General features: G+C 41.4%; 4 protein-coding genes and 1 pseudogene across 7 annotated transcripts; 3 read left to right on the top strand and 2 right to left on the bottom strand.

Moving 5' to 3' along the window:
• The first annotated feature begins 60,557 nt into the window (after positions 1-60,557).
• DPYSL3 (dihydropyrimidinase like 3) lies at positions 60,558-175,232 on the top strand. Of its 2 annotated transcripts, none has more exons than XM_079915712.1 (14): positions 60,558-61,186; positions 136,983-137,071; positions 141,620-141,804; positions 144,254-144,418; positions 146,734-146,795; positions 147,706-147,786; positions 151,782-151,850; positions 156,383-156,503; positions 160,274-160,430; positions 161,105-161,246; positions 165,435-165,605; positions 166,827-167,006; positions 170,408-170,570; positions 171,972-175,232. In XM_079915712.1, the coding sequence occupies exons 1-14, from the start codon at positions 60,806-60,808 to the stop codon at positions 172,058-172,060; spliced, it is 2,055 nt and encodes a 684-aa protein (XP_079771838.1). In that variant the 5' UTR covers positions 60,558-60,805; the 3' UTR covers positions 172,061-175,232. The 2 variants fall into 2 exon arrangements, with proteins under 2 accessions (XP_079771838.1, XP_079771839.1); XM_079915713.1 differs by lacking the exon at positions 60,558-61,186 and adding an exon at positions 108,600-108,776.
• Positions 175,233-181,431: 6,199 nt separating this feature from the next.
• STK32A (serine/threonine kinase 32A) lies at positions 181,432-297,611 on the bottom strand (the record flags this gene model as incomplete). 2 transcript variants are annotated; one of them, XM_079917158.1, is made up of 12 exons in its annotated part: positions 297,497-297,611; positions 267,766-267,821; positions 266,545-266,696; positions 234,548-234,721; positions 213,356-213,393; positions 206,206-206,295; positions 197,731-197,828; positions 192,370-192,486; positions 189,781-189,906; positions 188,168-188,296; positions 181,919-181,983; positions 181,432-181,522 (listed from the first exon to the last, which is right to left on the bottom strand). In XM_079917158.1, the coding sequence occupies exons 1-12, from the start codon at positions 297,546-297,548 to the stop codon at positions 181,432-181,434; spliced, it is 1,188 nt and encodes a 395-aa protein (XP_079773284.1). In that variant the 5' UTR covers positions 297,549-297,611. The 2 variants fall into 2 exon arrangements, with proteins under 2 accessions (XP_079773284.1, XP_079773285.1); XM_079917159.1 differs by lacking the exons at positions 181,432-181,522; positions 181,919-181,983; positions 188,168-188,296; ... (1 more) ...; positions 192,370-192,486; positions 206,206-206,295 and having other exon boundaries at positions 197,327-197,828.
• Positions 260,209-870,191, top strand: PPP2R2B (protein phosphatase 2 regulatory subunit Bbeta). The gene is made up of 12 exons (XM_079917157.1): positions 260,209-260,914; positions 341,101-341,187; positions 413,917-413,994; positions 575,426-575,619; positions 761,408-761,505; positions 764,481-764,646; positions 771,021-771,133; positions 807,955-808,132; positions 821,396-821,560; positions 859,694-859,863; positions 866,921-867,012; positions 869,639-870,191. Exons 1-12 carry the CDS (start codon positions 260,859-260,861, stop codon positions 869,916-869,918), a joined length of 1,677 nt encoding a protein of 558 aa, XP_079773283.1. The 5' UTR covers positions 260,209-260,858; the 3' UTR covers positions 869,919-870,191.
• Positions 855,238-855,709, bottom strand: LOC307184075 (nuclear cap-binding protein subunit 2-like; annotated as a pseudogene). The gene is made up of 2 exons: positions 855,593-855,709; positions 855,238-855,436 (listed from the first exon to the last, which is right to left on the bottom strand). The product of its transcript is annotated as a nuclear cap-binding protein subunit 2-like (transcript).
• Positions 870,192-969,616: 99,425 nt separating the features above from the next.
• On the top strand, positions 969,617-970,888 carry GPR151 (G protein-coupled receptor 151; the record flags this gene model as incomplete). Its single annotated transcript, XM_079917990.1, has 1 exon — positions 969,617-970,888. One exon carries the CDS (start codon positions 969,617-969,619, stop codon positions 970,886-970,888), a length of 1,272 nt encoding a protein of 423 aa, XP_079774116.1.
• Positions 970,889-973,645: the final 2,757 nt, after the last annotated feature.

Raw genomic sequence — 973,645 nt, 5'->3', positions numbered from 1 at the left:
TTTTTTTTTTTTTTTAATATTTATTTATTTATTTGGCTGTGGCGGGTCTTAGTCGCCGCAGCTGGATCTTTACTTGTGGCATATGGGATCTAGTTCTCTGACCAGGGAATTGAACCCAGGCCCCCTGCATTGGGAGCACGGAGTCTTAACCGCTGGATCACCAACCCTTTAATTACTTGATCTTTTTTGGTGACCAGCCCCATCCTGTGGTTTCGTTGGGACCTCACTCTAAATCACTTCATTAGCATAAACTCAGGTGTGATTGAAAGAGCCTGTCATGAATAACAAAAGATAATCTTGTCACTTAGGAAATTACAATGGTTTTGGGAGCTTTGTGCCAGGAACCCAGGACAAAGATTAAATATATTTCTTATTATACCACAAAATTTGCTCCACTAGATCCATTCTATGCCCTTCTCTGGGCTAGTCTGTGCCTTGAGATGCTGATGTCTTTGGACTGTATTGTCCAGACTCCCTTGCCCCCTGGCTTCTGTTGGGTTTGGCCCTTCGGAAGGAACAATAAGAGATTAGAGAAAGGAAGTGATAGCGGCAGAGGTGAGGGTGTTTACTCCTTCACTCCCACTCCCTTCTTACCAGACACCTATGTTACCTTAAAGAGTCCTCAGGGGCATAGGGGCCATCATCTCTACTATGCACTGCTGAAGGCTGGAAGGCATTTTTGAGATTTTGGAGGGGTTTTGTGCTAATCATTGAGTGGTAAGTCTTCATATTCACCTTCAAAAAGTGACAGGACAGACATCATCTCATGGACCTTATGTTGTAGTGTGGAAGACACTCATTAACAAATTTTTACCCAAATAATGGTTTAAATTACATCCATGACAAATGTTATGAATGAAAGTTGGAGGGTGAGAGTGTAGATATATCAAGGGACAGTGCCCAGTCTAAAGTGTCAGGGGAATCCTCCCTAAAGAAGGGATATTGAAATTGAGACTTAATACTCTTGAAGGAGACTGCTTTGCCCCACTTTGCCCTTCACCAAGCCAGTGATCACCCCATTGGACTTCTCCACCAAGCGTATCGGACAGTTGGCACTATGCAAACTGTGCAACAACTCCCCAATGTCTTGTTCTAGCACTTGGGCAGGAATGAACTTTAAAATGAGTACATTTTTTTTTTATTATTGAGGTATAGTTGATGAACAATATTATATAACTTTCAGGTGTACAATATATTGATTCACAATTTTTAAAGGTTATATTTCATTTACAGTATTATAAAATATTGACTATATTCCCTGTGTTGTACATATTATATATCATTGTAGCTTATTTATTTTATACTTAGTAGTTTACACCTCTTAATCCCCCATCGCTCTATTGCCCCTCCCCCCTTGACACTGGTTACCACTAGTTTGTTCTTTACATCTGTGAGTCTGTTTCTGTTTTGTTATGTTCACTCATTTGTTTTACTTTTTAGATTTCACATATATGTGATATCATACAGTATTGGTCTTTCTCTGTCTGACTTATTTCACCTAGCATAATGCCCTCCAAGTCCATTCACGTTGTTGCAAATGGCAAGATTTCATTCTGTATTATGGCTGAGTATTATTCCATTGTGTGTGTGTGTGTGTGTGTATACCACATCTTATTTGTTCATGCATCTGTTGAGAAAATGAGCACTTTAAAATTATCAATACATTCCTTTGCACTCTTGTTACCTATGGGCATTCTACGTCTTGCCATGCATATACTTTAAAGATGCTCATTTTAAGGCCCCTCGTGCTAGATTGTAAAAGAGGATGGTCAAACAGAAGTCTTATTATTGTGATTTGCAGCATTTTTCTACTATTGGAAAATTAACCTGGAGCAGATGGCAAGGGTGAATATCTTTGTTTAATTTATCTTAAAAATGGTTCTGGGTTATGCTGAATAAATATATTAGCCTTTGAATCTCAGGATAGTTTGGTCAGATTTTAAGTGTGTATACATCAGATTGATTCAGAATCTCGTTCTAGCACGTGCTGTGGCTATTGTGATTTTACAAAGTCATCACAGACTGGGAGAAAGGGAGCTTTCACTCTGTTAAATACAGGGTTGTCAAAGTTATGAGCTTTAAACTTAATTTTGCACTGGACTTTGAACCATTCTTGAAATCCTCTAATGTTTGAGCAAAAGAAAAGTTTATTCATGTAAAACTGTCCAGTCCCAGCTATTTCAGAATGGCAGCAGGCTTTCTTGTTATTGCTCAAATCACATCACACATAACGCCGTAATACTCTGTGGGCCACCACACCAGTGAAGCCCCAGCTTCCTCATCTATGAGATTAGGATAATACTTATATTTTCTATGATTGCTAGGAGGCTTAAGTGAGATATTATTTAAAAATCTGCAATGCTCAGAGTTTAGAGTTTGGAATGATGAAAGGTCCCTTTTTGTTTTTTACTGCTCTCATCAAAAACTCCAGTTAGAGAACACAACCTTACTATGACACTGAGAAAAGTGAAAAATTCAGTGGTTTTATCCTAAACAACAACAGAAAGAATGTGTTTCTAATTAAGGAAAAAAAATACCTTGACCACCAGCTTCCAAACGTCAACTTCCTGAAAGAAAGTGGAAAAATCCAAATCTAAATTAAAAGCTGCAGCTTCTCCAATTCCCATGCTCAGGACCATATCAGCTAATACTCTGGGAGGGAGTCATTTCCATCCACCAATGAAACTAGCTTCCCTTTGCAAATCCCCTTTTATAGGCAGAATTCCTTTTCTATTTCCTTGTGGTTTTATTTCACTCTGTGGGCTGTTTGCAATATTCTCGTTTGAGGGAGTGAAAGGGAGAGAGGGGGCAAGATGCAGGGTGAGTTCCTCCAAATGTCAGGCTGGGTAGTGCCAAGACAGCTGGGCCTGAAACCCTGCACCCAAGGAGGGGCACTGTTGTGGCTGGAAAGGATGTGAGCTCAGCCTCATCTGGTTTCTTTTAATGCTCGCAGCAAAGGGCCTGAGTTATTGCATTCTTTCTTGATGTCTTACATAAAATCAGATTATTAAGTGCAGAGACAGTCAACTGTTCTCTGTCCTCCTGGCTAGCGTTTTAGCATCACCATAGCAACATCAATAAACAGAGAAGTAAATTAACCTCTGAAGAAGAAGGTCACTGGTTTTACTGTCCAAATGGCTTTTACTTTCCTTGCTTAAATACACACACACACACGCACACACACACGCACACACACACACTCACACTTATGCACACTATTGTTGTGGTTGTTTTTCTGGTTAAATTTATTAGCTATTTGACCCAATGGTGACAAGACAAAGAACGCAGCTTGGTTCCTATCACCCTTTTGTTTAAAAAACCTTCAATTATTCCCCATTGCCTACAGAATTAAGTCTGATTCCTTTGCACAGTGTTCACCATCTTGATCTGTTTCAAAGCCACATCTCCATCATTTATTCATCAGTGGCCCTCTTAAACCATTCAAGGAGGAGAAAGGCCTCATTTCCTTATAAGCCTCTTGCCTGACTTGGCACTTCTGTCCATGCCTCCAACTATCACCTCAGTACAACCAAGGCAATCTTCAAGCCCACCTCCAACACTGAATCTTAAACTTCCCCTCCTCTCTGTTTCTACTGCCACGAGCCTGGACCAAGCCATCCCCAAGTCCAACCTGGGTGACATCTGCAGGAGCCTCAGCACTGGACTGAGCCCTTCTCCTCCTGTCCTGCGTGGTCTGTTTTTGACACAGCAGTCAGAATGAGCTTTTAACACATAAATTGTATTAGTTCATTCTCCTGTTTAAAACCCTCCCATGACGTTCCTGGCACAAAAATTAACTCCAAAGGCCTTACTGGGTGGGATCCCCACTGGGTCCTGTGTGACCTGGCCTGTGCCCATCCGTCTGACTTCATTGCATAGCCTTCTTCCATCCCTGGCACTTCCTCTCCAGAATCACTGCCTTTATTTCCATTCCTTAAATGCGCAAGCCCTTTCCCTGCATCTGGCCTTTCCATTTTCTTAGTCTAGAACAGTTTCCTCTGAGAGTTATGGGGTTGACTCCTTGTCACTGTTCAGGTCTCCACTTAAATGTGGTCTCCTTAGAGAATTTTGTGATCACCCTATCCACAGTCATACCCCTCCAATCCCAGCTCGACGCTCTATCAAATTGTCATATTTTGTTTCCTTGATAGCGCTTACCACTATCTTATGTTATCTTGCTTATTAATTTGATAAATTAATTTATAAATCTTGTGTCTTTCTTTTAGAGTATAAGTAGGGCAGGGACTATTTTTGTTTGCTCACCACAGAATCCCTAGCTCCTAGTAAAGTCTCTGGCACACAAAAGGCCATCAATAAATATTTTCTTAATGAATCAATGTATAAACCTCATTGTTCAAGACTCAGTTTACATGTGACCTTTCTTGAAGCCTTTGTTACCCATTACTAGAAACCTCCTCTCCCTCCCATATGTATCTCCTACACGACATTGATCACTTTCTTCCTTTTTAAAAGTGTATATATATGTATTTATCTATATATTCTGTTCAATTCTTTTCCATTGTACATTATTACAAGATATTGAACATAGTTCCCTGTGCTATACAGTTAGTCCTTGTTGTTCATCTATTTTATATATAGTATTATGTATATGTTAATCCCAAACTCCTAATTTATACTTCCCCCACCCCTTCCCCTTTGGTAAACATTCTAAAAAAATACTATTTTTTTAGATTCCACCTATAAGTGTTATCGTATTATATTTGTTATCATATTATATTTGTCTTTCTCTGTCTGACTCAGTATGATAATCTCTCGGTCTGCCTATGTTGCTGCAAATGGCAATATTTCATTCTTTTTTATGGCTGAGTAATATGCCATTGTATGTATGTACCACATCTTCTTTATCTATTCATCTGTTAATAGACACTTAGGTTGCTTCCATGTCTTGACTATTGTAAACAGTGCTGCTGTGAACCAAGCCTCTGTCATTTATGGCAGCAACCTCCATAATATACCTTTATACTGGGTTTCTGTCCTTCCTTGTGTCAATCTTCCTTTTCCCTCACTCCTGATTCCTGAGATCACTTGCCAAATAAACTATCTGTAAATAAGTTCTTGCCACAGGCTCTGCTTAAAAGAACCTCAAAATAAAACATTAACTTTTCCTTTAAGAACTTCCTTTGCTTTCAACATTGGTGTTGAAAAAACTGGTTATACACATATAAAACAATGAAGTTGGTCCCTTACCTTACATCATACAAAAATTAACTCAAAATGGATCAAAATCCTGAACGTAAGAGCTAAAACTATAACACTCTTAGAAGAAAACACAGGGGGACAGCTTTATGACTTTGGCTCTGGCAAGGATTTCTTAGATATAATACCAAAGACACAGGCAATGAAAGAAAAAATAGATCAATTGGACAGCACAAAAATTTTAAACTTTTGTACATTGAAGGAGTCTATTAACATAGTAAAAAGGCAACCCATGGAATTGGAGAAAATATTTGCAAATCATATATCTGATAAGGGTTTAATATCCAGAATATATCAATAACTCCTACAAATCAGCAACAACAAAAAACAAACAATGCAATTTAAAAATGGGCAAAGGACTTGAATAGCCATTTCTCCAAAGAAGATACACAAAGGGCTTTTGTATATCTTTTAAGCACATGAAAAGATGATCAACATCACTAATCATTAGGGAAATGCAAATCAAAGCCATAATGAGATATCACTTTACACCCATTAGGACGGCTACTATCAAAAAAAAAACAGAATATAACAAGTGTTAGCAAGGATACAGAGAAATTGGAACCCTTGTGAATTGCTGTTAGGAATGAAGAATGGTGTGGCCTTTATGGAAATCAGTATGGCAGTTTCTCAAAAAACTACACATAGAAGTACCATATAATCCAGCCATTGCACTTATGGGTCTCTACCCAAAAGGACCGAAAGCAGTATCTCAAACAGATATTTGTATGCCCATGTTCATAACAGCATTATTCACAATAGCCAAAAGATGAAAGCAACCCAAGTGTCTACTGACAGATGATTGAATAAACAAAATGTGGTATATACATGCAATGGAATATTATCCAACCTTAAAAAGGAGAGGAATTCTAGCACATGCTACAACATGGATGAATTTTGAAGACGTTATGCTAAGTGAAATAAGCCAATCACAAAAGAACAAATACTGTCTGATTCCACTTATAAGACGTACCTAGAGTAGTCGAATTCATAGAGACAGAAAATAGAATGGTGGTTGCCAAGGGCTGGAGTAGGGATGGAAGTTATAGTTTAATGGGTACAGAGTCTTAGTTTGGGAAGATGAAAAATCCTGGAGCTGAATGGTCATGATTGAGCAACAATGTGAATGTACTTAGTGCAACTGAACTGTATACGTAAAAGTGGTTAAAATGGTAAAATAAAAAAAAAAACGAGAAAAACAAAACAAAACAAAAGAAAGCCCTTTGCTGCAAATTATAGAGACAGACAGTAGATTATTGGTTGTCTAAGGCTTCAGGGGGTTGGGGAAAATAAGGAGTAAGTACTAATGAGTAAAAGGTTTCTTTGGGGGGTTATAAGAAATGTTCTAAAATTTATTGTGCTGTTGGTTGCACAGTTCTGTGAAATACTAAAAACTATTGGATCGTATATTTGAAATGGGTGAACTATGTGATATATGCATTATATGTCAATAGGTTGTTATATTTTAAAAAAAGAAACATCTTTTGCCATTGGACAGTCCCTCTACTTAGGCATCTAATAACAATCTTGGCTGTCCATCACATTCCTTCTCATTATATCCAGAAATTCATATTTCTTTCTTCTTCTCCATCAAAATTAACTATGCCCCATTTCCTTTTCATCCTGCTATCTAAAAACTAATATGATATACATCTATGTTTTTTAAAAGGCCTAGTGAGTTCCTATGAATAAACACATTTGATAAAGAGCCTCTGAGACTTCAAAGATTGAACTAATGTGGAAAGTCCAGGAAACCTGGCAGACCTAGGGGATATATTAAAAGAGGTGTCACAGCAAGTGCACTAAAAGCTGCCTGTGATCCCTTCTCTTTTTGCTGCCAAGAGAGAAACTATCAGTCACAGTGCTAAGCTTTCATTTTCCAGAAAGGAAAAAGAGAGAAAATGGAGCACAATGTCCCAGCAGCCTGAGTCACTGGACATCAGCATTACAGTAGTATTCTGGATTACTCTTGGTTTCCCGAAAGATAAAATCCTGGGATTCATTGAAGAGCTCAAGATTAGAAAGGGCAATCTGGGTTCTGGGGCAGCCTGTTCTATGTCAAAGATAAGCCAGGTACTAGTTAAAGTGGTAAGGACAGATTTTAGTCAGTAATATCCTACTGCAGTAGGAAAAGAGTCCAGTGTGAACAGAACTCAACTTTGATTTGTACAAAGGAGACTGGGTATTCTAAAGGGAGAATGAGGGAAAAGGGAGGATGGTGAGCAGAGGCTCAGTAGAACCAAGGAAGTGAAAAATTACCAAAACTGGGAAGGTGGGGTTGGTCCATGTGAATCCCACCTGGTTTGTTAATTGATGCCGTGTATGGAAGTTGGGCTCTTCCCCTCCCACAGGGGCTGAGAGGCAGGGGACCCCATCTTCAGGTGTTGGTGGAACAAACAGTAAATTCTTTTGGCAGCCATAAGTTTTCTCAGGCGGTCCCTTTAAAGGGGCTAGTGTCATTCTAGGGGTGAGGCATTGAGCTGGTAGAAATGATGTTAGCATTTTGTTTTTGTTTCTTCTTTTTATTTATTTATTCATTTTACATCTTTATTGGAATATAATTGCTTTACACTGTTGTGTTAATTTCTGCTGTACAACAAAGTGAATCGGCTATATGTATACGTATATCACCGTATCCCCTCCCTCTTGAGCCTGCCTCCCACTCTCCTTATCCCACCCCTCTTTGTCTTCACAAACCAATGAGTTGATCTCCCTGTGCCATGCGGCTGCTTCCCACTAGCCATCCATTTTACGCTTGGTACTGTATATATGTCAATACTACTCTCTCATTTCATCCCAGCTTCCCCTTCCCTGCTGTGTCCTCAAGTCCGTTCTCTACATCTGCATCTTTATTCCTGCCCTGCCACTAGGTTCATCAGTACCACTTTTATAAGATTGCATATATATGTGTTAGCATAGAGTATTTGTTTTTCTCTTTCTGACTTACTTCACTCTGTATGACACTCTCTAGGTCCATCCACCTCATTACAAATAACTCAAGTTTGTTCCTTTTTATGGATGAGTAATATTCCATTGTATATATGTGCCACATCTTCTTTATCCATTCTTCCGTTGATGGACATTTAGGTTACCTCCATGTCCTGGCTATTGTAAATAGTGCTGCAGTGAACATTATGGTATATGTATCTTTTTTTTTTAACATCTTTATTGGAACATAATTGCTTTACAATGTTGTGTTAGTTTCTGCTTTATAACAAGGTGAATCCGTTATACATATACATATGCCCCCATATCTCTTTCCTCTTGTGTCTCCCTCCCTCCCACCCTCCCTATCCCACCCCTCTAGGTGGTGAGAAAGCACTGAGCTGATATCCCTGTGCTATGTGGCTGCTTCCCACTAGCTATCTATTTTCCATTTGGTAGTGTATATATGTCCATGACACTCTCTCACTTCGTCCCAGCTTACCCTTCCCCTCTCCCTGTGTTCTCAAGTCCATTCTCTACGTCTGCATCTTTTTCTTTTATTTTGCGGTACGCGGGCCTCTCACTGTTGTGGCCTCTCGCGTTGTGGAGCACAGGCTCTGGACGCGCAGGCTCAGCGGCTATGGCTCACGGGCCCAGCCGCTCTGCGGCATGTGGAATCTTCCCGGACTGGGGCATGAACCCGCGTCCCCTGCATCGGCAGGTGGACTCTCAACCACTGTGCCACCAGGGATGCCCACAAATTGTAAAATTTTTTGTTCTAGTTCTGAGAAAAATGCCTTTGGTAATTTGATAGGGATTGCATTGAATCTGTAGATTGCTTTGGGTCGTATAGTCATTTTAACAATATCGATTCTTCCAATCCAAGAACGTGGTATGTCTCTCCATCTGTTTGTATTGTCTTTGATTTCTTTCATCAGTGTCTTATAGTTTTCTGCATACAGGTCTTTTGCCTCCTTAGGTAGGTTTATTCCTAGGTATTTTATTCTTTTTGTTGCAGTGGTAAATGGGAGTGTTTCCTTAATTTCCCTTTCTGATTTTTTGTTGTTAGTGTATAGAAATGCAAGAGATTTCTGTGCATTAATATTGTATCCTGCTACTTTACCAAATTAATTGATTAGCTCTAGTAGTTTTCTGGTGTTAGCATTTTGTTCATGTCTTTATAGGCCAAGTTTGAGACCTAGTCAAGAAGAGATCTCAGAGGGCCTGGCTGGAGCTTGGTCAGGGAGAGAATCTTTGTCATCTATCACTTACGAGCTGAGTGATCCTGGGTGAGTCACATATCATCTCTGATCTCTAGTTTTTAAGATCAAAATCAAATATTTCTAGGCCCAGTACGTTTACCAACACCCCACCCCTACCATAGTTTCTTATTGTTCTGAAAGGAAGGGGAATTGGATTTGAATCTCATTTCAGTACTTATTAGCTTTATAACTTGAACAAGTCATGTAGTCACAGTGTTGACACCCTTAAAATGATGACAAATAACCTTTACAAAGACTGGAATCTCTGGCTCCTGCTTCATTTCATTTCCTTGAATATTCCAAAGGTGTATATCATGGTATTGATACTTGGGGCTTTCACTATTTTGTGTGGTGAAGTGAGAAAATTTTAAGTACTCCCATGTCCTTTGGTAGAGGACCTGTTAAGTAAACCACACATTCAAACAATGGAATCCTAAGCAAAAATTTAAAAATAGGTCTTTATAATAGACTTAGAATAAAGGCCAAGAAATACAAAGTGGAAAACAATGAAGTTATAGAATAGGATTATTAATTAGATCTTAATTTAATTGTTATTAAATAAAAAAATATAATTAGGTATTATATGAATATGTACATGTACATATTTATTTATATAGGAATAAAAGCTTGGTTGAATATACACCAAGCACTAATATATGTGGATTGTAGACTACTGTGTGTGTATTATATGTGTGTGTATAGGTGTTGGGGAGCAAATGATGAATTAAATTTAAGATTAGAACACATCAATGAGGATACCACTTTTTCCCTTATAAAACAGCCAATACTGTGCTAACCATTTTAGCCTTCAATAACTTATTTAATCATCCAAACAATCTGTAAGGTGATTATTATTAATACGATTATTACTATTCCCATTTTAAAGATTAGAAAAGTGAGGCACTGAAAGATTAAGTAACTTGCTTGATATCACACTACTGTAAAGTGCCAAAGTCGAGAGTCTACCGTGGCACTGACTTCAAATTTTTTCCTCTTTAACCAATATTTAGCTTCCTAGCTAATTGCTTTGAGAGTAAATAAATAAATAAATAAATGCTTATCAGCAGAGTAATCTCTAATTCCAAGATGTTTGTTCTGTCCTTATCAAAAGATACCAACTACAGATTTCTCCATTTACTATAGGGAAATATTTCCAGTATAGAGTGTATATAGGTGCAGGAGCACCTGCCCATATTATTTTAATACCCATCAGTAATATTTGTTCTTACCAACATGTAGTTTAAAATCTTCCAACTATCCCTTTGTTTTCCATACCTTTACAAATAGTCAACAAATTGAGTGATGGGGAGATACTATATCTAAAAGTCAGAAAAGTGTTGCTCCCCACTTCTGCTTATTGCCCCTGCCCTCTAATAATCTGAGGGAGAGTGAATGTCTGTAGATAAATACCTGTAGATACAGCCATAAGGCAGAGAACTCATTGTTGGAGAGCAAAAATGGGAATGAAAAAGAAAAAATTTTCAACTGCTTAAAGACAAAAAAAAAGTAGCTTAACTGGAATAAAATTTGTCAGTTATCCAGCATCCTCCAAGTAGAAATAGTTTTAAAAAATGATAGTAAAATGTCAACTCCCTTTGGGCCAAATCCAGTCAACTTTCTCAGCAAAGAGCATGGAGTTGGCCATAGAAGGGAAAGAGGGAGTGGGGGATCAAACATAACCCCCTGTCTCCCCACCCCCGCCACACACACACGGTATTTAGTCATTACATAAAATGAACAAGGAAGCTCAGATTCTTGTCTAGAGTCACTTATTGCGTGACATCCACCTGTTTGAAATTCCCATTTCCCCCATTTGTGAAATCACATCCTTCCTACTTCATCTCTCACAGGCAACAATTGCAAAGTATGGATCCTTTGTTGAGTGCTTTGAACACAAAGGATTTGTAAATAGAGGTATGATAAAGGCAAAGTAATACCCGGGGCCAGTGATGCAGGTAGACTGCTCTTCTTTTTCCCTTTTTCCTCTTTCTGGTCCATATGAACCTTGACTTCCTGCTTCCCACCCTTCCCTGGTCCCATTGCATCTGAAGCCACCCAAAACCTATTTCATAAGCACATTCCCTGTTCTATGTTTAATCAGACAGTTTCCTAACATTTCAAAATGACAGAAACTACTTTTGCTTCCATCATTTAAACTACTTTTTGTTGCCATCATTTTGATGTAGGGGAGGTGGCCCATTTCATAGCAGAAGAGAATAGAGTTCCATCCTGCCCAGGGGCAGAGACTGCTAGCCAGTCTTCAGAACCATATTCTCTTCATGGGTCTGCAGCTAGAAAATGTTTTCCTGGCTGCCTTGTGGTTAGATGTGATTGGTCATAAAAATCTCCCAGCTCTCATCCTCTTTGTTCTTTCTCTTCCCCTGACTTGATGCTAAAAAAGGACAGCATTCCTAAAACAAAATGTCATTGTTTTAGGTTATATTGTGGTAAGCCCACAGCATTAACTTCTCTTGTATTCAAGCCATTATGCATTTGCGGTTTCTTTGTTGTAGCAGCTCTTTTCACCTAATACAAGCTTTCATCCACTTAAAGAAAGACTGGTATGAAGAGGCCATGGTTAAGAATTTGATCAGGTTAATAGAAGACTACAGTGTCAGCAAAACACCATGATCATCCATTTTGGTTGGGAAAATAAAGGCCCCAAGAGATAGACTGAAAGACCAAGAAATCAGATCAGAAGAACTAAATAATTCTATATCTAAAAGAAGATTTTTTAAAGTTTTCTAGAGTAACCCTAGAATGGTGTAAAAGCTAAGAAAGGCACATATGGGGTTTGAATATATAGACTGGAGATACGAAAGGAATATACTGAAGAGAGGATGAAACGGAATCACAAAATGGTGGCAGTGTGAGGATCTGCAGAGAAATTGGCCAGTGACCATTGCCAGTGGTCTGACCGGCAGTAGGATTTTAGGAACATGAAATCCTTACATTGAATTTTATATCGTTAGCTTTGTTATGTGACATAACTCTCTTTAACTAATATAGTACATTTCCTTGTACTAGTATATTTTAAGAAAATCAAGAAAAATACGCTGTAGGTACATCTGGGTCACACCCAGCCTACAGCAGAATAAGATAGATAGAAAGGTAAGAGTGACAGTAAAAACTCATCAGAAGCCAGCAATATAAAAAAGAAATGAAGAGAAAAATATGTAAGCCTCCAAGAACTTTTGAGGTTAATGAGAGGAGTCTGGATTTCCTACTATCTATGGAGAAATAGTAATGCAAATTATTCTTTAACACTGGCTCTGAAGTTGGACTGCCTATGCTTTAACCCAAGTCTTACTAGTTACTAACTGTGCATCTTTGGACAAGTTAATTTATCTCTCTGGGCCCCAGTTCTGGGCCCTCTAAAAAGAGGATAATACTAGAACCTATCGCCTAGTGGTGTTATGAGGAATAAATTAATTAAATGATGTTAATAGGAATAAATGAATAGTGTCTGGCATATAGTAAGCCTTCAAGATATTTTAACTATTATTGTTATCATTATTTTTACTATAACATCTGGAAGATAATGTAGAGGGGTCAGGAATTGGTGAATACCAAAGCTTTTAGAGTATGTAGTTTTAAGAAGTGAATTATGACAAAGTGACATTTATGTCCAACTATTATACCTGAATGTAAAATTAGTTGACAAAGAAAAAAATGACTGCCTAAATAAACATTATTAAAATGAGGTTATTTCATGCCAAAATGGCTAATATTAAAAAGAGTGACCATTCTCAAATTCAAACTGGAATTATTACATAGTGCCAGTAGGAATAAAAATGATTATAACCTCAGTGGAAAATGGTTTAGCATTATCTATTAATATTAAACATACACAAACCTATGGCCCAGCAATTCACTCCTAGATGTATTCCCAGTAGAAATCCATGTGTGCGGTCACTAAAAACTCTATAGAAAGATGTTTATCTCAGCATTATTCTTGATATCCTCAAACTGGAAACAACCCCAATGTCTATCAAGAGTAGAATGGACAAATAAATAAATTCATACCATGGAATACTACATAGAAATAATGATGATAAATGCACCCCTGCTACATACAAAAACATGGGCAAATCTCACAAAAATAATATTGACAGAAAAAAGTCAGACACAAAGGATTAGGTACTTTGAATGCACAAATGAATGAATGGTTTGAAATTAATGGTTCATTTATATGCAATGAATACATAGAGTTATGAATAAATGGTGTAATGAATATATAATGAACCTACAGTGTTGAATACTATATAGTGAGATGAATGTATAGTGTTAAATGTCAGGGTAGTAAGGACCTTGAAGAGGTAGGGGTAATAATTGGGAAGGGGCACAAGCAGAATTTTTAGTAATGTTCTAGTTTTTTCCTTGGGAAGTGGCTATTCAGGTATGTTCACTTTGCCGTAATTCTTCAAACTACATGCTTATGATTCATGCCCTGTTACACTTCAGTGATAAGTTTTTTAGAAAGAGGACCCTTGATAAGTTTGGATTCAGGGTTAGCCCCCACTAGATCCAAGGTGATACTTGCTCTCTACTTCCAGGATCACAAACTTTCAGTCTGCATCACTGTTCATAGAAAAAACTCTGGCCTTACCACAATATAACCTAAAAACAATGATATTTCTTAAAGGAACTAAGCAATAAATCACATATTGCTGTCAGTTTCCCACAAGCCAGTAATTCCATTCAGAGCTGTTCAAAGGCTTAGAAAAATGAAAAAAGTTCTTCCATTTCCACAAATCTATTTGTGTTACCATTTTCATTGCTCTGCGCAGCAGGAATTTTCTTTCTTCCTTCCTTCTTTCCTCCCTCCCTCCCTCCCTCTCTCTCTCTCTTCTTTCTTTCTTTCTTTTTCTTTCTTTCTCCTTCCTTCCTTTTTTCCTTCCTTCCTTCCTTCTTTCAATTAGCTATTTGAGATCCAATTTGAAATGCATTTGAATGGATTCTTACCAAAAAATAGTGATATGTGTATTTTTCTGTAAAAAAATTTTCAAATTCATTCACCCAATCATTTCTATATTTGGTGATGTCATTTTGCCACCCAAAATATTTCATCATAAATTTAATAATCAGAACTCACAATAAAAAAAACCCCTCATTTTCATCACTACTTACACTTGTAGTTGTACATTTACTTGGCTTCTTTAATTTCTGTCTCACACACAAGACCATAAGCTTCATTAGGGCAGGGAATAAATCTTTGTTGGTTCTTTTGTTATATATCCAGTTCCTAGAAGATATACAAATAAAATAAATGACTAAATACTGTTGTGAGTTACCGATGTCAATATGTTTCCAAACATCTTTAACGAAGCAGCAACAAATCTTATGCAGATCCCTGATACATCAAGTATATAAAAGTGGAGTTACAATGCAGGATTGTCTTCCGGTGTCTCTATACAATCCTAAGGAGACTCACAGCAGACTATGAAGACAATGTGACTACCTAGATAGATAATTATATAGTTCTCTGTACCGGGTAAAACTGTTCATATATTCAGCTAGCAGGAAATCTTCTGGATGCATCTAGCAGACCTGCAATAATAGGAGCAAAGCAAAGCAGAAGTTGGACCACTGTGAAACCGTCATCTTCAACCTCATTAGTCTACCCAACTCTCTTATTTTGTGTGGACCCTCCCTTAATATTTTTCAGCAAGTTGTTCAAACCTGTGAAGTTGTCAAGTAGAAGAGTAAAAATATGTCTTTACTGACCAATTACTCTGCGCTTGTGCTGTGCTAAGTGCTTTGCAAACATTATTTTATGTAATCCTAATTATTACAGTTTGTAGCTGAAAGAAGTTGAGTGTAGAAGAGACTTAAAAACTGAAGATAGGGAATTCCCTGGCAGTCCAGTGGTTAGGACTCTGCACTTTCACAGCCCGGCACCCGGGTTCAATTCTTGTCCAGGAACTAAGATCTCGCAAGCCATGTGGCCAAAAATTTTTTAAATTTAATTTAATTTAATTTAAATTAAAAAAACTGGACACAGGTTTTAAATCATTGGTTCACTCATTGATTCAATAAGTAGGTTCTTTTGAGTGCCTGCCTTCTTAGGCCTAACCCCTATTTACACCTAAACAACTTTACTATACCACCACCAGCCAAGTGCCTTATGTCCATCTGTCATGGCAAGATACCCCACTATACCCCTAAATCCATTTATTCTTTTTCCTTTTTTTTTTTTTTTTTTTTTTGGTGGTACGCGGGCCTCTCACTGCTGCGGCCTCTCCCGTTGCAGAGCACAGGCTCCGGACGCGCAGGCTCAATGGCCATGGCTCACGGGCCCAGCCGCTCCACGGCATGTGGGATCTTCCCGGACCGGGGCACGAACCCATGTCCCCTGCATCGGCAGGCGGACTCTCAACCACTGCGCCACCAGGGAAGCCCTCTTTTTCCTTTTTTTTTTTTTTTTTTTCCTCTTTTTCCTTTTAACTACTAGTGAGAAGTCTTTTAGCTTACTATTTTAAAAAAATTATTATTATTACTCTGAGAGAGAGCCAGTATCAGTCAGAGGAAGATGTCTTTGCCTTGCATGCTGTGCATACTAATTCTACTCTTAGGACTATAAAGGAGCTGGCACCATTCTCCCAGGATACAGCAAGGATTATGGTCACCCTGACCATGGCCTTGACCAGGAAGCTTGAAGGAGCAGAGACTGGGCAATGGACAGAACCATGCAAGAGAAATCGAACACGGTGGACTCCCAAGCTTCCATCTGTGATTAACTCTATGGGAACCACAAAGTGATTCAGGGAGAAATTTAGAGACTATTTTCCATCTTATCATCTACATTCCACATGTGCTCATCATCAGTTTATAGTCCAGATGTTCCTTTTCTGATCTTAGGTTTTACTTACACTCCTATTCAGGGCACCATTTTCGTCTGAAGAGGCCTGAGTCCTTTTCCCTAGAATCAGATGGAAAAAACAAGACAACATAAAATGAAGAGGTTATACCATCCAATTTTGCAAGAAACAATTTAGAAGCGTCCTCCAAACCAGGGTTTCTTTCCTTATTGGGCCATAAGGTAAGTTAATTAGGAAGTATGACATTTCTATTATTTTGTTCTTTAATTCCAAGTAATTCACAGATATACACAGGGTTGACTCAGATTTGACTTTGGGACGTCCACAATGTAGCGGGGTAAAATCAGCCCAGAGAGATAATTTCAAGGCTTCTGAACAACATGTCAGACATAGTGACCTGAATAGGCATACTGGCTTCTCTAGGAAACGTAGCTCCAACCTCAAGGGAATTAGGCGACTTCTAAGAGGTGAGAATATGTAAGAGACTCACATTAGTTCCCAATAAACTTCTCAGTCCACAGAGGGATATCAGTGGTCGTGTGTGAGTGTGTTTATCCTTGTGGTTTGCATAAGCTGTCCAATGTAAAATGCATACATTTTCTGATTTTTTGTATGTAATATTTCATTTGCAAGAAGTTATTGAACTGAATATTGTAAGATATTTACTCAGAATTACTAGAAGTGTTAATGTACTGTGTAGAACATCAATATAAAAAGCATGCAAGATAACTTCACTGGAAAAGTAGTTATTTCCATCTACGCTATCCTATGTGAATTCATTCATTCATTTATTAACTTAATACATTCAACAAATATTTACTGGGTCCCCATACATGTGCCCACCACTGTAAAAGGCACGGGGGTTATAATAATAATTTTTAAACAGAACAGGGGAAGACATAAACAAAATAAATAAGTATATTAAATTACATGATCATCAGCTAACTCTAGTTTTAGTTTCTTAAGTAACTTCCATACAGTTCTCCATAGTGGTTGTACCAATTTACATTCTCACCAACAGTGTAGGAGGGTTCCTTTTTCTCTACACCCTCTCCAGCATTTATTATTTGTAGACTTTTTGATGATGGCCATTCTGACCGATGTCAGGTGATACATCATTGTAGCTTTGATTTGCATTTCTCTAATAATTAGTGACGTTGAGCACTTTTTAATGTGCCTATTGGCCATCTGTTTGTCTCCTTTGGAGAAATATCTACATAGATATTCTGCCCATTTTTTACTGGGTTGTTTGTTCTTTTGTTATTGAGCTGTATGAGCTGTTTGCATATTTTGGTGATTAATACCTTGTCAGTTTCTTCCTTTGCAAATATTTTATCCCATTCTATAAGTTGTCTTTTTGTTTTGTTTATGGTTTCCTTTGCTGCGCAAAAGCTTTTAAGTTTCATTAGGTCCCATTTGTTTATTTTTGTTTTTATTTCCATTTCTCTAGGAGATGAATGGAAAAAGATATTGCTGCGATTTATGTCAAAGTGTGTTCTGCCTATGTTTTCCTCTAAGAGTTTTATAGTATCTGGTCTTCCATTTAGGTCTTTAATCCATTTTGAGTTTGTTTTTGTATATGGTGTTGGAGAATGTTCTAAATGTCATTCTTTACATGTAGCTCTCCAGTTTTCCCAGCACCATTTATCAAAGAGATTGTCTTTTCTCCATTGTATATTCTTGCCTACTTTGTTGTAGATTAATTGACCATAGGTGCATGGGTTTACTTCTGGGCTTTCTATCCTATTGCATTAATCTATATGTCTGTTTTGGCGCCAATACCATGTGTTTTTTTTTTTTAACATCTTTATTGGAGTATAATTACTTTACAATGGTGTGTTAGTTTCTGCTTTATAACAAAGTGAATCAGCTATACATATACATATATCCCCATATCTCCTCCCTCTTGCGTCTCCCTCCCACCCTCCCTATCCCACCCCTCTAGGTGATCACAAAGCACCGAGCTGATCTCCCTGTGCTATGTGGCTGCTTCCCGCTAGCTATCTATTTTACATTTGGTAGTGTATATATGTCCATGCCACTCTCTCACTTCATCCCAGTTTACCCTTCCCCCTCCCCATGTCCTCAAGTCCATTCTCTACGTCTGCATCTTTATACCTGTCCTGCCCCTAGGTTTTTCAGAACCTTTTTTTTTTTATTTTTTAGATTCCATATATATATGTGTTAACATACGGTATTTGTTTTTCTCTTTCGACTTACTTCCCTCTATATGACAGACTCTAGGTCCATCCACCTCGCTACAAATAACTCAGTTTCATTTCTTTTTATGGCTGAGTAATATTCCATTGTATGTATGTGCCACATCTTCTTTATCCATTCATCTGTTGATGGAAACTTAGGTTGCTTCCATGTCCTGGCTATTATAAATAGTGCTGTAATGAACACTGTGGTACATGACTCTTTTTGAATTATGGTGTTCTCAGGGTATATGCCCAGTAGTGAGATTGCTGGGTCGTGTGGTAGTTCTATTTTTAGTTTTTTAAGGAACCTCCATACTGTTCTCCATAGTGGCTGTATCAATTTACATTCCCACCAACAGTACAAGAGGGTTCCCTTTTCTCCACACCCCCTCCAGCATTTATTGTTTGTAGATTTTTTGATGATGGCCATTCTGACTGGTGTGAGATGAGATCTCATTGTAGTTTTGATTTGCATTTCTCTAATGATTAGTGATGTTGAGCATTCGTTCACGTGTTTATTGGCAATCTGTATATCTTCTTTGGAGAAATGTCTATTTAGGTCTTCAGCCCATTTTTGGATTGGGTTGTTTGTTTTTTGGATATTGAGCTGCATGAGCTGCTGGTAAATTCTGGAGATTAATCCTTTGTCAGTTGCTTCATTTGCAAATATTTTCTCCCATTCTGAGTGTTGTCTTTTCTTCTTGTTTATTGTTTCCTTTGCTGTGCAAAAGCTTTTAAGTTTCATTAGGTCCCATTTGTTTATTTTTGTTTTTATTTCCACTTCTTTTGTTTTTATTTCCATTTCTCCAGGAGATGGGTCAAAAAGGATCTTGCTGTGATTTATGTCATAGAGTGTTCTGCCTATGTTTTCCTCTAAGAGTTTTATAGTGTTTGGCCTTACATTTAGGTCTTTAATCCATTTTGAGTTTGTTTTTGTGTATGATGTTAGGAAGTGTTATAATTTCATTCTCATACATGTAGCTGTCCAGTTTTCCTGGCACCACTTATAGAAAAGTTTGTCTTTTCTCCATTGTATATTCTTTTTTTGTGTGTGGTACGCGAGCATCTCACTGTTGTGGCCTCTCCCATTGTGGAGCACAGGCTCCGGATGCGCAAGCTCAGTGGCCATGGCTCACGGGCCTAGCCGCTCCACGGCATGTGAGGTCTTCCCAGACCAGGGCACAAACCCGTGTCCCCTGCATCAGCAGGTGGACTGTCAATTACTGCACCACCAGGGAAGCCCCCACATTGTATATTCTTGCCTCCTTTGTCAAAGATAAGGTGACCATAGGTGTGTGGGTTTGTCTGTGGGCTTTCTATCCTGTTCCATTGGTCTATATTTCTGTTTTTGTGCCAGTACCATACTGTCTTGATTACTGTAGCTTTGTAGTATAGTCTGAAGTCAGGGAGCCTGATTCCTCCAGTTCCATTTCTCTTTCTCAGTATTGGTTTGGCTATTTGGGGTCTTTTGTGTTTCCATACACATTGTGAAATTTTTTGTTCTAGTTCTCTGAAAAATGCCATTGGTAGTTTGACAGGGATTGCATTGAATCTGTAGATTGCTTTGGGTAGTATAGTCATTTTCGCAATGTTGATTCTTCCAATTCAAGAACATGGTATATCTCTCCATCTGTTGGTATCATCTTTAATTTCTTTCATCAGTGTCTTATAGTTTTCTGCATACAGGTCTTTTGTCTCCTTAGGTAGGTTTATTCCTAGGTATTTTATTCTTTTTGATGCTATGGTAAATGGAACTGTTTCCTTAATTTCTCTTTCTGATCTTTTGGTATTAGTATATAGAAATGCAACAAGTTTCTTTGTATTAATTTTGTATCCTGCAATTGACCAAATCCATTGATCAGCTCTAGTAGTCTTCTGGTAGCATCTTTAGGATTTTCCATGTATAGTATCATGTCATCTGCAAACAGTGACAGTTTTACTTCTTCTTTTCCAATTTGGATTCCTTTTATTTCCTTTTCTTCTCTGATTGCTGTGGCTAGTACTTCCAAAACTATGTTGAATATAAGTAGGAAGAGTGGGCATCCTTGTCTTGTTTTTTTTTTTTTGGCTGCATTGGGTCTTTGCTGCTGTGCATGGGCTTTCTTGCTTTCTCTAGTTGCAGTGAGCTGGGGGCTACTCTTTGTTGCGATGTGCATGCTTCTCAATGCAGTGGCTTCTCTTATTGCAGAGCATGGGCTCTAGGCGTGCAGACTTCAGTAGTTGCAGCATGTGGGCTCAGTAGTTGTGGCTCGTGGGCTCTAGAGCACAGGCTCAGTAGTTGTGGCTCATGGGTTTAGTTGCTCCACAGCATGTGGGATCTTTGCGGACCAGGGATTGAACCCGTGTCCCCTGCATTGACAGGCAAATTCTTAACCACTGCACCACCAGGGAAGGCCCCTTGTCTTGTTCTTGATCTTAGAGGAAATGCTTTCAGCTTTTCACCATTGAGTATGATGTTAACTGTGGGTTTGTTGTATATGGCCTTTTTTATGTTGAGGTATGTTCCCTCTATACCCACTTTCTGGAGAGTTTTTGTAATAAATGGTGTTGTATTTTGTCAAAAGCTTTTCCGCATCTATTGAGATGATCCTATGGTTTTTTATTCTTCAATTTGTTGATGTGTTGTATCACACTGAATGATTTACGTTTATTAAATAATCCTTGCACCCCTGGGATGAATCCCTCTTGATCATGTTGTATGATCCTTTTAATGTATTGTTGGATTTGGATTGCTAGTATTTTGTTGAGGAGTTTTGTGTCTATGTTCATCAGTAATATTGGCCTGTAATTTTCTTTTTCTGTGGTATCGTTTTCTGGTTTTGGTATCAGGGTGACGGTGGCCCCATGGAATGAGTTTGGGAGTGTTCCTTCCTCTGCAATTTTTGGAATAGTTTCAGAAAGATAGGTGTTAATTCTTCTCTAAATGTTTGATAGAATTTGCCTGTGAAGCCCTCGAGTCCTGTTTGTTGGGAATTTTTAAATCAAAGTTTCCCTACTTGTGATTGGTCTATTCAAATTTTCTATTCTTCCTGGTTCAGTCTTGGGAGTTGTACCTTTCTAAGAATGTGTCCATTTCTTCTAGGTTGTCCATTTTATTGGCATATAGTTACTTATAGGAGCTTATAGGTTGTCAGAGTGGACTGAACAGGAGTAAAAATTTGGGAGTCATCAGCCTGTAGATATTATGAGATTGTCAAAGAAGTGAGAGATCCTGCTGGGAGATCAAGTAAGATTACAACTGGGAATACAACGTTGGATTTAGCAATATGGAGATTATTGGTGATCATGACAAGAGGAGGGTTTTTTTTTAAATTAATTTATTTATTTTTGGCTGCATTTGGTCTTTGTTGCTGCCCACGGATTTTCTCTAGTTACTGCAAGCGGGGGCTAATCTTCGTTGCATTGAATGGGCTTCTCATTGCAGTGGCTTCTCTTGTTGCCGAGCATAGGCTCTAGGCATGCAGGCTTCAGTAGTTGTGGCACACAGGCTCAGTAGTTGTGGCTTGCGGGCTCTGGAGCTCAGGCTCAGTAGTTGTGGCACACGGGCTTTATTGCTCTGAGGCATGTGGGATCTTCCCGGACCAGGGCTCAAACCCATGCCCCCTTCATTTGCAGGCAGATTCTTAACCACTGCACCACTAGGGAAGCCCGAGAAGAGGAGTTTTAATGGAGTGATCTAGAGGAAAAGATGTGGTAGAGCTTACAACGAAAGCCTCCATCGTTTCTTTCCTCCTTGTATGTGAATATTGTTCCTCACATCAAGAGGGAAGTCTAATACTCCTCCCTTTGATTTTTTGTAACTTATTTGACCAATAGAATTAATATTCTAGGACGTAACAATATGCCCAGACCTCTTCAACACTTATGTTTGGAGTGGTCCCACTTGGAACCCAGTGGCCATGGTGAGAGAAACCCAGGCCACATAGAGACGCTATGTCTAGACATTCCCGTTGATAGTCCATTTGATAGTCAGGATCAACTGCCAGCTATGTGATTGAGGCATCGTAGATGTCCAACCCAGCCAACCTGTTAGATGACCCCAGCCTTAGCCACCATCTTGAGGTAATCATGTTGTGGGTTGGGTTCCCCAGAAAGTAGATTCTGAGACACAGAGGTTCCATTAAGGAGTGCTTTGGGGATATATGCCTGTGGAATGTATGGAAGGGAAAGGTGGGAAACAGGATTGACAAAGGGAGAAATCACGCTGTTAAGCAATTCCATCAGAACCTCAACTGATGCTTTTAGGGAGTTCTGAGGATGGGATGATCCCTTGTATGTGCCCTAAGTTGGGATGAAAATGTTGTGCTTTATATCTTCTATATTAGCCAGTCCTTGGATATGGGCTACTCTGGGAAGGGTATGAGACCTTGGGTGAGGTGACCCTCACAAACTGAGACTTTCCCTGAAAAAGACTGACAGCTGAGGGCTGTCAGCCAGACTCCCAGCAAGTGCTGTAATAATTTGTTCATTTCTGAATCAGGATCTGGTCGACACATCCCAGGGTTCACCACATACGTCATGATAGATCCCAAAAGAGAACTACCCAGCTTTGCCCAGTCAACCCACAGAATCATGAGAGGTGACCATAAATTGTTGTTCTAAACAATTTAGGGTTTAGGGGCAAGAATTTGTTGAGCATTCATGGATAACTAGACAAGAAAGTGGAACATGGACTGAGCTTTGGAGAACCTCGATGTTAAGAGGGCAGAGAGCAGAAGAGCCAATAGAAAGACAGAGAAGGAGTTACCAGTAGAGCAGGGGATAAAGCAGTCTGTTGTGGCAGACTTGCCCCTGTAGACCCTCCTCCCCTTCTTCTTGAGTCTGTATGGCAGTGGAATTGACCACTGCAAGCTGCTTTTCCCAAGATTCTGATGGTAGTTGGTTTCCAGCTGGGATTAGTTTATGAAGGACACTGATGGAAAATTGGAGAGAGGGAGAAAAGGAGAAACCAGGGTTTCCTCTCCTCTGCGGTGGTGTCTCTTATTGTGGCTGTACCTCTGTTCCAGCTCCGGCTTCTGCTAGACAAACCCTTCATGACGCTAGCTTCTGCTGGGTCCCTCAAGCCCATGGGCACCTCCTCTCCTCTCTGTTCCTCGAGCCAAGGTTGATACCGTGTTTCTGCTGTTGCCCATCTCTGGTTTTCTCACTTTCTCCTTTTCAGCTCTTTTGTCACCTAGGTTATCAAGGCTCTGAATTAAATTCCCTCTTGTCAGACGCTAAGAATAATTTTTGTTTTCTTGATTAGATCCTGACTTGATTTGATCCTGAAAGCCAAGTGAAGAAAGTGCATCAAAAAGAAAGGAGTGATTAACTATGCTAAATTCTGCTGAGAGGTCAAGTAAGATGAGGGCTGAGGATTGATTATTAGATTGAACAAAATGGAGGGAAGTCAGTGGTGACATTACCAGAGTGGTTTCAATAGCGTGTTGGGCAAGAAAAGGTCAATTAGGTTAAATCAGGGACCACCTCTGCAGCCATGGTGGGGCCAGTCCCCCAGAGATTTGACACAGGGAAGACATAGAATCATTGTGGGGAAATAGCCACAGTATCCACTCTCACTCTCACTGAGAGGGATGCAGAAGATTAAGGCCACAAGAGGGAATTCATCAATGTGGAAAGAGCCCACAATCAAAGTCAGAACCTTCCAGTGAATAAACTCCAGGACTTAAGTTCATGGCAGAAATACATGCCAAAGCAAGAAGGTAAAGTAACATAAGGAAAATTCAGAAACTCTGGTTAAAGTAACAGAAAAATTCAGAATGCCTTCGGGGAACAGTGACTTTCTGCTTTCCAAGCCTTATTTTTGGAATTGGACAAACCAATTAACAGTGTATTGTGGGTGAATTTATTGCAGGAAGTTAGTATATGCTGATAAAATTTGTTTATCTGCAATAAACTTCAGAATACAACATTTTTGAGTAGTGATTCCACTTGAGGGAAGCTAATCCAAAGAAATAATCCTAAAAAAGGAAAATGTTTTGGCATAAAGATGAATACTGAACTAATATTTATTAGAATAGAAAAGTTGGAAACATTATTAGTTTAGGAATCTGGGAATATGTAGTTAAATTATAGGGCATCCACTCAGAAGACTACTATGAAAACCATTAAAAGTTATGGTTCTATACATTAAAAAATACAGTTCAGCTTTTAAAATGAAGGATGCAGCATTTATATGCAGAGTATAATTATAACTAAGTGGAGATATGCCAAAGTTTAAGTACCAGTGTGAAGGTGGTGAGACCCTGGGTAATCTTTCTACTTTTCTCTGTTTTATTCATTGATAATGTATAAATTTTTTTTTTGTGGTACCTCTCACTGTTGTGGCCTCTCCCGTTGCGGAGCGCAGGCTCCAGACACGCAGGCTCAGTGGCCATGGCTCACGGGCCCAGCCGCTCCGCGGCATGTGGGATCTTCCCGGACCGGGGCACGAACCCGCGTCCCCTGCATCGGCAGGCGGACTCTCAACCACTGCGCCACCAGGGAAGCCCATGTATAATTTTTTAATAGTAGAAAAAATAAATTCTTTAAAAAGAAAAAAATTCCAGGTGGTAGGAGACAGATTATTTCCTATTGGAGAAATTCTGTATTTATAAGGAGGCATAATAGAGATGGCATCTTTTAAGATAGGCTATATTTTAGCTAATTAAAGTCTTAATCTGAGTTCCAATTTCTTTGGTTGCTTGTGATTAGCAAAATATTTAACTTGTGTCAAAGTTGCCTCCCTCGCAGTCTTTCTTATCCTATTACTGAAGTTTTTAATGTCATATCATGATGCTTGAACTGACAAAATTGCTTATATGTGAATGTCATAGCCAACTGCTGCAAGTTTCTGGGATCCTAATTATATAGATGAAAGCTTGTGTTGCATGCAAATGGATTGAAAACCTTCACAGAGAGAGGAATAAGAAAAAAAATATGCTGTAATAAAAATATCTTTAACACACTCTTTAAGAGAAAAAAAATGGGGGATTGAGTCTGAGATGAAATTATGCCGTTCAAATACATTACGAGTTCTCAGTCTCAGATCTGAAAGATTCTGTCCACAAATCTCTACGTCCAGAACCAACACCCTTTTCAAACCACTCTGTTATTTCAAAACCTAAATGGATAGCTTACATGTTATGCTTTCTTTGTATTGTTGGAGAATACCTGCTAACAAAAGATAACGGAGCTCTCAGACAGTAAGCTCAGAAGAATGTCAATGTCAACCAATATAGTACTTCCAATAAACCCCAAGAACAAAGAAATATTTGGGATTCCGTTGGAAATGAGGAAAATCTGACAGTTCTTTTTGCTTCTTCTTAAGGTTAACCAAGAAGCATCGACCAACATGATCTGCTTGTCTTTGATCATAGCAACAAAACATTCCAGATATCTTATGCAGACAAGGAGTAGAGGTCTAAATTTCAATTCCCCTTACATTCCTCAAATTATTCTAAAAGATGAATAAATGGTGGATATGTTGTTTTGGTAACCCAAGAGATTCGAATCAGGTATATGAATGTTTTCTCCAAAATTTAGCATTCTTCCTTCCCTCAGGTCAGACATTATATTTTTCCCTACTCACAATAGTTCAGATTCCTCTTCACCCACTTGTAGGTTAATGACAAGCCTAATTCATTCAAGTTTTAACAGCACCTTGGGTCAAAAACAGGGTATGGTATTGGGCGATGGGTATAGCGTAGTTTTAAAAGCGTAGGCCTATGGGTCAACATTCCTGATTCAAATCCTGCCTTTACCACTTACTAGCTGAGTGACTTCATTCCTGTAAAAGGATAACGTTAGTACCTTCCTTCAGGGGGTATTGTGGGACTCAATGAATTAATACACATGAAGCACTTAGAGTGGTGCCTGGTACATTGTGTGTACTTCATAAAGTGTTAACTGTAATTACAATCAGCAACCTTTGTGTCCGGCTCCAGGAAATTCCTTGGAGATGATTATACCCACCCTTCAAGATGATGTGGTAGGACTGATCGTTAATCTCTCTAGCTCATTTAAGTGAACATCTGGTAAAGTTTTCATTCCAAACAATATCAATCGGGATGACTCGGCCAGACCATGATTAAATAAGGCAAATATTCTCTAATTCTACTGTATTGCTGACCAAAACTGTTTTTCCCCTTCTGCTTGGAGCCAGAGACAATATTAAGGCTCGGTGGTAATTTATTTCATTTCACAGACAAGGGAGTGGTTAAGCTAAATACAAGGATTCCAACTACAAATATCTGGAGAAATATTTTTTTAAGAGCAGACTCTTACAAACCGTTCTTATTCTCCGGGAATGTAACCACCAAATCTTGGTTATTTAGTGTGATAATTTCTCTCTTATAGAGAAAAAAGGTAGAGGCAATATAACTGATGGACAAATGGCAGTCTTCATCAAAGTTGCATGCCACTCTGTAAGATGTAACACCTTCTTGTCCACAAAACCTTGATGATCCCAGGGCTTCTAAAAATAGCAAAGGACTCCTTACTCCATAAGAATAATAGAGATGAGGAGATCTTTGAGGTTATCTTTTGTTCAACCACCACTGCTTAGACAGGGGCTAATTTAAGAGTGAAGCAGAAAGCTGATTTATTTAAGGCCATGTGGCAAGTTTAGGACAAATCTGGGACTAGGATTAGGTCACCTAACTCCTAAGGCAGTGCTTTTCACATCTTTCCCATGCTTCCCCAAACTCCACTGCCTGCAATTATGGATAAGAGGGTCTTGGCACCTTAACTTCCAGAAGGATATCAGTGTAGATTTCCTCCCTCTATTGTCTTTTTTGCAAGTTGACACCAAAATTCTTTTCCATCCTGACCACCTGGACTCCATATATAGCATTTTGGCTCTTTTTTTTTTAAATTTTATTGAAGCATGGTTGATTTAATGTCATATTAATTTCTGCTGTGCATGTTGGCTCTTTAAGTTGTGGATGTGCCCCCAAAATTCCAATAAATGATCAACATACATTGTACCTGGGAAGGTTCTAACTGTCTATTATTGAAGATGCAAAATGGACCAGGTCCTGGGCTAAATAATTCATAGGGATGACTTGATTTACTGCTCACAAGAATCCTAGGATATAGTTAATATTATTAACACTCTTTGACAGATGAGAAGACTGAGACTTAGTGAAGTTAAGTCAATTGCTGAAGTCACACAGGTATGAAATATCAGAGTCTAGTCAGACACTTTGATAATCTTACCCCCAAAATCATGGGTAAGTTTTTTTCTACTTGGGAACTATCACTACCATCCATAGATCTATCACTGTCCGAATGTTCTATTTCTTGCTTTAAAGTTCACATGAACGTGCTCTAGATTTGTTGGCCTGGTGCTGTTTTTCCAGTATTTTATTTTATTTATTTCATAAAAAAGGATACAATAGTTAGGGCCCGGCATTGTTCTAAGCAATCGATATATATCGCACGTATATTTCATCTTTATCACAACCCAATGAGTTTGGTAAAATTAGTAATTAGTATCCTCATTTTTTAGGCAAAGAAACTCAGGCATGTGTGTAACTTGCCCAAGGTCACACTGCTAGTTAATGACAGATTCTACCATAAAAGCTGCATCATTTAATTTTATACTTTTTTCTCTTCCTTTCTTTTTGATTAAGAGCATATTTTCAAAAGAAAACGTAAAGGAGAAATGTTTTGCTAGAATGAAGATTGGGTCGTCCCAGATTTCTCCTCAACTCCTATTCCATGGTAATCTTTGGGGTATATACTAAGGATCAGAATCTGAAAATCACTGCTTTAGAATGTGCTTAAATAATTTTTTTAAGTAATTTTTTTCTTCCTCAGTTATTTCATATAATTGTTACCTGTTCTTAAACCAAAAGAATTGTGTTGCCAAAGACAACAACTTGCAGATGATTACACAACCATTTAAAAAGTGATAATTGTAAGGGGTATGTAATAACATTGCACAATGACTATAGTATAATAGAAAGTGGGAAAGAGGAACACAGAACTGCATGCATTGTATGATGATAGCTGTGTAAGAATCTATGTGTCTATATACCTTTGAGTGGCTTTGGTAGAGCAGTGGAATTATGGGTGATTTTTTCTTTTTAAAATTTTATCTGAAGCTATTCTATTATCTAAATGAAAAACAACCACAACAAAATACCAAAATAAAGAAATATTCCTGAGAAATGACCTGTTCTTAACCTAAAGGAAAGACTTAGTTGTACGTGAACCATCAGGATCGTGATTCTTCTCCAGATTATGTTTTTGGAATGTGTGTCTCATAATGATCTTCTAGCATTTGGTAGATTATGTTAAAGACATTGCTCTGGAAAGTTAGCCAAGAGCCTGATAAATTGAGTTATGCCCATCCTCTTTAAATATAATGTAGCCATTAAACGTACTATTTATGGTATGATATGATATAGGAGCATGTTCAGTTACTTAAAAAGCAATATAGGGCTTCCCTGGTGGCGCAGTGGTTGAGAGTCCGCCTGCCGATGCAAGGGACACGGGTTCGTGCCCCGGTCCGGGAAGATCCCACGTGCCGCAGAGCGGCTGGGCCCGTGAGCCATGGCCGCTGAGCCTGCGCGTCCGGAGCCTGTGCTCCGCAACGGGGGAGAGGCCACAACAGTGAGAGGCCTGCGTACCGCCAAAAAAAAAAAAAAAAAAAAAGCAATATAATGTAGTATGCAAATAGAGTATGACAGTTATAATACAAAGGCAATACAAAGGAATAATGCAGAAAAGAAATACATCAGAATGTTAAGGTTGTTTGAATTGGAGAGAAGACAGTTGGATCATTTTTCTTTTATTTTTCTATATTTTCCAAATATTTTGTAATAAACACAGATTATATTATAATGTAAAGCTGTGAACTGCAGTTTTAAGACGAATTAAGAATCTGAAGTCAAAAGTGGGGGAAGTCAGCATCTTATTTGAGGATTCTGACAGTAGCAGAAATTGTCCAGAGTTCCATTCCCCATCTCTCTCCCTCCATGAGGGATGAGAGACCAGAGGGAAATGGAAGATCATTGAGGCCAAATGTAACCCTCAGCTTTCTCAAAACCACGTGGGTAGCTGATGTTTCAGTTCCTGGGGTCTTGGACAAAAGTCAATCTTCAAAAGAGCACGCACCTTGTGAAATGTTAAGACTATAGCCGTCCCTCTTGTCATGGAAGCTGTTTGTTTTTGTTTTTAAACACAGCTCGACTTCAAAGATACTACAAAAATTAGAAAAAGGAAATGTTATATCGATTGCGTTTTCCGTTTGAGACCGATAGAAACGATTCTATTTAGGAATTACCTGCAGCATCTCAGAAACTCCCAAACCTGGCTGGATATCAGAACAACCTGGGAAGATTTTTAAAATAATAAGTGATTGGGCTCACAGGAGACTGTGACTCAGTAGACAAGGGATGAGTGTCCTCTCTGGTTTGTTTAAGCAAAGACCTCTAACTAGGCCAAAACGATACCATCTTTGTGTGACCAACCTCATTCTGATTTTCTCAGGCATGTTCTGATTTTAGAACTGAACATCCTGCATCCCAGGAAACTCCTCAATGCTGGGCAAACAGGGCCACTTGGTCATCCTAAATCATCTTCTCAGACTCCTAACCAGGACATACACTTGACTCACTTTTAGTTATGGTGCAAACGCAGAGAAATGAAGAACAGAAAGAATGGAGTGAAATCTTTGAAATGCACAAGTCATCTTTCTTGGACCATTGAAGCCATCAAAGTGACCACATTAGAAAAAAGAAAAACCTTTTAGTTTTTTTAATCTTCTAATTTCCTGAACGTTTCTCCTTTCCAATGAACGTTTTATTTAAGAGAATACAATAGGGAATCTTAGCTGTTATGACTCCATTTAAAAATGCCTCTTAGGAATAGGCCAAAAGAATGACAATTTTATCCAAAATATAGGTCCAATCCTTAGCCATCATGGGTAAACATTGCCTTTATTTTTTTCTTTTTTTTTTTAATTTAATATTCCAATGGTAAGATAATGAACTCAAACATTAACAAAAGTGCTTTCTTTCAAAGTTTGGGCTGGAATTAAAGCGTTTGGGTCACTTGTTCCCTCTGTTGAAGTTGGAATGGGTAGCATAGAAATTCTTGCACTGTGTTACCCTCTTCAGCCTTTGTTCAATAACAATACAGTTGGAGGTGTGGAATAAGAACTTGAACATCAACAATGGGAAGAGTGCTGTGTGTTATTATTAGAGATTTATTCTATTATGGGGAACACACATTGAACCCTGAGAAACTACATTACTTTAAGCAAGCCTCTTATACATGTAGTGAAGAGTGACTTTTGCCGTTTCTGTACCAAATCATAGTGTGGAGGCAAAAACTGACCAGTTATTTTTCAATCATTGTCCCAACTAAAGACTTACAATTTTCCCCAGAAAAAAACAAAACACTCTTATTTTTACCTTTCTCAACTCTGTGTTAAGGAGAAAGAAATTATATGGAAGTTCTAAAAGATATGATTTCCTAACAAGTCCTTTTGACATTCATCCCCAAGTGCAAAATCTTGGAGAAAACTGGCTTATAGAATTTGAATAGCTTTGGTTATGCTTTCCAAGTGTCTTATTTACTTTAACAATAGGCTTCCTAACCAGGTTCACAGAGCAAGGAGTCTATGGCTCAATCAGTCTGTCATCTAGCTGGGACCAAGGAAAATCTGAGGGATGGCAATGCTGTGGAGAAGCTGAGGTGACCAGTGTGCAGTGTGTAGTGGCTTAGCCTACCAGCTCTGGAAGCAAAGTGATTGTGTTCAAATCCAGGCTTTCCCTCTTACTAGCTCTGCAGCCACAGGCAAGATATTTTAACTTTGAGCCTCAGTCCCCATCTGTAAAATGGAGTAAAAATGCTGACCCCCGAGAGTTTTTTGTGGCTTGAATGAAAAAAGCAAAGCACCTAGCACACTGTGGGAAGTGAGGTGTGTGCTCAGTAAGTGCTGGTGGCTGATGGAATTCTCTCCCCCTCACTCTTTATGTTCCAACCACGTGGGATAGATTAGTTCCCCCAATGAACTACATGTTCAATTTCAACCATAGACCTTCACCAATGCCCTTGCACCTACAAAAAGCACCCTAGCCCTTCACCTTACTAAATCTTATCATCCTTCCAGCCTCAGTTTTGGGGAAGCCTTCCCCACTCACCTAAACTTTAGGCTGATCATAACATCTTCCTGAACTTTCCCTTTATTTGTCAGGACAGGCACATAATAAAACTTAACAAATGATAATTATTTACTAATATCATTCTTATTTAGAAACTTTTTATCATAAATCAAATAAATGGGGTAAAATCCAGCTTTACAAAATAATGGGTTCTCCCACCTCTGTTGCACGTAACTAGATTACAGCAAAAGGTATCACGTAGCATTTGCCAAACTTCAGTAATTCTTACACTAATGTCATGTTTTTGCCATATCTCTACAACATCCATACTATTTGCCTAGAATTTTCTTTACATTGGTTCACTTTTTGTTTACATTGATTTGTTTTGAGGAAATATTAAACTACAGCCCTTAATGAGAAACGGTCTTTGGGAACTACTAATCTATTCCATCACTCTCCTTTTCCATGTCAGGAGACTGAGGCCTGGAGAAGGGCAGGAACTTCCCTACAGTCTTTTACCACGTATGTGTCAATGGCTTATCAATGGAGATAATTCAGATTTCCTACTTCTTAGCCTGCATCCTCTAGAGTATTCCATGTTGCCTCACGTGAGTTTCATTCCGGACAGGTCCTGTTTTAGTTTGGTTGACACATTTGTAAGGGACTGACAGAAAAATCCATACTTTTTTGATAACTTACAAAGCTAACTAAGGAACACACTGGTGGTAGTTGTTCCTAACATAAAACAATGCCCTATTCCAAAGGAGTAATTTATGTTTCATGACTGACCAGTGACTTCCTTTCTTATCTCTTAAGATCCACTCCAGTAGCTTCTACCTACTTTACCAACAAGTAAAAACAAAAAAGTTAATTAGAACAGATTTCATTACTGCAATAACAATATTGTAATGGAAAAGCTGCTGCTTCTTTATAAATAATTGTATTGAGATTCACATTTCATATAATTAATGTATACTGTTCAATGTTTTTAGTTTAGTCACAGGGTTGTGCAACCATTACCACAATATAATTATAAAACAATTTTTCCCCCTAAAAGAAATCAGTATCCACTATCAGACAATCCCCATCACCCCTCCTTCCCCGTCCCCAGTAATCACTAATCTACCTAACCTACTTTCTGTCTCTATGGATTTGCCTATCCTGGACTTTTCATATAAATGGAATCATATAATATATGGTCTTTTGCGATTGTCTTCTTTCACTTAGCATAATGTTTTCAAGGTTAATCATGTTGCATGTATCAGTACTCCATTTCTTTCTTTTTTTTTTTTTTTTTGCTGCAAAAAGCTTTATTGTTTCCATTTGGTCCATGTCTTGGGAGAGGGCCCCAGGGTGGTTAAAAAGCTGCCTGGTGGCTGGAGAGAGAGAGGCTTTGGGCAGAAGCCCTGACACCCGAGGGGCTCCTCAAAGGCCGTGGGCTTCAGAGTTTCCTAGTCGTGCTTGAGGTGAGCCTTTGGAACAGATACGCGCCCAGCCCAGCCTGGGGACCAGCCAGCCTGCAGAGGTTGGTCAGGTGGTCGCCATCTTCTTGATGAGTTTCACCTGCTCCTCCAGGAAGAGGCTCTCCCGGAAGTCACAGAGCTGGGGGTCTGCCCGGGCAGAGTGCAGGGCATGTAGATCCAAAAGGCTCTTCTCCATGAGAATGGCGGCTTCCCTAGCATCCTGGGTTTTGCCCCACTCATCTTGAGATGGTTTCTGCACGTCCTGGAATAGGGCATTGCCGTGGCTCTGGGTTTGCATTTTCAAAAGACGCTGGGTGGCCCCCGTGCTTCTCCTCAGCCATTTCAAGGAAGATGTGGCCCACGCCCTCCAAAGCCACATCATCGTGGTCAAAATCGAAGCCCAGAGAGAGAGGGGTGTAGGAGGCCCGCAGACGAACCTGGGAGCTCATGCTTAATTGGTAGAAAGGAACTAAGCTCAAAAAATGGTGCTGGCTGGGCCTGGAGGCCGAGGATAGCTGAGTGGCTGATTCCGAAGGTTGCAACTGGAAAAAAGGTTGGAGGGTAGTTGGAGGGGGGAGCAAGGGGCAACCCTGGGTCTATTCCGTCCAAACACTGTTGAAGCAAGAGACAAACCTGTGGGGACTGCCCAGCGCACAGCGATCCATTTCTTTTTATAGCTGAATAATATTCCATTGTATGAATGTATACTCATTAGTTGATGGACATTTAGGTTTCCCACTTTATGGTTATTATCAATAACACTGCTAGAAATATTCAGGTAAAAGTTTCTGTGTGCATGTATGTTTTCATATCTCCTAGGTGTGGAATCACTGAGTTACGTGGTAATTCTATGTAAATCTGCTGTTTTGCCTTCCCCAAATCCTTGACTCTTCCTTTTCGTAACAGTCCTTCCCACCGCCCGTTTTGCTGTATAATTTCTCCCACTTTGGCTACTGCCAATCAACTCATCAGGATCGAGCCACCTCCCTCTGCCAAGAGGTGAGCATGTGATCCACGTCCTGTCAATCAGATGCCCTTTCCCTGGAATTTGATTCTTTGGCAGAGGGACAGTGAGGCTGAAAGGAGTAGGAACTCGCTCATCACTGTCTGTTCACTTTCTACTATCTATATCTCAGAGCTGTTCTTATTCTTCAACTTTTTCTTCAAGTACTGAGTTATACCGAATCCGTCCAATAAAGTCCCTCATTTTTTTTTCCTTAAGCAGGTCGAAGGTAGCTTTGTTGCTTGCATCCACCTTTAGCCACATCTTTGGATAAATAAAAATACATTCCTATTTCTTACTCTAAACTAGTCTTTCTGTTCATGCTGTAGGTTAGTCAACTCAAACCTTCCCCTGCCACCCCAGTCCATTGTCCAAAAGGGAAAGGAAAAACACTCTCTGTTATATGCCCTAATCCCCCAAATGAGGAATTCAAACAAGTCCCTGGATTCACCCTGTGTCCCAAAGACAAAGATGCTTATGCCAGAGCTACTGACAATGGTTTCTTCTTTCTTGGTCAAGTTATATTCTGAGGCTTTCACAGCAGCCTGGTCCCTGCTGTTTCATGTATATAAGGAGGATGCAGTCAAAACAAATTAAAAGCTTGGATGCCTTCATCCTGTATTAAACCACAGACCCACAGGAGGGTCCTTCAGATCCATAGATTAGGTCCGGAAGTCTTCTTTCCTTCTGTGAAAGACAAAAATGCACAGGACAATGAAAGAGATGATTTTATTTAGGGTATTGCAATATGGAAAACGTTCATTAATGAGGAGCATCTCAAAGGAAAGGACAGAGACCTGTGGTTTATAGAGGGAAGTAGACAAGGAATCATGAGGCAGAGTGGAGGAGGGTCTTAAATGAGTCATATGGGAAGGGTGGTCCTTGGTGGTTAGCTCTCCCCTGAAACAGTAAAGCTTGAGGAACAATTAGATGAAGTTCAATGTTGTCCTTTCCTTCCCCCCTTCCTTCCATCCCCCCTTCCTTCTTTCTTTCCTTTCCCCCTTCCTTCCTTCCCCTTCCTTCCATCCTTCTTTCTTTCCTTCCTTCCTTCCCTCCTTCCTTCCCTCCATCCTTCCACCCCCTTCCCCTCTCTCTTCCTTCCTCCCTCTCCTCCCTCCTTCCTTCCTTCCTTGCTTCCTTCCCTCCATCCTTCCATCCGCCCTTCCTCCCTCCCTCCTTCCTCCTATCCCTCTTTCCTTCCTTTTCTCCCTCCCTTCTTCCATCCTTCCCTCCTTCCTTCCTTGCTTCCTTCCCTCCATCCTTTCATCTCCCCTTCTTCTTTCTTTCCTTTCCCCCTTCCTTCCTTCCCCCTTCCTTCCATCCTACTTTCATTCCTTCCTTCCTTCCCTCCTTCCTTCCTTCCCTCCGTCCTTCCATCCCCCTTGCCCTCTCTCTTCCTTCCTCCCTCTCCTCCCTCCTTCCTTCCTTCCCTCCATCCTTCCATCCCCCTTCCCCCTCTCTCTTCCTTCCTCCCTCTCCTCCTTCCTTCCTTCCCTCCTTCTCTCCTTCCTTCCATCCCCCCTTCCTCCATCCCTCCTTTCCTTCCTTCTTTCTTCCTTCCATATTGTTTTTCATTCAGGAAATATATACATATTGAATATCTACTTTTATGCTGGGGCTAGGGCTGTGGGCTGAAGGTAGAGTATCCTGCTGTCAGGTCCTTGTGAAAGGAAACAGAGCTTAGTAGGTGTCTTGACCTGCACAGGCTGAGGGAGCATGGGTTTTGAGGCACACTCTTTTCCTCTTACTGCCTCTTTCTTATCATTCCCCTTCCCGTGTCACCTCTCCTCTCTTGGTTTCTGTGTCTTGGATCAAGATACCCCTTTGTCTGGATAGCACGTCTACATTTTTGTACTAACTCCCAAGTCAATCTAAATACCAAGGAATTTTTCTAGATTTCAAATGAAGTCCATGAGATAGCTTTAATGGCTCCTACCAAGCACCATGGAATTCTTTAACAGAGATGATCTACTTTTTCTTAGTTTTATGTAAAGTGGTATCTAAAAGCAGCTTCAGGATAGCCTCCAGTCCCCTCTTCCAACTAGATTGCCTCTCCTAAATGCCTCACATAGAAATTCTAATAGGTTCTCAGAGCTGAATGAATCTCTCCTTCCCTTATTTATATTCTTTAACAATCTGCCTTATTGAAATCATTTATGAATGTCTGCTCTGGTAGTTTGTAAGTCATTTTTTATTCATATGTCTATCTTCTAAAATGCCTTTGACACCTATCAGTTGTAAATCTTCCTGGGTTTGAGGAACAAGTGTGAAATGTTCTTACTATAGGAAAAACAAAAACACAAAACAACTGTACTTAAGTGGAAAACTCTACATTGTCTATAGCATATCCTTCCAGTGTTATCTTATTCTGATTCCATGGGAGTTACTATTTTGTAAGCTGTAAATAACTGATAGCAAAGTAAAATAAGTCTTGTCTATAGACATGCAAATTCTATCCGGTGGAGGAAGTCTAGCTGACTTCCGGCTCCCATTGTGGAAGAGTCCTCTTTCACCTCTATATCACGTTCATTTCAATATTCCTGATCTATAAATGTGTCTTTTTTTTAGTGGCACTTTTAACACATACCTAGTTTTCTCATTAACGAGTTAATAAAATCTTTGACACATGTTCATATTTATATCTATATGAGAGTCATAATTTAACCTTTTTTTGAAAATTATACTTTACCAAGATTGAATTTCATTAAATTGCTCAGATCATCAGGGTTCACTGAGGAAATGGGTTCAGGGGAAATAAAGTATAGTAGTGAAGAATACAGGACTTGCAGTTAGACTCCCTGTGTTTAAAATCTACCCAGATCTACCACTTTCTTTTTTCCTAAGCTCTCTGACCTTAGGCACGCTACTTAGCCTCTCAGTGCCTCAGCAGAGATAACAGAACATATTTTATAGGATTATTGTAAGGACTACGTGAGCTCCTCAGACAATGTGTGGCATATAGTAAGGGCTCAATACATACCAGCTATTGATATTATTATTTAATAAGGAAACATGTAAGTAAATTCTGGGTCCCAGTAAATCTTAGCAGGTTAAAGACAGAAAGCAAAATTTTTCCAGTCACATATCTCAAGTATTCACAGTCACAGTTCCATGTATAGGAGGACAAGTTGAGGTGACAGAAAGAGGTAGAATCAAACTCAAATCAAACTTTGAGCTATTATTCTGCAATCTTGTCCCCCTTTGCAAATAAAGCATTAAAATGTTAGCCCTGGGATTTTCAAAACAAAGCCTCTTAGTTGACAGACAATGGGCCCTTCCTGTTTCTCTCTTTTAGACCAGCTCCCACACCCTCCCTCTCCCAGGACTTCTTACAAGTCTCTCCTCTGACTCAAAATAGAAAATGGGCAGAGGCACAATTATCAGGGTTATTTTGGTCTCAGGAGACCCATTTTCAAGGTACCAATTTAGAATCCCTTTCTAGCCAATTCCTGCTAATGTATTTTCTGAGACATTTTTGGGTCCTCCATGACCTTACATTTTACTGTCTCTTTTTGGTTAGCTGATAAAAAAGCTCCTTCATAAGTATCTCTGATTGGGTGTCCGGAAGACAAAGACAAAAAGAAGATAAAGAACCCAGAAGCAGTAGGGTAGGGAAGGGAAGTGTCAGACTGAACTGGAAAGCCAGCTTAGGAGAAGCAGCCTTTATCTGCACACACAGGGCAATTTGTGAACTATGCTCACGTGGAAGAAATTATATCTCAGGGAACCAAACACAGTGCTTGCGTTGGTGTTTTTTTAGGAGGAAAGTTGGTTTGTTTTTAAGCTGCTTTTGTTTTATCTGAATCAGAACAAAATTAAAAAAAATTTTTTTGATACATAGTTTTGGTTTGAATTGTCTCGTTTTCTGCTATGTGCTCATCTGCATTGGTAAAAGATGAAAGCCACGTCTATTTTTTTCTTAAAGTGTCAGGTTTCTTAATTATGAATTCATGAACCCTTAAGAGGTCAAGATAGGTGAATATTTGAAGTATATATATTTTAATAAATTCTTCTGGGGGCCTTACTTTTATTAGCTACTTAAAAGGGCTGAAGATTAACCCAAATTTAAGTCTCACTGCTTTAGACGATTTTAAAAGAATAGAATCATTTTATCATTTCTTCCTGTCAGTAGGCAATAAGGGCATGCACGTGAAGAAGAGATTTTTTTTTGCATCATAATTACATTTATTGCTGTACAAAACTGTATCACCATAAACTAGTGTCCATTTGCTATTTGTATTAACATCTTCATTGGAGTATAATTGCTTTACAATGGTGTGTTAGTTTCTGCTGTATAACAAAGTGAATCAGCTACACATATACATATATCCCCATATCTCCTCCCTCTTGCGTCTCCTTCCAAAGAAGAGGTTTTGACTCAGCCTTTGTTCCATCTCCTCTAAGGCCAGAACTTGGTGTGAGTGTAATTCAGGAAGGGAGAGAGTGACTGCAAGAAGCCACAGAGCGTGTGATCACTGCAATTTCACAGACTAACAAGAGACCACTTTTCAAAATTCTTGTTTATTCCGTGCCACAAAAAAATAAAGCGAAATGGGTTCATCTTTCCTCTGGAGAAGTAAGCCTGCAAGGTCAACTGGTTAAGTGATGTGGACCAATTTCATTCCAGTGTTCGATAATGTTCTGATTATTTAGAATGTTTGGAGGGGTTTGTTCTCTGATGAGACTGAAAAATCACCACATTAAGGCTATCAATGATTCATCGCAAAGGTCCGGGGGTTGGGGGAACTACTCCCTGCTCTCAGTACAGCATAAAGGGTTGAATTCATTCTCCCAGCTTTCAACCTGCTTCTGAAATGTTCTGAACTGGATAAAGCAGAGGGGCACGGGGGAGGGGGGTGTCCATTGATTGTTCAGCTTGCTTCCTCAGTAGGCAGCACGGCCATATTTAAAAACTTTTTAATCCTGTATTTAGCAAGACTTAAAAAAAGGTTGTTGCTTTTGACCAACGAATTTCATATTTAGGAATTGTTTACCTCTGAACAACTCCATAGCATCTCTGGAAGTAGACCCTGACCATCATTAGTTTAAAAAAAAAGTTCTCCAAGTGATTCTAATGTGAAGCCAACTGAGAATCATCAGTTAGAGTCAGAAAAATCTGGATTTTTTTAACACCATTTTACGATAAATCACTTCAGACTCAAAGCCTGTTTGCTTATCTGTAAAGTAGGGACATGCAACGAATATTATACTAGACTTCCATGAATATGGAAAAAGGAAAAACAGAAGGGCACACTCTTCGGATTAAATATTAATCCTTTTCCATCCTACAATAGACACTCTCCCCCACAAAGAGTTATAAAAATGACAAATGCCTCATTACCATATTCAAATGTAATGAATTTAAAATAACTGGGTTTTTTTAAGGTGATTAATTCTGACCAAGCACTTTTTCCCTCTTTGCTGAGTGAATAATAATAACTAATTTACAGTAAGCAGGTGATTCACATTCTACTCACACTCAAGAGATTTCCTGGCTAGAACCGGTGTGGAAAATCAAGCTATCTTGGCTGGCTGCCTATTCATCCATGGGATTATTCTTTACAACAGACCCAGCCACAGCAAGAGGAATTTATGCCCAGCTGAGACAATTGTCCTTATCACCATGCATCTTCTGGGAACATTCCCCAACCTCTGCCACATGTCCTTTGCCTCCTTTTGTAATAATACCAGCAACTATTTTTGAGTGACTTCTCTGTGCCAGTTAATTTGTGCTAATTATTTTACATAGAGTATTGCATTTAACCCTCACAACAGCTTTGTGAATGAAGTATATTATCTCCATTTCACAGATGAGGAAATAGGCTTAGAGAGGTTAAAAACCTGCCCATGGGCACAGAGCTAATATTTAACACCTGGATTTGAATTCAAGTCTCTCTGGCTCTTAACCACTACACTAAATTCCTTCTTGACCTTCCCAGATTCTGCCCTTTGTTCTAGCTCAAATCAGAGAACAAATAAGGTCTCCATCTCGGAACACTGCTACTTTGTGTTTTTATTACGCTAATAACTAACATTTTTGAGGGCTTAGCAGGCACGTATGCTCTATATTCCTTATTCTTTCCTTTGAGCCACCTCTTTTAGATTATCTACATGTATTTTTAAATTTTTAAACTAATGGATTTTTTTACACATTGACAATTAGGTATATGTTCTTACATACATGTATCATGTCTACTCACTTTAGTTCTCACTCTTTGCTCCTCCCCCTCTGCTCATAGGAAACTATTTACAGCTCCAAATACCAGCCACACTATCTCTTGCTTCTGGGCTTTTCATACAGTCTCCTTCTGAGAGGTGTTCCTTCAAGTTCATTTTCCTTCTCCTTACTCATTCTTTAGAACTGGGTTTCCCACACCTTCCAAAGATGGCTTTACGTCACCCACATCTGAGCTGATCTAGCTCAGCTCAGCGCTTATGCTGTGTTTACATATTGTTTATTCAAAATTTGTCTCCCCCATGATGTTGGAAGCCCCTATACCACAATGACTGATGCATCAGCTGTTCATAGCAAAGTGCCCACATATGGTAGACCTTTGGGAAAAAAAATTTTTTTTTAGAAGTTACATTTTTATTTATTTATTTTTTATTTAGAAATATGTACTTTTTAAAACACATTCAGTAATATCAATAAATATGGGGATGCACAGGCCAGCTGCCCATGGATGTGTTGTTTGGCCTGTACACTGTTTTACAAAATACAGAATTAGCTGCCAACATTAAAAATATATATAATAATTCAAATTTTCACAGATTTCTCATCAATGTTCTAGTTTTCTCAACTCCTCCCTCATCATTTTTCTTCCTAGTGAAGACCAAACATACCAAGTACTTTTCTATGGTGTTGCTTGGTTGTTTATTTTTGTTGTTGTTTTTTCACACACACACACACACACACACTGTATTTTATTTTTACAAGAGATAAATAAACTGACACCAAGCATTGTAAATTGATGACCACAACAAAAGCAACAATGATTGCAATTACCAAACACGAAACACACTCATACTACGTCATAATACTGACATTCAGTCCAGTAATCCTCCACTGTAACAGCTCCTTTACTTTGCAGTGATAATTGATTTGTATATTTTTTGCCTCTGAGTCCTTGTGGGATTTTTTTTTTTATTCAAACAGAAAGTCACAAAAATTATAATCATCCTTATCAGTTCACTCAGTCCCACGTAATAAATTTTTTTTAATCTTGATCTTTTGTTAGCACTTTTATGAATTCATCCGTTTTCCATTAGAGTTCTGAAAATGCTTATTTATTCAGTTCAGCAGTATAGTCAGTTACCAGAAACCTGTACTTGTCAGAGTCTTTTCGATGAATTCCTTCAAGATGAAAGCCTTTTATAGGAACATTTTTGCAAAAGCACCAGACTATACCCAGAACTGTCTGTAAATGACAAAAGATTTAAAAATGACCACAGTTAAAGATTTGATGAAAGTTCATAATAATGCAATTGACAAGGAAATTTAGTTATTTCTGAGATATACATTTTAAAGTAATAACTACAATTATGACTTATACCAGACTATATAAGATTTTTAGAAATTTCATGTCATGTCTGAAACATTTATATTAACATATTTCCATAAATAACCCAAAGAAAGTTTAGTATTAGTTGTTTTTTGTTTGTTTGTTAGTTTTTCTATACTGCAGGTTCTTATTAGTCATCAATTTTATACACATCAGTGTATACATGTCAATCCCTATCGCCCAATTCAGCACACCACCATCCCCACCGCACCACAGTTTTTCCCCCTTGGCGTCCATAAATTTGTTCTCTACATCTGTGTCTCAACTTCTGCCTTGCAAACTGGTTCATCTGTACCATTTTTCTAGGTTCCACATACATGCGTTAATATATGATATTTGCTTTCAACTTTCTGACTTACTTCACTCTGTATTACAGTCTCTAGATCCATCCACGTCTCAACAAATGACTCAATTTCGTTCCTTTTTATGGCTGAGTAATATTCCATTGTATACGGTACCACATCTTCTTTATCCATTCGTCTGTCGATGGGAATTTAGGTTGCTTCCATGACCTAGCTATTGTAAATAGTGCTGCATGAACATTGCGGTGCATGTGTCTTTTTGAATTATGGTTTTCTCTGGGTATATGCCCAGTAGTGGGATTGCTGGATCATATGGTAATTCTATTTTTAGTTTTTTAAGGAACCTCCATACTGTTCCCCATAGTGGCTGTATCAATTTACATTCCCACCAACAGTGCAAGAGGGGTCCCATTTCTCCACACCCTCTCCAGCATTTGTTGTTTGTAGATTTTCTGATGATGCCCACTCTAACTAGTGTGAGGTGATACCTCATTGTAGTTTTGATTTGCATTTCTCTAATAATTAGTGATGTTGAATAGCTTTTCATGTGCTTCTTGGCCATCTGTATGTCTTCTTTGGAGAAATGTCTATTTAGGTCTTCTGCCCATTTTTGGATTGGGTTGTTTGTTTCTTTAACATTGAGCTGCATGAGCTGTTTATATATTTTGGAGATTAACCCTTTGTCCGTTGATTCATTTGCAAATATTTTCTCCCATTCTGAGTGTTGTCTTTTTGTCTTGTTTATGGTTTCCTCTGCTGTGCAAAAGCTTTGAAGTTTCATTAGGTCCCATTTGTTTATTTTTGTTTTTATTTCCATTACTCTAGGAGGTGGGTCAAAAAAGATCTTGCTGTGATTTATGTCAAAGAGTGTTCTTCCTATGTTTTCCTCTAAGAGTTTTATAGTGTCCGGTCTTACACTTAGGTCTCGAATCCATTTTGAGTTTATTTTTGTGTATGGTGTTAGGGAGTGTTCTAATTTCATTCTTTTACATGTAGCTGTCCAGTTTTCCTAGTGCCACTTATTGAACAGACTGTCTTTTCTCCATTGTATATATTTGCCTCCTTGGTCATAGATTAGTTGACCATAGGTGTGTGGGTTTATCTCTGGGCTTTCTATCTTCTTCCATTGATCTATGTTTCTGTTTTTGTGCCAGTACCCTATAGTCTTGATTACTGTAGCTTTGTAGTATAGTCTGAAGTCAGGGAGTCTGATTCCTCCAGCTCTGTTTTTTTCCCTCAAGACTGCTTTGGCTCTTCGGGGTCTTTTGTGTCTCCATACAAATTTTGAGATGATTTGTTCTAGTTCTGTAAAAAATGCCATTGGTAATTTGATAGGGATTGCATTGAATCTGTAGATTGCTTTGGGTAGTAGAGTTATTTTCACAATATTGATTCTTCCAATCCAAGAACATGGTATATCTCTCCATCTGTTGGTATCATCTTCAATTTCTTTCATCAGTGTCTTATAGTTTTCTGCATACAGGACTTTTGTCTCCCTAGGTAGGTTTATTCCTAGATATTTTATTCTTTTTGTTGCAGTGGGAAATGGGAGTGTTTCCTTAATTTCTCTTTCAGATTTTTCATTATTATTGTATAGGAATGCAAGAGAATTCTGTGCATTAATTTCTTATCCTGCAACTTTACCAAATTCATTGATTAGCTTTAGTGGTTTTCTGGTGGCATCTTTAGGATTCTCTGTGTATAGTATCATGTCATCTGCAAACAGTGACAGTTTTACTTCTTTTTTTCCAATTTGTATTCCTTTTATGTCTTTTTCTTCTCTGATTGCTGTGGCTAGGACTTCCAAAACTATGGTGAATAATAGTGGTGAGAGTGGACATCCTTGTCTCGTTCCTGATCTTATAGGAAATGCTTTCAGTTTTTCACCATTGAGAATGATGTTTGCTGTGGGTTTGTTGTATATGACCTTTATTATGTTTAGGTAGGTTCCCTCTATGTCCACTTTCTGGAGAGTTTTTATCATAAATTGGTGTTGAATTTTGTCAAAAGCTTTTTCTGCATCTATTGAGATGATCATATGGTTTTTCTTCTTCAGTTTGTTAATATGGTGTATCGCATTGATTGATTTGCATATATTGAAGAATCCTTGCATCCCTGGGATAAATCCCACTTGATCATGGTGTATGATCCTTTTAATGTGTTGTGGGATTCTGTTTGCTAGTATTTTGTTGAGGATTTTTGCATCTATATTCATCAGCGATAATGGTCTGTAATTTTCTTTTTTTGTAGTATCTTTGTCTGGGTTTGGTATCAGGGTGATGGTGGCCTCATTGAATGAGTTTGGGAGTGTTCCTTCCTCTGCAATGTTTTGAAAGAGTTTGAGAAGGATGAGTGTTAGCTCTTCTCTAAATGTTTGATAGAATTCAACTGTGAAGCCATCTGGTCCTGGACTTTCGTTTGTTGGAAAACTTTTAATCACAGTTTCAATTTCATTACTTGTGATTGGTCTGTTCATATTTTCTGTTTCTTCCTGGTTCAGTCTTGGAAGGTTATACCTTTCTACGAATTTGTTCATTTCTTCCACGTTTTCCATTTTATTGGCATAGAGTTGCTCGTAGTAGTCTCTTAGGATGCTTTGTATTTCTGTGGTGTCTGTTGTAACTTCTCCTTTTTCATTGCTAATTTTATTGATTTGAGTCCTCTCCCTCTTTTTCTTAATGATTCTGGCTAATGGTTTATCAATTTTGTTTATCTTCTCAAAGAACCAGCTTTTAGTTTTATTGATCTTTGCTATTGTTTTCTTTGTTTCTATTTCATTTATTTCTGCTCTGATCTTTATGATTTCTTTCCTTCTGCTAACTTTGAGTTTTGTTTGTTCTTCTTTCTCTCGTTCCTTTAGGTGTAAGGTTAGATTGTTTACTTGAGATTTTTCTTGTTTCTTGAGGTAGGCTTGTATAGCTATAAACTTCCCTCTTAGAACTGCTTTTGCTGCATCCCATAGGTTTTGGAACATCATGTTTTCATTGTCATTTGTCTCTAGGTATTTTTTTATTTTCTCTTTGATTTCTTCAGTGATCTCTTGGTTATTTAGTAAGGTATTGTTTAGCCTCCATGTGTTTGTGTTTTTCACGTTTTTTTCCCTGTAATTGATTTCTAATCTCATAGCATTGTGGTGGGAAAAGATGCTTGATATGATTTCAATTTTCTTAAATTTACTGAGGCTTGATTTGTGACCCAAGATGTGATCTATCCTGGAGAATGTTCCGTGCTCACTTGAGAAGAAAGTGTAATCTGCTGTTTTTGGATGGAGTGTCCTATAAATATCAATTAAATCTATCTGGTCTATTTTGTCATTTAAATCTTCTGTTACCTGATTTTTTTCATTTTGGATAATCTGTCCATTGATGTGAGGTGTTAAAGTCCCCCACTATTACTGTTTTACTGTCAATTTCCTCTTTTATAGCTGTTAGCAATTGCCTTATGTATTGAGGTGCTCCTATGTTGGGTGCATATATATTTATAATTGTTATATCTTCTTCTTGGATTGATCCCTTGATCATTATGTAGTGTCCTTCCTTGTCTCTTGTGACATTCTTTATTTGAAAGTCTATTTTTTTCTGATATGAGTATAGCTACTCCAGCTTTCTTTTGATTTCCATTTGCATGGAATATCTTTTTCCATCCCCTCACTTTCAGTCTGTATGTGTCCCTAGGTCTAAAGTGGGCCTCTTGTAGACAGCATATATATGGATCTTGTTTTTTTATCCATTCAGCAAGCTTGTGTCTTTTGGTTGGAGCATTTAATCCATTCACGTTTAAGGTAATTATTGATATGTATGTTCCTATGACCATTTTCTTAATTGCTCTGGGTTTGTTTTTGTAGGTCCTTTTCTTCTCTTGTGTTTCCCACTTAGAGAAATTCCTTTAGCATTTGTTGTAGAGCTGGTTTGGTGGTGCTGAATTCTCTTAGCTTTTGCTTGTCTGTAAAGCTTTTGATTTCTCCATCGCATCTGAATGAGATCCTTGCTGGGTAGCGTAATTTTGGTTGTAGGTTCTTCCCTTTCATCACTTTAAGTATATCATGCCACTCCCTTCTGGCCTGTAGAATTTCTGCTGAGAAATCAGCTGTTAACATTATGGGAGTTCTCTTGTATGTTATTTGTTGTTTTTCCCTTGTTGCTTTCAATAATTTTTCTTTGTATTTAATTTTTGCCAATTTGATTACTATGTGTCTTGGTGCGTTTCTCCTTGTGTTTATCCTGTATGGGACTCTCTGTGCTTCCTGGACTTGGGTAGCTATTTCCTTTCCCATCTTAGGGAAGTTTTTGACTATAATCTCTTCAAATATTTTCTTGGGTCCTTTCTCTCATCTTCTGGGACCCCTATAATGCAAATGTTCTTGCGTTTAATGTTATCCCAGAGGTTTCTTAGGCTGTCTTCATTTCTTTTCATTCTTTTTTCTTTAGTCTGTTCCACAGCAGTGAATTCCACCATTCTGTCTTCCAGGTCACTTATCTGTTCTTCTGCCTCAGTTATTCTGCTATTGATTCCTTCTAGTGTAGTTTTCATTTCAATTATTGTATTGTTCTTCTCTGTTTGTTTGTTCTTTAATTCTTCTAGGTCTTTGTTAAACATTTCTTGCATCTTCTCGATCTTTGCCTCCATTCTTTTTCCGAGGTCCTGGATCATCTTCGCTATCATTATTCTGAATTCTATTTCTAGAAGGTTGCCTATGTCCACTTCATTTAGTTGTTTTTCTGGGGTTTTATCTTGTTCCTTCATCTGGTATATAGCCGTCTGCCTTTTCATCTTGTCTATCTTTCTGTGAATGTGGTTTTTGTTCCATAGGCTGCAGCATTGTAGTTCTTCTTGCTTCTGCTGTCTGCCCTCTGGTGGATGAGGCTACCTAAGAGGCTTGATGGGAGGGACTGGTGGTGGCTAGAGCTGACTGTTGCTTTGGTGGGCAGAGCTCAGTAAAACTTTAATCCACTTGATTGTTGATGGGTGGGGCTAGGTTCACTCCCTGTTGGTTCTTTGGCCTGAGCAACCCAACACTGGAGCCTACCTGGCCTCTTTGGTGGGACTAATGACAGACTCTGGGAGGGCTCACACCAAGGAGTACTTCTCAGAACTTCTGCTGCTAGTGTCCTTGTCCCCATGGTGAAACAGAGCCACTCCCCACCTCTGCAGGACACCCGCCAACACTAGCAGGTAGGTCTGGTTCAGTCTCCCCCGGGGTCACTGCTCCTTTGCCTGGGTCCTGATGCCCTCCAAGAGTGGAGTCTCTGTTTCCCCCAGTCCTTTCAAAGTCCTGCAATCAATTCCCGCTAGGCTTCAAAGTCTGATTCTCTAGGAATTCCTCCTTCCGTTGCCGAACCCCCAGGTTGGGAAGCCTGACATGGGGCTCAGAACCTTCACTCCAGTGGGTGGATTTCTATGGTATAAGTGTTCGCCAGTCTGTGAGTCACCCACCCACCAGTTATGGGATTTGATTTTACTGTGATTGCGCCCCTCCTACCATCTCATTGCAGCTTCTCCTTTGTCTTTGGATGTGGGATATCTTTTTTGGTGAGTTCCAGTGTCTTCCTGTCGATGATTGTCCGGCAGCTAGTTGTGATTCTGGTGTTCTCACAAGAGGGAGTGAGAGCACATCCTTCTACTTCGCCATCTTTGTTCCTCCCTCTTAAAAATTTTTTAAATAAGGGAGTTCATTCCAATTTCTGTAATCCACACTAAACCACCAAGCGGCACCACATGCCATATTTCAAATCCTTGCCTCGCCAGCCTTGGTGAGGTGGAACCAAAAGCTGTTTGTAGCAGGACTGTATAGAACTATTTTACTTGATCAATGACTTTCTCTTTTCTTTTTCAATTATTAACTTTTCCTGGGCCATTCTCAAACTTCACGTTTTGACAGACATAGAAAGATTAGCTAAAATCAGTCTGGTGCAGACTTAGAAACAGGACTAGGGAGCAATTAGATTAATTAAATTGCTAATCTCAGTCCAGATTTTTTTTGTCCTTCTTGACACCTGGAACACAATTTCAACCCTTTGGAATTAATGTTAAAATTTAAAGCAGAGTGTTTTGGCTTAAAAAAAAAATAAAGCTGAAACAGGATGGTATGCTGTAAGGTGCAAGATCTTTTTCCTGACTTTGAAACTATAAATCCTTGCCTCCACATAGAAGGTGAAAGCACTCTTTTCAAAAAAAAAAAAATCTAGAACCAGTCAGGGCATTCTAGTATAATTAGGAAAAATCCCAAGTTGTATGATTTGCAATCAATATGAACTATTGCTATTTAACACAGGGGATCCTGAGAGTTCTGAGGATTTGCTTGAATGATCCATCGGTTCCCAAACTGCCTTTAGGTGTGTGAACTGCCTTTGACAGGACCTATGGGGTGTGGTGCTGAAAGAACAGTTCCTAGGGAAGCTTTTTCACCTACACCAGCACAGGGAAGGAAGACCTGGGAATCTTCTCCAAGTTAGGAAGCATCAGCAACAGGAAACAAAAATAGTTTCAGTAGAGACAGTATCCAATTAGAGATAACAGAGGACAGTATTTCTCAGAATGTGCCCTGATTGAGAATCACCTGCAGCAGAAATAACTGGGAGATGCATGCCAATTTCTTGAACGTATCGGGACTCTTGCTTATCTATTGTCAAACTGCCTTTTAAAAATGGTGTACCTACAAACATTCCCAGAAGTGATGAGAACATATTTTGCTATATATTTACCAGCTTGAACCCACTATAGATCAATGGTTAGCAAACTCTTGCTGTGAAGGGCCAGATAACAAATATTTTCAGTTTTGTGAACTGTGCAGTCTCTGTTGCAATTTTTCAACTCTGTAGTTGCAGTGTGAAAGTAGCCGTAGGCTACAGGTAAACAAATGAGTGTGACTGTTTTCCAATAAAAGTTTATCTGTAGACATGGAAAATTCAGTCATATAATTTTCGCATGTCATAAAATATTTTATGATTTTTTTTGCTGCTTATTTTTTTTATTGAGATAAAAAATCACATAACATAAAATCAATCACCATTTTAAAGTGTATAACTCAGTGGTTTTTAGTATATTCACAATGGTGTGCAACCATTACCATTCTGTAATTCCTTTTTTTTTAAAAAAATTGATGTATAATTGACATACAACATTATATTTGTTTCAGGTGCACAACATTTGATATTTGTGTGCCTTGAAAAACGACCACCACAATAAGTCTGGTTACTAATATCCATCACCATATATAGTAAGAATTATTTTCTTTTTTTCTTGTGTTGAGGACTTTTAAGATGAACTCTTAGTTTTTTCATACTATTTAAAAATGTAGGGGGACTTCCCTGGTGGTCCAGTGGCTAAGGCTCCACGCTCCCAGTGCAGGGGGCCCGGGTTCGATCCCTGGTCAGGGAACTAGATCCCGCATGCCACAACTAAAAGATCCCACATGCCGCAACGGAAGATCCCACATGCTGCGACGAAGATCCCACGTGCTGCGACAAAGATCCAGAACATGACAATGAAGTTCCCGCGTGCCGCAACGAAGATCCAGCGCAGCCAAATAAATAAATACATAAATATTTAAAAAAAAATAATAAAGGGCATGGAAGAGCTCATGCTCTTAAAAAAAAATGTAGAAAACATTCTTAGTTTGTGTGCCACAGCAAAAAAGGCATTGAGCTTGGATTTGGTCTGTAGGCTGTCGTTTGCTGACTGCCAGGATAGATGCCACAAGTCAGCTGTAGTAGTAATTACAGAAATTACTTTTGGATTTGCACTTAACTTTTGCAACATGTATAAAAGGTAAAACTGCTGAATCTTGCCCTATGTACTTCCATCATTCCCTTTTAAAGATATAGGAAGAGAAGAAACTTTTATTTCAATTCAATGGAAAAAGTCCTGCAAAGGTGTCTCCTGAGGAGGAGCTGCCTGGCTTAGCCACATGGCCATAAATTAAGTCCTCAAGTCTCCGATTTTAGACCACTTCTGAACCTCGTCATGAGAACTTCTGAGGCCACCTAGAGTTGAAGTGAGCTGCTGAGGCTGCAGTAGAACCAGCTGATGAAGGCTGCATAGGCAAGAGTCTGCCACTGATCTGACTCACAAGATTTGGCTCCTCTGGCTTAAATATTTGGGACAGGGCTCTTACACAACTAATAACTCATCAAGATTTTGCCTAAGGATTTCTCCTTAAATTTCATATAAATTTCCACATTATATTACCAATCTTCTTGGATCTGTAGAGCAACTTTGCAAAATAGATGTCTGTTAGGTTTACTGTTCCCTTGTGTAAAGATTCAGAGAACTGAAGTGGCCTGCCTGAGAGCCCTCTACTAGTAATTGATGCTGCCTGAAATAGAATCCAGATCCCCTAATTGGTCTTCCCACTGCTTCACGAGGACTCTCAAAAAAATCCCACTCAACAAAAAGACAAAGCATTTTATTTAATTCAATATATTTTATTGCATATCACTGGGCACTGTACAACAGTTTTGTGCATTTGTGCTGGACCGTGAATATTATATAGTAAAATTCTTTTATTAAAATATAATTTTGAATCATCTGATCATATCCATATCCATATAACCATACTCAAATATTATAAATGTAGATATTTTGATACTTAGTGTAGTCTTAAGCACTAAATGCTAAGCAGAGGAAGGAATTGTATAGGCATATAAGACATGGCTGGGCTGACCTACTTTTCTTCTTTCTATTTTTTTTAAATATTTATTTATTTATTTGCCTGTGCCAGGTCTTAGTTGCAGCACGTGGGACCTTCTTTGTGCCATGTGGGCTCTTTTTAGCTGCATAATGCATGCAGGATCTAATTCCCTGACCAGGGATCGAACCCAGGCCCCCTGCATTGGGAGCACGAAGTCTTAACCACTGGACCACCAGGGAAGTCCCTGGCCCACTTTTCAACAACTTTCCTGATGGAAAAAGAGCATTAGTATGAAATCCTCACCTATTAAAGATTCTGGCATATGTTTCTTTGTGACAAGCAGAATTCTAAAATGGCCCCAACAGTCCCACTATCCTGGTTGTATACACTTCTCCCAGTTCTTTAATCAAACATGAATCCAAGTCCTGCTCTGAAAGGATTCTGCAGATGTAATTAAGGGCATTCATCAATTGATTTTAAGTTAGCGAGCTTATCCTGGGTGGGCCTTACCTAATCAGGTGAGACTTGAAAAGAATTCAGAGACTGAAAGCAACAGAGATTCTCGCTGATCCTGAAATAGTGAACAGCCACATTGTGAACTACCTAGGAAGGGGAATCACATGGCAAGGACATGAGGGTGACCTCTAGGAGCTGGGAGTGGTCCCTGTGTGACAGAAAATGGCTGGTGGGCTTGCAACTGTAAAGAACTGAATTCTGTCACCAACCAAGGAGCTTGGAAGAGGACCCCAAGTCTGCTATGAGATCTCAGCCTCATCTGATACCTTGAGTTCGGCTTGGTGAGACCTGAGCAGAGAACCCAGCTAAACCTGTCCCCAAATTCCTAACCCTTGAAAACTATGAGATAACAAATGTGTGTTGTTGAAGCTGCCAAATTTGTGGTAATTTGTCATAGAGCAACAGAAATGTAATGCTCTCTTATACAGAGAGAATGATTACATAAAACCTTTCTTCAGGCACCCATAGGCATTATTTACTCCTGTATTTCATCCCCCACCTTGCCCCGCAGTGAGACAGAAATCTGCTCATCTCATCAGTCACAGCTCTAAGCCTTTTGCTTTGCTGTTGAATCGCTGGTTTTCCCACAACTGTTCTCATCCCTTGACAAAAATGTTCAACTCTCTTCTTAAACACACTGCAGACCCATTTGGAAATTTGCCTGCCAATTCTAAACCTTTCTCCAGATACTCCTTGCCCTGCACATTGAGATTTCGTGCTGTTTACGTTCTCTTCACCTCCCACATCTACTCAGCGAGGGGTGGGAAATCTGTATGCTGATAGCTGGAGGCGTTATCCCTATCAGGAGAATTTCAGTGTTTGCTACAAAAGCATAAAATCTTCAGTAATAGCACAGAGGTCCTAAAAATGATTTTCAGACAGCAATATGAAGACAGGAGAAATTTGGGCAGAGGGCAGATGCAGAAGTATTTGTGACATCTGAAATCAATCCCTGGAGCTCATGGCTAGAGGTAAGGTTAATATTGCAAAACAGGTCAGACCCAGTGCATACTCATTTTCCTAATCAAAAAACTTTCTTGCCTCTCATTCAGGGTCCCAATATTCAAGCCCTGTCCCATCTTCCTGGCCTCCCATCACTACCCTGCAAGCCCTGTGCTCTCCATCCAAGAAAGACTGCTCTCTGTTCTCCACCATTTCTCAACTCTGCCAGTAATGACCACACCCACCTTCCTCTGTCAAAATCCCCCTCAGCCTTTGTGACTTGCGGTTTGCTTTTCAGAAAGTTTTTGCTGATCTGTAGCTCTCTTTTCCTCTTGTGACACTTATTACAATCTAAGCAGCATTAAATTTGAATACTTCTCATCTCCTATTTTATAAACTCCCACAGCACCTTGAATATTCCCTGGCACAAAATAAGTACTCAATAAATATGTAATGAATTGAATTGATTAAACAGACTGTTTCCCTTTTGTCACTCCAGAGAGTTCTTTCCCCTTAGCTGAGGCTTGGACTTGGCTCAGGTATTGTCTCCTCTGCCTTTGAATTATCTTAGGACAGCAAACAGAACTGGCCTTTGGATTAAAAAAAAAAAAGAAGATTGAATAGGCTAATTCAAGAACTCACAGTTTTTTATAAGGACAAGTTTCAAAGTGGTTTCTTAGACGTTTTCAGTGTCTTCAAAGGTTAAAAAAAAACAAAACCAAGCAATCTTGATTTCTGTATCATCAAGTATTCTAGAACTTGGGAAAGAGTACTTAAAGATCTACAGAAATAGTTATATTTCTAATAAAAGTGAATCTGCCTTCCCCATGGGGAGTTTTCATTTATGCCTTGTCCTGAATTAAAGACTTCTCAGGATCCAGGTGTAAAAGGCACTGGTAAAAATCCAAATGGTAAAATAAATCATCATTGTATGATCTAAGATTATATTCTAATTACTGACTATTGAATTTTTAAATAAGCAATTATGTATTTGCCAGCCAATGTCAAAAATTATATCCATAACAAAGAATACTCCAGCTAACAATATTACATCCTTATTGTATTGTGTTATAGGGTAATTGCCAAGGTACATCCACTGGAATTATCACAATATTATAGACGTTTGATAAGTCCTATTCAAATCTTGAGTCACTCACATTTTTTAGTTCGAGAATTAAGTTTTAGTTAAAATTAAGCCATAAAATAATTATATTAAAGATAAAATACTTCACTAGGTAATTAATCTACTACTCAATAAATGTATGGTTTTGAGAATTTTAGATTAGTCCATCTTGATATACTCTAGTTATTCCCAGAACAAGTCAGTCAATCTTATTGTAAAAGACTGCAATGTATATTTTTTGTAGGTATAAATTTTATAGCCAAAGAATTATTTTTTTCTGATATACTAATGATTTTGTAGTGTATTGTTTGAGTGTATAGTCATACTGAATATTTTTTGGAAAAGAAATAAAACAATGTTACCATTCCTAGTGACCAGCCCACATTAAAAATGATTAAATATGTTATTAGACATCATGTAGTCAGAACTGAGTAAATTTTAATATGAGCTCTGCTTGAAAATAACAATCTTTAAAAACTTCTGTCTGTTTCTTATTGTTTTTAGTGTATTTTTATATAATAAGTTTCACCTATACATCTGACTGTATCTTTGGTCTAGGATACCTTTGGAGACAAATGCCTAAGAGTTTTAGGATTAGAAGAGAAGGTAATCTGACTTGGGTTCCCAAAATATGTTTTCACTTTGGTCATGACTTAGACTGATTCGTAATTATTAGTTATATACTATATACAGTTCTACCTACAATTAAAAAACAAAAATTCCAGATACCATTAATTCAACACATGTTTATTGTTAATCTGTTGAATCACAGAAATTGGTGCCAGGCATGGGAGGAACTCAAACAACAACGTTTATAGAGAACAGTTGCGGCTTAGTATGCCATATCTCATTTGTTTTTTCAACACCACAGCTTTTTATTCCCATTTTGTTGAGGAGGGGAACAGAAGTAGAAAGTTTATGCAATTCCCCCAAATTCACTAAGCCAGTGGTGGACCCCCAATTGTCGGTCCAGTTTTCTTGACTTCAAGTCCCACATGTTTCTCAAATGTAACACACTCCACGTGAATACTCTGATTATTTCTTAATCAGAGATGGAAATTGGGGCTATATGATTAATCTAATTATCTCTCTACATTTTTCTTCATGTTTCCAATATAAATCACTGTAAAAACTTGAAACATGGAAGGGATCCTGTTTCCTATCCATTCTTCTTAATTTTGAAAGATCTGGAGGAATAATGTTATTTATTAACGGAAAAAATGAAATCAGACAAAAGCCCTGGGATACAAAGACATTGCCAAAATGCCAAAACATTGTCATGTTTTCTGAATCTGTACATAGCTATAAAATTGTCAATGAAAGAATTATTCACCATGTTTCCATTTTCTCTCCCATATCTCTTAGTATCTGTCATTCATACTCTTGCCTGTCAGCTATTTATGTTGGAGCCAGGATGTTCGCTAGTCTTGTGGAGCCAGCAAATTTCTGTCTGCAATGAAAAAAGCTTCTCTTTTTAGATTGTCATTTTTCTTTTGACTACCTTTCTTTGTGCTTTACTTCATTTAGGCTCAAGGGAAAACTGAAATAAAGTCATCTTTTTAAATGTTAAGTGTACATTACATGTCTGGGGTCCTTGAGCCACTCAAGTTACGATAACAGCAATATTTCCACTAAGAGAAAATTAGTTGGTTTTTGACCCTGTCTCTAACAGAATTTGTATTGATTGATTCAGAAACCCAGTCTTCTGAAGACACACACCTTCTGTTAGAGTTTGAGTTGAACATGTTCTGCCCTAATGCATGAAGTATGATCACCTTTGTTTTAACAGGAGATACGCTAAAGTTACTTTTGCAAGTCTTGGCTCTCTAGGAGTAAGGGGCTTCTGTATGTTATCCCTGACGAGTGGTTATTTTTTAAAACAAGTAATTAAACTAGGACAGTAGTTTATTTGGTAAGAAAAAGAGTTATAAAAATTGTAAAGGATCATGTTCCAACAGATAGAAGACCCTAGGAGAATATGAGTTATTAATGTAGATTAATGGTTCTTTTTTCATTTGGAGAAAGAAAGAACAGGGAGGGGATACATAGGGCACTTCAACTGTATTTTGTTTTGTTGCTTAAAATATGTCATTAAAATATGATGAAACGTTAACATTTTTAAATTCTAGAGAATGCATACATGGGCATTAGTTAAACTACCCTTTGCTTTTCTGTAGTTTTGAAATTTTCATTGAAAAGGAAGGAAGGGAGGGAGGGAGGGAGGGAGAGATAAGCAAATAATTCATTATTGTTATATTTTTCTCTGAATGGCAAAAGGTAAGAGAGAATTATTTTTATTCTGAATAATCAGAGGAAGATTGGTATAACAATAATGTAAAACCAATGAGATTAACTTGTAAATGAGCAAAAAAACAGGAAGAGTAACTGGAAAAACAACAAAATAAGTACATTTTAAAAAATCTTGGAAACGTATTATGAACATTGTGGCTTGTAAAGAGGTTGGACAGGTTATAAGTTTTGTTTGTTTTTTCGGTTTTATCCTTTAACTCGATTTATGTCTGGCCCTTACTTAGAGATTTTCATTTAGGAGATTAAGTTGCACCTGTGAACTGGCATCGAGGAAATTAGAGCGTTAGAGCATTCCACGTGAGTACCTATTTTATCATCTTAGCAGCTACTTCAACGTTTGTCTTCTTCACACTTAAGGCAAAAGAAACTTCCATGACTGGGAATGGCTTTCAAACATTTGAGAACAGTAATATCAAAGAGAGATGCTTTGTGTATAAAATGGGGACGGGAACCCCCAACAACTCCACACTAGGAAGGTGATTATGTCTTGTCTTATTAACTAATCCTTCGGTGGAAAGGATTTGCCTCCAGGACATTTTATAAGCCCTCATTTCACACCCTCATCGTAATGATCATTTTCTCACTCAGCTGTCCAACTGCTGAGATGCTTTGCATGAGACGACAACTTGACCCTGATGAGGAGGTTAATTTTCCTTTCTTTTTATTTTTCATTTTAGATAATAGGTCTTCATAATAGAGAGCTAACAGCTTTGCTCAATAATTCATCAGCAATTTTCAACATGATCAATAAATGTATTTTGATCTAAAATAACATCCTGGACATACATTTAAAAAACCACAAACTTTATAATTATTAAAAGTTAACTCACACTTATAGAAATTTTGATATTTTGGAAAATATAGAAGTGCTTGAAAGAAGAAACTAAAGGTTACTCATAATCTTACAACTCATCTTTCTGTTAATATTTTTATATGTATTCTTATAGTTCCCCCCTATGTGTATATATTCATGAAATAGCAGGGATTTTTTTTTCCTGTATACACAGTTGGGATTATTAAAATTTTTTATAAGATGGTTTTATCGTTGTGCATATATTTGAAAAACAACCTGTTTTTAGATTTCTAATGAACACTTTGGTCACCAAATATTGAGCTGAAACGGAGTAGTGGCCTGTCAGGAAAATTCTTAGAGTGTGATGGAAGTATATTAAAAATAGTCATTTTTAAACATACAAAACACATACAAAACATTATCACAGTGTCAATTCGCTCCATAAATCCCTGCAAAGTTAAAGTTGCAGGACAGGGTTAAGCTCGTTATTACAAACTCTGTGTGATATTAATGATATATCTAAATATACTCTGAGGAAATGGGGAACTAATGTTTATTGAGCATCTACTGTGTGTCAGGTAGAGTGCTGAATAGTTTGAAAAGCTTGTCTGATTCCTATATGGCATTTATAGGGTGAAGAATGAGGTGTCTAGTGTCTGTACCCATGAAGTGGGAAAGAGATAATGTAGGTTCAAATTCTTGCAGTTCAAGGAAGGAAAAGACAGAGGGTGGGTTCTGATCAGAGATATTTAAATTCACTGTTGAGTCAAAGTAAACTGCATAAATCCTCTATTTCCTCCTTGTTTTGAGTATGAGGCACAGCCTTAGTGAGTATTAAAATTTTATCTTCTGTTGGGTAGATTTTTGCCTTACAAGACTGCAGTGCAGTTTATTTCGCATAAAAGGTATCCTAACCTCTGCTGTATTGGGATTGCTCCACGCATGTCATTGCTTACCGTCTGGAAGTCTCTCTGCCTTCTTCTGATCTATAGGTAATAGAAGACCCCTCTGGAATACATTGCCCTAAAGTTATAATCGGATATGCAATGGGCTCACTTCACAAGTCATCTCAATGCAAAGTGGCAAGTCATTTACTGCAGTTACAGGAAATGCAAATTTGATGTGGTGTGTGACAAGTTGAAAGCTCTATTTTGTTGCCCATGTTGTAGAAATAGTTTGCTGTTTGCATATGGTTTTGGATAAATTTTTCACTAGGAAGTGACTTAAGGTGGCCATAGACATAATGGTGCTCTTACGTTTGTGACTGCCTTAAGTAATGTCTCCTCTACCTTACCAGGCAGAGATGTAACAAAATCACTATGTGTTCATGGGGCCAAGGCCTTCGTTGGGTGGACATTGGTAGGATATTTCTTTATGTGAATGTTTGTCTTAATTAAAGTGAACTTCTGCCCAACAACAGCTGGGGGTACTTAGAATAATTTCCTTTGTTAACGTCTTACTTTTAGTCTTTAACTGTCTCTTTGGATTCTTACAAGAAAACTCTGTTGTGGAGTGGTTTTTAAGAGCACAGGCTCTGAATTAGCTGGTAGAGGATATGAATTCTAGTTTGAAGTCCTAGGCATGATACTTTGGGCAAGGGACTTAACTTGTCTAGGCCTCGTTTTTCCCACCAGTAAAATGAGAATAATAATCATCCCCAATTTATGGGGTTGTTAGGAAGGTTAAGGCAATGCATATGGAATTCTCAGCACAATGTCTTTTACTCAAGGAATGAAGTCCTTAATAATCCTGTCAAGTGGGTGAGGTAAATATGAAGGAGAAAGACATCTAGAAGTTAAGTAAGATGCTTGGCCTAAGGCCACATAGTTGCAGAACTGGAGTCAGATCAACCGTTCCCATTTCAGTCTTCATTTCAAGACTGCTTGGCTTTCTTAATTAAACACATATGTGCATATGCAGCTGTTGACTCTTAAATGTGATGTTTCATCAACAAATGTAATTATGGAGCATACACATTGCAACAGACTAGTCATGAGGCAATGCAGCTCTAAAAATGGGGCTTATCTGCCCCCACACGTGGGAGCACAGACAAGCCTGCATCTACATTCAGAATGTGCTTGTCTCAAAGGAAACCTTGGACACTTGGCCCATACTTTGCTTCCAGTTATGATTCTGTCATAACTTGGGCATTTACTCAGAGCTTCAGCTTCTTCTCTAGTAAAATAATGGCACCTCCCTTGTAGCGTTATTAAGATTAATCAAGACGCAGTGGAAATCCTTAGGACTGAAGCTGGCACAGAATGAATTCCTAATAAACGTTAGCTAATATCTTTACCATTGCCCTTGCTGATGGTGGAGGTGCCAGTGGCGTTTACAGAGAGTCAGATGGGGAAGACTTCAAGTCTTTCCTGACCAGCCAATTAAAATGTTGGCTATCTTATTTTCTACATAGCTCTTGTGGCTATCCGACCTAATCTTTCTTACTTACTGTCAGTTCCCTGCCACTAGAATTATATTCCACAGAGGAGGGAACCCAGGACAATGCTGGACACATAGCAAGTGTCCCACTAACAGTCTGTAGGTGAATTAATGAAAGGAGGAAAGATGAGAGCAATAGGAAAGAGGAGGGGGGAAGTAACCTATGGGAGCAAAGAGGGAGGGAATGGCCTGTTTCCCTGATTTCTCACATGAACTTCGGAGTCTATCCATCATCAACCAGCATTTGTTAAAAAGGAGCAGCTGCCCAGAGGAAGTCAGCTTAAGAAATCACGAGTAATTTTGATAGAACACAGACAGTTTTTAAGTGTCTTTCTCCTCACTCGGGATAAGTAGAACTTGTGTCAACATACTTGGCTTTGATCTGAGTTCATGTCAACTTCCATCCCTCAAACCTCCAAGGCTTTTACAGGCCTTTCAACGAGATCCCATTTTCCAATATCCTAATTCCCCCCCATATTGGAGTTCAGAGTTTCAGTTCATCAACTTCAGTGCAGATGCCTTTAAACATCCTTTCTGTGTGCATGAGAAGCCTGCCAGATGCTTATGGGCATTAAATGAATTAATACATATATGTGAAACAATTACATTAATGAGTGGCACACAGCAACCACATCATAAATGTTCCCTATTGTTGTTCTTCTTATTGTCATCATTATCCATTCATTCAAAAAGGATTTACAGAGTACCTTAGGTGCCTATAGATGCTCTAGACTCAAGATATTCAAAGGTAGACTAAACAGATGGGGTATATGCCTTCGTGGAGCTTATGATGTAGTGGAGAATTGAGAAGATGAAGTTGGGCAGACTAGTGAATGACTGAGCTAGCCAGATGGGTGGTTGTAGTCTACACTCTTGCTGGGGACAGGCCTCCATCTGCCTTGTTTCACACTGTTGCTCCAGTACCTTCTGAAGAGCATAGTAGGCACACAGTTCACGTTGGAAGACTAAATAACCGCATGAGTGAATTTCTGAGACGGGGCCCAGTTGAAGGTGAGCCTTACAGGTTCAGGGTTTAGGCTGTGTGGGCACCTACGATGTGAGCTCTGCAGTTTGTGGACTCTGTGTTTATGTGGCAAAGTCTGGCTTAGAGTGCATGTGGGTGGACGTGGAGAAGAGGATGAGGTTGGGAGAGTGTGCACCAGCACGAGTAAAACCTGTGTGTGTGTCAGCTAACAGGAACAGCAAAGTCTTTGGTTGTCCATTTTTGAGGTAAATCTGGACCCTTGTGTGAGGTCAAGGGTACAGTTCTGGCCTCAGTAAGTGAGGTATCAGCCAGGGGGCTGTGCTATGAAGACAGGGTATGAAGAGTATTTTGCAAGGCAAGTCTGATCTGTTGTGTAATTGTGTGTGATACAAATTAAGGGTGGATAAAAAGCAAAATCTAGGGTGGTAGATATGAAGTAAGAATGGGTTGAAATGTGTGAGTCAGTTACAGGTTTTTGTGATTGTCAGTGAAGTAAGCTGGTCTGTCTGTAGGGCTCTGTAAACCAATAATTCAGGAGTTCATTATGTGAGGGTGCAGGTTTGTGAGGCAGATTCTAGAACTGGGAGCAATTGTGAGACAATTCTAAGATTAGGATGAGACAGGTCTGGGACTGTGAGTCTGGTAAATCTGAGTTTGTGCGTGTGTGTTGCTCTAAATCAGGAAGGACTTGGCTTTTAAATCAACCCACCTGAGTCAACAGGTTTCTTTACCTTAGTAGGGCAGAGAGACTTGTGTTTGGAAGGCCAACTCCGTAGTGAGTGTGTGTAAAGCAGGGTTTGTGCGCACGTGTGAGTGAGGCGAGTTCTTGAGGGTGAATCTGAGGGTTGCTGGGCGAGCGGGAAGCGTGCGTGTGTGTGCGCGCGCGCGCGCCAAATTGGATTTCTCCTTTGGATGGGCGGCGGGGAAGCGTGATCGCGGGAGGCCACACGTTAGGGTCTGGGCGCGCAGGAGGTGCGGCCGGCAGGGCGGGCGAGGCGGGCGAGTAGAACACGCCGCCGCTCCGGCCCCCGCGCCGCGCTCGCTGGCTCGGGGCTCGCAGGGGACTGGCAGGAACCGGAGCAGCACTGCCGCCTCTGGCGCGAAGGCTCAGGCGCCTCCTCCCTCCCCAATCACTGTGGCTCGGCGCACGCTGCCGGCGGCTGCCCTTTCCGCCTCTCGGGAAGAGGACCCGTGGGCCACTGTCGCGATCCAACCATGGCCTCGGGCCGCAGAGGCTGGGACAGCTCCCACGAAGACGATCTGCCCGTGTACCTGGCCAGGCCGGGCACCACCGACCAGGTCCCGCGGCAGAAGTACGGCGGCATGTTCTGCAACGTGGAGGGCGCTTTCGAGAGCAAGACGCTGGATTTCGATGCCCTGAGCGTGGGGCAGCGGGGCGCGAAGACTCCCCGGAGCAGCCAGGGCAGCGCCCGAGGCTCGGGGAGCCGGTCCGGCGCCGAGGGGGACACACCGCGCCGGGGCCAAGGCCGAGAGGAGAGCCGGGAGCCCGCGCCCGCGTCGCCCGCTCCCGCTGGGGTGGAGATCCGGAGCGCCACGGGCAAGGAGGTTTTGCAGAACCTCGGCCCCAAGGACAAGGTAGGTGGGCCCGGATCTCCTCTCCGCCTGCCCTCGTTCCCTTCCCAGCCCGGGGCGCCATGGCCCAGGCGCAACTTTCTCCTGCTCACTTTGCAAGGGGATGGAGGACTAGGGGGAGGAAAAGGGCATCCTCCTCTGAGTGCAGCGAGCCCTCCCGGCCCGGATCTGGATTATTCGCGCGTGTCTTCAACTGTAGCATCTCAGTGCGCGCGGGACGGGGTGCGTGGGTCCCCTCGCCTCCCTGCCGCATCCCCGGGCCATCGGTTCTGTGTGGGTGTGTCAGCCGGGCCAGCCCAGGAGGGCTGAGTGATTTCCAGCCCTTCTCTAGGTCTGAGTACCCATTAGCACAATTGTCTTGGTCTCCCCTCTGACTCTAGATAAAATCTCAACCCAGGTCACCAGGGCAGAGGGCAGACTGGTCCTGGGAAAATGGGGTCATCTCCATAGTACCCGGATGAAAGTACAGGGTGGGCGGTCTCCCCTCTCACTCTTCCGACATCAGCTCTGTCCCTGAAACTTTTGAGTGTGGAGCCACTAGACTAAACACCCAAAACCCCATGCCTCTCTTCTGTCCTAGATCGACATTTCACATCTCTGTTTGTAAAGAGTATATTTGTGTAGGTAGCTTGGCACAAGACTGGGGATCCAGCTGTCTTTGGAAGAGTATTAATTGTATTTTTTAAAAAATAGGCGAGAGGATTAAGGGTACACATTAAACTAGCGAAAGCTGCAAGTTCCCTGCTGCTTTTCCTTGTGCCAAAGCCAATTTCTTGTGTGTGTGTTTTTTAGAAACTCATGTCACACTGAGCTGACTTAAGATATGGCACCGAAAGCCAGCTTGCCCTGATTTATTTGTTTATTTCATAGAAAATCAGGACCATAGTCCAGAAAATTCAGGGCCTGGGCAGAGTTGGAGTATTCAGAGTTCAAACAGACGCTTTTGAGTTGGGGAACAATAGTAATCAGATACCTCACCCTTGTCTAGATAATGGCTGCAAAATCCAGCTGCATACATTATACTGCACTAATACTGTTATGAATAATAACCTGAAATGGAAATGTTTGCCTGAGAACTATTACAGTTAATGCTAACCCAAGTTTTAGATGTTTTTCCATTAAAATGCAGCGAGCCAGTGAAAGGACAGGACTTCTCTGCACTGTGTGATTTTTGGAAGTTTAAAAATAATAAAGCTTTAAGTATTAATAGTGGGAAAGAAAGTACCGAAATTAGTACTGTTTTAAGGTGCCTTTGGGGAACAATGTCATTGTGCCTTGGAATCACTTACTTAGTTTGTGATTTTCACATCATCCTTAGTATACGGGATTTCTCTAGGCCTTGCTCAAATACCCTTCTAGGAAAATCTTCTGATATTTTGGAAAGGGTTTGGCTGATTTCTAAACTGAAGAATGGCCCTAGGGAAAGGTTGTTGCCTCTCTTCAGGTCTGACTTTGATCAGTATTGAAATGTTCCCTTCTTGACTCTAAGGGGTGGGAGAGGTGATGGAAAAGGTCGGTAACAATTGCCCTGAGTCAGTGCTATTCCCTTTGCTGGAACACCCCTGATGTAAGCCAGATAATATGCCTGGTTTGCAAGATTTAAGAATGGTAACTAGAGAAAGGGAAAATGTTCCTCTTTTAAACCCAACAAGTCTTTCGTTTTCCTTCCTTTTGCAAACCCTGTACTTTTGCCTCGTAATTGAAAAATAATAATACAACCAGGATTTCTAGTGCTACATGGTTATTTCTAAGTTTGGGTTTGCTGTCAGCTTCATCCAGACCATGTTATTATCTCTAATTTGGTTGAATCACACTGTTAGAAGAGACAGCAGAGGTTATCTACTTCTGAACTTGATTATCTCCTTGAGGATAGGGATCGGGTGTTTGGATTTATCTTTGTGGCTGAAATGCCTGGCACGTTGGAGGTGCTGGATAAAACTTTGATAAAACCCCCTTAATGAACCCATCTCTTTTGCTACATAGGTACAAAATCATCATCTGGCCTCTGTTTAAATACTGCCATTTTCAGGGAGCTCACTTCTTCATGAAGCCATTTTGGATGACTTTATGTTAAAAAAATTAAATAAGCCCAAGTCTACCACCTGCAGTTTCTACAAACTATTCTTAGTTCTGACCACTGGAAATATAAGAATAACTATGTTTCCTTATTCTGAGATATCTTAATCATTTTAGGCATGTAGGCTTGTGTATCTGTCAGAAAAGGTGGGGTAATGCCACAGTAACAAACAGTCCCCAAATCTCGGTGGCTTAATCAAACAATAACTGTTTTTTGCTCCTGCTCCTTGTCTGTGATGGATCTGCAGGGCCGCTCTGTTCCTTATTGCTCCTCAGAGACCTAGATTGATGGAGGTCCCATGTCCTCACATCCATGGTGGGAAAAGCATGTGGTAAATTGCTCACAGACTCTTAAACTCCCACACTGAAGTCACGAGCATGACTTATGCTCATATTTCATGGGCCAGAGCAAATCATCAGTCCATGTCCAACTTCTGAAGAACTGAGAAAGTACAATCTTACTGGGATCCTGTAAGATAGAGGTTAGAAATATTTGGGAAATAGCTTTAAGATCTCTCCCAGATCTGGGGTGCATTAGTGGGATGAAAACTGGCTCAACCCTTACAAATTATGTGACCATAAATGTGTAACTTATTCTTTGTGCCTTAGTTTTTCTCTTTTGCAAAATGCAGATAACAGTGACTACTTTGCGTATGGTGCTCAATACATGTTTGTTACTGTTACTCATTGATTTTTACTGCCTTTTATATGTTTTAGAGCAATTAGCACATTCTTGCTAAAATTCTCTTTTTTAGCCTTATTATTCCTAGCTTCTTCAGCTCTGCATGGTATGAGCCTTTTATCACTTGGATTTCCTTTTCAGGTTATACTATATTTTGTAAATATTCTTTTGAAAATATAGTGCCCAGAACTGAACACAGTGTTCTAGATGGGATGTGGCCATGGCAAAACGCATTAGGCTAGTTACTTCCCGTGATTTATACACAGCGTATGTTTCTGTAGTAAAGATGACACGTAATAATTCATTAATCCATGTCCTACTGTTGTCTCCATAATAAACTCCATGTCATGCAGCCTTCAGAAACTTTTCCACATAAGCCAGGATATCATACTATGTTGGTACAGTTGAACTTAAAACAAAACCAAAAGGAAAAAAATATTTTAACGGCAGGATTTTATTTTTTCCCTCTGTAATATTCATCACCATTTTGCTTATTTTTCTATTATAATGATAATTTTGAAGCTTAATTCTATAGTACAATATCCCTTACTCCAGTTTTGGACTATCTGCAGATTTGATAATAAATATCTCTTTTTGAGCACTTTCTATGTGCCTGACATCTCTATCTCTATCTCTTCATCTGTGTCTTTTCCGGACATGTTACTGTAATGCAAGGCAAGGACGGACCTTCCCACTACATACACCTTAGAAACCTTCTCCATCTCCCTGCCAGTCCATTATTCAGAATTCTTGGAGCTCAGTTGCTCAGTCTTTGAGAACAGTTGCTGCAAAATCCTTATTCTTCCAAGTTGATTTTGAAGCTATAGAAAGAGGTTTTTAAAATAGCATGATAAAATTAAAATATGCTTTGTCTCTAGCATACCTAGTTATTAATTCCCACCTGAAGGAAATGAGTTTAGTTAATAAAAGAATAAATTATGAAAGGGTTAAATAACAAAAGTGTTTGGCAGAATAAAAATGTAAAAAATGTCACTGAGTTATACTCCAAATGCCATGTTCCAGGTTTGAGGTATCACTGGCTGTTTCTATTGTGGTTCTGGATCTATTTGTAAACACCTTATTAAATTATGTATTTACATTTTTCTCATGATAGGCATTCATATTGCCAAACTCTTCCACACAACTTTTTGTTTATGATTTTTGACAGTCAGTACATAAAAAAGCAGTTCTAAGTGAAAAGTAAATATTTTTTTCACCATTTGTCAAGATGGTTTCCATGCATGCAGAAAGGAAATCACTTCTAGCAGTGAGGAAATTACTAAAGGGAGGAGAATTGTGATATATAGTCTGCCAAGAGCAAATGATTCTGCAGACTCTGTCATCCAGTGAAAACAAAATAAAGACATTATGATTATGTGGGTCTATTGATAACTCCCTTTCGGGAACTGGGGGTCATTTCTAGTTCCCCGCTTCTCACGTGGGCCACTTTTGTGCAAGATTTTTCCCTATGAAGTCAGCAGAGCTTTGGGGTCTAGGAGGAGAGGATTTGAAACAAATGAGCTGTGCCTCTTACCTTTTACCATTTGTCTTTGTTGTCCTGGGTGATGGTTTTCAAAATGATTCAGAGAAATTGAAGTCTTCCTCCTTAACCTTCACAAAGGAAGACAGCTGGCAATAGAATTCTAGGCTTATAAAGGCCTCTCTAGTCATCCAGATCGAAACACTGTAGTGTAAATGAATTTTACAAGGCTGCTCGGACAAACTAAAGTTTGCACTCAGGCTGGGAAAAGAAGTTCTTACTTACCTGGCCCTCAGGCCACACTTGAATCTGGGAGTACATTTACTTAGCCAAACTTGGGTGTGTTTGAAACCATTCAGAACTTTAGTTTAGTCTGACAGTAAGCATTTGAGGGACATAAAAAATGTGCCTTCTAAGTAGTGCTGCGATTGGCAGAGTTCCCTCAAAGTAATGGGCCCTGGAGACAAGGTTTTGCTGACGGCTCTTGTAAGTAATGTTTTGGAAGCCAGAGGTTGGTCTGTGATACTTTTCTGTGAGTGATTTCTATAGCTGATTCTCTTTATGATAAGTTTCCAGTAATCAAATAATGTTCCTGTGAGACAGTGGATAAAGCTTCCTAGGAAGAGGAAATCTGGCCGAGGGGAATGGAATCCTTGAATGCAAGTTCAGCCCTTCTTTTGCAAGAGGAGGCAGAAGGTCTATTTGGGTGTGTAAGCACTTTTAAAAAACTAAACTTTCAGGAAAATGTCATGTTAAAATATATCTGTATTCTTAATGTGGGCTCACATGGCATTCAAAAAATAGTTCAACACCATCAAAAAAACAGTGAGATGAGGCAGAAAAAAAAGACAACTGGATAAAGCATTAGCTTCCTTTAACCAGCTAGCTATACAATTTAGGAAAGTTACCTCCCTTTTCTCTGAGTTTTAGTTTCCTCCTTTCTAAAATGAAGGGGCTGGACCAGTGGTCTATAAACTTTTCTGATTGTGTACCTTTATGCAAAAATTTTTTGAGCATGCTCTCTTTCTATATATGTGTATATATACATATATGTACACACATGTGCATATATATAAATTACATATACAAATAATATATTAATATCTTATGACATTATTAGATACAAAGAAAAAGTACAAACTAAAAAAGAAGAGATATCATCATAACTATAAATCGTGATATTTTTTTCTTGTACCCTAGTGGCTCATCTTGCCCACCCAGCTGGGTGAGTGCTTGTTAAGTCTATGATCTTTGGAACAAAGCCATAGCAGTCAGTGGTTCTAATATCAATATAATAGTCATTAATGAGTTCACTGTCAGCCTGAGTTCTTCAGGGACATGTCGTCTTTTATGGACCAACATCTAAGAGAAAAGTTTCAAACCATTGAAGGCTTGTGATGAGGCTGCAGGCCAGGCGATGGCTACTGCTCAGTGTACTCTTTAAAAATATATGTCTGGGGTTGGGCCACTGGGGTGTGGATAACCAGGGTCACCATAAATACGATGAGGAGTCCCCAGATCTCCCTTCATGCACTAATTTTCTCTTTTCTCATTGATTCAAAAACATTTACTAAGCACCAGCTATGTAGGTGAGCAATCAAAAACTAATGTTAGAGGAACAAAGGTGAACCAAATAGATGCACGTGAGGAAAACAGAAACTGCCTTTTGTCATAATGTCTCAGAGAAAACTGCCATTAACACAGGAGTGTATTTTCTTTACTCCAAAATAAAAGTGGGAACATGCGGTATTATCTGTTTTTAAACAGTCTTTTTTACCACTTTTTAAAACATTTAATAAACTTTATTTCTGAGAGCAGGTTTAGGTTCCTTGCAAAATTGGGTGGAAAGTACAGAGATTTCCCATATTTCTCCTGCGCCCTCCATTATCAGCTTCCCCTACCAGAGTGGTATATTTGTTGCAATTGATGGACCTATTGACACATTCTCTTCACCCAAAGTCCATAGTTTACATTAGGGTTCACTCTTGGTGTTGTGCATTCTGTGGATTTTGACAAATGTATAGTGACATGTGTCCATTAGTACAGTATCATACAGAGTATTTTCACTGCCCTAAAAATCCTTTGTGTTCCGCCTGTTCATCCCTCCCTTTCTTCTAACCCCTGACGACTATAAATATCTTTACTGTTTCTATAGTTTTGCCTTTTCCAGAATGTCATGCAGTTGGAATCATATAATATCTAACCTTTTCAATTGCTTTCTTTTACTCAGTAATGTGCATTTAAATTTCTTCTGTGTCCTTTCATGGCTTGATAGCACATTTCTTTTTAGCACTAAATATTCCATTGTCTAGATTAACTACAGTTTATTTATCCATTCACTGAAGGACATTTTAGCTGTGTCCAAGTTTTGGCAATTAGGACTTAAAGCTGCTGTTTACATTCATTTGCAGCTTTTCGTGTGGACATAATTTTTTTTCTCTTTTATTTATTTATTATTTATTTTTAATAGATCTTTATTGGAGTATAATTACTTCGCAATACTGTGTTAGTTTCTGTTATACACCCAAGTGAATCAGCCATATGCATACATATATCCCCATGTCCCCTCCCTCTTGCGTCTCCCTCCCTCCCACCCATCCTATCCCACCCCTCTAGGTCGTCGCAAAGCACTGAGCTGATCTCCCTGTGCTATGCGGCTGCTTCCCACCAGCTAAGTATTGTACATTCGGTAGTATATATATGTCGATGTTACTCTCACTTTGCCCCAGCTTCTCCCTCCCCCACCCGTGTCCTCAAGTCCATTCTCTTGGCCATAAATGTTTAGTTCATTTGAGTAAGTTGAGTGTGATTGCTGGATCATATGATGAGTATGTTTAGTTTTGTAAGAAATATCCAAAGTAGAAGAAGTAAGAAGTCTTCCAAAGTAGCTGTACCATTTTGTATTCCCACCAGCAATGAATGAGAATTCCTTTTGCTCCACATCCTTGCCAGCATTTGGTGTTATTGCTATTTTGGATTTTCGCCATTCTGATAGGTGTGTAGTAGTATGTCATTGTTGCTTTAATTTGCAATTCCCTAATGACATGCAACGCTGAACATGTTTTTATATGCTTACTTGTCATCTGTATATCTTCTTCTTGTGAGGTGTCTGTTCAGGTCTTTTGCCCATTTTTAAATTGGGTTGTTCATTTTATTATTGTTTATTGTTTTAAGAGTTCTTTGTATTTTTTGGATAAGAATCCTTTATCTCGTGTGCCTCTTGCAAGTATTTTCTCCCAGTCTGTGGCTTCTAATTCTCTTAACATTTTCTTTTGTGGGGCAGAAGTTTTTAAATTTTAATCAAGTCCAGCTTACCCATTATTTCTTTCATGGATTGTACCTTTGTTGTTGTATCTAAAAAGTCATTGTCATACCCAAGGTCATCTAGGTTTTCTTCTATCTGATTTTCTAGGCGTTTAGAATTTTGCATTTTATTGATACATTTAGGTTTGTGATCCATTTTGAGTTAAATTTTGTAAAGGGCATAGGATCTGTGCCTAGATTCATTTTGTTGCATGTGGATGACCAGTTGTTCCAGCACCATTTGTTGAAAAAGACTATCTTTGCTCCATTGTATTCCCTTTGTTCCTTTGTCCAAGATCAGTTGCCTGTATTTATATGGTTCTATTTCTAGGTTCTCTATTCTGATCCATTAATCTATTTCTTTATCCATTTGCCAAAACCACTCTGTCTTGATTACTGTAAGTGTTGAAGTTGGATAATGTCAGTTCCTTAGAGTTTCTCACCATTAAGTGTTCAGATTGTCCATTCCTTCTTGTGTGAGTTTTAGCGGATTGTGTCTTTCAAGGAATTAGTCCATTTCATCTGGGTTATAAAAATTATGGGTGTAGAGTATTTCATAATATTCCCTTATTATCCTTTTAGTGTACATGGGATCTATAGTGATGTCCCCTCTTTTATTTTTGATATAAGTAATTTATGTCTTCTCTTTTTTCCTTAATTATCCTGCATAGATGCTTATCAATTTTATTGATCTTTTTGAAAAATCAGCTTTTCGTTTAATTTTCTCTACTGCTGTTTTTTTTGATTTATGTTCTAATTTTTATTCTTTCTTTTCTCCTCCTTACTTTGGATCTAATTTGTCTTTCTTTTCTAGTTTCTTAAGATGGAAGCTTACACTATTTATTTTAGATCTTTCTTCTTTTCTAATATATGCATTCAGTGTTATAAATTTCCCTCTAAGCAGTGCTTTAATTGCGTCCCACGGATTTTGATATGTTGTATTTTCACTTTTATTTAGCTCAAAACATTTTAAAATTCCTTTTGAGATTTCTGCTTTGACCCGTGTGTTACTTAGAAGGGTGTTGTTTAATCTCCAATTATTTGGGGGATTTTCCAGCTATCTTTCTCTTATTGATTTCTAGTTTAATTCTATTGTGGTCTGAGAATAAATATTATATGATTTCTATTCTCTTAAATTTGTTAAAGTATGTTTTATAGCCCAGAATGTGGTATATCTTGGTGAATATTCTGTGTGAGCTTGAGAAGAATGTATAGTCTGCTGTTGTTGGACGAAATAGTCTGTGGCTATCAGTTATATCTAGTTTATTGATAGTCCTGTTGAGTTCAACCATGTCTTTATTGATTTTCTGCCTGCTGGATTTGTCCATTTTGGATAGAGGGGGGTTAAAATCTCTAAGTCTAGCAGGGGATTTATCTATTTCTCCTGGCAATTCTATCAGATTTTGCCTCACATACTTTGATGCTCTGTTTTTAGGCATGTATACAGTAAGAATTGTTATGCCTTCCTTTAGCATTGACCCCTTTATCATTATGTAATGCCCTTCTTTATACCTGATAACTTTCCTACTTGAAGTCTGCTCTGAAATTAATACAGCTACTCCTGCTTGCTTTTAATTAGTATTAGCATGGTATGTTTTTCTCCATTCATCTACTTTTAGTTTATATGTGTCTTTATATCTAAAGTTGATTTCTTGTAGACAACGTATAGCTGGGTTGTGTTTTTTGATCAGCTCTGACCATCTGTCTTTTAATTGGCGCATTTAGACCATTCACATTCAAAATGATTATTGATATAGTTGGGTTAATATTTACTGTATTTGTTAGTGTTTTCTACTTGTTGTCCTTGTTCTTATTTTTGTCTTCCATTCTTTTTTTGCCTTTTATGATTTTAATTGAGCATTTTATGTGACTTCATTTTCTCTGTTTTCTTCGCCTATCAGTTATACTTCTTTTTTACTTTTCTTATTGGTTGCACTAGAGTTTGCAATATCCATTTACAACTAACCCAAGTCTACTTTTCAAATAACACTGTGCTGCTTCACAGGTAGTACAAGTACCATATAGTAACCAAATAGTCTCATTTCTTCCCACCTGTTCCTTGTGTCATTGCTGATATTCATTTCACTTATATATAAGCATAAATAAATAAATAATGGAATACATTTTTGCTATTATTATTTTGAACAAATTGTTACATATTAGATCAATTAACAATAAAAAATTTTATTTTGTCTTCACTTGTTCCTTCTCCTGTGCTCTTCCTGTCTTTATGTAGATCCAAATTTCTGAGCTATACCATTTTCCTCCTCTTCAAAGAACTTCTCTGAACATTTCTTACAAGGCAGATCTATTGCTGACACATTCCCTCAATTTTCGTTTGTCTGAGAAAGCCTTTACTTCTTCACTTTTGAAGGATATTTTGCAAGTTCAGATTTCTAGTCTGTTTTTTTTCTCTCTCAGTACTTTAAGTATTTTACTCCATTCTCTTCTTGCTTGCATCATTTCTGAGAAGTCAGGTGCAGTACTTATCTTTGCTCCTCTGTAGGTAAGGTGTTTTTACCCCCTCTGGCTTCTTTCAAGATTTTTTTTTATCTCTGATTTAATGAAATTTGAATATGATATGCCTAGGTGTAGTTTTTTCATTTGTTTGCTTTGTTTTTTTGGCTTACCATTCTGTGAGTTTCCTGGATCTGTGGTTTGGTGTCTTGACATTAATTTGGGGGAAATTCTCAGTCATTATTGCTTTAAATATTGCTTCTGTTTCTTTCCTCTCCTTCTGGTATTCCCATTATGTACATGTTACACCTTATGTAGTTGTCCCAAAGTTCTTGGATATTCTCTTCTGGTTTTTTTTTTCTTTTTCAGTCTTTTTTCTCTTTCCTCAGTTTTGGAAGTTTCTGTGGTTATAACCTCAAATTCAGAGTTCAGGTTTTCCTCAGTTGTATCTAATCTACTAAAGAGCCCATCAAAGGCATTCTTCATTTCTGTTACAGTGTTTTTGTTCTCTAGCAATTTTTTTTGATTCTTTGTTAGAATTTCCATCTCTCTGCTTATATTATATCTCTGTTCTTGCATGTTGTGTACCTTTTTCATTGACACCCTTAACATATTAATCATACTTTTTCCAAATTCCTTGTCTGATAATTCCAACATTCCTGACATATATGACTCTGTTTCTAATGCTTATTCAATCTCTTCAAACTGGGGGGTATTTTTTTGTTGGTTTGTTTATTTTGCTTTTAGTATGCCTCATTATTTATTATTATTATTTAAAAATATTTATTTAGCCGTGCGTGGTCTTAGTTGCGGCACGCAGGATCTTTGTGGCAGCATGCGTGATCTTTAGTTGCAGCATGCAAACTCTTAGTTGTGGCATGTGGGATCTAATTCCCTTACCAGGGATCAAACTGGGGCCCCCTGCATTGGGAGCCTGGAGCCTTAGCCACTGGACCACCAGGGAAGTCCCTGCCTTGTTATTTTTTTTTGAAAACTGGACACAATGTACTGGGTAAAAGGAACTACAATAAATAGACCTTTACTAATGTGGTGGTAAGATGTGGATGTAGGGGAAGCATTCTGTAGTGCTATGATTAGGTCTCAGTCTTTTGGTGAACCTTTGCCTCTGAACTGTGAACTTCACCAATTTCACAGTCCTTCCCTGCCACCTATTAGGTGGGACAGGATGGCTGGAGGGGGCTGGAGTTACCTATTTTCCCTTCTCCCACACAGGAGGCTGGAGGTGGCTAGTGCTGGGTATTTCTTCCTCCCCCTCAGGGAGGTTAGGCTCTGATAAATTAGTTACTTCTGAAGGCAGGCCTTGTTAAGAACAGAACGCTCTGGTGTATTTCAAAAGGGTTCTTTTTCTCCTCCCCCTGCCAGAAGCAGCAGGGGATTTTTCTCTGATTTTTGGCTCTGAGGACCAGGGGAAGCTCTTGGAGGTAACAGTCACAGAACTGTGAGGGTTCTCTGTTAACTGGATCACTGGGTCCCCTGAAGTTTTTAACTCTCAGAGTTGCCCAAGCTGAGCCTCCAGCAATTCATCAATCCCAGTTCAGGTTTTCCTACCTTGGCACTGGCTCCCTTGGTAGTGTTTGCTTCTGATTTTCTGTTCAGGTAAGTTGTGATTCTGTATTCACCTGTTTTCTCCAGTTTGGGGGGCAGTGGTTTTCTCTGTGTCCTTACCTTAAGAGTTGTTTGTGTGTTAGTTTGCTCAGCATTTTCCCTGTCAGGATGGAGTGGCAACTTCTTAGCTCCTTACATGTTGGATCTGAAACCCTAAACTGTTTTTTGAAACTTAAGTTATTATGGCGTCTTTACAGAGCATCAAAGATTTTCCAAAATATAACTTATAATAGTATAGGACTCTACTGTGAGGCATCACATATTTAATCACTTATGCCTTTTAATTGGACATTTATATTTTTGTTTTCAGTTTTGACTTCATTTTTACCTTCTCTTCTTTTGCTACTGCAAATAAGGAAGTGCTAGACCTCCTTCTAGCTAAATCTTTTTGCATATTCACTTCATTACCATTTGTAAGTGGAAAATTCCTAGAAATGGACACCTGTGGTGTGGTCATTTTCAGCTGCAGGAACACTGAGTATGGAATGGTTGTTTCCTATGTGAAACTTCACGCGGCAGGATTCTGCAGCGTATAAAGCCAGGAGAGTATTTTGTGTAAGTTCTGTAAGAAACACGGGTACAGTCTCGGCCAAATTGCTCAATAGCAGATGAGATTAAGGGGACACAAAGCCAGGTAAATGGGGACAAAGTAAAAGACATGGGAAGAAGAAGATTTTAAATCTCAGCTGGAGATAAAAATATAGACAGGAAGAAAGTTAAAGTTGTAAAAGGAGTTCCATGAAAAAATAGAATTTTTCTCTACCAAAGTAGTTCCCACCAAAATCTATTGTTATTTTACTTTTCCTTGAGTTTAGGGCACAAATATGAGGTTCAAGGTGTGTTCTAATGCAAAGATCCACTTAGGGAATACTAATTTATGCAAGGTACTGCTGTCTTTAACCCTCACAATAACTCTACAAAATAGGTATTAATAGCTACGTATTCTGGGAGAGAAACAATCTCAGAGAGATTACTTGACTTCCTGTAGTCATATAACTAGAAATGGACAAAGTAGGATTTAAGCTCTTAGACTGTCCAACTGCTTTGTATACCACTTTGCTGTTCTGGTATGTGGTGGCAGCTAAGAATTAGTTCTGAATGGGGTCGAGCACCTAGCACTGGCTTGGCCAAGAGGATTATCCAGAATAAAATATCTACTGGTGAGACTTTTTGGAGAGTAAGAGGATGGGGCTCTCAGAATCGAAATAGGAAAGCAGAGTTTGGTCAAGTCCAAAGGTGAGCTCAGTGGCTAAAGCAGAAAATACTGGAAGCTAGGAGGTCCTAGAAAGAGACCAGGAGATAGAGCAAGGGAAGGAAGAAGTAGAGAGGGACTCAAGATAGTTGTCATGAAATGCACCAAATGCCTAATAATTATTTTTTTTAAATTTACTTTTTTGAAGAATAGTTGATTTACAGTGTTGTGTTAATTTCTGCTGTACAGCAAAATGATTCAGTTATACATATATATATTCTTTTTTATATTATTTTACATTATGGTTTGTCACAGGATATTTAATATAGTTCCCTGTGCTATACCGTAGGACCTTGTTGTTTATCCATTTTCTATGTAATAGTTTGCATCTGCTAACCCCAAACTCCCAGTCCAACTCCCCCCCCCCCACCCCACCCCTTCTTCCCCTTGGCAACCACAAGTCTGATCTGATCTCTATGTCTGTGAGTCTGTTTCTGTTTGGTAGATAAGTTCATTTGTGTCATAATTTAGATTCCACATGTAAGTGATGTCATATGGTATTTGTCTTTCTCTTTCTGACTTACTTCACTTAGTATGATAATTGCTAGTCCATCCATGTTGCTGCAAATGGCATTATTTCATTCTTTTTGATGGCTGAGTAGTAGTCCATTGTATATATGTACCACATCTTCTTTATCCATTTCTCTGTCGATAGACATTTAGGTTGTTTCCATGTCATGGCTATTGTGAATAGTGCTGTTATGAACACTGGGATGCACGTATCTTTTTGAATTATAGTTTTGTCCAGATATATGCCCAGGAGTTGGATTGAGGGATCAATGGCAACTCTATTTTTAGTTTTTTGAGGAACCTTCATACTGTTTTCCATAGTAGCTGCCCCAATTTACATTCCCACCAACAGTGTAGGAGGGTTCCCTTTTCTCCACACCCTCTCCAGCATTTATTATTTATAGATTTTTTAATGATGGCCATTCTGACTGGTGTGGGGTGATACCTCATTATAGTTTTGATTTGTATTTCTCTAATTATTAGCGATGTTGAGCATCTTTTCATGTGCCTGTTGGCCATCTGTATGTCTTCTTTAGAGAAATGTCTATTTAGGTCTTCTGCCCATTTTTTGATTGGGTGGTTTTGTTGTTGTTGAGTTGTGTGAGCTGTTTGTATATTTTGGAAATTAAGCCCTTGTTGGTTGTATCGTTTGCAGATATTTTCTCCCAGTCCATAGGTTGTCTTTTCATTTTGTTTGTGGTTTCTTTTGCTGTACAGAAGCTTGTAAGTTTGATTTGGTCCCATTTGTTTATTTTTGCTTTCGTCTAATAATTATTTTTATTGGGTGCTGTGGCTTGCTGGTTGCTTGACCTGATTTAAAGGCACTTGCTAAGGGCAGATAGTATTCAAAGGATCGTGGCAGAGGTGGAGCTCAGATCCAGGTCTGCAGGACTCTGGAGCCCACACACCACTGTTAATGACAGTCTCTTTTGAGGGCAGAATCACTTGGTTTATTTCCAAGAAGCTAGACTATGTCCACCATAGAGAAAAGATGCAGTGTTTACAGGGAGTTGGAAGTGGGCTGGGGAAGGGCTGTTTTCCTCTGACTACATCCTGTCACTTAGATAGAAATAAATAAAGCCAATGAAATGGAAAATTGTATGATAAATGGATACTGAGTAAGAAGGAAAATAATACAGTTGATAAATGATGATATGTCACACAATTGGTAGCGAGGGAAAACCTTTCCAGAGATACAGTTTTCTTCTACACACCACCAAGGGAGAGTCAGGAAGCCAGTGAGATTACAGGTGGGGAACAGGGAGTTTGAAGTGGGTGGAGGTGATTTGAAATGAAGACAGTATCTGGCAATGCTTGCTTTCAGCTAAGTGTCTGCAAATAAAAGGATTAGGTGTCACTCAATTGTCTACAATAGGAGTTTGTAAACTTTTTCCGTAAAGGTCCAGATAGTAAATATTTTCGGCTTTTCAGGCTATAAGCTATCTGTCCCAACGACTAAGCTCTGTATAGCAAAGCTGTCCATAGACAATATGTAAATGAATGGCTGTGGCTGTGTGCCAATAAAACCTTATTTGCAGCATCAGGTGTTGCACTGGACTTGACCCAAGAGCAATAGTTTGCTAACCCCTGATCTTGAATATAAGAAAAGGGGCATAGGGGTGTGTGTGTGTGTGTGTGTGTGTGTGTGTGTGTGTGTGTGTGTGTGTGTGTTTGCGTGTATGTTGGAATGGCAGAGTGAGTTATGGCAACTTGTCAATATGAAAAGATGTAGAAATTTGAAGTAGGTGTAGGAACTACACGAGATCATCTAAAAGGCTCGGAAACACCTGACCCCCTTTTCGGGTGTCTGAGATTCGAGGAGGACCTTAAAAATAAATACGTATCTGACCATGGAGAGGAGAACTATGTAAGCTATTTTAAGAGAATGAAATATGAAGTGGAGACAAGGCTTTGTAAAGAGCAGACAGGAGAGAGGGAGAGGGTGAGCGGGATGACCTGGACACGACAGCGAGAAAGAAAGAAAGGAAGTCTGAACGGTTAGGAAGGAGGAGGTCAAGCTTTACTGGGGTGCTCGAAAAAGGAGAGGTGCGAGGGCAGGAAACAGCTTGGAGCTGCAGAGAGGAGAGGGGCCTGTGGAAAAGACCTCCTGGAGATGTTAACAGAAGGTGGTAGTATTAAGTGAACGGGGAGAAGGCTAGGCTCACTCACTCTTTTTTTTTTTTTTAATTTCCTTCTGCCTACCTGAACCTGAGCAGAAAGAGAACCACCCTCCTACTCTTAAGACTTGTCAACAGATTAAAAATGGGGAGCTTTGAGAGCTGACATAATGGCTTGTCCAGTAGAAGGGTGATTAGGAATTTTCAGGGAAAGGGTATCCTTGGGCCGGTGTTTATTACCTCTTGGAAGATGTGTGCTCACCATTCAGGAAACCTGACTTAGGGGTCAGGAGCTCCGCTGCAGTTGGCTCCCCTTGAGGCCTGCAGGCAGTGTCAGTGGCTATCTACTCACTGTTTCCTTCCCTGATTCTCTCAACCATTCGTGGGTCCAACAGATATTTACTGAGAGTCTACTATGAGCCTCTTCCGGGTCACCAGCAATCGGGGATCTGTCAGGTACTTGAAGGGTTCATTTGGAAGAGGTGATGGCAGCTTCAAAAAATGAGCGCTCAGAAGCGGGCAGCTGGGCCTGCATCAGGTCGGGGGTGGGGGGAGGGGAGGAAATGGATATTCACGAAAAGAGTTCTCTATCACAAGACAGATTTTTCCAACTAGACTGGAGAATCTCAGAGCTAGAAGCCGTTTCGAAGACCATTTTGTCTCTTTCACTTTAGAAATAGGAAAACTGAGAGCTCAAGATGGGAATAAAGATGAAAAAGAAAATTTATTGAGTGCTTATTACAGGCCAGGCACTGTTTTTTTAAACAGTAGTAAAATATGCATAACAAAATTTATCATTTTTGACCCTTTTAAAGTACATTTCAGTGATAGTAAGTCCATTTACAATGTTGTATAGTCATGACCACTATCTAGTTGCAGAAGTTTTCCATCACCCCAAGAGGAAGCTCTCCACCCATTAAGCAGTTGGTCCCCATGCCCCCCTCCCTCCAGCCCTTGGCAACCACTAATCTGTTTTCTGTCTCTCTAGATTTGCCTGTAATGGCCATTTCATATAAATGGAAAAATATACTAGGAAGCTCCTTTATGTCTGGCTTCTTTCACTGAGCATGATGTTTTCAGGGTTCGTCCATGTTGTGGCACCCATCAGTACTTTATTCTTTTCTGTGGCAGGATGATATTCCATTGTGTGGATATTATTACATTCGGTTTTTCTGTCCACCAGCGAATGGACATTTGGGTCATTTCTGCTTTTTTGGCTGTTGTAAATGGTGCTGTGCCGGGCACTTTTTAAAGCATTTTACGTTTATTAGTTTAATTCTGTTCACAAAAACCTTGGAGGGAAGTTCTCTAATTACATCGATTTTACAAATGAGAAAAAAGAGATTAGGTCACATACCCAAGTTACACACTTACGAGAAGGGGGTTGGGAGGGTGGAGCTAAGACCCAAGTTTCCTATCTCCCCACCCAGCGCTCTTTCCACTCTGCACACTAGCTCAGCTCTGTGAGGGCAGGACCCGCCACTCACTCCTGGCTGCTCTTCCTTCATGTTCACCACAGTCACATGTGCTCAGTGTATTTGCTATAAGCTAGGTGAATTGAACCCCTCTGCTGAATACTACATAGGAAGCAAAGGAAGGACTAGAGATTATTTATAGGAAATCGCTTTTTATTTTAATATTAAAAATAGAGAACACCTGACTCAATAGCAGGACATTGTAAATAACTTATGGCCTATTCATAGGACTGAACACTATAGAGCCATTAAAAACAATGCTGTGGAAGCATAGAGGCGTGAGAAGGTGTTCCTGGGTTAGTCCCTCCACTCTCTGAAGGAAGTCACCATCAACAACTTGAGTAGGAAAATAGATTTACAGAGGTTCGGTAACCTGCGTGAGCTCAAACAGTTTGCAAAGCCAGAATTCTGTCTGAATCCCCAAACCCACACTCTCAGCCACAATAAAAAAGTAAACAGAAATTTAACAAAATCTTAGCAGTGGGATAGTGGATTAACTTACGTTTTCTTCTATTTCATCAGAACATTTTTCACTTTTTTTTTTTTTTACAGTGACCTTGCATTGCTTTTCAAACTGAATAAGAGCTTTGCATTTTCTCTTTCAAAGAAAAGAATCCTGCTTAAATACACCTCAGGACGTAGTTGATCAAAAAGAAAAGATTAAACCTCTCATGGAAGAAAATACAGGCCACAAGAAAAGTAAAGAACAGTGCTGGCAAGATACCCTCCGTGGAGGTCTGGTTTTATGGCTGCTTTATCATCTCAACATTTGGGAACTATTAATGGGTGCTGACCACTCCTTTTCCCTAAATAAGCATTTCTATTTCCCGGTTCCCTGCAAAGCTCTTCTGATGATTAGAGAAAGCAGTTAACAAACCACACCAAATCCTATGCAGTTGTAGCGTGGTCTTGTGTGACATGGTGGAAATTAGAAGTATTCAGTTACTTAAGTTACACCCCTCAATTCTCTAACCTCTATCTAAAATTTTACCTTGCTCTCATTGCTTCTTTTATCAGATTTTTTTTTTCTTGTGATGAGAACTTTGAAGATCTACCGTCGTAGCAACTTTCAAATATACAATATAGTAGTATTAACTGTAGTTCCCATGCCGTCCATTACATCCCGTGACTGACTGACTGTGTAACTGGAGGTTTGTACCTTTTGACCCCTTCGACCCATTTGCCCTCCCCTGCCTCTGGCCACAGCCGCCAGTTTCTCTGTATCTATGAATTGCACTTTTGGTTTTTTTTGTTTTCTTTTTAGGATTCCACATATAAGTGAGATTCTCATTTCTGACTATTGCCAGTAAGCACTGGCTTGGGGCCTGATTTTTATCTTCTCTGTGTAATCTCCAGAAGGGATTTGAGAAATAACCCTTCTTCACATTGTTAATACAAGAAAAATACTAGTTTGTTATTGTTTGTTACTGTGGGTAGGAACCACATTAGGAAAAACTAGTCATTGTTGCTAAGGACTTAGGTTGTTGATATTTAATTCCACATTTCCCCTTTCAAGTCCCGTCTCCTCATTCAATTAGCAGTGACGTGGCTCCACAATAACTGTAATATTGTCATAATTTCCATAGAAACCATCTGTAGAGCTGCAAACACAGGATTACACCCTCCCTGCAGGCTGAGGCAGGAAGGCCAGATGGGCTATGAAGGGGAAAAGGTCCTCAATGGGACATAAATCACTTGGTGCCGGGTGGTGGTAGGGGGGAGGAAGCCACTTCAGGAGGAAAACTGTGTTTGGTACAGTCTTTGCCACAGGGTGAGATTCCTGAATGAAGTGGCCAGCCGTGCAGGCTCCTTTCCAAGGCCAGTGTCTGGGCCTGGTTATTTGTTTGGACCCTGATGCTAAGGAAGCTGGAGCCAGATTTCTTCCTATGTGGGCTGCTGACTTCCTTGTTCATCAGCCACAGACAGACGGACAGAAGGCCCTGGTCAGCTCCTGTGTGTATGAAGATAGGGAGAGAAGTAACATGTAATGCCATCCCTGTGTGCCAGGCTGGACGCTTCACATGAATATCTCTTTGGACCTTCACAGCATCCCTGAGGGGAAGATATTATTCTTCTTCCCATTTTACAGATGAGGTAGCTGGGCTACTGTCACTCCCTCTCCTTCAGATCTCAGCTTCATCTTGAGTGTTTCCAGGACTTTTCTCTGGGCCCTCAAAGCCAGGTGGGGTGCACCTAGGTACTCACCAACGCACCTCTGTTTGATACTTATTATTCTGTATTATAAGTTCTCATTTACCTCTTTCCCACTAGCCTGGAACCCATTGAGGGCAGTGCCCTCACACAGTGGTTAACTCATGGTTGGTGCTCAGTACATAGTTTTGAATGAATGAGTAAGAACGTTTCAGTAACTTAATCAAAATTTATTTTTCACAGTTGTACTCCTGGCAGTGAGCACAGTCCCTGGTATATAATAAACCCTCATTAAATATTTGAATGAAATCGTGAATAAAGGAACATCAGCTAGCTCATTATGCAGTGTCTCAGAGTCACGCCAGGCTGTCTGACTTCAGGCAGTGTGTTGCATGTGCTGGTAGAAGAGGTCATTGTCATGTCTGGCCAGGCAATTCAAAGTGCATGGCTTTCTGGTAGTGGATTGGTACCGTCTGCTTTTCGAAGCACATCTCATTATATAACAGCTTTAGCACTTATCTGAGGCCACCCCCAGCCTGGTGGAAAGAACATTTGTCTGATAGCCAGGAGAGCAAGGGTGAGACATTGTTCTGTAACTTACTGCGTAAATTTGACCAAATCGCTTGGCCTTTCTGGGCCTTAGTTTCTTTACTTTTAAAATCAAATTTTAGTTGCGTTAAATTTGAGATTTCCTAGGAGCATACATCTCCTTTAAAAAAAAAAAAATCGAAAGTAATCTTATCTATAACCCCAGTAACAGTGGAGCTGCTTGGATGGAGGCTTTCCCCAACCTTCCTTTCCTGTGTCCCACGTCCACTCTTGGTGGCCTCTGAGGGAGCTCAGTGGACAACTAGGTCTCTGGTAAACACAGCTGGGGACCTGCAGAATAGATTATATTTAGGTCCCCTCTGCTTCTAAAGTTCGAGAATTCTAGAAATAGGGGCACTGAGCCCCACAGACTATCTAGCCAGTCCTGGACTGATGGTATTTGACACCTGTCCTTACCAATGGGCATTGTGCTGGAGAGGAATGGGGGTGGGATTTGGGTGTCTTGACTTCTGATTTTTGGACGCATAACCAGCACTTCCCCAAGGGGTATCACCACTGAGCAAGTCATTTCATGTCTCTGAGCCACTTTCCTCAACTCTAAATTGGGGCAAGTATTCCTTCATGACTGGGTTTTTTTTGGTTTGTTTTTTGTGCGGTACGCGGGCCTCTCACTGTTGTGGCCTCTCCCGTTGCGGAGCACAGGCTCCGGACGCGCAGGCTCAGCGGCCATGGCTCACGGGCCCAGCCGCTCCGCGGCATGTGGGATCTTCCCGGACCGGGGCACGAACCCGCGTCCCCTGCATCGGCAGGCGGACTCTCAACCACTGCGCCACCAGGGAAGCCCCAGCATGGACTTTTAGTATTGCTGCATGTTCTTGCTGGTTGCCCCCCAAATGCAAGGCTCTGAAGGCTCTTGGATCATTTCTCATGGCTATGTTTTCAAGGAGCGAGCTTGAGAGATGAGGTAACGTTTCCCCCAGACAAAGAGTAGTCTTCATCCTTATGAGACTTGGGAGGCGTGAGCAATCCCTGAAAACCAACATGAAACTGGCTAATGCTTTTGTCCTGAGTAATAACATTGTTTGTCTCTGACCCAGGAGTCTCCTGTCTTCTGCCAGCCTGGGGGAAATACTAACAAGCTAACTTGTTAGGCTGTAAGCAGGATGAAATCTCAGACCCTACACAGTCCTTGACATGTTTTATATATATATTTATATATTATATGACATGAAATGATCACAACAATCACATGTGGTGCATAGTTTGAGTAACCATATTTCATAGATAACAAAACTAAGTTTCAGAACAAGCTTCAGTAACTTTCCAGAGATCACACAGCTATTATATGGCAGAACCAAGATTAAACTGCTCTCTGTCTTACTCCAGAGGTTATACCTTTAACTATAATATATTTCTTTCCTGAATCATAGGAAGTGATGGCTATGAAATCCCTTCCAAACTCTAAAGCATTATACACGTAATTGTTATTAATGAAAATATAATTACGCCATGACACTAAGAAATGGATTCATTTTAACACATTTGTATCGATTGTCTGCTATGGCCCTAGCTCCGCAGGGCAGATAAAGCTGCCTATTTAAACTTCTATGGAGAACCTGGGCTTCCTGATCAGTGTGCTGCTTACAAGCTGTGTGATATTGGACAGATAGTCAACATCTTTGTATCAGTCCAGCCTCAGTCATAAAAATAGACACCATAATAGGTACTTCGGAAAGAAGGATTTAATACAGAGAATTGAGTGTACACGTGTTGGGAGCTCCCGGAGCAAAAAGGAACTTAGCAGTGAATTTAGAGATAACTAGAGGAGATACCAACCACCCAAGGCTGAGGGAACAAAGAGGCTCCCAGAATGCGGTGCTCAGAGGGGCTGCCCTGCAGGGTTGGCACTCAGAGTTCTGAGGAGAGAGCTCCACCTGGCTGCCCCTGCTGCCCATGAGAAGGAGTGGCAAAACACACTACTATATATAAAATAAACAATAAGGACCTACTGCATAGCACAGGGAACTGTATTCAATATCTTGTAATAACTTACAATGGAAAAGAATCTGAAAAAGAATATATATATATGTATAACTGAATCACTTTGCTGTACACTTGAAACATTGTAAACCAACTGTACTTCAATGAAAACATCTAAACAAACAAGGAAAAACTGGGAGTGGAAGCGTGGAGAGAAGCTGGAGGCTGGAGGTGACTGCAGCTACAGGAACAGGGAAGCACGAAAGGGTCTGTTTCCCCTTCTTTGGCTTTCTCTTCTCCATTGTCTGCCTCCTATTTGCTGAATAGGAAACTAGCTGGTTAAGGGCCCTGGGTGATGTAGTTTGCAGAGTTCCAGCCACGTAGAGATTAGTGTGTATAGAATGTGGAAGGATGAACTCGGGGCTGAGAAACAGTAGAAAAGTAACAGACACAATTGCTGCCCCTTGGTCGCCTGCCTGTAAAATGGGGTGATGTCTATCTCATTATATTCTTTTGGAGGATTAAATGAAGTAACCACTCCATTGCTTGAGACTGATTGCAAGTACCCAATAAATGTAAGCTTTTATTACTCTTATTGTGCTAAGCTTGCTTTCTGAATAATCTGCTGCCTTTGCCTGTGTTCCTGGGGGACTTGGGTGTTACGCTTGCTTCAGGGATTATTGGGCCAGCTGGGAAGCTGGTTTTGCTAAGCCCCATGTAGAGAACAGGCTTCAGAACTCAGCACTTGCCCTTACGAGTCAAGATGGGAACCCTCTCCCCAGAGGTCTTTAATTAGCTGGTTGTCAGAATGGTGTTAATAGATGAAATGCCTGTCTGAGATTGGATCTGCGGTTGCTCTGATGTGGAATTCTCAGTTTACTTAATTTGTCATCCTGCTTCCTCTCTTTCCCAACCTAAAGCTCCCCTAGGCTTTCACTTCCCTCTCTTTTCATTCTCTCTTTGGAGAAGATAAAATGTCCTTCTCGGAGTCAGCAAGATTTGCATTATCACCCAGCTCCTCAGTGCTCTGGAACTTCCTTCTGGAGTGCCCTCTCAGGAACATGCAGCCAGCTTGAGTTTCAGCAGCATAGCCTGGTAATTAGGGATTTAGATGGTGGGGTAGAAACAACCAGAGTTCAGATCCCTACACCATGTTTTATTAACTCTGTGACTTGGGCAAATCACATCTCTGAGCCTCAGTGTCTTCATCTGTAAAATGAGCATGGGAATTGTATATATATCATAGAGTTGTTGGAAAAATCAGAGAAGCTAATTCATGTAAAGCCCTAAACCCAGCATGCCTCACATTTCATAAACCCTTAATATATGATAACTATTATGACTGCCTATCTGCACTATGGTTTTCCTTTTATGAACTCCTGAAATAGAGTGAAAGTATTAATTTATTTAATCCACAGATGTTTATTGGTCACCTGTTAGGTGTCAGATACTGTGCAAATAATTGTGAGCCAAAAATGAGTAAGACGCACACCTGACTTGATGAAAATAGAATAGAGTTCCTGCCTTTAAGGTTCTAACAGTTTGGGAAGTGGTGGGAGGGAGGTTGGTCATGTTCACAAACACACTTGCAGTATGATCAGTGATCGGTGTGATCAGTGTTACAACAGGGGTTTGCACAAGGGGCCACAGGGGCTAAGAGACAGATGGGAGGCTGAACTGGGACCTGGGGGATAGGGAAGGCTTCACGTTGCCCCAGTGTGCATTTGTATTAGCCTGGCAAAATGTGCATGCATGGTGATGGAAATTTGTGCTGGTGGTGGGTGTGTACGCCTGTGTGTGCTGGTGGGGGGATGGGGTGGGGTGGGGGAAAGGGGTGTTTCCAGGCCAGTGATCTGTGAAAGAGAAAGTATGGCATACTTAAGAACCAGAAATCTTATAGATGGTGGTGGCATAAACTGGGCAGAAGTCAGTGTCGGAGAGGTTGGCCAGGGCCAAATAATGCAGAGCTGTACAGAGCATGTGCAGGACCACAAACGCTGGGAGCCTCTTGCATCCTCTTGGCTGCCTCCTTCCAAAAGTGTCATCTGTGTCTCAGACCACACTTATATCTTATGGCCTTTGTCTAACCAATACTCAACTGTCTCCTAAGACAGCCCCGATTTTGTTGAGGGAGGCGGTGTGCCCAGCTTGAAAAACTCCCTTTTCCAGCCTCCCTTATAGATAGAGATATGCACAGCTAAATGCCAGTCCTCACTGACGCTGGTGTGTACGGATAAAATGAAAATAAAAAGTCAGAGTGTATGTTAGTAAGACCTGTGACCCACTTCTAAGAGACCAGTAATAACAAAAGAAACATTTGAAGCTTTGAGAGGTGTCTTATCTTATGTAGTGGATAACTCAGGATAAATCCACGATTGAAAAACATTTTTATAAGTGCAATAATTATAGAGAGAGCTCGAAATGGTAGGACACAAGAGACACGAATTCTGGTCCCAGTTCTAAAAAGTCTAATTGTAATTCTGAATGAGCAATTAGCTATCAAATCATACAATTCCCTGGGAAGATGGAAACAAAGTCTCCACTGCAGTACTATTGTGAAGATCAAATGAAATATGGTAATAATAATAATGCTAGGTAATATTCATTGAGTGTTTCTTGTATTCCAGGCAGTGTTTTAAGCATTTTACATGAATCATTTCACTTAAAACTCAAAACATTATAATAAGCTATGAGTGCTACCATTTTATAGATACATGAAATGAAACGGAGACTAAATAACTTGCGCAAAGTCAGAGAGCTTCTTGTGGGAGGGGTCAGGGTTAGAATCCCTGCCATCTGACTCCAGAGCCCAAGATCACATTCTTAAGACTAATCTCATCATGCGGTAGAGATTTTGAAAAACTGTATACTACATCCAAAGGGAAGACTGTTACCATTTCCACATGTGACTTGCATGGGTCACTGAGAATAGGAATAAATAGCATATGCTAAAACGTTCACCTTGTACTGGGTGGAGTTTGATATTTCTTTAAAGATGTCAAAGAACTTTCAAAATCTTATATGGTTTCAGAATCTAAGTTCCGTTGTCGATCATCTTTCTTTCTCTCTGCTTGCCTTTAGCATCTTTGACTTTGAGTTCTGCAATTTTAGTAAAGATTTTTCTCCTCTGAATGCAACATATTTCTGAATCTGAGGATTCATGTCTTTCAGCAGTTCTGGAAATGTCTTAGCCATTATCTGTGGAGAGTAGCCTCTCTCCATTCCTATCTGAAATGCCTGTTAATTATGGTGAACCATCTCACTAATGTCTAGGTTTCTTAATCTCTCTGTTATATTTTCCACTTCTTTTTGTTCTTCACCAGAATTAGAGTTATTTGATCATATTTACATTCCAGCTCACAAACTTTCTCTTCAGATGTATTTACTCTGCTGGCTAACTGTCTGTTATTAATTTCACTGGCTATTTTTTCATTTCCAGAAGATATATTTCCTTTCTCCTTTTTTAAATTTGCATTTTCTGTTTTGATAGTGTCTGATTCTGTTCCTGTACTTATCTCTTATTTTTACTGGGAATTTCATCAGTTTAAACATATTGATTTTATTGTATCTGATTGTTCTATATGAAGTTTTTGGTTGTCTGTAAACTTACTGTGTTTGCTAAATCTTGCTCATGGTACATTATTTTCTTATGTGTTTTGTAATTTCTAACTGTGAGTTCATGTTAGGTAATGTCTTTTCTGAAAGAGTCTAATGAACCTGGATCTAGGGTATCTCTTTTTGAGTGGTTTTGCTTTTGCCAGATACCCCAGTGCTTTCTTTGCCAGGATCATTTTTAATGTTAATATCCCACTTTAAGAATTCCTGCTGGTTTAAAATAAAATCTAAACCTGTGTGAACATCCTCCCGTTGTGACAAATTCTGAGGAGACTTGCCCACAATATCCCATCAAGAGCATGGGCCAAGGCAAAAAATTTCCATGTCATCATCCATTTTTAATAAGATTTTCCTAATTTACTTTTTTCATGGGAGGGCCAAAATTTATGTGGGGGGGTCGGTCTCTGTTCCAGTCTCTCCCTCTTTGGTGAGGACCAAACGGCCTCATTTCTTGTCCTTCCAGAGCTTTAAAACCCAGACCCTTGGTTACCAAGATGGGTAAATTCCCATAAGGCAGCCAAAGTGTCAGCTCTTCTGCTTACTTCTGTTTTCAGTTCTCATGTTTTTTTGCCCCTAACTATGCATTTATATTTTGTGTTGGAAAGGTTGGTTTGTCTAATCTATCATATTGCTCTTCTCATCATTATGAACATCAATTATTTTATAGTCATAAAAAATTGTCCTCTGATTGGACCCTGGATAACAGAAAGCTTTTGTTAGTTCTCATATTCAATAAAATCAATTTGTTTCTCCCTTTCTTAGGTGATCGAGGGACTAATTGGTATTAGGGATTAATTTTCCATGCTAAAATTATAGATTAATTTATATCCTTTATTTAATTTTGCATTTCAAAATGGGATTTATGACCATTTGTATCTATATCAATTTCAGCTCTGGGTCCACCACTTACTTGCTATATGAGTTTGATCAAGTTATATACATTCATTGTGCCTCAGTTCTGTCAGTGTAAAAAGGGCCATGATAATAGTATCAGTATTAGCAGGTTGTTATGAGAATTATGAAAAAGATGTAAAACATTTGGGAAAGTTCTTTCTCTTTTTTAATATTTATTTATTTGGCTGCACCAGGTCTTAGTTGTGGCACGCGGGGTCTTTGTTGCGGCATGCAGGATGTTAGTTGTGTCATGTGGGATCTTAGTTGTGGCATGCGAGCTCTTAGTTGCAGCATGTGAGGTCTAGTTCCCGAACCAGGGATTGAACCCGGGCCCCCTGCAGTGGGAGCGAGTAGTCTTTACCACTGGATCACCAGGGAAGTCCCTAGGAAAGTTCTTGGACACATAGCATTTAATAATTGTACTTCTTATCATTATTATTACTGTTATTATCTGTAGAAACAGTATAGTAATTGCATATTTGTTTCTGAGGATGTGTTCATTTGTCCTACTTTGTGTCCAGGCTACTTTGTATTCATGGTTTTTTTTTTTTTTTTTTTTTTTTTTTTGCGGTACGCGGGCCTCTCACTGTTGCGGCCTCTCCCGTTGCGGAGCACAGGCTCCGGACGCGCAGGCTCAGCGGCCATGGCTCACGGGCCCAGCCGCTCCGCGGCATGTGGGATCTTCCCGGACCGGGGCACGAACCTGTGTCCCCTGCATCGGCAGGCGGACTCTCAACCACTGTGCCACCAGGGAAGCCCTGTATTCATGGTTTTAATCCAAATAAATTAACTTCAGACTTTTTTCACTATAATTTTCCTGTCTAAAACCTTTAGGAGTGTTTTCAAGAGTTTGAGTCACCTTCCTCATTATGATAACATGTTAAGACAGTCCTTGTTGTGGGATTTCTTCTGTAGTTTCTACTTACTTAGATATTTCCACCCTTCCTAAGGAATCTTTTACTTATTCTTTAATTTAGCTTATATTTATAAACCAGCTTTGAGGCTCTGCTTTCATCTGTTTATTCCAGGTGTTCTTTCCATTCCCTTGAATAATTTTCCATTTTGAGCAATTTGTTTTGTGATTTAGATATTTCTGTCAGGTCTTTAACAATGACGACAGATGTACCCATGTTAGTTTTCTGGTCTTGGTATTGTATTTCTGTTATGTAAGATGTGACCATTGACCAAAGCTGAGTGAAGTGTTCAAAGAACTCTCTGTACCATTTTTGCAACTTCCTGTAAACTTATAATCATTTCAAAATAAAAAGTGAAAATAATGGCATTTCAAAAGGAAAGTCAAAATGAGTTTTAAAGAAGATACCCAGACCTGAAAACTGGTACATGTATGATTTTGAGATAGTTCTTAGGCTTGACACAACTTGGTCATCGTGTGTGTGTGTGTGTGTGTGTGTATAGTTCTATGCAGTTTTATTCCGTGCGTATTCATATAACCATCATGATGCAAAATACAGAATTGTCCCATCACTACCAAGGAACTCCCTCATGCTACCACTTTATTGTCTGCCTACCTCATCCCTGTCTCCTGGCAACTACTGACCTGTTTTCCATCTCTCCAGTTTTGTCAATTTCAGAGCATTATATAAGTGGAATTATATAGTATGTCACTTTGTGAAATTATTTTTGTTCATTAAGCATAATTCCCTTAAGATACATCCTAGTTTTTCACCTATCAATAATTTGACCCTTTTAGTTGATGAGTAGTATTGCATTGTGTGGATGTACCAGACTTTGTCCATTCACCTGTTGAAGGACATTTGGGTTGTTTCTACTTTTTGGCTCTTAGGAATAAGACTGCTATGAATATTCCCGTACAAGTTTTTATGGAAATGTAAGTTTTCATTTTTGCGGGATAAATGCCCAAAAGTACAGTTGCTAAGTTGAATAGTTAATGCATGTTTAGTCTTTTTTAATTTTTTTTTGTTTTTGCGGTATGCGGGCCTCTCACTGTTGTGGCCTCTCCCGTTGCGGAGCACAGGCTCCGGACGCGCAGGCTCAGCGGCCATGGCCCACGGGCCCAGCTGCTCCGCGGCATGTGGGATCTTCCTGGACCGGGGCACGAACCCGTGTCCCCTGCATCGGCAGGCAGACTCTCAACCACTGTGCCACCAGGGAAGCCCTAGTCTTTTTTTTTAAAAAATTGAAATGTAGCTGACATACAGTATTATGTAATACATATTTAATCTTATAGGAAGCTACCCAATTATTTTCTGGAGTGGCTGTACATTCCCCAACTAACAATGTATGAGAGAACTGCCATTTATGATATTTTCTCCTTTAAGAAATCTCTGAATATCCAGATTTAAAAAAATAAAAGACGCGTCTGGTGATGAAAACGTTCACCACTTAGATTGTGGTGATGTTTGTACAATTCTGAACATACTAAAAAACCATTGAATTGGTTACTTTAAATGGTGACCATTATGGTATGTGAATTAGAGCTCAATAAAGATGGTAAAAAAGTAAAAGGATATTACAAGAAGGGATCTAATTGTATTACAAAAAAAACTTATTCCTTCACTAAATTTCTAGTATTGATTAAGAATTGACCATGTGGCAGGCATTACATGTAATGCTTTACAGGATACACGTCAACTCCTGACCCATCTAACAACTAGCATGTCACTTAACCATTCTCAACATCTGCATCCTTTTCTGTAGTAAAATTACCTTCCTTTGTGAGGATTAAATGAAATAATGCATATAAATGCATTTAGAATGCTGCCTGCCTAGTATCATCATCCTCATATTAAATTCATGAAAAGGCATTTTCCCCTTACCAGTTCGTGACAGCCTGGTAACAGTATTATGAGAAAGTGAGCCATGTGTATTAATAAAAGATGACATATTTTCCCATTGTATATATAGGAGGACAAGGGAAGCAGCTGATGTTTACCAATCACCTACTATGCACCAGACACTGTATTTACTAGCCTCTGTTATGCACATTTAATCCAAACATTGCTCCACGATGGGAGCAGTATTATCGCCATGTAATAGAAGAGGAAACAAACTCAAAAAGCTTAAGAAAATTTCCCAGTTTCATAAAGCAAGTATTTGATGTAACCAAGTTAGCAAACCAGGTCTGTGCCCCAAATTCGTGTTTTTCTACTTTCCCAGATGAAAGGAATTAATTTAAATTATTAGACTTTTCTTCAGACTCTGCAATTAACTTAGGGTATTTAGGTCCTTGAAGCTTTTCTCTCCACTTTATTCAGAAACTAAAATTTAGCATGTCTAAGGTTGTTGGTGTTTAAAATATTCTTAATATTTTAAATTTCATATTTTAAATTTTGACAAAATTTGGATATCCTTCTGGGAGTTCAGAAAGAGGTTTTGTTCATCCTGGATTTCCAACTGTTTGGAGCTTGAATCAAAGTTAAAGTGCAAAAAAACAGAAGTGCTGGTGGGAAAGCCCATGGCCAGAAGCACTCAGGAAGAAGTGAAGAGATAGATCCTAAAGATTCGAAGAAGGCAAAGCACCCACTGCCAGACTCAATTAAAAAACAAAACAGGGCTTCCCTGGTGGCGCAGTGGTTGAGAGTCCCCCTGCCGATGCAGGGGACACGGGTTCGTGCCCCGGTCCGGGAAGATCCCACATGCCGCGGAGCAGCTGGGCCCATGAGCCATGGCTGCTGAGTCTGCGTGTCTGGAGCCTGTGCTCCGCAACGGGAGAGGCCACAACAGTGAGAGGCCCACGTACCGCAAAAAAAAAAAAAAAAAAAAAAAAACAAAACAGAAACAAAAAAAGAATTCCATGCCAAGAAGAAAATTGTGTGCAATAATATGACAGCGAAACCATTTCTCAAGTTTATTCCCCCGTGGATTAGTCTCTGTGTTCTTCCTCTGTCTTCTTTAAACTCCTTTTTCTTTAGAAACAGCCAAGTGTTGTAGTGGTAGCAAAGACGGGACTCTAATGTCAGCAAATTTGTTGAGAAAAACCACAAAGAGAAACTGTTTCTTTGCAGTGAACCTCAAAGATTATACCTCCCATTCTTCAGGTTTATGGAGGGACTTGGCTGCAGGTTTCCCCTGGAAAGAAACAACAAGGGTTTGGAATTCCAGTCGGAAAACTTAGGTCTTCCTGATTTCTGGAGCAACACAGGGGCAGAATCCCAGTGAGCACTCGCATTGTTGTGAGACAGGAGATCCTTGGATAGGAACCCTCTTATTGATTCTCAGGGGTTTAAGTGCCTGGCTTCATGTGTTGGCATGTTATAACTTATCTTATTGTCCTTTATTTTATTTAGTATAAAATAATAGTAAACAGGAGCAGGAGAAACAAGGTCTGGTTCCCATATGATTAAAAAAACAAAACCAAACGGTCTTGGGTTGGGTTAGGAAGTTCTCTGAACTATGACAGATGACCTCAAAACTGGCTGAAAAACCCAAGAATGAAAAATGGCATGCTGCAATTTCCAGGAGGATGCTGGAGAGATGGGCTTCAGACACATTTCATTTTGCATTGTTATTAATGGCTTGGAAAGAGTCTGTAAACCTATTATGGCAATTATATCTTCAGATGAGGGTAAATAGGATGGTGTTAGAGACACTAGTGAGGAAGAGACATAGTACAGAGCAACCTAGAGAGATTAGAAATATGGACAGGAAATGAACAAATGAGATCAGCCTGGGAAAGTAGAAACATGCATCTGGAGAAATACATAATTTGAAAAACAGAGAGGTACATAAAGGAAGGGTCATACTTGGAAAGCAACAATGGTAAATGGGCTTTTGAGTGGATATCAATTTTGGATATGTTTGAGACATGATGGAAAAGTAATATGAAGGCCTGTTGTTCAGATAGCCTTTTGGAGAGCATTTTTTTCAAACAAGGGCATTTCTATTATCTCAGTTGATTATCAGCCCAGAGGTTGGAAGCAAATAATTTATTCTCCATTAAAGAGATGAGGAGAGGTTAAGTGAGTTGCTTAAAGTCAAACAATTCGTTCATAAAATAGACTTGGTTAAAACGTGGATCTCTTGACTCCTTATTTTTTTTCTCTTTTCACGGCAACACCTTGTCATGACGTCTTGGATCTCAGAATAGTAACTGTTTCTGGCTCAGGATTGACCCATCTCTTTCTGATATTGTGACCAATTTTTTTTTTTTTTTTTTTGCGGTACGCGGGCCTCTCACTGTTGTGGCCTCTCCCATTGCGGAGCACAGGCTCTGGACGCGCAGGCTCAGCGGCCATGGCTCATGGGCCCAGCCGCTCCGCGGCATGTGGGATCCTCCCGGACCGGGGCACGAACCGGCGTCCCCTGCATCGGCAGGCGGACTCTCACCCACTGCGCCATCAGGGAAGCCCTGTGCCCAATTTTATTTCATCTGAGACTGAGCTTAGTGCAACTGAAGCTCTGAACAGGGGATAAACCCCACCCTGCCCCACAGTCCTGTATTTCCAGGGTGAAGTGAGGCAGTAGGTAATGGATGGTGGATCTCTGGATTAGGAGTCAGAACCCTACAATAATGGTGTTACTAAATTCAGGGGTCCGGGTGGGCAAACCATATGCCTTCTCTAGTCTTGTGTGTTTTACCTGTAGGACTGAGTGGGTAGATTGCTTATGGTCTCATGAAATTGATCTCTTTGAAGATCTGAAAAAAGAATGAAGCTAGTGCAAATAGACAATCAAAGACAGAGACCAAGAAGCCCGAGAGGTGGTGGGGGGAGAGGGAGAGATCTCGACGCAGATGCGTGTGACATCCGGACTGTGAACACTTATTAGCATATGGCAAGCAGGCAAATTTACGTTTTCAAGGATGGCCATTGCAAAACTTACCTCAGGCTCTTCTCTTGTGCTGTTGTTAGTTCCTATCTTAAAGGTGACTCGTCATTTTTTTCTTTTCCTTGGTAATGAAGTATGAGTTTTGGTGCACCCTCATCTGCCCCTTTTGCGTGGACTGCAAGTAGGAATCACTAGATGTCTTTTGAGTTCTGCCGAGCTCATTATGGCCTCTGCATCCACACGGGTAGGCTCCTTGCAGCCATGTGTATGTCGTGATTCCCCCATTCCGTCTCCATAGGTGATTAGATTGTAGGGTAACACCTGGCTCAAGCAGAGCCAGTTCCTTCCAGTTGGGAATTAGAACCAAGAGATACTCCTTTTATTCTCTCAGTGTGATTAGAACAAAGAAATATGGAGTAAGTGAATGTTTAGAGAAAGGATGTAGCTAATGTTAACAGTGAATGTCCGTGAGACCTTAGAGGGGAAAAGAGATGGTGGCTGACAGATCCTGATTCCAGCCTGGCTGGATACCTACAGTTGAATCTTTTTAATGCAGTCCCCTCCACCCCCATTTTAAAAAATTGTTTTATTGAGATGAACTTTTTAACAAGATGTTTTCACTGAGTCAGCTGAATTGATACCGTGTTAACATGCAAATGAGCCCATCCTAAACTTTTTCCACTTCAGCCAACCCATTAGTCCTTCAGGATTCTGCTCCAAGGTGGGTTTACGTTTGGTATGAGGTTGTTTGTGTATGTATGTGTGTGTGTATGCATGCGTGCATGTATGTATATATGTACGTTGGTATGTATTCATCCAAGGCCATCATTTAACACACATCTCATAAGTGCCTTTATCTATGTGCTAGGGGCACTGTGCTGGCACTGGGATACAGTAATGAATAAACAGAGCCATACCCTCAAGGAGCCCGAGGAAGATGGCCAGCAAAACAGATAATCATAACATACGCTGTAAGCGTGGTGCTGGAAGTTGGCAGAGACTCAGGGAAGCACCAGGGGTCACTGGATGGGTGTCAGGGAAAGCTTTCTGGAGAAGGTAGTGCCTGAGTTGAGTCATAAAGGATTGTTTGGAGATTCCCAAGTTAAGAAGGGGGGATGATCATTTCAGCAGAAGGTATGACATGGGCAAGCACTTGGAGGCAACAACATGATGTGAAAGAAATGCCTGGTTCCTAGGGTTATTGGAACATAAAGTACAGTAAGGAGTTAAGAGAGATGAAGCCACAGAGGTGAGGAGAGGCCTAGTATGGGAAGTTTTGTTCATCATATTAAGAATCTTAGACTTTAACTTGAGAGGACTGGGGAATGATTGGAGACTCCCATACAGATAAATGACATTTAAGATGAGAGCAGAATGATAAGAAGGACCCAGACTGGTTGAGGTTGATCCAAGCAGGGGAAGCAGACGGTACAAAAGCACCAAGGACTACGGCTCAGGTTTCTGGTTAAAGAGCAGGTGAAACGAGGTATCACCCACTGAGGTGCAGAGCACTGGAGAAAGTACAGAAGGTTCTGGAACCTATCTGAGACATGTTGAGTGTTCCGGTTTTCCTAGGAATCAGATCATAAGACAAGATTAACATGCCTAAGGTTTTCTATGGGATGCTCTTGAGATCAACACCAGTGGATGGGAAGGAAGGGGAAGGGGAAAAGGAAGCAGAATTGAATAGAAGGAAAGTGTAGCTTCAACAGAAATCACAGCTTGGCCCCTACCAGGAGGTCTGGAGAGAGGGCGAACCTTCAGGTCTGACCCGAGTCATTTGTATCATTGGATGTGCGCCACCCCCCAAGGCAATGTCATCTGGGGCAAAGTGGACCTCCTTAGCTGAAGCAACATGCAAAGGTGGCTGACAGATGAGAGCCTCTGCTGGTGGCACTTACGTAGCTGGGATCATAAGCCCTTTCCTCCCGAAGGGGGATCTGGGTGGTGCACCACAGAGCCCACCACAGTGGGGTAGAGGTGCCTGTGGCTTCAGGTGGAGACACCCCTTGTGCTACTGGGTGTATGAGCTTGACACCGAGAGAGTAGGTCTGGCTAGGCATGAGGGCTGGGAGGTGGTGTCGCATCAGTGATGAGAATGCTTGATCTTTTCGGGCACATGCACGCTTTGGAGAATCTGAAGAAAACTAGAGACTCGCCCTCCCCAGGAAAAAATGTGCCAAAATACATACCTACGGAATTCGCTCGGCTTTCTTTGGACTGGGTGCGCTCAATAACACTCTGCCCTGGGCCACATCATGCAGTATTTTAATTAGTCAGGTCAATCCATCCAGTTTCTTGAAGCATTCACAGAATATCAGGTACTGTCCGTTATTTCACCTAATCCTCATACCATGTAAGTTAACCATGTTAGCCCATTTTACAGAGGAGGAAACTGAGTTTAAATGAACTTGTCCAGGGGCACCATTGTTAGCAGGCACCACATGGCTTAGAATTGCTATCTGTGTGACTAGCAGAGTTGGATTCCATTTCTGAGCTCCATAGTGGGCTCTCTGTGTGCCCACTTGGGCATTATCAGGGTAACAGTGGATTCTTGCCAAGTGGGGAGGAAAGCCAGTGGCCCCAGGGATCAGTCAGCAAGGTTTATGGACACCATCCTCCAGCAGCCATCAGGGTGCAGAGACCTGCGTTGCTAGGGAAGGAGAATCTACTGCTGGCGTCAGGCAGACGGCTCCAGGGTGCAGGGGAGGGGGGCGCAGGCCAGGCTCCCAGGGTGATGTTAGCTTGAGGGGGACCCAGTGGTCATAGGAGTTTTGGCAGGGGAGGAGGACCAGCCAGTCCCTCACTCTGTCCCTGGTGGGCAGGTGGCTGCCTCAGATATTTTTCTCTTGTATGGATGTTGTCATGGAAAATAGCCTATCTTATGTTCTCAGGTTCATGGGCTAGTTACTTTCTATTTTACTTGACAAAAAATGTCATATGAGTGTCATTCATACTTTCCTTACTTCTAAGAGCCTTTACCATCTTTTTTTTTTTTTTTTTTTTTGCGGTACGCGGGCCTCTCACTGTTTTGACCTCTCCCTTTGCGGAGCACAGGCTCCGGACGCGCAGGCTCAGCGGCCATGGCTCACGGGCCCAGCCGCTCCGCGGCATGTGGGATCTTCCCGGACCGGGGCACAAACCCGCGTCCCCTGCATCGGCAGGCGGACTCTCAATCACTGCGCCACCAGGATACCATCTTTTTATACTAGTTAATGAGAAGTCAGTTAGCAAGACCATAGTAAATCTGTCATCACAAAGTGAATAAGTCAAATCAGCCTTGTGTGGCAAACATAGTTTCTACATTTATCTGAGTAGGATCTCTTACAACAAACTTTGTGATAAAGTAGTTTCCCATGAGAACCTTTCATAGTCCCAAGGTTTTAAGTGAGGAGACCTTGCATTAAAACATTACAGAAGCTTTAGGGCTTTAGAGAGAAACTCAACTTTATGCTGACAAAGTAGAGACTAAATACAGATTCGCCTTAAATTGTTTAGTAAATGTGTAAATATTCAGTAACCGTGTCCCTTAAAGCTACCCCTACAAGGGATTTCCAGGGCTCCTGCTTAGAAAAAAGAGAGTGGCCCCAATCTTAACTTTAATTTTAATTCAAGCTGAGTCAGAGATACGTGGCTGTTTATAATAATTGTTTTCCACAGTGGCATTAGCTTACAGCAGAACCATTATTCTACTAACCAGCATCTTGTTATATATTACTTTCTCTCTCACTATAGAGAATACCCAGGAAATGTATAAACTAGGCAGGTGTCAATAACAAAATGTGTTCATCTCTCTTGTCAGCAATACTTTGGGGTTTTTGGAGGTCATTGGAAATTATTTGTGGCTATGAAGTCATGAACACAGGACTTGGTTACTTTTAAAAATATGTATTAATTATACATACCTTTTTGGAAGATGCTCAGTATATTGTACTGTAAATTCAGACAGTCCTTATCAACTTTGGTATGATTACAGCAGGGAAGCAAGAGTAGAATTTGACTGGGGTCTAGGTTGGTCAGGGCTTCTCCATTTTTTACCCAGTCACTGTCACAGGGACTGCAAAACCTGTTCTTTTAATCACTCTATGCCATAAAGATACACACCAGCAACTCCTTTTAAATGAATCAGCTCATCTGTTTGTTTTATCAGACCTGTGCTTTCATGTTCGAAAGAACATGTATGTGTCAGCATATCCACTCAGCTCTTCTACTGACCCATTTTACAGATGAGGCAAGCTTAGAAGTTTTTCAGGCTAATTCCAAAGTCAGCTAATTTGAAATGAATTTAGAAAACCTACGTTTTTCTCTATTTCAGTCTCTGGTTCCTGCCTCTTATGTTCACTGTCTCCAATAAAAAAATGAGTATCTGGACCTTCAAAAGTGACCAAGCACTCTGCCTGGGGCCAGGTCAGCATTTGTCTTGAGGTCAGAAATCCAGGGTTTCACTTGGGATTCAGTGCACACAGGTGACCCGTCCAACTAAGAAGCGCTTATCTGTTGACACACCAGTGATGTGTGGGAGGAGCCTGTTTTCCACTCCACTCTTCCTTTGGGAATTTGCTCAGAAAAACCTGTGACTAGACCCTCAGGCATATGTCTCTGCCATTCCTATTTGTCTGAAAAGATAGGGAGCCAGAGGCTGATGAGGCCCTATGGCCCTGGAGCCTTTGCTACAGCTGAGTACAGGAAACTGGAGGGGAAAAAAAAAAGACATGCAGCCAAAGTCCCTTCCTGGAGGCGGATGGGAAACCTGGGAAGTATAAACTGGGGTTGCAGCCTTGCACTTGGGGGTTGGCTTGCTATTTTGAGCCTCCATCCAAGAGTGAGTCTCACATCCCTCATCTGGGGGTGAGCTGTTGTGCTGGGCCCGGAGAGATCGGAATCCAATCACATGTGTTTCCATTCAGCCCAAAGGTGAAACTGATTGCATGTGACCATAGATCCAGCGGCTCCAGCCCATGCTGTCAAACAGGCTTTTAGCAGAGGGTTGGGCAGTTCCAGGATTCAATCTTGTGGTTTAGGGCCCAATGCGGGTGGAGTGAGGGTGGGCTGGGGAGGAGGTTGCTCCCCAGAGATAACTCACTGCTGTCTCAGTTCTGAACAGGCACCAACGTCTGCTTAGGGAAAGAGCAGCCCTCACCTTTGAGACACAGAGTTCCTATTCCATAATGCCTAAATAACTCAGTCTCCAATGGTCGGATATCAGAAATTCAGGTGACTCTAAGCCAGGCAGGTGGCATAAAAACATGGAAGCCAACCCTACGTGAAGGAAGAGGAAGTAGCAGACATTATAGCTAATTGGGGAATACATGTTTGTTCCAAGGGGCAGCCAGTGTTCAGCTGTAGCTGACGGGTGACACTGTGTATCTACGAGCCCAGAATTGCCAAGTTTTCCAATTTTTAAAGAAATCTAAATTTGAATATGAAATCTATACATTTAAAAATATTGGCTAAATTGGGCTTCCCTGGTGGCGCAGTGGTTGAGAGTCCGCCTGCCAGTGCAGGGGACACGGGTTCGTGCCCCGGTCCGGGAAGATCCCACATGTCGCGGAGCGGCTGGGCCCGTGAGCCATGGCCGCTGAGCCTGCGTGTCCGGAGCCTGTGCTCCGCAACGGGAGAGGCCACAACAGTGAGAGGCCCGCGTACCGCAAAAAAAGAAAAAAAAAAAACATTGGCTAAATAAAAGATGTCACTCCACGTAAATATTCATTTAATACCAGCCTCACTGTTGCAGGTTGGGTTTCCTGGGAAGCAAAATTCTGAGAAGAATAAGATGCAGGAAGCGTATTAGGGAGTGTGCTTAGGCTCAACATCTGTGGAAGGGAAGGGAAGGGAAGCATCGGGCAGAGAGGGAAGCTGAGCTGTGATGTGGTCTTAACAAAGCCTTCAGTTGACCTTATAGGTCTGACACTGGGATAATCCATTAGAGTTGTTGCCCTTTTGTACCTGGGAGGCCAGGCCTTTATATGCTCACATTAGCAATTACTGGGTCAGGCTGCCCTTGCGGGAGTGGGTACCTTAGACAAGGGCAGTTTCCAGGAAGGGGCTGAGAGCACCTGAGGGGCTGAGTCCTTCAGCTCTGAACTGGGGGCTGGGTGGAGATTCTCGTGTCTATGCAGACCTTGCTCTGCATAGAGCAGAGCCTCCTTGCTCTGCTCAGATTGACCTCCTTGTGTAATTTCTGGGAGCAAAAACTCCAGGATCTGTGTGTGCCTCTTCTCTTGGGGGTCTCAGGGCCTCTTTACCACAGCTGTTCTTAGGGCCACGGTAGTACTCATGAATGTCCTCTCCTAACCATTCTAGATTCCCTTCACTCTCAGCGAGCTCCTCTGCTGGTCCAGGTGGTGTACTTGGTGTTGGAACATGGACCTGCGTCTCTGAGGGGTAAGAGACCCCGGTCACCATGTCCATCTCAGGTTACAGCTGGTGTACTTGTTCATTTACCATCAAGCTCAGGCAGGGCTGTACCTGAAAGAACCCCTGTGGATCCTAAGAGTGTCCGACATACCCCTCCCTGCCCCCACTGTGCAGTAGCAGCCCTATCTCCTCCTTCTCTTCACGGTCCTACCCAGAAGGATGCCAACTCTCCTTCTTGCCTGTTTAGTCCCTGAGCACAAAGAGCCCAAGGTGCCCTATAACAGCTGTCATTTGTAGTTCAGCAGAGTTCTTGCTGTGCCCCCTGGTAGAAGCACTTGCCCTTTGGGGAAAAGACACTAAACAACCCAGAGTTGCAGGGATGGGAAACACGTATTTCCCAGTTGGGTCCCTGGCAGTGAGGGTAAAAGGGGTCGCTCCTGCTTCTTCCCCTTGTTTCTGGGATCCATGTGTTCTCCCTTTGGAAACACAGCACCCTGTAAAGGGCACAGATTCACAACGCACAGTGCGTCCTGGAGGGTGGTGCCTTATCCTTGCAGGGAGTCGTCTCTGGAATGGTGCTTCGGTTGTGCCTTCGGTAGGCCATTCCTCCTCGCTCAGGTTGGCAGGTTCAGGGTGACGTGGTATTTGATATAGTGGATCCCGCGGTCACGTGGCCTTTCTTGCATCTCATTGGCTGTTAAACAAGCCCCTTGGTCTGGTGTGTGCTGCTGTGTGGATCCCATGCCAGTGCCTCAGACACTCCGTAAGCCCTCACATAGGGTTGACTGAGGCCACAGCAACAGAAGATGCAAATCCACATCTAGAACATGTGTTTGTTTCTGTAAAAGTGAATCACTGTGCTTTCCAGCGTGAAAGGGGTCTGAGGTCGTCTACACAAGGGGCTGTGTGTGTCTCTGAGGCATGGTGCCACCTTGGGGAGGAAGTGTTGCTCTGTGTTGCTGGCAGGATGGATGTCTGACAGCACCAGTAGCTGGATCAGCGCTGGTGACTGGGTGTTGGTTCCCTGCATGGCCTCTAGCCCTGTCACCATGTCTTGTCTACACCATCCATGGGCTCATTGAACCAGCACTGGGGTGACTGATGATGGAGGGTGGCTGATGTCAGCCGACCGAGTCATTTTGTCTGCCGCATCGTTTAGTGCCTCTTCCGTGATGGGTGCTCTCTGGAGGGCATTAAAATACAATACATATATCTTCACTCTTTATGCCCACTCCCCTGGTCTACCGCGCGCTGCTAGCTAAGGCCACCTTTTCCTCGATCTTTCATCCTTCCTCTTACCTCCTAGGAATACTTCAACTCTCTGTATAATCTTGAGCCACTTCTCTTCCTCAACATTATGTATAATCTTGAGTCACTGTTCTTTCCCAAGTGGATGACTAGCTGTACTGTCTGAAACTGGACATTTGGGAAGAGAGCTCTTCACTATTGCCTTTCAGCACCACCCCTGGGTGGGACTGTCCAGTGGCCATGGTCTGTTTTCAGTGTGATCTAGATGCTGAGCCAGCGCATCTAGAAGTCAGGCTCAGGTGTTTTCCTCCTCCACCAGCTGATCCTCAGGGCCATAGGCGTGTGCTAGCAGGAAGGTACCGGAGCAGCAGCAGTGGATGACATGGGAGACGGGGCCACGCCCTTCTCAGGATCAATTGCTGCTGGGCCAACTTGGTCTTGTGACTTGGTGGGTCTGATAGAACCCAGCTCATAATGGACATTTCTGGCCACTTCATGACCCTGGTCAAGCCCTCCGTCTCTACCAGGGCCCAATAGCACTCAAGGACCTATTTTTCAAATAGTGCATAATTTTCTTACTCCAGAGCCCTAAGAGTGTAGATTGTGATACTTCTGTTGGGACTGCATAACCTTCACGTGGTGGCTTTTCCCACCACAAGTACCTCCAGTGCTGTAGAGTTTATTGGGTCTTATGGCTGAAGTGGCAGGGCTGTTTGCACTTGCATCCTGGATCTGCTGCAGAGCCCTTTCCTGCCCCAGGCGCGGCTCAGAATGGACAGCCTTTGATGTAAATGTGCTGTAAAAGTATTTCCAGGACTAAGTTGTCTTTAAAACCTGAAGAGGCCTCCCAGGCTTTGTGCGGAGGAGGCCAGGCGCCTGCAGAATCATTCTCTACTGAGGAAATGAATGAAAACGTCCATCCAGGAAGAAGTAGGATTGCATACCTTGCTCATGCTGATATAAGTTTGATTTTGGAATAAGCCCATGGGAGTACTTTCCTGTGGCTATCGTATTTTTTTTCTTTTTTTGGCTTATGTGTTTCAAGGGTAGGATTGTTTGTCAGGTTATTTCTGTGTATTTAATATGTAAACATCTAATAATAGCAGGTGAATCACCACTTTGATTTTCATTCTGTGACACTGGAAGTACACGACTAGGATTTCCTTTGTTTGAAATGTAGGTAAAATTAATGGATCCAAATGACTTAATGGGAAGTTCTGAGATGAAATGTTTATTCACACTAGAATAGCCTATATATTTCACAAAAGCCTGGTATATGTCTTTTGCCCCTTCAAAACTCTTCCGTATTTGTTTTGGGACTATGTTTTTCTTCATCCTTCAAATCAGGACCGGGGGAAACATTTACCCATATCAACAGAGCAAAGTATAAATTTGTTTTTAAAAAGTAGAAAGTGTTTTTAATAGTCAAAACTGTGTGAATTACTAAGCACTTATTTTAGATATTTTTGAGGTTAAAAGGAAGACAGAATATTCTTGACTTTCCCCTCTGTTTAATTAAGTTTCCCCCATTGATTCTACTCTATTCCAAGCTTTATAAAAGAGGCGGAGACTACCAAGATAAATAAGACATAGTCCTGGACACAAACGAGTTCAGCAAATAATAATCAGAACATTAAAGATAATGGTAGGAATAGCTGCCGTCTAATTAACTTTGTGCTAAGACCTTTACGTGAATAATCTTATTTAATCTTCAATATGTTCACTGTCCTTTACCCCCATATACACTTGTGCCCTCCCTTCCCTCTTAACCAGCTTAGATCCCACGGTTTATCCTCAATTCCCTTGAGTTTCTTTCTCCCTTCTCAGCACTCATCTAGCAAAACCCTTGTGAAAGTCCACACGCTGCCTACTCCATGCCTGCATGTATACAGCTGTACATGACTGGAGGCGTAGCCACACCATGCTTACGCGTCTCTCTTTAAATTTATGGCCGCTCCCTGAGGGGAATCCTTAGTGCTGCCAGGGAATCACACGGTATTTCCCTAGCCCCTTGAATCTCCTAAAAACTGATTTTATACCAGCTCCTTTCCCCTCTTAACGTTCAGTACCTTCTCTCCCAGACTGTCTTAGCTGATGGCAGAGAAAACAGACGCAGTCATAAGAGAGCTGCCATAAACTCCCACCATGAACTTGACCTAGCTGCCTGTCTCTGTGCTGTATACTCTTCCCCTTAGTTACTCGAGGAGGAACAGTCCTTGCTCCTGGCTAAGGGGAAGCCCTCCATTTGAACACTAGATGTCACCTGTGTTGTCTATTCAAGAACCCCGACAGCAGTTGTTCCATTTCTCTCCTGCATCGTGAAGTTTCCTCTTCTTTCTGAATCAGCCCCGTTGGCATAAGCCGTGCTATTTCCCTCATATTAGATTCTACTTTCTCTGCTAGTTACTGCTCCGTATCCTTGTCCCCGTTTACAAAAAAAAACCCTTGAAAGAGTTGCCTGTATTCGGTGTTTCCAGTTTCCACTTTGATTTTCTTTTGGAAACGCTCCAATCAGATTTCAGCTCCACAACTTCATTAAGACTGCTCTGGCACACATACCCACATGGTAGGTATGCAGTAAATCTGACCAGAATAATTTAATACTTGCTTACACATATACAAAACTACCCCACTGTGAGGTGGGTATGAAGATACTCATTTTCTAGGTGCTCTGGTCAAGGTCCTTGGTGATTTCACGCACTGATGAACTCTCATTTCCCATCGTCCTTGACCTTTCAACAGCATGTGAACACTTTCTCTTTTTTGAAATAATTTTATTTCTTGACCTTCACAATACTGTACTCTCATGGTGTCCCCACTGTCTCACTGACCACTGTCTCTGATGCTTTTTCTGGTTCTTCCTTTATCCTCAGGATGCTCTTACTTATCTCAGAGCTCTACCTCCACTCCCATCCTTGGTCAGCTCATCCAGCATTGTTCCTTTATATGATAGCTAGAGATTGACTGCTCCCAAATTTGTATCTCTGGCCCAGCTGTTCCCTTAGATTTCTAATCTCGAATATCTACCTGCTTGCTCAACATTTCACTTGGATGTTTAATAGGAAGGTCCACAAGCATATTCCTGACTTTCCCCCCATCCCATTTCTCCCACAATTTTCCCTATCTCACCTTCATCTTTGGAGTTGCTCAGGCCGACACATTTAGTGTAATCTTTGATTCCTCTTTTTCTCATACCCCAGTCAAATCCATCAGCAAATATTGCTGGCTTAACCTTGAATCATATCCAATATCTGACCATTTCGCACTGCTTCCACGGTTACGATTTGGTTCAAGCAACCGCCACCTCACCAGACCTTCTGTGATCCCTGATACGGAAAATTCCAGCCCATCCTCAAGACGCTGGAATGACTTTCATTTCCCCATCCCTGCTGTATTTATCCCCAATGCACTTGCCGCCATTTTAAATGCTATATACTTTTGAAAACACTATATAACTTTTTACTCTTGATTTATGCCTTCTCTAGAATGGAAGCTTCAAGAGGGCAGGGATTTTGTCAATTTTATTCAAATATTTGTATCCCTAGTGCCTATAATAGGTACTCAATAAATATTAGTTGAATGAATTAATAAATCATCACAAAAACACTGTATGGTAGGTAATAAGATGCTCATTTTAGAGGTGAGGTAACCAAGGCTCAGAAGCTTGAAATAATCTGCTGAAGGTCATAGAAACAGGAGCTGGATGAATTGGAATGTGGCAGAGGTCCCTCTATTCCCAAGTCCAGATCCTTAAACAGTATACCATCCTGGATTCTAGTCCATAGTTTTCCTTCTGAACTCAATATCATTTTTTTCATTTTTAATTAGTTTATTTAATTAATTTATTTTTGGCTATGTTGGGTCTTTGCTGCTGCAGGCAGGCTTTCTCTAGTTGTGGTGAGCAGGGGCTACTCTTCGTTGCAGTGTGCGGGCTTCTCATTGCGGTGGCTTCTCTTGTTCTCTTCTTGAGCACGGGCTCTAGGCACACAGGCTTCAGTAGTTGTGGCACACAGGCTCAATTCTTGTGGCTCACTGGCTCTAGAGCACAGGCTCAGTAGTTGTGGCGCCTGGGCTTAGTTGTTCTGCGGCATGTGGGATCTTCGCGGACCAGGGATCAAACCCATGTCCCCTGCATTGGCAGATGGGTTCTTAACCACTGCACCACCAGGGAAGTTCCTTCATTTTTTTTTAAAAGGAAGTTCTTTAAATGAACACAAGGCCTTTGATCTTCTCTTACACTTTGATGGCAGGTCCTTTCGAGCCACAACTCTCTAATCACTGCTCAGGTACCAAATCTATTCTACAGAGTCATTCTTTGGCCCATGTATTGCCTTGGAATTTTGTGACTGTATCCTATTAGCAAAGTGATCCCTCACCATTTTGAATTTACTTGCTCTGAAATCTAGAATCAGGAAACTCTAAGAAGGCTTACAGAAGCATAAATATTCTTAAATCTAGATTCTTACCACATGCCCTTCAATTACAGGAAAGTTCTTATTCCATCTCTTTCTTCAGACACAGTTTGAAACATTCTTACATTCACTCACCTAATAATAATTGAGCAGTTTCTATGGGCAAGGCCCTATTTCACACACTCAGGACTCAGCAGTGAATAAAAGAGACACATTCCCTGCCCTCAGAGAGTTTACATTCTAGGGATGAGAAAGAAGATAATACTTAATAATAAATTAATATATTATGTGGTGAAAAAGTACTATGAAGATAAATAAAGCATAGAAGGGGGCTAACAGGTGACAGATGGTATTCTCTTGAATAAGGGTATAAAATAAACTCCCTGAGATCCAGGATATTATTATTATTATTGACATCTGTAGCACAGGGTAAATACTGTGTGAGTATTGTGAGAATGAATGAATAACAGTGAAGAAGAGAGCCCAGTTAGGAGGTTACTGCAGTAGTCCAGGTGATAGCTGCTGGTGGCTGGACACAGAGAGAAGCTCTGTAGATGGAGAGAAGAGATCACAGTGTGTATATATGTAAAAGACAGAACCAATAGTATTTCCTGACAGATGGGATGTGGAGTGCAAACTGGATTGGACTGAAGGAGAGAAGTCAAGGTTTGGATGATGCCAAACCTTTGGTCTGAGCAACTAGAATAAAGTAGCCTTGACTGAGGTATGGGAAGTCTATGGATGTGGTAGGTTTGGTGGCCAAAATTAAATTTCTTTGGGACCGTAAAGTCGCTCAGTGTCTCCCTCTCCCTCTCTCATAGTTTCCTGAGATATCTAAAGCCAAGTACTGCTGTGTATCCAAGGAAAACCATTCAGAGTCATTCTACTGTGGAAAACACCCATGCTGGTTCCACTCCTCACTCTCTTGGCCAGACACAGAGGCATCCTGTGTTGATCACGGCCTTTCTTCTTATTCCTTGAATAAGAAAGGCACCGCCAAGGAAGGCTTTTTTTCTTCAAACTCATCTTAGACACTTGATTTTGATTTAAGAAAGAGAAAGATGATTGAAGGGGATGAAAGAGGGAGAAAATAGTGTTTGTTGTACATTTCTGCTGATGGCAACAGCTTGAACCGATTAGCTGGTTATTATGCATTCCTGTGCATGGCTTTTCACAGCAGTCTGATCCAGAGAAACACATCACAAGTCCTATTCTGCATGGCTTCTTGCATGCAAGCCTGACCTCAAAGAGATTAACCAAGTCTTGTAATTTGAAACAACAGACACACACAAAATCATCAAGTGATCAAAAATATGGTATAAATCTATTTAGTAGAGAGTGTTCTGGATTATAATGACAGTAACAGAAGAGATAATTAGGATGCAAAGAAAGGAAACAAAAACCCAACAAACCCATGAAATTAAAAAAAGGAAGGCAGTGGTATTTCTTTAGGATTGTAAATGTCCCCTACATATTTTTTGCTTTTCCTAAGAACTTGCAAGGTCCCTTCAAATAAAATTGGAGCAGTTAAAACTATGGGAAAGATTCAGAGAGACCTCTGCAGGGTTGCATAGTATGCAGTTAATTCTCTTTTTACTCTGTTCTAAATATAATCCTGCTCATTTGCATGCCAATCCCCAGAATGCTTTGTAATTTCACAACTCTTGGCTAGTGGTCTCAGCACTTAAGCTTTAAGAACAAAGCAAAATGTTTAGGGCGTGCCTTTCGCTTCAGTCTCCCCCCCCCCCCGCCCCCGGGCTTTGCAAAACAGTACAGGGAGGTGACCTTTGCTTTGCATTCATCCTCCAAGAGTATCACAGAAATAAAGTGGAGAATGCTGTGGACTTCTCCTGTGAAGACTGCATTCAGTCTAGTTACCCATGAATAACCAGCCGCTGGATTAACTCACTTGAGAAGGAGTGTTTCAGGGGGGCTTAGTCTGCCGTTTGATTATGTGACCAGGCTGGTTCATTTCAGGTTTATGGAAAGCCCAAGCTGGAGTATTCTGTACCCTCTTTCTGTGGATGCTTTTATAGCTTCTCTATTGCAAAGGAAGCCTTCAAGTTAATGAGGAGATATCCCGAAGTGTGGTCGGTGGCCTGCCTTGGAGAAATGTGAATTAAAGATCTCTGACACAGACCTAGTCATGCTCCGTGATATCTACAGAATTTCTATTTAGGGAGCATTAGGATCCACAGTGGGGTGTGGTGGTCGTGGGAGACTTGTCTTGCGAGGGCTTTATAATTTTTGCATAGCAAGCCATTTTTGTTGTTGCTGTTATCCAAGTGGTATATTTGGGATTATTTTTTTCAGGAGAGCTGAGAAAGCTCCCTCATCCGACCATCCCTCAGCCCCGAGCCACAGTGGCTCCTCCAAACATGCCCCCCTTGGCCTTCTATTTGAAGCGGGTAGCAAAAGGATAAGATATTCCAGCACCGAAAGGTCATGTTTTTGCTCCTCACAGCACATTGATCTCTGTCTATCAGCCCTGCCTAAAGTAAACTCGGCATTGTGAACAGCGCACACCGGATCGCTCACAAAACCCACCGCTGCGCAGTAATGTGCCAGGGCGTTTGGCTTCTCACTACAGGTGTTTTCTACTCTTTACTCACGGAGCAGCGTTAATGCTTTTCCTTCGGTTCTGAGAGCCAGACAGTGGAGTTCCTTTAAAACATTATTTTGAGAATTATTTTTACAATACAGAGAAGGGCTGATGGTAGCTGACACGGTGCCCCCTCGCAGCCGTCCGAGAGTGAGGGGTTGCTTCGCATTTTCTGATGCCTATTTTCATGGTCTCGGGATAGCAGCGGCCGGCCAGGCTGCACAAAGTCAGCCCAGTTCTCGGCTTTCTAAGGGGTCGCGGCGGCTGTTTGCACCCAGCGACCAGCAGAGGCGGCGCTCGGCCTCCGCGATAACAAAGGCAGCTGCCGTCGCATCCAGCCCGCGCGGTGGCGAAGGAGAGCGGGTTCCGGGAGGGAAGTCCAGAGCCGTCTCCTTTCTGAAACCAGGGTGGGGAAGGTGGGGAATCGGACCACGGGCAAGTCGGAGGCGTGGGCGCTTTCCCGGGCTGCGGCGGGGCCAGGAGGGCTACGCTGGTGCCTCTCTGCCGCCGACACCAGGGACTGCAGCATCCCCGCCCCGAACAGTCCCTCGCGCCCCCTGGTGGCGGTGGAGCAGGCTGGCTCCGCTGCACTCGCAAGTCACCAGAAAAAAAAAGGAAGAAAAAGTGGGTGAGGCAGATGCAAGGAGGAAAATCAATAGGGATAAGAGAGAAGAGGGAGGAGTCGCGGATCAGCCATTCTTGTCTTACGGGGTCCCAGCTGGCACCGCAAAAGAAAGGAAAAAAAAAAAAAAAAAAAAGCCCGGGCGTGAACGCGAGTGGAGGAGGGTGTGTGGGGGGGGGGTCGGGGGTGAAAGGGGGACCGGGGAGATTTACTATTGTCTCTGGCAGCCGCCGCGGGAGCCGGGGAGGGGGGCGGAGGCGAGAGGAGGAGGCGGCGGCCGCGGCCAGCGCACCATTCGCTCCACCTGATCTTGGGGCGCTGTGCGCTGAGGAAGGCGCGGGCGAGCAGGAGTAGAAGAAGGAGGCAGGGAGGCAGCTGCTGCAGCCACCGCCGCCACCATGTCCTACCAAGGCAAAAAGAACATCCCGCGGATCACGGTGAGTCGGACGCCCGGACTCCGCCGTGGCTCGCTCGCTCCTGGCCGGCTGCACCGCGGATGGGGGCGGCTTGGATCCCGCCGGCTTCCCTGGGCTGGTACCCGGGGAGGGACTGGGGCCCGGGGCCGGGGCGGGGGGGTGGTGTGTGGAGAGCGGTGGTCAGTCCGGCCGGCGCGGCGGGGCGCCACCCAGACGGAGCGACCCTGGGATTTGGGGAAAACCAAACAAAGAGGAAACCCAAACAGTGGCGTGGAGAACTTTGGATTATTTATCTTCCTTCCCCACCACCCGGTAGTTTCCAAATAACACAGGGGTCTCGGCCCTCCCTGGACCTCCGCGCCGCCTGGGTCGTCAGTGTGTGCTGCCCCAGGCGAGGTATGTTTTTTGTAGAAGGTTCCTTTTGGCGGGGCGGGGTATGGAGAGATGACACCTTTCCCCAGGGGTACTTGGTAGCCCGACCGCGCCCCTCTCTGAGCTCCAGCCCCGTGGCTCCCCGCCCCCACCCCCCTACCCTACCACCCCGCGACGGTGATGGGATGCCTGGACATCCGTCTTCACCTTGGCCACTCCTTGCTTGTATTCACCCCAGTTCATATTTCGGTGCATCATACTCGGACTCGACAGCTAACGTGGCTGTAGTGAGAATGACCAACTTTTTTTTGCCCTTGATGCCTTTACATTTTTCCTGTCATTTCTCCCCCTCATCCCAAGAAAAGGCTGAGTTTTTAGAGCAGATTTTAGTTTGCGGTGGCAGCGCACGCTGTGTGCATGCCGTGTCCAACTGCCATTGTGTGCAAAGCCGAGCCTCCCGCGGCCGGCGGGTGTCAGATGCGCTGGGCGAGCGTCTAGGGCGGGGTGGAGAGGAGATGTGCCATAATCAGGTACAGAAGCCTCATCTTCGCTGGCGTCCAGCAAGCAGCTCTCGCGGCAGAATACCGCTCCCTGCTGCGGGATTCCTCCAGGTTGCGCTGAAATGACGCCTCGAATGGAAGGGACATACGACAGGCTGGAATGGGCATTTTCAAAAAGGGGGCAAGACAAAAACAACAGAACACCCACTGTCATTTGTTAGTTGAGCACGAAGCAGTGCGGTTGTGCTTTGTCTGTAGTGAATGGTGTGTGTGTGTGTGTGTGTGTGTGTGTAGTGGGGGAATGGGTGGCTACTCCATCTTTGCAAGACGAACAAAGGAAGTGATCAGCTGGCCCCTGGGAGGCTCTGCAGCTGCCCTAGGGCACTGCTGTACCTGCTACTGTAGTTCATTTGCCGGGATCCACTAGGTTTTGCTGTGGGCATGAGTGTCTTTGCACTTGCTGGGTTAGGCTTGGAGCAACCTGACTGCAGTGCAGGACCTTCCCCTCTGCAGGCAGGAGGAAGCTGTTCTTGCCTCTAGTGCACTTTATTGTCAAGTGGTTTATTTCTATGGCAGTACCCTACCTTTTTCATGCACCTGAGCTTCACCGGACACAAGCGTGCCCCACCCCTACCTGCTGTCCACTTGCTCCTAGGGAAGCAACACTCCCCAGGGGGATAGAGTTGGGATGGGTAGGGATCCTTTTGCCAGGTAGAGGCGTTGGGTTTAAGCCCATCCTCCTTGACCACTGCCTGATATCACTGACTTCACATTATTGTAAAAGCATAGTGAGTCTTTTATAATACACAGTATTTTCTCAGTGCCAGTTGTCTTTGCAAAGAGCTGTGGATGGTATTATTTTTTTTAAAAGCTGATTGAGACAAAAGCTTAATTTTTATACTTATTTGTCTAACTCAGGAGAGATGAGCCTCAGCTCTCATGCTATGATGTGTGGAAGTTATGTTGCACACATACCACTTGCTTTATATCCAGTGTGCATTTGCCAGTTCTCCTGTTTGGGATAAGCAGAGAACAGATTATATTTTTCTTCCCAGTCTGAAGACTGCAATGGTTCTTCTTATGGATTCAGCCTATGCTGTGGCATTGAGAGCCATGCCCATTCTTCTAGGTATCACTTAAGCCACCTTTAAGGAAAGATACAGAAATTTAGCCCATATGATAACAACCTTAGAAGCCCCTGTAAGTGTGGCTGGGCCCTAGTCCCAGGGCCAGGTTTGCAGGGGGCTCCCTTTTGTTCCCACTTGAATGGTCTTCCCTGGGGTGCATCCTTCATTTTCAGTGCTGCTTCCATCCTTTCTCTGCGTGTGGGGCGTGGTGCTGCATAGCAGCCTCTGCCTTGAAGCTGAGGCTGTGCCTTCGGCAGCTGTGACGGGAATGGACGGTGGCTGTGAATTTCTTCCAGCCGGCCTGACTTGCATTCATTGTTGAGAGGGGTATGGGCTGGGGAGAGGCAGAGGGACATGGCAGGATGGGAGTGTGGGTCCTTGGGGGCAAGGAATCCATTTGTTGATTTTTCTCATGCTTTGTTTTTGTATTTCCTTGAACAAGAATTCTATTTTAGAACAGAACAGTGTTTTAATTTTTGTACATTTGCAGGTCCATAGATGATTACGGTTATCTGCATACTACCAGGGGTGAGATACCCTTCCTAGGTATAGCTAAAAACATAAAAATACGGACACAGGTCTATCTATACAGAAAATATGATTAAAGATCTAAATAGAACATATGTCTCCTGCTGTCAATTCTAGTCCGTTTTTTAAAATGGTAAGATTATGGAATTTGAGATAAGTTTCCTATCCTCTCTCTATTCCGGTCTGTGAACTGCCCCACCCAGTAGCTGGAATGTCACTGTAATCTGGGGACCGATGGGGGCAGTCTTTCTTGCTGAGTACCTTTGCCTCACAGGCACAATTTGGGGGACACAGTAAGGTTTTGTTTGCTTATCTTCTGCTTTTCCTTCTACCTCTTTTTGCTGCCCTCCTGAGAGCAAAGCCTTCCTACTACCCTGTGTTTATTGGTTTCTCTGTCGCTGGTAGAATTGGCTGGGGCTTTCCCTGGGAGTAGCTCAGGCCTCAGATCTTATTGTTCTCAGGTCACCTACCTGAGTAATCTGCATGTCCTTACCCCAACACTAGCCCTTGCTTCTAAATGGCAGAGACAGCAGTTTGGGTGGCCCAGCCAATCAGAGCAGGGACCTGGTATTGTCATCCACCTCTGTCTCCTCTCACACAGTGCATGGCACATAGATGCCTAGTGATGATTGGTTAAATCAATAAATGAATTAAAAATGGTTCCTACTAAGAACAGCTCACACCTACTGAGTGTTTATTTTGTGTCAAGTATTGTGCCTTATGTGCATTGTTTCATTTAATCCCTCAAATCAACACTGTCTGAGAGGTACTAGAGTTATCTCTATTGTATAGATTCTTTGCTTCTGCCCGGGGTCATAGATATAATAAGTGTTCGAGGCAGGACTCAAGCCTCCACACCTGATGGAAGTTAAAGTGCATGTCCCTCACCACCGCACTGGTCTTGGTGGCTCTGCCCATACCATCACTATTATGTGGTGTTAGTAGGGCAAATGGTTTAGATCCTATAACGTGGTCTCTCTTACTTTTTACATTGAATAAATGTAAACTTGGGGGATGGTAGCTGACCATCTCAATTCTGCAGGTAGAAAGTTTGGCAAGTCATTGTATTCTTCTGAGATAAGCTACAACTTGAAGCTGACTGCAAGAGTGGGTGGAGATCTAACACTTAGGCTCCAGTGCTTTACATGTATTCTCTTAGCAGGGTCTCTGCAAAAGCCCATTTTACAGTTCAGGAAATTGAGACCTAGATCGATGAAGTCAGTTATCCAGAGTTGCACACTGAGGATTTGAGGCAAAGCTGGAAATCCAACACAAGTCTTGTCTGACTTCACAGCCTCAGCTGCTTCCCAGAGGTACCTGCAGTGGAAAATTTGAAAGCTGTGGATAAAGAGCTCCAGAATTCCCCCTAGGAGACAAATCACCGAGAACTGGCTTTTGGCAAATACCAGTTGGAGTTCTGTAAATACTATCTTGCAGCTCATGCATTTCTGCCACACTGAAAGTTGGGGTGTATGTGTGTGATGTTTAGGATTGCTGGAAGACACCATCCTCTGTCCAGAACATGACCTGGAGAGTTTGGTCTTAGGGTATGTAGTCAGGGCGCTGTGATCTCATTTGAAGGGTGTGATTGTGAGCATTGTGGGTGCCATGGGAATTTTTCACTTGGGAGGAGAAGTAAAGGAGCTATGTGAACTGGAGGAAAAACCCAGATCTCTGAACTGGGGGCCTTGAACTAGACTAGAACCTGGGGAAGGGACAGTGCAACTCCTTCCCTGGACCTGTGCCTTCCTTTTGCTTCAGTAGGTGTCACTTTGGATCGGGAGCAGATATTAGGAGATGGAGGTTCAGAGTTTGGGAGACCAAAAGAAGAGGTGTCACCCAAAGCCAGCTTGATCTGTGTAAGGCATCTTGGAAGGGAAATTCCAGAGAAAAGACAGAGGAAAAATATCAAAGACTTAGGAATGGGAAGCATCTTAGATATCTGATCGTAGAAACCTCAGCTCAAGCCCTGCCTGGGGTGTGTGTTTGTTACTTTATTTTTTGAACAGGTCTGTGGTGATTCGCAGCCAGGTTATTCCTCTTGCTCAAACACTAGCAAAATGCCTCAGGTGGATAAAGAGAGCTCTGACTATTAGTAGCTGTGACGGAGCCAGCTGGGCACTTGGGGGAATTCTGGAGGAATAGATTTCCTGAGAGGATTCAAGTCTGTGTAGTAGAACTGTCAGTTTATAAATAAAAATCCTCCCTCATTATCTCACCGGGATGTTGAAAGGCTCAGATGAAGGAGCGACTGTGGACCGTGGTCTCTGAACCCCGAACGTATGCAAGCTAGGAAACTGATTTATTTATAAAATCTTAACTACTTTGGAATGTGGAAATTAATAAAGGAGGACTTGACAAAGGTCTGAAGTAGGAAGAGGCTACTTAGGGGTCAATGTTTTAATACAAGTTTTCTAACCCAAACAAAAATTAACACAGTGTTATATAAAAACTCTGTTTTTTCCTGCTTAGTTATTTTACAGTGTTTCTCAGAATTATGCTTGTTTTTAATTTCTGACACGCTAACGAGGCCATTAGACTACCTTTGGACTTGGATACAGAGACTCTCCCTTAACCTAAAGAAAGGGCATTTTCCTTATTCAGTTGAACTATATTGCTTTTGGTCCTAATCAGCTTCTAGCCTAGACTGACCGCAGATTATGGATACCCTTTCTAGCAGTTTCTTCACAACTCACTGTTGAATGGCTTTTTCTCTGTCCTTTCTCCTTAGTTAGGGAGAAAAAAATGATTTGGAAAAGAACCAAGAAACTCTTCATATCCTAGAGGGCCCTCTCTTCTTTACCCATTGACATATTTCATAGAACTGTTTATGTCTGCTTATTATATTTGAAAAATCACAAAATGTTTACAACATTTGGAATGCCTCCCTAGGAGGTAAATGTACCTCTCTTTGATTAAATCACTGCTTCTAATCCTAAAGGGACTGGAAATGTAAATATGCCATCACCTCCTGGAATGGATGCTAATCGGAGGACCGGACTGCGCCCTGGCCACACCCTCCTCAAATCAATGCTCTTCTTTACCTTTTCTCCTATTTTCTGTAGCCGGAGGGAAACAAATGAGAAGGACCCTGGACAACCCAGAGAGATAGACTCCTCTGTTTTCAGACCCTTCTACTGTGAAATCTCCCTTTCATCAAATTCAATATGTATCTATTTCAATATATGAAATAGACCAAAAAAATAATTTGGTGGAATAGGGTGAGCCCCTCAACTTGGCCTCTTCTTTGGCCCTAGTCTGTATGTGGAGTCTAGTATAAAAATGACTTCTCTGGGGGAACATTTCTTCTGTTAACTAGATTACAGGGGACTCAGCGCTTGGAGTAAGGATAGTGGAGCTGTTATTTATCACTACCATTTATCGAGAGCCTTAGCGCAAACCACATGGGTCATCTCATTTGACTCATGACAGCTCCTATAGCTATAATGGTTAACCATCATTCTGTGTTCTGGATAGAGGCTCAGAGAGATTAAGTAACTTGACAAAAGTCACACAGCTGCAAAAGTAAGATCCTGGCATTGATTCCTCCAGAGATGAGTTGGTTTCATAGGTAGGAAAGCAGCAATTCCATACTCACAGGTGACTGTCCCCACCCCCTTGCCGTCAGCTAGCCAGACCTGTTAGCTCAAAAAAGGGGGCCAGTGTTCACAGGGTGGAAGGGGTGGGAATGGTCAGGTCAAACCTTATCACATCACCACTGGAACGACTGAGCCCATGTCCTTCTAATAGTGGGTCGTGCATTGCTCTGCCAGCTGTCTGAGTTAGCGTCTGGCTCTTTTCCCCAGGAGCATGTGTGTGTTCAGGGTGGAAATGCAGATGCTGTTTTTCTGCCTTGCATAAGTGCAGATCTGGGCCCAAGGCCCCTTCTCACTCTCTGTCCCTGTCCTCTTCCCAGACATAGAACGAGCCAGGCTCTCTGTTCTCCTTCAGCCAGGCCGAGGAACAGAGGACACACCCAGCACTCTAAGCCAGATGGGGGAGCTCTGCTCGGGAATGGTCCAGGAACGAACGGGAACATCTGGAACTAAAGGGCACAATTCTCTTGGCTAAGTTAGTCCTTTTTCTATGGACGGGCTGGACAGTGAGCTATGAAGGATAAAATGAGATTTTATTTTTTAAGAGAGGGGTTCCTCTGACAGGTAGAGCAGAGGGGCCCTCTTGTTTGATGACACAGGGAAAGGAAGAGCGCCCTGGGTGGAGTGTTGGCACATTGCGGTTCAGGCCTGCCCTTGCCTCTAATTTATGTGTGACTCTGGGCAAACCCCTTATTATCCCTCTCAGATTCTGCATCAGTCAAATGTGGGCATTGAACTAGATAATCCGCGAGTCCCTGCCAGTGCAAATGACCCTGTGAGCCTTTATTTTGTCTTCTATTTTCTCCTGAGATCATGGTCAGCCCTCTGTACTATGTTCCAAACTTGCAGAGAGGAGTTCTGATCCCTCCCCATAAGGGAAGAGAGAGCAGTGAGAAAATGGATGAGGGCAGTAGTTGTTGGCTTAAGCTCAGTGGGACCAGCCAACATCTGTGTTGGATATAAGGGTCTTCGGTTGTTTTTTACCCTGAAAATCCTAGCCTCTTTCTCATTCAGAGAGTAGACTTGGTTAATAGGCTCTGTGCAAGAGAGCAATGGAATAATGATGTTTGATAGGTTTTTTCCTTAGCAGAGCTTTAGTATTAAATGAGTATTATTAAAATAATACCACGATTCATTCGCTGGAACGTACAGTGTCTCTTCTGGATAAGGCTACCATTGATAATGGCACAAAGGCAGCAGTTGCCCCAAATCTAGACTGGTCAAACAAACAAGCAAACCAACAGGGAACAGCTCCGAGTCTATAGATGCTCCGCGAGCTCTTTTCACTTGCTTTTGCCAGTATTTGAAATGCGGTGGCTCCCGTGCAATGGAAATAACTTCCCCCCAAAGGCCAAATGACGCCACGGATGCTCCGTGAGGTAGGGAGGCATTTTTGTTTTGCTGCCACTGAATCTCCGGCACGTAGCCTTTGGCTGGCACATAGTAAGCCCTCTGTAAACATTTGTTGAATGAATGGGTACATTTATTTAACATTTACCTTGCAGGAATAATTGCAAGCGAGAAAATGATCAGATGATCAGAACGTGTATACGTTTGGCTTCTACGTCATCCTGCCTTTCACTGACAACTTTCTAGAATATTCACTTTTAAGAGATAAGGCTTGGCTCTGAGAAACCAGCATGGGATCCCTGGGCGAAGAGAAACATGACAGCGCTTTAGCAGACCAGTCAGAGTTAACTGTAGTCCAGGACCTGACTGGGGCAGATGTGCCAGGGAGTCTGTCCATCGTTTGTACTTCTTCCTTCTCAGGCCTCCACTCCTCTCCTTCTTCCAAATTCTGCATCTGGCCTCATTTTCAGCCTCTTTCAGGGGCCTCCCTGGGTACTTCTTACTTGCAAACAGATTCATCGTTTCTCTTACTGCCAATGATTTAAAAGAGTTAATGGAGACCTTTATGTCCTCTTTCAAATAGAGAAAACTACATGACTGAACCAGGATCTAACAGAGATCTTAACTGATCTTCTGGGCTTTCTGCCTTTACCCAGAAACCACAAGTCATTCCAGTTGTTACCAGCCAGTAGATAGCCTAGTACGCATTTGCACAGTGAACTCCACCTTTCAGAAGGCTTGGCTAAGGCTTGGCTAAGTAGTTCCTTCTCATTTCTCAAGTAGTGTTGGCCATTTTAGAATGGAATGTTTTTGTGCTTGTGTGTGTGTTTTCCCAGAGATTTCCGGTCCCTCATCCTATTGCGTCTGTCAGCTTTCTCTGGGCTTGCAGCTATTCCTGTTATTAGCTTTTATTCTAAAATTCATTTTTGGTTTGAGGGATGGGGACAGTTAAAGCACATTTTACCAAGCTCATTTCTGTCTGTAAACTGTACAGTCGATGGTCTCAATACTCTAAGTGTAATAATACTCACTAGATCTTTTTAAGGGGAGCATCTATAAGGGAAGACAAAGGGGAGAATTAAATATATTCATGGAGCTTAAAAGATTGCATTTAAAGTACTATGTGTATTAAAATGTGTCTTATATAATTAATCATGTATAATAATACCTTTTTTCTATTTTTGATTGAATATTTTATTGACCGCCGTCTCTTTGCCTAGCAATGTGATGCTTGTCGCAGAAGCATCTAAAATAATGATAAGAATTAACATGTATTTATCATTTATTAAGTACTTTTTTCCCCTTATCTCATGCAATCCTGAAAACCACTCAGTTAGGTAGTTGGCTTTCCAACTAGGTCTTCCCATTTTATTGATGAGGAAACTTCGAGAGATCAGGAAATTGGCCTACGATCACACAAGCCTTTCAGTGGTGGAACCAAACTTCATACTGACTCAGAACCACATTCTTAACCCCACTCTACGGTGCTACCTTAAATTCTACCTTCTTTTATCTTCTTGCACCTCTGGGGTCATGAGACATTGGTCCAAATTGGAGTTCACTTAAGTCCAGGGTTAAGTCCTCCTCCACACCTATTTCCAGTGGGGCATGAGGGTCAGGTTATGGCAGATGGGAAGCACAGCCTATTGGTGCCCTGGTCTGCATGGGGTTGGACTCGGGAGCCCTGCCTGGTTCAGGAAGCTCTCCTGCTTTCCCCTCGGAGCAGCCTTGCTTCCAGGAACGCCAGGAGCAGCTCCACACTGTTGTACTTTCAGAGCCAACTTGCCAGGGAGGTGCCTACCATGCCCAGCACCCAAGGCTATTTGAGTTGAATTAGCAAAAAATACCAGCAAGGGCTTCTTCTTCAGGTGGATTTGAATGCCACTTTCTCATCCTATATCCCACGCTGGCCTCCCCAGCTTTTTGAATAAATCCTAAGCAAGATTCCGCTGAGGTTTTGACTTGATGGGGCTTTGTAAAACTCATGGAATCAGAAGCTCCTTAAAGAATTTTTCAGTTTGTCTCCCCTTACCCCTTACAGATGAGGAAACTGAAACCCAAGTCCCAATTTGAGACTGACTGAATTAGGGCTTTTTCAACTGTCTGGTTTACTGTAGGATACTGAAATTTACAAAGTGAGTAGGAATTTTTTTCCAATTACAAAAAAAAAAAAAAAAAACCCAAAACCAAAAAAAACCCACGATGGTTGTAGAAATATTTACCAAAAAAAAAAAAAAAAAAAAATGAGGACAATAAAAATAGGCTACAGTGAAATCATTCAGTGATAGTCATTGTAAAGTTTGAGTATACCCATCTAAAATTTTTGGGCTTCACTGGTGGCCCAGTGGTTGAGAGTCCGCCTGCCGATGCACGGGACGTGGGTTCGTGCCCCGGTCCGGGAAGATCCCACATGCCGCGGAGCGGCTGGGCCTGTGAGCCGTGGCCGCTGAGCTTGCGCGTCCGGAGCCTGTGCTCCGCACTGGGAGAGGCCACAACAGTGAGAGGCTCGCGTACCGCAAAAAACACAAACAACAAAAATAATTAAAAAATAAAATAAAATTTTTTCTTCCTACGATATATGCTGTTTATTAAAATAGTATGGCATATTGTTCATGCTATTTTATGTCCCGCTTTTCATTCCATAATATATTATGACATCTTTCCATGTTTTAAATATTCTTTCATAGCATAATTTTATTCTTTTTTTAAATTGAAGTATAGTTGATTTACAATGTTGTGTTAATTTTTGCTGTACAGCAAAGTGGTTCAGTTATATATATATATATATATATATTCTTTTCCATTATGGTTTATCACAGGATATCAAATATAGATCCCTGTGCTATACAATAGGACCTTTTTGTTTATACATCCTACATATAATAATTTGCATCTGCTAATCCCAAACTCATAATCCACCCCTCCCCCACTCCCCCTCTGCTTGGCAAACACAAGTCTGTTCTCTATGTCGGTGAGTCTGTTTCTGTTTTGTAGATAGGTTCATTTGTGTCATATTTTAGATTCCATATATAAGTGATATCATATGGTATTTGTCTTTCTTTCTGACTTATTTCACAAAGTATGGTAATCTCTAAGTCCATCCATATTCCTGCAAATGGCATTATTTCATTCTTTTTTGTATGGCTGAGTAGTATTCCATGGTATATATATACCACATATTCTTTACCCATTCATCTGTCGATGGACATTTAGTTTGTTTCCGTATCTTGTGAATAGCGCTGCAGTGAACATTGGGGTGCATGTATCATCTTGAATTGCAGTTTTATCTAGGTATATGCCCAGGAGTGGGATTGCTGGATCACATGGCAACTCTGTTTTTACATATCATAATTTTAAATACATACATATTATCCCAGTGCTTCAGTTAATTCCATTTGGTTTGATTTTTTTGGTTGTTTCCGAGATCTTGGTAGTAACAGCAAAAATGAAATGGTGGGTGTGTTTTCAGTTACTGTTTTTTAGCTGAAGTTAAATTAAAAGCTACCCCAGGATGAGAAGTTGAGTAACGTGCCCACAGTTGCTCAGCTTGTGAGCATCAGACTCTGATTTGAGTCCTAGTATGTTTAATCTTAGTCTTATATTCTTGTCATCACTCCACTTGCTCCAGCAGTTTTGCCATTTTCCAGGGAAAACTCTGCTTTCCGTCTTTGTTTTCTCCTGCTCTCCAATGAGCACATTTGTTCCTTCACCACCACCCTTGCTCGCCTCCCTGTCTTGCTGAGGCTGTTGACATTTGTGGAGGTACACAGTGTCTTAGGACCAAAAGCTGCACAGCTGGAGAGGAAATATGCCCATTCCTTTTCCCCCTCCCTCGCCTTAATGGCTTAACCTGTAAGCTTGGGAGCTGGTTTTAATTTCACATTTTCTGTGTGTATGTGCGTTTGTTTTTAAATTTTTGCCCCCTTAATTCTTTCAAGGAGACCTTTATTTGAAATCATACACTCTTTCCCTCCAAGCCAATCTGTGCCCCATATCTTGATGAGATTACTTTGTTTGGGGATATTGATAAATTCAGAATGGGGTTTCTGGTTTATCCAACTAAGTTGGTTTAAATTATGGCCTTACAGAGAGAAAGGGCTTTAAGCAACCTAAAACATTTTAAACCAATTGAATGTAATCCTCTGCTTCTAGAAAAATTCGTCCTAGGTTTATTCCATAAAGAAGGCATGTTTTTGTTTTGTTTTGTTGTGCTTTGATTCCAGTTATTTCATTGCATGCTCTATCTCAGATTCCTTGCTGTGAGAATCCAACCTAGCTTTGCTCAGTTAAGGGCAGGAAGAGAAATAAGCGATCCATTATTGCAACCCTCTCATTTTAATGATTAAGAAAAAGTGGGCCAAAGAGGGAAGATAATTTGCCAAAGGTCACACAGCAAAATAGTTTTTAAGAACATGAGGCAAAGGACTCATTTCCCTTGCTCTGGCTCAGTGCTTTTCTCACAATTTTTTTCCCCCCGGGGGGGAAAATGTGAGGGGGTGGGTGTTATGGGCAGATTTGTGTCCATTCAAAATTCATGTGTTGAAGTTTTAACCCCCTAGTACCTCAAAATGTGACTGTATTTGGAAATAGGGTCTTTAAAAGGGTAATTAAGTTAAATAAGGTCATTAAGAGTGGGTCCCGATCCAGTACGACTGGTGTCTTATGAGAAGAAATTAGGACACAGACACACACAGAAGAGAGACCGTGTGAGGACCCAGGGAGGTGGAGCTGGCCATCTACAAGCCAAGGACAGTGGCCTCAGAAGGAACCAACCCTGCCGACACCTTGACGTTGGAGTTCTAGCCTCCAGAACTGTGAGAAAACAAATTTCTGTTGTTTAAGACAACCAGTCTGGGACAGTTTGTTGTGGCAGCTGCAAACTAATATGGGGGAAAAGTTAAGAACAAAGACATTTAAAATTCAAAACTTCAAACCGGGGAAGTTCTCAATGAATAGAAAAGGGAAACCCAGGTAATTAGTATTTCTAAGAAATAATGCCATGCCAAAGCCCATACTGACTTGATTTTCAATCGTATTTTTATATATGGCATCTCATTTCATGCTTATAACATGCCTAAGGTGTAGTTATTATTAGTTCCACTTTACAGATGAAGAAACTGAGGCTCAGAAATTTAACTTATCTAAAGTTTCGTATTTATTAGCTAAGCGGGTGGTGTTAGGTCCAAATCCATCTCCTTGTCTGACTTTAAAACCCTCACCCACTACACTGAAGTTAACCCAAGCGGTTTAGTAACCATTGTTATCAAGTTGCTTAAAGTTAGGAAGAGAAAAAAATATACTCTGAAGTCTCAGTCACCTGGAATCCACTTAATCGATTGAACAGGAAATATTTGGCCCTTGATTTTAGGGTAAAAATGGAGATCAGGGACATTTTAAAAGATAATCAAGGTATTTGAGGTCTACTGCAGAGCCTTCCCAGTGGCTTATACCTTCACATGTCAAAGTGGACAGCTACACATAATGAAGAATGAATGTTCATAGCGATGGGCCCCAGGCCCCAAAGAAATGTGACCCATCAGAGGAGAATCGGTTACGTGCGCTGGGTCACATTTGCTAAAGCAGGAAACCAGACCCGTACATCTGTAACATGAGGGGACGTGGAAGCTGTGCCAGAGTTTTACAATTACTTATTTTAGAAGTGTTTTCAACAATAAGACCTGATAAATATGTAATCAATCAAAAAAAAATTAAATGAACTTGAGCTGCTGGTAAAACCGCTTGTTATGATATGGGAAACAGAAGGTGCTTGAAATATTGAATGTGGATGGCTCTCTTGCAGCTGTGCCCTCCCTGTTTTAAGGTTGTGTGGTCTATCATTTCTAAAACATATGGGTTAAACTTACTTGGACTTTATCAGTGAGAAGACACAATCGAGTTAAGAGGTGGCCGGGCTTTGTTTCCAGCAGGTGTTGGGGTTAAGGCCCAGCTCAGCTATATAGCAGCTGTGTAACTTAGTGGGCCCTACCTTTAAAAGAGAATTTTAATCCAGCCACTTCTCACCGTTTTTCATCCCTGCCACCACCCTAGCTGAGCCTCCCATCACCTTACTGCAGGAACCCTCCAATGGTCTCAGTGCTTCCACTTTGCCAACCATCAGGTCATTTCTCCATGCATAAGCAGAGTGATCCTTTTAAAATGTAAATCAGATCAAGTCACTCCCCAGCTCAAAAATCGGTTGCACTTGGAATAAAACCCAGACCATGGTGCTCAAGGTTCCACGTGGCCTGGCCCTGACTATCTCCACTGCCCCCAGTGTCTTGGCATCAGCTGTCCTCCCTTCTCACTCTCCCTTGGACCTGATGTGTTTATCTGCAGCTCAGAGCTCTGTCCTTGCTGCACCCTTGGAGTGGGGAGCAGTCTTTTCTAGGAGGCTTTACTTGTAGAACTCAGTTTGGCTGATAGCTTCCTAGATATGCCCTCTTTGAAGACCTGATCAGAAGCAGTCCCAGACCTTCTTCCAAGCCTCCATCCCCTCACCTCTTTATGTTTTTAAATTTTTAAAAATTTTTTAATTAAAAAAAATATTTATTTATTTTGGCTACGCTGGGTCTTAGTTGTGGCATGTGGGATCTTTACTTGTGGCATGCAGACTTCCTAGTTGTGGCATGCACATGGGATCTAGTTCCCCGACCAGGGATCGAATCCGTGCCCCCTGCATTGGGATTGCAGAGCGGAGTCTTACCCACTGGACCACCAGGGAAGTCCCTTACCTTCTTTCTAAATGTCACTTATCACTGTTGAAATTACAGTACTTATTTATTGGCTGACTTATTCTTTGCTGTTTCAACTCCTACAGTTGCAATGGCAGGGAATTAATTTTGTTCACTCGTGTATCCCTAGTACTGTGAAAAGGAGGCATTTACAAACGTTAAATGAAGGAACGAATGGATAAATAAATAAATGAATGAAAAGGCATGTTGTTCCTTTACTTTAAACTAATGTGCTTTCCCTTAGTAAGTGGTTTAGGGAGAGCGGGTGTCAAGGAAACAGGGTTATCAGAAGACAACTAAACTATCCGCCCTATGGTCTAACCTCAAGTGAATGAAATGATCAATGAAAGATGAAAAGACTTGGGATAACAGACACAAGTCATACCACAGATGAAAACCTGCTGCATCTGAGATGACTTGAAGAGACTTGCAAAGGTCCTACCTAACTCCTTTGCTATTTCTTTTAGACACAATTTAATACATGTCACAATACACATTCTGGAATGCAGAAAACACCTGCAACTGGAAACTTCAGTTGCCTTAGCACTTTTGAAAACATTTCTGAGCAGAGACACGTCATAAAAGAACAGACTGTTTTGGAACTATTCCAAAGAAGATCATTCTCCTGGTGTTAGAATCACAGAAAGTGAACCAGTGATCATTGGGAAAAGAAGCGGGTAACTCATGGCTTTGCAGGTAGGGATGAAGTCTGCGGGCCCTTAGCCACAGGGAATCAATTCCTGTAATGTCAGCATAGCATTTGCAAATAGAAAGCAGTCTTGAATATATCCCAGGAAGTGCCTGTTGTGTGAAGCCTTAGATCTTCATTGAAGATGAAGAAACCTTTTGTCACGGCAGGATTAACTGCCCGCTAGTCTCATTTTTGCGTTCGGATAATTTTCAAGTGGTACCTCAATTATATTTATTTCAAGGGTTCATTTCATTCCAAGTCTGCCTGATCTCCTGAAGTCCTTGTTCTCAGAGCATCTGCAGTTTTCTCTGTCAATATAACTTGGAGAAGTTTGGGGCCGAAGAGTCAAAAATAGTCAGTGCTTAAACACCGATCTATCGAACGAAAGCAGAGCTGTGGGTTTGCAGGTATCAGAAGGCTGTGATCCAGAGAGTCAGTCATCACCACTGTCTGCTTCTTGTGTCAAAAAAGAGCCAGAAAAAAGAGAGAATGCCCCACCTCCTCTGCTTCCCATACTCGTTAGGAAGTATGTTTGGGTTCTTATAGGAAGGTAGTTAAGGCCTATATGTAAACTAAAAAGAGGTGAAAAGTCAAGGTACTTTTCAGAGATAGCAGTGAGAGTGGGTAGGCATCCAGGTGAAAGGTACTGACATAAGATTTGAGTGCAACTTTGAAAGAAGCGTGCGTTTCTTGAGCACTACCATGCACCAGAATTTGGGCTTGACTCCTGACCTCAGTCCTTTGGAGAAGATATAATTGTCGTCATTTTACAGCCAGGACTGTGACTGTAAAGCCCTTCTCTTTCTCACCGTTCCACTGAGCTGCCCTGGCAGATTCACCGCTTAGATCTTTTAGCTGCAAAGTGACTGACGAGGCAGGCCCCTTTGCTGTCCTGTACAGACCCAATCTCTGATGTCTGGACTCCTTGGCAGAGCAAACCGAGAGCATCTCTGCTCTTTGAAACAGTCCCTCCCTCCCATGCTTTCTCTCCAAGGGCCCTTTCTGTGGCCACCTGGTGTGAGCTGCAACACGGCAGCCGTACGTTGTCGACGCATCCACCACGGGCCAGTTTTAGGAAGTCGCAGAAGCCAGTGGTTGTGTGCTTGCAACCGCAGTCCCCAGGCAGCCCTGGCCAATTGAAAAGTATAAGGTCAGACTTGGAGAAAAATCGCTGTGGCCTTCACAAATAGATGGGGAGCAATCGCCTGTCATTTGAAGGTGCCGCTCACGCATTCCAAGGCCCAAGCCCGTATTGCTCCTCTGGGGATTGCATTTTGGCTGGCTTTCAGATTCAGTGAAAGAGTTTTTTGTTTCTGAGAAGCAATAGCGGGAATTCACTGGGCTTTCCTGTCATTCCAAAGGCCCAGTCAAAGCCAGCTGCCAGGCACACATGATCAAAGTGGAGAGAGAGCTGCTTCTCAAAGAGGGAAGAGAGTCCCATTCAGTGGACAGCAGCCCCGAGAGGCAAAGTGCCTAGCTTGGGTTCGCAGAGCTGGGACCAGAATCCGGGTCCTGACTACCATTCCAGGCGTCCGTACTACCCTTCATTGCCTTTCAGTTGGTATAGCCATCTCAGTGTAGGGTTAACTCAACTCCATCCATCAGCTTCTAACCAGCCTGTTAAATCTCAAATCCCCATTCCTGCCTATTTGGTGTGTGGCTAACCAGCACCTCAAAATTATTCTTCATGCTCTTGCACCCCAACTTTGTGACTCGTTTCTCTTCTGCATTTTTATTCATCGGTTCTTCCTGGCCAGCCTGCCTTGAAATATCATTTACCTTTAGCACTTCACTTCCTATCTATCTATCTATCTATCTATCTATCTATCTATCTATCGATCTATCTAGCGATCTATCTAAGTATAGTTGATTTACAGTGTTGTGTTAGTTTCAGGTGTACAGCAAAGTGATTCATATATATATATATATATATACACACACACACACACACAACACATACACACACACATATATTCTTTTTCAGATTCTTTTATATTATAGTTTATTACAAGATATTGAATATAGTTCCCTGGGCTGTACAGTAGGACCTTGTTGTTTATCTATTTTATATATAGTAGTTTGTATCTGCTAATCCCAAACTCCAAATTTATCCCTCCCCCACCCCTTTCCCCTTTGGTAACCATAAGTTTGTCTTTTAGGTCTGTGAGTCTGTTTCTGTTTTGTAAGTAAGTTCACTTGTATCATTTTTTAGATTTCACAATGAGTGGTGTCATATGGTATTTGTCTCCCTCTGTCTGATTTACTTCACGTAGTATGATAATCTCTAGGTCCATCCATGTTGCTGCAAATGGCATTATTTCATTCTTTTATCATGGCTGAGTAATATTCCACTGTGTATATATACAACATCTTCTTTATCCATTCCTCTGTCGATGGACACTTAGGTTGCTTCCATGCCTTGGCTACTGTAAATAGTGGCACGTCACTTTCTCTTCCCCTTCAGTTGCTAATTAGATTCCAGTTTTCCTCTGCAGTGTACCATACATGTTCTAATCCATACTCTTGCTGTCATCTGGACCATAGCAAAGTCCTTATTCTTTTTTCCTTTTTATAATTTTCTGTATTAAATCCTTTTTAAAAGTTATAAAATGGAATATGCATTGTGCAACTAGTGAAATAATGTATGTAAATAGAGGAGAAAGAGAAAAGAAAAAAGTTCCTCATACCTCCTCCCTTTGCATCCTTTCCCCCTACCATACCTAATGTTGACAAATTTGGTATACATCCCTCCAGACCTTTCTCCTGCTCATACAGAAACATAATAATAGTATTTGTTTGTTTGCTTTTGCAAGAACAGTATCGTATTTTGCACATTGCCACTTACTTATTTTAGATATTTCTTCAGTTCAAGATATAGATTTAACCTGTTTAAAAAGTGGCTGCACCATAAGCCACAGTGTGGCTGTATTGCAGTTTATTAAACTGTGTCCCGTGGTTGGATGTTCAGGGACTAGGCTGGATGTTTTTTGTTTGCCTCTTCAGCTGCCCTCGCCAAGGTTTTCTGTCCTGCTCCACACCCTGGACCTGTCTGGGCTGCACCAATAGGTCCTTTGCCCTTGGGCTCCTGGTTGGATTTAGTTGATGTGGCACCACTAGGGGACTGGAGGGAGGGTGGACCACGAAATCAGGGTGTTTTCCCTCTGATTCCTTGCTGCTGGGTTGCTGTGGAGTGGCGACGTGCCTCTGCTGGAGGTCACAGCAGGTGCCCTCCCCGTACAGCTGCCCTCTTCAGCTCCGGTAATCACTCCTCTGGCCTCCTTGGGCCTGGGGATGGCATTTCTCCCTGTTGTTGGTGTGCTCTGGATCCATTTAATTTCCTTAAACCCTGTCCACGCTTTGTTAAATAATCCCTTTGTTAAATGCACTTTAATAATCCAATTTGAGTATTCCATCTGTTTCCTGGCATCCTGAGTGATATAGGTTGTTGCTTTTTCTTCCTTTTCCCACCCCCCACCACTTGCTGTTACATTCTAACTAGTTCCTTCCTTTATCTCCAGCATGGCCATTCTGTCAGCGTTTTTTTTTTTTTTTTTTTAACTCTTCGATTGTATTTCACTCGTTTTCTCAAAATCCTTCCACAGCTCCCCAGGACCTGTGGGATAAAGGTCAAACCCCATAGCCAGCCACTGTTTGCATCCCCTTCTTCCAGAATCCAAAGCATCAGGGACCCCACCCATTTCCACAATTTTCCCCTGAAATGCATTTCTTGCCTTGATACGTTTGGTTTTCCAGTGACTGGTTATGTGACACCAGACCCTGCACTAACCCCCCTAAGCTTCCATGTCTTCATCAACCCAATGGGGAGAAAACAGCAGATAATTCATTTCATTGAGGATTAATTGAACAAAATGTACATAAAGCTTCTAAGAGTTTCTGACATGTAAGTTTTCAGTAAATGCTAGTTACGAATTCTTGTTCCCCCACTTGCCTTGGGTCATACCTGTGGGTCCAGATTAACCATTTTCCCAAGACCCACCTCGGCTCGCCTCTGTGGACCCTTCTTTGATTTCTACCAGAGGATTTTTCTCCCATTTCTCTCTCTCTCTCTTAATTAACAGACTCTGCTCTTCAGATCACTTTTTTTTTTAACATCTTTATTGGAGTATAACTGCTTTGCAATGGTGTGTTAGTTTCCACTGTATAACAGATCACTTTTAGGTTTACAGAAAAATTGAGCAGGAATTAGTAAGAGTGCCCATCTGCTCCCTCCCACTCCCCCCCACCCCAAGTTTCCCCTGTTATTAACATATTGCATTGGTGTGGTAAACATTTGTTACAGTTGATGAACCAGCATTGATATGTTATTAATGAAAGCCCATAGTTTTACATTAAGGTTCACTCTTTTTTGGGGGTACGTTTCTATGGGTTTTGACAAGTGCATAATGCCTTGTATCCACCATTAAAACATCTTATGCAATAGTTTCACTGCCCTGAAAACCCTCAGTGCTCTGTCTGTTCACCTATTCACCTCTCCCTCCCCCTCCCTCCCCAAAGCACTGGCAACCACTGATCATTTCACTGCCTCTATAGTTTTACCCTCGCTCTTTTTACTTCACATTATTATTTGTGGTCATGGCTTAATTTTTCCGACTGTTTTGTCCTTGCCTTCCCGTACACCTAACATAACATCTTCACAGCCAGTAGTCACACAAGTGTACGTTTCAGGAATGAATTATTAAACCTGTTTATCCCTAGAATCGAGACCTGGTTGAAATTTCAGGCCCTCCTTCCTGATGAAGTAGGCGTTTGGCTTTTACACAGGCTGTCGAGCTGATGGGACACAGGATCCCGTTTGAACATAGCTGGACCCCAGTTTCCTAGCGTGCATATGGGACAGAGAGCTTTCACCCATAACACATGGATCTGAGGCCTAAAAGTACCAATGCAAAACAAAACAAAAAACCCCCAAATGACAAACACAACACAAAACTCTCCTATAAACCCAGACCAAATGTGGCCATGAATTAGATCTCTAAAGCACTGACTTTTCTTCAAACTATATTCTCCTTTATACTCTGTCCTGAGCAACACATTTCTCAGGCACTTTATATGTAATAGTAGTAGCTACCTTCCATTTATACTGCAATTTGGATTTGCCTTCAATTGTACATGTACATAATCAGAGCAATAAAATAGAGGTGGTAGCACCGTCGTGAAATTAGTAGTAGTGGTAATATTTGTAATGCCTGCCACCCATGGTGCTTTTTCGAAGTGCCCCGACCCTGCGTCATGATATTTAATTCTCACAGTAGCTGGGGAGGTAGGCATTAGTATCTGTACTTTACAGATACGTAAACGGGCCTTTTTAGAGAGCTCCACCTTCACTCAGCTGAAGACGCTGAGGCCCAGAGCTGGATCAAGCCACTTGCCTAGAAGCACACAATGAGTTAGCAGAGATGCCAATGCAGCTGTGGCTTCCAAACTCCCTTGGTCACTACCTAAATTCTGAATGGTTTTGCAAACTGTGATTAGGGCTGGTTTCCGTCCAGACAGCAACCTTTCCATTTTTCCTTCCCCAAAGCCCAGCTTAAGATGGACCACATTTTTTTTCTTGTACCCAGATTTGTCACATCCTATTTTATGATAAGGCATGCTTGTTCTCATACTAGATTTACCCACCCTGCCCCTCTCTCTCCTTCTCCCTAACCTTCTGAAACGGTGATCCTTCATTCCAATAACCTCCTCCGTGTGCTGTGCTGTCCAGGACCTGGGACGTCCCTGTGACTCTGCTTTGGACACTGCTCAAGCCCATGGTGGCTCTCGTTGGTCCATGTCGGTCCATGTTTCAAGAGCAGGGATGGTAGTCCTGCTGTTACGTTAGATCATTTTAGGTGATTCTGGAAGAGGGCATTCAATGACACTGAACCACAAAGAGAGAAATGTTGTCCCTTTTCTAATTATTTTTCTAACCTTATGAGCAGGTCGAGGAAAAAGTCTTAGCATAGTGCTACTTTGTCTTGAACACCACCCCTCCACTCCCCGCCCCACCCTGACACTGGGTAATCTTCCTTTCAACAAAGGTAGCAGATCTGAGCTCATCCTTCAGAACCCTTTTGAGGGCAGAGAATGGAGCCAGAGTTTCATGAGGTTTTTATTGTATTCATTCCTAGGTTTACTGTCTATTTTTGGTAAGTGATACTGGCTTAGAATTTATGGGAGTGAGACAGTGTTTACTTTTAAAATATATTTATTTCAGGATAATATTAAGTAAATAACAGTACAGTTTGTACCGGGATCTGTCCAGTGTCATGAAAATAGCACAGTAGTGACTGAGGTTTGGGCTTCACAGGCCCAGCTGACCTTCCTGCTTGAGGTTGGAATGGCTTTGTGGTTCCTCTGTCCATCGCTGTGTCATCCCTCCCCTCCCCCGGTTCCCTGTCTGGTTATCCACTCGTGCTTATCTGTGTCTGGAACCCTGTTAAAGACTGGGAGAGTGTTATCGGGCGCTGGGATTAAGATGCCATCCATGGTTCATTTTGCCACTCCAGTCTGACCCAGGGCAGGGCACATCACTTGTCTGGCCCTTCGATAATTACGTCTTCAAAATGGTGAACATGAAGTTCTGGGGGGAAGAATGCGCACAGCTGGCTTTGATGTTCTAGTTCAGAAGAGGGAGCTGCCACCCTGCCCTGGTTAAACCTGCCCTTGGCTACTGCTTCCTCTGCATTACTGCTTTCCTACCTTGTGGTCTGTCCTTCCAGGGCCAAACCAAACACATGAAAGAGACAACAGTGCTTGCCATTCATTATGCATTCTGCTCGGTGGGCTGTGCTTTGAAGGGAGTGCCCCCCCCCACTCTCCCCTCCCCACTCTCCTCCCCACCCACTCCCACCATTAGCCTCCATGGTGCACACTTGGTCATAAGTATGTTTGGGTGGTGAGAGAAAGGAGGGATGTTTTTGAGATTCATCTGTAGCAGTTGAGAGGTTTGTAATAGCCAGCCCTGTACAACTATGCCTGGTTTCAATAAAGACTCAGAGCCAGGAAGCTGCATTGCCCTTCAAGAAGTCTTATTTCCTCCCTGACCTTACTCGTTCTCTCCGTCTCCATGGCATGCTTGTTACTGAGGGGCCTGGAAACAGATCCATGCATTGGGCAGGGAGGGTGAGTTTGGGGGCAGGTTTGAGACCTTGCCACCCACTCCGCATTCCTGCTGGAGGAGAGCAAGTAGATTGTTATCTGCTCATGGAGCCTTATTTCCAGCGGAAGAGTGACCTGGAGGGGCCGTGGGAACTTGTCCTGTGGGAGTGGGTTTAAAAGAAGAAGTCTTGGCTGACCTTGGCAGCTGGTGGCAGGAGCTGAGAACAGTTGCTGGGGGTTGGCTGGGGACTGGCGCCTCTGGAATTCCCTTTATGGCAAGGTCTGTTAGATTTTGATTAACAAAGTGTTAGTTCAGTTCTTCTAGGATATTTGTGAGAGGGCCATTGTACAGTGGCCAGTTATGATTGAAAGGAAGAATAATTATGATAGTAGCTCACATGTACTAAGCATCTATAAATTGCCAAGCAGAGTTCAACCCTTTACCTATAGGAACCCCCATAATCCTAACCAGCACCCTGAGAGAAAGATACCATTGTCCCCCGTTTCACAGATGAAGTAACTGAAGCCCAGAGAGGTGAAGTCACTCTCCCAAACACAGGTAGTGTTCGTTGCAGAATTCAAACTCACGCCTGTGCATCTCACCCAAGGTTGCATATTTAACAGCAGAGGTGGGATGAGATCTCTGGTCTCCTGAAAGCCTATTCAGTACCTTTTCCTAAATACCATGTTGAGGCAACCAGGACGATCTTAGAAAGCCTTTTCTCTGTCTTCTTTAAATGATGCTGCTTTGGGGAAGAAAAGCTACAAGATTTCATCTGTGTAGTCTATCCATCCTGTTGTATTCTTAAGCATGGGAGTGTTTTTAGGGAGTCAAATCTAATTACCCAGATGGGAATTTATTTTAAATAACCACCTGCGCCTTCGTCTGGACTTAGAAAGGATCTTGAGTCCCCACTGAGGGTCAGAGTCTGCACATTGTGATTTGAACACAGGTCCTAAAAGATTTTATTGTGGAAGACTCCTTCCTCAGTTTATATTCTCTTTTTCTCTTCCTAGGATTATAGTTTTTATTCTGAGCTGCTGGCATGTCTGCAGAGTATAGGACAGATGTGTCCTAAGTACCGTTCTGGGGCTGATTTTACTGAGTGAGAAGAAATCCACGGAGGGCTCTGGGTTCTCTGGGAGGCATATTCTCATCAGCTCAGACAGACGTGGTAATTTAAGTTCTTTACGTTGAAGACTAGGTGAGGAAAACTAAAATGGGAACCAGCATCTCCAACCGGCTTAAGTTCAAGATCCTGTCCTTGCATTTTCTATTCTAGTTTGAATCACAGCCATTCTTAACAGCATCCCTTGTTATAAGTTTATTTCCTCCTCCCTTCCCTCTCTCTCTTTTTTTTTTTTTTCTCGGTACGCGGGCCTCTCACTGTTGTGGCCTCTCCCGTTGCGGAGCACAGGCTCTGGACGCGCAGGCTCAGCGGCCGTGGCTCACGGGCCCAGCCGCTCCGCGGCATGTGGAGTCTTCCCGGACCGGGGCATGAACCCGTGTCCCCTGCATTGGCAGGTGGATTCTCAACCACTGCGCCACCAGGGAAGCCCCTCCCTTCCCTCTCTTGCTCCCCCTGTCCCCTCTGTACTTCTGTCTTTTCTCACTCCCTTCCTTCCTTCTTTTCTTTGTTTGTCTCTTTTCTGTCCCATTTTCTCACAGACTCTTGATTTTTTATGCTTGATTTTTCTTATCATTGTCATATCCTAGTGAAGGAAAAAGGGTCGGACTTTATCAAACTTCAGGGGCCTCTGCTACCCTGGATTGTAAATCAGGTCCCTTTATAAGCTGCATTAACACATTCAGGCCATAAGGGGCAGGTCTAATCCACTGATTTTATAAGTAGTGGCTTACAAGTGATTGGATTCCTGAAGTTTCCTACTGCAGAGGAAGTCAGCCGTTCCTGCTCTGGAACTGTCAGATGCAGTGTCAAACAGAGAGGACAGCCCTGTCGGAAAGAGCCACTTGGCATATGGTTTAGGCATTATTGGTGCAGTGGCCTCAGGTGGAAAGCAGTTTGGTGCCAAGAGATGAGAGACCTGGATTTACTTCCAACTGGAACTAATCAACGCTGTCACTTGGAGAAAGTCATCTGTCTCTCTGTGTAGATCTCCTCATTGGGAAAATGGGAACAATAATCCCTCCCCAGTATGCTTCTTAATTTAAGGCATTTTATAAAAATTTAAAGTACTGTAAATAATGAGTGGAATAAATATAACTAATATTTATAGGTGTTTACTGTGTTAGATATTTTATGTATACATGTACACACACACCACACACCTTTCCCCCTTCATCCACCTCATTTAGTCCTGGCAGCCACCCTGAGAGGTGAGCTAGGTGTTATTATCCTCTATGAGCTAATAAAAAACTTGAGGTGCTGAGAGGTTAAGTCCTAACTCAAGATCACACACCTGGTTAAGTGGTCGGCCCGATTCTCCTAGTAGTGGGAGAACCCAGTGGAGCCCAAGCTTGGCAGCTGGTACCCCTGGCACCCCTCTGGGCCGCAAGACCAGGCTTCACTCAGCCCTGGTGGCCGTGCAGGGCCCAAAGCAGCCAGAGTCCTTGGCCTGGTGCTGCAGGCTCTGAAGAGCTTCATCTTGGGTTCCAAATACCCTCCGGACTATCCCTGTGTGCTCTAGAAGTACCTTCATCCTTTATACCTATTAATGCATGAGAAACGTTGGTCGGCTCCCTAGACCACTTTACCTCCTCGGGCGTCAGCTCTCGGGTTCCTGACCGCCTCAGCTACTGAGAACAGAGAGCAAAGAGCCCCTCAGAGCCACACTCACCTTTCTAACACCGTCGAGGGTAACTTTTAACCAGAGCTGTCAGAGCTGTTCATCTTGTTGGCTTTGGGCCCCAGAATGTGTTACTGCCTAAGGCTGGTCCATGACTGTACAGACAAGCATGTTCCGTAACCAGGGAGGTCTGCTTTCATGTGGCCTGGGAGTGGTCAGTCGTTGCTGTATCATTCTTCAATGCCAAGTCCAAGACTTGCCTTTCTCATGCTTCTGTGTCTGATGACTGTTTGCCTGGGTTGTCCTTTGTAGTGGATCCCACATGCATGGAAAGAGTTAAAATTAATACAGCAGTTTTATTAACCACTTTAATAAAAGTTCAGGGGACAAGCTGAAGACCCCCAGGAACAGCATTTGCTTGAGCTCTGTGAGTCGTGGTTTTGATATCTCTGCTCTACGTGATCAAGACAAATAATAATATTAATACTATAGTGCATACAGCAGGGGTCTTGTTACTCCCATCTCTGAAACTTACACCAGGCCTACAGTTCATCTTTGTGCTCTGTTTAGGTTCCTGATGATTGAGTCAAGCTTATTTCACTGGCCTTGGAACAGTTTTTAACAATGCCATCTCAGTGATGTTAATTCCACTTGGGTCACCTCTTACTACACCCCTGATGTACAAGGGGCCTGATAGGTTTTTCCCCTTTGTTGATATTTCATGCTTATTGAAGGAAGTGATGATCCCCAGTGGCTCAGGACTGGATGCCCCCAGGCAGGAGGATGGTCATATTTCATGACTGGGCTCAGTTCAGGCAGTAACTGGCCCCTTTCCCTAACCCAGCTTACTTCAGCTCTTTGCTAGAAAGACAAAGAGCATCATAAAAGCACTGAGCTGTGAGAGGGAACTCTTATAGTTGCCAAGATTGTTATTAGTATGAAGCTCCTGCTGGAGAAACTTTTGTTGCCTTCACAGACAACACAAACTGTGTCTGGGGCAGTGGTTCCTGGTGCTGGTCTGTGACTTGCTGTGGGCTGGCTGATGGCTGCCTGAGAGCCGTTTATAGAGCTTATAAAATACATAGTTGTTGGCCTAGAGCAGGGCCTGGGAATCTATATTTTTCTAATGTGCACCCTAGTTTGAGAAGCACAGTCCTAGGACTGCCTTCTGTCATTTTGCAATTTCTGTTCAAGTGGTAGATTACAGTAGCCTTCAATTAAAATTGTTTTTCCTTACAAGTCCAATATTCCGACCACTTCACATAACTTTCTGACTCAGATGGCCTTTTTATCATTCTGATATATAATACCACCTCCTGTGTCCCACCCTTCAGCCATTCATTTGACCAATATTTAACAGCTATCGAAGACGGGAATAAGGTGAAAAGATCAAAAGACACATAGTTCTAAGACTACGGGAGTCTTTGGTCTAGTCAGGAGACCAATGAACAGTAAACCAACTCTTGTAGAACAATTCATTGTTTCAGCTGCAGTGGGAGCAGGTAGCATTTGCTGGAAAGTCAGGTGGTGTATCCTAGGGGAAAACCCCTTTGATTGAGGCTTGACAATGGCGAGGATGGTCGTCAGTGGTAGGTGAACATAGGAGAAGGCGGAGAGAACATCTTTGCAAAGGCTTAGTGGCCAGAGAGCCTGATAGGCGGCTAGAACTACGTGTCTCTTAGTTTTGCCACCATATAAAATATGAGGCAACGTGTGATAGAACCTAGCAGAGTGGATGTAATGACAGAGGCCAGCTCCTGAGGGGCTTGGAGATCACGTGTGGCAGTAGTTTGTATTTGACCTCATTAGCACATCTTCTCTGCCATATATGTAGGTTTTGTCTCAACACCTCATTGATCTGTATCTTTAAAAAATCCTTCCCCCTGACAATACAGTATGATGAAATTTCTTATTCTTACCCAATACCTTGGAAGCAGGAGAGAGTAAGTGGTAATTGGCTATATCCCCAGAGGAGTCCTAGCTTCAATTCTCATTTTCTGGCCCTGTTCACAGTCTTTGATTTCGGAAGCCAGAAGTCCGCCTGTCTGTGGGGCTTCCTTCCCCCATGAAACCTGTGTCCTCTTTTGAAAGCCCTCCCTCACCAGCATCATCTCATGCCATTTCCCTCCTTGATCCCTAAGCTTCCTCCACACTGATCTTTTTCAGGTTTTCAAAGAAACAAAACTTCTTCCTACCACAGGGCCTTTGCACACACTGTTCCCTCTGCTTGCAGTTCTCCATCTAAACTGATCTTCCCTGAAAAGGCCTTTTCCAGCCTCTATTTAAACAAGCCCCACTCCCTTGTATTTTGTGACACTTGATACAATTTTACATTGTTTTACTTATTTTGATGACTTTATTTCTTTATTGCTAGACTTCCCCTTAAGTTCCATCCAGGCAGTGACCTTGACGGTGTGGCTCACTCACAATTGCATCCTCCCCACTATTTAACAATAAATATTAGATACTTATTTGCTGAGTGAGTGGATGTGTGAATAATGGATGGATGGATGGATGGATGGATGGATGGGTGGAGAGTTGAAGTCTGTATGTTGAATTCTTAACAAACTGCAGCCCACCATTGTTCTTTAGGTTGCAGTTCTACTCATCCAGGCTCCTAGGGATTCTCTTCTCCCCCATGAACCCAACAAAGCTATGTCCATCCTTCATGCTGTGGTCTAAGCTCCATTCATTTAATGAAATCTGTGATCTCTAAAGCTGACTAGTGATTTGTGTCTCTCCTGACTTATAAATAAAATATATGTTTATATTTTATTAATAACTTCAGAGTGTATGTGCCTTGTTTCCAGTTGGATCACTTATCCAAACTTCATTTAAGTTATAATTTTTAAAAAGACCTTTCTCATAAGAAAGGAAATTTTTTTTTCACAAGAAAAGCAATAAAGAAATATGTTTCAGAGAATGTGAGAAATACTGAGTATAGTGAAGCAAATACGAATCCTGCATAATTTCTCCACCTTGAGTTATACATTCCACAACTTTGTGTGCATGTGCGCACATGTTTAAGTATCCTGAATTTTAAACATAACATGATCCCCCTGTCATATAAAGACTTTTAAAGGCCATTTCATTGTATGCCTGACCCTAAGTTCTGTTTTCGGGAATCACTATTGAGTGCCAACAGAATACCAGACAGAGTGCTAGGCACTGAGGTAGATGTTATCCCACTTTGCATTATATAGTGCTTTCTGGAAAAAGCCAATATAAAGAGTAGCTACATTTCTGAGTGGCTATGATAGGTTGCAGAAGCAAGAGGTGAAACTCCAGAATAATTTGAATAGGGTCAAACGAGAAAGACTGGATACCTAACAGAAAGACTGAGTGCACTGAGCACACAGATGTCTTAAGAAAATGGTTTCTGCTAAACGTCTAAAACAATGAATTGGGAGCACCTCGGCAGACCTCTCTTCTCTGAAATCCTAGCTGTGAGAATGACTCCCGTTTGTTTTCCTTCTTTTCTAGAGCGACCGTCTTCTGATCAAGGGAGGCAGAATCGTCAACGATGATCAATCCTTTTACGCTGATATTTACATGGAAGACGGCTTAATAAAGTAGGTATATAGTACGCTTTGCTTTGTCTTTTGAACTTTCTTCGTTAGAGGCTCAGAAGGAAACTTGCTTCTTTTTTGCTTACTAGCCTGTCGCTTCTGTGTGTTTCATTTCTCCTCCTTAAAAATGAGTTTTTATTTTAGCCCTTCAGTTTGGATGCACATAATCCCTTAAAAATAGGAGCTAGCCTTAGTTCACTTGGATTACATGAATGAAATGAAAAATCTGAATTCAGTCACCCAAATGATGCTAAGGGCCCCTTTGGGCAAGCTGCACTGATGGGCACCCTATGTGTCTTGGAGAATTGGGAGATGTCACCACTGTCCTTAAGGTCACTGGAAAACGTCCACAAATCACAGCACCCTAAAAATATAAGGCCTAGTGTGATAGGTACCAAAGGAGTTCAAATGAGGATAAGTAATTTAGAAGTGCACAGGGAGGAGAAATCCCTTCAGAGGAAGGTTTTGAGATGGAGAGGGCATTTAAGCTGAACCTTGACTTAGGTAGGACTTGGATAGGCAGAGCACAGATAGGACATACATAGGGCAGGCAAGGTTTCCAACTAGATACTCTAGGGATATATAATTACTTTACAAAATGGTTTGCTATTGGATGCCTGCAAGCAGCACAGCCAGGTAACCTTTATGGGTAGCTTCATAGTGACCTTTAAAAAAGGATTTGATTTACACATAGCCTTCATCACATAAAGCCGGGTACTTCCCCACATTGATAAGATATTGTATAAAACTGGTATATCCAACCCACCATATGAGCCATCTCTGGCCTCATTCAGTTTTATTTTTATCTTATTCAGCTTCATTGGGTAGCTTAAGATTCTGGTTATAGATTGCTTACTTATCTTTGGAAACTTGGCTTAAATACAACTTTCTGTAGGCCAACATTCCTTACCAGCCCCTAAATCTAGGCTAGCTTTCCATTTGATGAGCTTTTAAAAACCCTGTGCTTTTATCAATCGTAGCAATTCTGACACTGTTGGCACTCTTAGAGCAAGGACCATATCTTATTCTTCTCCGTATCTGCAGCACTTACCCCAGTACTTAACACATAGAGACTTTTGTAAGAGCTACCTTTTATTGAGTATATAGTATGTGCCCGGCACTGCGTTAAATGTTTTACATGCCTTATCATTTAATCTGCCAGCAATCCTATGAAGTGAGTACTCTTATTACCCCCTTTTCAGAGGAGAAAGAGGAAGAGAGAGTAAATAACTTGCTAAAGATCAACATATTAATCAATGCATTGAATGAATGGATGAGTGACTGAACGAATGGATGAATGAGTAACAAATGCAAGAATGAAGATATTTGTGTTTGGTAGCCTTGCCAATTTGCATAAATACTTTTTCATATTAGAAGCAGGAAAAATGGAATTGTTAGACAAGCCAACCAGTGTAAAACAGTACTTTCTTCAAAATATGAGCCACGATTAATTCTACATTTTTCTCTTACTAAAACATTATTGTGTATAGTCCACTCTCTGGTGGAGGTGTGTTCCCTCATTTAGAGATGTTCAGAGTTGGAAAAAAATTTAGTACCTAATGCTTCTTCCTCATTCCAGAGCTCATGGCAGGCATCACTAATTGATCACAGAACTTTTCACAGTTGAGCCCTAAATACAGGCTCAGAATCCATCTTCACGCAGTGATTCAGGCACCTACTACCATAGTTGAATACAAAAACTGAGTCTTCTTTGCCATCTCTATTAAAATAGACTGGAAGACCACTTGTCAAGGATGTTATAGGAGGAATTTAACCATCAGATGTGTGTGTTGGTGGTGGAGAAAAGGGTGTATAAACATGATCTTCATCCAGTCCTATAAAATGATATATCTCCAACAACATTCTTAACTCACAGAGCATAAAAACAGAAATAATTTCCTCCAGTTTTTACAGAGTTGTTTCCTGTGAAGATTGCTGGAGTACCTGCTATGTGCAAAGAAGTTGTCTCAGGCACTGGACACGTACTATGTCACATGCTATGGTAGATATCATTGGGACCCAAATCATCGTGCTCTCTTCCCCCAGGGACCTGAGAGTCTTTTAGGGGAAGTGACATGTCTGTACATGCAAAGCACATGACATCACCAGATAATATCAATATCGAGTATTAAATTAGTAGAACAGATGAGATCCAGAGGAAGGAGAGGGCTATGTGAGATTAAGGTGGTTATTGATTATAATAGCTGGTATTTACTAAATTTTCATGTGCCTAACTAACAGTGTTCTTTGGGCTTAACACAGATTAATGTTTAATCTACACAACAGACCTATGGAGGAGGCACTTTTGTTACATTTTACAGATGAAAAAATTGAGACATGGTGAGGCTAAGTAACTTGGCCGAAGTCATAACGCTAGTCTTAGCAGATCCAAGATTGCGAGTCCACATAGCTCACGTCCAGGGCAGAGCCACACTCTTAATTATTAGACCTGGCTGTCAGTAGAAACTTGACCAAGGAGGGGAGATAGAAGCTATGCCTTCAAGGATTAAGGGGACCTTGATTGGTTCAGTGGGGAAAAGGAGGGAAGGCTTTTCTTTTTCAGACTGGGTGTTAAACCAGTTGTCAAAATTGGTAGAAGCATACATACATGGGCACACCCAAGCCAGGCAACTCTTCATGCCCTTGGTTCTCAATTTCTCTTAGAGGTGAATCAGTGAGGGAGGGAAATGAGAACACACTGGCCAGTATCTGGACTAGAATGGAGTTAAAATCAAGGCTGCATTTTTTCCACAGTGTGTTTTGAATTGTGGTGGCTCTGGAATGGCAGAGTGGTGACGTGGTAAGGATGAACTCTTAGAGATGTCAGGAAGACTTCATTTTAGTTGTAGAACTTAGATTTTGTCAGGCAAGTGGTAGACTTCTTCCTACCCCAGGAAAGTGTCTTTCTTAGCTGGCTGTGAACAAAAGCGGAAAGTATTCATGCCACTGGCAGTGGGGTACATGTGTCCCCAAGGTAGGAGAGGGCTCATGATAATGTAGAGCCTTAAGAATCATAAGTCTAGGGCTTCCCTGGTGGCGCAGTGGTTTAGAATCCGTCTGCCAATGCAGGGGACACAGGTTCGAGCCCTGCTCCGGGAAGATCCCACATGCCGTGGAGCAGCTAAGCCCGTGCGCCACAACTACTGAGCCTGCATGCCACAACCGCTGAAGCCTGTGCGCATAGAGCCCATGCTCTGCAACAAGAGAAGCCACTGCAATGAGAAGCGCGCGCACCACAATGAAGAGTAGCCCCCGCTCGCCACAGCTAGAGAAAGCCTGCGAGCAGCAATGAAGACCCAGGGCAGCCAAAAATAAAATGAATAAAATAAGTTTAGTAAAAAAAAAAAAAAAGAATCATAAGTCTACCTGGAATTAACTGGATGTTTCAATCAAGGATGTGAACTAAGCAACGTAGATGGTCTATGTGGTTACATTGTGCTAGGAATAGTTGTATTTGCCAATTGTCTTGTGTAGTGTGCCCTTGGCGTACTTACTGGCTTCCTTCCCACCCCAGTCTCCCCCTCTCTGCCTCCCTGGGATGCTCTGAAGCTTCTTGGGTGAAGCTGTGTCTGGTGGAGGTTGTCATAATCACCTTCCTTGGCTTGAAACTTCTACTGAGATGCTGACCGTACAAAAGCAGCTGGTGTAGGCATCTGCGTCTTTGGCTTCCTCTTTGAGAATCTGCCATCAGCTGTGATTGACAGATAAACTATCAGGGAAGGATGGAATTGAGAGTGAAGTCTGAGTTGTGAAATGCCCTAGACAGATTCCATTTGTTATTAGGAGCACAGATGAACCCATTTAGAGGATAGCAAAGTTCACACACCTATTCTTTAAAACGATTCTTTACCTCCTTCAGTCTCTCCTAACAGTTCATTATTTTACAGCCATTCGGTCCTTCTGCAAATGTTCTTCCTGACCTTTAAATAAAGAACAAAATGAAAAGGATAATAAAAACACTTATTAAAAAATATTTATTACACACCCTATATTCTAGACATGGTTAAGCCACTGGGGTTACGGTACTAAGCCAGGACACACGGTCCTACCAAACAGCATATCAGATTGTTTTGTGTCTATAAAAAAATTGTTTTCTGGATGGACCTAGAGATTATCATACTAAGTGGAGCAAGTTAAAGACAAATATCTTACGATATCACTTGTATATGGAATCTAAAAATGATACAAATGAACCTATTTACAAAACAGAAACAAACTCACAGACGTAGAAAACAAACTTATGGTTACCAAAGGGGAAAGGCGGGTAGGGATAAATTAGGAATTTGGGGTTAACAGATACACGCTACTGTATATAAAATAAACAACAGGGTCCTACTGTATAACACAGGGAACTATATTCAATGTCTTGTAATAAAAATGTTTTCTGTTATGGATACCTGTCTTTATTTGTTTCTAGATTGCTAAACTTGTGAATCACTTGCAAAAGACTACTTTGATAAACATAAGTTACAACATTGCAAATCCTTATAATACTGTGTTTATCTTGGAAGTCATTCTTTTAAATTGCTGGTTGCTTCCCTGTCTCACCAGGCAAATTGGAGACAATCTGATTGTCCCTGGAGGGGTGAAGACCATTGAGGCCAATGGGAAAATGGTGATTCCTGGAGGCATCGATGTCCACACTCACTTCCAGATGCCCTACAAGGGAATGACCACAGTGGATGACTTCTTCCAAGGGACCAAGGCTGCCTTAGCGGGGGGCACCACCATGATCAGTAAGTCCCCCGACTTTACACATTTCTGTAAAGCGTGCGAGGGGTCCTAGGGAGTGAGTTTAACTAACATGTTAACTGCAGTGGTCTCTGTTGGTAACTCGTACACTTCCCCTCAATTCAGTTTTTGGACTTTCTGCCTGATGAGACCTGAGAAAAGCTGGTTATGGTGAGGACATTGGCAGCTCCTGTAACCACATAGAGGAGATTCAGGAGGTTCATGACCTTGAAAGCAGGTGTCTTCTTTGTCTGCCTTAGAGCAGGGGTCCGGTATACCATGGGTGGGGAATCAGCACGTATCACCTCTGGGCCAGTCTCTGTGGAAAGTGGACTTAAAAAGTTGTGGATGGTGGGCAAAAAGTAATTTCAGGACTTCCAGCTTGGGTCTGAGGCAGCAGGGGCAGAGAGTACAGGCAGAGCAGTGAGAATGGGGCTGAGAAGCATCCCAGAGAGAATGATGATGAGACTTAACAGTTCTTGAGAGCTTAGGAGGCTTCATTGGTGGTTAGTGTTATTTAGTCTGTGCTGTGTTTTGACCAATTCGTATCTTTAAGATTGGGCAAGCTGGGGGGTTGTTTCTCTTGTTTTGTTTTGTTTTTCTGGTGACTTTTGCAATTCCAAAGAGACCTAGGGAGTTGAATGCCGGATTACTGAGCAGATAGCATTCCAGGGCACTCCTTCCTAAGCCAAAGGAATCCCAATGAATTGGCTCCCGTCCCAGCCCTGGCCCCCCCGACTTGGTCAGCAAGAGCACTGTTTACCACGGTATACATCCACTTAAGAACTCAGTACAGCCTGAGCTATATTATTCACTGTCTTTTGCTTCCTTTCAACGGGAGCAGTAGCAGGGTTCAGCTTCAGCTAGTTGGGTGTGGGAACCCAGGAAAATTGTGCCAGGGCCATAAAAGGTGCAATTCTGGGAGACCAAAGGGAGGAAGCCAGCTGACTTCTCGGCAGCGGCCTGCCCACGAAGGCCCTGGTGTGGGTCCAAGCATCAGTAACATAGCTCCATGCCTTTGCTTTCCGATAAGCGCACGTAGGCTGCCTGCGCTAGAAGGCTGAGGAAATCAGTGCTGTTGGCCCGGCCTTCTGCCATCTTGCCGAGGAGCTGGACCTGTTCAGAAACCTGGACATATGCACTAGGCTTGGACTTCTGCATTAGGGAAGGAGCTCCACGTGAGAAGAGAGGAAAGCATATAAGAACAACAGAAGTGTACATGTCCTTTGTAGATAATTTAAAAACCCTACGTATGCAGAAAAGAAAAAAAAACTCCATAAATCTCACTTCCCTGTCACAGTTTGGCTATATATTTTTTTCTATTTAACAAAAAGGATTGTAATAAACATACTGTGCTTTAGCCTTCTATGTTCACTAATTAATAGGTCATGTATATCTTTCCATTCATTTATTTTTATGCTACCAAATTTTAAATGGGCTCCTGACATCCGTTTTATGAAGGTATCACAATTTATGTATTTACCCAAACTTCCCTATTGTAAGACTTTGTTCCCAGTTTTTCACTTACATGAATATATAAATAGTGGCAGACATCTTGAGAACCCAGATTTTGCATATAGCCGTGTTTATTTCCTTAGGGATAATTCTTAGGCATAGGAATAATTGTTGAGGTATGAAAAATGTCATGGTTTTTGATCTACATTTCAAAATTGTTCTTAGGAAAGTTGTACCAATTCATACTTTCTCTCGACTGCCATGGGGAACTATGAAAAACTCTAATTTTTGCCTTAACCTCACCAATGTTATTGGTGTAAATCTTACTCTTTTTAAAAGTATTATCCACCATTGCAGGTACTGCAAGAGTAGGTTTTGGCCTCAAAGAAACCATATTCTGGACAAAAAGTTTGCATGGAAATAATATCTGTGGGCCAAGCGTCAAGTTCACTTAACCGATACCAGGTCTTTGCTACGGCAGTAAGCACGAGCATTCATTCTCCTGTGCCCAGACATAACTTTAAAGCCCCTCCTTCTGCCCATAAAAGGGAGTCCAACTTGGATCACCAGCAGTGACTCCCGTAATGCTGGTAATAATGGCATGCAGTAGGCGCTCATCAATTGATAGCTAATATTGATGGAGCGCTTACTATGTGCCAGGCTTCAGGTGAAGCACTTCCCATGCATTTTCCCATTTAATCCCTTAACAAACTTAGAGGGAAGGCAGTGTTACCCCTGTCCCCATCCCCACTTGGTGCCCGTTTTAAGAATGAGAAAATTAAGGTTTAGAGAAGCTAGTCATTTGCCCAAGATCCCATAGCTAAGTGACAGTTGAATCATCAGCAACCTTGAAACCACCCGGGAACCCTTTCTAAGGTTAATCCTATGCTCAGGAAATAGAGACTTTGCTGTCGTAGCTAAGCAAGCAAAAGCAGACCCGTACAGAGGGGACCAAAGGCTGTGTTGATGAATCGCCCGTGCGGGGCCTCTGTTGTTCAGTTGACCACGTGGTGCCCGAGCCCGAGTCCAGCCTGACGGAGGCCTATGAGAAGTGGCGGGAGTGGGCCGATGGCAAGAGCTGCTGTGACTATTCCTTACACGTGGACATTACCCACTGGAATGACAGCGTCAAGCAGGAAGTGCAGAGCCTGATCAAGGACAAAGGTGAGCCCGGATGTGCCTTCCTCCCTTCCCCCTTGCCTGTCCTTCCCATACTGTCCACTCATTTAGTTGCTTCTCCTTGCTGGACCCTGGAACCCTGAGTATGAATGCCAGATATAGGGGTACCACTATGGACCAGACACTTTATGCCATCCTACTTATTCCTTACAGGATCCCCATGAGATAGGGATTATTATCCTTACTCTGCAGTTGGAGAACCTGAGGCTTCCGAATAAGTAGCCCAAGATCATAGAATTTGTAAGCAGTAGATCTACCCAAAGCCTGTGCTCTGCACCTCCGTGCAATACTGCCCATTGTACAGAGGAAGAAACTGAGGTCAGGAGAGGTTGACGTCTTACATGAGGTCATACAGCTAGTACATATGAGATTAGGAATGTTTAACCTCTATCATTGTGATTCCAAAGATCCAACCATTACTATTATGTAACAATAGCATCCTCGGAAAAGGCTAAGACATTTCTGGGAGCAAAGATGTGTTCGTACTCCAGATAGGAGCTTAGGGCCTGAAAGGTGTGTGTGTGTGTGTGTGTGTGTGTGTGTGTGTGTGTGTGTGTGTGTGTGTGTGTGTGTGTGTGTGTGTGTGTGTGTGTGTGTATCTGCGTGTGTCTGTGTCCTCTCTATGAGTCCATGATTTAGGTTCCCATTGACTTAGATTCTTCTATGTTTACTTCTTTCTGTGTTCCGATGGTCAAGTATTTCACACACGCACCACCCTCTCTACACGCACGCAGACATGTGACGTGCTCCGCATCCGAGGGGGGCCTGGAGGACTTAGGGGAGTATGAGGAATGGCCTCTGCCAGTATCCATGGCAAAAGGAAGCAGGCCGGTGCAGAGCAATAGGATAAATGCCGCAAGATGCAGAATATTGTTATAATAGTAACAATAGTGCTACGATACTAGTACTAATAATATTATTATAATTATTATTATACAAATTTTATAATACTGTCATCAATGAGCAGTCTCGATGCAAAGGCCAGGAGTGCAGTGGAAGGCAGTGTGCTGGGGGTTCGGGGGAGGGGATGACCTCCCAGAGGACGAGCTCTCCTTTGCATCCCCCGCTCACCCCACAAGCTCTGCCCGGTTCTCACTATCTGATACAGAGGGTGAGATTAACCCCTCCCTTTTTTTGTTTTGGCTGCACAGCCGGCTTGCGGGATCTTAGTTCCCACACCAGGGATCAAACCCGCGCCCCCTGCAGTGGAAGTGTGGAGTCTTAACCACTGGACCGCCAGGGAAGTCTCCTGCCTCCCTTCTTTCTGTGTCTCCTTTCACACTGCATCTCAACTAGGTAGAAAAGTGAATGGCTTTAACACCCACTTCCCTTCTGAAGGGCCTGAGTCATACCACGGATGACCCAGAGGCTTGTGGGAAGGGTTGTGTTGGGAAAAACTACCCTGAGTTGCACCATTCTGGGTAGGGAAGGTCCCAGATTACAGTCCACTTTTGGCCTGGAGTACTGTGGGCTGAGATGGCCCTAATGGCTAGAGAACAAAATTACCCTCCTTTCCTCTAAATGACTCTCTGTCCCCCAGTCCCACCTGTTTCTGTAAATTACTCTATTAATAGTGTATTTGGGGGGAGAAATTAAATGGCTCTTTCCTTGTAACGCTGGTGACTTAGATATTTAAGCCCAAGGTGAACCTTGACTTCTCTGCATTAGCTCTGTTACTTCCCCTAGGACAGGCTCTAGATCTTAGTTCTCTCTCAGACCCAACACCTTGCCCAGGCCTGATGGAGAGCAGGCACCCACAAAGAGCAAAATAAACCGCTCCCAGGAGATCAACCACGTGCTGGTGCTAAGAGTTTTGCATGTGTTGTCTTTTAAAGTTTCCAACCACCTTACGAAGCAGGATGGTGTTATTTTTCCATTTTACAGATGAGGAAACCGAGGCTCAAGGGGTTAGGGTTTCCAAGCTCGCTGACCCAGCACGTGGTGCCACTCCTAGTGTGTGTACACGGCTAGTGTGCTGCAGTGATTCCTGACACTGTATCCTGCCTTGAGCAGTGTCGAGGCTTGTTGGCCCTCTGGGCTGGGAACTGTGGAGGGGGAGGCAGGAAGGAGCCGCAGAAGAAGAGACCATTCTGCTATGACATCATAGGAATCATCAATTTTACAGGGTAGAGGAGGAAATAGAAAAATGCTCTTGGAGAATGGGACGCATCCGCTTTGCATTGGGCAGGGGCCTGCGATGCCCTCAGGGCCCGGGGGGTGTCACAGTGGGAGCACAGGATGCAGCAGGGTCGTGATAATGCTGTCTTCCTCCTGTCTTCCCTCCCATCCCTCTCTTGCAGGGGTGAACTCCTTCATGGTTTACATGGCCTATAAGGATTTGTATCAAATGTCGAACACAGAGGTAATAACCCATCACTGTGTGGTTTGGGGTCTCTGGATGGCTTTCCTGTGGTTGCCGGTGACCTTGGCTCTTTGCACATGAGTTACTGTGGTCAGTGTGGGAGACTGCTGGGCAAGAGAGCTTCCTGAAGTCCTCGCCGTTTACGCTACATTTCAAATAAGGTAACGGGCAGGGTGCCCGGGGCAAGGCAGACAGGGAACTAACATTTCCACTGGTAGCAGCCTTCTCAAAAGGACAAGAGGAAGGGCGTGTCTAAATCTCCCATCTACCAAACAAACTCTACACCCCTCGGGAACTCAGGGAGAGTGTAAGTGCTCAGCCCTGTGGGATTAAGGAGGGCCGTCTACTCTTTGGGGTAATCGTACCAGCTTGCCTCTGACTCTCTCTCTCCGAAATGCATGGGGTATGCTTGTTTTAGATAAATCTCAGCTTCTCAGAAGAAATACAGAAAATGAATTCCCATACCACCGGGCAAGGAGATGAAGGGTGGTCTGCCTTGAGGGGCTAAGAGATAGAGGTTTCAGCTTTTGAGTTAGCTTCTGGCCAGGCTGCAGTGCCTTTCAGGAGTGTTAAGAAGGATTCTGAAGCTCTATCTGAGTTCAGTGGGAAGTAATTCCATTTAAAGTATGTGCAGGAGGCAGAGTAGGGGGGTCAGTATCACTCTGTTAGATGTGTGCCCTGTCTGCCTAGGAGACATGCTGGGTTCCTTATATAGATAGTTTCCTAGAGTTCCTTTGGATTAGCACTCCTCTTTGGTTGTGCATGTTTTGGTCTGTATTTCTGCCCTAGTCACTTATTTCCTCTAGTTCATCCCATTTATTTTAGCTCTGGCCCTAGTCGTTGGCCCTTGCATGAGATTGCTAAAAGCACTGGGTCTTGTGAATGTGACAAAGACTCATTTCTGTTTCAGCTGTATGAGATCTTCACCTGTCTGGGAGAGCTGGGAGCCATCGCTCAGGTGCACGCTGAGAATGGGGATATCATTGCCCAGGTAACACAGTGCAGCTCCCTGCAGTACACTTCCTGCTTGGGCTAGGGTCTGCCTCCCATTTATTTTCTCATTTCTTCAGCGTTGCCAGAGCTCTCAGTATGGGCCAGGCACCCTCGTAAGTACTCTGCTAAGAACAGAACCTGCCCTCAAGGACCTCACAGTCTAGGAGGAGGAATTATGAGGGCAAATAGACAAGCGAGGGAGAAAGCAGAAGACGCTGGAGAGCAGGGAGCCGTCTGGCCGTTCTGGGGAATCAGAAAAGGCATCCTGGCAGAGGAGGTTTTCAAATTGGGCCATTTAGTGGGAGAGCATCGCTGAGTCTGTTTTGAAAATGAGTCCAAGGTACGTGTCGTGCTCAGTCCTAAAGAAAAACTCTAAGACAGCATTTTTCAGAAGCTGGAAATCTGAGCCAGGACTGTGGAACTCATGGCCTTAGATAATGAATTCAGGTCTTGTGGGGATCAGACATCCCACTGATTTCCTAGAAATCATATTGAGAAACCTGAGGAAAGAGTGATGAAAGCAAGGGCCCCAAGGCCCAAATCGATCATTTGTAAGGAAGCAGAAAGCACTTCTCTCTCCATCTCCTGGGTTGCTTAATGGGCTAGATGCACAGACGTGTCTTCGCCAGGGTTTTGTTGATCTCGGAAGCATTCAGGATTGGCTTCCGCTAGGAGGCAGCCGCCAGCAAACAGTGTCAGCTCTCTTAGTCCATTCGATAACATTAACAGCAAGAAACCATTATTCATTCTTTTAAGAATATTTCCTGAGTGCTTTGTGCCAGTGCAGTGCCTTGTGCAGCACTAGGCTATAGCGGGGAGCCAAAACAGATGCATTCCAGAGCTCTCGAGTACTCGGGCTGTGCTTTAGAAGTTGTCCAGGACGTGGCGAATGTGGTCGGCAGGGGTGTGGGAACACACTGAGGCCGACCCTCATCTCAGACCCGTCAGCTTCTAACAGCAGGACCCACCTGGGGAGCGCTTCCCACCATGTGCCAGGCCCTAGTCAGGGCTCTCGTATGTTCCCATTTAATCTTCGTCCAAGCCTTTCAAGGTGGCGCCCACCCTCCTCCCTGTTTTATAGATGAGAACACTGAGGCTCTGAAGGATGAGGTCACTGGCCCAGGGATCACAGCCAGCAAGTGGGAGAACACAATCTTAGCTTCTCAGGGGATGTGCCTCAGTGAGCATCTTTACCCAGAGATGGTGGAGAAGGGTCCTTCTCCACCAGTCCAGCTACAGGCTCCCGGAGAGGCAGCGCCCGGGCTGTGCAGGCTCCAGCTGTTAGGATTTCAGACTCTCACGGCTGTCTCTCTAGCGGAGGAGGTGAGTTAAGCGTGCAGTTTCCACTCCCTTATGACCGAGGAGGTTAATTAGTCAGGCCCCTGACAGCCTTCTCCCACATCCCCCGCACACCCAGATAATGAAGTCATTTTCCGAAGAGGCTCCAGATGCCTTGCTCCCATGGGAGGCATCCTGGTGGTGGTGGAGCTGTCTCTCCTCCCCATTCTCAAACTTTCCGTGCAGCAGCCAGACGCCCCAGCCCTCCCTCCAGATGCCCTAGCGATCAGACTCCCTGCTTCTTCATCCTAGCCTCTGTGGAGGCAGACAGGCTCCGACTCACAGCCCCTTTCCAGCTTCCTTTTGAGGCTTCTTAGCACAGAAGTGTGTCTGCTTCCGCACCGCCTCCCCGCCTCCAACCCACCTTGGGAAGATCTGTTCCCGGTCAGGAAAAGAATAAAGGCGCTTTTCCATTTGGATGAGTTTCGTGTATGTGTTTATTAAATTCAGCTCAAGCTGAAAGATTTTATCACATTGTTTAAATGAAGACAGCTGCTATACTCGGAGTTTTTGCTACACGTTATGCAAAGTGACTAAAGAGCAAGAAGTATTTTCTAAGGGTACCAACAAGGGACATTTTCAAAAGTTTCAAGCTGGAAGGGCAGTCGGAGAGTACAGCGTCTTTAGCCCTTCGTCCAACAAATATCTACTGAGTGCCTACTATGTGCCAAACCTTGGAGGGGGAAGGTGAAAAAGACAGGGTCCCTTTCCTCTTGGAGCAACCGAAACTGTGACGTAATTACAGATCGGTGCCTCTAGGTGCCCACACCTCCCCCACCCATGGCAGGTGGCATCCATGGGTCTTTACATGTTATTCTTTTTTTTTTTTTTTTTTTTTGCGGTACGCGGGCCTCTCACTGTTGTGACCTCTCCCTTTGCGGAGCACAGGCTCCGGACGCGCAGGCTCAGCGGCCATGGCTCACGGGCCCAGCCGCTCCGCGGCATGTGGGATCTTCCCGGACCGGGGCACGAACCCGTGTCCCCCGCATCGGCAGGCGGACTCTCAACCACTGCGCCACCAGGGAAGCCCTACATGTTATTCTTAACCTTCCAGCTATAGGGACACCGTGGCTTTGCGTATAGGCCATCCCAACGTGAGCAGTGCACTGGAATCACCCATGGAGCTTAAGGAACGCTCCCTGGGATTCTCCGAGTTCCAGAGATCCAGCTTCGGGAGGTCGTAGGAGAGCTCAGTCAGGTGTATTACGGAAAAGTTGCCCTGGTGATTGGAATGTGCTCGGAGACCATCGTTCGAGCGAGTTCCATCCTGTGCGTTGTCGCAGCACTTTTGGACCAGATAGGAAGGAGAGCGTCGTGTGAGATGGAAGATGCTTTAGTTGGACACCTCAACCCTTGTGTGACTTCACGAGGCAGTTCAGTGTCAAAAGTCACCAGAGTTTGGAAGAAATTGTATTTAATCTAAGCTTTGATACATGGAACAGGAAGAATGAAAAGTGGAGGTACTTTGCTGGAAGTATCAACCTCTGTCTGACCTTTGGTCCAGTTCTGTCGAGCGAGAGGCAGTGACCATTTTACTTCTCGTGGTTGCTGATAGCATACGCACCTTCCTCCTCCTCCTCTTTAAAAAATGTACGTGAATTAAAAAAAAAACAACCCAACAAAAAAAGAGTTCTTCTTTGCCAGGGCGAAGGGATCCCTTCCTTTGTAAGCATCTCATTGTTTCCAGGTGAGACAAAGCCTCGTTCAGCTCACTCCCTCCTTCGTCTCCTATGTCACCAGCACGAGGTTCCTAGGAACGGGGCTCAGTGCTTGAGCGTGAATGCCTGCAGAACTGCAGATCTGCGGCTGGGGATTTGTGCCAGTTCTGATTAGCCCAGCCTCCTGCTTCCAGAAAGCTGGCCGAGTCTGAGGAAGTTAGCCATCAGCTATGAGGGGTAGAGAGCTCTGCCACATCCACAGCCTAGTTAAATAGAATTTGACCAAAAGGCTAAGTCAGGTAATGCTGTTTAGAGGCATGATTTAGTCTGGTGAAATTCTGAATCGGCTTATTATAGCCAAACATTTGAAGCACGAGAAAGCCCGAGGGGCTTATTAAAATACAAAAACCTAGAATTGATCTCATATATTCTGAGTTGGTAGACCTGGGTGAAGCTAGACATCTGCACTTTTACAAAAGCAGCTCAGCAGATTCTGATGCAGGTGGTGGATGGAGCAGACTTTGAGAAACAGAGCAGGAAACTGTAAGCTCCGTGAAGTTAATTCAAGTGCTTAACCTGGAGCCTCTCCCAGAGCAGGTAGTCAATACATTTTGTTGAAGGAATGGGTTTCAAAATGCATGAATGAATAAACAAACGAGTTAAGCCAGTGTCCTTTCAGAGGTGTCTGCATCTGAAAGAAATGAAGAATAAGTGAGCTGGTGCGACTTGACGTGTAATGGAGAAAAAACTTGATACTTTGACAGACTGTCGTCCTTTTAATAAAAAAAGCCACCCTTAAAGGCTCTTTTCTTCTTTCAGTTAAGACTCTACCCTGTTTTGCAATTCCAGATATAGAATTAACAAATTTGTTCAACATCCCCATTTGATTCTTCTTTTTCCCTTGAACACATCTTTAGATTAGAATATACCAGCCTAACTCTTTCAAACCTTGGTTGAGCTCATATAAAAATTCTTCTCCATTCTTTTCTCATTCTAGGAGCAAACCCGGATGTTGGAAATGGGGATAACTGGCCCAGAAGGCCATGTACTGAGCAGACCAGAGGAGGTAATTTTCAGGAGGATGTGGTAGGGAGAGGGGTGGAGGGAGAGAAGCAGTAGCAATGGAGGCTCTTTTTTTTTTAGCCTCATCTTCCGGGAGACTCCCGTCATCGCAGCAGCCTGCTTTATGGCCTGCTGCCCATTTTACATTGTAGTGTTTGCGTTCAGCTCCCCCTCTGTTGGCACACACACATAAGGTGTGTGAACAAACATCTCTGAAAGGTGGTGGGACTCTGTGAATACCAGACAGAAACTGGAACATTTCTTCCAAAGACCACATCTGACTGACCCAACTCAAGGCCCCTGAGGAAATTAGCAAGGAGTGGAAAGCCAGTGTTTACTTGTGGCCCCTGATCTCTCTAAAGACAATACAAGTCGGAGGGTGTTGCACAGTTACTCATTAGGACTGGTAAATATCTAAATCCTTTCTTAATCATGTGAATCTCAGACATTTCCACTATTGCTTTATTCCATATTATGAGTCCTGCACAATATCGACAGGGGGCCGAATGGGTTTGTCGTAGACATTATATCTATTGATTTGTGTGTGGTGATGAGGTCATCCAGGTGCGTTCTTCCCACGTGTAAGATGAATGCTGATTAGCATCAGTGCTTAGGAGCTAAAGAACCAACGAATGGTAACTAGTGGCTGATTCCACGTCTCTGAGCTGTCAGCAGCTTCAGCTGCTGGCACAGGCCTGGAGCTGGGAATGGGCTGCCCATATGGCTGAGAGCCCATTGGCTTTGGGAGATCAGCCTGGGTCTGACACCTGCAGCAAATTCCAGGCCCTCCATGTCAACAAAGCAAATCCTTTCCTGTTGTATCATCCCAAGCTCCGTACTCTCTACAACAGGAAGAAGAAGGAGCCAGAACCAGAAATCACAGTATTCCCGTTGGCTGTCTCTGTTAGGATCTTTTTAAAAAAGAAAACGTAGCACACATAGAGAATACTGTTCCTCTCATAAAGGAATGGATTTTCCCAAACTGAACACACTTGTGTAACTAGCACCCAGTTGGAGAAACAGAACATTATAAGCACCCTAGAAGCTCCATTGTGTTTAATGATATTTTTGTTGCCAGGTGAAATAATTTATAATTGTGTGATCAAGGTTACAGTCACAGCCCTCCGGAAAAGTCGGTCTCCTTAATACCAGGTCCCTTCTTTGGAGTATTTGCCTATACCCAGTACTACGCTCATTGCATTTAATGGAGATAACGGTTATCCTTGCCCCAGTCTGGGTATTATCGTTACATAAAGAAGCAGGAGCTCAGAGAGATTAAGCCACTGGCCATCACGTTTGAGGGACTGGAAAATTGTTTACCCTGTGTGAGTAGGCCAGGGTGATCAGTACTGTTTGTGAAACTTCTTCAATGCTGTTCACTGTGGAGAAGTCCTGGCAAGATCGATTTCTGCAGCAGCAGCCAGGGGATTTCTGAGCAGAGTCTATTTTTGTTCCTTGGTTTGTTTTTCCAACCCCGCCCCCCAACCCTACTCTCCTCCCTGTTCCCATCTCCTTTTTAGTAAAAAGCCTCTCAGCTGCAGATCTCGACAACGCTGGAAGCCCGTTTGGGTGAAGTTGGAGGGTGATGTAACCTTCCAAAGATAGTCATGTTGTCAAGGTGCTGAAAACCCTGCGGTGCTTGGAGCAGGGGGGATGAGATCAAAGGGGCCGGGACTGCAGTCGTGAAGGAGCTGGAGTGGGCAGCACAGGCATGAAGAAGGAGGGCGCAGGAGGGGCTCTGAAGCCCCTCTTCAGTTCAAAGCACACCCAGATAGCATCTGGAGTAATGCTGTTCAGAGAGCTGAAGCCGAGGCTCGGAGACAGCCACTCTGACGTCTGGGTGCTTCAGGAAGGTGGCCACGTTCACCTGTGCTTGGGGCTCCAGGATCTTGATCTCACCATATGGAACAAAGTGCAGCTTGGGGGACGCTGGCTGGACCAGCCAAGTTCTTAGAGTCTTTCTCCTAAGTCACACTCACCAAGGGCAGTGACTGGTTTGCGTTATACAAACACTGGGCATGTATCTGCAAGCTATTTTCGATATTCTTTAAAGTGTTGGGTTGCATGGCTAACCAGAGGGTCATATCCATCTAAAAAGGAGCTGTTGCTGATTGAAAGGAAAAACGCCAGCGTGTCTGCATTGGGCTGAATTGGACTAATTCGGGCTTTGGGTAGTAACGCAGGCTCTCCCACTGGTCAGAAGCCGTCATCAGCAATGCAACCAATAGCTAGCCTTCAAGGAACACTTGCCTTGTTCCAGGATTGAGCTAATTGCCTTACAAGGATGAACTCTGTTAATTCTCTGAACAGCCCTGTGTGTCACGTCCTATTATTATCCCCGCTTTATGGACCAGGAAACTGAGTCTTTGGGAAGTTGTGTAACATCCCTGAGATCACCTGGCTTCTAAGTGGCAGAACCAGAACACAGATCCAGCTCATGAGAGAGGCTGAGCTCTAAGATCCTGCTTTGTTAATAAAATAAGGGATGATTTATTATTTCTTACTCATTAAATTCAACTGGGTCGGTTAGTATATTTGAAAACATGAATTCTACATTAGGGTGGGCTGGAGGAAAATCAGTGATAAAAGAAATCTTTGCGTTGAGAAGCCTGGGAATTATTAGTGTAAGAAATGCCTGTGGGAACGAACCCGTCGCTGACCACCCATTGCTGCAGGAAAGGACTTAATGCCTAGTTGCCTTCACTGGTTATTTATACATACTGGTGTTGGGATTGTGTTTTGCCAGAGATTCTGCCCTGGGCAGACTGGGGAGCAAAGACTTCCATCACATGTGGCCTTTGTGATAACCACTGGGAGAGGAGAGAATAGGCCAAGGGAAAACTCTAGCTTCGCTGATGCAGCGCCCACTCTGGCCAGACACTGCTCTCACCCCACCGTCCCCTGATACATCCTCCCTATCTCCACTTCCTTTTTTAATTTTTATTGGCGTATAGTTGATTTCATCACAGAGTAGCGAGTAGAGTTCCCTGTGCTATACAGTAGGTCCTTATTAGTTATCTATTTTATATATAATAGTGTGTATATGTCAATCACAATCTCTCAATTTACTCTCCCCTTTCCCCCACGCCTGGTAACCATAAATTTGTTTTCTATGTCTGTGACTCTGTTTCTGTTTTTAAAATAAGTTCATTTGTACCATTTTATTAGATTCCACATTTAAGCGATATTATATGATGTTTGTCTCTCTCTGACTTACTTTACTTACGATAATTTCTAGGGCCATGATAATCTCTAGGTCCATCCTTGTTGCTACAAATGGCATTATTTCGTTCTTTTTTATGGCTGAGTAATATTCCAGTGTGTGTGTGTGTGTGTGTGTGTGTGTGTGTGTGTGTGTGTGTGTGTGTGTGTGTGTGTGTACACCACATCTTCGTTATCCATTCATCCGTTGATGGGCATTTAGGTTGCTTCCATGTCCTGGCTGTTGTGAATAGTGCTGCAATGAACATTGGGGTGCATGTATGTTTTTGAATTATGGTTTTCTCTGGATATGTGCCCAGGAGTGGGATTGCTGGGTCATATGGTAGTTCTATTTTTAGTTTTTTAAGGAACCTCCATACTGTTCTCCATAGTGGCTGTATCAATTTACATTCCCACCAACCGTGCAAGAGTGTTCCCTTTTCTCCACACCCTCTCCAGCATTTATTGTTTGTAGGTTTTCTGATGATGGCCATTCTCACCAGTATGAGGTGATACCTCATTATAGTTTTGATTTGCATTTCCCTGATAATTAGTGGTGTTGAGCATCTTTTCATGTGTCTGTTAGCCATCTCTGTGTCTTCTTTGGAGAATGTCTATTTAGATCTTCTGCTCATTTTTGATTGGGTTGTTTGTTTTTTTGACATAGAGCTGCATGAGCTGTTTGTATATTTTGGAGATCACTTGTCAGTCACTTCGTTTGCAAATATTTTCTCCCTTTCTGTGGGTTGTCATTTCGATTTGTTTATGGTTTCCTTTGCTGTGCAGAAGCTTTTAAGTTTAATTAGGTCCCATTTTTAAATTATTTTTTTTAATTTTCATTACTCTAGGAGGTGGATCAAAAAAGATATTGCTGCGATTAATGTCAAAGTGTGTTCTGCTTATGTTTTCCTCTAAGAGTTTGTACAGTATCCAGCCTTACATTTAGGTCTTTAATCCATTTTGAGTTTATTTTTGTGTATGGTGTTAGAGAGTGTTCTTATTTCATTCTTTTACATGTAGCTGTCCAGTTTTCCCAGCACCACTTATGGAAGAGACTGTCTTTTCTCCATTGTATATCCTTGTCTCCTTTGTTGTAGATTAGTTGACCATAGGTGGGTGGGTTTATCTCTGGGCTGATCTCCACTTTTGAGAAGCCCAGTGAAGCAACACAGCTGGGAAGCTGTAGTTGTGAGGTTTGGATCCAGGGCGTCTAACTGCAGATCTTCCAGGCTTTTAACCTCTGTGCAGCGCTGCATTCTCAGTTTGTAGAGACAGGGGAGCGGCACTCTGAGAGGTTTGTGCTCCCCTTGACTCCCGAGGACTTTTTTTTTGCAGCTGGAAGCTGAGGCTGTGTTCCGTGCCATCACCATCGCCAGCCAAACCAACTGTCCGCTCTACGTCACGAAGGTCATGAGCAAGAGTGCAGCCGACCTCATCTCACAAGCCAGGAAAAAAGGTGATTTGTGCTCCGAAGATCTCAGAGCCCCTAATGAGCCATGTGGCTCCTTTCCCTTGGCTGTCCTGTATACAAGGTGCCTATTTTGCTCATTGCCTTGCTCTCAGGGAAGCCCCTCATCCTTGTTAGCCCATTGGATCCTTTCTGCATCCTGTGTGGATGGCAGGATCCCAGGATTTCTACTACTTGGCAGATGAGTAAATTGAGGCTCAGGAAGGGTAAGTGGTCTGCCCGAGACGACACAGCTTGAATCAGTTCTTTGGAGAATTGGTGCCTCTCTTTTCCTCCCTGGGACCTTTCACTGTCAGTTCATGTTATCTGAACTTTATAACTGGACATATTCATGAAGATTATATTTGGTGCAGCAGTCAAAGACCCTACTCAGATGGACTTCAACAAGTAAATTATTGGTTGAGGGTGTTTCAGGCATGGCTGGATCAAGGGGTTTAAACACTGATATTAGAGCTCTATCACTGTTATTCCTTTCTGGACTCTGCTTTCCTCTCTTTTCAGTATGAACAATGACAAGAATAAATGCTGAGAGCTGTTCTTGTCCTCTACACTTGGTGGGGGCATGGTGAGGGAGTAGAGAACATCTTTTCCAATAGCTCAAGCGAAAGTCCCCAGGAATACTGCCACTGCCTTGGCTTGGGTTGTGGGCTCATCTCTGAACCAATATCTGCTCCGGAGATGGTGTAATTGATTGGCCAGGGTTGAGGGCAGTGTACAGGGAGGAGATCCCACCCCCTGAGCCACTCAGGGGAGCCCAGGTTATTTCAGAGAAGGCATTGAATGGGTCTCCAAAGGACATCCAGCGGTGTGGCCTTCATGACCTGGCTCTGTCCCCATGGCCTTCTGACTTCTGTTTCTTTTCTCCATGGCTGTTAACTCGGCTTCCTTTGCTCACCTCGTGCTAAGCTCAAGCTTACCCTCATTTCAAAACTTGCTTTCCTGCTTTCCGTTCTTGTCCTCAGTGACGCACTAATGGGCTCCCTTGTGAACAGAGTGTGGTTGAGACACAGGAGCCGTAGGGCTCTGCGTTTGGTTGGGAGGGAGGATTTCCTAGGCCCGGCTGTATGATTGTGACTGCCGTGTGCCCGTGGGACCAAGCTGAATGATTCATCTACCAAACCCAGAACTGGTATGTAAAACTCCGCATGTGAGTGACTGGGGCGGCTAAAAATAGTCCCAGCTGACCGATGGCCGAGTGTTTGGCTGCCTGACCTTCTGGCAAACGGGACCCTTTTCTTACGGGAGGGGAATCTCCCTAATTGCCCCGCCAGCCTTTCTAGCTGGCAGATTCTGGGGCACCACCTGCTCACCTTACCCTGCTCATGGGAAGCCTGCTGTTTTCTCGCTCAGCTTTTAAGTGTCTCCATATGATATGGCCTGGCTGCTTCGCTGGGTATGAGTCATCAGGACAGAACCAGGAATGAAGCCCAGTGCTGCTTACCCATTCTTGGAGAAGGGAAAAAGGAAAAGAAAAGTGCACGGGGACACCTCCACTCCTCTCCCCACGGCCACCTACTATCCTCACCCTGTCTTGCCTCGTGCTGATGGCCACATCCTGCTTGGGACCCATTGTCGGATGACCTGGGGGCTTCAAAGACAGTGTGTTTCAATTATATGCTGGGTCTTATTTTAAATTCCATGTAGAAAAATTCCTCACCCTTAGCCTCCTGGCTTATGACTTTCTGGCAAGGAGAACTAGTACAGCTGTGTCTCCAGGGTGGAAGGGAGGCATTATTTTAGTGATGAAAAACCGGCTGCTGAGATGGAAGCCAATAAACATCTCATGAACCGTCATTCTCAGGGAAGGAGTCAAGAGCATTCAGAGCAGGAAGACAGTGTATGGCAGGGTTCACTCTTCCCTCTGGACCAGGGGACTATTTAAGCCCCAGGGTGTTTAATCCCCAAGTGCTCCTCAGCATCTCTGCACGGCTGCTCAGAATCAACATTAGGAATTTCAATTTAATGAGGACCAACTCTATGCCCTGCATTGAGGGGAAATACTTTAAATGTATTATTATGTAGCATTCACAAAGCACCAGGAGAAACTGGCATTTATTATCACCATTTTTCAGAAGAGGAAATTGAAGCACATCTTGTCCAGAATCTCCCAGCTTGGAGAGCTAGTCTCCAAATCCAATTGTGTCAATAATGTAATTACAATCTCTACTTATTCTAGTCTTCCGTCTAAAGATAGTCCAAAGGGAGAGGTCTTCCACTTTTAAGGTTGTATTTCTCTTAATAGTACTTGAATGCTTGCCTTGACTTTCATTTCTTCATTTCTTTTTGGTCCCATATGCTTTAGTTTGGTAAATATTTTTGGAGAGTCCTTGAAATTCTCTTCAGTCCTATGTGGATCCTTTTCACTGCCATTGCTTCCTTCTTTTGCCCATGGCAGACATCACAAATCAATCCTGAGCCTTTTCTAGTGAGACCAGAAGCATATTTAGAATTCTTCCCAACACAGAAATCCAGGCAACTAAAACCTAAAATTGATTGGAGTTGAAGCAAGGCAAAACCTGTAATCCTAGCCATAGAGCCTTCTTAAACTTCCACCTTGTGGGGAACTTGAATGTGGAAGATGGAGGAGCAAACTTAAAGAAGCCAAGGGCTGCACAGGAATCTTTAGCCCAAGATTCTGGCACAGAGAAACTTGATAGCAACCCACCTTCTATGAGATAGCGTTTACCTTCTGTATCACTGTCCCTTCTTCTTTCACAAGCTCAGTTTAGATCAGTGTATGTCCCAGTATCCTTCCTCCCCTCTCCTTCGTTTGGGCATTCCAGCCTCTCATTCTAGACACAGGGTCCGGGAAGCTAACCTCAGCTTTGCTGTGTCCCTGGTTGTTGGGTGTCCTTGAGCAAATTACTCATTGCTTTAGGTTAAGGAGTAACAAACATGATGCAAATAAGATGTGTCATCCTCAGGAACTGGTTTTACTTTGTGGAACCAAAGCATGTCTTTGCAACAGCAGGATGTAGCGGTTCCCAGTGATGTGGGCACGTATGGGGCTTTGGGCTTCTACAGTGGGGAAGAGGAAGAGGTGTAAAAGGAATCGCATTTGCTTAGCATCTCTTATGTGGCAGACACTTTGTGTATGCCAAACCTTTCTTTTTCACAAGGCTGAGAAGTAGACATCATCTTATTTCATCAATTCCAGGACCTATTTTTGTTTTTTGTTTTGTTTTTGTTTTTTTTGCGGTGCGCGGGCCTCTCACCGTTGTGGCCTCTCCTGTCGCGGAGCACAGGCTCTGGACGCTCAGGCTCAGAGCCCATGGCTCACGGGCCCAGCCGCTCCGCGGCATGCGGGATCTTCCTGGACCAGGGCATGAACCCATGTCCCCCGCATTGGCAGGTGGACTCCCAACCACTGCGCCACCTGGGAAGCCCCAGGACCTATTTATTCCACATTTTAACATTTCTGAAATGAAGATGAATCTTCCAATTTATATATATATATATATATATATATATATATATATATATTTTTTTTTTTTTTGCCTCAAATGTTAATTTGCCTCAGAATTTGAGAATTGATGCTGCATCTTGCAACTAGGGGCTTCTACAGAATACAGAATTGTTCCCATTTAGAAGATAGAAAAGCAGAGGCTTAGAAAAGTGGGGGAACATGGACTTGAACCCAGGCCTGCCTGACTCCAGAGCCACAGCCTTGAGTAGGCTTAGGGGCTATGATTATCTAAGCCCGGCCCAGGGCAGCACATATATTATATCACCCATTACCTCTGTCCTACCTGTTGCAGGAAATGTGGTCTTTGGTGAGCCCATCACCGCCAGCCTGGGCACGGATGGGACCCATTACTGGAGCAAGAACTGGGCCAAGGCGGCTGCGTTTGTGACATCCCCGCCTCTGAGTCCTGACCCAACTACCCCTGACTACATCAACTCCTTGCTGGCCAGGTTGGTGCAGAATGACAAGCAGCGGGCATTGTGTGGAGGCATCTTGGGAACGATGGGATGAAGACTGGAGCCACCCATCCATCCGCTAGACTAGAGTCTGCAGTGAGGAATAAATATCGAGAATTCCCCTGCAGTGCTGAGCACAGATAACAGGCTCTTCCCTAGTGTATTTTAAAAGATACTACAGTGATCATATTAGTAATGGTAACAGCAGTTAATACATATTGTATGTCGAGCACTAGGGTGAGATTACACGTGTGATCTCATTGTTCCTCATAACAACGCTGTGAGTGAGGAACTGTCATCACCATTTCACAGACTGAGCAACTGAGGGTCCGGGAGACAAAATCATTTGCTCTGTTTTGATGACCACCTAACCAAAATTACAGGGAGACTAGTTTGCTGCTGCCCTCTGTGGATAAGTCCCATCACTCATGTGGGTCATTTTTGTTACACAAGAGGTGATCTAATCCCACCCCCTCATTTTCCAGATAAGGTAACTGAGCCCTAGGGAGGGGAAGAAATTCACCCAAGTTCGCATAGTTGGCGAGAGGGAGAAGAAGGATTCCAAACTCAAGTCATGGCACTCCACATGCCTACCCTAGACCCTCATTTCTGGGCCCCTGCGGTGCCTCTAGCCTCCCCGTTCACATGGAGCTTTTCTCCTTCGCCAGTGGGGACCTGCAGCTCTCCGGCAGTGCCCACTGCACCTTCAGCACTGCCCAGAAGGCCATTGGGAAGGACAACTTCACAGCCATTCCCGAGGGCACCAGCGGTGTGGAAGAGCGGATGTCTGTCATCTGGGACAAGGCCGTGGTAAGGACCACGGTCATAGGAGGGCATCCAGGGCCAGATCAGAGCCTCCTGCCGCTGCTCCTCTTTGCCCTGTCATGGGGGTGCTGGGGGCACAGATGAGGCCTCATACCTGCCCAGGTGTCTCTGGAGCCAGGTGGCTCAGGTGGTTTGGGAATGTCCCTTCTAGAGTGATGAATCCTGGGGCCTGAGGTTCTGAGGAGGCCTCCTCTAGATTGTTAAGGGCTAGGAACCAGAAACACAGATCATTTATCTGATGGTATGAATGATCTGTGCTTAAAATAATAGTGAATTAAAAATTCTTTTTGTTTGGAGGGTTTTATTATCTCTTTTGAGAGGGTTGGATATAACCCTCTGAAATGATAAGCAAAGGGTCTGTGACTAAGACTCAGGTCATTTGCTCACCAAGGAGTGGTGTGTGGTCATCCGGGCTGTACAGGTGATTGTCTGTCAAAGTCTTCTGGCAAAGTGGCCTGGTTTTATTTTCCTTGTTTAACATCACAGAAGCTGAAAAAAAAAAGTCATGCAAATGAAGTCACTTCCTAAGATTTGAGTAAAATTAATAAATAACTCATTATTAAGTTGATCACTTCCCTCTGTTTTATTTTTAAAACCCTGAAGCCACTCATTTCAGAGCCAAATAGAATACATATCTACACAGTGTAATCCAAGTTTCCCTTTTCTTGGCTCCCAGGAAGCGCAAAACTAGATTTTAAACTAAATTCTTCTTTCCTTACCCAAGTTGTTTTGTGAAGGGGGAAAGTATAAATATTTTTGTCTCTTCTCTTACAAACTTAGATTTTTTTGGTCTTTTTTTTACATTGTTATCTATTTATGAATGTGTGTATATATTTATCTTGGCATATCTGGAACTGTTAAAAAATAATATATATTTTAAAATTACCAACATGATACATGCTCAGTAAAGAACATTTGGAGTGTACAGAAAAGTACACACATGAAAGAAAACAAAACTCACTTATAATCCCACAACCCAGGGATAACCATTGTTATCATTTGGGTGAGGTTCTTCCATATTTATCCTGTGCCCATGCAAATACAAACATATTATCTGAGATATGGGCTGATAATTACATTTGTTTTTACTGTGAACTGTCTATAATCCTTTTTGGAGTTAGAAGGGATAAATAAGTAAGTAAGTGTATGTACATGTCCAGAAAAAAATGCATACTTCCAGAGCAGTCACTTCCATCTTCTTTATCTTTTTTTTTTTTCTTCTTTTTTTTTGAGAAGGATAAGTGTTAGCTCTTCTCTAAATGTTTGATAGAATTCAACTGTGAAGCCATCTGGTCCTGGACTTTGGTTTGTTGGAAGATTTTTGATCACAGTTTCAATTTCATTACTTGTGATTGGTCTGTTCATATTTTCTATTTTTTCCTGGTTCAGTCTTGGAAGGTTATACCTTTCTAAGAATTTGTCTATTTCTTCCAGGTTGTCCAATTTACTGGCATAGAGTTGCTTGTACTAGTCTCTTAGGATGCTTTGTATTTCTGCAGTGTCTGTTGTAACTTCTCCTTTTTCATTTCTAATTTTATTGATTTGGATCCTCTCCCTCTTTTTTTTGATGAGTTTGGCTAAAGGTTTATCAATTTTGTTTATCTTCTCAAAGAACCAGCTTTTAGTTTTATTGATCTTTGCTATTGTTTTCCTTGTTTCTATTTCATTTATTTCTGCTCTGATCTTTATGATTTCTTTCCTTCTACTAACTTTGGAGTTTGTTTGTTCTTCTTTCTCTATGTCCTTTAGGTGTAAGGTTAGATTGTTTATTTGAGATTTTTCTTGTTTCTTGAGGTAGGATTGTATTGCTATAAACTTGTCTCTTAGAACTGCTTTTGCTGCATCCCATAGGTTTTGGATCATCATGTTTTCGTTGTCATTTGTCTCTAGGTATTTTTTGATATCCTCTTTGATTTCTTCAGTGATCTCTCAGTTATTTAGTAACGTATTGTTTAGCCTCCATGTATTTGTGTTTTTTACGTTTTTTTCCCTGTAATTGATTTCTAATCTCATAGTGTTGTAGTCAGAAAAGATGCTTGACGTGATTTCAATTTTCTTAAATTTACCGAGGCTTGATTTGTGACCCAAGATGTGATCTATCGTGGAGAATGTTCCCTGTGAACTTGATAAGAAAGTGTAATCTGCTGTTTTCAGGTGGAATGTCCTATAAATATCAATTAAATATATCTGGTCTGTTGTGTCATTTAAAGCTTGTGTTTCCTTATTAAGTTTTCTGTCTGGATGATCTGTCCATTGGTGTAAGTGAGGTGTTAAAATCCCCCACTATTATTGTGTTACTGTCGATTTCCTCTTTTATAGCTGTTAGCCTTTGCCTTATGTATTGAGGTGCTCCTGTGTTGGGTGCATACATATTTATAATTGGTATGTGTTCTTCTTGGATTGGTCCCTTGATCATTATGTAGTGTCTTTCCTTGTCTCTTGTAACATTCTTTATTTTAAAATCTATTTTATCTGATATGAGTATTGCTACTCCAGCTTTCCTTGTTTTTTTTTTTTTTTTTTTTTTTTTTTTTTTTTTTTTTGCGGTACGTGGGCCTCTCACTGTTGTGGCCTCTCTTGTTGTGGAGCACAGGCTCCGGATGCGCAGGCTCAGCGGCCATGGCTCACGGGCCCAGCTGCTCCGCGGCAGGTGGGATCCTCCCGGACCAGGGCATGAACCTGTGTCTCCTGCATCGTCAGGCGGACTCTCAACCACTGCGCCACCAGGGAAGCCCCCAGCTTTCTTTTGATTTCCATTTGCATGGAAAATCTTTTTCCATCCCCTCACTTTCAGTCTGTATGTGTCCCTAGGTCTGAAGTGGGTCTCTTGTAGACAGCATATATATGGGTCTTGCTTTTGTATCCATTCAGCAAGCCTGTGTCTTTTGGTTGGAGCATTTAATCCATTCACATTTAAGGTGATTATCAATAAGTATGTTCCTATTGCCATTTTCTTAATCGTTTTGGGTTTGTTTTTGTAAGTCCTTTTCTTCTCTTGTGTTTCCCACTTAGAGAAGTTCCTTTAGCATTTGTTGTAGAGCTGGTTTTGTGGTGCTGAATTCTCTTAGCTTTTGCTTGTCTGTAAAGCTTTTGATTTCCCCATCAAATCTGAATGAGATCCTTGCCAGGTAGAGTAATCTTGGTTTTAGGGTCTTCCCTTTCATCACTTTAAGTATATCATGCCACTCCCTTCTGGCTTGTAGAATTTCTGCTGAGAAATCAGCTGTTAACCTTATGGGAGTTCTCTTGTATGTTATTTGTCATTTTTCCCTTGCTGCTTTCAATAACTTTTCTTTGCCTTTAAGTTTTGCCAATTTGATTATTATGTGTCTCAGCGTGTTTCTCCTTGGGTTTATCCTGCCTGAGACTCTCTGCGCTTCCTGGACTTGGGTGGCTATTTCCTTTCCCATCTTAGGGAAGTTTTCAACCATAATCTCTTCAAATATTTTCTCAGGTCCTTTCTCTCTCTCTTCTCCTTCTGGGACCTCTATAATGTGAATGTTTGTGCATTTAATGTTGTCCCAGAGGTCGCTCAGGCTGTCTTCATTTCTTTTCATTCTTTTTTCTTTCTCCTGTTCCGCAGCAGTGAATTCCACCATTCTGTCTTCCAGGTCACTTCTCCCTTCTTCTGCCTCAGTTATTCTGCTATTGATTCCTTCTAGTGTATTTTTCACTTCAGTTACTCTATTGTTCATCTCTGTTTGTTTGTTCCTTAATTCTTCTAGGTCTTTGTTAGACATTTCTTGGATCTTCTTGATCTTTGCCTCCATTCTTTTTCCGAGGTCCTGGATCATCTTCACTATCATTATTCTGAATTCTGTTTCTGGAAGGTTGCCTATCTCCACTTCATTTAGCTGTTTTTCTGGGGTTTTATCTTGTTCCTTCATCTGGTCCATAGTCCTCTGCCTTTTCGTTTTGTCTGTCTTTCTGTGAATGTGGTTTTTGTTCCACAGGCTGCAGGATTGTAGTTCTTTGTCACTTCCATCTTAAGCCATGCATTTAACCATTTTCTCTGGGTGATGGTGACAGCCCCACTGATTCTGTAGCTTGCTGGGTGGACTTCTGTGCTCACCGTCTCAGAGGTCCCTCTTTGTATATGTGGGCCTTCGTGGTCCCCCTGCTCTGAGCTCAGAGGCCCTAGATGGACCATTTTGTGTGTGTACGTTTCAACAGGCCACGGGGAAGATGGATGAAAACCAGTTCGTGGCCGTGACAAGCACAAATGCTGCCAAGATCTTCAATCTGTATCCCCGCAAGGGAAGAATATCTGTGGGCTCTGACAGCGACCTGGTGATCTGGGATCCAGATGCCGTCAAGATCGTCTCTGCCAAGAACCACCAGTCGGTAAGACCTGAGCAGGTGGGAGTGGAGCAGAGTGGGGAACGTGGGCAGGGAACGTGGTGGTGAGAGACGTGTGTTTGTGTTGAACCGGGATAGTCAGGCAGGGACGTGTTGCAATGACACACCACCCCCAATTCCCAGGGACTTAAAACCTCAACAGTTTCTTTCTCACTCCTGCTTTCCAAAATGGGTTGGCAGAGGAGAGGGGCTCTGCCCATCACAGTCGCTCAGGGTTGGGGGCTGGTAGAGGCACCAGCTCTCTACACGTGCTATGATTGTTGAAGTCGGGGACCAGGACATGGCTTTGAAAGCTTTTCCGAGATCTCACTTCCTCTCACCCTGCACTGTCCAGAGCCAGGCCGGAGGCCATACTTTATTCCAGGAGGTCAGGAAGTACATGGATACCTTGTGCCTAGAAGGAGAAAGAATGGGAAAAAAATTGGTGAACAGCTCTGATGACTTCCTCATGAGGAGTTCCATGTGAAAGATGACGGTTAAAGCCCAGTACCTAACAGAAAGGGTTTTAAAAATACAGTGCTTGTTAGTAAAAAGAGCATTTTTCAAGCACTTATGTCTCAGGCACTGTGCTTTTCATTTGTTGAATCTCTGTAACAGTCTTCTTCAGGTGGGCACTATTATTAAGGAAGTGGAGATGCAGAGATTAAATAATTTATGCAGCAAGTAAATGGTGAAGCTAGGATTCAAACCCAGATAACTTGACTCCAAGCTGATATCCTTAACCACTTTTCAATAATGCCTTGCACTTATTGGATAAATGAAGGAGGTAGGGAAGAAGCCCATCTGGGGTGGCAGTGGCCTTTGCTTCAACATTGTGTCATATTACATTGTTTAATTTCGAGCTAGTGGGGATTTAAGGGTCATGTAGCCCATCTACCCAGTCCAAGATGGCAAATACACCATCTCTGGTAGTTATCCACCTTCTCTTCGAACACTGCCAGTGACAAAAATTTTCTTCCACGTGAGGACCTTACTTAAGACTGGATGCTTCTCTTGGCCAGGAAGCCCACTCTTAGCAAGCATCTGTCTCCCGAGGCCTCCACCCACTAGAAGCTTGCAGATGCTTTGTAAGCTGTTCCTGGCTTACCTGGTGAATCAGTTCCTAGGGATGCTGAAGGCAGGATCCCAAGCACAGGAGAACCGCGTTCCTCTTTCTGTCCTTACTGCACCCATAACCAAGGCTTCGTCCCTCGCCCCTGTCTCTAGGCTGCAGAGTACAACATCTTTGAAGGGATGGAGCTGCGCGGGGCTCCTCTGGTGGTCATCTGCCAGGGCAAAATCATGCTGGAAGATGGCAACCTGCACGTGACCCAGGGGGCTGGCCGCTTCATTCCTTGCAGCCCCTACTCGGACTATGTCTACAAGCGCATTAAAGCCCGGAGGAAGGTGAGAAGCAGGCGGAGCCCAGAGGTGGGGGGGGGGATGGGCTCTGTGTCCCATTCAGCACAGGAACAGGAACCATGAGATTGGGAGGGGTCTGTGTGCTCTAGATCCTCCCAAAGGAATTCACAGCACCGATCTCTTCCCAAAGGACCATTGCACAGATTTAATGGACTATAAAAGGGGGGTTCAAAAACTTTCTTGGCTAAAGAAAGCTTTTTTGCAAACGATTTCCCCCCGTTTTTAGAATGCTTTTCCTTAAAGTAATTAAACATTTTAATAATTCAAAATAAAGTCTGTATCTATTTTTTGTTAATAATTTACTCTTCAAGGCTTACAAAGAGAACCAGCAGTCCACACCCACCCCTCCTTGTTCCATCCCGCATCTGTCTGTTGCTGCTCCACTGGGGCAAATGTTTATAACTCTTTTAGCAAGTTCTGTGGTTCATATAAAATCTTATTTATGTCCCTGATTTCACAGATAAATAGGCAGATGCATACACAGCCATATGGGTACCTGTTTGTGTACATGTCTGCCTACCTCCCTACACGTTACAGACAGAGTAGCTCTAGCTGATGGAGGGGTGAGGCCCAGAACTCTGTCTTTCCAGCTCCCTCTCCTATCCCCACACTCATCTCCAGGTCGCCTTCCTGTAGGGAAACCTTAGGGCTCCTCAAAACAGGGTTTGACCAGCTCTGGGATTGTGGGATTTGAGCCGTGGTACTGACCTCGTCTGTTAGACAGAATAAAGTCATCTGTGCACATGGGATGGGGGAGATGGTGGGGAGAGGAGGAAGGGGGCTCCCTGTGTAAGTCACTGGGGGCCAGGCCAGAGGAAACAGAACCATGCCACCTCTGTGCCTGGACCCATCCCAGGGGTTTCCAACTTCCCTGCAGAGTACGTTGCCTGGGAAACAGGCTCCGAAGGGGAGATTTTCACGCAAGAGGTTTCCTGGGTGTTGCTTTCAGGATCACCCCTTGTGGCCAAATGAAGAAGCAGAACAGGGCAGAGGGAGAAGTCAGGCTGGGATGCAGCTGTAACCAAGGCCTCAGTGGACCTCAGCTGGGCTGGTCCTTGACAGGGGTCTGGGCCTTATATTCACTCCCTCCACACACACACACCCCCGCCAACCTACAAACCAGTATGGGATGTGGGCTGCCCCGGAGCAGAGGGTGGGGCTTTGGGCCTAGCGGTTCTCTTCATCTGAGGGCAGTTCTTGGGTGGGACTCCAGTGAGCCCTTCCTATTGCCAACACCCGCACCAGCAGGGAGAATGAGTCTTCAGTCGTGGCGACATTGGGGCGGGGGCTTGGGGACAGGAAATGGGTGCCCACTGCAGTACCTCTTAGAGAGAGAATCACAGAAACTCAATATGTAAGTGGTCGTCGAGCCTCTGGGTGGATGTTGGCAACACAGGGGGCCTTCCCATCTCATGAGGCAGCTGCCCACCCCTGCCTGTGAGAACCAACTTCTTTTCTTTGTCTGTTTTTGTTTTCAAATTTAATGTTTTATTGGAAGGGGAACAGATAATCCAATCAGTTATAAAATCAAAAATAGAGGATTCTAGAATTATGATGGAGACAGAAACATAAATTGAAATATTCAGAATTCTGAGAAGCCTTTTTTGTGCAGATAGCCCCAGCATGATCTTGGTTGTCCAATCACTGAGCTCCTACTTGGGAAGTTCCTTGTAGTTTCAGATGTAGGGTTACCGAGGCAGTTGTTGAGTAGAAGCCAGAGAGAATCCATGTCCTCCAGAGCCCAATGGGTGGCAGCAGCCGTATCCGTGGCCTCCACAGGAGAACGAACTTCGTTCGTTCTGCAGGTCTACCTCCCTGCAGCACACCAAGCTCAGTTCTGCTCCAGGCACCTGCACAGAATGAGTTAAACCCATCTGAGCACCTGTGTGTTCCCAAAGTCATCTGTCCTTTGGTCTAAATACCCCTGCAGCCTTCCGCTATTCATTCATGACAGTGCTCTAAATCCCTTCACCATTCTTCTCTCTTTATGAGTGGTATTTTAAAGGTAGCTAGTATGGAGTAAAATTCCACACTCCAGTTTTGGCCTAATAGAGAAGAGAATGAAACTCAAACGTCTGAGGTATCAGCTTTGTATTTCCATGAATGTGACTTAGCCTCTGGACCCCAAGAGATGTTAATGAAATACAGTTATTGGTCAAGGTTTGGGGGGAGTACAGATATAGTCATCATCTCACCTGAATCATTAACGTCTGCAAATGTGGTGAGCTTTGCCTCTGCACCTGCACCTGAGTCACCGATGGATGCGAGGGAAGCCTCTGTGGCCAGCTTCCTTGGATCTTACAACGAGCTGTCCTGTGATGTCAGCTGTCGGCGTGTCCTCATTGCCTCACCTCTGGGCAATGATAAGAAACAGGCAGAGGTTGTGCGCCGGCCATTCTGCTGCCTTGGGTGGTCTTGCGGTGTTTGCATAATAGACTGTGAGCACCTTTGTGGGAGGCGCCCTGTTTCATGTGACCGTGAGCTCTGGTTCCACCACGCCTGGCCTCTGCTGATGTTGCTGGCGGGTTCCACGGTCCCAGGGCAGGTGCTGTGGGACCACAGCCAGAGGCCAGGGGGTCAGACCCACTGAATGAGGACAGTCATTTCAATGACTGTCAATGAGGACAGCCACTTTTGACCTGTGCTGAGGAGTGTGAGGATGGAGCTCCCATGCGGTCCTTGCCAGCACTTACGACCCTATCTCAAACTGCTACCCTTCCCACCGCTCTGCTCCAGCCGCATGGGAGGTTCTTCTGTTTGATGACATTCCCACTGGCAGTTTCCTCTGCTGAGAACACTGCCATCCACACCTCCCCCAGCCTCCTCCCTCCATCCCTCCCTCCACCCTGGCCCCACCAACAATCTCCTTTGGTCCTTAAGATAGAAGCTCATCTATTTTAGAGAGGCCTTCACCCGCCACCTCCATGGTCACTCTGTCACAACACCGCACATTATTTATTTTATACTGCTTCTCCTTTCCTTAAAATCACCTTTTAATTTTTTTGCAGTTTTATCGAGATATAATTGACTAGTGCAGCACAAACATAAGTCTGAGGTGTACAGCGTAGTGGTTTGAGTTGGACACACCATGGAATGAGTACCACAATAAGTTTAGTGGACACCATCATCTCATATAGACACAAAATTAAAGAAATAGAAAAAAGATTGTTTTCCTTGTGATGAAAACGCTTAGGATGTGATTTATAGCGTATAGCAGTGTTAAGTATCTTTATCATGTTGTACATTGCATCCCTAGTAAAAATAACATGATTATTGCTTTCTGGCTCTCACTACATGCACTTAATTCACTGCCACCTCTGTGCTACCTAGAACACACCCTTAACCGTTGAGCGAATAAACTTTGCTGCCCGCTTTCTCTGCTGCAGATGGCGGACCTGCACGCAGTGCCCAGGGGCATGTATGACGGGCCGGTGTTCGACCTGACCACCACGCCCAAGGGGGGCACCCCCGCCGGCTCCACCCGGGGCTCTCCCACGCGGCCCAACCCGCCTGTGAGGAACCTCCATCAGTCCGGATTTAGCCTGTCAGGTGAGTCGGAGAAGCTGATGGTGAAGGTAGTGAAACGGGGAGCACGGAAGGGGGAGGGGAAGCTCAGCGCTGCGAGGTTAGCGGTGATGCCGGGAGCTAACCCAGATTGCCTTCTAGGGAGACGGTCACTGGGCCGCAGGCTGGGACGTTTGCTGAACCAAAGAGAAGTCCTGGTGGGAAAGGAAGCCAGGGCTCAGCCAGGTTAAAGATCAGGTTTAAGTGATGGCCAATTCTGCTTAGAGATCACACCTGGCGGGGCCGGGGGCGGGGCGGGGCCGGGATGACTTCCTTATGAATTGAGCGTGATTTTCTGCGTTAGACAGAGAGCCCTGCAGTACGCTTTCTTTCCTTTGTTTGCCCAGGTTACCAGATAGCTCAGATTATTTTTATGCTCAAATTGCAGTAGCTTCTTCTAATCTATGATTTTAATTCTACTCTCCCCTTCCTTGTCATGATGATAATGCTAGCAATTACTGAACATTTACCATGGCCTAGCTGTATCATGAATCTTTAAGAACTATGATATTCATAGAAAATATTCAATTGCTCAATAACCAGTAGCCTTAAAATGGGGAAAAATAAGTGTAGATTTGCATCACTATATTGAAAATTGTAAAGTGAGGGAAATGAGATGACAAAAAAGGAAAGAGACATGTAAAGGGACAGTATCTGTGGGGAAGAAAGGAGGAAGAAGTGGGAGAAACAGGAAGATAGGGAGGAAAAGACATAACGGGCCATAGGGGAGGAAGACGAAAAGTGCTAAAAGTTAAGGTGCCGTTGTCAGAGATCACATATCCTAGTTGCCAGAAATTTTTCAGTGTTTTTCCATTTTTTGTTGCTCCCTGGCCACTGTCACCGGTAAACTTTTTTTGGCTCCTTTCTAAAGGACATGAGTGCATATCATATCAGTGTTTCCTTTTAGCTGCGGCCCCAGGCCAGACTATCACCACTGCAAGCTGTGAGACACTGGGCAGGTTGCCTAACCTTTCACAGCCTCAGTCACCTCCTCTGTAAAATGACGTAATAACAGTACCTGCCTCAAGGGTAGCGGTGAGGACAGAATGGAATGATCTGACGAGTATTTCCAACGTTGCTCGTCAAAACGAATGTGAGCAGCTATTTTTCCTATCATTCCCGTTGTTCTTTTTATTATCATTGTTATGATGCCGAGGGTCCGATGAAATCCAGTTAAGACCCTGGCTTTTCCTGGCAAAGGCTTGTTTTCAGGATGGTGGGTATGAAAAGCCTGGAATAGCTGTGACAGCCTGGAATGGAAGTTTCTTGGGACATGAGGAAGGCATTTAATATCTTACACTCTTCAAATTAATCCATTTTCTCTCTTGTCCACACCCCCCTGTCTCTCTCCCTTTTTAATCCCTGGGAACTTATTGCCACCTGCAGGCACCCAAGTGGATGAGGGGGTCCGCTCGGCCAGCAAGCGCATCGTGGCGCCCCCTGGAGGCCGTTCTAACATCACATCCCTGAGTTAAGCGACCCCTCCCCCAAAGAGAGGGGCGGAAGCAAGAAGCGATTCTTTTGAAGCCAAAATGGTACACCAATATTTAAGAAGGAAAGTGAATCCAAACAGTTTCGATCTAAAGAATCAATAAGCCTCAAGCCTTATGTTTCTCCAATGTTAACGCTCGCTTGCCTAGCTTTACGATTATTGCTTTGTTTTCTGTTTATGCATAGCCTTGATTTGTTGGACGCCCCTACCCCCCATTTACATGCATGCAATCAGGCCACTAAGGTAAAAGCATCCGCTATATAGTGTTGAGAGCGTGTGTAGTGCTGCATCTTATGACAAGGGGACAGACAAAGCTGGGACGTCAGGAAAATGAACAAAAGGGACGCCAGTTATTTGGGGTGAGTGGGTGGTGGGAGCCCAGAGCAAGGCAGAGGGCTCAGAGGGACTGGGGTAGGGTGTGTGTGGGGGAGGCGGGTGGGTGAGCATAAGGGGTCTTGTGTATTGTGTTGATGAAGTAACGTTGATTTCCACGGAAGATGGCCACTCGGGGCAGCTGTCACGCCATCACGGTCCCCTGGGGTCTGCGGAGAAGGCAGGCAGTCTTCGGGTTCTGGACTTTGTCACATCCCCTCCTAGTAGATTTTATCCCTTGGAACATTTTATTAAAACACCAAAACACCAAAACCCAACCATTGCTTCCACCTGCTTGGTCGTGCCAGTGTTTGGTTGGGCCTTTTTCTCACTGTTGCTTTCAAATTCTTCTCTTTCCTGGGCTGGGAAGGAAGAGGGGAGAGAGGAAAGGACCTTTCTCTTGCTCTTGCCCTCCCTGCCTCTTTGGTGCTCTTAAAAGGCAGCAGCTGGGAGCACAGCACAGGCCCTGGGGGGAGGGCAGCCACGCTTAAATAGCGCCTCCCTCTAAGCACGTGTTGGAGCTCACCTCTCACGGCTCTTTGCAAACCGAGGCAAGCAGGGGGCTTCTCGAGTTAGGACTGGAGCTGAGATGGGCTTCTCTTGCCAGGGGTGAGTGATTCTCTTGATCTCCTAAGATCCAGGCACATCCATGATTGAATATGATTTTTTTGTCATTATTAAAAATGTGTTTGCTTAGATGTTCCCTAGCTTTTATTACTAATCAGGGGTCTCAGCTCCTATGGGAGGCCAGCAGGGATGTGGGAAAGCCAGTCTGGAGCAGAAGGTGCATGCTCTGTGGCCGTGCTTCTCTTTGTCAATTCTGAACCATCTCTTTCCCCTTCCGTTAGCATATCCCTTAGGGGAACTTTTTGTTTTAGTACCAGAATCTCCCAGTGAGTGGAAGTGACATGACACGTAAAGGAAATTAGCATAAAGCATTAGTATCCACCTTGTCTGTCAGACGTGAATGTCCAATTCCCTATCATGCCACTTCTGAAAATTCAGTTTTGGAGCAAGTTCTGTGAGCCCAGTGAGGATCTGTAGAACCAAGAGGCCCATATGCAAGAAAAATAGATTCAACCTGGGATCAGACTTCGGTGCTCAGGGGATTCAGCTGGTAGACCCCGCAACTCTGTGTACTAAATACTTTCATGAAAAGAGCAGGCCTCGAGCACCTTTCAGGTGCATAGGAGAAGCCATTATCTCTGCAAGTTTTAAGAAGACCAGAGAAAAGGGGACACGTGGCTAAAAAGGAATTTGGAAATAGCCAAGGAAGAGGATTTCCCTAGCAAGCTACTTTCTGTTCTAATCATGAAAAAGATGATTTCCCTTCATAAAAGGAGTCTTGCTGTTTTTAAGGCTTTTTCACGGTGCCTTTATTTTAAGGGAAACATAAGCGAAGGGGAGGATGTACCTCTTGATTTATAACTCAAAGATTTGGGGGCCTGTGGTACAACCGAACTCAGAATGACAGTTTTGCAAGCAGAGGAGCTAGTCAGATCTGAAGCATCTGTATCTATGCCTCATCGGCTGGGCTGGGCTTTAGGATACGTTGCAGTACCAGCTATCACCACCAGATGGAGGAAAAGACACGTATATGACTCTAGTCTGAGCATCCACTTGTGTGCCCTCTGTTGCTCTTACCCGGCCTGAGTCCAACTCATCCTCCCCATGACCTCTCTGTGCTTTGAAAAATAAATCTTTCATGGCCAAGTTGGTTGCACTTGGGACTTCTGAATGAAACACTCAAGCAGAACTTCATATTCTACACAGGTTTCCTATGCTGTAGGAACAACCCCTCTATGTCTTCACGATGGGCAACAGGATCTGAGGAAGTCTCCCTGTCTTCATGTACAATTAGTAACTTTCCAAGCATAGAAAGTTCTGAGAATTCCAAGAAAACTCCCGCCATATTCTTGACTTTGATTTCTGATGCCTTGTTACTTAAGTTAAAATTTATATTCACATGTGCCCTGTTCTATGAGACCCGTTCAAGAGCCCTGTCCTGAGGGTTTAGGAAGAGAACATGGCGGTGAGTCACAGCCCTCTCAGAATTCCCTGGCATCTCATCCACGTGTGGGAGGCCATGCCGGGTCTTCCGTCTCCCCCAAGCTTTCTTTTGCTGTCTCATCTCTTGGCCTGGCCCCTCTCTAAGGGGGGGATGTCAGTCACCTGGGCTTCTCTCTGGGGCGGCCACCATCTTGGGTAGTTGAGAAGGCATTAGCTGAACTGTTAAATCAGCTGCCCCACTAGAGATATTTCCTCTAAGTTTTCTAGAGATGGCAGTGTTGTAGTTATCCCGAGAATGGGTTTCTTCAAAGTCCAGCCATCCTATGGCCTTTTTCTTCATGACTTCACGCAGAGAGTCATGTTCTGCTCCACAGGCCTCAATCCCAAGCCTGCACTTGGCCTCCCCCTGAGAGATCTTCCCAGCAGCTTCCTGCCACAGCTTCTCAGGCCTTCTCCCCTGGAAAACTCCAGCTCGAGTCCCAGTGTACACATGGGCTGTCCTGAGCAGCCAGCATTCCTTTGAAGTTCCCCTTTGGAAATGGTGTGTGGGTGTTCAGTTGTGTCTGGTGACTATGGACAGACAGTAAATCTCCCTGTGATCTGTGGTAGCTGTGAGGCAGCTCTGGAACGCGAAGAGCTGTTTGCTTTGAACCGTGAAGAAAACTGTGTTTTGAGTTTAGCTGAAATTAAGAAAAAAAAGTTCATCAAGTGACTGTTAATGTAAACCTGGTTATTAAAATAACTATAAAATCGCAGCTGTGGTTGTGTAGCCTTTTTCTGTGTGTGTCATGCCGGTCGACCTAAAGTGTGACAACTGCACCATAGAACTGACAGGGTTATTAGTAGGAGGGCACATCTGATGTAAACCCTGAGAAAATTTGGGAGTTTTGTCTTTTCAGTTGAGCTTGAGGTTTTGTTTTGGCCACAGAGTTAGATGACCATTATTAAAACTCTGGGGAATAACTAATTTTTTTTAATGTTCATCAAATTTGGCATTAATGTACAAGGCCATTTGGGAAAAATCTAGTTGAGTACAGAACAGATCCTGAAAAGTTTTGTTTGTTTTGGGTTTTTTGTTTGTTTGTTTAGGTCATCCCCTTAAAGCATTTTCTGCTTCTTTCTAAAAACTTGGACTTTGAGAAAATTCAACCAAAGCATGTTTCAAAGTATATTCTTTAGCAGACTGTTCCCAAGGTGTCTAATGAGTGTGGGGAAAGTATTGTTTACTATAATAATCTGAGAGATTTAAAGTACACATCATCAAGTTAAAAGCTCTGAGAAATTTTATGTCTTTCAAAATGTGTCCACCTTCTATATCATCTTTTACGCTCTGCCAAACCTGTTATACTAAACCCTTTTGGGGATACACTCCTGGATCCAATTAGAATTTATGCAGGGCATGTCTCATTGCAAATGTTAGACGTGTATAGGCAAAGAAAAAATTTTGGAAAGGGTTTTTTGAAGTCTGGTGTAACTGAAAACTTCAGGGATAGATTTGGGTGGATTGGAGCATAGCTGGATCGAGAATATTGTTTCTCTCCATCTCTTAGCCCTGCTTGCCTTTAGTAAGTGCTTCATTCTTAGGAAAGCTCTTTCCGTGTGGGAGCAAAACTGACCATCAGCGCCTCCAAGTTTGCATTTTTTACCTGCTTAAGAGATTTCAGGGGGAGAGAGGTTCTCTCCGTAGTGCCAGCCAAGGAGACGGATTCTGATTGGTCCGGCTTGGTCACGTGTTCACCATTGACCTCGACACTGTGGCCTGGAGACTGGGACTGATTGGCCACACCTGGTAACACACCCGGCTCCTGAGCCACCTGAACCACGTGGGCTGTCCGTAACTCGAAGAAAATCAATTTGTGATCCCAGAAGAGGAGGGCATGGATGCTAGGCAGATAAACACAGCAGGTGGCCACGGCAGCATTCTCAAGCCTGCAGGGCACGACTGTTTTCTCAGCACAGTGTCTGTGTGTAGGCTGGGGCAGGCGCGGGAGAGGATCAGGGAATGGTAATTCCTGGTGAATTGCTTTTATGTGTGATGAACGCCCAGGTGAAACCACGTCAGAAGCTACTCTGAGCGTCTAAGGAATTATTTCAGTTTGACGTTCAAGGTTTGATGATTAAGAAGCTTTTGCCCATAGTCGCATTTGGGGGCTTGAACTCAGGACTGGTGAAACACCTCTCCCTGCTCAGGACCATGGCAGCAGCTGAGCTCTGCTTAGGATAAGCTTGGGTGTAAAGGGCAGGGTCAGTGCTTAAAATGATCTCAGCCTGCAGGGCTCTAAAAGGGATGAAGCAGTTTTTTTTGTTTTTGTTTTTTTAAGTTAGTGCAATTCACACATTGACTTTCTCGCCTCTGCGGACTGGAGGTATTCAGGGTCGAGTCACATCCACCAGGTGGGGAATGAGAACACTGAATAGGAATAACAAGGTCCCTCTGGTTTTGAAGAACTTTCTGGAATCAACTCCGTTCCCATCAAGCTATCACAAGGAGAACACCAACCATGAGCAGGAGATGGGATGAAAGGGCCAAAGCAGCCTGCAGGAATGAGGTTGCATCCTTAAGGCTGGCATTTCTCAGAATGGAAGGTCTAGATCCTGCCCTGGGATCGGTGGACGCTGAGAACAAGACAGCACACTTCACGTGACCTGGACAAGGGTACTTTGCATGCAGGACTTCAGAGCCCACAAGACTTACGAGAACCTATCCCGGGAACCAGTTAGCCTGTGGCTGCTAAGCTGTTGTGGGTCTGAGAGGTGATTGGAAGGCCCCTTGATTCTCCCCTGAGGCAGAAGTTGCTTCTGGCTCCAAGAGTTCAGAGCTGTCTGTTAACCTTCCTGTCCCGGGATATGGGCCTTGGATCATCCACCTGCTGCTTGGGTACGTGGAACCGGACAAAGATGTGGAGAGGTAAGAAGGGAGAGTGCTGAAAAAAAGAGGTGCAGGGACTCTCCATGGCCTAAAGGTCATAGTGAAAGGCAAAAGCCAGAATACTGGGCTGGGCCTCCTTAGGTGTGGATACTGGAGGAGTCAGGTTTTCGGTTTCTACATACGTGGAGCAACTAGATGGTGCTGCATTTCATAGTTACAGTGCCAGAGGGCTAGAACACCATCTCTAACATTCCATAGTTCTAGAACATCATCTCTAACACCAGCTTGTCTCTAGTAAAGGACATTCCTCCCAGCAGGAAATGGAAATAAGACCAGGTGACTTTGACCCTACCCCTAGGGGAAACGATTCCACACACACACACACACACACACACACACACACACACACACACACACACGGCTGACAAAGAAGGAAGTGGCTTATGGTGTACAGAAGACATTTTAATACACACAGGCACACTGACAGTACACATGCTACAGCTCAACAGAAGCACAGATTTCCCATCCAAGGGCTACCTGTTCACAACAGCACAGTTTGTGAACTGTGTTTGGATTTTTCACATCCGTGTTGAATATCAGACACACTGAGACTCTAGGAAACGGTAATCACAGGCACAGTTTCTAGGAAACAGGAATTTGTGTTGACAGAATGCAGGGACAGCTGGATACTGAAACAGTTCACTGCTTTTCATGCCTTTTCATTCAGCCCTTGAAGAATTAAAGCCTTAGCATTACGGTGTCAGCCCAAAGCAGCAACACTGGCCCCTGCTAGCTCTATGACCCACTCCTTCTCCCTAGTTATTTATTCATCAATCCAGTCTGGAAAAGCTATTATGTGATGAAGTCTACTTTCTTCTGCTTAAAACTTTACTATCAGTAGTAGTATTGTTGGGAAATTATGTGAGAGAGTATACGTAATCTAGAGCGCTTAGAATGGTATATGGTTCAACCGAAGACTATATCTGTGTTTGCTTTCTTCATGGTATTTTATTGTGTATATGCAATATAATTAATTTAGCTAGTTTCCCCCCCCCAAAAAAAACCCCTTTACTATCAGAAGCAGCCTAACCACTAATCAATTAAGTGACCCTAATTAATGGAGCAATGCTCTGTGCGGCTTGACATTCGTTCCTGCCCCAGCAATGCCCTCAGCCAAAACCAGTGCTGCCTTTTGGGGTGTGAGCCAGTAGCAGAGCCTCTCCTTCCGTGGAGTCCGGGTCATGGCCAGGGTCACAGGGCTGCCCCACCCATCCACTAGCGGTCCCTGTGGATGCACTGGGGTGGGTGACCCCGCTACAGTGCCAGAGGGTTAGAACCAGGATGCCCCTGGCCTTCCAAACCTGCTCACTTTTCAGATGTTCCACACAGGTAAGGGAGGAAGCTGTGAGGAGAAAAAGATGCCAGAAACGCCGGACAAAAGGAATTAAGAGTCACCCTGTTTTCTAAAATGCTTAGCCCTGAGCCTTCGTTGTCACACACCTAGATGAGATATGCTCCACCCTGTAGGGTAGTAAATTTTAGCCCAAGTTATGGAATAAAACCCAAGGATCTGATTTCAACAACTAGCAATCATGGGTAAGGATTTAAGAATTCTTCTATTTTTTGGAAAACATTTTTGTCCTAACACTCAAAATGTCCAGTGGTGGGAGGTGCTTAAAATCAGCCGTTCTGTACCGATGGATACAATGCTTTTTCTTTTCTAACTTGAAATATTACGTGGTGGGTCTGTAACCTGATTAGGACGGGAAATCCATCTTACCTCTCTTGTCAGTGCATCCATGGTTCTTGACAGTCCGTAAGGGTGCTGTAGGCGTGGAATCAGGTCATTGGAAGTAAAAACTAGGGATTCAACCTACAGAGGTTGTATTGGGTTCCTATCCCATTATAAACTGTATAGACGTGAAATGGCACAAATGATTTAACTCCCATCCCAATGGAGACCCTACCAATCCCATTGCACTTGGATGTTTCCCCGTCTCATTTGGGATGATATATATAAGGTCAGAGCGAGAGAAAGAATCAGGTAACTGGAGAGATGAGGCGACAGCACATCAAGCCTTGAATGGAAACAAATGAAATAAATTGGTAAACATGCAAATGGCCCTGACACTCCTGGTTTCCAACCAGGAGCAGAATCTGGTCACCTCCTTGTAGCTCTTGTCAACCCATTCCCCCTCCTTGGGAAATTGAGCCAGAGTTTATAGTGTTTGGAGAAAAACATAGCACAGACATATAATATGGGGGAAATGTAGAGAAAAGGAATCAAGTAGAACACAAGAGCTGGCTTTTAATTCTTAACAAAAATATGGTTACTCTTCAAGTAGAGAGACACTATTTCACAGCTTTTCAAGGCCAGAAATGTGGGGCCTATTAGCTCAGTGGGGAGAAAACCATCAGTGCTGAATTAAAGTTCAGCACTGGCTTCCTGCCCATGTCTAGTTGCCCCAGTGCGACCTCCCTTCTGGAGAAGTCCTATGTAGCTTGCGGCCGTCTCTGTTACTTCTGCCCATTTCCACCTGTCTGGTCTCCCCTGTTGCCAGCTTACTGCCACCCTGCTGAGGCCCGTAGTCTCCCTAAGTAAGGACAAGGTTTAGGTGATCTGAGTGGCCAACTGTTAAAGCAATCCCCCACCAACCCTGTTTATTCTTGAGTCTACCCAGCAGCATCTGTGAGTTGCCAAAAATAGTTCTTCTGCAAAGATCTTCTGTGTATCAGGGGAGTAGAGTTACATCCCAACTTAGGTGAATTAAACTTTGTGTTTGGCAAATAAATAAATACAATATAAAGAAAAAGTGAAATATCAATACTATTTTAAATAGGGGATTCTGCCCGCCATTCTTGCAGTAAGCACAAGTAAGTATTGCTGTTCCCTTAGTCAGTCTTAGACCTCTCAGATGTGTGGGCATCCCACGGTTCTAAGTGCGTGATTCTAGTTTATAAAGGCATGCATAATCTGTTCAACACTTTAGTGCATCTTTTATTAGCCAAAAGTGAGACCAAAAAAAAAAAAAAAAGAACCAAAAAAGATGACTCGTTTCATTAGTGAAGGGTCTCATGATATTGGGCTTCTCTAAGAAAAGATACTCACCATATGTTGTGTATACTAAAGGAATTTTTCAAGGGTAAATTTTACTATCTTCCAAATTCACCTCACAATCTGACAGACTGTAACTCCCATATAAGATACAACTTCAGGTACTACAAGGTGGAGGTGCTTTCAATGTGACAATGTTCTTTTCTGATGCTCTCCGGACACAGGTCTCTGGTAGTCTTAAGAGGACAATTAGCTCTCAAGGAACATGCTTCTAGAAGAAGGCCAGTGGTGTGCTAACATTTCACAACTGGCTTCCCGGGGCCGGGTGGGTGGTGGGGGCCGGAAAGGGTGGAAAGCCCTGACTTGTAGCATCTGCCAATTTCCATGATATAAATACTTCCACCATCACCAATTTCAACTCTCAACTTCACATCACTGTACGGGGTGCTGGGACAGATGCGCATAGTGGCTCTTACAATTGATACAAGCTGGTACGGTGTTCTGACTTAAGCACACCACTGGAAGGCCCTCATCAATCTGTGTTACTTATAATCTGGTCCCACTCATTTCTTCCTGAATGAATTCCTTACTCCTATTCAGTCGGATTTGGGGATTCTGACCAATTGATGAAGTTTTCTAACTCTGAAGAGATTCGCTCCATCACCCAGCAATGTCCATTTGTCACAGTGTAATTAGGAGTGGAAAAAATAAATCTGCGTCCAAATATTCCTTTTAAAATAAAAATAGAGGCTGTTTAGAATAACAGAATGGAGAACGGTGGCAGTAAAAAGGCAGCATAGGGCTCATCTAGTATTACGTTCTCGTTTTTAGATGAAAAAACTGAAGCAGAGAAAGGGGGTAGGTAACTTGCTCAAGGTCGCGCGGTGGTGAATCTAGTTCCCGGGAGCCTGGGGACTCTTCCCTGGGTCATGCTGCCTCCCTCCAAAGGTATTCAGTCATATTTTCTAAGGTGTGTGAGGTGTGGAGAGGTGAGAATTTCTGTCAGCTCTTCCTGACGTGGAAATGTCCGAAGAAGATATTGAGGACTTCACGTGTTATTCCGGCCATCCTTTTCTTGTGGGTGTTTGGTTTGTTCCAAGGCTTGATTGGCTTGTCTTTTATTAAAGTCCTTTTTGACTCTTAAAAGGAAAAAAATAAAGTGGGTTTATTCATTGAAGTGAAAAAGAAAAGATTTAAGCTTTTGAAATGATAGCATTAAGCCCAACAATTTATAAAGAGGCGTGAGCCAGGGTAACTCTTACAAACATCATTGATTTTAAGTGTTGAAGTCCCTGTTCTTCTGCCCTTCCCATCAACAGAAACCTGATACTAAGCTAATTTACCTATTACAATTTTTGAAATCTCTTACAAGAAAAAAAAGTTTCTGTATTTTCCAGATTTTCTATCATGGATATGCATTATTTTTGTAATCAGAAAGGAAAAAATGTTTAAAACTATATTAAGTCTTTGCAAGTTGAATCTGGCTGAAACACTCCATCATTCGCTGAGCTGCTGTTCTTCCAGGGGTTACTTACTTCTCTCGGTTGAAAATGATGAACTCCTTTTGGACAGATTCAAGGTGCTCCTGAAGGAGGCACATCTTCCGGGTGAATGTTGGAAAAAAAATAGAGGTATAGTTAGCAGACCAATGAAGATCCTCAAGTAGCCAGTAACCTACTGAGTGTCTGTTAACTGAGTGGCCCAAATCGAGGAGGACCAATGTGTCCTCAAAATAGATGCTATCTGAGAGTTTGTAGCAGGAGTGAGACCACAATGAGATTAATAGAGGAGCATATAGGAAAGAAACAGGGAAAAATACATCAACTCTCTGCTCCCCACGATGAGGCAGCAAAGAAGACCTGGGTTATGGTTTACGAGCTGGATGTCTTTCAGCCATTTAGCCCAAGAAGCCACGGCTTCAAGGCAGATGGGCACAAGGGTTTATTAAGCTGGTCACCTATTTGCTTCTCATCTCCTGGCCCTCATCTAAAAGGTTTGGAGGTTCTGAAACCAAGTCCCCCTAAAACTGAGTTCCCCTGCCAAGTTTATGATTAATCTCTCTGTCCAAAACTTTATTCCCTTTTCTGTCCTGCCCCTGTCCCCCTCAGGATTCAAAGAGAAGGGGAGACCGAAACTGAGCAGGACCCTGTGGGGCCTTCCCAGGTACAAAAGTCCCTCTGTGCCCCCGTTTTTCTTTGTAGAGAAAAAAGGCTTTAGTCTCCTAGGCCTTTCCCAAGTTCCAAAGAGCACTGAAGCAGTTAATTATTAGGACAATAGAATCACAGGACTCCCATTTCCTCCTGAAGGGAACTGGATAACAATCTGATGCTTATCTTTGAGTTGTTCTGTAGAAACTCGGACCCCCCAGCCAAGTGGGGGATGGTGACTAAATGCTGACCAGAGCACGTAGACCCCAGGCTGGTTGGAACCAGAGGGTTGAGATTCCCAAAACATCACCCCGTTCCCTCGCCACCAACCGATCAGAAGAAGGTCCATGAGCTGAACACGCATCCTAGGACCCTCTCTCCTAACACTGTCTTTAAAAAACCCTTGTCTGAAAGCCATCGGGGAGTTTGGGTCTTTTGAGCCCATCCCCTCCTCCCCTTTCACCTTGCTTGACCCCTGCAATAAACCTTTCTCTGCTCTAAACTCAAACATTTCGGTTTGTTTGACCTCACTGTGTGTCAGGCACACAAACTTGGGTTCAACAACAGCTCTGCTTGGATTTAACGAGTAGCCTGGAAACATGTCTTCACGCTGAATTCGGATTGACTGTTCCCCTCAGCTGCACTGGGGCTGATTATACTTCAGTTGTGGTGAGCAGCCTTCTTCAGTTGTGACTTTCTCACAGATTTGCAAAGCATTTGCTTTGCTGCTTCACTGTCTGGCTGTCAGTATCTCTAGATGACGTTTCCAACATAATCAGAAAATGTAACCTCAGAGAAATGACCATCATCAGGCCCAGTATAGTATCAGCCCCAGATCAAACGTTTTAAAAGTCTGTAACAAAATACTTCCAAATGACTTCTGATGACAAATATTCTTCTTGAAGGAAAAAATATCATTCATTCATTTTGTTTTTAAATCTAGGAATTAGAAAATACTAAGTCTTCAAGTACCAGAGAGTTGTTTTTTTTTTTTTTTTTTTTTTTACCTTTCCTGAACAAATAATTAAGTGTTGGGAGAGTAAACTATAAAAAGGAGAGGACATTTTCAGAAAAGGGGTGGGGGGAAGCAAAACAAAGGAGAGAAAAGAGATTCTGCTACACCTCACTCTTATCCTCAAGTTGGGGTACCTGTAACCCTGGGGGTTTCCAGTATCAGTAATAGGGGACATGAAGCTGTGGGATAAACATGATCTGATAGAGCTCCTGGGGGCAGCAGATTTACCCCAAGATTGTAGAACAAATATTTTTAACATTTAAGTATTACATAAAAATATATAAATATATAAAATATTACATAATGTCTTAACACATTTATATAATACTTTATAGAAACATGTTTATATGTTTGTATTTTATACATATACATGTTTCTATATTTATGTACATATTTATGTATTTATATATTATAGACATAAAAATATATGTATAATATAAACATAAATACATAAACATACAAAATGTTATATAAAGTTTAACATGAAGATATTTAAAATATTAACATTTTAAAATATTTTAACATTAAAAATCAAGATTATAGTCACTAAAATGCAGAAATTCACTCAAGTTCTTTTCTCTGTCATATAACTCTGTTTTATTTAAACAAAGATGTAAAGTGCACACTCAGATGAGTTTGTGATACGGCACTGCAGACCCTATGAGTCCCACCCTGGCCCTAAGGGCTCATGTGCCACATGTTCTTTTTCCTCTGCTTTAGTTGGAAAAGTTTAACAAGTGCAGCTACATGGACAAGTCAACAGCAGTAGTCAGAGTATGAGGGAGAGGAGTGGGGAGCAAACAGAATGGAGGAACGAATGAGTCTTATGTGGTTGAAAAGAGAACTACTGATTAAAAAAATGTTAGAATGTGCTTCTCAGGGATGACAGAGCAAACAGAGATTAGACTGGTGTAAGTAGAGATGGCATCAGAAATATCTGAAGGGTTTAGAGCAGGTGGAAATCTCAGGAGGCAGAAAAAGAGGACTTAGGTCATTTGCTTCCATAGCAGGCAGACTGGGTGTGTGTCAGTCTTTTTGGTTCTCTACTTTAAAGGGGCTGATGAGCAGAGAGGGTCAGTGGAGAACATCCTGGATGCAAGAAACAACAGAGGCATCTACTGTGAGCATGAACCAGAGTCATGGAAAAGAACGGAGTTAGAAGTCAGGAAGTCGAGTGGAAAAGTAAAACATAAAAAATGGCTAACTTTTTTTTTTAGGGTTAGCTCTTTAATTTTTTTTTGTTTCTGTTTTTAAATTTTTATTTTATACTGGACTATAGTTGATTTACAACGTTACTAACGTTGTGTTAGTTTCGGGTGTAAAGCAAAGTGATTCAGTTATACATGTAGCTATTCTTTTTCAAATTTCTTTTCCCATTTAGGTTATTACAGAATATTGAGCAGAGTTCCCTGTGTTATACAGTAGGTCCTTATTAGTTATCTATTTTAGATATAGTAGTGTGTATATGTCAATCCCAAACTCCCAATCCATCCCTCCCCCACTCCGTCTCCCCCTTAGCAGCCACAGGTCTGTTCTCTGTGAGTCTGTTTCTGTTTTGTAGATAAGTTCATTTGTGTCATATTTTAGATTCCACATATAAGTGATATTCTGTGATGTGTATCTTTCTTTCTGGCTTACTTTACTTAGTATGATAATCTCTAGGTCCATCCATGTTGCTGCAAATGGCATTATTTCATTCTTTTTTATGGCTGAGTAATATTCCATTGTGTATATGTACCACATCTTCTTTAACAAAGGCTAGCATTTTGGCAGACATGTACTAATTGACTCAGAACAGTCTATGAAGTAGGTAGCAATACTAACTCCATTTTATAAATGAGGAAACAGAGACACAGGGGGGAAAGGAAAACTTTAGTGCTTTTACTTTATTTAATCACAGCCTGCATTCTACAGCCGTAGATGGTAACAGTCACTGCATACCTGAATCACCTGAAGAACTTAAAAAATCCTGATGCCCAGGCCACACCCCCAGATTCAGCTGAATGAATAAACAAGCCTGATGATGATGTAAGGAGCTGCTAAGATTGACTCTTCACATTTTAAAATCCTTGAATAGAGATAAAGTGCTACTTTGAGATGCACCATCTTTCTGATTCTTCTTTGAGGGAAGGCTACTCTTTGTTTTGAAACAAAATCCTTTTTATTTTTAAATGGAGGCTATAAGATTAGGAGAAACTAGAGCAAAATGATGGCAGAGGCAGCTCCAGACCCCCAACCCTCAACAGAGACATCAGAAAAACAAACAGAAACTGTTAGGGCCAACACTGTCAGAACTCTGGAAAGCAAGCAAAGGTTTATAGCAACCAGACAAACACTGAATCAGGAAAAAAGCAACTTAAAAATGGTCCTGGTGTTTAAGGAAATCTCTATCAAAATATTATCTGAACACAAGCTAACATAACAAGAGACAGCAGTGGTGATGCATGACAAGGAATAGCCTTTTTGCAGAATAGTTTGTAAAAGTCACTCAAAAATGCAAGTACAGCCTTCAACAATCAAAAAACAGCAAACCCTAGAGAAGAAAGGGGAGAATCTGATTTCTGGACTTACTGGATTGTAATAGTCAACTAGCAAGTTTTCAACAAAAATACCACAAGGTGTACAAAGAAACAAGAAAGTATGGCCCATTCAAAGAAACCAAATAAACTGACATAAATCATCCCTGAGGAAGCCCAGACATTGGACTTACTAGACAGCGACCCTAAAACAACTATTTTAGGTATGCTGAAATAGTCAAAGGAAACCATGGAAGGAAACCATATGTTAGGCCACAAAACAGGTCTCAATAGATTTAAAAAGATTAAAATCATACAAAATATTTTCTCTGACCACAATGAATGAAGCTAGAAATCAAAAACAGAAGAAAAACTGGAAAATTCACAAACGTGGAAATTAAACAACATATTCTTAAGCAAGCGATGTGTCAAAAAATAAATCACAAGAAGAATTAGGAAATATTTTGAGGTGAATGAAAACAAAAATACAACATGCCAAAACTTAAGAGATGCAGAGAAAGGCAGTGCTCAGAGGGAACTTTATAGCTGTAGATATCTACATTAAGAAAGCAGAAATATCTTAAGGTCAAGAATGGCATAGTACAAGGGTTGGGGTGGGGGAAGTAGACAGATCATATAGAGCATGGAAGTCATGGCAAAAGTTACTCACAGATTGCTGTCATCTCTAAAACTTTAGAAAACTTGTAATTAAGATGATGTCCTGTACTTGGCTACATTTGGGGGTCTGTTAACAGAGGAGCCTGCATAGGCAAGCTTTCTAGGTGCGAAGGAAGGAGCTGGCCTGGAGAAGCTGGTTGGTTATGATATGAAGAAGAACAGATCATTAGGAGGAAGATGGGTGAAGTAAAAAGCAAGAAGCAAGATGGGTTTGTGGCATAGCTAAGCATTCCTTGGAGGGCCCTAGAAAACACTTAAGGATGGGAATCTGGTAAGAGGCCAGTTCTGTGGACAAACAGGATGTGGACTTCGGTTAACTGACCGTTAAAGGGTATACTAGCCCCTGAGGACTAGAGAAATTAGGGACATTGAGGATACTTATTTGTTTGAAGAGCTATTTTCACCACAAGACTATGCAATCTTTGAGAACAGAGATGTCAGTGAATGCAGGAATAATATCTCATCTATATCTCTCTCCAGTGTTGAGCACAGAATGTGGCAGATAATAGGGATTCAATAAAAATAGCCTAAACAATTGGATGGGGGGAGGGATGGAGGGGGGGAGGGATGGAGGGGGGGAGGGATGGAGGGGGGGAGGGATGGAGGGGTGGAGAGATGGAGGAATGGAGGGATGGAGAGATGCAGGGATGGAAGAATGGAGGGATGGAGAGATGCAGGGATGGAAGAATGCACGACCATTAGTTGAGTGGGTAGGGTGACGGGTGGATGAATGGATGGCCATTAGAGGCAAAATGAATGTTTGTTACTTTACCATCATTATAATATGCAGAACCACATGTATAAAATCCTACTGAGTCCCTGCAGGTTACCCTATTGAAATCTGACCTCGAACTCTGACAGAGGATAATGCAGTTAGTTACAAAATTAATTTGACTCAGCCCGAATTCCAGCAATAGTGCTCACCCGTATAAGAGTTCTACCTTTTCTGTGAATAGACACTCCTTACTTCTGCTAGCCCTGATATCACAAGATTCTGCGTCCGGCAAAGAACAGACACCCCCGTCTAGGGTCTGCTGCTCCCAGTGAGTCCTTGGAGTGTGGCCCAAAACAGCCACCATGTGTGTACTTTAGAACCAGACCATTTCCATCATTTTAGGGATGGTCACCTGACCTAGGCTTGGCCAATTCGATTTTCTCCCAGGAGATTGCAAAGTTTGAATTGAGAGCTGGGAGAGGGCAGTAAGGGAATCAAGTTAATGGCAGAAACCTAGGGGGGAGGAAGTCCACCTGTGAAATGTTGCTGCTGGGACCCCCCAGAGCTGCCCTTTCAGAAGCTGGGGTGTTCAGCTCCACCTCACATTCATGAAGCAGCCAGTTCTCGTGGGATGGCCGCCCACCAGAAGCTCTCCCACGAATTGCAGCTGCCACGAAGATTCCCACGACCCTGGGTCTGAGGGGACTGCTTACCTGGGAGGAATCACATTTCCTCATTTCCTTCTCCTTCTTGGCCAGGCGCTTCTTTTTCTTGTGAAGAGGCTTGGACTCCAGAATCATTTCTTCGAGCTCAAAGGTGGGGTCGCAATTCAGCCTGCCTTTCTGCAAGGAAGACAGGTTGACTCATTCCTTAGATACCTGTATCTTTCTAAAACTAGACCCAACCGGATAAGGAGAATAACACTCCCTCCTGCAGGAGCAGTCCAAGAATAACCAGCTCGGAGTCCCACTTGAAGTTTGAAATAATTTATTGCCAACCTTGCTTTTTATGTTCTTTGATTTTGTATATTTTTCTAAACTCCCAAGGAGCCTTCCATGAGTTAGAAAGGAAATCCTATTATAATTATTTTTCTAAAGTTTGCCTTTGGGGCTGTTTCTTGAAGTGGGTTCAAGGGTAGATCAGAATCACCTGAGTTGATTCCCAGTTTCCCCAACCAGACCTGGAGAATTAATGTTTCTGAACACGAGGGCCAGGAAATTGCATGTTTAACGAGCTGCCCAGATGATTCAGATTCACAATTAAGTCAGAGAAGTCTAGGTAGAAGGTCTCTCGAGGCAGCGCTCATTGCAGGGTGAGTGGCAGAGCAGAAACGACAGGAAAGGTGTCTAGATCTCCACGGCGTCACGCATCACCCACGGTGCAAGCGGCCCCTGCTGGACCCTGGAGGGTGGCCAGGTAGGACCCCACCCCCCTGCTGCTCCATGAGCTTGTTATTCTGCCAATCTGCCGACAACTGAACGTGTAAAATCAGGCTGAGGGGAGAGAGGGGAGTCAGAGCGCTCACTTGGTCCCTTGGCCGGAGCTTCTGGGTCTGGCTTTTACCAGCCGACTGCGGGAGGCCACAGATGCCTTGGCCGGGTATAGACGGTGGGAATTATTTCGCTTTGGCTATTAGTCATTGTGAATATTGGTCCAGCATAGAACTACCAGCGGAAGAGGGGTGCATGGTAAAGATAAATACCCCACCCCATCCCCAGCAGCTGGCAGTCCTTTGACTCAGAACTCCTTGGATACAAATTTCTATATCTTTGGAATCAGAGAAAACTTTTTTTTAAATTGGCAGATTCCCAGAAATGACTGTTTGTAGGATTAGGACTTCTTTCCATTAAAAGTAAGCCACAGGGGCTTCCCTGGTGGCGCAGTGGTTGAGAGTCCGCCTGCCGATGCAGGGGACACGGGTTCGTGCCTTGGTCTGGGAGGATCCCACATGCCGCGGAGCGGCTGGGCCCGTGAGCCATGGCCGCTGAGCCTGCGCGTCCGGAGTCTGTGCCCCGCAACGGGAGAGGCCACAACAGTGAGAGGCCCACGTACCGCAAAAAAGGAAAAAGAAAAAAAAAAGTAAGCCACAAAACATGGTTAGGAGCTGGAACTCCCAACATAGATCTAGATTAGAATCCCAACCCAGCTGTGTGACTTTGGTGGCCCATCTACCCTGTGTGTGCCTCAGTTTTCTCACCTGTAAAATAGAAATCTGGGCTGTCTTACAACATTGGCGCGTTATCTAATGAGACCATGTGCATATCTGGCACACAGAGTTAATGTGCATTGAATGAGAGTTACTATGGGTTTGTTAAGATTGACTCACGTTAGGAATAAATCCTGGAATGAGCCTCTTCTGCAAAACTGCGTCCCAGTTCATATCATTCATATATGGGAAGTTTTGAACATCAGACAAGTGGGAAAATCGTTGGTCTGGATTTGGTTCCAGTAGCTGCCAATGGAATACAAACACCAAGATCATGAGGAAGGTCAAAACTTGGAGTGCAAAAAAGCATACAGATTCCCTATGAATATTTCCAAGTATAGGATTGAAGGAAACAAGTAGTGTTCTCCCTTCTTAGCCCCATAAACAAATAATATAGATGAGTGGTCAGAATGAATTGTAAGTTGGTTTTTGTAAGTTGCAATGTGGTGAGTGAAAATAGCTTGTCCTACTGAGTCAAACTTATGTGTGATTACTGATTCCCCAACTTAGTAATGATGGGCAAGTGTGTTCTCTAAACCTCAGTTTACCCATCTGTAAAAAAGGGATAGTAAGCTATTTCATAAGGTTTAGCTACGATTAAATCAAGCCATGTATATAAAGTGACCAAGAGAAGGTCTGTTCTTCTTACGTGGAAAATGTACATTGGTTTTAACAAATGAAATTTATTTCACACTAGAAAATTTAGCAGTTTTTACCACTAATCAAAATATACTGGGGTGACACAGATAAGATGTAACTAAGGTTGCTGTGATAGTTCTGGGTTTTATGAACTGGGATTAAAGAATTTTTCCCCTTTAACCACTCCAGAGCCAACATCACTTCAGTCCTGTGGCTCAAATGGAAAATAGCAGTTCCACTTGAGAATGGGCCTGGAGCTGACAGCCATGGGTCATCAGTGTGCACTTTTGGGAGAATAGCGCTGTCTTGGAACTAAGGAAAATTTGCTTATGGAAAATGACCCCCGCCCCCATTCTTTATCTTTGACATCACCAACGGCAATATCCCTATTCCAAAACAGAACACTGGACCCATAGACAAGAGACATAGGTTTTGAATTCTTAGCCCCCAAATTCTTAGCCCCCAAATTCTTAGCCCCCATAGACAAGAGACATAGGTTTTGAATTCTTAGCCCCCAAATTCTTAGCTCTTTTCCTTGACCAGTTACAACCTGGGCAATTTTCTCTCTTCAGAAAAAAGCCAAGCTCATCCTCTTAGGCTCCTCATTCTTTCTTTCACGTAATTATTCACTACACGTGACTGAGCTCTCACTACAGCTGTCCTTAATCTTTCTGGTGAACACAGGCACCTTGAAAAGCTGAGGAAAACTGTGGACTTCATTAATTTAAATACCAAAGTCTACCACCTGTCATACTCTGTGTTAAGTGCTGAGGACACCATGAACAAGTCAGACGTGGTCCTTCCCTCATGCAGCTTAAAGAACAATGGTCATTAACCCAAGAGTCACACACGTGCAATGTATAATTTAAAAGTGTGAAAAATATGATGAAGGAAAGTTCGTGCCGTGTGATCTGAAAACAGAGGGAGGCTCCCAGAGGAAGTGATACGTGAGCTGAGATCTAAAGCTGTGTTTCTCAAACTATGCAGAAGGGCCAGTTATTTCTCTTTGTTTGTTTGGTTTAATTTCCAACCCACTGAAGTCTATGTGGTGTTACTGTGCATGGCTGGTGTAGAACACCACACTGTGTGCAACTTGTGATTTGAGTTCAACATCACTGCATAGGCTTGGACCCTATTCAGTGAGATGAGTCCATTGACCATGTGCTTTGAGGTATCAGAGGTATCAAGTTGCTATAAAAGTTTCAAAATACTTCTCTCAATTTCTATACATGTTATGGACCTGTTGGAAGTAATTCGTGGACTTGAACCAGTCAGTGAATCACATTAGTAGTACTGACCTAAAGGAGGGAGCTGGAAGAGCTGGGGATGGGAGCAATGTTCTAGGCAGTGAGACTAGCATGTGCAAAGGCCCTGTGGTTAGAGAATGATATATGAGGGTGAGGAGGGGGAGGGCAAAGAGGAGAGAAAAGCAGCTCAAAGCAGTTTGTAGTCAAAAGGGGGACAACAGTCCAAAATAAGACTTGAGGGGTAGTTAGAACCTTTATACCATATAAATAATTTTGATCTTTATTCTAAGAACAATGGGAAGGCAGTAAACTTTGCATTGAACAGATCCCTATGGGGCACAGCAGAGAAGAGAATGGAGTGTATAAAAGTGTACAGGGGCAAACCAGTGAAAAGGCAAGACTTGATGGCAGTAGGACTAGGAAGATAGATGGAGAGAAGTGACAGATCCAGAAGACATTTAAAAGGTCAGATATGAACATGGTGATGAACTGGGTATGCGGATGATGAATGATTTCTGGTTCTGGCTTATATTAGTGGGTGGACGGAGATGCCAGAGCAGGAACGCTGGAGAAAGTCCAGGAAATAATGAGTTCAAGAATTCCATTTGGCCCATGGAGTTTGAGATGTCTTTGGGACATTTAAGAGGACGTGTGTGTCACCTTATTAATGAAGCCATGTATTTGAAAGCTCTTAGCTGCAAAACCCACTCTGGAAATGTATTTATCGTGACTGCCTCCAATATTGTAACTTAACTTTTAACTTCAAACCAGAGCATGTGCTTCATTTTATCACTTCCTTTTGTCATGCATTTGTCCTTCTTACCTTTTTAAGAAGTGACACCATTTCCTGTGACCAGGCAGAAGGGTAAGTCACAAGCGCCGTCTCAAACATGTGTGCAATTTCCTTGCTGGAAGTACTGGAGCGAATGTGATACGGTCTCTTAAGGGAGAGAAGTAAGAGTCTTCATTTTTAAAGGGTAAAAGAAAAAATGTTCCTTTGCAAATGCTTCCAAGCTAAATTTTCAACTAGTAAAATCTAAATAGCATTTTCTAATCCCCTCCAGCCAATTGTTCTGTCGCCACATGCATATGTGGTCCACGGTTGCCAGATTTCCTACTTTTAAAAAAGCGTACCAGAAATCTATACATCCTTGTGAAATCTTGGAATTTTTAAAAGTTGGTAACCCTCTGGGTCAAAGGAAACATTTCTGTGGGCTAAATCCACGCCTGAGATGTCAGTTTGGAACCGTTTTGTAAGGTTAACTAATGTAAGTATTTACCTAAAACACTGGACAAGCGCTCAGTAAATGGAAATTTTAAAAATTGTTATTTAAGTGTTGATTATAAAGAGATTCAGAGTTTTGCCATACACACACCTCTTTTTACTTCTTCGAATCATAATGACTAAGCTCAGGTTAGAAGGTTACCCAGAAGACTTCAACCCCAGTCCCAAATGCTATGAGCTGCTAGTACTACGGAGTGGGGTGGAGAATTTTGTGATGAGGCAAAAGTATTTTTACCTCTGAGAGAACCAGATTCTTCTATAGTCCTAACTTGGGGGAAAAAGAAATTAAACAAAACGGTGGCTTTGTTATAATTTTCACAGATATCCACTAGAGGGCAGCCTTTACCTACATTGATTTCTCTGTTTCATACAGGATTCACCCTGGGATTGTCTCTCTTTGTGTGAAGTGAGCTACTTAAAGCTGGAGATTTTACCATATTCACATTTTTGCCCATGGGCCTAGCACCTAGTGAGTGCTCATTACATGTTTGTTGAATGAACACAATTTTCATATTAGATTAACCAACAATAGGACAGTGAATATGGATATGTACATTTATCAAGTGCCTGACTCTTTCGAGATAATAAATGACCGTGGACCGATTTCTCCCAACTAAATTGGGAGAAATGGAGGAGTTTAATTTTTTCCTTGTTGTAAATCATTATTAAAAGGTAACATAATGTAATTAAGTGTTGGAGCTCTGAAGGCAAAAGGATTTGAGTGCTAAACTGGGTCAGTCAATTTGAGTTTCAATTCCTTCATCTGTAAGATGAAGTTACTTCTGTAAAATGAACCACCTTAGGGGAGTGTTGGGAAAATTAAATGATATAGTACATGTAAAGTTCTCAATAGAGTGGCTAATATATATTAGACATAATACAGGAGAGAGATGATTATTGACATAAAGGTAAAAAGGATGGTGGCTATAAATGTAAATAATGAACAGCAAGATGAGTTATCAACAAAGGTGATGTGAAGGAAGGCTTAAGTCTATGCATGGCATGTCAACCGCAGTTACCCAGGGAACCAGGAAGTGCTAGGGGTTGACTCCCTAAAAGGGAGATTGACCAAACTTTATTTTTTTAATGCAAGGTTTAAAAACCCCTGCCGCATATTTTCTTCCCTCAAGACTGAATAAAGGACCATAGTTAATTCATTTGTCTGAGTAATGATACAGTGGAAATAACCCTTGTAACTCAATATCAGAAAAAGAGTGCCGGGTACCTTATCAGCGTCATCAATGTTTATTGACTGTTTGCAAGCCAAGGGCACTGTGGGTCACTACATGTGATTCACTGCATGTTTACCATTAAGAGCTGGGGCAGGTTGGCACACCAAGTTTCCCGGGTTATATGTATGTGCACATATATTTTTTCTTTTTTCTAATTTTCTTTAATTCATTGATGTCTCGAAACCTGCTTTTGAGACATCTAAAAACACAAAATGCTTTGATAAACTAATAAAGGAACTAACAAATGCCACAAGCGAATGGCTTAAGTATGTTGTGGTTTTTTTCATTTACTTTAGGCCATATGACTGAATATAATATACATATATTTAAATCCTCATGCTCTGTCGACTTGTTCAAAATAGTCAAATTACCTTTGTCTTATACAGTAATGTATGTTTCTAGTTCCAAACTTGAAAATCCACATTAAGCCATCAACAGCCAGAGCTTTATATTTATTCATTTACCAAATATTGATTGAACGCCTACCATGTCCTGCACCTCTGCTGGGCCCTGGGGATACAATGAAGACAGGACAGATGGGATTTCTACAGTGGTAGAGCCTACAGTCTACTCAGCAAAACCATAAATAATAAGAGAGACTGTACACACACACACACACACACACACACACACACATCAATGGAATACATGCTATAAAGAAAAATTACAGTGTGCACTGACAGGATATAGCAGACAGTTTTAGGGCAGCATATAAATTAAGAATGAGAATATAAAAAATAACCAAGGTGGAAAAGGTAAAACGTTAGATGGGACAAAGAGAGGTGTTGTGATTATAGTCTTATTTCAGGAGTACAAAAGCAAAAGAGCTGCAGCCAAGGATGTACAATTAGTGCAGAACGATGTACTTCCCTATCATAAGCTAATACTATGGACAATACAAAATTAGAGAAGACGTGGACCTTGCCTTTACAATGGCAGTGCAAGCGGGGACACAGAGAGATGACACAGCAGCTTAAGGGCTATGGGACCATGGTCAGGACAAGATCAGACACCACAGGGAAGTTTCAGGCACATTTCCCTTTGAAGCATATATTTTTCTGTCAATCACAATTTGTAAATGTGGAGGAAATGATCGTTTAGCACCCTTCCTCTGTGGTTTAGTTGTGTTGCCAGTTGTAATTAAATGTTGGTATTTCATTTCTTCAGATTAGCTATATTTTGAAACATAATTACATGCAGGCTCCTTGGTGATTCTTTGCGAGAATGTGTCAGAATCGTTTTGTAGTGACTTGTTCCTCTGTACTTTCAACAAGCATTTGTTATGTACCTGTTGAAAGCTAAATATTGTGGATAATACTAAACTGTATAAAACACTGGCTCCACCTTTAATAAATTTACAGTCTGATGATATAGAAGAGATTAAAACCATAAAAATAGGTATATCTGGGGCTTCCCTGGTGGCGCAGTGGTTGGGAGTCCGCCTGCCGATGCAGGGGACACGGGTTCGTGCCCCGGTCCGGGAGGATCCCACATGCCGTGGAGCGGCTGGGCCCGTGAGCCATGGGGGCTGAGCCTGTGCGTCCGGAGCCTGTGCTCCACAACGGGAGAGGCCACAGCAGTGAGAGGCCCGCGTACCGCAAAAAAAAAAAAAAAAAAAAGATATATCTGGAAAAATTTACAAGGGTGATACATTTGCGAAATAGATTTAATCCTAAAATGTAAAATAGATTTACGTGTTCTGATGTAGAAAGTTCTACATTTTATTTTAAGTGGAAAAAAAAGTCTCAACAGGTTAAAGCATAATTCTCTTTTTACTGAAACAACAGTAACTATGTATATGAGCATGTATGTGAAAACGTTATCCTTATAAAATCAGAAAAGGTTTGGAAGTAAATACAAGCTGTTAATTCTAGAAGATGAGATTGGAAGGTCAAATGAGTTTTTAATTTCTTAATTGAGAATTTTCTAAGTCTGTCCTTTCTTAGAAATGATCAATATACATGAGATATAAGGATTCTGTTCTACAATTAAGACACATCCTTAACTTTACTCAAATTTAATTTAGCAATTTCCAAACTTATTCAAAGAGTGATTTTTTAAAAAAAAAAAAGACCAGGGCTTATCTTAGGAAATACCTTTATAGGCAAAGGAACAAGAGGAAAAGAGCTCCAAGGGATGCCTCGAGACAGGAGGGAGTCCAAAGAGGCTGAAGTGAGTTTGTGAAGAGTCAGGGTCATTCAAATTGAAGCAAAATCTGAAAAGTTAACATGATTCTAACGGGCAAAGAATGCCAAGCTAAGGTGTCTGAAGAGTGTCGGGGAGAAGAGGGGTGGGTAAGGCAGGTGAAGGGTGTGTGTGTGTGTGTGTGTGTGAATATACGAGGCATTAGGGAGTAACAGCATTTTTTTTAACATGAAGTTATATCTGTGCTTTACAAAAAAGAATCTGCATTCCCATGTTCATTGCAGCATTATTCACAATAGCCAAGGCACAGAAACAGCATGAATATCCATCAACAGATGAACGAATAAAGACGTGTGTGTACATGATATACATATATATATTTATACACCCACATATATACATATATTTATAATATATACTTATATATGGTATTATATATTTACACATCATATCATTATATATGGATAAATGAATAATGGAATATTATACATATATAATACATATACAATATATATGAATGGAATATTATTCAGCCATAAAAAGGAAATCCTGCCTTTGCAGCAACATGGACAGACCTCGAGTCCAATACACAAACTGAAACAAGTCAGACAGAGAAGCCAAATAACTGCATCGTATCACTTACACGTGGAATCTTAAAAAAAAAAAAAATTCAAACACATAGAAACAGAGAGTAGAATAGTTGCCAGAGGTTGAGGGTGGGGAAAATAGGGAGAGGTTGGTAAAGGGGTACACACTTTCAGTTGTGAGCCGAATGAGATCTGAGGATGTAAGTGTAACATAGTCACTATAGCTGATAACCCCGAATTTATATACATAGACATGAATTCAGCAACCTCACAGTAACTACGCTTCACCTTTTCTAAGCAGAAAATGAAAAGAAAAATGAATCTGACAGTGTTAATACATTGTCAGTTACATCAAATCACAGGGAACTACCACGAGGTACAATAATATGGGAGGGAGAAAAAAATCTTTTCTTAGCAAAATTCTTCCTAGGCATTTTCTTAGTTTAAGAAATGTTTCTTCTAAAAGAAAACTACTCTAATTTGCCACTGAACCCAGAACTCAAGAGGCAAATGAAAGACAGGAATCCAACAAGACAGGGCATGAATTGTGTTGTATTAATAATTCACACTGAATCAGAGCCCTGGACTCTGACTGCAAAATTATTTTCTTTAAACAAACAAATATATTTATATAAGATATGGAGTGACATATATTGATTTTCCCTCTCTGGGAGTTAATAATATCCCTATAATTCATTTAATTTTATCTGCATAATTTAATGTCAACTCACATGCTTGGCCCCATATGTAGGAGAGTGAATTAATTATGGGCGGAAGTCCCAAGGGTTGTTACCAGCATCACATGGCATTGTTGCTTTCATCTCTGAAACAAACTACTTGACTTTTGGCAAAAAAAAAAAAAAAAATCAATCCTTTCACTGTAAAAATGAAACTTGCTGGAAGAGTAACTAAAGAGAAATGTAATTCTACTGTACCCGGCCTCTCAACAGCTCATATGCTGTCACTCCCAGTGACCACCAGTCAACAGCAAACGAATAACCTGCTTCTCTTCTGGAGTTGAACATCTCAGGTGCTGAAAAACACAGAAGAGTTAGGTCAGTTTTACTCCCTGAGACATTAACAAATCTATCTTCCCAACATGTTCCTCCAAAGGCGAATTACCAGGGAAAAGTGTACCAACACTTTTATGTGTGTTTATCGTCCATTGCTAGATTGCTCACTGCAGGCAAAAGTTTCTAATTTTCTAGTCTTTCTCATTCATCACCAACACACACAGGCATACACAGCCCTTAATGGACAAATTCTTCTCTGACTTAGAACATGCACCTATGAAAACTTGGATCCCATCAGGCCTCAAATGTGTGGCTGACTCTGAAAGCAGGAAGGCTGAGAAGAGGTTATATTCATTGTCTTGATTTGGAAGGGTTGTGATCAGGACGTAAATTTGTATTACTGCTGCAAACATTGTTCAGAATTTAGCTGCAACTACATGGGGTTGACTCTCCATCTCAGCGTCATCTGGAAGAGGCAAAGGCAGCATTTGCAGCCTGTACTGGGGCTGAGGGAGAGGAGAAAGGGTGGGGCACTCTGAGAGAGACACGGTTTTCCATCACTTGTGGGGCATTGACCCTTTGTCCCATAGTTCTGTGAATTGGCTCCAGTGGAAGGCAGAACCTCAGTCAATCTTACCCCAGTGGAGACCCCTAGTTATGTGTTCTCTAACACACTGAGAACCTTCTACACACCCTTCCAAGAATGTACCTAACTCCTGAGGGATGGAGTGGGGAAAATGAAGTACAAAGCAAGGGCAGGTCTCTTCTCTGTTTGCTTATCCAGTACCGAATCTGGCATCTAGTGTCACTCAACAGAAACTGGTTAAAAGAAGGAACAATACTGAACCAATCAATCAAGCCCTGGTTGCAAACATTAGCTGGAACCAGGCTGTCTGTGTTCACCAACTGCCTTCACCACTTATCGTGACCTTAAACGAGTCAGTGGGCTGAGCTTGAGAACCTTCATCAGCAAAATCAGAACAATGAGAAGGCAGTTCCTACAGAGGTGAGAAACTAAATGAGATAATAATGCATGCCAAAATCTCAGCACAGTGTCTGGCACCTGGAAAGGACTCAAAAAACTAGGCACTCTTCTAGAGAGGCAAACATCCATAATAATGGGAATTTTACCTAGCCGAAAGTTGCACACTTGACCCAAGCCTCTGGTAGTAAGGTGCTGGCTCCGGACAAAGGAAATTGGTGTGATGTGGGACCTGCATACAGGTTTGCCCTGCCTGGTGCACTCAATTTCAAGGAAAATCCTGTGGGCAACATCCAATTAGAGAGGTAGAATGTTGACATCCCAACGTCCGGGGTTGACCCAGACTATAAAAGCCCGCCGTAGCGGAACTAAGGAAGCTTCATTCCCTGGTGGGTTCACCTTTCATGCGTCACTGCATTCTTTCTGCAAGTCACAGCTCCCCGTGCAATTTGGGAGATAATGGTCCTGAACCCACGGTGCTCCCACAGACTGGATGGAGTGGGCTATACTTCTGCTTTCCCTTATCAGTATCTCACAGCAAGTCATCTGTAGATGACGTAGTCCCTCCAGGTGACAGATATCTCAGAGAAGCTGCAGAGAACTTTGAGGGATAAACAGACAACTGTGCTAAGAAATTATCCACCAGCATAAACATCACTCTATGAAAGTTGTGTATTCTGTTGTCTTGGACCACCCTTGGAGTTTATATGAGTAGAATCCTCTTCTACTTACTGTTTTCCGGCATGAAGATACTTGAATATGCATTCATTCATTCAACAAATATTCATGGTATGCTAGGCATTAAGGAATTTTGGAAGAACACTAAGAAAAAACATGATGGCAACATACAGAAGCATAACAGATGGGTAATTCTTTGAGCCCTCAAAGAGCTGAAAAGTCAGGGCAGGGAGATGCTGAGGGCTTCCATCAACCCTACAGGAGGACTCCTTGCTCCTGAGATGGTACAAATAGAGGTGGAGAGGGACTAAGTTTCCTTCAAAAAAGATGTTGAGTATTTCGTTTAGTTCTTAAACTATTTCCATACTTCCATTCAGAAAAGTAAATATAACATAAAAGAAAAATTAACAAGCATTTATAAGTAAATGGCCACGTAACCTTACACAGGGCACAATGTAGAATCTTGACTCCACCACTGGGTCCTGTCCTGTTTACAACCATAGAAGTAACCACTATCCTGAATTTCTGTCGGTAATTTTCTTCTTGCCTTTCTACATAGATTTACTACCTGCGTTTGCATTTCTAAGCAACACCTTAGTTTTGCCTATTTTAGTAATACATATGTTATATGTATGTTGTGTATGTATATATGTGTATATGACATTATGTATATATAACAGATGTGTGTATAACATATGTATATGTATTTGTGCATATATATATATAACATGGGTGTGTGTGTGTGTGTTAAATCTTACTGCTCGTTTTCTTTGGTGACTTGCTTTTCTTGTTCAACATTATGTGTATAAAATTTATCCAACTTGCTGCACGTAGTTTGTTCACATTCAAAGCCATACGAATACACTGTCATTTACCTCCTTTCCTACTTTTAATAGCCATTTGGACTGTTTTCAATTTGGAGTATTTTGAATAATGCTCTCATGAACATTCCTGCACATGTAAGACTCCTCTAAGTCCACACGTCTTTAGGTTACATTTCTGGGAGGGGAAATTCTGGGATGGGCTGTGCATCTTCACCCATGCTAGATAATGCCAAACTATTTACCACAGTGGTTGTACCAATTAACGCTCTGACTAGCAACGCATGAGACTTTGCTCAACCTCCTTATCCACTCTCGACATTAACTAACTTTGTGACTTTTCCAATCTAGTGGGTATGTAATGGTCTTCCATTGTGGTTTAAATTGGCATTCCCCTGATTACTAATAAGCTTGCCCATGCTTTAATACACTTATTAGCTATTTGGATTTCCATTATTTGGCTTTCAGATTTTAAAGCAACTGGACAGTAGATTCTGCTCAGGACATAAAGAAAGGGGACAAAAACTGATATATAAATATAGTACAACAGAAATAATTCATGGAATTTACAAAAATGATTCTAAATTTCCTCTATAAAATATGTGAACAATAAAGGTTTTCTGAAAAAGGATAAAGGGACTTGCATTCCATGTGTTAAACCACATTGTAAAGCTACCATAATTGATTTGAAAGCCACAGAATACAGATGCTAGTATACAAAAATACTTAGTTTATGAAGAACATGTTTCAAATCAGCATGTATGGGATCTTATTTGATACATGGTCTCAAAACAATTATTTAAGAATATAACAAAAATGAAGTCACATCCTTACTGTATATCTTACCACATATATAGCTGGATTAAGAAAAATTAAACTATAACAAAAATAAGAATATAGGTAACCATGTCTAAAATCTAGAGGTAAGGAGATCTTGCCAAGAATATCATAAAAGGTAGAAGCTATAAAGTAAAAAGACTAATGGTTTAAGATCTGGAAGCAACCTAAGTGTCCATCAACAGATGAATGGATAAAACAGATGTGGTAGATATATACCATGGAATACTACTCTGCCATAAAAAAGAATGAAATTTTGCCATTTGCAACAACATGGATGAACTTGGAGGGTATTATGCTAGGTGAAATAAGTCAGAGAAAGACGAATGCTGTATAATATCACTTATATATGGAATCTAAAAAATACAACATCAAAAAGAGTCATGTACCAAAATGTTCATTGCAGCTCTATTTACAATAGCCAGGACATGGAAGCAACCTAAGTGTCCATCAACAGATGAATGGATAAAGAAGATGTGGCACATATATACAATGGAATATTACTCAGCCATAAAAAGAAATGAAATTGTAGTGAGGTGGATGGACCTAGAGTGTGTCAGACAGAGCGAAGTAAGTCAGAAAGAGAAAAACAAATACCATATGCTAACCCATATATATGGAATCTTAAAAAAAAAAAAAGGTCATGAAGAACCTAGGGGCAAGATGGGAATAAAGACACAGACCTACTAGAGAATGGACTTGAGGACACAGGGAGGGGGAAGGGTAAGCTGTGACAAAGCGAGAGAGGGGCATGGACATATATACACTACCAAACGTAAAATAGATAGCTAGTGGGAAGCAGCCGCATAGCACAGGGAGATCAGCTCGGTGCTTTGTGACCACGTAGGGGGGTGGGATAGGGAGGGTGGGAGGGAGGGAGATGCAAGAGGGAAGAGATATGGGGACATATGTATATGTATAACTGATTCATTTTGTTATAAAGCAGAAACTAACACACCATTGTAAAGCAATTATACTCCAATAAAGATGTTAAAAAGATTTTTAAAAATAAAAATTAAAAATACAACAAATGAGTGAATGTAACGAAAAAGAAGCAGATTCACAGTTATAGAGAACAAACTAGTGGTTACCAGTGGGGGGAGGGAAGAGAGGAGGGGCAATATGGGGGGAGGGGCAATATAAGGGTAGGGGATTAAAACGTACAAACTACTGTTAGGTATAAAATAAGCTACAAGTACATACTGTGCAATACAGGGAATATAGCCAATATTTTATAATAACTATAAATGGAGTATAACCTTTAAAAATAAAAAAAAATAGACTACAAAAGAATATGACTAAGGGTTTGATGTTAGGAACATAGTTTTCATGTCAATAATGCTATAAGAACAGCAACTAAAATGTAGGAAATTATATTTATAACACATGATACATTAGAATTTAATATCCTTTATATATAAAGGTCAAGAATTCTTTACATAATAAGAAATAGACAAAAATGTGTTAACACTCTAATAGAAAATGGGCAAAGAACATGAACAGGCAACTTACAAAAGAATTAAAAGCAATTTTAATGTCATAATGAGGTACCGTTTTCACTTATCTTTTTTGTGAAGATTAAGATATTGACAGCGCAGCCCTGGTGAGGATGCAAGGAAGTGAATATCCTCAGATGCTTCCAGAGCAAATGAGTAGAAATCAACGCAAACTTTCAGGAGGGAAATGCATTAACGTATATACCCTTTGACCAGAAATTCCTTGAATGGGGATTTATCACGGGAAATAAGTTGTTGCACATATTTCTGCTAACAGGATTTTTATCACAAATTTAGTTATATTTCAAAATGAGAAATAACCTAAAATTCAACAATAAAGAATTGGTTCAATAGATTTTGATGCAGCCCTCTAATTCTGTAGCATGTGAACATTAAAAACGATAGTTATATATGTGGGCCTGGACAAATAAGTAGTGTCAGTTGTGCAGAGCCGGGCTCTGAAGTCAGAGTAGTGGTTTCCGTTCTGGCTGAGACACACTTATTGCCAGGAGGCAGAGAGATAGCACAGCAGCGTGTGGAGGGTTAGACACTGGCATCCCTCACTGAATTGCTTTTAGTTTAAATGATGTCACACGTGCACTTAGGCCAGTGCTTGGCAAATAGGAAGAGCTCAGTAAATGTCAGCCATTACCCCTCCTGCTCTGTTGTCATCACCATCAGCATTCCAGACTTGAGACGTTTTCGATTTGGATTTAACTTTGTGCTCTGCCAGTTGCTTGCTGTGTGATTATACATGTCGCTTTCTCTGTAGGCCTGATTATTTTTAATCTATGAAAACATATTTCATTGAGTTGCTTTGAAAATTTAATGATATAATGTTAAAAACTTAGCAAAATGCTTGGGACATAATAGATTCTCACTATATGATGCCTATTATTACATTTTAAAGTGAAAATTTAGGTTGCCAAACTCCAGTATGATCCAACTTAAAAAAATGTGTTTGTGTGTATACAGAATAAAGGTCTGGAAGGAAACCCTAAATATCTACAAGTAGAGAGATGAATTTCCCCATTGCTTAATCAGCATTTTCCATAGTATATCTGTTTGTTTGGTTTGGTTAATTTGGAGAAGAGGAATGTTTTAATTGGTTAAGCTCTAAGCGATCTGAATGATATTTACACAGACCACGGATGGGGAGAAGGAGGGATTGGAGTTGATTGGAAAGAGCATGGAGGTAGAAGATGAGGAATTCAAAAAAGTAAAACTTCCTTGTTGGGTGCAGGTGCTTAAGAACTGACAGACAAGGGGTGGGATAGGGAGGGTGGGAGGTAGACGCAAGAGGGAGGAGTTATGGGTATATATGTATATGTATAGCTGATTCACTTTGTTATAAAGCAGAGACTAACACACCATTGTAAAGCAATTATACGCCAATAGAGATGTTAAAAAAAAAAAAAAAGAACTGACAGACAGCTCATCTTCTTATTGCCAGAGTCGAGGAACTGCTGTATAATATGCTAAGCATCTTACATTAGAAAATGTTGTATATTCCTATAATCTTCATTCAGTATTTCATCCTAGTTTTCTTTCTTTTTCTGGTTAATTGCTAATTACATTCTGCAGGAATGCTATAAAATGAGTGCTGGTGAATGTCTGTTAGGTAGATTTTACCAAATTATTGGGAACATATATATATATATATATTTTTGCAATACGCGGGCCTCTCACTGTTGTGGCCTCTCCCGTTGCGGAGCACAGGCTCCGGACGCGCAGGCTCAGCGGCCATGGCTCACGGGCCCAGCCGCTCCGCGGCATGTGGGATCTTCCCAGACCGGGGCACGAACCCGTGTCCCCTGCAGCGGCAGGCAGACTCTCAACCACTGCACCACCAGGGAAGCCCGGGAACATAATTTTTAAAAAGAGAAAGCAGACTTCCGCCTGTGATACCTCTTAGGAAGATTCCCATCCAAAAATCAAAGGCAAGAATAACTTCTGGATGAAAATATAAGCGTTGACAGTCAGATATTCATTTTTTAAAATAAAACTAGAAACATTTCTAAGAGTATGGCCTACCTAATTTGGCTTACATCTATTTAAGAATCATAAATACATAAACTTTTAAATTTCTATCTCTCTCTTTTAGGGAGAAGCTTGGTTTTCTAAAGTCAGAACGACCTTGCTCTAAATCTAGGCTTTTTCAATTATTAGCCATGTGATCTTGAGCAAATTACTTAGCTTCTTATTTTCCTCATTGTAAAATGGTGATAATTACAGTTTGCCTCACAGGGTTGTTTAGAAAAACTTAATCAGTCAATGAATGCAAAACATTTAACACATTGTCTGGTCCCTAGAATGCTTTCAATAAATATTAGTAACTGTTAATTATAAGGGTGAGGGTGGAGAGGTGCAGAGAAACTTGACAGGATTCCAATCTCCTAGCTCTATGTCGTGAAAAGACTGGAAATGCCAACCTTTAGGAGAATCAAATTATACGGATATTGTATTTAAAATCACTGGGGAGAGAAAACAAAGTTGGGCTTCCTTTACTCCTCTCACCATGGAAACCAGGCTTAGAAAACCCAGATGCACATTTTCTGATTTGGCTCCAACCAAGTAGCCCTTAATATGGAAACCCAGGAAACCTAGGGAATAAACTCATCGGACCAGCAGTCTCAGAGATCCCTTTTTATCATTTGAGTACCATGGGTTTCAGGCAAGAAAATAGGCTGAATTATACGTGTCCATTATTTTAGAAGGACAAAGGAGGCTTCTTCCCCCCACTGATAATTGGAAGCCAGGAACTTGCAGTTGTTCAAATACCATATAAAATCAGGCTCATTTTTCCCCACAGATGATTTCTTTCTCTTGGAAAGTGAGATGGCCCTGCACAGTTCTCTTTTCCTCTCTCTCTTTAATTCTCTCTTCAGTTCCATGAGGAAGAGAATGAAATATTGAAAGAAAGTGGCATTGCTCTTGCCTTTAATTTCAAGTTCCAATATTTCACCTGTGACTTATTCATGGGATTGTTGTGATAAACCTAAAACCAAGATTATAACTGGAAGGTACTTTGTGAACTTACAGCCCTATGCATGTTATGCAGGATTATGTAAATCATGGTTATAATCATACTTATGTCACTTATTACCATCCTACTTATGGCTGTACCTTCTCTGTTTGATTCTTTTTTTTTTTTTAACTCCTTTTCTAGAAGGTAAGCTCCATGGGCTGGAGACCTTGTATGTTTTGCTCCCTGCAGCACCGCCAGCACCTGAAACAGTGCTGAGTACACAGAGGCAATTAGTAGATATTTATTGAATTAATTATTAATATTCTTCATCAGGAAGTAGGTAGAAACTGTCCTTAATAACTCATAAAATAGTGTTTTTACATGTAATCCATGACTGTCCTGAATCGAGGTCAGTCTGGGTGCTTGCTAAAAGGAGATGCCTGAGGCTCACCGCAGACCTGTGAAATTAGAAGCTCTCTAGGTAAAGTCAGAGGGGGACTCGTCATTTCTAGCTGCAAGGCCCTACAGATGATTGAACCCGTAGTACATGGTGTCTACAGGAATGAATAAAAAAGCCTTCCTCTTAGTCGCTATGGCGGCTCAGGGGGCCCATACCCATGTAAGGCTTGGTGCCGGCCATGGTGGTGATGCACATCTCCACAGGTAGCATCGTAGCGATGTTGAAGTCTGTGATGTGCACGTGCCCTGCGAGGGAGAAGGACCACAGAGAACGTTACGTTCCATTCAACCCAGCGGCAGACCACGCTTTTTTTTTTTTTTATCAATAGTACCTGGAAGCTTAGTTTGTAAATTCTTGTACGCCATTTGCAATTGGGTACACACAGTAAAAAGTCAATTATCCTATCCTCAAGACCAATATAGTCTAAACCAGCAACCCTCCAGGTGCCAAAACACGGAAAGGTTAACGTCTGGTTGTAAGTTTGTAGTTCAATGTCAGAAAGTTTTAACCTTGGTCTTCAAGAGCCCACGCTCTGGTAAATTCTACTTAGGCAATTTTTGCCTGTTGTCAGCATTTTAAGTTGGTACAGCCTGTGAGAATCAAGAGCGGGGTAGATAAGAACTATTTGAAGTATCAAATTTCCAAGCATCTTTACAGCATCTTTTTTTTAAAGAAACAAATGTTGTTAATACAAAGCAGACATGACTGTGGATGCGTATATTTATTTCTTTGCCAAGAAAGAGTTCTTTCTCTCCTTGTTTTTCTGAATATCATTAGTAGTTTTTTGTCTGATAGTTCAGATTGTCCCCCAGTGGTCCCCAACAAAATAATGTACAAAGGGAAAGTAGGGAAAAGTCAAGTTTTATTTTTAAAGAGGCTCTAGAAAGAGCCCTAGACTGGGAGCCAGGAGACTTAGGTCCTGGCCTGAATTCTGCTCCCAATACATCGTACACTTGCAGTTCCTTTCCTGTGTTGAACCTGTTTCCCTTAAAAAAAAAAAAAATTCACGGGCGGACTAGACGATCTCTAGGGTCTCTCTGCAGTGTTCACACTCATGGCAGTATAGTGTGGGTCTAACACTTAAGTTCAGAAGGGAGCACACCCTACAAAGTGTATTACGGTCCTTACATTCACAGCCACATTCACAGCCACATTCACATTCACAGTAGGATAAGCCTGTTCTGTCAGCTGTTGGCAGGAAAGTCATATGTTTTGAGAGGATCGTGAAGTGTTGGCATTTCCATTTGCATGCTTCTGTGGTTGTGATGAGATACGGTGGTAACTGGAGGGGATTCGTCTGCCATATCCCACAGACCACGCTCCCCCTGCCAACTGCACTCTCTGCTCCCTGATAGCATCCAGTCTGCCGCTAACGATTAATCTCACTGTCTTTATCACCAGGGTTTTGTGTGGTGCAAAAAGTGTTTTGTTTATATCTGATGACATTTTAATAAAGTAGCGCTCATCAAGCTGAAAGTGAAGGTATTCTTGCATAAGTGGTACCAACAGATGATTTCCAGAAATCACCCTATCATAATATAGGTTGTTTCAGTATTTTCTTTCTCTGTTTCTCCCCATGGGTCACGCTCAAAGCACTGGATCAATGTTTCACAAGGTTTGATACAAAACAGGTGAGCCTGGAGACTTAATGATTAAGAGTCTGTTCTCTGGAGTCTGACTGCCTGGCTTCAAGTCCCGGCTCTAATACTAACCAGCTATGCTACCTCAAAAAGGTGACTTATCCTCTCTGTAAAGTTGAGATGATAGCAGTCATCTTCTCACGAGGTTGTTGGGAAGATCAAATGAAATAATGCTGTGGAAGGCTTTGCTCAGCATTTGGCAGGAAGTTGCTATTTGTCATGATCAGACGCTCCAGAGTGACTTTGTGAAACTCACACTCCTGGACTTCATTCTTCCGGGACACCGATACAGTGGGACTGGTGGGAGAGCCAGGCATCCACGTTAGAAACAGAACAAGAAACTCCACAGGTGATTCAGATGGGCAGCCAGGCATGGGATCCTCTACGTTAGCCCGAGCAGCTGTTCTAACCGACTCAGTCCTAAGATTGGCTATGCTCATGTAGAAGGTAGAGGATGTTTCAGAGTCAGCTGGCTCTCCAAGTGCAGTCCCCAGACCAGCAGCATCAGTATCACCTGGGAAAGTGTTAGAAATGCACATTCCTGGGCCCTATCTCTGCGTACTGAAGCAGAAACTCGGAGGATGGGGGCCCAGTGTTTAGAAAAGCTCCCTAGGTGATGCTGATACCCAGTAAAGTTTGAGACCACACTTTTAAAAGAAGACTAGGCTTAGTAGAAGATGTTGACTGCAGTAAGTACTCACTCATTACATTTCTTTCGAATGTGGTTGAAAGAATGTTGTCATAAGTAGTATTTTTTACATTCATGTGATTAATTGCAAGTTTCAAAAGGTTTTTGTACATTTAAGCCTAATCAAGTAGTTCCTATTTTACAGAAGAGCTGTTTGTGGCTAAGTTCTCAGTACTTAGAAGTAGCAGAGCTAGAATGAGGATCTACAATTTGGTCCAGGACTTCTTTGGTGGGTTATAAATCGCCCAGAAACTTTTTGCGCTTTAGCGTAAGACCAAATGGCTGAACAAACTAAAAGAACTATCTGCTGGTTGGCTCAGGGTTCCCCCACCAGGGTGCATAGTAAACAATGGGCAGGAATCATTTGAGGGTCAGGATCTACTGGAAACTGTTGCCTGCTGCCCTCCAGCTGAACAAGGATAGCAGAGCCCCTGGCCACCAGCCCCGACGTCTCCATTCCTGGCCCAGGATGCTGCCATGCTTCCCTGTGCTCACCGTGGGGATCCTTCTGCCATGGTCCCTTCTGTGCTGTGGAAGTGAATCTGAGTTCTGGCTCACAGAGGAAGGTTCAGTCACCTGCTGATGGAGGGACCCAGGAATTGCTTGGGTGTGAGGGACCACTCTGGCCTCTTCCATAAGCCCCGGCTCTGAGGGAGCCTTAGAACAGAGTTTTTCAACCTGGAACTATTGATATCTTGGACCTGATCATTCTTTGCTGTGAAGGGCTGTCCGGTGCATGGTGGAATGCTTAGTTGCATCCCTGGCCTCTGTCCACTGGATGCCAAAAGTACTTCCCTCTCCTAGATAGAATCCTGACCATCAAAATTGTCTCCAGACATTGCCAAGTGTCCCCTGCAGGGAGAGACAGTAGAGCGAAAGCATCCCCAGTTAGAACCACTGCCTTACTGTGAAGTTTTTCAGATACAAGGCTCAGAACTTCCTCACTGTGAACACCCTATAGGGAGTGATCTGCCAGTTCTTTTCACCTCTGTACCTTGAGGCACAGAATCACATTAAAAATTGGAGTTCACAGTATTGAGTCACTGAATTTAGTCGTCATTGTGGTCATTACTTATACTCTTTTGCACTGTACCTGTGTTCAGCCTGGGGATGTTTCTCAACACAGCCCTCAAGGACACCATAACCAATTGGTTGGCGTGGCTCCTAACTTTCAAAAATTTCCTCAACTCAAAAATAGTTAGATCATGTGTGCCACATTTTTCTAGGATTCTTATTAAAAATTCATATCGTTAGGCACTAGCAGAGACTTATACACCTGATTATCTGGGGACAGGGTACAGAGTTCTACTATATATGTGTGTGTGTGTGCATGTGTGTGTGTGTATATATATAATATACGTATATGTATACGTATATATAGGTTTTAAGATGCTACCCACTTGATTTTTAGGTACATTTTGGGACTCTGCAAGGGAGAAGCTGTTAAGGTAGCAGAATTATTTCTTCCTCACACCCCCAAACCGAGTTTTTGCCTTTCTCTGTTCCCTGTGACTAGGGATGATATTAAGAAACCTAAATTATAGATGATGTGGTAATTGTCATTCTCTCAGATACACCAGGGAGACATTATTGCTCCTTGTATGCAGCATTTATTTCCTGAATAGCTTAGGAAAAACACAAGAATTTTAGACACTGTTGAACTGATAGAATTGGCTGGGGTACTTAAGTTGGTAGGACATGAAACCTATATATCAGGACAGTTGGTTATGAGCCCTGCAAGATCTAATGCCGTCTTGGGCTCTGAACTAGTGAGTGAGACATTTAAGGAGAACAGGTATGCTCTAAATTGCAGACTTTTTTAAGTCAAATTCTGATGTATAAGGAATGTTCATTCACACCAGTGGAAGGATTCTCCATTTACAAAAGAATTTAGCTCCTTTAAATATCGACCTTTTCTGATGAACATGAACCAATATGAATCAGTAAGAGTAAAACAAAATTTCTGCCTCTTACTGATGGCGCTGAATTAGAATATAAGCTATGTGGCGTAATACGCAGCTCAGTTGGAGGAACGGGCATAGGAGGTGTATTAGAGGTAAACAGTTATCCTTTACAGTTGCTAAGTCCCCATGCAAGAGGCGTACATGATCTTGTCCATAAAGGGTGAAAAGTCCATAAAGGGTGAAAAGGGTGAAAAGAAGGAAAGGAGACAGAGGAGACAAATGAAGTTTTCGAACGTGAGACCTTGGAAAATCACACCAGAAAGCACTCCCAAAGGCAGGCATTGATTTGTGGTCCAGTTGGCTGTCACAAGAGCAGCTGTGCATAATGAGCTGGGGAGCGAGGGCCACCGGGAATTTCTTCATTTCAAAGTAGTTAATTATGGTCCCTGAGCAATGCCTAAAAGCTTAATTTTTCAGAATTTGAATAAATGGAAAGTAAATAACCTCAAAAAATTATTTTCTCCAGAAAGGGAGCCCCAGGACAATGCTTAGAGAATGGCTCGCAACCTTTTTGTTTGCTTCTATCCCATTCACACATCCAGTCCTTCCCAAAGCAGTGTTTCTCTTATTGACTGCAGTGATCCTCCAGTTGAGTTTAGGATGGGAAAAAATACAGAAAAGCCCCCTCTTAAGTCATTGTCCAAACCCCAAAACTTGAGAGTGAAAAAGATCTTTGTAAATAGTACACTACATAACAGTTGTAGACTAGGACCGTCCCTCAGGCAGACCGGGATGCCTACTTGTAGTCCCTAAGTAACAGAGCCCCAGTCCAACCAAGAATAAAATGCCCTGAAAAGTGGGCTTAACCTCCTGCGTGCATGAAGGACAGGCAGAATGGGCCACTGAAAGTGTAGTTACCTGAGAATTAAGTGTCAGAGAAAATTGTTTGAACACAAGACCTAAGAAGTAGCCACACACAATCTTTGGTATATCCCACCTGGAATCAAAATAATTCTTTAGTAAAGACAGGTGAGGACCCAGCTTTCACTTACGCTATATGATATAGATAAAGTCATATAAAACAAAATGAAGTCACCTAAGCTTCCTTCTGTAGGGGAGAAAGCCCCTACTACCTCATGGAGTCATACTAGCATTTAACCGTTATTGAGTGATTTCCTTGTGCACGTGGCAATCAAGCACTTTATAAACAGGGTGTCAGTTAGTGTTTACAGTTACCCTGAGAAGTAAGGACGCCTTTCATCCCTGAAGAATCTAAGGTGCAGAGAAGTTTTAGGCAACCTGTCGAGCGTTTCAGAGCTGGTGAGTGAGAGAACTGGGTTTTGAGCTCAGAACCCCATGCTCGTATCTACGATATCACACAATCTTTCCCAAGGGTAGTCTTTAAGGGTGGATGAACTCGAAGATTAATTTATTCCTGGATCTTTCTCCTAATCTACAATGATCAAGTTGACAAGAAAATGAGGAAGAGAAAGAAGTTGAATGAGAGAGAACAGGACGACCTCACGGGAGGAATAAGATGAAGCCATGTTTGAGATCCAAGACCGAAACGTTGTTCTCTGAATGGAAGGTATATTTTTTTGGTTGACAGGACCCATATGTCTCCATTCAGGGTCCTGACAAATGGTTGAGCAATATATGGGGCACAAAGGCAAGCAGGTGAGGGGGAAGTGGGGACAGAACCCGAAATCAGGCTCTGCATTACCAGTGGTCACCTTCCCAAGGCTGTGGTAGGCGCACACAGCACCTTTTTGTACATGGTGCAAAGATGGCCTCTAGAGGTTGGGGGAGGCCTTGTCCACAGCTGTGAAGCTCCACAGAGTTTATCTGCACCGGTGTGAGAGGGGATCCTGCTTCCTATTTAAGGCAGAGACAGCTGGTGCTTTAATGAAAGTCACCTTCATGTTGTCTCACCATTGCCCACATTTCTGAGATTCAGAAACTATTCCCAAATGTCAGAAGCAGTAAAGGGAAGGAAGAAATGAGGCATCGGAAGAAAGTGGAGAAAATCTTTCTAGACAGTCCATAAATAAATAATGACTCCAAGCTTTGAAATTAGAGGTCATACACAAAAGTGTTTCTTAGCCCTCTGAGCACATGTGGCGTCTGGCAAATCAGGCTTAAAATGCAACTAGGTAAATAAATAATAAGTGACGGATGGTCCGTGGAGTTTCAGTCCCACTTGCAAATCCCTTTTGTAAAAGTTAAAGAGATACAGAGCTTTGCAGATTTAGGACTCCCTCCCCTAGCAGCTTTCTAAAAATTTAACAAGGATCTTATTGCCTCTGTAACATTTATAACATGCAGGCTGTGTGTCCTACAGGTCTGCTCTAATAAATAAATCCAAATGTACATTGAAATAATATTAGCAAGAGATTGTACACATTTGATCGCTGTTGGTCAAAGCTTGTTCTATAGGACATCTTCAATCAGTGCTTCTTGAACTTCAGGCATTCATGTATCACCATCATGGTCATTGCCATATCCCTCTGTCACTTTCATAGCTGGGTACCAGAGATACTCTTATCTGCTTTATATCTTTCTTTAAATGGACTCATTTTTAGGAACTGAAAACCTTTGAACAGAAAACTTGATATCTCTTCTGTAAATGTGAACCCAGTTTACCCTCACAAGAAGGAAAGTCTGTCACGAATCTCTAGGTAGATACTATTGCCTGCCGAATGCTCTAAGCCTCTTCTGTCTTTATGAAAAAAAAAAAAAAGGGGAGATGATTGCTATAGAGATATTAAAGCAAACTAGCACCAAAAAACTGGGATGGTTTTCTTGAAGAAAACAGTAGGAATGGAAGAAAATTGAAAAGAGAATGACTTTCTCCTTATGTAAATGTAAGGCTATTTAAGGGTGTACAACGTCACTGCAATAAATGATAAAGTTCCCCCATATGGTCCCTCCCACCATAAAATGGAGTTTGTACATGCAACTCAACTGAACCGAGTAAGACGCTTTTTCCCTATATAGTACTACTTTGCTGGGGATAACCAACTTGTTCTACATGCATGTTATGTGGTTGATTGCAAACAAATCATTTACTTACCATGTTCATCAAGCAAAATATTGTCAGGCTTCATATCCCTAGGGGAGTAAAAAGAAAGGAGAAAGTTGCTCATAATAAAACAAAGAAACAGAACTAAAGGATAAAGGTGAACTGCTTAAGAATGCTAGCTAGGAATGAATGTACTAGCCCTTCACCACTCACAGTCTCATTCAATTCTCACAGTGAATTGAGATCGTTACCATTAATACCCCCAATTTCTAGGTCGGAACTGAGGCTTAAAGAGGTTAAGTAACTTAACCCAAGGTTACAGAGCTAATAAACAGAAAAACAGGGCTCTGGACCTGGGTCTCTCTCACTCAAAAGCTCAGACTCTTTTTTTTTTTTAATATTTATTTATTTATTTGGTTGCACGGGGTCTTAGTTGCAGTAGGTGAGCTCATTAGTTGTGGCATGCGAACTCTTAGTTGCGGCATGCATGTGGGATCTAGCTCCCCAACCAGGGATCAAACCCAGGCACCCTGAATTGGGAGCATGGAGTCCTATCCACTGTGCCACCAGGGAAGTCCCTAAAAGCTCAGACTCTTAATTTCTACAGCATATTATATCCAAGTGTGTCAGTATTGCTCCATAGATCATCCGGCATTTATTTATTTATTTAAATTTTATGTATAATTTTTATTTTTATTTTTTAAATTTTATTGGAGTGTAGTTGATTTACAATGTTTGTTTGTTTCAGGTGTACTGCAAAGTGATTTATTTCTACATATACATATATTCATTCTTTTTCAGATTCTTTTCTCATATAGGTTACCACAGAATATTGAGTAGAGTTCCCTGTGCTATATATAGTAGGTCCTTGTTGGTTATCTATCTTACATATAGTAGTGTGTGATCATACAGCATTTAAATTGTCATAAGGTAGTAGTACTAATCATCATTGTTGCCTGTGTAACTCTAGAACTTAAAGACTATAAAAAAGAGAAACAAAATGATCTATAAAGTGATTACATTTTAAACTTGCGGAGATTAGAATCTTTTTTAGGATGATGCTATAATGCCTCTAGTTGCTTAATAAGTATTACTCCTGGGATTGTTAACTAAAGGATTTGGACCAGTTTTCTATGCATTGGTGAGATCCTTAAATCCATAGAAGGGAACATAATCCGTCCTCTTCCAACGAAGGCAGTAGTTTGATGGTAAATACTTAGAGGTTTGATGGTAAGTACTTAGAGGAATGGCCTGTAGAGTTTCAGAAGTCCTCAAGAAACAAATATTATTGTAAGCAGTGTTCCTCAATGAGAGCACAGCTCTGTAGTTCGTAGCAGCCCTCACTCTTCCACACTCCGGTTTTTACTGCCCTTCCCTGATGTACCATTAAAGCCCTTAAACCCAAATTCACAGAAGCCATTAGGGAAGAAATTCTGCACCAGGTTTGGGAACACATCAGCCTAGTCAAGTGGCTTTTATGTCACTAGAATAAGGTGACTTTAGTCTGTGACAGACCGAGACTGTCAGAGTCCTCTTTTGAAAATATTAATGAATAACAAGCCTCTTAGCTACACATAGAACCAAGTATATGCCCCACCCAACAGGCAGGTGCATGGGTACTTTCATGAGCTTTGAATATCTTCTCGTTTAGTTTATTAGGTTCTTAAAATTAGCTCTGGATTCATAAGCGGTCATTTGTAGCTGTGGCAAATTTTTCTCTGGTTCAGGGTATAATTTGCTAAAAACATAGAGTGCAAGGGGGTTTCAAATTGCATGTTTCCCTGGCTAAACTCTCAGTGTTGCAGACTCCACCCTAACCCCTTTGATGGATTTCATCATTCCAAAAATTATCAAGTCTAAATTCACTCATATGGATTAAAGGCCCTTTCATAATCTGGCTCCTGTGCCAGCCACATGGAGGGCATGGAGTCCCCTAAAAGCTCCCTGCATCTCCTCACCTTCTGCCGTTCCTTTGCCTGAATCAGAGCCCTGAACCACTGCACCCAGAAAATGCAGATTCATCCCTCACCTCTTAGCTCAGATGCCACTTCCTACAGGAAGCCTTCCCTGATTTTCCAGTTCTGAGTCAATGGCCCCTCCTGTGTGCTCTGCATGGTATGCTTATCCCATCACAACATTTATCACACTTCTATTCATTTTTTCTCCAACTGGATCATGAACTCCTTGATGGCGGGGATGGTTTCTTGATTAATACATAAACCAGGATATACCAGAGCACTCCAGTGCACCATTGAACACTCTGCAGTTTAAAGCTTGAGGTAAACTAGCCATTAGGCTCTTGCCACCTCTTTCAGACCTGTACCAGTGAGCATCAGGTAGTGTCTGCCAGGAGAGGAGGAGGCCCTGAGGAGCCCTGCCAGGAAGGGAGAGACTTGGGTGTGGCAAGATGAGCACAATGATTTCGTGGCCTGAATTTATGAGGGCTTGCTAGGAGAAATGAATTGCCGTGGGTTTGGCACTTTATGGGCTTTCTATTAAATCCCTAGGTGCAATTTTTTAAATTTGTTATAGCCACACTTCGTGATATCCACTACTTTCCCCAGAAACTTCCTTGCAGCTTAAAGAATAATATGGAGATCAGAGAGGTCATAGTTTAAGGTGATATGTCCTACTTCAATCTTATATTCATTTATTTATCAAACATTTATCTACTTTGATAAGTCACTGTGTTAGGATATGAGAAATATAAAGATAGATGAGACATAGTTCCCTCAGGGATGAGGAGGGTAAGAAAGGTTCAAAAGGAACCATGCCAAAGGGGTTTAAAGTGGTAAAGAGGCATGTTTATTACTAAATTCAGAGAAAGACTATGAGGAAAATCTAAGAAAAATATAAAAGAAAAAGTGGACTTTTAACAGAAAAATAAAGTATATAAGCATAGATTCTAAGTACATATTTCTCTAAAAAGTGATGAGGTAACCTCTAAGTCACTACAGGGTGAATGGCAGTGTGATAAGATTGTTTATTCATGCAGTAGGAGAAAGGAAATGAAAATAAACCCAGGTGCTGTATTAAAATTCCTGCTAGAACAAGTTGAGATTTTCTAGTTCAGAATTTAAGCACCACTTCTTATATTTTCTGTCTTCTCCAATAATCCTAAATGGTTTTCTTCATTTAAGGCAATCTATAAGATGGTTTAACTGGGTAGTTACCAAATCTGGGTGTATCTAGGATCACCTGGGGAGCTGAAAACAACATGCACCCCAACGGTTTCCTCACTCCCATTTCCTTAATCATTCCTTTGTCATCACGACAGCCTATCCACCGGGCAGCATGACCTTCTATCATATACCTTTTATCACCAGACCCGACCCAGGGATTCTAGACTAATAATATGTAAAACTTCCTGCCTGATGTTTCCATCTGTATGTTTAGCAGCCATGATAAATATAAATATAATATGTCCTAAAGAGAACCTTTGATATCCACCAAATCCCACACAAACACCAAAAAAAACCATGAAATTAAGACTTGATCTAGTAATTCTACTTCTGGGTATATACCCCAAAGAAGTGAAAGCAGGTATTTGAACAGATATTTGTACACCCGTGACAGCACTATTCACAATAGCCACGAGGTGGAAACCACCCGAGTATCCATGGCTGGGTGTATAGATAAATGTGGTATATACGTATGGAATATTATTCAGCTTTAAAAAAGAATAAAATTCTGATACAGTCTCTAACACGGATGAACCTTGAAGACATTATGCTAAGTGAAATATGCCAGGCCCAAAAGAGCAATTATTGTATGATTCTACTTATATGAGGTCCTTAGAATAGTCAAATTCACAGAGACAGAAAATAGAATAGAGGTTCCCAAGGGTTGTGGGGAAAGACGGATTGATGATTTATTGTTTAATATTTATAGAGTTTCATTTTGGGATGACAAAAAAGTTCTGGAGATGGATGGTAGTGATGGTTGCATAACAGTATAAATGTACTTAATGTACTTTGTCACTTAAAAATGGTTAAAATGATAAATTTTATGTGATGTATATTTTACTACAGTGAAAGAATACTTATACATAGACACACATTAGAATTACCATCTCCAGCGCTACCACCATCATCATACTGAAGTCTGCAATAGTATAATACCTTGTTCTTCTTGCTTCTCCTCTTGTCCCCTGACAATCCATTATCCACATAGCAGCCAGGGTGGTGTTTTTCATTACACACACCTTCCCTGCCTAATGACTCCATTGGCTCCCAACCCACATGGAATAAAGTCCGAACCATTTACCCCGGCCTTATGTGACCGGTAGGTGCTCTAGTCCTGCGGAGCCCTGAGCTACATCTCATAGCATACTCTCTTTGCCACACACCATGCTCCAACTGCACTGTTCTTCTTGGTCTCCTTCACATGTTGTCCCCTCTGCCTGCAGTCCTGTCCCCCTAGAACTTCAGGTGGCTTGTGTCTTCTTGTCATTCAGATCTTGGCTAAAATATCACATCCTCCAAGTTCTTTCTTGACCACCCAATCTAGAGTAGTAGCCCTCTCCATCCTCATCTCTTCACCTTCATCTTATTTTCAGCACAGCACTATCATTACCTATTTTCTTCTTTATTTGTTCATTATTTGTTTTCCCCCCAAGTTCTCAGAGCAAGGACATCTTTTCTGTGCTGTAGCTCCTAGGCTCATCAAAGTGCCCAGAACAAAGTCAGTGTTTAAATAAATATTTGTCAGAAAAATGAGTAAATCTAGTCCCTTGGCTTCTCAAACTTCTGGAATAATAAGCCATGTATTTCTTTTTCTCCTAAGAAGAGAAAAACAAAAACAAAAGAATAAGAACAACGACAACAAAACACCCTCCATATGCCAGATGCACTGTATTTACTGTTGGCAACGAAAAAAACCCATCATTTGCAGAGCGGTAAAGTACCCTTTTGGGAACACACACATTCTGTAGAAATCCTTCATTGCATCTTGATTTGATGAAACAGAAAAGTCCAGGTCCTGCTGAATCAGCTGATTCTTACCGGAAGAACTACAAACAGCAGTGTGGAAATGCAACACTCCCTGTGGCAGGGTCCAAGGCGGAACTGATACAGCTGCTGTTCTCACCTGAATGACTTTAACGAGACATTAGCAGAACTTAATAAGCTAATTACATCCCTTCACTGTGCCTACCCTGGAATCAAGTTGCTCACCCTGCAATCTGATATGGGGTATTGTGAGAAGAGGGAACAGGAAAATCAGTGTATCCTAATGAAACTCAACTTCTTCAGTGTCCCACGGCTTTCTGACAGGTCCACAGTTTGGATTTAATTCTTTGTCACGTAATGCTCTCCTGGATTGGGTCCTCTCCAAGTTCTTGAGAGGGGGAAAATATTATACGTATAATATTTTATTTATATATTTATATAATGTTATTTTATAATATCGTATTTATCGTACATAAAATATATTAATTACAGTGTTACATGAAGGCTATTGGTCACATAAACAGACTCATGCTAAGAAAAGAGAGGTTTGGGGGTGTGAGAGTGTGATGGGAAATTGTAAGCAAAAACATGTAATTTCGAACAGGAAACAGAAGTGAAAAGATGCCAGGACTGGATTAGTAAGGGCCAGGTGTCATCCTCCAACTTTCTTACCACTTGGATGCCGCTTCTTTTTTTTTTTTTAATTGAGACATAAGTGACTATTATATCATTTTCAGGTGTGCAATATAATAATTCGATATTTGTGTATATTCTGAAATGATCACCACACTACGTCTAGTTAGCGTCCATCCCCACACATAGTTACGAATTTATTTTTCTTGTGATGAGAACTTTTAAGATCTACACTCTTAGCTACTTTCTGGCTACTTCTTTTTGTTGTTACTCAATCCCAGCCTTTCCCACAGTTTGTTCAAGGTAGTATTAGTTACAGAAGCCATTACAAGGAATTGAAGTAAAGAGACTGAAGGCTTTCAGGCTGTGTTGGTAAAGGACCTCCATGTCCAAGGGAAAAGATTGATTAGCAATGCCTGGTGTTGGAGCTAGTCCATAAGAGTGTTTTCAAACTGCTGTGCTTCCCATGAGTCAAGAGAGTGGTTATAGCTATTATTTATTGTCCATGCTGTGGCAGGCACATGGCAGGCACTTGAGAGACAGCATCTCTCTTATTCTTCATAACAGCTCCATAACTTAGATATTACACCCATTCTTTTTTTTTTTTTTTTTTTTTTTGGTACACGGGCCTCTCACTGTTGCGACCTCTCCCGTTGCGGAGCACAGGCTCCGGACACGCAGGCTCAGCGGCCATGGCTCACGGACCCAGCTGCTCCGCGGCATGTGGGATCTTCCTGGACCGAGGCACGAACCCGTGTCCCCTGCATCGGCAGGCGGACTCTCAACCACTGCGCCACCAGGGAAGCCCTACACCCATTCTTGCAAATGAAGAAGGGGGAGCTCAGAGATGGTTCAAGATTTTAAGTAACAGACAGAACTGGGATTACAACCCAAAACTGCAAGGTATAGGCCTCCCTGGTGGCACAGTGGTTGAGAGTCCGCCTGCCGATGCAGGGGACATGGGTTTGTGCCCCGGTCCGGGAGGATCCCACGTGCTGCGTGAGCGGCTGGGCCTGTGAGCCATGGCCGCTGAACCTGCGTGTCCGGAGCCTGTGCTTGCCGACGGGAGAAGCCACAACAGAGAGAGGCCCGTGTACCGCAAAAAAAAAAATAAAAATAAAAAAAATAAAAAAAAAACACTGCAAGGTGCAATCTTAGTTTATATCTCAAACTTTCATATCTTACTTCCTCTCAGGAGAGAGAATGTCCTAACATACCCAGGGGTCTGGGGTGTGGTTGAAATTGGTCTGCAGCAAGTTTAATTTTTTTCATAATTTCTATGGTATATTTGAAAATCATATAGACTTTGCCCCCTACTCTATAATATATCCATATCTCTTTTAATATAAAAGTAAAATTCCACCTTTCTTACTCTGGAAAATCTGTAGTTCTAGGAAGGTGAATCCCCAGCAGTACAATAGTACAGACATTCTAGCTTGAGAAGTATGGCCATGTTCCACCATCCCAGAAACTTGAGAGTTTTAACCATTTTGTAGTCTCTGGAGGCAGAATGTTTATATACCAGTATATGGACTAAACGTGTGCCTTGTATATGCTATACTGTATTGTACTGTGTGGTGTGTTTGTGTGTGTGTGTAGAATACAGTTAGTAATCACAAATGTTTCTATCCCTTCCCAGGCATTACTAGGTTTATTTGGGAAGCAGTAGAACCTAGATGTTAAGAGTGGGGCTCTGGAGTAAGATGACCCAGTTTCAAATCTCAGCTGAGAACTTGCTGGTTCTGGGACCTTGGGCAAGTTAGAACCTTGTATGATGTACATTGTGATTGCCCTCCTAACATGCATTCTTTATTCTCTTAATCATTTCAGTTCTAATTTGGGTATTTAACCTCTCTGCCACACACACACAAACACACACACATACGCATATACACACACGCTGTAGTCCCTTTGTTTGGGGGAGTCTATCCCACGCTTGACTTTCGGAGACGGTTCTGTGACTAAGGCCTAAGCTAGTGAGAGTTATGCCACTCCACAGTCCTGGTTATTGGTTCTGGGATGGGCTGTAACGCTTATTTAAGCCATTAAGCAGGAAGAAGAGTTAAGCTATGGGCTTCTGAGGAAGAAGTTTCCTTGCTGTCCTGGGGAAAGCTTTTAGCAGGTGTGTGGTTCATTGGATTTAAAGGAGTTAGCATAGAGTCCTAGGCTGATGTGCTGGATCAAGATAGCCTACAAGTCTGGCGTACATCTGGACTTGCAAGTATCATAGAATAATAAATCCCCTTTATTGTTTAGTCTCATGTGAGTTAGTTTTCTGTTGAGACTAGAAACATGTCTGGTAATATGTTTCTGAGACTCAGCCCCCTGAATCTATAAATCGAGGACAGCAATAGTATCTGCTTTATAGAGCTGTTGTGAAGATTTAGTGAGATGGTGCATGTAAAACTTCTAGTTTCGTATCTGGCACATAGTAATTGTTCAACTGACTTTCAGAAAACATTGAACAAGTAATTAGGAAGTGTCAGTGTAGGAAGGGCTAGATGGCAAGAAACTGGTGTTAAATTGAGGACGATAAATGATGAATAGTTGTTTTCCACTATCATGGAGCCATTGTGATGTACTCATGATGATAGATCTCATTTAATGCAACAAGTGAGATGAGGATAAGCCCTTTGAATACTTTATTCCCTCTTATCCTCTAACAACCTTATGAAGTAGGTATAATTATTACCCTTATTTCATAGATGGGACCACTGAGGCACACAGAGGGCTAATTCCAGGAACTACTGCATTGTCACCCACTATTATGAGAAGAGTCAGGATTCCAGTTCATGCTTACCTGACACCAGGAGTGATATTCAAAATACTTAACAAGGAACAAACACTAATCACAACAGGGCACCGACCATAAGGAATCCTGGAGGCTAGAGATAAATTACCAGTAAGATTATGAGTGGGTGACGACTAATAGAAGCCCTGTCTGACTTGACACCTTACTTAGTTCAGCTCCCATGGGCAGCAGGGGACCCACGAGGCTGATTGTGAGTCCACAGAAGGAAGAACTTTCTAATAATTCAGCATGTCTAAAAATGAAATCATCTACCTTACGTGGTAATGAGTATCTCACCTCTGAAGTGTTTAAAAGCTAGGAAGACAATTCCTTGTTGGAGAGGTTGTGGAAGAAATTCTGCCTTTGGATGCAGGTAGGACTTGATCTCTACGTTAACCTTCACTCTAACATCCCAAGTTTCTGTAATAGCCCATAGTTGTTTTCCAACTGGCAGGAAAATAGTGTGGCTTCCCTTTATTAGCCATCCCTGATTTTCTGAGCAATGTAATAAAGGCTTATCATATTTTTCCTGCTTTAATATATATGACATTATTAAATCTACTTCACAAATTAGAGAAATAGATCTCAGGGCTTATTAATTTTCCTAAAGTCATACAGCTAATAAGTGGACGAAGCCCCAAACTGAGCCCTGATCTGACTAGTCCAAAGCCCCTTACCCTGTCTACTATGTCATACTCTGCTTTCAAACGAGAATATTGTGTTTTCTTAATGGTTGTATTATAAGATAAATGTGTAATTTTGGTGATGATGTATTCTAGAGTATGAGAAGGAACAGTATGTTTTCCCCATAGTTTAGTGCAAGGAAGGTAATGGAAGCAAACGGATATAGTGTATCAATATTAATCAATAGCTATAAATTTATTGAACACTTTCTATGTAGGTGTTGTGCATACGTTAGAATTTATCTCCACCACAGCCCTGTAAATTATGTATAGGTTTCTTCATTTTACTGATATAGCAAATGAGGGTCAGAGATGCTAAGTAACTTGCCCACAGTTGCCTCTCTTGTAAGTGGAAGAGCCATCATATAATTCTAATGCCATCAGTCACTGCTTATGATGGACACCTTGCAAATAGCCTTGCTATGGGCATATGAATATCATGGTGGACAACTACATGATTTGAGCATATAAAATATCTTATTATTCTGTTTACAAAGGATATGACTATATGTATATATTTGTATATTCCTATACATATAGTGATAATTCTATAAAAGATTATCAGTATATATTTAATGCTCAACCAAATAAGGCTAGAAATAAACCACATTAGATTACCACTGGGTTTTTATTTTCTGCAATACTTTTCTATATTCCCCCACAAATTTCTAAAATAAACATGCCATCTTTATCGATTTGAACCAAAGTATTACATAAAAGTCTTATTATAAGATATTACATAATATCTTCTCATTACTTTTATCAATGAAGACACTATATTTTTTTTCTTTTAAGTACCAGCCTAATAGCTAGAACACATGATTTCTTATCTTAGCCATCTCTCTGATTTGCCTTGTGACCTTGGGCATATCACTTGCTTCTCTGGGCCACAGTTTTAGCATCTGTACCGGGGTTGACAAACTATGGCCCATGGGCCGAATGTAGCACATCATCTGTTTTTGTATGGCTATGAGCTAAGAAGGGATCCTACATTTCTAAATAGTTGAAAAATAAAAAAGAATACTATCTTATGACACATAAAAAATCATGTGAAATTCAGATTTCAGTGTCTGTAATAAGGTTTTATTGCAACACAATCATGTTCATTTGCTTACATATTATCTGGACGCCTTCACTCTACAATGGCAAAGTCAATGAGTTGTGACAGACCCTATAGCCTACAAAGTCTAAAACATTTGCTATCTAGCCTTTTACAGATAAAGTATGCCAATCCCTTACCTACAGAGGGAGCAAAGTGAACTAATAATCTCCAGGCTCTTTTTTGCCCTAGTATCTAGAATAGCTCGTGGATCCCATTCTCTATGATTTCCATCCTTATTTTCCTACCACCCACTGTGAATGTTCTATCCTTATCTCCAAACTGATTACAAATTCAAATATGTCCCCTTTCCTGACTGGCTCTGTATTTTCATTAAAGCACAAATAAGAAATAAGTTTGAACTAGAGCCTTTGTGAGAGCATGGTAAGACAACCTGATTTCGGCTCACCTCTCCTGTGGCTTCTTGAACCACGCTCGCCCTTTCTCACATGTTCCAACCACAGAGGCCTCTGTTCTGCTCCAGGACACCTAACAAACTTCCACCTTAGAGCTGCTTGTCCTGCAAGGCTTGGCTCAAATGCCACCTACTGGCGAGGCTTCTTCGAGAGCAATGACCCTCACCCCCAACTCTGTACTCTTTTTCTTAGATCCTTGTTTATTTCCCATAAAGCACTCAACAGACTCTGTAACTAACATGATTATTTATGTATTTGTTCATTGTTTATGTTTCTGTATTATAGTCATTGTCCATCTCCTCAACCAAACTGTAAGCTGGTTTTAAAGGGACAGAAACCATGTTTTTATTCTTCAAAAACTCTTCATACTAAGTGAAGTAAGTCAGACAGAGAAAGTCAAATATCATATGATATTGCTTATATGTGGAATCTAAAAAAATGTTACAAATGAACTTATTTACAAAACAACAATAGAGTCACAGATGTAGAAAACAAACTTATGATTACCAAAGTAGAGGGGGGAAGGGATAAATTAGGAGTTTAGGATTAACATATACACACTACTATATATAAAATAGATAACCAAGAAGGACCTACTGTATAGCACAGGGAACTATACTCAGTATTTTGTAATAACCTACAATGGAAAAGAATCTGAAAAAGAATAGATTTATATATATATATATATATATATACACACACACATATACACATATATACGTATATATATAAACTGAATCACTGTGATGTATACCTGAAATTAACACAACATTGTAAATCAACTATACTTCAATAAAAAATTTTAAAAATATACATGTAAATAAATGAATCAAGAAAAACCTCCATTCAAGAGCTGTGTGCCCGGCACATAAATAAGTCATCAATACTACCTGTTAAATGACTAAACCTGAAAGAATGAAGCTTCAGCTTTGTACTAAAATGTAGGCTAGGCAAAGTAAAATTTAATTTGGACTAAGTTACAGGTTGCATATTAACGAAACTCTTGACCTTCTAGAAACTATTAAAAGCTCAGCACCAGGCGAGTTAAATGTTAACCTGTAAACGAGCAGCTCTTTGCCTTGTTCACGTGGGTTTTCACAAATGGGTGCCCTCGTGTGAGAAGCACAGTTTCAAAGCTCCTTTCGGAACTGCCTGACGCACAGTACAAAGCAGGCAGAGCCTCCTGTTTTCACAATGTGTAATTCATGCTCATTCATTATTCGGTAGCTTGGGAGCAGGTGCTGAATAGAACGTACCAACCTAATACCCTCATTACTGCACTGCTGTTTTGTTTTTGAGGCTCAAGTGGCCCTTCTGCCATGGGAGTTAGGAAGAGAAAACATTCGCAAGGGCTGGTGAGCTTCTGAAGAGAAGATTTACCAAAACAACAAGCAAGGGCATTTTCTCAACCACTCCACAGAAAATGGCAGTCGGAAGCCAAAATCTATTATCCCACTGCAATAAACAGAAAATATTAACAATACACTGGGAGGGGGCTTCCCTGGTGGCACAGTGGTTGAGAGTCCGCCTGCCGATGCAGGGGACACAGGTTCGTGCCCTGGTCCGGGAAGATCCCACATGCCACGGAGCAGCTGGGCCCGTGAGCCATAGCCACTGGGCCTGTGCGTCCGGAGCCTGTGCTCCGCAACGGGAGAGGCCACAGCAGTGAGAGGCCCACGTACCGCAAAAAAAAAAAAAAAAAAAAAATACACTGGGAGGAAGAAAGGCAGCATCACTTGGAGCATGGACAATACAAGTAATCAGATCATCTATAAGTATTTTTAGACTTTTAATTTCATCATCCTGGACATGCTGCTTTGGTAAATTGGGAAAGATTTCACTTCCCTTAGAGATATGTAAGCACAAAACAAAACTCCTTGGACTAGAGAAACGTTATGAAAAAGCCAGAGATATCTGAAATATCTCACCAAATCTGAAATATGAAAGTAAGTAGAGACAGTGTCTGGGCAACATAAAATAGCTTACCACCTACTAAAGCTAATGGATTTGACTTAGTGAACTCTCTCTCGGGTTACTGTAGTTTTATAAACAATTCTAACAAGTTTTGTTCTGGTCTTCCATCCCATAATATATTTGATGTAGCGTATCAGGAGTGAAGTAGAAGCTGCTCTGAGTAGTACGTGTTAGAGAAGCAAAGATTGAAATTTCAGCACCTAAAAAAACGATGAAAACTTACTGTATTCATTTGCCAGGGCTGCTGTAACAAAGTACCTCAAACTAGGTGGCTTAAAAAAACAGAAATATACTGTTTCATGGTTCTGGAGGCTAAAAGTCTAAAATCAAGGTGTCATCAAGGCCCTCCTCCTTCTGAAACCTGTAGGTGAGGGGTCTTCCTTGCTTCTTCCTAGCTTGTGTTGGTTTGCTGGCAAACTTTAGCCTTCCTCGGCTTATAGACACATCACTCCAATCCTTCGTCTTCACACAGAGTTCTCCCTGTGTCTCTTCACATCATCTTCCTTCTGTTTATATCTATCTCTATGTCCACATTCCCTCTTTTGGTAAGAATCCCCGTTATATTGGGTTAGGACCCACCCTCATAAACTCATTTTTACTTGATGACCTCTGTAAAGACCTTATTTCCTAATAAGGCCACATTCTGAGTTACTGGGGATTAGGACTTCAACATACCTTTTGGGTGGGGGGGCACAAAATTTAACCCATAACACATACCAACTAAAAATGTGTATCTAAACTAATGTTCGTTGCTGTTGGGTAAATAGCACTAAATAGCTCATCTGATCTTGAAGAAGTCTATTATGTTCATAAGAATGAAACTAAAAGAGCCTATATTAAGAGTAGGATCTTTGAATCAGTTCATCCTACTTTTGAATGTGGCCTTAGTATACCAACTGTATGGTACTGGGCAAGTCACTTAACCCTGTCACAGTATTGCTGACTATCAGACTAGGCAGTGTGTGCAAAACGCTTGTTAGCACAGTGCCTAGTTCTTGGTATATGCACAATGAATGACAGCTCTTCTTAAGCCATTAAGAAAATGAGATAGGTATTTGTAGTATAATTTAAATGGTGAGCAGAGGGGAGTAAACACCTCCAGGAATTAGAAAAGCATCTCTCCAGATGACTCATTTCCACAGGCTGCAGAAACCTGGGGTGTCACTGTGTTGACAAGTTCATTCATCAGAAGCTCATCTGTCACTCAATGATCATTGACTAAAATGATTAGCTGCAGAAAGATCTTATTTTTTCCCTATGAATGATCATCCCAAGAAAATAAAATGTGTTTTCCAAGATGCTGCAGTGTGTATGAGTTAGACAAAAAGATGAAATCTCAGCCTCGAAGATCTCTGCCTGTAACAAACTCAAGACCTTCGTTAAAACAAAGAATTTTGGCTCACAACTGAATTGCAAAAAGGTCTTGATTATTAAATGTGTTAAAGGCTGACTATACCACCCCACTGTTACATGCCCTTTGACAGTTCATTTCGGTCATGGGGCATTGCTGGGGAGAAATAGGTGCGTGGTAGAGAGCAGAAAGTCAAAGAGGTTATACTTTGAAGAGCGTCATCCTATCAGGGCTGAGGGGAATCACCCTAGACTCTTAGGTATGAAAGAACCATTCCTGTTCATCTGACCAAACCACCTCATTGCTTCCTTGACAAGGATGTTCAGGATTATGTTTACGGTCATAGAGGATATTGATGTCGGAGTCAGGCATAGGAAAACTTGTTTAGAGGAAGTATGGTAGACAGACTCTATGGTGCCCCCCATGTTCCCCACCTCCTCCTGTTCATGTCTTGTGTCATCCTCAGCCCTTGAGTGTGGGCTGATTGTATGATTTGCTTCTAACTGACATTATACAGCGAGGGTGATGGGAGGTCGCTCTTCTTTGTGATTGATTGTGTTACATAATTCTATTCAATGATATATACCCTGTCTTGCTAGCAGACTCACTCTGGAGTCTTGGTCTCCTCACTGAGTTTGAGGAAACAAGCAGAGTCCTATAGTCATGAGGCAATGAATTCTGCCAACATCCCTACTGAACTTGGAAGTGGACCCTTGCCCAGTCCAGCCTCCAAAAGAGAACCCAGTTCTGGCCAACACCTTGATTACAGCGTTTCTGAGAACCCAGCTAAGATGTGTCCAGACTCCTGGCCCAAAGAAACTGTGAGGTGGGATAGGGAGGGTGGGAGGGAGGGAGACGCAAGAGGGAAGAGTTATGGGAACATATGTGTATGTATAACTCATTCACTTTGTTATAAAGCAGAAACTAACACACCATTGTAAAGCAATTATACTCCAATAAAGATGTAAAAAAAAAAAAGAAACTGTGAGATAATCAACGTGTGTTATTTTAAGTCACTACATCTGTGGTGGTTTCGTTACATGGCATAACAACTAACACAGCATGGAGGAAAGGCAGCATGGAGCCCCACACACTGTAGACACACAGTGGGAATAAATTAAAAAGATGCTGAAGACAACTTTAGCCACAGCAACCTTTACCTTCCACGTCCACCCAAGGAGCACGTGTATATTCTGTCCTCATTCATTTGTTCAGTCACTGATGTATTTAGCAACCGCTCTGGATTAGACTAGAGATGAGATTAGAGATTAGAACAGGAGTGAGGAGTAGGGCCTCAGTTTAGGAGGGAGAGACCACTTCTTATAAGGAATATTGTGAGCCAGGGGCTACCACTAAAAGTAGGATCAAGACCACTGTGAAGCTGCCCTGAGTGTGAGTGACGTGTGTGGGTGGCACAGGATACACACATAACTGCTTATTTCCTTTGTAGTAAATGCCACAGAATTTAAACACCTTTCTCGTACGAGTGTTGAATTGTTTACTTGACTCCCTTTCACGCCGTATTATCAACTCTGGATGACGGGGAAGTTGTCCGTCCTTTCAGAATTGAAGGTCAGCACCGAGAACATTGTCCGGCAAACAGATACTCAAGAAACAGTTCTTGAATGAATATTTATGAAAGAAGCATATCCCTAAGTTTTTATCTTCACCGTCAAAATGCTGATTTCCAGAAGAATGATATAAACACCCGGCAAGCAGCTACTTCAGTCCAAGAGGGGATGTGCGAAAACTAATTCCTTTGTGTATTTTATGTGGAGGCTCCGAGATGGACTGGGTGTCAGTTAACGGTTTCTATGATTATAGCAGAGAAGACAAAGGTGATTAATAAAAATAGCATCCTATTCTTTTTTTGACAATCATGAATTTTCTTTTATTCCTACTTCAGCGTATCTGTAATCAGTTGGAGATGGAGATGAACTTTTGCAGCTCACTCTGTTGCACTGCCATCATTGATACCAGTGGCCTAATTAGATTTTTATCTTATTCCTGTAGGAATTTAGAAAGCAGTAAGTTATAACTTCACTAGAGTGAGATAATTCTTAGAAAGACAGAAAAACAAACATTCACTCAAATGGTATTTTTTTTTTTTTTTTTTTTTTTTTTTTTGCGGTATGTGGGCCTCTCACTGTTGTGGCCTCTCCCGTTGCGGAGCACAGGCTCTGGACATGCAGGCTTAGCAGCCATGGCTCACGGGCCCAGCTGCTCCACGGCATGTGGGATCTTCTCGGACCAGGGCACGAACCCGTGTCCCCCACATCGGCAGGCGGACTCTCAACCACTGCGTCACCAGGGAAGCCCTCAAGTGGTATTTTGACCCAAGATGACTTACTATTTAACTGTCCCAAACAATTCATCTCATTAGATTAAATCTGTAATTGAGCCTTTAACATCTGACAAGGGAAGGAATACAAATTTGTCATTAGACTGTAATAATTACTTTCTATCACTTTATTTACTGGAGAGACTGTGGCAATCAACAAATCAGAGTACTATCCCATAGGAAGGATTGTAATGAGTTTAATTTTCCTTATTTTTAAAAATAAAAGCAAATAATCACTGTATCTATATCTTAAGATCTTGATTCACTGATGTAATATAAGTAAAGTGGAATATTGAACAAGGAAATGGCCATAATTTGGAAACTAGAGCTGATTTTCAAGCTGTACTCATAGAAAAATGTTTGACTTCCCGTCCAATAAGAAATATGTCGAACTGCACAATTCGAAATTAATGATTACTGTGCAATCCTGTGTCTTTCACAGCTATAGAGAAAACAGATTCTAAAAGTGAAAAAAAATTAGCTATTCTACATATTTAGGAAACTACAAAAAGTCAAGTCTGTGGATTAAAAATAATCCACAAACAAAATAAAACAAAACCCCATTTATGTCTCATTTGGAATTTAGGCAGAAATAGCATTTATGGTATTTAAAAAAAATAACTAAGATGGCCATTGCTGGCAGGAAAAACAATGCAAAAAAAACACTAAAGACAGAGCCTATTCTGTGTTACCACAGGGAGACAAACTAATACTTTCATTCAGAATACAGTTCCCCTTACACAGACTAAACTCTCCTTCCTGCTTTTAAGCCCTCTGAGCTCAGAAGAAACTTGTTTTGTTACCCCAAAGCATCTTCCCTACTGAAGCACTTCAGTCTTTCTCATCCAATTTAGCTTCTAGTTTTAGGCTCTTCTGTTGTCTGTTGGCTCCATTTGTGTCATCTTCATTTGTGCAGCCAGACAGCGGGTACCTGAAGGCAGGTGGCCGTGCCCCACCCTGCGCCACACCCTCCTCAGGGCAACAACAGTGCTGAACATCAGTAGGTGTGGAGAGTGGCTAAGAGCTCTGCATATCCTTCAAGTGTAGGTGGCCTCCCCTACACGTTAGCCAAGTGATTTTCTGAACCGGAGTTTCATCAGCTGTAAAATGAGGACGGTCACACCATCAGCCTCTTGGAGTTGTGGGTGGACTGAGTGAAATAATTCACAAGTGCTTAAGCAGAGCACCTGGTACCCAGGAATCCCTCAGTCAGGGCAGCCTATTACCACTTCTGCTCCACACATATTCGCTGACCACCACAGGTAATTTGGAACCCTCTACCCTGTCCAGAGACAAAATGTTGTTTTGAAATTAGGAAGTCACTTTTTTTTTTTTTCGGTACGTGGGCCTCTCACTGTTGTGGCCTCTCCCGTTGCGAAGCACAGGCTCCAGACGCGCAGGCCCAGCGGCCATGGCTCACGGGCCCAGCCGCTCCGCGGCATGTGGGATCTTCCCAGACCGGGGCACGAACCTGTGTCCCCTGCATCGGCAGGCGGACTCTCAACCACTGCGCCACCAGGGAAGCCCTGGAAGTCACATATTTTACATCTGCACTTTCATGCAAATGATTTTTCCTTGCCTGGGAAATCTGTATTTTGTCCTTTTTTTTTTATTCACATGTTAATACTTTGGAACTCAGGTTGTGTCTTAAATCCAATCCTCTAAGTAGCTGAAAGATGTTTTGTTATCTTAGATTCCATCAAATACAGCATGAATTCTTCACATTCTTTTGAAGAAAGAGATTTAGAAAGAGAATTACAGTACTCAGAAGCCTCTATCTCTTCTTCTATGTTGCTCTTCACGCTTTTAACTCTGCCCCAGGAGCCCTGAAGCTGGCTTCAGAGTGCCGCCACTATTATCCTCTAAATGCCGTAGACAAAGGGACACTGCTTACTTCACCATGTACATGTCTTTTAAGCCATTTGATACCACTTCAAATGGAAATCACTTCACATTGATATCTACTAGTCTGAAGGCAGAAAGTCCTGGTTATTAGAGCTCCCTCACAATTAAAATGCCTATTTGGTCATGACTGTCTTGAAAAACCCTAATGAGGTTGATATATGTTCTGATTTTTCCGAAACACTTAGGGGTTTTGCCTGTTGTCCCAGCATAATTATTAACACAACTCCTTTCATTGTCAGGAGTACCCTGGTTTGGATGATAAATTACATGATTACCCAATGTGAAGACCAAGGTAGCTCTGAAATTTATGGCTTTAATGCCTTCTAGTTTAATTTCGTCTTTGTTATCTGTAAAGCTGGGCTTTTAGTCAATCTGTCATCCGTGTGGTTCGGGCAGTGTTCATTCCTTCAGATTTTTGTCACACACTGGTTGCACAGTGAGAAGCACAACACGCATGGCCCCAACTCATGGAGTTTACAATTTAGCACAGCACACAGACATTAGGTAATTACATACCCAAAACATCACAACTCCTCAGGAGAGGTAAAAAATGTTACGATTGACTATAAAATATAACGCATGGGGAGGCAAGGTAGGACATATGGGCAGTAGAAATACATCTGGATTGTTTTTTGTGTTTTTTTTTTAACATCTTTATTGGAGTATAATTGCTTTACAATGTTGTGTCAGTTCCTGCTGTATAACAAAGTGAATCAGCTATACGTATACATATATCCCCATATCCCCTCCTTCTTGCGCGTCTCCCTCCCACCCTCCCTATCCCACCCCTCTAGGTGGTCACAAAGCACCGAGCTGATCTCCTTGTGCTATGCGGCTGCTTCCCACTAGCTATCTATTCTACATTTGGTAGTGTATATATGTCCATGCCACTCTCTCATTTCGTCCCAGCTTACCCTTACCCCTCCCCGTGTCCTCAAGTCCATTCTCTACATCTGCATCTTTATTCCTGTCCTAGGATGCTATCTCATTTTAACCCAGCATTCATAATGTCATGGTGTTTGCCTTCCATTCATCTGCCACGAGGAGGAGACATTTCAGTACAAAGAGGCCCTCTGAAGATGGGCACTAGGTAGTAATTGTGAGTGTGTAAAGGGCAAGGAGCAGAAACTTAGTCCTTGGTTTCTTATTCAAGTGGCAAAACCGTGATAGGAGCAAAAGAGAGTGAGGGAGACAAGGACAGAAAACAATGCTATTTCGTATGGTTATGTTCCTTGGGGGTGAAAATTGTATCAAGTTTTCTGTTTCGTTTTTCTCCTGTATTCTTCTTGGAACATGGTTCTAAGCACATGGCAAAAATGCTCAGAGCATCTTGACTTGTGATGACTGAGAAAATGAAGCTCAGAGAAAGAAGCCACAGAACTCAGATTCAAACAGAGAAGGGAGAAAGTTACAAGGTGGCCTCTGGTGATGTTGGCTTTTCATAGTCCCTGGCTTCTGCCTGAGATCTGCAATGTCAGCACCCCAAACAGACTGTGGGTTGGCAATTTGGGGGAGGATGAGTGAGCATGAAGACCCTGACAGGGACTCTATAGCCTACAAATATGAAAAGTTTCTCCTCGGAAAGAACTAGGCGGGAGGTAGCAGAAAGCCAGTATGGGAGAAAGATCGCTTGTCAACAGGATTCCCAGTTATTGACAAAAACACCGGGTGTGTAAATTTACTTCCGAGATCACACATGATTAACTGGTCTGCTTTCCATTTATCCATTGCCTGAAGAGCACGTTTCCAATACAAATGGGCCCTTCCAAAGATAGAAAATTAAATAATAATTATGTAAGCGCCAAGGCCAAAAAGAGAGGAAAAAAGAAAAAGGATTGGTCCACAGTGCTTGCATGGAGAATCTATAAATTACGATGTTACATCTTCAACCACAGGCCCTGTACTAGTCCTGATAAATTCTAGATAAATGTCAACTAGTGGTGGGCAAAAATTTTATCTAGACAAATTTTCAGTAAATGAGACATAATTAAACTTAAAAACTCAGCAGATTCTTCAAGGATTAGAGATGACAGTGGCAGAGTCACATGTTGGTTGTTCATTTAACAATGCATAATTAATTAATGTATATATTTCTTATGTGTAATTAGTGCAAGGTAGTATAGTAGACAGAGCTCTGACTTTAGGATCAGAGAGATATAGGTTTGAATCCCGGCAATGCCAGTTGTCAGGGTCTCTCCTTGGCAAATCTTTGAGCCACACTTTTCTCATCTGTATAATGGGAATACTGTAATGAAATGTGGAGTCCTCTTTGAGTTTTGAGAATTTAACAGGATAATATACGAAAGTCCCTAGCAGTACCTGGCATATAGAAAGCCAGGTAAATAGTAGCTGCTTTGATGGTGATTAGGTTCAAACTTCTTATAAGTAACCTAGATGATACTTTAATGCCTCCAGGTCACAAAATCTCATATTAATACTGGTCTAACTATACCTGCTCAGCTCACTTATCACTTATTACAGAGATCAAGTGAGATATTATATAGGAACTTGCCATTAAAAACTATGATCTCCTATATAAACATAAAGCATTATCCTTTTCTCTCTGTTGTCTGTTTGGGTTTATAGCTACTTGTGTTATTTGTTTGTCTTTAGCACAAATGCCCCAAGTGAAGGAGATACATTGCTTTTGCTAACTTCTGTCTGCAGCTTGCCCTCACAATAGGGTAGATGACAGGCAGATGTTAGGACTCAAATGTTCTCCCCAAAGAATTTTACTCCTACCCATTCTATTTCTTTCCCTTCATGCACTTCCTCCATTTCTCTTTCGATTAATTAATTTATATTTATTAAGCTCCTATATGTCACCTTTTCTTCTCTTTGTCTAGGCTTAGTTATAAGCAGCACCAACACTCGCTAATTCTGGTCTTATTGTTTACAAGCTGTGACCTTGGGCAGACTAAGCTCAATGTGCTCAGTTTTTGGTTTTTTTTAATCTGAAAAATGGGGACAATACACCAGGGATGTTGTAAGAATTAAGTAAGAATTAGATGTCACGTTCAACAAGGACCTGTTGAATGCTTCAGGTTGTGCATTCCCTCCTGTGCATTCAGACCAAGGCTGTCCCCTTGGACTTGACTCACCTGTGAATGATGCGCTGGCTCTGCAGGTAGTCCAGGGCCATGGCCAGCTCACAGATGAAGAGCTTCACAGTGTCTTCCTGGAAGCGGACATTCTGCTGCAGGTGATAACGCAGGTCCCCGCCCAGCAGCAGGTCCACCACCATGAACATGTCTTCCTCATCTTGGAAGGAGTACCTGGAGGGGAATTAGAAATGCAAGTGGGTTAAATACATGTACACACTAAAGAGGCCCAGAGGCAAAGGACACCTTACAGATCAGAGCAGAACTTTCCTAAGCTAAGGGTTCAGGCTTTGGGAGTACTGGTCTATTACTCACTCCAGGCCCTCCGTTTCCACATGTGTAAAATGGGAATGATAAGAAGATCTTCCACATTTGATCATAGTGAAGACTAAATATGATGAGTGTAATATTTAATGTCATTCCTGGCATATAGTAAGAACCCATTAACTGGAGGTCTACAAAGCTATAAAGCCCAGGAAATAAAGAACACCCCATTTATTCACCTATTATTAACGATCATATCCTGAACACACTGTTGCAGGAGGTCCATAAAATATGAGTTACAAGCCCTCCTTGAAGCACCTCGTGCTTATTTTTCCACACTAACAACTTCATTGCCCAGCAACATTATAACAAATCATGAACCACATAAATGATAAGAAAAAGATATAAAAAGGGCAATAAAGAAGTAAGTGCACAGTACAGGGCAGTAATTCGCTCAGTCTCTGGGATAAGGAGGGAAGGGAAATCTTCTCAGCAGAGGAGAAAACTGAGTTAAATTTTGAAGGATGGTGACAATAATAATAACTACAAAATAAAGCCAACATCTCTGGGGCAGACGCTAAAGGACTCCACAAATGTGGTGTCATTAACCCCACAATGCTGCTCTTATGCTCCCATTTTCCAAATGAGGAAATCAAGGCCCGGTGAAGCTTCAGTAATTTGCATGAGGTAGAACACCCAATAAATGGTAGAGGTGAAGGGGTCTCCAGGTCCAAAAGGAAGATCTGAGAGAGGAAAACAGCAGGAATTAAGCACAGACATGGGAAAGAACACAGTGTGAGGGGGGAAAGGAAAATAGTTTGGGTTTGTTGGAACGACAGGTGTTACGGGGAAGCTTGAGCCTGGAGAGAAAGATAGAGGGCAGATCCCATGACAGGAGCTTGTTCACGAGTCTGTACACGTTGGAAAGACGGTGAAGAGGTTTAAGCAGGACGTATGATCAGACAGGGACTTCACACTTGAAGGAGCATGGGCTGGACGGACGGGAAGAGGGAAGGAGACACAGGCCAGCAGAATTGGCCTCTGCTCCCTGCAAAGAGTCTTTTGTAAAAATGCATTCCAACGGCTATGACTCGTTTTGTTTTCCTCAAAGCACAGACATGATTTCTAGTCACAGAAAGCTCTCTGTATCAGCACTATGTCAACACGTTTCTTTTGACATCATGTCACTGAGATCGTATTTTCAAGTTTTATTTGAATCACAGAATTAAGAGTCTGCAAAGCAGTGCCCAGGATGCAAACGAATTCCTAGTGACAAGTTCTTTGCTTAGGAAACAAACATAGAATATCAATGATGGGAGAACTGTACTGAGTACATTTTCTTCTTTAGAGTGATCATTGTGCTAGAGGAGGAGAGGACTTGCAAACAAAAGAAAAAAGAGAAATTCAATGAAGCATTAATCTGAGGCAGTAACATTCTAATGAAGACTAGGTCCTCGGTGTTTCCTTGTTCAGTAAATAAAATTCTGTTTACCACTGAGGACTGATTCACACAGAAGATGTCAGAAATTAAGCCCTTAGGGAGAATTTAGACAGAAACACGGGAAGGGCTTGTAAAAATGTGGGCAGCGCATCCTTGGTATTGTCTTTTAGGAAGTGTTATTGTTCACCTCCTTGCAAGGACTGGCTGGGCATCTCTGCCATAGGTTTGATGGGCACCAGGATAGGTTCCTGAACCTGGGCTATTTGGTTCGGAATCCTCCCAGCTGCACCACTACACGTTATATCCATTGTTTTACAGGTCTTTCAGGAAGTAATAATGTGCTAGTTATACGTAACCCTGACCGGGATCTATTGCACTTAGGCTGCCCTTAGCTAATATAACAAACGATGATGGCTCATGGGATGAGAGCAGTGTCTTCTTGGGATAGCTGGCAAATGAGGTGGCTGAGAACTGGGTACCAAAAGAAGGGAGAAGAGAATGCTCACCATGAACGTAACTCGCTGCCAATGGATACAACCCAGGCAGACTGGGTTCGCATAGAGAGCAGTGATTGGCTGCATTCAGCTCCCCACTGGAGGCAGGCGGAGGTCCCAAACCCGGTGACAGAGAAGAGGACTCCTCTCCCATTACTCTATTTAACTCGAAGTGAGGGACAAGTGTATTATTAAATTCACCCTAAGTGAACGAACATTTTTATTGCGACTTGGGCTCAGCGATTTTTATTCAAAGAACAAACTGATAAAGGTGCCAGTTGTGTCAAGTTAACGACAGTGTCCGGCCACGCAGGGGATTATTAGAGAAGAAGCAGCACAGGCAAGAGGCAACATGCTTCCCTTGGCCAGTATGATTTTAAATTTATTTAATCATGGAGCCAGTTGGTTGTTAAAAATCCTTTTTCCCCTTCGGCACATCAGACCTGTAGCCCTCTATCACAGATCCTAGACTCTCAGAGGGAGAGAAGATAAGATTTTAATTTCCAGGACTATATCCAGTAACATGTGGGCACAACACAGTTTGGTAATAACTAGGATATGAAGGTTCATATCATAACCTGATTGTTTAAACCTAAAAGTGAAAGAGCTTCCCTATACCTTGGCCATTTATCCCATAGACTCAATGATGCATTTCCATTACTTTTTAAAAATGCTATATCATGGCTTATTTGTTAGTTGACAGCTCCAAAATTAGTAAATCTGGTCCCACTGCATGTGAAATGCATTGTAAAGTCTGCTCAGTAAGAACGGAGATAAGTAACAAAGGACCACCACCCTGCTCCACCCTACTCCATCATATTGCCATAGACTATACACAGCTCTCTCTGTGTAACGTTGAACCTCTCCAATTCGTTCTACACACCATGGTTATGTTTTTACAATGTGAGTTTTATGTTATGCAGCCCCATAAAACCCCTTCACCTCTTTCCATGGTCCGCAGGACCCTGTGTGGTCTGGCCCTGTTTACTTTTCCAGACTTATTTTGAAGATCTTTTCCTTCCATTACTCAACTAGCAGTTCATGCCCCCTCCAGCTTTAGAAGACTGTGATATGGTATGACCTTGCCTGCACGCACAATGCTGTCCACTACCTGGTTATTGTCTCTTCCTCTTTCAGTCTCAGCCCAAAGGACACCTCACAGAGACATTTCTAACACTCCATATCAAACCTTGTCTCCCTGTTATACACAGTGCCGTATTCTTGTTCGCTCAACTTATCGTAATTTGAAAATATTTTCCTGCATGCTTTTGGATTAACAGCTTTCATTCCCACTCTGCCATCAGGAAGCATGCCTGTTTTTACTCATCCTTCATTCCTCCGTCCCTGTATGCTTCCTGAAATGTAGACTCTAAAAACAGTTGTAGAAAAAGTAACAAATTCATGAATGAACTAAAAAAAGGAAAGAGAAAAGCAAGATTAAAACTCAGGTTTGGGGCTTCCCTGGTGGCGCAGTGGTTGAGAGTCCGCCTGCCAATGCAGGGGACACGGGTTCGTGACCCGGTCCGGGAAGATCCCACATGCCGCGGAGCGGCTGGGGCTGTGAGCCATGGCCGCTGAGCCTGCGCGTCTAGAGCCTGTGCTCCGCAACGGGAGAGGCCACAACAGTGAGAGGCCCGCGTACCGCAAAAAAAAACAAAAAACAAAACTCAGTTTGGGTGGGTCTGATATGCATTTGTTAGGTTCTATTTTTAGAAATTAGCATGGCTACCAAATCAGTCACTCACCTTCTTGAAGCTGTCTCATGCAGGCCACTTAGAAATAAATCTGAATTGGAGCACTGGAAGAGATCTATTTTCCAATGGAGGGTTTTTCAAATTGTGGCTCATAACGCACTAATGGTTGTGAAATCAGTTTGGTTGGTCCTAACAAGCACTTTTTTGGAAGAAATAAAATAGACTGAATAAAATAAAATAAATGCTATTAACATATAAGGCCAAACATTGTTTTTGTGAATATAACGTGTGTCTCTGTGAGTATATCTACTGGGTTGTGATGAAAAATAGATTTCTTCCCGTGGGTTGAAGATAAAAAAAGCTTGAAAACCGTGACACTAGGGCAACCTGCTGCTTATTCCAGAACTATTGTATCAAATCCCATTCAGACTTTACCATTTCTGATGTCTGTCAGTTCTGATGTCTCCATCTAGCAAAGCATGGGAAATGCAGGACAAATATTATTAGATATTGCTTTTTAAAGCTCTCAGCTTTTGTAGAAAAAGACATTGATTCATCAAAGATGGAATCCATTTAAAAACATATTTAAGGAAAATACAAATGGAAAATGCATAGGCTTTAGGCAGGCCTGGGTTTAAATATCACATGTGAATCTGGAGCAAGTCCCTTAAAGGAAACTGAAACTCTGAGAGGATATTTGTACATTGGAAATGATTTTATGTACCATGTGGCAAAGAGCAAATTAGATATAATGTTTGTAAAGTAATTAGCGCAAAGCATGGCTCAGAGCATGGTGGTAAGGAACTTGGCCCTGGGAACAGACTGCTTGTGTTTAAATCCCAGCTCTGCCCTTTAACATCTTTAAAACTGGATGGAGCAAGTTATATAAGCCCTCAGCATGCCCATCTATAGTAGTATATACCTCATAGGGCTGTTGGGAAGATCAAGTGTAGTTAATACACATAAAGTGCTTAAAAGAGTACATGGAAGTACTTGGAAGATAGCTATTATAATTACCTTTCTTCTTCCACCCATGAATGTAATATAACTCTGGTATTAAGCAGATTAACTTGTTTTATGCAATTGTTTCCTATTATTTTATATGAGGTAATTATATGAAGATACTGATTGATTTATAGTTGATTTACAATATTGTGTTAGTTTCAGGTGTACAGCAAAGTGATTCACTTATACATACATATGTATATCTATATTTTTTTAATTCTTTTCCATTATAGTTTATTATAAGATATCGAATATATATCCCTGTGCTGTATAATAAATCCTTGTTGTTTATCTATTTTATATATGGTAGTTGTGCATCTGTTAATTCTGTACTCACAATTTATCCCCCCACCCCTTCCACTTTGGTGACCATAAATTTGATTTCTATGTCTGTGAGTCTGTTTCTGTTTTGTAAATAAGTTCATTTGTGCTATCTTTTTTAGATTCCACATATAAGTGATATTATATTTGTCTTTCTCTGACTTACTTCATTTAGTATGATAATCTCTAGGTCCATCCATGTTGCTGCAAATGGCATTATTTCATTTGTTTTTATGGCTGAGTAATATTTCATTGTATATGTATATATATACCACAACTTCTCTATCCATTCATCTGTTGATGGACACTTAGGTTGCTTCCATGTCTTGGCTATTGTAAATAGTGCCACTATGAACATTGGGGTGTATGTATCTTTTCAAATTAGAGCTTTTGTCTTTTCTGGATATATGCCCAGAAGTGGGATTGCTGGATCATATGGTAACTCTATTTTTAGTTTTTAAAGGAACCTCCATACTGTTCCCCATGGTGGCTGCAACCAATTTACATTCCTACCGACAGTATGGGAGGGTTCCCTTTTATGAATATATTTATTGTCAGTGGTATAATCGACATGATTACCATTAACTGAGCTCTTACTATATGTCAGATACCATGCTAGGTACTTTATGTATATTTTTGCATTTGATTGTTACTATAAACCTGTGAGGTAATATCTTTTTTTAAAAATTTCATTTATCTTTTTATACAGCGCGTTCTTATTAGTTATCTATTTTACACACATCACTGTATACATATCAATCCCAATCTCCCAATTCATCACACCACCACCAAACCCACCCCCACTTTCCCCCCTTGGTGTCCATGTGTTTGTTCTCTACATCTCTGTCTCTATTTCTTCCCTGCAAACCAGTTCATCTGTACCATTTTTCTAGGTTCCACATATATGCGTTAATATATGATATTTGTTTTTCTCTTTCTGGCTTACTTCACTCTGTATGACAATCTCTAGGTCCATCCACATCTCTACAAATGACACAATTTCTTTCCTTTTTATGGCTGAGTAGTATTCCACTGTGTATATACACCACATCTTCTTTATCCGTTCGTCTGTCCATGGACATTTAGGTTGTTTCCATGTCTTGGCTATTATAAATAGTGCTGCAATGAACATTGGGGTGCATAGTGCTGCAATGAACATTGGGGTGCATGTGTCTTTTTGAATTATGGTTCTCTCTGGGTATATGCCCAGTAGTGGGATTTCTGGGTCGTATGGTAGTTCTATTATTAGTTTTTTAAGGAAACTCCATACTGTTTTCCATAGTGGCTGTATCAATTTACATTCCCACCAATAGTGCAAGAGGGTTCCCTTTTCTCCACACCCTCTCCAGCACTTATTGTTTGTAGATTTTTTGATGATGGCCATTCTGACTGGTGTGATGTGATAGCTCATTGTAGTTTTGATTTGCATTTCTCTAATAATTAGTGATGTTGAGCATCCTTTCATGTGTTTGTTGGCAATCTGTATATCTGCTTTGGAGAAACGTCTATTTAGGTCTTCTGCCCATTTTTTAATTGGGTTGTTTGTTTTTTTAATGTTGAACTGCATGAGCTGCTTGTAAATTTTGGAGATTAATCCTTGTTGATTCGTTTGCAAATATTTTCTCACATTCTGAGGGCTGTCTTTTTTATAGTTTCCTTTGCTGTGCAAAATCTTTTAAGTTTCATTAGGTCTCATTTGTTTATTTTTGTTTTTATTTCCATTACTCTAGGAGGTGCATCGAAAAGGATCTTGCTGTGATTTATGTCAAAGGGTGTTCTGCCTATGTTTTCCTCTAAGAGTTTTATAGTGTCTGATCTTAAATTTAGGTCTCTAATCCATTTTGAGTTTATTTTTGTGTATGGTGTTAGGGAGTGTTCTAATTTCATTCTTTTACATGTAGCTGTCCAGTTTTCCCAACACCACTTATTGGAGAGACCATCTTTTCTCCATTGTATGTCCTTGCCTCCTTTGTCATAGATTAGTTGACCATAGGTGCATGGGTTTATCTTTCGGCTTTCTATCCTGTTCAATTGATCTGTATTTCTGTTTTAGTGCCAGTACCATATCGTGTTGATTACTGTAGTTTGTAGTATAGTCTGAAGTCAGGGAGTCTGATTCCTCCAGCTCTGTTTTTTTCCCTCAAGACTGCTTTGGCTATTCGGGGTCTTTTGTGTCTCCATCGAAATTTTAAGATTTTTTGTTCTAGTTCTGTAAAAAATGCCATTAGTAATTTGATAGGGATTGCATTCAATCTGTAGATTGCTTTGGGTAGTAGAGTCATTTTCACACTCATTTTCAATCTGTATGTGTCCCTAGGTCTGAAGTAGGTCGCTTGTAGACAGCATATATATGGGTCTCATTTTTGTATCCATTCAGCGAGCCTGTGTCCTTTGGTTGGAGCTTTTAATCCATTCACATTTAAGGTAATTATTTATATGTATGTTCCTATTACCATTTTCTTAATTGTTTTGGGTTTGTTTTCATAGTTCCTTTTCTTCTCTTGTGTTTCCCACTTAGAGAAGTTCCTTTAGCATTTGTTGTGCAGCTGGTTTGGTGGTGTTGAATTCTCTTAGCTTTTGCATGTCTGTAAAGCTTTTGATTTCTCCATCGAATCTGAATGAGATCCTTGCCGGGTAGAGTAATCTTGGTTGTACGTTCTTCCCTTTCATCACTTTAAGTATATCATGCCACTCCCTTCTGGCTTGTAGTGTTTCTTCTGAGAAATCAGCTGTTAACCATATGGGAGTTCCCTTGTATGTCATTTGTCATTTTTACCTTGTTGCTTTTAATAATTTTTCTTTGTCTTTAATTTTTGTCAATTTGATTACTATGTGGTGTGACATGTTTCTCCTCAGGTTTATCCTGTCTTGTACTCGCTGCACTTCCTGTACTTGGGTGGCTATTTCCTTTCCCATGTTAGGTAAGTTTTCGACTATAATCTCTTCAAATATTTTCTCAGGTCCTTTCTCTTTCTCTCTTCTCCTTCTGAGACCCCTATAATGCAAATGTTTGTGCATTTAATTTTGTCCCAGAGGTCTCTTAGGCTGTCTTCATTTCTTTTCATTCTTTTTTCTTTATTCTGTTCTGTGGCAGCGAATTCCACCATTCTGACTTCCACGTCACTTATCCATTCTTCTGCCTCAGTTATTCTGCTATTAATTCCTTCTAGTGTAGTTTTCATTTCACTTATTGTATTGTTCATCTGCTTGTTTGTTCTTTAATTCTTCTAGGTCTTTGTTAAACATTTCTTGGATCTTCTCGATCTTTGCCTCCATTCTTTTTCCGAGGTCCTGGATCATCTTCACTATCATTATTCTGAGTTCTTTTTCTGGAAGGTTGCCTATCTCCACTTCATTTAGTTGTTTTTCTGGGGTTTTATCTTGTTCCTTCATCTGGTACATAGTCCTCTGCTTTTTCATCTTGTCTGTCTTTCTGTGGATGTGGTTTTTGTTACACAGGCTGCAGGATTGTAGTTCTTCTTGCTTCTGCTCTCTGCCCTCTGGTGATGAGGCTACCTAAGAGGCTTGTGCAAGCTTCCTGATGGGAGGGACTGGTGGTGAGTAGAGCCGGTGTTGCTCTGGTGGGCAGAGCTCAGTAAAACTTTAATCTGCTTGTCTGCTGATATGTGGGACTGAGTTCCCTCCCTGTTGGTTGTTTGGCCTGAGGTGACCCAGCACTGAAGCCTACAGGCTCTTTGGTGGGGCTAATGGTGGACTCTGGGAGGGCTCACGCCAAGAAGTACTTCCCAGAACTTCTGCTGCCAGTGTCCTTGTCCCCATTGTGAGCCACAGCCGGCCCCCACCTCTGCAGGACACCCTTCAACACTAGCAGATAGGTCTGGTTCAGTCTCCTATGGGATCACTACTCCTTCCCCCTGGGTCCTGATGTGCACACTACTTTGTATGTGCCCTCCAAGAGTGGAGTCTCTGCTTTCCCCAGTCCTGTCGAAGTCCTACAATCAAATCCCACTATCTGTCAAAGTCTGATTCTCTAGGAATTTCTCCTGTTGCTGGACCCCCAGGTCGGGAAGCCTGATATGGGGCTCAGAACCTTCACTCCAGTGGGTGGACTTGTGTGGTATAAGTGTTCTCCAGTTTGTGAGTCACCCACCCAGCAGTTATGGGATTTGATTTTATTGTGATTGCGCCCCTACTACCATCTCATTGCAGCTTTTCCTTTGTCTTTGGACGTGGGGTATCTTTTTTTGGTGAGTTCCAGTGTCTTCCTGTCAATGATTGTTCAGCAGTTAGTTGTGATTCTGCTGCTCTTCATGTTAGATTCTCTGCCATGCATGATGTCTGGTGATTCTCTCGGTAAGTAATATCTTTATCCTCATTTTTACTAATGGTAGAAATTCAGGTTTAGTCATCAGAAAAAATAGCAAACCAAATCCATCAACATATTTAAAAAGTTATACACCACGACCAAGTGGGATTAATATCTGAAAATCAATGAATATAATACATTAATAGAATAATGGACAAAACATTATGATCATCTCAATAGGCACTGGAAAAGCATTTCACAAAATACAGCACTCATCCGTGATCAAAACTCTTAACAAATTTGAAATGGAAGGGAGCTTCCTCAATTTGATAAAGGGTATCTGCAATAAAACCCTAAAGTTGAATACTTCCCCCTCTAAGATCAGAAACAAGGCAAGAATACCTCCCCTCACTTCTTTTCAATACAGTACTGGCAATTCTAGCCAGTGAAAGAAAGAAAGGGAAGGAGGAAGGGAGGGAGGGAGAGAGGAAGGCAGGGAGGAAGGAAGGAAGGAAGAATGGCATATTGGAAAGGAAGAAATGAAACTTCCTTTAATTACAGACAACACGATTCTGCATATAGAAAATCATAAGAGAACTACAAAATACCATTAGAACTAATAATCAAGGTAGCAAGGTTTCAGGATACAAGATCAATATACAAAAACCAATTGTATTTTTCTATATAAGCAGTGAACAAAATGGAAATAAAATTAAGAATACAAAAAAAAAAATTAAGAATACAATTGTGTTCAGAAAAGTTCAAAGATAATAAAATGCTTAAGAATATTAAATTAAAATTTAGCAAAGAAGAGCAAGACATACACAAAAAAGTCACAAAACTCTGTTCAGGGAAATTAAAGATCTAAATAACTGGAGAAACATTCCATGTTCATAAATTGAAAGACTCAAATATTGTTAAGATGTCGATTATGCCCCAAAATATCTATAGGGTCAGTGCAATTCCTATCGAATTCCCAGCAGGCTTTTTGTTTTTGTATGAACTGACATGCATCTCTTAAATTTATAAGGAAATGCAAAACACCTAGAATAGCCAAAATGATGTTGAAGAAAAAAATCAGAGGACTTTCACTTCCCAATTTCTAAATGTATTATAAAGCTGTAGTTATCAACACAGTGTGGTACTGGCATAATGTAGAGGTATAGGTCAATGGAACAGAACTAAGAGTTCAGAAATATATCTTTATATTTATAGTCAATTGATTTTTGACTAAGATGCCAGGAAAAGATAATCGGTTTAACAAATGGTGATGGGTCAATTAGATATTCACATCCAAAAATGATGAACTTAGACCTCCACACCATACATAAAAATAACTCAAATGGATCATAGATGTAAGTGCAAAAACAACAAAACTTTTAGAGTAAAACACAGGATAAAATCTTTGAGACCTTGGATTAGGTAAAACTTTCCTAGATACAATACTAAAAGCAAGGTCTATTAAAAACTTGATAAATTAGAGTTTATCTAAATTCAAAATTGTTGCACTTCAAAAGATGCCATTAAGAAAATGACAAGGCAAGCAACAGACTAGGAGAGAATATTTGCCGAATATGTAACAGATAAAAGGATTATACCCAGAATTTACAAAGGACTACTACAATTCAATAATAATACAACCCAGGGGCTCCCCTGGTGGCGCAGTTGTTGAGAGTCCGCTGCCGATGCAGGGAACGCGGGTTCGTGCCCCGGTCCAGGAGGATCTCACATGCCGCGGAGCGGCTGGGCCCGTGAGCCATGGCCACTGGGTCTGCGCGTCCGGAGCCTGTGCTCCGCCACGGGAGAGACCACAGCAGTGAGAGGCCCACATACTGCAAAAAAAAAAAAAAAAAAAAAATACAACCGAAGAAAAAAATGGGCAAAGATATGAACAGATGTTTCACTAAAGAAGATACACATGAAAAGATGCCTAACATTACTAGGCATTAGAGAAATGGAAACTAAAACCACAAATGCCATGCTCATCTGAATGGCTGTAATAAATAAAATAGACAATAACAAATGTCAGCTCTAGGATGTAGAGAAAAGAGAACCCTTATACATTGCTGGTGGAAATGTAAGTGGTGCAGTCACTTTGGAAGACAGTTTGTGAGTCTCTCAAAAAGTTAAACATTAAATTACCATATCACCCAGCAATTCCACTGTTAGATATCTATCCAAGAGAAGTAAAATCACATTTCTATGCAAAGACTTGTATGCAAGTGTTCATTGCAGCATTATTCATTATTGCCCCAAACTGGAGACAAGCTACATGTCCATCAACTGGTGAAGGAACAGACAAAATGTGGTACATCCATATAGTGACATACTATTCAGCTCTAAAAAGGAGCAAATTAATAGCACAGACCACATAATGGATGAACCCCATAAACATTATGCTACACGAAAGGAGCGAGACACAAGAGATTACATATTTATAATTTCATTTATATGAAATTGTCAGAAAAGGCAAATTTATAGATACAGAAAGTAGATTATTAGTTGCCTGGGGCTCAGGCTTGGAATGGGAATTAACTAAATGGGCACAAAGGATCTTACTAGCAGGATAAAAGTTTCTAAAATTGATTTATAGTGACTTGCACCACTCAGTAAAATTACTTAGGATCACTGAATTGAACACTTGAAATGGGTGAATTTTACGATGTGTAAAATATACCTCAATAAAATTGTTGCAAAAAAGAGGACAGTGGTTAGGAGGAAAAGAAAAGATTATGGTGTAGAGAGATTAAATATTTGCTCAAGAACCACATGTTAGGAAATTGTGGAGGCGGGATTGCACCTAAACCCATGCAGTTAATATACATGGGTGCACAGCGGCCAATAAAGTTCATGTGACAAAAAAGCATCTAAAGCTTATAATAAAATCCTGTCAGGGAGTAGGTTACTTATTTACGTCCCCTTCAATTCAACTCTCAAAATTCAATTTGTGTGCCTTTTGGGTAGTCTCATTCCAATGGTGGGACATTTCTGATCTTCAGCCAGGGATCTCCACAGAAGTGTTTTTAAGAACCATTGTTGTCCTATGCACTAAAATGGGAGAAAAATTAATCTGTGTTTTTCAGACTCTGACCAGGGAGTGCCCACGGCAATCTTTTCACAGTTTAGGAAAATCATTAGCCCTTGTGAGAAGAGATCCCTGAGGAATGGGCAAAGAGGAGGTTGGGGTGCACTGTCCCATTGTCTTTCTTTGGAGCACTGCTCTATCATATTTCTCTTCTTGTGGCTCTGTAGTAATTTTCCAAAGTGTGTCTAGTGTGAAACTCACAAAAAATAAAACCAAACTAGTATCATTTCATCTAACGAGTTTGCCATGACAATACAGAAAACCTAAGGTTTGCAAAAGTCAGATTTCAACAGTTTATAAATAACTATGCCCAGTTGTTGCTGTGTGTGTGTGTGTGTGTGTGTGTGTGTGTGTGTGTGTGTGTGTGTGTTTGAACTGAATTTCCAAAGCATGCATGACAAACTGAAGTAAAAGAAAGGTACATGGCTAGGATAACATGGGAACCAAGTTGAGAAAAGAATCTAAATTCTCTCTGCTATAAATTTAGAAGGAGGGAATTTACAACCTAAACAAGCGTGTTTGACTCCTACTCAGTGTGTCAGAGTGAGAACACTTCCATCAAGGCTTGAGGTGAGGCACACTCGGTGACAACTTGGAGAACTGGGCACTCTCATGTGCTCTGGATGGAAGGTAGTTTGGTAAAAGTGCCTCTGAGGACAATTTGGAAATACCTCTTGAAAAAACACATGGTGTTTGACCCTGTAATTTCACTGCTAGAAACTTTCACTATAGATGCACTTGAAAAATCACACCAAGATGTACTTGTAAGGATACACAGTACATCATAAAAAATCAAAAACAATTTGCATGCCCATTAATAGGGGAACATGTGAATAAATTATGGTAAATTCATGTTACTGATTATACAGCAATTAAAAAAAATAAGGCAAATCTATATTCTCATATGAAAAGATTTTCAAGATATTATATTATGAGATAAAGTGAGGGAAAGAAAATGTTTAGACTATAATATGCATTACAGCACTGAATGCTTAGTGTACATAAAAACTATACAGTAAAAAAAAGGATATATAAACACAACCACAAAAGGAAACATATTACACAAGTATGCTGGTATATGCATAAAATTTGTTTTGAAAATAAGATAACCAGTTATCTAAACAGTAAGATTGCATCATTTTATTTTTATATTTAAAAGGCCTAATAAATACAACAAAAAATTTTCTACTTTGATATACCTAATATATTTTGTCTCCTTGTACTAGATCCCAGTGATCTAGTACACGGTATAGTGAACATAGACAATACTGTATTATAATCAATAAACTTGCTAAGAGATTAGAATTTAGTGATTCCAACCACTAAAAAAAAGGGATCATTATATAACTCAACAAAGGTGCTAATTATCGCAAAGGCAACCATATTACAATATATAAATGTGTCAGATTAACATGTTGTACACTTTAAATCTGCACAATGTTAGATGTCAAATATATTTCCATTAGAAAAAGAAAAAATGATCTATGTTGTCTCATCAGGAAAGGAACTAACACAGATGAATCAGCTTCTAATCTCTATAAATTACCTAGACTCGAGGTTTTCACCAAATACTCAATGTTCACAATTCCCTGATTGTTCTATAAATGTCTGCTTTTATTTTTTAGTTATTTTTTTGAATTTTATTTTTAATACAGCAGGTTCTTATTAGTTATCTATTTTATACATATTAGTGTATATATGTCAATCCCAATCTCCCAGTTCATCCCACCCCCCAAACCCCCGCTTTCCCCCCTTGGTGTCCATACGTTTGTTCTCTACATCTGTGTCTCTATTTCTGCCTTGCAAACCAGTTCATCTGTACCATTTTCCTAGATTCCACATATATGCGTTAATATATGATTAAATGTCTTCTTTTAAAAAGGAACTTTTATAGAATATTTGGGTCCTTTAAATGGATTCAAACAAGGTCCATACTTTGTCCTTGGTTTATGTGCCTTTAAGATGTTTTTTATTCTATAGCTTCCCTGACCAACTCTTCTTTTATTCCTAGTAATTTTTTGTTGAAGAAACCAAATCATTTTTGCTGTAGCTGTTCCACAGCCTGAATTTTGCTGTTTGCATTTCTGGCTCGTCTTTCTACATGTTTCACAGCTCTCTGTATTTTGTGAAAATTGCTGGTTAGATCTTAAGGTTTGCTCAGATTCAGGTTTGATGCAGGGGGTGGCGGACAGGACTACTTCACAGGTGGTGGGGTGTTCTTTGAGCAGGAGGTAGATAATCAGTAGGTCTTTCTTTTCATGGTGAATGCCTCGATCCAAAAAGGCGCCTGAATGCCTAGATCCAAAAAGTTCTTATGGGTTGTAATATTTGAATTCTATCATTTCTTCTTTGTATTTTAGCTGGAGTACTTTTATAAAGAGAAACTGGCTTTCAGCAATTATTTAGTTACTTTGAGGTACAGTTCATACAGAAAACGTAAAACAAATGCTGAAGTCTTTTATTTATCACTTTTCAAAATGATTTGTTGGTTTCCTAGAATCCTCCCAAAGCAAACAGTAAGTTTTTTTTTTTAAATCATAATGAAATCATGGGTTTGATGGGTTATCACCCTTACTGATGTCCATTCTTTGGCCAGTAGGAACATAGTCAAGTTGGATCATGTGTTTTTTTGACATGACCCTAGTAGGTTTTGATAGCTTTATGACTTTCTGATATGAAAAGATATTTCCTCCTCCAGACTGAGCGATAGAAGTGTCTGCTACAATTGGATTGTCATTGTTACTAGGTCTTTTCAATGGCTAGAGCTAGGATTAGATACAGATATTTGATATAAGTATAGGTATAATATATATATATATGCATACACAAATGTAATTGAAGATAAATGCACTGTAAATTCATAATGATAGTTTCAATTTATATTCAAGACTGCAGTGACTCTTAATCTCATCACAATTTTTTGTTTTTTGCGGTACGCCGGCCTCTCCCGTTGCGGAGCACAGGCTCCAGACGCGCAGGCTCAGCGGCCATGGCTCGCGGGCCCAGCCGCTCCGCGGCATGAGGGATCCTCCCGGACTGGGGCACGAACCCGTGTCCCTTGCATCGGCAGGCGGACTCTCAACCACTGCGCCACCAAGGAAGCCCAATCTCATCACTATTATATCAGTAACTCCTTTCTTCCTTACTGAAAATCCTAGTTCTCAAAGATATTGAGATCTCTCAAGTTTTTACCAAATTACACTCCATGCTGTTTGCTTTATCCATAATGGATGTAAAACACTTTCAGAATAGCAATATAAACATTACCTTCAACAATACCGTCACTGAAAACACCTTAAGATATTGCTATTCTTTTTTGTCATTAAGGTGTAATTCTACTAATGATATAAAGTCATTGTCTGAAACTCACTTGAAAGTACATTTCTGTGTGGTTATGCCTCAAACTGGATAGATACTTGGGTTCATTTGTTTTATTATACATTCCATTTGGGGGGATTGTTTTTTTTTTTTTTTGCGGTACGTGGGCCTCTCACTGTTGTGGCCTCTCCCGTTGCGGAGCACAGGCTCCGGACACGCAGGCTCAGCGGCCATGGCTCACGGGCCTAGCTGCTCCGCGGCATGTGGGATCTTCCTGGACCGGGGCACGAACCCGCGTCCCCTGCATCGGCAGGCGGACTCTCAACCACTGCGCCACCAGGGAAGCCCTGGGGGAATTGTTTTTAAATTCTCATTTTGTTTTAGAGTTATATAAAGTATTTCTGTATTTTATAAAATCAAAGTCAAATCTGCAAAACAAGGTATCTTGAGAAAAAATCTCCTATCCCTCTCTGTTTTCTTTAATACCACCATTTGTCTATTAATAACTTTTTAAAAAATATTTTTTGATTGTGGTAAAATATATATAACATAAGATTAACCACTTCAAGTGTACAATTTAATGCCACTGCGTACATTCACAATGTTGCGTAATCATCACCACTACCTATTTCCAGAACTTTTTCTTCATCCCGAACAAGAACTCTACCCATTGAATAATACCTCCCTATTCTCCCTCTCCCCAACCCCTGGTAAGCTCTGTTTCTATCTGTATGTATTTGTCTATTTTAGGCACCTCACGTAAGTGAAATTATACAACATTTGTCCTTTTGCATCAGGCTTATTTCACTTAGTATAATGTGTTCAAGGTTCATTCATGTAGCATGTATCAGAATTTCATTCCTTTTTAGGCTGAATAAGATTCTGCTCTATGCATATACCACATTTTGTTTTTCCATTCATCTGTTGACAGACATTTGGATTGTTTCTACTATTTGATTACTATGAATAACGCCACTATGAATATTAGTGTACAAGTATCTGTTTGAATCCCTTTCAATTATTTTAGTATATACTTAGAATAGGAATTGCTGGATTGCATGGTAATTCTATGTTTAACTTTTTTTTTTTTTTTTTTTGCGGTACGCGGGCCTCTCACTGCTGTGGGCTCTCCCGTTGCGGAGCACAGGCTCAGGACGCGCAGGCTCAGTGGCCATGGCTCACGGGCCCAGCCGCTCCGCGGCATGTGGGATCTTCCCGGACCGGGGCACGAACCCATGTCCCCTGCATCGGCAGGTGAACTCTCAACCACTGCGCCACCAGGGAAGCCCTAGTTTTAGCTCTTATATTTAGGTCTGTTATCCATTTTGAGTTCATTTTTGTATAGTGTGAGGTAGGGGTCCAACTTCATTCTTTTGCATTTGGATATCACATTGTCCCAGTACCATTTGTTGAAAAGACTTTTTTTTTTTTTTTTTTGGTATGCGGGCCTCTTCACTGTTGTGGCCTCTCCCGCTGCGGAGCACAGGCTCCGGACGCACAGGCTCAGCGGCCATGGCTCACGGGCCCAGCCGCTCCGCAGCATGTGGGATCTTCCCGGACCGGGGCACGAACCTGTGTCCCCTGCATCGGCAGGCGGACTCTCAACCACTGCGCCACCAGGGAAGCCCTGAAAAGCCTTTTTACCCATTGAATTGTCTTGGCATACTGGTCAAAAGTCAATTGATCTTAAATGGAGGGTTTGTTTTCAGACTCTCAATTCAGCTTCATACCCATCGTTACGCCAGTACTACACTGTCTTGATTACTGTAGCTTTGGATTAACTTTTGAAACCATGTGTGAGCCCTCCAACCTTGTTTTTTTCCAAGACTGTTTTAGCTATTCCCTTGAATTTCTTGAGTTTCAGATTCCTTGAAGTTATATATGAATTTTAAGATCAGCTTGCCATTTTTTTTCAAAGAATCTAGCTGAGATTTTGATAGGCATTTTGTAGAATCTGTAGATCAATTGAGGCTACATTGCTTTTCCCACTTAACAGTATATTCTGGACAGCAGGCCATAAAAGTATATAAAGATACTTCTCATTCTCTCTTTCAGCTGTGTAGTGCTGCATTTTATGGGTGTCACTTGTTTACTCAACCTGTTCCCTACTGAAGGACATTCAGGTTGTTTCCAGCCTTTTGCTATTACTGATACTGCAATAGTGAAAAACTTTTTGCATCTGGCTTTTTGTATTTTGGCCAGAACTACTTTGAGATAGATTCCTAGAAGTGGGTTTGCTAAGATAAAGTTTGTTAAAACAAAGGATAAAGGCATATGTAATTTTAGACTCTATATTGCCAAATTATCTCCGTAGAGGGTGTATCATTTTGAATCCCCACCAGGAATTTATGAGAGTACCTATTTCCCCACATTCTCTCTCTAGAATATGTTGTCAAGTTTCCATCTTCAGAAAAACCCAGCAGTAGAGTAAGATTTGAAACTTACAAAGTGCGTTTTCTCTGTCTCATAAGTAGCCTTATAATGTTCTAAAAGGGAAGAAACACACCTTAAATGCCCTCATCAAAACACACATAGATGACCTCATCCACCCTTGTGTATTTTGTGTGTACAGGTTCAAAACCCATGTATCTAAAATTCATAAACATGTAAAATTTAGAGTTTACACAGATCTTTTTGGCAGTGGATAGAACGGATTTGAGGAACCCACCATATAATAGTTATAATAAATGTTCATTAAAACTTCCTTTTTAGCCAGAAGAAGTTTTATGTACATCTCACAAGACATAAAGACACTGTCTGAGTTCATTTCTCCTTTACGTTAGTCTTTCCTGACCTCTTCCTGCCAAACATAAATTAGATGTTATCCCTCTTTGCCCTTCCACAGCACCCAGCCATTTCTCTGTTACAGAACACTCCAGGAACCTAGCTATAGATGGTTGCACTGTATTGTATTGTATCATAACCATTAGGTTTCTTTTTGCCTGAATTCCTCATTTGACTGAACACTTTGAGGAGTCTGTGCTTTGCTCATCTCCATCCATCAGCAACCCAGCATATATTATTAGCTTGATACATAATGAACACTTGTTTATTCAGTGGCCATTTTACAACTATTTATTGTATATTTATCATACAGGTGATGAGGCTAAAAGAGTAAACCAAGGAACATGGTTTCCTTCATCTTAAACCTAATCATCTATACAACATAAATATTTGCATAAGCAAATATGTAGTTATAAAATGTGGTAAGGGCTTTGAAGGAAAAGTGCAGGATACTGTACTAGAAACTAACGGAAGGACCTAATTTTGATTGCAGGGGATCGTAAAAGCCTCAGAGACAGTAATACACATACTTACTTGCCTGATTCAAACCATAACCTATAGCCTCCAATAAAATGAACAAAAATCCATAATTTACTCAATGAAAAAGATTGTGGATGATTTTTAAATGTCACACCTAACAGGTTGCAGATTATTTTCCTGATGTTCTGATGTAATAGCTGATTTCCTCCAGCTCTGACCTTTCTCTGGGCAGAGCTTTAAATGCTATTTTGTGATCTGTCAGCTCATCTGTGCTGGCTCTGGAGATGTATTTATGAAGCTTCTCTGGGGAAAATATAACTATTATTATCTTCTCCAGATTCTCTTGAGATAGCTACCTCAGAGAATAATGTAGCCAGTAAACAGGCAAAGGGGAATAACAACATCTTGCCACCCATATAAAAAGAAAAGCCAAGCCCCAAGCTCAGACGATAATGAGGAACAATTAGATCAGACTCTTACCCAGAGAATTTAGCAGGGGTCCAGAGAAAAAAATGTTAGAAGTGAACACTTTTTGTGCTTCTGGAGAACTGTAGACTTCCAGCAGAGAGACAATCCAAGGGGATGAGTTTGGGTCACTGATGGATCACAAATTACCACTTGTGATTCAGAGAGTGGCTGGGCAGGTCCTGGCTGGGCTGAGAGGGTTCCAGGACGTGCTGAGTCATACATTTTGATTGGTCATTTCTCCAGAGTGGATGAAGTGGAGAGAGGGCAAGTTCATCTGGCTCATGGTATCATCTACCCCTCTGCCTCTCTAGCCAGAAAAGCAATTTATTTCCTTACTGACCTAGCTGCCCCTGTCTCAGAATTCCAGGGCAGGCAGAGGACTTCCCAGTGCCACTACCAAATACAGAGATTCTCACTTTGCCCTCCGTGCCCTTCTCCTAGCCTCTCATTTGTCATGCATCCCACTTCTGATTACCTGACTAGTGTTTACAGTCCAACTAGATCAATTGCATCTTCAGAAATGTTTTGATCTTTCCTGTCTCTGCTCCCATCTCATGAGGCTTTCCATGCAACTCTAGTTCTGATATCCAGCCCTTGGAACTCTACCAGGAAAGCAGGAATAGGCATAATGTTTTTTTTTTTTTAATCTCAAACTGAAATATATTAAGTTGCAAGTGCTGATTTTGTTTCTCTAAAACATCATAACTCATCATGCTAAAAGGCTCTTGAAATTTTTAAAAATTGATTTTGCAGTGGTGTATAATTTTTTAAAGTTCAGTTTCAGAGTTTTGGAAGTAATGATACATGGATAAGCAACATTAAAATAAAATATAAGTTAACACTAAGTGTTTTAAAGAATTTGGGGGTGGGATGTAGGATCTAGATGTGCTATGACTTTCTGGTTTTGCAGTTTGGCAAGGAATCAAACCTCGCATCTTCAGCTTACTCACATTTATAAGGGGACAAATACTATTCCTATTTTATAGGAACTAGTATTTGAAGATGTATGAGATAATGCATGTAATATTTTAGCATAACACCTCAAAAATATTAACTGTCTTAGACTTCACGAATGTATGATTTCCTTAAGTTTCCCCCAGGAGTCTACTTCTTGAGTCTACTCCCTCAAATATGTTTTTCAATTCATCAAATTCTGTCATAGTGAAGATACCTCTCCCAGGTAGACTCCAATCCTGATTAAACACACCTATATGCTTTAAAACAGCAACAGAAAACAAACTAATATCCATTAAGTGCACTCTGAGGAGAAAAAACACAAACAGTGCTGACTGGATTCACTTACATTTTTAACCACAAGTCTCAAATAGATATTAAGAAAGTCCTAATTCTCTATTGATTTTATACTTTCAGTCACTTAGCTTTTCTCCTCAAAATTTCCTATCCTGGGCCCATTCCTCATTCTCAGTTGGTAACTCATGTGTCACAGAGGCAATGGCATGAGAACTACTTCATCTGCCCAGCAACAAATACACCACTTCAGGAATATATACAGTTACGTACTCTGCCTTCTGTCCTAGTACAGTGAAAGAAGTGCCCTGGCTTCTCCCTAAGGCCAGCACACTTAGCTGTGCCCTGAATCACATCCATCTCTCCACATTCAGCAGCTTGCTCTAGCTATCTTCCCTTTTCTATCCTACGTTACCAGGTCCTTCCTCTTGATGGGCTCATACTCTGCATTCAATCTTGCTTATGCACATTTGAAAAAAATATATATAGTATACATAAGAAAATAAATGTTGATAAATAAAAATAATATATAAAAATAAATACTTAAAAATATGTGTTATAGTGTCTAGTGATAGATACAAAAGGATAATAGAACATGACCAACTAGGGTTTATTTTAGGATCAAGGTTGTTTTAAGATTTGCAGATCAATTAATTTACTTCACCACATAATAGAAATGATCTTGATAAAACAAAAACACATTTGACAAAATTTAATACCCGTTCATGATCAAAACTTCTAGCAAACTAGGACTGGATGCAACCTTTCTTATTGTGATCATGGATATCTACGAAGAGCTTACAGCAAACATACGAAATCTTGAAATCCCTAAAACCTTCCCCATGAAATCAGGACAAACACATAAGAAGTCCGCTATATTCGACATTGTTCTCAATGCAAATACAATGGGCACGAAAGTAAAAGGTAAGAAGATGGGAAAGGAAGAACTAATAATATCACTGTTAGTTAATGACATGATTGTAAATATTGAAGGTCCAAAAGAATCTACAGGCCTACTGGTAGAAAGAATAAGAGAATTTAACAAGGTCATTGGACATAAAATCAATATTGAAAATCAATTGTATTTTGGTAAACAAGCAACAAACTACTAGAAAATTAAATTTTGATAAACAATTACTATTTATAATAATTTAAAAACACTAAATACCTAGAACTAAATCTAAAGACAAATATGCTAGAACTCTACACTAAAAACTGAAACTAAAGACAGAAATTAAGGGATACCTTAATTATGTGTGTGTGTATTTGATAAATTGGAAGGTTTAACAGTTTTCAAATATTTTAATTCTCCCTGGACTAGTCTATAAATTCAATGTAACCCAATATAAATAACAGCAGCTTTAAAATACAAATTGACAAGCTGATTATGAAATTTATATGGAATTGAAAAGGTCCAACTATAATGAAGATAATCAAGAAGGAGCATTATGGGGTTTTTTGGTTTTTTTTTTTGCGGTACGCGGGCCTCTCACTGCTGTGGCCCCTCCCGTCACGGAGCAACAGGCTCCGGACGCGCAGGCTCAGCGGCCATGTCTCGCGGGCACAGCCGCTCCGCGGCACGTGGGATCCTCCCGGACGGGGGCACAAAGCCGTGTCCCCTGCATCGGCAGACGGACTCTCAACCACTGCGCCACCAGGGAAGCCCAAGAAGGAGCATTATTTTACTGAATTCTTTTACCAGTCTGAAGCTGTAGTCTTTAGGGTAGTGTGATAAATGTGTCAAGGTACACAAGTAGATCAATAGAACAAAGTCTGGAAACCCACACGTATATGATGACTAATAACAAATGTGTTACTGTGATGCAGGAAGGGAAACATAAAAGCTCCAATAAATGGTGTTGGGTTAATTAGATAGCCATATGGGGAAAGAAAGTGAATCTTGGTCCTGGAATATAGATCTAAATGTAAAAGCTAAAACAACAAAGCTTCTAGGAAACAGGATAGATATTTTCACATTGGTATGGGCAAAGATTACCTAAACATGACACAGAAAGCACTACCCATAAAGGAAAAGGTTGATAAATTATACCACATTTAAATTCAAGCTTTAATGATTATTTTAAAAAACATCATTATAGAGTGGAAAGGTAAGTCACAGATTGGGCAAATAATTTACATCCTCAAAAAGACTTGTTTACAGAATATATAAAGAACTTCTATGGATCAATGAGAAAAAGAGGCAAACCATAAAAAGATGGACCAAAAACTCAAGCACTTCTCAAGAACAGGTTCCCAATGGCCAATAAGCATATAAAAATGTTCCCAAACTCTAAGTCACCAGGGAAACTCAATCTGAAACCAAATGAGATACAATTAACACATTTACTGGAACACCTATATGTAAAGAAACTGACAATACCAAGTGTTGGTGAGGTTTTAGAGTAACTTGAATTCTCACATCTTGCTGATGTGAATATAAATTGGTACAGCTTCTTTGGAAAACTGTTTGCCAGGTAAACCTACATAAATCTTAGGATCCAGTGATTTAATTCCTAGGTTTATTGCCCCCAAATGTGTGTACTTTTGTTTACCAAAAGATACAAAGAAGAATGTTAACAGCAGGACTATTTGTAAAAGTTTCAAACTGGAAACAACCCAAACATCCATCAGTAATAAGATGTATATACACACACTACTATATATAAAATAGATAACCAACAAGGACTTACTGTAGAGCACAGGGAACTATTACTCAATATTTTGTAATAACCTATAAGGGAAAAGAATCTGAAAAAGGATATATATATATATATATATAACACAACACTGTATATCACCTATACTTCAATTAAAAATTGTGTTGCAGTGCTTCCCTGGTGGCGTGGTGGTTGGGAGTCCGCCTGCCGATGCAGGGGATGCGGGTTTGTGCCCTGGTCCGGGAAGATCCCACATGCCATGGAGCAGCTAGGCCCGTGAGCCATGGCCGCTGAGCCTGCGCGTCCGGAGCCTGTGCTCCGCGAAGGGAGAGGCCACAACAGTGAGAGGCCCGCGAACCGCAAAAAAAAAAAAAAAATTGTGTTGCATAATAAAAAATAGTAAGATGTATAAATAAGCCATGGGATATTCATACAGTGGACTATGATAGAGAAATGACAATACACTATTGCTGCTTGTGACAACATGGATTAATCTCAAAACACAACAAAACCACTTTGCACTCCACCCTCGAAAAAGAAAATTACTCAGTCCCATGCTCTGATCAAGCCACTCCCTTCCACCTTTTGTCCAGCCATTTGGAGTTGGCTCATATCAAGGTCACCACATCTATCTCTTCCCAAGTCAGTGGGCAGTTGTCTCCTTATTCTTGACTTCTCTGCAGCACTTGAAATGGTTTACATGCCTTCTTTTCTGAAACACTTTCCTTTCTTGATTCTAGGATTCTCTCCTGATTTACCCCTAGCTTGTTGGCTAGGTTCCTGGGAGTACCTTCTTTGTCTAGTTCCCTGAGTCTTCCTCCTCTGTCAGAACTACTGTATTAAATGCTCTAGGTCTTGAGTCCTCAGCCCTTTTTTTTAATGTAATCTCCCTCCAAAGGTGCTTCCTTCAAGTCTCTGATTTAAATAGCACCTATAAGCCAATGATTCCCATATTCATGTTTTGTGGGACTTCTCCTTTGACTCTGGATTTCTCTTCTGAGCACCAGACTCAATGCCTATTCAACAGCATGACTAAGATGCAGCTCAAAGTCAACAGAGAGTTCTTGTTAATTAAAGAGAGTTCTTGATTTTGACAATGAATCTGCTCCTCTTCAGTGAATGACACAATCATTCACCAAGTTTTTCCGGCCAACAATCTAGGAGTCATTATTTGTTTCATTCTTTCTTCTAGCCAAGGGGTAAGCATGTTTCTGAGCAAGGCCAGTTGGATTCCCTCCCAGGACTTTGAACGTTGATTGAGTCCGTGATGCAAGGTTAGAAAATTGGCTGGAGCTGATTCATCCCAGCTGAGATACCCTGCATGCAGGCAGCCCGGAGAAGCTGGAAAAGGTAAGGAAGTAAGTCCTCCCCCCTAGAGCCTTCAGAAGGAACACAGCCCTGTGATAGCTTGGTTTTAGCTCAGGAAGACTGATTTTGCACTTCTGTCCATTACTTCCTGCTACCTAGAGTCCCAGAACAGCCTTTGTCCCTCACCCTCCAGAGACCTACTTCTTCAAGCTTTACTTCTGATACAATGTAAGCTACCACATATTCTTCCAATGAATTTCTAAGGAATCCTTTTTAATATTGAGGAATAAATGAATAAGTCTGCATTATAAAGATCCAGTTCCTTGGCCATTAGCCCAACAGTCAGTCAGTCAACAACTATATGGAACAAGTACTATGTATTGGCCACACGATAACACTGTTGTCTGCCTAGTTCTTCTTCAGGGACTGCTTCCTTCTTCCCCAACTATCCAGGTTCATCAGGGACAACTTCTTCCTATGACAACACTGGATAATTCAGGATAATTTCCCCTTCTCAAGATCCTTAATTTAATCACATCTCTTCCTAAGTTAACAAAGCTGACACTGGTTAAAGTAGTAAGGAGAGAGTTTAGTCCGTAATATCCTACTGCAATAGAAAGAGTCCACATGTATATGTATAACTGATTCACTTTGCTATAAAGCAGAAACTAACACACCATTGTAAAGCAATTATACTCTAATAAAGATGTAAAAAAAAAAAGGAAGAGTCCAGTTGTGAACTGAACTCAACTTTGATTTGTTGAATAGGGAATAGAGAGGGTGGTGAGCGGGGGCTCAGAAGAGCCAGCAAAGTGAAAACTTACAAAAACTGGGAAGGTGGGGTTGGTCCGCGTGAATCCCACCTGGTTTGTTAACTGACGCCGTGTATGGAAATTGGGCTCCTCCCCTTCCGCAGTGGCTGGGAGACAGGGGCCCTGTCTTCAGGTGTTCGTGGAGCAAACAGTAAATTTTTCTCCAGCCTTGAGTTTTCTCAGGCAAGCACTATAAGTGGGCTAGGGTCATCCTAGGATGAGGCCTTGAGCTGTTAAAAAGAATGTTAGTGTTTTTCTTTTTTTTTTTTTTGCGGTACGCAGGCCTCTCATTGTTGTGGCCTCTCCCGTTGCGGAGCACAGGCTCCGGACGCGCAGGCTCCGGACGCGCAGGCTCAGCGGCCATGGCTCACGGGCCCAGCCGCTCCTGCGGCATGTGGGATCCTCCCAGACCGGGGCACGAACCCGTGTGCCCTGCATCGGCAGGCCGACTCTCAACCACTGCGCCACCAGGGAAGCCCTAAAAGGAATGTTAGTGTTTTGTTCAAGTCTTTATTGGGTAGGATTGAGGCCTAGCTGAGAAGAGAGCCCAGTGGAGAGTGGCTAGAGCTTGGGCAAGAATCATCATCACCAGGTGGGCCCAATGCAATCACAGGAGTCTTTAAAAGGTGGAAGAGGAAGGCAGAAGGTCAGAGAGAGGTTTGAAGATGGAAGAAGGAGCCATGAACCGAGGCATGCAGGCAGCCCGGAGAAGCTGGAAAAGGTAAGGAAGTAAGTCCTCCCCGCAGAGCCTTCAGAAGGAACACAGCCCTGCTGATAGCTTGGTTTTAGCTCAGGAAGACTGATTTTACACTTCTGACCTCCAGAATTGTAATATAATACATCTGTGTTTTAAAAAACAATTTCCATATTCTTTTAATGAGGGAAAATTATAGTGAAATGCACAGATATTAAGTATAAAATGTAATGAATTTTTACAAATATATACTCTCCTAGGAGCAACGCCACAATAAAGATAGTGGAATCTTTCAATCACTCCCTAAGTTTTCCACATGCAACCTTCTAGGTAATCTCTACATTCCATAGGTAATCGTTGTTCTGATTAGTTTTGCCTGTGAAGTTTCAGTGCAAATAACCATGCAGGGCAAAAGGAAAAGAATGTTTTCATTATATTACGAAAATAGCTTTAACCTCAGCTACTTCAATTCCTGTTGTTTTAAACCACTAAGGTGGCGGTAATTTGTTGTTGTTTTGTGTGGGCGGTAATTTGTTAAAGCAGCAATAGAAAACTATTACAACAGTTATTCTGAGTGACGATATATGGGTATTTGTTATTTTCATTAGAACACTCTGTAGTTCCTTATTTTATATCAAGACATTTATTTTAGATTCAAAGAAATTGTTTGAGTTAAAATTTTAGAACAAAAGACTTTCTAATGCCCAAGCCAGCTCAAGTTCAGGTGCCTCTGTCCGCCTAAGAATCTTTAGAATCGTCTCTGGCTATGGGGGCAGGGGGGTCATGTCATTTCTGGGAGGGGCCGCAGAGTTGTTTGTTTAAAGCCATCATTTATTAAATATCTACTGTGTTTGAGATGCCTTATATACATGTTCTTATTCGTATCAGTACCTTCTGCTATGGCTATTGCTCTAATTCCCAATTATAGATGAGGAAACCAAGAAAAACATATAATGTAACTTGCTTCGTTTACAGTTAGCAAGTGGCGAAACAGGGATTCAAACTCGGGTCCCTCTGACCTCAGGGCCTACCAAGAATCTGGAATGGGCATGATTATATGGGGCTGTGTGTGAGTGTGCAAGAGGTGGCAGAGGTATGATGGGCAAAGAGCAAAAAACCAGGAGCCAGAAGACGAGTCCCGCTGCTAATTCACTTCGTTTGTTCATTCATTCATTCAACATATATTTATTGAGCCCTTTCTGTGAGCTGGGCACTATTGTAGGAGCTGGAGAGTGAGGCAGTAAACAAAAGATACTAACGTATCTGCGTCGTGGAGTTTGTATTCTGGTGGGATGTGGAGAAAGATCAACAAATAAATTGCATTTCTGTACGTATTTTGTAAGAGAGTCTCACAAGACATCTGTGGGGGAGGGTAGAGGATAGCAGGAAGAGCAGGGTCTTTGAAATAAGGATTCCTGGGTTTGGGTCCTGGCTGTGTGACTCTGGGGAAATGGTGTAACCTCTCTGAGCCTCAGTTTCTTCAGGTGTAAAATGGGAAGAATAATCCCCATCCACGTAGGTTGTTGGGATGAATACACGAGAACATATATGTAAAACCCAAAGTAATAGAAGCTATCACGGTTGATGCTGGGACTCTGAAGGCTGCCCTGAGTTCTCAAAGGTCTCTGATTGTGTGAAGAGGTGCTGGCACTCTGAGTCACAGATGATAGAGGTTGCTTCCAGGGAACTCATTTATGTGACTGTGTTGAGCTATCTCACGGGGCTCCCTTTTCGCACTCCCAGTACCCATGGTCCTTTTCATTTAACACAGACAATCGCATCTTCTCATTTTCTGAAATCACACGAGGACCCTTGGGGTTCACGGGACGGGAGGAACGGGAGACACCGGTGAGAGCTCGGAGCCCTGAGTGGCTGTGCGCAGCTGCAGGCTTAATCTCAGTGAACAAAAGCCGCCTGGGGATTGGCTGTGCCGGGCAGGACTCAGGCGCTTGTTTTGCGGGCTGTGGGTTGCCAGGGCTTTGTTTAGAGGCCCTCAGGGAGGGGCTCGCAGGAAGACTGTATTTGCTTTTCTTGGATGTCAGCCCTGTCGGGCAGCCTTCACTTTATAACATGGCCTTTATCTGATAACTGTGTTCTGAGTCGGGCCAGGTCTGGAGAGGCTGAACTTTAATTCAGAAGGTTCTTCCACCCTTCACACTGATGCTCCCAGACTAGTGACCTTCCTTCCCTGAAAACCCTCAAAACATACCACCCACACCCCTCTTTCTACTTAGTTCCTTCATGCACTTCTCATAGTTGATATATTCACACGCTATTTGTACTCAGTACTGCGTCCCCACGGTACGGGCCTCTGTTACAATTAGGGTCCCTAGGTTGAGCAAGTAAAAATACAACATGCCCACAAATTAGAAATTCACATAATGAGTAATTTTTACTTAAAATATGTCCTGTGTGATCCTTGGGACATATACTAAAAGTTATTGGTTATTTATCTGAAATTCAAATCTAATTATGCATCCTGTATTTTTTTTTTTTTTTTTTTTTTTTTTTTGCGGTACGTGGGCCTCTCACTGTTGTGGCCTCTCTCGTTGCGGAGCACAGGCTCCAGACGCGCAGGCTCAGCGGCCATGGCTCACGGGCCCAGCCGCTCCGCAGCATGTGGGATCCTCCCGGACCGGGGCACGAACCTGCGTCCCCTGCATCGGCAGGCGGACTCTCAACCACTGCGCCACCAGGGAAGCCCGCATCCTGTATTTTATCTGGCAACCCTGATTATAAATCGTGATGCTCCGGAAATATATACATGAATGAAGGAATGAATGGGACTCATGCATAATCAGATGCAGACATTTTACTGGAAAGTCCACACTGTTAGGAGTGGTTTCAAGGTGATAGGATTATTGGAGAATTTTCAGTTCTCTATGTGATTTTCTGTTTTTCAACTTGCAATGAGCAGAAAAGTTTTCAAAGATCGTATGTGTCTGTGTTTATACCAATATAGTCATAAACCAACGTCTTAACGTTAGTGTAAAACCTGCTTGAAAGAGAAACAATTTGTGTTTTCCTTCAACCTGAAAACCAGAATTTTCTGAACACATCCCCAGAGGACATTTTGAGCATCCCTGAGAAGATTATTATTAAAAGCAATATTGGGAGACGCAAGAGGGAAGACATATGGGAACATATGTTTATGTATGACTGATTCACTTTGTTATAAAGCAGAAACTAACACACCATTGTAAAGCAATTATACCCCAATAAAGATGTTAAAAAATAAATAAATAAATAAAAGCAATATTGGCAGGCCAACACAACGTATCAGCAAAAGAGAGTACATGAATGGGTACAGAAGTACATGAGTGTCTAAAAAATGTTGCTATTATTTTGTTAATCATACAATGCTTCTTAAGAAAATCGGCTCCTGAAGTTTTGGGGATATAAGGCTCAGTCTAGTTAAACCCAAGATAGAAAAATCTTGATTCAATTGTACATAATACACAGGGAATCTTTTCTTTGATTTGCAGAATGCAGGTGGAAGACAAAACAAACATAAGCTCTTACAGGGAATGAGTTGAAGGCTCTTCCCCCCTTCCTTCACCACACACAGCTTGCCAGGATGTCTTGGGACCAAGCACCCTTCAGATTTGTCTTTTGGAGTTCCACACTGGCCACCAGTGATGGGCACTTGAGAATGCTATGCCTTAATGGAGCAAGGAAATTAAGAGCTACCGTTTGTAAGATGCTTACTATGTGCTGGGCACCGGGCAGAGCACTTGATTATACTTCACTCATAGAAACAACCCAAATTACACACATTAAGCGTATCTTATAACAATGGGATTTAAAAATGATAAAGTAAATTACAGCCACACCTCCTGAAGCACTGCAAGGTGCTTAATAGTTGTGGAAAGATCACTTATATTTACTATGCTGTACTGAGTAAGGCAGAAAGCATTTATTAGAAGGAGAAAAGATGCTGAAGTCGGAAGACTTTTATCTCAAGGTTTGAAAGACAAAGGGGTTTCTGCTGTACCTTTGGGAATGTCCCTTATCAGTTTCCAGTTCTGAATGTGGTATTAGAATCATGGGGGTGGAGCTGTCTCTTCTCTCTCTTCTATCATGTTAATGGTGCCCAGGATTCTGCTGTAAGATTCAGTGTCAGAAGTGAGAAGAAGGGTAGAATAGGATATATGTCCTGTTATTGCCAAGTCAGGATGCACAGACGAGAGAATGATGTCTGGAGTGAAACCAAGTGAGCAAGTAGCAAAATCCATACTCTTTGGCCAGCTTAAAGTCTCACAACACTCATGTTATTAAAAAAAAAAAAAAAAAGGGAATAGAATGAAATCAACGTGGCCTGCTCAGGGATGACAGACAAGCATGAGAGGGCAAAATGGTACATGTGCCCTTACAAAGGTTTCCTGGTCTTAAAAGAAGAAAATTAGTTGGTTGAACTTTTGAAGGAGGACAGTGTGAGTTTGAACAAAGGGAGGATCATCATTGTGAAGAGAGGGAAAAAAAGGCCATTTGATGATTGCTAAGGACGGGGAAGAAAGAGCTGCATCCATTTAACTCTTCACATGGCAGCATTGTGAAGAGGCCATTGTAAAATACTGATTAAATACACCAAGGCTGGGCCAAAATGTGCTTCCCCATGTCTGAACAGTGCATAAACCCTAACAGACCTATTTCCAAGTCACACAGAACCATCTTCTTTTCAACTGTGGCATAGAGTCTTCAAGCAAATTGTGTATTAAGTGAACTGTATAAATTAAAGATGGGGGGAGACAGGTTTTAGGCACTGATTCCTCTAGAGAATCTCCCTAAACACCCAGTGACATTTCGATGATTTTTCCATTAGTATTCTCTGAATAGAGATCTCTTTTTTTTTTTCCCTTTGCTAGTAAGTAAGAACTGCTTGGTATACATATTTAAATAACAGTCATACTGAATTAGCTTTAAGAACTGGCTCTTAACATAATGGATGCATTAAAATGTAGAGCAAAATGAGCCAGCCACATAGAGACCTCCATGGGTAAGAAGAGAGCAGGAAGCAGTAGATAATGCAAGCGTCTCTGCTGTCTTCTAAGGCTTGGATTATGATAATGGCTTTGAGAGCAGATCAGTCATTTAATGTCTAGCTACTGACATAAATTAGCTCCGGTTGTGTTAAAGTCTATTTGGTGAGAAAGGCAGCACCCGTCCTTTTCCAACCCACAGGTATATATGTGGCTGCTTAAGAAGTATGCTGCAAGGAAAAAAGGTTGATTGCCAATCACTTTAAGAAGAAAGTGTTTTGTACAAGTCCTAACAGTCAACCTCATCTCTGCCAGTGATGCCGTACTTTGCACTCCAAGTCCTTGCCCCACGAGGAAGGGGGAAAAAGACCTAATGAGTGAGAAGACATCTGAACTCATTCCTTGCCAGCCTATTGAATGACAATGCTTTAAAAAAAAATACTGACCTCAAGGACAAGGGGAAATATGGCAACTGAACTGAGCAGTATTTACTGGTGATAATAATAACATTTTTGTTTCTTTATAAAGTCAAAGAAGCCAAGGCGAACGAAAGTCCCGAGGAAGATCCCAATGAGGGTTTTGCCAATGCACACGTAGAAATCAGGATGTGTTTATGTAAGAGGATTTGGGGGTGAAGGTAGGAGTGTCCCATTCAGAGGTCCAAGGAAAGCCACTTACCACAAATTAACCAGGAAAGGATGCTCCAGCCCCTGCATGATCTGGAGCTCCTTGAAGACATTCCTCACTTCATTGCGCTCCACACACTTTTGTTTGTTCATGTACTTCATCGCATACATCTTCTTGGTATCGTTCTTCTGTACGATGCAGACCTAATGGTGCCAACCAGAGTGAGAAAGTGATTAGGGAGATGATGGATCGTGGGAATGAGACAGAACAAGACCGTTTATCACAGCATGGAGGCCCCATCACTTGCAAATTCTCTGATGTTAAAGTTGCCACTTAGCTCTGATTTCAGAGTAAAAAATTGCACTTTCTTCCCCTGTACCAAGTCAATTTCTAAATCTCTGCCTTCTCAAACAAGTTTGCCTGTTTTTGCTTTTGGGGATTTTTAAGACAGCATTTTGGGGAACATAGCTGCCTCCATGTCAGGAATCTTCCAATAACTAACAGCATCCTTATTCTGCTTTTTAGTGACCAAAATAGGCATGACTAAACTGTCAAGATGAACAATATTGTGCGAGAATTTCTGTTGACAGCCACAGGTGATACAACCAAAAAGGACTTGAAGCATGAGGAAAAACACGAAGCGTGATGTGCATGTTTGTGAAACTCTTTTAGAGATTCATATAATGCCTGATAAAGTCGACAGCAGAGGATTCTAAAATGCAAGTTCACTATGAAATATGAGGTATTCTGTTAAAGTATGTTTCCACAAGACACAATAGTAATCAGGATATGAATCTAGAAGGTTCTTACAAAGAATTGGACTGAATGTGTATGAATTTTATGGTAGGATTTTTATGGTAGGTTTTTTAAAAATAGAACTATGGTACAATTGGGGAAAACAGAAATCAGGTGGCTTCTTTCCCACATGAAAATATTTAATTCTTATACTGACAAGACAACTGTTACTGAATGTACTGGTACAACTTGCAAACGATTATGAAATCTTACGCTCCCCATTAGTGTAGAGAAAGCCTCCAACTCTAGTGAGTAAACTGATTTGACTTTGAGATAATTCTGAGAACATACATGTTCATTATGTAGCCGCCTGTCTCATACTTTGCTCAAACTGTGGTAATAATTTTATAAAAACCCATTATGAAAACATCTCTGAATTATCATTTACTGTGGTCCCAGTAACTAATCTGAACCTTCTTGGGCTCTCTGTTCTCTGAGCTACATACCCCATTATTGGTTAATCATTTTGGTTCTCACCTTCCCAAAACTGCCTTTTCCAATGGCTCTTAAAATTTCAAAGTGGTCAAAGTTGACTGTAAAACAAACAAAAAGAACATCATGAGTGATTCAGGTGCTCTTTTAGTAGCTAATGAATAATATATGAAGATTGAACTAAACCTAAGTACTTTATTTAAAACAACATTCCTTAACATGACCATTCATTCATCCAATAGACATTTCTTTAACACTTAATCACATTGCTTAGTACTGGGGGATATAGTAGTAATAGAGTAGAAATAAAATCTCTACTTTTATGGAGACTGTAGTCTATGAAGGCTCCCCAGAGAGACTCTTACGGATTAAATAGTCACAAAATGAGTGGACAATTAAAACTCTTGGTGAACGTTAAGAAAGAGAGAAGTTGTTGGGCTCTAAGTGGATATAACAGAGGGTTTCACATAGGTGGCCAGAGACCTGGTCCTCTGTGCATACAATTCTACTAAGGGTTGGCACTTTAAAAATCTTCTCCTTGTCTGTTTTCTCACTAAAACCGCTCTTTAGTGTATCCAAATGATCTCAATTTTCCCAAGTAAGAAACTATTACACATGTAAGTTTACAGAACGAGTTGATCCCCAAGGCACAGATATCTAAGAGAAGAGGATGAATATGAGTATAAAAGTCTATTTTATACACTTCATTTGAAGTTGAGATAATCTTTTCCATCTGCCATTTAAAAATTTCCACTCCTAAACTTTAAATGGAATATAATCTATAAAAATATTGAATCACTGTGCTATATACCTGAAACTAATACATTTTAAATCAACTATACATCAATTAAAAAATAATAACGTGTTCACTCCTTCCTAGGAGCAGTAGATGTTTAGTGTATAGATAGCATGGTCTCTTGGGCCAATGCTCAAGAAATGCTTGGTGAAGAGAAGAACAAAGCCTAGACTCTCCCAGACAGGTGACATTCTTTGGTTCCTTTCCTTGATGATCTGCAGAAAATGTCCCACTTTCTTTCCTGGTTTTTGAAATAAGGGTTTAGATGAGTAAAATTCCAAATGAGGGATTTTAAGAATTTAATCAGAAAAGATTGCAAAGTACAAGAAGGTGCCATTCTTCTCTTTAAAAGACATAATTTGTCGATTTCAAAAATTATCAGATTAGCTCCTTCTGAAGGAAAGAGAGATGAGTAATGGGACCTCTCATCTTCCAAGCTTTCTCAAGGTGAAAACATTTTTATAATGTGACTTAATCATCACTTCTTTTAAACTCCCAACCCACTTTATTTCAAAAAAACCCAAAACATTTAATCATGTGAGGCAGCATGTCTATTACAAATAATCCTGGATTTGGCCTGTAAACAATGATGTAATTCTGGTAAATGACAGATTCTTTTTTTTAATTTTATTGAAGTATAGTTGATTTACAATGTTATGTTAATTTCTCCTGTAAAGTAAAGTGATTCAGTTATACATATATGTATATTCTTTTCCATTATGGTTTATCACAGGATATTGAATACAGTTCCCTGTGCTCTGCAGTAGGACCTTGTTGTTTACCCATCCTGTATATAATAGTTTGTATCTGCTAATCCCAAACTCCCAGTCCTTCCCTCCCCCACTCACCCCTTCCCCTTGGCAACCACAAGTCTGTTCTCTAGAACTGAGTCTTTTCTGTCTCGTAGATAAGTTCATTTGTATCATTTTTTTAGATTCCACCTATAAGTGATATCATATGATATTTGTCTTTCTCTGTCTGGCTTACTTCACTTAGTATGATAATCTCTAGGTCCATCCATGTTGCTGCAAATGGCATTATTTCATTCTTTTTTATGTCTGAGTAATATTCCATTGTATATATACCACATCTTCTTTATCCATTCCTCTGTCGATGGACATTTAGGGTGCTTCCATGTCTTGGCTATTGTAAATAATGTGGCTATGAACATAGGGGTGCACGTATCTTTTTGAATTATAGTTTTGTCTGGCTATATGCCCAGGACTGGGATTGCTGGATCATATGGCAACTCTATTTTTAGTTTTTTGAGGAACCTCCATACTGTTCTCCATAGTGGCTGCACCAATTTACATTCCCACCAACAGCGTAAGAGGGTTCCCTTTTCTCCACACCCTATCCAACATTTGTAATGATGTCCTTTCTGCCTGGTGTGAGGTGGTACCTCACTGCAGATTTGATTTGCATTTCTCTAATAATTAGTGATGTTCAGCATCTTTTCATGTGCCTATTCGCCATCTGTATTTCTTCTTTGGAGAAATGTCTATGTAGGTTTTCTGCCCATTTTTCGATTGGGTTGTTTGGTTTTTTTTTTTGTTGAGTTGTATGAGCTGTTTGTATATTTTGGAAATTAAGCCCTTGTCTGTCACACTGTTTGCAAATATTTTCTCCCAGTCCATAGGTTGTCTTTTTGTTTATGGTTTCCTTTGCTGTGCAAAGGCTTATAAATTTTATTAGGTCCCATTTGTTTATTTTTGCTTTTATTTCTATTGCTTTGGGAGACTGACCTAAGAAAACATTGGTACAATTTATGTCAGAGAATGTTTTGCCTATGTTCTATTCTAGGAGTTTTATGGTGTCATGTCTTATATTTAGGTCTTTAAGCCTAAATGACAGATTCTGAGTCTCCATTTTCTCATCTGTAAAAATGGGACTGACCCTGCTAGATAAAGAAATACTTTTTATCCAGAAAAATGCTAATAAAACAGTTTACTTACTTAAGTCATTCACTTGACTATGTTGTCTTCCCGAACTCCTTGAGTTCTGAGTTTCTTTCATTCACTAGATCATAAACTCTGTGACGGCAGAGATTATATGTTGCTTTGTTCACCTGTGTTTTCCTGGCAACTCAGAAAATTCCTGGCTTGGGGTAGTTGAAGGCATCTCTTTGCACTTGCCATAGAGCCTGGTACAGTGATTTACACGTAAATCTCACATAAATCTGGTTCTCAACAAATAAAGTAAGATGTAAAGATACAGAAGAACCCCCAAACAGTTGCTTCTTGTAAACCAGAGCAGTGTGAGAATGTGGGTCTTCTAGGGAAGTGTTTTGTAAACTGAGTCAAGACCCATTAATAAATTATGAAATAAATTTAGTTGTAATAAAGAACATTAAAAAATTTAATGGAATGGAATAGATAATAAAATATCAGAAATGTCTCAAATGTAGTTAGAGTAGTATTGACTCTGAAACTTTTGTTTCAGTTTACATCTGTGTGTAGATAGATGTGTACTGTATCATGAGGATTCTTTTAGTCTATATTTTACTATGAGTTGTGGTCAAAATAACTTGAAGAACACTTTTGTAAGTTTTTTCTTAAGTTTCAAACTGAAATAACCAATGCAATGATTTCCTCACACATCACATGAGTCTGAGTTATGCATTATGTACTATGGAAGTGTTAAATAACCAAGATTTATTTCATTTTTAGCAAATCCAATAACTCACAGTGGTTTCTTCACTAGCAGCCTAGCCTACAATGCTGTGATGATGTTTTGAATCTCCAAGTATATAGCGGGTACCTGGAAAGCAGGACATTCCATTGCGATATCAATCCATTTCACGAACCGGGTCTCTTTATAAGCCATTTTAAGCTTTAATGAAAATGATAAAGGATTAGATGCCAGGTTGCTGATAAATTTCTACTAGCAGAACTGCCTTAATTAATGTCAGGTTAGGTCCCAGAAAAGTGGCAACCTTAAGGTTTTAGAGATACTACATCTTATTTATGCCTTTGTTTCTAGTCAGTCAAAGAAAGATCCAACTCCAGTCCGATGCCATAGTGCCTAAGGTCACTTCCCTGTATAATAATACATCCTGGAGAGAAAGCCGATGACACACTGAAAGTGACTGAAAAATAAGCTCTTATTCCATCCTTACGGTCCCTTCTTAAATGTCCAACAACAGCAACACTAGTTTGGAGGAAGGCTGATTGAAAAGGCAACCAAACCTCATCAATTCAGACAAAATGAGAGAGAGAGATGAAGTCAGAACTGTGGATTATTTTGTCAACGGGAAACCAATTATATTACAGGCATATAGGCTTTGCCTAAGGGGAGTATGCAATAGCACACCCACTGTGTGCTTAAACCTTTGATCACCCTGTGCAGTATTAACCAGCAGATTACATATGGCCCACAGCCAAAATGGGCCTGCTGCCTGTATTTGTGCCTCCTGTGAGCTAAGATTGGTTTTACATTTTTAAAGGATTTTAAAAAAACAATAAAGAATATGCAATAGAGACCATATGAAAATCGATGCCATAATATTTACTAGCTGGCCCTTTACAAAAAATTTACCAGCCCCTGAGATTAAGAGCACAGTCTGTGGAGACAGACTACCTGAGTTCAAATTCCAGCTCCTACAATGAATACTTGTGGAATCCTGGCAATTTCTTTGTTTTTTCCTGTCGATTTATTTCCATGCTCTGTATCTTCATTGATAAAATAGGGATCAAAATAATATATACATCATAGGGTTTATAGCAAAATGAAGTGAGTTAACATATGTAAAGTACTTAGAATATGAACTGGAACAAACTACTTTTACTAATACTACGACTACTGCTTAGGGAATAGGATAATTCAGAGCTCCCAGCAAATACCATGGTAAGCTGCTATCATGACACATGGATATTAGCAGACAACACGGAAGTAAATGGCAGCTGTCAGTGTCATTTCTACACATCTGGGCTTTGCAGTCTGTGGTGTGGTGGCCTTGCAGCAGTGTTTTCTTCAATCTCTGAAGCAAAGTTAACCTTTGTTGTGGCTTCTTCTTGTGTCTTGTCCTTGTATCATGTTCTAAAACTTTCCTTCTGGTTCCTAGAGAAGCTCTGGTGCCAAGAAGATAAAAAGGGTCTCCTGGAGACCCTGTTAGACCCTGGGTCTTTGTGGGGTTTTGAAGGTTGAGTGTAGGGAGAGACAGAATCTGGTTCTCACTTACACTGATAGGTCTGGGCCAGGGAATGTGACCTGCGGGGAAACAAACAGGCAACAGCAGCTCAACCTCCAGCACCTTCCTCTCTGCCTCAGTCTTGCTTTCACACAGGTCTTCTCACCTCAGTCTTAGCAACCATCATGTCAGTACATACAGTATTCTTAAGGCTGTCTGGAGGTATATCAGATTAAGACAAAGCTGAACAGATCCTAACGTTATGAGATCCCATGGAATATTTTTATTTATTTTTAAAACTAAGTATCTTAAAAGGACTTATTTTAGAGTTTTTCTTTTGGATAGGTGCACATTCTCCACTAATCAACCAGACACAGACATTCTGTAGGCATTAGAGGTCTGTTTATGTATGTTTCCTTTGTATGTCTCATTGTATTCTCTCAGTAACCTTACGGCTTTTACAGATAGGCGTGTTCAGCCTCAGAGAGATTAAATAATTGGCCATGATTACAACTAGTATTGTGACTCACTCATCTTGGGGTTAGGTTCGTAAGTCAGAAAGTAAGGCAAAACCTGTTCAGTCAAGACTACACATGTAAATCCTCGGAGAAGGTACCCCATTTGAAGACCAAGACAGTCTGTCAAAGTCCAATTCAGTTTTGTTTTCCTTGTGTGAGCACCCAAGGAATTGCATTTAGGGGCTATTGTATGAAAAACAAATGTTTAAGCACTAGAATCACACTCAGCTCTTCGGTAGGCTTGAATTGATAAGTCACATGGACAGTAAGACCAACTGAGGGGACCGCAGTTGACTGTTGTCACAAAGCCACACCCAACACTTGAGTGGAGGGGTGGATAGAATAAATCCACCTTCATGTAAATTCATATACACCTTTCTGATCCTGCACCCACATTGTTAATCTCCATAGCTGTCCACCCATTCCAGAGGTAGAATCAGGAGAAGCAAGGTGGAACTTCTTTGTCTATCCTTCTAGAATCACGAGTCAGGCTTTCCCAAGTCTTTCCCTAAACGGAAGCGTACTGATGGTGGGATTCATGCCTGATGCTCTTTATTTCCTTTGTTCTACTTCTCTTACCATCTCCCCAGTCTAAACATTCTGGTCAATAAACAGTGTTGAAGGAAAGAAGAGGGGAAACACTTTTTAGACTTTGTTATACCACCCTGACACTTGGAATTTGGGAGAAGAGCATTCTAGAAAGTAAAGCAGAAAATCCATTCTTTTTTCTACTTTTGAGGTAAAAATATTTGGAAAATATTTTATTTTTTCTTTAAAAATATTTCAGCCTTCCTAAGTATGGAATCATGAACATATGTGAGATTACTGAGAACCGCACTCCTTGATATTTCTGTAAACCTTTCTATTGATGAGAGAACAAGGACACCAGTGGTGGGACCCTAGATAAGTTACTCCATCTTTTCAAATCATAAGGTCCCCATCTGTAGAACAGAGCTAATTAAACTTGACTCGCCAGTGGTTTTGAAGATGACATGCTATAAACCAGAAGTATAATGTCTGGCCCACTGAAAGGTAAAAGTTACAAATGATAAAAAAAGTACAATTATTCAGAGAAAATTAAGTCTTCTTCCCATTGCAAAATTTTAGTTCTATTCCTAGGAGGCAATCACTATTAACCATTTCTTCTGTATCCTTTAAGAGATTTTTTTCCTGCATATTATATGTATTCCCTTTTGACAGCAATAGCAAGGTACTAGCATTCCTGTAGGGACAGAGATTATAAGCCCTTTCTACATAATTATACTGTTTCTGTCCTTTCATACCATTACATATAGCTCTATATCTAATTATTTAAAATAGCTCCTTTATACTTCATTGCATAAATATACCATAAAATATTTAGCCTGTTGATGGACTTTCAAAGATGATTTAATTATCTGCTATTTCCTACAATACTACCATAAACATCCTTGATCAGCTTATGTACATGTGTTGTAGGCTAACTTTATAAAAGTAGAACTACTGGGACAAAGATTATGTGGATTTTCCAATTTAATGGATATTGTCAACAGCCCTCCAAAGATGTTGCAACCAATCTCCTTCCAGCAACGTGTAAGAGTGACATTTTGTCCACCACCCTGCCAACACTATCACATCAACTGTCCTTTATCTGACAAGTGAAAAAAAATTGAGTTATTTACTTTATACAGTTGACCCTTGAACAATGTAGGGGGTTAGGGGTGCCAGCCCTGCTCTCAGCAAAAATCCACATGTAATTTATAGTCAGCCTTCCAAATCTGAGGTTCCTCCATATCTGTGTTTTCGTATCTGCGGATTTAATCCAAGGTAGATCGTGTACTACTGTAGTTACCGTAGTACGTATTTATTTTACAAAATTAGTGGACCACACAATTGCTGTTCAAAGGTCAGCTGTATTTCTTTAATGAGTAAAGTCTCATATCTTTGTACATTTATTTTTTCAAAGAACTGCCTATTCATATATTTTGCCTGTTTCTAATGAGTTATTCTTATGGATTTGCAAATGCATTTAAAATGTTAAGTAAATTAACTTTCTCTTAGTACATCTCGGAAATATTTTTCTAGGCTGCCCATTTGGCTTTTGACTTTAAAACATTTTTAATAAGGTAGAAAACTTAAGTGTTAAATTTATATTTTATAGTCAAATTTTATATGGTCAAATGTATCCATCTTTCCCTTTTCGTCCCTCTGGACTTAAGTCTTTTTAAAAAAGGCTTTTTTGTTGTTGTTGTTGTTAAAAGCATGTACTTGTATTTTCAATCAATAGCTTTTGACATTTCTAAAATACAACATAATTTATTCTAAGGTTATATCTATCCAAGATACACAGAGCAAAAAAGTTTCCAAATTCCAACGATTCTAAAAACTCCTGCTACTGCTTAAATGAAAAGCCCAATCAATCAATCATTTCCTTGCATGCCATCATGCCAATGTGATTGTTAATAAGTGGATACTTCTAAGTGCTTTGGGAAATATCCTCTTGAAGCAGGCTCTCCATACCTTGCTTATGTTGGCAATTTATTTAGTAAACACTTTACTTATACAGCACGATGTTACATTCCAGTGCTGTTTGGTCCCAACTGATACATTACACACATTGGTTGCTTAAACGTGACACTGGGGTTGGCTGTGGTTCTCTAAGGGCAGAGTCAATTCCACATGGAGACAGTAACGGCTTAGCTGGCCCCATGTGCCCCTTCTTCACTCCAGCTCAGGAAGTGTGTGTGTGTGTGTGTGTGTGTGTGTGTGTGTGCGCGCGCGCGCGCGCACGCGTAAGTGTGTGTAATTCCTCCCCCCACTACAGCAGAATAGACACTTAGGTGGAGTAAAGGTGCAGATGATGCTCACTGAACTTGGTCTGCGTTCACCGACAGCAAAGCTGTACTGATGGCTCACGCAGTAACAAGCAGGCATTGCGCTCTGTGCTGGGGACAAAGAAAGCCAAGGTTGCCTACCTTCCTGGGGCTGACAGTCTAGTGGGACACCAGAATACTTAATAATAGCTAATATCTTTTTGTAAGGAATATCAGGTATTAGTCTAAGCATGTTATATAGATATATTATCTCAATTTTCCATCAATCCGATGAAATAGTACTACTATTATTGCCATTGTTTTAAGCTGAGCAAACTGCAGCCCAGAGTAATGAAGTAATTTTCTCAAGGCCACAGCGTAAGCAAGGGGCAGCTCCAAGGGGTGAAGTCCGGAGCTGTCCTCAAACGCTGTTCTCTGCTGCAGCCCATTAAATGTAGATAATTGTACCCGAGAAAGCAGTATATGCAGCACAGAGTCAGGGAAAGGCTTGTCTCACAACAGTGTCCATCTTTCTGGCTTGTCTTCTTCAGCAAGATCTTTTTTGTCATGGATCCTGTCTTATAACACTGATCCCACCAACCATGTGCGGTCACTGGTATCTGTCACTCATCATGTCCCCCACCCTTTGCCAGAAGCCCTGGTCTGGGAGTGGGACTGTGACCTGAGTCATTCCAATCTATATACTCTACATGCGGGGTTTTCTGATCTGGAAATGCATGCTTCCCCGCTATCACAAAGCTGTCTGAACATGAGAACAGAACTGGCCAAATGGAGAAAAAGCAGGTCGGTAGATCCCAGGAAATGAAACCAACACATGGAATAAATTGGACCTGCACGATAAAAAGGGATCCCTGATAGCATTAAAGTGTGCGCCTTTCTATTCAGATAGGGCCTATCTTGATTACTCTGCAGGCCCTGATATTCTTCCAATAATTTTTAAATTTTTATGTTTTTAGCAAAACTCATTCAAGTTCCAACTAACACAAGCTCCACTGCTGTAGGGAGAAAATCAGAGTGCCATGGGAACATACAGCAGGAACAGCTGTCCAGGAAATGCAGTAAAACATCTTAGAGGAGGTGATTAGGACCTGAGAAAAATGTTACAAGGGACTTCCTCTTTCTATTTTTTCTTATTTTTATCCCTACATTGAATTGGGGTATCAGAAAGATAATCTCCAAGGAAAAGAAATGAAACCTACACATACATGATTGCAGTGTAAAGGAGTGCATATGTACTGAGAGCTTCATGTTGTCCTACAGGGATTCCCAAATATGTCTGCCCACCAAAATCACACAAAACACTGCTTTAGGGCTTCCCTGGTGGCGCAGTGGCTGAGAGTCCGCCTGCCGATGCAGGGGGACGCGGGTTCGTGCCCCGGTCCGAGAAGATCCCACATGCCGCGGAGCGGCTGGGCCCGTGAGCCATGGCCTCTGAGCCTGCGCGTCCAGAGCCTGTGCTCCGCAACGGGAGAGGCCACAACAGTGAGAGGCCCGCGTACCGCAAAAAAACACAAAAAAACCCCACTGTTTTAAAGATGCAGATACATGGGCCTCATCTGAATCAGACTCTGGAGGCTGGACCTAAGATTTTGATGGAAACTTCCCGGAACCAGTCTGCAGGGCTTTATTTACGAACCACTGTTTTGTTCACTAAAAACCATGGGAGTTCTAAGGTGGGAGAAATTTCTTCCTACTGTAGAAGATGAAAAGAGCTTCAGGGAAGGGCAGCATTTCATTTGGGCCTCGCAGAAAGGGTAAGAGTTGAACAGGTGGCCAAGCAGTGGCGCGCAGGGAGGATGTACTTACTGAGCGACTCAAACCCTAGTGTGACGAGGCTCTCAATAAATAGTTTTCTTAATTTGATTTCCAAGGCCTCAGACCTCCCCTTCTACCTCTGCCCCCATCCCCATGAATTGGAAGCGAATTAATAATAGTGTCTATAAATAATGAATAGGCCTCTGTTGCCTGCACTGTGCCACATCTTAGGTCAAAGTTGATAATTATCATCTATTAGGTACACCCATTGTATAGGCACTGATCCAGTGCTTTATAAACATTACCCTAATTAATCCTTACCAAAACACCATAAGGTTGTCGTATTATTGCTGCTTTGTGGATGAGTTTCAGAGACTCAAAAAAGTTAAATCTCCCAGGGGTGGTGCTTGGACTTGAAACTGACTATGTGTGGCTCCAAGTTTGTTGATCTTAATAGTACAGATGCGTCCTGGAAGTTTTGCGATACAATATGGTGGTTATGAGCATGAAATTCAGGGTTTGGGTTTGGGTTGCCCTGCTTACTAGCTATGGACTTTAAATTAGTTAACTTCTCTGATAAATTTCCTTCTCTGTAAAACTGATTGCATTTAGTATCCCTTCTAAGGTTATTAGGAGGACTAGGTGAAATAAGGCATATCAAAGGTGCTTATCAAGAGTTTTTAGTTAGAACTCAATAAAAGTATCATTATTACTGTTTTCGCTCTTGTTACTGGATGAGTCACTGTGGTATCAGCCCAGAACAGTGCTTTTCTTGCCAAAACATTAGGCAAAATGATGTTGGGACATGACACAGGATGAACGGTACCAAGAATATACCCTCCATGAAGGCAGACACTGGGCCCATCCTGTTGACTATGGTATCTACATTGCCTACAACCATGTTGGGCATGTAGCACATGCATAATCAATACTTATTAAGTGGAGGAAGTACCGTCACCAAAGTTTAACAGAGTATGTAATAGCTTAGGAGGAAACATTTTAAAGATATTTTTCTTCATGTTTATTTCCTAGCATGTCATCATTTAAAATTGGTACCTCCACACAACATTGTAAATTAACTATACTTCAATTAAAAATTAAAAAAAAATTTTAATAAAATGGGTAGCGTAGCTCCTAAGGAATATCTTACCAATTATCTGACCTATTATCAAAAGGCTTCTTAATGAGCTAGGCAATTAAAAAAGAAAGTCTCCATTTGAATGGTGACAACTTCAGATTTCTCTGAAGGCACTAGATTTACATCTTAATCACCTCAAGGATTGATTTACTCATTCTTTGAGCCCAAAAGTGTCAAGAACTGCCATGCTCTGAACTGCCCATCTTCCACCCTACCAACCTCATAACCAACAACTATCCTAAGCAAGGACATGGATGAAAACCCCAGGAACTGAAGGATAATTAACAGCAGGAGTCAAATTGCCTTTGTCATTGCTGCATGATCTTCAAACAGAAGTAAATGTATCTCACTTTGGCAACTGGAAGGTACCCACATTAAATTAGTCTTCCATATACCTCATCATACCTTCCATATACCTCCTGCTGTCACTCTGCCCATTTATTTTTAAGAATGGACACTGCATGATTTGCCAAAAAGGGAATAAAAGGACCGAAAAAAAATTGAAGCGCTGGCGAAAAATAGTTCTTTTGGTGGATTTTACCAGTTTTCCATTAATTAGGTGAATTATGCTATATTCCCAAATGGAGGCAGTCAGCAAAAAAACTACTTACACCCTTTCAAGACAGTCACAACAAGGAGGAAGGAAATTCAACTCACTCCTCCAGAAGCCATAGCTTTACTAGCAAGTCAGATCAACCAATATTCTTTGAGCATCTCTATGCCCAGGACGGTGCTAGGCACTGATGGAAAAACAAAAGGAGCTTGGGTTCAAGTCACATCCTCAGGAAAATGAGTATGACTCATTCAGTTGTATTTGTGAGAACCTGGATAATCAAATGCCCCTGCCTCACTTACATTTTATTTTGCTATAGTGTATTTATCGTTGGAATCCATTTTTTAATCTTTCTGGAATTAAATGAGTATAAATAAATACATAGACAAATAAGTAGACAAATGAAAGCAATCAAGTGTCTGGTATAGAAAGCAGCTCTATGGAGAGGGGAGCAAGTATTGGGGCATGGCAATTTTGCTTCTTGGTTTGTAGTGAAGGTGGAATGCTTTGATGAAAGATAAAAAATGATTTGAGTCAGACAGAATTGCACTGGAATCCGAGATGCACCACTTACAAGATAAATGGAATTAGGAAATTCACTGGCCGTTTCTGAGTTTCAATTTCTTGTTCATAATGAATATTTTTTATATAAAACTCATGCTTTTATCATAAATACAGAAAAGTAGAAGAAAAACAAAATCATCTAAAGATGATTACTATTTCGATTAGTTTTTCTATCTTTTAGACATTTTTATTTTTATCATTTTTATTTTATCTATATCTGCATTAAACACTGATGTTAGTCCTATGATCCACTTGTCTCACGCTTCAATCTCTTCTGGCCAAGAAGCTAACACTTTTACTTCTTTGAGTTAATAAGTTTGGTAGTTTCCACTGTATCATCTAAATAGTATCTTTTTTTTTTTTTTTTCTTGTCAGTTTTAGGCATTACTTACTGAATTTTCAAGGTGGCAAGTGGACATTTAGCTCACTTCCTTGGTCTTTTGGTCTTACCCCAACATGCTCCTATCTTTCTAATACAGTATAGCTGTATCTGATAAAATAATTTCAATTAGATCAATATTCAGTATTTCCATTATTATGAGTATGGAAATGGTACACACACCTGAGTCATGTAGTAAACCACAACTGGTTTTCCCTTCTTGCACATGTTTTTTTTGGTTTTCCCTGGAGTTAATAATTGTCTTGTTTATACTTGTTTGCTTTTCTATAGCCTTTTTCCTAATTCAATCTCAAACTCTTCTCTAGTTGTTTAAGTTCCCTTTCAACATGTTCAAGTGCATCAGTCGCAAGGCCATCTTCCTGAAAATGTCTCTACCACAGCCCTCCAATCTGGACTCTTTATCCTTTTTGCTTCCCAGCTGTCACTCTTGGGCTCCCCGTCACAGTCGTCCTAGGGATTTCCTTCACTCCTCTTTCACGAAGGAGTCCCTGCTTATCGCATGCCCTGTCTCCCTCTCTCTTCCTTGATTCCCCTGTTTTCGTGGAGTGCATTCTACAGCAGTTTTGTAGGAAGGATTGCATGGGAGGTAAATTTTTGAAGCCTTATATATATGCAAAATATATTATTCTACTCGCGCTCAGTTGCAAGTTTGGCTGAGTATTGAATTCCAGGTTCAATTTCCTCCCAAATTTTGAGGCCTGGCTCTCCTTAATTTCTAGCTTTTTGTGTTGCTGTTACGTCTAAAGCTATTTTGATGCCAGACCCTCTGAGGTAACAACAGTTTTCTTCTCTGGAACCTTGCAGGACTGTGTATTTGTGCTGAATGTTTTGAAGTTTTATGATTATATGGGCTTATTTTATTTGTCATGCTGGGCACTTGATAGGCTCATTCAATCTGGAAAAGTTCTGGGCTTTTCTTTTTCCTTTAAATTATATAGTGATGGTTTCCTCCCTTTTATTTTCTCTTGCTCTATCTTTGTACCTACTATTATTTAAAACTAGAACTCTTAGACTAGCTCTTAAGTTTTCTTGTACTTACCCTTCTGTTTTCTATCTCTGTTCATTATTCTAGGAAATTTTCTCAAATCTATCTTCTGAACCTTTGGAATTTTTCCATTTTTGCTGTAATTTTTTCTCCTCACACTAATTTTTGGTCTATGAATGTTGCTCTCTTGGTATCCTATTTTTTTTCATCAAAATAAATTATTGGTCACTATATCACATCTCTCTCTGATAGTTATCATCAAGTTGCTGTTTTCTCTGTTCATGTGTTTTAGTATCTGTCAGTCCTATTAGAAGCCTTTCCCACATGTCCGAAAATCCTTGGTTATCTATTCATCTTTAAGTGTGGAGACCTAAACCCCTGTCTGAAAGTTCTGAGCATGAGGGTGGAACTTGTCGACACCAGGCTTCACTCCAGAAATCAATGGCTAGGATGTTGAGTTAGAAAATTCTGAAGTCGGCTAACTTTAAATTTTCCTCTTGGGTTGTCAAAAGCTCCAGGAAAGACACTACCTGGAGTCTTGTCTGGAGAGGGAGGACCCTGGTGTCAGTGTTATCAGAGCCTAATGGGAAAGAGGGCTGAGGGCTTGCACACCCAGCATGCATTCATTTATCCAATTCCTCCATTCTCCACAAGGCACTGGTGGCCCTCCGTGTGCCAGGTCTTTCCTGTTAAGGGACTTTCCTCTCCAGAGGATAAACTACAGTGTGGATGTGTGGAGAGCAGATGACTAGTTTCTTTCTTTTGACAAAGTGGTAGAAGGACCCGACCAGTTTTTAAACAGATATCCAAGCAATCCTCCTTATTTAACACCCCCCTTTCACCTCTACTTCGAGAGACAAGTAACACTGCAGATTCCCCGGAGACTGGAAGGAGAAGAATGTGTTTCACTCACCATCTCTCCCTGGAAGTCTTGCTTCCATTTTTCCTCATCCTTAAAATAGATACCTACCTCACAGGGCTACGGTGGGAACTAAATTAGATTACGTAAAGCAGGCATACATCCAGAGTACAGTAGGTGCTCAGTAAATGAGCTATTTTTGATAACTTTTGGAAGGTGGAACTTAACAGTGGGAATCAGAGATAGCCATCAATATATCATTTATTTTCTATGTTACCTTGGCTAGTGTTTTTGTTTTTAAAATTAATTAATTAATTTTGGCTGCACCAGGTGTTGGTTGTGGCATGTGGACTCTTAGTTGCAGCATGCATGCGGGATCTAGTTCCCCAACCAGGAATCGAACCTGGGCCCCCTGCATTGGGAATGTGGAGTTTTTACCCACTGGACCACCAGGGAAGTCCCCTTGGCTAGTGTTTTTTAAAACCATCTTTAGACTTGTATTTTCATCCAAATAAGGGATAATAATCGCTTTCTTATTTATCTCAGGATTACTTTAAGAGTCAAATTAGAAGAGGATGAGCAAATACTGTGCAGCACAAAGCTGCCTCCTTGGGCTGGAGGCAGCCAGAAGTGGGTGAGGGCTCTTGCTCTGCCTCTTCCTAGCATGTGAACTGGGCAGACTTTCTAACCTTGCAGAGTTTCCACTGCTTGCTCTGGAAATCAGCGTGGCTGATATATTCCTCATAATTTGTGATGAGGATAAAGTGAGATAACCTAAGCACAGTACCCCGTTTTGAGATGCACTCCTGGGAACACGGGTTTCCCTTATTCCACCTGACATCCACCTGTCTCTCGGACTCAGCTCTAAGTTTTCTGTATTGAAGGTTCCCTATAACCTCACCATGAATTGCTAAATATGAGTACAAGCACAATCTTAAACTTGAGGGGGTGGCATGGACTCCTTGGGTGAATACGTGGACTCTTTTTCCAGGGAGAATAAAGAACACAAGCAGACAAACTAGTCTTGGTATAAATCACAGGGCTCCTCAGAATCCTATTTATAGATCCCATGTTAACAGTTAATAGATGTCTTCTAAGTGAGAGATACTACCTCTGAACCAGCATCCTAACGTAAAACCTTAAGTATAAGCCCCGTTCACAAATCAAATGGTAGCACTTTCAAACACTTACTACATGAAGCACTGTGCTAGGCATTTCCCTTGCATGATTTCATATAATTCTTATTAGCCCCCAAACACAAGTAAAACATTGAGAAGAGAGTAGGTAACTTGCTCGAGGTCGTAGAGCTAGTAATGGCTGGAGTTAGCAGTCAAACCAAGGGTATAGGTTATGAGTTGAGTGTCCCCCCAAAAAAGATACACAACCGCTAGTACCAAAGAATGTGATCTTATTTGGGAATGACGTTGTTGCAGATGTAATTAGCTGAGATGAGGTTGTACCAGAGTAAGGTAGCCTAGGCCCCTAAACCAATATGACTGGTACCCTTGTAAGAAGAGAGAAGCCTGCACACAGACACAACATATGAAGACAGAGTCAGAGGCTACGGTGATGCTGCCACAAGCCAAAGAACTCCGGGGGCTACCAGAAGCTGGAAGAGGCGAGGGAGAAGCCTCCCCTACAGAATCCGGAGGGAGCATGACCCTGCCAACACCTTGACTTCAGACTCCTAGACTCCATAGTTTTCAGTGGAAACGCACTGAGGAGAGCAAGCAAGTCAATTCTAGTTACCAATTAGGAACCGAAGTCTTCAACAGAAATTCCTTTTAATGCTTCAATCAAGCCTTAGTTTAGAACATTTTTCCTGGTATGTTGTACCCTGGACACAAAATGAAGTTATCAAAGTGACAATGACTTGAATATTTTATAAAAGTAAATCAAAATTATTCTACAAGGGATCATACAATGAAATTGAAGAGCGAGTGGGTGATGATGATCAGGACGGTGAAATGAAAGACATGGATGCAGGTCATTGAAATTGTTGTCCTTGGAATCAAAATGAATAGAGGAAGACAAGTAAAACTCAAGAGTAGTGATGACCTGCGTAATTAACTCCAGGGAAGAAGAGGTGTTATATATTGAACCCATAACACTTCAGCAATAACACTGAAGGGATGTGTGAATGATAGCAGACGTGAAGATGAATGCCACTGTGAAATGAAATGACTCAGCCCTCTGAAGCAGGATGCACCGGTAGGCACGAAATGAGTGTCTGATGTATTCTTAATGTAAAAGCAATCCCCTAGGTTTGTTTAATTTTATAAATTCATTCTGGTTGGCCATCATGGGAGGATATCTATAACTGAAATAAATGAGATTCATTTCTATCAAGATTCAGGATGTAGCCAGGTGGCTATCCGATTTCAGTGGTTTAACCTTCCTACGCCTCAGTCCTGCTATGTTTAAATTGCAGGCTGATCTGATGATAAAGTGCATTTTGGTAGTTGGTCTTACTGGGTGGTGAGTACATCTTTACATCACTTGATTCCAAATCGAACTCCATGACATACTCAGTATCTGGATGGGAAGGTGGTGAGTGAGATCCCAAGAGACAGTGCCCAGCTGGCCACCTACCAAACTGCCAGCCTGAGGCAATGACAGCCACCACCATGCCCTGCCTGAGTATGTCATGGGGGTGCTCACCCCCGAACGTCCCCCTCATTAGCACCCAAATCCTTGTTGTAGGTGGAGGGTAGGAGGGTCTAGGTAACTGACTTAGAAGGCTTCCTAGGGAGGGGACAGACTATGAGGCAAAGCTCCAAAGCCCTGGCAGGTGATCCACTACCCCATCAGACCTCACAAACATAAATTCTAAGATAAAATTAGTAAGAATTTAGAGACAGCAGCTGGAGGCAGTGAAGCCCACGAATGGGGCCCTTGTGAACACAAGGCACTGTGTGTCTGCACTGGTCTCATGTGGATGAAGCCAGCCCTGGTTCCTGGTCATATCATTTCACAGGAATTAACCAATATAAAGGGAAGAAACCATCAGCTAAGACTTGCTCTACTATCTCCTGTTTATAAAAAAAAAAATCTTCCCTTAACATCATATTCAGCTTCAGCTGTTGGCTCATTTCTCTGCTTCCCTTTAGAGTAAACTTCTGGAAAGGGTTTACTGTACTGGCTGTGTCCATGTCCTCCCCTCCCAAACACTCCTAATCCCCCAGACTCTGGCTCTTGCCCCCCTATCCTCACTTGAACTGCTTTTGTCAGGAACACCTATATCCTGCTGATTGCCTGATGCCACAGATACTTCTCACTTTACTCAACCACTCAGGAACGTTCAGCACAAGAGACTACTTCCTCCTTCTTCAAGAAGTCTTCTCTCTTACATTTCACGACAAATGTTTTTCATGTCTCACAGGCTGTTCCTTCTCAATTTCCTTACCTGATTGCTTGCCTCTGCCTGACTTCTAAATACGGGGGTTCTTCTCTGTTTCTCCTTACCTCAACATAATAAAGGCCATATATGACAAACTCACAGCCAACATTGTTCTCAGTGGTGAAAAACTGAAACCATTTCCACTAAGATCAGGAACAAGACAAGGTTGCCCACTCTCACCACTCTTATTCAACATAGTTTTGGAAGTTTTAGCCACAGCAATCAGAGATGAAAAAGAAAGAAAAGGAATCCAAATCAGAAAAGAAGAAGTAAGGCTGTCACTGTTTGCAGATGACATGATATACTATACATAGAGAATCCTAAAGATGCTACCAGAAAACTACTAGAGCTAATCATTGAATTTGTTAAAGTAGCAGGATACAAAATTAATGCACAGAAATCTCTTGCACTCCTATACACTAATGATGAAAAATCTGAAAGAGAAATTAGGGAAACAGTCCCATTTACCATTGCAACAAAAAGAATAAAATACCTAAGAATAAACCTACCTAAGGAGACAAAAGACCTGTATGCAGAAAATTATAAGACACTGATGAAAGAAATTAAAGATGGAAACAGATGGAGAGATATACCATATTCTTGGATTGGAAGAGTCAACACTGTGAAAATGACTCTACTACCCAAAGCAATCTACGGATTCAATGCAATCCCTATCAAACTACCACTGGAAATTTTCACAGAACTAGAGCAAAAAACTTCACAATTTGTACGGAAACACAAAAGACCCTGAATAGCCAATGCAATCTTGAGAAAGAAAAACGGAACTGGAAGAATCAGGCCCACTGACTTCAGATTATACTACAAAGCTACAGTAATTAAGACAGTATGGTACTGGCACAAAAACAAAAATATAGCTCAATGGAACAGGATAGAAAGCCCAGAGATGAACCCACACACATATGGTCACCTTATCTTTGATAAAGGAGGCAAGAATATACAATGGAGAAAAGACAGCCTCTTCAATAAGTCGTGTTGGGAAAACTGGACAGCTACATGTAAAAGAATGAAATTAGAACACTCCCTAACACCATACACAAAAATAAACTCAAAATGGGTTAAAGACTTAAATGTAAGGCCAGACACTATAAAACTCTCAGAGGAAAACATAGGCAGAACAGTCTGACATAAATCACAGCAAGATCCTTTTAGACCCACCTCTTAGAGAAATGGAAATAAAAACAAAAATAAACAAATGGCACCTAATGAAACTTCAAAGCTTTTGCACAGCAAAGGAAACCATAAACAATACCAAAAGACAACCCTCAGAATGGGAGAAAATATTTGCAAATGAAGCAACTGACAAAGGATTAACCTCCAAAATTTACAAGCAGCTCATGCAGCTCAATATCAAACAAACAAACAACCCCATCTAAAAATGGGCAGAAGACCTAAATAGACATTTCTCCAAAGAAGATACACAGATTGCCAACAAATACATGAAAGAATGCTCAACATCACTAATCATTAGAGAAATGCAAATCAAAACTACAATGAGGTATCACCTCACACCAGTCAGAATGGCCAACATCAAAAAATCTACAAACAATAAATGCTGGAGAGAGTGTGGAGAAAAGGGAACTCTCTTTCAATGTTGGTGAGAATGTAAATCGATACAGCCACTATGGAGAACGGTATGGAGGTTCCTTAAAAAACTACAAATAGAACTACCATATGACCCAGCAATCCCACTACTGGGCATAGACCCTGAAAAAACCATAATTCAAAAAGAGTCATGTACCACAGTGTTCAGTGCAGCTCTATTTACAATAGCCAGGACATGGAAGCAACCTAAGTGTCCATCGACAGATGAATGGATAAAGAAGATGTGGCACACATATACAATGGAATATTACTCAGCCATAAAAAGAAATGAAATTGAGTTATTTGCAGTGAGGTGGATGGACCTAGAGTCTGTCATACAGAGTGAAGTAAGTCAGAGAAAAGAGAAAGAGAAAAGAGAAAAACAAATACTGTATGCTAACACATATATATGGAATGTAAAAAGAAAAAAAAAAGGTTATGAAGAACCTAGGGGCAGGACAGGAATAAAGATGCAGACATAGAGAATGGACTTGAGGACATGGGGAGGGGGAAGGGTAAACTGGGATGAAGTGAGTGAATGGCATGGACTTATATATTCTACCAAATGTAAGATAGATTGCTAGTGGGAAGCAGCTGCATAGCACAGCGAGGTCAGCTCGGTGCTTTGTGACCACCTAGAGGGGTGGGATAGGGAGGGTGGGAGGGAGATGCAAGAGGGAGGAGATATGGGGACATATGTATATGTATAGCCGATTCACTTTGTTATACCGTAGAAACTAACACACCATTGTAAAGCAATTATACTCCAATAAAGATGTTAAAAAAATTAAAATTTTTAATAGTGTTAGCTTTATGAGAAACTACATTGCCCTTTTTTTTCATCTTTCTCAACAAACTAAGAAAAACGTTACATTTGTCCACAGAGGGTGTCTGGAAGCTACTGATTTAACCTGTAACTCTGACACCATGATGCTAGTTAAGGTTGAAGGTCCACTCTAGAACATTTCACTGGTGATTCACTAATTAAAACGACTTAGCTGGTTCACTAGCCCTTTATCAAACCAAATGGCTGGCAGCTAATGGTTGCCACTAATACGTGTGGAGCTCGGCAGGTCATTTCAGGATATATTTGAAACTTCTCCACGGAAGGAGCTTCCAAGGCCAGTTGAGGCATCTGCTTGCACAGTCACCACTTCCCTTTTAGGAAATGCGGTGCCCCAGGGAGTCTGGGCTTTACCGACATCCATTACTGGTGCCAAGACCAAGCAGTGGGCACCAACAGCTTCTTTTTCTGCTGCCTGGACCCCAGTTCATGAATTTGCTCAGAAGTCAGAATTACACTGGCTATTTCTTTAGAACAAATCAGGAAGTAGAACAGTGGGGCAGGATGGGGGATCAATACCCCCAACTGTTGGATGCCTCTCAGTTGACTAAATAAATGCCCCAGTAGGAAATAAACTCTATCCAATGATATTTCAAATGAATTCTAGGTTGTACCCATTTAACTGAATCTAGTCTATGTGGTTACCAAATAATATATATCACAAAAATGATATATTTTATTCTCTAAAACAGTAGATTTCTCGGCTCAAGTACTTCCACTGACTCAGACTAATGAACCAAAAGAGAGTTGGTGAAGACTGCCTTTGTTAAGCATCTATAGAGAACAGATGTCAGTCTCCTTGCCCAGTCCCTCAGTTACAGCTAGAGGGTTATGAATGGATATCAGATGAGCCCCTGGCACATGTAAAGAAATGTCTGCAGGATGCTTTAGAGCAAAGGTCAGTACAGTATGGCGTGTGGACCAGATCCAACCCACCATCTATTTTTATATGGCTCATAAGCTAGGAATGGCTTTCATATTTCTAAATGCTTGGAAAATAAAAATATTTTGTGACAAGTGAAAATGATGTGAAATTCAAATTTCAGTGTCCACAAATAAAGTGTTAGTGGAACAGAGCCATGTTCGTTAGTTTCCACATTATCTCTGGCTGCCTTCATGCCGCAACAGCAGAGTTGAGTCGTTGTGACACAGACTGAACAGCAGAACATAAAACATTTACTATCTGGCCCATCCCAGAAAAAGCATGCCAACCCCTACATTCAGCTGTTCTCAGAAATAACAAAAAACATAGGTTACTCAAGTATAAAACAAGGTTAATATTACTTATGGTACTGTAAATATGCCTTCAGGACGGAAAGAAGAAATAGTTCAGGAGAAAAAAAAATAAAACCTCTGCCAGTCTTTTGAATTCAAAATCTATACCCATAGGTTTCTCAGTCCTTTCAACCATATAAATTGTGCTCAGCGTCCTATTTTAACAGGAATATAATTCCATCATTGGCATTGTGTATGTGTGTTTCCAAATAAAATTTCCACAAATGGTCCCATAGCAATGCATAGTTGAAATCGCCATATAATTCATAGGACCTAAACTGGTAAAGTGATGGGTGACGCTGGTCACTGTAACTAAGTTTACACTGGCGAGGCCATATAGCAGAAGTCAGATCCTCTGAAGGCCTTCAGTCGTTCTCATTGAAGTAGCTGCTGAATGTTGACGCCAGCTTACAGATTTCGGTTTTCAACCTAGGTTAGTTTCAAGATGAAAATTTAAAAAATGTCTCTAGCTTTGGATAGGATAAAAAGTTAGTATAGCATGGGTGTTTAATAATCGGCAAATACATCACCATAATTGGTTCATAAGACACTCTTTGAACTAAAATGTTCTTTATTGAAAGAACAATAAAGAAGTGAATTATCTCCCAATCTGATTCCCACTTGGACTAGAAGCATCCCACCATTAAACAGAGTTACCTTGTGTTTTACTCATTAACCTGAGTAAACATGAATTGTGTTGCCTGAAAAAGTTGTAGTGAGGAGACCTTAGAGAACATAATCGCTCTTCAGCTGTCGAGATTCTGCAAATCAGAAGCTGTAGCTGTTAAACCAGGGAGGGGAGGAAGGGGAGGATAAATGGGAAGAAATGACGTTTCCAATAGAAAGAGTGTTCCTGATCATGACCTTTTGTTTCCCAAATTGAGGTCCACAGAGAATTATTTGCCACAAGGTATTAAAAGGTTTTCCACAAAACTGATTTAATTTTGAAATAAGTTTGAAAAATGTCAGAGTACGGAGATTTCAATATTGTTGCACATTTCAGAGCCTTTATTATGCTAATAAGCATCGTGAATCTCCAAGGGCAGGATGTAAGTTTCCTAAATTTGTTTGAGTAGATTCTCCTAAACATGTATCAGGAAGCACGCCAATCAGAAGCACTAGCTCCATCTTTGATGTCTGTTTTCTTGGCCATCTAGTCTGTTTCTCCCAGGTTCCTCCAATCCCTTGGGATAGGGGAAATTAAAACCCTCCCAAATTAAAAGTGTTTGTTGCTAGAAACTAGTGGATCTGAGATTATTTATGACAAACACCTTAACTAAATATTAGACAGTCCAAGATAACATAATGATTTTAGGAAGCTGATTCTCCGGCTTCCCCGGTGGCACAGTGGTTAAGAATCTGCCTGCCAGTGCAGGGGACACGGGTTCAAGCCCTGGTCCGAGAAGATCCCACATGCTGCAGAGCAACTAAGCCTGTGCGCCACAACTGCTGAGCCTGTGCGCCACAACTACTGAAGCCCGCACGCCTAGAGCCCGTGCTCTGCAACAAGAGAAGCCACCACAATGAGAAGCCCATGCACCGCAATGAAGACTAGCCCTTCTCTGCAACTAGAGAAAGCCCGCGTGCAGCAACGGAGACCCAATGCAGCCAAAAATAAATAAATAAAACAAATAAATTATAAAAAAAAAGCCAATTATTACTAGGGAAATTTTCATTTTACTTTCCCAATCATTTTAACACAAAATAGTAAATAATATCAGACAACATAACTCAAGTTTGAGAGGGGAAAGTCTGAAATTCATTTGCCTATGCCACTGGGTACAAATATGCAATGCATGGACATTAAAATAACAAAGAAGAGTCTCAGAGTCCTTCCGTGGCTGGAATCAATTCAGTAACCTCCCATTTCTTTTGGATTGCAAATCTGTGACCAATTTTTTTGGCCCAACTTTTTTGAAGGACCCAGTGCCTCCCTCACCAAAGAAGATGTAGGAAAACTGGAAGCGATCACATATCCTAGGAGACAAGTGTTGCCAAATGAAAGTGGAACATTGGGTTTTCAGCAAGTCTGAAGAACAATGCAATAATTGAGCTCTCTTTGCAAACTCAGGGCATTGATGTACTCTTTGTAGAGACATTTTAACCTAAGGCCAACTGTTCTTAGCTACAGCACTCCAGAAGAAAGTTGTCTCTTGGTTTAACTAAACCAACTCTATCTCCTCTACATTCTTTGTATATGCTTGGAAACACATACTACTTACAATGATTGCAAGATCCTCTTCTGTTGCCCAGACTGTGAATTATAACCAAGTCCACTTTTTCCCGTACTAAAGAATTTCTTTCTCTAAATCAGCCTGAAAACCTCAATGATTGGACTTTAAAAATGTTAATTTTTTAATCAAACAAGCAAAAGAAAAAAACCCAAACAAAACAAAAAGCACTGCGTTCAGAGAGAGGAAATAAAGCAGATATAATGAACAAGCTATAAACATTAAAACAAGTATTAGCTGTACTTCTTTTCTTTCAGAAAACTTAGGATGCTTTCTGTATCATTATTTCTCATAGTATCCACATGATAGTTGGGTCTGAGGGACAACTGTCACTGTGTCTGTTGTTCGAATGGGATTACTTAAATAATCTGTTTTGGGCTTAAATCAGAAAAAGTAAGTTTATCAATTTTTCAGCCCAATGAGTTCTTGATTTTGCCTTAAATGAAAATACAATCACCCCAGGGGGGATCACAGAAAAAACAGATGGGATTATGTTTTTGTGAAGTTAATAATTTGGCTTCTTTTCAGAGGACTTATATAGGTTTTCACAGAATCCATGCAATCTGCCATCTGACAGTTCGGCTCTGTTGATAGAAGTGTGAATAGGTCATATTAACTATGGCATCTACACAGTTGCATGTAATCGATTTTGTTCCTTTTAGAAGTTGAAATACTTCAAAGAGTTCATGCTCAGAGACTCTGACACTGGTAAATAATATTATAACTAGCATTAATTGGGTGGTTACTTTATATGAGACACCTTGCTAAGTGTTTTATCTGCGTTATTTTATTCTCTCCTCACAACGACCCAGTGAAGTATGCCCAATTAACTTGTATTTTATATATGAAGAAACTGAGCTTACAGAGGTTTGATAACTTGTACAATCGAAGGGTTTGTTTGGGTTTTTTTCAAATGAATTCACCAGTAATTATTCAGATTTGGGGACTTTTTTCTATTGTATTTCAAATCCCTTTAGAACACTTTATAGTTAAGTTGACTCTAGTGTTTGATGGTTGATCAGGCTTTGCTTTTTCTCATAGAAATACACAGATTGCTAGGCTGTGGCACAGCTGAGATTTGAAACTGTGTATGTGTTTCCACTACCAGAGCCCTGGCCTGTTATGTCAGGTGGTCTCCCACTACTAAAACACAAAACATAATTAGGTGGAAGACATTGTGCTGGGTGGTTCCTTAAAAAATTGAAGAATTATCATATGATCCAGCAATTCTGCTTCTAAGGATGTACCAGGTGAAAACAGGGACTTGAACAGATACTTGTACACCCGTGTTCACAGCAGCATTATTTATGGTAGTCAAAAGGTAGAAACAACCTAATGTTCACTGATGAATGAAAGAATAAACAAACTGTGGTATCTGCATACAGTAGAGTATTATTCAGCCTTAAAAAGGAATGAAATTCTGATACATGCTACAGTATGGATGGACCTTGATAACTGAAATAAACCAGACCCAAAAGGACAGATATTACATGATTCCACTTATATAAGGTACCTAGAATAGTTAAAATCATAGAGACAGAGTAGAACGGTGGTTGTCAGGGGCTGCGGGGAAGAGGGAATGGGGAGTTACTGTTTAATGGGCACAAAATTTCAGTTTGGGAAGATTTAAAAGTTCTATGGTGGTGGTGATGGTTGTCCCCAAATGTGAATATACTCCATGCCACTGAACTGTACACTTAAAAATCGTTAAAATGGTACACTATATTATGTATTATACCACAATAAAAAATGTAACTAGGACTTGGGTTTGCCCTAAGCCACAAAAGAAAACAATATCATGTGAGGTCTACTTTGTAAAAACTCACTTAACAGTAATTAAATAAGCAAGCCTTCTGCTCTTCCACAGCAGCTGTAAAGCTTATACTTTGTTTTCACTAAATAAAGATCAACATAAGTAACTAACAGGATGATCTCAAGATCAGTATCAGATGGAACAGCATGAAACACAAAGTATCAGGACGAATTCCAGCAAGAACAGCTTATCTCAAGGGACATCCACTAACATCTTATTCCTTAATTACCTTCAAAGTGAACCAAAACTTTTTTTCCATGAGAAAGAAATCTTGAAATATTACTTGGGAAAATGGGTACACATTTTCTCCTCAAATCTATATATTGGGAATAGTAAACACTTTGAAGGAAATATTAGATACTTTTCCATCACATTTTGGGATTTTTTGCAGCAATATATTAAAAAGAATTAAATTGGTTCATTTAAGTGCCCTAGATTCTGGCCCCATTTGATTATTTATATAAAAATAGATCAAAATGATACAGGCATTTATGTTCTTGGATTAGTGCTTTTTGTTGTTGTTTCTTGGTCAGAAGCCTCACAGCAATCAAATAAAGTTTCACCTTGTGCTCAATCCAGACCTATGAAAGGAGCCAAATCACCTTTATAGGATTGACTGATTAAAAAAAAGTAAATAACTGGAATTTCATACTTTTCCTCCCCAAAACTCAGTGATCTTGTAAACAAGTTAATACGGCAATTAAATGCGATTCCTTTCAGGACTTCCCTGGTGGCGCAGTGGTTGGGAGTCCACCTGCCATTGCAGGGGACTGGGGTATGACCCCTGGTCCGGGAAGATCCCACATGCCTCAGAGCAACTAAGCCCGTGCACCACAACTACTGAGTCTGCGCTCTAGAGCCCGCGAGCCACAACTACTGAGCCCGTGTGCCGCAACTACTGAGCCCGTGAGCCACAACTACTGAGCCTGCGTGCCACAACTACTGAAGCCCGTGCGCCTGGAGCCCGTGCTCCACAACGGGAGAGGCCACCGCAATGAGAAGCCAGCGCACCACAACGAAGAGTAGCCCCTGCTCGCCACAACTAGAGAAAGCCCGCACGCAGCAAAGAAGACCCAATGCAGCCGTAAATAAATAAATAGATAAATAAATTTATTTTAAAAGTATCGCTTTCATAATATACAAACTCATCGTCATCGGAATGTGAAGACATAGGCAACTGGTCATTTCCGATTTTGTCATTATTTGGACTTTTTCCTGTGCCTGAACTGTTCTTCTGTTATTACATGAGTGGCTTCCTCACCTTTTTCAGCCTTTACCTCAGACGTCACCTCGTCAGAAAGGCCAACCCCGGCCACACCCTATCTGAAGTGGTCTCCTTACCATCACCTGTCCCTCTCCATAAGATCACTCACAGTCACTTCCTTGGTGGTACTTTAACACTATCTGAAGTTATCTGGTTTATGTATTTGTGAACTAGTTTATTGTTTGCCTCCCACGATTAGAATACGAGCTCCACAAGGGCAGGGGAAGGGACATCTTCTCTCCTACTCTGTTCCTCACATCTAGCAGAGGGACATCTAGCAGAGTGATGGGCTTATAGTAGACGGGGTTGCCTTTCTACTTCTGCCTTGCAACTGTGTGTGTGAACGGACTCAGAGCTTCACCCCTGGGAAGTGCAGACATACTGTTAGGCTCAGCTCTTCTCTCTAAGGGTGCTGCTGTAGGCTCATCTCATTGGCCTGGCGGACAGGACCACAAAAAGTGGTGACCTAGAGGGTGTTAAGAAAGATCTCCTTGCTCATTAAGCCTAACTTCACTCCAACCTAGTTTTCCCAGAGCCCCTTGAAGGCACTTATAAAGTGCTAACTGATTTCCCATTTGCCATAATCCTTTGGGACAGTTGCTTTCTTGGGCACTCATGAGACCAAGGGCTGGCTGGATTAAAGATTTAGACATCTCTGTATTTTCTCATTATCATGTTACCCTAATACCTTAAAACAATACATACCCCTAGCAAGTAACAAGCACGAAGCTGGCCTCTCTTACCTCCTCTGTTCTCTGAGGACCAGCCTCATGCACATTAGTTTTGAATCTGTAGGGAGCACAGGGAACCAAACAAATGAAATGTAAGCCTTCTTGCCTTCCCATTTTAGAGATGGAAGAATCAAGGAGCATCCCTGGCCTCTAGATCCTTGACTTTACAACTTGATAAACCAAAGCAAGGCAACAGATATGAGTGGGAAAAAGTTTTCTTAAGACCATTTTCAAACTATATAATTTCAGGGTTCCTATGAGAATATTTTGTATAGGTAGTCACGATGCACCCCTAAACTGATAGTGAATAGCTGGCAACAAGGCATGTTGATTGGTTAGACATGTTTTTTAAAGGGTCCAACCAAACAGTCAAAAATTAAGATTGCAGCAGACTTCTGTTTGTCTCCCAGCCATGGCAAATAGCTAATTGTCCCCTTCTTTTGTAACAAAACACAACTCCTTGTATTTAGAAGATTCATGGCCACACAAGATAACTAACTAAATTTCCCAGTCTCCTTTGTAATGAAGCATGTGAGTGAAAGTGACAAGCAAGAGGCAGATCATATCCTTAAAAGAAGTGGGCTCGGTCTCCCCACTCTTCCCCTTCCCACTGGCTGGAATGTGAATGTGGTGGTGAGCCATCCTGAGGCATGAGGGTGACAGTAACACTCTAGGGCAGGGAAGGGAAGGAAAGAAGCCAGCTTGTCAGAGCCAGAGTCCCTAACCCTTCGCAGCCACATCTCACCTGAATTACTTATGCCTAGATTGTTACGTGAGAAAGAAAAACACTACCATCTTCTTTATGCCACTGTTATTTGTAGTTTCTGTTTGAGCAAACTTTCCTTGATGATTCAGATGCTGCTTCCTAATTTTTGCAAGGTGCCTTTAGGATCTCAAAATGATAAACTTTTGGAGTTGAAAAAGACCTTCAGGGTTACTACCCTCTCTCACTTGATTGATGAGGAAACTGAAGGTAAATAAACTTCTTGAGCACACAGGTAGCTGGTAATAGGACGAGCGTTCAGATCTCCTGGATTTCAGTTCATTGTTCTTTTTCTCTGTGGTCCATTTAGCAGAACTCCCTGGAAATGACTGTGAGGGCTGCCTCTGGGGGGCCTGGATAACTTACTAGCTAGGACCCAGGGCCACCTTTTTCCCAGGCAACCTATAAACAGTATATGCCTACAAGGCTGCTGTAAAGTTTCCCTTTTCTCCAATAAAACTGATCCTTTTTCCTATGACCCAGCATTGTGGAATTTGGCTAGGACTCTGGAACATGCTAATCAGAAGCTCAGAAGGCACCAACCTGCTTGCCTGACTCCACTGTATAATATTATGAGTATCAATTATCATTCATATGCAACTTGATAATATAAGAATTTTTCTATAACAACTAGCAAGAGGGGTAACTTCAGCTGTCAAGGGAACAAATAAATCATTTTGTTTCAAGGTCTTCTATCCACCAGATGACAATGCCTTTGGACAAAGGGCATTGGTAGAGTTGTGATTAAGAAAGCTGTATGATATCACTTATATGCGGAATCTAAAAAGAAACTATACAGATGAACTTATTTACAAAACAGAAACAGACTCATAGATGTAGAGAAAGAACTTATGGTTACCGGGGGAAAGGGATAGTTAGGGAGTGTAGGATTGACATGTACACACTGCTATATTTAAAATGGATAACCAACAAGGATCTACTATATAGCACAGGGAACCCTGCTCAATATTATGTAACAACCTAAATGGGAAAAGAATTTGAAAAAGAATAGCTACATGTATATGTATAACTGAATCACTTTGCTGTACACCTGAAACTATCACAGCACTGTTAATCAACTATACTCCAATATAAAATAAAAAGTTAAAAAAAATTTTAAAAATCTAATATATCACTTTTCTAATTAAAAAAAAAGTTGTCCAAGGTCCCATGGAAAGTGGAAGGTAAAAATCCAGCTCTTAGCATACCAGGTCCTCAGGCTTACCCTTGCAGTTCTTTTTTTTTAATTTTAAGGTCTTACATGACAGTTTACTTATGAAACAAGGAGCTTATATTTGAATTTTGCAAACTGTGTTTATATACAATTATCGCACGTTTCTCACCATCGTCATTTTCATCAAACACCGGTGGTTTGCTTGAAGTGTTGGCTCCCATGGTCAAGTCTGCCCAGACCCGGATCCTCCAGTTACATTATCCCAGCAGAAACATTCAGCTTCACTCAAAAGAGAACCGGAAACCTTAGCTAGATATCTAGGAGAGAAAAAGAAACAGTATCCTTATGATATGGTGTACTCTAGGTACCCTGATTATAGACGATGGCCGAAAATTAACCTCATCTATGCCCTTGCAGTGGAATTTTTTTGTTCTTGAAAATAATTTCAGAGAAAACAGAAAATCAAGCATCTGGGAGTACCCACTACATGGCCTCGTCAGAAGTGGACCTGGACTTACAAGAAAGGAGGAAAGCAAAATATTTTTCTGAGTGTGAAGGCAAGTTTAAAATGAGGTCAGCAATACTTTATTTAACCACTATAAACTAAAATATATTTTATTGTGACTCTCCATGTCTTTGAGAAAATATGTTAAGTTTAAACATTTTTTTGATGTGTGATCAACAACTTATTTTTTTAGTCATGAAAAGACATACCCCTCTTTCCTCCTACCCTGGAAGTTACTACAACATCAAAGGAACAAGTTCTGAGTTTGGGCTTGATCATACCAGCAAGTCGCTGAGTTTCATGGAACACATTACTTTTTTTTTTTTTTTTTAATATATTTATTTATTTTTGGCTGTGTTGGGTCTTCGGGCTTTCTTCATTGTGGTGCGCAGGCTCCTCGTTGTGGTGGCTTCTCTTGTTGCAGAGCACAGGCTCTAGGCACACGGGCTTCAGTAGTTGTGGCACGTGGGCTCAATAGTTGTGGCGCGCAGGCTCAGTAGTCGTGGCGCACGGGCTTAGTTGCTCCACGGCATGTGGGATCTTCCCGGACCAGGGCTCGAACCCGTGTCCCCTGCACTGGCAGGCGGATTCTTAACCACTGCGCCACCGGAGAAGTCTGGAACACATTACTTTTTTTCCTTTCCCTGAACTTGAAGATCATAAAGGTCCTTACCTCAAAGACAAATTAAATGTGATTTCATGTGATAAGTAAAGTCTTTTCACAGCACAAGTGCTTGATAATTGCAGGCCACTAGGGAGCCCAAATTGAACGACGTAGGTGAGAGCTAAAAAGCCCTGAAAGTTGTGTATTTATGGCTTTGTTCATTTTTAAACATAAATTACTTTCTTGGAAACTGGTAAGGAGAGGCAGCATCCAGAGTTCTGGTTCTAAAACTGACACTGATAACGGCTTTGGCTCAATGACCTAATCTCTCATCTCTTAAATGGGAGAAGCAGCAATGCCTTCTGTAGGAATAACAAGCTCAGATGCCCACAAGAGCCAGAGGGAAATGCAAGTAATTGAGCTGGACCAGGTGGAAGACATTACTGCCTGCTGGCGACACTGGTGACCTAGTGAATCCAGGCTCCATCTAAAAGATGTCACTGCTCTTGGATCTAAAAGATTGTTGCTAAGTGGAAACATGGGCCCAGGGCCCAGATCTTCACATTTACCCAAAAGAGGGTCAAGATCCAGATGTTATATAAAATCATAGTTAAAAGCTCGTTTTATGTAAAGCAACTATACCGCAATAAAAATTAATTTTAAAAAAAGTTTGTTTTAGCTATATGGCTTGAGCAAATCTCATGTACAGGACAAATACAGCTCATGGCATATAGTTAATGAGAATCTGTATGAGGCAGCTAGCACCACGCCTGGCACATAATTTGCAAAGAATTAATATTAGCTATTGCTATTTTATTAGTAGTGGGTATTTCCTTATCACGTATTATTTTCTTTTAAATTTGAGACCTGTTGATTTCCTCTTGGAGTTTTTGCATGTGAAGGAAGTACAGATCGGAGTCAGAATTGAAAAAAGTATCCCACGTGAACCTGGGCTAAGGATGCGTTATTGAAAAGGAACTAGAGGAGCCCCGGAGCAAATCGAGAAGAAAAGCTCCTTTTCCTATTAGGGGAGATGTAAGTAAAGCCTTCATTTGGAAGGCAGACTCATTAAGGAAATGCGGCTTGTCATACTGAAAGCCAACTGCTGGCAAAGTGCCTTCTGGACTTTAAAAAGAATCGTTAAATGGAGAGCAAAGACAGAGTCAGCAATTAGGAAGCAAGTGATTAAATGGTATGGGGGAGGGGAGAGAGGGGCAGGAGGTAACAGGTGTCTGGAGGAAGCTCAGAGGGGATGATGGAGATCAGGAAGATAGAAAGAACTCAACTATATCTCTGGGCTAAAAACAAAGGGCTTTTAATGCCAGTGGAAAAGAGGATGAGGAAGAAGCAGGTGGGATGCCCTTAGTGTTTCCTTGTGGGCTAGGGAGAAGCAAATGGGTGCCCTGTGTGTTGCATTACTGCATTTAGAGTCCTGAATAAGTGGGAAATAGTGTCAGGGCTGAGCCACAGATGACATTAGAGAGGCTCAGTCCTAAAGAGAGTATCAATTTGAAGGAGCTGCAGTTGTTAATACTACCGACTGGGGCTATGTTCTCTTTAATTTTGTGCGTAAAACCTCGGTACATGTAATTTTCACACCACACCCCAATCCTGTCTTTCTTAGATTTTTCTTCACACCTCAGGCTTTTCTCAAGTAGCCCATCTTCCTGCAACACAAGATGTACCGAGCACTGACCTTGCAAGTTGTCAAGTCAGAAAGAGAAAGAGGAATATTATCACAATTTGCCATATTTCTGAGTTGCATTCTGATGTACAGACAATTTTGTTTACCAAATATCTGGTGATTTTTTTTTTTAGTGGGAAGAAAATATGTAAACAGGGAACAAATTTTGTGTATGTCTGGGGGATGAGCAGGCTTGGACTATTGGGTGGTGGTTTCTCCACTGCACTTAATACTCTTAATCCAGTCTAGAATGGTCTTTATTTTTTTCTCCCTTCATGGATAACCAAATTGGTAACTTTCCCTCATATCCAGAAAGAAATCAATGTTTTTCTGGCAGGCAAGTGGAGACACATCTTTTCCGTTCCACTGAATAGGGCCCAGCAGAGCTATAGGCCTCTTTCCTGACCTGATATGAACTCTGCAGTGTTACATAACCACTTTTTGAGATGTCAAGCAGACAGTCACCACCCATGGAAATGAACATCCTAAACAGAACATATAAGAGAAACAGCAATGTGTCTTATAGGAGCACAAAGAGTTTCCCGATTCTACCTTGACCTGGCCGCTTATCAGATTATTAACTGCAGATGACATTTGATCTTTGGCCTATACTTTTGGGGGATGTCAACAGGTGAGCTGCTCCAAGCAGCTAAGGCTCCCTAGGTAAAGAGGTGTCTTCTTCAGGAAGAACCTATGTTGTGATGCAAGAAAGTTGTAACTTCTGACAGAACTGTCTAGTTTTATTGTCACAGCATATGCATAGACATAATTTATTTTGTTTGCATTTGAAAAACAGAACTACTTAAGCTGAGACAAATTTAGAAATGTGAGAAAGAAAGAAAATATCCTGAAAAAGACCCAAGTTACAACCACTTGCAGTTAAGTATTGTTTATATTTCATCAACTTCTGCTTGATCATTTTTATATATTAAAACCGTAGGTAAATAGTTTTTCCACCTCAATCCTCATGCCAAATTAATTCCCCTTTCATACTTCCCCAAAACAGCCACAATTGTGAATCTGGTATACATTTTACAGTCCACTTTCTACGATTTTACACACACGACATGTCTTTTAAAGTAAGTCACCTAAATGACATCATATAGTAGGTATATTTTGCATCTGACTGTAATCATTACCATTATACTTGTGCGATCTAGCCACGCTGATCTCTACAGCTCTGACTTCTGCTTTTTAAGCGCTGCATAGCAGTCCATTGTGTGAATCCTCGGCACTTTGTGTAAAAACGTGCAAATCCTTCAACTTAGGGGGGAAAAATCCTGGTGGAGATGAAGCCAACCATCAAAGGCAGTGTTGGCTTGTTTTGAGACCGGATAAGAGAAACAAGCAGAAATACCTCCTCCCGTACTTGTCTCCACCCAGCAAATATTTATTGAAGTCTGTCCGCATCTGGACCCGAGTCAGAGGCTGGGGGACAAAGTAGGGTACAAAATAGCTAAGAAGTTAGGAATGGTCCCAGCCCTGTCAGATTGTAGTGGGTCATCCTGACGGCCTGCCTTTATATTTCTCTTCCGTTTCAACTTCCTAGGTTCCCAACAGTGCCCTTAGTATGCAGGTTTACTTAAAAGGAAAAAATCTATAGACCATCACTCACCTAGATCTCGGCTCTCGCTTCACGCCTTCCGAGAAGCTCAGACTGGTGCTTCCACCCGGGGAGCAGAGGCTAAAAGATCAACTCCGAGAAACGAGGAGCAAGCAGGGGAAGGCACCTACCTGCCTGGGCGTTCCAGCGGCCGCCAGCGCGGGGCGTGGTGAGGCGGGCTGGCACCTGCAACTGCTGAGGGGTCCGAGCGTAGGCAGAGGTCGCAGCTCCTCCGGGAGGGGTGGTTCCGGGGTCGGGGCAGGGGTGGGGAGCAGCCGGCCGGCGGGCGGTCCCGGGCGCAGTGCTCTGCGGGATCGGCCTGGGCAGTCTCCAGGGCTCCGAGTTCCGCCAGGGCGAGGGCGAGGCGGGAGGGCGGCGCTGCGAGCTGGCGGCGGGTCCCGCGGCGCATTGGCAGGATCCGGAGCCGCAGAGACGCAGAGCGCGACCCAACTTCCCCGACAGAGACGCGGTTCCCCTGAAGTGACCCCTTCCCCCACCCCCTACCATCTTCCACTCAAGATACCTGGGCAGCGCCGCCGAGGATGGTGGATATGGGGGTGGCGGATAGGAGCCTGCAGATCTCAGATGGGGAGAGGCACGATTTCCTTTAAGACTTCCTAGGGGTGTTAGGAAGACCCAAGAGAGGGTTGAGAATTTTATAGATCCTTGCAGATTTCCTCGTTTTACGGCTGGGGAAATTGAGACACAGAGAAGAAAAATACTTGTCCAGTGTAACATAATTAATGGAGAGAACCTTTTCTAGACCCGGGTCTCCTGGCTCCCAGCCCCCATTTTTAACATCAATCCCACTGGAAGTTTCTTTGTTCTCTCTCGTGGCAGCTCCCTGTACTTCCCTTTTGTAATAATCAACACGATTGAAATAACTTCTTACTGTTTTCTCTCTAACTCTAGAGTCACACACACTCAAGCCATCAGAGAATTGGCATATAGGTTTCTTACTGAAATTGCCAGGGTGTGAGATGGTGGGCAGTGGTGAGGCGAGGGTGAGGGGGAGACACCGGAGGGTGTAAATCTAGTCTGGGAGTGATGTGGGAACAGCTTCTATCCAAGTCCAGCGTTTCGCTGCAATGTGGAAATACCAGCTCTGCGTTGCCAAATATTCAGATTTTAAAAGGGAAGTGAGACACGAGAACTTCTGTGAAATCTCGCATCATTTATAAACATTGGCAAGTTTTAAAAATGTTAAAAACTGTGTTGGTCCAACAAAATGTGTCTGTGGCTGAAACGTACTTTTCAGACTCCCACTTTTTGATCTGTCTAGATGTAAACTTGCACAGAGTGCAAGAACCACCTTGGCTTTGATCACCTTGTTTAGTACTAGCTCATACAATGGTGTCTAATGCATCTTAAATATCTGCTGAAATTGTTGAAGCTGTTGGTGGCTCACCTTATAGTCAAGAGCCCCATAATTTACTCAAACAAATATTTCAGAGTAATTATCTTGTTTTATTATGACTTAGCCCCTTTCATCTTCTTTCTATTACCTCAGCCATGGGCTACATTCTATCCTAGTAATGTTCAAGGTTGGAATAACCTTGAACTTCAACTGGCCCACTCTCTCCTTTACCAATGGGGGTCCTGAGGAAGGAATTTGCCAAAAGTCACACAGTGAGTTGGTGGCAGAACTCTGTAGAACCTTACTTTATATTGCCAGCTCCTTATGAAAACCTGTTTGAGAGAGGATCGGATGATGTAAATGAACATTTAAAATGGAATTTGCCTCAAGTTCCAAAAGAGGGCAACCAAGTTTAGAAAAAAAGAAAAGAGAATTTTTAAGGAATCATTTTGGGGAGAGGGTATTATTTTTAAGGCACAAATCAGACACCTGATTGAAAATACATTTTTTTGTGTGTTTTTTTTAAACATCTTTATTGGGGTATAATTGCCTTACAATGGTGTGTTAGTTTCTGCTTTATAACAAAGTGAATCAGTTATACATATACATATGTTGCCATATCTCTTCCCTCTTGCGTCTCCCTCCCTCCCACCCTCCCTATCCCACCCTTCCAGGCGGTCACAAAGCACCGAGCTGATCTCCCTGTGCTATGCGGCTGCTTCCCACTAGCTATCACCTTACGTTTGTTAGTGTATATATGTCCATGCCTCTCTCTCACTTTATCACAGCTCACCCTTCCCCCTCCCCATATCCTCAAGTCCATTCTCCAGTAGATCTGTGTCTTTATTCCTGTCTTACCCCTAGGTTCTTCATGACTTTTTTTCCCCTTAAATTCCATATATATGTGTTAGCATATGGTATTTGTCTTTCTCTTTCTGACATACTTCACTCTGTATGACAGACTCTAGGTCTATCCACCTCATTACAAATAGCTCAATTTCGTTTCTTTTTATGGCTGAGTAATATTCCATTGTATATATGTGCCACATCTTTTTTATCCATTCACCCGATGATGGGCACTTAGGTTGTTTCCATCTCCAGGCTATTGTAAATAGAGCTGCAATGAACATTTTGGTACATGACTCGTTTTGAATTTTGGTCTTCTCAGGGTATATGCCCAGTAGTGGGATTGCTGGGTCATATGGTAGTTCTATTTGTAGTTTTTTAAGGAACCTCCATACTGTTCTCCATAGTGGCTGTACCAATTCACATTCCCACCAACAGTGCAAGAAGGTTCCCTTTTCTCCACACCCTCTCCAGCATTTATTGTTTGTAGATTTTTTGATGATGGCCATTCTGACTGGTGTGAGATGATATCTCATTGTAGTTTTGATTTGCATTTCTCTAATGATTAATGATGTTGAGCATTCTTACATGTGTTTGTTGGCAGTCTGTATATCTTCTTTGGAGAAATGTCTATTTAGGTCTTCTGCCCATTTTTGGATTGGCTTGTTTGTTTTTTTGTTATTGAGTTGCATGAGCTGCTTATAAATTTTGGAGGTTAATCCTTTGTCAGTTGCTTCATTTGCAAATATTTTCTCCCATTCTGAGGGTTGTCTTTTGGTATTGTTTATGGTTTCCTTTGCTGTGCAAAAGCTTTGAAGTTTCATTAGGTCCCATTTGTTTATTTTTGTTTTTATTTCCATTTCTCTAGGAGGTGGGTCAAAAAGGATCTTGCTGTGATTTATGTCATAGAGTGTTCTGCCTATGTTTTCCTCTAAAAGTTTGATAGTTTATGGCCTTACATTTAGGTCTTTAATCCATTTTGAGCTTATTTTTGTGTATGGTGTTAGGGAGTGATCTAATCTCATACTTTTACATGTACATGTCCAGTTTTCTCAACACCACTTATTGAAGAGGCAGTCCTTTCTCCACTGTACATTCCTGCCTCCTTTATCAAAGATAAGGTGTCCATATGTGCATGGGTTTATCTCTGGGCTTTCTATCCTGTTGCATTGATCTATCTTTCTGTTTTTGTGCCAGTACCATACTGTCTTGATTACTGTAGCTTTGTAGTATAGTCTGAAGTCAGGGAGCCTGATTCCTCCAGCTCTGTTTTTCGTTCTCAAGATTGCTTTGGCTATTCGGGGTCTTTTGTGTTTCCATACAAATTATGAAATTTTTTGTTCTAGTTCTGTGAAAAATGCCAGTGGTAGTTTGATAGGGATTGCATTGAATCTATAGATTGCTTTGGGTAGTAGAGTCATTTTCACAATGTTGATTCTTCCAATCCAAGAACATGGTATATCTCTCCATCTATTTGTATCATCTTTATTTCATCAGTGTCTTATAATTTTCTGCATACAGGTCTTTTGTCTCCTTAGGTAGGTTTATTCCTAGATATTTTATTCTTTTTGTTGCAATGGTAAATGGGAGTGTTTTCTTGATTTCACTTTCAGATTTTTCATCATTAGTGTATAGGAATGCCAGAGATTTCTGTGCATTAAGTTTGTAACCTGCTACTTTACCAAATTCATTGATTAGCTCTAGTAGTTTTCTGGTAGTATCTTTAGGATTCTCTATGTATAGTATCATGTCATCTGCAAACAATGACAGCTTTACTTCTTCTTTTCTCATTTGGATTCCTTTTATTTCCTTTTCTTCTCTGATTGCTGTGGCTAAAACTTCCAAAACTATGTTGAATAAGAGTGGTGAGAGTGGGCAACCTTGTCTTGTTCCTGATCTTAGTGGAAATGCTTTCAGTTTTTCACCATTGAGGATGATGTTGGCTGTGGGCTTGTCATACATGGCCTTTATTATGTTGAGGAAAGTTCCCTCTATGCCTACTTTCTGCAGGGTTTTTATCATAAATGGGTGTTGAATTTTGTCAAAAGCTTTCTCTGCATCTATTGAGATGATCATATGGTTTTTCTCCTTCAATTTGTTAATATGGTTTATCACATTGATAGATTTGTGTATATTGAAGAATCCTTGCATTCCTGGAATAAACCCCACTTGATCATGGTGTATGATCATTTTAACGTGCTGTTGGATTCTGTTTGCTAGTATTTTGTTGAGGATTTTTGCATCTGTGTTCATCAGTGATATTGGCTTGTAGTTTTCTTTCTTTGTGACATCCTTGTCTGGTTTTGGTATCAAGGTGATGGTGGCCTCGTAGAAGGAATTTGGGAGTGTTCCTCCCTCTGCTATATTTTGGAAGAGTTTGAGAAGGATAGGTGTTAGTTCTTCTCTAAATGTTTGATAGAATTCGTCTGTGAAGCCATCTGGTCCTGGGCTTTTGTTTGTTGGAAGATTTTAAATCACAGTTTCAATTTCAGTGCTTGTTATTGGTCTGTTCATATTTTCTATTTCTTCCTGATTCAGTCTTGGCAGGTTGTGCATTTCTAAGAATTTGTCCATTTCTTCCAGGTTGTCCATTTTATTGGCATAGAGTTGCTTGTAGTAATCTCTCATGATCTTTTTTATTTCTGCAGTGTCAGTTGTTACTTCTCCTTTTTCATTTCTTATTCTGTTGATTTGAGTCTTCTCCCTTTTTTTCTTGATGAGTCTGGGTAATGGTTTTTATATAACATCTGGTACTTTCCAAAACACTTTGATTGTCTTCATGGCATTGGAGATGCACTATAGATTTATTGGACCCCTATTATTATCTCCCCCTTTTCCCTAGTAGATAATGATATCCATTTTATCACTGAGAAAACTGAGATTGCAATAAAGTAGATTGAGACTAGAAGTGATGTCTCTGGAAGCCTCTTTTTGGTCCTGGCTTGCATAAGGGATTTTGGAATCAGGCAGCCTTCTACCCAAATGTGAGCTCCACCTCTTAATATCTCTGAGATGTTTGCCAAGTCACTTAAAGGTCCTAAGTCTCAATTTCCCAATTTTAGTAAAGAGGATAATGGTCATTCCTATCAGCTATGTTTAATGGGAGATTTAATGAGACAATGTATATATAATAATGCACTTAGCATGGTGCTAAGCAGCACAGAGTAAGCACGCAGAAACTGGCAACTGTTAAGCCTGTCATTTTAATTAGCAGGCTGCCAGGTTCTGCCCTAATACTTCTCAGATATCTTCTATAAACCATTCTTCTGTCGGTACACTCACTTCTGCTTAAAATGAAACTACTCATCAGTCTAATGTATTTAGTCATGTAAAGGCTTGGCATACATGGGTTTTATAGAAAAAATAGTGATTCTTGTATCATATATAGTCTATCAAATGCAGGTCTGTTTCAAAGAGCTGATTGTGTTTTACCCTTTTATATATTGTTCATACTCTCTTGTCTGTATTCCTATCTTAAACATAGCTGTTTAAGCAGACTGCCATAAAGCAGTTACTTGGGGGACTAACCAGGCCAGATACTTATGACAATCTTTGGAGCCACCCAGTGGAGAGGAGAATGAAGTGACCAGTAAACCAGTGAGGAAATCTTGTCCAGATAGATATCCCGAATTTGAAAACTTTTTTTTCTTTGAGTCATGACTTACAACACAAGCGCTAATACCACACCAATCCAACCATTCCATTCTTGGCTTGAAGCTGTCCACTGGGTTCCACAGCATTGAGAATAAAGTGACACTCTTTTATCTAGTCCATTCCCTGCCAACTGGTCCAACTTCATCTTGGACCAGTGTTCTGCTCATTCCACTCCAGCCACCATGGCTTTCCACAGACCATGCTAAGTGTGTCCCAAGCCCAGGACATTTGAATGACTCTTGTTTATGCATGAACATGGTTCTGGACTCCTCATTATTCAGCTGTAAGTTCACCTTTCTCTAGTTCAGAGAGACCTTCCCTCAATTTCTTACCTGAAGTTGTTTCCCTGCCACTTTCTCCATTCCCCACCATGTAGTCTAATTTCTTCCATCTTATCACTCATTACAAACTATAATTAATTTGCTTATGTAAGTTCTTTGCTATGCTTTCCCCCACTGAATGCAGGCTCCATGGGGGAAGGAACATCTGTCTTATCCACCATTATACATCCAGTGTTGAACCAGTGTTTGGTAAATAGAAAGTGTTTAATTAAATAAAGAAATGCTTGTCTATTTCCACCATTTTTTTCACTTCTTAGTCCAGGAGGAAAATACAAAGAAGACATATTACACCTCAAAGCAGTAACCATTCCCATGATGTAAATGGACATTTATTGGGCTCTATTTAAAACATACAAAGACAAGTAAGACATGCAGCTGGACATGAGAATATTGTGGTTTGGATGGAAGCGTAACTACAGCCTGCGATTGATAGGTGCCCAGTGGGAACCCCTTCTGCCTGAAGGTGTCAGAAGCTTCAGTTACTTGATCAGTGTCTTGAAGGATGAGTGGAAGGTCACTAGGTAGAGAGCAAGGCATTCCAAATCTGGAGACTGGAGGCATACAAAAGCACAATATCTGGGGAGACATATAAAAAGTGTAGTGTAGGTTTTCCCTGGTGGCGCAGTGGTTGAGAGTCCGCCTGCCGATGCAGGGGACATGGGTTCGTGCCCCGGTCTGGGAAGATCCCACACGCCGCGGAGTGGCTGGGCCCGTGAGCCATGGCCGCTGAGCCTGCGCGTCTGGAGCCTGTGCTCCACAACGGGAGAGGCCACAGCAGTGAGAGGCCCAAGTACTGCAAAAAAAAAAAAAAAAGTGTAGTGTAATTGGAAAATAAGGAGTATAGTGGGAGTGAGAAAGGATGGAAGAAAGATCTGAGGAACCAAATATGCTATGGAAAAGAGCTTGAAATTTAAACATAATGGCAGTGGGAAGCCCTCAGACGTGTTAGGCAGGAAAATGGACCTCATTAAGTTAAGTTTTAGTAAGATTGCTCTGCCCTCTCCACATAAGACAAAGCTTTCTTTTCTCTTGGTCTGACATGCAAATTATTCTCAGTTAATATAAAGGTAAATTCTCTTTTGTAACAATAAGAAAATTCTCCTTAGTTATCAGATAAATCATAGATCCTAGCACAGTGTCTCAGATTGAGTAAGTTGGCAAATATTCGCTGAATGCAATTTAATGTTCAGGTTTACCTGGTTTATCCACTTCTGCCAATTTACTCACTTGTACAAACTGTGCGATAACCTGACATTTCTTTTAGCTATTATCCTTGCAAAGACCCTCCATTTTGTTTCTCCATTTCATTAAATGAGTTATATTCATAGTTTCTAAACAGCCTTTACAAATTCTGTAACCTCAAGCTCACGGTTTATTTAACAACCCGTTACTGCAGAGTTTATCATTTGTCTACAGTGGGGACAACATCATGCCAGAAGCTGGAGCCACAAAGATACATAAACAACCCCTGTTCTTGAGGAGCAAGCACTCTCGTGAGTGCACAATATGTATCACGCCGTCTTCACCCTGCAGCCTGTGAGTGTGACAGTTTAATTGAGGAGAAGGAAACAATAAGATGTGATGGGAACAGTTTATATTTATTGTCCAAAATAAAGAGATAGATATAGTATCAAATTGTTCCCTCATACGTGCTTACTCAAAATAATTAACTGAAAAAGAGAAAGAGAGGAAAAATGGGTCTGAGTTAGAGCACATGAGAAATGAATAGTTGTGGTGCCTACTGTATATATATCCGTATGCTCATTTATTCCACAGCGTTCATTGAGGAGTGAATCATTTAATTGTTGCCCAGAAAACTTGCATTCTTGGTGAGAAAAGATTTTTTTACCATCAGACAGACCTGGGTTTGTTTCTTGAATTCACCGTCTAAAGCTTCCTGCCCTTGTGAAGTCGTTTAGACTCAGAGTCTTTGTTTCTTGATCTGTACAATGTGGATGCTAGTAGCACATATTCCCAACGAGTGTTGCAATGACTAAATGAGATAGTGCATGAAAGCACTTTTTGCCATGCATGGTGCAGAGAGATACCTAATAATTGCATTATTATTACTATTATTACACCAAATGCCTCTCTTGTGTACAAAAGGTGTGAAAGAATGCCCATTGTTACTGGGCCCTCCTCAGCACTGTTGGTTTGGAAAGATCATTGTTGGGAGACATGGTTAGAACCCTGAACTAAATAGATACGTATTTTAAAGAGCTCATCGTCTAATAGAAATTCAGGCAAATTAGCTGGCAATTTCAGTCCAGGGTAATAGGGGCGTGATAACAGAAGTTAGAATGCTCCGCGAGTACATAAATGAAGCACACGGCCTAGTCTGGGGGTGTCAGCAAAGGTGTCACAGGAGCATAGTACCCACGCTCAGTCCTGAAGGTAAATTACACGTTAGTTGTGCAAAGGGAAGGGGAAAAGAGTGCTCCAGCCTGAGGGAACAGCATGTGCAAAGCTGTGTGGGCAAGAGAGAGTGGGTTGTGTTCAGGGAAACCAAGGAGCATTAGTGTGGCCAGGTCGTGAAGGAGGAAAACACCGTCCACAGAGAAAACAGCAAGCGCGATAACCTGACAGAGGCAGTGTGTACTCCTGTCACGACAAACCCGTAAACTCTGTGCTGCTCTCTTCTGTTTTCAGAACAGAAAACAGAAACTCAAATGGTGTCGTAAGCTTCCCAAACTCCCAGCCCTGGTTTACTACAAAGTCAATATCCTTTTCATTACACTATAGGCTTCCTCTCTGTACGGCATATGTGTGTGCGTGTGCTTGTATGGATAAGTGCATGGGACACAATTTTAATCCCTTCTTATATCATAAATATAACGATCAAAAATATAACCTTAAAGAGAGAGCATTCCCATGAAGTTGTTTTAAAGCCAGAATATTTCAACCTGGCTTTTCTGATGCCAGCTACTCTTGTTATTCAACCAAACGATCTATGAATGACAGCTCGCAATGTGCAAAGGATTTAATCTCTTAAACAGTTTCTGTATATTATAAAGAAAGAAATGAGACAATCACAGCTTGACTTTGCTCTTTACATCATTAGTTTATACCTCACTCTTATGAAAGATTAGATAAAGCTGTTACTGTGAGGGGACGGAGTGATCTTATTTACCTATAAACAATTTAATTCCTTAAGTCACCGGTTCCCTCCTCAGGCCTTTACTGGCAACACACACACACACACACACACACACACACACACACACACACACACACACACACACACACACACACACACACACACACACACACACACACCCTAAATAGCCATATATTAGAATATTCAGGAGCATGTAGGAACGGTCAGTAGACTTGGTATTTACCTAGATAATATAGCAAGTTAATAAGTACCCATCTACCATTTCCCCTCACGTTCCTTTATCTTGGTGTTTTTCTTGTTTATTTGGATGTCTTTGCAATGAGCTGGCCTTCCATATGACCCAGAAGTGAAGGGAATGACATGGAGTTGTGTTCTGACAATGGAAAAATACATCTGATGAAATTATATTTCTTTTTTTAATTGCCTAAGGAGATATTTAAAAATCTATTAATGTATAAATACATATTTTTCACATTTAGGGTGAATGTTAGGTTTCATTGGATTAATTTATGTGTTTTGTTTTGGACTCTTCTGCCTCCATTTGTGGATTTCTGGGGATGGTGTTTTTTTCCCTAAAATATTGCCCTCTTTAGACACAAATGTTTCTCAGTTTAGCCTATCCATGCTGTAATTTGAGATATTTTCTCCCAGAGTTGTTGTGAATTTTTGTATTTTTGGAGGCTATTTCGATGAGAAGTTTAGAAAAGGCAAATAGGAAACATTCTAGAATATAAATCAAACCAGGAAGTAGTGAAATATCTTCAAGTGTCTCTGAAATTAAGGGTAAAATGCTGTCTTTTACTCCTCTCAAAGCTCATCTCCGTTCAGCGCACATCGAAAAAAGCGTGCTGTGGTCCTCAAAGGCACCTGACTTGGTTTTCTAAAATTCTGATTTTTTCATCATTTTGTACACTGCTAGGTATGGAAGTGACTTACATTTTAATAGATTATAGTATTGAACTGTAGAAGAGGAATAGAAGAAAGAGGAATTGTGTATTTGGCTTTTTTTGTATCCTGAAGTTGTCCACATCTTCTGAATACTAGTTATATTCATGAAGCATTACTTCTGAATCAAACTTCTGTTTTATCATTGGTCTATGTAGTAATTTCAAATATACCTCATCTTTATTGTGGCACATCCATCCTTTGGTGAGTGCTGTTAATAGCTTGGTTTCTACAGGGAATGGCTCAGGACCTAGGGAATGGTGGTAAAGATTCCGCATTTTGAAAGGAGCCTTTTGGAAGAACTACATGCAGTACTTTGAAGGTAAATTACTAAAGCAATTTCAGTGTATTTGTCCTAATCAAAGAAGTATCTTTTCCAAAAGTGTCTGTAAATTGTTCAGATCAGCATGACACAAGTTCACAGTGACTTATTTCAAGTAATTTCCAAGTGTGAAACACTGTCATTTGGTGTACTTAAAGTCTATACGATTTTAGTGAAAATCCAAGAAAGAGTCTTATTATCCTTCCTTGCGTCTCCCTTGTTCTAAGTAGCAGGTAATAATGATGATGATGATGATGATGATAATGATTAATGAAGGAAAAGAAGAGAAATAGATTAAAACTAATACTACTTTAGCATTTTTTATGTGCCAAGCGCTGAGCCCAACACTTTACTTGCACGCCGTCATTCAATGTTAACAATTACCAATTTTCAGTCGAGAGTACTGGAGCTTAAAAAGGTCAGAGAGTTGGTGCAGAGTCACAGGATAGAAGCCCAAGTAGTCTGAGTTCAAGGTCTGGGCCTTTCACCACCATAAATGTTTTTCCTCTGTATGACACTTACAAATCTAGAATTAGAATGCTGGAGTTCCCTTGTCTTCTGAAACACTCTTTGCATTTAGCTCTGTACCTGGGGAGATGTCACTGGCCCATACCTAGGATCAGACTTTCCATCTGTTAAATGAAGAGGTTGGACTGGGTAGTTTCTATGGTCCCTTCTAATACTGTTATTCTGTGACCAGGGAGCAAGTACTGTGACCTATGGTTAGAGCAAACAGCCAACTCTGTTTGCCCCGGATTGAAAGGGTTACTGAGATGTGGGACTTTCAGTGCTGATATCAGGACAGTCTGGGGCAAACCTGGACTGTTTGTCACCTACTACAGTACCTGTTCTTTTGACCTCATTATTCTGAGCGCAACCATTTTTTGGAGAATTCTTTGCACTCCTTTGGGACTTCCTGTATCTCAGATAAACCCTTGAAGAACTGGAGTGTAGAGTAGATTATTCAAAGGGAGGTGGGCCTGCTTTTTCCTCCCCAGGCATGGTACGCTTGAGTGGTTGGGATAGTATCACCTTCCTTTCCTTTTACTTCAAAAGAGTGGTGGGCTGGTTTGTTTTGCAAATTTGCTTTTGCGCTGATACTTGAGGAGTGCACACTGACAAGATTACAGCAGTAGTATTCCATCTGAAGTGATCTCCACTGATGAAAGGAAATGGTTATGGAATAACTTCATGTTATTAAACACCTACTCTTCAAAAGGCATTTTGTGTGCACTAAATGAATTCTGAAAGCAGTGATTCCAAGTAGCTATTATTATCCACACTCTAAGGGCAAGGAAGCTGAGACTCAGAGAAGTTCAGTAACTTACTGAAATTCACAGCTAAATCTAAACTGGGATTTGAACACTGGCACCCCCAAGTTCAGAGTCCCTATTTTTCCCATGCAAATGGCGACTTCTGCTGTTCAAAACAGCTACAGTTTCTAGTTTCTTTGAATGTGAGTGCTGCTTTGATTCCACATGAAATACACTGAGATGTCTGGCTTCTTGCTTTCAAATCCTGACTTTCTTCCTATGCAGAATAATGGGATCCTTTCTTTGACAGATGCGAAGCAAGTGCCTTATGTACTGCTGTATTTTCCTCCTACTTTGTAAGTTTCCTGCTTCATTAAAACAGTTATATTTCCAGTTCTTGTTAGAATAAGCAAAGATGTATTTTTGTCATTAGAAGAAACAAGGTCAGTAGAAAGTTGAAAAACCTATTTCCATGGACTTATGTAGGTCAGGCAACAAGACATAACATTTCAATGAATCTCAGTGTTTAACAGAATTTACTTGTTAAAACTACAATTCTAAATAATATGAACTACAAAATGTATCTGCTCAAATCCAGTATGTAATACTAGAAAATCCTTAACTCTAAGTATAAAGAAATAGATGCAAATCTAATTTTTGAAATCTAGTCATTAATTAGCATCAACACAATTTTTGCAGTGTCTTAACAAACAAAACTACAAAATTATGGGAGTACTACAAACATTTATTGTATGCTTACTGTGTGAATTTAATCCTCACAAAAGCCTATGGGTAAATAATTTCTCCTTTTGTACTAACGTAGCACCTAAAGTTCAGCCAGATTAATTTATGTGACTAGGAAATATAAGAGATAGTATTAGAGACCATATTGGAACCTTAGTCAACCTAATAACACTCGGATATGTTATCTCAGAATTATTCCAGAAATTTTTTTGTTTTTGAATTCTTTCTCTGGGATGTTCTATTGTATATTATAGTAAGCCTAATTAGCTCAGACAAGGTTACTACTTATGGCCATATTTAAATTATTCAAAACATTTTAATGCATTCATTGTTAATCTGAGTCTATAATGTATGTGTGTATGTGATTGTAAACACCCTGGCTACTCTTACACAACTAATTAAGAGTTTAAAAAATGTGTGAATTATTATTCAATTTTCCTACCTTTATTTGACTGTTATGGTAAATACGTACCATACTTTTCTACCTTTATTGAAAAGCCATCTTTCTTCCAACCATGGAGGATTAGATAAACTTTTCTGTAGAGGACATTTTTCTTCTTAATTAATTATGTAATTTTAACATCTGACTCTCATGAGACGCTTAGTGTGTTTCCTCTGCTGCTCAGCTATTTCCTCCTTCTATGTTAATTGTTATTCTCCAGTAACAGGAACTGAATGTTACCCAAATACTAATGAGAGTTAAAGAAATTACAAATTACATTTCAGCAAATGAGATGTTTCTTTTCATGTATATGGAGAAATTAACGGCTCCAAAATCCTTTAAAAGAAGAAAAACTTCATTTGCAAAGATTATAGAAAGCAATTAGGTTCTGAACTAATAAAATGTTGACTTATATTGATAGTTAGTATTAAATAGTTTTCAGTTTGCATAAACCAAAATTTAATCGGAAGTAAAATTATACTTAAGTTTGCATTATTCAGTGCAGACTCAAACACTTGTAAAAGCATGTGTAAGCATGTCATTAACCAATTACAAAGGATTATCATACTAACATGAAATATAAATAGTATTAATCATACTGGATTTAGAGTATTTTTCCTAATGATTCCTCCACCATTCCTATGAGAGAAGGAGAGACTTATTTTAGCTTCTGAAATAGAAGATTAGAGGAGTTACTTGTTTTTTATAACTTTAAAAATGTAACTAGTAAATAGTGAACAATTTGAAAAATAGAATGCATCCTCCTAAGACTCCCGTAGTATTCACTGAACTTACTTCTTAGCTGGATTATGAAATACTGACAAACTTCACGTTAAATTTACATCTCAGCGGCCTCTATCAGAGCCCCTAATTTCAGGTCAAATTACCCTCTGTAGTCCCCCATAAATTCCTGGTTCTTTCTCTTTTTTTTGTGGGGCGCGGGCCTCTCACTGTAGTGGCCTCTCCCGTTGCGGAGCACAGGCTCCGGACGCGCAGGCTCAGCGGCCATGACACACAAACCTAGCCACTGCAAGGCATGTGGGATCTTCCCGGACCGGGGCACGAACCTGTGTCCCCTGCAACGGCAGGCGGACTCTCAACCACTGTGCCACCAGGGAAGCCTGGTTCTTTCTTATTTTTATGTTTGGCATTCCTTTCTTATGCTGAATTTTTATAACAAAGTAATAAAAGTAATATAAATTTTATGATAAAATTCACCTTTTTAAAGTGTGTCGTAAGATGAGTTTTCGACAAATACATATATTCATGTTATGTTACTTGCCCTTTTTTTTTAAATTGGGGTATAGTTGTTTTACAATGCTGTGTTCGTTTACTGTACAGCGAAGTGAAAGAGTTCCCTGTGTTATACAGCAGGTTCTCGTTAATTATCTATTTTATATATATTGGTGTATATATATCAGTCCCAATCTCCCAATTCATCCCCTCCCCCCTTTCCCCCCTTGGTGTCCATACGTTTGTCATCAAATCTGCCATTGATACCAATTCTCTTGACTTGGCATTCAACCCACTATTTTCTCATCATACTTTAGCTTATACTTATTCTGTAAAGGATCAATTAGTAAATATCTTAGACTTTGTGGGTGTACGTCCTCTGACACAGCTACAACTCTATGTAGTGTAAAAATGGCCATAGGCAATATGTAAACAAGTAACAGTGACTATTTTCCAATAAAACTTTATTTATGGACACAAATATTAATTACATACAATTTTTACATTTCACAAAATATTATTATTCTTTTATTTTTTTTGGTGATTTAAACATGTAACATCTATTTTTAGCTCACAGGCCATACAAAAACAGGTGATGAGGTGGATTTGATCCATGGGCCTTAATTGGCTAAAGGATCATAAAATCATAGAATTCAGTGTAAGTTCTTGAAAGCATCTCATCTAGTGCTTGCTTTTAAAAATCATATACAGAAATGAAGCTCAAAAACAGCAAAGGAATCTAAGTGGTTTAAAAAAAATTATATGGAATGTCAGAGAGTCTGCACTGGTCAACCTGTAGTGACTGCCTGAAGTGCTGTGTTGGGAAGAACTGTGAGGTCAAGTCTGGGCGGAATGGAAGGAAAATCATGTTGTGATTGATTGATGATGTCTGCCTTGAGTGCCGCAGTGGAGTCAAATCAGAGGGATATTTAATGTATGCAAATTCACCTGTTTGTGCTCTGCTAAAGGAGAGGGAGAAGGGGGTGGAACAAAGAGACAGAAGTCAAGATTGTATGAATGAATGGTAACTTAAGAATGAGGATGAGAACAAATGAATGAACAATTGAAATACTGCAGGCTCTTCTGATTGCCTTCCACTGAATTAGTATATTCCTCAATGTGTGAGAAGATGGGTAGGAATCTCTTGTTCCCTCAGTCAGGCACATTCACCATACAGAGAGATTCTAGGCTTTAAAATACTTTCTTTAAAAATTGCAACATGTCCCAGATGCAAACTACCTACCTAACATGGTGTTCAATCAGAAAAAAAAAAAAAAAAGAAGAAGAAAAAAGAAGTATGTTTCAGTAAGAAAGAAAAATTTGGCTGTGTTGGATGTTTTGAAACATGTTACGTTTAGGTCCAACATGGAACTTTCCCAAATGCAGTTTTGACTTCATTCATTTTCATTTTTACCTTATGTGATGTGCTTACTACCCAACCCCCTTGAAAGACGTGTCTCTACTGTAGGTCACAAATTTGACATTCCCTATTAAACTCAAGGTAACCCCAGACATTAACAACTCAATTTTTAATTTTACTTGGTACCCTCACCCACAGGGGTACAAGTGATCGAAGAATATGTGAAATGCTTAAGGAAGGATGCTGCATTGTCACATTTAGGAGAAACTGTATCAATTTATCCTATTCTTTTGAAGTTAAGAATGACCTTCTAGAATGGTGTCTTTGCTCATTATTTATTGTTTTTCTCAGGCTTTTATATTTGGAGTAAAGAAATAGCAGGGCCAGGGACTATTCTTTACTTTTCTGATAACTTTATTGGATGATCAAACTACGAGTTTACCTTAGGCATTCAAGTATCTATACTAACTGTTCACCCTTGCAGCCACCCTACAGAACAAGTGGGATCAGACAAACAGGAGTTCAAGCAATGTTACTGAACTCCAGCAATATAAGCTCAGGCCCTTGCCCAGGGTCAATCTTGGTCTCTGCCTGGTTTGCAGCCCATGACGATACTGATACCAATTTACATAATCATGAGTTACAACTGCCATTTTTCCACACTCAGCCCTGCTTCTATTATAGGGAAATTGGTTACCAGACAGAAAGGGAACATATACAAAAGCATTTAGAATTCTAAATGTCTTTCCTTTCTTTGTTCCTAATCTATAGGTATTTCTGTAAATCCTTTGAAAAATACAGAAGTGGTATATTCTAAGTACAAACTGGAGTATTAATCAGGGATTAAAGATACCCGGTTTCTATTTAAGCTCTGCCTTGTGTGCTGGTTATATTCAACATCTCTTATCTGTGGGATAAAGAAAGTACTGTATCTGTCTCTTTTGGCACAAGGGAGCTATGAGAGTAAATGATATATTCTGCTTCAGTATAATTCCTTAGTTAATTGCATTACTATGTAAAAATTATGATAATAAACGTTATTGCTCAAACCATTATTTGTGGTTTATGACAAACGGGCTTATTTCCCCCCAATTAGTTCTAACATACCAGCAGATACCCTTTTTTTCTTACAGCCTATAACTGTTTGCTAAGTACACTCTTCCAAATTATTGGATAGGCAAGAACAAAAAATCCATTGCCCTTGCTGTATATTAACTAGAAAATTGGCACAAATAATCTTTGTGTTATAAATAGTTCCCTTTCATCCCAGATGCAACTAGAAAGTCAAAGAAAATAATGTTATAGATGAAGACAAGCATTCTTTCCATTCTCTGGAAGGAACACAGTGCCGCCAGTGTTCAATTTTTTTCCCTTTCATGATTTCCACAGACACTGCCTAATTGTGTAGCCCTGATAATTTTCCAAAGAGGCTTGCTAACATGTGAAGGATCATATTTTCTGGTGATAAAGAGACATGACAGCTCTCTTTTACAAACTCCCAAATTCAATAATTCCTAATTTTGTTTTTTGGAAAGTTAATGCTATACAGGTCAAGGTAAATGTCTTTCTAAAATCTTAGTGTTGTTAGCTTTTTTTTTTATTTTGGTTAAAAAAACACATAATATGAGACCACCCTCTTAAATTTTTGTTTTTTGTTTTTTTGTTGTTGTTGTTGTTTTTTGTGGTACGTGGGCCTCTCACTGTTGTGGCCTCTCCCGCCGCGGAGCACAGGCTCAGGACACGCAGGCTCAGCGGCCATGGCTCACGGGCCCAGCTGCTCCGCGGCATGTGGGATCTTCCCGGACCGGGGCACGAACCCGCGTCCCCTGCATGAGCAGGCAGACTCTCAACCACTGCGCCACCAGGGAAGGCTTTAAACTTTTAAATGTAGAGTACAGTATTGATAGCTGTAAGCACAGTGCTGTACAGCAGATTTCTAGAACATTTTCCTCCCGCATGACTGAGACTCCATACACATTGGATAGCAACTCTCTGCTTTCCCTGCTCAGCACATGGCAACCTTCTTTTTATTTCCTGCTTCTATGAGTTTAACTACTTTAGATACCTTATATTAGTGAAATCATGTAATATATGTCCTGCTGTGTCCTTATTTCTGTTAACATAATGTTCTCGGAGTTCATCCATTTTATAGTGTATGCCAGGATTTCCCTCTTTTATGACTGAATAATATTCCATTGTATGCACATACCACTTTTTAAAAATCCATTCACCTGTCGGTGGACATTTAGATCGCATCCATGTCTTACCTATTCTGAACAATGCTGCACTGTACATGAGAGTGCCAATATCTCTTCAAGATCCTGATTTCAGGTTTTTTTGGATAAATAACCAGAACTGGAATTGAATCATATGGTAATTCTATTTTTAGTTTTCTGAGGAAAAGCTTTACTGTTTTTCATAGTGGCTGCACTATTTTATATTCCTACCAACAGCGTGGAATTCCAATTTCTCCACATCTGTAACAAAACTTGTTATTTTCTGGGCTCTTTTGATAACGGCCATCCTAGCAGGTGTGAGGTGCTGCCTTATTGTGGTTTTGACTTGCATTTTCCTGATGGTTAGTGATGTTGGCCCTGGGCTTTTCTTTCTTGGGAGATTTTTGATTACTGACTTAATCTCCTTACTAGTTATAGGTGTGCTCATATTTTCTATTTCTTTCTGATTCCATCTTGACAGGTTGTATGTTTCTAGAAATTTATCTGTTTCTTCTAGGCTATGTAGTTTCCTGGTATATAGCGGTTCACAGTAGTCTCTTATAATCCTTCTAATTTCTGTGAAATCAGTTGTCAGGTCTCCACTTTTATTTCTGATATGATTTTTCTAGTCTTCTCTTTTTTTCCTTAGGCTAGCTAAGGATTTGTCCATTTTGTTGATATCTTCAAGAAAACCGCTCATGACAAAGGCTTGCTTGTAGGCAGTTTACTTTGGGAAGTAATCTCAGGGAACAGGAAGACTTTGAAGACTGAAGCAGGGGAAAAAGGAAAGCTAACAGAAGAGACGATTATTAAGCTGGTTTTATTGTAGCCAACTGAGACTGACCTTGTAGGAACCCTCTGAGGAACCTGTAGAATGTTCCTTAAAATAGCCCCAGCTGAGGACAGATGAGAAGAGTTATTTACTGCTGCACGTTGCTTCAGGATATTATAATCCCTAGTAACTTTATCCCCCCCGCCCCGCCCTTGATCATTCCTTAAGAATTCAGTCCAGATTTTACATCCCGACTGTCTCCCACAATACTTTGAACATAGAAGGTACTTATTAATAAATACTTGTTGAATTCATCAATTGAATGTGCTCTCCTCCGTAGTTATTCTGAGCCAAGAGGGGAGCTACTAAAATCTGAAGTGTACATGGAAACTTTCCCTTAAGCAAAAACTACGAACATTAACTATGAGTCCATTTGGACTGCTAAAATAAAATACCACAGGCTGGGTGCTTACAAACAATACAAATTTATTGTTCACAGTTCTGGAGGCTGGGAATTCAAGATCAAGGTACCAGGATGTTCACCTTCTAGTGAGGGTCCTCTTGGTGGTGCATAGCCTGCGCCTTCTCACTGTATCCTTACATGGTGGAAGGGGCTGGGGATCTCTCTGCAGCCTTTTTTATAAGGTACTAATTCCACTCATCAGGGTTCCACCCTCATGACTTAAACACCTCCCAAAGGGCCCTACCTATTAATAACATCATACTGGGCATTAGAATTTCAACATATCAATTTTATGGGGGACATAAATATTCAGACTACAGTATTAACCTTTATCTCAGAAGAAGTGTCCAAATTATTCTCTACCTCTTGACCAAGGCTACCACTGGTGGGGTGGAAATGTCTTTCATACTTTTAAAATTTATGAATATATATCATTGTTCTACAGTTCCTTGTTTACCTTAAACACACATAGAGACACAGACACACACACACAGACACACACATAACTTGCTGCAGAGTTATACTGCGTGGGTTTGAGGTCTGATATAGCTAACTATTCTCTAGGTGGCTTTGGGCAAGTTGTTTAACCTCTCTGTTCCTGTGATTCTATGCTGATAAGTGACAATAGTTCTAATACCTGCCTCATGGGAGAATTATAGGTGATAAACCATGTAACCTACTTTATAAATAGGTACAAGCCCCCCAAATGAGGCATTTTATTGACAGTATATAGTAATAAAAGCACTGTTTGGGCCAGGGAAATATCTTCTGTGTATCTCTGGCATCACCTGAGTACACGTTATCAGGGGCAATGTTGAAAATTTTTAACAACTGTCTGGCATGGGCATTGACCAAACAGAGTGGTCACTGGTCATTAACAATCATTATGGCCCTACTGGTATGTACAGGCCAAACATAGGCATGCAGCTCCCTCAGAATTTTCCCAAAGCAGAGGGCTCCTCTGGTACTCTCCTGACTCCACTCCCTGTCTGCAGCTTTCCTGCATCCTGGGGTGGTCCTCCCATGCCACTCTTAGCCATTCTTCCTGCAGTTTTAGAGAACCAGGTGTGCTCTGCTGTGGAGAGAACCTGTGTCTCTTTGCCCACATGCAGCACCAGAGCCACCTGGAGTCTCCCCTCTCTCAGCTGTCTACGGGCACCGGCAAGGACAAACTTCCATTGGCCGATTGTGTAAGAACCAAGGGTGGAGGCTGCTTTCAGACTACTGCCATCAGTCTGACTGCATGGTTGTCAGCTGAAAAGGAGATGTTTACTTTTATTAAGCAAAACAATGACTACAATAGAAAGCTTACAGCCATCTGGTTTCTGAAGAGTAGCAAACTTTTATCTACTGCCTCAGTTTATAAAAACAAACAGCTAAAATACAGTGAATTCCCACTCCATCCCTGTGGGATACATGGATGCTTTGGAAAAGGGAAAGAGGCAAATTTTTTACATGATCTTTTGCATTACATATCTTTATAGGTTCTCATTCAACACGTAAAAGCTAGAAACGTGACCTTATAAATGGTAATCCCCGGGACTCTTTGGGATCTGTGCTGCTGGATTTTTTAAAGCTTATTGCATCGAGAGAGGGAATGACATGTAGTGGAAAGAATGTGCAATTGTAAGAGCTGGTTTTGTCTGTGACCTGTTGTATTCTAACTGTGGGAAAGTCAGAAAGGCATTGTCACTGTTCTGAGGGCATCTGCTTCTTCATCTGCATCAGGATCGTCCTTGTGTACTTTATAGCCTCGGGTACTGTGACACTCTTGAACGTAGCAACGAAGGGTGTGGGGGCACATCAAAAAATTCCCATCACCACTCCCACTCCTCAAGTCATCTGAGTCAGCTCTGGGGGGACAAAACCTCAAGATTGGTTACCTCTGGCTGCCAGCTGTCTTCTTTAGGTACAACCTCCCATTGTGACAAAGAACATATGGAGATGCCAGAGGAGTCTGTGTTCCAGTTGTCCAAAGAGCATGTCATGATGCCCAAAATGTGGCCAGTAAGGATGGGGGACTGCAAAGCTGGATGGGGACCTGGGAGATGCATTTGCAGTCTGATAGCCAAATCTCTGTCTTCCCATGCGTGGGGTACGTCTATCCTTCTGCAGTAGACATGGCCTTTTAGTGTTATGCAGACTGGCTTCAGAGTTTCTCTGACCAAGAATGTGAGTTGTACAAATGAAAATTCCATCACTCTTTTAAACAATAAGAAAAAAATGATAAGGTTAAAAAACCTGTTTTCATTATCACGATGTTTGTCATCAAAAGATAGACAAACTATTAGCGCCTTGATAAAAAATAAATTTTTTCAAATATTTGAATGCTGAAAATTATGTTTCATTGTTTAATCACATTCTTGAGCAAATAGGTATTTTGTGGACAATGTCTAACCTGAATTTGAAGAGCCCATCATTCAAAAAGTCTTGATCAAGAATTGTGTCAAGCTATTATTTAGAAGTTATACAAATTGAATATTTAGAATAATCTATAATGCTTTGAACTTTATTTTTATAATAATATAAATAAGGTATAATAAAATTTCCCAAGCACATATACTCTCACATCCCTCAGTTAACTCCTGCATTCTGTATAAATGTCTTGATTTTCTGTGTTCTGCCTTAAAGGGTGGGTTTGAGGCTCTTTGGAGAAAATTCATAAGAATATGCTTTATGAATCACATTTTTTTTTTGCACAACTGTCATGTATTAGCTCTTCTGCTACTTTCAACCCAATCCTTTCCCGTTCTGACAGGCCATTTCAGGCTCCAGATACTTTATCGATATTTTTTGTCCAATTGATTTCATTCACACACACACACACACACACACACACACACACACACACACACACACACACTTCTTATTCAAAATACTGAGGAAACTGGACTATTTCAGAATTGAGTTAACAGAAGGCAACTTCTGCCTGGTGCCCCAAAAGACATGGTCCCCATATTCCACATACCAAAGCCTGAACAAATACAACTACCCCTTTAGTTTATAGCCCTTTTTAAACTTCACATGGCCAACATTTTCATTGAAATTTTTCTTTCTGTGAATGAGCTTTGTTTTAGCATGTAAGATCCTAGAGAGCAGAAGCATGTTTCAGAGGACTGGACAGATGTATATATTTATTGGATGATGTAAATTTTAGCACTCTGCCCCAACAGAGCCAAACAATTTCCTATAGTTCTTCTGGGTCTTAACAAAGTAGTTAAGGACAACAGGGCATTATAATCCCGATTTCCATTTAAAAAACAAGAGCATTAAAGACACCGAAGAGTTAATATAACACAATGGTTCTGTCCCTTCTACTTCTAGAACATGTACTGACGCCATCCCCTTCCCTCTAATTTCACTCTCTCCATCTTCTCTTGTGTAATCTCGGTCTAAGCCGTCATCATGTCACCTGGACCATGATAAGTGGTCTCCCTCTCTTGATTCCTTACAATGTATTCCCCACACAGCAGCCTGATCCTATCACTCCCCTGAATGGAATCCTTCAGTGATTTCCTATCTCACGTGGAATGGAATCCAAACTCCTAACCATAGCTTACTGGATCTGTTGTGATCTGGCTCCCTCACGTCATCTCCTGCTGTTTCATCCGGCTTAATGTGCTTCCGCCACCCTGTTGACTGATCCTTGATTCTGCCCAAGCTCCTTTATCCCAGCTTTTGCGTCTGTGTTTCCCTCTGCCTAGGATCTCTTTCCTTAGATCTTCATACAGCCAGCTGCTTCTTATTCTTCAACACTTTGACTCTCCTAATTAGAAAGAACTTCCATGGCCATCCTGATTAACGTAGCCTTCCAGCAAACCTGTGGATTTGCTTTGTTGTCATCATAGCACCATGCTTAGCACTCACTCAAATTTGAATCTATCTTGCTTAATTATTTGTCTCTGTATTTATTTTCTACTTCTCCAGTGAAAGACAAACTCAAGAGCAAGCAACTTGTCTCCTTTTCCCACCGCTGAATCCCAGCGGCTATTAGAGTACATGGCAGATAGTAGTCAATCAATAATTATGTACTGAATGAAGGAATGCATGAATGAATGAAACGTATCATGTCAAACACTCTGAAATTGTTACGACAGGTTATTGGGTCAGTAGATCCTGCTGAGAAGGTAGAAAGAAAAGGCGTAGAAGTTGCTAAAATTTATGCTATCAAAGTGATATTTCCTTGTCAGTTGGAAGTAAGGCTATCAAGAGCAAAGAAGGTAAAGAAATTTTTTCAGGTTCACTCTACTAACAGCCAAGCTAGGATTCAAATCTGAAAGTGTCTAAGTCTAAAATGCACGGCCTTTTTACTGCATAGGACTGGCAATAAATGGCCAGGTTCCTTTCACTTAAAAAATGTCCAATGGCATAGTGGTTAATATTATTACATAATTTAAAAAAATGTCATCAATCTCAACTGAATATTCATGGTGTTTGAGAATCACATTCTTTCTTATAAATATTACTTTTATTCCTCTTAAATTATTGCAAGTGACTTGCCAAACCATGGGTCAGCAGTATGCTGACTCCCTAAAGAAATAAACTAATATTTGCAGTAAATTTCCTCTATTCTGGACCACAAAGATGTGCAAAGAGAAGATGGGTAAAAAAAAAAAAAAGTGCATTTGGTTGGAAATAAGAAACTAATTCTGGGAAACCAATCAAATTGCCTCTTTGGAAGCAATCCCAGAGTTTTGAAAGTTACTCTTTAAAATAAAAGGAAGGTGCTCAAAGAAATTAAATGGCTACCTATAAACCACAGTGACTGCACCTCTCATCTCAGGAATGACAGGCTCTGTTGTACACGAGGTAAATTCTCTCCCACTAGCTAGTAAGTTCTTGCCTCAGAATCACAGTCAGGCAAGCCATGTAGCAAAGTCTACCAATGAATCCGTTTATTCTCTGGGCAAAGACCGGCTCCATGTGCTCTACTGTTCACATTATCAGCTCTAGTCAGGTCTGTTGTGCCACATACAACCACTTCTTATATCATTTTGTTCTCACAGCATCCCTTTTTCTCCTATTTAATCAATTATGAAACTGAATCTTAGAGAGAAGTGACTTGCCCAAGGTCACACAACTTAAGGTGTTATTATTGAGACTCAGTCCCATAGGGTGTGACTTTAGAACCCAAACCCTAAACCATTCCATTGTATTCCATGTGCTTACAGTTGAAAACTATGCTGACTCTTTTTAAATGAAAACAGAACAAAAAACTTACAATCAGCTCGTTTACTTCATTTGTTTTTTTTATAATGTTGCTTACTATAAGTGAAAACATAAATCTATATATATGTTTTTTATGCTTAGAGCTCATATAAAACTATAAAACCAAAATATAGTTGGAAGTTAAATATAAAAGAAGAACCGTATCCAAATTAACACAATTTGGGGGAAGTGAATCTTGCTTTACGGAAACTAAACTGTCACTCACAGCAGGGATATGGTAGTGAATCTCTGGTGGGAATTCTTTCTGACTTGGCAGACCTCCAATACTGTGGGTCATGATGGCTCTATTCTACCATGGCTTTTCTCCATTAAAAATACCAAGATGGTTTGTGACGATCATTTGGCCCTCACATAGCTCGAGCTCAACATTGACATATTGGCTCTTCCTCTGTTCTTTTCTCGTGATCCTGTGACAATTAAATGTCGCCACCAAGTGCCAACGTGAGCATAAGCACGGGTGTGAATGCAGGCACAGAAATCATGCAGCAGTACTTGCTTAGAAAGGGGTCATCCAGATAGTCAAGAAGTGCTGGTAGTCAGTGTTTTAGGATAACCAAACTGAACATGAAATTTAAAAAATTTTAGAGATGAATGTGGAAACCTCAAAAGTATGTCCCTGGACACCTCCAAGGGTCTGCAGATCCCAGGTTGAGTAACCATGTTTGCAGTTGATCTATCTGAGTTCAAATGATGACACTACCAACTCAGTTTCTCCATCCATGTAATGGGAATAGAAAGAAGGCTGTTCTACAGTTGTCATGAGTGTTAATGGCTACAATGCACATAAATTGCTCAACTCATAAGATAAAGGATAAGATAAAAGCTCTGTACATCTTTTCTAGTATTGTTAATATTATTAGGTGACCATGGTATATTGAGGAAAGCAGATATGCATACAACTAATAAGACCCAGAGAAAAACTGCTTTGTATATTTATACACAAAGTGCCCTGTTAGCATAGATAAGGCAGTGACAACAACAAATTCACACAGCTGGTAAGTGACAAGGCTGGGATTCCAACCTGGACAGCCTGGCTCTGTGGGCTGTGCTTTTGAGTTCTTGAAAGAGATTTAAAATTAACAAGTATCAATAAAAGGGAGAGGAACATTGGTAATCAGCAGAGCCAGTCCATCTGACTCTCAAATCCTCACACTAAAGCACTGTGATCTCCTGACTCTGTAGCAAATGCCACAAAAGTCTGAACTTTAAGAGCCCCATTCAGTCTTGGGGCCCTTTCCCCCCAGACTTCCTGGCAAATACAGGTATTGCTCTGGGGTTCCTCCTACTTTGTACATCATGCATTTTAATTTTTATAAGTTTTTTTTTAATTGAATGAAAGATTCTTTAAACTCTATAGTGCTTTACAATTTTCAAAAGTTTCACACACATGATTTCATATAATCCCATAATAAAAATTTTTCCCCCCTACTCCTGTATTGCCCCTCTCCCCACTGGTAACCACTAGTTTGTTCTCTGTATATGTGAGTCTGCTTCTTTTTTGTTTTATTCACTAGTTTGTTGTATTTTTAGATTCCACATATAAGTGATTTCATACAGTATTTGTCTTTCTCTGTCTGACTTATTTCACTTAGCACAATGTCCTCCAAGTCCATCCACCAATTCTTGCAAATGGCAAGATTTCATTCTTTTTTATGGCTGAGTAGTATTCCATTGTATGTATGTATGTATGTATATATATATATATATATATATATATATATATATATATATATATACACACACACCACATCTTCTTTATCCATTCATCTGTTGATGGACATTTAGGTTGCTTCCATACCTTGGCAACTGTAAATATTGCTGCTATGAACATTGGGGTGCATGTATCTTTTCGAGTGAGTGTTTTTCAGATATATATCCAGGAGTAGAATTGCTGGGTCATATGGTAGTTCTGTTTTTAGTTTTTTGAGAAACTGCATATTGTTTTCCACAGTGGCTGCACCAGTTTACACTCCCACCAACAGTGTGCGAGTGTTCCCTTTTCTCCACACCCTCGCCAACATTTGTTATTTGTGGGGTTTTGTTTTTTTGATGACAGCCATCCATTCTGACTGGTATGAGGTGATATCTCATTGTGGTTTTGGCTTGCGGTTCCCTGATGATTAACGATGTTGAGCATCTTTTCATGTGCCTGTTGGCCATCTGCATTTCTTCTTTGGAAAAATGTCTATTCAGTTGTTCTGCCCATTTTTTAATCGGGTTTTTGCTTTTTTGATGTTGCATTGTATTAGGTGTTTATATATGTTACATCACACACTTTAAAAGGAAGTGAGTGATCCCCAGTCCATATTGACATAAATCACTTAGTTCCAGCATGAGTAAGCTAGAGGACTCCAACTGGTCTTCCCCGACGCCCAGAGTTTGCTTGCTTCTGCACAAAGTTTAAGAAATTAAATTAGTTGTCAGCACTTAAATATCAGATTTTATATAACAATCCAGGTTTCTGCCATCTCCTGAGCAATCAGAATATCTCGAAACATTGAGCCCGTATTCTCCATGATGACAACTGAATGGAGTTTAGCTTCAAAACAGGCATCTGAGCCTTTTTTTGGTCTTAGTTCCCTCCCTAAAATCTTCTCTTACCATCAGTGGTAGTGAAATCTTCTCTTACCTTCAGTGACCACAGGCATTGACGTGGGAGACTCCTGGAAAGCACTCAGTGTGTGTCCACTACTATTACTGAGGACGTTTTGTTGTTGTGGACTGGCTTAGATGCCCAGCACTGTCAGAGCCTGGGACCTGGGTGGTGTGGTAGCTGGCAAAAAGTGGCAATGAATTTCCCCTATGCCTGCATGCACATCCCTTTGTAGTATGACTTTGCCACTTTTCCTCTCCATCCTGCAAATCTGGGCTTGGCCCCATGACTTGCTTTGGCAAATGGGCGTCGGCAAGGGTGTGCTTATGCCTTGGGGTCTCCCCTCTCTGGCTACTGAGATCCCTTAGCCACCACGTGACAAGCCCAGTGCACCTATTGGAGGATGAGTGACAATGTGGAGGGATGGGTCCATCCATGGGAGCAAGGCCATCCTAGGGCAGTGGGTCAGAAATGACCCCCAAACCAGGAGAAGTAAGAAAGCGCTATTGCGTTAACGTGGGTTGGCTTTTAGAGAGCAACAGCTAACTCACAAGAAGGCAAAGACCCAGAATATCTACCATGCGACAGCATAAACTCTGATCTTCCTGAGGGTCTTCTCAGGAAAGAGAATTAGGCATTCTCTCTCTACAAATAAGGCCTAAAGCAAGTGACTCCTCTACTTTAGTTTTTAATGAAAAAGGACAGGATTGAAATCACTAGTGAGAGAATATTTAGGGTGTTTTTATAACTGGGAAGTGAACATTAAGGTAAATATACAGAAAACCAAGGTAAAGGTAATTTAACCAGTTACAGAAGTCATAGAACATGCAAAAAAAAATACACATAATCATACCATTCTAAGACGATTCCTTGATGATTTTGTAATTATCAAGGTTCTATTTGTGTGCATATGAACTTATTTTTTGAAAAGTTATCAAAATGGTGATAATAAAATCAACAATAAGAAGAAAAATAAGAATAACTTCTGTATTGAGTTCTTATGTACCCAGCACTTTTCTAAGGACCCATGCAGATTTTCTCCTTCAAATACACCACCACATGAGGGACATCCTATTATTAGTAGTAGTATTTTTTATTGAATTATAATTGATTTACAATATTGTGTTAGTTTCAGGTGTACAGCAGAATGGTTTGGTTATATATATACACACATACACAAACATTTTTTTCGATTCTTTTCCTTATAGTTTATTACAAGATATTGAATATCCCCGTGCTATACAGTAGGTCCTTGTTGTGAGACATCCTATTATTATGTCCATTTTACAGACGAGCAAAATGAGTCTCAGAGAGATTGGGTAACTTCTCCAGAATTCCAGAGCTAGGACCTAATCTGCAGTTCTATTATATATCCATGCTATTAATGTCTACACTTTACCATTTTCGTTGGGTTAACAGTCATAGTAATGAAGGGATTTATATCTATAAAGCTGCCCAGAGAAGACCTGAATTTGAACAGGAGGGTTTTTTTTGGTTTGTCTTTTTTTCCGCATTTCTTAAATTTAATCTGACAGTTTCAAGTTCACTTTAAATTTACCGTTAACAGGGCTGAGCAGAGACATTCTTATTTCAATCCACCAGAGGGCAGTATGAGGCAGAGTTTCCTTCTGAAGACAAGTTTCCCATCTGAGCACTCCTGCTGCCTTACCTGGGGGCACTGAACTCTGGTGTCCACCTTCATTTCTATTGCTATCTTTTTGTATTGTTGGTTTTTTCATTTTAAGATGCTTAGAGATGCCCCCAGTTTTTAGAACACTATTCTTTTCCAACTAAGCAGCATGGGGCTGTGGAAACAGTGCTGGATAAAATAACCGAGAGCTTCTTTACCTGTGGTCCTACATGTGTGATTCCCTGACCTTTGGATCTCACTGGGCTTCCTGGGTCAGATTCATTTACATCATGAGATGATAAAGTTGGACGAATTCTGAGGATCACTCCAACTCTCACCTTCTACAATTTCTAACGTAGAAGGTGCTGTGAGTCTTAATTAACACTGTGTAAACAACGGTATGTAAGAAATGTCACATTGGTTGTTGTTGTCATTATTATTAGTAAACAGAATTATATGACTGAGTCTCCAACCTACCAGACTGATGAAAAATGCAGTCTGTCATTATTGGGGCTCCCTGCAACTCTCGCCAACCCTAATTACCTCACAGTCCATGAGTGTTACAGAGTGTCCAAGGGTCAGGGAGGAGCCTACTCTTGAGGCTTCTGGCCACACTGGTCTCCTGGGGTCAAGGAACTGCTGCTTGTGTTTCTTGCCTGGAGGACCCTTGTCTAGGCTGGGAACCTAGGGCCCAACATCCATGAGTACGTCTCGGAGTCAGGAAGGCTCTGACCCACAGCAGAAAAGATGTGTTATGGATCGAAGCCCTTCTCTGGCTGCCCACAAAGGTACTTCCTTGCTCCTTTCTTCCTATCAGAGTTGCTTTCATGAGCTCACATTTTCACTCACAGGAGAGAGAGGGAGGAAGAGAGAGTGAGGAGGGAGGGAGAAGAGGAGAGTTGTCCTCTGGCCACTTCTACTTGACCCCTACGAAAGTCCTAGGAAAAGGAAATGCGAAAGGCCTGGCTATCTTCATGGAAAGGAAGAGGGAAACCCTATACCAAAACATGTTAATGTTTCAATAAATATTGTTCTTCCACCCCAAAAACCCAGAACCTAGAGTGAAGGAGGGATAATGTCTTGGGTAGATTGTATTCTCGACAGTGCCAGAACCAAGTTGCTCAGTGACTATCGGGTGGTTAATTTTCTTCTTCAGTCTGAAAGAGAAAAGGAAGAACGGGCAGGATTAGATTTTGAACCAAAATGGCAGGTATCTGAATCAGGAACCAGGCATGGGTGTGAATTCTGGATCCACGGTTTCCTGGCTATGGGACCTTGGAGAATACTGACTCTTCCTTCTTTAACAAGGAGGTGTACAAATTTTGCATCCAGTTTAAAGGAATTTGCTGATTGCTTGAAACCGGCTTAACACCCCTGCCCTTGGGAATGTCCGCAGACCCTTTCATGGGGTCCTGAAGCCACAATGGAGAAAGCCCTGGGAGTTCTGTCCTCCTTGGTTGGGAAAGTTCAACTCTGTCCCTCTGTCCACCTGTTCAGACCTCTTGGCCTATATCTGATCCTCTGCAGAGCGCTGTGGATTGATACTCTTCTGGACACTCTTTTTTTTTTCTTTCTTCTTTTACTAGACTCTCTCTTTACGGCAGCCTTTTTCATCTCATGTGTTGCTCACTCTGTAAACTGAGATCTTGCTCCAGGTTCAAAATGCTAAGCCAGATTCACAGCCCCAGGCCCCTAGAAATGGTCCATTAAGTGCAACAAAGGTCTATTGTACCCAAGTAGCTGGACCACGTACCTTCCCAACAGCAACGCACAAGGGTTACCGCTGACCCATCCTCACTAGCATTCTGTATCCACAGACTTGCCTTATCCGCCTTTCTTTTCTGCTGCTTTTTATTGTTTGTTGTTAATTTTGGTAAAAATAGATGACATGAAATCTACCCTCCTAACGAAGTTTTAAACGTACAAAACATTTTTTGTGTGTTTTTATCATGTATATCCTGATGACTAAGAAAATTTAGCATTTTAAAACAGGTTGAGTAGGTTGCCTCTTTCTGAATGGCCTCTTGGAAAACTTTTGCCCACATTTCTGTTGTTGTTGTTTTGTTCATTTTATTAATTTATAAGTGTTCTTTATATAGCCTAGATATTAGCCCTTTGTCAAATTTACATGTGACAAATGTATATTTTCAGTCTACAGCTGATCTTTTCACTTTGTTTATAGGACCTGTTGATGAAGTTTAATGTGTTGAATCTATCATTTCTTTTTTCTTTTTGAATTGTGCTCTTTGTGTCTTGTTTAAGAAATCCTTCCTGCAGGAAACTTGCAAAAGTCTCTTAGATAACCTCATCCACAAGAGGGCAGACAGCAGAAGCAAGAAGAACTACAGTCCTGCAGCCTGTGGAACAAAAACCACATTCACAGAAAGATAGACAAGATGAAAAGGCAGAGGGCTATGTACCAGATGAAAGAACAAGATAAAACCCCAGAAAAACAACTAAATGAAGTGGAGATAGGCAACCTTCCAGAAAGAGAATTCAGAATAATGGTAGTGAAGATGATCCAGGACCTCAGAAAAAGAATGGAGGCAAAGATCAAGAAGATGCAAGAAATGTTTAACAAAGACCTAGAAGAATTAAAGAAAAAACAAACAGAGATGAACAACACAATACCTGAAATGAAAAATACACTAGAAGGAATCAATAGCAGAATAACTGAGGCAGAGAACAGATAAGTGACCTGGAAGACAGAATGGTGGAATTCACTGCCACAGAACAGAATAAAGGAAAAAGAATGAAAAGAAATGAAGACAGCCTAAGAGACCTCTGGGATAACATTAAATGCAACAACATCTGCATTATATGGGTCCCAGAAGGAGAAGAGAGAGAGAAGGGACCTGAGAAATATTTGAAGAGATTATAGTCGAAAACTTACCTAACATGGGAAAGGAAAGAGCCACCCAAGTCCAGGAAGTGCAGAGAGTCCCATACAGGATAAACCCAAGGAAAACACACTAGCAAAAATTAAAGGCAAAGAAAAATTACTGAAAGCAGCAAGGGAAAAGCGACAAATAACATACAAGGGAACTCCCATAAGGTTAACAGCTGATTTCTCAGCAGAAACTCTACAAGCCAGAAGGGAGTGGCATGATATACTTAAAGTGATGAAAGGGAAGACCCTACAACCAAGATTACTCTACCTGGCAATTAAGAAAATGGCCATAGGAACATACATATCAAAAATTACCTTAAACATGAATGGATTAAATGCTCCAACCAAAAGACACAGGCTTGCTGAATGGATACAAAAACAAGACCCATATATATGCTGTCTACAAGAGACCCACTTCAGGCCTAGGGAAAGTGAGGGGATGGAAAAAGATATTCCATGCAAATGGAAATCAAAAGAAAGCTGGAATAGCAATACTCATATCAGATAAAATATACTTTAAAATAAAGAATGTTTATAAATAAAGAGAAAAGAAGGACACTACAAAATGATCAAGGGATAAATCCAAGAAGAAGATATAACAATTATAAATATATATGCACCCAACATAGGAGCACCTCAATACATAAGGCAACTGCTGACAGCTATAAAAGAGGAAATCGACAGTAACACACTAATAGTGGGGGACTTTAACACCTCACTTACATCAATGAACAGATCATCCAAACAAAAAAATGATTAAGGAAACACAAGCTTTAAATGACACAATAGACCGATAGATTTAATTGATATTTATAGGACATTCCATCCAAAAACAGCAGATTACACTTTCTTCTCAAGTGTGCACAGAACATTCTCCAGGATAGATCACATCTTGGGTCACAGATCAAGCCTCAGTAAATTTAAGAAAATTGAAATCATATCAAGCATCTTTTCTGACCACAATGCTATGAGATTAGAAATCAATTACAGGGGAAAAAAACGTAAAAAACACAAACACATGGAGGCTAAACTATATGTTACTAGATAACCAAGAGATCACTGAAGCAATCAAAGAGGAAATCAAAAAATACCTAGAGACAAATGATAATGAAAACACGATGATCCAAAACCTATGGGATGCAGCAAAAGCAGTTCTAAGAGGGAAGTTTATAGCTATACAAGCCTACCTCAAGGAAGAAGAAAAATCCCAAATAAACAATCTAACCTTACACCTAAAGGAACTAGAGAAAGAAGAACAAACAAAACCCAAAGTTAGCAGAAGGAAAGAAATCATAAAATCAGAGCAGAAGTAAATGAAATAGAAACAAAGAAAACAATAGCAAAGATCAATAAAACTAAAAGCTGGTTCTTTGAGAAGATAAACAAAATTGGTAAACCATTAGCCAGACTGATCAAGAAAAAGAGGGAAAGGACTCAAATCAATAAAATTAGAAATGAAAAATGAGAAGATACAATGGACACTGCAGAAATACAAAGCATCCTAAGAGACTACTACAAGCAACTCTATGCCAATAAAATGGATAGCCTGGAAGAAATGGACAAATTCTTAGAAAGGTATAACCTTCCAGGACTGAACCAGGAAGAAATAGAAAATATGAACAGACCAATCACAAGTAATGAAATTGAAACTGTGATTAAAAATATTCCAACAAACAAAAGTCCAGGAACAGATGGCTTCACAGGTGAATTCTATCAAACATTTAGAGAATAGCTAACACCCATCCTTCTCAAACTCTTCCAAAATATAGCAGAGGGAGGAACGCTCCCAAACTCATTCTACGAGGCCACCATCACCCTGATACCAAAACCAGACAAAGATACTACAAAGAAAAGAAAATTACAGACCAATATCACTGATGAATATAGATGCAAAAATCCTCAACAAAATATTAGCAAACAGAATCCAACAACACATAAAAGGACCATACACCACAATCAAGTGGGATTTATCCCAGGGATGCAAGGATTCTTCAATATACGCAAATCAATCAATGTTATACACCATGTTAACAAATTGAAGAGGAAAAACCATATGATCATCTCAATAGATGCAGAAAAAGCTTTAGACAAAATTCAACACCCATTTATGATAAAAACTCTCCAGAAAGTGGGCACAGAGGGAACCTACCTCAACATAATAAAGGCCATATACAACAAACCCACAGGAAACATCATTCTCAATGGTGAAAAACTGAAAGCATTTTCTCTAAGATCAGGAAGAAGACAAGGATGTCCACTCTCACCACTATTATTGAACACAGTTTTGGAAGTCCTAGCCACAGCAATCAGAGAAGAAAAAGAAATAAAAGGAATCCAAATCAGAAAAGAAGAAGTAAAGCTGTCACTGTTTGCAGATGATATGATACTATACATAGAGAATCCTAAAGATGCTACCAGAAAACTACTAGAGCTAATCAATGAATTTGGTAAAGTAGCAAGATACAAAATTAATGCACAGAAATCTCTTGCATTGCTATACACTAATGATGAAAAATCTGAAAGGAAATTAAGGAAACACTCCCATTTACCATTTCAATAAAAAGAATAAAATACCTAGGAATAAACCTACCTAGGGAGACAAAAGACCTGTATGCAGAAAACTATAAGACACTGATGAAAGAAATTAAAGATGATACCAACAGATGGAGAGTTATACCATGTTCTTGGATTGGAAAAATCAATATTGTGAAAATAACTCTACTACCCAAAGCAATCTACAGATTCAGTGCAATCCCTATCAAATTACCAATGATACTTTTTACGGAAGTAGGACAAATCTTAAAGTTTGTATGGAGACACAAAAGACCCCGAAGAGCCAAAGCAGTCTTGAGGGAAAAAATGGAGCTGGAGGCATCAGACTCCCTGACTTCAGACTATACTACAAAACTACAGTAATGAAGACAATATGGTACTGGCACAAAAACAGAAACATAGATCAATGGAAAAAGATAGAAAGCCCAGAGATAAACCCACACACCTATGGTCAACTAATCTATGACAAGAGAGACAAAGATATACAATGGAGAAAAGACAGTCTCTTCAATAAGTGGTGCCTGGAAAACTGGACAGCTACATGTAAAAGAATGAAATTAGAACACTCCCTAACACCATACACAAAAATAAACTCAAAATCGATTAGAGACCTAAATGTAAGACCAGACACTATAAAACTCTTAGAGGAAAACATAGGGAGAACACTCTTTGACATAAATCACAGCAAGATCTTTTCTGATCCACCTCCTAGAGTAATGGAAATAAAAACAAAAATAAACAAATGGGACCTAATGAAACTTCAAAGCTTTTGCACAGCAAATGAAACCATAAACAAGACCAAAAGACAGCCCTCAGAATGGGAGAAAATATTTGCAAATGAATCAACGGACAAAGGGTTAATCTCCAAAATATATAAACAGCTCATGCAGCTCAATGTTAAAGAAACAAACAACCCAATCCAAAAACGGGCAGAAGACCTAAATAGACATTTCTCCAAAGAAGACATACAGATGGCCAAGAAGCACATGAAAAGCTGCTCAACATCACTAATAATTAGAGAAATGCAAATCAAAACTACAATGAGGTATCACCTCCCACCAGTTAGAGGGGGCATCATCAGAAAATCTATAAAAACAAATGCTGGAGAAGGTGTGGAGAACAGGGAACCCTCTTGCACTGTTGGTAGGAATGTAAATTAATAGAGTCACTATGGAGAACAGTATGGAGGTTCCTTAAAAAACTAAAAATAGAATTACCATATGACTCAGCAATCCCACTACTGGGCATATACCCAGAGAAAACTGTAATTCAAAAAGACACATGCACCCCAATATTCTTTGCAGCACTATTTACAATAGCCAGGTCATGGAAGCAACCTAAATGCCCATCGACAGACGAATGGATAAAGAAGATGTGGTACATGTATACAATGGAATATTACTCAGCCATAAAAAGGAATGGAATTGGGTCATTTGTAGAGATGTGGGTGAATCTAGAGACTGTCATACAGAGTGAAGTAAGTCAGAAAGAGGAAAACAAATATCGCACATTAACGCATATATGTGGAACCTAGAAAAATGAAACAGATGAACTGGTTTGCGGGGCAGAAGTTGAGACACAGATGTAGAGAACAAACGTATGGACATCAAGGGGGGAAAGCGGTGGGGGCTGGGGCTGGTGGTGTGATGAATTGGGAGATTGGGATTGACATCTATACACTGATGTGTATAAAATGGATAGCTAATAAGAATCTGCTGTATAAAAAAAAATAAAATTCAAAAACATAAATAAAGTTTAAAAAAAGACCCAGTAAATGATACACTTTCCAAAGACAAAAAAAGAAAAAAGAAATACTTCCTACACTGACAAAGTGAGTGGGATCAAATTTTATTTTATTTTTTATTTTTTTATTAAAAATGGCATTTATTTATTTTTTTTATTTTTTAATTGGAGTATAATTGCTTTACAATGGTGTGTTAGTTTCTGCTTTATAACAGTGAATCAGTTATACATATGTTCCCATATCTCTTCCCTCTTGCGTCTCCCTCCCTCCCACCCTCCCTATCCCAACCCTCCAGGTGGTCACAAAGCACCAAGCTGATCTCCCTATGCTATGCGGCTGCTTCCCACTAGCTATCTACCTTACGTTTGGTAGTGTATATATGTCCATGCCTCTCTATCGCTTTGTCACAGCTTACCCTTCCCCCTCCCCATATCCTCAAGTCCATTCTCTAGTAGATCTGTGTCTTTATTCCTGTCTTACCCCTAGTTTCTTCATGACATTTCTTTTTTCTTAAATTCCATATATATGTGTTAGCATACGGTATTTGTCTTTCTCTTTCTGACTTACTTCATTCTGTATGACAGACTCTGGTCTATCCACCTCATTACAAATAGCTCAATTTCATTTCGTTTTATGGCTGAGTAATATTCCATTGTATATATGTGCCACATCTTCGTTATCTATTCATCTGATGATGGACACTTAGGTTGTTTCCATCTCCGGGCTATTGTAAATAGAGCTGCAATGAACACTGTGGTACATGACTCTTTTTGAATTATGGTTTTTTCAGGGTCTATGCCCAGTAGTGGGATTGCTGGGTCATATGGTAGTTCTATTTGTAGTTTTTTAAGGAACCTCCATACTGTTCTCCATAGTGCCTGTATCAATTTCCATTCCCACCATCGGTGCAAGAGGATTCCATTTTCTAGTGTGATCAAATTTTAAAGAGCTTTGCTTGCCTACCCTCAAAACACGTTTCTAAGATCTCTTTTAAAATTCTAAAAATTGACAACGTCTACCTGAAGGATGTTAGTTAGTTAAATGCCATTGATTCAACTAGTTGCTCATATGAAAACAATAATGACAGATTCCTATCTTACATTATACCCAAAAATCGATGCTAGAGACTTAAAAACACCATATGTGAAAAGAACAACTTTTAGAAAAATATATAGGACAGAGAGCTGATTTTATTAAAAAGCTTTTCTTTCAAAATTCAGCCCCACTCTATTTTGTCAGAGATCCAGTATTGTAACTGCAGCGAACAAGTTGTAGTGCAGCAAAGATACGTAACAGCAGTGGCCAGACACGTGGCTGTCCATGCATCACGGCCAGATCATAAAGGATCTTGACACTAGACCATGGAGTTGGAATTTTATCCAGACAGCTGTTGAGAGGTCTTACATAGGAGAGGGAGGTGATCATCGGATTTGCCTTTTAGAAAGACAGCTGCGGCAGGAATAAGGTGTAGACCCTGGGAGAGGGAGAAATAGGATGGAAAGGAAAATGGCGAGAAGGCTGTTGAATAATCTACGTGAGAGCAATGGGGCTTTGAAATGGGGCAGCAGCTGCTGTGAGGGATAAAAAAAGGGGCGAATTTAAGAGCTTTTAAGGAGACAAATTTGCTGGGAGCTAGTTAATGTAAATTAGCTTTTTCCTGGCTACAAGTAATTGGCCACCTGGAAATACAGAATTGGGAGGGGGCAAAAAGAGAAACCTGAGTACCTATGTGAGGGCCAGTCCTGGGGTGGAGGAAACCCACTCATATTTTCTCCATCTCAGAACTCCTCTTTTAAGGAGATGGAAAAAATGTCTTTCCTTTGTGAGTGCACAATTCTTTGACAATAGCGTTTTAATACTAAAAGCAAGTTATTTGATTTTGATAACATTTCTTATTTTCCAAGGAAAAATGAGAGGCTTACACAGTGGTGCTTCCCAGTGAAGGGAAAGACACTTCAAATTCACAAAGCAAGGTGAAACTTAGAACAAATCAATTTGAGGGAATTATGCTTAACAAATGGTAAATTGTGAAATGCACGTTAGTTATTCACTTGCAGCTCCTGCCTTTTCTGAGTGGAAACAGCTGGGAGCTCATTACCTGTGCCAGGAAATGCCTCTCTATCCCCACACTGCCCACAAAGGCATGAAAGGTTACTGCTTTAGAAAATGAGACAGTAACAGGGGAAAGAGGGCAAAGAGGAGATTGCTTTTTCATACCAATTAGTTGGATGAAATAATACTGGTGACGTCTGTAGCAAGGGTGAATTGGAGACTGCATATGCTAATTTGAATGAAGATGTCCTAAAAATACTTACCAATGAGAAGGGTATAGGAACATCAAACTTTTGACAGAAACTATCAAAAATTTTAGTGTAATAACATAAATGGCATTCATGAAGTTCTTCCCACTTTCAGTGGTGTCGGTATTGTTCACTGACCACCTCCCTTATGGTGGACAATGGCTACTCTGGTTTCCAGCTTCACATCTGGATGCCATATCATCAGTACACAGCTCATCGGCCCAAATTTAGTTAAACCCCCCTAGTCAGGAGAATGCATGTGCTGTTTTCCTTAAGCCAAAGTTAACTAAAGGAATCACTATGTCCAAGGGACCAAGATGACTTCGATTGACTTTGGCCTATCAGAGTCCACCCTTGAACCTGGAGATAAAGTCAGCTTAGCTTCATAGTACAGGGCTATCTGGGAAAAGGCTGGATAATGGCAGAATCATCTGAGTTCTGCTATGAACAGAGAATAGGGACTGTGTTATTACTCATAGCATTCTAAACATAGATGGGAAGGATTTGGCATGTTCTAATAGTTGATGCCTGATAAGGAAACTTAGCTGAAATATGGGTGCAAATTTGAATTCCTCATGTTTTTATACTTTTCAAAGTCCCTTTGCACTGAATTGCATTTGATCCCATAAAAGCCATGGAGATTTTCAAGGGAGACAATATGATTCCCTTTCTTTTGCAGATGGAGAAACAGAGGGAGGAAGGACTTGGAAGAGAGATCATATCTTGGTTGTGAATCTATGAAAGAGAATGTGATCTAGTGCTAAGTGCATAGATTTTGAAGTTGGATAGCTCTGATGGTTTGGGCAGGATCTCTCAGAGACTCAGTTACTCCATCAGTAAACAGATTAAAATATCCACCACTAATAACTATAGGAGGATAATTAAAAGGGACTCTCTGAATGGTTCTGAGGACAGGTGTGGAGAGGTTAAGGGCTCAGGTGTGAGATAGGATACCTGGTTCCAATCCCAGCTCCATCATCTACTAGTTTCATGGCCTTGGCAAGTCATTTAACTTCTCTCTGACCTTCAGTTTCTGCATTTACAACATGGGGCTGGTAAGATAGAATCAACTTAATAGAGTTTCCAGGAGGATGAATTGAGATGATGAATGTAAAGCATTTAACACAGTGTGGAGCACAGGTGAGCAGCAAGTAAGATTTAGGTGTGATATTTTGATCATGTGTTAACAAACACCTTCAATACACATGGTGTGGATTATATGATGGTTCTCGCCTCCAGTTGTAAAATGACCAGCAACTGTTCTCAAGAACCTTTCCTTTATATAACCTGAGATAGTCCTCCCATTTTCTTGGTAGGAGTCAAATGGTGCAGGGAAACATAGGACATTTTCATTATTTCTGTTTTATTCCAGGTTGGGCTGCATAGCGAGATTTGGAAGCACTGCACACCCACACCGAGCTGGCCTGCTTCGAGGACAGGAGGCGTGCTCACTGAAGAGGTGAGTTAAAAACAAACCCCGACGCAGATCATGCTTCAGTTATATCCATTTCCCACAGCCGGGGGAGGCTGCAGTGCTATCTTGTCCTTGTGTGAAAAAGAAAGAAGAGCATTTGGTGTGAAAACGACAGTGGCAAAAAAGGCATGTTTGACAGCTATCTCACACTCTGGGGAGAAGCATTAGCTCTTTCCCAGAACTGAAAAGGCAGAGTGGAGACTGTCCATATGTCTAAAATGTCGGAGAGCACTGAAAGTCAAATGCAATATTTTAATGCTTAATTTATAGCTCCGGTTCACTTTTTTGTCATCTGTTTTTAATCGGTAAGCTCACGGAGGACTGGGGTATTGTCCCGTTTGAGAGTTTGTCAACTAAGTCAAAGTATGCTATGGAGAAGTGCAGTTCTGAAGCATTTTCTGATTATGTTTGGCATTTCAGCACAAGTGCATTGATTGTTATGATTTATTATAACTGTGACATTAAAAATGTTTATTAATTAATTCAGCAGATTCATTAAGAGTTAATTATGCTCACTAGAAAAAATGAAGCAGAAAACACAAACTAAAAACAACTGTAATCTAGCAATTTCTATGGACTCGACATTATAGTATATATCTTTCCATTCTTTTTTTTGCATTTATTTTTTCGTGAATATTTTTTTTCTAATGGGTGATGCATATGGTAGGTGTTTATATATATTTCACTGTGTTTACCTGTAATATATTAAAAACATCTTTCCGTGATAGTGGGAGGTTTTTCTTTTAAAAATTATTATTATGAAATATTTTGGACATACAAAAAGGTGTAGAGAATAGTATAGCAAATGCTAAGTACCCACCACCACTTAAAAAAAAAAGTCATGACTAATTCAGTTGAATCTCTTATCACACCTGCAAAGGTGACTACACATCGAACTTTGGTATTTATCATTTTCATGAGCTCTGTGTTCTTTTACGGCACATTTATGTAGCTTTAGTATTTTTAGCACTGTTTCACGTAGTTTAAAATTTCATCTAAGAGGTGTCAGATGGTAGTTTTTCTGTAACTTGCCTTTTATATTTCCTCAGTGTGATTTTTCTTCCAGATGCATCCATGTTGATACCTGTAGTTCTGGTTATTTTTACTCCTGTATCATATTCCATTTTATATGTATGCCATAAATTATTTGTCCACTGATCAGATGGTGGACATGGTTATGCATGTTCATAGGTATGAAAGTAGCTCTATACCTAGACAAGGAATTGAAGGATTATAGGGTATAACTATCCTCAAATTAATTAGATGTTGTCAAATTATTCCCAAAGGGGTTGTATCAGTTCATACCCATCAGCATGTAAAATACCCTATTTCTTCAAATCTTTCCCAATTCTTTAAATATTTTTGCCTATCATACAGGTATAAAATGGTTTTCCATTGTGGTTTTAATGACCACTTTTATGATTATGCATGACAGTGAACAGATTTCATCTTTTTAAAATCTATTTGAGTTTCTTTTATTGCACTGACTTCATAAGCTTTATCAATGTTTTAAATTTATTATTACTTATTTTATAAGTAGGTAGAAAATATATGTCTGCGGGGGTGGACATACATGTACATATACTAATCTTTTGTCATATTATTAACAAAATCTTTGGTTCCTGATATGTATTGTGTATGTTTTGGGTGTCTTTTGATGAACAGAAGCTTTTAATATAGTTGAATTTATTAATTTTCATTTATGTTTTTCATGTTTTACTTAATGAACACTCCAGTGTCAGAAAATTGGTTTGGGTATTCTTCTCCATGTTTTGAGGATTTTGCTTTTCACATTTAGATCCCTACCTCACCAAGAATTGATTTTTGGTTCAGTATGTAGTTTAGTTTCTATTCCCCATACATGTCCCAGTACCATTTGTAGATAGCTTGTCATCTGCCCTCTGATCTTCAACGTCTTCTCTGACTTAGATGGCTCCTGCATATGCATGGATCTGGTTCTGAGCTCTCTGTTCTGTTCTGGTCAATTTACCTAAATCTACCAATACCATGTTATCATAATTATGATAAACTTATAATAAATTTTGATAACTGGTGGTAAAAATCTTCAAACTTGATTTTCTTTAAAGTCTCCTGAGCTATTCCTGGGCCTTTGCTTTACACATTAATTTTAAAACTGACTTCTTATATTCTATGAAAAACATATCAGTATTGTGAGTGGCCTAAATTTAGAAATTAATTTTGGAAGAATTGACATCTTTACTATGTTGATTCTTATTTCTCCATTTATTTAAATTGATTTAATTTTAAAATAAAGTTTTATAATTTTTCTTTTAAAATATTACATATCTTTTGTTAAATCTATTTCTAAAATAGTACATTGTACTACTAAAAATTACATTTGCTAATTTCTTACTTGTAGTTAAATAATGGGAATAAAATAATAATAAAGAATAGAAATGCAATTGAACACTCATTAGTAAACAAAATATGTGTATATTATCTTTTGTTTTTAATGTAGATAATAATATCATATCTAAATAATGAGGGTTTTGTTTCTTCCCTTTAACATTAAGTACTATGCAAGTAGATTTAGAGGCATGTCCTGAAACAAATTAAGGAAGTTCCCTTCTATTCTTTCTGTGCTAATTTCTTTATCATGAGTGGGTGTTGACTAAAATTTCATTTAATGCCTGGTTTTGCTGCATCTATTGAGATGAACTATGTGGTTCTCTATCAATCTCTTAATATTATGAAATACATTAATTTTCTAATATTAAACTATTCCTACATTACTGGAGAAAACGTAACTTGGTCACAATAAGGCAGTAGTTTTATGTAGTGCTGTGGTTATATAGTGCTAATATATTCTCAGGATATTTACGTTTATATTCATAAGTTCACCCACTTGTTAATTTTCCTTGTTCTCACTGTCCTCAAGTTTATCCTAGCTTCATGAAATGAATTTGGAAGTGTTTTGTTTTGTTTTTTCCTATTTTCTGGAAGTCTGAAGTTTTCTCTATGTGTTGGGATAAATTTTTAATTACTGGTGTAATTTCTTTCATGAGTAAAGTCTCTTCTCATTTTGTTTCCCTTAGTGTTAGTTTTGGTAAGCTATGTTTTCCTAAAAATAGGTGTTTCTAAAATTTATCTAAAATTGACTTGTTATGATTTTTAAAGTTTATTCTTTAATTATAGTCATAGGCTGTGTGGGCTTATGGTAACATTATTCTCTGAATTCTTATATTTTGATTGTCTTCTGCCTTTATGTTTGAAAGTTTATTTGGCTGGATATAAAATCTGGCTCACATTTACTTTCCTTGAGTATCTTAAATATGTTACTCCATTTTCTTTTGGCACAAAACTTTGATGTTGAGACTTCTGATGGTGATTTGATTTTCTTTTCTTTATAGTTACTTTGGCTTTTTGCCTATATGCCCAAATATTTTTTCTTTGACGTCAGTAATTATGGCAAGAATGTATCTTGCTCAATAAACACAGAAAAAGCATTTGCCAAAATCCAATATTTTTTATTATAATAATAATAATAAAAGCTCAACAAACAAAGAATAAAATAGAACTTCCTCACTCTGATAAAAGACATCTACAAAAATCTCACAGCTCCCAAAGATCCCAGCTTCCTGGTATTCATGCCCTTGTGAATCTCCTCCCCTCAAGTGTAGGGTAGATTTGTTTCTAATGCAGGGGTTGCCAAACTTTTTCTGTAAAGGGCCAGGTAGGAATTTTGTTTGGGGGGGGCGGTTGTTGGGAGTCATTTTAGAAGCTGCCTACCATGTAGTGCTTGCCAACAGGTAGGGACTTGGCAAGTATTTGCTGAGTGAGTAAATGAATAATTGTTCACATCCACCAATTTTCTAAATGCAAGGGCTGAAAGAAAAGTTGCTAGCCAAGAAAAAGCCAAATTCCTTCACCAATTATTACAATTTGACAACTGCATCACAACTGTAACAACTTATCAACTTGTGTGATCTTCTTATTAGTAATTTCCATCATTAGGTTAAATGAATTAAATGGCAAAATAAGCTTAGAATTGAATTCATATGTAGATCGGACAGATTATTCTTTCACGACATCAGCAAATTGGAAGAAAGTGTACTTATTTGAGATGAGAATTCACTCTGGGGGCAAGAATATTTATTGTGAATTATGTTTACAATAGGGCAGCTGCAGTATCTTCTAATACCAAGAAAGACCCAAAACCTAAATGTACAAAATCAAATTCTCATCCATTTTTTTCATCTTTTCTTGATATGTTATCCTTTCTCCAAAAGCCAAAATACTGTACCACAAAGTTCTTCCTTGATCATTTAGGATCTCTCTTATAAAAACAAAACAAAACAAAACCTCACAGCTAACATCATGCTTAATGGTGAAAGACTTAATTCTTTCCTCCTAAGATCAGGAACAAGAAAAAATGACTATTCTCACAATTTCTATTTAACATTGTATTGGTGATTCTACCCAAAGCAATTAGGCAAGAAAAAGAAATAGAGACATTCAGATTGGAAAGGGAGAAGTAAAGTTATTTCTATCTCAGATGACACAACCTTTTATACAGTAGTCCCCCCTTATCCACAGGGGATACATTCTAAGACCCCCAGTGGATGCCTGAAACTGCAAATAATACCAAACCCTATATATACTATGTTTTTTTTCCTGTATATACATACCTATGTTAAAGTTTAATTTATAAATTAGGCACAGTAAGAGATAATAATAACAAATCATAAAATAGAACAAGTATAACAATATGCTGTAATAAAAGTTATGTGAACATGGTTTCTCTTTTGTTCTCTCTCTCTCAAAATATCTTATCATACAAATTTAATGCATTTTCCATCTTAACTAAACACTTACCATGCACTAGGGCTTTAACTTTTGCAGTCTAAGGTGTGAAAGCAAAACCAGCATGGATTTCTTTTTCTTTCTTCACAGTTTCATGGATAGAAGAAGTTTTCTTACTATAGATGTTAGCAACCTTATCATATCATTTTTTTTCTTATTAAGTCAAGAACTTTCATCTTTTCACTTAAAGGAAGCACTTTACGGATTTTCTTTAGCATATCTGAATCACCAGCATCATTACTCTTGTTCTTTGGGATCATTGTTCAATAAAATAAGGGTTACTTGAACACAAGCATTGTGACACCCTGACCATCTGATAACCAAATGGCTACTAAGTGACTAACCGATGGGATATCCTGAACAAAGGCATGATTCATGTCCCAGGTGAGGTGGAGCAGGATGCTGAGAGATTTCATCACACTACTCAGAATGGTGTGCAATTTAAATTTTATGAATTTTTTGCTCCTGGAATTTTCCATTTAATATTTTCAGAACTTGGTTGACTGTAGGTAGCTGAAACCATGGAAAGTAGACTCTTTTTAGTTGCAAGATATAGAAACAAAAGTAAAATTCACTTAAAAGTGGAAATTATCAACTGCAAGATGTACGGTATTTTTATTTTAAAGACAGATGTAGCCTGGCGTTCATGACTTATCGTCAGTTATCTGTCTCTTGTCTCTGCTCTGTTTTCTTCTGTGGTCTTCCTTCTTGGGCATTTCTTTAGTTGTTGTTGCCCTTTAGTGGGTTTCTATTTGACGTATACTGACTTAGCAGCTCCATGGGAAAGAAAGCCTCTCTTTTTTCAAATTTTTTATGAGTCATAGAATTTATTCGATTGAACCAGGTGGAACTACTTGGTCATCCATGAACCAAAATGGGACAAGTGCTTAGTCCTGCATTGCTTAATATGGACATGGCAAAGTAGTATTCTGATTGGTCAGACCAAGGTCACATGATCACACATGGAGGAAAGTAAGGAAGGTGTGATACCAAAGAAAGAAGGAAAAAGAAGTGTTCTCTTAGCAGTAAAAATGGCAAAAAGAAAAAAAAAAAAAAAGAGCTAGCTATGCAAAAGTAACCACTGTCCACAAAAGGAACTTCTGCTTATACCATCATTTGTGATCTTCCCAGCAACTTTCTGAGAAATATCATGTAGTCTTGTTTGATACCATATGTAGTCTTGAGGATCTATGAATAAATTGTCTGCAAAGTCTCTCAAGTGGTAAAGTGTAGAGCTTGGAGTAGATTTTTTTAGCAGCAAATTCTGCTTGGCTTGGAGAAACGGCTGCATAATAATTTTAAAAATTCCCTTGAGTTTGGTTTTCTGCGATTGTTTCCTGAACTCTTTGGGTAATTAACTAGATTCCCAGTTAGAGAGTTCCAGAGACTCTAGTGCCTGAAAACCAAGACAGTTTTCACAATCCTGAGAGCTAGAAGCTTCAGAAATCTGCCATTTTCTGTCTCATACTTTAGAGCAAGAACATGAAACTATCTGTTGGTCTTCCACACATCCATTCTTTTCTATCTCCAGGCTCAGGATGTTCTCTCTCATTGAGATGTCTCCTTCTTTATGAGTCTCAATACTACCCCCTTTTGTAGGTGCATTGGTGTTTCCTCCTGCAGTCTCTCTTATCCACCCCAGAGAGGAGTAAGTACCCACCTCCATACTCCTCTCTGCAGGCCTCTGGCTTAACATCTATCACATTCTGTTGACACTTTCTTTCTCCACCAGGCACTGAGTTTCTTGTTGGAGGGACTGTAACTTGTTTTTCACTGAATCCCTGGGGTCCATCATATTGCCTGGTACATAGTAGCCCCTCAGATCCTTAGAAAATATAGACTGAATAAATAAAAGACTAATTAAAGATGATAAGTAGTGGGCCAGGAAAATTAGATGATAAACAATTAAGTACAAAACTATAAAAGATGTAGAGAAGCAATGGCCTGATAAAACAGATTCATGGAAAGATTACTTGAAAAAATCTGGAGAACAGTGATGTAAATAACAGTTAAAGGACAAACAACTAGTTGTCACTAGTATTTAAGCTGGAGAAAGAAAGAAAGAGAAAATTTAAATAATGTTTTTTATTTTTTTTGACAGTCTAATGGATTATCCATTTAGATAGAACTTGCCAGGCAGAAAGCTATCACCAGAAGCTATTACATTTTCCTCAGTAAAAGTCTCCCTTATGTTGTAAATAATGACAGCCTTTGTTTCAACAGCACTTTAACATTTGAAAAGCTCTCTGGCTCTATAATCTATTTCTGTCATTTGGCAAACATGTCCTAAGGACCTACGAGAGAGAATATGTGAAGTATAGAGGCAAATAAGACTTTGTCCCTGCCTTCAAGGAGGAAAGGCTGATGATAGAGGCAGAGGTAAAGAGTTATAATACATCAGGAAAAAAACTATATTATAGGGGTTATGTACTCAGCATGTGGCCCAAAGGAGAGAGGAAAGCAGAAAGCAGAAGGTGTGTCTTGGGAGAGTAGAGCTTGGTAGACAGACAAAGAAGATGTAAAGGGTATTGTAGACAGAGAAAAATGCATCCAGAAAGACAGAAATTGTTGAAATGATGGGAATGTGTTCATAAAACAATAGAAAATAATTGTGGCTGCAAGTCATTTGATACTCCTCTTATCCAGAGGTGCGGTCCATGTCCCTTCCCCTTGACTCTGGGAAGCCTTGTAAACAGTAGAACGCAGAAAAGTGACATGGCATGGCTTCAGAGCCTAGGTCAGAGAAGGTGACGCAGCGTCCCCCTTTTGCTGGAATGCCAGTGCACAGAGCCCTGGGCTACCATGTAAGAAGTCCATCCTCTTGGAGGTTCCCATGCTGAGGAAGGCATGTTTAGGCGTTCAGTTGACAGCCCGGCTGAGTTCCCATCAGGCAACACCCACATCATCTTGTAAAGGAGCCATTTTGGACACCCAGCCCGGGTAACCCTTCAGATGTCTACAGACCTAGCCCACATCTCACTGCAACTGTTGCAGGAAGGGGGACCCCTTCTAGGGCCAGAGAGTGGGTTCTTGTCTAACACTCAGAAATGAATTGTCTGAGGAGACACAAGTGCTGAAAAAGCAAGAGACGTTATTGGGAAGGGGCACCCAGGCAGAGAGTAGCAGGATCAGGGAACCCAGGAGAACTGCTCGGCCACGTGGCTGGCAGTCTCGGGTTTTATGGTGATGAGGGTAGTTTCCGGGTTGCATCTGGCCAATCATTTCTGACTCAGGATCCTTCCTGGTGGTGTGCACATTGCTCAACCAAGATGGATTCCAGCGAGAAGGATTCTGGGAGGTTGGTAGGACATATGGACTGGAGTCTCCTCTCTCCTTTTGACCTTTTCCGAATTCTTCCTGTTGGTGGTAGCTTGTAAGTTCCGCGTTCCTTACCAGGACCTCCTGTTGTAAGGTAACTCAGGCAAGTGGTTACTATTGAGCCTGGCCAGGGCAGGTGGTTTCTGTCAGTGGTTCCCCTAACACAACCACATGAGAGACCCCAAGCAAGAGCTAAGCCCTTTTTGAATTCCTGATCTCAAAAAAAAAATCATGAATAAAATAAAGTGGAAATTTTAAGCCTAGCATTATTTTGTGATAGCAGTCTGATTTTTCTGGATAACTTTATTGTTGAGTTGTGTACATCAGGCACGACCGGCCCCAGCCCAGCCTCCTGGATGTCCCTGCCTCGTCACCATTTCCCTCCTAGTCACAGTGTCTAGTTAAGGGTTAGGTCCATGACCCAAGGACCTTGCCTTGTGACTTTTGTTAAAAGTAGTGAAAAGAAGATGTTCTCTTTCTAGGGGGTTACTAAATAAGGACTAGGCAAGCCTGAAACATCTGGGGCAAATTTGTTATTGAGTGGGAAGACCCTAATCAAGAATAAAGTCACTATGGAGAAAAGCAAAGCAAAGGATGAAGAGAAACTGCTTCCTAATGAGACTGTTTGAGCTTTTGGACCCAGTTGTACCTGGTCTACACCAGGCTTTTTTAGTTTCCTAAGCCAATAAATTCTCCTTTGTGATTAAGCCTATTGGAGAGGTGTTTCTGTCACTTGCATCTGAAAGATTCCTAACTATTCTATGTGGGTAAGATCAAGGTCATGGAGGGCTTTGTAGTATAGGCTGGCAAACTTGTATTTTATTCTATAAGTGATGGAGAGTCTTATAATGCTTTTAGTCAGGACCAATATAATGAGATGTATACTTTAGCTCGATAACCAGCTGCCGTGAGAAGAAAGGATTGATGGTGGTGCTGGACTAGGAACAGGGAGATGGGTTAGAAGGACTTTGTATTAGTCTAGCGAGGACATCATGATGCCTGAACTAACGCAGCTTGTGGGAATGGAGACAGGGACATTTGAGATATACTTAAGATGCGAAATCAACAGAATTCAGAAACAGATTGGCTCTTGGGGGTAAGAGAGAGAAGAAACATGGATGACTTGTAGATTTCTGGCTTATATACAGGTAGATTGTGTACCATTAAAGAAAGAATGTTAGCTCCATTAGTGTTAGTGTCTGAGGACACTGAGACTCAGAGAAGTTAAGTGACCTGCCCAAGGTTGTGTACCTCGTAAGAGACGGAGCCAACCAGGTCTTCAGGCTTCAAGATCGTTGCTCCTTCAGTTAAACAGGCCACTTCCTGTGTTCAGGGTGCCACGGGCATTGCATTCCTAGGAAATAAACAATGTCCCTGGGGCTGTTTGTTTTTCAGCCCATCACAAGGAAGGTGATTTCATTAATGATTTGTTTTGGACCCCTTGCAGAGTCTGTCTCAGAAACCCTGCAGCAGGGCATTTGTACCATTCAGGCTTCTGTGGATGATGTATCAGTGCTCGTGAAAGGTACAGCTGGCTCTGGTTTCATCCTCTCTGCATTCCAGTTTCTGAAGTGGATTACAGACACAGAAGCCTAAAGGGAGAGGAAATCTGTTCCCCATGTGGACTATTGATTTGTGCTAAAGACCAAAATAGTGTAGCTTTTCAATAGGTGCTCTGAAGAAGGAGAAAGGCAAGTAGTAAGTGGGTGATTGGGAGTAAAGGCCTCATTAAGAAGAAAAATTTGGGAGAAAAGCTAGACCAATTTGGTTTAAAGGCAGGTATAAAGAGGTTTTGAACTTTATGGAAAGGGCATCAGAGAAACAGAGGAAGCAAGCTGAGTGGTGGGTGCTGGTTCGCACACTTTTTGCTACTGGGCAGGGTGGGATGGGGGTGTGGGGAGCTCAGGTCCATCTACCTTGAGCTGGGCTTCACACCTAAAGGGGAGGCTGGGTAGAGTTCAGACCCTACACTTGAACTTGACATGAATTCACATTCCAGATCTGTAATTCACTAGGTGTATGAACTTAGGCAAGTGGTTGCATGTCTCTAAGGCTCAGTTTCCTTATCTATAATATATAGACAACAGTAGCATAAACCTCAAGTGACCTGTCCGACAGAGATGCCCTTAGCCAGACATTATTATCCCCTTAGGACCCAGAGTAGGGAGAAAAAGAAAAAAAATGCACAGAAAATACTTTGCATGATTCTTTGGCTAATAAATGTTAGCTATTAGTGTCGTAGTTAGTATCTTCATTCTTTTGAATTATCTTAATAAATAACTCATGGCTTCCAAGAATATAATTTCGTTTTTATTGCATGAATTCTGATATTAATAATAACATCAGTAATATTAACATCATTCTCCCCAGAGGTCAGTCACATGGATCTTCTGCATTGGATCTGGTATCTGCAACATAGAACGGCTGAAATGTTAATGACGGTGTTATCTTTCCCCTTGCCCAAGAAGATTCCATTTGGTTCAGTTCGTTTCTGTTGGATTCAATTCAGGCACAATGTTAAGTGCCAGGGAGAGAACAAGGAACAAATTCTGCATTTAATCCTGCAGGAGCTCACAGTGCAATGTGATTCCAGATCTTTAAGTAATAGAGAGGTGATCAAATGCTGTAATCATATGTTGAAAGCTACTTATGCAACCCAGAAGAATAGCATGATATTTTTGGTACGTGTCTGGTGTAATATTTGGTTCAGTAGTTGTGGCTCGTGGGCTCTAGAGCACAGGCTCGGTAGTTGTGGCACACGGGCTTAGCTGCTCCGCGGCATGTGGGATCTTCCCAGACCAGGGATCGACCCCATGTCCCCTGCATTGGCAGGCAGATTCTTAACCACTGTTTCACCAGGGAAGCCCTCCACTCATCTGTTGATTGACATTTAGGTTGCTTCCATGTCTTGGCTATTGTAAATAATGCTACTATGAACATTGGGGTGCATGTATCTTTTTGAATTAATGTTTTTGGGTTTTTTGATATATACCCAAGAGTGGAATTGCTGGGTCATGTGGTAGTTCTATTTTTAGTTTATTGAGAAACTTGCATACTGCTTTCCAAGTGACTGCACCAATTTACATCTACCAACAGTGTACAAGGGTCCCCTTTTCTCTGTATCCTCACCAACATTTGTTATTTGTGGTGGGTTTTTTTTGTGTGTGTGGTACACGGGCCTCTTACTGTTGTGGCCTCTCCCATTGCGGAGCACAGGCTCTGGACACGCAGGCTCAGCAGCCATGGCTCACAGGCCCAGCCGCTCCGCGGCATGTGGGATCTTCCCGGACCAGGACACGAACCCGTGTCCCCTGCATCGGCAGGCGGACTCTCAACAACTGCGCCACCAGGGAAGCCCTGTTTGTGGTCTTTTTGATGGTAGCCATTCTAACAGGTGTGAGGTGATATCTCATTGTGGTTTTGATTTGCATTTCCCTGATCATTAGTGATGTTGAGCATCTTTTCATATGCCTGTTGGTAAATAAGCTTTTTTTAAAGAAGAATATTACAGAAAAGTTGCAAAGCTAATACAGAGAGTTCCGGTAAACTTTCACTCAGTTTTCCCTACTGTTAACATTTCGCTTTAGCATGATACCTGGGCCACAACTCATGAACCAATACTGATACATTATTATTAACTAAACATCATACTTTATTCAGATTTCATTAGTTTTTCCCTCATACCTTTTTTCTGTCCCAGGATCCCATTCAGGATGCATATTACACTTAGTTGTCACGTCTCCTTAGGATCCTCCGGGCTGTGACTGTTCTTAGACTTGCCTTGTTTTTGGAGACTTTGCCAGTTTTGAGGATTATCGGTCTGGTATTTTGTAGAGCGTCCCTCTCTTTGGGGGTTTGTCTGATGATTTACTCCTGGTTAGATTGGAGTTATGGGTATTTTGGAGGAATACTACAGAGGTCAGGAGCTATTTCATGACGTCACATCGAGGGTACATAAGATGAACATGACATCACTGTGGATGTTGACCTTGATCACTGGGCTGAGAGAGTGTTTATCAAGTTCTCCATTGAAAGGTTATTCTTTTCACCCCTTTTCATACCAAACTCTTTAGAAGGGAGTCATTAAGTGTAGCCCACGCTTAAGGAATGGGAAAATCACTTTTTGTGATAAGATAGCAGTAATATCAACAGCAATAATTATAACATTTGTGAACATGTATTAAGGGCTTATCATATGCCAATAGCTCTGTTAAACCTTTCTTATGGATTAACTCATTTCATCCTCGTGACAACCAAGGATGGAGAAACCAAGGCTCCGAGTGTGACCTGCCCACTGTGGTGCAGCTACTAATTGCCAAGACTTCATCTCAAATGCCGGCCCCTTTGATCGGCTCCCTCCTGCCCACCAGTGAGATTTCTAAATGCTTTGCTATGATTTGTGCAGTTATGTTTCCTACCTGATGAATGAAACCTAGGCATGATTCTTTCTAGGTTCCTGTGTGAGTTTGGCTTACATCCTTGACCTCTCCAGGACTGTGGTGCTCACGCTGAGGTCCCAGATATTCAAGGGTAACCCTTGCCCCTGCCGACCCCTGGGCCCATCCACATGGCTCAGAATGTAGCATGGCCTCTCCTTTCCTCCAGGCTGTTCACAAAGGCTCATCCTTCCTTAAGCGTACAGATCGCAGTAGCATCACCTTTTGTCGGCTTTTGTCTTTCTTCTATTTCTGAGGTTCTTTAGTGGTAAGGAATATTTGGCATCTTTACTTTTTGTAAAAAAACAAAACAACAACAAAAAAAGAGCAAAAACAATAAACCTGCCTGCCTTTCGTCAAGAATGTTTTATTCTATCTAGTTCTGAAATCCCTCGAGAGAAAAGCGGTAAGCTTTTCATCCTTGGAGACAAATCTTTGTGCACAATTAATGACTTTCTGATTATCTTGTGTTTTTAATCTCTGCTCCCCTCAATTTAACACGGGTAATCAAGGATCAACAGCAGCCTTAACTAAGGCAAAGACAATTGCTCGCTGAAGAATAATGATTCCACCTCTCCCAGGGTCAGAATCGCTCAGAGCCTCGAAGAACACATCAGCTCAAAAAACCTGCAGCGTGTTTTTATTATAAAAAATGAATGGCCAACAATCATGGAGATTGCCAGGCACAAAGTGAGTAAAGAAAATAGCCTGGGCCCTGGGACGAGGTACCTGTTCTCAGTGCAGTGATATGACTCTGTGACTTCAGTGAGGTCACCTCTTTGTTCCTGCAGCGTCAACTGCGACACCGCATCCATTCCTGGGAGAGGTGACCGCTATGAATGAATCCAGTTTTCCAAGGCATCGCGTGGCTCTTTTGCGTGTTACGCAGCAGAGGTGGAAGTATCAATTGTTGCCATGCTCCACAGTTTCAGTGACAGTTCAGGTGGTTCAAAAACAAAAAGCAAGCTTCCGAAGGTCATAAGATGCCCTACTTAGGGATAAAAGGGTGGATGAAGCAATAACTTTAGTTTCCTCTCAACAATTACAGTTCATTTATTGCTTGAATTATGTTTACCCGTCTGACCTGGGTTATTGCATTGGGGCAGGATTTATCTTGTGTTTCCCAGAAAACTACAAAGTCTTGTAAAACAAGCAAAGCTCTCTGTTGAGCAAAGGCCACAGAGCTCACAGATTTGTGCCGGGAAGTCGGAGCTTCCAAGCCAAAACCGCCCTTAATTGCTACAGCTATAAGAAGTGTAAGCTCCAGTTTCTAGGGAAATTAATGTTTAATGATAAGCAAAGTTCCTGAAAGAGTTCAGGATGCAATAAATACTCCAGAGAGGCAAGTTTATCCACCCCGCCACCCCTGATTTTTCTTCTATTTCAGAGATATCCACTGAAGCCAGATGAACTGTCTGTTTTTTCTTAGAGTCCTCTTTCATTTCCAAACTTTGCAATCATTGGTTGAATGAGGGTCTGACTTTCATCCCCTCTGTTGGTTATTCTACTGTGATTTCAGTCTTGGCCAGATGATGTAATTCATGTGTGTGAATATACTCCTACAGATGACTCATTTATAATGACAGCTGTGTAACACACTGATGACTTCACCCTTGGACCACTCACATGCTTCACCCCTTAATGGTTACTGCACAGTGTCCCAAAAGCCTCAAGAGAAAATGTACTGATTAAGGGGAACAGTGGAAGTTAGGAGGGAAATGGAAAGAAAGAGAAAAAACTTCTTTGCAGTATAGGGATCAGGTTTTGTGTCAACCCCCTGAGGGTTTTAAAACACAGACTTTGATTTTGTTGTTCTGAACAGCCGACTTCTTAACCATTTAGTAGTTAATCTCAAATGCTTACGTCAAGTTCTCTTGTTATAAATGGAAAATGTGGAGGAGAAATGACTTGCCCAAGGTCTGACAAATCATCAGATCCCAGACCAGAAAACCATGGTTTCCAGAGTGACTGCTGCTGAGTGAGCCATCCCTTCTCTGAAGCTTCAGGGCTACCTCACTGAATGAAATCATGTCTTTGCCTGTCTGCAACAGGGATGCCATCTAGAGAGGCATGTCCAGTGCACAGAGGATGGGCCTGAGCGTAAGAAAGATGGACGTTCACACCCTAGCTTTGTCACTTCCTAACAGCAGCCCTGAGATGCAGCGAAAGTTCTCTGAACTTCTGGTGGATAATGAGGCCAACCTTCCACAGACCCTGTAAGTGGGGCACAATCGAGTGTGACTCACGAGGAAAATCACGTAGATGAACTTTGGGACTTTTGCTTTGGCAAATGGAGTGTGAAATCTAAGGGGAAGACATGGATTGCTGGGGCAAAGCAAAATAGACATTTTAGAGGCTGCAGGGAGACAGACATAAGAGGGGGGACCCGCAGGGTGGGCGCATAGAGAAAATTTGGAGAGGAGACTGAAATGCTTACTGGTGGGCTTCGTTTAAATTCTGTTGTGTGGAATATGGAGTAACATTCTCCTCTGTTCTGTATGAAACCTTCAGTAAAAAACACCCATTGATTACTAAGCTTTTCAAATCGGAACTCTGTGCGTGTGTGTTTGTGTGTCTGTGTGTGTTTGTGTGTCTGTGTGTGTGTGTCTGTGTTAGGGAGGAAAGCAGTGATGTTCTGAGACAGGTCAGGGCTCCAGGCAGGCCTGAGGCGGGAGTCAGGACACAGGAAATGTTTTTGCAGCCTGTGTAATATGTGCAATGACCCTGACACAGAGCAGGCACTTGGGAAATCCTGGCCAGTATCACTGTCATGTTACATGCATGGTCCTGAATCAAGAACTATTCTGTAACTGTAGAAATTCTATGATTATCTTTTTAATAGATGAAGATAAACTAAATCAAATATTTAGCAAGTTTACCATGTGCCTGGTACTGTGTTAGGCCCCGTAATGGTGGTATGTCAATATCTGCTTGTACACCTACCTCCGTAGCCATACTCTTACACAGAAACCTAAATTCCCTTTAAGGAGCTGACAACCCAGAGGTAGAGACGCTCATGCTGCAGAGAGGAGGCAGTGAAAATCACACAAGAGATGTTAAGATCCTTAGTGTCTCAGACAGAGAGGAATCTCTAGTGGCTATTATCCTCAGTCAAGTTGGGCAGCCTTCTGAAGTTTCCTCATCTCACACGTTAAAGCTAAGTTCCTTTCCATGGAACACAAGGCACGTGTGACCTGGCCCTTGGTGATTGTTATGACTTCATCTCCAAGCCCCCTTCACTTCCTCAGCCACCCTGGCTTCCTCCCTGTTCTGGTTTCAGAAACAGAAACAGAGGAAATCCCCTATTACCTCTGCCTCAGGACCTTTGCACGTGCAGCTCCTTGCCTGGAACACCTTTCCCGCCCAATCTGAACAACTCATTCTCCTAGCAGCAAGAGAAACTATAAAAGTAACTATTTAAAATTTTCGCCTCAAATAGATATGAGCAAGGGACAAAGAGATGTGAAAGTAAAGTTATATTAGACAATCAACTTGTCCATCATGGTAAATACTGTTTTTAGAAACTGCATTTTGCAGATGAAGAAATGGAAACCTTAGAATATATTCCTTTTCTACAGTCACACATATGGTAACGGCAGAGCCAGTATTTGCTAGTGTGCTGTGCCACTCCGAGTCCGGAGCCTGAGCTGTTAATTACTGTAGTAAACTATATATTTCACCGATGATTACCATTTAGGCAAGTTTCAGAAGTCATCAAACCTTAATATAAGTTCACTGTGTAGTCATTTCCGTTTTAAAGGTAAGTCCTTGAGAAAAAAATTACATACTGATTTGCTGATCAACTTTTCCCTCCCCCGTCCATCCTTCACTAATTGGCCTAAAAGTCATGAAATATTCAAAGGTATATATAGATAGTGAGAGAAACAAATCATAATGGAAGATAATTGAGGGAGGGAGGGGAGAGGGTGGGAAGAAGGAAGGAGGACAGAGTGGGGAGGGGAAGGGAGGCAGGCGAGACCTAAGGGTGATTACTCATTGAATGAAAACTTCTGCTCCTCCAGGGTAATTTGAAATCCAAAAAGCCAAGAACTCCAGGTTCTCTCTCTTTTTTTTTTTTTGAAAAAAAAAAAAAGTAGCGAGGCACATTTCTTCTGCCCCATGTGCTTTTTTCCCACCCAGAGACTGGCATGAGGCATCAGCTAAGTGGTCAGGGCATCTCACCTCCCAGCCCAGTTACAGCTGTAGCTAGAACAGCACCAAGCAGCTGGCATTGGCTGCTACCTTGGGGGCTGTTTTGCTAGACCTTCTTTCACTATCCATATATTGTCTGAAAAGTAGGACCCTAGCCAGGGTTAGGAATAATAAGGAATAATGAAAAGAACACTGGAGCACAGTCCATTAGGGCTTGGGTCCAGCTCTGTCAATATGACCTAAAACAAAAAGAAAAACATAAAAAGACTCTTTCATTCTCTGGGCCTTAGTTTCTTCATCTATAAAATAATGGAATTAGGATAGATGATATTGAAGATGCTTCCAGCTCTCATATTCCATTAGTTAAGATTGTTTTCAAGCGACAGAGACCTATGGAAAGTTCAAACAATTGAGAGAGCTGAAGAACCAGTCTTGGAAGGGACAAAAGTCACAGATGCTTTTGTGACCTGAGAGTTGTAACTGATGTCCATTCTATTCCCAGGCCTATTTTCAGGGCTTTGCTTACCATCCAGCAGGTAAGTGTCAGATTGGCCTATCCTGGGTCTTTAAGGCCTCTCTGCAGGGGAAGGACAAGGACCTGACTGACATTCTTCCAAAACCATATAATTGGGAAGGAATCATTCTCCAAAAATAAATTTGTGTTTGTATCTGTAAGTACGTAGATGTGACATGCATAGAATATTAGTTGTCCCCTAGTACAGCTCTAATCCAAAACTTGGAAATTGTGGTGGCTTTGTATAGTGGATAGAGGTCAAATGTGGATCTATTCATTTATAATGTGAAATTAGCAGCAGGACTATTAGGCACTGGGTAGACAAAAGACTATCCGCCACATGGTCTGGGTCTGGCTCCTGGTTGGGCACCTTTGGTTCATCAATAAGAACGAAAACTTCCATTTATTGAGCACCTACCATGTGCCAGAAATTTTGTGCTAAGCCCATTTTTCTTTTTTGCGGTACGCGGACCTCTCACTGCTGTGGCCTCTCCAGTTGCGGAGCACAGGCTCCGGACGCGCAGGCTCAGTGGCCATGGCTCGGGCCCAGCCGCTCCGCGGCATGTGGGATCTTCCCGGACCGGGGCACGAACCCGTGTCCCCTGCATCGGCAGGCGGACTCTCAACCACGGCGCCACCAGGGAAGCCCCCATTTTTCTTTAATCTTCACAAATTAGGCGTCTGCTTCAGAGAAGCAAATAAGCTTAATTTACGTGCCTATGTCGAGGAGGCATTAATTAGCAAGTCATTTCTTGGCAGGTCTGAACAGGCTTCCCACCCCCCCCCCCATCTTGCTTCCGGGAAAGTCCTCTTTTAACTGTTAAAGTGCTTTTCTTTGGTGGTGTACAATTAGAGCATCAAGATAGCATTTCTTGGGGAAACTGATGACGTTATTTCCTCAAGGAATAAAGTCATTGACACAAACTCTAATGTCTCTTGGTCCTTCACCTATTTCTAAAAACCCTTAGTGGCAGTATTTGTACAGACACATTACATTCCAATTTCCATACCATGTAATTCAATAGAGAAAACAGTAATAGGAGCTCCATGAGGCAGAGGATAACTAGAAATTTTACTATTTAGTCCTGAAGTAAAGCTCTATTTACACTGAAATCCAGTTAATTGGCGTTCAGATGCAATAGGTTAGCACAGCATGTTAGTAAATCACACAGAGTTCTCAGGTGCTTTGTCCATGAGAATAATTAACATCTGTGCACTTGGCAATCCTCGCCCATGGCCTTCTGATTTGAATTGTGAAAATACATTTCCACGTGCTCCTTGCCAATACAGGGCTGTAAAATGCATCTGTAGGATTCCAAACCTTGGCCAACATCAGGCTCTGTGGATTCTCCTTACTTCTTGCAAGTCACAATGGCAGTGTTCTGTGTTGTTTCCATGGGTCTTAGGAAATAACTCATTGTTTTACCCCAAGGCTGTCCTGTCTCCATTACTTTCCACTTTCTTATAGAACAGGAAGAGACTGAAAAAGAAAGTAATTAAATGTTAAACTCGTCAACGATTTTGGCTCAGTGATCTAGCCCTGCCAAAGAGAAGCTCCTGCCAAACTGAGTGACTTATTATTCCCATGTACCATCACCTCTTTCAGCCTTGGTCTTTGCTCAAACTTGTTCTCTGCTTGTCATGACTGCACTCTTTTCACTGGAGACCTTGCTAAAACACAGATTCCTGAACCTGAGACATTCTGGTCTAGTAGGTCTGGGGTGAGGTTGAAGAATTTGCATTTCTAACAAGTTGCCTGGTGCTGGTCCAAGATCATAAATTTGAGTAGCCTTGTTCTTGCATCCATTATGATAAAAATAATTAAAGTGCTTGTGGAACTCCATTCTGGGTTATGATTTTAAGATGAGGATTTAAAAAATGAGATGTAACAATTCTTGTGGTGCAGATGAAAACTTATGTACACAGGCAAATGTGTAATATATCATTTCCTCCTCTGGAGTAATTGCAAGTGAACTACAGACCATACGATGTGAGGAAACATGAAGTTAAAGAGAAATCATTCCAGAAGGTGTCTCCAGAAAAATGGTGACATTGAGCTTCCATTTTGAAGGTTGACAAAGGGCAGGTGCTAAAGCCTACAGCTCTTCCAAGGTGGGAATTTAATGAGATCTCCATTCCTGGGATCCCCAAAGGGTTACAGCTTCAAACCAAGAGGAAATGAGAAATAAACCTACTGCTCAGGGTGGAACAGCACTGAATGATGGGAAAAAAACAGAATACACAAATATTTTCTTGAGATTTCATAACTCTAAGTTGGTTATGAAATCTCAAGGGTTTACGGCCAAATCACATTGCCTACAGGGTATGAAATGCTTCCAAAGGTGAATTTAATTAGGGAAGTCCCAAATTGTTAGTATCCCCAGGTGGTTACAAGAAGAACTGCAGTTTCTCTCCAAAGGAATGAAACCTGGAGTCGAGCTCTCGCAAAATTGCTACGGATGAATTTGCAAGGAATATGAATTCACGTCAAAACATACACATGCACGCACATGTACCAACATGCAATACACATGGAAATAGGCAACATGAAAAAGAACCAGAAGAAACAATAGCAAAATAATACAAAGACCTATATGATTTTGGAATTATCAATAAGGCAAATAAAAAAAGAACTCTTTGTAATAAGTTTAAAGAAAAAATGGTTGAATGAATCATCATTGTATTTCCCTATTACTTGCATATAATAATTATTCAAGCAATATTAGTTGACTGAATGCAAAAACTAGATAATTGCTTCTGTAATAGAGATCATCAAAATTCAAGGTTTAAAGAGTGTGAGAAGACAGTAGTCAATTACGTTCTCCCAGCAACAATCAGTTGGCATCAGGGAGTCTCTTACCCCTAGAAGTTACTAGGGTTGTAATCCTATACCCTGTCTGAGACTGGTCTTCTCACTCAAGGGGTTAACCTTTCACAACGTTAAATATTTAAGGGCACTTCTGAAGGATCTAGGGTCTCTGTTGGCCCTGGGTACACATCTTTTAATCCTAAAGACTTTTAGAACTCTGAAATAAGCTGCTAAGTCACTTGACTGTAGAAGAATAGGAATAGGTGGCTGCCTAGGGATATAAGAAATCTCAAACTTTATGATTGTTCAAAATAATACAACATGTTTTTCTGAAATTGAATTTAGAGATAAATTAGACTAAAGTCTTTAAACTTGGGATTCATAGACATTTGGGAACCCCTTACTGGATTTCAGGGGGCTCTGTGAACTTATGTGTAATAAAAATTTGCATATTTCTGAGGAAGGGATCCAGAAATGTCATAACGTTCCCAAAGGGCTTGTGATCTCAAAAAAGGTTATAGAAAGATTTTTTTTTCTGTGTTTTTCCCCTTTTTAAAAAAACACATGGGGAAACTGAGAGCCAGAGAGCTAAGATGATGTGCCCAATAGCACAGATTCACATGTGTGTCTGCATTCTGAGTGCCAGCCATATCCCAGGGGACACGTTTATCCATTCAAAAATTCCATTTTTAGTTAAGGCACCCAAAGAGTGGGTTATGAGTCTTTCCAATCATGGTCTCTCTCTCAACAGATGAGAACATCTCTGAAGTTTCCTAAGCTTCCTCAGCAACTTGCCGTTCTGAAACCTACTCATACGGAACATTTTAATTTCCTTCTTTGCAAGGACATTACTGTACAGATGCAGATTTTCTCCACTATGCTTGGGGGGTTCTACTTCAGGCATCCAAACCTGTACCCCACAGAGATCCTAAACCTCCCTTCACTTGCAAACACACACTTCGTTTGTCATTGTTTACACGGGGAACCAGAACAAGGGTTTCAGTAATTTTTCAGAAACACATATTGAGGCTGTAGACAATCAAGAATGGTCTTTCCCAAAGGGTCATAATCAGTAGATTAGCATTAGAAATACCTTAAAAGAAAATCAGCTTTCCTACAGGTCTATTTGCAAGTGTGGTTTGGTAGAAAGAGCACAGACTGGGTCTACCACTTGCCAGCAATGGGACCTGAGTGAATCACTTAAGCTCTCAGTTTCTCATCGTTAAGTAAAAAGGAATCACCTTTAAAGGGAATTAGGTATGGTTTTATGCAAACCTAGGCACTGGAAAAGGTCCTTGGTTCATTGAATAAATGATGAAAAATTGCTTTGCTGCTAAAGGTTATACTCTATGAAAAATGTGGGCTTCACGTGTGGTTTGCCCCTTAAGCCCTTAGTACTGAAACTGCAGAAGCTAAATATGTATGATCCACTATAGAAGGACTACTACTGCTTATCTCACATAGGATTGTTACAGCAAGGGGCTGAACAAGTTATAATGACTGAGTCTTTCCCAAGGCTGGGACAAGTTTTAGTTACCGCTATAGCCAGGCTCTATCCGTTACCACTGGGTGAGTTTGGCTGGTTTTTTGAACCTCTCTGGGCATCCCTTTCATGATCTGTAAAATAGGAAGAGTGACAGTATCCATCTCATTGCGACGATCAAATGAGTTACTAAATGTCATGTGCTTATAACAGTGGGAAGCTCTCAATAAATATTTTTACTGTGACTGTTGGCTGAAAAAAATGCACAACATGAGAGTTGCAAGTTAAGTTTTATTTTGGGCAAAATGAGGGCTCTAGTCCAGGAGACGGCATTTCAGGTAGCCCTGAGGAACTGCTCTGAAGAGGTACAGGGAGAGGTCAGTATTGGATGTGACTTTAGTGAGGGGACACATGCATCCAGCACACATTTTGGCAGAAGCTTACCGCTAGTCGCTAGGGGCAAATGTCACTGATAATGATTTTAGTACTTTTCTAGATATGAGGAAGTGCAAGAATTGGGCTCATAAAAATCTTCTCCTGAAAATATCTGATTATTTAAAGGCTTTTCTGCCAGTTTTTGCCAGAGCACAGAGTGCCTCATTCCTGATCTCTACCCTGAACTCCTTTCAGGGTGTGTTGGAGGTCAGTGGCTGCAGTGGCTGGGGACTTCATTCTTGTAGAGGCAGATGGCCAGTTTTAGGTGGCATGACCATTATGATTCATGCTCATAATGCCTATTACAGGCCCTGATATTTATAAATGATTAATGGTATTTTAAAAATTAATTAATTTTGAACGACCAGGTTGGCACCCAGCGCTGAACAGGTGCTCGGTAAACACGTTTTGATTGAGTGGATGAGCGAATCCAGTGTTGGGCACAGGGCAGGCCCTTGAAAGCCTTAGATGGGTCTGAATCTGGTGGAGGTTCTGATGGCCCTGGCTCTCCTTGCCCACTCTCCTTTCCCTGAGGGACAGGTGACATAAGAGACCCTGGAAAACTACCAGGGCGGTGCTGCTCTCCACCCTGCCTGCATCAGTGAGAAACCTTTGGCAAAACAAAAGGACACAGCTGCTGGAAAGAGAGAAGAGGAACTTGATACACGACCCCAAAGGGGAAAAGGGAAACTATCCCTTCGGTATCAGCAGCCTCAACCCCGCAGTGACAACTGCAGGCAGACTTCCATCCCTAGCCCCAGGCAGACCTGTGGCTTGTTCTGGTGAGCTGCCGGCAGAGGAGGCCTTTCTAAACCACGACCCCGCACCAGTTCTCTACCTCTTGGGACTGGGGGGAGGGAAAGACTTCATGATACTCTGACCACCCACAGGCTCCCTCATTAGCTGTGTAAACTCGAGCAAGTTACTTTCAGATCTGTGTGTCTCACTCCCCTTGAAACTGGGAGTAAAGATGGTACCTGCCTCCCAGCCTTGTTGTGATGATTAAATGTGATAATACATGTGTGTGCCAGGAACAGTGCCTGGGATACAGTGAGCTGGTAATACGAGCGGCCGTAATTAGTCTTGGTTATCACTAATGCTATTCTGCTCAGGACATAGGATCTTTGGGCACCGTTTGAGAAGAGATGTGGATTGTACAGCCTCTTGCTGCAGAATGGGTTTTAACAGCTCAGACCTTGGAGTGAAAAGTCCCAGGTTCGGTTCCTGGCTGTTCGTTCCACTTGCCAATGAAGTAACTTTGATCAAGTGGATACCTCGTACGAGTTTCAATGTCACCATCCTCCATTGGCTAAGCCACCTGCTTCCCTTCCCTACAGGGCCCCTGTGAGAACTCAATAAGACAGTGGATGACAGGTGCTTTCCAAACTGTGGAGAGCTAGGCCAGTGGTATTGCTTTGCCCCAGAAAGTTGGGCCTCCTGCAAGTACCCCTGCCTTCCCATTCAGGGGAGATGCTGGGCTGGTGATTCAGGGAAAGGAGACCTACCTCAGTGGTCCCTCACAACCCTGTCGTTCTGAGAAGGATTCGCTCAGCTCTGGGCTGGGTGTCTTTGCCCATGTGGATGCAGCAGGCAGTACCAGCCTGGCTTTGGGAAGGGAGAATTATTTCCTTTAAAGAATCACTTGGCTGGTCTCAGAATCATACCTTCTTGGATAAGCTCACAGAATGGTCTCTTTAGCAAAGCAAAGGATCGTATTAAGCTCTTCACTTTAACAGCAACGATATCTAATTTATCACCACATAACAGTGTGTCAGGCACCACTCTGGGTATCAAAGATTCAGCAGTCCTTGATTTCATAGGGCTCATCTTCTCGTTAGAACACCTTCATCCCAAAGGGGAAGAACCTGGGGCTAGCAGCTGAGAGGTAAAGGGAATTGGGAACATACTGTTTTGATTTTGCAGCTGAGCTGGGTCCTCAGCCCAGGGTCTCACTTCCACTCCAGGCTTATTTCCCTAAGTACAATCTCACAGATTGAGCAAATTCTTCTTCTTTTTTTTTTTTCTTCCCTCTGAAGTTACCTGTCAACTCCCAGCCTCAAAAGACTATGGTATACAATGCCTGTAGAGAACCAAGTGTCTTTAGGAGGAAAACGGAATCATTATTTTACATTGGGCTTACTTTCCTCTGCATTTTGCTGACAGCATTGTTTTTTTGCCATACAGCTTATTAACAGGAGAAAAGATAACAGGGGCACAGCAGACAAAATTACTGAAAACTTGCTCAGCATTAGGGGTGACTCCACAGCCTCTTGGGCCTCCTCCTTTACTGTTTTCAGTTGCATCCCTTTCTCCGGCTTGATGTCATGTTTTCAAAAACTGCTGGACATTCAGGGGCTCTGTGAGGCTGCCTGTGTTTGTTTCCGCGGCAAGAGGTGGTTCTGGGCCTGGACATGCTCCCTCCACTGAAGGAAATGAGATTCCCCAGTACAGATACCAAGTCCTCCCTGTCACTCCTCCTTTGGCATCTTCAAAGGCCTTCAGCAGAGCATAGAATGAACAGAAAAAAATAAATCCATGTGGGACATTTTACTCCTTCAATTTTAATTCTTAACTTTCAAGTGTTTATTTACTAGGTATTTGTTTGTGTTTAGATATCTCATTTGAAACCTTTCCTATGTGAAAGGCATTTCTCTTAGTAATAGCAACCACCATTGAGTGCTTCCTGTGGCCCAGGTGTGGTAGCCAGTGGTTTAAATGCATTATCTCATTTAGTCCTCACAAAACCTTACGAGGTAAATGCTATTAGAGGTAAATGCTCTTAGCCCCATTTTACAGGTAAGGAAATGGAAGCCCAAGAGGTTAAACCCTCGTCCAAGACTATATGCTCAGTCAGTACCAAGCCTGGGACTGGAATGAAGATCTAACCCACTCCAGAGCCTATGGTCTTTTTTTTTTTTTAATTTTAATCGAAATATAGTTGATTTACAATGTTGTATTAGTTTCAGGTGTACCACAAAGTGATTCAGTTATATATATGTGTATATATATTCTTTTTCAGATTCTTTTCCATTATAGGTTATTATAAGATATTGAGTATAGTTCCCTGTGCTATACAATAGGTCCTTGTTGTTTCTCTATTTTATATAGTGGTGTGTATCTGTTAATCCCAAACTCCTAATTTATCCTTTCCCCTCCTTTTCACCACTGGTCACCATAAGTTTATTTGCTATGTCTGTGAGTCTATTTCCGTTTTGTAAATAAGTTCATTTGTATCATTTTTTTTAGATTCCACCTATAAATGATATCATATGGTATTTGTCTTTCTCTGTCTGACTTCCTTCACTTAGTATGATAATCTCTAAGTCCACCCATGTTGCTGCAAGTGGCGTTATTCCATTCTTTTTCATGGCCGAGTAGTATTCCAGTGTGTCTGTGTACACACACACACACCACATGTTCTTTCTTAATCACTAATTGGGGCTGCCATTCCACAGATTTCTCAGTGAAGTCAGGCAGCAACTACCACAGCAACATAGCATATGACAGACACATCAGAGAAGGCAAAAGCCCCTTCATGCTGTCTGTGCCTTGTGAGTCAGCCCATTCACTGAGTTCCTACCCATTCTGTTTCTGGAGTTTAGTTTTTCTAATAGAATGAATATCTACTACACGGAATGGCATTAATTCTTAACTTACGTCATGAGAAGCCCAGGCTGTCCTAGTGAAATACAGTCTGAGACTATTATAAAAGAAATCATGTCTCATATTTCTTTATTTCTTCCAGTTTCTGGAGGGTCACTGCATGTACGTACGTAATCTTCCTAAGAATCCGCAAGGTTGTAAGGGTAGAGCTCAAGGTGGCTTCACTCTGAGTCAGTAGCTTAGGCATGTGTTTTGCAGGCAGGTGAAAGTGAATCCGAATCACAACTGACCCATGTACCTGTATGGACCTTGTGTGAGTTACTTAACTTCCCTGAGCCTCAGTTTCTTTATCTGTAATATGGACACAGTAGTACGCTTTTGCATATGTATCCCCTGTCATCCTTAGTATTTGGTATAACCCTACCAAATAAAAATAGTAATAATAGTAGTAATAGTAACAATAATAACATAAAGCCACTAGTTCCATGTCTTCAAAAACAACAATAAAAATAATGATGTCATGTTGAACATTTGCTAAAATCCAATCTCTGAACTAAATGTATAATTCTAGGCAACGAATTGCTGACTCCAACAAGTAAGATAATCATCATAACAACTAATATGTACTAAGCCTCTACGTATTTAGAAATCTGAAAAAACAGGTCTATTTTTATTTGTCACTTTTTTTTTTTTTTTTTGCTGTACGCGGGTCTCTCACTGCTGTGGCCTCTCCCGTTGCGGAGCACAGGCTCCGGATGCGCAGGCTCAGCGGCCATGGCTCACGGGCCCAGCCACTCCGTGGCATGTGGGATCTTCCCGGACCAGGGCACGAACCCGTGTCCCCTGCATCGGCAGGCGGACTCTAAACCACTGCGCCACCAGAGAAGCCCTGTCACTCTTTTTGATATGCATGTAGACATTCTGAAGATGCAAACCACACGCATTCTATGCAACAGGACAAAATCCTACCATATCTGGCCCCCATCACTTTCTAATCATTTGCTTTTGACAGTTATTTAGCCATTAAGCTTCTTGTGACATTCGAAGAGCTTGCATCATAGGAATACTCATGTTTTAACTGTTATTGTTATCATCATTATTATCATAATTATGAAAAAAATTTATGTGAAGCTGAAATTCAAATTATTGAATTATACATGTCCTCTCACCTTCTTTGTCTTTATAGATATAACCTAAGAAAAAAGTAAAATGAAAACATCAAAACTAGGCAAATGTCATTGTTTGGGTAACATTAAATGCCCCCAATACATCATGTTGCTTCCCTTTTCAGCAGTTAAATCCTTCCTGGCTGAAGAATTTCTGTATTCATGTTTAGACTCACTCAGACTAAATTTGTTTCCACTGTGAAAAGAATTAAATGACATGTGAAAATTTTCTCATCTCTATTTTCCTTATTAGTTATGTAATGTGACATTTTTAAAGAGTGAGGACTGGAATTTTTTTTTATGTTTCATTTTGTGCATTTCAAAATAAACAGAATGAGAATTTATGCCTCAACTATAAAAGCTTTAATGACTCAGAATATGTGCGAAATATTGGAAGCATGCCGGCAGCAACAAGATTTTAAGTTCAGTCAGGTAAGTCCTGGAAAGGCCTCACGTTCCATCAGGAAAGTCCTGGAAAGGCCTCTCTTCCCTTTGTCTAGAGGCTGGTACAGTTTTATGTATTCAAAAGAGGCTTGATAAATGTATAAATGCAGATTTTTTTTAGCTGAATAAATAAAAGAATTCATCTCAGTGCTTAATAATGAGGTCTTAGCGCTAGTTGGGCAGAGCTCTAAAAATTCCAGGCTTACTGTGATTCTTTGTAGAAGCTGTGATTCTTTGTAGGAGCATGCTGGTTTTTTATTGTTAATGTTAGCAACAAACGAAAGACAGTAGCTACCGTGTTTGAGCCCCTACTAGAGTGCCTGGTGTATGCTAGAAGAGTTATATATACTATCTCATTTAGTCCCTATCCACACTCTGTGAGTTTATAATTGTGTCCATTTTACAGCTGAGAAAACTAAGGCTCAGAGAAAATAAGTGGCTTCTGTGGTTACACAACTGGTCAGGGATAGGGCTGGCATTCTAAACCAGTCTGCATGATTTTGAAACCGTGTTCTTTCCAAGAATATCACAGCTTTTCTGCCTGTGTCGGCTGGACCTTTTCCACACCATAGTTACATTCAGAACTGAAAATTTCTAGGAATGCAGAAAGGCTAAAAATACCCAACTGTTCTATTCTTTGACCTGCCTGGGGACTGCCTTCAGGAATCTCAGCTAGTAATGAGTGCCAGAAAGTATCATTAAAACCCCATCAGTCCCCTGGAACACTCAAGTGTGCAGATATACTTGATCTTTGAAAAACTCCTTACAGATCTGAATGGAAAGGCACTTAATTTGCAAGCCCAGGAGGCCATGTTACATGAGATCAAAGAACGAGGGGGTTCCCAGGTGGGTTTGAAGGTGCATTAAATGCACACAGAGACAAATCTAGCTCCCTTCCCTTTGTCTTGCTTTATGGGTCAAGGATCAGTTTTGCATAGACACATTGGGGAAACTCAAGTGGAAGGCATAGTCCGTGAATGAGGTTTCTAAGGTATATGTGTGACTCCCCAGTGCCTTCTGCATCTTAATTAGGAAGCTTGGAACTTAGGACCATTATTTCTTCCTCTGAGCTCCCCTTGCTTAAAGTTAATGAAGTTTGCTGCTGTCCAGATGCTCAGCTCCCAGTGCCCTGAGGAAGGGAAGCTGTCTGTGTGTGAAGGCCCCAGAGCTGACAGGAAGAGTCACCAGATTGTTATTCAGCCAGAGGATGGCCTGGCCTCCTAAGACCTTGCCACTGTCCCCACAGCTTGCCACTGAGGATCCTCTAACTGTCAAGGACACAGAGACAGTAAATCTCTACTCTGGCTTTCCACAGAATGAGGCAGATCACTGAAGGAGGCATTCTCTCCACATTTCCCCACCAGGAGCCACACAGCTATGGCATGAGTAATAAAGCTAACATGTGCTGAGCATTTATTCCACGTCAGGCAGTGTTTGACCTGTGAAAGGACTCTGGAAGTTAACTCATTGCATCCTTTCAACATTCCTACGAGACAGACTTTACAATCATCTTCATTGTGTACTTGAGAAAATGAGGCAGAAAGAGGTTAGTACCTTGCCCATGGTAACACAACTAGTAGGACATCTATCCGTTAACCCAACCAACTAACCATCTATATCCCAAACTTCAGTACAAGCACACGTGGAAACCCAAACCAGATCATTTCTCTCTTCACCACTAGAGGCCTATCTAAAGTTAATAGAGAAAACCAAAGAAAGCAAACCAATAAGGATGCTTTTGCAGTACTCCCTCAAATCACTTAATTAGTTACAAAGGCTTACTCAGGACTATGTGATGGAATCCTTGAGCACTGCTGTCCAAAAGAAATATACGTCATTTAAAATTACCTAGTGGCCACATTTAAAAAGTTGGAGGAAGCAGACATAAATAATTTTAATCACATATTTTTAAACCAGTAGATCCAAAATATTATCATTTTGATATGCATTTCATATTAAAAACTATTAATGAGATATTTTACATTCTTATTGTTCATCTAAGTCTTCAAAATGTAATATATTTTATAGCACATCTCAGTTCTGACTAGCCAAATTTCAAATGCTCAATAGGTAAATATGGCTGGTGACTGTCACAGTAGACAGCACAGCTCTGGAAAGTTCCAGGGTGGTGGTGCAGGGCAGGGAATAAATAGGGTGTCCACCCTCAAGGACACAACAGGGTGAGAGGCAGATAGGACAGAGCAATGATCACAGCACAATGTGGAAAGTATAGTCATAGAGAAGGCACATTGGTGGGACGTAACAGGGGCCATAATCCAACCTGTAGAAGGGGAAAAATAGAAAAGGTTTCTGGAAGATGTGATATTTGAGCTGACTCTCAAGTGATGAGTAGGAGTAAACTAAGTAAAGTTAGAGAAAGTGTTTCAGGAGAAAAGGGATGATTTTGTGCAAAAGTCTGAGAGGGCAAGGGCTGCTCAGGGAAATGAAAATAACTGAGTGGGGTTGGAGCTCTGAGGGGAGGCACTGTGGCATGATGACAGTGGACACAGATTTGGATCATAACTTTATCACTTAGTTGGATAAGCAACTTCTATAAACTTAATTTCCTCTTTTGCAAAATGAGAATAATACCATCTACATTAAATATTCTTTTAACGATTACGTGAGTTGTACCAAACGGCATAGAATTGGCACAAAAACAGACATATAGATCAGTGGAACAGAACAGAGAGCCCAGAAATAAACCCAGACACCCATGGTCAATTAATTTATGACAAAGGAGGCAAGACTATATCTGGAGAAAAGACAGTCTCTTCAGCAAGTGGTGTTGGGAAAGCTGGACAGCTGCATGTAGATCAACGAAATTAGAACACTCCCTCACACCATATGAAAAAATAAACTCAAAATGGTTTGAAGACCTAAATATAAGACATGACACCATAAAACTCCTAGAAAAGAACATAGGCAAAGCATTCTCGAACATAAATCATAGCAATATTTTCTTAGTCTCCCAAGGCAAAAGAAATAAATGCAAAAATAAACAAATGGGACCTAATCAAACTTAAAAGCTTTTGCACAGCAAAGAAAACCATCAACAAAACAAAAAGACAACCTACAGAATGAGAGAAAATATTTGCAAATGATGCAACTGACAGGGGGTTAATATCCAAAACATACAAATAGCTCGAACAACTCAATATTAAAAAAAAAAAAAAAAAAAAAAAAAAAACGGGCTTCCGGGAAGATGGCGGAAGAGTAAGACGCGGAGATCACCTTCCTCCCCACAGATACACCAGAAATACATCTACATGGGGAAGAACTCCTACAGAACACCTACTGAACGCTGGCAGAAGACCTCAGACATCCCAAAAGGCAAGAAACCCCCCACGCACCTGGGTAGGGCAAAAGAAAAAAGAATAAACAGAGACAAAAGGATAGGGACAGGACCTGCACCCGTGGGAGGGAGCTGTGAAAGAGGAAAGGTTTCCACACACTAGGAAGCCCCATCGCGGGCGGAGACTGCAGGGGGTGAAGAGGGAAAGCTTCGGAGCCGCGGAGGAGAGTGCAGCAACAGGGGTGCAGAGGGCAAAGAGGAGAGATTCCCGCACAGAGGATCAGGGCTGACCAGCACTCACCAGCCCGGGCAGGCGGGGGCTGGGAGCTGAGGCTCGGGCTTTGGTTGGAGCGCAGGGAGAGGACTGGGGTTGGCGGCGTGAACACAGCCTGAAGGGGTTAGTGCGCCACGGCTAGCCGGGAGGGATTCTGGGGAAAAGTCTGGACCTGCCGAAGAGGCAAGAGACTTTTTCTTCCCACTTTGTTTCCTGGTGCGCGAGGAGAGGGGATTAAGAGCGCTGCTTAAAGGAGCTCCAGAGACGGGCGTGAGCCACAGCTAACAGCGCGGACCCCAGAGACGGGCATGAGACGCTAAGGCTGCTGCTGCCGCCAACAAGAAGCCTGTGTGCGAGCACAGGCCACTACCCACACCTCCCCTCCTGGGAGCCTGTGCAGCCCACCACTGCCTGGGTCCCGTGATCCAGGGACAACTCCCCCAGGAGAACGCACGGCGCGCCTCAGGCTGGTGCAACGTCACGCCGGCCTCTGACACCACAGGCTCGCCCCGCACGCAGTGCCCCTCCCTCCCCCACGGCCTGAGTGAGCCAGAGCTCCCCGAATCAGCGGCTCCTTTAACCCCGTCCTGTCTGAGCGAAGCACAGACGCCCTCCAGCGACCTACACACAGAGGCAGGGCCAAATCCAAAGCTGAGCCCCTGGGAGCTGTGAGAACAAAGAAGAGAAAGGGAAATCTCTCCCAGAAGCCTCAGAAGCAGCGGATTAAAGCTCCACAATCAACTTGATGTACCCTGCATCTGTGGAATACATGAATAGACAACGAATCATCCCAAATTAAGAAGGTGGACTTTGAGAGCAAGATTTATGATTTTTTCCCCTTTTCCTCTTTTTCCCTGTGGGTGAAAGGCTCTTGGCGCTGCAGCCAGGAGTCAGTGCTGTGCCTCTGAGGTGGGAGAGCCAACTTCAGGACACTGGTCCACAAGAGACCTCCCAGCTCCACATAATATCAAATGGCGAAAATCTCCCAGAGATCTCCATCTCAACACCAGTACCCAGCTTCACTCAATGACCAGCAAGCTACAGTGCTGGACATCCTGTGCCAAACAACTAGCAAGACAGGAACACAACACCAACCATTAGCAGAGAGGCTGCCTAAAATCATAATGAGTCCACAGACACCCCAGAAAACACCACCAGACGTGGAACTGCCCACCAAAAAGACAAGATCCAGCCTCATCCACCAGAACACAGGCACTAGTCCCCTCCACCAGGAAGCCTACACAACCCACTGAAGCAACGTTAGTCACTGGGGACAGACACCAAAAACAACGGGAACTACGAACCTGCAGCCTGCAAAAAGGACACCTCAAACACAGTAAGATAAGCAAAATGAGAAGACAGAAAAACACACAACAGATGAAGGAGCAAGATAAAAACCCACCAGACCTAACAAATGAAGAGGAAATAGGCAGTCTACCTGAAAAAGAATTCAGAATAATGATAGTAAAGATGATCCAAAATCTTGGAAATAGAATAGACAAAATGCACGAAACATTTAACAAGGACCTAGAAGAACTAAAGATGAAACAAACAATGATGAACAACACAATAAATGAAATTAAAAATACTCTGGATGGGATCAATAGCAGAATAACTGAGGCAGAAGAATGGATAAGTGACCTGGAAGATAAAATAGTGGAAATAACTACTGCAGAGCAGAATAAAGAAAAAAGAATGAAAAGAACTGAGGACAGTCTCAGAGACCTCTGGGACAACATTAAACACACCAACATTCGAATTATAGGGGTTCCAGAAGAAGAAGAGGAAAAGAAAGGGACTGAGAAAATATTTGAAGAGATTATAGTGGAAAACTTCCCTAATATGGGAAAGGAAATAGTTAATCAAGTCCAGGAAGCACGGAGAGTCCCATACAGGATAAATCCAAGGAGAAATACACCAAGACACATATTAATCAAACTGTCAAAAATTAAATACAAAGAAAACATATTAAAAGCAGCAAGGGAAAAACAACAAATAACACACAAGGGAATCCCCACAAGGTTAACAGCTGATCTTTCAGCAGAAACTCTGCAAGCCAGAAAGGACTGGCAGGACATATTTAAAGTGATGAAGGAGAAAAACCTGCAACCAAGATTACTCTACCTAGCAAGGATCTCATTCAGATTTGATGGAGAAATTAAAACCTTTACAGACAAGCGAAAGCTGAGAGAGTTCAGCACCACCAAACCAGCTTTACAACAACTGCTAAAGGAACTTCTCTAGACAAGAAACACAACAGAAGGAAAAGACCTACAATAATGAACCTAAAACAATTAAGAAAATGGGAATAGGAACATACATATCGATAATTACCTTAAATGTAAATGGACTAAATGCTTCCACCAAAAGACACAGATTGGCTGAATGGATACAAAAACAAGACCCATATATTTGCTGTCTACAAGAGACCCACTTCAGACCTAGAGACACATATAGACTGAAAGTAAGGGGATGGAAAAAGATATTTCATGCAAATCGAAACCAAAAGAAAGCTGGAGTAGCAATTCTCATATCAGACAAAATAGACTTTAAAATAAAGACTATTACAAGAGACAAAGAAGGACACTACATAATGATCAAGGGATCGATCCAAGAAGAATATATAACAATTATAAATATTTATGCACCCAACATAGGAGCACCTCAATACATAAGGCAAATAGTAACAGCCATAAAAGGGGAAATCGACAGTAACACATTCATAGTAGGGGACTTTAACACCCCACTTTCACCCATGGACAGATCATCCAAAATGAAACTAAATAAGAAAACACAAGCTTTAAATGATACATTAAACAAGATGGACTTAATTGATATTTATATGACATTCCATCCAAAAACAACAGAATACACATTTTTCTCAAGTGCTCATGGAACATTCTCCAGGATAGATCATATCTTGGGTCACAAATCAAGCCTTGGTAAATTTAAGAAAATTGTATCAAGTATCTTTTCTGACCACAACGCTATGAGACAAGATATCAATTACAGGAAAAGATCTGTAAAAAATACAAACACATGGAGGCTAAACAATACACTACTTAATAACGAAGTGATCACTGAAGATATCAAAGAGGAAATCAAAAAATACCTAGAAACAAATGACAGTGGAGACATGACGACCCAAAATCTATGGGATGCCACAAAAGCAGTTCTAAGAGGGAAGTTTATAGCAATACAATCCTACCTTAAGAAACAGGAAACATCTCGAATAAACAACCTAACCTTGCACCTAAAGCAATTAGAGAAAGAAGAACAAAAAAACCCTAATGTTAGCAGAAGGAAAGAAATCATAAAAATCAGATCAGAAATAAATGAAAAAGAAATGAAGGAAACAATAGCAAAGATCAATAAAACTAAAAGCTGGTTCTTTGAGAAGATAAACAAAATTGATAAACCATTAGCCAGATTCATCAAGAAAAAAAGGGAGAAGACTCAAATCAATAGAATTACAAATGAAAAAGGAGAAGTAACAACTGACACTGCAGAAATACAAAAGATCATGAGAGATTACTACAAGCAACTCTATGCCAATAAAATGGACAACTTGGAAGAAATGGACAAATTCTTAGAAATGCACAATCTGCCAAGACTGAATCAGGAAGAAATAGAAAATATGAACAGACCAATCACAAGCACTGAAATTGAAACTGTGATTAAAATTCTTCCAACAAACAAAAGCCCAGGACCAGATGTCTTCACAGGCGAATTCTATCAAACATTTAGAGAAGAGCTAACAACTGTCCCTCTCAAACTCTTCCAAAATATAGCAGAGGGAGGAACACTCCCAAACTCATTCTACGAGGCCACCATCACCCTGATACCAAAACCAGACAAGGATGTCACACAGAAAGAAAACTACAAGCCAATATCACTGATGAACATATATGCAAAAATCCTCAACAAAATACTAGCAAACAGAATTCAACAGCACATTAAAAGGATCATACACCATGATCAAGTGCGGTTTATCCCAGGAATGCAAGGATTCTTCAATATACGCAAATCAATCAACGGGATACACCATATTAACAAATTGAAGGAGAAAAACCATATGATCATCTCAATAGATGCAGAGAAAGCTTTCGACAAAATTCAACACACATTTATGATAAAAACCCTCCAGAGTGTAGGCATAGAGGGAACTTTCCTCAACATAATAAAGGCCATATATGACAAACCCACAGCCAACATCATCCTCAATGGTGAAACACTGAAAGCATTTCCACTAAGATCAGGAACATGACAAGGTTGCCCACTCTCACCACTCTTATTCAACATAGTTTTGGAAGTTTTAGCCACAGAAATCAGAGAAGAAAAGGAAATAAAAGCAATCCAAATCGGAAAAGGAGTAAAGCTGTCACTTTTTGCAGATGACTTGATACTATACATAGAGAATCCTAAAGATGCTACCAGAAAACTACTAGAGCTAATCAATGAATTTGGTAAAGTAGCAGTATGCAAAATTAATGCACAGAAATCGGTGGCATTCCTATACACTAATGATGAAATATCTGAAAGTGAAATCAAGAAAACATTCCCATTTACCACTGCAACAAAAAGAATAAACTATCTAGGAATAAACCTACCTAAGGAGACAAAAGACCTGTATGCAGAAAATTATAAGACACTGATGAAAGAAATTAAAGATGATACAAATAGATGGAAAGATATACCACGTTCTTGGATTGGAAGAATCAACATTGTGAAAATGAGTATACTACCCAAAGCAATCTACAGATTCAATGCAATCCCTATCAAACTACCACTGGCATTTTTCACAGAGCTAGAACAAAAAATTTCACAATTTGTATGGAAACACAAAAGACCCCGAATAGCCAAAGCAATCTTAAGAACGAAAAATGGAGCTTGAGGAATCAGGCTCCCTGACTTCAGACTATACTACAAAGCTACAGTAATCAAGACAGTATGGTACTGGCACAAAAACACAAATATAGATCAATGGAACAGGATAGAAATCCCAGAGATAAACCCACGCACATATGGTCATCTTATCTTTGATAAAGGAGGCAGGAATGTACAGTGGAGAAAAGACAGCCTCTTCAATAAGTGATGCTGGGAAAGCTGGACAAGTGCATGTAAAAGTATGAGATTAGATCACTCCCTAACACCATACACAAAAATAAACTCAAAATGGATTAAAGACCTAAATGTAAGGCCAGAAACTATCAAACTCTTAGAGAAAACATAGGCAGAACACTCTATGACATAAATCACAGGAAGATTCTTTTTGACCCACCTCCTAGAGAAATGGAAACGAAAATAAACAAATGGGACCTAATGAAACTTCAAAGCTTTTGCACAGCAAAGGAAACCATGAAAAAGACCAAAAGACAACCCTCAGAATGGAAGAAAATATTTGCAAATGAAGCAACTGACAAAGGATTAATCTCCAAAATTTATAAGCAGCTCATGCAGCTCAATAACCAAAAAACAAATAACCCAATCCAAAAATGGGCAGAAGACCTAAATAGACATTTCTCCAAAGAAGATATACAGACTTCCAACAAACACACGGAAGAATGCTCAACATCATTAATCATTTGAGAAATGCAAATCAAAACTACAATGAGATATCATCTCACACCAGTCAGAATGGCCATCATCAAAAAATCTAGAAACAATAAATGCTAGAGAGGGTGTGGAGAAAAGGGAACACTCTTGCACTGTTGGTGGGAATGGAAATTGATACAGCCACTATGGAGAACAGTATGGAGGTTCCTTAAAAAACTACAAATAGAACTACCATATGACCCAGCAATCCCATTACTGGGCATATACCCTGAGAAAACCATAATTCAAAAAGAGTCATGTACCACAATGTTCATTGCAGCTCTATTTACAATAGCCCAGAGATGGAAACAACCTAAGTGTCCATCATTGGATGAATGGATAAAGAAGATGTGGCACATATATACAATGGAATATTACTCAGCCATAAAAAGAAACGAAATTGAGCTATTTGTAATGAGGTGGATAGACCTAGAGTCTGTCATACAGAGTGAAGTACGTCAGAAAGAGAAAGACAAATACCGTATGCTAACACATATATATGGAATTTAAGGGAAAAAAATGTCGTGAAGGACCTAGGGGTAAGACAGGAATAAAGACACAGACCTTCTAGAGAATGGACTTGAGGATATGGGGAGGGGGAAGGCTAAGCTGTGACAAAGTGTGAGAGAGGCATGGACATATATACACTACCAAACATAAGGTAGATAGCTAGTGGGAAGCATCCGCATAGCACAGGGAGATCAGCTCGGTGCTTTGTGACCACCTAGAGGGGTGGGATAGGGAGGGTGGGAGGGAGGGAGATGCAAGAGGGAAGAGAATGGGAACATATGTATATGTATAACTGATTCACTTTGTTATAAAGCAGAAACTAACACACCATTGTAAAGCAATTATACTCCAATAAACATGTAAAAAAAAATGAAAAAATTGTCAGAAGACCTAAATAGACATTTCTCCAAAGAAGACATACAGATGGCCAACAGGCACATGGAAAAATGCTTAACATCACTAATTATTAGAGAAATGGAAATCAAAACCAGAATGAGGTATCATCTCACACCCATCAGAATTGCCATCATCAGAAAGTCTACAAACAATAAATAATGGAGAGGGGACTTCCCTGGTGGTCCAGTGGTTAAGACTTCGCCTTCCAATGCACGGGGCATGCGTTCGATCCCTGGTCGTGGAGCTAAGATCGATACCACATGCCTCGCAGCCAAAAAAACAAAACATAAAACAGAAGCAATACTGTAACAAATTCAATAAAGACTTTAAAAATGGTCCACATCAACAAAATCTTTTTAAAAAGTGCTGCAGAGGGTGTTGAGAGAAGGCAACCCTTCTACATTGTTGGTGGGAATGCAAATTTGTGTAGCCATTATGGAAAACAGTGTGGAGGTTCCTTAAAAAACTAAAAGTATAGCTACCATATGATCCTGCAATCTCACTCTTGGGTATATATCCAGAAAAAACTGAAAACTCTAACTAGAAAAGATACACACACTCCAATATTCATAGCAGCACTATTTACAATAGCCAAGACATGGCAACAACCCAAGTGCCCATCGACAAATGGCTGATTTAAGAAGATGTGGTATATATATACAAATGGAATATTACTCAGCTGTAAAACAATGAAATATTGCCATTTGCAGCAATGGAGATGGACCTAGAGTATATTATACTCAGTGAAGTATGTCAGACAGGGAAAGACAAATACCATATGATATCACTTATATGTGGAATCTAAAAAATAGTACAAATGAATTTATACACAAAACAGAAACAGCAGAAAACAAAGTTTTTGTTATCAAGGGGGAAAGGCAGTGGGGGAGGGAGAAATTAGGAATATGGGATTAACAGATACAAACTACTATAGGTAAAATAGATGAGCAGCAAGGATTTACTGTATAGCACAGGGAACTGTATTCCATATCTTATAATAACGTATAGTGGAAAAGAATCTGAAAAAATATATATATTGGGTCGACCAAAAAGTTCATTCGAGTTTTTCTGTAGGATGTTACGGAAAAACCCAAACAAACTTTGTGGCCAACCCAATATATAACTGAATCACTTTGCTGTACACCTGAAACTAACACAATATTGTAAATCAACTATACTTCAATTAAAAATAAATGGGGGCTTCCCTGGTAGCGCAGTGGTTGAGAGTCCGCCTGCCGATGCAGGGAACACAGGTTCGTGTCCCGGTCCGGGAAGATCCCACATGCCGCGGAGCGGCTGGGCCCGTGAGCCATGGCCGCTGAGCCTGGGCGTCCGGAGCCTGTGCTCCGCAACGGGAGAGGCCACAACAGTGAGAGGCCTGAGTACCGCCAAATAAATAAATAAATAAATGAATAAGTGCAGATGGCATCATGACTTTGGAAATGTTTGCATGGCCTCATATGTAACTAAACATATGCCTATAGGGAAGGAAAAAAGAAGTTCACAAAAGCCTTTTGCTAGAAGTCCTAGCAGCCTTAAACTTAATTGCCCGAACTGGAAACAGCGCTGGGGTCAATTACTTGGAGAATGAATAAACAAACTGGTATGACTCATACAGTGGAACACCACACAGCAATTAAAAGAAAAACTAAGGATACAACAACACAGATGACTCTCAGATACAATATGTTGGGCGAAATAAGGCTAATATAAAAGAGTACATACTATATGATTCCATTTATATAAAATTCTAGACCAGGCAATGCTAGTCTAAGGTGGAAAAAGATCAGAATATTGGCCGCCTCTGGTTATGGGAGGTGGGAGTGGCTGCTGACTGTGAAGGGGTATGAGGAAGTATATTTGGGTGAAGGTCATGTTCTGTATCTTGATAGGAATTTGGTTATAAAGGTATATGATTCTGTCAAAACCCAAACAACTGTACAGTGAGGATTTTTGCACTTTATTGTATGTGAAATTTGCCTCAAAAGAAAAAAAACTGTAAACAAATACTGAATTGTAGTTAAAGATATGCATACCGAAGTGTTTAGGAAGGAGTGTTTTGATGTCGGCAGTGTACTTTAAAATGTGTCAAAAATGAGGTGGTTGGTTGACTATGGAGAGGTTAGGTAAGTTAAAGCAAATGCAGTGCAGTGTTAATGGTCTACGGCGGGTATGTGGGTGTTTACTGTAAAGTTCTTTCAACTCGCCTGTGTGTTTGAAAATTGTTGTAACATTGGGAAACAATGCCTGTGATTTCTATTAGTGTTGAAATGTAGTGACAGCCTTACCTGTGTCTGTCACTGTCATTGTTGACTTACCATTCCAGGCCTCGGGTTTCACAATATAGAATTGGAGATACTAACTCCATCTGAGCAAGGAGTATAGAGCAGTGACTGATTTTGACCCTCCAGGGTCAGCTATAAACTGACAATAAATGTCTTATGCATTTTTCCTTGAAGCCATTCAGTACATTTTTACTTAAGGAATTTTAGGTTGTGGTAGAATAATTATCATAGCTCCAAGTCACCTCATCTCCTTTGTTTGCTCTTCTTTCAGTCGAGGATAATAACATATACTCTGTCTACATCTTAGGCTTGGCAAAAGTCAAATGTGTCTGGGTAAAAAAAAAAAAAAAAAGTAAAATGCAGCCTATTATCAGAATTATGTAAATTCTGGTAAATGAGGGATGGGAGAGACCAAGTTTCCTTAATTCTTTGTCCTGGAGACCTTGATGTATATGTACACACCAAAAAGGCACTACTAAGTCTATCCTATGATGTGTCTCTTCTGGAAGAGGAAAAGAGTTGGGATACCTCGAGTCAGAATTATGCAAAAGTGTGCTGATCAGGAAAGCAAGATTCAACATAAATCCTCTTTCTTGAGTCACAGCAAAAAGTTGTTGAGAAAGCAATAAGGTTCCCCTCCTGCATTTTCTGAGGTGAAACAGTCATTCTGATTAACAGCAGTCTCTAATAATCCTCATTTGAGATCTTGGCTATCTACTCCTGCAGTAAGGTCTGTGTGGCCAAGGCAGCCCTGCTAAGGAGGGCGAATGCAATCTCCTTCTCACTTAGACAGTATCGCCAAGGAAAGCATTTGCTTATGCAAATTAGCGTCCAGTCCTTTAAGTACATCCATTATTCAACAGTCACACCTGTGGAGATTTTTCCTTGTAAAAGATCTTTTGGGAGGAACACTTATTTGCAAACTGTTGATCAGTTCGTCAGATTAGATATAAAATACCATGGCAGCAGGTATCATGGATTTGCAAAGTGGAGAATTCCGAAGCTTTCTAAGGCTGTGAAAGCTTTCAAGAGTTTCATTCAAGGATGGCTAATTTGACCAGTGAAGGAGAAGACATGCATCACTGTATAAAAAGCTAAACAATTCTGCTCCTCTAAATGATATTGCCTTAAAGCATCAATTGTACTGAATTAACTTTACAAGTGCTTATATAATCCATCCGTTTTAATTTCACTTTAGGTTTCTTAAAGTAACAATATTACTTTAGATTGTAACAGATTAAAACACAGCTGTTATATTTTTTTCTCTGATGTCCACTTCAAAGGCTGCAAATTGCAATTATGTATATGGCTTTTGGACAAAGCAATCACTTTTAGTTTAAAAATAAGGCCAACATCAATACCTAACAGGAGCTCTCAGAACAGAAGTTGATTGGTGGCTAGATACAGAGTGAGTCACCTGAGACACCAAGTCTTTTTGTATCCCAGGGGTTCAGAGGAGGAGATGGCCCAGTGAAACTCCTGATGGAAGTAATACTCCACTCACAAATATCTTTCCAAAATGTATTGATTTGCTTAATGATAATCAACCTCGTTTTAATATCTGCTCTTATTCATTGGGATGTTTACAAATTCTTGCATTCATCCATCCATTTAGTCCTTCATTTTGCAAACATTTATTGATTGCTTGGTGTACTAAGCACTGTGCCAAGAAGTGAGGATTTTAAAATGCATAAGACATCACTCCTATCCCCAAGGAGCTCAACCGGGGAGGTGATGCACAAATAATTAACTATAGGAAAATATGAGATTTATCAATTTCACGTGGCATTTTATGCTTTTTAAAATGTTATAAGGCAGCCAAGGAAGCAATTTTTAGTCCCATTTTATAAATTTCTAACACACAGAGGGCCAGATGTATGACTTCCCCAAAGTCACACAGCTAGTTAAGCTAAAACTGGAAGCAGAACTCAGGCCTTTTCTTTGCTAACCCAGGCTTTTTCTATCAAAGCCTACTGTCTATATTTAGTGATTATGCTTGTTGCTTTAGTTAACTTTGAATATCTACTTTGTGCTTAAAAAAGAATCCAAATCACTTTTGCTTCAAGAAAAAAGCTGACTTTCCTAATTGCAAGCTTAACCAAGTACTAGGGTATGTATGCCTTGTGCGTACATCATTACCAATTAAAATTTGTAGAAGCAGCTGATGTAGCTAATCTTGCAGGAAGTAATATGGCAAAATTGAAGCTATCCTGCTTGGGGTGTTCACAGATATGCCTAGAAAAGTAGCCAGTTTGTCTTGAAAGAGAAAGGTCCACAGAGTTTCTCAACACTCTATGAGTATATCCCCAGGGTTAAAACCTTCTGGGTTCAATCTCTAGAAAAGAGGTTGGCAAGTGAAATCCTTCAAACCAAATCCAGCCCACCTCAATTTTTATAAATAAAGCTTTATTGCAAACAGCCATGTCCATTTGTTTATAAATTGTCTATGGCTGATTTCATGCTTAAACAGCAGAGTTGAGTAGTGACAGAAATCACACAGCCCGCAAAGCCTGAAATATTTACTATCTGGCTCAATACAGGAAAATTTGTCAAGCCCTGCTCTAGAATAAAAAGTTTTTTCAACTTTCACATCATACAGATGAGTGTAAACTGGTGCATTCTTTCTGGAAGCAGTTTGCTCATCTTTATTAAGAAAGTAAAAATGTACATGCTCTTTAATGCAGCAACTCCTTTTCTGTCCCGCAGAGCCCTGGTTGACCAGTGATAGAATGCTGTAAATATTGCTTTGCACTTACTGCCTGCTAGGCATGGTACTAAGCACTTTACAGGCATAATCTCATTTCAGTCTCCCAACTCAGTAAAGTAAGTATACCAATGAGAAAACTCAGTTTTAAAGAGTTTAATTTCCCAAGCTCACATCATTAGTAAATTACAGAGTATTTTGGTACCCTGATTCTAAAACCAGTTGATCATAAACACCATGCATCACTGTCCTTGGGTAAAAAAAAGAAGGGGTATAATGGTTAGCTATTTCTGTGTAACAAACAAGCCTGTATTTAGTGGTATAAACAACCATTTTATTGTGCTAACGACTTTATGGTTTGCGACTCTGGGCAGAGTACAGTGGGAATGGCTTGTCTTTGCTTTACCATGGCTTCAGCTAGGTTTCTCAAGTGTCTTGAATTGTCAAAGAAGGCTTCAGTGGTAGTATACATCCCAAGTCTTGGTCCTGGCTATTGGCTTGCTTCCTTGGTTTTACTCCACTTGCTTCTGTTGGAGCTAAAACTTCTAAGATGGCATTATTCTCATATCTAATGCCTAAGGTGAGATTGCTGGAACAGCTGGGGCTGGCTAAACATCTCCTTCTTTTCACACAATCTCTCCCTTTGGCTAGCTTGGGCTCACAGGGCAGTTACAGTGTACTCAGACCTCTTACATGGCTGCTGGGTTCTCCCAAACAGGGTGTTCCAAGAGGAAGAAAGTGGAATCTGCCAGTTTCTTAAAGTGTGTGCCCAGAAATTGGTACAGCATTTCCACTGAATTCTACTGATCGAGGCAGTCACAGAGCCCACCCAGATTCAGGCAGTAGGGGGAGGAGGGGTGTGTGTGCAGAGTCAAAGAACTGGTAGTCATCTTTAATCTGTCATGAGTTTTTCCAGAGAAAATACGGTTTTTTGGGAAACATTGATTATATTATTGCCTCTGGGTGATTTGCAACATACTTTTGTCTATTAAAGACTATGAGAATTCCCGGAATGAACAAAGCTGCTTCCCAAATATATTTAATCATAGAACATTATTTTTGTATTACAGCTGTGAATATCCTGCAGCACTCACTTTATGAAATATTTTTCTAAGGAAATACTCTGAAATGGGGTAGTTTTATGCACAAAGATCTTCTTTACAGTGTTATTTGTGACATGTTAATGTTCACACGGCTCTGTGTTAAATATCTCATATTAGAGAAATGGTTAGACAAATAATGTTTCTAGAATAGGGTATTATATAGGCATTAAAATTATGTTTACAAAGAGTTTTCCTGTCTAAAATTATATTTACATGGTAAAATGCTTGTTTTGTTTTTGTTTTGTCTTAATTCTTCATTGTAAGATAATTGTAGGCTCATATGCAGTTGTAAGAAATAATACAGCAAGGTCCTGTGTGTCCTTCACTCAGTTCCCCCAAGGGCAATATCCTACACAACTGCAGTCCAATATCACAACCAAGAAATTGCTATTGATACAATCCACTGACCTTACTCAGGTTTTACCAGTTTTACATGCATGTGTGTATGTGTGTGTTTAGTGCTATGCAGTCTTTTAACATGTGTGTATTCATGTAACCACCACCACCATCAAGGTTGAGAGCAGTCCCATCGCAGAAACCCCTCGTGCCACCCTTTTGCAGGTACAGGCACCTCTTTGCCCCACTTCTCCTGGCAATCACGGATGTGTTTTCCATCTCTATATAATTTTATCATTTCAAGAATGTTCTATAAATGCATACAATATGTAGTCTTTCAAGATCGGCTTTTATTACTCAGCATAATTTTCTTGTGATTCATCCAAGTTTTGCACATATAAATAGTTCTTCCTTTTTAGTGCTGAGTAGCATCCTGTGACGGGAATATACCAGTTTGTTTACCCATCGAGTCGTTGAAGAACACTGGGGTTGTAACCAGCTTTGGGCTATTACAAATAAAGCTGCTATGAACATTTTTGTACAGGTTTTTTTAATTGAGATATAATTGATTTACAATGTTGTGTTAGTTTCAGGAGTACAGCAAAGTGATTCGGTTATACATACATACATATATATATATATATATATATATATATATATATATATATATATATATGCTTTTTCCAATTCTTTTCCCTTATAGGTTATTGAAAAATATTAAGTATAGTTCCCTGGGCTATGCAGTAGGTCCTTGTTGGTTATCTCCTTTATGTAGTGTGTATATGTCAATCTCAAACTCCTAATTCCCCCGCCTCCTCCCACCACTTTCCCCTTTGGTAACCATAAGTTTGTTTTCTATGTCTGTGGGTCTATTTCTGTTTTGTATGTAAGTTCATTTGTATCAGTTTTTCTAAGATTCCACATATAAGTGATATCATATGGTATTTGTCTTTCTCTGACTGCCTTACTTCACTTAGTATGATAATCTAAGTCTGTCCACGTTGCTGAAAATGGCATGATTTCATTCTTTTTAAGGCTGAGTAATATTCCATTATATATATGTGCCACATCTCCTTTATCCATTCATCTGTCGATGGACATTCAGGTTGCTTCTATGTCTTGGCTATTGTAAATACTGCTGCAATGAACAGGGTGTGTGTATCTTTTCAAATTAGAGCTTCCGTCTTTTCTGGATATATGCTCAGAAGTGGGATTTCTGCATCATATAGTAGCTCTATGTTTAATTTTTTAAGGAACCTCCATACTGTTCTCCATAGTGGCTGTATCAATTTACATTCCCACCAACAGTGTACAAGGGTTCCCTTTTCTCCACACCCTCTCCAGCATTTATTATTTGTACACACTTCAATCATGGCCATTCTGACTGGTGTGAGGTGATACCTCATTGTGGTTTTGTTTTTTTTTTTGCGGTACGCGGGCCTTTCACTGTTGTGGCCTCTCCCATTGCAGAGCACAGGCTCTGGACGCGCAGGCTCAGCGGCCATGGCTCACGGGCCCAGCCGCTCCGCGGCATGTGGGATCCTCCCGGACCGGGGCACGAACCGACGCCCCCCATATCGGCAGGTGTACTCTCAACCACTGTGCCACTAGGGAAGCCCCATTGTGGTTTTTTTTTTTTTTATGAAGTTTTCATTTCTCTAGGATAAATGCCCAGGAGTGGAGTTGTTAGGTTGTATGGTTATAAGTTTTTTTAACATCTTTATTGGAGTATAATTGCTTTACAGCGTTGTGTTAGTTTCTGCTGTACAACAAAGTGAATCAGCTATACATATACATATATCCCCATATCTCCTCCCTCTTGCATCTCCCTCCTACCCTCCCTATCCCAACCCTCTAGGTGGACACAAAGCACTGAGCTGATCTCCCTGTGCTATGCGGCTGCTTCCCACTAGCTATCTATTTTACATTTGGTAGTGTATATATGTTATGGTTATAATTTTAAGTGCAAAAATCCCCAGCAGAATTGTATGCAAAAGCTATGTAAAAATATTTGGTAAAAAACTGGAAACAAATACTGTATCTCCAAAATATTAACAATGGTTATTGCTTGCTGAGAGATTTACAAATATCTATCTATCTATCTATCTATCTATCTATCTATCTGAAGTGAACCCATGAGGACAAGTAAGTTATGAACATGCCCAGGAGACAGATGGATTTCTAGGCATTAGTACTGGAATGAGCAAAGTGTGGAGTAGAACAGCCCAGTCCATGTCTACAGTATGGAATTATGGTTAGGCAAGTTTGGCCAGCACGTAGGAGATAAAAATAGCATTGGGTATCGCTAGAAGATTGGGGCTGGGTTGTTAAATCCAAGCTAAGGATTTTAGGTCCTCTCCATTTGCTTTGGCTTACAGAATGTAAGATGGATGGCGGTGGGCGAACACTGGAATTAGCAAGGCTTATGAGGGGCCACTATCATCTACATGAGACATAATCAGAACCATGCAGGAGCTGGCTTCAATCTAGTTTTTTAATTTTTGAGACAAACTGCTTGTTGACAGATTGACAAATATTTTAAAAACCATTCTATATTTCTCTAATTTCCAAATTTTTCCTAAAAATATATAAATTATTTTTAGACTTAAAAAAAAGTTCTTAAAAAAATAAGAAAGAAATGCAGGTAAGAATGGAAGGAAAAATGGTAAAATACTTAAAGTAACTATTTCTAAATGAGACTAGATAATATTTTTTTGAATGCTGAGAATTTTCTAAAATTTGTTTATTGAGCATTTACTACTCTTAAAATTAAGGTAATATGATATGTTTTAAATTATGAAATTATTCTGTATACTGTATTCAGATTTTAGTCTCTGTTATTCTATAGATCCACATTTGTTTATAGCAATTTTCAGAACCTGACACTTTTAAAAATACTTATTTCCTATTCATCTTGAAACTTCTGTTTCAGTAGGTGTCTCATGGTACTCATTACTTTTCCTAAGTTCTTCACACTGAGCCAGAAATAAACTTTGTGTCTCTTGAAAATTAGTTCCAGTTGTTTGGGCCAAGCTTCTGCCCCTTCACATTGATTTTGAAGTTTAAGTGTTTCCAAAAACTATATTGGCAGACAATATCTTAGCACAGAGTGATATCCTGCGTCTAATGGAGTTAAGCTAAAAAATAAACTAACAGCCAATAACCTTCTTTGGGTCTTTTTCTGCCCCATTCGCCTCTCTCCACTTCCCACTTGTTTCTTTTGTGGCCATGTAAATAGGTCATTCTCTTTACTTAGGGCCTTATCACCAACCCATCTAGTGACTAATAATAATTTGATAGTTACCCTAAAATAAAAATTCATGAAAGTTTGATGTTCCCGTGGCTGAGTTTCTATAGTTGAGTTTTTATCATACATATAGAATATTTTACCTACCAGTAACATTCAATTCTGAAACACATCTCTGTTGAATCTTCAATATTGTGCCTTCTCCTAGCTTTCAACTTTGTGAAGTAGATAGAATTCATTTGAGATAATTTTAAATTATCTATGTACTGGAAAGTATGCGGTATACTGGATACAGGCCATTTTCTATTTAGGGGAAGAAAAGTTGAGCTCATGAGAATTCAGTCTTTGAAGGAATTTACAGGTATTGATTTATTAATCCTCATCAGAGGATCCTAAACCCAACTCTCCTTTGTAGCTAATGGAAGAGATGAGCAGTGTGGGGAAAGGCCAAGAGAGTTAAGTGGCTTCGACAAGGGCACAAGAAAATCAATGATTCTGAATTTGTAATTTCCAATTCCCATGTTCATTCTTTGAGGGAAGAACGAGCCCCCATCTTATATCAATGAAATCTGCCTAGAGGAAGCAACACTGAAGCTGGTTTAGTTTTCTGTTTTCATAATGTAATTAACCTCTGTGCAGAGAGATCCTTATTATCATTGAATCTTCACTGGGCCAAAAGTGTAGAGTTGCTCAAAAGGTGAGGTAAACTACTTCATCAAGGCAGACTCTGCTAAATCATTTTTCCGACCGATTCTGTAAGTGGCAATTCAAAAACCTTTCCAAAATGTTTAATAGTTCTTCCATCATATGGAGTCCATTGGACTCCAGGGTCCAATTTGAAATTCCAGGGAACAAAAGGTAAGAATTCAGCCTCATTAAGACATGAATTATTTTTGTCCCTAGTGCTATTACCAGGAAACAGTTCAAATAAGGGAGTAAATAGCTAATGCTTGTGGAAAACTTATAGTTGGCACAGGCCAGAGCTAACCAAACTGATGTGTAACTTTGTATTCCCAAATTTCAAGTCCCATTTCAAATATGCATTCCCAAGGAAGACGGCATTGTCTGAAGCACTGTGAAAATGTTAGAAATGTCTACTCAGTAGTTTGTCCAGCCTTTTCTTCCTCCCTCCCTCTAGTAATTACTTGTTAGTCACCCCATCAGTATGTGTCATTCACTACACCAGGCATTGTGGCCAAGAGAATGAATAAATACATAATCTAAAGGAACAGCCAGGTGCAACATGGCCCCTGTAAACAGTTTCCTTCTGACCCCAAATTGAATATTCCTTTGAGAACGATCTCTCCCCCATTTTTAGACTTGGTTTTTACTCTACACCTAGCCAAGGCATGGAGTATGTGACCTAGATCTAAACCAATCAGTTTGCTTCAGGCACTGATTGATTCAGTAATAGGCATAAGCCCCATTTAATGCCCATGAGAAGCAATGACATTATCATGGGTATCTTAAGAAAGAACCTCTTTCTCTTTCCATGAGAAGTAAACAGGAAACAAAGGCTGGAGCTGTGGCAGCCATCTTGTGAGCAGTGGGACTGACAGTGGAGTAAATATTAAAGATAAGGTCAAGAAACAAAGTAAAATTCCATCCTGTTGACATCATGTGAACCTTGAATCAAACCATTTCTGAAAGAGAACTATCCCTAAACTATTTGGTTTCGTGAGCTGATAATCCTTTATTTTCCTTTCTGAAGCTTTTTTTTGGAGGATTGCTATCACTTAAACAGAGTCTTGACTAATATACGTAAGAACAAAGAGACCATATGGCAAGTGACATAACAGATATGTGGGTTAAGTAATGCTGAAGTTCAGGGGACAGAAGGATTACTTCCTCCTAGGGCACGGGGAAAGGGGGCAGTGTTCTAAGGGGAGAGGGTGACACCAGTCCTTTGTGCACCTGCCACCCCTGAATTAATCTAAACTTTGGAAGGATGTGAACCATTTCCACATTTTTAGGATCTGGCCACAAAGTATCCATCAGGCAGAAGGAAAAACAGATTAGGATTTAGGTTGGAAGCCTAATGCATAAAAATCCATCAATCTCAAATCTTACCTTGAATATCTTTTATGGCTTTTTTACTGTGTTTAGGGCTGGGTAGTTACAAAGACAAGTGAGATCTTTATAAAGGCTTTTCCCCATCTAAAGCTCATTCTCCTTATTCTAACATTTTTTGTGGGGAAAACTTTTCTCCTCTTCACTTGGCTCAGGTGGTTGGATAGGGCTGACTACACACCTGCAACTCCAGGGCTGACACGTGACTGAAGCCAGTCCAGTGCAGAGCCCATCTCCTGGCATGTATGTGGGAGTGGCTGGAGAAAGGCAGGCTATATACCTCTGGACTTGCTGCTTTGAGGATGTGAGCATGGTGCTCCTAGCACAGGGGATGAGCCTCCAAGGAAACAGCAGAGATGGAAGCAGATCTGAGAGATTCAGAGAGACTGGACTCTGGTGGTATCTTTTGAGCCCCTGGATCCAGCTGTACTTGACCTAACTCTGGACTCTGAGCTACATGAGCTTAAATACCTTTAATTCAGAGTCTTGGTTTATTCAATATCATCTTCATATATCAGTACAGCAAATCCTCTACATACAAATGAGTTCCATTCCGAGAGCGCGTTTGTAAGTCCAGTTTGTCCGTAAGTCCAACAAACTTAGCCTAGGTACCCAGCTAACACAACTGGCTATATAGTACTGTACTGTAATAAGTTTATAATACTTTTCACACACATAATACATAAAAAACAAACACACAAAATAAGGAAAACATTTTTAATATTACAGTACAGTACCTTGAAAAGTATAATAGTACAGTACAACAGCTGGCATACAGGCATGTTGGCATCTTTGAAAGTTCGCAACTTGAAGTTCTTATGTAGGGGACTTACTGTATTTTGGAAAGCCTACTGTGTTTATGGTGCTAAACCGCAGGGAGCATATTGGGGAGATAAGTCTCACAATGTGGAAAGAATTCGAGAATATGATGATGACTGTTTCAGAGAAGGGAGACATCAATGTGACCCAAAGGCTTTTGGAAGTAGGTGGGACGTGAGCTGAAATGTGAATTTATGTGTACTTCATTTTTTCATGAAATGTGTCAGCAGAACATACTGGGACCTTTTATTCAAGGCAACATTGACACACAGCTGTTCAAATAAATTAATGTTCCAATTCTCAAGCTACTCATTTGGCAGGAAAAGCAATTTAATTCCCCATTATAAATAGAAGGAATAAAAGAACACAAGAGAAAGGGAAGATGGTAAAGACATTTTTTAAATTTATTAAAATACTTTAGTTGTAGTAATAGGATAGCTGTCATAGCAGTAGTAGAAGTACTGTTAGTTGGAGGAGGAGGAGTAATGGTAATAGTAACAGTTGTACTAGTAACGGTAGTAGTAATATGGGGATAGTGGTGCTAGTAATAATAGTATTCATTCTTTAGTTTACACTATCCGGTTGCATTGCCACACGATATAGATGCGTTTCCTTACATAATCCTCACAACAGCCCTAGGATGTGGCTGTCATCATTATCTCCATTCTATACGTAGGGCCAAGATTTAGAGAGGTGAGGTGCAGGAGTCAAGGTCACAGAGCCCAGATTTATTTATCTATTTATTTATTTATTTTTACATCTTTATTGGAGTATAATTGCTTTGCAATGGTGTGTTAGTTTCTGCTTTATAACAAAGTGAATCAGTTATACATATACATATGTTCCCATATCTCTTCCCTCTTGCGTCTCCCTCCCTCCCACCCTCCCTATTACACCCCTCTAGGTGGTCACAAAGCACCGAGCTGATCTCCCTGTGCTATGCAGCTGCTTCCCACTAGCTATCTACCTTACGTTTGGTAGTGTATATATGTCCATGCCTCTCAGAGCCCAGATTTAAATCCACACCTAGCTAATCTCAGAATTTGTGTATTTAACCACTAATTATTCGGTCCCATTTCTAATCCTAAAGAGTGAATATCCGGGATGTGTATAGAAACCGATAAAGGTGCATAGCATATTTCAGACCTCAACTTCAAACCAGCTGAGATGGCTTCCAAATGCCACATCTGAAGCAGCTACCGGACCAGTCACCAGTCAGTGTCCTGGGGACACAAGCAGTAGGTCCTGCGGATGGGAATATGCTAGTGACAAGCAGGGTCGTCTCCCTTGGGGATGGATTTTTTCAGTCTTAATTCCTTCATCTTAATATAGGCATTTAATACTTTATGAGAATTGTTTATGTAAAAGAAGTTTGGGTACAAATGCCAAAGAAACAGTCCATCCCTTTTTTTTCTTTTTTTCTGTAAATGTGAATGCTTGCTAGAGTGCAGTTTATGTGTTTTACTTGGTAAATACACATTGAACAGGGAGTAGGGTTTTGAAAACATCTCTTAACAAACGATGTTTATAAAATGTAATTAAATTCCATCTGTTAGCGAACCCAGGTCTGGCTGCTCGCCGCTCAAAAGCTAATAAAGAGGCCAGGTTGGTGGAAAGGAAAGTTTGTTTTACTTTGGTTGCCGGCAACTGGCGGGGAGGGTGGACGCCTGTCCAAAGGCCGACTTCCCCCACCCCCGACAGTCAGGGGGCAAGAGCTTTTATAGACAGAGGGAGGGGGCTACATGCAGAAACAGTACATTCAGCTCTGACAGTCATCTTGAAATTGGTCATCGGTGGTCTGTCCAGCGTCATCTCGATTGTTTTAAGTCCAGTTTATCTTCAGTTCCAGGGTCGGTTTGTTTCCATTTCTTTGAAGCCAATTCTTGGAATTGTGGCAGCTTATGTCATGGCTACAGCCTGGTCATCATGTAGTTAACTTCTTCCACCTGGTGAGGGTTTCAGTATCTACAAGACAGCTCACAGGATGTGGCTCAGAATATTATGTATAGCCCTTGAGGAACTCAAGGTCCTTGACTATGTTTAACGACTAAACTATTATTATCTGGTCTCCTTCGACTGTTTTCCTCTGTTTCTGCATTTTCTCACTTCTCTGATTAGACTTATTCTTTGGCTAATTTTTTTCACAGACAAAAGGCAGGCTGAGGACATGGAGGGGGAAGGACAATAGGGTCCTGCTCCATTTCACATCTTTTGGACTTCCTTTTAGATCTCCTGCTTATTCAGCTCTTCCAACTTCACAGTGATTTTTAGGTTCTGAATCCAGTTCTAGCTTGTGACGAGGAAAATCAGAGAGTTTATTAAATTGGATTTGTAATTGCCCAGCTATCTCAGTGGTTGTCTCTTGAAATCAGTCTTAATACTGTCCGTAATGAGACCTGGGTCTGGGAATCTGTTTCACTCTATTATTTCTCTAGACTGGGCATGGTGGGATTTTCATGTTGGCTGACACACCCTCCTTACCCACTATATATCTGCACCACCTCCATGATGTGGAAAACTTAGCCAATGAGACACCCTATTTCTAAGCCAAGGTGTTAGAGGAATACAGTAGGAGAGAACATTTCGGAATATGAAAACAATCTGAGCAGAGGGTGAGGTGGGAAGGTGCATGGCTGTATGGCTTCCCAATTTATCGACTTTGGATGACCTTGAACAACATACCCAGCTTCTCTAAGCCTCAGTTTCCACTTCTTCAGAATGGGGATAATGGTACCTATTTCTTAGGGCTGCTATGAGGACTAAATGAAATCACGCTTAGCACACAGTAAGTAATTAGTGAAAATTAGTTGCTGTCATCATCATTATTTTTTTAATTGCAAGAACATGGAGATGTGAATTTTTCAGCTCATCACTTAAGACAAAGATGCTGCCTTTTGCTTCTGCTAAGGCACCTGAAGGCCAGAGCCAACTGATGACTCAGTCTCTGTACCCAGCAGCAAAAATTGGGAGGGCAGAGAAGGCAGAGAGACTGAGGAATGAAAGCTAGAGCTACAGGGGCGGGTACCGACAATTGTGTGAGTAATGATAACAACTCAGGCAATGAAAACAGCCACCAAGAAAATGGCCCTGTTTTCTGTAGCTTGCCAATTGATGTGTCCTTGTCAGTGTTTCCTGTGACAGTCTTAAATTTCTAGAAGGCATCATCATTTTCTTTTTGAAAGCAAACCAAGTATAAATAATGAATGAATGAATGAATAGTCCTTTGGGTACAGTGCCCAGCAAATAAGTGCTCAGCCAGTACCTTCTAATTTTTTTTTAAAGACTACTGCTTATGAAATAGAATAGAGAAAGAGAACATCTTAAACTAATCAGGAAGATAGTATAGACTGAATTATGGTCCCTTACCTCCCCCCCACCACCCAATGTCCTATGTTGAAGCCCTAACCCCCAGTGTGATATATTTGGAGATGGGGGCCTCTGGGAGGAAATTAAGTTTAGAGAAGGTCATAAAGGTGATGCCCTTGTGATGGCATTAGTGCCCTTTTAAGAAGAGACAGCAGAGAGCTTGCACACTCTCCCCACCAGGTGAGGACACAGTGAGAAGGCAGCCGTCTACAAGCCAGGAAAGGGCTCTCACCAGAGTCCAACCATGATGGCATCTTGATCTTGGACTTCTAGCCTCCAGAACTATGAAGTATACATTTCTATTGCTTAAGTTGCTCAGTCTATGGTATTTTATTATGGTAGCCCAAGCGGACTAAGATAGGAGGGTCCTCTGCAGTCACTGATAACAGAATTGTTCCCTCATGTGGGAGGGAGGAGAGGGGTCCTGGCGAATGAGGTGATGCATGAGCTGGAGCAGTGGCTGCCAACATGGCTCTGTGGCAGCCAAGTCCAAGGATAGGGGCAAAGACTCTGGATTGTACACAAGTTACCCAGTTGTTTGCGGTGTGTGGCCAGGTATGAGAGTCACTGGCCTAGGTAGAAAGAGCCATCAGGCTTTGGAGGGAAACTGACCCAGAGTACAGACTCTGCCAGCCTTGTGGCCTCAGACCGTTCATCCACTTTTCTGAGACCTGGTTTCTTCATCTTGTAGCAAAGGGATAAAAGTAACACTAATACTTATTGGGGGCTGCCACCTTTGGAGTACTGTGTAAATGTTCACCATACATTATTTTTCACATCAATTTTTTTTTTTTTTTTTTTTTTTGTGGTATGCGGCCTCTCACTGTTGTGGCCTCTCCCATTGTGGAGCACAGGTTCCGGACGTGCAGGCTCAGCAGCCATGGCTCACGGGCCCAGCCGCTCTGCGGCATGTGGGATCTTCCCAGACCGGGGTACGAACCTGTGTCCCCTGCAATAGCAGGCAGACTCTCAACCACTGCGCCACCAGGGAAGCCCGCAAATTTTATTTTTAAAGTGAGGAAAATTAGTGGGGGAGAGAGAAAGAGAGACTAAATGCCTTATTGAAAATCCCACATCTGGTAAATGCAGAGTTAGACACAAGAGCTGCAGTTTCTGTGAGAGATTGTTATGTTAATTTTCAAGGGCTTCAAGAGATTCATGGCTGACATATAGTATTTGTCCACTAAATTATGGTGGCTATTATTATCTCTGTTGAATCAGTATCAATTATCTTTGTCACTGTTATTTAGGACAGACCTGGGATTCAAGTCTAGGTTTCAAGCTGTCGTCTGGGGCTCTCATCAAGACCAGAGTATTTTGCAGGAAAACAGGTGCTTCTGCTTTTTCGCAGATTGAAGTGAACTCTTGCAGAAGATAACAGAGCAGTCCATTAGGCCTTCTGGTTTAGGAATCAGAAGACTATCAGCTACTAGTTGTGTGATCTCGTAAAGTCTCTTAACCTCTCTGTGCCTGTTTCCTCATCCGCAAAGTAGGCTTACATGATGGTTAATTTTATGTGTCAACTTGACTGGACTAAGGGGAATGCCCGGTTGGCTGGTGAACATTATTTCTTAGTGTGTCTGTCAGGGTGGTCCTGGAAGAGAGTAGCATTTGAACCAGTGGACTGAGTAAGGAAGATCACCCTTCCCAATGTGGTAGGCATCATCTAGTCTGCTGAGGGCCTATGTAGAAAGAAAAGGCAGAGGAAGGCCCAAGTTGCTTTCTCTGCTTGAACTGAGACATCCATCTTCTCCTACCCTCAGACATCAACACCCCTGGTCTTTGGGCTTTCAGATTCATACCGATACTTACCCACTTGGTCCCTTGATTCTCAGACCTTCTGAGTGAATTACAGCACCAACTTTCCTGAGTTTCCCCCTTGCAAACGGCAAATTGTGAGACTTCTTGGCTTCCATAACTATGTGAGCCACTCCCTATAATATATCTCCTCTTATCTATATCTCTATATATCCTATCGATTCTATTTCTCTGGAGAATGCTGACAGCTTGATAATGATTCCCCTTTTGGAGGATGGGTGTAGGAATTAAATAAGACAATTAAATGAGGCAATTCCTGTAAGACATCCAGAATGGTGCCTGATATATTAAGTACTCAGTATGTGGTAGCTATTATTAATATTTTTTATTACTGTTCAGGAAAGGTCATTGACCTCTTTGGCTGACCCCATGACACAGATGAGAACATTTTAGACTCAGCGCCGTCCAAGTTTGCCTTTGATTTCTGTTCTAGAAGAGCAGAAAATCTGAAGCACAGTTTGCATGACCTTGGGTTATGCATTATGTCCCCCCGAACTCAGGCAGGTTGGCATCCAGGAGAGGGCAATGCAGGCTCCCTGCTCTCCTGCCCAGACAGCTATTTCCACCTTAAAAATCTAACTGGGGCTTGTAGCCTCCCCAGCACCCTACACTCCCTGTTGTGTTGGGATTGAACCAGATTCTCACCGTATTTGTGTGTAATGGACTCCAAACGCTATGTGATAGTCTCCTGTATGTAGCTGTATTGGTATTTAGAGGTATAGAGGTACCTCTCAGTGAACAGAAATATGCAGCAGAAATTTTGAAATTGAAGAAGTCTGTGGATTGAACCAGAAAAATGAGAGCTCGAAACCCCCAGAACATGAGGTCCTGAGCTGCCATCATCTGGAGTTCGAGGCGTTCCAGCTTTTATAACCAGAAACATGTCTATATGTTAATAATCATTAAAAAATTCATGTATTATAACATAATAAATCACCATTTACTGGGAATTTACTACGTGGCAGGCACAAGGCTCTTTTTTTTTTTTTAAATTGAAGTGTAGTTGGTTTACAATGTTTCAGGTATACAGCAAAGTGATTCTGTTGTTTTATATATATATATACAATATATATATTTTATATATATAACATGTATTATATATTTTATATATATAATATATATATATTCTTTTTCAGATTCTTTTGAATTATAGGTCATTACAAGGTATTGAGTACAGTTCCCTGTGCTATACAGTAGGTCCTTGTTTATTTTATATATAGTAGTGTGTATATGTTAATCCCAAATCCCCCATTAATCCCTTCCCCCACTGCCCTTTTGCCTTTGGTCACCATAAATTTGTTTTCTATGTCTGTAAGTCTATTTCTGCTTGTAAATAAGTTCATTGATATCATTTTTTTAGATTCCACATATGTGATCTCATATCATATTTGTCTTTCTGTGTCTTACTTCCCATAGTATGATAACCTCTATATACATTACTCTTTGGTGTCCTCATCACTATATGAGTGAGCACTCTCATTATCTCCACGGGGGAGACCAGAAAACTGAGACTCAGAAACTAAGGAATTTATACATGTCACATATACATATACATATACATATACATATACATATACAAGTATACAAGTATACTTGTATATGTATACACATATACATATACAAGTCACATGTACCACAAGAGTACGGCAGAGCCAGGAATTGAACCTAGTCTGTTGGGCTCAATACCTATAAAACATTAATTAGGGTTTTCTCAGAAAATTTTCAAATACATGACAAGTATACTTTATTTTAAAGTGGTTTTTCTGATCCTATCCAGAGACCCTTTTCCCCCCACTCCTACCACACCTCTCGTGTTTATCATGAAAGTCAATGAACTAATTGGAGTCAGCTAACAAAAATTTTCTCTATAGACCAGATTTGCCCAAACACATCTCTTCCTGCTGCAGAAGGCTACCTGTAGTGCCAATATCTAAGAAGGTATTGTTTCTCTGCGTGGGTAGACTAATGGGAGCGCTGAGCAATTACCTGGAAAATGCAATCAATGCCAGCAGACAATAAGAATAATTTAAACCAATAAACTCTTTCCCCTCAACTGCAAGGCTGAGCGTAGGGTTTTCTTTGCTTGTCTTTTTGTTTTGTTTTCCATTGGCTGAGCTCTCCAAATAATTGTTCCATCTGTCCACTTCACTTTGTCTGAGTAATCACAGCCCGAGGGGACTTAGAAGTCAAACGTCAGACATGCAGAGAAAACTAATACGTGGGAGGCTGTGGGAAGAGAAATCATTGTCTGTTCTCCTTCCCTGCAGCTGGGCCAGGGATCCAGAAGTAAATTATAAGCACCAGTTGCCCCCAGGGAGGAAGCAACAGTTTGGGAAGGGGGATGGGGTACGATTTGGAAGACCCCATTGTCAGGAGTGTCAGCTACCAGGATTGAACGCTCTTAGTGATGGGGTTAAGGAGAGATCATAGTCAAGCCAGAAGTGAAAAGTGTGGAGACAGGAAACAACAACCAGAACCCTTGTAACAGCTATTTACTGTGCCATTTACTCTGAGCTAGGCCCTTGGCTGGGCACTCTATAAATAGTGTAAAATATACTTTATTATTTTGATCCTTCTAGCAGCTCTATTTCACAAATAAAGAAACTGAGGCCCAGAGAGGTCGAGTAACCTACCCAACACCACACAGCTAGTAAATAGCAGAGTCAGGATTTGAACTGAATTTTAATCCAAAACCCTTGCTCTTAGCCACTGGTCCTGGCTACTCTAAACCAGGGATGCTAAACAGAGGTGGAACTAGAGTTCTGGAGAGGGCAAAAATAAGCCCAGATTATAAAAGCATGGCTACTCTTTATTCTGCATCAAGATATTTTACACGCACTGGAAATAATATGCTTAGATATTCTGTAATAACCCATATGGGAAAAGAATCTGAAAAAAAATGAATACATGTATATGTATAACTGAATCACTGTGCTGTACACCTGAAACTAATACAACATTGTAAATCAACTATAATAAAATTTTAAAAAATAAATAAAAAAGAAAGAAAATGCTTAGAAGTAAAAAGGTATTAGATTTTCAATTTACAAAGGCACAGAGAGGTTAAGTAACTCACTGAGGCCACAAAGCCAGTAAATAGGTCAGTGGAAAATTCGAACCAGGGTCCCTCAATGCAGTCAAAGACTGCTCTTCAGGGGCTTCCCTGGTGACGCAGTGATTGAGAGTCTGCCTGCCGATGCAGGGGACACGGGTTCGTGCCCCTGTCCGGAAGGATCCCGCATGCCGCGGAGTGGCTAGGCCTGTGAGCCATGGCCGCTGAGCCTGCGCGCCCAGAGCCTGTGTTCCGCAACGGGGGAGGCCGCAACAGTGAGAGGCCCGCGCACCGCAAAAAGAAAAAAAAAAAAAAAAAAAAGACACTGCTCTTCAGTATGTTAGGCAGCTTCCTTTCTTACAATCAACTTCCAGGTAAAGCAAATGAGCTCTTTTATAAACTGAAAATGCTATTTCTAAAAACGTTGAGCAACAAATTTAAGTATGTTTGTAGAAATGCTATATGAAAGATGGTTAAACAGATTTCTAAAACCTAAGACTTCTCCCATCATCTAACCTGCTAATGCACATTGTAAATATCCAGGACAGGAAAATGATAAGCAGAATGTCCCTAACTTATTTGACTATAGAAACATTTTTTTCTCAGATAAAGTTTGACCATGGTTGGCCAACGTGTCTACCACAGATATGGCTTTACTCCTATGCCTTTGCCTCTGTATAGCAGGATGGAGGCTTTTTAAAACACCAGCACTCACACTCTTTGCTGCCTAATACCTGAATCTTATGTTGACCGAGCTGCCAATTGCGGAAATGGTAAGATCTCTCCAAATTTCTGTCTTAAATGCTCTTATGGGACCCATCCCCGGCCAGATGTGGCAAGTCACATAGAGATCATTCTACTCTGTTAAAATGTTGATAGAAAATAACGACTTCATTTCTTGACCCATCTTATTGAAGCGTTCATGAAAGGAAAAGTCAATGCAGAGAAATGCCTCTTAGTGGTGGAATTTTAAGCACGAAGATCAGCTTGTGCCTTGAGGAGTGTGTCATAGGGTCTCTCTGGTGCTCAAGTGTAGGCTACAACATGCTCTGACTGAAGGTAAAACTAACATGAGGATGAGAGTTTCAGAGTGTGATGTTGGAGGTACAAACTGTGTGAGTAGGATGTTCTGGTGGGTTGGGTGAGACCACAGAGGAATCCTAGAATAAATTTTCCAATTAACATGGATGGGAAATTTAAAATTAGGCAGCCATAGAGCCATTTAAGATCAAGAAAATAAATCTACAATATTTATTGTGTAAATACATATATTTTTAAAAGTTTTTATTGAAATATAGTTGATTTACAATGTTATGTTAGTTTTAGCAAAGTGATTCAGTTATATATTCTTTTTTAGATTCTTTTCTGTTATAGGTTATTACAAGATATTTAATATAGTTCCTTGTGCTATACAGTAGGTCCTTGTTGGTTGTCTATTTTATATATAGTAGTGTGTATCAGTTAATCCTAAACTCATAATTTATCCCTCCGCCCCCCCCTTCCCCCTTTGGTCACCATAAGTTTATTTTCTATGTTTGTGAGTCTATTTCTGTTTTGTAAATAAGTTCATTTGTATCTTTTTTTTTAAAGATTCCACATATAAGGCATAAATATATTTTCTTTGAATTCTCCTAAATTTTGTAATAATAAAATAACATCAGCATTTGATACCCTTGAATTAAAGCAAAGGTATGACCTGAACCAAAGGGAAAGAGCAGATGCTGGCTCCAGTGGCCTCTATGCAGGTCATTCCACTGGTGCAGTTCGGTTCTCTGACCTGGTCCAGGCAGGCTGAGGAAGCAGAGATGCAGTTGCCCCACTTCCTACCACAGGGAATCGTTGGGAGGAATCACCCCTTCACATTTTTATTCATTCACCTGTTCACTAGTTACCAAGTGCTAACTACAAGTCAGGTGCTGTGCTGGGTGCTAGGTATACAGTGGAGAGAGTTAGACATAGTCACTGCTCTCAGGGGACTACACTCCAGGGGAGAAGATGGATGTCAATCCAATTTACACATCCTATTAAATAAGATAGCTTTGGCACAGAGTAAGGAGTCATAGCGAAGGAAGGTGATGATGGTACATAATGTCTACTTAATATCTAATGGGCATCTGAGCATAACATTGGCAACACCTCCCAGCCTACTCCTCCCCATTTCCGTTCATGGTGATTCGATTTTCCCAGTCACTTAGGCCACGTGCATCTTGGCATCACCCTTCATAACTGTCTTTCTTGCATAGCCAGCATCCAACACTCCTGACTACCTACCTATACTGCTCCCACTCTGGTCTATTTCTTACTTGGTTATTGCATCAGCCTCCTAACCTGATTCTTCTTTTTTTATTTGTTTTTACTCTTGTTTCTTTCTGTATAGAAGTCAGGTTCTCCAGTGACTTCTCATTTCATTTAGAGTATAAGGTAAAAGTCCTTGCAGTGTCCTCAGTGTTAAGCCCTACACAACCTGCCTGCCAACATATCCTCTCTGTCCCTGTTACCTTCTGCTCCTCTCCCACCCCTTCTGTGGCCACACTAGTTTCCTTAGGGTTCCCTGAACACAGAGCACTTACTACCTCTAGGGATTTTGCAAAGGCTGTTCCCTCTCCCTGGAATGACCTCTCCTAGCTGCCTGGCTCACTTAATATATTTTGGTCTATGTTCAAATGTCACTTTGTCAGAGGGGATTTATCTGATCTTCTTATATAAACTAGTGTCCCCTGTAGCTTTATAAGCCCCTTAACCAGCTTCTTTGTGCTTCATAGAACGTATCACTACTTAATAAATCATGTGTCTATTTCTTTCATTGTTTGTCTATCTTCCCATCTCCTAGAGTATGTTTCATGAGAACAGCAGCCTTATTTTCCATATCCCCACAAACTTGGACATAGTTGGCCTTCAATAAATATTTGTTGAGCAATTTATTAGATGTAATAAGAAACAGCATCCCACCAGCCCTAAAGCATGGGGAAGTGGCCCAATTCCAATGACATTCAGCTCACTTCATCTCTCCCGCCATTGTAATTGTCCTTCCTATTGCTTATTAATCACACATCTTTTTTTGCACACAACTACAAGAGGCTGAGTAGCTTATGCCCCACAGAGCTGCAGTTCCCTCGGCAACTCCTCTCCCTAATGATGATGGTCCAGAGTCTAGTTCAATGGGGTTAGGTCAGCAGGTGAGCCACACGTGTCTAGTCATTTTGGGGGCTCTCCCCGCACCTGATTGTTTCGGGAGAAACTCAGTCCAACATCTTGGGCTCCAGCCAAAGAGGTCTTCCCATGTGGGAGAATTGTGTGACCTAAAAGAAGCATGAGAGGGAGAAAATTCAGATCATCAAAAGCAAACCACAGCATTTCCTCTTTCATGCGACTCTTGACTGTCACCTATTGTACTTGGCATGTGTGTAGAATTTTAAGAAACATCTGAATTTACTAACTGACCATTACTAATGGATGCTCCATTTACCAAAGGTACCTTGAGGTTCCTGTTAACCAGGAAGCTTCCCTCATATGCGTCGGAAAGAATTTAGGTCGCAGAAGTTCCATCTGCCTTTTACAACAGAGGCACCTGATGGAGATATGATGAGCAGGGAGGCCCGACTTTCGATTCAGCTTTGCCACTCTTAGCCATACGATCTTGGATAAGCCCCTTAACCTCTCTGTGCTTTAATTTCTTTGCTTATAATCACTTAACCTATGGGGCTGTTGGGAGGACTCTTTGAGTCCTGCTTCTCTCGGTGCCCAGCATACAACAAAACCTCAACAGATAGTAAGCTCGAGGGCTGGAGAACACATCTAATTTGTAAGGGGAATTCAGCATCTTGTTCATGCATTTCCGTATGCATGTTCCTACTAGGTGTTATGTCTGTGGATATATACATCGGCCACAATTCTGAACCTTCGGTTTACAAGAGGCCAATGTTGGGCGTGATTACTTACTATGCTCTGGGTGGCTGTCAGGGGCTGTTCTATGATCCTGGAACACATTTTAAATGACCATCCCTTGCAGTATTTTTCGTGCCTGCAGATTCTGAGTTTTTGCGTTCCGTTTCCATTTGCTGTCAGAGAATTTTTTAGCTTCTAACTTTGTGGATTCTAATTGCTTCTACTTTTTTCCATAGCAAGGAAAGCATGTGGACAAAGGGGGCGAAGGACAAGGATAACAAATCCGGCTGTACCTGCTTAGCTGGCTGAATTTCCTTCCTTCTTATTTTGATGTGACATTGTTTGATTTCCCTATTTGCAAACGTGCTGGTTGCTTCCCATCTTGCTAACCTCTTGATCATTTTCTTCCTTCAGCAAGAAAGAAAACAACCACCACCCAAACTTAATTTGCCATACAGTTTAATTGAATTTATAGCAACTGTCACAAAGTAAGACAAAAACCTCACAAATATGAATACAGAGACTCCTAGGATTAGGTAACCTCGAAGTTTTAAAATATTCTTCAAAGCATTTATTTGCAAATTGGACTCCATTTGCATATTTCATAAGCACAATACAAATGTATTATTTATCAGGTGGTCTAGGCATGCCTGTTCAAATGAATGGTTGCAAATTCAAACTTCATTTAAAATTCCTCATTGTAAAGCCATTCCCCCAACTTGCAGGACAAATGGTCTTTTCAACCCTGCCTTTCCTGTTTTATTCAAAATACTCCAGTTTCCACACTGAGTGACCTTTCTCAGGATTATAGGCCTGTGGCTTTGAAGAGAATGGCTTCCAATAATATAAAATTACAAATAATTTACAATGTCAAAATTGCCCATTCCCACGGAGTTGCATCTTCTCTGTCCTTTCCATCACAACAATACCCATCCCAAAGATGATCTCGCAAGCCTTCAGGCAGAAGTGTAACCTCACACTTAGGCAACTTCGGTTGTGAATGACTCAGGAGTTGGGTGTTTCATGCCTTAGTAACTTGTCTAACCTTCATGGACAGGCCTGAGAAGAAAGTGAATTTGAGTTGGTGCTGGTTCCTGGTGGTCTCAGACCCCATGGGCCAGAGAAAACCATACCTCTCAGTTCCAAGGCAATTGATGAGTGAATAATCCATATAGGAGAAAATAAAATTAAATAAGCAGGTCATTGTTTGGCGTTTTGCCACTTGTGCTTTATAATTCACCATCCATTTTAAGTGCAGCAAGTAGGAGAGCTATTTTTTAATATGATTGTTGTCTTTGGTGAAAAGTAATTACAGGCAGAAAAGGCTGAAAATAGAGGAGTATTTGTTAAAGCATCTATCAGGGCTTCTTTTTTGCCAGTTTTTTTTTTTTTTCAGGATGCTAGAAGGCACTTTTGTCCTTGTGAAACCACACAGTGTTCTCTGTATTATAGGGAGTGAGACACTGGTTTAATGACGAAGAGCTGGCCCTATATCCTGGCTCCCTTCTTCTTGCCCGTCCTATCATGTATCCGAACACTAGTTTTTAATCCTGTGGCAACAGCTTCCACCGTGGGATTAAAGAGCTTCTTCTCCTTCTAGTCTAATTCAATGAAACACTCCCTGACCTTTTAACAGGTGCCAAGAGATATTTTAGGTTTTAAAGGTGAAAGGATAAATAAGACATAGGTCTTGCCCTTAAAGAATTCAGAGTCTATAAACAGATATGTAAATAAAGAATTATAATGTAGTGCTATCTGTGCTTTGATACATTTTGGCTAAAGGTTGAACGTCGTCAGCCGGAAGATGAGTAAAATGTATTGTTCTAAACTGACGTACCTCTTAATATCTAAAAATGACTGTTTTTTTTGTGGAAGAAATACAAATGACTATGTAATTATGCAGAGTTAATAACATCCTCTTTCTCCATTTGGATTGGGGCATTGGATTCAGCTGTAACTGAATAAAGAGTGGCTTCGACAAATTAAGCTGGTTTTTTTTTTCTGCCCTGAAAAGCCAGAGGCAGACCATTGTTGTGTTGGTTCAGTGGCTTAAATATATCAGGGTCAAGGTCTCTGTGGTCCTTTTTCTTTGGAATACCAGAAGGCTACAATAGCTCCTGTCATCACATACTATTGCAGAAAGGACAAAGGGGAGCAATGGTAAATGCGGGAAAGGTGGCATCTGTATCATGAGACAAAAAATGCTTCCAGATACACCTAGGAGAGGCAGATATGAGTCACATGGCTGTCCCTAGATGCAAGGGAGTCTATGATTCCAAGCGTGCTTGTTTGTTTGTTTTTCAAACAGGACAATGTGTAGCAATGAACAAAATCAAGAATCTGTTATTAAGATATAAGGAAGGGATGGATATTGCATAGGCAACCAGGAGTTTCTGACACATCATTTACCATAAGTATGAAGTAAAGAGATAATATGAAAGAGAGAATAACTATCTGAGGAGATAGAGTCTGCTGCAGAAGCTGGGGTTTGATATGGAAACGATAATCTTGTTAGAAGCCAGAACTATACCATAAAATTGTTTTGATTTTGTATGTCATTTCAAAGTTAGTTTTATGTGAGTAAAGATCCCGGGCACCTGAATGATGTGATATGATGAGAAAAAAAATATTCATTGTGTCTAGAAATGGTCTTCTATGGTGACTTAAATTTCTACTCTCAGGAATCCTGTAAGAACTTGTTAAAGAATCTCTTATGATGCTATTAGTTATAAATGATAAAATAGTAACTCATGGCTTAGAACAATGGGTTTCTCTGGTTAACACTGCCTTTTGCAGAAAACATGGTCTGAGGGAGTGGTATGGAGGATAAACACATTTTAGGCCACAGGGATGATGGGATGCCATGGTGGGAATCCAGGAACTTCATTGGATGGAAACATAAGCAGGCAAAAAATTCTGATAGTGCCTGAGGGCAAAGACATGTGGAATGTACACATAGCCTAGTGGATTTCTTTTCCTTCTTTCTTCTTCCTTCCTCCCTCCCTCCCTCCCTCCCTCTCTCCCTCCTTCCAGGCCAGATGGCTTACTGATGAATTCTTCCACAAATTTAAGGAAGAAATAGTACCAATTACACACAAACTCTTCCAGAAAATTGAAGAGGGGTGAATAATTCCCAACTTATTCTGTGAGGTCAGCAGTCCCTGATACTAATTTCTCTCATGAATATAAATGCAAAAATTATAAACAAAATTTTAGCAATTAAAATCTAACAGTAGGGCTTCCCTGGTGGCGCAGTGATTGAGAGTCCGCCTGCCGATGCAGGGGACACGGGTTCGTGCCCCGGTCTGGGAAGATCCCACATGCCGGCGGAGCGGCTGGGCCCGTGAGCCATGGCCGCTGAGCCTGCGCATTCGGAGCCTGTGCTCCGCAACGGGAGAGGCCACAACAGTGAGAGGCCCGCGTATGGCAAAAAAAAAAAAAAAAAAATCTAACAGTATACAGAAAGATAATACACCATGACCAAATGCAAGATTACCTTAACATTAAAAATTTAATTAGCATAATTGACTGGATAAATAAAATATTAAAAGAAAAATATGATCACCTCAATAGATGCAGAAAAAAATATTTCACAAAATTTAACAAGTATTCCTGATAAAAACTCTCAGCAAACTAGAAATAGAATGGAACTTCCTTAACCTGGTAAACCCATCTATGAAAAATCACCAGTTAATATACTTAACGGTGAAAAGCTGAAAGACTTCCCCTTTAAGTTTAGGAACAAGACAAGCATATCTAATTGCACTGCTTTTGTTAAAATTTTTACAGGAGGTTTTAGCCAATGGAACAAGGCAAGAAAAGTAAGACATATAGATAGCGACAAAGCACCAGAAATGATACTTACTTAGGAAAGTGCACATTTAAAACAGAGTATACTGCTATATTCCCAGTAGAATGGCTAACAATAAAACATCTGCCTATACAGTGGGCTGGTGAGGTTGTGGAAGAACTGGACCTCTCAGACGTGTCGGTGATAACAATCATTTTAGAAAAAGATCACTTTAGATTGGCATTTCTTACAATTTTAAAAATACACTTAACGATAATACTCAACTATTCCATTCCTAGGTATTTACCCAAGAGAAATAAAAGCATATGCAAATACTTGTACATGAATGTTTCTAGCAGCTTTATTTGTAATGACAAAAAATTGGAAACAACCCAAACTCAGGTAATGGATCAACAAATTATAGCATATCCATATAAGGGAATGCTAGTCAGCAATAAAAAGGAATGAACTATTAACACACACAAAGATGTAGATTAATCTCAAAATAACTATGCTGAGTGAAGGAAGTCAGAAAAAAATAGTATATATCATAGGGTAACATTTATATAAAATTATAGAAAATACAAAGGCATGAATAGTAACAGTGAGCCAATCAGAGGTACCTGAGATGGGGGGTTGAGGGAGATGTAGGAAGCAAGAGCTGGAAAGAATGATTACAAAGATGCAGAAGAAATATTCTGGGGGTGTTGGCTGTGTTTATTGTATTGATAGGAGTGATGTTTGAAAGTGTGGTATATAACATGTCAAAACTTATCAAATTGTGTATTCTAAATATGTCCAATTGATTAAAAGTCAAGTATACCTCCAAAAGATTTTTTAAAAGAGAGTGTAGAAAGGACTACAATAACCATCTATTAAGGCCTTATGATAAATATTAGAAAAACGATTACAAAATAATAGTCGTGTATAGGGAGAAGTTGAGCAAAAAATGCTTTGATCTATGCTACTTTTTAATCCTATTCCCAAATGACATGCTAGGATACACTGGGGAAGAGTAACTGTCTTCTCATTTTCTCAATATCTAACACACAGATATTTACATCCATCTTCTCAAGGATGTTAGGCACCTCCATTTCCTTTGATTAGTAAAATGGAGTGAGATTTCCAGTCAGGCACATTGCAGCATTATTACTTCTTTGAGAGTATAAAAGCTTTTTTCCTTTGTTCAGCAAGTAAATTCTTGGGATGTAGGATCAAAAGAACAATAAAAAATGAGTGGTTCCACTGTCTCACCAATAGCCCGAGATTTCTTCACCTCTTCCCTTCCTCACTCATCCAATCACCTTGAGTCCCTCTAGATTCTGCTTTCTTAGTAATCAGTCAATATAGCCTCTCTCTTCCACCCCCTTGCCCTTTCTCCCATCAGATGGACTGTTTTGACAGTCAGTTTAGCCAATTAACAATTTGCTTGATTGTCAATTGAAATCATGTAGTGAATTAAACTCAGTAATATCAATCCAATGATGGTTTCAGTGTGATATCGCTAATGGTTTATTCAATCTGATGCAAAGGAAAATTTGATTTAAAAACCTGACGTATTTACCTTCACTGTTCCTGTTTCCATGTTCCTGCCCTTTACGAGCTCACTGGCAATTTGGGGATATAGAAGTGACCTATCTTTACTAAACACAGCAGCAGTTGCTGAAACGGAGCCATATATAAGGTGTTGAGGTATCAAGTAAAAAATAAAAGCCTCTCTTCTATTAGTTTAAGTTTGGAGTCCCCTTATTTTTTTATTGAAGTGTAGATGATTTATAATGTTGGGTTAATTTCTGCTGTACAGCAAAGTGACTCAGTTATATACATATACACATTCTTTTTTTACTTTATTTTATTAAAAAAAATTTTTAAACACATTAAAAAATTTTATTTATTTTATTTATTTATTTTTGACTGTGTTGGGTCTTCGTTGCTGCACGCAGGATTTCTCCAGTTGCGGCGAGCCGGGACTACTCTTCGTTGCGGTGCGTGGGCTTCCAATTGCGGTGGCGTCTCTTGTTGAGAGCATGGGCTCTAGGCGCACGGGCTTCAGTAGCTGTGGCACGTGGGCTCAGCAGTTGTGGCTCGCGGGCTCCAGAGCGCAGGCTCAGCAGTTGTGGCGCACGGGCTTAGTTGTTCCATGGCATGTGGGATCCTCCCAGACCAGGTCTTGAACCCGTGTCCCCTGCATTGGCAGGCAGATTCTTAACCACTGCATCACCAGGGAAGCCCCTCTTTCTTTATTTTTAACTGTCTCTGAAGCAGCAGAGTCTCTCCTCTTGAGATCAGGCATCCTAGTTAGAAAGATTTTTACACCAAGTTGTGGCTGGTGTGTTAGCGAGATATCCATTCATACTGTGAGCTTTTCTTAAGTCATCATGGTCTCCTCATGACAACACACTCAGAGAGAATTGCACAATTGTAGGCTCTTTCTATGTAGTTGACTACGCGTCTGCAGCCTGTCTCAGAGCCAATTTCAAATTAGATTCTTCTCAGGGAAAATTTCTCTGGGCAAGGATCATCTCCCTCTCTTGTCTCTGTCTCTGTCTCTCTCTCTGCAGAAAGAAGCAGGCTGCTCATGCCAAGCCCATGAAAACAACTCTTTACAGTGGCCTCCCAATCAATAAGGAGCTTTATTTGCTGCATGTCACACCCTCTGTTCATTGTATTCCCCAGCCGAGTTGGCACAGAAAGGCAGGACAAATGCTGGCTTCGACTCTGAAGGGCCCTGCTGGGGCAGTGCAAGAAGAAGAGCCAGTGCTGGGCGTCGGAGCTGTGGGATCTGGCTCCAACTCTGCTGTTAACTCACTGCGTGGCTTTGCCCCCGCTGGACCCCAGTCCTCTGATTTTAAATGAGGCGATTAGACCAAATGTCTCCAAGTGCTCATCAAATTCAGAAATCGGCTATTATGTGATCCTAGAAAGAAGACAGGTGTGTGCCGTCAGTGGGCTGACTGCCTGGCCTTCCAGTAACTGGGACTCAGTACCCTCCTGAGCCATAGCTGTAAGGAGAGGGGAATGAGCATCTTCTGGGATGTTTAGCTGTTGGATCTAGTAGAGAATGTTGCTTATTGACAATGTTACCATAGCAACTGGCGTGTCATTTGGTACCAAGGTTTAGGGTCATGGTCAAGGTATGCAATTTAAGAGAAATGCATTTTCCTTTCTCACCTTTGTCAACTTCATTCTCCCAGTCATCCTCTTTAGCAATTAAATACACTTCCCTAAAGAACCTTCATTAAATCCAGACAGGTATATTACCAACCCGTGACCATGAGAGGTAGCCTGATGGTAAAAGAAAATCTGGTATCAGAAATAAAATTGTCATCGTAGAGTCATAGGTCTGCAACAAAAGTAATTTTACTGTGTTGTGAGTTGTCTCCCCTCTTGGGGCCTTGCTTCCTAATCTATCAAATGGAAAGAATTGGACTAGGTATTATCGAAGGTGTCATTCAGCTCAAATATTCTTGCCAGAGGTTTGCAAATTGGTGATACAGATATCACATTCAGTGTGCAGATGTGGTGTGTCTGCCCTATGTTGGGTCAGCCACATACACGGTATTCAAATTTGAATTGATTGACATTTAAAAATTTTATGTTTTCATGTAATGATCCAGATTTCTGGCTTCTTCTGAAAAATAAACAAAACCCAGCCAATCTAATAACACTGGACTGAAATCCTCCATGGCAGCTTTCAGCTGGAGCTGAGTAGCTGTTGCCCCCTTTATACATGGCCTGGGTCCTCCAGGCCCCACCATCCCCACCATTTCTGAGGTCATGTATCAACTCAGGTCATGTATCAACTCTACTGAGTATCTTACAGCTAGCCAGCCTTTCTCATCCTAACTGATCAAGGCATTTGTGTTTTCAGCCGCTGTCTAGCTCTTCTAGGATAGAGATGGCATGATCCAAACTCTCTTTACATCACTAATGCCATCATTTGGCAATGATCTTGGTGGAAGATGGAAACTGGGTCCAAAACTGCCCTGGATGAGAAAACTGTCAATAACATTGGCTACCTTGACCTGTCATACTAATCAACTGAGCTCACGGGCCTAGGCAACCATATCTATGGGTGATGGTTGGAAATGTCACTGACATTGAGTTGGTCGCATGATCCCTTGCTCTGTGACTCTCAGCAAATCAGTAATTCTCTATGACTTGGTCTTTTCAAGTGTGAAACAAGTTGATTTACAATAAGCAAGCTTCCCTCTAAAGCTAAAATTTCCTGAAGCAATATGAATACCTATACAAAGGCCCATATTTTTTAAAAATTTTATTGAAGTATAGTTGATTTATAATGTGTTAATTTCTGCTGTACAGCAGATTCAGTTTTATATATATATATTCTTTTTCATATTCTTTTCCATTATGGTTTATCACAGGATATTGAATACAGTTCCCTGTGCTCCACAGTAGGACCTTGTTGTTTATCTATCCTGTATATAATAGCTTGTATCTGCTAATCCCAAACTCCCAATCCTTCCCTCCCCCAATCCCCCCGGCAACCACAAGTCTGTTCTCTATATCTGTGAGTCTGTTTCTGTTTTGTAGATAGGTTCATTTGTGTCATATTTTAGATTCCATATGTAAATGGTATCATATGGTATTTGTCTTTCTATTTCTAACTTATTTTGCCTAGTATGATAATCTCTAGGTCCATCCATGTTGCTGCAAGTGAAAAGGCCCATATTTAAATCTGCCTCTGTGTGTGTGTGTGTGTGTGTGTGTGTGTGTTTCAGAGTTGTATATGTCTGCTTATTTTTAGGCACATGTTTTGTGACAATAGGTACAGAGTCTACACCTAGAATCAAAACTACTGACATAGGAAATGTACTAGGACAACAATCAGGAAGTACTTCCTCTGTAGCTGGTATTCCCTAAGAGACAGATGCAGTCCCAGATTCAACAGCAGAATTGGCAGTTTAGAGAGGGCCAGTGATGACTCACAAGGAAGAGTAAGAATTTATCAAAGAATGCCTAATGCTGAAATCCAAGGCCAGAGCTAGAAGTACAAGAAAGATTCAGCAATAGGACTGTGCGTGTGGCCTTTCTATGCACTAATAAATGCTGCAAATGCCTTTCTTCTTCCCTCCCAGATGCTAATTTTATTGGGAACTTATAGCCCTGTATAGTCTTAGAGGAGACACAAGTACTTTAATAACTGACATCTGAAACTGTATTCCAGCTCAGCCTTCCAAACAAGACTCTAGTTCAAGCTGTGCAACCTCTCTGGGCCTACGGGCTTCAACTGTTAGATGGGCAGGCTGACCTTGGCACACTGGGAATATTGGGATTTCATGGGCAGGCTGACTTTGGCAGAGTGGGAATATGGAATTCAGACAGGCTGGGTGGAAATCCCAGCTCTTCCACGTCCTAGATATCACCTCAGATGAGTTATGAAAACTTCCTAGCTCTCAGTTTCTTCACCTGTAAAATGGGGTTCTAATGGTATCCTCCTCACAGATTTGTGTGAGAATGGGATAATTCGTTTAAAGTATTTAGCGCAGTGCCTACTTCATAGCAACTAGCTGAAATTTGCTCAGCTAATGTTCTTCTTCTTTTTTATTTTTTAAACTATTGAACATTTTAGACCCTTTGCCAATAATAATATTCTTTATTAAGTTGTTTATGCTCAGTGCCTTCAAAGTCTACAGCTCTGAGAGATGGGTACTATCATTATTATTGCCACTTTTAAACAGGGAAAACACAGACTCATCATGTTTGGGAACTTGTGTCAGGTCAGAGCAAAACTAAATACAAACCCCCTCTGACTGCAAAGTGTAGGCTCTGAATGATGACCCTGTGCTGCTTCCATCCAACGCGCCATCAGCAACAGTGAGAAAAGCAGATGGGGAACAATTCTACCCTCAAGCGGCTTGAGTGAATGAGTGTTTCCACGTAGGAGTTCAGGAAAACTCTGTCGTGGACGGTGGGAGTGGCTGCTTAGTTCTGTGTGTGTTTTCAAAAGGTCAATTTGGTTTTGATATTTGACTTTTTTTTCTGCTAATATAATCATTCTTAAATGGATAGTCTTTTCCAAAATTTGACGATGCAGTGTTCCCCTTAATTGTAAAATCTAGTAGAATTGAAGGGAACAGCCATGCTGTTGAGAAGTAAACTGTCACTACTGCCCTCCAAAAATGTTCTGAAAAGTGCCTTTTTGACTTGAATATATGTATATTGATAAATGTGTAAATTATATATATATTAGTATATGCATTAGTATTGGATACGTATATGTTTGGAAACTGGAAGTCATAGTAAGCCAGAAAATGTAACCCTACCAAAGGTCCAATTCAAATTTGAAACAGAAATGTCCATGGAACAAAACAGGCCACGTTTGTCAGAACTGACTCCCCAGCCCTGTGTTGGCCAGAACGCGCACTCCGCATCGCCAGTGTTTTTTTGCTTTCCTCTACTCTCCAGTCAGCTCTGACTCTGGCAAGCAGTCAAGAAGGGAACAAGAGAGATGGAAGTTCTCTGAGTATCTGACCCCTTACTGGCCGTTCAGCCATGCAAGCTGTGAAACCAGTTAAAAAAAAAAAATAACTAAGTTGCCTTTCTTTTCCTCTCTCCCCTCTGACAAACTGCCTCTTTCTCCCTCCACCATCACAGAAGGAAAACAATGGCAAGCCTTAGTGTTCCCATGAAAAGGGGCAGTCACACCCTGCAGGCCTGCTGTCACTGCTCCAGGATGCTGCCAGGGGCCAAGAAGGGACAACTCCGATTGCTCCAGCTCAGACTGGTCCTGGCAAGGTCGTATGGAGGAGCCAGAGCAGGGATTTGCAGCAGGACGCCATACTTGCAGACCGGGCATCCTCCCAGGACCCACTAGGGTCTCCTCTCCCCAAGATGATACCTGGTGTGCAAGTCTCCTTTTAGAAGTGCATAGATTACACTCTGTGTTTCTTTCCTTATTGGCCTTTTAAGGACAACAGGGAGCCCTTACCTAACCCAAAGTGTCTCCCTGTGTACCTTGCAGGAATTGGGGCGTTCACCCGGGACACACTATGGTGCTTCAGCCAAGTGAAAGGCACTATGGAGACTGGAACCACCGAAGGTAGGAGAAAACTCCTGCTCCCCTTTTTCTTTCCTCCTTGGGGTTTGTGCTGGTTCCAGATTTGAAATGTTCATTTTTGTGTCCATGAATGTAAGTCCCCACACATCCCAGAATAGCGTTCTGGGCTAGTAATGGATTTAACCATCTTTTTCTACCTTTTTTTTTCTGTTGAAGCTTATTTTATTCCCACCAGTGAGGCAGCACTGAAATGAACTTTCAGTGAAATAGGTTGGCAGTGAGGGGGGCTAAACTATGCAAGTCTTGTTTCAGGATGGTCTGTTAGCTCTGTAGAATTCTGAAAGCAAACATTTCAAGATGGTCAGACGTTCACCTCGTCCTTCCATTCTGTGTTGAAGACGACTTGCCACTATACGTGAAACACATGGGGAAAATGAAGAATTCAAGTCTGACTTGAATATAAACTGTGGTTACATTGAGTCCCAATTATCAGCGTATAATTTCCTTTCTGACTCTCAAGAGAGTTTCCTCTTCTGGGTCCTTTACCTGGGAAATGCATTCCTTTTCCTCCTGCTGAAGAAATTGTGTTTAATTCTCTTCATTTTCCATAAGCCTGAGCTTGGAGACCTTCAAGACTCTCCCAAAGGATGTCTGCATTTCAAAATAGCTTAGTGATAGGCAACTGGAAGGAGCTAGAATAGCACTTCTGGGTGTTTTAAATCAAGGTTCAGCTGTTGTGGCAGAATGTGGTAAGGGTTGCCTGAAACAGACTGTACTAAATTGGTGGTAGGTATAGATACCAGATGTGGTATAAGACAGGTCGAAAACTAATATTAATGAATGAGGATGTGAATAGTTGAAAGAGTTGAACTTGTATATGGAAACTAACATGCATAAATGCATGTGAACTTTTGGGCCATTCTATAGCATTTTAATTCTTAATAAAAAATTATTTAAGTAAAAATTATTTGATCTGCAATCTTGCTGTAATTCAATTTTAGAAGCTCAATATAATTAATGGTGGATATCTCAAAACCAAGAGATTTATGATTAAAGAGTGAGAAAAAGCACACTAACATAAATTAATGACTACATCTATAGAGTTATAGTTTTGTATAACATCTTCTGTTTTTCAGATGCATGATCAAATGAGGCTTTACAAACAATTCTCATAAAGCCCCTATGAAGTAGACAGAGCAGGATTTGCTAGACCCATTTATGTTCATCTAATCAAAAATATTTGTGAGTGTCTTCTATATGGCAGCCCTGACCTAGGCATTAGAAAAAAAGGGAAGGGAAACAAAATGACTTACTCCCTAACCTCATGAATCTTAAGAAAACTGAAGCTCAAATTAATCAGTTGTTTTAAATCTTGGCTTTGATTCAAAATCACTTGCACTTTTTAAATAGTAGTAACTTCCAGATCCTCCAAGAGGTACTGAGTTAGAGGTTTGAGGACCAGGGTGATGCAGTGTATTTTAATGAGCTCACCCAGATGATCCTGATGTTGTGGACTGGCTTTGGGGACCACCAGGCTAGATGACTTCTTCCAGGTTATCCATTATTCTCAGACTCTGGACTTAAATCTTGTCTTTGTGACTGGCTCCCCACCTACTGTTAAGGGTTCTGAGTGTCTACTTCAAGCCATAGCTCTTATCAGTTGAGGACTTACTATGTAGTGATTACTCTAATAAGTGCTTAAAATAAATTAATAAGATAATGTAGGTACAGCAGTTGCACGGTACTTTACACTTTGTGAGTACTCAGTATTTGTAAGCTGTTATTATAAATGCCATTATAATTAGATCTTCATTCTAATTTAACCCTCACCAAAATCTTGAGTGGTAGGTGTTTTTATTCCCACTTAACTTATGAAGATATTGAAGCTAAACAAATAAATAAAGACTAAGTTCTTTGCCAAGAGCTCCATAGCTAATCAATGGGTGAGCTGGGTTTCAACCTATGGGGTCCTATAGACCCCAAGCCCAGCTCTTTAAACATTGTTGGGAAGACAGAGATTCTCACTTAGTAGGTTGAAATAAGGCACAGGAATCTGTGTTTTCCACACATGCTATGATCATCATGGCAGGTGAACAGAGGATGGGTTTAAATGTTTGCTGCTCATGATAAATAAGTACTGCAGCCCGCTTGAACGAACCGTTAATTGAGACATAGTTAGAATGACAATCACTCCCAACTTTTGTCTGAAAAAATCACTCTAAAGTGGTGAAAAAAGGGAGAATCATTTTTTAAGAGGAGAATCAGATTGGACACTAACATGTCCAACTAATACTACCTCAATGGCAGTTGAATATTTGTTGAGTGAATTAATGAATGGCTTTGAATTAATAAAAATCAAGGTTCTTAAAAATCAGGTTTTTAAAAATTGGCCTGCTCTACCCAAGTTGGGTTAAGTCAGTAAAAATTATTCAACTTTCAACTTTGTCTTTTTTTCTTTGCTTAATGAAGTGTCTTTTTAAAAATTGAAGTATAATTGACTTAGAATATTGTGTTAGTTTCAGGGGTACAGAAAGTGATTCAGTTATATATACTTTTTTCTGATTATTTTTCCATTATAGGTTATTACAAGATAGTGAATATAATTCCCTGTGCTATACAGTAAATCCTTGTTGCTTATCTATTTTATGTATAATAATTTATATCTGTTAATCCCAAACTCCCTCTTCCCTCTCTTTCCCCTTTGGTAATCATAGTTTGTTTTCTGTGTCTGTGAGTCTGTTCCTTTTTCGTGTATAGATTCCTTTGTATTATCTTTAGATCCCACATATAAGTGATATCATATAATATTTCCCTTCCACTTTACTTATTTCTACTAATGACTTTTCTGTTCCATTTCTACCACTTTCTAGTTGGTGACCTTGGCCAAATCACTTAATGTCTCTGTGCTTACGTTCGCTTGTCTGCAAAATGGAGATAATAATACAGGTATCTATTAGGATGGTGTGAGGGCTAGGTCAATATGAAATCTAGGTTGTTATTAGATGCTCAAATCACACTATTGTTTTATAAAGGCAGGGCTGAGACTAGGTGAAGTGACAAAAATAAAGATAAATATTTTAATTCAATATTTAAAAAAACAGAAAATTAATGAGAAGAATCCATGATGAACAAAAAATCAAAATGTTTAATAAAGAAAGGATCAGTATTACTGATTTACTTTTCCTTTTGCTTCAGGTTCCAATATGGCTCAGCATGGCACTGTTACTACTAATTTACCTAAATGTATATCTTGGGTATCAACTAGTAGGCTAGATTTTTTTCACATTCCAAATTATTCAGTAGGATATTAGATGGTTGATACTATAGGTCCAACAGTAAATTTAATGAGCACTTATTAGATCCAAGGCACTGCCCCAGAAAGTGAAAGGATTATAAAGATAAATACAGTCAAAGCTTTCAAGGAATGCACCATTTAAGGGGAGACAGAAATTGGTACAGAAGAATAAGGCATTGCATCATAAATATAATACAGGGCAAGGTGAGCTAAAGACAAAGTGCTTTGACTAAAGACTAAAGTGCTTTGAATACAAAAGAGACCAAAATCTCATGTATTTGAGGGAACTGTTGAAATAGTTCTTATCAGAATTCTGATGAGAGGCAACATGGGTTTATTAGAGGGGAGAAGTTGCAGATGATGAGAAAGTACGAGACTCAGGATGTATTCTGGAGGTAAGGAACTGGATTTTAGTGGAGAGGTAAAGTAGGGAATTAAGACAGCTCCCGGGTTTTGGCCTTGAGCAATTGGGTGGTTTGTGGGTGCGAGTTACTGAGACTGGGAAATCTTAAAAGAAGCATATTGGGGGATTTCCTCTCCCCTCCTACATTCAGTAGCCGCGTCTATGAAATAAACTGGCAACAGAAAGATTGACAGGAGAAAATGTATACAGATGCATAAACTTTTACTTTGTGCATGGAGGCAACGCAGGAAAAAAAGTGAATACTCAAAAAGGTAGTGAGATTTGAGAGTTTATATACCACCTTAACAAGGGAAGTGGAAAGGATGTAGGCCTCTTAGAGGAGAATTAATTATTTTTAGGAAAGATGAATGGTCCCTTAGAAGAAGAGATGGAAGAAATGAGGGACTGTGACAAAGTTTGTCTGGATGTGGTGTCCCCTAGTCTTCTCTCCTGTGATAATAAGTCCACCTGTGACAAATCAATCTTCCCTGGTTGATAAGATTCCCAGGGAAGGGATTTATGAACATGAGTTCCTATTGGAGAATCTGTCTTTAGGCAGATAAGGGGAATTCAGAGAAAGCCTCTTCCTATGTTTGCTGTTTCTCAAGTGCCTTCAGCTCAAGATAATCAATATACCAAAGCAGCATGTTTTGAGGTTGCATGTCCTGAGCTCCATTAGGGAGAAATGTCATGAGCTTCATTTTGAGCATAAGTGTGAAAATGTTGTAAGATACTCAGGGGTAGATACTAAGAAAGAAGTTGTATGTATGAATGTGGCTCTTCAGAGAGAGAATGCGAGATGGAGATAGAAAGTAGGGTGGCATCAACCCCTAGATTGTATTCGGAACCACTGAACTGGATGGGATCCCATATGTCATGCAGACCATTCGACATGCAGTCAACAAACAACCCGTCCATGTCCTGAAACTTTCACTCTTGCTGCTGGTTAGGATGCCATCTAAGCATTGTTCACTTACTTTTTAGTTCTTGGAAGATGCACATTCAAAGTTTCTGATTCCCCATGTGCAATTCATGTGTTTGATTTGCCTAGCATGCACATTTCATATGGTACATCATTTCATCTTACGCAATTTTACACTACATCATCCTAGGAACACTTTACATGCTGGAAATTACCTATGCTGGACATGAGACAATTTCTTGAGATTTTGTGTAAGAGTCTGTGCGTGAGAAGAAGTCAGAATTATCTGGTGGGATCTCTGATTTTTTTCCTTAGCTATTGCATATAACCATTTTCTTTCTGACACTACAATTCTGGGGTATTTTATTTGTTCCCCATTCTGCAGTTCTTTCATATCAGTCAGTAGAGGTCATTTCATCTTTTTCATGGGAAATAAACATGATATTTATTCTGTTTTGCTACATGGGCATAACCTTCTTTCCTGCCCCTCCTTCTGAAAAGACAATTCACATAGTGAGAAGGATGACTTATTGATTCAGTTGCCTAATGAGAGAAAAATATCAGTTTGGCTGCCGATGTGAGATGCATCTGATACACCCTAAACTAAACACTGATGATTTCAAGGACCTTCCAAGCAAACAGGAATCCTCGACCTAGAACATTTGCAAGAATGTCAGATCTTTGCACTGATGTTTGAGAAATGTGGGGATCATAGGAATGATTTTTCAGCTTCCCTTCAGTCATTATGACTCTTTGCTGTCACCCAAAAAGAAAAATACCGATTGGATTATCTCAAAGCAGCATAAAGACTGTGACCTTCTCATTTTATATTAGAAAGAAGCCAGTGATGGACGAATAACCTTTCTTAGATGTTTATGCAACATAAATGGCGCACGGTGATTGTCACCTCACAGATCTTAGCCTAAAATATATAAAATAGAGCCTTGCTTGCCTCATTCCTCCCACTCCTAGGTATAAGTTGCAGTGGTGGCAATGATAAAACCTCCCCTTTTGGGAAGAAGAACTGTTGTTTTTGGACGGAAGCTTTCTGGATCAACAATCTCAAGCCACCAACATAGGGTTATTAATCAAGCTCTAACCTGAAGTCAGGTTATCTCTAACTTTAGGCTGGGTTACCCAGTTAGTGACCTTAGGTCACCAAATGATTTTTCGAACCTTATTGTGCATATGAATCACCTGAGGAGGGTTTAAAATGCATATTCCCAGGTCCTACCCTTAGTGATTCTGATTCAGAAGGTCTGGGATGACGTCAAAGAGCTTGCAAATTTCCCAGCAATCCCAAATAATTCTAACATAGGTTGATCAAGAGACACACTGAGAAATTCTATTTGTTCTTTCCTGACATCAGGGAGCTATTGTGAGAGCATAGCAGATAGAACATCTGAGCGTTTTGAGTGCTTTTTAAAGGAAATCAGAATGCCAATAAATACGAAGTTACTGTGCAGCCCAGTTCTCTGCCCCAGGCACTGAAGGGAGTGAAAGTCTCTCCTCTCTGCATCAAAAGGAAGCCCGGAATCTCCTCTCTGCATCCAGCCAGCTACAAAGGGATTTCCTACGCAACTGTACTTTGTACCGGGCTCCAATCCGCTAGAAGCAAAATTGGTCTGATTATGAACAAGTCGCCACGAGATGAAAGCATTTTTCTCAACCGTGATTGAGGATGCCTTGATGCTAGAGAGCTGCAGGCTTGCCATGCTCTGAAGGCGCCTTGGTGAGAAGTGGACTTGCAGGAAGCTTGCACAGCTCTATGGGGGAAGGGAAGCAGATACTCTGCACAGCACTGAGTTCAAACATCCTGTTCCTCTGTAAGCATTAGGTAATTAAACATTTCCAAGCCAAGAAAGAGAAAAAGCTCCACGGCTGTCCATTTCACCCCTGCCCTAATACCAGTCACTTTAAATGTGTTTCCTCAGCAAATATTATGAAGCATCTACTCTGTGCCAGGTACCGGCTGGGGGAACAAGGCACCATTGCTCCCCTCCCTTGAGCAGTTTACACTCTCCTGAGGGATATCAACAAGTGGTTGTCAATTGCAGTCCAGGGTGAGTGTGGAAAATGCTAGGAAAACAGTAAGCCACCTAACTCAACCCACAGTGGGGTGGCAGAGGGTGCAGGGAAGGGTCTCTACAGTAAGTGGCAGCCAATCTGAGGCCAAACGAAGGAAAAGGAATTAGCCAGGCTCTTTAGACACATAGGCCCAAGTTTTATTTAGGGTTTAACTATTCCTTTAGGCAAATTACTCATCTTCCCTGGGCCATCTTGAGAGGTTTTTTTTTTCTTAATTTATTTTATTGAAGTATAGTTGATTTACAATGTTGTATTAATTTCTGCTGTACAGCAAAGTGATTCATATATATATATATATATATATATACACACATATATATTCTTTTCCATATTCTTTTCCATTTTGGTGTATCACAGGATATTGAATAGAGTTCCCTGTGCTATACGATAAAACCTTGTTGTTTATCCATTCTATATATAATAGTTTGCACCTGTTAATCCCGAACTCCCAGTCTATCCCTTCCTCCCCTCCCCCTGAAGCTTTCTTAATAAGATCTTGAAAAGTACTACATAGTACTTGGCCATGGTAGAGTAATAATAATGATAATTCTATTTAATCAGACTTCACTGGGCCAGATTCTGTAATAATAACTTTCAATATATTATCTCATTTAATTTTTGCCACAAGATACGAGGCAACCTCATTTTACAGAGGAGGAAATTGAGGCTCAGAAAGTTCAACAACCTACCCCAGTAACACACCTGTCTGAAATCAGAGTTTGTGTGATAGCACACCCCTGGAAAACAGCCTGACACCAAGAACGGGCTCAGTGAAGACTTACTGAATGAATAGAGCCTTCAGCAGGTACTAAATATCAACAAAGCAAAAAAAAATTATGATTACCATTAATACAAAAATAATGAATGTTTACAGGAGAATAAACTAACTCATTTTAAAACAACCCATCATAAATATAACATAGCACTTTTCTGCTTTTAACATATATGGGTCACTTATTTTTTTATAACCCCCATGGGAGATAACTAGAGTAGGTTTTATAATCTCATGTTACAGGTATAAAAGAGATAGTATAGATATTACTGATAGTAGATAGATTATTCCTCACAGAGGCGAAAAGATTAAGGCGAATAGAGATAAATTTTAAATTACTCATGGTCTCATAGAGACCAGAAAGCAAACTTTTGAATCCTACACCAGCGATTTTTCTTCTGCTCATCTTCCACGACTCAATATAGATTGAAGATGGCTTTGGGGTGGGTAGCACTCTGTTCTAGAAGCACTGACTGTGAATTTGAAACATGGTTGAGTGTCTTGAAAACGCAGGGCATTGGTCACATGGCAGCCCAAGCGAAATCCTTTACTCAAGATGCTTCTAGTTGCAACAGGAAAATTCATCTAACATATGGAACAGCAAAAAAGTTATTACCTCTTCCTTAGTTCCGCAAATATCTGCTAAGTACCTACTGTGTGCTAGGCATTCTAGGCATTGGAGATTCAGTAGCGGAGGGGATAGACAATAGATAAAATAAATAAGTGGGGCTTCCCTGGTGGCGCAGTGGTTGAGAGTCTGCCTGCCGATGCAGGGGACACGGGTTCGTGCCCTGGTCCGGGAGGATCCCACATGCTGCGGAGTGGCTGGGCCCGTGAGCCATGGCCGCTGAGCCTGCGTGTCCGGAGCCTGTGCTCCGCAACGGGAGGCCACAACACTGAGAGGCCCATGTACCGCAAAAAAAAATAATAATAATTAAATAAATAAGTGGAATATAACATATAAGGTTATAAGTGCCATTGAGGAAAGTAAAGCAACAGAAGGTCTAGGGGTGTGGGTGTTCTCTTTTAAATAGGATGGTCAAGATGTCATGCAAAAGATAACATTTTAGCAATGGTATGAAGAAGGTGAGAGATCAAGTCATATGGATATCTCGGAATGAGAGTTCCAGATACAGGTAATGGTCAGTGCAAATGCCCTGAGGCAAGAGCTTATCTGGTATGTTCAAGGACTAGACATGAGGCTAGTGGGGCTGAAGTTGAGTGAGCAAAGAGAGAAGTTGTGAGAGGTGGAGACAAGAGAGATGATGACAGGCAGATGCAAGCAGGGGCCTTAGAGACCATTACAAAGACCTGAACTTCTGCCTGAATGCGGTAGAGAGCCACTGCTCATAAAATGCTCTTTTTAACATCAGGTCAATAATAAACAGTAAGGGGCCAGGGTCAGAAGCAAAGAACCCAGTTAAGCAGTTACCGCCATTACCTAGTTTCACATAAGTCCTGAGGCAGGGAGCCCCCCAGAGCTGACTAATTCCCTGGCTGAAGTACAGCATGGAGGACTCAGATTCTCTTCATCTCCCTGCCTTGCTATCTGTGGAATGTCAGCTTTGTCCCAAGACAACTGCAGCCATTCAGGGTGTCACACTCAGAGAGACACAACAATATCCAGTGAAAAGACATGGTTGTGGGGGTGTTTTTGACAATTTTTTTTCCTCCAGATGTCCCTAACGATTTCTTATGTTGTCCCCGTGGCCTCAGTCTGAGTCATATACCCACTTTGAAACCGACATGGACAAGGAAAGTGGGGTTAGCCTAGCTGCTTTACATAGATCAGGCTTGCATCTAAGCTTGGTACAGGATGGTCATCTCCGAGTAGAGGATGCCACAATAAAATCTGGGCTTTCCAGCAAGGAATGGGCTGCCATTCCAGGTAGTCCAACAACAGTGTCAACTACAGGAAGCACAGGCAGACCAATCCTAATGCTACCACTGGGCAAAGGGTGGAGGTTCACTGGCTCGTTCTTTGTAGAACATTTGGCTCCAGTAAATCCAAATGCCAAGCTTCCCTTGGTTGACTTCCTTGAAGATGCTGTCTAGATGTATGAGAAGATAACTAGCCTTTTGTTTGCTTCTTATGTTACTGATTAAGCAGGCTGAGCATCATCCCACTTATTGCCTATGTTATTCGTTAATGTAATTTAAAAGCCAAGAATAAATAATTAAGCACATGGACCCTGTGGAGTGACACCTGGTTTTTGGCCCAAGGTTTCAAGGAAGTATTATGCCTTTTTTCTTCAGTGTTTACTTATTTTTTAATTTAATTTTATTATTTTTTAACATCTTTATTGGAGTATAATTGCTTTACAATGGTGTGTTAGTTTCTGCTTTATAACAAAGTGAATCAGTTATACATATACATATGTTCCCATATCTCTTCCCTCTTGCGTCTCCCTCCCTCCCACCCTCCCTATCCCACCCCTCTACGTGGTCACAAAGCACCGAGCTGATCTCCCTGTGCTATGCGGCTGCTTCCCACTAGCTATCTATTTTACGTTTGGTAGTGTATATATGTCCATGCCACTCTCTCACTTGGTCACAGCTTGCCCTTCCCCCTCCCCATATCCTCAAGTCCATTCTCTAGTAGGTCTGTGTCTTTATTCCCATCTTGCCCCTAGGTTCTTCATGACCTTTTTTTTTTTCTTAGATTCCATATATATGTGTTAGCATATGGTATTTGTTTTTCTCTTTCTGACTTACTTCACTCTGTTTGACAGTCTCTAGGTCCATCCACCTCACTACAAATAACTCAATTTTGTTTCTTTTTATGGCTGAGTAATATTCCATTGTATATATGTGCCACATCTTCTTTATCCATTCATCTGTCAATGGACACTTAGGTTGCTTCCATGCCCTGCCTATTGTAAATAGAGCTGCAATGAACATTGTGGTACATGACTCTTTTTGAATTATGGTTTTCTCAGGGTATATGCCCAGTAGTGGGATTGCTGGGTCATATGGTAGTTCTATTTTTAGTTGTTTTTTTTTTTGCGGTACGCGGGCCTCTCACTGTTGTGGCCTCTCCCGTTGCAGAGCACAGGCTCCAGACGCGCAGGCTCAGCGGCCATGGCTCACGGGCCCAGCCACTCCGCAGCATGTGGGATCTTCCCAGACCGGGGCACGAACCCGCGTCCTCTACATTGGCAGGCGGACTCTCAACCACTGCGCCACCAGGGAAGCCCCTATTTTTAGTTTTTTAAGGAACCTCTGTCCTGTTCTCCATAGTGGCTGTATCAATTTACACTCCCACCAACAGTGCAAGAGGGTTCCCATTTCTCCACACCCTCTCCAGCATTTATTGTTTGTAGATTTTTTGATGATGGCCATTCTGACTGGTGTGAGATGATATCTCATTGTAGTTTTGATTTGCATTTCTCTAATAATTAATGATGTTGAGCATTCTTTCATGTGTTTGTTGGAAATCTGTATATCTTCTTTGGAGAAATGTGTATTTAGGTCTTCTGCCCATTTTTGGATTGGGTTGTTTGTTTTTTTGATATTGAGCTGCATGAGCTGCTTGTAAATTCTGGAGATTAATCCTTTGTCAGTTGCTTCATTTGCAAATATTTTCTCCCATTCTGAGGGTTGTCTTTTGGTCTTGTTTATGATTTCCTTTGCTGTGCAAAAGCTTTTAAGTTTCATTAGATCCAATTTGTTTATCTTTGCTTTTATTTCCATTCCTCTAGGAGGTGGGTCAAAAAGGATCTTGCTGTGATGTATGTCATAGAGTGTTCTGCCTATGTTTTCCTCTAAGAGTTTTATAGTGTCTGGCGTTACATTTAGGTCTTTAATCCATTTTGAGTTTGTTTGTGTATGGTGTTAGGGAGTATTCTAATTTCCTACTTTTACATGTACCTCTCCAGTGTTCCCAGCACCACTTACTGAAGAGGCTGTCTTTTCTCCACTGTATATTCTTGCCTCCTTTATCAAAGAAAAGGTAACCATATGTGCATGAGTTTATTTCTGGGCTCTCTATCCTGTTCCATTGATCTATATTTCTGTTTTTGTGCCAGTACCATACTGTCTTGATTACTGTAGCTTTGTAGTATAGTCTGCAGTCAGGGAGCCTGATTCCTCCAGCTCCGTTTTTCTTTCTCAAGATTGCTTTGGCTATTTGGGGTCTTTTGCGTTTCCATACAAATTGTGAATTTTTTTGTTTTAGTTCTGTGCAAAATGCCAGTGGTAGTTTGATAGGGATTGCATTGAATCTGTAGATTGTTTTGGGTAGTAGAGTCATTTTCACGATGTTGATTCTTCCAATCCAAGAACATGGTATATCTCTCCATCTATTTGTATCATCTTTAATTTTTTCATCAGTGTGTTATAGTTTTCTGCATACAGGTCTTTTGTATCATTAGGTAGGTTTATTCCTAGATATTTTATTATTTTTGTTGCAATGTTAAATGGGAGAGTTTTCTTAATTTCACTTTCAGATTTTTCTTCATTAGTGTATAGGAATGCTAGAGATTTCTGTGCATTAATTTTGTATCCTGCTACTTTACCAAATTCATTGATTAGCTCTAGTAGTTTTCTGGTAGCATCTTTAGGATTCTCTATGTATAGTATCAAGTTATCTGCAAACAGTGACAGCTTTACTTCTTCTTTTCCGATTTGGATTCCTTTTCTTTCTTTTTCTTCTCTGATTGCTGTGGCTAAAACTTCCAAAACTATGTTGAATAAGAGTGGTGAGAGTGGGCAACCTTGTGTTGTTCCTGATCTTAGTGGAAATGGTTTCAGTTTTTCACCATTGAGTACGATGTTGGCTGTGGGTTTGTCATATATGGCCTTTATTATGTTGAGGAAAGTTCCCTCTATGCCTACTTTCTGCAGGGTTTTTATCATAAATGGGTGTTGAATTTTGTCGAAAGCTTTCCTGCATCAATTGAGATGACCGTATTGTTTTTCTCCTTCAGTTTGTTAATATGGTGTATCATATTGATTGATTTGCATATATTGAAGAATTCTTGTATTCCTGGGATAAACCCCACTTGATCATGGTGTATGATCCTTTTAATGTGCTGTTGGATTCTGTTTGCTAGTATTTTGTTGAGGATTTTTGCATCTACGTTCATCAGTGATATTGGCCTGTCGTTTTCTTTCTTTGTGACATCTTTGTCTGGTTTTGGTATCAGGGTGATGGTGGCCTTGTAGAATGAGTTTGGGAGTGTTACTCCCTCTGCTATAGCTTGGAAGAGTTTGGGAAGGATAGGTGTTAGCTCTTCTCTAAATGTTTGATAGAATTCTCCTGTGAAGCCATCTGGTCCTGGGCTTTTGTTTGTTGGAAGATTTTTTTTTTTTTTTTTTTTTTTTTTTTTTTTTTTTGGCGGTATGCCGGCCTCTCACTGTTGTGGCCTCTCCCATTGCAGAGCACAGCCTCCGGACGCGCAGGCCCAGCAGCCATGGCTCACGGGCCCAGCCACTCTGCGGCATGTGGGATCTTCCCAGACCAGGGCACGAACCTGTGTCCCCTGCATTGGCAGGCGGACTCTCAACCACTGCGCCACCAGGGAAGATTGTTGGGATATTTTTAATTACAGTTTCAATTTCAGTGCTTGTGATTGGTCTGTTCATATTTTCTGTTTCTTCCTGATTCAGTCTTGGAAGGTTGTGCATTTCTAAGAATTTGTCCATTTCTTCCAGGTTGTCCATTTTATTGGCATAGAGTTGCTTGTAGTAATCTCTCATGATCCTTTGATTCAGTAAGTATATTACACCTTTCCAAGCAATAAAATGAACAACTTAAAGAACTTTTTAATTGGGAGATTAAAAAAAAAAAAAAAGGCAGGACATGCAAGTGACCTGCAGTTCAAAACACAAAGTCCTGTCAGTTACATTCTATCCCACCTGTTCAGCACACCATCCAAGTGCTGCAAACACAAGAGAGTTCAGAGGAACAGTGTTATAACCCCTTAATTGCTACATCACCCAATAAGTTACAATTAAAAAGCTCCTTGTAACAAGAAGTCCACCTATCCGCAGATATTGGAGAATCCCAGGCTCTTCTGTACATTACTGAAAAAAATGCAAATACATTCATAAATGCAAAAAAACTTTAGGTAACATGACAACCCACATCTTTCGCTGTTCAGACTCTACTGGCCACCACAGTATTGCGGAAACGTTCCATTGATTTTGGCAGCCCAGGCTCCAGAAATGCACACCCACGTTTTCATCCCAGTTATGTAACTCTGAGTATGCATTTAACCTCTCTGTGCCTCTGTTTCCTCATCTGTAACATAGAGAAAATAATTGAAGCCACTTCAAGGGCCCTTGTGAGGATGAAATTAGGTAATATATATAAAGTATTTATAACACAGCATGGAATATAGTCAGCATCAATAAATGTTTGCTCTCTCAGTATTAGGACTAATTTAGCCATTATACCAACTCTGTGAAGGAGGTATTCTAATACCCAGATTTTGGCTGAAGAAACTGAGATTCAAAGAGTTTAAATGACGCAGAGATCCCTCTAAACTTGTTAGTAACCAGAAGACCTATGATTTAAACCTAGACGTGAACACTCAAGTGAATTAATAATGTTGACATGTGGTGCTTCAGAGACCAGGTGCTGGAATCAGGACGCTGAGTCAGAATCTTGGCTTTGTCATTACCAGTTGTGTGTCCTCAAGCAAGTACTAAAAATAATAGATCCTGTATCATAGGGATGTTGCAAGACTTAAATGAGATAATGCTTGTTAGTATTTAGCTCAGGGAACTGCACTCAGCAGGAGCCCCATAAACATTCTTTCATTTTTTTGTAAGGAACAGCAATGGCCTTAGTCAACTCCACTTACTTCCTCCAAAAGCCTACCCACACACCTTAGCGTCATCCTTGACTCTGCATTCCTAATTTCCCTCAACGCACCTGCTCATGTAGTCTAAGTCCTATGTCATTCTTGCTCTTGAATATCTCAGATATAACCTCTAGAATCCCTTGACCTCTCCAACACCATTGCCACTCTCCTAGTTTGGGCACCACCTTCCCTTCTCTGGATATTGAAGCAGCCTCCTTGGTTTTCTCCATCCTCCTTCTTGTCTTGACCACCTCCAGCCTGTTCTTCACCCTGTACCTGCAGTCGTATTTCTCCTGTGCACACATGTCACTTGCCTCCCTAAATCCTTCAGTGGGCCCCATTGTTCTTAGGATACTTCCAGCCTCACTCTCTGTTTTCCTTCATGTCCCCTGTGCTCCATTTTCCCCTCATGCCATAGTCCCTCACCTCCAGCACTACACATGTGCTGTCCTCTTTGCCACAAATATTGTTCACCCTCTCTTTCTCTGGCACCCTCGTACTCATCATTCACATCTCAGCCTTGGTTTCACTTTTCCTAGTAAGCCTTCCCTAACCCTGAACTCTCAGCTTGATGGCCCTTCCAGGAGGTCCTGGATGTTATCTATCATAGCACTTGCCAAATGCATTATGATTTCCTTACTCCTTGCATGTTTCCTCTGTTAGATCATAATCTCCATGAAGGCAGGGCCATATATAATGTGTCTACTACAACTACAAGTTGTGTAAGCAGCCCTAACACCCAGCACAGGGCCTGGCACATCATGCTGCTGAACAAATATTATTGAATAAATGCATGCATGAATGAATGACCACCAGCTTTCCAATCGGCAAAGCCCAACAAGACAGAAGACTCTAAGAAAATTCATCCTAGTGGCAAGGTGTTTGATGTTTCTTATTACTAGCAAGTGATGATGTTTCTTATTACTAGTTCAGTGCCCTGTCAGTAAAATTGGTGGATGGGATTCCTTCAAACTTAAATAATTTATCACAGAATAGAGCTGCCATTTTTCAATGTGCCAGTACCAGTGGCTGCCTAAAGACCCAAGTTAGACCAAATGGAGACAACATTACATTTTCAAATTGTCAAAACACTTTTACGAATATTGTTTCATAGGATTTATACACCAGATCTGTGGGAGAGTAAGGTGAGGACTCCAAGATATGAAGAAGTCCAGTTAGAACTCAGTTCTCCTCTCAGCGTGTTACTTGCCCACATGATGCTGCCTGATGTACAATTAATGTGGCCATTACCCCAGCCCTGGTGTCTGAAGACATATTGCTATAAAGCGGTGATTCTCACTGTGCGGATAGGGAGTGGGATAGGATTTTGCCCTCCAGGGGATATCCAGCAATGTCTAGAAACATTTAATTGTCATGACTGAGGCAGGGAGGGCTTGATACTGGCATGTAGTAGGTAGAGGCCAGGGATGCTGCTAAACCTCCTACGATGCACAGCATAGACCTCCTCCCCCATCCTTCAGTGCCCCCACCCCAGCCTCTCTGCCACCACCGACAAATTATCCAGCCCCGAATGTCAATAGTGCTGAAGCCGAGGAACCCTGCTGGAAAGCAAAGTCCATAGACAGAAACAGAGGGGAACGTAAGTGTGTAAATCTTTCCAGATGCCGAGAGACTGGTGAGTGCACAGACCATTTAAAGGCATGAAGTTTGAATTAAAACATAAAATACTCTGCAGACCAAACAGAACTCCTCACATGCTGTGTGTGCAGTGCGGATTCTCCGGGGAAGTCTCGGCTGAATGAGCAAGCCTTGCTCTGTACCTCAAGAGCAACAGGTAGAACGTTCTCTCCCCAGCTGCCTCCTGAAAGATTTACTATTATGACCTCTCAGAATCAAGGAAAAACTTGGGTTAAAAGTGTTTTCCAGAGAAGGCATTAAACCTGATCACTCAAATACCTTTTCTTGTATCTCTAAAGGGTGGCCTAAGGGTCAGAAAACTGAGATCGCACCACCTGGATTCATGTGCTGGGTTGCCTTAAAATCCTCCAATATTCTCATCTGTCCGAAAGGAAATAGTGCTGCTAGTATTGGGGAATAAGGCTGGAATGGATATCGTAGTCAGAGAAATCCAGAAGAAATATATTGTTATTACCTTAGCATATTGATTCCTTTTCATACTGTTCATGGTGTAATTACAACCCAGAGCTGTGCAGGAGAGAAGCAGACAAGGCAATTCCTTTTGAGGAAATGGAAACACATTCTGGATTTACATTGTAATACTTTCTTCTTACAAAGGCTTTGAGACATAATACGGACTGAATAATTGGGTTGTTCTCTATCCAGCTTGGATAAAGGGAGGTTGAAGTCCACTCTTTCCAAATGAAAGCCAATTAGTGCATAGCCCAAACATAGAAGTTGGAATCTGCTTTATATATTTAAAACATGTTTTATAATCCATGAATTTGGAGTAAATAGGGGGAAGAGTGAATTTCAGTTGTGAATAACTATAAAAAATTTTTAATGTAATATTATTATTTTCATATTCATAAAGTAGCATTAAGAAACATCTTACCATAGACTGACTAATAAACAGAAGTAGTCACTATTCCCCCATATAATTCTTGAGGTTCCCTACCTTCAAACTATTGCTCTAATTATTACTTCCTATCAGAATGTTCTTACCACTCACATCTCTACAGATTCAAGTTCTCCCTGTCCTTCAAATCCTATCTCAAATGCCACCACCTCCAGGAAGTCTTCTTGGAATCTGATCCCATGTCCCAGTTAGGTGTGAGAGTTTCCTACTGTGCACTTACTTATCTCTCACTCTCTTATGGACCTTCTGTAATTTTTAATATATTGATATTTAGATTTTTCATTTATTTCTTTATTTCTTACCTCCCTACTCACCTTTACACGTTGTGTCTTATCCATCCCCCCACTCCCACAGCCCTTGGCTTTGTGTCTTAGAAATAGTAAACTTTCAATGCATATTGACTCTCTGGGGTCATTGATGGGTAGGTGCATGGATTTGGTTAGATTTCTCCCACATGATTATGCTAGTCATTAGTAAACCCTTTCTTTCAAATAGGTCAGAAGTAAACTTGACCAGCCCTGATCAAATGTTCACAAGTTCCAAATAAGTAGACACAGAAGTTTAGTATCATTCTAGGTATTCTGTCTTACACTAGACTACACAGGAGAGAATGTCAAGATCACGGAGCCCAGGAAGCAGCACAGCATCTACACAGCATGGGAGTAGGAGCGAGAAGTCTGCACTAGAATCTTAGTTCCTCTACCTGCTTACACTTGGCAAGTTACTTAATATCTCTACACAAATTTCCTCATGTATAAACAGATAAAATAATAACATTTACTTTATTATAATTTTTAAGAGGATTAAATGAGTTCTTCTAGGTATAGTGGTTAGTAGAGTGGCTGGACCTAGTAAGAACTCAGATTTGGTGGTGGTTGTAATTACAATTCTTATCATCATCTATTAAAATCAAATCATATTTCTATGGTTTAGAATCTATCATCTATCTATCTATCTGTCTATCTGTCTCTCTATCTATCTATCTATCTATTTATCTTTCTGTATATCTATCTATCTATCTATCTATCTATCTATCTATCGGCTACTTGCTCCAACATCTCAATAAATTAGGAGAAGTTATTTGTCTACTCTTTGTAGGTACTATGAGAATTAGTATAAAAAATTTGGTGGGAAATGTGCTTGGCTTTATTATGCTTTTCATTCTATAGTCTTTTCAATGAGAGCCAAAATATTCTGTTGTAAATGACTATTGTTTCTTTCTTTGCTGCATGGTAGCATCTGCTCTAAATCGAGCCTCTCCTCCATCTTCAGAATCCTCTTTAGTCTGATCTGTGGCTGCCTACCTCTCACTTGCTTTAGTCACATGCCAAGACAGCTGACTCAGCAACTGGTCCAGTCTGCCAATCAGAAATGTGGATCAAATCTCCACTGACTTCTCCGCTAGGTCTGGGGGATGCCACAGTGATCAAGACAGTGCACCCTTTGCCTCCACCGAACTTATAGTAATGCAGTGAATCAAACGCTAAACAATTTATTAGTTTATTTTTTTTGGTGCACATATTTTATTTTTAATTGATTTTAGTTGATTTTATTACTTTAAAATAATCAAATATTTCAGTCATTAAGTTGGAAGAAAAAATATCTCTGAAGGTAAATTGTAGGCTGCAGAGAGTGGAGGAGAGGATCAAAACCCTTTCTTGTCCAGCACCTTGTCTGTCAGCCCTCAGCTGAAACGTCACCTCCTCAGAGAAGCCTTCTGTGACCATCCAAGAAAAGCAGCCACTCTACCACATCCCTTATTTTATTTTCTTCCATCTACTATTTTTAAAATTAAGGTATAATTGACACAGGTTCAGGTGTGCATTATGATCATACTATATTTGTAAATATTGTGAAATGATCACCTAAATAATTCTAGTTATCTGTCACCATATATCACTACAATATTTTTTTCTTATGATGAGAACTTTTAAGATCTACTTTCTTAGTGACTTTCAAATATGCAATACAATATTATTAACTAGAGTCACCACACTTTACATTACATCTTCATGGCTTGTTTATTTTATAACTGGACGTTTGTGCTTTTGACCACTTTCACCCATTTTGCCTGCCTCCCACACCCTGCCTCTGAATATCACCAATCTGTTCTCTGTATCTGTGAGCTTGGGCTGGGGTTTTTTTGCTGGTTTGTTTTAGATTACACATATAAGTGAGATCATATGGTATTTATCTTTTTCTGTCTGATTTAGTTCACTTAGCATAATGCCATCAAGTTCCACACATGTAGTCACAAATGACAAGATTTCCTTCTTTTTATGGATGAATAATATTCCATTGTATATATATGTGTGTGTGTGTGTATACATACACACACACACACACACACACACACACAAAATGTATCTTCTTTATCCATTCATCCATTGGTGGACACTTAGGTTGTTTCCACATCTTGGCTATGGTAAATAATGCCGCAGTGAACATGGGGGTGCATATGTCTTTTTGAGTTCGTGGTTTCATTTTCTTTGGATGAGTACCTAGAAGTGGAATTGCTGGATCACTATTCGTTTTTCCACCATCTGAAATAACCTTGTTGATATAATATTTACTTGTTTATTGTCTATCTCCTTCTTCTAAAATGTAAACTCAGTGAGCTAAACCTTAATATATTATTTACTGCTGTATCGCCAACATCTAGAAGCGTGCCTAGAATTTAAAAGCTGCTAAAAATATTATCTTGTATCAATGGATGAATGAACTAAAAAAAAGAGGTTCCTTTTCCTTGCATATCAGAAAGTACCAAATTGTGAGTTTCACACACTGACTGGAGAGTGTGGGGAAATTGATGACAATTATGTCAGAATTCCCCTTGTTCAGTTCAACTCAATTCAGTCCAGCACATATTTATTGAATTCCTATTATGTGTCAGGCAGTGAGCCTCACACTTAGGATTCAGGAGAGAAAAGTCAAAGTCCTACCCTCCTCCCACTTAGAGCCTGGCAAGGGAGATAGACACTTTATAGCAGTGATCAAAGTAATTGAATAGCATTTACTTTGTGCCATGTAGAATTCTAATCACTTTCATAAGTTACCTTATTTAATCCTCATCACAGCCCTGTATGTTAGGAGCAATAATTATACCTGAAGGAGAGGGCAGGTATTTTATCTGTCTTGTTTACTATTGACTCCTTAGCATCCTGGCATACACAGATGCTCAATGAATATGATCAATAATAAATGAGTGTTTTAAAAGGGGAGGATGGTATTTGAGAGTCTGTAGCAGATGGATTTGACCCTGTCTGAGGCATTAAGAAACCTCTCTCTGATGATGTGACATTCTATCTAAGATTTGAAGAATGAATAGGAATTTGCTCTGTTTTGACCTGAGAGTGAAAACCTGGGCAGTCTCAGCCTGACTGATCTTAAATAATCTAATATTTCCCCCCTGGAATTTAGTTTACTTCTTAGCAAAATGAAAGACTGTGATGATGATATTTCCCCAAAGAACGTTGTAAAAACATGTTAAAACAGAATGATCAGGGTAACTTTCCCATAAGAGTTGGGCTTCAGTGAGAGAAGGCAACGTAAATGGGACCAATGGGAATGGGCTGCTGGGAGGCCCCAAGTTCATTGGCCCCAAGGCAAGGGCTCCGTCCGGCTGGGACTTTGCAGGACAAAAGTGATTGCTTCTGATCTCCCAAGAGGTCAGTCTAAAGAAAGCTTGGAACAGCCTGGTCCACAGTACAGCACTCAACAATCTCCCAATTAATTACTTTTTTTTTTTTTTGCCATTTGATGTCGGAACCTGGCATGTGGAAGTCATCTGGGGTGTTTCTTGTCTCTGGGCCAGACTCCAGGCCCTTCTCGCATGGCACCTAAAATGGGTCACCTTTATCTTTCCCTCCTCCTAGGCTTCTCATTTCTCTTTCTCTTTCTGCTCTTGGGCCCTCCCTCCAGGCACCTCTGCCACTGCCTTGGAGCCTCCCCTCCCCTGAGAAAGATTCCATCCTCTCCTGGTAGCCCTGCTCTTATCTGCGATGACATTAGGCATATCAGAGTCTAGTTCCACTTATGGAGTAAATGACTGCTAACTCTTTATTTGCTAGGCTTCAGTAAGATAATTGCCTTTTAATAGGAACTTTTTATAATTAATACCTAATGCAAAAGCATGGATACTTTTTTTTTTCAACTGGGCAAATACCATGTTATTATTATTTCTCTTACTGGATTGCAGACCACACACTTGGACAAAACCTCAGAGATGGAGGCCAATCCATCCTTTACCAGTGGACCAGACACTTAGAATGTAAAGGCGAGTGTAGCAGGTTGACCAAAACTGCCCGACACCGGGTGATCTTGGGTGGCCTTGGGTGACCCTGGGTGGCCCTAGGTGATCTGGGGTGACTCTGGGTTACCCTGGGTGGCACTGGGTGATCCTGAGTGATTCTGGGTGACCCTGGGTGATTCTGGAATGACCTTGGGCAGCCCTAGGTGATGCTGAGTGACCCTGGGTGATCCTGAATGACCTTGAGTAAAAGCATGGATCTTTAACCTTGAGCTTTTGGGACTCTATAATCCCAAAGAATCTTTTCAGAACCTCTTCCTGCTGTCACCCCTTTAATGCCGTATTATAATAGTTTATTAGTCCTTGTAATAATGTACTGCATTAGAGCAGGGATGGTATCTTATATCCTGTATCCCCATCACTCAGTCTAATGCCTGATATAACTTAAGGTAGCAACCAATTGTTGGACAAACGTGGTGAGACAAATGATCTACAAGAAGGGTGTTTAAAAAACTTTGTTACCCTGACCCTTCAAGCCAAAGCGTGAAATGAAATACCTTACTCCAGAGGTTCTTAAACTTTAAAGAATCATGTGGATTGTCAAATACTCAGATTCCTTGTCTGTCCCCAGAGAGTCTGAATCAATAGGCATCAGGGCTGTGAAATCTGCATTCTCTACAAGCTCATCAAGTGATTCTGGTGTAAAAACACTAGATTTCCTCAGGGAGCTGTTTGACTTTGGATAAATTATTACATCCTCTCAGCCAGTTTTGTCTTCTGTAAAATGGGATTGTTCAGAATCAAAGAGAAAAAAAGGATGTGAAAGCCCGTTGAACAGTTCAAATAGTGCACAACAAACCACCTGCATGGCGATCATCTGTCCAAGGAGAGTTCCAGTTTGTCCTTCCTGTCCCTTGCCCATTCTGCAGATGGGTAGATAGGGTCCATAGGCCTGGCACTAAATCAGGCATTTTAATGGCACTGTGTTTAACCTTTCGTCTAAGCCATCCTATCTTGCCCTCATGATATCATGTAAGATTCTATTATTATCCTTATTAGATCTGTAATGAGGCTTAGAGATGTTGAGTCAGTTGCCCAAGATCACACAGTAAGTCAATATCAAAGGTAGGCTTCAACATTAGCTGTCTAATGGCAGCACCACCCTCTTAACCCCACCCGCTCTCGCACTACTCTGAGGTTGGTATGCGGCCATAGAAGCTCAGAGAAGGCTAACAACGACAGTAAGAACAGCATTGGCAGTGACAGTTTACCAAGCGTCTACAACGTACCAGGCGCATCGTAGGCTTATCTCCCTTCATTCAAGAATACAAGAGGAAAACCTTGTTCCCATTTTATAGATGCAGAAACGAAGTCTCACGGGTGTTAAAGTTGTGTTTATATCTACCCAACTAATGAGTGAACGCACTGGGATTCACACTGTGTCAGCTTGACCCCAAAGCCCACACTCCTTCCATCTTGACTCATTACTGATCAGGGATTAGAAGTTCTGTATCTCTCAGGAAGATGCCTCTGGATTTGCTCTTCTGTTGTGATTTTGAGATTATTCACACAACCAATCCAGACCTTTTAGGCATTGTTTAAACAGCAACTTACTTGGGATGGCCCAACCTTGCCAGGTCTCTGGGTCTAAGGAAGTGAAGGGTTGTATGACTATCAAAGGGCTAAAATGTCCTGTCCCCACCAGTAGTTTGTCATCATGTTGCAATGATCCAAAAATCAGGGAGAGAGCATGTTGGTGGAAGAGTGGATTCGCATCCTGGCCTGCACTGACACTATAACTACTTATGGCTCTAAGTCTTTGCTCTTGTGGGCGGACCAACACATTTCTCCAATGCTAAGTTAAGTAGTTTTGTAAAGAGGAGAGTCCATAAAGGCTCAAAAATTATTCTATCAGATTTCAAGGCACACTTTTATATTAAACCTTATTTTAAAAAATTTCACTCAGGGGAATACTGGTTTTCCTTTGAGGACCATTTAAATCATTTCCTCGTGCCTCTGAATGCGGCACAAAAACATTCATCTATTTCTCTTTATCATAGTCACTAGTGTGTTTGACAGAACTTATAAATCTCCAACTGGTGCCTTGTGCTCACCTTCCAGTGGTAAGGTTTCCGAAGTTATCACTATTTCCTGGGTCATAACCAAACCAATTCCCCAATCCAAATCGTTTATATTTGGCAATTGGTCCTTTCCTTTAATATTCTCATTCTCTCTCTGTCTCTCTCTCTCCCTCCCTCCCTCCCTCCCTCCCTCCCTCTCTCCCTCCTCCCCCTCCCCCTCCCCCTCCCCCTCCCTCCCCCTCTCCCTCCCCCTCTCCCTCTCCCTCTTCCGCTCTCCCCTGCCCTCTCATTTGCAATCTCAGTGAGAGTTTTGGTAAAGTTGTATAATCCTTGCATCAACTTACTCGTTACATATTGTCATATGCCATCAGGGTGCACGGCTTGGTGAAGGGCCAGTTCACTCGGGTTTAGTCTCTATTCTTGTGCTGTGGCTTTAAATTCGTACAGCAAATAACTCAGAACCAAGTTATTGCCTCGGTGTGAGTGCTGGCAGGAAAAAACAGCCGTAGTGGAGCACAGGATCTGTCTGTGTTAGCCCTCTGTCACCGACTACTCAACCCAGCTTTTGGCTTCACCTAAGTGATAAATGGTCCTATTGTTTGGGCTTCATATTAAAAAAATAGAACTCAATCTAGATTAAGCAAGGACAGAGACCCATTTCATTGCACTGTACTTTAATATTCCTGAGACCCATGGCATTACGGGTGGCTCTTTTAACAGCCATCTCTCTCCAGGGCGGAACACTATGCTGTCTTTGTTTCATCTGATCTTTCAGCTAAATAAGAGATGGTCACTTATCCTCGCGACTCCCATATCCTGCTGGATTTCTATTGCTAAAAGAAACTGACCACACGGGAAAAGGGAGAGGTTTCAGGCAGGGCATTTCAGCGTGTGTTTACAGGCAAGACTGACTTACTCAGCAAATCCTGCTCGGAGGAGCTGCAGCCAATGAAGAGGCTATATCCCGGCTTGCTTGGGGGCTTCTGAGTTTGAGCTGCATGCAGAAATGTAAGGCAGTGCTTCCTGGCGCTGATGGCAAAATGGGACCCATCTCCAGTTATTCCTTGGGCTCCCCAGCTTTGCAGCACTGGGAGCGAGCCTCCATAAACATGTGGGTGATGTAGTCAGCTTTAAGGGCCGAGAGAATCCTTATGGATTCAGGAGACTGGTTTTTTATTTAGATTTTTTTTCTTTTTCCTTTTTTTTTGGAAGATGAAATGCTTCTCTCGTTACCTGCCTTACATCTTCAGACCTCCGAATACCATCCTCTCTTCCAGCTGCCACACAGAAGGTACAGACCAGAGAGGGAGAGCATCTGGGTGGGTGGGAAAAAGTGGGCTGGTGTCTGACTTCCCACAGGCTCTGCTGATACTGCCTTCTGTAGCTACTAGATGACTGTCGTGCCCGGCAAAAGCTTGTATCTCACAGACTTAGATCTGCTTCTAAAATCAGTCTGTCTTCTCCAAGGAAAGTATTTTCTGAAGCGCAGGATAATATTGCAAAGGTGATCTCAGAACTGATACAACTGAGTAGAAAATAATTTAGAAATATTTTGCCAATTTCCCTTGTTCTCCTTCACATGCAAACAAGTAACTGGAACTAACGTTAAAGGGGGAAAAAATTGCTGTAGATACTGCCACATACATTTATCCAAGCTCTCTGTTTTGTCACTGTCCTTTTAATAACTTGGTGTATGCCCAAGAAAGCAATTAGCAAAATAGAGTGCGCTTATTACTGTATGACTGTGGAGCGTTGGTTGTTGGATTGATTTGCTTGGTCTGTACTTGGCGTGCAGGACAGGAAGATCGCAGCTGAATTTCAGTGCTTGCTGGAAATGTGGTTTGTGGGGTCCTAAGTTGATACCTTAAGGCGAGGGTGAGCTGAGTCTTGTATGAACAGTTCCCCGGTTCCTGGTCCTTTAAGGCACCTCCTCTGCTGCCCTCTAACCTAGCATGATATGCACACATGAGGGGGGAGTTTCTGTGTGCACGTGTGTGTGCCTTGTAAACATTCTGGCAATTCCCTTTCAACTAGGCACGGCAGGTTTCAATGTTCCTAGAGTGACTAGCTGGACGTGCATCTTCTATGTGTGATTTGCCTGTTTATTTTGACCTGACACATCCTTGGAAAAGAGCAATTTCAGGAAAAGCCACTAGCTGGCTGTTTTTCAGCCTTAGGGGCTGTCCTACAAGCGGTCCTCGATGGAAGAGGGCTAAGGATGGTGAGGAACGACAACTCCGCCTCAGGTCCAGACACACTCTTCCGGAACTGAGCTGGTGAACAGCCTGTTCTGAAAACCCACCCTCGTTTCTCATCCTCACAGGAGGAGCCTGGGACTGGGGGCTGTGTATCTAAAATGAGAGAAGCATGTATTATACCACAAGATGCTTTTTAATCAGTACCCCCCAAGAAAAGGGAGTAGAAGTTTGGAATCACCCTTGAATTGAAACTGGGGATGGTATTTTCTATAGACGTTGATATTTCATAGATTTTTTAAAAATTGGATATTTTCTTTAAAATTTTATTAGGGGCTAAAGGAGGTGGCCCATTGAGAAATCTTTCTTCCTTCATAGAGAGAAACTTAGCCAGTCCCTACATGTGTTGGGGAGAAATAAGGAGTAACATGGATAGAAATCGCCAGAGGAACTTTCCAAATGCAAAGACTTAAACTCATATAGGAAGCTGCCTCAGTCGTTTCTGATTGGTCCCCTGACATCCCCTCCCAGCTAAAACTTTGAGAACCCAAACACTTGGTATATTCAGTTGCTGTTTTGTTTATGAATCAACGTAAAGACCCTCCCTAATACAGACAAAACACCACCAACACAAGAACTTTCTTGAACTGTGTTTTTAATCAAATTTACCTGATTTATTCCATCAAAACGGAAACCCCATTTTATTCATGTCAAAGCAAACAATCTCTGAATCACCAGCTATCATCAGATTTAGGGGTGGGAGTGGGGAGGCTTGCCTCTGAATTTGTTGTAAACCTATTGAAGACAATGTTCCAGGAAGATAGCATCTGGCAAACATTAAAATCAGGGATGAGGTGCAGGGGCACAGGAGTAAAGGCAGGAGTTAAATACCAAGCGGCCAGGGCCAAGTCCCTTAATTGCTCTATGCCCAACTTCATCTCTAAAATAGAAATGAAAAGACCTACTCCCAGGACGTTAAGAATTAAATGCGATAATTAAAGTTCTTCATAAATCTTGCTACATGAAAGACGCCATCATGTGTGAGTCCCACACGCCACACACTTTCTTAGATATTCAAGTCTCTGTTATTTACTATACTGTCTAAAGCAACCAAGTGGTTTCCTCAAGCACATCACAGTGTCACTAGAAACTTGTTACGCTTATTTCGAGTTTGTGGAGAAAAAGATGTTGGAATGAATCTGAGTTTGTGTTTTTATATTGTTAGCAATCATGTCCCTCTGTAGTCTATTCTGGAAAAGTTATGGCTGGGAACTTCATGTTTTATTGCATTGAAAAAGTCAAGAATGGATAACTTGTGTCTGCCCCTGTGAAAATCAAATAAATTCAAATGACCCACATCCTCCCCTGAAGTGTCATTATAGAGCAATTCTAAGAGCTTTAGCAATTCGTGGGCTGCTTCGGGGATGGAACCGTCCTACTGAGAAGACTAGCATGGTCCTCTCAGCTTTGCCTTCACTTTGTATTCTCAACACAGGAAGATCCTGGGCTTCGAATCCTATCTCTACCATAGGCTAACTGGGTGATGTTGGGTAGTTCCTTTACCTCTCTGAGCCGAAGTGTCCTCATTTGTAAAACATGCAAAGAAATACATTCAGAATGCCATACGCAGGGTGGTGGTGGTGATGATGATGATGATGATAACCAGACTGCGCCTGTATTTACGACATCGAAGGCATTATCTAAGTGCATTATATATGGCAATACATTGTACATAGGGTAAATCACCAATATGTAACTCTTATGTGAATGCTAGTTGTTTTAAATGTTGTGGGTTGGGGAGCTTTTGGTGACCGTGCTGGAGGGATCTGCTTTTATTACCATGCTCTACTGTAACCTGAAATAAGAAGACACAACCAGAAAAAGAGGACAGCTAAATAACGCTGATGCCCAAACAGCAGAAATAGGGTTTTGAGAAGACAACGACTGTATTCCCTTCTCTGTGGACCTCGTTAAGTGCGTACGTAACTCCATCCCCCTGACAGGAAAGGATTCATTCAGCAAAATGGCTTCAGGACTAGAGGAACAAAATCCCAATCACAGCCAAAAAGAAACCATTCTAGACAGGACAGAGGGGATGGGGAGACCCACAGGAATGAGAGACCAGTGAGGTATGAGGAACCTTGCCTAATGTTCTCCGATGGACCTAATTTGGCACCTGAGATGGGAGGGCCTTTATTGGGGTTACCTTACAAAGGAGCAGAGGTACTTTCTTTTCCTAAAGGGTAACGTGCTTTGCCACATGCCATATCCCGTCCCTGAGTTGTCCAGTCATGGTTCCATGCTGCAAACCCTGTTCATCCTTTAAAACTCAGTTTCAGTCAAGTCTCTCTAGAAAGACTTCCTCAACAACTCCAAAGATGGAGGTGTTATTATGAGTCACGTAAACCACAGTAACAGTGAGAAGAAGACATGAGAGAGGAGCAGTCGTAGTACCACAAAGCCTGTGGATCACTGGCTATGTGCTGAAGGCACTGGCCCCTCACACAACCTCTTGCGTCCGACACCGTTATCTGCATGTTATAGATGAGGAAACTGACACACACCAGCTTGCCCAGAGCCATGGTTAGGAAAGTGGCAGAGCCAAGACTCAAGTCCAAACAGTCTAAATCACAACTCAGTGCTCTTGCCCCTACATCGCACATTTCCTTCTGAGGATCAGTGTGAGAATAGCCTTCAGGTTTACACTGAAACAGTCTATGTCCATGTCTGTCTCCTGGTGGCCCGGAGCAGCTTGGGCACGGGGATCCTACCCTCTTCATCTTAAGTCTCTGAAACCTGGTTTGTACAGAGCTTGACTGAGTAGATGCTCAAGAAATTCTTCTTAAATGAAGGACTGAACGGCAGAGTGAATGAATACACTTACCTGTCTTCTTTCAACAATGTTCCTTTAAGAGGAGGAAACTTTCTTAAGCAAAATATCTTCCAATGACACCCAAAAGTAGAGCTGCTGGAAGTCTCCACACACACACAGAGGAAAAAAATACACATTTTTCTAGCTCTTTACTTTTAGAAGTAAACCTTGCAGTGTTTTCCATTTGCTAGGCACAATTCCACTGTGTGTGTACATGGATAAAGGTACAGGTGCGTCTGCGTATTCCTCACAACAATCCTATGAGGTAGGTACTGTTACCGTCCTCATGTGTTAAACATGAGGAAACCAGAACACAGAGAAGTTAGGTAACTTGTCCAAGGTCACACAGCTATTAAGTGCAAGGGCTAGGATTAGAATCCATGTAGTTCGGTTCCAAGGTTCATGGCTAAGAAAGGGTGTTGCTCTATTTTGTGCCTTTTTTTTGTATTTATGGAATTCTTATATTTCATGTTTTTGGCTTTCTCTTCGCAGTCTCTTTCACGTATTTAGAACCAACCCACTTTGGGCCCGCGTCCAAATGTACTTCTACCCGCAGTGTTCCCTGACTACTCATTTTCTCATTGTTACAAATACACACCTACGTTGAAAGTCTTTCCCAAATGCACATTATGATTCTCTGTAACAAAATTTTATTACATCACCTGAAGGGGTTATCGTAAGGATTAAGTGAGACAGAATCTTACATTGTTTGACACTGCTTTACATTTAAAATTTGCTTTCCATTTTTACATACAGTAGGTGAACTGTCCCTGCTTTCATCTAAGGCCAGCGAGCCAGCCAGCCCTCCCCGCTGTGAGCTGGATCCCAGCTCTGACCCCTACTCAAGCCCCTCACTCCTGCACTCGGCCCCTCTCCCTCTGCTATCACCAAATCTTTCCTCTCCCCAGGATCTCTTGTGGCGGTCCACAAACATACTGTAAATCATCTCACTTTAGGTAGTCATGTCCTGATCCTGCATGCCCCTCCAGTTGCTGCCTCATTCCCCGCTCCCCTTTTCAAAAAAATGCCTTGAAAGGGTCCTCTATACACAGTCACCCTGTCTTTTCCTCCAGGCTGCTCTTTCCATCCCTCCACCAAAATGGCTCTTGTGAGAGTCACCGGTGGCCACCTCATTGATGAATCCAATATCCTTTGCCAGGTCCCCGCTACTACAGCTCTTAGCAGTGTAGGCACAGATGATCAGTGCTTCCTTCTTTTTTTTTTTTTTTTTTTTTGCGGTACGCAGGCCTCTCACTGTTGTGGTCTGTCCCGTTGCGGAGCACAGGCTCCGGACGCGCAGGCTCAGCGGCCGTGGCTCACGGGCCCAGCTGCCCCGCGGCATGTGGGATCTTCCCGTACCGGGGCATGAACCCATGTCTCCTGCATCGGCAGGCAGACTCTCATCCACTGCGCCACCAGGGAAGCCCAGTGCTTCCTTCTTGAGAGGGTTTCTTGTCTTGGCCTCAAGGCCCATACTTTCTCTCTGTTTCCCTCTCCCTCACGGCTAGTCCTTCTCAGACTCCCCTGCTTGTTCCTTATCATCTTCCCAACCTGTAAATATTGGAGCCCAGGGCTCAGTCTTCTCCTTAATCTATGCTTACTCCTAGGTGATCTCATGCTCTTAAGTATCATCTATTCAGTTTATATCTCTAGCTTCAACCTCTCCCTAAAATGCAGACTTGTACATCTAACTGCCTACCCAATATTTCCACTTGGACGTCCAACAGAGATTTCAAAACAGAGCTACTGATTTCCTCTCAAGAAAAACCTGTTGGACCAGCGTTTTTCTCCAGCTCAGTAAATGAGAACCTAATTGCTCAAGCCAAAAACCTTGGAGTTGTCTTTGATTTCCTTCTATCTCTCACATCCTTCTAATTCTACAATAAATCCTCTTGGGCTTAGACTCCTAAAAATTATCCAGAATCCAATCACATCTTATCACATCCATCACTCAAATGTTTCTTTATCAGAGGCCTTTCCTGGCCTTCCTATCTAAAATAAAATGCCTCACCCCAGTGTTCACAGCAGCACTATTTACAATTGCCAAGCTATGGAAGCAATCTAAGTGTCCATCAACAGATAAGTGGATAAAGAAGATGTGGTACATATACACATAATTGAATACTAAGCCATAAAAAGGAATGAAATCTTGCTATCTGCAACAACATGAATGGACTCGGAGGGTATTATACTAAGTGAAATAAGTCAGACAGAGAAAGACAAATACTGTATGATATCACGTATATGTGAAATCTAAAAAAATACAACAAACTAATGAACATAACAAAAAAGAAACAGACTCACAGATAGAGAGAACAAACTAGTGGTTACCAGTAGGGAGAGAGAAGGTGAGAGGGGCAATATAGAGGTAGGTACAAACTACTATATATAAATAAGCTACAAAAAGATATAAATAGAAAAATAAAAAATAAAATAATGTACAAGGATATACTGTACAATACAGGAATATAGCCAATATTTTATAATACCTATAAATGGAGTATAACCTTTAAAAATTGTGAATCAATATATTGTGCACCTGTAACATACTGTACATAAATTATACTTCAATAAAAAAGAAAAAAAGGTTACGATGTAGCCAGATGGAAAAAAAAATCTCTCTCTCTCACACACACGTATACACAAACACACAGTCCCCAGTTACCTTTACCCTGCTTTATTTTTACTCCATAGCACTTACCTTTACCTGACACGTTATATATCCATTTACTTATTTGTCACCAGTCTTGTCATGCTATAGAATATAAGCTACATGAAAGCAAAGGCATTCTCTGTTTTGTTCATTTCTGTGTCTCCAGTACTTAGAAGAGTTTCTAGCACATGGTACGCATGGCATAGCTGCTTATTGATTGAATGAATGCATTTATATGAAGTCTCAGTGATAAGGTGGAAAGAGTGAGCTCTGAAATCAGATGAACCTGAGTTCCAATCTCAGAACTGATAATTACCAGCTGGGTGACCTTCAGTTACTTAACTGGTATATTTCCTTCTCTAATAATAACACGTCCAAGTATTATCATGAAGGTGAAAAAATAATGTTGGTAAACACCTTGCATGATGCCTGTGAATATTCAGTGAACTGAACTTAATGTTATTATTTTTTGCATCCCACACTGCATTTCCGCAGCTGTCACATATAGGCATTAAGGTTCCACGTGGATTGAATTTGTTGCCTATCTACATAGCTAGCATTGTTTGTGGGTTTGTTATGTGCCAGACTCTACCTTAAATACTTTATAGTTCCTACCTCACATAAATCTCACAAAAACATCACAAGTATTGGTGCGTATTCTCAGTTTACAGATGAGGGAACAAGGCATCGAATTACATAGTAACTTACTCAAAACCACACAGCTAATATGCGGTAGATCAGGGTTTGCACCCAGACTGCCTGACCTCCAGCAACCAGGCTCTTAGCTGCCCCATACCACTGCCCACAATATTCAGGCACTGTTCTCAGCACGTGGAAACTGAAAAGATTCATCCCTATTTTAAGAAACTAAAGGAGAGAGAAAGGCATAGGCACACAACCCTAACAGTAGGTTTTAGCCCTGGCCGTGCATGAGAATCAGCTGTGGCAAAGGCATGGGGCTGTCTCCGCCCCAGACTCTCCGGAAGTCGGCCCCAGGAATCCTGGTTTTTAAATTTCCCCCAGATGAATCTTAGGAGCAGTCAGAGGTCAGAAGCTGAGTCTGTGATAAACAACAGCCATGACTGAGGAACGTCTTCAGAGCTCAAGGGAGGAGCCCTGGGAGAAAGAGGTTGATCACTTGTGGATCCCTTTGAAAAATGACGGACTAAGATCCTGCCGCTGAGAAGAGGTTGCTTTTGGTCAAGATGTCTGGCAGAGAAGTGGCTGTCCTGGGAAGATTCAAGGTCAGTGTCATCCTCTTAAACATTCAGTGGGCCTCTACTGTGCGTTTGTCGGCTTCATGGTATCTATGAGTTTGCTTCAAGATGTTTTATTCAAGTATTGGCTAAACCATCTGCCTAATATAGAGAAAGTTATTCAGTCTGGGGGGGGGCTTTAGTTTTGACATCCATAAAACGGAGGATGAAAATGATGCACATACCAAAGAGTTGCTTTGGTGAGTAAACGTGATCATTCATACAAAGTGAGTAGTGTGGTACCCGTGCAATTTAAGAGTTAGCTGTTGTTATCATTAATATGATTCGTATTAGTGGAAGCCCCTGAAATCGACTCCTGCCTTGTGCGCTTTCGTAGGATGTGGTGACGGAAAAAATCCTGGGTCAGTCGTCTGGACTAGGCTCTAGTTCTCTTCTGACATTGGTGTCTCTTGTGAAAATGGCTAATCCTGCTGTGCCTCCCGGACCGCGGCACAAACCCGTGTCCCCTGCGTCAGCAGGCGGACTCTCAGCCACTGCGCCACCAGGGAAGCCCTCAAACGGCAATATAATAAAACCTGGTGGTGCCGGTGTGAAATTAAATGAGAGGTGCTTTGTGAAATATGTCCCCCTCTTGAGTCTCCACATATAAAATCACCTCACAGGGAACGGTAACCCCATTTTCAGGAGTTTCTAATAAAAATCCATAAGGAATTTGACAGTGGGTAAGAAATAGGAAGGACAGCACATAATGTTTAAATAAAAGCCAACCGGGCTCCAGGCACTCTGCGTGTATTATTATCACATGGAGATAATTATCACAACAATTCTGCCAGGAAAGAAGCCTGGCCAGGTGAAGATACTGATGGAGGACTGGTGAGATGAGATATTTAGTTGGAAAAGACTTTGGCTTTGTAATCTGATAAACCAGAGTTCCTAACATGACTTCAAGTTATTTATCCTCTGAGTGTCTGTTTTCTCAACTGTGAAATGGAAGTAAATAATGTTGCCTTTTCATGTTTCTTGTAAGGATTAACGATATCGAGCAGCATATGCCTGGTAGCCACCTAATGGACGTTCCCTGTACTTGCTGTGACAGAATGTTTGTCCAGGTCTCACCAGTGGTAACACCAGGCTGGTTGATTCTTTCAACCTGTATCACCTTTTCTGGTGCTTGCCTGAAATGTACAGTTGTCAGTGTTGTTCTGATTTGTGTTTCTGAATTCATTACTTGTCTTTGGTACTTGTGCCCCAGGACAATTCCTTCATTTTGACTCAATTTTATAAATCTAATAGAGAAATCACTGGCGGTGAAATCATCACTGTTGTTAGAGTCTGGCCTGTTAGTTTTCTGAGTCATTGTTTCTTCACTGGCAGATTGAGCTGGGAGAAAAGATGGGCCAAGATGAACAGGGCCTTTGTCTCCACAAGTGTCTGCAGTAGCACAGTTAGTAGGGAAAGCAAATGGGAGACAAATTCAAAGGTGTGCCTGAAAGCCCCATCAGAATCCTATTGTTGATACGTGGGAATGTCACTTACCTGAAAATGTTAGGAGCAAATTCATTAGTCAGGGAACCTCCTTTCAAGAGACATCATTAATTAATTTTTTCATTTATTTAAAAATACAAACACTTAAAGAATATATCTGTTATATGTCAAATATTGGCTGGGAAATGGGTTCACTGGTGGTAAAAATAAATGTGGTTCATGCCCTGATGGAAGACAAATAAACTAATCAAATGAATATAAACTGTGGCAAATGCCGCAATGGAGAGGACATGGAACTAGGGCAAGGCCTAACAGGGGTTTGTAATGCACAGGAAGACCAGGACACTCTCCCTGAAGAAGTGTCACTTGAGCTGAGATCTGAAGGATGAGTAAAATTTAACTAGGCAGAATAAGAGAGAGAATCTTCCCTGCGAAGGGGGGAGCATGTTTTCAAGGTCTTGTCACCAGAGGGACATGGTGAATGTGAGGTCCTGAAGGAAGGCCAGTGTGGCTGGAGCACAGAGACCAAGAAGGAGTTTGGAGGAGACTGAGGCTACGAGTGCTGTGACCCTGCATGTTCTGTGTTGTGAATGACGGAGTTTGGTCTTGATCCAAAGACCAACTGGAAATTATGGAAGGGTATGAACTTGGGGAAAGAAGCCTGGCCATATTTGTAGCATGAGAAGACTGTTCTGACTGCTGTGAGAATAGATTAGAGAGGCTAAGAGGGGGTGGACATATTTTAAGGAGTTGGCCACTCAAAACAGAGGTACATGGCTGCTTTGCTTGAAGCAGCCCTATTGTTGTAGTGCAGTAGACTTGTAGGTGGTTCTATGTACGCCCCCAATTCCTCAAGTTGCATGTGTGTCTTATTAAAACAGTCTTATGAACACGGAAGCCTGGCCATTGGCTTGACATCCAGACAAAGAAATTGTATTCTAAATGAGCAATGTCAGGAACACAGCAGGCTGTGTTTTGAAGAGGAAGTAAACATTCCAGGCATTGAAAAATAGAGTGTGTTTCCTCTTCCAGACACAGCACTTGCAAAGCACGATATTTAGAAGGAAGAGAAAGGCTGTCTTAGGACAGAACCACTAAGAATGTTTTTATATCATGTTATTCAACAAAATAGCTGCTATATCCAAGCCTCTGGAAGGAACAGTACATATGCTCAGCTGCGTATATTTATATATAAACAGCAAGGTGGCCCTCTCAGGGGACTGTTGGCCAAAAGTCTTAGGAGCAAAGGTTAGGAAGCCACATCCTAACTTAATTATAAATTCATTCTTTCATGGTCCTCTAACACAGATGATAGAATGTCTAAGCTTGCGGTGGGAACCCCAAATGTAACATCCTGCAGGAGCCAAGTAGGTACCGTTAACCACAAAGGCATGATGTTGGCTATCATGGAGTGTATCACTGTGTGTTCCAGCCCTGCCTAAAGGCAACACAATTTAGTTACAGACCACTTGTTTTCATCCCATTGGAAAGAATCACAGAATTTCCGTTTGGGAGAAGACCTCTGATTCAGGGACATTCGCAGGGTCCATGAACCCCCTCACAGCTATGTTCCTGACAACATAGCTATGAAAAGCTTGCTTCCTGCCCAAGCTGCCCATTTAACTTCAGAAGAGTGCTGACCATGCGTCCATCTTTAAGTTGAGCTGAAATCTATTTCTCAGAACCATCAAGGCAATTCTCCATGTGCACGAGGATGGTTCACATGCCGTGTACAGGCTTAAGATTGCCGTTCCCTCTTACTGTGGTGTTCTTCGCCCAACCCCACTATTCTCTCCCTCACTTCTTTTAAGGCTTTGCACAAACGTCATCCTTCGGATAGTCCTTCCTGCCTACCATCTCTGAAAGGACGCGCCTCCCCGCACTCAACCTTGGTTTTACTCCGTAGATTTGCTCACTGCTTCAGGTGTTAGATGTTTGCGTCTGTTTATCGTCGTTTCCTCTCACTAGACCATAAGCTCTATGAGAGCAGGCGCTTTGAGCCTTTGCTCCCCACTGGACCTGGCACATAGGTGATGATAAATGGTGGTGGGAAACAAATGACAAATCATCTCGGCTGGCAACAAGTACAGGCAAGTGGAGTGACCCGCGAGATTTTGGCCTCCCTTCCACTAACACAGTGGTTCCCAAATGCTAGCATACGTAAGATTAACTAGAGTGCTTAGTTTAAAATGCAGATCTGGGGACTCACACACTCTCTGCTGAAATTCTGAATCAGTAGAGCCAGAGTGGAGCCCAAGAACCCCCATTTCTAATCCGCACTCCAAAACCTGTTGAGGAAGAAACCTCAAGTGCAATAATTCAAGAAACACTGTCCTAGGATAACAGAGTATAGACGATATAGGCAACGCCACTGAATGTCACATGGTTTCCTTCCTCCCTCCATATCTAGCCCAAGATGCAGGAACTCTAGATTTAGCCTCAGGGAGGGATGCTGCTCAAGAGAAGGGGGTTAGGTGCCCTGCTTGTAAGCACCCTGATTCTAAATCTCAGTCGGAGATTGCATGACTGCAGATATGCCAACGATGGGTCTTAGAGGGGAGCTCGGAAGCAAAGGGTCAACATTCATTTCCTCCACTGCCTGAGCACACAGAGCCGTTTTCCGAATGGCTGCTGCCGCCTGTGAGTGACGCAGGATACCACCTTGGTCCTGGCAATCTGTGTCAAACCAGATGGATAGCTAGAGCTGGAGGAGACAGGGCAGCTGTGTTCAGAGCCCTACCCCCCACGTGGCAGAGAGATGAATTGAACCATCTAAAAGCACACAGCTAGTTAGTGTCAGAGCTGGGACTGACACCCAGCCTGTGGCTTCACTGCACTGTTTTGGCCTCAGTGCCCCCTTTGAAAGTGGTTTGACAGTTCCTAACAATCCTGTGGATATGTTAGAATGACAGGCTGATCTGAGTAGAGACTCTATATGGAAGTCCACAGAGAAAGCCCTCCAGGATACCCTGTAAAGAGTTTCCTTCCTTTCACACAGCAGACTTGTGCCTTGATAAGCCCTCAGGAGAGAACCAGCTTTGAGGTACTTTTCAGTGGCTGAGCGAGGTATGTATAATGAATGGGGCTATTACTTGATAGTTTTTAAAAGGAAGCTAATTTTTCTTTGAAATTGGCCCTATTTACACACAGAATCAGCTGAAAAGACTATTATCTGGTATTAAGCTTTCAAGAATACTCTCATAAGTGCTATCTTCCCCCCATTGGGTACCTAATAAGGTTGCTCAGGACCAGGGTATGGAAGATGTGTTTCTCCATACTGTGCCTCTTCAGTGCCACTAAGTGATGGGCTGAACTTGACTGTGTAGAGCTCAGGGCTGGGACTATGGGGCAGTCAAATATTGCCTGAACCAATTCTCTTCCAATGTCTCCTACTCCCATCTCAGACATACCGCTGTGCCAACTTGCATTTTCCTCTTCCCCGTCTCACTCACCCAAGCGAAGTTGGTTGTACATGCTGGGAACAGCCTCCTCCAAATTCACTTCATTTGTACTCATTTCCAATCTTCTGTTTGGAAATTGTATTTTTGGCTCCCATTCAGATAAAGTCAAACTGAGATGATAAATGGAAACGATCCTCTGTGTGAAGCAGTGGCCAAGGCTTTAGTTACAATTTTCTATTGATCCTCAGACATGTTCTGGGCATCGTACAAAATTATTTTTTTGATACAGCACAGACCTCAGTGAATTGATTAAAGTTTGAGGCTCCCAGGGATACCCAACCTTCATTTTATAGAACCACTTCCCCAGCAAGACCCAGTTTTACAATGTGAAAGAATAAAGGCATCTTCCACTCTATATATTTTAGCTCCTTAATAGAAATATAGATCAATAGAACAGCATAGAAAGCTCAGAGATAAACCCACGCACATATGGTCACCTTATCTTTGGTAAAGGAGGCAAGAATATACAATGGAGAACAGACAGCCTCTTCAATAAGTGGTGCTGGGAAAACTGGACAGCTACATGTAAAAGAATGAAATTTGAACACCCCCTAACACTGTATACAAAAATAAACTCAAAACGGATTAAAGACCTAAATGTAAGGCCAGACACTATAAAACTCTTAGAGGAAAACATAGGCAGAACACCCTTTGACATAAATCACAGCAAGATCCTTTTTGACCCACCTCCTAGAGAAATGGAAATAAAAACAAAAATAAACAGAGGATTAATCTCCAAAATATACAAACAGCTCATGCAGCTCAATATCAAAAAAACAAACAACCCAATCCAAAAATGGGCAGAAGACCTAAATAGACATTTCTCCAATGAAGATATACAGATTGCCAGCAAACACATGAAAAGATGCTCAACATCACTAATCATTAGAGAAATGCAAATCAAAACTACAATGAGGTATCACATCACACCAGTCAGAATGACCATCATGAAAAAATGTACAAACAATAAATGCTGGAGAGGGTGTGGAGAAAAGGGAACCCTCTTGCCTGTTGGGAGTGTGAATTTATACAGACACTATGGAGAACAGTCTGGAGGTTCCTTAAAAAAATAAATTGAACTACCATATGACTCAGCAATCCCACTACTGGGCATATACCCTTAGAAAACCATAATTCAAAAAAAGTCATGTACCACAATGTTCATTGCAGCTCTATTTACAATAGCCAGGACACAGAAGCAACCTAAGTGTCCATCAACAGATGAATGGATAAAGAAGATGTGGCACATATATACAATGGAATATTACTCATCCATAAAAAGAAAGGAAACTGAGTTATTTGTAGTGAGGTGGATGGACCTAGAGTCTGTCATACAGAGGTAAGTAAGTCAGAAAGAGAAAAACAAAAACTGTATACTAACACATTTATATGGAATCTACAAAAAAAATAAAGGTTCTGATGAACCTAGGCGCAGGACAGGAATAAAGACGCAGACATGGAGAATGGACTTGAGGACTTGGGGGAGGGGGAGGGGTAAGCTGTGACAAAGTGAGAGAATGGCATGGACATATATACACTACCAAATGTAAAATAGATAGCTAGTGGGAAGCAGCCACATAGCACAGGGAAATCAGCTCGGTGCTTTGTGACCACCTAGAGGGGTGGGATAGCAAGTGTGGGAGGGAGATACAAGAGGGAGGGGATATGGGTATATATCTATACGTATAGCTGATTCACTTTGTTATACTGCAGAAACTAACACAACATTGTAAAGCAATTATACTCCAATAAAGATGTTTAAAAAATTAAAATTGAAATTAAGATTAAAAAATAAAAATAAAAAAACCTGGGCTCCCAAAGCTTCTAACTTAACAGGGTAAATAACTGAAATAAGGTAGGTTCCAGGCAGCTGGAACAGTGTCTTGGACTTAGCAGGGACTCAATATACATTCGCTCTATCGTGGTCTTCCACCTGCCTTTCTCCACAGACACAACTGAGTGTTGGCTCATTTATTGGTCCATTTATTCAATATTTCTTGTGCACCTACAATGTGTTTATTATGTGTTTATCATGGTTCTAGACACTGAGTATCTAGGGGTATACAGAGAGATGGATCCCTGCTCTCATGGCCTTCAGTTCTGGCGGGGGAGATAGGTGATAAACCATTAAAGGCATCAGATCCCAAGTAAGATGGGAGCCAAAACAAAACAAGATCAAAATAAGGAGATTGAGATAACATTTAAATGATGACCTTGCATATTACCTAACTATAGAAATACCCTCCAAATTGGTCTGCTGGCAAATAAGCTTCCTATCTCGTCTCCTTGGCAGCCCTCAGAACATTCACAGCTCGTTTGGGTGCCTATTGGCCAGTATTTCTCAGGCCTCTGGTGCAGATCTTTCCTTTTCCATCTGGTGCTCTAATTCTGCACAGAACAGTGGGCAGACGCTGCCAGTAGCATGATCTTCTGTAGAAGGAAAGCCCTCTGGGAGGTGAGGCTGCAGAACCCAGGGAGAGCATGAATTCATTCCCATGTTTTTAAAGCCTCTGTGAGGGACCAGGCAGTGTTCAGGCTCCAGAGAAATTTCAGGAAGGAAACAAAGCAGCTTCTGCCCCTGACCTCATGGTGCTTGCATTCTGGTTGGGGAAACAGGTAACCACACGTACACATCAATAACCAGGAACATTCAAATAGTGATCAGGGCTGGGAAGAAAATAAAAATAGGATCAGTGGCGTAGTGATTGCCTCAGGAATGGTGTCCTGATAGGAATAGTGTGGGCAGAGAGAAATAACGTTTGAGCTGAGGCTTGACTGAGATGAAAGAGCCAGCCGTGCAAAGGGCCCAGGGAAGAACATTCCAGGCAGAGGGACCTACAAGTGCAAAGACCTGGAGGCTGAAATAAATTGTGGGTCTTGGTGGAATATTGTATCCTTTTGTGGTAGACTTGGTAGCTTTGTTTAAAAATAATCCTCTCAAATATTTAAGTCCTATAATTCACTATACTTTTGAAAGAAACAGTGTATACTAGTAGTTTAAAAGTTTTGGATTCTAGAGACAGTGTGCTTAACTCTACAAGGGAATGACTTAGTGATATAGCCTTGGAGTCAGACTGCCTGGTTCCAACTGGACTTTTCCATCCACTAGCTGAGTGACTGCCGGCAGCTTACTTAATATTTCTGTGCCTTGTTTGCCATCAAAGGGGAATAAGAATAGTGCCTGTTGCATGGGAATCTTTTGGTAATAAATTAAGGTAATGGACATACAGTGCTTACCAACACAGGGCAAGTGCTCAAAGCATGTTGGCTATGGTAATCCCTCCATCATATCCTCTGGAAGTGCACTTTCTTGATCACTTTTGCCATTCTTTTCACCCCACCAGTCACTCATTGAATAGATTTCTGAATAATCAAGTGGAAAATAATTTCCCAACATCTGAAAGACTTGGGCACCATTGAAACCCTTGAATAGTTTCCAGTGTAACTTAATAGCGGTGGGACTCGTGAAATCCCCATTAAGTTGATTCCAGACCCTGGGTGATGCTTTCCTCAGGGGAGATGGTTGGGGCTACACTATATCAACCGTGTTCATCCATCATTCCTTGTCTCCTTTCCTTGCTTTTTCATGGCATTTATCACCACCAGTCATATTATCCCTGTATTTATTATCATGCTTAACCCACAAGAAGGGAACCTCTAAGAGACCAAAGACTTGTTTGCGTTGTTCAGCGTACCATCCCCAGTTCCCCTAACAGTATTCCAACAGGAGAGCTCAGTAACAGCTTGTTGATTGAATTGATATCTACATACCACCCCCCCAAAAAAATACTAGGGAGTGGGTTGCTAATGGGTCAGAGGGCCTTGCTTCTAAAAACATCCCATATATTTAATGCAATCAGAGTTGACAGCTTCTCGGTGACCCAGGAGAGCAATGATTCACTGAGAGGATCTGACCCAATAAATACAAAATATTACATTCCTTTATTATTCATTTATTCTTTCAGCAAATACTCATTAGGTCGTGACTTCATGCCAGGATATTGGTGTACAATGGTGAATAAAACAGACCTGATCCCTGCCCTCAGAAGGTTAGAGTCTTGTAATCAATCATACTAATTATTATAAAAAGCGTCTCATCACCAGCTTCGGCAATATCATCTTTTCATATGAATCTGAAGATTAGAACCTAAAGAAGAAAATAAAAGCTTCTGGCAATGTGCCAGTGAGTGGGCAGTCAGGAAATGCTATTCCTGGCCTGACTCATCTCTCCTCATACTGCTCCTAGGGGACTGGTGGTTTGCTGGGCTGTTCTCCAGATAGCACACGTGTACACTTCCCCATGGCACACAACTCTTCCTCTCTCACCCTACACACACACGCACACACACACCACCCAACATAAAACTCTTATCCGCACCAAAAACCCAGCCTGAGGAACTAGGAATGAAATCCTAAGTGGCACAGGAGCATAAGAATTTGCCAGTCTCAATACCTCTTTACAGCACGTAATATCACACCCTCAATTTGCCAGCTGCTTGTTTGTAAGACAAACTAGATTGTGTTGAGGAGAACTTTCTTTTAGAAACGAGGCAAAGACAACTGCTGCACAAGGAAATTTCAGAGTGTTTGTTGGCAGAGAATCTGAGTCCATATATATAATCTCCCAGAGTCAAGGGTATGTTCCCATCCTACTTACTTTTTTGTCCACAAGTTAGTCACTTGGGGCTCAGTTTCCCTTAGATTGTGATGTCAGGAGTCATTCTGTCTCGAGTCTTGGCTGCTTTTTTTTTCTTTTAATTGAAGTATAGTTTGACTCACAAGGTCATGTTAGTTTCGGGTGTACAGCACAGTGATTTAGTTCATATATATCTATATGTATATATATTTTTTCTTTTTCAGATTCTTTTCCCTTATAGGTTATTACAAAATATTGAGTAGAGTTCCCTGTGCTCTACAATAGATCCTTGTTGGTTATCTGTTTTATATACAGTAGTGTGTGTATGTTAAGCCCACCCTTCCTCTCACCTGCTTTTAACGCCATGGTGTCACGTAAGTGAGCCTCTTTAGCCTCATTCATAGACCATTGATCCCACAGCTCCTTTTGTTGTGATTTAACTGTTTCACGCATACATGTGTATTTTTTCCCCAAAAAACTAGGCTTCTTGGAGAGTTGGATGTTGGCAGGTTTCGACTCGAGTTAGACTGCCTGGGTTCATCTGATGCTACTGCATACTAACCTCTCTGACATACAGTTTGCTCATCTATAAAGCTGGACTTATAATAATACCTTCCTCAAAGGGTTGATATGAAATTAAGTGAGCTAATTCACAGAAAGTGTGTAGTAAAACTCCTGACACATTTAAATTGCCTAATAATATTTGTTAATGATCTCTTTAATATTTTGCACCCACCACTGGCTGATCTAGACACAAAGTAAGCCATCACTAAGTCAGTACTGATTCAAAAAACAGCCTTCCTAATGATATGATTGTGTGACTGTATTTAATGGATTTTACATCAAGGTTGATTATCCATATACTAAAAAAACCATATTTTATACCCCAAGATATTAATATAGAAAAATAAAATTCTAAGCAAGTTTGTGGAACAGAAGCAACAGTTTTTGAAGACACTTTACAGAGTGCTTCAGCACGATTCTGTCTTCATGATGCCAAATAACCAGATAGAAAATTAAAATTTTAGCCAATTTTCTTGACATCTAAACTCCTTTTCCATCAGTTTTCACCAAGACGTTTGAGGTTGCATAAAGACAGGCTCTGGGTCCATGTGGTCTTCTGTCTTCCTGAGATTTTCCTTAGCTATTTTTCTCTCCTCCTAGTCTCTTCTACTTCAAACTGTACACCACTTCTTGGTGGTATGTAAATGAGTTTCTACTTCACATGTAGTTTTGTTTTTTGGATAACAGGATGAATTGGTCAAGCTGAGCCCCGAGATTAATTGACCGAGTAAAGTCAGCCTTTCTGATTTTCTTGAACTCAAAGCCTTGAGAATCCACTAATTAGAGAGTTGTTCTAATAGGAGAAGAAGATATTCACAGTCAATGATCTGACTTTGGTTTGTCCTTCCTTCTGGGGATGATGCTAAATTAGCTGAGTTCAGAGTTTGCTATCAAAGTTTTCTGGGGTCATCGAGATATGAATTTCTTTCTCTCTCTCCCTCCCTCCCTCCTTCCTCCCCTCCCCCTCCCCCCCATTCTACCATCACTGATAGCCAGAAGGATTGTTTGGTGTGGGCTGGGGGAGTAACAGTGATCCCAAATTCTTCCTTATCCCACCTGGTTCCTTGGTTCCCGAGGTTCACTTGAGAAATTAAAATGGAATCTTGGTTTGTTTTGTGGCCTTGAAAAACTGATTGAAATATCCCAAACTTCAGATGTATAAGGTATGGATTATATAATAGGATCTAAAGCAGAGGGTTGGTGTAATAAATGAGAGAATCGAGCATATTGTCTGGCACCCATAAGAGACTAATATATGTTAAATTATTTTAATTAAAAGAAGCTGGTAATAGTTCTATAAGGAGAGAGTATAGGCAAGGGGAAAAATTATGGATTTTAAGCTTACTCTATTTCTTTTTTAAGTAAAGAAAGAATAAATAAGGACTCATCCCAAATAAATGACATTTAGAGCAGCTAAGGTATGAGAGATTGAGAATTTCTCCATTTCATTCGTTCACTTATGTATTCCACAAATGAGTAATGAGCATCTATTTTGTGTCACATATTGTTTTAGATGCTGGAGAGATGGTAGGGAATAAGACAGTCAAAAAAAAATGTCAGTAAATAAGATAACTTCAGTTGGCTATAAGAACAATGAAGAAAATAATATAGGACAATATGATAATGAAAAATTAAGTGGCCATAAATGGGATGGTCAGGGAAGCTCCAGACTCAAAGGCTGTGAGATCATCAGCCAGGCAAAAACCAGGGAAGAGGACCCTCCAGACAGAGGAAATAGTAAGTAAAAGGGACCTCAGGCAGCAATGAGCTTGCTATGTTAACATTAAAGGGAGCAGGGCAATATGGCCGAGCTTAGTTAGCAAGGGAGAGAGTTGGGGGCCCACAGTCATAAAGAAAAAGGCAGGGGCCGGATCACATATGGCCTCAAAGGCTATGATGAGGAGCTTGATTTTATTTTAAGTATAATAGGAAACCTTGGGTGGTTTAAAACAGGACAGGGACATAATATCCTATGTTTTTCTAAATATCATGTTGGCTGCTGTGTGGAGAATACAGGGAGGCTATCAGAACCGATGGGAAAGAGAGGAAGGAGGCTTGGATTAGGAGGAAGCAGAGGTAATGGAGAACAAAGAATGGATTTGGGGTAAATTATTTTGGACAAGGAAGTGTGGGATCAATAGAGGGATATGAGTGACATCCCCATAATGAAAGCTGACTTGCTATGTAGGCTTACATATAACAAAGAATGAGAATGAGATTTCAAACCACCCACATCCCTCCCAACTCCACTCCGGCCAAATGTCATCTCAGGAAAAAGAGGCATGGTCTTCTCACATTCATTCCACAAATAGTCACTCAGTTTCTTTTACTATGGTCTGGAACAAATTATGGCTACTGGTCAAACAGTAGCAAGCAAAACATACACACCTCTGTTCTAATGGAACTTATATTCTAATGGGAGGAAATAGAGTATAAATTATAAGTAAATAGAATGAAATATCAGACACCTACAGTCACTGTTGATAAAAATAAGAGCAGAATGATGTGTTAGTAATTGCTGGGTTGCTATATTAGAATAGTTGTTAAGGAGGGGCTGTGTAAGCAGTTCCCTTTGAAGCAAGTTAACTTTGAGTTATGTATTAAACATCTATCACGGGACATCAAATAGGTCATGAGATGTCTGTGTCTGGAATATTAGGAAGAGAACAGAGTTAGAAGTAGAGGTGGTGTTTAAAGCCATGGGCCTGGGTTATCATTAAGAGAAAAAGTAAACACTGAGAATAGGAGGAGGCCCAAGACCAAGCTCTGGGAATTCTCCAATATTTATAGGTTGTACACATGAACCAGCAAAGGAGATTGGAGCATCCAGACTTAAAGGTAAAATCAGGGGACTGTGGCATTAGAAGCATGTATGTTGAACCCTCTACCCCATCTTCCTCCACTAGCCTGTCATCCTCAGGGAATTTCAGATAATGATAACTTCTTTAACATATATGGGATTTGGGTAGGACCCACCACTGAGACCCTGCTTCTCATTAATGTATGGTGGTACCCTCTCAATCAGAATTCATCTGGCCCAAGTGTAGATGAGTAATTTCTTTGCTGTTGGTGGAAAGACAAGGCCTTGCATTGTGGAAACTCTGACATCAGTCTGATCTTCCTTCTTTTAAGCCAGCAGGCATCTGAACAGTTATGCTCTCCAAGGCTGGCAGGGAGGTATATGATATACAAACAATAGTTAATTACTCCAACCAGGCAACATAATGGGCTTTTTTTCTAGGGGAACACAAACAACAAGAGAAAGCTTCTAGGGACAGTACAGCTGTATAGAATCTAGCCAATGTCACACTTCTTGAAAGAGCAAGCAGATGTTACAAGGATAACCAGGAAGATAGTTTGATGGAGATTAAGGGGTAGCAGGGAGAAGGTAGGTAAATTCTGGGGCCATGTCATAGCAATAGATGAAAATCTTGAGCTAAGAAAGTTAAGAAATCAATAACTGAAATTAAGAACTCAATCAATGGATTTAAGAGCTGCTATACTGGAGCAGTAGAGAAGATTACTGACCAAGAAAGCAGGCCAATAAAATATATCCAGACTGAAACAATAAAGTAAAAAAGTATGAGAAATAAGAAAAAGCCTAAAAGTTACACAGGACATAATAAGTCTAACATTTGTAACAAAAGTTCAAGAAGGAGATGGAAGACAGATAATGGGCAAAATCAATATTTGAGAAGACTCTGGTTGAACTTTTTCTAAAATTGATGAAAGTCATTGGGCTACAGTTAAAGAAGTGGTATTAATGCCACTCAATATAAATAAAATCATAGTTAGATCTACCATAATATTACTGCAAAAAATTAAAAACAAAGAAAATCTTGAAAACAGACAAAAGTCATATGACCATTAAGGGAAAAGAAATTGTACAGCTGAGTTTTCTACAGAAATTATGGAATCCAGAAGACAGTGGCATGACAGTTTCAAAAATACTGAAAGAAAATACTGTCACTCTAGAATTCTATATCCTCTAAAAATATCCTCCAAATATAAAGGCAAAATAAAGATACTTTCAAGTAAATAAAATCTGGGATGATTTATTACAAGCAGGCATGCATTTTTTCAAAATAAAAAATACATGGGTATTAACCCAGGTCACACAAAAGTCTGTGCAGTGCTGGGCAAGACCACTAATGGTACCAATTGCCAGGCTATGGTCTCCTCCCACTGTGACACAGCTGTAGCCACCTGACACTGCTCTACTAACCACCTCTGCTATTTACTGGTTGGCAAGCCCCAACCAGGAGTCACTATCAGGTTGTTATAGAGACCATCTTGGGAACTGAAGTAAAACTCAAATCTCCAAAGACTTTAAGGTGGCAGCCCAAACTGGAGAGCCTTTTCATCAAGCCACCTTCTCTTATGGCAGTGGGCTCATATTCCACGCCTTTTCTTTTCTGTCCCCATGAGCATGGGGCTCCAAGAACAGCCATGGAGTGGACAGTCTTCTTCAGGGTGGAGTGTACTTGCGTCTGGGGGAGACGTGAGAGGTTGCTCCTCAGGGACATGATGGGCAGTGCAGGATGTAGCCAGATGAGAACCAAGCAGACATACATTTTAAAATTCAGAAATGAATGAAGAACCATAAGAAGTATTGACTATTGATGAAAAATTTTAAATAATATTATAATATTATGTAGAGTCATACAGAATGAAGTAAGACAGAAAGAGAAAAACAAATATCATATATTAACATATATATGTGGAATCTAGAAAAATGGTAGACAAGAACCTATTTATAGGACAGGAATAGAGACATAGACGTATAGAACGGACATGTGGACATGGAGGGGAGGCGAGGGTGGGACGAACTGGGAGATTAGATTTGATATAAATACACTACCATGTGTAAAATAGGTAGCTAGTGGGAACCTGCTGTATAGTACAGGGAGCTCAGCTCGGTACTCTGTGATGAACTAGATGGGTGGGATGTGGGGGGCGGTGGGAGGGAGGTCCAAGAGGGAGGGGATATAGGTATAGGTATAGGTGATTCATCTTCACTGTACAGCAGAAACTAGTACAACATTGTAAAGCGATTTTACTCCAATAAAATAAAATAAAAATTAAATAAAATACAGGTAAAAATAACAAAAGGCAGAAGGGAGAGATGAATAGAGCAAGGTAATCAAAATGTTTAAGGCCTTAGCTTTGAGGGGAAAGTAGTAAAACTATTAACATAAATTATATTCTAATACTTAATAGGTGTATACCATAATCTGTAGTGTAACCACTATTTTGAAAGGATAGAATAATGTATAAGTAACCAGCTGAGAGAGGAGAAAGTTTTAAATTTAAAAAATACACAATCCAAAAGAAGGCAAAAAAAGGAGAGAATGAAAAATATAGAACAAGTGGGATAAGTAAAATACAAATAATCATGTGGTCAATTAGTTACAGTAATTATAAATGGACTAAAATTTCCTAAAAGCAAAGGTTCTCAGACTGAATTTTAAAAATCTGTATTGTAAATATAATAAAATCTCTTAGCGACTACTGTAGAAGGGAACATTTTAACCTGATGAATGGTATCACAAAAATCTTATACCAAATGTCATACTTACTGGTGAAATGGTGAAAGTGTGCTTATTGGCCATTTGTTCATTTTTTCAGAAATATTTATTCAAATACTTGCCTATGTCAACAGCCTTATTGAGGTATAATTGACATACAGTAAATTGTAAATGTACAATCAGATAAGTTTTGACCTATATACATACCCATGAATCTATCATCAATTAGAAGAATGAAAATATCTATCACCCCCAAAGTTTTTTGTGCCCCTTTATAATCCTTCCCTTTCCCTGACTTGCTTTCTGCCACCATAGATTAGTTTTCATTTTTTAGAATTTTATGTATATAGAATCATACAGTATGTATTTTTTTCCTGGCTTCTTTCACTCAGCATCATTATTTTAAGAATCATCAGTGTTGCTGTGTGTATCAACAGTTCCATCTTTTTTGTTTTGGTTTTGGTTTTTTTTGTTTTTTTGCGGTACACGGGCATCTCACTGTTGTGGTCTCTCCTGTTGCGGAGCACAGGCTCCAGACGCACAGGGTCAGCGGCCATGGCTCATGGGGCTAGCCGCTCCATGGCATGTGGGATCTTCCTGGACCAGGGCACGAACCCATGTCCCCTGCATCGGCAGGCGGACTCTTAACCGCTGCGCCACCAGGAAAGCCCGACAGTTCCATCTTTTTACTGCTGAGAAGTGTTCCATTGGATGAATATACCATATTTTATTTATCTATCCACCTGCTGATGGAACTTGGATTATTTCAAGTTTGGGACTATGACAAATAAAGCAACTGTGAATATTTATGGGCAATTCTTTATATGCAGATATTTCTTCTTTTCTCTGGGGTAAATACCTAGGAATGGGATGGCTGGATAAAATAACAGGAAGATATTTTAAGAAACTGCCAAGTTGTTCTCTGAAGTGGTTGCACATTTTACATTCCCACCAGCAATTCATGAGAGTTCCATTTCCTCCACATTCTCTCCAACATTTGGTAAAGTCAGTCTTTTTAATTTTAGCCATTCTAATAGGTTTGTAGTGGTATCTATTGTTCATTTAATTTGCATTTCCCTAATAACTAATGAAGCTGGGCATCTTTTCATGTTCTTATTTTTCATCTGTATTTCTTCTTTGGTGAAGTGTCTGTTAAAATTTTTTGCCTATTTTTCATTGGGTTGTTTGCTTTCTCACAACTGAGTTTTGAGTTCTTTATTCTAGTTACAAGTCACTGATAAGATACAAGATTTGCAAACATTAACTCATAGCCTGTGGGTTTCCTCTTTTTCTGTCTTCATTTGTATTAATTGATTATTTTTAATATATTATCTCCTCTATTGATTTATTAGCTATACCTTTTTGTTTTATTTTTTGTGGTTGCTTTAGAATTTTTAATATGAATCTAATTTATCATAGTCTGAGTATTATACCACTTATGTATAATACATACAGCAGTATTCCTTTCCCTTTCTGATCTTTATGCTACTATTTCTACATAGGATATATGTGTACATATATATATGTACATATGATAAAACACAATTCATTGTTACTCTTTTTTTAATAGATCAAATATTTGGTCTAGTAAGTCGATTTAAATATATATATATAAAATGAGAAAGGCATTCTTTTATAGTGATGCAGCTCTGAGAAAGCCTTGGGCAGATTAATGGGAGCCCCAGAGCAAAGACTGTCAGGAATGGACAGATCTAGTACCCATGCTTTTCTCAGTCATTGGTTTGGTGCATCCCAGGGAGAACATAACCTTGGTGTTGATGCTGTGGTGAATACTGAAAGGGTGGCAGCTGGAAGATTCATCTAACTACACTCCTCACAGCACATATTCCCTGAAGGAAGATCTGAGCAGAGCACTCCCATAGCTGTCATACAGGACAATTGAACTTAACTTAGGAGATTGAGGAAGGATTCTCTAGGACATATTTAAAACAATGATTAAGTGATTAGCATCTTTTACATGCGACAATGGAAAGACTAGGTATTCAGGTCACGTAATGAGAATATTTCTTTGACTAGTTGTTAAAGCAAGGGCCACTTTGCTGTATTTTGGTGGTAGACCCTGGATTCAAAGCACTCTGTGATTTTAGCATGTATCCTTTCAAACTAATGGACAGGTTAAAAAGCAAAGTAAAAATATTTAGCCAGCATTTGTTCTCACTTCTCCATGTTTTTATAGTTGTATCATTTCAGTCATTGTGAAAGCTAAAAATCTTCCATCTCTCCCATCCCCTTGTTAGTGGTAGATACTTTTATGCATACATCTCATTCCAAAAATATTTATTGAGCACCTAATCTATTACAAGCATTACCTCATGAACTTTCTCTTATTTTGGCTGCCAAACAGTACCAAGAGATAGTTTACATTGAATCTTTTCTATTTAACTTTGTTTTCTTGACCTCAGCAGATCTCATTTGTATTTTCAAACAGCTACTGTTGTGAATAGCTTTGATTGTTGAACAGCAGTTATTTAAATATTTATGGTCAATCTGTTCCAAAACAATATTAAAGCAGCAGTGCACAGTTTAAGAAATACATAAAAATCAGTGGGGCAAATTTTTGTATCAGAAGATCTACATTTCTAACTATGTGCCAGATTTTCCATTTATAATTCTTGCAAATGAAACACTTCAGGTAGTCATAAATACCGACCTCTCTGAACCTTTCTTTGTGAATTATGGTCTTGCAGTAATAAATAGAGAGCAGGATTTGATTTGTAGGTTGAACTATACAAAGCAAGAACTCAATGCTAATGGCTTTGATCATTCTAATTCATTTTAACTGGCCAAGAGGGAGATGGCAAGAAGTCTTTTTATAACATCATCACCTTCTGTTCTAAGTGTGCCCAGTAGACACATTTTCTCCACAGTAGCTGTACCTAGCTTTGTGTCTGGCACTGGAAGGACGTCACTAAATATTTATTAATCTGATAGTCTAAAGTCAGCACTGAATGCTGCCTAATTCAACCTAGGACTTTGGTTCCCTTGCAAGGGATCACATGAGAAAAGTAACCTAAACAGCAACAGTTCCCATACTGCTGGCCCCAAATAATTTAGTTAACTAAACTATTTCTTTTTTATCATCATTTCAACATTTACCATAGGAACCACGTTTACTGTAGTTACTAGAATCTAGATACGTGGGATTTTCTATTTGGAAAGGACCTTAGGGATAATATAATTCAGGGGTAAAAAAATAATTTATTTTCTTTTCTAAGCTCAATAGGAAAAGTGCTGTTTTCAATAAATGATGTCTCTTAAAGGTGGTAGAGGGCATGAACAGCAGGTATTGGGACTTCCAAATTGAGTCCAACTATCCGTCCTGACAGATGGCCATCGACCTCAGCTCAAACACTTCTAAGGCAGGAAAGCACTGCTTTTCAAAGTGGCTCATGTCATGACTGAATGATGGAAAGTCCTATTTAATTAGCTGAAATTTTCACGTCTACAACTTCTACACTTGGAGTTCTGCTTTTTGGAGTCACACAAAATCAATGTACTCTTTCTTATTCTATATGATAGTACTTTATATATTTGAACACAATTTTTCTGAGCTCCTTTTTCTTTTTGTTAGCCTGCAGTTCTCAGCATCTTTGACCTTCTTATTTATGATGCTGAAAGTTTTCCAACAAAAGTTCTGAAATAACAACCGCACGGCATGTTTGTGTGTGTGTGTGTGTGTGTGTGTGTGTGTCCTAGATTATAATTCTTTCAGACCTGGAAGACTTCCTCAGATGAAAAGCAACACTATCCTGTCTTGAGTATATTCTAACTATCTTGGGCTTTAATTCCCTCTTAAAGACATTGGTGCTACCTTTCCGGTTTGAAGATTGTTCCCCTTGATAGGATAGATAATCAATGGAAATGCTAGCTGCTTCTCCTCGCTCACTGTCACCTGTTAACATTGCATCATCTTTTCCAAGCATCAGGCTTAACCTTTTCTTGTTTTTCTCCATGCTCCAAATCTAATTTAAAATGTCTTTGCCAAATCTAAGAAACCCTTCAGTCCATATCTTATTTTGCGTTGCAGCTGTGTTGGACACTTGATCAATCCCTCCTTCCTGAAATTCTCTATTCCTTTAGCTTCAACAAATTATTTTCATTTGATTCTCCTCTTCTCTTTCTCTGTGTGTTCCTAATATGCTTCCCCTGTGGGCTCCTCCTCCTTTGCTTTACATGCTGTGTTCACCAGGATTCTGGTCTCTACATAAACTCTATCCTTGAGTGAGCTTCTGCACCCCCATGGTTTAACCACCCTGTATCCTGATGATACTGAAACGTTATCTCCAGCTCATATTCCTTCCCTGTTGATGACTCTTTTCCAGGGTGACTAAAACCCAACTCATCATCTTGTCCCCATGGGCCCAGCCCCTCCTCTGCTCCTTCTCATCAATATCCTTTCTCGGTGATTGGCATCACCTTCTGCACAGTCATCCAAATAGAAACCTAAGTTCCTCCTTCTTCCCATCCAGTTCATGTGCCAATTACCAATTCTTATTGATTTTCTTGCCTACAGTTCTTGATTTCATCCCTCCATCTATTGCCCTACTTCCCTGATTAGCATTCCATTTTTTATAGCTTGGAGCTTTCCAATAGCCTCCAGACCTATTTTTATATTGTTGTTATTTGTTTGTATTTTGCTTCGGTTCTGGTGTTCCTCAGGTTTAGCCTCTACCTGTAGCCAGAAAAATCTATCTAAAACATAAATCTGATCATATCCCTACCCCATTTAAAATCCTTCAGGTCTCCTCTTTCCCTGCAAAATAAAGACCGGGAGCATGACGCTTAGGGTATTCCATGACTTAGCCTACAACTCACTCTCTCCAACTTTGTATTTTCCTATTCTTTGCTCTGGAATAGAAGCTGTAATCACACCAAAATTCTTATAAAATCCAACATATATCATGCTATTTCAGGTTTTCTTACCCTTGTTTATGCCATGTTTTTTGCCTAGTTAGAATGCTTATTCTACTTTTCTTCTTTTGACTAATTTTCACTCATCTCTAATAATTTAGCTCATATATCATCTCCTCTGGGAAATATTCCCCCAAACAACATGTAAGGACTGAATATGCTCTGAGGTTCCCGTTAACACACTGGGCTTGCTTCTGTTCTGTCACTTATTATGTATATTGACTCTCCAGGGTATCTGTATATGAGGTTATCTGTGACAGGGACCACATCTTATTGAACTTTGTATTTGTTCTTTAACTTTCTTCCTTGACCTTACGTTTCCTTGGGCTTAGAATGAGTTAGGTTGATATTTTCTTAACTAATGAATTCTTCTTGTACACTGGGAAACATAGTAAGAAAACCTAAAGCTAGCACTTTGCAAATTCTATGCTAACAATATCTGAGAACTAAAACAAAGTCAGATAGGAATGGATTTCCTTGCTAGAAGGTGATTGCCCCCAAAATGCTCTCGTCTTTTTAGCAAGTATCTTTAACTTACAGGACGAACTCATGGTCTTGACTCTCAAGTTTACTCAATAAATATGTACTGAGTACCTAGGTGTGTAGAGATGAATTAGACATTTATTCTAACTTCAAAAAGCTTACAGTTTAGCAGGAAAATAACATTTCAAGGGAGAAATGATGATGTTGGTGATGATAGTGGTAATAGTCTCAATTATTGAGATCAGACTTATTTCTATTATCTTGTTTAACCTCATAGTCATATTGTAAGTAACCTCCTTTTTTGATCAGAGAACCAAGACTTAGAGAATTACGGAACATGCTCAAGGCCACACTCTTAGATTCAAAACCCTTAACCCTATGCTGTATTCTCTGTGATACTGTGATGTGTTATGTAGGAGAGTCAGCCAACAGTAAGACTTAGAAAAAAGCGAGCCGGATCCTGCTGAAGGAATCAGAGAAGACTCCATGGAGGAGGTGGCATTTGATCTAGGCCACTCATGTTGAAATGTAAGTAAAATTTAGACCTTCAGAGAAGTAAGGAAAGGACATTCCTGGCAGGGAATACAGCTTAACTATAAACATAGAGGTGAGAAATTGTGTAGCATGTATAATGTAAAGCAAGTGAGATCAGTTTGGATGAAGCAAAACAAAAAAAAAGAGTAGTAAGAATGCAAATTGAAATGTTCGTAGGAGGTCATGCCATCTTACTGAGCAATGTGAGTTTCCTTCTAGAGTCACAGAAAGCCAATGACAATTTTAGAACAGGGCAATGATATAAGAGGATTAATACCATCAAAGCCTATACAATTGATGGGAGGAAGGAGACTGTCCTGTGCAGGGGCAACATCAGTGAGCCAAATCCCTGCTCTCATGGAAGTCTTCTCATTGCAGGAGACAGATAATTAACAAATAAACAACATATATACACATGCACATGTATATATTCATATGAACTCATATACATACATGAACAATTTGTTAACTCTATAGTATTATATATTATATATATACATATTGTGTGCATGTGTCTGTTACAAGATAAATTTTATTTTATATACTATATAGAGTATATATATGTATATTTAACACACACACACACACACACACACACACACACACACACACACATACACACATACACATATATATTGCATGTGTCTGTTAGAAGGTGGTAAATGTTATGGACAAAAGCTGAGCAAGAGAAGAAGACAGAAAGTTCCTGGGTAGGAACAGGAGGGCATTTACAATTTCACACAGGGTGGTGGTTAAAGACCTTACTGACATATGGACAAAAACATAAAGCAGGAGAGAAAATGAGCCATGCAGAAATTCAGGTAAGAGCATTTGAGGCACAAGGACGAAGATAACCAAAGGCCGTGAGCATGGCCATCCTGTTTAAAGCATAATAAAGAGGCCAAGTGGCTGGAATGGACTGGGGAAGGGGCAGTAGTAGGAAAAGCATCCTGAGAGGTTACACAGAGAAGGAGCGTTGCAAGGACTTTGGCTTTTTCTCCGAGTGAGATGGGAGCCACTGAAGGGTGCTGAGCAGAGGCGTGGCATGGTCTGACTTGTGTTTGTAAAGGGGAACTCTGGTCCTGTGTGGAGAATATTTTAATGGGACGAGGGAGATAGGCAGGAGTTTGGCTGGGAGGCTATTGCAATATGGAGGATGGTACGAGCTGTGGAGTTGGTTGGTGGTCATCAGATGTTCTGACCAACTGGTTGTGGCGTGAGTTGGAGAGAAAGAGATACACCTAGGATGACTCCAAGTAGTCCCTGTTCTCAGTAATGATGTTTGTGTTAATGTCTCACTGGGTTTGTGTTGGTATATGTACGCTTTTGTACGTACACTGCATTTATAGCCTTTTCATTTCAGGCCACGAAACTGAAATTTCCTTCTGACAGATAAAGGATACCCCTGCAAAGTATGTGCTTATGAAGAAATACATATCACATTACTTTTGATTAAGACTTTTTACTTTATAAAATGCTTTCTCAACTCATTTTCTACTCACAACATTTCTGTATTAGGATGGTTATAATGCATATTTTAAAATGCATTAAATTATCTTCAGGTACAATAACTTGAACCAAAAAAGTACATAAACAAGCTTCAGAAATTTAGGGAATAATTGCTTTAAAAATAATTTCGTACTTGGGATAGTGGTTAAATCGGTGGTTGTGTCTACATATGCCAAATATCTGAATATAACCTAAAAAAATTACCTGTACAATATTAAAATCTGTTGGAACTATGTAGAGTGGTACCTTCAGGTTTTCAGGCATTCTAAAATATTTGGTGCACCTTACATGTCCTAAAATATTTCTTTATTTTTTTTTCCACTATTCATCTAGATGTCTGAGTAGGATATAGAACCTTCTACCGCTAACTTTAATTTTTCTTTCCCCCTTGTCATCCTTCCTCTTTCCCTTTAAAAACATATATAAACATGTCAAGTTCTAAGTTAAGTATTGGAAATTCAAAACATGTAAGATATATTATCTATCTCAAGGAAATATTAATTTTCTAAGTATCTCTTACCTCTTTTATAAAAGGATTTGAAGTGTCTTAAAGGAATAGGGAGCAAAAGAGTTTAAAATGAAATAAACAGGTAAAACTCAAAACTAAAGTTAGAAAACTAATGTGAAGTCAGGAATAGTATCAATATAAAAAATGCACATCAAAACATTCTATAAATTGTTTACTTGGAGTTTTCTCCTAACCAGGGCAAAACAGAAAACAGGTCAGGATTCATTCATTCTTGTTTAATCTTCATTCAACAAGATTAAAACTCACCAGTTGCTTAGAAGTACATTTTTTCCTGGTCTTCAGGCATGGGGACAATTTCTGCAGTGGGTAATAAAAGCACACTGCAAGTTTTCTATAAAAGCTTTCTGACAGTAATATAGCATTGGGTTTTATAGGATCATTCTTATAATATTTCTTAGTTCAGGGAGATTGTATATAGAAGCATAGAACAATAATGAGGCAAAAACAACATGATCTAAGGATGCATCCCCTTATGTTCTTTTTTTTTTTCTTGGTATTGCCCCTTTATTTTATATTTTTAACATCTTTACTGGAGTATAATTGCTTTACAATGGTGTGTTACTTTCTACTTTATAACAAAGTGAATCAGCTACACATATACGTATATCCCCATATCTCCTCCCTCTTGCGTCTCCCTCCCACCCTCCATATCCCACCCCTCTAGGTGGTCACAAAGCACTGAGCTGATCTCCCTGTGCTATGTGGCTGCTTCCCACTAGCTATCTATTTTACATTTGGTAGTGTATATATGTCCATGCCACTCTCTCACTTCGTCCCAGCTTACACTTTTCCCTCCCTGTGTCCTCAAGACCATTTTCTACGCCTGTGTCTTTATTCCCGTCTTTCCCCTAGGTTCTTCAGAACCTTTTTTTTCCCCCTAGATTCCATATATATGTGTTATCATACAGTACTTGTTTTTCTCTTTCTGACTTACTTCACTCTGTTTGACAGTCTCTAGGTCCATTCACCTCACTACAAATAACTCAATTTCATTTCGTTTTATGGCTGAGTAATATTACATTGTCTATTTGTACCACATCTTCTTTATCCATTCATCTGTTGATGGACACTTAGGTTGCTTCCATGTCCTGGCTATTGTAAATAGAGCTGCAATGAACATTGTGGTACATGACTCTTTTTGAATTATGGTTTTCTCAGGCTATATGCCCAGTAGTGGGATTGCTGGGTCGTATGGTAGTTCTATTTTTAGTTTTTTGAGGAACCTCCATACTGTTCTCCCTAGTGGCTGTATCAATTTACATCCCCACTAACAGTGCAAGAGGGTTCCCATTTCTCCACACCCTCTCCAGCGTTTATTGTTTGTAGATTTTTTCATGATGGCCATTCTAACTGGTGTGAGGTGATACCTCACCGTAGTTTTTTTTTCGGTTTTTTTTTTTTTTTTTTTTTTTTTTTTTGCAGTACGCAGGCCTCTCACTGTAGTGGCCTCTCGCGTTGCGGAACACAGGCTCCGGACGCGCAGGCCCAGCGGCCATGGCTCACGGGCCCAGCCGCTCCACGGCATGTGGGATCTTCCCGGACCGGGGCACGAACCCGTGTCCCCTGCATCGGCAGGTGGACTCTCAACCACTGTGCCACCAGGGAAGCCCCTCATTGTTGTTTTGATTTACATTTCTCTAATGATTAGTGATGGTGAGCATCTTTTCATGTGTTTGTTGGCAATCTGTATATCTTCTTTGGAGAAATGTCTATTTAAGTCTTCTGCCCATTTTTGGATTGGGTTGTTTGTTTTCTTGTTATTGAGCTGCATGAGCTGCTTGTAAATTTTGGAGATTAATCCTTTGTCGGTTGCTTCGTTTGCAAATATTTTCTCCCATTCTGAGGGTTGTCTTTCCATCTTGTTTATGGTTTCCTTTGCTGTGCAAAAGCTTTTAAGTTTCATTAGGTTCCATTTGTTTATTTTTGTTTTTATTTGCATTTCTCTAGGAGGTGGGTCTAAAAGGATCTTGCTGTGATTTATGTCAGAGTGTTCTGCCTATGTTTTTCTCTAAGAGTTTGATAGTTTCTGGCCTTACATTTAGGTCTTTAATCCATTTTGAATTTATTTTTGTGTATGGTGCTAGGAAGTGTTCTAATTTCATTCTTTTACATGTAGCTGTCCAGTTTTCCCAGCACCACTTATTGAAGAGGCTGTCTGTTCTCCATTGTATATTCTTGCCTCCTTTGTCAAAGATAAGGTGACCATATGTGCGTGGGTTTATCTCTGGGCTTTCTATCCTGTTCCATTGATCTATATTTCTGTTTTTGTGCCAGTACCATACTGTCCCGATTACTGTAGCTTTGTAGTATAGTCTGAAGTCAGGGAACCTGATTCTTCCAGCTCCGGTTTTCTTTCTCAAGATTGCTTTGGCTCTTTGGGGCCTTTTGCGTTTCCATACAAATTGTGAAATGTTTTCTTTTAGTTCTGTGAAAAATGCCAGTGGTAGTTTCATAGGGATTGCATTGAATCTGTAGATTGCTTTGGGTAATATAGTCATTTTCACAATGTTGATTCTTCCAGTCCAAGAACATGATATATCTCTCCATCTGTTTGTATCATCTTTCATTTTTTTTCATTAGTGTCTTATAGTTTTCTGCTTACAGGTCTTTTGTCTCCTTAGGTAAGTTTATTTCTAGGTATTTTATTCATTTTGTTGCAGTGGTAAATGGGAGTGTTTCCTTAATTTCTCTTTCAGATTTTTCATCTTTAGTGTATAGGAATGCAAGAGATTTCTGTGCATTAATTTTGTATCCTGCTACTTTACCAAAATCATTGATTAGCTCTGGAAGTTTTCTGGTAGGGTCTTTCGGATTCTCTATGTATACTATCCTGTCATCTTCAAACAGTGACAGCTTTACTTCTTCTGTTCTGATTTGGAGTCCTTTTATTTCTTTTTCTTCTCTGATTGCTGTGGCTAAAACTTCCAAAACTATGTTGAATAATAGTGGTGAGAGTGGGCAACCTTGTCTTGTTCCTGATCTTAGTGGAAATGGTTTCAGTTTTTCATCGTTGAGAACAATGTTTGCTGTGGGCTTGTCATATACAGCCTTTATTATGTTGTGGTATGTTCCCTCTATGCCTACTTTCTGGGGGGTTTTATCATAAATGGGTGTTGAATTTTGTTGAAAGCTTTTTCTGCATGTATTGAGATGATCACATGATTTTTCACCTTCAATTTTTTAATATGGATTATCAAATTGATTGATTAGTGTATATTGAAGAATCCTTGCATTCCTGGGATAAACCCCACTTGATCATGGTGTATGATCCTTTTAATGTGTCGTTGGATTCTGTTTGCTAGTATTTTGTTGAGGATTTTTGCATCTATGTTCGTTAGTGATATTGGCCTGTAGTTTTCTTTGTGACATCTTTTTCTGGTTTTGATGTCAGGGTGATGGTGGCCTCCTAGATTGAGTTTGGGAGTGTTCCTCCCTCTGCTATATTTTGGAAGAGTTTGAGAAGGACAGGTGTTAGCTCTTATCTAAATGTTTGGTAAAATTTGCCATTGGAGCCATATCTGGTCCTGGGCTTCTGTTTATTGGAATATTTTAAATCACAGTTTCAATTTCAGTGATTGTGTTTGGTCTGTTTATATTTTCTATTTCTTCCTGGTTCTGTCTTGGAAGGTTGTGCTTTTCTAAGAATTTGTTCATTTCTTCCAGGTTGTCTATTTCATTGGCATATATGCTTGTAGTAATCTCTCATGATTCTTTATATTTCTGGAGTGTCAGTTGTTACTTCTCCTTTTTCATTTCTAATTCTATTGATTTGAGTCTTCTCCCATTTTTTCTTGTTGAGTCTTGCTAATGGTTTATCAGTTTTGTTTATCATCTCAAAGAACAAGCTTTTAGTTTTATTGATCTTTGCTGTTGTTTCCTTCATTTGTTTTTCATTTACTTCTTTATGATTTCTTTCCTTCCGTTAACTTTGGGGGTTTTCTCTTCTTCTTTCTCTAATTGCTTTAGATGTAAGGTTAGATTGTTTATTTGAGATGTTTCTTGTTTCCCTGAGGTAGGATTTTATTGCTCTAAACTTCCCTCTTAGAGCTGCTTTTGCTGCATCCCATAGGTTTTGGGTCATCGTGTTTTCATTGTCATTTGTTTCTAGGTATTTTTTGATTTCCTCTTTGATTTCTTCAGTGATCTCTTGGTTATTTAGTAGTGTATTGTTTAGCCTCCATGTGTTTGTATGTTTTACAGATTTTTTTTCCTGTAATTGATATCTAGTCTCATAGCGTTGTGGTTTGAAAAGAAACTTGATGCGATTTCAATTTTCTTAAATTTTCCAAGGCTTCATTTGTGACCGAGGATAAGATCTATCCTGGAGAATGTTCCATGAGCACTTGAGAAGAAAGTGTATTCTGTTCTTTTTGGATGGAATGTCCTATAAATAACAGTTAAGTTCATCTTGTTTAATGTATCATTTAAAGCTTGTGTTTCCTTATTTATTTTCATTTTGGATGATCTGTCCATTGCTGAAAGTGGGGTGTTAAAGTCCCCTACTATGATTCTGTTACTGTCGATTTCTCCTTTTATGGCTGTTAGCATTGCCTATGTATTGAGGTGCTCCTATGTTAGGTGCATAAATATTTACAATCGTTATATCTTCTTCTTGGATTGATCCCTTGATCATTATGTAGTGTCCTTCTTTGTCTCTTGTAATAGTCTTTATTTTAAAGTCTATTTTGTCTGATATGAGAATTGCTACTCCAGCTTTCTTTTGCTTTCCATTTACAAGGAATATCTTTTTCCACCCCCTCACTTTCAGTCTGTATTTGTCCCTAGGTCTGAAGGGGACTCTTGTAGGCAGCATATATATGGGTCTTGTTTTTGGATCCATTCAGCCAGTCTATGTCTTTTGGTGGAAGCATTTAATCCATTTACATTTAATGTAATCATCGCTATGTATGTTCCTATTGCCATTTTCTTAATTGTTTTGGGTTTGTTATTGTAGGTCTTTTCCTTCTCTTGTGTTTCCTGTGTAGAGAAGTTCCTTTGGCATTTGTTGTAAAGCTGTTTTGGTGGTGCTGAATTCTCTTAACTTTTGCTTGTCTGTAAAGGTTTTAATTTCTCCGTTGAATCTGAATGAGATACTTACTGGATAGAGTAATCTCGTTTGTAGATTTTCCCCTTTCATCACTTTAAATATGTCCTGCCACTCCTTTCTGGCTTGCAGAGTTTCTGCTGAAAGATAAGCTGTTAACCTTATGGGGATCCCTTGTATGTTATTTGTTGTTTTTCCCTTGCTGCTTTTAACATTTTTTTCTTTGTGTTTAATTTTTGCTAGTTTGATTAATATGTGTCTTGGAGCATTTTTCCTTGGATTTATCCTGTATGGGACTCTGTGCTTCCTGGCCTTGATTGACTATTTCCTTTCCCATATTAGGGAAGTTTTCAACTATAATCTCTTCAAATATTTTCTCAGTGCCTTTCTTTTTCACTTCTTCAGGGACCCCTGTAATTCTAATGTTGGTGCGTTTAATGTTGTCCCAGAAGTCTCTGAGACTGTCCTCAATTCTTTTCATTCTTTTTTCTTTATTCTGCTCTGCACTAGTTATTTCCACTATTTTATCTTCCAGGTCACTTATCCGTTCTTCTGTCTCAGTTATTCTGCTATTGATTCCTTCTAGAGAATTTTTAATTTCATTTATTGTGTTGTTCATCATTGTCTGTTTGCTCTTTAGCTCTTCTAGGTCCTTGTTAAATGTTTCTTGTATTTTCTCCATTCTATTTCCAAGATTTCGGATCATCTTTACTATCATTACTCTGAATTCTTTTTCAGGTAGGCTGCCTATTTCCTAGTCATTCATTTGGTCTGGTGGGTTTTTACCTTGCTCCTTTATCTGCTGTGTGTTTCTCTGTCTTCTCATTTTGCTTAACTTACTGTGTTTGGGGTCTCCTTTTTGCAGGCTGCAGGTTCGTAGTTCCCGTTGTTTTTGGTGTCTGCCCCCAGTGGCTAAGTTTGGTTCAGTGGGTTGTGTAGACTTCCTGGTGGAGGAGACTGGTGCCTGTGTTCTGGTGGATGAGGCTGCATCTTGTCTTTCTGGTGGGCAGGACTGCATCTGTTGGTGTGTTTTGGGGTGTCTGTGACCTTATTATGATTTTAGGCAGCCTCTCTGCTAAAGGGTTGTGTTGTGTTCCTGTCTTGCTACTTGTTTGGCATAGGGTGTCCAGCAGTGTATCTTGCTGGTCGTTGAGTGCATCTGGGTCTTAGCATTGAGATGGAGATCTCTGGGAAAGCTTTCACTCTTTGATATTACGTGGAGCCGGGAGGTCTCTGGTGGACTAATATCCTGAACTCGGCTCTCCCACCTCGTAGTCTCAGGCCTGGCACCCAGCCAGAGCACCAAGACCCTGTCAGCCACATGGCTCAGAAGAAAAGGGAGAAAAAAAAGAAAGAAGGAAAAATAAATAAAATAAAATAAAGTTATTAAAATAAAAAATAATTATTAAAAATAAAAAGTGGAAAGTAATTTTAAAATAAAGAAAGATAGAAGAGAGCAGCTAAACAAAAAAACAAATCCACCGATGATAACAAGCACTAAAAACTATACTAAAACAAAAACAAAAAAATGGACAGGCAGAACCCTAGGACAAATGGTAAAAGCCAAGCTATACGTACAAAATCACACAAAGAAGCATACACATGCACACTCACAAAAAGGGAAAAAAGAAAAAAATGTATGTATCATTGCTCCCAAAGTCCACTGCCTCAATTTTGGGATGATTCGTTGTCTGTTCAGGTATTCCACAGATGCAGGTACATCAAGTTGATTGTGGAGATTTAATCCGCTCCTCCTGAGGCTGCTGGGAGAGATTTCCCTTTCTCTTCTTTGTTTGCACAGCTCCTGGGGTTCAGCTTTGGATTTGGCCCTGCCTCTGCATGTAGGTCGTGTGAGGGCGTCTGTTTTTTGCTCAGACAGGACGAGGTTAAAGTAGCAGCTGATTAGGGGGCTCTGGCTCACTCAGGCCGGGGGGAAGGAGGGGTACGGAGTGTGGGGCGAGCCTGCAGCAGCAGAGGCCAGCGTAACATTGCAACAGCCTTAGGCGCACCGTTTGTTCTCCCAGGGAAGTTATCCCTGGATCATAGGACCATGGCAGTGGCGGGCTGCACAGCCTCCTAGGAGGGGAGGTGTGGATAGTGACCTGTTCTTGTACACAGGCTTCTTCGTGGCTGCAGCAGCAGCCTTATCATTTCATGTCCGTCTCTGGTGCCCGCACTGGTAGCCGTGGTTCACACCCATCTCTGGAGCTCGTTTAGACGGTGCTCTGAATCCCCTCTCCTGGCGCACCCCGAAACAATGGTCTCTTGCCTCTTAGGCAGGTCCAGACTTTTTCCTGGACTCCCTCTCGGTTAGCTGTGGTGTACCAGCCCCCTTTCGCGCAGCCAACCCCGGTCCTCTCCCTGGGATCTGAGCTCTGAAGCCTGAGCCTCAGCTCCTGGCCCCCACCTGTCCCGGCAGGTGAGCAGACAAGCCTCTCGGGCTGGTGAGTGCTGGTCGGCACCGATCCTCTGTGTGGGAATCTCTCTGCTTTGCCCTCTGCACCCCTGTTGCTGCGCTCTCCTCCATGGCTCCAAAGCTTCCCCGCTGCCCACCCCTGTCTCTGCCAGTGAAGGGCCTTCCTAGTGTGTGGAAACTTTTCCTCCTTCACCTCCCAGAGGTGCAGGTCCCATCCCTATTCTTTTGTGTCTGTTTTTTCTTATTTCTTTTGCCCTACCTAGGTACGTGGGGAGTTTCTTGCCTTTTGGGAGGTCTGAGGTCTTCTGCCAGTGTTCAGTAGGTGTTCTGTAGGAGCTGTTCCACATGTAGATGTATTTCTGGTGTATTTGTGAGGAGGAAGGTGATCTCCACGTCTTACTCTTATGCCATCTTGAAGGCCTCTCTCCCCTTATGTTCTGACTCATGAATATCACTTACCTTGCTTTCAATGAGAATCGAGTGGCAAAAAAAATCAAGTTCAATTCTTTGAGTAGCACCTAGGGTTCTGTTATTTTGGTTGTTGGTTAAAGTTTGACTGTCAACCAAAGCCTCTTTGGTAACCAACTGAACAGAGACTGGAGTTGATTCCCTGACCCCCACCCCCACCCCGCACCACCACGCCATGGAGGATAAACAACTTACCAAGGATGGTATGACAGAATGGAAAACCCTGAGACTTCAAAGGTGCTCGAACAGGCTGACAGTAACAATCACAGGGATGTGACGTGGGGCCTTAGGTGACACTTGAACTAGATCTCAAAGGATGGATATGATTTCTTTAAATTTTTTAATTTTTACACAGTTTTTAAAGGTTACTTTCCATTTACTGTTATTACAAAATATTGGTTGTATTCCCCATGTTGTATAGTACATCCTTGAGCCTATCTTATACCCAGTAGTTTGTACCTTTTAATCCCTTACCCCTGTGTTGCCCCTCTCCCCTTTCCTCTCCCCAGTGGCAATCACGAGTTTGCTCTCTGTATCTGTGAGTCTGCTTCTTTTTTGTTGTATTCACTAGTTTGTTGTATTTTTTAGATCCCACATATAAGTGAAATCATACAGTATTTGTCTTTCTCTGTCTGACTGTTTTCACTTAGCATAATGCCCTCAAAATCCACCCATACTGCTGCGAATGGCAAAATTTAGTTCTTTTTTATGGCTACGTAGTATTCCAGTGTATATATATACCACGACTTCTTTAAGGATGGATATGATTTTGATATGGAGAAGCAGGGAAGCCCATTCCAGGTGAATAAATAGGCTCATGAGTGCAGGAAGGCAGTGAGTTTACATAGTATGTCGACAAACAGCAGAAAGTCCTGTTTGGTGAGGACAAATGGTCAGCCATGGCAGGTGTGAGGCTGGAAAGAAACCCCAGCATGAAGGTATCTGGATAGTCATGGGGGAGCCTGCATTTCCTCCTTGGAAAACCTCTCCCTTCACTTCCCTGGGCTCTCTAAAGAAACTAGATCTCTGCCCCCAAATCTGTAAATTGGGAGCCCTAATTTATTACAAAATTTTACAAGTATTTACTGCATTTACAGAAGCTGTGACTTCCTTATTGGGAGGCAGTGACTGTCAGTCTCCCCTTTAGACAAATATTTGTGTCCCACAGCATGAATGGGAGGATTCTTGGACTCTCAGAAGTACCATTTATTTTTTCATTGATGTTCACTAAATAATGAATATCAATCCAAAAGGTTTGTCTCGCTTTTTCTAAAGACTTTCATTTAAGATGCTGCATTTCATTTTGCTAACCTTACAGACCATGTCTTTGAAATAAAGGAAATGCAAATCCACAAGGGACAAATTAGAAAATCATGAACAAGTTATATGACTTGATAAATTATATGAAGCCTTGCGGGGGGGGGGGGGAATTTTCTTCTCAGGTCTCAAAGAAGTCAGGGTAAACCTAATCAGAAGGGAACCTTCAGAGATGATTAAACCAAGAGGCATTTGCTGATGATACTGACTGCTTACAGTATTCAGCCCATACTCTGTGCTTTATGTGTGTTATCTCAATCAGTTACTATAAATCTGTGTGACCAGTATTATTATCTTTGACTTTGCAGCTAAGGAGAACAGAGGCCCAGAGAGGTTTAGCAATTTCCCCAAGGTTACACAGCTTATAAGTGGCAGAGCACAGGAACACAGGCATGAACACCTGCAGCTTGGCTCCAGAACACCTTCTCTTTGCCACCACCTCTCCCGCCTCTCTGTTTAGTGAAATATTGGAGCTTGAAGGGCCCTTGAAGTCATAGAGCTCAGTGGTTCTCTGCCTTTGGCCCTTGGCCAGGTGAGATTAGAATCAAGTGAATTCACCTTAGGTATGAAATGTCAAGGGACATCAAAAAACCCAGTAATCAAATAAATAATATTTTAACATAATATTTTTTTAAATCAAAATCATTGCAAAAACTTACAATGAATAAAATATCGAAGTTTAAATAAAAACAGGATCTCTGTCCAAAACAAATAATGGATCCCTCTGGGATTCTCTCTCTCTGTTAATCACACCTCAGCCTGGCACCTCGAGCAGCATCCGTATCACCTGGGAGGATTTTAGTGATTCAGATTTCCAGGTGCCACCCCAGGCCTATTCAGTCGCATGCTCTGAGTGTGGGGCCCAGTAATCTGTGTTTGAACCAGGCCCCCAGATGCTGCTGATGTAAGTTCAAGTTTGAGAACCACTGGTCTAGTCCAATGCCTTCATTTGACAGATATGAGAAAGTTACTTGTTAGTGGCAGAGGTTGTGACTTCTCTGTGAGTTTAGGGTCCTTTCTAGTCTACTGTATTGCTCCCCCTGCCCTTGACCAGGTATGGTTGACCACTTCCTAATCTGTTCTGTCTTATTTGCCAGGATTTCTATATGTTTCTAGGAGGCAAATCAGTTTGCAACTGAAGATCATGGCATTCTCTGTTGATGATGACATATGATCAGTTAGAGAAGGAGCCACATAGGTCCCCTGGGAGATTGCCTAGAGCAGTGGTTGTCAACCATGGTGGCATATTAGAATCAGCCTAGGAGCTTGGGGAAAAGTACCAATGCCCAGACCTCACCCCAACCAAGTAAACCAGAGTCTCTGGTGATAGGGCTTGAGTACTAGTATTTTTTTTAACTTTTAGGTGATTGTAATGTACATCCAGGGTTGAGAACTACTGTGCTGGAAAATGTGGGAGGAGCCAAGCCTGGTCTCAGGCGATGTTTACTGTCACTGTTCACTGATCATAAACTGGACATCATCCTAACCATCTCCCTTGTTCTCATCCTCTACATCCCTCCACTCCGGAATCCTGTCCACATTAACACACAACTAGCTCCTCAATTCATCCGCTTCTCCATCCTGATCGCCATCATTCCGGATCGACCCGCCGTTGTCTCTGCCATCCGAACTGTACTTTCCATTTGCTCTCGGGCACTTCTCCAGTCTATGCCCCATCCTAGAAGCAGAGAAATCATTTTAAAACAATGGTCTGACAACATAAGTTACTCCCTCCCCAACTTTAAAATTTTCATCGCCTTCCATTGTTCTCAGGATAAGACAGTCTTCTTAATACACCTGCCACGGTCCTAGTGGTCTTAGGCAGCCCACCTCACCCCACCCTCTTGTCTATAAATTGGTCACATTCTTGCTACATGCTGTTCCCTCTGCCAGGAATGCTCTTTCCTCTCTTCTTTCCCTTGCTAACCACTAAACATTTAGATCTCAGTTGTGTTTTTACATCGCAGGGAAACCTTCCTGGCCTCTCTGAGGAGGAAAAATCCTCCAGTCATAATTTTTTTAACTGTGGTTTTCCCTAAAGAACAAGGAGAGGGGGATTGACATTCACCTGGGACAAGCCCTGTCATCAGTTCTTGTAGCTCCTTCTGCATCTCCTTCATAACATAAATAACAGCTGTAATTTTACATTTATTCGTGTGGCCATTTAATTCACATATTTATCCTACAGTAGACTTGGTGAGGACACGGGCCATGTCTTCTTCGGTGTACCATTGAGTCCACAGCACTAGCTCTTGCTGGGAACACAGCAGGTATTCAGTAAACATTTGGTCAAAGAAGGAATGGGTGAGTGCCTAGAAACTGCGGCAACCCCAAATGAGTCATTTCATGGGCCCGATGGATTGCATAGGAAAGGGCTCAGAACCAGAGATTAATTTTTAATCTAGGCTCTGATTCTTTCAAGCCCCATTACCAGTGAAAAGGCCTTTGACTTCTTGGCTTCATTCTTTTTCAGCACAGTGTCAGGAACCTTCGAACTAGGCTTTGCTGTATCTCTCAGGGTCAGTGGGTGATGGGGGAAGAAATGGGGAAGACCGAAGGAGCGAGTGGAATGAACTCTCTTTCTATCTATTTCTGGGTAACATTTATTTTGAAGAAAGAGTTTCAAGCCTAAAAGAAAAAATAGTTCAGAAACCACTGTGCTAAAAGTTGCCTACAAGCCCATCTGGCTGACATTTCTGTGACAAGAAGTCTTGACTCACACAAAGTTCCGAGGAGACTGAATGGCTGCCACAGTCAGGTTTCTGTTTTTTTCTAGAAGGCTGCATATAGGCATGCAAATCCAGGTGGGCTTTTCTTTTCAGGGAAAAAAAAACCTTGGGGAAATGAAGCCAGCCGGCATAGTCTGGCGCATCTGCGTAAGCAAAACACGGTGACAGGCATAAAGATTGAGTCACTCCCGCTTCCTGGGCTGGCAATTTAACAGGCTGCCCAGATTGTTGGGCTCAATGAAGGGTGTTTACCGAGAGCACGTTCCTAGACAGGTGGCTCGGAGTCAAAGATGCAAAGTGCAAAGATGATTGGAACACTTGCATTTTCATTGCACCCACCTCTATCCAGATCCTGAAAGGGCCTCTCCCAGGTAAAGATCCCCTCCCTTCTCCCTGTCTTTAGGGAAAAACACAATACAACAAAAACAAATTTTCGTTTTGTGTTAATTAAAATGTCTGCCCCAGGAATATGATAGAATTTCCCCGAGGCCTTTGAATCGAGTATGCAATGTGAAAGGGGAATTAAAGCTATTTTCTGCAGTAATGGGCCTTGCCTGGAGCCCTGTGGGCCAGGGAAGGAGGAGGGGGGAAGAGAAGGGAGAGAGGGGGGAGGAAGGGAGAAAATCTGCCTCCCTCCCCGTTTCCCTAGAGTGCAACCCAATTATCTGATTTGCATTTGGGGTTTACGTTTAGATTGCATTTAACTCAAAGGTTATAGAGCTTTAAGAAAGAAAAAGAGTAGGTCTTGGAACCCACACATTTAGACGATGCAAATAAAAACTCAGCACTTACCTTAATTACCTGAATTTTTTAAACTTAAGGCTCCTGGGTAATTTCTTTCTTTATCCATTGAGATGTTGCTAGGTTTCACAAAAGCGTCTACTTAATTCACAAAAATTAAATTCCATCCATTCTAAAATTTTTACCACGTTATATTACCGGGTCTGCCTTCAGCTCAAAATAATGAAACGAGGTGTAGTAATGCCTTTTTCTTTTTTCTCTCCATCTTTCAGTTCATTGATTCTCCAATGTTAGCAGGCACCAGTATCTCCTGCAGGCTTGTCAAATCAAGGATAGCTGGGTCCACCCCAGAGTTTCTGATTTAGTAGGTTGGGAAGAGTCTGAGAATTTGCATTTCTAATGAGTTTCTAGGTGATGCTGCTGGTCCAGGTTCTACACATGGAGAGCCTCATTTTAATTCAAAAGGGTACTGCAAATGGAGCTGTCCGAACATGTAAGGCCGAGGTGCAAGGCCACCTGCGTGCCAGTGCCCCTGCTTGCTCAGTCTTATGCCCCAGGGCTCATCTGGAGGACCGGCTGCCTTAAGTCGTGTTTGATACCCTCGTTTATGCGGAGTCATCTGCGGCTACAGCCGGTCGACACAAGTGTCTTCCCCAGGAACCAGAATAGGGAGTAGCTACATGACAGGATCCGTGAATCAGAAGAGCTCCCCTAAAAACAAGTTACCCCTTCCTTTCCAGACCTGCCTCCGGCTGCTGCTTGAAATCTGGCTCTTACTCCTAAGTTTCTTATTGAGGCCCTGTGCCTTGTTGAAATACCAGTACCTAATGGGAAGATGAGGATGCCCTGAAATCTTAACCACCGAGAATGTTTTGTCCTGGTGGAAGACGTAAATTGGCAAAAAAAATTTTAGAGGTGGATGCAATGCTGGGTTTCAGACTTCCAACTTTAAAAGGCAACGTGGAAGTTCAAAGAGGTTATTTTTCTTAAAGTCATAAAGCCAGGCTGCTGAAAGAATGGGGGGAAAAGTCGTTTCTGCCAGAAAAGGGCAGACCTGGATGGGGAGGGGAGCAGGTTGCGGGGGGTGGGGGTGGTCCAGGAGGGTCTAAGAGAATGAGGGCTTGTGGGGAAGTAGAGTGAGGGGGAGGAGACAGGTGGGATGGAGAGTGGATCTCTCCTGAATTTCCTCTCTATTAATGACACCATCAACTTGGCCTCAAACTGGAAATGTCAGGGTCAACTTGGACTTGTCTTTCAATGTCCTCATGTCTTACCAGCAGTCTCTTCCTTTTCATAACCTCTCCTACTGCTGGAGTCCAGGCCCTCTGTGCTGCTAGAGCCTCCTAATTCATCTTTACACTCTCAATGAAATCAACCTTTTAGAGAGCCACCAGAGCTCTCTGTGAGCAAACAATGCTCCCACTTGGGAGGTCTTCAGTAGCCGCCTAGAGCCAATAGGCATCAATCCCATCTTCTCAGTATAGCACTCAAGTTGTCCATTTCCTGAATCTGCATTTTCACTTTGGTATCCCTATGTACTCTTCCATGCAAACGCTGTCCTAGCCATACCACATGACTTAGAGCTCCCTGAACATACCCTATGCTTCCATACTCTGTGCTTAAACTAATCCCAGCAACTATGTCTTCCCACAGCCCAAATTCTCCCCATCATTTAAGGTCATGCTCAGACTCTCCTTTGCAAAGGCTTCCCCAGTCTACCAGTTAGAGTTGATTTCTCCCTCTTCGATGATCTGGTAGTATTTTTATTTTTTTTTATTTGCGGTACGCGGGCCTCTCACCGCCGTGGCCTCTCCTGTTGCGGAGCACAGGCTCCGGACGCGCAGGCTCAGCGGCCATGGCTCACGGACCCAGCCGCTCCGCGGCATGTGGGATCTTCCCGGACCGGGGCACGAACCCGCGTCCTCTGCATCGGCAGGCGGACTCTCAACCACTGCGCCACCAGGGAAGCCCCTATGGTAGCATTTTTGTTTGTGAATCTGTCATGGACCTAGCTTAACTCTGTTCATTGCGAGGACTTCTTAGGAGCACACCGGCACACGCATCCTCCTATCCTTGGTCCTGAAAAAGAGCTAAAGGTAGGAGGGGTTGTTTATCGACTCCCAGGCTTTCGATGACTCCTGCCCAACACTTACCAAAATCATCATAGAAAGTTTTCATTTTTTATTGTGATGAAAGTGTTGAGATTTAAAAAAAATTTATTGGAGTAGAGTTGCTTTACAGTGTTTTAGTTTCTATGGTACAGCAAAGTGAATCAGCTATACATATACATATATCCCCTCTCTTTTGGATTTCCTTCCCATTTAGGTCACCACAGAGCACTGAGTAGAGTTCCGTGTGTTATACAGTAGGTTCACATTAGTTATCTATTTTATACATAGTATCAATATTGTGTATATGTCAGAACAAATTGAAACACGACATATATTTCACAATTGATATTGCTGACTTTATGGGTGTAGGACAGTTCTATCCATCCGACAGTAACAAAGTATTCTTGCTGCATCTCAAAAGTCCAGAGGAGGAAATCTTGCCCTCCTGGTCCCCTGCCCATCCCATGTTATGCTCGTGATCTGGACGTCTCCCCTAGTCTGGCCTTAGATCTGTCATCTTGGGTGTGCTTTCTCTCTCCTGTCTCTTGGAGCTCACAATCTTACTCACTAGAATGGAGATTGCATTAGCATTTTCCTCCGAGTCCCCAGTAGATGATCCCTCACATGTAGTAGCTACTCAGGAAATGTGGAGTTGAACTTGTAGGAAGGCAGGTAGGTGGATACCAAAGACAACCTTTATTTCCTTTCCACTTCTTGGTAGAGTATCACTATTTGCCTCAGTGAACTGGGAAGTGCCCAAGTCATTCTGAATTCAAACGTACACATTCAGCCTTAGAGAATTCTTTTCTCAGAATGCAGAGCCCATCACTGGTTATACGCGCAGTTACAATGCCTGCTTCCTTGGGGTCCCAGCCTCAGTAGGGAGTGTGGCGTTTTCTACGGACCGATCATCCAGTCCTTCATTCAACAGGTAATGATTGACATTACTGTGTGTTAGAAACTGGGCCAAGTACCGGGGATACAATAATGAAAAAGGCATGCCCTCCTCTTATTTAGTGTTAATATAAATACTGATTACTGTGGAAGCATATTGATGAGAAGTAGAACCCAGTGTGAAGATTCAGAAAAGCCTCCCTGTAGAAGTGACATATAAGTGGGGATGTGAAAAGTGTGCAGGAGACAGCCAGCAGAAGACGGAGGATAGTGTATTCTGTGCAAAGGGAACAGGATTGTGGAAACGTCAGACATAAGAGAGTGTGGTGACTTAAACCACTGAGATATTATTGCCTCTAGAAAGTCTCCCCTGGTCCTCCCAGTCTTGAAACGGAAGTCCCTCTTATACGTTCCCAAGCATCATCACTTCCATCAGCATAGCCCTTATCACTTTGCATTATTATTATCTATTCACTTGTTGGTCTTTCCCACTAAGTAATAAAACCCACACAAGAGCAAATATTATGTCTGTCTTGACCATTACTGCATCTCTTGCAACATTTACGGAGGTCAATTTGGCAATATCTGTTAAAATAACTGAACTTACCTTTTGACTCAGCAGTTTTATTTCTAGGCATCTATCTGATAGGTTTACTTTTATGTGCGCAAGATAGGTTTACTTTTATGTGTGCAAAATAGACAAGATTATTCATCATGGCGTTGTTTATTTTAGCAAAAGATTAGAAATAACTTTGCACATTAGTAGGGGACTTCTTAATGAATTATGGGAATCCTTTCAATTGAAAATTTGCAATTGGGAAAAGAAAAACGTCCAATGTATATTGTTAAGTTAAAAACAATTCAGGATGCCCTGGTGTGGATAATATGTTACCATGTACTTCAAGAGAGGGGGACATATGTAATGTTTTCTTGGATGTGCATAAAATACATCTGGGAGGGTAGACAAGCAGCTAGAAAATATCATCTCCCTCCAAGAAAGAGGAGTGGAGTAGGCAGAAGTGAGAGAGATCTTTCTCTGGGCACCTTACGGTATATTTTGAATTTTGAAAGATGTGGATGTATTATCTACTCTACTCCCAATCTAAGATGCTGTGGATTACAAGATGCAGCATTCTTTCACTTACAACTAAAACAAAAAGCTTCCATTTACCTATAAAACTCCACTGATTATAAAATAAATTCTGATTTTAAGATGTGCATCTTTAGAAGCAATAAATATACAATTTTTAAATGTGCACATTAGAAACAATAAAATATGCCTTCAAAATAAAATGTTAAAAACTGTTTTCAAGAAATAGCCATCTGTGGGCTTCCCTGGTGGCGCAGTGGTTGAGAGTCCGCCTGCCGATGCAGGGGACGCGGGTTCGTGCCCTGGCCCGGGAAGATCCCACATGCCGCGGAGTGGCTGGGCCCGTGAGCCATGGCCGCCGAGCCTGCGCGTCCGGAGCCTGTGCTCTGCAACGGGAGAGGCCACAACAGTGAGAGGCCTGTGTACCACAAAAAAATATATAAAAAAAATAAAAGAGCCATTTGTTTTTATATGTATAGAAAATGTCTGTAGGAGTATGTGCCAAACAGTTACGGCCATTATTTCTAGGTAGTCGAATAGGGGCTATTACTTTTCTTTGTATTTTCTAAGCCTTCTACAAAGATGAAGCATTACTTTTATGGTCGGAAGAGAATGTTAGTAAATGCAGTGTGACCATAAGTTTTAAGGGGGCAACGTCAGTCACCTTGTTTGTGGTGAGAAAGTTTTTAAGAAGTTGACCTTGACAGTGATAGGCCTCAAGTTCCCCACCTCCACATCCTGCCTAACAGTCACCTTTGTAAATTCCTCCTCCTGTGACTTAAATGTTCATTTCCCCAGAATCTGTCCTTCTCCCCTTCTCTTCGTAGTCTGTATGTTTTGACACAGAAGCAGCCCAATATAACAGTTCCAGGTGTAGGCTCTGGTGTCAGATGGACCCGTTTCAAATCTGGGCTCTGCCTCTTATTGGACAGCCTCTCCAGGCCTCAGTTTTTGCATCCACAAAATGGGGATAATACATAAGAGAGTGGTTGTAATGATTAAGAGTGGGTGTATGTAAAGGGGGTGCTGGCAGAGTAAATGGCCTGTCAGTTCTAGGTATTCTGACTTGTCGCTGGATGATCTCATCCAAATTTATTTTTCAGCCCAGATCTGTGTCCTGGGCTTCAGGCCTCAGGCTTCCTGGATATTGCCACTTGGACGTCCCACACATGTAACCTACCTAAAACCGAACTCATCACCCTTCAATCCAATGACGTGTTCTTCCTTCATTGTCTCCTACTTCCAGCCATCTTCTGGGTTGCTTTTGTCAGAAACCTCAGTGTCAGTCTTGACTTCATTTTCCTTAACACCACCTCTACCACCACGAAGCGCGCGCGCACACACACACACACACACACACACACACACACACACACACACACACACTTTATCCAGCAGGTACAACCTCTAAAACTCTTGATTCTATCTATCTGTTCTTCTCCATCCCTGTTGCCATGACCAGCATGCAGGCAACCTTCATCTCTCTCTTAGGTTGTGGCAGAATCTTCTAGTCTTGCCCCCATCCTATCTCTTTCTCATACTGTGGGAAGAATGATCTTTCTAACGAGAAATCTAATCAAGGTGTCCTCGTCTATATAAGCTGTCAATGAGCTCCCACTAACCTTAGAACAAGCTCTTTTCATATGGGTTGTATGGGCTGGCTCTGTATTCTTTCTTTCCCCCAACCTATTTCATGTCATTTTCTTACCGTGAACAAGTACTTGATTCCAGCCATAGTGAAATACTGTATATTTCTAAAGGGTTCTGTGATCTGGTTTCACTCAAGACCTTTGCACAAGTTGCATCCTCCAACTGGAACCCACTCTGCACCCTTCACATAGCTAATACTTACCTTCCTTCAGGTCTCAGATTAGATGACTTTGCCTCAGAAAGCATCCCCCAACCCCAATTCTTGGCTGGTTCTGCCTTCCAAATGCTCCCACAGCACCTTGTACTCCTCATAAAGGGTTTTGCAATCTTTGCTAGTTTTTCCCCAAACCACCTGTACACTTCTTTTATTTTTTAATACAATTTTTAAAAGGTTACTTTCCATTTACAGTTACTACAAAATATTGGCTATATTCCCCCACGTTGTATGATACATCCTTGAGCCTATCTTTTTGTTTTTTAATTGTTATCTTCAGTACATAAAATTGACTCATAAAAACATTCTTAAAAGGTACAATTTTTCCTTTTTAACAAAGTATAATAAAACATAAAAACCCCCAAAACAGAATACTTGACATTGACCATTCAAAATCACATTCGCAGAATATTAAATATTCATAAAACTATATCTTTTAAAAATATTTATAAAGTTACATGCAATTTTGTAGAACTGACATAAAAGAATGGCTCAAAAATGGGAGAATTTTCCTTCATTCCTAAAAAGAAAATATGTCCAATAGAAGCTGTAAAGATTCTTGAGTACACAAGGTCTTCAGTTTCAGTACCAAAGCCTGTCTTTGTGAATCTAAGAACTTTACACATGTGAGGGGCTTCTTAACACTGGGATGACCTGGCCGGCGCACCCCTCCCTCCAAGAGCAGTGTAGTAACATTGACCTTTGGCCTCGACCAGCACAGTTCGTAGTTTGCGAGTGTTGATTAAAGATAACTCACTTTGATTCAGAACCTCGGAACTTTTCAGTAATTGAGCCTCTTCAGAACCCATGGCTTTAAATGTCCCCTGCCTCATTCTTTAGAAGTCATCTGCACTGTGGAAAGGATGGCCAACCCGCTCAGGCTCCACAGGCCCATCCACTGGGACAGGTGGTCGAGCTGAGCAGGGTCACGGTTTCCCTTACAACCTCTAAGACTCTTCAACATGAAACGCCATCAGTTATCAGTGTGTAAAGCTAGCAGGGCATCAAACAAGCCACCGCGGAAGCAGGAAGGGTGACAAAAACAGGGAGCGAGGAGGGTGCAGCCCAGTTCCTGCTCAGTAAGTGCTCACTAGCAACACTGCAGTGAGTGGACAGACGCAAGCCTCGGTCAGCCTGTCTTGAGCCTGTCTTACATCCAATAGTTTGTACCTCCCATTCCCCCACCCCTAAATTACACCCTCCCCCCTGGTAATCACTGCTTTGTTCTCTGTATCTGTGAGTCTGTTAAAGCAATATTTTTAAAAATTTTTATTTTATATTGGAATATAGTTGATTTACAATATCGTGTTAGTTTCAGGTGTACAGCAGTGATTCAGTTATACATATACATCTATCTATTCTTTTTCAGATTTTCTTTCCCAGATAGGTTATTACAGAATATTGAGTAGAGTTCCCTGTACTATACAGTAGGTCCTTGTTGGTTATCTGTTTTATATATAGTAGTGTGCACATGTCAAGCCCAAACTCCTAATTTATCCCCCCACCTTTCCTCGTTGGTAACCATAAGTTTTTCTATGTCTCTGAGTCTATTTCTGTTTTGTAAATAAGTTCATTTGTATCATTTTTTATATTCCACATATAAATGATATCATATGATATTTGTCTTTCTCTGACTCACTTCACTTAGTATGACAATACTAAGATCCATCCATGTTGCTGTAAACGGCATTATTTCATTCTTTTTTATGGCTGAGTAATATTCCATTGTATACATGTACCACATCTTCTTTATCCATTCCTCTGTCGATGGACATTTAGGTTGCATCCATATTCTGGCTATTGTAAATAGTCTGCAATGAACATTGGGGTGCATGTGTCTTTTTGAATTATGGTTTTCTCCAGATATATGCCCACGAGTGGGATCACAGGATCATAGGGTAGCTCTGTTTTTAGTTTTTTAAGGAACCTCCATACTGTTCTCCATAGTGGCTGCACCAATTTACATTCCCACCAGCAGTGCAAGAGGGTTCCCTTTTCTCCACACCCTCTCTAACATTGTTTGTAGACATTTTGGTGGTGGCCATTCTGACTGGTATGAGGTGATACCTCATTGTGGTTTTGATTTGCATTTCTCTGATAATTAGTGATGTTGAGCATTTTTTCATGTGCTTCTTGGCCATCTGTATGTCTTCTTTGGAGAAATGTCTATTTAGATCTTCTGCCCATTTTTCGATTGGGTTGTTGTTGTTTTTGATACTGAGCTGTGTGACAGGTTTGTTTATTTTGGAGATTAATCCCTTGTTGGTTGCATTGTTTGCAAATATTTTCTCCCATTCTGTGGGTTGTCTTTTCATTCTGTTTATGGTTTCCTTTGCTGTGCAAAAGCTTTTAAGTTTCATTAGGTCCCATTTGTTTATTGTTGTTTTTATTTTCATTACTCTAGGAGGTGGATCCAAAAAGATATTGTCGTGATTTATGTCAGAGTGTTCTGCCTATACTTTAAGAGTTTTATAATATCCAGTCTTACATTTAGGTCTTTAATCCATTTTGAGTTTATTTTTGTGTATGCTGTTAGGGAGTGTTCTAATTTGGGCATGTTTACACATGAAAGTGGCAAGTGCTACAAACCAGGGCTTGAACTAATAATGGTTTTGTTGATGGTCTAGACTCACCACTGTATCTAACTCCCTTTGATGTTCCCAGCACCAGGTGTTACCAAACAAAGCTTGGTTCTGCTTGTGTTTGCACAGTAAAGCCAATCTACTGACACCAGATTGCGGTAAAGAAAAGTGCAGCGTTTATTGCAGGGCACCAAGCAAGGAGTCCAGACAGCTAGTGCTTAAAGGGCCCGAACTCCCCGAAGGCTTTCAGGGAAAGGTTTCTAAAAATAGGATGAGGGAGGGGTGTTGTGGGGTGTGTGATCAGCTCGTGGACATTCTTCTGATTGGTTGGTGGTGAGGTACTTGGGATTCAACATCATCAACCTTCTGGTTCCAACCCGTCTGGGGTCTATGTGCTTGTGGGCAGCATACAGTTAACTTCTACCCGGTGGGAGTTTCAGTATCTGTAGAACAGCTCAAAGGACATGGCTCAGGATCTTCTCTGTAGCCCTTGAGGAGGAACTAAAGGTTCTTGACTTTAATTACGGAACTATTATTATTTTGTCCTGTTTGACTGCTTTCCTTTGTGTCTGCATTTTCTCGCTTGTCTGATTAAATTTATTCTTTGACTACAGATTTTCTTCAGACAAAAGACAGGCAGAGGACATGGGTGGGTTGGTGGGGTTCTGTTCTGGGAAGGCCTCATAGGGTCCTGCTCAGTTACACAGGCATTGACTTGACACAGAGGTGGTACTTAACAGACGTTTATTGAAAATGTATGAATATATAAAAAGATGAATGAATGAACACGAGGAGGCCTAGAATTTCCCTGAACTTTCTAATTGCCTGTTGCTTTGGAGGAAAGGTTCAATGTGCCTGACTTGACACCCATGGTCAGGCTTGCCATTATCCTTGGGGTGTTACCTGAGCCTCTTTGTCCAGGTCTGGTGATCCAGGATAGACAATTCAGTAAGCACAGGGTCAGATTTCCCAAAGTGCATCTGGGTGGCCCCTAAATACCTTTTCATTAGCACATAATCGACGGGGTTGTCCTAGATTCAGGCCTTGGTTGCATTCCTTAGTGGTGAAGGCCGCTTACATAAGCTGAGTGGGCCGTCTTTGAGAAATATCCAGGGCTTGCAGGGGAAATTTTCCTTCTCTCCTTCACTTGTTTGCTTGCCACAGTGAAGATATTTTTGGATTTTGGCTGAGTCGGTCTCTCTTTTTGGTCTGTGTACCCCTAGGGAATTGCTGCTCCTACAGATGGAAACTAACTGGAGAGTAACTGTAGGCCAGGTCTGCAAACAGGAAGGGGAGGGGAGTCGCAGGGTGCCCTGGTGAATTTCCCCACCCCCCCCATTTCCCTGGCACCCCACTCCCCTATCTATTAGGACTTTAGCACAGTTTCTAAGCTGAAACATTCCAGGAAGTGCTATGCTGTGGGAGGTGCCCTGAGGTTCTCTGCAACAGAGTGAATGCACCAGGATGGGCCCCCTAGAGAGACTGCTGGGGCTGAGGAGTGTATCCCGGGTTCAAGGCGGGGTTCTGGCTTACAACCTGGGTAATAATAGGGAAGTTATTTAACCTCTCTGTGCCTCAGTTCCCTCATTTGTAAAATGGGAATAATATCAATATAACCCTATTTTACAGGGTTGTTGTAAGAATTAGATCCTTCGAACCCTGCCTGACACATAAAATCTCAGTAAATCTTAGATAGTCATTATCTTTGAAGTGAAGATGCAGGGGATATCTATGGACCAATAAAGACCTGGCTACGGGAACAGCCAGCTTGAGATTTAGCTTGGGAGCAAGGCTTATTTCCAATGCTTCATCAAAACTCAGGTCTGGCTTTCCAGGACAGCATTAAAAGCGCGGTTCACCCACATATCTAATAGAAGGCGGTGTGTTGTAGTGAAAAGAGCAGGACCTTCAGAATTAGACATGATCTGGGTTTTTAATGTGAGCTGAGTAACTTTGGGAAAATGACTTCATTTCTATAAGACTCAGCTTTCAAATCTATAAAATGAGTTAAATGATAGTATCATTTACAAAAGAGAGAGGATTAAATAAGATATGGCATTCTAATGCTGGGCAAAGAGATGCTATGATTATTGAACTGGGGAAAATCACTCCTAGGCCCTAGAAATTTCTGCTTCCACGTGAGTGATGACATTACCTCCCTCCCCCAGCAAGGTAATTATAAAGATTAAATGAGGTGATCTATGTACAGAGCTTAGCAATAATAAAGCTAACAGTTGCAACAGTAATGTTGCAACTGTTAGCTTTATTATTGCTGTTTTTTATTCTATAGGCAACACAGTTTTTGAGCACCTACTATGTACCAGGTCCTGTGCTTGGTGTGAGGGATGGATGAAGGAATACAGCCCACACAGCCTTGTACCCAAGGGGCTCCCTTCTATTCCAAAGTTGTGAGGGAGAGAGAGAAGCAGGAAACAGAACTAAATATCTTTGGAAAGCGATATAAGTTACGTAGAAAACAAAAGGGTATGATGGGTTAGAGTGATGGGGGGGGCGGTTACTTTAGTTCATGTTGTCAGAAGAGGCTGCGCTGTGGCTCAGGTCACGTGACCAACACCAGCCTCCGCGAAAGAGCACAGTTCTCATGTCTTTGTATCAGTTTGACAACTGCGTGAAGATGAAGGACAGTCTACGTAAGCAGGAATCCCCAGATTGCTCCATGGCCAGGGCTCTAAATCAAGAAGCTGAAACCAGTGTGGACCAGGTGGATGGAATAGCATCTTCCTTTCGTGACCAGGTGACCTGACATAATCTCCGTGATTTCCTTGCCTGCGTGTGGCCTGCCCATCCACCAGGTGGCAGTGTTCAATAATGAACAATGACAGCATTAATTAAAGAGGGCCTCTGGCCAGCATTAACATTGCAGGAGGCCTGATGAACATTTGGTACGAGCGCTAATTACAGTTATCCTTTCTGATGGCTGTGCAGGATTCCTGGTCTTGGTACGGTGACAGTTTTCTTCTGGATCTCCTTTTCTTTTATGGTTGAAATAAATAGATAATGCTTTAAAATGATGTAACTGAACATACACATGCCCAGGTACTGTACAGAGAGCTTTACAGAAATTATTATGTTGCGTTGTTGCACCAGCTTTGCAGTGAGTCAAATTATTCCTACTTTATAGACGGAGAATCTGAGGATCAGAGACCAGCAGCTTGCCTAGGGATGCACAGCTGGTATATGACAGTGGTGGGTTCAAACCCAGGTTGGTCTGATGTCAACGTCTAGCTATTACTCATCACACTGTCTTGCTCTGTATTTTAAGAAGAATGATTATTACTAAGATAAGTATCCTTGAAACAGAGCAGATTGCCTCCTTTGTTAAGGTATCGTATTTTCATGTGTACCATACTAGCATTAATACTATCAAAGGGAGTATTTATGTAACCCTCACCTAGGAATGGCTGGGAACTGAAGGGCAGGGAGTGAGATCAGGAACACCTCTGAAGACTGGGGGTGGTGGCAGGCATCTACCCAGAGGACACGGGTTTTTGGTTTTGTTTTGTTTTACTATGACTGACAGTCCTCACAAAATATCTTAAAGGAATGAAGGGCAAACTGTCATTATTTTCCTTCTAAGTCACGGAGGTCGCACAGAGCTTCTCTAGAACCACTCTGGAGATTCTAGGGACTTTCTCATCGTCCTGGAAACTGGCTGATCAAAGAAAACCTCAGAGCTCTAGAAAAGTAAATGATTGTGTAATTCCAGAGAATACGTTACTTTCTGGGATCTACTAGCAGATGGAGGCAAATTCATATTTATATGTTTAAGATTTCTATAGCTTGAAAAGGATTATTATCATTTTGTCTCTAGGTGTTTGAATGAGGTTAAGGAGATATAAATACACAGTTTATCATATTTTGGTTTGTGGCCCCACCAGTTCCATAAGTTTAGGTGATGATATGCTAGAACTGGAAGGGAAGTTACAGACAATCTGGTACAAAACTTTTAGTTTACAGATGGTGAATCTGAGGCCCCGAAAGGAGTGACTCGCTTACAGTCACCCAACTAGTTGACAGCAGGATCAGGCCTAGATTCCCAAAAGGGGGCCCTCCATTAACTCCCTTCAAAGTACAATTTCAAAGCAAAGTTCAAACCGGAGGCCTGTCCAGAGTGGGCCTTTGTGGGCTGTTAGCTGCAAGATGAAAAAAAGGCCCTAAGATCCAATCAATCAGAGAAACATCAAGTCAAACAAAATTAAACAAATTTTAACAGGACTTTTCAGAACCTTTCGTGTACTAACATTTACCAGGAATCTCCAAAAGGGAATCAGAATATTCAGTTTGCCAAAATTATTTGATCTCAAACTTTTTTTTTTCACTACCACATCTATTAACAGCTCACACAATAGAACACAAATGGGAAACAACGACTTAATTTTTATCTCAGTTCCCCCAAATCATGGAACCCCACGTTTAGGAGTGTCTCCTAGAATGCATGTTTTGGAAGTACACGTAGGAACTGCTTCACTGAGGTATGGTCAAAACAAAACCGTCTCTGAGTCCCATGTCCACCTAGTTTAGAGGCTGCATTTGGAGAGCTCGCCTGCCTATAGGAGATCAGGTCTCATCAGAGGAGATGCAGCCTCAAGAAAAGGAAATTATCCTTCATAGTGAAATCTGCATCTCTATGAAACCTTCTGAATGAGATCTGAAAGGTCAAGCTGTTTTTCGCTCTTCTTTTTTTGGAGGGCAAACCTTTATACAATATCTCGGAAGTCAGCAAAGATGGTAAGCTTTCGGTACGAGGAGTTAGGGAGCTCGGGTCATCAGAGCTGGGATTTGGGGACTCACATAAATGGGTTTGAACTCAGGCTGTGTGATGTTTTAGTGGTGTGGCTTTGGGCAAATCCCCTCACTGACCTTCAGACTCCTTATAGTGGAGATAATTACATTATGGAAAAATTAGGATACTAATGTTATCTATGGGAAAAGATGGAGAAAAATGGAGACTGCCAAATTTGTGTAAAACAATGGCTTTTAGACAACTTGGGGAGAACAGATGGGGCTCCAATTAACAAAATTTGCTCAGTTGACTGCTCTGCATAAAGGATAAGAAAATCTAAGTGTGGGCAGAGCACTAACCTGGCAGAGGAGAGAAGGAACACCTCATTCCCCACCGCAAGGGTACCCACTTCCTGTGGCCCAAGAGCAGGAGCTCTGAGAAGAGTGTCTGGGAGCCATTTTCACATGAAAGTCTCTGTGATATCAGCCCAAGGGTTTACCCCGCAAAACCTCAGTGAAGACAGCAACTCTCACACAGCAATTGCTTGCACTGACTTTTATTTGAAGGTAACCAACAGTGGGTTATAACCACCACAGAGGGTTTTAGAAAGACTCATCGGCAACACCCCTCAGTAGGGAGCTCTGCAAAGAGCATGGGGTTTAGCTCACTTTATACAACATGTTCTGGAATAACTGCCCCGATCCAATTTGTACACATTTAATGTTTTCTCATTAAATGACATCATCTTCTCAAAGATGAGTCAGCACCGTGAAGGGGACCAGCTGTGGCCTGCTGGTCAGAGGCCTGCGTTCTCCACTCAGCTCTGCCCAGGAAGTCTGAGTGCCTCAGGCCAGTGGCTTAGTCCCCTAGGCCTTGGTTCACTCACCTGTAAGACCAGAGTCAGCAGGTGATTTACGAGGCATTGTAGCCTCAAAAAAAAAAAAAAAAAAAAAGGGTTTGGAGTCATAGAGGCCTAAGTTCCAATCCCAGCTCTGCCGCTATTTAGTTGTGTAGCTTCGGCAAGTTCCTTACTATCTGTGAAATGAGTGGGATCAGAATCGAGCCAGGTTATGCTTATAATTCTGAAATGGTACTTCTGGTTGGGCCTCCAGTTGGTACTGGTTTCTAAGATTTTTAGCTTTAAGGTTTTTTATCCTTCAAACTCCTTATCTATTTTCACACTCTCCCTCTCCACCCCCCTTCCCTTTCTCTCTCTCTCTCTCTCTCTCTCTCTCTCTCTCCCCCTCTCCCCCCCCTCCCTCTCCCTCTCCCCTCTCCCTCTCCCTCTCCCTCTCCCTCTCCCTCTCCCTCTCCCTCTCCCTCCCTGCCCCCCACCCGTTTCCCTTTCTCTCTCTCTCTCTGCTAGATCCTTCTTTCCTAGCCTAAAAAGCAAAGGGAAGTATTGGAAGCAGAGTGAGGATTTTGGACAAGGGTTGGCATAGCCGGACCCTGGACTGACCCAAAATATAAAGCAAGCACAGTGTTATTCACACCTCTAGTGCTTCTAAAATTCAGAACACACGAGTGTAAAGAAGGGTCCCCCAGCATATGCAGATTCATAGACCAGGTTAAAAAAAGACCTGGGGGTGGTGGTGGGATGAACTGGGCGATTGGGATTGACATGTATACACTAATATGTATAAAATAGATAACTAATAAGAACCTGCTGTATAAAAAAATAAATAAAATTTAAATGATAAAAACAAATAAAATTAAAACAAAAAAAGACCTGGAATGGGAGTAAGGGTGGAGGTTGAGGTGACTGAGCCTTTCCTTTCTCCTTGCAGCTCACAGCTGGCTGTGTAAACACACGGATCCCAGACTAGCTGAATAAACTTCGCCAGACTTCTCTTTCTAAAACACCTTAGAGAGCGACTCCACGATTCGTTCAGTTCTCTAGGAACACACACAAGTGATGACGAGAAATTGTCAAAGCTAAAGTGGGTCACAGACCAGATCAGTTTTCTAACTGGGCCACCCTAGGAAATCCCTTTTGGTTTGTGATTCCTTTCTTTTGCAAAGAGCTCCTCCCTGGGGGACTCAGGTCTTCTTCGCTATGGATTGCTAAGGTTTCAACGTCTACTGTGGATATTAGTCAGAGGGTAGGGTGGAAGATCTCTGTAGGTGGCTGTACCCAAATATAATTTTCTGTCTATAGAATGAGTGTTCAGTGGGTTAATATTCTTAATATAGAAAAAGCATCATCAAACAGAAACAGGCGCAAAGGACGTGAAAAGACAATTCATAAAAAAGAATAAATACCTAATAATCATGTGAAAAGGTGTTCAAGCTTACCACTAATCAAAGAATTACATGAGGTCATGCTGATTTTCTCCTGTCAGGTAGGCAAAGTTTAGAACCAAGGATAATACCTAAAGCTGGTAAAGATGGTGTAAAATTGACACTTCTGGTGCGACTGCACGTTGATGCTACCCTTCTAGGCGGCAACTGGGCAATGTGTAGCATGTGTAGCAAGTTTTACATTTGGTTCCACAATTACACTTCTTGAATTTTATTTTAAGTACATAATCACAGAAACGTAAGAAAATTTAGCTACATGGGTGTTCATCACAGCCTTCCTTCTCCATCAACTTTTTTGTTATTATGAATAATCCTAAAGTCTATGAAAAGGAGGTTGATAAAATGATGGTATAGCCACATAATGGGATACTCTGCAGGCTTTAGAAATCACGAGGTAAAAACATATTCACAGAATACTAAGTAGAAAAAAGCAAATTATCCAACTAATATTCCTTTAAAAGACAACAATAATAACAATAACTTTATGTACATTTGAGGACAAAAGCTGGGGCAAGAATTAATCAACAATGTTATGCCTGGTTGGTGGAATGAAGAATAATTTTTACTTAAAGTTATTTTTTATGTATTGTGGGAATTTTTACAATGAGCCTAAATTGCTTTTACAATGAGAAAATAGCAAATAAGGCAGAAAATAGCAGAAAAAAGCATGGAGGCTGGGGGAAGGTGTAGGGGCACCACACAGAATGAGAAAGGGCTTGCAGCTTCAACATGCTAGAAGGAAAACCGTCGATTACTAGCTTAAGAAAGTTACAGCTTACCTTCCTCAAATGTGTGAAAAACTGTCACCTGGGATTTAGGGCTGATGCCCTGCTGGAAAGATGTTGAACTGAGCTCTGAGTCTGATTTGTTTAGATTTGTCTCTACTACCTGGTCCATTTCCATTGAGGTCTGGTGGCTTTTCATTCTAATTACTTCTCCTCTCTCTTCCGCTCTGTTGAAATTCTGGGTGATTTTCATTCACTATAGCATGTGCTTGTCTTTTCTCTCAGTAGTTTCTATAGGTGTGGATGGGCTAATAGATCTGACGGATGGAGCAGTAAAAGGGCCTGGGACTATCCTAGCTACTCTCAATAGGGCGGAGGAAAACTAAGGAAGAACCTAGGATGGGATTTATACACAGTCACGCTAGAATTGAGTTGGAGGTAGGATAGCCACTACTCATAAATCTTGACACCACGGTCTGCAGCATTATCTAACAAAGCCATCCCTTTGGAGGGTTAGGGAAGAGGGTCACAATTTTTACAATCACCTAAAACGGATCATGACATTGCCCTGCTTAAAACTTATCAGTGACTCCCCATGGCTTTTGGAGTCAGGTTGACAGTCCTTAGCTTGAGAACAGTGATCTGGCTCCTGAGCTGTGTCTCTCACTGTTGCCTCCCCCTCTGCTTCTAGGCTTCTTGTTCTTCCCGTATGTCAGCTGGTTTGCATTTCTGTGTGTCCCCAGCCAAACCTAAAAAGCCTCTCATGGGCCCGTCATCAGCATCACAGCTCACAGCGCTCTCATCCGTGTTTTTTTTCCTCCATTTCCACTCTCCCCAACCCCCTCCTTTGCCTGGCTCACGTCTGCAAATTTTTCAGGTTTTAATACCCACCTTCAAGGACCTTTCCCTTGTCCCTCTGCCCCCTCCTTGGCTGACTTAACTGCTGCACCACACCCCGTGACCTCAGCCCCATCATACTACATCCATTCACTCACACATGCCTTCATAAATATCTGTGCAATCACTCTCCGACAGGCACTGGGCTAGGGGCTGGGTGGAGATAAAGCAGGATGAAACAGAGATCCTGTCCTCATGGAGTTCCCCATCTATCATAGCACCTGACACCCTGTAGTACTAGTATAAATCAGCACTGTAATCACTGGTTTCCTTTTGAGTCTCCTCCACCAAACTGTAAGCTTCTCGAAGTCAGGGATCGTGTCATGGTCCACTTTGATTCCCCAGTCCCAGAAGCTACAGGCACTCAGTAACCACACGTCAATCACTGAACAATTGAGTGAAGAAATTAATGCCAATAAGATACGTTAGGTAGGCAGGTTTTGACCATGTACTGCAAAAGTTATTTAGTTTCCAATGATTATATTTGAAAGCAAAGATCTGACCCTTAGAATTTCTAGATTCCTACGGCACTTTCCCTCTGAACTGAAACACAAACCTAGATAACGCAGTATATTTTTCTAGATGTTTGATACAGCACCTTTAAAATGTTGGATATAATTGGATTAAGACGTCTGTGTAAGAATAAAATACAAAATTTGGGGCAGTTTTAAACAGTATGTCATCAGCTGTTTTGAATGATTTGATCCCACTTCCAACCACTTATGAACTGGATGATCTTGGTCATATGGTTTAATTTCCCTGTGCTCTGGTTTTCTGATCTCTGAGATGGGGAAAATAGAACCCACTGCAGAAGGTTGTTTTAAGGTTTCAATAAGCTAGTACATTGAAAGAACTAGCTCACAAAAGGTTAGCTACTAATGTGATAGTGATGATACAGCTTCTTCTTTAAAACAAAGGAGGATGCTGATTAACACTGTGGTCTTTGGAGTCAGGCAATGCTGAGTTGGTAACCTGGCTCTGCTTTTTGTTAACTGTGTGATTCAGGATAAGTTACTTAACCTCTCTGAACCATAGTGTTGTCTTCTAAATGGAGTTCAATAACAGCTACCTCAAAGAATTCTTGGGAAGATTAAAAGAAAATCATGTATATCAAGATTTAGGACAATTGATGGGCAAACGATGAATAAATGTTATTTTAAATAGTCATGATAATGAAGTCATAAGGATGGTTACAGAACTAAGCTGGCTAACGCTGCACCTGTAGATTCCTTATCTCCCCTTAGATGGGAGATGTGTCACACAGGGGAAGTACCCATGTAGGCAGATCAACTAGGTGATGTTCCCTTCAAGACTGAAATAAAAACATCTCTCTGGGATTAAAGTCTTTGGAATGAACATGAAGACTCAATTCAACAGAGTGAAGGGCTGGCAAAGACCCAGTAAGGGTGAGAGACGGTGAAAATGGAGGGTTCTCATGGGAAATGAAGAGTGTGCTCTCCATAGATGATGTCTGGAGTCTGAAAGGGTGAGACCCTCTGGAGATCTGTGGCTGCAGCTTGGTGTCATATCTGAGGCACTCTTAATACTGGTTGTTTGATTAATGTCTTGGCACCAGCATTTGGAGAAAGAAAAACAATATAGAAGATGTCTGGTGATCATCCTGAGCTCAACTTCAACTTCTCCAATTATTTGACCCTTTGCCCCAGCAGTCAACACAGTGGGGTGTAACTGCAGTCTTCACCCAGGATTCCTTGGGTTTCTTATCGAGAGCTGGGTACATCTGTGAGACTGAAAACTAGTCAACAAGGAATACGGTCCTTGGATTTCCCCTTCTCCAGCCCCACCACTAGCCCACTAGTCTTTGCACAAGTTAGAAAGAGGCACTATTTCTTCAGGATACTTTATTGCCATATGTCAGAAAATCATTGCAATAAGTACAGAAAATTGTGATGACTATAATGAGATTGATGCCCCCAAGGTTGAGCAGCGTATAACCTACATCATGTCATGTGCCAGCTGCCTCTACTTTCTCTCATTGCCCCCAACTTTATCTTCAACAAAGATGTGTTTGTTTGCTTATATACCATCAACCAGCATCTGCTGAACTTTTACTTCTGTCTCTAGACTCGACTTAAACTCTTTGAGGAAGCCATCCCTAATATCCTTCCCAACTCTGCACTAAGTACAGTCCTTACTCTGCCTCTCCTTGCTGCGAGCGCAGCGCACGGCACACTCCTGTCATTGTATTTATCATGCTGCATTGCAATGATTTGTTTACATGACTGGCTCCCATTCTAAACTCTGAGCTTCTAGAGAAAGGACCCCTGGGATGCTTATGGAAGTGCAGATTCCTGAGCCTGACTCCTCAACTCGTGAATCAGAATTGCTGGGCACAGAATCTACAAAGCTGCCTTTCTAATTAAGACTTATCTGGGGCAGCTTAAGTCCTATCAATTTTGAAGGTCATTTCTCTAAACAGCAAGGCACATATTTAGACAATGAGATGTTAGGTATTGTGTTCCACTTGAAGAAAGCCTTGACTATTCACATCTTCCCAGTAAGAAGTGTTTTTGAGTCCCAAAATGTATTAGAAACTCTAGGATATATACATACATGTCTATATTGTCTTCTGGAAGTAGGTTAACTCTCGTGTCTGTAAACTGGTGTGTGTGTGTGTGTGTGTGTGTGTGTGTGTGTGTGTGTGTGTGTGTGTTTGGCATTTGGCATGGGGGGAGTTAATGAGAGGAATGGAGAGCTCTCTGAGTTTGAAGTAGTTATTTAAAAAAATAAGCATGATGACCATATCCTGGGTTATTTTAAAAGCTGGCTGACCTAGTTGGACATATTTTCTTTCCAAGATCAAAAGACTAATCTTTGGTCAAATAAACGTTGATAAAATCATGAGCAAGCTCTTTGGGGAGTGACCAGGGCAATTAATTTTCTGTGATGACAGTTCCACATAGCTGTGGACCAGATAGGAAAATGAAGAGTGCACGTCAAGAATTCAGGCAGAGGGTTTCCATTCATGTGATTAGCGCGCATAGGAGATGACATTTTGCAAGGACATTGTAATAACAAATGTAAAAAATTTGAACAACAAATATGTGGAACTTCAATGCCATATAATTGGTTTTATTTGAGTTAATTAAATCTTTTTATAAATCCCAAAGAACACATGTCATTTGCCTTTGTTCTGAGTTCTAATGCCTTGACTTTCTTGATATCTATTTTGAACCCATTTTTCCAGAATTCCCTAGAAAGATGACTACTGTCGATTATAACCTGTCAAGAAACCAGATTCAGGGACGGATTCCATAACCTCTTCTATGTAGAAGTAAATCAGGGCACATGCGCTCTGAAAGGAAGCTCCTTTGTTCCAATTCATCTTGCATTGAGTTTTAAAAAAGAATATTTCTGTCGAGAATTGCTTAAGCACTCATTGAATAACTTTATTTCTACAAGTCTAGCACTGCAAGGGGATGGAGATATTTTATGAGATACTTAAGGTGCTTGCAATTTATCTGAGGACAGAACTCATGACATTATTAGAGAACAATTTAAAGCATTCTATCGCTGAGTGCTGTGCTCTGCTGACTTGCTACTCAAAATGTGGTCCGAGGACCCGCAGCATGGGCATCACCTGGCACTTGTTTGGAATGCGGACACTCAGGCCCAAACCCAGACCTACTGAATCACCCTCTGCTGTGTAACAAGATTCCTAGACAATTTATAGGCACATTAAAGACACTTTGCCAGTGGATTCTTGAGCCAGGATTGAGCTAGATGCATAAGAATCACCTGGGGGCTTTTAATTCTTCCTATCCCTAGGCTACAACCTTAGTGTTATTATATTTTAACATGATGGGTAAGAGTGTGAGCTCTGGGTGAAGACTGCTTAGGTTTGGATTATGCTTTTTCCTCTCACTAGATGTGTTAGCAGTCAAAGGATCCAACCTGACTGGCTCTGTTACCTCATCAACAAAACAGAGAAATGATACCTATTTGGCGGGACTGTTGGGAGGATGAGATATTTGTCATGGTTCCTGGTATACAGTAAGCAATTGAAGAAATTCTGGCTGTTTTTATTCTGAGGGTCAGTGAAGTTTGGGAACCACTACACTGTGGCAATGTACTTGGTTTATTTTACTGATCAGATGATAGGTCTCGTTGGGTCAGAGCTGAGTGAAGGAAATACTCAGTAATTCCATCGCCACCACACCCTTAACTCGTATACACATGTAGGCACTTGGCAATTGTGCTTCTCTGCAGGTCTGGACTTTCATAAGTTTTCCAGAGGTCCAATGGATCTACCATCTTAAAAACTGGTCCATGCATCTTATCAGTCTTGATTATTCCACATTAGCAGGGCAGAAGTTTTACTAAAGTGTCCTTAAACACTTGGGGGTCCTGGAGAATTGATACCAAGAAAATACCTTCCAGAAGGAGTGAGGTATTCAGAGAAGGGAGAGAAATTGTCCCCATTTAGCCCCTCAAGTTGAAAACACATTTCTCTAGGTAAAACCAAACTATGTTATCTTTTCGTCTTCAGGACATGCTGATGTAACATGTATTTATAGGGAAAATTGCACGCACACACACCACCAGTCAGCCTCAGAGATACCAATTAGTGGAGCTCTCATACCCCAAATTAGAAATACTGGAGAACTCAATTCTTCCTTAGCAGCTGACCAAACTAGAAGCTGTTTAGCAGAGATTCTGCAGTTCTTTTGTAACACATCTCTATCTTTTTTCTAGCTTTGAAAGTTGTTAAAAGATCCACATTTGTTTTTAGATGTATGCATTCTGACCTAGGAGTTTGTCATTGGACACACCCTCAGTAACTTGTCATTTAAGCCTATTTTAAGCATTAAATGGGAATAATAACTACCTCATAGGATTATTATAAAATTAATAAAGACAGCGTTTACTGAAGGGCTCAGTGCAGTGCTTAACCCAGACTCAGCACTCCGTAAAGGGTGACCATTGTACCAGATCTACTCTTCCACTAGGTGGAGTTCATTTCCTTCCAGCAATTCATCAAATTCATTTTTGCATCATTTTATAACACTTGGTGGTTTAAATGGCAAGTATTTGACCAACTCAATTAACAGTCTGACTTCATTTTTTCCTTTCCGCATCTAAATGATGTGAAGTTCCCCCTCAGTTCAAAGGAAAATGCTTGTTCCATGGTAATAGGTGGAAACTCAACTGAGCTCCATGGTTGCAGCCCCCTACTTCCACTGTTCCCTGGAAAGAACCATACCCAGAATGCCTTAGTAACAGTTCTGCAAATGACTTGGAGTATCATATTTCAGACCTATTTGTAAATTGCAAATATAAATACGTCTATGTTAAGTGTATGCATTTTTAATGCAACAGCTATAGATCAAGAGGTGAAGGATGTAAACACTATCAGAAGCCACATGGCAGATTTATTTGTTATCAGTAGTTTTATTCAGATGTGGATCTATGAGCATTTCTTATTATATTTTGTAAATTATAACTCAGCGATCTGTTTTGATTAGCAGGAAGGTATGTAACTTGGTATCAGTCATTTGGCTTTTGTGAAGCCAGGGCTTCCAAATAGTGTTTATTTTTTATAGATTTCATCTGTTAAATATGAGGTGGGTTTTTTTGTTTTTTGTTTTTTTCTGTACGCGGGCTTCTCACTCCTGTGGCCTCTCCCATTGCGGAGCACAGGCTCCGGACGCGCAGGCTCAGCGGCCATGGCTCACGGGCCCAGCCGCTCCGTGGCATGTGGTATCCTCCCGGACCGGGGCACGAACCCGTGTCCCCTGCATCGGCAGGCGGACTCTCAACCACTGCGCCACCAGGGAAGCCCAAATATGAGTTTTTTAATCCTTGTGGCTGTACCCCTAAACTGTGATTATAGGCCTCTACCCTCTCACTTTTTATCTGCTGGTTCCTATTCATTTGCTAACATCGTGTCTGAAGTGGATAACCAGCCAGGTTGGCCATTTCTAAAGACTGTGACTCACACACCTAACAGCTAAGGTTTGTCACCTACTCTCACTCTCTCACCCTCTCTCCTACCCTGGTCATAATCTACCACCAGTCTAGACAACACAGACTGCTTGTAACATTGTACCTTATAGAGCTTTTTAGCTGCAAGCAACAGAAACCAACTCTGTCTAGCTTTAGCAAAATAGGACATTGTTGGCAATTGCCTATTGGGCAGTTCAGCAAATCGAAAGACTAGCTGAGAAAGGGCAGGAATCAGGGCAGCTCAGGCTGTCTAGGTATCTGACTGTCTCGTCTGGAAGCTATTCAGAATGAATCAGCCCCAACCTTATTGTTTCCTGCCCTTGCATTGCTCAGCTCAAGGTCCAAAGTCTTAGGAGAGAAAATCTAATTATCTTAGCTTGGATCACAAGCAAAGCACCTTGACTGACAGTCTCACTAAAATCATAGACAGTGGTGGAGAAGAAATGCCCCATCAGGATGATGTTACCAGTCAAATGAACGAGTAAACGGCTGGAGGAAAAAAGTCACCAGAAACACTTTATGGTTGTTTGTTGCTTGTTTATAATAAATGATCATTATAGAAAATGTAGCCATGCGAAAGAAGAATAAAAAATAAAATCAAAAGGGTAGTAAAGGGAGAGTTATTCTCTTACTTCCATGGAAAGATAATGAAGATCAGGATAATCACATTTTCAGTTTATTCAGCTAGGCAGTTTTATCTATAGAACTTTTGAATTAAAAAGAAAAGTGCTAAAGATAGTAAATTTCAGTGATTCTCCAACACTGGGGTGAACCAGCTGTATTAAGTCACCAGGGGTTTTAAAACAATGGACACTTAAGTCCCACTCTCAAAACTGTGTGGTATTTAATCAGGGCTTTATCTCCAGAAGTACAGCAAATAAGGACATTTGAAGGATCGCCATTCTGGTGAGTGGAGACCTCAGCTAGAAGGGCCGTTCACCTGGGCCTCACAGTCATGAGAAATCTCAATTTCAGGTGATCGACCTTATCTCTACATGAGGTTGTATTACTCTTACAGAACAGCAGGGCCAGGGCTGAAAGATGACAGCGGCCACATCCCTTGATGTTGTATCCATGCTGCCTAAATATTTGAGCACTGGGAATTCAATATCTGCTATATATCTGTTAAGTCGACACATGTCACATCTAGGTTTTGCACTAAAAGCGTTCATTTGTTCAATGTAAATCTTTGAAATGTATCATAAATGGGTCACCCTCTTTTGACATACCTTTAAGCAAGAAGCCTGGCCTCTCTTGGCATCTGTGAGGCACAGGCCTGTCCTCCCACAGGAATATACACATCCCTGATGCTGGACCCGGTACTTGCAGTCCTCCTGAGGATACTGTGGCTGCCTAAACGGCGATTCTCTAGCTGCACATTCATCATCACCTGGGAGCTTTTGAAAAGTACTGATGTTTGGCCTTATTACAGACCAGTTGAATCTGAACTTCTGGGGATGGGCCACAAATATCTCTATTTTTCAAGAGATTTCCAGGTATTTCACTATGTAGGCAACTGTAGACCACTAGGCCCAAAGTTAAAAAATAATAATGGTAACATACTTCGGGATCAGTGGAACAATGGTCAGGGTCTGTGGTCTGTCTTGGAGAGTGGCACCAGGAGAGCTATTCTTGAAGCACAGTTGTCCTGCTTGTGTCAAAGGCTAGCAAACTCCTAATCGTCTGTAAAAGCCCAGCACGTGCATCACCTCTACCGTGCAGCCTTCCTTGACCTATCCAGGCAAATATTACCATCCTTTCTTCTTTTCCAGGAATCACCCATGGAGATCTGCCACAAATGCAGATACATGACCCCAGACCTGGTGTTTCCAGAGTTTCAGGGCTAAGGCCTGAGATGTTGTGTTTTTAGCAAACTCTTTGGATGATTCTTATGTACAGCCATGCCAAGAAGCATCACTCCTATGCCCATAGTCTGTATATACACTTCTCTTATCACACATTCACTCAATTATAATTATTTACCTTTCAGAGTTCATCTACTAAGCCAGGAGCTCCTTGAAGGCAAGGATGTTATCTTAGTCAATTTTGATTGCCAGAACCTAGCATAATTTGCTCTCAATAGATATTTTTGCACTAAATGAATGAATATGAGCAAATTTCAAAACTGCCAAATTTTCTTTAATGTCTCATGATTTCTCACAGGGATATATGAATTTAAGAAGATAAAGTTATAAGGATTAAGTTACTTCTTCTTGCCCTTTCTTTTCTACTTAGTGTAAGCCTTCTTCTCATAGTTACATTTATATTTTTGAGTACCTATTTTAGGCCAGGTACTATTAGACACCAACATTTAATAATAATAGCTAATGTTTATTGAAATTTTATCATGTTCCAGATAGTTTTACTAGGCACTTCACATCAGTTAACTCATTTAATCCTCACTGCAACCTATGATATAGGTATTAATAGCATCCCTAATTTTACAGATGGAGAAACTGAGGCACAGAGAGGGTAGGTAATGTACTTAAGTCATACACCCTAGGAAGTAATAGAGCCAGTGATGAATGTAAGCAGTCTGGATCTGAAGACAGCCTCTGAGCGTGCTTCCTGCCTCTGAATGATCAATAAAGGTCGGTCCCTGATCTTAAGGAACTCACAGCTTTATGGGAGAGATGAACAGTCTCAAAAAATATTCTAATAACGTGTTAAAGTTTTACAGAGTAAGAGAAAATGGTTATGAGAATACCGTTCAGGAAGTTTCAAATGTTTCCTTTGAAGGTAGTGGGAGAAAAGTATAAATAAAGACCTCATCAAGAAGGTGAATTTGGGTGGAACCATAAAAGGTGATTAGTGGAATCTGGCCAAAGGTGTGGCCTCATGAGAACGCGTAGTATATGTGGATAGGCTGAGTGCACTTATGGTGGCTCCAAAGAAGGATATGGTAGATGGTGATATGAGAAAGTGCCGTGGTGGGAGATAAGACGGGAAAGGTGTGCATAGCCATTGACATCTTACAGAAAGTCTGATCCGAGCTGACTTAAGCACCAAGAGACTGTATTACGTCATTGAACAGTCAGGAGGGCTGCTCTTGGGCATAAGGAACAAAGACTTCATACTGTGTGCTAGGCATCTAGTGTCTTTCTCCTGGGCTTCTGTCTATCGGCTTCATTCTCTGGCTGCAGCTCCAAGGCTCAGTCATCTCATGCTCAAAGCTCTAAGCTCAGCAACTGAGGGAGTCCACTTTTCCAGCAGTTCCAGAAAACCCGCAGAAATCAATGTCGTTCACCCTGATTGATGAGATTTGAGTCACATGCTGGCCCCTGCCATCCTTGACCCAGCCACCGGAGGGTAGAATGCACAGGCTGCTTTAGCCTTAGGTCCATGCTCTGCCTGTGGAAGTCACAAAGAAGTCACAGAGCACATGGGCAGCGAATAGAGAAGAGCTATACCCCAGAGCAGAACTGGGTGTCATGGTCACAAGAAAACGGAGTAAATGCTGGGTGGAAATAAAACAGATGTCCACTAGAGTGGAGGTTCGGATTCTGAGAGGCCTTAAATATTGTCTCTAAACTTACCGAGGCTTTTTTGTATCATATCATGGAGTATTTTTCTCATCCTCAAGCAATGAGCTTTGTTTGGTCACTGACCATGCAGAGAGCTCTGAGTTGTTCTTTGGGGCTCCAACTGAGTTGAAATGCAGGTTTCTGTCTCTCCTTCAGTTGAGAGGATATTCAACACAGAACAAGATGCAGGATCACAGACCATGCTTTGGATTTCTAGAGAAAGCCTCTCAGGCTCCCTCTGCTGAGGGTTTGCCAAAGGTGCCTAAATAGACCTCCCCCACCCACTCACCCAATCCCCAACCTATTGGCAGATGCTTCAGAGGGGAAGTGCCAGAGACGGGAATTGTTTAGATGGAAACAATCCTTCTGTAATGGTCTGGCCTCCTCTGGCATGAATTGAGCATTTACAGTAGTGAAGCCATGTTTTACTTATGTCATTTCCTTATGACCTCTGGTTAACTTCTCTTTTTGCAATGCAAATCAGACACAGAAAAGGTTTTACAAATTCTACATACAATTCTCCATACATCCACATTCAGTGACAAATTGCAATTTCTTGGCCTAGCAGTCCTAGTGTGATTTCAGGTAATAAAAATACTCACCACGGGCTTCCCTGGTGGCGCAGTGGTTGAGAGGCCGCCTAACGATGCAGGGGACACGGGTTCGTGCCCCGGTCTGGGAAGATCCCGTGTGCCGCGGAGCGGCTAGGCCCGTGGGCCATGGCCGCTGAGCCTGCGCGTTTGGAGCCTGTGCTCCGCAACGGGAGAGGCCACAACAGTGAGAGGCCCGGGTACCGCAAAAAAAAAAAAAAAAAAAAAAATACCACGTACACTTCTAGCTCACGCCAGTAGACTCACAGTCATCTGAGATGCTGGAACTAAGCAACAGACTTGGGGCTCATAAAAATAACACCATTTATTACACTGTCTTTTGAAGGGACATCTTTCAATGGGATACACTAATTTACACCCCAGAACTCAGAAGGGAGGAACTGATTGCCATGAATTCAAGTGTCACTTAGCATGTGAGTTCTTGCTTGTATTCTAACAGACTCCAAGCAAAATAATTCAGAGCCACTGTAAAAAAAAAAAAAAAAAAAAATTATTCTAAATTGGAGTATAGTTGATTCAGAATGTTGTGTTAGTTTGAGGTGTACAGCAAAGTTATTGTTATACATATACATATATCTATTATTTTTCAGATTCTTTTCCCATATAGGTTATTACAGAATATGGAGTAGAGTTCCCTGTGGTATACAGTAGGTCCTTACTGATTATCTATTTTATATACAGTAGAGCCACTGTATACAAACTAATAAAGAAGAGACTTGTCTCTGCATCTGGTACCACCTACAAGCTGAATGCTTAAGTTTGCACTGGGGGAGTTGTGGTATACTAGCTACTAGCTAATCGTATACCCTTTTGTGTAAGGCTGTTTGTTGCTCAAGTGGCTGCAGTTTAGGAAATGGAACGGGAGGATAAAGAGGGTTAGATGAATTACTTTATAGAATCCACACAACTAATGACTGGATTGGTTCCAAAAAGAAACAATGGATTAGAATCAACAACCCAAATGTAAGAAATCCGACTCAGCCTTCTGGTCAACCCCAGAATTCACTGCACAATCCCAACATTTGTCTTGGATGCTATGCGTTGCCAACAGCTGATGGCCCACTGGGCATGTGGCAGGGGTCCATAGTAATGCCTTGTTATTCAAAAGACCTGACACTGGTATGTGTTACCGCCATGCCTAGCCCTCAGCTCATTGTTGGAGACAGTGGTTCTTCCTCCATACTGTCAGCACTATTCTTTTTCAAATTAGGTTGCCTTGCATGATAATTTTCTGCCTTCAAAAATTAGACTCATGTTTGCATCATATAATACCATGTTATCTGTGATGACAAGGCTGAAAATACCTGCGCTACTGTCCTGTAAACTTTCAGGAAAATAAATTGCTACCTTTATTTCCCATTGGCTCTCCTAGTGGGCACATCCTGGAAACACAGCCCTTAAAAAACAGCAGCAGCAGCTGCTCCAGCAGCACACCTTCAGCTCCTTAGAACTGAAAGCCTCTGGGTTGCAGTGGGGAGCAAGGTAATCAATACATTGGACTTAGATGTACCTCAACAGCTATTATAATTCAGGCCATGAATTCTGGGCTGATTCTGGGGAATTAGCTGCTTTCCAAGATAGAAATCTGTTTGGCAGAAAAGAAATGTTTATTTTGAAATGAAATCCGTTTGGTTAATAATTAACCACCCAGTCTTAGGTTGCTTTCCACAATTCTGTAAATAAAATTTCCTGCATGGCCCTTCCTAATGATTGATGAAAACTAAATTGACCATCTGAGAAATGGATCCTAAGAATATAGCTAAGTTCCCATTTCCCTGTTGGTAATAGTTGCATCTAATGTTTTCTGGCTATTTCTCCTGCTGAATTAATCAGATGATACAGCATCCAGGGAACATGAAAGTGGGTATTCATCAGGAGTTGGAGAGATTCAACATGGGTCACTAAGGTGCCGTATGTTGGCCTAATTTGAAAAGAAATTTTACAAACCACGGCCGACGTATATTAGAAGTCAGGCTGTCTATCTGGGTAATTGGGTTTTTACAAATCCTAAGTTGCCCGTTACAACATTTCTGTCAGAGAGTTGAAGCAGCAAGTTACACAAGGGCACATGTGGTTAAATGACAGAAGCTCATCTAACCACCAATTTGCAGCACCTTTTAAATGAAAGCAAAATATTAGGCTTCTCTGAGAAACTATATCAGACATTTAGGTTTTTTGCTCCTTCTCATCCAGATGTCCCCTGTTCTTCCCAATATTGCTTTACCCTTTAAATAATTTTTTTAATGTTGACTACCAAGGGTGGGAGAAGGGGAGGGAAGTAAGGTTGAAAATAACTTTTACTGATAAAATCAGCTTCTTCAGGCTATCAACTTGGAGTAAATCGAGCTCTTTTACTGTCTACACAGCCTTCTTGCTTATGTGAATGTTCTTTTTTTTTTTTTTTTTTTTTTTTTGCCTTAAATCACAGGACACAGTTCTGCTTTCTCAGGAGATGCATTGAGTTTCAATCAAACTATATAAAAACCAAACTAAAATCTAGTACAGGTCAATTGCTGTAATAGTGTGGAAAGGCTAAGAATGCTGCTTTATTTAATCTTACGATTTCTTTAAACCTTTCAAATAGTTCAGAGTTTCTCTGGGTTGCATAATTTAATAATGAAAAGAAAATAAGATTGTGACATCTACCTTTTCTCTCTCTCTCCCTTTCTTCCGCTCTCTCTCTCGTTCTCTCTCTTTCTTTGCTCTGATCTACAGCTTGAAACCTCTTTTCAATCCCTTCCCTTCAATTAATGAAATAGTTTCCCACCCCACTCCCACTTCCATCCTGCCTGGAGACACCATTGCCATGGTTACCTGGATACCTCTTCTCAAAGATTATATGTAGTAGCGATTCAACAATTTAAATGTTTCAATGTGTTGCACTTAGGAACAGTAATAAGACCATTAGGAAACTACTTGTAGTGAGAGTACCATTGATGTTAGAGTCTGAGATTAAAACTTCAATTCGTATTCATTTACTCATTTAAAGACATAAGGAAGAGGAGGCTGAACTCGGCAGCTAAATAGCAAGTCACTGACATGAAATGCCATCCACCTGAGGTGAGGCATTGGGGCTGCCTCTCCTTGAACACATGCTGACGAAGCCAAAAGAATAGATGGAATCACCCACCAACCCAATGCAAAGTTAACAGTAAAAGCCTAGTGTGAAGAATTATGTATTTTGAGAGCAAGTCTTCTTCAATAGTGAATCCATGTGAGGGTCCAGAGAAAGAGAGGCCCAGAGATGTTGTCTTCATTTTATCCGAAAATACTCTTTTGATAAGCTTGATTTGGGACCTCTCATGTGGGTGCCTAAGGATGTTCTCTGGGGAAAAATATACATCCCCCTGGCTTTAGCTTTTTTCCATTAAAAATTTACAATGCCTCTCTGAACCAGGGGTCTGAACCCCAAGCCTATTATAAAGAGTTTGGGACATGATTTGGAAGTAATTTGAACTAGTGATAATTAAAGAGACCCAAGTTGGCCAATATTGCAATTTAAAGAGAGCAAATTAGAATGAATTAAAGATTAACCCTATAATTTTATTTTTTAACAACTTTATTGGAGTATAATTGCTTTACAATGGTGTGTTAGTCTCTGCTGTATAACAAAGTGAATCAGCTATACATATACATATATCCCCATATCTCCTCCCTCTTGCGTCTCCCTCCCACCCTCCCTCTCCCACCCCTCTAGGTGGTCACAAAGCACCAAGCTGATCTCCCTGTACTATGCAGCAGCTTCCCACTAGCTATCTATTTTACATTTGGTAGTGTACGTATGTCCATGCCACTCTCTCACTTCATCCCAGCTTACCCTTCCCCCTCCCCCTCCCCATGTCCTCAAGTCCATTCTCTACATTTGCGTCTTTATTCCTGTCCTGCCCCTAGATTCTTCAGAACCTTTTTTTTTTAAGATTCCATATATATGTGTTAATATACGGTATTTATTTTTCTCTTTCTGACTTACTTCACTCCGTATGACAGACTCTAGGTCCATCCACCTCACTACAAATAACTCAATTTCATTTCTTTTTATGGCTGAGTAATATTCCATTGTATATATGTGCCACATCTTCTTTATCGATTCATCTGTCAGTGGACACTTGGGTTGCTTCCATGTCCTGGCGATTGTAAATAGTGCTGCAATGAACATTGTGGTACATGACTCTTTTTGAATTATGGTTTTCTCAGGGTATATGCCCAGCAGTGGGATTGCTGGGTTGTATGGTAGTTCTATTTTTAGTTTTTTAAGGAACCTCCATACTGTTCTCCATAGTGGCTGTATCAATTTACATTCCCACCAACAGTGCAAGAGGGTTCCCTTTTCTCCACACCCTCTCCAGCATTTATTGTTTGTAGATTTCTTGGTGATGGCCATTCTGACTGGTGTGAGGTGATACCTCATTGTAGTTTTGATTTGCATTTCTCTATGATTAGTGATGTTGAGCATTCTTTCATGTGTTTGTTGGCAATCTGTATATCTTCTTTGGAGAAATGTCTATTTAGGTCTTCTGCCCTTTTTTGGATTGGGTTGTTTGTTTTTTTTGATATTGAGCTGCTTGTAAATTCTGGAGATTAATCCTTTGTCAGTTCCTTCATTTGCAAATATTTTCTCCCATCCTGACAGTTGTCTTTTGGTCTTGTTTATGGTTTCCTTTGCTGTGCAAAAGCTTTGAAGTTTCATTAGGTCCAATTTGTTTATTTTTGTTTTTATTTCCATTTCTGTAGGCAGTGTGTCAAAAAGGATCTTGCTGTGATTCATGTCATAGTGTGTTCTGCCTAAGTTTTCCTCTGAGAGTTTTATAGTATCTGGCCTTACATTTAGGTCTTTAATCCATTTTGAGTTTATTTTTGTGTATAGTTTTAGGGAGTGTTCTAATTTCATTCTTTTACATGTAGCTGTCCAGTTTTCTCAGCATCACTTATTGAAGAGGCTGTCTTTTCTCCACTGTATATTTTTGCCTCCTTTATCAAAGATAAGGTGACCATATGTGCGTGGGTTTATCTCTGGGCTTTCCAGCCTGTTCCATTGATCTATATTTCTGTTTTTTGTGCCAGTACCATACTGTCTTGATTATTGTAGCTTTGTAGTATAGTCTGAAGTCAGGGAGCCTGATTCCTCCAGCTCTATTTTTCTTTCTTAAGATTGCTTTTCCTATTCGGGGTCTTTTGTGTTTCCATACAAATTGTGAAATTTTTTGTTCTAGTTCTGTGAAAAATGCCATTGGTAGTTTGATAGGGATTGCATTGAATCTGTAGATTGCTTTAGGTAGTAGAGTCATTTTCACAATCTTGATTCTTCCAATCCAAGAACATGGTATATCTCTCCATCTGTTTGTATCATCTTTCATTTCTTTCATCAGTGTCTTATAGTTTTCTGCATACAGATCTTTTGTCTCCTTAGGTAGGTTTATTCCTAGGTATTTTATTCTTTTTGTTGCAATGGTAAATGGGAGTGTTTCCTTTATTTCTCTTTCAGATTTTCATTATTAGTGTATAGGAATGTAAGAGATTTCTGTGCATTAATTTTGTATCCTACTACTTTACCAGATTCATTGATTAGCTCTAGTAGTTTTCTGGTAGAATGTTTAGGATTCTTTATAACCCTATACGTTTATATATGTCACAATTTCCTGGACTCTTTTGGGTGGGAGAGAAAGGGGTTTAGTTATAGCAAGAATACTGAGAAATTCAATTATCTATGAATATTGAAGCTAAAAATACTGTTTATTACTGTGTGCTCAATATTATGTCCCTGATTGATCTTTGACAATGCATTTTTTCTGTGAATTAGTATAAGTCTTTTATTAAATAAGCCTGATTCCTTGGGAAGGGGAACAGGAAGCACACTGTATTTCCCCATTCACATTCCCCAAAATACAAATTTTTAGAGTGAATTAAAAATCCAAACAAAGAAATGAAACTCAACTCTATTGGAATTTCTGCTTTGCAACTTACCACAGACACACACACACACACACACACACACACACACACACACACAATCTGAATGGTCAAAGGTTTAAATATTAAAATATCAAATTACAAAAACACTAGAGAAAAGTGTGGATTCATATTTGTTACCTGAGAATAAGGAAGAACTGTGGTTTAGAATTCCATAAAAGAGAACATATTTATAAATATTCATAATTATAAAGTTTAAACTTTTTTATCTCAATGCTTGTAATCAACAGGGCAAAGCAGGTGGGAGAAATTAGAACTCTCATGCATTATTGGTGAAAGTAAAAGTTGATATATCCTTTCTGGAGGATAATTTGGTAATATGAATAAAATATATATTTTCATTCTATGCAGACATTTTATTTATAGGCATTTATCCTAAAGAGGTAATTGTACAAGTGGAACGAGAGAGAGAGAGAGAAAGAAGGTATATCATAGCATCTTTTATTATAATTTGAGTGAAACTGCAGACATCTTTAACTGCCACTGTCCTTCACCTTGAATTATTTCTGATGGTAAAGAAAGAAACCACTTAGGCGGGGGATTGGCTCAAGATAGACTTATTTCTGATGGTAAAGAAATAAACCATCTGGGAAGGATTGATCAAGATAGCAGAGTGGGAGGATGTGGACCTCACGTCCCCCCACAAACACATCAAAAATACATCCACATGTGGAATAATTCTCATTGAAAGCTAACTGGAAACTGGCAGAAAGACTCCTGGGTACCCAAGACTGTAAGAAAAGTCCACACAGAATCAGGTAGGAAGGGAAGAGAAGCAATCAGGTCAGGACCTGTGCCCCTGGGAGGCGACTCAGAGGAAAAGGGAGATTACATGAGTGGACACCCACTCTGGGGAGTGAGCACTTTGAGCCACATACTGGGCGCCCCAGTCCTGGGGTCCAAAGAGGGAAAGTGAGCTCCCTTGGCTAGTTGGAGGACCACTGGGACTAACAGGAGAGCTGTGGGAAGCCTGGACTCCACTTGTGAGGATTGTGCAAGTGCTGGCTTACTCCAGAGGCAGGGCAGAGAGGGCGAATTGAGGACTGCTCCAGTGGCCACCCGGTTTCCTGGGACTACCCCAGTATGTGCCCCAGCCTGAGCTGAGCAAATTCTCCAGCCCCGTTTATGTCACTTTGCAGCTCTGCACCAGAGCTAGGGCAGTCACAACGCAGGAGAGAGCTCAGCCATGGGCTGCAGAAATGACTCAGACCTGGGGGTGCATCTGAGCGCAGCAGGGTGGCCATTATTGGCTATTAAACAGGCAGCACATCAGAGGGGGTCCCACTCTCTAACAGCAGCTGGACCACCACAGCCCACAACCCAGTACATGCCGAGAGACCATGTATGCCCTACCTTCCCTGTTGCGTGGCTTCACAACAGGGCAGGGGCAGCAGAGGCTGTGGGAAGTAATTGGCCATGAGGGACAAAGGAGACTCAGATGCAGTGGGAGCTGCCATAGATGGTCCTAGCATCAGAGGCAGCCCGGACCTCTGTCCATAGCTGGCCCACTGCAGCCCATCCCTGTCATGAGCTGAGAGCCTGCAGAGGTCCGTCTTGCTCCAGCACTGCACCCCTCTGGGGCAAGGGTGCTGGTGTTGGCAGAGGAGAGAGCACACACTTAAAGGGAACAGAGCCAGCTCAGACCCAGCCCTTGAAGCTTCTGTTCCATCAGCTTGGGATCTGCTACCCACCGCCCCCCAAGAGGACATTGATGGCCACTGAGCAGAGGGGGAAGCCCTGTCTCATACCTGGCCTAGCCTGGGGATCCAGCCCCAGCCCCTCCATCTCCAACCCCGCCTGCTACCAAGGTTACTTGTTTTCTGGTTGTTTTTATGGGTTTTCTCTGTTCTTTTCTCCTTCTTTTAGTTTCTTCCCTTGTGGTTTGATGATTTCTATAGTAGTATGCTTGTATTCCTTTCCTTCTGGTTTAGGGAAAATTCCATTTACTCTATAGATGTAGTAAGAAGATACATCATTTCGTCACGTCACACATGGAATAGCAAACCCCACTATTAATAGTTCTACATCCTATATACTGATTTGGAATTGAATTCGTGGTACTTAGAAAATGGCCACTTCTTCGATGTTAAACAAATGATACAAAATACTGAAGTGGTTCTGAACACATCCCAGGTAACAGAAGCATTATTTTCCAAAGCCCCCCAAAGTCTCCTTCTTCTATGAACCAGGATAAACATCATGAAACATCCAGAGATCTCTTTCCCTGATGGACTACTTTAAAGAATTACAGCCTTGCTTATCACAATTTTCATTTTCTCCTCAACCACATTAAATATGACTGTAACAATGAGCTGAAGGGAAAACTAGGTCCCAAGTGTTCTGGCATATTTTCAGTATCAAAGGTCAGCCACATAGCAGTGAGCCAGAATGCACTGTGTACAGACATATGGCATTTGTTTGGGAGAGGAGGGTGGGAGGATGTGTCCTGTTTTCCAGCTGCCTTCGAAAGTCAGCCTGGATTTCTGAAAATTCTTACTGCATCTCTGTAGCCTCCTAATCATTTTTCTTTCTAAGTGTTCTTTGATAAACTTAAAAACCAAGAAGACACAACTCTAGGAAACCCATACCTTTTGACTGTGCTGGGTCTCTGGCAAAATAAAATTGAGGGTTTAATTGTATCAGGAGTGGATAAATGCACCAGTTCAGGACTCAAGTCTAAACACAAAAGCAAAGGAACCAATATACAAGATATAATTCTATGGCAAGGTTACAGCTTATGGAAATATGACACTGAAATCATTAGACTGTGCTCTAATGATATTTTAATAAAACTATACCTATTGGTATGCTCTTATGATAGAGAACTCAGCTGATCACAGCCAATTCTATGTGCATAAAGACATATATTGTGTACCTCGTGTGATTTGGAAAGTAGTGGAAAGACCAAGTATTAGTCAAGAACTTGGGCAAGTTTCAAAGTATAGAAACGCAACTCCCAATAAGCTTATCCTAAAAAACAGGAAAGGGGTTGTATTGGGAAATTAATGGGGTAGAGGTGGCATCCTGTCTCTAAGGACTCATCATTAAATGTGCCTGTCCATCGCTATGCTTCCTTTTAGCTCTGGTTCTCCTTGGGAAGTGGCCTTGTTTTCCCTCCTCCTAATGGGCTTCTCCCACATGGCCAGAACAAGTAGGATTTAGCTCCAGACTTGCGTTCCCATGGCTTAAAACCCAAAGTGAAAATAAAGAGAAAAATTCTCCTTTCTCAGTATCGATACATAATTCCAGAGAAGTTCTCTGATTGTTGGGCTTGGATAAGGTTCCCATCCATACCTGAGTCCATTATCCTGGCCAGGTAGATGGGGTGCTCTGATTAGCCAGGCCTAGGTCTGCAGCCAGGAGGACAAGGTACTGAGATTGGCAAGACTATTAAAACAATGTGGGGTGGAAAGGTTAAGTTTCTCCAAAGAAGTGAGGGTGCTGTTATCCAGAAGAAGAATAAAACTGTGCAAGAAAGACAAATAGTAAACGCCTACTAGAATACCCAAACATTACTCTGACACTATCCTCTCTCCCCTTGACCTACGCTTCCATGTTACTTGAAATCTTATTTTATTATTTTGTCCAACAGTATAGAGAAGAAAGATAGATGATTGATAGATTACAAATGGAGTAAAACTTGCAGAGCTGCCAAGTGAAATGACAAACCCAAGTCTATAAACAAGTAAATAAAAATTGATTGCATAATGAAATTTTATATGAACTAAGGAAGAGTTAGATATATATGTTTGAAAGTGTAAAGAACAGCTTATCTTTAAAGCAAGCTATAAAGAAATATAAAGCTATATTGAAACAATATATCAAAAGGCAACTCATGAGGGTGGGGAGAAAATGTACAAGTAGAATGCATAGTTACAGGCGTTGCCTTTTCAAGCAGAAATTTTATGATTGGCTGTTTAAAAAAAGTGTCTCCTGTGAACTCTGGGAAGACCAGGTCACTACAGATATACAGTCTAATCCTGAAAGTGGGGTCTAGTTCATCAAGGCTTTATCCATCAAGAAATGACCTCATCTATGAAGAATTATAGGTGACTTGCAAAAAACTGTGAGTTTGTAGCAGGTGTGGTGCTTAGAGACAGATGCAGAGGATTGTGCGTTTTGGCCAAACCGAGGGCTAACCTTGACTTCTGATTACCACCCTCCCTCCCATGTGTAGGACCGGATACTTGCCTTGCTTGAGCTCAGGGTCTCACACTTTCCCTCAGACTAAAATGACATCGCAGAGTTGGAGTTCCCAGACTCTTTGCATAGTTGTGGTCTGCAGTAGCTATTTTCTCACTTTAGGTATCAGCTTTTGAGGGAAAACCCCAGGTGAGGAAGTTGTATTGCTGATTGGGAAACCGAACAGCCTTTCCCACACCTCTTAACCAGGGCTTCAGTTGCAATCAGCCCAGCCAGGCTCGTTTAGGAAATGAGAAAGATTCAGGAGCCTACTCGATAGAAAATGAAGTTTCTAAGTCAAGGTGGTTAATGTTCCATTATCCACATCCATGTATCTACTTAAAAGTCTATGGCTGACTAGTGTTTGGTTTTCCAGTTTTTGAGATATTAGAACATAGAGAAAAGGAAAAGATCAGCTAAACTCTCTTCATCCAGACAACCCCTGTAAACATTTTGATGTGTCATTCAAGACTTTATTTCTATGTAAATATGAAGTGTAAATGTAATTTTTTCATAGCATAGTAATTTTGTTTTATAACAAATATCTTATTACCTGATTTTTAAAACTTAATGTATTATAAAATGTTTTACCATTTAAGTAAATATTTCTCTATTTTTTAATCTATTATATACCTCTAATATCACATATATATGTATATATACATATATATATATAAAATGAAGACTTTAGGTTATTTCTTCTTTATTTTTGTGACTATAAGTAATTCTTTGATGACATCCTTATATACTGTTATATTTATTTCCTTAGGTTCAATTCCTAGAGGTACAATTGCTGAGTCAAAGTGTTTCCAGAACACTTTGGATTGTTAGAGAAATTGCCACCCAGAAAGGCATAAAAGTTTCATTAATTTTTAGAATTTCTAACTATTTGAGGTGGGTAGGGGGAGTATCATCACCATAGATCATCTCTTTAAAGACACGCATTTTCTTCATACTTAACCGTATCTGAAATCAGATTGCATCTTGCAATAGATAGTGACTCAACACTGTGTCACAGTTTAATTTGCAGTGTTTCTTTTTCTTAGTAACACATCAAGTAACAGCATGCCTTCTCATCAATGGCATCTTAGATTCAGTGAAATACAGTGTTCAATCTAAACAATTTTAAGTTTTGACCCAGCTTTCCTGGCCACCCACCAAGCTCCTGGGGCCAGTTGCCCTTGCTAACTACTTATAGTGTACTCAAAGTATGTAAATTCAATTCACCTTTTATTCAAGTCGCTGTGCGTATGGCTCAGGGAATACAAAGACGAACGTGACAGTGCCAAGAAAAACTTAATTAGGAAGGTCACTGCATAAAAACCATGTAATAAATCTTACCTCAAAACCTTTGTGGAATGAGGCAGGATATAAATAAATAAAAACATTATCTATACAGAAGCCAAAGAGACATGAATTTTAGAGCATCTCTCCCACGTGTTGCCTTTATAGATGCAGATAACCAAGAGCTCTTCTGAGCATTTCCTTGAAATCATCCTCTTCCTGAAGACAGAGATGCTGCGCAGTCTCACTCAGAGGGTATCTCCTTTCTTCACGCTGTTCACCTGGCCAACTCCTGCTCAGCCCTCAAAACTCTGAGCAGAGGCCACCTCCCTTGGGAAGTTACTCTGGCTCCATCTCTCTCTTCCTCTCTCCCTGCCTTCTGTCAGTATTGCTTCCACAGTGCTTAATACATTCAACACCACACGTCATAGCAACCTACTTAGATGCCTTAAGGAATGGGGGAGGGGTGTAGCCTAGCATTCAAAAGCAGGACTCTTATTATTTTTTTTTTAAATATTTGTTTATTTGGTTTTGCTGGGCAGGCTCCTTAGTTGTGGCTCAAGGGCTCCTTAGTTGCAGCATGTGGGCTCCTTAGTTGTGGCATGCATGTGGATCTAGTTCCCTGACCAGGGCTCAAACCGGTGCCCCCTGCTTTGGGAGCACGGAGTCTTAACCCCTGTGCCACCAGGGAAGTCCCCAAAAAGCAGGACTCCTGAGGTAAGATGGCCTCAGCTCAATTCCAGCTCTGCCATGTATTACCTAGCTATCCTTGGGCAAGTTACTAGGAAGCGCTCTTAAATCTCGATTTTCTTCCCCGCAAATTGAAGTCAATATTGCCTGGTTCAAAGGGTTGTTTAGAGGATCAACTCTAATAAAACATACGAAGCCCCTGGTGCAGGCGCTTGCCGTTGGAAAACACTGAAAACAGCATTAACTTACTGGCCATCCGTCTCCCTTGGCCAACCAATGACCTTTAGAAGAGCAAGAAGTATGTCCTTTATCTCCATGGTCCCAGTTACCTGGCATGGATTAAATTCTCAGTACCAGTGGTTTACAGAGCTCCTATAGAAACACCAAGCCCACAATGCCTAAAAGAAATGAGACAATAGCCTTTCCCTTTGGGCTCAGCAGAGCTTTTTTGCTCTGTGAGTGCCTTCCTACTATCTATCAGTCTATTGAGAGAGGTTTTGTTTGTTTGAGACTAGTGATGTGAAAAGCAATGGAAAGGGCTATAAGAATCTCAATAGACCCATTTTTCTTTTAGAAATCATTCATAATAATAACTGTCTGGGTTGTCTTATTTTTTCCCTACTTACCAGGAGTCTTAAGGTGATAACGAAGGGTAACTACTTCGTGTACTAGGAACGCTTGCATGTGGTCATTAGTTTATTACATTTACTTCCTGTGTCCACTCAGCAGGGGATGTGATGGTAATTTGAGGATCTTACTAAGCAGCATGAATGACCAGGGCAATGAGTGTGGTAGTAGATGGACACAATGCCTACAACAATATTCTATCAAGTGACTTCACTCCTTATATTGGGAAATTGTTGCTCTCTTGGAACTCAAGACCAACCTCTTATAAAGAATTAGTAACTGAGCCATATCAGGAAGTCACCCCACTCCAAAATGTCCATGCGTTCAGCCTTGCTGATGCCTAAATTGATGACAATAGCGCTTACTTTCTCTGAGATATTATTCCTTGTAGGAATGCCACTGTATCTGAGCATCATAAAACAAACAGCTATAGCTCCCATTTTATTGACTACTCCGATCTGTCAGGTAGAGACATGTTCCATCACTTAATTTTCCAAGCAATCCTATGAAGTATGTATATCCCTATTATATGGATAAGGAAAATGAGGCTTAGAAGGGAAGTAACTTGTCCAAGTTGCTGGGAAGGATCAGAACCGTGAATCCAGCCCAAGTCTATCTGATTCTAAGCCTGTGCAGACCTCAGAAGTCAGGGCTCAAATCCTCATGGCTCTAAGATTTGCTCACACCTCCAGCCAGGTTTTCTACCACCTTCTTCCAAACTTCACACCTAATACATACCAAACTTCTTTTAGTTCCTCCAACATAACATTAGAACACTTTTTTCCCCTCTTCTCCCTCCGCCTTCGCTTTCCATCCTTCTTTACCTGGCTCACACTTTCAAACCTCAGCTGAAATGCCACTTCCTCAGAGAAATTATTTCCTGACAGTTCAACCCCATCCCTAAATATTGTTCGGTTGACCACTAAGTGCTCCCAAAGCTTGGAGGTCCTTGCCATGTTAGTGTGGATCATCAGGCATAGTTATGGCTGGTGTAATTGTCCGCGTCCTTCATTAGACTGTATGTAGCACAAGAACTGGGTGTAAGTCTGTCTGGTTTCCTGATGTATCTTCAGTGCCTGGCATCTGGTAGAAGTTCAGTACATAACAGTGGAATAAAAGCATAGGGCTTCCCTGGTGGCACAGTGGTTGAGAGTCTGCCTGCCGATGCAGGAGACATGGGTTCGTGCCCCGGTCCGGGAAGATCCCACATGCCACGGAGTGGCTGGGCCCGTGAGCCATGGCCTCTGAGCCTGCGTGTCCGGAGCCTGTGCTCCGCAACGGGAGAGGCCACAACAGTGAGAGGCCCGCGTACTGCAAAAAAAAAAAAAAGAATAAAGGCATAAATGAATCAATGGTAACTGGTGGAGTAGAAATGCGTTGCAGTAGGGAAGTGATGACTTCCCATCTACACCAAAGGCAAGTCCTGCCTTTTCCAGCATTCTGTATTCAGACCAGCCCTGCCTGTTTACGGACATTACCAATTAGCAATCTGGTTCACCTTAACAACAACTCTGACTCTTAAAACAAATGTTTGTTCTCTTCTCCAATTTCTCTTTCAGCTTTGATGAAATAAGATCCAAGTTCAAATATTTGGTTTTAAAATTTGAGCTACAGCAAAACCTAGAAAAGTTGTAGGTACAAACATTCTTTGAGGCCCTAAATCACCCCCTGGTCACCCCCCCACACACGTACCCCCTTTTGTTTCCCTCACTTGTGAAAGATTACCTCTTCTAATTCCTCATAGGTTCTGTTTGTCACAATAAGCCACATGCTCCTGGTTTACATGTGTTTCATTTGTATTTGGACGCTTGGAAATCTGCCTGAAGTAGACATTTCAGAACAAAACAAAGCAATCACTAATACCATCACTAGTATTGTTGATAACAGGGTTTTTTTTCTTTCATTTTTCCCCAAGAATCAGGCACCATAGCCAAAATGCTTATCTGATAGAGAATGAAAAAAAAAAAAAAACCCTTAAATAATCATAGAAAGCCTTTTGATTTTTTAGCAGAAATAATTAAGGTAAGGTTTGACCTGCTCACTAATCAGAGGATTGGGTTCCCAGAACAGAGTCTTTGTGCTATTCTACTTAACCAAAGAGCAACTTGGGCATTTATCCAGAGAACTCCTCAAGGATCTAATATGTTAATTGAAAAAAAAAAATCTTAGGAAATAACTTGAGAAGCAAACAATTCATCCAACTGGAAACACATGAGATTATTTTCCAATCCCTTTTACTTGAAATCTAAGATGCTGAAGGATATTCTTCTTAAAGCAGAATTTTTCAAAGAACAAACAGAATTAGTTACAATTCCAAGGTAGGATACAATTAGCTTTAATTAAAACAAAATACAATATAATTCCCACATGGACATTTTAACATGCTTAATGCTGTTACAGGTAAAGAAACACCATCCTAGGCTGTCCTTCCGGATACTCAAGGCCTTTGTCATACCTCCACAGCGGTAATATCTCTGATTAATTTAACTTTCTCTACCTGGCCCCCCTCCTCAAGTGGTTCTCTCGATGCACTTCAGCAGGAGGTATATCTTGGCGTGTACTGGGTGGTTAGTTTTCCTTTTCTCACTGCTCTGTGACCTTTATCATGATCATGAATGTGGTGCTCATGAAGAAGATCTCAGCTGAGAGTAAAGGATGTAGCCACCTGGACCTCTAGACTCTTCAGTCTCTTCCTAGGATCTATTGTCCAAAGATTCGATGTCTTAGGTAATTCACCTGATCCCTTAATACCAGGGTAGAACATGGAGGGGCACGCTCATCACTTGATAAGTTCTGAAACACAAAAGGATTTGAATTCGAGAATCCTGAGATGACTGTGAAATAACGTAAGAAAAACAGAAATGGAGTAACATAGTGTGACTAGTTCCTGAATGAGTGGATTGGGGCAGTCTAAACAACGGAGTACAGACATATGAAGGAAAGTCCAAAGACAGACGTACAAAGGCACATCCAAAGAGTTTGGAACTCTCCTGATGCCTTGGGGAAAATGGCAGGAAATAGACTGGATTGTTGCTAATGACCTGCTGGAGGTTGAAGAAAAGAGTTTAGATTAATCCATTCACACCCACATGGAAAACAAACAAAACTCACACACATGTGTGCACACCCATGTACAAGAGCATACACACAGGTGTGCACACGTACGCGCAAGTTTTCTTCTAGATGATAGTCTACACTGATGATTTGAGGAAGAAACTTCTTTATTAGTCATTAAGATAATTAAGACCTGTTTCTCATTTGTAGTCAACTTTCAATTACTCATGATAAAACAAGCTAAGATGGGAAGAACGAAAACCTATAGAGAATTCTCAAACCTCACTTTGGACAATTTCAATCCTTTCTACCAGCCACCCAGGCTTTTCCCGAACCTGCTAATGAGGAGCTAGAAGTGGCCTGAACTTTCTCCCCTAAGCCTACCCCCTGCTAGAGCTGCTAAGAATAATGAGATGCCTCAAAAGCCAAGAACTTGAGAAAGAAGGAAAATGACATCTGGGTAAATCCCTCTAAGACCAACAACCCCCTGAATCTTTGAATTGGTACCATAAGGTACCCTTGACTGGGCTGAGATCAGTCAAGAAAATGCTGCTTACTTAGAAAGGAGAGATGATTGAAAGTATTTCTGAACATTTCCAAAGAGGCCTGTTATAAGCAGGCATTCTTGTTAAGAAATTTTGCCTGAAGCTGTAAGATCAGCCGTCCTCTTACTTCACTTTCCCGTTGCGGAACAGAAGAAAAATAAACAGGTTGGTTCTGCATTCAGAAACATGAAGATGTGGGACAAAAGCATGCCCACATAAAACAATGTCATCACATTGTCACTTGCCCGTGTTACTATTGCACAAGGATCTGGTTTGAGTTACAGAGATATCACTTCCTCCTCCTTTCAACCATTATTATGGAGAAAAGCACTAAAAATAATTATCCTTGGCAAATAGAAGGGACAGAATTCTCGGGCTAGTTTGACAAGGTCAGATGAACACCAGTGACTGTTTATACTCACTGGGCATGTACAGAGGGTCTTATGTCTGGAAAAGGACTTCATTGTGGTGTGGTGAGTAATTGAGTTTTTACAAGTTAAAAGTATTAGCACGTGGTGTTTGCTGAGCATTTTCCTGGATGTTTTGTTAGACCCAGGAGATGTGTCTCCATCCTCCAAAAAGGAGGTGGAGAAAGAATACACAGAAGAGAATTCTTAGACTCATGTGTCAAATGAGAGAAGTGAGTTTGACAAGATGAGAGCTTTAACAAGAATGAGAGCATTAGGGGTCAGGGGAAAACACAGCACCATAAAGACCCAGGGATGTACCTTTTCTTCTGAGTTTTTAATTTCTTTTCCTTTATCCTCTGAGTTGATGACTCATAGCCAACTTAATCCCACTGCCCTGTTTTATGGGTAGTGGAGAGCAATGGTCACCACTCCTACCTGGAGACCTATTCAAAATTGGCTGGTCAATTCCCCCTGAATCCCAGGAGTGATAATTGCATGTCCTCTCCAGACCACTGGGTCATTGTTAGAATCCTGCTAGAATCACTTTTCTTCCCCTCCTCCCCCCAGAAAGGATTATAAATTGAGAGGTCCTCCCCCAAATAAAGGCCCAGAGGTGTTGGTCCAATTTAAAGCAGTAGAGGCACTATATCTCTCCTATATTTCCCATGACCAGCCACGTGGACTTTTCATCTAATTCTGACCAAGCCAAACTCACTTCTGCTTTTACACCTCTGTCCTTGTTATTCCCTCTCCTGTGATGCTGTGTTGATGAAAGATGGTGGCTTGGCTGGGTCCTTACTGTTCAGCTCTCAGTGCAAGTGTCCCCTCTTCTGAAAAGGCTTCTGGAGTATCCAGTCTAAAGCAGCCCTGCATTCCTCTTTATCACATTACGCTGATTTACTTTCTCCATACTCTATCACGATTAGAAAATGTTCATTTATTAGTTTACATGTTTCTAGTCTGTCTCTTACCTCTAGAACATCAGCTCCATGAGGCCAGGGGCCTAATTCTGCTTTTGTATCTCCAGCATCTAGGATAATACCTGGCAGATCACAGGCATTCAAATGGTTGTTTACTTTAAAAAATTGTGAGAGTGCTTATTTTACTAGATGCTACTATATGATCTTATTTCATCCTCACCCAAAACTGTGCTGTAGCTACCATCTCCATTTTACAGATAAAAGAACTAAGGCTTAGAGACGCAAATAATTCTTATAAATGGCAAAGCCAAACTACAAACCCAGGTATCTATCTCTAGAGCCCACACTCACAATTGCTACTCATTTTACTTATATGTGGTAATATAGAAACCTTTTCTTGAAGTTTGAGATTGTGTCCAAAAAAGTTAAGGCTTCCAGTTTCCAGTTTCACAGTAAGGAGCTTGGAAGTTGCCACTCCACCATAACAATAAGTGCAGAACTGAACAGACTGAAAAATCAGCAACTCTTCTTAGATCTATAAGAGAGGGGAGGGCACAGGGCAAACTGCTGCCCCTAAGATTGGAGAGACAGATGAATACAGGGAATCCTGGCTTCCCGGAAACTGCTTTGAGAACCAGTTGCAGGGTAGGAACATCTGAACTTTAATTGATGAATTACTGGAGGCTCAGTGTGGATAACTCTGAGAGTTAAAAACTCCAAGGGAATCCTGTCACAAGGGGACCCACAGTTTTGTGAAAGTTACCTCAAGGAGGTCAAGGAAGTTCTCACAGTAAATTTCAGAAAGAAATCCCCTGTACTTCCAGCAGGAGAATGGGAAAAGGAACCGTTTTGAAATATGCCAGAACACTCTATTCTTCTTAACAAGGCCTGCCTTCACAAGGAACTAGTTAACCACAGCCTAATGTACTGGGATTTTACCAGAACCTAACTGACCTAGAGGAAGGGAAATACTCAATTCCAGTCAGCTGTAGCCATCCTGTCCTACTGAAGGGGAAAGAAAACAACTGGGAAACACATAGAAGTTCACAGTCCAGAGGTGTAGGCTGATTAAAAGACAGATACCTAATCATAGGTCATCTTTCCATTACACTACTAAAGGCCTATTTCTAGCAGTTCCTTTTACCCAGTACATTATGCCCAGCTACCAAGATAACATTGCAAGATGTAATAAAAGGCAAAAAGCACAATTTGAAGAGACAGAGCAAGCATCAGAACCAGATATGGCAGAGGTGTTGAAATGATCAGACTGGGAATTTAGTACAACTATGATTAATATGCTAAGAGTGATAATGGATAAAGTAGACAGCATACAAGAACAGATGGGCAGGGATAGGGAGGGTGGGAGGGAGACGCAAGAGGGAGGGGATATGGGGATGTATGTATATGTATAGCTGATTCATTTTGTTCTAAAGCAGAAACTAACACACCATTGTAAAGCAATTATACTCCAATAAAGATGTTAAAAAAAAAAGAACAGATGGGCATTGTAAGCAGTGAGATGGAAATCTTAAGAAAGAACCAAAGAGAAATGCACTATTAAACATAAAAAACACTATTAACAGATATAAAGAATGTTTTTAATGGGCTTCTTAGAAGACTGGATACAGCTGAGGAAAGATCTCTGTGCTAAAGGACATATTAACAGAATCTTTGAAAACTGAAAAGTGAAGAAAACAAAGGCTGAAAAAAACAGAAGAGAATATTCAAGGACCGTGGGACAACTACAAAAAGTATAACATATGCATAATGGCAACACCAAAAGAAGAAGAAAGAGACAAAACAACAGAAGAAATATTTGAAACAATAATGACTAAGAATTTCCCCCAATTAATGTCAGACACCAAACCACAGATCCAGGAAGCCAAAAGAATAACAAGGAGGATAAATGACAAAAACCCTACACCTAGGCATATCATTTTCACAGTATAGAAAATCAAAGATAAAGAAAGTCATCCTGAAAGAAGCCAGAGAGAAATAAAGTTAAGCCCATTTTTTGCCTGCAGGATTTCTCAGAACCTTTAAAATGCTAATGTATCCCAGGACTTGCCAAGATGAGGATATAATATCCCATTTAATTTTTTTTTTAACTAATGACTCCTCTTTTTCATGAAGTTTCTCTTGACATTTCTTTGAACTGTTTTACCTCTGAAGTATTTTTGGGAACTGTTCTCACATTCTGTCCTTGTCTTCAAAAACACCTACCTATATCAGAACCATAGATCCACCACTGATTCATTCATTCAGCACATGTTTTTTGAATACCTATTATGTACCAGGCACTTATCTAGAAACTATGAGATAATATATCAGTGAACAAAACAAAAATTCCTTCCCTTTTTGAGTTACATTCTAGAGAGGGGGAGAGACAGATAATAAACCATAAAGATAATAAGTTAATTCTATCATACAGTAGAAGATGATATTCTGTGGAAAGAAAAGAATATAGAAAAAGGTGAGAGGGATGTGGAAGAAGGACAAGGAGGAAGAGTGAGGGAGAGGCAGATGGGAAGGAAAGATGTGCAGTGTGAAATAGAGTGATCAGGGTGAGCTTCATTGAGAAGGTGGCATTTGAGCAAAAACTTGCAGGTGAGAGAATTAGTCACACGGACATCTAAGGTACAAGCAGTTTGGGAAGAGGAAATTGCCAATGCAAAGTATTCAAAAAGCCAGTATAGTGTTTGCAAGAAGCATCAAGGAGGCCAGCATGCCTGGAAAGAAGTAAGAGGCTATATAGTAAAAGATGAGATCAGTGAATTAAAGGGGGTGACATCCTGTGTAAGGTTTTGTAAGTCATTGAAAAGCCCTTTATCCTAAGTGAAATAGGAAGCCATTGGAATGTTTTGAGCAGAAGAGTGACACAATCAGCCTTACTTTTGAAGAGGATACTTCTGGCTACTGTGTTGAATATAGAATACCAGGGATCACTCTGGATACGATGTTGAGTACAGGATATAAAAAAAAGCAAAGTTATAAGTAGGAAAGTCAGTTGCCATAATCCTATGAGAGATGTGTGTCTCAGCCCAGGGTGGTAGCAGCGCCAGTGGTAAGGAGGCAGAGGCGGAGGGTTCTGATTTATTTTGAAGGCAGAGCCAACGGGATTTCCTGATGGTGTGAGAGAGAATGGGAAGAACCACGGATGATGAGAATAAATTGAATATCGATCAAGATGGAGAAAGCCTCGTGGAATGGAGGAGATTCCAGGTGGGAAATCAGGAGTTCAGTTTTGGGCATGGTCACTTGGAGACGATTTGTAGGTAGTTGGCGTTTGGGAGAGAGATGTCGTCTAAAAATATAAATTTGAGAAGGGCCAATAAGTGGATGGGACTTAAAATCATGAAAATATAAGAAATCACCAAGGAAGTAAGTACAGAAGTTTAGAGGAAAAACTGCACGAAACAAGCTAAACCTAAGGCCCAAATTCAAAAGAACACTAAACCCAAAGCCTTGACTTGTGGGTCGAAGCAGAGCAGGTAGTAGAAGAATTACAAACGTCAGCTTAGGGGACTTAAAGGTACAGCGAAGCAACCTCATCTCCTGAACCCTGAGAGTGCTTGAGGACTTCTGCCTGGGGTTCGGCTTGAGGAGATTGTGGGGCTTAGTGGGAAAGAAAATCTCAATTGATTAGTGGTGTCTGCTGCGGTTGTGGAGCACTGACTGACAGTCAACAAGGCAGTATCAGATATTTGGCATTCTTTGCCTAAAGGAAAGGCCATGGGACTAAGAATAGATCAAGTGGTGTTTGGAGAGTTCACTGAATGTTTCACCTTGTTGCAAATCAGTTTGTGGGGTTGATAGCAATAGCAGTATGTAACTTGTTGCTGAAATTATCTTACATGTGTAAGAAAGATTTTATTGCTCTTGAGCCATTGGCTTAAGTGTGTGAAAGGGGATCCATAAAAGAAGAATAGAGAGAAATAAGATCTGTAATAAGCAGGATGATCTACATAATTTGTGGACTCGGGACACAAACTGACAAAGTCAAAACCCAAGGGAGAGTTGTACTTTCAGCTGTGGTTCTATGAGGAAATTGGGCAAATCCTCTCCCTAAAATGCAACCATAATGCTGCAGCATTTAACAAAAACAACCATTTAGCGCTTTGGAAATCCACCAAAGACATACAACAATCTGAGAAGTGTTCATGCTTTAAAAACCACTGAACTTCATATGGGAGGAGTGGAAATCCATGAAGTTCTGGCCTAGGGCTTCTCTCATCAGCCTCACCCCAGCCCGTAGGTTCTGCCAAGGTAGGGAAATCCATGATGACCAGTAGCTTCTCTGCCAATGTGGAGGAGACTCACCCAATTTGGAAAGGTGGGCAATGTGCACACTCAGTAAAGCTGTCATTAGAAATGATTATCTTGGGGGTGGGTCAGGGGGGAGGACCACGGGCTCCAGCCGCCTGAGGTTGCCCTTGTGCGCAGGAGCAGCATATCCCTGGCTGTGGATGTGTGCAGTGGAGACTGAGGATAGCACAAGCCCTTCACACACTTCTGGTTAATGGTAGGTCTGAATGCACGAGCGCAGACAGAGCCCAGCAGAAATGAAAACCTAGGGAGACTTGAAAACAACCTGAACTTTAAGTGTGTTCCCCTACCCACCAACAGATACAACAGCAAAGGCTGAACACCTGACTGGTTTGAGGTGCTTGAGCACAGCTGATGTGCAATCATTAGCTGACCACTAAGTTATAGAGACACAGGAGCAACTTCTGGCAAGCCGGGTTTAAAAATAAAATGAAGGATGTACGTTTAAACCAACAATAACAGCAGCAACATAGCAGAGGCATCAGTGACCACAGAGGAAACATATTTCACAGATTTAGCCCAGGCAAGGTACTAAACAAACAAAACCATCAACAATAACCTCTGAGGGAAAAAAAATACCAGAATTCAGGATATCTGTCACATATTATCCAGAATGTTCTGCCTTTAAGAAAATAAAATAAGAGACATACCAACAAACAAAGTGTGGCCTGTACTCAGGAAAAAAAATCAGTTAATAGAAATTGTCTCACAGGGTTAACCAGATATTAGCAGACAAAGGCTTCAAAGCAACTACTGCAAATATGTTTAAAGAACCAAAGGAAACCATATTTAAAGAATTAAAGTGTGGCAACAATAGATGAACAAATAGGTATTCTTCATAAGGATATAGAAATTATTTTTAAAGTGTCAAGTGGAAATTCTGTACCTGAAGTGTACAATACCTGTAAAAAAAAAAAATTCACCAAAGGGACTCAACAGCAGGCTTGAGAGAACAGAAGAATCAGTGAACTGTAATTCAATAGAAATTACCCAGCCTGAAGACTAGAGAAAACAAGATTGAAGTAAAATGTACAGAGCCTCAGAAACCTGTACCTTGAAAGATCAAGCGTAGCGACATCCATGGACTGGGAGTCCCATAGGGAGAAAAGAGAAGGGAACAGAAAAATTATTTGAAAAGATAATGGCTAAAAACTTCCCCAATTTGATCTTTAAAAAGCCTTACTCTACACATCTATGACGTTCAAAGAAACCCCAAAATGATAAATACAAATAGATCCACACCTTGCCACATCATAGTCAAGTTGCTGTATGCCTAAACCGAAGAGAAAATCGGCTGACAGCGGCAAGAGGAAAGCGACTCAGCATATACAGGCGAGCATTGATACAATTAACAGCTGGCTCCTCATCTAAAGCCATGGAGGCCAGCAGGCAGTAGAATGACATATTCAGAGTGCACCAAGAACAATGCTGTCAAACAAGTATGCTATAGTTGATAAAACTCTTCTTCCAAAATGAAGGCAAAATAAAGACATTCCCAGATACGCAATTGACTGAGTAAATTTGTTGCTAGCAGATGTCTTATAAGATATATTGAGGAAAGGAAGTCCTTCAGGAAAAGACACTAGAAAGTAACTCAAATCCACAGGGAAAATAAAGAACACTGCAAATAATAAATATGTGGGTTAGCATAAAAGAGTCCATAATGTACTTTTTCTCATCTTTCCCCAACTTCCTTAAAAGACATAAGATTGAATGAAACAACAATATTAACACTGTATTGTTGAGTTTATAACACATATAGATTTAATAAATATGATATAGCACAAAGAACGTAAGAGGGAATGGAATTATATTGGAGAAAAGTTACTGTATTTTCCAGAATGAAATTAGTATTAACATAATGAAGGCTGTGATAAATTAAAATGCATATTGCAATCCCACTAAGAAAATAACCCCCAAAATACAGTAAATCCACATAAGAATTATAATGCCACACTAAATTATTTGTCCAACACAAAGACAGAGGAACAGATAACCAAAAAAAGATGGGAGACATATAGAAAATCACAGGCAGGTCTTTGGCAAAATTTCTCTTCTTTTTGCCCTTGTGTGATTTTAGTAGAGGGAACTGAAGATCTATAACCAACAGGACGGTCCACCCAATTTGTGAACTAAGGTCAAAATAAAAATTCAGCATCCCTTGTTCAAAAAGTATTAAGAATTTCAAGATGGCGATAGGAGATTATTATGATAATCAAGGGATCGTTCTGAGTAAAGGGCCCTGTATGAGTGTACAAGTTGCTCACGCATGAAGCAGACCCCAATAGCAAGAGGTCACCACACCCTATTTTCTCACTCTTTTGATAAACCTCCTTTGGAGATTCAATTCTTGCTGTTCTAGTCTCCTCTGTTGTCTTTTCCTTTTGTACCCTTGTATCCAAATTCTCCCACATTTGGCAGGGACCCATCCTTCTCAGCGAGAAATCTAAGAGATGGAATCCACTTTGCTATAGACTGTTTTGCATTAAAATCCGTACTTCCCTTGCTTTTACTGACGTTATATTTTCAAGGGCAATTGTAAGCAAAGGCAGCATGGAAGTCTCAGAACATCATTCTCTAAGTAATTAATATGTACTAATTCATTTGAAAACATTTAGTATATATGAAACCCAAGAAGGGTCTTTGCGGTATTGTGCTGGAATGAGCTGATCTACTTGCTAGGGTAGCCATTGCCATTACTTCCTGGTCCAGTTGTGCAGTGATCTCATGATGTCTTCATAATTAGGCTTTATGACTACCATGGAAAGTCTTGACTGGAAGGCAGTTCACTAGTGTCAAACACACCTGAGGGCACGCTATGGGATCATAGCCCTAAATCATGCAAGCCAATTCTACTCAGGCTTTGACAGGTAAAATCTGCCTGCTTACAGTTTGTGATGAGCTGTGGTCCTCCATGGTCCTTCAGAGCACTCTCTCACTTGCTGTTCTGGAAAAAAAAAAGTGATTATGGTGAGCATGAAACAGTCAAAGTTGTTACCCACATGTAATACAAATCTTTTCATTTCAAGTCAGAAACAAACTGGCTCAAAACAGGCTGAATCAAAAAGAGAGAGAGAGAGAGAATTCAGACTCACGTAGCTGAAAAATGTGGAAATAGTCCAAGCTTTGGAGCAAGGCTTGACTAAGTAAGCTCAGCTATGTCATCAGAAATGATTTCTTTCCGTTTTTCTTCTTGGTCTTCTGTGGTATCTTACTTAGTCCTAAGGTTGAATTCCTAGTTCCAGAATGATTTCCCCTACCTGCTGGATCTTTCTTGTTTTACATAAATGTCAAGCAAAGAGAGAGAGAATTTCTTTCCTGGGAGCCCTCTGAGCCCGGAAGTATTTTTCCAGTAGCTCCAGCAAACATCTCTGTGTTTCTCACTGGCTTGAACCATCTTCTGTCTTGACCTAATCACTGTGGCGAAACCAGTGGGGTGTGCTGATTGGCTTAAACTGATCTGAGTTCTGCTCTAAGGATGAGTGGGGTGTGCTTCCTCCAAGAATATGGGCTGCATGGTAGAAATACTGATACTGGTTTGAGGTCTAGGAGGTATCCAAGGCACCTGGGGAGCCCTGAAGGAAACCCAGGATTCCAGGAAGCATCCCAGGGACTCTGGACACCCATTCCCCATGTTTCCCAGCCCATATCCCACTCCCAGTTTTTCAGCTGTGATTCTTATTGTGCTCTGTGTGATTTTTGTCATCAAGATAAAATCTGAGAATCCCTAACCCAGGTCCAAAAATAAGGAAAAAAAAGCCCCCTACCCCCACCAATGGGAAACAATGACTTTTGTGAAGTCAGTGGCTACCAGGTCCTGAGCTGGTGACATGATGACTGTAGAGCCCAGGGTGATGAAGAGAGCTGGGTGGGGCTGCCGAGAACACTGGGCTGCCTGCAGTCCAACATGGAGTAACACCAATACAAATGAAAAGCCATCAGATGTGCCCCATTTTGAATATCATCCTGACAGACACTGAACTGGGAGGTAGAGTCCTGGAGAGGTGTTTATTTTCTGATGTAAAACAGGTAAGGGGAGCTTTTATTGACTTTTTTGGATATCCAATATTAACAATAACCCTTAACATCATGCACACCTGGGAAAAATACACAAGAAAGTGAAAACTGCAAAGATTTAACCTTAACTACCAAGGGGATGCAAGAATGAGTTGATATGAAGGTATTCATTTATACGACTGACATAGATCCGTGTCTACTGTGCACTTGACCCTGACCTAGGCACTGTATAGGATAGGATAGGTACAGTTTAGCATAGTGTTTCAGAGCACAGGCTTTGGAATCCTTCAGACCCAGAAATGAATCCCAGCTCTGTCACTCAGCCTCTCTGAGCCTCAGTTGCCTCATGTGTGTAAAGTGAAGACGTACCTACCTCAGGCAGCTATCGTGACTATTAAACGACAAAAATGAAGTAAGTAAAAGATAAATAAAGCACTCACCAAAGTGACATATTAATCACAACTATTATTAGTGGTAGTTGTTGTACTTGAACAACTAGTAAAACGTGGTTTCCGTTCTTTAGATGCCTGTCTAGGAGAGGGGATGTGAAATGCGTACAGGTAATGAATGTCGGAAAAAAAAATAGAGATGAAAAAACATAGAAGTTTGCAGGAAGATGAAATTTCTCCTCTGTATCGGGAGCGGTGAAGCCTCTCTGATAGGCATTTTACATGCAGAAGCTAACGGGATTGCATTTAACTTTAGGTGACATCTTTTGGGTCTTTCCTCTTATGTCTTTTAGAGAAACCGAATCTGAAGTGTCAGTACAAAGACTGTAAGAGAAAGCTACATGAGTAACGCTGACACTTGCATAAGAGTTCATTCTCTCCAGAGAGGCTGAATTGCCAGATGCCTCCACTGCTCTGTGTTGCCTCACAGGGGAGACAGGGTTGCTGTGGCCTGTCCTCATGGCAAAAGGAGTAGCTGCTTGATTCATGGCTTAGCTGGGGCTATTAGATTTTACTCCCAGAGGCATTTGATAATCTGTTTAACTGAGCATGGTCGTTTGTCTTGTTTGCTGACTACTTAGCAGATGGATTTGTGATTTTGGTAATTACTGTATGAACGTTAATAAGACATGATATCTTTTATTAATTAGTACTTCATGTGGTTTGTTTTTCAAAATAGCAGAAACTAGATGACTTACAAATAGTAATGAGTCACAATATTCGTCTTGTAGGATTAGCATTTGGAGGTTGTCCATTCTAGAATGGTTTTCCTCTCTTGAATTTTTTTACTCAAGAACAAAGAGCAGAGCCATTGCGTTGTACTCCACACTCTAGAAAAGGCTCATTTGGTCTGCTCAGCCAGAAACTGTTTCATTTAGAGAAGTGCTCATTTACAGATTTTCCCTTTTAATTCTCTCCAAAGAGGTTTTGGTGTTCAAAGGATAAAATGCTTTCAGAGACTCTCAGTTATGCCTGAAGAATAATTTTCTAATAGAACTACATGAGATTTGGACTTGTTTTACAGAAGTAGATGAGTACCGCTGCTGTATTCACTCCCCCAGGACAGACACACACACACACTCCCACATACGCTCACATGCACAGCATAATCAGACACAATGGTGTGCTGAAGGCTGCGAGTAGATTGGTAGAAGGTTCGTCCTGCTCTCTCCCCTGTGGCCAGCCTCTTCTCTTCATACACACACACACACACACACACACACACACACACACACACACACACACACACACACACACACACCCAGCAAGCGATCGTGCAAAGCTATTTCCTAGGAGGGACTGGCAAGCATGCAGTGATCTAGCAAAGAGCAGCATCTCTTCTGGGGTAACTCAGTTGGAAAGTACTTCTGAACAAAGCAGTCAGGTGGCAGGTTGTTCCCGCCCTCCCTGCAGAACTCTTTTAATGACTCCTAGGAGGGTACAGTTCCCTTTCAAGATCCAGATACCTATGGTGCTTTGAACCACCTGCACGTGCTGTTGTTGACAGCTCCAACAAACTCTTCTTGAGCACCCTCCACGTGCCTCACACACTGCAGTGGGCCTGGCAGAGGCTTTCTATGCATGGGGAAGGCTGCCTGTGCTACGAGGGGTTTACAGCCCATGCCGCTGGTTATTACAGAAGCAGACGTGAAGCCCGCTCGCTTTTGCGCTAAACTTAAGCTAGCACATAGGCTCGAAGGAAGAGACTGCTCATCTGTCCATCCAGCAACCTTTTCAGGAAGTCAAATCAACGCTAATAATTACTATAACTTTCCTGTATTAAGTGCTGATTAAGTGCCACACATTAGGCTAAGCATTTTGCATGCATTTTCTTACTCCTCACAAAAAACCTTTAGTAACTATATTTATAAATCCAATTTATAGATGAGCAAATTCATGATTACGATAATAAAGAACTTATCGAAGTTTACATAGGCATTAAGTGGCCGAGCTGTGCCAGGGACTGCCATCGTACACAAACTGGTCTACCGATTTTGAAGACCAATGTTCAGCTCAATGGCCATTTTTTTTCTTATTACCAGCCACAAACTGGAACTTCTCAGCTTTTTTCATCTTCTGAGTTGCTCTTCTGGCAGAATCTACAGATGAAACTTTGGGCTTTTCACCCGACCACATAGCAAGAATCTGGAGGTATTGGTTGGCTGTCCATGGGGATGTCTTTACAAACTGTGTCCAGTTGAGACAAGTGAATCTTTCAGTAACACCCCCTTAAAAGTGTGTACACAGTTGGCTGCTGCCCCACAGAAGTGGGCATTGTGGTGGGAGAAGGTGTACATGTTGCCGCATGTCTCAGCTGGGGGGTCTGTTGCTCTGGCTCTGTTGCCTGGGCAACCTCTCCCAGAATGTGAGAAACGTACTTCCTTTTTTTCAAGTAGATCTGTAGGAAGGACTAGAAGTTGTAGTCATAGGTTGCCTGTTATCCACCACCACCTAGTTGATTGACAGAAGCAATGTTTGGAGAAAGCACACCATCGTACCTGGGGTGCAAAAAGATTCAAAATCACCCAGATTCTCTCATGTAGCTCTGAAATCAGATGAGAGAAAGACCATCTCCCTAAATCCCAGCAGCTTTTCCTACTCAATTTTTTCTCTAAGATAAATATTTTATAGCAATTGTCATTATTTTTGCAATTACAGCAGGAGGAAATTTTGAGAAGGCAATGCTACAGAATGATGGTGAACATCGTTTTGAGAATCAGTCTTGGGCTCAAGCTTTGGCTTCACCATTTGGTAGCTGTGTATCTTTTGGCAAGTTATTTAACCCCTCTTAACCTGTTTCCTCATCTATGAAATGGAAATGCTAATATATAGATTTTGCATGTATGAATCGATTTCCATTCATGTATTCAGGGTCTACTCATGTGACAGGCATTCAGCTAGATGATCGGGGAACAACTATGAATAAGAAGGCATGGTGGGCTTCCCTAGTGGCACAGTGGTTAAGAATCCGCCTGCCGATGTGGTGGACACGGGTTCGAGCTCTGGTCCGGGAAGATCCCACATGCTGCAGAGCAACTAAGCCCGTGTGCCACAACTACTGAGCCTGTGCTCTAGAGCCCACAAGCCACAACTACTGAGCCCATGTGCCACAACTACTGAAGCCCGTGCACCTAGAGCCCGTGCTCTGCAACAAGAGAAGCCACCGCAATGAGAAGCCCGCACACCACAACGAAGGGGAGCTCCCACTCGCCGCAACTAGAGAAAGCCCGTGCACAGCAATGAAGACCCAATGCAGCCAAAAATAAATAAATATTTTAAAAATTAAAAAAAAAAAAGAAGGCATTGTGGCTGCCAGCCTTCACAAAGGTTAAATCTGGCAGGAAAGGTACCTACATAACAGGTCACTACCCATATGGAGTTATAAAAGAGGAAGTAGAATGAATCATGGAACAAGCAACAAAGAACCCAACCTAGTTTAGTTGGAACAAGAGAGAGGCTCCCCCAAGGAAAAGGCTACTTAAGATGTGAGAGAAAATTTGAGTTAGCCAGGTGAAAAGTAGAAAGAAGTGTGGTTGCAAGGAAACATATTTAAAGGCCCATAGGCAAGAGAGAGCACTAAACATAGGAAGACCCAGAAGTGTTTGGGTACAGATGAGACCAGTCCATTCAAGTGAGGTGCAGAGTGGCACAAGATGGGGTTGAGAGAGAGGCAAAAGTTGATGGAGTCTTAGGGTCTCGCACGCTATGTTAAGACATGTGGACTTTATCTAAAGGTGATGAGAAGTCCTTAAGGGGTTTAAATGGGAGTGATGTGTGGAGGAGTTTCGAGGACTGAATAAAATAACATACCCAATATTGCACAGGGAAATATGTTCAATATCCTGTCATAAACCATAAAGGAAAGGAGTATGAAAAAGAATTTACATATATATGTATATGTGTATAACTGAATCACTTTGCTGTACAGCAGAAATTAACACAACATTGTAAATCAACTATACTTCAATAAAATAAATTAAAAAAAATAATATACCCAAAGGCCTAGCCTAGCGCTACTGTGTTGCCACCTCTCAATAAAAGGTGGGTGCTATCATCATCATCACCTTCTTCCTTCCTTCTACTATTACCAACTCCTGTAAAAGGGAAAAAATCCTGCCATGTACTACAGAAGGAGACTTAAAGTAGTTTGTTATGGAGCAAACATATTAATCCCGAAAGGCAGGTGAAGCCGTTCTCAGCAACACGCAGAAGAGGTGGGAAGCCCAAGGGCGATACTCTCCTCCTGAAATTCTTCCTCCTGTTTCTCTGTACCTCTGCCTTGCTACCTCCATGAATTCACATGCTTCCTAAACAATGAAGTCATCATTCTTTCTGGCAGTTCTGTCATTTTCATATGGTTTCTTTGCCGGAGCCCAGATAAAAAAATGCAGGTGGACCAGATTATATGTTTTCAAGAAAAGGCAAGGCGCTGGGTGGCAAGGGGTGCATTCTTGCGCGCAGAGTATGAGATAGCACCTATGGAAAGCACAGGTCGGCTGCAAAATAACATGGACCCGTATGTGTCTGAGATGAATAAGCTCTATTTTGATGAAGGGAGATGTCACATCGCTTGACACTTTACTATGAAATAAATACTTTGCATCCTCGGATAGCAACTATAATGACAGGGCTTGGTGAAAGGTGAGAAAAGAAGAACTTAACAGTTCTACTTTCATTAGCCTGTTTATTTTCCTTGTCCTCTGACCTTGCCACATCGAGGATATGAAGTAAGATTGGGCTAAAGGATTGAAATGGTTGAAGTTGGCAGTCACTGTGGTATTAGAATATGGACTGGGAACCAGGAGACTGATTAGTTATTTATTTCTAATCCTCCTTGCTCATAAAAGAATGTGAAGGGACCAAGTGGGCTAGGTTCTGAAACCAACTCTGCCATGAATTGTGTGTCCTTGGGAATAATTTTGAGCCTCTCTATAAATAAGGATCATTGTCCGTAAAATGCATTTTTTAACTTCACACAGAATAACTGATAGATACCAGTCTGCAGGACAATTTGTTTTTCTTTTTTTGCCTCTGAAGAATGTTGCACAGGCATGACCCTGCCCTGAGGCACCTACAGGCACTAGATGAGAAGAAACACAAACACAGATCATGACCCTCCAGGAGAGCATACAGCAAGGACCAAAGAATGGCAACAGAAAACAACATCACAGTTACTCAGGCGAATGAAGGAAGTCAATTTAGCTGTGGCACATGGACTTGCCATCAGAAAAATCTGTCTTAGAATACTGGCTCTGTCACATACTAGCTGTGTGCATTCATTCATGCATGCATATGTCTTAGGTGCCATTCACGTGCCAGATACTGGGTTTGGCTCTGGGGGTACAACAGCAACCAGGACAGAGAAAGAACAAAGGGAAATGACTTGTTTTATTTCTGTCATTCTCTGCCAAGTGTAATCATTTGATTAGCTACATATATGATGAGACTATACTATACCCTCAGAGAGGCAGAACGTTCTCTGAGTGGTCAAAAAAATAGGGAACATCTGTTTAGAATTTCCTTTTTCATTCTTCTGAGTTGAAAAGAATTTAAATAACTCAAATACCTTTTAAAAATATTAACCATTTGCATCTTTTGGTTGTGGATATTGTGGTGTTTGTAGCAGATATTTGAGTACCAACTATGGGCCAGATGTTGTATGAACCACTTCAAAGTGAATAAAATTGTTGATTTCCTTTAGAGATGTTATTCCAGTGCACTGTCCTCAAGGAGCTCTCAGTGGGAAACATAGCTTGCCCCAAAGTGAAAGTCCTGTGTCTGGCAAATCCAGTTTTAAAAGCAGGTCTTCTCTACCATCCCTAGAGGGGCGAGAGGCATTCAGAGTGGGGAGGTGGCCCTTAAAAGAGTTTCATTGCAAAAAGGGATGAGAAGAGAAAGAGGCAGTAACAGTGTGGAGATGGAGGTTTCTTTTGTCTTTGTTAACAGTTTTTAAATATTCACGAGGAGGAGACAAGCACAAGAATTGAGGCAGAGGGGAGGGAACAAACAGCAGCTGATTTTTTTCTGTAGTGGCTCGGAATAGAGCATAATGTACGGACCAAACAAAATGGTACACTGTCAGGAAACAAACGGCAGTTAACCAATGAGTAGGTCACTAAGGAAGGATAACGATCAAAGCAGATTCCTTCTCTAAGTCTGCACCTGGGTGTGACGACTGAACTCTGGGTAAAGGAACAGCATTTTCATGATGTTGCCTTAATGTCTAGGGTACTGAAATGTCACATAGTGGAAATTATTATGAAGAAATAGTGATAGAGGAAGGGGTAGCTATAGTGTGTGTGTGTGCACGCGTGCGTGTGTGTGCGTGCGTGTGCGTGTGTGTGTGTATGTGTGTGTGTAGGATAACTTCTTTGTACTGATGATGGGGGAGAGCGAGGAGGAAAATGAATGAGAGATACTAGGCATGTAAAGGGCTGTGGGAAGAATATTTTCAGTTGAATGCCAGGGTAAGCAATCTGGATTTTATTCTGAGCACAAGGGGAAGATATTGGAGGTCTTTAAGTAGAATGGTATGGTCTGATTCATATTTTTTAAATGTGTTTCTCTAGCTCCTTGGCAGCGTAGGCCAGGGGCAAAAGTGGGAGCAGGAAGACCAGTGAAAAGGCTGTTGCTTTCTCTTGGCTTCCACCAAAGTGGTGGCAGTGAAGATACATAAGGACATACTTGAGAGCTATGTAGAAAGTACAGCCACAGGACTTGCTGATAAAGTAGATACGGAGGAAAGGAAAAGAGGGAAGAGAAAATGACAGCTTGGAGTTTAGCTCTGGAATGTTTCCATTTTAACTGGGACATCCAGGTGAAAATGGCCTTTGTGGAAGCCACTGTTGATTCTAATGCCTTGAGTAGTGGACTATGTAGAAAGATGCTTTTGAGCTAATGAGGGACTTTGAGCACCTAGGTCCCAAATCATAGCACACAAGATGTGCCGACTCCTACTATGTCTTTTTGGAGCTCTCATTTCAGCTACCAGATCTGTTTTTGGCATCATCATGTAGCCAAAGAAGATGCCTTTGTTCATAAAACCCAATCCTATAATTTTTATTTATTTATTTATTTTGCGGTACGCGGGCCTCTCACTGCTGTGGGTTCTCCCGTTGCGGAGCACAGGCTCCGGACGCGCAGGCTCAGTAGCCATGGCTCACGGGCCCAGCCGCTCCGCGGCATGTGGGATCTTCCCGGACCGGGGCACGAACCCATGTCCCCTCCATCGGCAGGCGGACTCTCAACCACTGCGCCACCAGGGAAGCCCCCAATCCTATAATATTTACTCACCGGCATATGACCTTTATTCTTTGCCAGAGTCCTTATCCACTGATGTTTCATCCTTAACTCAGGGCCAACCTGGCCAACACTTTCTTTTCTTTTTTTGCGACAACGGCATCTTACCCCATTTGGATGTCTAATTGGTTCCCAGATTTGAAGATGTTTATTTAGCGGACTGCGCCCTGAGCTCAAATTTAGAGATAATGGCGAACACCTCCTAAAGATGGAGATCACCAGATATGAGAAATGGTGCCGGGAAAACTTACAAATCATTAACCTTTGGAGGTGACCTTTATATAGGTTATAATGAGGTACCAGGATGCAGTCCACTGGGACACTTGTATAAACCACCACCACCCTAACCACTGCTTCCCAAAGGACCCTGTGCATGGTCTCCTCTGTGCCCAAGTTACACAAGCTTGACGAATACAAACCACGTGGCTCCTCTTGGATTTCATCTTGCTCGTGACAGGAGGTCCCCTTTAGGGGAAAGAGAAAATACACTGCAATCGATCTTTAAAAGTATTGTAACATTCCAAATGTCAATATTGGTTTGAAAGGATTGCATCATTTTCTGAAATAATGATTTGTGTGAGGAATGTCATGAGTTATAATTAACGTATGTATGCATCAAAGTCCACTTTCAAAGAAACCCTCTTTTCTCTTTCAAACATTGGAAATTAAATATTTATACTTGTTGTGATTTCACACATACATAGTTAATATTGCCTCTCAAAGCCACCTACTCTCCACCATATGTCATTTTCTCTGCTGATTCTTCACAACCCATAGATTTGGAGTTGGGTGAACCCCAACTGAAAATCCTACCAGAGACCGTGTACATAGAGAGTGGAAAGCTCTGAGCTAGTTCCATTTCAGTAGAACACGGGAGGTAAATGGGGCATAGTCTCATTACTTTAAAGTATCTCTTGTTGCAGTTGAATTCATTAAAAGATTTAAGAGTTTAGCTTTTAGTCCTTGAACTTGAATTACTGAGAGGTAACTGAAATATATTTATTGTATTTATTGGAGAGTATGGCCAAGTCGCTCGAATTCTCCATGCCTCAATTCAGTTTCATCTTTTCAAAATAGAGATAATCATATAATTCAGGACCATGCCCTCTGGGATCTTTGGGTAAAGGTAAATAAGAGATTGGGAGGATGAAGGAATTGTTTTAATGTGATAAATTTGGAAAAATCCTTGAAAACCAGAAATCAGAAAATAGGCCTAGGATGCAAAGAGAATTTCAGTCTTCCTGGAAACACATACTGGCTTCCACTTCTTTCCAGTCTAACTAAGCAGAGAACTTCCTCGAGTGTTTCTGCCTTAGGCGTACGGCTAGTTTGAAAGTTTGTGCTAAAATGACCGCTCACTCAAATGGGAGACAGTAAGCCCCAAGGATTTTCCCCTTTCTTTCCTGAGCAGAAGGCCCCCTCCTCCAGACCAGTAGCATGTGAAGAATACCTTTTCCAAAGCACCAATCCTTCTTTCCCTCTGCCTTCTCCATCCTCCTGAGTAATGATAACAAGAACAAGCATTTATTTACCACCGTGTTTTGTTTTGTTTTGTTTTGTTTTGCGGTACGCGGGCCTCTCACTGTTGTGGCCTCTCCCGTTGCGGAGCACAGGCTCCGGACGCGCAGGCCCAGCGGCCATGGCTCACGGGCCCAGCCGCTCCGCGGCATGTGGGATCTTCCCGGACCGGGGCACGAACCCGGGTCCCCTGCAATGGCAGGTGGACTCTAAACCACTGCGCCACCAGGGAAGCCCTAGCACCGTTTTTGTTTTAAGCACTTGGCTCTCTCCGTGCTTCTGAACTCACACTAAATAGACACTTCCAGTCAAATATAGACTCAGTCTTGTTTCTAAAACATCTTACCCCTAAAACATCTTACCCCCTGAGCAGTCTCCTCAGGCCCACTGCATTTCAAGAATGGCCTGAACTGAAGCATTAGGCAGGTATCTACTACCTGTCCTGGGTGCAGGACATTTTTAGCAACATTCCCTACATATTACATGAGCGTTTCTTGGAACAGATAGGATTTAAACATACCAGTGTATAATCTCCCAAAGAGCATGGGATTTGTCTTTTTTCTATTATGTTTCCATACCAAAGTAGTACTTGGATGTTTGTTGTGAATGAATGAATGAATGAACAAGTGAATAGTTGAAAAAACAAAAGAGATTGTAGACTGTGTCACCTGTTTTGAATGTGCAGAATGCCTCAGCACCCTTCGTCTGTCCTCACTGTCAATCCCTAAGAATACTGGTTTTCTTCCCTCTACTCTGCTTCGTGTATATAGCTCCTACTTATTCTTCAGGTGTTAGTGCAAAAAGTCACCTTCTTCAGGAAGTGGCCATTGATTGCTCAAATGAGAAGATCCCTCTCCTTAGGCTACCTTGTACCTCTCTTAGGACACTTAATATACCTTGTCTTGAATTGGAACTCTGTGCCTGTGATTCAACCCCCACTATGCAGAGAGTACCTTTATTCACTGTGTCTACCCAGCCAAGCTTGATGTGCTACCCATTCTAGGTGTTCAACAAACACTTATGAACTAAGAAATATTCAGAGAAGGTGGCTGTAGGAGGAAGAAAATAGGACGGAAGTGTGGGCATGTAGAGAGAAGAGTCATTTGTTCTCACTCTGAGGGAAAACAAGCAATAAGAACTGTTAATACAAAAGGCAGTGGTCTCCCACGTGAGGTAGTGCACGCTCTGTGCCTGGCTGAGGATAGCCCTGTCAAAGATGGAGGGTGGCAATAATATTTTTATATCATTCATTAAGCAGTTATTTATGGTATACCCTGGGATTATGCTACTGTGATGAGGATAAATTGCCGAACAAGGCATAAAGATTGCTGCCTTCTTGGAGTTTAACACTTAGTGGAAGAGAGAAAGAGTAATCAAATAAAAAGTGCCAACTATGATTTATTTTAAAAGCCAAGAAAGTATCTGACAGAGCTGATCTAGACCCTAAGGAAATGATGGTTGAAGTGTGATATGAAGGATGAAGCAGAGTTAACTATGTGAGAGGGGTGGTAAAGCATTTTTGACAGGGAACGGCCTATGCAAAGGTCCTGTGGCAGGCAGAGGGATATTAAGCATGGTACATTCAAGAACCCAAAGGAAGACCAGTGCGTTTAGACAGCAGAGATTTTCAGAAAGAGTATTAGAAGATATTGCAGGAAAGGTGTGCAGGGACCAGACCATGCTTGGCTTTGGAGACAAGTTAGTGATTTTATACTTTATTCTAAAAAGAGCATTAGAAACCACTGAAAGGCTGGAGATAACACAGTCAAATTGCATGATACAACGTAACTGTTTTAATTAGCTTGTGTTGCCATAATAAAATACCATAGACTGGGTGGCTGAAACAAATTTATTTCTCACAGTTCTGGAGGCTGAAAGTCTTAAGATCAAGGTGCTGGCATGATGCTGCGTGCTGGAGAGAGCCCTCTTCCTGGCTTGCAGACAGCCACCTTCTCATTGTGTTCTCACATGGTGGAGGTAGAGTGTGCTCCAATCTCTTTCTCTTCTTATAATGGCACTAATCTCACCATAGGAGCCCACCTCTCATGACCTCACCTAACCCCTTTTACCTCCAAAGTCCCCATCTCCAATTATCATCACACTGGGAGTTAGGGTTTCAGTGTATGAACTGGGGCGGGGGTGGGGGGGCATACACAACATTCAGTGCTTACCGTGTGCCAGGCAGTGTGCTGAGGGCTTTATGTGAATTATTTTGTTCCCCCTACGCCACCGTGGGGAAGGTTGCTATTATCGGCACACTTACAGATAAGGCAATTGATGTTCAGAGATCAGGACAGCACTAGAGTGAAGCAAGCTACAAGCCTGCAACACAAAAGTTCAGGGTTCATGCCACAACCCTGCCAGTAAACACGTCCTTCAATTTTGTACACCAGGCACCTCACTTGTCCCACTCTGTCTCAAATCTGGGTTGAGTATACCTGTCCTGGGTTACTTCATGGTTCGTAAATGATCAAACTAGGTTTCGAACCCAGGTCTAGAGAGCTTCTAAAATTTTTTTTCTATCTCTAAAATTTTGTGGATTTGTTTCCAGTTTTATTGAGATATAATTGATATACATCAGTACACAAGTTTAAGACATACAGCATGATGGTTTGATTTACATGTATTGGGATATGATTACCACAATAGGTTCAGCTAACATCCATCTTCTCATATAGATACAGTTAAAAGAAAGAAGAAAAGAAGAAAAAAATTTAATTAAAAAAAGCGTTTCCAAATGAACATTTGGATGCCCTCCTCATTGTTGGGCTCCCATAAAAATGAAAGATTATTTGAGATGAAAGATTAAATTTCATATTAGACTTCAAACTGTAAATAGCTAGACTCAGCTGCAATGAATTCAGAGAATGAAAACTGATAAAATAGAGGATTCAGCCCACGGAACGGACTAGCCCAACATTATTCCGGAGATGAGAAAGAATGAGTCAAATATTTAAAAAGTAAACAGGTTTTTTTTCCATTAATTTTAAGCCAACAGAATGAAAATTAAATCTTCTAGCTGCAATTAGATAAATGGATGTCAATCAGATAGGAAACTGCTAAAGAAATTAGCCATGAGGTAGTCCTTAATCTGTTTGGGCTTTTTTCGGTGGGATGGTAGAAATGTAATCTGTTATCAGCACAGGTATGATTGAATTATTAATAATACTGTGCAAGGCCACCTAGAAACCAGAGCTTGGGGACTCTTAAATCTATTCTAATTGAAACAGAGAATCAGCAGACTGGAAAAGACCCTGACTCTTCTCAAGATATGTCACAGTATGTGACACAGAGGACACGTGGGGTTTGCGCACAGTGGCAGCTGCAAGCCGACCTTTTGGCAAATTTAATCTGCAAATGGGTCCCTGTTTAAGAGAGTTAATGCCTTCCATTATTAAGGAGGCTTCCTTCTATATTTTGGAAAGCCTGGTTAAAATATTTCATGCCAGGGTATTATGCAGATTGTCTAACTAACAGGAAGATTATGGATGCAAATAAATCAAATTTTAAAATGAAAGGTTTTACTGACCTCTTAAGAGGATAGTAATACATGCATAATTGTGAGCAAAATGCTCCCAGATTATCAGGATAAGAAAAGGGTCACATTGTCATTCCTTGAAGTATATTGAGGTTAGAATAGAAATCCAGGAACGTTTCAGAAGCTAATGAACTGAATTCAAGAACTGTACAAGCTAATACTAAGTTACTCCCTCTTTCCTCTGGTTTTAATGGGGGAAGGGTATCATAGTCTAGGAGGATGGCTGAGGTCCTCATGGGACCTCGAGTAAGTCACTTAATCTCTCAGTGTAAATTTCTATTGTGGGAATAGTTGGTGGTTAGAAACAGCTGGGGTCACTGACCCTGCTTCTTTCCGTGACCTCCCACTGCGCTCTCTTACCCTCAAGGGAACTGTTCTCCCACTGTTACTTCTTCATGGGCCATCTGCTTTTTCTTTGGTGACTGTCTCCAGGAGCTGATCTCAAGGCTCCTAAAGTAAACTTAGGAGGTTAGGAGCTTGAGTTTTACATTGAGGGGAACCTGGGATTGAATCCTAGGTCTGGCGCTTACTAGTGTGTGTCCCTGGACAAATTCCTCCATCTTCTAGGTTATCAGCCTCTTCTCTAGTACATGGGAATGATAATATGCACCTTACAGGGCAGAGGTCTCTAAACTCTCTCAGTTCACAGAGCTCTGATTGTCTCAGTAATTGTTTCCCAGAGCCCCTATGCCAAAAGAAATATCTAACAATTCCTTTATTAAGTAATTAGGTCAGAACAACTTAATATGTATTTACATCCAAATAATTTAATAGAATTTTGAAAGAATAGATATATAGAGAGAAAAACATTTTTGTTTAACCTTTTCAATAACCACAAGTTCTTGCTAATTGGATGTGTGCATCCGTTGATCGCCGCACAGTTTCTTGAGCCTTGAAATCAGCATTTGCTCTTCCACGTTGATTTCCTCACCATACTTGGTCTTAATCACAGCAACCGCTGAAAACCAAGCTTTGCAAATATGTGACATGTAGCAGAAGTTAATGTTGAAACTGTGATCTACCTCAAGCTAATGGTTTTCCTGGCATCTGGCAGATGTGTTTCCCTCTAAAATCTGCCGTGGCACCCCACGACTTTGCTGTGATGCCCTGAGGTACCTTGTGTCACTCTGGGTACAATGGTTTTAGGAACCATGTTGATTGATTTTAGAGGACAAAATGTAGGAGCGGTATATCAAGCACTTGACTTTGAACGTGTTCATAAAGTAGTACCTGCTGCTGTTTTGCTCCACAGATTTCCTTTATGGTCATTATTTATAAGGAAGAAAAAATGTGGTTTGTCCTCCTAGGGAATCCGATGCTGCCAACCTCTAATCACCCAAGTGCTACCCAAGTGCTACCTACTATGGGAGTGAAATATTCCCCCAAGAACCTCACAGTTAGGTTGGAGAGTCAGGATAAACATGTATGAAACAGTGGGCAACAACTCACAATTGCTAAGTAATAAGATGATGAAAGTGACCTGGGAGAAGGAAGGAACTGAGAGATGGGCTTTGACAAACCAGCATTTAGATCAGGGCTAGTGCTTCCCACTATACAGCCAGTGAGAGAATGTTCACACCCACCTTGCCCTCAGCACCTTCTCCAACTTCATGAGGACCAGACGACACATAGATGCTGTTGTCAATTTGGCCCCTCTGTGATGACGTTAACTCCACAAACATTCTTTGACTATCTGCTACTTGAAAATTTCTGTGATAGGAATGTAAGCCAACCTTTGACAACACCAATAAAGGAAATACTCATTTTGACCAGGATGCAGTAGAAAAAGTCCTGCTTGAGCTGGACCTTCAGGAAAGGGCATGTAGATGGCTTACTGTATATAGTCACAATAGTCCACCAACTCACTGGTACAAAAAATGCAGCTTTATTTCTCGATTTCAACTTCCGCTTTAGCGAATGGCAGAAGATGATGTAGTTTTGCCAATTCATAGTAATCCAATGACTTTCAGATTTATACTGATAATTTAGGATGTAAACATTCAATGTCACACAGACACAGCGCTTCTTTCCCCTCCCCCTTCCCTATCAGAATAGCATCCCTCTTCCATCCTCTGTCCTCACAGGAATCAGCTGAAGAGTATCTCACCATTTTTGGTCTTCTGTACTGGCCTCTATCCCTGTCGCATCCACTTCCAGGTATAGCTCATCTTGTCTGGCTCCAGATGTAACTCACTTATCCCCATCAGGTATAACACTTCTTGTCACTATGGTTGTGCCTTTTCTAGAATGTCACACAAATGGAATCATACAGCATATAGCATTTTGTTTCTGGATTCCTTCACTTACTACTACATTGATTTTGAGACATATCTATGTTGCATTTGTCAGTAGTTAGGTCCTTTTAACTGCTGAATAGTGTTACTCGGTGTAGATGACTACAGTATTCACCATTGGGTGGGTATTTGTGTTGTTCCGGTTTTGGGCTATGTATTTTAATGTTCATAACAGTTTTAAGCTGTTTTTTTTATGGATATTAAATTTTATGGACATTAAAATACAAATATTGTGTGGACCTATGATTTTATTTCTCCCAAATAAACATCTAGGAGTAGATTGAATGGTGTGTATTTAACTTTATAGGAAACTACCAAGTATTTTCCAAAGTACCATTTTGCATTCCCACCGGCTGTGTATGAGAGTTCCAGTTGCTCCACATCCTCCCCAACACCTGGTATAGTTAGTCTTAGCAATTCTATTAGGTAGGCAATACTTATATTGTGGTTTTAATTTGCATTTCCCCAATGACTAGTAATGTTGATTGTATTTTCATGTGCTTACTTGCCTTTTGTATATTTTCTTTGGTGAAACATCTTCAACTGTTTTGTCCCCATTTTTATCAGGTTGCCTTTATCTTATTGAGTTGTAAGTGTTGTTTTAGATAGGGTAGATACATGTTCTTTATCAAATATGTTTAATTTCTATTTTCTCACAGTCTTGGCTCGGGTGTGATTTTTTTAAAATCTGGTTCCTGATGTTAATGTTAATATTTGCTGCTGCTGAATGTGGTCTTGCAGTGATCTCCAGTTCAATGTCCATGCATTCATTTTCACTCCCAGCACCTTGGGTCCACCAGTGTGTTCTTAATGTTTCTGCTTTTCTCTCAGGGAGCTGTAGGAACTAGCATTCTCTTTCACCCTATGCTGAGGTTGTAAGATTCTGAGCAGATGTACTCAGCCGGTGGACATGAACAGTTGTTACATCTGTCACTCAGGCACCATGTTGGTTAGACGTGAAGTTTCTCCATCCGCAAGCAGCTTACAGCCTCTCTGGTCTATACTTTAGAACTGAGGCCCAAGTTCCCACTGCTGCCTGTCAGATTTCTCACAACCCATCTGTGATTTCTATCATACCTGCCTTTCCCAGGACTGGGCTTGATGTGCCTTATCCAAGACTTGGGGGACATCCAATTGGTGGACTTGTCCTTCTCGTCTTCCTGCTTCCTACCACTTTGTTGGACTTTGGTCTCCTTTCAAAATAATGCTTTTATGCAATCAATCTGCATTCTTCCCTTTTTTCTTCCTTATAGAATAAATGCCAAGTTTTCAGTCTTCTAGGCATTAGTGCTCAGTATTTAAAGCCAAGCTTTTGATCTTCAAAAATCCTTTTTATTCCCCTCTCAGGCACCAGACTCTAAGATTAATATCCCTGCTATAAGTTATAAAAATCTAATTAGAAACTGATAAAGAATATACCACTTTGTTCTTTCTGGTTTTGCCTTCTTCCTAAGTTGTATGTACAGATATGGCTACCTCTTCTGCCTGAATGGTAAGTCTGAGGAAGAGTGAGAGTTACCCCTTAATTCTACAAAATGTTATCCTACTGCAGTTGGCTTTTGGGGGTGGGGGGTAAACCCAGTCTCTAAGAGAACAGTTCAAGAATAGACAAGAATATCACTAATAACTCAGAGACAGGAAAGCCAGATCATATTTGGAAAATGACAATAAAAATAATTGTTATATTGATCGTGATAATGGCAGAATCTACGATTTATTGTGGGTGTACAATGTGTCAACTCTGGCTCAAGCACTTTCTTTCTATTATCCTATAAAGTTGATAATTATTTTCCCCATTTTCCTTTTGAGGAAACTGAGAATTCTGATGCAACTTTACCTTTCCTGAGGTCAGAAAGTTGTTAGTATTTCCAGGATTTAAACTCCAGGTCAATCTGATTTTAAAGCATATATTCTTAACCATTAGAACAGTGGTTCTCAGACTATTTGAGGACTGCTTCACAACCTTAAAAATTATCAACGACTCCAAAGAACTTTAATTTAGTACGTAATATCTATTTATGTTTACTTTATTACATGTTAAAACAGAGACTTTAGAAATAGTCATCAATTTCTTTTTAAAAATAAATTCATTACATGTTAACATCAATAATATACTTTTGTGGAAAATGACTATATTTTCAAAAAAATTATTAAGGGTAGCATTGCTGTATATTTTTTGTAACTCTAATGTCTGGCTCAATAGAAGACAGCTAAATTCTCATATATGCTTTTGCATTGTCTGTTGTGAATTCACACATCCTGCAAAACTGGATGGAAAACTCCACTGTACACTTGTCAGAGAATGAGAGTCAAAAGGCAAATAACATCTTAGTGTTATGAAAGTAGTTTTGATCTGTGTATCCCCTAAAGGGGTTTCAGAGATCCCTAGAGGTGCCCAGAACACAACTTGAGAATTGCTAAATACATTAGGATCATTACCAATGTACTGATTCCATTGTAGGAAATATTATGTGCAAAAAAGAAGTGGGAAGTGTAGAGTAAAACCAGACCACGTGGATCTTGTTAAGGAATGTGACTGTTCTGAAAGCACTGAGAAAACCATAGATGGCCTTTAGCTTGATCAGAGCTTCATGTGGGGAAAGTCAGTCTGTCAATAAAATGGGTACAATGGATTGGAAAGAGGATAGAGAAAAGGCAACCAGTAAGAACACTGTAAAGAGGCAGTATAGCATAATATATCTTAGGATTTTGTGAAAAATAAATGTGTTCATTTATATAAAATGCATAGAACAAAGCCTACTCCACAGGAAGCACCATCTGTGTTATAAGTACTTGGGTACTTGTAGTAGTAGTTGTTGCTGCTGTTGTGTTACTGCTATTATTACTAATATTAAATGAGCAGTAATAAAGCCTGAACTAGGCAGAATTGGAGAGACATTTTGCAATAAATTTCAAAAATGTAACTGCTGATTGGATTTGGGGGTGAGAAAATTAAAAATGTGAAGATAGTGATATTTTGCCATTTGACTCTTATAGGGACCCAGAAAGTATATATTTTGACACAGAGTTGATTCTCAATAAAGACTTGAAAAGATGCAAGGGAGTGGGGAGGAATGGAAAGAAGTGGAGGCTTTGGGAGCAAGGAAGGCAATTTCTGAGCCTTGTGATTTTGAGATGCCTGTGAAACATGCACATGATGAGGTCCTTAAAATAGATAAAACCCATTTTTAATTTTTAATTAAATTTTTTTTAATTTTTAAAATAGATAAAACCCATTTTTAATTTTTGGAGAAACTTTCCATAATGGCTATAATAATTTACATTTCCATGAACAATGTACAAGGGTTCCCTTTTATGACATCCTCAACAACTGTTGTTATCTTTTGACTTTTTGCTAATAGCCGTTCTAACAGGTGAGGGGACATCCTGTGGTTTTGATTTGCATTACCCTGACCATTAGTGATGTTGTGTGTCTTTTCAGGTACCTACTGGCCATTTGTATGTCTTCTCTGGAAAAATGTTTATTCAGGTCCTTTGATTCTTTTTCAGATTTTGAAAGGTCTTTATTTGTCATGTTTCTACGACAAGTCTATGTCTGTGTGAAATCAGATGAATTAGCAATATGGTTAGTTTGAGTTCTGCTACCATCAGGCTGGGCATTTGTTGAGCAGGAAATATATGCAGTTTCAGACTGGAGATAACTATTCATCATTTGGCAAAGTTGAATCTCCATCGTCATACTCAGAGTGCTCAGATTCAGTAAATAGAATCCCAGCACGTGATGTTTCCAAAGGGGAATGTATGGTGTACTTTTTTGTTTGTTTGTTTTTGTTTTGTTTTGTTTTCAGTTATACATATACATGTATCTGTTCTTTTTCCAGATCCTTTGATCTTGTTTTAATCAGATTGTTATTTTGCTACTGAGTTGTATGAATTTCTTATATATTTTGGATACTAGCCCCTTGTCAGATACAACATTTGCAAATTCTATCTCCCATTCCATAGGTTGCCTTTTCATTTTGATTGCTTCCTTTGCTGTGCAGAAACTTTTAGTTTGATGTAGTCCCACTTGTTTATTTTTGCTTTTGTTGCCTGTGCTTTTGTGCCCTACTTAGAAAAACATCATTGTCAAGATCAATATTAAGGAGCTTTCCCGGATGCCTTTTTTTTTTTTTTTTTTTTTTTGCGGTACGCGGGCCTCTCACTGTTGTGGCCTCTCCCGTTGCGGAGCACAGACTCCGGACGCGCAGGCCCAGCGGCCATGGCTCACGGGCCTAGCCGCTCCGCAGCATGTGGGATCTTCCCGGACTGGGGCACGAACCCGTATCCCCTGCATCGGCAGGCGGACTCTCAACCACTGCGCCACCAGGGAAGCCCCCGGATGCTTTCTTCCAGGAGTTTTACTAATTCTGGTCTTACATTTAGTTGAGTTGATTTTTGTATATGGTGTAAGATAAGGGTCCAGTTTCATTCTTTTGCATGTGGATATCTAGTTTTCTCAATACCATGTATTGAAGAGACTATCCTTTCCTCATTGTGTATTCTTGGCACCTTTTTCAAACATTAGTTGATCATACATGCATGGCTTTATTTCTGGGCTCTCCATTCTGTTCCATTGGTTCAGTTCCTTGACTATATCTTTTAACCTTCTAATGATTTAAAAACAAATTACCAAATTTTTTAATTCTGTGAGTTTTTTCTTATTCTCTATTTTTTTCCTTTTCTATGGCTTCTTGTTCTTCATTTGTAGATTTATTCTCTTCTTAAAAAAAAAATTTCTGCGTGTGCTAATTAGGATTTATTTATTTCTATTCCTAAAAGTATATCTGTTTCTCCAAATATGTTTTAATATTTAATTAAATCTATAATTTAGTTTGTAATATTTATCTTGATTTTTTTTGCATTGTACATTTTACTGAATTGTCTAGATGATCTACTATCACCCATTCATTTGTAAGAATGAGTCAACGGAACAGTTGAATGAACATGAATAGGATTGATCAGCTGGCTGCTTCCGTAGTAGACTGAACAGGCAGGGAGATGATCTTGTATTTTGGACTCTCTGTATACCAGAATGCAGAGCACTTTACTTGGAAGACCCAACACTTGCCTTTGTATCCACTCCAGACTAACTAAATTATTTTTCCAAAAGGAAGGACCTTCTATTGCATGCTCCTAGGGCAGAATAGGGAAAGGAGTTAAGCAGTGGGGCTAAAGGGCAGATGAATCTATTTTTCTCTCTATGGGTATTATTTAGCAGTTTTGAGCCTTTATCCCACAGCATTTGGGTGTTTCTAAGTCCTAAGGCTCTCCAGGTTTCTGCAATGCAGATGGGTACCCTTTTTGGTTGTGCCAACTCTCTTCTTCATCTGTCGTTATCTTTCCATCTGCTTTTCTTCTCCCAGAGACGCATGAAATCCATAGTCCACTTAATGACCCTCTTTATATTCTCTTCATTATTGTGAGGTTGTATCCGCTTTGCTCCTTTATTATCATTTGAAAGAGATCTTGGGGAAAAGAGATGATAAATGGTAAGTTCACTATTACCCATAATTTTTCCTTTTCTGCCTGTCCTAAATCAAAGAAGACCATCACCTTCTTCAGAGATGAAGCCACCCTCTCTTAGCCGGTCACTTCTATATCCTGGAACTTTGTTTTAAAGTAGGAAAACCATCTTCTTTGACAGTTTGAACCTCCACTTTCCCCCAATCATTCTGAGTTTCCCTGCTTTCAGGTACTGTCAGCTCCCTGTTATGCCTTTAAATCTTCAAATATTCAGTCTTATTTGATGTGTAGGTGTATAATATTCTGAGTAATAGAGAAGTAAATCATCAAAAAACTCAGAAATGGACCAACAATTTTTTTAAACAACAAAATGTCCAAAGATTTCTTTATAGTTTCATAAAGTTCTCACAAGACACTTCAAACTGAACAGATATTTTGAGAGGAAATGATTCTGATGACTGTTTAGGTGTTCTTTTCAAAGAATTAGGGGGATTATAGCTCTTCGTTTTTTTGACATTTAGTATGTACTTACTCGAGCAGAAATTTCCAAAGGAAAATGTTAAGCGGAACTATGATGGGGATGTTGATTAAGAGTCAAGTCAAGCTGGGTTTGAACCCCAGGTATGCCCCATTCTACTTACTCTAGAATAATTAACATTGCTGAGCCTTGGTTGCCTCACTGATAAGTGCTATTAGTAATGTCCCCTTTGGGACTTCCCTGGTGGCACAGTGATTAAGAATCCACCTGCCAATGCAGGGGACACAGGTTCGTTCCCTGGTCTGGGAAGATCCCACATGCCATAGAGCAACTAAGCCCGTGCACCACAACTACTGAGCCTGCGCTCTAGAGCCTGCGAGCCACAACTACTGAGCCTGCGCCACAACTACTGAAGCCCGCGTGCCTAGAACCCGTGCTCTGCAACAAGAGAAGCCACCGCCATGAGAAGCCCGCGCACCACAACAAAGAGTAGCCCCCGCTCGTCACAACTAGAGAAAGCCCGTGTGCAGCAACAAAGACCCAACCTAACCAAAAAGAAATTAATTAATTAATTAATTAAAAAAATAATAATATCTCCTTCATGGAGTAGTCATGAGCAAGAGAGAAGTTGTGTACATAAAGAAATGAGGACAATGCCTGGCCCATCAAGTTGCACCAGACTTGATTTTGAGGTAAACAGCCTTTATGATGATTTTGAGGTAAACAGCCTTTATGATTTCATTGCTTACCAACTTCTTTAAAATATGGGGGGGAAAAGGCCCTTCTTTATAGACTCCATGAAGATTGTATAACTCTGCTAGCCTTCGGGTTAACCCTCTAATGTTTCTCTCAGTCCCTATGCTTTTGTCTAAGCCTATCCTATTTACTCAGCCTTCAGAGTATTACAAAACTGAGGCATGCCACCATCTAGTCAATATCATTTAGCTCCAATGAATAGACAAACAGTAATGACTCCTCCAGACTGTTTGTTTTGCCATTTTAATAATTACTTATTGAAGAACCACTGGCTAATCTATGACATGACAGGTTTTGATGTCTCCCAATTATGGGCACATTATGCAATCTGTGAATTAGAACTCTAGTCCTTTCCTGTGGTGGGGATAGACTTCGCAGCTCCTTTGTTGCCTAATACGGTCAAGTCCAAGAGCCGGGGAGATGGGGGTCTTTTGACAACATTCACATTCATTTCAAGGGAAGCATTAATATATTACAAGGTGGTGTGGGAATATGCAAATGTTGCTAAATTTGTAGGAATGAAATTATTTCAAGCATACTAGTTAACTGTTTACAAACTTGGGAAAGAGAAATATTTCTAATCTTTCACTTAAACAACTCTTATTGAGCCCTGCTGTATACACAGTGCTGAAATGAACCAACAAACTGCTGATGAGACAGAGTTTTTAATTCACTTATCTATTTAACAAACTTTTATTTTGTGTGTCAGGCAGTGTACTTTAGGCACTGAGAATCCAGTGGTGAAAAAAAAAACAGATATAATTCTGTCCTTTGTAGTTTACTGTCTACTGGAGGAAACTGTTACTAAATGAACAGTCATAGACATAAATATAGAGCTACATTTTGGTGCGAATGATGCAGGAAAGATGCCCGATGCTAGGAGGGTGACATAGTAGAGGGGCTGACTTTGCATTGGCAAGAATCCTTCCCTGCTGAAAGGATGACTAATCTGAAATGTGAAGGATAAGGAGGCATTGACTCTGGGTGGAAGAGGAAAGAGCATTCCAGGCAAATGCAAAGGCTGTGCAGTTGGAGTGAGTGTGGTGCTTTCGGGGAATTTGAAAGACAATGTATTTTGACCTAGAGGACAAAGGCAAGCGGATGTGTGTGATAAAGCCCTAAATTCCTTCTCTTGTGATACTCCAAGCTGCCCTTTCAGTTTTGCTTTCATTCATCCCTTTATTCATTCTTTGATTCATTCAGGCATTAAATGATGACTCCATGTCATTATTCTGTGGTAGGCACTGTGTTAGGTCTAGGTACAACAGTGAGTAGGTCCACAGACCCTGGTCCCAAAGATCTCACAGGAAAAGAGAAAAGGATGCCCAGGGATCACAGCTGAAGAGCATTCACCTTGGCCATGGATTATCAAGATGAGGATGAGAAGGAAGAGAATTTTAAGCATAAGAAAAAGTATGTAAAAAGGTCCAGAGGCAAAGGAACGCTTGGCAAGGTGGGAAACCTTGAGACGCTCATTGAGGCTTCCGGTGTAGACTGTGAGGTCCTGATTGGATGAAATGAAGGTGGAGAAGTAGGCAGTAGCCAGTCCTTAAAGAGTCCTTTAAGCTGTGCTGAGGGTCTTGGATTTTTTTTTCCCCTGAGAGTCACGGGGACCCACTCAAGGACTTTAAGCAGGGCATTGGCATGATCATATCTGTACTTTAGGATGGTCATATTCATGTCAGCATGGCACATGGAAGATTGGTTAAGAAGCTACTGCAGGAACATTGCTGAGAGATGATATGGCCCAAATTAAACTCGTGGCAGTGTAAATGGATAGATGGGGACAGATTTTATGGCTGTCAGGAAGCTGGAATTTATAGAACTTGGCATCTGACTAAATGTAGGGTAGAGGAAAAGGTATTAAAAATGTCTGATTAAAAATGGTTTTCTGGTTTGGGCAGCTAGATGGACAGTGGGCACCACTCAAAAGATAGAAAACACAGAAAAAGGAGTGAGTTTCTTAATCAGTGTGTTTCTTGATCTATAAAGTAGGCATTATTTCAGTCATCTTGTAGGGTTGCCTATATTACACTAAGAACTAAATTCCTGTCACAGAGATGTCTAGCAAAGAGCAGCAATTACTTCTATGTACAAAGTTACATAGAAGCAGTTAGCCATCGGTAGTGGGAGACCAAGCATATCAGAGGAGGTACTGCAGGGCTATTGAACTGGGCCTGAAATGATGAGTAACAAATCACTAGGGCATAAACAGAAGTAGGGGTGACAGGAAACGTTCTTGGCAGAGCAAGACGGGCACAGAGCTCAAAGGTCTTCAAGAAACTGGAGACGGCCCACTGTTCCTGGAGCATAGGATTTGTGGAGGAGATGGCAGACATTGAGCTAGAAATCTAGGGATTCTGGGAGCTCTGTAAACCAAACTGAAGAGTCTGTCACCCCTAGGCCAGCATTTGCTAAAATTTTTCTGCAGAATATAAATTTTCTATAGAATGTTAATATCATCAAATTAATATGGAAAATTCTGGTTTAAACAAAATTAACTTTATTGCAGGACTTCTCAGAGCTTTTTAATTGGCATTACAAATCTCCAACAGGGGGATCTATCTTTTTTTTTTTCCTCAAATTCCATACCTCTTTTCCTGGAACACTGATTAGCACCTCAAAAAACACTAATGGTTCTGTGTCATTGGGTTTAGAAAACTCTTTTCCAGGTAATGAGGAACCATGCAAGGATTTCAAGCAAGAAAGAAAGGACCAGATCTATGAGTTACAAAGGTCATGCTCACTTAGTGAGGAGGATGGACTGGGAGGGAACTGAAAGCTTGATGGCCTTAAGAGTTGAAATGAAAGAATAAAACCTCAAATTCATATATTGTCAAAGAGGAGGGGGCAGTGGTGGACAGGATACATATGTGCAGTAGCATGAGCGTGCTCGTGTGTGTGTGTGTGTGTGTGTGTGTTTTGATAATATATTAGATACTCAATGCAAATGCTGCTTGTAGCTTGTAGACACTAAGGAAAGGCTTTATCAAAAACTATGAAATTCTTTATCGATGTGATAAATCGTTATTTCAAGGGTTTTATCTATTTGTGATGCCTTTTGATCCTCTTATCATCCTATTAGAGACTTTTAAAATCAGTTTCCCCAACCAAGTACCAGAAAAGTGAAGAGACTTGCCCAGAGCTCCAGAGTCGGGGAAAGGCAGACTTGGCCTTAGCTCTTCTAACTTCAAGTCCAGGGCTCTTTTCATTCTATCATTTTCCCTCTAAGCTAAGACTTGAGCTGGAATTTGAAGGATACTTAGGATTTTCCTAGGTTGAACAAATAAGCAAAATCTTTTTGGCTAGGAGGAAAAAGTAGAAGAAAGAACACAGAGATAGATACGTGCGTGACATGGCCAATAGTCTAGGAAGCGTCCATGAGTCCTCCCAGCCTTCGAGGCGGGGCCAGCTCCATGGTGCAGTGACATGTCCGGTATACGTTACTCCTATGCCTGTGCTTACATTAAAGCTCTGCTCTCAGTCTTAAAATTCCCGATACTAAGAACAAAGGGCCGCATGTTTTCATTTTGGATTGAGCCCCACAAATTACGTAGCTACCCCTCAATCAAGTGTGTCATTTGTCCATTTTACATTTTGAGGCTGTTCTCGCTCAGCCGAATACCTCTAAATTCTTACACTGTGGTTAATCTACACTTGATCAGTCTCTTATGGACACATAAGTTTTAGCATTTATCTTTGCAACTGAGGTGTGAGTTGCTTTGCAGTACCTAATTAGGCTAGCGCTAAGCACATAGCGGGCAGGTAATGCATGATCGATGTTGAATGAATCTGTGCCTCCACCATGAGCCCACTGACATGAACAGTTTCACACTTACTTGTAATGGAACCATGTCTTTGGGTTAGCTTAAAAAAAAAAAAAAAAACAGGAGGTACAGGGACAAGAAGCACATCTGCCAAAACAATTCAAGAATGAGAATTGGGAAAGTGAATAAACCTGGTGTCCATGTGGACATCAGAGCACATAATAACGACAGTCTGCAGTGCCTCATAACAACAGCTAACATTGTTTATGTGTGTATTATGTGCCGCGGACTGTTTTATAATATTTTATATATATCATCTCATTTAATGTTTACAACAACCCTTTGAAGAAGTTACTATTATTGGTATTTTGCAAATGAAATTGAAGCACAGGGGGATTAAGTAAGTTGCTCAACATCATACTGCTAGGAAACATCGGAGCCAAGATTTGAACTCAAGCTGTCTGGTTCTCAAGAGTCCTGCCTTCAACCATTCTCCTCTTATACTTTAGGGACCCATCTTATATAGAAGTCTCACATCTGGCCTTACCTCAGCACTATTAAGAGCTATGTACGTATTAGCTATTATTAGTCTCCCTATAAAAATATAGGTGGGAGGTAGTGACAGTGTAATTTTCAACTTGAATTCAACTTGGGGCTTCTCTTTGGTCCTAGGTCTTTTTTTTTTCCCCCCTTCTTTTTCTGTCCATGAAATAGATGTGATGAGTCAGCATTTGGGAGCAAGAAGTGCTCTAAACTATGTTTTCTTCTGGGGAGAGAATTCAAAACCTTTATTAAATTCTCAAAAGGATCTGTGACCCCCAACACGTTAAAGTCACTGCTCCAAGGCCTTATGCTACTTTTCAGATGTAAATGCATAAACTTTTGTTATCCTACTTTGTTCATCCTTGTACTGCCGCAGATGCCAGATGGAAATTACAGAGGTCTCTATTTGAGGGATGTTTAATGTAATTATTTTCACTCTGTATTTATTCCATAAATATTTATGGAGTTTTAAAATATACTCAGACTTGCTTATAAGTTCAAGGTCCATTGAGCTCTTGAACTCAGCTTCTAGCATTTCTTCCTCTAGTATAGCGATGGCCAGGGTGTTATCCTTGTTTGCCCAGCATTTTGTATTTATGAAAATGTTTTCCCACGTGCTGAGCTAAGTTTACTATGTGGTATGTCCTGTAGCTTCCAAAGGTGCCAATACTTAGAAATTTCCTTCCAAAGAAGGAGAAAGAGACAGAATGTGGTGGTGTAGGAAGAAGATGATTAACGCTGATTCTCAGTGAGCATAAAGGCTGTCTTCCCAGACCTCTGCAGCCTTGGGTCAGCGGGGAATGATGCAGACCCTTCTGCAGCTCTGCCCTGGCCCACCTCAGAGCAGAAAAATGGAGATGAGGAAGATGAGGATCAAGGAGCTTGCTTATTTCAGTTTTACCCAGGGTTGGCCCCTGGGACTTTTTTTTTCCTTCCAGTTTTATTGAGATATAATTGACACATAGCACTGTATAAGTTTAAGGTGTACAGCACAATGATTTGACTTACATACATCATGGAATGATTTTCCCAATAAGTTTAGTGCACGTACGCCATCTCATGCAGATACAAAATTAAAGAAATAGAAAAAAAATGTTTTGCGTGTGATGAGAACTCTAAGGATTTACTCTTAACAACTTTTATATATAATGTACAGCAGGGTTAATTATATTGATCAGGTTGTACATTACATCTCTAGTACTTATTTATGTTATAAATGGGAATTTATACTTTTTGACTACCTTCATCTGATTCCCTCTCTCCCTACCTCTTGCCTCTGGTAACCACAAATCTGATATTTTTCAATAAGTTTGTCTGTATGTTTGGTTTCTTTTTTTTCTTAATTTATTTTTTATTTTTATTTTATTTTGGCTGCATTGGGTCTTCGTTGCTGCGCGCGGGCTTTCTCTAGTCGCGGCGAGCAGGGGCTACTCTTCATTGCGGTGCGCGGGCTTCTCACTGCGGTAGCTTCTTTTGTTATGGAGCACAGGCTCTAGGCGCGTGGGCTTCAGTAATTGTGGCACACGGGCTCAGTAGTTGTGGCTCGCGGGCTCTAGAGAGCAGGCTCAGTAGTTGTGGCGCACAGGTCTAGTTGCTCCACGGCATGTGGGATCTTCCCGGACCAGGGCTCGACCCGTGTCCCCTGCACTGGCAGGTGGATTCTTAAGAACTGTGCCACCAGGGAAGCCCAGTACGCTTGGTTTCTGGTTTTTGAAGTATAATTGACCTACAACACTATGTTACTTCCTGCTACACAGCATAGTGATTTTTTTCTATATGTTTCAAAATGATCACCGCCGTAAGTCTAGTTATCATCTGTCACTATACAAAGATATTACTTAGTTATTGACTATATTCTCCACAGTGTACATTTCATATCCACGACTCCTTTATTTTGCAGCTGAAGTTTGTACCTCTTTAATCTCCCTCACCTATTCCTTTCCTCCCTCTAGCCCCCTCTCCTCTGGTAACTACCTGTTTGTTCTCTGTATCTATAACTCAGTTTCTGTTTTGTTTGTTTATTTGTTTTGTTTTTTTAGATTCCACGTAGGAGTGAAATCACACAGTATTTGTCTTTCTTTGTCTGACTTATTTCACTAAACACAATATCCTCTGGGTCTATCCATGTTGTTGCAGTTGGCAAGATTTCATTGTTTTTATGGCTAATATTCCATTTTATACACACACACACACACACACACACACACACATATACACCATATCTTTATTCATCTGTTGATGGGCGCTTGGGGTGGTTTCCATATCTTGGCTATTGTAAATAATGCTTCAATGAACACAGAGGTGCATATATCTTTTCTAATTAGTGTTTTAGTTTTCCTTGGGTAAATATCCAGGAGTGAAATTGCTAGATCATATGGTAGTCCTATTTTTAATTTTTTTGATGAATCTCCACACTGTTTTCCATAGTGGTTGCAGCAATTTACATTCCCACCAACAATACATGAGGGTTCCCTTTTCCCCATATCCCTGTGACTTTTAAAAGAGAGTAGTCATTTCTCCCCTTGATATTGCCCTTAAAGTACTGGGAGTTAAGTCAACTTAATTGTCTAATCACTTTCTATTTACCCTCTTAAAAAAAAGTAGTAACCAGTATGTGCCAGGCACTCTACTAGGGCCAGATATAGTACAGAAACACCCCTGTCTCCCTGAATATTATGTCCTCGTGTAATAATTAAAGCCAAAAAATATACTGTCAGGTCGCAACACAGGGGCTGGGGTTGCTGGTAGGGAGGGGGGCTGTTTTACCTTATATAGAGTGGTCAAGGTCAAGAAAGACATCTCAGAAATGTTGATTATGGAGTGACAGCTGAATGAGGTGAAGCTCTGAGCTATGCTTCTGACTGAGGAAGGCCTCAGGCCAGTGGGAACAGCAGATGCAGAGGTTCCGGGGTGGGAGTTTTCTTCCTGGTGTATTTGGCAGACAATAAGTATGCCACTGTGTCTATGTGTGGGGTGGGGAGGGAAGGAGGTTGAGACAAGCGTTGGTGATGCTGCAGGTGAGAAGTGAAAAAAAAGAAAAAAAATAGAGCTATAGCAAGGGCCAAACCTTGCCAGCATTTTAAAAGAGTTTTACTCTGAATGTGTAGGAAGCCAATGAAGGGCTTGGAGCAAAAAAGTGACATGACGTGATTTGCATTTAAAAAGCCCATTCTGCCTGCTGCACAGAAACTATTCTGTAGGGGGGCAAGGGAGGGATCACACACTCCTTAGAGTCTATTGAAACTATCATGATGAGATGCGTTGGTAGCTGGAGCGTGGTAGTAGCCGTGGAAGTGGTGAGGAGTGGTTGGATTCTGGATGCATTTTGAAGTTAGAGCTGGCAGGATTTGCTGATGGACTGGAAGGATGTAGGGAATGAGAGAGGAGTCAAGGAACAGGAGGAGTTGGGGGGCGCCATTAGGGATTGAGCTGCCTGGTGGATATCAGGGAAATATCGGATCAGCTGTTGGTGTTATTAGCCTGGGGGTCAGTGGAGAGGTTTGTGCTCAGTATTCATTTAGGAGGTTTTTTTTTTTTTAACATCTTTATTGGAGTATAATTGTTTTACACTGTGTGTTAGTTTCTGCTTCATAACAAAGTGAATCAGCTATACATATACATATATCCCCATATCTCCTACCTCTTGCGTCTCCCTCCTACCCTCCCTATCCCACCCCTCTAGGTGGTCGCAAAGCAGCTGCTTCCCACTAGCTATCTATTTTACATATGGTAGTGTATATATGCCCATGCCACTCTCTCACTTCGTCCCAGCTTACCCTTCCGCCTCCCCGCGTCCTCAAGTCCATTCTCTACATCTGCGTCTTCATTCCTGTCTTGCCCCTGGGTTCTTCATAACCATTTTTTTTTTAGATTCTATATATATGTGTTAGCATATGGTATTTGTTTTTCTCTTTCTGACTTACTTCACTCTGTCTGACACACTCTAGATCCATCCACCTCACTACAAATAACTCAGTTCCGTTTCTTTTTATGGCTGAGTAATATTCCATTGTATATATGTGCCACATCTTCTTTATCCATTCATCTGTCGATGGACACTTAGGTTGCTTCCATGTCCTGGCTATTGTAAATAGAGCTGAACATTGTGGTACATGACTCTTTTTGAATTATGGTTTTCTCAGGGTATATGCCCAGTAGTGGGATTGCTGGGTTGTATGGTTTTATCATCAAGTGAGTGGCAAGCCATGAGATTGGACGAGGTCACCTCGGATGGGACTGCAGATAGAGAAATCTGAGAACTTTGAACTCTAGGGTGCTTGTAGAGGTCAAGTCAAGCAGTGAGGAGAAGCAGCAGATGAGCTTGAGAAGGAGTGTACATTGAGGTAACAGGAGAATCAAGAGAGGGTGGTACCTGGGAATCAGTGAAGAAAGTGTGTTTAGGAAGGAGGGAGCGCTCAACTATACACACAAAACTGTTTTGCATGCAAGTGTTAAAGGCGGTGGTGCATCTAATTCAATAAGTCTTCAGAAATCACGTCACTGATCATGTGACCACACATTTCTACTCTCTGATCCAATCTAAACGACTGTAATAGTTTTCAGCCGGATTCCTATAACTGTACCTTTCAATTTCTCCACCTTTAGTGGCTGTAATAGAGTCCAGATACCCAGCTGTGAAAATTCCTTTATTAGTAGTGACATCTGGTTATTTGGCGGCTTCTACTGGCTGGCATTGAAGCCATAGGTGTTGAACTAAACAGTTGGCTTATTAGGGCGGTAACTGTACAGTGACTGAATTACATCTTTCTTGCTATCTGGCATGTATTGTTATGTAGTATCATCTTAGCACTTTTAGAATCTTGATCTTGTATCATTTTATTAATTCAGCTTACTAGTTTTAGGGGGAAATGCAGATTGGGTTCAAATTTACTATTACATATAATATATATGTACACGTGTGGGTATGTCTATATATTTTTTCATATTCAGTTTGTATTACTTTAAATAGTTGTGAGGGTCATCAGATTAAAGTTGCTTGCTTTGGTTTTAGTATTACAGTCTAATTCAAGTCCTTGACAGATGAAAATTTTCCTTTGGAAGAATAGGATAAAACTCATTTTGTGAGTGGAATAACACTTTTGGAATAGTTCCTCTATACTTGTGCTTTAGCCCCTAGGCATGTGCAGTTATTGAGCCCTAAAAAATGTGCCTTTTCTGAGAGGCGCTGTCAAGTGTAAAATGCACACCAGATTTCAAAAGCTTGGCATTAAAAACAAAAGTGTACATATATAGTTAATTATTCTATATTCTCTATATGTTGAAATCAATTTTTGACATATTGGATTAAATAAAATATTTTCATTTTAGTTTCAAAAAATTTAGACATCATTAAAATTAATGTTATCTGTTTCTTTTCACTTGTTAATGCGGCAACTTGAAAAACTTACAAACAAAAATGTGTCTTGCATTGTATTACTTTTGGGTAGAGCTGTTCTGTGCAGTTGATAGCGTACACATTCACATCAGTGTCTCTCAGTTTTCAGGTGTGCACAAAATGATTTTGACCTTTTCAATACAAAGTTTCATCTAAAAGGTATTTCATAACATTCAAAAAAACCTTTAAAAAATTTTCTTACTACAAAAATGATATGTGGGGACTTCCCTGGTGGTCCAGTGTTTAAGACTCCACACTTCCACTGCAGGGGGCATGGGTTCAATCCCTGGCTGGGGAGCTAAAATCCCACATGCTGGGCTGTGCAGCCCAAAAAAAAAAAAAGATCTAAATTTTCTTTGACAAGAATATGAACCACAAAGAAAACCACACATAACCACTGTTAAGTATTTTCATATATTCCTTTTGAGATACACACATTTTTTTGACCATAAAAGGGGACCAGTCAGTATACATTGTTTTTCGACTTTTTTAAAGAACATGACATGAATATCTGTACTTGTCATTACATGCATTTAAGTTTTTTGCACTAATATTAACCTGAGGGCTATATCATACTCCTAGAGGTAATAATGGTTTATGACAGCAGAGATTTTTTTAATCTTTAATAACAGCTTTATTGAAACACTTATTTTCCTCTTCCAGTTTTACTGACATACAACATTGTATAAGTTTCAGGTGTCCAGCATGATTTATTGTACATCATGAAATGATTATCACAATAAGTTTAGTGAACATCCATCATCTCATATAGATACAAAATTTAAAAAAAACAGGAAAAAATTTTTCCTTGCGATGAGAACTCTTATGATTAACTCTTTTTAACAACTTTCGTATATAACATACAACAGTGTTAATTATGTTTATCGTATTGTACTTTACATCTCTAGTACTTGTTTATCTTATAACTGGAAGTTTGTACCTTTTGAAACATCTTTCTAAAGTATTCAGTTCAGTGGGTTTTAGTATATTCAGAGTTGTGCAGCTATTGCCCTTAAGTAATTTTAGAATATTTTCATTATTCCAAAAGGAAATCCCAAACCCGTAAGTAGTCACTCTTATTCCCCCACCTCAGCCCCTGGCAACTAATCTACTTTGTCTCTATGGATTTGCCCATTCTGAACATTTCCCGTAAACGGAGTCACACAATACATGGTCTTTTGTGGCTGGCTTCTTTTGCTTAGTATAATGTTTTCAAGGTCCATCCATGTTGTAACATGTATCAGTAATTATCACTAATTATAGCTGAATAATAATCCTTTATATAGATATCACATTTTATTCATCCATTTATAGTTGATAAATATTTGGGTTGTTTCCACTTTGGGGATATTATGAATAATGCTGCTTAGACTATTCATCTACAAGTTTTTGTGAGAATATGCATTTTCCGTTCTCTTGGGTATATACCTAGAAGTGGAATTGTTGGGTCATATGGCAATTCTGTTTAACATTTTGAGGAACTGCCAAACTATTTGTGGTTGCACCATTATACAATCCCACAAGCAGTGTGAGGGTTCCAATTTCGCCACCTCCTCACCAACACAATAGGAATGATTTTCAACTGAGAGGCTATTCATTTCTAAGAAGTACAGATCAGACTCTAGTGGTGGGTGGTTTGGAAAAAGACCTCTAAGTTTCTGCTGTGACCCTGACCCACCCAACAGACAGACAGACACACACACACACACACACACACACACACACACACACACACACAGAGCCAGGCTCCTATTTGTTTGACTTTGGATATATTATTTCTCTCTACTAGCCTTAGTAAAATAGAGATGATTTGCCTCATAGAGGCTGTTGTTAGAATTAAATGAGATAATGCTAGTGAAACCTTTTGCATAGTGCCTAGTACATAATAGATGCTCGATAAGCAGTAGCTATTAATATTATATCAGTGGCTCAATAATTTCCCACTATATGTACACATCATAATTTGCCTAGACAATTCTATTGGCTTGTTACCAATTTTTAATAATTATAGACAGTGCTCTGTGAAAATATCCTTATGGCTAAATTTTTGCCCATATCCATGATTATTTTCTTAGGATAAATTCTGTAAAGTGTTATTGCTTGGTGCCTTTTAAAGAAATTTGAAGACATTCCCCAATATATATTTTTTGTTTAAATTATACTGAAATTTTACTTTAAGACATGTCATGAGGTACTAGGCAATAGCCCTTGAGCTTTGCTAAACTGGTTTCATAAATGCTCACTTTGTACCTAACAAATATAATGCAAATACAAACTGTCTTGAGTAAGATTGTCTAAATTTAACTCTCTGAATTTAATTTAAATTTAAACCACTGAATGAGAAAAAGCTCTCAGATCTGGACTCTTCAACTTTTGTATTTTTTCTGTCATTGCTTCAGTATCCTAGCCTGAGAAGTGGAAGAGAAGAGCTACTGATGAAACTAAGCACAATGGATGTTTTTGTTTTGCATTTAGGCAAATCAAGGGCAAAAGTAAGGTGACAGTCGAGCTTAAGCAGTAGAAAAGAACTATTCATTGAGAGTGAGCACACACCTAACTTTCCTTACGTCGTCAGATCTAGGAGCCTTGCAGGGGCCATCACTCACAGATCCACTGTGGAAATCTCATAACCAGCCTGAAGGGGATCAAACAAAGGTATCAGGTTTCCTCTGAAGGCTGTGGGAATGTTTACGGTAAAGGTAGGATTTTTTAGAGTTATTTAAATTATGGCCAAAGTTTGATCAGATGGTGGAATGTTCTGGAATTTGACACAGCTTGGGAGACTTAGTATCGAGGAATTGAAAGGAACTTTGCACAGGTAACACATAAAAGTAGAAAGTTATATCAGCAATTAATGTATTTCTACTGTTGTAGTGGTAAATGTTTAACAATCAGCTCTCCCACCCCCAGCCCAACCCCCCCCCCAAAAAACCAAAGCCCTGATTTATATAGGTTTTTTTACTTCTATGATTATAAATAACCCACCACGGCAGATTGCAGATTTTAAGCTACCAACATGATGTCACTCAAAGCAGAGCTGGAAAAATGATGTGTGTAATCGACAGAATCAGCTCTCAACAGCCAGCACATACCAGCTCCAGCATACCACTGTTTCTTTTCATAAATTGCTGGACTTGGATAATTGAGGGAATGTTGTACTCAGTGAAATCCACTATGTATCCAGAATCTAGAATTAATACAACATTTGGAAGGCAAGATGTTTTGTTTTCTTCTCCTAGGTTAAATGCCACGTTAAAGGCTCACTCATGTGGTATTTATTACACATTGTAACACGCACAATAAAGAATTGCAAACCTTGCTAGAAACTCAAGAGGTCATCCTCTGGGCAGTCAACGCAAACCACCTCAGAGAGACAGTTGTGCATTTGGGGCTGAATGATCCTAGAGAGGGGTTCCATAGAATTCCATGATAGACAGACATGATTAGGTCTGCGCTTACATAATGTGAAAAATCAAGAAGGGATAATCCTAGTTCCTTCCACTTGCACAGGACTTCGTGGCTTATAAAGGGCTTTCTGCAGGATGGTAAAATCTCTTATATCCAGTGTCTAGTGCTCGTTAAGACAGATCGCTAGGTGGTAAACTCAGGTTTCTAGGTCGCTTGTGTTCACATGACTGCCTTGTAGTGCATCTCTCCAATTCTCTGCCAGTGGAGACCTCATGAGCCACTACCAGGAGGCCGAAGCGACATTTTTGTCAGGTCTGGCTATGGGCCAAGCCTGTATTAAGCACTTTCTTTACAACGTCTCTGAAGCCATTCAACAACCCTATGAAGTAGTTCCTGTTATTTTCTTCCAATGTTGCAAATATAGAGGCTAGAGATGTTAAATTACTTGCCAAAGGTCATGAAATTCATAAATGCCTGAGCTGGGACAAAAAATCAGTACTGTCTGACACCTAAAGCCTATATTAAGAATCTCTAGACTGGCTTAGGTCAAAGGTTTTAATAAAATTGTAGATATTTAATGTGCTAATTGGACAGCATGACCTGCAAGTAGTTTCCAATGTAGGCAGGGCTAACTTAACTGGGCTAGGGGTATGTGAGAGCATTGGGGAAACATAATAAAAGTGATGAAAAAACGAATGTGTTCCCGTGCTGTCATGCTAGATTGTGTAACTTAAGAAGGCTGTGTATTTGTAATTGCCCTTTTCTGTGTAAAGCACAGGCCTGAATTAGGCCAGCCTTTCAGAGCATCCTCTGCTGCCCCTTTTGTAGCCTGTGGCCCCCTTTCTATAAATTGTAAATTAGATACTAAGTTCCATGATGGCAGAGACGACTGTACATCTTCCGCACTGATGTTGCTGAATCTTTAGTCCTATCCCAGTGGCTGACATGGTAGGTACTTAAATGTTTGTTCCATAGTACTGGTGGTGATGATAGCAAATACTCAACAAGTGATTGCAGTATATTCTTTCCAATATTATCTCATTTAATCCTCATAATAACTCCATTAACTTTTTTTCTCCCTAATTTATAGATTAAAAAAAAAAACATGGCTTAAGACATCTCATAACTTGCTCAAGGACATAATAATAAGTGGCAGAAAATCAGCTTTGCTTGATATCAGAGTCTTGACACTTAACATTATGCTCTGGTCTGTTGATTTATAATGTATTTGTTGTATCCCTAAGAAAGCTCATATTACTAAAATCAGATGATAGAATTTCAGTTCTGTGAAGAAAGGGACTCTGTTTTGTTTTAACTGTATCCCAGCACCTACAATAACTCTTGTCATATATTAAGTGCTCAGTAAATATTTTTGGTGCATATGTATGCAGGAATGGGTAGGACAGTTATTTCAACAGGAATAGGAGTTACAAACTGGAAATTTACTGGCTTACAACACACTTTGTTGTTGGGTTTTGGGGGGCAAGAATTTAAATAAAGGTAGAGCTTTAAAAGCTAAATATCACTGAACAAATTCAGTAATTTACTCATTCATCTACGAAATATTTATCTCCAGTCAGTAAATATAATTGAGCATCTACTAAGTGCCAGACTCTTAATAGCAGAGATATAGTGGAATGGTTGGCAATTATAAGTAAACAAATATTACAAAAGGCAAATGTTCCATGAAGAAGGAAACAAAAAAGATGTTAAGACAAAATACCAGGAGCAGGGACTATGGGGAGGCCAGGGAATGCCTCAGAGAAGTAGGGACCGTTCCAGCTGTGATGCTGAAGAATGCCAGGAACACGAGGAAGGGGCACGGGGAATGAATGGCATGTGCAAATGCCAAAAGCTTTTGGAAAGAACTTGACACATTGGAGGAACAGAAAGAAGGTCAGAGAGTCTTCTTAGAAATGGTCTGTGTAGTCCTCTTACAACTACAGGATTGCACAGGGCTTCCTTCACTCCCTGACCTCCTTTACTGCACATCGTTGTGTTAAGGAACAAAGCCAACAGCTGTATTTTTCTTGGTTTTGGTTGGAGGGGATGGTTCCCTCCTGCCCATAGCAGAAAAGAGTGGTTCGCAAAATAGAAACCTTGGAATCTACTTAATCTACTTAATGGAGAGCCATCTAATTTGCCTTCTCACAACTTATGTCTTAGGAAAATATTGCCTATACTGTTGAATAAAATACATGCAGGAAGAATTTGGTAGGAAACAGGAAAGGGAAAATTTAGTAAACCCAGAGGCTTGATCTCTGGAGGGGACATTTCTCCCATTGCTTACAGTGGAAAATTCCTCAAGCACAGCCTGGCTAACGGGACTGGGCCTTCCTGATTCATCTTGCAACTCTGTTCCAGTCTAGCCCGCATTCTAGAAAGACATGGGTGAGAATATCCCAAATAGTACTCCAAGGTCTCCAGTGGCAACGTAAGGTCATTTCAACTCGAAGCAAGATGTCTTCTCACCGCTTTAAGATGAACTTAGCTTTCCTCCCCTTTCCCCTCCCCCCCCCCCTTATGCCTACCTGCAAGAGAAGCTGGACTATGTAACTACAGACGAGCTGACCTCTGGAGCCTTGGTGATGGATACAGCTCATCATGTGAAGAACCAGCCATGGCAACTGGAGCTGAAGTGGATTAAATCAATTTGCACCAGTCTTCATCTGTTCCTGGAATTTCATATGTGAATTTGGCACAAATAGTCAGACAAGTAGGAGAGACTTAACCAACAGATGAGAATAAAATGGAATCTACTGTAAGATGAATTTCCCCGCCCCAAATTATATCAAAGAATATTTCGCCTCTCTTCTCCCAGAGATATGCGGTTGCTTTCTGGAGATGAGGACAATGCCATTTGCCACCTGGCAGAAGCATCTGTTCTTCATGGAAATCTGATGGCAATTCCCAACCTCAGTTAAGGACTTGTTTTCCCATTTTTTTTGACTTCAAATACTTTCTAAATTGTGTTAGCCGAAGCATTGTATGTATATAATTAACTCAAAGGTCCCTCTGGGCTCATCCAGCTAAACTGGTGAAGCTTAACTGAGCAAAACATTCGCTGATGTCTCTCCGGATGTCTCTCCCTGCAGTGACACCCACTGAAATGAATGCCTTCTGCAAGGGGAAATCGGGGACATTTCTTTTCCAAACTGGCTTTCTAGTGATTCGGGTTGCTTCAGAAATGATTGTAGTTGTTTCATAACAATAACGGTCTCATTTTCTTTCAAATATGGAACTTGCGATCTGCGATTCGGGAAAAATTGGGGTTGCGGTGGGATTCTGTATTTTCCTCCTAGTTGAAGTAGGAAGGTAGGCCTCTTTCTGGTGTTCACTGGATCTTTGACATTCCCTCAGGGAAGCAGTGGCGCTCTGCTGGCACAGGGCTCCAAGGCGCAGGGCTCCACTGTACCTTTCACGTGGAGAGCAAATGTCAGCGGTTCCTGCAGTGCTGTGTCTTCACAAGCAAAACCCGCAGGGGGGCCTGGAGCTGTTTGTCCAAAACTAAGTGCAAAGGGCTAGGGAACGTGGACTTTTTCAGACTGACTATGTTGACAAGATTCATAACTCAGCCCTCTTCCTCCCTCTGCCAGTGTAGACGCAGACGCCTACAGGTAGAAGAGGTTTTTGACTCTGTTCGAAAGGGAGAAGTCAGGTGTGATCCGCAGAAAAGTTCTGGCCCCAGCTCCCCGATCTATTCCTAGCGCAGAGAGGGCTTAAGCTAGGCTATGAGCATTCTCTCCTCTCTGTGTGAGGCTTCGATCCCCAGGCCTCGCCCTTGAACTTCATCCAGAGACCACATGCATTATGGAAGGGTGAGCAAAAGGGACCGGGATGTAGACTTCCTGCCTACCCAAGGGAACCTACTTCTCTTTGCGGTCCTGGAGCACAGGTGTCCGGAGAAAGGCAGCGAGCTAGGGACTCTGGGTGCTGGAGTAAACGCCGCCCTGAGCTGCGTGGCGCTAGGGGGAGGGAGGTTGGAAGAGCGCGTCTACGCTTTTCACGTCAACCTGCAAGCTAGCTGCTCGCTGCCCAGGTGCGGGTTCGCGGCTGCGTGCGCCCCACTGCAGCAGAGAGCAGCCGCAGCCTCGGCCTCGGCCACCACCGCTGCTGGGGAAGAGTCCTGGGGCTGCTGACGCGGTTGGGAGGAGCCTCGCCTTTAATGCACCAGCCGCCTCCAGCCTCCTCCTGCAGCAGCAGCGGCAGCTGCGAGTGCGCGCGTGTGGGTGTGAGGGTGAGTGCGCTGGCGCCGGCTGCAGCGCCCTGCCCGGCTCCCCGCCGGCTGCCGAGCCCCCGCCAGCTCGAGCCGCCCTCCCGTGGGACCAGCACCCTCATCCGGGCCGGGCCCGCCTGAATTCTGACCCTGCCATCTCGCCACTGCAGCTCGGGTCCAGAAAGGCACCATTTTGTCGCGGCTGCCCGCTCTCCCAGGGGGAGGAGGGATCTTTTTTGCATTTCGGAGCGGCTGCCAACGAAGGGAACCTGTTGGGCATCTCCCCAGCCCCGCTTGTGAGCGCCTCCGGGGCGGCGGGCGGGACCAGACCCCTCGGGGCACGGCGCATCTTGGCACCCGGAGGCAGCGGAGGCAGGCGCAGCATCCTCGCCGGGAATTGGAGCTGGAGTGAGCGCACCGCGGGAGGAGCCGCCGCAGCCTCGGAGATCCCGGGCGGAGGAGGTGACAGCTCCATTGCCGGGTTTTTATTTTTTTTCTCTCTCCGCCTCCCCGTCTCCTCCTCAGGCTCGGACCATGGTGCAGTCCCACTGGCTCCCCTGCCCCCCTCTCCTGTGAGACTGGCTGCGGGGAGGGATCATGGATACTTGTCTGCCGGCTTCTGGTTCCCACGCAAGTAAGCCTGCTGTCAATGGAGGAGGACATTGATACCCGCAAAATCAACAACAGTTTCCTGCGCGACCACAGCTATGCGACCGAAGGTAACGCCAGCCCCGCCGCATTCCGCCGCTGGGGAAGGGCGCAAGTTGCGGATCGCTGAGCTCCGCGGGCAGCCGGGCGAGTAGCGGCGGAGACTCCTGCGGGCCCCGGGGCTGGGGCGGGGGCTCGGCTCGCAGGGGCAGCTGCCGGTGCGCCCCACATCCATCCGGGCTCCGCGAGGCGAGCCGGGCGTTCAGCAGCAGGTGGACCCGGCGCCCACGGGAGTTAAAATGGCCCTCGGGGATGAGGTTTTTCAGGGTGGGGCTCCCGGCTGGAAAAATGACCCCCCAAAGACAGATGACCCCTTCCCCCAATATGTATGCAGGGTCGGGTTGAGGGGAGAAATAAGAAGGAAGGGGGCCCGAGAGGACCGTGGGTCCACCCCTCTCTGAGCGGAATGATGTGTCTCTCAGTGGCTGCAAGGGTGGGCATGGTTTCATTTCCTGCCCGTTCATCTCTCCGGCCGGGTTACCTGCTTAGACAATCAAAAGCCCAAAAGGCTCGTTGAAAAAGGGCGAACCCCTCTCCCCTTGGAAGTGCATTAGCAACATATAAAAAGGTAGCTGGGGAAACAGTGCTGGGGCGGCGAGCGAATGAGTGTGACACGTGGGGCGAGCAATGCGATCAGTGGGGCCTTTAAAAATCACCATTATGAATTCTGCAGCAGTAGTTTCTGCTGAATCAACAGCCAGCAGAAAGCAAGAGGGTTCAGTAAGCTGAGCTTTGCCAAGAGGTGAAATTGTCGTGTTTCTCTCTCTCTCTCTCTCTCTCCCCCCCGCCACCCCCCAGATTGTTCTGACAGTAGCCTGAGTGAGGTGCAGGCAGGAAAGAAAAGTCAGCAGGTGGAATCTCATTTGCCTTTTGTGTGGGAATAGAGAGAGGAGGCTTTTTTTTGTTTGTTTCTAAATACCAAAACTTTTGCATTTTTGCTTTCATTTTGTACCTGTCAGCCTTTATCCTTCACCACTCCTATAAAGTGTTGCATTGTCACATTGTGATAGCCACATGAGAAAATATGTGTGAAAGTGCTTTAGGAAAATGTAGCAAGGCGTGTTAATTTAAGATTCTTCTTCTTATTCTTGGGTGCTAAAATTTCTGTAATATTTAATCAAATCAAGACCATTAGAGAAATGTGATGGGCGTGGTGGTAGTAAGAGTTCAAGTTGTGAAAGATAAAAAGACACACAATTTGGGGGTAAAGGTGGCATCTTCTCTAAACATCCCTGGAAGTTTTAGATAGAAAGAATGCCCAGCGCTATTGAAAATACATGCTTCGTTCATCATCATTATTAGAGAGCATCACACCTAATGCATCCATGGCGCTAGACAGATCAAGCCGAGCTTTATGAGCTCTGGCCTTCAGGAGCTTAGAAGTGGCTTTTAAGGTGTTCAGCAGCCTGTCCCTGCCCCATACCAAGCACCATACTTGCTGATTCTTTTTACTTGCCTGGTGACAACGTGGTGGTAAGATGTTCTTCCCCATTCTTAGTGCTTTGTCACTGACTCACCAGGTAGAACACGATCAGCTCTGGGTCAGAGCATATCATCCAAAAGAGAAGTTGGCTTTCGGGTCTATTGTCCTTGGGGGCGCACCTTGTTTTTTTTTTTTTCTATTTGAGACAACAAAGATAGAGGGCTGCCTTCATGTTTTCTTCTGTATTGCATTATGCCTCCAAGTGCAGGCAGAGGAAACTTACTGAGCTGGGAAGATGGGGAAATTGAGGCCATGTGCGTAGCACCGTCATCTGTAGAATGAAGAAGTGAGTTAAACACGGCATTCCTTATCGCTTTCAGGGCCCTAGATACTACCTAATCTTTGTTCCTATTTGATGACATTTTTGTAACCTCTGGTTCTGAATAAAATATCTGGGTTCATATAGTCTGAAATGAGGCATGAGTTTATAGCAAAGAACTTTCTAAAATTTTTCCAAATCAGCCTCTTGGATTCCTCCCCCCACCCCCCAACTGCCACCACATTGAAAATTTAAACAAACCTTTATTTCACAGTATGCTTCCAGGTTTCTTTACCTGATCTTAGTGAAGGTCTGGGAAGAAAAAAAAAAAAAATTGGAACTTAGACAATGTAGATTGCCTTTTTACATGCAATCCCTAATTGCATTTTAGGAAACATTGACTTGGCCAGAGGGGGAAGTGTCCTTCTGATGATGATGAATTACCTTCAAAGTGCTAGTACACCTTGAAGGAACCCCACTAGATCAAAATATTCTTTGTTAAAATCGTCTTCATTGGGGGCTTGTCACAAAGTTCTCTTCCCTTTATTAACTTAAACTCACCTTCTGGAGAATTAATTTCTAGGTCCTTCTATAGACTTTGCTTTTCTTTTTGCCTCCTTTGATATTTCTGCATTTTCCTCCCTTGCCCAGATATGGCAGGGTTTTTTTGCCAAATTTCCTTCGCATGTATCTCTGAATTTTTCTTCCCTCTGCTCGGATCATTCCACACTGCAGTATTCTATTTAAAGCTGAAAGGTTTTTGCTGTGTAGTTAGTGTGAAGGACTCCAAGCTCAATTTGCATTGTAAGTGGTATCTGCAGGCAAGTTCATCCGGGTAAGAGCAATGCAGATGCTAAAGGACACTTTTTCCCAAGCTCCTCCCTCTCTCTCTCTCAGTTGGGAAAAGAACGCATGATGTGCATTTATTAAAAACATTTCTTATAACTTTTCTTTTATTCTGAGTATTAAGTTACCACCCTCCCCTACGTTTTCCTATCTTTTCCTCCCTTTCTTAAAGTTACTATCTTTGAGTATCTTCTCTTTTCCAAGCCCTGTACTGAGGTTTCTGTAAGTAGCATTTTAATATGTCCATCCCCTGCTAAGTGGATCTTGTTATTTCCATTTGCAAATAAGGAAACTGAGTAACTGAGGCCCAGGGATGATACTAATTTGTCAAGGTCACACAGTCGGGGGAAAAGCTTGTCTTCAAACTGAAGACTGGCTGACATGCTCTTCTACTAGGAAATTCTGCACTGCTTCATTTTTCTTTAACTATTAGTTCCTGTTATGGGGAAGATCACAATGGTTTATCTTTGTGTGTAAATGGTGTTCCCATCTGAGGAAACATTCTTTGCAGGGATCAAAGTGTGTGTTTGGGTTTAATACCTGAGGAAAAGCATCGGTAGGGCTGGCTTTCTATATTTTTAGACTTGTTAGAACCAACTAAAACCCCCTCTCCATTAGAGCAGTCTGAGAGTTTTCTAGATTAATCTTTCTACCCTCATATGGGGCACAGTCAGAATAAATATTCTACGTAGGTGGACTTTACAGGAATGGCAATCTGGTTAGAAGAGGAAGTCGGAGAACTTATTGTTTAAAAATAACTATTCTGTTCTCAGTTTCCTTAGCTTTAAAATGGGAATAACATTAGAACCTATGCCACAGGAGAAAAGAATATCTAATGCAGGAACAGCACTCAACACAGTGCCTGATACAAAGCCAGTCCTCGATCAATGCCCTCAATACATTATAGCCGTTGTTAGTATTACTTAAACTGCATTTGCATGGCAAGCACCCTGGTTTTCCTCGGATTGTTGTTGATTTGGGATGATCTTGAGGGAAGGGCTAGTGGAAATGGGAGAGAAGTCCCTGAGACCCACCACAGTCTCTTTCTTGACTCAGCCACTAGCCACAGATCTTGCCACTTGGCAATCTGCCTTAATGTACTTGCTGGTTATATTCTGGGAGTGAGTAAGTTCCATCTTCTCTTAGAGGCCTTAAAAAACCCAGACTGCTTGTACATATTAAAAGAAGAACAAATTCACTGAGTCCATGTATTGTTATTATATTAATATGATATTATTATGTAACTGTTGATTCCTTCTGCCTTTAATTCCTTCAACAACTATTAACTAACTTTCTGTGGGGGTGATCCTGCATGCTCCGGTACAGACATTGTGTCTGTTCTCATGGAGCTTTTGGGCTGGTGGAGAAAGTAGACATTGAACTAATGATTTTGCAAAAAAAATACCTAGCTACCAACTGTGACAAGCGATATTCAGGAAAAGCACAAGACGCCTTGAGATTATGTGTAAGGCAGAAAGGCGAATCTAATTTAGGCTGGGGGTTCAGTGACTGCCTTTCAGACAGAGTTGAAGCTGAAAACCAAAGGATGAGTCAGGAATTAACAAGAACTGAAGACATTTCAGGTAGAAGGGGCAATAGGTCCAAAGCACAGAGATATAAAATAGTCTGACAGATTCAAAGAATGAGAAGATGCCTAGGGTTGAGTGTAGGGAACAACAAGAAGAGTGACAAAAATGAGACTGGAGCCTACAGTTTACTTTGGAATGGACCAAAACCAAGAAAAATTAATACTAGGAGAGAAGGATGGATAAATGGATAGATAGATGATAAAGCAAGTATAAAATGTTAATGGTAGAATCCAGGTGGTCGGTCAATGTATATTCACTGTAATTTTTTTTCAACTTGACTATTTGTTTGAAAATGTTTGTAATAAAATGTTACAAAAAAGAAACTGGAGAGTATTTAGGGACCGGATCATGTTATGCGTTGTTGGCCTTCAGGAGTTTGGACCTTATCCAAAGATGGATCGAAAGCCATTAAAGGATTTTGATCGGGGAGAAATATGATCAGGTTTGTTTTTTCAAAACTCAGGCTGGTTGCTATGTAGGGTGGGGTCAGAGGGCTGGGTAGGAAGTGAATAGGGGTGAAAGTAGGGGGATAGTTAGGCCACGGCTGTCCCCTAGGATGGTGGCAGCGATAGAGGTGGAGAGAATTTGATGGATTCGAGATACATTGTAGGAGAAGAATGGATAGGGCTGAGTTGGTGTGACAGACTGGGTGGAGATGGAGAAGTAGATGGAGATGGTGTCAAGGATGACCTCCCAGGATCTTGCCATGAGAATGGATGCATAGTGGGGCTTTCCACTGAAACTGGAGTCATCTAGCCTCACGGTGAGACTCTCAAGTAAGCAGTTGATATCTGGGACTGAAGCTCAGAAGAAAGATCTGGACTAGATTAAAATTTGGGGTGTCACGGGTATATTAAAGGTACTTAAAAGCATGTGAATAGATGAGATGCCTAGGAGAATAGCACTGCAGGGCAGAATTTGAGCCAGTGAGTGAAAAATTACAAGGAAACCGATCTTGGCTCCGTATAAAGAAATTGTACCAGGACAGAATACCTTGGTGTAAGCATAATTAACCGCATGCTTAAATTATACCAGTAATGCTGTATGACCATTTTTGAGCAATGTGATAGAATAAGAAGAGGCCAGTCTTGGGTGAGTTGAGTTCATAGGGTCTCCAAACTTGAGATCTGTGTGACCTGTGAAATGTTACAGCTTCTTAGGGGCATGAGAATAAAAGAAAGTGAAATTCCCTGCTTCCTCCCCTCCCCCCATCCATCCCACACTTGCTCAAGAAAGAGGGAAGCTATGATGAGTAAAACTAGGAAGGTACATGAAAATGACTTTTGATATGAAGGTGCTGGAAAGGCATCAGAAAAATAAAAGGAGGTAGTGTCATGATGGAGAGCTGCCCTGTAGTTCCTCAAGTTGCTTTGGTATTTTTATGCAAATGCAAGATCAGAATAGGATTTCCAATGCATATGGATGACTGAGTTCTCTGCTAGTCTCAGAAAAATCTGAAATGGAAGGTGGGAAGAAGCAGCCTTATACTATTATAAATGACCTTTCCGGGGATAGGAAATGTTCCACTACTAAGCATAATAACCAGAGTGCATTGAAAATCACTAGCAAGTATTCATTAGTAGCATCCAGGTCCCCAGGGGCCATCCCAAGCCCTTTATGAGGGCTGGTCAGAAACGTACCAATGAACCTGGGGTGAATAATATTAGGCCAGTCCTGTCAAAATATTGGTGGGCTCAATGAAAAGAGCACAGCTGCAGACTGACATTCCTAGATTCTAGCATTTGCATTTACGAAGAAACTAAGGGCCCAATTTAGATGCTTAGATGAGGGAGGAGAACTAAGGTTTCTTGAGTACTGTCTGTATCCCGGGCATTTTCCTAGGTGTTTCTCATGTGTTGACTCCTTTAATCTCCTTCAACAGCTCTGAGGGAACGGTTGCGTTAGATGCATTTTTCAGAATAAGAAATTGCAAGGTTTGGAGAAGCAAAGAAACTTGTATAAGGTCACATACTTGGAAGTGGCAGACCCAGATTGGAACCAATGACTGCCTGGATTCTAGGCAAGTGTTCTTTGCCCACCCCTGCTGCTGCTTGTCTGGATTTTAGAGGGAAAAAAATTCAGGTTGTGTTCAACGCTCCGCATACATCCCCATGGTGCCCGTTCAGTGCTACTCAGTTCACCCGGTTCATCTCATCCCAGTAAGATAGTGCACAAGTCTAGGCTTTCCTCTTTTTCCCACAGGGAGGGAGCTGAATTCCCCCGGTTGGGGCCGGAATCCTTAGCTGACTTAATCCTGTAGATTTATTCTACTCTAGCTATAATAAGAAAAGAAGGAAAATATTTACGGAATTGAACAGTCAAAGTATAAAAATTAGCTGGGTTTTTATAGCCTTCTCCATGTCCCTCACCCCCAGCCTGGGACACTCACAATGAAGTTCCCACTGGGCCATCCAGGCACCCATTCTCCAGAGTTGATGGCAACTCACATAGTTGTCTGGAGCAGAGCAAAAGGAATGGGCCGGAGGCAGCTGGATGACGGCTGATGTCCTTTTGCCTCAAGGGTGGTGTCTGAGAACTCATTTTGGCCAGAGCAACTCTCCAGTAGTGCTCTACCCATCTCCCATTAAAATGATATTTGCTTTCATCTCCAAACTTCATTCTTACCACCAAATTTCCTTCTGTTGCTTTTCCAATAGAATGCTAGAGTGAGGCTGAAAATCAGCTCTGACCTGACAAACCAGTTCTGACATAATTATCCCATTGGAAGCACAGATTCTTCTTACAAGACCACTCGGAGTTTTGTCGTAAATCCAGGAATCCTTGGTATCTTATGCTCCAAGTTCACTATGGGAATAGTGGGAAGTGGTCATAATAGGATATGTATTTGTGAAATCCATGGACAACTAATTAGTATTAATGGGTTTTTTGGAGAAAGGATCATTGTGGGTAATGGAAAAGGATGGCCATGTAGAGGGGTAAGTCAGACTGTCAGTTCTGTTCTTTTGAGGAAAGAGACCTGATTGATTCCAGCAATGAAAAGAAATGAAGGGGCAAGAAGATGCATGGAGTCTAAGGGTCTGCAGAGGCCTCTACAGGCAGGATTTTAACGTGAGAAAGATGAGGTCTACCAGAAGGAGTGTGCCAAAGAGTACCTTACCTATGAGACGATGTATTCTAGGCGTACTGGGCTTGACGCTGGGCGACTGACAGCCTCCTCCATCATGCGTGGCTGATTTCACTGCTTGAATCCATTAAGTAATGAACCCGAAGTAGTCGCAGAATGGCAGGCCATCTCCTCCACTTAATGCAGGGGGCTCAGCTCTGTGACCCTCAACAGATGCACAAGGGTGCTGAGTGTGGAAAAGCTGTAAATGGCCCTAATGGGAGATATTGCAGCGAGAGGCTGAGCACTCCCAGGTGGTCTGAAAGGCAAAACCTGGACCCCTAAGTACAAAATATCACCAGGAAGCATTTTACCAAAGAGGAGAGCTGAACAAGAAACTTGAGAGTAGCATCGCTCATGTAACTTTGCAGAGGTAAGTTGGGGCCAGGGACACCCAGATTAGGAGGTCTGTTGATTCACAGCTGCTGTACTGTTGTCATTCATGGTTCTCTCTGCCTTTATGTCTATTTATAAGGCAAATAATGCATAAATGCCTTCTTACTTGAAGAGCTTCAAGCATTATGGAAGTAGGTAAAGCAAAGCATGAATCACTTCCATCCCCACACCAATCCCACTTCTTTGCCCAGAGTTACCATTGTCAATAGTTGGTGGGCTTCCTTATAGACACCTTTCTATACATTTCCATACATTTAAATATACATGTACAGATACACATTAGGGGAGGGATTGTTTGTATAACTGAATGCATACTGCTTGATTTACTTGCGCTTTGTTTTCTCGCCCATTCAGTGACGTATCTGAAAGACCTTTTTGTGTCAGGACACCTACGTCTGCCTTGTTCTTTTTAATGGCTGCATAGTGCCCTGTGGTATGACTGTACTGCAGTGTATTTAGCAGTTCCCTTGTGGCTGGATGGGAAATTGTTTCCGGCTTTTTATATTACATAAGATGCTGCAGTGATTATGCATATACATATGTTTTTGTTCAAACATTCTCCTTTAAAGCCGAGATACCGGTTCTCATTTCTTAGCAAAATGGCAAGACGGAATCTCTGGTCCTTCATTTATTCTCTAAGTAACCTTGGATAAGTCATTTAACTTCATGAACTTGAACTTCCTAATGTAAGAAATACCTGGCATGCCTATGTATATGTGCGCAGTACTGTGTATTCTAAAACCACTGTGGATTTGAGTGTTAATACAGAATAATGTTGATTACTAGCAGTTGTGGAGGGCTTGCTATGTGCCATGAACCAACTTTGGGCTTTAAAGTATCTTTCTCGTTGATACTGTCCTTATACCCGTTTAAGTGAAAAGTTGAAGCAGAATGAGATTACTTGTTCAAGGTCACCCAGCTGTGGGTGGCAGAACAGAAGTCACTTCCAGGTCTGTCCATGTAGTAGATAGACACGCCTGCTTAAAAAAAAAAAAAAAAAAAGTCATGATGTTGATGCAGAGGAAAGATTCTTCATTCTAAAGAAATTCTCCTTTGAGTCAATACCAATACACAGGGTCTAATTTTTATCAAGAATTTGAAGATGAACAGAGGGAAAATTGGAAGGCAATGCAGTCTTTATTGTAATCAGTGGTTTGGAATGCACTTGAGAAGACCTGGGTGTTATTCCCAGTCCTGCCACCATAATTAGTCACTTTTACTCTCTGGGCATTGATTTCCTAATCTACTAAAATGAGGTTGAAGATGGGGGAGGGGAGGCAAGCTCTCTATAGATTTTCCTGGCTCTAAGTTTCTGTGATGCACTGTGTCTGTATTTGTGATCATCTAGGTTTGTTTTGTGTGTTCTGACGTTGTAGTCGGGGGTGAACTTGTGGGACACAGATGTAGGCTTTAAATGGCCCCAGAACTCCAGGTCTGGCTGTATGTACTGATGGGTCAGATCATCTTTCTGGCAAGAAGGCTCTGGAGCAGCCAAGAGGTGGAGCCAGAAAGGGAAGCGTCTCTGCCTGAAGCTGCTGCAGACGGAGGAGCCAGTCTGTCTGGGCGGCCCATGACTTTGAGAGGAGCCATTTGGCAAAGTTGCTGGCAAGAGCTGCCTTGCAGCATGAATTCTGGAGACTGTCCTGGGCTGGAGTGAATCAGGGATGCAGCAAAGGTGGCTGGTGGAACAAATAACCATCTGGTGAGCAGGGCACTGCTCAACTTGCCGCACCGACAGGAAAGAGCGAGTGCCAATTGGTGAGGCTGAGCCTTCAGCGACATGATCTGACAGGCACAATAGACTGTCTCCCCTGCTGTTGTGTGCTCCATGGAGGGGGCTGTAAATCCCACACGAACCTTTTTCTTTTAGAAATCAGGAAGCCCCAGTTCCTTCTACTATTATAAATTAGGAAATAAAATTCACCAACTCCAGCAAAATTGATTTTTGGATTTCTTGCCAGCTTGCTGTGGTGGTGGTGCTGGGGAGTGTGGTGAAATAGAAGTTCTTGCTCTCAGGCATCTTTCCATCCAATTGGGCAGATGATGCTCTGACCTTCTCAAAACGTACTCAATCATATAAGCCAGACTGTGTGAGTCTGTGCTGCGTTTGCCTCTCTGTTATCCCTGGGGGGCTGAGATGGTGGAATCAGAGCCTGCCTGGCTCAAGACGCCCCCCTCCAGCAGTACTAGTTCCGAGGCCTTGGACCAGTCACGCCATCTCTCTGATTATTTTTTTACCTATAAAATATGGCAGCGGCCGAGGCAACATGCCCCTGGCTAACATGTTATTGTTTATACGTGAGCATTTAATAAATACAGAAGAATCCCTCTCACTCCATGCAGTTGGGACCAATAGTGGATGATAAGTTGGAATAGTTAAGGCAGAGAATCATAGCAATGATACCCCTATTTTATTTTTTTTAGTTGAAGTATAGTTGATTTACAATGTTGTGTTAGTTTCAGGTGTACAGAAAAGTGATTGAGAGATATGTATATATTGTTTTTCAGCTTCTTTTCCCTTATAGGTTATTACTAAATGTTGAGTATAGTTCCTGATACACCTATTTTAAACAGCATTGCCTAATTTTGATGAAAAGCCTGTTGAAGAATCAAAGCTTAGTCTCTGAGTATGGAACTGCTGATCGGGACTTACATTTTTCTTGCACAAACCACACCCAAAATGACAAAGACCATGTCTGAGATTGGTTTCCTTGAGGTTGAGTGAGAGTGTAGATTGGTTAAGTAGAACCAATCTTCACTACTGATCCTTCTAGATTTTTATGGTCGTCCCCCATCTTTTCTCTCTCCCACATTTAGTTGACAATTCTTGATCGTTTTTTGAAAGCATTAAACTTAGTTTTCATATCAAACAATCATTCTCTGCCTTTTCACACCATTCTTTTCATCACCTTCCATGATATTTAACTAAATGACAAGTATACGGGCATCAAGAGATTTGGGAGCGGACACAGCTGACTCTCAGTAGATGTGCAGCTCAACCAAAAGAAACAGAAGTGAGCCGGTGGACCAGAGATGACCTTAATAAATTAGCTGTGAATGTAGAGCAGGCTAGAGACCCATTTTACAGAGGGAATTGAAGGCATATTTTCATCCAATGAGTCAACTTCCTGGAGGTCTGTTAAAAGAGATTCTGTTGTAATTATGATACGGAGGAAGAGCCATCGTATACTGAGTACTGAGTGTACCAGGAATTGAGTTAAGGACTCTATATATCAGCGGTCGCCAACCTTTTTGGCACCAGTGGCCGGTTCTGTGGAAGACAGTTTTTCCACGGGGGTGGGGGGATGGGTCAGGTGGTAACGTGAGCAATGGGGAGCGGCAGATGTAGCTGCGCTCGCTCTCCCGCTCGCCTGCCTCCTGCTGTGCCTCCCGGCTCCTAACGGGCTGAGGACCAGTACCGGTCTGGGGGTTGGGGACCCCTGCTATATATGATGTACTATATATTACGTGTATATGTATTGTGTACTGCATTGGTGTGTATATATATGATAATAGGTACGTGCATCCACGTGTGTGTGTACATCATAAAATCCTCACCGCAATCCTCAGCTGTGTTTACAATTAAGGCTGAATTAGGTGAGACTTTTTAGGTCTTAGTCACCGTTGTCTATTATCCATCTCCTAGTCCAATATCTGGTAAATAGCGCTTATTACACGTTTATTAAGGAAATGAGGGAATGTATGACAAAACTGAGGCTTAGAGAAGTTGTGTAATCTGCCCAGCATCAGTCAGCAGACTCGGGACTTGAATGCATGTACGTCTGACACAGAAATGTATGTTCTTAAGAATGGATTTAGGACGTGGATGGATCTAGAGACTGTCATACAGGGTGAAGTAAGTCAGAAAGAGAAAAACAAATATTGTATATTAACGCATATATGTGGAACCTAGAAAAATGGTACAGATGAACCGCTTTGCAGGGCAGAAAGAGAGACACAGATGTAGAGAACAAACGTATGGACACCAAGGGGGGAAAGTGGCGGGGTGTTGGGGTGAGGGTGGGATGAACTGGAAGATTGGGATTGACATATATACACTAATATGTATAAAATGGATGACTAATAACCTGCTATATAAAAAATAAATAAAATAAAATTCAAAAAACCCGGATTTAGGTATATTACAATAATTTCTTTTTTACAAAGCTCTTGGAGATATACTTTGGATCTCATATTGCCCTAAGAATAACCTGATGGGATAAAAATCTGGTGTCATCTCCGCTTTTCACAAGAACGTAGATGCTCTAGAACAGGGTCTGTAAATTGTCCTGTAAAGGGCCAGATAGTAAATATTTTCATCTTTCCTGACCATACAGTCTATGTCCCACCTACTCAACTCTGCCATTGTAGCATGTGGGCATGGCTGTATTCTAGCAAAACTCTATTTGCAGAATCAGGTGGTGGCCCATGGACCACCGTTTGCTGACCCCTATTCAAAAAAAGTGTTTGGTACCCAATAATGTTCAAAAAATGTTGATCTTCCAAGTGAGTGATTTTGGTAAGTGCTAGAGGGATGCTTACCTGAACAGGAATGGCTCAGTGGGGAAGGTGGGGTCTTCGTGGGATTCTGACAGGTGGAGCAGAGCAGCACAGGCATTCTTTATGGAGAGTGGAGTCTTGTGTGATCTTAGGAGGCAAAAGTAAGCAAGGAAAATGGTGTATTATTGAGCAAATGAGCTGGAGACTAGAGACATAGCTGACTGTTTGATGCCCATTAGAACCCTCATATACCACCACACATCTTCCAGGTAGTGTCCCCACAGCTGCTCACTCAGTGGTTACTTTAAAAATGTTTGTTATATACTAGGCATCATGCTAAAAAAAAAACCCAGATATGCAATTAAAAAAAAAAAAAACAGACACATATTCTACTGTCATAGAGCTTGCATTCTACTGGAAAGATACACTTTAAACACAAACATAAGAACATGAATATAAATCTTGGTAAATGCTACGTAGGAAAAGAATAGAGGCTGTGAGAGAACAAAATATATGCTCACTGATGAAAATCGGGACTGTAAAGAAAAGTGTAAAACAGAAAGTCGAATTTAGCTCTGAACATAATCATTACAAACATTTCTTGATGTATTTTCTTCCAGGCTGCTGTGTGTGTGTGTGTGTGTGTGTGTGTGTGTGTGTGTGTGTGAGAGAGAGAGAGAGAGAGAGAGAGAGAGAGATGGATGAATAAAGGAATTATATGATAAATATTATCATACCTATGTTTGTTTCGGTCCCAAACACAATACTATGAGCATTCTTCTGTAACATCCTATAGTTAGACCATAATTTTACCAAGCACTCAATGCTGGAAGTTTGGATTATTTCCAGGATTTTGATGTAATATTTGTGTGATAAATGATTGCATGCATCTAAATCATCTCTCAGGTTATTTTCTTAGAACAAGTGTCTAAAGTCAAGATTACCGGGTTAAATGGTACGAACGATTAAGTTTCTAGAGAAGATCAATAAATTGCGTTCTAAAAAGTGGTACCAGTGAGTGCCTTTGTAATTGCTATGGCTCTTTCCTACTTTTGTTTGGTCCGTGTTTTGCCTCTACTTCACGTTGTCACTCGTTTTCAGTGTGTTTAAGTTCATCCTAGAGAATGTACGTGGGGTGAAAATCAGAAAAAAAAGTCATGAAGATATAATTAATGAGCTTTCATTTGATCCCGTTGCCCTTGTCCCTCCCCAAAGCCCCGGGTCCTCTTACCCTTCCTAGTGGGAAAACAAGCTCAGTGCTCAGCCTCCGCTATTAAATACATGGGTAAGTAGCTTGCTCTCTGGGATTTAGTTGCCCACCTACGTTAAATAAAATGACTTTCCTTGTTCCCAGGCATCAGTTGTAGATAAGTATATGGAACCTGGTGACCCAGAAATGTTAATTTTCTTCAAACTGGTGAGTAGGTAATTTCAAAGAATGATTGACCCAATATGACAACCAGTATGGTTGTTTAATGAGCTAGCCTCTTGTGGGGCTCAAATCTGACGTTTCTGAAAGCTATGTTAACCTTTTCTTGTTATTACTATATGTGGTTGAATGCAGTTTGAACCTAGATAAATCTGAGAAAACTAGACTCTATCGTTGGCTCAAGATTTCCAGACATCTCTAATTTCCCTCCAAGACATCTCTAATTTCCCTCCAAAACTTGAGAGCATGATTTGATGGAAATGAAAAGTAAAAATCTTATAAACTACCACTGGGATTACATTTTTAATGAGTGATTTTTAGTCCAACAACCGTCGAACAATGCAGAGGTTAATTAGGTATAACTTATAGTCAGGCCTCTACACTCCCAGTTCTTCTGTATCCATGGTTTCAACAAACCATGGACTGTGTGGTACTCAAGTATTTACTATTGTAAAAAATATCCGTGTTTAAGTGGACCCGTGTAGTTCAAACCCATGTTGTTCCAAGTCAGCTGTATGTTGGCGTCTGTAGTTCATCCGTCTTTGGGGATTATAGTTGGGAGTCCGTCTGAAGTCTCAGTTCATTTGGCTTGAATACTTGGGGCACTTTTCTCCCTCTAGACTATCTGGAGGTATTGCAGTAAGAAGACCACATTCTTTGACTTTTTTTGTTTAAACTTTTATGAAGTATTAAAAAATGATACACAGTTTGTGACCTAAGCGTTCAGTAGATAAAATTTAAAAGATGCATGGCTGGCTGGCTGGCTGGCTGGGTAGATGGATGGATGGACAGTTCAATGGATAAAGATTTGTGTGGTTAGTGGGTGATCCAGTTCTTCCTCAGAGTTCTAAAAGTATTAAAACAGCTTCTATAAACGTTAAGTTGCAACGATGATTTGAGATGGTAATGTTAAAATCTACCTCTCATCTCCTTTCTCTGCTGTCTGGGAGGCCAGGGCAGGCGGGATGGAGTGAAAGAGTATTGATTAGAGCAGCACAGATGCATGGGGACAGGCTTCCAGGAATTCATCAGTGGTTCTAGTTTAAAAGGAAAAGATATGACAGAGGGGAGAAGAGCTGCCCTGGGACCCTGAGCTTAACAGGAGAGACTGGGACAGCTCAGTGCCTCCAATTGATGTCTCTCACAATGATTAATATCTAATATCCCACTCCAGGTCTGTAGGATTAGCCTGGGTGAAAATAACATACTATGCTTTGGAAGTCAGAACTCTCTGGTTACTTCATAGGACGTAGGAGGAAAGATTTGGGTGCAGTTCCATTTGTGAACAAGGTGTATTTCCTTATGGGTTCTCTGACCACTCACAGCGTCAGAGATCAAAAACCCGCTAAGGTCTCCCCAGGACCTGAAGAACTGTGCACTGTGGTGAAAAATGCAAAAGGAGTCTGATTACCATATTGTACTTCTGCTGCCAACATGCTTACTCAGTCCCTAAGCTTTCTCAGCACAATTTGAGATGGAAATTTTCCGATCAGAATTTTTCCTATAAGTCTAAGAAACTTGGATTTGAGCCCATTGTGCAGGCCAGGTCTTTTCTTTTTCCAGTTACTTGACAAGCAGGTTGCCTTTGAGTCACTCATATATGGATGGCCTTAATCTAGACGTTGGCACATGCTGAAGAGGCAAAACACATTTTCCGCCTTTGTTTGACCCTTTAAGAAGATTAGTCTGTTCACGATTTTCTCCTGTGCTTATAAGCCTTACTGTTTACTGCCTGTCCCTTTGTTTACCTGAGTCTCTCCCAACTGATCTTCAAACCAGGCAGGCTGGCTTGTGCAGGGTCCTCACTACCCCAGGCCATTCCTGCTTCCCTGCTCCTATAAGTACCCGTTTCCCTTCCCTGGTACCTATGTGACCTGCCTCCAATCCAGATTTTCCCATGACATTTTTCTTGAATTCCTTGAATTATTTAATCATAACAACAATCCTGTGATGTATAGGTCTCATTCCCATTTCATGAATGAGAAACCTGAGGTCCAAGGTCAGACAGCCTGCCAGGAAGAGGCAGACCGAATGTTGTCTCCCCAACTGGAAAGAAATTCCCAGAACGCAGTCATCACATCTTTACCCCTTTAGTTTATCCTACAGAGGACAGTGTAGTGCTTGGTGTACAGGTGCTTAGTAAATGGTTTTTAAACTGGATTTGAGTTTGAGAGTAAATTGATGATGTCTCTGTAGTTAGGACAGCAGCCAGTTACATATTCTTTATGTGGGAGTTTGAACTTGGAGCTCCCTCTTCACATATTGAAGCCAGGTTCTCCTATGCCCACTAGGGTTTAAAGGTACAAGGGTGCTGTCAAAAGATGTGCTTTTTGCAATCACTTGGAAATCATACCAGCTAATTAAGAGCATGACCCATTATTTATTCGTTCATTTGTTTACGTGTTTGTTTTTTACTCTTTAACCATTCAGCAAGTATTGATTAAGCAATTGAAACGTTAGTCATGCCATGTGAGTTGGTATATGATAGCATCCAAATGAAAAAAGTGTATAAAGGGTTATTAACATTGGTTATGGGGGGTGAGGGGAGAAGTAAGCAAAAAAAAAGACAATTCAAAATAGTAAAGTTCACCACATCCATGATCTATATAGTATGATTCCTCCTGTATGTGTGAATTGTGAGAATTCAACAAACAGAATGGTTATCAAAATATTAATGATGGTTATCTCAGGCTGATGGAACTTTTAGTAATTTTTACTATTTATCTTTATATTTTCTAATGTATGACAGTTTTCAATAAGTATTATGCATTGTTTACATACTAAAAATTATAAAGCTGTTATTGGGGTGAAAAATAATTCATGGAGTGTCTATTATGTGTGAAGAACAGGCCACTGGATATCAAGGTAGTAAATAGTCACCTGAGTTCTTCTCTTTACTTTGAAGTCACATTAATAATTCTTCAAATGAAAATCAGCTGGAACCCTGGAAAAGCAGTGAAAAGTGGACACTAGTAATTGTCACATTCTGTAACAAGAATTCCATTCAAGTTCTCGTACCTGTAGGTCTGGGTGAAAGGGCTTTGGCAATGAGCTTGGCCCTTAGGTCCAGAGCCCCTTTGGTCCTGTCTCTTGGCTTAAACAATAAGGGTAAGAGGACACCTCTGAGTTCAACCAATCACTCCATAATGGGGCGGGGGAAGGGTCTGGATGAGTCAGTTAAAATCAATTGCAGTGATGGAAAAGCCATCTTAAGAATAAACGTCCTAGAGCCCGTGGGCCAGCACCAGCGCCTCTGCACATGAAGGATCTCACAGTCTGGACTTATTGACACAGAAGGTGGTTTTAATTACCCTGAAGGAATTTCTGGTATGTTTTGCCAAAGCCAGTCTTAAAGTGTTTAATCGGTGGTTTAGTGACGACCAGACCCACTGGAGAGGCCTGCACTCGGGGGGACAGCTGGTTCAACGTGTCGTGTATTGCAGAGTGGCTGTGAGTAACAGAGCGTAGGTATGTTTTATCAGAGAAGCAGAAGCAGGAAAATGAGATGATCCTGGCTTTGAAAAGTTTGGCATGTCTTATGTCTGAGAAACCTTGGTTTCCTTCCCAGTCATTGACCATGATCTAAGCATCCTCTGTAACCTCTGTTTTGGGTATACTGAAGGTAAACTTCGGTAAGATGATCCAACGCCAGAGTTTGAGTGACCAATCAAGCAATCAGCTTTATAGCTTTACAGCCAGCAACTTGAAAAAAATGAATTTACCTCTCCAAATACAGGCACAGGGAGAATTTAGACTTTTACCTGTTCGTGTTGGCCACAGAATATTTTAAGAAAAGAGGTATAATAGGAAAAGCAGGATGATGGTGTCACATCACAAGGCCATGTTAATCTATCAGATCACTTAAGGGGGAACCATAGTCCAAGATAAATGAAAGGGCACCAGAGAAATTGTTTACTTGATTTTTTATACAGCAGGTTCTTATTAGTTACCTATTTTATACATATTAGTGTATATATGTCAATCCCAATGTTTACTTGATGTTTATCTCTTTGCTCTTGAACCTTTTGGTTGAATCCTCTCAGTGAGATGTAAAAACAATCAATAGTAGTAAAATACTATCTTTTATTCATCTCTCCAGATTTAACTCCAGATGGAGTTTCTTTTTTTCTCCCAGCATAGAAATGCCCTTTTTCCTGTCTCCTGTCACTGCTGTCCCAAGCAATCTACATATAGGCTAATTTCTGCTCTGATGTAGACATGTGAGGGTGAATAGCTTGGCACCTTGAAACCTGAATAGGCATCTAACGGTGTCTTTGGCAAAATATAATGAGCCCCCATTTGCTGAGCCTCGGAGAGTGTCTCTGTCACGTTTAGTGACATAATGGTTTGCCGATAATCCTTTTTGCTTGCTTGTTTCACAGGAACATTCACTGACCTAGGGATTTGCAAAGGTTATAGAGAAGCAAGGTCATTGGAAATGAATCCCTCTTAACCGTCAAAACAACTGAGCGAGTAGTTCCATGGGTGTTCTTGCTACAGCTGCTGATTATCAGTTTTAAACAGTCCTCTTCCTCTTACCTTTCAAATTAGTCTGTCAGTAAACCAACTTCTTAGCTAACCAGGTTGATACACTGGCCGCCAAATTTTAGGCGAGGAAGGAGTTACATAAAATAATAATCCCATCTCATACTTCTGACAGGGTTTTATATTTCTGCAAAGTATTTTCACAGTTCTTATCTACTATGCACAAAAAATTTGGAGAACAAGTTTTATTTTGTCTCATTTTCTCGGTGAGAAAACAGATCCAGTGGAGTTAAGCGGCTTGCCCATGATCACATAGCTGGTTTGTGGTGGAGACATGACTGAGGTCCAGAGATTCTGATTCTGAAAACAGAGCTCTTCCCATGATATTAGAATACTAAATAAATCAACTTTCATTGAACTCTCAACTAGATGAAATCTTGCAGTTTTGGGAAAAGGTATTCATTTTTGCTGACTCTCTCTGTGAGATGTTGGCCACCTACATGCTTAGCACAAGGTTCTTTGGGTAGAGCAACGTGGCATGTTACCCTTTGATTGTTGGGCTTGGGTGTGGGATATGTCTTATTCCTAAGGTTGTTCATTGTTACTCTTGCCAAATGGGCAGGTTTGGGGGCCACTCTCCTAGCCAGTGGTGCAAGCCTCAAAGAGGTAGTGTTTGGTGATCATAAAGATGTAGAGAAATCAGTGAACTTAGTTCTATTTCAAGACTGCGTACAGCACCCAGATATCTAACTCACAAATATCTGCCATATGGAACAAGTAAGAAGATAGGTGAGAAAGACAGTGAATTAATCATCACTGACACCATCCTTATCCCTGGAAACTTAATATAAGGGACGGGAAGTTACATTTACTGAGTGTTTTTTACCTGCTCAGTACATATTTTGCTTCCTTTACATTTAATTATGTGAGCAGTGTATTCTTTATTAAGAAGATGGGCTCATTACTTAAATCCTCTAACTATAGTTACCCATATGTAAAATCATGACAGTGGTAACCGCCTTCCATGGTGTGGTAAGGATTAAGTGAGATAGTAGTTGTACAATGGTTAATTCAGTACCTGACACAGATTGAACATTCATTAAATGGTTGTTTGATTGTTGGTTGTCTTTAGTATTTCTAGAAGCCTTAAATGGTCCTAAGTGTTATTTGCGCTGGGCGAAACATTCTTTCTGCCCTCCAAGTCCCTAGAGTTCAGGATTATACTAAAAAGATATACTCAAAGGATTAAGGACCCTGACTCTGGAAACCACTGGCTTTGTTTCCTGACTCCATCACTTGCTAGTTCTGTGACCTTGGGCGAGTAATTGAACCTCTGTCAGCCCAGGTGCCTCCTCTTTAGAATGAGGATAGCAATGCTTAACTTCCTAAGGTTGCTGTGAATATTAACTACTACAGTGTATATGATGTGCTCGGGACAGTGCCAGGTACATGGTATGTAATAATGGCTAAATAATGTTAGGTTGTCTTTTCATTAATATTCATTCAGTTATCTAACTATCCTGAAGCAGAATCATGACTGTCAAAAGATGGTGGTTTTGGTTACAAAACAGGGGAGAAGTAAGTTAATACCTCAATCTTAATCTTTGATGTAGTATCAGTTCTGGCTGGTGGTGATTGGTCCGTTTTAAATAATAAATATAATCTCATATAATAATAAATGGAATCTTATGAGAATCTAAGCCAACTGCTGGTCTTTTCTGAATAAGAAATAAAGCATTAGGAAACAAAAATCCATTATCTACTCTAGGCACCATCAGTAGGATAGTTTTTAAAGGTAATAGCTTTGAGATATTAAAAAATTAATGATAATAGATTAATTATAAACCTCTCTTTCTATATTAGTGTTATGTTGAAGCTTCCTATTAAGCTTCCTATTATGGCTTAATTTCGTTGTTGTTGAAAGAACCTTGCTTTATTTTTAGTACTTTTTATATTGCCTTATTCGTAGATTCTGCCAAAGTATAATCTTATACCTGTGAGCACTTTGCGAGAAAAGGAGCCTCTTCTAATCAATGATTAGAAGTCAAATGACTTGCTCCTGTTTCTGAGTAGTTCCAATTGCTTAAAAGTGGTTCTGTGTATCAGAGCAGTCTCTCTTTTTTTACCCATTGCTCCTAGCACTACACTATGAAGCCTTACCTCAAAGCTTGGTCCTATGCACATGATCCCTCTTCCAATAAAGATAGCTTTCCTAACCGCAGGCCTCCCCCAAACTCCCTAGATGCCCGATGCCTGTTGTTTTCCACTCTGATGCTATTAGAATCACCTGAAGTGTTTGTTAAACACACATTGCTGGGCTCCCCCCAGAGTTTCTAATTTACTAGGTCTGGGGTGGGGCCTGAACGTTTGCTTTCTAATGGTTTCCCAGGTGATGCTGCTACTGCTGGTCTAGAGCAACGCTTTGATAACCACTGCTCTTCAAAACCCAGCCCAGTTGCTGTCGAGAAGGCTGAAGCACAGAGAGGTTTTGTAGTGTGGGTGGTGTCACCTCATTAGCCTGGACTTTGACAGGTCGGGGGCAACCTCACACAAAGATGCTAGCGAGGAATCTGGGGAGTGTGTAACGCACCTGTGTACGTTAACAAACGTGGAAGCTTCACTACCTTCTGGAGTCTGGATCTGAGCCCCGTGTTTGTCGCAGAACCCAAGGGAGAACACAAGACAGAGAATAGTGGCACGGTAATGAAGCATGAATTATCCAGAGGAAAGCACCTGTGGAAACAAAGGTATTAGTATGATTATTTATACCTACTCTTGTTAATAAAATAGCAACATGGAAGGGTTGACTAGTTCCCATTGCTTAAAAGTTGTTCTGTGGGTCCCAAATCCACTCATTCGCATTTGAAAAAAAAAAGTATAAATCGGAAGCATCGCTGAACTTACTCTTCTAAGAACTAAGAACATGTTTTGATGACGTGCGTTGGTTCACAGCAAAGACAAATAATAATTAGCCAAGAAACTACCAGGAGAGAAGGATTAGGCTAGATAAGAATAGACCCTACTTTATAAATGCTTAAGAGGTTTGTAGAATAGGCTAGTGAACCAGACAGATTTAGTAACTGTTCTAACAGATAAAAGGGTTGGGGTCAGCAGGCGAAGACAGACAATATGGGCTTCTATACTGGAATCCCTTTCAGTATAGCCCCTAAACAGTCCCACCTGATTTGGAGGAGGTAGCGTGAAGACATCTGCTGGCTTGTTTTTATTTATTTCTTGAAACAGTACAGGGAGTCTCTTTAGCTTGAGAGCCTCCACATTTGGCTGTATTTTGGGGGCCCTGGAAAATAAAATTTAGTGCAAAAGAGCAATATATTTTTATTTAAGAAAAAAGAATCATCAGAGATTTTCCCTTGAGGTGGAATTTGTAACAGAGGCAGGTAAGAACTCTGGGGCGGAGCAAAGAGTAAGAGATTCAGAAGAGAAGAGCTCCTTTTGAGAGAAGGAATGGGGAAAGAAGAGTTTCCAAATAAATATTTAGTATAGGGAAATGAAATGGAAAGGTGGTTAATGACTTAGTGGGAGAAGAAAAGAAAGAGCAGATGTGTGTATTTATATGTACGTATGTTCGTTTATACATGTTCTCCATCAGTCTGTGGATAAGGCTGTGTCAGGCATTGGTGTCCCAAAGGAATTATGCAACTTTAGCTTTATACTTTTCTGTAGACTCCATACAGGTTATATTTCTTAATGTGCTTTTTAAAATAAGATAATAGGAGAGCAGGGTTTGTTTTTAAATAATACCTTGCGGTGCTTGTGATGTGGAGTTCAGCTCTTTCCTTGCTACAGAAAAATTTACATTTTTCTGTCTGACTTATTTTAATAATGGGTTTATGTCTGTTATCATTTCAATGTACTTTTCTTTCATTCCTGTCATCCAAGTCACATTTTCAATGCATTCTAATATGGTATTGATTGGAGGGCTGAGTTTTATTTGGTTTGTCCTCAGTGACAGTACTTTAATGAGATAAGACTAGCTGGACTTTGAATGGATTTCCGTGAAGCTTCCAAATTTATGCCCTCTATACCTCCTCCAAGAGGGAGGGAGAGGGAAGAACTAAAGTATTTGGTCATGTTTTGCGGGTCTGCATCATGTCGGACTCAAAATTTCCGTAAGTACTAAAGCTGCAAGTGAGAAAGAGACAGTTCAGAGTGAGAATTTTCAGTGCTTGCTTGGAGGAAGAATAGCAAGGATGAATATTGGCTTTTCATCGTGTCTCACCAAGTCCAAATATCTCTGAAAAATACCTTCAAAGTTAAAAGACGGTGCCCTTGGACTTCCCTGGTGGTCCAGTGGTTAAGACTCTGCGCTTCCAGTGCAGGGAGCCCAGGTTTGATTCCTGGTCAGGGAACTAAGATCCCACATGCCGTGGGGCATGGCCAAAAAAAAAAAAAAGATGGTGCCCTTTTCAAAATGCTCAGGGGTTGATGACTGTAAGCACATGCATAGTTTGTGAATAAGCATGAGGTATGAAATGAATGAGTGTGTGTGTGTGTATTAACATCAGTGCCATTCGAGGCATTATTTTCAGAAGTTAAGGTACTTTCTTCAGAAATGGACTCCATTAGAATTTGGTTAAGATTGCCTTGAGTTTTCAACTAGAGGTGAAGATTATGTAATAGCAGTATAAGGCATGAAGTCATGTGTTGCAATCTCTGATTGCCCGAATTGTGCTCCAAGGAGAAATAATACTTTAATATGTAGCAGCAGATTGGTATGAAAGGAGTCTGCCATTCATTCTTTTATTTACTAAGTATTTATTGAGCACTTACTATGTGCTGTGCTTTGTACCGGGGATGTGAGAGTATAGTATACATACCTGGACTCTTCTGTTAAGGAACTCATGCCCTAGTGGGGGACACAGATAGGACAACAGGCAGTTATTATGTAGTCTGAGAAGTTCTGTGATGGGGGAAGGACAAGGGACTGTAAGATGATGGGGGAGGGCTCAGAGGAGGGCTCATGAAGAAGGAGATGGCTAAGCTGAGACCTGATGGTTGAGAAGGAGTAAGGTGAAGGGAAGAGGGATGAAGTGCTCCAGGTAGGGCGGATGGTATGGTCAGAAGATAACGGGTTAGTCCTACCTGACTTAGTTAGTAGTTGCTTGACTTAAGAAAAAAAGCCCATCTTGGAGATTTAGTTTCCTTACCTTCCTGCGGGGGAAGATAGATGTTGATATCGGTAGTTGCAAAGATGGTGGTCCTGACAGGTGGTGGGGATTGGGGTGGGGGTGGAGAAAAAGGTAAACAGTAGCAGTTCACATTTCCTGAGCACTTATTAGATGCCATGTTTAAGTATATTAAACATTTTCCATGCATTAATTACCTATCAGAGTTTTACAATCTCTGTATGAGGTAGGCACCCTTATCTCTGTTTTACAGATGGGAAAAGTGAAGTTCCAAAAGGCTACATGACTTGCTCAAGGTCACCCTGCTAGTAAGTGGAAAAGCCAGGATTTAAAAACAGAAGTTGACTCTAGAGCCCACATTTTCTATCATTACTATGCTGTTCATAATCTAACTTTTTCACAGGGCTGATGGAGAGATGAGTGGGGCAATTCATTTGAAAGAGCTTTTTAAACCGTGTGGAACTCTGGGCTGTCACTGTACGTGTTGAGCTGAGGCATGAGTCCTGTTCTCGGCAGCTAACCTAGAATAAAAAGGAAAACTGCTTTCAGCCATGTATGGGCTGCTGTTTCTGGCCTTGTTAGCAACCCCTCTAATTCCGTGGCCTCAGCACATTAGTAGTCAAAAGTGGCTTTCCCTGGGGGACATGTTTTGAAGCAACAGAACATTAGATGAGATGGACCATGGATTTGCTCCCAAAAGACAATTGTTATATTAGAAAGTCCTCAAACAGGACTTCCCTGGTGGTGCAGTGGTTAAGAATCCACCTGCTAATGCAAGGGACATGGGCTCGAGCCCCGGTCCGGGAAGATCCCACACGCTGCGGAGCAACGAAGCCCGTGCGCCACAACTACTGAGCCTGAGCTCTAGAGCCCGCGAGCCACAACTACTGAAGCCCACGTGCTGCAACTACTGAAGCCCATGCGCCTAGAGCCTGTGCTCTGCAACGAGAGAAGCCACAGCAATGAGGAGCCCACGTACCGCAATGAAGAGTAGCCCCCGCTTTCTGCAACTAGAGAAAGCCCACGCACAGCAATGAAGGCCCAACGCAGCCATAAATAAATAAATAAATAAGTAAGTAAACAAATAATAAATAAATTTTAAAAATAGAGAGAGAATGTGTTTGGGAGTGTTCCTCCCTCTGCTAAAAAAAAAAAAAAAAATCCTCAAACATTTGAGATCATTAATCTCTGTTAATCACTCCATGCCCACTCTGATTGTTCGGCACAAAATGAAATGGAAGCTTGGCAACTATCCAGTTCTTTTCAAGATCGTGGCTTCTAATACGGATAATTCAAAGCCCCAAATGGACTCTAAAAAATTCTGGAGTACCTGGTTGACATAAATATATATACATGTGTATATACGTGTGTGTGTGTGTGTGTGTGTGTGTGTGTGTGTGTGTGTGTGTGTGTGTGTGTATTTTTTTTTTCCTCTGCCTTGCCTCCACTTTTTTGCCAAATAGACTCTCTTCCTGTCACCTTGATGTTTTTGACAGTTTCCCCAACATGCTCCTTGCATTTGTCTGCACTCTAATCAGCCATTGTGTTGTGAACTTTGGGCTGTCTGCTAGTGTCACACAAGCAGGTCCGTGTTGCTGGCCAATGCGTTAGCCTCCATTGGGAGTAACTGAGAATGTTCAGAGAGAGGCAGTTGCAAACTCTTTGGGCACAGAGTGCACATCTCCACTCCAAAGGGAGTGGCTGGTTGTAATCTAGTGTAGGGAGATCGGCAGTGAACTAAAATAATGAATTCTTCTGCATCATAGTTCAATTCCAGAGGCTAATTGTTAGTTTGTTTAAGTCCCACTTGAGGCCCTGATAAGGGGGTTTTCCCTTTGGAAGCTTGATTGAGCTAATGTGAAAGGCAAGACTGTGTAATTCAGATATACTACTGCAATGCAAACAGTTTCATGTATTAATGGTCACTAATGACTTGTAATCAAGCTATGATTTGTTAGGTTGAAAACAAAGACGCAATTAGTTTATTTGTTCAGGGGTGTAAATGGAAGAATTTATCCATTTGCTGATTGTTCTTTTCCATTGGAGACGGTCGGCTGGAGCACTAGACTTGAGCTGTGGGACCTCGGGGCTGCCACTGTCTGTTCCTGGGATTCTCCCAGCTTCCTGACCGACACCTCTTAAGTCTACCACCTTCATCAAAAGGGGACGAAGAGGATAACTGTTCTGGTGCCCTTTCTCTGTGGCCTTTCCTCTTGCAAATCAAGCCCCTTCAGTACTATTTTTTCTCTTTTTGCTCCACTCTGGTCCCAAACTTCAACTAGTTGATTTTCTCAAAGTATGACCATTCATTCAGCAAACAGGTAACACGTAATTATTGAGGGCCAGTTATGCTCCAAACACCATCTTAGGCCTTAAGTTGTATAGTGGTTTTCAAGAGTCTTGACTCAATCTTTGCAAGGTTTACAGTCTTTCCATAGATGTCTTTAAAATTTTCTGCGACATTAACTACTCCTTTCAGTGCTTATCACTAAAACCCAACGAAGACTCCTTTGGCATGAAACAGATGCTCTGTTGAGATATGCATCTTTGAGAACAAGGCACTTTGATCCTTCAGGGTACACCAAAACTGGCACTAGAGATTTTGAGGAATTATAATGACTCCTTAGAAAAGATATACCTGATGTCTTCCCTAATCTTTTATTTAACCCGAGGAAGCAAATACATTTAAATCCTTATGGGAGGGACTTCCCTGGTGGCACAGTGATTAGGAATCCACCTGCCAACGCAAGGGACATGGTTTCGAGCCCTGGTCTGGGAAGATCCCGCATGCCGCAGAGCAACTAAGCCCGTGCGCCAAAACTACTGAGCCTGCGCTCTAGAGCCCGCGAGCCACAACTGCTGAGCCTGCGTGCCACAACTAGTGAAGCCCGTGTACCTACAGCCCATGCTCCGCAACAAGAGAAGCCACTGCAATGAGAAGCCCGTGCACCACAACGAAGAGTACCCCCCACTCACCACAACTAGAGAAAGCCCGCGTGTAGCAGCAAAGCACAAAACAGCCAAAAATAAATAAATACATTTTAAAAATAATAATAAATCCTTATGCGAGACCATGACATTAAAACATAAAATCCTTTCATCCTTCATCAAGTGGAAACACTGTGATCCACTTGATACCACAGAGCAATAATGATACAGGTTATCCCAGTGAGACATTAGATTACTTGAGATCATGTTGAGACAATGGGAATGATCGCACTCCCATAGCACATGACTTCTTTCCTCATCAGAACTAATCCCACACTCACCTGAAATTCACTAATCTGAAAGGACTATCAGTCTGTGTTGACTATCTCCTCCCCTGGAAGGTGAGAACCTTGTGTCTCTTGCTCAGCATTTATCCCAGGGTCTAAAACAGTGCCTGACATATAATAAATATGCTCAGTAAATATTTGTTGAATAAAATTTAGGCGCAATGATGAGAGCTTGAAAGCTAATAGTATCATTTGGGATTTTGTGAAAAAAAGCAAAATTGATGACAATGATCTTAAGAATTAGGACTGGTAAACAACTGGTACCATAGCTGACCTCATCTGCGTAGGATTGTTTTTTATGTCCCCTTTATGTTCACTTCCACATAATATCCATTTCAATGCATTAATGACCCGTACGATAAAAGGGACTTCCTATACCTTTGGAAACTACTGGAACCTACCAGTGATATTTCTTATACTCATCACAAGGGTAACCGATCAAATTTCTAGTGTGAACTGTCGTATTCTTCAGAAGTCAGTGAGGAGCGTTGACGTTCAGGGATGCCTTGGCAATAGTGTAGGTGGGTGGTGTGGTCACTTTTCATTCATTTATTTAATAGATATTTAGGGGACACTTATTGTGTGCCAGGCGTGGGGTTAGATGCCAGGAATATGGAGTAACAAGGCCATCTGGGGAAATACATTAACCAAAGAATAACAAAGATACATATACAGTTGTGACTGTGACAGGCTCTGCAGAGGAAGAATTTGTGGTGCTATGAGAGTGACCTGGTCAGGGGACACGCCCCTGGTGAAGAGGGGATTGGGCTAGATCCTGAAGCGGTAGTAAGAGTTAGCTGTGTTGCAGAGGAGATGCAAAAATATATGTATAGTAGTAGCAGTAAGGAGAGTGTGTGTCCAGAGAAGTGAAAGGTGACCCGTGTGGCTTGAGTTCCCACAAGGTAAGCGTTAGACAGAAGCCGGATCTTGCAGAACCTTGAGGGCATATGAGGACTTTATTGCTTTTTATCCTAGGAGTCAAAGGACATGTTAAAATATTTAAACGTAGGGAAGATGGGGAGCAGTGACCAAATTTGTTTTTTGAAATCTGGCTGCAGTGTAAAGGGCAGAATGGGAACAATCCAGGCTAGGTTGACAGAGACGAGTGATTTGGTCATATGAAACTGGTACACAATCTACGTAATATATGCCCATGTGAGGCAGTCCCCATATAAAGCATGTACCCTTCCAAGACATTCAAGATGAGCTTCTCCATGGTATAATACAGACCTCTTCAAGTCTCCTCTGTGTCATTCACACACACACAGACATAAATTAGCATCATTAATGCAGCAGAGTGGCACATTAGTGCCCAGTTCCCCATCCAGCTGATGTATGGCTTGAGCATCTTTGCCTTTGTACTTTCCCCTTCTCCTTCAAAGGCTGTTCTCAGGTCTCATTTTCCTTCCCAGAAGTGTGAGATTGGTTTTTCTGCTGTGCCGTTAGAGTCCTCCACCACTTAGGGTCTAATCCGCCGTGGCTTTGTTCCTGTTTGTCAGGGACCTCGAGCATATATTAAGACATTATACAGGGTGGAAGCTGTATTTTGACAATGATTATGCCCATTATCTGTTTTAATACATGTAAATTGCTGTGGAGAAACAAACCATTTTATGCCACTCGAATCCTTTTCAGGGAAGCCTGAATCCTTTTTGCGTAGCTTAGATGTATTACTGTCATTTTCCCTTCACGAAGTTGAATAAACACACTTAAATCAGACCTCGGTTAATGCACCCTCTTTTACTGTTGCCCTAATGTTGTGAGTTTAGTCTTTGAAATCCATATTTGGTGATATTTGTAAATTCATCTGTAGTCCCTTCCAGAGTTGGAATTGTTTGGTAAATCCAACATGTGTATTATATGTGGCAAGCACTGTACTTGGGGTACAGCGGTGAATAAGGACGAATGCTGCCTTTAAGAAGCTTACAGTCGTTGCCCGGTGTTGGCGTGGGAATTTACAGATAAGCAAGGGCAGAAGGTTAGAGTGATCCACGTGGTAATGGATTAGAGTTGGAGACATCAGAGGGAACTCCTGTTTAAGTTTATATAGATACACATGATTGCATAGGGAAGTATTTATGTGTAGATACACGGAGTTGTATACCTACATGTATTTATTTCTGTGTCAGCTGAGAGCACCTAAAAGAAATGACACCCCAGTAGCAACAGGCCCAACTAGCACCCAGCTCTTGATTTCTAAAACCACTCTCCAATAAAATGACCCTGGAATCCTGGGAGAAATATCTGGTTTGGGGACTGGAGAAGAAAATAGATGAGATGACGTCAGAGTCTCTTATAGTCCCAAAATGTAAGGAAGTGCTCAAAAAAGAAAAAAAAAAAAAAAAACCAACATTGATGAGAGTGTGTCCGAGTGACACAGGAGCTGACTGAAGGAGTTCCCAGTGGCTCAAGTGGAATAACTGGAATTAAAAAAACATAGTCGTATTGAATTATATCCCAAAGTATAAAATAAATATCCATGAATCCATACTGATATGAAGAATTGAATAAATTAATAAATGGGAGAGAAGAGAAAAGTCTCCCTTGTGGAATGCCAAATAAATTATATAGAAGACCCAGCCTCACGGAACATAGCAAGTAGGCATAATTCCCCATTCCTTAAGTGTGGGCTGCACATAAAGACTTCTTTCTACAGAGTAAAGATGAGGAAGACAGGGGGGCAGGGACAGGAAGCATAACTTTACAGAGGAGAAACCTGACAGACATTACTTCAGCTAGTGATCAAGGTCCACATGAACAGTCATAATTCATGTTGATAGTAGGCATCCTTGATAGGATGTGATGACTATGACACTTTGTCACTTTCTCTGTGATCTTTGATCAGGAGAAAAACATCAGACAAATGGCAAGGAAAGTCTGAGAAACTGCCGCAAGAAGAGGAGCCTAAGGAAACGTGACAAGTGTAACATAGTATCCTAGAAGGGATCCTAGAGCAGAAAAAGGACATTAGGTAAAAACTGAGGAAATATGAATTAAACTATGGACTTTAGTTAATAGCAATATATTAATACTGACTCATTAATTATAACAAATGTCCTACACTAACAGAAGACATTCATAATAGGGAAAACTCTGCAAGAGGTATATGGGAATTCTCTGTGCTATGTGTTTAATTTTTCTGTAAGTCTAAAACTGTTTTTAAAATTTAAAGAATAAGGAGCTTATAGTCTAGTGAGGGAATCCAGTAAGCTAGTAGGCAGTCGTAATACAGTATAATGAAGGAGGATGTATAGAGTGATTGGGAGAAACAGCAGGGCATCTAACTGGTCCTTCAAATCCTGACATGGCCACTTTGGACAGTTTACTTGACCTTCTGATCTTCTGTTTCCTCATCTCTAAAATGGTGATAAAACCTGCCATGAATCAATATAGACTGTGAGGTCAAACTACAGGAGCTCAAACCCCCAGCTACAGAGCTAGGTGGTTTACTAAATCTGTCTGGACTTTAGTTCCTCATCAGTAAGTAGAATAATAATAGTACCTACCTCAGAGAGTTGTCCTGAGGTCTGGGGTAATACCTGTGAAATGCTTAGAACAAGTCTCGGCACACCGCGCTAGATAAATGTAAGCTTCTACTGCTGCTGTCAGCTCACAGATTTATGGTGAAGACTCAGTGGGGTGATCATGAAGAGTATCTAGCACGTGCCTGCCATGTCATAAACCCTGTGGTGGTGGTGTGATGGTAGTGACAGCGGCAAGAAAGAGGTGCTGGAGGCCAGGAGAATGCCCTTCCCTTGAATCCTACACACCAGACACAGTGGTCTTCTCTAACCCTACACTAAGGACAGGATAGGAGTTGATGAGGTAAAAGGAGGGTGATGGGTGTGGGCTCTAGCAGAAGGAACAAATGTCCAAAAGCCAAAGGAAGGGCAGAACTTTATAGAGTTGAGAGTGGCTGGAGTGTGGAGTCTAAGGAGGGAGAAAGAGAAGTAGGTAGGGCCAGCATTATGTCAGGAATTGAAGACTGGATTCAGGATTTGGACTTTAGCCTAGGGTCACCATAAAATACTGACTATTGTTTGAAAAAAAATCGATTGGAAGTGTAAGATCATTTAGGAAGCTATTTCAGTTGTACAGGTGGAGAGATCATGGTAGGGAATCTGGAAGTCGAGTTAAAGAATTTGAAGTCTAACAATAGGGCAAATACTGACTGTACAATTTTGTGAAAATCTTTTTCTGCCTATGAGTCAGACATATTATAGTATGTGATGCCTGGACAATTTCCTAGTATCTGCATAAGATTTAAAAAGTGTAGGATAATGTTAAGAAGTTTAGGTAGTGACTTTGAAACATCTACATACTTTCCACCCCTAATATGTACCATCATAGATAATTTTTTAAAAAACATAAACATAACAATCAGCTTAGCTCTGAAATGCTCTAGACCAGCATCATCCAATAGAAATGTAATACAAACCATGTGTGTAACGTTAATTTTCTATAGCCACATTTAAACAATAAAGAAAACAGGTGAAATTAATTTTAATAATACATTTCACCAATATATTGAAAAATTGTCATTTCAGCATGTAATCAGGATAAACATTATGAATTAGATATTTTACATTCTTTTTCTTGTCTTCAAAGCCTGGTGTGTATTTTATACTTACGGCACACGCCATTCACACTAGCCTCATTTCACGTGTGCAGTAGCCACGTGTGGCTAGTGACTGACTGTATGGGACAGCTCAGGTCTAGAGCTTTCAAACTCCTAGTCAGAAAATCTTTTTAGCTTTACACTTGCTGGTGAAATCTTTTTCAAACACGTTAGTCAACATTTCTGCCTTAATACCTGCACATGGGAAACTGACTTTAGTGCACATACTCAACTTGCCTGTTTCTTTCACTCAATTAATAGTGAATGCCCACTATATGGTAGTGGAACACCTACTATACGAGCGTTGGTCCTGGTTTACACACTGGAGTTCTAATTGTGAGCTGACCGTACAAGTTGCCTATCCTTCCTGGAGGTTAGAAGGTCATGGAGGAGAAAGGCAAATAGAAAACAAAATCTAGTAAATGAGGTAATCATAAATTATGCTGTGATGAAGACAAATGAGAGACTTTTGCTTTTATTTCTTTTGCCTTAAGAGACAGATCCAAAGAAATATTGCTATGATTTATGTCAAAGAGTGTTCTGCCTATGTTCTCTCCTAAGATTTTTATGGTTTCAGATCTTACATTTAGGTCTTTAATCCATTTTGAGTTTATTTTTGTATATAGTGTGAGAAAATGTTCTAATCTCATTGGTTTACATGTGGTTGTCCAGTTTTCCCAGCACCACTTATTAAAGAGACTCTCTTTTCTCCATTGTATATTCTTGCTTCCTTTGTCATAGATTAATTGACCGTAGGTACCTGTGTTTATTTCTGGGCTCTATATTCTGTTGCATTGAACTATGTATCTGTTTTTGTGCCAGTACCATGCTTTTTTGGTTACTGTAGCTTTGTAGTACAGTCTGAAGTCAGGAACCATGATACCTCCAGATTTGCTTTTTTTTTTTTCCCCTCAATATTACTTTGGGAATTCAGGGTCCTTTGTGGGTCCATGTGAATTTTAGGATTATTTGCTCTAACTCTGTGAAAAATGTTTTGAGTATTTTGATAGGGATTGCCACTGTGGAAAACAGTATTGAGGTTTCTCAAAAAAACTAAAAATAGAACTACTGTACGACCCAGCAAATCCCACTCCTGGAGTTTCTGAAGAGAAAGAAAATAATGATTCAAGAAGATACATGTACCACAGTAAGCAATAGATGAATGTCCATCAACAGATGAATGGATAAAGAAGATGTGGGGTGTGTGGGGTGGGGGTGGGGGGGTATATAGACGTGTGTGTGTGTGTGTGTGTGTGTGTATATATATGTATACACACACGATGGAATATTACTCAACCATAAAAAAGAATGAAATTCTGTCATTTGCAACGATGTGGATAGACCAGAGAGTATTATGCTTAGTGAAATAAGTCAGACAGAGAGAGACAAATGCTCTGTTATCACTTACATGTGGAATCTAAAAAATCAAATGTATATAACAAAACAGAAACAGACTTATAGATATGGAGAACAGACTAATGGTTACCAGTGGGGAGAAGAAAGCAGGGAGGAGCAAGATAGTGGTCTGGGATTAAGAAGTACAAACTACTATGTATAAAATAAATAAGCAACAAGGATATGTTGTACACCACAGAGAAATATAGACATTATTTTGTAATAATTTCAAATGGAGTATAATCTATAAAAATATTGAATCTCTGTTGTACACGTGGAACTAATTCTGTAAATCAACTTTACTTCAGAAGAAAGAAAGAGAAAGAAAGAAAGAAAGAAGAAAAGAAAAGAAAAAAGAAAAGAAAAAGAAAAACAACAATGGGAGACTGAGATACTGGATAACCATGGTGGGACAGCTTTAGATAACCTCAGTTGAGGTGACATAAGATGGAAAATAAAGGGTGAAACTGAGTCAGCCCTACAAAAATTTGGAGAAGGAGTAGATCAATTAGAGGAAATAGCATGTGCAAGAGCCCTGAGGCTCTTGACAGAATGAAAAGAAAATGATGATGGCTGAAGGTTGGTGAGGGGAGGAGAGAGTGGCATGAGATGAGTCTGTAAAGGTGGGCAGAGGCCAGGTCTCCTGGGACTTTGTAAGTCATAGTAAGGAGCTGCAGTTTTGTTCTAAGTGCTCTGATATCTAAAGGATTTTAGGGGAAGAGATTTGTTCATTATAAAGATTTCCCTAACCTCAGATCACTACATAGATGAAACGTAAGAATTCAGTCAAGTGAAAGGTGGAAGAAAGTTTGTTCTGCACACCTCACAGTGTTATTAAAGAGAGAAAGATGGAATAAGGTATGTGAAAGTTCTGTGAAGAGTATAATGATTCATAGATGCAAGTGATGAAAAGAAGGAAGTGTAAGTGCTAAACCCAGTTGTTTTTGTTGGGCTCTTTTCATAGTGGAATTGCTTTTGAGCTCTTCTTTGTAATGGAATTGCGTTTTTCAGTGTCCAGGGTGCTTTGTGAATGGCATCTCAATTTTCTTCTCCAAAAATTAAGTTGCACAGAGTGGAGCTAGGCAGGCAGGTCTTCCACCCTGACTGTAGCTTCTGGATTTCCAGATATGTGGTTGGCTGTTTCTGAAACGAATGCTTGTAGGTGCATGGTGACATCTTGGGGATCCTGCCAACAGCTTGTTAGTGTGTATGAAGGAGGAGCAAGGATCCAAGGAGGCCGGGGAAGAAGATGGCCTTTTATTTGTCTGGCATTTTGGAATATTTTAATACATATTTTGAAATCATTATCTCATGGTCATGATAATTCTGTAAACTAGATGAAGCGAGCAGACACCTCCAAATCATAGAAGAATGCCGAGGCTTTGAGAGATTGAGTCACATGGTTACTTGTGGGCAAAATGGACAATGAGAGTATATCTTCTAACTTGCGCTTTTTTCTCTCCTGTGACAGAACACCAGTGACTTATCTGATCCTACAGTCCATTACGAAGCGCCCCTTTTAGGAACGTATAAAATAGAGTCTGAGTTCATTGGGACCACATTTCCTTTGAGACTGTTTAAAACCTAATCTCCTGTATTCCAGTGCTGCTGAAGGCAGGGAGACGGTTTCATAATCTGTCTTATGATAAAGCAGCTTGACTGCAAGCCCCAAAGTAACTGGGTTTATGTACTTCTCCAGGTATACTGTTCGGTACACTACCAAGTGTCATTAAACAGCTAATAAAAATGATGGAATCAAGACCCTACTTGGTTGTCATTCACAGACTGACACCTGGATAATTTTCAAGCATTAGGACAGAAAGAATCTGCATTTAAAAATTATTTTAACCTAATTTACTAATTGAGAGTCTAGGAGCCAAAGTTTCTAATAGTTAGTACTTGCTTGTTATTAGCAGATAAGAAACACGGACTCTTTTTTCAGGTGTGTCATTTTTTTCTTTGCTTTGACTTATGGTTGGAGTGTAGTCTTTTGGAAATGATGTAAATAGAAATTTGACCCCAGTATATTTAAAATAGAGCTTCTTAAACTTTCTGGGGGGAGTGGGGTCAGGAGGCCACATGAAGCCCTTTGAAAATTTGATGAAAGCTAAGGTTCCTCTCCACAGGGGGGAAAAATGCTAAGAAGGCCATAAACATACAATGGGCCGTATAATTTGAGAGAGATCAGAGGTTCCCATGAAGTTCATCCCTCAAGGGCTGATCAAGCATTTCTAATCAGGAAGATTGAAGAAAATTGCTGTGAACAAGTATGCAGAACTGAGGCACGAATGTGCAGTGCTTCAAGGGGAGGATATTGTATTCCATGCCAGAAATGGAGTATGGTTGTTCAGGCTTCGGAATGACATGGCTAGGGAATGTGGATGAAGCCCTGTTGTCTCAGAGGGCTCACCTTGAAGTTTGTCCAATCCAAATAGGATTTAGAATTTTCAAAGCTTTCTAACCTCAAACCCCTTCTTTACTAGCCTGATCTCATTCCATTTCTGGCCAGTAGCAGGGGGAGCACCAGCTGTCTGGGTTGTGATTACCTCTTGCCCACAGGAAACCTTGGGAGCAGGAATGGTGGGGGAGTGTTTCTCACAATTGGAAAATACGAACAGTGCGTTTAACCTGGGCTTCTCTTTTCCTTTTTTGGGGGGTGGGTGGTGAGAGGGGGAAACAGAGCCAGTTGGACAGAATAGCTCTTTTAAACATGCTGCAGTGATACCTAAACCAGTTATCTTTTACTCAGGAGTGGTTAATGCTGCCTTTTGGATGAGACGGAACTCGGGTAGAACTTGTACTAGTGAATAATTCAGGAGTGAAGAGAGGACTACATGCATTCAGCCGGGGGTGTTACTGCATCTAGCTTCTGCTTTGAGTTTTGGTGCATTTGATTTTTATGTACAGGGAGAATAGAAGACCTTGAATAGTCTCCCTAATCTTCAAAAATATCAGCTCAAATCCCACTTTTTTCCCCAAAAGTCTCCTTGACTATGTCAACTCTTCTGAACCCCAATATTAGAGATTCTAATTCATAATTTAATGCTTAAAATAGCATATTGGCCACTATTATTTAATGCATGTGTGCCGTGTTTCTTTTCCTGGTTGTAGCCTCCTTGAGGGTAGGCATTATATCTCTCCCACTAGAGGGTAAGCTTCATCAGGTCAGGGACACATCTAGTTCTTTTATGACTCTGATTTCATCACCATGTCTCATGTATTATAGGCAATCAATAGATAATTTTGAATAAGCAGTTCTAATATTTCAGCATCATTTATAGCTCTGATTTTTATGCTACTTATAACGTACATACTGGTCGTTGAAAAGAAAGGCAGTTTATTTTTGCTTTGCATAAAACCAAATTGGAGTCAAAGTAGGACTGTTTGAAGTGGTTGAATCTGAGACTGATCTTTGAAGTTTGGCTGTCATGGTTGATGGACCTCCCAAAAAACGTGGGGTGTTTGGAAAGTGGCTAGGTTTTATGAAACTCTCTGTTGGTTTTATTTTTAATTATGTCCTAGAACTGTACTTTGAAACCACAAGTTGACTCATTGGAGAGATTGATTTGGTTATTCTAAAGACAATGAAAAGAAACGAAGATTTGTCAAGAAACAACTTCAACTTCACCTAAGCACTGGGCTGTGTAATTTTACATGTGTTATCTCATGTAATTGTCAAAAGAACCCTGCAAACAGTAATGTATTTTCTTCTTTTAGATGTAAAAAGAGATTCAGAGAGGTAGCTAATTTACTTGGACTTTAAGTTCTGTGAGATCCAAGTGTCTGGCACAGAGTCCTTCAACTAAATGTTTGTTGAATTAAATTTATCAAAGGGTCTTCGTTTGGGCCTCAGTGGATCAAGGCTGAGTTGAATCCAAAGCTGTTGGTCCTTGAAGCCCATCCTCTTTCTACTACTGCCTCTCCTCTAAGTAGAAATTCTTGTAGAGAAAAAACAGAACCAACATTATTAGCTGGGTTTTGCTCTTGCTCTTTGCTCTTTCAACTCAGGCTACGTGAGACTTGAGTTTTCAACGTTTGGCCCCAAATATCATTTTCCTCTGTGTGTGCTATTTGCCCAGAGATGGTGCGAAAGATAAACTTGACTTCCTGGCAACAACTCAGCCAGAAACTGAGAATTGTTAGAACACGCTCTTCCTGATACCCTAAGGAAGCAAAAATAAACATTTGGAAAGAATAAAGTTGCCGAAATGGTAACACTCTTTGCATTTTAGTCTCTGTCTCCTGCTCTCCAGCCCCAGGCTGGGGGGCTAGCGGCCATCCAGACACAGCCAAGAAGTCAGCAAGTTAGAACTTTATCATGTTTTATCATTCCGGTTTGCAGCCTTCTTTTTAATAGAACTCTAGTTCTCCAAGTTGCTGATGACTGTTTCACGTGGTCAGCAAATTTAAAAGTCTCTTCCGAAGCTACAGTAAAAAAGAGGAGATACTAAGTTTTTTAACAACTTTTATTGGAGTACAGTTGACTTGCAGTGTTGTGTTAGTTTCAGGTGAACGGTAAAGTGAATCAGTTATACATATATGTATATCCACTCTTTTATAGATTATTTTCCCATATAGGTCTTTACAGAGTGTTGAGTTCCCTGTGCTATCAGTAGGTCCTTATTAGTTACCTATTTTATATGCAGTAATGTGTATATGTCAATCCCAATCTCCCAATTTATCCTTCCCGCCCTTTCCCCCATGGTAACCATAAGTTTGTTTTCTGTATCTGTGACTCGATTTCTGTTTTGTAAATAAGTTCATTTGTACCATTTTTTTAGATTCCACATATAAGTGATATCATATGATATTTGTCTTTCTGTGTCTGACTTACTTCACTCAGTATGACAATCTCTAGGTCCATCCATGTTGCTGCAAATGGCATTATTTCATTCTTTTTTATGGCTGAGTAATATTCCATCGTATATACGTACCACATCTTCTTTATCCACTCCTCTGTCGATGGACATTTAGGTTGCTTCCATGTCTTGGCTATTGTAAACAGTGCTGCAATGAACATTGGGGTGCGTGTGTCCTTTCAAACCATGGATTTCTCCGATGTGTGCCCAGCAGTGGGATTGCTGGGTCATATGGTAGTTCTATATTTAGTTTTCTCAAGAGCCTCCATGCTGTCCTCCGTAACGGTTGTACCAATTTACATTCCCACCAACAGTGTAGGAGGGTTCCCTTTTCTCCACACCCTCTCCAGCATTTATTGTTTGTAGATTTTTTTTGGTGATGGCCGTTCTGACTGGTATGAGGTGATACCTCATTGTAGTTTTGATTTGCATTGATATTAAGTTTTATAGGGGCAAGCTCTAGTTCTTATACATACCTCCCAACTGACACAAACACATGATTTTTAGATTTTTAGAAACTGCATCTACTTTTTAAGACTCAGTTTGAATCTATGCTTTTTTAAATTCAAGTGCTGCATAAATAATGTTTGCTTTTCTGCCGCCCACATCAGCATCAAACAGATGAAGCAAGTGATATCTTTCTGAAGAAGAGTGTTGTGTGGGGCACAATTGGAGCCAGCTCCTAACTAATTAGAAGTTTTATGGAGGGAGACTGGAGATCAATGTGTGGAGCAATCTTCTGGTGTTAAGCCTGTCAATGAGCGGAAGAGATGGGCTTGGGAGATGGTCCTTTCACAGGGAGGACGGCTATCCACGTTTCAGAAATGTTAAGAGGGTGGAGTGGGGAAGATTGTGCTAAGCCTCTGATGCCCCTTCCTACTACAATTTCTTTAATTTTCACTTCCCAAGATGCTCTTTGCCTCTGGACACTAGCTATTTGTTTTTGTTTTTTATTTCAGGGAAACCTTATCAGGAGAGATAGAATGGAGGTCCAAAGGATAGCATATAAGGAATTGTTTAAGATTTGTTAAATAAGCTAGTATATGTTCGTCATAAATACGTTCACATAACACACACACACACACGCACACACACACACACAGATGGGGCAGAGGGCAGACACGTCACATATCCTGGGTCCTGTTCCCACTCCTACCTTAACTCTAAGCTGTAGTCTCCCCTCATTCCTCTGTCTGTGTCTTCTCCCTCCTGTTCTGCCTGCACATTCCTCTCTCCCTCCCTTCTTGCTAGCTCTGTGATCTTGGGAAATCATTTACCTACTCTGTGCTTTAGCTTCCTCTCCTATAGAATGGAGATATGTGTGTCTCCTTTGCACATTCATTGTAAACGTTAGAGAGAATGTATGCAAAATACCAACACGGAGTCTGGCAAGTGGGAGGCAGCTGTTTTTATTTTTCTTTCATATATTTACTCGGCAGGTAAAGACTTTAACACCAGGATGGCTATATTCTAGGCTCCCTTTTAGGGGAACAAACAGAAGACCTTCTCACCAGGGGCTCATAAAATAATGAGCAAGACATTCTTTTACTGCAGGGTGGGACACAGGGCTAGGGAGGAAACTTATCCGAGAATTCAGCTCAGATACCCAGATTCCTCATGAATCAACTTCTGTGATTCCTCTATTCTGGAGGCAATTGTTCCCTCTTTTGCACTTCCTAGAGGTGTGCTATCCAATAAGGTCGCCACACTTGTGGCTACTGTGTACTTGAAATGTGCTTATTTCATTTGAGATGTGCTGTGTCAGGTACACACCAGACTTCAAAGACTTAGTACAAAAAATAAATAGCTCATTAATAACATTTTAATATTGATTACATGTAAAGAATGATATTTTGGATCTATTGGGTTAAATAAACTATAAAATTATTAAATTGTAAAGTTAATGAAAGGTAATATTTTCTTTTTTTGCTTTTTAATGTACTTACTAGAAAATTTGAAACCACATATGTGGCTCACATTTTCTCTTGGTCACGCTGTCCTAGTGCTTCACTGTGCCACTTCATGGTCCCATGATTTTCTTCTCCCATCCCCCATATGACTCCCTAACAAATTTGTCATGTGGATTATTTTTGCTTCTAAATTATAAACTCCTCCAGGACACTACAGTTATTATTTATACTGCCATTTGTTATCATAGCCCCTAACATCAAGTCTTCAATACATACTGTATGGATGGATGGATACATGGACGGGAACTCTATATCCTGAGGCCTGTGAGCTTTAGAGAATCATAGTCTCTTACTGTGTTTTATGCAGAAGGCAAGTTAAGTGGCTGCAGATGGTCAAAAAGTCAACTGATCTCGCCAAGGTAGCACTGTACCAATTATACAATAAAGATCTGACCACAAGGCTAATCAATATGTCCTAAGACTACATCTGTGTCTGCAGCTAGCTCTGTGACCTTTGGCAATGACTTGTTTCTACAAGGAACAGTTTTCAGAATTGCACAAATGTTTGTGTTCTGCAAATGACAGATATCTGGCTGCCCCTCATTAAGCAAAGCCACAGAACCTCCAAGACACCTTCCCCCTGAAGAGTAAGAGTCCAGAAGTAGGGAGAGCAGCAGTTGCTAAGGATTCATCTCAGGAGAGCAGGCAAACAGCTCTCCTCCAGGAGCTAAACAGAATCAACTCAACTATACAAAATATGAGTGGAGTCCATTGAGCTGCAGTTTGAAACTGGCTCATCTCATTCTGACTCAGCTCCTTAAACAAAGGAGATCAGAAAATAAACACAGTTCTTGCCATGGTTTCCAATACTATAATCTTGACAAAATACCCTTGTGTAGGAGGCTTGCCAGTGCATTGCTACCATATGGTTATAGATGGGACTTTCTTTTTTTTAATATTTATTTATTTATTTGGTTGCACTGGGTCTTAGTTGTGGAAGGCGGGTTCCTTAGTTGTGGCAGGTGGGCTCCTTAGTTGTGGCAGGCGGGCTTCTTAGTTGCGGCAAGCAGGCTCCTTAGTTTTGACATGCAAGCTCTTAGTTGCAACATGCATGTGGGATCTAGTTCCCTGACCAGGGATCAAACCCAGGCCCCCTGCATTGGGAGCATGGAGTCTTATCCACTGTGCCACAAGGGAAGTCCCGGGACTTTCTTTTTTTTATGTTTTTTAAAAATTTATTTTATTGAAGTATAGTTGATTTACAATGTTGTGTTAATTTCTGCTGTATAGCAAAGTGATTCAGTATATATATATATATATATATATATATATATATATATACACATACACACATTCTTTTTCATATTCTTTTCCATTATTGTTTATCATAGAATATTGAACACAGTTCCCTGTGCTATACAGTAGGACCTTGTTGTTATCCATTCTATATAGTAATAGTTTGCATCTGTTAATCCCAGACTTCCAGTCCATCCATTACCTACCCCTCCAGCCCCCCACACTTGGCAACCACAAGTCTGTTCTCTATGTCTGTGAGTCTGTCTTTATGTCTGTGAGTCTGTTTCTGTTTTGTGTCGTATTTTAGCTTCCACATATAAGTGATATCATATGGTATTTGTCTTTCCTTTTCTGATTTACTTCACTTAGTATGATAATCTCTAGGTCCATTCATGTTGCTGCAAATGACATTATTTCGTTCTTTTTTATGGCTGAGTAATATTCCATTGTGTGTGTGTATACACATATATATACGCGTGTGTGTGTGTGTGTGTGTGTGTATATATATCTATATATATATATATCTATATATATATCTCACATCTTCTTTATCCGTTCACCTGTCAATGGGCATTTAGGTTGTTTCCATGTCTTGGCTGTTGTGAATAGTGCTGCTATGAACACAGGGGTACATGTATCTTTTTGAATTAGAGTGTTCTCTGGCTATATGCCCAGGAGTAGGATTGCTGGATCATATGGCAACCCTTAGTTTTTTGAGGAACCTCCATACTGTTTCATGGGATTTTCTTATCCCATTAGCCAGAGACACCCCCCAGTGAAGAGCCTTAAGAAGTTTATGGTGGGCCACAGTACGCATTGTAAGAGGTTTCACAGGAGTTCATACTCCAAGTGGGTGGGGGATATGTGTGTGATAAGGGTAGGGAGAGAGAATTTTTTCATCCATTTGAGAATTTAGCAACTGGTATATCAACTACCGTGGGCTTGTTGGTAGTTGAATGGGCAGGGAGCAGTGAACAGAATTACTTGTAGACCAAATAGTGAATTTTCTGTCAAAATTCGGAAAATAATAATGATAATGAAAATAATAGTTATTGAGTGTTTATTATGTGTTAGACATATTGTTGAGTATTAAATATGAATTCTTGCATTTATATATCACAGACAACCCAGTGAGGTTGGTGGTATGACTATCACCTTCTTACCCAGGCTTAGGAAGTTTTTGTAACTTAACCAAAGGTGACACAGCTTACAACTGTTGGAGCTGAGACTCTAACCCCGATCGTTAGGCTGTAATAACGATCATATACAGGGTATCTTTGCAGAATTAGCAGCATCTGTTTTCCTTACAATAAAGCAGTTTCTGGTTAATGACATTAAGAGGAGGGGACGTTCTGTCACCCTTCACCACAAATGATGAATTTTTACTGGTTATCTGTGCTATGCAACCTAAGAGAGAGAGGAAACGTGGCATAGTGGAAGGCGAAACTGGAGTCTGGGCCAGGCTCCGCCAGCTGGCCACATTTCTGGGCCTGTTTCTTCCTCTGTAGACTGCGAGGGCTGGAATACACTTTCCAAATATAATATATGAAAAAATCATATAATAGTAAATCATATTATTGTTCATCATGAACATTTCTTCTGCTAGAGTGTAACTACAAATGGGTCAATAGGTCCTTAAAATGTTTTGAGATCATCTTTTATTCTGATTTCTGAAATCCAGTTTTGGAACACAAAGCAGTTTGACCTTTCTGAAAAATCATAAAGATTTATGACTTTTCATGTGGAGAATGCAGTCAGTATTACTTACAGCTCTGAGCCTTGAGAAAGAAACCTGATAACAAGGATGTTAGGTGAGTTGACACGAGTGCGATATTTATAGCTAAACCAAAACAAAAGCGCTTTGAAATCACTCAGTTCAGCAAGAAAGGCATGTAAAGCAGGGGTGAAGACTTTCAGCTCTTGATTCAGTTAGAATAATTCTAAATTTAGCTCTGCGGCTAAACAGTCATAACCTTAATCAAGTCACCATTCTGTCAAAATGCCAGTGTCATCATCTGTATAAAACATGAATAATAATAATGGGACTTACCTCCATAGAGTTATTACATGAATGAAATGCATTATGTTTGTAAAACATCTAAGACCTTACCCTATGCATTGCACAGCCTCGGTAAGTGTTAGCTGCTCCACTTATTAGAAGGCAAGTAATTTACCATGTATAACAAGCATCCTTTTTTAAAACTCTAGATATCATAAAAGTATATTTTACCATGGAGATCATTAGACAATAGATAAATGTCACCGGAGAAGTTATATGAGCATCTCACCTGGTCTATTTTGGAACCACATAAGCTAAAACCCTAGGATGTGGATAGAAAGGGTAATCATTTCTTAATTTTAAAGAGATAAACGGATTCATATAATGAGTCATCTCTAATTTCCCCTAATTTCCCTACAGTATTCTGTGAAAATAAGCACAGTTCTGCACACTGAATATTATTCGGTTCTTTGGATGTCAACTATCGATTGTTAGGAGACAAGGGGATCAATAATAATAAATGTTTGAAGTTGTCAGCTGTGGTGCTGTTGGGAGGATGGGAAGAGAGAGAGAGGGAAGGAGAGGGAGAGACAGAGAGACAGAGACAGACGCACAGCTGCCTGACAGAGCACTTTGTGATCCATCTCATTACTTCCCATTCACCAGAGCTTGATGTGAAAATGCCTCAGCGAATGGAGAAGCTGTTTCAACAGGTCTTCCCCACAGTAAGTAAGGTGTCAAGGTTTCATAACCACTGGATGCCCTGAAGTTAGACACTGCCTCGTCACATGGAAGCCAAAGCCTGGGAAGAAGACGGCATATTTCCATTGCCAGTGTCCAAACAGGCAGGGGGAATTTGGTGTGATGATACAGACAGGTTTTGTTTCAAGGCAGCCTAAGAACTTGGCTTACTCAGATCCTTGCATGTGCTCTTGCTGTGACTAGTGTGAAAGGCTAAAGATGACAATGAAATTATTAGCTAGTTAGTAAACATGACATGAGAGGGAAAGTAGCACAGAAAAATCTCCCTGCTACTTAGGAATGTAGGTTAAAAAAAAATCTCTCTGTGGAATGTGCTCAGTCGAAGCTCTGCCTGCCGCACACATGTGTAAAGGGTTCTTTTTGATGATGAGCTCGATCTGTTGGTGTTGAAAGCATTTGAAAGTGATGAGCTTATGTGGCCATTTCAGAAATAATGCTAGAAACGAAGTAACAAAAGCAAAAGCAGCTTGTGAAGTATCTGCTGGAAGTAACTGGAAATGTTTTAAGTAGTTGGCTCTCTGCTATTAACAAAAGTGTGACAACAAGGATGAATGTATCTCCCTTCTCTAGTTGGGAGAGAGTTTGTGATGCGTACACCTCAATTGTTTTATGAAATGATAGTATGGTAACAAGTCACCTAATGACCTTGGAAACAATAAATAATAAAGCTGGTATACAGAAGAGACCACTGGTTAATTATGATATGTGATACATGCAGCCTGGCTAACCAAACTGGAAGAAGAGTGAACTAATGTTTGTTAAGATTCAGGCACTGCACTTGTGCTTTATAGACATTATTGCATTTAAGGGTCACATCAACTTTATTGATTGTGGATATGATTATGATGAGGGACCCATAATAGCTAATGTCCATGCAGGAGTTAGCCTGTGTCAGATAGTGTGTTAAGCATATGACATAAATTATCCAATTTAGTTGTCACATTCCTATAAGGTATGGGAGATTAATTACAGTTAGCTCCATTTTACAGATGAATAAACTGAGGAATATTGATCAAATTCTCCCAACCAGGATTCAAACCCAGATCTTTCTAACTTTTAGAAGCACTGTGCCTGTAGTAGTAATAAAAATGAACTATAAAGAAATAATAAAGAAAAAGAAGAAATCTGTTGCGTGTTCACTGTGTACCAGGCACAGAACTATATGTTTTGCATAGAATATCTTATATAACACTCACGATCCTACCATACCTATTTTATTGCTGAGAAAATAGAGGCTTAAGAACTTGCCCACTTTTATACAACTAGTAAGACGTAGACAAAGGTTGTGAGCTCACTGCAGTATGACTGTAAAGCCTAAACTGTTAACCAATTTGCCCATAATAAAAATAGTCATAAATTAGGAGTATTTTTTTATTTTAAAAAGAAAAGAGAGTGCTTCTCTATAATGTAAACACAGTTACATGAATAAATGGGGGCTCATGGGATAGAACCTGGATTCTCTGGATAGTTTGAGACATCCTGGATTCCTTACCCATCTGTTTGAACCTGTCACCTTTGCTTCTTCTGTATAGGTCAGTTTTCTTTGCTTTGTTTTCAGAACTCTTTACATGATGTCTCTATGAAATAGGTTTCAGGTACTTAACACACCATTCCCCAGTTTGCCTGGAATTTCCGTAAAGTATGCGAGCAGGGAGAGTTCCCATCGCTAAGCCCCGAAGTCTTAGCTGAGTCTGTACTGCTTGCCTTTAGCTGTGCTTGGCTTCATAAGAACAATGTGATTCTACTCATGTTGCAGATCAAATAAGAAGATATGCTAATCCCTTGCCCATTTTTTAATGATGATGTTTCCCATTGCGTACAGGCATTCCCATTCATATTTCTATACTTAAAAAACACAGAACTCATATTTTGTGCAACTTACAAAGGTACCCCCACCAGAATAATTTAGCCTTTCCGTTTTGTTATGAATCACATATTAAAAAATAGTTTCCCCCTTTATCACCTGACAGATTAAAAATTTTTTTAAAGTAAAAAAAGGATTGGTGTTTACAAAACTTTGTTCCCAAAGAATCATGACATGACATTAAGCATAGTAGCTGTGTCACTCTTCTTTTTGAAGTGTATTTTTCTTACTCTCATTAGAATAAAGATAAACTAAGACCATAATCATGTTAAATCACATTAAACAGTCTTATTTTCTTTCAGTCTTTTCTTTCTATAAAGAAATGTCTAATGTGTTATTCAGTCTATTTGTTGTCCCTTTTTCTCTGTGTTAGAGAAAATATTTCTGATTCAGAAGACTGTCCAGTATCGAAGTTAATAATTTTCCTTAATTAATTACCGAATTGTTTTATTTCTGATTTTCTGTATCAGTATTTCATTTTACTAAGTCAGGGTTGTTAAGTCATCTGAATGTTTTTGTCTTTGTAACCTGCGTGAGGAGTTACTTGAACAATAGAAACGGTGACAAATCACATGTAATTTGAACCAGAACTGAGAATTCCAAAGGAAACATTTTTTTTCCTCGGAGAGTTTGGCCTGCAACAAAGCAGGATTGTCATGTTTTTAGTGTTGTCTGTTTTGTGTTGGAAAAAAAATAGATCATCTTTTTGTCTATACAGTCACTCTGTGGTATTATCTCCATCTGGCTGTCTCTACAGCCCTGGGCCTCTTAGCTCTGAGTAAGTGTGTATCAGCAGCTATTAATAGCCAAATTCTACAATAGTCTGCTGTCACAGATGGAATCTGAGCTTCTGAAGACTAAGACCATAAAAACTCATTACAAAGAAAGAGGTACATTCTTAGGCACTTAATGCAATTAAACTATAAATAATGAGCACTTTTAAAGGAATATACCAGCCCCTGATTCTGGTTTGTGGATTTGGTCATTGATTTGGTCCTTGATACATAAGTTTTTCCTTTATGATGATGTGTGGATCTGTAGTAATAACTGAAACACTGTATGTAAAATTGCAAGAGAATATCTTGTTTTAGAAAAAAAAGTGATATTTAACTTGAGGGTATAATAGAAAATTCCATCACAACAAATAAAAGGGGGAAAAGAAAACCTTTGAACTAAAGAATGTATTATTCATCATGGACCATAGAATTCATGGAGGTGTGCATGTCCATGAAGGAGAGGTTGCTTCTTAACCCCCTGTGACTATTGCAGGAACCAAGACACCCATCATGAAAGAAAGCATCTTTGACTGTTTTTTTCTCTCTCTCTCCCTCTCCTTCTCCCCCTCCCCAAATATATCCATGGAAACTCCCAGCTATTTTCCCCCTAGGCAAGGCAGAGCTTGCTCCCTCTAAAGGAACTGTCTTAGTATTTCTGGTTAAGAGTATAGGAAGAAGATGGAAAAAGGAATTAAAATCTATTTCTGGACCCTCTTTCCCTGTGATCCCCTTGCTTCTCTAGTATTTACCAAAAGAATTAAAGGATTTATTAAATCAGATTAACTACAGTGTCATCTGTTCTATACACAGTAATATCAGAGATGCAGCGAGGCTAGGAAAATGAAAACCCAGTGCTGTGCCTGGAATTGATTCTTTATCGATACTTATTGTATAAATGAAAGGGAGAAATTTCCTTTATTTTCTCATTAGGTTAGAATGTAGGTTTTATGAGGGTGGGACCATATTGGTTTTGTTCACTTCTCTGTCTCCGGCATCTACTACAGTAAGTATTATTGAAGAAATAAATGTATCAAGTTAAAGCAGCTTGTGAGCTCTTGAAAAGGGTTCATATAAATTCCTTCTCAGCTCTGTGCTGACATACAATTCCTCAATATTTTCTTGATAGGAAACCTTTAGAAAATAATGTATTCTGAGTGCCCTTTTCCCTTTTATGTCTATGTAAGTTTTTATGACCCATGCTGCCTTTTTTGAATACCTAAAAACAGAATCCCCAAACATGAATCTCCTATGGTACTTTGAAAGTGATTCTCATGTCAAATAGTATAAATTCATTTAGGAACACAGTGAATCCACTTGAACTAGATTTGAAATTTTCTACCAGTAGCTGTTGGGGTAACGGTGAGGGTATGGGCATTCAGTGTAGGGTATAATCCCTGTCAGTTCAGCTGGCTCATTTATTCATTTCTTCATTTGTTCCAACTATTACATAATCCCCTATTATGTGCTTGACACAAAGGATACAATAGTGAGTATGACAAAAAATAGCCCTCATTTCGTGGATCTAATGAGGATCCATAAGAGGATGGGGAGAAAGCAGGAATTCAACAACCAATTTCAGGGAAGTGTAGAAACTGCCAACTTGAGTTCGAATAGTTATTGAGCACCTATGATGAATCAGTCTCCAGTAATGTTAAAGAAATAAGGTATAAATGAGTTAATAATTATACCTTATTATTATATGTTAAATAGCTATGTGAGAAAATGGAGATATATCCCAGGACAATAGAGGGTTTGTTGAGAAATGCGTGGTATAGTTAGAGGTGATAGGAATTCAGAGAAAGATTAAATTACTAGAATTGAAGCCACCTGTGCATATTCATAGAGGAAGGAGAATATCAACTAGGTCTTTAAGAATGGAAAGGGTTTAGTTGGAGATGCAATTCCACAGTAAATGCAATTTTAAAATAATGTAATTGTTAAAGTTGCTGACTTTTGAGTTCTAATAAAAAAACAAAACCCACACCAAATACATCTTATCTGAATCCCTTTATGATGCAGGGAAATAACTTCTGAGTGAAGGTACTGAATTGGTCATTTGTAAGTCAGTGATTCCAGGAGCCTATTCTCTTGAATTGTTGCATCATGTGATCTGGGGAATTTACCTTGGGTTAGAACTCATAAGGCAAAGATTGCAGTAAAGACTTGTTTTCATTATCACCTCTAATGTGCTAGATAATGTGATCTCAAAAGTTCTCCTTCAGTGTAAGGGACCTAAGGAATTCTGGCCAACTTCTAGGTTAACCCCAGTCCAAAGAACCCATTCAGTTATAGAGGGCTGTGGGCATGATGGTTAAGAGAATAAGCTTTGGATTCAGAATAATCTGGTTTCAAACTTTGGCTATACTACCCTTTGTTGCTTTGGGCAGGTTATTAAATCTCTCCTACATTAGTTACTTTATTTACAAAATGAGAGTGTTCAGATTAAATTAGATAATCTATGTGTACATAGCATGCTGACTGGGGCATTGTTTCAGTGAATGACAAGTGCTGGAAAGATGGCGATGATGATAAGCCTGGAGATGACTGAGCATTTGGATCTTAATTTTTGAATGTTTTACTGGAGTCTGAATTTCAGTGTCCAACTTTGTCTGCCTTCTAGGTCAGTCTCTCCTTAAATTTATAAACTCCTAATATTCCTCAGGCATGAGATTTAAAAATAATTATCTTAATTATTCTGAATTCCATAGGCCTGTTTGGAATTAGAAAGACAACAAAAACTTTAACTGAATGCTGTGTCAAGAATATCTGCCGTATGTGATACCAAAAAAAACCCGGCATGGTAAATGCTTACACTTTTAATGCTCATTCCAGTTTTCAAAGCACTGTAAAATGTAGCATTGTACTGGGCCCTCCCAAAATGTTAGCGATTGCCTCTTTTTACACATAAGGAAGCTGAGGCACTGAGAATAACTTGACTCAATCAAGTTACCTAGCTAGTAAGTGGTGGAGCCTAAATTTGAATCCAGATATTTTAACAAGTCCATGAGTATTTCCATGACTCTTGAGCTTACAGTCCATTTGGAGATACAGAACACTTATTTAACAGAGAATAATGCCAGCAAATTCAACTTAATATGTCTCATTGTGGTTAATATCTAAAAGTACGAAGAGTAAAAATGAGAGATTTTAGTGAGATAGCGTAATCAGAGCTTTCTAGGAAATCCAAGTACTGTGTGTGTGTGTGTGTATGTGTGTGTATGTGTGTGTGCGTGTGTGTGTGTTTTCAAGTAAATGTGGAGGTGTGAGTCGCTGCACTATGAGCCACCATGTCATTTCTGAATGTGTGTCTCCTGCTGAACCGAAGGGGAAAGAGCTGCTTTTTCAGCACCACGGACAGCTCAGCAACTCTCTGAAGGGTTGTTCCATATACAGCACGAACAAAGTCCTGTCTATTTGATAGCATCAGCTCTGTGAAGCCCAGGGGAGCTGCCCTGACCTTGTAATGTGCACTCAGTGAGTAATGTAAATTTAAAGTAGCAGTGGAGTTGCATTAAATGCTTATTCAGGAGGTTTCATTAGTGTCAATAAGTATGACACATTTGAAATTATTGATTTTTGTATTTTTCTCAATTTAGAATTAGGAGAGGCTCAATTAATTACTGTGAAGTGCCTTTATACAGCTTTCTATGTCTGTTAAAGCCCATTTCAATAATTACCAGTCTATCATAGTTGAGTTTCATAAATCTACTTTTTGAGCGTATACTCTTCCTCCCCCTCTCACCCAATGCTTTCTCCCAAACTCAACTATTCAGTGTATGGCTAACCCTCCTCTGTGATGATAAAGACCAAATGGAAATCTATAGATGCTAATCCTGTAGCTATTGAAGAATGGGCCCTGGGGAGTCGAAGAGCTGACTCATAAATTAGGAAGAGTAGAACAGGGCTGCTATGCAAGCAATACCTGCCCTCGCTGGCCATAAAACCAAAGAGGTAGTTGCGAGGAACATAAACTGAGGCAATTTGAGTTTGGGGCACCAATTTGAATACCTTCCCTATAAGTTTTCCATGTGATGAACCTCTATCTGATTTTTAAGGCAGGGGGTCGGGGGAGGATGAGACTGACTCTATGTTCTAAGCTTTTGTGCTAGAAATAACCTCACATTCAGTAAGCTTTTTGATCTTCAGTAAATTATGCTGTTATCAGATTTGACATAATTACATACATTCAATTAAAATCCTGCTTTCTGTAACTTCCTGTGGCATCTGATAAAGAAGAATTTGTGGCTCAGCTGTTTAAAAATGAGGAAGAGGAAAATCAAATTCGTTGGGAGAGAGCTTGGACTTTGTGCCTGGATTCACTATACATGTACATCAATCACTGAAGACCTAGGAAAGAAATGGATTCCCAGCCCTAACCTTTCAGATGGTACTTGCTTACTTGTTAGCAAGGACCAGTACAGCATAAGTGTAATTTGAGTCTTTTCCAACTTTGCTTTCTAAAATTAACCTGAAACGAAACAATAGGGACTTCTGTTTTGTTGGGTTTTACAGAGTCACTCTGCTAGATTACAGGTCCTGTTACTGTTTCATGTTGTTGGGAGAAAAATTCAGGAGGAGAGGGAGAAAGAACCATCTCATCCTTCTGCTTGAGAAGAGTGTGTACTTGTCATGGCTAATTGAATCAGTTTCCAGGATTTTTACCTTAAAAGTAGATTGGGCATTATGACATTGCAAATGAACTTACCAGATCATTTTAAAGTTAATCCTGGAAATTAAACTACTTTAAAGATCCCTTCTTCCCCTCTTGATGCACATTTTGCTCTTTATGTGGTATTCCCTCTAAGTTAACTCTCTGGCAACAAAACAAGTTCACCAAAAGCAGTGACATGCAGGCTGTCAGATAAAATCTCCAGATTGAAACCAGAGCTCCAGGGGGCTGAGCTCCAAGCCAGAGAAGAAACATGTGTGACCTTTTGGTTCAAATGGAGGGAGTGTCTCTAAACAGTCCTCTATGCCAAAAAACTCAGCTTTCCTTGGATATAAATAAAAACAAGAGTCCTTTGTTCTCAAAGACGTAAGAATGATATTTGGTGTTAGCTCACTTCTTCCCACGAGTTCTAATTTTGGGGACTGTACTGCTTTTAGGTTCGAGGATGTTCTATCAGTCTAGATTGCTAATGCATAGAAGGATTTGTTTTGGTGTTTTATTGGTGATAAAAGAAGCTTATTCATGCATCCATTTAGCACATATTTACTGAATACCTACTATATACCAGGCACTGTTCTAGGTGCTAGAGGTAGAGTACTCAGCAAGATCAACAAGGTCTTTCTCTGTTCTCGTGGACATTATATTCTCATGGGAGAAAAGATCCAAAAAGCAAATAAGAATTTATAGGGTGATAAATGATATGAAGAAATGAGAGCAAGTTAATGATATAATAGAGAGTATGGGCAGTAGGGAGCCACAATTAAATAGAATAGAGAGGGAAGTTCTTGACACTAAGACCTAAATAACAAAAAGGTGCCAAGATGGGGAAAATCTAGGGAGTGAGGACTCTCAGAGGGAAAACAGCAAATGCAAAAGCCCTGAGGCAGTAATGAGGTTGGAGAGTATGAGGAACAGAGACAAATGGGACTTGAACATGATGAATAAAGGAAAGAGAGTGACAAGAGTGGTAGGCAGATCCAGACCATGTAGAAGGTTCGAGGCCATGACATGGAGGGTGATTTTTATTCTGAGGGCAGTGTGAAGATAGTGGAGGGTTTAAGAGCAAGGCAATGATGTAATTGGATTTAGCTTTCCAAAAGAGCTCTTTCAAATCTGCATTCTCATTTGCAAGACTCTGCTCTAAATCGGAAAGCCAGTCCTTTTTCTGGCATCTTACTGATTTGTTATTTTACAAATTTCTTTTCTTGTAAAATAAGCATATTTTAAAAAGTACCCAGCATAGTGCAAATGATTGGACAGCCATGCTATTTTTAGATGGATTCATTTTCTAAAATGTGAGTCAATGTTTTACATGTAATATAACATTTGAAGGCTGAGTTCTAGTCTAACCTGAGCCACTAATTTACTGAGCCGAGTTACTTATGTTCTCAGTCTGCATTTTCCCATTGGTAAAATGGGAAGATTAATACCTCACTTGCTTACCTTGCATAACTCTTGGGGAGCTCTGGTGTGAAAGTATGCTTGAATATGCTTATTATAAAATTGAAGGAGCTGAAAGTTAAATCTATTCATGCAATTAAACGTTTGTTGAACACAGGGTACAGGGAATCTAAATAGTTTTAATAATAATGGTTGTCATTTCATTGTCTCACCTAGGTGCTCGGTAATAAGCACTTTTTCATTTACTTCTGATTCCAACCCTATGTTAAGTGATAGGAATATCTCTATTTTTGGAGGGAGAAAACTGGGGTTCGGAGAACTTACTTTCCTAACCTAACAAGAGATGGCTGGGATTTTACCCCAGGTCTGCTTTATCTCATGCTGTGCTGTTAAATTCTGCTACATTTTAAAGGACTCCAATGCCTGGTAGGGAGACAAGGCTAAGAAAACTTGTTGGTATATTGGAATCTGACAGCCTAGAAGGGGGAGGGAACAAGTTCAGCTGATTTCCTAGAGGAGGGTGGCTCTGAACTTGATCTGGAAGGATAAGCAAGAACTTCAAGGGACATTAAGGAGTGGTATGATGGTGAAGGAAGAACATCTTAGGAGGAAAGATAGCCCAGACAGAGATCTGGAAATGGGAGAGAGGGGTATGGAATGGGGAATGGCAGGGAGGTTGGTGTGACTTAATGATGTGTTCTATTGGATCTGTGCATACGTGTGTGTATGTGTTGTCTGTGGGTTTTTTTTTTTTTTTTTTGGTGTTGCAGAGTCAGGGTGTGTGTGTTTTTGTCTGTGGATTTTTTTGTTTTGTTTTGTTTTGGTTTTTTTGGTGTGTGGAGAGATGGTGTGGTGTGTGACATGGTGGGCGGGCAGGATGTGGCTAGAATATGCCACTGTCGAGGCAGTGGAATGACAGGAATAAGGAGGCCTATTAGGAGGCTAGTGTACAAATGTAGGTGAGAGATGGTGTGGGCCAGAATTAAGACAGTGTAGAGGAAGAGACTTATCAGGGCAGTATTTTAGAGATAGAATCGGTAGGGCTTCTATTTATGTCAGGGTGTTGTTGCTGAGAAAGAGATCCAGGTCTAGGGTGGCAGTGGTGTAGATGGAGCCCTAGGAAATTAAATGAGGGAAGAGGGGGCAGAAGCATATTTAGAGAGAAGATGAGGTGGGAGAAAATTTGGGACTCCATGATTTTGAACAGCCTGACATCCACACGGTGACACCAGTGTAGGGGCAGGTTTGGGAATATGGCCCGGAGCTCAGAAGAGGTATAGCCTAGAGGAAGAGTGATGGGGAGGAAAGGTCCCCACGCAGCATGGCCTTTCTCATCTAATATTGCAGTGCTATACTTCTGTGACTACATCACTTTCGTGTAGAGCATTTAAAACTCCTGCTGAGGGCTTCCCTGGTGGCGCAGTGGTTGAGAGTCCCCCTGCCGATGCAGGGGATGCGGGTTCGTGCCCCGGTCCGGGAAGATCCCACATGCCGCGGAGCGGCTGGGCCCGTGAGCCACGGCCGCTGAGCCCGCGCGTCCGGAGCCTGTGCTCCGCAACGGGAGAGGCCACAACACTCAGAGGCCCGCGTACCGCAAAAAAAAAAAAAAAAAAAAAAAAGCTACTACTGAACATCAGAGCTTTTCTGAAGGAGTTTTTGTGCCCCTCAGAAAACATTCAGGCCTCCGTCATCCACACATGAGCGTTCCTGGCAGTTTTTTTTTTTTTTTTTTTATTCTTAGACTGGCTGTTGCATTCTGCCTAGCATGTTTTAAGGATATGTCCCTTATTTCCTCAAACTAAACTCATTTTAATATAATTTATCCGAGAAAAACATTGAAAGGTAAATCTTACGGGAGAGAGTTACAAGCATTCCAAAGTTAACTGGAGCTGGTATTTAACTAGTACATTTTCTGGAATTATCTGTTTTTGTCTTCCTATTCTATTAGTTGAGACAGCTGCCCCTTGACACTTTTGGAATCTCCACGTTCAAAGTTAGGTGCCGTGTCGCAATCCATTTCGTTTCCGCGATTGTGTCTCTATCTGCGTGCATCCGTCCCACCCCCAGTGTTTTATTTACTTTAGATTTATTTTTTGAGACTCTGCCCATCCTTAAGTTTTTAATCTTTTGCAAAGAATTTTACTGTGACAAAAGGAGAACTCTCCACATAGCCCACTGCGAAATTGTTGGTAGAAATAAAATGTCTTTATCTGACAAAGCAGAAGCAGCAGAAGAGTGAGAGCCTGATGGTGAAAGTGATGAATCAGCTCAGATTTACAGATTTCTTGGCCCCAAAATAGTTCATTTTTAAAATATATTATTCAGAGCAAGGCCTGAGCAAGTGAAAGAATTAGAGCTGATTTTTCCAGCTGGAGATTTTGTGCAGGAGAAGAAAGCCTACATTGATTTGTAGGCATAACTGACCTCGGTAGGAGTGTTTGATTTTCAAATGAAGAGAAGGCCATCTGTTGGTTCTTGAGGGTAGGGGGAATGAGGCGGGATAATCACTCGTTGCAGCATGTTGTGCTTTATCCCTGTTCAGAAACTCGTGAAAGCCTGGGCTCAATCCATCTTCAGATATTATCCCCTATTTACAAGGAAGTCAGAACTCAGAGATTACATGTTAGCTCAAGGTCACCCAAGGAATGCGTGATATGAAATGGACCAAAACTCCTGTCTCCTGATTTCCAGGCCAGCATCCTTTCCATCGACTACCTATTAAACAATATAAAACTCCTGCCATTTCTTATGCTGTGATCTTGGCCAAGTCGATTAGTCTCTCCGAGTCTCAGATTTCTCTCGTTTGTGAAGTAGAAATAATGAAACAACTTCATTCGGTCACTGAGAAAATTAAATAACCTAAGAGGCATGAGGACCATATCCGTACGTAGTAGGTGCTCAAACTATGTGAGTTCCCTTGAAACAATGGGGCTGATTCTGGTGATGCTTCTCTAAGATATTGTCAGTAAAAACGTAATGGTTTGTAAATCGCAGGTGTCTCTCTATGTGGAATGAAGGTGAGTAGAAAATAGTCCAGCAACCAAATGGAGGGAGCAGAGACTGAATTAGAGGTGATGCAAATACCTCCATGATTTTTCTGCACCTAATTTTTTTTTGGCAGAGATGGATGTCCTTGGAATTCAATTCATTCATTCATTCAGAAAATTTCTTGGACATCATATTACCAGACATGGTCCTGGGTGCTAGGATAGAGCAGCTAACAAGACAGCTTTATTCCCTGCCCTTGTGGAGTTTAAAATCTAGCGGGGAAGAAAAACCTTGGTCAAATAATCACAGAAGGGGTATCTAAGCTCCGAGTCTGAAGGCTTCTTTCTAACAGAGTCCTCATAAACTATGCTGGAATAACCTAACCTAGTCTTAGGGGATCGGGGCGGGCCTCCCCCCGAAAGTGACCTTTATGCTAAGGCTCGGGTGTTGGGGCAGCCATGCCAGCTAGAGGGAGCACCATAAAGCAAGGCTATGAGGTGGAAAGGTACACATCATTTTGGAGAAAGGGAGTGGAACTGAGAAGCATGAACAAGTGCAAAGATGGCATCAGATGGGACCAGGAAAGAAGTGGGGGCCAAACCGGGCAGGACCAACCGAAGATCAAGGAGAAGTTTTGTGGAGTTGTAGGCAGTGCGTACACTGGTCAGATTTGGTGATAGCAGAGCCACCCAAAGGGGCATATATACAGTGCCTGTCGCTCAGTCTGGGGGCCCCTTCATGTTCTAGTGTCTCACCTGTCCTTCAGGTAATTGGCTTCTAACTCCAGAGTTATGGGGAAAGACTTAAGTCATAATAAATCTGAGTTACTAGCAAAGGAAATGGCCCGAGTCCTTCAAATATGCTTATAGGAATCTACCAAACCAAGCTGTGCCTGTGCACGTGATACCCTGGTTGCTTTATCTGTTTTTAATATTTTCTTGGAGGCAATGGGGTACAGGTAGGACCGTGTTGATTCTTCTTCTTCCACACTGTTTCCCCCTTTTGTCTTCTGTGTGCTTATTTGTGGATTCACTTATTCACTCAACATACGTTCATGTATTGACCTATAATCTAGTTGGAGGTATAAGATATATTCAACAAATTACAAGATTGAAAGAGGCAAGTACCATAAAGTATTTTAAAAATGGAGTAGAGGTTTCAGAGGAAGAGAGGACCACTTCTAGTTTGTTAGGAGGAGACAGGAGGTAGGCAGGGCTCAGGAGAGGTTTATAGATGAGGCAGCGTTTGACGTGAACCTTGAAGGATGCAGGAATAAATAGGCAGATGTAGGGAGTGCAAGGAAGACAGAGGCAGCCTTTACAGAGAAAGAGAACAGTGAGTGAAGACCCAGAGGGAGCAGACGATGAATGGAATAAAAAGTCTGGTTGAGTTTTAACCTATGTGAAGGAAAGTTCTTGGAAGTTAGGTGAGGGCCAGGTGCGAGGAGCTGCAAAGGCTCTAAAGAGCTGCTGGATTTCAACAGTGGGTAGCTATGGACAATTTTCAGCTGGGAGGTGGTGTGACTGGAAGGTGAGGAATCAGCTGGAGGGGCGTCGGGGGAGGACAGATGGCACCAGAGCACCAAGCCCATGGCGTCAGGCATGTTGGCCTAATGTCTGAATACACTGGGCCCAGACCCTGGCGGGCATTAGCACAGCCTAGACAGTTTGTCCTGACTTGCACCCCAACCCTGCTGTGTGATCACTGGGGAGCATATCTGAAACAGCTCTCTAGAAGGTCCTAATGAAGCCCAGCGTTTGGGAACCACTCTCTTCTACTCCACGTGCAGGCCTCACAGAAACCCACCAGTCCAGTTGTAGAAGGACCAGCAAAGACATAGCTGGCTCTGCCTCTCATGTTTATGAACGGGGCTGCTTTAGATGCTTTTGGAAGCAGAAACCATGAACTGAATTAATCCTTTGAAACTGATACCAAAATAAGTTATTATCAGCAAATTGCTGGCGGAAACATTTTGTCTCTTGGTCAAAGAGATAAAACCAAACCCCGTAGAGAGGTGCACGCAGAACCTTCTGTATACACCAGGTTGTTAATAATGATCGCCTCATAGAAGTGAGCTTGGGGTTGGAGGGAGCGTTTTTTTTTTTGCGGTACGCGGGCCTCTCACTGTTGTGGCCTCTCCTGTTGCGGAGCACAGGCTCCGGATGCGCAGGCTCAGTGGCCATGGCTTATGGGCCCAGCCGCTCCGTGGCATGTGGGATCTTCCCAGACCGGGGCACGAACCTGTGTCCCCTGCATCCGCAGGCGGACTCTCAACCACTGCGCCACCAGGGAAGCCCCGGAGGGAGATTTTTATTTACACGTTTCCAGATAGTATTTAAAACACACTTTACAATAAGCAAAAATTACTTGAGTAATTAGAAACCCTAGTTAGAGACTTTCAAGCAACAAAAAAGGACCTCTTCAAATCATATTTCATTATCCAGATAAAAGGGGAACGATAGCCTCTGTCTTCAGTGGTGACCAGGCTACACCATGGGCACTTGTGTCAGAGGATGTCCAGGTCAGATGGTGAAGAAAAAAAACGTCTTAGGCTTCCTGGTCAATGACACTGGGAATGTTTACCTTGGGAAAGAAGACTTTCTGGCAGGATAAATACCTTAGATGTCATTCTGATTGAGATTTTAGGATGACTCACAGCTGGGAGGAGGAGCCAGAACAGCAAGATCTTGACAGTCTAGATTGATGGACCAAATCTAATAATAAAGTGAATTGTATGGGGATCAATGCCAATATCTTCCCTGAAATCTTACAAAGCCACCTGCATGCATGCAGGGAGGGGAATAGCCTTTAAGAGCAGCTCATCAGAACAAGCCTCCAGGGTCTTAGTTAACTCAGAGTGAGTCAAAAGAATGCTGTGCCTGCCGAGAAAAGGGATATGCGCTTGGCGGCATTAACAGAAATCTAGCGTCTATTTACTTCTTAACCAGTGGTATGCATCAACATCACCTGAGAGTCTTTTTCCAAATCTGCTTTTTCCAAGTCCCCACTGACTGTATTCCAGTCTGAGGGGAGGAGAGGGAGGGACTAAGCACATAATTGTCAGAAACGCTGCCCCCATATAGGCCTCTGATTTTTTTTTTTTTGCGGTACGCGGGCCTCTCACTGTTGTGGCCTCTCCCGTTGCGGAGCACAGGCTCGGGACGCGCAGGCTCAGCGGCCATGGCTCACGGGCCCAGCCGCTCCGCGCCATGTGGGATCTTCCCGGACCGGGGCACGAACCCGAGTCCCCTGCATCGGCAGGCGGACTCTCAACCACTGTGCCACCAGGGAAGCCCTAGGCCTCTGATTTTTAAACATTGACCTGGATCTAAGGCAGGGGACCCCCTTGGACTCTTCAATCTGAAATCTTTGATTAATTTCTGAAAAACACGTTTAAAAAAGAAGTAACCTGGGTTTCTATTGCTGATTATGAAAGTGATTTCTGGACAAGAGTCATTTTTATTCCAGCTTACAATCTTATTCAAATCGGTTTTAAATAAAATAGTCGAAATAAAATTAGGACCAATATGGAAAGCAGTGTTTTGTCATGTGACTTCTTCACTTAATATTCTAATATGAGCATTTTCCCAGGCTCTTTAGAATGATTTTTAATAGGTACATAAACTGTGCATTATAAGAGGTGAACCAAATTTTACCCATTTCCTTTTGTTGTAATTTGGATCTTTTCCAAACTTTTTCACTATTATTAATAACACTGTACATGCATGTGTGATACCACACTTTGGAGAGGGATGTTGACACACGGCAGTGAACAGGATGGTGGGACTTTCATAATCTTGACATTGGAACAGCTGAAAGAACTTTAATCTGGAGAAGATTTAGTGGGCTTGGAGGGGGGTGGTAAATATCTTCAAATATTTGCAGGGAAATCAAACAGAAAAAGAATTCAATTTGTTTCTCCAGCCTCAAAGGGACAATTGGGTAAAAATTGCAAGGAAACAGCTTTCAGGGGAAGGTAATGAATTTTCAAATAATTAAGTTTTGAAGGTCTCACCTGCCCCACCCTTGGGGATGCTGGCGGGTGAGTTAGCATTTATAAAGGAAGTAATTGAGGAGACTCAAATTTCTAATTGGGGGAGGGGGGGTATGCAAAATGGAGTCACAGACTCCACCACAAATGGTGGTAGGAGCTACAACCCAGCACTAAATGGTTTGAGCTAATGGACTCTTCTAAAACAATTTGAATTCAAGTGCCTTTGGTCAGAACATTCACTCCTCAATTAGCCACAAGTCAGTCCGTCCTCATTTATTTTAGCTGCCTGGGCTCCCGAAAACATTTAAATTTTCTACCCCTAGTACATGCTCTTTAAATCCTTTGATGCTGTGAATATTATTCATTCATTCAGATGCTTATTGAGGACCTACTGTGTGCTCATTAGTGTGTGAGATGCTAGACATAACAATGAACTTGACAGCTTCTGTGCCCTCAAGAACCCTGCAGTGACAGCATGCAGGGGAGGGGTGGTGTCAAATGAATGTGGATTGGAAAAAGAATTTGGGAACTCAGCTCCAGAAGGCCTAATCAGGATCAGTCGTTGCTACTAACGGTGAGGTGTGTTTTGACTTGCCCAAAAGAGGAGCTTTTATAACCAAGTTCTCAAGGGAGGAAAGGCACCTTTTTGGAGGTGCGGCCCATCCCCTGCTCCCCAGCAGATTGGTGCAGGCAGAGGCAGCTGGCACATGGGTTGGGACTGCTGTGGAGAAGATTCTGGTCCTGGGGGAGAAGTAGTACAGTTGGCTTCTGTATCCCCTTTCTACCTTAAGGATGAATCATCCTTGGATTCCATGTGGAGGAGCTACAAAGGAAGCAAGCAGTATTTTTAAAAATTGGTAAATCAAAAAACTAACATTGTTGAAAAAAATGGAAAAAGGGACTGAGAAATGTGGAGTTCTTTTTAGCTCTCTCCCTTTCCTTTGGTATTTATTTCACAAGGGAGTTGTTTTACCCCCATTCTGTTGCCTATACTCTATTTGAAAGCATCTATCGAGTGTGTACTTACTACTAGACTCTGTGGTTAAGTGCTCTGTGTACAATAGTCCATTCATCCTCGTGATAATGGGAGGTCCGTTTTGTAGAGGAAGAGACTGAGGTTCAGAGAGTCCACACTTAGCAAGTTCTGGAGCCCTGCTTCTTTCACTGCTTCATGAGCCCCAACAGGGCTTTAACCGGCACCAACTGCTGCCTTCTGATCCTGATGGCTTCCTTCTCTAAGCTTTCCACTCCTGTTCCATCTGAATTCTTGCCATCTTGCCAGTACTCTTCCCTCTCACTCTCTCCATTCTGTCCCCGCTTACTCCTAGATTCTGCTCTTCTTGCCATCTGTCAAGGCGCCCTTTGTCCCACCATTTATTCTTCTTGCTGCTTAAACAACTCCCCTTATCTTTCGATTAGTCCACTGCTGGGAAGCCAAACACATTCAGGCAGCAGATTTTCTAACAACCAGAGTAGCAGCAGAGCAAAGCAGTGGAAAATGGGAGGTTTTGATTTAAGAAGGCTTTAAGAAGTGCTTTAAGAAGGCACTGCTGGGCTTCCCTGGTGGCGCAGTGGTTGGAAGTCCGCCTGCCGATGCAGAGGACGCGGGTTCATGCCTGGGTCCGGGAGGATCCCACATGCCGCGGAGCAGGTGGGCCCGTGAGCCGTGGCCGCTGAGCCTGTGCTCCGCAACGGGAGAGGCCACGGCAGTGAGAGGCCCGTGTACCGAAAAAAAAAAAAAAAAGAAGGCACTGCTTTACTGATGCTAAGAAGTTGAAAAGAATTATCTTCCCCTATGACTCATTTCAGCTCACTGAGGACTCAGGCAGCTGCTAGAGTTCAGTTGGATTTGTCTTTGCTGAACAGAGCTACACATGTATTCTTGCCTCTAAGTGTGGCTGCCACTTGACTTCTACAAAGAAAGCATCTTGTTCTCGGAGTGACATGCTACTTTGTACAAAGTTATAGGAAACTGTGCTTAAAGAAGCTGCTTCTGAGATTGGGAGTGACATATTATTCATCCTTAGTGATATTTTCAAAAATATTTGTGAATAATAAAAACCCAATTCTTTTTTTTTTTTTTTTTTTTTGCGGTACGCGGGCCTCTCGCTGTTGTGGCCTCTCCCGCTGCGGAGCACAGGCTCCGGACGCGCGGGCTCAGCGGCCATGGCTCACGGGCCCAGCCGCTCCGCGGTATGTGGGATCTTCCCGGACCGGGGCACGAACCCGTGTCCCCTGCATCGGCAGGCGGACTCTCAACCACTGCGCCACCAGGGAAGCCCAAACCCCCAATTCTTGGTGTGGAATATGAATTGGTACATGGGTTCTGTGTATGTGTGTGGTACTATATACTATACATATATACACATGTGTGTGCAATCCTGTAATATGCTAGAGTTTATTTAATCCTCAGAAGAGCCCTGTGAAATTAATGCTGTTCTCATTAGTTCAGAGAAGATGACTTACCCAGCCATAACAGCTAAGTATTAGAACCAAGTCTCCTCAGGTCTGCTGGACTCCAGAATCTTAACCTCTGGGCCATCCCAAAGGGGAATCATGTTATTGGGTTAGCCCAAAATGTCGTTCGGGGTTTTCTATAAGATCTTATGGAAAAAAAACGAACGGACTTTTTGGCCAACCCAATAGTTTGATGCTCTAACAAATGGGACACCATCCATGTGTATAGTTTTATGCCTTTAAAAGCCCTTGCACATCTGTTTGGATTTTGTGCTCACCCCTTGAGATCAGAGAGCCAGGCTTTAATTTCCTTTTGTTTTGAGCTAAAAGGAAAAACCCTTTTGCAAAGTTAATCATCAGTTTTGTAAATAATGAATGCTGAAAGAGAGGTAATGAGACCTTGCATACATCACAGAGCTGACTAGTTAGTAATAAAAACCTCAAGTTAACCCAGATCTCCTAACTCCCAGCTTCTTGCAGCATGCTGAAGAGAACACTAATCTGGGCTCCTGAACCCTTGGGTTAAAATGGACAAGCCGCCTCTCAACTTCACCAGTGCCTAGGAATTCATTTAGCAAATATTCACTGAATTATTACTATGTAGTTTCAGGAATGGTGCCAGGCCTTAGCAAGGCAATGATGGACATTGCAGGTATGTCCTGCATTCATAGAGCTTAAAGTCTAGCAGGGAAATCAGATGATTAGACAAGTCATTTTTACAACGTTTGATGTACATTAAGGGAGCAAATGGCAGGAGAATGAAAACCACGTCTACGATTTGAGAGAAAGGGAACGGGGAGCCACATGGAGGTGGAGGTAGAGGACAAGGTTTTCGAGGCAGGGAATGTTTAGAGCAGAGAGATGAGCCCAGGAAAATACTTAATATGGACCAATACAGAGAGAGAAGCCATAGAGATTTGAAGCCAGCAACTGAGAAATTGGGGCGGTGTGACAGTCAAGGCCGAGCAAAGAGCACCCAGGAACGTTGCCGAAGGTGCAAATACCGGCTTCAACGTTCACAAGCTGTGTGACTTTGGACAAGTTTCTCGATCTCTCTGAGTTTCCCCATTTGTAAAGGGAGATGTTAATACAAACTTCTGCAAGGTGAATCATCAGGCTTGCAAATAATGAATGCAAAGCACCCCACCCCAGTCCTGGCAAAAGTCACCACTACTCACCAGCTGCCCAAGCCTGCAACTTTGGAGTCATCTCTGATTCCAGACTTGTTTTCCTCACCCTACCCCCATACAGCAGGTTGCGTGGCAAGTCCTTTCTGTACACCCTCCCAAATATCTTGCCAGTGCCTCCCTTTATCCCCACACTACAGTGGGAGTCCAAGCTGCCTTCATCTCCCACCTGGACTAAGAAAACAGCCCCACCCAGCCTCCCTGCCTCCACTCTCTGCCCCACCCTTGACCTCCATCCTTTCTTCCCCCCTCAACCAGAATGATGGTTTAAAAACATGAAGCATGTGTCATCGGGCTGCTTCAAACCCTCCAGTCACTTCCCCTTGCTCTTAGTGGAAAACGTAAACTCCTTATTAAGGGGGGCCCTGCGGTATGGCCACCTCCTGCAATATGGCCTCATCTCCCATCCTCATACACTGAGCTCAGCCCACACTGGCTAGCTGCCTCATCCTTCAGGTTGTAGCCAATAGGCATAGGCCACCTCCCCAGAGAGGGTCTTCTCTGACCACTGTGTCTAAACAAAGCCTTCCATGTTAATTTCTACCAGACTACGTTATATTCTTTCCTTTTCAGCCGTTATTAAAATTCATCACTAGTCATTTAGGTACTTACTAGAGTAATTGTCCAGTTCCCTTGCGAGGTTGAGAGCTCTGTGAGACCGAATTATTCTGTTAGGGACCCAGCAAATTATAGCACGTCTGGCACGAGATAGGTACTTGGTCAACATTTGCTAAATTAGAGAAATGAAAGTGGGACTCTCAATAAAGAATAGCTATTAGTGTTCATGAATACCTTTCAGGGAGACCGTTATGCTGTGTCTGGTTATGAGCATTTGGTAAGGATTTCCTTCTGTTCCCATTGTTTGCCTCAATTTCCAAAGTAGAAAGGCTGGCAGCCCAGCGGAAGGCTTTATACCTGACAGAGAAGGGGAAGGTCATTGTCAGTGGGATCCCTGGAAAGAACTGTCCCCACAGCCCCATGACATTGGATCCATATACAAATTCCAGGCAAATTTTTGATATACTTTTTGCTGCAACTCAGGGACCCAGGGACATTCATCATTGGAAAAGTGGGTGCTCATACACGCTCCTGTGTTAGCAGCTGGCGTTTCTGCCTCAAGGATTTTACATTTACAAGGTAATAATAAAAGTGGTATTAGCACCTACAGATGGTCTGTCCGATAGAGATAAATGTTGATTGCAAACTCCAACATGGAAGTGGGATTGACTAGAAGTGTTATGGGGTAATTTAAAGCCCCATAGCAGATATCCCTGGAGATACCTTGGCCAGTCAGTTCTATTTTATTTTAGGGAGGAAATAAAACTCTGCCTGATTGGACTTTTTTTTCCCCTGACAGAAATGAGTAGTTGTCACAATGAATCATAATGGCCAAGGCTGCAAGGCTGGCAATGCACACCGAAGCCTGACTCTCCGTCTGTGGATGTGGCCTTTGAACTTGAAATCAGGGTCAAGTCTTAGGACTCGCATCTTGTTGGATAAACAGGGTCTCTCAGTTCTCCCCCAGGCAGCCTCTTACCGTGTGGTGGAGGTGTGTGGAGATGACTTTTCTAAGAGTGTGCATTTAAGAGTAGAGCTTTCAGGACTCAGAAGTAGTAAATAAGGGGCAAGGCCAATGATGGAGTAATGATGAGCAACTTGATTCTCTAAGACAGCACTGTCCAATAAACCTTGCTCTGATGATGGAAATACTCTAATTCTGTGCTGTCCAATATGGCAGCCACTAGGCACAACTGACTGTTGCTTGCTTGAAATGTTGCTAGTGCAGTGAGGAGCTGAATTTTAATTTAATTTAAACTTGAATAGCTTCACGTAGCTACTGATTACCACATCGGACAACAGAGCTCTAAAATACTGTATGATTGGGCTTCCCTGGTGGCTCAGTGGTTAAGAATCCGCCTGCCAATGCAGGAGACACGGATTCATGCTCCAGTCTGGGAATATCCCACATGCCGCAGAGCAGCTAGGCCCGTGAGCCACAACTACTGAGCCTGCGCGTCTGGAGCCTGTGCTCCACAACGGGAGAGGCCGCGACAGTGAGAGGCCCGCGCACCTTGATGATGAGTGGCCCCCGCTCGCCGCAACTGGAGAAAGCCCTCGCACAGAAATGAAGACCCAACACAGCCAAAAATAAATATAAAATAAATAAATTAATTAAAAAATAATAAAATACTGTATGATTGAAAGAAGAGTAACAAGAATGATGTGTAGGACACGAAGGTTGAATAGGGATACCTAGGGAAATGCGCTGCAGAAGTTGTCACCAAGTGGCTGGGGAGGGCAGGTCCCATGGTGATTAAACACATGCACTCTGTTGTGAGACAGATCTGGGTTCAAATTCCAGTTTCACCAAGTTCCAGCTATGTGACCTTTTGCAAGTCAACGTCTCCAAGATTGACATTTCTCATCTGTAAAACGAGGATAAAAATAGAACCTACTGCCCAGAGCTACTTTATGTCTTCAATGAGATACTATATGAAAACACTTAATACTGTGCCTGGTACAACATATGTCTTAGCAAATTTGGTATAGTATCTTTTAACATGAAATATGATCTTCTTAAGTGTTGGTGAGAATTGTGATCAGAGAGAGAGAGGAGGAACCGAGGGAATTGACTGGACTCATTTGATTACGCAAAAGTGTACTTAGAAACAGCAAAATACTGCCGTGCCTGCCTCCTTGGCCATGGATAGCAAGTTCTGCAGTGTCTCATGAAATGGGTGTGCTGTGAAAGGGCAAGGCACTGGACCATTTGGAATAGAAGTGTGGAATGATCAAGCTCGAAGGGATCTCAAGGACCAGTAATTTTCAAGCTTTAATACAAACAGATCACATGGGGGTCATGTTAGATGCAAGTCTGACTCAGTGGATCTGGGTGGGGACGGAGGTTCTGTATTTCTCCCAGGCCCCAAGGTGTTGCAGAGGCTACTGGCCCAGGGTCCACACGTAGAGTATCAAGATTGTTGAGCACCTAGAGTCTAGGACATAAGACCAATACCCTGTATTCCTGATGAGGAAATGGAGACCCAGAAGGGAAGGCTTTAAGGTCGTGGGACAATGAGAAGTACAGCCAAGGCTAAAACTCACCTCCTATGTGTCCCACTCCAGTGTCATGTGCACTTTTGCCCTTCCCCAGGCGGCTGCAATCTCTTGCATTACATGACACTCAGCAGTTTGCAAACGTCCTTCTGTCTTACACTTCTTTTTCCATTTGTCAGCCAAGGATAACGAAGGGAGACGATTACTCCCACTCCCTTATCCCCACTCTTCCAGTCAGTGACTACTAATTAAGCTGGAGCTAACATTCAGATGTGCCAGCTCTTACCCCAGGGCTCCTCTTCCATTATACCGGTGCCCCTCTGTCGCTCCACTCTCCATCGTGAGGCAGCTCCTGGCTGAATGTGATGACGGCTGACATCTAAGTCTTTGCAGGGACTTAGCGTTTCATCTGCATTTAGGGTAGATAGCACACGGCAAAAAATGAAGGAGTGGAAAGAGTCAGGTATCTCTTCTTTCTCTTTTCTACGCTGCAAACATAGGATTCTAGAGCAGTTATCACCAGGAGAGCAGGAGTGGTGTGCTTAAAGCTTGTGCGCGTTTCCTGGAGTCATAAGTTTTATTCCAAGGGAGCCTAAAATGAATGGCAGCTCCAAGTGGGCAAGGTGGAAACGAAGCACCAAAGTGTCAGGGAAGAGAAAATGTTTCCTTCATAGGCAGGAACCGCACAGTTTCTTAAAACAACTGGGTGAGAGAAATTGGAGCTCGGAACAATTATGATCCTTGTTCCTGACTCTAAGTGACCTTGGATAAAGGTGTGTATGGGTGTAGGTGTGAGTGTGTGTGCGCGTGCAGCCCAGGCGTACACACACACCCTTAACCTCCCTGCTTTCGCCTATGTTCGATGACACACTCAGTTCATATTATCATCCACCTCATTTCACACATCTGTTGTTAAGATGAGTGAAATGGTACCTGCAGTTCTCCCAGAGAATTCTGAAAGATGTGGCCTTTATCTCGATGTTAACCTCTTTAACTGCTTCAGCGCCCATGTTGGGGTCAGACAGTTTTCTAGGTCTTTGCCACCATGTGATTTGGATTCTAAGAGAGAAATGTCAAGAACTAGGAACTCAGACATGTTGAGCTGCTGATAATTAGATGGATTTGTGGCCTCTGCCTATCAGGTCTAGGTCTCAGATGGAGCCACGTATTCTGGGCTCCCAGCTTGGGTGAGCTGGTAAATACAGTTTTTGCCTGAGACATGCTCCAATTATACATCATCTCAATTCGTTGGGATGCTTTGTGAGACAGTAAGGTATCCGGTAAATAAAATACCACTTTCAAACCAATCCATGTTTCTCCTGAGGCATAGTTTGTACTCAGGGCCTATCTGACTTACCATGTTCCATTGCTGTCCATGAATTCCTTCTAAAGGTTAATACCAATACAGACCAGATTGAATAGGAGGGCTTTGGCTAATGCAAAAACTGAAGGGTATTAGACGATGTCACCTCTCCATCTTCTGCCCAAGTGTCTTCGTAGATAAATGGGAAAGATCTATCTGCTTTCCATTTTCAAAACCATTGATTTTTGCTACAATTAGAGAATGAAGAGCTGGACGAGGCAAGATTCTTTTCCCTCTTTAAAAAACAGCATTCAAGGATCCCCGCTGTTCTATTGGCCTTCTCCAGTTCCAAGGGTGCGGGGCAAATGTTCCTTGAGTCAGCATGCCGTCTTTGCTGGGTAAAGACAAGAGTACATCTGCAGTCTGTAGGAAGGTCTGCAAATGACTTCGTGCAAGTAACTCAGGGTCCCCACATGGTTTCCCAGTCTTTAACCTTTCATGTAATAAGAGCCATGGGTCTTTCTGAGCACAGTTTGACCTGCATACTATTGATCTAATCATTTGGCTAATCACTCTCTGCAATTAAATCCTTCTCCTTGCAGTAAAGTTAATCTCTTCCCAGTGCATAAAATCTGACCCCCACAGCTTAAGGGAAGAGAATTGCTGTTGTTTATGTTACCATCTCGGGACCGCAGTAGCTTTATTCTGAAGGCCAAAGCAACTCCTCAAGCTACAGCTTGAGAAGTTGCACCCTCTTCGAATTAAAGTTAGAACCCTTTTCACTTCGAGATGCAAAGCCCCCACTAGGTTGCCTCCTTCCTCCTCAGCCTCATTTCTTCTCTAGAGCCCAGCCTGGAGCATGCACCACTGAACGTTATGCTTTTCCTTAAGCGAGCTGCTTTCGCTCGTTGTCAAGGCCATTAGCACACACTTTGCAATTATTCTGTTGGGCCCTTTTTGTTCTAGCTTGAAGAGATTAGTGTCCAGTACATAATCAATTTCAGAAAGTCCCCAATCTCTGCTCAGTCTTTCTTAGGAACTTCTTGTTGCTTCCAAACAGAACCTGATCTTGTCTTTCTAAGCAACATTCATTCATTCTAAGGAAGATTCATTCATTCACTTGACAAATATGTATCGAACCAAAAATCACATAGTTTATAAGTGGCAGGCTTAAACACAGGGGTGCCAGGCACTGACATTCATATTCCTTACAGTGACCCCAGGCTGGCTGGGCTAAACCTTCCTTATATTTTTCAGGAGCTGCATATATCACAGGGTTTTGAGGAACTTAATTTGCTAGATCTGTTAATGATGACTTAAGCCACATGACTTACCTAGAATATAACACTTTTCAAACATTTATTCTGTTGTGGTTTTCTTCTCCCACTATCCAGTGAATATTTCTCTTCACGTAGAGAATTTTTATTTAATGCCTAATTAAAACTGGTTGGAACCTCACTTATAACCATTCTCAGTTCTGAATTTAAATTTAATGATGTGTTGAAATATTAATGACCTTTATCTTTAAAAGTGTCTCAGTTGTACTAAAGTTAACAAATGTGGCTGATAATAGCCAGCACTGTCTTGGAACATCGTCCCACACAAGGCGTTTGCTTGGGCTTGTGTCATTCTAATGGTAGGTTGTACACAGCACTGACAAATACATAATGTAGGAAAATTTTGCATCACAAAGTGCCTGGGGATTTGGTCTCCTAATAAGTACTTTAAAAATGCTCTAATTCAAGCTAAGTGTAAAGGTGTAAAGCATTTAGAGGAATTGACAGTGTCGGGCATGTGTTCTGTGGAGTAAACCTTTGGATCATACAAAGGGAGCAACCCATAAGCTCAGTTCATTCCTACTTTCTCTGCGTATCCTTCCTTTCCATGGCATGAACATTCCTTATGGTTCTGGTTTCAGCTCCCTGAGCATCTTATTAATGTTGATAGTGAGGACGGGAGTAAATTTATCTGAGGCTTAATTCTAATAGCTGTATTGGACTCCTTCCAATTCCCCACAAGTCCTTTGGGTTCAAATCACTTGCGTGACTCATGATGGCTCTGAGCCTTGGGGCATAACATGAAGGTTTGGTCTCTTTTTTTGAGTGTGTCCTTTGCAGAAACACCTTGATACATCCTTGTCCCACCCCTGCCATGACTTAGAGCGTCCAAACTGAGGGACAGTTGTTTACCAACCTGCCAACAAAACCCTACTTGTAGGAAATCCCATGTCTCATCTGGCTAAATAACTCGGACCATATGTTCAGGTCCCAAAGCTTGGGATTTTTCCAAGCAAGTTCAAATGTGCCTGTTTGCATCACCTGGGGATATTGAAATTCCAAACACAAGTTCATTTTCACATAACTCATTATCCTCCCTCGGATTTGGTACTTAATGTGAACTTTGGCAGCAAATGGACCGAGAGAGATGATATTCCAGGAGCACTTACTAATTCTTTTGTGCTCATCGATACACACAGATAGTGATAATTTGCACTCCAATGAAACTTCCAGAGCCAGGCAGTGCCCTCAGGTATTCAGTTGCCAACCCCTGTTGAGTTCTTGGGTAGAATTTAATTATCCAACAAATTTGGGGGTAGCTATGCCAGATATTGGGTACTGACCAAGACATTTCAAATGGAAGAATCTGGTGCATTCCAGAGAGAGCAGTTTGGGGAGGTGGAACTCTGAAACTGGGGATGTGAAATTTGTGGTGAGTTCCTTGAGCCAGATGTTACTCCTTAAGGCCCAAGAGCCACTGGACATTTGTGAGGGTCATTCGGGAAGGTCTGGGAGCATCCCCCAAGCCCTGGCCTCTGTTAGACAAAGAATTTCGTAGTTTAGAATGAGTTGAGGACCAGCTTTTGTCTGTTCACAATAAAAACAAAAGTACCCAGTTGATTTGAATGACAGACACATACAGCTGCTCCTCTCTCACTCCAGTGTGGTTAAGTGGGGCCCCTTGGAGCACTAACTAATCTTCAAATTTGGACTCATCTGTGGAGAAGTTATTATTGCAATTATACTTTGTTATTCGTAAAATATATTAGTAGTATTTTGATGGTAGTTAGCATCGATAAAATGTGGATTGAGTACCAAGCACTGTGCTAAGGCCCTGTACATCCCTTTCATTCTCATAACAACCTTATGAAATAGGTCATTATAATATTCCCATTTTATAGACAAGTGAGTAAATCTCAGGCTTAGAACGTAACTGCCTGAGATCCTAATAAGAAGCAGAGGCAGACGGCCTGACTCCACAGCCCATGCCTTTCCCCACCGTCCCCAGGGCTGAACTTGACTTGTTGATGGTGACTTCCCTGTCTAAGGGAATGTGCCCTGCTCCAGTCTCTACTCAAAGAGTTAACAGAGGGACCCTATTTTTGTGCACTGTGTCATCTGCATCGTGTCCAACCACAGCTGATTGGACGGGAAGAGAAAAACTGACAGCACGGCAGCCAAGCAGTAGGCTGGCTGTGACCTCTGACGTGGCCTAGTACCAGCAAAATAATAAAATAAAATAAAAGTCAGTTGAGGCCTATCAGATCCCTTCTCTTGGGAATTTAGACTAGAAAATACCACCAATACATTTAGCTCTGAGAGTTTAAGAGGAAATGAAACCATGAGGTCAAATTGGGGCTGTGAAGTAATGAGGCAGCGGTGAATAGGGGTAAAGAAATTCATTTGGTGGAGAGAGCATTGAAGAGAACACAGTCAGAGAAGGAGAGGAATCTTAAGAAAGGAAAAGAGTAGCCAGTAGCCAGGGATGCCCCAAACTTTCATGTTTTTCTGGTTTTAGTTCATGAGGATCCTAACAATATATAGTTGGGAGGGTGAAGCGAGATGGTTTATGTAAATCACCCTGTCGAATACTGATGCATAGTTAAATTATCAATACAAGTCAGCACAATTATTATGTTTACTGTTGTTGAAATTTTCATGTAATTTGTTTTTTATTTATTTATCTTTATTTTTTTAACATCTTTTTTTCTTTAACATCTCTATTGGAGTATAATTGCTTTACAATGGTGTTTTAGTTTCTGCTGTATAACAGAGTGAATCAGCTATACATATACATATATCCCCATATCTCCTCCCTCCACCCTCCCTATCCCACCCCTCAGGGTGGACTCAAAGTACCTAGCTCATCTCCCTGTGAAATGTGGCTGCTTCCCACTAGCTATCTACTTTACATTTGGTAGTGTATATATGTCCATGCCACTCTCTCACTTCATCCCAGCTTACCATTCCTACTCCCCGTGTCCTCAAGTCCATTCCCTACATCTGAGTCTTTATTCCTGTCCTGCCCCTAGGTTCTTCAGAGCCATTTTTTTTTTTTAAGATTCCATATATATGTGTTAGCATACAGTATTTGTTTTTCTCTTTCTGACTTACTTCACGCTGTATGACAGTCTCTAGGTCCATCCAACTCACTACAAATAACTCAATATCATTTCTCTTTATGGCTGAGTAATATTCCATTGTATATAGGTGCCTCATCTTTATCCATTCATCTGTTGAAGGACACTTAGGTTGTTTCCATCTCTGGGCTATTGTGAATAGAGCTGCAGTGAACATTGTGTTACATGACTCTTTTTGAATTATGGTTTTCTCAGGGTATATGCCCAGTATTGGGCTTGCTGGCTCCTACGGTACTTCTATTTTTAGTTTTTTAAGGAACCTCCATACTGTTCTCCATATTGGCTGTATCAATTTACATTTCCACCAACAGTGCAAGAGGGTTCGCTTTTCTCCACATCCTCTCCAGCATTTATTGTTTGTAGTTTTTTTTTTTTTTTTTTTGCGGTACGCGGGCCTCTCACTGTTGTGGCCTCTCCCATTGCGGAGCACAGGCTCCGGATGCGCAGGCTCAGCGGCCATGGCTCACGGACCTAGCCACTCCGCGGCATGTGGGATCTTCCCGGACCAGGGCACGAACCCATGTCCCCTGCATTGGCAGGCGGACTCTCAACCACTGTGCCACCAGGGAAGCCCTGTTTGTAGATTTTTTGATGATGGCCATTCTGACTGGTGTGAGGTGATACCTCACTGTAGTTTTGATTTGCATTTCTCTAATGGTTAGTGATGTTTAGCATCCTTTCAGGTGTTTGTTGGCAATCTATATATCTTCTTTGGAGAAATCTATTTAGGTCTTCTGCCCATTTATTTATTTTTTATTTGTTTATTTTTTAAAATAACATCTTTATTGGAGTATAATTGCTTTACAATAGTGTGTTAGGTTCTGCTTTATAACAAAGTGAATCAGTTATACATATGTTCCCATATCTCTTCCCTCTTGCGTCTCCCTCCCTCCCACCCTCCCTGTCTTACCCCTCTAGGTGGTCACAAACCACCGAGCTGATCTCCCTGTGCTATGCGGCTGCTTCCCACTAGCTATCTGTTTTACGTTTGGTAGTGTATATATATCCATACCACTCTCTCACTTTGTCACAGCTTACCCTTCCCACTCCCCATATCCTCAAGTCCATTCTTTAGTAGGTCTGTGTCTTTATTCCCATGTTACTCCTAGGTTCTTCATGACAATTTTTTTTTCTTAAATTCCATATATATGTGTTAGCATACGGTATTTGTTTTTCTCTTTCTGACTTGCTTTACTCTGTATGACAGACTCTAGGTCTATCCACCTCACTACAAATAACTCAATTTCGTTTCTTTTTATGGCTGAGTAATATTCCATTGTATATATGTGCCACATCTTCTTTATCCATTCATCTGTCAGTGGACACTTAGGTTGCTTCCATGTCCTGGCTATTGTAAATAGAGCTGCAATGAACATTTTGGTACATGACTCTTTTTGAACTATGATTTTCTCAGGGTATATGCCCAGTAGTGGGATTGCTGAGTCATATGGTAGTTCTAGTTTTAGTTTTTTAAGGAACCTCCATACTGCTCTCCATAGTGGCTGTATCAATTTACATTCCCACCAACAGTACAAGAGGGTTCCCTTTTCTCCACACCCTCTCCAGCATTTATTGTTTCTAGATTTTTTGATGTTGGCCATTCTGACCAGTGTGAGATGATATCTTATTGTAGTTTTGATTTGCATTTCTCTAATGATTAACAATGTTAAGCATTTTTTCATGTGTTTGTTGGCAATCTGTATATCTTCTTTGGAGAAATGTCTATTTAGGTCTTCTGCCCATTTGTGGATTGGCTTGTTTGTTTTTCTGACACTGAGCTGCATGAGCTGCTTGTATATTTTGGAGATTAATGTTTTGTCAGTTGCTTCATTTGCAAATATTTTCTCCTATTCTGAGGGTTGTCTTTTCATCTTGTTTATGGTTTCCTTTGCTGTGCAAAAGCTTTTAAGTTCCATTAGGTCCCATTTGTTTATTTTTATTTCCATTTCTCTAGGCAGTGTCTCAAAAAGGGTCTTGCTGTGATTTATGTCATAGAGTGTTCTGTCTATGTTTTCTTCTGAGAGTTTTATAGTGTCTGCCTTACATTTAGGTCTTTAATCCACTTTGAGCTTATTTTTGTATATGGTGTTAAGGAGTGTTCTAATTTCATTCTTTTACACATAGCTGTCCAGTTTTCCCAGCACCACTTATTGAAGAGGCTGTCTTTTCTCCATTGCATGTTCTTGCTTCCTTTATCAAAGATAAGGTGACCATATGTACATGGGTTTATGTCTGGGTTTTCTATCCTGTTCCATTGATCTGTATTTCTGTTTTTGTACCAGTACCATACTGTCTTCATTACTGTAGCTTTGTAGTATAGTCTGAAGTCAGGGAGCCTGATTCCTCCAACTCCGTTTCCCTTTCTCAAGATTGCTTTGGCTATTCATGGTCTTTTGTGTTTCCATAAAAATTGTGCAAGTTTTTGTTCTAGTTCTGTGAAAAATGCCATTGATAGTTTGATAGGGATTGCATTGAATTTGTAGATTGCTTTGGGTAGTATAGTCATTTTCACAATGTTGATGATTCCAATCCAAGAACATGGTATATCTCTCCATCTGTATATATTGTCTTTGAGTTCTTTCATCAGTGTCTTACAGTTTTATGCATACAGGTCTTTTGTCTCCTTAGGTAGGTTTATTCCTAGGTATTTTATTCTTTATGTTGCAGTGGTAAATGGGAGTCTTAATTTCTCTTTCAGATTTTTCATCATTAGTGTAGGGGAATGCAAGAGATTTCTTTGCATTAATTTTGTATCCTGCTACTTTACCAAATTCAATGATTAGCTCTAGTAGTTTTCTGGTAGCATCTTTAGGATTCTCTATGTATAGTTTCATGTCATCTGCAAACACTGAGAGTTTTACTTCTTTTCCAAATTGGATTCCTTTTATTTCTTTTTCATCTCTGATTGCTATGACTAAAACTCCCAAAACTATGTTGAATAATAGTGGTGAGAGTGGGCAACCTTGTCTTGTTCCTGATCTTAGTGGGAATGGTTTCAGTTTTTCACCACTGAGAACAATGTTGGCTAGGGTTTGTCATATATGGCCTTTATTATGTTGAGATAAGTTCCCTCTATGCCTATTTTCTGGAGGGGTTTTATCATAAATGAATGTTGAATTTTGTCAAAAGCTTTTTCTGTATCTTTTGAGATTATCCTATGGTTTTTCTACTTCAGTTGGTTAATATGGTGTATCACATTCATTGATTTGTGTATATTGAAGAATCCTTGCATTCCTGGGATCGATCCCACTTGATCATGGTGAATGATCCTTTTAATGTGCTGTTGGATTCTGTTTGCTAGTATTTTGGTGAGGATTTTTGCATGTATGTTCCTCAGAGATACTGGCCTGTAATTTTCTTTTTTTGTGGTTTCTTTGTCTGGTTTTGGTATCAGCACGATGGTGGCCTCCTAGAATGAGTTTGGGAGTGTTCCACCCTCTGCTATATTTTGGAAGAGTTTGAAAAGGATAGATGTTAGCTTTTCTCTACATGTTTGATAGAATTCGCCTGTGAAGCCATCTGGTCCTGGGCTTTTGTTTGTTGGAAGATTTTTAATCACAGTTTCAATTTCAGTGCTTGTGATTGGTCTGTTTATATTTTCTATTTCTTCCTGGTTCAGTCTTCAAAGGTTGTGCTTTTCTAAGAAGTTGTCCATTTTTCCCATTTTATTGGCATATAGCTGCTTGTAGTAATCTCTCATGATCCTTTGTATTTCTACAGTGTCAGTTGTTACTTCTCCTTTTTCATTTCTAATTCTGTTGATCTGAGTCTTCTCTTATTTTTTCTTGGTGAGTCTGGCTAATGGTTTATCAATTTTGTTTATCTTCTTAAAGAACCAGCTTTTAGTTTTATTGATCTTTGCTATTGTTTCCTTCATTTTTTATTCATTTATTGCTGATTTATCTTTACAATTTCTTTTCTTCTGCTAACTTCAGGGTTTTTTTGTTCTTCTTTCTCTAATTGCTTTAGGTGTAAGGTTAGGTTGTTTATTTGAGATGTTTCTTGTTTCTTGAGGTAGGATTGTATTGCTATAAACTTCCCTCTTAGAACGCTTTTGCTGTGTCCCATAGGTTTTGGGTAATCGTGTTTTCATTGTCATTTCTTTCTAGGTATTTTTTCATTTCCTCTTTGATTTCTTCAGTGATCTCTTGGTTATTAGGTAGTGTATTGTTTAGCCTCCATGTGTTTGTATGTTTTACAGATTATTTCCTGTAATTGATATCTAGTCTCATAGCATGTCTTCGGAAATGATACTTGATACGATTTCAATTTTCTTAAATTTACAAGGGCTTGATTTGTGACCCAAGATATGGCCTATCCTCGAGAATGTTCCATGAGCACTTGAGAAGAAAGTCTATTCTGTTGTTTTTGGATGGAATGTCCTGTAAATATCAATTAAGTCCATCTTGTTTAAGGTATCATTTAAAGCTTGTGTTTCCTTATTTATTTTCATTTTGGATGATCTGTCCGTTGGTGAAAGTGGGGTGTTAAATTCCCCTACTACGATTGTATTACTGTTGATTTCCCCTTTTATGGCTGTTAGCATTTGCCTTATGTATTGAGGTGCTCCTATGTTGGGTGCATAAATATTTACAATTGTTATATCTTCTTCTTGGATTGATTCCTTCATCATTATGTAGTGTCCTTCTTTGACTCTTGTCTCTTGTCTTTATTTTAAAGTGTATTTTGTCTGATATGAGAATTGCTACTGCAGCTTTCTTTTGATTTCCGTTTGCATGGAATATCTTTTTCCATCCCCTCACTTTCAGTCTGTATGTGTCCCTAGGTCTGAGGTGGGTCTCTTGTAGACAGCATATATATGGATCTTGTTTTTAGATCCATTCAGCCAATCTGTGTCTTTTGGTTGGAGCATTGAAACCATTTACATACAAGGTAGTTATCGATATGTATGTTGCTATTACCATTTTCTTAATTTTGGGGGGTTTGTTATCGTAGGTCTTATCCTTCTGTTGTGTTTGCTGGCTAGAGAAGTTCCTTTAGCGTTTGTTGTAAAGCTGGTTTGGTGGTGCTGTGTTCTCTTAACTTTTGCTTGTCTCTAAATGTTTTAATTTCTCCATTGAATTTGAATGAGATCCTTGCTGGCTAATGTTGGTTGTATGTTTTTCCCTTTCATCACTTTAAATATGTCCTGCCACTCCCTTGTGGCTTGTAGAGTTTCTGCTGAAAGGTCAGCTGTTAACCTTATGGGGATTCCCTTGTATGTTATTTGTTGTTTTTCCCTTGCTGCTTTTAATATTTTTTTCTTTGTATTTAATTTTTGATAGTTTGATTAATATGTGTCTTGGCATGTTTCTCCTTGCATTTATCCTGTATGGGACTCTCTACACTTCCTGGACTTGATTGACTATTTCCTTTCCCATATTAGGGAAGTTTTCAACTATCATCTCGTCAAATATTTTCTCAGTCCCTTTTTTTTCCTCTTCTTCTTCTGGCACCTGTATAATTTGAATGTTGGTATGTTTAATGTTGGTGTCTCTGAGACTGTCCTCAATTCTTTTCATTCTTCTTTCTTTATTCTGCTGTGTGCTAGTTATTTCCACTGTTTTATCTTCCAAGTCACTTATCCATTCTTCTTCCTCAGTTATTCTGCTATTGATTCCTTCTACAGAATTTTTAATTTCATTTATTGTGTTGTTCATCATTGTTTGTTTTCTCTTTAGTTCTTCTATGTCTTTGTTAAACGTTTCTTTTATTTTCTCCATTCTATGTCCAAGATTTTGGTTCATCTTTACTTTTCATTACTCTGAATTCTTTTTCAGGTAGACTTCCTGTTTCCTCTCATTTGTTTGGTCTGGTGGGTTTTTACCTTGCTCCTTCATCTGCTCTGTATTTTTCTGTTTTCTCACTTTGCTTAATTTACTGTGTTTGGGGTCTCCTTTTCGCAGCCTGCAGGTTCGTAGTTCCTGTTGTTTTTGGTGTCTGCCCCTAGTGGGTATGGTTGGTTCAGTGGCTTGTGTAGGCTTCCTGGTGGATGGGCCTGTTGCCTGTGTTCTGGTGAGTGGGGCTGGATCTTGTCTTTCTGGTGGGCAGGACCACATCTGGTGCTGTGTTTTGGGCTGGTTTTGAACTTATCATGATTTTAGGCAGCCTCTGTGCTCATGCTGGAGTTGTGTTCCTGTCTTGCTAGTTGTTTGGCATGGGGTTTCCTGCACTGTAGCGTGATGGTCGTTGACTGGAGCTCGGTCTCAGCATTGAGATGGAGATCTCTGGGAGAGCTTTCGCCATTTGATATTATGTGGGGCCGGGAGGTCTCTGGTGGCCCAATGTCCTGAACTCGGCTCTTCCACCTCAGAGTCTCATGCCTGACCCCCGGCTGCAGCAGCAAGACCCTGTCAGCCACACGGCTCAGAAGAAAAGGGAGAAAAAAAAAGAAAGAAAGATGGGGCGGGGTGGGGGGGAGAAAGAGAACAATAAAATAAAATAATTAAAATTAAAAAATATATGTATTTTGTTTTTAATGAATTTATTTTATTTTTGGCTGTGTTGGGTCTTCGTTGATGCATGCCGGCTTTCTCTAGCTGCAGTGAGCAGGGGCCACTCTTTGTTGTGGTGTGCAGTCTTCTCACTGCAGTGGCTTCTCTTGTTGTGGAGCACAGGCTGTAGGTGCACAGGCTTCAGTCGTTGTGGCTCGCGGGTTTTAGAGCACAGGCTCAGTAGTTGTGGCGCACGAGCTTAGTTGTTCCATGGCATGTGGGATCTTCCTGGACCAGGGCTTGAACCCATGTCCCCTGCATTGGCAGGCATATTCTTAACCACTGCGCCACCAGGGAAGCCCAAAAAATATTTTTAAAAATAAAAAATTTAAAAAGTAAGAAAAGAAAAGAAAGAAGAGAGCAACCAAACCAAAAAACAAATCCACCAATGATAACAAGAGCTAAAAACTATACTAAAAAAAAAAAAAAAATGGACAGACAGAACCCTAGGACAAATGGTAAAAGCAAAGCTGTACAGACAAAATCACAGAAAAAAGCATACACATACACACTCACAAAAAGAGGAAGGAAAAATATATTAAAAAAATAGGAAGAGAGCAATCAAATCAATAAATCTACCAAAGATAATAAGCTCTAAATATTAAAGTAAGGTAAACATAAAACCAGAAACAGATGCAGAAATCAAACCCTAAATCTACAGTTGCTCACAACGTCCACCACCTCCCTTTTGGAATGATTTGTTGTCTATTCATGTATTCCACAGATGCAGGGTACATCAAGTTGATTGTGGGGATTTAATCCACTGCTTCTGAGGCTGCTGGGAGAGATTTCCCTTTCTCTTCTTTGTTCGCCCAGCTCCTGGGGTTCACCTTTGGATTTGGCCCCGCCTCTGCATGTAGGTCGCCGGAGGGCGTCTGTTCTTCGCTCAGACAGGACGGGGTTAAAGGAGCCGCTGCTTCTGGGGCTCTGGCTCACTCAGGCCGCGGGGAGGGAGGGGCTCGGAGTGCAGGGCGAGCCTACGGCGGCAGAGGTCGGCATGACGTTGCACCAGCCTGAGGCACGCCGTGCGTTCTCCCGGGGAAGTTGTCCCTGGATTACGGGACGCTGGCAGTGGCGGGCTGCACAGGCTCCCGGGAGGGTAGGTGCGGACAGTGACCTGTGGTTGCACACAGGCTTCTTGTTAGTGGCAGCAGCAGCCTTAGCGTCTCATGCCCGTCTCTGGGGTCCGCGCTTTTAGCCGCGGCTCGCGCCCGTCTCTGGAGCTCGTTTAAGCAGCGCTCTTAATCCCCTCTCCTCGCGCACCAGGAAACAAAGAGGGAAGAAAAAGTCTCTTGCCTCTTCGGCAGGTCCAGACTTTTCCCCGGACTCCCTCCTGGCTAGCTGTGGTGCACTAACCCCCTGCAGGCTGTGTTCATGTCGCCAACCTCAGTCCTCTCTCGGCGCTCCGACCGAAGCCCGAGCCTCGGCTCCCAACCCCCGCCCTGGCGGGTGAGTGCTGGTCGGCACCGATCCTCTGTGCGGGAATCTCTCCGCTTTGCCCTCCGCACCCCTGTTGCTGTGCTCTCCTCCGTGGCTCTGAAGCTTACCCCGCCCCGCCACGCCCCATCTCCTCCAGTGAAGAGGCTTCCTAGTGTGTGGAAACTTTTCCTCCTTCACAGCTCCCTATCAGAGGTGCAGGTCCCATCCCTATTCTTTTGTGTCTGTTTTTTCTTTTTTCTTTTGCCTACCCAGGTACGTGGGGAGTTTCTTGCCTTTTGGGAGGTCTGAGGTCTTCTGCCAGCGTTCAGTAGGTGTTCTGTAGGCGTTCCACATGTAGATGTATTTTTGATGTATTTGTGGGGGGGAAGGTGATCCACGTCTTACTCCTCCCCCATCTTGAAGGTCTCTCTGTCTTTTATTTAGAAGATACAAAACTTCCTCTCGTTCCCAGTTTACCAAGGTGCGTACAGCTAGGGTTATGAAAAGCCATATTCTTTCTTTCATCCTTGAACTGGATTCCTTAATTGTTATAATTTATAATTCAAATTTCAGCTTATGATTATCTTAGTTTTCTTTCGGATCGATTCCACGCTCACTAATGAACTAGCATGTTGAGCAATGGGGAGCTATTCCCATAATCTGTTTTCCTCCAATTCCCCTTCAGCTGCTAATGAGAAGTACCATGGAGACATCAGCCATTAGTATACATGGGCTGGTATAAATCGTGGACTATGGGTCATTGAGCGTCTTTGTTGTAAAACAAATGGCCTGTGGTCAGTTAATCATACAAAGAAACATCTCTAGGGCCTCCTGGCTTTATTCGTAACCCTTAAATCAGTTTGCAGTTTTATAAACAGAACATCTGTTAAAATATGCAGAAATTACAGTCATAGTCATTAACAGAGAGCTAGAGAGCTTTGGCAGATTTTTTTTTTAAGCTTTTGATGGTAATCTTCTCTCTCTGTGATTCACGCTTCTTTCCCATTCTTGCTGAATCTCTTTTGTTCCCCTCTGTTCTTTTGGGTTACAGCACTTTTAACCCAAGACAGAAAAGTAGACATGTGTTGTCCCAGGCTAGTTTGGCACCGTGCCATTCTGCAGCCCAGAAATACTCTCTTGTAAAATCATATATTTTGGGTATGCAATATGCATAGCCTTAAGCAGCCAGAAGGTGAGAAACCCTAATTGGTTTCACACTTCTTTTATTGACCTTGGACTCATGCGGTACTGGCATTTAACCAAAAGTAAATAGAGCTCCCCACCAACACCACCCCAAATCTCTCATTCTCTCAAACTCTCTCTCTCTGAGTTGAAATTTTCACTGTGTTCCTATTTAAATTAGCCTGGTGCAATTCCCCTCTAAGACAAAGACCCGGAAATATATGGTCATTGCCAGGTAACAAGATTTGATTGGCCCCCTCTTTGTTGAGTGAAAAAATCATTATTCTACCTAAGAACTGTGGAGTAGGTAAACTTTGTTTAGCCTTGGCTTTGTTCTGTCTGCCATGGAATGGAAATCAGCAGACATTCCCTACAGAAATTGTCAAGTCACCTCTCAGTCTTCAGGGTGTCCATCACCTATCCTTATCTGTATAAGGTTTTATGAAGTCTCAGACAAAGTGACTCTAGTTTTCACCCTAATAGATCTTTCTAAATGGGCCCACAAGGAAAAAGAAGACAATGCAATAAAGTTGCAAAGAGAGCACACTCTGGGGTCAGACAGACATGAACCCGAATCCCAGATCTGCCAGATGTTAGCTTCTGCCCCAGAGAAAGTGAACTCTCAAAGCTGCATTTCCCCATCTATAACATTAATGCCTTCATCATAAACTTATTGAGAGGGTTCAAAGAGAAAACCCAAGCAAAGCGCCTAGCCATATGCCTGGCACATTGGTAAGTGCTCAGTAAATCTTAGTTCCTAACTGTTGTTACTTTTTGTTTTTTGTTCTTAGGACCGACACATGATTAGTTATGGTAGGTGTTGATTTTAACATCAGTAGAACTTTGTTTTTTAAGGACTGAACTAACTTAAAGCATCCATTTGTCCAAGCATATTTTCTAAGCAGCTGCTCTCAGCTCAGTGCTCTGTGGAGTGCTGTATGGAGTGTGAACACTGATCCTCTGGCATATCTTCATCAATAAAGAGCTCATAGATAGGAACCCACACAGAATGTGTTATAGGGAAGGTCCAAACCAAGGACTGTGGAAGTTGTGGGTCAGAGAGGTATATTACCCCTGGGGAATGCTTCATCAGGGAGGTTAGGGGAAGCCAGGATTTGAGAGGCTTGACAAATCGCTCCAGCGATATGTTGGGAAAAGGGGAGGTTAAGTCTCACTGGAAGATGAAAAACAAGCAAAGTGAGGGAACAGAGTGTAAAAACTTGGAATAACATAGTCAAGGAACTGGCCAATTTGCGTTCTGGGGGAATCAAAAAGGATTGGAGGGTAAAAGCCAATTAGAGGATCAAAACCAGGCTCAGCAAAGCCCCTGAAGAACTGGGGGATAAAACGGAAAGCTCCTGAGAAGGAGACTAAAAATAAGACAAATGCCTGTCGAGGATGGAGTGGTTACGAAGGGTGACTCTGAAAGAAGATTAATGGCTTTTGTGTCAGTTTCCCAGCCTGCCCCAAAACAAGCTCCAGTTTTCTTCCATATTCATGGCATTTTCTGGCACTTGTGGCTGCACAGCTCCCTGCCAGCCTGTGAACTGCAGGAGCTAAACCAGGCGTCTTCAGGCAGCAGCTTTCTAAGCTTTCACAAGGAAAATTGCAGTTGTGCGTTGGAGTCCTCAGTGCCAATTAAAGTGTCAGGCTTTGAAACAAACAAATACGGGTAACAAAGAGGGGGATAATGTGTTAAAATTAGGTTCTCGGGAGTCCCCCCATTAATTTGGAGCTCACAAGACAGTTACTGCGTGTTCAATAAATACCGTTTGACGACAGGAACGGCTGGTTGCAGGAGATGCCCAGCAGATAGGTCTCTTTCAGCACCCGGTTACAAATATATCTTGTTATATCATACTCAGCATGGAGGCAGCATCTTTCAGCTTTACAGCTCTTATGAACATCAGTCCCTTCAGAGGCCAGAAAGACGGGTGTTATTGTCCTCCTGCTAAAAACAGAGAAAAGAAACAGCAAGAGAGCTGCTTTTAAAAATCAGGATGGAGAGTTCAGTATGCATGGACCCCCTGTTTAATGTTCAGTACGCACAAAACCAGTGCATAATTAAATAAACTGTGTAAATACCCAGAGGTGGTTAGTGGGGTAGCTTGTGGAAATGAAAAAATTAGCAATAGTGGCATGGATTTTTTAAAAAGCAATTATTTGCTTTACGTGATGACACAGATGGTGCATCAAGTTCCTGAGTGTCCTGAAAGCCTGTAACGCATGATTGTATTCACGTTATGAATAATACCCAGTGGGATGTGTATGTCAGAAGCCTTTATTCTTGATTGCAATGGGACAGTGCTTGTTTGTTTGTTTGTTTTTAATACACCTTTATTTTCCTTTTTGGCCACACTGTGCAGCATGTAGGATCTTTGTTCCCCGACTAGGGATCGAACCCATGCTCCCTGCAGTGGAAGTATGGAGTCTTAACCACTGGACTGCCAGGGAAGTCCCAGACAGAGCTTGTCATTGCATGGATCATGGTGGATCATCCTCGTGCTGTCGGAATACAGCAGGGATGCCAAGAGCTAACGATGCATTAACTCCCAAAATTTTCAGAAGAGTTGAGCTGCTTTCCAGCTTCCACCTTGAAAGGTGGAGTTCCTATAGGATGGGAACATGGACTGGTGGAGTCAGATTGATTCTTCCTATTGCCAGTGCTTCCATACCAAGCCACTATCTCCGCTACAAAAGCCCAGAGTGGACCTTGAGTAATGGCAGTAAGCACAAGGTGTATGAACTCACTAAGATCCAATGGTCTGAGTGAAAGCTTGGGCTTTCTGGCCAGGTGTAGACAAAGAATGCCTTTTGGCAATGGTAGCTGCCAGCAGAGGCTTCCTAAATTTTGCTTAATTAGTTTTATTTTTTTACCCTGTGCATATATATGGGACTGCCCAAATTATACATTTACTTATTCATTCAGCAAACCTTTATTAAGCATCAGTTATGGGCTAGGTCTTCTGCTAGGCATTTGTTGGAGAAATAGTGTCTTCCACAGGTTATCATTACCTTGACTTCAGGGATCTCATTTTGCCCTGTTTCCCCCAAGGCACCTGGCACTGTGTATGGCACATAGGGGACACTCCATGCATGTAAATGGAAAGAAAAAGAACGGTCTGCCATTTGCAGCTACCAGAGCAGACGGGTGCCAGGGAAGTGGCTTTTTATCGCCTAATCACCTAAACCTATTCCTCAGTAAAAATTGCATTGCCCATGGTGAAAGCAGATGGGTAATTTCAAGTTCTGCTCACTCCATCCTTTATGATGACTCTTTTATAGTGACTCGGCTTTGGGACAGTTATGTATATAGACTTGGAAGCATGGGAGCAGATCGCTTGCATGCACCCACTTCACCAGTACCTGTGGACCCATCATGAAGATGCCCTTTTTTTCTTTTTCATTCCTCAGTTTCCTAAGAAGATGATGACACTGCCATTCTGAAATCCTCTTCAGATGGTAGATCATTGCAATGCCAGTTTTTTTTTTTTACCATCCTAACAATTTTTTTTTTTTTGCAATGCCCTTCTTATGTGGTTGTTATCATCCGTTGGTGTCCCACTATTTGAGTCAGCAGCAAAAACCACTGAATGAAAGGCTACGGTGGAAGAGGTGAAGCAGAGATGCTTATTAGGCAGTAACTGGGCAGCTGCGTGCAATAGTGAGATGCATAGTGGCAGAAAGTAGGGCTTGCCTGTGTGTATGTTTATACCCAGACGAGCATGTGCATAGATAAAAACGATAATCACGAACAATGGAGAGCATTTATTGTGTGCCAGAAACTATGCTAGTAATTTTTTTTTTTTTTGCGGTACGCGGGCTTCTCACTGCTGTGGCCTCTCCCATTGCGGAGCACAGGCTCCAGACATGCAGGCTCAGTGGCCACGGCTCACGGGCCCAGCCGCTCCGCGGCATGTGGGATCTTCCCGGACCGGGTCTCGAACCCGCGTCCCCTGCATCGGCAGGCGGACTCTCAACCACTGCGCCACCAGGGAAGCCCTATGCTAGTAATTTTATGTGTCATCCCATTTAATCTTCCTAACAGTTCTTGTGAATTAGATACTTTCCCTAGCCCCGTTTATAGATGAAGAAACTGAAATGCTCATGACCATGCAACTAAGAGGCCATGATCTTCATCACCTCGCTATATTGCTATGTAAATGTTTAATACAACATGGTTAAAAGATTGAATTGTTAATGGACAGTTGGTTGGATAGGAATGAGAAATTATTCCTTCTTGCCACCATGTTTTCATTTGTATAAAAATGTGGAGGAGAGGTAGAGGCAGAAATCACTGTTGTCTTGGTTTTCCTGCTTTAGAAATTAGTTCAAATCCATTTGGTAGCCTCCCAATGAAACCAATAAATTGGATGAGTCAGTGGCTCTGAAAAAATTCTGAAATTAAATTAAACTACACCATATTAATATGGTGATTATTCACATCCCTAAAATAGAGACAATTTGTAAGGACTGTTTTCAAAATCCGAAGTAGAAACAGAAAGCAATCCGATGTGCAAACATTTGGCAATGGCATTTGGTTTGGAGGAAATCATTTGTGCAATTACCTTTAGAGTCTAACCAAATAGGGAACAAATATTAGCTATTATCCTCATGTTTTTCTGGGCTTACTCAGCTGCTGAATTATTGGAGTTATGTGCATTTCTGAGAAGCTCTGTATTTGTTTATTTAGTCAGAACTAAAAAGGAAGTGGGCGTTGACACCAACCCACTTTGCTTATAGCTCTACCTTGGCAGGTTTTTTTTAATAAAGGACGGTTACTTTTTAGCTTAAGTTAAATGCTATTACACTTTGATTGCAACTGTCATTGGGTGAAGGTATCCAAGTGAGCTTGGGTCTCCACTGACAAACGCAAGGCATAAATTTCTCGCATATCTTGTCTTCTCAATGAGTATTTAGTAAAAACCCACCATTTGCTGTGCAAAGTTCAAGTGCCAATTTTATTTACTAATATGAATAAATAAAGAAGATCAATTTCAGATTAAGTGAGAAGTTGATTACCAGTTAACAAAAGATAAGTAAGAAGTTTATTACCAGTTAACAAAAGAAGACTAGCAATCTTTATGAAGAATATCAAACTATTTTTCCAAGCTAAGCTGTAGTCATTAGCTATGTACAAATATCTCCCTTCTGTTCCAATCCCATCTGTGAAGCTAAGTTGAATTGAAGTCCAATTTTATTTGCCTTTTTGGGTGGAGAGCTGCTGGATAGAGGTAAGCCAAAGTAGATTTCCTCTGGTTGTGTTTCTCAAAAAGGTGTTGAGAATTTCCTGAGACACATGTCAAAATGGAATTCCCACACTCCGTAGTATCTACTAGATCAGTGTCTAGGACAGTCATCGAGAAACCTGCAACTTTTAGCAGGATCCTCAAGTGCAGTTGATTCATACAGACTAAGTATGGGGACCACTGAGCAAACTGGTCTTCCTGTGTTTGGATACAGTAACTTCAGCTCTTACCTTTGTCTTGGCATTGTGTTTGCAGCCCAGTCTAGCTCTGGAGGCAGGAAACTGAATTCTTTTAGTTCAGTTGGCCACTATTTGGTCCTGTACACTCTCTTTATCACTAATCCTAAATATCTGTCAGTCAATTAAACAATTTTGTTTGGGAACAGGTGGCTAGATTGAGAAATAGTTAGGAGCACAGGCTCTGGAGCCAGACTGCCTGGGTTTCAGTCCCAGCTCAGCGACTTAACGTGTTTATACAGTTGAGTATGTATGTTCTTGGCCAAGTTGCCGTGTGATCTTAACTCCTCTAAGTTTTGATTTCTTCAACTATAAAATGAGGATAGTAATAATAAATGAGTTTATAAGGTTATTGTGGGGATTAAATGAGTTGATTAAATGAATTAAGTCCTTGGATCCTCTCTTCTTCTCATCTACAGTTACTCCCTTCATCCCACTTTGTGACTTGAAACACTATTTATATGCTGAGAACTCCCAAGTTCAGGTCTTTAGTCCATTCATCTCTCCTGAACTCCAGACTTATATGTCTAGCTTCTTCAGATCTCTACTTGGATGTTCAGTAAAACATCTCAGACTTAACATTTTCAAGCTGTGGACTGCGGATCGTCTCCTGAACAAACCTTTTCTGCCCGCAGCTTTCTTTGTCGATGGCAACTTCATCCTTCTGGTTCCTCAGGCCAGAAACCTTGGCCTTATCCTTGACTCACATTCCACATGTAGTGCATCAGGGAATCCTGTTGGCTCTATTTTTCAATCCTATCCATGATCCAATGTCTTTTTACCCCTTCCACTGCTACCTTACTGATCCAAGCCAGTATCTAGCAGGCGTTGTTGCAACAGTCCCTTGCTTCCACCCTTGCCTCTGAGCCCCAAATCTATTCTCCATGCAGTAGCCAGACTGATTCTTGTAAGAATTTAGGTCTGATCATGTCACTCCTCTGTTCAAAATCTTCCAGTGACTCTCCATCTTACTCAGTGAAAAAGGATCCTTGTGGTGGCCCTTCAGTTTCCTCTCTGACTTCACTCCTGTTGCTTTCTCCCTGTTCAACAGCCTTCTTGCCGCTGCTTGGACTCACCAGTCCTCAGGGCCCTAGCACTTGCTGTTTCTTCTGCCTGGACTGCTCTTCTCCCAGATACCTGCATAGCCAATTTCCTCACTTCCTTCAAGTCTTCGTTCAAGTATTGTCCTTTCAGTGAAGCCTATATTGACTACCTATTTGACATTGAAATCCCCTTCCACCTTTGGCTTTTCTGCTCTCCCTTAACCTACTCTATTGTTTCCTAATAGCAATATTCTAATATGCTATATACTTTATCATTTTATCATTGTTATTATTTGTTATATATCTCTCCCCACTAAAATCTGTGCTCCAAAAAAAAATTTGTTTGTTTTGTTCATTGCTATAATCTCTAACGTCCTAGAACAGTACTTGGCGTAGAATAAGTGTTCAAATATTTCTTGAGTGGATGAATGCATGAACAATTTGGAATTGACTTAGAATGTAGTTTAATTTCCCACAGGTTGGCTCTTGAGCTGTTTGACATTTTTTTGTTAGTCTGTTGGTCAGAAATCTTTTGGTTGAAGGGCTGAAAAAAATCCTACTGAAATTTTGCTTAATCTAGATTTTGGCACACACAAATTAGAAGTTCAAAAAACACTAGCTTCAGGTAAGGCTTGATCCAGAGCTCAGCTATGTCCCTCTGTTGATAATCTCTCCGCTCTGCTTTCTGTGTAGACCCAGCAATTGTTCCAGGCTCTCTACTTGTGGTGGAAAGTTGGCTGCCATAGTGCGAGGCTTCCCATCTCCTTAAACCCTTAGGAAATATCTCCTCACATCTCATTAGGTCTATTTGGATTCTGTGCTCATCTCTATACCTATTCCCTCTACTCAGTGAGATAGACTACCTGATGGACTTAAGCCAAATAGGGCCTAACTGATGTTGAGGGAGGAATCAGCACTGCCTAAATTTTACTTGAGGCTGAGAAAGAAAAAAGTCAGGGGATTGACTGTTGACAGAAGAATGGAAGAATGGTTGTTGTGGAAACAGCCAGTGGTCTGGTATAATAGTTGTCAGTAGAGGCTTATTAAGTTAAATATGATAGCATAAGGTTTGGGGGGATTCAAGCCAAAATAACATATGGAAGAACTGATAGATTTCCTCATTCAGTCAAGAAGTGGAATAGCATCTGAAAAAGCACAGAGGTATGAAAATGTTTGACATGTTTGGAGAGCTATGAGGGGTTGGCGTGAAGGGAGTGAGAGTAATATGTTGGGATCTTCTCAGTGTAGCAACAAAAGGTCTGGACCTAACCCTCATTGGTCCAAGTTGGATTTTCTTTTTATGCCCAATGCAATCACTATCGCGAGGGGGATAGACTATGCCAATTAGCTCAGGCCTTAAAGATACACACACAGACACGCACAGACACGCACACATACAGCAGCTTAGACTGAGGAAAAGAAAAATTAGGATTTTCTTAAGAGAGGAAAGGAGAATTGATGCTGAGGAGGTACCAGAAGCAAAAAAAAACACCTGTAAATCATCTCGGAATAGACCAATGGACCAAGATGTATCAATATGATATTGACACAATTTTAAAGTTACATGACATTGAATCTGGTGATAAGGTGAGATATGGTGTGAAGATTGTAAAATTCCCTGCCACTGCTTTTCAAAAACACCCATCCGATTCCACTCATCAATTTTTGAGTTATATATTTGTCCCTCCAAAGAGCATGGGCAGAGAAACAAGTCCAGAAAGACAGGTGAGCAAGCAGACGTGAGTTCTGTCATTGCAGGCCGCCGTCTCTTCTTTTTCATCTTCCTTTGGGGTTAGAGGATACTTTTATGAGTGGAGGAAAAGAAAATCTAAAAGTTAACTAATTTAAAGCATTGGTAATGAATTTTGTCCTTTGCTGCTCTGCCTGTGGATCTAATCAGGAAATTCAGGATTAAAATTGGAAGGCCTGACCCTTCTTCTAGTGTCCATTTTATTTAGCCCTGAAGCACCACTCTACATCCTTCTTGTCTTCAGTGCCAAGTGCAATGTGATATGAACGGTCCTAATAAAGTACTTTATTCTTTTTGGCATTGCCACATGTTTGGAGAAGAAAACATGGCTGCCTGATCGAGGGCGTTGGCAGCGAAAGACGTGGGAAGAGTAAGGATTGCCACCAGTGACTTTGTTCTTGGGAGGAATATTTGGGCAGGGCTCAGTGCAGGTGTACACGTGGGTGAAAATAGACATCGGGTGTCTTTCCACGCTTGCAGCACATCGTCAGCTCATCCCCCTTTTCCACGCTGCTCTCTGTTGCCTTGCTGGCGTAATTAAGCACTCCCAATGCTGCTGCCCCAGATTCTACTCCATGGGTATGGAGAGCTGCCCTCACCAGTGCCAGCCCCCAGCATGTTCCCTTGTTAAATTATGCATATGCTAATGAAGTGTGAAAATCAGCCAAATAACCGCTCTTTCTAATCACTTAAGGTCCCGAGAGCAAAGGGGCTTTTTTTTTTTCCTGTTCTTTTAATTTTGGGGTGGTTGTTATGATTTGCAAGCCAATTGGAAGCACAATTCTCTGGGTGTCTCTCCTCTCCCGGTTCCCTTCCACAGAAATGAGGGTAATTGGCATTCTCACTTCTACCTCGAGTGAGAAGAGTCTTCTGGAAAACTAATGACCCACTGTGCCCTTTTCATTCGCATCTTAGGGCTGGATAATCCCTAGTTTTACATGCATACACAGAGCAGTCCCAAAGGGCAGTTAACTAGACTACATTATTTCCTGCCCCCTGGAGGGCCAGTGTTTGAGAACATCCCCCCAGAGACGGTACATGCCAAGGCCCTTGTGTTGTGATTACACTTTACCTTTGCGTCTTTCACTCAAGTCTCTGAGTCTTTGCAAGTCCATCCGTTGCCCTTGCAGACCTAGTAATGCCCTGTGTCTTGCTAATCTGGCCCCCACCTGCCTCTCTGTGCATCTTCTACACCCCCCTCCCCGTCACTTGCCTAGTACCAGCTTGGTCCATTTGTATGCAGCTCTTCCCTCTTCTCGGAAAGCTTAACCCACAGATCTGCATATAGTGACTGACCTCTTCCCATCCTTCTTGTCTCGGCTCAATTGTCACCCTTCAGAGAGGCCAATCCTGACCACCTAATTAATGTTGAATCCCATCCATCCTCACAATATATCACCTCCATATTATTCCCTTCAAGCCCCCATTGCTGATACTGTCCCGTTCCTTAGATTTATTGCTTCTTTTTCCTTAAGCGCAGGGCACCTTGACTGTCTCCTTTGCCACCATATCTCCAGGCCCCAGCACATGCCTGGCACACAGTAACTGTAATAAATGTCTTTGCATAAATCGATAGTGTTTTGTATCTTTGAGCAGTTTCTCATATAGTAGTGGAAGATTTTCTTTCTCTGGCCGTTTCTCCCTAGACTCTTTGCTCCTCCAAAGAAGGGACTTTGTTGTATTCGTATTTGTTTTCCCCATTGACCACATGTGCAAGTTACACTGTTAATACGGACTATTACTTGACTCCAAAATCATTGATGCTAGTGACTGTTTTTACTGAAGGTTTTATGGAGAGACTGAGGGGAAGGTTACATCACACAGCCCACTATCTCTTTGCTCTCTCCCATGTCTTACCCACTTGCCCCCCAAGTTTCAGGTATTTTCTCCCTCCTCTTCAACCACACATCCCCTGTGAAATCCTCTTTTTCCTTCCTTTGTCCTGAGAAAATCAGCTGTTGCCCTCAGATTCCACCCTACACAGCAAAACAAAAGTTTCCTAGTGATCTGAAGAGCGGCCACCTTTTGTTCCTCAACCCCGCTCCTTGGGGACCTGAGCTCATTGCAACATATTTGAATGAATAAATCACAGCATAGATGTTATCTTGGTCCCAACTGATCTGAGCCCTTCTTTCATTTTATTCATTTATTCAGCAAACACTTATTAATGTTTGTGCCAGGTTCTGGGGATACAACAGTAAGCAAGTTTGATTTCCTGATGCTAAGGTCCCGGGGAGAAACTCAGGAGAATGAATGAATGCAGTAGTTTGTGTGAGTCTAAACCCCAGAGCAGAGAGATTTGCTTCTGTTATTGCAGGGGATCTCATTGTAAAGCAAAGGACTGTATTTCAAGAATACCCTGCACCGCAGATTTTTTTTTTTTTTTTTTTTTTTTGCGGTACGCGGGCCTCTCACTGCTGTGGCCTCTCCCGTTGCGGAGCACAGGCTCTGGACGCGCAGGCCCAGCGGCCATGGCCCACGGGCCCAGCCACTCCGCGGCATGTGGGATCCTCCTGGACCGGGGCACGAACCCGCGTCCCCCGCATCGGCAGGCAGACTCTCAACCGCTGAGCCACCAAGGGAAACCCAGCACTGCAGATTTTAAAGGGCTTTTCCAAATTACCTAATGCTAAGATGGTAGATTAGTTTGCCCAAACTCCTCCTTCCTACTTTGGAAAACGATGATTTTTTTTTTAACCAGGGTGAGCTAAAGAGAAAAAGTGTTTAGTGAGTGTTGAAGTTGAAGCTGAACTGTATTTTTTAGAGTTTCAGGGGAATTTTTTTTTTCCTCCAAGACACCAAATCTAGCTAGACCCAGGGGAAGCCAGCATGTAGCTGAACCACATGAGAAAACCGGAGGCAACTCCAGAGATGCTGACACAACAGCCTGGAGGGGAGAGAAGGACAAATTCCCATCACCAGCTGGAAAAGAGGGTTTCCACCAGTTCTAACGCTGCCTCCTGGAGCAGAGATGGGAAAGAGAGTTGGCCCCTCTACTCCTTACCACAGTGGCTAGAGGAAGAAAGAGATTTTATGGTTGGGTCAGAGATGTTTTGTGTTTCTGAAGCAGGATGGTATTATCACACCAGTCAAGGTTTGAAATCTAGGGGTTGGAAACTGGTGATCCATGAGCTGAATTTCACCTAAAGATGGCTTTTGTTTGGCCAGTATGGAGTTGACCCACTGTTTAAATATTTTTTAATAAGTTGCCAACATTTAAAAATCGGATGATTTGTTTAAATATCCTTATTTCCATCTTCCCTTGAAGACTCTCATCCTGTGGCCACAGTGAGCGCATAGATCCTTCATGGCCACAGCACGAGCGAGGCAGCGGTTACCCTCCCATACATAATGCCTGAGAACTCCAGGCTGCCACAGTGCCCTCCCAGTCTGCTCCACTCATGGAAATTACCTGCCTGGCATCTGAGTGTGCGACCCCCAACACAGGCCATGGGAAGGAAAATAACTGAGTGGTTATAAGCACTGTTTTTATTGGTTTGATTTTTGACCTAAAGTTCAATCGTAGATCTGCTACTGAAGAGCCCAGTGACCTTGGACAAATCCCTCTTCATCTGCAAAAGGGGAATTTGTTAGAATCACTACCTCATAAAGTTGCAAGGAGTGAACAAGATAAACCCTGCAAAGCGTTACACATTGGGCTGGGATTAGAATAAGCATAAAGTAAATAACACGTGTCATCATTAGCTTGGTCATAAAGAAAAGTTTCCTGAGAAGGTTGAATTAAAGGGAATTGTAGAGGTCCTATCCTTTTACTGCTTTCAGGAGTCTTTTCTCTTTCCCTGGAGACTGTTCTGTAATGAAAAGGAACTTGATAGGATACATTATACTCAAATGTGTCTTCATTTTTTTTTTTCTCTGCCTGTTTGAGGGACTGCAGGGAGAGAGGGAGAATCAAACCAAAATCATCCCTCTCTGAATGATACTGAGAATGGGTGAAGGAATAAAACAGGTTGTAAAAGACTAAAACAAAACAGTAAAGAGTTAGAAACTAAGAGCTCAGTGAAAGCAGAGGGCAGTATAAACATCTTCAATTGCCTGTAAGTAACCTGGCCCCCAAGAACAGCACTTTGGTGGTAGTTACGGTGGTTATCAGTAGCTCCCCGGGTGTCCTGAGTGGTGTGGCAGCCAGGAGTTTCAGGAAATGGCAACGTCTTCCTTATCAGGATATGGGATAAACAGGAAGGTGCCAACTTCATAACTGGTACCTGGCTGACTATCTCAGGGCACACTTAACTTGACAACCTGGTGAACCACAATAATGCATTTGAGGTAGTGTTTACTGAAGCGTGTGCCACAGAGAAGTAGAGAGAAAAGGCGCAAGTGAGGCTGTTCTGGAGTCATCCTACAGCTCAGAAATGGCCCTGAAGAGGAGGTTCTTCTCAAAAGTATACACTCTTGGGGGGTTTTTGGTTTCTCTTTGCTTCTCTCTTTGCAGTCCTGGCTTCCACAAGTTGATTCTCCATCCCCTTTTGCTTGTTTCTGAATTGGTTTCTAACTCATGTGTGTCCAGTCCTTAAATTTCATGATTGTAACTTGTTAGTATGTCTAAGGCTGAACTCATCAGGACCCTGGCATTCCGTAAAATTAAGGTAATGGAACCTTCTTTTGTGAGGTGGTGATATTTACCTCAATATAAACATAAGCAATGTTTTAATATCTATTTGGCAGTCGCAGTCATTCTTCTTAAGAGCTGAGATCTAGGAGAAAATAAATTGTGTTGATATGTTTGTCAATCTGATCTAGCATTTTTAATAGTAAATTTAAGACCAACATATAGTTACATTGTATGTATTTAGAATTCCAAATCTGAATTGATGTTAATTCTCATCTACCTTTACAAGAAGCTATGATACTTACTAAGATGTGAAGATAAATAAGACTGTAGTGGAGAAAATGTCCAATACTCCCAAAGAGTGGTGTCTTGAATCACCTTTCCACCAGTGTTACTGGTGCTAATATGTTTCTTACTTGATTAAAATAGGTCTGGAAGAATTTTCATTTATAGCAGTTTTTCAGGGTGATATGGAAAAACCCTTGACACAAAAGTAATGACTACATTTCTTATACAGATACATCAAAATTCATTCTATTAGGAGACCAAGACTACACTTCTCATACTCTTAGTTTTAGTTACTGAGATTCCATATGGAATTCCAGATTGGTAGGTAGGTAGATGGAAAGATAGATAGATCAGTCTTCATTGAGAAAACCTTCTTTGCACATAGCTCCATAATACAGACAAAACTAGAAGTTGGATGCAACTTTGGGGAAAAATTAGACTGGAACATACCATTTCCTTATTTCCATTTAAAGAGAGAAAGGATAAATTTTAACCAGCCTGTTGTTCTCGACATGGGAGGTTTTGAAGTATCCTCATCAACCTTCAGCACTGTAGAACTTCATCCTCCTTTGTGGGCCAAGTTCTGTAGATCCAGGAATTATCTGCTAAACACACACACCAAAGGGCACAGGCAGATGCACGTACATACGCCCATCTTATTTCTCCCTGATATCCTCCCCGTGTGATGTTACTCATGTGGTTCACAAAGGCAGAAACCTAACTTCTTGCTCCTCCTATCCTCCAACCAGATAATGACAAAATTACGGCAGAGCCCTGGGATGGAATTGACGCTTAGTGATTAACGTCCTTGGTCCTGAGAGACTTTGTCTCCTGTTCGTGGAAAATCATCACGGGCACTTGCACGTGTGTTATCTGCACTTCTGTGTCTGGTGACAGTTGCAGAGAAAGGCACCCGCCTTCAAGAAGTTTCTTTTGTGTTAGATGAGTGGTTTTTTTAAACTATTTATAGGATTTGACATTAATTATTTTTTAAATAGCATGGTTTTAACTAACTAGAAAAATTATGTGGACTGCGGAAAAATAGGAAAAAATGCAGGAAAGCATAAATGGAAGAATTTAAAATTATTTATACTATTTAATCAATAATTGAAGAGAAAATGATAGTTCAGAGACAAGGGGTCCATAAAGCACCCAGAGATATGTCCTGTGTACATTTTGGTGCAGATGTTTGTCTCTTTGCTCCACCCATATACAATTTTAACAAAACGAGGGCCTATACACGACACCTTATACAGAGCCCATAACATTTCCAGCAGTAGCATCTGAAAATCTTCATTTCAGCCTAGTTGATTATTCAGTGAAACCTGAGTCATAAATTAAACCTGGGGATAAGACTCTGGCCATGTGTGCATCTGTCATAGAAATAGATCACAAATATGTCACTGTCTTCTTCTATCACTTGACTTTTTTATGTATAATCATCTACTTTATAAATGCACCTTGATTTATTTAACCTAGCTTCTATTCATAGATACTTGGCTGTTTCCAGTTTTTCAATATCTTAATAATATTTACTATACCTACATAATTTTGCAAATTTGGGGGAAATTTCCTAAAAGGTCAATTTGAGTCAGAATATGTGACAGCAGTTTTGAGGAATTTTTTCTATATTAATAAATCATCCTATATCCATGTTCCTATCCACACTTCCCCCTCTTCTGTCTCTCTAGATGTCTTTCTTTCTTTCATCCTGCCTTACCCTCTGCCTCTCTCCCTCACCCCTCACATGCACACAGACACACACACACACACACACACACACACACCCCATATCTCCTTGGTTAAGTCACGCATTTGATGTAGTGAAATAACCAAGAGGAGTTCTGTGCTTCATGGTCACCACACATGAAGCACAGATTGGAAAACTACAAACCAACTCGGAAAAAAAAATGGGCAAGAAAGAAAACAACTATTGTGGTGTTAGGTTTGGAGGATATCATGCCTTTTGTTACCGTGTGTTTTGTGCAATGAGTGAAAGTCAAGAGGAAGAGGGAGCAAACCAAAACTTTGCTGAGAATTGGAGGAGTCGGGCAGTCACTGATAAGTCAGGCTGAAGTATTAATTACCGCGAGCCATCTGTTTGGACTCGGTAACTTTATAAGTCGGGGAGAGATCATGGGTATACCACAGAGGTAGCTGCTTTAGGGGAAACTTCTGCATCCTGAGCGTCCTAGATTAATACTGAAACTGAGATAGTCTAAATGTAAAGGGGTTCAGAATGGTATCTTTATTTTGACTTGAAGCAACTGTGTTAAGAACTTCAACATCCACAAAAGAGTTCAGGTTCTATTGTGGCCGTGGATGGGGAAGAATCTGGATTGGTCCAAAATTCGCTTCATTCACAGCATCTTCCTTCTCACTTGATCTGAACCTCAGTTGGATTGGGTTCCAATGAACTCTTTTCATAAAGTATCGTTAGGGCAACACTGACTCTGAAATGCGATAGCTTGAAAGAAAAGTTTATTTTTCCACGGGTAATGATTAAGCACTATATACTTCTTGTCTAAAAGTTTTGCCTTGTTCTTCGTTTCAGATCTCTATGTTGTGTTTTCAGGGAAATGGCCTTCCTTGGGTTTACATGGAGCCAGGCACTCAGATAAAATCTGAAATGCTTGCTTGAGCATCCATTTTCCACATGTCCAGATGTCTGTGTTCATGCAGGCTAAATATCCAGGTGGTCGAGTGACTGCACACATTTGGGTAGTTGGATATCAGGCAGGTAACTGTAATGCCCAAGTGTTCTTTTTGAAGCATGTAGCTCATAGACATACTTTCACATCTGTTCATGATGAGTTGAGAAAGGAGAGGTAGAATAATACAGTGGTTAAGAGCAAAGTTTTAGACTTAGACCTGGGTTGGCATACTGATACTTCCATTATTAGCTGTGAAACTTGGGGACAAGTTTACTTAGTGTGTCTGTTTTAGTTTCCTCACCTGTAACATGGGGATAATAATACGTAAACATGGTGTTGTTGCATGTGTGAGGTAATTATATATAAGGAGCTTAGCACAGGCCAGAGCCAATAGAGTTCTGTCCAGTTGTGTTAACAGCTCTCATCATCATCATCATCTGGGATGTGGATGAGAATTGGAAGGAAGGTGGCTTGTTTGGGCACCAAAGACTATATCCTCACAAAGCCATAGATATTCCTATCCTTCCATGCAATTCAATCAACATATGCGATGCCTTAACCATTTTAAATGAGATGAGATATACGTGATCGAGTGAATGAATGAATGAATGAATGAAATGGGCAACAACAATACACTACTATGTTCTAGATGGTATTTGATGTAGGCTCTAGAGAACAGTTAGAGAGTTTTAAGGAATCAGCAACTAGGGAAGAACGTCTAACCAGAGAGAATGCCGACAACAAAAGGCATAGTGATTAATTCTCTTTTTATTTCATACATTCAACAGGCATTTGAGATTCTGTTCTGACCAGGCACTAGAGCAAAGCATGGGGTGCTTGGAGGAAATGAGGAGCGATCTAGTTTGGCTGTAGCCTAGGACAGGGAGGGGAATATGCCAAAGATAAAGGTAGAAGATGTCATACTTAGAGGTTGGGGTATTACTCTGGCAAGTTGAGGGAATCACTTTTGCTATTGGACAGTCAGCCTTTAAAGTCTGAACCAGGGCAGCATCCTTTGTATCCCCGGCACCCTAAGGTCTGGCAGTAGGCAGTGAGCAAACATTCGTTCTCAATTTTAGAAAGGTAGAGATGATCATTTTTAGTTGGTTTTATTGTTATTTTTCTGACTATATAAATTTTGTGCATGTTTTCAACAATTCAGAATATCCCACAATCAAATCATTGATTTATTCATGCAACAGATATTTTTTAAACATGTACTCTTTCCCAGATTTATGCTAGGCACTGATCCCAGAGATAATTACGACTTTTGTTTGTTTCCCCCAGAGCTCTACCAAGTAAGTGTTCAGCACATAATAGGTCCAAAATAAATGGTAGTTCCGTATTAAAGGAATAAGTGTTTTACTGTAGGAGAAAAAAATTCTACCCCCTTATTATATCATTCTTTGGGATTTTGTGTTTCTAAAAACAATGAGATTGAGCCACTCTATGAAATACAAGAAAGCCACTTAATTTAGTGTCCAGTCTCTCCAATTCTAACAGAAATTAAAATGCATCCCCTAGAACTCAGAGGCACACTTCACCTTCATACTCGGCTTTGTCCATAACGTGTATCAGTAACGCAGGAAATTATGCTGTCTGTTCAAGACGTTGGACTGAGCAGAGGGAGGGAGGCCCACACCTGCCTTATGCAGAGCCGTGACTTTCCAGCAGTGGCATGTGAAACTCTTCATTTCAGTCTAGCTAATTATGTAGGACAACCTGAGCCATAAATTGAAGCTGGGGATGAGACTATGACCAAGTGTGCATGTGTAATGTTTATGAGCTGTAAGGTCGTTGCAGAAAACAGCAAGGAACGTAGTTGTAATAGACTGTTGGCCTCTAAGGAAATTAGTAATTAAATTTTATCTTCTCCCTGGCATGCTTCAGTGCCACCACTATGAGTCTTTAGACCTGGGGAAACTGTACCTCGATAATAACTGGCCTTATCATCGGGCTGGCAGTCATTGAATATGCTCCTTTGTCTGACACCCATCATGAACTGCAGTGTGGGATGTCAGGGTTTCTGCAAATGCCAATCGCATGCCTCACTGTACATCAGGCCCAGGGTTCAGATCTCATGACAGGAAATCTAAGAGTCCACAGCAGGTGGAGTAATCCATTTTCTGGAAACGAGCTGTGGGCACAGTCCCATTTCCAGCACCCAGCCCATTCAGTTTCCAGTGTTATCTCCAAAAGAGCTAAAATCACTCTCAAAAGACCAAAGCAAAAGAGGTTCAAATGTCACTGTGTTGACACCATCTAGATGGAGTGCGATTTTTGAGTCCCTGGCTTAACCGTGCTGACTTGACTAGGAAAATCAGAGCTGGAAATGTCATTTCCAACTACTTTCTTTTAGAGATTTCCCAGACAGCTTGGCTCAGCCCACGAATCAAATGGCATTTTTGTTGTTGTTCGTAAGTGCTTGCTGTGTCAGCCAGCTGTGTTCCTCCTGCCCCACGCTGGATCCCCCGCGTTCAATGCTGTCTGATCAGCTGACAGCTATTCAAAGGACCCACAAAGCAGATTGGAGTCCAGCTCTGTTTTCCCATAGATGGGTGGCCCTGCCCCACTAATGGGGATTTAAGCATCTTCATTTCAGGCGAGACAGCAGGTCGAGAATATAAGGCACAGATGTGTTTGATTAGATTCGGAGTTTTCCAAATTGTTACTCAAACACGCCTTCTGGGGCCCAGCTCTCTATCTTGATGACTGGGCCATTTGCCCCTGCTTTGGGCGTTTCAGCCACTCACCCACCTTCTCCCTTCACTCCTCTTTGTTATAGAAAACTCAGGATAGAGAAAGTCTAGGAGAAGGGAAAATTTAACTTGAGAGGTCTTGACTGAATGCCGTCAGTAAGATCAAGAATGAATAAAACACAATCCCTAAAAGGAAGAAAACTAAGAAGTGACCACACTGACAGTAACCATGACAAGTTGTACTCAAATTGCCTCCGAGTAGGCTGCATATTTGAGGTTGGCATCATGTGTGGACATGACATTCGCATCTTCATCATGACCCTCCTAATCATGTCACATTCTCTCTTTGGGAAGATTCTGGTGCAGACAGTTAGGGTTAGGAGAACTTTTATTTTCTACATTACAATTTCATAGAGGCATCTGGCCCGTTAAAGTGCATTCTGGAATTTTAAAACTATTTGAAGGTGATGTACTTTATGAAACCTTGATAAGTTCTCTGGACATTTTGGGCAGGAGATGGATAGCAAGTAATATTTTCAGTGAATTCATCGCCAGACCAGGATAGGAAATTGATACTAGTAGTGCTGGATGGAATGCAAAGGGTTGCTACAGCTTAAGGAAGAAAGAAATGGTTTAACCTTAGGAAGGTGCTGGTTGTGTACAATTCTCATAGAAGCTTAGACTCTTAAAAGTGGAAGGCAGTTTGGACCCTCATTTTGTCCAACATTCTGCCATTTGTATAATTGCTTCTAGGATCCCCCTGCTGAGTGATCATTCTATTTTTTATGAATAGCCTCAGTGCTGAAAAGTTCAATCCGTCATAGCAGTGCATTCATTTTTTTTATGTTTATATACTTTTATTTATATATTAGGCAGAACTAATAAAGGCAGTTTAATCAATTAGATTTTATTTGTTCTAGCTATATTAGCCAAAAATATATAGAAATTCCAACATGCAAAGAGTACTTTTTCTTTTCTAAATATGCATATAAAATTTGTGAACGGTATTGTGTATGTAATAGTATGGTGCTATTACTAATTTCAACAGCGAAATTGCCTTTTTTATTGGGATAAAATACATGTAACATAAAATTTACCATTTTAACCATTTTAAGTGACATTAATTACAAGCAGAGTGTTGTGCTTCCATCTCCACTATTTTCCAAAAATTTTCATCACCCCAAACAGAAACTTTGTACCCAGTAAGTAATGATTTCTCATTTCTTCCTCCCCCTTGTCCCTGGTAACCTCTAATCTTTTTTCTGTCTCTATGAATTTGCCTATTCTAGATATTTCATATAAGTGGAATCATATAATTGTCAATTGTGTCTGACTTCATTCACTTAGCTTAATGTTTCCAAGGTTTATCCATGTTGTAGCGTGTATCAGAACTTCATTCCTGTTTATGGCTGAATAATATTCCATCAAATGTATATACTACGTTTTGTTTTTCCACTCATCTGTTTATAGACACTTAGGTTGTTTCTACCTCTTGGCTATTGCGAAAAATTCTATGTGAAAGTTGGTGAACAGGTAGCTGATTCCCTACTTTCTATTCCTTCAGGTATATACACCTAGCAGTGGAATTGCTGAGTCATATATTTATATGGATATACAGTTTCCCCAACACCGTTGTTGAAGAGACTATCTTTTCTCCATTGTGTGTTCTTGGTATCTTTATACGTGTGTGGGTTTAACTCTGGGCTCTTGTTCTGTTCCATTGGTCTATGTGTCTGTCACTATGCCAGTATCATACTGTTTACTATAGCTTTGTATAATATTTTGGTACTGTGATGCCTCCAGCTTTGTTCTTCTTTCTTAAGAGAGCTTTGGCTCTTCTGGGTCTTTTGTGGTTCCATATGAATTTTTGGATTGTTTTTTCTATTTCTGTAAAAAATGCCACTGGGATTTTGATGAGGATAGCATTGAATCTGTAATCTCCATGGTTAAGTCTTTTCCTAAGTATGTTTTTTAATACTATTGTAAAAGGGATTGTTTTCTTAATTTCTTTTTTGGATTGTTCCTTGCTAGTGTATAGAAATACAATTGATTTCTGTGTGTTGATTTTGCATCTTGCAACTTTGCTGAATTCATTTATTAACTGTAAAGGGCTTTTTGTCAGCCCCTTTTAGGTAGAAGATCATATTATCTGTGGACAGAGATAGTTTGGCTTCTTCCTTTCTGATCTGGCTACATTTTCTTTTTCTTTCCTAATTGCTCTAGTTAGGACTCCCAGTACTATGTTGATAGAAGTGGTGAGTGGGCATTCTTGTCTTGTTCCTGGTCTTAGACAAAAAGCTTTCAAACTTTCACCATTGAGTGTGATGTTAGCTGTGGGCTTTTAATAAAACTTGAACAGTCCATATGAATCTTAAATCAATTTTTAAATTTCTACCCAAAAAAATGCCATTAGAATTTTGATAGCAATTACATTGAATTTGTGTATGACTTTGGGTATGTCTACCACATTTGGTAGTGTTATCGTCTTAACAATATTGTGTTTCTGTTTATGAACATTGAATATCTTCCCATTTATTTTGGTCTTTAATTTCTCTCAGCAATGTTTTGTAGTTTTCAGTGTGCAGTCTTATATCTCCTTGGTTAAATTTATTCCTAAAAATTTTACTATTTTTATGCTGTTGTAAATGGAATTATTTTCTTTTTTTTTTGTTTTGTTTTGTTTTTTTTGTTTTTTGTTTTTTGTTTTTTTTTGCAGTACGCGGGCCTCTCACTGCTGTGGCCTCTCCCGTTGCAGAGCACAGGCTCCAGACGCGCAGGCTCAGCGGCCATGGCTCACGGGCCCAGCCGCTCTGCGGCATGTGGGATCCTCCCGGACCGGGGCACAAACCCATGTCCCCTGCATCGGCAGGCAGACTCTCAACCACTGCGCCACCAGGGAAGCCCTGGAATTATTTTCTTAATTTCCTTTTTGGATTGCTTGTTGCTAATGTAGAGGGGAAAAAACCTGATTTTTGTGTATTGATTTTGTATCCTGCAACTTTGCTGAATTCATTTATTAGCTATAACAGGTTTTTTCTGAATTCCTTAGGGTTTTTTAGTTATAAGATCATGTCATCTATGGATGGAGATAGTTTTACTTCCAATTTACTTTCCAAATTGGATGCCTTTTATTTCTTCTTCTTACCAAATTGCTCTGGCTACAACTTTCAGTACCATGTCAAACAGAAGTGATAAAGCAGATATTTTTGTCTTGTTCCTGATCTTAGGGGAAAAGCTTTCAGTCTTTCACCAGCGAGTATGATATTAGTTAAGGGTTTTTCATAAATGACCTTTATTGCGTTCAGGAAGTTTTATATCTTCTATTCCAAGTTTATTGAGTATTTTTATCTTGAAATGGTGTTAGATTTTGTCAGAAGCTTTTGTCTGTATTAACTGAGATGATCATGTGTTTTTTCCTTCATTCTATTAATGTGGTGTAGTGTATTGATTGATTTTCAGGCCCCGAACCACCCTTGAAATCCTAGAATAAATTCCACTTGGTCAGGGTGTATCATCTTTGTAATAGGCTGCTGAGTTTCTTTTCCTAATGTATTGTTGAGGATTTTTGCATCAATATTCATAAGGAATATTGGTCTATAGTTTTCTTGTAATGTCTTTGTCTGGGTTTGGTATCATAGTAATGCAGGCCTCATAGAATAAGTAAAGAAGTGTACCCTCCTCTTCAGTGTTTTTGGAAGAGTTTGAGAAGGATTGGTATTAATTCTTCTTTAAATGTTTGGTAGAATTCACAGTGATTACATCTGGCCCTGGGCTTTTCTTTGTTTCATTACTGATTCAGTCTCTTTGTATGGGTCTATTCAGATTTTCTGTTTCTTCTTGAGTCAGTTTTGGTAATTTGTGTGTTATCTAGAAATTTGTCCAGTTCATCTAGGTTATCCAGTTTTTGATTTACAGTTGTTCATAGCACTCTCTTATAATCCTTTGTATATCTGTAAGGTTGGTAGTAATGTTAATGCATTCATTTTTTATATTTGCCATCACTAGGGTGTTTTCACCTGATTTTTACTAAAATCTGGATCCAAGAAGCTCTTTACTATTTGGTCCTAGATCTCACTGTATTTTCGTTATTTAGTTTAAGATAGAAATGTACTGCTGGTAGTGATAACAATAGCATCAATAATAGCTACCATTTAGTAAATGCTTTCCATGTGCCAGGTACCGTGTGTGAAACAGTTTACAAATGTCATCTTACTTAACTCTTATAACAACCCATGGGATAGGTATTACCATCCTATTCTGTCTGTTTTTAGGAAAACTAAAACACCATGCAGTTGAGTCATTCACCAAGTTAGAGTATCCAAAGATCTCAGAGCATGACAAAAAACAGATTGCATCTTGCTTGGATTAGTCCTTTGCTTAGGAGTCCACAGAATTCACCAAGCCTACAAAATGTACATTTTTCTCTTATGTTTTGCCTATAAGTACTAAGATATTTTATTTCTTTTTGTGTCTGACATTACCCATTAGTACAGTTACTACAGGATTGTCTTGGGGTTGGGGAAGGGGGAATGTGGAAGGATAAAGTATTTGGAGGAAGAGATGATCTTTGAGGATACCCTGTCACTGAGAGCTAGAGAAACAGATTATCTGGATAATTCACATTAAAACAAAAACTCGGGGAATTCCCTGGTGGTCCAATTGTTAGGACTCCATGCGGTCAGGGAACGAAGATCCTGCAAGTTGTGTGGCATAGCCAAGAACAAAACAAAACAAAACTCACAGCAATGAAAATTGGCCTCTATGGTGGGACTGACATGTACACACTACTATATTTAAAATGGTTAACCAATAAGGACCTACTGTTGAGCACAGGGAACTCTGCTCAATATTATGTAGCAACCTAAATGGGACAAGAATTTGAAAAAGAATAGATACGTGTATACATATAACTGAAGCTAATGTTCACCCGAAACTATCACGACATTGTTAATCAACTATACTCCAATATAAAATAAAAAAAAGATATTTCAGGCAAAGCTGGATCAATGGGGAGACACTTTTCCCTAAAATAGCTGTTTAGTTGCTTTATTTTGTATATACAAAACAAAACTTAGAAGACACCACCCAAATGTAGAGCAAACTGAAAGGGTATAAAAGAAAGAACAAACAGACTTTGAATACCTTGGGGTTCTGTGTGTCATTCAGTTCACTTACTCTGTTCCTTGAGACAACATTTATTTTAGTAGGTAGGCCGTAATTCATGATTTCGGTGGATGTGCTAATATAAGGGAGAATGTACTCTGTTTCCCTAGTCAACCAGACACTAATGAGGAAATGCAGAAACGGGAGACCATTTCCACTGCTTTCATTCAAATCCGGATCATGTAAACCACAGTCTGAAAGAAGAGCATGAAGCTTGGTTCTGCTGTGTGCAGCCCTTTTGAAAAGATAAAATGAGAAGTTCAGGGAGAAAAAATACCACCTTCCCAGAATTATATCAGACACATTAATCATGGAAGGTCCAAAAAGAGTCCCTGGAACACGAACGATAGAGCACATCATGGTCACGTCCCATAATCCACTATGTTTTCCAAGTCACTCTTCATCAGCTGGATAATACTGTTTAATCCCTTATGCTGATTTAAAATTCCATCAGAGGGAGGTAATGTGTTTCTGTTCTGGAGGTTTACTATGGTAAATGCATTACTGGATTAACTTTATCTTCACTATCACAGGGGTCTTTTAGGTGCTAATACAATTTTAAAATAAAACAAAAACTCTTCTATTTGAAAGTGTGCTTTTCACATCTGAACTCATTTGTGATGCTTATTGAGTACCATTTGACATCTGAAAAGCTCAAATCTTGTCCTTTACAGGCAGAGGAGCCTTAGCGATAAAAGAATTGGACAGTCAAACCCTTAAATGATCTGGGATCAGTCTAGTATTAGGCCCAAATGAGGTTTTTTCATCCTTACTCCTTTGTGTATTTTAATTTTAACAGCCAACAGCAAGGTTGGCTGTTCTTAAACTTTGTTGCCACAGAAGTCTTTGATCAAAAGAAATCTCATTTGTGGGTATAAATAAGTAAAGCAGATGAAGGTGCTTGTCAAAGAAGGAGGAAAAATGTCTCACTCTTCTCCATAGACGCCCTTGAGGGGTTCCAAGGAGGACTTTACAGAGTAGTTTTTTGGTTCCATTATTGAAAAGCATTCCATTGAAAGGAATTCAAATGCACAAATGCATTCCTATGATAATAATTCAAACAACTTAGAAGAATATAGACCAAAAAGTTCCTCTTCCCCGCTTCAACATCCACTCCCCTGTCCAGAGGTCATTGCCATGAACAATTTTGTGGGTATCATTATGGATCTTTTTTCTGTGTTCAGAAATAAATATATATATTGCTAATTAATGTATAGTTTTAGGATTTTAAAATATACATTCTGTGTGCATTTAAGTTCCATAAGAGTTTTGTCTGTGTTGTTCACAGTTTTTATCATGTCTAGAACAGAGCCTGACATAAACCATCAATAAATGTTTGCTGGATTAGGGACTGAATTATCCTGCAACTTGCTTTCTGTGTTCAGCAATAGGTCTTAGAGTTCTTTCCATGTCAGTACATATAGAGCCATCTTATCTTTTTTAAAGATTGCATTGTATTTTATAGTATGGATGTTCCAGAATTTATTTAACTCCTTTCCTATGGATGTATTTCTAGTTGTTTCTAATTTTCTACTGTAAGCATTGCTACAGCAAATGTCCGTATTGACGACTCTTTGTCATTTGTCATGGACATGTGCAAGTGCTTCTATATGATAGCTTCCTTGAAGTAGGGTTTCTGACTCAAAGTGTGTACACATCCTGACTTCCTATAGGTAGGTCCCTGGATTTCTTTCTCTTCTCCTATCAAGTGGCAACAGAGATAGAATTTTGGGAGATTTTTATGGGCCAGCATATGGGATATATCATCTCCACCCACAATCCATTGGCTAAAACCCAGTCACATGGCCTCTCTTAAGTGCAAGGGAGAGTGGGAAATATTGTTAGCTGTGTGCCCAAGAGAAGTGAAAAGATAGCTTAGTGAGCTTCTAGCTTGTCTGCCACAGCAAGGGACGCTGGAAAATGCTGTTTCTTCATAATCACGTGCCCAGCTAAAAGTTGATTCCTGTGGAAGAAGGGAAGTACTGATTTTGGAAGACAACTCATCATGTGCCACTGCTCTGTTGACATTTAAGTTCGTAACCTCTGCTATAAATCATCTACAGGGCAATCCCCTCTATTTAAACCACATGGACCTTGCCCAAATTTTATATTTCACTGAATTTTAGGTAAATCTAAGTATGCTTGAGGTCAACAGGTTCTCATGTAATTGACCTGACAATGATTTACAGCACAAGATAGGTCTTTTAAAAAAAATTAGTAGCACCTGTTTGCAATGTCCTTATTGTGTTTAGTGATCAGAAGCCCAGAACTTATCATCTGTCTCCAGGTTGTCAAGCCACTTATCGTGGCCTTTGAAATTTCTATATTGGTGCTGAGCGATGAATGAACATCAAAGAGGTGTTTTACTGCTCTTTCAGTCATCTTGGCCATTGACGATGGCCAGACCACAGGATTAGGCCTGCCTCTAGAATTCTGGCACTGGGAGCTTTAGGCCTAAGATAGAAGGATATTTTTGAATGTCCTCCTCCATCTGATGTTATCTCAGAATAATCCAGCCAGAGTGAAACCTCAGTACGATTTCTATTTATTTGTATTGTCCTTTACACAATGGGAAAGCCGTCTGTGGCTTTCAAAACACTGAGAAGAGAGCCCTGTGGAGCATGGATGGCCCATCATGCATAAGTAAACTCTGGTTTTGATTAATAAAGAATGCCGCTGTCCATATGGGGCTTTGCTTTTCTGTGTGAAGGTAAACAGATTGCTCTCTGTAGGCTAAATTTGGTAGAAAGCTACAAATTCCCTGTACAACTGCTTCTGCCTTGCTGAGCTGTTTCTTGTGCCCCAAACACACTCTACTTTCCTGACTCCTGCTTGTGCTGACACCTCTTCCTGACACCAGGTCCCATGCGTCCTCAAGTCCCAGCTCAAATGACACCTCCTCTGTGTTGATACCCTCCATTCCACACAGCTGGTTTACTTGCCCCCTCTACTCTGACCCATTGCCCTTGACATTTTTCTCTATAATGGTACATTTTAATTTGGAACTACAGGGAAACATACAAGGAGGAAAATTAAATTCCCTGTTACCACACCACCTAGTAACTTCTCTTAATATTTTGGTATGCACCTTTCCAATATATTTAAGTATGTTTCTGTGTTTAATATATTAAGTATGTTTCTATACAAATATATATATTTATATATTTGTATATAAATGTAAATACATATATAGCATATACACTGTACAAAACTGTATTTTATACAGTTTTTTACTTAACAGTATATTGTGAACGATTTCATATGTCATTAAGAATTTTTCTAAATTACGATAAGTTTTTCAGTATTCTATCTTATACCTAGGATAATTTTTAAATTATTCTCCATACTTTTACATCTAGGTTGCTTCTTCTTCTTCTTCTTTTTTTTTTGGCTAGTATACATAATGCTAAACTGAGACCTGAAGGATGGGGGGGAGGGGTATAATGTCTCAGAAACCATATTTCAGGCTGAGGCAAGGGCAGACGTCCAGCCAGACACGGGAAGGGCTTGGCTCGTTTAGGAGCTGGGAGGAGGCCGATGGGGCTGGGAGGTACTGAGGAAGAGATGATGAAAGCTGACGTCAGAGGGCTAGTCTCAGCACCAGATGATGTCAGGCCTTAGAGGCCATGGGAAGGAGTTTGGATCTTACCTTAATGCCAACAGTCCTTGGAAAGCCAACAAGGATTCTGAGCAGAGAAGGAAAGAGATGCTGTTCATATTTTAAGGAGATCACTGTTGAGAGGAAGAAGGTTGGAAAGTTAGCAGGAGTGGTGTGAAGGGACCACATTTGGAGGCCATGACCGTGGACCTGGGTGAGAGATGAGGTCGGTTTGACCTAGGGAGTGACAGTGGAGATAATAAGGAAGGAATGAAGCTCTGTTGCAGCCACAAAAATGTTTGGGAAGCATTGGCTCCGGCAAATTTAGAATCTATTTTCAACTGCTGGACTTTTCAGAGCCTTTACAATGGAAATGTTCATTGTGAATCCCTAGTGAGATATTTTTCCCCAGAGCTCTTCAGGTAATTAAAATGTCATTGGGAGGTAATAGTTGAAACTTCTGCCATTTCAAAGGCTCTGGCCCTCTATTGGCCTCAGTAGCAGAGTCATCCGATCCGGTAGGAAGATTCACTCTTCCTTCACATCCCACGTAAGAATGAGCTGCAGAGCAGGGCAGTGGGTAGTCGTCATTCTCTTAGCTAAGGTTGGAGACAGTCTCGCGAGCATGATGCCATGAACCGCTGGCCCCAGGCGAAATGTGAAGTAAATGAAATGTGCTTACAGCTTAGATGACTAAAGAGTCTGTGCGTTCTTTAGATTCCTTAAGCAGGTAAGAATGGGGGTGGGGCATGTGAACCCAGTTTTGAGGATGTGAGACTCTTGCATACACTCTCACCTATGTCTGTTTTGTGGTTGCCTCATCAACCTAACCCTTTAGTGAAGTCTTGACACATGCGAGGAGGAACTCAAGAATTCTACCTGAGATGTTCTGTCCTGTTACTGTTTCTGCTGAGCTCTTCATACGTGTGATGGAGCCAGGGAGAGGGATGGGAACTTTCGCCAGGTGGGAGTTACTCTACAACTTACCCTGTGTGAGTGTGTGTGTGTGTGTGTGTGTGTGTGTGTGTGTGTGTGTGAGAGAGAGAGAGAGAGAGAGAGACTTTGAGGCTTGAACCTCTGTGAGCCTCAGCTTTGTCATTCAAAAATGTAAATAACAGAACTCATCTCAGGAAGTACTTATGAGGATCAATGAAGTCATTCAGATAAAGAACTTAACACAATATTAGCTATAGTAATAGTTGCTACTCTTATTAGAAGGAATTAGGTGTTTTCCACTTCAGTTTTGGTCAGATGTTAGCTTGGCCCTTTCTGGCTGCCTGAAGCCCCAGAACACCGGCTTCCCTCTTTCCCAGGTTCATTCACAGTTCTTCCTACATGAGGTGGTCAGAGCGATATCTCTGAAAAATGGCCTTTCCTCTAACGACATGTTAATTTAGAGAACTTTTCTCTTACGTTTTTTCCCAGGCATCTCATTTAAAAGTATTGGAGTGAATTTTCTCTTTTGGAATGGAACTTGATTATTTCTTTATCATCAGCAAAATACATCAAAGATGACTGAATATGTGGTAGAGCAACTTTTCATGAGCTGATAGAGTTAGCAATAAGCGAGGCACACATTTCAGAAAGTAGAATGAGGGCTCTTCAGGACACTCCATTGGTTCACTCTTTTTTTCCTCATTATTAGTGACTTAATAATAATCATTTTCTTTAAAAAGAACATGTTTAGATGCCACCATCTTAAAATAATTCTTTAATCACCAGTTTATGACAAGTGGAGAATCTGAAAAGATCTGTCCCAAACAGATGGTCTGAACACTTTCCCAAGGTGACTCTCTGCTGGACTTGTAAGTTATAACATAAGAAATGGTGTGTGTCAGGGTGACTTAATTAGGTGACTTAATTAAAGCCTTTCTGATGTCTATTTGGGAGAACTAATGAGTTTCTTTTATCAAGGTTATTCCAAGCACTTCCTGAGATGCAAAATCTGAATTAACTATCTTCTCTGCAAATCTGACGAGGAAACCAAGTTCTAAAAATAATGTGTGCAGTGCTGGAAGGATCTGGATGAAAGCATAGAAGCTAGCCTAGTGGATGTCAAGAAAGAATGTATGGTCTTGTTTTCAAGTTGGGCTCCATCTAAATATTTTTTGCAATTTAGAGCAGTACAGATGTCATCAATCATAAGTCAGATGCCAACATAAAGGGCTGGGGTCACTTCCCACTGTGGAAAGTATATGCTGTTCCCTCCATGCTCTGCGTACTGCTCTTTGTTTTTAATTTTCTTATCATTTAATCTTTTTTAAATTTCCCTTGTTACAAAGAACTTGAATTATAAGTGTACTTTAAAAAAGGAACAATGGAAATTTACAAGAAAAAAAATATATTGTGTGTTTAACTACATTTCATAGAATTATTATCCCTGAATCATAATTCTGTTAGTACACCAGTATAGAGATTGTTTCTTAATATTTAGGTGAGAACCATTTCCTTCTGTTTTTGAGAATATTTCTGTAAACTCATTTCCAGTAATGGCACTCTTCCCCCAATAAAGATTTAACAAGGGAGATGCAAACAGAATAATCATGAAAACACAAAGCAATACAACAGCAACAAAAAATTTCTAATTTCCAAAAACAGCTCAGTTTAGAAGAGGGTTTATATCTTCAGAACAAAAGCATGCCTCCTTGACTTTCTAACCAGTCAAAATTTGTGTATCCTACAGAAAATCTGTGATGTTATTCCCATAAGACTACCCTTTACTGCTTCTGCCTCCATTAGATTTCCAAAGCACTAGTGTTTTAATGTACAGGTTAAAAACAAAATCCTAATGTGATTTATTTATAATGTGTGTGTTCTTTGTGGGTACTGCCCTTTGAATACAGGTCTGACCTTAAAAGTCAGGGGAATAAAGAATAGAGAGTAAATTTACCTTATTTCTCTTATGCTGTTAAACCTCTTATGAAGTTTTTCTTACCAGAATGGTAGTAATTCTAAAAATTATCCCAGTACGATGTAGGAACAAACACAATGCCTAGACATGGGTTTCCTGTGCTCACTCCTGCTAAGGAATGTAAAAGCTTTCAGATGTCATACAAAAATCATCTTTTAATTTATCAATGTGGACATTAGCGGGTGAACTGTGATAATTATTTACAACTGTGAGTCTGAGTGGCCTTTTTAAAATTAATGTTAAATTTTCTACAACATATAAAAAATTCTTACCTATTTGGAACTTTAGAAGGATATAAATTTGCTCTAGAATAGCGTATATGACACACTTTTGATAAAATCTACTTACTCCTTCTGAAACCTCTATTTCCAACTCTGCATTCTCTACCAAAAGTTCAATAAGATGACTTTATTAGCTCGTCTTACCTCTGAGAAGAATGGAATTCTTAATTGTGTTACAATGAAATATGTGGCTAAAGTGTTTATTAATACTTTACTAATAACTATGATAATCTACTAGGATGGTTTAACTAAGGCAGAGTACAAAACACGCAGACATATAAATGTTTGTTTGTGGGTTTTTCTCTCTTTCTTTAGAGGGATGGAGATGATCTAATCTGTTACAAAAACAAAATCCAACTGAGTACATTTTAAAGGTTTTATTGCCTTTATTTAATGACTCAAGAATCGGGCAGGTAGAAAAGAATTCCAAAGAGCTATACCAAATGGAAGGCTGTTATAGGCAGAGGGGGCAGGAGTAGGAAATAGTAGATTATGTCTTCTCTCTTTGGGGGACAGAAAGGGTCTATCAGGCAGATTACCTCACTGGTGCTGACCAGGAACTTTCCAGACTGACCAGTAAAGATTATATTCCTGGGAGAGGTGGAAACTGCAGTTAGGTTAGGTATTAAGTCTTAGTTTGGTGACAAGGGCTTAACATAAGTGACTCCACTGGGGGCCTGTTGGCTCTTTTTAAACACTTAGCTCCTTTCCATCAGACTCTCAGCTTAACTGAGAGACGTGATCAAAAATTAAGGCATTAGTGCCCTTCTCAGCTACCCCTCTGTAGTTCTCACAGCTTTTACTGATCCTCAGTGTGATATTCACAGGTCATGGTACTTTTTGGCCGAATCTCTATGGTATTCACAGGTCATGACTTTTAGGCTCACAGTTCTTTAGTAGATCGTTTTCTTCATTCCTTTCCTGGCATTCTGGTCTTAAGGAGATCATTTTCTTGGTGGTTAGCAGCTACAAAGATGCATTTAAAGCTTTTAACAGAATACAGCCTGCCAGGGAGATGACTATGACTATTATTAAGTAGGATAATTCCCAATGTTCGAAGTGTATACTTCACAGCCATGGTCCCCAAGACCCAAACCAATCTAAATCAAGTAAGTCAGAGAAAGATCTCATTGGAGGAGTTACCTTTTCAAGCCAAGTTGAACTGAGTTTCAGCTTCCTCTGAAGTGTTAATGCAGGGCACTTCCCTGGCAGTCCAGTGCTTAAGACTTTGCCTTCCAATGCAGGGCGTGCAGGTTCGATCCCTGGCCCGGGAGCTAAGATCCCACATGCCTTGGGGCCAAAAAACCAAAACATAAAACAGAAGCAATATTGTAACAAATTCAATGAAGACTTTAAAAATGGTCCACATGAAAACATCTTAAAAAAAAATTTTTTTTTTAAGTGTTAATCCGGGTGCAGCAGGTGGTGTTGGCTGCAGCACAGACACCCCCTTGCTTGGCTAAAAGATAATCAAGGGCTATCCTATTATCCAGATCAAGTTTGGCTGGAGCGTCTAGGGATTTTCATTGGGCAATTATCGCTTTAGCAGCAGATTCTGCAGCATCTTTAAGAGTTAAGGAGAGGTTCCTGATCACGTGACCATTTACTCCTAACCAGGGAAGTAGAGACCTGTCAAAGGAAGCAAATCCTGAATCATGAAAGCTTCCTGGTAGGTTCCTTCTAACTCAGTGATGCAAATTCAGGGAAGTTGACCAGGGAAGTGTCTCCGTTTTTTTTGTGAAGATCTACGGGCACAGTTAGATAACCTAAGACGCATCACCTGGTTATGTGCCAGCCATCTAGGCATTCCTAAGCCCAAGAGGAGTGATAACCAGCACAGACAAAGGTAAATCCTGTCAGGGCACAAACCATTCCCGCTCAGGTGGCACTGTTAATGGACAGATCAGACTTTCTGATGACAAATCTACCAGTCTGAAAGGTTACCCCCCTTGTCAGTGGCCTAGGAGATATGCATGATGGCATTATCTTTCCAGGCCAAGGCCAGAGTAGTGGAGAGAAAGGGAGGAAAAAACGTTTCGCTAAAGTACGAAGTCTTGATCGTGCATCTTAGGAGGAAGCAGTCTACCTCAGTGTTGGCGACTTGTTTCCCTTGTCAGTTAGATTTGGGGATCTCCAGCATTTGCATAGTGTCAGGTGGAGCCTTCTTCAGCTGTGAGATGTGTCCCCACAGTTCAAGTCCCTGAAGTTTGGCTGCCATCTAGGCAGTGAGGAGAATCGATTATAGTCCCTTCCAAAGAGATTCAAGGGCAGTCTTTGTTCTTAGTGATTCCAAATCAGAAGGGTGGGAGAAAATTGGAAACACTAGTTTGGCGAGTCAAAGATAGATATTTAAGAAAACTAGAAGGGTCAGGATCCAGTCCAGTTTACAGGCATATATAGCAACGCCTTGAAGACAGTTAACAAGACTAGAATCTAATATCTACAAAGGTACAGACATAATCTTCCTCTCTATAATTGCCTCCATTTTCTTTAAAAGATAATCACAGTAAAACTAATATGTTTGCATTAAACCTGCCGGATTATTTATGTAAGTGCAGCAAGAAGAGTGATTGACCCTATAAGCTTTGGCCACAGCTGAGTCTATGCATGTCTCTCTCAAATACAACATACCAAAGTCTTGGTAATACACCAGTACTTCCAGTTGTGTTCTGTTACAAGAACAGATTCTATTTGAACTTAAGCAAATAACTACATTGTCATGATAGAATACTCAAGCATTTTTGAATTCTGGAGGAATCAGATAAGGAGAAAAAGTAAATGTTTCATCGTTGTTTACAAAGGTATACTTTACCAAATTGCTGCACAACACAGATAGCTTAAGAGAAAATGTTTCCTTAAATCTGGAAGAAAACAAAACATTAAGGAATGTTTTAATATTTCAAACAAAAAGACACTAAAAAAATTATAATCCTCCTCAGCACATTCAGTGCCATGTAATTAATACTTGCTTTATTTGAACTCAGTTTTTCCATTAGCTCTGGAAGTTCTTACCCATTGCAGTTTTACGATCTTAAACTTATCAGAAATCTGTATTTGTCAAAGTCCTTTCCATGAATCTCCTTGAAGATTGAACACTATTGCAGGAACACTTTTGCAAAAGCAACAGAGTAAAACAGTAACTCTGCAAATGACAAAAGGCTTTAAAAATGGCCATGGTTAAAGATCTGATGAGAGTTCATTACAATGTAATTGATGAGGAAATTGGGATATTTCTGTGACACACATATTTTCAGATAATAACTAAAACTGTGATTGATAACATTATACTAGGACATACATTTCCAGGAATTTCCCACAATTTCTGGAACACTTATTACATATACCTATACAAATACATCATAGAGAAGGCTTAATATTCTTATTTGACAGCGCTTCCCATGTCATTTAATATATCAAATAAGCCTAACTGGTTTAACATCTCCCTTTTTATAGAGAGAAAACAAATCTTTTGCAATTTTTAGGGAACCCTCTGGAAAATCCCAAAATTAGTTCTAAGTCAAAAAGACTATTTAGGGGCTTCCTTGGAGGCGCAGTGGTTGAGAGTCTGCCTGCCGATGCAGGGACGCGGGTTCGTGCCCCGGTCCGGGAAGATCCCACATGCCGCGGAGCGGCTGGGCCCGTGAGCCATGGCCGCTGAGCCTGCGCGTCCGGAGCCTGTGCTCCGCAACGGGAGAGGCCACAACAGTGAGAAGCCCGCGTACCGCAAAAAAAAAAAAAAGACTATTTAGAATTTGATTTGGGGAAATTTGTCAAAAATACCAAAAGATTTTAAAACACTTGGTCAAATAGGATCCTAGGTCACTGTGAAACAATACTTACTAATCCATTTAACCATGGCGGCAACTACAGTAAATTTTTCAGTGTGGCACAAAACATATTTACTAAGAGAACCAGATATCTTTAGTTTCTCTGTAAAAGGAGGCAAAAAGTCGATAAAATTGTGTTCAGTAATTGATGTTTCAGCGTACTCTCTTATATGGAGATGCCTGAAATCTTTAATGACTACCCATCATTTAATTTAACTTAGCAAAAGTTTAATGTTTCAGGTTACTAAAAAGATCCGAGGAAACTATTTAAAAAGTGCACCTACAAACTTTTATCCTGTTTACATCTATTTAATTCACTTATTCTCAGTAATTACATTTAGAGTACTCACAAAAATTTCATGAGATATTAGACAAATCCAGCCATCATCCCAAGCTATTTTTCTTGCTCACAGATTTCATAACAGATGATATGTACTTACATGACCAGTAAACCCAAGTAGAATAAAGTTGTACATCTGCATTATTTTTAATGCTCATAATTCTGAAGACATACCTATTCTAATTAATCCAAAAAACCTTAACCAGTTTTTCTTTACCACAGATTATCTCATATCACATGAATCTGAAAGGCGTTGGAGTTAGTTTCTATTATGTTTCTGAGAGTTTTAGGAGTCCTTAATTCACATAAGTGCTTATTTCTCTTCAAGCCAATTAAATAGAGCTCTTTTACAAATTAATTTTGGTAATAGTATCCACAGGTAGAAAATATCTCACATCTATAACATATATATAGACACACGTAAATATATAGACAGATGCAAACAAAGACCTTATAGCTTCTGTTTTAAAATTATTGTCATGAATCAGGTGCAGTAATTCAAAACTCATTAGTTATAAAAGAAGTATCTACGTTGTTTTCTGTAGATGAAATAAGATTACTTGCTGAGATTGGTAAAGCTTTTTACTAATATTAGTGGAAAAGACATTTAAAATATTTTTCATTCACCTGAGTTTTAAAAGACCTTTCCACCTCCCCTTTTTGTTTGTTTGTTTCTGATGAGAATTACCTCCCTGAAGTTGGCATTTTAAAGAGATGAGCTATATAGGAGCATTTCTGGTTTGGCAAAAGATTTGTAAGGGAAGGACAATTGCTTTTAATTCCTGAAGGAATTGGGTTGCAACTTAAATGACATCATAGGTTGATCCATCCATAAATCTCTTACAGGGGCTTTAGAAGTTTGTTGGTTTCTTTCTTTCCCTCTGGGTACATAGTTTTATTTAAGCTTGGGGGAGGATGCCTAAAAACAAATTTCCATCCGGCTCTGAATATCAGCTTCTGATTTGGCCAGTTTCTGACTACAGAGCTGCTTAAAAACCCTCTTAAATGTTTGTCAGTCTTCAGCGGGTACAAAACAGTAAATATTTCTGGCGGTTTGAATAACCTCTTGGACTTGAGAGGCATCCCCAAAGAGTGCAAAAGATTTTGTTTTCTCTCTCTCTTTGTTGGATACTGCACACAGAGATCCAGGAGACCTGACTCTGGTAAGAATTTTCACCCTGAGCTGGCTTCTGCCAGTTTTTCCAGGACCCCGTCTGCAGGCTCCAAGTGGGGTTTAAAGTAGAGGGTGTAACTCCAGTACAGACCAAAATTTGACAAGGTTTTTCATTCACTTTAGTTTCCCTTAGCTGTTTAATGAAATAATGTAGCGATTTACCAGATTTCTTGGAGTCCCATTGATGCCGAAAACTCGGCCTCTGTACACTGGTGCCAAATCGAATCTCAGAGACAGAGTTTGGGGTGAAGCAGAAAAGAACAGCTTTATTGCTTTGCCAGGCAAAGGGGGACACAGCGGGCTTATTCTGCTCAAAACTGTGTGTCCCAACCGGGAGGATTTGGCGAGGAGTTTTATAGCAAAGCTTCAAGGGCAGGGTTGCTGATAAGGATCAGGGTGTGTGCAGGGCCTGCGCTCCTTTAATCTGGTCTCAGGTGGTGTCCTGATGAGCTTCTCCGGTTGTAAACTGTGATCTCTGGAATGAAGAATGCTAACCTCTTCCATCTGTTGGCGGTTTTAGTTCTGTAAAGAGCTTAAAGATAGCTGCACTGTTGTTTCTGGACTGCTCCTCCCTTGTCTCTGCATCCCCTCCCTTCCCTGATTAGCAACTCTTTGACAGACTTCCGTGCCCAGGAGCCTCACAGGGTCCTGCTCCGTTTCACCAGCAGTTCTGAGAGGAGCCGGGGCCCTCCTTTGGGCGCATATATGCAGGTATTTGAGGTAATGCAGAAGAATTCACATAAAATTTCGAGGACGGTCTTTGGCCATTGCCCCAGTTGATTCGAAATGAGACTTGAGCCTTAGGTCAGCTTTTTGGTGATGGACCCCTAGGAGGATGTAATGGAGTTCTAAGTGTTGTTTTAGATGCCTAGCCCTGTAGCTCTTGTAGCTGTGAGAACAATAGCTTGGTAGATTTTGTTTACAGTCTTACTCCAAAGTCTTATCAATGTGCTCAGCTCTGGTCACAAGTTCAGTCAAACTGGTAACTTCCGTCCTACTTTGTGTCCTTTTATCAATCCCCTAATCTCAGAAGATAATCCATTTACAAATAGGGCAGCTAGAACAGGTTGGGTGACGTTATCTAGTATATGAAACCCAGAATGCCCTAGGAAGAGAGCTTCCAGATGGACTTTAAAGTCAGATTCATCCTTCTCTTAAACAATAGACCAACTAGCATGGGCAGTGAAAACTAGGACTGGCTCTTATAAGATCAGTTGCTAGTTTTCGAGCTTTTCTTTGGTCCATGAGGGGACTACGTTGAAGATTGAGGATCTTAAGTATCACCCTTGGGGTTTTGCCATTTTGTTTCCTTCATCCATGTTTTAGCTTCACCAGGTCCTTCCAGCAGGTGCCCGAGCTGACAAAGATCTGGCCGTAGGCCCCTATAATGACTCTAAATGATTCCGAATCTTTTGGGAATCCTCCCTGGGTTTAGGAGATTGTTTAACTATGGCCCTTAGATCGGTCTTTGACCAAGGAGTGAAAGATACCGAGAAGGATTGCCTGCAACCTGGGGTGGTTTTACCTGAAAAGGTAACTGTTTAATCGTCTCTTCAAAATGGAAAGGCAGTCGAGATAGAGAATGAGTAGAACGCGAGCAGTCAGGTAAAGGAGTATGCAGGGGAGCTGTAGGAGTCACGTCAGTCTTCTTGTCTTTTGTATTAGGTACCTCTTGTGTCTTTAATTTTTCATTAGCCTTTTGCAGTAAATCTTTCAATGAAGCTATTTTGGAATCTTGAAGCCTTATTGGAAGCTTCTGCATACCAATTAAAATAGGCATCCCATGCTGTGTGGTTAATTTGGGAACACTTGCTTTCAAGTATACTTCTTAAGTAAATGATCTTGTCTAATTGGAACATTCCCCATAATGGTCATTGTAATTTTAGGTTGTTTTTAGTAAGATTTTGCCAGTTTTGTAGATAACTATAGTTCCCGGGACTATTGTTCTGAGATTTGAAATAAGCAGGTGTGCTGGAAGGTGGCACACTTAATTCTTCAGGATTTAAGTGGATCCCATTATTATTATTATTATTATTTTATTTATTTTTTAGCTAAGACTTTGGGTCTCTCATAGCCAAGCAAACACCTAAAAGGGATATGCCGCTGGGCTAGGAATTGTGGGGTGTTTTACAGTATATCCCATTGCACAGAAATTTTCTTGATGTTGACAGGTGACCTAGTGTCAATCTAACCCATTCCATGACCAACTTATCCTAACACAGGAGTCTTAGAGTTAGGTAGTGAATGCTCTAACAGCTTTTAAGTGTTCGATCCACACGCACCAATTTTTGTGCCTTTTTGGTTTCAATCCCCATCAGCAATAGCCTTTATCTCCACAAAACAACACAAACAAACGTGCACCTTAACAAACCACAGTAACAAAGAGACGTTACTGTGGACTGGCTGGTAGAAGGCCTAGTGTGTACCGCCAGCAATTCCCAATGTGGAAATGGGGTCTGAGGAGAGAATTGAACCAGCAAACCCCAAAGAATGGAGGCTTCAGAATGATTCCAAACAAATGGGAAACTGCAGCAGTTTTCGACATGGAATCTGGGGACAGAACCAAGGGCTGGGATTTCCAATCAAATAGGGAATTGTGGACTGAACCAAGGGCTAGGGGCTTGGGTTCCAGCTGGAACCATCTGCTGACTCCAGCTACCCTGCCCTGGACTGAAAAGCCAATTAGATTGGGAGCTCGATGCAAAGAGAACAGAACTTGGAACTTATGACTTTCAGAAACAGCGAGAAAGAGAACTCAAAGGGTTCAAAGGCGCCATGTTTCTCTTCGCTCCCAAAGGCGTTAGAAGATTCCTTTGGATCCTGTTACTGCCACCAAATCCGTTAAAAAAACAAAATTCAACTGAGTAAACTTTAAAGAGCTTATTGTCTTTATTTAATGATTCATGAATCGTGCAGCATCCCATCTAGCAGATAGAAAGAAGTGCTGAGGATCTGTACGAAAGGGTTGGTTGTGATAGGCAGAAGGGGAACAAGGAAAGCAGATTACCTCATCTTTCTTTGGGGGATGGAAGGGGGTCTGTCAAACAGATCACCTCACTACTGCTGTGACTAAGAAATTCCAGACTAACTGGTTAAGATTACATTACTGCAGGAGGTTGAAACTACAGTTTGGTTAGGTATTAAGTCTCTAGTTTGGTGACATGGGTTTAGCATAAGCAACTCCATTTTGGGCCTGTTGTCTCCTGCTTAACAATATAGACATCTTTCAGCTGGTTCAATTGATCAGCTCTTGAGATTAGAGGGACTTTAGTTATCTTAACCAAAAGGGCTAGAACCTGTCACCTCCACATCGAGGTGACTTTCAACTAAGTGGAAGTGCCTAATGGAGGGTAATGAACTCAATCCTGCAGACGCAGCTGAAGTGGACAAATATGTGATCAAGGAACCAGGGACTCTGAGGGAACCGGGAGCATGAGAGCCAAGAGGAGCCTGCGTGAAACAGTTTATCCATTAGGGAATGATTACGTGTGCAGAAGACATACTTGGTTGTATAATGACCAACCTGGGATACCCACAAGAGGCTATGAACTTGCTTATTTGCCTGAATTGGGAGAGAATGAAGAAGTACACCCTAAACACTCATGATATAGTAGCTCTTCCTTTTCCTCCCTGGAGCCAGCAATGTGTCCCAATGCAAATCCATTCTTCCTTAAAGACTCACATCTTCCAGGGAACATTCCGTCAAAAGGGGGCCCACAAGGCTTCCGTCCCCTGCTCCAGCCCACAGCCTCAGATCCCTGCATCCCACACACCCCATGGTATTCCAGGCCTGTCTGTCTTCAATGCTGCTCCATTAACCTGGGAGGCCAGGTCTGCCTTTCCTCATAAGGCTGACTTTGTTTATCCTTTATACGCAAGTCACCTTCCATCCTCTCCATGTTGAACTAGTTGCCCCTCTCTGTGCCTTCTGTCACCTTGTACATTCTCTCTTCTACGAAGTCTCTCCTAAGAGTTATGTTAAAATGATTTATGTCCTTGTAGGGAAGGGCCCTTGTCTTATTCACCTTTGGGTCCCCAGCCCTTAATGGAGTCTGTCACATATGTAGGTGTATAGTAAGATATTCTTTGCACAGAACTACGGAAACCTACATTGTTAGAGCGTTTACCACTTGGGTGGTTAGTAAATCATGTTTACTGCCTTTGGCCTTGCTCACTTCCCTAGGAGCAGCAGAAAAGCTGGTTAATAAGCTACCATTTATTGAACAGCATTCAAGAGCCAGGCTGTGTGCTGGGCGCTTTACAGGCATTGATGCTCACTGAATTGCCAAAACAGTCTCACCACTCTTAGTGCTCATGCTTTCCAAATGAGATACCTGAGCCTCCAAGAGGTTGTGAAAATTCCTAAGGATCCACAGAGGGCATTCAAACAGGCTGCGTTCTTTTCACTCCTCCACCCTGGGAAGCTGTCACGGTGTGTATCCCCGTTTATAACAGCACATTTCCCTCCCGTGCCCTGGAGCCATTTCCATTTCCTCCCTTGTGTTTGCTTACTAGACTGAGCAGATCGTGCTGCAAAAGCACTTTGGATGTTAGTGACAAGGGGGTGATTGCAGAGTTGAAGGCTGATGTTTTAAGTGTGCGTTCTGTTCAGGCTGTATTGATTTCTCCCCTGCACTTTGTTACAGCCAAGTGCTCTGGGCAGAAATCCAACACAACAGGCTCAGAGAACTGTTCCTGGGGTCGGAAGGGTCACAGGTCTCTGCACTGATGTGTGGGAACATTAACCAAATGACAGAGGCTCAGCTAGAAGACTCTAAGTGACTACAGTCAGTTGCTGGTGTATTCTACACCTGTGGCTTAGTACCTGCCAGCCTGAGGCCGGGCAGACCTGAACTTGACCTGGTTTGCCTCCAGGACAATGAGGTAGTCACCCGAGCCTTCTGTGAACCCAGAGCCCCTTGATCACAACTCCGCTGCATTGTAATTTCTTGTCCACGTGTCTCTCTTCCCACCTCTGAGTTTCTTAAGCACAAGGATTGGATCTTATGCACCCATTCATTCATTCCAGTCACAACTATTAAGCAACACTGTGCTTCCGTTCTGTGCCTGACTCTGGACAGATAGAGATGGATAGAATGGATTAGACCAGAACTCTGTCTAAAAAGAGTTTGCAGACATCTAAGAAACAACTACTAAAAACTGCTATGAGAACTCTTAGGTATTTTATTCATCTCAGTAGCCCCAAATCTTAACCTAGCCCCTAGAATAACAAGAGTGCTAAGTGTTTCTTGAGTCCTAACTATGTGCCTGGCACGAGGCTAAGTGCTTTATATTCATGGCCTTATTTAATCCTCACAACTCTTTATATAGAGCTGTCAGTACTATTATTGTCCTCACTTAACAGGTGGGGAGAATGAAGCATCCAGGAGATGTGTGAGTGAATTTAGGAATAGTCATACCCTTGAGCCCACATTGTTCAGTCTTACTGTCTCTTTTTAAAATCTCTCATATGAAAGATTATTCAGTATCCTGCAGTAAACCATTCTTGTGTTTTAGCCAACATCATTAACTTTTTTCTCTTTAACATGTTATCCATTCAGGGAATTCTACCAGTCCCAAGAGCATGTCGTATGAAATCATACCATTCCATATGTTTAAGTGGCCATTTGGAGTCAGAGCTGTTTAAAAAGAGCCATCAGTCTAAGATGGCTTTAGACTAGAAGGTTTAAGTCCCAAGATAAATGGAAAATGTAGTGCTTGTATTCTCCTCCTCTGCCCCTTCCCTGCCACAGATCCTGCAGAGAGCTCAGAGAAGTTTGCTGTCTGACAGATATCTTAGATCAGTGATTCCCACCTTTTTCTCCCGCATCAGGCCAGACAAATACTACTAATATTAACTGTCATGCCCTGAACATTCACTACACCCCAGGCAATGCGCTAAGGGCTTTCCATACAGTTTCTCATTACTGTAATTATTATTTCTCATTTTATGGATGGGAAAACTGAGGTTCAGAGAGAGACTGGATGGGACTTCCCTGGCAGTCCAGTGGTTAAGACTGCACACTTCCAGTGCAGGGGTCACGGGTTCGATCCTTGGTTGGGGAACTAAGATCCTGCATGCTGCTCAGCGTGACCAAAAACAAAGAGAGACTGGGCATGGTCCAAATTTGAACGTAGACAATCTGACTGCAGAGTCAAGACTCACAATACTACCCTCTAATTATTTCTATCAATACCAAGGGCAGACTTCAATAGTAATGCTTCAAGTATGTGTGCTAAGGGTGAGAAGCAAAGTTTAGAAAGCCCCGCCCCCGGTAGTTCCAGTGCATTCCGCACACACAAAATCACAGCCGAGTATGTAGACCATATGGATAGGTCCAGATGCAGCTCAAGTTCTGAAGTCTCTCCTGACCCCTCCAGCCCCTTCTTTCTTTAAACCCAGAACATATTTAGATTAAAAACTTAAATGGCAGTTCACCACGTACTGTTTTATAATAGCCTCTCATCTTCTACTTGGGTATCTTGCCTGTCCTTTCCAGCTAGACCAGCAGTTGCTGGAGGGCAGAGCGTTCATTTCATCTATAGCACAACTGCCTAACACATTGTGGGGCACACGAGCACTTAATAAATGCCACTTATTTGCTTCAAAAGAGGCAGGATAGCTTATTGGGCTCTGGAGGTTACTAGACCCAGTTTTCCACTTACTATGAGTAGCTATGAGACCCAGTGAGAAATTACATAAATTCCATATATTCCATCTGCAAAATATGATTAGAACCGTACCTCATACAGTCGTTGGGAATGTTAAGAGGGTACATACGCAGCACTTGGCGTAGTTCCTGGCACTTAATAAGCACTCAATAAATAGTAATTATTAGTGTTGTTGTTATTACAGAATAGCCGAATTCCTTGGGTGTTTGCTGTGTGTCCCATGCTGGGCTAAATGCTTCGTATGCAATGGTCTCATTTAATTTTTTTCTATAGGTAATATAGAAAAGGTTTGTCCGCTTCAAAAAAAATACCTTTCCTGTTACCCCTTAGCTATTTAAGAACACTGGCTGCTCTCACTGTCTTCAGAGTCACATTGCACGCCAGCCAGGCACAAGTGTGCTATCGTAACACACTGTTGGTACGTCACAGTAATCGTTAGACTTCTCACAATCATTAACTGCTAACAGCTAAAGCACTGGAGCTGACAAATGTTTTGCTTTTTTATATACATTAGAGTGGATTCAGGATAATTATGATACTCTCCCTCCCTCTCAATTCTGCTCCTGTGCCCTCCCTCTCAAGTGAAAGAGAAAAGAAAGAAAGGAGAAATGGGTCATTAATCAGAGCATCCCACACGGACGCTTCATTCATGTGTGTTGCTGTACAAAATAGGATGAGAGCTGCTGGTCCAGGCTCTATGTGTAGCACCGTGGACCTTGGAACACTTGTAAGGCAAACAGAAGAGAAGTTGTTTCATTCACTGTGATCTAGACCAGTATGAGCCATAAGTTCTTCAGTTCGCCGGTCTGTGTACTTTACAGAGAAATTAGAACAGGTTGCATTGCCCTGTTTTATTTTGTTTTGTTTTATCAATTTGGTGCTAAATTATAAGCTAAGAGTTTTCTGACCATGCTATAGAAAGTGTGCTTTGGTGATTTCTGTGCGGAGCACAGAACATTTGGGGGGCAATGAAACTACTATGATACTGCAGTGGTGGAGACATGTCATTGTGCATTTGTCCAGGCCATCTCTGTACCTTCTGCTCAATTTTTCTGTGGCCCTAAAACTTACAAAACTGCTCAAAAAAAAACAAAGTCTATTAAAAACCAAAACAGGAATCCAACCCTGTTAAACAAACAACGAATCGAACATCTGCTATGTGCTAGACTATGGGATACATTGGGGGGACACCAAAATAATTAATTTTGCATTTACTGCATGTCCTGGGTGAGAAAAATGAGTGCATATCCTCAGTAAACTGAAGTCTGGGCAGAGAGATAAGAAAAAATACAAACTGCAAAACTTTTAATAAGGGTTGTATGAAGACACATACAATAGATTAGAAAGGAGGTGGGAGGCACCTAACTGGACCTGGCAGGTGAAGTAAGGGAAGCTTCCTGGAGTAGGTGATAACCGAGCAGAGTCTTGTAGGATGAATAGGAATTTTCCAAGCCCGCAGGCATAAAGGTATAGACAGGTCTTTGATAGAATAGAACAGATGTAATTCTGTTGCTTATTGACTGACTCTATGTTGCTAAGGTGACTTTAAACTCAGTTTTAGTTTTCTGCAGTGGATAATTCCTTCCTCCTGGAGTGTAATGAGATTGGCTTAATTAATGTCTGTAAAGCTTTCAGTAATCTTTGGGTAAAAGGCGAGGTAGAACAGAGAAGTCCATTACTTATTATCATGGCTTTGCCAGCATCTGATCACATAGGGAAAAATCCCTGAAAGGTCGTTTCTAAGAAGCAGTATTAGTCTGGTGGCTCTTAAGCCTTATGTAACTTCCTGGAACAATGAAATAGCAAGGGAAAAGAAAATGACATCAACATGGAGATAATAATGAATTTAAATCATAGGCCTTATTGCCTTACTGCAGCTGCTAAGGATGAGACAAGCTGGAAGCTTCTAAACTTAACTCCACCACTGCCTGGAAGCTTCTAATTAAAAGTTTTCAAATAAAATCAATAAGTTTTGACATAAAGGAGCAGATGGCTTAAGGAAGAGAACTGAAAGACTGCAATAACAAAGCAGGGGGCTTTAACTCCATTGGAAAAAACATTCCAAGTAAGAGAAAGCAGGGACCGGAAGTAGACCAATTTAGGATGCTGGAGGGGCAGGATTAGGCCCTGTTCCACCGGAAATTTTAGTTTGTGGCACCAGTAAACCTTTCTGTGGCCGGAATCCGTACTGGTGAAATGGGAATGATATTCTCTGTCTCCCCACAAAGGGATGGTCACCCTTCCCTAGAGTGGTTTTGTTCATTCTTCCTTCTTCCATTCAGCACTTGTATATCGTGCGCCTATGAAGTTCTGGTGCTTTGCTGGGGAGCAAAAATCAGACAAGATTTTTTGCCTCTCAAAGAGCCACCTTAGTGCCGACCTCATTAGTTGGCTAATTAAATACAGCAAATGAAAATAGTTAAACATTGTTCAATACTGTGTAAGCCTTTGATGTTATTTGACAGTATTGATGATAGTCCTGTACTTGTATTTTACGAATTTGATAAAATACCTTGTCGTGCTTTATAGTTGATCCTCGTGACAAATCTTTGAGGTAGATGTTGGCAACTTTCAACCCAGAGGAAAGTGAAATTCAAAGGATACGGGTTCTTGCCCAGAATCCCAAAGCTGGTTAACGGCAGAGCCAAGACTTGAATCCGAGGCTAGTTGGCACGTTCTTTCGCCGCTGCAGGTTGCACCTTTGGGGCAGTCGTTTGGAATTTCCGTCATATGACCGTCGTAAACCTCTGATCCAAAGAGAATGCTTGTATGAGCAACTCCAGGGAATGCTGACGTCACGGATGTGCAAACTGAGAGGGGGGGCTGGCCCACCAGGCGGAAATATGGCATAAACAAAACTATGATGTGGACAAAACACATCCAAGAGTGGTGTCGCCATACGAGGTCTCTGGACAGGTCTAGGTAGTGATCACTGGAAGCTCCGTGGCCTTCCTGGGTCGTTTTCGTTTGGATATCGGTCTGCCTGTGTTTATTCAGCTTCAGTTCAGGGCAAGGAAGGGTTCCCTTTAACCTCAGTGCCTGGTGGAAGATGCAAGTCAGGCTCTATAGGTTTCCTTGGCCTTCAGAAGCCAGGGCAAGGGCAAGGCAATGAGTTCCACTTGGGTGCAGATCAAGTCATGGTTATGTCAGGAACATCCTTGCCATTGCGTTCTACAGGGTAGTAATTTGGGATACAAGAAATACACCAACATTCCCTCCCCCAGATCACACCTGTTTGCAGATTTCCAAGATCCGCACGGTAAATTTGGGACACTGCGAGGGAAGATCTGTATGACCTCTTTGCAAGACATACAACAATTTGTGACGCCATCTGTGTTTTCCAGACACCCCCGCATGTCCAAAAGCAATGTCCTCTTCAAGGTCACCTCAGACAGTGCTCCCTTCTGTGCTTCTCCACATCTTACCTATGAACACCACTGGCACTTTTCTGCTGGCAAGTGTCCCTTCAGTTATTATGTTCCTACCCTAGTCACCCCACTCCGCAATCCTCACCCCACATGACAGCCAGTACTATCTCTAAATACAATATATGTGTATGTGTGCGTGTAATAGATATTTATCTATAGTACAATTTTATATGTTTTAAATTTGTACTAAATGCCATATATTTAAATAATCTCTATAAAATCATATTACCTCTCTGCATCACACAGGACAAAACCGTAGTACTTGGCCATGGCCAGAACACACCCAGTTCACCTCTCCATCACCTCCCTGAACCTGCCAAACTCCTTCCTCCTTCATGGCTCTCACTCATCTATTCCCTCCACTGGGACTGTCCTTCCTCCCATGTTTTGAAAGACTGGATTTCACATCCTAAAATCAAAGAATACCTGTTCTCACTCATCCTGTAACTCAGCTCCCCATTCATAACCCTCCTTACCACTTTGCTTTTCATTTTGTTTGGGTCTGACTCCACCAGAATGCAGACCTCCTGAGGAGAGGGACCCACCTGATACATCATCAGAGCTGGGCACTTCGCCCAGCAGACAGCTGCTCAATAATTCCTCGAATGAATGAATGATGGATGTGTCTTGTGATCCATCCCACCTAAGATGCAGCTTATTGTACTTAAAGTAACAAGTAGCAATGTTTACCAAGCGTTGGTGATGCCCCAGCCACTTTTCTAGCATTCTGCACAAATTCAGCCGTTTATTTCTCATAAAAACCCTATGAGGTTTGTGCGATTATTACCAGCCCCATTTTTCAGATGAGAAAACTGAGAAGTTCAGTGATTTGAAATATTTAACAGATAATTTGCCGAAGACTGTGAAGCTAGAAAATGACAGAGCCTGGATTCCAGCCCAGGCATCGAGGCTCTGAAGCCCCCGCAGTTACCGTCTCACCTTCCTGTCTTCCTGTAGCGAAGAGTCACATATACATTTGAGTTCATTGAAAGAAGCTAGAAACATGCTGCAGCACGGGGAAATTAACCAATCTCACACCTGCTACAGTTTACTCTTTCCCAGCCTGGGGAGTCTAGAGCCCCGGATCATTATTTCTTTAGTGTGTCCGTATGAAAAGAAAACCAGAGTAATCTCTGCAGATGCTGGGATTGAAAGAATCATTGTCCCCTCATCAGAAAGCATAATTAAGAGCCTCTCTGCCCGTTAAATGAGGCAATGAATGCTAACGCACTTCGTAGAGTGTAAAACGCTCTATAAATGTTAGCTATTCTTATTCCCAAACTCTGTGAGACAGCGGCTTACGTTACAGAACGGCTGGTTCAGAATCTTTCAGAAGTACTAAATCTACCCAGTAGTCAAGGGAAGGAAATGCCTCTCTGGTTTATTCCCTTCCATCATCCTGAAAACTAAACAGAAATTCATTCTTCTGTGGTTCCAAAATCCAGGGTCAGAGATATGCAAATTTAAATACGCAGGCTGCTTCTAAATGATACATGAAAGGGATTTTTGAAATGAATGTGCTGTGATTGAATTTCTGGTCAGTCACCCAGAAGGCATTTTGCAGTAAGCTCTGGACCCAATTCCACTGAAAATGCATGAAGCTTTGGTGCCTGCAGCCAGTCTAGCCACAGACGGAGATCAGGGTCCTTGCCACGGAACTTTCCTTAAACGATACAGAGCCCCCCACGCTCAAAGTTGAAAAACAAATTAGCACAAGCCTGAAAGAAATCCAACACAAAGTTACTTTCAAAATACCTTTTCCATAACCTTAGCCTGATGACATAACCTCTTTGATCTTAAACTACTTGATAAGAACAGTGTGCATTGATATATAACATAGTTTTTTCAAAGGAGGTATCTTTGTCACCTTCAAAAGAATTTGGCTACTCCCTGGGAGCAAAAATATTGCCAATCAGTGTTGTTCGAATAAGGGTCTCTTTGACCTGCTTTACCAATAGATAAGAGCATGGATAAAAAGAATCACTTATTGTTTATGACCTAGGCTGGGGTGATTTGTAAGAGTAACTGACATGGGTTTCTTAAGTAGGTTGGAGAGCTCCACTAATCACCTTGCTTATTATTAAACAAGTTTGCTAAGCAACCTTCTTTCTTAGAGATGATCAAAGGTAAGCTTCCGCCTTACCTGACTTCCCATGAAATTCCAAAGTAGGGGAATTTTCAATTACATTTCCTTCCTTTTACTATTTTTAAAAATTATGCCAGTAATACATGTGTAGAGTCTTGTACGACAAAAATAGAGACAATAGGTTAAGCTAATTTCACCTCCACTCTCCCAGTCCCACTCTTCAAGGGTAACCTCTTGTATCACTTTGGTGTATCTCCTTCCAGACCTTTCTCTACACGTTTGTCTCCATGTGTGTATATTAAATTTTTTAAAATTTGTGTTTATATAAATGGCATGGTAGTTATTGATTGCTGTCACAAAACTTAGTGGTTTGAAATAACATACCTTTCATAGCTGAAACCTGTATTATTCTAAGAGTGAGGAACCTATGGACGACTATACTGGGGGGTTTTGGCTTATGGCCTCTCATGAAGTTGTAGTCAGGAGGTAAGCCAGGACTGCAGTTATCTGAAGACTGGACTGTGGCTGGAGGAACTGCTTTCCTGACGGCTCACTCATGGCTGTTGGCTGGAGGCCTCAGTCCCTCACTGGCTGTTGGCAGAAGGCTACCACCTGGTCTATTCCATTCAAGGGCTTCTTGAGTGTTCTTACAAGATGGCATCTGGCTTCCTCTTAAGCAAGTGATAAGAGAGTGAGAGAGCAAAAGAGATCAAGGAGGAAGCCACAATGCCTTTTTCTGAGCTAGTCTTGGAAGTGACACATTGTCATTTCTGCCATGTTCTGTTCATTGGAAATGAGTCACTATGGCTGGCCCACATGCAAGGGAAGGCTGATCAGGTTCCACTTGCTAAGAGAAGAGAATCAAATAATTTCTGGACACATTTTAAAACCACCGCATGTGTCATACAGCACATAGGATTCTGTAGTTTGCTTTTGTCATTTAATAATCTATTTTATGACGGGCATATTAGATGTGCTATTATATTATGTACTGGCTTATTCTTTTAACTGCTGCATACTATTCCACTCTTTATTGAATCATTCTCCTCTTGCTAGGTACACCTTGAGATTGATCTCAGATTTTCACAGATAACACGGCAATGAGAGTGCTTGCTTATGTCTCTTTAGCACGTGTACCAGGATTTCTCTAGTAAAAATGCACTGAAGTGGAACTGCCGAGTTGAAGGATTTTATCATAACACTTACTGTCAAATTGCCCTCCAAAATGGCTGTTCTAATTTTCAACCATTCATTCATCCCTCATCCCTCACGTGACACTTGGCGGGGCAGGGGGGACTTGTGGTAGAACCTTATTAGGTAAAATGTCTTAGGGAACCAGGAGATAATTTGGGCCCTTTTCAAGTCTAGACTTGTGAGGGGCCTGAGAATGATCCCTTTTGACACCCACCTTGCTCATGTTTATAGCCTTTCTGCTTCCGCTCTTCTTGGTATAAGCAAACATCCAGGGGCTCCTACTTTGGGAGACAGGGAGGCTTCACTGTTGTTTACAAAGTACTCAGAGGTTCTCAGGTACGAGGGGCCCCCGGAGGGCCGAGCTGATTAGTGTTCATTCAAAACTACTTCCTGGATTCTGATAGCAGCTGAGAAATCACATGCCCCGATCTAGCGTGTGGATTTCAGTGCAAAGGAAATGCCATTTTAGTAGCAACTATTTCTGGACTCTGGCTGCACCTTCCTATTGCAAGTTACTGATGCATAAAATCACTGAATCTTCTGGGCCCTCCCACCGTATAACTTATCCTTACTTTAAAACCAATGAGCAGACTGATTTCCTTCCATTTAAACTGCCCAGTGTCCTTGGCTGGCAAGAATCATTAACAGCAGCTACCAACCCTGCGACAGCTGAACAACACAAAAGGGTTTTGCCTGATTTATTTCTGTTTATTTACTGTGCCCATCATCCCCAGCGAGCATGGTTGGCCAGATGCAAAATAGCGTGTTCTTGTTGCAACCCAACATTCATTCATTCAGCGTGTATTTATTGAGCCCCTACTGTGTGTACAGTACTGTGTTGTTTGGCGTATATGTGTGGGAAGAGTATGAACATGATTAATCCCCTCAAGAATTTGAAATCTAATGGTAATTATTACCAGCTGTTTAGTGCTTCTTATGTACCAGGCACTGCGCTAAGTGCTTTAAAACATCAATACCTTTCATTCTTACAGCAGTTCTGTTTAAGTAGGTAACGTTGCCATTTTGCAGATGTGTCATGATACACGCAGAACCCTAGTTTTGTCACGAACCAACTGCTCACCTTCGTCCGAGGTCCTAACCCAGCTGAGCCCCAGCGCCTGAGAAGGCTGGACTAGTTCAGCTTTTGCCAAAATGTGTTTCCTCTCACAAGAAGTTCCATGAAATTGGGACCTATAGTCACAGCGTACACCCTGCTCAGAGATCCCTGAGGCCCACGCTGATTTCTCCTGTGGGTCTCAGCTCAGAGACACTCTCCCTGTGGTTACCTCACAAGGTTGGTTCCCCAGATCCCATGCTGTCATAGCTCTGGGTACCTTCCCTTCTGAATTCTTAGCACAGTGGAAGCGTGTGTGTGTGCGAGATGATTTACTGCACCTCCACCAGGGTGCTGTAAACCCCATGGGGGTGTGCACTGTGCCTTTTGTGCTCACTTCTGTTTCCTCAGACTGTGGCACAGAGCTTGGACCAGATAATCAATATTATTTAGTCCATTAACTAATTGCTTTATTAAAGGTTCTGAAAAGAACCACCCTAAGGAACCTGCAGCCTTGTTTAACCTGTCTCACACCATCCAAGCCTCATTCAACAAATATTGATTGACCATGTCCTATGATCCAGGCACTGAATTAGGTTCTGAGGATACAGCCATAAACTAAGTAGACATGGTCCTTATTCTCTTGGGGGCTTGCATTTCCAGTGGGGAAATCCAGATGATCAATTAGTCAAGTAAAACGAATAAGAGAATTTCAGGTATTTGTTAAGTCCCGAGAAAAAAAATTAAACTGAGACCTCCTAACCGGAGGAGGGGTGGTCAGGAAAGACGCTCCAGAGAGGGGACGTTGGCCTGAAGCGGAAATCGTGAGGAGCCAGGCTTGTGAAGTTGTAGGCACAGAATGTTCTCGATGCCAGTACATGTGCCAGCTGCTCAGGGCGACACCCTTAACGTCAACCTCGACTCCTTCCGCTTGCACGCCTGCCGCCTCCATGTCCAGAGCGTCTCATCTCGGCCAGCCCCTGCCTGCCCTCATGGCTACCACACTAGTCCAAGCCACCGCGATCTCCCACCAGGACTATCGTGATAACCTCCTAAGAGTTTCCTGTGCCTGCACGTCCCCACCCACTGTCTGCTCTCTGTAAGTCAGATCATGTCACTGACCCGCTCAAATCCTTCAACGGCTTCTCCTTACACTGAGGGTAACATCCCAGTGTGAGCCAGGCCCACAGAATCTCACATGATCTGGCCTCCTCTCCAATCCCGGTTTCCACCACTCTCCTGCTGCACGCACACTGCCCTCCGTGCTCTTCCACAAGTGGGCCAAATGTGTTCCCCGCTCAGGCTCTTTGTACTTGTGGTTTCCTCTTGCTGGGAAACTCTTCCCCCTGTGCTTTTGTGGTTTGCTCCATCACTTCATTCAAGTTCTGTTCAAATATTAACCAGAAGCCTCCCCAACCCCTTACTGAAAATAGCAATCATTATTATTTCCTGTGCCTTAACCCCGTCTAAAATTTTTCTTCATAGAACTCCTCACACCAGCCCTATGTTATGTCTGTCTGTCTGTATCTCCTCTTAGAATGTAAACCCCATGAGGGTGGGAACTGAGACAGCTTTATTCACTGTTGTATTACCAATACCTGGAATAGTGGTCCTCAACCAATATTTCTTGGATGGATGGATGGATGGATGGATGGATGACAAAATGCAAAGAACTTGAGTCCTGATATGTTGGAAAAACAGAAAGAAGGCAGGAATGGGGAGACAGAAGGGCACGCTATAGAGGCAGGCTGGTGTCAGGTTATACCCCTTGTAGTGATTTTAAGAAGCTCAGAATTACTCTAAGAAGGTGGAGAAACTGTTCACCTCTGGAAAGCTTTGTAATTCCTCCTAACAAGTGACATGACCTTTGGAGAAACATTGAACTATATGACCTCTTCTATATTACATTCTTTGATGCCCAGAAATAAAGCTTTGCCCTGCGCTTTGATCCTCGATGTTTGCTTGAGATGCTGTGGGTTAAACAGCACATATTGAATTGGCTACTTTGAGCTGCTATGTAAATTTACTTCCCTGGGAAGCCATCTCTGACGTCCCAAACAGAGTTAAGGGTTCTCCCACATGCGTCCCAGCTCCCACTGGTAGGGGACCTGCGGTGCTGCCTTGGGGTGTCTGTTTGTCTGTTACCCCCACTGGAGAGTAAGCTCCTTGAGGCTGGGAAGCTTCTCTTGTTGGCTCCTCCAACCCAGAAACGACAGAGAGGCTGCTGGTGTCTGGATCCAGTCCATCTGGATCCTGGTTTGTTTTCTGTTAATTTAAAGCAGCTGCCTACATTTTAGATTTTTTTAAAATTTGATTTCTCTCTTCTCTTGGAATTTTATAAGACATAATAATGCTGTGTCCATGGTTGCAACAACTAGAGAAATTGAGTAGCAGCTACCCTGTTCCTAGAGGGCATGCTTTCTCCAGCAAGCCACAGTCCCCACCACTCCCTATTACTTCTAATGCTGAGGGTGAGAGTTTCTTGTCATTTAACATCTGATTGAGTTACTGTTTTCTTACAGTAAAGAAATGTAATTCTGTGTCCAATCTGGATACAGAATTACATTTCTTTGGATACAGAATTACATTTCAAAGAGGGCTACATGTTATTAAACATGGTACTTGGAGCCCCTTTTGGGCAATTGAGTTTATGACACTAGTCCCAAAATAAACAAGGTTGTTTTTTGGTGTTTAAAAGCACAGGCCTTGACTACCTAACATAGTAAAGATGTTAATTTTCTCTAAATTGATATACAGACTAAATACAATTCCTAATAAAGTCCCACCAAGATTTTTTGTAGATACAGACAAGATTATTCTAAAATTTATATGAAAAGTCAAAGAAACTAGAATAGATAAAATAATTTTTAAAAGAATAATAAAATAGGAGGAATCAATCTATTTAATTTCAAGACTTATTATATAGCTATAGTAATCAAGACCATATGGTATTAACAGAGGGACAGACTCATAGATCAGTGGAACAAAATAAAGACTCCAGAAACAGACCCACACAAATATGCCCAACTGATTTTTGACTTGCAGTTTAATGGAGGAAAGAAAGCCTTTTCATCACATGGTGCTGGAACAACTGGGCATCTATAGACAAAACATGAACCTCAATCTAAGTCTCACAATGTATACAAAAATGAACTCTAAATGGATCAAAGACTTAAATGCCGTGTACTTTATAAACTTAAAGCTATAAACTTTTCAGGAAAAAAACACAACAGAAAATCTTTAGGATTTAGGTCAGGCAAAAAGTTCTTCCATTTGATACAAAACATGACCCATAAAGGAGAATTTGAAAAATTGAACTTCATCACAGTTAAAAACCACTTGCTCTGCAAAAGCCCCTATTAAAAAGGATAAAATGTCAAGCTAAGAACTGTGAGAAAATGTTTGCTAACTACACAGCAGACAAAAACTAGTCTCTAGAATATATAAAGAACCCTCGAATCTCAGCATAAAAAAATAATAATCCAGTTAGAAAATGGGCAAGAAAACATGGAGACATTTCACCAAAGAGGACATATATAATGACCATATACATAATGGTCATTATCCATTAGGGAAATGCTAATTAAAACTACACAGCAAGATACCACTACATATCTATCACAGTGGCTAAAATAAAAAATAGTGACAACACCGAATGCTGGTGAGGATGCAGAGAAACTTGATCTCTCATATATTATTGGTGGGAATGTAGAACGGTACACTCACTCTGCTAAACAATTGGGCAATTTCTCAATAAACTAAACATGACCCAGGAACTGCACTCCTTGACATTTATCTTAGAAAACTAAAAATCGATGTTCATACAAAAACCTGCACACAAACCTGTACACAGTATTTAGAGCGGCCTTCCTCATAGTTGCCCCCACACTGAACAACTCAGATGTCCTTCGGTGGGTGAATGGTTAAATAAGCTGTGTACACGCACGCATAAATGGAAAGAAATCATATTTTATTGCATTCTTAACTACAGTTACTTACAATGACATATGTGCCCCGGCTGGACTCAACACAGCTTCTCAAACTTTGGAATCAGGTTGGCCACTGCCACCTTCATTGTCTGTTTTACCTGGTTTTCATTGTCTGTTTTACCTGGTTTTCGATGCAGTACTTGTTTTTTGTCACATTAACAGCCAAAAATCCAGCTTTGCAAAGATGTTATTAAAGAAAATAAACCATACACTGATGCTGCCATGTGAGTTCCCTTGTGCTAGTTCTCACAAAGCAAATAGATGTTGAAGATTGCTGTTTTCCCCTCAAAACTTCAAACATCCTGCAGCACACCCGTGAGTTTGCTGAAATACCACGGGGCACTTTAATGCAGATTGGGAGTTGTGGGTTTAATGGTTCACTTTGGCCTCTTCCAAAGCAGAACAGAGTAGACCCAAACCAACTGCTTCCCTACTGGGACCTTCCCATTTGAAGTGATCCACTTGCTCCTGGACATACCCATGTCCCCAAGATGGTCTCACAGCCAAACTGCCCACCTCTGGGGGACAAGAGTCATTTTCTTTGACTCAGCCAAGTCAGAGGAGATCATTAGTAACGGATGCTGGGCCTTTCAGTTGCAAGGCTCATTCCACTTGATAGTATACAATTTGGGAAGCTCCTCTTCTCTCAAAATTAAATTCCACAAGAAGGACCTAGAAGGTGACAAGCACAGTCCTAGGTACTGGGGTCAAGAAGTGAGTTGGGCCCTGTTCCCAGCCCTTGAGTAATGATTCTTCCGCGGATGACAGACAGCACGATGTTATGGAAAAGCCTGGAAGTCAAGAGACCTGAATCTGAGTTCAGACTCTGACGTGCCAACTTGTTAGGTTGGCCTCGCCGAGCCTCAGTTTCCATATCTGCAAAATGGAAGTTAAAATGTCTGGGTAGCACCTTTATTTCACAGGAGCTAATGAGATAAATGCATGCAAACTCAGAACGTGATGGCCAATGTATAGCAAGTATCTGTATTTGCCACCTTTTAAAAAAACGAATTATCAACCCCCAGCGGCTTTGTCCAAGAGTGAAAAGAAATCCAAACAACAAGATGTATTTCTCGTACTTCTCAGAAGAGATGGGCATATCAGGAGGCGAGGGGGAGGAAGAAAATTCCCAAAGGTTTTGCAATGTCTGGCCTGGAAGCTTTAGTCTCCTTTCCGTTTTGCAGACAAGACAATAAATGCTTGAGAGCTAAATTGATCTGCTCATCCCCCTGTTCCTTTTTTCTCTCGAATACATCACTTAAAAGAGATCAACTTTCTTCCCCCCTGATTCTGGCTGTCACCCAGGGGCTGTTTTATCCAGCGAGCACCCCATGTGACTTTTTTTTTTTTTGCCTCCCAGCCATTTCAAAGTCAAAGTTAATATTTCTTCACAGATGTTGTGTCATCCTAGGCACCAGTGATAGATGTTGCTGAGTTGAGGTGAATCTGATTGGGATCTTTCTCCAAGAAAGTGAGATAATATGAGAGCCCATAAAGCAGCTGTTAATTTCCCTCTGAAAGTGAGGATTATGGGCAGTGGTGGAAAGCCACTCTGCGTCCCCAGCTTAATGGTCTTGATTAACACGCTGCACAGCCATCACAGGTGTAGCACATAATAGCTCTATAAGGTTTTCACAGCCGGGCCAATTAAAGTCTGTCATGGCTCCAAGAACTAACAGTGTGTACGTCCTAACGCCAAAAGTCAAAGTGAGTTCTCTAAATAATAATTGCTTACGTTTGTGGGACAGTTTATGGTTCTCACCACATTTATACTTCCCTGATCTCAGTTTCTCCTCATGCGGAAGGCAAGCAGTTTAGGTGGGGAAGTCAACGTTGAGAGGTATTTAGTGATTTACCAAATTATAGGACCCCAGTAATTGTGCCAAATTGCTCTTGGTATCCAGTCCTTAGAGAATTTCCTCCTGTCCATATGGCAGTAACTAGCATTTATACATCACCTAACAGATTACAAAATGCTATTATATATATATATATATTTTAGGTCTTCCATAGTACAGCACTGTGAATCAGGTCTTCATCATCCCATTTTTATGCAGAAAACTCAAAACCTTGGAATATTCGTTGAAATTCTGCATCTCATTTTAGAGTGGATGAAGCTGTGGTTTCGGTGAAGTTATGTCACATGTTCAAGTGCAGATGGTTACCAGGTGGTTGGACTAGGATAAGAACCCAGGCCTGCTGACTCTGCTCCAGCATTATCTGCTGCCCATCATTCCCTGCCCCTTCCCCTCTCCCCATGCAAGGTGCATTTTAGACTTGGGGTCCAATAAGGAAGCACCAATGACACTGCTGTGAAGACCCAGATGTCTCCTATTGCCACAGTGCCCCACTTTTTGAAAAACTGAAGGGCTAAGAGTAAGCTGGGACAAAGTGAGAGTGGTATGGACTTATATATACTACTAAATGTAAAATAGCTAGTGGGAAGCAGCCGCATAGCACAGGGAGATCAGCTCGGTGCTTTGTGACCACCTAGAGGGCTGGGATAGGGAGGGTGGGAGGGAGGGAGACGCAAGAGGGAGGGGATATGGGGATATATGTATATGTATAGCTGATTCACTTTGTTATAAAGCAGAAACTAACACCATTGTAAAGCAATTATACACCAATAGAGATATTAAAAAAATGAAAAAAAATAAAAGGGATGTGAAAGAAAAAATTAAAAAATAAAAGATGACAGACTCATACTACCTGACCTCAAGATTTACTATGATGAAGCTACAGTAACCAAGACAATTTGATATTGGCGAGAGAATAGACACTCGGGGGAACAGAGCAGAGAGCCCAGAAACTAATCCACATAAATGAAGTCTACCAATTTTGACCAAGGGATAAAGGCAATTCAGAAAAGAAAGGATAGTCTTTTCAACAAATGGTTCTGAAAAACTGGACATCCATTTGCAAAAAATACCTGTACCTCGCACTTTGTACAAAAACTGACTTAAAATGGATCCCAAATCTAAATGGGAAACTACAGAACTTTTAGAAGAAAGCATAGGAGAAAATCTTCGTAAACTTGGGTTATGCAAGGACTTCTTAGATGTGACGCCAGAAGTACAGTCATTGGAAGAGAAAAACGATAAGTTGGACTCCCATCACAATTAAAATCTTTCGCTTCACAAAAGATAGCAATAGGAGAATGGAAAGACAATCCACAGGCTTGGAGGATATATTGGCAAAACACATACACAACAAAGAACCTGTATGCAGAAAATGTAAAGAGCCCTCAAAACTCAGTAGTAAGGGGCACTCCCCTGGTGGTCCAGTGGTTAAGAATGCGCCTTGCAATGCAGGGGACGCAGGTTTGATCCCTGGTCAGGGAACTAGGATCCCACATGCCGCAAGGCAACTAAGCCGGCATGCCACAACTAGAGAGCCTGAGTGCTGCAACTACAGAGCCCATGCGCTCTGGACCCTGCATGCCACAACTACAGAGCCTATGCGCCACAACTAGAGAGAAGCCCACACGCCACAATGAAGAGCCTGCGAGCCACAACGAAAGATCCTGTGTGCCGCAACTAAGACCCAACACAGCCAAAAAATAAATAAATAAATATTTTTTAAAAAACTCAGTAGTAAGGATAAAAACACAATAAAAACATGGGCAAAAGATTTGAACAGAATCTTCACTGTAGAGGATATATAGATGGCAAATAAGCACATGATAAGATTCTAAAATCATTGTGCTTTACGGAAATGCAAATTAAAGCCACAGTGAGACATCACCACACATGCATTAGAATGGCCAGGACAAAGAAGAAATCAGTGGTTGCCAGATTTAGGGATGGGGGAATGGTTGCCTACAAAGGGGCAGCACAAAAAAAAAACCCATTGGGGGTTAATGGAAGTCTTCTGTATCTTGATTGTGGGAGTGGTTACATGACTATGTATTTGTCAAAACTCAAAGAACTGCACAACAAAAAGTGAATTTTATGTAAATTTAAATCTTTTGAAAGAAACATACACACAAAAATAGTGGAGAATGGAAATGATTTATGGGAATAGTGGTTAGCAAACTTTTTCTGTGAAGAGATCGATAGTAATGTAATATTTCTGTCTTTATTAATTTCACATTCTCTGTCACAACTGTACAACTCTGCCATTGTCATGCAAAAGTTGCCATAAACAATAGGTGAACAAGCGTGCATGACTGTGTTCTAATAGAACTTTATTTACAAATTAAAAAAAAAAAAGCTGAAGGGCTTTTGGGCAATGATTTATTTTCCTACTGACTTGGGAACTGGCAGTTTATATTCTGAACTGAATATAAACTTGACCCCTGGTCTCTTAACCGCCTGATCTCTGTGGTGCTGACCATGTGTGTTTGGTGAAGGTACTTGTGCTGGTTTACCGGCCACCCACCAGAGGCCCAGTGATGCATTTCAAGGGCCTCAGTGGCTGTGAATGGCCACAGAGGCAGAGGATCAATGTCTTCGCAGGCACGGCAGGCTCAGAGGTCGAAAGGCAGCCTGCCTAAGGAAAAAACGAGCTCTAAGCTGTTCTCTGGTAGGACCCCCAACAAACTCTCACAGTAAAATGTTGTTCTTTGTTTCTTAGAGATGAGGAATGAGGAGGACCCCCTCTTTGGTTCTCCTGATGATTTTTTAAGTTAAGGCTGAGCCCCTGAGGACAAGTGATTGCCTGCCTAGTGTCCCAGGACTGATGGAGCACACAGGGTGATTCCCTGGTGACACATGTGAGGGTAGGAGTGGAATTTCACATTTCTCACTGCTGGAAGGGCAGCGTTTTCCACCCATTGTTCATTCTGAAAGCTCTCTTTAGTCCCAGCCTGTGAGTTCTCACTGGAGGAGGGCGGAGAATGAATTCTGTGTTCCCTATGGTGCATTGAAGCCTAAGGGCCAGGTTCCTTTCATCTGCAGAGCCAGAAATGATGATTTCCTCAAGAGCAAATGGCTTCCATTGCCTCTTTGGCTACAGTGTATCTGCGTCTGCTCTACCATTCCATCCTGAAATCTGGGGTGCAGCTCAAGCGGCCAAGTTGACGACATCTCCACACAAATAACTTCTTTTATTTGAAAGAAAGAATCAGAATTGGAGGTGGAAGAAAACGTACAAACAGCCTTGGGTTCTGTACTATTTCATTTCATATTTTTAAATATCATAAAAAGGAGCACGTATCTATTTATATAAATACATATTTATTTATAAATGAGTACGTATAACTGCACATAGAATTAACATTTTTTCCCCGTTTTTATAAAGACATTTCCAAGCGTGGTATGAATAAATCTACACTTGACTTAGCTTAATGCAGTTGAATTGATTTCTGCCTGCTACCCTGTGATTCCCTCTCAGTGGGGGAGAATCGATAAGATCAGTGAGGCCCACTTCTGCACGTCATCGGTCCTGCTTTTAATCGTGGTAATCCTGGCTACAGACCCCTCCATCTGGAGGCATATTGATTAGCAGTGATATTTGCTTGATGATTTGTGACCATATTTAGGGTGCATTTTAGCTTACGACTCAGCATATAGTTCCTGTTCCTTTCGGTTTTATAGTTTGGTGCCTCTTTTCTCCCTGCTGCAAAGGGCCTATTGGAGGGAAGCTTGGGGAAAATCAATTTGACAGGGAGAAGAACTGAAATAAGTCTTAAACAGAATCAGAAAAGGAAAAATTTTAAAAGCACTATAGATGCTTAATGCCTAAGAGATTTGAATTGGAACAGACGTGGGAGAGGAGGCATTGAGTCCAATAAAAATGCCATCAGAGTCACTGGGCTAAAATTCATACCAATTACCTCTCATTAGGCATAGAGGAGCTACCACACATTTTCTTTCTCTTGAAAAGGGCATCTCACACGTATCACAATTGGAGAGAGTCCTAAACGTGATGCTTTCTAGTAACCTCATATGATAGTTTACAGATTTTCAGCAAAGTCACGTGTGTACGGACTGTAAATCCTACATCATTTGCCAAGTCCTTTCAGTCCCGCATACACTGAAAACCCTATTCGAATAGACTGTTGGTGGTAAAAAAAAAAAAAAAAAAGTAGAAGAAAAATAATTCTTTCCCTACCCGCCCAGCTATTCATTTCCTTCCAATTAATAATTCATGCCAATCTTCAGAGCCTAAGATTGTTGTTGAAGAGGATTAAAAGGTAACATAAACAAAACGCTGAGCATAGAACCTGGTTCATGTATTACTGTATTAGTTTCCTAGGGCTGCTTTAACAAAGTACCATGAAATGAGTGTCTTAAACAACAGAAATGTATTGTCTCCCAGTTCTAGAGGCTAGAAGTCTGAGATCAAGATGTCAGTAGGGTTGGTTCCTTCGGAGGCTGTGATGGAGAAACAGTTCCAAGCCCCTTTCCTAGATTCTGGTGGTTCACTGGCAGTCTTTGGTGCCCTTTGATCTGTAGATGAATGCCCCTCATCTCTGCCATCGTGTTCGTGTGACGTTCTGTGTGTGTGCATGTCTCTGTGTCCCGATTTCTCCTTTTTAAAAGGATATCAGTCATCTTGGATTAAGGCCCATGACTCATCTGAACTAATTACATCTGCAATGACCCTATTTCCAACTAAAGTTACATTCTGAGATACTGGAGGTCAAGACGTCAGCATCTGAATTTTAGGGGGACACAATTCAATCCGTAACAATGACTATTATTTATTATTATGTTTTAATCATGATTTCATTCTTAGCTTTTCATGATTTCCTCTTCACTATAACCTACCCTCTCTATACTGCATATTAAAATATGCAAAGACGGGAATGAAGAAATTGGAATATTGTTGTATAGTGTGAGTATCTTCAAGTAGCACTGGCTGAAAATTTATAGTACACATCCACAACGTCAGGGCACTCATGGTCCTGGTAGAGGGATCCAGGAGAGTTGGCCAGCCCCATCCAGCAAGGCAGCAGAGCTTGTCATTAGTTACACCCAAAGCCATCCAGAGTGTTGGCAATCTCTCCAGCCTTAAGATTCTGGTTTCCTCCCGTAGGAAGCAGACAGGCAGCAGCCTGCCCAGCCTCACCAGATGGTGTGGAGTCCCTAGTGCCACTAGCGTCATGCATCCTTAAGATTTATTAAAACACCCACAAAACAAAAGAAATGCCCTTTGGGGCAATAAAATCCCAAATCTAGCAATTTCCTGCTGTATCACAGCAAAGGACCTCCCTCCACCCCCCCGCCCCACTGGCTGTTGTTGAGCTAGATGGTTAACCAGTAATTCTTCAAAATGGTTTTCTTCTGACATGGGCACAACATTTTCCTTTGTAAGAACGTGAAGGTTTGATTCCTCCAGAGCCCATTATATAGACAGATTGGCCCCCGAGATAATTACAAGAAGATAGGCTAATGGGCTCGATTAAGGAAATCCCATTACCTCCATAAAGAATCACCAGTGAGGTTCAAACCCAGACGAAGTCTCGCTGGCACAAAAAGTACGGTTTCTTACCTAGAAACATAGAAATAGCATTCGGTCCACATGTTTATATTGGGAAACTAGGTTGCTATCGATCGGTCAGACAGGACTGTGGAACAAGAATATTTTTACTCCACTCTGTTTCAAAAGGATTTAGGATGACATACGAGGGTGGATGAAATATGACATGATAGAATAAATTGAAAATTAGGGGACCTAAAATCGTGGTCTCTCAGTATTGGAAGCCAACTTTCCAGCAAAGGCAGCATTGCCAGCTCTAGAAAACCTGATGCATGGCTACGCAGCTCTTCCTGATCTAACATGATCCTCAGAGCCCCGAGGATGGCTCGCAGCTTCCTGAGAGAGGCAGTCCCTGGCCTTGTTATGACCCCTAGCTATTGACTCAAAGCTGGCCTGGAGACAGGCAAGAGAGTGAAACATACATGGCCGTCTAAAAGGAAGTGTGCTGTCTTCTGGGATATCATGCCTGGTTTCACCCTCCCCTCCCCAGATCAGGGGATTTGTATGGATGTAATAGACTGTCAGCTCGTAATTTACATGGGCTCCCTTCTCCTGACACCACCATCTCCAACTTCAGATTATAAGCACATTTTTTAAAATGTATATGAAAACGTTTTGAAAGGTGAAAAAAACACACTAAATAACTAAATGAAAGTTAAGAGGGTGTATTATGCTCATCTCTGTCCTATGCCTTCTTAGCGTCTGGGGCATATACATACAGGGAGAAGAAAGATCACCTGCTAGTTTTGAACCTTCCTTGCTGAGTGCCTCTTTTTTATCAACCAGGTGTTTTTTAAAACCCCTGTGGTGAGCGTAAGACTTACCTGAGGAGTTTTGTAAATTGCGGATTCCTAGGCCCCATTCCTAAAGAGTCTGATTCAGTAGAACTGGGGCCAGGCCCAGGAATCTGCATATTACTGTATTCTTCTGGTGATTATGAGCTTCATGGCTGATGAAACGTAATTTCAGGTGTACTGTGCTCTCCTGTGGTTTTCAGTCTTTTAGAGCAGTAATTTTTGCATTCCTAGCCTATCATTTCTTCAAAATGGAATTATTTTTCCATGTGTAGTGCCTATAAAAGCTAAATGTGCTCATTGTTTTTTTTAAATTGGACAATATGAGTAAAAATCATCAATTTTCCACCATCAAGACAGAACTGTCATAAATATTTTAATGGATATCCATCAGAACTTTTTTTCTGTTTGTGTGTGTGTGTGTGTGTGTGTTGTCTGTGTGTATGTGTAATCTCTATTATTTAAAAATATTAAGTTTGCTGACCCAAATTCGTGAAAGAGAAGGGAAAGGAACTGGCTCCTACAAGATCTTTTTCTTTCAGTGTTAATAACCAATAACCTTTTCTTCCTTGGGTTCTGTGACTGTAAGGGCCCTACATTTACATTGGCCTCTTTCAGTGATGATTTCACAATTCCTTATAGCTCTACCCAAAACACTTTTCTTTAAGGACTAGGTAGCTATGAATTGCCAACTTAGAAGACATGAGGGAAATTGCTGCACTGTCTTCAAGGTTCTGTTCCTTTTCTTGCAAACATCATCTTCCTACCACAGAACTGTTCTCTTTGACCACCACCTCTCCATCTTCACTTGGAAATCTACATCTGCCAATTCATTTTTCTACCTTTTGTGCAAACTGTCCTTTGATGTTTCACCTCTGACAGGTCTTCCCTAGCTAGAGAGAGCTTTGAGAATCTGATGAAAATGATGATCCCTCACTCCTGAAAAATTACACACATATGCACCCACATTTTTGCATGTAATTTCATGAAGTCCAAGGAATCTAAGTTAAGGACCCCTTTGGTAATACAAACCTACCGAGGAGTCCCACAGACGTCATCCGTGAAAATAAGTATTCAGCATCAATTATCCAGCAGATACTGCATTTGGGCCCTGGAGATACAGAGAGAAATAAGTAGGAACTCGGTCTAAAGGCTCTCAGGATAGTGGTGGAGGTAGGTAGAAAAACAATGACCACAGACTGTGAGAAACACTGTAATGAAACACAGCGAGGGCTATAATAAAACGTTCTTAAAGCATAATTCTCACTTCTCCCCTTAAAACTCTGGATATCTTCTCTTCCTATTGTCCATGAAGACTTTCCTCCTGAATCTGAAGCTTACTTCTCCAGTATCATCTGGACATGACTCTTTCTTTTGCCCAGCATTCGCACTCCTATCATATTAAAGTTTCTTCTGGTCCCCGAATGTGCTGTGCTGTATGGGTCTTCTTATGAGATGTCCCCTCTGCCTGGTATACTTTACTTGCCATCCTTTGCCCTTTGGTCAGGCTTTCTTTTGTCCTCTAACACTAGACTTTGGATGCTTTCTCCAGGGAGCTTCCCCTGACTTCTCCAAGTTCAAGTTAGATGCTCCCCCTATATGTTACTGTAGCACTCTGTACTTACCTTCATTCTCATCACTCTGTATTACAATTACCTCTTCATAGGTATGTGTCCTTCACCAGACAGTGATATCCGCAAGGGCAGGGACTATCTTGTTCATAGTTCTAGTGTTGGTAGCTGATGTATAATAGTTAGTAAATATTTGAATTAATTAATTTAGTCATTAGTTTAATGCTTAAAAAACCTGAACAGAATTAGTTTTAAGGCTTTCTAGTATAAGTCAGAATGGAGAGTCCTCCTACCTCTATATTCTCTGAGAAGTGCGGTCTATAATTAGAACTTTAACAATGTCTGATCAAGCTGCTCTTTGCCGGTAAGGAATCTGGCTCTCAGTTACTTGGTACACACAGAAGCAGCGACAGAGCTGAGGCCAGTTAATTAAGAGATGTTCACCTGTCATTTGCTTAGCGCTCTGCAAAATACTTCGGGGAGTCAAAGATGTGTGAGTTACCTGTTGTTAGGAACATAAGCCTTCCCCATGTGGAATCTAGACAGTATATAATTTACTGCCAAATTATGTAGTAGAGACTGTAAGATGACATTTATAGCCACTTCTAGCTCATCTGTGAATCTAGGGTTTTTAATAGCACTTCACTGAATTAAATCCTCTTGTAGCAGGAGACTGGGGACCATGTGTTGATGATCTTATTGCCTCGAAGGTTGAGCATAGTCCCCTGGTCTGAGTAGGTACTTAACAACTATTTGTTAAACCAAATACAGTCAAAGGAGAGGAAGACGCCAGTAAATATGACATCTGGGTGAAGAGTTTCCCATCTGTAAATTATTTGACTGGAATGAAAAGCTTGTATATTTAATGAGTACTGGGCAATCACTGAGTATTATGCTAGGGGCTGTGAAGACACACTAGAATTAAGATGGCATCAATGAAAGAATACAAGCTTCAAAATCAGGCAGGCATACCTGATTCAAATCCCAGCTCTTCCGTAGGCTTGCTGGGTAACCTGCCATTCGTTTCATAGGTATTTGTGAAATCATGTTCTAGGCAAGGCAACACGCTAGGTGTTGAAGAGATAACATTAAATATTCTCTACAAACCTGGACTCTTCAACGACTTTCCTCAGTTTCTTTACCTGTAGTGTGAGGCCAACAACATTCTCTTGGAGAGCCGCTGGGAGGATTAAGTGTGATATGTAGGAAAATGCCCAGTACACCCTTGGCATGTAGTAGATACTCCATAAATGCCACTAGAAAGCACAGTTCCTGTAATCTAGTTAGGACAAGTCAATGAAAATTCAAGATGCACCTACAGCTCACTGTCAGCATGGTGGCCCCACTAGCTATGGAGCACTTGAAATGTGGCTAGTCCAAACTGAGATGTGTTGTAAGTATAAAATACGAACCAGGTTTTGAAGACTTAGTATGAAAAAAGAACACTCACTTATAATTTTTTTGTTTATTACATGTTGAAATTATAATATTTTTATTTATTTATTTTTTGTGGTACGCGGGCCTCTCACTGTTGTGGCCTCTCCCGTTGCAGAGCACAGGCTCCGGATGCGCAGGCTCAGCGGCCATGGCTCACGGGCCCAGCCGCTCTGCGGCATGTGGGATCTTCCCGGACCGGGGCACGAACCCGTGTCCCCTGCATCGGCAGGTGGACTCTCAACCACTGGGCCACCAGGGAAGCCCTATAATATTTCTAACGAATTGGGTTAACTAAAATACATTAGTAAATTAATTTTCCCTGTTTCTTTTTTAAATTGTTTTTCTTGTTGCTACTAGAAAATTTGAAATTACACGTGGCTCACATTACCTATATTGGAAAGTACCGCACTAAAGAATAAAAGTTTGTTATTGGTTTTTTTTTTTATTTTTTTTTTTTGCGGTATGCAGGCCTCTCACTGCTGTGGCCTCTCCCGTTGCGGATAGTTATTGGTTTTGAAAAGATGTCATTAGAGATGCCAAATTGACCTAGAGACGTGTCCCACAAGGTAGGGACTGAGCAGGGATGAAAACACAAAACTGTGATCCTGATTTCATACTCTCACGATGGTATCAATAGTAGTTACCAGATTACACCAGAACATTCTCATTCACTTCAGTTCTTATGCCACTTGTGAAACGTACCTGTGTGTATATGTAGGAAAGGGGATGATGCCAGGGGGTGGGGGAAAGCAGGCAGAGACATCCTCACTTCTCACAATGGCTGTTAGGATTGACTCCTTCATTTGGAAACAGTGTAAAAGCAGCTGGGCTTTAGACGGGTGGAGTTTGGATGTCAGCCTCATTCCTTCCTATGTCATCTTGGGCAAGTTACTTCATTTCTGTGAACCTTACCTTACTCATTTATAAAATGATGGTGATAATAGTAACTACATTAGTCTGCTCAGGCTGCCATAACAAATACCGTAGACTGGGTGGCTTAAACAACAGGAATTTATTTCTCACAGTTGTGGAGGCCAGAAGGCCAAGATCAAGGTGCCAACTGAGTTGCTTCCCCAGTGAGGACTATCTTCCTGGCTTGCAGACAGCCACCTTCTCACAGTATCCCCACAGGGCAGAGAGAAAGAGAGAAAGCAAGCTCTCTGGTGTTTCTTCTCAGAAGGACACTAATCCCATCATGGGGGCCTCACCCTCATGAGTTCATCAAAGTCGTTACCTCCCAAAGGCTTCGTCTCCAAACGCCATCACGTTGTGGGCTGGGACTTCAACATGTGAACTTGGACATTCGTCCATAACAGTAACTGTATTATTAGATTTTTGTGGGGATTGAGGGAGCTTGTACATACTAAGAATGTAGCACAGTGTAAATGCTCAACTGTTAGGTTGTCACCCATCTAACAGTATTTAGATTGTATTTACATGTCCTCAGCTCCAGAACAATGCCTGGCACATATTTCATGTTTGGTGTTCAATAAATATTTGTTGAATGAGCTATATAATTCATCATCATCAAATCAAGCAATGACTGATTGTTTCAATTCCTGAAACACCAGTGTTATCAGGTAGGATCTAGCTTCTTGTACCCTCTAGGCCGTGTCTCTGAATGTGGATATAAGGACGGCCTCAGCTGCTGAGAATGGGCCATGCTGACAACTAACTTATCTCTTGCTTTGCCATTAGTGTCCCTCAAAGTTGACTCCACCCTCAGGCCACTCCTTAGCCACCTAGCAATGCCCATGATTTTATTTCCCTAATCCTGTCATTTTTTTCAGTATACCCAACCATGAGACTCTTTTTCCCCCATTCAATTTAATCATGGAAAACCTGCCCTGATTTCGAATCCCTTTGGCAGCTAATCGAAGCTTGAAGCATTCTATTAGCTCTCCGTATTTGCACTAAGCCCAAACTGACGCATCTGGGATTATTATGTAATAACTTGGGCTCATTTCTGGTCAGTATATACCATCCCTTTTCATTCTGCAAATCCCCTTAGGGCTTTCTTTCTGTTTGCGTGGGGTGAGGGAAGGGGTTAGAAGGGCTGCGGATGGGGGCTTTGAGGTAGGGGCAATGTTTGCTCTGAGTTATTATCCCACACTTATCAGTATTAAACTGGATTTGACAACTCATAGCCTAGGATTTAAATGGTATAAATCCTTCTTCATTTGGCAGCCTGGTTCCCCCCATTATTTATTGCGCTACCCAGTTCATTATCATCCGCATACTTGGAGGCTTGGCCCGTGATGCCTTCACAGTCAAATGATTTATACAAATAATAAAAAAGACTGGGGTTCCCAGCAAGGAGATCCAAAGCAATTCTCCCTCTGCTTTTCCTCTCATCTGGCTCAGTTCATCTCCTGAGCGTTAACCCTTGGCCCTCTTACTTCTTCTCCTGGGAAATTCATCCTCAGCTTCCTTCTGGGCCTGAGAAGGAAGCGCTATTGACAGGAAGAGGGGAGTGCTGAGAGCTATGATCTAATTCCAGTAAGGAGTATCAGGTCTTTATATGGGAGGCACCCTGCAAACCCTTTCCCTACATTGTAGGATTTCAGTTGTCACAGCAGCCCTTTGAGGTGGGCATTGGTTTTATCCTGTTTGACGGTTGAAGAAACCGTTGCCTCTCGGTCTCACTAAGACAGGCAGAGTTGGAGGAAGAAGGCATGCGGGGAGGGCTGGGGGCTGGGAATACCGCTACAGCATTTCCAGAGAGAAAACTGGTACCAAATGTGTAATGTGGCGGTGAAGGACACGAGCTTTGGCATCAAGCAAACCAAACCGGCTCTTTTACCTATTAACTGTGGGCCAGGGAGCAAGTAGCCACTCTGTGCCTCAGTTGCCTCTTCTGTAAAGTGGGAATAATAAAGTACCTACATAGGTAGTCATGAGGACTGAATGAGATGTCACAGAGAGGACCCTTAACGCATTTCTCCATCTGTGAAAAGGGTATATATAATAGTATCTAACTCATTTTACCCACACAACAACCCTATGAGGTAATATGTATAAAGCACTTCAAGCAATGCCTGGAAAGGCTCATGAAGGTTAGTTGTTGTTACTACTATGACTACTACCACTAACACCACCACTACTATGACTATTACTCTTGTCATGATTCAAGCTAAAATTGAATATAGAAGGTAGATACTGTCCAACCACTACATTGCAAAGACCTGGAGGTAGGCTCCTGGTCTGCAGAATTTAGCCCCATGGTAGTGATCACGGCAGTGATTTATGACTGTAAGAAAAATGACCTGTGTGTGCCTGCGTGTTTTACTTTCCCTGCCCTGTATCTACCCGTGCCCTTCTCAAACTAGATGCCAACTCTAGGCTCGCCTGAGGGAGGTTTGGTCTAAAGCTCCAGCCCAAGCTTGGAAAGAACAGCCTTCACTCAGAAACTCAGTCTCCTGTCCTCTTATCTCTCTAGTCGCAAGCTTTAAGTAAGTATACTTATGAGGCCATATGTTTCTTGCTGAAAACCAAATGTGGATGGATAGGCTCTAGAGATCATATTCACTTATTTAAAACGTGGGACAAGGGTATCTCTGTTGGGAGCATCTGCTGCATTGAAATGAGACAGGAGTCCCCCCCTCCTCCAGTTTCATATCTTGCAAAAATATTTCTGTTGACATTGATCTCAGGTAACCCTTAGCAATACCATAAATGCCATTATTTGATTTGATTTTTTTTTTTTTTTTTTTTTTACCATCCAGCCCTGTGCTTCAGAAATACAATAAATTTTATCCTGTCCCATAAAACTTGCAGTGAATGTGCTACTTGAATATTTTATAGTTGAATGTAAGTGTCTCCGCATTGCCAGGCGGCACCCCCATGGATGTACACTTGTAAAGGAAGTGATGCCAAGAGTTCACAGTGGCCTGGAAGTCCAAATGCGGCCCAGATTTTCTCCCATACCCTGTACCTGGAGCCAAGAGTAATGTTGAGTGCTTCGAAATATTTTTGCCATGTGTGTTTGTCAATCATTTATAGGCAATGGATAGCATTGTTTTCAACACAACTCTTCTTTGCTGAAGCAGCAAGAGCAGAAAATGGGCTTTAGAATCAGTCTTCTTAGCTAACTGTGTGGTCCTGAGCCCTAAACCTTGAGTTTCCCAGCTATAAACGTGTGTGGAAGTAGAACCAACCTCATAGAACTGTTTGAGGATTAAATGAAAAACATGCATTTAGGGCTCCCCTGGTGACGCAGTGGTTGAGAGTCCGCCTGCCGATGCAGGGGACACGGGTTCGTGCCCCGGTCCGGGAAGATCCCACATGCCGCGGAGCAGCTGGGCCCGTGAGCCATGGCCGCTGAGCCTCCGCGTCTGGAGCCTGTGCTCCGCAACGGGAGAGGCCACAACAGTAAGAGGCCCGCGTATCACAAAAAAAAAAGGAGTTAGACTGTGTCGCCCCCTCCCTGACACAAAGCACTCAAAGAAGTGTTAGCTATTAGTATTTTCTCCTTTATTGGTCTGCATATTCCTAACTTCATACATTGCGTAAATTTCATTGACGTTGTCTTTGCTGGTGATCACACTGTGATAGTGATGGTCTTATTAACACTGTTATTGTTCATGGTAACAATCATAAATTTTACCTTCATTGGTTTATGAAACCTTTTCCATTTCCCCATATATTTCTGCAAGTTTGCCCTTTCTTCCTAATTTCCAGGCCACAGTCACTGTGGAAATTCCAAATCAAGCCTCCTTTCTATTTCTGTCTGTCCCCCCTTTCCATCAACTGTCACTTGGTTTTTACTTGCTCTGTGGAGGAATGGGAGTTGCTGTGAGTTTGGAGCTGAAAGCCTGAGACATAATATTATCATTTAGCTGTGCTGTAGCATTTGTATTAAGGAGGGCTTTGCAAACTTCTTTATGAGTGTTTTTTTGTGAGAAATTCTTTTTTCGGGCTTCCCTGGTGGCACAGTGGTTGAGAATCCGCCTGCTGATGCAGGGGACACGGGTTCATGCCCCGGTCCGGGAAGATCCCACATGCCCTGGAGTGGCTGGGCCCATGAGCCATGGCTGCTGAGCCTGCGCGTCTGGAGCCTGTGCTCCGCAACGGGAGAGGCCACAACAGTGAGAGGGCCGCGTACCACAAAAAAAAAAAAAAAAGAAAAAGAAATTCTTTTTTCTCTTATAGTCAAGAAGGTGTGATTGCAGTTCTGATTCTCATACTCAGCCCAATGCTGAGTGGCTTGCCTCTGTCCTTTCCCCATAACTGAGCAACAGAATAATGAATGATGATTTCAGCTGCCTTCTTCCCTCCCAGGGTAACATGAGTCAGCATCCGGGACTTCGCCTGGAGGCCCGAGTCATAAATATCCCTGCAATCCATCAAAAATCTCCACAAAAGGCTGTTTTTAAACCGTAAATGAGGAAAGAGTCCTTGGCCCTTATCTTAATCATCAAGTCAATGGGAGGTATTTATGGTTATAACTTTGGGGTCAAAGAGAAAAGCTATAGCCAATAATATAGATAAGAGAAACCAGTTTGAACCCACTGTGAGATGATAAACTTCTCATAGAGGAAGGACAAAAAAATTTCAATGAACATACCCTCTCTGCCCCCCAATTCCTGTCAGTCATGTCACATTTTTTCCCCCTATCTCTCTAATCTTTATTAAAGACTTATCAGATGCCAGGCCTGGCGCTAGCTCCTTTATTTGCATTATCTCCCTGCATTGTCATAACTAGGCTATGAAAGAGAGAAGATTTTCTTCACTGTTTTATAGAAGAGGAAATTGGGATTGAGAGTGACCTTGGACCCCAGATCCTTCGGACTTTAAAGCCCAAGCTCTTAGTTACTCAGTTATACTCTATGGGAAGCCAGGGAAAATGAAGACGGAGAGAAGAATATATAGAAATGCAAGCTGGCCTTCTCTCTGCTACACAAGATGCTAATTATCTAACGGCAGATATAGTATGGTATAAAGTCTCGGCAAAATAATTTTAATTTTTGGTTCAGTACTATAAACAGACAGCCCTTAAATAGATACCATAAGACCCTAAAAAGTCCCAGCAGTAGACTGTATTCCTGGGGGTGCACCGAAGACGAAGATTTTGTGGACATTTAAAATGCCAGGAATTGTGATCATCATTGTATGTACCTGAAAATGTCCCTGTTTCGTCTTCATCCATTCTAGCTTACTTGGAGTGCAGCCTGCCATCAGGGATGGCTTTGTGATAGGGATAATATTTTATTTATGAGAGGATTAGCAAAATATGATTGTTGGATTCGCTAATAAAGAGGAGATTGGAAAAGGAGCCAGCTGGCATGCCACATGTAGCTCCGTTAGGAAGACACATCTAATCTGTGTTTTTCTCTCCAAACTCACACCTTGGAGGTGCCTGGAGCTTTCCCCCTCCGCCTTTCCACTGAGCGCCTCGAAGCCCTCACCAGTGTCTTCTGAAAATGCAGAGAATATCTCTGTCTGCATTTCCTGGCCAGACTTCCCATGGCTATTCAGGCTGCTCTTTCTAATGATTAAAGTATCATCTGCCCAATTGTTGGAGCCCTATTGTGTCCAGATGGAAGAGGCAGGAGAGCAAAGTGTTAACCGACAAGATCTGGAGTCCAACACACCCACAGAGAGGGGTTAACTCTGTGATCCTCGGTGTATAAGGAACATGACCTCTGAGGCCCGTTCTCTCCTCCTGGAGAAAAAACAAACATACACTTACTTTAGGTTTTCACTGCTTAACAAGCTTTAAGTTATTAATAAAATTTTAAAAGATTTCATTTGTAGGAATCACACAGTGGGATGGGTAGTACTGGCAATTAAACCTTTTTTTTCCTTTCCTAATTCTGAGCTCTACTAGGTAATGCTCACTAAATTGATGTCTCTGTCTTCCTTGTCTTTGCTTTCTTTTTGCTGGGGAGTCATTGCATTTTAAGAAGTGAGTCATGATATTTAAAATTATACATGCACACTGCAGAAAACAAAGAATAGAATTACCTCAATAAAGCAAAAGTACAATTTAAAACCACATAATCCTGCCCTCTAAGCCTTAATACACTTCCTTCCTGTCCTGTTTTTTTAATGCATATATTTAACATGGTTGAAGGCATCCACACTCTTTGAAATGAAGGGAAATGTCTATGAGCTAAGACAATGAGAACTTGTTCTTTCCACTGTTTCCCATGGAATGGAATTCAGGATACAAGTCATCAATTTTGAATATCCTGCAAGGTTGTTTAGAAATGAGTTCCCAAAGGCCCCCTTTGTAGAGCTGCTGCAAAATTGGAGTGTGCTGGTTCTATAGGATGAAGCTCACACTCAGTAACTGGAGAGTTAGTCCCTTACTGAAACTTCTTTATGAACCTGAGGTAGGCCTGCCGTTGCATATGTCACAGTCAGAGGGACGTGTAAGTGCCTCTGTTCCAATATCTGCTTAGGCACAGACCTGGTTTCCCTTTTGGAATCTGGAATTTTATATGGCCCTCTATGTATCGCAGTGGTTGCCCAGGGGCATTTATGAACACAATGGATTCTGGGCAATTTACACAGCAAAGAAGACTCTGGAACATGCTCTTAGGGTAGGTCTCTCCGGTGAGATCCCATGAGCCTGAGATTTGAACCTCCATAGTTCTTAAGATATTGACTCAAGCACCAGGCAGCACTGGTTCGAATCCTAACCCCACTACTACCTGGCTTTAGGGTGTTAGGCAAGTTACCTCACCTTTGCAAGCCTCCGTTTCTTTCTATGTTAAATGAAAACAACAGCACCAACCCATAGACTTGTGTGGCAAGTGACTTCACGCATGTATGGTGCCTAAAAGAGTGCCTAATACATTGCTCAGTCCATGTTAGCTGCTGGTGCTTTTGTCGGTGATCAGGGGCGTCTATGTTTGTACTCAGCCACGCCCCCTTCTGCGCGATCTCAGAAAAAGCCCTTCTGGACTCTAAACTTCCGAGGGCAAAAATGCTTGCGCTCAACTCTTTGTTCCCAGCAGCCCCAGGACAGTACCTGGTTTGGCTTGGAGGCTCACTATTTAGTCCTTGGCTCAAATCGGCTAAAATCTGAGTTTTCTTCTGGTTATGTGGTGCCTAGTGATGACTTGACTCCAGGCTCTGCAGGGTGGGTGTGTAATGGTGGAGAAAGAGGATTCGCTGGACGGTCCCGCTCTTTGCCTCTCCACTCCCACACGGATTCTTCCCTTTCATCCTCGATTGCTTCAAAATAGGAATGGAGCAGGAGTCCAGACAGGAGAGACTGTGAAAACCAGTAGCTGTTTTTAATTTTTACTTGCCTATGATTCCCTCTCCATCCAACATACCAGCCCATGATGTTTCCCAAGGGAGACCTCAGAACCTCAAAGTTACTCTGTCAGAGTTTTCTTGTTATAATCTGCATGTTCTCCGGGTGCTGTGCTGGGTTCAAGGGTACAACAGTGAACGGTAAATTCACAGGCCCTGCCCTTGTAGGGTCCTTTGAGGAAGATGGTAAATATTTGTGTAGCAACTGGTAAATATCGCTTCTCTGTCAGGAAATTCAGAGTGCCGTGGGCGTCTTAGGAGAGTCACCTGATTATTTTGAAACGTAAAGAAGACCAGTTATTTAGCTTTAGTAGAAAGCAAGACTCTCCTTAATAAAATATGGAGTAGGGATGGTATTATGGGTTTCAAGATTTCCTTGTCCTATATGATATTTTCTGTGCTGAAAAGAGCACAGTACGTGAAAAATCAGGTTATTTCTTATAACTCAGTGTTTTATGGTCAACTTATACCACCTTCAGCACTCAGAGGAATTAAGATCATTTCATCCCAAGACAGGCTTTCTAACATTTAGATAGACGCATGCATATCCTTGCTTCCAGATGCCCGCATCCATTTCCCTATGGCTGGTTATTTCTTCTTCTGAAATGTTTTTTTATCTTCTTTCTGACAGTCTAGTGGCAGAAAGATAGAGTTTCTTCACGCTGTGTTTTTACTTTCCATTTTCCTGATAAAACTGTATCACTGCAGAGGAAATCAAATCTAATCTTCAGTATATTTAGCATGAAAGCAATAAAAAGCATTAATTCACTCCAGAAAGAGCGAAGTGCAGTCGGGTACTCAAAGGAAGAATCACCATGGAAACAGTTTTCTTGAAATTCTGTACTCTCCAGGCTCTAGGCACGACTAAGTGAAGAAAGGAAGGCAAAGGGAAGAGAAGAAATATCTTGCCCTTTCTGTTGTCACTAAAATGCTGCAGAGGAATTGCCATGAATTATTGATTGCATGAATAGAAGTGTATATGAATTAGAATTCTTGAAATGTTGTCTTTTAAATGAGTATGTAGGAACACGCTGAGAACTTGTTCTTCACTGTTCTCCTTTCCTCACTGTCAAAATCCCATTGAACAATCAAAGAGCTATCCTAAGGTCAAAAGTTTGCGGACAAGCGCCAGGAATTACGGTGATTCAAAAATTATATGAGCTATAGCACTAAGGCAGTATGCTTTTGCATGTAACTCCCAGATACACTTGCCTTTGTATATACCATTTTAAGATGGCTATGGTTTCAGAATTGTTTTCAAAGATACTAAGTAAGTAAAGATCAGAGGCCAGCTCTTGCTTTGGGGACTGTGTTAATAGGACATGATGGAATTTCCCTAAGGAATTTCTTATGGATTAAATTCACATCTGGGCACGTGTATATATCTCACAGCGAGCCAACTTTTCTTGCTTTCTATGTTTTTACCAATTCATAGGTTTTTCTCACTGAACCTGTACATCTATATTTAATAGCTCTGATAATAATATCTACCATGGGTTAAATGTTTCCTGTGAGTCAGTCACTGTGCTGAATCATTTGCATAATAATATTAAGAGCATGGACTTTTACTTGGATAGAACTGTGTTTCATGTGGCAAAATGGCTAATGCAGTAGATGTTCGCTAATAAAATAATTATGTTCCTGTGTAATCCTCATGACAGCCCTATGAGAAAGTCCCCACTTTACAGATGAAGAGACTGAGTTTTGGTGATGACAGTTGATTACACTGCATCACAGAACCAGTGAGTTATAAAATGTGGAACTGGAACCATATATGAATGCTAAGTCCATGGTTTTAAGAACAGCACTAGGTTTTCATCCTGGAGGACATAGACAGCCTGTCTTTTCCATCTCTATACAAACTCACAGCTGCCGAGGAATTTACATAGGGAAGCCCTCATCGTATTTATAACAAATATATATTTCGAATCTACCACTGTGCCAGGCACCACACTAAATATCAAAATTGAAAATAAGAAAAAAGTTTCTGCCTTCATTGAGCTTACAATCTTCAGGAAGTGTTGGCCTGAAGGCAAAATAGTCAAGGGTTCAGGGAAAAGAGAGGTTAATGACATTGTGGAGGATGGATTCCTCCTGGTCCTTCAAGAATGGGAGGAGCTTCCAAAAGGTAAAAGAGAAAGGAAGAGAAATGAACACGAGGGTAAGATCGCATGGTAAGCGTAGAAGTGGTGGGGATAACTGAGAAGAGTGAGAGGACCTATGAGAAGATCAGGGCATGTGATTTAGAAAAGTGAGTTTGAACAAGTAAGTCGACAGGTGGGCCAACGAGTGAAGAACCTTGAACTCTGGGATGAGTCGGGCCAGATTTGATCCTATCAGTACAAGTGAGCTTTAAAAGCACCTGTTTGTTTATACTGATGTATTAATTACTTCTAGTAAAGTGTACTATTTTCTCATGCTTATGTCGGTGACTTTTTACCTATTTATATACCCATGGCACTGTCCCTCAGATTGAAGTATAGGATATTTTTAGGACTCCATGTCCCCCTCACTTGAATCATCCCCATCACCCACGATTTTCACTATTCTGACTTGCATATGAGTGTTCAAAGGAAAGTGATAAAAAGGCAAATGCCATGATGAAAATTTAGAGGGAAGTTTAATGACTTCTAGGATGTAGCATAAAGTATGGAGGTGAGAGATTTCAAACCAGGAGACCAGCCAAGAGAATGTCACAAGGTTCAGAATACCTCTATCCATCCATTCAGTTAAATATATATTGGGCACGTGTTATGTACCAGACCCATACATTGAAGATACAATAGTGACCAGCATGCGCTCTCTCAAGGGAGGCTTCCTGGAGGAAGAGATGTCCAACCTGAGGCTTGAGGACCAAATAGGGGTTAGCCAGACCAAGGAGGAGATTGAGACAGAAATGGTTCCAGGCAGAAAGGGAGCATGTACAAAGGCCCAAAGAAGACAGGTGGTATGGCCTTGTTGAAGTAGAGGCTTGGGCAAGAGAAGAATGGAAAGAAATGAGAAGGTTTTCAAATTCGAGAAGTAGCCAGACTTAGTAAATATTATATCAGAGGAACCATGTCAAACTGGGTTTCTTTTTTAAACATCAATATATAATAATTGTGGCAACCTCGCTGTGCAGCAGTCTGCATCCATTGTTCAGAAAATCTCAGATCTTCAGTGTGGCTGGGTTTTTCACTGTTGTTTTTATTGTAAGCAACCCACCTGGTTTCAGTCATTTTTCTTTGAACTTGAACCAGAAAAACCAGTCAGGCAATGAGATTTTCAGCATCTTTTCACCTGCCTCTTTTAGATGAAGCTCTTTTCTTGTTGTTTGTACATTCTTTGTCTCCTCTTTTTCCGGGGTGGTTTGGGCTATGCAAAGCCGCCAGGCCACCCCTCTGTCCTGACTTGTCCGACACGTTTCCTGGCATGGCTTTGAGAGAGCTGTTGAGTTCACACCAGCCCTTTTTCTCTCATTCATCAGCAGGTAACTCAGTATGCAGAAGAAGCCTCGGTAGCCCTGCATCCCTGAGTGAAGCCCTAGCCCTGTTACATATCTTCCTTGTGCTCTTAATAAGTTACTGTTTCTGTGCTTCAGCTCCCTTGTCTGGGGAAAACAATACCCACTGTATAAGCTGTGAATGATTAGTATAGAGTATGATGTAGCAGATCTGCAGGATGGTGCCTAATGCAGAGGAGGGCTTCCATGAGATTTTCCAGAGGTAGTTAATCAGAGTGGTTAAGAGCAGAGGCTCTCAAGTTAGACTGCCTACGATGGAAGGCTCTGCCAAAGGCTAGCTGGGTTCCTCCGGGCAGGTCACCTAAGATCGCGGTGCCTTAGTACTCTCATCTGTAAAATGGGGGTGATAATAGCGACCTCCACCTCGTGGTTATAGTGTGAGGGTTAAATGAGGCTTCACACGGAGTCTGCAGCGTGTGTATGTGTCTATATCCTTTATTAATATTTGATGTTAATAATTACTATTTTTGTACAGTACTTGGCCTTGTTTGTGAGAACTAGAGAGCCGTGCTGGCCTACATTGTAGGGTGGTTGCTAAGAGCAGCTAATGACGAGGTGCGCGCGGCTCCGTGCCAAGCACACAGTGGGCCCCCAGTAATGCTCGCTGAATGAATGAGAGCAAAGTGCTCCTCTATAAATGTTTTCTCTAAATGTTCCATCTTAATGATTAGTGGGAGCTTCCACACGGAAGGAATTGCCAAAGAGGTTCATGGGTGGCAGCCTGGGCTCAGGCCTGGTGGATTCTGATTATGTTGAACAAAACAGATTCGGATGCATCTATTTGGTACCATCGAAACTGTGCCAGCCAGCAGCAAAATGTGATTTCATGTTGGGGGAGTGCCAGGATCCAGTTTTGCAAATCACAGGGAACCCTGCCTATTTCCAGCACCCTCTCTCTCTCCCTGCCCTGGGTGTTACTTACCTCTGAAAGAGCTTCCGGATGTTTCACAGAATCAGGCCCCAGATGTTTGGAAGACTTTTGCAGACAAGGTAATCAATCTATTTGGTGGCCAGATGCTGTCTGAGAATTTTCCTGCTACAGCACTGTGAGTTTCTAAATTCATTAGAAACATAAATTAATTAAATCTAATCAACAGTGGGTGATGCAGAAGATTAAACAGTGAAAAACAAATACATTTCCAACTGGGTCACATTAGATGCAGAGAAAAACACTCCACTTTGGAGGTGAGAGTCAAGTTAACCCTTTGTGTGATATTCTCAAAAAAAACCTTGGCCAAATCTGAGGTCCCAGGCTGCCCTAGTAGGGTCATTGACATTTCAAGAGATAAATTATGTGTTTATCTGACTTAGAAGGCTTCTGGAGTGGTCTTATTTAGTAATGCACTAATACAGGTGAAAATCTCCACCATTCCCTGGTCATGACGGGCCTCTGGAGGTAGACCCTACAAGGGGCTACGCATGACGCCTAAAGCAGTATTTCCCAAAAGCATTATGCAGTCAGATAAATTTGGAAACAGAGTAAAGCATCTTCCTTTACTCCACACAAGAGTGAGTTACCCGAATTCAGTCTTCTTGTTTATCAACGCTGAGTCCCCAACACCTACAACGGTACCTGGCACACAGGAAATGCTCCATAAGTATCTGTTAAGTGAATAAATCATGGATGAACTTCTTTCTTCCAGGATTTCTGAGTCTTTAATTTGCCCAGATGAGTCCCCAAGATGGCTGATAATGTCTGAGCTGTTTCCGAAAAGTGTTTGATTTTTCTTTTACCCGAGGAGCAGCATCTTACAGGACTGATAACCCGTAGATATAAGTTAGAGAAAGTCTCTAAGGCATTGCTGCATGGCACTCCTATCCTTTGTCCCATATCCTCTACGCTCAGTTGAAACGGGACTAGAGAAGATTCAGGGCGAGTAAATCGTGAATTTATGGGGTCAGCTTTTGGGTGGGAGGCCTTTCTTCAAGGATATGCTCAGCTCAGTGGAGAAGCCAGCCTTCAGCTGTGGAACTGACTCATTTGTGTTTGCCACGCAGACAAATGGACTGAGGCTGTGTGGTTAGGGAGGTTGCTGCCTCAGGTGCAGCCTTGTAGACGTATCCGGTTTGAGAGGATACCAGCGAAGCGTCCAGGCCAGCAGCTGCTAATCACATGCCTACAGAGGCCACGTAAGTCAAAGGTGAAAGCAGAGGCAGAGGTGAACCTCAGGAGGATAAGCGAGAGCTGACATTTGGCCTCTAGGTTAGGAGGACACTAGGGAGTGGTGGGAGACAAGGCAAATTCAAGACCTTGTGCCCTTCTAAAGGGGGAGCCACTTCCTAGTCAAGCCAGGAGTGTGAGGATACCAGCCTAATGGTGCCAATCTTTTTAGTTTCCTAAAGAAGCTGCAAATCTGGATTTTTTAAAATATGCAGTTCATATTTTAAGTTTTAAAAGTTGATAGCTGACTCAAAACATTGGAACACTGTGTGGGTTAAATTTGCAGTGCCAAAAAAACCAACTCTGCTGTGCTGGTGTATCCAGCGTAACTGGTGTTGTCTGGGCTATCTGTCCTTTGATGTGGAGTTGTGGAGCCTTGCCCTGACTTCTCTGGGATCCAAAGGAGAGAGCCATTTGGAGAAATCACAACAAATTATCATATTTATTGAGTATCTCCATTGTGCCAGGCATCATGCTAATAAGCTCCTTACCTTCCTTATCTTGTTTAATCCTCATAACTCACCTCCAAAGTGGTACCAATGTTATTCTTTTTTTTTTTTTTTTTTTTTTTTGCGGTACACGGGCCTCTCACTGTCGTGGCCTCTCCCGTTGCGGAGCACAGGCTCCGGACGTGCAGGCTCAGCGGCCATGGCTCACGGGCCCAGCCGCTCCGCGGCATGTGGGATCCTCCCGGACCGGGGCACGAACCCGTGTCCCCTGCATCGGCAGGCGGACTCTCAACCGCTGCGCCACCAGGGAAGCCCTACCAATGTTATTCTTATTTCATTTTATTTTATTTTGTTTGTTTTGGTTTTGGTTTTTGGTTTTTTGTTTTTGGCTGCACCACGTGGCATGTGGGATCTTAGTTCCCTGACCAGGGATCGAACCCACGCCCCCTGCATTGGAAGCACGGAGTCTTAACCACTGGACCACCAGGGAAGTCCATATTCTTCTTTGAAAGATAAGAAAACTGAGGTTCAGAGAATTAGATAACTTGTCCAAAGTTATAAATGGCAGAGCTGAATAGTATCTCTCTGACATTTAAAGTGAGGTTGTTAACCATTCACTATATATATATATATATATATATATATATATATATATATATAGGAGTATAGTTGATTAACAATGTTGTGTTAGTTTCAGGTGTACAGCAAAGTGATTCAGTTATACATATACATGTATCTATTCTTTTTCAAATTCTTTTCCCATTTAAGTTACTACAGAATATTGAGCAGTTCCCTGTGCTATATGATAGATCCTTGTTGGTTATCTAATTTAAATATAGCAGTGTGTACATGTCAATCTCAAATTCCCAATTTATCCCTCCCCCTGCCACCCTTCCCCCCGGTAACTATAAGTTCGTTCTCCAAGTCTGTGAGTCTGTTTCTGTTTTGTAAATTAGTTCATTTGTATCATTTTTTTAAAATTTAGATTCCTCATAAAGGTGATTTCATGTGATATTTGTCTTTTCTTTTTTGGACTTTCTTCACTTAGTATGATAATCTCTAGGTCCATCCATGTTGCTGCAAATGGAATTATTTCATTCTTTTTTATGGCTGAGTAATATTCCATTATATATATATATATATATATATATATATATATATATATATATATATATATATATATATATATATATATATATACCACATCTTCTTTATCCATTCATCTGTCAGTGGACATTTAGTTTGCTTCCATGTCTTGGTTGTTGTAAACAGTGTTACAGTGAACACTGGGGTGCATGTACCCTTTCAGACCATGTTTTTCTCTGGATATGTGCCCAGGAGTGGGATTGAAGGATCATATGGTAGCTCTATTTTTAATTTTTAAGGACCTTCCATACTGTTTTCCACAGTGGCTGTACCAGTTTACATCCCCACCAACAGCATTCACTGTTATTACTTTTAGGTAAAGTATTATTCTAATGCTTATTTAGTGCTTTATGTGTTAGGCAGCATTGCAATTGCTTTGCGTAAATTTACTCATTTAACCTTCAGTATAATATCATTCCCATTTTACAGATTAGGTGATGGGGAGAAAGAGGTTGAGAAATATACCTAAGATTAGCCAGCTAGTAAGTAGTGAAGCTAGAATTTAAACTGGCATTGAGAGACTGCTCTTGACCACCTTCTAGAATTATTTCTCAAAACAGTGCCCTTGAGGAGGCAGATAGAAGGTGCCCAGCAAAGAGTGTTCAATCGACGGCAGACCTCATTTTCATCTGCACACACTTTGGGGATCCTGAGCCTAAGGGTGTGGTTGATGCCTCTGGATAGCTGCTCTTCCAGCTGCTGTTCTAGGTGACTCACTGGCATCTGTCACTCAAGCTGCCTTCACTGTGTCGCTTTGCTAACTCCAGGCATGCAGAGCAAAGGCCCTAGAAGCTGGCTCGGCCACTGATGAACTGTCTAATCCAGAAATCCCTTCTCGGCAACCGGGCAATCCGATTCAAACTGCATGTTTGACTGCAGTAGTTCACTGCATCAGACTCCTTGGCATATAAAAATCTTCCCACCCTGTCTCTGGTGCTCTATTGCCTTTCTCCCTCAAAATGGAAAGGGTGGAGACTGGTTTAGACAAGGGCTAGAATTTAAGAATCAGAAGGGTGGTATACATTTTACAGTGCATGCGTTTTCATGTATGTGATCAGCTAAGGGGAAGGAGGAGGATGAGGCAAACATAGATTTTAAGAAGAATGAGGCAGATTTAACTGGTCTTTAAATTTTCATATAGGCCTGCTATACCCAGTTTGAATGAAACCAAAAGTGTGTGTGTGTGTGTGTGTGTGTGAGAGAGAGAGAGAGAGAGAGAGAGAGAGAGAACAATATCAAAAAGAGGATATGAACCCAAGTGATCAGGCAATAACTATTAACATATATTCTAGAAAACTATACTTTCATTGAACATTGACTGCATCAACTACATGTCAAACATTGGACTATGGACCAGGAATACCAAAGTGAGAAAAAATTGGCCATGATCCTTGCCCTGGTGAATTTTATAGTTTTATAGAGGAGACAGATATTAACAATAAACACCCAAATATATAATGGTGAGTTCTGATAGATGCTTTAAAGGGAAAGAATAAGGTCCTGCAAAGGGCAATGTAGGCTGTCAGAAAAGGCCTCTCTCAGGAAGTGCTGTTTAAGCTGAAATTTAAAAAATAAAAAGCTGTTAGCCAAGGAAAAGTGGGGGAGGAACTGTAGTTTAGGGGGAAAAAGAGAACAGCATGTTTACAGACACCAGAGTGGGGAAAAGCATGGCATGTATGAGATCCTGAGAGCAAACTGATGGGGCTAGAATGTAGTGAGGCTAGGGGGCTAGGGAGATGATTGAAGGTGAGGTGTGAGAGATAGGAAAAGGCCAGTCACAATGTTTCCTTAGTAATAAATTAGCAAAAGGCGTATTAGCCCAAGGCTTCCTCAAAATGGTCGCTGGTGCATTTTACTGTTGATTTAATTTCAGTTGAAGAAACAAGCAGTATATTTGGGATTGTGACCAGTGTTGAGTCTGTACTCCACATTTACTGTTTAATGATTCCTTCTATTGCCTGATAAAGTATTGACATTTAATATCTTCCCGTAGACTTTGAAGGAAATAATCAGTGCTTCAGAACCAAGGCTAAGAACCTGCTATGGTGTGTGTTGGAAAGGAATGTTGCTACTGCAGTTAATAGTTATTAGCTTTTTCACGCCCTAAGCTTTTCCATACCCTCCAAAGGTAATAACTTCGGTTGTTGGAATCGGTACTCGAAATGGCCCCAAAATTAGAGTCTTAGAGATGTGGAAATACGATCCTACTTCCATTCCTCTCCCATCTGCTATGCTTGGAGGGAGTGCTTCTGGAAATGGCCTTGGTACTTGACTTCTCAAGTACTGGTTTTATTTGAGGGATGTCTCAGGCTCTGTGCCTATAGTAATGAACCATTAAAAAATAATCATAAGCTGTAGACAAAAATGGAGCATGTGTAACTTTTAAGTTTGGGGGAGAACTGTCATATGCATTACGTGGGCCAACAATCAGTTGTCCCCATGAGAATCCTAAACCTCCAAGTGCAGACCGTTTATGTCATGTTTGCTATGCACAGAATGAGACCTTAGATACTGATAAAGATGTTCTCTATTAAGGAAGTAAATATAATTCTGTCTTCAGGAAACTTATAATCTAGTCAAGAAGGAAACACACACACACACACACACACACACACAGTATATTCAAACAGTCTATCACATATGTACCGTAATCCAGTATAAAATGAGTCCTGTCCCATAAGAAGATGCTAACTAGGTTAGTAAAGTTTTAAATGGAAGCTATCCTTCCTTGGTTTCTAAACAGACTAATTTTCAACTGGGTCTTGGAAGGGAGGGAAAAGAGAATAAGTTCTAAGTGGATTTATTGGTAGAGTCAAAGATGAGTACAATAGGAACCCTGCCCTTAATGAAATCATTTCAGTAAGGAAAATAGAGCAAGTACACACATAAGTGAGAATATCATAGGTAGCATGTGAAAAGTATAAAGAGTTGCAGGGGCTGTGAGGAGGAAGGGGTGTTTTTCCAATCAAAGGAGCTCACAGAAGGCTTCAGGGCGTGGGTGGCATTTGAACTGGGCTTAAAGGATTCATATATTCATTTCTCCTTCAGGCACTTAACAGCAATTCTGTACAAAACTTCTAAGTGCCAGTCCATGGACAAGGCCTCCAGACTAAAATAGTGAATAAGATCCTGCCCTCAAGGGGCATACTGTCTAGGAAAGTAAGATGTCTGCAGGCACAAGTGATGGAAAGAGTGTCTCAGGAAAATGAAATGGCATGACAGTTGGTCAGCAAAGACCATATTTGCTTAGGGAGCCTGAAGAGTTAAACTTTACCGAAGTGTCAGGTGTGACAAGGAGAACAAATGATAGAATGGAAAAGTTAGGTTGATGCCAAAGGAGCCAGTCCCCATGCTAAGAAATATAGCCTGTAACTATATGTGAAAGTTTAAGAAAGGATCAGGAAAAAAAAAAAGGAATCATAGACAAATGGGAATGGGGACAAAAAAATAACAGAAGGCAGAGGAAGAAGAAGCAGAACCCAAGAGGTAGGTTAAGAACTTGGAACTAGAGTTGGATTCCAATCCCGTCTCCACTAACCATCGGCCTTCCAAATTTAGGAAAGTTATTTAACTTCTCTGAGCTACTGTTTCCCCATCTGAAAAATGGAGGAAGATACTGAAATCATAGAGTTTGAGTGACAATTAAGTGACATAATATAAAGCACAAATCCTAGCCAAAGTAGGTGTTTAATAAATGAGGATGATAGTATCGATTTAGGAAGAGAATATATGTTAAGGATTTTGTGCTACGCCTGGCATACGGCCGGCCAACTCCATACATGGTAGTTTCAAAGGAAAACTGTGCTTTTCTAAACTGTGCAATACTGGTGTTTTTCTGAGACTGAAATATCTTGAGGCCAGGTCAATAGCTAGTTAATTTCAGTGAGGCTTCTGCATGACAGTTGCATTCCAGTCCCTGTAGTCACTGTAATGCAGGAATGTGAAGCTAGAAGAGTTTTCCATTAAATACTGACTTCCTGGAAGGGAGATCTACAAATCACTTGGAAAGTTCCTGGCACCATCACCTGGGCCTGGTCATTTACAAAGTGTCTATAAATCTTCCACAGGACAGGATGAGAGTGGGGGTGTTTTTTCTTCCCCCTCTGACAGGCTTGTTTCTTTCTATAAGACATTAGGAGTATTGGATAAAGTTATCCAAGAAAGGCCATAAGGAGGTCAGGCTACCCGGGTAGAAGTGATCTTGCAGTAGACGCATCATTTTAAAGTAAAGACAGGTGACGAGCCTTCTGCCTGGGGCAAATAGGACCTAATGGGCATTGAGTTGTGTATCAAAAGGAATAGAGTCTTTTCTGTTCGCCACTTTCTTCTTTACAAAAGATAAAAGGAGGGCTTCCCTGGTGGCGCAGTGGTTGAGAGTCCGCCTGCCGATGCAGGGGACACGGGTTCGTGCCCTGGTCCGGGAAGATCCCACATGCCGCACAGCGACTGCGCCCGTGAGCCATGGCCGCTGAGCTTGTGCATCCAGAGCCTGTGCTCCGCAACGGGAGAGGCCACAACAGTGAGAGGCCCGTGTACCGCAAAAAAAAAAAAAAAAAAAAAGAAAGATAAAAGGAGAGGAAGGAGGGAAGGATGGAAAGAGGGAGAGGAAGGGAAGGAAAAAGAGGGAAAGGGTAGAGATTGGAAGGAGAAGAGGGAAGGGAGGAAGAACCAAACAGAAAACCAAGAAGTTGCTTTTCTTTCATAGTGACCACATGGATCTCTGAGATGTTGATTTATGGGAGAAACTCTTACAATACTAAACGTTTTGAGAATCTTGTTAAACCTTATATGAAGATAGAGTTCCAATAGCATTTTTCTTCCTATCCATGTTTTGGCTATAGGTATCAACTGAACCTGTACAGGTTTTATTTCCTCTGTTAGCAGTGGACCAGTCCTGGTTACTGGTTTGTTTCTTCATAGGTTCCTTTATTTATTCATTCGGCAATTCCACCCTCTTCATCTCTTCAGCATTCATTTTCCCCTGGCTGTTGAAACCTCACTGGCATATACACATGCTGTTGTTTTTGATGGTGTGACAAGAACACTTTCTTGACCCAACTTCCTTTACATCTTCCACATGATTCCTTTGCTACCTTTTGCAGCAAAACGCCTTGAAAGAGTTGTCCGTGGTCACTGTCTTTCATTCCTCTCCTCCCATTAGCTCTGAAACTCACTCCAGTTTTTTCACCCCCAGCTGTACCACAGAAACTGTACTTGTCAAGGTCAAAAGTGACCTCCATGATTCAAGTCCAAAGGTCAGCCAAACCTTTTACCTTGCCCATCAGCCATGTTTGACGTGATTGACATTCCTTCGTCATTCACTTGGCATCCAGGACGCTAAACTTTCTTGAAGCTAAACCTCCTATCTCACCGACTGCTCCTTCTTTATCCCTTTTCCCGATTCTTCCCCTTCTCCCAATTTTTTAGCTGTTGCAGTGCCCCGAGGTTCAGCCCTTTGTCCTCTTCGCTTCTTTTAATACTCTCACTCCTGGAGATCTCATTCAGGAGATACTTTATTAGTTATTAGTTATTAGTGAAATGCTAATAACTCCCAAATTTATATCACTGACTCAGACCCCTGTTCTGAACTCTAAACCCTTATTTCCAGTTATCTACTCAATATCTTCACATATAAACCTCTCATACTTCACATGCCTGAAAGTGAGTCTCTAATCTTCCCCCCAAATGCCTGCTTCACCCACAAACTTCTAATCTCAGTGATGGCAATCCATCCTGCCAGTTGCTGAGGGCAGAAACCTTGGATTCATCCTTGATTCCTCTCCTTCATACCCCGTAACCCATCCGTCAGTACATCCTGGAAGGTCAACTCTCAATATGAATCCACAACATGACCCCTTCTCTCCAGGTTCACTGCCAGTGCCTTGGGCTGAGCCACCAACATCTCACCTGGATTATCTCATTACACTCCCTGACTCCTCAGCCCTCTGCAGTCTGTTCTCAGCGCTACAGTCAGATTGATGATGTACTGTATCGCTTCTCTATTCTGTACCCAACAACAACCTTCTATCTCATTTTTTCTCATATTTTTTTATTGTGTTAAAATGTACATAACACAAAATTTACCATTTTAACTACAGTTAACTACTCGGACAGCGAGGGGATTAGGGAAGTTGACCCTCTGTGCAGTCGAAAATCCAGGTATAATTTATAGTCATCCCTCTGTATCCGTGATCCCTCCATATCTGTGGATTCAACCAACCGTGGACCGTGTAGTACTGTAGTATTTGCTCCTGAAAAAAAATCCATGTGTAAGTGGACCTCCACAGTTCAAATCCATGTGGTTCAAGGGTCAACCGTATTTTTCAGTGTACAGTTCAGTGGTATTAAGTACATTCACAGTGTTGTGCCCATCTCACTTTCAGCAAAAGCCAAATGCTTGCTATGGTCTGCAAGACTTTACATTATCTGAACCTCTCAAGTCTGTTACTTCGTTTTTCCCTATTGGCACTGCTCCAGCCACACTGGACCCCTGACACATGCATGTTGCTCTCTTGGGGTCGTCTCACCATCTCTTGCCTCTGTCTAGAGAGCACTCTTCCTAAGATGCCTACATGGTGAGCTCCTTCCCCTCCTTCAAGTCTACTCATTGAGGCCTGTTAAAGCCACCCTATTTAAAATCTTAGCCTCCCTCTCACCTCCAGCACTTTTGATTCCCCTTAGCTGTATTTGTTTCCCATAGTACATAACACATGATGTAATTTATTATGTTCACTGATTAGTATCTTTTCTCCACAAGTGGAACATAAGTTTCATAAGGAGAGATATTTTATCTCTTTTATTCATTGATGTATATCCAATACCTGGAATAGCATTTGACACATAGTAGGTGTGCTCAGTGAATATTTGCCAAGTGAATAAATAGAATGATGAATGATTTGATCAATGTTTAGTCTTTCCAGACTTTTCTACTTTTTATATTATTCATTGGTATCTAAACTGCTACATGAACATGAAATCAAATATAATGGATTTTCTAAATATCCAATTTTCAGCGGATTAAAAAAAGCAGTAAGGATGTACTATAATGCTTTTGCCTGATGAATATTTATTCAAGGTTGGGCCATGCTCTTAATAAAAATCAACACGTTTATTCATTCTGTCTTTTATTGTTTACCTATTATGTGTAAAATACTGTATTCAGTGCTTTAAAATAGGGACATTATCCATAAGAGAGAAATATATTATTCTAATCTTCAAAACACCACAACTCCTAGCCAGAGACAGAGGGAGGAAGATGGGGAGGGAGGGTGGGGAACAGGAACAAAGAGGAAAGAGACAGAGATGAAAAGAGAAATACCAATTCATAGAATTATAAATAGTACATTTCGTTCTAATACTTTCCACTTTCTTTGGTAAGACCATTGAAAAACCATCAAAGCATAATACCTTATGAACTGTCAACAGCATCTTTATTTTGTTTGACATAGAAACCTCATGTTTTAGGAGGAAAAATCTGAATACATTCTTTATTCTTTTCTTTAGGCTCACCTAGAATTTAACAAAGGGACATATTGCATTTAGTGTTCATTTTGTCCTTTGGAGAAATACAAGAGATTTTTTTTTTTTTTTCAGTGCAGGGCTGTGGATGAGATGTAAGTTATCTTAAGTTCCAGGAGTGACTTTCTGTTGCGCTCTGGGTCAAAACTAGGATTCTTATTCTGTGGCTCAAAGACTTCCTTATAGGGTCTTTGAACAACCTCTTCTCCAACATTATTTTGTTGTATCCCAGTCTACCACTGTCCCCCAGTCCTCTAGATTGAAAGCTCCTTGAAGGCAAAGACCAGATATGTTTTATTAGCATATCCCTGGCACCCAGCCCAGTGATATACACAGAATAGGTGTTCATTAAATAGATTCCTTGCATCTCAGATCTAATTACTCAAAATCCTCTTTGGGTTGTCTCGTTGCTACCTTCATGCCCTCTCTCAACTAGCACCCTACCCCAGTACTCTCTCTTCACCAACCCACCTGCTCTCTTCTCTTCCTGCGATTCACAGGAAACTGCCAGTGCTACAAAGCCTTTTAAGGATAAAATCTGTTCTTTACTGATCAATCTCTCTGGTTCTAAAGTCATAAAATACTCACTGTTCCAAATAAGAGCTTGCCTCATACCCCTTAAAAAATGTTTCTTACGTTCATTCAGCATAAGTATTTTGTTCATTGATACTTTGCTTAGGGTTATTCATTCTCTGTGTGTTGGTCCACTTTGGCATTGGCTCTTTTGGGCTCTCATCTGGTGATCAATTAAAGAAAAAAATTAAGAAGCATCTACGTTAAGATACTAAGCTAGGCACTGGAGGTTCAGTGGTGAACAAGTTCCTTGTGGACTTTACATTTTAGAGACTGAGAAAGGCATTTAAAATGGTTCTGTTACCATTGTGATAAGTGCTAATGGTAAGTGGTGATAACTGTGATGGAGGAGAAGTATGGGAAGCCTTGAGGCTGCATCACAAAGGGAGCCGTCTGGGTTTGGGGAGAAGTCATGGAAGGCTTCCCTTAAGAAGTGATATTAGGGCTTCCCCGGTGGCGCTGTGGTTGAGAGTCCGCCTGCCGATGCAGGGGACACGGGTTCGTGGCCCCGGTCCGGGAAGATCCCACATACTGCGGAGTGGCTGGGCCCGTGAGCCATGGCCGCTGAGCCTGCGCGTCTGGAGCCTGTGCTCCGCAACGCGAGAGGCTGCAACAATGTGAGGCCCGCGTACCGGAAAAAAAAAAAAAAAAAAAAAAGTGATATTAGAGCTAACCCACAAACATGGGGATCTTTAACTCCCACAAGTCAGGTGCCATGTCTTTCTGAGTTCAGAGCATTTGGCACAAGATTTTTGACCAAAGACATGCCAAGAGACTCCAAGCCCTGCCCAAGAGCACCCCACAGATGTGATGTACTTTGTCCTCTTGGACCCGGGGTCCCACTGACTTTGATTTCAGTGCTATATGGTCCCATATCGTGTAGATAATAGATCTGAATGATTGACAGAGTTTGTATCACCTGAGCAGTTAATTACTCCTCTGCTTTCTGAAAGAGTGGGTGACAGATGGGAGACACCTTGACAGCAGATCCCACCGTAAACCACACAGGCTTGAAGGCAAGTCTGTGCTACTACCAATTTCCCACTGGCTTTTTCTGTACTTAGAGAACTCATAATTTTTAAAATTCCTTTGCCCTTTAGGCAAGTTTTGTTCCACTACAGGAAAATTCTCTCTTCTCAACTTCTATGTTGCAGGAACTTGTTTTGAATGAAAGGCAGTCTCCATCAACCCCCATGTCCTGGGCTGTCTCAAACCTGGTTAGTGCTGGGGATTTGGTCAGTATGGGGAAGCTGTGTGCATTTTAATGGGAACAGCATGGAATTCATTACTCACCTACTTCTTACCATCTGGATTCTCACAGCCCAGCAAGCATGGTGGGCTTACTACACATTAGCAGGGAGAAACTTGGCTTCTAAGGAGGGCATGGCTAAGTCCCTTTGAAGTCATAATTTTATGATGGACACCATGATAAATTATAGGGGGGAGGCATCCTATCCCAGTAAGCTGCTTTCATATATATAATGTTTTAATAAATTTATTTATTTATTGGCTGTGTTGGATCTTCACTGCTGCGTGCGGACTTTCTCTAGTTGCGGCGAGTGGGGGCTACTCTTTGTTGCGGTGCGCAGGCTTCTCATTGCAGTGGTGTCTCTTGTTGTGGAACGCGGGCTCTACGTGCACGGGCTTCAGTAGCTGTGGCACACAGGCTTAGTTGCTCCACGGCGTGTGGGATCTTCCTGGACCAGGGACCGAACCTGTGTCCCCTGCATTGGCAGGCGATTCTTAACCACTACACCACCAGGGAAGTCCCTGCTCTCCTATTTGAATGGTCAAAAATTAATGTACACCATTGCCACACAGGGGAAGAGGGGAAAATAAACACCTCAGTAGTGGGAGCTAACCAATTACGAAGAAAAATTGGTTATGTGATAGAGTGAAATGAAAATGTGAGTGTGAGAGTTTGTGTATGGAGGTTGCAGGACAAGAGATCATTTTTTCCAATTCAATGTGCATTAATAATCTGGCCCTGTGCAAAATGCTATGAGGAAAATAAAGATGGGAAGACATGTCTATTAGTATGCATTCAGATGTAAATAACAGGAAATCTATCTAGCAGCGGCTTAAACTACTGGGTATCTTTTGTTTAACAAGTCCAGACATAGTCTGTCCCTCAGGTAGGTTTTTGCAGTTCACTGATGTCACCAAGGACATTGTCCCTTTCTTCCATCTGTCAAACTCAGCCTCTTGGCTTGACCTTACACTTGTCACCTCATGGTCACATGATGGCTGCCACAGCTCCACATATGGCTACATATAACCACATACAAAGATAGTATTATACAAGGAGTATGTCAGTGCAGCCAGAAGGCTTCCCATCACTTGCTTCCTTCCTTTTATTCAGGGAAGAACTTTCCCAGAATCTCTGCCTCTCTGCCCCCCAGCAGAGTTTCCTGTATGGCTCATTGGACAAATTTGGGTCACATGGGCATCCCTACCCACAGGGGAGGCTGGGAAGCAAGTATCTGGATTTTTCAGCCTCTACAGTGGGAGGCAGGCAAGGAAGAAAGACACTGGAGGAGCAGCCAACCAAGAGCGGCCACAGCACATTACCTGCTCTTAATGAGCTTGGTCTACGTAGGAATGCTGACATTTAAACGGTGCCTATTTTCCAGCACTGTGCTTGTGGTTACATAGGAAGCAGCCGTTGTGATAAAATCTTGGGAACTGGGGCCACTGGACCCTTCTACCTGCATTCTTTCATACAAGAGGATTACCAGCACCAGGTTGAAGTTTAAACTAGTAGGCACAGAATTAATTATATTCAAAGTAAAGGGAAAAGATTCAGTATCTAAATACTAGACACCAGTCAGGTGACAAAGGAATCAATTCTGGATCCAACAGAATGTGTATATTGTATACAGTAGGCCAGTAGAGCAAGCAAGTGGCATCTGTACAGCCTCTTTCCAAGCCAATGCCCATGACAGACATGACTATTTGATCACAACACCTTCGCACCAAGCCCAGCTATGACCTCACAGTCTTTCTCAATAGGCAGATTCTGCCAGTAGATCAAAATTGGTGAGCAAGATTAGATCCATGTGTTATCGCTTCTCAGAACTTTATATTTACTGCTTCAGTCACTAGGACCGAGCTGAAGGAATGTGAGAAGTAGTGTCAATAAATGAATGCTACTGAACCAAGGACTCAGACATCATCCCAATGAAAGGCAAAGGGGTCTTTGAATCAAAGGGCAGAAAACCTCAGGCATAAACCCAGTTTGTGATACAGGTAAACAAAGATATATTGATGAATTGAGCTTCCCAGCACTCTAAAAACAGAATTGTAAATGGTGATAATTTCGAAACAGTAAAATTAAAAATATAAAATCTTTACCTAATGAGAAAGTGATCATTGGCTATAAGTTGAGTTGAGCCATATGTATAGAGACTAGTAGTATTAAGCCTCTGTATTTGCACAGCTTCCTTTGGACGCTCTTATATACCTATCAGCTCATTTGATTCCCATAATTTTATTCCTTTTTGAAAAATATTTCACTACAGAGGGGCAATATGAAGGAACTTTGGTGGGGGGGGTGATTAAACTGTTCTATCTCATTAAGATGGTAGTGGATACTTGTATTCAATACATGCATTTATCCAAACCCATAAAACTATATGCCACAAAAAGAGAATTACAAAAAGTAATTCCCACTTTTGGGGAATTAAAAAATGAATTTTTTAAAAGTCTAAAAAGTCACTGAGGAGACCTTCAAGATGGCGGAAGAGTAAAACGTGGAGATCACCTTTCTCCCCACAAATGCATCAGAAATACATCTACATGTGGAACAACTCCTACAGAACACCTACTGAACGCTGGCAGAAGACCTCAGACTTCCCAAAAGGCAAGAAACTCCCCACATACCCGGGTAGGGCAAAAGAAAAAAAGAAAAAACAGAGATGAAAGAATAGGGACAGGACCTGCACCAGTGGGAGGGAGCTGTGAAGGAGGAAAAGTTTCCATACACTAAGAAGCCCCTTCACTGGTAGAGACGGGGCGTGGCAGGGGGGGGAAGCTTTGGAGCCACGGAGGAGAGCGCAGCAACAGCGGTGCAGAGGGCAAAGCGGAGAGATTCCCGCACAGAGGATCAGTGCCGACCAGCACTCAGCAGCCCGAGAGGCTTGTCTGCTCACCTGCCGGGGCGGGCGGGGGCTGGGAGCTGAGGCTTGGGCTTCAGAGTTCAGATCCCAGGGAGAGGACTGGGGTTGGCTGCGTCAACACCGCCTGAAGGTGCTAGTGCGCCACAGCTAGCCGGGAGGGAGTCCGGGAAAAAGTCTGGGCCTGCTGAAGAGGCAAGGGACCGTTGTTTCGGAGTGCGAGAGGAGAGGGGATTAAGAGCGCTGCTTAAACGAGCTCCAGAGACGGGCGCGAGCCGCGGCCAACAGCACGGACCCCAGAGATGGGCACGAGACGCTAAGGCTGCTGCTGCCGCCACCAAGAAGCCTGTGTGCGAGCACAGGTCACTGTCCACACCTCCCCTCCCGGGAGCCTGTGCAGCCCGCCACTGCCAGGGTCCCCTGATCCAGGGACAACTTCCCTGGGAGAACGCACGGCGCGCCTCAGGCTGGTGCAATGTCACGCCGGCCTCTGCTGCTACAGGCTCGCCTCGCACTCCGTGCCCCTCCCTCCCCCCGGCCTGAGTGAGCCAGAGCCCCCTAATCAGTTGCTCCTCTATCCCCGTCCTGTCTGAGCGAAGAACAGACGCCCTCCGGCGACCTACACGCAGAGGCGGGGCCAAATCCAAACCTGAGCCCCGGGAGCTGTGCGAACAAAGAAGAGAAAGGGAAATATCTCCCAGCAGCCTCAGGAGCACCAGATTAAATCTCCACAGTAAACGTGATGTGCCCTGCATCTGTGGAATACCTGAATAGACAATGAATCATCCCAAAATAGAGGTGGCAGACTAGGGGAACAACAATATATATATACTTTTCCCTTTTTCTCTTTTTGTGAGTGTGTATGTGTATGCTTTTCTTTGTGTGATTTTGTCTCTATAGCTTTGCTTTTACTGTCTGTCCTAGGGTTCTGTCTGTCCGGGTTTTTGTTGTTGTTGTTTTTTGTTTCTTTTTAGTATGGTTTTTAATGCTTGTTTTCATTGGTGGATTTTTGTTGTTGTTTTTTTTTGGTTTGGTTGCTCTCTTCTTTCTATTTTTTCTTTTTTTATTATTTTTTAATTTTAAATAATTATCTTTTATTTTTTATCTTAATAACTATTTTATTTTATTTTATTCTTTCTTTCATTCTTTTTTTCTCCTTTTTCTTCTGAGTCGTGTGGCTAACAGGGTCTTGGTGCTCCGGCTGGGTGTCAGGCCTGTGCCTCTCAGGTGGGAGAGCCGAGTTCAGGACATTGGTCCACCAGAGACCTCCTGGCTCCACATAATATCAAATGGTTAAAGCTCTCCGAGAGATCTCCATCTCAACACTAAGACCCACCTCCACTCACAACCAGCAAACTACAGTGCTGGACACTCCAGCAAGACAGGAACACGACCCCACCCATCAGCAGACAGGCTACCTAAAATCATAATAAGGTCACAGACACCCCAAAACACACAACTGGACTCGGTTCTGCTGACCAGAAAGACAAGATCCAGCTTCATCCACCAGAACACAGGCACCAGTCCCCTCCACCAGGAAGCCTAAACAACCCACTGAACCAACCTTAGTCACTGGGGACAGACACCAAAATCAATGGGAACCATGAACCTGCAGCCTGCAAAAAGGAGACCTCAAACACAGTGAGTTAAGCAAAATGAGAAGACAGAGAAACACACAGCAGATGAAGGAGCAAGGTAAAAACCCAGCAGACCAAACAGATGAAGGGGAAATAGGCAATCTACCTGAAAGAGAATTCAGAGTAATGATAGTAAAGATGATCCAAAATCGTGGAAATAGAAGAGAGAAAATACAAGGAGCGTTTAACAAGGACCTAGAAGAATCAAGGAGCAAACAAACAATGATGAACAACACAATAAATGAAATTAAAAATTCTCTAGAAGGGATCAATAGCAGAATAACTAAGGCAGAAAAACGGATAAGTGACCTGGAAGATAAAATAGTGGAAGTAACTACTGCAGAGCAGAACATAGAAAAAAGAATGAAAAGAATTGAGGACAGCCTCAGAGACGTCTGGGACAACATTAAACACAAAAACATTTGCATTATAGGGGTACCAGAGGAAGAAGAGAAAAAGAAAGGGACTGAGAAAATATTTGAAGAGATTATAGTTGAAAACTTCCCTAATATGGGAAAGGAAATAGTTAATCAAGTCCAGGAAGCACAGAGTCCCATACAGGATAAATCCAAGGAAAAATGCGCCAAGACACATATTAATCAAACTAGCAAAAATTAAACACAAAGAAAAAAAATATTTAAAGCAGCAAGGGAAAAACAACAAATAACATACAAGGGAATCCCCATAAGGTTAACAGCTGATCTTTCAGTGGAAACTCTGCAAGCCAGAAGGGAGTGGCAGGGTATATTTAAAGTGATGAAACAGGAATACCCACAACCAAGATTACTCTACCCAGCAAGTATCTCATTCAGATTCATCGGAGAAATTAAAACCTTTACAGACAAGCAAAAGTTAAGAGAATTCAGCACCACCAAAACAGCTTTACAACAAATGCTAAAGGAAATTCTCTAGGCAGGAAACACAAGAGAAGGAAAGGACCTACAATAACAAACCCAAAACAATTAAGAAAATGGTAATAGGAACATACATAGCGATAATTACATTAAATGTAAATGGATTAAATGCTACAACCAAAAGACATAGGCTGGCTGAATGGATCCAAAAACAAGACCCATATATATGCTGTCTACAAGAGACCCACTTCAGACCTAGGGACACATACAGACTGAAAGTGAGGGGATGGAAAAAGATACTGCATGCAAATGGAAAGCAAAAGAAAACTGGAGTAGCAATTCTCATATCAGACAAAAATAGACTTTAAAATAAAGACTATTACAAGAGACAAAGAAGGACGCTACATAATGATCAATGGATCAATCCAAGAAGAAGATATAACAATTGTAAACTTTTATGCACCCAACATAGGAGCACCTCAATACATAAGGCAAATGCTAAAAGCCATAAAAGGGGAAATTGACAGTAACACAATCGTAGTAGGGGACTTTAACACCCCACTTTCAGCGATGGACAGATCATCCAAAATGAAACTAAATAAGGAAACACAAGCTTTAAATGATACATTAAACAAGATGGACTTAATTGCTATTTACAGGACATTCCATCCAAAAACAACAGAATACACTTTCCTCTCAAGTGCTCATGGAACATTATCCAGGATAGATCATATCTTGGGTTACACATCAGGCCTTCATATATTTAAGAAAATTGAAATCATATCAAGTATCTTTCCCAACTACAATGCTATGAGACTAGATATCAATTACAGAATATAATCTGTAAAAAATACAAACACATGGAGGCTAAACAATACACTACTTAATAACCAAGAGATCACTGAAGAAATCAAAGAGGAAATCAGAAAATACCTGGAAACAAATGACAATGAAAACATGACGACCCAAAACCTATGGGATGCAGCAAAAGCAGTTCTAAGAGGGAAGTTTATAGCAATACAATCCTACCTCAAGAAACAAGAAACATCTTAAATAAACAACCTCACCTTACACCTAAAGCAATTAGAGAAAGAAGAACAAAAAAAAACCCCAAAGGTAGCAGAAGGAAAGAAAGCATCAAGGTCAGATCAGAAATAAATGAAAAAGAAATGAAGGAAACGATAGCAAAGATCAATAAAAAAGCTGATTCTTTGAGAAGATAAAAAAATTGATAAAAAAAAAAATTGATAAACCATTAGCCAGACTCATCAAGAAGAAAGGGAGAAGACTCAAATCAGTAGAATTAGAAATGAAAAAGTAGAAGTAACAACTGACACTGCAGAAATACAAAGGATCATGAGACATTATTACAAGCAGCTATATGCCAATATAATGGACAAATAGAAGAAATGGACAAATTTTTAGAGACTGAACCAGGAAGAAATAGAAACTATAAACAGACCAATCACGAGCACTGAAATTGAGACTGTGATTAAAAACCTTCCAACAAACAAAAGCCCAGGACCAGATGGCTTCACAGGTGAATTCTATCAGACATTTAGAGAAGAGCTTAACACGTATCGTTGTCAAACTCTTCCAAAACCTAGCAGAGGGAGGAACACTCCCAAACTCATTCTACGACACCACCATCACACTGGTCCCAAAACCAGACAAAGATGTCACAAAGAAAGAAAACTAGAGGCCAATATCACTGATGAACATTGATGCAAAAATCCACAACAAATTACTAGCAAACAGAATCCAACAGCACATTAAAAGGATCATACACCATGATCGTGGGGTTTATCCCAGGAATGCAAAGATTCTTTAATATACTCAAATCAATCGATGTGATGCACCATTTTAACAGATTGAAGGAGAAAAACTGTATGATCATCTCAATAGATGAGGAAAAAGCTTTCAACAAAATTCAACACCCATTTATGATAAAAACCCTCCAGAACATAGGCATAGAGGGAACTTTCCTCAACGTAATAAAGGCCATATATGACAAACTCATAGCCAACATCATTCTCGATGGTGAAAACCTGAAACTGTTTCCACTAAGATCTGGAACATGACAAGGTAGCCCACTCTCACTACTGTTATTCAACATAGTTTTGGAAGTTTTAGCCATAGCAATCAGAGAAGAAAAATAAATAAAAGGAATCCAAATCGGAAAAGAAGAAGTAAAGCTGTCCCTGTTTGCAGATGACATGATGTTATACACAGAGAATCCTAAAGACTTTACCAGAAAACTACTATAGCTAATGAATGAATTTGGTAAAGTAGCAAGATACTTTAATTAATGCACAGAAATCTCTTGCATTCCTATACACTAATGATGGAAAATATGAAAGAGAAATTAAGGAAACACTACCATTTACCATTTCAACAAAAAGAATAAAATACCTAGGAATAAACCTACCTAAGGAGACAAAAGACCTGTATGCAGAAAACTTTAAGACACTGATGAAAGAAATGAAAGATGATACAAACAGATGGAGAGATGTACCATGTTCTTGGATTGGAAGAATCAACATTGTGAAAATGACTCTAGTACCCAAAGCAATCTGCAGATTCAATGCAATCCCTATCAAGCTACCACTGGCATTTTTCACAGAACTAGAACAAAAAAATTCACAATTTGTATGGAAACACAAAGACCCCGAATAGCCAAAGCAATCTTGAGAAAGAAAAGTGCAGCTGGAGGAATCAGGCTCCCAGACTTCAGACTATACTGCAAAGCTACAGTAATCAAGACAGTATGGTACTGGCACAAAAACAGAAATATAGATTAATGGAACAGGATAGAAAGCCCAGAGATAAACCCAGGCACATATGGTCACCTTATTTTTGATAAAGGAGGGAAGAATATACAATGGAGAAAAGACAGCCTCTTCAGTAAGTGGTGCTGGGAAAACTGGACAGCTACATATAAAATAATGAAATTAGAACACTCGCTAACACCATACACAAAAAGAAACTCAAAATGGATTAAAGACCTAAATGTAAGGCCAGACACTATAAAACTCTTAGAGGAAAACATAGGCAGAACACTCTATGACATAAATCACAGCAAGATCCTTTTGACCCACCTCCTAGAGAAATGGAAATAAAAACAAAAATTAACAAATGACACCTCATGAAACTTAAAAGCTTTTGCACAGCAAGGGAAACCATAAACAAGACGAAAAGACCACCCTCAAAATGGGAGAAAATACTTGCAAATGAAACAACTGACAAAGGATTAATCTCCAAAATTTACAAGCAGCTAATGAAGCTCAATATCCAAAAAACAAACAACCCAATCCAAAAATGGGCAGAAGACCTAAATAGACATTTCTCCAAAGAAGATATACAGACGGCCAACAAACACATGAAAGGATGCTCAACATCACTAATCACTAGAGAAATACAAATCAAAACTACAATGAGATGTCACCTCACACCAGTCAGAATGGCCATCATCAAAACAACTGCAAACAATAAATGCTGGAGAGGGTGTGGAGAAAAGGGAACCCTCTTGCACTGTTGGTGGGAATGTAAATTGATACAGCCACTATGGAGAACAGTATGGAGGTTCCATATAAAACTAAAAATAGAACTACCATATGACCCAGCAATCCCACTACTGGGCATAGACCCTGAAAAAACCATAATTCAAAAAGAGTCATGTACCACAATGTTCATTGCAGCTCCATTTACAATAGCCAGGACATGGAAGCAACCTAAGTGTCCATCAACAGATGAATGGATCAAGAAGATGTGGCACATATATTCAATGGAATATTACTCAGCCATAAAGAGAAACAAAATTGTTATTTATAGTGATGTGGATGGACCTAGAATCTGTCATATAGAGTGAATTTAGTCAGAAAGAGATAAACAAATACCGTATGATAACACATATATATGAAATAAGAAAAAAAGTAAAATAAATTTGTTCTGAAGAGCCTAGGGGCAGGACTGGAATAAACATGCAGACATAGAGAATGGAGTTGAGGACATGGGGAGGGGGAAGGTTAAGATGGGACAAAGTGAGAGAGTGGCATGGACTTATATATACTACCAAATGTAAAATAGATAGCTAGTGGGAAGCAGCTGCATAGCACAGGGAGATCAGCTCGGTGCTTTGTGACCACCTAGAGGGGTGGGATAGGGAGGGTGGGAGAGAGATGCAAGAGGGAGGAGATATGGGGATATATGTATATGTATAGCTGATTCACTTTCTTATAAAGCAGAAACTAACATACCATCGTAAAGCAATTATACTCCAAAAAAGATGTTAAAAAAAATTAAATAAAATTAAAAAAATAAAAAGTCACTGAGGTAAATGTTAAAATCTTGTATTCAGTTTGAAAGTCAATTAAAATTGCTTAAAAGTTAAAAATTGTTCAAGTATTTGTAGTCAAGGTAAAAAAATTAGAAAATGCTGAGAAATTAGAAGACTATAAAAAAATTAATTTAGTCCTCCATGTCCTACCCCAAAACAATATCATCCTGTGCTCTCCCTGACGGACTTTTTCCTATGATTATTTGTGTGTGTATTTATAGGAGTTAATTATTATCTTTGGGGGATATTTCAGTTTATATTCTAATCATCATCTTGGTATTAATGGAAGTTTTAGTAAGTATATATTACTCTACCAGTTTAAAAAATATATATTAAAATGTAAATACTTTAACAAAATTGAGGTCATCTGACACATACTATTTTATTACCTGATTCTTTTTTTAAATTTTATAATATATTAATATCTTTTCAACATGACCATTTTGGCACAATCCCAGTAGCAGTACTTGGGTATATCTTGTCTGGCCAAAACCAGACTTCCTTTTCCCCCCTATTTTGGTGGAATATATACTCCAGTGTACTATTTCAGTCATCCAAACATACCAGGGAAAACCTTATCCGAGAAAATGAATGCCAACTTTGGACTGTGAAGCAGAATGCAAGGAGTCCACAGTGTTATGTAGATGGAAGGAGTAGTTTTAATTCCCTCCAGGGAGCCTAAGAATCCCGTTTGTTTAATGATCCACAAAGTCAAGGCCAATCTAGCCGGAAACTCCTATACAGCAGTGACAAAGGCTCCACATGTCACCTCCCCCCACTGCAGGAGCCGCTGCCAATTAATCACAGCACTTTGACCTGGAAGTGGCCTCCCGAATTCTTCTCAACACAAACTTTCTGGCAGCTACCATCATTTCACCATTGTTATCTGCTAGGAAACCTACTTTCCATTCTTGCTGATATCCTTATCCTAGCTGAAGAAACAGCAGATTCTGCTAGAACTGACCTCCTCATCAGGAAGAAGGCCAAATATTGCAGAACTAGTCAGCTGATAAAGTACATATATGACTTTATAGTATTATCTCCCAGATGTTTCCAAGATGAAAGATACAACATTTAATGGGCTCTGAAGGCTAAACTGCATTACCGTCTCATTTCAATCCCTGTGATCGATGCTGAGAGGCCAATGCTAGTGACCTGGTCGGTGAGATCTTGTCCCATCAGAAGATTTGGCTTTAGGTCCTAAGTCTACACTAAGCCATTGTTTTATCAAAAATCACCCAATACTAGTACTCAGCCCAGTGCTCTGGCATTGCATAGACTCCAGCCTAGCATGGTATACTGGGGGGGGCGGGGATTAGGGCATGAACAAGGGGGTCCTTCCTTTTCTCTAGCCTCACAATCACATGCATATAATTGCCAAGTCAATTTCTATTATTCAGTTAAATGGAAACTTTATGTATGAACTTACTAGTCTGGAACCTTTGAAGGATGCTGAGATTGATTTTTAAAATGAAAAACTTGATCTTATCAGTGCCTTTTGAACTAGAAATGGGGTTACCAGGCCACCGTCTCGTGGAAATTAAATCAGCACAAATAGATGTGGAGCAGGGCAAACGTCATACCTCCCAGGATTTCCTTAAAAAGTCATGTTAACTACATTTGACCTCTATAACTGTTTTTGGCTTCTGCTTTTTGTTTTTAGTCAAAAACATGCACTTCATTCACCTCTTTATAGAACAGAGAGAAAATGCTCAAGTTTATAGCTTTTTGCATGATAGCATGATTCAGCTGGGCGTTTAAGAAAATGAGTTGTCATACACACTTATCATTTAAAGGCAAATGTCCTCTAATTGAACTTGATGAACTGAACCTTAATTGAACTTGATGAATTGATTTCTGCTGACCATGATTTCAGGTGACGTTATCGTGTCTAAGTTTGCTAGTTTATTATTATCGCCATAACCTCTTTCTATACCCAACAAAAGTCATGTTGTTTTGAGCATTGTATGTTTTCTAATTTAAACTGCTCTACCAAGAGCATGTTGCAAGCACAGGAGTATTGTATCAGAAGTTTCTGTATCTTGAAACTGGAATGTGGGGTGATTCATGAATTTTGCATCAGTTATTAAACAGTCATAGATGAAGCTATGCAGATATGGATAGGGCAGTAAAATACTCTGGTTACACCTACTGGCTTAGCCATGATAAATGAGTCAGGAAACATAAAAGTTCAAAACAGGTATTAACTTGAGCTGCAATGCGTATGTTCTGAAGGGAAGCACACAGTAGCCATATATAAGCAACCCAATATACAGACCACCTGCCTGGCAGGGTTAAAATAAAGGCAAGGACTTGGCAACAGACTAAGGAATTTCAGAATCCTGCCATACCAGTCAACCTTTCTCTGACAAGGTTCTCGAGGGAGACATAGCACAAACAGTGATAACGCTTGGAAAACGAAGGAGGTATTTTTATAGCTGGGACCATGCCTGTTATCCCATAGTGCAAAGTTCTAATAATACCGCCTTGGATCATGTGGCTTGGACTTGAGCTTGAATCCTACCTTGATTTGACCTGTGTGCATCTTAAAGAGAGAGTGAAGACATTTTCAGAGTCCAGGCAAAAAGATAGTATGAATGTCATCCCTGGGAGACTGAATTTTGTTTCCCTTGGAATGGCATTTTCTTGGAAACTGAGCCAGAGGCTGACCTTGGAAAGAGCTACTTACCTCTTCCTTCCAATACTCAATGTCACCAAAAGGGAAGAGCCATCTCTTTGTTGTCAGTGCACTAGCCCTGGAACCCACCTAGAGCTCCAGCATCTGTGTTCACACAGCTGCTGAGAGGAAGGGCTTCAGCTGCCCTTCAGTAGAATCTTAGCCCTAAAGACATGAGTATGGCACTGTTAACCCCCAGGCCTGGTCTCCTCACCACCCTCTCATCGCTCCTTACTTCTCTTTCTCGACTCATGTTTTAGTACCTGACAGAAGCCTGGAAGTGACAAGAAATAGCCATGTCTGCTTTAGGTTCTCCCCCCAAAGCCAGGAAGCTTCGTGAATAACCCCATGGCTAGCCACTCATTGAAAAGGCAGAAGCAGGGACTAATGTTAGAAGTGTATCCTAGCACTCGAGTGCTTTTCAACCAGGGCGTTCTGAGGCGTCTGCAAACATTAAACAGCCTTCTTGTCTCCTCTGTACACGAGAGTGCTTTGCTAAGACACGCAAACTCTAAAAAAGGAAAGTGGCCGATAATCACTCCGGGTGGCTGGCTTCCCAGCTTTGCTGGGCTTGCCTGCTCCTTCCTATTTGAGCCCTTGTTCTAGAAATGGGCCTTCTAAACTTCCTTCAGGAACTGAGTAGCCACGCAGCTTCTTTTGTGTTTCCTTCGGGTAGTGTTCATTTGTGGGGTCTTCTTGAGCGAAGGGGTGGGATGTCCAGTTGAGATTGTCAATTAAGGAATGGGGTGGCATTTTCTGAAGGCAGACGCTAGAGACCAGAGGTCAGAAGCTGGTGACATACAAACCATTTTCAGCTGATAGACAAGATTATATTTTTCTTAATGTCATGGCACTGAACAAAATAATTGGTTGCCAATAGGTAAAACTGAAGCGATTTTGCATAAAACTCTGGATTTCCAGCTTCTTTTTTTTAAAAAAAAAAATCAGAATATCTGGCAACACAGGTAATATTTCATAGTCACAGTTGGCGTAAACTGAGTTGCCACTTGTCTTTTAAGAGGAAACGCAAGCTTGCTACTTCACTCCACGTCCCCTCGTGCGTGGCCCTGTAGGATTTGAATCTGCTTCCACTGGGGTCAGTTATCTAAGACGCCAAAACAGAAATCATGAATTATTCTTTTAAATGTGCCTGGCTTGCAGGTGCCTATGGTTTATGCCTTATTCTTTTTCCTTCTGCGCAAAGAATGACCATTTGAAGCTCTTTCATGGATGGAAAAGGACAGTTAGAAGCAAAGTAGAGAATTTTACACTACTTACCTGAATCAATCAGGCATACAAAGAAAATCCTGAAATGATGATATTAAAGTAAGATTTGAGATTTGAATTATTCAGGGGTAATTGCCTTAGTTTTCCACCTCACTGTTTCCCCTTTGCTTTCCTTACATGGACATAATCTTCAGAATGTACTTCTGTCAAAGGCCACAGTCATAATTCCCCTGCTTCCTTCTTTTTTTTTTTTTTTAAACTCATTTGCACTCTCTGTAGCAATTGTCGGAGCCCTGCAGGGGAATAATTGCAGAGGAATTAACCTCTGACATTTTTCTAAAAATAGCCCTAATAAATCCAATCATAGGTAATTTACCTGTCCGTGTTCCTTGGGGGGGGGGGGGGGCGGGGGTAACTTACCAGCATTGAAGAAAGACTTGGTAGGCTGGCATTCCTTCAGCAATTATCTGTGAGCGGACTTCCTGATGCCTGTGTATTTTCTCTGTTTAGAAATAGTACAAGAGGGAGGGGATATAGATATACATATAGCTGATTCATGCCATTATACAGCAGAAATTAACACAACATTGTAAAGCAATTATCCTCCAATAAAAAAAATACACTTAAAAAATAAGAAATACAGAGTACAAATTTCTCTCTTCCCTCTGGCCTCGTGACCCTGTTTTCTCAGCACCTTTCTCCTGGGGTTGCAGTAAGGCCCTGCTCTTCCAGAAGGGTGTGTTCGGCTCACCAGAAAAGGGGGAGAATTTGTGGGGTCCCTCCTTGAATTTCCAGCTCCTGGAGATTTCCCGACGATTCCTCTGTGATCCGCCCCTTTGTTTTCGGTGTCTGAGCTTCAAGCATCTCACCCCTTCTTCCTCAGTCTTCAGCCCTCGTTTGGATTCCACAACTGAAACTCATTTGGGGAAGTTTCTGGGTGTAGAAGAAAGGGGAATGCAGAAGGACACGGGTGGGAAAAGAGCCTGTGGTTGGTAGAAATTATCAAAGAAAATTGCCATTTCCCTGAGCCGTAAAGAAATTCATTTTCTCTTGCCCAAAACAAAAGGGTCTGAATGTGCTTTTTCCTTTTGTTCTCTCCAGTTGTTCCTAGAGACCACAGTGCAGGGTGGGCATCTGGGAAATTTACTTTCCCAAGTGCCACTTGTAGTGGCACTTAAAATACAGAACACAGAATCCTTGTAAATTCCACTGCAGAGACAAAGCCCTAAGCCCTTAAATGCACAGAAAAGTATGTCTATTATCTATCGTTTCAAAGTAAGTGTGCAGTTACTTAAATTGCCTTTGTCTTCTTTTTTTCAGCTGACATTATCTCTACGGTAGAATTCAACCACACGGGAGAATTACTAGCGACAGGGGACAAGGGGGGTCGGGTTGTAATATTTCAACGAGAGCAGGAGGTAAGTGGCAGTGAATGCAAAATAGCCATTTTCTTCTTTTAAAGAAGGCTTCCCACCGTTCCTTAATCCTCATGTGTTGCCCTTAACCTTGCTGCTTGGCTTGCAAACTAGAACTGCCAAAAAGTCATTAACATCAGTAGTTACACACTCAGGCTCACAAAAGCACCGGAAAATAGAGCCTTTTCTGGGCAAGGTCTCATCTTTCCAAACCTGGGTATTGCACATTCAAAACGACCTCACTTCTCATCTGACCTGCAAAATTCCACGGGTGCTTGTTGAGTGTAACGCCTCCTTTTTCAGTGGGGTTTATCCTCCTCCAGCTGTTGAAATTCAGGGACTCCTAACAGAATACCTAGGATAAAAAATATAACCCTTCCCCAACAGATATGAAAAGGATAACTTGGGTCAGAAGAGAATACATACAATTTACAGGCACACTTCAGAGAGATCGTGGGCTCAGTTCCAGGCCACCGCAATAAAGGGAATATCACAATAAAGCAAGTCACACCAATTTTTTGATTTCCCAGTGCATATAAAAGTTATATTTACACTATACTGTGGTCTGTTAAGTATGCAGTAGCATTATGTCTAAAAAAACAACATACATACCTTAATTAAAAATACTTTATTGCTAACCATAAAAAAAAAAAAGAAGAAAATGGTAGCTCCCCCTACCAAAGGGAGTGAAATCCCAGAAAATGCCATCTGAGCAATGCATGTAGCCCACACTTTACTATAGGTGACACGAAGTTCCCTGCAGCTGAATGCTCTATGCATTCTGAGCAGCAGTTCTAACTCCCAGTGAATCTCGAAAAGCCCATTTCTTCCTGAGACTTGGGTTCCACTAGGAATTGTTTCTCTTTTTCATATAAATTGAGTTTTTTGGTGTCTGCTTCTGTTCTGTCAGAATGAAATTATGGCCCAATTTGATTTCCTTGGCCTCCGCCGGCGTGGTCCTGAAGCTTCCAGCAGGCCAGTCTGTGTTCAAATAACTCGCCCATCTGCTACTGCCTGCCTCGGAGATTCACCCGGCACAGCGTAGCAGGAGGGCCCAGTGCAGGAGGGAGGTTTCACAAGAGACTTCCCTAGCAATTTAAAGCCTGCTTTGTGCCTCAAAGTCATTTGTGTTCCACCTCCCCTCAAAAAAGGAAAGCCTCATTTAGAGGTGATATATTTGGTAATTGCACATTATTTGCAATTAATTTCTATAAGGGCATCGTAATCCCTCGGGGTTCTGTATGAATTCAAGTGTTCAGCGTTAAATCAGGCACCCAGCCTATTCCATTGGCCCTGGAAACACGAAAATGTTGTTGGCAAGTAGGAACTAATAGCTCTTCGTGACCTGGAATTTTTCCTGCTTTTCCGGAGCTGCCTAGTGCTAATTGGTCTGGCACATCCTACACACACTTGACAGTCTGATTTGGATGGTAGCGAATCAACACTCGTAAAAATTTATTTTTCAGGTGGACTAGCTCTCTCTGCAGTAAACAGGGTAGGAGCGAGGATGTCAGCCTTTAAAGTCCTTTTAAAATTGATTTTCAAACCTTCTTCTTCAATTTTTAAAAAAAATCCAATTAGGTTCATAGTGATGATAAAGAGAAACCAGAGGAACTGTTTAGCATAAATTACCCAAGGCAGAGTGTTGCCAGTAATATTCCGCTCCATGTTTCCCATTAGGTATTTATAGCTTTCACCTATTTTAATTTACTGAAATATTTGGGGAACCTGATTCATTAGTAGAAAGAAGGGGGACACATTTTCCAAAGGAGGGTGGTATTGTTCAATAAGGAATAAATGTTGAGGATAATAGCCTGCAGTTAAATGTTGGGCTTTGCGGTGAGACTTGGGGTTGAATGAACACTGAGCTTGAGAAACACAGCCATGTGACAACATCTAGGTCAGGCCTCCTTTTGATTCCCGTGTGTGGCTCCTGTGCGTGAATCCTCAAGACGTGCTGTCCTGGAAAATTTGTTCAAGGAACCTCAGTGCCCTCACAGGCACATTTAACATCTGGGTATCAGTACCATCACCCATCAGTAAATTGAGACTTGGGTTTGAATGTTCAGTATCTACCCAGAGATAATTTTTTTTTAATTGAGCCTTTTATTAAGAGTTAAGCATTTATGACAAATGCCTAGCAAGACCTGGATTTGAATTTTTGAACACAGTTTTCCGAAGCCTGAATCTTGAGGCCCTTGCTCACTAGGTCCTAAAATGCAAACCTCTCCTCCTCCTTTTCCCTTCTTCCCTTTCTCTCTTTCACACCATCTTTTCCTCCTATCCCCCTTTCTTCTTTGTCTCCTCCCTTTCTGCACACCCTTCCTTTATGTTTTGTTCTCTCACCATTTATTTAGTTCCTGCTGTGTGCACTTTGCATAATCAGCGCTGGGGGACAGCCAGTGTAAAGTCTCATGGTTCTCCTAATGATTCACATGTCATCTCTGCACTCACGTCTGTTTTGTTATTCATGTTGGAAAAAGGAGAGGGAGAGATCCACTGCGTATAAGCTGTGTGACCTTTGAGAAGTCATTTTAATTTCTGTGAGCCTCTTTTGTTCATTTCCCTGCTCTGTGCACCTCTCAGAGATTCTGTGAAGATCTGATGAGATTTTAAAAGGCCGGTGAAAGGTGCAGATGCTATAGCTTTGTGTTTTTGTTAAAAGATTGATACAAGTCTGTATGGACATCAGCGTGGGATGACTCACTCCTAAGGGTGTCCAAGACATGCAGCAGTTTATGTATATACTTTATAAGTAAAAAGTTGTAAATATTGAAGGGGCCAGTATTTACCACAGCCTGAGGGCCCTGAACTAAAGAGGAACCCATGGCCGTCGTAGTCCTGCCCTCAGCCCACTTGGACACGGCCTGCCCGTCTCACCCCTCATGACTCTACTCAGAAAAAGGAAGGAACTGGTGAATTTGCAGTTGGCTTATGTGATTTAATCTTTCATGTGACTTTTTTTTCCCTTCCTACAGAGTAAAAATCAGGTTCATCGTAGGGGTGAATACAATGTTTACAGCACATTCCAGAGCCATGAACCCGAGTTCGATTACCTGAAGAGTTTAGAAATAGAAGAAAAAATCAATAAAATAAGATGGCTCCCTCAGCAGAATGCAGCCTACTTCCTTCTGTCTACTAATGGTATGTGGAGGTGACTTGTCTTGTTTGGTAGTTTCAGAGATACGGTCAGCAAACCATGTATTTCAATCTCTTTTAGCCTCCATTTTCCTTTTTACCTTGCAGGCTGTTGAAAAACTTAGAAACCATATCTGCAAGAGGCCTAGCAGAATGGCTGGCAGAGAATAGGCCCTCCGTAAATAGTACTTATTCTTTTTAAAAAATAACAAATTTATGGTCGAATTATGTGAGACTTGTTATCTGTAGTTTTTGACTAATGCAGATTATTTCCAGGTGTTTTGGGAATGTGACTTCCTGTCTAAAGATTTACTGAATGTTATTCTGGGAACACGTTTCGGGAAACTAAACATGCCGTCCCTGTGTGTTTGGCGTACTCAGTAGAAGTTATTAATCCCTGAATATATTTGAGGGTTTGGAAAGCAGATGTCCTTGTCTGACACAATCAAGCTCTCTAGTAGAAACATAGGTCAAGAAGAGAGGGGACCCCATCAAAACACTGATCAAGTAATGGTTTCTTCTCTTTCTCCCTTCTCCCTTCATACTCTTCTTATATCATTTGTTGGTTTAGGGAGAGTTGATATAAATAGGTCAGAGAGAGAGAATGTTCGGGGTTGAACACGGAAGCCGATTCCGTATTAATCTGGAAACCTTTACACAGTGGAATTACCAACCCTAAAACTTCTTAATACCCTTGCTGTGAAAGAGGCCATCTACACTCAAAACAATTCAGAATCAAATCATATACAAAAGGGTGCTAATTGAATAGCATAACAATTAGAGGATTAGTATATACAAATTAAACACCATCTCCCAAGCAAATAAGCTGGAGAGTGATTCATCGTCCTGTGTGTGTGTGTCTCTGAGGAGTACACATTTAAATATAAATCAAGAAACGAGGGGTTTGCTTTCTGCCTATCTCCAACATTTATTAAGAAAGGGTAATGCTCATATGTAAGTTAAAAAAAATGCAGACTGTGTATATACTACGATCAAACATATATTAACATTTTTAAAGACTGAAAGGAAACACACTGAAAGGTTTATCGTGATTAATTTTGACTGTGCATTATGGGTGACTTGTCAATTTATTCCTTAAATTTCCCCCCTGTTTTTCATAAGATTAAAATAAAACTCATCGTGAAAACTTAGAAAATAAAAACTTATTGTTTTTATTTTCTAAGTTTTCACGATGAGTTTTATTTTAATCTTATGAAAAACAGGAGGGGAATGTTTTTAATGCATATGAACCAAAAAAATCCCTCAAATGAAAAAGCCAGTGTATAAATCTATAAAGTTACAGTTCTGAAATAGCCAGTTCAGGGTTATTCAAGCATAGTATCTCAACATGACCAGATCTCCACTCATCTGTTTCTCCAGATTCCAAGTAATTTAATTTTTTCTCATTTATTGTTTTGTTTACATTTTTTGATCTTGATTTCCCAAAAGTCAAGCCACATGATTTGTTTCAGTCTCTTCCCTTTTAGTTTTGTTTAAGTTTCCCTCAAAGGCTCAGCAGATTCAACACAACTTAGAATGGAAGAAACTTCTGATGATTTTGACTTAATTACTTTAGGCAGAGAAAAAGCATCTGATTATCTTCTATAGCTAGCTTACTTTATATTATGAAACGTAGCCTATTGATTATTACAATAAACTTCAAAGACATAAAAGACATATTAACTACTTTGTGGGGGGGATGGGAAAGAAATCAGTGAAATGCAATGAAGATTAATTATATAGCATAATGTTCTGTTAATTGAGTTTTTAAATAGTTTTTTGATTAACAAGGATATTATCTTCCCATTTGGGATGCTATTTCATATGCCAACAGCATCTCAAAATGATTCTTAGAAGAAAAATTCCCATGCTCATATGTGATTTTCTTTTTTATACTAATATTGAGGTTGAGAATCCCCCTTAAGCCAAATAGGTTAACATGCAAAAATTAATGGAAGACAATTGGAATTACTGTACAAAAGAGAAAATGAAGATAGATGATAAGATTGTGTTTAAAAGCTGCCACAAGTAATGATAAACTACTCAGAGAGCCAGCCAGAAGAAAGAAAAAGCCATTACTCATAGTAACAGCCACATGTTCCTCAGACTTTTTTATCCAGAAAGCTTCAAGCTACTGAATCAAGAAAAATTGTGTGATAATAAAGTCAAGAATAACTCCAGGCACCCCAACCATGGGGAATTGAATTGAATTCACCATCAATTATCTTTTTTTTAAAAAAAAATTGTGCTTATCTCATTATAGCTGGGTACAGTTTTTATCTTCTGCTAGAATACATGCCCAGCTTTAGAAATTTTAATGAAAAATAAAACCAACCTTCAGTTGTAAAGATAGACCTTAAATTTATTTGCCAGATGAAGACACATTGCTTTACCTAGAATGTCTACTTCTATCTTAATTCCTATGATGAGAGGAAAAGGTATACTTAATTTGTTTTTCATGCTATGAGAGTAATAAGCGTTCATTGTAAAAAATTTAGAAAATGCAGAGAAACAAAATGAAGATAAGGAAAGGGGTCCTATCCAGAGAGAACCACTATTAATGTCTTTTAAAAAGAAAAGCAGGGCTTCCCTGGTGGCGCAGTGGTTGAGAGTCCGCCTGCCGATGCAGGGGACACGGGTTCGTGTCCCGGTCCGGGAAGATCCCACATGCCGCAGAGCGGCTGGGCCTGTGAGCCATGGCCGCTGAGCCTGCACGTCCGGAGCCTGTGCTCCGCGACGGGAGAGGCCACAACAGTGAGAGGCCCGTGAACCCCCCCAAAAAAAGAGAGAAAAGCAAAGAGGCATGGATAAATCTGTTTGTTTCTTAACAAAAATATGACATATTCTATAACTGTTTTGCAACCAGATTTCTTTTATATAATAATATAACACATAATAACAGGAATACCTTCCTAATTATGAAATATTTCTCCTAAAATACCATAACATTTTCAATGACTGCATGGTATTCCCTTGTATGTTTTTTTCTATAGTTTATTAATAAATCTCCCATTACTAGACCTTTAATTATTAACTAATTCTCGCTTTAATTATTAACTAATTCTTTTATGTATTTTAAATACATAAAATACATTATGTATTTGTAGAAATAGATGTTGGTATAGATAGGTAAATAGGAAGAAAGCGTATTATAAACTATGTATAGCATGATACATCTATTAAAAGCTATTTAAAAAGTTATATAATTCCACACACAAATATAATACAAGGATATACATAAATTTCTCATAGTAGTTGTCTTTGTCTACTGGAATTGAAGGAGTTTTTAATTTTTTTGTGTTCATTTTCATTTTCTACAATTTTATGTACCAGTTGTGTAATAAAAAGAAGAAAATAAAATGAGAAATGTAAAATCTATATATGAGATATTATTATAGGTTTGTAGCCCTCTTCAAAAAAATGCATAGAAAAAAATACTACAAGGAACTATGTAAAATGTTAACAATGGTTGTCCCAGACTGCAGGGATTTTAGGGATTTTTATTCTTTATGTTTTACCTCCAATTTCTCTCTTTCTCTGTATAGCAATTTATCATTCCTAATGTGAAAAATATAAAAGAAGAATTGCCTTGCAGTTGGGATGGGCTACATTCCAAAGCCCAGCAATAGAAAATAATCAGTATTAAAATTCACTGATTTGGGTTCTTCTAAGCCACAGTAGCTAATCTGCTCTGATCTCTGATTAGTAGTTAATCAAATGACTGAATACATATGGCCCATGTTTCATCTTCTCAACCTAAAAAGCGGGTCATTATGCAGCCTATATTCAGAGAGGGTAGGACCAGAAGAGTATAGATAGAAAATTCTAAATTCAACCCAACATCTGGGAAAGACTTCTTCGCCTTCTGTCCCAGTACAAGTTGGGCTGAATGCACAAACCTTACACTTAGTAGACTTTACAGGTGTGCCAGCAGACATGACCAGCCCAAGTGATGCCCACATATTAGGAAACAGGGGCCCTTCTCTGTTAGAGTAGCCAAATTGTTGCAGGAAGCCCACTTCATAATGTGCATTTCAGACCGCTGAGGACAAGGCATTTGCCAAGGAGAGATGGAGGAGGGAGATGAGGGGCAGAGGAGCAAGGGAATCCTAATATAGGCAGGATACAGGGGTGGCTTTCCTCCCCTGACAGCCTTACAGACAGGAAGTAAGATGTGCTGACATCATCATGGGATGAAGCTCAGGCTGTCAGAGCAACATCTTATTATTGCAGAACAGTTGCCCAGTTTGCTAATTCTAACAACAACTGCTATTTGTGAACCATTATTAGAAGTGCAACACTGGGCTAAACACTACGTGCATTCTTTCATTTAATCCTCAAAGAGCCCCATGAGGACGACACTGTTTTCCCCAATTTACATATAAAGAAACTGAGGCGTAGAGAAGTTAACTATCTCTATTTGTAAGATTGGAGTATTGAGGACATACTTATACTAAAAATTACTCATATTTCTGAAATTCAAACTTAATTGGCCACTCTGTACCTTTTCTCCTGCTTTATCTGCTACTCCCCTTTGTCTGTCACCCAAAGACTAGTTAGGCGCCTACTGCACGTGAATCCCAACCCTCGGCCACGTGGTGGCTGGCGTTGGAGTCGGGATGGGACCCAAGGTTGTCTGCTTCCAAAGCCACCCTGTGTAGGCACAGAGCAAGACGCAGAGGAGCCGTCGAGTGTCTGCCATCCAGAAGAGAAGTTAGCACAAATAATGAACGCAGGATCTGATAAGAAAGGCCTACAAAGGCATGCAACCACAGACATGATCTGTTTGGCCCAAGCATGTTTCCTTAAAAAATAGATTAACATATACACACTACTATATATAAAATAGATAACCAACAAGGACCTACTGTATAGCACAGGGAACTCTACTCAATATTTTGTAATAATCTATAAGGGAAGAGAATCTGAAAAAAGTATATATAGATATATATATCTGTGTGTATATATATATATGTGTGTGTGTGTGTGTGTGTGTGTGTGTGTATATATATGTATGTACATATACCTGAATCACTGTGCTGTACACATGAAACTAACACAACCTTGTAAATCAACTCTACTTCAATTTTTAAAAGATGGAATCAAAAGACTGCAGGTGGGGCATGCCATCTCCAGCTCCCCCGATGCCCCGCCCCCTTTCACTCATTCCCCGGGCACTGCCTACCTCTTGTAGGCATTGGAGTCCTCACCCCTGTTGTATTGCTGTAGAGAATGACAAGGGTCACCAAGTGGTGTAGAGTCCTGGGACAGTACAGAACTGAGAAAGGTCATTTCCAGCTGGGGACTCAGAAAAGAGACTGCAAGGGGAAAGCATTTGGATGAATCTCCTTCTCATTTTACTTCCCTGAGTACCGCTAACAAGATGCACTGTGTAAATGAGATGCATTCGTTCATCCAACTCCTATTTCTTGAACATCCACTATGCCCCAGGCACTGTTGTAGATGCTGGAGATACAGTGAGGAACAAGACAGACCGAATCCCTGCCTCCAATGATATTTAAATTACTGTGGGGGAGACGAGATAATTAAATTGCCAGAGAGTGAAACGTACTCTGAATAAAAATAAAGCAGGAAGAGGGGATACAGAACAGTGAGGAAAACATCTTTCTGTAGGTTGGTTGGGAAAGACCCCCTCTGAGGTTGGGACATAAACACAGGAGAGCAAAGTGAAGGAACAAATCTTGTGAAAAAGAGGGTAAAGGGCTTTCCTGGCAGGAGGAGCAGCTAGTGCAAAAGCCCTGAGGCTGGAGTGGGATTAACCTATACAAGGAGCTGTAAGGAAACCGGGTGGCAGGAGCACAGGAAGTGGCAGGGAGTGGGGTAGACAGTGAGATCATAAAGTGTGAGGACGTAGGGGTGCAGGTCACGGAGGGCCTTTCAGGTCATGCTAGGGACAGTGTTTAGTGAGGTGGGATGCTGAAATGAGGATAATAATTGGACCTGCATCTCAGGGTTATTGTGAATATTAAGTAACTTCTCCATGGAAAGCGCTAACATGGTTACATCGTTAATTCTACGTATGTTGCGACTACTCTTATTCAGTGTTCAGGATATATTATTGAATGATCCAATTTAAATGTAAGCTATAGATCTAACAGCCCATTGTCAGGGAAACCGTTTGTCTCAGCACAATAAATGTTTTCATTTTGAAACATGAGCTCTGCCTTCAGAGGCCTTGAGATTTATGCACTGAAGCCCTTGACATGAGCCAGTTTCCCTAGCAGTCCCTTCCATCGTGACCATCACCTCTCCCTGCAACCGCCCCCAACTGGGTCCCGCAAAAAAAAAAAAAAAAAAAAAGACTCCTTTACCAGTTTCCTCTCACCATCATTGTGATTTCCTCTGGTTGCCCTCCGCAGATAAAACTGTGAAGCTGTGGAAAGTCAGCGAGCGTGATAAGAGGCCGGAAGGCTACAACCTGAAAGATGAGGAGGGCCGGCTGCGGGATCCTGCCACCATCACCACCTTGCGGGTGAGCCCAATGGCTGGTTTTCCACCTTCTTTCAGTTTCCTTGGCAACCAAGGTCAGGGGAAGTGGAGGGGAAGTTTGGCTGCGTGCTGACTGCTGCTATAGGTTGCCCCTCTCAGGTGTGAGGGAGGGAGGTCAAGCAGAGGCCCCGCCTACGTGAGTTTCTGGTGGTAGGTGAAGGAACAGGACAGGCACCAACCTCTGATGACGATAAATCCACGTTTCCTTTTGCCCCTGAGGACTTACCTGCAGGGTCACTGCCATGCATTACTATGTTCTTAGCCTCTGTCTGTTTGCATCATCTAACATGTCTTGAGCACCTTCAAGGTACAGGCATGGAACTCCCCAGATAGGAAGTTGGAGTCTTGTGATTCGGAACATGAACTTCTGAATCAAACAGGCCTGGGTTCAAATTCTGCCACTTACCAGACTATCACGTAGTCACTCCCTTTTTTGAACTTCTGTCGTGCAAGTTATTTTTAGTTTCTCCATCTGCAAAACAGTGAACCTAGTACCTTACTGTGTGTGGGTTTCTGAGGCTAAAATGCAGTGAGGATGAACCTTATTCCATGGCTGGTACGCAAGAAGTGATCTCTACTATTAGTCTTGGTAGCTTCCTTCCTGCTGTCCAGAAAAGCACAGTCTGGTAAGGAAAGAGGATGGGTAGGACTAGTATGCAAATGTTTATGACAGTAACTAGAGTAAGATAAATGCAATGAGAGTCAGAGAGTTTGCAGTTTGATCGAAGGAGGGAGAAATTATATTTGGTTCTGGGAGATTGGGATATGTCTGTTAGGGAAATGGTGTTAGAAATGGATTTCTAAAAGCGGACTTTTAAAGGAAGGCTCTCTAGATAGAGATGAAAATGATCTGGGACTGGGTGATGAGTTTAGTTTTGGAGTGTTCATTGTGAACGGTAAAGCCAGGCACATGTTGGGACCAGCCCTGGCCCCTAGCCGCTTCCAGAACTGGGTAAAATATGTGCTTTCAGATGCCAGCAGCTCTACTGCAAACCAAAAACTGCGAAGAGACACTAAAGTATCAATACCTGTGGGGAAAGAGGTTGTCGTCCTATGTTTAGAGGCAAATGTGGGAATTGAATGATCATCGTGTGCCTGATCAGCTGGCTTGTTGGTTTGTTCATTCATTCATTCATTTGTTCATCTGTTGATTCAGCAGATGCTTTTTGAGCACAGACTCTTTGCGGCCCATAATGCTAGGCTGTCGTGTGTGTACCCAGTAGTAGTGGGTACCTGGTCTTCTACTGAGCTTCTTCTGGGCCAACGAGCATTGGCTGCTCTGTTTCCTCTCGTCCGCCTATGCCTTCAACCTGGAGAACAACCGTACAAGTTTACCTTATCAGACTGGGTCGATGCTCTAAATGCTCAGAGGTTTTGAGACTGGAGGAAAGAACAGTGAAGAGTATGAACATTGAGTCACTCCGTCCTGGGTTAGAATTCTGGCTCCATTCCTTTCTGGATGGTGGCCTTGGCCACATTACTTAAAGTCCTTGTGCCTCCCATGTCACATCTGCACAACAGGGATGAGGGATGGTCGCTACTTCCTGGGATTGTTGTGAAGATTCAGTACAGTATTGTGTGTGATAGAGAGCTTAGCCTGTGTAGTGTCTCACTCAGAGAAAGCACTCAGTGATATTAGTTCCTGCTGATGGTTTCTAGTCTTACTCTCATCATCATCATTTTCATGACTGTTATTCCCCCCTAGTGATAGTAGGCCTGTGTGTTTGAGAAAATTCCCATTTTTCTCTTCATACACTTTTTATACTCTTGTATTCACTCCTCAAGCTATTCACTGATGTCTACCAAGTGGCAAGCACAGTACTGGTGATACAGAAGGAACAAGATAGTCTTTCACGCCTCCGGACTTTGTAATCGTATGGAGAAAACAGATGGCTTAGGCACCACTGGGGAGTTTATAATGTGAACTTCTGCCCAGATGTTACCTTGCTCTTGTTTGCTATGTGGATGGAATTTCTCAGATGCCATCTCTAGTCCCCACTATGAATTCCAGTTGTCCATGCATCCAGTGGGATTTTGTATACTTGTATTTAGCCCCCGGGAGGATGTCATTCCCATGATGAAGAAGAGAGAAGGACTCTATGTAAGCTCCATTAGAACAGAGGTTGTCCCCAAAGTGACACAGTGAGGTTATGAAGTGGACTTGTACATGTCAAACATGGAAGGAGGCCCTGAGGAGTGGCTGGGACTTAGAAAACCCCAGTTCTGGTTCTTGCGTCCTTATTAACCATCTGTGACCCTGGGCCAGTGAATCTCATTTCTTCTCTCCGTGCTTAGTTTCTAAGCAACTGAGCAGAGGACTGGACAAAGTCAGTGGTTCTGCAACCATGGGTGCCAGTTACAAATGCAGATTCCCAGGGCGCAGCCTCAGTCATTCTCTTCAGCAAGTTGCGTGGTCCAGCGGGATCTGCATTTTTATCCTGAGCCCCTGGTGGTTGAGACGAAGGGATCTGTTATCCCTGGACTCTTATCATCTCTAAGGCTCCTCCACGCTCTGGTTTTTATGAGCCTTTGTTACTTTTCAGTCATTTCAAGTTATTGTACCAGCTCATGAGACACATTTGCTATCATATTGTAAAACTCGTACCTGATTTCATCTCGTCTACCTTCCTAGGCTTTCTAGTATCCTCATTTCAGTGTAAACATCCACACTCCGGTGTTCTTTCAGTGCAAACACTGAAGAGGCCAGCCTGCTTTCTTTTTGATCCCAGTGGTAGAAGAAGAACCAGGCAACCCTGAAAACCAGTTTCAGAACAATGACTCCAAACAGAGAATGAGCTGATGTGATATTAATCAGACCATAATTTACTAACATGCTCTGCTCTTGACATTTGCATCGCCAGCAATTGTGGCTTTTTTTTTCCTTCCCTGTACTAGGTACTTCCCTGTACTAGTACCTAGGTTTCCTTCCCTGTACTAGTACCTAGTTTCCTTCGCTGTACTAGGTACTTCCCTGTACTAGTACCTAGGTACTAGGTACAGGTACTTCCCTGTACCTCTCGTACACTTCATAGTTTCCAGTTCTACGTGGATCTTGAAAGTGAGAATGTTTAATAATACCCAACAGCTAATTAATCCTCACTGAGTAATGAACCTGTTCTGTTTCAGTGCTGGGAGGTTCAGCTTTTCAAAGTACGAATGTGGTTGTTTTTTTTCCTTTTTTCATGCAAGATAGCCTTTCAAATCCAATCACTCATTACCCAGAGAGACTTTGAGAAGCACTTCTATGGACACTACATCTCCTGCTTAATATTATAACATTCAAAGCAATAATCGTGATGATAGTTTAATAATAACACCTTATAAGCTGTAAAATACCTTTTTGTGTGTGTGTGTGGTACATGGGCCTCTCACTGTTGTGGCCTCTCCCATTGCGGAGCACAGGCTCCAGACGCGCAGGTTCAGCAGCTATGGCTCACGGGCCTAGACATTCTGCGGCATGTGGGATCTTCCCAGATGGGGACACGAACCCACATCCCCTGCATCGGCAGGCGGGCTCTCAACCACTGCGCCACCAGGGAAGCCCTGTAAAATACCATTTTTATCACAAAGTGTTTACTTACTTAATTCCCTGATTCATCTTCAGACCAGCCAAGTAGGAAGGCAGGTGAAGATGCTGGGATCTAGTATTTACTGTGCATTTACTATCTGCCATGCACCATGCTGCACGCTGTATCTGCATTGGCCACTTCATGAGGTACAGTTCACTGTTAAATACCCATTGAACAGATGCGCTTCACAGAGTTTCAGTGAGATGCCCAAGATCATGCTAAGCGTCAAACCTTGATCTATGGGACCCTGAGCCCTTCAACCTGATGCTGCCTCAGAGAGGGAAAATGACTTGCCCAGTGTTTGTCAACTGCTTGTTCCAGAGCTGGGATTGAAAATCAAGAGCTGTGGCTCTTCAACTTGGACACATACATTGGGCATTTTAAATGCTTTTCTTAATAATTAGTGCCATTATTATTCTAGGTCAGGGTGTATGCATGTGTCTCTCTCTCCCTCCCTTTTTCTCTCTCACCCACACATTCACACACGGAGTTTTCATACCTCTGACCTCTGACCTCACCTTGAGGTCTTATGTACTTCCACTTAGCAAGATTCTCCATGCCCTTCTTTCCAACCTCCCAATACCCACAGCTAAGAAGACCTCAGAGCCCTTTCTTGGCAACGGAAACTCACGGTTCGTGTAACCTAATCAGCCCGGGAGGGGAGATGGGTGGTGAGAAGTCATACCTAGCGTACTTATCTGTGCAGAATGAGCCTGGAGTTACTATTTCCCTCGTTAGGATTGGCTGCCAGCGCCCTGGGAACCTAGGCCAGGTGGAAATGTGCTTTTGAACCAGTTACAGAAGAGTTACACAGAGTCTGTCTGGAAGGTGTGAGCTCCCAACCTGTGACACCATAACTCCCCAAAATGAAGGGGATGTAATGAACTCAGGTTTTCTAATGGATATTCCTTACAGCTAATATTAATAATAATAATAGCCACCTTTTTGAGTGCTTCCTATATGCCAGGTGCTGGATTGTGTACCCTTATATCATTCTGTCCTAACAGTAACTCTCTCGGGTTCGGTTATCCTCTCTGGATCAGGCAGAGCCTCCCTCCCTCCTTTCATTTAAGTCTCTGCTTACGTGCCACCTTCTCAGAGAAGCTCTCCTAGAATCCTGTAGGGGAAGTAGCACCCTCACATCTTCCCGTTCACTCTCGGTGTCCTTACCCTGCCCCTTTATTCTTAACTTTCCTCCTGGCCAGATGTATCATTAGTCCACTGTCGGCCTCCCCTCCCCCTCCCCTGAAATGTAAGCTCCGTGAAAGCAGGAACCACGCGTCTCCTCTCCTGTAGCTCCGGCACATGGTAGGTATTCAGGGTATGTTTGTCAAATGAATAGATTACAGAGAAGCGGAAACTGAGTTTCAGAGTAGACAAGTGGTTGTTTGCTCCAAGATCTCATGGCTAGCAAGTGGTGGGGCTGGGATTCAAACCTAATCCATCTGACCCCAAATCTGACGCTTTTCTTTATGATTCCCTACAGCTACATCCTAAGAAAATACTCATTCATGATTGCAGAGCAGGGGAATTTCATTATCAGTGTCTCTCGGAATTCTTCGGCAAAGCTTTCTTAGTGTAGGAGCTAGATTTTGGGCGGAGTGGAGGGCGAGGGTGAGGGCTGCAAAGGCTTTTCTGCCACAGGTTGAGCACACGATGGATGCACTGTATTTTAGAGAAAAGATTCAATTATATCATGTTTTTACACACATGCCTTCTGCCGGTGACTGCTTCTGTCTTTCTCTCAGCTCAGGACACACACATTCTTGTGACTTGCCTGTGATTTTTCCACCTAGAATGACCCTGATGTTTACACATCCCACTGATGGCAGTTTAGACACCCTCCTAGCCACAGTCTGAGACACCATGGCAAATCGACATGAGCGTTCACCAGCTCCAAATTCTGAAGGGAACTTCTTGAGGATTATTGCCAGCAGGTCATGGGATTAGACAGCTTGGCTAAACACACTTTTTTCCCCAAAATGATCGTTTTTGTGAAACAACTAGTTTAACTGCCTGGTCTGTTTTCTAGAGAACTGATTAAACAGACCACTGGTTTAAGTTTACCAATAAAAGCAACTACATTGATTCAGCCCTTCCTAGGGACAGACTCCACACTGAGCAGTTTTCTGTATATTTTATAGTTGGTTCTTCATCACAATCCTATGGCTTAGGCATCATGCCCATTTTATAGGTGTGTAAACAGAGGATCGGGGAGGTAAGCACTGGCTTAAGACCTCACAGATAATAAGTGGCAAAGCCAAGAACGGAACCCAGGTCTATCTGACCCCACAGCTCCTGCCCTTCACCATCATCCAGGACTATTTATTGCATGGTCCTTGATCTAGACAACAATGAGGATAATAGCATCTGACACGTAGAGCTTTTCAATGTATTTTTTATCCTACTTATTGAGTGCCTTCTATGCACCAGGCAACGTGCAAAGTACATACTACAGAGCGGGTCTTACAAAGATGAGTGAAACATGCTCTGTGTCCTCCAGGGGCCGGGAGGGGAATGTTGCAAGTCGCTGCAACATGAAATGAATTCAAGCAGTGGTTCTCAAACCACAGTGCCCTCACAGTCTCCTGGGATGCATTTTAGAACACAGGCACTGGCCTTATCACTAGGGATTCTGGTTTAGAAGGTCTGAGTTGTACCCAATAACATCACTGACCAGATGCCCCTTAGAAAATCCCCGGGTGATTCTGACACAGGTGATCCCTGGGCCACACTTTGAGAAACACCGGATCGGGTAAGTGTCCTGAGAAAAGCACAGAAGATTGCCGTAGCTCTTCAGAGGGAGAACAGAAAGAGAGAGCTATAGGACCAGGAAGGAATTTTCAACATGCATCTTGAGGGATAGATGGCCTTTCATGCTGGGGGGGGGGGGGGGGGAGGGGCGGGGGTCTTATTTAATGCCCCCAAGGATCTTGGGGGGCCAGTAGGACATGAATTGCTTTTCCCTATTTCTGGTGATCTGGATGTGATTATCCCCATTAAGAAAAGAGGAAACTGAGACTCTGAGAGGCAGAACCGAGAATGAAATGTGTTCGGTCTAGACACAGCCTTTGTGTTTTTTGCTGCCTCCGTGGCGACCGTGTGATAAGGCTCACTCCAGGAGAATGGGTAATCCCAGGCCAGTAACAGGGCAAATTACTGGTCGAGTCAGGGTCGGCCATCCCTGCCTTAGGTTTTCATTTTGGGCTTCTGCTCGACAACGGAGGCCTCTTAGGACACAGATACAGTCTTCCCGTACCCATTTTTAATTTTTCTAGACTTCATTTTATGATGTACGGATGCTCTAGGGGCTTCATAGCCAATGCTTTTACAGCTTCAGCTTTCCTTTCCTTATATTTGTTGCAAATAAAAATGAAGTGTTTAGCTACTGCAGTGCAAAATCAATCAAGGCTGCTGCATATTCACATGCTCGCAGTGGCACCCGGACGGCCCCTGGATTAGATTAACTTTGTGAATGTGTCACTCTGGTGTGGGTAATTTCTCCACCTCCACTCCATCCCTTCCCCCTCCTGTCTCAGCGAGGGGATATTGCAATCCCCCATTGATTGACTACCGCACAAGTGAATGCTGGCATGTGATGTGTATAACTCAGCAGGACGCACGGACTCTGTGTTTATGAAAATAAATAATAATTTCTGTTATCGTTATTGATGGCCATCATTATCTGATTCTATCAGTCTGTGTCATGGGGTTTCATGTATGGGATCAGAAAGCACTCCACAGGAACCCCGGGCACTACCCTCACCACCAAGCCTCAGTGTGTTGACATGTTTTGCCTTTTAGGGGTGACACTTGTGGATGTCCCCGTTCTTAGGCTAATATTCAGTGAGACAACATTAGTTTGGTTCAATGTGAGGCAAAGGAACTACCTGAAATAATAATAAGAGCAGCGGACATGGATTAGCATCTGCTCTGTTCCAGGGACGCTCCGTATGTTGGCTCATTTATTCTTCAAGATAAACCTATAATGAAGGTAATAAACCTCGTTTCAGAGATGTGAGAACCAAAGCCAGAGAGGTTAAACAGCCTGCCTGAGGTCAGACGCTAGTAAGTGGTTGTACTTGGACTTGAATCCATGGCTTTATTTATTTTTTTTCTTCTATTTTTTGGCCATGCCGCACGGCATGTGAGATCTTAGTTGCCTGATCAGGGATCGAACCCGTGCCCACTGCAGTGGAAGCATGGCGACTTAACCACTGGACCACCAAGGAAGTCCCTGAATTCATGTCTTTATGATTCTAAAATCCATACTACTATCCTACCTCTTGTACTAAATAGAATGCCTGATATATTCATCTGAATATTTGGTATAAACTAAAATATGAGTAAGCAGGGACTAGGGAAGAAACCATGAAGGAGACGGTAGATGCTGCGGGAACCTTGGGCCCAGGTGGGGTTTGCGTTTTGTTTGCGGGGGCGGGGGGGGGGGGAAGTGGAGCAGAAAGGATGCGTGGAATTAGATCATGGTTTACCAAATCTGGATGATCCTCAGAGTCTAGAAACGTCTTAAATCATCCCCAGCTGACTGATTCAGAATGTCCAGGCACAGGGCCAAGAGATCTACCCATAGTTCTCAGCCGTATCCCACGTAGTTCTGAAGATCAGCTGGGTTTGAGACATTTGACAGATGTGGACATTTGATTCAGAAAGCTGAAGTTACTTACCCAAGGGCTGCAGCTACTAAGGGGCTGAGTCACATTTTTAAAGGGCTAGGGCTCTGACCACATCTCAGCCATCATCTGAAAAATGGAACTCATCCTACATTCTTCCCACAGAGGTCATGCTAATAAAATAGAGTAACGTGTTGACAGTACTGGTGTGATGCCTTACGATTGTCAGATGCTCGCTATATGTTATTACCTTTCTCCTCTTCCTTCCCATCTTGTCTTTCACCTGGACAACCAGGAGTTTCAGGAAAGTCTGATGAATATATGGAAAAAGTTCAAAGCAGCATTATGTTTTGATACTAGTGAATCCAGCAATCCATTCTGCTTTATTTCGAATGTGTGTTTGCCCTGGCCCTCCAAAGCTGCCTTGGATTCAGAATATTTTCACTGACAAGAAGATATTTTCTTTCATCTCAAAGCTACCTTCGTTGTGCTGCATTTACCATGTAGTAATTAGATCCAAGATAAATGTAAATATAAGCAGAATCCTATACCTGTCTTAAGAGCAAGTTCTCTTTGTCTCTTGCTCCCAACCCCTTTGGAAGGCAGCCATGGCTTCTCGAATGTGATAGGAACTAGTAAATGACACTCCCCACAGGTACACTCAATGACAGTGGGAAGCTGAGAAGTCCACGAGTACCAGAAGAAGAAAAGGATCATGTTAGAGAAGAAAATCTCGATGTTTCCATGGTCTCTGGTGCAGTTTATCTTGAGAATCCCTGGGCAGGAGGCACAGTATTCTAGACTATGACCCATTCTCTCTTCCTAACTTTGGTCATTAAATGGTCTGAATTTTGGAGATGTGGGTCGGTTGGTCAGGCCGGGGCAGGTTGCCAACCTTTTCCAGGCTTTGCAAGCAAGGATCTTGTCATTGGGTCAAACCTAATTCACACTGACCCAGATGGATTTTTCTCAAAAGAGAAGTTATTAGAATGATTTTCTCCATCTTTTCCTTTAAAGGGCTCTCTGTATACTTTTAAAGTAAATGGAAAATCCACGGCATAATTGGATGATTCGAGGAAGAAACGTATCTCCATTTTCTGAATCTTTCAGATGGAATTATCTGAATTATGAGTGTCATGGGAAAGACATTGTCCCCAGACCAGATCCTGGCTCTCCAATGTGAGCTCACTTTTGCTTGAGTAAGAGGTGTGAGGTCCAGCCCCTGAAACTACACATGCATGTGTATGCGTGTGCAGGCGTGCACACGGCACAAAGTACCAAGAAGCCCATTGTTCAGGAAACCTTAGAATGTTAACATAGCCTAGAGCTGATTTATAGTATTTGTTTTTCAATTGGGCTTATTTAAATAGAGATCAAAAATATGAGCCTGGGTCCCTTTTGCTACCAAGTTATGCAAAGAACTCATTTGAAATCACAAGAGGAATTCTAAGGCCTCTGCTCATTATACATAAGAGTTTTCTAGAAAATCATTAACACAAAATGGATTTGGAGTCAAGTTCAATAGAAAACAAGATCACTTTGATCTTAGTACATTGCTAACCAGACTTCCACTGGTGCACTGATTTTAAATACCCGTCCTTAGCAGAGAAAAAGTTTTAAGTATTTCCCTAGAGGTTAGTGTATATAGGAAGATACTTTCTTTTCTTTGGTGCATAAGTATAAGAAACTGGTTGGACAAAAATATTTTATAAGGGTAGTTTTATGTTAAAGGAGATTGTTATCAACTGGAAAAAGATTTAATTCTCTGGTTTCCTTAGAATGACTGAGCCAGTAGGAAATGAATTTCTACCGGAAAGGTCCTAGATTTGTATGTAGTTGGATGGAGGAGAGCGGATCACACTCTTGGAATTTGTTGTTTTCATCAGATGATCAGTTGAGCTCGTGTTCTTTACCAGAAAAATTGTTAAAAGCGGTTGTAAAAACACACACACATACATGCTCACAAATGTTTCTTGCTCAAGAAAATATGGTAAATCCTAGCTTAAATACATTTAAACAAATTTATTTACTTTGGGGTTTCTCAAGACCTGTAATATACTAATATACAATATCAAAGTCTAAGAAAAATATAGTGCATGCATTATTTTCCACCAAGCCTAACTGACCATGAAAAACACTTTTCCCAATTTATGGGATTACTGTTCTTTTTAACATTTTACTCAAAACGTGGTCCTTGGCCCAGTGTCGGTCCACAACAAGATAAAGAGCTTGTACCAGAATATGAATCATTCACATCACTAATCCACTGTATAGTTCAGCTGACTTTTTTTTTTTTTTTTTTTTTTTGCGGTACGCGGGCCTCTCACTGCTGCGGCCTCTCCTGTTGCGGAGCACAGGCTCCGGACGCGCAGGCTCAGCGACCATGGCTCACGGGCCCAACCACTCCGCAGCATGTGGGATCTTCCCGGACCGGGGCGCGAACCCGTGTCCCCTGCATCGGCAGGCGGACTCTCAACCACTGCGCCACTAGGGAAGCCCTCAGCTGACACTTTTATTTTCCATAGCAAGACTTTCTCGATGGATGAAGCAGTGCACTGATTCTGGCTTGAGCTCCTTATCTTGTCACGGACCATTAGCAAACAGTTCAGGGATCCGTTATTTTGAGTAGTACAGCGATAGACCTCACTTTGGGAGATGCTGACTGAAGGAATTGGGTCAGGGAACAGGGGTTAGCCTGGCAGCGTTTCTACCCCCATTTTCCTGCCGTCCAGTCTCAGAATCCCATGATGGAGAAAGAGCCTTAACAGAGCCTCCCTCTTGACATACAAGTTCATTAACATTAACCGAGAACTTTCTAGTGCCTGACACTATTCCAGGCACTTTGCATGCTTCCTCATTTAATCTTCACCTTAACCGTATCAGCTGAAAACTATTATCGTCATTTCCCAGCTAAGGAAACTGAGCTCCATATGGAGGAAGCAACTAGTGCAAGGTTGTTCGCTAGCAAGTAGCAGAACCAGAGTTCACCCCTGACTGTCTGACTGAAGACCCCCACTCTTAACCACCATGTTATCTGGACTCCCAATAGCAATGGTTCTCACCCATGTGGGCCAATGTGGGCTTTATCCTATTGTCAGAGACTTCTTGAAACAGAAATGACCCTTTAGCCAATCTAAAAACCATCACTGTTCGTAAATGTTTCCTTCTGTGTAAGCTATCATCTATCTAATATGCATCTATTAAAAAAAGTTTCCACATATAGAGTGTCATGTGTGGTCCCTGTCCTCACATGGGGCTTATAATTCAGTGAGGAATTAGCTGGCTACAAGCTTTTATTTGAAAATAGTAACAGCACCAACCTCGTGTCCCCATGCCTGCCATCACGGTCAGTCCTGTTATGTATTTAAACACTGCCTCAACCCCTTCTCAACATTTTCTATTCTGCCCTGAGATCCCACTTCCTCTAATTATTTTCAGGAGTTGAGAATTCTGCAACTTTGAGTTAAATGAGGACATGGTCTGTTTAATGCCAGAACATCCAGCCACAAGGTGAAAACTTCATCCAGTTATCCTGCCCTTTCAATTCCAAACACGCAGATGTTTAGAAACTTCTGAAAGCTTGATTTAAAAAAAATAATAATTTGCTTTCCAAATTCAAAGAGCAACTGGGAAAAGCATCCTAAGGAGGGGATATATGAGACTATCAATGCAGACAAGAAAGCAGGCGTTCAGGAGTTGTCAGGTTAGATCCTGAGACAGAAGTGACAAAACAAAGTCACACTTGGTCACCATCATTCCTTCCCATAATAAAGTCATCTCTGCACATGAACTCTCAGATGGCTGTCACACCAGTCCTGATTAAATGTGCCTTTCCCTACTTGATGGTCAAATCCGTGAAGAACATAGGTGCCGCCTAGGTCTCTTGCTTTTTCATTTTTTCACTAATTCCATAGGTATTTATTGAGTATCTACTGTAAGCCAGGCATGGTGATAGGCCCTAGAATTACAGCAGTGAACATGAATGGCACGGTCCCTGCCCATGACCTCATGCCCTCAGTCTCTTTTGGTGGGAAGGGCATGAATCAAATGCCCCTGATGTAAAACTGACCCTGGGACGGGGGCTTCAGAGGTGCATAGGAGAGCAGATGATGGAGGAATTGCTCCATTCAGGAAGCACAGAGAATAATTTCTTGAGCAGTTAATAATAGAGCTGAAGCAGGAGGTAGGTAAGGAGAGGAGAGGGAGGCACCTTCCAGGCAGAGGCAATGCCGTGGACAAAGCCCCTGAGGTTGGGAAGTTGCACCAGAGAACAGGCGATGGAACGAAGGCCAAAGTGGCTGGAATGCTGATCCCAGGGGATGTGTAGTACCAGCAAGATGCAGGTGACAAGGCAGCCAGGTTACGGCCATCACAGACCTTGCTAGGGAATTTGCTCTTTCTCCCAAGAGCAATGCAAACCCTTTCTTCTCTGCTCTGGTCATTTTTTGAAACAGCTCTTCTTTGCTCAGTAGCTCAATGTTCTGCACCCAAGACAGGATATACACCAAGGCAGAAAAGCTGCCAGCACAACATAGAAAACTCCTGGTGGATAGGACAAGTTTACATTCCAGAAACCAGTGGCATTTGGTCAGTGTGGCCATGTTGCCCTCTAGCCCTTGACTGCCACTGTTTTGATACATGTCAGGGCATGGCCTCCATGGAGCTCCTCCAGTATCAAGGTGTCCTCCCTCCAAGGTGAATCCTCCCATGAGTGATTGAATTGTTTGGAGGGTCATAGAACCTGACAGCTCCCTGTTACACAAAGGAAAAGATAAGCTTCCGATTAGTCCTGGGGCTGGAGGAAGCCAAGATCGAGTGTACCTGTCAGAACTACTAACGGCATATAAATCATTACCTCAATTTTCCATGCAAGAATTGGGCCAGAGAGAGAGAAAGCAAGGACTGAGGTTGTGTAGCAGTGCAGAACCATATCAAAGAGCTCTCGCTTGGCACCTAAACAGGATTTGCTCTGCTATCCATGCAGAGAGAACAGGGCCCCATGCCCAGAGGAACGACAGAGACAAATGCCCACTGGCTCTAGGAAGGGGCGAGTTGTTTCCCTGGCATTTCCTAAGGCTTCTATTGCTAATCTAGCAATAGCCGCCACCAAAGGTTTCCCAGACTCTAAAGGGGAGCGAGTTTGGTACTGTGCTTGTTCTCTGTGTGTTCCTAGATTTCCCGATTGTGTAATCACCATAATCATCTTTGCTATTGTTGCCTTTCTTGCATTTTCCTTTCTCGCATTCACTGGGCAGAAATCTCTGAGAGTTAGGGGCCAACAGTGGCTAACCTGCTCTCTTATCATCCAGGATATCAGTGTATTTCTTGGGGGGAGAAAAAAAGAGCATAAAACTGAAAAATGAATGAAGGACAGGAAGTCAGAAGATGTTCAATATAGATTTAAAAGTTGAAATCGATTGGGCAGTGCCCAAAGCCTCACTGCATTTCATGTCCATAAAATACCAAGTAGCTCGCAAAACATGAGAGCCTGGAAGATTCCAGGTGGAGAAGCCCCAGCACAGAGTAAACTCAAACTACTGACTTCTACCACAGACCTCAAGAAACACTCTTTTGTGTTTCATCTGGGCTACTCTAGACAGAGTGAGCAAAACTGTGGGGGAGCTGCTTCATTCTCCAGGATAGACAGAGTTAAATCCGGTTCCCAGGGCTTTTGAAAGGGACTTTGGTCAGTGGCAGTTGTGTGAAAAGGGGGCCAGGTATTTGTCCAGCCCAGATATTCCTGCTGCCAGTAACGGAGGAGCCTTTCTTCTTTTCCACCCTTTGCGTATTTTAAAGAGAAGCATATCTTCAAAATTACAACATAACCTGAAATGTGTTGGCTGACAGTTAAAATTCCCTGGGACCTAGAAGAGAAATGCAGTATATTTTATGTGAACAAACCCAAAATGAGTCAAGACAGTACACAAAGAGATACGGGAGCTGAAGGAACAAGTCATATGGATACAGTAAAACAAAAGAATTGCCTGTTTGTTCTGAAGGTGTGAGCAAAATATCCTCATTGCCAGGAGAAACGTGAGGCCAACTTCTTTCCACTTAACCTCTGGTAGGGGAGGAAAGCCCACAGTGGGAACCATTCTGGGGAAGAGTCTAGTGTAGCGGTTAACAGACTTTAAAGGAACAGCTCTGGATTCAAATCCCAGCTCTGTCTTTGTATGGCTTTGGGGCTTCTACTTAAGCTCTCCAAGTATCAGTTTTATCATCAATCAAGTACCTATATCATAGGACTTGTTATCAGAAAAACAATACTAACACAGTGTCCAGCTTTTAGTAGTGACCGTTCCATAATAGGTAACTAGCTCCAGTTTGGAAATCAAGAAGTCTCAGAACAGAGAGACAACTGGTAGACCCCAGCTGCTGCTTTTGGATAGAAGCATACAGTTCTGTGAGGATAGGCAAGAGGGAAGAGACTTCTAACTTGATCCTATGATTAGAGTTTATTTGCCTAAGACATATCAACCCTAATGTTTAAGACTCTTTAGTGAATGACACATCTCTGGCCTAAAAGAAATTCCCATTAAAGATTCTTTTTTTCTTTTTTTTTAATTAATTAATTTATTTATTTTTGGTTGTTTGGGTCTTCATTTCCGTGCGAGGGCTTTCTCCAGTTGCGGCGAGCGGGGGCCACCCTTCATTGCAGTGCGCGGGCCTCTCACTGTCGCGGCCTCTCTTGTTGCGGAGCACAGGCTCCAGGCACGCAGGCTCAGTAGTTGTGGTGCACGGGCCTAGTTGCTCCGTGGCATGTGGGATCCTCCCAGACCAGGGCTCGAGCCCGTGTCCCCTGCATTAGCAGGCAGATTCTGAACCACTGCGCCACTAGGGAAGCCCCCCATTAAAGATTCTTAATGAAACTCTGTAAGCAAAGATTAGGAGATACTGGAAAATAAATCATCAATTTGAATCTCTCTGGATAAGTTGAAGTAAGTGTGTTCCCACAGTGCCATACCTGTTTTTGAAGGACCAGTGAACTTTCAAGTTCTCCCTGAGCTAAGAAACTTTATGTGCCTTAGTAGTAACTCCTTTGTAGGGAAGAAGCTGCAGCCACGTCTCAGGTGAGCGGCCTAAGGGGTGGTAGCATCAAGAACTGCCTGTAAAGTTGTTCAAGGTTGACCCAGGGGACTTCCCTGGTGGTGCAGTGGTTGAGAGTCCACCTGCCGATGCAGGGGACACGGGTTCGTGCCCCGGTCCGGGAGAATCCCAGATGCCGCGGAGTGGCTGGGCCATGGCCGCTGGGCCTGCGCGTCCGGAGCCCGTGCTCCGCAACGGGAGAGGCCACAACAGTGAGAGGCCCACGTACCGCCAAAAAAAAAAAAAAAAGTTGACCCAGGACTCTGGTTGCGAATCTTCCTTTAGTTTCTCCGCCTCAGCCTCTAACCGTCAGTCATCAGAAATGCAGTATTTTCTGCCTAGGTCAGAGGATCCACTGTCAGACGTTAGACTCTCTGCCTTTATTTTCCATTAGCAATAAAGAGAAACATTCCAAGCAGGTCACTTTTCCTTAAATAAAAACAACCAAAAGAAGTTCTCTTGATATTTTCTCCTTTGTCTTGATCATTAAAAAAAATTCTATTTTTCTCTTCCAGCACAAGCTCGTTACCAACCTGTCTAACATTTGCAAATTCAAATACAACACTGGATATCAAAATTGACTTTCCAGAAATTTTCCCCTTAATTGGTCTGTTTTGTTTTTTTTTAAATATAAAAAGCATTCTGCCAGCATCTGTGGTGAGATAGATTCTGGAAAAACAATGTGCCAGGCCAGATGATCAGGTAGAATTACATTGCTCTCTATTTCTGTTTGATAACAGCACTGTGCCTTTGCATAATTTTTACTGATTATCGGAGGGAAAAAGCCGTAACTCAGGCAGATGAGCTTTACTGGCATTGGTCCCTCCTGGGGAAGAAAAAAAAAAGTATGATCAGAAGCATTTGCAAGTGCCGTATATGTTGAGAGATTGAAATTCCAAACAGTCTGTAAACTTAGCTCGCCTAAATCTGCAACCTTAAAAAATGAAAATGCCTCTCTGTATTTGGTGTCACAACGCAAGAGCTGGTTTGTCTCCTTTTCTATACTTCAAGACAAAAGAAATCGCATGCCTATAAATATATCTAGAATAGAATGTCACTTTAAATGAAAGAGTTCTCATGAAGGAAAAATAAATCGTTGGGGAGAGTCTTGAGTCAGACTCCTTCCAAGACTTGGAAATTAACAAGAAGTTAAATGAACACTCCAAACTGAACAGCTGCAGTATACTGCTTACATAGAAAGGGAGCTTTGTCCTCCACCTTCATTTGTTTGCATGCTGTACCATAGTATGGTTTCCATTTTCCCTAGCTGTCCTTAATTATCTCAGTTTCTACTAGTGGTTTCCCCTGTCAGGAGGGATAATGTAACTTTCATCTGTAATGTTTGGATGAACTCTGCTTACCCTTTCTGTGTCTTTCAAGGCATGCCCCCACTCCAGCAGTATCCTAGTTGAGAAGCTATTCTTTTGCCTCCAATTCTAGACTCTCCTCCCCTCTCTGGGAGGGTCCACAGAAATCCATTGAGCCCACTCCCTAAGCAAATCTAGATCTTCTCTGACTCAATCATTATGAGATTTGGGAATATTTAGTCCTAACTTTCACGTACTCCGAACAGCTTCAGACACCTGCCAGTATCAAGGGCCACTTGTATCATTTGATCCTTGTTCAGCATCAAACCCAACGCTTTAAAACAAACAAACAAACAAACAATAATCAGTGCTTTGCCTTTTGAGGACTTGAAGACAAGCATCTTACTACATAATCTTCTTCCCCTGGGAAATTTACATCTCTTGCCTCCTTGGACATCTCCCATTGTGAGAACTGCAGCAAATAATTTTCCTCCTTTATGTCTTTCTTTTTGTCACATTCTTACTTGTCAATCAACAAATTGCCCCCTGCCAGGCTCCAGCAGCCTGGATTCCTTCTTTACCACTTACATTCTCCTTTTGTGTTTAGAAAAAGAGCCCATTATTTTTCTCTTAACCTCCAGTGAAATCTTCCCCTTATTCCCTCCCTTTGTTTTGCTTATCATTTAAATTAATTCTTGGTCCAACAGTGCCCATCTGCACCTGCCTTGATTCTCTGCATTTTCCCCTTTAACCATTAGAGTCACGTGCTCCTTTTCTGATCACACCAGGATAAGGAAATGGGATTTAAATAGCTGTAGCAGGTAATACTATAGAAGAAAAGCCTTACTATAGTAAGGATCTCAGCTAGTCAGGTCGGTAGATTTATGCTCTCCAGGCTGGATAGGGCTTCCTGTCAGAGCTGTGCCTCTATGTTCTCATCTGGGAAATGAGGTTTACCACCACTTACCATCCCTGCTTTGTACGGTGGTTGTGAGGATTAGGTGAGAGCATATAGCAGCCCTCTGGAAGCATTAGGTACTATTAACGATTATAGGAAGCAAATGTAAAAGACACAATCCCACACTTTTTGGGGTTTGGAAGCTGCGGCCATACATGGGTGAGAGAGACGCAGTCAGTGACCATTCAGGGGTCCCAGCTCTCTACAGTGGGCCCCCCTGATTTGCAGGGGGTATATTTCAAGAGCTGCCAGTGGATGGCCAAAACTGCAGGTAGTACAGAGCCCTAAATATATTGATACTATGTTTTTTCCTATGCATACGTACCTGTGGTAAAGTTTAACTTATAAATTAGGCACAGTAAGAGGATATCTGAATTGCCAGCATCACTCCTCTTATGCTTTGGGCCTATTACTAAGTAAAATAAGGCTTACTTGAATGCAAGCACTGCGATACCTCGACAGTCAATTTGATAACCGAGAGGACTACTACGTGACTCACGGGCAGCGTATGGACAGAGGGGTGAGTCACGTCTGCTAGATTTCATCACGCTACTCAGAACAACGTGCAACTTAAAACTTAAGAATTGTTTGTTTCTGGAATTTTCCATTTAATATTTTTGACTGTAGCTGCCTACAGTTAATTGAAACTACGGAAAGCAAAACCACGGGTAAAGGGGGAACTACTCTTTGTTTATGCAAATAACTCTGTGAAAAGGCAGGTGAAATAGCATTGAACAACCTAAGGACAGAGCCTATCTCATTTGTTGTCTTATTCCCAAGACCCAGACTTGCGCTTTACACAAAGTAGGTTACCTATAAATAATTGAAATCAACATATTATTAATCACCTAATGTCCAGATACGATGATGGTCACCTTCAAAGATTACTGTGTTCCCCAAAGTCTGGGCTGTATGTTTCTCTTGGTACAAGACAGCTTTAAGTAACTGTCTTTGAATCACATAACTGAAGTTTTTCTCTTTTTATTTCTTTTTAAAATTGTTCTGATTACAGGAAGCCCAAAGTCTTACTTTGAGTTAATATTGTGTTAACCCGTCTAATAACACTTATACATCTTAATTTTTTTAAACTGAGAGCTGGCCTTAAGCTCTGAGTCCTTTCAAGTGACCGTATCTGTCTAGAATGGAAGAACATTTTTTCGTTGTATTTATTTTTATAACATTCTTCTGGTTTTTTGGCAGTTCATTGAAAACTAGTTTTTCATGTATTGCTGTGATGTAAAGATCCCTATCAAAACTAATGGAGTTTATAAAAAGCAGATTCATTTAAAGAAAATATTAAGTAAATAATAGTCTGGGTAAATAGATAAGGTAAAAAAACTTGAAGAGGATGCTAAAAGAACTGAGGTTTGACAAGCACTAGGCTAATTTCCCTGCAGCTATTTGGGAGCTTTTTAAAAATCAAGATACCCAAGCCCAACTGAGTTTGAATCTCAAAGTGTGAACCTGGGCAATCCGTATTTTCTTTTTCTCTTTAACAGCTCTCAGGTGGTTCTGATGAAAAAAACAGTCTGGGACTCTCTGAATGAGAAAGTGTCCAATTTTCGTCACATAAAAAAGTTTTTAAATTCAATCAACAGACATTTGTGGAGTGTCTATTATGTGTAATGCTCTGTGTGTTGGGTGCTGGTGAGAAAATGGAAAACACTATGGAAGCAGACCCTACCACTACGGAGCTTACATTCTAGTAGAAGCTCATAAATATGGTGTTCCCTGAGTTTTTGCCTGCTTAAGAATTTTGCTTCTATGCTAAATCACAGCCCGAAAGGATATAAAATCTTTATAACTTTGTGGACACTGTTTGGTTCTGTTTCTGACGTGGGGTTTACTGTGGAGAGAAGTCTGAAACCAGCCTTATTTTTACCTCTTATAAATTTGACTCGTTTTTAAAGCTCTGTATAACCCATAAATCTTCTTTATACTTGAAGTGAAATAACTTCACCGGAGTATGCCTTGGTATTAACTCTCATCACTTTTTGTTGGTATACTGTACCCTTTCAATCCTTGCAGTCTTGGATTTAACTCTTTGTTGCAGGCATTTTTAAAAAACATATTTTAAGTATTTTTTCCTGTTCACTTCTTTTGGTCTCTTCATGACGAACGATAATACATACATTGGATCCTCTTTCTTTTCTGAAAATATAATCTGCTTTCCACTGATTTTTATGTCTTAGTACTTTTCCACTTTGTTTTGTGTCATTTCCTCATGCTTATAAACCGTGTTGATAACTATATTTTTCAGATTTTTCTCTGTGTTTTACTGTTCTTCCTTCAAAGCAGTTTATCTCTCTATAATTGTTTTATTTTCTCTTTCAATTCCTTCCCAAGTTCAGCTAGCTTGTTTCTTACCTATATCCATCACTACCGTGTAAAAGAACCTTCCAATTATTCTTCCTACATTCACTCACTCTCTTCCCCCTCACATTTCACAATCTGATAACCACATTGCACTTCGTATGATGTTTTAAAATTATAGATCAGATCATTCATTACCCTATTAAGAGCCTCAGATATTTTCCCCTATCACCTAGAACGAATTCCAAAGTCCTTATCATTACTTACAAGGCCCTGTTATTGACCCCTGCCTACAAATTATGTGATGAGTTTCTTGTGTGATTGGACTCTTCGTTTTGTCTTGTCAATTTGTGAGCTGCTTTTGGAAAAAGATGATTCCATAGCCATAGTATACCAGTAGCGCCTTGCATCTAGTAAGTGCTCAACAAATATCGCTTGGAAATAGTTACATTAACTCTTCCAAGTGTTAGAATATCTTACTGTAAGTTAGACCTTGACAAAGGAAGATAGAAGATCCCCAGGATAATCTAATGAAGAGTCTTAAAAGTATCAAGATTTTAGATTCCCTGGTGTGATAGAAAAAGTATGGTCTGTGAATTCAGATTATGTTTGAATCCTGCCTCTGCTGATCCTGAAAAAGGGTCAGTAAAGTGGGCAATTTTGCACAGGCTAGATTCCAAAGTCATCCCATAAAAATATCCTTGAAGAATCCCTTAAATTACCCATATGATATAGCGTACATAGTTTTTTTTATAAACTCTGTACAAAATGATATTCACACGTAAATATGCATAATATAAAGAATAATGTACAATATAAAGCTATACCCCAAATGTGGAAGGCCATTTATGAAAAAATAGACTTCTTTAAACCTTAGTAGCTCATTCAGCACATCAAGATGCTGGGAGATGATATCCGTACGGATCTGCCTGAGGAAAGAGCAGATCCACTGCCCACATGTCATACTTACTTGGGTGCCTCCAACCATTGAATGGAATGCAGTTGCAACAGTCAACATTATTCAAATGTGTTTCCTTCCTTTTCTTTTTTCTGGCTTATGCTAAGCATAGGTACTTGAATCCACATACTAATGCATACGTGATGCAGTTCAGTATATAATTATTCCTAGATGAAGGGCAAAATAAGTCCTTAATAGAATGTGAGGTAGGTGGGAATGAGGTAGAGTAATTTGAAGTTCAACTACAGTGATTTTAAATGAAATGCAGATGTGTCCTGTTTTCCCTCTGTATGATTAGTTTTCCCTTCCTTTTCACTGTGAGCCTCAGAACCTTATGGTTTTTAAAGAGGTCCTCTGCTTTGCCTGTTTGAGAAAATAATTCATATTTCTTCCTTCAGGAAGAAAAAAAAATTAATGGAGCTTATAATCCTATGAGTCAACCTTAAAGGCTGTAAGGTCCACCCCGTCACCCTTCCTTCTCCACCCCATCATTATAAAGGCTCCCATTTCACAAAACCAGGGGGCAAAGAAGAGGTCAGGAGTGAGTGAGGAAATGGATGACAACCTTGAAAACTTGAGGGGGACAGAAAGGGTGTAGAGTTCTAAGAGGACAAAGCACAGAGCTAGTGCACGTGGAGAGCAAATTCAACCATTCGTGTGTAGAATGTGGAAAGACAAAGTGAATGTGTAAAAAAGACCCCAGGGTCTTAGTGAATAATAACATAAAAGTGTCAGTTAAAACTCGACCAGGAGTAAGTCATCCAAAATAGTATGTTGTTCCAGAAGAAGTAATGACCTAATCTTATCCAGTTCAGGATACACTCTTAGTCTAATACAGTTTAATGAGCTAGTCTGAAAAACACGTGATTGCCGCGTAAGATTGACAGGCACACGGGGAGAGAGTGTATAAGAGAGTTAAAGCAGTGGATTCATTGCTTGAAGAAGATTGAAAGGCAATTATAACAGCATTCCAAACAAAATAAAATTTCTATCCAGGGAATAGTGACCAATTGTGCTTTACTCTCTTTGAACAAGAGACTGTTAGAAGTCTAAATTATTAGCACTAGGAACTCAAGTTAGGAAATGATTCCAAGAAGGCTGTCAAAACAGTGCCAATTTGAAGAAGGAAGCTAGAATTTAGAACTCTTCAAAGTATCAGATTATTCTCCACTGGATTGTGTGCATACACGGTATGAGGAATGGGGCGAGTTCTGGAGCGATCGGGTTCAAGGAAGGCTTAGGGAAGGGGGATAGATGGAAATGGGGTGAAAAAGGGGAGCATTGTAGGAAAAGGTGTGGAGGTGATTGTGAATGCAGCATGTTCAAGGGCAGGGATGAGACTTCCCTAGAAGGGTCTGACTATGTCTTTCTTTCTCCCTACTGTGTTTCCCTTTCTGCTTGTCCCCTTCTCTCCTTTCTGATAGTGCTGCATGTTTAGTTTGAAAGTGGGATGGAGTCAGCGCTAGAGTGACTCACTGAAGGCCATGTTCAGACTGGTAAACAGACAGAGTTAACTTTTATTGGCAAAGAGAGAAGAGAGGGCCTGACATGAAGAGAGAAGCAGTTTAAGAAGCCAGGTGGCCCCTAAGAGAGACAGACACAGAGCCAGAAAGACAAAGTAAAGTTCCCCCCCCCCCAGGCCCCATTCCATTTCACATCCTCTGTTTTTGGTCCTGGTAAGCTGCAAGATTTTTCTCTCCTACAATAATCCTTTTGTTTTTTAAGTTGTTTTTGTTTTTGTTTTAAGTAAGTTTGAGAAGGTTTCTGTTTCTTGGCCTTTAAAGAGTCCAGACTAGAATAGAACTTCCCTCTGCCCCCAGCCTGCTTTTTTCTCTCTTTCCCCATTCCCATCCCTGGAGGCTTGCCATCCTTTTTTCTTTATAGTCCTGTGTGCAGCTGCTTTTCTCAAACACTCTTTTCTCTTCTTTGTCCCATTCCTGCACCTCTGTTCTTGGCCCGTTCCTGCTTTCTCTCCTTGGAACTAGCAAACCTTCTCCTGGAGAGTTATGTCTTCCCCCGCCCATTTCACGTGACAACTTTATTTGCCAGGATCATTACATTTCAAATTCAGCCCCGCCACTGGGGAACGGAGGATTTAAGGTACCTCCCACCCTCCAGCCAAACTTCAGAACACTGTCATTGTCTTCTCCATATACCTAGCACATTCACCCGTCTGCTGAGCCATCATCTTCATTATGCAGGAAAATGCCATTATCCAGAATCCACAATTCATTAGATTCCTACATTCACATACATACTCTTTCCTATTCCTGCATTTCACTTTTAAGAGAAAAGGATAAACCCTAGGGAAGAGAACTGAGGAAATCACATTCACGTTCAAAGTAGTTAGTAGAAAAGGTTTGACTTGACATTAACTTATTTGAAAGAAGACCTGGAAATTTTAGTTGACGCTGCAATATGGACTATGATAAAAGTAAATCCGTTTTAAGCTGTCTGAGTAGAAAGCACACGTCGTGTACCGTATAGAAGAATACACGTCCTTCTGTGTTCCGAACTCTGGTAGATTGTGTTCAGTACGGCAAAGCGTCAGTAGAGGTGACCCAGCCCTGACCACTGGTGAGGAGTAAAGATTGGAGGCTAAGTCTTGGTCTAATTGAATGGAGAGTGGGATGGGTTGAGGTCTGTCCTCAAAAATCTGGAGGGCTTTTGCATAGAGGAAGGGATAGACTGGCTCTCTGTCAAGCCAGGGAACTAACAGGTGGACAGTTAAGGAAAGCAGATCTAAATTCAAAGGAATGAGGAAGCCATTGCTGATTTAGAGCTACTTATGCTTTCCCAGGAAGAGTCCAGTGCAGGCTGAAGAATCCTGAGAATCCCACCCTGGCTGGACATGAGAGGCAAGGATTTCCCTTCTTTTTTCTTTTACATTACAAAACTAATACAGGGTTATAGCAACAAGTCAGGTAGTGCTATATCATGACCCCACATGTTAAGGTAACTCATGTTACTAGTTTGGTGTGTGTCCTTCCGTACCTTTCTCAATGTCTACACAAACATGTATTAACCTTAATGGATGGATTTGAGTTTGTTTTGTTTCTACAAACTCAAGATAATACTATGCACACTACTCTGCTCAGTAATATAAACATCCCTCCTGGTCATTCATCTTCTTTGAAGTAGCTGCCGATATACTAAAGTGTGGGTATACTATGACTTATTAAACCAGTCCCCTATTCGTAGACAGTCACCTTATTTCCAGATTTTGTTACAATGTCATTGTAACTAACAGTGCTGCAATAAATGATCTCAAACATATATCATCATAAACCAATGTTTAGTTTTTATAGGATAGTTTCCATTAAGGTAGGTTTTGCTAAGTCGAAAGATGTGCACATTATTGTTTTTTAATAGCTACTTCCAGATCACCTTCTGAAAATCTTGTTGCATTCATACTCCCACCAGCAAGTACCCATTTCCTCATACTATCTCCAGGATGGAATGTGATCAGTCATTGTAATTTTTGCACATCCCAGTAGAGATACTACTGAGAAGGGAGGGTAGGATAGTGCTTAAGGATAAGGGCTCTCTTGGCCAGAACACCCAAGTGCCTATCTGAGCTCCAGCAAGCACTAGCTGTGTGACTTTAAGCTGAGACACGTTACTGCCTTGTATTTTTGTTACACTTATTTGTAATAAGAGGTATGGGATGAATACCTACCTCATAAAATTGTTTTGTGTATTAAATGAATTAATAGTTAGAAAAGGCTTAGAACAGTAGTTGCATATACTAAAATTTGTATAAGATTAAAGATTAATAAGATTAATCTTCTATAAGATTAAAGATTTAAAAATTTTGCATCTCCTTGACTACTAATAAGGTTGGGCGTATTTCTATATATTTCTTGGTGATTTCCTTCTAGCTTTTTCTAAATATTCTGTCCATGTCCTTTTGCCCATATTTTTACTGAGTTGTCTTTTTATCAATTGGGGGGAACTTTTTTATATATTACAAATAGTAACCCTTTCCTGTCATTTTTACCTTCCATCAATTGTTACCTTTTAATCCATTTATTAAAATCAGAGGTTTTTAGAAAAATATTAACATAAAAACCTCAATCAGTATAGAACTCTAAAAATAATTTTAAACTCGTATAATCTCATACTCCAACCATGGCTAAGAGTCTGTTGTACAGAAGCTCCTCCATTTACCCCCTCCAATTCACTGACTCTCAGCCTTTGCTGTACATATCGGTCATCCACAGGCTTTCCAAGCACTAGTACTTGGGTTTCACCTCCCAGGCATTCTGACTTAACAACACTCCCCAACACCACCACCCAGTGGTGGGGCCCAGGCATCAGTTTTCAATAAGAAGCCTCATTTGATTCTAATGTGCACCCAGGGATGGGAACCAGACGATGCAATCCTGAAAAGTCACTTTGCTCCTAAATCAGAATGTCACTAGTAACCACTACCACCATAGTAGGCAGAACTGACACAGCTTAGTTCTGTATATAGCTTTGTTCCTACCTATGTGAGGCCGTGTTTCAAAGGTCTTAGAGATTCATCTCTGTGTACACCCACACCTTTTTAGTGTAATGACTTCTTTAATGTAAAGACACTGATGACTTCTTAGTGTAATAACTTCCAACTCTAAGATTCTTTAAGTTTATATCAAATTTATACTTATCTTCTTAGATCTGTATAAGCCGCAGTAGTGAATGACAGAATACAGTGTGATACTCCTGAGGTCTTGTTGATCCTTGATCATCAAAGATTCAGCGATATTTATCCTCATTGTTAATAGGAGAAAGCGTGTGGGCAGATTTCAGAAAAACTTACATCAAGAACAGTTAAAAAATAAAACTAAAACAATTTTTGTGATTAATCCTAACCAGTCTTAAACCACTGCCTCTTCCCATCCCATCCCCTTCCCCACCTATAAACGTTAATTGAAATTTTCCTCTACTGTGATATTTTAAGATGTCTCCTTTTTTCCTGTAGAATTACACAATGTGAAACATCAAGGGAAATAACAGGAAAGGCAGTGAACATGCCTTTCAGAATGCAGGGAAACACGCTTTGAGAAATAGCAATGTTGGCAGAAAATGGAAGTGTCTGGGAGAAAAAAACAAGATAAAACTGGCAGAATTACAGGCTGCTGCATGGGCTGGTAATTAGAGAGTGAGTTCATCTTCTGAGGGAAAGATATTTTTCCTCTCTTTTCTGTAGAGAGGCCAAAAGGAGTCAAAGACACAGAGAGCATGAAATTGTTAGTCTGCCATAAAAACCATCTTTGATGTGTTGGGTTTAAAAAAATATGTATTAATTCCCCAGGTATTTTTTTTTTGGGTTGTGTGTTATTCTTGTAGCTGGCAATAAGGGATAAGTCTCTGAGAGATAGATAGATAGATAGATAGATAGATAGATAGATAGATAGATAGATAGATAAATAGATAGATGGATGATCGATCTTTCCTATATTTTATGAATATATAAAGACTTTTTAAACCAGAAGATCTTTATGGACTGAAACTTTTTGCTGCCTATTGTGGAAGTTAATACTGGGTTTCTTTTATCCGCCTTTGATTTAGACTATTTCCAGAAAGGTTTCCTTAAGAACTGGATTTTTCAGTCTCAGAACTGTTGACATTCGGGGCCGGATAATTCTTTTTTTTTTTTTTAACATCTTTATTGGAGTATAATTGCTTTACAATGGTGTGTTAGCTTCTTCTGCTTGATAACAAAGTGAATCAGTTATACATAGACATATATCCCCACATCTCTGGGCCGGATAATTCTTTGCGGCTAGAGGCTGTCCTGTACCTCGTAGGGCTTTTAGCATCATCCTTGGCCTCTACTCAGTAGTATAGGCCCCATTGTGACAATCAAAAATATCTCCAGACATTGCCAGATGGCCCCCAGTGAAAAGCAATGCTTCTGGCTCTGCTTTTGGAGTTGAGGGAGCCGTCACTTCTCCAAAAAGCAATGGACCTAACTCCCCAATCTAAATTAGAGCCCCTGTTTCATTTCATGAAAGAATATTTTTTCCTCTCTTGAAACAATACACATCTCTTTACAGCATCAGCGACAGTGTGTAACAATGTGTCTACCTCAAGTCATTAACGTCTTTCTTCCCTATTAGACTTTAAGTGCTGCAACTAATCTGCTTTGTTCACACTGTACACGTACTGCCCAGAGCAGTGACTGACACTTAATGTGTGTCAAAGAATATAATCCTAAGATATTCAAGACCCTGAAGCACAAAGCCTGATTTGGTCCAAAGGGGTTTTTCCTCTCAGGCTTATTGCAATCTATTTGACAAAGCCAGTAAAAGAAGAACTCAGGGACATATTGAGGCTGTTGAAGGGTGTGATCCAGGAAATCTAAAAATTATATTATTTGGATGGGATTCACTGGGGGTTTGGCGGGGTGGTGTTGAGTGGCAGTTTCATTCTGGAAACAACAGCTCTGATATGTCTCTGTAAACTGGAGCCAACCTCTCACTCCTGCTTTCTGAGCTCCATCCACCGTTGATCCATGGAGGAAACAAGTGTTCTGACCAGGGTGAGGCTTAATGCCCCATTAATTCTCCGAGAGAACATGCCCCAGGACCAGGAGAGATGGGCCTAGGGAAGATGAACCTCAATACAGACAGCAGAAGAGGCCTTTAAAGGCTTCTTTTCATGTTCTTAAAAAATGGAATTGAGATGCATATTTTTTAAATGAAAAATGACTGGCATTCTTCCCACTGAAAATGGGAAGTAATTTAATTTGTGAGTGGTTTATTTTATTTGACAGTCTTTGTACATACTCAATTTGGTTTGTTACACTGAATTACCCTCTGATAATGGGTATACAGAGTGCCAGACTGTGCCCCCCAGGTTGGTTTGATAATTGGATGAACGACCATATTGTACAAGGTTTTCATGACAGTGTGGACAGAAGCTATTAGGAAAACTCCCAACCAGAAAAGCCTTCCACGTTTTTTCCCAACAAAGTTAATTGCTACCCAATGCCGAGTCATTCCGCTGGCCACTTCTCCTGAGCATTGCTAAGTTCTATAATCATGACTGAAATCCCTAGGGTGGATGGAAGGGATTCCTAAACCCCCGCAGCCTATAGAAAAATTCGGAAAATCTTCCCTAGGCAGTCTCTCAGAACGGACCATTTTTTCAACAACTGAACGTTAATGTGAAGGATTCTAGTGATAACTACCATAGGGGCTCGAGCCAGATGGTCAAGTTCAAAGGTAGCTCCACCTCCAAGTACCTGTATGACCTCGAGCAAGTTTCACCCCTTCATTTGCCTCAGGATCCAAACCTGTAAAGTGGGAACAATATTAGTATCCACCTCTTAAGGTCAATGTGAAGATTCAATAACATGGTATACACACAGTATACATACAGCTTAGCACAATTTGGCAAAAGTAAGCTCTCCGGAAAGGTCTCTTTGGTAGATGGTATGTATCAGGCCATGTGCTAAGTTTTCTCAACAGAGGTACAGAGAGCTGCTATACCTCTAACATTGTGGAAGGGAGCCTTGAAATGGAGAAAGATGAAGTAACAAGCCCAGGGCCACATGGTTGGTAAATAGACCAGCCACGATTCAAGCCCAGGTCTGCGTGACTCTAAAAACTCTTTAACACCATGCAACTTCACATTTTGTGCTTGTGTGCCCACTAGAAGAATTTCGAAAAGCCACACAGCTTCCTGAGCATTTTTAAGTAGGCAAATAATCACTTCCATCAGAATGTGAAATACTTCCAGAGGATGTGATTTCAGGAGTATTTTAAACATAGGCAGTTTAAAATAAAACTGTTATATCACCTTTTTAATGCGTCCCATGGAATTTAAATACCATTGTAACTGGATACCCATCAATGTCCATTAAAAGAATAATGAACAGGTTCTTTAAAAGTCAGAACTTTCTGTTGTCCCTTTTTCTTCTTTAATTACGTATTTTTCACTGCGCTTCCCCCAAATAAATGTTAAATGCTTCTTTTTGTCATTTCTACAATGAAAAATAGGTAGTTTTTTTCCCTCCCTATGACTGTTTGACTGTAAGAGTTTAAAATTCTCTTGTGGATTTAATTGTCTCTAAAATTATTAATAGAACACAGTTGACCAAAACAACATAAAACATGCAATTCTGACAAATTATGATTAAACATAAGAAGTCAAATTTGATTAGAAATTCATATTATAAGGAGCTGAGGGCGGGGCATTTGTGGGGCTTTGATTAAAGGTGTCGTCTGCTTGTCCCTCCCTGAAGTGTTTATACCTTGGATAGCGCCCCACAGTAAGATTCAGGATGGGGAAGGTTTGTTTCTTTTCCAAATGTGAGAAGGAGAACCTAGGCTGTGGGTATGTCCCGACATGATTTGATTTTAAGAAGGGAATTATATTAAGTTAGAGATGGGGAAGTGGTTTCCTTTAAAACTGTTCCAGATAGCTCTTGGGAAGTCATAACATTCTCCTGTTTGAAGACAGCTGCTCTGCACCGCTAAGCTGGGTTGCTTTGGAACAGGGATATTTATAGCAGGACCCCACTGGCTCTCCCATCTTCAAGATGACTCACTCCCTCTTCCTTGGCAATGAAGTCTGGATGCTCTTTAGCTATTGGCTTTATCCCAAACCTACAGTCATTATCGTTGGAGAGTCACAGAGGATATTTTTTGAAGGAAGCCCAGGAGAGGCAAGGTGGCAAACTTGAAGTGAGGCTGAAATCTGGAACTTTCTACCCTTTCCTCCATTGGAAATGGTCTAGAGACCATTTAGGGCCTCTGGATGGAATGGTATTATCACCCCAGATTCCCCACCAGGCCTTGAACCTGTGGTCCCAGAGCACCAGGGTCAGGGTTTCCCTGCACCAAGGGAAAGGTGGACAGCTCCTACCTGTTTCTTTTCTAGATCAAACAAACATGGTTTCAGCTTCCCAAAAGGGCTGGTTGTGAACAAGAAGGGGTGGGTAGGGGGTTGTGTATTCTCTGCCCCCATTAAACTTTATAAGGATACTCTGTGTGGTAACTGCCCAGCACGTAGTAAATGCTTAATGAATGTTTATGGAAGGTTTTATCTGGGGCCAGTGTGTGGTCATAACATTCCTACGTGAACTTCCTAACTGATGACATGGAACCCCTGTAACACCAGGCCTGAATATGTCCTGTCAGTCTCAATATAGAGTAACTCAGTTATTGGGGAAAGCAGTGGGGAGCATCTGTTGAATACTGACAAGAAGATAGGGAGCAAGCATGAATTTAAATTGATAGCAGTTTCTGGGCTTCCCTGGTGGCGCAGTGGTTGGGAGTCCGCCTGCCGATGCAGGGGACACGGGTTCGTGTCCTGGTCCGGGAAGATCCCACGTGCCGCGGACCGGCTGGGCCTGTGAGCCATGGCCGCTGAGCCTGCGCGTCCGGAGCCTGTGCTCCGCAACGGGAGAGGCCACAACAGTGAGAGGCCCGCGTACCGCAAAAAAAAAAAAAAAAAAAAAAAAAAAAATTTGATAGCAGTTTCTTCAAATTTCATGTTGATTATGTTGATTGTACTTAATATTCCAAGGGTATTCACGTTTGTCTGCTGAACTCAATCAGATTTGACCCAGAGTTGCAAAATAGCTGAAATCCATTCACATCCTTGTACTGATGGACACCTCTCTCCTTTCTTCTCCATGGCTCCATCTTCTTTCTTTTCTTGAGCTCCTGTCCGGCCGTCTCTTCTCTCTCAGACTCTTGCCTTGAATCCGTCAACTTACAGGGGCACTGGATGTTGCCACGGTGAGCACAGCTGTTGTTTTTCCTCTGTAAAGAGCCCTCACCTCTAGCCTCTCTCCCTGCTGTGCATTTTCTCAGGTGTCGTTTAAAGTGGGGTCCTCAGGGGCTTCCGGGATTCTGCTCCTCTTTCATCGTATGTCTCTGAAGGGGGCTTCGTGACCCGCCAACACCTGCTTAGGTGCCGTGGAAGACTGTGACGCATCACCCCTGTGGTCACCAAACAAGCCAAATGACAGCGACATTCATTTTGTTAGTAAATGGGTTCTGAGAGGTGACAGATGATCTTATATTTCCCAAGGGGAGAGGCAGGAAAGATAATGAGAAAGTCTTGAAGGGAGAAAAACTGAAAGAGAGGTGGGGAGAGGGAAGGGAAAGAGAGCAAGGAGAAGGGGATTTCTTAACACGGAGGGGGATCCATATTGGGCAGCTCCCTGCATCTCCCTCAGTCTTCTTCATCCCCACAGTTACCCCTGTGATCCAGCCCTGACTACTTATCCTATATCTCCTACCACTTTCCTTCCCTGCTCACTGCTCTCCAGCCACAAAGGATCCTCACTGTTCCTCCTACCCTCTAAGCACATTCCAACCTCGGGGCCTTTGCACTTGCTGTTTCCTCTGCCTGGAATGCTCTTCCCAGAAAGCCACATGGCTGGCGCCCTCCCTCCATTCAGCTCTCTGCTCAAGCGTCATCCCCTGAGGGAGGCCTTCCATCCTCACCCCACCTCACATAGCATGACGTCCATCCTGCACGCCCTCACCCAGCTCAGGTTTTCTTCATGTCTGATATAGAGGAGGGATTGATTCCATGTTTTGAGTGAATAACAAAAATCGCTGACTGCCCCCCATGCCCAGAAACGCACAGAATCACACACTTGCACGCATGCGCTTTGCTCCGTCCCCTCCGAGCTCTGCACACGCCGGTCCCTCTGACCAGAGCACAGCTTCCTCCCCTCCCCGCCCCCAACTTCTGCCTGGTGGATTCCCACAAACCCTTCACCTGCTGCTCGCTTACTAGTCCTGTCCTTTTTGAGGTCCCCCTTGAGCTCCCCAAGCAGACACGGGGCCCGTTTGGCTGACACTGTCCCGGGCAGTGCACCTGCTCTGAGACATCCACGTGCGTACTTATCTCTCCCACACACCTGAGGGTGATCCTCCAAGCCCAGAGGACAGAGCAGCTAAGGGCTTAGACTCCAGAGTCGGGAGTGCCAGGCATGAGTATGAGCTGTGTGACTTTATACGGATTGCTTAACTTTTCTGGCCTCTGTTTCCTTGTCTGTGCAGCAGAGATCATATTATCCACCAAGCTAAATGATAGGATACTGTTGAGGATTCACTGATGAATTACTTAACATTATGAGCGGTCAGCTGGGTCGGAGGATGGCGAGTGGAGGGTGTGCTATGCGAGGTGGGGTGAGCGTGGAGGGCCTCTCTCGGGGGGTGATCACTGAACAGAGCCCTGAGTGATGTGAGGGAGGGAGCCACGGGGTGCTCTGGGCTCCTCTCATCCACTAACACCCCAGCTGAGACACGTCTCTGTAAGCCCCGTGGCAGGTTAGACTCTGAGGCTGCTCTCTTGGGCCCTGGGACATTATCCGGCTGATACTCTAACACGATGCATAGCATCTTGCCAACCAGGCCAGGGTGCTCGTCCTTCAGAATCAGGCTCCGGGCGATGAGCAGAAACTGAATCAAGGTCAGGGAGGGGTATGAGGAACCTGAGGGAAGGCCATGAATTCCGGCATTGTAGTCCAGAACCACCTGTACCCTGTGAGGGCCGAGGGCTGACCCCCACTCTCATTCGCAAGCACAATGAAGCATCAGCCTTGTCTCAGGGATGAGTCTAGGCCCACGGCCACTGCCAAGATATCTCAGAAAAGAGGGTTTGAACTACCATTTAAAGGTCCTGGTTTGATCCTGGAGTTTGCCTGGTTCTGTGGAGAATGACTCAGGCACCTGCTGTTGGGGGGCAGAGGAAGGGAAGCTCTGGGATGAGTGGCAGAAACCCAGGCTGTGTTGACAACCCCAACTGGGTGACCATAGACGTGGCATGTCCCCTCTCGGGCTCCTGATTTCCTCCTCTGCAGAACTTAGGAACTATCTGGGCCACTTAGTCTCAAAATTTCCTTAACCACAGAAATAGTTATTTAAGCAAGATATTGATTGAGAATCCAAACATATTACCAGGAATGATGAAGAGGGTAAGGCCTAGACACCATGGCCTCCCACTCTGCCCCTCCGCAAAACACACACTTACACACACGACAGCCTTGAAAGAGGCTTTCATGGCCCTTCCAAGATTCAGTGTTCCGTGATTCAGTGTCACATGCATATGGCACAAGCCTTTCAAACTGTTAGGCTGAACCACGTGAAATTACTGAGCTTTGACAATTTTTGACTTGCAGAGATGACATTCTCATATTTCAGCCTAAGGGTTTCATTTGTAACCGTGGTTACGTGTGCTCACGCAGGAACCAAATTGTCCAAGTTGAGCCCCTCATCTTCCTCTCTGTGTGACATCGGACAGGATACTTCACCTTTCCTGTAAAACGGCAAACAAGGAGTCTTCCTTGTGAGGTCGGCTACTGAGAGGGCTGAAGGGCAGGGGTGCTGTAACGCAGTGACTGCTACTACAGGAAGCCCTCCATGATCTTACGGGGAAAGCCGAACTCAAGGAACTGTGTCCCACTCTTCTCCCTGCCTGGCCCCAAGAAGAGTAGTAGAAAACACAGTCCCATCAGGGTTTCTTCACTGGTCATCCTGTCCAGCTTGAACTGCCTTTCCTCCCTCTTCCTTCTTGTGAGGGGTGTCACTGGGCAGTGGATAGCCTTGACCTGGGCATGGGAATGGTGTTGGAATATCATGAGTGACGTTCATCCCCTGCCTTATCTGGGCAAACCATTAGCACTCCCTCCTCAGATACCTACCCGGAGCTTCCCCATAAAGTGCCACATCATGCAATATGTCAGCCTGGATTAGCACGCAGCCCCATCACATTAAACTGAAACTCTGGGCTGGCAGTTACCGCTTGGTAATGCCTCTTTATCCTGGTTGTCATGCTCCCTTCCCTGCCACCAGAGCCGCGGGAAGCCTCTGCGGACAGTGCGTGGTAATGAAGGAGGCCCAGGGAAGAGTTGAGGAAAAGCCACAGGAAGTCCTCACAGATTCCATTTCTTCCACAGCCCTGGGGAGCCTGCTTTGAGCTCTACTACCTTGCGGGGCTGGGCAGAGCTCAAAAGCTCCAGGTGGGGAGTTCCTTTATGACAAACCGCGAGAGCAGACGTGTGTCTCTGAAAGCACACATGAACACCTACAGCACCAAACTGAGATTTCTAGAGGCAGCTTAACCACAGAATTCTATGACTACCACTACCATTATTACTACCAATAATCCTATTGATTCCATAAATTCTATGGGCACTGTACTCGTATCCCTTACAGAGCATTTATCACATCGTACCATGCATGCTCTTTGAGTGTGGTGTGATACAGTGGAAAAAGCACTAGATTTGCAGTCAGATAGACTCTGGGATCAAATTCTGGCTATGCCTCCTATAGCTGGGCAACTCTGGGCCAGTGACTTAGCTTCTCTGAGCCTGAGTTTTCTCTTTGTAGTAGTACTTTGTATTACTAGTATCTATTTCACAGAGTTGTTGAAACAGTTACTGAGATGGTGTATGAAGAATGTTTGACGCAGAGTCAATGCCCAATAAATATTTGCAGGAGAGTTCCTAAGGGCAAAGGTACTTTTCTTATCCATTACAAAGCCTTAACTCAGACACACCCTCATTTGGCATTCGATAGTATATCACCATCCTTTTCAAAGTTCTGCTTCATTCATCCTCTAACTTGTTCTCCAGTGTACATCAGAAATGATCTCATCAAAGCTTTGAACCTGATCATATCAAAATCATTGGAAATCTTCTGATTTCTTCCCATTTCTCTTAGGATGATGGCAAAAATCTTTCCTGGGGCCTGCCTCTTACCTCCCCTGTCACTTCATCTTCCACCATGGTTCTCATCACTCTCTGTCTCAACTACATTGACCCATCGATCTTTCATTCTTGCCTTACCCTCACCACGGGGCCTTTGCACACGCTCTTTCCGCTGAACGGAGCATTCTTCCTTCCCCTCCTGGCCCAGTAAACCCCTTCTCATACTTTAAGCAACCAATTCTTACTTCCTCAGCAAAACTTCTCCAGACCTCCCTGACCAGGTGAAATCCTTCTTAATGCTATTTCCTCTCCTTTTGTACTTACTACAAATAAAATGTACTTACTACATTTTATTATGAGATGATTTTGTACCTACCTCTACCAACTGGACCAGCCATATGAAGGCAGGACCTGTGTCTGGTTTTGCTCACCAGTTGAACCCCCCAGGACCTTGTACAGAGCTCAAGCAAATGTTGCTGAAAGGGTGAGTGGGAGGTTGAACTGAAGGGCAAATCATCTCAACAGATCCAAACCTTCTTGATAAGTAGGGCACAGTGAGTATTTCAGATAATATAACCAGAGCCCAGAAGGGGCAGGATAATTGCCCGAGGTCACACAGCCTGTCAGTGAGGGGCGAATCTGTGGTCAGAACCCAGGGCTCCTAGTTCTTGCCATTCCTGGGCTTATACTATAGAACCATTATCCAGAACAGGGTGGAGGGCTCTCAAAGACTTTCCCTCCCATCCCACTGCTGCTCTTCAGAGGACCCCTGGCTCTTCCTACATCCGCATCTCAAGCTCCTCTGGTTTCCAGGATATCACTGCCACATTTGCATAGAATTCTGTGATTCCTCTGAATTGTTCATTTAACTTAAAAACTACCTCAAAATCCTTCAAGACTGAGCTGGGAGAATTCTGTTTTCTAAAAGGTTATATTGTTGAGGTGACTGCACTCCACAAAATTTAACCTTTGTTTCCGCCTTCTTCCCCTCACCCACTGGGTTGACAGAAATCCAGAATTTGAAGTCTTGATCGACCACCTGCTATCAAATCAGGGCTCAGCTGCAAGAGATGACTTCCCTGAAAAGCAAACAGCTTTTGGTGCTTTTATTTTCTCATTTCTGTTAAAGGGCCAGGCCCGTGTTTTGTGTTTGTTGCGTTGTGTTTTAGTCTGTCTCCTCTGAGGCGTTAGTTTTCCCACTACTTTCTCAGGAGCCAGGTCACCCAGGTGTAGGCAGAAGTGCCCTTGAATTCAACGAGGGAATAAGAACAGAGGTTGGTCTTTGTTCCCATTTGCCAGGAAGAGCTTCTTGTGTGCAAAACTATATTTAACTGCCTGATTCTCTGACCCATGGGGAAGGTAACATTTACTCACGTATTCTTACTCACTCACTTAACAAATATTTACTGATTATCCTTCATATACCAGTAAGATGACTATATAATTTATTGTCCAAATGAGGACAGTTTTGATGTACAAGTGGACACTGCCTTGTTGGTACTCCAAGACAACAGGTTAAACCAAGGATGTCAATGGGTGCCCTATATATTAATGGCTGAATTTGGGGTACTAGAAATTTGGGTGGTTATATGCTTTCCCAAAATTCCCTTAAGGATTGAGGATAAAGCCAGGATGGGGTCTAGACCTCCAAAGCCATGAAGGATAAATTTTAATCTCAGTTGAACTAGACGTTTCTAAAATTTTCCTACAACTTCCTTTCAAAAATAGATTTCATGGGGCTTCCCTGGTGGTGCAGTGGTTGAGAGTCCGCCTACCAATGCAGGGGACATGGGTTCGTGCCACGGTCCGGGAGGATCCCACATGCCGCGGGGCGGCTGGGCCCGTGAGCCATGGCCGCTGAGCCTGTGCATCCGGAGCCTGTGCTCCGCAACGGGAGAGGCCACAACAGTGAGAGGCCCGCGTAACGCAAAAAAAAAAAAAAAAAAAGAAAAAGATTTCATGGTTAAAAAACAAACAATCTGGAACAACAGCTCTGGAAGCTAATGACCCCACAGTGGATTCTAAGTTCCCCTGAGATGAGGCCACTTTGAGGGCCACTTGAAAAACATCTTAGAATCTATAAAGGATGAAATTGCCCATCAGGGCTAAAGGATGGTGACATTTTTGAGGAAGGAATAAAACTAAAAGGAACCAAAGGGAATAGGAACAACATGTAATTTATCAATCTCCTTTTCCAGCTCAGAGCTCCATTGACGTAGTCATGATTTTGTATATGATAATAAAGGACATAAACATGCACACTCTTTTCCTAGTAAAGAGCTCTGGGTTCTGAAGTGATTTGTTTCCCTTGCATTCCAGGTGCCTGTCCTGAGACCCATGGACCTGATGGTGGAGGCCACCCCGCGAAGAGTATTTGCCAACGCACACACATATCACATCAACTCCATATCAGTCAACAGTGACTATGAAACCTACATGTCAGCTGATGACCTGAGGATTAACCTATGGAACTTTGAAATAACCAATCAAAGTTTTAGTATCCTTTCTTTGGGGCCAATAACCAGTTGGCTTGAATCAAGAGTATTCAGGTATGAGCAAGCTTGGGGGAAAGTGGAATAGAAAGGGCAATCACAATTGAAGACCTAGAACTTGTGAAGAACTGTTCCCTTTTAAATTACATTGGCATCTGTGATACTCATTCGTCTAAACAAAGTTAAGGAAGTACTGAATTACAAGTAGTGGACCAGGGCTACCTCTGGATTAAAACTCTGAGTCAATCCCTTCATGCAGAGGCATTTATGGGTCATGAATTACAAACTAGATTTGACTTTATCAACTATAAGACCAGACCTTAGAGTTCAGTGTAGGGTTCCTTCCTCTTGTTAATGGATTCACAAATGGCCTATATGGACACTATGGACCACAGGTACACAGGAGATGGTTTCCATTGTGTCGTAATAATGAAAATAATAATGGCTGCCATTTATTGAATTCCAAGCACTGAACTGGGAATAGAATGCATAGAATCTATTTTGAAAGATGCATATATCTTTATTGTCCAGCTTGATGAATTTTCACAGACAGAGCACTCCTGTGCAAGTAGCATCCAGATCAGAAAACCAAACTTTATTAGCAATGCTCATGTCCCCATCACACTTCTTCAGTCTCTACCTGCCAAGAGTATATTTGATATAACAACCCCATATTGACATTATGGGGTTGTATCATTATCTTCTGTTTAGCTAAAATTTAGAGAAGTCGAGACAATTGCTGAATGAGTATCTGACCCAGTATTCTCAGCCTACTATATTGACCCTCTATTTAATATTAAAAATCGGTCATTTATTCAGCACCTATCCTGTGGTCCATCCCACCACAAACCTGACTCTTCACTTGAATTCCCAACCTCAGTTAATGGTTTCACCATCCAGGTAGCTAAGCAACTGACCTAAGAGTCAATATTGATCTTTTTTCCCACTCACCAGCCTCCCCACCCCCCAGCCCAATATCTGTGAGCCCTGCCTTTGCTTCGTCTAAAATATATCTCAAATCAACTCATCTTTCTCCATCTCCATTCTACCGACCCACACTAGTACAGGCCACTGTTGTCTTACCTATGTGACTGCAGTAATCTACTGTCTAGTCCCCATTCTCTCTTGCTCTCCTACACAATACGTGTTCCAGATAACAGAGTAGACCTTTCAACATGTAATTCAGATATCATTCCTCCCCAGATTAAAACATGCTGGTAGCTTCCTATTGAACTTAGAATAAGATCCAAGTTCTTAACTCTGGACTGCAAGATTTCACATGATAGTGGCCCTGCATCCCTCTTTGATACCCTATCATACCAGACTGCCCTGATTCACTCTGCTTCTCTTACTTCCATTTTCTGCATGTGCTGTTCCCTCGTTCTGGAATACTCTGCCCCCAGAGTCCACATGGCTAACTATGTGTCATCGTATAGACTTCAGTCTCCTGTCACCTCCTCAGAGGCACTTCCTCCCACTAACTCCCAAGTAACCCCCAATAACCCTCTATCCCCGTTAACTTCATAACATGTATCACTATTTGAAATTCATTTTCTTATTTGTGTATTTTGGGTTTCCCCATATTTGAATGTGAATTTTATGACAGAAGGAACTTTGTATGATCCATTCCTGTATCCCAGTACCTAGAATATTCTGACATACAGAAAGTACCATTTTGATGGGACATGTCAAGTTTGAAATACTGGTAGGTCACCAAAGTGGAGCTATATCCAGTGGATAATTAATCATGAAATAGAAGCTGGCAATTTCACCTTAAGTGTGTATTAGTTACAGTACAGCTCTGAATGTTCTGATATAAAATAGACTCTGTAATGGCTCAAACATATAGAAGATTATTTCTCTTGTAAAGTCCAATATTGATGATCTCCATCAGCAGGCAGCCTCCTCCAATGAGTGATTCAGAGATTCAGGTTCTTTCTATCTTGTGGTTCCCCAGTGTCACCATGCTTAGCTGCATCTGTACAGCAAAAGAGGAAGATTGTGTAGGACCACACGTGGGAGACTCCTGTGAGCCAGGTTCTAAAGTAGTGTGCATTCCATTGGCTAGAGCTCAGTCACATGATCACATCTAACTGCAAGGCAGGCTGGGAAATGTAGTATAGCTGTTGCAAATGAGTAAAAAGACCTGGTTTAGGTACACAGATACCTGACCTTCACCACAGAAGAGTGCTCAAGGCTTTTCAGAGTTCCCCAAGGCTTTTCAGAGAATGCAGCTGTAAGCCAGTCGTGGTGATTATGGAGACTGAGAACTGACCATTAAGACCGTGACTGACATCTTTTGTTGATCACAGAGCAGACGCGACATACTGTCTGAGCCTAGGAGAATCTGCCTACAGATTTTGCCTGCAAGTGCAGCTGCTAACAGAACGAGTGTGGGTGGTGGTTCCCTTTCTCCCTTGATGTCTATTCCAAGAGCCAGAAATCTGCTCAGGCTCAGCTGAGCTTCTGCTGTCCCCAGTCTAGGTGACATGCTTTCCAAATTTTGCCTCCAGCCCTTCAAGAGGGAGGGAAGTTTCGTTAGGCATTTTAGGAGACAGATGCCTTGAGGAGAATGCAAAAGGGACATATTAATAGCACAGTTGAGGTTATATTCTGCAGATGTGTGACAGCCTGACAGATGCTGGCATACAAATGAGACCGTGCCATTCACCCTTAAAGCAGCCGTATGTAAAATAATCATTGTCATCATGAGAATGATGATAACTGATATCTATACAGTTACTTTCCACCAGACCGCCCTAAGCACTGAGCAGACTGTACAGACTGGGACCCTTTTGCTTATCGTCTCTGAAGTGCAGCCACCTCCGGGGTAGGAAGCGGCCATCTTTCAAAATAGTCTCGGAAAAACACCAACCACCAGACAGGCCACCAACCATCGATAAATCATATGTTGTTTAGCACCATTTCTATAATGCCTCTTATCCACTAAGGAGGCAGAAGAAACATGGTTCAGTATAGAAAAATGTGGGGTTCCCAAAGTATGGTATGAGCATCCCTGAGGTGGGAGGCGAGGTTCTTCTAAATACTACATGGACGTTTTTTGTTTTCATAATTATGTATTTGTGATAATGAATATTATAAAACACAACTATCGTATCAATCCTATGATATTACAGATACTGAAACATCCATTTAAATTTCAAAGTGCATATAGGTAAAGAAAAGTATTAGTAAATATTAAGGCAAGTGGCCTTGCAATATGGTTTTTTAAAAAGTCATAACTTCTAGTGACTAGCATTTGGTGTGACATTGGCATTATGGTTGAGAACAGATTCTTTGGAGTCCAACAAGCTTAAAATTCTCAGCCAGCTCTACTACTTGCTGGCTGTGTAAGCCTTAACATGTCTTTTAACTTAGCCAAGCTTCTACTTCATGATCTGTAGAGAGGAGCTCTGAAAAAGAGGATTGTTAGAATTTTTTAAAAAGGTGTTTATACACACACACACACACACACACACACACACACACACACGTGTGTATTTATGTGCATATGTACATACATATATATACACATACATATATGCTTAGGGCAGTACCTCGCTAAGTAAATGATCAGTAAACAGGGACCACCACAAAAGGAAACTAGAAAAGTTGAGTGTTAGAAGGGTGGATTCTGTTGTGCTGAATTCATTATCTGCGTCATCTTCTCAAGTCTAGACACCTCCTTTGGTTCTGCAGTTTGATGTTCTTTGCAAGATGTTACTCATTATACCCTAGTTACCAGATATCCGCAGGGTCTCTGAGGTCCAGCCCTTGTATTTAGCACCATATCAGAGGGAAGCATTCCTAGCCTTATGGCACCTGGTCTTGAATCCTCTTCCTTCCATCTGTAGCCAGTCTGTCCCTGTTTTGTGTAACAGGTTCTGGCTTAAAGTGGTCAAACTTTGGCCTTAATCGGTTAACTACATCAGGACAATAATAAATCATTTCTAGATTAGTGATTTTCTAGGGCAAGAGGCAGCCCCAACTTTTCAATGAAAGAAAATTGCTATAAAAGGATGATTCTTAATTATGAAAACTATGGTATACCTAGGATCCTTTGAACTCTGTTCTCAGAACTAAGAATGAGTTGACCTGGGCTCCTACCTAGTCCAATATGGGACCTACCACATCAAGTAAAAAGTAAATATACAGTCCTCAATAACTATATACTGATCACCTAGTTTGTGCCGGGCACTGCGATAAGCCATGGGGATATAAGAGTGAAAAGAAACAAATTTTCTGCTTTCAGAATGACATTCACCAAATAATCACACTAATGAGTGTATTATTACAAACAGAAATAAGTCCTGTGGAGAAAGGGAATATGGTTTTGTGAATGCATTTTTAAAAACCTGATGTAGACTAGGGAATAAAAGAAGGCTTTCCTGAGGACTGATTGTTAAGTTGAGATTTGTAAGAGGAAGAGTATGAGCTAACTTGGCAAAGAAGTGAGAAAAGATCAGTCCACCATGTACAAAGGTCCTGTGGCAGGAGCGAGCATGGTATGTTGGAGGAACTCAAGAAGGCCCGAGGGTGGAGTAAAGCATGGTGTGAGCAAGCTAGAAAGATAGCACAAGACACACCTTGCATAAATCCAGTCTCTAGGCATGAGACAGAGGGTTTCTCTGGGAGAAAACAACTGGATTCCAGGGGTACTTGATCTCTGACTTGGTCTTTGTCAGCCCTCTGCATCAGCTTCGCTTGTCAACTGAGCTGAGGCCCTTTTGGATTTGATTCCCTATCAGGGAACCATAACCAGAACTCCTGGCTTCTAGCTCTGTCACTCCTTAGTACTAGGGACAGCAGTCTTCCTTTTAATCCAATAGGATTCTGCCGGGCAAGCTTTGAGGGACGCTGTAGGGCTCGTACAGATTTCTCTCCCTTGTTGCTGCTGTGGCTTTCATCCACAACTGTACATATCAATTGTACATATCAATCTTAGTCTGGCATTTAGTGTCATAGGAGAACATTCCTTCCAGTGACACGTCCAGCACATTGGCCTGTGTGTGCCAGGGCAGCCCCCTCTTTGCCATATTAAATGCAGCCTTTGCTGGGTTGCCTTGCTTGTGTGGTTGCTGTATCTGACACCAGACCTAGGGCTTTTGGGGTCTGCGGATTTCTCCTCCCACAGAGCAAGCCCTTTGAGCCTCATGTTATCAGGGGAAAGGGCAAGAATGCAACTCTGCAGACTTCTTTCGGACTTCTTGAATGTCCTTGGGGCGGTATCACTGAGTAGTTGGGAAGGCAGACTCTGGAGTCAGATTCACTGGATTTGAACCCAGCTCCATCTCCTAAAACCTGTGTGACCTTGACAAGTTGCTTAACATTTCTCTGGCCCTCAATCTCCTCATCGGTTAATGGGGATAATAATACCACCTATCTTAGGAGGTTGTTGTGCGGTTTAAATGAGGTTGTCTTGTAAGGTATTTAGCCAAGTGCCTGCACAAAGAGAAGGCTCTATAAATAGTAGCTTTTATTATTTGGGGCATAACCCCAGCCCCCTGTTCTTCTTACCTTGTTGCTTGGATCCCATTCTCTCCTAAGAAAACCACAGGCTAAATGAGCCACACTATACAGGCCTGGCATCTTGGCCTATTGACCTACTGTGAGTTTTCTGCATCTTAAAAAAAAAAAAAACTTCCCTAAAGAAGGCTGCTAAGTCATAAGAATGAAGTAAAGTAAAACCCAGAAACATTTTTTATTTAATTTTTTTAATTAATTTTTTATTGGAGTACAGTTGATTTACAATGTTGTGTTAGTTTCTGCTGTACAGCAAAGTGAATCAGTTATACATATACATACATCCACTCTTTTTTAGATTCCCATATAGGTCATTACAGAGTACTGAGTAGAGTTCCCTGTAGATAACTAATAAGAACCCATAAACATTTATTGAGCACTTACTATGTGCACTGGAGATGCCAAGATGAATAAAATTCCATCCCTCATGTCATGGTCCATGTAATCTGGAGGGAAGGTGAGTTCAACCAGAGAAGCAAAACCAGTAGGAGAGGGTGTGTGTGTGTGTGTGTGTGTGTGTGTGTGTGTGTGTGTGTGTGTGTGTGTGTGGAGAGAGAGTGAGAGAGAGAAAGAGAGAGACAGATTGACATATTACCATGAATTAGCCTTGTAATTGTGTGACTGGCCAAGCAAATCCAAAGTCTGTAAGGCCAGCAGTCAGGCACAGAAAAATCATAAGCAAGCCGGAACACCACAGGCATGAGCATCACAGGCCACATCCACACATGGCCATCAGGAAGGAAGATTGAGAGAGAAGGGAGAGAAACTGTAGTCTCAGCAACCATTTGGAGTCTCTCCCTCAAGGAAGACCTAAGCCTTTGTTTAAATGCCTTCCAACGGATCAGTTCAGGCCCACCCAGGATAATCTCCCTTATGATTAAATTAAAGCAACTGGTTAGGGCCTTTAACCATGTCTGCACAATCCCTCACAGCAACACCTAGATTACTGTTTGACTGAATAACTGGGAAAACTTGTGCATATGTGCAAAGCGGCTGCTTTCTCTCTTTTGTCCTTCAACTCACCTGAGAGAATAAACCTTGTTAGCCTACCACAACCAGAAGCATTTTAGAAATGTTTAGCCTAAGCAAGTTAACATATCACAAAGCTACCAAAGTGAGTATGTGGACAGAGGGAGACAGACATGTAACCATACTAAGGAAGATGAGACTAACAGTTTTGGGGAGCCTCTATTAAGTAGCAGGTATATTACATCATCTCCTGTAGTTTTCTTCCTCTCTTTGTTGATAAATTAACAAGTTCAAAGGCATTTGAGATTAGGTAACTGGTCACAGGATTGGGGATTAAAATCTAGATCTGTCTCACTCTATACTCCAGTCAAATGTACTCTATCACACTATCTTAAATTATGCAAATAATAATACACGTTAAGTGTATTCATAGAGGTGCGTTCAAGGTGCCGTGGATACACAGGTAGAAAGAATCATGAAAGAAGGGCTAGAACACTTCATACAGAAAGGAACACTTCATACAGAAAGGAACACTTGGGTTGGCCTTTGAATGAAGTATTGAGTATTTTCTAATGGAGAAATGTCAAGCTCTGTGTCACGTGAATAAGAAAGAGTCTGTGGTTATGGGACCTTCACATACCCCACCCCACCCCCAGTCATAGAGGACATCTTATCCCAGTGTCTTTTGAGCTCAACATATACGTAAAAGCAGTACCTAATAGGGCACCATGTGTCTCTTTGTCAGTCCTCTCATATTGAGTCTAGCGATTGGCAAAACCCTCCATGAATATTTGCACACTGGCTTTTTTTAAGCTCCTAAGAGAGGAATATCCCTTGAAGTCCTCTTTGGAGATTTCTTGTTATCATCAAGCGACATGTCCATTCAGCTGACAAGATCTGGATGCTTTGTAATCACTACTTTATATCCAAAGATTAAATTGAGACTTTGGAAAGGAAAGAAAGACTTCAAAGAAACTCATGTGCCCTAAAACGGAATCCAACTCTAATATGCTCAGTTTGCAAGGCCATGATAAGGCTATTCTCCACCTTCAGTATTGGCAGACTTTAAGCGCTATCTGAAAAGCTTCAACTGCTTTTGCACATGGGTATCTTACCCAGGTAAACTTAGATTCCACTCTCCAGCTCGGTCTGCAGACAGGCTTCCTGCTGGACTCTGCTGTCATTGGTTGGCTTAGATAAAAAGAAAGGGGGGAAAAAACACCTTGTCAGTATCAGCAAAATTAGCAGTGATAAAGACAGAAGCATATGAGGACACCATCAAAAGCCCACAAACCTAATGCATATAAAAGCTATCTTTGAAAAAATGCATGTTTCCTTTGAAAGTTGGGATTATTCAGTCCACTGTAAAGCCCTTTAATGAATAGCCTTTTCTCCATTATCTTATTTGATCATCAAAATTTCTCAGAGATGGACAGAGTTAACAGAACGATACCCATCCAAAGGCAAAGAAACTGAAACCCAGAGAGAGAAAATGACTTTCATGTTCTCCGAGCAAAACAGAGTTGGAATCAAAACGGAATCCCAATCTTTTGACCCCATTTTGTTACAATGACAGTATTTATCACAGTATTATCTTCAGTTTTACCCAGAGATGAGGTTCCTGGTCTCTCAACTCTCTCGGAGATGGTTCTAAGCCAAGGAAACTACTTTTTTTTAACTGTTTGTTTTCTTGGTTTAATAATATGTATTCATTATAGAGACTATAAAATGACCTACAATCTTACCACCTAATTTTGTGTATATACAACGAATTTTCATCGCAATTTTAACTTAATGCTAGCTAACTCAACAATAAGGGCTCAGAAAAATAAGTTAATAAGGAAATAAAAGAAAAGGGAAAATTTTTGTAATTCTTGATTTATCCAGGAAGCTTTCTCCTGTTCAGTCTAGGGCCACACACACACACACACACACACACACACACACACGTGCACATACACATCCCACCCACTCACACATACACACTTTCTTTCTCACTTCTCTGCTTTATTTGTCTCTTTAGCAGTTATTACTACCTAATATACTGTATATTCTATTTATTTATCTTGTTTAGTGACCATGTCCCCTACTAGAACATAGGCGCCACAGATCAGGGGGATTTTTGGTCTGCTGTGGTCACTGCTGTATCCCCTGTACCTAGAAAAACCCTGGCAGATTCTTTGTGAATGTTTATGAAATACATGAAGGAACAAATGAATGAATGGACCCAAGCTAGGGTTACCGAAGGATAACTTAATGCCAGCCTTAGAATCTAATCCCCCTGTAAGATATAACTATGTTTCCTTCCATTCTGTTCTCTCTCTCATTTTTTTCACATGGCTATGATCAGACTGTATATATTTTGTATCTAACTTACCTCACCTAAAATTATACACGTATATAATAAGCAGAGAAAATATCTTGTCTTTTTCCATCTTAAAATACTACAACTTCATCAAAAGAAAATGTGGAAACGAAAACTCATCATTGAAAAGAAAACTATTCATAGACCCAGCCCATTGGAATTCTCACTAACATTTGGTACTTTTGCCTCCTAGGTCATCAGTTTCAGAGTGTAAGTTCTAAATGACATTATGATCACACTAAAGATGGAATTTTTCATTACAAGTTTTTTAACAGACTTGGCATCTCATTGCATACACAGTTAAATGAGATCGATCAGAATTTACTTAATCGTTTCCCTATTTCTGTATATTTAGGCTGTTGTCCATTTTTTTCTTTTATAATATCGCAACAGACATTTTTTTATAAAAAGCTTTTCCAAATTTGGGTTTAAGGAAATGACTTTTGAATGGTCCCTATGCTACCCTTTAGCATCCTGCCATAATCCCCTTCATTCCCTCACCCCGCTGCTGATGTAATTTATGGCTCTGGCTTCTTATTTGTTTGAAGCTCATCCCTTAAGGGGTGACCTCCCAGTGTCTTCAATTATTATTTTAAATGATGCCTTAGGTCATTGCCTGGCACAGCAGTGCCCTCACCTTCCCGCCTTCGGCCTTCCAAGCATGGAGCTCAGCTGCCAAACTGGCTGTGCCCCCTCCCGTCTTCAGCACTGCTTCCAGAGTCCCAGCAGAGAGGCAGATTAACCCCTTTTGTTAGCAGAGGTAATTTGCCGGGGCTCCACATTAATAAGGAATGCCGTAAGCGGTTGGGGTCAGGATGAACAGATCTGTCAAGCCCCAGGGTTAATTTAATAGCAATCTGTTGGCTTTCTGCCTTGTACATTAGCCGTGAATCCAGTGCTCTGTTTTGCTTTTGCCGTTTAGTTCTTTGGGACAACAGGGAAATAATTTGGATAGAGAGCTCTAAAAGATAGGAGAGAGAAAATTGACTGTCAACATGCATCATTCCATTTCCAAGATAATACAGGGAGCCCCGCACTGCTCCCCTCCTTTCTCCTTCGCTCCCAACATGAAGGACACAACCACGTATGCTGGAGGCGTGTATCTCCCTTTAGAACAGTTTAAGGGAAAAGGCTGGGTTTCTAGGTGACGCAGATGTGAAATACGCTCTCTTGTCATCGCCATAAGCCATTGCATTTTTGGAAACTAGACTCCTTCTCCCAAATGTTTTTAGAACTCAGAAAATCCTCTGCAGTTAACAATTCAAGAAATCCCTTCTCACGTTTCTGTCTCAACTTACGGTTCCAAAAAAAAAAAAAAAAAAAATTCATCACATCAGGGAACACAAAAATCCTAGGTCCGGTGCTGTGTCCAAATTCTGGTTCTGAAAAGTGTAGCCCCCAGAGTGGTCGGTGAATTGAGAGAGCACAGGTTCAAAGCAGAATCCCTGTTGGATTAGCCAGGGGAGTTTCCAGAGGGCCAGAATTACATCACTCGGAAAGGCTGGCTCTGTGACGGCCATTCATCAGGGGAGGAGAGTGGAGTGTGGTCAAGAACCCAGGCTCTAGAGTTGGACAAACTCGGGTTCAAATCCCAGCTCCACCCTCTATGGTCATATGACCTTGAGTAACTTAACATCAGTCAAGAACATAGGCCTATTAATAATATTAACATCATAAGGGTGAGATGAAGGTCAAATGAGACAATGCATGGCACGTGATAAACATTAACTACTGCTTATTATTACCTTCCTAGTTGTCCTTATCACTACAGTTACTAAAAAGAGGATTGGAGTCATGGTTTCTCCCCTGAACCCCATAGAGTCAGACCCAGAGAAGCCCTCTAGTCAAAAGGAAGATGCTTGGGGATGAGGGATGGTGGGCAGGCTTAGAGGTCCAGGATGGATGGGAGGGAAGGAAGGAGGAAGGGTCCAGAGGCAGCAGCCCTAAGCAGACTCAGTTCTGATGCAGTTCTTGATGGTGGAGGATGTTCCTGGTTTCATATGTATGTTTAAGCCCTTCATTTTCACACATTCTAACTCGTGGGCTTTATTTTTAGGTGAGAAAAAAATAACCGTAGATGTGGCACCTCCCGCTACCACACAGCCAAGATCCCTTCCAGTTAAGCTTGTTTTTAGAGCTATACTGGTAGAGGTTGAGAAAGCTGACACCAGATTTTCTTGCCCTATTTTGAGAAAAGAGAAACATGCTCACTGGCACAGTAGGGCATGGAGGCTCTTTCTGGAGGGTGATAAAATCTGACAACAGCTGAAGACTAACCTCTGCTTAACCCCACCCTGTATCGTGGCCACAAAGCCCAGGGCATGGGTCAGGGGACTGGGGAGAACATCAGAGCTGCAGCTTGGGGCCTCCTTCTGGGGGGCACTGGCCCCTGCTCCCCAGCAAGTGATGCTAACTGCAATAATATTTATAACTCTGGTAGCAGTTGAGTTGAAAGGTAGTATTTTGTGAATCAAAGGAACCCCCATGCTCTGGAGACCCAAGAAATATTTGCATCTGGATTTGTGAGGGAAATTGTAGTAAGATGAAATGTTAGTTGTCTCAAGCTAATTTTAGGAAAAAAAACCCAACAGGATTTATAAGAGGTAATTGAAAGGGAAAGAGGCACAACCAAATATAAAGCCATTATTGCACCAGATGATATGCCGGAGCATGGGTGATGTTTGATAATAGATGACTACTTTGTTAGCGCTAACGTGACTAAAAATAGCAGTAGAATTACTCGTACCTCATCTAAATTCTAAGGAGGAGATTATGTTCCCAACTTCATGAAAAGCATAGGAGACTTTTATCCAACCCAGTCTAATAGCATTATCTGTATCAAGTTACTGCTTGTTGATTCAATGCAGTGTTTTCCAAAATGTGATATATAATCTCCTGGCACAGACATCAATATGTTCATTTTAATGGTTAAAAGCATTTATCTTAGGTACGGAATATTATTTAAAATGTAACTAGCTCATCAAACCCATGATTTTATGAATATTGGATTACTGCTTAGACAAGGCTAAGTAAAGAAAAAAGTGAGTCGATTTAAGTTGATGTGGAGAAAAAATGTTAAGTTAAAAAATGCTACCTAGTGACATACAGGTGGGGCGAAATCACAAATGTGACTCAAAAGTGAGAATCATTTTGGTTCACAACATCCACATCACAAGGCCTGTCCTTTGCAGGAAGCTGCTGGGTCCTTGGACAGCACCTCAGCCCCAGCCAGGTACCACCGTACCTGGACCCAGGTCTCCCGAGCTCTCAGTAGAGGTGGGAAGGGATCAGCCCAAACTCACTCCCACTGAAGACGTTTGTTTCCACTGGGTCACCGTCATAGATGAAAGGCCAAATGTTTCATTTCAATACACAAGGATGTGGTCTTTAAAAATAGAGGTATAATAATTCTTGATCAGAAAGGAAAATACTGAGGAGGAAAAAACCCGATGATAAAACTAACGGTGTATTCCATTGGAGGCTCAAACTGTCATGCTGTACAATTGGATGGCTTCGTTTGAATGCTTAAACTCCCACATAAGCTCTAAAGCGAATCACAGCTTACAGAGACTTGAGGTCCTGTATATCTTCAATAAGAGAAATTTTGCGTAATTACTAAAGAGTACAAATCTTGCACCTGGGATAAAATCCTAGTACTGCCACTCTTTAGCCATGTGACTTGGGGCAAGTTACTTACACACGCTGAGCCTCCGTTTCCCCCCTTGAAATAATGGGGGTAAGAAAGTGCTGATTATAGAGCTGTTATAAGGATTAAATGAAATAAAGTACATGATATGCTTTTGCACAGTGACTGACCTATAGTCAATGCTCAATAAATGGTAGCGGCTATTATTATTATTATCGACATATTATTTAAAAACATATTATTTTAAAACATCGAAGGGATTTCATGGAAGAGGATTTGCAGTCTGTCCTAGATATCATGTATCAGCCCAGGAGTTCAGATAAAGATTCAGATATGTTGGATTATTTAGTTGGAATATATTGGATTATTTAGTTGGAATATATTGGATTATTTAGTTGGCATGGGGCTGGTTTCTTAACCACTGTTGAAAAATGAGAAATGAAAACCTTTGCCACTTGATACATTTTAGCATGATTGCATGAGCAGGTAACTTTGATATGATGGGGCATCTACATGTTATGAGGGATGAAATCCTGATAAGGAGCCAGGGAGACCTGAGTTCTAGTGCTACCTATGGCCACTGGGTAACCCTGGGCCTCGTCTGCCTGGGACCCCTAATACCTGCCTATTTGCTCACAGAGTTATGATGAGGATCCCCCGTGTGTGCTCGTTGCTAACATGGTACGGTAAAATAAGGCGGTGATGCTACAGTTACCCCCAAGGCTCCCCGTTCTCCTGGTCCCCTCCTTGACTCGTCTGTGCCAGATATCGTCGACATCAAGCCAGCCAACATGGAGGAGCTCACAGAGGTGATCACAGCGGCCGAGTTCCACCCCCATCACTGCAACACCTTCGTGTACAGCAGCAGCAAAGGGACAATCCGGCTGTGTGACATGCGGGCGTCGGCCCTGTGTGACAGGCACACCAAATGTGAGTAGCCAGCCGCCCAGGGCTCGTGGCAGGGATGCTCCACTGGCCCCTGACATGTGGGAGGAGAAGGGGGAGGGCCTGGAGGGATTTGATCTCCTTTGCCACCTCAGACACACTGGGAGTAAAGAAACTACACATGTTGGCCTGACCCGGGAGTCAGTTCCATGTTTGGTATTTTGATAAAGAGGAAACCTCACGTCCAATCCCACAAACATTGGCTTCCGGCTGTGGAATACAGAGATGAACAAGACATGAGCCCTGTCATGTAACATTGTGACATGATCTGAATTATGTTTTAAGATTCCTCTTGCTGCTTTGGGGAGAATGAACCTGCAGAGTAGAAGTGGGGGGGACCAGTTAGGGGATGGTTGCGATATCCAGGCAGGAGATGCGGGTGACCTGGACAAGGGCAGGGTGTGAAAATGGAGAGGAGTGGACGGGTTCTGGACAGATCTTGGCAGTAGAGTTAACTGGACTTGCCGGACAGTGTGGAAGGCTGAGAATATACAGGAATCAAGAATAGCAGCTGGGGACACTAAGTTAGCACTGTATTGTGTATTTGAAAGTTCTTAAGAGAATAGGTCTTAAAAGTTCTCATCATAAAAAAAAAAATTGTCACTATGCATGGTGATGGATGTTAACTAAACTCGTTGTGGTGATTATTTTGCAATATATACATGTATCAAATCATTATGCTATTCACCTAAAACTAATATAATGTTATATGTCAATTAGACCTCAACTTTAAAAAAAAATAGCAGCTGGGGGAAAGGGTTAGTGGCTTCTTGGAGAGAGTGAGGCTTTGGGAACCAGCGCCCTAGAAGGCCCAGTGATTCTAGTGGGCACCAGGGAAGGGCTTCAGAGAGAAGGGATGGGATAAAGTCCACCAGGCTGACAGGCCCTGGGATGACGCTGGAGTTTTCAGGGCGTTGACTGAGCAAAGCAGCTCCGAACTAGTGGGGGCTGAGTGCTTGGGGACCAAAGGCTAAGACCGATGTAAGCGGGTGAAGCAAGAGTCAGCTGTGGTAGCCAGAAGGGGCCCGGAGCTAGCAGGGAGGTTTTCTAGAAGACAGAACTCCCCAGAGTAAAGGTGCCTAGAGGAGCCATGAGAGCTGTTTGTCTGGCCAGCACCTTCTGCCGGGCGCCGCTCTGCCACTACAGCCTGGACAGCCGGGAGTGAAGACCTTTCTCTCCCACAGCCTCAGCTTTCGATTTTAATTCCTATGGGACCTGAGCGATGTGATGACTCTCTGTGTAGGTGTACGGCTAGGAGAGGTGTGAATATCTGGGTCATTTTGATCATATCTGTTTGCTCATTCGCCGTGAGGAGTATTGCACAGGAGAGCTGGTATGTCTAGTGTAGTGGGATGTAGACTGTGTGGATTCCAGAGTCATACAGACCCAGGTCAAAGGCAGTCTTCACCCCTTATTAGCCGCCTGACTTTGTCCAACTTTCCTTTACCTTTCTGAGCCTCAGTTTTCTCATATGTAAAATGGGTAAGATAATAACATCCACCTCCTGGGTGTGTCATGGGGATTAGATGAGATAACTATTAAGAATTGTTAATGAGTTGTTTCATACTAAGTGTGTTTTACGCTTCCAGGAGATTTCAATTCAGATGATCCACATTTCCAGTACTCAATTGCCATTGTGTAGCTAGTAGCTACCATATTGGACAGTGGTGATTTAAGATTTCCTTCATTGCAGAAGGTTCTCTTGAAGAGTACCGATCTATACTGTTGGCTCCTTGAGGGTGTGGGCTTACTTTGTTTTGTTCACTGCTGTTTCCCTAGCACCTGAAATAGTACCTGGCCCATGATAGATGCTTTATCGATGTTTGCTGGTGTCTGTGCTGGTATTGATCTTTGAGCAGTACTTACTTATAAGCCAAAAAGGGGGAAATGTTCAAGGCAGAAGGATCGGCACGTGCAAAGGTGCTGAGGCATGAAAGGTCATAACACTTTTGGAACTGCAGGGTGACTGATATGGCTGGCATATAGGGAATGACTTGGAGAGGGAAGAGTTGAAGTTCAGGAGGAAGGTAGGAGACTGGTCATAATGACCATGATAATGGACTTGAATTTTCTCTCAAAGTCAGTGAACAGCCCCTAGAGTAACCAGGGGACTGATTGGAATTATTTTTTGGAGAAGTTGCTTAGACTGAAGGCAGAAGGATGGAGGTTGGGTTCTGTCTGGGAGAACAAAGAGTCAAGAAAAGAGGTTAGGAAGATTCAATAACGTACGCAAGGATTTCTTAACGATGCACTATTGAATTGGGGGCACCCGATCCTTTCTTTGGGGGAGGCAGCTGTCCTATGCATCGTAGGATGTGTAGCCGCATCCCCAGCCTCTACACACTAGATGCAGGCAGCAAAGGCCAGTTATGACAACCAAAAATGTCTCCAGACATTATGATGTATCCTGGGGTGAAAATTGCTCCCAGCTGAGAATCACAGATCTAGACTGAAATTCACTGGCAATCCTTCAGCATGATCTTCTTGTATCTATGATGTATCCATTACTATTAAGCACTCTGAGGGGTACAGTGGAAAGGGTAAGACATCTCCTAACACTCAAGGAATTTCACGTTTGGCTGGGGAGGCAAGACGTACCCAGGACACCCAAATGAGTGGTAGAGACGATTAGGAGTTGGGATATTTGGGGAAGTGGGGAGAGAGGGACATTGGAGGTAGACCCTACAGGGGAGGCAGAGGCTGAGTGGTAGTGTTGAAGCAAAAGTAGGAATTGGTTAGGTAGGACCTTAGAGAGAAGGGTGTTTGGGGTCGTACACACAAGCATGGGCAAAAGCCTGAAGTTAGGAGATGACATGAAACCTTTAAAGAGCAAGAAGTGTTGGGCTTGGGTTAAAAGGGGAATATGGAGGAAAAGAGGTCAAATAGGGATGATGGTTTATATCAAGTCAGTCGTTGAAGGTCAGAATCAGAAGTTATGCCTGCATCCATTCATTCATTCATTCATTCAGTCATTGAGTCCCTGCTCTATACTCGGAGTCTGGCTCCTATGGTAGCCAGTCCTTCTTAAACTTTTCCACCAAGTACAGCACTCCCAGACCCAGGCTGTGAGCCTGGCTGCTCTGCAGGAAGGGCACCAAAAGGCAATCCAGCCTCTCTGATGTGCTCTGGGTGGCCCGGCCTCTCAGCAAAGGCAAAACTGCACATGCCTGCCAGAGGCCTGAGGCTCCAGGGGAGGTGCTGACCATGGTGGATTTTCTTTGAAGTCTTATTTTGTCATCTTAAAATTTCACATGGATTTTGTATTTTATTCCCATAAAATGACTACTTTCCATTTAATTGAAATATTACATTTCTACCCATCCCCAAATTTCAAGCAAAATTGACATTTCCAAAAGATTCAGCATTTATCTACGGCTTCCTATACCACATGGTGCACCCCTATATCGTCCTCCTTGCTGACCTCCAAGGATGCATACATGTGCCTCAGTTTGAGAAGCACAGCTCCAATATGTGGAGAGCAATTGGAGATCATTTGGCTGGAGAACAGAGCTATAGAATTTATGTTTTATGGAAGATTAACACAGTGGTGGTGGGAAGAAACATAGGAGAATTAGAAGGTTCTGCTTTAGTCTCAATACAATGGAAATTCATAACCCAGGTAAGAATGGTAACACAGGGAACTCTACTCAATACTCTGTAATGGCCTATGTGGGAAAAGAATCTTAAAAAGAGTGGAGATATATATATATATATATATATATATATATATATATATATATATATATATATATATATATGTATAACAGACTCACTTTGCTGACGACCTGAAACTAACACAACATTGTAAATCAACTATACCCCAATAAAAAATAATTAAAAAAACAGATGGTAGCTATGGAAATTGAAAGAAAGGAAAGGGAAAAAGAAACATTTTTCTTTCAAAATAACTGTGGGGATGTAAAGCGATATTAGAGATTGGTGTTCGTCACACGTGGATATTACTTGTTCAATATCCTTCCCCTCTAGACTGTAAACTCTCTGAGGACAAGAACTGAATCTGTTTCGCTCACATTGTATCACAAAGGACTGACACACAAACAGGTGCTCAGTAAATATTGATTCAATAAATAAATTTATGCCTGCGAGTTGACATAAGTGGCACGTGGATTGCGGACTAATAAGAAGCCATACTGAAGGAGAGTGAACGGTTGAGGACCAGTCTGGGACATGCTGTGTGGGAGGTGACATTAGCTGTCTGACCGGGCTTGAGGGGCCACCAACCCAAAGTGGATGCCAGAGATGGCACGAGAAGCCCGGTGTGTTCACAGCCCAAAGCGGCAGACACCAGCCTGGGCTCTGGGGTCAGACAGACCCACAGGAGGGCTGGATAGTGAGGAGGAAGCTGCCTGGGAGGCTTGGTGAACTCTGAACTCAAGATGGAAAAAGGATAAGACCTTAGGCATTTCCGGAACTAGAATTGTTTAGAGAAGAAGCTTTGGAATCAGAACGCAGCTCTGTCGCTCAGCAGCTGTGTGACCCCCAATGAAGTTTTGAATCCCTCTGAATCCCAAGTTCCTCCTCTGAACATAGAAATAATATAATAAAGACCGTCTCATAGGGCTGGCTGTTCCCAAGGAGTAACTGTCCTCAAGTGTATAAGAGCCTAACCCTCTGCCAGGCACACAGGAGACAGTGAACGGCAGCAGCAGTTACCACAGTTACGCCTCCTGAGTACCCCCCGCTTCCAGACCTGCAGCTCTAAGAGGCCTGAACCTCCAACCTTTACTCCATGTCCACAAGCCCCATTAGTCATTTATTTAATTAGTGCTTGTTGAGCACATACTATATGTCAGGTACTGTACCAGACTCTGGGGACACAATGGTGAGCAAAACCAGATCTGCTTTCTTCCCTCTTAGAGCTCAAGGTCTATACTAGTGAGGGTCTTCAGAAGAACAGCACCAATAGGAGATATATATATATATCATATATATACACATATGCATATATATACACACACACATACACATACACGTGTGTATGTATATATAAATGTGAAAGACTTGTTATAAGTATTCATAACAATTAAGGTCATGCAATCACAGAGGCTGACAAGTCCCAGGATCTTCAGTGGGGCTGCAGGAGAGCCAATGAGGTAGTTTTAGTCCAAAGGCCAGCAGACTCTTGACCCAGGAAGATCTGATGGTCCAGTTCAAGCGCGAAGGCAGGAAAAAAATTGATGTCCCAGCTCGAAGGAGTCACACAGGAGAATTCCTTCTTGTTGGGAGGAGGGTCAGCCTTTTGTTCTATTCGGGCCTTCAACTGATTGGATGAGGCCCACCCACATTAGGGAGGACAATCTGCTTTACTCAGTCTGTTAATTTAAATGTTAAATTCATTCAAAAATACCCTCCTAAACCCCCAGGATAATGTCTGATGAAATATCTGGGCACCCCATGGTCCAGTCAAATTGATGCATAAGATGAACTATCACACTGTCTAAGGAGGAAAGACGCATTCATCAGAGAATCACAGATAGATAATGACATTGTGACTGTAATAAGTGGTACGAAAAAGAGTCTTGTGGTGTCGTGAGGGGATGTGACAAGGACCTTATACCGCAAGGCAGTGTCCACCGAGATGCTACCTAAAGACTAAGATGTTCCCTGGGGAAAATATTGGGAAGGGTCATCAAGCCCTGCACCCAGGAACCCCCTGGGGGCTGCTTCTCCCTGCAGCCTTGGTCCCACACAGCCCTTGAGAAGTAGAGCCCAGGGGACAGTCCCTAGGGAGGCTGGGAGCTAGCTGGCCACCTGCAGACCCCTGCCTCCCCACGCCCTATCCCGACACCAGCAGTGCTCTGAATTGCCAGCCGCCAGCCTCCTAATCTAATTAAGAAGCGAACGAAATTCATTTTCCTGACTTGTCCAAAGTGCCGACCTTCGTCAGTGTGCATCTCCCTTTGTTTGGCTGCTGCAGCGGCAGCGGCCCGAGCTCCCGCCAGCTGGGAAAACAAGTTCAATCTGACCCCGCACCTGACATTTCATATTGATTTTCTCCATCCTCCTCCAACACCAGCCTTCCGTCGACCACGGTTCAGCCGGGGTGTGCGAACGGAATGGAGACAGTTCACCAGAGTTCAAAATGAAAAGCAACATTGGCTTTCGGAGATGAACTCCGAGAAGGAGGGTCTTTAACAACCATCAATGTTTAATCAAAATGCCGAGGAGTTCCATGTTATCAGAGCTGCATATGTTAATTTCCATACGTCCCTCGCTCTGCATACTCAGCAGGGGTTGGAAAGGATGATTCTCTTCCTCATCTCTCAGTTTTTTTTCTATCGCTTCTGGCGGTAATGACGAGGGTTGTATCTGCAGTTTGAGATTCTAATGGCTGAAACAATAGGGTGTTGATGGCAGCAGCAGCGTCTGGCCTGAATCTTGCTGTTCCCTTTTAATGCGTGAGTACCGGGAGTTGAGTGAAGAAACTGGCCAGGTGTGATGAATGACAACCAAGGGAATGAGAGAGAAATTAGATCTAAACTCCTTTCCAAGACCCACAGGAATCTGGTCCCTGTCCACCTTCCCATTCTCAGTTCCCTGTAGTCTGGCCACACTGGTCTGCTTCCTGTGCCTTCAACACACCAAGCCCTTTGTGCCTCAGGCCCTTTGCACAGGCTTTTCCCCTCCCTGGAATGCTCTCCCACCAGGCCCTCCCTTGTTTAGACTGCTCTCATTTTGTAGGTCTCTGGGAAAATATCACCTCCTCAGAGAGGACTTCTCTTTTCCCCCCATCTGCACCCTATTTCTACTGCATCAGCCTATTTTATTTCTTTATGTATTTCTTAGTACTCAGCTATAGATGTTTGTTTTCTTCCTCTGTCTCCCTGACTAGAATGTAATCTCCATAAGGACAGGGACTTTACTTTACCAACCCCTGCATTGCCAACCCAGCTACAAATGGGGCTTCACTGAACAGCTGCGGTAGAAAAGCAGGCAGGTGGGAAGAGACAGATGAAAGAAGGTGTTTTCATTTACTAGAGTTGCTATAACAAAATACCATGAACTGGGGGGCTTAGAAAAACAAAATCTTACTGTCTCCCTGTTCTGGAGGCTAGAAGTCCTAGACCAAGGTATCAATAGGGTTCGTTTCATCCGAAGGCTGTGAAGAAAGGATCTCTTCCAGGCCTCTCTCCTTCGCTTGCTGGTGACCACCCCCTCCCTGTGTCTTCACATCATCTTCTCTCTGCACCTGTCTGTGTTCAGAACTGCCCTTCTTATGAAGACACTCATCATATTGGATTAGGCTCCACCCTCATGACCTCAGTTTTTAATTTAATTACCTCTTTAAAGACCCTACCTCCAAATATGGTTACATTCTGAGGCACTGAGGATTAGTACTTCAACATAAGAATTTGGGGAGGGGGAACACAATTCAGCCTCTAATAGAAGACCTGAAAGTCATCCAGAGCACAGTCCCTGGAGCTGACAGCTCCAGGTGTGGGTCCCAGGCCCGCTCGTTGCAGGCAGCCTGGGCAAGGCGCCAATGCTGATCCTTTCCTCCAGGTGGTAAGGGTGAAAAGTGGTCATGGACCAGCTCTTAGTACAGCCCCTGACCTGTCGTGAGCACACAGTGTGTGTGACTCTTATTGAACGTGGTGGGGGACAGAGGACAGGGGCAATAAAAACCTGTACGTGGAGCCTCTGCACCTCCCCCGTGATCTCCATGTGTTTTATGGTGACGGTGCCTGGATACTTTCCCGTGGTGCCGAAACATGCTTGCTCTCTGAACAAAGAGGACTTAAACTGATTTTAGAGGCGATGAGGTGCTAAGAAGCCTGTTTCCTATTCAAAAACCACTCATAAGGGGAAGGGGTCTTGAATAAGTAGTTTGTTTTTACAGCATGAAAGGAAAGCAGCAGGTTAGGAGTATGGGATTGCCAGATACATACCACTATATATGAAGTAGATAAACAACAAGGACCTACTGTATAGCACAGGGAACTATATACGATATCTTATAACAACCTATAATGGAAAAGAATCTGAAAGTATATATATGTATATGTACATACATATTTACATAACTGAATCACTTTGCTATACACCTGAAACTAACAATCTTGTAAATCAATTATACTCCAATTAAAATAAATAAATAATTTTTTTAAAAAAAATTTTAAGAAAAAGAAAAGTAGCCATTGGAACCCTCAAATGGAAGTGGGACTAGAGAAAGAGGTTCCTGTGAAGGTCCCTAGAGATGTAACCTGCCAACTCCCTGTGAACAGTTAAAGATGGAGCAGGTGGGGAAATGCCTATGATAAATGGGAAAGCAGCATGCAAGGTTACAAGCCCACCCTGAATTCAGCAGTGTGAAGAAGAATACGTGTAGACAAAGACTGGGGCTCTTCATGAAAGGGATGGTGTCAGGGCAGCAAAATTCGGGCAGCTTTCCTATTTTCCAGATTCTCAAGGTTGTAGTTTTACTTCTATAATTGGCAGAAGCTTGGTGGATAACAGGAGAGCCCGCTGGGTACTGCAAGTGTAGAAAGAGGAGATTCCCGCTACACACACCGTTGACAGCACCTGTCTTAGGTACTGGGGCGGGCCAGGGGGTGGGGAGCCCAGGATGATATTTCCTGTCTTAGCCCATTCGGGCTGCTATAATCAAATACCACAGACTGGATGGCTTAAACAACAAACACTTATTTCTGGAAGCTGCGAAGCCCAAGATAAGACACCAGCAGATCCAGTGTGTGGTGAAGACCAGCTTCTTGGTCCGTAGATGGCCATCTTCCCTCGCTGTGTCCTTGCATGGCAGCAGGATGTGAGGGAGCCTTGGAGTCTCTTTTTCGTAAGGTCACTAATCCCATTCATGAGAGCTCCACTCTCATGACCTAATCACCTCCCCAAACCCCCTTCTCCAAATACCATCACACTGGGGATTAGGTTTCAGCATACGAATTTCAGGGGACACAGTCATTCAGTCTGTAGCGTTGCCTGTAAGCACAGCCCAGAACATGTCTGCTTTGTTTCTTCCCTTCTGTCAAACTAAACTGACAGTAGGGAGTGACTTCAGAGAAGGGCCAAGATAGGGAAGGAAAATCAACATGGTGTCCGCTATCAGTCTCTGTCCGCGGCCTAACTGGGTGATCTTAACCGGGTTACTTAACCTCTCTGTGTCTGAATTTGCTCCCCTATAAGATATGACTAGTAGCGGCACTTAGCTTATTAGGGGGCATGGGAGGATTAAATGAGAAGACACCATGAAGCCTTAGAACAGTGCCTGGCCCAGGCACTGAGAAGAGCTCCGTGTGTGTTATGGTCGTGAAGATGATGCTCTCTTACTTCCCTTCCAAACGTGTCTAAGAGCAGGAACGGGGGAAAAGCAGTCGTGATGTAGTCATGTCAGCAGCCGTCATCACAGGGAACTTCTGTGACGTTTACTATATCCAGAAAGTAAGCCAAGGTCCTGACAACGCTATGGGGGGCATCCTAGTATCTGTCACATTTTACAGATGAGGAAACTAGCTAAGAGGAGGAATGATACTCCGCGGCCACCAAAGAACAAGTGACACCTGGGGTTTGATCCAGACTTGTGCCTCTTAACGAGGACTCCAGAAATCACTTGCTCAACTAAGATTTATTCAACATCCACTCATTCCTGCCTTCAGGGAGCTTACATCCTAGCGTGAAGGGAGGAAAGAAAATATATACTAGTACACAAATGAGTGAGATAATTTCTGACACTGATAAAAGCTATAAGAAAATTAAAAGGGTTAACGAGTAGCCAGGGTGGTGAGGGAAAGCCTTTGAACTGAGACCCGCATTGTCAAAAGGAGCCAAACAGAGAGATAATATCAAAGTAGGAAGACCTTGACATAGGGACAAGCGTGTGTGTTCAAAGAAGAGAAAAAAGACCAGTGGATGGAGCTCGGTGAGCTGGGAAACAGGGTGGAGGGTGACGCCGAAGAGGCAGGCTGGGGCCAGATCATGGAGAGCCTTGCAGACCAGGGCAGAGAGCCTGGATTTCATTCTAAGTGTGATGGAAGCTAGTAGACGGTTCTAAGCAGGCAAGTGAATACTCTGTTCATGGTCTTAATTTGCTATAAGGGTTGGCAGGCCAAGAAGCTCTGGGACCAGTTAGGAGGCCCTTGCCACGGTCTGGGAGGAAATGATAGTGGCTCTGACCGGGGCTGGGGTGGGTAGTGATGGCGTGATAAGTGGACAGACACAGAATCTACTGAGGCAGTAAGGCTAAGAGGACTTGCTGAGAGGCTGAAAGTGGAGAGGTGACAGAGAGGGAGGATTCTGAGAAAACTTAGGCTTTGGTTTTGAGCTGCCGAGGGTATAGTGGTAACACATACTGATGAAAAGACTCAGGAAGGAACAGGTTTGGTGTGGAAAGACCAAACACACGTCTCTTTTGGATGTGTCCGGATTGAGATGCCTATGATACGCACAGTCAGAGAAGCCTGGTAACACATGGATACCTGAGTCTGGAAGTCAGGGGGCAGATCTGGGCTGGAGATAGAAATTTAGGAGTCATGAGCATCTCGTGGTCTTTAAAGCCATGGGACAAGGTGAAGTCACTTAGGAGAGAAGATGTAGATGCAGAGGAGTGGAGAGTCCAGGATGGAGGCCAAGGGCACGTCAGCATTTCCCAGGGGGGCTGGGGGGAGCAAGGGGCAGCCTTTTACAAGAGACTGAGGATGAGCTGCCAGGGAGGTAAGAGGAAAACCAAGGGGTGGCGTTGAGGAAGCATGTAAGCCGAGAGAAGGGAGTGATTTAGAAAGACACTGGGATCAGTTATGTCAGATGCCTCTGCGAGGTCAAGAAAGATGAGAGTAGAGAGGTGATCGTGCGATTTAGTCTCATGGAAATCTTTGGCCATTAATTAGTTAAAGTAAAAGCAATTAGCAGACTGCCTGGCACACAGGTTCCCAAAGCATATTTGCTGGATGAAGTCAATCACAAATGCGAACTCCATGCTCAGTGTCTGATGACACAGAGCAGGTTCCTCAGTTGCATCTTAATTCCGTCATAGTTTGGCCAGACCTGCCTCACTCCTCACCTGCCCCAGAGGTCCCATCCTATTGAGAGGGTGTGGCTTGTGCTGGGGACTTGCAGGAGGGTGAGGAGCCATGGGTCCTCTCAGCGGCTGTGACGGGCAGCCTTGCAGCACCCGTCCTCTTGCATTGGCTCTACCGGTGAGACTGGTGCCCTTCCACACTGGCAAATCTGCAGGTCCAAATGTGGCCACAGAAATTCCCTCCTTCAGATGAAACCAAGGCAGGCTGGCTGTCCAGGGGTAGTCAGCCACAACCCTGCAGTGCACTTAAATCTGCCTGTCGTAGGCCTGGTGTGAAGATGCTCTGACCTTTCCATGTTGTGGGGAAAAGGTATAAGCACTTTAGGCTTTAAAGTCTGAGGCGTTTTAGTGAATAGTGTCATTAGAAAAACAGCTTGGTTTCCAGTGCAAACGGGGCAAAGTTTGATGCCTAACCTAATCATCTAAATCAGAAATTCCATTTTCCTTTAAAGGTACGTATAGCGGAGGGGGATGGATATTAGTTTTGAGCTCTTCTAGGTCTCAATTAAGTTTCATAGCAACCGAAGAAGATTGGTTTTAGTAACCCCAGTTTACAGATGAGGCACAGAGAGGTGAAGAAACTTGCCACAGATCACATGAAAGAGCCAAGATTTGAACCCGGGTCTGTCTGCTTCTGGGAGAAGAATGAGAAGAATGAATTCTTCTCCTGGGTATTTGACAGCAGAAGAAAGAGTGATCTTTTTCTAACATCCGCAAGGATAATTTCGCGGGACTCCATTTTATATAATCCCCATGAGCGGGATTCCTCAGCCCAACAGCTTCCAGTGGCAGCACTAACTCTGCCCTTTGCACAGAACATGAAATCCACTCTCTCATTCATCACCTTCATCTACAAACTTAATTGCCAAGTCCTGATTCCATAGGCCACTAGATCCCTTAATAAACCTACAGCTCATTCCCCAGATCTCTGATAGAATATGTCCAAAGGCATCAGCTGAGGCTGCAGCTGCAATGCATCTTAAAACCTCTGAGGTTTGGGACAGCTTGCAAACGGGATTCAGTATTGATTGGGGGTGTAATTAACAGTGTTTATTTCAGGGGGGCTTGGTTAGGTTAAAAAGACAAGGCCCTTTATTAAAGATGCTTTTAATTTTATTAAAAATCCTGATGACAGGATTACAAACACACACAGACACCCACGCCCCTGCTCCTGGAGAAAAGCCAGAGCCCTGCTACAAGCAGCAGAATTCACGGAAACCCACCCACTGCCCCAGTCCAGCGTCTACCCCATTCAAGCTTAGCAGCAATTAGCCGCAGAACAGGCAAGGCCCAAACCATATAGTATAAATAGAATTCCTTCCCCCTTCCTCATTTCCATGTTTGATTAATTTAACCAGTTCTGTCAATTAGTCATCCTGGAGACTCCAGTTGAGTGGATTTTCCTAAGAACAAGAAAGCTTATTAATTTTGGAGGCAAGTGTCATTCATTAGCACTTGCCACTGTCCCAGGTCCCGCCCTCTCCCCCGCAGGAGGTCTTAGATAAGAAGGCAGCAGAGGCTGAAACTGGTTCAGGCATGTGGCTGCAGCCCCAGAGACACACAGAACAGGAAAGGTTGGCCATGAGGTTATAGGTGGCTCTGGTTGCTCTGGGCTTGGGACGTCTCAAGGCCACTTACCTGTCATCACGGTCCATGACAAGCCATCACTGGCAAAGCAGTCACAGACACCGGATGAGCATTCTCAATTTGAGTTTCAGGAGAACGCCAGTCCAGGGGCTACCCAGGAGAAATTTTCCCCAGGGAGGGACATTGACCTGACAGAGCCTAGGGAGGACTCTGGCCAGGGCAGGATGGGTCTTACAATTGCCTGTCTCTTCCCACCAGAGGGGACATCCAAGTTCACCTCTTCCTTTTTGTATTGAGTTTCCTATGGCTGCTGTAACAAATGACCACCAACTTAGTGACTAAAACAACATAAACTTGTCATGTTATAGTTCTGTGGGTCAGAAGACATGGGTCTCACTGGCTAAAATCCAGGTGTAAGGAGGGCTGTGTTCCCTTCTGGAGGCTCAAGGGAACAGTCTGTTTCTTTGCTTTCTCCAGCTTCTTGAGGCCATCGCATTCCTTAGCTTATGGTCCCTTTCTCCACCTGAAAGCCAGCAACAGTGGGACAAACCCTTCTCCTGCCCTGTCACCCTGACTCTCCTCTTCTGCCTCCCTCGTCCACATATAAGGACCATCGGGATTACAGTGCGCCCACACAGGTGATCCAGGCTCATCCCCTTACTTTAAGGTCAGCTGATGAGCAACTTTAATTCCACCTCCAATCTTAATTCCCCTTTGCCGAGAAAGGGAACATATTCATGAGTTCTGGAGATTAGAACATGGACATCCTTGAGAAGGCTTTATTCTGCCTATCATACTCTTCAAGTTTCACCACGTAGGCTAAGTGCCCTCCATCAGAGCACCTGATATGATAGGTTGAAATGACCTGTTTCTGCTTCTGTCCCACTAAATGGTTTTCCTCCAGGAGGGCTAAGGCTGTTTATTTTTCCCTTCTACACTTAGCATCGTGAAGGTGCTAAATAAATGCTTGTAGAACAACTAGAGTCACGCAGTTTGATGAACTTGTACCCACTCAGTGCTTCTCTGTACACCAATGAAGAGGCTCCCACCAGAGTGGCTTACCCCATCTGTGTTCACTCATTTCTAGCTTTGGAACGCTTTGGAATTCATAGACAAAGGGAAGTGGGGTCTATGAAATGATGGTAATCCACCTACTGTTCATTTATTCAACAAATATTTCTTGTTGCTACTATGTTCCAGGTGCTGTTCCAGGCACTAAGAAAATGGTACCTCCTTCCCCCATGGCACTCTATCCAGGTAGATTAAGAGAGACAGCAAACACATAGGTAAATACGATAAGGCAAGATTTGGTGAAAAGTGTTTCTGGAGAAGCAGCAGCAGCAATGCAGAGGCTGTGAATCTGCGCCGTGCTTGGCAAGTCAGGGGGCAGAAGGAAGACCAGTTTGGCCACCTATAGTGTCGTGAGAAGGGGCAGCAAGAGGGGAAATGGGAGGAGGAGACTGGTGGCTCAGATCACACGAGGACTCTACACTCAGGGTAATCACTGCCAACAGCCCAGGGGCCTCGTTCTCACTGGATTCTATGCAAAGCACTTGGGAGTTAGGCAACACGGTAGCCCTGTAGGCAGAGGCAAGGAATTTGGCTTTTATTTTATTTAAGAAGGAAAATCTGGTAGGGTTTGAGGAAAGGAGTAATGTGGTTATACTTGTAAATATATCACTCTGTGGCTATGTAAAGAATGAAGTATCAGGAGGAAGAGTGGTTACTGGGAGAAGAGTTAGAAAGCCATCAGAATGGTCCAGGCAAGGGGGGTGATAGTGGCTTGGACTCAGATTGGGCCGATTTGGGCTACATTTTGAGTGTAAAGTTAACAGGACTTTTTAAAAAATGTTTATTTTATGTTGGAGTATCATTGATTCACAGCGTTGTGTTAGTTTCAGGTGTACAGCAGTGTGATTCAGTTATACAGGTACATGTATCTATTCTTTTTCAAATTCTTTTCCCATTTAGGTTATTACAGAGTACTGAGCAGAGTTCCCTGTGCTCCACAGTAGGTCCTTGTTGGTTATCCATTTTAAATATAGCAGTGTGTACATGTCGATCCCAAACTCCCAATCTACCCCTCCCCCCCAACCCTTCCCCCCAGTAACCGTAAGTTCATTCTCTAAGTCTGTGAGTCTATTTCTGTTTTGTAAATAAGTTCGTTTGTATCATTCTTTTTTAGATTCTGCATATAAGCAATATCATATGATATTTGTCTTTCTCTGTCTGACTGACTTCACTTAGGATGATAATCTCCAGGTCCAGGACCTTTTAAAAAAACTAGATGTGGAAGGTGAGGTTAAGGGAAGAATCCAGGGCGATGCCTAGCTTTCTGGCCTGAGCACATGTTTCGATGAAGGGCATTGAATGAGTTGGCAAAGACTAGGGGAGGGACAGTCTGGGGAGGAAACTCACAAATTCCATGGACTGGAAGATTCACATAAAAAAACAAAGCATAAAATGATTAAATGGGTACCTTTTACTGTTGCACACTTTACCACTTACAGAACCCCTTCTCTCCCATTATCTTAATTGATCTTCATAAAACTCTTTGAGCGCTTCCCTGGTGGCGCAGTGGTTGAGAGTCCGCCTGCCAATGCAGGGGACACTGGTTCGTGCCTCGGTCCGGGAAGATCCCACATGCCGCGGAGCGGCTGGGCCCGTGAGCCATGGCCGCTGAGCCTGTGCGTCCAGAGCCTGTGCTCCACAACCGGAGAGGCCACAACAGTGAGAGGCCCACGGACCGCAAAAAAAAAAAAAAAAACTCTTTGAGTTCAGAGTCTTTTTTCCTTTCTACAGCTTGAGGAAATCAAGGCCCAGAAAAGATAAATCTAATACACTGATAAAGATCATGGTTTATCATGGGTTTATTTATTGTTTCATGTAATGAATTCGGCCACCTTCAGTACTTGCCCAGCACTGGAGGATAAAGAAGGGAAGGGGGAATCGCGTGCGTGTGTAATTGACACATGTTTAAGTATATCAGCTAATTTGAGCCCCCCTTGCAGTTCACATAATTCTATTTTGACAGCTCGGTAGGTGGCCTCAATAACTCAGCTGTGAAATCTGCTGTCCACTCAAGCAGCTTCCAGCCCACGCGTGCAGGTCCCTTTATCTGCTGAATTACTCGAAGCACCTGCTGGCCTGCCAGCATAATCAAGCACAGCCCTCCGGCAGCAGAGGGCGGGAGAATGCTCACCCCCAGGGGGCTTAAAATGATACTTGCTTTTATCTTCTCTTATATCTTTAACCTGAACATAAGGATTTAAATAGGATTTATCTCCTAGATGGTCATCCTTAATCCCCGGGTCGACTTAATCTTAACATTTTGGTGTCATTTGAAAACCCCTATAATGTAGTGAAATTGTCATCGAAGGGTTACATCTGAGATACATGGGATCATCGAGCTTAGGAAAAAGATGGTGAGATCAAACAAAGCAGGCAGTCTGTCGATAAGTGTGTGCAAGGTACTGTGCTAAACACAATGGGGTGACAGCCTTATAAGTGCACTGACTGCTTCAGTGTACTTACCATGGTGGGACAAGAGGATGTGAAATTGTGGAAGGTATCTAATAGAAAGTTCATTTTAAATTGAATGCGAAATTTAGATTCCCAACATCAAAGAGAGAAAAATGCTGACCAAAGAGTGTTTGTGCTGGACATTGTGTTAGCTGTTGAAATGAACTGTGATGGCAAACGTCATCCTCGGTGTATGCTAGGTATTCCCCAAAGTAGCATTTTTCAGTCCCTGTTTACTGAGAATCTTCTGTGTTCATATCATTGTAACAGCACAAAACTACGAATGTGTATTACTACAACCCACGGTCGCTAGCCCACTAGGAAGGTTATTAAGTAGTAGAAGCATTCTGGGGTTAGTGCCTGATGTATCATGGCTACTAAATCATACTGAATGAACGAATGAGTGAGACGTGTTCATAGAAGGTCTAACATCAGATAAAATGTGGTATGTGTCTCACAATACGCTAGTGCTGTGATTCTTAAACTGTGTAAGTGAAGGCATCGGGTCTTAGCTTTTTTCTTCAAAGTGAAAATTCTCTTCGGATTTCTTTTAGTTAGGTTAGCGAAAACAGATCCTAGTGTAGGTCTTTGGTGAAAGCAGAGTGGCAAAAGGCAAACATTTGAAAAGCAGGGGATACCCTGCATGCTGTTGTGGCCAGTGGTGTTGGTTCTAGGGTCAGACAAACCCAGTGTGAACTTAACTTCTTGGACTTGAACTTAACCTCTCTCTCTAAGCCTCAGTGTGTCCCTCTATAAAATGGGGACAGTAACAGAGCCTGCATAACTGGATGGCTGTGAGGATTCAGCAAGTTAATGCCTGGCCCACAGTGAGCAGCCCGTATTTATTTATGAATGTTTTATTCTTATCACAACAATCCAGGAGCACAGAGTTACAGACGAGAAAGCGGAGACTCAAAAAAGCAAGGAATTTACATGAAGTCAAGGATTGAATCGAGGGTGGAACCGAGATTCAAACGCAGATGTAAAGCCCGTGGTTGAAGCTGTTGATAGACAATGTCTAGAAAGGCTTCCCATCTTTGCCTCACTGGGCCCAAGTGGGAGGTAGCTGGATAGGCCAGGTCCCGGGAGAGCAGAGAACAGCACGGGCATTTCACTGGTGGAGTCTGGCCTTCAGGAAATCAACACGCTATGGTTCCCTTGTTTCCCGATCACCTGCTGCGGGTGACCCGAAGCGCAGGGTGTGAGCAACAGTGGAGATGGAAAGATCTCTTACTCTTCAGCCAAATTCAAAATGAGAACAGGGCTCAGACGGTCCCTTCTTTCCCATGACCAAGTCGTTCAGCAAAAGCGCTTGCTGAGGGATAAAGCCTTTATTTTCTCCAGTGATTGCAACATGTGTCTTCTCTCTGCATCCGAGTCCAGAGCCTTCAGGTCCCAGAGGCCTCGAAGTGATGATGGTATGTCTGGAGCCAGTGGGAGGGCCTAGCAGGTAATAAGGTGATCAACAGGTTTGAAGATTGTTCTCCACGTCACCCCTGGTGCCTGATGTTAGGTCCATAAGAGACATCTCTGCTCTGGTTAATTCTCTGTGGTTGGTGAGAACACACACCTAATGAAGTCCAAATCAGGGGTTTAAGCCCTAGACCAATTCAATTCATTTTACTGGGACCATGCCCTCGGAGATGGGGGCTCGCTCTGCCTGTGAGCACCAGGTTGAAGGGGTCACCCTTGCTAAACATGGGACTGGAGGAGAAATGATGCAGCATGGGGGGACAGTAGTGGGCTCTAGGACCAGAGCTAGGTTTACATCCTAGCTCTGCCTCTTCCTGGCCTGTGACAAAGCCAGGTGACTCTCTGATGTATCACGGCTACTAAAGCATATTGAATGAATGAATGAATGAGACGTTTAGAAAAGCTCTAACATCGGTAAAATGCGATATGTGTCTCCCAATACGCTTTCTGCATCTGTAAAGCAGGCAGCTTGTGAGAGTGGAACGGACTATCACACACGTAAAGAGTCTAGCGCAGGGCCCGGTGGATGGGAGGCAATGATTCCACGTACTCCAACACGGTAGCTCTGGCCCCTCCGTGGATGCAAGTTCCAGGAGCATTCAGGCACAGCGCTGACTGTCCCTAAGTTAGGAGCAATGTTTGCCTGTAGAAAGCCGGTGCTGGGAGCACAGAGGCATGCACAGGAGCCGTGAGGAGACAGGCAGTGACCAGCCCACACCAGCATCCCTCCGTGCAGTGCTTGGCCCATGCCCAGACGGACCCTCCTCTCCCGGCTTTGCACGGAGATGACTGCCAGCAGGGAGCTGCTCCCCTCTCCCTTTCCGTGTTTATGCCTCTCATTGCAGTGATTATGTAGACAGCCTAGAAAATGGGGGCATCTTGGGAGTGCAACCCTGGCCTCGCGGTGCCATGACAACCAGCTTCCAAGCAATCACCCCTAATAATGCCACACACGGTCTCTGCCACCTGGGCAGGGACTCCCAAGGGAGTTCGAGCTTCTCCTGGAGCAGCTGCACACAGTTTCCTGTTGGAAACAAATTGTGAGAGGGAGAGAGAGAGAGAAGGAGAAAGCAGGGAGTTAAGACGTCTAACCTGTGATGTACGGAGCGCACCCAGGGACCTGGGGACACTGCCTCATGTTCCTGGAGCCCACTGGCTATAGGAACACGTAATTCCACAGTAGGAGGTATACAACCCCATGGACACGTTTGTCGCCCACCCCCCGACAGAGAGAGGGATATCACGGAGTGAAAGACCAAATATGAGGGCTTGTAATGCTGGGCCTCACTGCTACCAGATTTCTTCATTAGGCTCCTGTCGAGACGCCCACTGCCAACTCATCTTGTCTGGACTGGAGCCGTCCTTTCCTGCTGCCAGCTGGCGAGAAGATGCTCAGAGCCCTCCTTCAATCAGTATCTTTCCAGAATGACAGTTCTCAAAAAGACACCTGCCCCCACTGGGCTAATAAATGATTAATCCTCACAAAGGAAGGACAGTCAGGCCCCCCATGAATAAACTTACCTGTGGATGCGAGCCCAAGTTCAGCCTTTAGAGTGACAGGCGAGCCCTGAGCCAAACAGGTTCTTGCCTCCCCTCTCTTTAGATCACAGATTCTAACTCCTTCATGAGAAAGGTCTAACCCAGAGCTAAGGAGCCCTTAGGACACTGTCCTCACCCAGGGAGCACAGGTCTCTCCAAGCTGCGAAATGAACATCATTCCGTCAGGGAGCACGTGCTGTTGTTATCACTAGTGCCACCTTTCTGTGGATCCCATTCCCTGAACTAGGATTACTTGTAAATTCTGAACATATATATGTTTTATATATATTGCATATATATATATTATTATTTTTTTTTAATAACAGGGAGAAGTATGGAGAGTGACCAAATTAACCAGTAAGGGGAAGGAAAGGATGCAGTGGGCTGAGGTGGTCAAGGAAGTCTTCCTGGAAGAGACAGTGAGCGCTGATGGTTGAACAGGAGTCAGAGAAACAGGGGAGCAGGGATAGAATGGTATTCTGGGCTGATTGTATCTCCCCCGCAAATTTATGTTGATATACTAACCCCCAATGTCATGGTACTAGGAGGTAGGGCCTTTGGGAGATGATTAGATCATGAAGGTGGAAAGGACCCTCATGAATACAACATGTGGACACAATAAGAAAATGATCCCCTGCATCCCAGAGTGGGGCCTTCACCAAAATCAGACCGTGCTGGCATCGTGCTCTCAGATTTCTAGCCTGTAGAACTATGAGAAATTTCTGTTGTTCATAAGCTACCCAGTCTGTGGCGTTCTGTAAGAGCAGCACAAACTAAGACGGGAGGGGAACGAGCGTGGATCGAGCCCTGGCACATGCTAAATGCTCCATAAACATCATTATTGCAGCATGTAAAACAGAGGTCACACACTACAGCCCGTATGGCTTACGGGTGGCTTGTGTTTGAGCACATACTTAAAATGTTTAATTACTTACTAACATTGAAACATCAGGGTTCCTCAGAAAAATGTAGACTTCGAGATGATGTGGCGATGCTGGACCCACATTCCTGTGTGGCAGCAGGCAGCTGGAGCTGAGTGGAAACAGGGTGTGGACACTAGTTTGCCACAGTCCCTACCACTCCCTGTTGTGTACCCATGCATGCTTCATCTATCTTACTACCTGATTGGCCCCTGGAGTAAGGAGTTCTCTGACCTTGGTGCAAATGATGAATCGGCCAGCCAGGTTGCAGTGGAGAATCTGAGCAGGAGAGAAGTGGGCAGAAACGCTGGGGTGCTGGTCCAGGGCCTGATACGAAGGGCCTGGAATGCCAGGCCAAGTGGGTGGCACTGGTGGCTGTTGGCGATGGGGAGTCACTGTAGGTGTCCGAGCAGGGACGTGGCATTGCTTTGGGAAGAGTTACCCAGCGCACAGCAGGATCACACGCAGCCTCATGTTCTGCTGCTAAATCCCGATGGTCTGTGAGCCGCTTGGCTTGCTCTGCTTTGCAGCTGCTGTGTTCTAGTTTCTCTGGACTGTGTCAGCCTGTGGCTGCAGCCGCCGCAGTGGTGGCAGCAGGAATGCTGGGAGGAGAGGATGGCTGAACTGTGATGGTTCACGAGCTCCCTGGGAAGCAGCAAACCTGTCCCGGCCCTCTCTGGTCTGCCTGCTAGGCCAGCAGGAGAGGAGAAGCTGCTGAAAGGGAGCAGGCTTTTCAGGGAGCCAGCGGCCACTACAGCCCAGAGAAATAAGAGCAGCTTCCCAGAGATGCGGGGGGAGCTCATAAGCCCTGTCCCCTCCCTTTATTGACAGTCTGGGGAAAGAGGAGTATTAATTTCCTATTATTACTATAACAAATGATCACACGCTTGGTAAACTTAGTGACTTAAAACAGTAGCAGGTTATCATCTTACAGTTCAGAAGCCCACAGTGGGCCTCACTGGGTCTGCAGGGCTGGGCTGTTTTGTGGAGGCTCTGCGGGAGGGTCTGCTTCTTGCCTTTTCCAGATTCTGGAGGCAGCCTCCCTTGGCTCCTGGCCCCTTCCTCCATCCTCCAAGCCAGCGATCGCCATCGAGTCCCTCTCACACTGCATCCCTCTGACACTGACTCTCCTGCCTCCTTCTTCACTTAGAAAGACCCTGGTCATTACACTGGGTACTGCCAGGTAGTCCAGCATAATCGACCCATTTTGTTTGTTTGTTTTGCGGTACACGGGCCTCTCACTGTTGTGGCCTCTCCCGTTGCGGAGCACAGGCTCCGGACGCGCAGGCTCAGCGGCCATGGCTCACGGGCCCAGCCGCTCTGCGGCATGTGGGATCTTCCCGGACCGGGGCACGAACCCGTGTCTCTTGCATCAGCAGGCGGACTCTCAACCACTGTGCCACCAGGGAAGTCGATCGACCCATTTTAAGGTCAAGTAGTCAGCAACCTCAATTCCCCTCTGCCATGCACCATAGTCACAGGTTCTGGGGATTAAGGTGTGGACATCTTGGGGGGTAGGAGGTGGAAATGAGCAACTTTTCTTCCTTTAAGGAAGAAGACAAAGCCTCCAGCCATGATAAGGAAGTAAGTGGGCCCACTCCTTGTTGAAGGAAGTGCCGAAGAACACAGGACCTTTTCTGTCTAGCTCACTCTTGTAACCCCAGTACCTGTCAGAGCGCCTCACACCTACCAGGCAGTCAATACACGTTGGTTGAAGAGTGTGTGACACTAATAATATCTGTTAACTTCTGATCATGTGCTGGACACCGTGCTAGGTGGATTCTTACAACCATGCAAAAATGGGAACAGATGTCTGCATTTTCAAGGTAATGAAGCTGAATCTTAGAGAGGAACGAAAACTTGACAAACACAATCCAGCCTGTAAGTGGTGGGGCACGGGTTCCAGCCAAATGTGTCTGACTCCAAAGTCCATTAACGTGTCCTGTACCAGCCGGAAGGACACGCCTTAGTAAATGTCAGTAAATCTTCCTAAGCGATGATCTCATCCTCCAGCTTCCCACATGCGCTCTCTGTGCTGCTAGTCCCAGGGTCCCAGTGTCCCCCCAGAATGTATTTATCACCTCAGGCATTTACGCATGCTGATTGCCCCGTCTAGCATAGGAAGCACCCCTGAGACCGCCCCCAGCCAAACACAGTCATCAGGAGTCAGTAAACGGTGGCCTGCAGGCCACCTCTGGCCCACCACCTGTTTTGACACAACTCCAGCAAAGAACAAGGTTTTTACACTTTTAAATGGTTGAACAAAAATCGAAAAAAGAATACTGTTTCATGACACATAAAAATTAGATGACATTGACATTTCAGTGTCTACAAGTAGAGCTTTATTGGAACAGATGCTCATCGGTTTACGTATTGTCTCTGCTGCTTTCATGCTACAAAGGCAGAACTGAGTAGTTGCAACAGGGACCAAACGGCCCTCAAAGCCTAAAATATTTGCTCACTGGCTCTCTACAGGAGAAGTTTGCCATCCTCTGATCTATCTAGAGCTTACAGGTCATTCAAGGTTCAGCTTGTTATTAAGCCTTCCCCAATCAGACCAGCCCAGATCACACCACACCAGATTGTCTCATCATTTCTGTCCCCTGTGAATTTTTGGTCCATTTTTTTCTGTCTGGAAAAAAAAATTTTTTTTTGACTCATTCTATCTTCACTTTGAATGATTACTTATTAAGAGGGATGATATCGGACTTCCCTGGTGGCGCAGTGGTTAAGAATCTGCCTGTCAATGCAGGGGACACGGGTCTGAGCCCTGGTCTGGGAAGATCCCACATGCCGTGGAGCAACGAGGCCCGTGCGCCACAACTATTGAGCCTGTGCTCTAGAGCCTGAGAGCCACAACTACTGAGCCACGTGCCACAACTACTGAAGCCCGTGCGCCTAGAGCCCATGCTCTGCAACAAGAGAAGCCACTGCAATGAGAAGCTCGCGGACCGCCACGAAAAGTAGCCCCCCTCGCCACAACTAGAGAAAGCCCGCACGCAGCAACGAAGACCCAATGCAGCCAAAAATATATAATAAAATAAAATAAAATAAAAATAAAAGAGATGATATTTATGAATTGCAGTACATGCAGAAATATTGAGAAAACGGTTATACAAAAGCCAGGGACCAGTGTAACCTCTTCTAGATGAATTGCTGCTGCTTCATCCTGCTACGCATTGTGCTGCTACAGTGTTCACTGTTGAACAGTTATTTGTAGAATTAATGAAGGACTGTATGAAAAGCAAATTGCAAAGGTAGAGCCAAGCTTCGTTGTTTCCCAGTTCCGAATCCTCTGAGTCTTCATCTGATCTAAGTTCCAGTCTCCAGCCCATGTCTGGAGACTATGTCATTAGGCCCATGGTAGCACAATAGCCACTAATTAAATCTTCAACTTCTCTCACTGTCCTCAGCTGGATAAAGGCCAGCATTATTGGTCCATGGGCATTCTTACCCTCCGTGGGAAAATTGTTGGCTGTTTCTCTCACTGGACAGAATTACTGAATGTGTCTTCTGTAGAGTAGAAATTACTGGCTGCATCTCAATCGGCGAGCCTTTCCTCTCCAGGGGCAAAACTGTTGCCTGCGTATATCTCTGAAGGAAAATTGCCAGTTGTGTCCCCATTATGGGGAAATTGTCAACCATGTCTCCAAACTGAAACGCATGCCAGCTGTGCTTCTGCATAGAAAAAATGTCAGCAGAAGTCGGCGATTTAAAACCCTGTGCGTGATTCTGAGTCTGTTCCTTTTTCGTCCCCCTCCCTGGTTTCCTTTACTCTCCCTCTCATCTGCCTGAGTCATCAGAGCCAGGGTGGTGGTGACATCGTTCAGCACCAAATGAGAGACGCGTGTACCGAGGAAGGCGTATTACAACTGATGGTCCAGAGACAAACTACTGCGTGTCTGTGTAACGGCCCAGATAGAAGACCTAGAAATCAATTTAACAACTGGTAGCTCTTAAGATCTGACCCCAGTGGAAAAACACATCAGGCTTTTGGACTCACTGTACAGCAAGCTTGCCTTACGCAGCACCCACTTCTGCATCGTTGCTGCCTCCCCTGGGTACACGCCCTATGCTAAGTGCTTGACGTGAGAGATCTCATCTGTCCCACAAGCGCCCTAGAAGGTAGAGACGCCTCTTATGTCCATTTGACAGATAAGGAAAATGAAGCTTGGAAGAAGGAGTCAAGCCACCTGTCCAAGGCTTCCTAACGTATAAGCAGCAGAGCGGGATTTCTCCCCAGGCCTGCTGAACTTGGAACCACCTGTGTGCTTAGCCCCCATACTGAATGGGATGGAGGCCTTGGGTCCCCCTCCTGACCCTCCATCTTGGGCATGAGTTCCTGTGCAGTGTCCAGTGTGAGGTCCAGAGGAAGCAGCCCACCCACGGTCAGCCTTTACCTGTGGTTTCCCTACTTTCTTTCTTCTGCTGTCCCAGACTCCACACCCAGCACACTGCATGCTTCCTTTCTACTTTTGCCCCACTTGTAATAAATGTAGTTTTAGCTTTAGCTTCTCTAAAGTCAGCAGTTTTCTTCTTAACTCTTCCTCTCTCTTATTTGTGATTTCAACTCTTTCCCATGAGTTTCTGAGACCTCATTCATGTAGCCAATCATCTGAACTGTCTCGGGTGAATAGCCCTGTGCCAGGCACCGTGAAGGATAACATCAAACACAAGATACTTTCAGCTCCATGGAGAGGTATTCATGTCTGTACATGTTAGAACACAAAACATTGTCTGTACAGGACACCTAATATAGCCTATAGGATTTGAAAGGAAGTGTCCGTAGCACTGTAACCCAAAATGTATTCTGGGGAACTCCATTCTAGAGAGACGCTGGCTGCAAGTGATTTTCTAAAAAAAAATAAAATGGAATGGGGAAGAGGGCTGTGGTGTGATCCAATAAGATCTGAAATCAGGATTAAGGCAGTGGTTCTCAACCAGGGGCAACCATGCCCCGCTGGGGGACAGTTGGCAATACCTGGAGCCATTTTTGGTTGTCCCCATTGGGTCATGGGGCTTAGTGAGCTGAGGCCAGGGATGTTGCTAAACGTCCTACAATGTCCCAAACTTTCTGGCCCCGAATTCAGTACTGCAAAGATTGAGAAAGCTGGATTCCTAGATAAAGAATTTTTGTTGTTGTTTACCTGCAGGACTTCTCAGCACTTTTAATAGGCTAATTGCATTATCAACCCCCAAAATCGAGGAGGACTTTCCAAAGCTCAGTTGACCTCAGAATCTGGAATCCCTGACGTATTCCTGAGTGTTCTGCTAAAGTCACTGTGGGAAGGATAGCCTAGAGTAATGAGCATTAGTAGAGGAAGCTGACATTGCTTTTTAGCAGTTGTACTATGATGTACCGTGTGTGTTTGTGTGTGTGTTTCTGCTTGGAGATTGTAGTGCTTTTAAAATAGTGTCCAAATAACTCGTTAGTTTTGAAAATTATCCCTTTTTTTTTGAAATATACTTTCTATTCTTTTCTCTTTTTGTTGCATTTGGTAGCTCCAATTGCATGTATAAGTAACCTTTATCAATATATTCCCTGTGTCCCTGATATCTTTTTATATTTTCTATTCTTTAGTCTGTTCTTTTGAGGGAGATACATTCTCCACGTATTCTAGTTCACTCATTCTCTCTTTAGTTGCTAAATGCATTTATTGTGTTCTAATTGCCCTTGTTTCATTATTATTTCCATTTGGTTCTTTTTAATATATTTTCTAATTATCTGTGAAAATTCTTACTTGGGCATTTTATTTGTTGAAATTATGAAACACTTATTTTAACATGTGTGTGTGATGTGTCCATTATCCATGTTTACTTGCTGTTTTACTCTCTGTGAAAAGAAGTTAGTCGTGTCTAGTTTCCCTGGTAGAGTATATCATTAATAAAAAACTGACAATTTTTTTTTTAAAAAACTTGTAGTTGAAATACAAGACCAGTGGGATTCGTAGACCTCTTATTATCTCAGAGCTGGGAGGGACCTGGTTGGCAATCCTACCTCCTTCATATTATAGACAAGGAAACAGGGCCAGAGAGTTGATGGTTGCCCAGTCATTCAAATGAGAGGCAGTAGGGCAGAGGTTAAGAGCATAGGCTAGAAGCAGACTGAGTTCAAATCCTGGCTGTGCGTCCTAATAGCTATAGAACCTCTATGCCTGGGTTGACTGATTGTACTGATTTGTGGAAAAGGAAAAGAGTATCTGTGAATATCAAATGAGTTAATACATGTAAAGCACACGGCGCAAGTGCTCAACAGATAGTAGGTGTTATTAAGAGCTGGCTCATTTGTGTTTAGCCTAGACTCCAACCCAGCATCCCTGACTCCCAGTCTGATGTTCTTTCCAGTATCCCTTGATGGGCACAGGAAGAGGTAAGCAGGAACAGACGTGGGAATGCACGGGTATACCTAAAAGATGAGGGAGCTCACTTTGACTTGATTGTTTTAACAGAAATGATACTGACAACGCGAGGAAAGGCAGGTTGTGGAGGCAGGGTAACAGGCAGATGGTCAGTAGAAAGCCCACCTCTACTATTCACTACCTGCGTGATCCTGGGCAAGGTACTCAACCTCTCCTGGTCTGTCTCATCTATAAATAAGGACAGTGAGAGGACCTTCCTCATAAATTTGAGCATCAAATGGGATAATTTATGCAAAGCAGGAGGACCAAGAAAGGGTAGCAGGTGTCATGATCATCACTGTTAATGTTGTTACTGGGGTCTCCAAGACACAAGCTCCCTGTTGGTGAATCTGACACATCCCCAATGAGTAGGTCTGTGCTATTAGGATTTTCTTCAAGGCTGCTTCCTCTCTCTACCATGGTTCTCTTCATTTCTTCTCTTGATGTCTTATTTTCTAGAAACTGGTAGAAAACTGCAGATCAGCAGGATTTCTAATGCCAAGACAAGGGTCTTTAGGAGAAATACCAGTTCTGATTTGTCTCAAGATGTGTCACTCAAGCACTGGATACTATCGTACCGCCTATTCAGTAAATTACACGGAACCCAGTGATGTTCCATTTGCATTCCACTAGCTGGTTCCCCAGCACCCTTGTTCCCCACTGGGAAAGCAGTAAAATCTCACCTTTTCACATCTGCAGTGAAAATTGTGTAATTGTTTAATGTTTGTCTCTTCCTGTAGCCTGTGAGTTCCGTGGTGGTAGGACGGGGTCTCTGTTGTTCCTTGTGTCCTTGGCATATAGCACGGGACCTGGCATGTATCACCCGACAGATACTTTTCATGTTCTAGGTGACGTACTACGTGTAGTGCATGTGTGTGCACGCACATAAAAGACACTTAGAGAGCTGATAAATGATTGCTCAGCCTGAATTGGTGAAAACCTTGAATTACAGACGGCTTGTATTATTTTCACACTTTTCAAGGACTTAAACAAATTTGAGGTGAATAGAGTATCGCTTAGATAAACAGATCATGAAAGGAACCTAGTAGGTAGGTATTATTTTCATTTAAAAATTTAAATGGATTATCAGTATTCATTCATTTAACATATTTACTGAGCACCTCCTATGTTCCAGGGGATACAGCAGAACAAAACAGACAAAAACCCCCACCCTCATAGAGCTTGTATTCTATTAGGAAAGACAAATAATACATATTAAATGTCAGTGCACATAAACTGGGGGACAGGGACAGAGGGAGGAAAGGCTGACTCATTGCAGACAGGCCACGGGGATTAGAATCCAGGGGTGAGAGACGACCTGATGGCCTGGGCTTCTTGTGATGTGTTGACAGGGTCATTCAAAGTCCTGGGGGCTCCAAACTGCACTTGCTAATGACGGGGTAAGGCTTGAACTCATGAGCCCTTGGTACAGAAGCTGTGCTCTTAAGTGTTTGAAATGGATTCATTCTCTTAAGGACTTGGGCTGTGTAGACAGGCTAGAGTAGGACTGAGAGCATTAAGAGCCCTTCCACTAACTTTCATCTAATTAATGCACAATAAAAAATACTTAGTGCAATAACCAGGAAAAAGAAAGAGCCTTCCGGCTTTATAGTTCCATGATGCTGTGTAGATTCTACCCTGCTATTTTCTTACAGCTCCTAAAATAAGGTCTCGTAGATGGTACAAGGCAGCATTCCATCATGATTAAGAACAGAGACTTCGAAGTTAGACAGACCCACGTTCAAAATTCAGCTCTTCCTCGGTTGAGCTACTTGATCTTGCTGTGTTGTCCGTGGACAGGTTGCAAAGCCTCTCTGTGCCTTAGTTTTCCACATCTATAAAATAAGAAATCATGGGTCCCACTTCATAGGTTTGTTGTAAGGCTTAAATGAGATAAAACATGCAAAGCATAGGGCCTAGAACATAATAAGCTTCCCATAAACAGTAGTTATTGACACCATTAAATATTGTTGCTGAATGAATGAAAGGAATTCATGGAGTTGATATTAAGAATTGGATAAGCATAAACATGTAATGAACTACAAAGTGCTGTGCTGGTGGGTATGTTATCTATATCCTGGCCTCTACATTCTACATAAATAATTAGCGATACATGGCTTGATTAAAATTTTTCTTTCATTTCACCTCCATTTTCTGGGGCTGTCACTTTAAGGCTTTACAATGTTGCTACACTGGCCTGCTGGTATGCCAAACATTTGGAGAACAGAGTCCTAGGTATAACTTTGTAAATATTCTTTACTTCATTTAAATATCCCCAGGTTCTGTAGTTCTCAGTCCCAAATTCTCGAGTCTTTTAATTGAAGTATAGTTAACTTACAATATTTTGTTAGTTTCAGGTGTACAGCAAAGTGATTCAGTTCTACATATATATTATTTTTCATATTCTTTTCCATGATAGTTTATTCCAGGATATTGAATATAGTTCCCTGTGCTATACAGTAGGACCTTGTCATTTATCTTTTATATAGTTTGTATCTGCTAATCCCAAACTCCTAACTTATCCCTCCCCACCAAGAATCTTAGTAAATGAAATATGATTGGCTAATACGGAACCAATGCATGCTTTTCATGATAAAAAATAGCGACTGACATTTATTGAGGACCTGCTATGTGCCAAGCAACATGCATGTCCACTCTGCAACTGGGAAAATGGAATCTCAGAGTAGTAAATAAAATGTGGACAGCTGGGGGGCTTCCCTGGTGGCGCAGTGGTTGAGAGTCCGCCTGCCGATGCAGGGGACACGGGTTCGTGCCCCGGTTCAGGAGGAGCCCACATGCCGCGGAGCGGCTGGGCCCGTGAGCCATGGCCGCTGATCCTGCGCGTCCGGAGCCTGTGCTCTGCAGCGGGAGGGGTGACTGCTGTGAGAGGCCCGCGTACCGCAAAAAAAAAAATGTGGACAGCTGGTAAATGACAGAGGCAGGAATTGACTGCCTCCGGGTGTGTAGTTTCCAGAGCCCTTCCCACTTACTGCCTCAAGCTTGCCTTGCAGATGCACTGGGTAGGGGGTGACCAAGCCTCAGGGCCCCCATTCCTCTCTCTATGGGGATGTTTGTATGGGGCATGCGTGGAGTTTCTAAGTCCCCAGTCCTAATGAGATTACGTTGAATAGAAACTAAGGTGAAAATCTAGTTCTCAACTCTGAGGATACCAATCAGAGTCCAGGGGCCTTCATTAGTGCTCCATCAATGTCCAAGGGAAATGGGCACAGACTGAGACGAGGGGTCAGAGACTATATTGACTTCATGTTTTTCTGTTTCAATAGGTTTTTTACTTCTCAAGTTCAACTCTGATTGATCAGTTTTTTTGTTGTTCTTTTACGTGGTTCTGTGAAAATTAGTATTTCGGTTTGACTTATGGTTTAATTCAGCAAGGTTTGAAAGACAACTCATTATATTATATTAGATTTTCTACAAAGAATTTGGGTTTTTAAAAATTTTTTATTTTATATTGAGGTCTAGTTGATTAACAATGTTGTGCTAGTTTCACGTGTACAGCAAAGTGATTGTTATACATGTACATGTGTCTATTCTTTTTCAAATTCTTTTCCCATTTAGGTTATTACATAATATTGAGCAGAGTTCCCTGTGTTACACAGTAGGTCCTTGTTGGTTATCTATTTTAAATATAGTAGAGTACGTATGTCGATCCCAAACTCTCAATTTACCTTTCCCCTTTGGGAAACCGTACGTTTGTTTTCTATGTCTGTGAGTCTGTATCTGTTTTGTAAATAAGTTCATTTGTATCATATTTTAGATTCCACATATAAGCGACATCCTATGATATTTGTCTTTCTCTGACTGACTCCACTTAGCATGATAATCTCTAGGTCCATCCATGTTGCTGCAAATGGCATTATTTCATTCTTTTTTAGGCTTATTGATACTCCATTATATATATGTACCACATCTTCTTTATCCATTCATCATCGACAGATGATGGACATTTAGGCTGCTTCCATGTCTTGATTATTGTAAACAGCACTTTCTTTTGGTATCTTTGTCTGGTTTTGGTATCAGGGTGATGGTGGCCTCATAGAATGAGCTTGGGAGTGTTCCTTCCTCTGCAATTTTTTGGAAGAGTTTCAGAAGGATAGGTGTTAACTCTTCTCTAAATGTTTGATAGAATTTTCCTGTGAAGCCACCTGGTCCTGGACTTTGTTTGTTGGAAGTTTTTAAGTCACAGGTTGAATTTCATTACTTGTGACTGATCTGTTCATATTTTCTATTTCTTCCTGGTCCAGTCTTGGGAGATTGTACCTCTCTAAGAATTTGTCCATTTCTTCTAGGTTGTCCATTTTATTGGCATAGAGTCTCTTATGATGCTTTGTATTTCTGCGGTATCCATTGTAACTTCTCCTTTTTCATGTCTAATTGTATTGATTTGAGCCCTCTCCCTTTTTTCTTGATGAGTCTGGCTAAAGGTTTATCAATTTTGTTTATCTTCTCAAAGAACCAGCTTTTAGTTTTATTGATCTTTGCTATTGTTTTCTTTGTTTCTATTTCATTTATTTCTGCTCTGATCTTTATAATTTCTTTCCTTCTACTAACTTTGGGTTTTGTTTGTTCTTCTTTCTCTAGTTCCTTTAGGTGTAAGTTTAGGTTGTTTATTTGAGATTTTTCTTGTTTCCTGAGGTAAGATTATATTGCTATAAACTTCCCTCTTAGAACTGCTTCTACTGCATCCCATGGGTTTTGGATCATTGTGCTTTCATTTGTCTCTAGGTATTTTTTAAATTGCTTCTTTGATTTCTTCAGTGATCTATTGGTTGTTAGTAGCATATTGTTTAGTCCCCATGTGTTTGTGTTTTTTACAGTTTTTTTTTTTTATGATTGATTTCTAGCCTCATAGCGTTGTGGTCAAAAAAGGTGCTTGATATGATTTCAATTTTCTTAAATTTACTGAAGTTTGATTTGTGACCCAAGATGTGATCTATCCTGAAGAATGTTCCATGTGCACTTGAGAAGAAAGTATAATCTGCTGTTTTTGGGTGGAATGTCCTAAAAATATCAGTTAAATCTATATGGTCTATTGTGTCATTTAAAACTTGTGTTTCCTCTGTTTTGATGATCTGTCCATTGGTGTAGGTGAGGTGTTAAAGTCCCCCACTATTATTGTATTACGTTAGCATTTGCCTTAGGTGATCCTATGGTGGGTGCATATATATTTACAATTGTTATATCTTCTTTGTGGATTGATCCCTTGATCATTATGTAGTGTCCTTCTTTGTCTCTTGTAACAGTCTTTATTTTAAAGTCTATTTTGTCTGATATGAGTATTGCTACTACAGCTTTCTTTTGATTTCCATTTGCATGGAATATCTTTTTCCATCCCCTCACTTTCAGTCTGTATGTGTCCCTAGGTCTGAAGTGGGTCTCTTGTAGACAGCATATATATGGGTCTTGTTTTTGTATCCATTCGGCCAGTCCATATCTTTTGGTTGGGGCACTTAATCCATTTACATGTTAGGTAATTATCAATAGGTATGTTCTTCTTGCCATTTTGTTAATTGTTTGGGATTTGTTTACGTAGGTCTTTTTTTCTCCCCTTCCTCTTTTGTTCTTTTCTCTTGTGATTTTTCTTTTTTATAAGTTGGTCCAATTTTATTGAAATCTGTTACAGAAGCCAATTCAAATAGGAACCACTGTCTGTGGTTTTAAGACCTGTAGAAATCTGAGTTACGTTTTACTGCAAAATATAAAATACATTAATTCAAACTACAGTGTAAAAAGATTTTATTATTAATGAATCGTATGTCCTCGTTAAATTAGATATTTGCAAATGTTTTCCTAAATAGTTACAGCTAATTTAGAGGTGTCTTTTAAAGTTCAAATAGCTAGTTTAAATTTGAGAAAACATACACTTACTGTAACATGAAAGATGTTCACATTGAGATACTTCAGCCCCAACTTCACAAACTACTAGAAATTAGAGGATACTTCGTTGCTAGAGGAAAAAATATCACTTACATCAGGGAAAATTATACTAGACTACCAGTTTAAAATAAGCAATAGTTCACATAATATTAGAGAAAATCTCTCTTGCCTTACAAATGCAAGATAAATCCTCTAGACTCCCTTCTCTGTAGAGACCACCAGCTCACTACCCAGGCTCTGAAACTTAGCACAATTAGGGGAAAAAACAGACTTCAGTATGAGAATTAGCCAAAACATTTCCCGAGGGAAGCATTTCTGATTCTGTTTTTGTTAAGCATTCTCTTGCTCTTTAAGCTCTTTTTTTTAAAACAAAACAAACAAACAAAAAATCCCACTCAATCCCCAAGATCAGTTTGAAAATGAAAAAAAATAGGTCTGCTGGCTCTCACAGCAACCTTCATCATGTCAAGGCAATGGTTTAACTCACATCTCCTGATATTTCCTCCCCATTTCCTACTGACAGCGTCCCCCCTTGCCCTTAGAGTAGCTGAGGTTCCCTGTAATACAGACCCTTGGTCTTTTTAGCGTTAGCTAAAACACGTATTTTGAAAACTGTGTTTAGTAAATACCCTTCTAGTCCTGACCTAATTTCCTGATATATAAAGCACGTAAGAGGTGGTGTCCCCTGCGACTGTCTAATGCTTACCAACTATTTAGGAAGTTCCCTTCACTCTTTAAGTTTGCCTTTAGAGATCAAAATTCAACATAGAAAAACAATCAGTTATCAAACATCTATTCCTAATTTAGAGTAAAGCTACATTACATAGCAAAACTCCACTTATTAAACTCTATCTCATGCAAACTTAAAATTTTAAAAATAGTAATTCCAGGCCCCAAGGTAGACCATGAACCTACTTAGATGCAAACATGGTAAACACTTAAAAAATTTTTTTTAAATCTTCCTAAAAGAAGTGTGTTTTTGGCTTATCAACATTATTCATGAAGTCTGTTGCTAAGGAACACAATTTTTGACCTGGTAACAGAAATCATTCTGGTAATCTGACACATGACTAAGAGGCTAAGACCATAGAATTAAAGGCATTCTTTTGGATTCTGTCCTTTAATAATTTTTAAGTGGAAAACCATGAAGAGGCTTCCAGCTCAGTAGAGACATTGATGAAAACTAGGTAAAAATGGGCAGGTGTGCAGACCTTGGGTAACGCACATCAGATTCAATAGGCCAAAGGAGTGTGTTTTTCATGACGGGGCTCTCACCACTCACAGGTTTTGGGCCAGTTTTCCATAGCCTCCTCTCCCAGCATCATAGTCCTGACGATACTCATCTCGTACATGGCCTCCAGAACGCCCACGGCCATACTGCCTGCCCTCCTTAAAGCCTGTGTCCCAGTCTGTGCGAATGATCCGGTCATCCAGACGCATTCCATTTATGTACCACGTGGCATTTTCTGTATCTGCTCTTGAACAGTGTTCCACAAAGCAGAACCCACATGCTGTTTTCTTCATTTTATCCAGGCCCATGACGATTTTCTCTCTGTCACCACTTTTGCTGAAGAGTTCATAGATTTGTTCTTCAGTTGTGTATAAGAGGAAAGATTTCCAACATGTGGTGTACAGCTTTCCTTCAGTAGTTAATTTTTCCTGTTCTTCACTGTCACCCCGGCAGTGCTGGTCCTGGTACTGGCTCAGCTCGACATAGGAGTCACTGCACCTTCAGGAAGCCACCCGACATAGTGCACAATGTGGCCGAGGAGGGCACCACTGTGAGAATCTTCTCTTGTGATTTGATGACTAACTTTAGTGTTGTGCTTGGATTCCTTTTTTCTTTTTTGTGTGTGTATCTATTATAGATTTTTGGTTTGTAGTTACCATAAGGTTTTGATATAGCAGTCTATATTTAAACAAGATTGTTTTAAGATGCTGCTCTTTTAATTTCAAATGCATTTCCAATATCCTGCATTTGTACTCTCCTCTTCTTACGCTTTCTGGTTTTGATATCACATTTGTATGTGGATGACTTCCTACCTTTACCAGTGAGCTTTTCCATTTGTAATTTTCTTGTTTCTACTTGTGGCCTTTTCTTTTCTACCTAGAGAAGTTCCGTTAGCATTTGTTGCAAAGCTAGTCTGGTGGTGCTGAATTCTCTTAGCGTTTGCTTGTCTGTAAAGCTTTTGATTTCTCTGTCGAATCTGAATGAGAGCCTTGCTGGGTAGAGTATTCTTGGTTGTAGTTTCTTCCCTTTCATCACTTTAAATATATCGTGCCACTCCCTTGTGGCCTGAAGAGTTTCTGCTGAGAAGTCAGCTGATAACCTTATGGGAGTTCCCTTGTATGTTATTTGTTGCTTTTAATACTTTTTCTTTGCCTTTAATTTTTGTCAGTTTGATTACCATGTGTCTCGGCTTGTTCTTCCTTGGGTTTATCCTGCCTGGGATTCTCTGCACTTCCTGGACTTGCATGACTGTTTCCTTCCCCATGTTAGGGAAGTTTTCAGCTATTATCTCTTCAAATATTTTTGCAGGTCGTTTCTCTCTCTCTTCTCCTTCTGGGACCCCTATAATGTGAATGTTGGGGTGTTTAATGTCCCAGAGGTCTCTCAGACTGTCTCTATTTCTTTTCATTCTTTTTTCTTTATTCTTTTCTGTGCCAGTGATTTCCACCATTCTGTCTTCCAGCTCACTTATCCGTTCTTCTGCCTCACTTATTCTGCTATTTATTCCTTCTATTGTATTTTTTATTTTAGTTATTGTATTGTTCATCTCTGTTTGCTTGTTCTTTAGTTATCCTAGGCCTTTGTTAAACATTTCTTGTATCTTTTCGATATGTGCCTCCATTCTTTTTCTGAGATCTTGGATCATCTTCAGTATCATTACTCTTTTCCAGGTAGGTTGTCCATCTCCACTTTTAGTTGTTCTTGTAGGTTTTTATCTTGGTCCTTCATCTGGAACATAATCCTCTGCTGTCTCATTTTGTCTAACTTTCTGTGATTGCAGTTTCTTTTCCGCAGGCTGCAGGGCTGTGGTTCTTATTGCTTCTGCTGTCTGCCCCCTGGTGGATGAGGCTGTCTAAGAGGCTTGTGCAGGTGTCCTGGTGCAGGTCCTGCTGGTGGACAGAGACATGTCAGGGGGTGTGTTTAGCAAGCAGCTGTGTGCTCAGGAAGACTTTAAGCTGCCTGTATGCTGATGGGCGTGGCTGTGTTCCTGCCATGTTGGTTGTTTGTCATGAGGCATCCCAGCACTGGAGCCTACAGGCTGTTGGGTGGTGCCAGGTCTTGGTGAGAAAATGGTGGCCTCTGGGAGGGCTCACACCAATGAGTACTCCCCAGAACCAGCACCGCCAGTGTCTTTGTCCCTGCATTGAGCCACAGCTGCCCCCCACCTCTGCAGGAGACCCTCCAATACTAGCAGGTAAGTCTGGCTTAGGCTTTTATGAAGCCACTGCTTTTTCCCCCGGGTCCTGGTGCACACAAGAGTGGGGTTTCTGTGCCCTCCAAGAGGGGAGTTTCTGTTTCCCCCAGTCCTGTGGAATTCCTGTGGTCAAACCCTGCTGACCCTCAAAGCCAGATTCTTTGGGGCTCCTCCTTCTGTTGCCAGACCCCCAGGCTGGGGAGGTTGATGTGGGGCTCAGAACTTTCACTCCTGTGGCAGAATTTCTGTAGTAAAATTATTTTCCAGTTTGTGGGTCACCCACCCAGCAGGTATGGAGCTTGATCTTACTGTGGCTGTGCTCCTCCTACTGTCTTGTTGTGGCTTCTTCTTTGTCTTCGGATGAAGGATATCTTTTTTGATAGGTTCCCTCATTTTTTGGTTGATGGTTGTTCTGCAGTTAGTTGTGATCTTGGTGTTTTTGTAAGAAGAGCTGAGCTCACATCCTTCCTCTCCACCATCTTGTCTCCGCCTATAGATTTTCTACATAGAATTTGATAATGACTCTGTGAGTGTGTTGAACGGGCAGGAACGAGGAAGCCTTGGGGGATGAGTTACTCAGTAACCTGAAGACTGATGTTTGGTTCAGCCTAAAATTGTGATAGAAACGCTTATTAAGTGGAACCATACTCAATTGCCATTATTGTAGGCCAAAAATAATTAAATGTAGGCAAATATGTATAGCTCAACATCATATATGCTAAGCACCCAGAAGGCAAAGATTTCATTAATTTATCTGGCTTTGGTTCCAATCAAGCAACAACTATTTATTCAATATTTATGTGCAAGAGTCTCAGTACAAAGATGAGAAAAGACACCCTGCCTTCAAGAAGCTCACATTCCTAGTTGAGATAAGCCACGGATTATTAAATGCTAATGTGAGAAATGATGCTTTCATTGGGAGAATACCTGAGCAAATGCTAAGTGAACAGGCCAGACCAAGTGTGATCATTTGGGGCTAAAATAACAGGTAAAAGATGAGACATGTGAATCAAGCAAAATATGACACAATGACGGAGGAACGATCAGGCAGGGCATAAAGATGGGAAACATCAAGATGTATTTTGCACATCCAGTTTGAACGAGAGGAGTTCAAAAACAAGGTTAGAAAGATGAATTAAGGCAGCTTACAATAATCTTCAGTGTCTTTTTTTCCTGTAAGTGCTTTTTACTCCTGTGAGTGGAAATCAGCTGAATCTGTTGAATGAAATAATAAGCAGCTAGATACCAGCGCAAATGGAAAATATATACAAAAGACGTTGTAGCCAGAGTTTACCTATGCAACTGAGGCACAGAAAAGTTAAGTAACTTGCCCAAGGCCACACAACTAGTCAAGGGTAGTCTGACCTTAAGCCCAAGGCAGGCTGGCAGCAAAGTCCCACTATTAAGCACCATGATCCAAGAGATACATATACATAGGTCCACACAAATCTTGTGTTTATTCATAATAGCCAAAAAGTAGAAACAACCCAAGTGCCCATCAACTGATGAATGGCTAAACAAAATGTAATATAGCCATACAATGGAGTATTATTCAGCCATGAAAAGGAATGAATCATGCCACAACATGGATGACCCTTGAGAACATTACACTAAGGGAAGGAAGCCAGTGACCAAAAAAGAATATATATAGAGAGAGGGAGGGAGGGAGGGAGAATGATTCCATTTGTGTGACATTTCTAGAATAGGCAATTTCATAAAACAAGAAAATAGATTAGTGGTTGCCTAGGGCTGCAGGAGTAGGTAATGGGGAGTAACTGCTAATGGGAATGGAGTTGTTTTGGGTTTTTTACAGGCGATGAGGTAATGAAAATGTCCTAAATTTAGACTTTGTTTATGGTTGCATGATTATACTAAAAAAAAAAAACCCCACCAAACTATAAAATTTAGATGAGTAAATTTTATGGTATGTGAATTATATCTCAAAAAATGGCATAAACAAAATTTTTAAGTGTGTAAGATGACTACAGGTTATAGTATATGCAATGACACCCAGGAACCATGGGGAAAAGTGAAAGAGTCAGATACATAGACCTGGAGCTTGTGAACCGTCAGTGCCAGATCTGTGGATGTGACAAGTCCCATGGGAGTCCTTCCATGAGAAACAAAATATGGAAACCAGTGACAGCTTGTTCTGCTGCCAGGGAGCTGACAGTTCTGTTAGCAACTTATATTCTACAGATTCCAGCCCTACTCCAGGTTAGACTGCTGGCTTTCGAGCTGGCCCAAACACGTTAGCATCAGCTGATAAGAATGTACTAAATTTCTTTTGTTTTGCTTTTGTTCTGCAGTTTTTGAAGAGCCGGAAGATCCAAGCAACAGGTCGTTTTTCTCTGAAATCATCTCTTCGATTTCGGATGTGAAGTTCAGCCACAGTGGGAGGTATATCATGACCAGAGACTATCTGACGGTCAAAGTGTGGGATCTCAACATGGAAAACCGCCCCATCGAGACTTACCAGGTACAGACCACCACCCACTAATACGTAGATTGGGCACTTCTTCAAGGGTTCCAAATCAGCCCCTGCCTGCAAAGGCTTACAAGGCAGAAGGATAAAAGACATGTTGAGCCAGTTAAACATCCAGAAATAGCAGGTAGACAGCTCAGTGTAAGTCTGGATAGATCTAGCCTAGAGGAAAGGTCAAGAACCATGCCCTGAGGTCCCAGTGTTTACAGGCTGGGAAGAGGAAATGGATTTGGCAAGAGAGACTGGAGAAAGTGCCAGTGAGGTAGGACGGAAACTGAGAGGAGTCCTGGAAGCCAAGTGAATCGAGGAGGAAGACGTCACCAACTGCTGTATGCTGTTGCTGAATCCAGGAAGGACTGGCCAATTGGACTTAGTAACATGGAGATGGTCAGGCACCTTAATGAAAGAGTTGTAGGTGAAGTGCTAGGAATGAATGTCTGATTGGAGTGGGTTCAAGAGAGACTGTAACTAGAGGATGGGAAACGTAGTGAAATTTTTTTGAATTAATTTATCTTTGGCTGCTTTGGGTCTTCGTTGATTTCTCTACTTTCTCTAGTTGCGGTGGCTTCTCTTGTTGCGGAGCACGGGCTCTAGGCACACGGGCTTTAGTAGTTGTGGCACGTGGGCTCAGTAGTTGTGGTGCACGGGCTTAGTTGCTCTGTGTCATGTGGGGGTCTTCCTGGACCAGGGCTCGAACCTGTGTCCCCTGCATTGACAGGCAGATTCTTAACCACTGCACCACCAGGGAAGCCCTGTAGTGAAATTTTGAAAGAGATTTTGTTCTGAAGAGGAATAGAGAAATGGGGTAGTAGCTGGAATGGAATGCAGGATTGAGGAAGTCATCACAGCTTGTTTTATGCTGATAGGAGTAAGCCCGTAGAGAGGGAGATAATTAATTGAAGCAGTCAACTTCTCAAGGGAATAGATTCCACTGCAGAATTGGACTTAGATGAGGTGGGCAACTCATCCGTCAAAGGAAAGAGTAAATAGCTACAGATGCAATAGGTTTGTCAGTTTTGTGATGGGAACATACAGATGGTTTCTTCTTATTGCTTCTATTTTCCAGTAAAATTTTCCAGTAAAATTAGAAGCAAGGTCATTAGCTGAGTGAGAAGGAAGAGAGTGAATTGACTAGGGCAGTATGGTAGGGTTGCTCAGGGATCCACTTGAGGTTTATATTATTGATTTAAAGTGAGACTAATCTGTGTGATTGTGTGTTTTTTCCAGCCACATTCACCTGCTTGGTACAGGTAAGGAAGAGCAGAAAGTTAGATTTAACCAGTGATGGGGTTTTGCCAAGGGAGTACAATGGAAGGAGGGAGAAAAGCAAGTTCGTTGAAGGTATCTATTAAGGGAGTGATTGATTGATTGGAATGATGGATGGCTGAATCTAAGGCTGGTTATAAGGGGAATGAAGAATTGATAGAATCAAGATACTAAAGGGCATGAACTAAAATGATAGGAAGTAGCAAGAGTGATACTTACTAAACACATACAGTTATAGTAATGACAAGGCTCATAATATGACCCAGAAAGCAAAGGACAAAACGCACTGAAAATGATGAGGCCAAGTAACCAAGAGTCCAGAGTATTCGAATCGCTAAGAATGATGGCAGGGATGGCGATGGAAGAGAAACTGAGGCGCTAGAGTGGCTTCCAGGAATGGGGTAGAGGGGCTGAGAACTGTTGATGACTGTAAGAAGGATGGGTGGCAGGAAGTCATGTTGGATGGCATGACTTAGAAGGAGCTGAGGACCCGAGACAGGAATGATGATTGTCCTGAGCAGCACAGAGCCCACTCACCTTGGCACACGAGGGCAGAAGTCCAGACGTCACGTGAGTGGCCTCAGGAGAAGCAGGAAACGTTAGAGAGGAGGTTGAGGACACCAAGGACTTTGATGGCTGACCGTGAAGCTGTAAAAAGGTTTGGGGGCCAGAATTGAAGACCACAGATGCAGTCGAGGTAGTTTGGTTACCCCTGTGGTTCAAGTAGCATCCCCTGTGTGTTTGCGTTCTCATTGTCCCCCACATGCTGCCCTCAGGCTCCCGCTCACAGCCCTCATCTTCAGCACAGGGCTAGAGCAGACAGGAGTGCCCCCTTCAGCTGTGCAGTCAAGCCATCTGGTGTTACGTTCCTTAGTACGAAAGTGATGGCAGTGGGACCTAGAACCTGACAGGGGTGTGGCCTGCTGCAGAGCCGTGCTTAGAGAAATGTAGATTAGGCTACACAGTGGGGAGAGCAACTACTACTTTTATTTTAGGGAAAAACTTTTAGAACAAAGCTAGCTAGCTGTGACATGAAGTCATCAGCATTTTAAGATCATGCTTCTCAAATCGTGTTTACCTAGTAGTAGATGTAGACATCTTCTTTGTAGAACCCTGAGGAAGAGCTCTCATAGCCCATTATTGAAATTAAGTACTACAAAAATTATTTTAGATGACATATTTCAAAGCAATTTAGTTAAGGTTATATACCGTATCAGATGGTAATATAGTATATCAAAGATGGTAAGCAAACTGAGTGAGTGTCTGGAACACTGTTGAAAAAGATTGTAAGGACTGGTCCAGTGGGAAGGAATTCCGTCGTCAGTTACTACTGCCTTCCCTGGGCAGGGAGACAGGTGATACTCTTTTGTATCTTCATACATCCATCAACTGATCTCAAGCATGTTTCTGGGAATAAGAAGCTGTAGACTTAAGTATGATGAGCTATGTTCACGTTTTCCTATAGAACAGGGGTTGACAGACTGACCTGTGGAGCCAAATACAGCCACACCTGATCATTTACCTATTATCTGTGGCTGTTTTCATGCCACAACGGCAGAGTTGGGTCGTCGTGACAGAAACCATATGGCTCCCAAAGCCTAAAATATTTACTGTGTGATCCTTTCCAGGAAAAGTTTGTCAACCCCTGAAACAGAAGAACAAACCAACAGAGTTTAATTGTGCTAGGCCTCACAGTGGTCTATCAACTATACAATAGCAGGCTCCCACAAGTACATGATTTGAGAACCACTGTGTTGGGAGACTCGGCTTAGTGTCAAAGAGGCCATCCCCAAGCTCATAGGAACATAGCATAGAAACACTTCTTGCAACATGAAGAGAGAAGCTTCAAATAGGACCACGAGTCTTAAGTTTTCCCTTGCTCTGCTCTCTAGATGTTTGTTTCTCATGTCGTTATCTTACCTCTTTCTCTCCTCTGATGGAAAAAAGTCTATCTTCTCTGCCTAAGATTTTTCTTTTTTTACAACAGAATATGTACGCAACATACCTTCATAGTGTAATAGATCATCTTTTCCTGTAGAGGCCCTCAGTTGGAGGTAGTCAGGAACTTCCCAGAACTGCTCCATTCTGTTGGTAGGAATGTAAACAGGTACAGCCACTATGGAGAACAGTCTGAAGGTTCCTTAAAAAACTAAAAATAGAGTTACCGTATGATCTGTCAATCCCACTCTCGGGAATATATCCAGAGAAAACCGTAATATGAAAAGATACATGCACCCCAATGTTCACTGCAGCACTATTTACAATAGCCAAGACATGGAAGTGACCTAAATGTCCATCATCTGTCGATGATGAATGGATAAAGAAGATGTGATACATATATATAATGGAATATCAATAAGCCTAAAATAATGAAATAATGAAAAAGAATGAAAAGAAAAGAATGAAATAATGCCATTTGCAGCAACATGGATGGACCTAGGGATTATCATACTAAGTAAGTTAGAAAGAGAAAGACAAATATCATATGATATCGCTTATATGGGGAATCTAAAATATGACACAAATGAACTTATCTACAAAACAGAAACAGACTCCAGAGAACAGACCTGTGGTTGCTAAGGGGGAGAGGGAGTGGGGGAGGGATGGATTGAGAGTTTGGGATTGACATATACACACAGTACTATATATAAGATAGATAACCAGCACGGACCTACTGTCTATATAGCGCAGGGAACTCTACTCGATATCATGTAATAACCTATATGTGAAAAGAATCTGAAAAAACAATTATATATATATGTGTGTATAATGGAATCACTGTGCTATACACCTGAAGTTAACACAACAAACATTTTAAATCAGCTAAACTTACAAAAAAAAGATGATGGTGCATCAAATAAATAAAAAGTTTCAGGAAAATAATGAAAAAAAAAAGTGCTCCATAACAGATAAGAGGAAGAAGTAGGGGGAGATAAGATGATTGAAAATAGGATCGATTTTGCCTGTCTTTTTCCTCCAAAAAGTAGGAGATCTGGAGTATGACGATAATAAATTTGGCTCCCGTTGCCCACTGCACTAATTCCATCTTGACATCCTTCCCCTTCAGAAGCCCCACTCCTCTTCCTCTTCTCCCTCTATTACACAGAACTTGGAAGCAAGTCAATGATAAAATCAAGAAGAGGCAAGAATCAGGCTTGCTTTCTAGAAAAGAGACAGATTCTTGAGGTCAGGGTCCTCCAACCATCAGAAGAAAAGTTCGACCCCCAATTTATGCCCTTACCTCCACCATCACTTTCTTCCAAGGAAATAGTCTGTGCTGATTTGGGAGAGGGGGAATTATAGTCAAGACCAGGGTTAGGCAAACCATGACTCAGAGGCCAATCCTGTCTGCCACCTATCTTTGTAAATAAAGTTTTATTGGAACACAGCTCCCACTCATTTGTTTATATATTATAGCTGCTTTTGCATAGCAAGGGTAGAGCTGGGTGGTTGCTATATGGCCCACAAAGTATAATTATTTACTATCTGGGCCTTTATAGAAAAAGTTTGTCAAGACCTGGAATCAGCTCTCTTTGTCCCAGGACTCTCTTCTGCTTTGCTCAAGGATTCTTAATGATAACTAGAGATCTTCAACAAGCAGAAATGGCCCTACAAACAAAATCGCCTTCCAGATCAGATCTGAGCCACTTCCAATATGCACAAAAGGTGGAGGAAGGGAAGGACAATGACTTAATTTATAGCAGAGTTCCCAAGCTCAAGACACAAGCCTCGCCCTTACATCGCCCTTACATCCCATTACCTAACAAAGCCAAAAGCCCAGCTGCAGATGGATTCTCTTGTCACTATAGCACTGAAGCAGATACCCTGACAAGGCCCAGAACTGTTTGGGAACAAGAGAGTAAAGGTGGAAGAAATTAATTTGCAGACTTAGAAATCCTTACACTGTCCAAATAACTCAGAGAGCTTTTCAAATACCCAGAACATCTAATGGAACAAGGAATGAATCTGACCTCATTCCTCTGCCCAGTGCTAAGCACACAGCTGAGCCTCTGAGCTCAGCATCCAACAGAACTCTGGGGTCAAGGGAGGTGAGGGGCCTAGGCTGCAGGAAAAGGGAGAGTGAACCATCCCTGTCCATCGAAACAAAGTCAAACAGTGCTTTTCATAACGTCCCTCTGCCTTCACCCAATTTTAGCTCCCTCTTGGCCTCACCTCAGTTCCCAGCTCCTGTCTAGGACTGAGACCCCACGTTAAGGTGAGGCCAATGGGGCAGAGCCAGTGGGAGGTAGATTGCTAGAGAAGGCAAGAGTGTGTGTGTGCTCCAGAACCCAGATCCCGGGTTCCCTTCCCATTCTGTCATTTCCTTTCCTGTGTGATCTCGGACAAATTGTGTCATACCCGGTACTTCATCCTCTGTTAAAGCGAAGAGAATGACAACACCTACGTCCTAAGATGATGTGAGAGATGAAATAAGATTCTATGGATAAAGCGCCTGGCTAATAATAACAAGCTGGCGTATTATGCATGCCTGTTATAATTACCAGTCCCTATGACAGAGCTCAGGAAGAATTCAAAATTGCACCCAGACTACTACCCTCCAAGCCGTAATCCTTAGCCTATTTGCCATCTTCACCTGAGTTGCTGAATGCAGCTGGAGAAAAACACCCAACCATGCTGACCAGGTGCATTTAAAATTCACATCCAACAACTCCAAGCGGCCCTCGGTGCCTTCCAGAAACCCTGCACTGTTTCCCAACTACCTCCGCCCCTTCCTCACTCTCAGCTGATAACCTTGCTTCTTATTTCACTGAAAAATAGAAACAGGAGAAAACTGCTGTATACTCCAGGGCTGCGCCATGCACATCACATCAGAGTCTACCGGATGAGCTCCCTTGGCATAGACATCTCCGAATTATAGATCCCAAAAATGAACATGGCAACTCCATCTTTCCACGTGCTCAAGAGAAAGATGCAGGAGCCCTCTTTGACTCCTGTTTTTCCTCTCCACACTTCACAGTGGATCCATCCCCAACTCCCATCAGCTCTCCTTCCAAACATGTCGAGAATCCGACCACCTCCCACCACCACCCGCTCTGGTCCAAGCCGTCATCTATCACCCAGGTTACACCTAGCCTCCCTGCCTTTGGCCCTGCAGGCTTACACTCTTTCATGACACAGCAGGCTCCGCATCCTTTCTGTGAAGCCTGTTCACATCACTCAGAGTAAGGGGCCTACGGGAACTGGTGAGCACACGCTGAGGCCTCCACACTCTGCATCTTCTGCCACCATCTCAGGTGAACCCTTGACTACTCACCCTGTATAAAATAATACTCCCACTCCCTTTTGCCATGTTTTTTTCTCTATATTTTTATCACCATCTAAACTATCTTATATACTTACTTGGTTATACAGTCTCTTCCCCAACACCGGGAGGAAAGCACCCCAGGGGTATTCTGTTCACGGGTCTCTCCCAACCACATAGCAGGCATTCAAGAAATATTTGTCGAATAAAAGGCTGAAAGAACGGCATCCTCTAAATCAGCTTAGAAAATGGGGCTCTCCCGCTTAATGGGCCCTGCTCTATGCCACCATCTATGTAAGCAAGTTTGTTTAATCCACATTAGCCGTGTAAGCAGCTCACCAACTCATCTTAATGTGCCAAGGCCGAAAAGGGCCACACCTGGGTTCAGATCTGAGCCCATCCGATTCAAGCCACATTTACGCTGAAAATTAACAGCTCACCTGCAAAGGGGAGCTTCACACAGAGAAATCATTTTTAAAAATAATAACACCCTCTTAATGTGTCCTTCCCCCCCCCAACCAGGTTCACGACTACCTCCGCAGCAAGCTGTGCTCCCTCTACGAAAATGACTGCATTTTTGATAAATTTGAATGTGTGTGGAATGGGTCAGACAGGTAAGAAAGGTCTGTGTGGCTGGGAACTTTCCAAAGGTGGTCCCTCTCCTTGCGAAGGCCCTGGGTTGTGTATCCTAAGCGGGATGCAACAAAAGGGAGCTCAAAATCGAGGCCTGGCAGAGACGCACCGTGTGGACCACTGGATGACCCTTGAGGCAGGCCTGGGAAGGAGGGAGGGATGAGTGACACCCTTGACTCCTCTTTCAGGACTGGCTCAGGTGACCGCTTAACCTCAAGAAAATCCTACCTCGTACACACAAGACACTCCCAGAGCTGGGTCAACATGGCTAAGACGAAGCTCCACCAGCACATTTCCAGCATGAATAGTTCAGATGACTGCAGAGTGTGCTTTCTAGATGGAAAATGATTCCTCGAAGCTGCCAGGGTAGACCTGGCCAAAGGCCCTGGTGGTTCATTAACCGAATTCTACTTGGCCTCGTTTATCACATGTCCTGAAAGTGATTTATGACTGTTTTAAGGCCTTTGATTTCAACGGTACTTCCTATTACCTCCCCATAGTTTCTTTCTGGTTTGACAAATATTACAGATGACCCTCTGATTTCCAGGAGAAGCGAGCACAGGCTACCAGGGGCTGTTCCTCGATGAAGGCGGTACCAACAGTAGTGCTCGGAAGCGGGGAAATTCTATCACGGCAAAGCGCTCGGAGAGTCGAGCCCTTAGTGAGCGCAGGCTCTCCCTCTGTGACCCTTGTTGGGCTTTTTTTTGTCAGTGATCCAAAATCAGCCTTCCACTTCGGCCTGGAAGGAATCACCACGTGGCAGAGGACGTGCCCAGTCGGTAGAGGGCAGAGGGCAGAGCAACTGTGACCTATTAACAAAGGCCCTCGAGGGGAAAAGAAGCTAGCCCAGCCCTATTATTTTTTTTATTTTCATTTACAACTGTCATTTATTCATTGTTTATTAAGAATAGGGTTTTTTTTTTTAATATTTGTGGTTGTTATTGTTCCAGTTTCCCTCCTATCTTAACCGAGATTCAAAAACTGTACTTACTAGGTACTTTCACACACATCGTGTTTTTTAATCCCAACCACAATCTATCAAGATTGTTTTCACCATCCCCATTTTCCAGCTGAGGAAGCGGAGGCTCAGCCAGATCAAGGAATCTGCCCAAGCTCATGACCTAGTAAGCAGTAGAGACAAGAGGAAGAGTTTGAATCCTAAAATCAACATGCTTTCCACCACATTACAATTTCTTGCCATAACTGAGAAAATGTTATTCTTGGTCCAGATAAGGTTGAGATTATTTTCCCAGAAAAGACTTTCTCTTACCGTTTAAAAACAAGTCGGGTCGGGCTTCCCTGGTGGCGCAGTGGTTGAGAGTCCGCCTGCCGATGCAGGGGACGCAGGTTCGTGCCCCGGTCCGGGAAGATCCCACATGCCGCGGAGCGGCTGGGCCCGTGAGCCATGGCCGCTGAGCCTGCGCGTCCGGAGCCTGTGTTCTGCAACGGGAGAGGCCACAACAGTGAGAGGCCCGCGTACTGCAAAAAAAACAAACAAAAAAAACAAGTCGGGTCATGGTGAGGGAAGCAAAGGTCAGTGCATGGGAAGCAGTGAGGCCAAGTGGCTGAATGCTTGTGCCCCAGAGTCAGGCAGATGTGGGCTGGAGAACTGACTTGGCTACTTATTAGATGTGTGACACTGTACAAGTCACTCACTTTTCCTCCTGTGTAAATCCCTTACATGGGATGAAGGAAGAGTAAATGAAGTCTGGGGTAAAGCACTCAGCACCCTGCCTGATGAGGTAACAATAGCTCGCTCTGCGTTCTCCCATCCTAACCATCCAGTCAGAGCCTCACCCACAAACAAGGCCATGCCCACCTCCCCAGGGGGCAGCCACAGTGGGACGTTACTTGGTATCTTTCCCTCAGCCTGTCATCTCGTCCAAACTGTCACCATTAAAGAGTCAGTCCATTGCTTCTGGAAGGCTCTGGCATTCACTGCTCTCTTAATCAATTGTAGATATGCCTGAGAATGGATAACTCTTGTAGAAAGGTAGGAACCATCTGTCAGTCCCCTCAAAGGCTTACTTCCTTATCCTACATCCTTTCAGAATTGAATTTTTGTTTACTCCCTTCCCGAGTGAGACCATGATGGCATCTAATTTTTTGGAAAAGGCTGAATTTAGATCTAGTTCTTAGCAGGGGGAGGAAACATGCTGGTATGTGTACTGTACTGCCAGCATCCCTCCTGCACTGCTGATGCAAGAAAGCCTTAGCGGCCGGGCAACACAGAATCCCTCCTACTGTAACTGTGCTTTAAATGTACACAATACAAGGACGGTTGTTCTCAGTGTTCCTACTCTCATAACTTCCCTCCAGCCTCAGAATCCTGATGTGAGGGAGGTGGGCTGGGATCATTAAAACCACTGGACTCATTTATGGAGCCCAAGAACCAAAAGGAATCTATTGGTAAATAACAAGCAGGGTTATCACGATCCTTCACCCAGCCAAAGAGTTTGTTGCTCTTCGTGATTCCAACTCAACAGTCACACTACAAAGCCTGTTGCAGTTTTGGGTCTCTTGTTTGTTTCTCGTGTGGTGCTGTTTGCTCTAGAAAGCCTTTGTCTGTAGCGCTCAGTCACTCCCTTTTTCCTCTCTGCCTTGCAGTGTCATCATGACGGGCTCCTACAACAACTTCTTCAGGATGTTTGACCGAAACACCAAGCGCGATGTCACCCTTGAGGCCTCGAGGGAAAACAGCAAACCCCGAGCTATCCTAAAACCGCGCAAAGTGTGCGTGGGGGGCAAGCGGAGAAAAGACGAGATCAGTGTCGACAGTCTGGACTTTAGCAAAAAGATCTTGCATACAGCTTGGCATCCTTCAGAAAATATTATAGCAGTGGCGGCTACAAATAACCTATATATATTCCAGGACAAGGTTAACTAGGAGGACAAGTTATTACTTAATAATCTCACATACTGAGTACTAGTCAAACACGTTTTTAAATGTTTCTTTGGGTGTTCATTTGATGCATCGACTCTAATTTCCCTCTGCAGGAAACAAATGGAATAGAAGTCCATGGAGTCCAACCTTCCCAAATCCCCAATTCTAAGAAATTTTGTCAAACCCAACAGATTCTGGGACACTTCTGTTTAGAATTGAGAGCTGCCAGCTAACAGTAATTCTTCCATAGCTGACTTGAATTTCTGATGCTTTGATTGCCCCGTTTTCTCTGGTGGGTCCAGTGTTTTGTTTCTAGGTGTCTGCTGAGATAAAATGAGGTTGTCTGTAGTATTTAAAGAGAAAAGAAAGAGATACTTTTTTTTTTAATTAAGCAACTCCATTTGATGATTGAAAAAAAAGTCAACGAAAAATAAACACCGTTTACTCTACTCTTAGAGAAATTCTCCTTGTTTTGTGAAAAATCGGAACCAGTCAGCATCTCCTGCCCCTACGGCACTTTTTTTTTTTTTCCATTTTCCATTTTCTTTTTCACAATTTCATTTGAACCAGAGATTTATTTCACAAGGCTGCAAAGAGGATGCAGAGTGGGAAGGGAAAAGGGCCACACCAACACTGCTATATTCTTTTCTTGTAAGCGCCATAGAAACAGCCCGAGAATTTGGCTAGGAAACACCGTGACTGCTTCAGGGGACATAAAGAGAACACTTCGCTTCTCAGCGTTAACTTGGCAAGGCCGTGTGCGGCCAGATTCCATCTGCTGCTTCGTTACTCTTGCTTTTTTTTGTTTTAAATGGCTCCATATAGTCCTCTACTTACATGTCCCTTGGCTTTTTCCCTTCAACCTTTTCCAGCTTATTTATTCCATTGACTTCCTTCTAAAGGCCGAGTCCTGGTTGTTCATTATCTGGCATTCTCAATGCAACAGTAAGTTGGAGGCCACGGCAGCACCCCTGGCTCCCCGAGGAAGTGTCTCCAAAGCAGCCCCCTCCCCTCTTCCTGGGTTTTGTAACCAAAAGTAACAGTCCATCAATCTCCACTGTAGCTAGAAGAAAAATGGCCAATACAAAATGCCGCTCTGTAAAGGCTAGTCAAGTGCTTCTAATCCACCCTAAGCTCACCATCTAGAAAAACAGACCAGAGGGTTCTCCTCCTACAAAAATGGAATATGGGGGAATCAAGAAGCTTTGACATCAAAGTAGAGTCTGCTTGAAACTGGGGAGGCTGGTTCCTCCTTCCCACCCATTGAGGATTCAGACATATAACTTCCAGAAGGTCTCCTGTGACGCACTTCTGGGAAGGAGACTAAATGAATTCAAAAGACAGAAATTTGAAACGGAGGTTCAGGGAGGAGGTGGGAGGTACTCAAAGCCGGGCCTGGGCTCAGTGTCTCCATTCCTGTCACCGTGACTCATTTCCCCAGACTTGCATTTAGTGAAATGGCTTGACATGAGAATTTTCCTTTTAAAGAGAAATTTTCGTTCACTTTGTATATTTATTAGAAGTCCCAACGTTCAAGTGTAATTTGTTTTGGAAGAGGGAAAAATGGTGAAAGAACCATCTTTCAATTCTAAGCTACTATCCATTTAATAACAGCTTTTTGGCAAGGAAATAACTACTTAAATGAACAATTTCGTAAGATGCGGCTCAATTTCAGAAGCATTAAAATATGAACAAGTACATCTCAAAATTGAGGAAGCATGTGGATGAAAGCGTGCCTTTCTTCTCCGTATTTATCTTTCCTGCGATGAAAGCCCCAGTGGAAACTCTTGGGGCAGGATGCCTGGCCTGAGGGGGACAATGTTCTCAGAGGAGACCAAGAGAGCATCAGAAACTTGTCCAACTCACACAGAACTGTGGTATCAAGATAGATAGAAGGGCCAGCCAGTTCCTGTCCTGAGTTGACCATCAACTTCCTCACAGCCTTTTCTCTGCTTCCCCAACACTCAGCCCTTCTGTCTGTACCAGCTGACAGGACAGATCATTGTTCCTCAGACTTAAGCATCGACCCACCTCTGTACTGTTACTCATTTCACATTTATTTAAGTCACCTTTTCTAAAAGCAAGACTTAGCCTCCTCCACACAAAGAATATTCATGAAATGTCAGTTTTAATGTTTTGTTCTAACATTAAAATGATCACATAACCATTCATGTAACAAACATGTACCCATTCACCACCTACAGGCATTTTGTGAACCCCAGGGTGCATGCTTACCAAACTTCGGGACACTGAGCTCTGATGCCACAGAACATTTAAGCCTTTGGAGCCATCAGATACTTGCCATGGACAACGGTTCTTCACAGACTGGAGTCAAGAGTGTTCCCCGGAGCACATACATGAACAATTTTGGTCATGCCTTTAAGGGGTTCACAGGCCCCCCTATAGCCTACCTGTGGCCTCCATCTCAAAGCCCCTACACTAATCCAATACTCTCACCACATAGGTGTACGGTCTGAGATCTACAGCGTGGGAGGAACTTGCAAAAGACGTCAGAGCTAAGAGCAGAGGGCCGCCATCCTCCCCTTCCCCCCGAACAAAGGTTGCACCAGAGCAAACATCGAAGACTCCTAAATGCAAGCAGGAGGAGAAGGCCCTAGAGGTCAGGCCTTGGCAACAGTCCCCACCACCATGCTTCAGCCAATGACCTGCTCTGCGCCAGGTACAGAACTAGGTATTTACACTTGCCATCTCCTTCCGCCCCAGGGCTGGTGATTTTCTTGGTTGGTGGCGCCTAGAAGTCAGTCCCTTTTCCAGCTGACACTCAAAGCTATGTGAAAGCTGACTTGCCACCTTTTCGACAGTTTGTTGTGCTCTCAGAATCCTGCCCTACCTTAAATTTACCCCACAAGGCCTGCTGCTTGGTACCAGCCCTCAGGTTATACTGGAGGACGTCTGTTGACTTCTGGGAAATGGGAGCTGCAGCTTCCCGGGCTTTGATTAAAATCATCCTAATGCAACAGTCCATTCCTGACATTTTAACAAGCAGTTCAAAAGCTCAACGTTGGCAGACATCCATGCTTTCACCTCCAGAGGACGAAGGTGAGCTGGAAGAAACAGAGAAGGAAGATACAAGGCAGCAGGCAGCAGTGGGATGTCCAGAGGTGAAGGGGCAACAGGAACCAACATGCTTCTTAACTCTTTAATCTCTGGCTCCTGCCTTTACTCTTGGGGGTGGGGGAGCATCTCTCAACCTCTCAGTGACCTTGTAATTAACTCAACCGTATCAACATGCATTAGGCAACCAGCATGTGGAAGGCGGAACAATTGTCAGGTGGAACAAAGATGAAGCTACGATTCTTTTAGCTCAGTGACCCGATGAAGTAAGTCAGCTGTCTCCAAGGTATTTCTTTTGAACCTCCAGGGTCCATTATAATAAAAGTTAGACCCTCTAACGCTTCATCGCTGACAACGTGGGAGACCATTTCTCTTCCTTCAAACCTGCAGAGTAACTACCCAAAGCTTCCCTCCTACCCCCCCACCCTGGGCCCCATTCTTTTTTCAGCCCCTCTGCTGGCTGCCTCCAGGGCTCAAGAAGGCCCTAGTAGGCCTAGTAACAAAGTTTTGTGGGGACACTCTTGTCCACAGACTGAACGAAGGAACCATTCCTAATTTGTCCTCTTCCATCATGGCCATGTGCAGATGAGGCTGGTGTGTTTTAAACACTACCCCCAAGACACAGCAAACCACCATTCACCCCTGGGAAACGTTCACACTCTGGGCCTCTGTCATACCTTAACTTGCCTCTTCCCCCTGTACTTCTAGGTCAAGTCTCAGGAGCCACTTGCCGTGGGAATGACTTGCCTGGTCAATGGAAAGAACATGGAACTAGGGGACAGGAAATGTGGGTCCTGTTCCTGGCTCTGCCGCTGAGTGAGGAGCTTAGGCAAGCCGCTCAGTGCCTACATCAGTCACATCGCCTGAAAAGGGGTCAGAAAGCCATCCGCCCTCACTCATGGAATGACTGTGAGGGACACAAGAAACTCATTTACTTATAACCGCTTCGATAAGCTTAAAGCATCACCAGATAACAACAGCAACAATATTCACGGAGGACATATGGGTGATTTCTCGTATCTCCTTCCCTTAACCCCATGAGATACATGCCAGTGTTATTCCCATTTTGCAGATGGGAAAAGAGACTCAAGTTTTCAACATAGCCAAGAGCACATAGCCAGTAAGTGGTAGAACCAGGTCTCCAACTCAAGGTTTCAGACTCTAAAGCCAGAGTTCTTAAAATAACTGCTTCTAATACACGATAGTAGCTAACATATTTTGAGTGCTTTCTATGGGCCAGGCTTGGGTCAACAAATTCCCCACGTATTAACTCATTTACCTCCAAAACTCTAGAGGCAGATACTATTATTGTTCCCTTTTACAGATAAGGAAGCAGAGAGATGATACAACTTGACTAACTTTATACAGTTCACAAGGGCCAGAGCCAGACATTTTGGTCAAAGTTCTTATCCTCTCTCCCCATCTCACATTATATATAGATGGAAGTTACCGATTAGAAAACGAGTTCCAGTAATGGCCAGTAAGTTCACCAACGTTAAACATTTGAGTGCCTGGTATGTGTCAGGCAGCCAAGCAGCCAGGCCCTAGGCGCGGGGCTGGGGTTCCTGAGATGTGTAAGCCGCTGGCCCCCGCCCTCCAGGAGATGACAGCCATGTGTGTGGTGGACATACTTACAATACAACGTACAAAGTGCAGAAATGGTACAGAGAAGGAAATGGTTAATTAATGAGGACTGGTAAGAAAAAGTTTCTCATATAATAAGTGTGACATAAGTGAATAAGTGACATCTGAGCTGAGTGCTAAAGCAGTTTCCTCCACGAGGAATGATACGCGTTTCCAAGAGAGAGAACAACACACGTGAGTTACCGAAGCAAGAATGGGTTTGGCAGGGAAGCGTGAAGTCAGTGTTTCTCGAATTCTATTAAAAACACATTTTCAATTTGCCAGAACGGGCCTACCCCTTCTTTCTTTCATTCATCCAATAATAAATATGTGTTAAAACCTCCCCATACAAGTACTGTATTTAAATGTAAAATAGAAAGATTAAAAGGAAACCAATAATTATGAGCACTTATTATGCAGCAAGTGTTGTGCTAGGCACTTTTTAAAATCATTACAATCACCTGACAGGTAGATACATTATTCCAATTTTATAGTTGATAAACAGAGTCATAAGGGTTAAGTGACACAGTCACTGTGACACAGCCAGACATTTTATCTAGATCTGTCCTGATGCAGATCCTGTACTTCTTTCCAGGTAATGCATAGCTACCTTGTCTTATTTTTTTCCACTAGTGAGGATATTCACAAACCATCTCTCTGTGACCAAACATTGCCTGACAGCTGACCAGGAAAACAAATTTGGTCTGTCACCAAAGCAGAGAGTGAAGTCAAGTGGCTCACAGAGGTCTCCAGCCACTGACCCTGACCTTATTCTTACTGTTTAACCATCCCCCAAATTAGATCTTCCACACCCCATTGGTTTAACTGCTGGTGGCAGAACCAAGGTGATCGGCTGTCTCTGCTGATTCCTACCTCGGACGCTGTCAAAACAATGATCACTGTAGGGCCAGAAACAGGGGTTTAGTGACTGTTTCCAGATTCTCAATCCACTCCCTACCCCCAATTTCCTGAAGAGTCAAGCTTGGTCTCTTGGATGGACAGTTTCCCACCAGAGCCCCTCCTACTCACCTGTCTCAACTTCCAGTTGCAACCCCAATCATTTGGTAGCTGCATTTGGTTTGAGCAGAGAGAGCGTTTCTCCTGAACTCATCCTTGTGTGGAAACCCTGAGAACACAGCGAAGTGGGACCAGCCACATGCACTGGGATTCTTGCTGTGGTTGGCTAGTGATACACATCCTCCCAGCCAAAACAGTAAATTCTTGTGGAGGTCAAAGAGAACCCCACGAAGCCTCGAGTAGCAGTGAGGGAAGGAGGCTGCCTCGCTGGCAGAAGAAAAAGCAGTATCTGGGCACTCTATAAAACAGTCACTCAGCTGGGTGATATTCATGCATTCATTCATTCATTCCTCAATAAACATTTAAAGATTCATCATGTACTACCTGCCAAGCCCTGTGCCAGGGTGGTCTGGGGAAGCAATAGTGACAGTCCCTGTCTTCATAGGGCTTATAGTGTCATGGGAGATGCAGGCAAACTCCCAGGCGATGATAGCAGTAGAATATCGAGGGTAAGAACCCAGGATGCTTGCCTGGGTTGAAATCGAAGCTCCACCACTTATAAGCTAAATGACCCTTAACAAATTACCCTCTGTGTCTCAAGTTTCCTTACTGATGAAATAAGGATAAAAATGGCACCTGTCTCATAAAATTGCCGTGAAGATTCCTAGCCAGCAGTAAGGAGTCGATGCACATTTCTTGCTCTTGTTCTCCTAGTGCTGAAAACCGGTCTTATGCATGCCCTCATGGGTATCTCCTGTGCCAGGAGAAGACAAAGTAACAGTACCTCACCCGGACCACGAGTTCCCCAGACAGCTGATGACTACTGTAAAACCTGAGAGATAAGCAGGAAATTAGTTATCCAGGGGATGAGAGAGGAAAATAGTGCTCCAGGCATCAATATGGTATATGTGAAGGCAAAGGAGCACATGGTGTAATTAAGGAACTTATAATAATCTGGTATGACTGACTAGTAAAAAAAAAAGCAGGGATGCAAACCAAGAAAAGTAAAGGGATATAAGGTCAGGGGACAGTAATGCATGATATGAGAAATAAAATTGCATGGCCTTAGTGAAGTTCACACATCAGGGGTTCTCCAATAGCTAGGCTATGAGCCGCTCAACTGAGGAATTTTAGGTTTCCATAATGTAACAAATATGAATGGTCCTGGCACAGGGGATATATTGAGAAACTCAGCTCAAGTGTCAACTCCTTGGAGAAGCCTTTCCTGACCACCCTAACGTCCATGAGGACCAAGGTATTCTTGATTTCCCCCTCTGGTATCCCCAAAGCATAGAGAAGAGTCTGGCTCATAGTAGGTGCTCAATAAATGTTGGATGAATGAATGAACAAATGAGTGAGGAAGACAGGTACAGACTCTGCCCTCAGGAAGCTTACAAGCTGAGCAGTGTCCCACTGGGAGTTTGAGTTAAGGGGAGCTTGGTGTAGGGCATCACAGGACTGCTCAGAGGAGTCAAGGAATGAAATAGAAAAAATGGAGAGCCAGTGAGCCAAGATGTGTTTAGAACAAGCGACCGAGCTCAGAGAGCAGCGTTAGTTAATAGAGCACACGTGTGCCGCCTGATGCATTACCTCCCAGCAGTAGTTAGTCTTCTGGGACCTCGCACAGTATGCAAAAAGGTTGACAGCTTACAATCAATACCATGCTCACCGATGCAGGGAGCGACATTATCACATCCGAGATATTACCCCCACATCCCGGCTCGAACACTAAATATTCCCCATAACAAGGCTAAGGGAAGTGACAGCTATTATTTTCAACCCTCCTGCTTGGAAGCAAGAGGTGAGGCAATGCTTCCCCTGGGTGTTCTTAGGGGAAGGCAAGCCAGTTCCCCAAAGAAATTGCTCAGAGCCGAGCCCATGCCTCACGCGGCAAGACAGGGATGGGAGAAGATTGGCATTTTCATTTGCCTGGGTGTCCACAATATAGAAGTGGAGGTTTTGTGGGCAACTGAGAAGCACAACAATAAATGAGAAGGGGGAGGATGGTCGGGTTGGCGGGGATGTGTGAGGTGTGAATGCTGGATTTCATCCTACATGCCCAGGTCACTCTAATAAAAAAACAACTTGACTCCCCCCGCCCACCCCGTTGGGCTTTCTTACTTCAGCTTCTCTGACTGTGGCATAATTGAAAGTCATATTTCATCTAGGCCAATGATTTCCAACTCCAAGTGCAGGTGCCTTATGAACAGTCAGCCTGAATTGATCAAAGAGAACAGCAAACAATTGCATGTTAAACAGCACCTATTTCTCAGCGGGGGAAGGTGGAACGGGTCATGTTACATCCCAGCCACGACACAATACTGCTCTGCAGTCCTCTGCAGCACGATTCCTTAGCCTCTGATGGGACTCTAACGGGAAGAAGCCCGGGGCTAGGACACCAGGGTTGTTTTCTTAATTCTGAGGTGCATTTATTTAATGGCAGCCTCCATCTTTCAGCCCCTCATTTCCTCTCTGACAAGATGAAGGATACCGCTCTTAGTTTTCATACTCTTTTTGTAAAGGTTAATTAGTTATATTTGAAATGGTTCTCGACAGAATCACCTGAAACTCAAAAGATGGGTATATTCAATGAAGATGTGACAAACATCATAGAAGCTTATAAAGTGTCCATCATGGAACAAGAACTCTCAGTTCAAAAGCTGACTTTCCAAAGTACAGAAAGAATACCGCTTCAGGAATGGAATGTGGTTCAAAGCAGCTCTTCACTTTGACCAGCACAGGAACAGTTAAGTAACTCCACTGGTGTCAGATGATGTCCCAAGAGGGACATTGGGGAGGTTCCTGCAAGAGCGGTGATTACAGCTCTTCCCTCTCCTCCAGCACTAAACACACGATGGATTCTTCTTAACATAACATCACATACATACAGCCGCAACGCCCCACTAACAGATCCCCCTCTCAGAGCATCATCTACGAATTTGTGATCCTTCCTTTAGGAATGGAGGATGTTTCCCAGCTGATTAATGACACAACCTGGAGACAAAGGCTATAAATTTGTTTTATGGTATTTTATACCAGGACTGGAGATCCATTTACAAATGAAAACCCCACTGGCTTAGTGGCTAATAAATTTTACATTGTAAGAACTTCCTTTTTCACCTGCTCGTGATATTGTTCACTTTGGGTGGAATAACTGTCCTGGTGATGAGCAATAATTGAACATTATCGTTTGTGGAGACATTTCAATTTACTGAAGCACTTTCACAACCAGAGAAGTTGTGCAAACCGCCCAAGGTTACACAGAGTCACTCCAAGACCAACGCTGAAACCAGGTCTTTTGAATTTCTGAGATCAGCCTTACTTCATGGTTGTTTTTCATGTTTCCATGTGTCTAAAAGCAATGGGTGGACTCAAACCTAGATCGAAGGTCTTGATAAGATATTTTAATTCCTACTCCGGAGCATTCAACATTTGTGCTTGTGGTACCAAAGACAATTTCCTCAGTGGTGTGCTCAGAGGACTGCCTCACACCCAGGCTCACTGGTGTCCATATTGGCACAGGTTCACAGAGGTGGACCCACTGCCTTTATTCATCACATTACATATTACCTACCTACAAGATTAAAAACTATCAATTATTTGCCTTCCTACAGATCTCTTTACCAAACAATAATTCATACCTGATCACGTGCTGCAGAGTAAGCTACGTAGATAATCACGGCACAGTTCCTGTCCTCAAGGAATATAGTCCAATAGGAAATGAAATTCCAACAGGTGACTTTAATATAACATGGCTAAGGTAATGGCAGAGATGTGTGTAAGTTATTAGGGGTGTACAGAGTTAAAGAATCTGATCTTCTGGAGGAGATGAAATGGAGTTCAATCCTAAAGGAGGACAGGGCAACCAGGTGACCATGAACGTGAGCAAAGGCACATGGTTGAGAAGCCCCATCTGTCTCTGGGTACTACCAGCAGGTTGATTTTGCTGAAAGGAAAGACTCTTGGCTAGGACTGGCTGGAGTGCTTATGAGTGAACAGGGCCCAGATTGCAGAGGGCCATTTAGAGAACTTAGACATCCCTCAGCAGCCAATGGAGTAGCACTGGAAGATTTTGTGTGTGTGTGTGGTACACGGGCCTCTCACTTTTGCGGCCTCTCCCATTGCGGAGCACAGGCTCCGGACGCGCAGGCCCAGCGGCCATGGCTCACGGGCCCAGCCACTCCGCGGCATGTGGGATCCTCCCAGACTGGGACATGAACCCGCGTCCCCTGCATCGGCAGGTGGACCTTCAACCACTGCGCCACCAGGGAAGCCCACTGGAAGATTTTTAAGGAGAGAATTGACATAGTTGGAATTACATTTCCAAAGATCCCTCTGGTAACTGTGTAAATGACATATTTGAAGTAGACAAGATTGAAAACAGGAAACGGTTGAAGTGATCCAGAAAAGTGATGATGAGAGCCTGAACTAGGGATGGAGGAAAAAACGGAGGAGGTAAGATCAATATAACTTAGAGAATGACTTGATGAGAGCAAAGAGAGAAGTTCATAAAGATGCCCAGGTGGATAGCTAAGACGATAAGCAATGGCATGAACAGAGTTGGAGACTAAAGGAATAGGAGAGTAGGGTTTAGCGGGAGGAGAAGAGAAAGATGAGTCTAACTTGGGACAGAGTGAATGAGGAGCTAGTGGGGCAGCCAGGTGAAGGGAGAATCCCAGCAGGTATCAAGATAAAAAGATCTATGACCAAGATGTCATTGACAAGATGGAGAGTTAGTCACTAGTGTGTCCTGGCCTTTCTAGAGAGGATGACACAGGGAGAAAGTACAGTGAGACTGTTTAAGTGAGGAGTAGGCCCTGCGGAGCAGTATGTTAAGGAATAGACAGAGGGCGTGGCCACCCAAAGCAATAGAGAAGGAAGCATCGGAGTCACAAAAAGAACCGGGGGCAAAGGATATCATGGAGATAAGGGAGTAGAGTTCCCTCATTGAAAAATGCAACTCCTATAAATCTATATTAAAAAACAAACAAACAAACAAACAGAAATCCAGTAAAAAAGTGGGTAATGGCCTTGAAGGCAATTCACATAAGATATCCAGAAAATCAATGAACATAAGAAACGTGCTCTACTTAGGAATCAGAGAAATGTAAATAGTACTGTACAGCCACAGAATGAATGCAAATAGAAGGGCTGACACTAACAAGTGTTGGCAGAGCTTTGGCACAACTGGAACGCTCATACACTGCTGGTGAGGTTATAAATCCATCACTTTGAAAATCAATGTGGGGACTTCCCTGGTGGCACAGTGGTTAAGAATCCACCTGCCAAGGCAGGGGACACAGGTTCGAGCCCTGGGCTGGGAAGATCTCACATGCCGCGGAGCAACTAAGCCCATGCGCCACAACTACTGAGCCTGCGCTCTAGAGCCCACGAGCCACAACTACTGAAGCCCACACGCTGCAACTACTGAGGCTTGCATGCCTAGAGCCCATACTCTGCAACAAGAGAAGCCATCGCAATGAGAAGCCCGCGCACTGCAATGAAGAGAAGCCCCCGCTCACTGCAACTAGAGAAAGCCCGCACCTGGCAGCGAAGACCCAATGCAGCCAAAGATAAAAAGTTAATTAATTAATTTTTTAAAAAAAGAAAGAAAAACAATGTGGCACTATCTGATAACATTGAAGATATTCAGTCCCTATGACCCAGCAACACATTCCACTTCTAAGGATATACCTAGAAAATTTATGCACATGTACACCAAGAGGCAAATTCACAGCAACACTATTTGTAAATGCTAAAATTAGACAAGAACACAAACGACCACCAATAGAACGAAACAGTGTGTTCCTCTCACAAAATGGAACTCGATATAAAATGAAGGAACTGCAACTTTGGACAACAACATGGATGTATTTTACAAATATGAGGTTGAGTAAAAGAAACCAAACAAAAAATATGTGCTTCGTGATTACAATTACATAAAATTCAAAGCAATTAAAAAAATTCACAAACAGGCAAAACTGAACTATAACGTTTAGGATGAATATTTAGGTGGTAAGACCATAAAGCAAAACAAGCGGTTATTATATAATTAAGGACAATGATTATCTTTGGGCAAAAGAAGAAGGTGTCACTAGGAGGAGGCGTTCAGAAGAATTCTGAGAAGCGGACACAAAACCAATGGACCGTTTCAAAGGCTTTCCATTTATAATTGTTCACTAAGTTTTCCATTTGAGCTATTCAATTTTCTCTGTGTTATATTTCACATTATAAAAGATTTTTTTTTTTAATGCTAGAGAGGGACTCAAACACTCGAACAGTATGAGACTGTTTTATGTTGCGGAAAACAGCCCCGACTACCTGTTGAGAGCCCTGGAGGGCACCAGTGAATCACAACACAGGACAGCATGTTTATAATGATGACTGTGAGTCATCAAGAAAATATCAAGCTAATTCTGTGTTTGCTGCTGGACAAGGCAAGAAGCGTGAAATTCACAACAGAGAAAAGGAAAGTTACAGAGGCTACAGCAGCTATAGCTGAAAGAGAACCAGTGCTCAACCTGGGAGTTGGGTGTAAATTCAAATTCTCTCCTTTCCTTTCAGAATTCTTCCTCATCCTTCTATCTTCAATGATCGTTTTCTTAACCGTCCCAAGAAAGAACAGCCACTGTTAGTGTCCAGCTTCTTGTGGGGATTAAGCATATGATCAAGAAACTAGGGGGTGGAGACATTACCTTCCCCAAATATCTTGGTACATTACTGGAATATTTCCATCCAATATTTTCATTTACCTCATTAAATAGGAAAATGTACTGAACAGACCATTATTAATGCAGCCAACATTTGTTTTCACTACCCAGAATTCTGCCCTCTTTCTTACAACAAAATCCCTAGATATCTCTTAGGGTAGACCACACTCTCCCAACAACTGGCCACATACCTTGAATGAAGCTGACCTCACTCCTAGCTCCAAGGATGGAGCATGGAACCTGAGCCAAGCCAATGAGCCCTGGCCACTGTTCATAACAGATGACCTAAGTCAGGCCAGTCAGGGCCAGCAAGGCTCAATTCTAGGGCTTCGTTAGAGCAATGAGAGAATTGAACATGTTCTTTCTTGGTGAATATGAACAGAAAGGGATTTCAGGAACAGGAAAAGCTGCAGCCGTCTTGCCACCATATGAAGCCTGAGAATGGTAAAATCCAATAGAGCAGAGGCGGGGTTTAGAGCAGGAGTCAGTCAAATCTCCCTATAAAGGGCCAGACAGAAATATTTTAGGTTTCACAAGCTGTACAGTCTGTGTTGTAACTACTCAGCTCTGTCATTGTAGCGTGAAAACATCTATTTATAATACATAAATAAATGACGGTGGCTGTGTTCCAATAAAGCTTTATTTACAAAAATGGGTGGAGGTGGAATTTGGCCTGTAGGCCAGAGTTTGCCAACCCCTGATTTAATGCATGGGTTCTAGAAATAGCACATAGACTCAAATCCTGGCTCTGTTATTCGCTCAGTCCTAAACAAGTTACTTCATCTCTCTATGCCTCACTTGTCTCATCTGTAAATGGAAATAATAATACCACCTACCTCCTAGACTCATTATGAGCATTAAATGAATTAGTAAGTATTAAGTGCTTACAAAAATGCCTGGCACACTGAAGTGCTGTGTGTGTGAGCTGCTATCACCTTTATCATCATGATCACTGTCAACAGTGCCAGAAAAAAGAAACCCAGTCTTGTATCATTGGAGCCCAAGATCAAAATAGGCCAAAGTTCTTAGCCCAGGCTATTCAGTTACATAAGGTAATAAATTCCTTTTTTGCTTAAAACAGTTTGAGCTGGTTTTCCGTCTTATAACTGAAATTACTCCATCTGAATAAATGAATGAAATCTGGATAGGAATGACAATTACCTAACAGCTGTGATGTAACCTCCCTCATTTCTGTGCCCATCACAGACATCACCAATGGAACACAGCTTTTTCTCTCACTAAACCCAGTTAGGGCTTCAAACGTGGCTGTGAACTGAATTGCATCCCCCACCTCCAAATTCATATGTTGAAGCCCTAACCTCCCAGTTAATGGTATTCGGAGATGGGGCCTTTGGGAGGCAATGAGGGTTAGTTGAGGTCATGAGTGTGGGGTCCTCATCATGGGATTAGCGTCTTCATAAGAAGAAACATCACAGAGATTGCTTCCTCCCTTTCTCTCCACCTGCACACACTGAGGAAAGGACATGTGACAACGCAGTGAGAAGACAGCCATCTGCAAACTTAGGAGAGGGTTTTCACCAGATACCGACCCTGCTGGCACCTTGATCTCAGACTTCCAGTCCCCAGAATGATGAGAAATAAGTTCCTATTATTTAAGCCACCTGGTCTATGGTATTTTGTTACGGCAGCCCAGGTTGATTAAGACAGACATGTTTTCCCCCTCAAAACAGGACCTAAGCAGTCTCTCTCAATCAATCAAAGTCAGTATGTGAAATGAAACCTCTTTATCCCCACGTTAGGTCATGAATTCTAGGGGCTGATCCCAAGTAATATTAATGAGCTTTGTAAATGTTCTCTTAGTGTATGCTTGTGAGAGAGAAAGAAATTGGCCAAAAGAGCTATAAATTTTTAGGTGTGTGGTCTCCATTTCTAACTTCTCATTTATGAGCCTTTATTCCATTTCAAACCCATATATTTTAAACTGCCTGCAGAAAAAAAAACTGGAAATCATTCTACATTTCTTGTTTCTTTACCAAGTACATTTTCTCTCAGAAGGTTCAACAAATGCTGTTTGCATGAATGAGGTCAGCAAAGGCTTCGAAAGAGCAAGTTTCTCCTCTAACCCAGGAAGTGATAAAATTAATAGTCCTGAAAATGTAAAGTGTCACTGATGAATGTAATGTCCTTAATCTACAGCAGAAAAAACAATTGCATGATTAACTTGATTTGTTTTACATTCATAGAAAGAGAGGCTTTTGAATTCAGATTGCAAATGAGCCAAGAACCTGGATACTTTTTTTTCTTTAAAATTTAATTAGCTATTGCTAGGAATATCCTATCCTTCCCAAATTCTTAACCCACATGGTGGGAATAGCACTACCACCTCCCTGAAAACTTGCTCAGATGCATTTCTTCTTCTCAAATCAACAGAGATACCATCTATTCGTTAAAAAAGGATTCTTAGTAATTCTACAGCTATCTATGAACTGTGTAGAGCAGTGGTTCTCAAACATGACTGTGCATCAAGGTCACTCTGAGGGCTCATTAACACACACACTGCTGGCCCATCCTCAGAGGTTCTGATTCAGCGGGTCTGGGGTGGGGCCTGAGAATCTGGATCTCTAACTTGTTCCCAGGTGACGTGGGTACTTGGCTATAAGTGATACCTCTGTATTAGTTGTCTATTCCACAACACAAATTACCACCAACTTAGTGCCTTTAAAAAACACAAATGTATTATCTCACAGTTTCTCTAGGTCAGGAGTCTGGGCATGGGTTAGCTGGGCCTTCTGCTCAGGGCCTCCAAGGTGCCAGAGCTGGGGCTGGGGTCCTCGTCCATTAATTACATGGGTGCTGGCAGAACTCATTTTCTTGCAACTGTGGAACTCATGGAAGCTGTATCTTCCAGGCCAGCAGGAGGGTGTCTCTCACACTGTGAATCTCTTCTGACCTCAGGAAGACCCAGTCCCTTTTAAGGGCTCGCCTGATTAGGTCAGGCCCACCCAGGATAATTTCTCTTTGGATTAACTCAAAGTCAGCTGATGAGTAACCCAGTCTCAGGAGTGCTATCCCATCATATTCACAGGCTCCACCTACAGTCAAAATGAGAGGATTATATCAGGGGGATGGGGAGGGTTGTACACCAGGGAGTTCAGAATCATGAGCGCTGTCCCAGAATTCTGTCTACCCCAACTCCTATCACAGTACTTAACCTCACAATATGGAATTATAAATTTGCTTATCTATCTCTCTATTGAAAAGTGCCCATTTTGTGTCAATGTCCTCATCACCAAACACTGAGTGCCCAAAGATATTCCATAAATACCAAATGGCCAAACTAACTGATGAATTCTGTACTCCTAATGAAGACCTCCTAGTGAAGACCTTTTCTTCCCTACTCATTTCAACATTCTTAAGTTGAAAGATTCTAGACATACAAATGGCCAGTAGGCACATGAAAATATGCTCAACAACACTAATTATTAGAGAAGTGCAAATCAAAACTACAATGAAGTATCACCTCACAGTGGTCAGAATGGCCATCATTAAAAAGTCTACAAACAATAAATGCTGGAGAGGGTGTGGAGAAAAGGGAACCCTCCTACACTGTTGGTGGGAATGTAAATTGGTGCAGCCACTATGGAGAACAGTATGGATGTTCCTCAGAAAACTAAAAATAGAGCTACCATATGACCTAGCAATCTCATTTCTGGGAATATACTTGGACAAAACTATAATTTAAAAAGATACATGCACCCCAATGTTCACAGCAGCACTATTCACAATAGCCAAAACATGGAAACAACCTAAATGTCCATCTACAGAGGAATGGATAAAGATGTGGTACATATATGCAATGGAATACTACTCAGCCATAAAAGAGAATGAAATGCCATTTGCAGCAACATGGATGCAACTAGAGATTATCATAGTAAGTGAAGTAAGTCAGCAAGAGAACGACAAATGCCACATGATATCATTTATATGTGGAATCTAAAATATGACACATATGACATATATGTCATATGAAACCTAGCTATGAAACAGAAAGAGAATCATGGACATAGAGAATAGACTGGTAGTTGCCAAGGAGGAGAGGAGGTGGGGGAGGGATGGATTGGGAGTTTGGGATTAGCAGATGCAAACTGGTATATATAGAATGGATAAACAACAAGGTCCTACTGTACAGCACAGGGAACTATATTCAATATCCTGTGATAAATTATAATGGAAAAGAATATGTATATATGTATAACTGAGTCACTGTGCTGTACAGCAATAGTTAACACAACACTGTAAGTCAACTATACTTCAATTAAAAAATAAAATAAAAATATATAAATAAAACTGTCATCATTATTATTCATACTGATCATTTGAACACTGACTATATGCCAGGCATTGTTAGATGGTTTGCAAGCAAACACTCTCCTGTAATGTCCCATGAGAGGTAGAGGTTATTTCTCTTGTTCACTACTTTACCAGTGTTAACCCAGTGTCTGGCCACTCTCAGCGAAATGGCTGTCAAGTGAGTGACCAACAACCCTTGGAAGAAGCTATTATGCTTGTACAATACTCTGGTACTTCTGTAGAAGTATGCTTTTATGCCCCTTCAAAGAAGCTATTATGCCCCTTCAAAGATGAGGAAACTGATGCTGAGAAATTAAGTATCTTGACTAAAGATACAGAGAGACAGGATTCAAACACAGCTGCTTCACTCCAAAGTCCACACCCTTAAATACTCATCTGTTGTGCTTCACTTCTCATCTGTGTAATTCCCATATCACAGTAACTTTTGGCACTTTAAATACTGGACTTAAATTGGCCTAAGTCTCTTCAACCAAAGTCTTTCTTTGAGTGTACCAGTCCCAGTTCTTACAGGTATCTGCCTGCTAAGCAAGCCTGTTTCAAGAGAATAAGATGGGAACGAGGACCACCCATTATAAACAAGGCCTACACTCATGTAAGTTTATACTCCACGCCCTTTTCTTAGGTAAAGTAAGGAAGAGCACTGACAAATTCATTTAGGATGTACTCTATGCCTCTCCCCTACATGGTAATGGTTTTTGAAGTCGTCACCATCCGGGAAATATCTCAACACTTGCTTGACTAAACCCCAAGTGGACATGTAAAACCCTTCCCATGAAACAGAACATTAACCCACAAAACATTTGTGTGGAAAGCACCCAATGGCTTTAAGAGTTAGTGCCATCTGGAAAGTTGTATGCTCAAAAAATCTTGGGGTATAGGAATAGAAATAGGCTGGCAGAAAGTATAAACATGACGGTAACTCCCCCAAAAGACTCTGGTGAGGACAATCATGACACAAGCTTATGACTTTTCTCCTCTGTGCTGTCACACATTCAGAGTCACCTTCCAGAGTCCCTGGAAACCAGGAAACCCCAAACTCCTTGTGACACGTTTTTCAAGAGAAATAGAAGTCAAAAGTGCTGGAGACCTCCCTTGTGGACACATTCTGGGGTATTGCTGGGCTCCCCCCTTAACTCTGTTCCCACCCACATGGCCACACCCCTGGCTGCCATGTTTTTACCCTGTGCTGCCACCTAGTGGCCATAGCTGCACAGACCAGAGTATTGTACAAGACCCTTAAAGCAAAGCCTGACCCACACCGGGGTGGGTTGGGGAGCTCAGATCACAGGGCACTTTGGTCTGGTTTCCTATAGAGGGGTGTAAACTTGAGAGCTGAGGGGAGCTGCTTTACAGTTGCTATGTGCACTAGAGCCATGCTTACCTACAAGCTCTTTGTTAACAGCCCATGAGGAATTAAGTACAGAAATTGAAAATAAGCATTTAGAAACCCTTATAGAACTTTGACAGAAGTAATTTTATGACTATGGTATCTAAGAATAAAAATTAGGGTGTATTTCATTTTGGCATAAATAATTTTTGCAGTGTTTTGGCACAGACAGTTTGGGAAACACTGGATTTCAGAGAAACAAACATAGATCTGCAGACAGTGGGGGAAAAAAAAGGGCAGAGACAGATGTTTGTGAAGGAGGCCTTGGTTCCAGCCCATTCCTGAGGCTTGATGACACCCATGTCATTAGATTAAAAAACATTCCTGAGTCCTTGTGATGAACATTCCTTTTCTGCTGAAGCTAGCTCATGTGATTTTATGGGCCTTGAAACTAGAGTCCTAATGAATATATTCACACCAGTCTCTGAAGAGAAAAAAAAAAAAGCCGTACTGGTCTTTATCCTAGTTTTCTAAGAACTTCTCCTAACCTGAGACTCCATCAAAGCAAGTCAAAGCAACAATCATCTTTTCATTCTCATCCTTGGCTAGAACATTAATTCTAAAATAAAATGGTTCTTTATGTAGGAATCATGGAGAAGAGAATAAAAATGGTTGAAACAGAGGAGCATTAGTCAACAAATATGTAGAGAGAGCCTACTAGGTGCTCTCACTGAGTGAACAGGTGTGAGCAGGTACATGCAGGTAGCCATATGGAGTTCATGTCAGAGTGGGAGGAGAGAGACAGCCAACAACTAAACAAATAAATCAATAAACAAGATCATCTCAGAGAGCAATACATACAAGGAAGGAAATTATATATGACAAGGAAAACAGACCAGCCCCTCAAAACTACCAGCTAAGACAAGGAAGAAGCTGAAGCAGAGAAGAAAGACCAATAATTATAATAAATACCATTTATCAAAAACTAACTCTGTGCCAGGCCCGCTACATATTTTAGTACCCTCACATCAACCTTAGGAAACGCTGTTGTTATCCCCCCTTTACAGATGGGGGAAAAGTTCAGAGAGATCCTGTAACTTGTCCAAGATAGCAGTTGGGAAGACATGAAGGCAGGGCATGAACCTGAATATATCTTACTCCAAAGCCCATACCATTAACCATCCATGGAGAGTAACAGAACAAAAAGGTGAGCCTCAGCAACATGACTAATTTTTTTTTTTTTTTTTTTTTTTTTGGTCATCAGAACCGTTAGGCTCAGCCATTCTTGCTTCTTGGCAAACTAGGAAGTCTCTTCACATACACATTCCTTTCTGAAACCCAAATGCAAAGGCCTCCTGCTCAGTGAGACTGGCTGGTATCAGTTAGTAGAAACCAACAGTAGCCAAGTGCTTTGGGCCACGTAAAAGCTTTTTCTTGTAACTGAAGTATAGTTGGTTTACAATACTGTGTTAGTTGCAGGTATACAGTGCAGAAATTAATTTATATATACATATATATGTATAAATATATATATAACATAAAAGCTATTTTTGCAGGAAGCATCTCACAAAACTAAACAAGAAATAAAATTGGGTCTTAGGACACTATTTCTCCAAGCAGTGGCAGGGAATTTCTGTAAGATGTCTCTGAAAATCCATCAAATGTACAAATGGCATGGACTTAAGTTGAACAACGATTCAGTCAGTCATTGAACATCTGGACTGGATTTCCAACAGCCAGAAGAGCCCTGGCCTCAGATATTTGTTTATAGATGCTAACCAATCCATCACAACCCCACCACCACCACTTAAGCCATGTCCGCCTGCTCTCCAGGGCTTACCTCTCTCTCCATCTCTCTCATTCTCGTGATAGCTTAGTGCATGTGTTTTCTAATAACAGTTTCAGGTGATTGAAGTCATCCATCTTTCTGGACCTTATTGGTAGGCAGATTCTGAATTTAGGTCCCAATAACCAGCTCCAGGCAGATCGCCTGACATCCAAGCAATGAGCAATGAACACAAGAAAACTGGGTGCCTTCAGGTATGGAAAAGATTTATGGAATGGTGGCTCTAGTGCAATTAAAAAAAAAAAATCCATTCCAACTTCACTATTCTAGAATTTGCTGCAATCTAAGATAATTTTTATTGGATTTACCTGTATGCTGCTTGTGAAATAAATGTACACTAAAGCAATTAATATTTTCAAGTAGTTTAGTAAAATTAGCTCTCTGCAAGCACACCACACACTACTCATCTAAGAGTTATAGTTGACCAGATTTCACTAATAAAAATAAGGGCTCAATAAACATTAGTTTTCTGTCAGATCCCATCAGGCTAAGTGTTACCACAACCCTATGCTGTAGAGAGTATTATCCCCACTTTAAATAAAAATAAAATAAAATTAAGGCTTAGAAATTAAGTGTTTACCAAGGGCACACCAGGCAGAAGCATGATTCAAATCTAAACTCAGGAGGCAGGATCAAGAGTAGGAACAGAGTGGGAAGACCCTGAGCTCCTGTTCCCCTGTGAACACATCAAAACCGCAACTACATATAGAGCAATTCTTGCTGAGAATGACAAGAAGACTAGCAGAACAGCTCTTGACCACCAAGGCTATAAAAAAAGAACCACATGGAGTCTGGTAGGAGGGGAGGAGAGAGGATCAAGTCCCTAGTGGGTGACTCAGAAGGGGAGGGGGTTAGCAGAGGCTTAAGGATCTTCCCTAAGGAGCAAGGGAGTTGAGCCCCAAAGTAAGTCCTCCAGCCCTGGGGCTCTGGCACTGGAAGGATGAGCCCCCTTGGCTGGTTTGAAAATCAGTGGGGCTTACTGGAGGGCTGTAAGAAACCAGAACTTTGCTCTTGAAGACGATACACACAGACTTGCTTGCTCCCAGTCCCAGCACAGAGGCAGCAGATTGAAAACTGCCTGGTGCTCTCATCGGCTTACCAGGACTGCCCCAGTGCACCCCCACCCCAGCCCACACTGGGCTTGTGCTCCAGCCCCTCCTGCTCTGGCACTTCTCCTCACTAAGGAAGAGACTGCCATCACCCCAGGGAAAAGCCCAGCTCCCTCAGGTCTCCTGCTTCAGCCCCTCCCCCCAATAAGTCAGCAATCACTTGCACCTGGCTTTGGCTCTAACCCCTCCAACTCTAGCCCTACCTCTCACAAAAGCAGAAGCTGCCAGCACACCCCAGGAGAAGACACAGCCTGTGCTCACTTCAAATCCAGCTCTCCCACCACAGCCACTGGGCACACACAGACTGCACAGGGATGCTCCCACACAAGGGCACACCCTCAAGACTGACCCGGCTAGGTAACTGTTTTGCCTAATTTCATAGAGACAAACAGAAAAAGTCAAACAAAATGAGAAGACAGAAGAATATGTTTCAAACGAAATAATAAAACAAAACCCCAGGAAAAAAATGCTAATAAAATGGAGATAAATAATTTACTTCATAAAGAGTTCAAAGCAATAATAATAAAAACGGTCACTAAGCTAAAGAAAATAGAGAAACAGAGTGAAAAGACCAACAAAAAACTAGAAAACATTTTAAAAAACCAATCAGAGCTGAAAAATATAATAACTGAAATGAAAAATACACTAGACTGTGTAAATTAGGTGATAAAGAAGAATGCATAATGACCTAGAAGATAGAAGAGTGAAAATCATCCAGTTAGAACAACAAAAAGAAAAAAAATGTTTTAATGAGGATACTTTAAGGGATCTCTGGGACAACATCAAGCATACTAATATTTGCATTAGAGGGGTTTCATTAGAATGAGGAGAGAGAGAGAAAGGGGCAGAAAATGTATTTGATAAAATTATGGCTGAAAACTTCCCAAACCTGGAGAAGGAAACAGATATCCAGGTCCAGGAAGCACAAAAGTCCCAAACAAGATGAACCCAAAGAGACCCACACCAAGACATATCATAATCAAAATGTCAAAAGTTAAAGAAAGAAAGAGGATTCAAAAGGCAGCAAGAGAAAAACAAAGAGCCGTATACAAGAGACCCCCATAAGGTTATCAGCTGATTTTTATGCAGAAACTTTATAGTCCAGAAGGGAGTGCCATGGTATATTGAAAGTATTGAAAGGGAAAAACCTACAACTGAGGATACTCTACCAGCAAGATTATCATTTAGAATAGAAAGAAAAATAAAGATCTTCTCATACAAGCAAAAACTAAGAGTTCATTAACACTAAACCTACCCTAAAAGACATGTTAAAGGGTCTTCTCTTAAGTGGAAAAGGCTACATCAAGAAGTAAGAATCTGTAGGAAAGGAAAAATCACACTAGGAAAGGCAAATATATAATAAAGGCAGTGGATCAACCACTTATATAAGCTAGTACAAAGATTAAAGGACAAAAAAATTGTAAAATTAACTATAACTACAATAAACAAGAGAAGGGATAAACATGAAGATGTAAAATATGACATCAAAAACCCAAAATGTGGGAGAAGGGAGTAAAAAAATGTAGACATTTATGTGTTTGAACTTAAATGACCACCAGTTTAAAACAAGAGGATATAGTTATAGGTGAACATATATGAACCCCATGGTAATCACAAATTAAGAACATGTAATAGATACACAAAACCTAGTAGGAAAGGAGTACAAGCATACTACTAAAGAAAATCATCAAACCACAAAGGAAGAAACTAAAAGAAGAGGAAAAGAACAGAGAAGAGTTACAAAAACAACTGAAAAACAAGTAACAAAATGGCAATTAGTATCAATACATAATGATCAATAATCACTTTAAATGTCAATGGACTAAATGCTCCAATCAGAAGACATAGGGTAGCTGATTGGATGAAAAAACAAGCAGACCCATTTATATGCTGCTTACAAGAAACTCATTTCAGAGCTAAAGACATACAGGCTGAAGGTGAGGGGATAGAAAAAGATAGTTCATGCAAACAGAAATGACAAGAAAGCAGGGGTAGTTTTCTTTGTCTCATAGTAGACAAAATAGACTTTAAAACAAGTCTAACAAAAGACAAAAAGGGCACTATATAATGATAAAGGGATCAATACTAGAAGAGGATATAATACTCATTAATTTTTATGCACCCAATATAGGAGCGCCTAAATATATAAGGCAAATATTAACAGACATAAAAGGGAGAAATTGAAAATAATGCAATAATAGTAGGGGACTATAACACCCCACTTATATCATCCAGACAAAAAGTCAATACAGAAGCAGTAGTCTTAAATGGCACAATAGACCAGTTGCACTTAATAGATATCTACAGAACATTCCATCCAAAAACAGCAGAATACACATTCTTTTCAAGTTCACATGAAATATTCTCCAAGCTAGATCACTTGCTAGGCCACAAAACAAGTCTCAACAAATTTAAGAGGATAGAAATTATATCAAGCATTTTTTTCTGACCACAGTGGTTTGAAACTAGAAATCAATTACAGGACAAAAATGGGAAAAACACAAACGTGAAGACTAAACAACATGCTACTCAAAAACAAATGGATAAATGAAGAAATCAAAGGACAAATCAGAAAATACTTCAAAACAAATGAAAATAAAAACACAACTTTCCAAAATCTATGGGATGCAGCAAAAGCAGTTCTAAGAAGGAAATTTATAGTGATACAGGCCTACCTTAAAAGAACAAGAAAAATCTCAAACAACCTAACCTACCATATAAAGGAATTAGAAAAAGAAGAACAAATCCCAGAGTCAGCAGAAGGAAGGAAATGATAAATATCAGAGTGGAAACAAGTAGAGACTAAAAAGTAAAAAAGACCCATGAAACTAGGAGCTGGTTTTTTTGAAAAGATAAACAAAATTGATAAGACTTTAGCTAGACTCATTAAGAAAAAGAGAGAGAGGGCCAAATAAACAAAATTAGAAATGAAAGAGGAGAAATTACAACTGATATCACAGAAACACAATCATAAGAGAATACTATAAACAGTTATACATCAACAAATTGGGCAACCTACAAGAAATAGATAAATTCCTAGAAATATACAATATTCCAAGACTAAATTAGGAAGAAATAGAAAATCTGAACAGACCAACTACTAGTAATCAGTAATCAAAGAACTCCCAACAACAAAAAAAAAGCCCAGGACTGGACAACTTCACAGGAAAATTCTACTAAACATTTAAAGAAGAGTTAATACCTTTTCAAAAAGTTAAAGAAAAGGGAGTATTTCCAAACTCATTCTACGAGTCCAGTATTATTGTGATTCCAAAACCAAAGACACAACAACAACAACAAAAAGAAAGTCATAGGCCAATATCCGTGATGAACATAGATGCAAAAGTACTCAACAAAAGATTAGCAAATCACATTCAACAAAACATAAAGAGGGAGGCTTCCCTGGTGGCTCAGTGGTTGAGAGTCTGCCTGCCAATGCAGGGGACACGGGTTGGGGCCCTGGTCTGGGAAGATCCTATGTGCCATGGAGCGACTGAGCCCATGCGCCACAGCTGCTGAGCCTGTGCTCTGCAGCCCGTGAGCCACAACTACTGAGCCCATGTGCCACAACTATGGAAGCCCACATATCTACAGCCTGTGCTCTGCAGCAAGAGAGGCCACTGCAGTGAGAGGCCTGTTCACTGCAGCGAAGAGTGGCCCCCGCTCTCCACAACTAGAGAAAGCCCACACACAACAATGAATGCCCAACACAGCCAAAGATAAATAAATTTAATTTAATTTAATTTAATTTAAAAAAAAAAACATAAAGAGGATCATACACCATGAACAAGTGGGATTTATTTCAGGGATGCGAGGATGGGTTGATATTTGTAAATCAAACAATGTGATACACCACATTAACAAAACAAAAGATAAAAATCACACAATCATCTCAATAGATGCAGAAAAAGAATTTAATAAAATTCAACATTCAATCATGATAAAAACTCTCAAAAAGGTGGATATAAAGGGAACATACCTCAACAGAGTAAAGGCTATATATGATGTGACCACAGCAAACATCATACTAAGATCAGGAACAAGATGAGAATGCCCATTCTCACCACTTTCATTCAACCTAGCATTGGAAGTCCTAGGCACAGCAATCAGACAAGAAAAAGGAATGCAAATTGGAAAGGAAGAAGTAAAACTGTCACTGTTTGCAGGTGACATGATACCATACACAGAAAATCCTCAAGAAGCCACCAAAAAAACTACTAGAGTTCATCAATGAATTCAGTAAATTTGCAAGATACAAAATTAATGTAAAGAAATCTGTTTCATTTCCATACATGAATAAATGAACTATCAGAGAAATCAAGAAAACGATCTCATTTACAATTGTATCAGAAAGAGTAAAATACCTAGGAGTAATTTTAATCAAGGAAGTGAAAGATCTGTACTCTGAAAACTATGAGACACTGATTAAGAAAACTGAAAGTGATAAAAATAAATGGAAAGATATTGCATGCTCGTGGATTAGAAGAATTAAAATTGTTAAAATGTCCATAGTACCCAAAGAAATCTAGATTTAATACAATCCATATCCAAATACCCATGACATTTTTCACAGAACTAGAATAATACTAAAATTTGTATGGAACCGCAAAAGACCAAATAGCCAAAACAATTTTGAGAGAAAAGAAATTCAAATCAAAACTACAATGAGGTACCGCCTCACACCAGTCAGAATGGCCATAATTAAAAAATCTACAAATAACAAATGCTGGAGAGGGTGTGGAGAAAAGGGAACCCTCCTACATGGTTGGCGGGAATGTAAATTGGTGCAGCCACTATAGAGAACAGTATGTAGGCTCCTCAAAAAACTAAAAATAGAGTTACCATATAATTCAGCAATCCCACTCCTGGGCATATATCCAGACAAAACTATAATTCAAAAAGATACATGCACCCCTCTGTTAATAGCAGCACTATTCACAATAGTCAAGACATGGAAACAACCTAAATGTCCATCAACAGATGAATGGATAAAGATGTGGTACATATATACAAAGGAATACTACTCAGACATAAAAAAGAGTGAAATAATGCCATCTGCAGCAACATGGATGGACCTAGAGATTATCAAACTAAGTGAAGTAACTCAGAAAGAGAAAGACAAATACCGTATGATATCACTTATATGTGGAATCTAAAATACAACACAAATGAACTTATCTACAAAACAGAAACAGACTCACAGACATAGAGTTGTGGTTGCCAAGGGGGAGGGAGGTGGGGGAGGGATGGATTGAGAGTTTGGGATTAGCAGATGCAAACTACTATATATAGAATGGATAAACAACAAGGTCCTACTTATAGCACAGGGAACTATATTCAACATCCTGTGATAAACTATAATGGAAAAGAATATGAAAAAGAATGAATATATATGTATAACTGAATCACCTTGCTGTACAGCAGAAATTAACACAGCATTGTAAATCAACTATACTTCAATAAAATAAATTTAAGGAAAAAAAAAGAACTAAACTGGAGGTATCACACTCCCTGACTTCAGCCTATATTACAAAGCTACAGTAATCAAAATAGTATGGTACTAGCACAAAAACAGACACACAAAACAGAACAGGAGGGCCCAGAAATTAATCCATGCACATATGGCCAATTAATCTATGACAAAGGAGGCAAGAATATACAATGGGGAAAGGACTATCTCTTCAATAAGTGGTGTTGGGAAATCTGGACACCTTACATGTAAAAGAATGAAATTGCAACAATTTTTCACACCATATACAAAAATAAACTCAAAATGGATTAAATCTAAATATAAGACCAGAAACCATAAAACTCCTATTAGAAAAAGTAGGCAGCATGTTCTTTGAAAGTGGTCTCAGCAGCATTTCTTTGGATCAGTCTCCTTAGGCAAGGGAAACAGAAGCAAAAATAAACAAAGGGGACCTAATCAACTTAAAATCTTTTGCACAGAGAAGGGAACCATCAACAAAATGAAAAGACAACCTACTGAATGAGAGAAGATATCTGCAAATAATATGTCTTATAAGGGGTTATTATCCAAACTACGTAAAGAAATCCTACAACTCAACTTCGGAAAACCAAACAATCTGATTTTTAAAGGGGCAGAGAAACTGAATAGGCATTTTTCTAAAGAAGATATACATACGGCCAACAGACATATGAAAAGATGCTCAACCTCACTAATCAGGGAACCGCAAAATCCACAATGAGATATCACCGCAGATATCTGTCAGAATGGCCATTGCATAAAAGTCTACAAATAACAAGTGTTGGTGAGGATGTGCAGAAAAAGGGAATTGTTGTGCACTGTTGATGTGAATGTAAATTGGTGCACACACTATGGAAAACAGTATGGAGAGTCCTAAAAAAATTAAAAATAGAACTATCATAAGATCCAGCAATTCTACTCCTGGGGACTTATCCAAAGAAAACAAAAACACTGATTCAAAAAGATATATGCACCCCAATACTCATAGCAGCATTATTTACAATTGCCAAGATATGGAAGCCACCTAAGTGCCCATGGACAGATGAATAGATAAAGATAATGTGATACACACACACACACACACACACACACACACATATACACACAATGGAATATCACTCAGTCATAAAAAAGAATTAAATTTTGCCATTTGCAACAACATGGATGGACCTAGAGTGTATTATGCTTAGTGAAATAAGTCAGAGAAAGACAAATACTGTATGTTTTCACTTATATGTGGCATCTAAAAAATAAAACAAACGAATTTAACAAAACAGACTCACAGAAACAGAGAACAAACTAGTGGTTACCAGTGGGGAGAAGGGTGAGGAGAGGAGCAAGATACAGGAAGGGGATTAAGAGGTACAAACAATTAGGTATTTTTAAAAAGTTACAAGGTTGTAATGTAAAGTACAAGGAACACAACCAGTATTTTATAATAACCTTATATGAGGTATAAACTACAAAAATTTCAAATCACTATCTTGTGCATCTGAAACTAATAGAGCATTGTAAGTCAACTATACTACAATTTAAAAAAAAGAAACCAGGAATGATAAGCAAAAAAAATTGCTACATCAGACAAAAGAAAGGGAGAGGGTGCAGTAGCCTCCTAAATCATCTGACATGGAGTTTGGCATCTAGGGTAGTGAGCAAGAAAGTCCAAATCCAGTCATTAGGCACTAAGGAGTGGGCAGCCATCCTATCAGCTTGACCCGTGTTTCTGGTTCTAATTAAGAGTCAGGCAAAATACCAAGGGATCATAGGCACCAAGAGGAAGGCTATACTATAAAGTTCTGCTCTGAAGCCCCCCTGTAAGATTCTGTCCAGAAACATGGGGTGGGGTCATGCTGTCATGGGCCATTTCATGCTCCCTCCTACATAACCCCTACTCCCTGACTTTTGGCCCAAGTTCTAGTCTAGGTGGTCTGCTCTGTCATCCACTGCCTGCCTATATAGTTCCCTCTGTGGCCTTCAGTATCCTTATTGGTAAAATGGACATAATCTCTCTTCTCTGATTACCTTCTGTTTATGGAGTGATATAAATTATGTGAAAAGGCTTTGGAAAATGTAGTAAGTTAAACAGATGAGGGTAATGATTTCTCCACATTATGGCCATTCCTGTGTCAGACCTGTTCTCCTAGGTCCCAACCTCCAACTCCATCCTAACCCTTTGATCAATCTTTGCTTGCCAAGGGGCAAAGCTACATGTTATCCCAAAGAATAGGGACGACTATTAGACTCCATTTACTCTCTTTGCTACTTCCCCTGACCATTCTTCCACCTAGAAACTGGGACCATTTCCATGGTTGGTGGAGCCTACTCACCAGCCCCAAAGGAAGTGGTATGTACCCTTCATAGAGGGCATTTCCATTATGAATAGGGTGATACATGCAGTAGTGTGATATAACTGCTGGAGCAGGTTTGAGCTTCCGCCAGTTACCGAATTTCACAAGATGAGTAAGCACAGAATGCCAGTTGAAATAATGACAAGAAAGCTACCTGCAATTTCCCCATCTCAGTCCCAGCCTCCACCTCCTCTTCCTGTTCCTTCTTTTGCTCTCATTGTCGAAGTCGCCTTCCTCCCCTGTCTCCTCCGTCTTTTAGCCCTCAGCCTACTCCCCAGCACCATCCACCTCTTTCAGCTTTGGGCCCTACCTGTTTCCCTCCTCTGACTAGTGCCATCCCTTCCTACCACCCTACCTTAAGGATTTCTGTGCCCAGCTCTTCCCTTGGTCTTTCTGGACCATCCACTTGCCACCCTGTTCATATTGTCCCCTTTCCCATTACTCCTTTGTCTTTGCCTCTACTCCTCCTCCTAGCCCTTCTTCTAGTCCCTTGGACTCTGGTCCTCACCAACACTCCAGTTACCCTCAACCTAGTAATTCACAAGTCTCCTGCTGAAGAGATGGGTTCTCTACTAGTGGGACAGATCTGGTGAAGTTCAGTTCAGAATTGCCAGGATTGTGGATTTCCAGAAGCCTGACCTGATGGACAAAGGGAATTCAAGAAGGCCAAACAACATTCAGCATGAAAGGTAAGCTTGGTTCCTTACAGGACCTCTTTTCCATCCTGCTTATCTTACTGCTATATCTATTTTGCCTTCATCTTCATCTTATCAATCCTCTTCAGATGCCAGAGACAACTTTAAGAAGCTCCTTTCTTCTGTTCTTTTCCTCTCCTGCCTGATCAGCCAGTCTGCATGATTCTCTACATTTGTAATTGGCTTCTGCATGAAACTTGGTCTGAGGCCACAGAGCAAATAGCAAGACCAGTGACAGAGAAGGTAGAGAAGAGTGAGGAGTAGAAAGCATCTTATCTGATCTCTAGGCAGGTAATTTCTATTGATCTACCTTGGGCTAAAGTGAGCCCAAGAATGAGTGACCCCTGAAAACTCACACACGGGGCACAAGGTCCTTACCCAAGGATATTTGGTGTGGTTCCTCTGAGACTCCAATTTTTTCTGCATCCTAGGATTCTAGAACCTTGTCAGGGACTTTCTGCCCTTGAGAAGATGGAGGGGCCTTCCACTGTGTTCTCATCAAAGATCTAAATGTTGAGTGTCTTTCTCAGTTGGCTGCTTATACCCCAGAATGTGGAAGGTAGCAGAGTCTGGAAGGCAAGGACAGGTCCAGATCCTACTAAGATGATAGCATCAGATGAACAGATGATATTTTTTAAGTGCTCTCCTCAAACTGATATATAGATTCAGTGTAATCTCAATCAAAATTCTAACAGGTATTTTGGGGGAACTTGACAAGTAATTTATATGGAATGGCAAAGAGCCAATAATAGACAAGACTCTCTTAAGAACTGGTAGGAACAATTTCCCTACCAGATATCAGGACTTATTACAAAAATTATAGCAATTAAGATACTGTATTACTGGTACAAGCACAGACAAATAAACAGATGGCATAGAATAGAAACCAGAAACAGATTCGCAGATAGGTGGATACTTGATTTAAGACAAAAGTTTCACTAGGAGAGTTCAGCACCACCAAACCATCTTTACAACAACTGCTAAAGTAACTTCTCTAGACAAGACACGCAAGAGAAGGAAAAGACCTACAATAATGAACCCAAAACAATTAAGAAAATGGGAATAGAAACATACATATCAATAATTACCTTAAATGTAAATGGACTAAATGCTCTCACCAAAAGACACAGATTAGCTGAATGGATACAAAAACAAGACCCATATATTTGCTGTCTACAAGAGACCCACTTCAGACCTAGAGACACATACAGACTGAAAGTAAGGGGATGGAAAAAGATATTTCATGCAAATGGAAACCAAAAGAAAGCTGGAGTAGCAATTCTCATATCAGACAAAACAGACTTTAAAACAAAGAATGTTAGAAGAGACAAACAATGACACTACATAATGATCAAGGGATCAATCCAAGAAGAAGATATAACAATTGTAAATATTTATGCACCCAACATAGGAGCACCACAATACATAAGGCAAATACTAATAGCAATCAAAGGGGAAATCGACAGTAACACATTCATAGTAGGGGACTTTAACAGCCCACTTTCACCAATAGACACATCATCCAAAATAAAAATAAATAAGGGAACACAAGCTTTAAATGATACATTAAACAAGATGGACTTAATTGATATTTATACGACATTCCATCCAAAAGAAACAGAATACACATTTTTCTCAAGTTCTCATGGAACATTCTTCAGGATAGATCATATCTTGGGTCACAAATCAAGCCTTGGTAAACTTAAGAAAATTTAAATTGTATCAAATATCTTTTCCAACCACAACACTATGAGACTAGATACCAATTACAAGAAAAAAACTGTACAAAATACAAACACAAGGAGGCTAAACAATACACTACTTAGTAACGAGTGATCACTGAAGAAATCAAAGAGGAAATAAAAAAATACCTAGAAACAAATGACAATGGAGACACGATGACCCAAAATCTATGGGATGCAGCAAAAGCAGTTCTAAGAGGGAAGTTTACAGCAATACAATCCTACCTTAAGAAACAGGAAACATCTCGAATAAACAACCTAAGCTTGCACCTAAAGCAATTAGAGAAAGAAGAACAAAAAAATCCCAAAGTTAGCAGAAGGAAAGAAATGATAAAAATCAGATCGGAAATAAATGATAAAGAAATGAAGGAAACGATAGCAAAGACCAAAAAAAGTAAAAGCTGGTTCTTTGAGAAGATCAACAAAATTGATAAACCATTAGCCAGACCCATCAAGAAAAAAAGGGAGAAGACTCAAATCAATAGAATTAGAAATGAAAAAGGAGAAGTAACAACTGACACTGCAGAAATACAAAAGATCATGGGAGATTACTACAAGCAACTCTATGCCAATAAAATGGACAACCTGGAAGAAATGGACAAATTCTTAGAAATGTACAACCTGCCAAGACTGAATCAGGAAGAAATAGAAAATATGAACAGACCAATCACAAGCACTGAAATTGAAACTGTGATTAAAAATCTTCCAACAAACAAAAACCCAGGACCAGATGGTATCACAGGCTAATTCTATCAAACATTTAGAGAAGATCTAACACCGATCCTTCTCAAACTCTTCCAAAATATAGCAGAGGGAGGAACACTCCCAAACTCATTCTACGAGGCCACCATCACCTTGATACCAAAACCAGATAAGGATGTCACAAAGAAAGAAAACTACAGGCCAATATCACTGATGAACATAGATGCAAAAATCCTCAACAAAATACTAGCAAACAGAATCCAACAACACATTAAAATGATCATACACCATGATCAAGTGGGGTTTATTCCAGGAATGCAAGTACTCTTTAATATACACAAATCAATCAATGTGATAAACCATATTAACAAATTGAAGGAGAAAAACAATATGATCATCTCGATAGATGCAGAGAAAGCTTTCGACAAAATTCAACACCCATTTATGATAAAAACCCTGCAGAAAGTAGGCATAGAGGGAACTTTCCTCAACATAATAAAGGCCATATATGACAAACCCACAGCCAACATCATCCTCAATGGTAAAAAACTGAAACCATTTCCACTAAGATCAGGAAAAGACAAGGTTGCCCACTCTCACCACTCTTATTCAACATAGTTTGGAAGTTCTAGCCACAGCAATCAGAGAAGAAAAGGAAATAAAAGGAATCCAAATCAGAAAAGAAGAAGTAAAGCTGTCACTGTTTGGAGACGACATGATACTATACATAGAGAATCCTAAAGATGCTACCAGAAAACTACTAGAGCTAATCAATGAATTTGATAAAGTAGCAGGATACAAAAATGCACAGAAATCTCTTGCATTCTATACACTAATGATGAAAAATCTGAGAGTGAAATCAAGAAAACACTCCCATTTACCATTGCAACAAAAAGAATAAAATATCTAGGAATAAACCTACCTAAGGAAACAAAAGATCTGTATGCAGAAAATTATAAGAAACTGATGAAAGAAATTAAAGATGATACAAATAAATGGAGAGATATACCATGTACTTGGATTGGAAGAATCAACACTGTGAAAATGACTCTACTACCCAAAGCAATCTACAGATTCAATGCAATCCCTATCAAACTACCACTGGTATTTTTCACAGAACTGGAACAAAAAATTTCACAATTTCTATGGAAACACAAAAGACCTCGAATAGCCAAAGCAATCTTGAGAACGAAAAACGAAGCTGGAGGAATCAGGCTCCCTGACTTCAGGCTATACTACAAAGCTACAGTAATCAAGACAGTATGGTACTGGCACAAAAACAGAAAGATAGATCAATGGAAGAGGAGAGAAAGCCCAGAGATAAACCCACGCACATATGGTCTTTGATACAGGAGGCAGGAATGTACAGTGGAGAAAGGACAGCCTCTTCAATAAGTGGTGCTGGGAAAACTGGACAGGTACATGTAAAAGTATGAGATTAGATCTCTCCCTAACCCCATACACAAAAATAAGCTCAAAATGGATTAAAGACCTAAATGTAAGGCCAGAAACTAACAAACTCTTAAAGGAAAACATAGGCAGAACACACTATGACATAAATCACAGCAAGATCCTTTTTGACCCACCTCCTAGAGAAATGGAAATAAAAACAAAAATAAACAAATGGGGGCTTCCCTGGTGGCGCAGTGGTTGAGAGTCCACCTGCCGATGCAGGGGACGCGGGTTCATGCTCCGGTCCGGGAGGATCCCACATGCCGCGGAATGGCTGGGCCCGTGAGCCATGGCCGCTGGGCCTGTGCGTCCGGAGCCTGTGCTCCGCAATGGGAGAGGTCACAGCAGTGAGAGGCCCACATACCACAAAAAAATAATAATAATAAACAAATGGGACCTAATGAAACTTCAAATCTTTTGCACAGCAAAGGAAACCATAAACAAGACCAAAAGACATCCCTCAGAATGGGAGAAAATATTTACAAATGAAGCAACTGTCAAAGGATTAATTTCCAAAATTTACAAGCAGCTCATGCAGCTCAATAACAAATAAACAAACAACCCAATCCAAAAATGGGCAGAAGACCTAAATAGACATTTCTCCAAAGAAGATATACAGACTGCCAACAAACACATGAAAGAATGTTCAACATCATTAATCATTAGAGAAATGCAAATCAAAACTACAATGAGATATCATCTCACACCAGCCAGAATGGCCATCATCAAAAAATCTAGAAACAATAAATGCTGGAGAGAGTGTGGAGAAAAGGGAACACTCTTGCACTGCTGGTGGGAATGTGAATTGGTTCAGCCACTATGGAGAACAGTATGGAGGTTCCTTAAAAAACTACAAATAGAACTACCATATGACCCAGCAATCCCACTACTGGGCATATATCCTAAGAAAACCAAAATTCAAAAAGAGTCATATACCAAAATGTTCATTGCAGCTCTATTTACAATAGCCCGGAGATGGAAACAACCTAAGTGTCCATTGACAGACGAATGGATCAAGAAGATGTGGCACATATATACAATGGAATATTACTCAGCCATAAAAAGAAATGAAATTGAGCTATATGTAATGAGGTGGATAGACCTAGAGTCTGTCATACAGAGTGAAGTAAGTCAGAAAGAGAAAGACAAATACCGTATGCTAACACATATATATGGAATTTAAGGAAAAAAAATGTCATGAAGAACCTAGGGGTAAGACAGGAATAAAGACACAGACCTACTGGAGAACGGACTTGAGGATATGGGGAGAGGGAAGGGTGAGCTGTGACAGGGCGAGAGAAAGGCATAGACATATATACACTAACAAACGTAAGGTAGATAGCTAGTGGGAAGCAGCCGCATGGCACAGGGATATCGGCTCGGTGCTTTGTGACCGCCTGGAGGGGTGGGATAGGGATGGTGGGAGGGAGTGAGACGGAAGAGGGAAGAGATATGGGAACATATGTATATGTATAACTGATTCACTTTGTTATAAAGCAGAAACTAACACACCATTGTAAAGCAATTATACTCCAATAAAGATGTAAAAAAAAAAGAAAGACAAGAGTTTCATAGGAATAGGACTATCTTTTCAATAAATTGGTTCTGGGTCAATTGGATACTCATATGGAAAAAACATTAAGCTAGATTACTACCTCACACTACACTCAAAATTCCATTTCAGGTAGAACATAGATCTAAACGTAAAAAGGTAAAGACAATAAATCTTTTAGAACTGCTCTAGCCGTGCTTGGCTATTGAGCACTTGAGATGTGCTGTTAAGTGTAAAATTCACACTAGACTTTAAACAGTATGAAAAAAACAATAAAAATCTCAATTTCTGTACTGAAATGCTGAAATGAAAATAATCCAAATATATTGGTTAAACATTTTTTAAATTTAAAAAAAAGTACAAATTCAGACCTTTCATTTCAACCTCCACCATTCCACTAGATTGTCCAGACATCTATTTACGAAACTGTTATCAACAGCTACTTGGCAGAAATAAAATATTTTTCAAAATCACTCTGTGGCTTCCCTGGTGGCACAGCGGTTAGGAGTCCACCTGCCAATGCAGGGGACACAGGTTCAAGCCCTGGTCTGGGAAGCTCTCACATGCCACGGAGCAACTAAGCCTGTGCACCACAACTACTGAGACTGCACTCTAGAGCCCGTAAGCCACAACTACTGAAGCTCGCCTGCCACAACTATTGAAGCCTGCGCACCTAGAGCCCGTGCGCCACAACAAGAGAAGCCACCACAATGAGAAGCCCACGCACCACGATGAAGGGTAGCCCCCACTCGCCGCAACTAGAGAAAGCCCACGTGCAGCAACGAAGATGCAACAAAGCCAAAAATAATAAATAAATAAATTTATTTTTAAAAAATCACTCTGAAATCCACAGCAGACTTGTATTCTCCAAGCCTGGAACAGAAGCAAGTTTTCCCTGTGGTTAAAAGGATTTACCAACCATGGAATGTTTTAATCCATCTCACACAATTCACTTATAGAGCCCTGAAGCTCCTCTCAACAGCAATCCCCTAATCTGTCGGTTTTTCCCTTGCCCATGCCACTTTATAGGTCATGTGACCTGGAGCAGATCACTTCACCTGAGACTCATGACCCTCATCTGTCATGACAGTAATAATGGAACCTAAATCCTGCAGCTGTTGTGAGGATTAAGTGAGATCGTATACATGAAGAACTTAGAACGTGATAAGAAGTCAATAATTCATAGTTATTAATGTGGCTGGTCTCTTTGTAGTCCCCAAACGTGGCATGTTCTTTCCTAAATCTAAGTCTTCAGTCAAATTGTTCTCTCCTAAAAATTGTGTTCCAATCCCTCATTATTTCATCCATTCTACAAATCCCAGTGCAAACAGGGATCACAATGGTAGACAGGGAAGGAAATGTAACCCTAGTAGATTACTTGATTCTGTCAAAACCTAAAATCTATATTCTCTATGACCCATAAATTTTACTTTTATGATTACATTTCATAAAGATATACTCATATGGGTACATAAAGAAATAAATGCTTGAGGATACTTATAGCAGCACTGTTTTCAGTAGCTGGAAACTGGAAACAACCCAAATGTCCATAAAGAGGTAACTGGACAATCATTTATGATACTTGCATGCAGTGACTGTTCTGTGGATGTTAAATTGAGTGGGGTAACTCTTCCTCTATGGCAACGTAACCAGCAGTCAAACATTAAGTGGGGAAAAAAATAGATGAAGAATAGTAAATGTAGTATAGTAACATTTGTGTTTCAAAAAGAAAAGGAAGAAGAAATCCTTCACATATACACTCGTGTTAACATAGAATACCTCTGGAAGGGCATATAAAAAACTAGCTACCTCTGGGAAAGAAAACTGGGGTACTGGGGTCCAAGAAAGGAGAGAAATTTATTTTTCACTGAGTATCTGTTTGTACTATTTAAATTTTTACCATGTGCATGTACTAATTATTTTAATTGTTGAAAGTCATTAAAACTAATTGTTCAGATCAAGTCTCTCCTCCCAGATGAAGCAGTCCCAGTTTGCAGCTCCTGGTGGTCTCTCCTCCGAGCTTTCAGAGCCCTGGATTCTCCCTGTTCTCCTCTCCTGCTGCTTTGATCAACTACCTGTGGATCTCCCAGTCAATCCCACTAGGAGTGCCTATGAGACTAGTACAGCTCATAAAAGCATAGCCCAAAACTACAATGCCATAAGGAAAATACTATAACAGAGGTCTGTGAATTGTGAAATGTGGTTTCTGGCAAAATGAGTAGACTTTGGATTTAAATTGTTGAGCCCCAAGCTCAAATATTTGACAGATGCTCTAAGACTTTACAAAGCACAAAATACATGGTGCTTCTCAAGATATCCAGTTCCTCTACCTTCTTTTATGGGCCACTAACCACAAGGGCACTTGGGTGACCCCCTCTCCTGCTTTACCCATTGACTCAGAATACATCCCTGAAGTGAGAAGAGAGTTACTAGTTTTACAACAGTAAGATACACAAGAGTTCAGGACTGAAATCTGGAAAAGAAAAAACATCCCCCCTTGACAAGGTCTCTCTTGGAGGTAATCAGAATGAACAAGAATCCTTTTCCTGGATTATCAATCTCTTTCCTTCTGCCACCATATGACAGACAACAGCCTCCAAAGGGAGATTTCCTGGACCATGAGAAAGTGACACCCAACCTGTCAGATTTGTTTTCTACCTAAAGAGCCTATTTATCTCTCAAACTATTCTGAGTTTCTTTTCTGTTTTTTTTTTTTTTTTTTTTTTTTTTTTTTGGCCACGCAGCTTGCAGGATCTTAGTTCCCCAACCAGCAATCGAACCCAGGGCCCCAGCAGTGAAAGCGCCAAGTCCTAACCACCGGACCGCCAGGGAATTCCCTCCTTTATTTTTAAAGGAGAAATTTTCATTATTCCATTTTCATAGCTTTTTACCTTAGTTTTCAGCTCCATCCAAACTTTTTCTCACCACCCAGCCACACACTCTCTGGCTGATTCTGATGACCAAATTCTCCAGGCCCAGGTGTGGGGAGTACAGGAAAATACAGGATGAAGCCCACTTCATTTAGGTCCTTTTGACTGACATTCACCAATCAACCTACATGGGCAGATGGTTCCTCCTCCTCTGTAAAAATCCCTGGGGTCCCATGGGTTTTTTTTTTCTTTCCTAAAAAGCCCTTGCTGTTTAGAGCTTGATGAGAATCTTCATGTCTCAGGTAAGTTGAGGGACTCCAGGTGCTGCTGTGGGGAGAGGGGGATGCAGAGATTGTGGGGAAGGGGCAGTGGGCTGAGGAGTAAGGATCCTGCCTAATTGTCTCTCAGCTCAGGTCAGAAGAGGCCTCACGGTTGCTGTGATCTCTGCTTCTGGGAATTGAAACTGAGTCCCCCTAAAACTGAGTTACCCTGCCGAGTTTATGATTAACCTCTCTATCTAAAATTTTATTCCCTGTCTTGTCCCACCCCTGTTTCCCTCAGGATTGAGGAGTATCTAAGGAAAGGGAGGGGATTGAAATCAAGCAGCACCCTGTGAGGCCGCCCCAGTGACAAGACCACTCTTGCTTGCAGGAAAAAAGACTTTAGTCTCCTAAGCATTTCCTGAGTTCCAAAGAGCAGACTCAAGCAGTTACTAATTAGAGAAGTGATGGAAACCAGAAGTGATGGTCTTAAGCAAGATAGTGCGAACAATAGTACAGTGATAAAAGAGTCCTAGGGCTTCCCTGGTGGCACAGTGGTTGAGAGTCCACCTGCCCATGCAGGGGACGCGGGTTCGTGCCCTGGTCCGAGAAGATCCCACATGCCGCGGAGAGGCTGGGCCCGTGAGCCATGGCTGCTGAGCCTGCGCGTCTGGAGCCTATGCTCTGCAATGGGAGAGGCCACAGCAGTGAGAGGCCTGTGTACCGCAAAAAAAAAAGAGTCCTAGTTCCTCTCCAAGGGATATATTTAACAATCTGATACATATCTTTGAGTTGTTCTGCAGAACTTGGAAGGACCCCCAACCCAGGTGAAAGATGGTAACAATCTGCTGACCACAAGCACATAGACCCCAGACTGGTTGGAACCAGAAGGTTGATGATTAAGATTCCCAAAACACCACCCTGTTACCTCACCACCAGCCCTCAGAGGAGAGTCCAGGAGCTGCAACCCTCACCTCAAACGTTGCCTTTAAAAATCCTCCCGTGAAAGCCTTTGGGGAGCTGAGGTCTTCTGAGCACAAGCTGCCCGTTTGTTATCCTTTCTTGGCACCCCCAAGTAAATGCTGCACTTTCCTTCCACAACCAGCTCTCAGTAGATTGGCTTTGCTGCACGGTGGGTGAGCAGACCCAAGTTTAGTCCAGTAACAGAATTGTCTCAAGAAACCAAGCCTCAGTTTCAAATGTGGGCTCCTTTAGCTAAGGTAGGCTTTCCCAAGGATGTTCCAAAGAACACATATTCTACAGGATATTAATAAACCTTATAGACAAAAGATCCTCTAGTCAAGGTCAGTGGAAATTGCTATAATAAAAAGAGACTGGCAGATTTCTTTATTATGGGACTCATCAGAGCCCTTATTGGGCAAACAGTCTGTACATCTACAAGAAGGAGATGCAATATGCAATATTTCTTGGTTATTGGACCAAGAAGTCTTCTTTGAGCAAATCATTGCATGGTTACTATTCCTCAAAACACCCTCAGAAATGTGCAGCGACAAGAAATCCCTTTAAGGGTATTCTTTTCAAATGTTTCTGTCCATTTATGTCAAGGGATTGGCAGAAATGTTCCCTAAAGTCCTCCCCATCCCTCTGATTCCATGATGAGCTGAAGGCAGCGAAATAGCAGGACCCACCATTGTGTGTTTCATTTTAACTGAGGCAGGATTTCTTTGTTCAATTCAATACAAACAAGAGGAAGAACAAAAGCAGCAACAAGTTATTTCCTATTGTTCTGAGCAGTATCTGCCAGGTCCCCTACAATGTTTCCCAAAATCTTCCTAAGTGCCCTAGAAAGTGGGTTTTCCATTTCACGGATATGGAAAGTAGACCTTACAGAAGTTAAGCAGCTTGCTCCGGGTCACACAACCAAAGGGTGGCAGAGCTGAGAGCTCCTGAATGGCACATGATGCAGAGCCATCACATGATCAGTGGAAGACAAGTCCCTCAAAAAAGTCCTAGGGGCAAAGGGGAGGGGATGCTCTTCATAGAAGTGACACAAGAGGCATTAGCATAATACTGTCTTCCAGAAGTCTGTCCATATTCCATGCAGTGACTAGCACAGGTCTGGGCACTCAGCAGGCTAGCAATAAAAAGCTCTGAATAGAGGATTGGTTCAAGATGGCAGAGTAGAAGGATGTGCTCTCACTCTCTCTTGCAAGAGCACCAGAATCACAACTAACTACTGAACAGTCATCGACAGGAAGACACTGGAACTCACCAAAATGATACCCCACATCCAAAGACAAAGGAGAAGCCACAATGAGACGGTAGGAGGGGCGCAATCACAATAAAATCAAATCCCATAACTGCTGGGTGGATGACTCACAGACTGGAGAACACTTATACCATAGAAGTCCACCCACTGGAGTGAAGGTTCTGAGCCCCATGACAGACTTCCCAACCTGGGGGTCCGGCAACGGGAGGAGGAATTCCTAGAGAATCAGACTTTGAAGGCTAGCGGGATTTGATTGCAGGATTTTGACAGGCCTGGGGGAAACAGAGACTCCACTCTTGGAGGGCACACACAAAGTCGTGTGTGTATTGGGACCCAGGGGAAAGAGCAATGACCCCATAGGAGACTGAACCAGACCTACCTGCCAGTGTTGGAGGGTCTCCTGCAGAGGTGAGGGGTGGCTGTGGCTCACTGTGAGGACAAGGACACAGGCAGCAGAAGTTCTGGGAAGTACTCCTTGGTGTGAGCCCTGCCAGAGTCCGCCATTAGCCCCACCAAAGAGTCCAGGTAGGCTCCAGTGTTGGGTTGCCTCAGACCAAACAATCAACAGGGAGGGAACACAGCCCCACCCAACAGCAGACAAGCGGGTTAAAGTTTTAATGAGCTCTGCCCACCAGAGCAACAGCCAGTTCTACACATCACCAGTCCCTCCCATCAGGAAACTTGCACAAGCCTCTTGGATAGCCTCATCCACCAGAGGGCACACAGCAGAAGCAAGAAGAACTACAGTCCTGCAGCCTGTGAAACAAAAACCATATTCACAGAAAGATAGACAAGATGAAAAGGCAGAAGGCTATGTACCAGATGAAGGAACAAGGTAAAACCCCAGAAAAACAACTAAATGAAGTGGAGATAGGCAAACTTCCAGAAAAAGAATTCAGAATAATGAGAGTGAAGATGATCCAGGACCTCGGAAAAAGAATGGAGGCAAAGATCGAGAAGATGCAAGAAATGTTTAATACAGACCTGGAAGAATTAAAGAACAAATAAACAGAGATGAACAGTACAATAACTGAAATGAACAATACACTAGAAGGAATCAATAGCAGAATAACTGAGGTAGAAGAACGGATAAGTGACCTGGAATACAGAATGGTGGAATTCACTGCTGCAGAAGAGAATAAAGAAAAAGGAATGAAAAGAAATGAAGACAGCCTAAGAGACCTCAGGGACATTAAATAACATTCGCATTATAGGGGTCCCAGAAGGAGAAGAGAGAGAGAAAGGACCCGAGAAAATATTTGAAGAGATTAAAGTGGAAAACGTCCCTAACATGGGTAAGGAAAGAGCCACCCAAGTCCAGGAAGTGCAGAGAGTCCCATACAGGATAAACCCAAGAAGAAACACGCCGAGACACATAATAATCAAATTTGCAAAACTTAAAGACAAAGAAAAATTATTGAAAGCAGCGAGGGAAAAATGACAAATAACATACAAGGGAACTCCCATAAGGTTAACAGCTGATTTCTCGGCATAAACTCTACAAGCCAGAAGGGAGTGGCATGACACATTTAAAGTGATGAAAGGGAAGACCCTACAACCAAGATTACTCTACCCGGCAAGGATCTAATTCAGATTCGATGGAGAAATCAAAAGCTTTACAGACAAGCAAAAGCTAAGAGAATTCAGCACCACCAAACTAGCTCTACAACAAATGCTAAAGGAACTTCTCTAAGTGGGAAACACAAGAGAAGAAAAGGACCTAAAATAACAAACCCAAAACAATTAAGAAAATGGTCATAGGAACATACATATCAATAATTACCTTAAACGTGAATGGATTAAATGCTCCAACCAAGACACAGGCTTGCTGAATGGATACAAAAACAAAATCCATATATATGTTGTCTAAAAGAGACCAACTTCAGAACTACGGACACATACAGACTGAAAATGAGGGGATGGAAAAAGATTTTCCATGCAAATGGAAATCAAAAGAAAGCTGGAATATAGCAATACTCATATCAGATCAAATAGACTGTAAAATAAAGAATGTTACAAGAGACAGGAAGGACACCACATAATGATCAAGGGACCAATCCAAGAAGAAGATATACAATTATAAATATATATACACCCAACATAGGAGCACCTCAAAACATAAGGCAACTGCTACCAGCTATAAAAGAGGAAATCAACAGTAACACAATAATAGTGGTGGACTTTAACACCTCACTTACACCAATGGACATATCATCCAGACAGAAAATTAATAAGGAAACACAAGCTTTAAATGACACAATAGACCAGATAGATTTAATTGATATTTATAGGACATTCCATCCAAAACCAGCAGATTACTGGTTTCTCAAGTTCCATGTGCACTTCTCAAGTGCACATGGAACATTCTCCAAGATAGATCACATCTTGTGTCACAAATCAAGCCTCAGTAAACTTAAGAAAACTGAAATCATATCAAGCATCTTTTCTGACCACAACACTATGAGATTAGAAATCAATTACAGGGAAAAAAACATAAAAAAACACAGACACATGGAGGCTAAACAATACCTTACTAAATAACCAAGAGATCACCGAAGAAATCAAAGAGGAAATCAAAACATACCTAATGACAAATGACACTGAAAACACAACGATCCAAAACCTATGAGATGCAGCAAAAGCAGTTCTAAGAGGGAAGTTTATAGCAATACAATCCTACCTCAAGAAACAACAAACATCTCAAATAAACGACCTAACCTTACACCTAAAAGAATTAGAGAAAGAAGAACCAACAAAAGCCAAAGTTAGTAGAAGGAAAGAAATCATAAAGATCAGAGCAGAAATAAATAAAATAGAAACAAAGAAGGCAATAGCAAAAATCAATAAAACTAAAAGTTGGTTCTCTGAGAAGATAAACAAAATTGATAAAACATTAGCCAGATGCATCAAGAGGGAGAGGACTCAAATCAATAAAATTAGAAATGAAAAATAAGAAGTTACAACAGACACCGCAGAAATACAAACCATCCTAAGAGACTACTACAAGCAACTCTATGCCAATAAAATGGACAACCTGGAGGAAATGGACAAATTCTTAGAAATTCTACGACTGAATCAGGAAGAAATAGAAAATATGAACAGAACGATCACAAGTAATGAAATTGAAACTGTGATTAAAAATCTTCCAACAAACAAAAGTCCAGGACCAGATGGCTTCACAGGTGAATTCTATCAAATGTTTAGAAAAGAGCTAACACCTATCCTTCTCAAACTCTTCCAAAAAATTGCAGAGGCAGGAACACTCCCAAACTCATTCTATGAGGCCACCATCACCCTGATATCAAAACCAGACAAAGATACTACAAAAAAAAAAAAAAAAAAAGATTACAGACCAATGTCACTGATGAATTTAGATGCAAAAATCCTCAACAAAATACTAGCAAACAGAATCCAACAACACATTAAAAGGATCATACACCATGATCAAGTGGGATTTATCCCAGGGATGCAAGGATTCTTCAATATATGCAAATCAATCAATGTGATAAATCATATTAACGAATTGAAGAAGAAAAACCATATGATCATCTCGATAGATGCAAAAAAAGCTTTTGAGAAAATTCAACACACATTTATGATAAAAACTGTCCAGAAAGTGGGCAAAGAGGGAACCTACCTCAACATAATAAAGGCCATATATGACAAACTCACAGCAAACATCATTCTCAATGGTGAAAAACTGAAAGCATTTCCTCTAAAATAAGGAAAAGACAGGGATGTCCACTCTCACCACTATTATTCAACATAGTTTTGGAAGTCCTAGCCACAGAAATCAGAGAAGGAAAAGAAATAAAATGAATACAAATTGGAAAAGAGGAATTAAAACTGTCACTGTTTGCAGATGACGTGATACTATACATAGAGAATCCTAAAAATGCCACCAGAAAACTACTACAGCTAATCAATGAATTTGTTAAAATAGAAGGATACAAAATTAATGCACAGAAATCTCTTGCATTCCTATACACTAATGATGAAAAATCTGAAAGAGAAATTAAGGAAACACTCCTATTTACCATTGCAAAAAAAAGAATAAAACACCTAGGAATAAACCTACCTATGGAGACCAAAGACCTGTATGCAGAAAACTATAAGACACTGATGAAAGAAATTAAGGATGATACCAACAGATGGAGAGATATACCATGTTCTTGGATTGGAAGAATCAATATCGTGAAAATGACTCTACTACCCAAAGCAAGCTACAGATTCAAAGCAATCTACAGATTCAATGCAATCCCTATCAAATTACCAATGGCATTTTTTTACAGTACTAGAAGAAAAAATCTTAAAATTAGTATGGAGACACAAAAGACCCCGAATAGCCAAAGCAGTCTTGAGGGGAAAACACAGAGCTGGAGGAATCAGACTCCCTGACTTCAGACTATACTACAAAGCTACAGTGATCAAGACAATATGGTACTGGCACAAAAACAGAAATATAGATCAATGGAACAGGATAGAAAGCCCAGAGGTAAACCCATGCACCTATGGTCAACTAATCTATGACAAAGGAGGCAAGGATATACAATGGAGAAAAGATAGTCTCTTCAATAAGTGGTGCTGGGAAAACTGGACAGCTACATGTAAAAGAATGAAATTAGAACACTCCCTAACACCATACACAAAAATAAACTCAAAATGGATTAGAGACCTAAATGTAAGACCAGACACTCTAAAACTTAGAGGAAAACATAGGCAGAACACTCTTTGACATAAATCACAGCAAGATCTTTTTTGATCCACCTCCTAGAGAAATGGAAATAAAAACAAAAATAAACAAATGGGATCTAATGAAACTTAAAAGCTTTTCCAAAACAAAGGAAACTACAAACAAGAAGAAAAGACAACCCTCAGAATGGGAAAAAATATTTGCAAATGAATCAACAGACAAAGGATTAATCTCCAAAATATATAAACAGCTCATGCATCTCATTATTAAAAAACAAACAACCCAATCAAAAAATGGGCAGAAGACCTAAATAGACATTTCTCCAAAGAAGACATACAGATGGCCAAGAAGCACATGAAAAGCTGCTCAACATCACTAATGATTAGAGAAATGCAAATCAAAACTTCAATGAGGTATCACCTCACACCAGTTAAAATGGGCATCATCAGAGAATCTACAAACAATAAATGCTGGAGAGGGTGTGGAGAAAAGGGAACCCTCTTGCACTGTTGGTGGGAATGTAAATTGATACAGCCACTATGGAGAACAGTATGGAGGTTCCTTAAAAAACTAAAAATAGAACTACCATATGACCCAGCAATCCCATTACTGGGCATATACCCAGAGAAAACCATAATTCAAAAAGACACATGCACCCCAATGTTCATCGCAGCACTATTTACAATAGCCAGGTCATGGAAGCAAACTAAATGCCCATCGACAGATGACTGGATAAAGAAGATGTGATACATATATACAATGGAATATTACTCAGCCATAAAAAGGAACAAAACTGAGTCATTTGTAGAGACGTGGGTGGACCTAGAGACCCTCATACAGAATGAAGTAAGTCATAAAGAGAAAAACAAATATCATATATTAACGCATACATGTGGAACCTAGAAAAATGGTACAGTTGAACCGGTTTGCAGGGCAGAAATTGAGACACAGATGTAGAGAACAAACGTATGGACACCAAGGGGGAAAGTGGCGGGGTGGTGGTGGTGGTGTGATGAATTGGAAGATTGGGATTGACATGTATACACTAACATGGATAACTAATAAGAACCTACTGTTTAAAAAAAGAAATAAAATAAAATTTAAAAAAATAAAGCTCTGAATAATGTCACCCTCTGTTTAAAAATATTCAGCCCTCAGAACAGAGCACACACAGAAGAGGAGAAAGCCATGGAAAACAGACAGAGGGGACAGGAGACCAGAGCCTATGGAGATGCATAGCCAGTGAGAAAATTCCCAGGGCAGGGAAAAACTGATACATTTCATGAGCCACATTTGCCCTCTTTTTCTACATTTGGGGGTAGCCAAAGCTTACAAAATACCTAGGAGCCATCCTCTCTTTCCCTCCCTCCACCCTCGCCCACATCCAATCCATTGCTACATTCTCTCAGTACACAGGAATTAGCACCGAATTCCAAAGCTTCCACAACAGCTCCTGAGCCCTGTCATTTATTTACATCTTTCCACTGATACTACCCTAGTCCAAGTCACCACCAGCTTGGACTTAACAACCGCAGAACCTCTACCTGCTCTTCCCACTCCCATTCCTCCCTCCACCACCTATTCTGTCCAAGACAGCTAAAGCGACCTCCCCACATGAACCACGAATCAAAATGTGTCATGCATCTGCTGAAAATCATCTAGTTGTACAAGAATACAATCCAGATTCCTTATTATGACCTCTCAAGCTCTGCCCATCCCTCTGATCATCTCAGACCACACTTTCCTGTCATGTTGTTCTCCTTTCTGCTACTAAAATGACCTCATCTCCGCCCATATCAGACTCGAACTTGCAGCTCCCTTTGCCTGGAACACTCTTTCCTGAGGTCTTCACATAACTGGCCCCCTTCTACCCTTCAGGTGATGGCTTCATTGTCATCTCCTGATAATGCCTTCCCTGACCTCACACTCTGCATCACATCACCTGGTATTATCACCTTCAAAGCATCCGTTACCACCTGAATTGGCTGGTGCGCCTGCTGTGGACTCATTTTTGGTCATTCAGACTGGAATATAGGCTCCTAGAGAGGGGGACCTTTCATCCTGTTTAAAACTGCTGCTGCATAGCACATAGTAGGAGCTCAAGAAGCTACCACATGAATGGATACATAGATGGTCCCTGTATTGGTGTTTCTTTGATGGAATGAAATAAGAGTCACATTTAGTTGTGAAAAGGAGGCTGGGGAGGGAGAGTAGTGTCTGCAGGACCAGCCATCCAAGAGAAGACATCACAGCACTGAAGACACCTAAGCTTCACCATGGGAACCTTCAGAGACTCTGAAGAACAACTTGGTGGCCCTCCCACAAAGTGTGGTATAAAGTAATAGCAGCTCCATAAGGTTGGGGGACTCAGAATTATGTGATTTAGGTTACCTAATTTAATCCTCACAACCACCCACTGGAATTGGCAGGATCCCTAAACTCACAGGATGAGGAAATACAGGTTTAGAAAGGTTGAGTCATTGCCTGGTGGCAGAGTTCTTACACTCCCACTCTCTCTCTGTCAACAACTCTGTATGCTGGGTTGAGTTATATTTACATTGTGGCATTTTCCATCTTCTCAGACACTCATTTTTGGTATCATCTAGCCCTGCAGAAAATGCTTCCTTGAGTCAACTGAGAGAAAGTTGCATTTTTTAGACAGCCAACTGGAGGTGATGTCAGAATTCAAAGGAAACTTAGGAGCATTGTGTTTACAGATTTAGCAGCTTTTTTTCACTTCTGGATAGGTTGATTCTCTGCTCAGTGGAAGGCAAGACAGGAGAGAAAACATTTCTAAAAGAAGGTCTGAGACTCCTGCATTCCAATGAGACCACAAAGGAGATGGCACTGAATTCCAGAGCTGCCAGTAACTATGCCAGGGTTAGAATTTATAACCTCTAGTTTTCCTGGCTCCTCTTAATGTGATGTTTTCCCTGCAATGATATCTCTGAGTGATGAATAATTGACATAACATTCAACATGTATGAAGATCAATGTGATCCCAAGGTTATCAATCCACCCATATTAATGCAATGCTCCCTTTGCCCACATCCCTGATGGGCCCAGAGATGAATGGGGGGGGGGTCCTGCAGAGGCTGAGGGTGAAGGTGATAGAACAGCCTCAAATTATAGTGTCCCTGGGATTCTGTGGGCATGGGGAGAAGAATTTGGACTCAGCCGTACCTTGTTAAGACTCCCTGGGGAGCTACTAGTCAGACTGAGAGGCAGACCCCAGTGATGAATAGTCTTCTCATGCCTTTATTTCTCAGTGTCTTTTCTCTTCTCAGTCATAAGATGACTGGGAAAGAATATAGATGCAGAAACATGAACATACACAGATACATACATAGAGAGATACACACACAGATACACGCATACACACTGGATACATGTACACAGAAATACATACATACACACACACACACACACACACACAACCTGAGTTTGGCAAAAGCCTGCTTAGTTTTCAGATGGCCGGCTAGGATGCTCCCTGCTTGGGTTTAAAAAAATAAGTAAATAATTGACTGCAGGGTGAGTTTTGTCTTTGGAATTAAAAAAGATAGGGAGAATCTCCCAAATTTGGGAAACCTGGTATTTTCAATAAACCTTCTGTGAACATGAATAAATTCCTTCAATAAATTCCTTCAAATATTCGTAAGCCTCCTTTTAATTCTCAAGAATCATGCGACCAATTCAAGGACAAACATATGTTGTAATTTTAAGAAGTTTCTCAGCTTGCTTTTGTGGATGGGATCCCATTTAACCTACTTGTTTAACAGTGGTGATAATAAAAGTCTTCCTAGCAGTGAGAAGACCAATATGTATGAATACAAGATGTTGAAGTTACTGTTACAATAATTATTCTGTTCCATAAACTTTATTTAACATTTCTAGCATCCCTATAAAACCCATTTCTCCAAGTTCCCCAAAGTACTCCAACCATATGTTTTAACTACAATTTTGCCACTTGGCAATCCATGGTCTTGAACTTCTCAACTAGTCTCAAGGTGATTACATAACTTAAAATAATGATGAAGATGATATAGATCCATCTGATACAATTCCAAAATATTAAGAATCTCAAACATCAGGGAAGAATTGACAGATATTATTAACTGAATTCTTATTCATGCCAGACACTACAGTAAGTTCCCTCCATACGAACGAGTTCCTTTCTGAGAGTGTGTTCATAAGTCCAATTTGTTTGTAAGTCCAACAAAGTTAGCCTAGGTACCCAACTAATACCATCGGCTATATAATACTGTAATACGTTTATAATACTTTTCACACAAGTAATACATAAAAAGCAAACAAACATAAAAAATAAAACATTTTTAATCTACAGCACAGTACCTTGAAAAGTACAGTAGTACAACAGATGGCATACAGGGGCTGGCATCAAGTGAATAGGCCAGAGGAGTTACTGATTGGAGGAGGGAGAGGAGGTGGGAGATGGTAGAGCTGAAGGATCATCAGCAATAGGAGATGGAGGGCGAGCTGCAGTTTCACTCATGCCTGACGCTGATGGCACAGGTTCTGGTTCCTTGCTGGAACCAGATGCACGTTCACATCTTTGAAAGTTCGCAGCTTGGAGGTTCGTATGTAGGAGACTTACTGTATACATATAGCTTTTCATTCATTATCTCATGTAATCCTCACACCATGCCATAAAATTCACTGTTAACCCTACTTTACAGATTAAAAAAAGTGAGGCTAAGAAAGATTCAACTGTCCTGTGCTAGGTAAGTGGCAGAACAGAGTTTGGATCTTGCTCCCCGTCCTCAAGATCTGACTTATATAAAGCCCACACTCTTAACAACTACATTATTGTATGTATACTATTTCTAAGTGGCCAAATTCAAACACATTATTCTGCGGGGAAATGGTGGAAGGAAATCATTTGGAAGCTTACACATGGGCCCCTCAAAAAGTTGCAGTCATCTTTTTTATTTACTACAGTTCCTGAAATCATAAAAATGATAGGTTCCATGCTAATAATCCCAAGAGACCGTCAACCAACAGAACACAAATTACATTGTTTGTGTACCTATTCCCCAGGCAGATCAGAACTGACTTTTGCTTAAAGGTATTTGCCACCAATGTCTTCAGGTAATCTGTGAACCCCCTAAAGTTAAAGTTAAATTTATCTGTATCTACATGGATTTTTCTGGGATGAAATTTCACAGCTTCGACCAGTTTTTCAAAGGGCTACAGGACCACTACACTAGAGACAGACAGTATTTAGATACTGCACCAAGAGAAAAATTCCTATAAATTTCATCTTCCTCGAAATGACAGAGGTGCCCACAAACAAAATACCAACATTTCAAGGAATTAAAAAATAAATTCTGTTAAAGGTACACGATTTTTAACTTTACTAATAACTGTATACCCTTACGCATATAACAACATAACTCTTTCTTCCTGAGTCCTCTCAAGCAGTATCTGAGACAGCCTTCAGAATGCAAAGATTCTTCTGAATTGCTTTTGGCCTTGGGCAGTCTTGTTGGCATTGTAGCAATGCTTAGCTTTCCCTAACTCACATTTGTGATCTTGACCTTTATGACACTACTTCAGGAGTAGGAGAAAAATATTGAAGTAAATCAAAGCATACTGTTAAATGAAAAAAGCTGAGTATTGAACAACATGCTTTGTATGCATCTCTTTGTTTTGTTTGTTTCGCTTTGGGAGTTTTTTGTTTAATTTAGTTTTTTAAAAAGAGGAAGAGGATGAGGTAGCAGCAAGAGAAGATAATCATATTTGCTTATTTTCATATAAATTTCACACAAGAAACAAACACTGGCTGCTTCCAGGGAGAACAGGGTAAGAGGGAGACACTTAACTGTTTACTTTTATAACTCTTGAATTTGCAATCATGTAAAGGTATAATTTTTTAAATACTTTCAAGACAACTCAAAGTATAACAAGACTTCACCTTCATTTCCTGTTTGGTTAAACTCATCATTTCTGTTTTCCTTAACTGAAATATATGCAACTGGAAGTTAAATAGCTTCTTTCTAAAGTCAATCATAGGAAGTTCAAGCACATGAATTGTCATACCAGCCTCTTAGAGCTTAGGAAACTCTATCAACTATTCTAAGACATTTAGAAAACATTACTGCATTTAGTTGCAACTGTGGCAATGTATATTTACAATAATTTTGTTTCTATGTTGCATGACTGTATGATCTTTTTGAAGATACTTTAACCAGCAATGAGATATCCACATTTAATTTTAGATTTACTTTGAAAGGTGCTACCAAAAAAATCTCTCAGGCAAGGTAATAATCAGTGGACAGAGTCCATCTATGAACTCTAAGTTTGAATTTGAACAGTCAAAGACAATCTCTGACCTGTCACTACTTATTCCTCTGCCTGGTAAATTTCTTTTGATATTAACTCAAAAAACATCTTAACTTCAAAAGTGTTAAGAAACAAATTTTTTTTTTAATGTTAAGATGAAGAGCAGGGAGGATAAGAGCATATCCACTAGCATGGCTAAATTTTAAAAGACAATACTAAGTGTGGACAAGGATACAGAGCACTTGGAACAGTCACATACTTCTGATAGAAATGAAAAAGGGTACAATCACTTTCAAAAACAGTTTGGCACTTTTCTACCATATGACCCATAAATTTCACTCCTATATTCCTAAGAGAAGTGAGTGCATATGTCCACAAAAATGCATCTACATCAATGTCCATAGCATCATTATTTATACTAACATAAGACAGAAATGACCTAAATATTCATTATCAGGAGAATGGATGAACTGTGGTATATCCATATCATTGAATATTTCTCAGCAGTTAGAATGGACTACTACAAGCAACAACTTGGATGAATGCCAAAAACATTAGGCTGAATGAAAGAAATCAGTCACCAAAAAAAAGAATGAACACCAAATGATTCCATTTACATGAAATTCAAAACTAGCCCAAATAACCACCAGTGGTAGAAATTGCAATAGTGATTGCCTCCAGTGGTAAGGAAGGGTTGACTGTAACAGGGAGCAAAGGAAGATTCAGAGGTGGTGGAAAACTTCCGTATCTTAATCTGGGTGATGGCTACACACATGTATGTGTTTCTCAAAACTCATCAAGTTGCGTGTTTAAAATCTGTGCATTTTACTCTATGTAAACTATTCCTTAATAAAGTATTGTTAGCATTTAAAAATGTGAAAAATCTACCTTACGATTGAGGGTATGTGTTATACAGTTTTGTCTGTGAATACCTAATTCCCAAAAATGAGACTAAAAGCAATGAATAGGAACTCAGTAAATGCAAATCCCATCTCAGCACTGAATTTACTGCCTTCACCCTGGTAATTTGCTCTCTTTTCCGTCTTGTGGAGCAGCTGGACTAGATTAGTGGGTTTGTCTTTAGATTTTAATCTTTGAGAATCTGATTCAAGCAATGAAGCAAAGCTCCAGAAAAATTACTATAAATATGGGCTTCCCTGGTGGCACAGTGGTTGAGAGTCCGCCTGCCGATGCAGGAGACACGGGTTCGTGCCCAGGACCGGGAAGATCCCACATGCCGCGGAGAGGCTGGGCCCGTGAGCCATGGCCGCTGAGCCTGCGCGTCCGGAGCCTGTGCTCCGTAGCGGGAGAGGCCACAACAGGGAGAGGCCCGCGTGCCGCAGAAAAAAAAAAAAAAAAAAAAAAAAAATTACTATAAATACACCATTTTGCATAGGATCCCATGGGGATGAAAATGATCTGAAGACCATCCATAGAAGCCAGGATAGGTAGCCCTGGAGAGATGTTTTCTGAGACTCTTTGTTCAAAGCTCAGAGGTTTTTTATTTTCTAAACCAAACCAAAGGCCTGTAAAATGCAAATTGGTCCACTGAAGTATGGAAATATTTATTGTTTTAATCAAAAAATAAGCATTTATACTTTACTAATATTTAACCTATGTTGAATCAATAACAAACATAATTTATAAATAAATATATATAAACTAAGATTTCCTGCTCAAAATTTTGTATAAAAAGTGATATATAACCTAAAAAATGCAGAGCCCCCTCTCCTATTTTAGACCTTCAAATTTCGTGAAATTTACCCACCTACCCACAAAATGGAGACACACGTTTGGGGGTTTTGGTTTTTTGCCTTTTTGCCTTAAAAAAAGAAAGGATTGTTCCCTACCTTTACTATAGTATATGAAAGAAAGATAAAAGGTAGGAAGAGGGCTTCCCTGATGGCGCAGTGGTTGGGAGTCCGCCTGCCGAGGCGGGGGACACGGGTTCGTGCCCCGGTCCGGGAGGGTCACGCATGCCGCAGAGCGGCTGGGGCCGTGAGCCATGGCCGCGGAGCCTGTGCTCCGCAACGGGAGAGGCCACAACAGTGAGAGGCCCGCGTACCTCCAGAAAAAAAAAAAAGGTAGGAAGAACATAGTCTCAGGATTTTTTTTTAATCCTTTAAAACAATAAATTCAGCTTTATGAATAACTCAAGATAGTATCTTGATTTTTTCAAACTTTACTAGAAAAGGAAAAACGGTGCAAAGCAGTTCTAGTGCATAGTCTTAAATGCTGGTCTCCTTGAAATCTCAACCCTATTTTACTTTGCCCCCACCAAGCTCACGTATGAGGAAGAGAAAGAGCTCAGACATTTTTTTAATGTAAAAGACTGATGGCCCGTTGCAGAAAAAGAAGAGGAGAAGGAGGATGGGATACAGTTCCATTCTCACCTGCATTCCTGGCAGCACCCAGCCTCACAGCATTAACATGAGGGCTCTATATCAATGCCCATGCATTGGGATGACAGAAGAATCTAGAGCTAGGAAAAGGAAGCCCACAGGGAAATAAATACAAAGAATGTATAGCCCTCAGAGGCAAAATAAGTTAAAAAATAGGAAGAGCAATATCAACGACCATCGATTGTCAAACATGTCCTACGCTAACTATGCCATATATTGGTGCGATCTTATGTCTTGATAACTAACTAAAACTCCACGTAACAAACAGAGAAACGGATGCTCAGAGAGGTTATTTGTCAGATGTCATACAGGTAGTTAGAGAAAGAGGCTTGAAACCAGGTCGGCCCAATATCAAAGCCCATCCTTTGACTATTGGAGATCCTCTACCTCAGAAACAGGTCCTGTGAGATAAACCAACTGCCAAGGTCATAAGATAGAGCTCTGGAGTAAAAATTGGGTTCAAGTCCTACTTATTCCTCCCTATGTGACCTTCAGCAATTGACCTTTCTGAATCCCTAATTTCTTCCCCTTTTAAATGGGGTTAATACTGCCTGTACCCCGAAGTTACCTTGAGGATTAAATGACGAAAATAAATAAATAATTAAAGCTCCTAGTATAGTAATTGACACATCCCAGGAGCTTGACAAGTGCTGGTCTGAGGCTCCCCTGCCTTGGCTGGCCCAGCGTGGTTGTGTTTTCCTGGAAGTCTCCACTCAATCCCAGCCCCTTCACAACTACAGCTCTGCAGAATTCATCCCAAAGGTAAATGCAGCTGCTTCTGTGGGACTGGCAGCAGGCACTAACCACTGCAAGTCTTATCCTTCACTGGCTCCTGGTAATGAATTGTGCTTTTAACCAGCCTGATGCAGCCAGGCCTCCTGTTCCCAAGCCGAAGCCCATTAGCATACACAGCCCCATTTACCGATAAATGCATGTAATTTGTTTCCAGCCTGTCACTGTTTTATGGCTGCTTCCTGTCTTGGGGCTCAAGTGATAAAGTTTTATGCAGTTGTGGGTTTGTTTATTTTTCTTTTAATTGGAGCTTTAGATTTCAGGAAACAAAAAAAAATAGCGTTTAATTTAAATCACTCATGGGTTTGCAATCCTTTGGTGCATTAAAAGGGGGAAAAGAGGGGTGAACAAATTGGTTGGGGGGGTTGGGAATTGAAGAGATCAACTGGGTAACGAAAATCAAGGTGGCTCTTATCTTGCTAAAGGGAGGAAATACCTAGTCATGTGTCTTTTCTGAAGAATAGGCCATTCTGTTGTTTTTCTCAGATGCTGCAACCCCATCTAACAGACCAGGCAAGCAGAGGTAAGGGTCCGTTTAATCGGCCAATGGAAGGGACGATTCTAGTATCTGATGTCTGTGAGATTGAGTCCCAGCCCTGCAACATGCTCACACACAACCTCGGTCAAGTTATTTATCTTACATGAGTTTCAGTCTCCTCTCCCATAAAATAGGAAGAATAACAGCACTCGATTCGTAGATATGACAGGGTACTCGGTTGCAAGCAAGAAGAATGTATTAGAATCCACAGAAGTAGGGCTTCCCTGGCGGCGCAGTGGTTGAGAGTCTGCCTGCCGATGCAGGGGACACGGGTTCGTGCCCCGGTCCGGGAGGATCCCACATGCCGCGGAGCGGCTGTGCCCGTGAGCCATGGCCGCTGAGCCTGCGCGTCCGGAGCCTGTGCTCCGCAACGGGAGAGGTCACAACAGTGAGAGGCCCACGTACCGCAAAAATAAAAAAGAATCCACAGAAGTAAAGATGTGCACACGTGCAGGAGCAGCCCTGAACGCTCTGGCCACCGGGCAGCGCATCGTCTAGAACGCTGCTACAGCAGCACAGATTCTGCCATCCTGTCTCTGCCCTCTCACCTTTGAGCTCAGGCTCACATTCAAAGAATCCAACATGAGTGTCTGCTGGCTGACCTGTCGGCTGGCGGCAGGGAGAGGGAAGATGAGGAGGCATCCATGGAGGTAGAGCCCTGCCTGGATTCCCCCACACAAGGGAGAATCACATAAAGACATGCACAACGGCAGCGCTCCCCCAGAAGAAATGCCTACGACAGTAGGATGGCTGTGGAGAATAAACAAGATAATGCACGGAAAGCCCTTAGCAACTTACCAGAACCTAGCAGACGGCCAATAAATGGCAGCTATTATTATTAGTGCTACAATTAGCATTATTTTCAGCAACTACTGCTCTGGCCACTGGGGGTGATCCAGGCAGATGATAGAAATAGACTCATTTTAGATGTATCCATGATGAGAGTCATGGGGAAAGGGTAGAACTATAGACACTCAACATATAGATAGGCCAGTGCCTCTGACACCTGAGAACATCAAGGCCACTTGTGTACTACTCTTGACATCACTGTTAGCCTGGCCACCCAGGGACCATCGTCTGCTCTGCCGCTAAACTGGTGCTGTGATGCCAGGGCCTCCTTTGCATTTTCCAGATTCCACCGTGCCACAGGCGGGCTCCTCAGCTCGGCACGTGAGGGTTCTTCCATTTTAATGACTTGCCTCAAGTCCCATGTGTGGAAAAGAGAAATCTGAGGTCCTCATGGGGCTCACGAGTAGGCTCCAACCTTGCCGTTCAAAAAGGACACAGGGGGCTTCCCTCGTGGTGCAGTGGTTGAGAATCTGCCTGCCAATGCAGGGGATACGGGTTCAAGCCCTAGTCTGGGTGGATCCCACATGCCGCCGAGCAACTGGGCCCGTGCGCCACAACTACTGAGCCTGCGCGTCTGGAGCCCGTGCTCCGTGACAAGAGAGGCCGCGACAGTGAGAGGCCCGCTCACCGCGATGAAGAGTGGCTGCCGCTTGCCACAACTAGAGAAAGCCCTCGCACAGAAACAAAGACCCAACACAGCCAAAAATAAATTAAAAAAAAAAAAAAGGACACGGGTATGCTTGCACACTTGGCTGAAGTCTAAAGATTAGCCCAGTGTAACTATGCAGAAAATGAAGCCTGACATGGCAATTCATTCTTTGCATCCCTCTGCTGTCTACAGTGGGGATTTTTTTTTTCTCTAAGGGCAGAGTTCTTACCATGGATTCAAGTCCTATTTGTCAGTGGCTTAGAGCTAAACTTCAAAGTGAAATGCTACCTTGGAAACCACGGTCCTGAAGTCATTCTGATATTGCAGAAGAAGAGAATTGTTCTCTTAAATATGTGTGGTTTGAGTTGCCTCTGACGGTCTTAAGCTGACCGTGTATTGCTTGGTCCTTCCTCACAGTCAAGGTATATGATGGTATGTACGTGATGAATCTGAGGCCTTGAAAGGCTCAGAAGGGCCATCACAGTTTTTAAAAAGAATATGTATATGTATAACTGATTCACTTTTCTGTACACCTGAAACTAACACAACATTGTAAATCAACTATACTCCAATAAGAAATTAAAAAAAAAGGAAAAGAAAAAAAGCAACAAAGCATGTTCATTATCGGGTAAAGTTTAGTGAAGTTAAAAGAAAATTTAGTATTGGGTGTAAGGTTAGTGTAATCTAGAATATGTAATTATTTAGAGAAACCATACTCCACCTCCCACCATGCCAAATCTTTCACCCATCCTAATATATTAAAGTTGTAATTCAAGTTGTGATAGTGATAATGCTAAATGATGGTAATTAATCAAAATGCAATTAAAAGTTAATGTACTGGGTAGTCATTCCTTCACCCAAACAATCTCGACACAACGTCTGCTATCTTCCAGGAATCATACAGAGTTTGGGGCCACAATGAAGAACAAAGGTAGTCAAGCACCTCAGGGTGTTCCCAGGCTAGTGGACAAAAAAGCTAGTGATTGTATAAAGATGCAGATGTAAAGAATGGACTTGACGACATGGGGAGGGGGAAGGGTAAGCTGGGACAAAGTGAGAGTGGCATGGACGTATATACAGAACCAAATGTAAAATAGATAGCTAGTGGGAAGCAGCCGCATAGCACAGGGAGATCAGCTCGGTGCTTTGTGTCCACCTAGAGGGGTGAAATAGGGAAGGTGGGAGGGAGACGCAAGAGGGAGGGGATATGGGGATATATGTATACGTATAGCTGACTCACTCTGTTATACAGCAGAAACCAACACACCATTGTAAAGCAATTATAACATCCAATAAAGATGTTTAAAAAAAAAAAAGCTAGTGATTGTATAAAGAAACACAAAGTAGTAAAAGTTGCCAGTACTATCAGAGGGATAAGCTACCCAGATAAGACAAGGACTTCTCTGAGGAAGTGTGGCCAATAAGTTGATACCCAAAGGATATGAGCTGGTACCAAGGTAAAGAGTGGATGGGGGTAGGTGGAGAGGAGGATATTTGGTCAGGCAGTCATCCACCTTGCCTTATCCTCACCCCTCCCTCAGAAATTCAAAGGTCCCTGAACATCATCATTTACAGGCTGGAAAATATATGCCCCTAGACCCAGCCATGGAATGGCAACAACCTAAAGGACAAAATTCTCAAATCAAACACTATTGTTTAAGTCTCTATGAACAGGTCAATGAAGATTACACAAATGAGAATAAGGTCTGGTTCATCCCTGCCCTCCACAGTACCCATTCTAGTTTTGAAGCCAATAGAAATTCATAAATATTTAAGAAAAAACGTGTAGGTTGTTCAATGCAACAACAGAAGGTGTAGTCTTTTATTCATTCAGCAAGTATTTATTCAGCAACTATTATGGACTCAACATTGTGTAGAAAACAAAAATGACTGAGACACATTATCTGCATCAAGAAAGATAAGGTTCACCACATACCTATCAAAATAGCCAAAACCCAGAACACGGACAGCACCAAATGCTGATGAGGATACGGAGCAACAGGAACTCTCATACATTGTTGGAGAGAATGCAAAGTGGTACAGCTACTGTGGAAGACAGCTTCCTAAGAAAACAGTTTCTTACAAAACTAACCATACTCTTACCATATGACCCAGCTATCATGCACCTTGGTATTTACCCAAAGAAGCTGAAAACTTATATCCACACAAAATCTGCACATGGATATTTACAGCAGCTTTATTCATAATTGCCAACACTTGGAAGCAACCAAGATACCCTTCAGTACGTGAATGGATAAATAAACTGTGGGTTATCCAGACAATGAAATATTATTCGGCACTAATAGTAATGAGTGACCAGGCCATGAAAAGATGTGGAGAAATCTTCAATGCATATGGCTAAATGAAAGAAGCCAATCTGAAGAGGTTACTTCTTTGAAAATCAGACTATATAATTCTAACTACATAAAAAAGGCAAAGCTCTGAAAAAAAAGCAAAACTATGGAGACAATAAAAATAACAGTGGTTGTGGGGAAGGTGGGGTGTGTGAATAGGCAGAGCACAGGATTTTTAGCGCAGTGAAAATACTCTGAATGATATAATGACAGATACATGGCATTATACATTTGTACATTTGTAAAGCTAAAACAGCTCTAAAACACAGTCTTCATGGAAGAAAGAAAATAGGGTTTTCACTGCATCTTCAGAGAGAGGACAAATTGGATTGGTGGGAAAATGAAGAGATATAGCCCAGGGAGAACCCTCTTGCACTGTTGGTGGGAATGTAAATTGATACAGCCACTATGGAGAACAGTATGGAGGTTCCCTAAAAAACTAAAAATAGAACTACCATACAACCCAGCAATCCCACTACTGGGCATATACCCTGAGAAAACCATAATTCAAAAACAGTCATGTACCACAATGTTCATTGCAGCACTATTTACAATAGCCAGGACACGGAAGCAACCTAAGTGTCCATCAACATATGAATGGATAAAGAAGATATGGCACATATATACAATGGAATATTACTCAGCCCTAAAAAGAAATGAAATTGAGTTATTTGTAGTGAGGTGGATGGACCTAGAGACTGTCATACAGAGTGAAGTAAGTCAGAAAGAGAAAAACAAATACTGTATGCTAACACATATATATGGAATCTTAAAAAAAAAAAAGGTTCTGAAGAACCTAGGGGCAGGACAAGAATAAAGATGCAGACATAGAGAATGGACTTGAGGACACGGGGAGGGGGAGGGGTAAGCTGGGACGAAGTGAGAGAGTGGCGTGGACATATATACACTACCAAATGTAAATAGATAGCTAGTGGGAAGCAGCCACATAGCACAGGGAGATCAGCTTGGTGCTTTGTGACCACTTAGAGGGGTGGGATAGGGAGGGTGGGAGGGAGATGCAAGAGGGAGGGGATATGGGGATGTATGTATATGTATAGCGGATTCACTTTGTTATACAGCAGAAACTAACACACCATTGTAAAGCAGTTATACTCCAATAAAGAGGAAAGAAATATGAAAGAAGAAATATGAAAGAAGAAATATGAAAAAAGAAAGAAAGAAATATAGCCCAGGGAGATGTAATGGAGGAAATAAAGTCAGAGAAAAGGGACAAAATGCCCAGTTTAGTTGTAGCTGAGTAGTTGATCAAGTTGGCCAACTCTGCCCACTCTGTACCCAAGGCAGAAAATAATAACTGATGTCCATTCCACTCTTCTTAGATTTCAGGAATCTTTCTTTCCAGGCAGCCACTCCTGATAAGTTGAAATATGAAACTTATCCAGCAAAATTGTGGCACCATTAACAGAAACAGGGGAGAGAAGAAAGAGAGCTGAGCTTGGAGGGAAATGCAAAGGGCTAATTTAATTTGTTGGTAAGGTTGTGTCTAGGAGCAAACTAGTAAAATTCAGCAAGACCTATTAACCTGGGAATCAGCCTCAGAAAGATGCTTCTTGATCAATATTCACTCTCTTGAGCCCTCTTTGCTAGAGAAAACCACAAAGTCTGGCTACTTTGGATAGGTATGAATAAGCTCTTCATTTAAGAGGCTACATAATCATGGAAACCATGTAGCGAAATGAGTGAATGCAGAAGTCTGCTAATGGACTGGATCAGGGTTTTTCAAACTACATTCATTCATATCATTCCTGTTAATGAGTGTAAAAGAGGTGGTAATAGACATACTAGCAAATAACCAAGAAGTTGTCCTTGAAAGATGAAAGAAGAATTGAAATAGAGGGACTTCCCTGGTGGTCCAGTGGTTGAGATGTTGCCTTCCAATACAGGGGGTGCGGGTTCAATCCCTGGTCAGGCAGCTAAGATCCCACATGCCCCAAGGCCAAAAAACCAAAACATAAAACAGGAGCAGTGGGGCTTCCCTGGTGGCGCAGTGGTTGAGAGTCCGCTTGCCGATGCAGGGGACAGGGATTCGTGCCCCAGTCCGGGAAGATCCCACATGCCGCGGAGCGGCTGGGCCCGTGAGCCATGGCCGCTGAGCCTGCGCGTCCGGAGCCTGTGCTCCGCGTACTGAAAAAAAAAAAAAAAAACAGGAGCAGTATTGTGACAAATTAAAAAAAAACTTTAAAAATGGTCCACATCAAAAAAGTCTTTAAAAAAGAATTGAAAGAACGTATACCTGTGTGAGTTAAACGTTACCTATGTTAGGTCTGTGTGCCCCCCAAAACCCATCTATCAGACCATGTAAGTCTCAAATCTTTGAAACATTGGACAATGCATAATTGGCTAAGTTTTACTGAACCGGGACCAGTCACCATATTAAAAGCTTTATATTCCAAACAACTCCAGTTTATATATGAGAAAAAAAATGGGATGTGAGGTTAAGAAATTTCCCTGGGTCATACTACCAGGAAATGGTTGAGCTGGGATTCAAACCTAGTCAGCCTAGCTCCAGAGGCCATCCTCTAACTAGAATACTATGCTGGCTGGCCACAGACTGAAGCATCTCTGTAGAGTGATGTGGGAAGGTTGACCTCACAGGTTGCTGAAGGTGTCAGGGACAGAGAGGAGGGTCTCTGGAAATGCAGAGTTTTGACGGATTGCACATACCCCACAGTTGTAAGAACACAGAGAATAGCATTTTACTAATAGAGAAAGTTAAGGTAGGGCCTCCACGGGTAAGAACACCATACGAATAGACATTTTCAAAGAACATAATTTAATATAGTGTATTAACTACAAATTCAAGATTGTGTGATTGACTATATATATATCACACATACATACATACACACGGGGTGGGGAAGGAGGGAGAATGTCTAAGGTGATATTTATTTACTGGTCGGAGTTTAGTGCAGGAAGCAAAAACCACTCTAGACATCTTGAGAAGAATGAGATTTAAATCAGGGATTAGATGCTTGCAAAATCGGCGGAAGTGTTAGCTGAACGGAATTCAAAAGGTTGCCTCTAGGTTCCTGTAGGAGTATAAGAACTGTTCACCTAGTCTTTCCAGCTTTCCACCTTCTGGGAACACTTCCTAGCCCCTCTGTGGTTAGGTGGGACTTGTGACTAGTTATGACCATTGGATTTTGAGAGTAAGTGACATGTACTGCTTCCAGGTCAGAGCATTTAATTGCTAGCACAATATCCCTACACCTTACCACCCCTCTGCCCCAGTACCCAGCAAAGATAGAGCTGATAGCTGCTGCATCAGTGTGGATCCTAGCATGAGGAGGCACGAGGCACAGCCCCTCAGCAATCCACAGCCAGCACATAGCAGAAACAAGAAATAAAGCTTGATTGTAAGGGAAAAAAAAACAAAACACTTAAGATTTCGAGGTTGTTTGTTACCACAGCAGCACCGCGCCTACGCTGACTGAAACGGGTTCTGACTTCAAAATTATAACTCCCATAGCCATGATCCAGAGGACAGGGACTATTACTGCCAATGAGGTGTCAGGCTATGGCTGTTTCCACAGCTCCCACCACTGCTGAAGCCACAGCTTCTCCAGACGGTGAAGCTAGGTAAACAGTGACTGAGAAGTCCAGCTACTGCCAACATTCACATATATCAGCAGCACAAAATCTCAAGGGGAAAGAAAAAAAAGGAAAAGGATGGTCTTTGCCTCTCTTCTACCTTCAAGATCGCAAGGGCGTCTCCTTACCAAAATCTAAACTGCACCCAGAATCCTAGTGGCCAAAGAGTTAGGAGAATGTGGTTCTTAGCCTTCTAGCCCCTGTGATGAGGGGTATGGGGACACAGAAGGTGATGGAAACAGATGCTGAGTGCCAAGACACAACATCTAGCACAAACTCTCAAAGTGTGCTCCAGGGAGCCTCTGCCTCAGAACTGTTGGGGGTGCCTACCACCAGATGGCAAACATATACACTCAGAATCTCTGGGCATCTGCATTTTAACAAGGGCCTCAAGAATCCTTCAACACACACTAAAGATTGAGATCCTCTGGTTTATAGCAAAAGGAATTTACCTATAAACGTGATGGGAGAGGTGGGAAGAAAAAGATTCAAAGCAAAATGGCTCCTATGTGAAAATTGTTTTAATATTTTAATGCCCCCTATGAAGCTCGTGTTTCTTGCATAGTTTTAAATCACATTAAAGTTGCAAATCATAAAAGTTAGATTTAGACTTCACAGAAAATAAAACCCAACACCTTCATTTTAAAAACTAGGAAAACGAAGCACAGACAGGTTAAGAATTTTCCTTAAAATACTTTTAGTGAGACAGAATTTTGTGGACCAAAGAAATGACTGAAAACCAAATAAATTAGATTTCACCTCAGAAGGCAAGTCTATTCACCAGCCACCTGAGTATTACCCACAGATCCCAGGAAACCCTGAATGCAGAAGTTACAAATGGGTAGCCCTCAAGCCACAGCTGTATTCTTTTATTGATATTATACACTGTGCATCCTTTTAACATTTGAGCTAACATCTAAAATTTGGGAGATTTCATGTAAAAATCTATATATCTGGTTTCTTTTGAAAAAGTAGAACTAACCATTTGGAGACCACATCCCCAACTGACAGCTGGCTCCTCTGGGAAGCAGATGCCGACCCCTCTACTTTACTACCATCTCCACCCTTCCTTACTGTCTCCTGGAATTTCAGGCTGAGGGTCGATGGCCCTTATCACCATGCTTGAAATAGTCTTTTTTACCATAAAGAAAGATTTCTCAAGCAGAAACAGACCCACAGACATAGAGAACAGACTTGTGGTTGCCAAGGGGGAGGGGGCTGGGCGAGGGATGGACTGGGAGTTGGGGGTTAGCAGATGCAAACTATCACATAGAGAATAGATGGACAACAAGGTCTTGCTGTAAAGCACGGGGAACTATATTCAGTGTCCTGGAATAAACCATAATGGAAAAGAATATGAAGAAGAATATATCTAGATAGATAGAACAGAAAAAAGAAAGTTTTCTAGTAACTCTACGTTGATCAAAAGCACAGAAACAAATATAGACCAGTGAGGCTGTGTGAGGTCTTAGACCTTCCCATTTCATCCTTTTTATGGCCAACCTCACCACCGCCCCTCCCAAGCCCCCAAACAATTTGCTTCTCTGGCATTAGAGCAGGTGGTAGCGTTTAGGCCCTGAGATCAGCACCGTGGCATAAGGTCTGAACTCCAGTTGAGGAGAGCCCTCACCTGGCCACCTGAAAAACAACACCCTGGAGAGCTCGCTATTTTTATATGCTGGCACGCAGGGCAGTGAGAGCACGTCTCCATACAGGATACCACAGCGCTGTGTGTTTGAGGTAATTAGCTCGGCTCTAAAATTAGCAGTTAAATAAATGTTAATGAACAGCTGTTCCCAATAAACAGGATAAATTGAAATTAATAATTGCTGTATTCATTTAACAAATGAATTACCCACTTTTTAAATACAACGACATCACATGTGTGATCTCCCACCAAGCCAGCCTAGGAAAATTTATTTAGTGGTGAAATGGGACAGACTGGGAGCTGAGCAGGGCAGATGCTGTGCGGCCCAGTCTGACAATACCGAGACAACATGTGACTGCTTTGCTTGCTTTGACTTTAAAAGGTAAAAATAGCTGACAGACTTAATTGCTTATGGATCTTTAAAGAACCCAACTGTGTTATGTCCCAGGGGAAAAAAAAACAAAAAAAAAACTGCTAGCAACATTGAGTTCTTGGGCAGTGAGAAGGGCATGAGCTTTAGAGGGACAGATCTAGATCCTGTAAGTCAAGTAGTTAGCACGATGTGTGCCACATAACATTTGCTTATTACATATTCATTTCCCTGTACATGGTAAAGGAAAAGGCAGATTCCAAAAAGGAACCAACTTACAGGTAAACTAAACATTGATCTGCCGGAGCCCCAGCTTTCATCCTTCACAAAATGGCTATCTATCGTGCCAGATGCTGTTCCAGGCGGGGATGCAGTGTGACAAGGGCTCTGCCTGGTGGAGGTCTCACCCGGGCTCCTCGTGAGGCACAAGAACTTCCCAGGGAGTGCCCTTAGAGACTAGAGTACAGCGGGGGAGGGACTGGGTGGCTCCCACCGGGATCACAGAGCAAGTGAGGGAGCGCTTCCCTGAGAGGACAAATAAGCCAACACCTGCAGGAGAACAGAAGCCTGTGAAGAGAAGATCTCCAGGAAGAGCATTCCAGAAAAAAAAGCAAGTGTCAAGATGTTCAAGTGGGAAAGTGTTCTGGCATATTCCAGCAAGAAGGTCAGTGTGGTTAGAGCACAGTGATACTATCTGATTTTCATTTCTAAAAGATCACTCTGTGTGCCATGTGGGACAAAGGCAGAAGGACGGAGATGAGAAGAAAGGTCTGGAAGACAGTGGCTTCAACTAGGGTTTGCCATAGATTGCCCAACCTACCTCTTCCTATGCAAAGGCATCCTCCCCACCCCAGAAACTCACATAGCGCATCGTGTTCATCACAAAATACAAGGTCATGACTGACAGAAGGGTTACAGCAACAACTAGTGGAGTCTTACACGCTCTCCCTCTGGCCTGGAGCTGGGCCTTGAAGGTGATGACGGGGCTGTACATAAGATCTTCCTAAGCTTTCTCCATTCACTCTCCTGTCCCTCTCCCTACTCCCAACATCCACACTGCTCGTTATCAGAGTGCTTTGCATGTGGAGGGACTCAATAACGATCATGTGTTTAAAATATTAATCTACCACAGGCATGTGCAATATTTCAGAATGAATAAGAGATCTTAGCCCGGTCTGAATCCCAACTCTACCACCTTCTGTGTGTACAATCCTGGACAATTTACTTAACCTTCTTCATGTGTCAGGAGAAGATCAATAATGGGAAGATCTTTGGACATAAGTGTGTCAAGCATATAGTCAGTCAGTGCTCAGTCAATGTCAGCTCTTAGTAATAGGCCCCTAGTACACAAAGGTCTTCTCTCTGATTGACACAAATCCTGTTCCTCTGATGGCCAACATATGGCCGTAAAATAGTTCCATTCAAAATGAGAAACAAAGTTGGCGGTAAAATTACTTAATAGACAGGACATTTGAAGTTTTAGATAAAAACTAATTTATGAATCAAATTAGTGGCAAACTCATTAGTCTCAGCAGGCATCTCTTTGTATCCAATATAAGGTGCTTAAAATTTTACAGTAATAGAACGTCAATATAGGCAAAGTTCAGTGAGACAGAACCCTCATCCACAGATGGAAAGGGTATAAAATCATAGAGCCAGTTTAGAGGCAAATTTGGCCGTATCTGATACATTTTGAATGAGCATAAACTTCAACCCACCAGTTTCACTTCTCGAATATCTCTTCTGGAATATGACACCTGCTATGGTCTGAAGGTTTAAGTACCCCCCAAAATAATTCACGTTGGAATCCTAACATTCAATGTGATGGTATTAAGTGGTGGGGCCTTTGGGGGTGATTAGGTCATGAGGGTGGAGTCCTCAAGAATTGGATTAGTGGTCTTATAATATAGACCCATGGAGCTCCCTAGCCCCCTTCCAGCCTGTGAGGACACAGCAAGAAGTTATCAGTCTGCAAACCTGGAAGAGAGCCCTCACATGGTCATGCTGGCACCCAGATCTTGGACTTCCAGACTCCAGAACTGTGTGAGATACATTTCTGTTGTTTATAAGCCACCCAGTCTGTGGTATTTTATTACAGTAGCCTGAACAGACTAAGATAGCAGCCAAGTGTGCACAAGAAACACTGTCCAAGGGGATCCATCACGGTACTGTTTGTAAGCGAAAAGCTGGAAATAACTTAAATGATTACCTGTGGAGAAGTAGCTGAACAAATTACAATATTTTCACAATATGGAATACTATGCAGCGGTGACTGAAATGCAGTAGATATGTACTAACATGCTAAGATCTCTAAAACATATTATACTGGGGAAAAAAACAAGTTGAAATATTATATGTGGGGAAGATGTAAAAATAATGCCATGTAATTTTATATACACGTTTGCACGACAGAGATTGCTAGTTGCCCAGTCTACTTGCTATTTAATAATAGAACCATGATTTTATTGGTTTGTAGCAATTAATTCAGCCAAAAGACTACAGTTCCCAGGATCTCTTGCATCTAAGCATAGCATTATGACTAAATTCTGGTCAATGAGATGTACTCAGAAGTGAAAGACCTCCTTCCTTCTATGTCTGGCCTGGGATGTGGACAGAATGGTTAGTGCTTTGCCACCATCATGGACCAGGAGGTGACCTTGAGGATGGAGACAATGGAAAGAGGAGGGCAGACTGGCGCCTGGATCCCTGAGAACAACCTGGCGCCACCATGCCAACCCTGGCATGTGAGAAAGAAACTTCTGTTTTATTTTAAGCTATTCTTATTTGAGGTTTCCCTATCATACACAGCCAAATCTAATCCTAAGTCAGAGAGTAGGCAAATCCAACTGTCTGCAAAGATACGCACTAAACTAATTTCAGTTATTCATCTCAGGGGAGAGGAGGAAAGGAGTGCAGTTACAGAGAGAAGTCCAAGGAAAACAGGGCTTGTTCATACTTGATTCTTTAGAATTCATTCATGTGTTTGTACACCTAAAAAGTGATTTTTAAATAAGGGGGAAACATCCATGTTAAATTAAAAAGAGAAAGAGTCTGAGGAAGCAGCAGCTGGCAGAGCCCAGGGCCTCAGCTGCTCCAGAGCTGCTTTTTACCAGGCTAGCCTGCTGCAGCCCCAGAAGGGCTGGGTCATCATAGCAACCACCCCACCAGAGGACTCTTACCTGGGCACCCCCATCAGAGACATTTCACCTGTGGAATGACCGCCCCAAACCCTCCAGCAGGCCATAAGCCTGGTTCCCTCCCAATAAAAACAAACACCAGATGAGATATTTGTGGGGCTCTGTAGTCACTGAATCATCAGACTCCAGAGGCAAGGGTTAGGTTCAATCACCTTCCCTGTCGGAGAATTATTTTCTCTTTCGAGATCAGTATTTATAAGTTGGGAGGGAGCTGTACGGAAGTGACAGAGATGATGCTGTTTCGGCATTCTCCCGTGTGATAAGAGTGACGCCATACGACTCCATCCTGTGTCAGCAAAGAGTCCAGGATAAAAGGCTGACTTACAAATTCTGCTGGTCCCCAAATAACAGAGGGACGGGAAGCTAATTAGCCAGGTGTAGGAGGACATGGGGCACGTCACTAAGATTTTAAGTCCATATTCAATTCACATTCACCAGCTTCACATTTTTAGCAACATCAGCAAGGACTCCCAGATGTATCACAGTGGGGCACGAATGGAGAGCGACCCTCCCTGATTTCGACAGATCTGTCCTCATTTACCTGCAGACTTGGCCAAAGCACAACCCTGAAGAGCCCAACCATCAGCTTCCTCTATGCCCACACCTGTGAAGCCTGGCCTGGGCAGACCCACCAATTCTGCTGTTTCAGAGTAACAGGCCTTAATTTGTCCTAATTCTCAAACCTTCCACACTCTGTCCCCTGCTATTTACTGGCTGCTATCAAGAAAACAGGAGTGGCCACTTCCAAACAGCAAATGCTCCCTGTGTCTGCACCCATCTGCCACCTGCCCTCTTCCACAGCAGACAACTAACTGCCCTCCTCCTATTTAAGGCCAGTCCCCAACACGGGATCTGGATCCCCTGCCTCCCGACTTCCCAAAGCAGTTGCCACTCCTTGGGCTGTTTCAGTGTGTCTGGAGTGATCAGTCTCTCTTTCACCTTTGCATCATTCTCTCCAACACACACGTTGGCTCTAGTGAAGAACAGGGACCAGTGCTGTTAAAAGGAGGCATGAGAAATATCAGGAAGGTTTCCCAGAGGAAGCAGTTGTTGAACAAGATCTGAAGAATGAGAAGGAGTTAACTGGGAAAAAAGGGAAAAAATAATATCCCAGGCAGTGGGACCCTGCGTTTTCATAGATCCTATGAAAAAACAAAGAGTTCACATGGTACTTTGAAATTCAACTGTTAGAATCACCCAGGTATTTTTATTTGCAAATATAAATTCTGAAGAAGGATAGTCTTCCAGATATATAACCACCAAATAATCTATATCTGTTAGCTGTCTTGATCCATTCGGGCTGCTATAACAAAATCCCACAGACTGGGTGGCTTATAAAAAACAGAAATGTGCTTCTAACAGTTCTGGAGGCTAGAAGTCCAAGATCAGGGTGCCAGCATTGTCAGGTGAGAGCCCTCTTCCTGGTCACAAACTTCTCATTCGACCCCCACATGGCAGATGGGGCTAGGGAGCTCTGTGGGGTCTCCTTGAGAAGGGTGCTAATTCCATAAATGAGGGCTCTGCCCTCATGACCTAATCACCTCCCAAATGCTCCACCTCCTAACACTGTCACCTTGGGGGTTAAGATTTCAACATATGAATTTTGGAGGAACACAAACACTCAGACCATAGCAGTAGCCAATATCCACATGTGGCAATTTTAACTAAAATTAAATAAAACGAACTATCCAGTTCCTCAGTTTCGCCAGCCACATTTCATATTGAACAGTACAAAGAGAGAACATTTCCATCACCATACAAAGGGCTATTGGACCTTGCTGATCTAAACCACTGGAAGCAGGGAGGTGAATAGGAGTTTGGGGTTCTGTTTGATTTTATTTGTAAATACATTTTTTGGATTAATTATAGAAGATCAGTAAACTAATGATCTGTGGTTAATATTACAAATTTGGTGAACAATATTCTTCAACAAACATGTTAACAAATGCTGTTTTACTTATAAGCAGCTTCAAAGTTACAGGTCTACAATCCTTGGAAGATAACTATTCAACCCAATCACTGAATATTACTGGGAAGTTTCTTTGCCCTTTTTAAGTAAACACTTAGAAATGCAACTTTTTACTGATAAGATAATCAGTACATATTTAACTCAAATTTTATGGTTTCCAGTTTGTTAATATTCCCTATCCTTTTCCTTTAGGTCTCTAAATAAAAGATAAAGAATAACTGTAACTCGAAACTCTTATGTCTACACCACCTTTACTCAGTGCTTCTCATCCAGTTCCACAGAACTTGTTGCCTGTGATTTCAACTATAACTTTAAGCAAAGCTCTCTTGGGAGGTTTAAAATAGATTTGTTCCAAAGCTGTGAGGTGAAGGAACATGGTAACTGCAAGGCCAGGGTGGCTGGAGTGCAAAGAGGAGGAGATGGTTGAGATAAATCGGGAGAAACAGGCATGGAGAGGTCTATCTTTAACATAAGGAACACTAAGGGGCCCCTGGAGGATTATAAGAGTACAAGGAAGACCTCCTAGAGAAATGGAAATAAAAACAAAAATAAACAAGTGGGACCTAATGAAACTTAAAAGCTTTTGCACAGCAAAGGAAAACAAAAACAAGACAAAAAGACAACACTCAGAATGCAAATGAAGGAACTGTTGAAGCATTAATCTCCAAAATTTACAAGCAGCTCATGTAGCTCAATATCAAAAAAAAAAACAAACAAAAAACCCAATCCAAAAATGGGCAGAAGACCTAAATAGACATTTCTCCAAAGAAGATATACAGATTGCCAACACACACATGAAAGGATGCTCAACATCACTAATCATTAGGGAAATGCAAATCAAAACTACAGTGAGGTATCACCTCATACCAGTCAGAATGGCCATCAGCAAAAATGCTACAAACAATAAATGCTGGAGAGGGTGTGGAAAAAAGGGAACCCTCTTGCACCGTTGGTGGGAATGTAAATTGATACAGCCACTATGGAGAACAGTATGGAGGTTCCCTAAAAAACGAAAAATAGAACTACCATACGACCCAGCAATCCCACTACTGGGGATATACCCTGAGAAAACCATAATTCAAGAAGAGTCACGTACCACAATGTTCACTTCAGCTCTATTTACAATAGCCAGGACGTAGAAGCAACCTAAGTGTCCATCGACAGATGAATGGATAAGGAAGATGTGGCTGCTGCTGGATAGGAACTAATCAGAGAGAAAGAGGAGGAAGACAGAGAAGGAGGGTGCCCAGGACTTTCCCAATCACAAATCTCACCTCCACTCCAACTCTCTTTATACTTTTCTTGCAAAAATAATAATAGAACTGAGGAGGTGGTGGGGTTTCCAAAAACAAAAATTGTAACCTTCAACAATTTGGGGAAGGCAAAATTCCCATCCACTGCAAATCTCAGTTCAAAAGTAAAGATTTCTCAACAGTGATGTCACAGGATTGACCACACTGATCACAAGCCGTGTGGATGACAGGCTCTTGGTGCTGCAGCCAGGCCTCAGGGCTGTGCCTCTGAGGTGGGAGAGCCAAGTTCAGGACACTGTCCACAAGAGACCTCCCAGATCCACATAGTATCAAATGGCGAAAATCTACCAGAGATCTCCATCTCAACACCAACACCCAGCTCCATTCAATGACCAGCAAGCTACAGTGCTGGATACCCTATGCCAAACAACTAGCAACACAGGAACACAACCTCATGCATTAGCACAGAGGCTGCCTAAAATCATAATAAGGCCACAGACACCCCAAAACACACCACCAGATGTGGACCTGCCCACCAGAAAGACAAGATCCAGCCTCATCCACCAGAACACAGGCACCAGTCCCCTCCACCAGGAAGCCTACACAACCCACTGAACCAACCTTAGCCACTGGGGACAGACACCAAAAACAACGGGAACTACGAACCTGCAGCCTGCGAAAAGGAGACCCCAAACACAGTAAGTTAAGCAAAATGAGAAGACAGAGAAACACACAACAGTTGAAGGAGCAGGGCAAAAACCCACCAGAACTAACAAAATGAAGAGGAAATAGGCAGTCTACCTGAAAAAGAATTCAGAATAATGATCGTAAAGATGATCCAAAATCTTGGAAGTAGAATGGAGAAAATACAAGAAACGTTTAACAAGGACCTAGAAGAATGAAAGAGTAAACAAACAGTGATGAAAAAAGCAATAAATGAAATTAAAAATTCTCTAGAAGGGATCAATGGCAGAAGAACGGATAAGTGACCTGGAAGATAAAATAATGGAAATAACTACTGCAGAGCAGAATAAAGAAAAAAGAATGAAAAGAACTGAGAACAGTCCCAGAGACCTCTGGGACAATATTAAATGCACCAACATTCGAATTATAGGGGTCCCAGAAAAAGAAGAGAAAAAGAAAGGGATTGAGAAAATATTTGAAGAGATTATAGTTGAAAACTTCCCTAATATGGGAAAGGAAATAGTTAATTAAGTCCAGGAAGCACAGAGAATACCATACGGATAAATCCAAGGAGAAACATGCCAAGACACGTATTAGTCAAACTATCAAAAATTAAATACAAAGAAAAAATGTTAAAAGCAGCAAGGGAAAAGAGACAAATAACACACAAGGGAATCCCCATGAGGTTAACAGCTGACCTTTCAGCAGAAACTCTGCAAGCCAGAAGGGAGTGACAGGACATATTTAAAGTGATGAAGGAGAAAAACCTACAACCAAGATTACTCTACCCAGCAAGGATCTCATTCAGATTCGACAGAGAAATTAAAATCTTTACAGATGAGTAAAAGCTAAGAGAATTCAGCACCACAAAACCAGCTTTACAACAAATGCTAAAGGAACTTCCCTAGGCAAGAAACACAAGAGAAGGAAAAGACCTACAATAACAAATCCAAAACAATTAAGAAAATGCTAATAGGAACACACATATCGATAATTACCTTAAATATAAATGGATTAAATGCTGCAACCAAAAGAAATAGACTGGCCAAATGTGTACAAAAACAAGACCTGCATATATGCTGTCTATGAGAGACCCACTTCAGACCTAGGGAAACATACAGACTGAAAGTGAGGGGATGGAAAAAGATATTCCATGCAAATGGAAATTAAAAGAAAGCTGGAGTAGCAATTCTCATATCAGACAAAATAGACTTTAAAACAAAGACTATTACAAGAGACAAAGAGGACACTACATAATGATCCAGGGATCAACGCAAGAAGAACATATAACAATTGTAAATATTTATGCACCCAACATAGGAGCACTTCAATACATAAGGCAAATGCTAACAGCCATAAAATGGGAAATCAACAGTAACACAATTGTAGTAGGGGACTTTAACACCCCACTTTCACCAATGGACAGATCATCCAAAATGAAAATAAATACAGAAACACAAGCTTTAAATGACACATTAAACAAGATGGATTTAATTGATATTTATAGGACATTCCAACCAAAAACAACAGAATACACTTTCCTCTCAAGTGCTCATGGAACATTCTCCAGGATAGATCATATCTTGGGTCACAAAGCAAGCCTTGGTACATTTAAGAAAATTGAAATTGTATCAAGTATCTTTTCCGACCACAACGCTATAAGACTAGATATCAATTACAGGAAAAAATCTGTAAAAAATACACATACATGGAGGCTAAACAACACACTACTTAATAACCAAGAGATCACTGAAGAAATCAAAGAGGAAATCAAAAAATACCTAGCAACAAATGACAATGAAAACACGATGACCCAAAACCTATGGGATGCAGCAAAAGCAGTTCTAAGAGGGAAGTTTATAGCAATACATCCTACCTTAAGAAACAAGAAACACCTCAAATAAACAACCTAACCTTACACCTAAAGCAATTAGAGAAAGAAGAACAAAAAACCCCAAAGTTAGCAGAAGGAAAGAAATCATAAAGATCAGGTCAGAAATAAATGAAAAAGAAATGAGGGAAATGATAGCAAAGATCAATAAAACTAAAAGCTGTTTCTTTGAAAAGATAAACAAAATTGATAAACCATTAGCCAGACTCATCAAGAAAAAAGGGAGAAGACTCAAATCAATAGAATTAGAAATGAAAAGGCAGAAGTAACTACTGAACCTGCAGAAATACAAAGGATCATGAGAGATTACTACAAGCAACTCTATGCCAATAAAATGGACAACCTGGAAGAAATGGAAAAATTCTTAGAAATGCACAACCTGCCGAGACTGAACCAGGAAGAAATAGAAAATATGAACAGACCAATCACAAGCACTGAAATTGAAACTGTGATTAAAAATCTTCCAACAAACAAAAGCCCAGGACCAGATGCCTTCACAGGTGAATTCTATCAAACATTTAGAGAAGAGATAACACCCATCCTTCTCAAACTCTTCTAAAATATAGCAGAGGGAGGAACACTCCCAAACTCATTCTACGAGGCCATCATCACCCTGATACCAAAACCAGACAAAGATGTCACAAAGAAAGAAAACTACATGCCAATATCACTGATGAACATAGATGCAAAAATCCTCAACTAAATACTAGCAAACAGAATCCAACAGCACATTAAAAGGATGATACACCATGATCAAGTGGAGTTTACCCCAGGAATGCAAGGATTCTTCAATATACACAAATCAATCAATGTGATACACCATATTAACAAATAAAAGGAGAAAAACCATATGATCATCTCAATAGATGCAGAGAAAGCTTACAACAAAATTCAACACCCATTTATGATAAAAACCCTCCAGAAAGTAGGCATAGAGGGAACTTTCCTCAATATAGTAAAGGCCATATATGAAATACCCACAGCCAACATCATCCTGAATGGTGAAAAACTGAAACCATTTCCACTAAGATCAGGAACAAGACAAGGTTGCCCACTCTCACCACTATTATTCAACTTAGTTTTGGAAGTTTTAGCCACAGCAATCAGAGATGAAAAAGAAATAAAAGGAATCCAAATCGGAAAAGAAGAAGTAAAGCTGTCACTGTTTGCAGATGACATGATACTATACATAGAGAATGCTAAAGATGCTACCAGAAAACTACTAGAGCTAATCAATGAATTTGGTAAAGTAGCAGGATACAAAATTAATGTACAGAAATCTCTTGCATTCCTATACATTAATGATGAAAAATATGAAAGTGAAATTAAGAGAACATTCCCATTTACCATTGCAACAAAAAGAATAAAATATCTAGGAATAAACCTACCTAAGGAGACAAAAGACCTGTAGGCAGAAAATTATAAGACACTGATGAAAGAAATTAAGGATGATACAAATAGATGGAGAGATATACCATGTTCTTGGAAGAATCAACATTGTGAAAATGACTCTACTCCCCAAAGCAATCTACAGATTCAATGCAATCCCTATCAAACTATCACTGGCATTTTTCACAGAACTAGAACAAAAAATTGCACAATTTGTTTGGAAACACAAAAGACCCAAAATAGCCAAAGCAATCTTGAGAAAGAAAAACGGAACTGGAGAAATCAGCATCCCTGACCTCAGACTATATTACAAAGCTAGAGTAATCAAGACAGTATGGTACTGGCACAAAAATAGAAACATAGATCAAGGGAAGAGGATAGAAAGTCCAGAGATAAACCCATGCACATATGGTCACCTTATCTTTGATAAAGGAGGCAAGAATATACGGTGGAGAAAAGACATCCTCTTCAATAAGTGGTGCTGGGAAAACTGGACAGCTACATGTAAAAGAATGAAATTAGAACAATCCCTAACACCATACACAAAAATAAACTCAAAATGGATTAAAGACCTAATGTAAGGCCAGACACCATCAAACTCTTAGAGGAAAACATAGGCAGAACATTCTATGACATAAATCACAGCAAGATCCTTTTTGACCCATCTCCTATAGAAATGGAAGTAAAAACAAAAATAAACAAATGGGACCTAATGAAACTTAAAAGCTTTTGCACAGCAAAGGAAAACATAAACAAGATGAAAAGACAACCTTCAGAATGGGAGAAAATATTTGCAAACGAAGCAACTGACAAAGGATTAATCTCCAAAATTTACAAGCAGCTCATGCAGCTCAATATAAAAACAAACAAAAAACCCAATCCAACAATGGGCAGAAGACCTAAATAGACCTTTCTCCAAAGAAGATATACAGATCACCAACAAACACATGAAAGAATGCTCAACATCATTAATCATTAGAGAAATGCACATCAAAACTACAATGAGATATCATCTCACACCGGTCAGAATGGCCATCATCAAAAAATCTACAAACAGTAAATGATGGAGAGGGTGTGGAAGAAAAGGAACCCTCTTGCACTGTTGGTGGGAATGTAAATTGATACAGCTACCATGGAGAACAGTATGGAGGTTCCTTAAAAAACTAAAAATAGAACAACCGTATGACCCAGCAATCCCACTACTGGCATATACCCTGAGAAAACAATAATTCAAAAAGAGTCATGTACCAAAATGTTCATTGCAGCACTATTTACAATAGCCAAGACACGGAAGCAACCTAAGTGTCTATCAACAGATGAATGGATCAAGAAGATGTGGCACATATATACAATGGAATATTACTCAGCCATAAAATGGAACTAAATTGAGTTATTTATACTGAGGTGGATGGACCTAGAGTCTGTCATACAGTGTGAAGTAAGTCAGAAAGAGAAAAACAAATACCATATGCTAACACATATGTATGGAATCTAAAAAAAAAAAAGGTTCTGAAGAACCTAGGGGCAATACGGGAATAAAGATGCAGATGTACTAGGGAATGGACTTGAGGATACGGGGACAGGGAAGGGTAAGCTGGGACAAAGTGAGAGAGTGGCATGGACATATATACACAACCAAATGTAAAATAGATAGCTAGTGGGAAGCAGCCACATAGCACAGGGAGATCAGCATGTTGCTTTGTGACCACCTAGAGGGGTGGGATAGGGAGGGTGGGAGGGAGGGAGACGCAAGAGGGAAGAGATATGGGGACATATGTATATGTATAATGGATTCACCTTGTTATACAGCAGAAACTAACACACCATTGTAAAGCAATTATACTCCAATAAAGATGTTTAAGAAAGTAAAATAAAAAAATGGCATCACAAAATAAAGAAAAAAAAAGATGTAGCACATATATACAATGGAATATACTCAGTCATAAAAAGAAACAAAATTGAGTTATTTGTAGTGAAGTGGATGGACCTAGAATCTGTCAAACAGAGTGAAGTAAGTCAGAAAGAGAAAAACAAATACCGTATGCTAACACATATAAATGGAAACTAAAAAAAAAAAAAAAAAAAAAAAAAAAATGGTTCTGAAGAACCTAGGGGCAGGACAGGAATAAAGATGCAGACGTAGAGAATGGACTTGAGGACACAGGGAGGGGAAAGGGTAAGCTGGGACAAAGTGAGAGAGTGGCATGGACATATATACACTACCAGATGTAAAATAGATAGCTAGTGGGAAGCAGCGGCATAGCTCAGGGAGATCAGCTTGGTGCTTTGTGACCACCTAGAGGGGTAGGACAGGGAGGGTGGGAGGGAGACGCAAGAGGGAGGGGATATGGAGATATATGTATATGCATAACTGATTCACTTTGTTATAAAGCAGAACCTAACACACCATTGTAAAGCAATTATACTCCAATAAAGATGTTTAAAAAAAAAGTAAAGGAAGAATGCGGAAGCAGGAAAAACTTCATCAAATTGGAGTTTTCAAAAGATGACTCTGGTAGCCTTGTGGAGAAAAATTACAAGAAGAACATGGATGAAGACCAGAAAAATGCAGACAGACCTCTTAGGAGGCTCTCTCTCATAGTAGAACTTGAGGGCGGGCTGTGGGTCACCAGCCAGAGAGTACTCCGCCTTTCAAATTAAAAGTAAGACACCATCCTCACAAGTGTGGAAATAGTTATAGGGAAACAAGGCAGAATATTTAGAAGTCCAACAATCCCACAAAACCTGGTGTGGTCATTCCTACAGCAGTAGGCTTACTATAAATACTTATTTAAAATATTTTTATTATAGATACTCAGAGTAATTTATTACTGGAAGGAAAATTCTTGTCTAACAAGCAGGTCAATTCCTATCAGGATTCCAAAACAAAAGCTTCTTGTCGTCTTGAAATTTTAATCCAGTTGAGACTGCACAACTTCCTCCTGAAATATTAAAGCCACTCTACCTTTGTTGTCTAGACTTCACTCTCCCCCCTTTTAAAGAAATACTATGGAAATGTCCTTTTAGAAAAAGAGACAAACAAGACTGGGCCATTTATAATCCTGGGATCCTACAGATTTTTTTTTTTTTTTTTTTTTTTTTGCCCTGAATGATGCTTTAAAAGAAAGTAAGCAATCTTTTTAAATCAGAAAATTTCAGAGAGAAATTTGAAATGTTTTCTCTCCTGAAAAATCAGACCTGGCAACACGAGGGCTTTCTTTCACAAGACAACCATTAGAGAACTGAGTGCAAGTCTGTGCTTTCAGAACTGGAACCCCTCTCCAGCTCACTAAAGTCTCCACCACCCGTACCATCTAGGCGTCTGAATTCTTACACGCTACACCTCCTTGGTGTTAGCATCGGCAAGGTATGTTAGTCTCTCGCCCTCTGCTGACGATTCCATGCAGCTGCACAAAACTACCAAATTATTCCAGCCTGTTGATTGGCATAATTCGGTAGGTCAGCCACTAAAAAAACAAAATTCTTTACCAAAACCAAAACAAAAATTCCTGACCTCCTCCCAACATCAGATGATATGTATTCAAAAAATGCAAACTGAATTTGGTTTTTTCACAGAGCACCATTTGAAAGGTGCACAGGAATGCCTGTGCATTCATCAAATACAAATCGCTTATTTCAGTTTGGATTTATTTGTGAAGAGAATTCAGAATTACTTCATTTACATAACAAAGCTTTAACTTTTTCCAAAAATAGCGTATGCAATCATTTCCCACTATATTCCTGAATATGATTAAGGCACATTAATTTCATCCCGAAGTTTCCGTGAGCTACACTGCACTTAATCATCCCAAAGATTGTGATGCTAAACTAATGTCACAACTCAGTGCTCACAGTACCCATCACAGGGGTCAAAACAAAACAAGAGGCTCTTTGTCACTGAGCTGCCAAATGCAACCCTCCAAGCAGGGGAAATCACCGCCTCACAGGGCATCCCCGGTCTGCGTGCAGAGACTTTATAGCCCACTGCAATTTGATGTACTTCAACAGTTCTATTTGGAAAGTCATATATTCAATTAAAGAGATTCCTACTCTACTTTTTACCACTATTTTCTTCTCTCTAAAAGATAAAATATGACAAGAAAGCAATGCTTTGATCATACCCTGTAAGTTAATCACCAATTCCTAACTAGCAGCAGGAACAGCCAAAGAATACAAAAAGTTACAATTTTTGCAGCTGAATTGGAAGTCTAGGGGTAATTGCTAAGGGCACCCAATCAAAGACTCCCGTGGAAAGATGATAAAACCCACAGGTGTGTATGACCAATCCGAATTAGCAAAAATGGAGAGTTATCATTCTTACAGAAATTCTGTTTCATGCATTTCAAGTACAGTGTGGGATCCCAGCAGAGCTTTGCCCTATTAAGCAATTAATTAATGTAGAAAATAAATATTTCAACTACATATATTTCCTTGCAATGAATGTACTTTCATCTTTTAAATCCCCAGTTTCCTGGGAGTCCCTGAGACATTTTCAGGGGGTCTACAAGATCAAACCCAATTCTTAGCAATACTAAAATATGATGTGCCTTTTCCACTCTCATTTGCTCCTGTATGTATACAGTGGACTCTTCTAGAGGCCACATGATGAGTGATACGTCCACATACTGAATGCAGAAGCAGACCAAGAGAATCCAGCTCTATTCTATGAAGCCAGGCTTTAAGGAGATTTGCAAAAACGTGGAAAAATACCACTCTTCTCACTAATTTTTTCTTTTCTCTTTTTGGCCACACCACGCGGCTTGCAGGATCTCAGTTCCCGTTGAACCCAGGCCCAGGCAGTGAAAGCCTAGAATCCTAACAACTAGGCCATCAGGGAACTAAATTTTTTTGTTTTAGAAAGTATAGTTATTTCTTATAAAAGTATTGCTTAATATTAACATGCAGTGGGTTATTATTTCTTTTAAATTAATATTTTAAAATGTTCTCAGCTTTAGTTTCGAATAGGGTCAATTTCGATAGATATAATCACATAAACAAAAAGCTCTGTGGGATCCTCAATAATGGTAAAGGGGTCCTCTAAGACGAAAAAGTTTGAGAACCACTGATTTAAACAGTTTTCCTGCTGCTTCCTAGATTAAGCAAACTCTCAGAAAACTCGTTTGACCTTCAACAATCCTTTTTGCATCACTGATGAAAAGTGTGGGTCAAGTGTTCAGAGTTCAGCGCTTCAAGGCTCCAGCCGTCCCAGGATCCACGTCCACTCACCAAACCTACAGTCTTCACTTCTTCAGCTGAGGAATTCCATTCCATCCCACTTGCTAAAGGCCATGCTTTAGAGTGATTATAATAATCACAGCCCATCATTTTTTAAGATTTGATGAGGCTTACCATTTGCCCGGCATGTAGCCTTCCCCATCCCATTCATGAATTCTTAAAAAGTGCTTAGGACAGTGCCTGGAGTGTGGTGAGCCCTCATTAAACATTAGCGATGATGCTGGTGATGGCGGTGATGGTGGTGGTGACCGTTGCCTAACAATAATCCAATACAATAAAACTGGTATTATTCCTCGTTTACAGATGAGGAAACTGAGGCACAGAAATGTTACCTGCTCAAGTTCACCCCGGTAGTAAGTGGCAGAATTGGCATTCCAACCCAATTCTACCTAAGTCTTAAGTCCACGGGCCAAGCACTTCTGCCATGCTGTACACCAGCGTTTCTCACACTTTACCATGCAGATGAATCATCTGCAGTCCTTGTTAAATGCAGATTCCGATTAGAGGGTCTGGAATGGGACCTGGGATTCTGCATTTCTAACAAGCTCCCAAGCAGTACCCACGTTGCTGGTCCTCCTTCCACAGTTTAGAAGAAGATTGCACACCTCCTCTCATGGGTATCTTTAACCATTTCTTATTTCTGTGTTCATTTTCCTCCGTCTATACTCAAACATGCTTATCCTAAAAGTACTTTTCATCCACGTCCCATTCAACAAACGTCCCTGACCTTCATTCAACTTTTATTTTGTATGTTAGTCACTGATGCCCAGAAACTAGCTTTTTTGTTGTTGTTGAAGTATATAGTTGATTTACAATGTTGTGTTAGTGTCAGCAAAGTGATTCAGATATATATCTATTCTTTTTCAGATTCTTTTCCCTTACAGGTTATTACAAAATATAGAGTAGAGTTCCCTGAGCTATACAGTAGGTCCTTGTTGGTTATCTGTTTTATATACAGTAGTGTGTCTATGTTAACCCCAAACTCCTCATTTATACCTCTCCTCCTTTCCCCTTTGGTAATCATGTTTGTATTCTATATCTGTGGGTCTATTTCTGTTTTGTAAATAAGTTCATTTGTATCTCTTTTTTTTTTAGATTCCACATATAAGTGATATCATATATTTGTCTTTGGCCTACTTCAGTTAGTATGATAATCTCTAGGTCTATCCATTTTGCTGCGAATGGGAAAAAAACCCAAAAAAACTACCTTTAGAACAAACACCACAATCATTCTTTTCTCCATCAGCTGAACTAGTGTTTTGAGCTGCCCACAAGGGGCACTGCCTGCCCATCAGTAGTTCAGGTTAGGCAAGCAGCGTTGGTAGAGCTGTGGAACTGCATGATTACATGAACATATTATTAAAAATAGATGGGAATTGGAAGAATTAAATTGCAGGTGGTGACCAGAAGCATAAGTCTCAAACAGAGCACAAGTGATCCAGCAATAGCCATGATTAAGTAGGCCAAAATGAAATAAAAATGAAAACTCTTTGGCCTTAGTAGAGGCTTCATGACAATCAGCTGTGTTTATGAAAAACAAGAAAATTAAGACCTTGTCTGATTCCAAGAAACAGATTGAATATTAATTCTAAAGCCAAGTTATTATTGGGTAATTTATAATATTTATTAATTGCACCTTGAACAGAGCTCTATCTCATCGTAGGTCACCTCCACACACACCTCTGGCAAAAAAGTCTCTAAAGCAATGGTATTGCACATAGCATACAGTAAGAAAGAGTGTATTCCTGTATGATGGAATCTAGTAGGATGCCATTTTAAATCACACACATGTATATAGTTTATTTGTAAATTTGGATAAAGACATATATGGAAGGGTGTTCACCAAACCACTGAGTTATTTTTACAGTAAAGCAGAGCTGCTGTTGAGAGGGGACCCCATGGAGGAGATATCTAGGTTCTGGTCAATATGATGGGAGGAATAACGACTTCATATGAGAAAGAGAGACAGTGTTTATTACATTTGTCCTATTCACCAGGGGCCTCCTTTTGATAACTCATTATCTACTGTTACCATTATTGGAAAGAAAGCCTATTTTGGAGATGGGTTAATGAGTTGGAGTTCAAATGCCAAAGCCAGACTACCTGGGTTCAAATTTTAGGCCTATCACTCACTAGCCATGTAAACTTGAATCCATTACTTCATGCAGTGGAATGCTCAGGATTGGGTGGGACAAGACCTTGAAATAGATGACATGAAGAACTCAAAGCCTCAACCTGATTCAATTATCCATGTAATTCCTGTGCCCACATAACACAGGCAATGCAAACGACGGTAGCAAGATTTAAAGCCAATTCACTGATCTCCAGTGTCATTTCGCATTTATGCACAGGAATAGCTCTTTCTAAAAAATAATTGGCTGGTTCTGAGTAAAGAATATACCCAAGGATCTTGGGAAGGGCCTGGCTTAGGTCAGTGATGTGAAATCCTAAGGATTCCCCTTTCTCCCCAACCTATGCCCTGTCCCATACAAGAATAAAAGAGAACCCTCAAGCACCATTTTAAAGATGCAGATCAGGTGATAACAGAGAGTTACTTATGACATAATAGAAGAAGAAAAAGCAAATTTACAATAGCATCTAATGGTATCCTTTCAAAATTATATATGTGTACAAAATGTATTTGAAAGTATGCATATAGAGATATCTGGGAAGTATCATGTCTCTCCTTTCCATGCAGCCTTCCCTCAGAAACCCAGGAACACTCCTGCCTCTTAGCTTTTAAACCCTTTTCTGGACTTTGTCAGTGACTTATACCCCCTAGAGTTTCAGGGAGGTACCTCAACGGCTACAGCAGTAAAAGAGGGGGCCTCGGAAAATAGGACCACGATTCCACCCAACACTTGCTTCACACAGGACAGCTCCCCTTTCATCCGTCACAGTTATTGGACTTCTACCTACGATTTCATCTGAAAAAATGTTTTCCACAGCTAAAGTAAGTGTGAAAATCATTGGCCGTAACATTAACATGGTACTTTCTTTACAACGTTTCCAATGATATAGTCTTATATAACATTACAGATGATCTTTTCACCAAAGTGCATGCTGTTTCCCCAGAATTTCTTCAAAGATTTGACAGGCCCTTCCTACTTCCTTGATTCTCCCACAATTTCTAGACTATCTTCATACCTTTTGTTGAATGATTGAAGAGTTCTTTCACTAGGACATCCATCTTTAGGGGAGACTGTCAACTAACCAACACCCCACAAAGTTCCATCAAAGACTAGGACTCAGTGGTCTACAAATCTCCACTGGCTCTGCCCATGACACCTGAAATCCTGTCTTACTATTATCTCCCAACCCAAAGGCACCTCCTTTTCAGAAGCATTTCCTGAAGCTATCAACAACCATTCTTCAAATGACATTTGATACCAAGGAATTACCAAATACAATATTATGCTCAAAAGTAAAGTAACTACATGGGCCTGGCTAAACTTAAACATCATACAGAAGAATAAAGAACGGGGCTGTCCAATTTGGAAACCATTAGCCACATGTGATTATTTCTACTTAAATAATTTAAATCAAATAAAATTTAAAATTCAGTCCCTCAGTTGTCCACACCACATTTCAAGTGTTGAATAGCCACATGTGGCTAGTGGCTCCCATACTTGACAACGCAGATACAGAACATTTCCATCATCACACAAAGTTCTATAGGACAGCATTGATATAAAGGCCAACAAGCTTAACGTTTCATAAAGTGTTCTGAAGAACACTAGCCTGGTAAGATACCATGACTCTGGGTAAATTAATCTGGAAATTTCTGCATCCTAAACCCCCTGCTTTACATATTACAATAATAATATTATAAAACTCCAAGACTGGGGCGCTCCAGGATCGTGACGAGTTACAGCGGGGATAAGGGAGGATGAGGGTGTCGGCTACTTCTTTTAGATGCTAGGGAAGGCAGGTGGACCTGGATCCAAAACAGGCTCTCCATATCGACCAGGCCCAGAGGACTGTCCAGCTGGAGGACTGCGCAGAGCACAGAAGGCTGGCCACCTTGTGCCTTTGGATTGGAGAATTTAACCCATTTACATGTAAGCCATGTGGCTGACAGGGTCTTGGTGCTCTGGCCAGGTGTCAGGTCTGAGCCTCTGAGGTGGGAGAGCCGAGTTTAGGACATTGGACCACCAGAGACTTCCCAGCCCCACATAATATCAATCGGTGAGAGCTCTCCCAGAGACCTCTGTCTCAGCACTAAGACCCAGCTCCACTCAACAACCAGCAAGCTCCAGTGCTAGACACCCCATGCCAAACAACTAGCAAGACAGGAACACAACCCCACCCAGTAGCAGAGACTCTGCTTAAGATCATAATAAGTTCACAGACAAACCAGAACACACCACCAGACGCAGTCCTACCACCTAAACACAAGATCCAGCCTCATCCACCAGAACACAGGCACCAGCCCCCTCCACCAGGAAGCCTACACAACCCATTGAACCAACCTTACCCACTGGGGGCAGACACCAAAAACAACAGGAACTACAAACCTGCAGCCTGTGAAAAGGAGACCCCAAAAACAGTAAGTTAAGCAAAATGAGAAGACACAGAAATATGCAGCAGATGAAGGAGCAAAGTAAAAACCAACCAGACCAAACAAATGAAGAGGAAATAGGCAGTCTACCTGAAAAAGAATTCAGAGTAATGATAGTAAAGGTGATCCAAAATCTTGGAAATAGAATGGAGAAAATACAAGAAATGTTTAACAAGGACCTAGAAGAACTAAAGAGCAAACAAACAATGAAGAACAACACAATAAATGAAATTAAAAATTCTCTAGAAGGAATCAATAGCAGAATAACTGAAGCAGAAGAATGGATAAGCGACCTGGAATATAAAATAGTGGAAATAACTACTGCAGAGCATAATAAAGAAAAAATAATGAAAAGAATTGAGGACAGCCTCAGAGACTTCTGGGACAACATTAAATGCAGCAACATTCAAATTATAGAGGTCCCAGAAGAAGAAGAGAAAAAGAAAGGAACTGAGAAAATGTTTGAAGAGATTATAGTTGAAAACTTCCCTAATATGGGAAAGGAAATAGTCAAATCCAGGAAGAACAGAGAGTACCATAAGGGATAAAACCAAGGAGAAACACTCCAAAACACATATTAATCAAACCACCAAAAATTAGATACAAAGAAAAAATATTAAAAGCAACAAGGGAAAAGCAACAAATAACATACAAGGAAATCCCCATAAGGTTAACAGCTGATCTTGCAGCAGAAATTGTGCAAGCCAAAAGGCAGTGCAGGACTTATTTAAAGTGATGAAAGGGAAAACCCTACAACCAAGATTACCGTACCCAGCAAGGATCTCATTCAGATTCGACAGAGAAATTAAAATCTTTAAAGAGAAGCAAAAGCTAAGAGAAGTCAGCACCACCAAACCAGCTTTACAACAAATGCTACAGAAACTTCTCCAGGTGGGAAACACAAGAGAAGAAAAAGACCCACAAAAACAAACCCAAAACAATTAAGAAAATGGTAATAGGAGCATACATATCAATAATTACCTTATATGTAAATGGATTAAATGCTCCAACCAAAAGACATAGGCTGGCTGAATGGATACAAAAACAAGACCCTTATATATGCTGTCTACAAGAAACCCACTTCAGGCCTAGGGACACATACAGACTGAAAGTGAGGGGATGGAAAAAGATATTCCATGCAAATGGAAATCAAAAGAAAGCTGGAGTAGCAATTCTTATATCAAACAAAATAGGCTTTAAAATAAAGAATATTATAAGAGACAAAGAGGGACACTATATAATGATCCAGGGATCAGTCCAAGAAGAAGATATAACAATTGTAAATGTTTATATTTATAAATATTTATAAACATAAGGCAAATCCTAACAGCCATAAAAGGGGAAATAGTAACACAATCATAGTAGGGGACTTTAACACCCCACTTTCACCAATGGACAGATCATCCAAAATGAAAATAAATATGGAAACACAAGCTTTAAATGACACATTAAACAAGATGGATTTAATTGATATTTATAGGACATTCCAACCAAAAAAAACAGAATACACTTTCTTCTCAAGTTCTCATGGAACATTCTGCAGGATAGATCACATCTTGGGTGACAAATCAAGCCTTGGTACATTTAAGAAAACTGAAATCATAGTAAGTATCTTTTACGACCACAATGTTATGAAACTAGATATCAATTACAGGAAAAAATCTGTAAAAAATACACACACATAGAGGCTAAACAACACATTACTTAATAACCAGGAGATAATTGAAGAAATCAAAGAGGAAATCAAAAAATACCTAGAAACAAATGACAATGAAAACACAATGACCCAAAACCTATGGGATGCGCAAAAGCAGTTCTAAGAGGGAAATTTATAGCAATACATCCTACCTTAAGAAACAAGAAACACCTCAAATAAACAACCTAACCTTACACCTAAAGCAATTAGAGAAAGAGAACCAAAAAAAAAAATGCCAAAGTTAGCAGAAGGAAAGAAATCATAAAGATCAGATCAGAAATAAATGAAAAAGAAATGAAGGAAACGATAGCAAAGATCAATAAAACTAAAAGCTGTTTCTTTGAAAAGATAAACAAAATTGATAAGCCATTAGCCAGACTCATCAAGAAAAAAGGGAGAAGACTCAAATCAATAGAATTAGAAGTGAAAAGGGAGAAGTAACAACTGACACTGCAGAAATACAAAGGATCGTGAGAGATTACTACAAACAACTCTATGCCAATAAAATGGACAACCTGGAAGAAATGGAAAAATTCTTAGAAATGCACAACCTGCCGAGACTGAACCAGGAAGAAATAGAAAATATGAACAGACCAATCACAAGCACTGAAATTGAAACTGTGATTAAAAATCTTCCAAAAACAAAAGCCCAGGACCAGATGGCTTCACAGGTGAATTCTATCAAACATTTAGAGAAGAGCTAACACCTATCTTTCTCAAACTCTTCCAAAATATAGCAGAGTGAAGAACACTCTCAAACTCATTCTATGAGGCCACCATTAATTACCCTGATGCCAAAACCAGACAAAGATGTCATAAAGAAAGAAAACTACATGCCAATATCACTGATGAACATAAATGCAAAGATCCTCAACAAAATACTAGCAAACAGAATCCAACAGCACATTAAAAAGATCATACACCATGATCAAGTGGGGTTTACCCCAGAAATGCAAGGATTCTTCAATATACGCAAATCAATCAATGTGATACACCATATTAACAAATAGAAGGAGAAAAATCATATGATCACCTCAATAGATGCAGAGAAAGCTTTCAACAAAATTCAACACCCATTTATGATAAAAACCCTCCAGAAAGTAGGCATACAGGGAATTTACCTCAACATAATAAAGGTCATATATAACAAACCCACAGCCAACATCATTCTCAATGGTGAAACACTGAAACATTTCCACTAAGATCAGGAACAAGACAAGGTTGCCCACTCTCACCACTATTATTCAACATAGTTTTGGAAGTTTTAGCCACAGCAATCAGAGAAAAAAAGGAAATAATAGGAATCCAAATCAGAAAAGAAGAAGTAAAGCTGTCACTGTTTGCAGATGACATGATACTATACAGAGGGAAGCATAAAGATGCTACCAGAAAACTACTAGAGCTAATCAATGAATTTGGTAAAGTAGCAGCATACAAAATTAATACACAGAAATCTCTTGCATTACTATACACTAATGATGAAAAATCTGAAAGAGAAATTAAGGAAACACTCCCATTTACCATTGCAACAAAAATAATAAAATTTCTAGGAATAAACCTACCTAAGGAGACAATAGACCTATATGCAGAAAACTATAAGACACTGATGGAAGAAATTAAATATGATACAAATAGATGGAGAGGTATACCATGTTCTTGGATTGGAAGAATCAACACTGTGAAAATGATTAAACTACCCAAAGCTATCTCTACAGATTCAGTGCAATCACTATCAAACTACCAGTGGCATTTTTCACAGAACTAGAACAAAAGTTTTCAGTTTGCGTGGAAACACAACAGACCCTGAATAGCTAAAGCAATCTTGAGAAAGAAAAATGGAACTGGAGGAATCTGACCCCCTGACTTCAGACTATACTACAAAGCTACAGTGAGCAAGATAGTATGGTACTGTCACAAAAACAGAAATATAGATCAATGGAACAGGATAGAAAGCCCAGAGATAAACCCACACACATATGGTCACCTTATCTTTGATAAAGGAGGCAAGAATATACAGTGGAGAAAAGACAGCCCCTTCAATAAGTGGTGCTGGAAAAACTGTACAGCTACATGTAAAAGAATGAAATTAGAACACTCCCTAACACCATATACAAAAACAAACTAAAAATGGATTAAAGACCTAAAAAACTATAAAACTCTTAGAGGAAAACATAGGCACGACACTCTATGACATAAATCACAGGAAGATCTTTTTAGACCCACCTCCTAGAGAAATGGAGATAAAAACAAAAATAAACAAATGGGACTTAATGAAACTTAAAAGCTTTTGCAGAGCAAAGGAAAACATAAACAAGACGAAAAGACAACCTTCAGAATGGGAGAAAATATTTGCAAACGAAGCAACTGACAAAGCATTAATCTCCAAAATATACAAGCAGCTCATGCAGCTCAACATCAGAAGAACAAACCCAATCCAAAAAATGGGCAGAAGACCTAAACTGTCATTTCTCCAGAGAATATATGAAGACTGACAACAAACACATGAAAGGATGATCAATATCACTAATCATTAGAGAAATGCAAATCACAACTACAATGGGGAGTCAGAATGGCCATCACACCAGTCAGAATGGCCATCATCAAAAACTCTACAAACAATAAATGCTGGAGAGGGTGTGGAGAAAACGGAACCCTCTTGCATCATTGGTGGGAATGTAAGTTGATACAGCCACTATGGAGAACAGTATGGAGGTTCCTTAAAAAACTAAAAATAGAACTACCATATGACCCGGCAACCCCACTACTGGGCATATACCCTGAGAAAACCATAATTCAAAAAGAGTCATGTACCACAGTGTTCATTGCAGCTGTATTTACAATAGCCAGGACATGGAAGCAACCTAAGTGTCCATCGACAGATGAATGGATAAAGAAGATGTGGCACATATATGCAATGGAATATTACTCAGCCATAAAAAGAAACGAAATTGAGTTATATGTAGTGAGGTGGATGGATCTAGAGTCTGTCATACAGAGTGAAGTAAGTCAGAAAGAGGAAAACAAATACCGTATGCTAACACATATATATGGAATCTAAAAAAAAAAAAAAAGTTCTGAAGAACCTAGGGGCAGGACAAGAATAAAGATGCAGACACAGAGAATGGACTTGAGGACATGGGAAGGGAGAAGGGTAAGCTGCGACGAAGTGCGAGAGTGGCATGGACATATATACACAACCAAATATAAAATAGATAGCTAGTGGGAAGCAGCTGCATAGCACAGGGTGATCAGCTCCGTGCTTTGTGACCACCTCATTACAACAAAGTGGTGGGATAGGGAGGTTGAGAGGGAGACGCAAGAAGGAGGAGATATGGGTATAGCTGATTCACTTTGTTGTAAAGCAGAAAATAACACACCACTGTAAAGAAATTATATTGCAATAAAGATTTTTTAAAAAATTAAAATGTGGCTTCCCTGGTGGCGCAGCGGTTGAGAGTCCGCCTGCCGATGCAGGGGACCTGGGTTCGTGCCTCGGTCCGGGAAGATCCCACATGCCACGGAGCGGCTGGGCCCGTGAGCCATGGCTGCTGAGCCTGTGCGTCTGGAGCCTGTGCTCCACAATGCGAGAGGCCACAACAGTGAGAGGCCCGGGTACCGCAAAAAAATTAAAAAAATAAAAATAAAAAACATAAAAATAAAAAAGCTAGAAACAATAAATGCTGGAAAGGGTGGGGTGAAAAGGGAACCCTCTTGCACTGTTGGTGGGAATGTAAATTGATACAGCCACTAGGGAGAACAGTATGGAGATTCCTTAAAAAACTAAAAATAGAACTACCATATGACCTGGCAATCCCACTACTGGGCATATACCCTGAGAAAACCATAATTCAAAAAGAGTCACGTACCACAATGTTCACTGCCACACTATTTACAGTAGCCAGGACATGGAAGCAACCTAAGTGTCCATCGACAGATGAATGGATAAAGAAGATGTCGCACATATATACAATGGAATATTACTCAGCCATAAAAAGAAACGAAATTGAATTATTTGTAGTGACGTGGATAGGCCTAGAGTCTGTCATACAGAGTGAAAGAAGTCAGAAAGAGAAAAACAAATACTGTATGCTAACACATATATATGGAATCTAAAGAAAAAAAGGTTCTGAAGATCCTAGGGGCGGGACAGGAATAAAGACGCAGATGTATGTAGAGAATGGACTTGAGGACACGGGGAGGGGGAAATGTAAGCTGGGACAAAGTGAGAGAGTGGCATGGACATATAACCACTACCAAATGTAAAACAGATAGCTAATGGGAAGTAGCCGCATAACACGGGGAGATCAGCTCGGTGCTTTGTGACCACCTAGAGGGGTGGGATAGGGAGGGTGGGAGGGAGATGCAAGAGGGGGGAAATATGGGGATATATGTATACGTATAGCTGATTCACTTTGTTATACAGCAGAAACTAACATACCATTGTAAAGCAATTATACTCCAATAAAGATGTTTAAAAAAAAAAAAGAAAACTCCAAGACTCATGCTCTAGCATGAAATAGATCTGAGTTTGAATCCCAGCTGTGCCACTGATTTAGCAATGTGAACTTGAGCAAGTTCCTTCACTTTTTTTGTTTGTTTGTTTTATTGGAGTATATCTGCTTTACAATACTGTGTTAATATCTGCTGTACAACGAAGTGAATCAGCTATATGTATACATGTATCTCCTCCCTCTTGGACCTCCCTCCCATCCCCCCATCCCACCCCTCTAGGTCATCACAGAGCACCCAGCTGAGCTCCCTGTGCTATAGAGCAGGTTCTCACTAGCTACCTATTTTGCACAGGGTAGTGTATATGTGTCAAAATCCTAATCTCTCAATTCGTCCAACCCTAGTTTCTTCATTTGATAAATGGGAACAGAACTCCTTAGTATTGTCATGAGAATGAAATGAGATAATACATGTAAAATTTAGCAAAGTGCTTCACAAATAGTAAAGTCTCAACAAATATAAGCTTTGGTTATTATTTTTTATTTGGCTATATATTTTTTAAAGTGCAAGAAGTCCTATTTAACACAGCATATACCAAATTTACTACCACCAAACTTTTTTAGAATACATGGAGCAGAGAAAAATAACTTCCCAAAAGACATCTGTTCCTAATCCCAGGAACCTGTGAATATTCACCTTACCTGACCAAAGGAACTTTGCAGATATGATTAAGGTAAGGATTTGGAGATGGAGAAATTATCCTGGATTATGCAGTGGGCCCAGTGTAATCACAAAGGTCCTTTATATAAGGAGGAAGTGGTAGGGTCAGAAGCCAGAGTCAGAGAAGGATATGCGACGAAAACAGAAGTTAGAGAAAGAGAGAGAGAAAGATGAAGATGATATGCTGCTGGCTTTGCAGATGAAGGAAAGGGTGAGGAGCCAGGAACTGTGGGTGACCTCTAGAAGCTGGAAAAGACTCCCCTAAAGCCTCCTGAAAGAATGCAGGCCAGCTGTGACCTTTATTTTAGGACTCTCAATCTCCAGGACTATTGCATGTGTTGTTTCAAGGTGGTAAATTCATGGTAATTTCAGTAGCAGCAACAAGAAACTAAAACAGAACACCTGAAAACATCTTTCAATATACTGATGTCCCGTTGGGAGCCTGATCTGGTGGGAAGAAGTGGAACTAGAATCAGGAATTCAGGGTCTCTCTCAGTTCAGTAACTAACAAGTTTTGTAACTACCAGAAAGTCAAAACCTCTGGGGTGCTTCAGTTTCTTCTACAAAATGATAACCTCTTTTACCTAATATTAAAAATTTTTATGAAGGTAAACGTTATAGACGTTACAAGAATAAATCAAACTTCCATATCTCAACTTCTCAATTACAACTACTGAATAAGGGCTAAAATAATGCATACAGTGGAAAGTTTTAAACTTTTAGAAGAATTTCCTGAACTTTCAACAAGGATTTGTGAGGGACTGAAAAGTGTTAAAAGGTTTTGTTTTAATGCACTGAGCAGAAAAGCTGATTGAGTGTTTTGTACCCAGGTTGAAACATTTGAAATCAAATTCAACCCCTCCTTCCTTTCCATCCAAACATTTTTTCTTTCCAGGATTTGGAATATGATATTATTGAGGATTATTTAAAAAATTTTTTTTTACTTTTTTTCCTCCCAAGAGTAAACATGAAGGGCAAGACCTACAGACACAAGAGCTGCCTCTCCCATTTTAAAAAGGAGGGCAAAGTCGGGGACTTGGGGATGGTGGTGTACTCTCCTTTCTAATAGGCCCCCGGGAAACTGCTTTAGCGTGAGATCTCTGAACACAGCGCATTCCCTCCCCAGCCCATCTAGTCCTGGGATGTCTGAGATGTGTGCAACGATGCCACACCACCTGCTGGATTCAGTAGTCATGGAAACAACTCTAGGCGGTGCTGAAGACAGCATCACATCTACCCTAGCCACTTAGGATGGGCAACAATGTGAAAAGAGTAAAATACCAAAAACCACTGAATTATACATTCAATAGGTGAAGCGTATGGTATGTGAATTATATATCAATAAAGCTCTTTTTAAAAAAAAGTGTGAAAAAAATTCACTGTACAAGGTGGATATAGCAATAAATTTTTGTTTTTTGGTTTTTTTTTGCGGTACGCGGGCCTCTCACTGTTGTGGCCTCTCCCGTTGCGGAGCACAGGCTCCGGACGCGCAGGCTCAGCGGTCATGGCTCACGAGCCCAGCCGCTCCGCGGCATGTGGGATCTTCCTGGACCGGGGCACAAACCCGTGTCCCCTGCATCGGCAGGGAGACTCTCGGCCACTGAGCCACCAGGGAAGCCCAAATTTTGGGGTTTTTTTTTAACAACTAGATTTTCCTCTAAATGACAGGACACGTCGTTCAGTAAGAACACAGAGCAAACTGTACCCTGAAAAAACATGCATCCAAAGCATGATTTTAACCATTCTGGGCCCATATATATATATGTTAATCCTTTACTTGCTGTTCTCCGAGGACTATGGCCTCTACAAAAAGCAGACTGTCATCTTCACTGTGGTGAAATCAACCCTGAGGACAGTTCTCTCTAGGATCATTTTGGACAATCAGTGCCTCTCATTACAACAAAAATCAGAGCTTCAATTACAATTTGCATTCTAACAATGTAAAAAGCAAACAAACTCTTGGAACCAAAAAAAAAACGTAAAAGAAAATACATCATCATATTAACCACAGCTGTGTTTTGATAGGACAAGAGATTTGTTTTTTTCAAGAAACGAAAGTTTAAGTTCTACAGAAGCTGGTGCAATGCAACCACCTTATGTTCTCACCATCTTCTTGCTTTCCAAAGGGGCTTCACATCTACATCCCAATTTTATCCTCCATAAAGTCAAAACACAAGTTATTAGCAAAGGCAAAAAAGCCAGCAGGAAAAAGTCCAAGACAGTATGAAGAACAAAAGGCATCCACCTAGCAGCTGAGATTCCTGGATCCCAGCAGGTGCCCAGCTACCAAGGAGCCAAGTGACCTAGAACAGGTCACTTAACACTTTCTGAGCCTCTGTCTCCCAATCTGGAAAATGAAGTTGTGACACAAACAATCCAAAAGGGTCCCTTGCAGATCTAACAGTCTCATTTTGTAAGGAAGGGTTCAGATCTCCTGACTCCCAGTCTGTGGAATGTGAAATAGACAGGCCATCCAGTGTGGAAACGTGTGCTAACACATAATAAATGGTTACTGATGTTAAATAACATGACAAGATAATGATCTATGTTTCCAGACTTGCCCGCTTTGTAACTAACAGCACAATTCATCTACTTCCATCATCTTCCCCACAGTGGACTTAAGAGTTACCTAACCAACAGCAGAAGCAGGAGGGAGAGGGAAGGGGCTGTCTTGTAGGAGCGGCCACTCAGACCCAGCCAGACTTACCCAACACTTTCCTTAGAGATGGAGCGTCACTCAGCTTTGCACCCGCAGCCTGGAACGACACTCCAAGACGCCGGACACGAAATACTGGGACAGGTCACTCAGGAAGGCCGCACAGCAAAAGATACTCCACAAAAACAAGGAACTGTGGTCCAGAAAGGAGCACCGTCAGAGGACTGGAGAAAGGAAGCTTCAGCAAAGCAAGACTGTTGTCCAAGAAGGAACCACCAACTGTGTATTACTGACCTTGGGAGTGGGAGCGCAGGGTGGTAAAGTGCGTGCACGTCTGAGAGCTCAGTTCTCTACTGCCCACGGAGACGGAACTGAGCATGCTCTACAAGCCAACAAACTGCAGCTGGTCAAGAAGCCCCACCTTACCCACTCTGCTTCTCCCTGAGCTCCGCCTGCAACCTTCAGAACCTGAAAATCCACAGGTGGAAGGAGGTTACTCTTAGAACCTGAAAGCCAGCCAAGCTAACTTCTTTGATGAGAAGCAGCTGTTTACTGGTGTGTTCGCTCCAGGCGCCCCTCGCGCAGGCATCATCAGCTGGTATCTTGTAGCGCAGTCATTGCAACTTCTTGCTTGTTCACCTCTCCAACTACATGGTAACTCCTCTAGAAAAGGGACCCTTCTACCACAGTGGGTTCCCAGGGGTTGGCATTGTGTTTGGCCCAGGGGAAGTGGCTCAACAAATATTCACTGAAAGAAAAATACACGAGATCTGGGTTAGTGCCCCAGGAGCCTGGGTGGGTGAGCCAGGCACATGCCTGCTTGAGGCATTGGAGACAGGTGCTTCCAGGGGTGGGGTGGCCCGAGAGCAAGAGGAAACCCAGGGATCCCCTTCTTCTCTCTCCACTGATGGATTTAGAGCCCCTATTTCTCTTCCAGGACTCATGGAACATCTCCCCTCCAGAACTCAAGGGTCTAGGGCCTTTGGTTCCCTCCTAGGACCAAGGGATCCCAGACTCTAATTCCACACCCCACACCTGCTTCACATAAGGTCCAAGCTCTGATCCTAGGCCCTCAGCTTCTCTCCTGGACCCAGGCATCATCCAGGCTTCCAATTCCCATTCAGGACTGGGAGACCCAATGTACCCATTCCCCCTACAGGACCGAGGGATCCCAGCCAGCCAGCTCCCACTCTAGACCCAGGAATCCCATATACCTATGTAGCTGGGATCCTCTCTTGGACCCAAGTGTCAGAAGCACCCAGCTCCTCTTAGACCCAGGGTGTTCCAGGTTCCCAACTTACTGCCTAGACCAAAGTATATCAGGTCCCCAGCTCCTGTCCTAGACTCACAATGCCAGGTCCCCAGAAAAGCAGAAAAGAAAAATACGTGGATTTTATATTCCCAGTGCCAAAGGGCTCAATACATGCTTGTTGAAGTGACCAATTTCATAATCGCAATGCTTAGAGAACAGTGAGTATCCCACAACGTCCTTAGTGGGGCAGGACAGCACACAGCTTACGAACACCAGCTCTGGAACCCCGACTTGGGGCTCAGACCCATGGGGGTCTCTATACCAACTCTCTCATCTACTAGCTGTGTGATCTACATTCCCACGGGTGAGTTATTCACCTCTTTATGCCCCAGGGTCATCATCTGTAAGAAGGGGATAGTAATAGTATCTCCAGGAGCTATCGTGAAGACTTAGGGCATAGAAAGCTTAGCACTGAGGACTCACTCAATAAATGATTGTTTTCATTATCTCCCCTTCCCTGGAACTGAGCTATAGGATAAACTTTACCTACTTTACTCTAGTTTAAGTAAACTAGTTTACTCTAGTTTAAGAGCTCACACCTAGTTCTGCTTTTATCAGAAGCCACTTAACAATCTTGGCCACTCATTTGCTTTGCCTGGGTTCTTTTGAGGATTAAGTTGTCTGAGGCCCCTTGTAACTTAAAATTTAAAAAAAAAAAAAGGCTCAGATTTTCCATTGTTTTGTTACTGTTTCTCAGTTTCCAAGGGTTACCTCTTGGCATCATCACTGTGGGTGGCGTCCCTGTCAGGGAAAGGAAAAGTAGCCTGGAACCCAGCTGAGGTATTTGGATGTGACAGCTGGCCTGCTGCTAGTGTCTTGGCAGGAGTGTGGAAGCAGAGGGGGAAGGCTATGATGAAAGCCCATTTCCAAGCTGGGGGAGCCAGGCAACAGGGGCAGCAAGTTCTGAATCCCAGCATTCTGGGTCTCCCTTCTCCCCACTGCCCTTTCCCACCTAGTACTGTCCTTTGGCTTGGTCCTTCTAGGTCACAATCTCTCCCTGGCTCCATATATATATATTAATCACAGTTTCAGAATGGAATATCCCCTCATACTGGAGGCTACTCAGCATTCTAAGAGCAAAAACATCTGCTCTTTACCTTTTCTCCATCCCAAATAACTTAAAAAAAAAACCAACAGTTTTATTGAGGTATGATTTACATACCATAAAAATCATTCGTTTTCAGTGTACAATTCAAGGTTTTCAGTACATTTACAGAGTTCTATAACCATCCCCACGATCCCAATTGAGAACATTTTCCTCACCCCAAAAAAGGTCCTTTGTGCCCATTTGCAGTCACTCCCATTTCCCACCCCTAGCTCCAGGGAACCACTATTCTACTTTCCATCTCTATAGATTTGCCTTTTCTGGGCATTTCATATAAATGGAATCTCACAATATGTCATCTTTGTGTCTGGCTTCTTTCCACTGGCATAGTATTTGTGAGGTTCCTCCATGTTGTAGTATTTATTCCTTTATATTGCTAAATAGTAGTCCATTGTATGAATACATCCATTTCTTTATCCATTCACCAACTGGTGGATAGTTGAGTTCTTTCCAGCATTTTGGGGTGAGGGTAAGGGGCTGTTTCCAGTTTTCATCCCAAACACTCTCAGTCTTTTTTCTGTATTGTACTTCTCCATCCACCTCACCTGTATCATTTTTCCCCAGGATCCCTTCTATCAAATAAGAAAGAGGCAACTCCCCAAAATAAAAAAAAATAAGGAAACCTAACAAATGTCCACCACGCATATAATTTAATCCTGTATTTTAAATGAATATGCTATCAAGAAAGATCAAAATAACTTGAATTCATAATGTAAATAACAAAAATTCATATGATGTAATTCTTCTTTTAGGTTGGCTAAGTTACACTTATCCTTTAAATGGAAACGATGTTAAAACAAAGAGCAGATACAAGCTACATATTACATTTGTCAAATACCTAGATGCACAAGTGCTGATATATCAAAAGACAAACAGAAACTTGGATTGGTTAATGAGGGTTGCCAAAGGAGAGAATTCCTTTTTGCTACAAGCACATAGTCTCATTTTGATTTTTATATCTAATGATAATCCAGGAAGAAAACTCAAAAATTCATTTCCAATTCTCAAATGGTTCAGAAAACAATACATATGTTTATGTGTGTATATATATGCAAGTAAGTGTGTGTGTGTGTACAGTGTGCACACAAACTGTTAATAATTAGAAAATCAGAATGAAGTGTATAGGATAATTCTTTGTGCTATTCTTGCTTTTTTTTTTCCTATAAGTTTGCAATTATTTCAAAACAAAAAGTTAGAATCAAACTTTCATGCTGTTAAAACCTCCTTGAATCATTTAGCTTTTTGTCTTCTGTATCTTCAGGAGCCTTGAGCATGCCAAGTTTATAAGCCCTAATATAAAGTAGTATTTGTTTTCTGGTCCTGAACTCATCTCTTCCACATACATCAGGTAGGACTGGCTCTGCTGTAGCCTATAATTCACAAAACATTCATTTGCTCTAAGTAGTACTCAACGTGTTTCTCTGCATACTGCCCCCCCCCCACCGTTTGCCTTCCTAGAAGATGGTGTGGGCCTCTTCACCCTCGAAAGTGGTTCTATTGAAGCTTAAGGATATTTCATTGTCCACAGCAGTAACTGGGGGTTACCATGAATTGCTGGGACAAGACATTACCCCCGTTTACTGTTTCATAGATACAGCTACTTCCTACAGGGAAAGGGAAAGAAAACAGAAAAGGTAACCCAGCACCACGGACAGCTTTCCTAATATTCACTACGTTTTTATTGAGTCAATACTTATTTGTTGAGTTCCGGGTCTTTGGGGAGATTTTAAGTGTAATCCTTAGTTTCCAGAGAAAAACTGGTGAAAGCAGTTAGAACCAGAGCTCAGTCGTCAGACTCTGAGCTCAGCACACTTTCCATTATATGACACTAAGCATTTCTGATTCAGCACAGAGTAGGACACAAAATCCTTTCAATTCCACAAACCCTTTTCCCTGAACAATTCCAGCTCCTCTGACCTCCTCCAGAGTATCCTTCCACTGCCCATTATAAAATTTCAAGACTGGTTCTAGAATCATTTTATCCAAGAAGATTTTCTTTTCCCAACTTTAAAATGTCATTTTCTTTAAAATCTCGTAAATGTCTTCTGCATAGAAATTATTTTCCTTTTATTTCACTTGTCAGTAAATCCTTTAGGAATTCTCTCTGAAAAGAAGCCTAATTCATCATTTGGTTGCTTTAATCACCATCACTTGTTTAAGAGTCTTATTAGTATGTAAACTTGTTCTAATGCAGTGCTCCGAAATACCTCTAAGAAATTCGCAATAGACTAAACTTAGAGTAATCCATAATTAGATTTTTTTAATAGGACTTCTCACCAGTAGCTTTTTTTCATTATCTAGCTCTGTGTGTTTGACCTCAGCCAGCCGTTGATGGGGCTGAAGTGGTGGTGAGGGTTTGGTAAAAGAAGAGGAAGCTCATCCCTGCAGAAGGGAGGGGGAAAAGCAGTGTTGGTTCTTCCTTTAAAAATGTGGTTCCCCCAACCCGCATCATCATCATCCCCTGGGAACTTGTTAGAAATGCACATTTTAGGGCCCTTCCCCAGGCCCGCTGGATCAAGCCACGCAGGTGATTCTAATACGTCCCTAAGTGTAAAGGACTTGCTTATTCAGATGTGGTGTTTGCTGTATTACAGACGGAGGTCTAGCTTTAGAAACAGCTAGTTGAAAATAATTGCCTTAACTGGCTCTAGTGACCCCCCAGGAACATAACTCACTTACATGTATGTTCTCCGCATTTATCATTGATGGGTATATTGGGGAGTTTTTTACTCCAAAGAGCTGACAATCTGATATTAGACTTGCTAATGAGCAGCAACCATGCTCTCCTGCTGCTTGTCACTCAGTGCAGGCAAGAAATAGCACACGCAGCAACGAGCAGAGAAGAGTCAAACTTCTTCCACAGTCTGCTCTCAGGAAATAAGCAAGAGGAGGGTCCAGAGGTGTCAGTTGACACTGACGATGACGTATTTACTTCCTACACAAAAGAGCCAAGGCAGAAAGGCAAATAGAAGCTAACTTCTGCAAGTAGAAGCTGGATGGAAAGGGGTATGCTGACAGCTGCCTTGGCAGACTCCAACTCCAGCACCATGAACGGGTCCTTTGCTCACCTCCACTTTGCCGGTGGGTACCTGCCCTCTGACTCCAAGGACTGGAGGACCATAGTCCCAGCTCTCTTGGTGGCTGTCTGCCTGGTGGGCTTCGTGGGGAATCTGTGTGTGATTGGCATCCTCCTCCACAGTGCTTGGAAAGGAAAGCCATCCATGATCCACTCCCTGATTCTGAATCTCAGCCTGGCTGATCTCTCTCTCCTGATGTTTTCTGCACCTGTCCGAGCTACAGCATACTCCAAAGGTGTTTGGGATCTAGGCTGGTTTGTCTGCAAGTCCTCTGACTGGTTCATCCACACATGCATGGCAGCCAAGAGCCTGACAATCGTTGCAGTGGCCAAAGTATGCTTCATGTATGCTTGTGACCCAGCCAAGCAAGAAAATATCCACAACTGCACCATCTGGTCAGTGCTGGCAGCCATCTGGGCTGTGGCTAGCCTGCTACCCCTGCCAGAATGGTTCTTTAGCACCACCAGGCATCACGCAGGTGTGGAAATGTGCCTCATGGATGTACCCGCTATGGCCGAAGAGTTCATGTCAACGTTTGGTAAGCTCTACCCTCTCCTGGTATTTTGCTTTCCGTTACTCTTTGCCGGCTTTTATTTCTGGAGAGCTTATGGCCAATGTCAGAAACGAGGAACTAAGACTCAAAATCTTCGAAGCCAGATGCACTCAAAGCAACTCACAGTGATGTTGCTGAGCATTGCCATCACCTCCGCTATTCTGTGGCTCCCTGAATGGATAGCGTGGCTGTGGATGTGGCATCTGAAGGCCGGAGGCCCGGCCCCACCGCAAGGTTTTATAGCCCTGTCTCAAGTCCTAATGTTTTCCATCTCTTCAGCAAATCCTCTCATTTTTCTAGTGATGTCAGAGGAGTTCAAGGAAGGCTTAAAAGGCTTATGGAAATGGATGATAACAAAAAAACATCCAACTGCTTCAGAGTCTCAGGAAACACCCGCTGGTAACTCACAGGTCCTTCGTGACAATGTTCCATCTCCAGAATCCCCATCATCCATCCCAGAGAGAGAGAAAACTGGCTCTCCCTCATCCAGCAAAGAGAAGGTTGAGAAGGCAGAGATTCCCATTCTCCCTGATGTAGAGCAGTTTTGGCATGAGAGAGACACAGTCCCTTGTGTACAGGACAATGACCCTATCCCCTGGGAACACAAAGATCAAGGGACAGGAGATGGTGATAAATAGTTTCAAAGCAAAACAAATTGCGATTACTGTTATTTATTTGTAATGCTGCTAATCAGTATTGTTGACTTTGCCATAACATAACAAAATTACCATTAGGAATTACAAAAATGCTTCGCAGTCTGCATTTCCAAAATGTGCAATTTGGTAAGTAGGACACCGTATTAGAATAACTATGTTATAACCTGGTTATCCAAAGAACTAACTGTGTTGTTTGAAGATGCTTCTGTCACAAGTGATTAGAAAGGCCAGCTGTTTTGTCACTTGTCCACAATCGCTGTTTTAATGGGTAGTCCTTAGGACCAGCCATGTACTGGCTGGAGTGGAGCTTATCTGTCAAAGGTTCAATCTCTTTACGTTTAGTTTCTTCCTGAACCTGCTAACTCTAACTTCACCTATCAAACCTTACTGCACATAACCAGAGCTCAAAATCTACTTCTACTTGAGATTTTTAACACATAAATTTTAATGAGTTATCTTCATTTGCTTAAGAAATGTTCATTTACTTGATGAAAATCCATACAGAATTTCCATGACTGAAGGTTGAAGAATAAGGAACATCACCTTATTCCAATTCTGGGCTAATTTCAAACCATGGCTTATTCTGGCTAAGTTTAAGTAAATTCAGACTTTGCCTTATACTAAAATCTGCTTCACTGATCTTTTTAAAGCACCTCTGTGAGTCTTCAGTTTCTAAGTCTGGGGATTTTAGCAGCCTATCATGATATTCTATATTCTGATTTTGAGAAAGAACTTAATAACCACCCTTAATTCTCTTCCCAATTAACTCCTCTTCCAAAGAGTAGCAGGAGACAATCTTCTACAAGCTGAAATCAATGTTTCTCCCAAAATCTTCTTTCTCTCAAGATAAACTATAAGCTATGTTATGGTTAACCATACCATTATGGTTAATGATAAAGGTATTAATTGGTGAATGTAACCCTCAAATATAAAGATGATCATCTTTTTTGTTAAATGAGCATTAAACATAGCCCTAACACTGAACATGAACTGTGCCCAACTTTTAAAATACCTCCGGGTTTTTAAGTTACAAAGACTATCAAGAGTAACCCAAGGTGGGGTGGGGGTAGGGAGTGGGGGAAAAGAGAGAGAGGAAGAAAGGGAGGGAGGAAGAGAGAAAGAGAGAGTTAGCATGGAAAAGAGAAAATTCAATGGACACAAGACAGAGAATCTGGGTAATAGAAAACAAGGCAATGCAGAAAAAGCAATAAAATTAAATTCTGTGTTCCAAAACGTATTACCAGTATAATTTGAATAACAAGCAATAACTGTTCCATTTACAGCATGGTAAAGCATACCCAATAAAGCAATGATGATGATAACATTTCTTCCCCTATTAAATATAATAAAGACATTTATCCATGATTCTTGGTTACTCTAATGGAATTCTGGGATATTTTCACTGAGGGGTTCTCTCTGAAAAAAAACAAAAAAACTGCATTTAGGGCAAGCAGTGGAGAAAATATAAAAATATGCTGTGGATGGAATTTTTTTTAATGTACAGTCTGTGGGTTTTTTGGTTTATTCTTTATAAATGGTCATGATTTGCTTTTTTAACACAGAAGGTAAGGCTTTTTGCCTTGGTTCATAACATATTTCATTTTAAGGCTCACAAGAGCACATACAGTTAATCCAAGTACCTAAAATACTGTCTTGTGAGACAATAGTTATGTAATTGGATTACCTTTAAAACTGTGATGAACTATTTGAATTAAAGATTTCTATGTTCATTATCTATAGTAAATGCACGATGTAAGCTTTCACTGTGTGACATTTTAACTTGTAAACAAATAAAAACAATTATGTTTTACTTCAGATAGTTTTGGAGACTTAAAGCTGTCTTTGTTTTGAATGCTGCTTTCGAAATCATCATTGCACAAGGGGGCTTTACAGGGAGGTCAGACCTTAACACTTGCACAGGTATCAGCACGCCAACAAACCATGTATTTTTAAAGAGCTTGCTGATAAGCTCCAGATCAAAATGAAGATATTGAAACACAATGTAATTACAATGACCCTGTCATTAAGAACCTAATGGGGGGTAGGGGGGATAAATTAGGAGTTTGGGATTAATATACACACACTACTGTATATAAAACAGATAAACAACAAGGGCCTACTGTATAGCACAGGAAACTATACTCAATATCTTATAAGGTTAAATAAGGGAAAAGAACCTGAAAAAGTATATACATATGTATAACTGAATCACTCTGCTGTTACCTGAAACTAACATGACACTGTAAATCAACTATACTTCAAGTAAAAAAAAAAGAACCTAATATACAAAGTCCTCACTCCCTTTAAGAAATCTGCATAGAAAAGTTTGATTTACACCTTACGTGAAACATTAATCCCAAATACTTTACAGCAAAAGTAGGAAATTAAAATAGGTATCACCAAACCATTTTCTTCACACTTTTCTATGGTGAGAAATGGAACATAGTGAGTATGCAAACAATATATGTGGAATTCAGAATAACAAAATAAAGCATTCTAGAAACTTCACCTTTGTAGGACAGTCCTATTCTATAATAGTTGTGTTCCTTTGGGCACGCATTTTGTTTCACTTCTGACAAGCTTCAAAATCACTCAATGGATTTATTAAAAAAAAATCCTGTTAATTACCAATTTTATAGGTTAGACTTCAGTCAGATAACCCACTCCAGGTTTCTACATATAGAACTCACATCATCTCTGTGGTGCTTCATCATATATTTAAGCTAAGCACTAAGTCAC

This window comes from Stenella coeruleoalba (genome assembly GCF_951394435.1).
Source record: "Stenella coeruleoalba genome assembly, chromosome: 3".
In the NCBI taxonomy this organism is placed as follows: domain Eukaryota; kingdom Metazoa; phylum Chordata; class Mammalia; order Artiodactyla; family Delphinidae; genus Stenella; species Stenella coeruleoalba.
Note: the sequence above shows the minus strand (reverse complement) of the source record. Positions and strands in the feature narration are given on the sequence as shown.

What these genes read in the sequence shown, in the direction of transcription:
- PPP2R2B (XM_079917157.1), top strand. Translation starts at nt 260,859, where the DNA reads ATGGAAGAAGGAGCCATGAACCGAGGCATGCAGGCAGCCCGGAGAAGC. An exon ending in CCACCATCACCACCTTGCGG is followed by an intron (nt 771,134 to 807,954) that starts GTGAGCCCAATG and finishes CTTGCATTCCAG; the next exon opens with GTGCCTGTCCTGAGACCCAT. An exon ending in AATAACCAATCAAAGTTTTA is followed by an intron (nt 808,133 to 821,395) that starts GTATCCTTTCTT and finishes CGTCTGTGCCAG; the next exon opens with ATATCGTCGACATCAAGCCA.
- DPYSL3 (XM_079915712.1), top strand. Translation starts at nt 60,806, where the DNA reads ATGGCCTCGGGCCGCAGAGGCTGGGACAGCTCCCACGAAGACGATCTG. An exon ending in TCATCTGGGACAAGGCCGTG is followed by an intron (nt 161,247 to 165,434) that starts GTAAGGACCACG and finishes ACGTTTCAACAG; the next exon opens with GCCACGGGGAAGATGGATGA. An exon ending in CTGCCAAGAACCACCAGTCG is followed by an intron (nt 165,606 to 166,826) that starts GTAAGACCTGAG and finishes CCCTGTCTCTAG; the next exon opens with GCTGCAGAGTACAACATCTT.